General features: G+C 38.5%; 7 protein-coding genes, 1 long non-coding RNA gene and 1 pseudogene across 70 annotated transcripts in view; 6 read left to right on the top strand and 3 right to left on the bottom strand.

Moving 5' to 3' along the window:
- The window catches only part of EHBP1 (EH domain binding protein 1), a 580,191-nt gene extending 550,170 nt beyond the window's left edge, over positions 1–30,021 (top strand). For all 31 annotated transcript variants that reach the window (XM_086326384.1, XM_086326385.1, XM_086326386.1 and 28 more), the window contains 4 exons: positions 21,130–21,229; positions 22,343–22,416; positions 28,642–28,756; positions 28,932–30,021. In XM_086326384.1, the coding sequence (XP_086182510.1) occupies positions 21,130–21,229; positions 22,343–22,416; positions 28,642–28,756; positions 28,932–29,022 (380 nt within the window). In that variant the 3' untranslated portion in view covers positions 29,023–30,021. The remainder of the gene's footprint in view (positions 1–21,129; positions 21,230–22,342; positions 22,417–28,641; positions 28,757–28,931) is intronic.
- Positions 30,022–34,169: 4,148 nt separating this feature from the next.
- OTX1 (orthodenticle homeobox 1) lies at positions 34,170–41,213 on the top strand. Its single transcript, XM_086326415.1, has 5 exons — positions 34,170–34,347; positions 34,710–34,778; positions 36,354–36,561; positions 37,514–37,665; positions 38,921–41,213. Exons 3-5 carry the CDS (start codon positions 36,465–36,467, stop codon positions 39,737–39,739), a joined length of 1,068 nt encoding a protein of 355 aa, XP_086182541.1. The 5' UTR covers positions 34,170–34,347; positions 34,710–34,778; positions 36,354–36,464; the 3' UTR covers positions 39,740–41,213.
- Positions 41,214–127,301: 86,088 nt separating this feature from the next.
- WDPCP (WD repeat containing planar cell polarity effector) lies at positions 127,302–643,688 on the bottom strand. 20 transcript variants are annotated; one of them, XM_086326360.1, is made up of 17 exons: positions 513,226–513,437; positions 461,278–461,388; positions 415,097–415,181; positions 401,991–402,038; positions 401,104–401,148; positions 399,465–399,535; positions 399,125–399,184; positions 369,616–369,730; positions 367,223–367,356; positions 363,521–363,712; positions 343,220–343,829; positions 319,695–319,883; positions 316,482–316,605; positions 270,840–270,903; positions 236,460–236,534; positions 233,112–233,214; positions 229,582–231,992 (listed from the first exon to the last, which is right to left on the bottom strand). In XM_086326360.1, the coding sequence occupies exons 2-17, from the start codon at positions 461,335–461,337 to the stop codon at positions 231,901–231,903; spliced, it is 2,067 nt and encodes a 688-aa protein (XP_086182486.1). In that variant the 5' UTR covers positions 461,338–461,388; positions 513,226–513,437; the 3' UTR covers positions 229,582–231,900. The 20 variants fall into 20 exon arrangements, 17 of the variants coding, with proteins under 17 accessions (XP_086182494.1, XP_086182497.1, XP_086182491.1 ...); XM_086326371.1 differs by lacking the exons at positions 229,582–231,992; positions 236,460–236,534; positions 461,278–461,388; positions 513,226–513,437 and adding exons at positions 213,933–214,049; positions 611,236–611,365; positions 642,921–643,669; XM_086326365.1 differs by lacking the exons at positions 229,582–231,992; positions 236,460–236,534 and adding an exon at positions 213,933–214,049.
- On the top strand, positions 152,281–161,057 carry LOC147363045 (uncharacterized). 2 transcript variants are annotated; one of them, XR_015136728.1, is made up of 3 exons: positions 152,281–152,961; positions 157,578–157,751; positions 159,566–161,057. It is a non-coding gene; the product is annotated as an uncharacterized LOC147363045 (long non-coding RNA). The 2 variants fall into 2 exon arrangements; XR_015136729.1 differs by having other exon boundaries at positions 157,550–157,751.
- LOC147363044 (small ribosomal subunit protein uS3m pseudogene) lies at positions 273,312–273,823 on the top strand (annotated as a pseudogene).
- MDH1 (malate dehydrogenase 1) lies at positions 513,992–538,998 on the top strand. Its single transcript, XM_086326380.1, has 9 exons — positions 513,992–514,075; positions 518,881–518,979; positions 519,907–520,003; positions 522,816–522,991; positions 525,242–525,364; positions 535,645–535,821; positions 536,277–536,390; positions 536,950–537,039; positions 538,660–538,998. Exons 1-9 carry the CDS (start codon positions 514,073–514,075, stop codon positions 538,783–538,785), a joined length of 1,005 nt encoding a protein of 334 aa, XP_086182506.1. The 5' UTR covers positions 513,992–514,072; the 3' UTR covers positions 538,786–538,998.
- Positions 643,689–793,503: 149,815 nt separating the features above from the next.
- UGP2 (UDP-glucose pyrophosphorylase 2) lies at positions 793,504–850,744 on the top strand. Of its 6 annotated transcripts, none has more exons than XM_086326357.1 (10): positions 793,504–793,579; positions 813,785–813,912; positions 814,757–814,864; positions 841,338–841,523; positions 842,897–843,030; positions 843,745–844,042; positions 845,150–845,347; positions 845,865–846,107; positions 849,091–849,195; positions 850,286–850,744. In XM_086326357.1, the coding sequence occupies exons 2-10, from the start codon at positions 813,799–813,801 to the stop codon at positions 850,391–850,393; spliced, it is 1,494 nt and encodes a 497-aa protein (XP_086182483.1). In that variant the 5' UTR covers positions 793,504–793,579; positions 813,785–813,798; the 3' UTR covers positions 850,394–850,744. The 6 variants fall into 6 exon arrangements, with proteins under 6 accessions (XP_086182483.1, XP_086182484.1, XP_086182482.1 ...); XM_086326358.1 differs by lacking the exon at positions 793,504–793,579 and adding an exon at positions 793,981–794,206; XM_086326356.1 differs by lacking the exon at positions 793,504–793,579 and adding an exon at positions 794,245–794,358.
- Positions 850,745–851,355: 611 nt separating this feature from the next.
- On the bottom strand, positions 851,356–953,998 carry VPS54 (VPS54 subunit of GARP complex). Of its 6 annotated transcripts, XR_015136723.1 has the most exons (24): positions 953,858–953,998; positions 928,033–928,188; positions 924,450–924,691; positions 921,770–921,848; positions 919,174–919,208; positions 916,982–917,113; positions 913,402–913,787; positions 901,211–901,337; positions 900,171–900,278; positions 898,137–898,192; positions 896,113–896,209; positions 886,392–886,732; positions 880,362–880,491; positions 879,602–879,783; positions 878,293–878,405; positions 875,213–875,276; positions 872,577–872,682; positions 872,220–872,320; positions 871,608–871,695; positions 870,919–871,040; positions 870,728–870,808; positions 861,520–861,627; positions 859,402–859,496; positions 851,356–852,747 (listed from the first exon to the last, which is right to left on the bottom strand). XR_015136723.1 is itself a non-coding variant. In XM_086326349.1 (23 exons), exons 2-23 carry the CDS (start codon positions 928,166–928,168, stop codon positions 852,642–852,644), a joined length of 2,934 nt encoding a protein of 977 aa, XP_086182475.1. In that variant the 5' UTR covers positions 928,169–928,188; positions 953,858–953,998; the 3' UTR covers positions 851,356–852,641. The 6 variants fall into 6 exon arrangements, 4 of the variants coding, with proteins under 4 accessions (XP_086182475.1, XP_086182476.1, XP_086182477.1 ...); XM_086326349.1 differs by lacking the exon at positions 872,220–872,320; XM_086326350.1 differs by lacking the exon at positions 872,220–872,320 and having other exon boundaries at positions 924,450–924,655.
- Positions 953,999–1,022,605: 68,607 nt separating this feature from the next.
- Positions 1,022,606–1,078,548, bottom strand: PELI1 (pellino E3 ubiquitin protein ligase 1). 3 transcript variants are annotated; one of them, XM_086326346.1, is made up of 7 exons: positions 1,078,224–1,078,548; positions 1,037,734–1,037,873; positions 1,034,840–1,034,969; positions 1,028,624–1,028,725; positions 1,025,903–1,026,100; positions 1,025,627–1,025,815; positions 1,022,606–1,025,048 (listed from the first exon to the last, which is right to left on the bottom strand). In XM_086326346.1, the coding sequence occupies exons 2-7, from the start codon at positions 1,037,802–1,037,804 to the stop codon at positions 1,024,482–1,024,484; spliced, it is 1,257 nt and encodes a 418-aa protein (XP_086182472.1). In that variant the 5' UTR covers positions 1,037,805–1,037,873; positions 1,078,224–1,078,548; the 3' UTR covers positions 1,022,606–1,024,481. The 3 variants fall into 3 exon arrangements, with proteins under 3 accessions (XP_086182472.1, XP_086182473.1, XP_086182474.1); XM_086326347.1 differs by lacking the exon at positions 1,078,224–1,078,548 and adding an exon at positions 1,052,591–1,052,745; XM_086326348.1 differs by lacking the exon at positions 1,028,624–1,028,725.
- Positions 1,078,549–1,098,589: the final 20,041 nt, after the last annotated feature.

The raw sequence follows: 1,098,589 nt of genomic DNA, 5'->3' as shown, positions 1-1,098,589 counted from the left end.
AGAGGTGGTGTTAAGGCTAACCATAGTGTTGAACTAAACAGAGGGATTACTCCTGGGTTTTGCATCAGTTGTTTTCTGCAGGGTGGCCTCACTTGTCAAAAAAAAAAAAGTTTAACGGGCAAACATTCACATAGGCACACTGAGAAAAGAAGTATGCTTAATTCCATCAAAGGTTTAAAAAAATCAATCATTAATTTATTCTAACTACAATTGTTAGTCATTTGTGAAAAGCATCTGGCCTTTAAATCTTAGGAACCCAAACACAAGTACAATGTGAACACTTGTGAAGAAGCTTCAAATTTGTCATAATGTAAAAAAAGCTATGCTAGCGTGTGCGTATCTGAATCTAACTATACAGCTGCATTTGTTTATTCATAATGCCCTAACTCCACTTCATTTTTTTGAAAATGTTATAAATGCAAACGTAATATGCTTTAAAAGTCAGAAAATCATTCACTGGCAGCTTTAAAGAGCTCAGCTTTTTTACGTTTTTTTCATGGTTGTTTAAAAGGTGGTATTTCAGCAATCTTGGTATTACAGGTCAGAAATGGTTTCTAATGAAGTCTAAATTCAAGATAGAATATATATTTTCAAAATAGTTTCAGGAGAAACATACCCTGTTTTCCATATGGCTAAGTAATTGTTAAGGTATTTGTTTTAAAGCAGGACTTAGATACTCCTGACTGCTCTCTAATTTGATATAGCTAGTCCAAATGATTTTATTCAAGAAAGTTTGGTAGAAGAATTCAGTGAAGTAGATAAATATTAATTTTTGCAGCTATATTCATATTGCAAAGTATAGAACTAATTCAGTCATTTTTACTGTAGTAACATTCATTTTTGAACAGTTTTAAAGCTACCAGTAGAACAGCTTAATGTTGGGATTCATTTAAATATTAAACTAGAAGTTACTCAAGTTTCATGTTATAATAATATATATGTAAATAGGTTCACACTATAATCACAAAATTATATGTAATTTTTTTCTGTTTTTGTTTATTTTAAGAATGACTTTTAAATTGTAGAATGCCTAAAAAAAACCTAAAGGAGTGAAAATTAGAGCTTAAATGAGAAATGAAGAAAAAGTTGTATCATTTTAACTACATGCTCTGTAATATAAGATGAATAGTTAATATATAAAATCTACCCCCCACAACAACATATCACATAGTCTAGCAGTTTCTTACTGTAAATGGAATATAATGAAATGCTCCTGTCAGAGGCTTCATATAGAAATGATCCATACTCTTAATATGTACTACTTTTATCAGATTACTCATATACTGTATTGCATACAGCATTGCTCTTTAGCTTCCCCTGGGTTTTTAGTAATTAGAAATAAAGAAAAACTATGAATACTTCTCATAAATAAGGTTTGATTCTAAGCAAAATGACAATAATAAACAAGCACATTTTTTACCATAGAAAAAAATTGGTTACTAATCTTCAGTTTAGACATTTAGCTCACTTAATGCCATAAATATATTATTGTTACAAGATGACTGTTTCTAAAATGTATATTGAAAATAAATCTAAAAATTTCTATGCCATAAGTAGACTTCATGTGTAAACTTTGTTTGGTCCTCATTTCAGAGACATTGATGTCCAAAGTACTGTTAGGATACTAGAGATGAGAGGAAAATCACTTAAAACCGCTTGTGAAATATAATGTTTGAAATGGTTCTTTGAGAATGTGCAGATTATGCTTACATAGGGAATCCTTCCAGCTCTCTGGGAAAATGAGCTGTTGACATTCTTTTGGGTCATCATCCAAGATAGGAGGGCAACACAAGGATTTAGCAGATAAATTCATCCCCAAAGACCTTTATCCATTTCATTGCAACTTGGAAACATTCATGTTGAATAGTAGCATTAATGTAGCCCATTTAGCTCTTCAAAGTGAGCCTTATGTTTAAAAAAAAAAAAAAAGGAAAAGAAAAAGAAGACGATGAAGAAAATAAAATGACTAGGGTAATAACTTATTTAAGTCTTCTAAGAGGTAGTCTTTATTTATATAAATTCTAAAACACAAACTACTTGTTTTCCTTTATTTTCAAAAATATAACTAAGATCTATTATAGTAAGCGGTAAGCTTTTGAATTTTAACTCACTTTTATCAATCCTGTATGTTGCTTGTTAACTGTTTATGACAAAGAGCAGAAAAGAAATTAATGTTTTAATGTTGTGGTCTGAAATGAATGACATTTTTGAAAGACTGAAAATTATGTCATTCAGATTCTTTTTCTGACTGTTTATGGACTTTATGATTCAGGCAAAAGAGAAAGACAAAGCTGTGCTAAATGTATTGAGGGGTGCACTAAGATTTACACACATGTCCTTTCTAATAAATGGTGAAAAAAAACTTTTTGACTCAAACTGGAATGATACTATATAGGGTTCAATGTGCAGGAAAGGTTCCCACAATGCATTGTACAAACCTAGGGCTAACAAATACCCTGCTGCTTTGAAACCCCCCCAAAAGACAAAAGCACAATGAAATAGAAAGCTTACCACCGGTAGCTTTCAAAACGACAAACTAGGCAAACTATACATCTCCACCACTCCAATTTTGTCAGAATGCTAATGAGCTTGCTCTGATCTTTACTCGGCTTCCCGTGTTTTCTACATCTTCAAGGACCACATGGCGCTAGCAAAATAAAGACAACTAAATGAGAATTTCGAATGCTTTTTGTGTTAGGACCTGGTGCTTTTCAGTGGACGCGCTCGTTGAATATTCTTAACTTAAAAGAGTACAACAGGGGGTTGGGTATGAACTTTTTAACAGGAGGAAATTTGTACAAAAGTAAATTAGTGAGATGTGGAAAATATGAGAAAAATTTCTGATTAATTTCCACTCCATAATATCAATGACACCTTCAGCCCCACTCATACTCTTCTAACAAGAGATGCTGATAAAAGATGAATGATTCTGTGTTGTTCACAGTGAATGTTTAGTGGTTTTTTAATAGCAGCATTCTACATAAAAGGCACCAGGAAGTACTCCGCATTAGCAGTTGAGATCACTAGTTAATAGGATGATGTCTTTTAGCTTTTGTCACAAGATTATTAGAAAGGATGGGTTTCTGTTCTCATCGTTGCATAGTTTGGAGTGCCTGTTGAGTACAAGTGCTAAAATACAGGTTTCTCAGTATTGTTTCACATGTAAAGCAAAAAGCCTTTCAATGCAACACCTTTTTCCTTTTTTACCAGGTGATTTTGTTATTGATCTCTAATCTGCCCCTTTAGCTGTATTAAATGCTTGAAGTGTTCTGCTTTTCACTCTAGCCTTGTTGCTAGCTATTTATGTCTATAAATTCATTAACATTAAAACAGGGTCTATGTAGACCATTTGATTCTGTGATTTAGAAAGTGGCAGATGATGTAGTTTTCATGGCCTAGAGTACAGAAAACAACATAAAGTTAAGATTGCCTCAGTGAATACTGTAAAAAATGTCTTCTTTGATTAAAAAAACCTATTTTATAATAAATTATGTATTTGTAAGGAACATACTTTTTACTAGCTCTATCTCTTTTCTCTAGCAGTCACTGTACATTTACTAGGAGATTGGGAATAGTCAACTCCATCCCTTACCATACCCATATCTAGAAAGGGAAATGAAAACCGAAACTGGGTATATTTTTATATGTAAAGATATCTGAATTTAGAGTTAAACTGATTCTGCACAACTCATTAATAATCAGGAGAGGAAGGAGGGAGGTATAATATAGTAACACTTTTCAGGTTTTGTGTGGAGAAATGTTTTGGCAATGTTTCTCAATGTTTAACACATGTATTTCTGATATTTCTATACACTATTCTTTAAATTTTTCTCTTATCCTGAAAAATTATAGTTTTGTATACTGAATTTTGTTCATATGGCTTAAGACATTATAATTTTTTCACACAGCAAAATGAAAGAAGGGAACCCTATGGTAATAGAAATAACCTGGACAGTCATAGTTGATAAAGTTGGCAAGAAATAGAAACTATCTTCTAATTACAATGGAAATTTTAGACGTTTTTTTAATATCTATTTATATGTCCTCTATCATCTAGTATGATATTTCTGTGCTTCTTACAAGTATGGATGGGAGATAGTATTCATGTAATAAAATGTCTCCATTATGTAGAAATAGTTTTTTAATAGTGTAATATATCTATTTTCGTATAAGTTATAATGAGAAAAGAGGCCATGTCATTAAAAATAGACATTAAATTAAGTGAGGTATCTATTTTGGCATTTTACTTGCAAAACTTTAAAAAAATTAAGAACTGTAGATTTCTCATTGAAGAAATTTTTTACTATATTACATACCATGGTGAAATAGAAAATGAAGTTTTTATTTTATTAGAGTGTTTCCATTTGATTTCTATAGACATAAACATGAAATAGACAAGATTATATGATTTCTCTGCAAAGGAACTTTCATAAGTAAAAACAAATTAAGTGAATTTGGTGCTATAAAGTAAATAAAATGATCTCTAAAGTTCCAAGATAGTATAGACTTATTGTTCCTTGATAAAATATACATGAAAATTCCTAGGGCATTAAATTTGTGTTGTAATCAAGAAGCCAGTAAAAAAAATTAACATTTTATGTCTTAAAATTTTCTACAAAGTGACTGTTTAACACAATTTCTGAAGGCAATGAGCCACATCCTTTGATAAGACTCTTAAGAGTTGATAGAATCCATTCCTTTTTGGAAGTAAAATGTTAACATACTTTTGGTAAATGTGGTGTCTGTTTTGTGTGTCTGTGTGTTTTTAGCTGTGTCAAGATTTTAGTTACTCCAAGAATGCGAAATAATATAAAATCACTTTCTAATTGCAAGAAATAATAGTTTCTTGCGATTATTTTCTAATCCAACATTCAGAAAAATTAAAGGCATTAAAAACCGTGTCAAACAATTGATTCTGTCAATCCTTGATTAGCAGAGTCATAGCCAGGTGGAAGAACAGTGAACCAGGGCCCAGTTCCCCAAAGTCTCCATGTGAACCTTCTCTCCAGTGCTCCTGTCCATTAGGTACCAAAGCCCATCTGTCCTCCATTACTGTATCATAACTACAGGAGAGGCTTTTCTTCTATTCTTAGTCCTCAGCATACCTTCACCTGAAAACATTAGGCTCAACCCCACCAGTGGTGAGTTGGGACCCTGACAGGGAGAAGGATAGCCAGAATCCCATTCTACTGTGCTGCATTCATTCCTGCTCACTAACCCAGCTTCATAACTATGAACTTCAGTTCCCACTTTAATAGAATGAGGCTTTAATACAGCTTGAAAAATAAAAATTGGAGGAAAGAACCTAATTTTAATTCCCATAAAGGGTGAAATTTATAATCCTTTATGTCTTGTGATTTTCATTCATTCATTCAACAAATTTTTTTTTTTTGAGCCTTATTATACCTCAGGCACTATACATTGAGTATAAAAGCGTAACCCTGGTTAGTGAAGTGAATATAATTAGTTCAAATTTTCTCACACCGAGCCAAAGTTGATATGGTGTGGCAGCCCAAGAGGATTGTGAGAATTAAATTAGATACCTTATATCAATCATTTTTACAGTGCCTGGTACATATACAGAGTTCAATAAATGTCAGCTATTATTATTTATATGATTCCTTTAATGCCTAAGTTTGTCAAAGTCTCCTTTGAAATAAAAAATACCAAAAGATGAAAAGCACAAATATTTTAAGAATATTACCATCAAACACTAAATGAAATATTTATAATTTTTGCACATTTATGCATTTTATTTATTATTATGTATTACATGTACTGGAATATTCCTTTGATTATTGAAAAAGATGGATCATGAATAAAATACAGTGTAAAGAAAATAGTAAAGTTTGCTTTCAAATGAAAGTTTACGTTTTAAGGTGCTTACCTTGCTTTTGCCCTTTACTTTTCTATATCTTCCATTTTAAAAATTGGTAATATTCCTAAACACTTTTCTTTCTACAGTTTTTTTCCTTATGTAGTTACAAGAAAAATTAAAACAGTTGTACTTTCAGAATTCTTTTACAATTTGTTCAACTAATCCAAACATCTTTAATATCTGGTTCTATCTGCTTTCATTATTTGTATTATTTAAAGAAGGAAACTATATAAATTATATTTAGAAGTAGTAGCACGCACCTGTGGTTGAATCATTCTAGTGCATGCAATAGATACTGCATCCTAGGATTTCTAGAAAGGAATCTCAATTCAGAATGTTAAGAACCCCCTAAGGTTCTCATTTCTAACATTTGTTTCTTTTCTCCTTGGCACACACTATATATCCCAGCTTTTTACTATATATATATACAGTCTGAAGGTGACTTTTTTATCTGCTGACTCATGTTTGTTCATTTATCGAGAGGAACAAATGTATATAATATCTGCTAGTGATATTTAGAAAGTATTTTCCACTACTAGAAATTTTGAATTGGAAATATAAAATATAATTTTTGAACCTAAAGAAGTATCACATCACCATAATTTTCAATTTGGAACATGTCTATTGCCTAAAGTGAGGTACATCCTTATTCTAGACTGCAATAAAATTTTTTAACACTTAAAAAGTAGAAATTCCAGGAAAATGTGTTTTTCTCAGCAACTATCTATGAAACAAAATTTAGGCATTTGAACTGATTTGGCAGCAGCATGTTTTTTTTCTGAATGTGAAATTAAATTTGTGTAATGTCATGCCAATGCTAAAATAACATCTTATACATGGAATATCATCATTTCTTTAAAAAAAAAAAAGGATCAGTGCCTTATTTTTGAAAGGACTAAGACAGTGGTTCTCAAACTTTTATCTGCATTTAGAAAAACACCTGAGGAGTTTGTGTAAACTACAGAGCCCAGGCCCTGCCTAACCAATTCTGATTCAGGGGATCAATCTGTGGTGAGCCCATATTCCAGGAATTCTAATACAGGTGATCTGCAGAGCACATTTTAAGAAACAAGGGGCTAAGATGTGCTAAGCTCACAGTGTTACAAGTGCTAAAGGAAGTAACGCAACAACATAGGGATTTCAGAGCCACAGACATGAAAACCAGCAAGATGCCAGCTAGAATCTGGGTGGTGTTGGACAAGTTACTTATCCTCTCTGAGTCCATATTTCTTCTGTTATTTTTTTCTTTTAAAGACCAATGAAACCTATTTTAGAAGGTTATTGGAGTCTAAAATATATTACTACAGATGTAGATAAAATTTACATATGAGTCCTTATTTTTTTTAGCACAGAGCCTGTCAGAGGGTTAGCACTCAGTATGAAAGTAGCTGCTGCCATCACTCATGGTTTTGTTATTTATTATTGTTTCTACCTTTACTTTAAAATTTTCTGTTGCTTTTAAGTAATATGCTTGTCCCTCATTCTATTATAACTCTTTTCTTCCTCAAAACACACACTTATGCATGCATGTGCATGTTCTTTCTCCCAAGAAATGCCTGAAGAACTGGTTTGGCAGTTTGGCATAAGAATGGAAAGTTGTTGGGTTTTTTCTTGTTGTTGTTGTTGTTGTTTTTAATCTTTGTCTTATATATAAAAATTAACTGATGAAGTTTCTGTGAACATTCTCACAACTAAATAAATAGGAGAGAGCCTTAGGAATTTTGCTATTCCCCCAACCCATATAAATTTCACTGAATTGATATACTAGTTATATAGTTTTGTGAAGTACACACAGAAATAAACAACTTAGGTGTTATATTTGAGAAATTTGTTTTAGGACATCCATGTAAGAACCAACTTTGTAAATGCGTGTTCAGCTTTCCTGTTTCATCTTGATGCTATCCTAAGAAGTTTAACCAAAATTTCATAATTTGATTCAACAAAGAATGACATCAGAAATGGTTAAGCATATGTGAATTGCCTCCCCACTCCAGAGTCAAAATCAAGGTAGTTTATTGAAGGATATAAGCTCGGCTCCAACACCATTCTTCTCACCTTTCCAGATGGAAACATTTTTCTCAAAAAATACAGATGTTCATGTCCAGAGACAACTAGATATATACTGTTTCTTATTAAGTCTCCTCATCTTTGAGACAGAAATATCTAATTGAATAGCAGTGAACATAACTTTTATTGTTGTGCAGACTTCCCAGAGTTCTGCTTTCAAATCATTGTTCATTCCATAGTAGAGACATTTCCAGTTCTTCTAGCGGATTGTAAATTATTATTATTATTTTTTTTTAGCTTTTAGTTATGCTTTTAACATTCTTCATAGGCCTCTAGGTACATCACATAAGAAAACTAAACATATAGTCATTGCATCTGTTCCCTGTTCCCACATGTCACTTCTAAGCTGGAATGTAAAAGGCATTCATCCACTCAGAGGAAGTATTTCCTCAGGAAAAGCTTATAATAGAAATTAAGGAAAAACCATTGAGCTGATACATGTTTTAAAAATTAAATTAGATATTTTGAAATGCTTCATATTACTGATTAATTTGTAATGCTTATTGCTGAATAGTTTTTGTTTTTTTTTTTTTCTGTAAAGGTTTTCTGTTTTTGTTTTAATGCAGGGGGATTTGGATGAATGTTGTAGGAAGAGGAAGATTAACCAAAATTGTAGTTCTTTTTATAGCTTCATAACCTGAAAGGATAAAGTTTGGTACACATATGTATATATAAACAGTTATTTTTCTGACAGAGGATAATAGATATTACTATCAAAATAAGAGTATATGAATTAGTTTTCCCCTTTGTTTTTATGCTGATGACATTCAGTGGGAGATGATAATGTGAATTCACAGCACACAGAGTTATGAAGATCCAACTTGTGAGTGTCCTCTGCATTTACTGACTGGTTATATACTTTACCCACCCAAAGTCACCCAACCCCACTCCCCCAGTGCTTATTCACTCTGAATTAATAGCACCACTTGGTGGCCAAAGCTAGGAACTGAGTAAAGTGCCAACATTTCTTCCCCACCAGCATATTACCCTCCATTAGACACTTCTGAGCTGGCCTTGGTCATCACTGTATTTGTTATGCTCTCAAAGACTCTAGTTCTTCAAGGAAAGTTAAAAATGTAAGTCAAGGACATTACTTATGCTGATACTTTTTAATTAAAAAGTAAGTTTTTTCTAAATTTCATTGATTTAAAAAAATAGAAATAGTTTTTTATATAGGAGGTAAGAATAACCTACCACATAAATAATCAAAATAGTCATAAAAATTTTAATTTCTCATGAGGATAAAATGAAAGAGAGCCCAAAATTTAAAACTTTTAATACTATTTGTTTTTAAAATACTGCTTATTTTGAATCTAAGTAAAAGTTTAAAGGAAATTATATTGAACATTGCAAAATTGTCAATGTAGACTAAGTAGCAGTTTTGCTAAATTTTGAAATATATAATATTAACAGGCACATCATAAGAGCTAAATAGATTTGGAATTGACCATGATTTTGGGTGGGAATGTAGATTGTGTTTTCGATGTGATTGGTCTGACCTTTTTTAAATGTACTATAGCTTCTCTGGTAGCTCAGCTGGTAAAGAACCCACCTGCAATGCAGGAGACCCCTGTTCAATTCCTAGGTTGAGAAAATCCCCTGGGGAAGGGATAGGCTACCCACTTCAGTATTCTTGGGCTTCCCTGATGGCTCAGACAGTAAAGAATCCACGTGCAGTGCAGGACATGTGGGTTCAATCCCTGGGTTGGAAGGATCCCATGGTGGAGGTCATGGCAACCCACTTCAGTATTCTTGCCTGGAAATCCCCATGGACAGAGGAGCCTCGAGGGCTACAGTCCACGGGGTCGCAAAGAGTCGGACACAACTGAGCAACTAAGCACACAGCACAGCTTTGAAGCAAAGAGAGAGGATATACAACACAACAGAAGGACATACAAGTGGCTGCTAGAGCTTGGCTCATATGATTTATGCCAGAATCTGAGAGGGAGTATTGGGGAACATGATGTTCTTCAGTCTGATGGGTATCTAGGGAATTCCCTGGCAGACCAGTGGTTAGGACTCTGTGCTCTCACTGCTGAGGGCCCAGGTTCAATCCCTGGTTGGAGAGCTAAAATCCCACAAGCCACATGGCACAGCCCAAAAATAAATGAAGGATATTTTTAAATGTGTATCATGATAAAGGGTAAGTTGAACATGTCCTTAAAATTAAGTTGAGAAATCTGAAAATAATTTTATCTTTGGTAAGTCTAGAGATTCTGAGTCACATGTTAGATTTTTATTTTTTCTAAATTTCTGACTGAAGGAACTGCTATTAGCAAGAGAACTTTGGGGATAGACTTTACAGAGCATGTGTAACCTTGGAAAGGGGACTGTTTCCTGGAGAATTTGCATTTGAGTAGCTCTTTTAAGAAAAGAAAAATGAATAATGGATAGTTGCTAGGCTTCCATACTTAAGGGGAATGAAAAAATATGGACTGATGATAGGATGCAGTTTGGTTGATTGGTCCAGTAAAATAGATTACTAAAGACATTAGACATGTCATGTTCAATGGAACATCTTAAGACTTGCACCAATTTCCCCAGTATGTTTTCATCTGTGAGTAGGCCTATCTGATTACACAGGCAGTCAGGAAAACTGTGAGACTCTGCCAGGAACAATCACCATGCCTTACTCCAGCCAATAATCATAGGTATGTCAGATAGAGAAGATCCTGAAGCCTGAAGAATGTGAATCCCTACTGGTGGGTGGGTGTGTGTGTGGGTGGGTGTGTGTGGAGATAGAGAGTATAGCAACCACCATTATACTACTATATATAGCATTTATTGTAGGCCAGGCACTATTGTAAGTACTTTATATTTATTAACTCACTTAATTTTAACAAAATCCTATGAAGTAGGTTTATTATCTCCGCTTTACAAATGAAGAAACTAGGCATAGGGATCTTAAGTAATTTACCTAAATTTCCACAGCTCTTAAAGAGCAGAGGTGGAACTTGAATACATCCTGATAATCTAGTGGTAGGCAGAGTATTCTTGTCTGTCCATTTTCACTGAAGGATGTCTCAAAGGCTCAGATGAAATCAGAGTAGTTTGTAGTTGCCCAAGAAGGTACATGGGTCTATCCCTGGGAGCCCCTGTTTCTTGAAGACATCATATCCGTTCAGTTCAGTTCAGTCGCTCAGCCGTGTCCGACTCTTTGTGACCCCATGAATCCCAGCACACCAGGCCTCCCTGTCCATCACCAACTCCTGGAGTTTACTCAAACTCATGTCCATTGAGTCGGTGATGCCATCCAGCCATCTCATCCTCTGTCATCCCCTTCTCCTCCTACCCCCAATCCCTCCCAGCATCAGAGTCTTTTCCAGTAAGTCAACTCTTCGCATGAGGTGGCCAAAGTACTGGAGTCTCAGCTTTAGCATCAGTCCTTTCAATGAACACCCAGGACTGATCTCCTTTAGAATGGACTGGTTGGATCTCCTTGCAGTCCAAGGGACTCTCAAGAATCTTCTCCAACACCACAGTTCAAAAGCATCAATTCTCCGGCACTCAGCTTTCTTCACAGTCCAACTCTCGCATCCATACATGACCGCTGGAAAAACTATAGCCTTGACTTAGACAGACCTTTGTTGGCAAAGTAATGTTTCTGTTTTTTAATATGCTATCTAGGTTGGTCATAACTTTCCTTCCAAGGAGTAAGTGTCTTTTAATTTCATGGCTGCAGTCACCATCTGCAGTGATTTTGGAGCCCAAAAAAATGAAGTCTGACACTGCTTCCACTGTTTCCCCATCTACTTCCCATGAAGTGATGGGACCAGATGCCATGATCTTAGTTTTCTGAATGTTGAGCTTTAAGCCAACTTTTTCACTCTCCTCTTTCACTTTCATCGAGAGTCTCTTTAGCTCCTCTTCACTTTCTGCCATAAGGGTGGTGTCATCTGCATGTCTGAGGTTATTGATATCTCTCCCGGCAATCTTGATTCCAGCTTGTGCTTCTTCCAGCCCAGTGTTTCTCATATACTAACCTATAATTCAGGGATCCTCATATACCAACCTATAATTCAGGGATCATATGGACATATCTGCATAGGAAGAAAAGCTGAATCCCCTTGACACTCCTCGATGACTGCTCTGAGGTCACAGGAAGAATAAACAAAATAGCCTTTACTAATGGGTGAACTTGTTTGTTTGTCAGAGGTTTAATTAAAGGTTTGCTTTTTGTTTGGGGGTTTTGTTTTGTTTTTTTTTCTGCTTTGCATATCAGAGTCATTCTGAAAACTTGTCAGGGTTGGCCTGAATTCTAAATAAAAGGCCTATTCTGATTAGACTGTTTACCTACAAGTGTCAAGTAGAGTGGCTGAGAACAGTGGTTCACAAAACAGACTGCCTGGATTTGAGGCCTAAGTTCTTCCACTAACTAGCTCTATTACTTTAGGTAAGTTATATTAATATAACCTTATTAAATATTTGATGCTATTATCATAATCATCATTATTATTATTATCCCCAGCCTATGAGAAGGTTATTGGTTGTCAGTCATCTGGTGAGGGAGATACAGGACATAGAGCATCCTTGAGACAATTTTCTTTCCAAGGCTTCAGGAAGCAGCGCTGTGGACACAAGTCTATCATAAGTGTCTCTGTCTTTGTGAAGAGAATGGCTCCACTGGGAAGGCTGAAGGGCATTTGATGAGGTAGTATAATGCTGAAACTCAAACTAGTCACCTGGTCTAGTGTTGAAAAACACCATTTGTTACATTTGATTTGAAGTGTCATGTAATTGTCGAACCCTTGTGCAGGTTAAAAGACTGCTGGGGATGGCTCTGCAGTATCCTGTTTTCATTAGGCATCTCTGTTTAAAGAATAAATGTGGACGTAGGCTAGGAGGGGATAGGCCTAATTCCCTTTAGCTCTCCCTCACTGAATCAAGGTTCTTAAGAAGGTCCATAAGGAAGGATATACCCCAGTGTTGCTTGGTTACCTGAACCCAAGCATGATCAAACAAGGTGTAGAGAAGAAGTTACTGTGCATGTATCGCATTAGAGGTTGAACTCATCATCCCTTACTGGAAACTGGAGGCTCTGATGACACCCTGCTATGATTTTTTTAAGGACATTTCAGGACTAAGCAACATGGGGTTACCTAAAAGAGTAGCTGATTGGCTGCATAATACATCTTGAGAAAAACTGTTAGAAGCTATTTGGAGCATATCTACCTGATTTGTTCTTCTATATTTTAAACATTGAATATATTTTCCACACTTTAAACAGAATCAGATCTCATTCTTACCTGGCATTTAGTAAATCATCTTTTTTATTGATATTGCCAATTTTGTAAGCTGATTTAACAATGCTGTGTTTTTAAGATCAAAATATCTTCCTATAAAAATGATGAAAACTTACTGTCTCTGAAGCTTTTTTGCTCTATAAACATTTGGTTTTTCTTGTTAGGGGATTTCTTTTATTAAATTTTTATTAATTTGTACTTCAAATTGTCATTTTGTCCTTTATTTTAATAACTAGTAAACTTTTAGGTATATCCTATTAAGCTATAATTTTCAATCTTAAAACTTAACCTCTTTCACTTTTGATTATTAAGTAGTATTTCATAATCTACTTTGTTCTTGAATCTCTAAAATCCATTACAAATAACTAGACTGTCATTACCTGGAGCATAGCCACATTACTCTATCACCATAGCTATGACGATCTTGTATGCAGCTGTAACACTGCAGACCCAAAAGGGCATTCACTTTTGTTTTTCCAGCTGCAGAGATGAGTTTGTACTGATTCACTCACGTTTTTCACCTATCTCACTTATGACCAATGACATACTAATTATACTAACTACGGACTTTCTTATGACTTATGAATGTTTAAAATATAATTTGTGTCCACGGAGATGTTTAAAAATTCATCCTCACTCCGGCTGTCCCTGATTATGTGTCTGTCTCCATACTAGACTATCTACTCTTTTGAAGGCAGGGACCATACCTTGGTCATCTTTCTATGTCCAGTTGTCAGCTCAGTGCTGCCTTGCCATTATCATCCTCTTCCTCATCGTCATCACAGCTAGCATTTTTAGTCTTGGGCACTGTGCTAAGGACTTCACATGGATTTTCTCATTTAATTCCTCCATCACCCATGAGGTAAGTAATGTGATTATACTTATAGAGAGGGAGACTGAGGTTTGGAGAGATTAATTAGTCTAAGATCAAGGGACTCCAAGTCATTTTTTTTTAAAACTGAACTGGAAGAAAAGCCACTTGGAATACAAACTCAATGTTTATCTTCTTTGCATCTTATTCAGAATGACAGACCTAACCAGCCAGAGAAACTATAGATGGTATACATTTATAAAGTATACTTAGCCCTACCAGAATTTATATTCTTATCCATGGGAGTTTCTCAGGATTAATGTAAGCATTCATAAAGGTAGTCTACAATTTATAAGAAGTCTTTATTAATAAAGTTCATCTTTATTAATGAGTCAAGTGCTTTTCCATAAAGTTCTTAAATCATGGATTGAGTTCCCATACCACTCCATAAAAAACTATATGTCCAAATAACCTTAAAAAAGATGAACCTCCCAGTGAGAAGGTCTCCCCCAGAGATTTTGACTTACTTGAATATATAAAACTTTAATAATATCTCTTACAACATTTATCTATATATGCATATCTTTATTTTTTATAATTTATTTATTTGTGGCTGTGCTGGGTCTTTGTTGCTGCGTGAGCTCTTCTCTATTGCGGCAAGCAGAGGCTACTCTCTAGTTGTGGTGCAGGGGTTTCTTATTGTGGTGGTTCCTCTTTTTGTGGAACATGGGCTCTACGGTGCACACACTTCAGTAATTGGGACACATGGGCTCAGTTGTGGTTCCCAGTCTCTACAGCGTAGGCTCAATAGTTGTGGCACATTGGGCTTAGCTGCTCCGCAGTATGTGGGATCTTCCCGGATCAGGGATGGAACTTGCGTCTCCTGCATTGGCAGGCAGATTCTTTACCGCTGAGCTACCAAGGAAGACCCTACATATATATTTAAAATCATATCTTAGAATGCATCTAGAAATAATGTTGGGACTTCCCTGGTGGTCCAGTGGTTAAGAATCTGCACTTCCAATGCAGGGGGTGCAGGTTTGATCCCTGATTGAGGAACTGGGATCCCAGTTGCCAAGCAGTGCAGCCAAATGATAAAAATTTAAAAAACAATTTTTTAATGAAAAAATTGAAGTATTGTTTCTTTCACTTCCACTTTTCCAGAAATAATTTTATTCAACTCTTCATGCTCATCTTTAACATTAATATCTCTGTCACTTCTAGGACCACTCTTTAAGTCATTTCCATGAATGACTGCACGAAGGCTCTAGGAGAGGGAGGAAGTAAAGAGACTGCCAGGTGCAGGCCAAACAAAGGTGGGGCTTCAAGAGAGGGGAGATATAGCAGGGGAAGCTATCTTCCTGTAAGTGTGGCTCACAGTTTAAGTTTTCCTCTTATTGGAGGATGCCCAGTTGATCTCCAAGTAGACAGTAGTCTATTTGGTTGAATGATGTGTATAAAAGTGACTCACTGTTTTTTTTCCGATTTTACAGAATATGTTAAATGCACATTGAAAAATAAATACAGTCTCCGAGCTCTGTTTTGAGTGTTTTGAAAGTGAAAGTGTTAGTCACTCAGTCATTTGTGTCCAATTCTTTGCAACCTCGTGGACTTTAGCCTGCCAGGCTCCTCTGTCCATGGAATTCTCCAGACAGTACTGGAGTGGGTTGCCATTTCCTCCTCCAGGGGATCTTCCCAACCCAGGGATCGAACCACATTGCAGATTTCCTCACGTTGCAGGCAGAGTCTTTACCATCTAGGCCACCAGGGGAGTGTTTTGAATTTAGCCTAGTGCATATTTGTTGATAGTCAAGATGGTCATGCTTTATCTGAAATGTGGGTCATGCTAAGACTTTTAAAGGCTCTTAGCACTGAAGTTATGGAAGCAACTCCATCCCACATGTAATTTTTTTAAAAATACTAAACTGTAAATAAATACAATTTTATCAATTATGACTTTTTCCATGATGATTATTTTCATGCTTTTAATTTATCTTTTTTACTATCTTAAGTGTGTGCTTAATTTACCTTTTGAGAAATTGAGCACTGATTTTTGGCATAGCAAGGCTATTCAGACTCTACCAAGAACTTGGCACAAGAAGATTGTTATTAATTTCTGGACTTTAGAAGTAGCTTTTTCTTTTGTATAAGTCTATGATGGAAGAGATTCAGTGAACTTGTCTATACCTCCTTCTGCATAGGTAGGTGCATAGACGTCTGTCAAATTTATCTGTAGAGAGAGATTGCCCTGAATCTCTCCTCACACTTCATTTTATCAAATGAGCAAATGAAAGATGTGTTTGAGAGAATGAATTAGTTTTTATTTTACTTCAACAAAAGACAGGATTTTCACCAAAGTTTATATTATTAATACTATAACAAATATATCAAGCTCAGCAAATTGTTTTAAGACAATTACTGCTGAAGACATCAATAAAGATTATGGTTCTTCATTTATGTTGATTGCTGTTTGAGGATATTCTTACTGTAGAAACACTTATCAACTGTTTGCTTACGTAATAAAATTTGTTTTCATAATAAAGCTCTGTTTCCTAAGTTTAAAATATTTTCTAAACTAGGGCACTGGAGTCCTATAGTAATATTGGCTTTGGAGTTCATGTGTCCATGTCCCTATATAACTGCAGTAAATTAATCTTTCTCATTCATTAAGTAAATCTACCCCAGACTTTATCTTTTTTGTTATTAAAATGTTTCTCTGGTACCAGTTAGTTGGACACATTCATGTGTATCTCTATTGTAATATATTAAATCTTTCAGAGGTCATCATACTCAGGTAATCATAACAGGGATAATTAGTAACGGCAACTTTTTTGTTTTTAATGTTTGATTTGGCTTTGCTACATTGTGTCCTTTAAGGGCCACATGTGATCACTAGTCAGCCATCTCCACTATGGAGCTATGGCAAGATTTCAGCATTCTTTAATGTTTTCATGGTAGAAAACCGTGGATTTGTATGTATGTTCAACAGCACCTTCATCTTTATGTTTTCATTTTCTCCTGTTGAATTAATCTTCTGTTCAGTTAAAATTGTGTCGTTCCTTATTTTGCATTTATATAAGAATTCATTGTCCGAAAATATATCTAAATAGATAATAAGCTTATGGTGAAAGATTAATTAGGAAAGATTAACTAGTAGACAGTTTTATAAATATAATTCATAATTTTAAGGCTTTACTATCATTTTCCTTTTGTTCATTTTAAAATTTACATTGAAAATGCTGCTTTTGAAAAAGCAAATGAGAACTATATACACATTCCTGGGTGAAGGAATGAATTTTTAAGTGGAATTAATCATTTTGGGAGGGAGGAGATGGAATATAAAGGTAGATGTTAACTAACATTTTATTAAGTATTTGTACTACATGTAGTGCTGTATTATTCTGCTTTGTATTAAGTAGGTTTTGTTAACTATGTGATAGGAAGAATTATTTGAAGTCATATTTACGTGTGACTTTTCCTACTATTATTATGCTTCATTATTTAGTAATTTTTATAAATCATACTCTGGCTATCATAATTAAAAAGAGAAAACTGACAATAAGAGATTGTGATGTCAGAAAGATGTTACATTCCAGGAGGCAGAATATAAACCAGAATTCTTTAAGGAAATAAAGGAGAAAAAAATTACCAGAGACAGTATTAATTAGTCAATACTTTAAAAGGTTAAGGTGATATTTTATTGATAGTATATTTATAATACATATGAGGCACTCTGCTTTAAAATATAGTATAACAACCCAGCCATGCTTTCACATTTTAGTAACTGTGTACTGAACTATAGAATTTTGTCATTTTTTAAGTTTCAAAATGGTCTTCAGTAGTATAGATCTTGAATTTTTCAGTTCATGAAACTGAAAAAAATACTTAAATTTCAGCTTTGGCTCTAAGGTGATAAAAATGTAGTTGTGATTACAAATTAAAGATAATTTTGAAAGCAAGATAATTAACTTGGTGAGTTTAAACAAGATAAAATGATTTATGGCCATTTTATAAAATAATGACAATCTTCATTTTAAGCTACAATGTAAAGTGCTTTATTCTGAGATTATGTATTGTGGCAGAAGCTAAAACTGCCTTTTTTCTAACAGTGCCAGAATACAACCTCTTTTTCTTTTTGCACTAACAAGACTGCTTTACCACCACAGCCCACTCTAAGTAATTAAATCAATCCTTTGTACTTACCGTATTCTCCTCTAGTGACGGTACTAGATCTGATTATATGCTTCATGCATATTCAAAGTACCGCACTGACAGCTCTTTAATGAGCTCTTACTTAATCAGTATGAACAATGTTCATCTTGTTCTTTTTTTTCCTCATGCATTAGAGCTAGGAACAGTTGGGAAAAATGAAACATCCAGCATTCATTTGAAAAATATATTGTACTTTGAAAAGTGTCTAAGCTGAGGAAGTTGCATTCTGCCCTTTAAAAGTCTGATGGACAAATTGGATTACTAGTATTGGATTAAATAACAAATGGTTGGAGGAGAAATGAGAAAAGCTCACTGTGATCACAGGCTTTAATATTTTTTGTTACTTATAAAGCTAAAGGGGTCTTTAACCAGTTATTAAAGTCAGGATTAATTTGTAATGGTTCAACTTACTGGCTTTTAAAAGCTTTTTAAATTTAAAAAATTTCAAATCCCTAAAAACAATAGTATGATGATGTATTAGAAGAAAATTTAATTTTTTTATTACTAGGCTAAGTATAGATTTCCATCATTGTGTACTATCTCAGATAAGGAGTTAGTGATGATTTAATCTCAAATATGTTTTTCAGTTAATTTATATAATCTAGGTAGCACTGAATAATATATCTTTAAATATGTGTTATTGTTTGGCTTATTCCCTTTTGAAACATGACACTCTGCTCACTTCCTAATAATTAGGGAAGGTGCATCTTTTATTCTTATCTAGAAATCATAGGCATGAGTTAAACTGAAAATAACACAGTAGTACCACATCAATATTGTTGTTCTCAAGGAAGCAGTCTTCCATTGAAGAAAATGATGCTAATTTAAGAGAAGGCTAGATGCTTCTAGTATTATTGCCTGAAAGCCTGAATTACAGGTTTAGGTTAAATTAAAAACAAAGTTTTAATATGTGTATATTTTTAGAAACCACTGAGGTTATGAACACAAAAATTAAGTCTTTAATCAGAAAACAAAATATCATAAAAACAGCACCTATTAATATTGCACACATGTGTCATTTCACTGATCAAAAAGGCCTTCACCAGGGTACAATTGGCCTTTTTCCAAATTGCAAGCTTTTTCTCAGCTTTTTCTTTTTACTCTTTCTTCTTTTGTTGCTACCCAGGGATTTGTGCCTATCGCAGCCTATATCACATGACCAGTGTCAAGACATCACATGGTCCAAAGTGAATACAAAACCAGTTACCCTAAAAGAGAGATTAAAAATGCTGTAAAACAATAAAGACTTTTGTTCATACTCTAAAAGAATCTATCCCCGGTCTGCTTCATATCATAAAGTTTAATGGACTTTAATTTAATGAAAGTACCTATCTCTAACTCTTTTATAGACATCTGTTTTATAGGGATGCTCTGAAATACATGTTTAATCTTGCACACAGATCAGCTCTTTATATTCTATTTTCATTCTAAAACTTTCTTCAAATTTCTATTAATGTGGAAATAGTTAATTATGTCACATCCATAATGTATGCAAGTATTACAAAAATGAAGTAGATCTTTGAACAACATGACAACAACAAATCAAGGGCCCTTATGTTAAAGAAAAAAAACCTGTATGTGTCCAGACATGGTATATACCTATGTGTTAGACATAGCTACCTATGTGGTCTGGAAGAAGATATGCTAAACTGTAATAGTACTTCCGGAGAAGGGAGGTAGATAGGCAAATTAGAGAGGGTGAGGTTGGTGAAAGAGGACTTAACTTTTACCTCAATTATGTCTCTGTATTGCTTGAATGTTTTTTAATGGACTGTGTAGTATGTTTGAAAGTTAAAAGAAAATATCTAAAGAAGAAAATAAAACTTAGGAAATTGACTAGGATATTTAGTCTTAGCCTGGGATATTTAATTTTTTTGTTAGATATTTAAGTTAACCCTATGAATCTATCTAGAAGTTGGACTGAAGTATTAAACAATGGCCTAGGAAAACAATAAACCAATCATGGATGAAATTCAGAAGAAAACAAAGTCAAAGAATTATAAATTTGACTGGATACAATTTGAAGGCAGTTTAAAGGAAGAAGGTGGGGTATTAATATTTTTCTCAAGTATGATTGTGGCCTACTTCTATATGAATAATACCAAATATACGCTATATATTATAATCTTTTTGAGGGGAGAAGTAGTATAGATGATGGAATGACTATTAGGGAAAATGAATTTTAAATGTGTAATCAGTAAATTTATAACCTGACATTTAACATCATCTCTCTGCTTAAATGTTTTCTCATTTACTGAAGATTATTATGTTCTTTTTTCACAGATAGATGTAAGTATTTTTGTAGCCTGGTCATTTACAATATATTTAAAATAATTTGCAAGTGTTCACCGTATTAGGGATGATGAGTTCTGGAAATGTATATGCATGTATATATCTTTAGTTTACTTTGGGGGAGGAAAATAAGAAAAAAAGCAAGTCATTACAGGTAGAAGCTCTCACAAAATCTCTTGACTTCTCTGATCTTTCTGCTAGTCTTGTAATTCTCATAATGATTTTTTAATGTGGTTTTTAATTAATTAATATATTTTTATCATAACCATATGTCTGTTAGCTTCATGAGTTCCTCATTGAAATATAATAACAAGTCAACCTCTGGGGAGGATTTAAAAGTTGGAACACTTTTTTTTTTTAATGTACATTAGTATAATCTGTATATATGTTCAGGGGACTGAAATATACATGCTGAATAATACCTCCTTTAGAGATTGGTTTATGAATTTTTAAATATTGATTCCTTTCTTCAGACCTTAATCTTATATATAAACTTATAAACAGTTTAATTTGCACTATTGGGTTAGCTAAAATATGTTTCATGTTAAAAAAAAAAAACAAGACTTATGCTGAACTATTATTTGGCTTGTAAAATAGAAAAAACAGTAATTCTTCTTAAATTATAGGAAGGAACACAGAAGAAGAAGAAGCTATGATGCAGGAGTGGTTTATGTTAGTTAATAAGAAAAATGCCTTAATAAGAAGAATGAACCAGCTCTCTCTCCTGTAAGTACTTATCACTGCTTGTTTTTCCTACAACATTGAGGAGTCTTAGACTTTCTATCATTGTCTTTCTTGGGATTTCATATTTATTAGGCTTAATTTTTTTCTTTCTTTAGAAATTATATTTTATATAAAAATAAAATATAAAATACTGTATAACCAGTTTTTATTTGAAGAGTAAGAATTTTAAAAGAGTATTAGATACTGAAAAAATGTATGTATTATACTGAAAACCAAGTAATGTAAATAATTTTGGGGTTTAAGAAATCACTTGTGTACAAAAAAGGATGTTTGGTTTATATTAAGGAGAAAAAGAAATAAAACTCAAGTTTATTTAACATCAGATTTTCAGTTAAAAATTAAATAATTCTTAATAAGGACAAAAGTACCTTTGTACTCTGCAGATAATGTTACCCTAAATTTTGGGATAAAAGATTTAATAATTTACACAGAAGTGACCTTTTATGACTCCAAGAATTACAGTAAAATGGAGACTAAACCAAATGTAAGCATTCTCAAGTCTTTAGCATTTAGTTCACATAGGACTTAATGCTTGTCCCTTTTTCTCACTAGCAGTATTCTTATATTGTGCCACCTAGTGTGGGAAGAAATACGTTTACGTTTTTTTAGTGAAAACCTCTATTTTTGTCATTTCTACAGTGCCTTAATAAAAGAATTATGAAGTGCAGAATTAATTTATCCTGATTTTTTTTACTGTCTCTATATTAAATTTGCACTGCTAGTACTTTCATGTTTCTCGTACTCTTTTCACATGGAGTTCTAGACAAAAAGGTGTTTATTGACAGTTATGAAAAATATTTTATGAAATAGCTTTATACCTGGCACTTAAGACAAAAAGCATTGAAGAATGAGATTACTTATCCACAGATTAAAATATACTTTTGTACAACTCAAAATTGAAGGAGAAAAATAATACCACTAGTAAGTATTCAACCTGAGGAAGGTTTTAGGTTTGTGTATCATTTGTTTTGAGTAGCTTAAAGTTAAAGAGAAAAGTCAGTTATGAGTCCTAAAATCAATGTAACCTAAAGGTTTTTTTTAAGTGTTTAATGATTTAGTAATTAGCATATTGATGAACTTTTGCAACTTGCCTAGGGAAAAAGAACACGATTTAGAACGAAGGTATGAGCTGCTGAATCGGGAATTGCGGGCAATGCTAGCCATTGAAGGTAAGAGACGCCATGGCCCAGTGAGGTGTGTAAAGTGTCAGTTGTCAAAGAGATTTAAAGAGTGTAATATACTTCGGTCTCACTAGGTGTGGTCTGACTAGGAACTACAGGAGTTCCAAATAAATGTCTTAGATTCAGAAACCATTAGTCATGTAAAACCTTAGGACCCTAATTCAGATCATCATTTTGTTTACTATTAAACATAAAATTGTAAGCTTAAAAGTCCATTAAATAGGAAATATAAGTAGTTAAATGATTTCATTTTATGTGTAAGTTCAAGTTGCTTCCACTGCAGAGGTTTGAGAAAGATTTATCATTTTGATTTTTCACATTCAGATTCTAAATTTTACCTTAATATTTAACTGATGTCCATATAAATATGTCACTGTCCAGTCTGCTATAGTTCTTAAGATTCCAACTCTTATTAATAGGCAAGCAAAGATTCAGGCATATGAGATAAATTCAACACTTTCACACATTATATAAACTTTTAAATGAATAACATATATAGTAATCCTAAGGATGGTTCATAATATCAATAAACATCAGCTGGCTTAACTATGGCATTTATTATATATGGTTATTTTTTTTAATTCTTTGGTATTTTAGAATTCTGTTCTCCTTATACCTCTTAGTTGAAAATGTCTTATAGTTCAAAGATGTCTGCTTAAGAGCTAATCCTTTGGGCTCTGTAAAATGGACCTTTTGTCTAATCAATGCAAATTGATTTTCCTATTCTATATTGACCTCTTAACCCACTGACTGTCCATGGTAATTTCTTTCTTCACCTGATAAGGTACCTGATCTATAAGAAGTCAATTATAATTAGTTCGGAAACTAGAAATTTAAGTTTGTAAGAGAAAGTCAAATGAAACCATATTTTTTAAAAATAGTTTAATTAATATTGTTATTAAATAAAACACATACTGTTTATCTAAATACTATCTTCTACATTTATAGAAGCTTTATTTTTATTTTTATATTCCTAATATCATTTGATAAATAAGACATCTGTATATCCTAATTTAGAAATTAGATTTACTTTATGCAAAAGGCTTCAGATAACTAATTTTCTTCAAGTGGCTGTCAAATTACACCACTAATGACTATAAAATTTGTCAAAATTATTTAAGAAGTTCCGTGAAACTTGCCATTGAAATAAAATGCACAAATATACTAAATGGTATTTTTCCTCTTGATATAATTTTTGTTGTGGTGGTATAGTCTTTAAAAGAGATTGGAAAGCTTAACAGTCATTTGAAAAGTAGGTATAGCAAATTCTATTTATATGTTATTTATATGTATAATATAAAATATATGTGTATATAGTATGTATAATGTATGTATAACTCTTATAGTTTATTCTTTATAGATTCATTATGCTCAATACAGAATATTACAATTTTTTAAAATTTACTCTCTCATGTATAGTAAGTTAAGTCATCCCTAAGATGCAGCTTGATACAATACAGTTGACTTTTAAGGCAGATCCTGCTTCTATCCCAAAACCACTATTATTACCATATAGTACCATCTTTAAGGAGGGCCATGATACATATAAAACATCCCAGTTTCATTGGCAACCTATCCCTATGTAGTAGACCTTCAGTCTTAATTAAATAATCTAAAATTTTTCTGCCTGATCCTCTTGTACACATGGAAGAACAGTAGAAAGTATTTTTGAAGAAGAGGGAAAAAAAGAATGTTTTTCTTTCAGACACCTTTAATGCAATTGTTACTTTTTTGAGGATTTGTTCTATTTTTTAATTAATGCTATTGTCCCATATCTGATTGTGCCTTAAATCTCTCAGCCAGTTTCTGTTGTTGGTTGACAGGAAAAAGAGGCTTGAGGAAAGAAACAGCCTGTTGATTACAAATAAAGACACTTTCTCAGAGAAAGGCCTGCCCCACTAGCCTGAGCAATATGTGGCTTGGGCTGTCCTAGAGAAATACTGGTTATCATGATTATCAGTTCTTTGAAGACAGTGTCCTCTGAGCCAGCCCTTAGAATGGACACACATGCAGTTCAGTAGTCTTTTGGAGCATTAAATCACTGCAGAAAAACACATGAACAGGCTACACTGATTGGTTTTGTTTTGCTTTCCTTTGTTTTAAAGTTCCTTTCTCTTTTCTTTCCCATCTCTTCTTCTTAGTAGCCATGAGATATTTTTCATAATAAATAAACTAAAATATTTCCAAATAAATCTGCTAGTGAAACCATTCACCAGGAGAAAGCACAGAATATTAATAGCCATAGCACAATGAAAGAAATATTAACAGCTTGGTTTGAGAGCAAAATAATAATAATAACATTCAATATATCCATTCTTCTGAGAATCTGTAATCACTTTGGCCTTTTTTTACCTTTTTCTTTTCCCCTGAGGTGTTTTCATTGCAGGAGTTTCACTCTACTGAGCTAAGTTGCAGGATCCTTTAAGCTAACAAACATCTTTCAGATACTTTCCTATAGTTTTTTTGTTCCAGATTATTTAATGCCCCCTCAGGAAAGATAAATTCATTTCTGCACACATTGGGGTGGGCTTTTGGAAAGTGGTGTGTTCATTTTCTGCACAAGAAATGGATCTTCTCTAGGATTTTGTACATCTTGATTTATTCTTGGCTTAGAGTTTGAAGTGGGTGCTCTTCTAAAGGGATTTATGCATAGGTTCACTATTTTTGTAGTTATGGCTTATATGATAAGCTTTTTATATTTAAAATCAATATGTAATCCTGTGGAGGAGCTTATCCCCTAAAACCCCATTTGTAAATCTATTTTAGCTTTGTTACACAGCACAGCCACAGTCTTCCATAGATTGATTAGGTACAGCGGTAGAATCCTATCAAATGGCCTGCTCTGATGATGATGCAAACTCTTTCAGGATTGCTAGTTGACTGGAACTAAAGATAAGACTTGACTGCAATCCCCCAATGTGCTCTTTACAAAACTAGTGTTAATTTTCATCAAAGTGCCAGGCTTATTTATAGTGGCAAGGTTGAAGGTTTACTACAAGAACTTTAGGTCCTTTCTATTAAAGTGTTTATAGGTATTTCTTTGCCTTTTTTCCAAGGTAATTATCAACTTCAGCAAATAAACTGAATCAGGGAATGAATAATTGGCCCTATATATAAAAAAAGAGTTTTTTGAATTAACGAAACAGCTCAGTGCAGATAGACATAAACAGAATCTCTTTATTTCAACACTTTGGCTCAAATGCAGCATCAAAACTTAATCCTATTTGTTGTGAGAGGATATGGCTTTTGTAGCAAAAGTACACTGGAATCTTTAAATTAATCAGAACCCACATTGTAGTCTGTCCAAGCCAAAGTCAGTGCATCTGGCTAGCTGTTATAGGTGAGTAATCCTTTCTTAAAATGTATAACAGGTAACACATAAACTTACATTCAGGCTTTAAAAACATGACATTATGTCTAGGTGAAGCTATTTAAAGGGGGATTTAAATTTTTTTAAATTTAGGCCTTGAATATACAAATGTGAATCTTGATCAGTTTGAAAGGTGTTATTAAATTTTTTTAATTCATCAAAATTTAACTTCCCAAATTACCATTGTGTATAAATTTACTCCTGTGAGAAAGCAAACCCAAAGTAAAAGTAGTTTTGCTGGTGTAAAATCTACTCACTGCACATAGCTTTTTTCCCCCACAATTTGACTAATTATTTGTAGATAGATATTAATGTGGTAATGACAGATTTAATATGGAAAACCCAAAAATTTATGCTGAAATATTTAAAATTTAATGTCAGTTAAATTTGTAAGATGATGAAAATTACCTAAATATTCAAAACTTAAAAAAATGTTTTTGTTACAGTTTTGGGAAATGTCATTATTGAGCTAGGAGAAGATTAAGATTTTTTAAACTATTCAATACTTAAGGGACTAAAAATACAAAATTTTCTCTCTTATCCATATTGTTAAAACCTTATTTTTAAAAAAAATTAATTTTTGATATTTCTAATTATTAATTAAAAACTTAAAAGTGGCTGGCCAAGTATAGAGAAGGAATAAGTTAATTAAGATTATGTGTCATTAAAATTATTTTCTTAGTTTAAAAAATTTTATAATTATCAACTTAATTATATGTCTTGAGTTTATGGTGGAGAAATTTTATTTCCCAGTATTAAAGCTCATCAAAATGTTTTGGAAGTAAAGAATTATAAATTAAACTTAGAATGATTTCTTGAGGTCAGAAATGGAAAAATTAATATTTATCAAAGTTGGTAATCTTAATAATTATAAAATTTAGTTACAAATCTTTTTCAAATTTAGCAGGTTTTTCTCAGAATTAATACTTCTAGAACTATAGTTACCTGAAATCAGACCAGATGACCTTTAAGATCTTTCCAACCTGGAGAGTCTATTAATTTATCTCCTGTAGTAGAATGAAACTGATTAAGAACAAGAACCAGATTAGAAAATTGTCCAGCATTCCTGACCTCAGTTGCATTTAAATCTAAGGAATAAAATTGTGATAGATATGGCTTTTCTTCAGTTTTGGTGTTTTGTTATTATTTTTTAAATTCTTGCATTCAGAAAAAAGCTTTCCGTAGAAATAGTTTCTTTATTTCTCTCTATGCAATTGAACACTTCTTTTTAAAATAAGAATGTAATGTGACCAATTATTTAATGTACCTATTTGTGTGATGTTTTGTATCAAATGAGGATAATTAATATATAGCATGTTTAATATATGTGTGTGTATGTATTTGAGATTATAGTGATAGAAATAGTGATAAAATAGAATATTCTAGTTTTTTGCTGCTATTCTAACCTTTATTGCACGATGATGCATCTAATTTTTAATTTGTAAATACGAGATAGAATTCCCTCTAGCTCCATTTGCTTTCATAAAGCTGCTGAGCAGTTTGCTGTCTTGAATAAATTTTGCTTTGGAGGGGGTCGGGGGGATTTGAACCAGCACATTCTTGTGCGGTTTGTGAAGATTCACATGGTAACCAGCGGTGTGCATTGTTAGGTTTATCTGAATAAGCACCAGCCATGTGAGTTTTAACATGATTGCCCAGGGCAATGGAGAGAGAAGAGAGAAACCAGAAAGGATTGCACTTCTCTGTTTTTTGGAAAGTGCATTTGCTGGGGGAGGGAGCTACAGGAGTCAGTGGCCAGGGTATTTTTTTTTCCCCCCTCCCCAAGCTGGTGTCCTGTTTCCCTTTAGGTCCTCATTTGTTCGGCTATCTGCCTCATCATCTACTTCTTCTTTTCATTGTTTACCTTCCTAATGAGGGAGGCGGGGTAGACTGGAGGTTGATTGACAGCTACAAGCCCTTGCAGTCTGGCCAGAGAGCAGTTGGCTTTGGTTTCAAAAGTGCTTTAAATGTTCGATTTGGTCCTGTTTTTATTAAACGAAACTGCTGCTCATCTTAAGGAAATTATCAGACCAGCAAAGATTAGGAAATATATTATTGGGGCCTAAAATCTTCAAAAAACTGCCCCTATACATGGAAAGAGCACGGCCCATCGGATTTTCCAACCTTAACATGGGGTTTCAAAAAGAAGTATGTAATTTTTCCTTTGCAAAAGTGCTTTGATTTGAAGCCACGCAGCAAACCTCTCCAAAAGAAAACTGGCTGTGATGCGATCGAGAGCTGCAGTGTAATATTGCAGAGCAAATTTATTTTTTACTTCAAAGAAAAATGCTAATTAGCCGATTCACTACTTTTAAAGTTATTGTGAAGCATATGGCGCCCAGTGTGAGATACATCCAACTGCTAAAATAGAGCGGAGAGGAAATTAGCGAAGAATGGGCTGTATGGAGTGAGCTTCGGGGTGGGGGAGGAGGATAGGTTCTCAGGCAGATTCTCTAGCCTTTTCAGGAGGATTTTATCGCCCATCTCTGCTTCCCGCCTCCTCATTTACCCACATCCCCCACCACCAACCCTCCGGCTGACCTCTTCTGGGCCTCCAGCTCTCCCTCCCCCACTTTGGCTGAAATCAGGTGCGCACCTCCGGCTGGCCACCGGCGCACACCTGGTCTCGTGAAGGCTTCAACCCGGCCATAGCCGTCTCTTATCTACGGAAAATACTTAGAAAGTAGGGTTTTAGGGGTGAAATCCTCACCACGACGGCCAAACTCCCCGTGAAACACTACTAGCTAGTGGCTCTGTGATATGTTTTGCAGAGAAATAAAAGGAAACTGGAAAAGGCGGGAAGGGGAGGGTAAGGTGGGTAAGGAGCCTCTTGTCCTCTGCAGACTGGCAGAAGACCGAGGCCCAGAAGCGACGCGAGCAACTCCTCCTGGATGAACTGGTGGCCCTAGTGGACAAGCGCGACGCGCTCGTCAGGGACTTGGACGCGCAGGAGAAGCAGTAAGTGGGTGGTGGGGTCGGGGATTTCTATCCAGAGGTCTCCAGTGGACCCGGGCAGCCTCTCCCTGGCCCCGCAGTACCCAGTTCCCTCTGGGGCTTGGAATTCGGAGCGAGAGGGGAGTGCCGCTCTGCCCTCCACGAAGAAAAATAATTTGGTTTCCTGTTTGATTTCCAGGGCCGAAGAAGAAGATGAACATTTGGAGCGAACTCTGGAGCAAAACAAAGGCAAGATGGCCAAGAAAGAAGAGAAATGTGTCCTTCAGTAGAAACCGGACCAGAATCCTGACCAACATTTTATTAGCCTTGGGTTCCCCAGACCATAAAAAAAAAATCATTCTCGTTGATTTAAAACTTTTAACATTTTGTTTGACCGGATTGTACTTCTTTACCACCACCACCCCTTTTCCTCCCTCCTTTCCAGATTTTGTACAGAACTCCAAAATAGCTTTGTTTAAGGGTTTTTTGGTGTGAATTAATCATTTCCTTGAAATCATGTGAAGTAGATTTGCACAGACATCTTGTGAGTGATTGGTATTGGGAGTGTTCAAGAAACTGTTCAAAGAAAGAAAACTCTTCCCTCATTATTTTCCCTCATTTTTTGATGGAGGAACATTTTAAAACATTTTTGTTGTTGTTGTTGTTGATGTTGTTGTTAATAGCATAATGAGGGGTGGGAGGGGGCTTAAGAGGGAGGGATAAAGAAAATGTCATGAATGATTTTTTTCCAGTCCTGCCATATGTAACACTGAGTCTGTTACCTAAATTTTATAGTTAGATCATATTCAATTTACTTATTAAACTGTGTTCTGTTTACCAGTGGGATTTTCTGCAGTTGTTTTACATTTCACTGTAAAGATAATAAGAGTACTTCTCCTCTGCTTTCTTCAGAGGGTGGCCTTTTAACGTAGCCTGAGACAAGTCCTGTGATTTGAAGGTGAGCAGTAAGAATGGGACTAATTGACATGCATCAGTTTACAAAGACAGTCTTATCATCTGAGAATGCACCATCTTTTTCTCTGGATAATTATTTATTACATCTAGCTTGGTTCCCACATTTTGTTGGGTCTCAAAATTGGCTCAAGAATGCTGTTATTATTTATTCTGTATTGATAAAATCTGTCTTGCCATTATTGAGTAAATCCAATTAATATTTTCTTCTCTAGCATAGCACTGTCATTTTTTGTGAAAATGGTTATCTGTTTATTTATTACAATACTGAGTCATATATAAATTTTCAATAAAAGCAGAAACTTTCTTACCTTAAACACTGCTGCTGCTTCTTTGTAATGAAAACTTGACATTGGTTTGAGAGAAGTTTTTGTATTCATAAGACTTTTCATGTGGAAAAAAAAAATGGTCCTCTTGAATGCAGGGCAGAATACTGGGTTGTATTTGGATCTGAATAAGTTTACACCACCCCCAAAGGGGCCCTGCTGACACACCAATGTGAATTGAAAAGCAGTTGGTCACATTTTCTTAAGCTGTGTAAACTAGCATGTTTTAAAGGGTCATCTCTGTTAAGGATTTGAGGAAATTTGTGAATCCACAGCACTGAAAAAAAAAAAAAGCTAATATGTTGTAATTTGCAGTTGTTATAATTTTGTACTCATATGAGGAATAACTATGACTTCTGATAACCCTCCAGACTGTAGGTGCTGAAATGAAAGGAAGAGGGGTTATTGTTGGAGGGAAGGAGGAGGGTGTGTGCAGGTTTGTGTGTATGAGATGAGGGAAAGGGAACTTTCAACAAGAAGTTCTAAGCTACAGAAAAAAACCTGGCGATTTTATGGTAGTTTCCATTACTCTACCAGGGTGACTGAAACAAAGCTCGTTCAACAAGTCTGGAGACAGAGAAAACAGTCCACTAGCATTTATACGGTAGCCTCGATCATAACGCGTACATATACATACAAATATTTATACCAGTACACACAAATTCCTTTCAAAAAGTATGCCGCCGCCAGTCTCAAAATGATAAAAACCACCCTAAGGTAGAATTTCATGACAAGAATTTAAGGAAGTTACTGCAAAGTTACCAGAACTAAAAGAAATCGGGTATTTGCCCTCTTCATTTGAGCAGAACAGAGAAAGCTACGCTCCCTGAGGGAAGAAGCTCTCAGAGCCCGGCTCTAACCCTAGGGAAACCGGCAGACGGAAACCTCAGCCCGGAGGAGCCTGGGACTTGGGCGACCGGCGTCACCCACTCCATTTACACAGGATTCGAATTCCGGGAACCTTCCCTCCCCGCGGAGCCTCGCCGAGAGGGGGCTCCCCTAAACCGCTCCCGACCTGCCAAGGGACAAACCTTCGCTAGCCCCAGACTTGCTGCCCCTCTCCCTGCCCCTCCTGCCTCAGCCCCGAGCTTCGCGGGGTTTCCATTCGGGCTGCTTTGTGGTGCCCGCACGCCCCGCAGCGGCCCCCGGGGAGCGGCACGGTCGGGCCCGTGGCGAAGGCGCCGCGTCCGGATTTCGTCGCGTGGTGCCCAAAGTCTTGCTTCCCGGGCGCAGGCGCGAGCCCAGCACGCCCAGAGGCCGTGGACCCGAAAGCCTGCGCGGCTGCAAAAGCTGTGGGCCCGGGGATCGCCGAGGTGGAGGAGGAGGAGTGTTGGCAGCGGGCTGGCTTGGGCACAGCCCCGCGGGCCGGTGCAGAACTTCCGCCCCTGGCCGGGATCCCACGGCCCCGGAGCCAAACCCCTCCCCCGTCCCAAGTGTCCTCCGGAGTCTGGCCCAGCCTCGAGGTCACCTGGATGCTAAAGCCAGGGCCCAGCTCCCACGCCCCCTCCTCGGCCCGGGGGCCTTGAGCTGAATCCACCGGCTCTCCCCAGACAAGGGCCCCCTCTTCCCCTCCCCGAGCTGCGGCCGTTGCTGGAACGGTCGAGGCTTCAGGCCCAGCGTCTCCCACCTGGATATTTGCCTAGCGACGTGCTGCCTGAGTCCTTTCCGCCGCATACAAGAAACTTTCATCTCAATCTCCCCCTTTTCACTCTTCTCCCTCTCCCCTCTCCTCTCTCTCTTTTTCTTCTCTTAATCCCGGGGTTTTACGGGTTGAGCATTAAGAAAATTCGCCTGCAATTTGGGATTAGATAAATACTCTCATTAGGGGGTGGGGGGGGGGGGGAATTGTGCTACTTGATACCTCCCAACTTCCCCGAGATCGCGGCCGCATCTGGAACCGAGAGAGCCTGGCTCCCGCGTGGAGGGCCCTGGGGACCGCCAGAGCACATTCCAGCGCGCACAGCAGCCCCACCTTGCCGGACCTCGGCCCAGCGCCGCCGCTGCAGGAGAAAAGGGGCCGGGAGGAGGCGGGAGGACGAGGGTTTGGGAGACCCGGCACGCACCGAAGCCTGAGAGGACTAACTCAGGCACACAGCGCGCAGGCCCCGGCCGGGATAGCGCTGGGATAGAGGCGCGGAGCCGCAGAAGCTCAGGGGAGTGTGCCCAGCGCGCCGGCCAACTCTCCCCGGCAAACTAGTGCGCTCCAGTCAGCGCTTTTCCCCAGAACCGAAGGCGGGGGCTATATTTCGTTTCTTGCTTTAAATCTGCGCATCTCGGGGGCTCGGAGCCCAGGGCCTTGAGAACTATTCCCCCGCGGGGGCCTGCGCGAGCCTAAGGTGTGTCCCCACTCGAGTCAGCGCTGCGCTCTGCGCAGTTTCTTTTCCTGTTAAGGCTTTATCTTGTTCTTGTTTTTCCTTTTCCCTCGTTCTTTTATTGTTTTTGCTCTCTCTTTCTCTTGCTTTTGTGAATGGGTCGCGGTGTCTTTGTTCTGGAGAGAAGCGCCCGTGTCGCTGACTTTTGTGAACCAGAGAAGGATCTTGTAAAACCTTTTCTCCTTCATACTCCCCCCCCGCCCCACACCCCTCCTCTTTTGCCCCTTTGATTAGATGTTCCCTCATCGTCAAAAAAAAAAAAAAAAAAATGTAATTTCGTTAGTCTGGCGGCCACTTTCTTTGAACATTAGCTCGCTTTCAGCTCCAACTTCAATTAGAAGGAGTTGATTTTGAGAGATCAACAAAAGAACCGACCAAAGCCTTATTAAAGGTCCTAAGAAGATCTCCCGGGTTCTTTGAGAAGCAGTTAAGGAAACACTGTGCCCTCCATCATATTCTGTTACCGTATTTTATTCGGACTCCAAAGGAAAGTGTCGCTTGGGGGAGGGGAAGCACTTTGATGAGCGGCGGCCGCGGCCCCTTTTCACTCAGCGGGCTCCCCCGTCCTTCTCCGCCACCTCCTCGCCCCGCGCCTGGTGCGCTCTCGGTGCCCTACCCCGCGGCCCCGCAGCGCCGGCGCTCCCCACCGCGAAGCGCCCGGCGGCTCCTAGACTCGCCCTCACACTTACTCCGGTTCAAACTTTTCACTCCGCCTGTTGAGGTGGAGGGGAGGGGGCGGGGGGAGATTAAGAAGAAGCGATAGGAATTCCTCGAAAGGGGTTAAGTAAAGTCGGCCTAATATTCAGGAGGAGGTGCCATTTAAAAGAATTGCCTTACTCAGTGTTGGGGCGCAAACACTTTTTTTGCGCTTTGAAAAGTCCACCCAGGTAGACGTGTTTTGAGAAGTTTGTTCGACTGGGAAATGGGCTTCGCCAGTACGAACTATCCGGGGAGATCGCTCAAGGAGGCTCCGGCGGCATGAAGAAAGGAAATTGAGGGCAGGGTCTGTGGCCACGTTTTCCACCAGATTGTCCCTAGTAAAAGGAGCCAGTGTGAAAGACAAAGTTTTCTATCCAAACCTTTCGATTCAGAAGTACAGTGTATGTGTAAAGGGGTGGGGACGCTGGGAGCCGACATTTCAAAAGAAGCTTTCAGGATTTGCAAACACCTATCGTGGGGACTGGGAACTCCAGGAGACGTCGAAGAGCAGGTAAGTGGCCGTGCCTCCCCTGCGGGTGCCGCTCAAGGGCACTGGAGTCCTGAGGCGCCGAGGCGGGATCTGCGCACTCAGGACTGCTCCCGCGCTCAGCAAAGTAGCCCAGACAGCACGAGTCGCCCGCCGCGTGGGTCTGCGGGTGGTGGCCCGGTGCATGAAGACTCCGGGGCCCGCGGCGTCGGGAGAGGGGCCGGAGGCCCGTTCCCCTCCAGCCCGCAGCTCCCGGCTCCTCGCGCCCTTCGGGTGGCGTGCCAGAGAGCGAGGGAACCGGTTCTCCAGCACCTCGCCTCCTCTCTGCCACTCCCTCCAGGGCGCCAAAAGGGCGAGAGAAGGGCGGGGAGCCCCGCGGCGGCCTCAGGGCCAGCGTTTCCCTCCGCGGCCCGGGCTCCCGCGCGGCGCTCGCCTTGCCGGTCTTGCTCTGCGCTGCGTTTGCCAGTCTAGCCCCGGAGTTAGCGCGCGACCGGGGCGGGGCGGGCGGGCGGGCGGTGAGGGCGGGGTGCAGGGGGCGGGGGAGGGCGGGGGAGCGCGGAGGTAACCCCCGGCTCGTGCTGCCATTGCCCGGCTCCCTGTCACTCAGCCCGCGCGGGGCCGGGGATTGGCAGCCTAGCCCCGTTACGCACTCACCTCGCGTTCACATACCCGGGGAGGGCAGTAGAAAGGTGATCAATCTTCATCAGGCTACATTTCCAATCACCTAAACACCCCGGCGAGACAAGCCACTCCGACAAGGTAACTCGCTTGATTTATTTAGTTTGCAAAGTGCCTCTGCAGGACTTCCCCAGCCCCCACCGCCTCCACGCTGCACGGAGTGCCACGGCAACCTCGAGCCACCTCCCAGCTCTGCCCCTCTCACCCCCACCTTCTCCTTGCGGCCCCCTCGGTGCGGTCCCGGGCGAGGCACTGTGTCGGGAGCGTGTGGGGCTTTGCAAACAAAGTGTCTGTGCAATAAAGTGAAACCTGGAGAGACACGCACAAAGCCACTAGAAAGAAAGAGAAAGGGAGGAGGGAAGTTGGAGAAAGAAAGAAATCCGGCGAGTCCCTGACCCACCGCCCGGCCCCGCGGGTAATTCCTGTGCCGCTCTGTTTTGCAGGTTGGCCGCCCAGAGGGTCTGTGTGAGGGCGTGAGGTAGATGGTGAGCGGCCCCGGCAGCTGAGGGCAGGTAAGGAGAAAGCCGCTGGTCGCCCGGGACTCTGGGAACGCTTCGGTGGCTCTTGCCTCCCCCTCCTCAAACTGGTCCCCGCTTCCCCGGTCCCTGGCATTGGAGGGGGGAGGGGCTGGGAAGCCACCTGGCTCCCCTCTTGCTGAGCCGAGGACCCCGGAGCTCCGCTGCGGCCCCGCACCCCTCCCCCGCCTCCTCCGAAGTAACCCAGCTGAAGTGCTAAGTTTGAAGAAAGTCTTTGAAAACTCACATTGCAGTCTAGCAGAGTCGCCACAGCTGAGTCCCATTCTCCCTTGGGCCCGGCTCTTTCCCTTTTGTCGCCTTCCCTGCAAACCGAGTTCTCCCGGCCCAGGCCGTGGGTCCCTGGGGAGAGGAGCGGGAGAACTTCTCTAGCTCTTAACTTCTTTCTTTCCCTGAACTCTTCTAGCCCGGGTCCCAGGTCTGCTTTAAGTTCCTGTGAAGCGGGCTAAAGGCGACAGGTCCTCTGGGGTCTCCGTCCCACTCTTCCAGCGCTACTTCCTGATTCCTGATTGCAGCACCTCGGTTTTGGGGGAAACTTGGGGAAGCCAGGTGTCGACCTTCCTGCCCAGGGCAGCGCGAGCTACGCCGCAGAGGCCTAGTTCTCTAGTCTGGATCGGGTCCTGGGGCGCAGGTTCAGCTAGTAGGATAAGCGGGAAGCGCACCAGACCTACTGCACTGAGGCTTCCCAAATCCGCCAGACCCTTGGGGCGCTGGTCAGGTCACCTTTCGACCCCGGCCAGGACCCCATTGTCCGCAGCCAGGACCGGCTTGTTCTGGGGAAGCATGGCCTGAGGCTGTGGCGAGGTGCGGGTGATCTCGGGCGGCCTGTTTGAACTGCCACCTGTACGGTGGCGCCTTATGGTCGGCTCGGCCGGACCTGGGCTCGAATCGGTGGTCGAAGTGTGGGTGGGATTCCGGGTAAGCAATCTCTCAGCGGCCAGGCACCGAGAGGTAAACCTGAAGAGCGGCTGTGGTCTATAGGGCCTGGACCCAACCCCGGAGACTCTGGAAGGAGGTACTCTACTCAGTGGGCAATGCGTCCCGGAGGGGCCCAGGTGCCGCGAGCCCTCCGCAGTGCCTTACCTTGGCTCTCTAGAGTCTACCTGTCCGTTCCACTTTTAAAAACATTTGAAACAAAATGAAACAACCCCTCATGCTCTGGGTCTCCTGCCGCCTTGAGGTCGAGGGGATGTTTGCTTGTGTGGTGTGATGCCTTCTCCCACCCGAACAGATTTTTGCCTAGTCTTGGGACCTAGCACACTCTGCGGTTTGGGCTCTGACCTCCCAAGTTTGCCCCTGATTTTAACCTCTCCTCACTCCTAGCGTCGCCCTACGAGTGTCTGGCCCATTCCAAGCCCGAAAAGAGGTGATAATGATCCAGAAATTTTACTTTTCAAAGAAGCTGTGGTCTTTGGGCTAAGGCCTTATAGAGCCGAGTTTTGCACATATCCATAGCCTGCGTCACCTCCCCAATCCTGTACTCCTTCCTCCGGCAAGTCCAGGAAGCCGGGATGTCTTGGAATGACGGTTTCGGTGTGTCTTATGTTTCCATAGGCCGGGCCCCTAGACGCTACAGAGATTGAAGGACTGCGCAGTGGGAGCCCCGCACTGCGCCTGGCCCCCAGCCCCCTGGATCCGTCGGGGCGCCTCCACCCAGCTGTTAGCATGATGTCTTACCTCAAACAACCCCCATATGGTATGAATGGGCTCGGTCTAGCCGGGCCAGCCATGGACCTCCTACACCCCTCCGTGGGCTATCCGGGTGAGCATCGACCCCCACACCCTCCTCCCTTAGAAATCTGGGGAATCCCCAGCCTCTGGGTTTGAGCACAAATTTTGTCCGAGATTAGGCCCAGGGAACCGGTTGCCTAGTCTCTTACATTGCAGGGCGCGCTGACTCGAAGGGCAGATCGTGGTCGGGAAGTGGGGCCGGGGTGGCTAAGACGTGAGCCGTGAGCCCTCCAGCCCGGCCACACTGGCAGCTTCTCTCCAGTTGTCATCCCACAGCCAGCACAGGGCGCATTTACCCACGGATTCGTTTTCCATGGGTGGGGTGTGTGTGTGAGAGAGAGATCGAAAGAATCTATGCCTTTCCCCCTCAACACTGAACGAGGAGTATGGACACTCGCTTGGCCCTGACAGGAAAGGCCGAGCTTGCCTTATGCAAAGCGACTGGCTGAGGTAAGGCAGAGGGATTCTCCCTCCATAATTAAATTGTGCTCTAGATGGGTGGCCTGCACCAACTTCTGCACTGTTGATGTGGACGACTTGAGCCAAATCCTGGCCTTCTTGTCTAGGTTCCTTTTCTTCACCTCCATTTATTACCTCGGAAAGTGTTTTCCAGGACATGTTTCGGCACACCCCTTCCCCACCCTCCAGTCAGGGAGAGTGTTGGCAGGGCGGGGGGGCAGCGAAGGAAGAAAGATTGTATAACTTCTCTTCCTTTCTTATCCTCTGAGAGGCAGGGAAGGGGGCAGCCCTGGAGTGTCGGAGACAATCAGGAGTGTCGGTGTGCGGTTCAGGCACACCTGCAGTTTCTCCCACCTGTGGCCTGTCAAGCTCGCCTCCCTGGGGAGTTCTTTTTTTTTTTTGCTCGGAGCCCGGCTTTCTTTTGCAACGACCTGGTCCAGGGCCTGCCAGAGTCCTGTCCATATACTCTAGCGCGAGTCCGCTTGGCCACCACTGACCCCACACTCCCCCGCGTTTCCCTTCAGCCACCCCGCGGAAGCAGCGACGCGAGCGCACCACCTTCACGCGCTCTCAACTGGACGTGCTCGAGGCGCTCTTTGCCAAGACTCGCTACCCAGACATCTTTATGCGCGAGGAGGTGGCGCTCAAGATCAACCTGCCAGAGTCCAGAGTTCAGGTGCGCGCGCGGGGGGTTTCCAGGGTCCGGGGAGGGGTGCTGGGGCTGGCTAGAGAGGGCCTGGTTGGGAAGTGGTCTGGTGTGGGGGCGGGCTTACAGGCTGGGCAGCCCCTCTCAGACTCCCCCTAGCGCTGGGCCCGGGCCTGGCAGAGAGGCCAAAATTAAAGGAACTAGCTTAGAGCCCTGAATTGGGCCGTTGGCCCCGGGGCGCCTCTCCGAAGTCTCTTTTAGGATTGCAGGAGGCCAAGCCCGACACTTGTCCCCTGCCTCTTCGGCCACCCCAGGGCTTGGCAGTTTCCTACCGGGTCTTGAATTCTGCCTCCGCCCTGGCCTTGCTTCCCGGGAATCCTGGAAATGAAAGAGTGGGGCTTGGCCAAAGCCTGGTCCCCTGTCTGGAACTGTGCCCCACGGGTGGCGGCAGTGTGATTAGACCTTTTTCTTTGCTCTGAGAGGATGCTGAACGCAAAATCTGGCTACCAGCTTTGCTGTTTCTGGGTTTGTGTGTGTGTGTGTATGTGTGTGTGATGAAAGGGCCCGGAAAATACTGATCGGATCATAACTCAGAACTCTTCTCAAAGGCCTTTTATCTTGCCTTTTTCCTCCCAGAGGCTCGAGAGAACAGGAATGCCATGTCTTGTACCCGGGCCTTCCAAGAGGAGTGAGAACTTTATGACTGTCTTATTTGGTTCCCCACTTGGAGCCAAGAAGTTCAACGAAATTCTGTTCAGGCTTCCTTCCGTAGTCCCCCTCTAATTCAGCTTCCTGCTCCCACCCAAATTCTCTGCCGGCCCAGCACCAGGGCTCCGTGGGGCAGAGTGGCTCCGGCTTAGACCTGGTGACTGTCCCCCATTCCGCGGCGTGCTCTGTGCCTCGCCGCAGTTTCCCGAGCTCTATTCACATAAGACAGGGCCTCCATGCACTCACAGGTCTGTTGGGAAGCGGCCAACAGCAGCAGTTTAGAGATGGCTGAACTTTTGGCTGGACAGACACAAATGTTCCGCCCTCCGACAGAGTTGAGCTGGGGGTGGGGGTGGGGAGGTGCACATCCCTACTTTTCCAGAGGAGGGTCTTTGAGCAGAAGGATGGGGGAGGGTGGAGCAGCGAATGCAGGATCTGGCCGGGCCGGAGATGGGGAAGGGTGGAGGCGTCGATCGGAGAGGGATGCGGTTCCTAGGCCAGAGTCGGTCCAAGAGGCAGGGGAGTGGCAAGTTCTACTCGGCCCCTCACACGCTCTTCCCTACTCGGCCTGCCGCAGGTCTGGTTCAAGAACCGCCGCGCCAAATGCCGCCAGCAGCAGCAGAGCGGGAGTGGGACCAAGAGCCGCCCAGCAAAGAAAAAGTCGTCCCCGGTGCGGGAGAGCTCGGGCTCCGAAAGCAGCGGCCAGTTCACGCCGCCTGCTGTGTCCAGTTCCGCCTCGTCCTCCAGCTCCGCATCCAGCGCCTCAGCCAACCCCGCGGCGGCCGCGGCTGCAGGCCTGGGCGGGAACCCGGCGGTGGCGGTCCCGTCGTCGTTGAGTACGCCTGCTGCTTCGTCCATCTGGAGTCCGGCCTCCATCTCGCCCGGCTCAGCGCCGGCTTCAGTGTCGATGCCCGAGCCTTTGGCTGCACCCAGCAACGCATCGTGTATGCAGCGCTCGGTAGCCGCAGGAGCCGCCTCGGCCGCAGCCTCCTATCCCATGTCCTACGGCCAGGGCGGCAGCTATGGCCAGGGCTACCCCGCGCCCTCCTCTTCCTACTTTGGCGGCGTGGACTGCAGCTCGTATTTAGCGCCTATGCACTCGCACCACCACCCGCACCAGCTCAGCCCTATGGCACCCTCCTCCATGGCGAGCCACCATCACCACCATCCCCACGCACACCACCCGCTGAGCCAGTCCTCAGGCCACCACCACCACCACCATCACCACCACCACCAGGGCTACGGCGGCTCGGGGCTCGCCTTCAACTCTGCCGACTGCTTGGATTATAAGGAGCCTGGCGCTGCCGCCGCATCCTCTGCTTGGAAACTCAACTTCAACTCGCCTGACTGTCTGGACTATAAGGACCAAGCCTCATGGAGGTTTCAGGTCTTGTGAGCCCAGGAGTGGGAGGAAGAGGAGAAGAAATGCAACTACCTGCGCCCTCCGTGATCCCCGTCCAGTTGTTGCTGCTGCTGCATCACCCGCCTTTGCCTCGGCTTCCCCAGACCCGAAATTTCATGCCCCCAAAAGATGCCCATTGCTGCACTGCCGCCCTCATCTTTGTGCCACTTGCTTGGGGGATGTGCAAACCCTACCCACCCCTTGGATGGGGGGACCGGTGCTTCGGCTTGGCCAACAAGTTCTATCCGGGAGAGCTGTGTGCTCCCCTCCTCAGCCCCCACCGAACTCCCAAGTCGCCCACTTCTAGTCTTTCTGGGCAGTTACTATGTATGCACTTGCAGCCTTCGGAGGCTCTTCGCTCTGTCTTGCTGTTTGAGCCCTACACTTTAATTTATTCTTTCTGGACACTGGAGTCACTAACTGGCATGTGTCTGCCTGTTGGGAGTGTACCCACACTCTACTCCAAATCAAAACAACCACTAAGCGTTTCTCGCCTGCAGACTGCCACCCCTTCAGCTGCCCTCAGCCCAGCTCCCCGCCTGCAGGCCAGAGCCTGCTGGCGTTTCCTCCTCTCCTGCGTGACGCGCTCGTGGGAGACCCAGGGGAGGAACGCGTCCTTAGCCTCTTGCGCACAGCCCCGCCCTGCGTAGAACTGGCCCAGGCTTCCGCCTCAGCGGGAATGCTGTATATAGTCAGGTCCGTTCCAGGGACCACTTAAACTTTTTAGTTGCTGTTGGTTGAACTGAGCATATCTTGTCTTAGAGCCCAAGAAATAGAACTTTAAGATATATACAGCATATATATATATATACACACACATATATATAAAACAAAAGCAAAAAATATTTTCCCTCTGTCCCCTTTCCTCTCTTTCTCAAACGATGGCGCTTTTTACTTTTTCAGTTGTTGCAAAATTTCCCTGCCGTCTCACACCTTCTCCCTCTGTGTATTTATTACAGAAAATCGTTTGGTTTTAGGAAGCTGCGCGCGGAGAATCGGGAGGGTCCTGGAGTCTGAAGGAAAGAGTCAAGTCAGGGCACAGGGGAGGGGTTTAGGCTGGGAGGGGGCACAGGACTGAGCCCTTCACCGGGTCTAAGCACATGGTCGCAGTTCTGGTTTAGAGACCAAAACCAAAAGAAAGCAAAAAGATAAAAATATAGTATTATGGGGGGTGGGGGTGGGGAATCCAGGCCCCAAACCCAGGTTCAATTCCTCCGTCGGCTTCTCTCTCTTTAAACAACCCTGTTTTGTCTAGTGAGTTTTTAGTGCACCTTCATTCTCCGAAATCTACGGAGAGCCCATGCCTGTATATCAATTTTGGCTTTGGCCGTTTCGTCCAGTAGGTGGGAAAGTAATTTGTAAATTTGATTTGTCCGATGTGAAGATCGCAAATTACTTGTTGAAATGTAAGGCAGCCCTTTTCTTCCCCCCTTTATCTACATTATTTCCCGAAAATAAATGCAAATTAATGAACGATTTGTCAGTGTTGCTCTTCTGCTTCCAGCCCAGGTCCTGGTCTTGGGTGGGTGGAGGGAACTAAAAAGAGGAAACCTCCGTGTTAATAACCCGCGTGTTAATAACCTATGTGAAGCTGCAGGCCAAAGAAACGCTCTCCTAGAGAGGGTCCCCCCTCCCACCCCCCGCGTCGGTCAGCCCGGCCTCTTTCCCCAGGCGTTTTGACCCCGTATCCCCTCTCGCCATCGCGGACAGAGACAGGTGTCAGGACTCAATTCCCGAAGCAATTCCTTTCTCTTTAGAGGCAGGAGCCTGGCACTGATTTCTTCACCCTAATTGCCGCCTGCACCAGAAAGAAGAGGGGGAGGGGAAGAGGGTCGGGAGGCGGGAAGGGATAGCTCTGTAATGCTCTCAGAGCTGAGCCAAAAAGGAAAAGAAAACAAAACGACAAAAAAACCGATCCGTGTCTTGCATGTTGGCAACAGACAACCTTCCTTTCTGCTGAGCTGTCCCGAGTGGCTTCATGGCGGCTGGGGGAATCCGAGTCATCCCTTCCACGTGCTAAGATGTCCCTTTAAACCCTCAGGCCCTGCCAGAAGTAGCCAAACTATCTTTGTTCGTATTAAAACGCAAAAACAAAAATCTAGAAGAGTCGATAGGGACGCGTTTCACTTTGTCAGGGGAAGCAGACTTCTGGATTGCAGCAGGGGGTCGGAAGGAGGGTTCCACCTTCCCTGAGGAAGACAGGGGTAGAGGTGGGGGTGGGTTGGAATGATGCTCCAGAAGACCCAGAGTCCCGATCCTTTTTGGTCTGAAACCTCCTGGGCGTAAGGCCCAGAAGCTGCTCAACTTGTCCACAGGAGGGAAGGAAATAAGGAAACAACGAAAAGTTTCCTGCGAAGTGACCGACACACCCTATTCTTTTTATTCCGTGTGAGAACTGAGAGCACAACTTGAGGCCGGGTTTGAAGAACGACCCCTCCTCCGGGGTTCCATGCCGAGCTGTCTCATGGCTGCGAGACCCGGCTGGAGTGAAGCTTTCTCGGCCGCGTCCTCCCTCCGGACTCCGTAGGTTCCGGCTCGGGCGCACCACGCCTTCCTAGTCTGTAAATAAGCCCAGCAGCCCCCTACTCCGCAAAAGTCTTCAGGTGGGCGCAGCCGCGGCCTCGCTGAGCGTCACCCTGCGGCGCCGCCGGCGGACGGAGATCCGGTGCGCAAGCCCGCTATGCGCTGTGGCCCCTGGGGTGCGCGGCCCGCACGTGCCGGGGAGTCTGGGCCGGTGGCCGGAGCAAAGAGGCTTTTCGCTCTCGCTGCATGGGCTTGGGCGCCCGGGGGCAGGGTCTCCTTGCTCGACCGACCTGCCTGGCCTGCCCCAGTGCCGCCCTGGCTCACGCAGCCGCCACTAGGGCCGCTCCAGGCCTATATTCTGGGCTGCCTGAGCCCGCAGCAACTTGAGGCGGGTTCTGTGCGTCCCAGCAGTCCTCCTGACTTCGCGGTGGAATGAAACCACGAGACGCGGCTCTGCACTCGCTTGGACAACTGTGTGACCTCCGGAACAAGGTACCCAACCCCCAGGGCCTCATTTTCGTCGCATTTATTATTTGGCCCCACTTTGTCGGGGACGGTTCAGAACCTCACACTTTGGGCCGAAGCTGCGGGCAGGCAGGTGAAACGCATCACAGTGGCCCCGGCCACTCGGCGGCGTCTAGAAGCTTCGGCGCCTGCGTACTTAGGTAGACTGGGGACCAGCGGCAGGGCTCGTGGAGACCCGGCAGGAGTTCCCGCCCGGGTGACGAGGCCTCGAGAAGAGGCACGTGCTTCTCCCAGGGCTTCCCAGCCTGTGCCGACGCCCGCGGCGCTGAGCGGAAACTAGGAGCGGGAAGGTGGTGGGGCACTTCAGGCCGCCGCAACGCGGAAGCTTGGGGGAGCAGGGAGGGTGCGTGGCCGCCGGAGGGTGTGTGGGTGGCTGGAAGGACTTGGGGAGCCCACGCGGCCCCGAGTCCAGGCGTCCGCGGAGGGAATGCTGCAGGTTCCTCCCGGCCGGCCACCTGTTACTGGCAGGTTCTGTGAGAACCGCCCTCGGCTCGCCCTTCTTCTGAGGGAAGAGGTGTGTATCGTTTGCGTTTTGGTGTTCGTGACACAATAGAAGCAACTAGAATTGAAGCAATGGAAGACGGTTAAGCAACTTCAGAACATTTAGTAACTTTAAGTGTTAAGACGTCAACAGTTTTGTTCCTTTGAGTGCTCAACGAAATCTTCGTGTTTTTTACTCATGGCTTATGTTCTCTGGTCAAATTTCGAAGGCAGAAAAGTCCGCCTTTCAGTGAACTTGTGTGAAGTGTTTTATGACTAACGGATAGGTCATATTTGTGATTTTTAAATAAGTTTAAAAAATTTTTGAAACCTCAGGAGCACCGCGTTAATTTCCTGAAGCTTTGAAAAAATTCAGTGAAGTAACATCGTCTGTTGTAGAGCTTTTTATTATTTTATAGCTACTCAGTAGCTACTGAGGGCATATGGAGACATTTCTCAACATTGTAAAAAAAAAATTTTTTTTTAAATTCTTAGAGCTATGGGGTATTAAACGTGAGAGGAAAAACAGGTAAAAAGGCGCCGAGTGTCAGCAAATTTATGTCTGGCACATTACAGAGACCAAAAAACCGAAAGGTTTCAATTTTTTTGTGTCAAAATCACTAGTTTTTACATACATTTTGATCAAAATAGTTCTTAGATAAATTTTTTTTTTTTCCAGTTGTGAGAATGGTAAGTTCATTACTTTGGCAGAATAAATGAATGTTATTGATGTCATTAGGCACTGACAGGCACCGAGGTTTTCTTTAGAGATACAGAAATAAAATGTATCTGATATATTAAATGTAGTTAATATATACATTATTGGTAAAGAAAATCTGTATCATTACTATTCAAGACCAAAAAAAAAAAAAAAATCACTTGGCTGCTGTTGCAGAATTAATTTAAGAACAGCATCAAGATAGATTTATAAAATTCCTTAATTGAAAACCTAACAAGTTCTCAACGAATTATTCTGTTTTCCGTACTATCTCTCCCTTCCCCCATGCATTTTAATGTCGAAAATGAGAATGAAAAAAGCTCATTAGCTCATTAATTTTTAAAATTTTATTTTTAATTGGAGTAGCTCATTAACTTTAAGGAATATTTATATTCAATAGTACCTAAAATAAAAACCACCAACTAAAAAGTGAATGCTCAATAATAACAATGCATTGCTTATTCTGACAAGGAGAAAACATCTCTATTTAAGAAAGAATCTGTTTAATTAAATGTGTGAGTGTCTAGAATACACTTATTTGAAAAAGGTGTTTTTTTTTTGGTTGGGGGTGGGGCTGTGTGTTGTAGATAGTTCCTGAAAAATCAATTTTACCTTAGTCATCCTATTGGTATTTATTGATACATGAAAAACGAATTGGATATTTTTGGTGGGAGAGGGAAACATGCGATTTTGACTTAGTAATTCTTTAATCATGCTTTTAATGAGTTGGATTTTTACCTTACTTTAGGTGCAGTCTTTCAAAAGTTTTTAAAAATCAAAAATATTTCCTGAAAAACTTGTTGTTTAGGTGAAATGGCAGTTATGAAAAATAGTAAAAGTTGAAACTGCTGTTAAATATATCCAGTTTTTTCTTAGAAAAAAAAATAAAGCGAACAAATGTATGGTGTGCTCACAAATGTATCACCTAATTATGAAACTTACACATTCATATTTCTGTAACCGTTACTTCAAAGATGGAGATAAGATTTAAAATATTTTTGGAGTTTTTCTAATCAAATAGTACAATTAAATGACAACTTTCAAAATTTAAACATTGAAAATCTATTATGTTTCTAAAAATTATACCCCTCTTACTGGCTTTGAATAATTTGGTGACTAATGAAATAAAAGACACAAAGTTCCATTCCACTCCAACTGTCATAAATACTTCGTTTTTCGAAGGTTAATCTTATTAAACATCTTATAAATACTGTTTCAGGAAATTTTAAAAGTACTTTTAAAGTAGATTGGGAAATTATGATTTAAAGGATGAATCACAATTTTTCCGGGATGGAAGTGGAGTGTAAATAAGTCATAAGTAATTTTGACACTTGGGGTAAAGTTAACTAAAATGTAGGAATAAATGGTCTTTGATTCAACAACTTGGTGTCTAAAGAGCTTATAAAATATTTTAGTACACAAATATTCTTATGTCTCTTCAAAACTTGAAATGCTTATAAAGATATACCATCATCTGTCATAGCTATTTAAATGCAGGAATCATACTTTCTTTTTAAAGTTTATTTTAAAAACTATTGTGAATTATACATACAAAAGAAAGTATAAAATGGGTTTATACAATTTAAAGAGGAAAATTTAAAAGGAACAAGAAGTTCTCAAATACTTTAAAAAGTAGATTTGAGATAAATTCTAATATCAGTGTTTAAATTTGATATAACATAGATTATGTCTGTTTATGTCCCAGGGATATTTCTAAATCCTTTAGTATAGTGACTATTAATATATAAGGACACTTTTTAAGGCAGAAAAACAGTTAAAATCATAGGATGTAAAAGTTCTATAGGCCTTCAAAAAATCCATAGTGTTTCTTTATTCATTGAAAAATTGTGTTTTATATCGCCTTATATTTTAGGACAAAGAGGCACCCAAAGAATATCTTCTTTTTGTTCAACAATGCGTATTTGACCTCATCCAAAGCTGTGGCTACAACTCTTGATTTCATTACTGGTGACCCTCAAATCCTTACCTGTACCTCAGACCTCTCTGTTGGACTTCATATACCTGTACATACACTGAAAAGAGGCCATAATATGATGTCTGGGTCTTGCTTCATAATAATAGAGGAAGAGAGGGAATGGTTGGAATATAAATTAAATAAGATTATTATGAGTTTTTAATTATTGAAGCTGAGTGAGAATACATATAATTTCATTACACTCTATTTTTGTCTGTTTAATTTTTTCCATAATGAGAGATGAGTGAAAGTATTCATTTGTGGAAAGTAGTTTTTGCAGTATATTGAGGAAATTGAGTTCCCCATCTTTGGAGTCCCTACAGTATTGTTCACATATATTATTTTCTTTATCTGCTTTCAAGTCTTATAAGGTTGGTTGGTGTGAAGCTTAGGGTGGTTTGATTATTTACTCAAGAACACATAGTTGGTAAGTGGCAGAACTTGGCAGAACTCAGTCTTCAGATTCCATGTTTGACTATAGGAGCTACCTAAAAATTTCAGTATGTTAACAATTAATTAAGAAAAAAACCACACACCATATTACTTACAAATCAGATTGCCAGACTGATGTCAACGAAACGTGCTTTATCTAAGTTCAAGTTGTAAAATTTGAGTTTTGGTAACAAATTTATTTTCTAGGATATTGTTACATTTATCTTTCTGGGCATCTCTTCAATATCATTTAATGAGTGTTCAGAAATATATTAACAGAGCATTAAATGAAAAGACTAGTCATACCAGGTCTATCTCACCTTTTAATTTCTTACTAATACTTAATTTCTAAGTAATTTAAAAATTCTTTTACTGTTTGTTTCATGTTTATGAGTAGTGTTTTTTATTCTTCGCTGAGCCTTTCTTGCTCCTCAGAAGGTTGCTTTGCTATGTTACAGGGGGTCTAATAAAGGGAAAGTTGTGTAAACCAGATATGGAATTGGGACTAGATTAATGACTCTGTAAATGAGGCTTCATTTGTTTGTAAACAGGTATTTGGAATCTTTTTTCTAACTATGCTAACGTCCGGTTTTTAAGTTTGTAGTTTAATTTTTTAAATCTCACTAAGCAAATCCTGTATTTTTAGGGTAAAATTTATTTTTTCAGAGCTAACTCCGCAAATTAAAAAATGCTTAACAAGTTGGGGAATATAGGTAGGATTACTTTACAGATATTGGTTTCCTTTTGTTGAAAAAACAAACAAACAAGTCTTATTTAAACAGTATCATTATTTCTTCAGGTTTTAAAAACCATTCATCTCATGCTTCTATTCCTGCTACTGACCTCTTCAGTTTTCCTCTTATTTGATGTAGAAAAGGAAAGCTTGTCTGTTTGTGCTTATTAATGTTTGGAGAAGAAAAAGCTAGCATCTCTTTTCTCCCTGTATTTCTTCGTGTGAGGCATGAACCATCATATACTCAGATCAGCACCTGATAATTCCTGCATGCCTTTTTATTTGTATATTTTGGAATTGAGAGTCTCCCCCTGCCCTGAGATTGTATTCCACTCAATAATAGCTAAATCTTTTATTCCAAAAGGGATTAGAAGTCAGTGGGAGTCCGAGAGAGAGAGAGAGGGGGGGGGGGCGGGGAGAGAGAGAGAGAGAGAGAGAAAGGTATAAGAGATAGGACTAAGTTTTCCTTTACTTGAAGTGCTTGCCGCTGCTGAAGATACATGGTAGGTCTGTTTGTTGAGTGAATGAAAGAATGAAATCCAGTCATCAGACTTGTAATAGATTTAAATGTTGTTTATCTAAGATACAGAGTTGCTTTTTATGTGGCATTCAGTTTAAGTGGATTCCATAGCATGTTTTCTTAATCTCCTTAATCATCTTTAGAATCAAGATCTTTTTGGTTACTTATCACTCTTACATCCTTTGTTAGATGTAAAACCATTTCAAATTCAGTTCATTAAATTTTAAGTTATGAAATATATTTTAAAGTCCACAAAATGTATATGTATCTTTTATCATCAGTTGTCAACTTATTATGAAATCACCACACTAAGTTCAAGGAGTAGAGCATTATTGTGTGCATGCTCAGTTGTGGCCGACTCTGTGACCAAGTGGACTGTAGCACGCCAGGCTCCTCTGTCCATGGGATTTCCCAGGCAAGAATACTGGAATGGGTTGCTATTTCCTTTTCCAAGGGATATTTCTGACCCAGTGATATAACGTGCATCTCCTGCATTGGCAGGTGAATTCTTTACCAGTGAGCCACCTGGGAAGCCCACAAAGCATTATTGGGACCACAGAAATCCCTGAGTATTCCTTGCCCATTACAATCACTTCAGTCTCTTCAGAGGTAACTGCTGTCTTATCATTTATAGTAATGGTTTTCTTGCATTTATTTCTCTTTTAAAAAATTGATCACCTGTACGTGCATTCCTAACCGGTGTGCATTTGTTTTGAATTTTATATGAATAGAATTACTTTCTTAACTTGCTTTTTTCACTTAACCTTATGTTTATAAGGTTCATCCATGTCATTGTGTGTTTCTATAGATTGTTCACTTTTATTGCTTTATGCTGTATAGTAGTCCATTGTATGAATATACTATAATTTATTTAAACTTTTTACTTTGTATTTGAGTATAGTTGATTAACAATGTTTCAGTTGTACAGAAAAGTGATTCAGTTATACATACAGATGACTTATTCTGTTGGTAGGTATTTGGGTTATTTCTAGTTTGGGAAAGTTACAAGGATGCTGCTCTGAACATTCTTTTATGTGATCCTGGTGCACATAAAGATGCAAATCTGTCAAGTACATCCTAGGAGGGAAATTTCCGAGCCATAAGGGATGCATATTTTCAACTTGACTTGATACTGGCACAGTTTTCCAAATTGGTTGTGTAAATTTTTATATTCCCAATAGTGTACGAAAATTGTGGTTACTCCATATCTTTGCCAAAGCTTAGTATTATTAGCATTTTAAAATTTTGTCAATTTGTTGGATGTGTAGTAATACACGTAATGGTTTTAATTTGTATTTTCTTGATTAGTGGTGAGATTGAGCCCCTGTTTTTATATTTGTTGTTTATTTGGATATTTTCCTTTGTGAAGTGCCTGTTCTTAAATTTCCTTCTTTTTCATTTAGATTGTCTATCTTTTCTCTTTGATTTGTAAGAGCTCTTTACATATTCTGCATTCTGGTCCTTTGTCACTTATATGTATTGCATATATTTTTCCCATTATGTGGATTGTCCTTTCTTTCTTAAGGTGTTTTTAAGTAGCTGAATGTATTCATCTTTTCCTTTATGATTGGTGCTTTTTGTGTGTCATGTTTAGGTAATCCTTTCTTACCTCATGATCATGAAAATATTCTTCCATATTTTTTTATAAATTATTTCTTTTAAAAGTTTTGTCATAGATATTTATCATCTTTTTTGTAGTATGCAGTATTTGGCAATAGTTCCTCTTCTTCCTTCTTGAAACTTCATCTGCTCACATGACTGCAAATGTCATTTTTATGTTGCTAATTCCAAAAATCTGTATTTTTGGTATTGACTATACTCATTAGCTGAGATCTTTATTTCCAACTGCCTTCTGGATCTTTCCACTTGAATGTCTTGCAAATATCTGCAAACGTATCAGTTCAGAGCTCATTTAAAAATCTTTATTGTTTTCTGTTAATCATCATACAAGCCAAAATACATGGTGGAATCTTTGATTCTTCTTTTCTTACCTTCTCTCATCCCAGTATCCATCATGTCCAAGTGATTCTGCTTCTGAAATGCATGTAAAATCTATTCATTCCCTTTTCTCCAGTTCCACAGTTACTGCTCAGAGTTCCACCTAGTCTGGTATAATACCTTTCTAATTGGTTTTCCTGCCTTCCTTCTATCCCCCTTTTCTAGTCAGTCATTCACACTGCTGCAGAGTTTCTTTCTAAGACACAAATCACATCTCTTTCCTGCATTTGTGGCTCTTCGTTGCCTTAATTATAACAAAAAGTTCGAATTCCTTCACATGATTTCTACCATTACTATGCAGGACTCTCATGTTTTAGCCACTCCAGGCTACTTATTGTTTCCCAAAGAAGCTATGTACTTTCATTGTGCTTTTTTTCATGTTGTTCCTTCCCTCTGCTTGGAATAGTCTTCCTTCCACCCATTCCCACTGGGAAAATCCTATTCCTTCCACCACCATTCCCAGAAAGAATTAATCCTTCCTGTCTCTGGGCTTCCCATAGCATTTTGTTTATACCATTATTGCAGTACTTATTGCTTTATACTTATTACCTTATATATCTGTCTCCTATGCTAGACTATGAAGTTTTTGAAAACAGAGTACATTTTATTATATTAGAATCTAGCGGTGCCTGGTACAAAATAGTACTCAATAAATACTTGAGTTAAAGAATTTTGCTAACCTTAAAAAAGAAAATAGGAGCCTATGTACTGAATAAGAGTTGTGAGCAGGGGGAAGTGTTCGTGAAAGAGTACAATGGACTGTTTTATTTGAGTGGGTTCCAGCTGAAAATATTAGAATGTGTTGCTCTGGCTCAGTACTAACTGATGGGGCAAAAATAATCTTGAACAAATAAAATTGAGTTTTCCTCATCTTTAAAAGGCTGACTTATGTTTCAAATGGACTTAGAATATGAAGTTAAATTTATTTTTAAGAAGTAAGAAATTCACATTACTGCTGAAGAAATTTATCTATTTCAGAGACCACATTAATGACATAGTTTATTACTACAAGTTTTTGTAATACCAAATACATCTGTCTTGAAAATGCTTGCTTTTTACTCTGTAAGGTGCTGGTAAATCAGGACAGTGACAGGTTAACAGTTCTTGCCTGTACTAGTTCTGTAGACTCCCATAAAAATTAGAACTTCTGATGACTGGAGAACAAATATTTACCTAAGGTTTGCAGAGCATAAGCATAACACAATTGAGTTGAGGCTAGGTAGTTTTTTACAGTTCATCTGGAGGAAGCAGAGTTAGTGTTCAATAACATTATATTTCTTTTCATGTTAACTAATTAGTCATATGAACATGATTATTTCAAATACAGAATGTTCTTAGTAGATAAGTTATAAGAGCGAATTGATTTTTCATTAAAATATTTTATATTATTTATATCTGGAATTTTTATTAGAGTAAATCCTTAAGGAAGCATTGAAAAGTTTGTCTATTTGCAGGTAAGTTATCTTTTGATGATGAATTTATGGATTTTAAAATAAATCAGCTCCTAATCAAAAAAGCAACTTCCAGATAAATATGGTCAGTTGAATACATGTGTTTATTGTCATGCTCTTGAAAACATATTAAAATGAAAATTATGGAGTAAAGAAATGCATGAATGCCCAAAGGACAAACAGAACTTGAGAGGAGATGTCAGGAGAATCTTGGAAGCTGGGATATAAGTAGGTGAGTGGTAGCTAACTTAGTAAAGAAAGCTGAAGCCTTAGTCTGTGCAGCTGCCTTCCATCTGCCACACCTGAATAGCCTAGATAGCAAATGATGGATACCAATGGTTTCCAGACAGGTGGCCAGCATGAACTTGGTAGGGAACTAAAGCTCTGTCTTGGATGATCTGTTTTCAGTACATGTGTCTAAATTCTGAATCTAGGAATAACAGAACATTTGTAGCTGAAGTATGCTGCTGCTGCTGCTAAGTTGCTTCAGTCGTGTCTGACTCTGTGGGACCCCATAGATAGCAGCCCACCAGGCTCCGCCGTCCCTGGGATTCTCCAGGCAAGAACACTGGAGTGGGTTGCCATTTCCTTCTCCAGTGCATGAAAGTGAAAAGTGAAAGTGAAGTTGCTCAGTCTCTGTAAGCATATATTATGAATGACTGCAGGAGTAGGATGATGGCATTTAAGAAGGACCTTCATTGGCTCTGTTAATTCAACAAGGATGCCATAATTCTAGATATTATACAACTATAATATCTAGAGCTACACAGTCCAGTATGGTACCCACTAGCCACATGTAGCCTTTGTACTATGGGAATACAACTGATGTGGATGGAGATAGAATGTAAGTATGGGCGTCCCAAGTGGTGCTACTGGTAAAGAACCCCCCTGCCAATGTAGGAGATGTAAGAGATGCCGATTTGATCCCAGGTCTGAAAGATCCCCTGGAGGAGGGCACAGCAACCCACTCCAGCATTCTTACCAGGAGCATCCCTGTGGACAGAGGAGCCTGGTGGGCTACAGCCCATAGGGTTGCATAGAGTGGGATATGACTGAAGCAACTTAGCACGCATGTATGCAAGTGCATGATGTAAGTATTAGATTCACCCTGAGTTTCAAGACTCAGTATTTTAAACTATCTCATTAATAATTTATATTTTGTAGTTCGTAGAAATGTGTAAAATATATTGTGTTAAATCTATCCATAAAACATTTCACCTGTTTTCTGTGTGAATGCTAAACAATTTTAAATTACGTTTGTGCTCCTATTATTTTTCATTCTTAGAGCTCTGAATAGAGGCACTGATTCAAGGGTGGCTAGTATTGTTTTCTGATCTGTTTACAGGGGACTTAGGCAATGCTGTGCAGCATCTTTCAGTAGCACCTGAAGTACTGCAGTGGATACCTTTGCCAAATAAAACAGAATAGTTTAAACCTATCAGTATATATGTTGGTACAATTTGTAATTTTCTTGTTAATACCATTTACCTCTTCAGTACAATTCAATCCCTATAAATTCTCTGTGCCTGATTACTAAGTATGGCAAGAGACAACATGCAGGTAAGCCAACTGAAAAATACCATAGTCTTGATTACCAATCGAGCCTTTGGTTCTCAAGATTTCTAGTTATATTTTCATGTTTTCCTAATCAACTCTTAACTTAGTCCTGATAGTGGCCATTTAAAATGTCTTTCATTCTTCTCAAACCTCCTATCCTTTTTCCTAGATGACCTTACTTCTTGCTTCACTGAGAAAATGCTGTAGAAGGCATCGAAGAGACTGAGTTTCATATATATCTATATATTTGCCATGCCTACAGCCTGAGTGCACTCATAGCACTGTCCAGTGCTAGGCACAGTGGTTCTTGCCTCCTGTCTCAAGATAATCTGTTTCTGTGTTGTGTATTGTATACCCTTCTGCTTCCTCAGAAGCCCCTGTTTTGGCTTCTTCAGTTTTTTCTCCTTCACTATTGGTTTCATCCCAATAGTACTTAAACATGCTTTAACCTCTGCCATCTTAAAAACAAAATCCTCTCTTGAACTCTTGTCCTCCCATACCTACCACTAGATGGTCTTCTCTTTACCTGTTGAGCTTCTTGAAAAAATTTTCTATTTGTTATTTCCACTTTTCCACCTTCTATTCATCACTACAATGGAGCTTCTGCTCCAGAGACTGCTTTTGCCAGAGTCACTAATAACTTATATGTTTGTGATCTGAGGGAACAGTTTTCGGTCTTAATCATAGTTAATCTTTCTGCAGCATTTGACAGTAGTAGTAATTTTCTCTTCTATGAAATACTTTTTCCTCTTGTTTTTTGTGATCCTCTATTCTTCTGGTTTTTATTCTTATGTCCCTTCTTCATAGTCTCCTTTAGGACTCCATCTTTCTGTATGGAGAGAATGTGCCTGAAGGTACATGAAAAAAAAGGAAGGCCTGGACATCCCAGCGTAAATGTGAACCCAGATTTCTAGAAGTTCCTATCAAGATGACAGACCTGTGAGAGAGCCATCTTATATACTCCATGCCCTGGAAACTTCCAGATAATTTTAGCCTCAGTGACATCACATGAAGCTGTAGAACTGCCTAACTGAGCCCAATCCATCCACAGAATAATGAGATAAAACAAAATGGTTGCTGTTTTAAACCCTAAACTTGTGGTTGTTTATCCCACAGTGGATAAAACCAAACCAGACCTTCTCTCTGTCCTGTTTACTACTCCAATCTCATCTCTGATAATTCACCTTTGGCACTCTAAGGTCCACTTTCAGTATGCTGCTTGAAGTTTTCTGAATGAACTCTGTTTCTAGACTTTTTGCGTCCACTGTTAGCAATATTTTCTTTTTCAACTTACACCCTCCCCCTATCAAATTTCTAATCAGCTTTCAAGTTTTTAGTCAGATATCCATAAAACCCTGGGTGAATAAGTTAATTGCCTTGCTATGTCCTCTCATAGTATCAAATACTCTTACTGGCAGTATGATGGTTGAGAATATGTCAAGCAGTGTAATATTTTGCAAGTTATTTAGTCTTTTTAAGCTTCAGTTTATTCATCAGTAAAATGAGGATTATAATAATAGTGGTTACCTAGTTTGTTGGGTTCATGTAAGAGTACTCAAAAATTTTAGTAATTATTAATGTTACTAATGCATATTATCAGTGCCTTTTCATCAAAATCACTACAGATGGTGACTGCAGCCATGAAATTAAAAGACGCTTACTCCTTGGAAGGAAAGTTATGACCAACCTAGATAGCATATTCAAAAGCAGAGACGTTACTTTGCCAACAAAGGTTCGTCTAGTCAAGGCTATGGTTTTTCCTCTGGTCATGTATGGATGTGAGAGTTGGATGGTGAAGAAGGCTGAGCGCTGAAGAATTGATGCTTTCGAACTGTGGTGTTGGAGAAGACTCTTGAGAGTCCCTTGGACTGCAAGGAGATCCAACCAGTCCATTCTGAAGGAGATCAGCCCTGGGATTTCTTTGGAAGGAATGATGCTAAAGCTGAAACTCCAGTAATTTGGCCACCTCATGTGAAGAGTTGACTCATTGGAAAAGACTCTGATGCTGGGAGGGATTGGGGGCAAGAGGAGAAGGGGACGACAGAGGATGAGATGGCTGGATGGCATCACTGACTCGATGGACGTGAGTGTGGGTGAACTCCGGGAGTTGGTGATGGACAGGGAGGCCTGGCATGCTGCGATTCATGGGGTCGCAAAGAGTCGGACATGACTGAGCGACTGATCTAATCTGATCTGAACCTAACCAAGTGCTTGGCACATAATATGTGCTATATAAAATGTCAGTGACTGACTGAATGGATGAATGAATTCACATTCAATTTCAAGCTTAATTTTTGTTCTTTTTTGTTGTGGCAAAATGTGTATAATATAAATTTTCCAGGTTAACTGTTTTTAACCATAGAATTTGTGGCATTAGTCACATTCACAATGCTATGCATCAGTCACCACCCAGATAGAAACTATGTATCATTAAACAAGGGCTTCCTGTTAACTCCTTCCTCCAGAGTCTGGTAACCTCTAGTATACTTTCTTTCTGTATGAATTTGCTTATTTAGGTATCTTATATAAGTAAAAATGTATGTCATTTTGTGACAGGCTTGTTTCACTTAGTATAATTCTTCAAGGTTCTTTCATATTGTAGCGTGTGCCAGAATTTTCTTCTTTTTTAAGGATGAATATTCCATTGAATGTAGCCCATGTAATGGGTATCAGGAGTATTTTGTTATTTTTGATACTGTTATGAATGAAATTGCTTTCTTAATTTCTTTTTCAGATTGTTCATTGCTAGTGTGTAGAGATACAGCTGATTTTTATCTGTTGATTTTGCATCTTAAAATTTTGTTGCATTTATTTCTTAGCTCTTAACAGTTTTGTGGCTTCTTTAGGATTTTCTACCTAGAAGATCATTTAAATTACAAATAGACGTAGTTTTATTTCTTCCTTTTAAATATGAAAGCCTTTTATTTTTCTTGCCTAATTGCTCTGGCTAGAGTTTCTAGCACTGTGTTGAACAGAAGTGGCAAAACGGGGCATCCTTGTCTTATTCTTGATTTTAAAGGAAACCAAGCATTTTTTTTTTGTAAAGGAAAATCTTCCACATATAGAGAGCGGTCTTTCACATTTGGGAGATAATACCCATTAACTTGATTTGAATGAGGAAATACAACTGATTTTTAAGAACAAGAGGAAAAATGTGTGGGATGGAAAGAGTTGGGACAAAGCTAGGCTGAAGTTGGGATGATAGTAGGTATGGGAGAACATTACAAGGCATGACAAGATGTTCAAACAGAGGTGGAATCAGGGACGTCCAAGAATCATCCCACCACTAAGAGGCAGGTCCCTAGCTGCCTTAGGGCTAGATCTGACCAAATGGACAGAACTCTAGGAGTTATTAGCAATTATAGTGGATGTTCATAAAATATAACAAATATTTTTATAAGTGAGGAATGAATGGGAAGTGAAAAATAGATGTAGTTTATAAAAGTTCCCTGTATGTTTGGCTTCATTGGTATAGAGTCCATGTAATTATTCTCTGTAAGAGTGAAAAAAGGGCGCTACTAATGATCTTCTCTGAAAAGCAGGTGTGAATCGATTGTCCCAAGTAGGCTGGAACATAAGATATCTTATTTGTAGAGATCTTCTTATTCATAGATTACAGCAGTACTTCGCACTTAATCTTAGGAATGCTTAGCCATGATGGCATATTGATTAATGTTTGTAAAGAAAAAAACACAACTGACTGCTAAAACAATCTAGAGGTGTGTTCATAAGGTTGAAAAAGTTAATGGAAATGGCTTCAGATTACAAATGAACATAGATAATAAAGGATAATTTACAAAGAATCTAGAGATTTTTGCTGCTGTTCCTGTATTATTACATATAACTAAATCTAGGCTCTAAGCTGGACTGCCCTTTAGGCAACATTTTTGTCTGTTACACTGAGTCAGAGTAATTCTTAGAATGATGTAACTTTCTGTGATGATTGATGATGGGTTTATAGCTCATTTATGCTTACTCTTATTTTCTGAAAGTTTATAATAGCATCTATGAGTCAGTTGCCTCACCTGTATATGACAGAACCTGTTTTCTGTAAGTAGTATGTCTTCCTTTTGAAAAAACCTCCTTTATGAAAGGATGTATATGTTACGTAGGGACAGGGCTATAATCTTTGATATCAACTTAAAACTTTAGGAATTTATATCATAAATTAGTAAACTGTCATGACTCTGTGTCTATAGCCTTTCTTAAATCTTAAAAATAATTAGTTTATAATTTTAGTTATAGTACATTAAATATTTTAAACTATATACTAGATGTAGTTTTCTTAGTTTATATTTTCACATATGTTCAGACAGTAACTGGCATTTAGTTCTTTAACTATTTTAACTATTGCTTTGTTTCCTTCCTACCCTGTAAGTTCCATGAAAGCATATAGACCTGTGCCGCACCTCTTTTTACTTCAGTCTTATCAAGTACTAGGCATATAGTAAAAATTTATTGATAAATTATTATATCTTAAACATAGCATATTTTCCAAAATTTACCTTAACCACACTGCATTTGTGGTTTTGTTTAATCATAGTTTTGCCTGGTCATAGGTTGTCTTAATTTAAATTCTCGTCTTTAGGGAACTAAAGCTAATAGATCAATGGTTCTCAATCTCATAAGAAACATCCTTCTTTTAAAAATTAATGCTTTGTAGCATCCACTGTATTATCCTGAAATAAAATTTATAGACAATACAACCTATTTACACATCTAATATTGAAAGTATAATGTTTAAAACCATATTAAGGAACAATAAAGAAAATGGATTTATAATATATTAGATTTCAATATATAAGTGCTCAGGCATTAGTACACTGGAAATCGTGGGAAAGTAATCAGATGCTTGTATCAAAATGACTGTGAATTAGATAGCTATCCATGAAAACTGATAGAAGTGTATTATATTGATGTTTAAAATACCACAAGTGGTGTTTCTTTTAGTATTGATTTCCTGCAATGGTAAACTGCTCTTGAAAAAATTCCAAACTTGGTATTCTTGAAACATTCAGCACATGTCAGTACCATGCAAGAATGTATTATATTTCGTTAGCCAAAATTTTGTCCAATTTGTTCTATAACAAGATATTTGAACCCACATCCCCTGCATTGCAAGGCAGATTCTCAACCACTGGACCACCCTGGCTCAAGTAATTATAAGTAAGTTTTTCCCTTATATAGCTATCAGGAGTTTGGAAGTTCTGGGAAAGTTCTTTGTTCTATAGAACTGTCGCATTCGGGAATGTGAAGTCAAGTGGGCCTTGGAAAGCATCACTACAAACAAGGCTAGTGGAGGTGATGGAATTCCAGTTGAGCTATTTCAAATCCTAAAAGATGATGTTGTGAAAGTGCTGCACTCAGTATGCCAGCACATTTGGAAAACTCAGCAGTGGCCACAGGACTGGAAAAGGTCAGTTTTCATATTAATCCCAAAGAAAGGCAATGCCAAAGAATGCTCAAACTATTGCACAATTGCACTCATCTCACACGTTAGCAAAATAATGCTCAAAATTCCCCAAGCCAGGCTTGAGCAGTACGTGAACCGTGAATTTCCAGATGTTCAAGCTGGTTTTAGAAAAGGCAGAGGAACGAGAGATCAAATTGCCAACATCCACTGGATCATCGAAAAAGCAAGAGAGTTCCAGAAAAACATCTTTCTGCTTTACTGACTATGTCAAAGCCTTTGACTGTGTGGATTACAAAAAACTGGAAAATTCTTAGAATTTTTCTCTTCTCTTCAGGATTCAGAAAAAGAATCCTGACCTGCCTCTTGAGAAACCTGTATGCAGGTCAGGAAGCAACAGTTAGAACTGGACATGGAACAACAGACTGGTTCCAAATAGGAAAAGGAGTACGTCAAGGCTGTATATTGTCACCCTGCTTATTTAACTTATATGCAGAGTACATCATGAGAAACGCTGGACTGGAAGAAACACAAGCTGGAATCAAGATTGCCGGGAGAAATATCAATAACCTCAGATATGCAGATGACACCACCCTTATGGCAGAAAGCAAAGAAGAACTAAAGAGCCTCTTAATGAAAGTGAAAGAGGAGAGTGAAAAAGTTGGCTTAAAGCTCAACATTCAGAAAACTAAGATCATGGCATCTGGTCTCATCACTTCATGGCAAATAGATGGGGAAATAGTGGAAATAGTGGCTAACTTTATTTTAGGGGGCTCCAAAATCACTGCAGATGGTGATTGCAGCCATGAAATTAAAAGACACTTACTTCTTGGAAGAAAAGTTATGACCAACCTAGAGAGCATATTAAAAAGCAGAGACATTACTTTGCCAACAAAGGTCCATTTAGTCAAGGCTATGGTTTTTCCAGTAATCATCTATGGATGTGAGAGTTGGACTATTAAGAAAGCTGAGCACTGAAGAACTGATGCTTTTGAACTGTGGTATTGGAGAAGACTCTTGAGAGTCCCTTGGACTGCAAGGAGATCCAGCTAGTCCATACTAAAGATCAGTCCTGAATATTCATCAGAAGGACTGATGCTGAAGCTGAAGCTCCAATACTTTGGCCACCTGATGGAAGAACTGATTCATTGGAATAAACCCTGATGCTGGGAAAGATTGAAGGTGGGAGGAGAAGGGGACGACAGAGGATGGGATGGTTGGATGGTATCACCAACTCAATGGACATAAGTTTGAGTAAGCTCCAGGAGTTGGTGTTGGACGGGGAGGCCTGGCGTGCTGCAGTCCATGGGGTCGCAAAGAGTTGCACACAACTGAGCGACTGAACTGAGCCGTCCTACTTCTGCCCACTTGCTTGTTGCAATACCTCACCCATACCAATAATTAAAATAACCAAAAATTGCCTCACCCCCAAATTTTCAAAAATACTTTAAAATATTTTAATTTCCTTCAGTTAAAAAATACCCTTTCCTTAGAGGATTCTGCCCATGAAGAATAATGTTGAAAATAATTTTGGTTTTCAAATAAAATCAGCCTCCTCTAATAGTGTTTTGTGATAGACTAGTTTTAGGCATGTTGATACCCGTGAGGGAAAAAATATTCTATGGTCAAGGCAAATAGTTTTCTTTTTCTCAGAGCTATATGAATTTTAATAGCCTTTAATGTGCTAATAGGTATTGTCAGTCTACCAGAGAAAGAGACAGTGTTCCCTTAACTGCTCTATTTTGGAGTTCTTTTGAAATTGCAGAAATAGATTACTTAAAAAGTAGCCCCTTTAGGCGTATTAAGTCCTGTGGGTTGCACTTTGAAGATGAATGTCTGCAAAATGCTCTATTTATAGTGGGATGTAGGCAATCCTTGTTCACTTGGAGAACTTTAAGAGTTGCATACATCTTCCCAGTGAGCCCTTCTGTTCTACCACAATATTATGGAACAATTCTATCTTGGATTGTGAAATTTAATAAGCCTAGGAAAAGTTATGAAAAATTCAGAAAAACTGTTAATGCACAGTTGAATTTGATATCAACCTAAAAGTGGCAGGAAGATGAAATGGCCAAAATTGGTCAAATAGGTGTTGACCTATTTAACCAAACTTGTCTCAGATCTGGCTACAAATTTCCTTTTGTTGGTAGTTTTTTAAAATTTATAAAGAGATTATGTGCAATTCGGAAAAGACAGGAAAAGACTATTTCAAACTGCCTTGCTGTCAAGGAATGTGTAGTAATGATTCCAAAGTACCAGAGAAAATAAGTGAATATGATAGAAGAAATAAAGACTCCAGTCTTTATCCCAATATCTGGAACACATCGACTTTGATAATTAATAGAAAAAACATGACTGGATCAGAAACACTGCACAGTTGAGTTCACTTTACCTCTCCATCTCAACAACCTCCACATCCTTAGCTAGAGCACATACATAGACTAATATGTTTAGCAGCACATCAGTAGTTCCAGAGAGTGGAGAAAGAATGAGTAATCAGCAAATACTTCAGATGATCCAAGTTAACTGGTTTCTTTTGTAATTGAACTGAACATGCTGAGAAACATGAATTAAAAAATATTTTTCCACATACTATTATTGACTGCAGCCATGAAATTAAAAGACGCTTACTCCTTGTAAGGAAAATTATGACCAACCTAGATAGCATATTCAAAAGCAGAGACATTACTTTGCCAACAAAGGTCCATCTAGTCAAGGCTATGGTTTTTCCTGTGGTCATGTATGGATGTGAGAGTTGGACTGTGAAGAAGGCTGAGCACCAAAGAATTTATGCTTTTGAACTGTGGTGTTGGAGAAGACTCTTGAGGGTCCCTTGGACTGCAAGGAGATCCAACCAGTCCATTCTGAAGGAGATCAGCCCTGGGATTTCTTTGGAAGGACTGATGCTAAAGCTGAAACTCCAGTACTTTGGCCACCTCATGCGAAGAGTTGACTCATTGGAAAAGACTCTGATGCTGGGAGGGATTGGGGGCAGGAGGAGAAGGGGACGACAGAGAATGAGATGGCTGGATGGCATCACTGCCTTGATGGACACGAGTCTGAGTGAACTCTGGGAGTTGGTGATGGACAGGGAGGCCTGACATGCTGCGATTCATGGGGTGGCAAAGAGTTGGACACGACTGAGCGACTGATGTGATCTGATCTGATTATTGATAAGACCTTACTTAGCTTGTTACAGGGAGATGCTAATCTTTGAGGGAAAAGGTGGCTGACTTTATGGTGGAGAACTTTCATACTAAAGGAAGGGGTTGGTTATCATGATCATAAACAAATTTTCAGGGAGAAAAGGAAACAGTATGGCAACTCCATGCCCTCCATTCAGAAGCAGCATTACCTGGTGAATTTGACAAAAGTAGTGTTATCATTTTCCACACTAAATTGTTTGGAATTTTTGTCGATTAAATATAGCTGCAGATAAGATAGTAGGTACTTCCAAAAGTGCTTTTACTTTTAAAGCGTCAGTATCTAAACTAGAAATCATATTTCCTAATGTTGTAAGTGTAGCAAAAGCTGCCTTTTCTAAGTACAGAAAACTCCTTGCTACTGTGAAACTGACCATCGGTGAGTAATGATCACAACACCAGTAAGATGATTTAAAAAACCCTTGAAGTTTACCAAAATCAAATGCTGGTAAACCAGTGCATGAGGGCTTCAGGCTGATAGTCTCAGGCTCCATCCTGATGGGTTCAGACAAGTCATGAATTGTCTCTCTTAGTATAGCAAAGTAGGCAACTCTATCGAATGTTAATGACACAGGACCCTGATTTGCTATTCTGGGACCTGCAAAGGGGAGCACAGGATTCGAGTTTTCCTAAAGGCAGTTGTCAGGGAGTGCCACCTGTGCAACCAGGAAAGAAAATGAAAGCACATTTCATTAAGTAACTCATTGCTTCTCTCACCAAAAAGAGTTGGGGCATCTTAGTTTTCTTAAGGCAACACAGGAGAGGAGTCCAAAGAGAAACAAGATGATCAACAAGAAGATGCTCAGGTGGTTGAAGGAATATTCTAAAACCTCAGTTCTGTTTTGTTAGAACTAGCAGTGGGGATGAAGACCTGGCATAATGTCCCATCAGGCCAGATGACCCAGAATCCTCTCTCCTAAACCACTGAAGTAATTTCCTTACTCCTCCCTGTGCAAAAGGGGACAATTAAGTGGTCAGTCAGAGTGGACTTCCCTAGTGGCTCAGTGGGTAAAGTGTCTGCCTACAATGTGGGAGACCCGGGTTCAATCCCTGGGTCAGGAAGATCCCCTGGAGAAGGAAATGGCAACCCACTCCAGTACACTTGCCTGGAAAATCCCATGGACTGAGAAGCCTGGTAGGCTACAGTCCATGGGGTCTCAAAGAGTCGGACATGACTGAGCGACCTTCCCTTCCCAGAGTGGACAAACTATTTATGATTACACAGAGAGGTACCTGGCAATTTATAATGAAACATTGCCTGAATTACAGAATATTGTCTAGATATTCACAGATGTCACTTTCTCTCCTCCTGCAAGTCTTTGCTCAAAATGTCATCTCATTGAAGCCCACCCTGATCACCCTTCTTAAAATTGCCATATCCCCTACCTTAATACTCTTATCTTGCTCTATTTTTTCGTTAGCACTTATCATCCAATCTACTATATAATTTACTTGTAACATATATTATCTCCCCTTTCCCTCCCAATTAGAATGTATCCATAGATATTTTAATATGTTTTATTAATTGATGCAACCTCAGAACAAGGTCTGGTATAGAATAAGTACTTAGTAAATATTTCTTGAGTGAATAATTAAATGAATGGACTCCTCTTCATTTCTTCAGAGGTTTTCTGACACCTGCAGCAAGTGGTTTTGAAGAATCTTAGTGTGTTGTCGTCAGACAGTGGCCCTAAGTAAGTAGTGGATAGATCCTGGTTTATCTGAGTGACAGTAAAATCAGTCCATTTTTGACTGAGTGACTTCACTGTGGTAATTCCTGAATTCATATATATGTAATTCAAGATTTGATTTTTTTGGTTTAGCTTCTTCTTAGATTTTTGTAGTAAACTTTTTCTTTCCTTTTGGAAAACTTTGGATATAAACTAAAATGGAGAAATATAGTGAACCCTTATGCACCCTCTTAAAAAGTAAAAGTTTTTTTTTAGGTTAGTGGGATTATGGTTAATACTTAGTTTTCTCTCCTTAACAAGAGTGTCTTTACAATTACTATTAAGAGAGAAACGTGTTTTGTAATTGAGGGTTTCCTACTTGTCTGAGGCATATAAGATGACCAAGTAAGTCAGTGATGCATGAGAAGGGTAAATTTTGTTGTACAAATGGCTGAATAAGAACTGGATAAAACACTTTGTTCACAGCAAATGAGTATGATTTTTATCTGAAAGCTTATTTTTTGAAGCACAAATTCTCTCTTTGCCATGGGGTTACTTCATACAATCTCAAAAAGCATGACTAAAGTCAGAATGTTTCATTTGCTGTAAATTATTACAGTCCCTAAAATCTGTGGAATTTTTTTAGACTGGGAGCAGAAGGGAAAGCAAACGATTTGTGTAACTATCAAAATTTGTGCATTATTAAGGCAAATTATTTTAAAGTTAATTAGAATTTCCTATTAATATTTCTCATACATGAAATTTTAATGTTAGTCTATTAAATGTAATTATAATAATTTTTATATCTTGCCAGTTATGAAGGCATAATAAAAACATTAGCCATTTGCTGTTACTAAATTATAGTCCATGTTAAGGAACACATTCTGCCTAGAAACATTTGAAAGTTTTTAAGTGCTGACTAGGAAATTTTAAAATGTTATATATTATTTTAAAAAGATTTTCTTGACAGACAAATCAGCATCTCTGCCAGTTTTTGCATCATTATTTTTGGCAGGATAATAAGCTGTAATGCCAGGATTCAGATATATGGTAGTTGGAACTATAGATGATCCAAAAATTCATTCCCAAACTGTGATATATCTCACACCCATAGGAAGTTGGGTGTGGATTACAAATAATTAGGTATATACATGATTTTAAAACTACCCAAATAAAGATAAGTGGTTTCTAGTAAGTTGATGAGAACTTTTGAACTATTATGACTTTGATTATGTATTTTGATTTAATAGATTTTCAGAGCCTTATCATTCCTAGGCTTTGGCAGTACATAGTGGTAAATACACAATGATGCTCAGTATTTCTTCTGAGGAAAGGCAGAACTTTAAACAGTTTCTGATGTGTCTTTTGCTTGAGGGAGCAGTGGAAATTACTGAAGGAGGGGTTAACGGATGGAGTATAATGTATGGGGAGCTTTTGCTTTAGGATTCTGAGTGAAGAGGTGAGGAAGGTGAAATCTTGTGTATTGCCTGCTAAATGTATTCCCTGGAGCATGGATTGTGTAGCTAAAGGATACAGTTTTCTCTTACAGTGTGTACATGAAGCTATCAGAGACTGGTAAGTAGAGATGAGCTCTAGAACTCAGAAGAGATTTCTATTCCCTAATGACTGTAGGAAGTGAAGTTGCTCAGTCGTATCCGACTCTTTGCGACCCCATGGACTGTAGCCTACCAGGTTCCACCATCCATGGGATTTTCCAGGCAAGAGTACTGGAGTGGGTTGCCATTTCCTTCTCCAGGAGATCTTCCCGACCCAGGGATTGAACCCGGATCTCTCACATTGTAGGCAGACGCTTTACTGTCTGAGCCACCAGGGAAGTCGACTGTAGGAAAGTAGAAAGCAAAAATCTAAATAGACATCCCTTCAAATATTTGTTAAACATTTATTTTATTGAAAGTAGAAAGATACTCATGTTCTCATAAAAGAAAGCTACATCGTTTATTATGGTCATAAGAAAAGATTTACCACATGCAAAGAACATAGCTTAATATTTTTTTAAAAAGTCTATTGTATTCCTGTCACAACTAGATAGCCTTATTCACACCCATTAAAGATTGAGTGACCCATAAAGCCCTACTTGATCTGACTTCTCCCTAACTTTCTACTATGATCTCCTATAATTTATTTCCTTGCTCATTATTTATTCCAGTCACAGAGAAGTATTTTTTCCTGTTCTTCAAAGACCAAGCTTGTTTCTACTTTGGAAGTTGCTGTTATTCCCTCTGCTTAGAATAGTCTGTTTCCTCCATACCCTATTTTTGCATGGTTGGATTTTTTTTTTTTATTCTTTAGGTCTTTTGTACCTCAGTGTGGCCTTCTCTTACTTTCAGTCTGTGTTAGCAGCCTCTCTAGCCAAGTCTTCTCTATCATATCATCCTTTTAAAAAATGGCATTTATTATTATATGTTATGTTTTTAAAAATATTGTTTACTATGATATATTATCTTTGTTTATTTGTTTATTATCTGCTTCTGCTAAAATTTAAATCCCCAAGAGCAGGGACGTTGTTTGTCTTGTTTCCCAGAACAGTACCTGGCACATAATTGGTGCTCAATAATATTCTTGAATAAACAATTAAAGTGGAAAAGTCTTCTCCAAAATATATTTTAAAGTTATTTTTCTGGTTTTCATGTTGACAGAACTCTTCTCATTTTTCTATATTTTGGTTCTTTATTCAGTTTTCTTATGCTGTTTTCTGAACAAGACAGCTTCCTGTGAGGCATATTAAAGGTTTCAAATTTGGTTAAAAAATAAATTAGTTGTTCCTGGCAAATAGCACTATTCAGTGCATGGTTTAATTTCAGTTTTTATGTAGGTTCTGTCAGTTTCAAGTGCCTGTTAGCCATCTGGATCAAGGGTTGGTAGTGTAATCTTCAGTAGCACTGTACAATCTAATAAATAGATACAATTTGCAAAAATATTTGGTGGAGGTAGATCGGTGCTGGAAAGAAGTATTTAATTTTTTTTTATCTCAAATGCTGTACAGGTTGGTAGGTTAGACACCAGTGCATATTTGCCTGGTTATAAGAAATTGTTCTGAATGGTCCCTTATTATCAGTTTCTTCCAGTGATCTGTATAGTGCTTCTTGTAGACTGGCACTCAGGCAACTGTTTGGTCAGTTCATTTCAGTTGCTCAGTCGTGTCCAACTCTTTGTGATCCCATGAACTGCAGCACACCAGGCCTCCCTGTCCATCACCAACTCTGAGAGTTTACCCAAACTCATATCCATTGAGTTGGTGATTACATCTAACCATCTCATCCTCTGTTGTCCCCTTCTCCTCCTGCCTTCAATTTTTCCCAACATCAGGGTTTTTTCAAATGAGTCAGCTCTTCGCATGAGGTGGCCAAAGTACTGGAGTTTCAGCTTCAACATCAGTCCTTCCAATGAACACCCAGGCCTGATCTCCTCTAGGATGGACTGGTTGGATCTCCTTGAAGTCCAAGGGACTCTCAAGAGTCTTCTCCAACACCACAGTTCAAAAGCATTAATTTCTTTGGCACTCAGCTTTCTTCACAGTCCAACTCTCACATCCATACATGACCACTGGAAAAACCATAGCCTTGACTAGACAGAGTTCCAAAGAATACCAAGAAGAGATAAGAAAGCCTTCCTCAGTGACCAATGCAAAGAAATAGAGGAAAACAACAGAATGGGAAAGACTAGAAACCTCTTCAAGAAAATTAGAGATACCAAGGGAACATTTCATGCAAAGATGGGCTCGATAAAGGACAGAAATGGTATGGACCTAACAGAAGCAGAAGATATTAAGAAGAGGTGGCAAGAATACACAGAAGAACTGTACAAAAAAGATCTTCACGACCCAGATAATCACGATGGTATGATCACTGACCTAGAGCCAGACATCCTGGAATGTGAAGTCAAGTGGGCCTTAGAAAGCATCACTACAAACAAAGCTAATGGAGGTGATGGAATCCAGTTGAGCTATTTCAAATCCTGAAAGATGATGCTGTGAAAGTGCTGCACTCAGTATGCCTGCAAATGTGGAAAACTCAGCAGTGGCCACAGGACTGGAAAAGGTCAGTTTTCATTCCAGTCCCAAAGAAAGGCAATGCCAAAGAATGCTCAAACTACCGCACAGTTGCACTCACCTCACATGCTTTAGGTATAAGGTTAGGTTATTTGAGATTTTGCCTTGACTAGACGGACCTTTGTTGACAAAGTAATGTCTCTGCTTTTTAACATGCTGTGTAGGTTGGTCATAACTTTCCTTCCAAGGAGTAACTGTCTTTTAATTTCATGGCTGCAATCACCATCTGCAGTGATTTTGGAGCCCCCAAAAATAAAGTCAGCCACTATTTGGTCAGTCAGTCCTTTAATCAAGCCCCAGGATATGGGTAGTTTTGAGTACAGGTCAGTATGAATGTGATACCAAGAATTTGAGGAATTCTTGGCTGATGTTCCTTATCGATGAATTAGGTCACTTGCTCAGAATAAAGGGAGATAACAAGGTGGGAGGTTTCAAGAAAGCAGTGAGGAATGGGAAAGAATTAACCAGGGAAGTTAAGGTTTATTAGGTAGAGTTAAGGGCAAAATTGATATTGGTGTTGCTGAAATGTACTTACCTATCTGTTCATTTGTGTGAATAATTGGAATGGCAAATTGTTGAGTAATGTAATAGTTCTTATTTTTATGAGTTCTACAGTATATATTTGACAGTTGAAATAAAATTATCAGATGGAATTTTCAGCATATGTTGATGTACTATATGAGATAACTAAAGCATAAAAGTGGGCTTCCCTGGTGGCTTAGATAGTAAAGAATCTGCCTACAATGCAGGAGACCTGGGTTTGATCCCTAGGTTGGGAAGATCCTCTGGAGAAGGGAATGGCTACTCACTCCAGTGTTCTTGCCTGGAGAATCCCATAGAGGTGCCTGGTGGGCTACAGCCCATGGGATCACAAAGAGTTGGACACAACTGAGTGATTTTCACTTTCTTTTCAAAGCGTAAAGGGGGATATTATAGGGATCTATATGGTGGTAATGTTTCTCCTTTCCACTTGAATTGTCAAAATAGAGATTCTCAGAAGACTGAAAAGGTAAGCCAGTTTATTTTAATCTCTCAACAAACCACCAAAAAAAACAAAACAAAACAAAAAAACCCATAGAATTAAAAGACAACCCTCAGAATAGGAGAAAATAATTCCAAACAAAACAACTGACAAGGATTAATCTCTGGAATATATAAGCAGCTCATACAGCTCAGTATCAGGAAAACAAACAGCCCAATCAAAAAATGAGCAGAAGACTTAAACAGACATTTCTCCAAAGAAGACATACAGATAACCAGTAAATACATGAAAAGATGCTTAATATCACTAATTATTAGAGAAATGCAAATGAAAACTACAGTGAGGCATCATCTCATACCATTCAGAATGGCCATCATCAAAAAAATCTACAAATGGTAAATGCTGGAGAGGGTGTGAAGAAAAGGGAACCCTCTTACAGTGTTGGTAGGTATGTAAACTGATATACGCACTATGGAGAACAGTATGAAGATTCCTTAAAAAACTAGGACTAAAACTACCATATGACCCAGCAATCCCACTGCTGGGAATATACCCTAAGGAAACCATAATTGAAAAAGATACATGTACCCCAGTGTTCATTGCAGCACTATTTACAACAGCTGAGCCTGGAGAATCCCAGGGATGGTGGAGCCTGGTGGGCTGCCGTCTATGGGGTCACACAGAGTTGGACACGACTGAAGTGACTTAGCAGCAGCAGCAGGACATGGAAGCAACCTAGATATCCATTGACAGATGAATAGATAAAGAAGTTGTGGTACCTATATACAGTGGACTATTCGGCCATAAAAAGGAATGCATATGAGTCAGTCTAATGAGGTGGATGAACCTAGAGCTTATCATATGAATGAAGTAAGTCAGAAAGAGAAAAAACAAGTATATTAATGCATGTAGATGGAGTCTAGAAAGATGATACTGATGGTACTGATTTAGGCCTCTCCCTTTTTTTATTGATGAGTCTGGCTATGTTGTTCAGTTGGTAAGTCATGTCTTATTCTTTGCAACCCAATGGACTACAGCACGCAAGGCTTCTGTGTCCTCTGCTGCTGCTAAGTCACGTCAGTCATGTCCAACTCTGTGCGACCCGATAGACAGCAGCCCACCAGGCTCCCCTGTCCCTGGGATTCTCAAGGCAAGAATACTGGAGTGGGTTGCCATTTCCCTCTCCAATGCACGAAGGTGAAAAGTGAAAGTGAAGTAGCTCAGTCCTGTCTGACTCTGAGCGACCCCACGGACTGCAGCCTATCGGGCTCCTCCGTCCACGGGATTTTCCAGGCAAGAGTGTCCTCTACCATCTCCCGAAGTTTGCTCAGGTTCATATCCATTGAGATGGTGATGCCATCTCATCCTCTGCCCTCTTCTTTTGCCTTCAATCTTTCCCATCAGGTGGCCAAAGTATTGGAGCTTCAGCTTTAGCATCAGTGCTTCCAATAATCAACCCTGACTTTTTATTGGAAGGACTGATGAGGTAAAGGTTAATCAATTTTATCTTTCCAGAGAACCAGTTTTCAGTTTCATTGATATTTTCTGTTGTTTCCTTAATCTCTGTTTCATTTGTTTATGCTCTGATCTTTATGATTTCTTTCTTTTTACTAACTTTGGGTTTTGTTCTTCTTTCTCTAGTTGCATTAGGTGTTTAGTTCAGTTCAGTTCAGTCACTCAGTCGTGTTCGACTCTTTGCGACCCCATGAATCACAGCACGCCAGGCCTCCCTGTCCATCGTCATCTCCCGGAGTTGACTCAAACTCACATCCATCGAGTCAGTGATGTCATCCAGCCATCTCATCCTCTGTCGTCCCCTTTTCCTCCTGCCCCCAATCCCTCCTAGCATCAGAGTCTTTTCCAATGAGTCAACTCTTCGCATGAGGTGGCCAAAGTACTGGAGTTTCAGCTTTAGCATCATTCCTTCCAAGGAACACCCAGGGCTGATCTCCTTTAGAATGGACTGGTTGGATCTCCTTGAAGTCCAAGGGACTCTCAAGAGTCTTCTCCAACACCACACTTCAAAAGCATCAATTCTTTGGCACTCAGCTTTCTTCACAGTCCAACTCTCACATCCATACATGACCACTGGAAAAACCATAGCCTTGACTAGATGGAGTTCCAAAGAATACCAAGAAGAGATAAGAAAGCCTTCCTCAGTGATCAATGCAAAGAAATAGAGGAAAACAACAGAATGGGAAAGACTAGAAACCTCTTCAAGAAAATTAGAGATACCAAGGGAACATTTCATGCAAAGATGGGCTCGATAAAGGACAGAAATGGTATGGACCTAACAGAAGCAGAAGATATTAAGAAGAGGTGGCAAGAATACACAGAAGAACTGTACAAAAAAGATCTTCACAACCCAGATAATCACGATGGTATGATCACTGACCTAGAGCCAGACATCCTGGAATGTGAAGTCAAGTGGGCCTTAGAAAGCATCACTACAAACAAAGCTAATGGAGGTGATGGAATTCCAGTTGAGCTATTTCAAATCCTGAAAGATGATGCTGTGAAAGTGTTACACTCAATATGCCTGCAATTGTGGGAAACTCAGCAGTGGCTACAGGACTGGAAAAGGTCAGTTTTCATTCCAGTCCCAAAGAAAGACAATGCCAAAGAATGCTCAAACTACCGCACAATTGCACTCACCTCACACGCTTTAGGTGTAAGGTTAGGTTATTTGAGATTTTTCTTTTTTCCTGAGATAAGATTGTATTGCTATAAACTTCCTTCTTAGAACTGGTTTTGCTGCATCCCATAGATTTTGGATTATTTTGCTTTCATTTTGTCTTTAGGTATTTTTTGATTTCCTCTTTGATTTCTTATGTGATCCATTGGTTATTTTTTTTTAATTTATTTTAATTGGAGGCTAATTACTTTACAATATTGTGATGGTTTTTGCCATACATTCACATGAATCAGCCATGGGTGTACATGTGTTCCCCATCCTGACCCTCCCTCCTTGTCCCATCCCTCAAGGTCATCCCTGTGCACCAGCCCTGAGCACCCTGTTTCATGCATCGAACCTGGACTGGTGATCTGTTTCACATATGATATTATACATGTTTCAGTGCTATTCTTTCAAATCATCCCACGCTCGCCTTCTCCCACAGAGTCCAAAAGTCTGTTCTTTACATCTGTGTCTGTTTTGCTGTCTTGCATATAGGGTCATCGTTATCATCTTTCTAAATTTCATATATATGCATTAATATACTGTATTGGTGTTTTTCTTTCTGACTTAACTTTGCTCTGTATAATATGATCCAGTTTCATCCACCTCATTAGAACTGATTCAAATGCATTCTCTGTAATAGCCGAGTAATATTCCATGTGTTTATGTACCACTGCTTTCTTATCCATTTGTCTGCCGATGGACAGAAAATAATAGCAAATGAAGCAAATGACAAAGAACTAATCTCAAAAATATACAAGCAACTCCTGCAGCTCAATTCCAGAAAAATAAGCAACCTAATCCATTGGTTATTTAGTAGCATATTGTTTAGCCTCCATGTGTTTCTGTTTTTATAGTTTTCTTTTCATAGCATTGTGATCTGAAAAGATGTCTGATATGATTTCAGCTTTCTTAAATCTACCAATGCTCACCTTGTGGCCCAGCATGTCGATCCTGGAGACTATTCTGTGTGCACTTGAGAAGAATGTGTTTTCTGCTGCTTTTGGTTGGAATGTTCTTTAAATATGAGTCTGGTCTAGTGTGTCTAATGCTTTTTAAATAACAATTTGGTTGAAGTCCTTTTGGTCTAATGTGTCATTTAAGACCTGTGTTTCCTTATAGATTTTCTATCTGGATGATCTGTCCATTGATAGAAGTGGAGTGGTAAAGTTCCCCACAATTTTTGTGTTACCATTGATTTCTCCTTTTATGGCTGTTTGCATTTGTCTAATACATTGAGATGCTCTTGTGTTTGGTATGTATATACTTACAATTATATTTTCTTCTTGGATTGATCCTTTGATCATTATATAGTATTCTTCTTTGTCTCTTATAACAGTCTTTCTTTGAAAGTCTGTTTTGCCAGATATGAATGTTACTACTTCAGCTTTCTTTTGATTTCATTTGCATGGGCTATCTTCTGCAGCCTCTCATTTTCAGTCTGTATGTGTCCCTGGGTCTGAGGTGGGTATCTTGTAGACAGCATATATATATATACGTGTGTGTATATGCATGTATATATATATATATGTGTGTGTGTATACGTGTGTATATGTGTATATATATATGTGTGTGTATATATATATATGTGTATGTATATATATATATTTATGTATATATATAAAATATGCGTGGTGCTGCAGCGGTGAGTGGCCCAGAGGATATACCCCATGTCCAAGGTAAGAGAAATCCCAGTAAGACAGTAGGTGATGAGAGAGGGCATCAGAGGGCAGAGAGACTAAAACCACAATCACAGAAAACTAGCCAATATGATCACATGGAGCACAGCCTTCTCTAACTCAGTGAAACTAAGCCATGCCATGTAGGGCCACCCAAGACAGACGGGTCATGATGGAGAGTTCTGACAAAATGTGGCCCACTGGAGAAGGGAATGGCAAACCAATTCACTATTCTTGCCTTGAGCACCCCATGAGCAGTATGAAAAGGCAAAAAGATAGGACACTGAAAGATGAACTACCCAGGTCAGTAGGTGCCCAATATGCTACTGGAGATCAGTGGAGAAATAACTCCAGAAGGAATGAAGGGATGGCGCCAAAGCAAAAACAGTACCCAGTTGTGTATGTGACTGGTGATAGAAGCAAGGTCTGATGCTGTAAAGAGCAATACTGCATAGGAACCTGGAATGTTAGGTCCATGAATCAAGGCAAATTGAAAGTGGTCAAACAGGAGACAGCAAGAGTGAACATCGACATTCTAGGAATCAGTGAACTAAAATGGGCTTGAATGGGTGAATTTAATTCAGATGACCATTATATCTACTACTGTGGGCAGGAATCCCTTAGAAGAAATGGAGTAGCCATCATGGTCAACAAAAGGTCCAAATGCAGTACTTGGATGCAATCTCAAAAACGACAGAATGATCTCTGTTTGTTTCCAAGGCAAATCATTTAATATCATGGTAATCCAAGTCTGTGCCCCGACCAGTAACACTGAAGAAACTCAACTTGAACAGTTCTGTGAAGACCTACAAGACCTTTCAGAACTAACAGCCAAAAAATGATATTTTTTTCATTCTAGGGGACTGAAATGCAAAAGTAGGAAGTCAAGAAACACCTGGAATAACACAGAAAATTTGGCCTTGGAGTACAGAATGAACCAGGGCAAAGGCTAATAGAGTTTTGGCAAGAAAATGCACTGGTCATAGCAAACACCCTGTTACAACAAAAGAGAAGACTCTACACATGGACATCACCAGATGGCCAACACTGAAATCAGATTGATTATATACTTTGCAGCCAAAGATGGAAAAGCTCTATACAGTCAGCAAAAATAAGACCTGGGGCTGACTGTGACTCAGATCATGAATTCCTTATTGCCAAATTCAAGCTTAAATTGAAGAAAATGGGGGAAATCACTAGACCATTCAGGTATGACCTAAATCAAATCCCTTATGATTATACAGTGGAAGTGAGAAATAGATTTAAGGGCCTAGATCTGATAGATAGAGTGCCTGGTGAACTATGGATGAAGATTCGTGACCTTGTATAGGAGGGTCATTGTATAGGAGACAGAGATCAAGACCATCCTCAAGAAAAAGAAATGAAAAAAGCAAAATGGCTGTGTGAGGAGGCCTTGAAATAGCCATGAAAAGAGGAGAAGTGAAAAGCAAAGGAGAAAAGGAAAGATATACCCATTTGAATGCAGAGTTCCAAAGAATAGCAAGGAGAGATAATAAAGCCTTCTTCAGTGATCAGTGCAAAGAAATAGAGGAAAACAATAAAATGGGAAAGATTAGAGATCTCTTCAAGAAAATAGAGATACCAAGGGAACATTTCATGGAAAGATGGGCTCAATAAAGGATAGAAATGGTATGTACCTAACAGAAGCAGAAGATATTAAGAAGAAGTGACAAGAATACACAGAAGTAACTGTACAAAAAATATCTTTATGACCCAGATAATCACGATGGTGTGACCACTCACCTAAAGATGACATCCTGGAATGTGAAGTCAAGTGGGCCTTAGGAAAAATCACTATGAACTATGAACAAAGCTAGTGGAGATGATGGAATCCAGTTGAGCTATTTCAAATCCTAAAAGAAGATGCTGTGAAAGTGGTGTACTCAATATGCCAGCAAATTTGGAAAACTCAGCCATGGCCACAGGACTGGAAAAGGTCAGTTTGCATTCCAGTCCCAAAGAAAGGCAATGCGAAAGAATGCTCAAACTACTGCACAATGCACTCATCTCACACACTAGTAAAGTAATGCTCAAAATTCTCCAAGCCAGGCTTCAGCAATATGTGAACTGTGAACTTCCAGATGTTCAAGCTGGTTTTAGAAAAGGCAGAGGAACCAGAGATCAAATTTCCCAACATCCGCTGGATCATCGAAAAAGCAAATGAGTTCCCGAATAAAATCTATTTCTGCTTTATTGACTATGCCAAAGCCTTTGGCTGTGTGGATCACACTAAACTGTGGAAAATTCTGAAAGAGATGGGAATACCAGACCACCTGACCTGCCTCCTGAGACGTCTGTATGCAGGTCAGGAAGCAACAGTTAGAACTGGACATGGAACAACAGACTGATTCCAAATAGGAAAAGGGGTACATCATGGCTGTATATTGTCATCCTGCTTATTTAACTTATATGCAGAGTACATCATGAGAAACGTTGGGCTGGATGAAGCACAAGCTGGAATCAAGATTGCCGGGAGAAATATCAATAACCTCAGATATGCAGATGGCACCACCCTTATGGTAGAAAGTGAAGAGGAACTGAAGAGCCTCTTGATGAAAGTGAAAGAGGAGAGTGAAAAAGTTGGCTTAAAGCTCAATATTCAGAAAACTAAGATCATGGCCTCTGGTCTCATCACTTCATGGCAAATAGGTGGGGAAACATTGGAAACAGTGTCAGACACTATTTTTTTGGGCTCCAAAATCACTGCAGATGGTGACTGCAGCCATGAAATAAAAAGACACTTACTCCTTGGAAGGAAAGTTATGACCAACCTACACAGCATGTTAAAAAGCAGAAGCATTACTTTGCCAACAAAGGTCTGTCTAGTCAAGGCCATTGTTTTTCCAGTAGTCATGTATGGATGTGAGAGTTGGACTATAAAGAAAGCTGAGTGCTAAAGAATTGATGCTTTTAAACTGTGGTGTTGGAGAAGACTCTTGAGAGTCCCTTGGACTGCAAGGAGATCCAACCAGTTCATCCTAAAGGAGATCAGTCCTGGGTATTCATTGGAAGGGCTCAGGTTGAAGCTGAAACTCCAATACTTTGGCTACCTCATGGGAAGAGCTAACTCATTTGAAAAGATCCTGATGCTGGGAAGGATTGAGGGCCGAAGGAGAAGGGGACGACAGAGGATGAGATGGTTGGATGGCATCACCGACTCAACGGACGTGAGTTTGGGTAAACTCTGTGAGTTGGTGATGGACAGGAAGTTCTGGCATGCTGCAGTCCGTGGGGTCGCAGAGTTGGCCAGACTGAGAGACTGAACTGAACTGGTGTGTGTGTGTGTGTGTGTGTGTGTGTGTGTGTGTGTGTGTAGTTTTTGTATCCATCCAGCTAGTCTATATTTTTTCATTGGTGCATTTAAGCTATTTGCATTTTAGGTAATTACCGATATATATATTCCTATTGCTATTTTTTTTTAACTCTTTTGGGTTTGTTTTTGTAGGTCTTTTGTCTTCTCTTCCTCCTTTGTTCTCTTGTGGTTTGCCAGTCATCTTTTGTGTTGTATTTGGATTGCTTTTGTGTGTGTGTGTGTGTGCGTGTGCGTGCGTTATCTATTGTAGTTTTTTGGGTTTGCTATTCCCTTAAATTTTGGTACAACAACATGTTATATATGTACAAGGTTTTTTGTGGTGTTTTTGTTTTTGTTTTTTTTAAGTTGCTGATCTCTTTCCCACCTAAGGAGTTCCTTTAGCATTTGTTGCGAAGCTGGTCTGGTGGTATTGAATTCTCTTAGCTCTCTGAATGAGAGTCTTGCTAAGTAGAGTATTCTTGGTTATAGGTTCTTCTTCCCTTTCATCACTTTAGGTATATCGTGGCACTCCCTTCCGGCTTGGAGAGTTTCTGCTGGGAAATCAGATGATAACCTTATGGGAGTACCCTTATAGGTTGTTTGTCAGTTTTCCTTGTCCTTTTAATATTTTTTTCTTTGTCTTTAATTTTTGTAATTTTGATTGCTATGTATCTTGGTATGTTCCTCATTGGGTTTATCCTGCCTGGGACTCTGTGCTTCCTGGACTTGATTGACTGTTTCATTTCCCATGTTAGGGAAGTTTTCAGCTATTTCCTCTCTTTAAAGACCTTCTTGGGTCCTTATTGTCTCTCTTCTTCTCCTATAATATGATGTTTGTGCATTTAATGTTGTTTCAGTGGTCTCTTAGACTGTCTTCATTTCATTTAATTCTTTTTTCTTTGTTCTGCAGCAGTGATTTCCACCATTCTGTATTCCAGGTCACTTATCCATTCTTCTGCCTCAGTTATTCTGGTATTGGTTTCTTCTAGTGTATTTTTCATTTCAGTTATTGTATTACTCGTCTATGTTCTTTGATTCCTCTATGTCTTTGTTAAACATTTCTTGCGTCTTCTCAATCTTTGCCTCCATTATTTTTCTGAGATCCTGATCATCTTCACTATCATCATTCTGAGTTCTTTTTCTGGAAGGTTGTCTATATCCACATGATTTACTTGTTATAGGGGGATTTTATTTTGGGCCTTCATCCAGGACATAATTCTCTACCTTTTCATTTTGTTTAACTTTCTGTAATTGTGGTTTTCATTCTGGATGTTGTGGGATTGTAGTTATTGCTTCTGCTGTCTGCATTCTGGTGGATGAGGCTATCTAAGAAGCTTGTAGAAGCCTGATGGAAGGGAGTGGTGGTGGGTAGTGTGAGCTTTGATCCGCTGAGCAGGGACATCCTCGTAAAACTTCAGTATTCTTTTCTGATAATGGGTGGGGCTGTGATCCTTCCCTGTTAGTTTTTGGCCTGAGTTGACCCAGCCCTGGAGCCTACAGGTTCTATGGTGGAGCTAATGGTAGTCTCCAGGAGGGCTCAAACCAATGGGTACTTCCTAGAACTGCTGCTTCTAGTGCCCTTATCCCTGCAGTGAGGCATAGAAGCCCCACGCCTCTGCAGGAGACCCTCCAACACCAGCAGTAGTTTTGTTTCAGTCTCCTGTGGGGTCACTGCTCCTTTCCCCTGGGTCCTTGTGGGTAGAAGATTTTGTGTGTGCTCTTCAAGAGTGGAATATGTTTCCCCCAGTCCTGTGAAAGTCCTACAGTCAAATGTGACTGGCCTTCAAAGTCAGATTCCTTTAGGATTGCTGGTCCTCTTGCCGGACCCCAAGGCTGGGAAGCCTGATGTGGGGCTAAGGACTTTCACAACAGTGGGAGAACTTCTGTGGTATAATTGTTCTCAAGTTTGTGGTTTGCCAACCTGGCAGGTATTGGGGGCAGGGATTGGGGGCAGGAGGAGAAGGGGATGACAGAGGATGAGATGGCTGGATGGCATCACTGCCTTGATGGACGTGAGTCTGAGATATGATTTTATCATGATTGCACCCCTCCTACTGTCTCACTGAAACTTCTCCTTTGACTTTGGATATGGAATATCTTTTTTGGTGGGTTACAGCATCTTCCTATTATTGGCTGTTCAGCAGTTAGTTGTGATTTTGGTGCTCTCACAGGAGGAGGTGAGTGCATGTCCTTCTACTCCACCTTCTTGAATTAACTTTCTGTATCTATATTGTACCTTCAGTTCAGTTCAGTCCAGTCGCTCAGTCGTGTCTGACTCTTTGTGACCCCATGAACGCAGCACACCAGGCCTCCCTGTCCATCACCAACTCCCGGAGTTCATTCAGACTCACGTCCATCAAGGCAGTGATGCCATCCAGCCATCTCATCCTCTGTCATCCCCTTCTCCTCCTGCCCCCAATCCCTCCCAGCATCAGAGTCTTTTCCAATGAGTCAACTCTTCGCATGAGGTGGCCAAAGTACTGGAGTTTCAGCTTTAGCATCAGTCCTTCCAAAGAAATCCCAGGGCTGATCTCCTTCAGAATGGACTGGTTGGATCTCCTTGCAGTCCAAGGGACCCTCAAGAGTCTTCTCCAACACCACAGTTCAAAAGCATAAATTCTTTGGTGCTCAGCCTTCTTCACAGTCCAACTCTCACATCCATACATGACCACAGGAAAAGCCATAGCCTTGACTAGATGGACCTTTGTTGGCAAAGTAATGTCTCTGCTTTTGAATATGCTATCTAGGTTGGTCATAACTTTCCTTACAAGGAGTAAGTGTCTTTTAATTTCATGGCTGCAGTCACCATCTGCAGTGATTTTGGAGCCCAAAAAAATGAAGTCTGACACTGTTTCCACTGTTTCCCCATCTGTTTCCCATGAAGTGATGGGACCAGATGCCATGATCTTCATTTTCTGAATGTTGAGTCTTAAGCCAACTTTTTCACTCTCCTCTTTCACCTTCAGCAAGAGGCTGTTTAGTTCCTCTTCACTTTCTTTCATAAGGGTGGTGTCATCTGCATATCTGAGGTTATTGATATTTCTCCCGGCAATCTTGATTCCAGCTTGTGCTTCTTCCAGCCCAGCGTTTCTCATGATGTACTCTGCTTACCATTTAAATTTTTACATTTTAGCATAAACTGTGGTCTATTCACAGAGGACTTGAGAACAGTACTGAACTTTTCTACCAGTCTCTTATCTTGTTGTAGAAGACAGTGTCAAATGAACAGGAAGATACTGTAGATCAGAAATTTGTGTTTTGTATTTCTAGTTAATGATCATTAACTAGAAAATCTGGAGAAATTATTGCAATCTTGACAAAGCCATATTTTTCTCAATGTAATGTTTTCTTTAAAAAGTCAATTTTTGATTATTGTGGTAAAGATAGGAATAGTATAATAAAATTTGCTGGTAATTTTACATCTCTTTTTATTATGAACCAGTAATATGGTTCAGGTACTGCATATTAATAAAATTTTTCCAGAACATATTGAAAATCTAATTTGGGTTTCGCCTCCTTGCTTTATCATACTTTCTGGTAGTGGTACAGATGAGGAGGAATTAGAAAAAGTCTGAAGTATAAAAGCTTCAATCTAATTAGCTTTTAATGGGCTTCCCTCATTGCTCAGTTGGTAAAGAATCTGCCTGCAATGCAGGAGAGCCAGGTTCGATTCCTGGCTCTGGAAGATCCTCTAGAGATGGAAATGGCAACCCACCCAGTATTCTCTCCTGGAGAATCCCATGGAGAGAGGAGCCTGGCGGGCTACAGTCTGTGGGATGGCAAGAGTCAGATACAACTTAGCGACTAAAGTGAAGTATCCAACATGGTGTCCAACTTTTTGCGACACCATGGAGTGTAGCCCACCAGGCTCCTCCATCCATGGGATTTTCCAGGCAAGTGTTCTGAAGTGGGTTGCCATTTTCTTCTCCAGAGGATCTTCCCAACCCAGGGATTGAACCCGGGTGTCCCACATTACAGGCAGACGCTTTATCATCTGAGCCACCAGGGAAGGTGGTTTAGTTTAGTGACTAAACCACCATCAATTAACTTTTAACTCTAAGATTTAAGTACGTAACACATCTCATGTACAATATTTGAAAAATATGTTGATTAGTAATAGACATTTACAGTTGTGAAATATGTGCCATCTCCTAATGAATGGGGATCAACAGCTGTTAGGGGTCTCATATTTTTACCGTAGTTGCAAGCCAACAAGTTATCAAACTGCAGTTTCATGCTGGTAGAAAACATGAGACTCCTGGATCAGAGACTTTTAAAAGAGAGAATATTACTTACAGCAGTAGTTGCTAGAGCATCAACATTTTTGTGTAGAGTGGGCATTTATTTCCTGAGTCCCATTCGTGCAAAGTGATGTTAAGAGGGGAATGTGACCGCTTGGATTCTCACCGGGCTTTGTAAAGGATAGTAACTCTGAGCTTAGAAACTCAAACCTTTTACAACAGAGTAAACATATTGACCAGAGGAGATAGTATCTTGTTCCAAGAGGAGTCAGTGCCTGTGCCTCATTGCTGGTAATTCAAGAGACCTATGGAAAATTGTCTTCCACCAGTGGGTTTGTGCTGAACATTTTGCCTAATACTTTTATTAATCATGCAAATTGTTAATATAAACAGTATCATAAGAGGAAATATTTAAAACACCTGGGAGAGCCATGTTTAAATATTCTACTTCAAAGCACCTAATGTACAATTTAAGAAGCTTCAGAAATTTTATATTATTAAAAATAAAGTATTTTACTTAGGATGACTTGCTGTTTTGCTGCATGTTTTTGAAATTAATGAAACTTTGAAAATACTTTGATTTTAAATGTTTTAACTAATTCGTATCTCTCCTCTTTTTATCCATATAGTGAGATCTTAATCTGTATCATGCCATGAAAAAGTTTACATGTGAAAAATTTGGGTATTTTTAAAATAAAAAAACATTTATTATTTACACCAAACTGAAGTGAACCATTCTGTGAAAGCCACCATCTCCAATTTCCTGAAAGTAAACAAACAAAAAAAAAATTAAAATCATATTTAATCAGAGTAAAAGGTAATGGATAGCTATATAAATTATAATTAATATTTATATCTTTAATGTAAATCACATTTATATTAATTAATATAGATATATTAATACAAACTATATAATGTATTCTTTAGCACTTAGTTTAAATATTTGCAAACAGTGAAACAAAATAAAGTTTAAAATGAATCATGTAACTGTATATTGATCTTACTTTTAAAATTTTGATACAGGGTTCATAAAAATCAGTAAAGAGAAGTAATATATGAAGCATAAAATGATAACGAAAGAAAGACAAATCATTAACTGAAATTTGGAAGCAACTGAAGGCTCCTAAAATGTTGCAGACTGTGGGTTTTCATTTGTGATTTCATCTATTTGATTTTACAATACTGTCTGTTCTAAAGGGTGTTCCATGTAGCATATGTTTGTTAATTTTGATGTTTATATGAGTATTTAATAGTCACTCTTGGGGTGATGATTCATAGAAAAGATCATGCATCTATAAGGCTTTATAAAATTGTATGAGGCTACACAGAGATACTAACAAGAATCTCATCCATTTCCTATTTCTTATTCTTACTTTCTTTCACATCTCCCCACTAAACCAATAAAGTACCCAAAAAAAAAAAAAAAAAGGATTTTATGATAGGATTCTGAAATTGGAGGATGTTTGAATGTAAGACTAAATGTGAGTAATTTTATTTGAAAAAACAATATGGAGGAGACGTTTTTGAAAGTTTGGGAATAACCTCAGTTCAGTCGCTCATTCGTGTCCAACTCTTTGTGACCCCACAGACTGCAGCATGCCAGGCCTCTCTGTCCATCACCAACTCCCAGAGTTTACCCAAACTCACGTCCGTTGAGTCAGTGATGCCATCCAACCATCTCATCCTCTGTCGTCCCCTTCTCCTTCAGCCCTCAATCCTTCCCAGCATCAGGGTCTTTTCAAATGAGTTAGCTCTTCCCATGAGGTAGCCAAAGTATTGGAGTTTCAGCTTCAACCTGAGCCCTTCCAATGAATACCCAGGACTGATCTCCGTTAGGATGAACTGGTTGGATCTCCTTGCAGTCCAAGGGACTCTCAAGAGTCTTCTCCAACACCACAGTTCAAAAGCATCAATTCTTCAGCGCTCAGCTTTCTTTATAGTCCAACTCTCACATCCATACATGACTATTGAAAAAATCATAGCCTTGACTAGACAGACCTTTGTTGACAAAGTAATGCTTCTGCTTTTTAACATGCTGTGTAGGTTGGTCATAACATTCCTTCCAAGGAGTAAGTGTCTTTTTATTTCATGGCTGCAGTCACCATCTGCAGTGATTTTGGAGCCCCAAAAAAATAGTGTCTGACACTGTTTCCACTGTTTCCCCACCTATTTGCCATGAAGTGATGAGACCAGATGCCATGATCTTAGTTTTCTGAATATTGAGCTTTAAGCCAACTTTTTCACTCTCCTCTTTCACTTTCATCAAGAGGCTCTTTAGTTCCTCTTCACTTTTGCCATAAGGGTGGTGTCATCTGCATATCTGAGGTTATTGATATTTCTCCTGGCAATCTTGATTCCAGCTTGTGCTTCATCCAGCCCAATGTTTCTCATGATGTACTCTGCATATAAGTTAAATAAGTAGGATGACAATATTCAGCCTTGACGTACTCCTTTTCCTATTTGGAACCAGTCTGTTGTTCCATGTCCAGTTCTAACTGTTGCTTCCTGACCTGCATACAGATGTCTCAGGAGGCAGGTCAGGTGGTCTGGTATTCCCATCTCTTTCAGAATTTTCCACAGTTTATTGTGATCCACACAGTCAAAGGCTTTGGCACAGTCAATAAAGCAGAAATAGATGTTTTTCGGGCACACTCTTGCTTTTTCGATGATCCAGTGGATGTTGGCAATTTGATCTCTGGTTCCTCTGCCTTTTCTAAAACCAGCTTGAACATCTGGAGGTTCATGGTTCACATATTGCTGAAGCCTGGCTTGGAGAATTTTGAGCATCACTTTGCTAGTGTGTAAGATGAATGCGATTGTGCGGTAGTTTTGAGCATTCTTTGGCATTGCCTTTCTTTGCGATTGGAATTCAAACGGACCTTTTCCAGTCCCGTGGCCACTGCTGAGTTTTCCAAATTTGCTAGCATATTGAGTGGAGCACTTTCACATCATCATCTTTCAGGATTTGAAATAGCTCAACTGGAATTCCATCACCTCCACTAGCTTTGTCCGTAGTGATGCTTCCTAAGGACCACCTGACTTCACATTCCAGGATGTTTGGCTTTAGGTGAGTGATCGTGAATATCTATCTGGGTCGTGAAGATCTTTTTTGTACAGGGAATAAGCTAATCAGAGTAGAAATGATAAAGGGGTCATTATTGGAGACATTTGTCTTATTAAAAATTATTTAAAATTTGATTCCTTAAGCTATATCTTAAAAGTTCTTTTTACTAAGAGAAACCTTTCGGAAGGTCATTGCCTCATAGTATTTTAAGTAGTCGTACCTCAAAGAAAACCGGTGTAGTGCTGGGAATAAGGGAAACTTGTATCTGTGCATGTGCCTGTGGATCCTGATTTACACATGAACACACACAGATACAACCACACACACACACATACATATACATGTACCAACCTGGAAGAACAAGTAATAAGAAGAATGAGTAATTTAATATTGCCTAGGGCTTGTGTGTGTGCTGGCAAGTTTTGGGGTTTTAGGTAGCTTTAAATTAAAAAAATAATTATAAACACATTTTTTTAAAAAACATTAAACTCCATTTCCTGTTTTATAAGTTATCATTCAAAGTCTATTTTCTATACCATTAGAATGGTCAAGAAACCTGGATTTAGCTCTTAGTGTTGTTCACTAACTGGCTGAGATCCTAGGTAAATTATTTTATTTTCCTAATATATGGTTATAATTGTTGCTGGAAGGCAAGATTTTGCATACTCAAGAAGAATTATCTGGTTCAGCCATATTCTTGATTTTCTATGGTGCCTTTTATCTAAGCCTTAAAGCCTGTCTTATGTTAGTTAGATTACCTCTGACTGTTTTGCAACCCCGTAGACTATAGCCTGCCAGTCCATAGGATTTGTCTGTGGGATTTCCAAGGCAGGAATACTGGCATTGGTTGCCATTTCTTTCTCCAGGGTATCTTCATGATCCAGGGATTGAACCCATGCCTCCTGTATTGCAGGCAGATTCTTTACCAACTGAGCCACCAGGAAAGCCTTTAAAAAGTAAAAATCATAGAATTAATTTCTCAGTGATCTCCCAGAATTTAATTTTTTTTTCCTTTGAATGAGTTCCTTTAAAATCCATCCTATTTTTAAAATACTGACTTCTGGACGTTTCCAAGGTTTCCATGACTGTGTGTTATCATGTTAAATAACCTTGTCTTGTACTCTGTTTACATTAGAAGACTATTTCAATGAGTAATACAGTAATGTATTTTGTATCCTCATTATATAATCATTATTAAAGATAAAGTATATCCATTAAATAAAATTTGGAACACAGAAATGTACCAAAAATTACCCACATTTTTACCAGTCATATGAAACTATGGTTTAATATGTATTTGCTTCCCATCACTTTTTCCACATGTTTTATTTATATTTTTTAAACACAACTGAAAGCATATTGTTTGTGCAGTTCTATGTATGTTTGGTTTGCGGGCTTTGTGGCCTCACTTTGAACGCTTCTCAGTGCTCCCAGAAAGTCTGTATTTTCAGTGGCTAAATTTTATTCCATTAATAACTATAGTTAACCATTCCTTTTGTTTAAATTTGTATTGTTCCCAATTTCTTCTTTTTTATAAATAACCCTATGACTGACATTCTTAGGCATGAAATTTTTTCTCTTTAGGATTATTCGCTTGGTATAGAGCTGTAGAAAGGCTTCCCTAGTGGCTCAGCGGTCAAGAATGTACATGTAGTACAGGAGATGCGAGTTCAATTCCTGAGTTGGAAAGATTCCCCCAGAGAAGGAAATGTCAACCTAGTCCAGTATTCTTGCCTGGAAATCCCTTGGATAGAGAAGCCTGTTGGGCTACAGTTTATGAGGGTTGCAAAAGAGTCAGACATGACTTAGCGACTAAGCAACAACAACAATAGAGCTGTAGAAATAGAATTTTTGTACTGAAATTTATCAAATTTAGGCTTCTGGATAAGCACTTTAGAACTGGTAGTTTTGCTTTGTTTCTTTCCTAGTTTGAAGGGAAGTGATTTTGTTTGGTAACAGGAAGTCGTGGTTTCAGTGGACACTGATCTTCATTTATTTTGTGCTGAAATCGTGTTTAGCCTCGACTGAATGCTACATGTTAATTCTTGTAATAATTTATTTCAGCAACAGGGTTTTCCCCAGTCTCCCATTTGATTTCTTCATATTCTGAGCCACACCCTGTTGCTGTTACCTAATGTTGAGTTATACCCAATCACTTTCTTTAAAATGTACACAGACTTTTGTAAGCAAATTCTGTAGGCAACTTAAGGTTTGCTTTGCTACAAACTACATTTTGACATGTTGCTGATTTAACTAATACAAATAAATATCTTTTTTAAAAATATGCTAAGTGATCATCTCATTATTTTATGTTCAGTTTCCCATGTGTTACTAATGGTCTTTCATGAAATTTCTGATTTGGCTCAACAGTAATTAAATCCCAGAAGCATACTATTTTAGAGACAGAAGATACTTTGAAGTTTTCTAATCTGAAATTCTTTCATTTTACAGTGGAGAAAACTGAGATTCACATGGGATAAGTGTTTTGGCCAGAGTCATTCATTTAGTGGCAGAGTTGGGATTAGAATTAAGTCCTTATTTCTCTGTGAAATGCTGTACCCACTTCTTATGTACTAACAACATGTATTCCACAGGCTGCTTTATGACTGATTTTTATGGTTGCCTATTCCCGTCATTTAAGGGATGCCATAGTTCACCTTTGCACAGCAGGAGACACTTTCCTGATAAAGTTGTCAAGCTATTCAAGTTTCACTGTTGAATATTAACTTTATTTTTTGCATATTTGGTATCATATAGCAATTTATTCTTAATCAGTATTCCAGAATTTTGGTGCTTGATGTCCTTTCTAGAAAATGAAATCTCGCTGACTACAGTCTAGCACTTGCCAAATGCTGGCTTGAGGCTTCTGGTACTTAGACAGGTTTGTAGATAAGCAAACTAACTTTCTAACCACCTCTGTGTTAAGTAAACCATCAGAAAGGAATGTGCTTAGGACATGTCATCTCACATTTCCATAGAATTGCCTTCACTGAATAGTAATTCATTATAATTCCTTCAGCATTTATAGAAGATATAATAAAACATCATGTGAATAGGATTTTTGTCTTTTTCAAAACCCTACTTGAAAACATGCTTAGTTTGTTTTTCAGTTTTCTAACACAATTCTTGAGTATGAAATCCAGGGCTATAAAAATGTTTTATCCAGTTTGTGTAATTTAGAAAATTAAGTTGATAAAAACAATAATAATGAGCAGTGTTTAGGAGTTAATAAAATCCTTTCACATTACCCAATTTAACATAATCCTGTGATATTATTAAGTACAACTATTTCCATTTTACAAATTTGGAAATAGGTGATAAAGAAATGTGTGACCAGACAAAATTGGCTAAGGTGGCAGAAGGGAAAGACTCTGAGCTCACTTCCTCTTATGCGCACACCAAGATTACAACTATTTACAGAAAAGCTATTGATGAAAAAGACTAGAACCTACTAGATCTTCTACAACTACAGATATAAAGAAAGCACCACCATGGAATGGACAGGAGAAATGGAGTCACAGTATACAGTGAGATTCTCTATTCCTGAGTGGATAACCCATGAACAGGAGAAAATTATTAATGCAGACATTTTTCTCAAAGGAGCAACAGGTCTGATCCCCATATTGGACTCCTCTGCCCAAGAATTTTGTACCAAGAAGACAAGTCCCACAATGTTTGGCTTTGAAGGCCAGCAGGGCTTACTTTCAGGAGACCAAAACACAGATAGACACTACTTTTAAAAGGTGCACATAAAATCTCACATGCTTTAGTACTCAAGGCAGAAGCAGTAATTTAAAAGGAACCTGGATCAGACCAACCTGGTGATCTTAAGAGAGTCTTCCACAGAGACCAGAAACAACTGGAGCTTATCCTGGGGACACAGAAACTGGTGGCAGCCATTTTGGGGATCTTATTCTACCACATGTGATTTCCCTGGTGGCTCAGCAGTGAAGATCTGCCTGCAAAGAGGAGATGAGGGTTTGATCCCTAGGTCTGGAAGGTCCCCTGGAAATGGCAACTCACTCCATTCTTGCCTGGGAAGTCCCATGGACAGAGGAGCCTGGAGCACTACAGTCCATGGGGCACAAGAATCAGACACAACTTAGCAACTAAACAACAGCAGCATTCTACCACATGGACACTGGTGCTGGCAAGCGCCATTTTGGAATCTTCCCTCTAGCTTATTAGTGCCAGGACCCAACCTGACCTCCGCCCAACAGCCTGAAGGACCAGTGATAATAGTGATGCTTCAGGCCAAGCAACTAAACTATAGGGACACAGCGCCACCCACCAGCAGACAGACCAACTTACGACCTCGGGGGCCCACAACTGCTCCTGGACATGGCTCTGTCCACCAGAAGGCCCAGGACTCAGCCCCATACAGCACTGTGTAGGCACTAGATCCAGGGCCCTGTAGCCAGAGATCTTGGGAACCAGCCTTATTTGCTATGTCGCTTCAGTTGTGTCCGACTCTGTGCGACTCCAGAGACAGCAGCCTACCAGGCTCCCCCTTCCCTGGGATTCTCCAGGCAAGAACACTGGATCCCAAGAGATCTTGGGAACCAGCCTTATCTACCAGCATGCAAACACTAGCCCCAGAACAGTGACAGCCATGCAGCCTGTGGAACCAGTCTTCCCTCCAGCAGGGCAGCACCAGCCCCAGGCTCCACCCACTGCCAGGCCAACACAAGTTTTCAGACACCCTGGACACTGCAGCCAGCTGTTAGGAATAGGCCCCAGCCACCAGCAGCCTGACATCAACTCAGACTGCTGGGCTCTGCAGCCACTCTAGGATTTGGCTCAGCAAACTAGTGGGTGGGCCCACTAGCCAGGACATGGCTTCATCCACTACTGGGTGGGCACCGGACCCAGGATTTTCTGGACCCAGACTCCATCCTCCAGTGAGCTAGTACTAGTCCTGGGGCTTCCTAGGGTTTCATAACTAGCTGCTTTGTGATAGAACTGTGCCAACCAGTTGTTGGCAGGCTCCACACAAAGTAGGGTTTAGCAATCAACTGGACCAGGGATCAACCAACTGTACCAGACCACGCACATTAGTCAGCCCACTACAATGGGATGGAGCATACGAGAGAGAGGAGGGGGGGAGGGAGGAGGGGGGGAGGGAGGGAGTGTGTATAGTATATATATCTCTGGTGAAAAGAGGAAAGTGCATTCTAAGATACATAGGACATCTACAAAAGGCCACTTCTTCAAGGAAAGGAAATGTAACCTATCAGAAACAGAAATAAAACAACAAATTAGGCAAAATGAGGCAACAGAGGAACATGTTTGAAAGGAAAAATAAGATAAAACCCCAAGAGGAACTAGGTGGAGATAGGCAATCTTTCGAAGAAAGATTTCAGTGTAATGATAAAAAAATTATCATATTTGTTATGATAAATAACTTGAGAGAAAAATGGACACACAGAGTCAGAAGTCAGAATTGGAAAATATGAAGAACAACCAAAAATGACAAATACAATAAATGATATGAAAAATGCACTAGAAGGAATCAACAGTAGACTAAATTATACAGAGGAACAAATCAGCAAGCTGAAAGACAGAATAGTGGAAACCAATGACACTGGACAGAAAAAGAGAAGAATGAAAAGAAATGAGGACAGTTTAAGAGACCTCTGAGCAACATCAAGCATACTAGTATTTGAATTATCGGAGTCCCAGAAGCAGAGAACTTATTCAAAGACTGGAAAACCTATAGCTTTGACTATATGGACCTTTGTCAGCAAAGTGATATCTCTGCCTTTTAATATGCTTGTCTAGGTTTGTCATAGCTTTCCCTCCACGGAGCAACTGTCTTAATTTCATAGCAGCAGTCATCTGAAGTGATTTTGGAGCCCAAGAAAATAGTCAATCACTGCATCCATATTCTCCCCTTGTGTTTGCCATGGAGTGATAGGACCAGATGCCACAATCTTAGTTTTTTGAATGTTGAATTTCAAGCCAGCTTTTTCACTCTCCTTTTTGACTGTCATCAAGAGGCCCTTCAGTTCCTCTTTACTTTCTGCCATTAGAGTGGTGTCATCTGCATATCTGAGGTTGTTGATATTTCCCCCAACAATCTTGATTCCAACTTGTGATTCATCCAACCTGGCATTTCTCATGATGTACTCTGCATTCAGTTTATTAATAAATAAACAGGGTGATGATATATAGTCTTGTCCTACTCCTTTCTTAATTTGGAACCTGTCATTTGTTTCACATATGGTTCTGACTTGCTTCTTGACCTGCATATACATTTCTCAGGAGACAGGTAAGGTGGTCTGGTCCTCTCATCTCTTTAAGGATTTTTTGGCATTGCCCTTTTTTGGGATTGGAATGAAAACTGATCTTTTCCAGTCCTGTGGCCACTGTTGAGTTTTCCAAATTTGCTGACATACTGAATGTAGCACTTCAACAGCATCATCTTTTAGGATTTTAAATAGCTCAGCTGGAATTCTGTCACCTCCATTAGCTTTGTAGTAATGCTTCCTAAAGGTCCACTTGACTTCCCATTCCAGAATATTTGCCTCTAGTTGACTGACCACACCACTGTGATTATTAAGGCTTTTTTGTATAGTTCTGTATATTCTTGCCAATTTTTCTTAATCTCTTCTGCTTCTGTTAGGTCCTTACCATTTCTTTGCTTTTTCATGTCCATCCTTGCATGAAATGTTCCCTTGATATCTCCAGGTTTCTTGAGGAGATCTCTGCTCTTTTCCATTCTATTGTTTTCCTCTGCTTCTTTTTTTAAATTTTTTTAAAATTCTATTTTATATTATTTTTTATTCTTTGCATTGTTCTTTTAAGAAGGGCTTTTTATCTCTTGACCTCATGGACTATAGCTTTCCAGGCTCCTCTGAGAATTCTCCAGGCAAGTATACTGGAGTGGGTAGCATTCCCTTCTCCAGGGGATCTTCCAAACCCAGGGGTCAAACCCAGGTCCCCTGCACTGCAGTCAGATTCTTTACCATTTGAGCCACCAGGGAAGCCCTTTTTAATATCTCCTTGCTATTCTCTGGAACTCTGCATTCAGTTGGGTATATCTTTCCCTCTCTCCCTTGCCTTTCATTTCTCTCAGCTATTTATAAAGCCTCCTCAACCACTTTGCCTTCTTGCATTTCTTTTTCTTTGGGATGGTTTTGGTCACTGTCTCCTGTACAGTGTTATGAACTTATGTCCATAGTCTTCAGGCACTCTGTCTGCTAGGTCTAATCCCTTGAATACACCTCCACTGTATAATCATAAGGAATTTCATTTAGGTCATACCTGAATGGCTTAGCGTTTTTCCTTTCTTCAAATTAAGCCTGAATTTTGCATTTAGGAGCTCATGATCTGAGCCACAGACAGCTCCACATCTTGTTTTCGCTGACTGTATAGAACTTTTCTATCTTTTGTTGCAAAGAATATTGTTGTTGCTCAGTCCCTAACTTGTGTCTGACTCTTTGTGACCCCATTCACTGCAGCACACCAGGTTTCCCTGTTCTTCACTATCTCCCAGAGTTGGCTCAAACTCATATATATTGAGGTGGTGATGCCATCCAACCATCTCATCCTCTGTTATCCCCTTTTCCTCCTGCCCTCAGTATTTCCCAGCATTTAGGGTCTTTTCCAATGAGTTGGCTCTTTGAAATCAAGTGGCCAAAGGATTAGCACTTCAACTTCAGTCCTTCCAGAGAACATACTCAACTTGATTTCAGTGTTGACCATCTGATGATGTTCATGTGTAGAATTCTCTCTTTTGTTGAAAGAGTGTTTGCCATGACCAGTGTGTTCTTTTGACAAAACTGTTAGCCTTTGCCCTGCTTCATTTTGTACTCCAAAGTCAAACTTGCCTGTTATTCTGAATACCTCTTGATTTCCTACTTTTGCATTCCAATCCTCTTTGATGAAAAGGACATCTTTTTTTGGTGTTAATTCTAGAAGGTTTTATAGCTCTTCACAGAACCAGTCAGCTTCATGATCTTCAGTATCAGTGGCTGGGGTACAGATTTGGATTACTATGGTGTTGAATGGTTTGCCTTGGAAACAAACTGAGATCTTTCTACCATTGTTGAGGTTGCATTTGAGACTGTTTTGTTGACTATGAGGGCTACTCCGTTTCTTTTAAGGGATTCTTGCCCACAGTAGCAGATACAATGGTCATCTAAAATTTGCCCATTCCCATCCATTTTAGTTCACTGATTCCTAAGATATAGATGTTCAGTCTTGCCATCTCTTGCTTGACTACATCCAATTTACTTTGATTCATGAACTTAACATTCCAGGTTCCTATGCAATATTGTTCTTTACAGCATCGGACTTGACTTCTACCCCACACACATCTGCAGTTGAGCGTTGTTTCTTCTTTTGCCTTGTCATTTCCTTCTTTCTGGAGCTATTAGTAATTTCTCTCTGCTCTTCCCTAGTGGCATATTGGACACCTTCAGACCTGGGAGGGGCTCATCTTCTGGTGTTATATCTTTTGCCTTTTCATACTGTTGATGGGTTTCTCCAGGCAAGAATATTGGAGTGGGTTGTCACTTTTTCTTCCAGTGGACTATGTTTTATCAGAACTCTTCACAGTGACCTGTCCATCTTGGGTGCCCCTACATGGCATGGTTCATAGATTAATTGAGTTACACCAGCCCCATTTTCCATGACCAGGCTGTAATCCTTGAACAAAACAGAATTAAATACCTGCTGTTAATAAGATAGTGAACAAAAAATGGACACGAATACTGAATTTAAGAAACAGTCTATGGAAGAGACAGTTAAACCAAAAGGGATAATAAAAAGTGATCTTTATGGTATATAGAAGAAGCAAAGGATGCTGTAGAACTACATAGAAGGAACAACTATCTAGTCTGTCAGTGGCTTGCAGGAGCAGGATGTATCGGTCTGAAGCTTGGGATGAAGCTTGTGCTGAGGATACCAATTAACATCTTTCTGCTGCTCATTCCTGAGAACTGATCAAAATGTCAAGAGATAATACATAGAATTTAAAGATGAAAAGGCTAGAGGCAAGTAAAAAGATTCACACAAGGAGATAAGATGAAATAAGGTAGAAAAACTAGTGGAGTGTGGTATGATGGAAGTTAAATATTTCAAGGTCAAGAGCAGAGTCAAGAGTGTTAAATAGTATAGAGATCTGTGATGAGTTAAATACTAAGTTTTTCTATTGGGTTTAGCAGTTTAAAGGTCATTGGTGATTAAGTAGAAGCAGTTTCAGTGAAGCGGTGTTTAGTTAAAACAATGTTAATCTTTAGGAGCTAAGATTTTTTAATTTTATTTTAATTGAAGGATAATTGCTTTACAAAATTTTGTTGTTTTCTGACAAGTATCTGCATGAATTAGCCATAGGTATACATATGTCCCCTCCCTCTTGAACCTCCCTCCCATCTCCCTCTCCATCCCACCCCTCTAGATTGTTACAGAGCCCCTATTTGAGTTCCCCGAGTCATTGGCTATCTATTTTACATATGGTATTGTAAGTTTCCATGTTACTCTCTCCCTATGTCTTACTGTCTCCTTCCTCCCTTCCACTCTGTGTTCATAAGTCTGTTCTCTATGTCTGTTTCTCCATTGATGCCCTGCAAATAAGTTCATCAATACCATCTTTCTAGATGGCATATATATGTGTGTTACTATAAGATATTGGTATTTCTCTTTCTGACTTACTTCACTCTGTATAGTAGGCTCTAGGTTCATCCATCTCATTAGAACTGATACAAATGTAGTCCTTTTTATAGCTGAGTAATATTCCATTTTATATATGTACCACAGCTTCTCTATCCATTCATCTTTTGATGGACATCTAGGTTGCTTCCATGTTCTAGCTATTGTAAACAGTGCTGCAGGGAGCATTTGGGTACATGTGTCTGTTTCAGTTTTGGTTTCCTCAGGGTATATGTATATACCTAGTAGTGGGATTGTTGGGTCATATGGTGGTTTTATTCCTAGTTTTTCAAGGAATCACCATACTGTCTTCCACAGTGGCTGTATCAATTTACATTCCTGCCAATAGTGCAAGAGGGTTCCCTTTTCTCCACACCCTCTCCAGGATTCATTGTTAGTATAACTTTTGGTGATGGCCATTCTGACTGGTGTGAGGTGGTACCTCGTTGCAGGTTTTTTAATTTGTCATTTTTTTTTGTCTTAAAAAATTTTATTTATTTTTAATTGAAGGATAAATGGTTTACAGTATTGCATTGATTTCAAGCAAACATCAACATGAAACAGCCATTGGTCTACCCATGTTCCCTCCTACTTGAAAGCTTTAGGAGCTAAGATTTTTAATATAAGAAAAAAAGAGCTACAAGGAAAAAAACAGAAATAAATGAATAAAACCATCTTCACCTTATTTTAAAATTGGAAATATTAATTAAAACTCATGTTTATGTCCTTTTAAAATACGTATTTATGGTCACTGAAAATTCTAAAAAGCTGTAAATCTAGAGAAATTGTAGAAATGGAGAAATGGTAGATTTCAAGTTTAAGGCAGGAAATATATGAGTCAGGTACATGTTGCACCATAAAAGTAAGACAGCTGCCAAAGCCTAATTGGGTAATATCAAAAGGAGAAAGGAGATGACATGAGGGAAACAATTGGAGAAGTCACACTGATAATGACTACAGGAGATTGGAATATATCAAGCATCTAAAATTCATAGGTTCTTAAAGGTTTTTCACACACACATACACACACACAGTCTCTTTCTCTCATTGGATGTGTGCAGGTTGCTAGGGCATCAATTCATGACTCTACACAAGGGGATGGCAGGCTATAGCTATGTCCCCAGTGCACCTCTTTTTGTTTTAAGGCCTGTGAGGCAAGAATAGTTTTTACATTTTAAATAACTGGTAAAAAAATCAAAAGAATATTTCATAATATGAATATTACTTGAAATTCAGATTTTCAGTGTTCATAAAGTTTTATTGGCACATAGACATCTTTATTCATTTAAGTATTGTCTGTGGTGGCTTAGTTTATGTAATTACAGAGTTGAATTGTTGTGACAGAGACCACATGGTCTGCAAAGCCTAAAATATTTACTGTCTGGCCTGCTACATGGAAAAAGCTTGTTGATCTCTGCTCTGAACGTTAGTAAATAAAAGGAAAGAATCAAGCATTTATGCTGGCTTTTGTAAACTTCCTTTCATGGAAACGAAACAGTTGATGAAGGACTTTTTTTTTTTAACAGAAAAATTGCAAGTAATAAATACAGATGAAATGACAGACTTAGAAAATCCCTATTTTTGAAACATCCCATGAAAAAACTTTTAGGCGGTGTTCACCAGTGTATTTTAAAACCAAGTAAAAGTTTGATGGGGGATTTTTAAGTGGAGGAATTAGATACCATTTGAATCTACTGGTCAATCATAGTATCACTAAATGTTGAGGCAATCAAATACTCATGTACCTCATGATGTAAAAAGTTGGTTAGAAAGCTGCACTTCAATCAAGAAGATGAATCAAAAATACAGGAAATAATAGGGGAAAGAAGAACAATTTAAATGGATAATCTATCAACAAAACCCAAAATATGAGGCATTATGTAGAATAAATAACCTGGTTTTGCTAAGGAGTGAACTATGTAAATGGATTAGATATAATTGTAAAAGGCAAAACTTTAATAACAGAATATTTATAACATTAGGAGGAGGGATAGACATCTTAAATAAGACATTAAAAAATCTACCATAAAGTAAATGTTGGTATATTCTTATCTTTAATGTGTTTGATTTTCTTTTTAACAACCATAAAGACAGGGACAAGGCAAGAAACAAAAAGGGAGAAGTTACTTAACAAAGGATTAGTTGCAGAATATATAAAGAACTCCTCCAAATCAGTGAGAATAGGGCAAAAAACCCAATAAAAATGAGTGAAAGATAGGAATAGGCATTTCTAGAAAGAAGGAACATAAATGACCAGAAACATATGAATGCATGTTTAACCTTATTATTAATTATATAAATGCAAATTAGAATTTCAACAAGAAACTATATCATAGATACTAGGAATGGCAAAAATTTTGAAATATGAATATTCAGTCTTAAGTGTTAGGTTGTAGAGCAGTGTATTCTTTTATACTTCACTAATGGAAATAAAAATTGGTAAAACTATTTTGGGAAAAATTTGGAATTATTTATTTTTTGAAAGTACTTAAAATTTATTTGTCTATTTATTTTTAATTGGAGTCTACTTAAAATATTGTAGTGGGTTTTGCTATACATTGACATGAATCAGCCATGGGTGTACATGTGTTCCCCATCCTGAACCCCCCTCCCACCTCCCTCCTCATCCCATCCCTCAGGGTCATCCTGGTGCACCAGCCCTGAGCACCTTGTCTCAGGCATCGAACCTGGACTGGCGATCTGTCTCACATATGATAATATACATGTTTCAGTGCTATTCTCTCAAATCATCCCACCCTTGCCCTCTCCCACAGAGTCCAAAAGACTGTTCTATACATCAGTGTCTCTTTTGCTGTCTCGCATATAGGGTCATTGTTACCATCTTTCTAAATTCCATACATATGCGTTAGTATACCGTGTTGGTGTTCTTCATTCTGACTTACTTCGTTCTGTATAATAGGCTCCAGTTTCATCCACCTCATTAGAACTGATTCAAATGTATTCTTTTTAATGGCTAAGTAATATTTCATTGTGTATATGTACCACAGCTTTCTTACCCATTCGTCTGCTGATGGACATCTAGGTTGCTTCCATGCCGTAGCTATTATAAACAGTGCTGCGATGAACACCGGGGTACACGTGTCTCTTTCAATTCTGGTTTCCTTGGTGTGTATGCCCAGTAGTGGGATTGCTAGGTCATATGGCAGTTCTATTTCCAGTTTTTTAAGGCATCTGCACACTGTTCTCCATAGTGGCTGTACTAGTTTGCATTCCCACCAACAGTGTAAGAGGGTTCCCTTTTCTCCACACCCTCTCCAGCATTTATTGCTTGTAGACATTTGGATACCAGCCATTCTGACCGGTGTGAGATGGTACCTCGTCGTAGTTTTGATTTGCATTTCTCTGATAATGAGTGATGTTAAGCATCTTTTCATGTGTTTGTTAGCCATCTGTATGTCTTCTTTGAAGAAATTTCTGTTTAGTTCTTTGGCCCATTTTTTGATTGGGTCATTTATTTTTCTGGAATTGAGCTGCAGGAGTTGCTTGTATATATTTGAGATTAGTTGTTTGTCAGTTGCTTCATTTGCTATTATTTTCTCCCATTCTGAAGGCTATCTTTTCACCTTGCCTATAGTTTCCTTCGTTGTGCAAAAGCTTTTAAGTTTAATTAAGTCTCATTTGTTTAATTTTGCTTTTATTTCCATTACTGGGGGAGGTGGGTCATAGAGGATCCTTCTGTGATTTATGTCAGTGCTTTGCCTATGTTTTCCTCTAGAAGTTTTATAGTTTCTGGTCTTACATTTAGATCTTCAATCCATTTTCAGTTTATTTTTGTGTATGGTGTTAGAAAGTGTTCTAGTTTCATTCTTTTACAAGTGGATGACCAGTTTTCCCAGCACCACTTGTTAAATAGATTGTCTTTTCTCCACTGTATATTCTTGCCTCCTTTGTCAAAGATAAGGTGTCCATAGGTGTGTGGGTTTATCTCTGGGCTTTCTATTTTGTTCCATTGATCTGTGTTTCTGTCTTTGTGCCAGTACCATACCGTCTTGATGACTGTGGCTTTGTAGTAGAGCCTGAAGTCAGGCAGGTTGATTCCTCCAGTTCCATTCTTCTTTCCCAAGATTGCTTTGGCTATTTGAATTTTTTTTGTATTTCTATACAAATTGTGAAATTATTTGTTCTAGCTCTGTGAAAAATACCATTGGTAGCTTGATAGGGATTGCATTGAATCTGTAGATTGCTTTGGGTAGTATACTCATTTTCACTATATTGATTCTTCCAATCCATGAACATGGTGTATTTTTCCATCTATTAATATCCTCTCTGATTTCTTTCATCAGTGTTTTATAGTTTTCTATATATAGGTCTTTTGTTCCTTTTAGTTCAGTTCAGTCGCTCAGTCGTGTCCAACTTTTTGCAACCCCATGAATCGCAGCACACCAGGCCTCCCTGTCCATCACCAACTCCCAGAGTTCACTCAGACTCACGTCCATCGAGTCAGTGATGCCATCCAGGCATCTCATCCTCTGTCGTCCCCTTCTCCTCCTGCCCCCAATCCCTCCCAGCATCAAGTATTTTATTCTTTTTGTTGCAGTGGTGAATGGGATTGTTTCCTTAATTTCTCTTTCTGTTTTCTCATTGTTAGTGTATAGGAATGCAAGGGATTTTTGTGTGTTAATTTTATATACTGCAACTTTACTATATTCATTGATTAGCTCTAGTAATTTTCTGGTGGTCTTTAAGGTTTTCTATGTAGAGGATCATGTCATCTGCAAACAGTGAGAGTTTTACTTCTTCTTTTCCAATCTGGATTCCTTTTATTTCTTTTTCTTCTCTGATTGCTGTGGCCAAAACTTGCAAAACTGTGTTGAATAGTAGTGGTGAGAGTGGGCACCCTTGTCTTGTTCCTGACTTTAGGGGAAATGCTTTCAGTTTTTCACCATTGAGAATAATGTTTGCTGTGGGTTCAACCAGTCCATCCTAAAGGAGATCAGTCCTGGGTGTTCGTTGGAAGGACTGATGTTGAAGCTGAAACTCCAGTACTTTGGCCATCTGATGTGAAGAGCTGACTCATTGGAAAAGACCCTGATGCTAGGAAAGATTGAGGACAGGAGGAGAAGGGGATGACAGAGGATGAGATGGTTGGATGCTTTCACCAACTCGATGGACATGGATTTGGGTGGACTCTGGGAGTTGGTGATGGACAGGGAGGCCTGGTGTGCTGCGGTTCATGGGGTCACAAAGAGTCGGACACGACTGAACGACTGAACTGAACTGTCATATATAGCTTTTATTATGTTGAGTTATGTTCCTTCTATTCCTGATTTCTGGATGGTTTTCATCATAAATGGATGTTAAATTTTGTCAAAGGCTTTCTCTGCATCTGTTGAGATAATCATATGGTTTTTATCTTTCAATTTGTTAATGTGGTGTATTACATTGATTGATTTGCGGATATTAAAGAATCCTTGCATCCCTGGGATAAAGCCCACTTGGTCATGATGTGTATGATATTTTTAATATGTTGTTGGATTTTGTTTGCTAGGATTTTGTTAAGGATTTTTGCATCTATGTTCATCAGTGATATTGGCCTGTAGTTTTCTTTTTTTGTGGCATCTTTGTCAGGTTTTGGTATTAGGGTGATGGTGGCCTCATAGAATGAGTTTGGAAGTTTACCTTCCTCTGCAGTTTTCTGGAAGAGTTTGAGTAGGATAGGTGTTAGCTCTTCTCTGAATTTTTGGTAGAATTCAGCTGTGATGCCATCTGGTCCTGGGCTTTTGTTTGCTGGAAGACTTCTGATTACAATTTTGATTTCTGTGCTTGTGATGGGTCTGTTAAGATTTTCTATTTCTTCCTGGTTCAGTTTTGGAAAGTTATACTTTTCTAAGAATTTGTCCATTTCTTCCAAGTTTTCCATTTTATTGGCATATAGTTGCTGATAGTAGTCTCTTATGATCCTTTGTATTTCTGTTGTCTGTTGTGATTTCTCCATTTTCATTTCTAATTTTGTTGATTTGATTCTTCTCCCTTTGTTTCTTGATGAGTCTGGCTAATGGTTTGTCAATTTTATTTATCTTCTCAAAGAATCAGCTTTTAACTTTGTTGATTTTTGCTATGGTCTCTTTTGTTTCTTTTGCATTTATTTCTGCCCTAATTTTTAAGATTTCTTTTCTTCTACTGACCCTGGGGTTCTTCATTTCTTCCTTTTCTACTTGCTTTAGGTGTAGAATTAGGTTATTTATTTGACTTTTTTCTTGTTTCTTGAGATAAGCCTGTATTGCTATGAACCTTCCCTTTAGCACTGCTTTTACAGTTTCCCATAGGTTTTGGGTTGTTGTGTTTTCATTTTCATTCATTTCTATGCATATTTTGATTTCTTTTTTGATTTCTGCTGTGATTTGTTGGTTAGTCAGAAGCATGTTGTTAGCCTCCATGTATTGGAATTTTTAATAGTTTTTTTTCCTGTACTTGACATCTAATCTTACTGCCTTGTGATCAGAAAAGATGCTTGGAATGATTTCAGTTTTTTTTGAATTTACCAGGGGTAGATTTTATGGCCCAGGATGTGATCTATCCTGGAGAAGATTCTGTGTGCACTTGAGAAAAAGGTGGAATTCACTGTTTTGGGGTGAAATGTCCTATACATATGAAGTAGGTCTAACTGGTCCATTGTATCATTTAAAGTTTGTGTTTCCTTGCTAATTTTGTTTAGTTGATCTATCCATAGGTGTGAGTAGGGTATTAAAGTCTCCCCCTGCTTCTGCTGCTAAGTCACTTCAGTTGTGTCCGACTCTGTGCGACCCCATAGATGGCAGCCCACCAGGCTCTCTCGCCTCTGGGATTCTCCAGGCAAGAACACTGGAGTAGGTTGCCCTTTCCTTCTCCAATGCATGAAAGTGAAAAGTGAAAGTGAAGTCGCTCAGTCGTGTTTGACCCTCAGCGACCCCATGGACTGCAGCCTTCCCGGTTCCTCCATCCATGGGATTTTCCAGGCAAGAGTACTGGAGTGGGGTGCCATTGCCTTCTCCAAGTCTCCCGCTATTATTGTGTTATTTTTAATTTCCCCTTTCATACTTGTTAGCATTTGTCTTACATATTGCAGTGCTCCTATGTTGGGTGCATATATATTTATAATTGTTATATCTTCTTCTTGGAGTGATCCTTTGATCATTATGTAGTGTCCTTCTTTGTCTCTTTTCACAGCCTTTATTTCAAAGTCTATTTTATCTGATATGAGTATTGCCACTCCTGCTTTCTTTTGGTCTCCATTTGCGTGAAATATCTTTTCCAGTCCTTCACTTTCAGTCGGTATGTGTCCCTTGTTTTGAAGTGAGTCTCTTGTAGACAGCATATATAGGGGTCTTGTTTTGGATCCATTCAGCCAGTCTTTGTCTTTTGGTTGAGGCATTCAACCCATTTACATTTAAGGTAATTATTGATAAGTATGGTCCTGTTGCCATTTACTTTGTTGTTTTGGGTTCAAGTTTATACACCTTTTCTGTGTTTCCTGTCTAGAGAAGATCCTTTAGCGTTTGTTGGAGAGCTGGTTTGGTGGTGCTGAATTCTCTCAGCTTTTGCTTGTCTGTAAAACTTTTGATTTCTCCTATATATTTGAATGAGATCCTTGCTGGGTACAGTAATCTGGGTTGTAGGTTTTTCTCTTTCATCACTTTTAAGTATGTCCTGCCATTCCCTTTTGGCCTGAAGAGTTTCTGTTGAAAGATCAGCTGTTACCCTTATGGGAATCCCCTTGTGTGTTACTTGTTTTTACATTGTTGCTTTTAATATTTGTTCTTTGTGTTTGATCTTTGTTAATTTGATTAATATGTGTCTTGGGGTGTTTCCCCTTGGGTTTATCCTGTTTGGGACTCTTTTGGTTTCTTTGACCTGGGTGACTATTTCCTTCCCCCTTTTAGGGAAGTTTTCAACTATTATCTCCTCAAGTATTTTCTCATGGTCTTTCTTTTTGTCTTCTTCTTTTGGGATTCCTATAATTCGAATGTTAGGGTGTTTAACATTGTCCCAGAGGTCTCTGAGGTTGTCCTCATTTCTTTTAATTCTTTTCTCCTCTCTGCTTCATTCATTGCCACCATTCTATCTTCTACTTCACTTATCCTATCTTCTGCCTCAATTATTCTACTGTTGGTTCTCTCCAGAGTGTTTTTAATCTCGTTTGTTGCATTATTCATTATTGATTGACTCCTTTTTATTTCTTCTAGGTCCTTGTTAAACATTTCTTGCATCTTCTCAATCCTTGTCTCCAGGCTATTTATCTGTAACTCCATTTTGTTTTCAAGATTTTGGATCACTTTTTACTATCATTATTCTGAATTCTTTTTCAGGTAGACTCCCTATCTCCTCCTCTTTGGTTTGGTTTGGTGGGCATTTATCATGTTCCTTTACCTGTTGAATATTTCTCTGCCTTTTCATCTTGTTTAGATTGCTGTGTTTGGAGTGGCCTTTCTGTATTCTGGCACTTTGTGGTTCCTCTTTATTGTGGAGGTTCCTCCCTGTGGGTGGGGTTGGACAGTGGCTTGTCAAGGTTTCCTGGTTAGGGAAGCTTGCGTTGGTGTTCTGGTAGGTGGAGCTGGATTTCTTCTCTCTGGAGTGCAATAAAGTGTCCAGTAATGAGTTTTGGGATATCTGTGAGATTGTTGTAACTTTGGGAAGCCTATATATTAAAGCTCAGGGCTATGTTCCTGAGTTGTTGGAGAATTTACGTGGTATGTTTTGCTCTGGAGCTTGTTGGCCATTGGGTGGAGCTTTGTTTCAGTGTAGGTATGGAGGCTTTGGGATGAACTCTTATCGATTAACGTTCCCTGGAGTCAGGAGTTCTCTGGTGTTCTCAGGTTTTGAACTTAAGCCTCCTGCCTCTGGTTTTCAGCCTTATTCTTACAGTAGCCTCAAGACTTCTCCATCCATACAGCAAGCACTGATGATAAAACATCTAGGTTAATGGAGAAAAGATTCTCCACAATGAGAGACACCCAGAAAGGTTCACTGAGTTACATGGAGAAGAGAAGAGGGAGGAGGGAGATAGAAGTGAGTGGGAGGAGAAGAGGCGGGGTCAGAAGGAGAGAGACAGATATAGCCAGTAATCAGTTCCCTTAATGTTCTCCACCCAAAGAGATTCACAGAGTTGGCTAGAGAAGAGAAGTGGGGGAGGAGATAGAGGTGACCTAGGGGAGAAAAATGAGAGGCAAAAGAGGGAGAGGGCAATCAAGCCAGTAATCACACTCCTAAGTAAAAATGGGTACTGAAGATTGGTTTCTTAAAGGTACAAAATTGATAACAAGTACCAAAAAGCAAAGATTAAAAATCTAGAGTAGAGTTTAGACTCTCAAAAATACAGTATTAAAAACAAAACAAAACAAAACCACAATGATTATAAAAAATATATATGAAGTTTGCTTTAAAAATATGGTCTTTTTTTTTACAAGGTAATTGTAGGTTATAAAAATGAAAATTAAAGGAGTAATGAGCTATTTCAAATCCTGAAAGATGATGCTGTGAAAGTGCTGTACTCAATATGCCAGCAAATTTGGAAAACTCAGCAGTGGCCACAGGACTGGAAAGTCAGTTTTCATTCCAATCCCAAAGAAAGGCAATGCCAAAGAATGCTCAAACTACCACACAATTGCACTCATTTCAGACGCTAGTAATGCTCAAAATTCTCCAAGCCAGGCTTTAGCAGTACATGTACCGTGAACTTCCAGATGTTCAAGCTGGTTTTAGAAAAGGCAGAGGAACCACAGATCAGATTGCCAACATCCACTGGATCATGGAAAAAGCAAGAGAGTTCAGGAAAAACATCTATTTCTGCTTTATTGACTATGCCAAAGCCTTTGACTGTGTGGATCACAATAAACTGTGGAAAATTCCTCAAGAGATGGGAATACCAGACCACCTCATCTGCCTCTTGAGAAATCTGTATGCAGGTCAGGAAGCAACAGTTAGAACTGGACATGGAACAACAGACTGTTTCCAAATAGGAAAAGGGGTATATCACGGCTGTATACTGTCACCCTGCTTATTTAACTTATATGCAGAGTACATCATGAGAAATGCTGGGCTGGAAGAAACACAAGCTGGAATCAAGATTGCTGGGAGAAATATCAATAACCTCAGATATGCAGATGACACCACCCTTATGGCAGAAAGCAAAGAAGAACTAAAGAGCCTCTTAATGAAAGTGAAAGAGGAGAGTGAAAAAGTTGGCTTAAAGCTCAACATTCAGAAAACTAAGATCATGGCATCTGGTCCCATCACTTCATGGGAAATAGATGGGGAAATAGTGGAAACGGTGTCAGACTTTATTTTTTTGGGCTCCATAATCACTGCAGATGGTGATTGCAGCCATGAAATTAAAAGACACTTACTCCTTGGAAGGAAAGTTATGACCAACCTAGATAGCATATTCAAAAGCAGAGATATTACTTTGCCAACAAAGGTCCATCTAGTCAAGGCTATGGTTTTTCCTGTGGTCATGTATGTATGTGAGAGTTGGACTGTGAAGAAAGCTGAGCACAGAAGAATTGATGCTTTTGAACTGTGGTGTTGGAGAAGACTCTTGAGAGTCCCTTGGACTACAAGGAGATCCATCCACCCAGTCCATCCTAAAGGAGATCAGTCCTGGGTGTTCATAAGGACTGATGCTGAAGCTGAAACTCCAGTACTTTGGCCACCTCATGCGAAGAGTTGACTCATTGGAAAAGACTCTGATGCTGGGAGGGATTGGGGGCAGGAGGAGAAGGGGACGACAGAGGATGAGATGGCTGGATGGCATCACTGACTCAATGGACATGAGTCTGAGTGAACTCCAGTTGGTGATGGACAGGGAGGCCTAGTGTGCTGTGATTCATGGGGTCGCAAAGAGTCGGACATGACTGAGCGACTGAACTGAACTGAGAGGACTTAAAAATAAAAAAAAAAAAAGATTTTTTAATGATAATAGTAAAAACATATCTAGGAATTTCTTTGGACCTTTGGCGGGCAGTGTGGTGTCAGTTCCGTTTCAGACAGTTCCTTGTTCAAGCTTACACTTCTCAAGGTCTATAGGCCCATTCCAATGTAGTCGGTGCTAACTACAGGGTTTTAATCTGTTGTACCTGTCACTTCCAAAGTGGTTCCCTTTGTTTATTTTGACTTCTGTTTGCAAGTCTCTTCGGTGTCTAATTTCTGCTCTGACATAAGGGGCCGAAGGTGGTCACTTATTTAGGCTCATTTGTTCAGTCGTGCTATGGGGAGGGAGGAACACTGCAAACAAATATCACTGGTGTGTGTGGGGAGTGCTCGAAGTGTCTCAGCCACACTGGGTTTGCCCCTGCTCGCAGAGTATGTGCTTTCCCAATATACACTGCTCAGGCTCCAGGTTGCTCTTCAGGGGAGCTATCTAGAGTGGGCCCTGGGTTGCATGCACTTCCCAGGTCTAAGTTGGCCAGGTTCGGGTTCTCAGGTACTTGACAAAGGTGCAGACTCGGTTGGGCCTGCATTTTTTGCCCTTCCTTCCCAGGTCTGAGTAACTAAGGCGACCAGGTGCTTGGCCAGCGCACTCTCCTTAGGTGTGGTTCGTCTTATCACCTCCCCGGTCCCAGCTGCTGGGTTTCCTGCAGCGGGAATGCCGTCTCAGGTGTGCTGTGTGTCTGTTCTGGGGAACTGATCTCTTGGCTGACCCTCCTGGCGTTTGTCATCCATCCAGGATCCCAGGAAGACTTGGTTGGCAACTGGGAGCCTGCTCACAGTTTGGTGAAGGATGCCATCTCTGGGGCTGAGTTTGCCCCTTTACAGCTCTGGCTGCAGCTCCCCCTCCTCTCTGGTTCCAGCGGGGGATGATGGGCCTGTCCGCTGCCGGCTCTCCTCTGGTATTCACCCAGTCCTTTGTTCTGTGAGTAGCCCAGCAGTGCCTTGCTGCTGCTGCTAAGTCACTTCAGTCGTGTCCAACTCTGTGGGACCCCATAGACGGCAGCCCACCAGGGTCCCCCGTTCCTGGGATTCTCCAGGCAAGAATACTGGAGTGGGTTGCCATTTCCTTCTCCAGTGCATGAAAGTGAAAAGTGAAAATGAAGTTGCTCAGTCATGTCCGACTCTTAGTGACCCCAGGGACTGTAGCCCACCAGGCTCCTCCATCCATGGGATTTTCCAGGTGAGAGTACTGGAGTGGGATGCCATTGCCTTCTCCAAGCAGTGCCTTAGGTTAGGGCTTTTCACCGGAAAGTTCTCTCTCTTTCTCTCTCTCTCTCTCTCTCTCTCTGGGTATCCCACAGTTTGGGTTGCTATCTCAGGTTAGCTCCCTCAGATTGCCCTCAGGGCATTCAGTCCTGATCCTTACCCTAAGCAATGCAGCCCGTACCTCCCTGTTCAGCCCTTCCTTGCTGGTGGATGCAAGAGTCTGGGCTGCTTCTCTGCTGGGAGTTACCATTAGGCACATAATCTGTGGGATTTATTTATTTATTTATTTATTTTTCCTCCCAGTTGTGTTGCCTTCTGAGATTCCAAAACTCCCCACAGACACGCTGGTGAGAGGGTTTCCTGGTGTTTGGAAACTTCTCCTCTTTTATGACTCCCTCCCTGGGATGGATCTCTGTCCCTAACTCTTTTGTCTCTCTTTTTATCTTCTGTATTTTGTCCTACCTCCTTTCCAAGCCAACAGGCTGCCTTTCTGGGTGCCTGGTGTCCTCTGCCAGCGTTCAAAAGTTGTTGTGGAATTTGCTCAGCGTTCAAATGTTCTTTTGATGAATTTGTGGGGGAGAAAGTCGTTTCCCCATCCTATTCCTCTGCCATCTTAGGACTGCTCCTGGAATTATTTCTTAAAATTTTAGATGTGCATTGCCTGTGACCAGAAATTCTATTCTTTGGTATATACCCTAGAGGTATGTAGAAAAATGTTCATAGCAGCACTATTTGTAATAGAAAAAGCTTGAAACTAACTAGATGTCCATCAGTAGTAGAATAGATGAGTAAATTATGATATTCACTCAGTGAAATACAATAGGCAGTGGAAATGAATAAAGTTACACATCAGCATGGATATTTTTCCAAAACATAGGATTTGAGTGAAAAAAGCATGTAACATGAGGAATGAACTATGTATTTGTTTATATGAAGTTTAAGAACAGGTAAGACTATGTTTTTTAGGGATGTAGCCACATACAGGAAAATCATAAAGACAAGCAAGAGGATGATTAACATAAAATTTAGGACTGTGAGACTAGGTAAAGGGATAGGAATGTATTTGGGGAGGAGCATCCAGGAAGCTTAAAAAGTTTGGGTAATATTAATGATTAACTCTGGATAGTGAAATTTTAGGTGATTTTCATTTTCTTAACTTGCTGACTTCCCATATTTCTGTATTGTGGTTTTTGCAGAGGCAGTGTTCTGTAGGGGTTTCTCTAGAGCAGTGGTTCTCAACTGGAGGTGATTTTGCCATTCTCCTCCATCAAGGAGGCACTTGGTTATATCTGGAGATGTTATTTGAATGTCATGACTGAGGTGGGGGAGCTAGCAGCATCTACTAAGTAAGGCTAGGGATGTTGCTAATGTTTAATCCTATAGTGCACTGGATAGCACCCTTAAAGCAATGAATTATTGGGCCCAACATATCAATAGCTCTAAGTTTGAGAAACCCTGGTCTAGAGCCAGACTTAAGAATTGAATTTCAAGCTGTACACCTCACAAGTTGTGTGACTGTGAAAGTTACTTAATCGCTCTGTCTGTTTTCTTGTCTGTAAAATAGGGCTAGTAATAGAATCTACCTTATAGGGTTGAGAGGATTAACTGCATTAGAACATTTAAAGTACTGAGACCAGTGCCAATCATGTACTAGACACTTGATAAACATTAGCATTAATTATTTGATTTAAAAATTTTATTTCTTATTGAATATATTCAATATTTTCTTATTGAATATATTCAATATTTTCTTATTGAATATATTCAATATTTTCTTATTGAATATATATAAGAATATATATTTCTTATTGAATATATTAAATATATTCTTATTGAATATATATATTGAATATATTCAAATATAAAGTTGATAGTTGATAAATTATACAAAGAGAAACATACAAAATTATACAGAGACACACATCCTCCTTTAAAATGCAGCATATAAAAATTTTGAATGAAGGCCTTTGCAAGCAATAATGACAGGATACTAGCATCTGTGTTTTATCTGTACTTAATAATAATTCATAAATAAGAAACCACAGGGCTGACCATAAAATGTGTATGAGTTACCTGAACATAAACTATACTAATATCTGATGAATTCAAAGATGTGTGGCCTAACGATTTGGTTATGATAATCATCCTATACTTTAGTAAACAATCTGATGTTTCTATTATTCTATATAGCAGCCTTTCCAGAAAGATTCTTGGAAAGTCAGTTTCTTGGTTGGATCTCAGGATCTTATCTCATACAGACTTGTATATCAAGTGAATGTGTTTTAAAATTTTGATAGGTTGTAGCTTTTTGCTTTAAGAGTTAGTGTTCTAAAAAATATATTACTTAAAAATATATAAAATTTATGATTAAATTTCTTGAACTTTAGCAAACTAAGTTCAGATTATGATGCATGCACATTCAACAGTAATATGGACATTTCCCTCCAAGCAATTCTTATATTTTCAATATAGATATGTTCATAAAGTAGATTGAAATAATGATGTTACTAATGACTTATCATTAGTATAGTTCCATAAAATTAACAAAATCCTAACACATACATTGTCACAACAGAGCTTCACAAAAATCTTTTGGGGTATTTGGAATTATCTGTATTTTACAGATGAAGTAGTTGAGACTTAACAGAGATTTATTTTTTCAAAGTTATAATTGTAATAATTGTGAACGATCATTCAAACTCAAATCTTATAATGAATCAGTTACTATGATAATCCACTTTGTGCTTTTAATAAAACTATGAAGCTTTCTCTGACTTATACATAACCTTTTTGGAATTGATATAGCAGGGCACTGATTTTTCCTCTCAAAATGACCTTAGTTGTGATATCGGCAACAGAAGATGGAGAGGGACCCCACATGCATTACCTCTAAAAATTACCCATAAATGTGATAAAAATGAATTTGATAGTTTCATAATTATTATAAACCCTTTATTTTTAAAAGTTTAACTTTGGATAATTAAAAATACACACCAAACTAGAGAGAATGGTATATATAAACTACTATATTAAGCATCTGGAGAAGGCAATGGTACCCCACTCCAGTACTCTTGCTGGAAAATCCCATGGACAGAGGAGCCTGGTAGGCTGCAGTCCATGGGGTCACGTAGAGTCGGACACGACTGAACGACTTCCCTTTCACTTTTCACTTTCACGCATTGGAGAAGGAAATGGCAACCCACTCCAGTGTTCTTGCCTGGAGAATCCCAGGGACGGGGGAGCCTGGTGGGCTTCCGTCTACGGGATTGCACAGAGTCGGACACGACTGAAGCGACTTAGCAGCAGTAGCAGCAGCAGCATATTAAGCATCACCCACCTTCATCAATCATCAGCTCATGACTTTAAGTCATGTATATCCCTATTATTTTCTCCACACTGGATTCAGTCAGTTCAGTTCAGTTCAGTTGCTCAGTTATGTCCGACGCATTGCGACCCCATGAACTGCAGTACGCTAGGCCTCCCTGTCCACCACCAACTCCTGGGGTCCACCCAAACCCATGTCCATTGAGTCGGTGATGCCATCCAACCATCTCATCCTCTGTCGTCCCCTTCTCCTCCTGCCCTCAATCTTTCCCAGCATCAGGGTCTTTTCCAATGAGTCAGCTCTTCGCACCAGGTGGCCAAAGTATTGGAGTTTCAGCTTCAACATCAGTCCTTCCAATGAACACCCACACTGATCTCCTTTAGGATGAACTGGTTGGATCTCCTTGCAGTCCAAGGGACTCTCAAGAGTCTTCTCCAACACCACAGTTCAAATGCATCAATTCTTCAGCGCTCAGCTTTCTTTATAGTCCAACTCTCACATCCATACATGACCACTGGAAAACCATAGCCTTGACTAGACGGACCTTTGTTGACAAAGTAATGTCTCTGCTTTTTAATATGCTGTCTAGATTGGTCATAACTTCCCTTCCAAGGAGTAAGCGTCTTTTAATTTCATGGCTGCAATCACCATCTGCAGTGATTATGGAGCCCCCCAAAATAAAGTCAGCCACTGTTTCCACTGTTTCCCCATCTATTTGCCATGAAGTGATGGGACCAGATGCCATGATCTTAGTTTTCTGAATGTTGAGCTTTAAGCCAACTTTTTCACTCTCCTCTTTCATTTTCATCTAGAGGCTCTTTAGTTCTTCTTTGCTTTCTGCCATAAGGGTGGTGTCATCTGCATATCTGAGGTTATTGATATTTCTCCCGGCAGTCTTGATTCCAGCTTGTGCTTTCTCCAGCCCAGAGTTTCTCATGATGTACTTTGCATATAAGTTACCACACTGGATTATTTTGAGGCAAATTTCAGACATATCATTTCTTTTGTACATAGTTCATTATGCAAATTTTGTTTTTCAAAAATTTTAATTTTGAAATACTGAAAATTTGAATCATTTTATACAAAGATTTTTCCAACTAATGTATTTCATGTATCTATTCATGGATTAAAATAATCACATATAGTATACTTTTCTTTTGGAATTTAGATATCTAAGAAACAGTAAGAGAAAGTTTTTTTTGCCTGTTCTATGCAATCTTCTCTTATTTCTCTTTTTAAAATAAAAGATCACAACATTATTTTAAAATCTAATAAAGACTTCAATAAAAATTAGAGAACCTTTTAATATCCTCATTAAAAAGAGAAATACTTAAAATAATAATAACTTAAAACAGTTAAATAGCCATGACATAAAACTAGAGAAAGCAGTAAACAAACTTCAGAAGAGTATGAATTTCCTTCATTATTATGGCTGAATAATATTCCATTGTGTGTGTGTATATCATATTTTTTATCCAATCATCATTAATGGATGCTTAGATTGGTTTCATATGTTGGCTACTGTAAATAATGTTGCAGCAAACATGGAAGGTACAAATATCTTTTAGAGTTAGTGCTTTTGTTTTCTTCTGATAAATACCCAGAAATGGATTTGCTGGATCATCTGGTAATTCTAGTTTTAATTTTTTGAGGAAACTCCATACTGTTTTCCATAGTGGTTGTACCAATTTATATTCACACCAACAAGACATGAGGGTTTCTTTTTCTCCACATTTATGACCAACACTTGTTATTTCCTGTCTTTTTGATGATAGACATTCTGATAGGTGTGAGGTGATAACTCATTGTTTTAATTTGCATTTCCCAAATTCAGACTGAAATTGAAGAAAGTAGGGAAAACCACTAGACAATTCAGGTATGACCTAAATCAAATCCCCTATGATTATACAGTGGAAGTGAGAAATAGATTTAAGGGCCTAGATCCGATAGAGTGCCTGATGAACTATGGAATGAGGGTCGTGACATTGTACAGGAGACAGGGATCAAGACCATCCCCATGGAAAAGAAATGCAAAAAAGCAAAATGGCTGGGGAGGCCTTACAAATAGCTGTGAAAAGAAGAGAAGTGAAAAGCGAAGGAGAAGAGGAAAGATAGAAGCATCTGAATGCAGAGTTCCAAAGAATAGCAAGAAGAGATAAGAAAGTCTTCCTCAGTGATCAATGAAAAGAAATAGAGGAAAACAACAGAATGGGAAAGACTAGAAACCTCTTCAAGAAAATCAGAGATACCAAGGGAACATTTCATGCAAAGATGGGCTCGATAAAGGACAGAAATGGTATGGACCTAACAGAAGCAGAAGATATTAAAAAGAGGTGGCAAGAATACACAGAAAAACTGTACAAAAAAGATCTTCACGACCCAGATAATCACAATGGTGTGATCACTGACCTAGAGCCAGACATCCGGGAATGTGAAGTCAAATGGGCCTTAGAAAGCATCACTAGGAACAAAGCAAGTGGAGGTGATGGAATTCCAATTGAGCTATTTCAGATCCTGAAAGATGATGCTGTGTAAGTGCTGCACTCAATATGCCAGCAAATTTGGAAAACTCAGCCATGGCCATAGGACTGGAAAAGGTCCGTTTTCATTCTGATCCCAAAGAAAGACAATGCCAAAGAATGTTCAAAGTACCACACAATTGCACTCATCTCACATGCTAGTAAAGTAATGCTCAAAATTCTCCAAGCCAGGCTTCAGCAATATGTGAACTGTGAACTTCCTGATGTTCAAGCTGGTTTTAGAAAAGGCAGAGGAACCAGAGATCAAATACCAGACCACCTGACCTGCCTCTTGAGAAACCTGTATGCAGGTCAGGAAGCAACAGTTAGAACTGGACATGGAACAACAGACTGGTTCCAAATAGGAAAAAGAGAACATCAAGGCTGTATATTGTCACCCAGTTTATTTAACTTATATTCAGAGTTCAGTTCAGTTCAGTCGCTCAGTAGTGTCCGACTCTGCGACCCCATGAATCGCAGCACGCCAGGCTGCATATCTACATCATGAGAAACGCTGGACTGGATGAAACACAAGCTGGAATCAAGATTGCCGGGAGAAATATCAATAACCTCAGGTATGCAGATGACACCACCTTTATGGCAGAAAGTGAAGAGGAACTCAAAAGCCTCTTGATGAAAGTGAAAGTAGAGAGTGAAGAAGTTGGTTTAAAGCTCAATATTCAGAAAACGAAGATCATGGCATCCGGTCCCATCACTTCATGGGAAATAGATGGGGAAACAGTGGAAACAGTGGCTGACTTTATTTTTTTGGGCTCCATAATCACTGCAGATGGTGACTGCAGCCATGAAATTAAAAGACACTTACTCCTTGGAAGGAAAGTTATAACCAACCTAGATAGTGTATTGAAAAGCAGAGACATTACTTTGCCAACAAAGGTTCGTCTAGTCAAGGCTATGGTTTTTCCTGTGGTCATGTATGGATGTCAGAGTTGAACTGTGAAGAGGGCTGAGTGCCAAAGAATTGATGCTTTTGAACTGTGGTGTTGGAGAAGGCTCTTGAGAGTCCCTTGGACTGCATGGAGATCTAACCAGTCCATTCTGAAGGAGATCAGCCCTGGGATTTCTTTGGAAGGAATGATGCTAAAGCTGAAACTCCAGTACTTTGGCCACCTCATGTGAAGAGTTGACTCATTGGAAAAGACTCTGATGCTGGGAGGGATTGGGGGCAGGAGGAGAAGGGGACGACAGAGGATGAAGTGGTCTGGTATTCCTATCTTTTTCAGAATTTTCCAGTTTATTGTGATCCACACAGTCAAAGGCTTTGGCATAGTCAATAAAGCAGAAATAGATGTTTTTCCCGAAGTCTCTTGCTTTTTCCATGATCCAGCGGTTGTTTGCAATTTGATCTCTGGTTCCTCTGCCTTTTCTAAAACCAGCTTGAACATCTGGAAGTTCACGGTTCACGTATGGCTGAAGCCTGGCTTGAAGAATTTTAAGCATTACCTTACTAGCGTGTGAGATGAGTGCAATTGTGCGGTAGTTTGCGCATTCTTTGGCATTGCCTTTCTTTGGGATTGGAATGCAAACTGACATTTTCCAGTCCTGTGGCCACTGCTGAGTTTTCCAAATTTGCTGGCATATTGAGTGCAGCAGTTTCACAGCATCATCTTTCAGGATTTGAAATAGCTCAACTGGAATTCCATCACCTCCACTAGCTTTGTTCCTAGTGATGCTTTCTAAGGCCCACTTGACTTCACATTCCAGGATGTCTGGCTCTAGGTCAGTGATCATACCATCGTGATTATCTGGGTCGTGAAGATCGTTTTTGTACAGTTTTTCTGTGTATTCTTGCCACCTCTTCTTAATATCTTCTGCTTCTGTTAGGTCCATACCATTTCTGTCCTTTATCGAGCCCATCTTTGCATGAAATGTTCCCTTGGTATCTCTGATTTTCTTGAAGAGGTTTCTAGTCTTTCCCATTCTGTTGTTTTCCTCTATTTCTTTTCATTGATCGCTGAGGAAGGCTTTCTTATCTCTTCTTGCTATTCTTTGGAACTCTGCATTCAGATGCTTATATCTTTCCTTTTCTCCTTTGCTTTTTGCTTCTCTTCTTTTCACAACTATTTGTAAGGCCTCCCCAGACAGCCATTTTGCTTTTTTGCATTTCTTTTCCATGGGGATGGTCTTGATCCCTGTCTCCTGTACAATGTCACGACCCTCATTCCATAGTTCATCAGGCACTCTATCTGTCAGATCTAGGCCCTTAAATCTATTTCTCACTTCCACTGTATAATCATAGGGGATTTGATTTAGGTCATACCTGAATTGTCTAGTGGTTTTCCCACTTTCTTCAATTTCAGTCTGAATTTGATAATAAGGAGTTCATGATCTGAGCCACAGTCAGCTCCTGGTCTTGTTTTTGTTGACTGTATAGAGCTTCTCCATCTTTGGCTGCAAAGAATATAATCAATCTGATTTCGGTGTTGACCATCTGGTGATGTCCATGTGTAGAATCTTCTCTTGTGTTGTTGGAAGAGGGTGTTTGTTATGACCAGTGCATTTTCTTGGCAAAACTCTATTAGTCTTTGCCCTGCTTCATTTCGTATTCCAAGGCCATATTTGCCTGTTACTCCAGGTGTTTCTTGACTTCCTACTTTTGCATTCCAGTCCCCTATAATGAAAAGGACATCTTTTTTGGGTCTTAGTTCTAAAAGGTCTTGTAGGTCTTCATAGAACTGTTCAACTTCAGCTTCTTCAGTGTTACTGGTTTGGGCATAGACTTGAATTACTGTGATGTTGAATGGCTTGCCTTGGAAATGAACAGAGATCATTCTGTCGTTTTTGAGATTGCTTCCAAGTACTGAATTTCGGACTCTTTTGTTGACCATGATGGCTAATCCATTTCTTCTGAGGGATTCCTGCCTGCCATAGTAGATATAATGGTCATCTGAGTTAAATTCACCCATTCCAGTCCATTTTAGTTTGCTGATTCCTAGAATGTCGACATTCACTCTTGCCATCTCTTGTTTGGCCACTTCCAATTTGCCTTGATTCATGGACCTGACATTCCAGGTTCCTATGCAATATTGCTCTTTATAGCATCGGACCTTGCTTCTATCACCAGTCACATCCACAGCTGAGTATTGTTTTTGCTTTGGCTCCATCCCTTCATTCTTTCTGGAGTTATTTCTCCACTGATCTCCAGTAGCATATTGGGCACCTAATGACCTGGGGAGTTTCTCTTTCAGTATCCTATCATTTTGCCTTTTCATACTGTTCATGGGGTTCTCAAGGCAAGAATACTGAAGTGGTTTGCCATTCCATTCTCCAGTGGACCACATTCTGTCAGACCTCTCCACCATGACCCGCCCGTCTTGGGTGGCCCCACGGGCATGGCTTAGTTTCATTCAATTAGGCAAAGTTTGACTAGTTTTCTGGGATTATGGCTTCAGTGTGTCTGCCCTCTGATGCCCTCTTGCAACACCTACCATCTTACTTGGGTTTCTCTTACCTTGGGTTGGGGATATCTCTTCATGGCTGCTCCAGTAAAGTGAAGCTGCTGCTCCTTACCTTGGATGAGGGTTATCTCCTCACTGCCGCCCCTTCTGACCTTCAATGTGGGATAGCTCCTCTAGGCCCTCTTGTGCCTGCACAGCCACTGCTCCTTGGACATGGAGTTGGTCCTCCCGGCTGCCGCCCCTGGCCTCGGGTTTGGGGTAGCTCCTCCGGGCCGCCGCCCCTGGCCTCTGGCGTGGGGGCCTGGGGTAGGTCCTCCCGGCCGTTGCCCCTGACCTTGGATGTGGGGTAGCTCCTCCCAGTCGCCGCTCCTGAGCTCGGACTTGGGTAGCTCTCTCGGCCGTTCCTGTGCCGTCGCAGCCTGGCATTCTCAGCCGCTGCCCCTGACCTCGGACGTGGGATAACTCCATGCTCAGTAAATGTTTAATTCAGTTTTCTGCTGATGGGTGGGGCTGTGTTCCTTCCCAGTAGTTTGGCCTTAGGCCAAAGTATGGTAGGGGTAATGGCAGTAACAGGCAACCTCTTTCAAAAGGACTCCAAAGACCATTATAGTCAGTGGGCTAATGGCAACCTCCTCCAAGAGGGCTTATGCCAACATGCTGTGCCTCCCAGGACTGCTGCTGCCACTGCTGACCCACACTTTTGCAGGAGACCCTCAAATACTCAATGGAGGTCTGGCCCAGTCTTTTATGGAGGTCACTGCTGCTTTCCCCTGAGTCCTGGTGCACAGCAGATTTTGTTTGTGCCCTCCAAGAGTATCTTGTGGGTATGGGGTTTGATTTTAATATGATAGTGACTATCCTACTGTCTAGATGTGGCTTCTCCTCTGTCTTTGGATGTGGGGTATCTTTTTTTATTTGGTGGGTTCCAACATCTTCCTGTTGATGGTTTAGCAGCTAGTGTGATTTTGATGTTCTTGCAGGAGAAGATTAGAATATGTCCTTCTACTCTACCATTTTAAGCTAGCATTCAGGTACGACATAAATAAAATCCCTTATGATTATACACTGAAAGTGAAAGTGAAGTCACTCAGTCATGTCCAACTCTTTGCGACCCGGTGGACTGTAGCATACCAGGCTCCTCCACCCATCAGATTCTCTAATCAAGAGTGGGTTGCAATTTCCTTCTCCGGGGGATCTTCCTGACCCAGGGATCAAACCCAGGTCTCCCACATTGCAGGCAGACACTTTAACCTCTGAGCCACCAGGGAAGCTCCTGATTATACAGTGGAAGTCACAAATATACTCAAGAGAGTAGATCTGATACGAGTGCCTGAAGAACTATGGAGGGAGGTTCATAATACTGTACAGGAAGTGGTGACTAAAACTGTCTGAAAGAAAAAGAAATTCAAGAAGGCAAAATGGTTGTCTGGGGGGGCTTACAAATAGCAATGAAGAAGAGCAGAAGGCAAAGGAGAAAGGGAAAGGTATACCCAAGTGAATGCAGAGTTTAAAGAACAGCAAGGAGAGAAAGCCTTCTTAAGTGCACAATGCAAAGAATTAAAGGAAAGCAATAAAATGGGGAAAGACTAGAGATCTCTTCAAGAAAATTGGAGATACCAAGGGAACATTTCATGAAAACATGGAAAGGACAGAAATGGCAAGGACCTAAGAGAAGCCAAAGACATTAAGAAGAAGTGGCAGGAACATACAGAAGAACTATACAAAAAAGGTCTTAATGACCAGGATAACCATGATGATGTGGTCACTCACCTAGAGTCAGGCATCCTGGAGTGTGAAGTCAAGAGGGCCTTAGGAAGCATTGTACAAACAAAGCTAGTGAAGGTGATGGAATTCCAGCTGAGCAATTTAAAACCCTAAAAGATAATGCTGTTAAAGTGCTGCAGTCTAAATGCCAGAAAATTTGGAAAACTCAGCAGTAGCCACCAGACTCAAAAAGGTTAGTTTCATTCCAATCCCAAAGAAGAGCAATGCCAAAGAATGTTTAACCCACCAGATAATTGCACTCATTTCACCTGCTAGCATGATCATGCTTAAAATCCTTCAAGCTAGGCTTCAATAGTACATGAACCAAGAAATTCCAGATGTACAAGCTGGAAAAGGCAAGGAAACCAGAGATCAAATTGTCAACATCCGTTGGGTCACAGAAAAAGCAAGAAAATTCCAGAGAAAAGCATCTAACTTCTGCATTGATGACACTAAAGCCTTTGACTGTGTGGATCACAACAAACTGTGGAACATTCTTAAAGAGTTGGGAATACCCATCCACCTTACCTGCCTCCTGAAAAACCTATATTCAGGTCAAGAAGCACAAGTTAGAACCAGATGTGGAACAATGGACTGGTTCAAAATTAGGAAAGGACTATGTCAAGCCTGTATATTGTCACCTTGCTTATTTAACTCATATGCAGAGTACATCATGAGATATGCCAGACTGGATGAACCACAAGCGGAATCAAGATTGTTAGGAGAAATGTGAACAACTTCAGATATGCAGATGATAACACTCTAATGTCAGAAAGCAAAGAGGAGCTAAAGAGCCTCTTGATGAAGGTGAAAGAGGAAAGTGAAAAAGCTGGCTTAAAAGTCAACATTCAAAAAACAGATCATGGCATCCTGTCCCATCCCTTCATGGCAAACAGATGAAAAACAGTGGAAACAGTGTCAGACTTTATTTTCTTGGGCTCCAAAATCACTGCAGATGGTGACTGGGGCCATGAAATTAAAAGATGCTTGCTCCTTGGAAGAAAAGCTATGACAAACCTAGACAGTGTATTAAAAAGCAGAGACTTTGCCAACAACTTTGCCAACAAAGGTCTGTACGGTCAAAGCTATGGGTTTTCCACTAGTCATGTATGGATATAAGAGTTGGATCATAAAGATGTCTGAGTGCCAAAGAATTGTTGCTTTCAAACTGTAGTGTTGTAGAAGACTCTTGAGAGTGTCTTGGACTGCAAGGAAATCCAACCAGTCCATCCTAAAGGAGATCAGTCCTGAATATTCGTTGGAAGGACTGATGCTGAAGCTGAAACTCCAATACTTTGGCCCCCTGAAGCGATGAACTGACTCATTGGAAAAGACCTGCTGCCGTGAATGATTGAAGGCAGGAGGAGAAGGGGAAGACAGAGAATGAGATGGTTGGATGGCATCACTGACTCAATGGATCTGAGTTTTTGCAAACTCTGGGAAATAGTGAAGGACAGGGGGAGCCTGGCATGCTTCAGTGCATGGGGTCTCAAAGAGTTGGACATAGCAACTGAAGGACAAAAATAATCCACTTGTATTTAAAGTGATTATTGATAGGAAGGGAGTTCCTATTACCATTTTGTTAATTGCTTTTGTCTTTTTTTTTAAATATAGTTCTCTTGTTTTGTCCTCTGCTCACCTTTCTTTATTGTTTGATGATTTTTTTTTTTTTTGTAGCATGCTTTGGTCTGTTCTCTTTATCCTTGGGAAACTGTTATACTTTTTAAAAATCTGCTACTGGGCTCACATCAAACGTTTTATAACCCTTTACTCCTTCCCTCATAAACACAATTTACGAATTCATGCTAGATTTTACTTCTCTCTGTATTGTGTTTCCATGAACACATTTCAGTGGTTTAGTTATTTTTGCTATTTTTGACTCTATAGACTAGTGTTACAAGTGATTTATGTGCCATACTTACAGTACTGTGTTTTTCTTTATATTTCCTTTAGCAATGAGTTATATTTTCATGTTATTGTCTAGCATTTTGTTTGTTTGAATTTAAACTCCTTTTAGCACTTCTGGCAAGGCAGATCAAGTACTGATGATCTCCCTCAGCATTTCTGTGTCTGGGAAAGTCTTTCTTTCTCCTCCTTTCTTAAAGAGAAGAAATTTTGCCAGGTGTAAAGTATTCTTGTTTGAAAGTTTTTCCTTTAAAGTTTTGAATATATCATCCCACTTGCTTCTGACCTACAAAGTTTCTGCTAAGAAATCCACCAATAGTCTGTGTGCTTTTCCTTGCATATTTTAATGTGACAAGTCAGTTTTCTCTCACTGCTTTGAAAATTCTCTCTTTGCATTGGATTTTTGACAGTTGTAATCTGTCTCATAAAGATCCCTTTGGGTTCAACCTATTTGTGGACTTGGGGGCCTCACAAATCTGGATGTCCATTTCCCTCTCTAGATTTCTGATGTTTCAACCATTATTTCTTTAAATACGTTTTTGGCCTTTCTCTTTCTTTCTGTCTGTCCTCCTGAGACTCCCAAAATACTATTGGTTCCTTATTGGTATACCATAAATTCCATAGACTTTATTCATATTTTTATTATTTTTTGTTGTTCCTCTCAATAAATAAATAGCTTCAAATTATAGGTCCCAGTTTTCTTTTTCTTTCTAAAATGGTTTCTATTTCTTTATTAACATCTCATTTTGTTTATATATTATTTTTCTGATTGTCTTTAGTTGTCTATCTGATGTGTCCTCTTTTACCTCATTGAGCTGCTTTATGACAATTTAAAAAATATTCTTTGTCAAGCCATTCATCTATATACATTTCTTTAGGGTTGGTTCAGTTCAGTTCAGTTGCTCATTTGTGTCCGATTCTTTGTGACCCTATGGACTGCTGCACTCCAGGTTTCCCTGTCCTCCACCATCTCCAGGAGATTGCTCAAACTCATGTCCATTGAGTTGGTGATGCCTTAATGTCCTCTGTCATCCCCTCCTCCTGCCTTCTGTCTTTCCAAGCATCAGGGTCTTTTCCAATGAGTCAGCTCTTCTCATCAGGTGGCCAAAGTATTGGAGCTTCAGTTTCAGCATCAGTCCTTCCAATGATATTCAGGGTTGATTTCTTTTAGGTTTGTATCTCCTTGCTGTCCAAGGAGACTCTCAAGAGTCTTCTCCAACACCACAGTTTGAAAGCATCAATTCTTCAGTGCTCAGCCTTCTTTATGGTCCAGTTCTCACATCCATACATGACTCCTGGAAAAACCATAGCTTTGACTATCTAGACCTTTGATTATCTAGACCTTTGTTGGCAAAGTATTTGTCTCTGCTTTTTAATAAGCTGTCTAGGTTGGTCATAGCTTTTCTTCCAAGGAGCAAGCATCTTTTAATTTCCTGTCCCCCAGTCACCACCATGATTTTGGAGCCCAAGATAATAAAATCTGTCACTGTTTCCCCCATCTGTTTGCCTTGAAATGATGGGACTGGATGCCATGATATTAGTTTTTCGAATGTTCAATATTAAGCCAGCTTTTTCACTCTCCTCTTTCACCTTCCTTGAGAGGATCTTTAGTTCCTCTTCACTTTCAGCCATAAGAGTGGTGTTATCTGCACATCTGAGGTTACTGATATTTCTCCTGGCAGTCTTGATTCCAGCTTGTGCCTCATCCAGCCCAGCATTTCACATGATGTACTCTGCATATAACTTAAACAGGCAGGGTGACAGTATATAGCCTTGATGTACTCCTTTCCCAGTTTTGAACCAGTCCGTTTTTCTATGTCCGATTCTGACTGTTGCTCTTTGACCAGCATGTAGGTTTCTCGGGAGGCAGGTAAGGTGGTCTGGTTTTCCCATCTCTTTAAAGATTTTCCACAATTTGTGGTGATCCACACAACAGCTTTAGTGTAGTCAATGAAGCAGAAGTAGGTGTTTTTCTGGAATTTTCTTGCCTTTTCTATGACCCAGCAAATGTTGGCAATTTGATCTCTGGTTCCCCTGCTTTTTCTAAATCCAGCTTGTACATCTGGAATTTCTTGGTTCGTGTAATGTTGAAGCCTAGCTTGGAGAATTTTTAAGCATGACCTTGCTAGCATGTGAAATGAGTGCAAGTGTGTGGTCAGTTGAACATTCTTTGGCATTGCTTTGGGATTGGAATGAAACTGACCTTTTTGAATCTGGTGGCTACTGCTGAGTTTTCCAAATTTTCTGGCATATAGACTGCAGCACTTTAACAACCTGATCTTTTACGAGTTTAAATAACTCAGCTGAAATTCTATTACCTCCACTAGTTTTGTTTCTAATGATGCTTCCTAACTTAGCCCATTTAACTTCACACTCCCAAGATGTCTGGCTCTAGATGAGTGATCACACCATCATGGTTATTTGGATCATGAAAATCTTTTTTGTATAGTTCTTCTGTGTGTTCCTCCCACCTCCTCTTAATATCTTCTGTTTCTGTTAGGTCCGTACTGTTTCTTTCCTTTATTGTGCCTGCCTTTGCATGAAATGTTCCCGTGGTGTCTGTAATTTTTCTTGAAGAGAGCTCTAGTCTTTTCCATTCTATTGTTTTCCTTTATTTGTTTGCATCTATTCATGGATGGTTGCCCAATCAGTTTCTGTGGGGGAATGAGGGCTAGAGGAACCTCCTGTTCTGCCATCTTGCTAGTAGCCATCAATTTGTAAGTTCAGCTTTTTTTCCTGGCCTTTGAATACTATTACCTCTACACATTTTTTTGAATCAACGTGAAAGCAGAGAAAAAAAATCCCGAATATTTCTGAAGACAGAATCATGTATATCTCCAGCCATTAATGCCAAAAGAATCACTTCGAATTGTTTATTCAACTTCCCATCCTTTATATGAATCATTCCATTGAAATTTTGATTTCATGTTAAGAACAGCTGAAGAGTTGAAGTGACAGTGTTTTGGGTCAGAGTTGGAATCATTAGTACATCGGCTTTGTAACATGGAGTTGGTAGGCCTCGGTTTATGGGGGAAAAAAAGTAACTGCTGTATTCTTGGCACTATGCAATACTTAACACTTCTTTTTCTCTCTTCACCATCTCTCAGATGCTGAAGTTGCTGTCATGTATTCCTTCCTTGGTCTCTTTAGAAAAAAGAACTTCACAGAAAGCCTCTTAACTTGACATGCCTATCTTGCCTTCTGTATCTTCCTTTCTTCCAAATTTTTCATTTCACATTTTCTCTTAGTTCAGCAGAATCGGCCCATTCTCAGATGTAAAGGTATGAAAATGAGTAGCCCAAACTTAACGTTCATCTTTAGGGAACTGTGAAGGGGACATAGTGAGGACATGCAAATATTTTAGTCCCTTCACAGGAGGCCATCTATGTATTATCTGTGTTTTCTGTTTTCATAATTTTGTATGCATGGTCAAATTCTACTTATTTTTGAAGGATACCTGCTCAGCTGAACATCTTGGCTGAAGGTGAATTCTGTTAGTTCTTCATGAATTTTTGGGTGCTACTTTTAGGAAGTGTATTGCATGGCTGCCTTTCATTATAGTACATACTGTTTTTATCTTCTTATTACTGAATTGGGTAAGAATGATGCCGTTTTTCTCAGTGACCTTCAAACTCTGACTTTTCCAAGTGTAATCTTCAGGCCAGTACCATGAACATCACTTGAAAGCTTGTTAGAAACTAAGAATCATGAGCTATACCCCAGATCTATTGAATGAGAATCAGCATTTTAACGGAATCCCCAGATTTATTTGTGTGCTTATTAAAATTAAGCCTTTGTTATAATCAGATGGCTTGGTATTTTACATTATACCAGCCAAGAGCAGTCTTACAAGACATTAACTAAAAATACTCAGGATTTTCTTGTTTTTATGCATTTTCTGAAAGCTCTTGCCAGCTACGACACTGTTTTTCTGTTACACTTTGCACACTTTGTGTACCTTGGATATCATTATCTTCATTATGGGTCTTAGCCATCAAAGATCCAGCACAGATGTCTTTTTCAAGTTCATTCCTTCTGTCAAATACTTGTCTATTGTGTATAAGTTTTTTTAGTTGGACAAAGAATGAAAAAGGAAATCATAGGGTTAAATGTTGTACATTTTAAATATTTTCAAATTTAAGAGTTTTTAAAAAATGTAATGAAAAAAATTTCATTGGAAACTTTCAAGTATATAATCATTTAAATAACATAATATTAAAAATATTAAAAACTGTTTTTTTTTAAAATTTTATTTTATTTTTAAACTTTACATAATTGTATTAGTTTTGCCAAATATCAAAATGAATCCATCACAGGTATACATGTGCTCCCCATCCTGAACCCTCCTCCCTCCTCCCTCCCCATACCATCCCTCTGGGTCGTCCCAGTGCACTAGCCCCAAGCATCCAGTATTGTGCATTGAACCTGGACTGGCATCTCGTTTCATACATGATATTTTACATGTTTCAATGCCATTCTCCCAAATTTTCCCACCCTCTCCCTCTCCCACAGAGTCCATAAGACTGTTCCATACATCAGCGTCACTTTTGCTGTCTCGTACACAGGGTTATTGTTATCATCTTTCTAAATTCCGTATATATGTGTTAGTATACTGTATTGGTGTTTTTCCTTCTGGCTTACTTCACTCTGTATAATAGGCTCCAGTTTCATCCACCTCATTAGAACTGATTCAAATATATTCTTTTTAATGGCTGAGTAATACTCCATTGTGTGTATGTACCACTGCTTTCTTATCCATTCATCTGCTGATGGACATCTAGGTTGTTTCCATGTCCTGGCTATTATAAACAGTGCTGCGATGAACATTGGGGTACACGTGTCTCTTTCCCTTCTGGTTTCCTCAGTGTGTATGCCCAGCAGTGGGATTGCTGGATCGTAAGGCAGTTCTATTTCCAGTTTTTTAAGGAATCTCCACACTGTTTTCCATAGTGGCTGTACTAGTTTGCATTCCCACCAACAGTGTAAGAGGGTTCCGTTTCCTCCACACCCTCTCCAACATTTATTATTTGTAGACTTTTGGATCGCAGCCATTCTGACTGGTGTGAAATGGTACCTCACAGTGGTCTTGATTTGCATTTCTCTGATAATGAGTGATGTTGAGCATCTTTTCATGTGTTTGTTAGCCATCTGTATGTCTTCTTTGGAGAAATGTCTATTTAGTTCTTTGGCCCATTTTTTGATTGGGTCATTTATTTTTCTGGAGTTGAGCTGGAGGAGTTGCTTGTATATTTTTGAGATTAGTTGTTTGTCAGTTGCTTCATTTGCTATTATTTTCTCCCATTCTGAAGGCTGTCTTTTCACCTTGCTAATAGTTTCCTTTGATGTGCAGAAGCTTTTAAGGTTAATTAGGTCCCATTTGTTTATTTTTGCTTTTATTTCCGATATTCTGGGAGGTGGGTCATAGAGGATCCTGCTGTGATGTATGTCAGAGAGTGTTTTGCCTATGTTCTCCTCTAGGAGTTTTATAGTTTCTGGTCTTATGTTTAGATCTTTAATCCATTTTGAGTTTATTTTGGTGTGTGGTGTTAGAAAGTGTTCTAGTTCATTCTTTTACAAGTGGTTGACCAGTTTTCCCAGCACCACTTGTTAAAGAGATTGTCTTTTCTCCACTGTATATTCTTGCCTCCTTTGTCAAAGATAAGGTGTCCATATGTGCGTGGATTTATCTCTGGGCTTTCTATTTTGTTCCATTGATCTATATTTCTGTCTTTGTGCCAGTACCATACTGTCTTGATAACTGTGGCTTTGTAGTAGAGCCTGAAGTCAGGCAGGTTGATTCCTCCAGTTCCATTCTTCTTTCTCAAGATCGCTTTGGCTATTCCAGGTTTTTTGTATTTCCATACAAATTGTGAAATTATTTGTTCTAGCTCTGTGAAGAATACTGTTGGTAGCTTGAAAGGGATTGCATTGAATCTATAAATTGCTTTGGGTAGTATACTCATTTTCACTATATTGATTCTTCCAATCCTTGAACATGGTATATTTCTCCATCTGTTAGTGTCCTCTTTGATTTCTTTCACCAGTGTTTTATAGTTTTCTATATATAGGTCTTTAGTTTCTTTAGGTAGATATATTCCTAAGTATTTTATTCTTTCCGTTGCAATGGTGAATGGAATTGTTTCCTTAATTTCTCTTTCTGTTTTCTCATTATTAGTGTATAGGAATGCAAGGGATTTCTGTGTGTTGATTTTATATCCTGCAACTTTACTATAGTCATTGATTAGTTCTAGTAATTTTCTGGTGGAGTCTTGAGGGTTTTATATGTAGAGGATCATGTCATCTGCAAATAGTGAGAGTTTTACTTCTTCTTTTCCAATTTGGATTCCTTTTATTTCTTTTTCTGCTCTGATTGCTGTGGCCAAAACTTCCAAAACTATGTTGAATAGTAATGGTGAAAGTGGGCACCCTTGTCTTGTTCCTGACTTTAGAGGAAATGCTTTCAATTTTTCACCAGTGAGGATAATGTTTGCTGTGGGTTTATCATATATAGCTTTTATTATGTTGAGGTATGTTCCTTCTATTCCTGCTTTCTGGAGAATTTTTATCATAAATGGGTGTTGAATTTTGTCAAAGGCTTTCTCTGCATCTATTGAGATAATCATATGGTTTTTATTTTTCAATTTGTTAATGTGGTGTATTACATTGATTGATTTGCGGATATTGAAGAATCCTTGCATCCCTGGGATAAAGCCCACTTGGTCATGGTGTATGATCTTTTTAATGTGTTGCTGGGTTCTGGTTGCTAGAATTTTGTTAAGGATTTTTGCATCTATGTTCATCAGTGATATTGGCCTGTAGTTTTCTTTTTTTGTGGGATCTTTGTCAGGTTTTGGTATTAGGGTGATGGTGGCCTCATAGAATGAGTTTGGAAGTTTACCTTCCTCTTCGATTTTCTGGAAGAGTTTGAGCAGGATAGGTGTTAGCTCTTCTCTAAATTTTTGGTAGAATTCAGCTGTGAAGCCATCTGGACCTGGGCTTTTGTTTGCTGGAAGATTTTTGATTACAGTTTCAATTTCCGTGCTTGTGATGGGTCTGTTAAGATTTTCTATTTCTTCCTGGTCGAGTTTTGGAAAGTTGTACTTCTCTAAGAATTTGTCCATTTCTTCCACGTTGTCCATTTTATTGGCATATAATTGTTGATAGTAGTCTCTTATGATCCTTTGTATTTGTGTTGTCTGTTGTAATCTCTCCATTTTCATTTCTAATTTTATTGATTTTATTTTTCTCCCTTTGTTTCTTGATGAGTCTGGCTAATGGTTTGTCAATTTTATTTATCCTTTCAAAGAACCAGCTTTTGGTTTTGTTGATTTTTGCTATGGTCTCTTTTGTTTCTTTTGCATTTATTTCTGCTCTAATTTTTAAGATTTCTTTCCTTCTACTAACCCTGGGGTTCTTCATTTCTTCTGTTTCTAGTTGCTTTAGGTGTAGAGTTAGGTTATTTATTTGACTTTTTTCTTGTTTCTTGAGGTGTGCCTGTATTGCTATGAACTTTCCCCTAAGGACTGCTTTTACCGTGTCCCACAGGTTTTGGGTTGTTGTGTTTTCATTTTCATTCGTTTCTATGCAAATTTTGATTTCTTTTTTGATTTCTTCTGTGATTTGTTGGTTATTCAGCAGCGTGTTGTTCATCCTCCATATGTTGGCATTTTTAATAGTTTTTCTCCTGTAATTGAGATCTAATCTTACTGCATTGTGGTCAGAAAAGATGCTTGGAATGATTTCAATTTTTTTGAATTTACCAAGGCTAGATTTATGGCCCAGGATGTGATCTATCCTGGAGAAGGTTCCATGTGCGCTTGAGAAAAAGGTGAAATTCATTGTTTTGGGATGAAATGTCCTATAGATATCAATTAGGTCTAACTGGTCTATTGTATCATTTAAAGTTTGTGTTTCCTTGTTAATTTTCTGTTTAGTTGATCTATCCATAGGTGTGAGTGGGGTATTAAAGTCTCCCACTATTATTGTGTTATTGTTAATTTCTCCTTTCGTACTTGTTAGCATTTGTCTTACATATTGTGGTGCTCCCGTGCTGGGTGCATATATATTTATAATTGTTATATCTTCTTCTTGGATTGATCCTTTGATCATTATGTAGTGACCTTCTTTGTCTCTCTTCACAGCCTTTGTTTTAAAGTCTATTTTATCTGATATGAGTATTGCTACTCCTGCTTTCTTTTGGTCCCTATTTGCATGGAAAATCTTTTTCCAGCCCTTCACTTTCAGTCTGTATGTGTCCCCTGTTTTGAGGTGGGTCTCTTGTAGACAACATATGTAGGGGTCTTGTTTTTGTATCCATTCAGCCAGTCTTTGTCTTTTGGTTGGGGCATTCAACCCATTTACGTTTAAGGTAATTACTGATAAGTATGATCCCGTTGCCATTTACTTTATTGTTTTGGGTTCGAACTTATACACCGTTTTTGTGTTTCCTGTCTAGAGAATATCCTTTAGTATTTGTTGGAGAGCTGGTTTGATGGTGCAGAATTCTCTCAGCTTTTGCTTGTCTGAAAAGCTTTTGATTTCTCCTTCATACTTGAATGAAATCCTTGCTGGGTACAATAATCTGGGCTGTAGGTTATTTTCTTTCATCATTTTAAGTATGTCTTGCCATTCCCTCCTGGCTTGAAGAGTTTCTATTGAAAGATCAGCTGTTATCCTTATGGGAATTCCTTTGTGTATTATTTGTTGTTTTTCCCTTGCTGCTTTTAATATTTGTTCTTTGTGTTTGATCTTTGTTAATTTGATTAATATGTGTCTTGGGGTGTTTCGCCTTGGGTTTATCCTGTTTGGGACTCTCTGGGTTTCTTGGACTTGGGTGATTATTTCCTTCCCCATTTTAGGGAAGTTTTCAACTATTATCTCCTCAAGTATTTTCTCATGGTCTTTCTTTTTGTCTTCTTCTTCTGGGACCCCTATGATTCGAATGTTGTAGCGTTTAATATTGTCCTGGAGGTCTCTGAGATTGTCCTCATTTCTTTTAATTCGTTTTTCTTTTATCCTCTCTGATTCATTTATTTCTACCATTCTATCTTCTAATTCACTAATCCTATCTTCTGCCTCTGTTATTCTACTATTTGTTGCCTCCAGAGTGTTTTTAATTTCACTTATTGCATTATTCATTTTATATTGACTCTCTTTTATTTCTTCTAGGTCCTTGTTAAACCTTTCTTGCATCTTCTCAATCTTAGTCTCCAAGCTATTTATCTGTGATTCCATTTTGATTTCAAGATTTTGGATCAATTTCACTATCATTATTTGGAATTCTTTATCAGGTAGATTCCCTATCTCTTCCTCTTTTGTTTGGTTTGGTGGGCTTTTATCCTGTTCCTTTATCTGCTGGGTATTCCTCTGTCTCTTCATCTTGTTTAAATTGCTGAGTTTGGGGTGTCCTTTCTATATTCTGGCAGTTTGTGGAGTTCTCTTTATTGTGGCGTTTCCTCGCTGTGTGTGGGTTTGTACAGGTGGCTTGTCAAGGTTTCCTGGTTAGGGAAGCTTGTGTCGGTGTTCTGGTGGGTGTCCAGTAATGAGTTATGAGATGTCTATGGTTTTGGGGTGACTTTGGGCAGCTTGTATCTTGAAGCTCAGGGCTGTGCTCCTTTGTTGCTGGGGAATTTGCTTGGTATGTCTTGCCCTGGAACTTGTTGGCCCTTGTGTGGTGCTTGGTTTCAGTTTCGGTTTGGAGGCGTTTGATGAGCTCCTGTCAATTAATGTTCCTTGGAGTCCGGAGTTCCCTGGAGTCAGGGTTTGGACTTAAGCCTCCTGCTTCCAGTTATCGGTCTTATTTTTACAGTAGTTTCAAAACTTCTCCTTCTATACAGCACCATTGATAAAACATCTACGTTAAAGATGAAAAGTTTCTCTACTGTGAGGGTCACTCAGAGAGGTTCACAGCATTACATGGAGAAGAGAAGAGGGAGGAGGGAGTTAGAGGTGACCCAAATGAGATGAGGTGGAATCAATAGTGGAGAGAGTGGGGTAGCCAGTAGTCACTTCCTTATGTGCACTCCACAACTGGACCACTCAGAGATGTTCACGGAGTCACACAGAGAAGAGAAGAAGGAGGAAGGAGACAGAGGTGGCCAGAGGGATAAGAGGGGGGAATGGAAAGGAGGGAGACAGATCCAGCCAGTAATCAGTTCCCTAAGTGTTCTCCACCATCTGGAACACACATAAACTCACAGAGTTGGGTAGAGTAGAGAGGGGTTAGGGAGGAGACACAGGCGACCTGGTGGAGAAAAAGGAGAGTCCAAGGGGAGCGAGAGCAGTCAAGCCAGTAATCTCGCTCCGTAGTGAAAAATGGGTCCTGAACACTGGGTTCTTAAAGGTACAAAATTGGTAACAAATACATAAAAGCAAAAATTAAAAATCTAGAGTAGTGTTTGGAATTTCAAAAATACGATGTTAAAGAAAAGAAGAAGGAAAAGAAAGAGAAAAAACGAACAAAGAAAAACAAACAAGGTCGTGAAAATTATAAAGAAAATACAGGTACAAAATTGATAACTAATACCAAAAAGCAAAAATTAAAAAATCTAGAGTAGAGTTTGGAATTTCAAAAATACAATGTTAAAAAAAAGGAAGAAGAAACATAAAGAGAGAAAACAAACAAACAAAAGCAATGTCGCAAAAATTATAAAGAAAATACAGGTACAAATTTGATATCAAATACCAAAAAGCATAAATTAAAAATCTAGAGTAGAGTTTGGAATTTCAGATATAGAATGTTATATAAAAGAAGAAGAGAATGAAACAGAAAAAAAAAAAAAAAGTCACAGAAATTATAAAAAAAACTGTAGGTACAAAATTGATAACATATACCAAAAAGCTAAAATTAAAAAACTAGAGTAGAGTTTGGAATTTCAAAAATACAATGTTAAAGAAAAGAAGAAGAAGAGAAAAAAAAAAAAAAAGGTCAAAAAATTATAAAATATATATATATGAAGTTTGCTGAAGAAGAAAAAAATAAGGTCTTTTTTTTTTTTGCAAAGTAATAGGTTATAAAAGTGAAAATTAAAGGAACAATAGAGGACTTAAAAAAATTTTTTTTAATTAAAAAAAAAGAAAGAAAAAAAGAATGATCGTAAAAATAGTAAAAATATATCTAGGACTTTCTCTGGTTTTGTTGTATGGTGGGTTCAGTTCATTTTTGGCTAGTTCCTTGGTCCAACTTATATTTCTCAAGATCTATAGGCCCCTTCCTATGTAGTCCATAGTAACCACGGGGTTTTAATCTATTGCCTGTAGCTTCCAAGGCGTTTCCCTCTGTTATAACTTCTTCTGTTTGCTGGTCTCTTCAGTGTCTGGCTTCCGCCCTGACACAAAGGGGACAGTGGGGGAAACTTTTTTTTTTTTTTTAGGCTCACTTGTTCAGTCGCGCTGTGGGGAGGGAGGGAGGGATGCTGCAAACAAATAACACTGGCGTGCGCTCGCAGTACCTCAGCCACACTGGGTCTGCCCCCACTCACGGCGCGTGTAGCCTTCCTGCCCACACTGCTCGGGCTCTAGGTTGTTCCGCCAAGAACAATCCGAGGCCGGCCCTGGGCTGCATGTACCTCCCAGGTCCAAGCCACTCAGGTTCAGGCACTCGGGTAGTCCTCAGAGGCGCAGACTCTGTTGGGCCTGCATTTTGTGCTCTTCCCAGGTCCGAGCAGCTCAGGTGATGAGGTGTTTGGCGAACGCCAATGCTGCGACTTATCGCCTCCCCGCCACTCAGTTATCTGGGTGTAAAACCGGCGCACCTTCTCAGGTAGATGTTGACCGTCCAGACCTCCAAGCAGTTTTAGCTAGCAAAGAAGCCTGCTTACAGTTTTATAGATAATGTCTCTCTGGGGCTGCGATTGTCCCCTTCCGGCTCTGGCTGCCTGTTACCGGAGGGGGAAGGTCTGCAGCCGACTATCTCTGTTCAGTCCTTTGTTCTGTGCGCGGGCCTGGCGGTGTCTTAGGTTGGGGCTGTCTTTTCGCGTGGTAGATATCCCACAGTCTGGTTTGCTAGCCCAAATTATTTCGCTCAGATAGCGCTCAGGGTATTCAGGCCAGATTCTTACTCTGAGCGATGCAGCCCGCACCGCGCCTCCCTGCCCAGCCCCCGCTTGCTAATGGCGGATGCAGGCGTCTGCACTGCTTCTCTGCTGGGGGAGTTACCGTAGGGCTCGCAATCTGCGAGTTTTAATTGTTTATTTTTTCTCCCTGTTATGTTGCCCTCTGTGCTTCCAAAGCTCGGCACAGATTCGGCAGTGAGAAGGTTTCCTGGTGTTTGGAAACTTCTCTCTTTTTAAGACTCCCTTCCCGGGACGGAACTCCGTCCCTCCCTCTTTTGTCTCTTTTTTTTTGTCTTTTATATTTTTCCCTACCTCCTTTCGAAGAGTTGGGTTGCTTTTCTGGGTGCCTGATGTCCTCTGCTGGCATTCAGAAGTTGTTTTGTGGAATTTACTCGACGTTTAAATGCTCTTTTGATGAATTTGTGGGGGAGAAAGTGTTCTCCCCGTCCTACTCCTCTGCCATCTTGGCTCCTCCCCTAAAAACTGTTTTTAACTTTCTCACCATTAAACATTTTACAGCACATTTTGAAGAGCAATTAAATTCAACATTAACATATAAATGAAATATTTCACATTTAGAGTTTGCAAAAATAGCAATCATGGAAACAAAATGTGATGCTCTAAATTATTCCTGGCTCTTACAAAATTAGAATGAATGGTAAAAGTTTCCTGTTAAATAAATTATGTTTTTCTAATTTTGATAGTAATTTCTAATTTTACATGTAGAAAAACAAACAAATTTAACAGAACATTAAAAAACAGGAAAAGAACATTAACATAATCCAAATATCCAGCATTCTTATCTGGATAGTTAGCTGCTATACTTATTATTCATCTTTTTAAAAAAGTTGAGTCTATATTGTCTTATGAAGTTTTAGGTAACTCTCCTATATACATAATAAGTCTTTGGGTTTAAAATTTTTATTATATATTACTATACATTAAAATGAACTTTTATAGATATAGATTCTATGGATTTTAGCAGATGTATAGATTCATGTTATTACCACCACAGAATACAGAATGGTTTCATCATGACCAAAAAATTCCCTCAAGACTTTATAGTTACATCCTTCCTTAGCAGTACTCCTGGCAACTGCTTCTCACTATGACTGTAGTTTTGACTTGAGGAATGTCATATGATTGAAATCATACATATAAAGTTCTATGGCTGGCTTCTGTTGCTCAGCATATTGCTGTTGATCTTCATTCAAGATATTACATATATCAATAGTTTGTTACATTATATTGCTGAGAAATATTCCATTTTATAGATGTACCAGTTTGTTTTTTCACCTGTTTTTCACCTGTTTAAGGATATTTGTTTTCCCAGGTTTTGGCAATTGTAAGTAAAATGACTATCGACAATTCATCTACAGGTTTTTGTGTGACATAAGTTTTCATTTCTCTAGGGTACATACTCAAGAATAGTATTGCTGGCTCATGCTAAATGTATTTATGTAGTTCTTTTTGGGGGAGTAGGGAGCCACATGGCTTGTGGGATCTTCGTTACCTGGAACAGGGTTTAAACTTGGGCCCCCTGCAGTGAAAGTGCAGAGTCCTAACCACTGGACTGCCACAGAATTCCTTAAATATATTTTTGCTTTATAAGAAACTGTTAAACTGTTTCCCAGGATGGCTGTACCATTTTTGTATTTTCATCAGCAAGGCATGAGTTCTCGAGTTGCTCTGCATCTTAACCAGTGCTTACTATTGTCAGTATGTTTTTAATTACAGGTATTCTAATAGGTGTATAGGGGTATATAATCATAGTTTTAATTTTGTACTTTATTCATGGCTAGTCATATTGAATATTTTTTCATGTGCTATTTGCCATCTGTATATCTCCTTATTAAAGTATCTGTTCAAGTCAAACCTTTTACCCATTTTAATTGAGTTGCTTTCTTGTTGAGTTTTGGGTTTTTAAAAATATATATTTTGGATATACGTTCAGTGTCTGTCGTGTGACTTGAAAATATTTTCTCCAAGCAAGTAGCTTGTCTTCTCAGTGCTTTTAACAGTGTCCTTTGAAGAGCAAAAGTTGATGAAGTCCAGCTTATCAGTTGTTTAAAATTATGACTTGTGCTTTCAGCATCAGATCTGAGAATTCTTTGACTGTTTTCAGATCATGAAGATTTCCTCCTACATTTTCTTCTAGAATTTTTGTACTTTTACATTTTATATTTAGATATGATCCAATTTGAGTCAATTTTTGAATAAACTGTGAGGTTTAGTTTAGGGCTCATGGTTCTTACACATTGTTTCCAGTTGTTTAAATACCATTTATTGAAGAGTATCCCTTGTTCATTGAATTGTCTTTATACTTCTGTTGAAGATCAGTTGGGCATATTTGTATGAGTCTACTTCTGAGTTCTCTGTTTTGTTTCATTAATCTATGTCTATCCTTTTGATAACACCAAAAGGATTAGTTTAGCTTTAGAGCAGGAAGTGGCAAACAACAATCCATAGCCAAATCCAGCCCATACCTAGTTTTATAAATATAATTTTATTGAAACAGAGTCATTCATTTACATATTGTCAGTGGTTGTTTTCTCTTTACAGTTACAGCCTTTTGTAGCTGTGATAGGGACTGTATGACCTGCAAAACCCAAAATATTTACTAACTGGCCCTTCATAGAAAATATTTGCTGTCTGCTGCTTTAAAAGACTTATGATCATGTATGGTTCTTCCAACATTATTTCCCCCTTTAAAAATTACTTTTCCTGTTCTGATTTCTTTGTCTTTCTCTATGAAATTTGTAATCACCTTGCTGGTGTCTACAAAAACCCTTTTTGGGATTTTAATTAGACTTGTGTTAAATCTTTAGATCAGTCAGAAGACCACTGACATCTTCACTATATTGATTTTTCCAATCCATAAACCAGGTGAGTGTATCCATTTGTTTTGATCTTTTATGATTACTTTAAATAGTATTTTATAGTTCTTGGCATACAGATTCTGTTCAAGTTTTGTTAGATGTATTCCAGAGTAACTTCTAGATTAATTTATTTTGGAGCTACTGTAAACTTTAAAAAATTTGACTTCCAATTGTACATTACTTTTATATAGGAATACAATAGACTTTTATGTGTTGGCTGTATATTCTGTGATCTTGTTAAACTCACTTGTTAGCTGTAGTTTTTGATAGATAATCTTGGGATTTTCTACATAGATAACCACGCTTTCTGCAAATAGGGGTGGTTTTATGTCTTTCACAAGCTGTATGTTTCTTTCTTATCTTATTACATTGGCTAAGACTTTTAGCACAGTGATGTATATGAGTGGTGAGAGTGGACATCTTTGCTATTTTCCAAGCTGTGTAGTTTTGTTTTTGTAGCTTTTCTGTATAGATTGAGAAAATCTCTTGGTTTTTTTTTTCTTTTTTTCTGAATTTTAGAAAATTCTAAATGGATATTAAATCTCGTCAAATGCTGTTTTTGCACAGGTTGATCTGATCTATCAGATTTTGTTGTTTGACCTTTCAATATAGTAGATTTCACTGATTTTTCAAAATTGAATGAGCTTTTCATTTCCAAGGTACACCACGTGTTTGTGTTGTATTTTTTTAAAATACATTACTGAATTATATTTCTTAATCTTTTGTTGAGAATTTTTGCTTCTATATTTATGTGGGGTACTAATACAAAGTGGTTTTTTTGTTTGTTTTGGTACTCTGGGTAATAGTAGCTTTAGAAACTAAGTTGGAACAAGTTTTTTTTTTTTTTTCCTTCAGTTTTATTTATTTATTTTACTTTACAATATTGTATTGGTTTTGCCATACATTGACATGAATCTGCTATGGGTGTACATGTGTTCCCCATCCTGAACCCCCCTTCCACCTCCCTCCCCATCCCATCCCTCTGAGTCATCCCAGTGCACCAGCCCCAAGCACCCTGTACCATACATTGAACCTGGACTGGTGATTCATTTCACATATGATAATTTACATGTTTCAATGCCATTCTCCCATATCATCCTGCCCTCTCCCACAGAGTCACAGATGTATAGAACAGTCTTTTGGGACAAGTTTTTTAATTTTTATTTTCTGATAGAGTTTGTGCACAATTGATCATTTTTTTCCCCTCTCAAAATTTGATAGAGTTCACCAATGAGACTGTCTGGACCTCAATGTATCTTTTTTGGAGTTTTCTTTTTCTTAACTATAAAGTCAGTTTTTAAAATAGCCTTAGGAGTATTAAGATTATCTTCTTCATCTTCAGCAAGTTTGGTAACTTGTGGTTTTTAAATAATTAGTCTGTTCGAACTATGTTATCAAATTTATATGTGTAGAGTGGTTCACAACATTATTATCTATTTAATGTCTGAGGTCTGTTAAGATATCCTTTCTTTCCTGATAATGAGTACCTATGTCTTCTCTCTTTTGTTGTCAATCTCGACAGATTTTTTTTAAATTTATTTAATTGGAGGCAAATTACTTTACAATATTGTATTGGTTTTGCCATACATCAACATGAATCTGCCACGGGTGTACACATGTTCCCAATCCTGAACCCCCCTCCCACCACCCTCCCATACCATCCCTCTGGGTCATCCCAGTGCACCAGCCGCAAGCATCCTGTATCCTGCATCAAACCTGGACTGGTGATTCGTTTCTTATATGATATTTTACATGTTTCAATGCCATTCTCCCAAATCATCCCACCCTGTCCCTCTCCCACAGAGTCCAAAAGACTGTTCTATACATCTTTGTCTTTTTTGCTGTCTCGCATACAGGGTTATGGTTACCATCTTTCTAAATTCCATATATATGCGTTAGTATACTGTATTGGTGTTTTTCTTTCTGGCTTACTTCACTCTGTATAATAGGCTCCAGTTTCATCCACCTCATTAGAACTGATTCAAATGTATTCTTTTTAATGGCTGAGTAATACTCCATTGTGTATAAGTACCATAGCTTTCTTATCCATTCATCTGCTGATGGACATCTAGGTTGCTTCCATGTCCTGCCTATTATAAACAGTGTTGCGATGAACATTGGGGTACATGTGTCTCTTTCAATTCTGGTTTCCTTGGTGTGTATGCCCAGCAGTGGGATTGTTGGGTCATATGGCAGTTCTATTTCCAGTTTTTTAAGGCATCTCCACACTGTTCTCCATAGTGGCTGTACTAGTTTGCATTCCCACCAACAGTGTAAGAGGGTTCCCTTTTCTCCACACCCTCTCCAGCATTTATTGCTTGTAGACTTTTGGATTGTAGCCATTCTGACTGGCATGAAATGGTACCTCATTGTGGTTTTGATTTGCATTTCTCTGATAATGAGTGATGTTGAGCATCTTTTCATGTGTTTGTTAGCCATCTGTATGTCCTCTTTGGAGAAATGTCTATTTAGTTCTGTGGCCCATTTTTTGATTGGGTCATTTATTTTTCTGGAATTGAGCTGCAGGAGTTGCTTGTATATTTTTGAGATTAGTTGTTTGTCAGTTGCTTCATTTGCTATTATTTTCTCCCATTCTGAAGGCTGTCTTTTCACCTTGCTTATAGTTTCCTTTGTTGTGCAGAAGCTTTTAAGTTTAATTAGGTCCCATTTGTTTATTTTTGCTTTTATTTCCAATATTCTGGGAGGTGGGTCATAGAGGATCCTACTGTGATATATGTCGGAGAGTGTTTTGCCTGTGTTCTCCTCTAGGAGTTTTATAGTTTCTGGTCTTACGTTTAGATCTTTAATCCATTTTGAGTTTATTTTTGTTATGGTGTTAGAAAGTGTTCTAGTTTCATTGTTTTACAAGTGGTTGACCAGTTTTCCCAGCACCACTTGTTAAAGAGATTGTCTTTTCTCCACTGTATATTCTTGCTTCCTTTGTCAAAGATAAGGTGTCCATAGGTGCGTGGGTTTATCTCTGGGCTCTCTATTTTGTTCCACTGATCTGTATTTCTGTCTTTGTGCCAGTACCATACCGTCTTGATGACTGTGGCTTTGTAGTAGAGCCTGAAGTCAGGCAGGTTGATTCCTCCAGTTCCATTCTTCTTTCTCAAGATTGCTTTGGCTATTCGAGATTTTTTGTATTTCCATACAAATTGTGAAATTATTTGTTCTAGCTCTGTGAAAAATACCATTGGTAGCTTGATAGGGATTGCCTTGAATCTAAAGATTGCTTTGGGTAGTATACTCATTTTCACTATATTGATTCTTCCGGTCCATGAACACGGTATATTTTTCCATCTATTAGTGTCCTCTTTGATTTCTTTCTCCAGTGTTTTATAGTTTTCTATATATAGGTCTTTAGTTTCTTTAGGTAGATATATTCCTAAGTATTTTATTCTCTTCGTTGCAATGGTGAATGGAATTGTTTCCTTAATTTCTCTATTTTCTCATTATTAGTGTATAGGAATGCAAGGGATTTCTGTGTGTTGATTTTATATCCTGCAACTTTACTATATTCATTGATTAGCTCTAGTAATTTTCTTGTGGACTCTTTAGGGTTTTCTATGTAGAGGATCATGTTCTGCAAACAGTGAGAGTTTTACTTCTTCTTTTCCAATTTGGATTCCTTTTATTTCTTTTTCTTCTCTGATTGCTGGGGCCAAAACTTCCAGAACTATGTTGAATAGTAGTGGTGAAAGTGGGCACCCTTGTCTTGTTCCTGACTTTAGGGGAAATGCTTTCAATTTTTCACCATTGAGGATAATGTTTTCTGTGGGTTTGTCATATATAGCTTTTATTATGTTGAGGTATGTTCCTTCTATTCCTGCTTTCTGGAGAGTTTTTTGTCATAAATGGATGTTGAGTTTTGTCAAAGGCTTTCTCTGCATCTATTGAGATAATCATATGGCTTTTATTTTTCAATTTGTTAATGTGGTGTATTATATTGATTGATTTGCGGATATTGAAGAATCCTTGAATCCCTGAGATAAAGCCCACTTGGTCATGGTGTATGATTTTTTTAATGTGTTGTTGGATTCTGATTGCTAGAATTTTGTTAAGGATTTTTGCATCTATGTTCATCAGTGATATTGGCCTGTAGTTTTCTTTTTTTGTGGGATCTTTGTCAGGTTTTGGTATTAGGGTGATGGTGGCCTCATAGAATGAGTTTGGAAGTTTACCTTCCTCTGCAATTTTCTGAAAGAGTTTGAGTGGGATAGGTGTCAGCTCTTCTTTAAATTTTTGATAGAATTCAGCTGTGAAGCCGTCTGGACCTGGGCTTTTGTTTGCTAGAAGATTTCTGATTACAGTTTCAATTTCCGTGTTTGTGTTGGGTCTGTTAAGATTTTCTGTTTCTTCCTGGTCCAGTTTTGGAAAGTTGTACTTTTATAAGGATTTGTCCATTTCTTCCACGTTGTCCATTTTGTGGGCATGTAACTGCTGATAGTAGTCTCTTATGATCCTTTGTATTTCTGTGTTGTCTGTTGTGATCTCTCCATTTTCATTTCTAATTTTATTGATTTGATTTTTCTCCCTTTGTTTCTTGATGAGTCTGGCTAATGGTTTGTCAATTTTATTTATCCTTTCAAAGAACCAGCTTTTGGTTTTGTTGATTTTTGCTGTGGTCTCCTTTGTTTCTTTTGCATTTATTTCTGCCCTAATTTTTAAGATTTCTTCCCTTCTACTAACCCTGGGGTTCTTCATTTCTTCTGTTTCTAGTTGCTTTAGGTGTAGAGTTAGGTTATTTATTTGACTTTTTTCTTGTTTCTTGAGGTATTCCTGTATTGCTATGAACTTTCCCCGTAGCACTGCTTTTACAGTGTCCCCCAGGTTTTGGGTTGTTGTTTTTTCATTTTCATTCGTTTCTATGCATATTTTGATTTCTGTGATTTGTTGGTTATTCAGCAGCGTGTTGTTCATCCTCCATATGTTGGCATTTTTAATAGTTTTTCTCCTGTAATTGAGATCTAATCTTACTGCATTGTGGTCAGAAAAGATGCTTGGAATGATTTCAATTTTTTTGAATTTACCAAGGCTAGATTTATGGCCCAGGATGTGATCTATCCTGGAGAAGGTTCCGTGTGCACTTGAGAAAAAGGTGAAATTCATTGTTTTGGGGTGAAGTGTCCTGTAGATATCAATTAGGTCTAACTGGTCTATTGTATCATTTAAAGTTTGTGTTTCCTTGTTAATTTTCTGTCTCATTGATCTATCCATAGGTGTGAGTGGGATATTAAAGTCTCCCACTATTATTGTGTTATTGCTAATTTCCCCTTTCATACTTCTTAGCATTTGTCTTACATATTGCGGTGCTTCTATGTTGGGTGCATGTATATTTATAATTGTTATATCTTCTTCTTGCATTGATCCTTTGATCATTATGTAGTGTCATTTGTCTCTTTTCAAAGCCTTTGTTTTAAAGTCTATTTTATCTGATATGAGTATTGCTACTCCTGCTTTCTTTTGGTCTCTATTTGCATGGAATATCTCTTTCTAGCCCTTCACTTTCAGTCTGTATGTGTCCCCTGTTTTAAGGTGGGTCTCTTGTAGACAACATAGATAAGGGTTTTGTTTTTGTATCCATTTAGCCAGTCTTTGTCTTTTGGTTGAGGCATTCAACCCATTTACATTTAAGTTAATTATTGATAAGTATGATTCCATTGCCATTTACTTTATTGTTTTGGGTTCAAGTTTATACACCCTTTTTGTGTTTCCTGTCTAGAGAATATCCTTTTGCATTTGTTGGAGAGCTGGTTTGGTGGTGCTGAATTCTCTCAGCTTTTGCTTGTCTGTAAAGCTTTTGATTTCTCCTTCATATTTGAATGAGATCCTTGCTGGGTACAGTAATCTGGGCTGTAGGTTATTTTCTTTCATCACTTTATGTCTTGCCATTCCCTCCTGGCTTGAAGAGTTCTATTGAAAGATCAGCTGTTATCCTTGTGGGAATCCCCTTATGTGTTATTTGTTGTTTTTCCCTTACCGCTTTTAATATTTGTTCTTTGTGTTTGATCTTTGTTAATTTGATTAATATGTGTCTTGGGGTGTTTCACCTTGGGTTTATCCTTTTGGGGACTCTCTGGGTTTCTTGGACTTGGGTGATTATTTCCTTCCCCATTTTAGGGAAGTTTTCAACTATTATCTCCTCAAGTATTTTCTTATGGTCTTTCTTTTTGTCTTCTTCCTCTGGGACTCCTATGATTCGAATGTTGGAGTGTTTAATATTGTCCCAGAGGTCTCTGAGATTGTCCTCATTTCTTTTAATTCATTTTTCTTTTTTCCTCTCTGATTCATTTATTTCTACCATTCTATCTTCTACTTCACTAATCCTACTTCTGCCTCCGTTATTCTACTATTTGTTGCCTCCAGAGAATTTTTGATCTCATATATTGCATTATTCATTATATATTGACTCTTTTTTATTTCTTCTAGGCCCTTGTTAAACCTTTCTTGCATCTTCTCAATCCTTGTCTCCAGGCTATTTATCTGTGATTCCATTTTTATTTCAAGATTTTGGGTCATTTTCACTTTCATTATTCAGAATTCTTTATCAGGTAGATTCCCTATCTCTTCCTCTTTTGTTTGGTTTGGTGGGCATTCATCCTGTTCCTTTACCTGCTGGGTATTCCACTGTCTCATCATCTTGTTTATATTGTTGCATTTGGGGTGGCCTTTCTGTATTCTGGCAGTTTGTGGAGTTTTCTTTATTGTGGCGTTTCCTCGCTTTGGGTGGGGTTGTATTGGTGGCTTGTCAAGGTTTCTTGGTTAGGGAAGCTTGTGTCAGTGTTCTGGTGGGTGGAGCTGAATTTCTTCTCTCTGGAGTGCAGTGAAGCGTCCAGTAATGAGTTATGAGATGTCAGTGGTTTTGGAGTAACTTTGGGCAGCCTATATAGTGAAGCTCAGGACTATGTTTCTGTGTTGCTGGAGAATTTGTGTGGTATGTCTTGCTCTGGAACTTGTTGGCCCTTGGGTGGTGCTTGGTTTCAGTATAGGTATGGAGGCGTTTGATGAGCTCCTGTCGATTAATGTTCCCTGGAGTCAGGAGTTCTCTGGTGTTCTCAGGATTTGGACTTAAGCCTCCTGCTCCTGATTTTCAGTCTTACTTTTACAGTAGTCTCAAGACTTCTCCTTCTATACAGCACGGTTGATGAAACATCTAGGTTAAAGATGAAAAGTTTCTCCACAGTGAGGGACACCCAGAGAGGTTCACAGAGTTACATGGAGAAGAGAAGAGGGAGGAGGGAGTTAGAGGTGACCTGAATGAGATGAGGTGGAATCAAAAGAGGAGAGAGCAAGCTAGCCAGTAATCACTTCCTTAAGTGCGTTCCACAGTTTGGACCGTTCAGAGATGTTCACGGCGTTATACAGAGAGAAGAGGGAGGAAGGAGATAGAGGTGGCCAGGAGGATAAAAGCGGGGAATGAAAAGGAGAGAGACAGATCCAGCCAGTAATCAGTTCCCTAAGTGTTCTCCACTGTCTGGAACACACAGAGATTCACAGAGTTGGGTAGAGAAGAGAAGGGGGAGGGAGGAGACAGAGGCGACCTGGTGGAAAAAAAGGAGAGTCCTAAGGAGGATAGAGCAGTCAAGCTAGTAATCTCACTCCCAAGTAAAAATGGGTACTGAACATTGGGTTCTTAAAGGTACAAAATTGATAACAAATGCCAAAAAGCAAAGATTAAAAACCTAGAGTTGAGGTTGGATTTTCAAAAATACAATATTAAAGAAAAGAAGAAGAAAAAAAAAAGTCACTAAAATTATTAAAATATATATATATATGAAGTTTGCTTTAAAAAAATAGGGTCTTTTTTTTGAAAAGTAATAGTAGGTTATAAGAATGAAAATTAAAGGAGTAATAGAGGACTTAAAAATTAAAAAAAGTGAAGAAAAAACAAAAAAGAAAAAGAACGATCTTAAAAATAGTAAAAATATATCTAGGACTTTCTCTGGTGTTGCTGTGGGCAGTGTGGGGTTAGTTCTGTTTCGGATAGTTCCTTGGTCCGGCTTATATTTCTCAAGATCTATAGGCCCCTTCCTATGTAGTCTTTACTAACTATAGGGTTTTAATTTATTGCGCCTGTCACTTCCAAGGCGGTTCCCTTTATTTTAGCTTCTTCTGTTTGCTGATCTCTTCAGTGTCTTATTTGCCCTGACACAAAGCGGGTGGTGGTGGGCACTTTTTTTAGGCTCACTTGTTCAGTCGCGCTGTGGGGAGGGAGGGACGCTGCAAACAACACTGGCGTGTACTCGCAGTGTCTCAGCCACACTGGGCCTGCCCTCGCTCATGGTGCCTGTGCCCTCCTTGCCCGCACTGCTCAGGCTCTATGTTGCTGGCGCTGGGAACTATCTGAGGCCGGCCCTGGGCTGCATGCACCTTCCAGGTCTAAGCTGCTCAGGTTCAGGCACTCGGGTAGTCCTTAGGCGCAGACTCCATTGGGCCTGCATTTTGTGCCCTTCCCAGTTCCAGGCAGGTGTTTGGCGAGCGTGGTCGCTGCAACTTATCACCTCTTCTGTTCTTGCTGCTCGGTTTTCTGGGTGTACAACCGGGACACCTTCTCAGGCAGATGATGACTGTCCAAAACCCCAAGAAGTCTTAGTTAGCAAAGAAGCCTGCTTGCAGTTTGGTAGATAATGTCTCTCTGAAAAAAAAAAAAAAAAAGATAATGTCTCTCTGGGGCTGCAATTACCCCCTTCCGGCTCTGGCTGCCTGTCACCGGAGGGGGATGGTCTGCAGCTGGCTAATTCTGTTCAGTCCTTTGTTCTGTGCGCGGTCCTGGCGGTGTCTTAGGGCTTTTTGTGTGGTAGCTATCCCACAGTCTGGTTTGCTAGCCCAAGTTAGTTCGCTCTGATTACCCTCATGGCATTCAGGCCCAATCCTTACTCTAGGCAATGCAGCCCACGCCTCCCTGCCCAGCCCCTGCTTTGCTAGTGGGGGATACAGGCGTTTGCGCTGCTTCTCTGCTGGGGGAGTTACCATTGGGCTGGTAATCTGTGGGTTTTAATTATTTATTTTTCCTCCCTGTTATGTTGCTGTCTGTGCTTCCAAGGCTCACCACAGACTCAGCAGTGAGAGTGTTTCCTGGTGTTTGGAAACTTCTCTCTTTTTAAGACTCCCTTCCTGGGACAGAGCTCTGTCCCTACCTCTTTTGTCTCTCTTTTTGTTTTTTTTATATTTTTTCCTAACTCTTTTCGAAGACAGTGGGCCTGATGTCCTCTGCTGGCATTCAGAAGTTGTTTTGTGGAATTTACTCAGTGTTTAAATGTTCTTTTGATGAATTTGTGGGGGAGAAAGTGGTCTCCCCGTCTTATTCCTCTGCCATCTTAGGACCGCCTCTGACCAGAATTTTATAAATTTTATTGGTCTTTTCAAACAATAACTTTTGACCTCATTGATTTTCTTCATTTTTCTATTTTCAGTTTCAATGATATATGCTCTTATGTTTACTATTTCTTTTCTTCTGCTTGTTTTGAGTTTATTTTGATCTTTTCCCCTCTAGTTTCTTAAGGTGGTAGCTCAGACTGTTCATCAAGACATTCTTAAAATAAGCATTTAGTGGAATAAAATTTCCACTAAGCACTGTTTTAAGTTATATCCCACAAATTTTGATATGTTGTATTTTGATGTTTTTCAGTTTATATTATGTTCTGATTTCCTTGAGACTGCCTCAGTTCATTGGAGACAGATTAAACTGAAGAGAAAATGAAAATATTCATTTTGTTCCTTAGCTCCCATTATCTTTTTTATATTACTTTCATCTGCATTCTTAAATATAGCTAGAGATGCAGTGAAAACCTGTAAACATCTTTAGGTTGTTAGATTGCTGATACTCTTTCATGTTTATGTTTTAAAAGAGTTTAATATTGTCTGTTTTTGGAAATATGCTTAAAATTAGCCAGTTTTAGCCCTATATTGAGTCTTAGAAAAAGACTTTTTAGTTTCTAGTTTTATGGCAGCAGACACTTAGTAGGGATAATATGAACTTAACTAGTTCTATCTAATATACAATTAGCTACCTTAATAGCCGAACACATTAGAGATGTTCAGTATATTCTACATTTATTTCAGTTTAAGATGCAGAAATGGACTTCATAGACATATGCCATATGTTCTTCTCTTATGCCAAGATAACAGGAATTAAAAGACTGAGATGAATAAACAAGGTCAACTTAGACTGAGCCAAATTAGACAACAGAATAATTGTCAGATTTTCTGTTGGCAGGGACAGTTTGTTTTGAGCCAATCTTCATGAATTATAGGCTGTAAATTTGTCTTTTTCTGGAAAGTCTACCACCAGGGATTCTGTTGACAATTATCTTTGTTTTGTAAACACTGAAGATTTTCATCAATTATATTGTTTATAGGCATACATAAGGATTCTGAATAGATGGCCTTTTTTTTTTTTTTTTTTGGTTCCAAGTTAAAGAAAACTGCTTATATATGAATAAACACCAAAACAAAATATAATAACTTTTAACAGGATAGTATTTCATTTTGAGTTTCTTAGATATGAATTCAGATATAACAAAGCAAGAAACTAACCAACATTATAATAAATTTATGACAGTAAATATCACAGTAGATAAATTTGCTATAAATACAAAGTTTATTTGCTCTACAATAAAGAATTTTAGACATCAGAGGGGATTATTTAGTACAAATGAAAAATTGAAGCAACTAGAGAAGTTGACTACTTGAAGTAAAATAACTAGGACAATACCAAATATAAAGTATCTTTAGTTTAGTCCTAGGATCATTTATTTTGCTTATCATTGCTTTTCTCACACTGTGTGGAGTTTTTTCCTTCTAAATTGTTTTTTCTTTGAGTTGTGTAACTTTAAAAATTGCTGATCAAAAATATGAAAAACGAGCTATTTGAATAATGGTTGTCTTGGCCACATCAAAAATATGAAAACCAACTTGTTGAATAAGGTGTGAAGTCTCAGTCAATTCACATAATGGTGGTATTTTTTAGAAACTCATTTATACCAAAGTGTTGTAACTAGTTTACCTTTGAAAGTGTTTGATTCTTTTGTATATCTAAAATGTCTACTTTATACACTTAATACCAGCTACGTATTCTTATATCCTATAGATTTTCTTGAATTATAAACATAATCCTTTTATTTATTCAGTATATATCTATTGAGCATCTGTTGCATGTCAGGCACTTTTTTTTGAGTTATAAAGAATCAGCTAAAAAGTATCTTTATTTCCTTGTAAAACTCTAATAAATAATGGGAAATTGAGAAATGTATTACACTGAATCCTAACTCTAGGCTGGATTGGAGTAAGTTTGGCTTCTGTAGATAATCTCCATCTCTTCTTCATTCTCTTGCTGCTACCAGGCCCTTTTCAAAGTCCTGGAGGATGAAGCAGTGCGTAATAAACGAAGAAAAGGCAAACATCTCTACCCTCAGTTTACATGCCAGGAAGTTTGTTTGTAAACTCAAATGCAGTACAGTCTATTAAAACCAGTTGTCAGTTGGTTTCTATGTTACATTTAGTTCAAATTAATTTGGTTTATTAATTTTGCCATAGGTTACCCAAAAATTAAAATTTTGTTCAGTGATTTGTAAGTATGTGAAGAATGAGAATAGTATATGGGAAAGATTTACAATTAAGAAAACACATATGGTTCATTCATGGATTGTCAAGAGTCAAAGTGTTAGTTGCTCAGTTGTGTTCGACTCTTTGCAATCCTGTGGACTGTGGCCTGCCAGGCCCCCTTGTCCTTGGGATTCTCCAAGATAAGAATACTGGAGTGGGTTGCCATTTCCTTCTCCAGGGGGTCTTTTTGACCCAGGGATTGAACCCAGGTCTCCTACATTGCAGGTGGATTCTTTACCACCTGAGCCACCAGGGAAGCCCATTCATGGATTGAACATTTGTTAAATGCTCACTCTGTGACTGGTAATGGGTGAAGTGCTGTGGAGACAACAGTGAGCAAAAACAGTTTTAACCACTGGTGAGTAGGTCCAGGCTGTGGGACATGCTTCCTTGCTGTTCTTTCTGCCTCTCTCTCTTTTAGAGATTGAGACATTACCAAGCTCCTATAGGATTTTCTTTTTCTTGTCTCTGGTTAAACTTGCTTTGTCTATTGAGAGAGAAGTGACAACAAAAATTTTAATTATCTTTGGGAAGCTAAGCTTCCCAAACTAATGTTCAAATTAAGTCCTCAGCCATAGTATTCAGATGGTGAAGTGTGAAAACAGACCTCACATCAAAACTTCCCCTGATTTCAAGGCAGCTTTCCCTATCAATTCAGCACAATCAAAACGATCTATTAAAAATATAGACCACATCCTAACACTTTGTATCAGTTTTTTCTTCTACCGTAACAAATTACCACAAATTTAGTGGCTTAAATAGGGTACATTCCTTTCTGGAGGTTCTGGAGGAGAATGTTTCTTTGCTTTTTGAATTCTTGCTTTCCTTGGCATTATAGTCTTCTTTGTACACTTTTCTTTTTTTTTTTTCTTCATACACTTTTCAAAGCTTGTAGTGGCAGGTTGAGTCTTCTTACTGTGAATCACTCTGATAGTGTCTCTTCTGCCTCCTCCTTCCACATTTAAGGACCCTCTTCCACATTTAAGGATTACATTAGGCCCATCTGGATAATCCAGGATAATCTCCCTATTTTAAATATAGTCAGATAATTAGCAACCTTAATTCCATCTACTACCTCAGTTCCCCTTTGCCATGTAATAAAACATATTCTCAAAATCTAAGGATCAGGATGTGAATGTCTTTCAGAGACCATTATTCTATCATTCACTCAGATGTCCTGTAGTGGCTTCTCACTGCAATCAGAACAAAGATCATACAGCATAGCATGGCCTACAGAGGCCCTAACTAATTTATCACGCCTTTACAGTTTGACTCTTTACATATTGACTGCCTTTACATATTGACTCTTTGTCACTCAAACCTCCCAAATTAGTTCCCACCCAAAGGCTTTGCATGTACAATTTCCTATCCCAGGAATGCTCTGTCAGTTCACCATATCTTTGTATAGATGACTCCTTGTCATCAAGATCTTAACTCAGATATTACCTTCTCAGTGCATACGATGTTTCTCTGATCACCAAGTCTTTGTATTTTTTCCTAATATTGAGTTGGAAAAAGTTTGTTTGGGTTTTTCCATAAGATGTTAGGAAGAACCAAAATGAACTTTTTGGTCAGCCCAATACTTATCATTAATTGAATGATTTTTACTTATGTATTTTTGCTTCTTATGTATATCATTTTTCTTCCTTCTTCCATGCACCTGAGTGAGAACTCTTTAAAAAGAGAGCAGTGGTCCTACTGTGTGCCAACTATGCATCCTGAATTTTTTTCAGTGTTTTCATAGATATTTCTGTGGGCTCATTTTTTATGTGAACTTTAGTGTCAATTTGTCTAACTTCATAAGAGTATGTTGAGATTTTTACTGGGATTACATTAAACTTGTAAGTTAATTTAGAAAGAACAGACATCTTTATAATATTGAGTCATCCCATCCAAGAAGAGGGGTTATTTTTTCATTTGTTCAAGGCTACTTGTATATCTTTCAGAGTGTTTTTGTTTCCCTCATATAGATTTTACATATTTGTTGACCAATTTATTACTAAATTTTTAATCTTTGTTGAATTCATAAATGGGATTTTAATCAGCCATTCTCTAGCTGGTTATTGTTTGTGTATATGAAAGCTATTGATTCCTGCATGTTAATTTTATATTCCTTACTGAATTTTGTTTTTGAGGCAAGGAATACGTCTTTATTTGGGAAGCCAGCAGCCCGAAAAGTTGGCAGACTAATGTCTTAAAATAACCATCTTCTCCTTACTGAATTTTAAAAATATTTTATTATTGATTCCTTAGGGCATTTCAGTTATATTTTCATTTCATTGCCAACAGAGAGAGTTTTATTTCCTTACTAATTCTTATGTATCTAGTTTGAAAACTGGCAAACATTTTCAGCAAAGGGCCAGACAGTATGTATTGGACTGGCCAAAGGGTTTGTTCAGGTTTTCCATAACATCCTATGGAAAAACCAAATGAACTTGTTGGCCACGTCAGTACTTTAGGTGTTGAGCTGTATAGTTTCAACTACAAAGTCATGGACAGTAAATAAATTAATAGGTGTGGCTGTGTCCTAGTAAAATTTTATTTACAAAAATAGGCAGCAGGTTTGGATTTGGCCTGTAGGCTATAGTTTGCCAAGTATTGCTCTAGCTGACTTACCTAATGATACTGGCTTAATATCTCTGGTACAGTTTTGAATCATACAGAGGTATTGGGCATTTTGGCCTTGTTTCTGATTTTAGTGGAAATGACCTTAGTTTTTACCACTTAAATAAGACACTGGCATTAGGACTAAGTATATATATATATTAGTATTATGTGTATAATGTATACTAATGTATATGTATTATCTTGTTAAGACTATATCCCTCAATTGCTATTTTCTTGAGTGTTTTTTAGAAATGGGGGGTGAAGTCTGTCAAAGAATTTTTTATAGCATCTAAAAGAGATAAATCTTATGATTTTTATTGACCTTAGATCTTAGATCTATTAATATGATGTATGATATTAATGGATTTGGTATCAATGAATCTTGTATTCTCAGGATAGATGCAGGTGTTGAACTTTGTTTGCTAATATTTCGTTTAATAGGAATTTAATTTTTAATTTTGACATTGATATTTATGAATGATATTGCTTTATAGTTTTCTTTTTCTGTAGTTCAGAAAGTTTCCTTTATTTTTAACAAATTGGGAAAATTTGTAGAACACTGAGAATATCTTGGTAGAATTATCCTATCAAACAATCTGTGCTTGTTGCTCTGTGTGTGTGTGTACGCGCATGTGCACACTCAGTCACAAAGTTGTGTCTGACTCTTTGCAATATCATGGTCTGCAGCCTGCCAGGCTCCTCTGTGGGATTTCCCAGGCAAGAATACTGGAGTGGGTTGCCATTGAACCCATGGAGTAGGATTGCTAGATCCTATAGTAGCTCTATTTTCAGCTTTTTAAGGCACCTCCATACTGTTTTCCATAGTGGCTATACCAGTTTGCATTCCGACCAACAGTGCAGGAGGGTTCTTTTTTCTCCACACCTTCTCCAGAATTTACTGTTTGTAGATTTTTTGTTGATGGCCATTCTGACTGTGAGGTGATAACCTCATTGTAGTTTTGATTTGCATTTCTGTAATAATGAGTGATGCTGAGCATGTTTTCATGTGCTTTTTAACCATCTGCATGTCTTCTTTGGAGACATGTGTATTTAGATTTTCCACCCATTTTTCTATTGGGTTGTTCTGTTCTTTTGATATTGAGCTGCATAAGCTGTTTGTATATCCTGGAGATTAATCCCTTATAAGTTTCTTGCTTTGCAGATATTTTCTCTCATCCTGAAGGTTTTCTTTTCATCTTACTTATAATTTCCTTTTCTGTGAAGAAGCTTACAATAGGCCTCATTTGTTTATTTTTGTTTTTATTTCCATTAATCTGGGAGGTGGATCAAAAAATATTTTGCTGCAATTTATGTCCAATTCTGCCTATGTTTTCCTCTAAGAATTTTGTAGTGTTTGGCATTCCATTTAGGTCTTTAATCCAGTTTGAGTTTATTTTTGTGTATGGTATTAGGGTATGTTCTAATTTCATTGATTTACATGTCACTATCCAACTCTTCCAGCACCACTTGCTAAAGAGACTGTCTTTCCCCATTATAGTCCTGCCTTCTTTGTTGTAGACTAATTGGCTATAGTTGTGTGGGTTTATCTCTGGGCTTTATACCCTGTTCCATTGATCTATATTTCTGTTTTTGTGGCAGTGGCATACTTTCTGGATGAATGTAGCTTTGTAGTATAGCCTGAGGGAGACTGATTTCTCCAGCTCCGTTTTTCTTTCTCGAGATTGCTTTGGTTATTTGCGGCCTTTTGTGTTTCCATACAAATTTTAATTTTTTTTTGTTCTAGTTCTGTGAAAAATGCCATTGGTAATTTCACAGGGATTGAATTGAATCTTTAGATTGCTTTGCATAGTATGTCATTTTTTCAATATTAATTCTTCCTACCCAAGAGCATGTTATCTCTCTCCATGTTTGTGTCATCCTTTATTTCTTTCATCATTATCTTATAGTTTTCTGAGTATAGATCTTTTGCCTCCTTAGGTAGGTTTATTCCTAGGTATTTTTTCTTTTTGTTGCAATGGTAAATAGGATTATTGCCTTAATTTCTCTTTCTGATCTTTTGATGTTAGTGTATAATAATGCAAAATATTCCTGTATATTAATTTTGTATCTTTCAATTTTACCAGATTCATTGATGAGCTCTAGTAGTTTTCTGATCGCATCTTTAGGATTTTCTATGTATGTATAATGTCATCTGCAAACAGTGACAGTTTTACTTCTTCTTTTCCAATTTGCATTCCTTTCATTTCTTTTTCTTCTCTGATTGCCATGTTTAGGTCTTCCAAAACTGTGTTGAATAATAGTGATGAGAGTGGACATCCTTGTTTTGTTCCGTATCTGAGAGGAAATGCTTTCAGTTTTTAACTATGGAAAATGATGTTTGCATGGATTTGTGTATATTGTCTATTATGTTGAGGTAGGTTCCCTCTATGCCCACTTTTTGGAGAGTTTTTATCATATGTAAGTTACGTGATTTCTTTACCAGCTGGCCTTGAAGATTATTAAAAAATTAATCTTCAAAATATAAGATTTTTGTTGGGAAGTATCTTAGAGCTGATTGTTGTAAGATAATTTTTGTCAGGAATCTGGTAGAATCTTCTAATATGTAGATCCAAGTGTTTTTTTTTTTTTTAATTCTGAAATATTTTCCTGGCTTATAGTTTTAAATATTAATTCTGTTCCACTGTCTTAGTTTTCTTTTTCAAGGAATCAAAATATGTAAGTGCTGTTGCTATTTTGCTTTATCTCCCACTGCATTACTTTCTCCTTGACTTCTAAAAAATTTCTTTACTTCCTTTTTATTCTCTTGTTTTCTGCCATTTTTAGTGCATTTTATTTAACTTAAGTTTATTCATTGGAGTGCCTTGAGTTTATTTTTCATTTCTCAAATAATATCTTTTCCTTCCTTTTCTTTCTTGAGTTCAACTGAACTTACACTGTACTGTCCTGCTGTCTCCTCTCTTTCTTCCTCTCCTTCTTAGTTTATGTCTTTTTAATCCAGCGGGTTTCCATGTACTTAGTTGCTTGATTGAGTGTATTTAATTCTGCTTGCAATGTTGCTGTATGATTTTCTTCTATTTCATGGTTGTTTTGAGGGAGAGAATTTTCCTCAATTAATGCGTATTGATTTTCATTTTCTGTTCCTTTAAAGTAACTCTGTGTGGAATTGTTTTATTTTCTTCCTGTTTTTGTTGTGTTGGGTATATTTTGTGAAATTCTGGTTCAGTAGTGCCCTCAGTATAGCCAAATCTAGGGAAGGTGTAAGGATAGATGTAGTAACTGGTAAAAATTTAATGGCAAATCCAGATTTAATTTGCTTAAAGGCAAAACCCTTACATTTATACGGTGAACTGATTTTTGACAAAATTGCAAAGGCAATTCAGAGGGTGAAAGGAGTCTTTTCCACAAATGGTGCTAGGGAAATTCGATTTCTGTGTAGGAAGCCATGAAGTTAGATTCTTACATCACATAATATGTGAAAATTAACTCAAAATGGACTTAACATGTAAGAACTAAAACTGTAGAACTTCTGGAACCAAACATAAGGGAAAATTTGGGGGTCCTTAGGTTATAAAAAGATTTCTCATCTATAACATGAAAGACACAATTGATAAAAGGAAAAAATAGCTAATTGGGCTTCACTAAAATTTGAAACTTTTGTACTTCAAAAGCCATTCTTAAGAAAATGAAAGGGCAAGCCACAGACTGGGAGAACATATTTGCAAATCACTTATCTGATCAAGGACTTACATTCAGACTATATAAAGAAACTTTATAATTCAGTAATAAGGAGACAACTCAGTGAAAAATGCATATATGTTTTTTATAAGTATTTCACCAGAGAAGCTGTACTAATGGCTAATAACTACATGAAAATGTTCAAAATCATTGGTCATTAGGGTAAGTTCAGTTCAGTTCAGCCACTCAGTCATGTCCGACTCTTTGCGACCCCATGAACTGCAGCACACCAGGCTTCCCTGTCCATCACCAACTCTCAGAGCTTACTCAAACTCATGTCCATTGAGTTGGTGATCTAATCCTCTGTCGTCCCCTTCCCCTCCTGACTTCAGTATTTCCCAGCATCAAGGTCTTATCCATTGAGTCAGTTCTTCACATCAGTTGGCCAAAGTATTGGAGTTTCAGCTTCAGCATCAGTCCTTGCAATGAATATTCAGGACTGATCCTTTAGGTTGGACTGGTTGGATCTCCTTGGAGTCAAAGGGACTCTCAAGAGTTTTCTCCAACACCACAGTTCAAAAGCATCTATTGTTTGGTGCTCAGCTTTCTTTATAGTCCAGCTCTCACTCTACATGACTACTGGAAAAATGAGAGAGCTGATCCTTAGGTAGGTTGATAAGGAGTCCAGGGCCCTCAAGGAGGAAGGGGTCCAGGGCCCTTGAGAAGGAGAAAGGGGTCCTGGGCTCTCCAGGAGGAGAAAAGGACAGTTTTTTCCCTACACTCCTTCCTCTTAGTCACATAAAAGGTTTTTTCTTTAAGCTCAGAGGTAATGGCTCAAGGGTATGTTTTTCCTTAAGCTCTGTATTATGTAACAACAGTCTATCTTGCTTGAAGATATGTTTCTCCTTAACAGGAACCTTCTGACTAATCCTGTTATCTTAAAACAAATGTTGTGGGAGTGGGTCTGGTAAGACCTTTCTGTTAGTTCTAATCTTGTTAACTTAAAATGTATGTTGTAGGAGTGGGTCTGGTAAAAGTATATTAAGGCCTTGATAAGACTAGTGAGTGGGGGCATCCTCCATCCCCCTTCTGATGTCTATGTCAGAAGTTTTCTCTGTCCCTTTTTATACTCTAATAAAACTCTGCTACACAAAAAGCTCTTGAGTGATGAAGCCTGGTCCCTTGTCCCAAAGCTAAATCTTCTTCAGATATCACGAATCTGACATGGTTTACCTTAAGCTATTAGTAATGCAATTAAAATCATAACCAGATACAACTCTGCTGCTGCTGCTGCTAAGTCACTTCAGTCGTGTCCGACTCTGTGTGACCCCATAGATGGCAGCCCACCAGGCTCCCCCGTCCCTGGGATTCTCCAGGCAAGAACACTGGAGTGGGTTGCCATTTCCTTCTCCAGTGCATGAAAGTGAATAGTGAAAATGAAGTTGCTCAGTCGAATCCAACTGTTAGCAACCCCATGGACTGCAGCCTACCAGGCTCCTCTGTCCATGGGATTCTCCAGGCGAGAGTACTAGAGTGGGGTGCCATCGCCTTCTCCAAGATACAACTCTATGCCCAATAAAATGGTTCTAATCAAGAAAGTTGACAGTACCAATCTTAAGTGAAAATCTGGAGAAACTGAAACGCTAATACATTTCTGTTTGGTATTTAAAATGTTATAGCCACTTTGGAAAAACAATCTGGCAGTTTCTTGAAGCTAAGATTAAATATAAACTTAATAACAGTGGAAGTGAAAGTAAAGTCGCTCAGTTGTGTCTGACTCTTTGCAACCCCGTAGCCTACCAGGCTCCTCTGTCCATGGGATTTTCCAAGCAATAGTACTGGAGTGGATTGCCATTTCCTTCTGTTAGGTAGGTAGAATAGGGAAAAGGAGTCCAAAATGGCGGTGGCTAGAAGACAAGGAAGGCCAAAGGAAGGTCTGAGGACCAGAGTGAAGACTTCAGGCAGAACAAACAGCACTCCTGGCTAAGCCCAGTTTGCATAGGGCAGGCCCAGGTGGAGGAAAAACATATAAAAGGAGGAGCCAAAGCGCTTTCTCATGGACTGTCTCTCCCGCATGCGTGCGCTCTTTTCTTTCTCTCTCTCTCTTCTGCTATCTTCTAAATAAAATAGAGCTGTAACACTGATTTGCCTAAGAGCTGTAGCACGGTTTGTCCAAGATCCGAGAGCTGTGACACGCCGAGGGCTTTAATGTCTGTTGCTCCAAATCTTTGTTGTGACGAGACAAAGAACCGAGGAACATACACTCGCGTGACATCTATGGTGCCGTGACTTGGATATAACCTGGTTGAACCTCTGCGTGGAAGAGGCCAAGCACAACAGGAGCCCAACTCAGCGAAGCTCCCGTGCTAGAAGCGGAAGGCGAAGAAACCCAGTGCAGGGGAAGGCCCATTGTGCTGGAAACCGGGACAACTAAAAACGAACTCAGAAGAAAGCTCACGCAGCCCAGTCTCAGATTCCAGAAGACCTCCGGTTAAGGTAAGAGGTCCTCGCTCCTATGGCTGGAGGGACCTTTATAATCTCTCCTTTCTTGTTTCCTCGAACCTCCCGAGACAGGCAGGTGGCAGGGGGCACAATTGAGGGACTCTGGAGAGGCTACTCCTCAGCCTGTCCCAAAGGTGCTATCTGCTGAGCCCCAGTAGCTGTTACCCAAGCTGGTGGGGGTTCTTCTGTCCTTTCTCTTCTCTGTGCCAAAGATCAGACCAATGAAACTGTGAGCACCGGTCAGATATTTAGCAAATTTTTTGGCGGGCTATGAAGGGGATTCCTTGGCACATTTTTCCCACTGCTTTTTCCTCCTGTCCTTCAGCTCTCTCCTGGGACTCAAGCCCAGCCAAAACTAATGAAACTCAGGCTCTGATGTCTCATTGCAAAAATTCATTGAGAGACAAAGGTAAGAGGTAGATTTGTTAGGATCCAGAGAGAAGCCACCCTTCAGGGTGTGAACCATTGCTGAGGGCAAGGGCTTTGGCCATGGTATTAGGCCTGGCTAGGTTTTGTGAGGGGATGGAATTCATATACTAATGAGTGAGAGGATCATCCCAGCCATTGGGGAACTACCCACTCCTCCCTCTTTTGACTTGGACAGCCTTGGAGCTGTCCTGCCACCTCTGGGTGTGTCTGTTGGCTTATAGATTGGGGATTAAGGTTTACTTGAATTTGACTTGTCATCTTGGACCCAATTGATTTTAATTGGTTTACATTATACCCTTGTGCTATGTCATTCTTTCAAAGGTTGTGCTCTGCCCCCTTCCTCCTGTTTCATGCTCTTTTCCTGAGCCCCATCCAGACCCACAAGGCTGCCTCTACAATCTTCTGGAGAGACAACCAGAAAATAGTTGGCCCTGGGAGGGAAATACTCTATAATATCCAACCCCCTAATCCTACCCAATACTGGTCACACCGGAGATCTTGGGGATGCCCAAACTCCAGTCCAGGGGGTCCCAGGAGGTCATCACGCCTTCACCTACCTAGGGATCGGTCTTCAAAAGGTTGTCACGCCTCAACCTGTTCAGGGATCCTCTAGTCCCGGGGTCCCAGGAGGTCGTCACGCCTTGACTTGCCCAGGGACCCAATCCTCGGGAGACCGTCACGCCTCTACCTGCCTGGGGATTCGATCTCTAGGAGGCTGTCACGCCTCAGCCTGCCTGGGTATCTGCACCCTGACCCGGGGACGCCTGGCTCTCAGATTGCAACAATTCTGGGTAGGATAAGCTTCAGAAAGACTCACCCTTAAGGAAATCGAAAGAGATCTTTTTCTTTTCTCCCTGTCATGACTGTCTTTCAGATGGGAAATAACCAATCCACTTCCCAGCAGACGCCCTTGAGATGTATCCTTGATAACTGGAAGCTGTTCGACCCTCTAGCTCTAAGGAGAAGTCGTTTGAAATTCTTTCGTGCCACTGCGTGGCCACAGTATCCACTGGGGGACAAGGAACACTGGCCTGAGGATGGAACTTTAAATTACAATACCATCCTGCAATTAGAATTATTCTGCAAAAGACAAGGGAAATGGACAGAGATCCCCTATGTCCAAATTTTCTTCCGACTAAGAGATATGAAGGAACTCTGTCTTACGTATGGGATTGTAGTACACCCTAAAAGTGAGCCCACTAGGCAAATGGTGTTAGGCACAGGCAACCAAGAAAAGGAACCCCCTCGTGAAGGCTCACCTCCCACAGCTCCCGAGTTGCCTGGTGCTCCTTCCTCGTACCCAAACGTGCCCACGTATCTGGGAGCACCTCCTCCACAAAGGCCAGCTCGAGTATGTCCCTTAGTTGAAACTGGAGGAGAATTCGGACCAACCCGGGTCCATAAGCCCTTCTCCCTCTTAGAACTAAGGCAGATCAAACAAGACCTGGGAAGCTATACAGATGACCCAGGCAAATATATAGATACATTCCAACATATTACCTTGGCCTTTGACTTGACATGGAAAGACATCATGGTCATATTTAGTCAAACTTTATCTGATCCTGAACATACCAGGGTCTTAAAGGAAGCCCGGAGGTATGCAACAGGGCTTCACATGTCAAGTGATAAATACCCAGTAGGGGAAACTGCAGTCCCCTCCTCCGATCCTAATTGGAATTATAATGACCCTGAGCACATCTGGGAAAGAGATCATTTTCTAATCTGTGTGAAGGCAGGACTGAAAGCAGCCCCAAAAAAGTAATTAGCTATGCCTGGGTCTCAGCAATAACTCAGGAGCCCAATGAGAACCCCATTGCCTTTCTGGAGAGGCGAAAAGAGGCACTCCAAAAGTTTACCAACCTGGACTTAGACTCTTACGAGGGACAGGTGATTTTAAAGGACAAATTCCTGTCCCAATGTGCATCAGATATCAGAATTAAGTTACAGCAGCTACAACAGCAGGACCCTGCTGCCTCTTTAGATGAGATGGTCCAGACAGCCACCAATACCTTTTATAACAGAACAGGAGAAGGAGGCCAAGGCCCAGGAGAAGGAGAGAAAGAAAGAGACAAGGCATGCCCAGATGCTGGCCGCCCTCCAGAGAAGCCCTATGGCAAACCCCGAGTCCTTGAAAGACAAGGCACGAGAAAGATGCCTGATCTGTAGACAGGCGGGGCATTGGGCCAAAGAGTGTCCAAACCATGACAAGTCTCCTAGAACGGCTTGCCACAAATGCGGCTTGCCACAAATGCCATCAACTGGGACATTGGGCGGCACTCTGCCCTTGGGACCCAAAAGCCTCAAGGTCAAATGCCAAGCCTACCCTCACGATGGTTCAAGAGGACTGAAGCAGCCCACTCCAGCCAGCCCACCTGTCACAGATAACCATCACGGGGCTGGAGCCAAGGGTGCAACTGGATGTGGCAGGTAGGTCCGAGAATTTCTTGGTTGACACGGGGCTACCTACTCTGTCTTGATCTCCTACTCCGGAGCCTTCTCTTCCCAAACCTGTACCATTTTGGGTGCTACAGGAAAAGCAACTACTAAAAGATTCACCCAAGCACTTCTTTGTTGCTGGGATGGACAAATATTTTCCCACCAGTTTCTGGTGGTCCCTGAGTGTCCTACCCCCTTATTGGGAAGAGGTATACTCACTAAACTGGGGACCACCCTTGTGATGGGAAGTTTTTCAGCCCCTAGAGCTCTACAGCTCCTGGTTACTACTGAAGAACCCATTACACCTTCAATAGAGAGGGACCAAAAACTATGGGAAGACAAGATTAACCCCCAGGTGTGGGACCAGGGGATTCCTGGACGAGCCCACCAAGCTGAACCGGTCATCATTGTCCTCCGAGATCCCACTCGGTTTCCTAACCAGAAATAATATCCTCTCAAAAGAGAGGCTCTGGAGGGACTACAGCCTTTAATAAATAAATTCCTTGCTTGTGGGCTATTGGTCCCCACCAGTTCGCCATGTAACACCTCAATCCTCTCAGTAAAGAAAAAAGATGGAACCTGGCGAATGGTTCAAGATCTCCAGATTATAAATGAAGCTGTAGTCCCCCTCCATCCCACAGTACCCAATCCCTATGTAATCTTGGGAGAAATCCCACCCAGTGCCAAGTGGTTTACAGTCTTGGATCTCAAAGATGCATTTTTTTGCAAACCACTGGCTAAAGAATCCCAATACCTTTTTGCCTTTGAGTGGGAGGCCCCAGGAGAAAAACACCAACAGATGACTTGGACAGTATTACTTCAGGGGTTCAGAGATAGCCCCCACCTGTTTGGACAGGCCCTTAGCCAGGATCTCCTAGATCTGGACCTGGGACCTAATGGGAAAATATTACATATGTAGATGACATACTAATCTGCTCTCCAGATGAGAAAAGTGCCCAAGAACATGCAATTCAGGTTCTAAACTTCTTGGCAGAAAGGGGATATAAAGTCTCCCATGCTAAGGCACAGATGGTCGAGACAAAGGTCACTTACCTGGGAGTTCAGATTACACATGGGTCCAGGAGGCTGTCCTCTGATTGGGTACAAGGAATCCTCCAGTTGCCCTACCCCACGACTCGAAAACAATTGCGAGCTTTCCTGGGGCTAACTGGTTATTGTAGAATCTGGATACCCAACTATGATCTAATTGCCCAGCCCTTATATGAAAGCTTAAAGGGACGAGATGATTCAATCCCACTGATGTGGGGAACTCCTCAAAAGGAGGCAGAGGCTACACTAAAACAGGCCTTAACTCAGGCACCTGCCTTAAGGTTGCTAGACCCAGAAAAGCATTCCAACTTTATGTCCATGAAAGAGAGGGAATAGCCTTGGGAGTGTTAACTCAAAGGTTGGGATCTGAGCCCCAGCCTGTAGCTTACTTATCCAAGAGGCTCGATCCAACTTCCCGAGGTTGGCCCCCCTGCCTTCGAAATCTTGCAGCTATTGCAATCATGATAGAAGATGCTTTAAAACTCTCCTTTGGGGGAAAACTATTTTTACCAGCCACCAAGTAAAACAACTCCTAAATGGGAGAGGCCATTTATGGATGTCTGATCAAAGAATCCTCAGATATCAAGTAATGCTGATGGAAAATCCAGGCCTCACTATATCCCCTTGTGAGGTTGTTAACCCAGCCACCCTCCTACCTACCCCCGAGGGTGCTCTCCCGTTTCACTCTTATCTAGAAACCTTGGACCACTGGACAAAACCCCGAGAGAGATTGTCAGAAGATCCTCTGACCAAACCTGAGGAAATCTGGTACACTGATGGAAGCAGCTTTGTCTTGGATGGAAAAAGAAGAGCCGGGTATGCAGTAGTCTCCAATTTTGAGACCATAGAGGCTAAGCCTCTGCCACCAGGTACTTCAGCCCAATTAGCTGAGCTGATAGCCCTGACTCGAGCTTTAGAGCTGGGAAAAGGAAAAAGAATAGCCATTTACACTGACTCCAAGTATGCCTTTCTGGTGCTACATGCACATGCGGCTGTTTGGAAAGAAAGGGGCCACTTAACCACCTGAGGGTCCCCAGTCAAATATGGTGATCAGATTCTTCAACTCTTGGAGGCAGTCCATCTGCCTACTGAGGTTTCAGTCTCCCACTGTAAAGGACACCAAAAAGGGAACACGGAAGTGGCACAAGGGAACCAAGCAGCTAATCAGGTAGCTAGGAGAGCAGCATTACAGAACCATGACCTAAGAGGGATTGCCACCTTAGTTCCACAGACTAACTTGCCAGAAACTCCTTCATACACTGAAGGTGAGATTCTTAAAGCTAAGAGCGAGGGCTTTCAAGAAGATCATATGGGATGGTTCCAAAAGGAGGGACTCCTTTTTCTGCCTGGAAACCTCCAATGGAAGTTGGTTAACTCCTTACATGCCACTACTCATTTAGAAGAAAAGGCCCTCCAAAGATTACTAGAAAGGTCCTTCAGAGGAACAGGCCTCCAAACAACTATAAGACAGGTGGTCTCCTCTTGTCCCACTTGCCAATTAAACAACCCTCAAGGAGCTCGAAGACCCCAGCTGGCCCAGCCCATCCAACGACGTGGGGCTTACCCAGGAGAGGACTGGCAGATGGACTTCACCCAGATGTCAGTTTCTTAAGGGTATAAATACCTATTAGTTATGATAGATACATTCACAGGATGGATTGAAGGCTTTCCCACCCAGACCGAGAAGGCTGAGGAGGTGGGAAAAAAACTGCTCCATGAAATCATTCCAAGATTTGGTCTGCCCAGGTCATTACAAAGTGACAATGGGACATCATTTACTTCTAAGGTCATCCAAGGAGTCTCGAAAGCATTGGGTATTACTTATTATCTCCATTGTGCCTGGAGGCCTCAATCTTCAGGAAAAGTAGAAAGAGCCAATCAATTCTTAAAATCAGTGATAAAAAAGATAACCCAGGAGACCTCCGTGGGATGGAAGGAGGCTTTACCAATAGCTCTCCTCCGCACCTGCATTGTCCCTAAGGAACAGGTTGGTCTTAGTCCTTATGAGATGCTATATGGGAGACCTTTTGTTTATGTCAATGACCTCTTCCTAGATCCAGAGGTTCAGACCCTGCAGTTTTATACCATGGCCATTTGGCAATTCCAACAGGATATACTCTTGTGGGGTATGAACCAGGACCCAAAAGATTCTAAAGAGTCACCACTATATGCTCTAGGAACTCAAGTCCTAATTAAAGTCTGGAAAGATGGGTCCCCAAAGGCTCAACTGCAGCCCACATGGAATGGCCCCTACCCTGTAATACTTTCTACCCCCACAGCAGTCAAGGTACCAGGACATGACTCCTGGATTCACTACTCACAAGTCAAGCTGTGGAAGAAAACAGAAGACACTCAATACACCTGTGAGCCCCTGGGAGATCTCAGATACCTACTCAGGGCTACCAATGAGTGTCATTCTAATGAACACCCCCAAAATCTGGTTTCTGGGGATAAGATTTCTTAGGATAACTTTAAAGAGCCAACACAGCTTGACAGAGACTGTACTCCAAAATAGACAGGAGATAGATCTTCTGATCCCTGAACAAGGAGGGACTTGAGCCATCCTGGCAATGTGAATTTAAAATTGACCAATGTCCCTACTAGTCCTCGTTATGCTATATTGATGATGCCTTTGATTATTCCATGTACTGTCAATTGTCTAACCTGTTTTGTCTCTGCCCAGGTCAACCAGCTACAACATGCAGTGCCAGTTCAACAAAGATATAAAACTACAGCTGACCACGGAAAATAACACACACCCTTGGACACCGCTATAAGGACTCTGAGGATTGAGACTAGCAAGAGGGGGAGGCCCAATACCCCTCGCCACCCCAGTTCAGCAGGACGTAGCCAGAAAGACCTTGACACCCCTATTCCCAAAGAACTGGGCCTCCCATCTCTTGAGGGGGGAATGTTAGGTAGGTAGAATAGGGAAAAGGAGTCCAAAATGGTGGTGGCTAGAAGACAAGGAAGGTCAAAGGAAGGGCCGAGGACCAGAGTGAAGACTTCAGGCAGAACAAACAGCACTCCTGGCTAAGCCCGGTTTGCATAGGGCAGGCCCAGGTGGAGGAAAAACATAAAAGGAGGAGCCAAAGCGCTTTCTCACGGCTCTTTCTCCCGCGTGTGTGCGCTCTTTTCTTTCTCTCTCTCTCTCTCTCCTGCTATCTTCTAAATAAAATAGAGCTGGAACACTGATTAGCCTAAGAGCTGTAGCACGGTTTGTCCAAGACCCGAGAGCTGTGACATGCCGAGGCCTTTAATGTCTTTTGCTCCAAATCTTTGTTGTGATGAGACAAAGAACCGAGGAACATACACTCGCGTGACACTTCTCCAGGGGATTTTCGCAACCCAGGGCTCAAACCCAGGTCTCCCACATTGTAGACAGATGCTTTACTGTCTGAGCCACCAGGGAAGTTGGAAAAACAATCTGGCAGTTTCTTGAAGCTAAGATTAAATATAAACTTAATAACATTATGATCCACCAATTCCACTCCACTAGATATAACCAAAGAAAATGAGAACAAATGTCCATGATGTATATGTGAATGTTTATTAGAAACATTATTCATGATAGTAGCGGCAAACTGAAAATACTTCAGATATTCATCAGTTGATGAGTAGACAAACAAAATGTTGTATATTTATAAAATGGAATACTGTTCAGCACCTTTAATGGAATAACTTACATGCTAAAACATGTATGAGCCTCAGAAACAACACTAAGTGAGAGAAGCCTGGCACAAGAGAGAACATGTTGTATGACTGCATTTATCAGGCACTCTGTCTATCAGATCTAGGATTAGATCTGATAGAGTGCCTGAAGAACTATGGACAGAGGTTCCTGACATTGTATAGGAGACAGGCTTCAAGACCATCCTCAAGAAAAAGAAATGCAGAAAAGCAAAATGGCTGTCCCAAGAGGCCTTACAAGTAGCTGTGAAAAGAGAAGCTAAAGGCAAAGAAGAAAAGGAAAGATATACCATTTGAATGCAGAGTTCCAAAGAATAGCAAGGAGAGATAAGAAAGCCTTCCTCAGTGATCAATGCAACGAAATAGAGGAAAACAATAGAATGGGAAAGACCAGAGATCTCTTCAAGGTAATTAGAGATACCAAGGGAACATTTCATGAAAAGATGTGCACAGTAAAAGACAAAAATGGTATGGACCTAACAGAAGCAAAAGATATTAAGAAGAGGTGACAAGAATACACAAAAGTACTATACAAAAAGATCTTCATGATCCAGATAATCACGATGGTGTGATCACTCACCTAGAGCCAGACATCCTGGAAAGTGAAGTCAAGTGGGCCTTAGGAAGCATCACTACGAACAAAGCTAGTGGAGGTGATGGAATTGCAGTTGAGCTATTTCAAATCCTAAAAGATGATGCTGTGAAAGTGCCGCACTGAATATGCCAGCACATTTGGAAAACTTAGTAGTGGCCATAGGACTGGAAAAGGTCAGTTTTCATTCCAATCCCAAAGAAAGGCAATGCCAAAGGATGCCCAATGCAGTCATCTCACACACTAGCAAAGTAATGCTCAAAATTCTCCAAGTCAGGCTTCAATAGTATGTGAACCGTGAACTTCCACATGTTCAAGCTGGATTTAGAAAAGGCAGAGGAACCAGAGATCAAATTGCCAACATCCATTGGATCATCAAAAAAGCAAAAGTGTTCTGGAAAAACATCTATTTCTGCTTTACTGACTATGCCAAAGGCTTTGACTGTGTGGATCACAATAAACTGTGGAAAATTCCTCAAGAGATGGGAATACCAGACCACTTGACCTGCCTCTTGAGAAATCTGTTTGCAGGTCAGGAAGCAATAGTTAGAACTGGACATGGAATAACAGACTGGTTCCAAATACGGAAGGAGTACGTCAAGGCTGTATATTGTCACCCTGCTTATTTAACTTGTATGCAGAATACATCATGAGAAACACTGGGCTGGAGGAAGCACAAGCTGGAATCAAGATTGCTGGGAGAAATATCAATAACCTCAGATACGCAGATGACACCACCTTTATGGCAGAAAGCAAAGAAGAACTAAAGAGCCTCTTGATAAAAGTGAAAGAGGAGAGTGAAAAAGTTGGCTTAAAACTCAACATTAAAAAGACTAAGATCATGGCATCTGGTCCTATCAGTTCATGGCAAATAGATGGGGAAACAGTGGAAACAGTGACAGACTTCATTTTTTGGGGCTCCAAAATCACTACAGATGGTGACTCCAGCCATGAAATTAGAAGACAGTTGCTCCTTGGAAGGAAAGTTATGACAAACCTAGAAACAGCATATTAAAAAGCAGAGACATTACTTTGCCAACAGAGGTCCATCTAGTCAAAGCTATGGTTTTTCCAGTAGTCATGTATGAATGTGAAAGTTGGACTACAAAGAAAGCTAAGCACCAAAGAATTGATGCTTTTGAAGTGTGGTGTTGGAGAAGACTTTTGAGAGTCCCTTGGACTGCAAGGAGATCCAACCAGTTCATCCTAAAGGAAATCAGTCCTAAATATTCCTTGGAAGGACTGATGCTGAAGCTGAAGCTACAATACTTTGGCCACCTAATGTGAAGAACTGATTCATTGGAAAAGACCCTGATGCTGGGAAAGATTGAAGGTGGGGGGAGAAGGGGATGACAGAGGATGAGATGGTTGGATGCCATCACCGACTCAATGGACATGAGTGTGAGTAAACTCCGGGAGTTGGTGGTGAACAGGGAAGTCTGGTGTGCTGCAGTTCATGAGGTCGCCAAGAGTCGGACATGATGAGCGACTGAACTGAACTGAGAGCCAGAAAGCAGACCAGTGATTGATTCAGGGTAGAGATGGGAGTGGAAATTGTTTGTAAATTGGCACAAGGAACCTATTTGTGGTGATGGAGATATTCTAAAACTATACTGTGGTAGTTGCACAACTTTATAAGCTTACCATGTATGGATGTGAGAGTTGGACTGTGAAGAAGGCTGAGTGCCGAAGAATTGATGCTTTTGAACTGTGGTGTTGGAGAAGACTCTTGAGAGTCCCTTGGACTGCAAGGAGATCCAACCAGTCCATTCTGAAGGAGATCAGCCCTGGGATTTCTTTGGAAGGAGTGATGCTAAAGCTGAAACTCCAGTACTTTGGCCACCTCATGCGAAGAGTTGACTCACTGGAAAAGACTCTGATGCTGGGAGGGATTGGGGGCAGGAGGAGAAGGGGACGACAGAGGATGAGATGGCTGGATGGCATCACTGACTCGATAGACATGAGTCTCAAGTCCGGGAGTTGGTGATGGACAGGGAGGCCTGGTGTGCTGCAATTCATGGGGTCGCAAAGAGTCGGACACGACTGAGCGACTGATCTGATCTGATAAGCTTACCAAACATCACTTAATTGTATACTTAATATGGGTGAATTTTATGGTACATATAAATTATGCCTTGGTAAAATAGTTTCCTAAAAAGTAAGTAAAGACGTGGGACTTCCAGGTGGCTGAAGATAATAAAGGCTGTCTTCGTTTTTCCCGCCCAGTACTTCCTTTATATGATACAGAGCGTAGGAAAGGGAGGGAGGATTGAACCTCATGAGAGAAGTGGAACTACATTAAAAGTATATGTTGGACTAGCTTGAAGACAGAGAATGTCCAAATTTTAAAATAACTGTAAATGGGAAAAAATCCCAGTGCTTCATTTCTCCAACTCCTGGTGGCTTTGTAGATCAGTTATATAGTTGTAGTTTGAGGCATTTTTCTCAAGGGTATTAAAATTATATAGGTACTTTTGATAAATATGAAATATATATCATATTTCATGTATCACATAGCTTATATTCACGTATATAAAATATATATGTGAAATATGTGGCCTTGTCATAATTATTGTATATAATTGGAATCCTCAAGAGCAGGTGTACAAACTAAAGACAAAGAGCCAAATCCTGTCCACTACCTGTTTTTGTGGGCTTCTCTGGTGACTCAACTGGTAAAGAATCCACCTGTGATGCAGGAGACCTGAGTTTGAACCCTAGGTTGGGAAGACTCCCTTAAGAAGGGAATGGCTACCCACTCTAGTATTCTGGCATGGAGAATTCCATGGGCTTTACAGTCCATGGGGTTGCAAAGAGTTGAACATGACTGAGTGTCTTTCACTTGCCTATTTTTGTAAATAAAGTTTTATTGTAACACAGCCACTCTCATTCATTTGTATATTGTCTGTGGCTGCATTCATACTACAGCGCCAGAGTTCAGTAGTTGCAAGAGTCTACATAGCCCACAAAGCCTATACTGTCTGGCCTTTTACACCAAAAGGTTTTTAACCTTAATTCAAAGCATTATCATTATTATAATTAATATTATGATTATCATTATAAATAATACTATTACTTTGTCCAATGCTTTTTATTTCACTTGTATTCTTTCTTATTTTCTCAATAATCCAATGCAGCAAGCTGGATAGATATTAAATGATCATTTATCGTATTTCAAAAACAAATAGCAAGCTTGCATAAGTATGAATATATAGAATCTTAATGCAAAGTAAATATTCTAAGAATATTTTAATATTATAATGATACTAAAACTTAGCAAAAGAATACAAATAGAGTTTAATATAGTAATTTCATTTGTCCTGGAGTAACATTCATTCTAACAATGTACTTTTCATGTTCATTTCTGCCTTATCATGCATGCTCTTCCATGAAAAAACTGCTGCAAAATCCTGGCCATGAGAAAATGCATATTTTTTCCTTTGACACTTTGTAATTTCCTTGCTTAACTGTTAGTTTGCTTTTAAACAGAGAATATTTCGATTGTTTAATACTAAATACTTTTCCTATTTTATAGAGAAATTTTCTCAGTTCAGCATAGCTTACCTGTCAGCAGAGAATATGTCTGTGGATTGAACAATAAGGAGGGAGTTTATCTGTAAATGTGTCTTCTCCATGAGGTGCTAAAGATAGGCCAATAAAAGCTTCATTTAACATATCCCATTTGTCCAAAGGCCCCAGGAGTTTTGTTAAAAAAGAATTAAGATATGAGTCAAATACAAATGTAATTTCTGAATTTGTTCATAAGCACAGATATAGGAAATTTTTCACATATCCCAATGAAACACACAATGGGAATCTTGTAGTCATGGTTCCCAACATCTTGTGTTTTTCTGAGACTTAGCTCAGTCAGGGTAGTTTGATAACTGAATTTTTTTGAATTCAGATTTTAAAAATTCACTTATAACTTGTCATAGTGTTTCAGAATAACATTTTAGTAATCAAATATTTTTTGGTTGTTTACCAGTTAACTAGAATATATTATTATATTGAAAACTTCTACAGAATTTTTTATTTTACTCTCTCAAATGTAGCACACAATTTGAAAACAGAAAGGAAAATCTATTTTCCAACATTTACACCTAATAAGAATTTTAAAATGTCTGTAGAGAGTTTGCTGTTCCCACGTCATAGAAATGAATAGAAAACACTTTAATATTGGCAAATTTGATACAACATTGCTTGAAAAAAATCATGTGAAATATAATGAAGTGTGAAAAATGTATCTTGAAACACATAAACCTTGTTATAAATTAACAGCTCTTAGAACTATAGTGTATCTGTATATATTCTTCTTTGTTGAAAAAACTTTTAATTGTAAAAATAGTAAACACACAATTTTTACCATGTTGAGCATTTTTTAAGTGTACAGTTCAGTAGTATTAAGTATATTCACATTGTTGTGCAACAGATATCCAGATCTTGCAAAACTTTTACTGAACATCTACTAAATACTCCCTATTTTCCCCTTCCTCCAGCACCATTTTACCTTGTTCCCTATAAATCTAAGTGCTTAAAATGCATCATGTAAGTAGTATCATGCAGTATTTGTTATGTAACTGGCGTATTTCAATTAGCATAATGTCCTCATGGATCATCCATACTGTAGCATGTGACAGGATTTTCTTCCTTTTTAAGGGTAGCATTCCACTGTATGTATATACCATATTTTGTTTATCCATGAATATGTGGGTTATATTTCCACTTCCTGGTTATTGTGAATAATGCTGCTATGAACATAGTGGGTCTGCAGATGTATTTTTGATACCCTGAATACAATTTCCTTGGATATGTACATATATAAGTGGGTTTTCTGGATCATGTGTAAGTTCTATATTTAATTTTTTTAGGAACTACCAAATAGTTTTCGTTGTGGTTGCACCATTTTACAATCCCACCAACAATGCACAAGGGTCACAAGGGTTTCAGTTTCTCTACATCCTTACCAACACTTGTTATCTTCTGGTTATTTTTAAAATTTGATAATATATATATATTTTATTGAAGTATAGTTGACTTGCAGTGTTTCCTTGCACATGTTTTCATCTGCTCAGCCAGTTTACTCTTTTGGTTGGTTCATTTAATACATTTACATTTAAGGTAATTATCATATAAGGTAATGATCTTTTGATTATTAATTTGATAATTATCAAAAGATCATATTACCATTTTCTTAATTGTTTTGGGTTTATTTTCTGTAGGTCTTTTGCTTGTCTTGTGTTTCCTGCCTAGAGAAGTTCCTTTAGTATTTGTTGGAAAGCTGATTTGGTGTTGCTGAATTCTATTAACTTTTGCCTGTCTGTAAACCTTTTGATTTCTCCATCAAATCTGAACAAGAGTCTTGCTGGATAGAGTATTCTTGGTTATATAGGTTCTTCCCTTTCATCACTTTAAGTATATCGTGCTATTCCCTTCAGGCTTATAGCGTTTATGTTGAGAAATCAGTTGATAACCTGATAGGAGTTCCCTTGTATGTTATTTGTCATTTTTCCCTTGTTGCTTTTAGTATTTTTCAGCTCAGTTCAGTCGCTCAGTTGTGTTCAACTCTTTGTGACCCAGTGAACTGCAGCACTCTAGGCTTCCCTGTCCATTCCAACTCCTGGAGCTTACTCAAACTCATATCTGTCAAATCGGTGATGCCATCCAACCATCTCATCCTCCGTCATCCCCTTTTCCACCTGCCTTTAATCTTTCCCAGCATCAGGGTCTTTTCAAATGAGTCAGTTCTTTGCATCAGGTAGCCAAAGTATTGGAGTTTCAGCTTCAACAGTCCTTCCAATGAATATTCAGGACTGATTTTCTTTAAGATTGAATGGTTTGATCTCCTTGCAGTCCAAGGGATTCTCAAGAGTCTTCTCCAACACTGCAGTTGAAAAGCATCAATTCTTTGGTATTCAGCTTTCTTTATGGTCCTATTTTCACATCCATACATTCCTACTGGAAAAACCATAACTTTGACTAGATGTTGGCAAAGTAATATCCCTGCTTTTTAATATACTGTCTAGGTTTGTCAGGGGGCTTCCCTGGTGGCTCAGTGGGTAAAGTCAGCCTGCAGTGCAAGAGAACCGTGTTCCATCCCTGGCTTGGGAAGATCCCCTGGAGAAGGAAATGGCAACCTGCTCCAGTATTCTTGCCTGGAGAATTCCATGGACAGAGGAGCCTGGTGGGCTACAGTCCATGGGGTCACAAAGAGTCAGACGTGACTGAGTGACTAACACTAGGTTTGTTATAGCTTTTCTTCCAAGGAGCAAGCATCTTTTAATTTCATGGCTGCAACAACCATCTGCAGTGATTTTGGAGCCCAAGAAAATAAAAGTTTCTGTTTCCATTGTTTTCCCATCTATTTGCCATGAAGTTGTGGAACCGGTAGCCATGATCTTATTCTTTTAAATGTTCAGTTTTAAGCCAGCTTTTTCACTCTCCTCTTTCACATTCATCAAGAGGATTTTTAGTTCCTCCTCGCTTTCTGCCATAAGGGTGGTGTCATCTGCATATCTGAGGTTATTGATATTTCTCTTGGCAATCATGATTCCAGCTTGTGAGTTGTCCAGGACAGTATCTCACATGATGTACTCTGCATATAAGTTAAATAAGCAGGGTGACAACATACAGCCTTGATGTATTCCTTCCCAACTTGGAACCTGTCTGTTGTTCCATGTCTGGTTCTATCTGTTGCTTCTTGACCTGCAGACAGATTTCTCAGGGAGCAGGTCAGGTGGTCTGGCATTCCCATCTCTTTAAGAATCTTCCACATTTTGTTGTGATCCACACAGTCAAAGGCTTTGGCATAGTCAATAAAGCAGAAGTAGATGTTTTTCTGGAATTTTCTTGCTTTTTCTATGATGCAACAGATTTTGGCAGTTTGATCTCTGGTTCCTCCACCTTGTCTAAATCCAGCTTGAACACATGGAGGTTCTCGGTTCATTTACTGTTGAAGCCTGGCTTGGAGAATTTTGAGCATTACTTTGCTAGCTTGTGAGATGACTGCAATTGTATGGTAGTTAGAACATTTTTTGGCATTGCCTTTCTTTGGGATTGGAATGACCTTTTCCAGTTCTGTGGCCACTGCTGAGTTTTCCAAGTGTGCTGACATATTGAGTGCAGCACTTTCACAGCATCATCTTTGACGATTTGAATACCTGGAATCCCATCACCTCCACTAGCTTTATTTGTAGTGATCCTTCCTAGGCCCACTTGACTTTGCATTCCAGGATATCTGGCTCTAGGTGAGTGAGCACAGCATCATGGTTATTTGGGTTATTATGATATTTTTTGTATACTTCTGTGTATTCTTGCCACCTCTTCTTAATATCTTTTGCTTCTGGTATGTCCATACCATTTCTGTCCTTTATTGTGCCCATCTTTCATGAAATGTTCCCTTGGTATCTCTAATTACCTTGAAGAGGTCTCTAGTCTTTCCCATTCTATTGTTTTCCTCTGTTTCTTTGCATGGATCACTTAGGAAGGCTTTCTTATCTTTCCTTCCTATTCTTTGGAACTCTGCATTCAGATGGATATAAATTTCCTTTTCTCCTTTGCCTTTCACTTTTCTTCTTTTCTCAGCTATTTGTAAGGCCTCCTCAGACAACCATTTTGCATTTCTTTTTCTTTGGGATGGTTTTGTTAATGGCCTCCTATACAGTGTTACAAACCTCAGTCCCTAGTTCTTCAGGCACTCTGTCTATCAGATTGAATCCCTTAAATCTCTTTGTCACTTCCACTGTATAATGGGAAGTGATTTGATTTAGTATTTTATCCTCATCTTTAATTGTTGTCAGTTTGATTGCTATGTGTCTTGGTGCAGTCCTCTTTGGGGTTATCCTGCCTGGGACTCTCTGTGTCTCCTGGATTTGGTTGAATATTTCCTTTCCCATGTTAGGAAAGTTTTCACCTATTATCTCTTCAAATATTTTCTCAGGTCCTTTTCTTTCTTCTCCTTCTGGGACCACTATAATGCAAATGCTGGTGTGTTTAATATTGTCCCAGAGGTCTCTTATGCTGTCTTCAGTTTTTTTCTATTTTCTGTTCTGCTTCAGTGATTTCCGCCATTCTGTCCTCTAGGTTATTTATCCGTCCTTTTCCTCAGTTAACTGCTATTGATTCCTTCCAGTGTATTATTCGGACCTTTTGTTGACCATGATGGCTACTCCATTTCTTCTAAGGGATTCCTGCCCACAGTAGTAGATATAATGGTCATCTGAGTTAAATTCACCCATTCAAGTCCATTTTAGTTCTCTGATTCCTAGAATGTAGACGTTCACTCTTGCCATCTCCTGTTTGACCACTTCCAATTTGCCTTGATTCATGCATCTGATATTCCAGGTTCCTATGCAATATTGCTCTTTACAGCATTGGACCTTGCTTCTATCACCAGTCACATCCACAACTGGGTATTGTTTTTGCTTTGGCGCCATCCCTTCATTCTTTCTGGAGTTATTTCTCCACTGATCTCCAGTAGCATATTGGGCACCTACTGACCTGGGGAGTTCCTCTTTCAGTATCCTATCATTTTGCCTTTTCATACTGTTCATGGGGTTCTCAAGAATGATCTCTGTTCGTTTCCAAGGCAAACCATTCAATATCACAGTAATCCAAGTCTGTGCCCCAACCAGTAATGCTGAAGAAGCTGAAGTTGAACGGTTCTATGAAGACCTACAAGACCTTTTAGAACTAACACCAAAAAACGATGTCCTTTTCATTATAGGGGACTGGAATGCGAAAGTAGGAAGTTAAGAAACACCTGGAGTAACAGGCAAATTTGGCCTTGGAATATGGAATGAAGCAGGGCAAAGACTAATAGAGTTTTGCCAAGAAAATTCACTGGTCATAGCAAACACCATCTTCCAACAACACAAGAGAAGACTCTACACATGGACATCACCAGATGGTCAACACCGAAATCAGATTGATTATATTCTTTGCAGCCAAAGATGGAGAAGCACTATACAGTCAACCAAAACAAGACCAGAAGCTGACTGTGGCTCAGATCATGAACTCCTCCTGGCCAAATTCAGACTTAAATTGAAGAAAGTGGAGAAAACCACTAGACCATTCAGCTATGACCTAAATCATATCCCTTATGATTATACAGTGGAAGTAAGAAATAGATTTAATGGACTAGATCGATAGAGTGCCTGATGAACTATGGACTGAGAGTCGTGACATTGTCCAGGAGACAGGGATCAAGACCATCCCCATGGAAAAGAAATGCAAAGAAGCAAAATGGCTGCCTGGGGAGGCCTTACAAATAGCTGTGAAGAGAAGCGAAAAGCAAGAGAGAAAACGGAAGATATAAGCATGTGAGAGCAGAATTCCAAAGAATAGCAAGAAGAGATAAGAAAGCCTTCCTCAGCGATCAATGGAAAGAAATAGAGGAAAACAACAGAATGGGAAAGACTAGAGATCTCTTCAAGAAAATTAGAGATACCAAGGGAACATTTCATGCAAAGATGGGCTCGATAAAGGACAGAAATGGTATGGACCTAACAGAAGCAGAAGATATTAAGAAGAGGTGGCAGGAATACACAGAAGAACTGTGCAAAAAACATCTTCATGACCAAGATAATCACGATGGTGTGATCACTGACCTAGAGCCAGACATCCGGGAATGTGAAGTCAAGTGGGTCTTAGAAAGCATCACTACGAACAAAGCTAGTGGAGGTGATGGAATTTCAGTTGAGCTATTTCAAATTCAGGAAGATGATGCTGTGAAAGTGCTGCACTCAATATGCCAGCAAATTTGGAAAATTCTGCAGTGGCCACAGGACTGGAAAAGGTCAGTTTTCATTCCAATCCCAAAGAAAGGCAAAGCCACAGAATGCTCAAACTACCACACAATTTCAGTCATCTCACATGCTAATAAAGTAATGCTCAAAATTCTCCAAGCCAGGCTTTAGCAATACGTGAACCGTGAACTTCCAGATGTTCAAGCTGGATTTAGAAAAGGCAGAGGAACCAGAGATAAAATCACCAACATCTGCTGGATCATGGAAAAAGCAAGAGAGTTCCCGAAAAACGTCTATTTCTGCTTTATTGACTATGCCAAAGCCTTTGACTGTGTGGATCACAATAAACTGTGGAAAATTCTGAAAGAGATTGGAATACTGGACCACCTGACCTGCCTCTTGAGAAACCTATATGCAGGTCAGGAAGCAACAGTTAGAACTGGACATGGAACAACAGACTGGTTCTAAATAGGAAAAGGAGTATGTTGAGGCTGTATATTGTCACTCTGCTTATTTAACCTATATGCAGAGTACATCATGAGAAATGCTGGGCTGGAAGAAGCACAAGCTGGAATCAAGATTGCTGGGAGAAATATCAAGAACCTCAGATATGCAGATGACACCACCCTTATGGCAGAAAGTGAAGAGGAACTCAAAAGCCTCTTGATGAAAGTGAAAGAGGGGAGTGAAAAAGTTGGCTTAAAGCTCCACATTTAGAAAACAAAGATCATGGCATCTGATCCCATCACTTCATGGCAAATAGATGGGGAAACAGTGGAAACAGTGGCTGACTTTATTTTGGGGGGGCTCCATAATCACTGCAGATGGTGACTGCAGCCATGAAATTAAAAGACACTTACTCCTTGGGAGGAAAGTTATGACCAACCTAGATAGCATAGTGAAAAGCAGAGACATTACTTTGCCAACAAAGGTCCGTCTAGTCAAAGCTATGGTTTTTCCAGTGGTCATGTATGGATGTGAGAGTTGGACTGTGAAGAAAGCTGAGCACCGAAGAATTGATGATTTTGAACTGTGGTGCTGGAGAAGACTCTTGAGAGTCCCTTGGACTGCAAGGAGATCCAACCAGTCCATTCTAAAGGAGATCAGTCCTGGGTGTTCTTTGGAAAGAATGATGCTAAAGCTGAAACTCCAATACTTTGGCCACCTCATGCAAAAAGTTGACTCATTGGAAAAGACTCTGATGCTGGGAGGGATTGGGGGCAGGAGGAGAAGGGGACGACAGGATGAGATGGCTGGATGCCTTCACCGACTCGATGGATATGAGTCTGGGTGAACTCCGGGAGTTGGTGATGGACAGGGAGGCCTGGCGTGCTGCGATTCACGGGGTTGCAAAGAGTTGGACACGACTGAGTGACTGAACTGAACTGAATTGAATAGTTACATAATCACAACAGAAAAAGATGTTTATAAGTGTTCTTAATTAATAGAGAAAAAAATCATAATTGCAAGCCATAATAGAAACATTATTAACCTAACAATATAAAATAATTACATACAGTCTGGGAGATAAAGTAGAGTGATGTAGTAAGTGGAAGTGCACACATGCATGTGTTTTCATGCACCTAGCCTGTCTATGTCTTTTGGTTGGTGCATTTAATTCACTTACTTTTAAAATAGTTACCGATAGGTATGATCTTATTCAGTTCAGTTCAGTCGCTCAGTGGTGTCTGACTCTTTGCGACCCCATGAACAGCAGCATGCCAGGCCTCCCTGTCCAACAACTCCCAGAGTCCACCCAAACCCATGTCCATTGAGTCGATAATGCCATCGAACCATCTCATCCTCCGTCGTCCCCTTCTCCTGTCCTGAATCTTTCCCAGTGTCAGGGTCATTTCAAATGAGTCAGCTCTTCACATCAAGTGGCCAAAGTATTGGAGTTTCAGCTTCAACATCAGTCCTTCCAGTGAACACCCAGGACTGACCTCCTTTAGGATGAACTGGTTGGATCTCCTTGCAGTCCAAGGGACTCTCAAGAGTCTTCTCCAACACCACAGTTCAGAAGCATCAATTCTTCGGTGCTTAGCTTTCTTTATAGTCCAACTCACATCCATTCATGACCACTGGAAAAACCATAGCCTTGACTAGATGGATCTTTGTTCGCAAAGTAATGTCTCTGCTTTTTAATATGCCGTCTAGGTTTGTCATAACTTTCCTTCCAAGGAGTAAGCGTCTTGTAATTTCATGGCTGCAGTCACCATCTGCAGTGATTTTGGAGCCCAGAAAAATAAAGTCTGACACTGTTTCCACTGTTTTCCCATCTGTTTCCCATGAAGTGATGGGACCAGATGCCATGATCTTTGTTTTCTGAATGTGGAGCTTAAGCCAACTTTTTCATTCTCATTCACTTTCATCAAGAAGCTCTTTAGTTCCTCTTCACTTTCTGCCATAAGGGTGGTGTCATCTGCATATCTGAGGTTCTTGATATTTCTCCCAGCAATCTTGATTCCAGCTTGTGCTTCTTCCAGCCCAGCATTTCTCATGATGTACTCTGCATATAAGTTACATAAGCAGGCTGACAATACACAGCCTTGACATACTCCTTTTCCTATTTGGAACCAGTCTGTTGTTCCATGTCCAGTTCTAACTGTTGCTTCCTGACCTGCATATAGGTTTCTTAAGAGGCAGGTTAGGTGGTCTGGTATTCCCATCTCTTTCAGAATTTTCCAGTTTATTGTGATCTACACAGTCAAAGGCTTTGGCATAGTCAATAAAGCAGAAATAGATATTTTTCTGGAACTCTCTTGCTTTTTTGACAATCCAGTGGATGTTGGCAATTTGATCTCTGGTTCCTCTGCCTTTTCTAAAACCAGCTTGAAAATCTGGAAGTTCATAGTTCACGTGATCCTGTTACCATTTTCTTAATTGTTTTGGGTTTATTTTTTGTAGGTCCTTTCCTTCTCTTGTGTTTCTTGTGTAGAGAAATTCCTTTAACATTTGTTGGAAAACTGGTTTGGTGGTGCTGAATTCTCTTATCTTTTGGTTGTCTGTAAAGATTTGATTTCTCTGTCAAATCTGAACAAGAGTCTTGCTGGATAGAGTATGCTTGGTTGTAGGGTCTTCCCTTTTGTTATTTTAAATACAATGTGCCATTCTTTCTGGCTGGCAGAGTTTCTGTCAAGAAATCAGCTGATAACCTTATGGGAGTTTCCTTGTATTTTATTTGTTGTTTTCCCCTTGTTGCTTTTAATATTTTATCTTGGCCTTTAATTTTTGTCAGTTTGATTTCTATGTGTCCTGGTGTATTTCTCCATGGGTTTATCCTTCCTGAGACTCTGCTACCTGAACTTGGTTGAGTATTTCCTTTTCCATGTTAGGAAAGTTTTCAGCTATTACATCTTCAAATATTTTCTTGGGTCCTTTCTCTCTCTCTCTCTCCCCTCCTGTGACCCCTATAATATGAATGTTGGTGTGTTGTCCTAGAGGACTCTTAGGCTGTCTTCATTTTTTTCTTTTTTTCCTATATTTTGTTTTGCAGCAGTGATTTATAACATTCTGTCTTCCAGGTCACTTATCTGTTCTGCCTGTTTCTCTGCTTTATTCTTTCTAATGTATTTCATCTTTGTTCATTTGTTCTTTAGTTCTTCTAGGTCTTTGGGAAACATTTCTTGTAACTTCTCCATTGTTTTTCTGAGATCCTGGATTATCATCAGTATCATTATTCTGACTTCTTTTTCTGGAAGATTGCCTATCACTTTGTTTATTAATAGTTGTTTTTCTAGGGTTTTATCTTGTCCTATCATCTGGGATATAATCCTCTGCACTTTCATTTTGATTAACTTTCCATGATATAACTTTTGTTCTGGTAGCTGAGGGATTGTAGTGCTTATTATTCCTTCTGTTTAACCTTTGGTGGATCAGGCAAAGAGGCTTCTTTAAACTTCCTGATGGAGGGACTGGCAGTGGGAAAAACTGTCTTACTCTGGTGGGCAGGGCCATGCTCAGTGAACCTGTAATCCAATTGTCTACTGATGGGGGAAGTTATGCTCCTTTCTTGTTAGTTGTTTGGTCTGCAACCCAGCTCTGGGGTCTACAGGCTCTATGATAGAGTTAATGGCAACCTCCAAGGGGGCTTACACCAAGGGCACCTCCCAGGATTGCTACTGCCAGTGCCCCTATCCCCTCAGCAAGCTATTGCCAACCAACGCCTCCACAGGAGACCATCCAGCACTGGCAGGTGGTCTGGTTAAGTTTCCTGTGGGGGTCACTGCTCCTTTCCCCTGGGTCCTGGTGTGCACAAGATTTTGTTTGTGCCCTTTAAGAGTCGAGTCTCTGTTTGCCCTAGTCCTGTGAAAGTCCTACAATCAAATCCCATTAACCTTCAAAATCAGATTCCCTGGGGATTCCTAGTCCCTTTGCCAAATCCCCAGCCTGGGAAGCCTGAAATGGGGCTCAGAACTTTCACAATAGTGGGATATTTCCTTTGTGTTATTGTTCTCCAGTTTGCGGGTTGTCCACCAGGCAGGTATGGGATTTTGTTTTATTGTCATTGTGCCCTGTCTGCCATCTTGTTGCAGCTTCTTTTTTGTCTTTGGATGTGGGGTATATTTTTTTGGAGTGTTTCATCATCTTCCTGTTGATGGCTGTACAGCAACTGGTTGTGATTTCAGTGCTCTCACACAAGATGAACACACATCTTCTACTCCAACATCTTGAACCAGTTTCTCAATAGCTCAATATTTTAAATATGTTGTATTGAATATTTATCGAGATATGTTCATGAGATTGAGTAGGCTTGCAGAGTTTGTGAACTAAGCTTTAAAAGAATGTACTTTAGAGCTTCCCAGGAGGTTCAGTGGTAAATAATCTGCCTGCCAATGCAGGAGACACGGGTTTGATTCCTGGCCCAGGAAGATCCTACTAATGCCCATTTGCCACAAATACCGAGCCTCTCATTGTGGTTTTGATTTGTATTTCCCAGATGATATGCTGAACACCTTTTCATGTACCTGTTCAGTTCAGTCGCTCAGTCGTGTCCTACTCTTTGTTACCCCATGAATCGCAGCACGCCAGGCCTCCCTGTCCATCACCAACTCCCAGAGTTTAACCAAACTCATGTCCATCGAGTCAGTGATGCCATCCAGCCATCTCATCCTCTGTTGTCCCCTTCTCCTCCTGCCCCCAATCCCTCCCAGCATCAGAATCTTTTTCAATGAGTCAACTCTTCCCATGAGGTGGCCAAAGTATTGGAGTTTCAGCTTCAGCATCAGTCTTGGAAACAGAGATCATTCTGTCGTTTTTCAGATTGCATTCAAGTACTGCATTTTGGACTCTTTTGTTGACCATGATGGCTACTCCATTTCTTCTAAGGGATTCCGACCCACAGTAGTAGATATAGTGGTCATCTGAGTTAAATTCACCCATTCTAGTCTATTTTAGTTCACTGATTCCTAGAATATCGACGTTCACTCTTGCCATCTCTTGTTTGACCACTTGCAATTTGCCTTGATTCATGGACCTAACATTCCAGGTTCCTATGCAGTATTGCTCTTTACAGCATTGAACCTTGCTTCTATCACCAGTCACATCCACAACTGGGTATTGTTTTTGCTTTGGCGCCATCCCTTCATTCTTTCTGGAGTTATTTCTCCACTGATCTCCAGTAGCATATTGGGCACCTACTGACCTGGGGAGTTCCTCTTTCAGTATCCTATCGTTTTGCCTTTTCATACTGTTCATGGGGTTCTCAAGGCAAGAATACTGAAGTGGCTTGCCATTCCCTTCTCCAGTCGACCACATTCTGTCAGACCTCTCCACCATGACCTGTCCATCTTGGGTGGCCCCACACAGCATGGCTTAGTTTCATTGAGTTAGACAAGGCTGTGGTCCATGTGATCAGATTGGCTAGTTTTCTGTGATGATGGTTTCAGTGTGTCTGCCCTCTCATGCCCTTTTGCAACACCTACCCTCTTCTTGGATTTTTCTTACCTTGGACATGGGGTATCTCTTCACGGCTGCTCCAGCAAAGCGCAGCCGCTGCTCCTTACCTTGGACGAGGTCGCCCCTCCTGACCTTGAACGTGGAGTAGCTCCTCTCAGCCCTCCTGTGCCCACGCAGCCGCTGCTCCTTGGACGTAGGATAGCTCCTCTTGGCCGCTCCCGTGCCGTCGCAGCCTGGTGCTCTCGGTCACCGCCCCTGACCTTGGGCATGGGGTAGCTCCTCTTGGCTGCCGTCCATCGTAGCTGCCACGCTTCTGTGCATTCCGTCACATGTACCTGTTCAGTTCAGTACAGTTGCTCAGTCGTGTCCAACTCTACGACCCCATGAATTGCAGCACACCAGGCCTCCCTGTCCATCACCAACTCCTGGAATTCACTCAAACTCATGTCCATCAAGTCCGTGATGCCATCCAGCCATCTCATCCTCTGTCGTCCCCTTCTCCTCCTGCCCCCAGACCCTCCCAGCATCAGAGTCTTTTCCAATGAGTCAACTCTTCACATGAGGTGGCCATAGTATTGGAGTTTCAGCTTCAGCATCACTCCTTCCAATGAACACCCAGGACTGATCTCTTTAGGATGGACTGGTTGGATCTCCTTGCAGTACAAAGAACTCTCAAGAGTCTTCTCCAACACCACAGTTCAAAAGCATCAATTCTTCAGGGCTCAGCTTTCTTCACAGTCCAACTCTCACATCCACACATGACCACAGGAAAAACCATAGCCTTGACTCGACGGACCTTTATTGGCAAAGTAATGTCTCTGCTTTTCAATATGCTATCTAGGTTGGTCATAACTTTCCTTCCAATGAGTAAGCATTAGCCATCCATTACTCTTCTATGGGAAAATGTCTGTTTAGCTTCTCTGGCCATTTTTAAATCAAATCATGTGTCTTTTTGCTATTAAGTCATTGAAGTGCTCTTAAGTTACTGAGTTCTTTATATATTTTGGATACTAAGCTGTAATCAGATTTATGATTTGTAAACGTTTTCAAACTTTTTGTTGATGATTTCCTTCACTAATTTCTAATTTTTATATGTTTTCACCTTTAAATTCGCTAGTTTTCAAAAGGTATTGGGTTCTCTCTTAGGGCCATAGTAAGTCCCTTCATGTTCCTAATTAGATGACAAGGCATTTGGCTACCTTGAGAGATTGTTAGTTACTTTCATCATTTACCAGAACTTCATTGTATTTCTTTTCTTTGACATTCAGAACAGTAGGCAGAAATCATACTGCATTAGCAGTCAATATGGGCCTTTGTGAATACATGAAAATTTTAATACATTTTGTAGCTGCTGGTCATTTGTTCGCATCCACTTATATTTGGTGGTTCATGGGAATATATTGTTACTAGGTTTTGGTGTAGATAGATTTTGGGGTTTACTATCCTATTTGCTGTTTACATTTTACAAGGAATTGCAAGGAGATTGTAATACCACACTGATGCCATCTTTTCAGAATCCTCTGGCAGCACTGATTTTTCATGAAAACTGAGAAAAACTCAAATATCTAGCAATAGAATACTAATTAAACAAATTATAGTATATCCATACAAATTAATAATATAGCTGTTTAATAAAAAGGGGTCAATCTAAATACACATGAAACTTTCCTAAATATTATTAAAAAATTTTTAAAGGAAATTTGTAAAATAAAGTAATACGTGACCATATTTTGTTAAAATATGTTAGGGGAAAAACTAGAAAAATATGTAAAATGTTAAGGTTTCTTTTATGGTAGGTGGGATTATACACAGCTTTTATTTTTCATAATTAAACATTTCATCAGTGTTTGAATTTTATGTAATGGACATGTATAATTAACATTTGTCATCAGAATGCTTAATACCTCACAATACTTAATACTTATCTAAAACAGGTAATTTAGGAAGTGGTCCAACTTACGTTCTTTTCCTGAAAGTTCATTAGCCTAGGAAATCTTAGAATAAATGGAACTAGATTTTATACTGAAAAATGATGTTTTCTGTTTGGGACTGCTACAACAATAATGTGGTCTAAAGTCACTGGATTAGGTTCATCTAGAAGAAATATTTTAAATGGCAATGTTACCATTTACTCATTCTGAAAACTGATTGATAGGATTTTAAAAGATATATGAAATACTTTGAATAAGATTTCAAAAAAAAATTTTAAAAACCTCTGTGACATCCTTTTGTTTTGAAGCACTGAAATAATATACAAAGCAAGAACCCAAAAAATCCATTAGAACAAGGTTTGCTAAACTATGACCAGGCCCAGTCTAGTCTGCTGCATTTTTTTCTGCAACCTGTGAATCTAAGAATGATTTTTCCATTTTCAGTGGTTGGAAGAAAGTCAATAGAAGAATACTTTGTTCAGTTCAGTTCAGTTCAGGCGCTCAGTCGTGTCCGACTCTTTTGACACCATGAACCACAGCATGCCAGGCCTCCCAGTCCATCACCAACTCCTGGAGTCTACCCAAACCCATGTCCATCGAGTCGGTGATGCCATCCAACCATCTCATCCTCTGTCATCCCCTTCTCCTCCTGCCCTCTATCTTCCCCAGCATCAGGGTCTTTTCAAATGAGTCAGCTCTTTGCATCAGGTGGCCAAAGTATTGGAGTTTCACCTTTAGCATCAGTCCCTCCAATGAACACCCAGGACTGACCTCCTTTAGGATGGACTGGTTGGATCTCCTTGCAGTCCAAGGGACTCTCAAGAGTCTTCTCCAACACCACACTTCAAAAGCATCAATTCTTCGGCACTCAGCTTTCTTCACAGTCCAACTCTCAAATCTATACATGACCATTGGAAAAACCATAGCCTTAGCCTAGACGGACTTTTATTGGCAAAGTAATCTCTCTATCTAGATTGGTCATAACTTTCCTTCCAAGGAGTAAGCGTCTTGTAATTTCATGGCTGCAGTCACCATCTGCAGTAATATTGGAGCCCAGAAAAATAAAGTCTGACACTGTTTCCACTGTTTCCACATCTATTTCCCATGAAGAGATGGGACCAGATGCCATGATCTTCGTTTTCTGAATGTTGAGTTTTAAGCCAACTTTTTCATTCTCCTCTTTCACTTTCATCAAGAGGCTTTTTAGTTCCTCTTCACTTTCTGTCATAAGGGTGGTGTCATTTGCATATCTGAAGTTATTGATCTTTCTCCCGGCAGTCTTGATTCCAGCTTGTGCTTCTTCCAGCCCAGTGTTTCTCACGATGTACTCTGCATATAAATTAAAGAAGCAGGCTGACAATATACAGCCTGACGTACTCCTTTCACTATTTGGAACCAGTCTGTTGTTCCATGTCCAGTTCTAACTGTTGCTTCCTGACCTGCATACAGGTTTCTCAAGAGGCAGGTCAGGTGGTCTGGTATTCCCATCTGTTTCAGAATTTTCCACAGTTTATTGTGATCCACACAGTCAAAGGCTTTGGCATAGTCAATAAAGCAGAAATAGATGTTTTTCTGAAACTCTGTTGCTTTTTTGATGATCCAGTGGAAGTTGGCAATTTGATCTCTGGTTCCTCTACCTTTTCAAAAACCAGCTTGAACATCTGGAAGTTCACGGTTCATGTATTGCTGAAGTCTGGCTTGGAGAATTCTGAACATTAGTAGCATGTGAGATGAGTGCAATTGTGTAGTAGTTTGAGCATTCTTTGGCATTGCCTTTCTTTGGGATTGGAATGAAAACTTACATGATAATTACAGGAAATTTATATTCAAGTGTCCATAAATAAAGTTTAATGGAACACACCCTTGATCTTTCATTTACACATTCTGTATGGCTGCTTTTGCACAATGTCAGATTAAGAGTTGAACTGTTGTGACAGAAACTGTATGGTCCACAGATTCTAAAATATTTACCATCTGGACCTTTACAGATAATAATTTGCTAACCTTTGCCTTAGAATACTTCATTAACTTAGAAAAGTGCGGTCCATTAGAATTATAGGTTTTAAATCTCTCCAATTATATTTTGGTTTAAATAAAGTAATGAACAAAACAATTTGTTTGATCCTCAGTTAGTAGTTTTTTGTTTCATTCATGACTTAACATAAATTCTTGAGAGCAAAACGTAAAATAAAATATTTGAAATAGCTTTCTTTATCCTGAACTAAAATCCTATCTTACATCTGTCATGCTAGAGTAAAAGGGATGACTAACATATCATTTTGTGTTGGGCCACATAATTAATGGACCAGTGCACACATTGATGAGTTTAGATGAAAAGTGACTGAAATTTGAACTGTTAGCTTTCCCTTTCTTGTTACTTCAAAACTAGTTTGGGCTTTAAACATCAGCTTAACAGGTGCTTATCTTTTCTTCTTGTCAGATAAATAGGCTTCCTAAGACATAGTTCTGTGGTTTGAAAAAGAAAAGCCCAAGATTCGTACAAATGAATCACAGATAAAGACTAGACTATCTCATGCCCCTAAAGATTGCATCCACCCATTGACACAGCCTTTGTATCCGTTCAGATACAGAAATTAGAACTGTCACCACTGAATACTAAGTTACTGGGTAATCCCACAGAAAAGTTTTTACCTTAAATTTGAGCACTGACTAGAATTCAATTTGGTAATTCATGGTATGATCCCCAAGTCGGAAAGATTCCCTAGAGAAGGGAATGGCAACCCACTCCAATATCTTGCCTGGAAAATTCCATGAACAGAGAAGGCTGGTGGGCTACAGTCCTTGGGGTTGCAAAGAATTGAGTGACTAACAACACAACAAATTCATGGTACAAGTATTAAAACCTTTAATACTTAACCTAAAAGATATTTGAATTATTACCTTATGTAAGTTTAGACCACAAAAGTTATTTTGTTTGAAGTAAGATTTTGGTCAGCTTAGCAGGAGCAGATCATGAGGGATTTTCATTGACTTTATTGTGCTTTTATGTACAGTTTCTACTTTTTGATGAGTTCATATTTTATGAAGATTAATCATTAAAATTCAGGAAAGAATATTTAGAATATTATTGAAACTGTAATACTTGTTTTCCTTATTTCAGTCCAAAACTATGTAGTTGTTAGAAAAATATGTGTATATGTATTTGTTTCTGCATTTAATATTTTAATGTAACATTAGTCATTTCTCATAAGCTATACCATGCTTTAAAAGAGATTTCCCCATAGTTCTTTACAAAGATAGTAAAGGTCTCCAGTGAAACTTATCATATTAATAGCAGTTTAAATTCTATATATATTAACAGTACATTTTAAAATACTGGTTAAAAACTGCCAACAATTAATAACTTCATCCTCAATCTGAAACAGTTGCTGCTATAATGAAGTTTGTTTTATCTAATTGTTACGTTTAAATATTCAATTTACAAATGTACATAGTGCCATAAATATTCTTTGCCTTGCTCTTTATTGTTTGGACTTTTTATTTAGTTTTTTCCCAGATGGATGATTTTATGAGCCAAAACATAGGAGCACTTTCTGAATTTACCTTTAGGCATTAAGACAAAAGAAGTAGGGGCATTATAACCTGACTTGTTTAAAACATCACCATGCTACTTTGAATGACAGTTTACAAGTAGGGTGTGGCTAATAAAGTCACTGAAGCAGACATAAGCATAGGTTTTCCTTTATACACAGTTCTGGCCTGTCAATCATACCTCCTAAATGCTTTGTTGCACAGGCATGCCAATAACTAAAACCACATTTTATCATTTTGTACCCAAAGGCTTTAAAAGGCCGTGCAACCACATCAGTGTTTGAAAACCCAAGATTAAAGTGTAAGTCCTCAAGGAGAAACTTCCGTTCATCTAGAAGAGTAAAATTTCCTTGCAATTAAAATAATGTATTATAAGAATTATAAATACTACATTTTAACAAAATTGTTAAAACTTGGTATTAAAGTGCTTGTTCTGACTTGCTTCCAAATTTTCTATAAAGCAACTTTTACACATCTAGAAAATATTAATATGAGTGACTTAAATCCATTATGTGTATTGTCTTCAGTGGTATAATGAATATTTATGCATGTTAAGGCATGGTAAAAACAAAACAACAAAACGAGAAAAACCCAGATATGGCATCCTTAGTAATTTTTTTTAATGTATTATCTATGTATATTCTATCTTTTGTGTAGTAATCTGGTACATAGTTTGAACTCAAGGAAATAGATTTTGGTGGCAGAAGCAGGGTTTATGCCAATAAAAGTTCTCTGTATGTCTCAGTACTTTTTAGTTTTAGGAAATTGGTTCTTATTATAGCAGATTGGAACTTCTAGATGTTCAAGCTGGTTTTAGAAAAGCAGAGGAACCAGAGATCAAATTGCCAACATCAGCTGGATCATCGAAATCACTTCATGGGAAACAGATGGGGAAACAGTGGAAACAGTGTCAGACTTTATTTTTGGGGGCTCCAAAATCACAGCAGATGGTGATTGCAGCCACGAAATTACAAGATGCTTACTCCTTGGAAGGAAAGTTATGACCAACCTAGATAGCATATTCAAAAGCAGAGACATTACTTTGCCAACAAAGGTCTGTCTAGTCAAGGCTATGGTTTTTCCAGTGGTCATGTATGGATGTGAGAGTTGGACTGTGAAGAAAGCTGAGCCCCGAAGAATTGATGCTTTTGAACTGTGGTGTTGGAGAAGACTCTTGAGAGGTCTTTGGACTGCAAGGAGATCCAACCAGTCCATCCTAAAGGAGATCAGTCTTGGGTGTTCATTGGAAGGATTGATGCTGAAGCTGAAACTCCAATACTTTGGCCACCTCATGGGAAGAGTTGGCTCATTGGAAAAGACCCTGATGCTGGGAGGGATTGGGGACAGGAGGAGAAGGGGATGACAGAGGATGAGATGGCTGGATGGCATCACTGATACGATGGATATGAGTCTGAGTGAACTCCAGGAGTTGGTGATGGACAGGGAGGCCTGGCGTGCTGCGATTCCTGGGGTCACAAAGAGTTGGACACGACTGAGAGGCTGAACTGAACTGAACTGATAGCAGACTGGAAAGCTGGACATGAGGTTTTTGGGAGCTTGTTAACCTCTTGTATTTCTTCTATGATTAGGGCATGGGATGAGAAAGTAACGATAGTTGTAAGGTGCAGCAAAAGAGTGGGTGAATCTGACTGAACATGCATAACAGTAAACTAAATGTGAGGTAGTTGACTGTAAGTATGACTCTGAAAGGCTCTAGGAAATTTTTAGCTAAAATGAATAGATGAATGTGTCCTGGAGGAAAATGTTTTTTCCAGCTTTGATGATGTCTCCTGATGACTGTTGTTTTTTGTTTGCCATTTTAGAAAGTTTTCACTGCCTTACTAGGTTTCTAAGTCTGAAGTTCTCCCTAATTAGTGATTGATGAGAGTTTATAAACTTATCTAGTACTGCAGAGGAAAAGCAGGTATAGAAGTCAAAATTACTATGTAGTAATATTCATCAAGTAGATATAGTAAATTATTATTTACTGGTTAGTGCTGGACCTGTGTTTGAATTTTCTTTTAGATACTGAGCCAGGTATTTTTGCAGATGACTTCTCCATTCCCTGGCCTGTAACTCTTACCTTTAGGGGCCTGTCTCTAAAAGATTCTTGATTAGGTTAGGCATTGCTATGTGTAGGCATCCAATTGTTTATTCCTATTGTCTCAGTTTACTAAAACAGTGGAAAATTTATTATTAGAACTCAGGCAAAGCTTTATACACTTTTTTTTTAAGGTTAATTAAGCAGGGCAATGAGGTTATAAAAATGCAAGATGAAATAATGTATGAGTTCCAGAAGAGTTTAAATATTTTTGATGAGGGGGTTTGTCATCCTACTCTATGGTGGATCCTTTCCTGTAGTTGCATGGAATATTGCTTAGGAGAATCATCTCCAGGCTCTTAAAGATGCATTGTTTGGTGTTAGTCAGGTGGGGTTACTCTTACAAGCAATTCAGCTTTACCTGGACAGAAACTTATGTAAAGCTGAAAATTAAGACTCAAAATCAAAATCATCCATATATATGATTACTCCTGATGCATTATAAAGCATCAACCTTTGGAGTCTGGCTGAAGCATTGCATGGGTTTAAAGGTCCACCACTAAGTTTCAGCTAAAGAGTATTTGGAAGACTTTTTCACTTACAGTTCTACCAGATAAGTCCAGATTCTTTACAACTCGCACCATCAGAGCTGTAAGGTGTTGGCACAGTAGGAATTCCCCCACCCCCAACCCCTTTAAAAAAACAAGACAGTGGCTAAAATTGAAGATTTTATGTACCATGGCTGGAAATTGGGAATACAGGAACAAGAACTTCCGGCTTGGATAATAATTACATTGTTTGCCATGCTAAATAACAAGTCTTTTACTTGCAGTTATAACTGCAAATATGATATGTAACTCTTTTTGTCTCCTGGTCTGAGGAGGCCAAGAGGAGGCAGCACATTTGGTCAGAATTCTACGAGTGGATAGAGCAGATGGTGCACATAGCTAGGTGGTTTTTAGACTATGCTTAAGGCCCTGCCTAGAGGTGAAGCTTGTAGCATTGAGTCCTCAGTACAACACTGATATATAATTCTGCATTTATAGCGATTACATTTACAGTGATTTTATATACATCTATAAGCTAGTTAACTAAAAAGCCTCTTGATAAAACTGAAAGAGGAGAGTGAAAGAGTTGCCTTAAAGCTCAACATTCAGAAAACCAGGATCATGGCATCTGGTCCCATCACTTCATGGGAAATAGATGGGGAAACAGTGGAAAGTGTCAGACTTTATTTTGGGGGGCTCCAAAATCACAGCAGATAGTGATTGCAGCCATGAAATTAAAAGACGCTTACTCCTTGGAAGGAAAGTTATGACCAACCTAGATGGCATATTCAAAAGCAGAGACATTACTTTGCCAACAAAGGTCCATCTAGTCAAGGCTATGGTTTTTCCAGTGGTCATGTATGGGTGTGAGAGTTGGACTGTGAAGAAAGCTGAGCACTGAAGAACTGATGCTTTTGAAGTGTGGTGTTGGAGAAGACTGTTAAAAGTCCCTTGGACTGCAAGGAGATCCAACCAGTCCATTCTAAAGGAGATCAGTCCTGGGTGTTCTTTCGAAGGAATGATGCTAAAGCTAAAACTCCAATACTTTGGCTACCTGATGCAATGAGTTGACTCGTTGGAAAAGACTGATGCTGGAAGGGATTGGGGACAGGAGGAGAAGGGGATGACAGAGGATGAGATGGGTGGATGGCATCACTGACTTGATGGACATGAGTTTGGGTGAACTCCGGGAGTTGGTGATGGACAGGGAGGCCTGGCGTGCTGCAATTCATGGGGTCTCAAAGAGTCGGACACAACTGAGCGACAGAACTGAACTGACTGGTAAGCTAGTTCATACTTAATTATGCCTTTCAGTATAGAAGTGTCACAAGGACTTGAAAATAGTAAGACTACATTTACTTCTAATCTACATTAAAGTTATAACTGTGTTATATTATGTGTGATAGGTACATATTCTCTATGACTGATTACAGCAAAGGAAAACTGATGATATATATTTGTTTTAGAAGAGGAAAAGGTATAAAAATGTTAAGAACAGGTGATCTACCTATAAAGCATAAAAAATGGGGAAGTAGCACAAGAAACCAATTATCTACAAAATGGATAAATTCTTTCATTCTTTTAGTCCCTGATAGACAAAATGAGAATTAATTATATAAGTACTGAATAAATATTGTTGTGTTCAGTTTCTAAGTCGTGTCCAACTCTTTGCAACCTTATGGACTGTAAATCTTCTCACTACTTTATTGTTGCTGTTCAGTCCTTAACTCGTGTGCCACTCTTTGCGACCCCGTGGACTGCAGCATGCCAGGCTTCCCTGTTCTTCACTATCTTGTGGAGTTTGCTCAGACTCATGTCCATACAGTTGGTGGTGCCATCCAACCATCTCATCCTCTGTCACATCCTTTTCCTCCTGCCTGCAATCCTTGGCAGCATCAGGGTCTTTTCCAGTGAGTAGGCTTTGCATATCAGGTGGCCAAAGTATTGCAGCTTCAGCATCAGTTCTTCCAATGAATATTCAGGGTTGATTTCCTAGAGGATTGACTTGTTTGACTTCCTTGCTGCTGTCCACAGGACTCTCAAGAGTCTTCTCTAGCACCACAATTTGAAAGCATCCATTCTTTGGCACTCAGCCTTCCTTATGTTCCAACTCTCACATCATACATGACTGTTGGAAAACTAATGTCTCTGCATTTTAATATGCTGTCTAGGTTTATCATAGCTTTCCTTCCAAGGAGCAAGCATCTTTTTTTTTTTTAATATAAATTTATTTATTTTAATTGGAGGTTAATTACTTTACAGTATTGTATTGGTTTTGCCATACATCAACATGAATCTGCCACAGGTATACATGTGTTCCCCATCCTGAACCCCTCTCCTACCTCCCTCCCCGTACCATCCCTCTGGGTCATCTCAGTGCACCAGCCCCAAGCATCCAGTATCATGCATCGAACCTGGACTGGTAATTCGTTTCATATATGATATTATACATGTTTCAATTCCAGTCTCCCAAATCATCCCAACCTCGCCTTCTCCCACAGAGTCCAAAAGACTGTTCTATATATCTGTGTATCTTTTGCTCTCTCGCATACAGGGTTATCATTACCATCTTTCTAAATTCCATATATATGCGTTAGTATACTGTATTGGCAGAGAAGGCGGTGGCACCCCACTCCAGTACTCTTGCCTGGAAAACCCCATGGACGGAGGAGCCTGGTGGGCTGCACTCCATGGGGTCGCGAAGAGTCAGACACAACTGAGCGACTTCACTTTCACTTTTCACTTTCATGCCTTGGAGAAGGAAATGGCAACCCACTCCAGTGTTCTTGCCTGGAGAATCCCAGGGACGGGGAAGCATTGTGGGCTGCCGTCTATGGGGTTGCACAGAGTTGGACACGACTGAAGTGACTTAGCAGCAGCAGCAGCATACTGTATTGGTGTTTTTCTTTCTGGCTTATTTCACTCTGTATAATAGGCTCCAGTTTCATCCACCTCATTGGAACTGATTCAAATGTATTCTTTTTAATGCCTGAGTAATACTCCATTGTGTATATGTACCACTGCTTTCTTATCCATTCATCTGCTGATGGACATCTAGGTTGCTTCCATGTCCTGCCTATTATAAACAGTGCTGCAATGAACATTGGGGTACACATGTCTCTTTCAATTCTGTTTTCCTCAGTGTGTATGTCCAGCAGTGGGATTGCTGGGTCATAAGGCAGTTCTATTTCCAGTTTTTTAAGGAATCTCCACACGGTTCTCCATAGTGGCTGTACTAGTTTGCATTCCCACCAACAGTGTAAGAGGGTTCCCTTTTCTCCACACCCTCTCCAGCATTTGTTGCTTGTAGACTTTTGGATCGCAGCCATTCTGACTGGCATGAAATGGTACCTCATTGTGGTTTTGATTTGCATTTCTCTGTTAATGAGTGATGTTGAGCATCTTTTCATGTGTTTGGTAACCATCTGTATGTCTTCTTTGGAGAAATGTCTATTTAGTTCTTTGGCCCATTTTTTGATTGTGTCGTTTATTTTTCTGGAGTTGAGCTGCAGGAGTTGCTTGTATATTTTTGAGATTAGTTGTGTGTCAGTTGCTTCATTTGCTATTATTTTCTCCCATTCTGAAGGCTGTCTTTTCACCTTGCTTTTAGTTTCCTTTGTTGTGCAGAAGCTTTTAAGTTTAATTAGGTCCCATTTGTTTATTTTTGCTTTTATTTCCAATATTCTGGGAGGTGGGTCATAGAGGATCCTGCTGTGATGTATGTCAGAGAGTGTTTTGCCTATGTTCTCCTCTAGGAGTTTTATAGTTTCTGGTCTTACATTTAGATCTTCAATCCATTTTCAGTTTATTTTTGTTATGGTATTAGAAAGTGTTCTAGTTTCATTGTTTTACAAGTGGTTGACCAGTTTTCCCAGCACTACTTGTTAAAGAGATTGTCTTTTCTCCATTGTATATTCTTGCCTCCTTTGTCAAAGATAAAGGTGTGTGGATTTATCTCTGGGCTTTCTATTTTGTGTCATTGATCTGTATTTCTGTCTTTGTGCCAGTACCATACTGTCTTGATGACTGTGGCTTTGTAGTAGAGCCTGAAGTCAGGCAGGTTGATTCCTCCAGTTCCATTCTTCTTTCTCAAGATTGCTTTGGCTATTCGAGGTTTTTTGTATTTCCATACAAATTGTGAAATTATTTGTTCTAGCTCTGTGAAGAATACCGTTGGTAGCTTGATAGGGATTGCATTGAATCTATAGATTGCTTTGGGTAGTATACTCATTTTCACTATATTGATTCTTCCGATCCACGAACACGGTATATTTCTCCATCTATTAGTGTCCTCTTTGATTTCTTTCTCCAGTGTTTTATAGTTTTCTATATATAGGTCTTTAGTTTCTTTAGGTAGATATATTCCTAAGTATTTTATTCTCTTCATTGCAATGGTGAATGGAATTGTTTCCTTAATTTCTCTATTTTCTCATTATTAGTGTATAGGAATGCAAGGGATTTCTGTGTGTTGATTTTATATCCTGCAACTTTACTATATTCATTGATTAGCTCTGGTACTTACTGGTGGAGTCCTTAGCATTTTCTATGTAGAGGCTCATATCATCTGCAAACAGTGAGAGTTTTACTTCTTCTTTTCCAATTTGGATTCCTTGTATTTCTTTTTCTTCTCTGATTGCTGTGGCCAAAACTTCCAAAACTATGTTGAATAGTAGTGGTGAGAGTGGGCATCCTTGTCTTGTTCCTGACTTTAGGGGAAATGCTTTCAATTTTTCACCATTGAGGATAATGTTTTCTGTGGGTTTGTCATATATAGCTTTTATTATGTTGAGGTATGTTCTTTCTATTCCTGCTTTCTGGAGAGTTTTTAATCATAAATGGATGTTGAATTTTGTCAAAGGCTTTCTCTACATCTATTGAGATAATCATATGGCTTTTATTTTTCAATTTGTTAATGTGGTGTATTACATTGATTGATTTGCAGATATTGAAGAATCCTTGCATCCCTGGGATAAAGCCCACTTAGTCATGGTGTATGATCTTTTTAATGTGTTGTTGGATTCTGATTGCTAGAATTTTGTTAAGGATTTTTGCGTCTATGTTCATCAGTGATACTGGCCTGTAGTTTTCTTTTTTTGTGGCATCTTTGTCAGGTTTTGGTATTAGGGTGATGGTGGCCTCGTAGAATGCGTTTGGAAGTTCACCTTTCTCTGCAATTTTCTGGAAGAGTTTGAGCAGGATAGGTGTTAGCTCTTCTCTAAATTTTTGGTAGAATTCAGCTGTGAAGCTGTCTGGACCTGGGCTTTTGTTTGCTGGAAGATTTCTCATTACAGTTTCAAATTCCATGCTTGTGATGGGTCTGTTAAGATTTTCTATTTCTTCCTGGTCCAGTTTTGGAAAGTTGTACTTTTATAAGGATTTGTCCATTTCTTCCACATTGTCCATTTTATGGGCATGTAACTGCTGATAGTAGTCTCTTATGATCCTTTGTATTTCTGTGTTGTCTGTTGTGATCTCTCCATTTTCATTTCTAATTTTATTGATTTGATTTTTCTCCCTTTGTTTCTTGATGAGTCTGGCTAATGGTTTCTCAAGTTTATTTATCCTTTCAAAGAACCAGCTTTGGCTTTGTTGATTTTTGCTATGGTCTCTTTTGTTTATTTTGCATTTATTTCTGCCCTGATTTTTAAGATTTCTTTCCTTCTACTAACCCTGGGGTTCTTCATTTCTTCCGTTTCTAGTTGCTTTAGGTGTAGAGTTAGGTTATTTATTTGACTTTTTTCTTGTTTCTTGAGGTATTCCTGTATTGCTATGAACTTTCCCCGTAGCACTGCTTTTACAGTGTCCCACAGGTTTTTGGTTGTTGTTTTTTCATTTTCATTCGTTTCTATGCATATTTTGATTTCTTCTGTGATTTGTTGGTTATTCAGCTGTGTGTTGTTCAGCCTCCATATTTTGGCATTTTTAATAGTTTTTCTCCTGCAATTGAGATCTAATCTTACTGCATTGTGGTCAGAAAAGATGCTTGGAATGATTTCAATTTTTTTGAATTACCAAGGCGAGATTTATGGCCCAGGATGTGATCTATCCTGGAGAAGGTTCCGTGTGCACTTGAGAAAAAGGTGAAATTCATTGTTTTGGGGTGAAATGTCCTATAGATATCAATTAGGTCTAACTGGTCTATTGTATCGTTTAAAGTTTGTGTTTCCTTGTTCATTTTCTGTTTCGTTGATCTATCCATAGGTGTGAGTGGGATTTAAAGTCTCCCACTATTATTGTGTTATTGCTAATTTCCCCTTTCATACTTAGCATTTGTCTTACATATTGTCGTGCTCCTATGTTGGGTGCATATATATTTATAATTGTTATATCTTCTTCTTGCATTGATCCTTTCATCATTATATAGTGTCCTTCTTTGTCTCTTTTCACAGCCTTTGTCTCTTTTCACAGCCTTTGTTTTAAAGTCTGTTTTATCTGTTATGAGTATTGCTACTCCTGCTTTCTTTTGGTCTCTATTTGCATGGAATATCTTTTTCTAGCCCTTCACTTTCAGTCTGTATATGTCCCCTGTTTTGACGTGGGTCTCTTGTAGACAACATATATAGGGGTCTTGTTTTTGTATCCATTCAGCCAATCTTCGTGTTTTGGTTAGGGCATTCAACCCATTTACATTTAAGGTAACTATTGATAAGTATGATCCCATTGCCATTTACTTTATTGTTTTGGGTTCGAGTTTATACACCCTTTTTGTATTTCCTGTCTAGAGAAGATCCTTTAGCATTTGTTGGAGAGCTGGTTTGGTGGTGCTAAATTCTCTCAGCTTTTGCTTGTCTGTAAAGCTTTTGATTTCTCCTTCATATTTGAATGAGGTCCTTGCTGGGTAGAGTAATCTGGGCTGTAGGTTATTCTCTTTCATCACTTTAAGTACGTCTTGCTGTTCCCTCCTGGCTTGAAGAGTTTCTATTGAAAGATCAGCTGTTATCCTTATGGGAATCCCCTTTGTGTTATTTGTTGTTTTTCCCTTGCTGCTTTTAATATTTGTTCTTTGTGTTTGATCTTTGTTAATTTGATTAATATGTGTCTTGGGGTGTTTCGCCTTGGGTTTATCCTGTTTGGGACTCTCTGGGTTTCTTGGACTTGGGTGATTATTTCCTTCCCAATTTTAGGGAAGTTTTCAACTATTATCTCCTCAAGTATTTTCTCATGGTCTTTCTTTCTGTCTTCTTCTTCTGGGACTCCTATGATTCGAATGTTGGGGCATTTAATATTGTACCAGAGGTCTCTGAGATTGTCCTCATTTCTTTTGTTTTTCTTTTTTCCTCTCTGATTCATTTATTTCTACCATTCTATCTTCTAATTCACTAATCCTATCTTCTGCCTCTGTTATTCTACTATTTGTTGCCTCCAGAGTGTTTTTGATCTCATTTATTGCATTTTTCATTATATATTGACTCTTTTTTATTTCTTCTAGGTCCTTTTTAAACCTTTCTTGCATTTTCTCAATCCTTTTCTCCAGGCTATTTATCTGTGATTCCATTTTGATTTCAAAATTCTGGATCATTTTCACTATCATCATTCTTTATCAGGTAGATTCCCTATCTCTTCCTGTTTGGTTTGGTTTGGTGGGCATTTGTCCTGCTTCTTTACCTGCTGGGTATTCCTCTGTCTCTTCATCTTGTTTACATTGCTGAGTTTGGGGTATCCTTTCTGTATTCTGGCAGTTTGTGGAGTTCTCTTTATTGTGGAGTTTCCTGGCTGTGGGTGGGGTTGTACAGGTGGTTTGTCAAGGTTTCTTGGTTAGGGAAGCTTGTGTCAGTGTTCTGGTGGGTGGAGCTGTATTTCTTCTCTCTGGAGTACAATGAAGTGTTCAGTAATCAGTTACGAGAAGTCAATTGTTTTGGAGTAACTTTGGGCAGCCTGTATATTGGAGCTCAGGGTTGTGTTCCTGTGTTGCTGGAGAATTTTCATGGTATATCTTGCTCTGGATCTTGTTTACCCTTGGGTGGTGCTTGGTTTCAGTGTAGGTATGGAGGTGTTTGATGAGCTCCTGTCGATTAATGTTCCCTGGAGTCAGGAGTTCTCTGGTGTTTTCAGGATTTGGACTTAAGCCTCCTGTTTCTGGTTTTCAGTCTTATTTTTACAGTAGTCTCAAGACTTCTCCTTCTATACAGCATGGTTGATAAAACATCTAGGTTAAAGATGAAAAGTTTCTCCACAGTGAGGGACACCCAGAGAGGTTCACAGAGTTACATGGAGAAGAGAAGAGGGAGGAGGGAGTTAGAGGTGACCCGAATGAGATGAGGTGGAATCAAAAGAGGAGAGAGCAAGCTAGCCAGTAATCACTTCCTTATGTGCACTCCACCACTGGACCACTCAGAGATGTTCATGGTGTTGTACAGAGAAGAGAAGTGGGAGGAAGGAGACAGAGGTGGCTAGGAGGATAAAAGCGGGGAATCAAAAGGAGAGGGACAGATCCAGCCAGTAAGCAGTTCCCTAAGTGTTTTCCACCGTCTAGAACACAGAGAAATTCACAGAGTTGGGTAGGGAGGAGACACAGGTGACTTGGTGGAGAAAAAGGAGAGTCCAAAGAGGGAGAGAGCAGTCAAGCCAGTAATCATGCTCCCAAGTAAAAATGGGTACTGAAGATTGGATTCTTAAAGGTACAAAATTGTTAACAAATACCAAAAAGCAAAGATTAAAAATCTAGAGTAGAGTTTGGAATTTCAAAAATACAATATTAAAGAAAAAAAGAAAAAAAAATTCACAAAAATTATAAAATATATATATATATATATGAAGTTTGCTTTTAAAAAATAGGGTTTTTTTTTTTTTTTTGCAAAGTAATGGTAGGTTATAAAAGTGAACATTAAAGGAGTAATAGAGGACTTAAAAAAAAAAGAATGATCATAAAAATAGTAAAAATATATCTAGGACTTTCTCTGGTGTTGTGGGTATTGTGGGGTCAGTTCATTTTCAGATAGTTCCTTGGTCTGGCTTATATTTCTCAAGATCTATAGGCCGCTTCCTATGTAGTCGGTACTAACGACAGGGTTTAGTACCGACTAAGTAGGTTTTAATAGATTAAAACCTTTTGCACCTGTCACTTCCAAGGCATTTCCCTCTGTTTTAGCTTCTTCTGTTTGCTGGTCTCTTCAGTGTCTGATTTCCACCCTGACACAAAGGGGGCAGTGGTGGACCCTTTTTTTAGGCTCACTTGTTCAGTCGTGCTGTGGGGAGGGAGGGACGCTGCAAACAAATAACACTGGCGTGTGCTCGCAGTGCCTCAGCCACACTGGGCCTGCCCCCGCTCACTGCATGTGTAGCCTCCCTGCCCTCACTGCTCAGGCTCTAGGTTGCTCCACCATGAATCATTCAAGGCCAGCCCTGGGCTGCATGCACCTCCCAGGTCTAAGCTGCCTATGTTTAGGCACTTTGGTAGTCCTCAGAGGCGCAGACTCTGTTGGGCCTGCGTTTTGTGCTGTTCCCAGGTCCGAGCAGCTCGGGTGATGAGGTGTTTGGCGAGCAAGGTTGCTGCGACTTATCGCCTCCCTATCCCTGCTGCTTGGTTTTCTGGGTGTACAACCAGCACACCTTCTCAGGTGGATGTTGACCGTCCAGAACCCCAAGAAGTCTTAGTAAGCAAAGAAGCCTGCTTACAGTTTTGTAGATAATGTCTCTGCAAGGCTGCGATTGCCCGCTTCTGGCTCTGGCTGCCTGTCACCGGAGGGGGATGGTCTGCAGCCGGCTCTGTTCAGTCCTTTGTTCTGTGGTGGGGCCTGGCAGTGTCTTAGGTTAGGGCTGGCTTTTCACGTGGTAGTTATCCCACAGTCTGGTTTGCTAGCCCAAGTTAGTTCCCTCAGATTGTGCTCGGGGCATTCAGGCCAGATCCTTACTCTAAGCAATGCAGCCCACGCCTCCCTGCCCAGCCCCCGCTTGCTAGTGGCGGGTGCAGGCGTCTGTGCTGCTTCTCTGCTGGGGGAAGATACCGTTGGGCTCATAATCTGTGGGTTTTAATTATTTATTTATTTTTCCTCCCTGTTATGTTGCCCTGTGTGCTTCCAAGGCTCTCCACAGACTTGGCAGTGAGAGTGTTTCCTGGTGTTTGGAAACTTCTCTTTTTTTAAGACTCCCTTCCCAGGATGGAGCTCCGTCCCTACCTCTTCTGTCTCTTTTTTTGTCTTCTGTACTTTTTCCTACCTCCTTTCGAAGACAATGGGCTGCTTTTCTGGGTGCCTGATGTCCTCTGCCGGCATTCAGAAGTTGTTTTGTGGAATTTACTCAGAGTTTAAATGTTCTTTTGATGAATTTGTGGGAGAGAAAGTGGTCTCCCCGTCCTATTCCTCCGCCATCTTAGGACTGCCCCCCAGCAAGCATATTTTAATTTCATGGCTACACTCACCATCTGCAATGATTTTGGACCCCAAGAAAATAAAGTCAGTCACTATTTCCACTTTTTTCCCATCTGTTTACCATGAAGTGATAGGACTGGATATATGAACTTAGTTTCTTGACTGTTGAGTTTTAGGCCAGCTTTTTCATTCTCCTCTTTAACCTTCATCAAGAGGCTATTTAATTTGTCTTCACTTTCTGTCATTAGGGTGGTGTCATCTGCATATCTGAGGTGATTGATTTTTCTCCCGGCATTCTTGATTCCAGCTTAAGTTTCATCCAACTCTTCATTCACATGATGTACTCTGCATATAAATTAAATGAGAAGGGTGGCAATATACAGCCTTGACGTACTCCTTTCACAATTTTGAACCAGTCTGTTGTTCCATGTCCAGTTCTAACTGTTGCTTCTTGACTGGCATACAGGTTTCTTAGGAGGCAGGTAAGGTGATGTGGTATTCTCATCTCTTGAAGAATTTTCCACAGTGTGTTGTGACTGATGTACACAAAGGCTTTAACATAGTCAGTGAAGCAGATGTTTTTCTGAAATTCTCTACCTTTTTCTATGATCCATCGGATATTAGCAGTTTGATTTCTGGTTTCTCTGCCTTTTCTAAACCCAGCTTGTACATCTGAAAGTTCTTGGTTCAGATAGCGTTGAAACCTAGGTTGAAGAATTTTGAGCATTACCTTGCTAGCATGACATGAGCGCTGTTGTGTGATATTTGAGCATTCTTTGGCAATGATCTTCTTTAGGATTGAAATGAAAACTGACCTTTCAAGTCCTGTGGCCACTGCTGCATTTTCTAAATTTGCTGGCAAGTTGAGTATAGCATCATCTTTTAGGGTTTTAATTAACTCAGTTAGCTTGCTTTGTTCATAGTAATGCTTCTTAAGGCCCATCCTTCATACTCCAGGATGTCTGGCTCTAGGTGAGTGATCACACCATCATGGTTACCCAGGTCATTAAGACCTTTTTTGTACAATTCTCCTGAGGATTCCTGACACCTGTTCTTAATATCTTTTGTTTTTGTTAGGCCCATACTGTTTCTGTCCTTTATTGTGCCCATCTTTCATGAAATGTTCCCTTGGTATCTAATTTTCTTGAAGAGATCTCTAGTCTTTCCCATTCTATTGTTTTCTTCTATTTCTATGCATTGTTCACTTAAGGCTTTCTTATCTCTCCTTACTATTCTTTGGAACTCTGCATTCAGATGGGTATATCTTTCCTTTTCTCCTTTGCATTTCACTTCTCTTCTCTCAGCTATTTGTAAGGCCTCCTCAGAAAACCATCTTAGCTTGTTGCATTTCTTTTTCTTGGGATGGTTTTGGTCGTTGCCTCCTGTACAGTGTTATGAACCTCTGTCCATAGTTCTTCAGGCACTCTATCAGATCTAATCCTTTGAATCTATTTGTCACTTCTTCTGTATAATCGTAAGGAATTTGATTCAGGTCATACCTGAATGGTCTAATGGTTATCCCTACTTTCTTCAATTCAAGTCTGAATTTTGTAGTAGGAGTCCATGATCTGAGCCACAGTAAACTCCTGGTCTTATTTTTGCTGACTGTATAGAGCCTGCATTTTTGGCTACAAAGAATACAATCAATCTGATTTCAGTACTGACCATCTATCTGGTCAGTACTGAATTGTACTGACCAGAGTACTGGTCAGTACTCTATTTGTAGAGTCATTTCTTTGTTGGAAGTACTAATTGTACTGACCAGAGTACTGGTCAGTACTCTATTTTGTAGAGTCATTTCTTTGTTGGAAGAGGGTGTTTGCTATGACCAGTGCATTCTCTTGGCAGAATTCTGTTAGCCTCTACACTGCTTCATTTTGTTCCAAGACCAAACTTGCCTGTTACTCCAGGTATCTGTTGATTTCCTACTTTTGCATTCCAGTCCCCTAAGATGAAAAGGACAACTTTTTTTTTTTTTTTGGTGTTCTAGAAGGTCTTTTAGATCTTCACAGTACCATTCAACTTCATTTTCTTTGGCATTAGTGGTAGTGGCATAGACTTGGATTACTGTGATATTGAATGGTTTGCCTTGGAAATGAACAGAGATCATTCTGTCATTTTTGAGATTGTACCCACTTACTGCATTTTGGACTCTTGTTGACTATGAGGGCTACTTTATTTCTTCTAAGGGATTCTTGCCCACTGTAGTATATATACTTTTGCAAAATGATCATTTGCAAAAGGCATAGAGTGAGAAATGAGCATTAACATGATATATAATATAACCACATTTATTAAGAATATATTCCAATATCAAAGAGAAAATTTGAACAGTGCAAAAACCACAATTATGTTTGCACCAACCTAATATGTAGCTATCAAGGCTTCCTAACACTGCTTGTTGAGGAGAATGTCTTTTCTCCATTGTATATTCTTGCCTCTTTTGTTGTAGATTAATTGACCATATGTGGGTTTATTTTGGGGTTCTCTATTCTATTCCACTGAGCCAGATGTCTCTGTTTGTCCCAGTGCCATGCTGTTTTGATTACTGTAGCTTTGTAGTATAGTCTAAAGTCTAGATGGACTATGCTTCTACCTTTTTTCCTCCTCAGGATGCTTTTTCAATTTGAGGTCTTTTGTGCTTTCCTATAAATTTCAGGATTCTTTATTAAATAATAAATATTATTTTTTACTTTGATTTATAGGGCAGTAGTTGAGATGCAGACACAGAGAACAGACTTGTGGACATTAGTGTCTTGATAGGGATTGGTTAAATCTATAGATTTCTTGGGTAGTATGGACTTTTTAACAATATTAATTCTTGAAATCCAAGAATGTGTATTTGGATATCATGTCCTGTGATATAAATGAAGTTCAACTGCTCTGTTGTGTCATTTAGGATCTCTGTTGCCTTATTGATTTTTCTGCCTGAATGATTGGTCCATTGATATCAGTGGAGTATTAAAGTTCCCCACTATTATTGTGTTACTGTCAACTTCTCCCTTTATGACTGTTAGAAGAACCTCAAAATACTATGTTGGGTACATATATATTTACAATTGTCATATCTTCTTGGATTGATCCCTTGATCATTATGTAGTGTCCTTTTTGTGAAGCCATCTGGTCCTGGACTTTTGTTTGTTGGGATTTTTTGAAAATTTATTTTTAATTGGAGAATAATTGCTTCACAATTCTATGTTGGTTTCTGCTGCACATCAACATGAATTAGCCACAGGTATACATATGTCCGGAGAAGGCAGTGGCAACCCACTCCAGTACTCTTGCCTGGAAAATCCCATGGATGGAGGAGCCTGGTAGGCTGCAGTCCATGGGGTCGCTAAGGATCGGACACGACTTAGCGTCTTCACTTTCACTTTTCACTTTCATGCATTGGAGAAGGAAATGGCAACCCACTCCAGTGTTCCTGCCTGGAGAATCCCAGGGACGGGGGAGCCTGGTGGGCTGCCGTCTATGGGGTCACACAGAGTCGGACACGACTGAAGTGACTTAGCAGCAGCATACATATGTCCATGGGTTCACAAAGAGTCAGACATGACTGAGCAACTTTCACATACAACCTTCCTCCCTGCCACCACCCCCCCCCACCACTCCCACTCCTCTAGGTTGTTTCATAGCACTGAGTTGAGCTCCCTGCATCATACAGCAAATTCCTACTAGCTATCTATTTTACATATAGTAATATATATGTTTCAGTGCTATTCTCTGAGCTCATCTCATCCTCTCCTTCCTTCACTGTGTCCCCAAGTTTGTTCTTTGTGTCTGCGTCTCTATTGCTGCCATACAAATAGGTTCATCAGTACCATTTTTCTAGATTCCATATATATTTGTTAATATACAATATCTGTTTTTCTCTTTCTGACTTTGTTGTTGTACAGTTGCCAAGTATTTTGCAACTCTTTGCAACCGCGTGGACTGCAACATGACAGGCCTCCCTGTCTCCCGCCATCTCTTGGTGTTTGCCCAAGTTCATGTCCATTGAATCGGTGATACCATCTCATCCTCTGTTGCGCTCTTCTCCTTCTGCCTTCAATCTTTCGCAGCATCAGGGTCTTTTCCAGTGAGTCAGCTCTTCACATCAGGTGGCCAGAGTGTTGGAGCTTTGGCTTAGGCATCAGTCCTTCCAGTGAATATTCAGGGTTGATTTCCTTTACGATTGACTGGTTTGATCTCATTACTGTCCAAGGGACTCTCAAGAGTCTTCAGCACAACCATTCAAAAGCACCAGTTCTTTGGTGCTCTGCCTACTTTATGGTCCAGCTCTCACATCTGTATATGATTATGTAAAAGACCATAGTTTTGACTATATGGACCTTTGTCAGCAAAGTGATGTCTTTGCTTTTTAATACACTGAGTTTGTCACAGCTTTCCTTCCAAGATGCAGTCATCTTCTAATTTCATGGCTGCAGTCACCATCTGCAATGATTTTAGAGCCCAAGAAGAGGAAATCTGTCACTGCTTCCCCCTTTTCCCCTTTTATTTACCATGAAGTGATGGGGCTGGATGCCATGATCTTAAGCTTTCTGAATGTTGAATTTTAGGCCAGCTTTTTCATTCTCCTCTTTCACCTTCATCAAGAGGCTCTCTTTAGTTTGTCTTCATTTTCTCCCATTAGAGTGGTATCATCTGCATATTTGAGGTTGTTGCTATTTCTCCCTGAAATCTTGATTCCAGAGTGTAATTCATCCAGCCTGGCATTCCACATGATGTGCTCTGCATATAAGTTAAATAAACAGGATGACAATATACAGCCTTACATTACTCCTTTCTCAATTTTGAACCAGTCAGTTGTTCCATATAATTTTCTGTTGCTTCTTGACCCGCATACAGGTTTCTCAGCAGACAGGTAAGATGATCTGGTATTCCAGATTCCCATCTCTTTGTTTTCCACAATTTGTTATGATTCACACAGTCTAAGGCTTTTGTGTAGTCAGTAGAACAGAAGTAAATGCGTTTTTTGGAATTCCTTTGCTTTCTCTATGATCAAGTGAATGTTGGCAGTTTGATCTCTGGTTCCTTTGCCTTTTCTAAACACAGCTTGTCTATCTGGATGTTCTCAATTCAAGTACTGTTGAAGCCTAGCTTGAAGGATTTTGAGCATAACCTTACTAGCATGGGAAGTGAGTGCAATTGTCCAGTAGTTTTAAACTATCCTTCTTGGGAACTGGGATGAAGATTGACCTTTTCCAGTTCTGTGGCCATTGCTGCATTTCTGTATTTGCTGATATATTGAGTGCAGCACTTTAATGGCATCATCTTTTGGGATTTGAAATAGCTCTATTGGAATTCCATCAGCTCCACTAGGAGGTACTTTTTTTGGCAGCAGTGCTTCCTATGGCCCACTTGATTTCACAGTCCAGGATATCTGGGTCTAGGTGAGTGACCACATCGTGATGGTTATCTGGGTCATGAAAATCTTTTTTGTACAGCTCTTCTGTGTATTCTTGCCATCCCTTCTTGATCTCTTCTGCTTCTATTAGGTCTTTACCATTTCTGTCCTTTATTGTGCCCATCTTTGCATGAAATTTTCCTTTGATATCCCCAGTTTTCTTCAAGACATCTCTAGTCTTTCCCCTTCTGCTGTTTTCCTCTATTTCTTTGCATTGTTCATTGAAGAAGGCCTTGTTCCTTTTTCTAGTCTCTGGTACTCTGCATTCAGTTGGGTGTACCTTTCCTTTTCTCTGACTTATTTCACTCTATAATTGGATCTAGGTTCATCCACCTCACTAGAACTGACTCAAAATCATTCCCTTTTATGGCTGAGTAATATTCCATTGTATATATCTACCACAACTTCTCTATCCATTCATGTGTCATGGATAACTAGGTTGCTTCCCTGTCCTGGCTATTGTAGACAGTGGTGCAATGAACATTGGTTTACATGTGTCTTTTAGAATGGTCTTCTCAGGGTATATGCTTAGTAGGGGGATTGCTGGTTTATATGGTAGTTTTGGGATTCCCTGGTAGCTCAGCTGGTAAAGAATCTGCCTGAGTACAGGAGATCTTGCTTCTGTTCCTGGTTTGGGAAGATCTGCTGGAGAAGGGATAGGCTACCCACTCCAGTGTTCTTGGGCTTCCCTTGTGGCTCAGCTGGTAAAGAATCCGCCTGCAAAGCAGTTCAGTTCAGTTCAGTCGCTTAGTCATGTCTGACTCTTTGCAACCCCATGGACCACAGCACGCCAGGCCTCCCTGTCCATCACCAACTTGCGGAATTTACTCAAACTCATATCCATTGAGTTGGTGATGCCATTCAACCATCTCATCCTCTGTCATCCCCTTCTCCTCCTGCCTTCAATCTTTCCCAGCATCAGGGTCTTTTCAAATGAGTCAGCTCTTCACATCAGGTGGCCAAAGTATTGGAGTTTCAGCTTCAACATCAGTCCTTTCAATGAACACTCAGGACTGATCTCCTCTAGGATGGACTGGCTGCATCTCCTTGCAGTTCAAGGGACTCTCAAGAGTCTTCTCCAACACCACACTTCAAAAGCATCGATTCTTTGGTGCTCAGCTTTCTTTATAGTCCAACTCTCACATCCATACACGACTACTGGAAAAACCATAGCCTTGACGAGATGGACCTTTGTTGACAAAGTAATGTCTGCTTTTTAATATGCTGTGTAGGTTGGTAATAACTTTCCTTCCAAGAAGTAAGCGTCTTGTAATTTCATGGCTGCAATCACCATCTGCAGTGATTTTGGAGTCCCCCAAAATAAAGTCAGCCACTCTTTCCCCATCTGTTTGCCATGAAGTGATAGAACTGGATGCCATGATCTTCGTTTTCTGAATGTTGAGCTTTAAGCCAACTTTTTCACTCTCCTCTTTCACCTTTATCAAGAGGATCTTTAGTTCTTCTTCACTTTCTGCCATAAGGGCAGTGTCATCTGAGAGACCTGGGTTCAATCCCTGGGTTGGGAAGATTCCCTGGAGAAGGGAAAGGCTACCCATGGAGAATTCCATGGAGTATATATAGTTCATAGGGTTGCAAAGACTTGGACATGACTGAGTGACTTTCACTTTATTTCATGGTAGTTTTATTCATTTTTTTTTTTTTCTTTTTTAAGAAATCTCCATAGTAACTATATCAATTTACATTCCCACCAACAGTGCATATGTTGAAAAGCTGGTCTGGTGGTGTTCAGCTCTTAGTTTTTTCTTACCTGAGAAGCTTTTGATTTCTCCCATCAAATCTGAATGAGAGCCTTGCTGAGTAGAGTATTTTTCGTTGTTGGTTCTTCCCTTTTATCACTTTAAATATGTTGTGCCACTTCCTTTTGGCCTGTAGAGTTTCTGCTGAAAAATCAGTGAATAACTCATGGGAGTTCCCTTGTATGTTATTTGTCAGTTTTCTCTTGTTGCTTTAATATTTTATTTTTGTCTGTTTGATTACTATGTGTCTTATCATGTTCCTCCTTGGGATTATCCTGCCTGGGACTGTCTGTGTTTCCTGGACTTGGGTGGCTCTTTCTTTTCCTATGTTAGGGAAGTTTTCAGCAATTATCTCTTCAAATATTTTCTCGGGCCTGCGCGCTCTCTCTTGTCCTTCTGGGACCCTATAATAAACATTTAATGTTGCCCCATAGGTCTCTTAGACTGTCTTAATTCAATTCTTTATTCTGTGGCAGTGATTTCCACTATTCTGTCTTCATGTCACTTATCTGTTCTCTGCCTAATTTATTCTATTGATTCCTTCCAGTGTATTTTTAATTTGTTATTTTATTGTTCATCTCTGCTTGTTTGGTTTTTAGTTCTTCTAGGTCTATGTTAAACATTTTAATGCATCTTCTCGATCCTTGTCCCCATTGTTTTTCCAGGATCCTGGATCATCTTCACAATCATTATTCTGAATTCTTTTTCCAGAAGGTTGCCTATTTTTACTTCACTTAGTTGTTTTTCCAGGGTTTTATTTTGTTCCTTCGTCTGGGACATATATGCTTGCCATTTAATTTTATCTAATTTTCTGTGGTTGTGGTTTCTGTTCTACAGGCTGCAGGACTGTAGCTTTTCTTGCTTCTCCTGTCTGCCCTGTGGTGAATCAGGCTATCTAAGAGGCTTGTGTAAGCTTCCTGATAGGAAGGACTGGTGGTGGGTGGAGGTGGGTCTTGTGCCTCTCTGATGGGCAGGGCTGTGCTCAGCAAAACTTTTACATTGCTTCTGTGCTGATGGGTGGGGGGTATGTTCTTACCCTGTTGGTTGTCTGGCCTGCGAACCTACAGGCTGTTTGGTGGGGCAAATGACAGCCTCCAGGAGGACTCAAGCATCCCAGCATTGCTAGTGCCTGTATCCTTGTCTCCATGGTGCCCCAGCTGCCCCCCACCTCCACAAGAGACCCTTCAATACTAGCACGTTGGTCTGGTCCAGTGTCTTAAGAGGTCAGTGCTTTTTTCCTCTGGGCCCTGGTGCACATGAGATTTTTTGTGTGCCCTCCAAGGGTAGAGTCTTTTTCCATCAGTCCTCCAGTCGAAGCCCCACTATCCTTCAAAGCTAGATTCTCTAGGGACTCTTCTACCTGCTCCCAGACCCCAAGGCTAGGAAGCCTGACATGGGGCTAAGAACTTTCACTCCTGTGGGATAACTTCTGTGGTATTCCTGTTTTCCAGTTTGTGGGTTGCTCACCAGGTGTGTATGGGATTTGAGTGTATTGCATTGTGCCCCTCCTACCGTCTCACTATGGCCTTCTCTTTGTCTTTGGACATAGGTGTAGGTTCCAGAATTTTTTTTTGTTGATAGTTGTTCAGCAGTTGATTGTGATTTTGGTGATTTTCTTTTAAAGAAGAGGTTGAGCTCACATCCTTCTTCACTATCTTGTGGTAATCCAACTTATGCCATTTTAATTATGTCTTGGTGTGGGTATGTTTGAGTTTCTCCATGCTTTCTGTATCTGGATATGTTTTCCTTCTTTAGGTTTGGGAAGTTTTTAGACACAATTTCTTCAAATACACTTTCAATCCCCTTTTGTCTGTCTTCTCTTTCTGGAGCCCCTATTATGGGGAACTTGGCATGTTTTATATTATCTCATAGATGTTGTATGTTGTTTTCAATTTTTTCTTTTGTCTGTCTTCTAATTAGTAGATTTCCATTATTCTATCTTCCATATCAATTAATTATTCTGTTTCATTTAGTTGGCTGTTCGTTGCTTCTCTACAGACTTTTATCTTGGGCAACTGTCTGTTTTTGATTGGTTAGTCTTTGTAGTTTCTAGTTCCTTGTCATAGTGAACTGTGTTTCTATCAATAAGCTTCTTTAGTTCTTTGAGTATGTTTATTATCACATTTTTGAACTTAGGGTCTAGACTGGTGAGCTCTGTTTCATTCTTCTTCAAGGGGATTACTCTTGTTCTTTCAATTGGGAGTAGTTCCTTTGCCTTTTTATTTAACTTTCTCTGTTTCCATGAGCTTAGGAGAAACAGTTATCTCTTGTGATCTTTAAGAGCGTTTTTATGAGGGAGCATCTCTGTGTAGACTGTGTGTGTCCAGTGTTTTTGGTGCAAGGGCTGTTTTTGGTATGGATGCCAGCCACATCTTTCTTCAGGTATGCTGGCAGTTATCCCCTTCATAGGGGTTACAGTTATGCAGGGTGTGAAGTGAGGCTTCATCTCTGCTCTGTGGCTACTGCTGTTCTGACAGGGGTGGAGTCTGCTCTCCATTAGTTAATAGGAGTCCTGAGGGTTTGGTTTGATCAGGCTCTGTTGCCCTTAAGTGTGTGCTGTGCTCCAAAGGAGGTTAATGCTGAAGCAAGGGAGGCCTGTGTGGTCACAGAGGACCTAAGTACCACCTGTGTTGGCATCTGGGGTTCCATTCAGATGTTACCCAAGGTCATGTCCCTTTCTCTGTTGTTTTGTCTCAGATGGTAAAGAATCTGCCTGCAGTGCAGGAGACCTGGGTTTGATCCCTGGGTTGGAAAGTTCCCCTGGAAAATGGAATAGCTTTTAACTCTAGTATTCTTGCCTGGGAAATCCCATGGACAGAGGAGCCTGGCGGGCTACAGCCATGGGGTTGTACAGAGTTGGACGTGACTGAGCAACTTTCATATAGCACAAGGCTATAGTTTGGAGTTGGGGCTAGGATTTGAAGCTCTGTGGCGGCAGGAATTAAGGTGGCTGTGCTATTCATTGCCTGAGATCTTGGCTGCCTCTGTGTCCTAGGGATTTTCGCAGCAGGAAAGGGGGTTTTCTTTTCTCTACAGGATTCCTGGACTGGGATGCCTAGATTATGACTTGATCTGCTCACTCCCTAGGGTGTGGGTCTGCCCATGCAGACCTCTTCCTTAGATCCCTCCCATGGGCACAGGTCCCAACCCAGTGGGATTTTATCCCCATCATACCTGGTTATGTGAAAATCTTTCATACAGCTTTGGTTATATAGGAGTTGTGCAAGTTTCTAGTTAGTATTCCATGAATATCATTCCACATGTAGATGTATTTTTGATGTTTTATGGTGGGGTGGAGGGGGTAAGTCAGTTCCACGTACTCTTCCACCATCGTGATTCCACTGTTCCATATAAAATTTTCAATAATCTTATCTGTATCTGGCATTAAACTTCCTAGGATTCTGACAGAAATTGACTTAAATCTATATAACAATTTGGAGAGAACTGGTGCCTTTTCTTTGGTGAATCTTCCGATTCATGAATGTGGTATGTTTCTAGATTGATTTAAATCTTTGGTTTTTTCATAAGTGTTTTATATTTTTCAGCAGAAAAGTCTTGCATTTTTTGGTCACATATACACCTAAATATTTGATTGTCTTGAGCAACTGTATGTGTATTGTATTTTAAATCTTGGTATCTATGTGTTTATTATTAGTTCTATGGAAATACAGCTGAGTTTCAAAATCTCTTATCCTGCAACCTTTCTGAAATCATTTATTAGCTCTAAATGGTTTTATTGTTTTTAGATTCCTGCAATTTTCTATATAGACCATCATGTCAACAGCAGATAGAGATAGTTTTAATTCTTCTTTTCAGTTTGTATGCTTTTTTTTTTTTCCCCCCACTTTTTGCCTTATTGCACTGGCTAAAACTTCAAGAACTTTGCTGAATGACAGTGATGTGTGTGAATATCTTTGCTATGTTCCCAACTTAGGGGAAAAAATTGTCTTTCATTATTAGTTACAATGTTTACTGTAGGCCTAACATAGATGCTCCATATCAAGTTGGAGAAGTCCCACTCTTTTTCTGTTTTTCTAAGTTTTTTCCATCATGATTGAATGTTGAATTTGCTCAGATGCTTTCTTTACATTGACTGATATGATCATGTGATTTGTCTTCTTTAGTCTGTTCATGGAGTAGGTTACATTCAAATACCAAACCAGTCATTTATGCCTGGTATATTCCGCTTCATAATATGAATTAATTTTATATGTTACTGAATTGCATTGTTTAATATTTTATTAAAATTTTTTCATTTATCTCCATGAATAATATTGAGTTGCTCTTTTCTTTTTTGTACTGTGTTTCCATGGCTTTGGTATCAGGGTCATTCTGGCTTTATAAACTGAGTTGGAAAGTGTTCCCTTCTCTACTTTTTTCTTAAAGAGATGGTGTTGAATTGGTGTTTATTCTTTTGATAGACTTCTCCAACAAAGTCATCTAGGCCTAAAGAAACTTCTGAAGTTTTCAAATTATAAATTCATAAGACCATTTAGATTGTCCATTTCATACTGGGAGTTTTGGTAGACGTGGAGAATTATTTATAGTATTCCTTTATTATCCTTTTGATGTTTGCAGAGTAACAACAGTTCTTTTTTCTTCCCAATGGTAGTAGAACAGAAAGTCTTCTTCTCTCTCCCCTTATTTTTTGATCAGCCTTGCTAGAAGTTTATTTTATTTTATTGATCTCATCAAAGAACCAGCCCTATCTTTCTCTGTTATTTTCCCCTTTTCAGTTGTATTGACTTATGCTCTTCTTATTATATCCTTCCTTCAGCTTTATTTTGCTTCTCTTTTTCTAGTTTCTTGAGGTGAGAACTTAAGAGTACTGATTTGAGACTTTTAATGTAATAGAAGCACTTAATGCTAGAAATGTGCCTTTTGGCATTTCTTTAACATGTCTCACAAATTTCAATGTCATATTTCATTTTTACTCAGTTCAGTATATTTTAAAATTTCCTTTGAGACTTCCTTTTTTGATTTATGGATTGTTTAGAAGGGTACTTTTTAGTTTCCAACTGTTTGAAGGTTTCTTGTTATATTTAGATTATTTTCCTACACTATCAATATCTACTTTGACTTCATAAGATCCAGAGAACTCAGTTGTTTTAAATTTGTTGACATTTGTTTTTTGACTCAGTATATGGTCTCTCTTGGTATTTATTTCACAAGCAATGAAAAAGTATATATATATATTCTGATGTTGTTAGGTATTTGATGGTGCTATTGAATTCTTCTCTGTCTTTGCTGAATTTGTCTAGTTGTTCTACCAGTTGTTGAGAGAGGGGTGTTGATGTCTTTGAGAAACATGGGCTTGTCTAATTCTTCTTTCAATTCTGTCCTTATTTAGCTTCACTTATTTGGTAGCTCTCTTGTTCAGCACATACATCTTTAGGCTTTGTATGTCTTCTTGCTGTGTTTCTCTTTTATGATTATGTAATGTTCTGTGTCCATGGTAATTTTCTTTTCTTTGAAGTCTACTTTATCTGACATTAATAGAGCTAGTCCTGATTTCTTCTGATTGTTTTGACAGTATGCTTTTTTCTATCCTTTTACACACAGCCTACCTGTATCACTGTATCTCAAATGAGTTTCTGGTAAATAGCATATATACTGGGCCATTTTTTTCTTAACATTCTGCAAATCTTTTTTTTGAAAGTTGATTTTCAGTGTTGTATTCATTTCTGCTGTACAGCAAAGTATATCAATTTTACATATATCTACTCTTTCCTACTGGAGAAGGGAATGGCAGCCCACTCCAGTATTCTTGCCTGGAAAATTCCATGGACAGAGGAGCTGGCAGGCTAGTCTGTGGAGCCATAGACTCAGACACGACTGAGTGACTAACGTCATGCTACTCTTTTCTAGATTGTTTTCCCATACAGATCGCTACAGAATATTGAGAAGAGTTCCCTATGCTAAACAGTAGGTCCTTATTAGTTAACTATCTTGTATATAGTAGTGTATCAATTCCAGTCTCTTATTTATTGGTGGTGGTGGTGGTTTAGTGGTGGTGGTGGTGCTGGTGGTTTAGTCGCTAAGTCATGTCTGACTCTTGCGACCCCGTGGATTGTAGCCCACCATGCTCCTCTGTCCATGGGATTTTCCAGGCAAGAATACTGGAGTGGGTTGCCATTTCCTTCCCTAGGGGATCTTCCTGACTCAGGAATCGAACCTGGGTCTCCTGCATTGCAGGCAGATTCTTTACCAACTGAGCTATGAGGGAAGCCCCTCCTATTTATTAATCTCCCACAAATTTGTTTTAAAATTGATGTATTTAGACCACTGGCATTTAATTATTGCTATGGAAAGGCTTACATATGTAATTTCATTTTTTGTTTTTTTCTTTTAAAATGATACATAATTGATATATGACACTGTACTAGTTTAGGTGTACACATAATGACTTTTATTATGATACATCATAAATATATACGTGTAAATTATATAATAAGATTAGTTAACATCCATCACTATACACAGTTACAGTTCTTTTTCCTGTGATGAGAACTTTTGTATTTACTCTTGTAGCAACTTTTGAATATGCAATACAGTACTGTTAAGTGTAGTCACCATGATGTATATTACTTCACCAGGACATTATCTTAGAACCAGAACTTTGTACCTTTTCAGCAACTTCATTCATTTCATCCAGCCTCTGCCTCTAGTAACTACAGATCTGCTCTCTGTATCCATGGGTTTTTCTTAGACTCCACATATAGTAAGATCATACAGTCTTTGTATTTCTCTGACTTACTTCACTTAGCATAATGCTCTCAAAATCCTTCCATGTTATCACAAACGGCAAGATTTCCATTTTCATTTAATGGCTTAACAACATTACGTTGTGCGTGCATGTGCATACCTGTATACCTGCCATGTTTTGGCTATTGCAAATACTGCTTCTCAGTGCATGTGAACGTGCAGGTATCATTTTGAGTGTCTTTGTTTCCTTCAAATAAACGACCTAAAAGTAGAATTACTTGATCATATGGTAGTTCCAGTTTTAATTTTTTGAGGAATTTCATACTGTTTTCCATAGTGGCTATACCGGTTTACACTCACAGCAAAGGTTAAAGGTCCCTTTCCCCATATCCTCACAAACACACGTTATTTCTTTTTAAGAACAATCATTTCACAGGTGTGAAGTGCTATCTCATTGTTTTTTTGATTTGCATTTCCTTAATTATGAGCATCTTTTCATGTACCTTTTGTCAGTCTGTATGTTTTCTTTGGAAAACTGTCTATTCAGATCCTCTGCCCATTTTAACTGGATTGTTCAATTTTTTTTTTTTTTTTCTGTTTAGTTGTGTGAGTTCTTTATGTAGATTTTGGATATTCACCCCTTATCAGAAATATGATTTGCAAATATTTTCTCTCACTCTGTAGGTTGCATTTTTATTTTGTTGATGGTCCCAGTTAGTTTGCGTTAGTCCCACTTACTAGTTTTTACTTTTGATGTAAAATCCAAAATATCATTGTCAAGACTGATGTCAAGGAGCTTTCCTATGTTTTTCTTCTAGGAGTTTCATGACTTCACATCTTATATTCAAGTCTTTGATCCATCTTGAATTAATTTTTTGTATGCTGTATATAAGAGAGTGGTTCAGTAATTTTTTGCACATGGCTGTATAGTTGTGCAGTCCTAATGCCATTTATTAAAGAGTCTGTTCTGTCCTCATTGAGTATTCTTGGCTCCTTTGTTGTAAATTAGTTGACTATATTTACATGGATTTATTTCTGGACCCTCCATTCTGTTTTATGGGTCTCTGTGTCTATTTTAATGCCTGTACCACACTGTGTTTTGATTACTACAGTAATGAGGAAGCTTGATGTTACAGCTTTGTTGTTCTTCCCCAAGACTGTTTTAGCTATTTTGGGTCTTTTGTATTTCCATACAAATTAAGATTGTTGGTTTGATTTCTGTGAAAAATGCCATTGGAATTTTGATGGGGATTGCATTGAATCTGTAGGTTGCTTTTGGTAGTATGCAAATTTGAACAATATTCTTCCAATCCATGAACACGATTTATCTTTCCACTTACTGTGTCTTCTTCAATTTCTTTTCAATTTTTAGTTTTCAGTGTTCAGGTCATTGACTTTATTGGCTAAATTTATTCCTATTCTTTCTTGTGCATTTGAAAATAGGATTGTTCTCTTAATTTTTCATTCTGTGATAATTCAATATTAGTGTATAGAAATGCAACAGATTTTTGAAAATTGATTTTGTATCCTGAGAGTGTACTAAATTTGTTTAATAGTTCTTTGTGGGGAGTCTTTAGGGTTTTCTGTATATATTATCTGAAAATAGTGACAGCTTTTCGTCTTCCTTTTTGACTTAAATGTCTTTTATTTTTCTTCCTTAATTGCTCTTGTTAAAACAGCTAATACTCTATTGATTCAAAGTCTTGTTACTCATCTAAGAGGAAAAGTGTTAAACTTCCCGCTAAGTGTTGAGTATGATATAAGTTATGGGTTTGTCATATTTAGAATCAATAGCAGAAAAAAAAAAAAAATGAGGTGGAAGTGAATAAGTGAGCTGGAAACTCCAGAAAGTGGTCATAGAGGGAACCTACCTCAAAATAATAGAGTCCATATGTGACAAACCCACAGTAACATCATTCTCAATATTGAAAAACTAAAAGCATTTCCTCTAAGATCAGGAACAAGAGAAGGATGTCCATGCTTGCCCCTTTGATTCAACGTAGTTTTGAAAGTCCTAGTCATGGCAATCAGAGAAAAAAAAGAATCCAAATGGGAAGATAAGAAGTAAAATTGTCACTGTTTGTAGCTGAAATGATACTGTATATAGAAAACCCTAAAGATGTTACCAGAAAACTACTAGAGTTTATCACTGAACTTGGTAAAGTTGCAGGTTACAAAATTAACACACAAAAATCTATTGCATTTCTATATACTAGCAATGAAAGATTCAGAAGAGAAATTAAGGAAATAATCCCATTTGCCAACACATCAAAAAAGAATAAAATCCCTAGGAATAAAACTACCTAGGGAGACAAAAAAATTGTACTGTGAAAAACTAGAAGACACCGAAGAAAGAAATCAAAGATGATACTAACAGATGGAGAGATAAACCATGTTCTTAGAAGAATCAATACTTCTAATACTACCCAAGGCAATCTAAAGATTCAGTGCAATTGCTATCAAATTACCAATGGCATTTTTCACAGAACTAGAACAAAAAATCTTGAAATTCATATGGATACAGAAAAGACCCAAATAGCCAAAAAAAATCCTGAGAAAGAAAAACAGAGCTAGAGGAATCAGGCTTCCTGGCACCAGACAAAGCTATGGTCATCGAAAGAGTGTGGTACTGGCACAAAATTATATAATAGATCAATGGAACATGAGAGAAAGCCCAGAAATAAACCTATGAACCTGTGGTCAACTAGTGTACAACAGAGAAGACTATACAATGGAGGAAAGGTAGTCTCTACAACAAACAGTGCTGGGAAAACTGGGCAGCTAAATGTAAAAGGGTGAAATGAGAATTTTGTGTATGCATCACACACAAAAAAACTCAAAATGGATCAAAGACCTAAATGTAGGGCCAGAAACTATACAACTCTTAAAGGAAAACAACAGAACACTGTTTGACATAAACTGCTGCAGTATCTTTTTGAATCCACCTCCTAGACCAATGAAAATAAAACAAAGATAAATGGTTATTATTTTTGTAATTATCAAAAACTAAGATGTAATTAAACTTAAGAGCTTTGCACAGCAAAGGAAACCATCAATAAAATGCAAAGACAACTCAGAGCATGGGAGAAAACATTTGTAAATGAAGTGACCAAGAAGGATTAATCTCCAAAATATACAAATAGCTCATGCAGCTAGCTGTATGTCAAAAAAAGGGGGGGGGGGGATAAACAATCAAAAAATGGGCAAAAGATCTAAATAGACATTTTTCCAAAGAAATGGCCAAAAAGTAGATGAAAAGATGCTCAACGTCACTAATTATTAGAGAAGTGCAAATCTGAATTGCAATGAGGTATCATCACCTCATACTGGTTAGAATGGCCATCATGAAAAAGTCTAGAAACAAATGCTGAAGAGGGTGTGCAGAAAACTGAACCCACCTACACTGTTTGTTAGTGGGAATGTAAATTGGTACAAACACTATGGTGGTTCCCTAAAAAACTAAATAGAACTACTCTATGATCCAAGAATCCCATTCCTAGGCATACATATATCCAGAGAAAACTATAATTTGAGAAGATGCATGCACCCCAGTGTTCACTGAATCACTGTTTACAACAGCCAAGACATGGAAGTACTCTAAATGTCCATAGGTAGAGGAATGGCTAAGGAAAAATTAGTAAAAATATCAATGTAATACTATGCTATGCTAAGTCACTTCAGTCGTGTCCGACTCTGTGTGACCCCATAGATGGTAGCCCACCAGGCTCCCTCGTCCCTGGGATTCTCCAGGCAAGAACACTGGGGTGGGTTGCCATTTCCTTCTCCAATGCAGGAAAGTGAAAACTGAAAGTGAAGTCGCTCAGTCGTGTCCAACTCTTAGCAACCCCATGGACTGCAGCCTACCAGGCTCCTCTGTCCATGGGATTTTCCAGGCAAGAGTACTGGAGTGGGGTGCCATTGCCTTCTCCGCAATGTAATACTACTCAGCCATAAAAAAGAATGAAATAATGTCATTTGCAGGAACATAGGTGGACCTAGAAATTATTATACAAAGTGAAGTCAAGTCAGAGACAAATATCATATTATCACTCATATGTAGAATTTAATTTTAAAAAAAGATGTAAGTGAGTTGATTTTCAAAAAAAAAGAAAGAAAACCAGACTCATACAGATTTCAAAAACAAACTTATGGCTACCAAAGGAAAAAGTTGTGGGGAGGGATAAACTAGGATCTTGGGAAACATATAACCAGGATCTACTGTATAGCATGTGGAACTGTACTTAATATTCTATAGTAACCTATATGGGAAAAGAATCTGAAAAAATGGAATATATGTATAACTGAATCACTTTGCTGTATACCTGAAATTAACACAATATTGTAAGTACACTAATATCCAATAAAATTCAAGATTTAAAGATAAGACAATACTAAGTAGGGTGGAAGAGTTTGCTTCACACCAGAATTCCATCTGATAAGAAATAAAAATCTGGATAAAATTTTTTATCTTTTTCACTTGCCACAAATTGTATCATACACAATACATATGATTATATGTCTTTGTATATGTATGTATACATACACACACACACACACACGTAGGTATAGAGGAAGGTCAGAGGTAGGCTGAATTTTACTAAAATTACAACCCAGCATCAATTTAGCACAGTTACTGATTGGATTTAAGTTTTCATCCCTCATTCTTGCCCAGCACAGGAAAAGGAAAATCTTCTCTGGAGGAATATAACACCATTGATACATGTATAATTTTTTGAATTCAGTAATTAGAATTCAGTAAAAATAACTGGCAATACTAAGAGATAATATCATACAAATGAAAAACGAGAATAGGTAGAGGATAAAAACCAGTTTACAGATCGTCCAGCTATAGACCATTAGTACACAAGGACCACTATAATTTGGTTATTAGTTTTGTTTTATTGTTGTTGGTTTGTAGTATCTCTTAAGTAACCTCAGGAGCCACTCTTATTTCTTTCTCAATGGTGCTTCTGTTCCACATATCTGCTCCAGTCTCCTTTTTAAAAAGAAATCAGTGCATATAAGACAAAGACACAAAATTTATTTATGAAAGCATACAGAAAATGAAACTCAAAATATACTACTTATAATAGCATAAATATCCTCAATATTTAGAAATTAAGAATTTCTGCATTGAAAATTATGAAATATTCATAAAAAGTAAAGGAATAAATGGAAAGATATATGGAAGATTCAATGTTCTACAGATGTCATTTCCTTTTAAATCGATTTTACAGATTGAATGCAGACCCAATTAAAGCCCTAACAGTGCTTTCTGTGTTGATAGTTGTTTGTAAAATGGAAATGAAAGTGCAAAGGGCCAAGAATAGGCAATTCTGAACAAAACGAACCAAAAAGACTCACATAACTAGAAACCCAGACCTTTTATAACTCTATAGTACTTGAAACAATGATGATAGATACAGTGGAATTACCTGATTTAAAACAAACGTGACACTGCAGAGCAATAGAGAGAGGATAATCTTTTAAGTAATTGGTGCTGGTTCTTGTGGATATCCATGTGGTTAAAACACACATTTTTAAAACCCTTCCCCCCCATGTATACAAAAATAAATTTTATATGGATTATAGATCGAAGTATAAAAGGTAAGACAAAGTTCTTAAAACATACTATATCTCTTCAATAACTTGGAGTATTACAAACTTTTTAAAACAGGACACAAAATTTAATCAACATAATGAGAAAAAATGAGAAACTGCAGTACATTACTATTAAAAACTTCTCCTCATCAAAATATAATATTAGAAAAGCAAAAAAAGGGAACTTAAGTAGTAGAAAATATTTGCAGTTAAATATCAGGATTATATAAAGAACTGAAAAAACAAGAGAAAAAGAACTTTACAAAACATAATCAGACTGCCAAAAACATATAATTAGATGCTCAGTTTCAGAAGTCATCAAAGAAATACAAACTACATCTATAATAGCAGTACACACCCTTCAGATTGAGTTAAGATGATGGCAAGGGCTAACAACTGTTGGCAAAGATGAGACTAAATTGTAGTTCTCATGTACTGATGACAAAAATATAAATTGCTTCAACTACTATGAAGAAATCTGTGGAGGTATCTATTGAAGTTGAATGTATATAGAAATGGATGGGTATATTCATCCATTTCTGGTTGAAGACTATAAGAGCCCCAAACTGGAAACAACTGAAATACCCATCATTGACAAAATGAATAAATACATTGTGTTATATATTGCTATATACAATGGAATAATATACATAATATGGGTGCATTTCATAAAAGTAATGTTAAGTGAAATAAGTCAGACCCCAACCCTGCCCCAAAAGACCCTACTAGTCATCAACATACATTACTAAAGTACATACATTTATGAGTGAACCTATTAATATTTCTAGAGAAGGACAGACGACTTTCATACAAGATCAGTTAAAACTGACTTGTAGTATTAGAAGTCAGAAATGTTTATCCTTTGGAGGTTTGAGAAGGTGGGGCAAGGGAGATTTGTTAGGGTGTTGTGAAGTTCAGTTTCATTATCTGGCTGTAATATGGGTGTGTTTACTGAGTTGAACACTTACAGTATATATATTTCTCCAAGTGTATGTCATACTTTACCATTCACTAATGTACACAGTTGTTTTCCTATGACAGAAAAAAAAATTCAGCCCTTTAAAAGCAAGCCTTGTGATCTAACCATGTTCTTTGTTGAAATCCCATGCTTTGGGACAGGAATTCGTAATGAAAGCTAAATAATTGCAAAGGCTTCAGACAAAAAGGAAAAGTAGGTGATGGAAACGTTATCATTGAATTTTTGGCCAACAAATATATAAACTCTAAACAAACAAGATATGTCTGCCGGTAGGCACTCCTAATTTTAAAGGAAACAAGAGATTCCTCCCCAACCTGAATTGGCAGGGCACATTACCCTAGTTCACTTTCCTCTGAGTAAAAGACTTTCCTCAACATTTAAGCAGTTGAACTCAATTCTTTTTGATAGATAACAGGGTTAAAAAAAAAAAAAAAAGACTATACTACACTCTTTAAGTACTATTTATTTAGGCCCTTTTAAAAGGTACTGTTTTTCTGACTTCTTGCAGTTCCTGACTGAGTCATCTCTGTGATATGTCATACGCTGTCACATCTAGTTACCTTACACTGAATAAAGAGAAGAAAGGTTATAAACAGCATGCATACCACCTGACATAAAACATTTGCCAGCTATTTCTTCTGCTTAAATGAATACATTCCAAATATCCAGACTATTAGCTTGAAAAACTATAAATTTTATAAAAAATGAAACAGCCATCTTTACTTACAGTACCTATATTTATGAGTACACCTAATTCTAGATAAGGAATGAGTTTTACTAGAAACAACATGCTTCTCTTTCACATTTTGTCTTCACTTTTGACCGTGCAATATGTATGTATATGCACAAACTTGTTTTACTTCCTTCTTAGAGGCAATCTTACCAGGAACACAGTAACTACCTAATTGTGGAATTTAGCCAGAAAATAAAAAAGAACCAATTGAATTTTAACTGGAAATTTGCCCCAGAAGTATTTATCGTGCTCAGGTTAACAAACCATTTGTCATGAAAAAGTGTTAAGAAGATCTAAATACTTGTGTTTCTGATTATTAAGGCAATGTGAAATGAGAAGTCCATAAGAAAAAAGTTTTTTGACTTAAGAAATCACTCCTCACCCACACTTCATGGCCTCTGTTAATGTAAATTATTTAGCTATACTGTAAGAAATTTTACTGTAATAATGCTTAGTCTTATATCTCATATTTTGTTATTATAAATACAACTTTAAATCAAAACACTTAACAAACAAGTCAATTTCCTTTAACTTTGGAGAAATTGCTGATGCTTACCACTGAAGAGGTGAAGCAACTGTTTAGAGCTCAAAGTCTAAGGTAGAGAAATTCAGTTCCATAGTAGTACTATAATCTGCCAGCTCATTGCTCAAAGTTATTATAGAGATTGTATGACACACTGATCAAAGCTACTTTACTGCATAATGCTATGAAAATGGTACAAGTACTCACTTTTGGCATTGTTAGGATAATTCAGTAAACAAAGATGACAAAGTAAACCTATCTTTTTTTTTAATGACAGCCCCCCACCCCACAAAAGACAAAACAACTCAAAAAATAAGTAACATTAGGCAATAAGAAATATATGGGAGATTACAGTGAACTAGCAATTCAGAAGCAGAATGACAGAGTGGTTCAGAGTATAAGATTCGGAGTCAAACAGGAATGGTTTTAAATTCTGCTTCTGTCACTTTGAGTCTCTGTCCTTACTTACAAATGGGAAAACTAATACTTAACTCTTAACGGTTGTTTGGTTGTTATGAATATGAAACATGATGGTAATTGCCAAGCATAGCACTATGTTGGGCAAGTAATGTGTGCTAGTCTATAGTAATTTTTGTTTTTGATGAAGATTAGTTCTTTTATTCTCCTGCTTTGATAATAGTTCATTTCTGGACTCAGCACAGTAGAGAAGAACACATGCTTTCAGAAAGGACTTATATGTAACAATCTTTGTGCATCATACTTTCTTCATCTGTGAAACAGATATAAGATTACTGTGAGATAATGCAGTGTTCAACATACTCACCAGCTAAAAGTATGCACTTGATAAACAGTGGCTAAAATTATAAGACCTGAATTCTGGCTCTAGCTGTTGCATGGATCACTATGTAATATGTATGCAAGGCACTCAGCCTCTCTGAATTTCATTCAAAATTTCATTCAAAATTGAATTCATTGAATTCAATTGAATTTCATTCAAATTTCATTCAAAAAATTAACAAAACATCTGTCTTGTGTATCTTTTAGGGTTGCTAAGATAAAATGATGCAGATAAGTGTTTAGAAAATGGGAAGGCGCATGAAAATGGATGGTGGTGTTATGGTTCTGATGGCAGTTTAGAGGTTAAGTACCATAAAAATGGGATTTTAAAATCTTTTTCATATAATCAAGAAAGCTGTACTTGTTTCACAGACAGTACACAAGTGATGAATGTTACAAAAGGACTTTTTCTGTGTTGAGATTAGTTTATTGTAGTCTGGATCAGAAAAGTTACTTAAGGTGAACATTTTTTCTTGTTCATCTCTTAGGAGTGAGATATTAAGACTTGAATTTATATACACTGTAGTATAGAATATATGACAAATTGCTGAACATTTTTGTTGTACAGAAAGGCCTTCTTTAACCTCAGGAATTCACTAACAGGAACAATACATTATTATAAGATTAATTATAGTTAATCTTGTAAAGTCCTTTAAAGAAATTCTATAAATGCTTAGCATTTTTAGCTACTAACATCTAACAAGGTTAAGCTCTTCTTCAAAATGAGCTACTGCTTGCTTGATGAGTTGGTTTTAAAATAACCTGACATGCCACAAATGGCAGCTGCTCTATCATGTGAGTGATTTAATGATTATAGCAACCATTAGAATGTCTGTGATTAAATAGTTGATTATTAATTGCTTATTCCTCTAAGATTACTGTTGTCTCAGAAAACTAAAGCACTGAAGAGTTAAATAAATCATTTGATTCCACACATCACACTGGCACAGTGTTAAGGCTCAAGGGTCTTCAAGACTTTTGAGGTGCTGATGCTTTATAGTTGCACTGTCCAGTATGGGAACTACTACTATGGGTGGCTACTGAACTCTTGAAACATAGCTAGTATGACCGAGGAACTAATTTTTAAATTTCATCTATTTAAAAATTTTAAATTTAAAAACTGATCGTCAGTAATTGTGAAAACTTTTTAAGAATGTATGGACCAACTTGGGTACCTGAAATTACTTCTTCAACTGAAAACTATGAACTCTAAATACAGATAAAGTATTTCTGATGAAAATTTAACGTGTAATTTGAGATGTACTTTTAACATGTAGAAAAGTTAAGGTTAATAAGTATGTGGCTGAGCTTCCCTCGTGGCTCAGAGGTTAAAGCATCTGTCTGCAATGCAGGAGACTTGGGTTGGATCCCTGGGTTGGGAAGATCCCCTGGAGAAGGAAATGGCAACCCACTCCAGTACTCTTGCCTGGAGAATCCCATGGACTGAGGAGCCTGGTGGGCTACAGTCCACAGGGTCGCAAAGAGTTGCACACGACTGAGCGACTGCACTTCACTTCACTTCACTATTGAACAATAGTGCTATATAGGTTCAAAGACAAGCAATAAATTACCCAGCATATGGACCTTACTCTCTCTCATATCCATCTGGAGAAGGATTCATGAAAGTTAAAAATTCATTTCTGGGAGCTGTACAATTAGGAACAGTTACAGGTCTTATCTTTGATATGTGGACACTTGGCTGACAGGAACCATAACCTGGGATTACCTCAGTCATGTGCTATTAAATGACAAACAACCAGCTCTTCAAAAACCAAACCTAACAAAAGCCCCCAAACCAACCATTTTCCTGATTTCTGTGGTGTAAAATATTTCTACCATAGCCAGTTTTGAGTTACCAACATGATATCCTTGAACTTGGAACTGGGAGGAGATAGCCTTAATTAGCACTTGCAAGGCCATTGGAGTTAGTCATAGTGAGTGAGTGAAAGTCGCTCAGTCATGTCTGACTCTTGGCAACCCCATGGACTATACAGTCCATGTAATTCTCCAGGCCAGAATACTGGAGTGGGTAGCTTTTCCCTTTTCCCAATCTAGGGATCAAACCCAGGTCTCCTGCATTGCAGGTGGATTCTTTACCAGCTGAGTCACAAGGGAAGTGTTAGTCATAGTGCATCACTGGAATACTTTACAAGTTCCTGACACATATATTTCTTGAGAGGTGTGTATGTCTATGGTGGAGGCTGGAGTAGATCAGCTTTAAATGGAATGCTACCTCACAGCAAATTGTAGGATGATTAGACCTGGGCATGAGGGGCATTTTATTTTCTTTATGTCACTAGAAAAACCCTGATTCTTCTCTTACTCCCCTTGAGAACATAGATTTATGGTTATATGAAGCCATGTTGTAAGCTATAAAGATAATTTTTTTTAGATTCATTGTCTTATTTAATCCTTTTTTTTTTTTTTACTTTACAATATTAGCTAAAGATACCACCTCATTTTGATAAGGAAGATGTATGATTTTAACTCAAACTTATACACCAACAATATAAAAAATATTTTTTGTGTGCAAAGAGACATCTTGGGGACATAGTAAAAGTAAAAGGAAGAATTGATATAAATTCTGAATGGAGAACTTAATACATGTAAAATATCTGTAAGAAGTCCAAAGTCAGATCTAAAGTTAAATAATTTTGTGACTTTTGTTGGCAAATATATGTGAAATCATTCTATTTATTTAGAAATTATTCTTTCTATATTAGCTCCTTTGCTTGGACTCCTTTGCTCCTGATATTACATCTTATGCTCGAGTAAATTTCAAAATAAAGTAAGTCTTTTAAAGTCAGTATTTAAGAGGCTTTAATTCAAAAGCATTCTTGAATAAAGCAGTTCACCCTCTAAGAGAATATTCAAATTTATTTGTACCACTGGGTGTGCTGTGCTTAGTCACTCAGTCACGTCTGACTCTTTGCAACCCCATGGAGTGTAGCCTGCCAGGCTCCTCTATCCATGGGGATTCTCCAGGCAAGAATACTGGAGTGGATTGCCATGCCCTCCTCCAGGGGATCTTCCCAGTCCAGGAGTCGAACCCAAGTCTCATGCATTGCAGGAGGATTCTTAACCATCTATGCAAAAATGATTTTTTTCCCCATAGTTGTATATAGCATTTTAATTTGGGTTTTGTTTAATTATATGTACTCATATGCATAGAATTTTAGTGCTGAAAAGACTCTTCTAGTTATCTTATTTTACAGATGAGCAAACTGAGATCCCCAAAAGTGACTTGTCAGAAGGTTAGTCTTGACTAGTTTAGCCAAACTAGGGCTAGTCTTTCTTGATGACCACCTTAGTATTCTTAAAGTTTGTAGCATAAAAACTGCCTGAATCCATCTGTCTACAATTGGGGACTATTGATACAAGGTATTTTTGCTGTACTCCATACTAGCCAGGTTAGCACATATTCTTTTTACTCTTAACTTCATGGTTTAATTAGTTACTTTTACTATAACATATCAATCCTTAGGCAAAATTCTTCATTATTTACTTGCAAAAATTTATTTGGGAACAATTCTATTCTGGATCAGCACGGTTAACTAGTCTAATTAATAAATAAGTCAGAGAAGGTTTGAGACGTTGAAAAAGAGAAAAAGTTGGGTTAAAGCCCAAATTGTTTAATGTTTGCATCTAAGATTATTGTTATCTTTTTCTAGGTTACTGTTCATTTATGAGTAGGAGAATTCTGAAAAAAAGACATCTTGTTTCACAGTATTGTGATTTAGTATATTAGAATTCAAAAATATGTTAAATATTTAAATCATAAAAAGGTATAACCTGAAAGTCCACATCTAACAAAAAAAATCTTTATGTAAGGTAATTAAAAATTGGTATTAATATGTCACATTCTATGATTGACAACATTATGTCACCACAGAAAGTAAAGGTTGGATAATCATGCTTAGGAATTTTACTGAAAACTTTTATGTCTAAGTTACACATGTAATACAGTCCTGTATAGATCTCTGCAGCTAAGCAAAGAAGATAGTCTTTGATGTGCTTATAATTGTGATGGGTTTAGGGCTGCATTTTTAGGCAAAGATGCCTAGAGGTAGGAAGGTATAGGTCAAAACTGATATTGTGACACAATAAATAGACAATAGGTAAAGTGGAGCCAAAAGTGGATTGGCCTGAATGTATCACGTTAATCAAACAAGTAATATAGCCTCGCAACTACAACGTAGGTAAACAGTTAACCACATTTAAAATTGTTTGTAGAAAGAAAAACTTTTGTAGCTTAATTTTAGAATAATTTTATATTAATAATGAGATTTTAAGTATAAAAGAATCTTTCATGTTTTATCATCTATAATTCTATACACTTTTACAATGGTACTATGATTTTATAGTAAAATCAGTAAGGCATTTAGGAATAAGAAAACATTAAAAACGAGGCTTTTTAATGTTTTTTAATGACATGGGAATGTAGACACAACATACCACTTGGTAACAAAAAGGAAGATAAATGAGTTTTGTTAAACATATGCATAAGAAAAAAAAATTAAGTTGACTAACATTATCAGTTGTCTCTGGGTGATAATGAGTAATTTTTATCAGCCATCCCATGTGGCATGCTGAACCTTAGTTCCCCAACCAGGGACCAAACCTGTGCCCTCTGCAGGAGAGCATTACCCACTGTTAATACTTAACCACTGTTAATTAACAGTGGTTAATACTGTTAACCACTGTTAATTAACAGTGGTTAATACTGTTAACCACTGTTAATACACTGGACTGCCAGGGAAGTTCTTGATATTCTCTAAAGTTCAAAATTATGCACAAATAACCTTTCATATCAGAATTTAAAAATATATTTTAAAAGGAAATGGCAAAGCTTCAGCTTTGGAAATTATAAAGCTTCAGCCTTTTATAGTATGGTATCTGAAAGATCATATATGATGAGTGTATTTGGAAATATAATACATTTGGAAGAATTTCTTAATATATAGACAGCCATATTATGTGTATCTGGGAATAATTTTTGAAATAGGTTTTTCAGTTCAGTTCATTTAAATCACTTTATTTCTGTGCATATGAGGATCATATAAAAGAAGTTCTCCCATTTTGCTTTTCTTCTTCTAAATAGTATTCTTCAAAACTCAGTGTAACAGATGAACAGGTAGCTTTCCCTCAAGTGGCAACTGCTTTTAGCTGTGTTTCTTTTTGCTGCGTAAATGGTCATCTCAAATAACATAGTTTCCAGATTTTCTTACAGTTGGGTGTACTTTTGTGACTAGGATTTCTCCAATGGGATATGTGTAGAAGTGGTGGTGTGTAACAACTCCTGGGGTTGTACCCTAAACAAGAAAAGAATGTGCCTACCTTCTGTTTTCTCCTTCTTGTAAGCAGGACTGAAAATCTTAAAGCACACAGGCAAAATATCCTAGATATAACAAAGCAACATAATAGATCTCTTCAAGAAAATTAGAGATACCAAGGGAACATTTCATGCAAAGATGAGCTTGAAAAGGACAGAAATGGTATGGACCTAACAGAAACAGAAGATATTAAGAAGAGGTGGCAGGAATACACAGAAGAACTGTACAAAAAAGACCTTCACGACCAAGATAATCACGATGGTGTGATCACTCACCTAGAGCCAGACATCCTGGAATGTGACGTCAAGTTGGCCTTAGGAAGCATCACTACAAACAAAGCTAGTGGAGGTGATGGAATTCCAGTTGAGCTATGTCAAATCCTGAATGATGATGCTGTGAAAGTGCTGCACTCAATATGCCAGCACATTTGGAAAACTCAGCAGTGGCCACAGGACTGGAAAAGGTCCATTTTCATTCCAATCCTAAAGAAAGGCAATGCCACAGAATGCTCAAACTACCACACAATTGCGCTCATCTCACATGCTACTAAAGTAATGCTCAAAATTCTCCAAGCCAGGCTTCAGCAATATGTGAACTGTGAACTTCCAGATGTTCAAGCTGGTTTTAGAAAAGGCAGAGGAACCAGAGATCAAATTGCCAACATCCACTGGATCATCGAAAAAGCAAGAGAGTTCCAGAAAAACATCTATTTCTGCTTTATTGACTATGCCAAAGCCTTTGACTGTGTGGATCACAATAAACTGTGGAAAATTCTTCAAGAGATGGGAATACCAGACCACCTGACCTGCCTCTTGAGAAACCTGTATGCAGGTCAGGAAGCAACAGTTAGAACTGGACATGGAACAACAGACTGGTTCCAAATAGGAAAAGTAGTACGTCAAGGCAGTATATTGTCACCCTGCTTATTTAACCTATATGCAGAGAACATCATGAGAAATGCTGGGCTGGAAGAAGCACAAGCTGGATCAAGATTGCCAGGAGAAATATCAATAACCTCAGATATGCAGATGATGACACCACGCTTATGGCAGAAAGTGAAGAGGAACTACAAAGCCTCTTGATGAAAGTGAAAGAGGAGAGTGAAAAAGTTGGCTTAAAGCTCAACATTCAGAAAACCAAGATCATGGCATCCAGTCCCATCACTTCACGGGAACTAGATGGAGAAACAGTGTCAGACTTTATCTTTTTGGGCTCCAAAATCACTGCAGATGGTGACTGCAGCCATGAAATTAAAAAATGCTTACTCCTTGGAAGTAAGTTATGAGCAACCTAGATAGCATATTCAAAAGCAGAGACATTTCTTTGCCAACAAAGGTCCGTCTAGTTAAGGCTATGGTTTTTCCAGTGGTGATGTATGGATGTGAGAGTTGGACTGTGAAGAAAGCTGAGCACCGAAGAATTGATGCTTTTGAACTGTGTGATGGAGAAGACTCTTGAGAGTCCCTTGGACCGCAAGGAGATCCAACCAGTCCATTCTCAAGGAGATCAGCCCTGGGTGTTCTTTGGAAGGAATGATGCTAAAGCTGAAACTCCAGTACTCTGGCCACCTCATGCGAAGAGTTGACTCATTGGAAAAGACTCTGATGCTGGGAGGGATTGGGAGCAGGAGGAAAAGGGGATGGCAGAGGATGAGATGGCTGGATGGCATCACGGACTTGATGGACGTGAGTTTGAGTGAACTCTGGGAGATGGTGATGGACAGGGAGGCCTGGCGTGCTGCGATTCATGGGGTCGCAAAGAGTCGGACACGACTGAGCAACTGAACTGAACTGAAGGCACTAACAATGAAGCTCATGTTACCCTGACTGCTTTGATTCAATATTTTATTGGAGGTCCTAGCTACAGAAATTAGGCAAGAAAAATAAGTAAAAGGCATTCAATTCAGAAAAGAAGTAAAACAGTCTTATTTTTCAGATGACATATGTAGAAAACTAAAAAAGTGAAAGTGAAATGGCTCAGTGGTATCTGACTCTTAGCGACCCCATGGACTGTAGCCTACCACACTCCTCCGTCCATGGGATTTTCCAGGCAAGAGTACTGGAGTGGGTTGCCATTTCCTTCTCCAGAGGATCTTCCCAACCCAGGGATTGAACCCAGGTCTCCTGCATTGTAGGCAGATGCTTTACCATCTAAGCCACCAAGGAAGTCCAAAACTAAAGATATAGAAAAATAAAGATGCCACCAAAAAAATGTTGGAACCAATAAAAGAATGCAGTAAAGTTAGAGAATACAAAATCAGTACACAAAAACCAGCTGAGTTTCTATATACTAGTAATAGATAATGATACAGGAATTAAGAAAGCAATCTCATTTATAATTGCATAAAAGCAGAATAAATTTAACCATAGAAATTAAAGATCGATGCACTGAAAACAATGTCTTTGAAAGAAATTGAAAATGACAGAAATGGAAAATAGACCATATTCATGAATTAGAAGAATTAAACTGTTAAAATGACGATACCACTCAACACTATCTATAGATTCAATGCAGCCCCAATAAAAAATTGCAGTAGCATTTTTTCACTGAAATAGGAAAAACAATCCTTAAATTTGTGTGGAACCACAAAAATCCTTGAACAGACAAATCCAGATAAAGAACAAAGCTGGAGAAAACACAGTTCCTGATTCTAAACTATACTATAAAGCTGTAATAATCAAAACAGTACAGTTCTGGGATAAAAACAGACACACAGAGCAATGGAACAGAACAGATAGTCAGAAATAAATGCACACATATGTATCAACTAATATTTGACAAGGGAATTAACACTCAGTGGGGACAGAGTAGTCTCTTCAATAAATGGTAGTGGGAAAACTGGATAAATACATGCAGAAAAGTGAAATTGCACCCATATCTTACACCATTCACAAGAACTGACTCAAAATGAATTAAAAACTAAAGAACTGAAACCATAAAGTTCTTAGAAGGAAACACAGGGAAAAGCTCCATGACTTTGGTCTTGGCAATTTTTTTTTAAGCATCAGCAAAAGCAAGTGACAATGATAAAAATAAGTGGGACTATATCTAAATTTAAAAGCTTCTATGTGGCAAAAGAAACAGTTTTAAACAATGAAAATATTGGCAGAAGACCTGAACAGACGTTTTTCTGAAACAAACATCCAGATGGCCAACACGTTCATGAAAAGGTGCTCAATACCACTTTTAACCAGGGAATATGGAAATCAAACCCACAGTGAGTTATCATTTCTTACCTTTTAGAATGGCTGTCATCAAAAAGAATAGAGATAATGTGTTGATGATGACATGAGAAAAAGGAACCTTTGTGCAGTGTTGGGTAGAATGTACACTGGTACAGCCAATACTGTTTTTTTGTTTTTTGAGAAAAACAGTATGGAACTTAACAAATTAACAATAGAACTAACATACAATCCAGAAATCTCACATCTGGATATACAAAGGCAATTACAGAAATATTGAAAAGATATCTGTACCCCCATGCTTATTGCAGTGTTATTCACATAAACCAAGACATGGAAACAACTTAATGTCCCTCAATTACATTTACCTGGTAAAGAGGTTGTGTGTTTGTTTAAATTACACACAATGGAATATTATTCAACCACGAGAAAAAGGAAATCCTGCCATTTGTGCCCACTTGGATGCATCATGAAAGCATTATAAGTGAGACAAAGCAAGTCCATATCACTTACATGTAGATCTTAAGCTCATCTTTTAGAAACAAAATTACTGATGGTTACTAGGGAGTGAGGGGTAGCGGAACTGGGGAGATATTGGACAAAGGGTGCACATTTCCGGTTATAAGATGAATAAGTTCTGGGGATCTAATGTACAACATTGTGATTATAGTTAATAGTGCTATACTGGTTTATTAAAAATCACTAAGAGTAGAGTTTAAATATTCCTCACAACAAAAACAAAATGGTAATTATGTGATGTGATAGAGGTGATAGCCAACACAATTATAATAATCACATTGCCATATATAAGTATCAAAAATGCATCGTGCATCTTAATTTACACATTATATGTCAAATGTATCATTAAAATTGAAAATCATTAAATTAAAAAGAAACAGTATCACAGAAAATAAGGTCATAGGAATATATATTAATAAAAGATGTGCAGGACAATTATGAGAAATTGATGAACATCACTGAAGAGGGTTCAAGGCCTGATAAAAGGAGAGAGGTGCCACATTCATGACAGGAATATTCATTATAAGGATGACAATATTAGCTTAATGCAGTTTCACCTGAAATACCTGTGAAGTTTTCATGAAACTTGACAAGCTAATTCTCAGTGAAGTTCATATGGTAAGGAATAGTGCATGAAGAGCTAAGGAAATTTTGAAGAAAAAGTAGAGGATGTCCTATTAGGTAACAGTTTTGTGAAGAAAAACAGTCTGGACTGGTACAGGGATATACAAAATCTCTATGTTTCAGAGACTTTCCTCCTGGAAAACAATCTGATCACTGACTTGTTTTTTTTTCATTTTCTCCTTTTCCTGTTTTAATTTTGTATTATAACTCTTCATGCATTCACATATTCATTCATTCAACAAATACTTACTGAGTTACTTATTGTGTGAAGGTCTACACCCATCCCTTTCTTAACATGCCCCCAAATAATGGCTCCTTGCCTCCCTGGTGAGTCCCAGCTTTTCTGAGTTTACCCTCTGTTGCCACACTCCAGCCTATATCTGCAACAGCCAATCTAATCCCAGGTCTGACAGCTGAAGCCTGAGCTTCAGCACCAAGCCTTCACCCATGCAGATGGCCTAGCATCTGCCCCTAATGTCCCAGAAGTGCACAGACCCTTTTTGTCACTACAAGACCTGCAAGAAGTCACCAACCACTGTCCCGAGAATGCGCAGGCCACTGCTGCCCCTATGAGACCTGCAGTAAGATGACAGTTGCTGCCCCCATTGTCCTAGGCTCACTCCTCATGAACACACCAAAATCACAACCAAATGGTAAACAACCATTGACAAAAGAGATTGGGACCTACTAAAAAAGATATTTTACATCCAAAGACAAAGATGCCACAACTAGAAAGTAGGAGCACTTCAGTCAAATCCCATATCCACCAGGTAGACGATCCATAAACTGGAAAATAATTATATTCCAGAGGTTCACCCACAGGAGTGAGAGTTGTGAACCCCATATCAGGCGCCCCAGCCTCAGGATTTGGCATTGTGAGGATCCCCTAGAGCATGTGGCTTTGAAGACCAGTGGGGCTTGAGTGCAGGAACTCCACAGGACTGGGGGAAACAGAGTTCACTCTTGAAAGGCGCACACAAGGTTTCATGTGCCCTGGGAACCAGCACAAACCAGTGACTCCATAGGAGCCAGGGTTAAACTGACCTGCAGGTTTTAGCGAGTATCCTGGGGAAGCAGGGATCAGCTGTGGCTCACTCTGGGGGCAAGAACACTGGTGGCAGAGGCCCCAGGGAATACTGATTGGCATAAGGTCACCATTTTGGCACCAAAACCTGGCTACAGCCAACAGCTGCAAGCTCCAGTGTTGGGATGCCTTGGGCCAAACAACCAACAGAGTGGGACAGAGCCCCACCCATCAGCAGATGGATTGCCTAAAGTTGTACTGAGCTCACAGCCAGCCACCTGAGCTCACAGCTCACACCACTTGACATGACCACCAGAGGGAGAAGATCCAGCTCCACCCACCAGTGGGCAGGCACTAGTCCTTCCTAATAGGAAGCCTGCACAAGCTCCTGGACCAACCTCAACCCCCTGGCAGCAGACATCAGAAGCAAAAGGAATTATGACCCTGTGGAAAGGAAATCACAAACACAGAAAGTTAGACAAAATTAGATGGTAGAGATGTATGGTCCAACAAAGGACAAGATAAAAACCTAGAACAACTAATAGGCAATCTACCTGAAAAAGAACTGAGTAATGAAAGTAAACATGATGTCAGATTTGGAAAAAGAATGGAAGAACAAAACAAGAAGATACAAGATAGGTTTAATGAAGAGCTGGAAGACTTAGAAATGAACAATATATAGTACTGAAATGAAAAATTAAGAGGGACTCAACAGCAGAATAAATGAGGCAGAAGAATGAATAAGTGAGCTGGAAGATAGAGTGGTGGAAATCACTGCTGCAGAATAGAGTAAAGAAAAAGGAATGAAAAGAAATGAGGGGACAGTCTCAGAGACTTATAAGTGAAGAAGTGAAGTCGTTCCGTCATGTCTAACTCTTTGCGACCCCATGGACTGTAGCCTACTGGACTCCTCTGTCCATGGGATTTTCCAGGCAAGAATACTGGAGTGGGTTGCCATTTCCTTCTCCAGGGGAACTTCCCGACCCAGGGATCGAACCCGGGTCTCCCGCATTGTAGGCAGACGCTTTACCATCTGAGCCACAGGATAATATTAAATGCACCAACATTTGCATTATAAGGGTTCCAGAATGAGAAGAGAGAGAGGACCTGAGGAAATATTTGACAGTTATAGCCAAAAACTTCCCTAACATGGGAAAGGAAACACTCACTCCAGTCCAGGAAGTGCAGAGAGTCTCAGGCTGGATAACGCAAGGAGGATATTAATTAAACAAAAGCCAAGACATATTAATTAAACAAGGAAAAGACAATCAGAATATATTAAATGCAATGAAATAAAAGCAACAAATAATGTACACGATAATATCCTTGAAGATATCAGATAATTTTTCAGCAGAAACTTCAGGCCAGAAGAAAGAGGCACAATAGAGTGATAAAAGGGGAAAATCTACCCCTTTTAAGAATACCCTACACCAAGCAAGGTTCTGGTTCAGATCTGATGGAGAAATGAAAGGCTTTATAGACAAGGAAAAGCTAAGAGAATTCAGCACCACCACCAAACCAGCTTTACAATAAATGCTAAAGGAATTTCTCTAGGTGGAAAAGAAAAGGTCATACTTAGAAACAAGAAAAAATTATGAATGGAAAAGCTCAGAGGTAAAAGCAAATATACAGTAAAAATAAGAAAGCATCCACAGACACATATGACAAAGCCTGCAATCATGAGGACAGTACAAATGCAGAACATTGGAAATGCATTTGAAATTGAAATGAAGCTTAAAGCAATCTTTATACATATATATAGACTGCTATATTAAAACCTCATGGGAACCACACTCCAAAATTCTACAACAGATACAGACACAATAAAGAAAAAGCAGTCCAAACACAACACTAAAGATAGTCATCAAATCCCAAGAGGAGAGAACAAATCCAAACAAAAAATGGCAATAAGAACATACATATGACAATTACCTTAAATGTAAATGGATTAAATGCTCCAACCAAAAGACACAGACTGGCTAAATGGATACAAAAAAAAAAAAAAAAACAACCTCATATACATGTGTCTACAAGAGACCTACTTCAGATCTAGGGACACATACAGGTAGAAAGTGGGGATTAAAAAAAATCATGATTTTTTTTTTTAATACTCATATCAGACAAAATAGGCTTTAAAATAAAGACTGTTATGAGGGATAAGGAAAAACTACATAATGATCAAGAGATCAATTCGAGAAGAAAATATAAAAATTGTAAATATATATGTACCCAACATCAGGCTTCCCTGATGACTCAGCCAGTTAAGAATCTGCCTGCAATTCAGGAGATACAGAAGACGTGGGTTCAGTCCCTGGATTGGGAAGATTTGCCAGAGGTGGAAATGGCAACCTACTCCAGTATTGTTGCCTGGGAAATCCCACGGACAGAGGAACCTGGTGGGTTACAGTCCATCGAGTCACAAAGAGTTGGACTGAGCTCTGTCATGTCTGACTCTTTGAGACCATATGGACCGACTGTATTCTTCCAGGCTCCTCTGTCTATGGGATTCTCCAGGCAACAATACCAAAAGGTGCCATTTCGTCCTCCAGGGGATCTTCCTGATCCAGGGATTGAACCTGCACCTCCAGCATCAGCAGGTGCATTATCACTGAGCCACCAGGGAAGCTCCTGGAACACCTCAGCACATAAGGCAAATGCTAACAGCTATAAAAGGGGAAATGAACAGTAACACAATAGTGGGGGATGTTAACACCCACTTATATCAATGGAAAGCTCTTCTAGGCAGAAAATAAGTAAACACAGGCCTTAAATGACAGACCAGATGGACATAATTGATATACCTATGGGACACAGCAAAAGCACCTCTAAGAGGGAAGTTTAGAGCAATAAAATCCCACATCAAGGAAGAAGAAAAATCCGAAATAAAGGACCTAATCTTATACCTAAAACAACTAGAGAAAGAACAAACAAAACCCAGAGTTACTAGAAGAAAAGAAACCATAAAGATCGAAACAGATGTAAATGCAATAGAGAACAGAACAATAGAAAAGATCAATGAAACTAAAAGCTGGTTCTCGGAAAGGATAAACAAAATTGACAAACCTCTAGCAAGACTCAAGAAAAAAAAAAAGGAGATGTTTCAAATCAATAAAATTAGAAAGGAAAAAGAAGGTACAACTGACATTCCAGAAATGCAAAGGATCTTAAGAGACTAAGCAATTATATACCAACAAAATGGACAGCCTAGAAGAAATGGACACATGCTTAGAATGGCTAGCCTTCCAATACTGAACCAGGAAGAAATAGAAAATATGAACAGACCAATTACAAGTACTGAAATTGAAAATGTGATTTAAAAAAAACCTGCTAACAAAAAGTCCAGGACCAGATTAATTTAATCAAACATTCAGAGAAGAGTTAACACCTATCCTTTAGAAAATCATCCAAAAAATTGCAGATAGAACACTCCCAAACTCATTCTAGGCCACCATTACACTGATAACAAAACCAGACAGATACCACACAAAAAAGAAAATTTCAGACAAGTATCACTGATGAATGCAAAAGTCATCAACAAAATACTAGCAAACCAAATCCAATAAAAGGATCATACACCATGATCAAGTGGGGTTTATCCCAGGGATACAAGGATTCTTCAATATCTGCAAATCAATCAGTGATACACCACATTAAGAAATGAAGAATAAAAACCTTATGATCATCTCAATAGCTGAATAAAAAAGGCTTTTGACAAAATCCAACACCCATCTATGATAAAAACTCTATGGAAAGTGGGCATAGAGGGAACCTGCCTCAACAATAAAGGCCATATATGACAAACTCACAGCTAAAATTCTCAACACTGAAAAGCATTTCATCTAAGATCAAGATCAAGAGAAAAATGTTCATTCTCATTACTTTTATTCAGCATACTTTTGTACATCCTAACCATGCAATCAGAAAAAAAAGAAAAGTAATTCAAATTGGTAAAGAAGACTTCCATTCTTTGCAGATGACATGATACCATACATTGAAAATCCTAAATGTGTTACCAGAGAACTACTAGAGGATATAAGTGGGTAAGTTTTAGGATACAAAGTTGATAAACAGAAATTTCATGCCTTTGGGATTAACATTACACACTACTATATATAAAATATATAAATAACAAGGACCTACTGTATAGCTCAGGGAACTCAATATTTTATAATTATATGGGAATATATCTGAAAGAGAATGGATATATGTATACGTATAACTGAATCACTTTTGCTGTACACATGAACTAACATAACATTGCTAATCAACTATACTCCAATATAAAATAAAAATTTAATTAAAAAAAAACAAAATTTTGTTCAACAACTAGACATTTAAATAATATTTAAACATTATAAATATTCAATAATATATAACTTAATATACTTAAATATAATGTGGCAACTCTGGAAATAACTTTCTCTAAGGTTTGTTGTTGCTATTTGTTGTTTGTTTGGTAACTTTTTTAAACTGAATCTGCAGTCTATACCCTTTACTGTGAGCAGCCAGTAAAATTTCTTTTCAGTTACCTTAAGAGTCACTTACAGATGAACACAATTTCAACTTAAACATCCATATTGTACTATTTACCTAAGCTTAATTCTTTTTTTTTAAAGACACTGTATTTACAGAAAAAGTAATTCAAATTAACCAACCATGCCCTACAAATGTAAATAGAAGTGATACCAAATAAGCATTGATGAAAACAAAAAGCACTTTAAAAAAACAGCATTAAATCTTACCATCTCCGGAGGTTATTGATTCTGCATCAATATCGCTAGCTCTCCTTCTTGCCACTTCAGCTAGTGCTAGTTCTCCCTTATCTAGTGCAAGGTAATGGATGTCCTTTGGAAATACAGCAAAATAAAACATTAATCCAAAATGAATCTTAGTCAAGTTACAAATGAGATTTTGAAAAAAAGAACTTACTGTTCAGATTACAAAACAGACATGGCTGATGAACATTCTTTTTTATATTTTAATTTTCTCAGTTTTCTAGTACAAGCAAATTTTCTTGAATTGCAAATCCTGGCTATAACTAGTGGCAGTTATTTAAATAAATTATTTTGAGTCTTTAGGGAAAAAGACAAGCTGTTAAATGTTCAGCATACTCAGTTTTATCAGGGAATAAAAATCTTAGTTGCGGTTTTCTATAATGAAATTTTACTATCTCAGATAGCTTCTTCAAAATTCAATTGTTCATTATGATAAGCAGTTTACAAGGAATATTACACAAATTGTCTCTGATATTTATGCACTTGTTACATATTACTTTGTTAATATTATTAATACTATTATCTTGAACTCATTCAGTCAACAGATAATCAGTGCCTATTAAGTGCCAGGCACTGTTGTGGAAAGAGAGGTCAATTACAATACCATTTCTCAACAAGCTTTGAGTCCAGTAGGGAGAAAGACCACTGTAAACAACAGCTAATAACTTAGTGTGATAGGTTTTATGGCAGGGTTAAGAATGGTATGGAACCAAAGAGCAGGAACTGATCCTTGATCTATGTTTTGAAGGATAAATAAGAGTTATACCTGAAGGGAAAATGGAGGTAAGCCAACAGACAATGAATGGTATCTGACATGTGTATGTAGAGAAGATTGAAAAACCACAGTTCTGTCAGGCAATAACAGGTCTTTCAATACGGAAGGAATGTTTGATGTGTGAGAGAATGCAGTGGAAAATAATTCTAAACAAGTAGACAGAGCTACTAAAAAAGACTTAGAAATCTTTGGTACACAAAATGATTGTTGGAATGAGAATTTTATTGCAATAAAATGGTAAAAAGAACACGAACAAGTTTCAATGATGAAATATAAATGGCCTATAATCATGAGCTATCAGGGCTTTCCTGATAGCTCAGTTGGTAAAGAATCCACCTGCAATGCAGGAGACCCTAGGAATTCCCTTCAATTCCTGGGTAGGGAAGATTTGCTGAAGAAGGGATAGGCTGCCCACTCCAGTATTCTTGGGCTTCCCTTGTGGTTCAGCTGGTAAAGAATCCAACTGCAATGCAGGAGACCTGGGCTCAATCCCTGGGTTGGGAAGATCCCATAGAGAAGGGAAAGGCTACCCACTCCAGTATTCTGGCCTGGAGAATTCCATAGACTATAGTCCATGGGGTCGCAAAGAGTTGGACATAACTGAGCGACTTTCACTTTCATAATCATGAAAAGATATTTTACTTTCCCAATATTCAAAGTTGAAAAATGTAATTTCAAACTGCACAGTTTTTTTAAAGTTGTTACTTATTGGTTGCAAAGTTTGGCGGGGAGACACGCGTTTATATTTACTGGGAATATAGACTTTATATAGCAGGGGTTGGTAAGCTATGGCTTACTAGCCAAATATAGCCTGCCTTTTATACAGTCCTTGAGTTATCAATGCTATTTACCTAGCATAATGCCTTCCAGGTCCATTAATGTTGCTGCAGATGGCAAAAATCTCATTGAGGGCTGAGAAGTATTCTGTTTTGTATGTGTGTGTGTGGTGTAGTCTTCTTTATCCATTCATCAGTTGATGGATACTTAGGTTACTTTTGTATCTTGGCAATTGTAAATAGTGTTGCTATTAACACTGGGGTGAATGTATCTTTTCAAATCAGCGCTTTTGTTTCTCTCAGATATATACTCAGGCATGGAATTTCTGGGTCATAAAGCTATGACAAATTTAGACAGCATATTAAAAGGCAGAGACATCACTTTGCCGACAAGGTCCATCTAGTCAAAGCTATGACTTTGCCAATAGTCGTGTATGATGTGAGAGCTGGACTGTAAAGAAGGCTGAGCAATGAAGAAATGATGCTTTTGAACTGTGGTGTTGGAGAAGACTCTTGAGAGTCCCTTGGACAGCAAGATTAAACCAGTCAATCCTAAAGGAAATCAACCCTGAATATTCACTGGAAGGACTAATGCTGAAGCAGAAGCTTCAATACTTTGGCCACCTGATGTGAAGAGCTGACTCACTGGAAAAGACCCTGACACTGGGAAACATTGAAGGCAGGAGGAGAGGGGATGACAGGATGAGATGGTTGGATGACATCACTGACTTGATGGACATGAGTTTGAGCAAACTCTGGGAAACGATGAAAGACAGGGAACCTTGGCATGCTGCAGTCCATGGGGTCACAAAGAGTTGGACACAACTTAGTGACTGAATAGCAACAATGGTAGTTCTATTTTAGTTATTATGAGAAAACTCTATGTTGTTTTCCCCAATTTACATCCCCACCAACAGTATATGAAGATTCCCTTTTTTCTACATCCTTGCCAGCATTTGTCATTTGTGTTTTTTGATGATGGCCCTTCCGACAGCTGTGAGATGATATCTCATTGTAGTTCTGATTTGCATTTGCTTGATAATTGTACCTCTTTTCATGGGTGTCTGCATTTTCTTAAATTTTGGAAAACTGTTCAGTTTCTCTGCCCATTGTATAATCAGGTGGTTTCTTTTTTGATGGTCAGTTGTGTAGACTTTTTATATATTTTGGATATTAACTCCTTATTGGTCATATTATTTGCAAATAATTTTTCCCATTCAGTAGTTTTGTTTTGTTGTTATACTAAGTGAAATAAGTCAGACAGATAAAGACAAATACTAGATGATATTATTATATGTGGAATATAAAAAATACAATTAGCAAATATAACAAAAAAGTAGACTCACAAATACAGAGAGCAAACTAGTTACCAACGGAGAGAAAAGAAGGTCATGATAGGCATAAGGGATTGAGACGTGTGAACTATTAGGTATAAATGAGGCTACAAGAATATATTATATAACACAGGGAATATAACAAATATTTTATAATAAATATAAATAGAGTTAACCTGTAAAAATTGTGAATCACTATATTATATATAGTATATATAGATTATATATATATACTATATACTGTATATATGATATTGTACAGCAACTATACTTCAATTTTAAAAAAGAACAGTGTTTACATTTTTCAGTGGCTGGAAGAACTGTGTTCAACCACTCAAGTCTGTATGGCTCTGGAATTAGCTCATCTTGCAGACTTGAAAATGTTTCAATTTAAAACTACAAGCCAAATAGTACTTATTGTGAAACTTACATTGTGATAAAGCTTTTCAGTGAAAACTAACATTGTTTTGACTTGCAAGTAATACCAGGCTGTGTTACACACCTCCTGTAAAAATTAAAATTTAAAACTGTCAAAAGATAAAGTGACATACTTATAACAAAGTCCCAGCAATATATTTCAGTCCATGGCATTTTTCAACCTTGATACAAGTTCCAAGGAACTGTTCATAATTCAAACTCTAATGGTGCAATTAAGGGAAGTAATTAATTTACAATGTACTAACATATTAAAAGGCAGTCTCAGTTCAGTTCAGTTGCTCAGTCGTGTCCAGCTCTTTTGTGACCCCATGAATCGCAGCATGCCAGGCCTCCCTGTCCATCACCAATTCCCGGAGTTCACTCAAACTCATGTCCATCGAGTCAGTGATGCCATCCAGCCATCTCATCCTCTGTCGTCCCTTTCTCCTCCTCCCCCCAATCCCTCCCAGCATCAGGGTCTTTTCCAATGAGTCAACTCTTCACATGAGGTGGCCAAAGTATTGGAGTTTCAGCTTTAGCATCAGTCCTTCCAATGAACACCCAGGACTGATCTCCCTTAGAATGGACTGGTTGGATCTCCTTGCAGTCCAAGGGAGTCTCAAGAGTCTTCTCCAACACCACAGTTCAGAAGCATCAGTTTTCCGGCACTCAGCTTTCTTCACAGTCCAACTCTCACATCCATACATGACTACTGGAAAAACCATAGCCTTGACTAGACGGACCTTTGTTGGCAAAGTAATGTCTCTACTTTTTAATATTCTATCTAGCCCAAGGTCAGGGGCAGCGGCCAAGAGGAGCTACCCCACACCCGAGGTCAGGGGCGGTGGCGGGAAGGAGCTACCCCATGCCCGAGGTCAGGGGTGATGGCCTGGAGGAGCTACCACACACCCGAGGTGAGGGGCAGTGGCCGAGAGGGCCAACCCCATGTCCAAGGAGTGGCAGCTGCACGGGTGCAGGAGGGCCGAGAGGAGCTACTCCATGTTCAGGGTCAGGAGGGGCAGCCATGAGGAGATACCCCTTGTCCAAAGTAAGGAGCAGCAGTTGTGCTTTGCTGGAGCAGCTGTGAAGAGATACCCCACGTCCAAGGTAAGAGAAACCCAAGTAAGATGGTAGGTGTTGCAAGAGGGCATCAGAGGGCAGACACACTGAAACCATACTCACAGAAAACTAGCCAATCTGATCACACGGACCACAGCCTTGTCTAACTCAGTGAAACTAAGCCATGCCGTGTGGGACCATCCAAGATGGATGGGTCATGGTGGAGAGATCTGACAGAATGTGGTCCACTGGAGAATGGAATGGCAAACCACTTCAGTATTCTTGCCTTGAGAACCCCATGAACAGTATGAAAAGGCAAAATGATAGGATACTGAAAGAGGAACTCCCCAGGTCAGTAGGTGCCCAATATGCTGCTGGAGATCAGGGGACAAATAACTCCAGAAAGAATGAAGGGATGGCGCCAAAGCAAAAACAATACCCAGCTGTGGATGTGACTGGTGATAGAAGCAAGGTCCGATGCTATAAAGAGCAATACTGCATAGAAACCTGGAATGTCAGGCCCATGAATCAAGGCAAATTGGAAGTGGTCAAACAGGAGATGGCAAGAGCGAACGTCGATATTCTAGGAACTAGTGAACTAAAATGGACTGTAATTGGTGAATTTAACTCAGATGACCATTATATCTACTACTGTGTGCAGGAATCCCTTAGAAGAAATGGAGTAGCCATTGGTCAACAAAAGGGTCCAAAATGCAGTACTTGGATGCAATCTCAAAAACGACAGAATGATCTCTGTTTGTTTCCAAGGCAAACCATTCAGTATCATGGTAATCCAAGCCTATGCCCCAACAAGTAACTCTGAAGAAGCAGAAGTTGAACGGTTCTATGAAGACCTACAAGACCTTTTAGAACTAACATCCAAAAAAGATGTCCTTTTCATTATAGGGGACTGGAATGCAAAAGTAGGAAGTCAAGAAACACCTGGAGTAACAGGAAAATTTGGCCTTGGAGTATGGAATGAAGCAGGGCAAAGGCTAATAGAGTTTTGCCAAGAGAACACACCAGTCACAGCAAACACCCTCTTCCAACAACACAAGAGAAGACTCTACACATGGACATCACCCGATGGTCAACACCGAAATCAGATTGATTATATTCTTTGTAGTTAAAGATGGAGAAGCTGTATATAATCAGCAAAAACAAGATAGGGAACTGACTGTGGTTCAGATCATGAACTCCTTATTGCCAAATTTAGACTTAAAAGGCAGTCTAGTCTTTAGCTAATAGAGTTTCTAAAAATGCCTTCTTATCAGTGAATATGTGCAATTAACCATACACTCATGTCATATATATAAATATTTGGCAGTAGTTGTCTATGAGGAAAGAAATTTGCAAAATGAAAATTCACCATAGATCAGTATCCACAGATGAATATTTACAATGGATTTTGTTGATAAGAAATAGCACCTTTCAACTCTTATTCCCCCAAAAGAACTCCCTTATTTATATCTGTAGAACTTCATTATGAAAACTGTACTCAAGTATTAGATTTTTAACTTTATAGAAAATATTTATGGAAATTTGCTATCATACTCAATTATTACATTTAAAATTTTGTTTTATCAATAAAGATCTATGGAAATTTGTTTTCTCAAGTACCTATATAATAACCTCGATTTTGCTTCATGACCCATAAGCCTATACTATTTGCTGTTTGGTTCTTTATAGAAAAAGTTTGATGATTCCATATTTAATTAATATATCAGAATTTATAATTAGCACATATATACTTTTGGAAACTCTTCCTAAGGAAATGATGTGATCAATCTTATGTCCAAGACTGGTGATGTAGAAAAGGAAGAGTCAAAAGAAAAGGGAGCAATCAAGCCAAAAATCAAATTATCCTCCAATTAAAAAAGAAATTAAAACAGTTTGGTGATGACAGCAATACTTACTTAGTCTTACAAAGGAATTCTACGTTTATTTACCGAAAATATTACATCTACCTTTTATGCATATAATATATAACATTATACTGTTTTTGAGGGGCAAACTCCCCAGTCAGTAGGTGCCCAATATGCTACTGGAGAAGAGCAGAGAAATAGCTCCAGAAGGTATGAGGAGGCTGATTTAGCCAAAGCAGAAACAACACCCAGCTGTGCGTGTGTCTGGTGGTGAAAGTAAAGTCCAATGCTGTAAAGAAAAGTATTGCATAGGAACCTGGAACGTTAGGTCCATGAATCAAGGTAAATTTAAAGTGGTCAACAGGAGATGGCAAGAGTGAACATCAACATCTTAGCAATAGTGAACTAAAATGGACTGGAGTGGGCAAATTTAATTCAGATGACATGGGCAAGAATCTCATAGAAGAAATGGAGTAGCTTTCATAGTCATCAAAAGAGTCCAAAATGTAGTACTTGGGTACAATCTTAAAAATGACAGAATGATCTCTGTTTGTTTCCAAGGCAAACCATTCAACATCACAGTAATCCAAGTCTATGCCCCAACCACTAATGCCAAAGAAGATGAAGTTGAATGATTTTATGAAGACCAACAAGGCTTTCTAGAACTAACACCAAAAAAGATGTCCTTTCTTCATCATGAAAGTGAAAGTGAAGTCACTCAGTCGTGTCCGACTCTTTGCGACCCACCCCATGGACTGTAGCCTACCAGGCTCCTCTGTCCATGGGATTTTCCAGGCAGTAGTACTGGAGTGGATTGCTATTTCCTTCTCCAGAGGATGTTCCCGACCCAGGGATCGAACCCGGGTCTCCCACATTGTAGACAGACGCTTTACCATCTGAGCCACTTTCTTCATCATAGGGGACTGGAATGCAAAAGTAGGAACTCAAGAGATACCTGGAGTAACAGGCAAGTTTGGCCTAGGAGTACAAAATGAAGCAGGGCAAAGGCTAACAGTTTTGCCAAGAGAAGGCATTGGTCATAGCAGACACCTTCTTCCAACATGAGAGACGACCATACACATGGATATCACCAGATGGTCAATACCAAAATCAGACTTATTATATTCTTTGTAGTCAAAGATGGAGACGCTCTATACAGTCAGCAAAAACAAGACTGGGAGCTGTCTGTGGCTCAGATCATGAACTCCTTATTGCCAAATCAGACTTAAATTGAAGGACATAGAGAAAACCACTAGGCCATTCAGTTACGACCTAAATCAAATCCCTTATGATTATACATTGGAAGCAACAAATAGATTCAAAGGATTAAATCTGATAGAGTGCTTAAAGAACTATGGATGGAGGTTCATGACATTGTATAGGAGGCAGTGATCAAAATCATCCCCAAGAAAAAGAAATGTAAAAATGCAAAATGGCTGTCTGAGGAGGCCTTACAAATAGCCAAGAAAAAAAGAAAAGCAAAAGGCAAAGGAGAAGAGAAAGATAAACCCATTTGAATACAGAGTTCCAAAGAATAGGAAGGAGAGAGAAGAAAACCTTCCTAAGTGATCAATGCAAAGAAAAGAGGAAAACAATAGAATGGGAAAGACTGGAGATCTTTTCAAGAAAATTATGATACCAAAGGAACATACCATGCAAAGATGGGCACAATAAAGGACAGAAATGGTACGGACCTAACAGAAGCAGAAGATACTAGGGAGAGATGGCAAGAATACACAGAAGAAGTGTACACAAAAGGTCCTAATGACTCAGATAACCACAGTGGTGTGATCACTCACCTAGAGCTAGACATCTTGGAGTGCAAAGCCAAGGGGGCCTTAGGAAGCATCACTACGAACAAAGCTAGTGGAGAGGATGGAATTCCAGTTGAGCTGTTTCAAATCCTAAAGGATGATGCTGTGAAAGTGCTGCACTCACTATGCCAGCAAATTTGGAAAGCTCAGCAGTGGCCATGGGACCAGAAAAGATCAGTTTTCATTCCAGTCCCCAAGAAGGGCAATGCTCAAGAATGTTCAAATTACCACACAATTGCACTCATTTCACATGCTAGCAAAGTAATGCTCAAAATTCTCCAAGTCAGGCTTCAGCAATACATGAACTGAGAACTTCCAGATATTCAGGTTGGATTTAGAAAAGGCAGAGGAACCAGAGATCAAATTGCCAACATCTGTTGGATCTTAGAAAAAGCAAGAGAATTTCAGAAAAACATCTACTTCTGCTTCATTGACTACACTAAAGCCTTTGACCATGTGGATCACAACAAACTGGAAAATTCTTCAAGAGTGGGAATATCAGACCACTTGACCTGCCTCTTGAGAAACCTGTATACAGGTCAAGAAGAAACAGTTAGAACCAGACATGGAACAATGGACTGGTTCCAAATTGGGAAAGGAGTACATCAAGGCTGTATATTGTCACCCTGCTTATTTAACTTCTACGCAGAGTACATCATGCAAAATGCCAGGCTGGATGAGGCACAAACTGGAATCAAGATTGCTGGGTGAAGTATCAATAACCTTAGATATGCAGATGACACCACCCTAATAGCAGAAAGCAATGAGGAACTAAAGAGTGCCTTGATGATGGTGAAAGAGGAGAGTAAAAAACCTGGCTTAAAAGTCAACATTCAAAAAAGTAAGATCATGGCATCTGGTTCCAATACCTCATGGCAAATAGATGGGTAAACAATGGAAACAGTGACAGACTTTATTTTCTTAGGCTCCAAAATCACTGTGGACAGTGAATACAGCCATGAAATTAAGACACGTGCTCCTTGGAAGAACAGTTATGGGAAACCAAGACAGCATATTAAAAAGCAGAGACATCACTTTGCCGACAAATGTCCATATAGTCAAAGCTATGGTTTTTCCAGGAGACACGTTCAAATGTGAGTGTTGGACCATAAAGACAGCTGAGCACTGAAGAACTGACTTTTGAATTCTGTGGTGCTGAAGATGACTCGAGAGTCCCTTGGACAGCAAGGAGATCAAACCAGTCAACCCTAAATGAAGTCAACCTTGAATATTCATTAGAAGGACTGATGCTGAAGCTGAAGCACCAATACTTTGGCCCCCTGATGCGAGGAGCCGAGTCATTGGAAAACACCCTGATGCTGGGAAAGATTGAGGGCAGGAGGGGAAGAGGGCAACAGAGGATGAGATAGTTGGATGGTATCATTGACTCGATCAACCTGAGTTTGTGTAAACTCCAGGAGATAGTGAAGGATAGAGCAGCCTGGTATGCTGCAGTCCATGGGGTCACAAACAGTTGGACATGAGTGAGTGGATAGCAAAAAAAAAAAAAATATTCCACATATAATTATGGAATATTTACTCTGTGCCAGATGTATACATGAATTTACTACAAAAGTTAATGAAGCTTAAGCTTCTCATCTTATTTTTACATGTCTTTCCAGTACTAATTTTGTACCTGAAATATTAAATTCTTTTTGAAATTGAAGTATAGTTGATTTACAATATTATAATAGTTTCAGGTGTACAGCATAGTGATTCAGCATTTTTGTAGATTATATTCCATTTAAAGTTATAAACAAAATAATGGCTATATTTCCCTGTGATGTATAACATATCCTTGTTGTTACCTTTATTATAGATAGTAGTTTGTAGCTCTTAATCCTGTACTTCTATCTTGCCCCTCCCTGCCTTCTCTCTCCCCACTGGTAACCATTAGTCTCTTTTCTATGAGTCTTTTCTTGTTTTGTTATATATATTTATTTTTTAGATTCCACTTCTAAGTGATAACATATAGTATTTGTCTATGACTTACTTTATTAAATATAATATTCTCTAGGTCCATTGAATTATTTTTCTTAAGAAGTATAAGCTTCAAACCCTATAAAGCATGGATCTACCCCCTGATGCCCATTCATCACGTTTTCACACACTTCACCACGCTTAGTTGTTTAGAATCATGTGTCTGGGAGCCACATGGCACAAGAAGACATTGTAAGATACACAGTCCTTTTTTGTGTTGTTCGTCTCTTTTTGGATACTTATAAGGTTTAAATGGCATGTAATGAGTCTAAATAGACAATATAAATGAAAATATATTTGAAAAGTGTCATATTGATTAATCCCAACCTTTACTGCCACCCAATCAGGATTACCTAGTGAATGGCTTTATTTAAACTGTTACTAATTGGAAGTTCAAAAAAAAAAATTCAGAAGAATGAATCACTTAGTTTCTGTCATTCTCAATGAAAATTTTTAGTTTATCATTTGCCAAACTGACTTATATTAGTAACATCCTTTAGCACTATTAAGTGAAAATGGCTTCCACTGAACAAAAGATGACAAACACTGATAGTCTTTGGCCATGATCCAGGTTTAAAAATTTACACATATCCTGTCTGTATCATCTAAGATCTATTCAATAAAATAAAAGACTTTCTATTCCTGGGAGCTCTATTACCTTTCACAGATGATATTTAATGTACTACCAAAATGAATATGCAGATTTAAAAGAATAAGTATTTAAAGTTAGGGAGTTCCCTGACAATCCAGTGGTCAGGATTTGGTGCTTTCACTATTGATGGCCCAGGTTCAATACCTGTTAGGGGAACTAAGATCCTACAAGTTGTGCAGCATGACCAAAAAAAAGTTACTTAAAGCTTAAAAGTGAACAGTGCATCTATTGAGATAATCATATGGTTTTTATTTTTCAATTTGTTAATGTGGTGTATTACATTGATTGATTTGCGGATATTGAAGAATCCTTGCATCCCTGGGATAAAGCCCACTTGGTCATGGTGTATGATCTTTTTAATGTGTTGTTAGATTCTGATTGCTAGAATTTTGTTAAGGATTTTTGCATCTATGTTCATCAGTGATATTGGCCTGTAGTTTTCTTTTTTTGTGGGATCTTTGTCAGGTTTTGGTATTAGGGTGATGGTGGCCTGGTAGAATGAGTTTGGAAGTTTACCTTCCTCTGCAATTTTGTGGAAGAGTTTGAGCAGGATAGGTGTTAGCTCTTCTCTAAATTTTTGGTAGAATTCAGCTGTGAAGCTGTCTGGACCTGGGCTTTTGTTTGCTGGAAGATTTTTGATTACAGTTTCAATTTCTGTGCTTGTGATGGGTCTGTTAAGATTTTCTATTTCTTCCTGATTATCTCAATAGATGCAGAGAAAGCCTTTGACAAAATTCAATACCCATTTATGATAAAAACTCTCCAGAAAGCAGGAATAGAAGGAACATACCTCAACATAATAAAAGCTATATATGACAAACCCACAGCAAACATTATCCTCACTGGTGAAAAATTGAAAGCATTTCCTCTAAAGTCAGGAACAAGACAAGGGTGCCCACTTTCACCATTACTATTCAACATAGTTTTGGAAGTTTTGGCCCCAGCAATCAGAGCAGAAAAAGAAACAAAAGGAATCCAAATTGGAAAAGAAGAAGTAAAACTCTCACTATTTGCAAAGACATGATCCTCTACATAGAAAACCCTAAAGACTCCACCAGAAAATTACTAGAACTAATCAATGACTATAGTAAAGTTGCAGGATATAAAATCAACACACAGAAATCCCTTGCATTCCTATACACTAATAATGAGAAAACAGAAAGAGAAATTAAGGAAACAATTCCATTTACCATTGCAACGGAAAGAATAAAATACTAAAGACCTATATATAGAAAACTATAAAACACTGGTGAAAGAAATCAAAGAGGACACTAATAGATGGAGAAATATACCATGTTCATGGATTGGAAGAATCAATATAATGAAAATGAGTATACTACCCAAAGCAATTTATAGATTCAATGCAATCCCTATCAAGCTACCAACAGTATTCTTCACAGAGCTAGAACAAATAATCTCACAATTTGTATGGAAATACAAAAAACCTTGAATAGCCAAAGCGATCCTGAGAAAGAAGAATGGAACTGGAGGAATCAACCCACCTGACTTCAGGCTCTACTACAAAGCCACAGTTATCAAGACAGTATGGTACTGGCACAAAGACAGAAATATTGATCAATGGAACAAAATAGAAAGCCCAGAGATAAATCCATGCACATATGGACACCTTATCTTTGACAAAGGAGGCAAGAATATACAATGGATTAAAGACAATCTCTTTAACAAGTGGTGCTGGGAAATCTGGTCAACCACTTGTAAAAGAATGAAACTAGAACACTTTCTAACACCATACACAAAAATAAACTCAAAATAGATTAAAGATCTAAATGTAAGACCAGAAACTATAAAACTCTTAGAGGAGAATATAGGCAAAACACTCTCTGACATACATCACAGCAGGATCCTCTATGACCCACCTCCCAGAATATTGGAAATAAAAGCAAAAATAAACAAATGGGACCTAATTAACCTTAAAAGCTTCTGCACATCAAAGGAAACTATTAGCAAGGTGAAAAGACAGCCTTCAGAATGGGAGAAAATAATAGCAAATGAAGCAACTGACAAACAACTAATCTCAAAAATATACAAGCAACTCCTACAGCTCAACTCCAGAAAAATAAATGACCCAATCAAAAAATGGGCCAAAGAACTAAATAGACATTTCTCCAAAGAAGACATACAGATGGCTAACAAACACATGAAAAGATGCTCAACATCACTCATTATCAGAGAAATGCAAATCAAAACCACTATGAGGTACCATTTCACACCAGTCAGAATGGCTGTGATCCAAAAGTCTACAAATAATAAATGCTGGAGAGGGTGTGGAGAAAAGGGAACCCTCTTACACTGTTGGTGGGAATGCAAACTAGTACAGCCACTATGGAGAACAGTGTGGAGATTCCTTAAAAAACTGGAAATAGAACTGCCTTACGATCCAGCAATCCCACTGCTGGGCATACACACTGAGGAAACCAGAAGGGAAAGAGACACGTGTACCCCAATGTTCATCGCAGCACTGTTTATAATAGCCAGGACATGGAAGCAACCTAGATGTCCATCAGCAGATGAATGGATAAGAAAGCTGTGGTACATATACACAATGGAGTATTACTCAGCCATTAAAAAGAATACATTTGAATCAGTTCTAATGAGGTGGATGAAACTGGAGCCTATTATACAGAGTGAAGTAAGCCAGAAGGAAAAACACCAATACAGTATACTAACGCATATATATGGAATTTAGAAAGATGGTAACCATAACCCTGTGTACGAGACAGCAAAAGAGACACTGATGTATAGAACAGTCTTATGGACTCTGTGGGAGAGGGAGAGGGTGGGAAGATTTGGGAGAATGGCATTGAAACATGTAAAATATCATGTATGAAACAAGATGCCAGTCCAGGTTCAATGCATGATACTGGATGCTTGGGGCTGGTGCACTGGGACGACCCAGAGGGATGGTATGGGGAGGGAGGAGGGAAGAGGGTTCAGGATGGGGAACACATGTATACCTGTGGTGGATTCATTTTGATATTTGGCAAAACTAATACAATTATGTAAATTTTAAAAATAAAATAAAATAAAAATAAAAGTGAACAGTGCAAAACAGAGAAGAAAACAATAGAATGAGAAAGACTAGAGACCTCTTCAAGAAATTAGAGATACCAAGGGAACATTTCATGCAAAGATGGGCACAATATAGGACAGAAACAATAAGGACATAATGGAAGCAGAAGACATTAAGAAAAGGTGGCAAGAATATACAGAAAACTATACAAAAAAGGTCATAATGACCCGGGCAACCTCAATGGTGTGGTCATTCACCTACAGCCGGACATCAGAGTGTGAAGTCAAGTGGGCCTTACGAAGGATTACCATGAACAAAGCTAGTGGAGGTGATGGAATTCCAGCTGAGCTATTTCTAATCCTAAAAGATGATGCTGTTAAAGTGCTGCACTCGAAATGCCAGCAAATTTTTAAAACTCAGCAGTGGCCACACGACTGGAAAAGGCCAGTTTTAATTCTAATCCCCCAAAAGGGCAATGCCAAAGAATGTTCAAATTGCCCCACAATTAAACTCATTTCACATGCTAGCAAGGTAATGCTCAAAATCCTTAAAGCTAGGCTTCGACAGTACATGGACCAAGAACATCCAGATGTACAAGCTGGATTTAGAAAAGGCAGAGGAACCTGAGATCAAATTGCCAACATCCATTGGATTACAGAAAAAGTAAGGGAATTCAAGAAAAACATCTGCTTCTGCTTCATTGACTACTAAAACCTTTGACTGTGTGGATAACAACAAACTGGAAAATTCTTCAAGAGATGGGAATACCAGATCACCTTACCTGCCTCCTGAGAAATCTGTATGCAGGTCAAGAAGCAACAGTTAGAACCAGACATGGAACAATGACTGGTTCCAAATTGGGAAAGGAATATGTCAAGGCTGTATATTGTCACCCTGCTTATTTAACTTCTACTCAGAGTACATCATGCAAAATGCCAGGCTGAATGAGGCACAAACTGGAATCAAGATTGCCGGGAGAAATATCAATAACCTTAGATATGCAAATGACACCAACCTAATGGCAGAAAGTGAAGAGGAACTAAAGAGTGTCTTGATGAAGGTGAAAGAGGAGAGTGAAAACCTGGCTTAAAAGTCAACATTCAAATAAGTAAGATCATGACATCTGGTTCCATCACTTCATGGCAAATAGAGAGGTAAACAATGGAAACAGTGAGAGACTTCATTTTGTTGGGCTCCAAAATCACTGCAGATGGTGACTGCAGCCATGAAATTTAAGACGCTTTTTCCTTGACAGAAAAGCTACAATAAACCAAGACAGCATATTAAAAAGCAGAGACATCACTTAGCCAACAGAAAAGCTACAATAAACCAAGACAGCATACTAAAAAGCAGAGACATCACTTAGCCAACACACGTCCTTACAGTCAAAGCTATGGTTTTTCCTGTAGTCATGTAGGGATGTGAGAGTTGGACCATAAAGAAGAATGTGCACCAAAGAACTGATGCTTTCGAATTCTGTGGTGCTGGAGATAACTCAAGAGTTCCTTGGACAGCAGGGAAATCAAACCAGTCAATTCTATATGAAATCAACCTTGACTCTTCATTGGAAGAACTGATGCCGAAGTTGCAGTTCCAATACTTTGGCCACTTGATGCAAATAGCCGACTCATTGGAAAAGATCCTGACACTAGTAAACATGGAGGGCTTGAGAAGGGAATGATAAGAGGACAGGATAGTTGGATAGCATGATGGACTCAATGGACATGAGTTAGAGCAAACTCCAGGAAATAGTGAAGGATGAGGAATTCTGGCATGCCGCAGTCTATGGCATCGCAAAGTGTCGGACATGACAGTAACTGAACCACAACATATGGCAGTTCATTATTTTATTCACCACTTTTTACCCATGATAAAAATAAATTTAAAACAAAATTAATAGTTTTCCTATTTAAAAGCAAATTTCCTTTGCCATAGTTACGTCCTTTTCAATCCTAACTTTTTTTGTGTGTTTATCTTCTTCTGCACCTTGATGACATTTTTTCTAAACTATTATTTTACAGGTTTCTTCTAGAATGACTTTGATTTTGTTGAGGAATTCTGTTTTTAAAATTTTGATTTAATTTCTTTATTTTCATTTCTCTATATTGTTTGGATTTGTCTTTGTCTTCTTGAGATGAAAGCATAGGTCATTTATTTTCAATCTTTTTTAAAAATAATGCATTTAAGGCTGTGAAGTTTCTGTGGCTGCAAGCCACAGATACTGATATATAATATTTTCATTGTCATTAAGTTGTAAGTTTATAATTTCCATTTGATATCACCTTTAGCCCGAGTAATAAGTATGCTATTAAATTAGCTCAGGTTTTCTATTTATGTTATTCAAGTTGTTAATAGCCTTACTGTTTTTTTCCTACACCTCATGTGCCTCATGCATTGCAGGCAGATTTTTTACCACTGAGCCACTGGGGAAGGTTCAAGTAGCTATAGCATTATTCATTTAACTACTGAGCTCCAAACTTTTTTAAAAGAAAAACCTTCAAGGAAAAATTGAAAAACCCACAAAGTGCAAGATGTTAGCACACCCTTCTCTTAAAAACATACTGTAACATCGTGTACTTTGTGGATTTTTCAACATTCATAAGACACATCTGTTATCTCACTGCATAAGCTACTTGAATGTCCTCATGACATGGCAGCTAGCTTCCCCCAGAGCAAGCGATCAGAAAGAAAGGGGCAAAAAGGAAGCCCCAATACATTCATTACCTAGTTTCAGAAGTCACACATCATACTTGAAGTGAGTTACCAGGTCTAGCTCATTCAAGGGATGAGAGGTTAAGGTACCACCTTTTGAAAAGAGGAGTATCAAAGAATTTCAGCACACATTTTAAAACTACCTCATGTTTTTTTTCCTTTTAATCCTTTGTCTTCAGATCTTTTGTCTGACACTTGGAAGCATTTATTTATATTTTTTCCCATTTGAACCATGATATTTTGGGTTTGGAGTGTTTTTTTATATGCAACACATACTTGAATATTTAAAAATCCAATTTTATGGTCTCTGATTTTCAATAGGTGAATTTAATTCATTAACATTATAATTACTGATGCTTAGACATTCTTGACAGCTTATTTTTTACTTTTTATTTGCCATACCTTTAATTATTTCCTTCTGATTATTTCCTCTCTGCTCTGTAATAATTTATCAATTTTTATTTCTTTGGTGTTTTTTTTCTTATTTACTGATTCTAAAGTTACACCATTTGTGTTGGTTGGTTAGGGTTACTACCAGAAGAAAACAACATAGCCGGGGCACATTAAACAAGAGAAATATTATTTTCTCATAGCTGTGGAGGCTGGAAGTTTTAAGACGAAGGTGTTGACAGGTTTGGTTTCTCCTGATGCCTCTGTCATTGTCTTGCAGGTGACCATCTTCTTGCTGGATTTACCTCTGTGCACATACATCCCTGTTGGTCTTTCTTCCTCTTCTTATAAATACACCAGCCATTTTGGATTAGGGCTCCACCTCCATGGCCTCATTTAACCTTAATTATATCTTTAAAGGCTTCACTTCCAAATATATTACATTGGGAGTTACAGCTTTAGCATATCGGTTTGGAAGGAGAGGAGGATGTAACTCACTTCATAAAATCACCCATTCCTATTTTTCTGGTGAATATTCTTAAATTCTTTACATACTCGTATCAGCTTATTTTTCTAACAACACATGGGGTTTATCAGTATTTACTTATTTTGACCTCTCCATTCACCTGCTTTGCTACAACTTAATTATTCACCCTTCCTTTCCCAGGAACATTTTCTTGATTCCTAGTCCCCCTTCTTACAACATGGAGAACTTTGGCGCTTTTGTCAACTTTAGCAGTCATCTTATCTGGACGTTAGATTTCTGCTTTCTTTCTTCAATCTGATTTTGTGTGTTTTCCCATTTTCAGTGGATTCTTCACAACTTCTGGTCCCTTTATGTATTCTTGACTTTAATTCCAGTTATAAGTCTTAAACACACAGACACACACACTTACATTTCATCATTAATAAAGGTATGGCAGAGGAGGGAGAAGCTGATGAACAAACTCAATCCACTATCTTAAAACAGAAGAGGTACATTTCATATAGAAGTTAATTCTACAGAGTAGAGACTTCTGACTGGGAAAATTTGAACTTGGAAATTCAAGACAGGTTTGAGTCAATAGAAGTCAAAAAAAATTATATTCATAATATTGTTTACAAGTATTTTAATTAATTTACATTGATTCAGTTATAATGCTAAATTGTAATTCTTGCTTCAGAAGTGTACAGGTATAAGACTCTTCTAAATAAAAACAGTGCCAAAGAAGCTATTTTATGTCAATTTGATCACCAAGTAAGTGCCTTAGGAGTGGCAGATGTAAGGCATACTACAGAAATCATGCCAACGGAAGACAAACTACCCAGTATCATTATGCCAAGGGAAGGCACAGGTGGCTGGAGAGCAGCAGCTACAGGTCTTTTTATAATGTTATCAAATGGCACACACTTGACTCCAGCTGTTCCTGTGCCAATGGCCAAGGTAATTAGGGATGCCAACATGAGAGAGTTCAGAAGGCACATTCATCCTCATGCCATCCAACATTGGACCAGAGAAACAATCTTGGGTGGCACATTAACTGGCTTTTGTGCCACAGAAATAATTAGGTTGGAGAGGTCACTTCAACTTTGAAAAGCAGGATAAGGTCCCAAAGGCACAGAATTAAAAGTATTTCTATGACCAATAGAAAGATTTCAAAACCACACAACTTCTACCTAGAGAAAGCAGGGACAACGAAGAGTCTAGAGCTTCAACAACAGTGAAATTTTAAAATATTTTTAGAGTTACAGAAAAGTTTGCAGTACAAAGACCTTTTTTTCTTGAATCATTGGAGAGTAAGCTGCCAACATACTCTTGAATATGCTTGTGTTTATCTCCTACAAATTTGGATATTGTCAATCAAATCATTAGAATCATGAAATGAACACTGGTAACATGACTCTCATTTAATCACTGAAGTTTCACCATTTATTGCAGTAATGTTCTTCACATCATACAGATCCATTTCTTGATAGATTTAGCTGCTGTGTCTCTTTAGTATAAAATAGTTCTTCAGTCTTTCCACTGATATGAACTTAGATTTTTTGAAGAATATAGGCTAGATATTAGAATGTCCCTCAATTTGAGTTCAATTGGTGTTTCCACATGATTAGATCCAGATTATGCACATTTTTAAGGGCTGTTGTTTCCTTATTAAAATATATAAGGTAGCAAATTATTTTTACTTGTTCAGTTTTGATCATTTGATTAACATGGTGATCTACCAGCCTTGTCCACTGTAAAGTAACTCTTTTTCCTTTTGTAAACTGCCTTGTGGGGAAATATTTTAAGACTATGTAAATAATACCCTGCCACATTCATTAATGATTGTTGCCTTATTCAAGTACTGTTATGATATTTGCCAAACTGTGATTTTCCTCATTTTATCATTCCTTTTAGATGTATTAAACAACTTTATTTATTTACTTATGTAATTACTTATATCGATGTGAATGCAGGGTGCCTCATTTTATTATATAACATTTTATTATATAATGGATTATAGGCATACTCTGGAGATATTGTGGGTTCAGTTTCAGACCATTGCAATAAAGCAAGTCACAAGAATTTTTTTGGTTTCCTATCGCATGTAACAGAGAAGACAATGGCACCCCACTCCAGTACTCTTGCCTGGAAAATCCCATGGATGGAGGAGCCTGGTAGGCTGTAGTCCATGGGGTCGCTAAGAGTTGGACATGACTGAGCGACTCCACTTTCACTTTCCACTTTCATGCATTGGAGAAGGAAATGGCAACCCACTCCAGTGTTCTTGCCTGGAGAATCCCAGGGACGGGGGAGCCTGGTGGGCTTCTGTCTATGGGGTCGCACAGAGTCGGACACGACTGAAGCGACTTAGCAGCAGCAGCAGCATTACATGTAAAATTTATGTTAACACTACACTGTAGACTATTAAGTATGCAATAGCATTATGTCTTAGAAAACAATGTACATACCTTAATTTTAAAAGGCCGCAGAGTGCCTGAAGAACTATGGACAGAGGTTCATAATACTGTACAGGAGGCAGCAAACACAACCATCCTAAAGAGAAGGCAAAGTTGTTGTCTGAGGAGGCTTTACAAATAGCTGAAGAAAGAAGAGAAGTGAAAAGCAAGGGAGAGAGGGAAAGCTACACCAAACTAAATGCAGAGTTCCAGAGAACAGAAAGTAGAGATAAGAAGACTTTCTTCAATGAACAATGCAAAGCAATAGAGGAAAACAACAGAAGGGGAAAGATGAGAGATCTCTTTAAGATAATTGGAAATATCAAAGGAACATCTCATGCAAAGGTGGGCACAATAAAGGACAGAAACAGTAAAGACCTAATAGAAACAGGAGAGATCAGAAAGATGCCACAAGAATACACAGAACTGTACAAAAAAGATTTTCATGACCCGGATAACCACAATGGTGTCGTCATTCACTCAGGGCTAAACATTCTAGAGTGTGACGTCAGGTGGGCCTTAGCAACAGTATTGCCAATAAAACTAGCAGAGGTGATGGAATTCCAACAGAGCTATTTAAAAGCCTAAAAGTTGATGCTATTAAAGTGCTGCACTCAATATGTCAGCAAAATTGAAAAAGCAGTGGCCACAGGACTGGAAAAAGTCCCTCTTCATCCGAATTCCCAAGAAGGGTAGTACTAAAGAATGTTCAAACTACTGGACGATTGCACTCATCTCCCATGCTAGTAAAGTTATGCTCAAAATCCTTCAATCTAGGCTTCAGCATTACACGAACTGAGAAGTTCTAGATGTTCAAGCTGGGTTTAGAAAAGGCAGAGGAACCAGAGATCAAATCGCCAACATTCACTGGATAACAGAGAAAGCAAGGGAATTCCAGAAAAACATCTACTTCTGCTTCATTGACTATGCTAAAGCCTTTGACTGTGTGGATCATAACAAACTGGAAAACTTTTTACCTGTCTCCTGAGTATGCGGGTCAAGAAGCAACAGTTAGAACCTTATATGGAACAACTGACAGGTTCAAAATTGATCAAGGAGTACAAGTCTGTTTACTGTCACCCTGTTTATTTAGTTTATATGCAGAATACATCATTCACAATGCCAGGCTGGATGAGTTACAAGGTGGAATCAAGATTGCTGGGAGAAATATAAACAACCTCAGATATGCAGATGATAGATACCACTTTAATGGCAGAAAGTGAAGAGAAACTAAAAGCCTCTTGATGAGGGTGAAAGAGAAAAGGGAAACAGACAGCGTAAAACTTAATATGAAGAAAACTAAGATCACATGGTATTTGGTGCCATCACTTCATGGCAGATAGAAGGGGAAAATGTGGAAGCAGTGACAGATCCTCTTCTTGGGCTCTAAAATCACTGTGGATGGTGACCTGCAGCAATGAAATTGGACGAAGATTGCTTCTGGGCAGGAAAGCTATAACCAACCTAGACAGTGTATTAAAAAGCAAAGACACCACTTTGCTGACAAAGGCCCATATTGTCAAAGCTATGGTCTTTCCAGTAGTCACGTATGGATGTGAGATTTGGACCATAAAGAAGGCAGAGTGCTGAAAGAATTAATGTTTTCTAACTGGTGTTGGGGAAGACTCTTGAGAGTCTCTTGGACTGCAAGGAGATCAAACTAGTCAATCCTAAAGGAAATCAACCCTGAATACTCATTGGAAGGACTGATGCTGAAGCTGAAGCTCCAATATTTTGGCCACCTGATGCAAGGAGTTGACTCACTGGAAAAGACCTTGATGCTGGGAAAAATTGAAGGCAAAAGAACAAGGCAACAGAGGATGAGATGGTTGGATGGCATCACCAATTCTATGGACATGAACTTTGCAAACTCCAAGAAGTGGTAAGGGACAGGGAAGCCTGGCATGCTGAAGCCCGTGGGGTTGCAAAGAGTCAGACACGACGTGGCAACTAAATAACAAAACTGTTTAACAAGTGCTATCGTCTGAGTCTTCAGTGAATTGTGGTAGTAACATAAAAGACCACTGTTCACATATCACCCTAACCATGAAAAAGTTTGAAACATTGCAAGAATTACCAAAATTTGACAAAAAGCCATGTAATAAGCAAATACTATTGGAAAAATAGTGTGATGGACTTCCTTGAGGTAGGGATACAACAGACTTTTGATTTGTAAAATATGCAGTATCTATAAAGGACAGTGAAGTGGAGGTGCAATGAAATAAGGTGTACCTGTATAATCATCCCATACCATTTTCATATATTCATTAAATATTAAAAATATTTCCTAGTTTCTCTTATGATTTCTTTTTTTTTGCAAGTTTTTTCTTCTCTTTTTTTAAATTTTTTAAATTTTTTTTTATTTTTAAACTTTACATAATTGTATTAGTTTTGCCAAATATCAAAATGAATCCATTCTTCTTTGAATGACACTTTCACTGTAGCACTGTTTCATATGCTGTTAGTTGGGAAATCTGTATATGTATGTATATTACTGACATAATTCATTTGGTGTCATATTTCAGTCTTCTAAAGTGTATTGTGGTTTATTTTATGGACCAGCAGACAGTCTATGTTTAGTTATTATCCCATAGACATTTGAAAAGAACGTGCATTCTAAAGTTGTTGGAGATAAGTTCAAAATCTGTCAGTTTAAGTTGGTTAGAAGGTTCAACATATCTTTTCTGATTTTTTTTTTTTAGTACTCGTTCTTTGAATACTGCATTTGTCTGTTTCTCTTTGTTGTTGTCAGCTTTTGCTTCATATATTTGAAGTTGTTATTTTGTACATAAACATTTAGAAATATGTCTTTCTATTCAACTTTATCACAAGTGTCCTTTTTTATCTCTGGTAATACTTCGTCATGAAATCTAATTTGTCTGATACCTTACTGTTTGCAGGGTATTATCTTTATAATTTCAATCTATTTTGTCATAATAACTTAAGTGTTTCATCTTAGAGACAGAATATAATTAGGTCTTGCTTTTTATCCAGTTCCACAATCTTGGTCTTAAAAAAAATTCAGTCTCTACTTTTTAATTGGAGTGTGAATTTAATTGAATTTAATATAATTATAAATATTTGGGTTTAAGTATCATGGGTCTTATCACCATCTTGCTTGTTTGTTATTTGTTATCCTGTACTGCCCTCTGTGGGGTTCAGTACTTTTAAAGTGTTTTTACATTTCTGTATTGACTTTTTATTTTTCGTTTTTGGCTGTGCCGGGTCTTCGCTGCTGTGTGGGCTTTCCTCCAGTTGCAGCAGGCGGGGCTGCTCTCTAGTTGTAGTGCATGGCTTCTCACTTCAGTAGATTCTCTTCTAGAGCATGGGCTCTAGGCACAGGGGCTTCAGTAGTTGCAGAGCATAGGCTCGATAGTTGTGGAGACAGCTTAGATGCTCCGTGACATGTGGGATCTTCCTGGATCAGGGGTTGAACCCACATCTCCTGCACTGGCAGGTGGACTCTTCACAATGAGCCACCAGGGAAGCCTTCTCTATTGACTTTTTAAAGTTGCATATCTACTTAAAATTTTAAGAAAATCATCTAGGCACTATAACATGCAGTCTTATCACAGTTTATTTAGAATAATATTATACCACTACAGGTAAAATGCACAAACGTTACAGCAGTGTCATTTTTATTTACCCCAACTCCTTGTGATGTAATTTCATACCTATATATGTTATAAATACAATAGTGTATTGTTGGTACCTTTGCTCTAAACAGTTATAGTTTAAAGACATTCTTCCACTAGGAAAAATAGTTTTATTAGAAGTATTATTAATAATACTTTTATTGATTTGTTAAGAAAATACTTTCATTGTTAATATTTACCATCTCCAGAGCTCTTCATTCTTTTATGTAGACCCACATTTGTTAGCATATTTGTTCTACCTAAAGAATTTCCTTGTGGTGCAGGAATTTTTCTTGTGGTTCAGATCTGCTGGTGTTGAGTTGTCTCAGCTTTTATTTATCCAAAAGTCTCTTTATTTCATTCTCATTTTAGAATAAATTTCACTGGATATAAAATTGTGTTGAAAGTTTTGATTTTTTTCAGTACTTAATGCTCCATTATCTTCTGTCATCATTGATTCTGATGAGAAGTCAGCCATAATTCCTATTAGCTGTTAATACTTCTACATAAATTTTTTATGGGTATTTTAAAGATTTTTCTCTTCATCATTGGTTTCAGTATTTTGGATACTGTGCCAAGATATTGTGGGCCTGGGTAAAGCTGCCTTCTGTTTGGAGCTCACTGAGCTTCTTATGTCTGTAGACTAACTTCTTTCACCAATTACATATGTTTTATAGAGTACTTGATTTTGTCTTACCTGTTACTGAGGCTTTGTTCATTTTTGCAGTGTTTTCTTTCTTTCCTTCAAATTGGATGATCTCTACTGAACTATCCTATTCACTAATCCTTTATTATATGGGGCCAATACTTTTTAAAGTAGATTTTTTCATTTTAGATTTCATATTTTTCATTTCTAGAATTCCTCCCCTCCCACTTTCTTAGTTTGTGTCTCTGCTAAGAATCCCTATATATTCACTAATTATGTTCTTTTAAAATCCTTGAACATGTTTATAATAGCTGCTCCAAAGTGCTTGTCTGCCCATCTCAATCTCTTGGTATCCTAGGGTCTGTTACTATTAGCTTTTTTCTCTTCATAATACATCACATTTCCCTACTTCTTCACAAACGTAGTAATATGTTTATGCTGGACATTGTGGATGTCACATTGTAGGGAGTCTGGATTATAACTGTCTTTCTTTAAAGGCTATTGAATCTTTTGTACTAACAAGCATTAAATTAGTAGTGGATTACTTTGATCCTGCCAAGTTGGTTTTATGATTTTTAAAGGCAATTTTGTAAATTGTCATAGGATGTGGCCCTTATTCTTAAAGGATGACATTTCTGGGGTTTCATATAAATGCTCAGAGGTTGCTTCACTTTGGCTGAACCAGAATTAAAGCATTTCTCAGCATTGTGCAGCCTCTCCATTCAGCTCTCTGTCACAGCAGAGGCTCTTTGATAAGCTTTGTCTATTGGGTCCCCACTCGTCACACAGATTCTCCCTTTCTGGTATCTTGCACCACAAATTCTAGAGCTCTCATCATCCCTGAATTCTGAACTCTTATCTCTTGGTCTTCAGCTAAGTGCCATCACTGGTCTCTGCTCTGGAAATAGCATCCAGGGCTCATCTGTGTATTCTCCACTTATTGAGGGTCACGGTCCTGCTGTCCTTACGGTACACTGCCTAAATACAGTTCTCTTATGTATTTTGTCCAGTTTTACAGTAAGAGGGCAAGTCTGAGAACCAGTTTGTCCATTGCCTGGAAGGGGAAAATTCCTCTTTCCCTATTTTATATCAGTTGAACCACTATTAATTATATGATTATTTTTCTTTGTTTGAATTTAGTAAGAAACAAACAACATTGAACTATAGGGACCAGTGAGAAACTGACACTTTTCTATAGGACAAGAGATTGAGTATTCCAATAAATGGGGTTCTGTAAATCATTCAGGCTAGATCAGATTGTCATTCTACAAAAAGTAGTCTTACTGAAATCTTTGTATATTTTCATAAAGGATAAAAAGAAAAGACTAGCTTTCTTAGACTTAGTTATGGGTAGTTATCAAGTCATAAATTACTAAGCTTTGGGGAACTTTCTAATCTTTATATGAGCAGTTTGGTATAATTGGAAATGGCATGGATTTTATAATCAAACATATCTGAGTTTGAATCATGATTTTCAGTTTTCCTTATCAATTTATCAACTATGAAATAGGTATAATAATTCTACTGGTTAGGATTATTATGCAAATTGAATAATAACATACATAGCCTCTGGTGTAATGCAGCCATTTTGCAGCTGATTAAGAAAAATTAATTCCTTTAATGTTTTAAGCTGTAATGATTTTGTTACTGGTAATCATAAAGCACTGCTATAAATTTAAGCAGGCATAAAAACAAATATCTTCTACTGTTATAAAAAATAAAGACTTGCATTATTCATCCTACAAGATTAAAACAATTCTTTAAATGGAAGAGCTGAAATTTTATTTTATTTACTTTCTTTGAAATGAGTTAAAATTGGAAAAAAATTAGGTTTTACTCTTTGAATGCTTTTACTTGGAGTGATATACCCTAGAATACAACATTTTATGGTTTTATTTGATCCATTTTGGACACAAAATTGATGACATGTCATGCTTAAAAGTAGAGTTTGTGACATTTAAGGCTCTTAGTGATTAACAGTTCAAACATAATAGCACATTGCAGGGAGTTATACAGAATTAGAAAGCAGCTAGTGCCAAGTTTAACACTTATAACTCACCTTCAAAAAATATACTGAAAACTTCTGATTCCAGTTATCCATTTAAGAATATATAAGAGGATACTCTTGATAACAACTAGAACAGCTCGATAAATAATTTTTTAAATTGTTTGTTTTTTTGAAGACACTGGAGACCTACCAAGGCAGTATTTGAATGACCAAGATCCTAGACAGAAGCAAAGCCCAGAGAGGTCAGTCTGACATTTGGTGCTGCTTTTGCTTTCAAAGCATTTGCAAATTTGTAATTGGTGGCTCAGAGGCTGAGAAATTTAGCAGAAACCAGTGTTTGAAAAGTTGACAAACCACACAGAGCTTTAGGCAAGAGCCAGACTCCTCTGTCCTAAACTTTCTCCCGGAGTTTGCTCAGTTTCATGCCCATTGAGTCAGTGATGCTATCTAACCACCTCATCCTCTGCTGCCCTCTTCTCCTTTTATCTTCAATCTTTCCCTGCATCAGTGTCTTATCCAATGAGTTGGCTTTTGCATCACGTGGCCAAAGTATTGGAGCTTTACCTTTGGCATCAGTCCTTTCAATGAATATTCAGGGTTGATTTCCTTTAGGACTGACTGGTTTGATCTCTGTGTAGTCCAAGGGATTCTGAAGAGTCTTCTCCAACACCACAATTCAAAAGCATCAATTCTTCAGCGCTCAGCCTGTATGGTCCAACTCTCACATCTGTACATGACTACTAGAAAAACCACAGCTTTGACTATATGGACCTTTGTCAGCAAAGCGATATCTTCATTTTTTAATACGTTGTCTAGGTTTGTCATAGCTTTCCTATCAAGGAGCAAGCATCTTTAATTTCATGACTGCAGTAACTGTCCACAGTGATTTTGGAAAGGAGTATAACAAGAATATATATTGTCATTCTGTTTATTTAACATATCCAGAATACATTATGCAAAACACTGGCCTGGATGACACACACATACAAGCTGGAATCAAGATTGCCAAGTGAAATAAAAATAACCTCAGATATGCAAATGATGACACCCTAATGGTAGAAAGTGAAGAGGAACTAAAGAGCCTCTTGATGAAGGTCAAAGAGGAGAGTGAAAAAGATGGCTTGAAACTCAACATTCAAAAAACTAAGATTATGGCATCTGGTCCCATCACTCCATGGCAAACAGAAGCAGAAAAAGTGGAAGCAGTGACAGATTTTATTTCCTTGGGCTCCAAAATCACTGTGGACACTGACTGGGCTAAGGTTACAAAGTTAGTAGCATCTGCTGAGGAGGCAGAGCTTTAGGCTGGGACTCCCGAAGGACTACAGTCTTTATATAAGTATAAAGTGGAAATACACTCTCAGACTGAAACTCAGCTTCAAATAAACTCAATTACAGAATAGATTAAAATGTAGTTTAACTTTTAACCTAACTATTATAGTTGCCAGAAGCAAAGTAAATCCTTTCTGGAGGAAAATAACATCATACATAGTCTCAAATTATCACTAAACTTTTAAAATCTTATGTCCAAAATTCAATTTAAAAAAAGGTAAGAGTAAATAACTGCCAAACAACAGCAACAACCAAAAGGCTTACCAAAAAGTCATTAGTTTGGAGAAAAAGAGGAAAAATACACTAATAAAAGAGAAAAATGGAATAAATATAGTTAATACAAAGAAGGGCAAGAATGGTTAGATGAAAGAACATATAATAAGTCGGAGAAACAGAAAAGAAATAGTGTACTGTTATTTATGTCATATGTCAAACTAAATAATCCAGTTATAGACAGACTGCCTTTTCTTTTTCTTGGTTGTTTCCTTTGCTGGGCAGAAACTTTTTGGTTTGACATAGTCCTGCTTATATATTTTAGCTTTCACTGCCTTTGCTTTTGGTGTCTTACTCAAAAAAAATCACTGCCAAGACCATTGTCAAAGGGCTTTTTCTCAATGTTCTCTTCTAGGAGTTCTATGACTTCAGGTATTACATGTAACTCTGTAACCCATTTTGAGTTCTTTTTTGAGAGTGGACCCAGTTCCATTCTTTTGCATGAGGCTATCCAGTTTTCCCATCACCATTTACTGAAGAGACTATCCTCTCCCCATTGTGTGTTTCTGGTGCCCCTGTCAAAGGTTAGGAAACAGTATATGCATAGGTTTACTGCTAGGCTCTCTATTCTGTTCCATTGGTCTCTATGCCTGCTTTTATATGAGTATCATTAAAATATGGAATACAATGTCACCATTAAAGTAATGATATAGATCTATATTTATTTTACGAAAAACTGTCACTGTAACATTGTTGAATGAAAAACATTCTAGCTATAAATAAAAAGTTTAATATAGAGACTTACACAGAGAAATACTTTAAAGGATGTTCATTTCTGCAGAAGAAAATTCCAAGTGATTTTTTTAGTTTTTGTTCTTTATATTTTATGGTATTATTTTTTATTATTATTTAGTCCTATAATCAAAACATTTTATTTTCGTCTAAGGGCTTCCTGAATCAACAATTTTGCTTACAAAGTATATTATCCTATATAGTCATGAAATTTGGGTCCTGTTTCAGGTTATTATTTCTTGCAACTGGCATGTAAAAGCCATCTCTTACTAGTAACAACACATGGTATCTCTTTAGTACTTCCCAGTTTACAGAGTACTTTCAATACAGTATCTGCACAGAGACTCAAAAACAATCTCAAAATGGATTAAAAACCTAAATATGACACCAGATACTATAAAACTCTTAGAGGAAAACATAGGCAAAATACTCTTGTGTAAATTGTGGCAATAATTTTTGGATCCATCTCATAAAGTGAAGAAAACAAAAGCAAAAATAAAGAAGTGGGACCTAATTAAACTTAAAAACCTTTGCACAGCAAAGAAACCATTCACAAAATAAAAAGGCAACCTAGTAAACAGAGAAAATATTTGCAAATGATATGACTGGTAAGGGGTTAATATTCATATATCCCCTTGATCTAGCCTTGTTGTGGTGATGGGGCTTGCGTAACTCAGTGAATCTATGAGCCATGCTGTGCAGGGCCATCCAAGACAAATAGGTCATAATGATGTTCTGATAAAATGTGTCCACTGCACCTTATCTTTGACAAAGGAGGCAAGAATATACAATGGAGAAAAGTCAATCTCTTTAACAAATGGTGCTGGGAAAACTGGTCAACCACTTGTAAAAGAATGAAACTAGAACACTTTCTAACACCATACACAAAAATAAACTCAAAATAGATTAAAGATCTAAACGTAAGACCAGAAAATATAAAACTCCTAGAGGAGAATATAGGCAAAACACTCTGACATACATCACAGCAGGATCCTCTATGACACACCTCCCAGAATATTGGAAATAAAAGCAAAAATAAACAAATGGGACCTAATTAAACTTAAAAGCTTCTGCACAACAAAGGAAACTATAAACAAGGTGAAAAGACAGCCTTCACAATGGGAGAAAATAATAGCAAATGAAGCAACTGAAAAAGAACTAATCTCAAAAATATACAAGCAACTCCTCCAGCTCAATTCCAGAAAAATAAATGACCCAATCAAAAAATGGGCCAAGACCTAAATAGACATTTCTCCAAAGAAGACATACAGATGGCTAACAAACACATGAAAAGATGCTCAACATCACTCATTATCAGAGAAATGCAAATCAAAACCACAATGACGTACCATTTCACGCCAGTCAGAATGGCTACTATCCAAAAGTCTACAAGCAATAAATGCTGGAGAGGGTGTGGAGAAAAAGGAACTCTCTTACACTGTTGATGGGAATGCAAACTAGTACAGCCACTATGGAGAAGAGTGTGGAGATTCCTTTAAAAAGTGGAAATAGAACTGCCTTATGATACAGCAATCTCACTACTGGGCATACACACCGAGGAAACCAGAATTGAAAGGGACACGTGTACCCCAGTGTTCATCGCAGCACTGTTTATAATAGCCAGGACATGGAAGCAACCTAGATGTCCATCAGCAGATGAATGGATAAGAAAGCTATGGTACTTATACACAATGGAGTATTACTCAGCCATTAAAAAGAATACATTTGAATCAGTTCTAATGAGGTGGATGAAACTGGAGCCTATTATACAGAGTAAAGTAAGCCAGAAAGAAAAACACCAATACAGTATACTAACGCATATATATGGAATTTAGAAAGATGGTAACGACAACCCTGTATACGAGACAGCAAAAGAGACACTGATGTATAGAACAGTCTTTTGGACTCTGTGGGAGAGGGAGAGGGTGGGATGATTTGGGAAAATGGCATTGTAACATGTATAATATCATATATGAAACGAGTCGCCAGTCCAGGTTCGATGCATGATACTGGATGCTTGGGGCTGGTGCACTGGGACGACCCAGAGGGATGGTATGGGGAGGGAGGAGGGAGGAGGGTTCAGGATGGGGAAAACATGTATACCTGTGGCGGATTCATTTTGATATATGGCAAAACCAATACAATATGGTAAAGTTAAAAAAAAAATGTGTCCACTGGAGGAGGAAATGGCAATCCATTCCAGTATTCTTGCCATGAGAACCCCATTAACAGTATGAAAGGCAAAAAGATATGACTCCTGAATATGAGTACCCCTAGTTGGAAGTGTCCAGTATGGTACTGGGGAAGAGCAGAGGACAAATACTAATATAGCTCCAGAAAGAAGAAGGAGCTGGGCCAAACCAGAAATGATGCTCAGTTGTGAATATGTCTGGTGGTGAAAGTAAAGTCTGATGCTATACAAAACAATATTGCATAGGAACCTGGAATGTTAGGTCCATGAATCAAGGTAAATTGGACGTGGCCAAGCAGGAGATGGCAAGAGTGAATATTGACATTTTAGGAATCAGTTAATTAAAATGGACAGGAGTGGGCAAATTTAATTCATGTAAACATTATATCTACTACTGTGGGCAAGAATACATTGGAAGAAATGGAGTAGCCCTCATAGTTAACAAGAGTCTGAAATGCAGTACTTGGATGAAATCTCAAAAAGGAGAGAATGATCTCTGTTCATTGCCAAGGCAGACCTTATTCAATATCACAGTAATCCAAGTCTCTGCCCCAGCCACTGATGCCAAAGAAGTCGAAGCTGAAAGTTCTATGAAGATCTATAAGAACTTCTAGTACTAACATAAAAAAAAAAAAAAAAAAAGATGGCCTTTACATCATACGGGATTGGAATGCAAAATTAGGAAGTCAAGAGATATCCAGAGTAATAGGCCAATTTGGCCTTGGAATACAAAATGAAGTAGGGCAAAGGCTTACAGAGTTCTGTCAAGGGAACATGCTGGTCATAGCAAACATCCTTTCCCAGTAACCCAAGAGATGACTTTACACATGGACATCACTAGATGGTCAAAACCAAAATCAGATTGATTATGTTCTTTGCAGCCAAAGATGGAGAAGCTCTATACAGTCAGCAAAAACAATACCTGGAGCTGACCATGGCTCAGATCATGAGTTTCTTATTGTAAAATTCAGGCTTAAACTGAAGAAAGTAGGGAAAACAAATAGGCTACTCAGTTATGACCTAAATCAAATCTCTTATGATTATACAGTGAAAGTAACAGATTCAACAGATAAGATGTGGTAGACAGAGTGCTTGAAGAACTATGGACAAGGTTCATAACATTGTACAGGAGACAGTGACCAAAAACATCCCAAAGGAAAAAAAAATGCAAGAAGGCAAAGTGGTTGTCTGAGGAGGTTTTTTAATAAATGCTGAAGCTTTTATTATAAATAAAGGTTTTTTTTTTTAATATAAATAAAAATTGAAGAATGAAGAGAAGCAAAAGGCAAGTGAGAAAGGGAAATAAATACCCAACTAAATGCAGGGTTTCAGAGAATGGTGAGGAGAGATAAAAAGGCCTTCGTACATGAACAATGCAAAGGAATAGAGGAAAACAATAGAATGGAAAAGACTAGAGACCTCTTCAAGAAGACTAGAGATATCAACAGAACATTTCATGCAAGGCTGGGCATGATAAAGGATAGAAATGGTAAGGATCTAACAGGAGCAGGAGACATTAAGAAGAGGTAGGAAGAATACACAGAAGAACTATACAAAAAAAGTCTTAATGACCCAGATAACCACAGTGGTGTGGTCACTCACCTAAAGCCAGACATTCTGGAGTGTGAAGTCAAGTGGGCCTTAAAAAGCATTACTGCAAACAAAGGTAGTGGAAGTGACAGAATTCCAGCTGAGCTATTTCAAATCCTAAAGATGATGCTGTTAAAGTGTTGTACTCAATACGTGATGAAATTTGGAAAACTTAGCAGTGACCACAGGACTGGAAAAGATTAGTTTTAATTCTAATCCCACAGAAGGGCAATGCCAAAGAATGTTCAAATACTATACAAGTACACTCATTTCACATACTAGCAAGGTTAGCTCAAAATCCTTCAAGCTTTCATTCAGCAGCACATGTACCGAGAACTTCCAGATGTAGAAGTTGGGTGTCAAAGAGCCAGAAGAACCAGAGATCAAATTGGCAACATTTGCTGGATCATGGAGAAAGCAAGGGAATTCCGGAGCCTCACTGACTAGATTAAAGCCTTTGACTATGTGGATCATAGCAAATTGTAGAAAATTTTTAAAGGGATGAATTTAGACTACCTAAGACTACCAGACCACCTTACATGTCTCCTGAGAAACTTGTATACCGGTCAGGAAGCAACAGTAAGAACCAGACATGGAACAATTGAGTGGTTCCAAATTGGGAATGGAGTACCTCAAAGCTGTATATTGTCACCCTATTTATATAACTTATATGCAGAGTACATCATGTGAAATGCCAAGGTGGATGAATCACAAGTTGGAATCTAGATTGGTGGAAGAAATATCAACAGCCTTAGATCTGCAGATGATAGCACTCTAATGGCAGAAAGGAAGGAGGAACTAAAGAGCTTCTTCATGAAGGTGAAAGAGGAGAGTGAAAAAGCTGGCTTAAAAATCAGTAGTAAAAATCTAAGATCATAGCATCTGGTCCCATCACTTCATGGCAAACAGAAGGGGAAAAAGTGGAAGCAGTGACAGATTTTATGTTCTTAGGCGCCAAAATCCCTATGGATGGTGACTGCAGTCATGAAACCGAAAGACATTTCCTCCTTGGAAGGAAAACTATAACAAGCCTAAACAGCATATTAAAAAGCAGAGACAGCACTTTGTCAACAAAGGTCTGTATAGTCAAAGCTATGTTTTTTCCAGTATTGAGTATGGATGTGAGAGTTGGACCTTTATGAAGGCTGAACACCAAAGAATTGATGTTTTCGAATTGTAGTGCTACAGAAGACTCTTGAGGGACTGCAAGGAGATCAAACCAGTCAACCTTAAAGTAAATCAACTCTGAACACTCATTGGAAAGACTGATGCTGAAGCTGAAGCTCCAATACTTTGGCCACCTGGCGGGAAAAGTGGACTGACTAGAAAAGATCCCAATGCTGGGAAAGACTGAAGGCCTATGAAGCAGGGGGTGGCAGAGGATGAGATGGTTAGGTAGCATCATTGACTCAGTGGACATGAAATTGAGCAAACTCTGGGAGATAGTGGAGGACACAGGAGCCTGTTGTGCTGCAGTCCATGGGGTCACAAAGAGTCAAACGCAACTTTGTGACTGAATGACAACATTCATAATATATATAAAGCTCCTATGACTCAACATCAAAAAACCCCCAAAATCTCGACTACAAAATAAGCAGAAGAATTGAATAGACAATTGCTTCAAAAAGGATATGCAGATGGCCAACAGGCACATGAAAGGATTCTCAGCATCACTAATCATCAGGGCAATGCAAATCAAAACCACAATGAGGTATCTCCTCACACCAGTCAGAAATGGCTATCATCAAGAAGAACACAACAGCTGTTGGTGAGGATGTGGAGAAACAGGAACCATCATACACTGTTGGTGAGAATGTAAATTGGTGCAGTCACTGTGGAAAACAGTATGGGGTTTCCTCAAAAAACTAAAAGTAGTACTACTAGCAATTCCACTCCTAGATATATATCCAAAAAACAAAACCCACTAATTTGTAAAAATACATGCACTTCAATGTTTATAGCAGCATTATTTACAATTACCAAGGTATTAGATAAATGAATATATATATATGCATACCACTCAACCATAAATAAGAATGAAATTTTGCCATTTGAAGCACTATAGGTGGACTTGGAGGGCATCATGCTGAGTAAAATAAGTCAGAGGAAGACAAATACTGTATGATATCTAAAAACTACAGCAAACTAGTGAATATAACAAAAGGAGCAGACTTAAGGAACAAACTAGTGGTTACCACTTTGAAAAGGGAAGCAGGAGGGGCAGAAAGAAACAAATGGTTATTATGGGATTGTACGAAATCATCTGTGTGAAACTTAAAAATTGTAAATTGTTATAGAATTTAAAACCTCTTTTATTCAATTAAAAAAATCCAACATATGCTGCTACTGCTAAGTCACTTCAGTCGTGTCCGACTCTGTGCGACCCCATACATGGCAGCCCACCAGGCTCCCCCGTCCCTGGGATTCTCCAGGCTAGAGTGGGTTGCCATTTCCTTCTCCAGTGCATGAAAGTGGAAAGTGAAAGTGAAGTCGCTCAGTTGTGTCCGACTCTTAGCAACCCCATGGACTGCAGCCTACCAGGCTCCTCCGTCCATGGGATTTTCCAGGCAAGAGTACTGGAGTGGGGTGCCATTGCCTTCTCCAACGTCTGGATAGGTACTATATTATCATCATTTACACATAAAACTCAAAAGTTACGGACTTTGAAGACAACTTATGACCCAAATTCCATGTATCTACCATTACACCTTCCCATTACACCCTTCCTTAACATGATCTGGATATAACAGAATAGAGTATACTTCCCAGAACTGAAAGAAAGCTGATGTAGCTGAGAGGTGAGAGTAGAGGGGCTGTAGATGCCACTTCAAGGAGTTAGAATTTACCCCAAAGGCGATAGAAGATGCTAAAAGGTTTTAAATATGGAAGAATGAAATTATAAATTATGATTGTTTTGACCAGGGGTCTGCAAACATATTTTGTAAAGCACCAGAGAGTAAATATTTTAGGCTCTACAAGCCAGATAGTTTCCTGCAGCCACTCAACTCTGCCATCGTAAGGCAGTCATACACATTACATAAGTAAGTTTGGCTATGTTTCAATACCACATTTATGGATATGAAAATCTGAATTTGAATATCATGTATTTTTAATATCATGTATTTTAAAGTATATTGACACTTTTTATTTTATTTTTTTTAATGATTTAAAACTGTAAAAAGCCATTTGGGAGCTAAATTTGCTTGGTAGGCCATAGTTTGCTGACCCCTAATTTAGAAGATGATCACTTAGGCTATGTGTAAAAGTAGACAAAGAGGTACTTTCTGACTCATTTCATCAGGTCTAGTACCCACATACTTACTTTTTAATATTCAAGGTCTGCTCTATCATGCTATATATGTCTTTTATCTCTCTACCACCAACAGATATGCTAATGCAAAAAGAATATTCTCAGGTTAAGCATTACATTTTATTTGCGACCCCTTTGTGTTCAATGTAGTCATATTTTTCTTCTTTAAGGATGAGATATCTTAGGGGTAGAAGGTAATTTATAGGTAAGAATAGTACTGTTTGTTTTATAAATTTTTAAATGCAAAGAGGTAATAATTCTTAGTATGTAGGCTAGATCATAATTTAAATAGTAATAATTGATTAGAAAACATGATAAATTCTTTAGAAAATTTTAAAGTGGAGCATCAAATGTATATAGTAGATTCATAAGCTTAAATGGAACTTTAAGGCCTTAATCCTCTCTTAAGGCTTTTAATGCTTCTTAAAGACAGACCTTGGGCTATAAATAAAAAGTTACATATGAAGAATAAGGATATAGCATTTTGATTGTTCACTTTTACAAATAAAAAGGAAAGCAAAAGTATCTCTCTCATTTCCTTATTTTAGATTTTTATCTTTTACTAATAAAAATCCTCATGGGTTAAGGTTAGCCTATTAGTAGAAAGTCTGCTTGGCTTTAAACTAACATGGAGACTTTATATTGTTACTGCCTAGAAAGTGAAAGTGAAAGTGAAGTTGCTTAGTGGTGTCCGACTTTTTGTGATCTCATGGACTATAGCCCACCAGGCTCCTCCATCCATGGGATTCTCCAGGCAAGAGTACTGGAGTGGGTTGCCATTTCCTTCTCCAGAACTGAGACTAAATGCTGAAACAGATATGATTTGAAAAGAAGTTTGTAAGATGGCTATGATGAGTATCGGTGCGTGCTCTGTTGTGTCTGACTCTTTGCAACCCTGTGGACTTGTAGCCCACCAGGCTTTGATGATTATGTATTAGTTAATAGTTAATGTAGCATAAATTACAGAACAGTATAATAATACATTGGGAAATAAAGTTTATCAGACACTAAACATATAAATATTCATCTCTTTAGTTATTATTTTGGCTAGAAAGAAGGCTGGGACTACAGACATAAAAAAAATAAGGAAATAGGAAGAAAATCTACCTTTATTGCTGAGTAGTGGCAGAGGTGAGGAGGAAATAAAGTGACAACGTCACTTGGGTCAGAAAAATCTAAGAAGTGTTGTAATTAAATTTCTGACACTGTGATGTATGAATGCATAGACTTTGGTGAAAATAATAAAATGTCCCCTTAATATACTAATATGCCTGATCAACGTGACCTAACAAAATACAGACAACCAGCAAATAGCAAAAGGTTCACACATTTGAAGTAATTAGATGTTTTCCCATGATCAATGAACGCACAAAGCACAGTTTAATTGAGTGATGCAAAATTAGAATTTAAACAGCAAACTCATTTCAAAGACAAGATAAACTAATATATGAACCCATATTAACATCTAAAGCATCAAAGCTTAAAGTACAAAATGTCTTCACTGTACAGAAGATTCAGATAAAAGAGCCTTCTCAAAGTTTTTATTGTTTTCCAGATTTTTTGACAGCAGTGGAATTTCTATGGAGCAGAATGTGCTGAAAATCAGGAACCCCACCTTTGTTTATCTGATCTCATTGTGGCAAAAAATCTTATAAAATAAGAACCTAATACAGAGCACAAAGATGTGTAAGAAACTAGTCTATTTTACTGTTCCATAATTAATAAGTTGAGGATTAAAGCACATTTGAACTTATTATATTCTGTTGGATCTACTTTGCACTGTGGTCACTTTAAAAATATAAGTGAGAACATTCAAACTGTTACTTCTCACTAAAACCTAAGGGACAAACTGAGCACATTCAAGATCTCAGGGACATGTCTTGTCCTGTGTCTTGGTTTCTGAAGCTGTACTTCTATAGGGAATGGATTAGAAAAAATTTAAGCTTGTTAGATACAAAGGTGTCATCCTCTCACATCAAAGTACAGGAGGAGAGACATTCAAGAATTATAAATTCTTAGAAAACATGAAAATCCTTTGGGTCTGGCAAGGAAAATGTCAGCAAGTCAAAAGAGGCTAGATGGCTATTGACCAGTTTCATGAAGGCAAAGCTGCAAGCCAAGATGGAATAAATGCTTTCCCACCATGTGTTGAAGGCACAAATGACACTAATCCTTTTTAATGGTCACAAAAGCTGACAACTTACTCAGCGTTAGAACTGAAAGCACAAAATCATCCCAAGGAATGACTCACCATAAACAGGTCACGAGCACCAATGTCAACAGCTAACAGAAATGCCTTTTCAAATCTTTGGTACCTGTAAGGAAGTAATGTTATATGTTGTGAACAAAACTATAGAAGAGGAGACAGCAGTTTGTTTAATGTACTTATATGCTATTGTTTTTGTTCTGATAAAAATATTCTCAAACAGTAGGGACTTCACCTGCTGGGATCTTCCCTATGTGAACTCTTATTTTATTTAGGAGGTGCTGATGCACACAGCCTGTGCAGGGGTTCAGTGTAACTGTCAAGCACAAACATAATCAGATTCAGTTCACTTCAGTTCAGTTGCTCAGTTGTGTCTGACTCTGCGACCCCATGAATTGCAGCATGCCAGGCCTCCCTGTCCATCACCATCTCCCGGAGTTCACTCAAACTCACGTCCATCGAGTCGGTGATGCCATCCAGCCATCTCATCCTCTATTGTCCCCTCTTCCTCCTGCCCCCAATCTGTCCCAGCATCAGAATCTTTTCCAGCGAGTCAACTCTTTGCATGAAGTGGCCAAAGTACTGGAGTTTCAGCTTTAGCATCATTCCTTCCAAAGAAATCCCAGGGCTGATCTCCTTCAGAATGGACTGGTTGGATCTCCTTGCAGTCCAAGGGACTCTCAAGAGTGTTCTCCAACCCCACAGTTCAAAAGCATCAATTCTTCGGCGTGCAGCCTTCTTCACAGTCCAATTCTCACATCCCTACATGACCACTGGAAAAACCATAGCCTTGACTAGACAGACCTTTGTTGACAAAGCAATGTCTCTGCTTTTCAGTGTGCTGTCTAGATTGGCCATAACTTTGTCACCATCTGCAGTGATTTTGGAGCCCCCAAAAATAAAGTCTGACACTGGTTCCACTCTTTCCCCATCTATTTCCCATGAAGTGATGGGACCAGATGCCATGATCTTCGTTTTCTGAATGTTGAGCTTTAAGCCAACTTTTCCACTCTCCTCTTTTTAGTTCCTCTTCACTTTCTGCCATAAGGGTGGTGTCATCTGCATATCTGAGGTTATTGATATTTCTCCTGGCAATCTTGATTCCAGCTTGTGCTTCTTCCAGCCCAGCCTTTCTCATGATGTACTCTGCATAGAAGTTAAATAAGCAGGGTGACAATATACAGCCTTGATGTACTCCTTTTCCTATTTGGAACTAGTCTGTTGTTCCATGTCCAGTTCTAACTGTTGCTTCCTGACCTGCATACAGGTTTCTCAAGAGGCAGGTCATGTGGTCTGATATTGCCATCTCTTGAAAGTGTCACAATAACCAGATCAGGTGCTGCTAAATGTAGAGAAATGATAGCTTAGGAAATACGTTTCCTCATTATATTTTCCTTTGTTGTATTTTGTTGTGTAAGTGGAAAGTAGGAGGATATGGACAATACAGCAGGATAAGAACAATTAATAAATCATGTATTTATATTAAAAGTTGAGAAGTCAAATGTTGAAGTTTTACAAAACTCTCAGATTAGTGATCTGGGGTAAAAACATCCCCTGCTGTTGTAAATGAAAATAATAAGTGGTTTCTAAGTATTTTAAAAAGGTATTGTTTTTCTACTATTTCATCACAATCATACTATCTTTCCCTGACGTATAACTAAGAATTTTCTTTGTGAGGACAAACTTTAGTTTACATCAATTACCTCTACAGAAAATTTAAAGTCCTGAGAGAAAAGCATGTCATGAACATATAATTTGCACAGGATTTTGGAATAAAAGGTCATCTATGCTGAAACTTACACAGATGTAACAATCAGTTTTTCTGACTCAAGAAACAAGCAGATATATAACCAAGTTCTGTTCTATATTGTGAAATATGATGGTATAAAATATACTAAGTTTTCACATAAAACATAGCAGAAATGTGGAATATTATTACTAAGAGTATATAAAGTTTATTAGTGAAATAGCTAATATAATTAAAATTCAAACAAGGCTTATTATTATTCCATATGAGCTGGTAGGCCAGAAACTGAAACACTTTGTAATTTCCATACTGTGTTTGGTAGCTGTTCTCCCATCTACTCTCTGGTTCTTCTTACTGGTATCTCCAGTATTTGCTGAATCCTTTTCAACTGTGGACGATCAGAAGAAAATTGTGTTCATTTTTGTTCCAGGAAAATGGCTGACTCTATATATTCAGTGGACATGGGTTGTAATAAGGAAGAGGACAGATCAGCAAGTTGTACTGTTAATACTATTCATAGATTTACTGCCATTTTGCATTTGTTCCCATCCACTATATTGAAACTTTTCTAGCAATAGTAATTATTCATCCTCTAAGATAAGTGTGCTCTTTTGGCCACATCTGATCCTATTAACTTCCCCTACTTGAAACCCTCTTTCTTTGCATTTGGAGATCCATTCTTGCATTTGGAGAGTCATCTTTTGTTTTCTCAATTCTTAGATTTCACCTTCTTAGTCTCCTTTTTAAGTTAAGTTTTCACCCACCCCGCCCTCACGTCCAAGATGGTGGCGCTCTACTGCGGTGGCGGGCTCAGGCCTCTGATGCTGTCCTGGAGCCGGGATCTGCCGTGCATCTGGCACGCCCTGCATACCTCCGTGGTTTGCTTCAAGAACCGGGTGGCCCGAGTCCGAGTGGACAAGGGGAACAAACCAGTGACCTACGAGGAAGCGCATGCGCCTCACTACATCGCCCACCGCAAGGGCTGGCTGTCACTGCATACAGGTAACCTGGATGGGGAGGACCACGCTGCCGAGCGAACAGTGGAAGATGTTTTCCTTCGCAGATTTATGCTGGGCACCTTCCCAGGCTGCCTGGCTGACCAGCTTATTCTGAAGCGCCGGGCTAACCAGGTGGAGATCTGTGCCCTGGTCCTGAGGCAGCTACCTGCGCACAAGTTCTACTTCCTTGTGGGCTACAGTGAGACCCTGCTGTCCCACTTTTACAAGTGTCCTGTTTGCACCTCCAAACTGTTCCCTCAAAGGTTGTGTATAAGTATATGTAGGACATACATCAAGCTTTTTACATCAAGTTGTAGCCTGCGAAGGACAGAAACTTGTGAAAATGGACTGAAGTAGAAATAGGGGAAATACATCCCCTCAGATTTCTGAGACTTTGTCTTCAGAGTTGCTACTGAATAAATAGACTCTCCATGTTGTCTTGCTTCTTCGTCTGTCTAGAGAACTAGAATAGGGTCTTTGAGGATGCTTCAGGGTTCCCAAGAAGGCTGCCAGTTACCTGAGGTTTAGGTAATAGCTATGGTTCAGTGCATATCCTGTGCCAGTCACTGTGTCAGGAACTTTACCTGAAGTTCTTTGTTTTCTCTTAAAATGGAAAGATTCATTTTTGGAGATTATAAAGCAGTTATTTTTTTAAAAACCTTTTTCAATTTAAGTCTGAATTTTGTAATAAGGAGTTCACAATCTGAGCCACAGTCAACTCTTGGTTGTGTTTTTGCTGACTGTATAGAGCCTCTCCATCAGCTGCAAAGAATATAATCAACCTGATTTTGGGGGGGGGGGAGTTTTCTCTGCCTGTTCCATGAAGGAACAAGCAGTAACCTACTCAGATAGGGTTACTACCTCAGTAACCCTAACTGCTCCTATGGCATTGATACATCAAAGACACACATCTCTAGTATCCATTTATTTCTGGAGCTCTAAACTCTTTCGTTCCAGGTATCTCAAATTTAACATGTCTAGTATGTCCATTGACATACCAATTTGGCAACCATATATGTGATTCATTGGAATTGGTAAATATGAAATTAAGGTGAGCAGCTTAGGAGGTACAGTTCCTTCTAGGTAAGAGGTAGTGATTCACATTATGATAAAATGAAAGAACTGGCATTGGCATCTGGTAGTATAATCAACCAAAAATACCAAAGGGTGCTCCCAACTAGATCGCTTATAAAATACATTTAAAGTACAACATAAGACTCTTAAAAAAAAAGGGAAATTTCCAAGGATAACACATTGTCAATAAAAAAATAACCAACTAACCAAAGTTCCTTGACTGAAACTAGGATCCATAAGCAGAGATCAAAAATGGGGGAAAAGGGCAGAACTACTCTGGCCATGACCCTCAGAAAACTGACCCTTGACCAAGTCTTAAGGTAAAGGTGCTTAACTTGAGACTTCTGATTAAGCCAGGGGCTAAAATGATCCCAAGGTTTAAGTGCCCTTAACATCGGCAAAGTAAAAAGAAAATTCATGTCTGGATTAAAGCACTTTTGATACAAGTCACCAGAATTGCCATAAATTAAAACAAGTATGAGCTCACACTGAAACATTACTAAATACAAAAGAAACAAGCTACTGTGATGGGAAATTAGAAAATAAACAACAGATTTACTTCTCCCTGGATTTCAGATGATTGAATTATTAAAGTTAGAATGTAAAACAGTTCAGCATATTTAAAGAAATAATGATGGGGCCATGAAAATAAGCTTACAACAGGATATATTAATAATAAAAGTGTTACCCAGTAGATTTTTTAAGAAATAAAAATAGAACTTTTTTTTTTTTTAATAGAACTTTTGGAAATGAAAAATTGAAGTTAAATAATTTGGTATAAAGAGAGAATTAGTGAAATAAAAGAGGCATAAGTAAGGAATTACACAAAATGTTAAAGAGACAAGAAAAAAAAATATAAAGGGAAGTTAGCAATACAAAGAACATGGAAGTTAGCAAAACAGAGAACATGGAAAAGTCTAACACGTCTAATCAGGTAATAAGGTAAATGCGGACAATTTTCCAGAGCTGATAAATGAAATGAATCAATAAACACAAGAGGGACAATATATATCAATCAGGATACAGTGAAAAGAATCTATAATTATGCAAATATACAATGAAGATGCAGAACTCTAAAAATAAAAAGGTCTTAAAAAGCAAGAGAAAAGACAGGTCACTTATAAAGAAGATAACCTACAAACAGACTGAGACCAGACCTCTCAATGACAGCAATGGGTGTAGAAGACAGTAGGGATGCATCTTCAAATGGTAGTGAGAAAATGAGCATTTCTCTTGTATAATATAACAATGGAATTCTCAATAGGTAAAGCAAAATAAAGACACTTTAAGATATGTACAAACTGAAAGCATTCAACATATCTTCAATAAAGGGACTTGTAGGGGACATAACTCAGGAAAAAAGGAAAATGATCCCAGAAGGAAGGTTTGAAAAGCAAGAAGGAATAGCTTAAAAAAAAAAAAAAAAAAGATGTGGTTAATATACAGGCAGATAAATACACACAGACATACATGCACATACACAAATGTTTTGCTATTTTTAAGATCAGAAAACAATAATTAGATATGTCATATTAATCAGAAAAAAGTTAAAGTGCCAAGGTCCTTGCTTTTTGAATTGTCGAAGGTAATTGTTTGATTTTGGTAACTGTCACAACAAAATTACAAATAGCAATCATTAAAAGTTTGTATAAATGCTTAACCAGTAATATAGGTAGAGTGGAGTGAAGGGTGAGCAAATTGAAAAAGAAGAAAATTCAAGAAGTATTAAAGAAAAGAACACTGGACCTACACCAGTACACTGGTGAAAACAATGCGTGAGAGACACCGTGGCCAACTGCCAGTATACCCAGTTAAAGTGTGGCCGTGAGAAGTGCCAATCAAGCATGTAATCTCAGAGCTCATGCAACAGGGGAAAGGTAACACAGCAGAGCATAGTCAGGGGTGAACATCTCCAGAAATAGAATGCTGAGTGGCTTCTCTCCCAGTGGGAGTTTTCTAATCCCACCTATCTCACACCACAGATCAGAAAAGAGCTAAGAAACAGATCTGGGGACCCCTGCTCCAACAACTAAGGAGCAGACCCCACCCCTGACAGGGCAGTGAGTCTGTCTGATACATCCATTTATACATCAGTTTGGCAAACATATATATGATTAACTGAAATTGAGAAGTATAAAATTAAAGTGGACAGCGTAGGCAGTACACTTCTTTCTAGGTAAGAGGTAATGATTCACATTCTGAGAAAATGAAAGAATTGGCTTTGGCATCTAGTAGCATGACCAACCAAAAATATCAAAAAGTGCTCCCAACTAGACTGCTTATAAATATACATTAAAATACAATACAGAGCTCTTTAAAAAAAAAGTTTCCGAGAATACCACACTCTCAATTACAAAATAACTAACTAACCAAAGTTCCTTGATTGACACTAGAGTAATGCTCCCTGAGCAGACAGCAAAAGAGGGAAAAAAGGCAGAACTAGTCTAAACCATCACCCACAGAAGACTGAGCCTTGAACAAGTCACAAGTTAAAGGTGTTTAGCCTGAGACTTCTGATTAAGCCAGGGGCTAAAATGATTGCAGGTTTTAAGTGCCCTTAACATTGACAGAAACAATAAAAAGAAAATTCGTCTTTGGATTAAAACACTTTTGATAGAAGCCATCAGGATTGCCATAAATTAAAACAAGTACAAGTTCACAATGAAACATCACCAAATACAAAAGAAAACAAGCTACTATAATGGAAAATTAGAAGATAAACAGCAGATTAACTTCTTCCCAGATTTCAGATAATTGAATTATTAAAGTTAGAATATAAAATAGGGGGGCAGTCCTATGATGTCAGAGGAATAGGACAGGGAGACCACTTTCTCCCCCACAAATTCATCAAAAGAACATTTGAACGCTCAGAAAATCCCACAAAACAATTTCTGAACGCTGACAGAGGACATCAGACACATAGAAAAGCAGCCCATTGTCTTCGAAAGGAGGTAGGAAAAAATATAAAAGATAAAACAAGAGACAAAAGAGGTAGGTACGGAGCTCCGTCCTGGGAAGGGAGTCTTAAAAAAGACAGGTTTCCAAACACCAGGAAACACTCTCACTGCCGAGTCTGCGGCGAGCCTTGGAACCACAGAGGGCAACATAACAGGGAGGAAAAATAAATAATTAAAACCCACAGATTACGTGCCTAACAGTAACTCCTCCAGCGGAGAAGCAGCACAGACGCCTGCACCTGCCACTAGCAAGCAGGAGCTGGTCAGGGAGGTGCGGCTGCATTGCTTAGAGTAAGGACTGGGCCTGAATGCCCCGAGGGCAATCTGAGGGAACTAACTTGGGGTAGCAAACCAAACTGTGGGATAGCTGCCACGTGAAAAGCCCTAACCTAAGACACCGCCAGGCCTGCTGACATAACAAAGGACTGACTAGAGCTATGTGAAAAGCCCTAACCAAAGACAACTTCAGGCCCACTCACAGAACACAGGACTGAGCAGAGCTAGCCAGCTGCAGGCCAGCCCATCCCCCACCCTCCGGTGACAGGCAGGCGAGGGCAGACAGAGCCAGAAGGGGGCAATCACGGCCCCAGAGAGGCTTCGTTGCTAACCAAGACTTCTTGGGATTCTGGACGGTCAACATCCGCCTGAGAAGGTGCGCCAGTTGTACACCCAGAAAACCTAGCAGGAGGGACGGGGGAGGCAATAAGTCGCAGCGACCATGCTCGCCAAACACCTGGTCACCTGAGCTGCTCAGACCTGGGAAGGGCACAAAACGCAGGCCCAACCGAGTCTGCGCGTCTGAGGACTACCTGAATGCCTGAACCTGAGCGGCGTAGACCCGGGAAGTGCATACAAACCAGGGCTGGCCTCAGACAGTTCCCGGCATAGCAACCTAGAGCCTAAGCAGTGTAGACAGGGAAAGCACACACGCCATGAGTGGGGGCAAAAACCCAGTGTGGCCGAGACACTGCGAGCACATGCCAGTGTTATTTGTTTGCAGCGTCCCTCCCTCCCCACAGCACGACTGAACAAGTGAGCCTAAAAAAGTGTCCACCACCACCCCTTTGTGCCAGGGTGGAAATTAGACACCAAAGAGACCAGCAAACAGAAGAAGCTAGAACAGAGGGACCCTCCTAGGAAGTGACAGGTACAATAGATTAAAAACCCTATAGATAGTACCGACTACATAGGAAGGGGCCACTAGCCCCTTAAGAAATATAAGCTGGATCAAGGAACTATCCAAAAATGAACTGACCCCACACTGCCCACACCACCACCAGAGAAAGTAAAAATAGTAAAAAATATATCTAGGACTATCATTCTTTAATTTTTTTTTTAATTTTTAAAAAATTTAGGTCCTCTATTACTCCTTTAATTTTCATTTTTATAACTATTACTTTGTAAAAAAAAAAAAAAAAGAGACCCTTTTTAAAAGCAAACTTCATTTGTATATATATTATAATTTTTGTGACTTTTTTTTTCTCTTTTTCAAAATCCAATCTCTACTCTAGATTTTTAATCTTTGCTTTTTGGTATCTGTTATCAATTTTGTACCTTTAATAACCCAATCTTCAGTACCCATTTTTACTTGGGAGTGAGATTACTGGCTTGATTGCTCTCTCCCCCTTTGGACTCTCCTTTTTCTCCACCAGGTTGCCTCTGTCTCCTCCCTCCCCCTTCTCTACCCAACTCTGTGAATCTCTTTGTGTGTTCCGGATGGTGGAGAACACTTAGGGAACTGATTACTGGCTGGATCTGTCTCTCTCCTTTTGACTCCCCTCTTTATCCTCCTGGTCACTTCTGTCTCCTTCCTCCCTCTTCTCTTCTCTGTATACCTCCGTGAACATCTCTGGGCGATCCAGACTGTGGAGTGCACATAAGGAAGTAATTACTGGCTAGCTTGCTCTCGCCTCTTTTGATTCCCCCTCTTCTCCTCCTGGTAACCTCTATCTCCCTCCTCCCTCTTCTCTTCTCTATGTAACTCTGTGAACTTCTCTGGGTGTCCCTCACTGTGGAGAAACTTTTCATCTTTAACCTAGATGTTTTATCAATGGTGCTTATAGATGGAGAAGTCTTGAGGCTACTGTAAAAATAAGACTGAAAGCCAGAAGCAGGAGGCCTAAGTCCAAATCCTGAGAACACCAGAGAACTCCTGACTCCAGGGAACATTAATTGACAGGAGCTCATCAAAAGCCTCCATACCTACACTGAAACCAAGCACCACCCAAGAACCAACAAGTTCCAGAGCAAGACATACCACACAAATTCTCCAGCAACACAGGAACATAGCCCTGAGCTTCAATATACAGGCTGCCCAAAGTCACTCCAAACCCAATGACATCTCATAACTCATTACTGGACACTTCACTGCACTCCAGAGAGAACTCCAGCCCCACCCATCAGAATACCGACACAAGCTTCCCTAGCCAGGAAACCTTGATAAGCCACCCTTAAAACCCCACCCACAGCCAGGAAACTCCACAATAAAGAGAACTCCACAAACTTCAAGAATACAGAAAGGCCACCCCAAACACAGCAATATAAACAAGATGAAGAGACAGAGGAATACCCATCAGGTAAAGGAACAGGATAAATGCCCACCAAACCAAACAAAAGAGGAAGAGATAGGGAATCTACCTGACAAAGAATTCCAAATAATGATAGTGAAAATGATCCAAAATCTTGAAAACAAAATGGAATCACGGATAAACAGCCTGGAGACAAGGATTGAGAAGATTCAAGAAAGGTTTAACAAGGACCTAGAAGAAATAAAAAAGAGTCAATATATAATGAACAATTCAATAAATTATATCAAAAACACTCTGGAGGGAACAAACAGTAGAAATATGGAGGCAGAAGATAGGATTAGTGAGGTAGAAGATAGAATGGTAGAAATAAATGAATCAGAGGAAAAAAAAACGAATTAAAAGAAATGAGGACAATATCAGAGACCTCTGGTACAATGTTAAACACCCCAATGTTCGAATCATAGGAGTCCCAGAAGAAGAAGACAAAAAGAAAGACCATGAGAAAATACTTGAGGAGATAACAGTTGAAAACTTTCCTAAAATGGGGAAGGAAATTATCACTCAAGTCCAAGAAACCCAGAGAGTCCCAACAGGATAAACCCAAAGTGAAACACCCCAAGACACATATTAATCAAATTAACAAAGATCAAACACAAAGAATAAATATTAAAAGCAGCAAGGGAAAAACAACAAATAACACACAAGGGGATTCCCATAAGGGTAACAGCTGATCTTTCAATAGAAACTCTTCAGGCCAGGAGGGAATGGCAGGACATACTTAAAGTGATGAAAGAAAATAACCTACAGCCCAGATTACTGTACCCAGCAAGGATCTCATTTAAATATGAAGGAGAAATCAAAAGCTTTACAACAAGCAAAGCTAAGTGAATTCAACACCACCAAACCAGCTCTCCAACAAATGCTAAAGGGTCTTCTCTAGACAGGAAACACAAAAAGGATGTATAAACTCGAACCCAAAACAATAAACTAAATGGCAACGGAATCATACTTATAAATAATTACCTTAAACGTAAATGGGTTGAATGCCCCAACCAAAAGACAAAGACTGGCTGAATGGATACAAAAACAAGACCCCTATATACATTGTCTACAAGAGACCCACATCAAAACAGGGGACACATACAGACTGAAAGTGAAGGGCTAGAAAAAGATATTCCATGCAAATAGAGACCAAAAGAAAGCAGGAGTAGCAATACTCATATCAGATAAAATAGACTTTAAAACAAAGGCTGTGAAAAGAGACAAAGGACACTACATAATGATCAAAGGATCAATCCAAGAAGAAGATACAACAATTATATATGCACCCAACATAGGACCACTGCAATATATAAGACAAATGCTAAGAAGTATGAAAGGGGAAATTAGCAATAACACAATAATAGTGGGAGACTTTAATACCCCACTCACACCTACGGATAGATCAACTAAACAGAAAATGAACAAGGAATCACAAACTTTAAATGATACAATAGACCCATCCCACTCCAGTACTTTTGCCTAGAAAATCCCATGGACAGAGGAGCCAGGTAGGCTGCAGACCATGGGGTCCCTAGAGTCGGACGCGACTGAGCGACTTCACTTTCACTTTTCACTTTCATGCATGAGAGAAGGAAATGGCAACCCACTCCAGTGTTCTTGCCTGGAGAATCCCAGGGACGGGGAAGCCTGATGGGCTGCTGTCTATGGGGTCACATAGAGTCAGACACAACTGAAGCGACTTAGCAGCAGCAGCAGTAGCAGGGTTAGAAGGAAAGAAATCTTTAAAATTAGGGCAGAAATAAATGCAAAAGGAATAAAAAAGACCATAGCAAAAATCAAAAAAGCCAAAAGCTGGTTCTTTGAGAGGATAAATAAAATTGAGAAACCATTAGCCAGACTCATCAAGAGACAATAGGAGAAAAATCAAATCAATAAAATTAGAAATGAAAATGGAGAGATCACAACAGACAACACAGAAATACAAAGGATCATAAGAGACTACTATCAGCAATTATATGCCAATAAAATGGACAACATGGAAGAAATGGACAAATCCTTAGAAAAGTACAACTTTCCAAAACTGGACCAGGAAGAAATAGAAAATCTTACAGACCCATCACAAGCATGGAAATTGAAACTGTAATCAGAAATCTTTCAGCAAACAAAAGCCCAGGTCAAGACGGCTTCACAGCTGAATTCCATCAAAAATTTAGAAAAGAGCTGACACCTATCCTACTCAAACTCTTCCAGAAAATTGCAGAGGAAGGTAAACTTCCAAACTCATTCTACCAGGCCACCATCACCCTAATACCAAAACCTGGCAAAGATGCCACAAAAAAAGAAACCTACAGGCCAATATCACTGATGAACATAGATGCAAAAATCCTTAACAAAATTCTAGCAATCAGAATCCAACAACACATTAAAAAGATCACACACCATGACCAAGTGGGCTTTATTCTAGGGATGCAAGGATTCTTCAATATCCACAAATCAATCAATATAATACACCACATTAACAAATTGAAAAATAAAAGCCATATGATTATCTCAATAGATGCAGAGAAAGCCTCTGACAAAATTAAACATCCATTTATGATAAAAACTCTCCAGAAAGCAGGAATAGAAGGAACATACGAACATACCTCAACATAATAAAAGCTATATATGACAAACCCACAGCAAACATTATCCTCAATGGTGAAAAATTGAAAGCATTTCCCCTAAAGTCAGGAACAAGACAAGGGTGCCCACTCTCACCAGTACTATTCAACATAGTTTTGGAAGTTTGGGCCACAGCAATCAGAGCAGAAAAAGAAATAAAAGGAATCCAAATTGGAAAAGAAGAAGTAAAACTCTCACTGAAGATGACATGATCCTCTACATAGAAAACCCTAGTAACTCCACAAGAAAATTACTAGAGCTAATCAATGAATATAGTAAAGTTGCAGGATATAAAATCAACACACAGAAATCCCTTGCATTCCTATACACTAATAATGAGAAAATAGAGAAATTAAGGAAACAATTCCATTCACCATTGCAATGGAAAGAATAAAATACTTAGGAATAAATCTACCTAAAGAAACAAAAGACCTATATATAGAAAACTATAAAACACTGGTGAAAGAAGTCAAAGAGGACACTAACAGATGGAGAAATATACTGTGTTCATGGATCGGAAGAATCAATATAGTGAAAATTAGTATACTACCCAAAGCAATCTATAGATTCACTGCAATCCCTATCAAGCTACCAACGGTATTTTTCACAGAGCTAGAACAAATAATTTCACAATTTGTATGGAAATACAAAAAACCTCGAATAGCCAAAGCAATCTTGAGAAAGAAGAATGGAACTGGAGGAATCAACCTGCCTGACTTCAGGCTCTACTACAAAGCCACAGTCATCAAGACAGTATGGTACTGGCACAAAGACAGAAATATAGATCAATGGAACAAAATAGAAAGCCCAGAGATAAATCCACACACCTATTGACACCTGATCTTTGACAAAGGAGGCAAGAATATACAATGGAGAAAAGTCAATCTCTTTAACAAGTGGTGCTGGGAAAACTTGTCAACCACTTGTAAAAGAATGAAACTACAACACTAACACCATACACTAAAATAAACTCAAAATAGATTAAAGATCTAAACGTAAGACCAGAAACTATAAAACTCCTAGAGGAGAACATAGGCACTCTCCGACATACATCACAGTAGGATCCTCTATGACCCACCTCCCAGAATATTGGAAATGAAAGCAAAAATAAACAAATGGGACCTAATTAAAATTAAAAGCTTCTGCACAACAAAGGAAACTATAAGCAAGGTGAAAAGACAGCCTTCACAATGGGAGAAAATAATAGCAAATGAAGCAACTGACACACAACTAATCTCAAAAATATACAAGCAACTCCTGCAGCTCAACTCCAGAAAAATAAACGACCCAATCAAAAAATGGGCCAAAGACCTAAACAGACATTTCTCCAAAGAAGACATACAGATGGCTAACAAACACATGAAAAGATGCTCAACATCACTCATTATCAGAGAAATGCAAATCAAAACCACAATGAGGTACCATTGCACGCCAGTCAGAATGGCTACTATCCAAAAGTCTACAAGCAATAAATGCTGGAGAGGGTGTGGAGAAAAGGGAACCCTCTTACACTGTTGGTGGGAATGCAAACTAGTACAGTCACTATGGAGAACAGTGTGGAGATTCCTTAAAAAACTGGAAATAGAACTTCCATACGACCCAGCAATCCTACTGCTGGGCATACACACCAAGGAAACCAGAAATGAAAAAGACGCATGTTCCCCAATGTTCATCGCAGCACTGTTTATAATAGCCAGGACATGGAAGCAATCTAGATGTCCATCAGCAGATGAATGGATAAGAATGCTGTGGTACATATACACAATGGAGTATTACTCAGCCATTAAAAAGAATACATCTGAATCAGTTCTAATGAGGTGGATGAAACTGGAGCCTATTATACAGAGTGAAGTAAGCCAGAAAGAAAAACAATACAGTATACTAACGCATATATATGGAATTTAGAAAGATGGTAACAATAACCCTGTATGCGAGACAGCAAAAGAGACACAGATGTATAGCACAGTCTTATGGACTCTGTGGGAGAGGGCGAGGGTGGGATGATTTGGGAGAATGGCATTGAAGCATGTATAATATCATGTATGAAATGAATCACCAGTCCAGGTTTGATGCACAATACAGGATGCTCAGGGCTGGTGCACTTGGATGACCCAGAGGGATGGTATGGGGAGGGAGGTGGGAGGGAGTGCAGGATGGGGAACACGTGTACTCCCATGGTGGATTCATGTTGATGTATGGCAAAACCAATACAATACTGTAAAGTAATTAGCCTCCAATTAAAATAAATAAGTTTATATTTAAAAAAAAATATATAAAATAAATCAGCATAAGATATTTAAAAAATGATAGAACAATGAAAAGAAGCATACAACAGGATATATTAATAATAAAAAATTATCAGGTAGACATTTGAAGAAATAAATAGAACTTCTGGAAATGAAAAACTGAAGTTAAATATTTCAGCACAAAGAGAGAACTAATGAAGTAAAAGAGGCATAGATAAGGAATTACATCAAATGATATACAGAGAGACGAGAGAGAAAAATATAAAGTAAGTTTAGCAATGCAGAGAACATGGAAAAATCTAGCATGTCTAATCAGGTAATTAAAGGCAGAGAATATTCCAGAGCTGATAAATGATATGAATCAATAAACACAAGAGGGACAATATATACCAAGCTGGATACATTGAAAAGAATGTATAATTATGCACATCTATAGCAGAGATGCAGAACTCCAAAAATAAAAAGATCTTCAAAAGCCAGAGAGAAGAGAGATCACTACAAACGCGATAACCTACAAACAGACTGACACCAGACTCCCAATGGAGACAATGGACATATAAGACAGTAGGGCCAGGTAATAAAGAGAGAGAGGCCTTAACAACATAGTTACACGGCTGGATTTATTCAATACACAGAACTCGTTACTCATTAATTAGTAAATACACACATCTTTCTCAAAATACATGGAATCCTTACAAAATTAGTAAGTAAAAAAACATGTCTCAGTACATTGTAAGGAATACTATATATAAAGAATTATTAGCGATGCGGTTTTTGATAAAAAGATAAGTGATAAATTTCATATACATTTAAGAATTAAAGTCATTAATCAAAGAAAAATTATAAATTTAAGAATACTTAGAAATAAAAAGTTGAGCAAACGAGACAATTCAAGAGAAATTTGTAGCCTTAAGTGCTTATATTAGGTAAAGAAGAAAGGGTAACGATTGATGAGATAAATATACCATTTAATAATTTAGATAAAAACAGAATAAAGGCAATAGAAAGGGGGAAAATGCAAGCAGTGTCAGATTTTATATTGCTGGGTTCCCAAATCACTACAGACAGTGACTGCAGCCATGTCCTCCCTGGAAGAAAAGCTATGACAAATCTAGACAGTGTATTTAAAAGCAGAGAAATTAAAAAACAAAGCACAGACATCACTTTGCTGACAAAGCTCTGTAGAGTCAAAGCTATGGTTTTTCCATTATTCATGTATAGATGTGAGAGTTGGACCATAAAGAAGGTAGAGCACGGAAGAATTGATGCTTACCAATTGTGGTGCTAGAGAAGATTCTTGTAGTGCTGCTGCTGCTGCTAAGTTACTTCAGCCATGTCTGACTCTGTGTGACCCCATAGACGGCAGCCCACCAGGCTCCACAGTCCCTGGGATTCTCCAGGCAAGAACACTGGAGTGGGTTGCCATTTCCTTCTCCAGTGCATGAAAGTGAAAAGTGAAAGTGAGGTCGCTCAGTCGTGTCTGACTCAGCGACCCCATGGACTGCACCTACCAGGCTCCTCCATCCATGGGATTTTCCAGGCAAGAGTACTGGAGTGGGGTGCCGTTGCCTTCTCCGAATTATATACTAGTTTATAAGAAATCTACTGTATAGACACAGTGTGACAGTAAATGGATGGAAAACAATGCTAGAATGATTTAAATTACTAGGTAAAATAGACGTCAAAACAAAAACAAGGAAGCATAACAGGAAGACATAACAGTCATAAATGGGCTTTATGGTTGTCCAGTGGTTAAGAGTAAGCCTTGCAATGCAGGGTACTGGTTTGAACCAGAATGAACACTGGTTCAATCATTGGCCCAGGAAAATCTCACATGCTGCAGAGCCACTAAGCCTTGGCCCCACAACAACTATGCCTGTGCACCACAATTACTGAAGTCTGTGTACTCTGGAAGAGCCCAGGCTCTGAAACAAGAGAAGCCACCAACAATGAGAAACGCCATATACTGCAAGTATAGAGTAGCCCCCACTCACCGCAACTAGAGAAAGCCCTCATGTAGCAATGAAGAACCAGCAGAGCCAAATATAACTGAAAAAAAAAAAAAGCTATAATATAAAAAATGATAATTGTCTCTAGGGTAAATTGCAGTTGCTTCCCACCTCTCTGGAGATTCCAAGATCAGCAGGTAGGTCTGACCCAGGCTCCTAGCAGATTATTGTTTCTGTCATGAATCCTGGAGCATGTGAGATTTGTGTGTGCCATTTAAGAGTGATGTCACTCTTTTGCTTGAAATATATTTTTCCATCCTTTCACTCCCAACCTATTTGTGTCTTTGAGTCTAAAGTGAGACTTCTAGACGACATATAGTTGGGTTGTTGTTTTTTCCTACTCTTTAAAAAAATCTCTGTAATTGGTGGGATTAATGTATTTTCATTTAGAGTAATTACTGATAAGGAAGTTCAGTTCTGTCATTTTATTGTATTCTACATCTATCTTTTTGTTCCATAATTCCTGCAATACTGCCTTCTTTTCCATATGATTGATTTTGTCTAGTGTACCATTTTGATCCTTCTCTTTCCTCTTTTGTATTTATTTTAGTTATTTCATTAGTGGTTACTCTAAGGATTATAATATCTTAATTTTATAACAATATAAATGATACCAACTTAACTTTATAGCATACAATACTTTGCTTCTAAATATAGCTCTATCCTCTCCTTTTTTTTATTGTTGGAAAATATCTTTAAATATTGTGTGCCCATTAATGGATTTACAATTTTTGTTGTATGCATTGTTTTTAAAATCAAATGGGGGAAAAAGAAGAGTTACAAACCAAAAATATAATAATACTGGATTTTTTATTTACCTCCATAGTTATCTTTCCTTGTATTATTTTTTCCAACAGCTTTTAATTACTGTCCTTTCATTTCAGCCTGATAAGACTCTCTTCAGTATTTCTATAAGGAAGGTCAACTAGCAGTGAACTTCCTCAGTTTTTATCTGGGAATATCTTACTTTTCCTTCATTTTTAAAGGATTGTTTTGCCAGGTGTAGACTTCTTGGTTGACTCTTTTCTTTAGATCTTTAAATGTTATCCTGCTACCTTCTGTCTTCCATGGTTTCTAATGAAAAGTCAGCTGTTAATCTTATTGAAGAGCTCTTCTACAATAGCAATTGCTTTTTGCTTTCTGCTTTTAAGGTTCTCTGTCTTTATTTTTTGAAATTTTGATTTTGTGTGTTTTGATGTGAATCTCTTTGAGTTGATTCTACTTGAATTTCATCGTGTTTTTTGGATATGTAGATTTCTGCCTTTAGTCAAAATTTTCTTTCCTTCTAAGACTCCCATAATGGATACTCTTGATAGCAACCCACCTGCCCCTCAGATTCTGTTCACTTTTTTCATTCTTTTTCCTCTCTGCTCCTCTGATTTGATAATTTAATTGTCATATTCTCTGATTCTGTCTTTTGCCTGCCCAAATCTGCTGTTGAGCCTATCTAGTGGATTTTTCATTTTAGCTATTATACCTTTTAAGCTCCAACTTTTCTATTTGGTTTCTTTTAATTATTTCAATCTCTGTTGATATTCTCTATCTGGCAGACATTATTCTTCTGATCTCCTTGACATCACTGTCTATCATTTCTGTTAGTTCTCTAAGCTTATGTAAGACAGCTAACTTTTTTAAATTTAATTTTTAAACTTTACAGTATTGTGTTAGTTTTGCCAAATATCGAAATGAATCCACCACAGGTATGCCACAAGTATACATGTGTTCCCCATCCTGAACCCTCCTCCCTCCTCCCTCCCCATACCATCCCTCTGGGTCGCCCCATACCAGCCCCAAGCATCCAGTATTGTGCATCGAACCTGGACTGGCGACTCGTTTCATACATGATATTATACATGCTTCAATGCCATTCTCCCAAATCTTCCCACCCTCTCCCTCTCCCACAGAGTCCATAAGACTGTTCTATACATCAGTGTCTCTTTTGCTGTCTCGTACACAGGGTTATTGTTTCCATCTTTCTAAATTCCATATATATGCGTTAGTATACTATATTGGTGTTTTTCTTTCTGGCTTACTTCACTCTGTATAGTAGGCTCCAGTTTCATCCATCTCATTAGAACTGATTCAAATGTATTCTTTTTAATGGCTGAGTAATACTCCATTGTGTATATGTACCACAGCATTCTTATCCATTCATCTGCTGATGGACATCTAGGTTGCTTCCATGTCCTGGCTATTATAAACAGTGCTGCAATGAACATTGGGGTACACGTTAAGACAGCTAACTTAAACTCTTATTCTAGTAAGCCCAATGTTTGTGCTTCCCCATGCTATTTTCCCCTGGTGCATGGGCCACACTTTCCTGCTTTTTTTATATGCCTTTTATTTTTTGTTGGAAATAATATGTTTTGAATATAATACAGTGATAACTTTGGAAATACAATTATTCCAGGTTTTACTGTTGCTGCTTTTGAGGGAAGTCATCCACTTGTCTAGTGATATTCTCAAAGCCTATATTTATTGTCATATGTGATCACTGAAATCTGTTTCATTACCTCAGCAATCAGCCAAATATTTTTAACATTCTGACAGAATGATGTGACAGATTCTTTTAAAAAATTCTGAAGCAACAAAGAAGCAATCCTCTCAGTCTTTGTAGATTGGAACTGAGCTAAGGCACACTTTCACTACTTAGCCAGCGTACCTATGTACAGTCCAACCTCAGAAGTCCATTCGTGCTTGGGCAGAGCCCAAAACTGCTCCAGAGTTTTAACTCTGGGGTTCTCTCAGGTTTTTTATGAGCAAGCATCCAGATCTGGGCATACGTGTTGAACCCCTGATTTCCTGGCATATGAGGTAGTCCTTTAAGGACTTTATTCCCCTTATATTTAAAATGGAAAACTAAAAAGGACCCACCGTATAGCACAGGGGACTCTGCTCAGTGTTGTACGGCAGCATGGATGAAGAGAGTCTGCGGCAGACTGGATATGTGTATGTGTATGGCTGCGTCCCTCTGCTATGCACCTGAAACTGTCACAACGCTGTAGATTGGCTATACTCCAGTATAAAATAAAAGGTTACATTACCAAAGAGAACTTAATTCCTCCCCACATCTTACTCTTAGCTTTCTCTTTCTCAGGTCTTTCTGTCTATCCACTGCTTTCCCCACTCTTCATCCTTTGCCTAAGAGACAGCTATGCATATTATGTCTTGAAATGCCTTTGACGTACACAAATGCTTTCACCAAACATGTTGTTCCAGCCTGAAGGAGGTGAAATAAAACCAAGTGTCTACAGTGGCCCCTCTGGAAGTGACAAGACCAAATTCATGACCAGTTTTTGAGATAAAAGTCCATTGTTGACCTCTGGCAGCTAGCTGACACCAGAAATGGTGACCACTGTCCCCATGGCCACTGTCATACTGGGGAATGGGGGATGGCAGACAGGTAAACAAAAATGCAGCAATGTTTCCTTACCGAGTTAGTGGTCTCTGTCCTTATTAAGCATGTCCCTGATTACTGCAAGTTTAAAAAAATTGATTCTAGAGTTTTTTAAAAGTTAATTTTGTCAGTTTTTGCTTGCTTAGTGTTTGCTTCATTGGAAGGACTGATTCTTGGAGCTCTACTCTGATGTTTTCATGGTGTCTCTCCCACTTCTATTTATAGGACCCAATGTGGCATTCATGAGAATATCATTCTGAGATCTCCTACTGAAGGGAATGTAACTGACAGCCCCAGCTGTTCGATTTTGAAATCTGTTGTTGTGTTTTTGTGTTAATGCTACACTTTCCACAAGCTGGTCTGTGGCAATAAATGAGGGCACTCAGGGATACTAAGGCAGTTCTATTTCTGACTGACAACAGACTGTTTGAGTGGGCAGTATTAGCTTGAGGACTCCTGATAGATGAACCAAACCTTTCTTTGAATTGTTCTGTGGTGTGCTGGAATGGTGGTGGAGACTGTGGATGGGCAGTGGTTAGTAAGTAGACAGTAACACAGGTTGACTACTACTAAGTTTATTAATGTCCTAAGGAAGAATAATCAGAGACTGAGTGCTCTTCATAGTTAATGGCTAAGTGTGACAGCCAGAAAACCACTCTGGTAGCTTATTTGTTGTTGTTATTGTTCAGTCACTAAGTTGTGTCCAACTCTTTCTGACCCCACAAATGGCAGCATGCCAGGCTTCTCTGTACTTCACTATCTCCTGGAGTTTGTTCAAATTCATATCCATTGAGTCGGTGATGCTATGTAACCATTTCATCCTCTGCTACACTGTTCTCCTTTTGCCTTCAATCTTTTGCAGCATCAGAATCTATTCCAATGATTGACTCTTTGCATCAGGTGGGCAAAGTATTAGAGCTTCAGCTTCAGTATCAGTCCTTTCAATGAATATTCAGGGTTAATTTCCTTTAGGATTGATTGATTTGATCTCCTTGCTGTCCAAAGGATTCTCAAGAGTCTTCTCCAGCACCACAATTGGAAATCATAAATTCGTTGGTGGTCAGCCTTCTTTATGGTCCAACTCTCACATCCATACATGACTACTGGAAAAACCACTGCTTTGACTATACAGACCTTTGTCAGCAAAGGAATGTCTCTGCTTTTTAATATGCTGTCTAGGTTTGTCATAGCTTTTCCTCCAAGGAGTAAGCGTCAAGAGGGTCTTTAGTTCCCCTTCACTTTCTGCCATTAGAGAGGTTTCATCTGCATATCTGAGGTGGTTATTTTTCCCAGCAATCTTGATTCCAGCTTGTGATTCATCCAGCCCAGCATTTCACATGATGTAGTCTGCATATAAATTAAATGAACAGGGTAAAATACACAGCTTTCCGAAACTCCCTTCCCAATTCTGAACCAGTCCATTGTTCCATGTAAGGTTCTAACCGTTGCTTTTTGACTACATACAGGTTTCTCAGGAGACAGGTAAGGTGGTCTAGTATTCCCATCTCTTCAAGAATTTTCCACAATTTGTTGTGTTCCACACAAAGGCTTTAGTGTAGTCAACGGAGCTGAAGTAGATGTTTTTTCTGAAATTCCCTTGCTTTCTCCATGCTCCAACGAATGTTGGCAATTTGAACTCTGGTTCCTCTGCCTTTTCTAAACCTAGGTTGTACATCTGGAAGTTCTTGGTTCCTATACTGCTGAAGCCTAGCTTGAAGGATATTGAGCATAACCTTACTAGCATGTGAAGTAAGTGCAACTATACAATAGTTTGAACATTCTTTGGCATTTCCCTTCCTTGGGACTGGAATGAAACCTGATCTTTTCCTGTTTTGTGGCCACTGCTGACTTTTCCAAATTTGCTGACATACTGCATGCAGCATTTTGACAGCATCATCTTTTAGGATTTGAAATAGCTTAGGTGAAATTCCATCACCTCCAGTAGCTTTGTTTGCAATAATGCTTCCTAAGGCACACTTGACTTTACACTCCAAGATGTCTGGCTGTAGTCTGGCTCTAGGTGAGTGACCACACCACTATGGTTATTTGGGTCAATAAGATTTTTTCTCTCTATAGTTCTTCTGTGTATTTTGTGCCATCCCTTCTTAATCACTTCTGCTGCTGGTAGGTCCTTGCCATTTCTGTCCTTTATCATGCCCCTTATTGCATGAAATGTTCCCTTTATATCTACAGTTTTCTTAAGGAGATATCTAGTCCTTCCCATTCTGTTGTGTTCCTCTGCTTACTTGCATTGCTCATTTAAGATAGCCTTCTTATTTCTCCTTGCTAGTCTGTGTAACTCTACATTCAGATGGGTATATCTTTCCCTTTCTCTCTTGCTTTTTCTTCTCTTCTTTCCTCAACTATTCAAAAAGCCTAGTCAGACAACCACTTTGCCTTCTTGCATTTCTTTTCCTTTGGGATGGTTTTGATCACCACCTCCTATACAATGTTATGAACCCCCATCCATCGTTCTTCAGAAACTTTGTCCACCAGAAAATCCCTTGAATCTATTCATCACCTCCACTGTATAAAGTGATTTGATTTAGATCATTCCTGAATGCTCCAGTGATTTCCCATACTTTCTTCAACTTAAGTCTGAATTTTGTAATAAGGAGTTAATGATCTGAGCCAGAGTCAGCAGGTCTTGTTTTTGCTGACTGTATAGAGCTCCTCCATCTTGGCTGCAAAGAATATAATCTCTCTGATTTCAGTATTGACCATTTGGTGATGTCTAAGTGTAGAGTCGTCTTGTGATGTTGGAAAAGGATGTTTGCTATAACCGGTGTGTTCTATTGACAGAACTCTGTTAGCCTTTGCCTTGCTTCATTTTGTACTCTAAGTCCTGTTTCTCCAGGTATCTCTCGACTTCCGACTTTTGCATTCCAATCCCCTATGATGAAAAGGACATCTTTTGTTGTTGTTCTAGAAGGTCTTCTAGGTCTTCATAGAAACAATCAACTTTGGCTTCTTCAGCATCAGTGGTTGGTGCATAGACTTGAAATACTGTGATGTTGAATGGTTTGCCTTGCAAATGAACCAAGATCACTCTATCGCTTTGAATGTTGCATCCAAGTACTGTATTTTGACTCTTATTTATTTATTTATTTTTTACAATGAGGACTACTCCATTTCTTCTAAGCGGATCTTGCCCACAGTAGATATTAACACTCATCTGAATTAAGGTCTCCCATTTCTGTCCATTTTAGTTCAGATCAGATCAGATCAGATCAGTTGCTCAGTCCTGTCCGACTCTTTGTGACCCCATGAATTGCAGCACACCAGGCCTCCCTGTCCATCACCAACTCCCGGAGTTCACGCAGACTCATGTCCATCGAGTCAGTGATGCCATCCAGCCATCTCATCCTCTGTCGTCCCCTTCTCCTCCTGCCCCCAGTCCCTCCCAGCATCAGAGTCTTTTCCAATGAGTCAACTCTTTGCATGAAGTGGCCAAAGTACTGGAGTTTCAGCATTGGCATCATTCCTTCCAAAGAAATCCCAGGGCTGATCTCCTTCAGAATGGAGTGGTTGGATCTCCCTGCAGTCCAAGGGACTCTCAAGAGTCTTCTCCAACACCACACTTCAAAAGCATCAATTCTTTGGCACTCAGCCTTCTTCACAGTCCAACTCTCACATGCATACATGACCACAGGAAAAACCATAGCCTTGACTAGACAAACCTGTGTTGGCAAAGTAATGTCTCTGCTTTTGAATATGCTATCTAGGTTGGTCATAACTTTCCTTCCAAGGAGTAAGCATCTTTTAATTTCATGGCTGCAGTCACCATCTGTAGTGATTTTGGAGCCCAGAAAAATAAAGTATGACACTGTTTCCACTGTTTCTCCATCTATTTCCCATGAAGTGGTGGGACCGGATGCCATGATCTTCGTTTTCTGAATGTTGAGCTTAAAGCCAACTTTTTCACTCTCCACTTTCACTTTCATCAAGAGGCTTTTTAGTTCCTCTTCACTTTCTGCCATAAGGGTGGTGTCATCTGCATATCTGAGGTTATTGATATTTCTCCCGGCAATCTTGATTCCAGCTTGTGTTTCTTCCAGTCCAGAGTTTCTCATGATGTACTCTGCATAGAAGTTAAATAAACAGGGTGACAACATACAGCCTTGACGAACTCCTTTTCCTATTTGGAACCAGTCTGTTGTTCCATGTCCAGTTCTAACTGTTGCTTCCTGACCTGCATACAAATTTCTCAAGAGGCAGATCAGGTGTTCTGGTATTTCCATCTCTTTCAGAATTTTCCACAGTTTATTGTGATGCACACATCAAAGGCTTTGGCATAGTCAATAAAGCAGAAATAGATGTTTTTCTGGAACTCTCTTGCTTTTTCCGTGATCCAGCAGATGTTGGCAATTTGATCTCTGGTTCCTCTTCCTTTTCTAAAACCAGCTTGAACATCAGGAAGTTCATGGTTCACATATTGCTGAAGCCTGGCTTGGAGAATTTTGAGCATTACTTTACTAGTGTGTGAGATGAGTGCAATTGTGCGGTAGTTTGAACATTCTTTGACATTGCCTTTCTTTGGGATTGGAATGCAAACTGACCTTTTCCAGTCCTGTGGCCACTGCTGAGTTTTCCAAATTTGCTGGCATATTGAGTGCTGCACTTTCACAGCATCATCTTTTAGGATTTGGAATAGCTCAACTGGAATTTCATCACCTCCACTAGCTTTGTTCGTAGTGATGATTTCTAAGGCCCACTTGACTTCACATTCCAGGATGTCTGGCTGTAGGTCAGTGATCAAACCATCATGATTATCTGGGTTGTGAAGATCTTTTTTGTACAGTTCTGTGTATTCTTGCCACCTCTTCTTAATATCTTCTGCTTCTGTTGTTGTTCAGTCCTGCCACCTCCTGTTTGACCACATCCTATTTATCCTGATTCTTGGAACTAACATTATAGCATTGAACTTTACTTCCACCACCAGACACATCCACAGCTGACCATTATTTCTACTTTGGCCCAGCTGCTTCATTCTTTTTGGACCTAGAGGTAATTGCCCTCTGCTCTTCCCCAGTAGCATACTGGACATCTACTGATCTTGGGGGCTCATCTTTGCTGTTATATTGTTTTGCCCCTTCATTCTGTTCATGGGGTTCTTGTGGCAAGAAAACTGCAGTAGGTTGCCATTTCCTCCCCTAGTGTACCACATTTTGTCAGAACTCTTCATTATGACCCATTTGTCTTAGGTCACCCTGCACAACATGGCTCATAGCTTCACTGAGTTATGCAGACCTCTTCACCACAACAAGACTGTGATCCATGAAGGGGTATCAACATAATAAAGGACATATATGACAAGCCACAGCTAACATCATTCTCAATGGTGAAAAGCTGAAAATATTTCCTCTAATACCAGGAGGAAGGCAAGATGTCCACTTTTACTTCTTTTCCAATTTGGACTCACTTTTATTAAATATAGTTTTGGAAGTCTTAACCATGCAATTGAAGAAGAAAGAAAAGGAATCCAAATTGGAAAAGAAGTAAAAGTATCAATGTCTGCAGATGACATACTGCACGTAAAAGATCCTAAAGACACTACCAGAAAAGTAATACTAGAGCTTATCAATGAATTCAGTAAAGTTTCAGGAAAGAAGTTTAATACACAGAAACCTGTTACATTTCTATACATTAACAATGAAAGCTCCAAAAGAGAAATTTAAGACAATCCCATTTGCCAGCACTCCAAAAAAGAATAAAATACCAAGGAATAAACCTACCTAAGGAGACAAAAGAACTGTACTCCAAAACTGTAAGATGCGGATTAAAAAAACTGCTGATGACACAAACAGATGATGAGATATACTGTGTTCTTGGATTGGAAGAAGCAATATTGTCAAAATGACTATACTGTCTAAGGCAATCTACAGATTCAATGAAATCCCTATCAAATTACCAATGGAATTTTTCACAGGACTAGAATAAAAAAAATTTTAAATATGTGTGAAACACAAAAGACTTCAAAGAGCCAAAGCAATCCTGAGAAAAAAAAGAGAGCTGGAGGAAACAAGCTCCCCGACATCAGACTATACCACAAAGTTACAGTACTCAAAACAGTATAGTATGGGCACAAAAACAGAAATGTAGATCAACGGAATAGGATAGACAGTCCAGAAATAAATTCACAGACCTGTGGTCAATTAATATACAACAAAGGAAGCAAGATTTATACAATGAGAAAAGACAGTCTCTTCAATAAGTGGTGCTGGGAAAACTGGACAGCTACATATAAAGAATGAAACTAGAACATTCTCTAACACCATGCACAAAAATAATGTAAAAATGGATTAAAGACCTAAAGGAAAGACCATACACAATAAAACTGTTAGCGGAAAACATAGGCAAAACACTCTTTGATATAAACCTCAGCAATATCTTTTTGGATCCACCTCTTAGAGTAATGAAAATAAAAACAAAAATAAACAAATGGGGGTACTTCCTTCTTGGTCCAGTGGTTAGGATTTCACCTGCCAATGCAGGGGATGCAGGTTCAATTCCAGGTAAGGGAGCCAAGTTCCCACACACCTCATGGCGGAAAAGAAAAAAACCATAAACAGCAAAAAAAAAAAAAATGTTAACAAAAGCATTTGCACAGCAAAGGGAACCATAAACAAAACAAAAAGACAACACACAGAATGGGAGAAAATATTTGCAACATACAGATAGTTCATGCACCTAAATATCAAAAAAGCAAACAACCTAATCAAAAAATGATTAAAAAGGGCTTCTCTGGTGGCTCAGTGGTAAAGAATCTGCCTGTCTCAATGCAGGAGACATGGGTTCGATCACTGATCTGGGAAGATCTCACATGCCAAGGAGTAACTAAGCCCATGTGCCACAACTACTGAGCCTGTGCTCTAGAGCCTGGGAGCTACAACTACTGAAGCCCATACATCCTAGATCTTGTGCTCTCCATCAAGAAAAGCCACAAAAGTGAGAAGCCTATCACTGCAGCCAGAAAGTAGCCCTTAGAAGCAGCACAGCCAACAATAAATAAAATTATATATTAAAAGTAGTTTTTACATGGGCAAAAGATCTTAATAGATATTTCTCCAAAGAAGACATACAGATGGGCAAAAAGCACATGAAAAGATGCTCAACGCCACTACTTATTACATAAATGAAATTAAAAATTGCAACGAAGTATCACTTCTCATCAGTCAGAATGGTCAGCATCAGAAAGTCTAGAAATGGTAAATGCTGCAGAGGATGTCAAGAAACGGGAACCCTCCTACACTGTGGATAGGAATGCAAATTGGTACAACCAACATGGATAATAAGTATGGAGCACTGTATGGACGTTCCTTTAAAAAAGTAAATATAGAATTACAAGTGATCCAGCAGTTCCACTCCTGGGCATACATCCAGAGAAAACCATAATTTAAAAAGGTTAATGCCCAAGCATCCAAAGGCCAATGTTCACTGCAACATGGTTTACAATAGCCAAGAAGTGAAAGTGAAAGTCACCCAGTCATGTCAGACTCTTTGCTACCATATGGACTATACAGTCCATGGAATTCTCCAGGATAGAATACCAGAGCGCGTAGCTTTTCCCAAATATTATATGATATCACTTATATGTGGAGTTTAAAAAAAATTATACAAATGAACTTACCTAGTAAACAGAAACAGACTCACAGAATTAGAAAATAAACTTCTCCAAAGGAGAAATGTGTGTGGGGGAAGGGCTAAAGTAGCACTTTAGGATTAACATGTATATATACTACTACTCATCTCACACACTAGCAAAGTAATACTCAAAATTCTCCAACCCAGGCTTCAACAGTACATGAACTGTGAACTTCCAGATGTTCAATCTGGGTTTAGAAAAGGCAGAGGAACCAGAGAAAAAATTGCCAACGTCTGTTGGATCATCGAAAAACCAAGAGAATACCAGAAAAACATCTACTTCTGCTTTACTGATTATGCCAAAGCCTTTGACTGTGTTGATCACAACAAACGAAAATTCTTAGAGATGGGAATACCAGACCATCTTACCTGCCTCCTGAGAAATCTGTATGCAGGTCAAGAACCAGACATGGGACAATAGACTGGTTGCAAATTGAGAAAGGAGTACGTCAAGGCTGTATAATGTCACCCTGCTCATTTAACTTATATGCAGAGTACATCGTGCGAAATGCCAGGCTGAATGAAGCACAAGCTGGAATCAAGATTACTGGGAGAAATATCAATGAACTCAGATAAACAGATGACACTACCCTTATGGGAGAAAGTGAAGAAGAACAAAAGACCCTCTTAATGAAAGTGAAAGAGAAGAGTGAAAAAGTTTGCTTAAAACTCATCATTCAGAAAACAAAGATCATGGCATCTGGCCCATCGCCTCACAGCAAATAGATGGGGAAACAATGGAAACAGTGACAGACTTTTTTTTGAGCTCCAAAATCACTGCAGATGGTGACTGCAGCCATGAAATTAAAAGACGCTTGCTCCTTGGAAGAAAAGCTATGACCAACCTAGACAGCATATTAAAAAGCAGAGATGTTACTTTGCTGACAAAGGTCTGTCTAGTCAAAGCAGTGGTTTTTCCAGTAGTCATGTATGGATGTGAGAGTTGGACTATAAAGAAAGCTGAGCATGGAAGAATTGATGCTTTTGAACTGTGGTGTTGGAGAAAACTCTTGAGAGTCCTTTTGACTGCAAGGAGATCCAACCAGTCCATCCTAAAGGCAATGAGTCCTGAAAATTCATTAGAAGGACTAATGCTGAAGCTGAAACTCCAATACTTTGGCCACCTGATGTGAAGAGCTGACTCCTTGGAAAAGACCCTGATGCTGGGAAAGACTGAAGGCGGGAGGAGAAGGGGACAACAGAGGATGAGATGGTTGATGACGTCACCGACTCAATAGACATGAGTTAGAGCAAACTCTGGAAGTTGGTGGTGGACAGAGAGGCATGGTGTACTTCAGGCCATGGGGTACAGACATGACTGTGAGACTGAACTGATACTACTACATATAAAATAATTAACTGGGATCTACTCTATAGCGCAGGGAATTTTGCTCAATATTCTGCATGGGTAAAGAATGTGAAAAAGAATGGATATATAAATCAATCTCTTTGTGCTACACCTGAAACTAACACAACATTGTAAATCAATATACAATAAAAATTAAATTTTAAAGTCTACAAATAATAAATGATGGAGAGGGTTTGAACAAGGAACCCTCCAACACTGTTGGTGGTAATCTAAACTGGTGCAGCCACTATTAGAACAGTGGGCGGATTCCTCAAAAAACTAAAACAGAGCTACCATATGATCCTGTGATCCTATAATCCCACTCCTGGGCATATGCTCAGACAAAACTCTGACTAAAAAATACACGCACCCCAGTGTTCATGGTGGGACTTTTTATAATAGCCAAGACATGAAACCTAAATGTCCATCGACATAGTAATGGTTAAAGTAGATGTGGTATATATACACAATGGAATATTATTCAGTTAGTGAAGAGTGAGTTAATGCCATTTGCAGCAACATGGATGAACCTTGAGATTATCATACTAGGTGAAGTCAGACAAAGAAATACAAATAACATGTGCTATCACTTAAATGTGGAATCTAAAATAGATTCAAATGAAATTTACACAACAGAAACCGACTCACATAGAAAACAAACTTATGGTTACCAGAGGGGAAAGGAGGTAGGAGAGGAATTAATTAGGAGTTTGGGATTAGTAGATACAAACTTCTATATATGAAACAAATAAATAGCAAGGTCCTATTGTATAGCACAGGGAATTATATTCAATATATTGTAATGAACTATAATGGAAAAGAACATGATAAAGAATATACATATATGTATATATATTGTTGTTTAGTCACTAAGTTGTGTCCGACTCTTTGCTACCCCATGGACTGTAGCCCACCAGGCTCCTCTGTCCATGGGATTTCCCAGGCAAGAATACTGGAGTAGGTTGCCACTCCTTCTCCAGGGATCTTTCCAATTCAGGGATCAAACCTACATCTCCGCATTGGCAGGCAGATTCTTTACCACTGAGCCACTATGGAGGCCCCATGTACATACGTATGTTATCTATCCTGAATCATTTTGTTTTACACCAGAAAATAATACAACATTGTAAATAAACTATATGCCAATTAAAAAAAAAAAAAAACAATTCCAGGGTCACTTCATTAAAGTTGTAGGCTCTCCCAGATCACATTCAGAAAACAGACTAGATCCCAGCCATTCTTTTCCAAAAGGCCAAAATTGGGAATTCATGGGGTAAGGAATTCACTCTTGTTAACACTGTATACTTCCCTTTTGCACATTCTCCATCTCTAACAGCTGTAACTGAACCACCCCTCCCCAGTTTCTGGTAGGTGTTGGTTTAAGGTTTACACAGTGAGCAGATGAGTGCTACTCTGCATCTTCTTTAGGGGTCTAAGCCTCCTATAAAGTATGTTGAAATAGGTACAGCTCTGCTCCATGTGGGCCCTAAATTAGACTCCTGCTTTTTTTAAGGATCGATGCTTTTGAACTGTGGTGTTGGAGAAGACTCTTGAGAGTCCCTTGTACTGCAAGGAGGTCCAACCAGTCCATCCGAAAGGAGATCAGTCCTGGGTGTTCACTGGAAGGAATGATGCTGAAGCTGAAACTCTAATACTTTGGCCACCTGATGTGAAGAGCTGACTCATTTGAAAAGACTGATGCTGGGAAAGATTGAGGGCAGGAAAGAAAGGGACGACAGAGGATGAGATGGTGGATGGCACCACCAAATCTATGGACATGAATTTGGGTAAACTCGAGGAGTTGGTGATGGACAGGGAGGCCTGGCGTGCTGCAGTCCATGGGGTTGCAAGGAGTTGGACATGACTGAACAACTGAACTGATGTAAGGCTTTGGAAGTCTGGCAATTCCCAGGCACTATTGAGGCAGATGCTTTTGAACTGTGGTGTTGGAGAAGACTCTTGAGAGTTCCTTGGACTGCAGGGAGATCCAACCAGTCCATTCTGAAGGAGATCAGCCCTGGGATTTCTTTGGAAGGAATGATGCTAAAGCTGAAACTCCAGTACTTTGGCCACCTCATGCGAAGAGTTGACTCACTGGAAAAGACTTTGATGCTGGGAGGGATTGGGGGCAGGAGGAGAAGGGGACGACAGAGGATAAGATGGCTAGATGGCATCACTGACTCGATGGCCGTGAGTCTGGGTGAACTCCGGGAGTTGGTGGTGGACAGGGAAGCCTGGCGTGCTGTGATTCATGGGGTTGCAAAGAGTCAGACACAACTGAGCAACTGAACTGAACTGACTGAGGCAGAATAAAGCAATTTAAAGTTTCTGTTACACTCCTTTTACCTTCAAAAATTCAAATAGCTGTTTTGTATGCTTTAGACATTTCTTTCCTTCCCTGTTTTCTAGCCCAAAATTTGGTTATACAATAAAATACTGTTTTGAAATAATAAAATATGCTGAATATCTTATCTATTTAGGTTAGAGACATGTTGGAGCAATGTTAAGTATTTAACACTTTCCTGTACTTCCTATTTCTTATCTTAAAGATGAAAACAATATAATCTCTTCCAACCTATTTTATGTTGAAATTTTGTGATATTTTATATTGAAATTATGTGATAAGTTAACATGGCAATAAATGTGCTTTGGATTAATATGCCATTTTTTCAATGTTAGTGAATAATTTTTAAAAATATCAAAACTTGACAGCAGACTACATAGAAACTGAGAACATGTTTAATTTGTCATGAGATGAATAAATCTGGGAATCATATAAAGTTGTACTCAAAAATACAGGTGCCAAAAGTTTGAACACCATGCAATGTTCTGGTTTAATCTGATTTACTAGCAAAGAGGAGAGGAGACTGGAAGCAGTGTCTCCTACAGCAGAAAGCACAAAACCTCTCCTAAGTTCTGAATTTTTAAAAATGTTTCTTATGTTTTGTGTCCTAAGCAAATTTCTGTTAAAAACCTAATTCCCAACATGAAAGTATCAGGACCATTAGGTGGGCCCTTTGGATGATGTAGAGCCCTCTTGAGTGGAATTCATGTCCTCATAACAGAGGCCTAGAGAGAGCCTTCACCTCTTCAAACCTGTGAGGACACAGAGGTGGGTGCTGGCTGTGAACCAGGATGAGGGTCCTCACCAGAACATGGCCATGCTAGTGCCTCGACCTGAGACCTCCAGACGATAGAAAATAAACTCCTGTTGTTTATGAGCCACTCAGTCCATGATATTTGTTATAATACCATTTAAAAGTATCAGCACTAACACTGAAAATGGCCTATTAATCTGAAGCAACAAACTGTGGAAAATTCTGAAAGACATGGGAATACCAGATCACCTGACCTGCCTCTTGAGACATCTGTATGCAGGTCAGGAAGCAACAGTTAGAACTGGACATGGAACAACAGACTGGTTCCAAATTGGGAAAGTAGAACGTCAAGGCTGTATATTGTCATCCTGCTTATTTAACTTATATACAGAGTACATCATGAGAAACACTGGGCTGGATGAAGAACAAGCTGGAATCAAGATTGCTGGGAGAAATACCAATAACCCCAGATATGCAGATGATACCACCCTTATGGCAGAAAGTGAAGAAGAACTAAAAAGCCTATTGATGAAAGTGAAAAAGGAGAGTGAAAAAGCTGGCTAAAACTCAACATTCAGAAAATGAAGATCACAGCTTCAGGCAAATAGATAGGGAAACAGTGGAAACAGTGAGAGACTTTATTTTGGGGGGCTCCAAAATCACTGCAGATGGTGACTGCAGCCATGAAATTAAAAGACGCTTGCTCCTTGGAAGAAAAGTTATAACCAATGTAGACAGCATTTTAAAAAGCAGAGACGTTACTTTGCCAACAAAGGTCCATCTAGTCAAAGCAATGGTTTTTCCAGTAGTCATGTAAGGATGTGAGACTTGGACTATAAAGAAAGCTGAGCACTGAAGAATTGATGCTTTTGAACTGTGGTGCTGGAGAAGACTCTTGAGAGTCCCTTAGACTGCAAGGAGACCCAACCAGTCCATCCTAAAGGAAACCAGTCCTGAATACTCATTAGAAAGACTGATGCTGAAGCTGAAACTCCAGTACTTTGGCCACCTGATTTGAAGAACTGATTCATTTGAAAAGACCCTGATTCTGGGAAAGATTGAAGGCGGGAGGAGAAGGGGACGACAGAGGATAAGATGGTTGGATGGCATCACCGACTTGATGGACATGAGTTTGAGCAAACTCCAGGAGTTGGTGATGGACAGGGAAGCCTGGTGTGCTGCAGTCCATGGGGTCGCAAAGAGTCAGACATGACTGAGTGACTGAGCTGAACTGAACTGAGACTTTGAGGTAAGATGGACTCAAGTTACAATCCTGGTCTGCCACATATATATAAATATTGAACAAGTTAGTCAATCTTCCTGAATATCCTCATCTATAAAACAAGGATAATACATGCTTACATATTATGATGTGAAGATTAAATGTGATCATGTATAAAGTCCTTTAACCAGCACAGATTAAATAGTAATCTTTCACAAAATACAAATAGCTTTTATATATATACACATGTCTATATATGAAAATGTATGCTTATAACCACTAGTAGAAAAAAAAAGATCAATATTAAAGCAGGTTAGGGAGAGAGCGTATATTGGAAACCTCCAGATTTTCCTCTCAGATCAGATCAGATCAGATCAGTCGCTCAGTCGTGTCCGACTCTTTGCAACCCCATGAATCACAGCACACCAGGCCTCCCTGTCCATCACCAACGCCCAGAGTTCACCCAGACTCACGTCCATCGAGTCAGTGATGCCATCCAGCCATCTCATCCTCTGTCGTCCCCTTCTCCTCCTGCCCCCAGTCCCTCCCAGCATCAGTCTTTTCCAATGAGTCAACTCTTCGCATGAGGTGGCCAAAGTACTGGAGTTTCAGCTTTAGCATCATTCCTTCCAAAGAACACCCAGGGCTGATCTCCTTCAGAATGGACTGGTTGGATCTCCTTGCAGTCCAAGGGACTCTCAAGAGTCTTCTCCAACACCACACTTCAAAAGCATCAATTCTTCGGCGCTCAGCCTTCTTCACAGTCCAACTCTCACATGCATACATGACCACAGGAAAAACCGTAGCCTTGACTAGACGAACCTTTGTTGGCAAAGTAATGTCTCTGCTTTTGAATATGCTATCTAGGTTGGTCATAACTTTCCTTCCAAGGAGTAAACGTCTTTTAACTTCATGGCTGCAGTCACCATCTGTAGTGATTTTGGAGCCCAGAAAAATAAAGTATGACACTGTTTCCACTGTTTCCCCATCTATTTCCCATGAAGTGATGGGACCGGATGCCATGATCTTAGTTTTCTGAATGTTGAGCTTAAAGCCAACTTTTTCACTCTCCACTTTCACTTTCATCAAGAGGCTTTTTAGTTCCTCTTCACTTTCTGCCATAAGGGTGGTGTCATCTGCATATAGTTTGCCTCAAATTTCATCACTCTAAACAATAAAGTTTATTACCTAAAAGTTTTAAATAAGAATACAACAAAAATTAAAGCAGCAAGGTGCCAAATTTCACCTATTTGTCATCACTTTAAGATATTATCTCAACTGTGGTTATGATGACTAATTTGACAAAATGGTGACAGGAATATTTGACAAAAATATATCAAGAATCTTATAAGTGTGAATAACTTCTGACTAGGAAATTTCACTTATAGGAATTCACTCTCAGGAAATAATCAGATAAATGCACAAATATATGTGTGTGTGTACACGTCTGTGTGTGTGCATGAATACACTCATGAAGTTACATGAATATCGTGTCTATTAACAGCATTGCTCAAAGTAACAAAAATTTGGAAGTAGTCCATGTCCATGAATAAGAGGATGGGTGGTGCTACATCTTTATAATGCATGATGTGAATCTATTTTTACTGACATGAAAAGAAGAAAGCAATGATACTATACTGTGAAGGAAATCATCTATTACTTCTACAATCAGGAAGTTACTTTTATTTAGGCCAAAATGTAGCATAATGTTCTAAACTGCAATGACAGTATGCAGTCCTGTGGATCAGGAAGAGCTGAATTCATGGGAGAGCTTTAGGTTTAAACAACATTTGTTTATAAAATCTATGAAATAAAAGATAAATACATATTCTCTCAGAGCAATAACCACATGTGATCAGTGTTCAAGAAAGATTTCACCAAAGTAATGTCTTTTTTTTCAGTCATATCAACACTTCTGAGGCACATATGTTACCTTTTTGAGGGAAGCTAATATTTGTTGCTGCTGCTGCTGCTAAGTCACTTCAGTCGTGTCCGACTCTGTGCGACCCCAGAGATGGCAGTCCACCAGGCTCCCCTATCCCTGGGATTCTCCAGGCAAGAACTCTGGAGTGGGGTGCCATTGCCTTACATCCCTAAAATTTAGATAGATGCTCCTTAGTTCTCCAGGTACTGACAAAAGTCAAGCACCTCTTTATATAAAATTTTATGATAGTTAATAAGAATCAGAACCTATATAGCAAGCTGAATATTTTATTATTTGACCATGGTTATCAGAGGAAAGCAAAATGGAAGTGAGGAGAATTTAAAGAGTTGGAACCAAATGGTACTTATCCTGTCTACTCTAGAATATGACAAACAGGTGCCAATACTTACTATAAGTAGAAATAAGGTTACAACATCTGTTCATAGTTTTTTGAGTTCTAATAAGTTTAAAATGTAATAAAAGAGTAAAGAATTATTGTTATATTTATACTTTACCAAACACACAAGAAGCATTTCACATAAAAATAAACATATTCTGAAACTTATTTATTGCTGCTGCTGCTAAGTTGCTTCAGTCGTGTCTGACTCTGTGTGACCCCATAGACGGCAGCCCACCAGGCTCCACAGTCCCTGGGATTCTCCAGGCAAGAACACTGGAGTGGGTTGCCATTTCCTTCTCCAATGCATGAAAGTGAAAAGTGAAAGTGAAGTCGCTCAGTCGTGTCAGACTCTTCGCGACCTCATGGACTGCAGCCTACCAGGCGCCTCCGTCCATGGGATTTTCCAGGCAAGAGCACTGGATTGGGTTGCCATTGCCTTCTCCACTTATTTATTGAGGTTCATTTATTATACTCTATCATGGTCTTTCCTTGAGCTATGAGATCTGCAGATATATACAATCTGCCTAATAAATTATTGATTGTATCTTCTTTGCATGTCTCTTTTTCAGACCTCAACAGGTTAGAATTTCTCCTAGGCTTTATAAAGTACTCAGTAGCCAAGAATCATCTCTCTCAATAGCCACAATTTGCAGATCATGTATGTCCTTCACTGTCAGAGAAGACATCTCTGATTTTTGCATTGTTGATAAAGGGTGTCTTCACACCACAGCTTTAAAATAGCTATAACTGTGTTACATGGTCTATGTTACATGTCCATAGTCATCCTGAGTACATACCAGTTGTGGCTAGGTGCTACACTCAAATGTGCCCAGAGGCCATGTACTTAATACAGTTAATGTGAATACATCCTAGTGTTTTTTAACCACTTTCATCTGCTAAACTAAAGAGAGTTAAGACTTCATGACAAGAAGCAGAAGGAGGCCATCAGTTGGGGCAAGTCTGGAGTTTAAGGTCAACAACTGTCTTGGTCAGAAGTGTCAAACCTGCAGACATAGTTTCCTCACTTATAAATGTGGCCTTTTGCCCAGGCCCAGGAAATCATTCATTGAAGAAGAGTAACAGAGAAGACCATGGAGAGTTAATATCCAAGAGAAAATAAGAATAAATAGTTCTGAAAAAACAACTCAACTAGAATTTAGGCATAAAATGAATTTTGTACATCACAAATGAAAACAGTAATGACTGGGGTGAAAAAAAGTCTTAAGATTCATCTATTCAATATAATGCCTAATAAGCAAACTATCACTATTCTTAACCTCTATAAAGAATCTAGTATATTTCTTTCACACTGGACAACGGAGAGTTCTCAGGCCATTACAGTAATTCAAGTGGAAAAGAATGGTTATTATCGTAGCTTTTTAAATAATCATGATTTTCCTTATAATAATGTGAGTTTTACCCATTTTTATTTTTAGACATAATATCTGAGAGAGAATGTGAGCAATGTAAGTAAAATTCAGAAAACTAAGATCATGGCATCCGGTCCCATCACTTCATGGGAAATAGATGGGGAAACAGTGGAAACAGTATCAGACTTTATTTTGGGGGGCTCCAAAATCACTACAGATGGTGACTGCAGTCATGAAATTAAAAGATGCTTACTCCTTGGAAGGAAAGTTATGACCAACCTAGACAGCATATTCAAAAGCAGAGACATTACTTTGCCAACAAAGGTCTGTCTAGTCAAGGCTATGGTTTTTCCAGTAGTCATGTTTGGATGTGAGAGTTGGACTGTGAAGAAGGCTGAGCACTGAAGAATTGATGCTTTTGAACTATGGTGTTGGAGAAGACTCTTGAGAGTCCCTTGGACTGCAAGGAGATCCAACCAGTCCATTCTAAAGGAGATCGGTCCTGGGTGTTCTTTGGAAGGAATGATGCTAAAGCTGAAACTCCAGTACTTTGGCCACCTCATGCGAAGAGTTGACTCATTGGAAAAGACTCTGATGCTGGGAGGGATTGGGGGCAGGAGGAGAAGGGAATGACAGAGGATGAGATGGCTGGATGGCATCACTGACTCGATGGACATGAGTTTGTGTGAACTCTGGGAGTTGGTGATGGACAGGGAGGCCTGGCGTGCTGCGATTCATGGGGTCGCAAAGAGTCGTACACGACTGAGCGACTGAACTGAACTGAACTGAAGGACTTATTTCACTGGTATATTTATATATATATATATAGGGAAGCGATGCTATAAAGGAAAGCCATACTGCCAAATGTAACACAGTTTGGATGCTTTGGGCCATTCCCTGAGTAACTATGAACTGAACTGAACTGATTACAGTTACAGACCTTTGTTTAGGAAAAGGATCAAAGAGCAAAAGGGGATTAGTTCTAAAAGAGGAACCTTGAGGAAGAAGAACCAAGTCTGTTGAAACAGACTTCATGAATCTGTTCATGAAATGGCCTTCAAGTTATTTGTACTTATCCTGAACCAATTTTGTTTGGTTTACTATTTTACTGGTTAGCATCACAATGTTTTTTCAAACTGTCAATATGGTAGAACTTTCCTCACTGCTTGGCAAGAATCTCAAGTTCCCCTATACCCACAGTTTTCATTTCCAAACAGCCCTAACTGGGCCCACATGAAAATAAGCTCCTTCATCTGTAAAAAAGCAAACTTATCTAGGGGTTTTCAGTTAAAGGCCTTAAGGTTTTGTCCTTGTTCCCTTCTGCTATTTTTCCATTTTGTTCTTTGATCCTTTTCCTAAAAAGGTCTGCTCACATGTAAGAGTCACTTTCTAGAGTCAATCTTCAAATATAATTACCATATCGAATAAGTCTCTTACAAGATCATCATAGTGAATCCAGGGTTTTTTTTTTTAATTTTACATGCAACAATGTAAATAAATATGCATTTAAAAAAACAACTAAAAGAAACACAATGAAGAAAAAGTGTAAGTATAATGTAGACCCTCATTTGTTAAAAACACTTTGGGACTGGCTTACTAGTGGGAAAAGTGTTAATTACTAATTTAATTTCATTAATTCATTAATTTCATTAATCCATTAATGGTTATTCAGATATTCTATTTTTCAGTCAGCTTTATTTTTATTTTTTTAAAGAAATTTCATCTAATTTTCAAGTTTTTCTGTAATGAAGTTATTCATAGTATTCTCTAATTTTTAAAAATTTCTGACATGTGTAACATTAGATCCCTTTTATATCCCTTAGTATTGTTCACTATTTTCTATTTTACCAATCATGTCAAAGAACAAATGCTTAGCTTTATTTACTCACTTCTGTAATGTTGATACATTAATTTCTGAACATATTGCTTTCCTTCTACTTTTTTTAGGCTTATTTTACCAGTATTTTCTTAAATTACATGGTGCTTTTTAAAAAACAAGTATAACTGATCTACTGTTGTGATTTGATATCTCTGTACATTATAAAATGATCACTGCAATAAGTCTAGTTTTTAGTTTTTTAAACTGTTTGTGTTTATGAAAAAAGTATAGTCTCCAGTTGTATACAGTACTGTATCAGTTCAGTCCCTCAGTCGTGTCCAACTCTTTGCGACCCCATGAACCACAGCACGCCAGGCCTCCCTGTCCATCACCAACTCCCGGAGTTCACCCAAACTCATGTGCGTCGAGTCTGTGATGCCATCCAACCATCTCATCCTCTGTCATTCCCTTCTCCTCCAGCCCCCAACCCCTCCCAGCATCAGGTTCTTTTCCAATGAGTCAACTCTCTGCATGAGGTGGCCAAGTACTGGAGTTTCAGCTTCAGCATCACTCCTTCCAATGAACACCCAGGACTGATCTCCTTGCAGTCCAAGGGACTCTCAAGAGTCTTCTCCAACACCATCTTCTCCAACACCACACTTCAAAAGCATCAATTCTTTGGCGATCAGCTTTCTTCACAGTCCAATTCTCATATTGATACATGACCACTGGAAAACCCATAGCCTTGACTAGACAGACCTTTGTTGGCAAAGTAATGTCTCTGCTTTTTTAATATGCTATCAAGGTTGGTCATAACTTTCCTTCCAAGGAGTAAGCATCTTTTAATTTCATGGCTGCAATCACCATCTGTGGTGATTTTGGAGCCCAAAAAAATAAAGTCTGACACTGTTTCCACTGTTTCCCCATCTGTTTGCCATGAAGTGATGACCCGATGCCATGATCTTAGCTTTCTGAATGTTGAGTTTTAAGCCAACTTTTTCACTCTCCTCTTTCACTTTCATCAAGAGGCTTTTTAGTTCCTCTTCACTTTCTGCCATAAGGGTGGTGTCATCTGTGTATCTGAGGTTATTGATATTTCTCCCAGCAATCTTGATTCCAGCCTGTGCTTCTTCCAGCCCAGCCTTTCTCATGATGTACTCTGCATATACGCTAAATAAGCAAGGTGACAATATACAGCCTTGATGTCCTCCTTTTCCTATTTGGAACCAGTCTGTTGTTCCATGTCCACTTCTAACTGTTGATTCCTGACCTGCACATACCAAGGGAACATTTCATGCAAAGATGGGCTCGATAAAGGACAGTAATAGTACGGACCTAACAGAAGTAGAAGATATTAAGAAGAGTTGGCAAGAATACACAGAAGAACTGTACAAAAAAGATCTTCATGACCAAGATAATCACGATGGTGTGATCACTCACCTAGAGCTGGACATCCTGGAATGTGAAGTCAAGTGGGCCTTAGAAAGCATCACTATGAACAAAGCTAGTGGAGGTGATGGAATTCCAGTTGAGCTATTTCAAATCCTGAATGATGATGCTGTGAAAGTGCTGCACTCAACATGCCAACAAATGTGGAAAACTCAGCAGTGGCATCGGGACTGGAAAAGGTCAGTTTTCATTCCAATCCCAAAGAAAGGCAATGCCAAAGAATGCTCAAACTACTGCACAATTACAGTCATCTCACACGCTAGTAAAGTAATGCTCAAAATTCTCCAAGCCAGGCTTCAGCAATATGTGAACCGTGAACTTCCAGATGTTCAAGCTGGTTTTAAAAAAGACAGAGGAACCAGAGATCAAATTGCCAACATCCGCTGGATCATGGAAAAAGCAAGAGAGTTCCAGAAAAACATCTATTTCTGCTTTATTGACTATGCCAAAGCCTTTGACTGTGTGGATCACAATAAACTGTGGAAAATTCTGAAAGACATGGGAACACCAGACCACCTGACCTGCCTCTTGAGAAACCTATATGCAGGTCAGGAAGCAACAGTACTGTATACATGTCCATTACATCAGTATTCTCTATTTCCTTAATGATACTTTGTTCACTTAATCTATCAATTACCACACCAAAGGAATTAAAATTTTAACTGTGAAAAGTTGATTTGTCAATTTTTATTTTATGTGTAATTGTACACATTTAGAACTGTTATATCAATTGATTTTTCTATTGATATCGATCTCTAGTAATCTATACTACTGATTTTGCTTTAGAGACTATTTATATAACATTACTAGCTCTCTTTTGACCTAGTATAATTTTTTACCCATTCTCTAGCTTTTAAACTTCCTATGTTTTAAGTGTCTCTTGTAAAAACTTAGAAAAAACTGTTTCAACAATCTCTGCAAATGAAAATTTTAATCTACTTACACTGACAGTGATTATTGATTTTTAAAATTCATTTCTACTATTATTGTGTTTCTGGTTTTCATCTTTTTTTATGGTTTTCCTCGCTTCATGATGAACCCTCCTCCAATTCTTGCCTTCTTTGGGATTCAATTATTTTTTCCCTTATCCAATATTTTCTTTCTATTTGTATGAAAATTATACAGTCTATTCTGTTCTTTCAGTGAGCACCCCAAATTTTACCATGTATCTTTTACTTATAAAATCTGGTATTAATAAGTATCTCTACCTTCACTTTGAAAGTCAGGAACCTTAGAATGCTTTAACTTTTTCACTTCTCTTCTGATTTATATGTTATCATATCCAGGATTTTATCTTAATTTTAATCACTTGAATTAGACATCAGTGTTTATGTTTTACATGATCACTTTTTGTTTAGGCTCCCACAGGTTTAACCATTCCTTCCTGCATCTCATGCCTTCCTTATTTTTAGATCTCTCAAGGAAGATGCTGCCCTTCAAGGGTCCTAAATTGATGTGGGAATCCCTGATCCAATTTCCCATTCTGCTTGAGCCCTAGGCTTTGTCTCCAATCCTCTGAGTACACCGCCTTTATAAACCAAGCACCTCACTGCCAGGTGCCAGCAAATGCCCTCAAAACAAACTGTGACTTTGCCTACTCTTATGGAATCAAACATCCTTGTCATTTCAACCTATGAGTTGTTTCCCTAAGTTTCCTGCCAGCTCAACCATGCTTCAAACAAATATTTTAAATATATTATCTATTAAATAGGTGGTCTGACTAGTAAGTTTTTCTCTGTAGATCATTCTTATTCTCTAAATATTCTTAGGTAACTGTTTTAGTATTTATGCTCTTTGAATTGACTTCATAGAAAAATTGTTTTATTTACTGAGTGTGCTTTATTAGTAAAAAGTAAATTTTATAAAGCCATTTAAAAATCAAACTGGTTAACAGTTTCTTTTTGCCTAACATACATACTTTTCATAAGCCAAGAGTCATTTCTAAGAGATTACTTTCCCCCAAATTCTAAGTATAAATATTGACTCCAAGATAATACACATCATCTTCCAGTATTATACAAATTTTCAAACATCCAGGAAAGTTGACATAATATATAGTAAAATAAGCTTCATATGTGGCACATTCATTTGAAATGCTTTCCCTTTTATTTCATCATTATCTAGGAATTTTCTTATAGTTCCTATTTGTTTATAGTGAAAAGCTCTTACTTGCTAATACTTCCTTATTCAGCAGTTCTGGAAGAGTATTCAATTTTATGGAAGCAGAGAAATGAACAATCACCTTTCGAACTTAATTTAGGCAAACTTACATCTTCCTTCTATGATACTGTGATTTATAGTAATATGAAATATATATTAGATCTTTGTCCTGTTTGTGACAAAGGAGCTTCCTGAAACTTCCTAAGTGATACAGAGCCAAAAAAGATGAAAAGAAAGTCTTTTGTTACTCATAACAATCCCCTTTCAACAATACCTAAGTTTAGATTGATGAGTTGACTTTCTAAAAGCCTCTACAGATAGGGGCTGAAGTGAAGGAAATCAACCACATGATTAGCAGAACTTTAGCCTCACTCCTGAACTTCTGGGGGAAAGGGAAGAAAGGGGAGCTAGAGGTTGAATTAATCATCAGTAGCCAATTATTTCACCAATCATGCCTATGTAATGCAGCCTCCATAAATACTCAAAAGGAGGAGATTCAGAGAGCTTCCGGACTGAAAGTGTGGAGGAGCAGGGAAGGTGGTACACTTGGAGGGCATGGAGGCTTCGAGTCCTTTCCCACATTATTTGCCCTATGCATCTCTCTCTCTGGCTTTTATTTGTATCCTTTAAAATATTGCCAATAGTAAGCAAGCTCTATTTTCCTGGTTCTATGAGCTACTCTAATATACTATTGAACATGTGGAGGGGATGATAGGAACGTACGATTTGTAGACAAGTCAGACAGAAATTGCAGGTAACTTGGGAATCTATTACTTGTGCATGGCATATGAAGTAGGGATAATCTTACAAGACTGAGCTCTTAATAATGTGGGATCTGAGTTAACTCTGGTTAGTATCAGAATTGAACTGAACTGTAGAGCTGGTGTCAGAGAATTGGTAGGTGTGGAGGAAAAACCCCACATATTTGGTGTCAGAGTATTTGGAGTGTGAGAGTAAAGGATAACACACTGAATTTTTTTAAGTCACATTCTATAGGTCAGTTCTTCCAGCTTAATGGTTTTGTGAATTGAGCTGTACAATCTCTTTTAAAATTTTATTGTAACAATCACCTTATTTAGCTACCATATCAAGATTGTACTTCTACTGATTTCTGTCTTTAATGTTAGGAGCAATTATTTACACTGATAAGGAGCATTTCTTTAATGAACACTGACCACTTTGAACACATAAAAAAAGTTGTCAGTAAAGGACATGAGAAGTAAGTTTCAAAATTTAGATTCATTTGGATTTGAAGGAAGGCTGTCAAAATACGTTTCATATTTGCTCAAGACAAAAAAGGTCAAGAAACAAAAAGCTGTCTCTGGACTTCTACTACTATCAAGATAAAAACAAAACTGTAAACCAAAACATTTGTTTTAAAAGCCCACACAGTATATGTGTATATCAGCACAAACTCATACTATGACCTCACTATATACTTTTTGATATTAAAATCAATGTAGTATTTTATTCTTTTTTTAATCTGGACTTAAGCAATCTGAGTCCTCAGCTTAACCAGCGAGTGATCTTAGATATATCCCTACTCTGCATGGTGCTCCTTTTCTTCATCTTTACTTTATGATGATCTTCACTGTTAGTACTTATTCCATTATCTAATAACTTTTTTTAAGAGTATTAAAATACTGGCTAGCAAAGTCCAGAAAAAAGTGAAAAAGTGATGCGATTCTAGTGCTTCACAAATACAAAATCGTACTTGGCCTTTTCCTCTTCACTTACGCAGGAGAGCTTCTTGTTGGCAGAGTAAACAAAAGGATGGTTCTAACCTAAGCTATCTCATTCAGTTTCTTCTAATGTTTCTTTTTTCTAATGCCATGTATAGCCTACTGTCAAAAGAACTACCAAACATTCCTTATAATTGAAACAATGGAAAGCATACAAAAAAGGAAACATGAAAAACCTAGTATATTCCTAAGAGACAATGTTCAATTTCAGATGTAATCACACAGATAAGCTACAGTCTAATAATAATGATAGTAATAGTCACCTCATCAAAATACATCCAAATAATAATTAGAATACTATGTCTGAGAAAAATCAATGAGAAAATTGCACATTAGTAGAACGTGTGAATATTAGTAGGATATGAGTATTCTAAAGCCAGCAGCATTATAAAATGTGATACTTATGCACAACCAAATCACTACATAAAATCAGACAGGCCGGAGACAGTGAGGCCACCAAGAATCTGCCACCAGAATGTCAGCTTCATTAATGTTAATCTTTTTATGCTCTTCAGGCAAGAGGTGAATTAATTAATTTTCCCTAGAAACAAGGAAAGTAGAATAATAGAGCAAAGAATAAAGCCCTAAGTCCAAATAAATGTGATGGCAGTTTCACTATCTTTGTCATGAAGAGGTATATGTTTAGAGATATAACACTGCTTCATTTAGGGTGAAGGATCTCTTGGAATATACCGAAGTCATTCAGATAAAAAGGCAACATTCAATTGTAGGTCATAACATACACAATATATTAACATTTCTAGCTTCTAAAAAGACTGTTTTCCAAAGGTTTCACTGTTCAGTAGAGATCAAAGTGCCACTTTATAAATAGTTTACTCATTTGTCAATTGATAAACTCAGAAATTTCCTGAGTTAAAAAGAACTGTAACAGTTAGAGTACACTAGAAGTAAAATTGAAACCCAGTTCGACTGGATGTAGCAACTGAAAAGTCTATTACTTTCTATTATAAAATATATCATATAATAAAGTATACAAAATGTATACTTTCAGCTAAAAGATAAATACTTTTTAATGGACCTTAATATATACTGCATTCACTTTAAGAAAAGGAATATTACTAATACCTTGGAGGCTCCCATGGGCTTATTCTCTCATATTTCTCTTAACCCACTCCACAATATCCTAATTTTTATTCTAAACACTTCCCTGTTTTTACTACTAGCATTGATATATTTAGGTGTATCTCTAAAGTAACTGGCTAGTTATTTATCTCCATCCATCCATTCATCTTCCACCCATTTTTTTCATTTTATATATAGAGAATATGCTCTGTATTCTTCTCCTTCAACTTCTACAGCATCTGTCTCAGAGTAATTTCTTGACACTACCTAATTTTTCATATAATCCTTAAGACTAAAGGAATTAAAGGAATTTAAAGGGGAGAAAATGAGACACAGTGAAGCTAGCAACTTGCTACATTATATAGGAAAACAATGGACAAATCTCTCTATAGTAATTCTGAAAGTAAAGCAAACCAGCAGACTGTCTTATAACTTTATAGCACATTTATTTTAGCTGCAATTAAACATTTCTCTGTTCTTAAGAGTACAATTAATATTTTTAAAATAACTTTACAAAGCTGGTAATTTTTGCTTTCATATTAAAGGGACAATTTTATTCAAGTGTACTGATGATGTAAAAGACCTCAATGATACTCCAGTATAGTCCTGAATAGGAAAACAAGAACAAATTAAAGAAAGCATATCAAGAGCTGATTTGTTTTTCTCTTAAGGGACAGACTATTAGAAAAGAGATAGACATATTATGGAATATTCTAATTAAAGAAGATGGTTCCTTAAATAGGTAATTAGTCTGACACTAATTAATCTGAAGTCTGACACTAATTAATCTGAAGTTATCATTTACCTGAGCAAGTGGTGGAAGAATCTCCTTGCGTATTTGCTGATTTGGTCTCTGTATTCTAATACAGTCGTATCCAGGAGTGGTCTTGTTGGAGCATAGAAGGTTCCAAGGCTTGCCTCAAGCTGTGCTGTGGAATTCAAACATAGCAGCACTAAAACAAGTGAAACTCCTTCAATTACAACAGAATACTCATGTTTGCAGTCAGTCAGGTTTTGCAAACTTGGATGAAATGTGAGCCTGTTGCAGGAAAAGATGAAATTAAAATATGACAGCTGGTACAAAAACAAACCTGTGTATAAACTTTCACTTGAAGCAAAGCTGACAATGACTCTGAGCAACAAAAAGCTGTCACAACTGAAGAAATCCATAATGAATCAACCTCTCACCACAAATGGGTAATTAAAACAGTGACTCATCAGAGTAACACAATTCGAAACTAGTATTTCCAGTAAAATCAACTCACAGTGTGCACAACATTTACTCTCTTTAGCTGAAAGGAGGAAACTAGTCTTACTACATTAGGCTTTGGAGTCAGTATTAGAAATATCTTTAAAAATAATGCAAATAAAAATAGACTTATTGGAGTAATAATATTTCTTTATTACAACTTAAAGATCAAAAATCCCCCTCCCTTTCCTAAATACTGTCCAAAACAACACAACATTCTTGGTTTTGTCCAAGGGTGAAAGTTAACATCCCTGGGAGGGATCCCATGCTAATCTACTCTGGTCAACTGACTTCCTGATAGGAAAGGACTGGAGAGCAGGTTTGATAAGCCAAAGGGCTAGCGATTAGGAGAAAAGGGCACTTTTTGTCTAATTTACACTTTGGCCAAGACATGCCAGTGGGGTTGTGTTACCCCCAAGAAATCACTGGGAAATATATAATTCCCATAATGGTGAGCGTTGTATGAGAATACAGCTCACAGTAGGATTCCACTGATTTTTTTTGCACTACTAGCACTAGGTTGAATAAACATCCTTATTTAGCAGAACTCTTTTAGGTATATTTGGGTTTGAAAGTATTAAATACCTCATCAGAGCAATTGCTATGGACTTTGCTAAGCTGCTGGTAATTTCTTTTTTTAATCTCAGATCTAGACAATAAAGTAAGATGAACTTTGGGGGTATTTTCTTTGAAAGCAGCAGTCAATTTAGATTAAAATTGAATACAGCAATGCCATTGTGAAAACAAGCCAGATTCTCTTGCCATTGCTTGTTTTCTTGACAGCATGTTTCGTACATCTGAAATGTTTGAGCCTACATGGAATACTTGTAGCTCCCAGCACAGTTACAGACTCATTAGATAGCCCAGCTTGATGTTTAAGGCAGAAATGAAGATCTTGAAGATAACCACAGCTCCAGCTACAAATAAAAGAGCTCACTGGGCTCCATTAATAAAAGGAAACAAATTACCATGTCAAATTTGTTAGATTCAGATAGAATAAATCTCAACAGAGAAGAATTGTGAATGTTTTAGAAAAGTGTTCTGCAATTACTTGGGGGAAAATGCATACATCTACTTAAAATGTACATATTCTGATAACCTAGCATCATGAAAGCATTTTATTTTAATAGCCTAGTGTATCATACAAATTTTTTATTTCCGTATCCACCCAATATGGTTCCTTGATAATATCCTTTATTAAGGCAGGAACCTGATAATACCCATTTGTGAATTCCCTAATAATCTTACTTACTACACAGGAATCTTACAACACAAATTCACTAAGGTGCTAACAATTTCATGGTGTTCTGAGTAAGAGTCAATATATTGTTGTCTTCATATTTCCTCAACTGTAAATTTATGATCTCTTACATGGGTTATGCTTACCACAACAGGCTTTCTTTAGGCACCCTGCTATCTACCTAATCTTGAGAGTATACCAATACTAACAAATAATTACTTGAGATAACTCTGCAGGTGAAAATATTACAGTAACCTTAGAGCCCCCAAATTCTGAAGTTATACTCTTCTTTTTAACTAACATCCACTGAGTACCTACTGTGGGTCAAGCATATGCTAGGCATTTTCTCATTGCAGACGCACTGGAATCTCCATAGATGTGTTGGACTACCTCCAAAAAGCACATTCAATTAACATTAAATAAATATTGTGGGCCTCCTATGAGTTGAGGCCAAGTCTCACGATGCAGACTTCTTGAAAGAACATGTTCTTACTGATTATTCTTCTCTAAAATTACTAAAAAGAAGGTTAGGTACAGAATACTATCTATCATGTTTACTTTGAAATGTAATAAAATGGAATAAGAAAATCTATAAATATGGAAAGAAGGCAGTGAGGGAAAAAGCTCTCCAATAAAGGCTTTTTGACATATTTCCTGTTTTCTTTACGTTGTAAATCACCTCTAGAAACATCTTCACTGGCCATGGTTTCCCACTATTAATGTCAATGCTAATCACAAACATTTGAAATATACAAATTCAAGAATGTTTAGATGCATTTTACATTAAGTAAATAAATTACTCATAATAAAAATAATATATACTGCAAAATAGAAAAACTGATTTCATTATTCCACATGGCACTTTTTTTTCCCCCTTTTTTCGGGGGGGTGGGTTACAGTGCCTCATCTCTCTCTGAAAATAAACATCTGAGATCCTATGGACAAAATCACTTATTTACAGAAGGTTAGGAAATCCAGGCAGCCACAAGGTAGAGGGGGATTAGAAGTCAAAGTTAAAACGAAAACAAGAAGAACAACCTAAGCTGTAATTCTCTCTCTGTCACACACACACACACACACACACACACACACAATCAGTGGTAAAGTCTATTGTCTGGACAATGAACTTGGGATGTGAGAAATACTACTGTTTAAAGTGAAGGAGAAATAAGGATTTTTGTTTAGGACCCTTTGTCTTCCAAACCCTAGAAAGTACATGAAATTCCTCATCAAAGTTTAAAATCTGAGCATATTCTACACATGAACTTAGTCTGAAATGTGCAATGACTTCATTGTGAGTTCCAACACAGGTATATACAGAAAAGTTACTATGTTGACAAATACTATACAGTAAGTTACCATATAGGAGTAATTATTTGATACCTGATTTTGTCAGTTTAATAGGGCATGAATATTTTTGTCTTTTTAGTTCCAGTAATACAACTCCAAAGCATCCTCAAAAAATAACCAACTCAATAAAACATATTTCATGTATATACAAAACTCACGAAATATATTTTAAATCTGACCTTCTCTCTCTGGCGTGAGCTTTTGTCTAAGAAGATGGTTTACAATGGCACACATGCTGATAAAGCACTCATGGCCCAGAGTGTCCCAGTTCATACCACTCAGGATGTTTACTGCCTCATAGATCTCGTCACAGTGAATATACTGGGAGATGATGTCTACCTGACCCAGGTGTCCTTGTGTGAAGATGCCTGTCACAAAAAATACATAAAATCAAGTGAGTCATTTAAAAATAAAAATAACATTTAACTTTTCTAGAAAGGAAAAAAAAAAAGTGATCTTTTCTTGCATAAAGAGCTTGAAACGTGGGGTTTGGGGGAGGCCAATAGTCATATATGGCACTGTGGTCCAATCTTCAAGTATCACCTACCAACTCCATCTTGTTTATGCTTACCATTCACCACATAGTAAAACTTTTTACTCTACATAATCAACTGTTTAGACTAAAAATGAATAAATGTGAGAACTTTTAGGTAAATCACAATAGCTAACTGAATTTCCCATATGTCATTTAGGCCTCTATTGTATTTATGTGTGTGTGTGTGTTTAGCTGTGGGGGGTCTTCACTGAGAAATGCAGTCTTTTCGTTGCAGTGCACAGGCTTCTCTAGTGATGGGGCACATGCTCCAGAGCATGTGGATTCAGCAGCTGTGGCACAAGCACATTGCTTCTTTAGTAGCGGCATATGGGTTCAGTTGCCTCACGGGATCTTAGTTCCCTGATCAAGAATCAAACCCACGTCTCCTGCATTGGAGGGCAAATTCTTAACTACTGGACCACCAGGGAAGTCCCTGTGGTATATACGTAAAGACAGAATTTTGATGTAACACAATTCTTATTGACCAGATTAAGTTGCATCTGATCTTCAGCCATATGTACTTGGCGGGAAAAAGTACAAATATTTATGACATAGAATAACACATACCAATTTATTTTAAATTGGCATTTAAAGATTATCATCTTTGATTACTAATGAATATTCAGTTCAGTTCAGTCACTCAGTTGTATCTGACTCTTTGCAATCCCATGGACTGCAGCATGACAGGCTTCCCTGTCCATCACCAATTCCTGGAGTTTGCTCAAACTCATGTCCATTGAGTCTATGATGCCATCCAACCATCGCATCCTCTGTTGTCCCCTTATCCTCCTGCCTTCAATCTTCCCTAGCATCAGGGTCTTTTCCAAGGAGTCAGTTCTTCGCATCAGGTGGCCAAGGTATTGGAGTTTCAACTTCAGCATCAGTCCTTCCAATGAATATTCTGGACTGATCTCCTTTAGGATGGACTGGTTGGATCTCCTTGCAGTCCAAGGGACTCTCAAGACTCTTCTCCAACACCACATTTCAAAAGCATCAATTCTTCAGCATGTAGCTCTCTTTATAGTCCAATTCTCACATCCATACATGACTTAGGAAAAACCATAGCTTTGACTAGACAGACCTTTGCTGGCAGAGCAATGTCTCTGTTTTTTAATCTAGGTTGGTCATAGCTTTCCTTCCAAGGAGCAAGCATCTTTTAATTTCGTGGCTCCAGTCACCATCTGTAGTGATTTTGGAGCCCCCCAAAATAAAGTCTCTCACTGTTTCCATTGTTTCCTCATCTATTTGCCATGAAGTGATGGGACGTGAAGCCATGAGCTTCGTTTTCTGAATGCTGAGTTTTAAGCCAACTTTTTCACTCTCCTCTTTCACTTTCATCAGAAGGCTCCTTAGTTCTTCACATTCTGCCATAAGGGTGGTGTTGTCTGTGTATCTGAGGTTATTGATATTTCTCCCAGGAATCAATTGCAGCTTGTGCTTCAACCAGTCTGGCATTTCTCATGATGTACTCTGCATATAAGTTAAATAAGCAGGGTGACAATATACAGTCTTGACATTATCCTTTCCCTATTTGAAACCAGTCTGTTGTTCCATGTCTACTACTAACTGTTGCTTCTTGACTTGCATACAGATTTCTCAGGAGGCAGGTCAGCTGGTCTGGTATTCCCATCTCTTTCAAAATTTTCCATAGTTTGTTGTGATCCACAACAGTCAAAGGCTTTGGCATAGTCAATATAGCAGAAGTAGATGTTTTCCCGGAACTCTCTTGCTTTTTAGATGATCCAATGGATGTTTGCAATTTGATCCCTGATTCCTCTGCCTTTTCTATAACCAGCTTGAACATCTGGAAGTTGACAGTTCACATACTGTTGAAGCCTGGCTTGGAGAATTTTGAGCATTACTTTGCTAGTGTGTGAGATGAGTGCAAATTGTGCAGTAGTTTGAATATTCTTTAGCATTGCTTTTTTTGGGGATTAGAATGAAAACTGACCTTTTCCAGTCCCGATGCCACTGCTGAGTTTTCTAAATTTATTGGTATATTGAGTGCAGCACTTTAACAGCATCACCTTTTAGGATTTGAAATAGCTCAGCTGGAATTCCATCCCCTCCACTAGCTTTGTTAGTAGTGATGCTTCCTAAGGCCCACTTTACTTCACATTCTAGGATTCTGGCTCTAGGTGAGTGATTACACCATCATGGTTATCTGGGTCATGAAAATCCCTTTTGCATAGTTCTTCTGCACATTCTGGCCACCTCTTCTTTTTAATCTTCTGTTTCTGTTAGGTCCCTACCATTTCTGTCCTTTATTGAGCCCATCTTTGCATGAAACGGTCCCTCAGTATATCTAATCTTTTTGAAATGATCTCTAGTCTTTCCCATTCTATTGTTTTCCTCTATTTCTTTGCACTGATCACTGAGGAAGGCTTTCTAATCTCTCCTTGCTATTCTTTGGAACTCTGCACTCAAATGGGTATATCCTTTTCTCCTTTCCTTTAGCTTCTCTTCTTTTCATAGCTATTAGTAAGGCCCCCTCAGACAACCATTTTGCCTTTTTGCATTTCTTTTTCTTGGGATGGTCTTGATCACTGCCTCCTGTACAATGTCACAAACCTCCGTCCATATTTCTTCAGGCACTCTATCAGACCTAATCCCTCGAATCTGTTTGTCACTTCCACTGTATAATCATAAGGGATTTGATTTGGGTCACACCTGAGGGGTCCAGTAATTTTCCCTACTTTCTTCAATTTCAGTCTGAATTTGGCAATAAGGAGTTCATGATCTGAGCCACAGTCAGCTCCCAGTCTTATTTTTGCTGATGGTATAGAGCTTCGCCATCTTTGGCTGCAAAGAATATAATCAATCTGATTAAAGTACTGACCATCTGGTGATGTCCACGTGTAGTCTTCTCTTATATTGTAAGAGGGTGTTTGCTATGACCAGTACCTTCCCTTGGCAAAACTCTATTAGCCTTTGCCCTACTTCATTTTGTACTCTGAGGCCAAAATTGCGTGTTACTCCAGGTATCTCTTGACTTCCTACTTTTGCATTCTAGTCCCCTATAATGAAAAGGACATATTTTTGGGGTGTTAGTTCTAGAAGGTCTTGTAGGTCTTCACAGATCCATTCGACTTCAGCTTCTTCAGCATTACTGGTTGGGGCATAAACTTGGATTACTGTGATACTGAATGGTTTGCCTTGGAAATGAACAGAGACCATTCTGTCATTTTTGAGATTATTATAAAGAAATGATTATTAGTAAAGAAATAATTAGAATTAATCTTGTTATTGATCCTCTTGCATAACTAAAGAAAATGCACTTCTAAGCTAATAGAAATAAGAACATCAAACAAAGCGGGGGTCGGGAGGGAGGCATTCTGTTCGAATTTTATCTTATCTTTTAAATATGGAAGACCTCTTGTGAAACAAATTCTGTGTAATTAAATGACAATAAGCACTAGCACCTTTTAAGTTTTTTTTTTTTAAGCTTTAAAAAAATATTTGTTTGTAAAATCTTTTTCCTTCTGCAAACGTTTACTGATTTGAGTGAATCTACAAAAACTTCTCAGTACAAATAATCATAAAGTTAAATGAAAAAATGTATGTGAAGTTATTTGGAATCTGTAAAGTATATAATATACTACTATAACTCTTTATTACTGTCATCATCATCATCACTTACCTGAAATAGTTATAGGTTTCAGAATTTATAAAAATGTATTAGCTCATGAGAAAGATCCTGAAAGTATTGATTTTAACTTCAAATCATATAAAAGTGAGACCTTGTACTATACCAGCAGGACTCAACTTGATAAGGAATCTGGGGAATTACCCTGATTATTCTGGAGGGAGGAAATGGCAACCCACTCCAGTATTCTTGCCTGGAGGATCTCATGGACATAGTAGCCTGGAGGGCTACAATCCACAGGGTCACAAAGAGTAAGGCACAACTGAAGCGACTTACACCAGCACCCCCACTGTACTAAGCAATAAAACTTTACTATTCTTCTTGTGTTGGTAGAATCAACAAATGCTACTGTCCAAAAGCCTTCATGCTGCTGCTGCTGCTAAGTCACGTCAGTCATGTCTGACTCTGTGCAACCCCATAGACAGCAGCCCACCAGGCTCCCATCCCTGGGATTCTCCAGGCAAGAATACTGGAGTGGGTTGCCATTTTCTTCTGCAGTGCATGAAAGTGAAAAGTGAAAGTGAAGTCACTCAGTGGTGTCTGACTCTTCGTGACCCCATGGACTGTAGCCCACCAGGCTCCTCCGTCCATGGGATTTCCTAGGCAAGAGTACTGGAGTGGGTTACCACTGCCTTCTCCGAAAGTCCTCATGATCCTACAGTAAAGTGCTGGAAGTCTTCATAAATCAGGGTGGTTCCTTTGCAGTGGATATTAATGTTTAAGAATTTTGAAGACAACCAAAAATATGCTGAAATCTATTGAGTTTGTCTATATCCTAATACTTCTAACATGAGCAATAACTGACATATTGAGAGGAAAAGCTAACATATAGTCATAAATGTTTATGATCAATTTATTAAATCAAATTGTTTAAAAGGTGATAAAGAGAAAAACTTAAAAAGCAGCCAATGAACACAAAAGCTGGTTCTTTGGAACAATGTATAAAATTGAACAACTTCTGCCTAAATTGAGGAAAAGAGAAGATACACTTCTCAGTATCAAGAATAATCACTACAGGTCCCACAGACATTAAAAATAGTAAGTGAATAATATGAATAACTTTATAGATATAAATATAATTTAAATGAAATGTATTCCTTGAAAGACACAAATTATCAAATCTCATTTAAAAAGAAATAAGAATAGATAACCTGAATGATCCTATATTATTTAAATTTGGATGTGAAGTTTAAAAACCTTTAAACATACACACACAAAAAACCAGATGACTTCATTGGTGAACTGTCTCAAACAGTAAGAGAAGAAATAATATCACCTTTACATAACTCAAAATATAAGACGAGGGAATGATTCCTACTGCATTTAATGATATCAGCATTACATTGAGACCAAAACTGACAAACATCACAGGAGAAGAAAAAGAAAACTAAAGGTCAGTACCTCCCATAAACAAATACAAAAATCCTTAACAGAATATTAACAAATTAAGCAACATATTAAAAACACAATATATCATGAACAAGAGATTTATCCCACAAATACAAGGTCACTGAAACATCTGAAAACTAATCAGTTCACTATATGACCAGAAAAATCACACAATCATTTTAATACAGAAAAAGCACTTGAAAAAAACTGAACATCCACTCAAGAAAACATAACCCAGTAGACTAGGAATAGAAGGTGACTTCCTCAACCTCCTACCACCGTGTGTGTGTTAGTTGCTCAGTTGTGCCCAACTCTTTGCAACCCTATTGACTGTAGCAGCCAGCTTCTCTGTCCGTGGGATTTCCCAGGCAAGAATGCTAAAGTGGGCTTCCAGTTGAAGATGATGGAGAAGAAGGACATGAGTTCATCTCCTTCTGCAAGAGCACCAAAATTAAAACTATCTTCTGAACAACCATTGACAGGAGAATGCTGGATAAAAGATACCAAAAAAGATATCCAATGCCCAATGACAAAGAAGCTGGAGGAAGATGGTAGGAGGGGCACAATCATGATAAAATCAAATCCCATACCCACCAGGTGAGTGACCCACAAACCGCAGAACAATAATACCAAAGAAGTTTTCCCACTGTTGTGAAGGTTCTGAACCCAACATCAGGCATCCCAGCCTGGGGATCTGACAAAAGGGACTGGAAATCCCCAGGGAATCTGACCTTGAAGGCCAGTGGAATTTGATTATTGGACTTCCACAGGACTGGGGGAAAGAGACTCCAGTCTTGGAGGGCACAAACGAAATCTTGCATGCACCAAGACCCAGAGGAAAGGAGCAGTGACCCCACAGGAGACTGAATCAAAATTTCCTTGTTAGTGTTGGAGGTTCTTCTGTGGAGGCCTGGGTTGGCAGGGGCTCACCACAGGGATGGGGCACTGGCAGCAGCAAGTTGAGAAGGTCCCCCATGGTATAAGCCCTCTTGGAGGTTAACCCTACCATACAGCCTGTAGACCCTAGGACTGGGTCATCTCTGGCCAAACGACTATCAGGGAGGGAGCACAACCCCACCCATCAGCAGATAATTGAATTAGCTTTATTGAGCAAGGCCCTGTCCACCAGAGCAAGACCTCATTTTTCCCACCACCAGTCCCTCCTATCAGGAAGCTGACACAAGCCTCTTAGCCTCCTCCATCAGAGGGCAGACAGAAGAAGCAAGAAGAACCACAGTCCCATGGTGGCTAGAAGAAAAAATATATTACAGAAAGTTTATCAGGATGAAAAAGCAGAAAGCTATGTTCCAGATAAAGAGACAAGGTAAAATATCAGAAAAAAACTAAATGGAGATAGGCAACCTACCAGAAACAAAATTCAAAATAATGTTAGTGAAGATGATCCAGAATACTGAGAAAACAAGAGAAGATCCCCAAAATGTTTACCAAAACCTACAAAAATTAAAGAACAGACAGATGAATAACACACAAGAAGAAATCAACAACAGAATAACTGAGGCAGAAGAAGGGATAAATGACCTGAAGAACAGAGTGGTGGAAATCACTGCCATAGAACAGAATATAGAAAAAAAGAATAAAAAGAAATGAAGACAGTCTAAAAGACCTCAGGGACAACATTAAACACATCAACATTCACATTATAGGGGTCCCAGAAGGAGGAGAGAGAGAGAGAAGGAACCTGAGAAAATATTTGAAGAGATAATAGTTGAAAACTTCCCTAACATGGGAAAGGAAATAGTCAACCAAGTCCAGGAAGCACAGAGAGTCCCAGGCAGGAAAAACCCAAGGAGGAACTCACCAAGACACACAGTAATTAAAACTGACAAAGATTAAAGACAAAGATAAAACATTAAAAGCAATAAGGGAAGAATGACAAATAACATACAACGTAACTCCCATCAGGCTAACAGCTGATTTCTCAACAGAAATTCTACAAGCCAGAAGGGAATGCATGATATACATAAAGTGATGAAAGGGAAGAAGCTACAACCAAGAATACTCTACTCAGTAAGACTCTCATTCAGATTTGATGGAGAAATCAAAAGCTTTACAGACAAGCAAAAGTTAAGAGAATTCAGCACCACCAAACCAGCTTTACAACAAATGCTAAAGGAACTTCTGTAGGCAGGAAACACAAGACAAGGGAAAGACCTACAGAAAATAAATCCAAAACAATTAAGAAAATGGTAATAAAATCATACATACTGATAATTACCTTAAATGTACATGGATTAAATGCACCAATCAAAAAACATAGGCTACCTGGGTGTATGGAAGCATGTGCATGTAAGCACTTCCACTTATCACATCACTCTGCTTGATGCCCCCAAACTGTATGTAATGATTTTATATTGTTTAGGTTAATCATGTTCCCATTAGGGCTTGCAGCTATAACTATCTTTTATTTTTTGTCTGGCTATTGACTGTGAAAACTGATAAACATGTTTTACTATTGTGATTACATAACTATTACTTACTTACTACCATAGTATCATGATTGGTCCACAGAAAAATGAAAGAACTCTATTATCACCAAAACTACAGTTTAATAGAAAAACCTGTAGTCACTTTTTAAAATCCAGATGCATATCAGAATTACCTTGGAGTTTTTTGAAAAATACAAATGCCTAGGTATTGCTTTTTTTTCCTCCAGAGCTCCAGATACTTTTCTAATGATCAGCCATATTCAAAAACAACTGAACTATATGAAGATCTTTTACTTTTATCTAGTTTGTTTCACTTTTTCTATTTCATATTCAGTGCTCTGATTTAATTTACTTTAGGTTTTTCAATTACTCCATCTCTTTTTAAAAATATGTATAATATATATATTTTAGAAAACTTACAAATTTTTGCCTAACTAAAAAATTTATGACATTTTGATTACACTTGTTTGACTTAGTATGAATAGAATGCTAGATTTCTAAGTAAAAAAAAAATAGATATGCAACAAGCAACTAAAGTGTACTGTATGCCACAGGGAACTACAGCCAGTATCTTATAATAACCTATAATGGAAAATAGTTTCAAAACTTACATATGTGTATGTGTTTAACCGAATCACCTTACTCTGCACCTGAAACACGGCAGGTCAACTATACTTCAATAAAATATATATATTTAAAAAAAAAGAATACTGGAATGAGAAAGAATCCCTTCTCCAGGGGATCTTCCCAACTCATGGATCGAACCTAGGTCTCCTACATTCCAGGCAGATTCTTTACCATTTAAGCCAGCAGGGAAGCCCAATAACATCATACATACACTATATTAAATGCTGACCACCTAAGACTGGAAACAAAGCAAAGATATCTTCTGTTTTCATTTCTACTTAATATTGTACCATCCTAGATAGTAAAACAGAGAAGAAAACAAAAGGCCTGCAGGTAGGATAAGAATATATGAAACTTGTTTTTAATTGTAGTTGTCAATAATCATCTATGTAGAAAATCCTAAGTAATCTATAATAAAAAGTCACTCCAACTAATGAGTTTAATAGGATTGCAGGATACATGTTCTATATTTTCAAATTTTATTTTTATAAAATCCCAATGAACAATTAAAACTTGTAATTAAAAATACTATTTACAATAGCATCCAAAAACATGAACAAACTATTTACAAGATCTTGTACATTTTAAAATATAAAACACTGCTGGGAGAAATTAAAGGCCTGGATAAATGGAGAGATATATTGTGTTCATAAATTGGGAGATTCAATATTGTTAGGTCTTCCCTGTAGCTCAAACAGTAAAGAATCTGCCTGCAATGCAGGAGACCTGGGTTCAATCCCTGGGTCGGGAAGATCCTCTGGAGAAGGGAATGGCAATCCATTCCAGTATTCTTGCCTGGAGAATCCCGTGGACAGAGGAGCCTGGTGGGCTACAGTCCATGGGAGGGCAAAGAGTCGGACATGACTGAGCAACACTACAATATTGTTAAATTGTCATTCTATCCAAAACTGATCTATAGATTCAACATAATCTCAATCAAAATTCCATTAGGTGTTTTTATAGAAACTGACAAGTTAGTTTGAAAACATATAGAAACTCAAAACATGTAGAGTAACCAAAACAATTTTGAAAAGAACAAAGTTGGAGGACTAATGGTACCTGGCTTCAAGACTTACTGTTAAACCACCATAATGAAGACAGTGTGGTACTCAAGTATGGACATATAGATCAATGGACAAGAACAGAGTCTTTTTATAGATACACACACACATATGGTCAAAGGAGTTCAATGGTGAAAGTATAGTCTTTCCAACAGCTGCTTCTGGAACAACTGAATATTCATATTAAAAATTAATTTCAACTCATATCTCACACCATATACAAAGAATTAACTTGAGTTAGTCAATAAACCTAATTGTAGGAGCTAAAATAATAAAATTTCTAGAAGAAAAAAGGGTCAAAGACTATTTTGATAAGACAAACAATAAAAGTCATAAATTAAAACAAATCTAATAGTTGGCTTTCATCAAAACTAAAAACTTCTGCACCTAAAATCTAGTTAAAAAAAAAATGAAAAGGTAAATTATAGGATGAAAGAAAATATTCACAATACTAGTATCCAAGAAAGAACCTGTGTTCAGAATATATAAAAACTTATGATTCAATAAAAAACAATCCAGTTCAACTGGGGCAGAAGATTTGAAGATATATATATGGCAATAAGCACATAAAAGATGAACAACTCCAAGGTTCATCAGGGAAATGCCAACTAACACCAACTACACCTACTACAATGGCTAAAATTAAAAATAGCAATAATGCCAAGTTTAGTGAAGATGTGGAATAACTGGAACTCCAAACTATTTTCCTCTTAAATTAAACTTAGCATAGTACTCAGTTCCAAGGTTCTTCCCAAAAGAAATCAGAATACACCTCCATACAAAGACTAGTACATGAAAGAACAGATCATTTTCAAACTGGCTAAAATTGGAAACAACTAAACTGCCTGTCAACATGTGAAGATAGATTGTGATATCTCTATATAATAGAATACTACTCAATAATGTAAATGAAAATTTACAGATATACACACCAATATGGAAAATTCACTAAGATTAATACTGAGTGAAAGTAGCCAGATACAAACAAGTACCAATTTATTAGTCTACTTCTATGAAATTCTAGAAAAAGCTGATCTAACTTCTAATAACAGACAACAGATCAATGTGCTTTAGCTTTGAGGGAGGCAGGGACTGACTGCAAAGGGGTTTGAGAGAATTTTGAGGGTGATGGAAATGTTTTACATCTTGATTATGGTGGTAATCACATTGTTGTTCAGTCTCTAAGTGGTGTTCAGCTCTTTGCAACCCCATGGACTGAAGCATTTCAGGCTTCCCTGTACTTCACTATCTCCTGGAGTTTGCTGAAACTCATGTTCATTGAGTCGGTGATGCCATCTAACCATCTCATCCTCTGTTGCCCTCTTCTGCTCTCAGTCTTTTCCAGTGAGTCATATCTTTGCATCAGGTGGCCAAAGTATTGAGGCTTCAGCTTCAGCATCAGTCCTTCTACTGAATATTCAGGGTTGATTACCTTTAGGACTGACTGGTTTTATCTCCTTATTGTCCAAGGGACTCTAGAGTCTTCTGCAGCACCACAGTTTGAAAGCATCAGTTCTTCAGTGTTCAGCCTTCTTTATGGTCCAACTCTCACATCTGTACATGACTACTGGAAAAACCAGAGCTTTGGATATATGGACCTATATGACTATATGGACCTATATAACTATAGGTCCATAAAGACTATATGACTATGAGTTTTAAGACAGCTTTTTAACTCTCCTCTTTCAACATCATCAAGAGGCTCTTTAGTTCCTCTTCAGTTTGTGCCACTAGAGCGGTGTGTGCATGCTAAGTCGCTTCAGACCTGTCCAACTTTGTGTGACCCAATGGCCTGCAGCCTGCCAGGTTCCTCTGTCCATGGGATTCTCCAGGCAAGAATATTTGACTGGGTTTCCATACCTGCCCCCAGGGATCATCCCAATCCAGGGACTGAACTCACATCTCTTATGCCTCCTTCATTGGTAGGCAGGTTCTTTATAACCAGCTCCATCTGGGAAGCTCCATTAGAGTGGTATCATCTGCATATATGACATTGCTTATATTTCTCCCAGCAATCTTGATTCCAGCTTCTGATTCATCCAACCTGACATTTTGCATGATGTACTCTGCATAGAAGTTAAATAAGAAGGGTGACAATATTCAGCCTTGAGATACTCCTTTCCCAATTTTTAAACAGTCCATTGTTCCATATCTGTTTCTAACTGCTGCTTCTTGACCTGCAAACAGGTTTCTCAGGAGGCAGGTAAGGTGGTCTGGGATTCTCATCTCTTTAAAAATTTTCTACAGTTTGTTGTGATCAACACTCAAAGACTTCAGTGTAGTCAATGAAGCAGAAGTAGATATTTTTCTGGAATTCCCTTGCTTTTTCTACGACATAGTAGACGTTAACAATTTGAGCTCTGGTTCCTTTGTCTTTCCTAAAACCAGCTATACATCTGAAAGTTTTCAGTTTACGAACTGCTGAAGCCTAGCTTGAAGGATTTTGAGCATAATCTTGGTAGCATGTGAAATTAGTGAACTGTACGGTAGTTTGAGCATTCTTTGGCATTGCCTTTCTTTGGGATTGGAATGAAAACTGGCCTTTTCCAGTCCTGTGGCCACAGCTAACTTTTCTAAATTTGCTAGCATACTGACTGCAGCAATTTAACAGCATCGTCTTTTAGGATTTGAAGTAACTCAGCTCGAATTCCATCACTTCCACTAGCTTTCTTTGTAGTAATGCTTCCTAAGGCCCACTTAACTTCACATTCCAGGACGTCTGGCTCTAGGTGAGTGACCACAACGTTGTGGTTATCTGGGTCATTAAGATCTTTTTTGTATAGTTCTTCTGTATATTCTTGGCACCTCTTCTTAATATCTTCTTCTCTTAGGTCCTTGCCGTTTTCTTTCACTCTGCCCATGTTTGCATGGAATATTCCCTCAGTATCTCCAATTTTCTTGAAGAGATCTCTAGTCTTTGCTATTCTATTGTTTTCCTCTATGTCTTTGCTTTATTCACTTAAGAAGGCTTTCTTATCTCTCATTGCTATTCTTTGGAACTTTGCATTCAAATGGGTATATCTTTCCCTTTTCTCCTTTGCCTTTCACTTCTCCTGTTTTATCAGCTATTTGTAAGTCCTCCTCAGACAATCACTTTGCCTTCTTGCATTTCTTTTTTATTAGGATGGTTTTGGTCACTGCCACCATACAATGTTACAAACCTCCATCTGCAGTTCCTGAGGCACTCTATCAGATCTAATCCCTTGAAATGTATTCGCCACCTCTGCTGTATAACCCTAAGGGATTTGTCTTAGGTCATACCTGAATAGTCTTGTGATTTTCCCTGCTTTCCTCAATTTAAGCCTGAATTTTGTGGTAAGGAACTGATGATCTGAGCCACAGTCAGCTCGAGGTCGTGTTTTGCCTACTCTATAGAGCTTCTCCATCTTCGACTGCAAAGAATATATCAGTGTGATTTCTGTTTTGACCATCTGATGATGTTCATGTGTAAAGTTTCTCGGGTTGCTGAAGAGGGTGTTTGCTATGACCACTTCATTCTCTTGGCAAACTCTGTTAGTCTTTGTGCTGCTTCATTTTGTACTCCAAGGCCAAACTTGCTTGTTCCTCCAGGTCTCTCTTGAGTTCCTACTTTTGCACTCCAATCCCCCACGCCGAAAAGGACATCTTTCTTTCTTTTTTTTTTTTTTTTTTGGGTATTCATTCTAGAAGCTCTTGTAGGTCTTCATAGAAATCGTTCAGCTTCAGCTTCTTCGGCATTACTGGTTGGGGCACAGACTTGGATTGCTGTGATACTGTATGGTTTGCCTTGGAAATGAACCAAGATCATTCTGTCATTTTTGAGGCTGCACCCAAGTATTGCATTTCAGACTCTTTTGTTGACTGTGAGGGTTACTTCATTTCTTCTAAGGGATTCTTGCCTATAACAGTAGACATAATGGTTATCTGAATTATATTCACCCATTCCTGTTCCATTTCAGTTTCCCAAGATGTTGATGTTCGCTCTTGCCATCTCCTGCTTGACCATGTCCAATTTACCTTGATTCACAGACTACTGGTTTTTCCAGTAGTCGTGTATGGATGTGAGAGTTGGACTATAAAGAAAGCTGCATGCCAAAGAATTGATGCTTTTGAACTGTGGTGTTGGAGAAGACTCTTGAGAGTCCCTTGGACTACAAGATCAAACCAGTCCATGCTAAAGGAAATCAGTCCTGAATATTCACTGGAAGGACTGATGCTGAAGCTGAAACTCCAATACTTTGGCCACCTGATGTGAAGAACTGACTTCTTAGAAAAGACCCTGATGCTGGGAAAGATTGAAGGCGGGAGGAGAAGGGGACAACTGAAGATGAGATGGTTGGATGGCATCACCGACTCGATGGACATGGGTTTGAGTAAGCTCCACGAGTTGGTGATGGACAGGGAAGCCTGGCGTGCTGCAGTCCATGGGGTCTTAAAGAGTCAGATACGACTGAGTGACTGAAGTGAACTGAATAATCATTAGTAACTGAAGATGATAATCTTTAAATGCCAATTTAAAATAAATTGGTATGTAGTCTATGTCATGAATATTTGTACTTTTTTCCCCTAGTACATGGGGCTGAAGACCAGACTTCTCAGGTGGCAGGTCAGGTGGTTTGGTATTCCCATCTCTTAAACACTCTCCGACATACATCACAGCAGGATCCTCTATGACCCACCTCCCAGAATATTGGAAATAAAAGCAAAAATAAACAAATGGGACCTAATTAACCTTAAAAGCTTCTGTACATCAAAGGAAACTATTAGCAAGGTGAAAAGACAGCCTTCAGAATGGGAGAAAATAATAGCAAATGAAGCAACTGACAAACAACTAATCTCAAAAATATACAAGCAACTCCTACAGCTCAACTCCAGAAAAATAAATGACCCAATCAAAAAATGGGCCAAAGAACTAAATAGACATTTCTCCAAAGAAGACATACAGATGGCTAACAAACACATGAAAAGATGCTCAACATCACTCATTATCAGAGAAATGCAAATCAAAACCACTATGAGGTACCATTTCACACCAGTAAGAATGGCTGCGATCCAAAAGTCTACAAATAATAAATGCTGGAGAGGGTGTGGAAAAAAGGGAACCCTCTTACACTGTTGGTGGGAATGCAAACTAGTACAGCCACTATGGAGAACAGTGTGGAGATTCCTTAAAAAACTGGAAATAGAACTGCCTTATGATCCAGCAATCCCACTGCTGGGCATACACACTGAGGAAACCAGAAGGGAAAGAGACACGTGTACCCCAATGTTCATCGCAGCACTGTTTATAATAGCCAGGACATGGAAGCAACCTAGATGTCCATCAGCAGATGAATGGATAAGAAAGCTGTGGTACATATACACAATGGAGTATTACTCAGCCATTAAAAAGAATACATTTGAATCAGTTCTAATGAGGTGGATGAAACTGGAGCCTATTATACAGAGTGAAGTAAGCCAGAAGGAAAAACATAAATACAGTATACTAACGCATATATATGGAATTTAGAAAGATGGTAACAATAACCCGGTGTATGAGACAGCAAAAGAGACACTGATGTATAGAACAGTCTTACGGACTCTGTGGGAGAGGGAGAGGGTGGGAAGATTTGGGAGAATGGCATTGAAACATGTAAAATATCATGTAAGAAACGAGTTGCCAGTCCAGGTTCGATGCACGATACTGGATGCTTGGGGCTAGTGCACTGGGACGACCCAGAGGGATGGTATGGGGAGGGAGGAGGGAGGAGGGTTCAGGATGGGGAACACATGTATACCTGTGGCGGATTCATTTTGATATTTGACAAAACTAATACAATTATGTAAAGTTTAAAAATAAAATAAAATTAGAAAAAAAAAATAAACAGATGCTAGATGGAAAAAAAAAAAAAAATTTCCACAGTTTGTTGTGATCCATATAGTCAAAGGCTTTGGTGTAGTCAATAAAGCAGAAGTAGATGTTTTTCTGGAACCCTTGCTTTTTCAGTGATCCAACGGATGTTGGCAATTTGATCTCTGGTTCCTCTGCCTTTTCTAAATCCAGGTTGAACATCTGGAAGTTCTCAGTTCATGTACTGTTGAAGCCTAGCTTGGAGAATTTTGAGTATTACTTTGCTAGCATGTGAGATGAGTGCAATTGTGTGGTAGTTTGAATATTCTTTGGCATTGCCAGAATCTCTTCTCAATGGAAGAGACTGACTGTGGGGAAAACTTGGTCTTGCACTGGTGGGCAGGGAAATGCTCAGGAAATTTTTAATCCAATTTTCTACTGATGGGTGGGGCTGTGTCCTCACCGCAGCCCCCCACAACCCCATTAGTTGTTTGGCCTGAGGTGACCCTATCCTGAGACTACAGACTCTATGTTAGGGCTAAATGTGACCTCCAAACAGACTTTTGCCAACACGCCCCTCCCAGGACCGCACAGCAGGCCACCGCTGACACACACCTCTGCAGGGGACCCTACATCACTCACAGGCAGGCCTGGCTCAGCCTCTTGTGGGGTCATTTCTCCTTGCTCCTTGTTCCTTTGGCACACAAATGCTTTGTGCCCTCCAACAGTCTCTGGTAATCATGAGGATATACATATTTCCCCAAATTCATTGATCTATACATTTTAAATAGGTATAATTTATTTGTAAATCACACTTGAAAAACATGATTTAAAAATCTGTCATCACTTTTGTATGAAGAAAGCAGAATGCTGTCTGGAACAGCAATCCATCTCAAATGACACGAGATCCAGTTTTAAGATGACTAGGCATCTAATAAAGTACCTGACATTTTCTTCCAGCAATCAGTTGCCACCAGTTACCACTTTGGTAAAGTAAACTTTAAATAACTTATTAAAAATAACTCTTTTAAAGAACACATACTTCTTGTAAAAGTTCTGAGAGAAAAATCATACTACTTGCTGTTTAGATGAAGTGACAGACACATACGTAATATTGCCCATGATTTTCAAAATCCTATGAGAGGGAAGAAGTTAGCTTTAATTATTTAATATCACCACTCGGACATTTAACCTTTTCCTAACTTTGCAGGTGTTATAAGCACATTGTAGGAGCACTCTAAGTAGATGGAATGATCAACACACTATGGAAAGAGGAGTGTGAGAGTACATGCTGTGATTGGGAAGCTCCTAAGGCAGCAGAGCTGAGAGATGAAGCCTAGGAGACAGACAGGGCTTATTAACTACTGAAGGATTTCAAGCTGCAGAAAAGAGAAAACTGAAAGTGTCAGTCACTCAGTCATGTCCAGCTCTTTGTGACCCCATGGACTGTAGCCTACCAGGTTTCTGTGCCCATGGAATTCTCCAAGGAGAATACTGGAGTGGATAGCCGATCCCTTCTTCAGGGCATCTTCCTGACCCAGGGATCAAATCAGGGTCTCCTGCATTGCAGGCAGAATCTTTACCACCAGGGAAGCCAAATCTATGAACAGATGTGCACTCTGGTGGCACTTAAGGGGATTAATTGAGCGGTAGGTGGGGAAGATTGGAAGGCAGAGCATTACAGACAGAGGGCCACTGCTTGATCATGGTACAATAGGGAAGGTCTAGATTTAAGGTAATCACAGCAAGGCTGAATAGAATGAGATGTTTTAGGCAGTGATGTCTTTTTCATCATAGGGGACTGGAAGGCAAAAGCAGGAAGTCAAGAGACACCTGGAGTAACAGGCAAGTTTGGCCTTGGAATACAAAATGAAGCAGGGAAAAGGCTTCATTTTGCCAAGGTTTGCCTAAAGAACACACTGGTCATAGCAAATACCCTCTTCTAACAACACTATACATGGACATCACCAGATGATCAATATCAAACTCAGATTGATTACATTCTTTGTAGCCAAAGATGGAGAAACTCTATATAGTCAGCAAAAACAAGACTGGGAGCTGACTGTGGCTCAGATCATGAACTCCTTATTGCCAAATTCAGACTGAAATTGAAGAAAGTAGGGAAAATCTCTAGGCCATTCAGGTGTGACCTAAACCAAATCCCTTATGATTATACAGAGGAAGTGGCAAATAGATTCAAGGGATTTGAGCTGGTAGACAGAGTGCCTGAAGAACTAAGGCAGAGGGGTCCATAATACTGCACAGGAGGTGGTGATCAAAACCATAAGCAAGAAAAAGAAACACAAAAAAAGCAACATGGTTGTCTGAGGAAGCCTTACAAGTAGTGGGGAAAGGAGTGAAAGGCAAAAGGGAAAAGGAAAGATATACCCATCTGAATGCAGAGTTCCAAAGAATAGCAAGGAGAGATAAGAAAGCCTACAGAAGTGAACACTGCAAAGAAATATAGGGAAAAAAATAGAATGGGAAAGACTAGAGACCTCTTTGAGAAAATCAGAGATACCAAGGGAACATTCCATGCAAAGATGGGCACAATAAAGGACAGAAATGGTATGGACCTAGCAGAAGCAGAAGATATTAAGAAGAGGTGACAACAATATACAGAAGACTGTACAAATAAGGTCTTAATGACCCAGGTAACCATGATGGTGTGATCACTCACCTAGAGCCAGACATCCTGGAATGTGAAGTCAAGTAGGCCTTAGGAAGCATCACTACAAAAGAAAGCTAGTGGAGGTGATGGAATTCCAGTTGAGCTATTTCAAATTGTAAAAGATGATGCTGTTAAAATGCTGTACTCAATATGCTAGCAAATTTGGAAAAGTCAGCAGTGGCCACAGGACTGGAAAAGGTCATTTTTCATTCTAATCCCAAAGAACGGCAATGTAAAATAATGTTCAAACTACTGCACAACTGCACTCATTTCACATGCAATTAATGAAGGTGATGCTCAAAATCCTTCAAGGTGGATTTCAACAGTATGTGAACTGAGAACTTTCAGATGTACAAGCTGGATTTGGCACCAGAGATCAAATTGTCAACATCTACTAGATCAGAAAAAAAAAGCAAGAGAATTCAAGAAAAACATCTACTTTTGCTTTATTGACTATACTAAAGTCTTTGACTGTGTGGATCACAACAAACTGTGGAAGATCCTTAAAGAAATAAGAATACCAGGCCACCTTACCTGACTCCTGAGAAATCTATATGCAGGTCAAGAAGCAGCACTTAGAACCAGACATGGAACAACAAACTGGCTCAAAATTGGGAAAGGAGTACGTCAAGGCTGTATACTGTCACCTTGCTTATTTAACTTATATACAGAGTACATCATGAGAAATGCTGGGCTGGATTAAGCTCAAGCAGGAATCAAGATTGCCAGGAGAAATATCAATAACCTCAGATAATCAGATGATACCACCCTTATGGCAGAAAGCTAAGATGAACTAAGGAGCCTCTTGATGGAAGTGTAAAAGGAGAGTGAAAAAGCTGGCTTAAAACTCAACATTCAAAAAACTAAGATCATGGCATCCAATTCAATCACTTCATGGCAAATAGATGGGGAAACCACTGAAAGAATGACTCCATTTTGGGCTCCAAAATCACTGTGGATAGTGGCTACAGCTATGAAATTAAAAGACACCTGCTCTTTGGAAGAAAATCTATGACAAAGCTAGATGTTGTGTTAAAAAGCAGAGACATCACTTCGTGGTCAAAGGTCCATATAGTCAAAGCTATGGTTTTCCCAGTAGTCACATATGGATGTGAGAGCTGGATAAAGAAGGTTGAGCACCAAAGAATTGATGCTTTTGAACTGTGGTGCTGGAAAGACTCTTGAGAGTCCCTTGGACAACCAGGAGATCAAATAAGTCAATCCTAAAAGAAATCAACCAAGAATATGCACTAGAAGGACTGATGCTGAAGCTCCAATGCTCTGGCCACATGATATGAAGATCCAACTCATTGGAAAAGACCCTGACGCTGGGAAAGATTGAGGGCAGGAGGATAAGGAGGCAATAGAGGATGAGATGGTTAGATGACATCATTGACTCAATGGACATGAGTTTGAGCAAACTCCAGGAGATAGTAAAGGACAGGGAAGCCTGGTATGCTGCAGTTCATGGGGTCAAAAGAGTCAGACACAACTGAGTGACTGAACAAAACCTCAGAAATCAGAACTGATGGCATTTCATTGCTGACTGGATATGGCGTTAGGAATGAGGGAGGATTCTAGGATGATTTCTAACTTGTAATTCTGTCCATCTAAATAACTATAATATCCCTTAAACTGGAATATATAGGAGGAGAAGCAGGGAGAAAGATGACAACTTCAAGTCTGCACATAATAAATCTGAGGCAATTGTGCAGACTCAGTGGGGAGGTTTCCTATAGGCCAGGTTAATGTGGGGGTGGAGAGCAGTGGCCTGGGCTGAAGTCAGAGACAGGATACCAAAATAAAAAATAAACTCTTTGTCTGATGGCATGAGACAGGGTTCTCAGGGCTGGTGCACTGGGATGACCCTGAGGGATGGGATGGGGAGGGAGGTAGGAGGGGGTTCAGGATGGGGAACACATGTACACCCATGGCTGATTCATGTCAATGTATGGCAAAAACCACTACAATATTGTAAAGTAATTAGCCTTCAATTAAAATAAAAAAATAAAAAATAATTAAAAAAATAAACTCTCATTTTGCATAAAATGGGAGGGGAGCTAAAGATGGAACCTTGGAGAGCCTGAATATTTTCATGAAGAGACAGAAGAAGAGCATAAAAAAGTGCCAAAAAGTTGCATCGAGAGTCACAGAAGGCAAGAACAATGAGACTTTGATGGTAATGTGGTCAGGAGCCATCAAATGTTGAAAAGTCATCAAGTAACTAAAGAGAAATATGTGTATCAAGTAGGAAGTCACTGGTGACCTTTCCAAGAGCAGCTCCAGAACACTGAAGAGAAGAGCCAGAAGGTGGTGCTATGAGGGGGAATGGGGGCGAAGAAGCAGAGAAATTCAGTGTTCATTATTCTATTAAGAGCTTGACTGTGAAAGGATGGTGAATATTTGATTAATAGCAGAGGGGAAACAATTTTAAGGAATAGATGTATGTATGTTGCTTTGTTTCATGGTGGCTTGGGCCCGAGCCTGCTGATGTAGCAAGATTCATGGGGAGAGTGGGGAAGGTGACAGAGTAAAAGTGTCAAGGGGAATGCTGAGGGATCCAGCGTGGAACTAGTCTTAGGTAAGAGAAAGGCTCCTATCCCACTGAATTGAAACCAAAAAGATTTATGTACATGGAGGTAAGTGGTTGGGTAGGTGGTGAGGAGCAGATAAAGTTAATGAAAAACCTATTAAAAGGGGAAATTCTCTGTTGAAAGGGCAAGAAGCTGATCACATGAGTTTAAAGAGAGCAGTGAAAGTTGGAAAAGGTGATGATGAGTATCGAAAAGCTTTTATATCTAAGAAATACAACTAGGAACTCCTCTTTTTAAAATTAATCCCAGTTTACATATATGGAAATATGAATAATGATTGTTAGGTAAAGAAATTCTGATTACACACTGCCTCTACCTTGAAGGATGACACGTCGTGCTCCCTCCTGAGGAAGACATGTTATTTTTTCACATTCTTATAGAAACAGTGGTGATGGCCTTTTAACCTCCGGTGGCATTTGTGTGATAATTATAAGCATTTAGAATGGAAGCTCTAGTCTTCAACATTACACTAACTGACCTATTCTAAGAGTCAGACTCCAAAAATCTTGGCATGCCGGCAGCAGCCACTGACACGTTTACATATGACAGCATTCTATTTTAAACTATGATCTATCTCAGCTTCTTAAATTGTACGCTACACCTTTCATGTCAAAATTTCCAAAGGCTTGCATAACAAGCATATGAAAAACATCTCATAAATGCTCCCTAGTGGGGAAACTGCACATGAAACTACCTGTTTATATATGCAGTAACTTGAATTATACATGAAAATTCCACATGGATGCCCAGAATCAGCACTGTGTTAATTCAAGAAGTATATTAAAATTTCTGGATGTATTTAGTAGCAGATCCTAAGAAAAATCTGTTCTTTAAACAGGGTTTTCTTTAAAAAAAAAAAAGAAAAAGAAAAAGATCTGTTAGCTGGAATATACTGTTTCAAGGAATCTACTCTTCCTAGGAAAAATAATATATAATAAACACTAATCTTATAATACATTTTCAAAAATCCTGGGAAACTCCATGTTTTGTTCTTTTAAAGACCCTGGAAGACTGTAAAATTTCCCTATTCTATAAATCTTGTAAGTCATATTGAAAATAAAATTTAAATGATAAATGTCAGTTGCAGAAGTTATCACCTTTTCATTTGAATGCTTGACTTCTATTGGATAATTCTCTTCCAAGAGACTTACTTGGGAAAAAGAGGTGACAGCCAACTCATTGCCTAATTGATTTAGGAACAGTGCCCAGGGAGATAGTCCAATTAAGTTTACAAGCTGGCAATTAGCAGGAAGCCCTCTAAATCCCTACACTGAGAGCCTGTTTACTTTAGTAAGAAGGCAAATGTGCTAGAGATAGGAAGAGAAAGCTGTGCTTTTTGCAAAGCTGTTGTGAGTAGGCCCACAAGGGAGGGCTGAAGAAAAGCTAGGTGTATGTTAGTAGACTGCCTTCTTGTTTCACAGGTAACTGGGATATACAGAGAGGGAGAGAGTTTCAACAGATATGCAAAACATCTAACATCCACTTTAATAAGTGTTGTGCGTGGAGACATACCACTATTAAACGTGTAGTTGGGCAAAGTAGAACTGGATTATCTCATAATAAATGAGATTCCAAACATATTTTTCTTGGGTAATACTAATGTTATGAATGGATTTAGATTCTTTTTTTTTTTTCATGTGAAAAGAACATAGCTCTCACTTAGATCCCTAATAGCTTTCAAGTTAAGTCATTTTCATTAGACTTATTTCATTCATTCTATTTCAGAGGCAAGTAGATCCATTAAAAACAACAAGTAAACTGACAGTTATTTAACAAACACTACAAAGTTTTTAAAAACTTAACTTTGTGCCACAGAGCCAAATCCTGTAAGGGGTTTTGAAATGTATCTACTTTTCTATGTTTTCAGGTTGCAATCGGTTCAGTTCAGTTCAGTCACTCAGTCGTGTCCAACTCTTTGCAACCCCATGAATCGCAGCACGCCAGGCCTCCCTGTCCATCACCAACTCCCAGAGTTCACTCAGACTCACGTCCATTGAGTTGGTGATGCCATCCAGCCATCTCATCCTCTGTCATCCCCGTCTCCTCCTGCCCCCAATCCTTCCCAGCATCAGGGTCTTTTCCAATGAGTCAACTCTTCGCATGAGGTGGCCAAAGTACTGGAGTTTCAGCTTTAGCATCAGTCCTTCCAATGAATACCCAGGACTGATCTCCTTTAGGATGGACAATAATGTGCACTAATTGAAATATGCTTTTTTAAACCTAAGAAAGTTCCTCTCAAGAATGTTAAATTATCAAAACTGCCTAAAAAGTGTCATATATTTTAGGACATACCTGGTAATGCAAACCTATAGAAGGCAAATAAAATTCTGCTTTAAAGCTTCCTGGTTGAAATAGTATACATTAATACATGATTTTCCTAATATTGAAATAATTTTTTGAATATTTTTATCTAGAAGAAAAACATAAAATTACACAAATATCTTTAGCAAATTCTAACCAAGCATTTTCCTTCCTCTTCTTTGAAAACACTTGTTTTACACATTTTCAATCTGGAAAGAAATGAACACTTATCTAAAATAACTTAACAGAAAAAGTATTATATCCCTACACACAGAATTTTACAAGGGACATAGTAAGTACTTTTAAAATATTCTCATATGTACTATTTCTTAAGGAATTTTTTTAGTAGACAGTTTATTTTGGAAAGCATCATATATGGACAGCTCAGGCTTTTTATTCATGTGATGGAAAATTAATGCAATTTCAAAATTTTTCAATATATAATGGACCTTGACATTTTAGAAAATCATCCACAAAACTTTCTTAAGAAAACTACATGAAATGTAAGCATATTGATGGGATGAGGAACAAAAAAAAAAATCTACATTCCAGGAATAGTTTTACTGTCTTAATTGTACTGTCATCATAAAAAAATTTATTTACTCACCAACTTCCTTGACTTACCAAGTTTAAACAGAAGTACACCCAATGGTCCTCTGTCAAACCTGAGGAAGAGGAGATTACAGATGTCCCCACTTTCAGGCTTCTTAGAAACAAACTGAGGCGCTATCCACTGCATTTGAACAAGACTGCTGGAAACATCAAAGAATTTTTTGAATTGTAGAGTCTCCCTAGGTGAGTTGTCTTCAGCCAAAAGCTGGATGTTAATAGGAGAAAGAGCCATATCAAATATTTGCAGCTCCCCTTGGTTATTGCCGACTAGCAGAATGGCCCCACTGGGGTGGCAGCTTATTAAGGAAGGCAGAAGTTCAGCCCGAGCTAAGAGAGTCACTCTACGGTGAGTTTCATAAAGAATTACTGAAGAATCTTCACAGCCCAGGATCAGTTTGTCTTCAGCAGCATTCCTGCAACAACTAATGGCCTTTGACTTAAGTGGTATTCTGGTGACTGATACACACTGGATTTTGTTCCGAACACATTCATAGACGCAGCTGTCAGCCATGGGCTCTTTGTCTACACTGATGGAGCACTCCACTGTCAGCACTCGATTAGGATGTTTGGTGTCAAAGCGAACATCCAGTGGATCCCATTCTGTGCGTATAGAACTCAGAACCTGTAAGAAATATAACAAGTATGTTCAGATAGACTGGTTTTTCTTTAGCTGTCACACATAGCACTGCATATTAACCTAGAATCCTACTGAATATAGTCAACTACCACCTTAAATATCAGCAACATATTAGCAGGTATGTCTATATTTCATATAGAACATATATAAACGTGTGTGTGTATGTGCATGCGCTCAGTCATGTCTGACTATAGCCTGCCAGGCCCCTCTATCCACGGGATTTCCCAGGCAAGAGTATCGGAATGGGTTGCCATTTCTTTCTCCAGAGGATCTTCTTGACCCAGGGATGGATCTCCTGTCTCCTGAGTCTCCTGCATAGGCAGGTGGACTGTTTACCACTGAGCTACCTGGGAAGCCCATATATAAATATATATAGCACATACTCAGCACAGCTGCAGAAATTAAATTATAAAAATTTAACTTAAGCATTTTGTTTTAGAAAGTCTGTAAGTAACATAAAGACAAATATTTCCTACAATATACAGAAACTAACAGAGTGGGCTTTTAGTAAAATAATATGGCTAGCAGATTACCTAAAGACATCAGAAGCATGATTTTTAAAGGATGAATAAAGGATTTTAACAATTCAGTTCATCTCCTTCCAACCCACTACCCCTGCTGATTCTAAAATTACTGGTAAATTATTTACCAGAAATATATTCCTAATTAGTAGAGTAAGAAATCAAAAACCAAAATGGTCCATTTTCAAGAACATCTAGCTTTGAGTGACAGCTTGCTGATGTAGTAGTCAATAGCTGATAGCCATAACGAATACAAAACTAGAAAGTCTGGGCAAACAAAGGGACGGTGAGATGCCTAGGATTTTTGTGCGGGTTCATCCTACTGGTGAATTCAAAACCTACAAACTGGAATAGGTACACAGAAAAGGAGGAAATAAGACGTGGAAGGGTGGTGGGAGGAGATCATAAAGAGGGAGGGAACAAACCTAGGTGACATCCAGGAAGATTGTTTACCCCTTGGTACTCAGCCGAAGAGGAACAGGGGGGAGGGACTTGCATTCTAGGGATAAGATGCTCCCTGTAATGACTCTGGGTGTGCCTGCCCATCAGACACCAGATATTGCAAGACCATCATTAAAGCCTCACTTCCATTCTTTGGGTTTGGGCTGGTGAGCATGTTTCTCACAAGCAGGGCAGGGTAAGCAAAGAAAAAAGCTTTAGAACTCTGTTAACATTCCTGTAGAAACATTTGTTGTTGGTGTTGTTTAGTTGCTAAGTCATGTCAGACTCTTTGGCAACCCCATGGGCTGTAGCCCACCAGGCTCCTCTGTCCATGGGATTTCCTAGGAGTGGGCTGTCATTTCCTTCTCCAGGGGATCTTCCTGACACAGGGATTGAACTTGTGTCTCCTGCACTGGCAGGCGGATTCTTCCACCACTGATTTTATTGTCAGAAAATATATGAAGGGTTGTTAAGTAGGTCAGTGATCAACAGAAAAAAATAAGAAGGTAATGTACTACTAGTTTTAAAATTAAAAAAAGACCTGGTGAGTAATATGACTTATACTACTAGTGAGGCAAAATTTGAAAAGCATTTCTAGTGTGGAAAGGAAAGGCAACAAGAATAAAGGAATAAAGCAGGCCATTCACCTTATTCATATGTAAATGTGGGAGGCCAAAAATCTGGAGAATGGTAACTGAGATCATTTCTAACACTGCTGAAAACCTCAAAATTAGATTTAGAAACATTACAAAGCACATGTCTACAAGAGACAGAATTTCACAGAACTCTGCATGTGTGTTTGTGCACTCGCAGAAGTTCAAAATCTGACGAAATCCAACCGTTAAGGTCAGTATCTGAGTTAATAGTATTATACCAAGGTCATGTTCCAGGATGTGACAATGTACTGCAGTAATGTGCATTACTGGGGCAAACAAGGGAAACTAGACAAACTAGGGGGAAAAGTACAGGAAGGGAATATGCTTTTAGCCATTTTGGCAATTATTTTAGCGGTTTCTTGAGAGTCGAATTATTTCATTTTTTTTTTTAAGAGCACATAGCTTTGTTACATAGTGCTGACTTGGGGATGGAACGGGGGTTAATGTGAATTTTTAAAAAATCCATCCTAAACATTATTAACAAACTAATCTTCCTAAACTAAATGTTCTTGCTGTCATTCCCTTGTTCGAACTTTTTAACTGTTACCCAATTTTGCTTCCCTGGTGGCTCAGATGGTAAAGAATCTGCCTGCAATGTGGGAGACCCGGGTTTGATCCCTACGTTGGGAAGATCCCCTGGAGAGGAGAATGGCAACCCACCCCAGTACTCTTGCCTGGAGAATCCCATGGACAGAGGAGCCTGGCAGGCTACAGTCCATGGGGTCGCAAAGAGTGGAACATGACTGAACAACTAGCACAAATACAACTAATGAATTAAAGTTTTATTCCCCTGCCTGGTATGTAAAACCATATAGGATCCATATCCAACTCTTTCCCTCCCTCACACTCACTTTCCTACTCTCACTTTTCTTTTTTGTCTAATAAATGCTTGAGTATGAGCTATATACTCAAGCACATACATACAGGCAGAGGTCCTGGCACTGGTGGGGATACAGCAGTGAGGTCCTCATCCTCAGAGAACATACACTCTAATGGCTGAAGATAAGGTTAACAAATCACAAGCAAACATACGGAGTATGTTAGTGATTCTATATGTGTACCTCCTAAGTACTCGGAAGAATGGGAAGGGGAGGCAACAGAAGTCAGGACAGGCCTCTCTCATAAAGTTGACCTGAAAGAAGTGAAGAAGTGAAGCCATGCAGTCACCTGGAGAAGAGGGCTCCAGGCAGAGGAAGCAAACATGCCAAGGCAGCACTCTCGGCCTGAAGAAGAAACGATGGCAGAGCAACATGGCCACAGAAAATGGAGCAAGGAAGAACAGTGGGAATTGGAGGCGGCAGAAGATTGTGAAGTAGCTTGTAGGCCCTTACAGGGACTTTGGCTTTCCCCCTAAACAAGATGAGAAGCCAAAAGCAAAGGAGGAACGTGATCTGCCTGGCAAACCCCAGCATTATCTCCCGCAGTGTCCTCTCAGTACTGTATTCTGAGGTCAAACTAAAGCTGCATTTTCTCAGCTCTGAAATCTGTTAAACAGGGAGGCCATTCAGCTGATGAATCCCTAATGCCATCCTGGCTTATGAAAGCAAACCAAAACCTAAACCTGTAAATGCCTCAATGTTACAAAATCAAAATACCAAGGATAACCAATTACAATAGCCAATTAAGCTTTAAACTATAGCCAATCAAATAATTTCCTTTCTCTGCTTCTGTACTTTCTTTCTCAATTTTTCCCCTGTCTCAGTAGAGTCTTCCTAACCACTTTCAGTTTGGCACTTGCTCAAACTCTGAAGAATTTCAGTATGCCTCAGTTTGTCTTTCAATAACTTCTCTTATATCCTTTACCTGAAATCCACACTCTTCACCCACAAAGGCTCAGTCTGTCTTATACGTCCCAAGGTGTAAGTCCATTATAACTCCCTTCTTCTCCTCCACTCCTAATCCCAGATACTTCTAAAAAGCTAGCCAAGGTCAGACGGAATATCAAATTCTGATTTAAAAAAAAGCAATACTTTATATTTATCTGTTGAACTATAGTTGATTAACAATATTATATACTGATGCAATATTTTTATAGATTGTACCCCACTGAAAGTTATTGTAAAACAATAGCCGTATTTCCGTCTCTTAATGTGCTACCTCTATGTTGCCCCCACTCCATCTCTCTCTCTCTCCATTAGTAACCACTAGTTTGTTCCCTATATCTGTAAGTCTGCTTCGGTTTTGTAATATTAATTTGTTTTATTTACTAGATTTCACATGTAAGTCTTAATATAGAGTATTTGTCTTTTTCTGACTTATTCCACTCTCTCAATCTTGAAGCAATCACTTGTTCCATACAGGGTTTTAACTGTTGCTTCTTGACCCGCATACAGGTTTAAGATTGAGAAAGGAGTGTGACAGTGCTGTCTGCTGTCACCCTGTCTGTTTAACCTACATGCAGAGCACATCATGAGAAACGCTGGGCTGGATGAGTTATAAGCTGGGCTCAAGATAGGCAGAAGAAACATCAACAACCTCAGATATGTGAATGCTACCACTCTAATGGGAGAAAATGAAGAGGAACTAAAGAGCCTCTTGATGAGGATGAAGGAGGAGAGTGAAAAAGCCGGCTTAAGACTAAATATTAAAAAACTAACATCATGGCATCTAGCCCCATTACTGCATGGCAGATAGAAGGGGAAAAGGTGCAAGTACTGACATATTTTGTCTTCTTGACTCCAAAATCACTATGGACAGTAACTGCAGCCATGAAATCACAGACGACTACCTGTTGGCAGGAAAGCAATGACAAACCTAGACAGAGACATCACTCTGCCAACAAAGGTCCATATAGTCAAGGCCATGGTCTTCCCCATTTCATTATAAGGGACTGGAATGCAAAAGTAGGAAGTCAAGAAACACCTGGAATAACAGGTAAATTTGGCCTTGGAATATAAAATGAAGCAGTAAAAGTCTAACAGAGTTTTGCCAAGAGAACACATTGGTCATAACAAACACCCTATTCCAACAACACAAGAGAATACTCTACAGATGGACATTACCAGATGGCCAACACTGAAATCAGATTGATTATATTCTTTGCAGCGAAAGATGGAGAAATTCTATACAGTCAGCAAAAACAAGACTGGGAGCTGACTGTGGCTCAGATCATGAACTCCTTATTGCCAAATTCAGACTGAAATTGAAGAAAGTAGGGAAAACCACTAGACCATTCAGGTATGACTTTAATGAAATACCTTGTTATAGAGTGGAAATGAGAAACAGATTTAAGGGACTAGATCTGATAGACTGCCTGATGAACTATGGAGGGAGGTTCATGACACTGTACAGGAGACAGGGATCAAGACCATCCCCAAAAAAAGAAATGCAAAAAAAGCAAAATGGCTGTCTGAGGACCCCTTACAAAGAGCTGTGAAAAGAAGAGAAGCCAAAAGCAAAGGAGAAAAGGAACGATATACTCATTTGAATGCAGAGTTCCAAAGAATAGCAAGGAGAGATAAGAAAGCCCTCCTTAGTGATCAGTGCAAAGAAATAGAGGAAAACAATAGAATGGGAAAGACTAGATCTCTTCAAGAAAATAAGAGATGTCAAGGGAACATGTCATGTAAAGATGGGCACAATAAAGAACAGAAATAGTATAAAACGAATAGAAGCCGAAGATATTAAGATATTAGGAGGTGGCAAGAATACACAGAAGAAATGTACAAAAAAGATCTTCATGAACCAGATAATCACGATGGTGTGATTACTCACCAAGAGCCAGACATACTGGAATGTGAAGTCAAGTGGGCCTCCGGAAGCATCACTACATACAAAGCTAGTGGAGGTGATGGAATTCCAGTTAAGCTATTTCAGATTGTGAAAGACGATGCTGTGAAAGTGCTGCACTCAATATGCCAGCAAATTTGGAAAACTCAGCAGTGGCCACAGGACTGGAAAAAGTCATTGTTCATTCCAATCCCAAAGAAAGGCAATGCCAAAGAATGCTCAAACTACTGCCCAATTGCATTCATCTCACATGCTAGTAAAGTAATGCTCAAAATTCTCCAAGCCAGGCTTCAGCAATATATGAACCGCAAACTTCCAGATGTTCAAGCTGGTTTTAGAAAAGGCAGAGGAACCAGAGATCAAATTGCCAACATCCGCTGGATCATCGAAAAAGCAAGAGGGTTCCAGTAAAACATCTATTTCTGCTTTATTGACTATGCCAAAGCCTTTGACTGTGTGGATCACAATAAACTGTGGAAAATTCTGAAAGACATGGGAATACCAGACCACCTGACCTGCCTCTTGAGAAACCTATATGCAGGTCAGGAAGCAACAGTTAGAACTGGACATGGAACAACAGACTGGTTCCAAATAGGAAAAGGAGGATGTCAAGGCTGTATATTGTCACCCTGATTATTTAACTTTTGTGCAGAGTACATCATGAGAAATGCTGGACTGGAAGAAGCACAAGCTGGAATCAAGATTGCTGGGAGAAATATCAATAACCTCAGATATGCAGATGACACCACCCTTATGGCAGAAAGTGAAGAGGAACTCAAAAGCCTCTTGATGAAAGTGAAATTTGGCTTAAAGCTCAACATTCAGAAAATGAAGATCATGGCGTCTGGTCCCGTCACTTCATGGGAAATAGATGGGGAAACAGTGGAAACAGTGTCAGACTTTATTTTGGGGGGCTCCAAAATCACTGCAGATGGTGACTGCAGCCATGAAATTAAAAGACGCTTACTCCTTGGAAGAAAATTTATGACCAACCTAGATAGCATATTCAAAAGCAGAGACATTACTTTGCCAACAAAGGTCTGTCTAGTCAAGGCTATGGTTTTTCTTGTGTTCATGTGTGGATGTGAGAGTTGGACTGTGAAGAAAGCTGAGCGCCTAAGACTTGATGCTTTTGAACTGTGGTGTTGGAGAAGACTCTTGAGAGTCCCTTCGACTGCAAGGAGATCCAACCAGTCCATTCTGAAGGACATCAGCCCTGGGATTTCTTTGGAAGGAATGATGCTAAAGCTGAAACTCCAGTACTTTGGCCACCTCAGGCGAAGAGTTGACTCATTGGAAAAGACTCTGATGCTGGGAGGGATTGGGGGCAGGAGGAGAAGGGGACAACAGAGGATGAGATGGCTGGATGGCATCACTGACTCAATGGATGTGAGTCTGAGTGAACTCCGGGAGTTGGTGATGGACAGAGAGGCCTGGCGTGCTGGGATTCATGGGGTCACAAAGAGTTGGACACAACTGCGCGACTGACTGAACTGAACTGAACTGAATAATTAGTGATGCGAGCATATTTTCATGTGCCTATTGGCCATCTGTATGTCTCCTTTGGAGAAACATTTACTTCTGCCCATTTTCTGATTGGGTTGGATTTTTTTTTTTTTTATATTAAACTGCATGGATGAGCTATCTACATATGTTGGAAATCAATCCCTTGGTAGCACAGTATGCAAATATCTTCTCCCAGTCCACTGGTGAAAGGTCTCCTTTGCTGTGAAAAAACTTTTAAGTTTAATTAGGTGCCATTTTCATGCTTTTATTTCCAGTACTCGAGGAGACAGATCCCCCTCAAAAATATTACTGCAATTACATCAGAGTGTTCTGCCTATGTTTTCCTCTAAGAGTTTTACAGTTTCTATTCTTACATCTAGGTCTTTTATCCATTTTTATTTTATTCTTGTATATGGTGTTAAAGAATGTTCTAATTTTATTCTTTTAGATATAGCTGTCCAGTTTTCCCAGCACCACATATTGAAGAAACTGTCTTTTCTCCATTGTGTAGTCTTGCCTCCTTTGTCACATGTTTTCTGACCATAAAAACATGGGTTTATTTCTGGACTTTCCATCTGGTTCCACTGAACCATATACCTGTTTTTGTGCCAGTACTATACCGTTTTGATTACTGTAGCTTTGTAGTATAGTCTGATGTCAGGGCGCCTGATTCCTTCAGCTCCACATTTTTTCCTCAAGACTGATTTGGCTATTCGTGATCTTTTGTGTTTCCATACAAATTGTAAAAAAGTTTTATTCTAATTCTGTGAAAAATCTGGATAGGAATTGCATTTAATCTGTAGATTGCCTTCTATAGTAGAGTTATTTTGACAATATTGATTCTTCCAACCCAAGAACATAGTATATCTCTTCATCTGTTTGTGTCATCTTTGATTTCTTTCATAAGTATCTTATAGTTTTCTGAGTACATGTCTTTGCCCCCTTATGTATTTTATTCTTTTTGATTCATTGGTGGGCTTTCCTGGTAGCTCAGCTGGTAAAGAATCTGCCTGTAGTACAGGAGACCCCAGTTCAATTCCTGAGTCAGGAAGATCTGCTGAAAAAGGGATAGGCTATCCACTCCAGTATTCTTGGACTTGGAGCCCTTGGTCGCTCAGAAGGAAAAGAATCCACTTGCAATGTGAGAGACCTGGGTTCAATCCCTGGGTTGGGCAGATCTCCTGGAGAAGGTAATGGCTACCCACTGCAGTATTCTGCCCTGGAAAATTCCATGGACAGAGGAGGCTGACAGGCTACAGTCCATGGGGTTGCCAAGAGTCGGACACAACTAAGCAACTTTCACTTAATGGTAAACGGTATTGTTTCCTTAATTTCTCTCTGTGAACTTCTGTTGTCAGTGTATAGGAATGCAAGAGATTTCTGTATTAATTTTGTATCCAGCAACTTTACTAGATTCATTGAGGAGTCTGGTAGCATAGTTTTCTGGTAGCGTCTTTAGGATTCTCTTATATAGTATCAGGTCAACAGCAAACAGAGACACTTTTACATTTCTTTTCCAATGTGGATTCCTTTTCTTTCTTTTTCTTCTCTGATTGCCATAGGTAGGACTTCCAAAACTATGTGGAATAAAAGTGGCAAGAGTGGACATCCTTGTCTTTTTCCTGTTCCTAAAAGGAATGCTTTCAGATTTTCACTACTGAGTATGATGTTAGCTGTGTTTGTCATATATGACCTTTATTATAAGATATGTTCCCTTAATTGGAGAAGGAAATGGTAACCCACTGAACTATTCTTCCTGGGAAAATCCTATGGACAGAGGAGCGAGGTGGGCTACCATCCATGGAGTCACAGAGTCAGACACAACTGAGCATGCACACATGTTCCTTTAGTACCTACTTTCTTAAGAGTGTTTTTTTTGAATCATAAACGGATATTGAATTTTCTCAAAATCTTTTACTTTATCTACTGAGATAATCATATAGTTCTTATTCTTCAATTTGTTAATGCAATGTATCACATTGATTGGTATATACTGAAAAATCCTTGTATCCCTGGGATAAATCTCACTTGATCAAGGTGTATGGTTCTTATAATGTATTATTGGAGTCAGTTTGCTAGTATTTTGCCGATAATTTTTGTATCTATGTTCATTGGTGATGCTATGCTATGCTAAGTCACTTCAGTCATGTCCGACTCTGTGCGACCCCAGAGATGGCAGCCTATCAGGCTCCCCCGTCCCTGGGATTCTCCAGGCAAGAACACTGGAGTGGGCTGTCATCTCCTTCTCCAATGCATGAAAGTAAAAAGTGAAAGTGAAGTCGCTCAGTCGTGTCCGACTCTTAGCGACCCCATGGATTGTAGCCTACCAGGCTCCTCCATCCATGGGATTTTCCAAGCAAGAGTACTGGAGTGGGGTGCCATTGCCTTCTCCGTGATACAGGTCTGTAATTTTTTTCATATCTTTGGTTTTGGTATCTGGGTGATGGTGGCCATATAGAATGAGTTCAGAAATGTTCCATCCTCTGCAGTATTTTAGAATAGTTTCAGGATAGGTGTTAACTCTTTAAATGTTTGGTAGAGTTCACCTATGAAGCCATCTGTTCCTGGACTTTTATTTGTTGAGAGTTTTTAAACTACTGATTCAGTATCAGTATTGGTAATTGATGTTTTCATATTTTCTATTTCTGGTTCAGTCTTCCGAGACTGTACTCTTATAAGAATCTGTCCAGTTCTTCTAGGCTGTACCAGTTTATTGGCATGTAGTTCTTGCAGTAGTTTCTTATGATCCTTTGTGCTTCTCTCATAACTTCTTTTTCATTTCTGATTTTGATTTGGGCCCTCTCCCTTTTTTTCTTGATGAGTCTGGCTAAAAGTTTATCAGGTTTGCATATCTTCAAAGAACTAGCTTTTAGTATTGTTGATCTTTTCTATTGCTTTTAGTCTCTATTTCATTGATTTCTGTCCTGATCTTTGTAATTTCATTCCTTATACTAACTTAGGGTTTGTTTGTTTTTCTTTTTCTAGTTGTTTTAGGCGTAGGGTTAGGTCATTTACTTTAGATCTTTCTGGTTTCCTGAGGTAAGCTTGTGATCCCTATAAACTTCCTTCTAAGAACTGCTTTTGGTGCATTCCATACATTTTGGATAATCTTGCTTTCTTTTTCATTTGTCTCTCAAAAAATATCTCATTTACTTTTTTTATTTCCTCTTTCATTTCTTCAGTGATTCAGAAACCCGACCTTATTGAATAAGTCAAGAATTCCATGTTTGCAGCAGGAAATGCACAAGATAACCATGGACTATATTTTTATACCAGAGGGAAGCTACCCAAGATTACTAAGGTAATGATAAGAAGAGAAGCCAACTTGAAGAGAATCCCATTGCTCTAGTTAAAGAATCTGTACTTCCAAAAAAGATAACAATTACAATTTATGAAACCCATTGAGTCAAATATGTCTAAATCCATGAGTTAATAATGTTATTTAAAAACAAAAACTAATTGATTACCTTCAGCGAGTGACAGAGAACCAATCCAATCTTGAAAACTAGTAAATAAAAGAAACAGACACTTATCCTGATTACACTATATGAATCCAGCTACTGGGAAAACACGTAGGAGATGAGTAGAAGTGTCTCATTATAAAAGTATCCCAACTAATTAAAAAATGTCATTAGATATCACCATTTTGCAACCTCCATGAATTAATGGACCTAAGCACTGAGCAGCAATAGTTACTAAAAATAAAAAAAGAGAGTCAACTAAAAGAGAGAAACAGAACCTAGCATCATATGCCTCCCGATTAAAAAACATTCCTTCACACATAGTCTTGCCAAAACTGACCACTAACTTGCAGAATTTTCAAAAGACAAAGAAGCATGCTGAACCACATCATGATGATGGGAACAACAAAATCCAGACTGTGGGACATTACAGTTTCAACAGATAACTTTCAATGAAAAAAATAAAAAAAGAGAGTGGAACAGGAACCTGTAGACTAAAAGAGATTTCAAAGACACATTAACATGTTTTAGGACTCCCCTGGTGGTCCAGTGGTTAAGAATTCACCTGTCAATGCCGAGGACATGGGCCTGGTAAGATTCCACATGCTGCAAGGCAAGTAAGCCTATGCACCACAACTACTGAGCCAGTCGGTGCTCTAGAGCCTGCATGCGACAACTATCTGAAGCCCACAGGCTCTAGAGCCTACGCTCTGCAACTAGAAAAGACATGTCAAAGAGAAGTCTGCCTCACTGCAATTAGCGAGTACTTCCTGCTCCCCACAACTAGAGAACAAAGACCCAGTGTGGCCAAAAATAAATAAATAAAAGACACATTAGCATGTTTAAATAGATAATATTAAATTGAAGCTTTGTGAGATACATACATAGGTGATGTATGAGAAAAAGTGTAAAAGTCACAACAGAGGATACTCTGGGGGACTAGGAAAGGGTTGAGATTAAAACAGAGTTAAGTACATGGCACTATTTCTGGTGCCTAGGAAAATCTATTTCTTGACCTGAGTGTGGTTACAGCAGTGTTTCTTTCACTTCAGTTCAGTTCAGTTTTCCAAATTTGCTGGCATATTGAGTGCAGCACTTTCACAGCATCGTCTTTCACGATTTGAAATAGCTCAACTGGAATTCCATCACCTCCACTAGCTTTGTTTGTAGTGATGCTTCCAAAGGCCCACTTGACTTCACATTCCAGGATGTCCGGCTCTAGGTGAGTGATCACACCATCGTGATTATCTGGGTCATGAAAACTCAGCAGTGGCCACAGGACTGGAAAAGGTCAGTTTTCATTCCAATCCCAAAGAAAGGCAATGCCAAAGAATGCTCAAACTACCGCCTTGGAAATACGGAATGAAGCAGGGCAAAGACTAATAGAGTTTTGCCAAGAAAATGCACTGGTCGTAGTAAACACCCTCTTCCAACAACGCAAGAGAAGACTCTACACGTGGACATCACCAGATGGTCAACACCAAAATCAGACTGATTATATTCTTTGCAGCCAAAGATGGAGAAGCTCTATACAGTCAGCAAAAACAAGACCAGGAGCTGACTGTGGCTCAGACCATGAACTCCTTATTGCCAAATTCAGACTTAAATTGAAGAAAGTAGGGAAAACCACTAGACCATTCAGGTATGACCTAAATCAAATCCCTTATGATTATACAGTGGAAGTGAGAAATAGATTTAAGGGCCTAGATCTGATAGATAGAGTGCCTGATGAACTATGGAATGAGGTTCGTGACACTGTACAGGAGACAGGGATCAAGACCACCCCCATAGAAAAGAAATGCAAAAAAGCAAAATGGCTGTCTGGGGAGGCCTTACAAATAGCTGTGAAGAGAAGAGAAGCAAAAAACAAAGGAGAAAAGGAAAGATATAAACATCTGAATGCAGAGTTCCAAAGAATAGCAAGAAGAGATAAGAAAGCCTTCTTCAGCGATCAATGCAAAGAAATAGAGGAAAACAACAGAATGGGAAAGACTAGGGATCTCTTCAAGAAAATCAGAGATACCAAAGGAACATTTCATGCGAAGATGAGTTCGATAAAGGACAGAAATGGTATGGACCTAACAGAAGCAGAAGATATTAAGAAGAGATGGCAAGAATACACAGAAGAACTGTACAAAAAAGATCTTCATGACTCAGATAATCACGATGGTGTGATCACTGACCTAGAGCCAGACATCCTGGAATGTGAAGTCAAGTGGGCCTTAGAAAGCATCACTACAAACAAAGCTAGTGGAGGTGATGGAATTCCAGTTGAGCTACTCCAAATCCTGAAAGATGATGCTGTGAAAGTGCTGCACTCAATATGCCAGCAAATTTGGAAAACTCAGCAGTGGCCACAGGACTGGAAAAGGTCAGTTTTCATTCCAATCCCAAAGAAAGGCAATGCCAAAGAATGCTCAAACTACCACACAATTGCACTCATCTCACATGCTAGTAAAGTAATGCTCAAAATTCTCCAAGCCAGGCTTCAGCAATATGTGAACCGTGAACTTGCTGATGTTCAAGCTGGTTTTAGAAAAGGCAGAGGAACCAGAGATCAAATTGCCAACATCTGCTGGATCATAGAAAAAGCAAGAGGGTTCCAGTAAAACATCTATTTCTGCTTTATTGACTATGCCAAAGCCTTTGACTGTGTGCATCACACAATAAACTGGAAAATTCTGAAAGAGACGGGAATACCAGACCACCTGATCTGCCTCTTGAGAAATTTGGATGCAGGTCAGGAAGCAACAGTTAGAATTGGACATGGAACAACAGACTGGTTTCAAATAGGAAAAGGAGTTCGTCAAGGCTGTATATTGTCACCCTGTTTATTTAATTTATATGCAGAGTACATCATGAGAAATGCTGGACTGGAAGAAGCACAAGCTGGAATCAAGATTGCCGGGAGAAATATCAATAACCTCCGATATACAAGTGACACCACCCTTATGGCAGAAAGTGAAGAGGAACTCAAAAGCCTCTTGATGAAAGTGAAAGTGGAGAGTGAAAAAGTTGGCTTAAAGCTCAACATTCAGAAAATGAAGATCATGGCATCCAGCCCCACCACTTCATGGGAAATAGATGGGGAAACAGTGGAAACAGTGTCAGACTTCATTTTTCTGGGCTCCAAAATCACTCCAGATGGTGACTGCAGCCATGAAATTAAAAGACACTTACTCCTTGGAAGGAAAGTTATGACCAACCTAGGTAGTATATTCAAAAGCAGAGACATTACTTTGCCAACAAAGGTTCGTCTAGTCAAGGCTATGGATTTTTCTGTGGTCGTGTATGGATGTGAGAGTTGGACTGTGAAGAAGGCTGAGCACCAAAGAATTTATGCTTTTGAACTGTGGTGTTGGAGAAGACTCTTGAGAGTCCCTTGGACTGTAAGAAGATCCAACCAGTCCATTCTGAAGGAGATCAGCCCTGGGATTTCTTTGGAAGGAATGATGCTAAAGCTGAAACTCCAGTACTTTGGCCACCTCAGGCGAAGAGTTGACTCATTGGAAAAGACTGTGATGCTGGGAGGGATTGGGGGCAGGAGGAGAAGGGGAGGACAGAGGATGAGATGGCTGGATGGCATCACTGACTCGTTGGACGTGAGTCTGAGTGAACTCCGGGAGTTGGTGATGGACAGGGAGGCCTGGCGTGCTGCGATTCATGGGGTCGCAAAGAGTCGGACATGACTGAGCGACTGATCTGAATATGTTTTTTATTAATTTTGTTAAAGAGATTCAAGTGGCCTTTTCTGAATAAGGTATCTTGAAATTATTGCCATACTCAGAAAGCTTTCGTTGAAGGCAATGGCACCCCACTCCAGTACTCTTGCCTAGAAAATGCCACGGACAGAGGAGCCTGGTAGGCTGCAGTCCATGGGGTCGCTAAGAGTGGGACACGACTGAGTGACTTCACTTTCACGCTTTGGAGAAGGAAATGTCAACCCACTCCAGTGTTCTTGCCTGGAGAATCTCAGGGACGGGGGAGCCTAGTGGGCTGCCGTCTGTGGGGTCGCAGAGTCGGACACGACTGAAGTGACTTAGCAGCAGAAAACTTTATCGAATGCTTATAGCTGAAAAGTTACAATATCTACTCAAATAAGGTAAGAGAAAAGTAAGTTGGGTTGTCGTCACATTTTTGACAAAGCTAATGAATTAAATATTTCTAGGATGATAGTAATTACTTTTTTCAAAAGTAAATATAAAGAGTGTGCTCAGCCACTCAATCATGTCCAACTCTTTGCAACCCCATGGCCTGTTGGGTTCCTCTGTCCATAGAACTTTCCAGGCAAGAATACTAGGATGGGTTGCCATTTCCTACTCCAGGGGATCTTAAGCATGTGTGTGTTAGTCACTCAGTCATGTCCAACTCTTAGAGTAGCCTGCCAGGCTTCTCTGTCCATAGAATTCTCCAAGCAAGAATACTGGAGTGGATTCCCATTCCCTTCTCCAGGGGATCTTCCCAACCCAGGGATCAAACCCTGGTCTCCTGCATTGCAGGCAGTTTGTTTATGTTTGAGCTACAGGGAAGTCCTGTATTAAATAAAAAGGACTACCTTGTGTATGATAGTAAACACAAAAACCACAGAAAGCTATTTTTAAATGAATTTTATAGATAAAAATGTTTTTCTTCATCCTATTTATTGTATATTTTTCAAAACAATTTTTTTTCCTAGACAACAAAAATCTCTCTTGTTCTGTTTCTAATTAAGATATGTACTGTTGTTTAGAGCTCTGTGGTATGCAATTAGACCTGCAGTTTTCTAATATCCATAAAATAAATTTAAAAATGTTCCTCCTTTGAAAGACAGATAATTTAGTCACAGAGAGCTTATTTCTATGTTTCCTTTGTTTTTTTTTTCCAGCTGCTTGGTAAGCCAATTTTCTACTTAGAGTCTACTATTAGAACACTCATTTGGTTCAGTATGTGGGCTTTATCCTTTCCATGGTCTGTTATGCAAAAGAGATGGCTTTAAACAATTTTTTTAGTTTGTTGTAAAGCAGTGGTTCTAACTTGGATGCACATGAGGATTACCTAGGAAACCTGTAAAAGAGTACTGATGTCACCTCCCCTCTGGAGACTCTGATGTAACTGGTCTCGGTGGGTCCCTTTGTAAAAGCTCTGTAGGTGACTGTAATGTGTTGCCAAGGCTAGGAACCACTACTCTAGGATCTTGCCACAGTCCAAATAAAAGCTTATTGTCTTTTCTGATTGAACTTGGATGAGAAATGATTGTTTAAAATTCTGTCATTTAATACATACAAAGATTAAATTGCTTCTTTATAAAGTTGCTACTTTTGTAGTCTGACTTTTAGGGTTTAAGAGTATATTGTATCTCTTATTCTGAAGATTAGCGTTAAGAAGTCTATTGATTGCTAGTGAAAAATATTTAAAGATATATGCCTGAATATTACCTTTATAGACTAGTAGTTTTAGTTCATGTTTTCCTAAAAAATATGCTACAATTCATGGTTAAAGACTGTCTTCATACACACAGAAAGAAACAATTATTTCCCCAGACAATTATTCCAAAAGACATTCATTTTTTTGCATATAGAAGTTCACATGAGGTTCTGAAAAAAAAAAAATCTTTATTAATTTTTCCAACAATTTAATTTTGATAGATTGAAAGGACCAAATCTAAGACAGAAGCTACTTGACAAAAAAAATTATTATATATCTTAATATATTAAGATAAATATATGCAGTCAGTGGTGATAAGTAAAAATCAGGTACAAATATCATATAAAACTTAATGAAAATCTATTCAAATACTTAAACAAGATGGATAATTTTCCAAAAACACAAAATAAGGAAAATGACTCAAGGAAAAAACAGAATTCCTGAAAAACAACCGTTGAAAAATGGAATCAGTGATAAAAAATAAATCTATCTTCCTTGAAAGACAGCACACCCAGACGCTTTTATGTGTTTTACCAAACATTCAAGTATTATATGATTTCTTTTGGTACTGTTTCACAGAGGAGAAAAGAGAAAAGCTTGTCAAATCACTCCACAAGGCTAGTACAATTTTGATATGAAACTTAGGATAGTAACTAAAAAAAAGTAAAATTGTGTACCAACCTTGCTGCCGCTGCTGTGGCCGCTAAATCGCTTCAGTCGCGTCCGACTCTGTGTGACCCCAAAGATGGCAGCCCACCAGGCTCCCCGGTCCCTGGGATTCTCCAGGCAAGAACTACTGGAGTGGATTGCCATTTCCTTCTCCAATGCATGAAAGTGAAAAGTGAAAGTGAAGTCACTCAGTCCTGTCCGACTCCTAGCGACCCCATGGACTGCAGCCTACCAGGCTCCTCCGTCCATGCGATTTTCCAGGCAAGAGTACTGGAGTGGGGTGCCATTGCCTTCTCTGTATCAACCTTGAGCAAGTTGTAAATCTTCTTTGAAAGTTCCCCCCTTATTCTCTCTCTAGGTAAAAACAATCATTTCCCACTGTCTCCTGTACTGCTAACATATGCTCTATCCACAGTACTTTAACACTTTAGTGTACACATGTGTTTTCATATTTGTCTCTCACTGGTAGACACTAAGATCCTTGCAGGCAGGGAAAGCTTTGTATTCATATTCTCTGGCATGAAATACAGTGCTACTCCATGGTCAGGGCTTCCCAAGTCACTCAGTGGTAAATAATTCACCTGACAGTGCAGGAGACATGGGTTTGATCCCTGCAATAGGAAGATCCCCTGGAGGAAGAAATGGCAACCCACTCCAGTATTCCTACCTGGGAGATCCCATGGACAGAGGAGCCTGGTGAGCTATAGTCCATGGGGCTGCAAAAGAGTAGTACAGGACTTAGGGACTAAACAACAGCTACTCCATGCTCATGCTTAACAGCTGATGAATGATGTGAAGAGAGAGAGAGTGAAAGTGTTAGTTGCTCCATCGTGTCCATTTCTTTGCTACTCCATGGACTGTAGCCCACCAGGCTTCTCTACCCATGGAATTCTCCAGGCAAGAATTCTGGAGTGTGTTGCCATTCCCTTCTCCAGGGGATCTGCCTGACTCAATGATTGAACCCAGGTCTCCTGCGTGGCAGACTGGTTCTTTACTGTCTGAGCCACTAGGGAAGCCCCAATTCTGGAGTGGGTTGCCATGTCCTCCCTCCAGGGGACCTTCCCAACCCAAGGATCAAACCCAGGTCTCCTGTATTGCAGGAGGATTCTTTACTTTCTGAGCCATCAAGGAAGCCCAAGAATATTGGAGTGAGTAGCCTATCCCTTCTTCAGGGGAACTTCCCGACCCAGGGATTGAACCAGGGTCTCCTGTATTGCAGGGGGATTCTCTACCAGCTGAGCTACCCAGGAAGCCCAGGAAGGGCATTTCAGGTAGAAATACCTGTAATCTGTACAGGTGTGCACTGCTTGCATGCTCAGTTGCATCTGACTCTTTGCAACCCCATGGACTATAGCCTGCCAGACTCTTTTGTCCATGGAATTTTCCAGGCAAGAATACTGGAATGGGTTGCCATTTCCTACTTCAAATTTGTACAGGCAGAAGGTGAGAAAGAAGCAGTGAGTACATCATTTGGCTAGAATATTGATTTGTATAAAGAAATAACACTGGAACAGTAGGTCACAACCAGTCGGGGCAGGGGAGTGCTTTTCAGTGCGGAAGCTAAGTTTAGCTGAAAATCTAATGAAGGCATTTGAACAGGCAATGGCAAAATCAGACCTGTGCTTCAGAATTCAGATGAGCACTTTTTTTTTGAGCTGCCTGGGACCCATATGGTTTAAATCTATCATTTTAAAAATTAGAAAACTACAGTCAGGGTAGGTGATCTACCCAAGACCAAAGACTGTATCATTAGTTAAAAGCAGGCTGAACCTTACAGGAGTAAACTTCATTCAAGTCACATAGTATATGGCCCAACCAATAGGCAAACTGAAGTTTATCGAACCACAAAGTCCATAAACTAGACACGGGGAGATTAAGTATGTGGACCATATGTATATACCCTTTTCAAACAGTCCTAATTTCAGGTAATAAGTTCATTTCAATAAAGGTAATTTGTGTACTGTAAAACTAAAGGTTGATTTATGCTATTTTTTTTTTTTTACTTTTATTGTAAGACAGAACATTTAAAAGAATTCTAGTTGGCTTTATTACATGAAGTCATTTTGATTAGGTCTTTTATTCAGTTAGCTTCTAGATCCAAGATCAATATGATGGTAGGCACAAACAGGAAGTGAATAGGAATAAAGCACTTCTTTATCCTTACAAAATCCATACGTGGAGCATTAAAAGTGTCTTAGTTACTACAACAAAATTGGAAAAGTTCCAGAAAAAGGTAAATTAATTAAAAAGGGCTCTTCAGCCTTAAGAGATAGCCTGTAAGTTTATAAAGTCAGAAGAGGTAAGTGGGGGATAGGGAAAACTTGTACTTGTTCATTATCTCACAATACTAATTCTGAAAAATACTTCTTAAAGTCTAAAAGATAATGGATTTAGAGAAAATACAGGAACATACAATTTTACCTAGACAAAACATACCATTTTACCCACTGAAAAACCACGTTGAGGAGGTTGTTTTTTCAATTTAAAGTTACATTAAGAAAACAGAATTTCAGACTCAAAGTACTGATACAAGATGAAAATATCCACAGGTTCATGATAATGAATGATGACGGAACATTTTCAGAAATAGACAGGGTGAGATCTCATATACACTTCCTAGATTAATACTTTTGGTGTTTGTGTCCCAGGCAGGACACTAGATTGAGAAGGCTGCTCCTCTAAGGCCCTCCTTACAAATCCTTGCCCCAAGCCATGGTTTGGCACCACAGAGTCTTATAGAAAACAGGCATCTGACTATTGTTTGCTGACTGACTAACTGATGTTTAAAGAAGGTGGTTAATAACACAGCTTTGAAAGGCATGAAATCATGAGCAAACAGTAATGACAGCACTAATAATGACAAGAATCACAATAGTAATTGAGATTAATAATTAATACATATAATAATAGTATTACATCATTATTGCTCTAAATGCATCTATTAACTTGGATATTTTCATTCACTCTGTTTTTCAAATAATGAAACCACAGCACATGGAGGTTAGTAATCTGCTCAAGGACAGAGAGGTAGGTAGTGGCAGAGCTAGGATTTGAACCCAGAAGCTTGTGCTATTAATCACTATGGTATTCGGGCGAGTCCTGAAACTGTCAGTGGATCCTCCAGATGTGATACTTTCAAGGATCCCATTTCATATGTAATTACTTTTGTTGAATATTTGGAAAACAAATTATAGATTTTAAAAAGCATTCACACTTATTTCAGAATAGAAAACTAATAACCCTATTTTAGTTTCTCTTCAACAAAATGTATATATTTACTTTAGATTTACCTCCAGCTTTCCTTGAGCATAACTCAGGAGCAGCAGATTGGCTCTATCCTTCTCAGAAGAAATGGGGGTCCAAGGCCAAGCATCATCACTGACCAGTGGCCACCAGCAAACAACTCTATCTTGAACACAATTGATAGCTAGATGACGCTGTGTTGTCCTATTTACTGGGCCTGGGATTTCATAATAGGAAATCTAATGGTTTAAAAAAAAAAAAAAAGACAAGGATCATTTTTAAAAGGCAAAATCCTCAAAGTATTACAAAAATTAAAGCATCTGTAAATGTAGATAAATGCAAGTAAATATGCATGTTAAACATGTGCTTAAGGAGGTGTCAGAATTTACCAAATTCTTTTGACACATACATAAAAAAGACATATGTTCAAAATTCTCCCCATTTTTAGCAGAGGAAAGGAAAAGGAAAAATGTGAGTTGGGGAGGAATTGGCCATAGCAATCCCAATCAATACCAAAATGTACAGTCATGGTTGCTTGACAGCATCAACCCACACATAGGCTTTAAGACCAGCTATATTAACTGACAGGTTCAGTATTGCTGACCAACAGTGTCGGACTACTGTTTAAGACATAACATGTTAACAGTGACTGACAACAACAAAAGGAAAAACAACTTGAGGCAAATATCGCTTTAAAGACATATATACAAAAATTCTGCATAAAGGGATAAGCCACAGCATCATGCGTAAAAGTTTATGCAGCTTCTGAGAATTATGCTTTTCTTTCTTAGGACGGATTTGTAGAATTTATTATTCAAACTATGTTATTTTGGAACATGGTTATTTGAAAACATAAGCACGGCACCATCTGGGTGACACATGCCAAGGAAATATAGATTGCACCGTATTTCTGCTTAAGGAATTAATGGAAGGTTGATAGCTTGGAAGCAAAAAAAAAAAAAAAAAAACTATCTTGCCATTGCTGGTCAGCAATAATCGAACCACTTTCTGGGGATTAAGCGCATGGCTAAGCCTACTGGACCAGACACTAGCAAAGGGCAGGGGGTCTTCTTATCAGAGAAATGCTTCTGGAGCCAGTCTCACTACATGACAGATTGCTTTCATATTCCTGTCTGCAAGGCAACAAAGGATGGCAGTAATGCGATAATGCCAGAGTGCAATGGGTGTTAAGAACCCGTTGCATTTATGTATTGTATTTAGTAAATAATCAGGCTCATCCAAATTGTGATCTCACCACTCAACCAAGGCCATTAAAATCAAGGTTAATGCTTTAATAATCCTCTGCTATTTTTTTTTAATATGGTCAAAAGGAACCCTTTTCTATTTGCATGGCCATAATATTATTGACCTCTTCATCCTCTGAATGCACATCAAAAGGAACTGAAATCAAAGTAATTACCAGTGTTGTTCTCTCATGGTAAACATTTAACTCCTTGCACTGTCCCTTCACTGTTAAATGAATTGGATTTTTAAAATGTAGACAGGAAAACTTGCTAAAGGTGAATAATTTCATGATATTTCCATTTTTCTCTGCCAAAACTGTTTCAGTCTAAAAGAACTAAATTATGATATAGCTGTAAAGAAGAGCAGGATTGTAATACTCTACACTATTTCCTTGTTTTAAAATCCAAATGGGCAATGACAGACAACACAAATTACTATACGCTCTAAAGTGCAAATTCTTACATTTAAGTTCTCAATATCACTATTTTAACCAGCTATCTTCTTATTTGAAGGAAATATCACAATGAAATTGCTAAGTCCTTAAAAATACACAAACATTATTTTGACACCCTACCTGGCACTTACACATGTTACTTAAGAACTTCTATATAAGAAAACAGAGTTAAAACAAGAGGCTGCCACTTTCAATCCTCACATAATGTAAATCATGTATGTTATCTGAAATTTAATGTTTGTTTCGAGTATTAATGGTTTACTATTCTATCACAATGGTCAAGAGGGCAAGTGAAATGAACAAGTTTCTTAAAATGTCCTTCCAATAGATAAATGGCAGTTTTTATCAAATATTAAATACCTATATTTAAAATATTGAACTAGAAAATGAAATCCATGGTTTCCAGAGGAAAGCAGGCTACTTCTTCTCTAATGTAAAGAAATGACATGGAGTGCTCATGTTTTTAATTTCTCATATCTAATGACAGAATGAACAAATACTTAACTCCCTACTCAAGGTGTAGGGCCCATATACTCAGTCTATTTTTCACATCTTTTCATTAGAAAAGATGACATCCTAACAGTTTCTCTCTGCTCTCATTAATGGGGAGCTACTATCCTTAAGCTGAGAAGACTGCCAAACTACCCACCACACTTAAGATGAAGAAAGTAGGCATACAAAATTTTATATAAATACATTAAAAACAGTTACTTTAATAGTTAATGCATTAAAATTAATGCATACTGGTGCATTTTAAAGACCAGTATTAGTAAATTAACAACATTTCAAGGAAAGCTAGCCATTCTGGAAAATAGTATTCCATTAGGAATGTTAAACCATTTTTTACTAGACAAAATATATGAGTACTACAGATTTTCAGTTTAAAAGAATCAATATTATACAAAGTGTTATAGAAGCTATACAAGGCTTGCAAACAAAACCAAATTATAGTTTATTACCATGATGAAAAAGTTAATATTTTATCCCATGTTAAAAATCTTTTTTATAAGAGTAGATTTTTCTGATAAATAAAATTAAATCCCCCCACACCACTACTAACTCAGTCACAATAAGAAATAACCCAAAAGAACCCAAAAGGGCAAAAGGTTAGGTCAAATACTATTAGACTTTTCAAACACACACGCACACACACAGTTTCAGGCCACAAAGCTAGCTTTTAAGAATCTTTGCCCTTGTTATAGATACTCCTGGTACAGTCTAAGTGTGCATCTTTTTTAAGGAAGCTGTATATCAGTCTTGTTCCCAGTGAACAGTGAACTGTCTCAAATCCACGTCACAGAGGCTGGATCAATCTTGCAAACACAAGTCACTGCTGAAAAGAGGCCTTGAACTGAAACAGCCTGGAAAATGTATGAGATACTCATTCTAGCAGAGAGTATGCCTTCCAAGCAGTTAAAATGTAATGTGGCAAAACTTAAATTAAACACATCATTTAAAATAAAAATCCTGCCTTAACAGATGTAAAGTCCCTGATACAAGGAAACAAATTACCTGGAGTTACTGAAGGGAAAGAGACTAACACATGAAGGAGATTTCTTTTTGCATTTTTCTCCACAGTTATAGCTGATGTTGGGAGAAGGGGGATCTTCCCACTCCTTGTTTATTACACTTTTCTATTAACCTTTGAAAGCGTTGTCTTCTTTCTTGTGAAATGGAAGCGAGAGCAGCTACCCTTGCCTAGAATAGTGATACGGGGTCTTAGGGAAAAATGAGAATGGCATACATACTACTGCCAGCAAGAAAACCATTTTCAAATGTGTAACTTGCCTCTATTATCTTTCTGATGTCCGTAAGTACGATGTAAACTGCTCCAAGCATGCCATTGTTAGACCCCCATGATGAGAGTAAAAAAAGAAAACTTTGGATGGCCACTGTTTCTAGTTGATCAAGCTTAATCCTATACTATGAATAACTCTGGTTTTTTTGAAATCCATAATCATTTAAGAAAAAAGAGCATAACATCAACTCAAGCAATACTCTAGCATACCTTAATAATTAACAATATGACCATATACATTCAAATCTCTACCTTATAATCCAAGGCTGAGAGCTTTTCCAGTCTTTTGTTTATATCAGGAGAGCTCATCTTCTTGGAAAACTGAATAAAACATAGTTTGTTTTGTGCCAAAAATGATAAGATGATGAAGCCGTCTGTGAGAAGAGCTTAAAAAAAAAAAAGATTTGACAATACTATCAAGTACTAAGTTAGAATAAAATAACAAATTAATAGTTTCTTCTACTGAAATGTTACAAAAAGCTATTTTCAGAAGATAAATGAATATTAATTGAAATAACTGAAGTCTCCTAAATATCATTGTGGACACTTCCCAATGATAATAAAGATATTAGAAAGAAACAACAATAATCAATCTAATCATGCATGGATTTGATATTTTTCCTTTCCATGAGACCATTTCAATATACACTGATATTTGGGGACAACCTACAAATGAGATGTATTTGGAATAAAGGTAGGAAAAGCATAAAACACTGTTTCATATCTGAACGTAAAGATAAAAACACTTATTTGTACTTAGCCTTTAATCCTGTATTTATATGATACAAACCATCTGAGAATAAATTGGATTTATTAGAGGATACAGATCAGTGTTCTCCACCAATTTTTTAAAAAAATTTTCATCAATGAACTTTCTGAAAGTATACTAGCTGAATGAACTAAAACATATTATACCCAATATATTATATAAAGTAATATGTGATAATGAAGATTAGCAAAAACATTTCTACAGCTATATTTCTAAAGTACACAGTTAATTAATTTGCATTAATTTGGGTTACATAAAGAGCCATTAATGTTATAAAAATTACTGACAAAAACATGTAGTAGGAATTTGAGAAATGTTTTACATTGTTCCCAGCAAAAAGAAGTTATTGAATGTTTTATATATTTTTTTTTACTTCCATATCCCTGGCTGTGCAAGCAGTAACCACAGTAGATCGACACAATTACAGGAGAATCTGGAGAACTGCCAAGAAATCACATTGTTATCATTTACTCATGAGAATGTATGTATTATTTGTGGTTTAAAGAAACAAGTGAAAAAAGATATCTCAGCAACATGAACACTTTTGGAGGTCTCCTTTTAATTCTAATGGAGGACCACCAAAATGACAAAATCATCACAGCCACTATTTTATTTGCAGAATCAATGAAGGGGTCAATTATTAGACATGTAAAAATGGAACCTCTTCCACAGGAACACTTCCTTAGCATCATGATCCTACAAGGAAGAAGAATGGCATACTCATAACCCTATCCCCAGCTTATCATTATCAGGAATACTACTAATGATAGCCACACTGCAGAGTGCTTTTCTCTAAGAAATTGTGTCTGCATTATTCAGAGATACTAGTGAGCACACACAGCAGAAGGGTTTCTATAATCTTACCTCTGTCCTTTCCACTAGACCACACTTTCCTTTGATTATTCAATTTAAGATATGGAAAATTTTCAATCTCTAATGATAATGCAATCTGTTTCTTTTAATTTATTTAATTGGAGGCTAACTACTTTACAATATTGTATTGGTTTTGCCATACATGCAATTTGTTTCTTAGACCTTTTTTTTCACCTTGAATTAAAGTGCAGTCTTAAAACTTTAGGAGTCAGCACACTATAGTGCAAAGAAAATGGGTTCAAATTTCAGCTCAGTCATTTTGGGGCTGTTCCTCAGTATCTCATTGGTGGGCATGTTCATCAGTATCTCAGCTTCAATTTCCTTATCTATAAAACAGAAATAACTATATCTTACAAGGAACAGTTGTTTTAATTAAATTATATAGGTAGGCTGGTACAGCGAAGAGCCTTTTAAGGATTAATAAATGTCAGTATGCTACCTTTTCAATAATTGGCTTAAAGTCTTTATGTGCTTTGTAGCAATTATATACTAACTGTGATATCACTTTACAGGATTCAGATTTATCTGGTATTTTTGGCATTGATTTTTTATTTTTAGAAATACTGCTCAAACTCTCTCAGAAGTTAGTATTCATAGACTTTGGTAACAAAGAATGTCCTAAGAGCCAAAGAACAGATTTTGTTTTTGTTTTTGTACTAGGTGGCTGTGCTGACAAATTGGGGTTATTTATTCAAAATTCATGTGAAAGTGAAAAATATTTGAAATGTCAACACACCAAACAAAACACCCACCTCTTTCGAAAATATGTTCACTTTTTTAAGGAAACAGTAAAAAATACTCAAGAATACTAACAATTGACAAAAACTTTGACATTAAATATTAGTTAAAACTTGTATTGGTCCCAGGGGTTGTAACTATGCTATTACAAGCAATTACTTGTGTTTTCAAGTCCCTAGTGGTAATAATTAGTCTACCTGTTGACACACTATTTCTCCTGCCCACTGTTAATGCAGGCAATTGATTTGCACATGGGGGTAATTACCATCACTGATGGTGTCTGAGATGAGCTTCCCCACCAGGCTTCTGTCAATCACCACCTTCTCCAGCTGCGGCCCAGAAAGGCTTAGGGACACCAGCACACCTGAACCAAAGAGGAGCTAAAAACAGGTAAAGAGAGAGAGGGGGAGGCAGATATACCAAGAATCAGAATCTTTTAAAAATTTCTCCCCAAATGTACAACTTATACAGATATGTACATGTATATCTATACCGTGGAATTATAAAGAGTTCTTTGAAAAACAATCACTGACATTATGAGTAAAAAAATACAGGTGGTTAAATGGTGGAACACAGTAAGTGCACTGATCAGTGCTATATGAAGAAACTGAATTTAGTCCATGTTTATTAGAAGTGTAATCTTTTAATTACTTGGAAAATAACCATGTTTATGAAAAAACTTCCTTGTGCTGCATTCAGAGATGTGATGTGTCTTACTGAAATGTTTTCAAAGATTACTATTTATATTAGTAATTAAAAGAAGATTTCTTAACATTTGAATAGGGATTGCTACATAGTAAACAGCAATCATCATTACAATGTTAACACCAAGTATTATGATGTATCTGGAATTTAAACTCCTTGAAATAAAGATCATGTCTAAAATATTAAAATACATGTAAATCCAAGGCAATTAAAGCACAATGTTAAACGTTAAAATTCATAAATAAGTACCACACACCAGAAATAACTTCTCAAGGAGAGATAAACACAGTAAAGTACACAGGCTTTATTAATATTACTGTTCACCCAACCACCCAACAAAAGATGTCTGGATATCACCATTATGGTTTTATACTGCTCCTTTTCATTTGTGGAAGTATAATTCATTCATCTCCAAATGTTTAAAACTTCTGAAAGGACTATGCATATGTGTATGCTTGTTATCTATGAGATTATGAAATATCAACATTGGAAGAAATTGTTTCACCTTCAAGGCAACAGACTCAAAGCAGATGAATCATGTAATAGCATATGGTATAAGAAAAAAAAAAACAATTGTCAGTAAACTAATCACAAACATGCTAGCCAAATCCAAAGACAACTATGATTTTAAACAAAACAGGGGAATTCCCCACCTACCTAGGCATCATGTCCCAGCTAGAGAGCATGATTCTGTGACAAGACATACTGGGACATGTGTGAACAATGAGCAGCATGAGGGACCAGGTGATTATTATATTTAAAAAAGACAACTATTCCCTACTGTCTAACAGATTCCAGGCATATGAACCAGAAAAGAAACTGAAGGGCCCCATGTGATTAAGTTCAGTTCAGTTCAGTCGCTCAGTCGTGTCCAACTCTTTGTGACCCCATGAATCACAGCACGCCAGGCCTCCCTGTCCATCACCAACTCCCAGAGTTCACTCAAACTCATCATGTGATTAAAGGAACTGTCAGTTTCACGTTAATTTACCCCAAAGGGGCCAGAAGGCAGGGGAAAGGAGAACTTAACTGTATTGGTATGGGAGACTAATAAGAGAAGGTGAAGGCACGTTTGTTCCAAGAATTTCAAACTACTTCATAAATTAATTAATCTCTACTGAATTATGAATTACATCCAGCCACGCCATATACTTGATGACTAACACTGATATTTTCCTTTTAGGGATTACCCCCATAACAATATAACATGTGGTCTTTACCCCTACATTCTCCCTTCTCAAGCAGGCAATTTTAGGGTCATCTTTCATATCTAGTTCTCCCCCTTATAATAGTTTTTCCTCCTCTCATTTATTCAGTCTCTTCCTCATTTATTCAGAAAAGTGAAGCTGCTCAGTCATGTCCGACTCTTTGAGACTCCATGGACTGTAGCCTACCAGGCTCCTCCATCCATGGGGTTTTCCAGGCAAGAATACTGGAGTGGGTTGCCATTTATTCAGAGCACCTCTAAAATTTGTCCTTTTCTATTTATTTTTATCTACTACAATTTTACACCCATACTCTTAAGCAACTCTTTTCTTCATTATCTACTATTAGTTCCTAATGGATACTAGCTAGGCCACTTTTATCTTTATATCTTAAAGATATATCTCTTTATATCTTTAAGCTATATCTTAAAGATATATCTCTTTATATCTTTCTATCTTATCTAGTGCCTAGAACAATGTCAGACACATAGGAGGTGCTAACTAAATGCTTAGAGAAAGAATTATAATTAATTCATGATAAGATTAAATAATTTCCAGTTATTAATAATAACTTATTCCTTAAGTTATTAAGGAAATCTGGTCTCATTTTCCACTCCCACATGACATGGAAGTTCCTTCTTTAGCATCTCTGCAGGCATCCTTCAAGGATCCAGCCATGCTTGAATACTGCCAGTAACTAGAAGCTGCTTTAAACAGATAACTAATGAAGAAGTAAAAAGGTCTCCTTTAGGAGACAACATTTGAGTACAGATCCAAATGAAGTGAAAGAACAAGTCATATGATTACTTGAAGATAGGGAATTTGAGGCTTAGAATGGTAAATGCAAAAACTCGTGAGGTCAGAATGTGCCTGGGAAAACTGACAAAAGGTAGGCCAGTGTGCCTTGAAGGGTGAGGAGTGAGTGAGAGGGATGTCAGAGGATGGAGTCAGCAAGGTAGTCAGGGGACCTTGTTGAGGAAAAGCCATAGGGTTTTAAGCAGCAGTGAATTATAATTTATATTTTAAGGAAGGATCAGGGCAAAAGTAGAAGCAGGGAGACCATTAGGAGGCTACTGCAGTGGCCTGGGTGAGAGATGATGATGGCTTGAACTCAATGGCAATGCTAAAGGAAATAGTACATGGATATATTTGAGACGTATTTTAAAGGGGAGCAAGTGGGGCTTGCTGAAGAATTGGATGTAGAAGACAAGAGAAAAACTCAAAGGTTTTTGGGCTGAGCAACTTGGTTTACTGAGATGGGGAACACTTGAGGAGAGGTAAATTTAGATTGGGAGAATCAAAAGTTTGGTGTGGACATGTTAAGTTTAAGGTGTCTATGGACATATAAGTAGAGATATCAAATAGTCTGAAGTCTAGGGTGAAGTGGGGGCTGGAGATTATATTTGGGAGTCATCAACAATGTATGGTAGTGTTTAAAGTCTTGGAACAGAATAGTGAAAGTCGCTCAGTCGTGTCCAACTCTTTGCAACCCCATGGACTATACAGTCCATAGAATTCTCCAGGCCAGAATACTGGAGTGGGTAGCCTTTCCCTTCTCCAGGGGATCTTCCCAACCCAGGGATCAAACCGAGGTGTCCCACATTGCAGCTGGATTCTTTACCAGCTGAGCCTCAAGAGAAGCCCAAGAATACTGGACCGGGTAGCCTACCCCTTCTCCAGTGGATCTTCCCAACCCAGGAATCGAACCGGGGTCTCCTGCATTGCAGGCGGATCCTTTACCAGCTGAGCTAAAAAGAGTGAAGAGGTCATAAGGGTGGAGACCTAATCTAATTAACCTGGTGTCCTTACACAGAAGACAACACACCAGCGGGCTCTCTTTCCATGTGCACACATAAGGAAAAGGCCAAATGGCAACGAAGAAGACAGTTGTTTATGAATCAGGAAGAGAGGTCTCACCAGAGCCCAGCCCTCACAGCAACCTGGTCTTGGACTTCATACTTCTAGAACTGTGAGAAAATAAATTTGTTGTTTAAGAAAAAAAAAAAAAAAAAGGAGAAAGAGGCCTAACAACTGAGCTCTGGGACATTTCAATCTTTAGATGTGTTATAAGATCAGGTTAGCCCTCTTATTGACACCTAGTTGGGGTACTTATTAGGATTAAGGTATGTCTATCATTTCTGATTTCCAAATGTCATGTGTTCTAGAAGTAGCCCTAACACCAGATTTTGGAATAAGAGGGTATAAGCAAATTAATAAGTTAATTAATACATTTTTATAAAAACAATCTATAGGGAAGCATAAGTTTCCAAGTACTGGTGCCGAAGATATTTCTGGATATGGTAATGGCGATAACCAGAATTAGGGGGAAAAAATAGTATGAGTCTCAGGAAAAGAATATGCTAGCCCAGACAGGAAAGTATCTCTCCCTGTTTCCCCAAAAAGTTAGTTCTTAAGCCCTCCAAAATGGAAAAAGCCTATTTTAAGATTTGGCAGGACAAGAAGGAAAAAGGGCACCAAGATATCCAATTTCAAGGAATCAGAGAATCCAGCAGTCCAAAAAATTAAAAAAGAGCAGACAAAGAAGCAAAGGGAGATACCTCTGGAGCAGATCTGAGCTTGAGAAGAGATCCACAGAATGAATAAATAAGAGCGCCTATGGGATTTCCCAAAACTCTGCCAATTTTTTTTTTATATATTTTATTTTTTAACTTTACAATATTGTATTGGTTTTGCCATATATCAACATGAATCCGCCACAGGTATACACATGTTCCCCATCCTGAACCCTCCTCCCTCCTCCCTCCCCATACCATCCCTCTGGGTTGTCCCAGTGCGCCAGCCCCAAGCATCCAGTATTGTGCATCAAACCTGGACTGGCAACTCTGCCAATTTTAATGTAATTCCCTGTGTAGAAGATGACTAAGGCAAAATAGGAACTGAAACTTTCATTTCCCCTGATACCCTTCCAGACAGAAGTACCTTCCTTGCTAGTTATGCTCTGACCATTATTTCTTTCTATTGTCTACATAACTTTTTCCTTCTCATGTTTTTAAAATAAGCTCATACCAGAGAGGTCTGTCTTTTTTTAAGAAACTAGGAAATGATCCCCATGATCTTCAGATGATTCCTCAAATTGGTTTCTCTTAACCTTATTTTGAATACTTAATTAGAAGTGAAATGGCACTGGGAGAAGAAAGAAATTTTTACCAGCTGACATCATTAAGCAAAACAAAAACATAAGCAGAAACAAGAATCCAAGTTTCATTCACTCAGTGGATCAAAAATATGTGAGTGCCTCCTATATATGCCAAGTATATAGACAGGGATATGATGATGAATGATCTAGGCAAGTATTGGTAAAATGTGTGTAGAATATAGCAGAAGATTTCATCTCAGAGAAGTGGAGGTTTTGGTTAAGATAGATGACTGCTTCCTAGAAGAGGTAGTTTAGTAGCCATAAAGAGAAGTACATCATACATCATGTATTGACCAATGCATCATAGTCTCTGAAGAAGAACCGGTGCAGTAAGTAACTGTGAATGAGCTCTTTTATAATAGTGATCACAAACAATTCAACTGAATTCAGTATTCTCACTGGCTATGGAAACTCTTCCCAAATCCATGTGATGATTGTCATATCTGAGAGAAGTGAAAAGTAAAGAAAGGCATACAGAATCAGTACTAAAAATCAACCCTGGGTTATAGGTTTAATCCACCCTTTGAGAGTGAAGTCACGGACAGGTAGCCAAGACTGATCCCATGAAATCATCAGGTGACATGTGGGAGACAACAGGTGCTAAACACTACAATCCCGAGAGGTAACAAATTAGTATGACCATTGGAGTAAATTCTAGGGTTGAAGCAAATACTTATTAAAGTATTATAAACCACTCCTCAGGAGGCCCAGTGAGTTTGTATCAGGATGGTACCTGACGCCTCCCTCAACCTTGACCCCCTATCCAATCCATGGGATAACTTCTGGAGAAATTCAGAACTATAGACAGGCAAACCATTTTACATTAAGGAAATCTATAATGAAGGGTAGAGTCACTGATCATTTTAACAGATAACCTGCTGGAAGAGAGATAACATGTTTTCTGTAATTTATTCCTTCATTCAGCAAACATTTATTGCATAGAGAGAAATCATGCCTGACTAATCCATTAAAGTAGAGAGACATAAGTGAATGCAGTTAAGACAAGGATAAGAAAAAAATTTTAATTGACTCACTATAGGGAACTGACTAAAGCACAAGAAACAAAAGGACAAGAAACATGTATTCTTCTGGATAGAGAGGTGCTAACAATGGGGCTTCCCAAAGATTTGTGTGATGTTATGCAATATAGGGAACAGATACATTCCTGGAAATTTGCCTGCTAAATCTATTGCAAATTACAAAATCTCATTTTTGTCACTTATTCTCATAAAATGAGCGATGCTACACTTTAATCCCTAACATAATTTTAAATCCAACTCTTATATATATACATATACACACATACATAAAATAATTACATACAATAAAAGTGAGAAAATATTTATAATATTTTATGAAATTCACAAAAGAACATGGTTCAAAGGTAAATCTTGTATTTGCCCATAGTTTTAAAGATCTCAAGGATAAAAGCAGTGGTAAGAAGTGAGTAGGATAGCACATTACTTTTGTACAAAATTTTACAGTTTACAGAGGACTTTAATACACACTCTCTAATTCATATAAAATGTCAGTACAACTCTGGTACATTGTAAATATGTAAATTAAAAAACAGTAATAACAACATTAATCCTCATACTAATTCACAATCAGGAGGGTAAAGCAACTAACCAAAGTGAAAGTGTTAATCACTCAGTCATGTCCAGTTCTTTGCAGCCCATGGACTATAGCCCACCAGGCTCCTCTATCCATGGAATTCTCCAAGCAAGAATACTGGAGTTGGTATCCATTTCCTCCTCCAGGGGATCTTCCCTACCATAGATCAAACCTGGGTCTCCTGCACTGCAAGCAGATTCTTTACCATCTGAGCCACCTAATCAAAGGTCTCATCATTTGTGGAGAAATAGAGATCAAGACATAGGACAAATCCTGTGTTCTTTCCCCCACTGCTTAGGAACTAATATCCTTTTACTTTCAGTCAGGTGATTTCCATGTAGTACCTATCTGGTTTTCTTCTCTTTAGCTCCTTCTTCAGTCTAAACCCGCTTTCCTCTAAACCAGTCGTTCTCGAGTGGAGGTGATTTTGATCCCAAGGGGACATTTGATCCCGAGGGGACATTTTGATCTGGAGACACTGTGGTTATCACACCTCTATGTGTTAGCCACATCCATGGACGCTCACCTGAACAAAGTGCTTGTAAATGAATTTCTATGGAGGCAAAGGTGTTTTCCTTGTCTTCCAACAAACAGATGATTTGGGAGATCCTCAAAGTCTAATCAACACTTTTCTCACAGAAAGAAAAGGTAATGAATGAGGACCAGGTCAGAGATCTTAAATGAAATAGTGGGCAGTGGATAGTTCAGATCAGAGCCTGGAGGAAACCTTACCAAATATCTGTAACCCCATTCAGGGCTATGACTCTGATGACTAATGCCAGCTGTCAGGAAAGAAAAAGCCCAAGGGCAAGTCAGAGCTCTAGCCATAGCCTGATAGAAATATCCTGTAAGAACACCTCGGCTCACCAATCAGCCTTATCTATAATTTAATCTCTTGAGTAATTCATCCATCAGGTGGGAATGCCCCAAGCAAATGAGCAAAGTCTATGATGCCAGATATATTTCATATTGTAAGTAAATAAATTACCATGCCAGTTGATACATCAGTCCCTTTTTAGTTTGGTTATTGTGAATGTTGTTACTACAAGAAAATAAATGGAGATAACATAAAAGATAGACAGGTTTAATTAATCAGAAATTTTTTGCCCTAGCCTGTGATATAGTGAAGTAGGGTGAAATTTTTTAAAAGTTGCAGACCTACATGAATAGCACCATTCCATTTTATTAGAAAAAAATAGGTGTGGTATATGCATACACATGCATAAAGAAATTGTGTAAACACAAGAAAACGCAAGAAAGAATTTGACCAAAATGTCTCAGTAAGTCCCCCGAAGAGGTGAAATTGGGAGTTGAAGGCATAAACTTTAACTTCTAGACAAAAAAGTTGTTTTTAAATTTGAATTGTGAGTAATTTTTTAACTTTTTAATATGTTGTTATTTTTCTAAAAAACGTTTCAAAAACAAAGAAGCAGATCTTCAAGTATTCTGGTCACAAATAGTTTAGAGTTTTATGTTTTTATGTCATAAAATGTGTTTCTGAGAAGCCTGGTAGGCTGCAGTCCATGGGGTCGCTAAGAGTCGGACACGACTGAGCGACTTCACTTTTACTTTTCACTTTCATGCACTGGAGAAGGAAATGGCAACCCACTCCAGTGTTCTTGCCTGGAGAATCCCAGGGATGGGGGAGCCTGGTGGGCTGCCGTCTATGGGGTTGCACAGAGTCGGACACGACTGAAGCGACTTAGCAGCAGCAGCAGCAGCAGCAACAGCTAAAAGGATCAAGTAGGAAACTGAACTAAGACCCTCTCCTCTGCATTTTCATTTATTAAAAAATAAATGAAATAGGTGTGGTATATTTTTTTTTATATAGTCTTATTAGATTGCTCACCCATGTCTAATTTCTTTATTCACTAAAAAGATTATAAGTAACAATTGGAAAGTATGGTATATTCAAACTATGGATTACTCTGCACCTACTAAAAATAAGAAGGGGAGATGTAGATCATTAATAGGTATGTTATATGTTGTTCTGTGAAGTTACAGAAAAATATTTACAGAAAATAATATATATAATAAATAAAATATATTTATGTACTACTTATATATATGAGCGTTTGTAAATGATGGAGGAAGGACATAAACAACTGTTGACTGTGCTTACCATGGTGAGGGTAGTCCTCTGAATCTTTAGCTGCTTGTATTGCATGCCATTTAACAATGTTAAGGAATCATCTTATTATTTTAAAATTAAACCCTTAAAAGTGGGAATAAAGATCACCACTAAATTCTTGTAAAATTCCTTTGGTTTGAGAATACTATTTTTAATTTTCACCTTTACCCAGCAGATTTCAAATTCACAGGTAAATTGTGCCAATACTCCTTCAATTTCTCTCAGATCTACCATTTTTAATATAACTCCTTGTCCACCCTCTTTTTGCCAGGACAACACTCAACAGATGCCCTTGACACCTTCCACTTCTCCTTCCCCACAGTATATACTAATACAGTATAAATGTAAAAGAGTATTTCCCAAAGCTTCCTCCACAAAATAGTGATCTTTGAAGATATTCCAAAGTAAGCTTGGAAACATTATATATATGACAGTCTCTTCTTGGGACTGATAATAGTACTTAGTAAGTAAATTTAAACACACACATACACACACACACACACACTTAATGTACAATAGGATATTATGGTAGCTTTAAGGATAGCAAGATTTTTTTAGGATTAGTATTGTTAAATTGTTACTACAATGGAACTTGCATTCAAATTGATGAGGCAGATAGTAATTAGATGGTCACACAGTAAGTGTAAAAGTGCAGTGAGTATCAGGGAGTCCGTGGTATAACAGCACATAATAGGGAATAGAGCTCATCAGGGAAGGCTTCCTGAGAACGTAGTAACTCAGTGTCAGAGACCTAAGGATAAGAATGTGTTACCTCCATGAAAGGAGGAGCAAAGGGCATTCAAGGCAGAGCTAAGAACAGTTTGTGCAAGGGCCTCAAAGCAATAGAAAGCCTACAGAGCATAAGCAACGGACAGAAGCCTGGTACGGCTGTGGCACTGAAATTAGAAAAGAATTTGGTAATAGATGCAATTAAAAAGATAGGTAGGTTGGGACCAGTTCAGTTTAGCCTTTAAGAACAGTGTCATGCTATAATTTTTTAAACTGAATTTACTGATTTAATTTTTGGAAGAGGTAACACATCCTTGTAGTTCCAAAAGAAAATGACAACAAATTATACAGAGGTATACAATTTCCCACCTTTGTATCCCTCCTACCTCTTCTCCCCTACCCTGCCCTAGTTCACCAGTTTCCAGTTTCTATCTATTCTCCAGAGTTACAGAAGGGTTTGAAGCTGGGAAGTAACAGATTTGCTTTTAAAAAATCATTTTGGCTACAGGGTGGAGGACAGACTGGTGGGAGCAGGTAGAACAGTGAAGATGAAGACATGCCGAAGTAGTCAAGAGGGAGAGGGAGAGAGGTGGGTAGAGTTATGAGGGAAAGGATAGAGACCCTCTTGTGGAGGAGAGTGACTTAGGAGATAAAACCCACTAGAATCAGAGATTAGTTGAATATGTGGCAAGGGGAGGAAGGAGAGATGGGTAAAGAAGAAGTTAATTTCAAGGACAAACAGGTGGCTTCCAGGTTTCTATAAATAAATGGAAGACAGGCTGTTTACTGAGATTGAAGTGGTAGAAGAGGAACAGGAAGAGGGCTCTGAATTTCATTTTAGAGATACTGTGTTGGAAACATCTTTGAGGCACCAAAGGAGAGATATCAAGTAGGTAACTGGATTAATGACTGTGGAGCACAGGGGCAAGGCCTGAGCTCTAGAGAGAAGAGGCACTGAAGCTATAAATATAAGTTGGATATGCCAGGAGTTCAGAGTAAAGAGGAGAGGACATTCAAGGGCAGGAGAAAGAAGCACAGGCCTGAAAAGAACACAGAGAAGAATGCTGGAGAGGTAGGAAGAATATTAGAAAAGCGCATGGAGAATTAATACAAAAAAGTATTTCAGGAAAACTGGTGTGGCAGGTAGTATTGAATCCCCTTGTGTATTTAAGATTATGCCTTAAAAAAAAAAAGTCACTAAATTGGATTTAGTGATAACAGAGGGTTTTTTGTAACCTCAGTGTAAAAGGTTTTCAGTGTAATCAGGAGAAAAGTATGGCTGAAGTTGGTTAAATGCTGAGTGAGCAATAGAGAAATGGAGACTTTAAACAGAAATTCTTTTGAGAAACTTGATTCTGAAGAAAAGGGATAAGACATGGTGGTATCTGAGATGAATGTTTTGTTTTGTTTTGTTTTGCTTTAATAGAAAAGAGTTTAAGTTGATCAGGAATCTCAACAGATTCCATATGGTCAAATCAATTTTGAAAAAGAAGAACAAAGTTCTCATACTTCCTGATTTCAAGACACAGCACAAAGACACAATAATCAAAACAGTGTGGCATTGTCAAAAGACAGAGCTACAGACCACGGAACAGAGTACAGGCCTAGAAACACACTCTCCCGAGTATGGTCAAAGGGTCTTCAACAAGAGTGCTGAGACCACGCAATGAGGAAAGAACAGTCTCTTCAACAAATGGTGCTGGGAAAACCGGATATCCACATTCACAAGAGTGCAAATGGACCCTTATCTTACAGCATACACAAAAATTAACTCAAAGTGGATTAAAGACCTAGACTCACACCCAAAACGATAAAACTTCTTGAAGAAACCATAAGGGAAAAGCTTCATGACATTGGATTTGAAAATGATTTCTTAGATATGACTCTAAAAGCAAAAACAGACAAAAGTTTAAAACTTTTGTTCATCAGAGTACACAAGTAAGAGTGAAAAGGCAACCTACAGAGTGGGAGAGCATATTTGCAAATCATATAACTGACAAGGAGTTAATATCCAAAATATACTTTTAAAACTCTTAAAACTCAACAAAAAATTAACTCAATTAACAAATGGGCTAAGGACTTGACTAGACATTCCTCCAAAGATGATACACAAATGGCCAATAAGCATATGAAAAGATGTTCAACATCACTAGTCTTTAGAAAAATGCATATTAAAATGCATTTTCTATGATGAATATCATAGAAATGAGATATCATCTCATACCTACAGAATAGCAACTATCAGAAAAAATAAATAAATAAAGTGTTGGTGAAGCTATGGAGAAACTAGGACCCTTGTGCACTGCTGAAGGCACTGTAATATGGTGACCTGTGGAAAACAGTATAGAGGTTCCTCAAAAAATTCAAAATAGAACGACCATCTAATCAGCAATCCCATTCGTGGGTATATAGCTAAAATAAAGCACTGTCTCCAAGAAGTATCTGTACATCCATGCTCACCACAGTATCACAATACTCAAGAGAAGGAAGCAACACACACGTTCATCAATGGATGAACAGATAAGCAAAATGTGGGACATCCATCCAGTGGAATACTACTGAGATTTAAAAAGGAACACAATCCTGTCACATGCTACAACATGGACGAACTGTGAGGACACTATGCTGAGTAAAGCAGGCTAGTCACAGAAGGGCAGATACTGCATGGCTCCATTTACATGAGGTAGCTAAAGAAGTCAAGCTCACAGAAGCAGAGAGTACAATGGTGGCTGCCAGCGGCTGGGGACAGAGGTAGGGGAGCTGCTGTTTAAGTGTATAGAGTTTCAGTTTTGCAAAATGAAAAAGTTCTGAAGATATTTCACAACAATGTGAATATACTAAATGCCACCAAACTGTACAGTTAAAAATGTGTTAAAATGTAATTTTTGGATTTTTTTGTTACAATAAAAATTGTTTAATTTAAAAATTTAAAGTTTATTGGAAAGGTCCATTTGACAGAAAGGATAAATTTAATTATATCTAAAAAAGCAGGTATCTGTGCCAAAAACTCTTTCTAAGCATTATATATATATTAACTTAATTCTTATAATAAACATATGAGTTAGATATTTTTATCTCCATTTTATAGTTACATGAACTCTGGCACAGACAGGTGAAGTAACTTCCCCAAAGTAGCTGATAAAGCCAAGACATGATACCGAGAAAAGTGGAACAGCTTGTGCTTTCCGCCAGCATGCTGTACCTAAGAGAAGGAATAAAATCATGTGGGATTTTGAGAAGGCCAGAGGGGATGGGATCAAAATCTATGCCAGAGGATTCTAAACTTTTCCAAATCATGGCATCCTTTCTGTCTCTGAAATTTTTTTTTAATTTTGGCTTTTTTAAAATTTGTTTTTTATTGAAGGATAATTGCTATACAAAATTTTGTTGCTTTCTGTCAAACCTCAACATGAACCAGCCATAGGTATACATATATCCCCTCCCTTTTGAACCTCCCTCCCAATCCCACCCCTCTAGGTTGATACAGAGCCCCTGTTTGAGTCTCCTGAGCCATACAGCAAATTCCTGTTGGCTATCTATTTTACATGTGGCAGTGTAACTTTCCATGTTACTCTTTCCATACATCTCACCCTCTCCTCCCCTCTCCCCATGTCCATAAGTCTATTCTCTAAGTCTGTTTCTCCACTGCTGCCCTGTAAATAAATTCTTCAGTACCATTTTTCTATACTCCATATATGTGTTAGAATACGGTATTTATCTGACTTACTTCACTCTGTATAATAGGTACTAGGTTCATCCACCTCATCAGAACTGACTCAAATGTGTTCCTTTTTATGGTTGAGTAATATTCCAGTGTGTATATACCACAACTTCTTTATCCATTCATCTGTCGATGGACAAGTCTAGGTTGCTTTCATGTTCTTCTAGCTATTGTAAATAGTGCTGTAATGAACAATGAGATACATGTGTCTTTTCCAATTTTTGTTTTCTCAGGGTATTTGCCTAGGAGTAGGACTACTGGGTCATACTGGTGGTTTCATTTCTAGTTTTTTAAGGAATCTCCATACCATCTTTCATAGTGGCTGTATCAATTTACATTCCCACCAGCAGTGCAAGAGTGTTCCCTTTTCTCCACACCCTCTCCAGCATATATTGTTTGTAGACTTTTTGATGAGGGCCATTCTGACCAGTGTGAGGTGATATCTCATTGCGGTTTTGATTTGCATTTCTCTAATAATGAGTGATGTTGAGCATCTTTTCATGTGCTTGTTAGCCATCTGTATGTCTTTGGAGAAATGTCTATTTAGGTCTTTTCCACACTTTTTGATTTGGTTGTTTTTCTGGCATTGAGTTGCATGAGCTGCTTGTATATTTTGGAAATTTATCCTTTGTCAGTTGTTTCATTTGCTATTATTTTCTCCCAATCTGAGGATTGTCTTTTCACCTTGCTTATAGTTTCCTTTACTGTGCGAAAGCTTTTAAGTTTAATCAGGTCCCACTTGTTTGCTTCTGTTTTTATTTCCGTTAATCTAGGGGGTAGGTCATAGGGATCTTGCTTTATGTCATTGAGTGTTCTGCCTATGTTTTCCTCTAAGAGTTTTATGGTTTCTGGTCTTAAATTGAGGTCTTTAATCCACTTTAAGTTTATCTTTGTGTATGGTGTTAAGGTTTTCTAATTTCATTCTTTTACATGTAGCTGTCCAGTTTTCCCAGCACCATTCATTGAAGAGGCTTCAGAAATTTTTATGGTGCCCTTGGTCCAAAAGAAATACCAGAATTTAAACAACTAAATAAGAATTTATGTCCCAACAACTTGGTAGTCATTTGAAAACGTAACACACAAAGAATCAAAGAAAAATACCTTTACTTAATCCCTAGGAGGTGTGCACTATTAGAATTTGGGCACCACATAAATTCTCAAACTCTGGAATCAGATTGGATACACTTAATCTTGTGTTCCATGCTAATTGTTGTGTGGTACTTGCTTTTTATCACAGTTTAGTTCAGTCACTCAGTTGTGTCCGACTCTTTGCAACCCCATGAATGGCAGCATAACAGGGCTCCCTGTCTATCACCAACTCCCAGAGTTTACCCAAACTCATATCCATTGAGTCGGTAATGCCATCCGGCCATCTCATCCTCTGTCATCCCCTTCTCCTCCTGCCTCCAATCTCTCCCAACATCAGGGCCTTTTCAAATGAGTTAGCTCTTCACATCAGGTGGCCAAAATATTAGAGATTCGGCTTCAACATCAGTCCATTCAATGAACACCCAGGACTGATTTCCTTCATGATGGACTGGCTGAATCTCCTTGTAGTCCAAGGGACTCTCAAGAGTCTTCTCCAAAACCACAGTTCAAAAGCATCAATTCTTCTGCGCTCAGCTTTCTTTATAGTTCAACTCTCACATCCATACATGACTACTGGAAAAACCATAGCCTTGACTAGACAGACCTTTGTTGACAAAGTAATGCCTCTGCTTCTTAATATGCTATCTAGGTTGGGAATAACTTCCTTCCAAGGAGTAAGTGTCTTTTAATTACATGGCTGCAATCACCATCTGCAGTGATTTTGGAGCCCCCCAGAATAAAGTCAGCCACTGTTTCCCCATCTATTTGCCATGAAGTGATGGCACTGGAGGCCATGATTTTAGTTTTCTGAATGTTGAGCTTTAAACTAACTTTTCAACTCTCCTCTTTCGCTTTCATCAAGAGGCTCTTTAATTCTTCTGCACTTTCTGCCATAAGGGTGGTATCATCTGCATATCTGAGGTTATTGATATTTCTCCCTGCAATCTTGATTCCAGCTTGAGCTTCCTCCAGCCCAGCGTTTCTCATGATGTACTCTGCATATAAATTAAATAAGCAGGGTGACAATATACAGCTTTGACGTACTCCTTTTCCTATTTAGAACCAGTCTGTTTTTCCATGTCCAGTTCTAACTTGCTTCCTGACTTGCATACAGGTTTCTCAAGAGGCAGGTCAGGTGTTCTGGTATTCCCATCTCTTTCAGAATTTTTCAGTTTGTTGTGATCCACACAAAGGCTCTGGCATAGCCAATAAAGCAGAAATAGATGTTTTTCTGAAACTCTCTTGCTTTTTCGATGATCCATTGGATGATGGTAATTTGATCTCTGGTTCCTCTGCCTTTTCTAAAACCAGCTTGAACATCTGGAAGTTCACGGTTCACATATTGCTGAACCCTGACTTGGAGAATGTTGAGCATTACTTTACTAGCGTGTGAGATGAGTGCAATTGTGTGGTAGTTTGAGCATTCTTTGGCATTGCCTTTCTTTGGGATTGGAATGAAAACTGACCTTTTCCAGTCCTGTGGCCACTGCTGAGTTTTCCAAATTTGATGGCATATTGAGTGGAGCACTTTCACAGCATCACCTTTTAGGATCTGAAATAGCTCAACTGGAATTCCATCACCTCCACTAGCTTTGTTCATAGTGACACTTCCTAAAGTCCACTTGACCTCACATTCCAGGATGTCTGGCTCTAGGTGAGTGTTCACACCATCATGATTATCTGGGTCATGAAGATCTTTTTTGTATAGTTCTTCTGTGTATTTCTGCCACCTCTTCCTAATATCTTCTGTTTCTGTTAGGTCCCTACCATTTCTATCCTTTATTGAGCCAATCTTTGCATGAAATATTCCCTTGGTATCTCTAATTTTCTTGAAAAGACCTCTAGTCTTTCCCATTCTACTGTTTTCCTCTATTTCTTTGCATTGATCACTGAGGAAGGCTTTTTTATCTCTCCTTGCTATTCTTTGGAACTCTGCATTCAAATGGTTATATCTTTCCCTTTCTCCTTTGTTTTGGCTTCTCCTCTTTTCACAGCTATTCATAAGGCCTCCTCAAGACAGCCACTTTGCTTTTTTGCATTTCTTTTTCTTGGGGATGGTCTTGATCCCTGTCTCCTGTACAATAACTTGAACCTCTTTCCATAGTTCATCAGGCACTCTGTCTATCAGAGCTAGTCCCTTAAATCTATTTCTCACTTCCACTGTATAATCATAAGGGATTTGATTTAGGTCATACCTGAATGATCTAGTGGTTTTCCCCACTTTCTTCAATTTAAGTCTGAATTTGGCAACAAGGAGTTCATGATCTGAGCCACAGTCAGCTCCTCATCTTGTTTTTGCTGACTGTATAGAGCTTCTCCAGCTTTGGCTGCAAAGAATATAATCAATCTGATTTCAGTATTGACCATCTGGTGATGTCCATGTGTAGAGTCTTCTCTTGTGCTGTTGGAAGAGGGTGTTTGCTATGACCGGTGCATTCTCTTGGCAAAACTCTATTAATCTTTGCCTGCTTCATTCTGTATTCCAAGGCCAAATCTGCCTGTTACTTCAGGTGTTTTTTCACTTGCTACTTTGCATTCCAGTCCCCTATAATGAAAAGGACATCTTTTTTGGGTGTTAGTTCTAAAAGGTCTTGTAGGTCTTCATAGAACCGTTCAACTTCAGCTTCTTTAGTGTTACTGGTCGGGGCATAGACTTGGATTACCATGATATTGAATGGTTTGCTTTGGAAACAAACAGAGATCATTCTGTCATTTTTGAGACTGCATCCAAGTACTGCATTTTGCACTCTTTTGTTGACTATGATGGCTACTCTATTTCTTCTTTGGATTCCTGCCCACAGTAGTAGATATAATGGTTATCTGAGTTAAATTCACAGCAAGCTCTAAAAAGCCAGCTTCATACATATATGACACCCTCAAAAGGAATGTATTGTGTTCTAACGTTTAAAATCTGCTCTACCTGGAGCTACTTATGTGTGCAGTATCCAATAGAAGTCTTGTGTTTTTCTTGAAATTTTAAAATATCCTGCAGGATTCCTGTGAATTCACTATAATCCCCAGGGTGCCTCAGTGTACATACTGAGAACTGTGGGTCTAGGTAGAATGCTTGGCTTCAGACAGGACCAGGGATTGTTCTCCTATTATGGCAGAAGGAGGGATACAGATACTGAGAGATTACATGTGTTTGGCACACAGTGGTAACTGGGATCTCACAATTTAACCTAGGATTCTACTTAGACCAAGGAGAATACCAAATGATAGGTACTCCATTGTGAACAGTTGCTGTGGTCTTATATACAACACTATTTTATGAGAAGTATAGTTACAGCTGCTTTTAATTTCATAGTCACTTAAGTATATTGTATAAATACTATCTAGTAGTTTAATTTTTTTAACTTTATTTTGAAAAACAACAGGTATAAATCACAATTTGGCAAAAGCACTTGATGTGTTTTCTCTATCAGTTATTTTGGCATATATATAACATAATATTCTCAAATATCATGAATGTAAAGTTGATGGGCTCTCACACCCAATGTTAAATACTTACTTTATATGTATATTTCTAATTCGTACATTCCAAATTGTGCATCTAATACAAAGTTCTAAATCTGAAGTCATATTTTAAGTTTCTGTATAAAAACTCAGTACACGTACTCAAATATAATGCATTAAAAGTCTTCTCATTAGCTCCCTATTGATATAAAATGTCACTCTCCTTACACAAGAGAGGCATTAGATTATTCAGAATTATTATTCAGATTTTGAACTCATTTAGATTTACACATATTTAATATTAACTATAAATGGACGTAAATGCAAGTGTTAGCTGCTTAGTCGTGTCCAACTGTGACCCCATGGACGGTAGCCTGCCAGGTTCCTATGTCCGTGGGATTCTCCAGGCAAAAGTACTTCCCCTTCTCCAGGGGATCTTCTAGATCCAGGGATAGAACCCAGATCTCTTGCACTGCAGGCAGATTCTTTACCATCTGAGCCACCAGGGAAGCCCATAACTGGATATATGAAGGAAATTCATAGTCCTGAACTGGCTTTTCCTTTGTGGCAAAATAACTTGGCGCTTCCAAAAACATTAATATACTCAAATGCCAAAGGCGGAGGCAGGGAATTATGACTTTCTTTAAAAGAAATGTTTTTAAATGAAAACAATTAATAAAAGAGAAGAAAAAGACCATTTATGAAAAGAATAGGAAGGAAATATTGATTGATAATACAAAGATAAATTGTTAAGAAGATCAAAATTTTCTTTCTGTCATAATCAGGTTACAAAACTGAGCTCATATATTACTATTTAAGAGTAAATAGTTAATGTAAATGTAAATTATCATAGGTCATTAAACTTTGGATTCAGTCAGTCAAGATACACTGTAAATTTTCCATTTATTGTGGAAAGGAATAATTTTTCTTTTGCCTAAGAAAGTAATTATTAGGGCATGATATTAAGATTACTCAGGTACAGTATTGTGTTTATACAAAAATATAGGTATACACTCTTGATGGCCATGGTTGTGCATCACTCAGAGCTCCTTAAGGATGAACGAAGGCTGGGAGCACAGCTGACTGACAAAGTCCAAATATTTCCCAGGTGGCTACTAGCCAATGACCGAGCATGTTGTGGTACTAGTCCAACAGGGGACTCCTCTAATGAGCAGGTTTGGTTAAGGAACTCTCCTGTGGCTGAAGCTTTCTGAGCAACATGCTGCAGTCTGAACCTCTTTATAATCCAGTCCCTTCTTCTCCTTCCTTAGGGTTCAGACCAGCATCACCATCAAAAGGATCTCCCGCCTGATTCCTTCCCATCTCCCCATCAATCACTTGCAGTTCTAGTACTATCCTGACATCTGCTTCACAGAAGCACACTGGGCATGTTTAAAAACTATTTCAATTGAAAAAATAACACACATAAATTGTTAAAATGTCAAAGAATACTTGGAATTAAAGCAGCTGTTAACTGTCTTTATTCCATCACAGCCTCTCAACCCATGCTCAAAAATAACCAACCAACTGTTGGTCATTTCTCCTGATTCTAGCATTGTACTTCCAAATATGTATGTCACTTAGAGTTGCATTCAGAAACCTCAAAAAAAAAAAAAAAGTAACAGAAATCTTCTAAAAAGTCATTACTTAACCAAACAGAAGTTTTCTTTTCCTCACGGAACAAGAAAGATGGCGTTAGGCTATCCATGGGTAAAAAGACAGCTCCATGACATCTACAGGTACCAGGCACCTACTTTTCATCCCCTCTCCCTTTATTAAGTGGCTCTTGGTCAACATTACTCCAGCGATTAATTTTTCCTTTTCAGAACCAATTTTCCTACTCCTATTAGCTTACCAACAGAAAGAGAAGTTCTTTCTTACATCTAAAAGAGTAACAAAAACCTCTTTTAACCCCAACTCTCTCACAAGTACTATCCTATTTCTCCAATTTCCTTTATAAAATTATCTTTTCTAATGTTATAAACCCCTAATTTCTATCCTCCCATTTTCCTTAAATACATTCCAGTCAGGCTTCCACCCATACCATCTACTGAACCTGCTCTTATCTAGGTCACCAATGACCTCCCTGCTCCTTCTAATGGTCATCTCAGCCAACCTGTTACTGGTATGTTACATACCTCAAAAGCTTTCTTCCAGAAATCTCATTTCCAGGACACAACATTCCCTTCAGGTGCTCCACCTCTTTGGCTACTCTTTATTAGTCTCCTTTCTCCATCTCTCCTTTTCTCTCTCTCTCTCTCTCCAATCCCCAAAGCCGGAGGACCCCAGAACTCAGCAGTTCTGCCTCCTCTAGTTCTGTCTACATTCATTCCCTGGCATTCTTCACTGAATTCCTGGCTTTAATACCAACTGCACTGCTGTCTCCCAGATTTCTATCGCCAGCCCAAGCTTTTCTCTAAACTACAGATTCGTTTACCCAATTGTCTTCTCTACTTGAATATCTAATAGGCATTTCAAACACTGATGTCCAAAACTGAACTCTTGATATTCCCCTCAATAATGCCTCTTCTCAATCTTCACCAACTCAGTGAATGTCCCTTCTTCTAATTGCTCAGGAATTTTTATTCTCCACATTTGACCATCAGCAGAATCTGGCCACTTCTCACCACTTAACTGCTCCATCCAGTCAAAACCACGGTTATGTCTCACCTGGACTATGGCAACAGCCTTATAATTGATGGCCCTGATTTGTCCTCTGCTTCCTTCAATTTGTTCCCATCAAAAGTGCCAGTTACCCAGTTAAAAAGTATATCAGATCGAGTCCCTTCTGTGCTCAAAACCCCTCAAGACTTTCTTATCAAACTTAAGAGTAAAAGCCACATTCTTTCAAAGGCCTGGAAAGCCCTATGTAACTACAGTCTCATTTCCTCTCCAATCTCAATTCCTACTACTCTTCTCCTTGCTCATCCCACTCCAGTCACATTGACTCTTTGCTGTTCTTCAAAACATGCCACATATATTCCCATCTCAGCGCCTCTGGAATCCTCTTCTCCAAATACCTTCTGTGGCTTGCTCCTTTGTTTTAATCACATGGTATCTTTCTTGGTCACCAGATATCAGGCCCATCCTGCCCTACCATCTCCCACACATACTTCCTATTTTTCTTGCTATCTTTTTCTCTAACAGTTTTTATTACTTTCTTATATACTTAAAATTCTCCAAGCCAGGCTTCAGCAATACATGAACCGTGAAATTCCAGGTGTTCAAGCTGATTTTAGAAAAGGCAGAGGAACCAGAGATCAAATTGCCAACATCCACTGGATCATCGAAAAAGCAAGAGAGTTCCAGAAAAACATCTATTTCTGCTTTATTGACTATGCCAAAGACTTTGACTATGTGGATCACAATAAACTGTGGAAAATTCTGAAAGAGATGGGAATACCAGACCACCTGACCTGCCTCTTGAGAAACCTGTATGCAGGTCAGGAAGCAATAGTTAGAACTGGACATGAAACAACAGACTGGTTCCAAATAGGAAAAGGAGGACGTCAAGGCTGCATATTGTCACCCTGCTTATTTAACTTCTATGCAGAGTACATCATGAGAAACACTGGGCTGGATGAAGCTCAAGCTGGAATCAAGATTGCAGGGAGAAATATCAATAACCTCAGATATGCAGATGACACCACCCTTATGGCAGAAAGTGAAGAAGAACTAAAGAGCCTCTTGGTGAAAGTGAAAGAGGAGAGTGAAAAAGGTAGCTTAAAGCTCAACATTCAGAAAACTAAGATCATGGCATCCCGTCCCATCATTTCATGGCAAATAGATGGGGAAACAGTGGAAACTGTCAGACTTTATTTTTCTGGGCTCCAAAATCACTGCAGATGGTGACTGCAGCCATGAAATTAAAAGACACTTACTCCTGGGAAGGAAAGTTATGACCAACCTAGACAGCATATTAAAAAACAGAGACAATTACTTTGTCAACAAAGGTCCGTCTAGTCAAGGCTATGGTTTTTCCAGTGGTGATGTATGGATGTGAGAGTTGGACTGTGAAGAAAGCTGAGCGCCGAAGAATTGATGCTTTTGAACTGTGGTATTGGAGAAGACTCTTGAGAGTCCCCTGGACTGTGAGGAGATCCAACCAGTCCATCCTAAAGGAGATCAGTCCTGGGTGTTCATTGGAAGGACTGATGTTGAAGCTGAAACTCTAATACTTTGGCCACCTGATGCAAAGAGCTGACTCATTTGAAAAGACCCCGATGCTTGGAAAGATTGAGGGCAGGAGGAGAATGGGACGACAGAGGATGAGATGGCTGGATGGCATCACTGACTCAATGGACGTGAATCTGAGTGAACTCCAGGAGTTGGTGATGGACAGGGAGGCCTGGCATGCTGCGGTTCATGGGGTCACAAAGAGTCAGACACGACTGAGTGACTGAATTATATACTCAAGATGTTACTTGTCTATCTTTTCTTGATTGTCTGCCCTATTACAACTTAAGCTATAGGGGAATAGGAATAATGGTCATTTTCATATGTTTCATTATTCACTGGTATCGCCAGCAATGAGAATTCTATCTGGCATACATTAGGCACTAAATATATATATGCCTTGAATCAAAGAATGGTCAAAAGCAGGCCCCTTCAGGCATATTTCAGATCCAGACTCGAAGAGCACAAGTTGAAAAGGCACATCCCTGTTGAGTCTAGGATAATACATACGTATAGTAAGTACATGTATTTTATATGTAAAAATACACTTAAAGAATGCAATATTTGTACAATATTTTGCTTTTCTGTAAGCTGTTAGTGGGTCAGTGGGTGGACTTTTTATTGTTAACATCTTAAAGACTAACTTCTGAGTATGTTCCATAGCACACGTGAGAACTTCTCACACCGAAAATGAGCAGCAGAGGAATTTCAAATGTCTCAGCCTGTTGAAGACATATTTTTGGATGGGGCAGTGGTCTGTGGAAAATGATACCTCTAATTTGAATGTCCTACTCTGCCCTCATAGGAGGCAGTGAATGGCAGGCTTCTGTGGAGCCTGGAAGTCCCAGGCAACAGAAAAAGTCGGTAAAACGTGCAATCTTTCTTTAAAATTCTGATATTTTGCTCATTATAAGTCTTTAGGGGGAGCATTAATTCTGATTTTAAAACACTGCACAGAAGTGTTACTTTTAAAAAAGAAAGCTTTCTTGTAAATCCTACCAGCGACCTCTACTTTCTGTGGCCAAAAGTGCCTTTCTAGGGCCACCTCTCGTTTGAGAAGCAACAGGGAAGCCAAGTACTTTAAGTTGGTCATTTTGCCACTCTGAACAATAGGGTCGGTTCATAAGACAAATGGATACTGGACAAGCAGCTAGCAATGTCTTTCACATATGTTATTTCTTGCATTAATCATTACTTACTGATTTTTATCAGTAATATTTATTATCCTATATATTTATCTCTTATTAAATGTTACTATTATTAATTCTCCTAGATCACATCAGATATCAGATCTATCAGTTCCTTTTCTTCCCTCCCTCCAACATCGCTATGAGAACCTTCTGTATCCTGCCCTAATTTGGACCAGCTGCTCTCTAGGCCTAAGGCACCGTCATCCCAAGATTTCTCTTCACTTCTCTCCTGTGTAAGTTTCTCTATTTCCTGGATCCTAAGAATCTTGTTTCTTGGTTCATTCTGTTGCTTTAGAGAAGCATATCTTCCAATAACTTCCTGAGAAAAAAATGCATGGCAGGTAGGCAAGATTTTTTGAGCACTAACTAGCCTGAAAATGTCCTTGCTCGAATGCCAATTTGGAATTCTAGAAATAGAATTCTAGGCTAAAGATCACTTCACTTCAGAGTTTTGATTCCACAGTCTTCTGACTCTTTGTGTTGCTACTGAGAAGTCATGTCTGATTCCCATTCTTTTGTATGTACTTTGTTTTACTCTTTTTACTGTGAAAACTTTTTGGATCTTCTCTTTAATTTTGGTTTTCTAAAATTCACAAAATATACCTTGATATTAATCTTTTTCAACCACTGGGTCCTTTCAAACTGGAAACAAACATCCTCCAGTTCTGGGAAATTTTCTTCTATCACTTTTTTTGTTTGTTTCTTCCCTTCTATTTTCTATCATGAGTAGGATATTGGACCTTCTGACCTGCTACTCTAATTTTTCTATTTTATATTGCCTACTGTTCACTCAGAGAAGGCAATGGCACCCCACTCCAGTACTCTTGCCTGGAAAATCCCATGGATGGAGGAGCCTGGTAGGCTGCAGTCCATGGGGTCGCTAAGAGTCAGGCAAGACTGAGCAATTTCACTTTCACTTTTCACTTTCATGCATTGGAGAAGGAAATGGCAACCCACTCCAGTGTTCTTGCCTGGAAAATCCCAGGGATGGCGGAGCCTGGTGGGCTGCCGTCTATGGGGTCGCACAGAGTCAGACACGACTGAAGCAACTTAGAGAAAGAGAGAGAGAGACTGTTCACTACTATGTTCTTTTGCCACTCTGTTCTGCATTATAGGGATATTTTACTAATAATTTTATCTTTCAGTTCTTCTATTAGTTTTTCTATCTATGCTGTTATATTTTTCATTTGCAACAGCTCCTTTCCTTTTCCTTGAGTATTCATCTTTCAAATAGCAACCAATTCTTGTTTCAAAAATTCAAGAACTTCTCTTATTTCTCTGTGGGAATTAACTTTAATTCCCTGAATTTAGTTCTGTCTATAGAACCATAATGGAACAACCAACTGATTCAAAATTGGGAAAGAAGTAAAAAAAGGCTGTACACTGTCACCCTGTTTATTTAACTTATATTTGGAGTACATCATGCGAAAGGCCGGGCTGGATGAATCACAAACTGGAATCAAGATTGCCAGGAGAAACATCAACAACCTCAGATATACAGATGATTCCACTCAAATGACAGAAAGTAAAGAGGAACTAAAAGCCTCTTAATGAGGGTGAAAGAGGAGAGAGAAAAAGTTGGCTTAAAACTCAACATTCAGAAAACTAAGATCATGGCATCTGGTCCCATTACTTCATGGCAAATAGATGGGGAAACAATGGAAACAGTGACAGACTTTTATTTTGGGGGGCTCCAAAATGACTGCAGATTGTGACTGCAGCCATGAAATTAAAAGACACTAGCTCCTTTGAAGCAAGGTTATGACCAACCTAGACAGCATATTAAAAAGCAGAGACAGTACTATGCCCACAAAGGTCCGTCCAGTCAAAGTTATGGTTTTTCCAGTAGTCATGTATGGATGTGAGAGTTGGACTATAAAGAAAGCTGAGTGCCGAAGAATTGATGCTTTTGAATTGTGGTGTTGGAGGAGACTCTTGAGAATCCCTTGGACTGCAAGGAGATCCAACCAGTCTATCCTAAAGGAAATCAGTCCTCAATATTCAATGGAAAGGACTGATGTTGAAGCTGAAACTCCAATACTTTGGCCACCTGATGCAAAGAACTGACTCCTTGGAAAACACCCTGATGCTGGGAAAGATTGAAGGCAGGAGGAGAAGGGGATGACAGAAGATGAGATGGTTGGATGGCATCACCGACTCAATGGACATGAGTTTGAGAAAGCTCCGGGAGTTGGTGATGGACAGGGAAGCCTGGCATGCTGGCTTGCATGCCATGGGGTCGCAAAGAGTTGGACATGACTGAGCAACTGAACTGAACTGGGAGTAATAATCTACTTTGTTAGAGAAGGATCCTCTAAGTTACAGTGAGATATAGGCCTCAGTGTTGGAGGAGGGAAGGAGCTGGGGAAGATCTCACCATTCCAGATACAGACTCTTAACTTAATCTCTGTTATTTTCAGCCTGAGCATCTTACTTCTACTCTGTGCTTAGCATCTTCAAGTCCAAAAACCCTCTAGTTTGTTGTTTTCAGAAAATAATTATCCCGTTTCATTTGCCCTTTGTACAAACCACCTCTGGTTTTCATGTTTTAGCCTACATCCCAACTGTCAGGTTAATCTCTGTGCTTTTTCTAAATTCTTACTTTTTAAAAAAAGTATTTATTTTTCATTGAAGGATAATTGCTTTACAGTATTGTGTTGATTTCTACCAAACATCAACATGTAAATTCTTACTATCTTTTTAACTTAGTATCACACAACTCAACACTCACTAACATCCTAGTGATTTTATGTATCTCTTTTCCTTGACTAGATTATGCTGAGAACTCAGCTCACACTTTATACACATTTTTACTGCCTCCCACAATGGTGGCACTAAAGTGCCTGTCAGTAAATACTGTGTGATGGGTTTTTTAATAAATAAAATGCTATTACTAATAATTGTAACTTAAACCCATGCTTTGTCAATTATTGTATTATGACAAAACCAAAATTGGTTTTCATACAAGTTGTTGAAATGAAAGATCAGGTAATGATACTATACATTCTACAACTAAGGAAGTCATGATTAAATGAGCTCCATAAGGCCACAGTTCATCTGTGATAGGCTTGGAAAATAATTTCTACTTTTACATAGCCTGTCAAGTAATTCACTATAAGAATTTAAAAAGAAAACTATCTTTTCTTGGAATTTTAAAATTGTATCTGGAAATGTCAAATAAATACAGAAAGAAATCAGGGTAAAGATGACTATATCATACTTTTATAGTTAAATGTATATATATGATTTAAACAATTTAATCTAAAATCAATATACATGAAGCTAAATCTATCTTAATGATTATATTGCTTTTAACTACTTATGTAGTAATCTGAAAACATGAATGTGACTTAAAGAACAATTTAAGGAATTAAAAATTTCACCTCAGCAGTGTACAATAGTATTTTAATGCTGAAACTATTATTCCCTAAGAATAGTTTGGAAAATGGATTAAGAAATTCAAAGCAGGAAATTATTAAGCATTTGCTCAAAATAATTTTAGGAGACCATAAAAACAATGAGAAATATATGTGATAGCTAGTAAAACTACAACTCTAAATTATGTCTCACTTTTTATTCATTTCAAACTAGGATTAGGTACAGTCTGAAAAACCCACTTCAAAAGACAATTTCATAAAGAACGTATGTATAAGTCTAGATTTATAAACTGTTCTGAATTTACAAGTAGAAGGAATTAGTTTTTAAATGGTACAATTTATGTGTCACTGAATCAACAACATGAACTTAGCTTTGATAATAATGATAACCTATTAAAAAAAAAAAAAAAACATTCATCAGAGGGGAAAATCCAGGCTCAGATTGCATCTTCTGAAATTCTTTATGTTGTTGTAGATGCCTTGCTAAATCCTGAACAATTGAACCTTTTGAAGAAATAAGGATCCCTTGAAAAGAAGATAACCATGAGAAACCCTATACAGCCTAAAGTTGTCCCTTTCCTGGGGAAAAGGGGCAGGTGGGGCTAGAAGCTTTACATTGTTAAGGAGTGGCCACAGGCAGATTTAAGGAGTGGCCGCAATCAGAAACTGAAGGGTGTCCAGCTATGTTTAGCACCACGACACTGAGGAACTTTTCCCCACTTCTTTTAGAGAATATTATGTTGTGCTCAACTGCTGCCATTTTAGGGTTAAATACACGGAGAAATTATTCATAAAAATTAAAGCTCATGTTATCTTTAGAGTCACCACACTGGATAATGCACAAAAAAGGGGACCCCCTCGAGAGTCTGTAGAGATGGTTTGCTTATTTTCCAACTAACAAAAGGTTAAGGGGATCCTTCTGAAAATTTAGCTTGAGCATCAAATTTTTAATTTACTGTCCTACTAGAGATGTTTAAGAATAAGACAAACATATTTTCAGAAGACCTAGCTAATAGTCTTGTCTAGAAACTGAGGAAGTGGGTGGATAATGTTAGGAGGTCCTTCAAAGGCCCTAGAAGGAGAGGGTGGTATGATTTGAAACATATACATTACCATATGTAAAACAGATAACCAGTGTGAGTTTAATGGATGAGGCAGGGCACCCAAAGCTGGTGCTCTGTGACAATCTGAAGGGATAGGATGCGGAGGTGGGTGGGAGGGCGTTTAGGATGGAGGGGACACATATATACCTATGGCTGATTCTACTGATGTATGACAAAAACCATCACGATATTGTAAAGTAATTATACTCCAATTAAAATAAATAAATTAATTAAAAAAAATAGGCCCTAACGATGTGGAGACTAACCTGGACTTCTGGGCAGAGTAAAGGTCAAGTTATCTTGTTGAAATATATCACACCAAAGATGTGCTGATATTAAAAGATTTAAAGAATATTGTATCAATCGTAGAAAGAAATTACAAAATATGACAGAACATAAAGATAAGTTCCATTGGAAGTGTTAAAAGCAGACTCATTGGTACAGCGGCCTAAGAAATCAGTATTATCAGGTTGCTGTAAATTACGATAGTAATTTTATATATATTCTATCATGCAAATTCATTTTCTGAGTTGAATTAATTCAACGGTGAGGGATATCCCTCTTCATATTCTCCCATACAAATGTACACAAAAACCTGCTTATTAAATTAAAATACATTACCGTCTATTTAAAATGTATTGCCTACTAGGATGCTCCACTGCATATTTTAAGATGCCTGACAAGTTCCAACTTACCTGTGCAATGGTAAGGGTGGAGGCCATGAGACACACCTCTTGCTATGGGTGGTAGGCTTGCCCTCCAGTCAAAGAATTTTGAACCAGCTTTTAAAGTGAGTAACGACATTGAGAAGTACAATTTGAGTTGTACTAAGTTTACAACTTTCTGGTACATATTTTGTATTCAAGTTTTAAAGTTTGATTAAAACTTTTATGAAAACAAATTATGAATTTTTAAATAATTTCATCCTTTTCAACCATATCCTAAGTTTATTTTAAGAAGTATTATGGTTCTAAAATATTAATTCAGCTTTGTAAACAGTCTCTGGAAAGTAGTAATTGTGATGGTTGAGGAGGTAACTAAAGTCACTTTTGTGAGTAAAAGGAGACTAGTTTAAACAAAAAATGAGGAAACATTAGAGTCCACTAAAATAAGAGTCTATACTCACTTAAATAGTAGATTAAGGTAAGTTTGTAATTACTACAAATTCAATGTTGTAGATTTATGGATAGAGCCACAGGTCTAAACTTCAAACAAGAGTAGTCAGACCTAAAATATATAAATCACATTGTAAACAAGTAAGAATTTGAGTTGATACAGGATATTGAATTGCATAAAATAGCTATAATTATGAGTAGTACTGATGTAACTTCAACTACATGTATGCGTAGAATATGACTAATGACTTTTTATCATAAGCAAGTAACATTTTTCCAGCAGATAGTATTTTTTAAGCCTATTGACACAGCTGAGACATTTGTCCATTCTTTTGTGATCAATGGACAAGTGATTATTAGGTCCTGAATCTAGACCCATTCCACATGTACCTCACCTTGTCCAGGCTCTAATAGTGCTATCCCAAAGAACATTACATGGTGGAAATGCTCTGTAGTTATACCATCTACATGATAATACGTGGTGACTGAGCACTTCAAATGTGGGTAGTGCAACTGAGGAACTGAATTTTTAATTTTAACTAGTTTAAATTTACATTTAAATAGCCACAGGTGACTACTGGCTATCATATTAAACAGTGCAGCTTAGAGGATTCGAAAAGTAACAGCAAATGTCTTACGTTAGGTCTAATGCTAGTCTGCTTGTCAATTTCCATAAGCATGCTGTGCACAAATGCTTACAAGAGTGGTCAAAAAACTTTTTGTCCCACGGTGTCACCTTCATTCAAAAATATGACTAAATCTGTGACAAAAAATACCATCTGAAAAGATGGTTATTCGTGCTTATAGTGTCAGTACAACTATACTCATTAATGAGGCAGCCTGAGTCAATCAAATGTTAGTTCTAGAATGACTAGAATTCAAACTATGAAATACCTGCTCCTGAAAAGTTTATGTCCATTACCTATCATAACACAAGAATACCAATTACTGCATAGCTTTCAGCTCCACTGGTTAAACACTGCGAAAGCATGTCAAGCCTTTTTACCTGACAGACATATTTGTTCTTCCATTTGCTCTGCACACACTGACTGTTTTGCATCAGCTCCTGAAGAAAACAGAAAAAGGGAGACTGCAGTTGGCTATACACATTGTCGTTATCAGTTAAAGTGCTTCTGATTCGCAAGCAAAAAAAAAATATATATATATATATATATCTCTATCTCTCAGCATGCCACACAAAGATGCAACTGTTTTGGAACTCCTCACTGGACAAAAGCAACACTATCATCACCAGGAGAGTTGATCCTTTATGAAAATTAAAGCTGTTGAAAGATGTTTTAAAACAGATTTGTTCGTTGCCATTTTTGAAACTTTTGGAAAGATACCTCCAATTCCTTGAGTGAGTCTCGAAGTTTTTCTGGGCGTCTGTTTTTGAGCGTCCATGGAAAATCTCGTGCTGGAAAACAAAACATGTACTACAGTTGGCTGAACACGATTTAAAAAGGAAACTCTGCTGAGCAGTGTGCCTTAGGAAGATTAAAATAAAACACCTCCTTAATTGAAAGGAAGTAGCCTTCATTTCCATCATCAAATGACAGTCTTTTGAAAGGCTCTGTCATAGAAACAGGATTTTTACCACAAAAAAATCTCCATGATCATAATTTTATGACGACAACTAACAATGCTCAGAGAATCTCTGGGAAGGTTTCTGAAGCTTGTGAGCCTAGTACTTAACAGTTAATGACCCACTCTTTACCACAGAAGCAAATTTATTTTCATTTAAATAATTTAAAACTCAATACAAAAGAAATTCTAAACTCTTCAAATAATCTATCAGATCTGAAAACTCCTACGAGTAAATGAATATAGTGAGGAAAGAAATAAAATATTAAAAATAATACACAGAAAATGAATTTAAAATTAAGCATCACACATTAAGGATAAAATTGAGGGAAATCTAAATTTTAATAAGTTAGACACTAACTTATTTTATATAGACTCTTTTCTATATAAAATAACTCTTTCTAAAAGCTACACCACAATTCAATAATGATAAGCCTTTGCTTTGTTTTAAAAGTTAATGTTATTTAGTAGAATCTCAATGATAGCCTAAAACAAACTAAAACGTTCTATTTAAAAGAATTAAAAAATAATAAATTCATTAGTGATATGACACCTATTTCATCACAAAAATGAATTCATCTCTGAATTTTCCTAAACAATTTTAAATGTGTGCACATGTGCTTTATGTGCATATATATGTAGTATAAAATATATACAGACATCAAAATTTTTATAGGAGAATGCTGTTTCATTTAAGCAAATTAATGACTTCTATAAACATAATTTACAATGTGCAGAGCATATGTAAAAAGTTCCAAATCTCTGCCACAGGTACTAATACAGTATTTTTAAAAACTAAATGTTAGCTTGACCATTTAAAGTGAGAACAAGTACAATATTTAGGCCCGCTTATATTCTAAATAAAACAGTCATATTTCAGCCATATTATACTGTAGCCATATTACATATATAACATGTTTATATATTTGAAATTAGTAAAGACTAGAGAGAATAAAATGTCAATACTGATAATTACAAATCTTATTTTCTTACAATGGTTAAAACAAAATAATAATTTAGGTATAATATGGATCATAAAATGTTAACAGAACCATGGTACACTTAGTTTAAGTATATTAAATGAGATAAATGCAGTTCATTAATAAATACATAAGCATATATCTTATGCATAAGCATATATCATAAGCTTATGCTGTTTACATAAGCACATATCTCACCAAAAGTTGAGAGAGATTTCAATGGTCTAAATCAGAAATGTCTAATAGTATAATTCTTACTCATATGTTTATGCACCTAAACAATAGAAATTTATAAGAAATATGGAAGGGATAACATTTCCTATTTGTACAGACAGCTTAAAATATGTTTTAAGACACAATCTTCAGGGATATTAAAATTCCAGTTTTATAATAATTCCAAAAAAATATAAAGTAAACTTACATTCTGCCAGCCTCTGCTTTTCTTCTAAGTTACCATGATCTGTTGCTGATTTTGCAGCAGATGAGAGGTTAGAAAAAAAGATTAAAAAGTGGAAATTATTTTTATTATACTTAATTTTATATGTGCATATGCACATTACTGAGATTAATAAATTACGCAAAACTTTTTAAAAGGCAGTTGGAAAATGCCATAATTTGGATGTTTTCATTTCATGGAAGATTTCCTAAATTTGAAGTGAAAAGGCTTACACAACACAACGGGTGGGCCAATATCCTGAGGTTGCAATCTCATCAGATAGGGAAGGGAACTGCAACTGAGCCCAGAACAGAAGCTACTTCAGTCTGTCATCAGAACCATGAAGTCAGCCTATTAACTACCAAGCTAAGCACAGGGGATGCCCACAGAGACCGAACAGGAAGGAACTCTAGCTGGGAAGACCTCTTGGCCCATCAAGAAACTTCTGGGATTAACAGGATTAATCAGATAAAGAAAATTGATCATTCACTCAGAAATGCCTATTCCAGATATCAGGTGAGGACCCGGGAGCCCAGCATCAGTAGGATCCATGCATTAACAATGCCCTCTACTGGGACAGTGATAAAAAAATGAGAACATACTGTCCAGTTATCCGTTTAATCAGAAGTAAAATGAAAATTTTCATGTTCTGCTACTTTATTCAATACTAGTTTTGAATTTATTCTGCTACTAGTTCAATACTGCTTTATTTATATAAAACATATTAACTTTAGCATTTTTCTAAAGAATTGGAGTAAACATTCTTGAAATTCTAGAATTTAAAGTGCATAAAAACAGAGTTTTTAAGTCAGTATTTTATAATTTAGAATAGTAAGTTTATAAAAATTAGTTTAATAGAACAGATACTTTACCTGATGGCTCTTTCTTGTCATAATACTGGTAGATCCCAATGTCTCTATCTATAGAAAGGAAGAAATAACATTAGATTATAGTAAAAAGTTATGGAGAATGAGAAGCCAACCCATACTATAAGGCAGGGTTGGAGGTGGATAAGGAGGAGGACAGAAACAACCTGTATGTTACTGGAAATAAAATACTTTGAAATTGTCCAGACATGGGTTCGTCTCTTCTAGGGATATGAACGAAATGCAAGTTTATCAGTCCACTTAGAAGAGAAATATACAACACTAGAATGGCATGAGGAAAGGAAGGGTAAAGAAGTGATATCAAGGATGACCAACTTTTTTCTCTCAAGCTTCCTCTGATATTTTTCACAGGGCACTACCAAAAGGAACTACCACTAAACAATACCAAATGAAAGTGGCTAGAAGAATTCTGAGCTGTGTTGTTTTTTTTTTTTTCTCTGACTTAACTTGAATCCAGAAGAGTATTTGGGGGAATCTGCAGAAAAGGAAGGGTTAAAGGAAGGTATGGATAAATTATCTGAAGCTTGTTTAGACTCAAAAACCCTTCAGAACCCATTCAAGTTCGGATGCTCTGCTGGGGTTACAAAAGCAAAGATAGGTTTCCTAGATGCTGAGAGAGATTTAACCATGGAATCTGTCCTTGTAGTTGATTTACAGGAGAATAAAATAACTGTCCATTTTCTTCCTATCTGTGAACTCTGAAATACTTCTTTCTTTGAGGTAACATTTGCTTCCTTCCGTGCAAAATAATTCAAGTTACTAACAAAAGGATACAGCTATTTCTAAAGTGGAAGCAGTACAGGCTGCCCCCTAGTGACTGACTGCTCTGAACTTTCTCAAACTGAAGGATAAAACTTCCCCCCAAAAGCTATAATTAACTTCTCCAATATAGTTTTTTCAAAATAGTCAATCGTGTATACTTATTGAAGTTCCATTTTTTTCATTATGTCACTAATTGAGACATATAATTTAAAGAGTTCAGTTTATTTCTGTTTGTTATATTGACAGTATCTAATAAGAAGTGCCAGGGAAAGGTCATGAGTCAGGCTCCTAAGATACTAATATTTTATTTCTTGACCTAGGTGAGGATTTTATGGGTATGTTCACTTTTTGATAGTTCAAAACATATCTTTGTAATCTTTACACTTTTCAATATACATATAATACTTTAATAAAGTGAGTGAAAATCACTCAGTTGTGTTCAACTCTTTGTGACCCCATGGACTATACAGTACATGGAATTCTCCAGGCCAGAATACTGGAGTGGGTAGCCTTTTCATTCTTCAAGGGATCTTCTCAACCCAGGGATTAAACCCAGGTCTCCCCTACTCCAGGAGTATTCTTTTACCAGCTGAGCCACCAGGGAAGCCCAAGAATGTTGGAGTAGGTAGCGTATCCCTTCTCCAGGGGATCTTCCCAAACCAGAAATAATAAAAAGATTCTTAAAAAAGAAATCTAAGAACCATATGCATTACTGTACACAGGCAATATCCTCCAATATTCCATCATTTCATGCATCCATATATTACAACTCTAGAATAGAACTATGAAAATAACAAGTGGCCGTGAATTCTGTGCACGAGTCTGAACTACTGCATTTAGACCAGAGTATGGCTCTTAAAATTGGAGAGGGAAATAGCAACCCACTCCAGTATTCTTGCCTGGAGAACCCCAAGGATGGAGGAGCTTGGTGGGCTGCCATCTGTGGGGTTGTACAGAGTTAGACACGACTGATGAGACTTAGCATGGCTCTTAAAAGCAGGACAAGATGCGGATACGGACAGTGAGTCTGACATGGTATGTCAGAGCCCTCGCAGGGTGAGAGGGACATTCATAGGAGCAATGGCCTTGTGTTGGCTGTCAGAGGCTGAATAAAGCATGGGGGACATCCACATACACGGGGAGCCCAACAAAGGGTATCAGAACCTACAGAGATATCCATGCAGGGAAGAGAGTTGCCAAAGAGATAGAAGACTGTCTGCATACAGGGTGATTTTAAAAAAATAAAGATACGGAAGCCCCAGCTCTCCCACTGTGTGAGAAGTACAAATATAAAAAAGAGAGAACATTAGAATGAACCCTGTGGTGATAGATTAGAATTTAAGGTACTGGTGTGAACTCACGGTTTTCAATATACAGAGGTACAGTTATGAATGTGGATGCAAGTAAGTGTGTATGCATACATACATACATACCCTAAGCTCTGGCCTCTGACAGTGCCTGGAAGCAACGATACTCCAAGAGCAATGAGTGTACCTGAAGCATACCTTGGCTTCTAGAAACCATTCTCCTCTAAAAGGAACCAAGCTCCTTAGAGAACTGGCTAATTCTAGCACTGAGGAAGGGAAGGTATCAATATAATAACAGTCTGATAGATCAGATCTGTTGTGCCAGAAAGAATAGAAATGCCCAAGTATTGATAGGGATGTGGCACAATGATAAGTCAGCTTGCAAGGTGTCCCACTGACCACTCAGGGACAACTTAAACATCAGAATAAATAATGGTACTAAAGGATTAAAATCATTGAATAAAATGGTACCTGAGCCCATAGGGACAAATTAAGTTAAAAATATATTTAGGGACTTCCCTGGCAGTCCAGTGGTTAACACTCTGTGCTTCCAGTACAAGGGGAACAGTTTCAACCCCTGCTCAGGGAACTAAGAGCCCACACGGCAAAAAAAATAAAAGATCATCACAGATCACTCATGTTTTTAAAAAATACATACACCTATTAAAAATATATTTAAAGTTTAATGAAGAATAAGATATCCACATATTTTCAAGGTAACACCTTGCAAAATATTAATTCTAAAGGAGAAAGTAACTTTGCAGTGGAGCAGCCTAGCAGACACCACCTTAACCAAGTGATCATGAACACCATCAGTAAAGACATGGATTGAAATTGTGCACTGCATGTTAGGATGCATTGAGAATACAGCATTATTCTTCTGTATACTTCCCACCAAACAAGCATAATCTGAACCTACTTATGAGGAAACTTCAAATGTATCTAAATTTAGGGATATACTACAAAGTAAGTGGTATAAAATCTTCCTAAGTGTTGAAGTCACAGAAGTTAAAAAATAAATTTTTATTGTCTCGTACACAGGGTTATTGTTACCATCTTTCTAAATTCCATATATACGCGTTATTATACTGTATTGGTGTTTTTCCTTCTGGCTTACTTCACTCTGTATAATAGGCTCCAGTTTCATCCACCTCATTAGAAGTGATTCAAATGTTTTCTTTTTAATGGCTGAGTAATACTCCATTGTGTATATGTACCATAGCTTTCTTATCCATTCATCTGCTGATGGACATCTAGGTGTATAGAACAGTCTTATGGACTCTATGGGAGAGGGAGAGGGTGGGAAGACTTGGGAGAATGGCATTGAAACATGTAAAATATCATGTATGAAACGAGATGCCAGTCCAGGTTCGATGCACGATACTGGATGCTTGGGACTAGTGCACTGGGACGACCCAGAGGGATGGTATGGGGAGGGAGGAGGGAGGAGGGAGGAGGGTTCAGGATGGGGAACACATGTATACCTGTGGGGGATTCATTTTGATATTTGGCAAAACTAATACAATTATGTAAAGTTTAAAAATAAAATAAAATTTTAAAAAAAAAGGAAAAAAATAATAATAAAAAAATAATAAATAAATAAATTTTTAAAAATTAAAAAGCTGAAGGATTTCTTCCAGAATTAGAGACTAAAGAGACATGATAACTAAATGTAACATAATTCTGAACAACAACCATTTGCTATAAAAAGGATAGTTGGGGCTTCCCTGGTGACTCAATGGTGAAGAATCTGCCTACCAATGCAGGAGACATGGGTTTTATTCCTGATCCAGGAACCAACATGTCATTGAGCGACTAAGCCCATGTGCCACAACTACTGAGCCTGTGTTCTAGAGCCTGGAGCCACAACTGCTAAGCCCACGTGCCACAACTACTGAAGCCCATGTGCCCTAGAGTCTGTGCTCTGCAACGAAAGAAGCCACAACAATGAGAAGCTGCACAGTGCAGCTATACAACAGCCCTCTCTTGTCACAACTAGAGAAAGGCCGCAAGGCAATGAAGATCCTGCACAGCCAAAAAATAAATTAATTTTTTAAAAAAGGACAATGGTGAAACTCTTTGCGTGTTAGATGGTAGTACTATTATTACCATTAATTTCTTGATTCTGATGGTTATATATGTGACACTGGACTACACCTTTTCTTTAGGAAACACACACGAAAGTATTTGGGAGTGGTGAGGCATCAGGTTAGTAACTTACTCTCAAATGGTTCAAGAAAAAAAATTCTCTATACTAGCAACTTTCCAATAAAACTTTGTGATTATTTCAGATTATTTAGAATAACATTTATCAAAAAGGTAATGAATAACAAATGTTGGTGAGGGATGTGGAGAACAGGGGACACTTCAGCACTGCTGGTGGAAATGTAAATCGGTGCATTCACTATGGAAAACAGTATGCAGGATTCTCAAAAATTTTAAAGTAGAACTATCATGTGATCCTGCAACTTCCCCTCTGGGTATTTATCCAAGGAACATAAAAACACTAATTCAAAAAGATATAGGTACCATTATATCATGACCATTGCAGCATTATCTACAATAGTCAAGATCTAGGTACCCATCAATGAATGAATGGATAAAGAAGATGCGGTATATATTCAGAATGGAATTAAGCCATCAAAAGAATGAAATCCTACCATTTGTGACAACTTGAATGGACCTTGAGGGCATTATGCTAAGTTAAACAAGTCAGAGAGAGACAAATGCCGTAGAACTCCACTTACATGCAGAATCTTAAAAAAATAAAATAAATAAACCACAAGCTCACAGACACAGGGAACAGATTGGTTGCCAAAGTCAGGAGGGTGAAGGGGAGGGTAGATGAAATGGATGAAGGGGATCAAAGGCACAAACTTCAGTTATAAAATAAACAAGTCATGGGGATATCATGTACAGCATGGTGACTCCAGTTAATAACGATGTATTGCATATTTGAAAATTGCCAAGAGATAAATATTAAAAGTCTTTATCACAGGAAAAACTATGTATGGTGGTGGATATTAACCAGACTTACCAAATCATTATGCTGTATGCTGGAAACTAACTTAATGTTATAACTCAATTATACCTCAATTCAAAAACTACTTTAAATGTTAAACATAATGAGAATATGTAAGAGGGTCACGAACTTAGTCTCAAAGGCAGTGAAGGCTTCTCTAGGTGACTTAGTAAAGCTGAGCCCTAAAGAGGTAGGATTGCACATGGGTTCAGAAAGAATGTTCCCGGGAAGGAGAACAGAGAAGCCCTGCTGAAGACCCAGGTGGGGCAGATCTTACTGCCTCCTGGGACCTGTGTGCACCACTGTCTCTGGTCATAGCGTTCATTTCCTTTTTTTCTATCATTCTTATGCCGATGTCAATATAATTTGGCTTCTTGATTACAGAAGTAATGTGTTCACTGTATAAAATCTAGAAAAGAAAAAGTTTAATTTCCTGTATTTCCTGAAATACTGTGTTTTTCATAACACTGTGTTTTTCTCTTGAGTTTTTTCTGAATGCATTTGTTGCTGTTGTTCAGTGGCTCAGTGTCCGACTCTTTCCAACCCCATGAACTGCAGCATGCCAGGCTTCCCTGTCCTTCTCTTATCTCCTGGAGTTTTCTGAATGTGTGTATTTATTACTAAATAAAAGTTATGCCAAAGAATTGATGCTTTCAAATTGTTGTGCTGGAGGACTCTTGAGAGTCCCTTGGACAGCAATGAGATCAAACCAGTCAATCCTAAAGGAAATCAGTCCTGAATATTCATTTGAAAGACCGATGCTGAAGCTGAAGCTCCAATACTTTGGCCACCTGATGTGAAGAGCCAACTCAATGGAAAATACCCTGGGAAATGGGAAAGACTGAGTGCAGCAGAAGGGGGTGACAGAAGATGAGTGGTTGGATGGCATCACCGACTCAATGGACATGAATTTGAGCAAACTCCTGGAGACAGTGAAGGACAGAGAAGCCTGGCATGCTGAAGTCCATTGGGTTGCAAAGAGTTGAACAGCACTTAGCAACTGAATAACAATAACAATTCCTGAAGACACAGCAATATTAAAATTAAGCCAATTGATAACCCTACAGAGGTCTCTAAGTGTCCAAGTGAAAGGAAGAATTGCACTTTAAATCATTTTAAATCAAAAATTAGAAATGATTAAGCTTACTGAGGAATGTGAGAGACCCATAAGCTTACTGACTGCAATGTGGGAGACCCAGGTTCAATCCCTGGGTTGGGAGGATCCCCTGGAGAAGAGCATGGCAAACTACTCCAGTTTTCTGGCCTGGAGAATTCCATGGACATAGGAGTCTGGTGTGCTACAGTCCATGGGGTCAGTTGGACATGACTAACATATACACTGAAGAATGCATGTTCAAAGTCAAGAGAGGCTGAGAGCTAGGCCTCCTGAGTCAAACAGATCAGTTGTGACTGTTCAGGAAAGGTTCTTAAAGGAAAAAGTGTTTCTCCACTGAACATACAAATGATAAGAAACAACTTTATTGGTGATAATGGAGAAAGAGTTGGCGACCTGGACAGATCAGCCACAACATTCCATAAGCCAAAGCCTAATGCAAAACAAGGTCCTAACTCTTCAATTTTATGAAGACTAAAAGAGGTAAAGAAGCTGCAGAAGAAATGTCTAAAGCTAACAGAGGTTGGTTTACAATGTTTAAGGAAAGAAACCATATTCTGAACATAAAAATACAAGGGGAAGTAACAAGTGTAGATGTAGAACCTGCATCAAGTGATCTAGAAGATCTAGCTAAAACAATTAATGAAGTGCTTGTGCTCAGATGCTCAGTTGGGTCCAACTCATTTACAGCCCCATGGACTGTAGCCTGCCAGGCTCCTTCATCCATGGAATTTCCCAGGCAAGAATACTGGGGTCAACTGCTATTTCCTCCTCCAAGGGATCTTCCTAGTGCAGGGATCGAAGCTGCATCTCCTGCATTTCCTGCATTGGCAGGGGGATTCTTTATCACTGAGCCACCTGGTAAGTCCCAATTAATGAAGGTGGCTACAATAAACAACAAATTTTCAATGTAGATAAAAGACCTTCTATTGAAAGCAGATGCCATCTAGAAATTACATAGTTAGAGAGGAAAAGTCAATGACTGTTTTCAAAGTTTTGAAGGACAGGTTGACTCTCTTGTTAGGGGCTAATGCAGCTGGTGACTTCAAGTAGAAGCCAGTGCACAACCAATCCTAGGGCCCTTAAGATTCTGCTAAATCTACTCTGCCTGTGCTCTATAAATGGGACCGCAAAGCCTGGATGACAGCACTTCTGTTGACAACATGGCTTACTGAATAATTTAAGCCTATCATTGCGACCTACAGCTCAGAAACCAAGATTGCTTTCAAAATATTACTGTGCATTGACAATTCATCTGGTCACTCAAGAACACTGACAGAAGATGTACAATTAATGTTGTTTTTATGATTGCTAGAACAACACTCATTCTGTAGTCCAAGGATCAAGGAGTAATTTTGACATTCAAGTCTTATGGTTTACAAAAAACAATTCTTAAGGCTATAGCTGCTAGATCTGGGCAAATCCAACTGAAAACCTTCTGGAATTCCCTGGTGGCCCAACAGTTAGACTCATCACTTTCACTGCTGGGGCCTGGTTTCAATCTCTGGTCCAGGAAATAAGATCCTGTAAGCCATGTGGCATGGCAAAAAAAAAAAAAAAGGAAAGAAAGAAAGAAACCTTTCTGGAATGGATTCATCATTCTAGTTGTTCAGTTGTAAAGCTATGTCCAACTTTGCAACTCCATTTGGGGTGCCATTAAGAATATTCATATTTCATGGGAAGAGGTAAAAATATCAACATTAACACGGGTTTGGAAAAAGTTGATTCCAACCCTCATGGACAACATTGAAGAGGTCAAGACTTCAGTGGAGGTAGTAACAAGGTGAAAATAGCAAGAGAACTAGAATTAGAACTGGAGTCTGAAGATGAGACTGAATTTCACTGCAATCTCATGAGAATACTTTAACACTTAAGGAGATGCTTCTTATGTATGATTAAAGAAAGTGGTTTCTTGAGATGAAATAAGCCTAGTATGGATGCTATGAAGATTACTGAAATGACAACAAGGGATTTAGAATATTATGTAAACTTAGTTTATAAAACAGCAGCAGGATTCGAGAGGACTGACTGCAGTTTTGAAAGTTTTACTTCAGTTAAAAATGCTAACAAACAACATTGCATGCTACAGAGAAGTCATTTGTGAAAAGTCCATCGATGTGGTGAACTTCACTGTCATCTTATTTTAAGAAATTACCATAGGCTCTCTAACTTTCAGCAACCAAAACTTATCAACATTGAGGCAGGGACCTTCACCAGCTAAAAGATTAAGACTTGCTTAAAGTTCCTATGATGTTCAGCATTTTTAGCAATAAAATACTTTTTAATTAAGGTATATACAGTGTTTTTAAAGACATAATGTTACTGCACATTAAATAGATGCTTATTGTTGTTATTGTTGTTCTGCTGCTAAGTCATATCCAACTCTTTGCAACCCCATAGACTGCAGCACGCCAGACTTCCTTGGCCTTCACTATCTCTAAGAGTTTGCTCCAACTCGTGTCCATTGAGTTGATGATGCTATCTAACCACCCTGTCCTCTGCCACCCTCTTTTCCTTTTATCTTCAACTTTTCCCAGCATCAGGGTCTTTTTCAATGAGTCAGTTCTTCACATCAGGTGGCCAAAGTACTAGAGCTAGCTTCAGCATCAATCCTTCCAATGAGTATTCAGGGTTGATTTCTTATAGGATTGACTGCTTTGATCTCTGCACTGTCTAAGGGACTCTCAAGAGTCTTCTCCAACACCACAGTTCAAAAGCAACAAGTCTTCAGCACTCAGCCTTCTTTCTGATCCAACTCTCACATCCATACATGACTACTGGAAAACCATAGCTTTGACCACACGGATCTTTGTCAGCAAAGGGATGTCTCTGCTTTTTAATATGCTATCTAGGTTTGTCATAACTTTTCTTCCAAAGAGCAATAACCTTTTAATTTCATGGCTGTGGTCACCATTTCCAGTGATTCTGGAGCCCAAGAAAACAAAATCTGTCACTGTTTCCATTGTTTCCCCATCTACTTGCCATGAAGTGACAGGACATGATGCCACGATCTTAGTTTTTTGAATGTTGAGTTTTGTTTGTTTGTTTTTAATTCTTTTTTTAACTTTACAATATTGTATTGGTTTTGCATGAATCTGCCACAGGTATACACGTGTTCCCCATCCTGAACCCTCCTTCCTCCTCCCTCCCTGTACCATCCCTCTGAGTTTTAAGGCAGCTTTTTTACTCTCCTCTTTCATCTTCATCAAGAGGATCTTTAAGCTTTCTGCCATTAGGTTGGTGTCATCTACATATCTGAGGTTATTGATATTTCTCCCGGCAATCTTGATTTCAGCTTGAGCTTCATTCAGCCTGGCATTTGCATGATGTGTTCTACACAGAAGTTAAATAAGCAAGGTGACAACATACAGCCTTGACATAGCTCTGAAGTTTTTGCTGTATTTTTCTGATTGGAACTTACCCTCTGTCTCATTTTGCCTAAGTCTCTGTGTTTACGTCTATGTATTAAGTAAATCAGTTATCTCTCCCAGTCTTGAAGGAATGGCCTTCATAAGAAATGTCCTGTGACGTCTCTGGCAGTCCAGTGGCTGACTCCACACCTCCACTGCAGTTCAGTTCAGTTCAGTCGCTCAGTCGTGTCCGACTCTTTGCGACCCCATCAATCACAGCACGCCAGGCCTCCCTGTCCATCACCAACTCCCGGAGTTCACTCAGACTCACGTCCATCGAGTCAGTGATGCCATCCAGCCATCTCATCCTCTGTCATCTCCTTCTCCTCCTGCCCCCAATCCCTCCCAGCATCAGAGTCTTTTACAACGAGTCAACTCTTCGCATCCGGTGGCCAAAGTACTGGAGTTTCAGCTTCAGCATCATTCCTTCCAAAGAAATCCCAGGGCTGATCTCCTTCAGAATGGACTGGTTGGATCTCCTTGCAGTCCAAGAGGGCAAGAGTTAACCACTGGTTGGGGAACTCTATCCTGCATGCTGTAGTCCTGCATGCAGACATTTTTTCTTGTCTTCAGCCAGTATCTCAGTTCCCAGGGAGTGTCCCAGTTGGTTCCTGAGTCTCTGGCAGATGCTTTAAGATGAGTAACTGGGTCCCCTTTACCTACAGTCCATATGTTTCTCAATCTTGTGTTTTGTGTTAGTTTTCAGATCAACTGAGTTTTCATGCACACCCTTCAGGAGTGGGTTTTCTGTTCCCTGCAGTTTTATAATTTTCCTGGATATATTTCCCATTGGTTTTCAAAGTCAGGTATTTAGGGGCTTGTCTCTCCTGCGTAGGATCTAGGGGTTGGGATGGCTGACGTGGAACCTGAATCCCTCACAACTGAGAGGGAAGATCGTACCTTTGATATCTCTTCCAGTTGTGGATTGCGGTGGCTGGGCTGTGGTTTTTCCCCTTGGCAATACTGTTTGTCTCTCCTACCCATCTCAGTGCTGTCCTTTTACCTTTTGTTGTGGAGGCTCTATTCATCCATGTTCCATATGTACTTAATTAAATTTTGTTGTGCCTATGGGAAGAGGTGAGTTCAGGCTCTTCCTATGCTAGTATCTTGAACCCTCTCCCAAGAACACTACCTTTAAACTTGCTGTGTGCCCTTTACTATTTCACTTCCACTCCCTTCCTTGTCAGAGCTATACTGTGTTTATAATCTAGTGTTCTTTATAGTTCTTCCACATATACTTGTCTCCTGAAACAATACATTATTTAATTTAGCCACTGTTTTTAAACTTTAAGTGCAAACATACTGTATGTATGCTGCAGCTTACTTTTTAAACTTTTTCCCTATAACATATTCCTGACATTCATCTACGTTGTTGCATACAGTTTCAATTCATTCACTTTCTCTGTTGCATAAATATATTTATCCATTCTCCTGCGGATTGAAATTTGGATGGTTTCTAGTTAAGGATGAATACTATTAAGAATTTTTTTGTACATGTTTCCTGGTGCACTCAAGTTATCAAGGCTTTCACTATGGTATATATCTAGGAGTTGAATTACTGGTCAGTAGGCAAAATACTTCGCCTACTGTATGAAACTCCAGTACTTTAGCCACCTGATGTGAAGTGCCAACTCATTAGGAGAGACCCTGATGCTGAGAAAGATTGAAGGCAGGAGGAGAAGGGGACGACAGAGGACGAGACGGTTGGATGGCATCACTGTCTCAATGGACGTGAGTTTGAGCAAGCTCTGAGAGATGGTGAAGGACAGGGAAGCCTGGTAAGCTGCAGTCTGTGGGGTCGCAGCGTCAGACATGACTGAGCAACTGAACAACAACAGCAAGGCAAAATACATCTTCAACTAAAGTAGGTAATGCCAAATTATTTCCTAAAATGGTTGGACCAACTCAATTTTCATCAGCAGTGAAATAAGTTTCTTCCCGTTTTTTTTTTTTCCCCCAATTTCTTTTACCCATTTGAATTTAAAAAAATTTTCTGCTACATATTTTTACTTTCCAAAAGATTAATATAATTTTCAACTGTTCCCTGAAACATCTATATTTCATTTCTTGCTGTTCGTATTTCAAAGTGAGTCACTAGAAAGCTGATTAAAAGCTCAATATACACGAATAGGGCTTGCTAACAGTGGGTTTCACTGACCACTCAGGGACCTGGGTGTTTCACTGGAAGACCACGTTAAATATCAATGTAAATAGGCCTTCCCTCTGGGGCCAAGCAGTCTCTCCAGAGAGGACTCCCTCAGCTTCTTCCTTCTATGACATTCTGATATTAAAATTAATTTGATTATAAAGGAATTAAGAACATTCCTGTGTAGGCTTTCACTTCAGTTTTCCCTGTTTTCAGTTCAGCACCTCTCCCCTATCTTTTTCCACTGCAGCTAGTTTTGAACTTCCCAAAATCAAGTATTTCCAGTGTCTCACTACCTCTTACATAGATTTTCAAGTCTCTTTCTGATCACCTCATGCCACAGTCTCATCCTTTTGCATTATCTGACTCCTCAAATTTCTGTACCTCTCAAGACTTTTGAAACCCAAGTTTGCTGTCAGTGGAATTTTCTGTAGACATCTAATATTCAGATTTTTGAGCTTTGGTAACTTCTCTATGCCTTCCAAAAACAACTCAACAGCAATTGTCTCCTTTCCTAGTCGCTTAGTCCTTGTGAGTTTACACCTATATTAAAGTAATTCATTTACTCTCATTTTAGAAGAATCTTGGGAGGAAGCAAGTGTGTGTTAAGTCCACTTTAACTGTAATTCTTTCCTTACATATTTTAAGCACATTAAATGTAATGAAACTATAATGACATCATCTGTAGTTGTATATTTGTTATAAATAAACAATGCTTTGCAAGGTAAACCGTTTTCTTAGAAATGATGCTGAAGACATTTAAATACATATGTCCTCCTAATACAAGAGTTGCTTTAGATTTTCAAAAGGAAAAGATTTTTTAAAACGTGTTTCCTAATGATATACACTTCATCCTCAAATACTAATAAACATTGTTAAAACAGATTTATATTACTCCCTTCCCAAAAAAATGTGAACTGTAAAAAACAAGGATACAATTGTACATATGAGCTATATGTTTGAAATACTCCTTTTATATCATATAGAAATGCATTTACCATTTGCAAGCCTGTAAATATTTATGAATATAAACATATTATTATCAACAATTTCAGGGGAAAAAGCTGGAAAATCTTAGATATATCTTAAGAGGAAATAGATATTAGATGGATAAAATTAATGTTTTAAACAGAAAATGTAACTCAAGTTGAAAAAATAAGTTAATCAGAGTCAACGAAAAGAACTTCCTCTCCACCAGCCGATTCTTCATTAAGCATAAAGAAAATCATGCAGTTTCACTGGAGAATCTAGGCTCTAACCTTTGCTATTAGGTATTTATATTGTTGTAACTTATATTTGAAAAATATTGAAATTAATCCAGTTTATTTACCGCCAATGTGTAAGGTATTCTTCAAAGACCACAGGTGCAGTTCAGTCAAGCAGAATGACATCTGATGGCAGAAGGAATCTCTATCCTGTTTAAAAAATAATTAAGAAGAGGTGTCAATTAATTATCTTCTATTGCCAATAAAATAAAGATTGCTTAGAAATAATAAAAAGAATAATTTTTCGCTACTGATATTTGAGATACGGTTCATTTGAATAAACACAATTTAATATATCCTTAGTTAACCACCCAGAAATAAATGAAAAAAAAAGTCACTTTTCCTAGATTTAGTACGTCATCACATTGAGAAACATAGTAAGAAGAATATATATATATTTAGGTTTCCAATAATATATGATTTTTAAAACTGAGTATATTTAGAGTTATTTAGTATTTAAAGATTTTTCAGGAAAAGAAATATCTGCTAGGTAGTTATTAAGTACAAAAACATTTTGTGGTGCATTTTTAATATAAAAAGCAAATATTTGTGATCTTTCACATGCAAACAGACTAATTAAAATGGAATTCCCAAGATGAATGGTATATAGTTACTATTATAGGAAACATATTTACTTAGAAGTAAATTGTGTGAAACCACATTAGCATTCAAATTAATTTGTTCATCTGCATGTCATGATAGATCCAGATATTCTATACTACATTCATTTTTTTAAAAAGATAGCAAAATTTTACATCTTATATTTCCTCCCAGTTCTAACAGCAGGGCATAGTGATGGATATCATTTATACTTTTAAAAAAATTAATTAGAACTTCATTAATTTGGACTAATTGGAGGAAGGCCAATCTGAAAAAAGAAAAACGAAAAGTAACATTTTATAAATATTTAAAAGGAATTTAAGTAACTTTCAAATGTTTGCTTGGAAATACATGTATTATAGTACATGTAAATTTTCCTGTATATTAGAAATACATAAACTATTGACATTTTCTTTATACAGATCATAAAAAGAACTGTTATTTCCAACAAACTTCTGAATATTTTATGACATCTAATATATGAAAATAATAGCTTGAAAAATATTTTATGACATTTATTATATGGAGAAAAAAGCTCTCAGCTTCTTTAACATTCATTTCAGTTCAGTTCAGTCGCTCAGTAGTGTCCGACTCTTTGCGACCCCACGAATCGCAGCACACCAGGCCTCCCTGTCCATCACCAACTCCCATTAGGAGTGACTAAAAATATTTCCCATACTATTTATGAATGATAATCCAAAATAATTTTAGACATAATACAGGCTTTGTTAGTCCTTACTTCACCTTTACTTTTGACCTCAATGCACTTACAATCATCAAGATTCAGATGCATGTTCAACTAATGAGACACAGTTACTAATTACTGAAACGGCAGAGTAATCAATTTCACAGTATAACAGAAGGGCTCAAGCCTGCTTGCAACAGCAGGGCACTGAGAAAGCTACTGAGAAATTATAAAATGTTCACAGGACCTCAGAGAAGCAAAGGATTTCACCAGTTAAATGATGATGATAGCAGCATATAATATTATGGACCTACCTTTGACAAGCATTCTTCTAAAATTTTACACATATTAACTCAAATATGTAACTCTTTGAAGTAGTATCACTATTACTCCTATAATGAGGAAACTAAGACATAGAAAAGACATATAGCCAGCAGGTAGTAGAGGTGGGCTTTGAATCTAAACAGACAGGTTTTCAGACCCGTGCCGGCAACCACAGGACACTTACTGTACTGGGGTATACAGAATTGATGCTTTTGAACCGTGGTGTTGGAGAAGACTCTTGAGAGTCCCTTGGACTGCAAGGAGATCCAACCAGTCCATCCTAAAGGAGGTCAGTCCTGGGTGTTCATTGGAAGGACTGATGCTGAAGCTGAAACTCCAATACTTTGGCCACCACATGCGAAGAGTTGACTCACTGGAAAAGACTCTGATGCTGGGAGAGATTGGGGGCAGGAAGAGAAGGGGACGACAGAGGATGAGATGGCCAGATGGCATCACTGACTCGATGGATGTGAGTTTGAGTGAACTCCAGGAGTTGGTGATGGACAGGGAGGCCTGGCGTGCTGTGGTTCATGGGGTCGCAAAGAGTCGGACACGACTGAGCGACTGAACTGAACTGAACTGAGGGAGTGTATACACAGTAGTTTGAGTAAAACAACGGTGTTAGATCAAGATGCATGGTAGAAAATCATAGAAAAATGAAGTTGAAAAGAGTAGCAAAAAACAGGCTATAATAAATAGTAAATTTTGGATTGATCTGAATTCACTTTCTTCCTTGTACTTAAGTGCCTTAAAAGTTTAGAGATGAAACAAAAGACCCTTCAACCTCCAGATATGGTATTCTAACCAGAAGATGGCTGTGACGTATATAGATATGGGGTAAGAGAGCTAGTGGGCTCATTACCATGAAAGATTCTCTAGCAGGCAATAGAGAAAAAGGGATATTAAAACTAACCTGTATTCTTCAATTCAACTATTATCTTTCTGAGTTGTCACCTGGGAGTGACTAGTGAGCCTGCCATTATTCAAAATATTTCCAAAGCTGTGTTCTTTGAAATTGCTTTCAGTCAGTTTCATGAGACTTATTCAGAATTATTACTTTATAGTTGTACTTTTTTAAAACTAAAATACTTACTGTATTAGAATATGTAAACCGCACCTTTGTCATTCAGATAGGTGAGGCCTGGAATATTGGTTTGAAGAATCAATTAATGGGACTTCCTGGCAGTCCAACAGTTAAGAATCTGAGTTCCCAATATAAGGGACATGGGTTCAATCTCTGGTCAAGGAACTAAAAGATTCTGCATGCCTCATGGCACTGCCTAAGAATCAATTAATAAATTAAATAAATTTCATATTTATTAAACTTAATATGTGGACTCTAGACTCTTAACTACCTGGCTTCTTTTTCTAACCTCTCACACTCACGTACAAATGTGCTCAGTGCTCAGTCAAGTCCGACTCTTTGCGATCCTATGGACCGTAGCATGCCAGGCTCCTCTGTCCATGGAATTTTCCAGACAAGAATACTGGAGTGGGTTGCCATTTCCTACTCCAGGGACTCTTCCTGACCCAGGGATCAAACTCAAGTCTCCTGCGTCTCCTGAATTGCAGGTGGATTCTTTTACCGCTGAGACACTAGGGAAATTCTCTAACTTCTCAGTTTACTCACTAATTTGCATAAATTACTTAACTTCTCTAAGTTTCCCCAAACACAAAATGGGTATAATAAAGTACCTATCACAGAACTATTTTGAGGGTAACTTTATTTAGTTATCTTAATATTGCTGCGTAGTATTTGCTGCTGTTACTCAAATGTCTAGCACCATGTAAATTTATATGGAAAAAACAAAGAAGTATTAAACATGATCTTAAAGGTCCATATAGTTAAAGCTATGGTTTTTTCAGTACTCAGGTAGAGATGTGAGAGTTGGACCATGAAGAAAGCTGAGTACCGAAGAACTGATGTTTTTAAACTGATGTTGGAGAAGACTCTTGAGAGTCCCTTGGACTGCAAGGAGATCAGACCAGTTAATCGTAAAGGAAATCAGTCCTGAATATTCACTGGAAGGACTGATGCTAAAGCTGAAGCTCCAACACTTTGGCCCTGATGCTGGGAAAGATTGACAGCAGGAGGAGAAGGGGACGACAAAGGATGAGATGGCTGGATGGCATCACCAACTCGAGTTTGAGCAAGTTCCAGGAGTTGGTGAAGGACAGGGAAGCCTGGCATGCTGCAGTCCATGGGGTTGCAAAGAGTCGGAAAGGATTGAGCGACTGAACTGAACTACCTTACATAGGAAGAAATGAATGAACAACTTAGTACAAGAGGGATTTTGTAATGGAAAAGTACCTATATGTGGACAAGCTTCTACACCAGAGGAAGTATTGAATTAGGCCATGCAAATGGATTAATATTTCACTAGGAAGAGGGAAGAAAAGATATGATGAAACAGGCACATACTTTTTTTTGACACTGAGCACTAAATTCATAACTTGTAGAGTATACTAGAAAATAAAAACACTCTTCAATTTAGTGTTTATTTAGATACTAATAATGAGAATTTATGAATTCTAACAAAGGCTGAAGTTTAGCTGTTAGTAGCTACGTAATAAGGTTTCATCATGCAAATTAGAGATAAAATTTTAGCCAAAAACAGAAGGCCACACTTTTACTTACATAGCAAAAGAAGACTACACTTGTAAGTCTACTTTTCAGTTTAAGTCAATCAGTAACAAAGATTTGGTCAAAACATTCCCCTGAGACTTCCCTTGCGGTCCAGTGGTTAAGAGTCTGCATGCCAAAGGAGAGGACATGGTTCAATCCCCAGGTCTGAGAGGATCCCACTTGCCACGGAGTGGCTGGACCCACCCGCATCACAACTCCTGACCCCTGCACCTAGTTGTGATCGGCAAAAAAGAAGCCACCGTAGAGAGGAGACTACACACCCCAACAAAGACTAGGTAGCTGCAACTGGAGAAGCCTGAGTGGCAACAAAGACCCAGACAAGCCAGAAATAAATAAGAAACATTCCGCAGATGACAGAAATGAAGAGTCAATCACAGCTTCTTTTTAATCCATACTGGCTATTATTTATAAGAGGTAGAGAAGCTTTTAACTTGAAAACCCATAGTTCCAACTGTGTGCTGCTGCTAAGTCGCTTCAGTCATGTCCGACTCTGTGCGATCCCATAGATAGCAGCCCACCAGGCTCCGCCGTCCCTGGGATTCTCCAGGCAAGAACACTGGAATGGGTTGCCATTTCCTTCTCCAATGCATCAAAGTGAAAAGTGAAAGCGCAGTTGTGTCCGACTCTTTGTGACCCCATGGACTGCAGCCCACCAGGCTCCTCCGTCCATGGGACTTTTCCAGGCAAGAGTACCAGAGTGGGTGGTCCACTGCGTATCTTTACTAAATTTGAAAATCCTAAACTACTCGGAAATTATGGAGGAGAATAAGCAAAACAATGTCTATAGACAGCATAAAATGTCAAGTACAAAGCTCTGACTCTTTGCATTTGGACGTAAGGGGAAATTCCGAGACTAGCACAGTGTAAAGTCTATGATCTGGACTTGAACACAGGATTCATTTGTAGTTTCATTGGAGGTGGGAGGACTGAGAAAAATGTACAAGTTGTTTCTAAAAATGCTCCGATGTATAAACAATATTGCTCCAGTTTCCCACAAAAAAAGAATAGGACAAAGCGGGGAGAGACATTCTACTTAGAACCGCTTTATGGCCCCTGGAATATTTGGTTTAAGGGTCGTGAAGTGGCCACAGGGGTTGGTGCCCAGTAGAACATAAGCAGGTCTGGCAGCCCTTTGGCATTACTGTACTCAGAGTGGTGATATCCAGACAAAGCAGGATCCACACCCAGCAAAAGTAGACACAGTGGCAGCAATAATGTGTTGATGGAGCAGGTGTGGCAGGTGAGGTGAGAAGAAAATGGCTAAGGTGGCTAGTGTTCACTAGTAAATGACTGGACTTATTTATAAATACATGTGACAACTCTTGCAGGTTCCCCAAAATATGTGTAATTAGGGTGGAGGCTTTGCAGGGTCATACATTAGAGGGGAGGCAAAAGATAGTCAAATGCAGCTTATTCATCCTTATTTTCCTCTGAACTTCAAATATCTGCTAATAAGCCCATATAAAATTAAAAAGAATACAGTAAATTTTTTAATATTTGTAAAAATCCATAATTACTAGATAGACATGGTGGGAGGGGACCAAATCAACAACCTGTCTAGTCCTCAACATGTCTTGCCGTCTTCAAACTGTGCAGGTTTTTTCAAAGACTCAGACCTTTAAAGGTCTAGCATCTTACTCAAGAATGCCACCAGTTAAAAAGAATGCTGTAATTTCCATGTTTGAAAAATCTGCCTGAAGGAAGCAGTCAAGACTGAGCTCGTATCATTCAAATGGTGTATTAGTGCATAAACAGTTGTTTTTGAAGGAGGAAAGAAAAGAATTTCCCAAGAACTCTGGTTTCTGCATTCTGAGAGGGGATGTGGCCAAGGCTTTAAAAGGCAGTGAAACAGAAAGTGCCTAACAAAGTGGAGAAATATTGCCCTACTCAGTGCCCCTGTGCATTTCTCTAGGGATAAAACCCAATACTCAGGACTTAGAAACCTAAAGTAGTTATACAGGGAAAAATGAATAAAACAATGAATGTCTAAAAATACAGCAAATTTTCTTAATGTTGACTGGGAAAAAGAATTATCCAAGTGAAAAGAATAGCAGAAGGAAAAAGCTAAACAAGAAAAAATGTCTAATAATTTAATTTTCATTTATTTTTAAATATCATTTTGTTTAATTTTATAAGGCAGTTGATGACAGTCTCAGATGTCTCAGAAGGCCATTCTGAATTCAAACGTCCAGTCTTCATGACAGAATAAGAAGCGTGATTTCAACTGAACTTGATCTAAATCTCAACTGTTCTCTTGTAAGGGGGAGAATCTATGACAGCCAAATGTTGAGGATAAAAAAACGAGAGGATCTTAGAGAACCTTTCTCACTTTCTAGTTACATCTTCAAAAGGTTTAAAGCCTTCTTTCCAAAACAGATCACAGTATAATAAATACTTATTTGTCTTAAGATTGGGAGTGCATGCTAAGTTACCTGAGTAGTGTCCAACTCTTTGCGACTCTATGGACTGCCTCTAAGTGAATCTTCCCTGGTTTCTTAGGTCAGCTATTTGACTACTTTAGAAAGGAAAGGAAGCCTGAAGGTAAATAAAACCCTAATGTAAAACACGATGGAAAAGAAAAATAAACTAAGAGAAGACACAGCTGCAATTTAACAAAGACAGATGATACCATGGGCTAACAAGACATTTAAAATGAAATGTATGTTAGCAAAATACCTTAAAGAGCCTAAGGAAATCTTTCTTGGGCATAAAGTTAGAACATGTTATTTACTATCAATAGACTTTCTGAGGATTATCTAGTCACCAAAATGTACAAAATTAAAGACAACTAAATAGCACAAGTTTAAAATAAACCACTAGTTGACTTAGGTATTATAGTCATCATTAAGTAATTTCAAAATTATCTAAAATATAGTGTATTCCCCCATAATCTCTTGCCTATTGCCATCTACACAGAATTATATTAATTATCTATTAACCATACACATAAACATATCTAATAATGTCACATTAGCAAAAATAAAGATATTTGAAATATTCAACACTGAACCAAACAATTATACAATAATAAAGTTTATGTTAAAGAGCAGAGGAGTCTCAAAGAGACTCAAACTTAGATTGAATTTATTCTAACAAAAGACTGGCGTATTGGGAACACTGGGTCATCTGTACCTCAGAGAGTCCTATGATATCTAGTTATTAATTAAATATCACAAAAGCTTTGAGCACCTTAGGTGTCTGACATTTTACTATGAGTCACAGATACAAGGATTTATAAAGCAGGGTTTCTACTATCAAATAGCTAAAATCTAGCATAGCAAATAAAATAATCACAGAAACAGTAATATGAAGTTTGTAATTAATGCAAATTTAACAACATAAACAAAGAGCTATGGGCATTCAGTAGATGTTCTAGTTGGATAATAAAGAAACTTTCTTATAAAGTAGGAAGACATTTGAAGATCATTAGACTTTGATAAAGACAGAGAAAAAAATGAAACAATATACAAAAACATAAATTAGATAAAAGATGCAAGGCATATTTAAGGAGTAGTCAGCAACTAGTTTGATGCACAAATAGAAGAGATAAATGAGTTCCATACTAAGTAAGTTTTTAAATGCCAAACTTAGGAATTAGGACTTTATATTTTGGTAAGTTTCTACTGCAGAATAATGAATAGTTTCTCATCTGGTAAGGTAATTTAGAAAGGAGAATCAACAGATCAGAACTGTTGTAAGATTAACTTTGTGAATGGGAATATTGGAGGGATTTTTTTATACAACTGATCTATATAAAAATAAACAGACAACACCAATATTTAGCAATAAGGGCTTGTTGGGATGCTGGCAGTTGGAATGTAAATAAAGCAACAGATTCAAGTGATCGTTTGAAGAAGGTATCAAAGGTGTAGGGGAACTGATGAATCGTGGAAGTAAGGAAAAAGGAGGAATCTAGAGTGACTACCATGATACGGGGATCTGCTTACTGCACAGACATGACCCTTGCCTTGAACATGACTCTACTGAGCAGACACGCCTCCATCATCATGTGCTGGTAAAAGAGTACCAGTGCATTCTGTTCACAATGACTGAATCAACTAGTTCAACCAACAACCTCCATTTTCCTAGCTACTGACCTGGCCATAGGCCTAAGCCACTGAATGAGAGCCCAGAAGAAAAACAAAGTCGAGGATAGGTATTTTGGTAATTCTCCAACACAGAGACAATGGGAAACACAGATTAAGGCGATATAGAGCCAGAAGGGCATGGAGGAGAAAATGGTGTGTATGTGTTGAAGTGGTTGTATAGTGATCAAACCTGTTGCTTCTGAATTTTAATACAGAGATGACCTCATTATGGTTTCATGAGAAGTAGTTTTATCAAGGACACAAAGATTAAGTCTTCTAAAGAAGGTGTGGTTCTACTGCTCTAAATGCTGGGCTCTGAGCCCAAAATGCCTCAATTCTAATCCGGCTATAACAAACTTATCCCAAATCATTCAACCTCTCTGCCTCAATTTCTCCACCTACAAAAACAGAGATAATGATACTGACCTACATTTCTAAGAACACTGTAAAGATTAATTAATTCTGTACAATGCTTTGAAGATGAAAAGCACTGAACATTATTAGTGGGTATTGCATAACTAATTGCTTGTAACACTGAAAAGTTCATCCTAAAATTTTACTCAAACAGTAGTTATCAAATAAATGCCCTAGCTCCCTTAGTAACATTTATCTCCAAATGTTACTAAATTATTATTTTAAATGTATCTCGTTTTTTTTTCCATTATATCATGTTATCTCATAGTATATAAAGATGTAGATCACTCCAGACATCTAGAACACCTTTTCAACCTAAACAATCAGGACATTTATCTGAAAACTAGCATCTACTGAGAATAGTCAATAAATGCTAAAAGGTAATAAATACTTCAAGTTACAAAATTTTAATTTAATAAATAACACTAAGCAATTAAATGGCAGAAGCAACATGCAAAAGCACAAAGCAGTATGTTGAAAATACTGTCTATCATGTCCTTATTTTTATAAGTTATAGAACCTAAAAGCATACAAAAACTATCTTTGTACGAAAAATGAAGATTGAAACTTTTAAATCCATTAGACACTCTGTGCGGTCTTTTGTGTCTTCATGGGTTTTAAAATTATAATAATAATGCACGCTTATTGTTTTAAAAAATGGAAATACAAAAGTATTTGACGTTAAAATGAATTCCCTTCCCAGAGGCCCTCCCCACTCTGAAGGGAGCCATTACACAACATGGCCTTCCAGACTGTGAAGTACTTAACAGCACGTTCATATACATACTGACTTGTTTTGTATTTTAGTAAATCAGTATTTTACTCAACATACAATTTGCTTTTTTTTCACTGAACACGACAGCATGGATATCCTCTGTTAGCGTATAAAGATTTATCTCTTTTTTTTAAAAGGTGCCAGATATTCCACTGTATACTGATCATAATTTACTTAATGAACATGACTGCTCATTTCAGGACTATTTTCATCTTACAAATAAAAATACTATTAAAGTAAATATGCACACCTTACATTTTAATAGGTACTGACAAACTGGCCTCCAAAATGACGGTACCAATTTACATGTCCACCAGTAACATGACTGTCCTTTCCCCCATGTCCTTCCTCAATATGCTATGAGACATTAACAAAGTTTTTAATTTTTGCCAATCTGGAAGGTGAAAAATGAAAAGGTGAAAAAACCTGCAGTTTTAAGTTTCATTTTTCCTTTCATTAAAGAGTTCAAACAGCATGTCATGTATTTTTTAACATTGTTTCTTCTATAAACTACCATTTTCCCAACTTTGCCCATCTTTCTACTGAGTTCTCCATCTCATTCTTTGTGCATTAATATTAATCCTTTGTTACATACATTAGACATGTTTCTTTTTAAAATTTATCTTTATACATTAAAATAAGAGAACACAGAATTCACATTTTTTAAAAATCAGGCATGACATCACAGAAAACTCTTTGAACTCAATTTAGCTATTGCTGTGCAGAGTGCCAAGGCCAGGAAAGTTCTTCATAGCTGCTAACAACTGGTCAGGTGATGCTATTTCTAAATGAAGCCAAAAGCAATAGGTTCCTGTTTTAAGAGAAGTTGTGCACCATACTCTCTTAAAGCGGTTAGAAGAAATTCTATACCTAGAAAGAATAATAGGAGTCTCTTCATCTTCCCAAAATAAATCATGGCAAAAATCTTTATAAATCTCATGTTATACTTAAATTTGGAAAATATTTCTCCAGAGCACTGTTCAAACCGTTTAATTCACTTAGGTAAATAGATCACATCAATTTAACATTTTCTTTATTGTAAGCAGTTTTGACATTTGGACAGTTCACCAATGGCTTCTTCATTGTGGCCTGCTTCCTCCTCTTCTACTACTCTTTACATGCAACAAATTAAATTTCACTAATATTTAAAGATCAGTATTGACCTTTGCATAGCCATTTTCTAGGTTCCTGTTAATACAAACATCTTGTTTGCTGATGCTCTTTTCAAATATTTTATTGCACACAATTTTCCATTATTCCAAAGAGACTTGTGTCTAGTTGAAGTGCATTTTTTCCATGATCCTGCAAATAATCACAATGGCTTATATCAGGCGTTTTAGGGGGAAAAAAGTATGCTTGCTTAAGCAAGTAATAACAGCAACCATAAAATAATCTTTGCTCACCACCATCTCCAACACATGTACCCACCCTTCTGATCTTTAAAAATATGGACTTAATTCTTTTTAGGATGTATCTCAACCACAACAATAGAGAGACAGGGAATATAGAAATGCTGGCAATGTGACCATGATAAGTAATTCTAGATTGTAATTCCATAAATATAGTTTTATGCTACACTTGAATAGATAGAAAAAAAATGCAACTTTGAAGAGAAAATAAACTGAATTTCAAGAATTCCTAAAGAGATGAGTTAAAGACAAAAGAACACTGAAATGCTCTTATCTAAACCAATGCTAACTGTCGAAATAATTTGTCAGTTTAGAGTTACTATTTTAAAAAGCATTTAAATCAAAGATTATTGCAAAGTGAGCAAGAATGAAAAAAGAGATCTTTTCTCTTCAAATAGGAAAGACAGTGAAAAAATCCTGAAGTTGCCCGCAGCTATACCACCTCAACCTTGTCAGATTTCACTTGTCAACACTTTGATGACAGATTGCCACCTCCTCCTCTAAAAAACAAATCCTACTAACTGATGAAAGAGATGGCTTCTTATGAAAAGTGGAATATTATCCATGCAATTTGATAGTTGTACACTTTAAAATCTTTTTTCCCCAAAGAGACTTGAAAAACATTTTTCTGTGACTTTTATCAAAACTTAGAAGCTAGAGAACCAATGTGAGGAAGTAAAGGGTGATTTAAAATACCTACTAAATTGGTAGTTCATATTCACTATTTAATTCTCACAATAACTCCCTGAAATTATATACTAAAGTGTGTGTGTTTGTTACTTAAGTATTTCTCTGAGCAGGGAATAGCAGTTTTTCCAAGGACTCCATTTATGCACTCCCGTCCCCCATCAACTCTGATGGACTCTAAATTTACAGCTATGGAAACTGATGCATAGAGTGGTAAAATTATTTACACAAGTTCAGTCAGCTTGCTAGGGAACAGGACGAGAATTCCCATTCATGATATCTGCATGGTGCTCATTCAACTTTACTTTCTCTGTCTAACACTGTGCTACAGCCTTTTAGTTAAGCTTCTGCTTAAGAATCTGAGACAGGTGTCACTTTAGGCTTGTATCCATGGCAAAAGGTATACATAGATGGAACCTATTTTCTGGCCAAATATACTTTATTTTGCTAAAGAAAGCCCTTGAGGGAAACTATTCGAATGACTAAGTATTATTTTTCATTGGTGTATCAGTAGTTTGTAAATAAACTGATGTATCTAAAACATGATTATAATCAGTATTTCTTAGGCACTAACAAGTATTCATACTATTTGCTTAGCAAGCTTCGTAGAAAACATAAAAATAAGCTCCAACATGACATATTAATGCCTTGAAAACTGTTAAATAAATTAACTTCTTTTTAAGTTACTGTATCAGAGAAGCTTTATTTCTATGTTGACTTCCCTCATTTGGTAGTGGCTCTCACTAAGTTCTTGGGTCCTTACTCTATGACAAGTTTTTAAAAAAATATAAAGAAGCCCTAAATGCTCACAGTTTTTAAGAATTTTGTGGTGAATCTTTTTATATTGTGATCAGATCCTCCTTCACACTCTTTCTTCCCTGATTGGTTATTTTCACCTTTATAAACGGTTAATCACAACATTATTACTAAGTATACTTTTAGTATTTTTGTTTAACTGGTTGAATGAAGAACCAAAGCAGTTCACTCAGGAAAGAACAGTCTTTTCCTACTGAAATGAAGGCCTATGAATAACTACCAAGGTCCCCAGAGAAGGGATCAATTTCTCCTTAGGATTTAAAATTAATAATCCTTTAATACAGTAGGAAATTATCACCTGATATTTAAAAATCAGTAGAGTAAAAATAAAACAAAGAAGATTCAAAATTATGATCATGTTTTGCCGTAAAACCCAAATACTGCATTAATGAATAATTTGCTGTTTTTAAAGGGCATATTTTATATAAAAAGTTACTGAGAAGTAAATGGGATAATTATTTGAAAATATGTGGAAAACAATAATTATTCAATTATTCAATGTCAGTTGCCTTTTGCTAAATAGTCAGTATCCATAAATTCTATTTTCAATAATATCTAAGGAAAATTATTTTAGAATTTAGCATTCTGTTTCAGCTTCTAATTATTTTCAGTTTGGTTCAACCCACATTTGTGAAACATCTACTAAGTGGCAACCAAGGGGCCAGGCACTGTGCTAGGCATTCAGAATAAAATAAAATCAAAAACAAGTCCTCGCACTTGAGGAGGGAACAGCTTAGTAAGGGATGGGATGATGGGAAGATAAAAAACAGTGAATACAATTATTGATACATCAGAGTATGGCAAATAAAATGGAACCATGTCAAAGGAAGAGAGTACAGAAAAAAAAGAAAATTGTTAATTATAGCATCTAATGTATTCTCAATCACAAAAAAAGAACCTGAGACCTCTTCAGAGAAAATGAATAACTAGCATATAACCCAATGGAAACAGTGACAGACTTTATTTTCTTGGACTACAAAATCACTGCAGATGGTGACTGCAGCCATGAATTAAAAGACACTTGCTCCTTGGAAGAAAATCTATGACCAACCTAGACAGCATATTAAAAAGCAGAGACATTACTTTGCCAACAAAGGTCCATCTAGTCAGAGCTATAGTTTTTCCAGTAGTCATGTATGGATGTGAGAGTTGGACTATAAAGAAAACTGAGCACTGAAGAATTGGTGCTTTTGAACTATGGTGTTGGAGAAGACTCTTGAGAGTCCCTTGGACTGCAATGAGATCCAACCAGTCTATCCTAAAGGAAATCAGTCCTGAATATTCACTGGAAGGACTGATGTTAAAGCTGAAACTCCAATACTTTGGCCACCTGAGGTGAAGAGCTGACTCACTGGAAAAAACTCTGATGCCGGGAAAGATTGAAGGCAGGAAGAGAAGGGGACAACAGAGGATGAGATGGTTGGATGGCATCACCTACTCAATGGACACGAGTTTGGGTAATCTCCGGGAGCTGGTGATGGACAGGGAGGCCTGGCACGCTGCAGTCCATGGGGTCACAAAGAGTCGCACACGACTGAGCGACTGAACTGAACCCAGTCACATGAATATACTGTATTTTCTTAATTCCAGCATCACCATAATTCACATTTGATGGTTACTGAAATGGTATGTATCTTGTAATCATTGTGTATATTTAATATAGTGCAGCTTTGGTAGTTCTCTATTATAACATTCTTGCTGGGAGGAGAGATCAAAATGGCAGAACAGGAGGACACGGAACTCACCTCCCATCACAAACACATTAAAAAAAAAACACATCTGTGTGTGAAGTAATACTCACTGGAAACCAGAGATAGGAAGAAAGACTTCTGTACAACCAAGGCTATAAGAAAGAGTCGCACAGAATCAGGAAGGAGGGGAAAAAGAAAGATCAGGTTGGGACCTGTGACCCTGGGAGGAAACACAGAAGAGGGTGGAATACAATGGCAGAGATCCTCCTGAGGAGTGAACGGTTTGAGTCACATATTGAGCACTCCAGCTATGGATGTGACAACCAGGAAGATGAATTCTTTTGGCTGGAAGTTGGAGGGCTGGTGGGACTAACTAGGATCTGCTAGTAAAGAGTGTGAACACACTTGCTTACTCCCAAAACAATGTGGGGAAAAAAAAACAGATTAAAACCACATGAGATTCTGGCCAGCTTCCCATAACCACTCCACTGTGCACCGCCCTGCCTAAGTCCAATGCCCACTCCATCCTGTGTGCTTGGCTACACAGCTCCACATTGCGGAATGAGGGCTGCCACAACAAAGAAGAGTGATCAGTTGTGCAGGATGGTACCAGCTCAGACTCTGCAACATTTGAACTGGGTAAGAGCAGCAGAGCAGCCGCTAACCGGCTTTCAGAGACATCAGAAGTAGCCCCAGACTCCAGCTGCAGCCAAAGCTGTCATAACACATGACCAGACCTACACTGAGCACTCATAACTATTTTGCTTGCTCTGAGATGCAGCTCCACACTAGGGAGAGGGTACTGGTGCTGGAAGCAGGGAGAGCACACTCCCCACTCTCAGGGCTCCTACTCCAGCAACTTGGGACCTGACCCTGTCCCCAGTAGGGTGGTGTTGGCCAGTAAACAGAGAAGAAGCCTCAGGTCACACCTAGCTCAGGCTCTAACACTTTCATCCCTAGTACCATCTCCTTCAAGGTGCTATCAGTCAGTACACCCTGGGGAAAGATAAAACTTGTGCACACATCAAACCTAGCTCTCTCACCATAGCCACTGGGCATACACAGATTATTTAGGGATGCTCCCACATAATGACATGCCTTCAAGACCTCAATTAAGTAACTGCTTCACCTAAATTCAGAGAGATAAAGAAAATTAAGCAAAATAAGAAGACAGAGGAACTAGTTTAACTGAAAGAACAAGAGAAAGCACATGAAAAAAAAATAATGAAAAAGAAATAAACCATCTAACAGATAAAGAATCCAAATCATTAGTTTTAAGAATGCTACCTGAATTAGGGAAAAGAACAGATGAACACAGTGAGAATTTTAATGAGGGAATAGAAACTATTTTTTTTTTTTTGTGCTTTTATTTTTTTATTTATTTATTTATTTTTTTGGTCAACCCTAAGAAATATGCCACATATTTTTGTTTAATTGTACTGGGGAAAATGTTCAGGTAAGACAAAGTGCCTAAGTGAACATATCTCTATCAATTTATTTTTAATTAAGTGAATTAATCTTCACTCTTTTAATAAGAAAATGTTGCCAAATATTCAAATGATTATCAAAATATCTACAGCATTTTAATAAATAGACCTGTTCAAATTAGTCACTGTGATTTTACTTGTCACACAAAATCTTTGTCTTCATGTGTTTTAAAATAAATTTTCCTGAAAAACCCAAAATATTATTGATAGAATTTTAAAAAGCTAGGCATATACACTAAAGTTTGCATTGCTTTTCCCAAACACACACACAAATAATTTTTTATTTTTATTTACTACCTTTTTTTTTTTTCGACAGCTTTAATTTTTCAGCACTTTATTTTTTTTTATTTGATAAATTTAATGCCTTTTATTGCCATACCTCATTTTACTGTGCTTTGCTTTAGTGAACTTTATAGACACATGTTTTTTTTTTTTTTTCCTTGTTAATTTTCTGTTTAGTTGATCTATCCATAAGTGTGAGTGGGGTATTAAAGTCTCCCACTATTATTGTGTTATTGTTAATTTCTCCTTTCATACTTGTTAGGATTTGTCTTACATACTGCGGTGCTCCCATGTTGGGTGGATATATATTTATAATTGTTATATCTTCTTCTTGGATTGATCCTTTGATCATTATGTAGTGACCTTCTTTGTCTCTTTTCACAGCCTTTGTTTTAAAGTCTAATTTATCTGATACGAGTATTGTGACTCCTGCTTTCTTTTGGTCCCAATTTGCATGGAAAATCTTTTTCCAGCCCTTCACTTTCAGTCTGTATGTGTCCCCTGTTTTGAGGTGGGTCTCTTGTAGACAACATATGTAGGGGTCTTGTTTTTGTATCCATTCAGCCAGTCTTTGTCTTTTGGTTGGGGCATTCAACCCATTTACGTTTAAGGTAATTACTAATAAGTATGATCCCGTTGCCATTTACTTTATTGTTTTGGGTTCGAGTTTATACACCATTTTTGTGTTTCCTGTCTAGAGAATATCCTTTAGTATTTGTTGGAGAGCTGGTTTGGTGGTGCAGAATTCTCTCAGCTTTTGCTTGTCTGAAAAGCTTTTGATTTCTCCTTCATACTTGAATGAGATCCTTGCTGGGTACAATAATCTGGGCTGTAGGTTATTTTCTTTCATCATTTTAAGTATGTCTTGCCATTCCCTCCTGGCTTGAAGAGTTTCTATTGAAAGATCAGCTGTTATCCTTATGGGAATTCCCTTGTGTGTTATTTGTTGTTTTTCCCTTGCTGCTTTTAATATTTGTTCTTTGTGTTTGATCTTTGTTAATTTGATTAATATGTGTCTTGGGGTGTTTCTCCTTGGGTTTATCCTGTTTGGGACTCTCTGGGTTTCTTGGACTTGGGTGATTATTTCCTTCCCCATTTTAGGGAAGTTTTCAACTATTATCTCCTCAAGTATTTTCTCATGGTCTTTCTTTTTGTCTTCTTCTTCTGGAACCCCTATGATTCGAATGTTGTAGCGTTTAATATTGTTCTGGAGGTCTCTGAGATTGTCCTCATTTCTTTTAATTCGTTTTTCTTTTATCCTCTCTGATTCATTTATTTCTACCATTCTATCTTCTAATTCACTAATCCTATCTTCTGCCTCTGTTATTCTACTATTTGTTGCCTCCAGAGTGTTTTTAATTTCATTTATTGCATTATTCATTATATATTGACTCTTTTTTATTTCTTCTAGGTCCTTGTTAAACCTTTCTTGCATCTTCTCAATCCTTGTCTCCAGGCTATTTATCTGTGATTCCATTTTAATTTCAAGATTTTGGATCAATTTCACTATCATTATTTGGAATTCTTTATCAGGTAGATTCCCTATCTCTTCCTCTTTTGTTTGGTTTCGTGGGCATTTATCCTGTTCCTTTATCTGCTGGGTATTCCTCTGTCTCTTCATCTTGTTTAAATTGCTGAGTTTGGGAGTCCTTTCTGTATTCTGGCAGTTTGTGGAGTTCTCTTTATTGTGGCGTTTCCTCGCTGTGTGTAGGTATGTAGAGGTGGCTTGTCAAGGTTTCCTGGTTAGGGAAGCTTGTGTCGGTGTTCTGGTGGGTGGAGCTGTATTTCTTCTCTTTGTTCAGTCGCGCTATGGGGAGGGAGGGAGGGATGCTGCAAACAAATGACACTGGCGTGCGCTCGCAGTGCCTCAGCCACACTGGGTCTGCCCCTGCTCACGGCGCGTGTAGCCTCCCTGCCCACACTGCTCAGGCTCTAGGTTGTTCCGCCGGGAACAATCCGAGGCTGGCCCTGGGTTGCATGCACCTCCCAGGTCCAAGCCGCTCAGGTTCAGGCACTCAGGTAGTCCTCAGAGGCACAGACTCAGTTGGGGCCGCGTTTTGTGCTCTTCCCAGGTCCGAGCAGCTCAGGTGATGAGGTGTTTGGCGAGCGCCAATGCTGCGACTTATCGCCTCCCCGCCACTTGGTTATCTGGGTGTAAAACCGGCGCACCTTCTCAGGCAGATGTTGACCGTCCAGACCCCCAATAAGTTTTAGTTAGCAAAGAAGCCAGTTTTATAGATAATGTCTCTCTGGGGCTGCGATTGCCCCCTTCCGGCTCTGGCTGCCTGTCACCGGAGGGGGAAGGTCTGCAGCCGGCTATCTCTGTTTAGTCCTTTGTTCCGTGCGCGGCCTGGCGGTGTCTTAGGTTAGGGCTGGCTTTTCGCATGGTAGATATCCCACAGTCTGGTTTGCTAGCCCAAATTATTTTGCTCAGATAGTGCTCAGGGTATTCAGGCCAGATTCTTACTCTCAGCGATGCAGCCCGCGCCGCGCCTCCCTGCCCAGCCCCCGCTTGCTAATGGCGGATGCAGGCGTCTGCGCTGCTTCTCCGCTGGAGGAGTTACCGTAGGGCTTGCAATCTGCGAGTTTTAATTGTTTATTTATTTTTTCTCCCTGTTATGTTGTCCTCTGTGCTTCCAAAGCTCGGCACGGATTCGGCAGTGAGAAGGTTTCCTGGTGTTTGGAAACCTCTCTCTTTTTAAGACTCCCTTCCCGGGACGGAACTCCGTCCCTCCCTCTTTTGTCTCTTTTATTGTCTTTAATATTTTTTCCTACCTCCTTTCGAGGAGTTGGGTTGCTTTTCTGGGTGCCTGATGTCCTCTGCCGGCATTCAGAAGTTGTTTTGTGGAATTTATTCGACGTTTAAATGTTCTTTTGATGAATTTGTGGGGGAGAAAGTGTTTTCCCCATCCTACTCCTCCGCCATCTTGGCGCCTTCCCCCTATTTTTTAAAATAGAACTGAAAACACAGTAGCTAAAATGAAAACCACACTAGACAGACTAAACAACACACCCAAATGATACAGAAGAATGGATAAGTGATCTGGAAGGCAGAATAATGAAAATCACCCAACTGGAACAGCAAAAAGAAAAATAAAAAACAGAACAGTTTAAGAGACTTCTGAAAATCATCAATCACAAGGGAAGAAACAAAAAGAAGAAAAGAATAGAGAAGAATTACAAAAATCAAAAAAGTATAAAATGGTAATAAGTATACAGCTATTTATAATCACTTTAAATGTCAATGGACTTAAAAGATAGTGTAGCTGACTGGATTAAAAAACAAGGCCAGGGACTACCTTGGTTATCCCACGGTTAAGATTCCAGGCTCTCAATGCAGAGGGCACAGGTTCAATCCCTAGTCAGGGAACTAAGATCCACATATAGCATGGTACAACCAAAACAAAACAAAAAACAAGGCCCATTTGTATGCCTCTTACAAGAAACTCACATCAGAGCTAAAGACACACACAGACTGAGAGTGAAAGGTTTTAAAAAAATATTTCATATAAATGTAAATGACCAGGAACCAGGGACACAATACTTGTATCAGACAAAATAGGCACCTGATACAGGAGCCACCAAATATATAATGAACAGTCATTCAAGACAGAAAACCAATAAGGAAACAGTGCCTTTAAATGGCACAACAGACCAGCTGGACTTAATGGATAGCTACAGGACGTTCCATACTCAAATAGTAGAATACACATGCTTTTCAAGTACATATGGAATGTTCTCCACAGTAGATCATATGCTAGGCCACAAGACAAGTCTCAGCAAATTCAAGAGGATAGAAATTATATCAAGTATTTTTTCTGACTACAACTGTGTGATACTAGAAATCAATTACAGGAAGAAAAATGGGGAAAATGTGCAGCTATGGTCAATTAATTTATAGCAAAGGATGAAATAATTCAAAAAAATTTTCCATAACTGAAGTATATGAATTTGCCAGGTTGAAAAAAAATCACCAAGTACAATGAATTTATAAAAGACACAAACTCTAGGCACATCATTACAAAAATCACAAAACACAGAGGATAAATAAAAATCCTAAAAGTTTCCAGAGAAGGAAAAAAAAGCAAAAACTGGTCACTTAAACAGGATGAAAGGAATCCAAATTTTCAATAGCAACATTGGAAGTTAGAAGACAAGGGAGTAACATTTTCAATTTTTGAAGGAAACTAATTTTCTAACTATAATTCTATATGTATCCAACTGTCACTTCACTGTGAGGTTAGAATAAACACATAAAAGAGGCAACATCATAAAATTTAACTACCATGCATTGTTCTTCAGGCAGTTACTAGAAGATGTGTCCCACCAAATGATGGAATACACCAAGAGAGATGATGAGATCCAGCAAATAAAGGATCTAACATAAGAACAAGGGGGAAAAAAAAGTTCTAGAATAAAAATAAAGAGAAATCCTACAAGGATAACTGTATCTCATGCAGACTGAAGCAGGAGAGCAGAGAACTCTAGGAAGGATATTGCCAACAAAAACTAATATTGAAAGTAATAGATTACCTGGTCATTTAAACTTACTGGAAGAAGATTTACACTTCTGCTAAAGGTGGTAATAAAGAAACAATAGGTCAATAAAAAACCAAATAAAAGGCAAGGCAACTATTGACTATACAGACAACAAAATTATAAAAGAAGAAAAATATAGTAAGCTACATGGCTAACTTTGATTATTTACATAGTTAGAATATATAAACACATAATATTAACAAAAAATTATGGTATACTACGTTAGAAAGGAGAGAGGAAGTGTGCATGGGAGGGGATAAGTGTTGTAAAAGTGTGTGTTAGTCACTCAGTTAAATCTGACTCTTTGTGACCCCATGGACTGTAGCCCACCAGGCTCCTCTGTCCATGAGATTCTCCAGGCAAGAATATTCGAATGGGTTGCCACGTTCACCTCCAAGAGATCCTCCCGACCCAGGGATCGAACCCTAGTCTCTTACTTATCCAGCATTGGCAGGCGGGTTCTTTACCGCTAGCGCCACCTGGGAAGCCCACAAATATTAATACCAGAAGAAATAACTAAAGAATTAAATGTGGTTGCCTCTGGAGAGTGCTGGGACAATGAATGTCATTGTTAGTTATGAGTCTATAGAACTCAATTTTTTATACTGTGTATGTATTATTTTGATTTAAAGAAAAAGTTTCCTACCTCCATCAAGTTTATCCAGAATAAATTTGTATATGGAAACAGCACTGAAAATGAGTAAGTGCCTCATTCCCCCAACAGCACACCTACTCTTGTGCTAATGGCTTTTAATGTAAACATCCTTTGTGTGTACATGCTAAGTTGCTTCAGTTGTGTCTGACTCTTTGCGACCCTTTAGACTGTAGCCTGCCAGTCTCCTCTGTCCACGGGATTCTAAGAATACAGGAGTGGATGGCCATGACCCCCTCCTGGGGATTTTCCTGACCCATGGATAGAACTTGCTATTCTCCTTCAAAATGATGGAAAGTCACACAGTTACATCATTGATAGAGCTAACTGTACTGCTTCGACAGGCACTTTCTATAAAAGAATATTTTCTATTAAAAATACAACTAAGATTCTTCTGGGATAAGTTACCACTTTGACTTTGTGACATTCCATTATGTCACCAAGCATTTTAAAATACATGCAAAATGGCTAGGCTGCCCACAGCTACCAATTACTATTTAGGAGATGCATATTCTGTGGAGTATCAGCCTAACTTAAAGCTTTAGGCAGAGCTTAAACATCCAAACAGAGATATGTAGTTCAGGAGTGAGACCTAAAATGAAAAGATGGGGTTAGAAGCCAATGACGAAGTTAAACCCACAAATGTGGATGGAGAGAGGGGGTGGTAGCTAGAGGAGTCTCAATATGGAGGGAGTTTTCTTTTTTTAAAAAAAAGATAAAAGAGACATAAACTATTAATTATTTTTATCAGTCACATTTGCAACCTCTCTTCCCATGTCCTCCTTTCTAGAAGAAATAGGGCCAGGGCTGCAAAGAGCACAGCATCAATTGGTTTTGGTGCCAACTCAGGCTGCAGCTGTCTGTCTGTAAACAAACAGTTCAAGATTTGTCACAGACGGTGCCCGTCAACGAGAAGATACCTAAGCATTCAAAGCAGGGTTTGCTATTTTTTCAGGAGTTAAAAAATACTATGTGTCAGTTATCTTCTAATAAAGGAAATGTGGATGACATACTTCAACTGCAAATAATGTCTTTATTTATAAAGCAGCACAGATAATACAAATAAATGGTGGATTTGACATGAACACTGGTAACTATGCATCCTCTTTTCATGAACATTCCAATTTACACTCTTGTTAGTTATCTAATTTATGAAAGTGATGTTTGGACATGATTTAGTTATTTCAAATATAAGTTTTATGGTGTGACTTTGTTACAAATTATTCAATATGTGGCTCACTCGAAAGTACTTTCCATTAAAGACACTCAATAAAAGGTTTAACCCTGTTACAGTGCAATGGTCCATTTCTGAAAACTACATCTGTGCTGTGTGTTGTTAGCCACCCACATCTAAATCACTGATTATGCCAATAAGGATATATGTGTAATCTGCCTTTAGAAATTACAATTACTTGTTCCTCACCAAGTCTGGAAAATCTCCAAGGTTTTAGTATTATTCATTTTATGTTTGATCGAGAAAAGAAAAGAAAGTTCTCATCTAATTAGAGACACCTACCATATACTAAATGCTTTATATTCATTTTCTCATTTAGACTTTACAACAACCATATGAAGAAGTATTACTCTATTTTACAAAGTACAACAGTGACGGAGATATACTTTTAACACAAATGTGTCTAATTTCAAAACCCATCATTTTGTCACTATGTGCTACTTTCATTGTGGGACATTTAAAACAATTTTTTTTGTTTTAAGTTCTGACTGCTCTACCCAGTGTTCCAGCTGCTCTAGCCCTCCAAGAGCTCAAGTCTTCCCTCATAGACACCCATCATCCCAGGCCAGAGGAGAGGGTGTGACTGGCCACCATGTTGCAAAGACACTCAAACAACCTGTGAAAACAAAGATATGGGAGGAACAGCCAGCCTTTCACAAACACCCAGCAATCCCTTGCTGGGTGTGTACAATCCACCTGAGACTTAGATCCACCAGCTCCAGGCCAGCCTTCAGATGACTGCAACCTCGTGAAAGATCCTGAGCCATGACAGCTCAGCTCTGCCACTCTAGAGTATCTGATGTGCAGAAACTATAAGGACACCAAATGTTTATTTTTTAATGTCTGCTAGTCCTTTATTAAACATATGAGTAATAAACTTGAATGAGGGCAACTTTTCCAATCTTCTTATCACCAACTCTTCTCCTTTCTCAACAACATGAAATACACTCTGGCTACACAGAAATGCTCAGTTTTACTGAAAGAGACAGGGAAACAGGGGTGAGCATCCAGAGTGTGGGAAGGAAAGAAGCAGGAAGAGAGAAAGAAAAGGACAAAAAGGAAAACAAAAAACTCATTCTTTAAGTTTTCCTAACAGTCACCACTGTCATGTATTCTTTTCCCTTTTTGGCTCCATCTCAAACATATCCCAACCTTTCTACTTCTTTCCATCTTGGTTATCACTATTCTAGTTTAAACTACCATCTAATCTTGGCTGGGGCATTCCAATAGCTTTCTTGACTGGTCTCTCTTTTGAACTTCTGAGCCTCTATAATACATATCTAATAGAAATATTAGAATATTTTAATATTATGCACAAGATATTAATATAATATTTAATAAAAATATTTTAAAATATATAAATTAGATCATTTTATTTATTTGTCTGAAAGTGCAACTGTTAGTCACTTAGTCATGTCCGACTCTTCAGGCAAGAATATGGAGGTGGATTGCCATTCCCTTTTCCGAGGAATCTTTCTGACTCAGGGATTGAACACAGGTCTCCCACTTTGTAGGCAGATTCTTTACCATCTGAGCCATAAGCTTCTCACTGCATGTTTTAAAGTCTTTATACTAAGTTACATACCCTGTGTGAGTTGCCTCTACTTTTTCTACATAAGCTCTCTTCACTCCCCTCAGAAAAACAAGTTAGGGTAAAACTGTAAAGAGCCTTGAATAAAACTGTAAAGAGTCTTGAATAAGACACAATAGGCCTGAACTTTATCCCATATATCAGTTGTTTTTCAAACATTTTTTTTTTCTGGCAAAACACTTTTTCCTTCAAGAAAATATTGCATATAACTCCAAAATAAAACTTGTAAAAGTAGAGATGTTCTGGTTGAAGGTCCAGGAATCCATTCCCACCACTAACACCAACAGTCCTCAAGACCAAATGGTTACATGTCGGCGGGAGGGAGAAGGGGGAACATCCTGTAGTTCTCAGTTTCTACCTGTATTGCATTGCCTGGATTGACTTTCCATGCCTCAACTTCTTTTTTACGTTCTGTTCTTTAACTAAGAATATTCTTTGATTTTACCTTTAGATTACTATTTCATTCTACAGTTAATTTGCTACATTGTTTTATTCCTCAAAAATATAAATACATACTGTAATTTTAGCAATCACATTTTTAATTTCAAAGACCTCTTTCTCTCATTGCTCCTTTTAGATAGTAGTCTGCTCTTGTTCCTTTATCTTCTGGAATCTCTCAAAAGTTACAGATTAAAACATTTTATACGCTTTTTTGTTCCTTGAATTGTTTCACCAATCAATTGTCTGTTCATCTCTTTTCCTGCTGTGGATTTCATTAAGTGTCTGAGGATCCTTGGCTCCCTCTTTATATTTGTAGATGAAGACCTAAGTTAATGAGTACACGTAGCTGACCCAGGTTTTCTCTACAGTCACAGAGCTCTGCTTCCCCTATCTGGTATCTTTCTTATACAAGAGGGCTGACTGTCGGTTTGACAGTGGCCTTGGGCACATTAAGATACGCAGGCTAACCCACAGAAGAAAGCTGAAGAGGCCCCAACTGGCAGAATCAGAGAAGAGTTTTAACTGTGATGACAGAGTACTCTAATGTATTTCCCTTCTGGGCAAGACTGCCCTGCTTTTATTTTTCCTCCTGTCTCTATCTGTAATATAGGTAAGTTCTCCCAAGTCATTTCATTTTCTACTCTTTTCTCATGCCCCCACAGCCACACTGGAAGCCTTTCTGAGATAGGCTGTTTACCTTACATACAGCTTTTGAATTGCAACAACTGGTAAATGACACTGCTGCCCGCCCCCCAACACACACACACGGGAGAGGGAGGAATAGGAGGCAGACAGAGCATACGTGTGTGTATGATCAAGACACAGACTTTTAAATAATTACCACTACCACCAAGAACTTGAAAATTTTGAAGTTCTTCTTTCATGCACAGTTATTTTCTTTTTCTGTGCCATTCTGGATACTCATTTTTCAGTCTTCTGCTTTCTATCTCTGAGGACTTCCTCACAATTTTAATGATACCATTTTTATTCAATAGATATTATTCTTTCCCTATTTTAAAGAATTTGGGAAAGAAAAGGAAGTAGTGGCATCTATAGAAAAGTGATGATTTAGAAAGCGAAAAGGCCCTAGAATATCTAGAAATTAAGAAGAAAGATGTAGTGGAGTAACAAAGGTTAAAGATATCAATTTTGCCATGATCTACCTCTTCAAATTCATCATTTACCACTTTCCTCAACTTAATATACTCCAAGAAATATGAACTTTCTGTTACTCAAAAAATGTCAAGCTTATTCCTACTTCAAGCTTTTGTATTTGCTGTTCTTTTAATGTGGAAATCTGATGTTTTTCATGATTCAGATCTCTGTGCAAATGTCATTTCTTCCTAAATATCTTCTTCAATGACCACCTGTAAAACAGCCCCCTCCCAGTTTCTGTCACATCATTCTGCTTTGGTTTTAACTGTATTGAGCTTATTGTATTCTAATATTATCTTATTTTTTTGCTTATTTGTCTGAGTTCCTCAGCAAGCATAAATGCTACATCAAGTTGTTCTGTAGGATTCCCCGCTGTACCATGAATATTCAATAAATATTTGATGAATGAAGATTTGGGAAAGAAGACATAGCCAATGATACAATATCTCAAGGAAGGCAAGAGAAACAGCATCAACAGCAAAGTCAGGATGCTAGACATGAAAAGAAATAACTTATTTTTGAGGTACATGGGAATGAAAGAAAGATACTTAAGATATATTTTGAGATGTTAGGAGACAATTTTCCATAGGTGTCTCATGTTTCCTTGAGAGGCACAGAATGCCTTTTGTTCTAGACTGTCTTTTCAAAGATAGCAAATAATCCTGGAAAATGTGATAATGTCTCTCATGGGGCAAAGAGCAGGCATAAGAGATTGGCTTCCTTAGGCTCAGGACTCCTTTCCTCTGATGTAACCCAGTGCACACACAGGTGTCACCTGACTTGCTTCATCTCACCTAAGGGAAATGGGGCTCAGGCAAAGTGAGAGTGGAAGTCGCTCAGTCTTGTCTGACTCTCTGCAACCCCATGGACTTTACGGTCCTTGGAATTCTCCAGTCCAGAATAGTGGAGTGGGTAGCCTTTCCTTTCTCCAGGGGATCTTCCCAACTCAGGGACTAAACCCAGGTCTCCTTCATTGCAGGCAGATTCTTATACTACAAGGGAAGCCCAAGAATACTGGAGTGGGTAGCCTATCCCTTCTCCAGGGGATCTTCCCGACCCAGGAATCGAATTAAGGTCTCAAGTATTGTAGGCGGATTCTTTACCAACTGAGCTATGAGGGAAGCCCTGGGGCTCAGGGAACCAGCCCAAAGATGCTGATACATCAACTACTCTTACTACTATGAGTAAACTGTACTTCATCTCTGACCCAGGAGTTGTATATTTTCTATCAGCATTCTATGAAGTTAGCAGGCTAACATTTTAATTTGCAAGTAAGGTAAAATTTCAACCTCTTCATAGTTCTTGATGTGAAGCAGGAAGGGAAAAAGTGAGACATTAAAGCTTACTGTCTTATTTTTTTCTAATGAAAACTGAAAGGATGTCGTCTGCTGAGTGAGGCAGGGAAAACTGTGGGAGATTTAACAAAAGTGGTTTTGGATATAGTCACTCTGAGGAAAAGGGAATTAGAAAAAAGCAAATTAGAAATTAACACCTCCTTTTTATCCTATCCCTTTCATCAGCTGGGAAACACTGTTGATTTTTTTTTTTTTTGTCTCATTTATATTAATTTTATGCCCTTTCCCACACTATGGTTTGATTTGGTTCAGGCCCTCCACTTCTTTCCTGGGTTATTTCAATAACCTGTACAAACAATGTCTCTTTGCCCTAACACAGTCTACTGATAGATTTGTTGTTCAGTTGCTAAGTCATGCCCAACTCTTTAAGACCCCGTGGATTGCAACATGCCACGTTTCCCTGTCTTTCACTGTCAGAGTTTGCTCAAACTCATGTTCATTGAGTCAGTGATGCCATCCAACCATCTCATTCTCTGTCGCCCCCTTCCCTTCATTTGCTCAATCTTCCCCAGCATCAGGGTATTTTCCAATGAGTGAGCTCTTTGCTTCAGGTGACCAAAGTATTGAAGATTCAGCATCAGTCCTTCCAATAAATATCCAGGGTTGATTTCCCTTAGGATTGACTGATTTGATTTCCTTGCTGTCCAAGGGATTCTCAAGAGTCTTCTCTAGCACCCTGGTTTGAAAGCATTAATTCTTCGGTGCTCAGCCTACTTTATGTCCAACTCTCACATCCAGACATGACTACTGGACAAATCATAGCTTTCAATATATAGACCTTTGCTGGCAAAGCGATGTCTCTGCTTTTAACATGCTGTCTAGGTTTGTCAAAACTTTCCCTCCAAGCAGCAAGTGTCTTTTAATTTCACAGCTGCAACCACTGTCTGCAGACCAACCATCTCTTAAACACTGGGTCGCTCAGTGTCCTTCCAGGATCCTGCTCTCTTCTCTTTATATCCTCCCTTCAAAACACCATATCAACTCTAATTATTACGTACATGCTGATGACTCTTAGTTACTAGTTCCCATTTCTCCTCTGAGCATCTGGTTATATAATATTCAACTTTTTTACCGGCCATCCCCATGCAATATTTCACATTAACTTTAAGTTCACCATTTCTCTAACTGAATTCATTTTCTTCCCTTTCAGACTTCTTCTATGGTTCCAATCACATTGAATGGAAGCACTATCCACCTAGTTACCTAAGTCAGAAATTTAGGTGTCACTTTTATTGCCATTCCTTCCAGAAGCCTTCACATGCTATCAATCACCAACCCTACTGTTCTTACTAAATATTTCATAAATTCATCTACTCTCTACAGCTCTATTGCTACCAAAAACGTTTATGACTCCAGTGCACCTCAAACAATCACTCAGAAAATCCTCACATTATGTCCTTGCTTCTAATCTCACTCCTTCCAATACATTCTCCATAGTGCTGCCAGTGCAATCCTTCCAAACAGTAATAATAACCATGTTACTGCTCTGAAATGCCTTAACAACTTCCCATTGCATCAAGGATGAAATTTCAACAATACAAAGACCATGCATGAAGTGATCCTTTCTCAAAGGTTAAGCTTTGTCTCTGAACACTGAAGTCTTAGACTCCCATAAGTCTTACCAAGTTCTTCGACTCCTCCTTGCCTTGCCACACACAGTGATCTCATACGAAACACACTTAAACTATCCCCACTTCTCTCTCTCTTGCAATACTTCATCTGGTTAACCTTTACAGACGCTCGGCCTCAGACTAGCCAAAACTTTCTCCAGGAAGCTTCCCCCAACACCAGGCTCCACTAAGAGTTGGTTCATTGGTTAAACCTAATGCCATCACATATACTTTCAGAGTGCTTTGTACTTTCCCCAGTCATGGCATTCATCAACCTATATATTTAAATTTTAATTACTTATTTACTTATCTGTTTCCACCACCAGAATGTAAACAATTTGAGCAATGATAGGTAACTTAAAGCTCAACATTCAGAAAACTAAGATCATGGTGTCTGGTCCCATCACTTCATGGCAAATAGATGGGGAAACAGTGGAAACAGTGTCAGACTTTATTTTTCTGGGCTCCAAAATCATTGCAGATGGTGAATGCAGCCATGAAATTAAAAGACGCTTACTCCTTGGAAGGAAAGTTGTGACTAACCTAGACAGCATATTCAAAAGTAGAGACATTACTTTGCCAACAAAGGTCCGTCTAGTCAAGGCTATGGTTTTTCCAGTGGTCCTGTATGGATGTGAGAGTTGGACTGTGAAGAAGGCTGAGCACTGAAGAATTGATGCTTTTGAAGTGTGGTGTTAGAGAAGACTCTTGAGAGTCCCTTGGACTGCAAGGAGATCCAACCAGTCCATTCTGAAGGACATCAGCCCTGGGATTTCTTTGGAAGGAATGATGGCTGAAGCTGAAACTCCAGTACTTTGGCCACCTCATGCGAAGAGTTGACTCATTGGAAAAGACTCGGATGCTGGGAGGGATTGGGGGCAGGAGGAGAAGGGGACGACAGAGGATGAGATGGCTGGATGGCATCACTGACTCGATGGACATGGGTTTGGGTGAACTCTGGGAGTTGGTGATGGACAGGGAGGCCTGGCGTGCTGCAATTCATGGGGTCGCAAAGAGTCAGACACGACTGAGCGACTGAACTGAACTGAACTGAGGTAACTTACTTACTCATATAGAACATATCAGATGTTTTATAAATATGTGCTGTCAAATGAATGACTGAAGGAATGCCTTATCTTTGCTAAAAAAGAACACTCCCAGGGCTTCCCTGGTGGTCCAGTGGTCAAGAATCCCCCCTGCAATGCACAGGACACCAGTTTGATCCCTGGTCCAGGAAGATCCCATATGCTGCAGAGCAACTAAACTAGTATGCCACAACTATTGAGCTTGTGCTCTAGAGGCCAGAAGCCACAACTACTGAGCCCACAGGCCACAACTACTGAAGCCCACGTGCCACCACAAAAGAAGTCACCACAATGAGAAGCCCACATATCGCAACTAGAGAATAGCTCTAGGTCACTGCAACTAGAGAAAAGCCTGGGCAGCAACAAACACTCAGCCTTGTCAAAAATAAATAAAATTTTAAAAATAGGCAAATGAAAAGAAGTCTCCCAATGCCAAAATCTGGGCTTAATAAATTTGTAATCACCACATACTAGGCTCAGAAAAACAAGAATTTTTGAAAAAATTTCAGATACGTTAAAATAAGGCTTAAATTTCAAAGACCATCATCTGAATTATAAACATACACCTCAAAATACTAGAAAAGAACCTCAAGAGGCATGCAGTCTAGGACTCTGCCTTTAAACAAGTAAAATATTATCAATCCCTCAGTTACATATGACCAAGTATTGTAAATTAGTGTTAACAGTATTAAACTAAAGTAAAACTATAAAATTAGATCTACAGAATTCCAACTAAAATATTAAAATAAAAATTGACTCATTGCATACAAAATGACTGATTAATACGATCGTGTTGAAAAACAAGAGAAATGTGACGATTATAGAATTAACGATATTATAGAATTTCTATAAAATCTATAGAATTTCTACAGATTATAGAAAAAACGATTATAGAATCGTTTTTTGTTGTTTAGTCGCTAGGTTGTGTCCGACTCTTCTGTGACTCCATGGACTGTAGCACACCAGGCTCCTCTGTTCATGGAATTTTACAGGCAAGAATACTGGAGTGGATTGCCATTTTCCTTCTCTAGGGAATCTTCCTGACCCAGGCATTGAACCTGTGTCTCCTGCATTGGCTACTGCTGCCAAGTCGCTTCAGTCTTGTCTGACTCTGTGCGACCCCATGGACTGCAGCCCACGAGGCTCCTCCGTCCGTGGGATTTTCCAGGCAAGAATACTGGAGTAGGTTGCCATTTTCCTTCTCTAGGGAATCTTCTCGACCCAGGGATTGAACCTGTGTCTCCTGCACTGGCAGGCAAATTTTTTACCACTGAGCCACAAGGGGATTAGGATGCTGTAATCCACATGAGTCTAGAACTTTTTATCATTTTAAAACATTTTAAACTATCACTTCAAAAGAAAAAATTTTCTTTTGACAAATTGTTTTGAGTATTCAAATGGAAAGAAACTTATACAGGCAAGGTTGTCCAGCTATGAAGATGATTTCTATATCCCAACAATTTTAGCATATATTACTAATATAAGTCTGTTTTAAATGTACTATATCATTCTGTATATTTTCTTTATAGCTTAACATGAATAAGTATTTCTGGTGTCAACACCTCCTTTAAAAACATTCATTCACGTGCCATTCAAGGAAAATATTTTTAAAGTATATATTATTTTGACTTGTATTTCCAAACTGACAAGAACTCAACAATTATAAGGGTTTATGTTTTTTAATGTAATAAAGCTAAAAGAAAAGATGGAATTAGCCTGATAGAATTTCACCGTCTAATGGTTCTCAGAGTCAGAATTCTGTCACTTCTATTGAAGAAACATTTAAGAAAAATAAATTATTTACAGAAATTTGTCACTTTTGTTCTGAAAATCACATGAGGTGTGATACAACCACTATCTTTGATTAGTGCAGATATTTTCAAAGCAATATAGTGTTAGTCATTTGAATTCATAGGCTGCTGTCTTTCTCAGACTTTTCTCAATTTTTTTCCTTTGCAGTTCTTGAACCCAATCCTCCTAGAGCTTTTAATAAACTGTTAAAGAATATTGCTTCAACATCTGTTGTGAAAGTATTTCAAAGAAACCTAAAATGTGAAACTTTTCCCAGATATATGCAATTATAATTTTTTAAAAAAATCAACGTGTATTTTTTTCTAAGACAGTAAACTCACAATTTATATCTATCTAGAAAACTGTATTACCTCACTGCAATCTAGCTAATTTTTTGACACAGAAAGGAGCTCTTTACATTTGCAGTAAAAATTGTACAGACATTATACGGTGAAAGTAGATAGAATTCTTTCACATTGCCAAAGCTTTTGTAATACAGAATAATCTGAGTGTGCTAAGGTCTGTTCCATAAACAATGGTTTAAAAAAAATCCTAGTAAAACTGATTACTCCAAGTATTGTCATATTAACTTTTTATTAATATATTTCTTTCTAGTAGTATCTACAGGCAATTGCAGAATTTGAAATAATAATTCTATTAAGTATTGTAGTTAACTTATAAATGGACAAATAGGTAAATAAAAAATAAATAATTTCTTGAGTGACTCAGGAAATGTTCTGTATTCTTAATTTCTTAAACAATTTAACAATATCATCATATTTATTGGTATTCTAAATAGAAGCAAGATATTCTATTAAAAGTTTATGTTCTAGGAGCTTTGTAGTAAGTATTACTCTGAAAAGCAAATACATTTTTAAAACAAGCTAGACTTTGAAAAACTATACAAAAATTGTGGTTTTGTATGATTTAAAGGCAGCTTGAAGATGGTCTACACAATTCTATTTAAAAAAATTAGTTTTCTATATTAAGAAGTAGTGTTTAATTTACCAGTTATTTTTCATACAGGAGACATAAATATTTTGGTCTCTGTTAAAACTCTTCCAAAACAGCAAAATGTTTTTCTTTTACAATTAGGTTATTTAAACTCTTATAAAGTCAGTATTAACAGCTAGTGTAAACAAACTAATCTGATGAATTAAAAGAAAGGAAGGAATTCAGAAAACTCATTATATAAAATGTTCACTTTCAGAGCAGACCATTATGTACACCATTCAAGTAAAGAGAGTAGAGACGGCAGCTTGTTGATACAGAAACCCCCTCTCACAGTTGGTTAAAGAATGAACTTGGTGCTTGCAAGAGACACTGCTAGCCCTTCACACATAAAGAACTGCTAACAGTGAACCAGAAAACATGTAAGAGTATGTTCCATATTATATATTCTAATAATCGTATCTCTATACATGATTGCTTACGGTAAATATGAAGTGCCGAAAAGCCGGATGCTAGAACTACATATTTTTCTAGTTAAAACATGATTAAATTCTGTATTTCAGTTTTTAATTGATCCCATTTTGATTTAATAAGCTTTTAACTCAAATGGACATCAGTAACACTTTGATTTTTAAAAACCGTATGCCAACATGCTCAGTCAGAATTTATAATTCAATACAATGTGTAATAAAGAAAGTGACAATCATACATTTTTTTACTTCGTTATTCTTAATTATACTAATATAATATTAAAAACTCATTTCTTTCATATGAAAGATTGCTTTCATAAATTTTGCTTTTTACCACAATATTTTCTCTTGTTTTTTCAAAATCATTTAACATTATAAAAAGAGGAATAAATATTAAAATACATAGCAAATGTTTCATTTTTGCCTCAGTGGGTGTTAAAGCAGCAATTGCTGGGTTTCTGACCTTTTCTTCCCCCTCATTCGCTTATTGACAAATGTATTATTCACTGTTTAAATATAAGAGGAGAAAAGTTGAGTAAAAGCCATACTACTTAATAACTTCAAACTAATGAAACCACAGACTAACTTGATTTTGTTTTCATCATCACTTTCAAATCTCTTTCAGCCAAATTTTCACGAGCCGAAAACTGAGTATCAGTTACAGAGATCCCACTACCCTAATGCGTATTCCGTATATAACTCCCCACACATCAAATATAAAGCTTGCACAGTTTATCTTTCAAATACCTAAATAAATAAGTACATATATAATACAAAATCCAAATTACTTATAAAGCCTTAACGAATTTATATGTGTATGCACATACACACATATTTATACTTCAATAATATATATACATATCCCCCCCACACACACACACCCCACATGTATATATCTCCATAGTTTACCAGGCTTCTACATAGCTGAGTTGAGTTACAGTCATTAAAAGGATTATCCAAAATAACGGGCTGAATAACAATACCTTGGATAGGGTCTGAATGAGCTATATATTTAACAGAGCGTGTCAAATGTGAGGATTCCCATTCTGAAGATTATATGTGTATGACCTAAATGAAACTGTTTGAAGCCTGAATACTGCATTCAATAATACAGACCTGGGAAGGAAGTATTTTTTTTCCTTCCTGAAGTGAATTTGATGCTTCTGACTGACAGATTGAGAAGAAAAAGTATAGCTCCAAAGTAAATTAAGTATTCACAGAACAAACAGTGCAGCTGCAGGAGCAATTCAAATTTCCTATCACCAATGTTTCAATCCTCTTTTAAAAGAACCATTTCTGAGGTCAAAGGTTACTCCCATTTTCATAGCTATTCAGCCCCCTGGCTAATGTAGTTAACTAACATGGGTGCCATTAAATAGTGACAACTGCGATAATGGATATATCTGCAAGAGCAGCAAGTCATTCTATAAATGCTGCCAACTACTATAAAAATAGTGATTTTTCAATTCCACAAATTGTTTCCATGATATTTTATCTAACATTGGTTTACATTACTCAAAAACTAAATCTATATTAAATAAAATATTAATCATATTACATTCCAAAAGTTAAAAAGGAGACCAAAAATAAATTTTAAATAACAATATAGATCATCCAATAAGCCACAGTCCAACTACTTGTACTTACAAAGTAATCCCAAACTATCTCTGATGTGTGTGTGTCTGTGAGTCTGTATACATATATCCTCCTGTTTCACAAAAAGAAAATGACTCTGCCTTATGAACCTACTCTGCCAATTACTGATAATAGCCTACCTGGTATTATACATGATAAAGAAGCTTGAAGATATTCTGAAATAAATAATGAATAAATAATACAATACATAATTTGGTCAAAATTTGAAATATCAAAGATTCAAAACAAAAATACTAAAAGTGATAGAAAGAGAAGTATTATTATATATGTTAAAGGGAAAGAATTCCGTAAGATATAAATTTAAATTTCTAAAAACGTAATTTTTGTATAGTTGCAAATGGAAAATAAGTTTATAAAAAATTTAAAATTCTACGTTGTTTCATTACATTACTGAGACATACAATCATTTTTATATAGCTCTGACAGAGGATATATGAGTCACAGAAAAGTGTAAAAATGCACATATAGTTTGTGTAATTCTATCAGTTATGAGCCTATTGAAGTACTTAACAATGACCCTGATTTTTCTGTGATTATTCGTGAATGTTTTAAAATGGTAAAATGGTAAGATGGCTTCACTTTGTACTTCCAAAATATTGACTTTTAAATATGAATGTAACTGAAACATTATTCACTAAATTGCTGGAAGACATAAATTACTTTTTTTAATGGAAAAAAAAAAAAAAAACCCTTATCTCAAATTGGAAAAGAAGTGAAAAGGAAAAATAACTTTCAGAATTAAGACTTAAGGCTTTAAATAATTATCTGTATAGAACTATTTTCTTCTCTTTAATATACAAGTAAATCAACAATAATTACTTTTCATTTTAGAAACTAAATCTTCAATTTAATAATTTAATGACCCGAACTTACACAGGAATTTGCAAGGGCTTTTTTTTAAAGTGGATAAAAGAAGACAAAACATGCCAAGAGGAAAGCTATTTTCTAGTTCTGATTGATCAACAATCACTTGATATGATGAAATATATTATTACAGATAATTGTTCAAGTCCTATGACATCTTAGAATGACTTGAAATAATAAAGGGTTGGCCTGTCTTAACTGCAGTCACAAAGCAATTCAATATTTAAATATTTATAGAAAACCAAATTAGATTAGTTTTCTTTTCTGTTTTTTGTGTTGTTTTTTCCCTTCTTCTGCAGTTAGTTGAGCTTTAAAAGGCAATATAAAGAGTATACAAATACTTTGGGACCTTTGTTGTTTACATTTTAAGATAGGCCACCATTTTAATCCCAGAACATGTTCATTTTAAAATTTTGAGAATTCTCATTTCCAAAGAGTCAGAATATTCCTCTAGTCAGAATATTAATTTCATCCTCCTAGCTCCCTAAAAAGCAAAAAAAAAAAAAAAAAAACAACTTCCAAATAATCCATCATATGGTCCTTACACAATGGCGCCACCTAGTGTTGACTAGGCAATAATCACACAAATTTAGTATCGTTTTCAGTATTTAAAGCAAAACCACTGCCATCACCAAAATGATAGCACCACACTACATCAACATACAAACTTTATCTGTTTAGCTTACAAAAATTTAATAGTTTAATGTATTAACATTTCAGATTTTAATTGTGATCTACTTATGCTCAATGTCCACTGAGTTTAGCTCTCAACTGTGAAAATACGTATTTCAAAAGTGCTCAAACTGACACGTCTTACTTGAAGAAAAAAATTATTTTAAAATCTAGAATACGTTTCAATGTCAAAATTAACAGAGAAAAATAAGAATGGTGATGGCTTCTTCATGGGCAAAGGCAACAACGTACTTTCTCTTCTGTCTACTCCTTTGGCTTCCTGAGGGCAACAGAAGGCTAGTTTTCTGTTCTCTACCCAGAATCACAGTTTAAATACTATATAGCTATATATAAGGAAAACATACTACTATAGTTTCTGCAGTAAATTATTGGATTTTTTAAAATTGATGCTCTTGCTATAGTGTTGAGCAATAACTTCTTTAAATTGCATCCATAAGTGATAAAATACCATAATTATATGAAATTTACAATAGTAACCTGACATTTATTTAATGTCATAATGATTAAAAGTCATAATTACTGTTCTTACATAATAATCAAGCATAAGTGCTAAATTCCTGTTCAGAGGAATTACCATAATCCACATGGCCTTCAGGTAGTTAAAATCAAACATTTTTAAGGAAAGGCTGGAAGAAGACAAAAGGAAATTCAGGTGGAAGAGAAAGGTACTCTAATGCCCTATCAAAGTCATTAGATCTCTATCCTATTAATATACTTGGGAGAGATAATTCTACTCCTTTCCTAGTAACGATTTGCCATGGTCATAGATTACTCAATGCCCTGAGTGGTAAGTGTATCAGTTCTCCAACTTGTGAACCTCCACTGTCAAAAGCCAGGACAGAACCAATACACTTTGGCTAAGAGTGGTTAGTGTGAATGTGCATGGAGTGTGTATGGGGGCAGGGGTTGAAAGAGGGAAGGGGAGAGGTGAAGGGAAGGAAGGAGGGAAAAAGAAAATGGAGGGCCTGAACCCAAACTAAAAACTATTCCAGGTTCCCCACTTTAACAGCAGAGGTATGCAATCAAATCTTTGGAAGAGTGTCATTTCCCTTTGTTTTCCAGCACTAGGTCTCTATCAGCCACGCATTTTCTTACCTCAAGTCCACCCTATGATAATCTTCTCTTTCTTTTGTCTTTGGACATTTCATTTTTTACTTTCCCCCTAAAGATATGATTATATAATTTATCTAAATCTGAACATAGCAACAATCTCAAGTAGAGCTCAGATCTACCTAGAAATATTTAAGTGTTCACAGAACACTCTGTATTCCCTAGAGGCTGAAAGTACGTAAGGATATTACACTTTTATGGCAAAAAATGAAACAATGGTCTACAAAGGTTTGCTTTAGAGTTCCTTCTAACATATTCATAAGATAATTATTACCTGTCATGAAAACTGGCTTCTATGGTAATAAAAGAGGCTCAGATGATTTTGAATCTATGAAATGTGGCTATGGTGTAGAGATTTTTTCAAACTTAAATAAAACTCACTAAAAAATTTCCCTGTGCTATACTGGTCTAGAATTTCCATGATCCTAGAAGCCAACTCTGATAATAAAGTCTCCTAAGATTCTGAGACCCATGGCTCTCAGGACCCTAAATCTAATTTAGAATCCCAAAGCACAGTAACTATTAAAATGTTCTGGAACATGATATCCAGGGAAGCAGAGGAAAAAAGAGGATGTCTGTGGCCTATAATTAGCTTAGCAAAAAGAAGATATATAGGTGACATTTGCTCCTATTCCTCCTGCAGAATCAAATAAAACTAGAGAATGCTAAAAAAAAAAAAAAAAGGTTTTTATATATAAGTTATGTGGTGACAGATAACCCAGAGCCTTGAACATGAACTAAGATCAAAAGAGTAATATTAGCTTTTAAATTCATGATGAAAACGTAAGTCTAGGCCTGTCAAAGATACGGAATCCAACAGGCAAGCAATCCCACTGTAAACCTTGGACCCTTAAGCTCTATATTCTCAACATAAGGTGCTATATTTCCACCCAACTTCTCTTACACCTAGAGGTCTCTCAAGAAAGCTGCCTTGGTACTAAAGGCAAAGGTGAGGGACAGCAGGGAAAGGATCCTGTTCCTGAGAAACCATAGCTCAAAGTCAGCCATCACATTGAACTGCAATCCAAATTTTCTTGACCTGGGTATCCAAAACACCTTAAGTTTTGAACTTAGCCCAAAGAGGTTCTGGACAGGTAGTGCACATCAACAGCAAAAACACAATTTTACTTGGGGGAATCAATACACACATCCATTCCAGACCCCAAAGACTCCCCCAGTGTAATTTTTCAAATAAAAAGTGACATAATGAAATATGGCATCATAATTACCAGTAACGAGAACCAGTAAAAATAGTAGAAACCAGAAACAAACTCAAAGAATTAACATATTAGAATTAGCAGGTACAAATGGGCTTCCCTGATAGCACAGCTGGTAAAGAATCCACCTGCAATGCAGGAGACTCCGGTTCAAATCCTGGGCACGGAAGGTCTGCTGGAGAAGGGATAGGCTACCCACTCCAGTATTCTTCGGCTTCGCTTGTTGCTCAGCTGGTAAAGAATCCACCTATAATGCGGGAAACCTGGGTTTGATCCCTGGGTTGGGAAGATCTCCTGGAGAAGGGAAAGGCTACCCACTCCAGTATTTTGGCCTGGAGAATTCCATGGACTATAGTCCATGGGGTCACAAAGAGTCAGACACGACTGAGCAACTCTCACTTCACTTCACAAATTATAAAGTAACTATTTTCATTATATTTAAGGAAATTAAAAAATCAAGGTTGAAAATACTGTAGCAAACAGTAAACTATTAAAAAAAAGACTTAGATTTTAGACAGAAATAAATAAAATTCCTAGAAAGAAAACATAATAATTAAAATTAAAACTCAATGGAAAAAATTTACAGATTAAAGAACTGGAAGACATGAAAGCATTAGTCTGAAAGTTAGTTTAAAATATTTAAGCATAGTTTAAGAAACTTGGAGTGCAAAGTGAGAAGTGCCATGGTATGTCTGATGTTGCTTAATAAGAAGAAATGAGGGCAGAGGCAAAATTTGAATAAATACTAAGAAATGTCCCACACTCACATAAAATAATAACCTACAGACACAAGAAACTCAACAAATGCAAAGCAGGATTTTAAAAGAAAGAAATATTCATGTCTAGACACATCACAGTGAAACTGTACAAGGGCAAAGAGAAAGCCAACATTTCAAAAGTGGTTAGACAGATAGGTTTCAAATAAGCAACACTTAGACATCTCACTTCAACACACACAAGAGAAACTATGTGCTCTGAAAAGACTTCAGACAAAAAAGAAAAGTAAGAAACACAAGTATGAAACTGTGCATTAAATGCATAATAGCAATTTCTTTTGAGGTTTTAATAAAAACAGAATTGAAATACAATGACATATAAGCTGAGAGGCAGGCAAAAGTATTAAAAATAGTTGAAAAATTTTAAAGTCCAAAGATGGGCTCAATATAGGACAGAAATGGTATGGACCTAAGAGAAGGTATTAGGAAGAGGTGGCAAGAATACACAGAAGAACTATACAAAAAAGATCTTCACAACCCAGATAATCATGGTAGACTGATCATTCACCTAGAGCCAGACATCCTGGAATGTGAAGTCAAGTGGGCCTTAGGAAGCATTGCTACGAACAAAGCTACTGGAAGGGATGAAATTCCAGTTCAGCTATTTCAAATCCTAAAAGATGATGCTGTGAAAGTACTGCACTCAATATGCCAGAAAATTTGGAAAAGTCAGCAGGGGCCACAGGACTGGAAAAGGTCAGTTTTCATTTCAATCCCAAAGAAAAGCAATGCCAAAGAATGTTCAAACTACCACACAATTGCACTCATCTCACATGCTAGTAACATAATGCTCAAAATTCTCCAAGTCAGGCTTCAGCAATACGTGAACCATGAACTTCCAGATGTTCACGCTGGTTTTAGAAAAGGCAGAGGAACCAGAGATCAAATTGCCAACATCCGCTGGATCATCAAAAAAGCGAGAGAGTTTCAGAAAAATATCTATTTCTACTTTATTGATTATGCCAAAGCCTTTGACTGTGTGGATCACAATAAACTGTGGAAAATTCTTCAAGAGATGGGAATACCAGACCACTTGGCCTGCCTCCTGAGAAATCTGTATGCAGGTCAGGAAGCAACAGTTAGAACTGGACATGGAACAATAGACTTGTTCCAAATAGGAAAAGAAGGACGTCAAGGCTGTATATTGTCACCCTGCTTATTTAACTTATTTGCAGAGTACATCATGAGAAACGGTGGGCTGGAGGAAGCACAAGCTGGAATCAAGATTGCCAGGAGAAATATCAATAACCTCAGATATGCAGATGACACCACCCTTATGGCGAAAGCTAACAAGAACTAAAGAGCCTCTTGAAAGTGAAAGAGGAGAGTGAAAAAGTTGGCTTAAAGCTCAACATTCAGAAAACTAAGATCATGGCATCTGGTCCCATCACTTCATGGCAAATAGATGGTGGCTGACTTTTTTGGAGGGGGCTCAAAAATCACTGCATATGGTGATTGCAGCCATGAAATTAAAAGACGCTTACTCCTTGGAAGGCAAGTTATGACCAACCTAGACAGCATATTCAAAAGCAGAGACATTACTTTGCCAACAAAGGTCTGTCTAGTCAAGGCTATGGTTTTCCAGTAGTCACGTATGGATTTGAGAGTTGGACTATAAAGAAAGCTGAGCACCAAAAAATTGATGCTTTTGAACTGTGGTGTTGGAGAAGACTCCTGAGAGTCCCTTGGACTGCAAGGAGATCCAACCAGTCCTTCCTAAAGGAAATCAATCCTGAATATTCATTGGAAGGACTGATGTTAAAGCTGAAACTCCAATACTTTGGCTACCTGATGCGAAGGGCTGACTCATTTGAAAAGACCCTGATGCTAGGAAAGATTGAAGGGCAGGAAGAGAAGGGGACGTCAGAGGATGAGATGGTTGGACGGCATCACTGACTCAATGGACACGAGTTTGAGTAAACTCCAGGACTGCAGCCTGGCGTGCTGCAGTCCATGGGGTTGCAAAGAGTTGGACATGACTGAGCAACTGAACTGAACTGAAGGTCCTTATATTGTCTGAAAGGAAATAGAGGTATTGATTAGCCTCAGATTTTAAAAGTTGGTCTCTCCTCCCCTCAGTCCTACTCCCCTCAAGTGACCCATATTAAGTTACCTCATCTTCTACAATGCTATTTTATAGGTGAAGCAACAAAGGCTCGGGGGAGGCTGCTGGGCTGACCCAGAGTTGCTAGACAGATCAGATCCATTAGCACAACTTTCACTATTCTGACTGCAGCAATCCTTATATAGTAAACAGTAAGCTCAACTTGTGACAACTTGTGATATCCTGGGGCCGCCAAATCTTTCCCAGTTTACTTCAAGCCAACAGTTCCCTGGAAGGTCCAAAAGAAAAGAAATGAGTATACAACTTCCAAAGTAGTAGAAAGAGAAAATGGAGTAATAAAAAAATATATTAATCCAACATAAGAAATCATTTCACACCTATTACAATGGTGAAAATCCAAAAACATTGACAATACCAAATGTTAGTAAGAATGTGAAGCAATATGAACTCTCATTCACCACCTGTAGGAATATAGCCACTCTGAAAGACAGTTTGGCAATTTCTTACAAAATAAAATATACTCTTACAATATAATCCAGCAATCACACTCCTTGGTATCTATTTACTGAAAAGAAATCAAAACCCTTGTCCACACAAAAATCTGCAAACAGATGTTTACAGTAGCTTATTCATAACTGCCAAAACTTGGGAGCTAGCAAGATGTCCTACAGGAGATGGATAAACTGTGGTATATCCAGACAATGGAATATCATTCACCACTAAAAAGAAATGAGCTATCAAGCCATGAAAAGATACAGAAGCCCCTTAGATGCACATTAATAAATGAAAGAAGCCAATCTTAGAAAGGTTATACACTGTATAGTTCCAACTGTATGACATTTTGGAAAAGACAAAACTATGAAGATAGTCAAAAAAAGGATCAGTGATTGCCAAGGATTGGGTGGGGGGAGTAATGATTAGGGAAAGCAGAGGATTTTTAGAGCAGTGGAATTTTCTCATACTATAATACTGAACAGGTATCATAATGCATTTGTCAAAACTCATAGAATGCACAATACTAAGTGTGAATCCTAACATAAACTAAGGACTTTGGGTAATGATGTGTTAAGGTACGTAAATCAATTGTAACCAACGTACCATTTTGGTAGAGAAGGCTGTGGGGAGGGGGTGGATTTGGGTGGGGTGACTAGTAGGTATATGAGAACTTTCTATACTTTCTGCTTAATTTTTCTGTGAATCTAGAACCCTAAAAAAATAAAGCACATTTTTAAAAAATTCAACTAATGCAAAAAGTAGGCAAGAAAAGAGAGGAAAAGAAACAAACTAAGAACCAATAAAAATCACAAAATAAGATGGTAACCATAAGGACGAAAATATAAACAATTACATCAAATGTAAATGGCTTATGTGCTCCAGTTAGAAGGCAGAGATTGTCAGACTGGAAAAAGAAAACTAAAAGCAAACATGTGACACTTAAGAGATATATATAAATATAAAGATACACAAAAATTCAAGATAAGAAGAAAAAGGATTCATCAAGAAAATGCTAACCAAAAGATGCCTCGTGCAATATTAATACTAAGCAAAAAAATAAGGTGAAAGGCATTCTAAGAATTGCTACAGTAAAGAGGGTCAATTCATAATCATAGGGGTTAAGTTCACCATGAAAAAATTAACTTACATTGAGTATACATCCAATAATACAACCTTAAAATATCAAAAATTTAACAGAACAGAAAAATAAATAAGTCTAATATTTCCTCATTGAAAATCAGAAAAAGAGGATATAGATATTAAAAAATTAATAAACTTGCCTCAATGAACATACAGAGAGCACTACACTCAAAAGCTTCTGCAGAATATACACTCTTTTCAAATTAAATTTGGAAATTAAAAAATCAAATGGGTCAAAATAAATCTTCAGAAATAATAAGGGGTTTAGATCATATAAAATATATTCTCTAATTAAGCTGGAAATTTAAAAAAATAGCATTAAAACAAATATCCATGTGTTAGAAATTAAGAAACACTTCTAAATAACAAGAAAAAGTTAACAGGAAAAAACATTAAGTATTTTGAACTAAATAATAATGAAAATGTCCCTTGTGAAAAGCATCTACCTAAAGAAGTTAAAAACAGAAAGGGCTGAAAGTAGTACTATTCGCAGCAGTCAAAATAAAGACACAACCTAAGTGTCCTTGGTGAACGGAAAAGGAAAATGTGGTACACATATACAATGGATTATTATTCAGACTTAAAAAAGGAAAGTCTGCCATTTGTAACACGGATAAACTTGGAAGACATCATGCTAAGTGAAATAAGTCAGACAAATGATCTCCCTTATATGTGGAATCTTAAAAAAACTCTTAAAACAGTAAGAATGGTGGTTACCACCAGAGACTAGAGGATGGGAGAAAGGAGAGAGACTGATCAAAGGATACAGATTTCCAGTTATAAGATGAATAAGTTCTAGGGACCTAATTTACAGCATGGTGACTGTGTGTGTGTGTGTGTGTGTGTGTGTTCAGTCACTCAGTTGTGTCCCACTCTTTGCAACCCCATGGACTGTAGCTTGCCAGGCTCCCCTCTCCATGAAATTTTACAGGCAAGAATACTGGAGAGGGTAGCTATTTCCAACTCCAGGAGATGTTCCCAACCCAAGGATCAAACTCGCATTTCTTGTGTCTCCTGCAGTGGCAGGTAGATTCTTTACCACTGCTGCTGCTGCTGCTAAGTCGCTTCAGTCGTGTCCGACTCTGTGCAACCCCACAGACGGCAGCCCACCAGGCTCCCCCATCCCTGGGATTCTCCAGGCAAGAACACTGGAGTGGGTTGCCATTTCCTTCTCCAATGCATGAAAGTGAAAAGTGAAAGGGAAGTCGCTCAGTCGTGTCTGACACTCAGCGACCCCATGGACTGCAGCCTTCCAGGCTTCTCTGTCCATGGGATTTTCCAGGCAAGAGTACTAGGGTGGGGTGCCATTGCCTTCTCCGGTACATCACCATTAACAACAATGTACTGCATACTTGAGATGTGCTAGGATAGTAGATCTCAAGTGTTTTCAGCAGCAGCACCCCCCCCCACCTCCTGCCACAAAAAAGGTAACTATGGGAAGTGATGGATACACCAGATAGTTTGACTGTGGCAATCATTTCACAAGATATACATTTATTGAAACACCATGGTACATACCTTAGATACAATTTTTGTCCAAAATAAATTAATAATAATAAAAAAAAACTAAGAGCTTAAAAGTAAATTCAAAGTAATTTGGAAGAAAAAACAAAAATGGCAGAAATTAATTAATTCAGAAACAAAAACGCCATAGAGAAAGTTAAAGTACTTTATATTTCAATAGAAACTAGAAAAAAAATCACTAGCATAAAAAAACATTTTAAAACTACATATTCTTACAAACAGTTAGCAATTAGAAAGACAGGCAGATATAAGAACAAATCCATAGTAAATGCTGCTTATCCCCAAGGTTCTGAATTGTTGTTCCAAATGCTAAGGAGGGGAAGTTTGAAATAGGCTGTTAATTATGCAGGGAAGATGCAGACTCTCAGTTCTTCTTTCTGGCATTATCTCCCACTGATCCCCACTCCCCCAAACCAGACCTTTCTGGAGCAACTTTTGAATCCCTGTTCTGTCCTAAACATCTTCAAATACATTTACAAATGCTTTCTCTCCCTTTTTGTCTTCTATAAAACTGGTTTCTCTTACATTCTCCAGTGATGGTCCTTTCTCTCTTTAGCTCATGCCTTCCTAACAGCACTGTTTGTCTCCCATCTTAAGAAGAAAAACAAAAAACTTTTCTCTACCCTCAGTTACCATCACTTTCCATTTTTAAAACCAACTCTTGAATGAGTTTTCTCCACATCCTCCATTGTGGTCTCACTCTCAACTCCTACACTCTGACTTCTATCTCCATCCTCTATGAAACCTGCTTTCTCTAGAGTCACAGTACCTCCCTGCTCCTAAAGTTAACGGACCTCTTGCAGGCCTTATCTTACTTAAGATCTCTCCTACTATCTGACACCATTAACCATATCCCTCTTTAGTCAAGATTCTCTTCCCCACACTCTCCAAATAGCTTACTTCCTAGCTCTCTGACCACTCTTCCTTAAGCACCATTTTTTTTTCTGCTTCTACCAGAATTCTGACCTGCGTTCTGTTTTCTTCTCACTTTATATAAACCCCTAGGTGATCTTACCTTCTACCATAGTTTCCCTTTCCATTTACAAAATTAAATCTCAAGCACATAACCACAGGATGGTTTTGCCATCTCTTCTCCAACTATTCAAATTCCTTAAATGAGAATTTCTGCATATCATGTTGTCAATCATGGACCAAAATTGAAGCCCTCATCATTACCAAGCAAACCTGTCCATCTTCTTGTGGTTCCAGTTTCAGTAAATGATATTTCCATTCACTTAACTGATCAAGGCAGAAACTTACATATTCTTTCATATTTTCTTGCTGCTCACATCTAATCAATTACTATCCACTAAATTCTACTTTTGGCTTTCCTTGTGGCTCAGCTGGTAAAGAACCTGCCTGCAATGCAGAACACCTGGGTTCGACCCCTGGGTTGGGAAAATCCCCTATAGAAGGGAAAGGCTACCCACTCTAGTATTCTGGCCCAGAGAATTCCATGGACCATAGATCATGCGGTCACAAAGAGTGAGACAGGACTGAGTGACTTTCACTTTTCTTCAAATTCTACTTTATAAATATCTTTCAAAATTATCTAAATCTCTCCTTTAAAATACCAACATCTATCCTAAGATTTCAAAAACCAACACTCTAAAATTCATTATTTCTTAAAAATAATATGAACTTTTTCTACTTTCAAAAGAAAAATTAGGTTAGCTTTCTTTTTTTTTTATCCATCTGTATACACTTAACTATGCTTAACTACATCCATATGTAAAAAAGGAAAAAAAAAACCCTCCCTCTACTTCCAACTAATTTCTTCTACTCCCAATTAAATAAATTCATCCATTCTTTCAATTCATTCATTCAATCAAGATTTCTTGAACACCTGAAGTATTCCAGCCACTGTGCTAGTAAATGAAAGACAGGCAGTTTGCCCCCAAAGAATTATACAGATTTCTACACTTACCATTAATTTAGGGGGAAAAAAAAAGTTTCGCATAGGAAAGGTCAATCCAAAAGATCCCATTCCTTCAAACGAAAGACTTTCAGATGTCAGATCAAGGGTGTCCTTAATGTACTGCAAGTATAAAAGAAAACATGTGATCTCACCATTAAAAATAGCCCTAAGTAATAAGGACAACAGCTAAGTAGAATGCACACTGCCACATGACTTTAACCCAAGTCCCTGTGGGATGCACAGGCTCAAGCCACAGAACAAAACTTCAGAACAACACATGAAATCAGACTCCTTGAAATACCCTTACTACCAGTATCAGCAGGACTGCCACCTATGAGCCCTCAAAACCTAGTCTGCCAGACATTTTGTATTTTCCTCTGAGGGGTCTTCATACTTCAGAAATACCTGGTTCTAAAAGTTAAGCTTTCGTATTTTAATTGTCTTCCATCTCAGAAGGGCCCTGTTCAAACAAAGACCCATCCTCATCTTAGCCAGCCAGCTCAAGCAATCAAGTGAGATACATGAATGCACCTTAGTGGCAGGCCTTATAACTACTCAGGGTGCAAGTGAGTCCATGCCTTCCAAAAGGAGTTATGACTACAATGATTCTCAACTGAGGAGGTAGAGAGGAATTCAGATTCACCCAAGAAGCTTTGTCAAAATAGGCCTTAAAGATTACAGTATGAAATATGCATTGATCATTGGACCCAGCAATCCTCTTCTAATAATGTCAAAAATACAAAAAAGACCTATGCCCAATACAATTCACTGCAGCACTATTTTAACAGCAAAATAACAGAAACAACTCAAATGTCCATCAATATGCAACTGGCTGAATAAACCATGGCACAACTACACAATGGAGTTTTATAAAGCTATTAAAAAGAATGGTAAGGAGTACGTCAAGGCTGTATATTGTCACCCTGCTTATTTAACTTATATGCAGAGTACATCATGAGAAATGCTGGACTGGAAGAAACACAAGCTGGAATCAAAATTGCTGGGCAAAATATCAATAACGTCAGATACGCAGATGATACCACCCTTATGGCAGAAAGTGAAGAGGAACTCAAAAGCCTCTTGATGAAAGTGAAAGTGGAGAGTGAAAAAGTTGGCTTAAAGTTCAACATTCAGAAAACGAAGATCATGGCATCTGGTCCCATCACTTCATGGCAAATAGATGGGGAAACAGTGGAAACAGTGTCAGACTTTATTTTTTGGGGCTCTAAAATCACTGCAGATGGTGACTGCAGCCATGAAATTAAAAGACGCTTACTCCTTGGAAGGAAAGTTATCACCAACCTAGATAGCATATTAAAAAGCAGAGACATTACTTTGTCAACAAAGGTCCGTGTAGTCAAGACTATGGTTTTTCCTGTGGTGATGTATGGATGTGAGAGTTGGACTGTGAAGAAGGCTGAGCGCCGAAGAATTGATGCTTTTGAACTGTGGTGTTGGAGAAGACTCTTGAGAGTCCCTTGGACTGCAAGGAGATCCAACCAGTCCATTCTAAAGGAGATCAGCCCTGGGATTTCTTTGGAAGGAATGATGCTGAAGCTGAAACTCCAGTACTTTGGCCACCTCATGCGAAGAGTTGACTCATTGGAAAAGACTCTGATGCTGAGAGGGATTGGGGGCAGGAGGAGAAGGGGACAACAGAGGATGAGATGGCTGGATGGCATCACTGACTCGATGGACGTGGGTCTGAGTGAACTCCGGGAGTTGGAGATGGACAGGGAGGCCTGGCGTGCTGCAATTCATGGGATCGCAAAGAGTTGGACATGACTGAGCTACTCAACTGAACTGAACTGAAGTATCTCTATAAACTTGTACAGACTTTGAGAATAGAGTGATTAGTGAAAAAAGCAGAGTATATAGCATCTTGTTATTTATCTAAGAAAGAGATACACACACATGAATGATTTTTTTAATGGAAGGATAAACCAAAAAATAATTTTTAAAAAATGGTGAGACAGGCTAAGCTAGAGTGGAAAGAAATGAGCTAGATTTCTCTAAATGTATCTCGCTTCATAGGTTTGATTTGGAAATCATGCAATGGTTTACAAAATTATAAAATTAAATTAAAATGAAGGGGAAAAGCTATCCCCTAAAACCAAAAAAGGAAGTTCAGTCACCCCAAGAACTACTTCAGATCAGATCAGATCAGTCACTCAGTCGTGTCCGACTCTTTGCAACCCCATGAATCGCAGCACGCCAGGCCTTCCTGTCCATCACCAACTCCCGGAATTCACTCAGACTAACATCCATCGAGTCAGTGATGCCATCCAGCCATCTCATCCTCTGTCGTCCCCTTCTCCTCCTGCCCCCAATCCCTCCTAGCATCACAGTCTTCTCCAATGAGTCAACTCTTCGCATGTGGTGGCCAAAGTACTGGAGTTTCAGCTTCAGCATCATTCCTTCCAAAGAAATCCCAGGGCTGATCTCCTTCAGAACGGACTGGTTGGATCTCCTTGCAGTCCAAGGGACTCTCAAGAGTCTTCTCCAGCACCACAGTTCAAAAGCATCAATTCTTCGGCGCTCAGCCTTCTTCACAGTCCAACTCTCACATCCATACATGACCACAGGAAAAACCATAGCCTTGACTAGATGAACCTTTGTTGGCAAAGTAATGTCTCTGCTTTTGAATATACTATCTAGGTTGGTGATAACTTTCCTTCCAAGGAGTAAGCGTCTTTTAATTTCATGGCTGCAGTCACCATCTGTAGTGATTTTTGAGCCCAAAAAAATAAAGTCTGACACTGTTTCCACTGTTTGACCATCTATTTCCCATGAAGTGGTGGGACCGGATGCCATGATCTTCGTTTTCTGAATGTTGAGCTTTAAGCCAACTTTTTCACTCTCCACTTTCACTTTCATCAAGAGGCTTTTGAGTTCCTCTTCACTTTCTGCCATAAGGGTGGTGTCATCTGCATATCTGAAGTTATTGATATTTCTCCCAGCAATCTTGATTCCAGCTTGTGTTTCTTCCAGTCCAGCGTTTCTCATGATGTACTCTGCATAGAAGTTAAATAAACAGGGTGGCAATATACAGCCTTGACGTCCTTCTTTTCCTATTTGGAACCAGTCTGTTGTTCCATGTCCAGTTCTAACTGTTGCTTCCTGACCTGCATACAGATTTCTCAAGAGGCAGGTCAGGTGGTCTGGTATTCTCATCTCTTTCAGAATTTTCCACAGTTTATTGTGATCCACACAGTAAAAGGCTTTGGTATAGTCAATAAAGCAGAAATAGATGTTTTTCTGGAACTCTCTTGCTTTTTCCATGATCCAGCAGATGTTGGCAATTTGATCTCTGGTTCCTCTGCCTTTTCTAAAACCAGCTTAAACATTAGGAAGTTCACAGTTCACATTTTGCTGAAGCCTGGCTTGGAGTATTTTGAGCATTACTTTACTAGCGTGTGAGATGAGTGCAATTGTGCAGTACTTTGAGCATTCTTTGGCATTGCCTTTGTTTGGGATTGGAACGAAAACTGACCTTTTCCAGTCCTGTGGCCACTGCTGAGTTTTCCAAATTTGCTGGCATATTGAGTGCAGCACTTTCACAGCATCATCTTTCAGGATTTGGAATAGCTCATCTGGAATTCCATCACCTCCACTAGCTTTGTTTGTAGTGATGCTTTCTAAGGCCCACCTGACTTCACATTCCAGGACGTCTGGCTCTAGGTCAGTGATCACACCATCGTGATTATCAGGGTCGTGAAGATCTTTTCTGTACAGTTCTTCTGTGTATTCTTGCCATCTCTTCTTTTTTTTTTTTAATTTTATTTTATTTTTAAACTTTACAATATTGTATTAGTTTTGTCAAATATCGAAATGAATCCGCCACAGGTATACATGTGTTCCCCGTCCTGAACCCTCCTCCCTCCTCCCTCCCCATACCATCCCTCTGGGTCGTCCCAGTGCACCAGCTCCAAGCATCCACTATCGTGCATCGAACCTGGACTGGCGACTCGTTTCATACATGATATTATACATGTTTCAATGCCATTCTCCCAAATCCTCCCACCCTCTCCCTCTCCCACAGAGTCCATAAGACTAATCTATACATCAGTGTCTCTTTTGCTGTCTTGTATAGGGTTATTGTTACCATCTTTCTAAAGTCCATATATATGCATTAGTATACTGTATTGGTGTTTTTCTTTCTGGCTTACTTCACTCTCTTCTTAATATCTTCTGCTTCTGTTAGGTCCATACCATGAAATGTTCCTTTGGTATCTCTGATTTTCTTGAAGAGATCCCTAGTCTTTCCCATTCTGTTGTTTTCCTCTATTTCTTTGCACTGATCGCTGAAGAAGGCTTTCTTATCTCTTCTTGCTATTCTTTGGAACTCAGCATTCAGATTCTTATATCTTTCCTTTTCTTATTTGCTTTTCACTTCTCTTCTTTTCACAGCTATTTGTAAGGCCTCCCCAGAGAGCCATTTTGCTTTTTTGCATTTCTTTTCCATGGGAATGGTCTTGATCCCTGTCTCCTGTACAATGTCACGAACCTCATTCCATAGTTCATTAGGCACTCTATCTATCAGATCTAGGCCCTTAAATCTATTTCTCACTTCCACTGTATAATCATAAGGGATTTGATTTAGGCCATACCTGAATGGTCTAGTGGTTTTCCCTACTTTCTTCAATTTAAGTCTGAATTTGGCAATAAGGAGTTCATGGTCTGAGCCACAGTCAGCTCCTGGTCTTGTTTTTGCTGACTGTATAGAGTTTCTCCATCTTCGGCTGCAAAGAATATAATCAATCTGATTTCGGTGTTGACCATCTGGTGATGTCCGTGTTGAGAGTCTTCTCTTGTGTTGTTGGAAGAGGGTGTTTGGTATGAGCAGTGCATTTTCTTGGCAAAACTCTATCAGGCGTAGAGGAGCTATCCCACGTTCAAGGTCAGGAAGGGCGGCGGTGAGGAGATAACCCTTGTCCAAGGTAAGGAGCAACGGCTGCGCTTTGTTGGAGCAGCCATGAAGAGATATCCCACGTCCAAGGTAAGAGAAACCCAAGTAAGACAGTAGGTGTTGCAAGAGGGCATCAGAGGGCAGACACACTGAAACCATACTCACAGAAAACTAGTCAATCTAATCACACTAGGAGCACAGCCTTGTCTAACTCAATGAAACTAAGCCATGCCCGTGGGGCAACCCAAGACGGGCAGGTCATGGTGGAGAGATTTGACAGAATGTGGTCCACTGGAGAAGGGAATGGCAAACCACTTCAGTATTCTTGCCTTGAGAACCCCATGAACAGTATGAAAAGGCAAAATGATAGGATACTGAAAGAGAAACTCCCCAGGTCAATAGGTGCCCAGTATGCTACTGGAGATCAGTGGAGAAATAACTCCAGAAAGAATGAAGGGATGGAGCCAAAGCAAAAAAGAATATCCAGCTGTGGATATGACTGGTGATAGAAGCAAGGTCCGATGCTGTAAAGAGCAATATTGCATAGGAACCTGGAATGTCAGGTCCATGAATCAAGGCAAATTAGAAGTGGTCAAACAGGAGATGGCAAGAGTGAATGTTGACGTTCTAGGAATCAGCAACTGAAATGGACTGGAATGAGTGAATTTAACTCAGATGACCATTATATCTACTACTGTGGGCAGGAATCCCTCAGAAGAAATGGAATGGCCATCATGGTCAACAAGAGAGTCTGAAATGCAGTACTTGGATACAATCTCATAAACGACAGAATGAGCTCTGTTCGTTTCCAAGGCAAACCATTCAATATCACAGTAATCCAAGTCTATGCCCCAACCAGTAACGCTGAAGAAGCTGAAGTTGAACGGTTCTATGAAGACCTACAAGACCTTTTAGAACTAGCACCCAAAAAAGATGTCCTTTTCATTACAGGGGACTGGAATGCAAAAGTAGGAAGTCAAGAAACACCTGGAGTAACAGGCAAATTTGGCCTTGGAATACGGAATGAAGGAGGGCAAAAAACTACTTCAAATGACTTTAAATACAACAGTTTACTATTCATCCCTAATGGAATACCCAAAGGGAGAGAAATGGGTGGAATGCCAAGAAATTAGTTTTTGATCATCATTATCACTACTAGTGATATTATTATACTAAAACCTTATCTGTTTAAGTGCAAGATTAAATAATTTATGTTGATATCACCTAGAACCAAAATTTTTAATAAAATCAAAGGAAAAACCCTGTGTAACTGAATCTGAATCACAATAATTAGTACGAACTTATGTATTTTCTCTGCAAAAGAAATACATATTTACTATCCGTATCCACTAAGAAGGCCCAGATCAATAATGGGCACTTCTGTTGCGCAAATTGTGCCTTCTATATACATTTCCCACAAAAATAATGGAGTTCCTTGGAGAAGAGGCAGGTTTCAGACCTAGAATAGGAAATTTATAAGATGAGCTTCATATACCTTGTCATACTGAAAATACAAAGAATCTTTCAAAGATGAGTGGGATTGTATCAAAAGGATCCAGGAGGCAATCTGAAGAGACTAACATTTTGGAAAACAGTTGGATTATCTTCTAAAACTCAACATCCACATCCAATATGGCCCAGAATTTCTACTTACAGGTATGTGCTATGCTGTGCTTAGTCACTCAGTCAGGTCCAACTCTTTGCGACGCCATGTACTGTAGCTTGCTAGGCTCATTAGTCCATGGGGATTCTCCGAGCAAGTATACTAGAGTGGGTTGCCATGCCCTCCTCCAGGGGATCTTCCCAACCTAGAGACTGAACCCAGGTCTCCCACATTACAGGTGCATTCTTTACCATCTGAGCCACGAGGGAAGCCCAAGAATACTGGAGTGGGTAGCCTATTCCTTCTCCAGGGGATCTTTCTGACCCAGAAATCAAACAGTGATCTCCTGCACTGTGGGCAGATTCTTTACCAGCTGAGCAACCAGGTATACATTACTCCAAACATGTACAAGAGAAGAAATGTGTTAAGAATGTGTACTTGCTTGTACTCACTTGATTGCTTCAGAATACCAAAAACCTGAAAACAAAAACCCAAAGGCCTGTCAGCAGGAGAGCAGAGGACAAATCATGCAATACTCAAAAGAGAATACTATACAGCAGCTGAAACCAACAAAGCACAGTGGCACGCAGCAGTATGAATGAACCTTACCAGTATAACATGAAGATGTGGGCAGCTGCCAAAGTTACTGGGGTTTTTTTGCCCAACATTGAATTTAGAGATGTTCATTACAAAAATAATCAATAGTAGAAAGAGGAAAAAAGATGATTCTCATGCTAAAAGTTTTAGATGTTGTAAAAATCTGGTCAAAAACATTAACTATTATAATGAAAATGAATATTTTTCACACCAATCTTAGGTAACATTAAAGAAATTAAGGCCCAAAGTATTTTAAAAGCAAAATGCTGCTTTAATGTTTTCATTCCCTAAAACCAAATACACACATGCGAATTATCTGTTCAAATATATGGCACCCATTTGAAGTAACAAATATTTTTTACAATCTTCTAGATTTCTAGAAGATTTCTAGAAGAAGATTTCTTCTAGATTTATCTTTTTAAACTAATGTCCAGTATATTTTCTTTCTTTCTTAATTCTTGTCATCCTGCTGCTGCTACTAAGTCGCTTCAGTCGTGTCCAACTCTGTGCGACCCCATAGACGGCAGCCCACCAGGCTCCCCCGTCCCTGGGATTCCCCAGACAAGAACACTGGAGTGGGTTTCCATGTCCTTCTCCAATGCATGAAAGTGAAAAGTGCAAGTGAAGTCGCTCAGTCATCTCTGACTCTTCGCGACCCCGTGGACTGCAGCCCACCAGGCTCCCCCATCCATGGGATTTTCCAGGCGAGAGTACTGGAGTGGGGTGCCATTGCCTTCTCCGTGTCATTCTAGTATACGTCTAAGAATGAGCACTTTATTTTCTTTAAAATATTTTATATTTTGTACTCTATTAAAAAGACAAGTACTGTATTATATTATCTAAATAAAATTATAAAAATTTCTTCCAGTGATACCATATTTAATATGTGACTATTTGCGCATTCTCAAAGTGAAGAAGGCAGTGGCGGCAGGCAGAGGCCGAGAGGAGACACCCCACATCCAAGGTCAGTAGAGGCGGTCGTGAGGAGATACCCCACGTCCAAGGTAAGGAGCAGCAGCTGCACTTTGCTGAAGCAGCTGTGAAGAGATACTCCACGTCCAAAGTAAGAGAAACCCCAATAAGACGGTAGGTGCTGAGAGAGGGCATCAGAGGGCAGACAGACTGAAACCACAATCACAGAAAACTAACCAATCTAATCACAAGGACCACAGCCTTGTCTAACTCAATGAAATGAGCCATGCTGTGTAGGGTCACCAAGACAGACGGTCATGGTGGAGAGTTGGGACAAAATGTGGTCCACTGGAGAAGGGAACGGCAAACCAATTCACTATTCTTGCCTTGAGCACCCCATGAGCAGTATGAAAAGGCAAAAAGATAGAACACTGAAAGATGAACTCCCTAGGTCGGTAGGCGCCTCATAGGCTACTGGGGATCAGTGGAGAAATAACTCCAGAAAGAATGAATAGATGGAGCCAAAGGAAAAACAACACCCAGTTGTTGGATGTGACTGGTGATAGAAGCAAGGTCTGATGCTGTAAAGATCAATATTGCATAGGAACCTGGAATGTCAGGTCCATGAATCAAGGCAAATTGGAAATGGTCAAACAGGAGATGGCAAGAGTGAATGTCAACATTCTAGAAATCAGTGAACTAAAACGGACTAGAATGGGTGAATTTACCTCAGATGACCATTATATCTACTACTGCGGGCAGAAATCCCTCAAAAGAAATGGAGTAGCCATCATAGTCAACAAGAGTCCAAAATGCAGTACTTGGATGTAATCTCAAAAAAAACAGAATGATCTCTGTTCGTTTCCAAGGCAAACCGTTCAATATCACAGTAATCCAAGTCTATGCCCTGACCAGTAATGCTGAAGAAGCTGAAGCTGAATGGTTCTATGAAGACCTACAAGACGTTTTAGAACTAACACCCAAAAAAGATGTCCTGTTCATTATAGGGGACTGGAATGCAAAAGTAGGAAGTCGAGAAATACCTAGAGTAACAGGCAAATTTGGCCTTGGAGTACAGAATGAAGCAGGACAAAGGCTAATAGTGTTTTGTCAAGAGAACGCACTGGAGTTTTGCCAAGAGAACACACTGGTCATAGCAAACACCCTCTTCCAACAACACAAGAGAAGACTCTACACATGGACATCACCAGATGGCCAACATGGAAATCAGATTGATTAAATTCTTTGCAGCCAAAGATGGAGACACTCTATACAGTCAGGAAAAATAAGACCGGGAGCTGACTGTGGTTCAGATCATGAACTCCTTATTGCCAAATTCATATGTAAACTGAAGAAAGCAGGGAACACCACTAGACCATTCAGGTATGACCTAAATCAAATTCCTTACTATTATAAAGTGGAAGTGAGAAATAGATTGAAGGGATTAGATCTGACAGAGTGTCTGATGAACTATGAACAAAGGTTTGTGACACTCTACAGGAGACAGGGAGTAAGACCATCCCCAAGAAAAAGAAATGCAAATAAGCAAAATGGCTGTCTGAGGAGGCCTTACAAATAGCTGTGAAAAGACAAGAAGTGAAAAGCAAAGGAGAAAAGGAAAGATATACCCATTTGAGTGCAGAGTTCCAAAGGATAGCAAGGAGAAATAAGAAAGCCTTCCCCAGTGACCAGTGCAAAGAAATAGAGGAAAACAGTAGAACGGGAAAGACTAGAGATTTCTTCAAGAAAATTAGAGATACCAAGGGAACATTTCATGCAAAGATGGGCTCAATAAAGGACAGAAATGGTATGGACCTAACAGAATAGAAGATATTAAGAAGAGGTAGCAAGAATACACAGAAGAACTATACAAAAAAGATCTTCACGACCCAGATAATCATGATGGTGTGATCATTCACACTCACCTAGAGACAGACATCCTGGAATGTGAAGTCAAGTGGGCCTTAGGAAGCATCACTACAAACAAAGCTAGTGGAGGTGATGGAATTCCAGTTGAGCTATTTAGAATCCTAAAAGATGATGCTGGGAAAGTGCTGCACTCAATATGCCAGCAAATGTGGAAAAGTCAGCAGTGGCCACAGGACTGGAAAAGGTCAATGTTCATTCCAATCCCAAAGAAAGGCAATGCCAAAGAATGCTCAAACTACCGCACAATTGCACTCATCTCACATGCTAGTAAGTAATGCTCAAAATTCTCCAAGCCAGGCTTCAGCAATATGTGAACCGTGAACTTCCTGATGTTCAAGCTGGTTTTAGAAAAGGCAGAGGAACCAGAGATCAAATTGCCAACATCCGCTGGATCATGGAAAAAGAAAGAGAGTTCCAGGAAAACACCTATTTCTGCTTTATTGACTATACCAAAGCCTTTTACTGTGTGGATCACAATAAACTGTGGAAAATTCTGAAAGAGATGAGAATACCAGACCACCTGACCTGCCTCTTGAGAAATTTGTATGCAGGTCAGGAAGCAACGGTTAGAACTGGATACGGAACAATAGACTTGTCCCAAATAGGAAAAGAAGGACGTCAAGGCTGTATATTGTCACCCTGCTTATTCAACTTATATGCAGAGTACATCATGAGAAATGCTAGGTTGGAGGAAGCACAAGCTGGAATCAAGATTGTCAGGAGAAATATCAATAACTTCAGATATGCAGATGACACCACCCTTATGGCAGAAAGCAAAGAAGAACTAAAGAGCCTCTCGATGAAAGTGAAAGAGAAGAGTGAAAAAGTTGGCTTAAAGCTCAACATTCAGAAAACGAAGATCATGGCATCTGGTCCCACCACTTCATGGCAAACTGATGGGGAAACAGTGGAAACAGTGGCTGACTTTATTTTTGGGGGCTCCAAAATCACTGCAGATGGTGATTGCAGCCATGAAATTAAAAGACACTTACTCCTTGGAAGGAACGTCATGACCAATTAGACACCACGTTAAAAAGCAGAGACATTACTTTGCCAACAAAGGTCTGTCTAGGCAAGGCTATGGTTTTTCCAGTAGTCATGTATGGACGTGAGAGTTGGGCTATAAAGAAAACTGAGCACTGAAGAATTGATGCTTTTGAACTGTGGTGTTGGAGAAGACTCTTGAGAGTCCCTTGGACTGCAAGGAGATCCAACCAGTCCATCCTAAAGGAAATCAGTCCTGAATATTCACTGGAAGGACTGATATTCAAGCTGAAACTCCAATACTTCGGCCACCTGGTGCTAAGAGCTGACTCATTTGAAAAGACCCTGATGCTCGGAAAGATTGAGGGCAGGAGGAGAAGGGGACGTCAGAGGATCAGATGGTTGGATGGCATCACTGACTCAATGGACATGAGTTTGAGTAAACTCTAGGAGTTGGTGATGGACAGGGAGGCCTGGCATGCTGCAGTCCATGGGGTTGCAAAGAGTCGAACACGACTGAGCAACTGAACTAACTAATGTACATTAAAAGCAATTCAATAACAACAAAAAACAGCTAGATGATCTTTAGAAGATTATGAGGTATAAATATAGTATGTCTTCTTTGGGTGTTCACCAAATTAGTTGAGAAGACAGAAAGTATAGACACAAACAGTACAACAAAAATACAGAGGATTTAATAGGAAATATATGATTAAATGTCAAAGAAAAGGTTTCAATAAATGAGCTATAAAATTTAACATGAGAATTCACCGTAGAACAATAATGATTAGAAATAACTTCAAGGAAAAAATGGAACTAACAAAATATTTTTCAGATGAGTAATGAACATTCAGAAAACAGAGGTCAGAAAAATCACATATAATTAGGGCCAAAGATTTTTCTTTAGAATAAAATAAATAAGAGTGTGTTCTCGAGATGATTTCTACAAGATGATAAAGAGGGAAGTTAGAAAGGTTATCACTAAACTATAGAAGACTGTGAATACCAAACTAAGGGGTATGAAATGAAATTTAACCTGCTTGGATCTAATAGCACTGAAATGAAAGCATTCAACAGTCCTTCACTGATACTTGGGGAAAGAATTAATATTTTAAACGCTTCTGGTTCCCCTAAAACACCAAAGAGGGAAAGGATGGATATAAAAATAAGCTTGATTTAACTTCACCAGCTTTTCCAAACTAATAACAAAATCACAAATGAATAATGTGAACTCTTCAACTGTTAAATTCTATTTATGAAATATGAGACTACTTTTTCTTTTGTTCTCTTCAAAGACTAAGCATTTATTTCAAGGTTGCGGGATGTATTTCCCCCATCTTGGTACATGTCAGAGCCAGTTATTTCTGCAGCTTTGAAGTCACTTCAAGGTCTATCATTTTGTTAGGTCAGGGGATGAATGCCTGGGGTGTTTTGTCCTCGTGTATGCTATTTTTCCTTAATGCATTCCTGTTTAGAAATGATTTATGCACTGTATAGTTTATTTTAAGATTTAAGAAAAAAATCAGAAGTCCCATGTCAACCTTCATATATTTAAGGCATAATTTTCCAGTCACCTATTTTGTATAAACACTCAAATTCATTTTTGTATCAATCTGATCATTTTAAATTTTTTTTTTTTTTGGGGCCACAACACAAAGCATGTGGGATCTTAGTTCCCCAACCAAGGATGGATAAAACTCACCCCCACTGAAGTCAAAGTGTACAGTGTTGTAACCACTGGACCCCCAGTGAAGTCCCAATGTGATCATTTAAAAAAAAAAAAAAACATTTTTCTGAGTAAATAGAGCATCCAATGTGAACTTGGTAATTGGTAGTCAATTTAGAAGAGAACTTTTTCTTTCAAAAAAAAACTGTACTGTGAAACAACTTTAATAGAAAAGCTGCATGAAGAGTACAAAGACTTTTATACACCTTCAATCCAGCTTCCCCAATGGTTAACACTTTACCTCATAAAATTTACATTCTTTCAGACACACACATTTTCTCTGAACATTTGAAATTATTAGGTTGGTACCAAAGTAACTACAGTTTTGGACCATGAATTTTAAATCATTATAACTAGGCTCAAACACACCTTTATTGATCAAAATAGGAACTATTACAATCAATACATCTTTGCCAATGAGAAATACACTGGTTTATTCCTGTGGTATAAATAATCCATGCTTTGGGATTTGATGAACTCTTAGAAAGCATTTTTCTGCCTCCTGCTGGTTGTGAAAGTGTTTTCCCTGCAAAAAGTTGTCAAGATGCTTGAAGAAATAGTATTTGGTTGGCAAGAGGTCAGGTGAATATGGCAGACGGGGCCAAACTCCGAGCCCAATTCCCTCAACTTTTGAAGCGTTGGTTGTAGGACGTGCAGTCGGGTATTGTCATGGAGAAGAACTGGGCCCCTTCTGTTGACCACTGCTGGCTGCAGGCACTGCAGTTTTCAGTGCATCTCATCATTTTGCTGAGCACACTTCATAGATGTAATGGTTTTGCTGGGATTTAGAAAGCTGTAGTGGATCAGATGACCAGCAGACCACCCAACGGTGACTGTGACCCTTTTCTGGTGCAAGTTTGGCTTTGGGAAGTGCTTTGGAGCTTCTTCTCAGTTCAACCACTGCTACTAGGCTGTCACTATTTCTAGGCCCTCTCAGAGATCAAAGCCAGGAAAATACTTGTAGGTATACACTCACATACATACATATATCTTTACATATAGCCCACACCTGGTTCAGTGATTAAAAGAACAGCATTTGTAATTGTAGTCTTAAGATCATCCAGAGAAAAAGGTTTTATTGCATTATAACAGTTCTGACATGACCTCACAAAAAACCCTACTGGAGACAGAACAGGTAATGGAAGAGGGCAAGGAAGATGACCTCCCCTCTCTTGGCCCATTAGTCTGAGAAAGGCTCATACAAGTAACTTTGCTATATAGCAGAAAGCAACACAACACTACAAATAAATTCCAGCAAAATTAAAATAAATAAATGGCATGCACACAAGCGTAATAATGGGTACTATTTGTCTTTTTGAAAAATGGTATAATAGAATAATCACTGCAATGTGGAAATTAAAACATTCTAAAGCACTGCTAAGTAAGATTTATCTTATAGAGTCTTCAAAAAGAAAGGATCAGAAGACACAAAAGGCCACATATTGCAGAATCTCATATACATGAAATGTATAAACTAGACAAAACCATGGAGACAAAAAGACTACTTGCCAAGGGCTGGAAGGAGGGAGAAATGAGAAGCGGCTACTAATGTACATAGGATTTCTTTTGGGGGTGATAAATGATAAAAATGTTCTAAATTAGATAGTGGTGATGGTTGCAAACTATAAGTGTATTAAAACCCACTGAATTACATACTTTAAAAGGGTAAATTTTATGGTATGTGGATTATTATCTCTATAAAAAAGGGAGGCTCAAAAATTCAAGACTTCCTAATGGTACACCAAATGCTAACTTTTATGGATTCTTGTGTTGCCAAACTTCCTGAGGCTTTTCTGTACACTGAACTCAGTAACTAACATGTGATAAATAATACTGTCACTTAAATGAAAAGGTGCTCCATCAGAAAAGGTCAACCTTTCTAGAATATAATTGGAATTTTCAATTTTTCACTTCATTAGCTGACAGAAGTTCAGTAATCTTCTTGTAGCATTTGAACAGGTAGGCATGCTTTGGAGTTTCACTGTCAGAATTCTATCTCCTGTGGTTTGGGGAATATTTTATTCAGCAAATCTGCAGTGCATATTTTGAGGACTCTATGTCAACACTGTCTCAATTTTATCCACAATCTCTGGATTGCCGGCATCTCCCAGATCTGGGCTTGTTGTAAACTAAGCCCAGTGTCCCTAACTTTTTCACCCAGTTGTAAATCAATGTCTGTGGGAAGCCTCCTTCTTATAATAGGAAGTGATTTTTTTTACTGTCATCATGAACTTGATCTCATCTAACAAAAAACACAGTTAACTTTTTCTTCAGTGCTTGCCATCTTCAATCAAAAGGACTAAAAAAAAAATTATTCAAAATTCACAAAGATATGCAATTATAAAATAAATTTGAATAATTAAATTTTCAAAATGATTTATTCCAAAGTCTATACATTTATACTTTTGAAGTCATTAAAGCTTAAAACTGCACTTTTAAGACTTTGCTGCTACTGCTAAGTCGCTTCAGTCGTGTCCGACTCTGTGAGACCCCATAGACGGCAGCCCACCAGGCTCCCCCGTCCCTGGGATTCTCCAGGCAAGAACACTGGAGTGGGTTGCCATTTCCTTCTCCAATGCATGAAAGTGAAAAGTGAAAGTGAAGTCGCTCAGTTGTGTCCGACTCCTAGCGACCCCATGGATTGCAGCCCATCAGGCCCCTCTGTCCATGGGATTTTCCAGGCAAGAGTACTGGAGTGGGGTGCCATCGCCTTCTCCGACTTTAGGTATACTCTTTTCTTACATAAAATGCCAAATTTATTCACAGTCATATAGAAACATTTAGTGATTTAGAATATTCAGAAGACCATAACCAACAAAATAACTTGCACCCCCTAAAGACAGAGATGATTTTCTTCCTCCCCGCCAAAAAAACAGTTGTTTGGGAGAATATCAAGCACAAACAAGAAAGGACCAAATTAAGGATGACCTAACTGATCAATATTCCAATCCCAAAGAAAGGCAATGCCAAAGAATGCTCAAAATACCGCCCAATTGCACTCATCTCACACACTAGTAAAGTAGTGCTCAAAATTCTCAAAGCCAGCCTTCAGCAATACGTGAACCGTGAACTTCCTGATGTTCAAGCTGGTTTTAGAAAAGGCAGAGGAACCAGAGATCAAATTGCCAACATCCGCTGGATCATGGAAAAAGCAAGAGAGTTCCAGAAAAACATCTATTTCTGCTTTGTTGACTATACCAAAGCCTCTGACTGTGTGGATCACAATAAACTGTGGAAAATTCTGAAAGAGATGAGAATACCAGACCACCTGACCTGCCTCTTGAGAAATCTGTATGCAGGTCAGGAAGCAACAGTTAGAACTGGACATGGAACAATAGACTGGTTCCAAATAGGAAAAGGAGGACGTCAAGGCTGTGTATTGTCACCCTGCTTATTTAACTTATATGCAGAGTACATCATGAGAAACACTGGGCTGGAGGAAGCACAAGCTGGAATCAAGATTGCCAGGAAAAATATCAATAACCTCAGATATGCAGAAGACACCACTCTTATGGCAGAAAGTGAAGAGGAACTAAAGAGCCTCTTGATGAGAGTGAAAGAGGAGAGTGAAAAAGTTGGCTTAAAGCTCAACATTCAGAAAACGAAGATCATGGCATCCGGTCCCACCACTTCATGGCAAACTGATGGGGAAACAGGGGAAACAGTGGAAACAGTGGCTGACTATTTTTTGGTGCTCCAAAATCACTACAGATGATGACTGCAGCCATGAAATTAAAAGACGTTTACTCCTTGGAAGGAAAGTTATGACCAACCTAGACAGCACATTAAAAAGCAGAGACGTTACTTTGCCAATAAAGGTCTGCCTAGTCAAGGCTATGGTTTTTCCAGTAGTCATGTATGGACGTGAGAGTTGGGCTATAAAGAAAGCTGAGTGCTGAAGAATTGATGCTTTTGAACTGTGGTGTTGGAGAAGACTCTTGAGAGTCCCTTGGACTGCAAAGAGATCCAATCAGTCCATCCTAAAGGAAATCAGTCCTGGGTGTTCATTGGAAGGAATGATGTTGAAGATGAAACTCCAATATTTTGGCCACCTGATGCAAAGAGCTGACACATTTGAAAAGACCCTGATATTGGGAAAGATTGAAGGTAGGAGCAGAAGGGGACAACAGAGGATGAGATGGTTGGATGGCATCACCGACTCAAAGGACATGAGTTTGGGTGGACTCCAGGAGTTGGTGATGGACAGGGAGGCCTGGCGTGCTGCATTTCATGGGGTAGCAAAGAGTAGGACACAACTGAGAGACTGAACTGAACTGAACTAACGGATCAATGAAAGGCATACTGTGATGCTAAAAACTGAGTGAATAATTAAATAACTAAAAAAAAAGAAAAAATTTGGACAAATGCCTAAAGATCAGAAAATTTCCATTGAGACACAGAATACTGAAGTGGCAGGACATTAATTAGGCTTAATTAAGGTTTCATTTTCTGAGGAAGTATAATACAAAAGTAAGGAGCACAAGCCCTAAAGTCAGGCATCCTGGGTTCAAATCTTGGTTCTGCTGCTTACTAGCTATGAAACCTTAGATAAATTATTTAACATCACCATGCCTTGGTTTCCTCATGATAAAAAAGAACAATAGTAACTACCCAATTAAGTTGCTGCAATGAACAAATGAATGTAACACAATGTTTGACCCATAGCACTCACTATTATTTATGAGAATCCTGCATTATTTCAGTACCTTTTACAGGCTACTGGTATTTTCAACTCTACCATTTAAAAATGATCTGCTGTCTGAATATCTAATCAGTTACATACATTTGTAACTCTTTGAAATTTACATTTGGCTATATGGCAGGATACTGAAAACTGCTGACCTCATTCATATTTTAGCAGTACCTCAGCGGTTGTTCTGAGGATAAATATATACATTGTTACTTTCAGTCTACTGAGAGTTAATATTGTACCACTTCATATTAAACGCAAGAATCTTTCAATTGCCTTCTTTCAACATTATGCTTCAATCATTGTATGTATTACATTTACACATGATATAAATATCACAATGGAATGTTGTAATTTTCACCTACACAGTCTTATGTATTTTAAAGAAATTGGGGAAAATAAATATACTTATCATCATTTTCCATTTCTGGTCCTCTTCATTCCTCCAAAGATCCAAGTTTCCATTTGGCATCATTTCCCTTCAGCCTGTGGAACTCTCCTAGAGTTTCTTGTAGTTCAAGTCTGCTGGCAATAAAATCTCATTTTCATTTATTTCATGTTATTCTCTCTTTCCAAGTGTTGACTCCTCAATTTCTTCCCGCTATGGTCATTCTCCAGTGCCTTCAGAGAGCCACAGCGGTTTTGTATTTTGTCCAGAATTTATCATTTTTTTCTGCAGGAAGATTATGAGCTACTTCACTATTACCAGAAGCAGCTCATGTTTTAAGATGCCAGAAAAGTTTTAAACATTGAAAGGATATTCTTGGACATGTGACCATAGGTAAAAGATGGATTACCCAACTTCAAAATGATAATATTCATGGCTATCACTATTATTCCATAAACTGATTCATATGGTCTATTAGGTTATAATTCAGCAACCTAAATTATTTCAGCAGTTATTTTTCCCACATAAAATATGTACACTTCACTTTGATCTTTGTACACTTGATAATGATTGTATACCTAGAGACATAACCCTGTATTTGGTTGTTTCTTTTACTAGTTAGATTTTTGTTTTGGTTCTTATTTGTTTGCTTTATAAACAACAGAAAACAACTCCAGTTAATTTCAGCAGAAAAGAAAATCAGCAGTGCAAGAAAATCAGGTGGTTCACAGAGTCAATGGAAGCCTAGAAAATCAGACTCCAGAGAAACCAAAGGAGACAAGGTATGAAAATGCTATAGAACTCAGGTCCCATAACCCTTCCCCACTCTCCACCCCATACTGCCAAACTCTCAATTATTCCCAAGTCATCTAATCTAATTTAACATCTTGTTTGTGTTGTTTTTAGTCGCTAAGTCATGTCTGATTCTTTGCAACCCTATGAACTGTGGCCCGCCAGTAGGCTCCTTTGTCCATGTACCAGGCAAGAATGCTGGCATGGGTTGCCATTCCCTTGTTCAGGGGATCTTCCCAACCTAGGGATCAAACCTTTGTTCCTGCATTGCAGGAGGATTCTTTAATGCTGAGCCATCAGGAAAGCCCTAATTTAACATCTCCCACTCCCTTAGAAGTTGGTGTCTGGTTCACAGTCTAACTGCCAGGGGTGGAAAGGTAGAGCCTACTTCACCACACACTTGGTATTCCCCCAGAATGAGAAAGGATATGCAACTGCAAGTAAGTTCTGATATATTATTATTAATTATAAAATAGAAAGTATAAATGATTGGTAAGGGGTAAAACATCAGAGCAAAATCATACACTATGAGGATTTTGTAAAAGTAATATGCCGTGCTTGGTTCTTTCATGGTTCAGTACCTCTAATTATTTTGGAGTTAAAGTTATACCCAAGTTAAAATCAAAAACACAAAGCTCTCATTTATAAAACAAATAAGGCAAGGAGGAATTAATTTCATTAGAAGAGGATTCTTGATTTTTCAAAAGTATTCACTGCTGGCTTCCTTCAAATAACTGGTTCCTCCAATACAATTAAAATAAGATTAGATTTATAAAACCCTCTTTTCTTCTACTATCTGAACCAGGACACAGGTTTTCACCATTCAGCTTTTGTATTTACACCCAGATCATCATTTTATTGCTTTATAGATTAATGCATTTTGGGGTGCCTGCCCTCACAGAATTTACATAACTAAAATAAGTGGACGGAAAGGAAACAATTGCTCTCTTGTGACTACTAAAATCAATATGAACAGTAGAGTAAAGCTGTGAAAGACTGAAACTTAATCGGTGCCTTAACTGGGGAGGCCATTTCCCCTGTATTTCACAGACTAGGCTTTTTGCGGGAGGCCTGCCCTGCACAGCTTGCAGGATTGTAGTTCCCTAATCAGGAACAGAACCTGGGGTCACTGCAGTGAAAGCTCTGGGTCCTAACCACTGGACCACCAGGGAATTCCCCTTGGATAGGCCTTTTTTATAACTCTGTAGAGGGAGAAAGTTAACTTGTAGAAAACTGATATATATAATAAAAGAAATTATTTCTTGCCACAGAAATGCAAACTGGCCGTGATCATTACCTATTGGACACTAATCAGCTTTGCCTATTCCGCATGTACTTGTAAATTCATTTCAGCATTACTCATTTGACTATAAATATGTCTACTCTGAACTGGCAACAATATTATAACTAATGAGTTAAATAAGGGCTCCCCGGGTGGCTCAGTCGGGAAGATCCCCTGGAGAAGGAAATGGCAATCCACTCCAGTACTCTTGCCTGGTAAACCCCATGGACAGAGGAGCCTGGCGGGCCACAGTTCATGGGGTTTCATAAGAGTCAGACACGACTTAGCAACTAAACAGCAACAAGAGTTAAAAAAAAATCTTGTGTGACACAAGTTCATTTATATGTGTATAAAAGTCATGATCATACACTCCCATATTTTAACTCTTTACCTAGTTGTTTATTACAATGAAGAGCACAATTCATAGTCTGGCAACAAGAGTTTATTTTTTAACATGCATATGATTAGGTAATTCTATTTTTGCAACTAAACATAGCTTAAATATCCACTAGTTAATAGCTTTCTCATAATAAACTTACAATAATAAAATCATTGTTTCACCAGAAAAGGCCATGTTCTTTTAAAGCCTTCACTGTAAGGTAGCCCTACAACTCAGTTTCAAACATTCTTAATTTGAAATAATGATAATTAAAATGCTTTTTAAAAATTCCCCTGGCAATGAGTTCTATTTAGTATGAAACTTAATTCATAGATGCATGTTTCACTTTTACATTTAATCCTACCTAGAGAGTAATTTCCAAAGTGATATTTCCTGAAGCCAAAACCCAGACTTCATGTCTCTAGAATAATCTTGCCTTGTAGTAGTTTCAAATCAGTAAGTCTATATGCCCTTCCCAAAGTAGTTCTGACTGGCCTGGGCTTGTTGTAAATAGTTGGTTCAGTTAGACAGCTTTTTAAATGTCAACGCACTTAATTCACATAATGTACAAGGAAAGTATTGTATTTTAAAATAAAGATGCATTTCCTCTTGTGAAATAAAGCTAATCATTTGAGGAGAGTCTGCTTAAGGGAGATGGGATAGTTTTACATTCTCTAGAAAAGAACTGAGAGGCTATCTCATCTCACCATTCCCTCCCTTTATTCCATTTTCAAGCATGACCAAGAGATCAAATGTTTTATGTATGACAGAAAAAGAAACATATCATTAAAGGATGCAAACCTGCTAAATCTAATAGTCATATAAGCCTGTGAGATTCCCCAAAACTGTTCTTTTTAAAATCTCTGAAGAATCAAATAATTTTATGTTAAATACAAATTTGTCAAGCTCCCTAGCATATTCCCTCTACAATTTTAAATAAATATACTTGATATGAAAAATAGCATTTTATCCAAATATCAAATATTATACTGAGTATTTGAACAGCAAACACAAACAGTCCTAATCCCAGTCACAGACTATGTTGTGAAATGTTAATGTATTTAAATTTTTTAATTATACATGGAATTAACTGAAATACTGCACTTTAAACAATTAGTTATTAATATTTCAGTCACATTAAATAACAAGTACACAGGAACAAGTGATACTCAATGTAGAAAATTTTCAAAAGCAAATTGTACATTGTGGGCAGTCTGGTTTTAGCTTCTGAAAAATGCTAACTGCAAACAATCCAGTCTACACAGATATTCACAGAAGTGCTAAATAACTCTTTTTAAGGAACACACTAAATGATGATGCCATAAGAACTGAAAAATATAAGGAAATACACTGGTAATTTATACCTCTTAATCAGGCCAAATTAGTAAGGCAGACTTAACTAACAGTCAAGGTTTCACAATATTTTTCAAGAATAACACAAGGTATTAAATTACTGAATATCTTTGTCCCAGTTTTATATTAATTTTTAGCATGACCACGATTTAAAATAAAACAAATATCACAATATTAATATTCTAAAAAGAGCTCAGAAAATGAATTACTTAGCTTACACTGCCTACAGACAGACCAGAGCTCTAATCTAGCAGGATGACAAAATCAGGATGCAGATACATACTGCCAATGATGTCCACAGCAGCCACTTAGGGAAACTGCCTGCTCTACCAAACCTAGTCCAAGAAGAGCTAGTCACAGGATATGCCATGAAAAGAATAACATGTGTTTTGAATAATTCCTCTTCAACTGCCTCCCCCGCCCCCCGCCCCCACCACCACATATTGGACTGGGAATGGGCACTGACAGAGACTGGAGACTGCTAAGCATACTGTCTACACCGGGCAAGGGGAGGCAGAGGGACAGGTTTGGTAGAGGAAACACTGCTCAAACAAAATAGTTAAAATCTCCAAGGCCAATCTAATCCTCTGAGTCTCTATGTCTCTCTCTGAGGAACTATGGATACATCAGACAGTTTAGAGCAGGAAGAAAAGCTGAAAGATTTAAAAAGAAGTCAGCTTATTTTGTCTTTGCCCGAAATTCTGACACACAGCTCCTAAAAGCCGTATAAACAGGGGTGCTAGGAGAATCTTTTTGTTCTCAAAGCTAGTCTTTGACCCCAGTTTCCAGCACAAAGCTCCTAAAACTCTTAAATTTCCTAAGTGATAAGAGCACCTTTTATTTGCATATTTGATCTCTGACCCCAGTTCCTGAAAGAGGACTCTGAAATCCCTTGGAATTTCCTGGACGACAGAAGTGTCTTTTGCTCTGATGAGGCAACCCTGAGTAGGCTTCTGGATGGCTTTTGGATTGGGCTGGTCACCACAGAGACCAAACTATGATTAGAAGTTTGGAATTTCCGTTCCCACCCCCTACTCAATAAACAGAGGAAAGGAGCTGGAAATTAAGTTAACAACTGATCACACCTCCATAAAAAAAAAAAGACAAAGTCTCCATAAAAATCCAAGTATTATGGGATTTGGAGAGCTTCCAGACTGTGCTAGTGAACATATCTAGGTACTAGAAGGATCATGCTCCCCAACTCCACAGAGACAAGTTCCTGTACTCAGGACCCTCTCAGACCTTGCCCTATGTATCTCTTCATCTGGCTATCTGTGTCCTTTATTGCATCCTTTATTATATAATAAAACTGGTACACATAAGTAGCTGTTTCCCTGAGTTCCATGAGCTGTTCTAAAAAAAAAACCAATTAATCCAAGGGAGAGGAGGTCCAGGAATATACAATTTGTAGTCAAGATGGACAGAAGTTACAGATAATCAGGGGACCAAGCACTTGCAATTCCTTTGCTAAAAAGAAAAAAAAAAAAAAGGAGCTGGGATTTCCCTGGCACTCCAGTAGTTAATACTCTGTGCTTCCACTGCAGCGGACATGGTTTGCTCCCTGGTCAGGAAACTAAGATCCTGCATGATGCAGCCAATAAATACATAAATAGTAGAAACAAAAAACTAGACTGGCAGGCAATAAATAAATGAATAAATAAAAAGTACAAAGTAAAAACCGGATTGGTAGGCATATGAAGCGGTGTTAGGAGAGAGAAGGTATGGTACAGGATGAGGGGAAATGTATCAGTTCAGTTCAGTCGTTCAGTGCTGTCTGACGCTTTGTGACCCAATGGAATGCATCACACCAGGCCTCCCTGTCCATCAGTTGGTAATGCCATCCAACCATCTGAATCCTCTGATGTCCCCTTCTCCTCCTGCCTTCAATCTTTTCCAGCATCAGGGTCTTCTCAAATGAGTCAGTTCCTCGCATCAGGTGGCCAAAGTATTGGAGTATCAGCTTCAGCATCAGTCCCTCCAATGAATGCCCAGGACTGATTCCCTTTAGGATGGACTGGTTGGATCTCTTTGCAGTCCAAGGGACTCTCAAGACTCTTCTCCAACACCACAGTTCAAAAGCATCAATTCTTTGGTGCTCAACCTTCTTTATAGTCCAACTCTCACATCCATAACATGACTACTGGAAAAACCACAGCCTTGACTAGATGGACCTTTGTTGGCAAAGTAATGTCTCTGCTTTTTAATATGCTGTCTAGGTTGGTCATAACTTTCCTTCCAAGGAGTAAACGTCTTTTAATTTCATGGCTGCAATCACCATCTGCAGTGATTTTGGAGCCCCCCAAAATAAAGTCAGCCACTGTTTCCACTATTTCCCCATCTATTTGCCATGAAGTGGTGGGACCAGATGCCATGATCTTCGTTTTCTGAATGTTGAGCTTTAAGCCAACGTTTTCACTCTCCTCTTTCACTTTCATCAAGAGGCTCTTTAGTTCTTCTTCACTTTCTGCCATAAGGGTGGTGTCATCTGCATATCTGAGGTTATTGATATTTCTCCCGGCAATCTTGATTCCAGCTTGTTCTTCCTCCAGCCCAGCGTTTCTCATGATATACTCTGCATAGAAGTTAAATAAGCAGGGTGACAATATACAGCCTTGACGTCCTCCTTTTCCTATTTGGAACCAGTCTATTGTTCCATGTCCAGTTCTAACTGTTGTTTCCTGACCTGCATACAGGTTTCTCAAGAGGCAGGTCAGGTGGTCTGGTATTCCCATCTCTTTCAGAATTTTCCAGTTTATTATGAAACTCTAAATAATAGGATCTTTACATATTTAAATTTTGAAATTAGGATCATATTTTATGTGTTATGATTTACTTTTTTTCACTCAACATTATATTTTTATATCCAGTTATGTTTACATGTGTTGTTATGGCCCATTCATTTTCAATATTCATTTTCAACATTTTCTTATTGACAGACAAATGGATGCTTAGGATTAGAAGCAGTACTTATGAACATTCTTATACACCTCCTGATTTAATTGGATTTCTATAAGGGGGTAATTGTTGCACTATGTTTCTAGACTTTATGGTCATGCTGTGTTACTACCCCATTGTATCAATTAAAAGAAACCAAGACACTTATGTAGGGTCATAGAGCTAGGCAGTAGAGTTAAAACCAATAAACTTTACTCCTCTTACTTAAAGGAAAAAAACTCCAGGTTACGTAACTCATACTCCTGGGAACAATTATCAAAGGGAATCCTGAGAGTAAATGGAACAAAATAGGGAGCCCAGAGATAAACCCACACACCTACAGTCAATTAATTTTTGACAAAAGAGGCAAGAATATACAATGAAGGAAAAAAGTCTGTTCAACAAGCATTGCTGGGAAAGCTGATCAACTGCATGTAAATCAATGAATTTAGAACACTCTCACATCATACACAGAAATGAACTCAAAATGGCTTCAAAACTTAAATATAAGACACTACACCACAAAACTTCTAGAAGAGAAGAGAGGCAAAACATTCTCTGACATACAATGTAGCAATCATTTCTTAGGTCATTCTCCCAAGGTAACAGGAAAAAAAAGCAAAATAAACAAGTGGGATATAATCAAAAGTCTTAGAAGAAAAGAAAACCATAAACAAAATAAAAAGACAATCTACAGAATGGGAAGAATACTTGCAAATTATACTACCAACAAGGGCTTAATTTCCAAAATATTCAAATAGCTCAAACAGCTCAATAACAACAACAATCAAAAACTAGGCAGAGCATATAAACAGACATTTCTCCAAAGAAGACCTACAGATGGCCAAAAAGCATATGAAAAGATGTTCACCATGGCTAACTAATAGAGAAATCCAAAATCAAAACTATAATGAGGTATCACTTCATACCAGTCAAAACAGCTATCATCAAAAAGTCTACAAATGATAAATGCTGGAGAGGGTATGGGAGAAGAGGAACCATCCTACACTGTTGGCAGGAATGTAAACTGGTGCAGCCACTATGGAGAACAATATGGAGATTCCTTAAAAAACTAGAGTTACCATATGATCCTGCAATCCCACTCCTGGTCATATATCCAGAGAAAATTCTAATTCAAAAAGATACATTCACCCCAATGTTCACAGAACAACTATTTACAATAGGCAAGACATGAAATCAACTTAAACGTCAATCATCAGATGAATGAATAAAGAAGATGTGATATATATATACATACAATGGAATATTAGCCATAAAAGATAGAGAAACAATGTCACTGGCAGCAATATGACTGGACCTAGAGATGATCATATGCAGTGAAACAAGTCACAGAAAGAAAAAATACGATATCATTTAAAAGTGGAATCTAAAAATTATATAAATGAACTTATTTACAAAACAGAATCACAGATGTAGAAAACAAACTTATGGTTACCAAAAGGGAAGGGAGGGAAGAAGAGATAAATTAGGAGTTTGGGATTAGCAGATGCAAACCACTATATATAAAATAGATAAACAACAAGGTCCTAATGTATAGAGCAAGGAACTATATTCAATATCTTATAGTAACTATAGTGGAAAAGAATCTGAAAAAGAATCATTTTGCTGTATACCAGAAGCTAAAAACATTGTAAACTGTCTATACTTCAATAAAAAATAGATAGAATTCTGATAGCTAATATTGTACCTTGTTTTACATGAAATTGAAAGAGGAGGTGCCAGTAGCTGACTCCAGTCCATTCTACTTCTTGACTACTCTTGGCAACTTGATTACATGACATTCACATGACCACAACTTTCATCTTGTTAAAATATTCTGTGCTTCATAATTCCTGAAAATTCCAACCAAATACTTTATAGTTAAATATGTTTGGATGTATGTAAATTATGTATGTATAAAATAATAAAATAGTGGGACTTCCCTGGCAGTCCAGTGGCTAAGTCTCCATGCTCCCAATGCAGACAAGAAGGGTTCAATCCCTGCTCAGGAAACTAAGATACTGCATGCCATGCAGCATGGCCAAATAAAATAAATTAATAATAATAGTAATAAATAATAGTAAAAGTACTATCATTGTGATCACATTTTTAAGTAAAATTACAAGTACCTTAATTTCTTTCATGACTAAATTTGACTTTGGAAATTCTATGTTTAAGACTCACTGAAGTGAATGTAATAATCATCTTCAAATTACTCTGTATTCATTTTAGAAGTTATTTGAGAATAGTTTCAAAAACTTGTTTTGCATGTCATTCAAACCAACCAAACATAACATTATTACTGCATTTAAAAAAGAGTACAAACCCAAACTTTTCTTTTTATTAGCTAAGGTCAACTGATCACTCCTTAGCCCTGGACAATCCTCCAATTTAAATATATTTATGTGAAGAGGACTCTGGGAAAATGGCAGAGTAGAAGACACCAGAAATCTATCTCCCTACGTGGATAACAATTACATTAGCAAAATCTGTCTAATACAAGGAACTCTGGAGTCAGCTAAAGGCTTCCAACTTCCAGGGAAAACTTTAAATATACAATATCAGTTAATTTTAGTCACTAGCAGCTACCCATCCCCTAGCCACATAACAGGCAACTGTGTACATGTTCATGGAGCCACTTACACACGGCTTATGGAGTCTAGGTGGAGTAAAAGAACTCGTCCTCCAAATATCGGGCATCTGTGATCTGATCACTGATTACTCCTTCTGATCAGAGCTGCAGACAAAGAGGTGGGCAGCCATTGTTGCTGCACCTTCTCTCACTGATGCAAGCCCCTCCCCCTCTGGCTAAAGTGACTTCCCAAAGATATAAAGAGGTAGGTCCCCAGGCTTCCCAGGTGGCACTAGTGGTAAGGAATCCACCTGCCAATGTAGGCGACATAAGAAACGTGGGTTCGATCACTGGGTTGGGAAGATCCCCTAAAGGAGGGTGTGGCAACCCACTCCAGCATTCTTGCCTGGGAAATCCCATGGACAGAGGAGCCTGGTGGGCTATAGTCCATGCAGTCACACAAAGTCAGACACAAATGAAGCAACTTAGTATACACACACACCCCAGACATCCCTGGTGGTACAGTGGATGAGAGTCCGCCTGCCAGTGCAGGGTACATGGGTTCAGTCCCTGCTCCAGGAAGATTCCACATGCCACAGAGCAACTAAGCCCATGTACCACAACCACCAAAGCCCATGCACCTAGAGCCTGTGGTCCACAGCAAGAGAAACCACCACCATGAGAAGTCCTGGCACCTCAAGAAAAAGTAGCCCCTGCTCATGCAATGAAAGTCCACAAGCAGCAACAAAGACCCAGGCAACCATAAAGAAGTAAATACATTTTAAAAAATAAAGAGGCAGTGCCCTTTTTCACCCCTCTTACATTTTTTTTTCCTGTTTCCTCTTTTAGGAACCAGATATTAAAGACTAGGATATTCACAAACCACTGATATACAAGAAAAGTTAGAAAGTGACCACACATGTCAAGAGAAAGGCGTAAAAAAAAATCTGAACAGACATTAAGTTTACACCTCAATCTGATTTTCAACATAGACAGCTCACAACAATCAAATACAAAACAGCAAGTCCTGGGAAAGGCAGACAATCTCATTTCCAGAGTTACACTGTTAGAGTCAAATGCCCAGTGCTCAAGGAAAAACCACAAGGCACACAAAGAAAGTGGGAAAGTTTGGCCCATTTAAAGCAAGAAAAAGATAAATCAAGAGAAACCACCCCTGAAAGATGTAATGGTAGATATATTAGATGACTTTAAAACAACAGTCTTAAATATGCTCAAAGAATCAAAGAAAAATGTAGACAAAGTCAAGAAGACAATGTGTGAACAAAATGAAAGTATCAATAAATAAACAATCGAAAATAATGATGCTGAAAAGTATAGTTACTACAAGGAGAATTCAGCAGATGGAGTCAAAGGCAGACTTTAGCAAGAAGGCAGAAGAAAGAATCACTGAACTTGAAAATCAGACCATGGAAATTATTAAAGCTCACAAAAAGAAAGAAAAAAGATTAAAAAAAGTAAACACAGTCTAAGGGACCTATGGAACACCATCAAGTAGACTAATAAATGCATCATGGAAGGCCTAGAGGAGAAGACAGGGAGAAAAAGGCAGAGAATATTTGAAGAAATAATGACTGAAAACTTCCCAAATTTAAAGAAAAACATGAAATTAACATCCATGAAATTCAACGAATGCCAACTGAGATCTATTCATAAGACCCAGACTGAGACATATTATAATGAAACTTTAAAAAAGAGAGACTCTTAAAAGGAGCAAGTGAGTCATCATATTAAAGGGATCCTCAGTAAGATTATATGCAGACTTCTCAGAAATTTTGGAGGCCAGAAGACAGTGAGCAGTTACATTCAACATGATAAAGAAAAAACTGTTATCCAAGAATCCTATTTCTAATCAAATGGTCCTTCAAAAGTGAAAGGGAAATTCAGACATTTCCAGATAAACAAAAGTAGAAGGTATTCATGACCATTAGACCTGTCCTACAAGAAATGTTCAAGGGAGTCCTGCTAGGTGAAATGAAAAGACATTAGACAGCAACTTAAAGCCATATGGAGAAACAAAGATGTTAACACAGGTAAACACATGAGTAATTATAAAAACTACTATTAATGTAAAAATGGCCTGTAACTGTACTTTGTTTTCTACATGACTTAAAACACTAATATATTGAAAGAAAAAGCAAAAACATTTATTAGTGTAAAAGCTAGTTTTACCATAACTTGTAATTCCAAATCTTGTTTTCTACATAATTTAGGACACTAATGCATCTAAAAGAATTGTAAGTTTATGTTTTGGGGCACACAATATATGTAGTTCTGTGCCATCAACAACAAAAAGCTGTAAAGGAGCAGAATTTCTGTATGTTATTGAAGTTGAAAGTGAAAGTGAAGTCCCACTCTTTTGTGACCCCGTGGACCGTAGCCCACCAGGCTCCTCCATCCATGGGATTCTCCAGGCAAGAATACTGGAGTGGGTTACCATTTCCTTCTCCAGGGTATCTTCCCGACCCAGGGATCAAACCCAGCTCTCCTGCATTGCAGGCAGACATTTTAACCTCTGAGCCACCAGGGAAGCCACCCTGCTGGTATAAATTCAAACTAGTGTTATAACTTTAAGATGTTAAATATAATCCTCATGATAATCACAAAGAAATTAACAATAAAATGTACACAAAAAGAAATGAAAAAGGAATAAACTTTTTTATAAAAACCTGATTAAACACAAAAGACTAATGTAAGAAGCAGAGATAAAAAAAAGAGCTATAGAACGCACAGAAAACATAGTTCAATGACAAAAGCTTCTCCTTATCAGTAATTATTTTCAATGTAAATTTAAGAAAGCAGTGGCAGTTATACTAATGTCAGACAAAACATCCTTTAAAACAAAAAAGGTTACGAGAGTCAAAGATAATATATGTTAATAAAAGCTTCAATACAAGAAGATACAATTATTAACATTTATACACTTTATGACAGACCATTAAAATATATGAAGCAAGATTTGACAGAACTAAGAGAGAAACAGACACTTCTAAAATAGGGTTGAAGACTTCAATATCCCACTCACAATAATGGATAGAACAACGAGAAAGAACATAACTAAGAAATTGAAAACTAAATGCAACAAACCATCCAGATCTAAAGGACATATACAAAACACTCAACCCAACAACAATGGCATATACATTCTTCAAGTATACACCGAACATTTTCTAAGACCCACTATATATTGTGCTACAAATTACATCTCAAAAGGCTTTAAAAGATGTAGATCATACAAAGTACATTTTCTGGCCACAACAAAATAAAGTTAGAAATCAGTTAACAAGAGTCAAACTGGAAAATTCAAAAAATTGTAGAAATAATACACTTTAAACAAACAATATTTCAAAGGAAAAAATCACAACCAAAGTTAGAAAATACTTAAAGGCAAATGAAAATGAAGATACAACACACCAAAACATATGGGTTGCAGCAAAAGCAGTGCTGGGGGGAATTTATAGCTATAAATGTTTACATTAAAACACAAGATACATTTCAAATCAACAATTTAATTTTACAACTGAAGGAACCAGAAAAAGAACAAAACCCCTCTAAACCCAAAGCTAGCAAAGGGAAGAAATAATAAAGATTAGAACAGAGGTAAATGAATAAAGAATAGGAAAATAATTAGAAAAAGTCAATAAAAACCAAAGTCGGGTTTTTTTTAAAGTCAACAAAATCGACAAAAAAGAGGAAAGACCAAATTACTAAAATCAGAAATGAAGCTGAGGACATAACTACCAATTCTTCAGAAATAAAACATACTATAAGAAACTACCGGGAATAATTGCACACCAAAAAATTGGTCGCTTAAATGAAACAAATGCCTAGAAACATACAAACCTACCAAGACTCACTCATGAAGAAACAGAAAATCTGAACAGACCTATAACTAGTAAGTAGTTATCAATAATAAAATCTCCCAACAAAGAAAAGTCCTGGACCTGACAGATTCAAAGGTTAATTCACCAAACATTTGAAGAACTAATACTAATCCTTCTCAAAATTGAAGAAAATACTAATCCTTCCCCAAAATTGAAGAAAAGGAAACACTTAACAAATTCAATGAGGCTAGCATAACCCTGATAATAAAGCCATGCAGAGATACTACAAGAAAACTACAGACCAGTATCTGTCATGAATATTGATGCGAAAACCCTTACGAAACACTAGCAAACAGAATTCAACAGAATATTAAAAGGTTAACACCAGGACAAAGTAGGATTTATTACTGGAATGCAAGGATTGTTTGACTGATGTAATGCACATTTACGTAATATAGAAAAAAGTACATAATTGTCTCAATTGATGCAGAAAAAGCATTTGACAAATTTTAAAACCCTTGAATTATAAAAACACTCAACAAAGTAGAAATAGAAGGAAACTACTTCAAATAAAAAAGTCGTATATGGAAAACCCACAGCAAATATACACAATAGTGCAAGACTAAAAGCTTTCCCTCTAAAATCAGAAACAAGGTAAGCATGCCCACTTTTACCATTTCTATTCAACATAGTACTGGAAGTTCTAGCCAGAACAATTAGGTATGAAAATGAAATAAAAAGCATCCAAATTGGAAAGGAAGAAATAAAGTAATCTGTTTGCAAATATGATCTCATACGGAGAAAACTCTAAATACTCCAGAATAGAAAACTGTCTGAATAAATGAATTCAGCAAAGTAACAGGATACAAAGTCAACAGGCAAAAATTAGTTGTGTTTCAACACATCAACAATGAAGAATCTGAAAAGGAAATTACAAAATCAATGCCATTTACAATGGCATCAAAAAGAATACTTAGGAATTAAGAAAGCAAAAGACATGTTCAATGAAACAACAATGCTGAAAGAAATGAAAAGAAGACAAATAAATGGAAACACATCTCACAGTCATGGATTGGAAGATTTAATATAGGCAATGTCAATACTACCCAAAACAACCTCTAGGTACTACAGATTCAACACAACCCCTATTAAGGTAGGAGGTACATGGACTCCCCTCCCCTGAGGGTAAAGCAACTGGAGATTCATTCTCTATTGACTGAAACTCCAAGACAAGAAAAGTAGGGCAATTAAGGGAAGAGGCTAGACCCTGCACAGAACACTTATTTCTCGTTCCTGAAGTCAGGAGACCTCCTAACCACACAAGTGCAGAAAACGTTCCTTGGAGGCCAAAGGGGAGTTATGTCAAGGGATGTTCTACTCAGATGCCTTTTCAGTAAAATCCATCTCGGCTAAGAGATGCATGTGCATACATGGGAGGATCCTGAGATATACCAAATATGGACTGTGAACCAGGTAAATCAAAATGTTTGGTCAAAGGAAGCTGGGAAGAAATACCCCAGAACAGTAATTCTAACTGCCTCGAGGGCATGACCCAGTGACTCACTCTCTCTCTCCCCCTCTCTCTCCCCCTCTCTCTCCCCCTCCCTCTCCCCCTCCCTCCCTCCCTCTCTCCCTCTCCCTCCCTCTCCCCCTCTCCCTCTCTCTCTCTCCTCCTTGCAGTCTTTTGGGTCCGCAGGCACTCATGCCTTGAGGATGTATTTTCCTTTATTTTTTAAATAAAACAGAGTTGTAACACGGAGCTGTAACACTGTCCGAGAGCTGTGATGCGCCAAGGGCTTTAACATCTGTCGCTTCAAATTTTTGCTGTGATGAGACAGAACCAATGAAATTACACACTCCCCTGACAGTTCTTAATCTCAAAACTTATTACCAAGCTAGAATAATTCAAACAGTGCAGCACTGGCATAAAAACAGCTATATAAACCAACAGAATAGAATAGAAAGCCCAGAAATAAACTGTCACATATAATGTCAAATTTTTGACAAATGTGCCAAGACCATTCAGTGGGGAAAAGGACAAGTCCTTTTAACAAATGGTTCTGGCGAAACATGGTATTTATGGGCAAAAGAATGAAGTTGGACCCTTACTTAAAACCATATATAAAAATTAACTCAGAATGGATTAAGGACTTAAACCTAAGAGACCTAAAACAATAAAAGTCTTAGAAAAAATACAGGGACAAAAGCTTCACCACATTGGACCTGGCAACAATTTCTTTGATATGATAGCAATGGCACAGAAAACAGAGAACTTGAAGTTAATGAAAAATTTTAAATTTGGGGCATCAAAGGACACTATCCTTAGTAAAATAACGCATTACTTAAAAAAAATCATCCATTAATACATGATCCATTCAGTGTGCAAGACAGGCCTATGGATTTTAATGTAACAGAATAGGAAATATTCAATGATATTTTTTCCGGTTACACTTTGCAAATAACCTTTGAGAAACTACCACTTGTATAGTTTTAACTTAGTATCAAAGATGAATATTACCTGAAACAGTTATTTAAAATACTACACCTTAAAAAAAAAAAAAGAAAGAAAACAGGCTAACTGTCCAGAGATCTACAGAGTAAAAAGGCAACCCACACAATTAGAGAAAATATTCACAAACCATATGCCTGATAAGGTATTAAGATAGAGAATATATAGAGAAGTTCTAAAACTCAACATCAGAAAAACCAAACAATCAGATTTTTAAAAATGGGCAAAGGATTTTAGTAGACATTTCTCTAAAGAAGATATAGGAGTGGCCAATAGGCACATGAAAAGATATTCAAACCACTAATCATTAAGAAAATGCTAATCAAAACTACAAGGAGATACCACTCCATAGCTATTAGAATGGGTACTACAAAAAACAGAAAAAAAAAGTGTTGGCAAGGATACTGAAAATCAGAACCTGTGCAATGTTGATGGGAATGTAAAACGGTGCAGCTGCTAATGGAAATATGGCAGTTCCTCAAAAAATTAAAAGTAGAGTTACCATATAATCCAGGAATTCTACTACTGGATATATACCTTACAGAGCTGAAAGCAGGGTCTCTAAGAGATATTTCTACACCCATGTTTGGTGCAGGGCGGTGTGCACACACTCAATCGTGTCCAACTCTTTGCAGCCTAATGGGCTCCTCTGTCCATGGAATTTTCCAGGCAAGAATACTGGAGCAGGTTGCCATTTCCTTCTCTGGGGATTGAACCTATGTCTCCTGCATTGCAGGCTGATTCTTTACCTCTGAGTCACCACTACACCCATGCTATGTAAAGCTCATATTGCTACTTGAGTAGATACCTAAGCCAACAGTCTCCAAGTATTACTTTGCTAGTTTCAATTAAAGGGAATCAGATTACAAACCTGTTACACAAAAAAGCCTTAAAGCTTAACTGTATTTCATTAAGGAAAACATTAAAATGAATTATTTTTATCTAGATGCATACAACTTTTATATACACTATAGATAAAATTAACAGGAGATTAAGTAACTTCATAGAGTAAAAGTATAAAATCTTCTAAGTTCCAAAATACCTGCAGTATAAAGAGCCAACATTCAAGTTTAGGGATCTAAAACTTAACACTCCTTTAATAGCTCTGCTGGAAGTTGTTAGAATGGTATTTCAAGTATTTTCTCTAATTTGAATTAAACATTACCTAAAAAATGCTAAGCTGGGGAAAAAAATGCTAAGAACATCTCCAAATCCAGCCTAACAGTTCAATGCTCTATTGTTTGCTGCTTCAACAAAATGAATGCTTACAACGAATTCAGAAACCACCTGGAGATGCAAACTCACAATGAAACTGCAATGGCAAATTATGCTACTTGACATTAGTTATTACTAGAGATGGCTCTCCAAGAAGGCAGAGAAGACAGACAACCTTATTATTAGTATAACTGGAAATGTGCTGATACTTCCACCTATTTCTCTCTTCCAACATATATTACCTGTGAAATGTTCATCATTGACGCATTCCTTCATCCGATTAACAATGAGAAAAGGAAAGTGAAAGTGTTACTTGCTCAGTCCTGTCCTACTCTTTGCGACCCCATGAAGTGTAGCCCTCCAGGCTCCTCTGTCCATGGGATTCTCCAGGCAAGAATAATGGAGTGGGTTGCCATTGCCTTCTCCAGAGGATCTTCTCGACCCAGGGATCAAATTCAGGTCTCCCACATTGCAGGCAGATTCTTTACCATCTGAGCCACCAGGGAAACCTGATTAACAAGGGGAACCAACTCTAAAGACAGTAAGGCCTGTGACCCACCAGACAGGGGACTACGACTGTGTATCTGGGCTGGCGGAGGGGCACACATGTTTGTAGCCTTACTGGAGTATGGCGATGTCCTATCCTGCTAAAAGACTGTGACGAGAATTCTGCTTACAAAAGTTCTTCCTTGTAAATTCACTGTAAATCAAGGACAGAAATTATGAGATTTTAAGAACAACAACAGGGGAAAATATTTTTCTCTTAGCAGCTAGTAGAAGAATTCATTTAGTGGAATTACAGAAATTTTAAATAAGGGTTCAAGGTGAAAGTTAATACTCTGAGAAACTATATTTGGGGAATAATGCATACCTACTCTATATGAGAAAAGGAGATCTCATTTGCTCCTCAGAAAGAGAGGGGGAGCCAGAGGCAGCTGCTGTATGCTGTCCCACAGGAGCCATTCAGGCACTTGTAAGCCCAATGTTTAGTAAAGAATTTAATGTAAGCCACACTCTTCCAGCAAATTACATAATGAAATATTTATTCCAATTATGGTCAAGACTGATCTCAGAAAATGTTACTTTCTACTTTCTACTGACAAATGTAAAATCATCTAACTGTCAGACCAACTCACTTGCAGCAAGTCACTTTCTTCCTTTATTAAATACATACACACAAAAGTTTGTGAAGTGTAAGAAGTTCACTGAAGGAATACCATTCCTTTTATCATACTCCTAACTTTATAAATAACATCATTTTAAGCCCACTTTGCGCCACTTTAATATAAATTAAGCAATGAGAAATAGCATTATCATGATTCATGTGATTTTAAACATTTACACTTTATTATCACTGCACCTTTCTAACCTTAACTTTTAGTAATCTCTCTTTCAAATACATTCTATATTTCTCAGTTTTTTTTTACAATATTCCTCAAAATTTAATGTCACTGCAATAATTTAAAATGAAACCATACTTTTTCTGAAAACCAAGTCAGTCTTATTTGACTGACTGGTTTCACAATTAGACTATACAGCAGCATTTTATCCAAAACAGAAAATTCAATCAGCAAATAAGCCACCTCAAGATGATGACAAATATATATATAAAAGAGGTGACAATATAAAACCATTTGATTTAAAATACTGTTTTGGAAAGGGGATACTGAAATAATATTGTAATTTTTCCTAACACTTGCATAGCATATTGACTTGAAGTAACCCTAAATAAAAGGCAAAAATCTTAGTAAAGCTTTGAAAGACTACTACTACTACTACTAAGTCACTTCAGTCGTGTCCGATTCTGTGCGACCCCATAGATGGCAGCCCACCAGGCTCCCCCATCCCTGGGATTCTCCAGGCAAGAACACTGGAGTGGGTTGCCATTTCCTTCTCCAATGCAGGAAAGTGAAAAGTGAAAGTGATGGGTAGTAAATTCTTTTATAAGTCAGGTGGTTTTCAATTGTTTGCTTTTAGCTGAACTGAAGAACAGCCTGAATGAGTTAACTGGTTAACAGATCACTGAAAGTAACTTCTCATGATAAGCTACCATGTTATTTTGTGCTGCAAATGACATGGAAAAAGTCCAAAGAACCCCCATCTTCTTATTTATCTGAAGATGGTTTCTAAGCACTTACATCGGTAATTCTGGAAAATACAAATAAATCTGAAACTAAATCTAGTTTCATTCTACCTAATACTCCTCCACAGGTACAAAAACTAATGAGAGCAGAAAAGGTCCCATCCATTAAGAGATACATTTCCATTAAAAGTTTACTTTTAATATTTAATAATTATCTAAATTTGTAACATTTGCTTTGATAAATTGACTTACAGCCATCAGTGGCAGATTAAAAAAACTTAGTTTCAATTTACAGTCACAGTTTTGCTGAAGAAGTATGATGACAATGATCATGAATAGACATTTTAGCATTAAAATATAATAAAGTAAGATACAATTATGTCAGAAGAATGTACTGGAAGTTTGAGATTAAGGATGTATAGAAACCTCAACTTTTGACTGTCAAAGAGAGATTTACCTATTTTTAAAATGGATGATTCTAGAAGAATATTTAGATTCCACTATATACTTTTTGAAGAACAATATTAACAATTTAGTTTAAAAATCATTTATAATATATTGTAAAGGAAATTATAACCTTTACAGCTATATAAACATGGTATATTTTAGATGTTAATTTTTAAATGTGTGAGGGAATATGGAGGTGTTTTGTTTTCTGTTTTTAATATAAGATCTTAGTTTTCTTAGTTTTCTTAGCAAGAAGCCCTCAGACAAGTCACAACCTCTGAACTGAGTTTCTTAACTTGTAAAATGATGATGGTAATCACTCACTCTACCTTAGGGTTAAATTTTATATATGTAATAGTACATATATATATTCACTATGTGTATATGTATACACATATATATATATGCTTTCTGTTAAATGCAAAACAATATGATTAAATTTATGACGGCCTAGAAAAATAACACCCACATTAATTTTGAGTCCTTCTTATAGGAAATAGTTGAAGGAAGACATCACATGACAAATCTCAGCTGTAAGTCATGAAAACTTGATTCATTTCCAGGTTCTATATATTAAATTGAACATATAAGTAAGTAAATTCCTTATGCGTCACAATTCTTTAAACTTGGCAAAGTATGGGAGAGTTATTATAAAACTAGGCTTGGGAACTAAGGCACTAAAATGTCCAGCTAAAAAGGAACAAAGGCCTTAGATGTAGAAGCAGTGTTGTAGAGAGCCATCCTTACTCAGTGAATCCCATCTTTTGGGGACAGTTTGCAACTTCCTATCTTAACAATGAGCACTTTGCAACATAAATTCTAAGGTCTGTCTTAGAAAAGTACAACCTTCCAAAAATGAACCAAGAAGAAATAGAAGGCATGAACAGACCAATCACAAGCACCAAAATTGAAACTATAATAAAAAATCTTCCAACAAACAAAAGCCCAGAGCCAGATGGCCTCACAGGCAAATTCTACCAAAAGTTTAGACAAGAGCTAACATCTATACTGCTCAAACTCTTTCAGAAAATTGCAAAGGAAAACTCCCAAACTCATTCTATGAAGCCACCATCACCCTGATACCAAAACCAGACAAAGATACCACAAAAAGAGAAAATTACAGGCCAATATCACCAATGAACACAGATGCAAAAATCTTCAACAAAATTCTAGCAAACAGAAGCCAACAGCACAATAAAAGGATCATATACCATGATCAAATGGTTTTGTCCCAGGGATGCAAAGATTCTTCAATATATGCAAATCAATGTGATACACCATATATCAACTCAAAGATTAAAAACCACATGATCATCTCAACAGATGCAGAAAAAGGTTTTGACAAAATTCAACACCCATTTATGATAAAAACTCTCTAGAAAGTAGGCATAGAAGGAACAACATATAAAAGTTCAATATAATAAAGGTCACATACAACAAACCCACAGAAACATTATTCTCAATGGTGAAAAACTGAAAGCATTTCCTCTAAGAACAGGGACAAGACAAGGGAGTTCACTCTTGCCACTGTTATTCAACATAGTTTTGGTGGTCCTAGCCACAGCAACCAGAGAAGAAAAAGAAACACAAGGAATTCAGATCAGAAAAGAAGAAGCAAAACTCTATCTGCAGATGACATGATACTATACACAGAAAACCCTAAAGATTCCACCAGAAAATTACTAGAGCTAATTTTACTACAATCAATGAATACAGTAAAGTTGCAGGATATAAAGTAACACAGGATATCCCTTGTATTCCTATATGCTAACAATGAAAAATCAGAAAGAGAAGTCAAGGAAGGAATCCCATTCACCACTGCAACAAAAATAATAAAATACCCAGGGATAAACCTACCTAAAAAGACAAAAGAGCTGATATAGAAAACTGTAAGAAACTGATGACAGAAATCAAGGATGACACAAACAGACAGAGAGACACACCATGTTCTTGGATTGGAAGAATCAATACCATAAAAATGACTATACTACCTAAAGGAACCTAGAAAGTCAATGCAATCCCTGTCAAACTACCAATGGTATTTTTTACAGAACTAGAACAAAAAATTTCACAATTTGTATGAAAACACAAAAGATTCCTGAGAAGAAATAAGTTGGAGTAGTCAACCTTCCTAACTTCAGACTATACTACAAAGCCACAGTCATTACAACTCTGTCGTATTAGAACAAAAACAGAAATACAGACCAATGGAACAAGATAGAAAACACGGAGATAAACCCATGCATGTATGGGCACCTTCTCTTTGACAAAGGAGCCAAGGATATACAATACAGAAAAGACAGCCTCTTCATAAGTGGTACTGGGAAAACTGGACTGTTAAATGTAAAAGAATGAAACTAGAACACTTTCTAACACCATACACAAAAATAAATTCAAAATGGATTAGATTTAAGTGTAAGGCCAGAAACTACACAGGCAGTACACTCTTTGACATACATCACAGCAAGATCCTCTTTGACCCACCTCTTAGAATAAAGAAAATAAAAACAAAAGTAAACAAATGGGACTTAATTAAACTTAAAATTTAATTAAAATTAAACTTTCCTTTTGCACAGCAAAGGACAGAAACAAGACTAAAGAACAACCCTCAGAATGGGAGAAAATAACTGCAAACAAAACAACTGACAAAGGATTAATTTACAAAATATACAAGCAGCTCATGCAACTCAATACCAGAAAAACAAATAACACAATAAAAAAACAGGCAGAAGACCTAAACAGACATATCTCCAAAGAAAACATACAGATGGCCAACAAATAAAAAGATGCTCAACACTGCTCATTATCAGAGAAATGCAAATCAAAACTACAATGAAGTTATAACCAGTCAGAATTGTCATCATTAAAAAATCTACAAACAAATAAATTCTGGAGAGAATGCAGAGAAAAAGAAACCCTCTTGCACTGTTGGTGGGAATGTAAATTGATACAGCCACTATGGAGAGTAGTATGGTGATTGTTTAAAAAACTAGGAATACAACTGCCATATGACCCAACAATCCACAATGTGCCTATAGTGGTGACTAGGCACATACCCTGAGAAAACTGTTAAGAGACACATGTACCCTAATGTTTGTTGCAGCACTTTTTACAGTATCTAGAACATGGAAGCAACCTAGATGTCCATGAACAGATGAAGAGATACAGAAACTGTGGTACATATATGCAATGGAATATTACTCGGGCATAAAAAAGGCACACATTCGAGTCAGTCCTAATGAGGTGAATGAACCTGGAGCCCATTATCCAAAGTGAAGTAAATCAGAAAGGGAAACACAAAACTGTGTATAACGTGTATGAAATCTAGAAAGATGGTACTGATTAACTTATCTGCAGGGCAGCAATGGAGACAGACATACAGAACAGGCTTGTGGACACAATGAGGGAAGGAGAGCATGGGACAAACAGAGAGATAGCATGGAAACACATACATTACCACATGTAAAACAAATAGCAAATGAGGATTTGCTATGTGAAACAGGGAGCTCAAACCAGTGTTCTCTGACAACCTAAAGAGGCGGACTGGGGAGAGAGAAGGGAGGGGGTTCAGGAGGGAGAGGACATATGTATACCTGTGGCTGATCTGTGTTGAGCCCAACACAATATTGCAGAGCAATTATCCTCCAATATTGTATTTTGTTCTATTCTTCTCAATATTGTACAATTATAATCTTTGATAATTTTTTTTAAAAAGGGGAAAAAGTAACTAAATGAAGCAATGTCAAATAAAACGCAAAAGAAATTATACCCAAAATATTAGAAATTATCATTTTAACTAATATATAAATATAAATATATATTTGCAAATTATGTTGTACTAGCCTGGTCACTGTTGGGAAGTAAGTCATAACAGACCTGAATATTGAGATACTTGTCAGAAAACTTGGATCAACTATTTAAGCCATACCTTTGTAGCCTATTGTATCATTTGTTATATTATCAGAAATAAACAAAAAATGGCAGCCTTAAACTGTAGGATCCAAATGAAGACCAGGTGTGATGAAGTCTGTATTATTCCTTTTACTGGGAAAAATTATGTAATTATAATGCTAGTAAATGCCCATAATTATGATTTGAGACAATGTACTGAATTATCAAAAATATTATAAAGATTAAACATTATCATTATTAAAAATTCTAAGGTCTACAGAAAGGTTATTAAACAAGTAAGCATAATATATGCCCATTCTGTGGGACTCGATTTATTTCTCATTTGTTGTATGGAGTATGGAGCCAACCATACTCTCCAAGCAAACCAAGCATGCTAGATAATAAATACATTATACTGGAACAAAAGATCATTTTAAGTATACATTTTATCATCTAAACTAGCCTTAATTCTACCTATAGCTTAAGTCTGATAATTTAGCTGAATGATTTGCTAAACAAATTAACAATAAGCTATTTATCAAAACATGATAATAAATTTTTACTAAATTATCAAAATACATCTGGGAAATTTCTGATATTCTCAGTATTTCACAACTTCTTCCAAATATTTTCCAATATTATTTGCATTTACAAAATTTCTGTTTAGCAGGAAAAGTTTGGAGGGTTTAGGTTCTTTAAGCCAAGATTAGTCTTCCAACTCCACAATGGCAATTTTAAAGGCATTTTTTTTGTTCCTATTGTGAGAAAGGTATCATGTTGTGTTCCATGAGGCATTTACAGATGTATAAGACACAGTCTCTGAACTCGAGGAAATATCAGTCTAATAACCGATACAGAAAAGCTGAAAGGAAGCTACAGGGACTTCCCTGGTGGTTCAATGGTTAAGAATTCACCTCACAATGCAGGAGACACAGGTTCAATCCTTGGATGGGGACTAAGGTCTCACATTCCTCAGAGTAACTAAGCCCACAGGCTACAACTAGAGTCCATGCAACACAACAAAAGATCCCGTATGATGCAATGAGGATTCCATGTCTTGCAACTAAGACCAGATGCAGCCAAAAAAATTATAACTAATATACAGTAAACACCACCAAAATTCTACAATTAAAATTTTACTATATGATATTTTCTCACATTACTATATTTGCTTTGAAAGTGAAAGTCGCTCAGTCATGCTGACTCTCTGCAATCCCATGGTCTATAGCCTGCCAGGCTCCTCTGTCCATAGAATTCTCCAGGCAAGAATACTGGAGTGGATAGCCATGCCCTTCTCCAGGGGATCTTCCCAACCTAGGAATCGAACCTGTGTCTCTTGAGTCTCCTGTACTGGCAGGTGGATTCTTTGCCACTATGCCACCTAGCAGCAGAGAAATACTTCCCTTCTGGATTCTGGTTCTCTATTATTATTAATTAGAGTGAAGGCCCAAAAGCACTGATGAGGAGACAGGTTCCAGCTGTGGCCTCAGGTTCTGTAGCCATGGTTCAGTTCAGTTTAGTTCAGGCGCTCAATCGTGTCCAACTCTTTGAGACCCCATGAATCGCAGCACGCCAGGTCTCCCTGTCCATCACCAACTGCCAGAGTTCAATCAAACTGACATCCATCAAGTAGGTGATGCCATCCAGCCATCTCATCCTCTGTCGTCCCCTTCTCCTCCTGCCCCCAATCCTTCCCAGCATCAGAGTCTTTTCCAATGAGTCAACTCTTCGCATGAGGTGGCCATAGTACTGGAGTTTCAGCTTTAGCTTCATTCCTTCCAAAGAAATCCCAGGGCTGATGTCCTTCAGAATGGACTGGTTGGATCTCCTTGCAGTCCAAGGGACTCTCAAGAGTCTTCTCCAACACCACAGTTCAAAAGCATCAATTCTTCGGCGCTCAGCTTTCCTCACAGTCCAACTCACACATCCATACATCACTACTGGAAAAACCATAGCCTTAATGAGACGGACCTTTGTTGGCAAAGTAATGTCTCTGCTTTTTTAATATGCTATCTAGGTTCGTCATAACTTTTCTTCCAAGGAGTAAGCGTCTTTTAATTTCATGGCTGCAGTCACCATCTGCCGTGACTTTGGAGCCCAAAAAAATAAAGTCTGACACTGTTTCCACATTTCCCCATCTATTTCCCATGAAGTGATGGGACCAGATGTCATGATCTTCGTTTTCTGAATGTTGAGCTTTAAGCCAATTTTTTCACTCTCCTCTTTCACTTTCATTGAGAGGCTCTTTAGTTCTTCACTTTCTGCCATAAGGGTGGTGTCATCTGCATATCTGAGGTTATTGATATTTCTCCCGGCAGTCTTGATTCCAGCTTGTGCTTCTTCCAGCCCAGCATTTCTCATGATGTACTCTGCATATACGTTAAATAAGCAGGGTGACAATATACAGCCTTGACGTCCTCCTTTTCCTATTTGGAACTAGTCTGTTGTTCCATATCCAGTTCTAACTGTTGCTTCCTGACCTGCATATAGGTTTCCCAAGAGGCAGGTCAGGTGGTCTGGTATTCCCATCTCTCTCAGAATGTTCCACAGTTATTGTGATCCACACAGTCAAAGGCTTTGGCATAGTCAGTAAAGCCTAAATACATGTTTTTCTGGAACTCTCTTGCTTTTTCGATGATCCAGCGGATGTTGGCAACTTGATCTCTGGTTCCTCTGCCTTTTCTAAAACCATCTTAAACATCTGGAAGTCCACAGTTCATGTATTGCTGAAGCCTGGCTTGGAGAATTTTGAGCATTACTTTACTAGTGTGTGAAATGAGTGCAATTGTGTGGTAGTTTGAACATTCTTTGGCATTGCCTTTCTTTGGGATTGGAATGAAAACTGACCTTTTCCAGTCCTGTGGCCACTGCTGAGTTTTCCAAATTTGCTGGCATATTGAGTGCAGCACTTTCACAGCATCATCTTTCAGGATTTGAAATAGCTCCACTGTAATTCCGTCACCTCCACTAGCTTTGTTCATAGTGATGCTTTCTAAGGTCGACTTGACTTCACATTCCAGTTGTCTGGCTCTAGGTGACTGATCACACCATCATGATTATGTTGGTCATGAAGATCTTTTTTGTATAGTTCTTCTGTGTATTCTTGCTATGGCAGGTATGCCCTTTTTGAAGAGGATTCCATCCAAGCTCTGGGAAGAAGGACTCTCTCTCAGTCTTTCTTCCTTGTCCAAGTAGTAAGAGCTGTTCTTTTGCAACTGCTACTTCTGGGACCTTTAAAGTATGAGCTCTTTAACCTCTTTTAATAGTTAACCACCTCTCCTTGTTCTGGTTAACAATTCATCATATTAAATTTTCAAATAACCAGTATAGGTCTCTCTCCTGACTGAACTCAGAATACTGTCAAGGATATTCACTGTACAGCTTTTCTGCATGTTTGAAAATGTTGGGGGAGAGAGGAAACAGGGAGACATATTTTCAAAGATGGGCAAAATGTTAATAATTATTAAAGCTGCATGATGGACTGAAAAATTACAGTCTTTTCATTTTGCTTATGTTTGCAAATTTTTGTAATAGATTTTAAGTGGTGGGGGTGGTGGGAAAGCTTCATATACACCAAAGCATTTGGAGAGAGCCTGGCAGAATGGATTTTAACAGGCAGAAATAGAGTCTGAGAGTCCAGGTGAGAAAAAGCACACTAAAGGTGGAGGCAGAATACTGTAGGACTTGTTCGTTGCTTGTTTGAGCAACAGCAAGTAAACTGGCTAAAGTAAAGGTGTATAATGCAAATGAATATCTTTGCTGAGATCTTTTTTCCTCCTCTTTAACCTTCACTTCAATGTTAGTTCTTCATATTCAATTGCTTCCCCCCCCACACTTATACTTATTCTCCAAAATCTAGCTCTCACCCACTCTTCAACACCCCTTATTAATCATAAATTGATCCATTTAGAGTCTCTTCATACATCTTAATTTTTTTTAACAATGAGCATAATTATTAAATATCTATTTTGGACATATTTATGAGAAAATGTAATTATGCTTGTGCTCATATAGCAGGATTTTTTACATGTAAAGTCATTAGCAGTGATATAAGACATGTTTTCATAATCTCTAGTTAGTAGGGGATAAGAGAAAATATTGATTTATTATTTTTATTATTATTGAATAACTTATGACTTTTATGATTGTAAAATACATCTGTACCCACAAGAGTGAGTATATGTGTGTCAACACATTATCTCCAGGAAGGAGTTGGTAATATTCTTTGTTAAGCTGAGTAGCTGACTGACTGAAGCTGAGTACTGAATTGGACAAACAGTAAAATTAATACTCCACCAATACATTTAAAGCACACTTATGCTATTCCCCAGTGACATCTCTCTCTCTCCTTCATGAGGAATGACAAAAATCACAAAATTTGACTTCAAAAAGCATTTTTGTTTAATCCAAACTGAAAATATTATAAAGTATAAAACCAGCTATACATGTAAAAAGAACTCATAATAGAGATAACATAATAGAGAGCACATATACTATGTAAATAAATATCATGATTCATAAAAAGCACATATGAACATGCACCTGTTGCACACATTAAAACGTACAAACACCCCAAGTGAGTTCCTTTCTCCCTTAACCTTCATTATCGGCAGGGTGTGAACCAAGTGGCACGTGCTCTTCTATCTACTTAGAATGCGACGGGACATAGGTGTTTTGCTGTACCTCACTGTGCACACTGTTTGCTGAACCCACAGTAGGCAAGGCATGAGCTAAGAGGCTGGAAGAAGAAGCGAGGAGCTGTAGTTCTGCAGACATGCTTATTCTCTCCTGGCTGACACAGCAGTTGCAGCAGCAGTCATAACCTAAACTTTTCTCCTGGCTGACACAGAAGCAGACTTAACATAACCATAATGGAGTCCACAAGAGCTTTCCAGATGGAGCTTATGCATGCTTACAGAACAAAAGAAGCCCATGGCCAAGCGAGTACCTTGTAAGGCGCGTGCACAGTGCTCTAAGTGATCTCAGCTGTTACATAACCATTATTTACAAAATGTGGAGAGAGAGAGAGAGCCTGAATACCACCATTGGCTAATTTGCTCTTTCCCTATAATAGGTGTTCCAGAACAGTAGAGAGCAGAAGACAGATATCATCTGTGTCACTCAGGCAATGACTATGCTTTCCTATCCCCTCCTGATGATGCCACCTTGCACGTGCTAGGTTTCACTCATGACCTAGGACAATGCATTGTTTGTAAACTTTGCACACAACTGTTAATTATGAATTTTTCCAGAAAAATCAGCAATGATTAAAACAAGAACTAGGTTTCTCTCTTGCCTCACACAGGACTCCTACTGTGTAGTTAGAATCACTGACAGTGATGTCCTCCATAGGGTATACACATGGGCAGAAGAAATGCCTCCACAAAGATATGCTACAGCTGCTCCTGCTCTAGAAGATGCCTTGCTAATCCACTAAGTTTTGGAAGCCATGCCATAGAACTTTGGGTGATAACAAAAACGTATACTATTCTGTCACCTGTGGCTACTGAGCACTTGAAATATACCTGGTGGACTGAGAAATAGTTTTTAAATTAATTTTACATTCACATATAGTTGACAAACGATATTATGTTAGTTTCAGGTGTACTACATAGTGACCTGATATTTGCATACCTTGTGGAATGATCATGATGAGCCTAGTAAACATCTGTCTCCATACAAAGGTATTACAGTATTACTGACAATATTCTTAATGTTCTGTATTACATCCCATGGTTTACCTATTATATAACTAGAGATCTGCACATTTTAATCCCCTACACCTATTTTATCCACCTGTTTATCCCCTCCCTTTTGGAAACTACCTGTTTGTTCTCTCGCTGTTTTGTTTTGCTGTTTAGATTCCATATATAAGTGACAGCATGGGGTATTTGTCCTTCTCTGACTTATGGACTGAGTATAATACTCTCTAGATCAATTCATATTGACAGAATTGTCAAGATTTATCTTTTTTATGGCTAAGTATTATTCATATATCACATTTTCTTTTCCCATTAGTCTGCACTGGATAGTTAGGTTGCTTTCATACCTTGGCTACTGTAAATTATGCTGCAATGAACATTGGAGGGCATGTGTCTTTTTGAATTGGTTTTTCTGTTTTCTTTAGGTGAACACCCAGAAGTGAAACTGCTGGATCATATGGCAGCTCTACTTTTATTTTTTAAAGAATCTCAAAGCTGTTTTCCATAGGGACTGCATCTATTTACAATCCCACCAAGACAGCTTAGCAATATTTTTTGGTTGAGTCCCCTCATGCAAGGGAAACAAAAGAAAAATAAACAAATGAGACTACATCAACTGAAAAGCTTTTGCACAGCAAAGGAAACCATCAAAAATACAAAACAGCAGCCTACCAAAAGTGAGAAGATATTTGCAAATATATTTCCAATAAGGAGTTAATATCCAAAATATATAAAAACTCATACAACTTAAAAAATGCAAACAACTCAATTAAAAAATGGACAGAGGACTTGAATTGAAATTTTTCCAAAGAAGATGAACAGATGGCCAAAAGACACATGAAAAGATGCTTAATTATCAAGGAAACACAAATCGAAACCACAATGGGATACAAATTCACATCTGTCCCAATGGTTATTATCAACAAAACAACAAATAACAAGTGTTGGTGAGGATACAGAGAAAAGGGAATGCTTGGGCACTAATTTTATTTAATTTTTAATTAATTTGAATGTAATAGCCAAATAACAACAAAATTCCAGGCTTAGTTTGTTAAAAATAGAGCCTTAACACACGTATGTTTCAGTCAGTTCAGTCGCTCAGTCATGTCCGACTCTTTGTGACCCCATGGACTGCAGCACGCCCAGTTTCCCTGTCCATCACCATCTGCTGGAGCTTGCTCAAATTCATGTCCATCAAGTCAGTGATGCCATCCAACCACCTCATCCTCTGTCATCCCCTTCTCCTCCTGCCTTCAATCTTGTCCAGCATCAGGGTCTTTTCCAATGGTTCAGCTCTTCGCATCAGGTGGCCAAAGTACTGGAGTTGCAGCTTCAACATCAGTCCTTCCAATGAATATTCAGGACTGATCTCCTTTAGGATGAACTGGTTGGATCTCCTTGCAATCCGAGGGACTCTCAAGAGTCTTCTCCAACACCACAGTTCAAAAGCATCAATTCTTCAGCGCTCAGCTTTCTTTATAGTCCAATTCTCACATCCATACATGACTACTGGAAAAACCATAGCTTTCACTAGACGTACCTTTGTTGGCAAAGTAATGTCTGTTTTTTAATATAATGTCTAGGTTGGTCATAGCTTTTCTTCAAAGGAGCAAGCATCTTTTAGTTTCATGACTGGAATCACCTTCTGCAGTGATTTTGGAGCCCCCCAAAATAAAGTCTTGCACTGTTTCCATTGTTTCCCCATCTATTTGCCATGAGTGATGGGACCAGATGCCATGTTCTTAGCTTTCTGAATGTTGAGGTTTAAGCCAACTTTTTCACTCTCCTCTTTCACTTTCATCAACAGGCTCTTTAGTTCTTCTTTGCTTTCTGCCATAAGGGTGGTGTCATCTGCATATCTGAGGTTATTGATATCTCTCCTGGCAATCTTGACTCTGGCTTGTGCTTCATCCAGCCTGGCACTTCACATGATGTAGTCTGCATATAAGTTAAATAAGCAGGGTGACAATATACAGCCTTGACGTCCTCCTTTTCCTATTTGGAACCAGTCTGTTGTTCCATGTCCAGTTCTAACTGTCGCTTCCTGACCTGCATACAGGTTTCTCAAGAGGCAGGTCAGGTATTTCCATCTCTTTCAGAATTTTCCAGTTTGTTATGACCCACACAGTCAAAGGCTTTGGCATAGTCAATAAAGCAGAAATTGATGTTGTTCTGGAACTTTCTTGCTTTTTCGATGATCCAACAGATTTTTGCTATTTGATCTCTGGTTCCTCTGCCCTTTCTAAATCCAGCTTGAACAACTGGAGGTTAATGGTTCAAGAACTGATGAAGCCTGGCTTGGAGAATTTTGAGCATCACTTTGCTAGCATGTGAAATGAGTGCAACTGTGCAGTAGTTTGAACATTCCTTGACATTGCCTTTCTTTGGAATTGGAATGAAGACTGACCTTTTCCAGTCCTGTGGTCACTGCTGATTTTTCCAAATGTGCTGGCATATTGAGTGCAGTACTTTCACAGCATCATCTTTTAGGATTTGAAATAGCTCAAATGGAATTCCATCACCTCCACTAGCTTTGTTTGTAGTGATGCTTCCTAAGGCCCACTTGACTTCGCATTCCAGGATGTCTGGCTCTAGCTGAGTGATCACACCATCATGGTTATCTAGGTCATAAAGGTCTTTTTATATAGTTCTTCTGTGTATTCTTGCCACCTCTTCTTAATATCTTCTGCTTCTGTTAGGTCCATACCGTTTCTGTCCTTTATTATGTTCATCTTTGCATGAATTGTTCCTTTGGTATCTCTAATCTTCTGAAGAGATCTCTAGTCTTTCCCATTCTATTATTTTCCTCTATTTCTTTGCATTGTTCACTGAGGAAGGCTTTCTTATCTCTCCTTGCTATACTTTGGAACTCTGCATTCAAATGGATATATCTTTCCTTTTCTCCTTTGCCTTTAGCTTCTCTTCTTTTCTCAGCTATTTGTAAGGCCTCCTCAGACAATCATTTTGCCTTTTTGCATCTCTTTTTCTTGGGGATGGTCCTAATCACTGCCTCCTGTATAATGTCACGAGCCTTCATCCACATTTCTTCAGGCACTCTATCAGATCTATTCCCTTAAATCCATTTCTCACTTCCACTGTATAATCACAAGGGATTAGATTTAGGTCATACCTGAATGGTCTAGTGGTTTTCCCTATGTTCTTCAATTTAAGTCTGAATTTGGCAATAAAGTAAGGTCATGATCTGAGCCACAGTCAGCTCCCGGTCTTATTTTTGCTGACTGTATAGAGCATCTCCATCTTTGGCTGCAAAGAATATAATCAATCTGACTTCAGTATATATCATCTGGTGATGTCCATGTGTAGAGTCTTCTCTTCTGTTGTTGGAAGAGGGTGTTTGTTATGACCAGTGGGTTTTCTTGGCAAAAATTCTGTTAGCATTTGCCCTGCTTCACATTTTGTACTCCAAGGTCAAATTTGCCTGTTACTCCAGGTGTTCCTTGACTTCTTACTTTTGCATTCCAGTCCCTTATAATGAAGAGGACATCCTTTTTGGGTATTAGTTCTAGAAGGTCTTGTAGGTCTTCATGTTTGCAAGATGTTAAATGTCAAAACACTACCTGCAACGCTGCAAATGTGGTTCTACCTCCTCTACCCTCGCTGCCTGGAACATCTGTTTGTTCTCATTCAGACAGCACCTCTTTTGTGAAACTGTGGCAACCCAGAGTGACTAACATGCTACCTAACTACTACTAACCAGGTCACACCATGGTGTCATTACTGGTTTACACATCTGTGTTCCCTGCTAAACTGGGAGCTCTAAAAAGGCAGCAACTGTGTATTACTAATATCTGGAGAATCTCAGGGACGGGGGAGCCTGGTGGGCTGCCGTCAATGGGGTCGCACAGAGTCGGACACGTCTGACGTGACTTAGCAGCAGCAGCAGGTCCTAACAGAATGCCACACCTAAAATTCTTGCTCTATGCTCTCCTGGCCAGTTTATTACAACAGTCTTCATTTAACCAATCCATACTCTCCACTACTCTACTATTTGAAAACTCATAATCCCATCCATAATCAACATCTTAGAATTGGAGAAATTATAGGTCATATTATTATTATCTGTACCAAAGGATGTAGTGTTTTACTTCTACATACAATTGCTCAGTACATACAATTGTAGAATAGTGAAAACGATGCATATTAGAAACTCAGGTTCTCTAAAGACAAATAACAAGGCAGCAGACACTGGGGTCTGGAATTCAGGACTAGACACAAACTTGAGAATGTATGACACAGAGGCGGCATTTTCAAACTAGCAATTCATGAATTAGATCACTAAGGAATTAAGTGCAGACAGAATACAGGTATTCCAAGGTTAAGAGACAGAGGCGGAAAAAGAATTCGCAAAGAACACTGAGAAGGAGCAACCAATGACAGAGAAAACCAGGAAATAGTTGTCTGAAAACCAGGTGAATAGTTACTTACGAAAGAGAGTCATTAAGCTATGATAAACACTATTGATAGCTCAAATTAGAAAGTAAGATTCTATTTCTTTTCCATAATAGCAAACCCTGCAAAACTGAGGAAAGAAAAACTGAAACATACCACTTGCATTCAATTACCAATGAACAGAGTAAAATTGAAAGATACCTCTTAGCATTTAATTAGCAATGCAATCAGAGGTTAAACCAATGTTATCTAATATTGATATTTATTTCACACACATGCTATTCTAGAGCATTACATCTTAATACCACATGCAACAAGCTTTCAGAGAGCACAATTTTATTGGGCAGCATTAATTTCAAACGAAAACCTCGTTAAGTTGTTTTACCAGCTGAGACCCCCAATTAACAATCAGAGGTTGTTGACTGCAACAACCTGCAAACAATTATGCACTTTCGCATAATTTAAAGCTCAAGATGGTTTAAAGAGCATCGAGTTTCCAAAATAGAACGGACAAAAGTAACAACATTCCCGGAGGACTTAAGAGAAAAAGACTGTGCACACCAGGAAGGGACGGGCTCATTTCCCAAAAAGCAGAAGCTCAATATTTTTCACGTATCTTGAAAAAAGCTGTATCTTACAGCAGGGGCATGGCACGAACTTCAGGGCCCTCCACAATACCTTCTCCCTAACAGTGCGCGGAGACAGGTACTGGCGAGCAGAAGAGCTGTACCTGGGTCCATAAAGGCAACGCGAGACGGCGTACAACCGCAAACCAGACCCTAGGGTCTAGCCTCGGGCTGGGACTCACCTGTCTCCTGAGTGTGGAAGATGCGCAGCCCCCAGCCGCCTCTGACAAGGCGTCCCCGCAAACCCCTCACCACGCCACGGTACACTACGAGAGCTAGGGTCCTCTGGTTAGAGAAGAAGGACCCTGGAGGACGCGACGCGTTCGCTACGTCCTTTCGGTCTCAGAGATGCCGCACCACGCATCCCTTATGAACTCTTCAGCGGCTCCAGCATGAGCGCGCTCTCCCGCCTCGTCGCTTAGCAACCTGCGAAGCCGTCCAGTCTTCCCAACTAGTCACATTCCTCCCGCCCCAGCGGATTGTGAAGAGTTTTTAAAAAGATTTTATTTCCGGGTCAATGCCGCTTTACGCAGCGGAAGATCTCTTTACCTCCCACATATACCCTTGCGGGGAGGATAAAGTCTCCGTAGCGGTGGGGAGGGTGTTGTAGCTAAGGGGTCCGTCTCTCCTCCCTCGAGTTACACGCGCCTCCCCTCCCGCCAATTGCTGGGCGCCATCCGGCAGGTCCTTTTCTCTGGAGCCCCAATCGTCCGCTTGTCGCAATCCTCCAATCACAACGGCCCGCCCTCGGGGACTACTTTGCAATCGGGGAAGGGCGCAGGGAGCAGAGCGTGAGAAGAAACTCTGAGCTCGGGAAGTGTAGTTCTAACACTTGAAGGAATTGCATTGGAGATTGCACCGGAATCAGGGCAGCTTAAACTACAGTTCCCAGAGGGCCCCGCGGTCGGGAGCCGAGTTTTTTCTTTTCTAACACCGCTCGCCTTTTCCGAGTCGGTTCCACGATAGAGGTGACCCGACTGTCTGAGGCTGATTCGGCAAGTGCAGAAAGTGTCCGCGCCCTTCCCAATCATGGTGAGTGTGGGCCCCTGCATGCTGCTCATCTACGGCCTTCGTGCCCCTCTGTGGCGTGTCTTGCTCTTGAAGGACTGTTGGCGGAAGGCTGTCCAAGGAATTGTCCTTCGCGCCCTTTGGAAAGTCTCGATTCATCTTCTGGAGACTGTCGCAGTGACCTAGTTAGTTGTTGGCAAAGAGTTTATTTCCAGCTGAGGTTCTCAGAAGGACTTTAGATAAATCACTGTCCTTGGAGAGGCGAGATCTCAGCCTTTCTGCATGTTGGGGGTACAAAATACGGAGCTGGGGGTACAAAATACGAACCTGGGGGATTTCTCCCAAGCACTCTCTGGGGGATTGATAAGGCCGATAAGGTTTGAAATGTGGAGTGTTGGACCTTAACCTCTTTTCTCCTCTTAAGCCCACAGTGTTTTTAAGGGCTTTTGTCACAAAGCTTTTGAAAGCAGAAGGCCCTCGATGCAAAGGTAGTGCTTACCAGATGCTCGGGATTACAGCCTGCCTTTTCGGGAGAAGTGTTTCCGCCATGTCTAATTTCACGAAATGTGATTTAAAACCTGTTCATTGATCTCCTTCTGTGCCAGTACATGCTACAGTGCCGGTGTTTTTTACTAATCTGTATGTTAAGAATTCTAGAACCAGCACTTTTAAATGTTACACAATGTAACCATCTTGTCATGAAGATCTGGACACCAAGATCTCCATATCTTGTCTCTGTTGAAAGGAAGAGGGTGGGAGTGAGGGAACGCTGACGTATGAATAATCAGCATGGTTGAAGGTGACATTTGATTACCAACCTGAGAGAAATTGCTTCAGTACTCGTGTTTATAGTTGAGAATGGTTTTTCTCCATTATTTCAAAATACTAAAATGAATGGGGAAATATTTGAAGGAATTGGAACATTTCCAGAACCTGAAAAGACATGTTTTAAGGGCAAGGGGATAACTCCTTCCACCTTTGAAAAGGAGCCAGTGGCAACAGCGTCCAATTTTCAGTGATAAACCTAGGTTCCCTATTTATTTTGCCAGATAACATAATTAGTCATTTGAACGATGGATTCAGTGGTTTCTGACCTAATAACCTTAGCAAGAAAGCAGAGGTACTTATTATCAGAGAACCTCAGACTTCATAATTTTAAAACTGGATGGAACCTTTTATAAAACATCTTGACCATCTTAAAATTGAGTTTACTGAAACCCAAAGCAAATGTGATTTTCTCAAGGTCACACAGGTTTGCCTCCAAGGATCTCACACTCTTTCCATTTTACCATATTTTGTCATTTACACAGGTAAGTCATTCTAAAATTTTATTTTTAGTTGCTGAAGTTCTGGATGAAGATGCAAGTTCATATATCAGCACTTATATTACTTGACAGTTTTACAATGAGAATATTATATTTCTAGAATTGGAAGGGAATTTGGAAATTATTTCCTCTAATCTTCAAAAATATGGTTAGGTCAAATGATCTTCCCAAGGTCAAACAAAGATCCTGGGCCCCCATTCTTTCTTTGTTTTTCTGCATGGTAGATCAAGGCAGCCCTGACCCCTGGAAGGTCACTGGAACACCAAATAATGTCCATGAGGAAGAATCCTCCCGTCAGTTTGCTGAAACTTGATAGCAAATTCTCAGATTACTCAATCGCCTTGCCTTCTCAGGAGGGTGTGTAAACAATCACTGCGTTAGTAAAGACCCATCTTGTGTAAGCTGATAAAAATCAGGTTTTTGTGTTTCTGTTTTTTTTTAAAGGAGGGGATCCTTTCCTTGTATCCATTGGGAATGACAGCAAGAATAAACTGTGAAAGAATCTGAATACTGTTTATGTGTCTTATATTACAGAAATATGTATAAATAAGAAAGTAAAAATGGAATATATGGATCTCTCCGTAGAATGACAGAAGGAACACTTAAATTCAAACTTTACAAATGAAAGACTTGAACACATGCGCAGGACAGAGCCCTCATCTGCAGGAAGGTCATTAATACCCTGCTAAGAGCAAAGACATTCCTTCTTTGAATGTTGGCAGACTGCCCAGATATCTAAGCAAAGAATAGTAACCTCTCTTCACACTGTAACATTGTGAAAAGTCAGTGGGCATCTCCCACCCTCCTGCTTTTCAACTGCAATGATGCAAAGAGCAGGCAGAACCAAATACTGCGCATGCTTTTCTGTTTCATCATCAGAGACTCAGACACTAGGCTTCACACTACTTGTAATGAGATGGAATTACCTACCTGTGAAAATAATTTGCTCAGTGATACACAGGAAGGAAACTGCTGAGATAGGATTAATGGCTATTTATTAGTTGCCTGTGATACTTGGAAACCTTTTTTTTTTTTTTTAGTAGCTAAAATTAATGCCTAAAATTGACTGCATTATTCTAACCATCTACCTGCTTTCTGGGAGATTAAGTTTTATACGTCATAGTAGTAGTCACTTTACCCTCATTTCTTATCCTAGGTTGCTTTCATTGAAGTAGCATGTGTTCATATTTCTCTTAACCCTTGCTTTCCTTCATTCAACATATCCTTTTTGAATGCTATATGGGAGTGCAAATTTGAGTCAAAGGCAGACTATTCTCACAGGAGTTCCACAGTGTAGTAGAAAATAGACATAAACTACAAGAGTCCTTAGAGGGAAAATCTCTGGTGACAGAGACCTATTATTAGAGTGCTTCCCACATACTAGTCTTATTACTTTGTGTGTTAACTGTCTCAATCCTTAGTGCCTTTTTAGGTAGCTATTAACTCTATCTTAACCTTAGAGAAACAATACAGTAACTTGCCTAAGGACACACAGCTGAGTTGAGGAATCGAGATTTGAACCAGAAAGTCTGGCTCTAGCAGCCATCTCTTCATCACTCTACTGCATCTCTAGCCTCCTCTTTTAAAAAATTGCCTAATCTTCTTGTTTCTTACATATGGTTCACTAATGGATTCTCTGGCATGTATTATGTACGAGGTACGTAATAAAACCCTGATTAGAACTACTGAGCTAAATAATTTTGCTAACCATACCTGGAACTATTGTCACTATTTTCAATCTTCTCAGCGCAAATATATAAAATAATTCTTTAAAGCATATTGGGTTTGCTTCCAAACAGTTCTTTTACATTCCAAAGCTTTTGGTAGTAATTTTACAAGATCCACCTACTCCTTCAGCAAATGTTTGATGAGCTCTAACTACATGCCAGGCATTGTTCTAGGCAGCTGGGATACAACAGTAAATAAAATAGACAAAGCCCCTATCCTTAAAGAGCTTGCATTCTAAAGAGGGAGACGCAATCATTTCTACTATCATGTACTATACTTCAAGGAAAGAGAGGGAAATGACAGAATTTAAAACGTGTAAAGGCCATGTGATAGAAAATAAATATATAGAATAACACATAGTGTTCTTTATAAACCTAAAGCCTATTGGGAACAAATATGTATTGTTTTAAACTGGATTATTTGAGGAGTTATCATATTTTGTTTATTTAGATATGAAAGCATGGGGGAAGTTGGTGAAAAGTATAGGGAAGAGACCCAGAAGGTCAGGAAGAAACACCATAGTTTTTTCCCTTTTTCTCCATTCACTCTGGGTATCTCTGAGGAGGAAACACATACATAGTCTGCAGTGTTCAGATTCATTTCTCTACCTGACACTGTCCTGAGAGGTTTTTTTTCCCCCGTCTGACTTCTGTAGATACCAAACTGCTAAGAGCTGACCCCTCTTGAAGAGGGAATTCTTAATATAAAGAAACCTAATGCTTCTATCTCCAGTCAGTTCAGCCACTTCTCTCATGTGGGTAACAAATGAGGTGACACATTTACCACTTACAGAGAGGAAGTACATTTACCCAGCATTGTCCGAGAAAAGAACAATTCCCTTGACTGAATTTTTCCATCTAAATGTACCCATTTAAGTTTCCAGGGATTTTTGTTCAACTCTTTTTAATAGAAATATTTCTCTCCTTTAATTCTCTGAGGTTAATTTAACTTATTTCTAATAACTCAGGGTCATCACTTTGAACTAGATATATATACTTTTCAGCCATATGTTCAGATTTTATCCAAGGTCTATGACTTCCTTCTATTATATGTTCTTTGTACTTTTTCCTCTCCCTCCCCTTTAATATTAATTTTCCCTTGGTATCAGGTTGTCAGCTGTGACTACCCATTGCTACTGTTGTTTGTTACTTAATGCTAAAATTTATTACAATCCAGATTATAATCCAGATAAAATGTGTTTTAATCCTTTTTTTTTCTTTTTTTCTTCTTAAATAAAAAATATAGACTCATTTTTCTTCCCCCAAGGACTTGAATCATGATTAATAAACTTTCTGGTTCTTTGTAAATGGAAAGTTTTAACCTCTGTTCCTCTTCCTGGTGTGAAGGGTTCTTGTGAACAGAAGGGTGTGGAGGATTTGCATAAGAGGATTTGTAAGGTTCTAGTAGCCGCTGGGGTTCATATCATCATATATTGCACATCAAAATTGTTAGGACTATTTTTAGTGGTAAAATATCCTAAAAGAGATGGATAAGATTTTGTAAGTAAATCGAAGATAGCAGGGAGAGTTAACTAACACCACATATATGTGCTAAAGGACACATGTCCCAGAAGTCACTCGGTTGCTTTGTGCATGCTGTGTTTACTGGGACAAGTCTGGAACGAATATCTTATACTAAGCCAGATGCGAATGGTCTTTAAAATTTTACATTAGCTTTTAAAGTATGTGGTTGTCTTACTGTAGAGAAAATATTGAAGTTCTTTAGGGTAGAGTAGCCTTTTTTTAATAAGATGTTAATGGGTCTCTTTCATTACAGTCTGAACCAATCCGAGTCCTTGTGACTGGAGCAGCTGGTCAAATTGCATATTCGCTGCTATACAGTATTGGAAATGGATCTGTCTTCGGTAAAGACCAGGTAGGGGCAAGTGTCAATAAATCCTAAGTAAAAGTAAGAACATTTTCAATAAACCTTCTATTTACTTGCAAATAAATTTTTAAAGGAATGAATAATTCCAATAAATGTCCAAGACACACAGCTATAAATGGAACCTGGCAGGTTCCATGTACCCCTCTTGGCACTGAAAACGCTTTGCAAATTATAACTATTCCATGTACTGTTAAGTTGACTTGGTGCTGCCAACAAATGTCATAATGACAGTAACTTATGGAGACTCCTATGGGAGAGAAAGTTGCTGAATAAGCACTTTCTTGTTCATAAATGGTCTTTAGACCCAGAAGAGTTAAAGAGGCAAATCAGTTTCCAAGTTTGAAGCAGGTACCCTCTATTCCCTGGTAGCTCAGTCAGTAAAGAATCTGCCTTCAGTGGAGGAGACCTGGGTTCCATCCCTGGGTCGGGAAGATCCCCTGGAGAAAGAAACTACTTCCCTCTACTCTAGCAGGTCTGATTAATGTACACTAAAATCCTTTTCTATGATAATCATCTATCCATTGTCCTTACCCATGGATATCAAGTTCTTCCTTCATGCAAGATACTGTGCTTAGCTTTCTATGAACTAAAATTGGATACACAGCCATCAACAACAAAAGCATGGTGTGGCATGTCACTTCAATTTGGTATTTCTTCCATGTACTCCTTTAAAATTCAGTAAAGGTGATTCCTCATAATGTGTCTGTTAGCAAACTATTGCTGGTTTTATAGTATTCCTTTTTCGTAGAGTAGCCTGCTGTTAAGACACCTGACTTCCTAAAATAATTATGATTAATTAATGGGAATTACACACACATACACACCAGTTAGCAAAAACTCTGCGAAAGGACTTTTTCCGTGACTAAATGACATAACCAACACTGACAGATGCTGTCCTTGCTGTTTATCTGGCAGCCTATCATTCTCGTGCTGTTGGATATCACTCCAATGATGGGTGTCCTGGATGGTGTCCTGATGGAGCTGCAAGACTGTGCCCTTCCCCTCCTGAAAGGTGAGCTGGGGAGTGGAGGAGAAAGGGATTTTATAGTATTTTATATCTTTAAAACAGTGGATTTTAGAGCTTTATTAACTGGCCTTTCAATTAGAAATTATTTCATTAAAAGTTTTTTTATTTTTGCACTACTACAACTTGGTAAGATGTATATATACCAAGAATGAATAAATAAATAATTAACAAATGTCAAGACAGAAGTCTTAAATTTGATTGAAAGATTCATTAAAATATTAGGTCAAGCTGTAAACTAATTTGAATGTTTTTCTTCAGCTCTACCTTCATTATTATCTTTTTTGGGAAAGGGAGGGTAAGAATAATACTCTCAAAGAACTTGCACAAACCAAAAATATATAGACTCCCAAGAGAAACCATGCTCAGAATTCATGTGTCTGTTCAATAAACAATCACTGGAAGGGCTGCTCTGCCACCTGAGTCATTTGATTGCAAAGTTATGTAAGAGAATGCATTACCCTGTCCAAGCTGTTCTTTTTCCTCACCCACTGTTTCCAAATCAGCTTCCTATGTTGCTTTTTTCTTTTTATTCCCTTCTCTGCTGAGTTCCCTCTGCTGCCTCTTGTGTACCCAGGTTACAGTCAGCTTGACCTTGGTCAGCTATGAATATAAAGGTTCAGTAGATAAGGCTGCATGACTGGGAAGAAGATGGATTATTTTTTTTTCTCCAACTGGTGCTCTTATGTATATTTATTTCGGGACTTACAGCAGCCTGATTGCAGAGAAGGCAATGGCACCCCACTCCAGTACTCTTGCCTGGAAAATCCCATGGACAGAGGAGCCTGGGAGGCTGCAGTTCATGGGGTCGCTAGAGTCGGACACAGCTGAGCGACTTCACTTTCACTTTTCACTTTCATGCATTGGAGAAGGAAATGGCAACCCACTCCAGTGTTCTTGCCTGGAGAATCCCAGGGGCGGCAGAGCCTAGTGGGCTGCCGTCTGTGGGGTTGCACAGAGTCGGACATGACTGAAGAGACTTAGCAACAGCAGCAGCAGCAGCCTGATTGACACAAGTTTCTGATCTAAACATTTATCAGTGACAGCACTATATTCTGATTGTCCTATTATTTTGGGGCTGCTATAACAAAAATACCGTAGAGTTTATAGGTTTATAAACAACAAATTATTTCTAATGGTTCTGGAGGTTGGGAAGTCAGTAATCAGAAAGCCAATAGCTTGGATGTCTGGTGAGAGCCCAATTCCTGCTTTATAGACAGACATCTCACTGTGTCGTCACATGGCAAAAGGGGTGAGGGAGCTCTCTGAGCCTCCTTTATAAGGCACTAATCTTATTCGTGAGGGCTTCTCCGCCCATGACCTAATCTTTTCCCAAAGGCCCTACCTCCTAATACCATCACACTGGGAATTAGGTTTCAACATATAATTTTATGGGAATACATCCAGTCTATAGCGTTGGTCATGGCCTTTTTAATACAGTCAGCAAAAGAGATCCATGATATACAGCTGATGCTTTAACAACTCAGGGCTTAGGGGTGCCAATCTTCCCAGCAGTGGAAAATCAAGTACAATTTATAGTTGGCCCTCTGTTTACAATTCCTCTGTATCTGCGGGTCCACCCAATCTCAGACTGTACCGTACTGTAGTATTTACTATGGGAAAAAAAAATCCACATATAAGCTGGACATGCACAGTTCAAACCTATGTTGTTCAAGGGTCAACTGTATGTTCTTTAATCAAAAAATATTAAGTGGCATTTATTTTGTTGGACTGCAGCATAGTGGTTGAACTCTGAACCAGTCTGGACTTGAATGACAGTCCCACTCCTCTTTGACATGTAGCTAATTAATCTCTTTAAATTTCATTGTCTTCATCTATAAAATGTTTGGGTTTCCCTGGTGGCTTAAATATCCCTGCAATGTGGGAGACCTGGGTTCAATACTTGGGTTGGGAAGATCCCCTGGAGGAGAGCATGGGAACCCCTTCAGTATTCTTGCCTGGAGAATGCCCATGAACAGAGGAGCCTGGCGGGCTACAGTCCATGGGCCACAAAGAGTTGGACACAACTGAGCAACTAAGCACAACACGGCACATAAAATGTTAAAATTAATTGTGACAAAATAAATCTCTCAATGTTACTCCTTACAGAAAAAAAGTCCTCAAGAAGCATGATTTTAATTTGGTTGATAGCTTAAAACTTAAAGTAATTGTAACTTAAAGGTTAGGTGAGTTAGCTTCTCTTTTGTGTTATCAGTGGTAATTAATGTGAATAATTAATGTTGCTTTGAAAAGTATATTATACCTTGCTGCTGCTGAGTCACTTCAGTCGTGTCTGACCCTGTGCGACCCCATAGGTGGCAGCCCACCAGGATGCCCCGTCCCTAGGGTTCTCTAGGCAAGAACACCGGAGTGGGTTGCCATTTCCTTCTCCAATGCATGAAAGTGAAAAGTGAAAGTGAAGTCGTGTCCGACCCTCAGCGACCCCCATGGACTGCAGCCCTCCAGGCTCCTCCGTCCATGGGACTTCCCAGGCAAGAGTACTGGAGTGGGGTGCCATTGCCTTCTCCAATATTATACCTTGCATCATAATAAAAGATGAAAGCTACAGAGTTTTGAAATTAAGATAAGCGAAATAAATGTATTGACATTTATGCTTATGTTATGGTTGTTGAATTAATATATTGCCTTTCTTTTCTTAGGCCCTTTAAACTTTGATCACTGTGATTTGTAAAAGTAAACATTTGCTGCAAAATGGAAGAGTTACTGGGTAGATTCAGTATGAAAAAACCTCAGACTTCCGTGTTTAAGTAGCTCTGCATATTTATTGCCATGTTCACAGATGTCATCGCAACAGATAAAGAAGAGATTGCCTTCAAAGACCTGGATGTGGCCATTCTTGTGGGCTCCATGCCAAGAAGGGATGGCATGGAGAGGAAAGATTTACTCAAAGCAAATGTGAAAATCTTCAAATGCCAGGGTGCAGCCTTGGACAAATATGCCAAGAAGTCAGTTAAGGTGACCAACAGAATATTTTACACGGTTTTTCACTATCAGCATTTGAAACTTCTACTTTCAGCATTTAAGTAAAAATGAGATAATTTGCTTTCTTTTTTTCCCCAGTTCTGTGCAATGGTCAATAAATACAGGTATAGGGTTTTGCTCGATTAGTCCTCCCTTTCTGGACTTTGTTCATATAGTGTAGAAATCTATATTCTGAGGGGCTCAAAAATATTTTGCCTGTGACTATGACATGGAGATTTAATATTAGTTTCTAAACCTGTAGAAAAGGCACAGAACCTTCTGGTGCTCTTTTAGCTGTACAGGACTTTTTATTCAGACATTTGGATTTGTGTGTGGTTGTGAAGGAAGATGGCTGTAAGCTGTGTTTGTTTTCAGTGACAGGAAGTGGTGGCTTCTGAGTGCTCAGATTTTCTCAATCCAGAGGAATTTTGATATACTTGTCTCGAGGAGTTGAGTCAGTTATGACTTCTGGGTGTTCAACCTATTTGGTTTTAAATTTATCTTACTGTTACAGAAAGCCTCCTTTTACCAATTAAGTATCGGTTACCTAGAACTTAAGGGACTGAAAGTTACCCAGTCGTGTCAGACTCTGTGACCCCATGGGCTATACAGTTCATGGAATTCTCCAGCCAGAATGCTAGAGTGGGTAGCTGTTCCCTTCTCCAGAGGATCTTCCCAACCCAGGGATTGAACCCAGGTCTCCCGTATTGCAGGCAGATTCTTTACCAGCTGAACCACCAGCGACACCTGAAGGTCTTCCCTGTAGCTCAAACAGTAAAGAATCTGCCTGCAACACGGGAGTCCCGGGTTCGATCTCTGGGTCAGGGAGATCTTATGGAGAAGAGAATGGCAATCCACTCCAGTATTCTTGCCTGGAGAATCCCATGGATAGAGGAGCCTGGTGGGCTACTGTCTATGGGATCCCAAACAGTTGGACACGACTAAATGACTAACACTACTACCTACCTACCTACCTAGAACTTAATTAACTGTCACAGCAAAAAGTTTTGCTGGTTAGAGGATTTACTGATTTCAATACACTTCTTTCTCCCAATCCTGAATTCAAAGAAAGCTAAAAGAAAATTTTACAAGATTTTCTAATGTTGCCATTTATAATGTTATAATACTTCATAGACACCTGAATTTCTGCTCTGTGCCGACTTTATTTCAAGTAGTTAACTTTTATTTTCTGTAATCATTAACAGAAAATAATAGAAATAAATGGAGAAGTCCCCAGGTCTCTTAGTAAAAAAGTTACAAGGCTGCTTGGAGTTATTGTGCTACTTGCAGATTAATTGCATCTCAGCCAAAAGTGTCTTTCTAGGGGGAAATAAACACCTACACTGGAGTAGCTAGGGATATTGGAGTATCATATCTGTAGCTTGCTCACAAACAGATGCAAAAAAGACTAAGGGCTGTGTGTGTGTGTGTGTGTGTGTGTATGTATGCATGCGCGCACGCACGCACAGAAGTGAAAGAGATGGGGCAAATTGGAGAATCTAGGTAGAGGGCATGTGGGAGTTAGTCTTTGTAAGATGCTTATAGCTTTCTGTAAGTTTGATATAATTTTACAGTAAGTTTTTAAAATCATTTTATTAAAGCTTTTTAAGACTTGTAAAAAAAATTCATGTATTCGTTTTGCTATGCTATATTGTAATTCACTGTATCCCCCTTTCAAAAAGAAAAAAAGCCTGAAGTGCTTTCTCCTAAAGATAGATTCAACGAGTATAAAGGGGTGGGACCTGGTATTTTGGCAACTATCCCAGTTAATTCTTAGGATTAGGCAAGAATGAGAAACACTTTTCACTCATAAGGGCAAATCACTGCCCTAAAGTAAACTCCTTAAAGAAGAATTTCTTTCTTGGGCTACTTTTATGAGATGGGAAATTTTTATGATTGACTCGAACCCTAAGTTAGAGCTTTTGGTTACTAGTTTTTTATGGCAAGAAAATAAACGCTATCTCTATTTTAACGGAAAACACAATGACTTGTATATTATAATGGTGGTTTTAGTAAATGTTTTCAGGAGTCACATCGAATTCTAACAAGAGGAAAAAAACATGTATTAGAAAGAAGGATAGAAACCTCCTAGAATCTAGAAACTGGGGTAATAACTATACATATTTAGCTCACACAGACTTGATTAAAAGGCCGCATGTTACATCAGTCATATCCTATTGATAAGCTGGTTTACTTAAATCAGTGTACGGTCTGAAGCTCTGCTGTGCCTCCTGTACATCCTAGGTTATTGTGGTGGGAAATCCAGCCAATACCAACTGCCTGACTGCCTCCAAGTCGGCACCATCCATCCCCAAGGAGAACTTCAGTTGCTTGACTCGTTTGGATCACAACCGAGCTAAAGCTCAGGTAAGAAAGATGCATTTTCAAATCTTAATAAATGTTCAACTTTAAACCTTTTTTCTCACTTTTAAAGTAACTGAATCTTAGTTTGTACTTTTTTTCTTGTTTTGTTTTAGTAGGTAGCTATTCCAATTTATTAGGACATCTTTAAATCTAATCTCTTCGGGCAGCTGAACTTTGTACTTAATTTTCACCATTATATTCCATTTCCTTACTTTAATCACATGTCACTGCTAATGTCCTCTTAGTACAGTGGTTAAAAATTAGTCATTAGTGTAGATAATTCACATAATGGTACACAATTATTTTTGTCAGGTACATAGGAAATTATAAAAACAAAGGTTTGAGTTTTGTGTGTTTCATGTGGTTCTGCTTTTTTCACTCAGATAAGCAATCAAATTGATTTAAATTTTATATTTAATTTCATTTTCATTTTTATAGCCTTCTCATATTCTACTTCCAATTTACCTTGATTCATGGACCTAACATTCCATGTTCCTATGCAATAGTGTTCTTTATAGCATCAGACTTTACCAGATGCATCCACAACTGGGCATTATTTCCACTGTGGCTCAGCCTCTTCATTCCTTCTGGAGCTATTTCTCCACTCTTCTCCAGTAGCATATTGGACACCTAACGCCTGGGTGGCAGGGGGTACAGCTGGAGGCAGGAGTTCATCTTTCAGTATCATATTTTTTTCTTTTTGCTTTTCATACTGTTCATAGGGTTCTCAAGGCAAGAATGCTGAGTGGTTTGCCACTGCCTTCTCCAGTGAATCATATTTTGTCAGAAGTCTCTACCATGACCTGTCCATCTTGAGTGGCCCTACATGCCCTGGCTCATAGTTTCATTGAGTTAGGCAAGGTTGTGGTCCATGTAATCTGCTTGGTTAGTTTTCTGTGATTGTGGTTTTCATTCTATCTGCCCTCTGATGGTCCATGAATCAAGGTAAATTGGAAGTGGTCAAACAAGATGGCAGGAGTGAACATCGACATTTTAGTTATCAGTGAACTATAACTAATAGTGGGCAAGAATCCCTTAGAAGAAATGGAGTAGCCCTCATAGTCAAGAGTCCAAAATGCAGTACTTGGGCGCAATCTCAAAAACAACAGGATGATCTTGGTTCGTTTCCAAGGGAAACCATTCAGTATCACAGTAATCCAAGTCTATGCCCCAGTCACTAATGCTAAAGAAGCTGAAGTTGAATGGTACTGTGAAGACCTACAAGACCTTCTAGAACTAAAACCAAAACAAGATGTCCTTTTCATCGTAGGGAACTGGAATGCAAAAGTAAGAAGTCTAGAAGATACCAAGAGTAACAGGCAAATTTGGCCTTGGAGTATAAAATGTGAAGCAGGGCAAAGGCTGACAGAGTTTTCCAGGAGAATGTGCTGGTCATAGCAAGCACCCTCTTTCAACAGCATAAGAGACAACTACACATAGACATCACCAGATAGTCAATACCACAATAAGATTGATTATATTCTTTGTAGCCAAAGATGGAAAAGCTCTATACAGTCAGCAAAAGCAAGACGGGGAGCTAACTATGGCTCAGATCATGAACTCCTTATTGCCAAATTCAGACTTAAACTGAAGAACGTAGGGAAAACCACTAGGCCATTCAGGTATGACCTAAATCAAATCCCTTACGATTATACAGTGGAAGAGACTAATAGATTCATGGAATTAGATCTGATGAACAGAATGCCTGAAAAACTATGGATGGAGGTTCCTAACATTGTGCAGGAGGCGGTGATCAAGACCATCCCCAAGAAAAAGAAATGCAAAAAGGAAAAATGGCTGTCTGAGGAAGCCTTACAAATAGCTGAGAATAAAAGAGAAGCTTAAGGCAGAGGAGAAAAAGAAAGATATACCCATCTGAATGCAGAATTCCAGAGAATATCAAGGAGAGATAAGAAAGCCTATTTTAAGTCAGCAAGGCAAAGAAATAGAGGGAAAACAACAGAATGGGAAAGATTAGAGATCTCTTCAAGAAAATTAGAGATACCAAGGGAATATTTCATGCAAAGATGGGCATAATAAAGGACAGAAATGGTATGGACCTAACAGAAGCAGAAGATATTAAGAAGAGGTGGCAAGAATACACAGAAGAACTGTACAAAAACGATCTTAATGACCCAGATAACCATGATGGTATGATCACTCCCCTAGTGCCAGACATCCTGGAGTGTGAAGTCAAGTAGGCCTTAGGAAGCATCACTATGGGCAGAGCTAGTGGAGGTGATGGAATTTCAGCTGAGCTATTTCAAATCCTAAAAAATGATGCTGTGAAAGTGCTGCACTCAATATGCCAGCAAATTTGGAAATCTCAGCAGTGGCCACAGGACTGGAAAAGGTCAGTTTTCATTCCAACCCCAAAGAAAGGTAATGCCAAGAATGTTCAAACTACCGCACAGTTGCATTCATTTCACATGCTAGCAGAGTAATGCTCAAAATCCTTCAAACTAGGCTTCAACAGTATGTGAACCAAGAACTTCCAGATGTACTTGCTGGATTTTGAAAAGACAGAGGAACCAGAGGTCAAATTGCCAGCATCTGTTGTATCATAGAGAAAGCTAGAGTATTCCAGAAGAACATCTACTTCTGCTTCATTGACTACGCTAAAGCCTTTGACTGTGTGGATCACCACAAACTGTGGAAAATTCTGAAAGAGATGGGAATACCAGACCACCTTACCTTCCTCCTGCAAAACCTATATGCAGGTCAAGAAGCAACAGTTACAACCTGACATGGAACCATGGACTGTTCCAAATTGGGCACGTCAAGGCTGTATATTGTCACCCTGCTTATTTATATGCAGAGTAAAAATGCATCATGTGAAATGCTGGGCTGCATGAAGCACAAGCTGGAATCAAGATTTCAGGGAAAGATATCAATAACCTCAGATATTCAGATTACACCACCCTTACGGCAGAAAGGAAGAGGAATTAAAGAGCCTCTTGATGAGGGTGAAAGGAGAGTGGAAAAGCTGACTTAAAACATTCAAAAAACTAAGATCTTGGCATCTGGCCCTATCACTTCATGGCAAACAGATGCAGAAAAAGTGGAAATAGTGGCAGATTTTATTTTCTTGGGCTCCAAAATCAATGTGGACAGTGACTACAGCCAGGAAATTAAAAGACACTTGCTCCTGGGAGGAAAAGCTGTGACAAACCTTGACAGTGTGTTAAAAAGTAGAGACAACACTTTGCCCACAAAGGTCTGTATAGTAAAGGCTATGGTTTTTCCAGTAGTCTTGTATGGATCCGAGAGTTAGAACATAAAGAAAGCTGAGCACTGGAGAATTAATGCTTCTAAATTGTGGTGCTGGAGAAGACCTGAGAGTTCCTTGGACTGCAAGGAGATCAAACCAGTCAATCCTAAAGGAAATCAACCCTGAATATTCACCGGAAAGACTGATGCTGAAGCTGCAGCTCCAATACTTTGGCCACCTAATGTGAATAGCCAACTCATTGGAAAAGACCCTGATGCTGGGAAAGATTGAGGACAGGAGAAGGGGGCGATAGAGTATGAGATGGATAGCATCACTTACTCAATGGACAAGAGTTTGAGCAAACTCTGAGAGATAGTGAAGGACGGGAAAGTCTGATGTGCTACAGGCCATGGGGGGTCACAAAGAGTAGGACAGGATTTAGCCACTAAACAACAACAATATGCTTATTCATGAGTGAGTATAATCTTCCATGTAAAGCTGGGGTTCTAGATCCACTTGCATAGTACAGCACGCTCAAACATACATGACTTGCATGTTGAAAAATGGCAGTCCTTGGGGTAGAGGTTTTAGCATTAAAATGAGGCAAAGTTCACTCTAGGTTGACAAAATCCAGGTACCTATTGAGTGAAATCACAAGGGTCAGCAAAGTCTCATTCCTTAGGCTCCAGTTAATCTGGTGACTGAGTGCTTAAGGGGTTTTGGATGCTACAAAACAGCTCAAGAATGTGCTTTTGGTTGATCTTTACCTTTGAAACAGGACAGAACAAGGAGTCTTTACAACTGATTTGTTACGTTTGCTATGGTTACTTCTCTTGCCTAATAACAGTTTTTTGTTCTTGCATTCTTTGTTCTTTTTGAAATCATTAATTACTGAGATCTATTCTTTGTTTCCACATGAAGACCTAGGAGGCCTTAGTTCACCTTTCTCCCAGTCTCCTTAGAACAGAAGCTTTCTGAAATTCAGTCTAGTTCTTAACTCAAGCTTGTCTAGTGCATGTTACAATTTCTCTTAAGGATTCTGCTTCTGCAAAATATGACAAACTCTGGTTTAACCGCATACCTTCCTTATTACTGTCTGGCTAACAAACCACTGCTTTAAACTGAGAGCTGATAGTCTTTCAGCTCTGGGTTTTAGTTTCTACACTAAACTGAATATTTTACATTTAATTTGTCATTTATTTCTTATAGTAACCATATGAGATATGTTACTATCTCCTGTTAAACAGATAAGAATTCTGAAGCCTAAAAAGGTCAGGGGACCTGCTCAAAGTCACACAGCTAGTCAGTAAAAGGGTCTGCCTAACTCCACACCCTCATGTGTTCTTACATAATGGTATGGTGCATGCATGCTAAGTCACTTGAGTCCTGTCTGACTCTTTGGGACCCTGTGGACTGTAGCCCATCAAGCTCCTCTGACCATGGGATTCTCTAGGCAAGAATACTGGAGTGGATTGCCATCCCCTTCTCCAGGGGATCTTCCTGATCCAGGAATCAAACCCGTGTCTCTTAACATCTCCTGTATTGGCAGGGAGGTTCTTTACCAGTAGCTTCACCTGGGAATGCGATCAAGTGACTTAAGTCCATTCACTAGCTCTGTGACCCTGAGAAAGTGTATTCAAGCTGTAAAATGGGATAATAATTGTTATCTATCTCAGATGGTAGTTAACATGCACTAAATGAGATAAGATCTATGTTAAGACCTTATCTTGATGCCTGTCACATAGTAAAAACTCAGTAAAGGTTGGCTACTGTAATTATTACTGATGATGATGATGAAGAGATATATAACTAAATTTTGAGAAGTCACACTTCAGAAATATCTCAATTTAGAAAGTATTTGGATAACAAGCTAAAATTACAAATATTTCCTGAGAGGCTTTGGGCTGTGGGCTGGGTCTTCTGTCTTATTATTTAGCCAGCATTCAGTGGCTGGGAAGAACTGGGAGTTGGTTTGAATGACTGGAGGCTGGAGATTGGGGTACTGTAGAGCAGTTATGGGACTTCCCAGCGGGTGCTAGTGGTAAAGAACCCACCTGCCAATGCAGGACATGAAAGAGACAAGGTTTCGATCCCTGGGTCAGGAATATCTCTGGAGGAGGGCATGGCAAGTCACTCCAGTATTCTTGCCTGGAGAATCCCACGGGCAGAAGAGCCTGATGGGCCACAGTCCAGTGGATCACAAAAAGTCAGACATGACTGAAGCAACTTCACATGCACACCCAGAGCAGTTATGAAAGAAAAGGTGGTACCACAGGTGTTGCATCTGTGGACTTTGGATTACCAGATGGTGATTCACTGCGTTGCAACAGGGAGAAGACAGTAGAATGATGACAACACCAACAAATTTCCACCTGTGCTGTTTGACCTGAGGCCTTAGTGGAGGCAGGCGTTGGAAAACTGCTTTCAGATGCACAGCAGAAGGATGCTTTGTCCCAGTGCCTGCAACAGTTTTCCTTGCGGGGTGAAAGTCTGAGTGAGGAAAGAGGGAAGAAAGCCACAAACTTTGGCCCATGTTTCAGCATGCTGGTCTGGCACAGTGACAGCTGTTAGGAAGTTTTTGAAGGAGCTGTTTCTTGCTCCTGCAGAGGCTGTTAATCCAGTGAGAAAAGTAACAGACCCAAAGATTAATTTTTCTTAACATGAATGAATACTGCTGCTGCTGCTCAGTTGCTTCGGTCGTGTCCAACTCTGTGCGACCCCATAGACAGCAGCCCACCAGGCTCCCCCAGCCCTGGGATTCTCCAGGCAAGAACACTAGAGTGGGTTGCCATTTCCTTCCCCAGTGCATGAAAGGAAAAGTGAAAGTAAAGTCACGCAGTCGTGTCCCACTCTTAGCAACCCCATGGACTGCAGCCCATCAGGCTCCTCCGTCCCTGGGATTTCCAGGCAAGAGTACTGGAGTGGGTTGCCATTGCCTTCTCCCTGCATGAATCATGCTGCTGCTGCTGCTGCTAAGTCGCTTCAGTCATGTCCGACTCTGTGCGACCCCATAGACAGCAGCCTACCAGGCTTCCCCGTCCCTGGGATTTTCCAGGCAAGAACACTGGAGTGGGTTGCCATTTCCTTCTCTAATGCGTGAAAGTGAAGTCGCTCAGTCGTTTCCAACTCTTAGCGACCCCATGGACTGCAGCCTACCAGGCTCCTCCGTCCATAGGATTTTCCAGGCAAGAATTCTAGTCTTACTTACATAATTTGTTTTAGAAATCAGAGTGCCTCGCTGCCTAGTGACTGTTTATCACCTGCAAAATTCCCCTGTGTATTTGCAAACCAGAGCTACGTATGTTGTCTGCTGGCTGGCAAGGTAATTTGTCAATGAAACCAGTTAGGTAGTATCACAGAACTAAATACTAGTTAAAGAAATTTAACTAGAGCTGGAGAATGAATCAAAAGCTGTTCAACAGGTCTGTGTGACAGGCATGAAAATGTCTGAAGGAGCAAGGAGCTGCTTATCCTCAGAAATCACATGCTGGGTGCAAAGTACTGGCCTTTGCTATCCAGAGAGAAGCCGATTAGCTCAAGAGATCTGAATAACAAGAGGAAATGGGCAAACAGGACACAGGAAGTCAGGAGAGCCTCCTGTAGGAAGGAGAGGCCTGCAGGCAATTTGTCCTCACTGTACTTTGGAGTTGACATTCAGCAGAGTTAGGATTTCTAAATTCTTGATAATATACATCTTGGCTTACTTGTCCCAGTATAATTTTCCTTTTTCTCAATGATGCCAGCTAAATATAAGTAAGAATAGTTCTTTGCAAGTCCCTTCAGGCCATGGCACACACAGAAAATGGTACTCATTGCATAGCACATCACTCTGCCCCAACCACTAAGCAGATCAGTAGCCTGGTACCCCAGAAACCAACCACCCAACTAACTTGTGAAGACTGATATGGTAGTTAATAGTCCTAATTTTTGCAGAACTCTAAATAAAGTAGGGATTAGATCAGAAGTGATTTTAAATGTCAAAAACAAAATTTTAAGTTATTTTTAAAATCTATTTTAGGACTCAAAAAATAAGTCTCAACTTATAAGGGTCAGTGAAAGTAAGCACAACTTGCTTCTTCCTTAACTGAATAAATTAGCATGAAGATGAGTCAAGGCATTGCAAACATTTTAGGTAATGGCTTTTTTCATTTTTACCATTTTGGTTGGTTGGCTGTCATTTTTTACTTTTTATTTTGGAATAATTAGACTTAGAAGAAGTTGCAGAAATAGTACAGAGAACCCCATGTACCCACCACCCTCCTCCCCCAGTGATGACATTTAACATAACATAGAGCATTATCAAAACTAGGAAACCGACTAAACTACACACAACACTGTTAAATAGGTTTACTCAGATTTCTACAGTTTTTATGTCTTTATGAATGGTCCTATGTCATCCAATTATATATTAGATTACTATAACCACAAACTGTACCATCACCCACAAAGAACTCCTATTCCTGTTGCCTTTTTATTGTTACACAGTCCCTCTCATTTCCTAAACTCTGACAACCATTTATCTGTTCTCCAACTCCATGCTTTTGTCATTTTAAGAATGTTTTAAAAATAGAATCCTGCAGTAAGTAACCTTTTTTGATTCAGTTTAATGCTTTTAATAGCCATTCAAGTTGTTATGTGTATCCGTAGTTCATTCCTTTTTATTGTTACTCCATTTATTTATTTAATTATATGAATGTACTACAGTTTGTGTTAGAAGACAGAAGGAATGAAAAGTGCCCACCAAACTGAGAAGGCATCTTGAGACCAAAAAACAAGGCAGGCAGCTCCATATAACCAATGAATCAGTTTATTATAGGGTAACTTACTCACAGGGTGGGATTGGGATCAGGGATACAATGACCCAGAAACATTTGCAGCTGCACACCATACCACAGAGGAGCCACAGGGACAATTTAGTAGTTACCCTTGGGTATGAGTATAGGTGCTTTGAAACAGGACATTTCTGAATTAAGATTTATGAACAGATAACTGGTATCGTGGATGCCAGGAATGTCAAGGGAGGTTTTCATCATTAGAGACCAGCAGAGCAGAGAGGCTGGCTACCTGATCCTAATGTTTATTAAACCGTATAATATAAACTACAAAGCCCTAGATGTGATTCACTTCTCAGGTCAGTTTTAAAGGATAGGAGAAACTATAAGGGCCCAAGATGGTGTCAGTTATGCTAACAGCCATGCTTTGTTTAACCATTCTTGAAGGACTTTTGAGTTGTTTCGAGTTTGGGGCTAAAATATCAGGCTGTATTCTCTTTGCTATATGGTGAACACACAACCAGAGCTTTGATGCGGTGCTGCTATTATCTGTGTATGCAAAAGCTGTGGATTCTGGCACAACTATTTTTTTCCCCTCTCGTTCTTATTGCAACGTAAAGGAAAGAAAAATCACAATGTAACCCTAACACATCAGCTTTTAAATTCTTTTCTAAAACCTTTCTCTTTTAAAATCCTTATAAATTCTGCTATCTAATTAGAAAGAAATTACAGGAAAGCAAGTATTAGAAATCCCTAGAAGCTCAGCTTCCTGAGGACTTCCCTGGTGGTGTAGAGGGTAAAGTGTCTGCCTGCACTGTGGCAGACCCTTGTTTGATCCTTGGGTCGGGAAGATCCCCTGGAGAAGGAAATGACAACCCACTCCAGTACTCTTGCCTGGAAAATCCCATGGACGGATGAGCCTGGTAGGCTACAGTCTATAGGGTCGCAAAGAGTCTGACACGACTGAGTGACTTCACTCACTTTCAAGGATTATATAACAATGCTGCTTGAGGACAGTAGCTCAGCTGGTAAAGAATCGCCTTGCAATGCAGGAGACCCTGGTTTGATTCCTGGGGGCAGGAAGTCTGCTGGAGAAAAGATAGGCTACCCACTCCAGTATTCTTGGGCTTCCCAGGTGGCTCAGCTGATAAAGAATCCACCTGCAATGTGGGACACCTGGGTTCAATCCCTGGGTTGGAAAGATCCCGTGGAGAAGGGAACAGCTACCCACTCCAGTATTCTGGCCTGGAGAATTCCATGGACTGTATAGTCTATGGGGTCGCAAAGAGTTGGACATGACTGAGCGCTTTCACTTTCTAAGTAAAATATAGGAATAAAGCCAGCCAATTAATTGTTTGGCTTCCTAGTACATATAAGTTTTATTTGTATGTAGTGTGTTAAGTATGCAAAAACATTATGTCTAAAAAATATATACATACAATATATACATATCTTAATTCAAAAAAGGCCTTGTTGCTAAAAAAAAAAAGCTAACCATCATCTGAGCCTTCAGCAGGTCATAATATTTTTGCTGGTTGAGGGGTCTTGCCTTCATGTTGATGGCTGCTGATTGATCAGCGTGGTGGTTGCTAACGGTTCGGGTGACTGTGGCAGTTTCTTAAAATAAGATAACAATGAAATCTTCCTTTTGCAAAAAATTTCTGTATAGCATACAATGCTGTGTGATAGCATTTTACCCTGAGTAGAACTGATTTCAAAACTGTAAGTAAATCTCTCAAACCTTGCCACTGCTTTATCAACCAAGTTTATGTGTAATATTCTAAATGCATTCTTGTCATTTCAACAACCTTCACAGCATCTTTACTACTAAGAGTGAATTCCTAGTAGTAAAGAGGAAAAGCCTTAAACATTATAGGGTACAGTATTGAAGTAGAATGCTTAAAAGTAAGGATCATCTTCCAGTTTATGGATGACTTATTTGTGTAGTAGCTTAATCAAATATAAAACACGAAAGTTTAATATTGCTTGAATACATAAATATGACCTTTGTTTTGTTGTTAATACTTGGAGATGTCACCTAAGCGTTTCTGACCAATCAGGTATTTAGATACTTTCTCTACTATTAAGTTCTTTTGGGAAACTTACCAAACAGTAAAATCTTTGGGGGGAGGGGGTTTTTGTTTGTTTTGTTGTTGTTTTTTTACAAATCAATATAAGTCTTGTGTTCTCTTAAAGTTTCAGAGGTTTTTATCTTAAGTACATTTGTCAAATAGATCACAATTTGAAATTTAAAACAAAAAAATTTGTCTAAGTAACGTATTTGTTTTTTGTTGAACTAGATTGCTCTTAAACTTGGAGTGACTTCTGATGATGTAAAGAATGTCATCATCTGGGGAAACCATTCCTCAACTCAGTATCCAGATGTCAACCATGCCAAAGTGAAACTGCAAGGAAAGGAAGTTGGTGTTTATGAAGCTCTGAAAGATGACAGCTGGCTCAAGGGAGAATTCATCACGGTGAGAAAAATCCAGGAGATCTCTTCACAGCCAAGCATCAAGAACTCTTGAGAGAGACACACATTACTGACCTGAGTCTCCCCCCAGTGGGTGGCAGGAGGAAACCCAAAGACAGCAGGCCTTTGATGAGTGTGTATATTCTTTGGGAGTCATACTGAAGCAGTCATAATCCCATCTGATCTATTGTGTGGCTGTCAAGATTGATAAAGTGGGAAAAAATTAAATACCTTCCAGTCATCCAGCTATCTTATAGAGATCCATTTCTTCATATAAAGTGTGGTCAGCTTTCTGTGTGGGTCTTTAGTTGTCCCTTTTCAGAAAGACTGGTGCTTTAAGTGAAAGAGATTAATAAGGCCACCACGGGGTAGTTGTGTGATTTTGGAGGGGACACAGTAAGCTGTAGTTTCAGCCTTTCACCCCAGGAATAACCCTGCTATCTCTGCCTGCCCACCCAGACTGTGCAGCAGCGCGGTGCTGCCGTCATCAAGGCACGAAAACTGTCCAGTGCAATGTCGGCTGCAAAGGCCATCTGTGACCATGTCAGAGACATCTGGTTTGGAACCCCAGAGGTGAGGACTCAGTGACTTCCACAGGCCACTCTTTTATTTTTTCCTCTGCTGCTATAATGTAAAAAATCAAACAAACAAAAAGACATGTGGCCTTGCAGTCAGGCCAGTTAGGTTCATATCCCAGCTCAGCTACTGACTAGGTGAGGAACCTTGGGAAAGTTGCTTAGCCTCTCTGAGCAGTTTTGTCATCTCTTACATGGCATTTAACTCACAGGGTTATAAGGTCAATGAGATGAAATGTGGAAAGCACCTAACATAGTAAGAGGTGGCTTTATTTTTCTTCTTAAAACCTATATTGGGCCACCAGCTTCCATGTTTATAAAATGAGGGTTATGTTTCTCTGGCTTACTTCACACATAGATTGGAAGAGTGGACTGAGATAGCAACCATGGAAGTTGCCCTTTTGTCTAAGTACCTGATGATGATTCTTTATACAGTAATGAACTTATGCACAGAGTATCAATAAGAACCTATCACCTGGTATAATTTTCCTTTGGTTATGAAAAGGAATTCTTTATCACCATGTGAATATAAAACACTGACTGTTACTTCTTTTCAGGGAGAGTTTGTGTCCATGGGCATTATCTCGGATGGGAACTCCTATGGTATTCCTGATGATCTGCTTTACTCGTTCCCCGTTACAATCAAGGTAAGGTATTGTGGGTTATTTTTTTTAACCCTCTGTCCCCTAATGGAAAACCAGTTGTGTGTTTTTATTAACAGTGGTATATTTTAGTCTAGAAAGTTGTTCCTTTACTAAATTAGACATTTTTCTCAGCTTTAAAATCATGTGAAGCACAACTTCAGGTCACTAAAAGATTGAAATTAATCTGGAAAGCAAGTTTCAACTCTCCCAACTAGACACTTTTTTTTTTTTTCCAGGTGTGGATTTTTATTTTCACAAAGAGACAACAATGCCTTCCCACATACAAGTATTTACAAAACCCAACTGATTCACCAATCTAGAACCTGGGTTTTTGTTTTTTGTTTTTCCACTTCTCAACATAGTTGGGAATATGGAAACATTAATACCAACACAATTCCCAGAGATGGAATTTATCCATCAAACAGTGCAGATTACCTAAAAGTGCACTTACCTGCACAACTCAGTCTAAGAACCTCAGTGATACAAATCTCATGGCCAAGGTTTTATTAATCTATTTGGTTTCATACCATGCAAACCTGAACAAGTGTGCTGCTACACTAAACTGAAAATTGGTTTTCATTTTACAATTAAAAAGGTTCTCAACGCTTTAGCAACTATACAGAATATGAAGGTTTATTTCAAAAAAGAGTACATTTCTTAAAACCAGGATACACAGATGCACTTAATGTAACAGTACCTTCTGCAAAAATAGGTTACATAATACTCAGAAATGCAAGGAACAATCTTATTTTCTAAAAATTAAACAGCAGACTTCTTAAGCTTAAACAGCCTTCAAAATGGAGGCTGAAAATTCTTGTTGATAAGAAGTAACTCTAGAGCCTGACACCACAGAACTAATGCTGCAAATTAAACCACTACCACACACCTGCAAACTACTCTTTATATTCACACAGCGTTAAACAAAATGGTTTTGATTCCTATCCTTTCCAATGTGTCTTGGTGCTGCAAGAAAAAAAGTTGAATGATACACAAAACTATTAAAAGTTACAACGGAACTATTTAAACATCTTCTCCAAAATTGAGAAAAGCAATCATGTTAAATTTTAAAAAAAGAGAAAAAGGAAAAGTCTGACAACTCTCAAGCAAGTCAGAGGTCCTCTTCATAAGTAGTCAAGTAAAGTTTATAGGAGATTTCAATAAATTATCTTGAAACCATGGCAGCAAGTAATTTTCAGAATCGTCGTGGAGGTACACCCTTAAATGGCTTAAATCCGGAGCCACTTCCTCTTGGCATGGAATTGCCACTTTTTGTTACTATGGCTCTCATATTGGGTATCTATAAATATTCTCTTACTTCTAAATGAAACAATGGTTCTCAGTATTGTCGCTCTGTATTACAACTATATTGAAGTCAATAGTTTTTTATATTTGCTAATTAAAACCTCATTTAAAGATGTTTTTTCTAGATTTAGTCAGTTTCAAAATCAGATGTTGAGTTTTTATCAGAATTATCTGTTAATTAATATCTGGATTTTGATTTGCTTCTTTAGATTCACATTTTAAAACATACTCCTCTAAATTAAGTTCAAACTAAGTTGTTGCTTGCTGGAACAACTTCTGGTTTAATCATAAATCTCTTAATTTGCATTTATTTTCAAACAGGATAAGACCTGGAAAGTTGTTGAAGGTCTCCCTATTAATGACTTCTCACGTGAGAAGATGGATCTTACTGCAAAGGAACTGGCAGAAGAGAAAGAAACTGCATTTGAATTTCTTGCCTCTGCCTGACTAGACAATCATTTCGATGTTACTAAATGCCCCAAAGCTGAAGAATCTAAATGTCGTCTTTGACTCTAGTACAAAATAATAATAATGCCATACTTAAATTACTTGTGAAAAACAACACACTTTAAAGATTGTGTGCTTCTTGGTACAAGTTTGTGACAGTTTATCATCATGCTGTTAGTGTCGCATTCTAAAATAAATATATATTCAAGTGAAGATGACTTGGACTCTAATTCTAGACATTTTGTTTCTATTCAGAAAACAAATGTGCATGTTTCCCAGCTTGCCTAATAGAGTTATGATTTTTTTTTTTTTTTTAAAAAGGGTGTAAAGATAGAAAATGTTACAAAGTAAAGCACAATTCTCTCATATTTAAATAGAATAGGAAAATCCCACTTCATAACCAATCTGTTTTGGAATATAATTTTAAGTCAGTCTTTTCTTTTTGGCCACACCATGTATGGGATCTCATTTCCCCTCCCAGGGAATGAACCAGTACCCCCTGCAGTGCAAGCACAGAGCCTCAACCACTAGACCACCAGGGAAGTCCCCAGAATATAATTTTAAACATTACCTACATTAGGCAGTTAAACATATTTTTTTAAATCTTAATTTATGCTTTGTGGATAATTTGGTTTTAACATTAGCTGTTAAATAGACTGCAGGTAACATTAGCTGTTAAATAGAATGCAGGTAATATTCTGTTAAGTTTAATGCCATTGGTAAGGGTGGAACAATCATTTTCATGACAGAAAAGAAAGATCATAAGCTGTCCCTTGAGGTATTCTATAGCAGACAAGGATTCATTTACACTTCATAACTGGTAAATGGCACAGAACTTTATACTAGCAAAACTATGCTAAATCTAAGCTTATTACTAGAAACATACTCCTTTTCGAAAAAACTAGCCTTTTCTTTTTCCAAAATTCTTGAGGACAGGAAACAACTATCATTTCATCTTTGTTGTTAACTCTGTACATAAAAGATACTCAATATCATACATCTCTCAGGGCTTACTACAGTGCTCTTCATGGGTGCCCAAATACATGACTGGGTTTGTTATTTATCTCATTTCATATGTAGAAAAGAAAGCAAGTAAGTAAAAAAGCTTTTAGAATTGCTATTAATTAGATGTATAAAAATTTTCATAGAAAATTTTTAAAATTTTAGAAAAGCACAAATGTGTATCAGTTATTAAATTATTTGCATTTCCAAACACACCCTTCTGTTCTCTTCTTGTGACACTGGAACTAGGACTCTGCAAACATTTCTTTACCAGCTACTCCTTGTTAAAATCTCACCATAAAGGGTACCAGAGGAAGAATAGAGGCTGAGGAGGAAGGGAAAAAAGTGTGCTCCGGCTCCTCCACAAATGAGTCAAACGTACCTTTAATCCAGCAATCCCACTGCTGGGCATACACACTGAGGAAACCAGAAGGGAAAGAGACACGTGTACCCCAATGTTCATCGCAGCACTGTTTATAATAGCCAGGACATGGAAGCAACCTAGATGTCCATCAGCAGATGAATGGATAAGAAAGCAGTGGTACATATACACAATAGAGTATTACTCAGCCATTAAAAAGAATACATTTGAATCAGTTCTAATGAGGTGGATGAAACTGGAGCCTATTATACAGAGTGAAGTAAGCCAGAAAGAAAAACATCAATACAGTATACTAACGCATATATATGGAATTTAGAAAGATGGTAACAATAACCCTGTGTATGAGACAGCAAAAGAGACACTGATGTATAGAACAGTCTTATGGACTCTGTTGGAGAGGGAGAGGGTGGGAAGATTTGGGAGAATGGCATTGAAATATGTATAATATCATGTATGAAATGAGTTGCCAGTCCAGGTTCGATGCACGATACTGGATGCTTGGGGCTGGTGCACTGGGACGACCCAGAGGGATGGTATGGGGAGGGAGGAGGGAGGAGGGTTCAGGATGGGGAACACATGTATACCTGTGGCGGACTCATTTCGATATTTGGCAAAACTAATACAATATTGTAAAGTTTAAAAATAAAATTTAAATTAAAAAAAAAAAAAGACTGAGGGCTTCCCTGGTGGTTTAGTAGTGAAGAATCCGCCTGCCAATGCAGGGGCCATGGGTTCCGTCCCGGGTCTGGGAAGATCCCGTTTGCCATGGGGCAACTGAGCCCCTACACCACGACTACTGAGCCTGTGTGCTAGAGCCAAGGAGGTGCATCTACTGAGGCTGGTGTGCCCTAAAGCCCATGCTCGGCAACCAGAGAAACCAGCACACTGGGTAGCCCCTGCTCACCACAACCAAAGAGAACCCAGGTGCAGCAACGAAGACCCAGAGCAGCCAAAGACAATTAAAAAATAAATCTTTTTTAAAAAGGCAATGAAGTGGAAGCACAAAGTACTTCAGGTAGAAATAAAAAAATGCTATATGAAGTAAGCATGTGACTATAAAAGTTATACAAGCCAGGAGACACAACTGAAAGATAAAGTACAAAGTTAAATTTATTCAATAGTGTTCACCTCTATTTTATCATTCATTTTTATACACTGGCCTATTACTTGATAATGTAAATTAACCTCACCCAACTTCTTACAATCAGGGATGACATAAACATAAATGAAATAATAGTACATTTGAGAGAGAGCTGGGAGATTGAGAGATCCTTCTATAGAAATAAGTAGTTTCTCAACAACTATGCTACTGAAGCATAGCTTTGTGTTTCATTGATTCACCTTGTGAAATATTATCCTTTATGATTTCACTTCTGTCACCTTAACTAAGAAAACAAAGCATTTTATTGCCTCCTCTCTTCCTGGACAGGGTCCAGGCCCAGGAAATTGTGCCCTTAAGAAGCGTGATAATTTGTGAAAAGCCCATGCCTTTCATAAGCATTTTACTAGAATTTGAGGAAATTCACATGGGTGAGTATAGGGCAAAAGACAGTACATTTTAAACCAATGAAGTTGGATTCAAAAACTGCAGAAAAGTTACAATCTGAATAAATAAATAAAGGCCTTCAGTTCAGTTCAGTCACTCAGTCATGTCCGACTCTTTGCCACCCCATGAATTGCCGCACACCAGGCCTCCCTGTCCATCACCATCCCCCAGAGTTCACTCAAACTCACATCCATCGAGTCAGTGATGCCATTCAGCCATCTCATCCTCTGTCTTCCCCTTTTCCTCCTGCCCCCAATCCCTCCCAGCATCAGAGTCTTTTCCAATGAGTCAACTCTTTGCATGAGGTGGCCAAAGTACTGGAGTTTCAGCTTCAGCATTATTCCTTCCAAAGAACACCCAGTGCTGATCTCCTTTAGAATGGACTGGTGGGATCTCCTTGCAGTCCAAGGGACTCTCAAGAGTCTTCTCCAACACCACACTTCAAAAGCATCAATTCTTCGGCGCTCAGCTTTCTTCACAGTCCAACTCTCACATCCATACATGACCACTGGAAAAACCATATCCTTGACTAGATGGACCTTTGTTGGCAAAGTAATGTCTCTGCTTTTCAATATGCTATCTAGGTTGGTCATAACTTTTCTTCCAAGAAGCAAGCGTCTTTTAATTTCATGGCTGCAATCACCATCTGCAGTGATTCTGGAGCCCAAAAAGATAATGTTTGACACTTTATCCACTGTTTCCCCTGTTTCCCCATCTATTTGCCATGAAGTGATGGGACCAGATGCCATGATCTTCGTTTTCTGAATGTTGAGCTTTAAGCCAACTTTTTCACTCTCCTCTTTCACTTTCATCAAGAGACTTTTTAGTTCCTCTTCACTTTCTGCCATAAGGGTGGTGTCATCTGCATATCTGAGGTTATTGATATTTCTCCCGGCAATCTTGATTTTAGCTTGTGCTTCTTCCAGCCCAGCCTTTCTCCTGATGTACTCTGCATAGAAGTTAAATAAACAGGGTGACAATATACAGCCTTGACGTACTCCTTTTCCTATTTGGAACCAGTCTGTTGTTCCATGTCCAATTGTAACTGTTGCTTCCTGACCTGCATACAGGTTTCTCAAGAGGCCGGTCAGGTGGCCTTTAAAGATCCTTATCCTCATAATGTTTCCCAAACAACAGAGAAAGATGGCCACCAAAAGCTTTTTTAAAACATTAAAAAGGATTGTTTTTAATTGTAAGAAACCATAAAGAAGGAGGGGGTGGGGAAACCTCTATGATCCTCCTGCCAATTAAATCATATTTTAAATAAAAATAGTACATACATGTTAGAAAGTCAGTGAAATGGCGTTAAATGAAAACCAAAAAGCCCCTTCCTTCTCCCAAGGATAAACTCTTAAAAAAAGGGAGCTTCTTTTTATCTTTACAGGAAAAAAATACAAACACACATTTATTTTGAAAGTTAAAAAAATAAGTGAAAGGCTAAACAATGAAAAGGAATTTACCCTACTCATCTAACTCCCACACACTTAAACCCCATTTTTGTCTCCTTGTTGAGAATACAGAAATAACTGATGCATAAACCAAGTATGTATGTGAATATGTGGGGGTGTGTTTATAATCTTCCCCTTATATACATAAATCATAACATACTAAATACACTGTCCCACACTTTGCTTTTTTCTCTCAGTTACATCTCTTCAGTTCAGTTCAGTTCAGTCGCTCAGTCATGTCCGACTCTTTGCGACCCCATGAATCGTAGCACGCCAGGCTTCCCTGTCCATCACCAACTCCCAGAGTTCACTCAGACTCACATCCATCGAGTCAGTGATGCCATCCAGCCATCTCATCCTCTGTCGTCCCCTTCTCCTCCTGCCCCCTCCCAGCATCAGAGTCTTTTCCAATGAGTCAACTCTTCGCATGAAGTGGCCAAAGTACTGGAGTTTCAGCTTCAGCATCATTCCTTCCAAAGAAATCCCAGGGCTAATATCCTTCAGAATGGACTGGTTGGATCTCTTTGCAGTCCAAGGGGCTCTCAAGAGTCTTCTACAACACCACAGTTCAAAAGCATCAATTCTTCAGCACTCAGCTTTCTTCACAGTCCAACTCTCACATCCATACATGACCACAGGAAAAACCATAGCCTTGACTAGACAGACCTTTGTTGGCAAAGTAATGTCTCTGCTTTTCAATATGCTATCTAGGTTGGACATAACTTTCCTTCCAAGGAGTAAGCGTCTTTTAATTTCATGGCTGCAGTCACCATCTGCAGTGATTTTGGAGCCCAAAAAAATAAAGTCTGACACTGTTTACACTGTTTCCCCATCTATTTGCCATGAAGTGATGGGACTGGATGCCATGATCTTCGTTTTCTGAATGTTGAGCTTTAAGCCAACTTTTTCACTCTCCTCTTTCACTTTCATCAAGAGGCTTTTTCGTTCCTCTTCACTTTCTGCCATAAGGGTGGTGTCATCTGCATATCTGAGGTTATTGATATTTCTCCCGGCAATCTTGATTCCAGCTTGTGCTTCTTCCAGCCCAGCCTTTCTCCTGATGTACTCTGCATAGAAGTTAAATAAGCAGGGTGACAAAATACAGCCTTTTCCTATTTGGAACCAGTCTGTTGTTCCATGTTCAGTTCTAACTGTTGCTTCCTGACCTGCATACAGATTTCTCAAGAGGCAGGTCAGGTGGACTGGTATTCCTATCTCTTTCAGAATTTCCCACAGTTTACTGTGATCCACTTAGAGCTATGTTGATATCTACAGAGCCACTTCATTTATTTGATCAGCTGTGTAGTACTCCACTGAATGGATATACCAAAATTTACACACTTAAGTCACTAGTCAATGCACTGTCAGAGTTTTTTCCAATCTTTTACTGTACTATTAAGAAGCTATACTATTTTTGTAAGTAGGTTATTTCACCCATGTCCAAGTGCATATGTGGAGTAAATTCTTAAAGCAAAATGGATTTTTTGTAACACTGTTGAATCTGATTTGCTTTAAAAGCAGAAGCCCTCTGGGTCCTTTAAACCAGTCGTATTTCTCAAGGAATGTCAACCAGGGACAAAGTTTATTAGAAGGTACCTTTCTGAAAACAAAAGACAACAGACAAAAGACAAACAGTTTCTAAGTTATCCTTTTGAAATTGGAATAAGAACCCATGATCTTTATGATCTTCTCAGCTTTAAACAACCTTAACAAAACAAGAAACATATCCATAAGTGGGTTTCTGAATATCAGTTGGTTCCAACATTAATAGAGCCTGAAAGGGTTAGTAACTCAGCAGGAGTATGTAAGCTTTGTGATATTTTCCCATTAGTGTTCCCTAATCCATGACTGGTACTGTGTGGGCTATACTGACACTGTTAGCCATCCTACGGTTTCATAATGCTTATGACACCTACCACACAGGATTGTGGTAAAATAATATTCACATAGGTACTTGACATATAGGTAAAAACATATTCACATAGGTTCAATAGAAGAAAGATAAATGTTACTTTTCTTCACTACTTACACTGTGCTTAGTGAAAGATGAAAATCATTTCATCCATTGCTAAGGTAACAACTAATCTAGTAGAAAATTATACAGGCTAAAATTTTTTTAATATGAAAAAGAAAATCTAATGTGTAAATTTAAGTCCTTTCTATATCTTTTATAGCTTATAATAAGAAATATCAAAGAAAAATAAAGATAATTTTAAGATTCCAATGGCTTTAGTATTGCTAATAATGTCAAAATGTGGACACTTTTGCTTATCCTGAAGGGAAACAGGCCATATCACTCTACTGCCTTCCTCTAATATTACAATTCAAATATGGTAGAATTACTTGAATGCAGCAGTTCATGTGTAGAAAAAAAAATTAACATAATGGAAAAGTATATACAAATAAGGATATTAGTGATAATGTGAAAAAGAACCAAACAAAATTACAATCCATAGAAGGATTTTACAGCAGGCAGAAATCTTTAAGATTATTTAGTAAAACCCCTTTGCATTTATTTTTTTAAAAAAGATCTAATGACAAAGATCTTCAAAGTTTAAGTATCTTGGGTTTGTTTATAAAAACAAACATGCCCCCCAACAAAGAGCAGATTAAATGAAAAAACACATTTAGAAATGGATGCAAACCAGGAGTTTTGGCCTTGTTTCTGCTCTCCTGGTAGGTCCTCTAGGGCAGAACTGAGCTCCAGTAATTAGCACTTCACCAGGGGAGGAATTTTTAAGACCTCTCAACTAAGCCATTCACAACACAGAGTAAATTCTTGCTCTTTACTCAGGAGGAAAAAAAAATCTACACTGACCACGCTTTTGCAATCCCAAGAGGTAATAATTAACCATGGTTTAATGTGTTTGTTGGAGTAATAATGTAGACCAATTGCTCTTCAACTCAGCTATCAAACTGAAAATTTTTCAGGATTATTTTGAATTTAGAGATGGGTTGAAAGTAAGATTAAAATGATTACATTGTACTTTCAAATGAAACTATGACCTCATTCCTTCATGTATGTATATATTTACATATAAAATTTTATTTTATTCTTTCAGTAGGAAAATGAAAACAATTATCTTAGAAACCAAACCAATTTTAGATAAAACATGAAAATAAAAGAAAGATATTTTGTTAACATTCTTCCTCTGTACTGTTTGTTTTCTCATAAGTTTTTCTCATTTAGTAAAAAAAAAAAATTCATCTCATGCATTTTGCATTTCAACTACTAAATCCTTAAGGATTAAGAGAGATTTAAATGAAAGAGGAGCTTATGTAAATACAACCACCTTTGAGCTGGAAATGGGAACAATTTTCTCTTCTGCTCAGATACCAACGTCCTGTTGAGAAGATTCTCCAAAAATGCTTAAGCGAGTGCTGTGAATGAAAGCTCAGCCAGCATGGAGTGGAGAACTGGGAAGACGCGGAGGATGCTTTATTTTCTGGGGAGGGGGCGGGGGACTGCACTTTTGAATTTAATAACTTAAGGGGAGGTACAATCTGTAACTTAGGTACAAATGGATTTCCTTGTATTCTTACAACACATTCAATACAGTTAAGTATAATCAGTAATTTACGATTAAGAATATAATTGCCCAGGTGTCAGGCCGTTTTTTCCTGAATCTATTTACTACAATTGTCTAATGATAAGTGATTATCTCCTATGTTCATCTCTTAGATGCTGAGTACTGGGCATGCTGGAACAATTTCTCTTTTAATACCCCTGGGCTCTAGTTGACACAATTCTGCATGCCTAGGGTTCGCTTTTCTAAGCATAGGCACCACAACCCTTTTTAAGATGTGTTACCCTTGATAGAAGAGGGATAATCATTTGGTTTTAAATTGGTTGTAAATTGTATGTTGTGAGGAGGGTCTAGTTCAACACTGACCCATGTTAAGATGTAAAATTAAACACAACCACTATCAGGTTTCCCAGGAGGATCTTCTTTGTTCTTTGATCCTTCTATTGCATTTCTTGACCACTGCCTCCTTCCCCAACCCATGTTAGCCTGCTGACCATCTGGGGAACAAGAAAAAAGAATGAAGGTCAGCGAAGAGTTTTAAGCTGGTATCAGAATGTTGGGTCATGGGTAACTTGGATCATCCACAAAAATTATCAAAACAACTTCTTTTTAAAAGACTAACAGAAGGAATTTCCAGGCTTGATATGATCATCCTCCTTCAACTCCATCTACCCACACTTCCCCTATTCTTCAAGACGGCTTAACTGTCACTATCTCTATAAAGATCCAATCTAAAGTGATTCTTTATCTTCAACTCCCATAGAGTTATTCAGTCCCATAGAGTTATTCAGTATAACTAACTCACATAACTTGGCAACATCATATCCAGTTGAACTCAAACTGCTGTTATTACTTACTATTCCATGGGTCTATGTCCTATTTCACTAGACTGTAAACACCTGAAGGGCAAGATCTACATCTTTTATTTTCTCTAACAGCCTAATGCTTTAAATAATTGTTGATTTTAAACTAAGCAGGAGGACTTCCCTGGTGGTCCAGTGGCTAAGAATCTGCCTGCCAATGGAGGCGACGTGGGTTCAAGCCTTGGTCTGGGAAGATCTCACATGCCGAGGAGCAACTAAATCTGTGCCCCACAACTACTGAACCCCACAAGCCTAGAGCCAGTGCTCCACAACATGAGAAGCCCCTGTTTGCTATTAACTAGAGAAAGCCCATGTGCAGCAATAAAGACCCAGTACAGCCAAAAATAAATTTTGTATAAAAGGAAATGTTAAAAAAATAAATTTTAAAAATTAAAGAAAATGGAAACAAGCACAAGGCAACTGGTTCACATGAAAAGTCGAGGACTTGGGTAAATGACACATTTTGTGAGTATTCCAAAAAAGGGATAATTTTCCTGCTTTGATCTTGATTAGCCCTTTTTGTTTTCTAAAACCTCAGTCTCAAATACTGAATTTTTTGTTTCCCAAGAACAGGATTCCTAATAGACTATCATTAACTCAAACACAAAGCTCATTTATTCTTAACTTTCCTCAGGATTTTCATGATCTAAAGTCACAAGAGTCATGATATTCAAGGAGCATTATGCTGACAATATTTACATTCTAGTTAATGACCTTTGTACTTTAAAAATACTGAAAATCATAACTTGAATGTTATATGGTCTGCATACCAGCTTCTTACACTATAAAATACAATCACCTTTATATTTTATACCAACAAAAGGCACTGTTTTTTCCTTCTCACTTGAAAAAAAATTATACCATTTTCCCACTCTTTAACTCTCAAAACAAAATGAGTATCATACAGTTAATTATACCTACTCAGTAAAAGATGGCAGCAATAAATGTAGATCAGAATATATACCCCCAAATACACCACTCTGGCATAAGTGATAAGTAGCTTCAGTTCAGTTCAGTTCAGTTCAGTCGCTCAGTCGTGTCTGACTCTTTGCAACCACATGAACCACAGCACACCAGGCCTCCCTGTCCATCACCCACTCCTGGAGTCCACCCAAACCCATGTCCATTGAGTAGGTGATGCCATCCAATCATCTCATCCTCTGTCGTCCTCTTCTCCTCCTGCCCTCAATCTTTCCCAGCATCAGGGTTTTTTCAAATGAGTCAGCTCTTCGCATCAGGTGGACAAAGGATTGGAGTTTCAGCTTCAACATCAGTCCTTCCAATGAACACCCAGGACTGATCTCCTTTAGGATAGACTGGTTGGATCTCCTTGCAGTCCAAGGGACTCTCAAGAGTCTTCTCCAACACCACAGTTCAAAAGCATTAATTCTTCAGTGCTCAGCTTTCTTTTTTTTTTTTTTTTTTCAGCTTTCTTTATAGTCCAAATCTCACATCCATACATGACGATTGGAAAAACCATAGCCTTGACTAGACAGACCTTTGTTGACAAAGTAATGTCTCTGCTTTTGAATATGCTATCTAGGTTGGTCATAACTTTCCTTCCAAGGAGTAAGTGTCTTCTAATTTCATGGCTGCAATCACCATCTGCAGTGATTTTGGAGCCCAGAAAAATAAAGTCAGCCACTGTTTGCACTCTTTCCCCATCTATTTGCCATGAAGTAATGGGACCGGATACCATGATCTTAGTTTTCTGAATGTTGAGCTTTAAGCCAACTTTTTCACCCTCATCTTTCACTTTCACCAAGAGGCTCTTTAGTTCTTCACTTTCTGCCATAAGGGTGGTGTCATCTACATATCTGAGGTTATTGATATTTATCTCCGCGGTCTTGATTCCAGCTTGTGCTTCCTCCAGCCCAGCGTTTCTCATGTTTCAATTATGTCCAACTCTTTGCAGCCCTGTGGACTATAGCCTGCCAGGCAACTCTGTCCATGGGATTCTCCAGGCAAGAATACTGGAGTTGATTGCCATGTCTTCTTACAGGTGATATTCCCGACCCAGGGATAGAACCTGTGCCTCTTACATCTCCTGCATCGGCAGGAGGGTTCTTTACCTCTAGCATCACCTGGAAAGCCTACTGGTGTAAGAGCTAAAGACAACTGAAAAAAGCAGAGAGAGGATGAGCTCTCTGATGTTCCCAAGGTACCTGAAAACAGATAATAAATTCCCCTTGTGACAGTGTCACCTTCCCCCATCTCCACTTCCTAGAACAGGAGGAGAATAACCACTTTATCACCAAAGACAAGATGACACCAAGAAAAAATTCTACACAAACAAACTAGCCCTTATTGACCATTAGTTCCCTACATATGTGCCTTCCTACACTTTACTGCCCCTAGAGCCCCAAAGTTCCCTGTCACTTCTCATTAAATTTGTTCTCCTTTGTCCAAAAGGTATAAAAGTTTCCAAGCCTAACTGTGTCTTTAAGGGTTTTCTTTATTATCTATGTTGAAGCCCCCAGGAGCAGGTAAAACTTGGAACTTCAAATAAATCTGTATGCATTTTCTCCTGTTATCCTGCTTGTTGTCAGTTTATTTCACAGAACCAGCCAGAGAACCTAAGAGAGTAGAGGAAAAATGTCCTCCCCCATATAAACATATTCTGATAGTGAACGTGAGGCAGGAGATAGATGGGCTACAGGTTAGACATATAGCCAGGTTAGACATATATAGCCAGCCTCCTGTTTACACTTTTAGATAGAAATAACAACAGGAACAGGATAAAGAGCTGCACTTTGACTCTGATGGACACTTTAATATAGTAGTCACGGCAGGGGCAGACAGGAGCTGAGTCCTGCCCCGATAAAAGATAAAGAGAACACATATTTCTCATTCCCGAGGTCAAGGAGACCTTCTCAACTACACATGCACAGAAAGGCTCCTTGAGAATCAAAAAAGAGGAGGCACTGCCCCAGAATCTGTGATGCCAAACCTCCCACAGACCTTTGCAGTGGAATCTGTCTGGCAAAAAGTCGTTCACACATGTTGGGGAGGGTCCTAGGGCAGGTCAAGTGGAAAAAGAAACAAGATTATTGGCCAAAGGTAAACAAAGCCCTGGAAGAACTACCTTATATAAATAAATGATTTAACTACCTCTTTATGGTGTTCCTCCTTATTAGAGAGGATGAAAGTTAAAGTGTGAAAGTGTTAGTCTCTCCATCGCGTTCATGGAATTCTCCAGGCAAGAAAACTAGAGTGGGTTGTAATTTCCTACTCCAGGGGGTCTTCCTGACCCAGGGATCTAACCTGGGTCTCCCATGTTGCAGGAAGATTCTTTACCATCTGAGTTACTTGGGAAGCCCCTTTAGAGAGGATGCCCACACCATTTTCTCTCTGGGTGTGTATCTCTGTTTTGCTTCTGTCTTAAATAAGCAAACTGTTTCTCTGTGTACTCTCCCATTTGATGTGCTGTGTCTCTAATAATAAGTTTTGCATCTGTTTTTACAGTTTTTGTCTCCTTGAAACACTCTTGCTTTCAAACAGGACAAGAGCCAGAGGAACTTTACTTCTAGCCTCCAGCTCTTTCTGGTTTAGTGGTTGGGATTTTCTGGTTTTCATCCAGCTATGCAAGTTTAATTCTTGGGCAAAGAACTAAGAGATCCAGCTTCAAGTCACCACTTACTGCTATCTCTTCCAGACAAGATACAGCTTCTGACCATTCTATTTTTGAATTTAGGAACAGAAATAAAAGCCCTCATCTTTAAAAATTTGTTTAAAAGGCATAAATGTCTAAAAAATAAAGTCTACTAAAGAAAAAAAAAGGCATACATGTCAAATGAGGAAAAACTAAGACAAGAGATGTTAAAATAAGGAGAGATTTGATTCTAAAATTTAAAAAAAAAAATTTTGCTACTTCTTTTCTGTTAAGGAATTCACAGCTACAAGTTTAAACTTCATCTGGTTTAGAGGAATTCAGTTTTTCCATACAGAGCATCAGCTTTCAACTTAACACCTTGGTATGTAGCCTAAGGAAGTTCAAAGCCATCTGCAATCGCTGCCTGCCTTTTAAGTAGAAAATCACAGGAGTCTAGGAGGAGCGCACATCCTATGACAGTTAGTTTAGCAATCAATTGGGTTAAGTTGGAGAATACTAAAGGCCTTCAGTTCAAGTTGCTCAGTCATGTCTGACTCTTTGAGACCCCATGGACTGCAGTATGCCAAGCCTCTCTGTCCATCACCAACTCCCAGAGTTTACTCAAACTCATGTCCACTGAGTCGGTGATGCCATCCAACCATCTCATCCTCTGTCACCTCTTTCTCCTCCCACCTTCAATCTTTCCCAGCATCAGGGTCTTTTCCAGTGGGTCAGTTCTTTGCATCAGGTGGTCAAAGTATTGGCGTTTCAGCTTCAACATCAGTCCTTTCAATGAATATTCAGGACTGATTTCCTTTAGGATCGACTGATTTGATCTCCTTGCAGTCCAAGGGACTCTCAAGAGTCTTCTCCAACACCACAGTTCAAAAGCATCAGTTCTTCGGCAGGTCTTTCCTAAAGAGCCCAGACCCAGGACCAGAACACAGAACACTGCATCTCAGGGCTGGAATGGGCCTCACTGTTGCTTGGTCCAGTGGCCCTAAAATTGAACTCATCTACAAGCTTCAGAAAAACCCCTCAGGACTTCAGCTTCCAGAAAAGTGGAATAGACATTATTTTCTCTATTCTTCCCTGTAAGTATAACTTAAAACCCTGTCATTATATATAAAATAAATATTAAAAGGCTCTGAAAACTTGAGAGAAGGCAGATAGGATTGAGTATGTTCTCTGACCATGAGAGAATCAAATTAGAAATAAAAAATGGAAAGGTAACATAAAATCTCCAAACACTTGGAAGCAACAAATGAAAATACAACATATCAAAAATCGTCAGACACAGCTGAGGCAATGCTGAGGGGATATTTAATAGCACCAAGTGCATACATTAGAAAAGAGGAAGAATCTCAAATCAATTATTTAAACTCTTAGCTCAAAAGCCTGGAAAAAGAAGAAAGAGGGAAAAAAACAGAGGAAGAAAATATTAAAAATAACATAAATTAATGAAATTGAAAATAGAAAAACAATAGAGAAAAATCAATGAAACAAAGAGCTGTTCTATGAAAATATCAATAAAACTGACAAACCTCTAGCATGAATAACAGAAAAAACAGAGGGAAGACACAAATTACTAATATTAGTAATAAAACAAGGACATCACTATAGACTCTACAGACACTAAAATAATAATAAATAAATACTAAAAACAACTCCACATTCAGAATTTTGACCACTTAGGTGAAATTGATTCCTTAAAAAATACAAAGTACCACAACTCATACAACATGGAATAGATCATTTGAATCACCCTATAACTATTAAAGAAATTGAATTCACAATTTCAAAGCTTCTAAAATTGAAATCTCCAATCCCAGAGTTTTTCCAGATAATTTTTTTAAATGTTTGAGAGAATTAACGCTAATTCTACACAATTTTGTCCAGAAAATAGAAGAGGAGGAAACACTTCTCAGTTAATTTTATGAATTTAGTACTACTCTGATAGCCAAACTAGACAAAGACAGAAAAAGAGAAAGGAGACTACAGGCCAACATCTCTCATGATTACAGATGAAAAAATAGTTTATAAAATCTTAACAAATAGAATTCATCAACATTTGAAAAGAGCTATACACTATGACCAAGTGGAGTTTATCCCAATATTTGAAAATCATTCAATGTACTCTATCATAGTAACAGGCTAAAGAAGAAAAACCATGTAATCATATTAGTTGATACGGGAAAAGTTTTTTACAAAATTCAACACATTCATGATTTAAAACTCTTAGGAAAATAGAAACATTAAAGGCAAATACAAAAAAGCAAAAAACAAAAAACTTTAGCTCAATGGTAAAAGAATGAACACTTTTTGTTATGAACTGAATTGTGTCCCTCAAATGCATATGTTGAAGACCTAAACCCTCATGCCTCAGAATTTGACTCTATTTAGACATAGCACCTTTAAAACATAATTAAATTAAAATGAGGGTCTTGGGGTGTCAGATCGGTGTCCTCATAGGCAAAGGGAGATTAGGACACCCAGAGACACCATGGGTGTGCATACAATGAGGGATGACAGTGTAAAGAGACTGTGAGAGGCCAGACCAGCCATGTGCAACTCAAAGAGAGAGTACTCAAAAAACCCCACACCTACTGACACTTTGATATCAGTTTCTAGTTTCAGGAACTGTGAGAAAATTAATTTCTTTTATTTTAGCCACTATTCTGTGTTATTTTTGTTATGGCAGCCCTAGTAAACTAGCATACTTTTCCTTCCAATATCAGGAAAAAGCAAGGATATCTGTTCTCTCCACTCTTAACATAGTGCTGGAAGCTCTAACTAGTGCAATAAGGCAAGAAAAGGAAATAAAACGCATACAGATTTCAAAGGAAGAAATAAAACCTCCCTACTTATCAATGATATGAATGTCCATGTAGAAAATCCCAAGGAATCTACAAAAAGTATCCTAGAATTAATAAGTGAATTAAGTAAGATCATAATATACAAGGTTAACATATAAAAATTAGTTCTATTTTATATACTAGCAATGAATATACTGAAAACATCAAAATTTTAAATGGTTGGTTTCAGGTATACAGAAAAGTGATTCAGTTATATATAAAGTGATATATATGTATATATATAAATACATATATATATACACACATATATATTTATACATACATATATATTTTATATACATATATATGTATACATATGTGTATATATGTGTATATATGTATATAAAAATATATATAAATACATATATATTTTTATACATACATATATATTTTATATACATATATATACACATATATATACATATATATTTTTTATACATACATATATTTTTTTATATACACATATATATATAAAGTGAAAGTGGAGAGTGAAAAAGTTGGCTTAAAGCTCAACATTCAGAAAACGAAGATCATGGCATCTGGTACCACCACTTCATGGGAAATAGATGGGGAAACAGTAGAAACAGTGTCAGAATTTATTTTTCTGGGCTCCAAAATCACTACAGATGGTGACTGCAGCCATGAAATTAAAAGACGCTTACTCCTTGGAAGGAAAGTTATGACCAACCTAGATAGCATATTCAAAGGCAGAAACATTACTTTGCCAACAAAGGTTTGTCTAGTCAAGGCTATGGTTTTTCCTGTGGTCATGTATGGATGTGAGAGTTGGACTGTGAAGAAGGCTGAGCACAGAAGAATTGATGCTTTTGAAGTGTGGTGTTGGAGAAGACTCTTGAGAGTCCCTTGGACTGCAAGGAGATCCAACCAGTGCATTCTGAAGGAGATCAGCCCTGGGATTTCTTTGGAAGGAATGATGCTAAAGCTGAAACTCCAGTACTTTGGCCACCTCATGTGAAGAGCTGACTCATTGGAAAAGACTCTGATGCTGGGAGGGATTGGGGGCAGGAGGAGAAGGGGACGACAGAGGATGAGATGGCTGGATGGCATCACTGACTCGATGGACGTGAGTCTGAGTGAACTCCGGGAGTTGGTGATGGACAGGGAGGCCTGGCGTGCTGCGAATCATGGGGTCGCAAAGAGTCGGACACGATTGAGCGACTGTTCTGCTCTGATCTTATAAGACACACAATGTACTTACAATTACACAATGTACTCCTTTCCTACCCTAGGATTAGATATAGACCCCTCCAAGGGAAAGTAAGAAAAGAGAGTAACAGTACACTCTTGCTGTAGATTGGTTCCCAATCTGACCCAGACTGAGGGGATAGGGAGGAAACAGAAACAGAATCCGCCACAAATAGGCAAGTAAAGAGTACAGAAATGAAGGCTAAAGGATGAACTTCAGAGATTTTAAGATTTTGTATATGGCATTTAAAAGATTTGACTGGAGTCCAGAGTGACTTGGGTTTCTAAAGTTAGGTGTTTTGTGACTAAAATATTTGGAGGGAGGTTATAGATTAGTTGGATTTTGTAATGATAGGCTTTTACCTTGTAGTTGCTTTAACTCTTATGTTATTATGAAACAATTAGAACTGGAACGTTTTAATTTGACAATTGTTGATTTTATACATTTATTGATTTTTTTCATGTTTTAAATAGAAATTTTTTTTTCCTAGTTTGCAGAGTTAAGCATTTGTCCCCTATATCAATACACTCCCCACACCTAGCCCAAGCTGGGCTGAGGGACATTTGAGCATCTGATAATTCCATTAAACTGAGACTCTATAGTTAAGGGAGACTTAAGATAATTAAATCAGCATTACAATTGGTTATGGGCAAGTTTGCTTCAAAGTCATATTCTTTTTATTGAAGTAGAGTTGGTTTACAATATTGATTTAGTTTCAGGTATATAGCAAAATGATTCTGTTTTATATATACATATATTTTTTGATATTTAAGTATTTCAGATTATTTTCATTATAGGTTATTATATGATATTGAATATATTAATCGTTCCCTGTACTATACTGTAAATCCTGTGGCTTATCTATTTCAAGGTCATTTTTAGAACACAGAGAGGTCCAGATAGAATTCTAAGTGAGAAGTATAGGCTGAAGCTCCAGGTTTGGAAACCATCAGTATATAAGTGGTCATTGAAACCAAGGTTGCATCTATCAAGGTGCTGGGTTACAAACAACAGAAACCAACCCTGGTTATTTAAGGAAATAATTTATTAGATAAAGTAGGTAGCTTATGGAGTCTCCAGGAAAACAACAGAACCAAGTTTAGAGATTTTATGATAAGAAAGAATTCCCAATTCACATTGCAGGTGCTGAGTCCTGACTCTGCAGTTGGTACCACCAATCCTGTGAACATATGGCATTGGGTGCTACCATCAACTTCTGCAGCAGCTGCTTCTGGACACTGAAAGTGCTGCTTCCACCTTTGCCAGAAGGGCTCCATGAGAGGCTCCTCTTTCCTTTACTGGTTTCCCAACTCAGTCTGGCATGGGTACAATTAAACGCCTGGGTTCTAGCTGCAAGGGAGCCTGGAAATGTGCCTATTGTTATGGCCTCCTTAGTAGTAGGCCACCAGGTGGTTGGTGGTATAGTGGTTAGCATAACTGCCTTCCAAGCAATTGACCCAGGTTCTATTCCAGGCAAATGGAATAGAATGAGCTTTCCTAGTGGCTCAGACAGAAAAGAATCCACCTGCAATGCAGGAGACCCACGTTTGATCCTTGGGTCAGGAAGATCACCTGGAGAAGTGAATGGCTACCCACGCCAGTTTTCTTGCCTGGAGAATTCCATGGACAGAGGAGCATGGTGGCTACAGTCCATGGAGTCACAAAGAGTCAGACATGACTAAACAATTAACACTTTTTCACTTTTAGTAGGAAGCAAGGCCTTTTAAGGAGGAAAGAGGGCTAAATGTGCAAGGTGGTCAAGTGCTGCTGCTGCTGCTGCTGCTAAGTTGCTTCAGTCGTGTCCGACTCTGTGCAACCCCATAGATGGCAGCCCACCAGGCTCCCCCGTCCCTGGGAGTCTCCAGGCAAGAACACTGGAGTGGATTGCCATTTCCTTCTCCAGGGGAATCTTTTCCACCCAGGGATCAAAGCCACATCTCTTACATCTCCTGCATTGGCAGGCGGGTTCTTTACCACTAGCACCACCTGGGAAGCCCTTAATGTGGCCAAAAGGAATGACAAATGTCCACTATAAGAACAGAAGCTGAGATGGTGAAAGAGCAGATGTGGAAGTAAAGAGAGAATATAATAATTAACAGTAAATATTTATTGAGTGCTTACATGTTCAGTACTTAATATATATGAAATGATTTACTCCTTAGAACAACTCTCTCAATTAGAAACTTTTTTTTTTTTAATAAACAGCACACGTTTGAGAATTGGATAGTCATTCTTAGTTGCCTCACGTAGAAACTATCGGTTTGCAGGTAGAGAAACTGACTCAACAGAGAGATTAAACTCATTATCCAAGGTGACCCAGCAAGTAGCGCTAACTCCAGAATACATGATACTGCCTCTCCATGGAGAGGATGAAGATGGAATTCTAGGAAACACAGATATTTAGGCAACAGAGGAAGTGAAATGGATTGAGAAGCAATAAATGGTCACAGAGCCAGAGAAAACTCAAGAGAAGTACTCTATATCAGAAGTCCTAGAATAAGAAATGGTAGTTGTGCAAGTTTCCTAGGGCTGCTGCAACAAAGGAGCTTAAATAACAGTAATTTATTGTCTCACACTTTTGGAGGTTGGATGCCTGAGATGAAGGTACCAGCAGAGTTAGTTCCTTCTAAGGGCTAAGAGGGAAGGATCTGTTTCATGCTTCTCTTCTAGCTTCTAGGGCTTTGCTGGCAATCTTTAGCATCCTTTGACCTGTAGGTGCATCACCTGAGCTCTGCCTTCATATGGCATTCTCTTGAGTCTTCCCTCTTTATATGTATGTCTCCAAATTCCCCCTTTTTAGAATGACACCAATCATATTGGATTAGGGGTCTATAATACTCTCATGTGACATCATCTTAGCTAATTTACATCTATAATGGCCCTACTTCCAAATAAGATTACATGCTGAGATACTAGGGGTTAAAACTTTGACATATGAATTTGGGGATGGATGGGGATTCAACTCAACTCATAACAGTAGTCAACTATATGACTGCTGCAGAAAGGTCAAGAACAGTGACGGCTGCATATAAACTACCGGATTTGGCAACTAGGAGCTTACAGAGATTTGGCAAGAATTGTATTATTATTTCAGTAATATGATACTTGTAGACATATATTTTAAGAAGTTGACATAGGAAAGGTGCTTAAGAGAGGACACTGAGGGAAGTAAAAGTGAAATTCGCTCAGTCACGTCAGACTCTTTGCGACCCCATGGACTAGTCCACGGAATTCTCAAGGCCAGAATACTGGAGTGGGTAGCCTTTTCCTTCTCCAGGGGATCTTCCCAATCCAGGGATCAAACCCTGGTCTCCCACATTGCAGGCAGATTCTTTACCAGCTGAGCCACAAAGATGCATATACAATTCTCTATATGTTTGATGTGACAGGAAATGTATGGCCATCTCTATAGAGGGAAGCAGACCCCTGTGAAGTCTTAACCAAGTACTCAATGGTATAAATAGAAATGTTATGGTTTGGTGGTGTTACTTCCTATGTGTCAAGCCAAATCTTTAGGAATTGTGATTTGAAGTCAACAACTGGTTTGGGGCAGACATCTATACCACATGTGGTGGTGTTGCCATAGTGATTGTCACTCTAAGAAATTTGGGTAGGGTATTTACTGTGTTCAAAATGAAGACAAAATTTTATATACTAAGGACCTTTCCATATATCCTTCCTGAATGTTAATGTTTTTCAAATGAGTAATAGAACACTTCAGGTACTTTTGTTCCTTGAAAATGAAATACCTTTCTTCCTCTGTCTGAAGACACTCTTCTAAAATGCAAGAACTCAAATAACTGCAAATTCAAATACAGTTTTTGAGCTGTACCACAGGAAGGAATAGGATTCAAAAGGCCAGTTTCAGCACCTGCTGTTTTCATTTCTCTTTGCTAGGACCAGTTGCAGTGTTTCAGAAACAGAAGCTCTGAAAGCGAAGATGTATGATTGAGAACATGGAATTGGAACCCTACATATGTTTAAAACTCCAGTTTGAAAGAAATACTTTATTCCTTTTCAAACTTCCCTATAGTTGCAATGAATTCATTTCTTACATGATCCCACAGGATTGAATTTTATTATCTCAACTTCAGGATGGAAACAGTTTAGTCCTGTGTGCTAATGACTGATTCTCCCCAGAGTGTGGCCACTTGGCTGCCAGGGCTTTTTGAGGTTCCTGCCATATCCAAGTTGCTCATTGTTGTGTATTTTTCACTTCCTTCTGTTTCTACTCCACTGCTTTCATCCATCAACACCATGAGAGCCCTTGTGGAGTGTGTTGGAATCTCACCATGAATCCTACTCCACACAAACAGCCTGCTGTCTCGTCTCCACGTTCCACAGGTGTTCTCTGCCGGAGAATCAAGGAAATAAAACTTGGAAACTTGTCAAATTTCTGCTGATAGAGCCTAACAAATCTACCACAGAAAGGAGGCATAGATAGTCACAGTGCAGATGCTTTGTGTAAAAAGATTTTAGGAAGTTTATTTCATTTGATGAGACACTTGATTCAAAAAGAAACCATCTCTTGGAAATGTCCAAACATGTTTACTAATCGAGTCAGTGATGCCATCAAGCCATCTCATTCTCTGTCGTCCCCTTCTCCTCCTGCCCCCGATCCCTCCCAGCATCAGAGTCTTTTCCAATGAGTCAACTCTTTGCATGAAGTGGCCAAAGTACTGGAGTTTCAGCTTTAGCCTCATTCCTTCCAAAGAAATCCCAGGGCTGATCTCCTTCAGAATGGATTGGTTGGATCTCCTTGCAGTCCAAGGGACTCTCAAGAGTTTTCTCCAACCCCACAGTTCAAAAGCATCAATTCTTCAGTGAACTCCGGGAGTTGGTGATGGACAAGGAGGCCTGGCGTGCTGCAATTCGTGGGGTCGAAAAGAATCGGACACAACTGAGCGACTGATCTGATCTGATCTGATCTTGATTGTGGGGCTTCCCTAGTAGCTCAGATGGTAAAGAATCCACCTGCAATGCAGGAGACCTGGGTTTGATCCCTCGGTCAGGAAGATCCCCTGGAGAAGGAAATGGCAACCCACTCCAGTACTCTTGCCTGGAGAATTCAGATGAGGCAACAAATAGGTGGCCATTACTAGTCAAGAACAGAACACAAAATGAGATGTTGGGCATCCTGGTCCCTTTGCAGGGAGGCACTGGCTGTCACTGACCAGCCCTCCTTTGTACTCTGGGGTGGCCTCTCACTCTCTTCTGCACTTCCTCTTCCACCTATACCAGGCCTCAAAATTTCAGGTTCAGTGTTCCCATGAAAACTAAGAAGTCTAAAAAGGCTTAACACAAAAATAATGTTTCCACCAAAAGAAGCCAGTCCTTTTACAACAACCGGCAGAAAAGTTTTAGTTCACACGGTTGTTTTTTTTTTTCTGGATTTGGCTCTAGCACAACTAAAGAATCATTCATAGCACCACCCCAAGATAGCTGCTGTCTAACCTAGAAGAAAATCTAGACCTGTACTTTTAGAAAAATAAGATAAAAACTTGATTAAAAACTGTGAAATTACACTTTTTATTTATAGTGTAAATATACATTTATAAACAGGACTTGAGATTAAGGTTTCTACATTTCCCTTCCTGGCTGACAATGCCACAGATAGGGTAGGGAGGGGATAGTAGATTGCTTTATCACACACTCTACCCTCCTCCAATCCCACCCCAACCTTTCCAGGCAAGCTGAGGAATTTGACTCTGTCATTCCTTCCTCCTTTCCTTCCTTCTCTCTTCCATACACTCCTGTCTCTTTCTTAGCTATCTTTACTTGTTTTGTGGGAGATTCTAATAGACAGGTTGTTTGTTTAGTCGCTGAGTCATGTCCAACTCTTGTGATCCCATGGATTGTAGTCTGCCTGGCTTCTCAGTCCATGGGATTCTCCAGGCAAGAATACTGGAGTGGGTTGCCATTCCCTTCTCCAGGGGATCTTCTTGACTCAGGAATCAAACCCAGGTCTCCTGCAGGTAGATTATTTACCAACTGAGCTATGAGGCAAGCTCTAACAGTCAGGAATTAGATCTAAATCTGATCTTGGTCTATCACCCATAAATTATTTCTGGTGTAATTTTGAAGACACTAATTGCTTCTTACAATAATCCTCCTTTCCCAAAGTTTAGGAAACTGCTGCCAGTATCCTTTCAGCTAGATCCTGCTGCTGCTGCTGCTAAGTCGCTTCAGTAGTGTCTGACTCTGTGCAACCCCATAGACGGCAGCCCACCAGGCTCCCCTGTCCCTGGGATTCTCCAGGCAAGAACACTGGAGTGGGTTGCCATTTCCTCCTCCAATGCATGAAAGTGAAAAGTGAAAGTGAAGTTGCTCAGTCGTGCCCTACTCTTAGCGAACCCATGGTTTGCAGCTTACCAGGCTCCTCTGTCCATGGGATTTTCCAGGCAAGAGTACTGGAGTGGGGTGCCATTGCCTTCTCCGCAGCTAGATCCTAATCATCTTAAAAGCTCAAAACTTAGCAGCTATAAGGTAATCTGCTACAAGGTCAGCAATAGATTTGGTTTTCTTTGGTACCAAGTAGATAAATGTCCCAAAAGCCATACCCAGGCAAACTCTTGGGAGGAAAGCTTCAAAATGGCTTCTCTCAACTCTACTCCTTCCCTTTGGAACTCCAAAAGATCAAACCATGAAGTCTGGTAGGATACAAACAGCAGTTAAAGCCCACACAGTGCAGAGTAGTAAAAAAAAAAAAAAAAAGGTCTCAACATGGCATGGATATGTGCTTAAACTCAATCTAAGCAATCTGATTCTTCTACAAGGTTTAACTTTTAATTTAAAGAATACATGCTCTTGTTATATACATTTAAAAAGTTCTTCTCTACCTACATTTACTCAAAAGCCCAGTGGTGTCCTTAAGCACTTTGGCTTTGTCAGGACTCCTACAGTACCCAACTCTAGTCAATGTACCGTGGTCTGTGAGTAGCTCTCCTAGGAATTGTCCAGCCTCTGCATGACAGAACATTGAGCCCCTGGTTGGAGTTCTGGTATACTACCAGCTGTGTGAACTCAGGGAAGCTGTTTCTTCTCTAAGTCTCATATTCCTCATCTATAGAAAGGAGATGCTATTGGTACCTCACTCTTAGGATTGCTGTCAGGAATAAATGAAGTCAATTAATTAAGGACATGGTAATAACTGTTTCCCTGGTAGCTCAGACGGTAAATAATGCAGGAGACCCAGGTATGATCCCTGGGTGGGGAAGATCCCCTGGAGAAGGTGATGGCAACCCACTCCAGTATTCTTGTCTGGAAAATTCCAGGGACAGAGGAGCCTGGTGGGCCACAGTCCATGGGCTTGAAAAGAGGTGGACACAACTGAGCAACTAACACACAATAATTGTTAGGTATATTGTTTAAAATAACAAATGGGTACTGAATACCCTAAGGTCCCCATTCCTCTTGTATTTAGTCACAGAGAACACATCTGTAAGAGCAGTAAATGAGCATAGGGCAGGAGTACATTGCTATACCCACAGCAACACAGTTATTCAAGGCTCTTATCTAATGTAATATGAATCTTGACTCCTAGAAAGCTCCTTCAGGGTGCCAGGCTTTTCTGTTACCAGTCTACCCCCTTAGATCTGCAGCAGACCTGACATCACTATGTACCCATTGTTGTCTGACTTGCCTTGGCTCTGGCCACCTAGCTCTTTTCCTTCAGCTCTTCCACTCTCCATGACTGTCCACCATGGAGATTTAAATAGAGTTATTACCCAGGGAAGGTGGGATCCTGGAATCTAACATTGGGAGCTGCAAGTTCTATGATCGAGTACACTGGGAAAGGTAGCTTCTGGTTTTTTTTTCCCCTCCTGTCCTTGAAATCCAGGTCTAGCTTCATGGCAAGAAGCTACAGAGGTACCTTTTCAGTGAGATTCTACTGAAAACTGCAATGCAGCAGGAAAATTACAGGAACATGCGTGTCCAAAAACAAATATAAGGGAAGGGTGGAAAGAAGGTTGTATAAAAAAGAGAATAAGAGCAAATGAGGTGGAGGAAAGAAGTGATGAGAGTCTCCAGTTGCTGGAGACTATGATGACATCTGCCCTTTGTCAACCTATGTCAAGATCTAGGATGGTTTCTGGGTTTATTAACCACACTCATCTTTGTACTGAGTTAGCATTGTAAATAACAAGGGTCAGTGACCCCTTATTATCTAAAGTAATGGGGATAAATTTAAGACACAAGCGTGCAATAAGAGAGAGAGAGAGGTAGAAAAAGGAAAAAGAAGACTGGAGAAAAGGAGGCAGGAAAAGGAAAGCTGAAAAAAGTTACTGCTCTTGAGGAACCAGTTACCAGGCATAGTTGCCACTGCTACACATATTTTGCAGAGAAGGGAGTGAAAGAGATGAAGCCTGTTGCACCGCCAGGACCCTTAATTCTATCCCCACTCAGGCCCAACTTTGAGATTTTGAGAGACTAAAGTAGTGCTCAGAGTGCCCAGGGAGGCGGTTAGGATCCTTTTTGTTTGTTGACGTGGTCCTCTCCTGTCCCTGTGACTGAGACTGTGCCTACCAGACCTCCAACTACTGGGAGTGTGAGCAGATGAAGGGCCTAGCTCCTCTGCTCTGAAATCCGTCATATTTGTTCCAAGGCCAGGTTCTCCACAGACTGCTCCTGTCAATGACAGAGTACAGTGGGGATGCTAGGGCAGGCCACTTCTGGGAGACACAGGAATCTTCTGGTGATTTTTTTTTTTTTTTTTTTTTTGGCTCTCCAATAGCCTTGCTGAGCCTTTCTTAGTTCATGGCAGTCTAAGATCTTCCATCCATCCTTCTCCCTTCTCTCTCTTCTTCCCTTGGTATCAGATTACTTGCTTCCTGAACTGATGGCTCTCCCAGCCTTGTTGGCCTCCCTGCTTATTTTCTTTCACAGGTGGTCCCTTCTAATAAAACCCTTGCATATTTAATCTCAATTTGGTGCCTGCTTCCCAGGCTCACATAATTGCTAAGCACTAACAGAAATAGGAAGTCCTAGCTCTTACTACTCATCATGCACAATGCAAGGTCCTAAATCACTGCTTGTTCATTTCTACTTAGATGGTCTTCACTGTGCTCCAGGTGTGAGGTAAAAGCCTCGGTGGTTGACAGGTCATTCCCATGCTTAAATGCAGCAGTTCTGGCTTTGTTTATGAGCATTCCCTTGGTCCATTTCTGTGGGAAAGTGGGATATTCCACTTTCCAGGTAAAAGGCTTGGTTTTACTCCTCTAATTCCATTATAAAGGAGTCAACAGCAGCATCAACTTATTTGATCTCAACATTATAGGTGTCTAACTTTCAAGGTATGGAGTACTTATTCTCCATTTCTTTCCAGAAGCCATGACCTTCAATTGCCCCATCCAAGGGAAGAATCCTATTTGGAATGACACACGGGAGCCTTCTTTGTCCACCCACACCTGCAGATTCTGTATTGTATCATTACATCTATGAAAAGTCACAATTATTCCACAGCTTTTCAACCCATAGAGATAAAACTGAGTTCCGTCTAAGGCTATGTCCTTAGTTTTTTCTTAGAAGCTTTACTTAATGAGCTTATAATTTCTATGTACAGTAGAGCACAGGCACATAATGAACACATATTTTGGGGATGTTGGCATATGAATATTTGGCAAAAGAAACATGCAAACCATAATATTTTCTCTTGTTTGAAAAAGCCTACCAAACATGTAGCCTTCCAAACAAGAAGGCTTGTTTTTATTTCCTTGAGCATCTAAGATTTTGTAGTTTTTTTTTATTGTGGTAAAATACACATAACATAAAATTTACCATTTAGAACTGTAAACTTCAGTAACATTTGATACATTCACAATGTGTGCAACCATCACCAATATCTAGTTCCAGAACATTTTTATCACCCCAAAAGACAGCCCGATACCCATTAAGCAATCACTTTTTTTTTACCTCCTCGTCACTCCAGTTCAGTTTATTTCAGTCACTCAGTCATGTCTGACTCTTTGTGACCCCATGGACTGCAGCATGCCAGGCTTCCCTGTCCATCACCATCTCTCAGAGTTCACTCAAACTCATGTCCATTGAGTCCGTAATGCCATCCAACCATCTCGTCCCCTTCTCCTCATACCTTCAATCTTGCCCCACATCAGGGTCTTTTCCAATGAGTCAGCTCTTCGAATTAGGTGGCCAAAGTATTGGAGTTTCAGCTTCAACATCAGTCCTTCCAATGAATATTTAGGACCAATTTCCTTTAGGATGGACTGGTTGGATATCCTTGCTGTCCAAGGGACTCTCAAGGGTCTTCTCCAACACCACACTTCAAAAGCATCAATTCTTTGGCACCTAGCTTTCTTTATAGTCCAACTCTCACATCCATACATGACTACTGGAAAAACCATAGCCTTGAATAGCAGGCCATCGTTGGCAAAATAATATCTCTGCTTTTTAATATGCCGCCTCAGTTCAGTTCAGTCGCTTAGTTGTGTCCAACTCTTTGCAACCCCATGAATTGCAGCACGCCAGGCCTCCCTGCCCATCACCAACTCCCGGAGTTCACCCAGACTCATGTCCATCAAGTCAGTAATGCCATCCAGCCATATCATCCTGTGTCATCCCCTTCTCCTCCTGCCCCCAATCCCTCCCAGCATCAGAGTCTTTTCCAATGACTCAACCCTTTGCATGAGGTGGCCAGAGTACTGGAGTTTCAGCCTCAGCATCATTCCTTCCAAAGAAATCCCAGGGCTGATCTCCTTCAGAATGCACTGGTTGGATCTCTTTGCAGTCCAAGGGACTCTCAAGAGTCTTCTCCAACACCACACTTCAAAAGCATCAATTCTTCAGCGCTCAGCCTTCTTCTCTCTCACATCCATACAGGACCACTGGAAAAACCATAGCCTTGACTAGACGAACCTTTGTTGGCAAAGTAATGTCCTTGCTTTTGAATAAGCTATCTAGGTTGCTCATAACTTTCCTTCCAAGGAGTAAGCGTCTTTTAATTTCATGGCTGCAGTCACCATCTGCAGTGATTTTGGAGCCCCAAAAAATAAAGTCTGACACTGTTTCCACTGTTTGCCCATCTATTTCCCATGAAGTGATGGGACCAGATGCCATGATCTTCGTTTTCTGAATGTTGAGCTTTAAGCCAACTTTTTCACTCTCCACTTTCACTTTCATCAAGAGACTTTTTAGTTCCTTTTCACTTTTTGCCATAAGGGTGGTGTCATCTGCATATCTGAGGTTATTGATATTTCTCCTGGCAATCTTGATTCCAGCTTGTGCTTCTTCCAGCCCAGTGTTTCTCATGATGTACTCTGCATAGAAGTTAAATAAGCAAGGTGACAATATACAGCCTTGACGTCCTCCTTTTCCTATTTGGAACCAGTCTGTTGTTCCATGTCCAGTTCTAATTGTTGCTTCCTGACCTGCATACAAATTTCTCAAGAGGCAGGTCAGGTGGTCTGGTATTCCCATCTCTTTCAGAATTTTCCATAGTTTATTGTGACCACACAGTCAAAGGTTTTGGCATAGTCAATAAAGCAGAAATAGATGTTTTTCTGGAACTCTCTTGCTTTTTTGATGATCCAGTGGATGTTGGCAATTTGATCAGGTTGGTCATAACTTTCCTTCCAAGGAGTAAGCATCTTTTAATTTCATGGCTGCAGTCACCATTTGCAGTGATTTTGAGCTCCCCAAAAGGAAGTCTCACTGTTTCCACGGTTTCCCCATCTATTTCCCATGAAGTGATGGGACTGGATGCCATGTTCCTAGTTTTCTGAATGTTGAGCTTTAAGCCAACTTTTTCACTCTCCTCTTTCACTTTCATCAAGAAGCTCTTTAGTTTTTCTTCACTTTCTACCATTAGGGTGGTGTCATCTGCATATCTGAGGTTATTGATATTTCTCCCTGCAATCTTGATTCCAGCTTGTGTAACCCCAAAGCAGCCACTAATTTGCTTTTTGTTTTTATAGATTTTACTTATTATGGATATTTCATATAAATGAAATCATATAATATGCAGCCTTTTGTGTTTCCTTCAGATAACAAATTATTTTCAAGATTCTTTCAGATTATCACATGTCCAAGTATTTCATTCCTTTTTACGGCTGAATAATATTCCATTGTATGGTCAGTTAATCTTTATTGCTTATAGATTCTGTATCTGCAAATTTTCCTACTTGCTGAGATTTATCTGTAAGCCTCCAATCAATACATGTAGTGTTTTTGTGACCATTCACAGACATGCACATGCACAGAGTGTTGAAAATTTTTAGTCACTTGATGTGCATGTTACCAGTGAAGGTATAAAAAAAGCAATATTTTGCTTTTTTTGTTTCAGCACTCACACTGTTAAGCGTCCCTTTCACACCCTATTTATTTCCAGTCAGGTTTTATGCAGTTGGGGGACTTTTGTTGGTGATTTCACTGTTTAATAGGCCCTCCAAGTATAGTATTAGAATGCTGTCTAGTGTTACAGCATCTAGTGCAAGAAGACTATGATATGCCTTATGGAGAAAACATACGTGTGTTAGACAAGCTTCATTCAGGAATGAATAACAGTGCTGTTGGTCACAGGTTCAGTGTTAATGAGCAACATGTAGTAATGTGTCTTTAAACAGGAACACACATAAAACAAGGCTATCTATTGAACAGTTGAGGAAAATGTGGCCAGAGGCTTGTAGGAACCTAGCCCTCTATTTCCTGTAGACTAATAGTTCAGCATTTGCTAATTCAGTGTTTGTGACTTCTTTATATAAAACTGTCTCTCTTTATTGTGAATAAAGAGGTCCGACTGTATGAATCACATTTTGTTTATCTTTTCATCAGTTGATGGGCATTTGGGTTGTTTCCATTTTGGGCTGTTATGAGTAATATTGCTGTGGACATTTGTGTACAAACTTTTGCTTCAACACCTGCTTTTTAATTCTTGGGAGCATATAACCAGATGTCCTCAGTTTTCTTTTTCTTTAATTTTTATTGGAGAATAGTTGATTTATAATGTTGTGTTAGCTTTAATCAATATGACCCCACAAGAAATCACTGCTACAAGAAATGAGGAAGGAGGTTTGGGGAGTAAAAGGTGGAGAAAGAAAAGAGACAGAAGGCAAAATATGTGAGTTGGGCTCAGGGTGAAAACAGAACTGGGCTTTGTGTTGCAGAGCAAAGAAGATGATCGAAAGGAGGCCAAGGACAAAGAAAAACAAAACTTGAAGAGATCAGGAATAGAACCAAATCAAGATCAAAATTAGGCAGGTCCTTAAGCTAAGGGTCCACCCAAATGGACCAGGGAGAAGGCAGTGCATGAGACAGAGGAGAGCAGATCAGAGCAAGAGGAAGATAGGAAGAACTAGAAAGAGTCCTAGAGCTGTTAGACACACGTCCTGGTGCTCTTTTTTTTCCTTTTTTCTAATTGAGGTATTGTTGACATGAAACACTATATTAGTCTCAGGTATATAGTATAATGATTCAATATTTGTTTGTATTTTGAAGTGATGACTTCAATAAGTCTGGTTAACATACATCACTACACATAGTTACAATGTTTTTTAACATTTTTTTCTTGTGATAAGAACTTTTAAAATCTCTTATTGGTGCCCTTGATTGGTGCTTGCAACTGCCGTTAGAGGCCATTTAGCACAGCTGTGTCACATCTGAAGCCAGGTCTAACTTGGGTGTATCAGGCCAGTTGTATCATACTAGATGAGTTGTTCCGTCTTTCTGTTTCAATTTTCTCATCTTAAAACACCACCAATAATGGCGTTTACCTCATAAGGTAATTGTAAGTAATAAGATATTGAATGTGAATTAATTAGCATAGCACCAGGCACATAAGTGCTTGATAAATGTAGATTGTTGGCCCTCTGTATCTGTGGATTCTGCATCCATGCATTCAACCAACCCTGGATCAAAAATACTTGAATAAAAATTCTAGAAATTTCCAAGAAGCAATTTTTAATTTGCTGTGTGCTGTCAACTATTTATATAGTATTTACATAGCATTTACATTGTATTAGATATTTTAAGTAATCTAGAGATTTAAAGTTCATGGAAGACTGTGCACAGTTACATGTAAATACTACACCATCTTATAAGGGGCTTGAGCATTTGTGGATTTTTATATCTGTGGATGATCTGGAACTAATCTGTCACAGATACGGGCATGTGACTGTGTATTGACTCTATGTATGTAGACATGTGTGTTCAGGGAGGACCGTTAGAATGGAGAGGAGACGTTAAGGCAGCACACCCATAGGACAATTATGCCATACTCAGTTTTTAAGCAGAGGCCAAGATGGGATTAGATATGCAAGAGATTTATTGGGGAAATGCCTGTGAAGGATAAAGTGGGAGAGAGCAGAAGCAGGTAGGAAATGTCATCACATCACAATGTAAGTCTGGCACATATGTAAGGAGAGAGGGAAGGAAGGAGACTGGGTAGAAAGATCCTCAAACATAGCACAGTTCTGAGCAAATTTTGGCCAGGTTGATAGGGAGACTCTGAACTAAAGTTGTCCATTAGGGGAATCTCCCCTTGGGTAATGGCCTCACTTGAGTATCTGCACTGTGCCCAGTCATTGAATGGGAGCCGCTGGAGGCTGCTGGTCAGCAATACTCTTCACAAAAGGTTCTCTTAACAGAACATCTGAAGGGTATATCTCTATGTCCCTTACCTCCCAACAATAAACTATCAAAACCCATTTACTCACTGACTGAATTTGCTATAAGGATAAGAGAGTGCTTTCCACGATGTATTTGTACCTCCTATAGAAGCCCCTTGGACTACAAGGAGATCCAACCTGTCCATCCTAAAGGAAATTGGTCCTGAATATTCATTGGAAGGACTGATGCTGAAGCTGAAACTTCAATACTTTGGCCACCTGATGCGAAGAACTGACTTATCTGAAGAGACCCTGATGCTGGGAAAGATTGAAGGCAGGAGGAGAAGGGAATGATAGAGGATGAGATGGTTGGATGGCATCACCAACTCAATGGACATGAGTTTCAGTAGACTCTGGGAGTTGGTGATGGACAGGGAAGCCTTGTGTGCTGCAGTCCATGGGGTTGCCAAGAGTCGAATATGACTAAGAGACTGAACTGAATAGAAGCCCCACAATAGCCTGGTACTTGGTTTCCCCATCTGAGGTAAACTTACCAAACTTCCTTCTAATTGCCCTCATGAATTGGTTTGTTCCATTTTCCAATTTCAGCTGCAGTAGGTTTCACCTTTCTACATAGTTCCTGTTGGACATAAGGCTGGATCTGCTTAATGGGTTTCAAGATTTGACTTTTCCCCTGAATACTGTTCTTGCTTCTCTATTTGTTTCATGTCCCCAAAGCTTCAGACCAGCTCCACCCTATTCTTAATCCCAGCACCAGTTTCCAGAAATCAAACCCGCATCAGAGTCATGCGTTCCTTTGGTTTGAATCCAGCAACTGAGAAAAAAACATTTTCTCCTCATAGATAAAAAAAGATAATGTGATTGATTTCTTTTTTTCTTTTCTATTCAACAGCATTTTAACAGGTTAATAACTCCATGTTTTCTTTTTTCCCCCAAGATAACTATATAGATTTATAAATAGTAATTGAAACTTCCCAGGAGCTTTTGGGAAATTTGACAAAGTTAATCAGAGTTTATCAGATGGAATTAAAAAGTTGGAAGAATTAAGTCATCTCTGAAGAAAAAAAAAAAGCTTCAAAGGGGCAAATTCTTAGTGATAAAAATGTATTGTAAAGAATATTACAGAGGTTTTAACATTCACAGGACAAGGTGCTATAACTGAATTCAGTTTAGTTCTTGGACTCAACCAGATTTCCTTGACTGTAGAAAATGCTCAATTCTGACTGTTGGTTTAACGTAGTTTAGTTTAAAATGTAGTAAATGTTCAATCAACTCCAAGATCTAAGGTTACCCAACTTCTTGCCAGGTTATGGATGAGTTCTAATTTACCCTGAGTTTATCAGAACATCTTGGCCTGGGCAGGAGTACCTTGTTCTTATGCTGGACTTTATCAACATGAGAGTATAACATGTTGTTACCTGCCCTGATTTTAAGGGTCCTTTTGAACCCCATCCCAAGCTTCTTTTTCAGTCCTTTGGCTTTCTCATCACTTTTTCATCATCATTGGGAGCTCAGAAACTTTCAGCGTCTTCCAGAACCACCCTGGAGTATGAGATTCTGCCAACAGACTCTTAGGCCTATCTGCCCACATACCTCCCTCAAGCTGGCTCATCTACCTCCCAGGTGGCGAGTTTCTCAAAATCCTGGCCAAACTCACTAACTCGGGGCTACTCAAGTTCTAGAGTCTCTTTGGTTGGGATTTCCTCAAAGCTTTCTGGCTGTTTCTATTACACTTTTTCCATCTGGGCTTTGACTGTAGGTAGGTGGCATGTATAGCAGTGAAGCAAGTTAGGGGAATGGTTCTACAGTAGAGTCTGTATTTTATTCAGTTCAGTTCAGTCACTCAGTTGTGTCCAACTCTTTGAGACTCCATGAATCGCAGCACGCCAGGCCTCCCTGTCCATCACCATGTCCCGGAGTTCACTCAAACTCACATCCATCGAGTTGGTGATGCCATCCAGCCATCTCATCCTCTGTCATTCCCTTCTCCTCCTGTCCCCAATCCCTCCCAGCATCAGAGTCTTTTTCAATGAGTCAACTCTTCACATGAGGTGGCCAAAGTACTGGAGTTTCAGCTTTAGCATCATTCCTTCCAAAGAACACCCAGGGCTGATCTCCTTTAGAATGGACTGGTTGGATCTCCTTGCAGTCCAAGGGACTCTCAAGAGTCTTCTCCAACACCACACTTCAAAAGCATCAATTCTTCAGTGCTCAGCTTTCTTCACAGTCCAACTCTCACATCCATACATGACCACAGGAAAAACCATAGCCTTGACTAGACAAACCTTTATTGGCAAAGTAATGTCTCTGCTTTTCAATATGCTATCTAGGTTGGTCATAACTTTTCTTCCAAGGAGTAAGCGTCTTTTAATTTCAAAGCCACAGTCACCATCTGCAGTGATTTTGGAGCCCAAAAACATGAAGTCTAACACTGTTTCCACTGTTTCCCCATCTATTTCCCATGAAGTGATGGGACCAGATGCCATGATCTTCGTTTTCTGAATGTTGAGCTTTAAGCCAACTTTTTCACTATCCTCTTTCACTTTGATCCAAAACCTCTTCTCCCTTACTGCTGTTCAAATTTCTTGCTTCCTTTTTCCCCGTGGGGAGAGGACACAGAAAAATGGCTATTATATACTGTCATGCACTCTTCTCTACTCTGTTTTTTACAATAAACTATTCTTAACCCTCAGAGTTGGCACTTTCTATTTAAATCTAGTGTACAATTACAAGAAAATTTTTTCTCTTTTAACAAAAACTTAGTCTTACAAATCAAAAGGTTTCAGCCTATTGTTTCTGAACAATAATATTTAAGAATTCCTCCAAAATTCAATTGACATTTTTTGTCTTAGTAGCTAGACATTTTCCCCTTGAAGTTCAGATATGTAAACTGACATCACTTGTTTAAGTGTGGTGAAAAAAATGAATGTAAAATATAATTTAATATCAAAATATTGCCCAATGTAACATAAATTTATGGTTCAATTGTAGAAAACATGAAAATCTTATGATAAGATACTCTATGACAAATTTTTCCCTCATAGCTTATATTATAATAATCCCCACTAGTCTACATATTTCCTCTAGGCTCAATGTTTTGCTGCTGCTGCTAAGTCGCTTCAGTCATGTCCGACTCTGTGCGACCCCAGAGACAGCAGCCCACCAGGTTTCTCCGTCCCTGGGATTCTCCAGGCAAGAACACTAGAGTGGGTTGCCATTTCCTTCTCCAATACATGAACGTGAAAAGTGAAAGTGAAGTCGCTCAGTCGTGTCTGACTCCTAGGGACTCCATGGACTGCAGCCTACCTGGCTCCTCTGTCCATGGGATTTTCCAGGCAAGAGTGAGGTGCCATTGCCTTCTCTGAAACATTTGTTTAGGGCTCCAGAAAACTGTTGAAACAGTTAATAGGGCCAAGATCCCCAAAAGAAAGAAGTCTAGAGCGGGAACTCAGCATTTGATGCTTTTTTCCATAAAGAGAGTTGCTGATTATGAAACTGAGGGCATGAGAGGCTCAGCAAATCTCTTGGGCTGGAAAAAACCTATCAAGGAGGAGTCTTGATAGACTCTGCTGTCTAGGTTGGTCATAACTTTTCTTCCAAGGAGCAAGCATCTTTTAATTTCATGGCTGCAGTCACCATCTGCAGTGATTTTGGAGCCCCCCAAAATAAAGTCTGACGTTGTTTCCACTGTTTCCCCATCTATTTCCCATGAAGTGGTGGGACTGGATGCCATGATCTTCGTTTTCTGAATGCTGAGTTTTAAGCCAACTTTTTCACTCTCCTCTTTCACCTTCATCAAGAGGCTTTTTAGTTCTTCTTCACTTTCTGCCATAAGGGTGGTGTCATCTGTATATCTGAGGTTATTGATATTTCTCCTGGCAATCTTGATTCCAGCTTGTGCTTCTTTCAGCCCAGCATTTCTCATGATGTACTCTGCATATAAGTTAAACAAGCAGGGTGACAATATACAGCCTTGACGTACTCCTTTTCCAATTTGGAACCAGTCTGTTGTTCCATGTCCAGTTCTAACTTGCTTCCTGACCTGCATATAGATTTCTCAAGAGGCAGGTCAGGTGGTCTGGTATTCCCATCTCTTTCAGAATCTTCCATAGTTTATTGTGATCTACACAGTCAAAGGCTTTGGCATATGGAAGCCTACAGATGTGAAAAAATTACACTGAACTCCTCCCCCTCCACACACACACAAGTGCCTGTATAACTGTTGAATGTGCTGTATGAATTGTGCCAATGTCCATTTCCTGGTTTTCATATTGCAGTTCTGTGTGATGTTGACATTTGGTGGGAGAGATGTACATGCATGCAGGCTAAGTTGCTTCAGTCGTGTCTGACTCTTTGTGACTCCATGGACTGTAGCCCACCAGACTCCTCTGTCTATGGGATTTTCCAGGCGAGAATACTGGAGTGGGTTGCCATTTGCTTCTCCAGGGAGAGATGTGGGAAAGGAGTAAATGGGAATTCCACATAATTTCACATTTCTTTGTAACAACATATGAATCTATAAGTATTTAAAATAAAATTTTAAAAAGACTACAAAAAAATAATGCCTCACTCCAAAAAAATTGAACCAGATGTTTGGTGTGGAGTCTAGTCACCTACGTATTTTTAAATCTTTCACTGTGATTCTAATGCACATCTAGGGTTGAGAACTACTGCCTTACTGGTACTGTTAGGACACTTTGAATAATTTCAATACTTGGTTAAGGTTATCTGCCACTAGTCTAGTTTCTTCCAGAGCAAGAATAAATCCTCCCTGGAAGAAAATAACACATTCAGGGTCAAAAATTATCTCTATAATTTTTCAAACTGAATGCCCATCAAGAGGACAAAATTTGATCTAAACAGATAATAGAAACATCCACAGAAGATCAGGATACTGAAATTATCAGCCAATGATTTAAAAATAACTGTACTTAATGTGCATTGATGGATAAATGGACCAAGAAAATGTGAGACACATACACACAATGGAATATTATTCAGCCTTAAAAAAAGAGAAGGAAACTTGCCATTTGTGACAACATGGGTGAATCTGTGGTGAGCATTATGATAAGTGAAATAAACCAGACAGAGAGACAAGTACTGCATGGTATTACTAACATGTAGAATCTAAAAAAAAAAAAAAAATCAAACTCATAGAAATAAAAAGTAGAATAATGGCTGCCATGGACTGCAGAAGAGGGGAATATGAGAGAAAGTTGATAAAAGAGTACAAACTTTCAGTTATAAGATTAATAAAGTCTGAGGCTCTAATATGTAGCATGATGATTACAGATAATGATATTGTATAATAGAAATTTGCTAAGCATTCTCACCAAAAAATGGTAAATATGTGACGCAATAGATGTGTTATTTAACTAGATTATGGGAATCCTTTAATAATGCAAATGTATACAAAATAATGATTAACTATGATTAACTATTAATCATTGACTAATTATTAGATAGAGTGCCTGATGAACTATGGAATGAGGTTCGTGACATTGTACAGGACACAGGGATCAAGACCATCCACATGGAAAAGAAATGCAAAAAAGCAAAATGGCTGTCTGGGGAGGCCTTACAAATAGCTGTGAAAAGAAGTGAAGCGAAAAGCAAAGGAGAAAAGGAAAGATATAAGCATCTGAATGCAGAATTCCAAAGAATAGCAAGAAGAGATAAGAAAGCCTTCCTCAGCAATCAATGCAAAGAAATAGAGGAAAACCACAGAATGGGAAAGACTAGAGATCTCTTCAAGAAAAGTAGAGATACCAAGGGAACATTTCATGCAAAGATGGGCTCGATAAAGGACAAAAATGGTATGGACCTAACAGAAGCAGAAGATATTAAGAAGAGGTGGCAAGAATATACAGAAGAACTGTACAAAAATATCTTCACGACCCAGATAATCATGATGGTGTGATCACTGACCTAGAGCCAGACATCCTGGAATGTGAAGTCAAGTGGGCCTTTGGAAGCATCACTACATACAAAGCTAGTGGAGGTGATGGAATTCCAGGTGAGCTAATTCAAATCCTGAAAGATGATGCTGTGAAAGTGCTGCACTCAATATGCCAGCAAATTTGGAAAACTCAGCAGTGGCCACAGGACTGGAAAAGGTCAGTTTTCATTCCAATCCCAAAGAAAGGCAATGCCAAAGAATGCTCAAACTACCGCACAATTGCACTCATCTCACACGCTAGTAAAGTAATGCTCAAAATTCTCCAAGCCAGGCTTCAACAATACATGAACCGTGAACTTCCTGATGTTCAAGCTGGTTTTAGAAAAGGCAGAGAAACCAGAGATCAAATTGCCAACATCCGCTGGATCATGGAAAAAGCAAGAGAGTTCCAGAAAAACATCTATTCCTGCTTTATTGACTAGGCCAAAGCCTTTAAGTGTGTGCATCACAATAAACTGTGGAAAATTCTGAAAGAGATGGGAATACCAGACCACCTGACCTCCCTCTTGAGAAATTTGTATGCAGGTCAGGAAGCAACAGTTAGAACTGGACATGGAACAACAGACTGGTTCCAAATAGGAAAAGGAGGACGTCAAGGCTGTATATTGTCACCCTGCTTATTTAACTTCTATGCAGAGTACATCATGAGAAACACTGGACTGGAAGATACACAAGCTGGAATCAAGATTGCTGGGAGAAATATCAATAACCTCAGATATGCAGATGACACCACCCTTATGGCAGAAAGTGAAGAGGAACTAAAAAGCCTCTTGATGAAGGTGAAAGAGGAGAGTGAAAAAGTTGGCTTAAAGCTCAACATTCAGAAAATGAAGATCATGGCATCTGGTCCCATCACTTCATGGGAAATAGATAGGGAAACAGTGGAAACAGTGTCAGACTTTATTTTTTGGGCTCCAAAATCACTGCAGATGGTGACTGCAGCCATGAAATTAAAAGACACTTACTCCTTGGAAGGAAAGTTATGACCAACCTAGATAGCATATTCAAAAGTGGAGACATTACTTTGCCAACAAAGGTTCGTCTAGTCAAGGCTATGGTTTTTCCTGTGGTCATGTATGGATGTGAGAGTTGGATGGTGAAGAAGGCTGAGCGCCGAAGAATTGATGCTTTTGAACTGTGGTGTTGGAGAAGACTCTTGGGAGTCCCTTGGACTGCAAAGAGATCCAACCAGTCCGTTCTGAAGGAGATTAGCCCTGGGATTTCTTTGGAAGGAATGATGCTATAGCTGAAACTCCAGTACTTTAGCCACCTCATGTGAAGAGTTGACTCATTGGAAAAGACTCTGATGCTGGAAGGGATTTGGGGCAGGAGGAGAAGGACGACAGAAGATGAGATGGCTGGATGGCATTACTGACTCGATGGACATGAGTTTGAGTGAATTCCGGGAGTTGGTGATGGACAGGGAGGCCTGGCGTGCTGTGATTCATGGGGTCACAAAGAGTCCAACATGACTGAGCGACTGAACGGAACTGAATTATTAATTAAATATATTACAGTTTTTTTTGTCTATTATGCCTCAACAAGGCTGAAAAACAAATAAAACCATTCTTATAAATAGCTCCACAAACAGAAAAACACAAAGAAAACAATTCTTAAGCAGTAAAAATACAAAGCAAACCACACCTATGCACATCATAGCAAAAGTATTAAAATCAAAGACAAAAATGTCTTAAAATTAAGCAGCCAGAGCATAAAAGGCATAAAGGAACAGCAATATGATCAAACAGTGTGATTTTTAACAGAAAAATGAAAGTCAGAGTAAAGGCAGGAATATCTTCAAAATACTAAAAGAAAATTAGTACCAACCTAGAATTATATACCCAGTGAAAATTTCAAAAATGAAATATAAAAAGGTCATTATCAGACTAACATAAATTGAGAGAATCTGTCATTAAAGGAAATAAGAAAGGGTACTCTTCAACAGAAGGAAAATAATCTCAGTTAGATATATAGGTCTGCATGGATTGAAAAACAATAGGGTAACATGTGGGTAAATCTGCATGTATATTGATAGTATATATTTTGTTGACTACACACCTTGGTAGATGCTTCAAAAGATTTATTTACATAGCATTTAATACTTTAAAAAGTACTTTTAAATAAGGTATATAATTTCATTTTTATAACCATTCTGTGGCAGAAAGTGAAAAGGAACTAAAGAGCCTCTTGATGAGGATGAAAGAGAAGAGTGGAAAAACTAGCTTAAAACTCAACATTCAAAAACCTAAGATCATAGCATCTGGTCCCATCACTTTATGGTTAATAGATGGAGAAAAAGTAGAAACAGTGGTAGGTATTATTTTCTTGGGCTTCAAGATCACTGCAGATAGTGGCTGCAGCCATAAAATTAGGAGATGCTTCCTCAGAAGAGAAGCTATACAGATCCTTGTCAGCAAAATGATGTCTAGGTTTGTCATAGATTTTCTTCCAAGGAGCAAGCGTCTTTTAATTTCATGGCTGCAGTCACAATCTGCAGTGATTTGGAGCAAAGACATCACTTTGCCAACAAGGTCTGAATATTTAAAGCTATGGTTTTTCCAGGAGTCGTGTATGAATATGAGAGTTGCACAATAAAGAAGGCTGACTGCTAAAGAATTGATGCTTTTGAACTGTGGTGTTGGAGAAGACTCTTGAGAGTCCCTTAGACTGCAAGGAGATCAAACCAGTCAATCCTAAAGGAAATCAGTCCTGAATATTCACTGGAAGAGCTGATGCTGAAGCTGAAGCTCCAATACTTTGGCCACCTGATGTGAAGAACAGACTCACTGAAAATGACCCTGATGTTGGCAAAGATTGAGAGCAGGAGGAGAGATGGTTGGATGGCATCAGTCACTCAATGGATAGGAATTTGAGCAAGCTTCGGGAGATAGTGAAGCTTAGGGAAGCCTGACATGCTGTAGTCCATGGGGTTGCAAACAGTCAGATATGACTTTGCAACTGAACAATAACGACAGGAAAGTCTGTATATCATTTAGGAATGTTTGCCTGCAAGTATTTGAAAAGTGAATAATAGCTTAAACAAACAGGGAAAGTTTATTTTTCTTATATAATAAGAAATATAAGGCAGGCAATCCATGGCATTTGCAGCTGCTCAGTGTAATCAAGGACTCAGTCATTTTCTCATTCTGCTCCATTATTCTTAATTTGCTAGCTTTCAGCCTTATGGTCAACAGATGGTTCTCCCTCCAGGCAGCATATTTCCATTTTTGGGAGGAAGAAAGGAAAGATCAAAAGGATTCATCACCCACTTTGTTCTTGCCTGGTGAATCCCATGGACAGAGGAGCTTCATGGACTACAGTCCACAGGGTCACAAAGAGTCGGACACAACTTAGGATGCACTCATGCACACAGGGGGAAAGCAGTGTTTTCCCAAGTCCACTTAGCAAACTTCTGCTTACACCTTATTGGCCAGCACTGTTTCACAAGGGCACCTCCAGTTGCAGAAGAGACTGGGAATTGACAGAATCTTTATCTTTTCAGTCTCTATTGCAGAGGAAGGCAAAGGAAAGGAGGCTGGGAAATAATGGGAAGTCAACCCACAGTACTTGCATGGTGGATAAGGTCAACTGGCTGTCTAAATATTCATTCCACTTTCCTTTTAGTGTACCTTTCTGTATTGCAGAGGCTGGAAAGCTGAAAACAACTTTTCCCAACTAGGTTCTATATGATTTAGCTTTTGCTAATTAGATGCTCTTAAGATTTGGGAGGTGGAAGTGAATGAGGTGAAAGCCATTCTGCTGTTTCTTTGACCCTTTCTGCTAGCAGGCATAAAGCACTGGCTTCTCCTGCAACAGCATTTTAGTCGCAAGTCACTAGCTTCATGGGTAAGAATGGGCCTGTTTTAGAGGATACTCATCTCAGAGATTCAGCATAGATCTGAAACGAGCAGTGTGGTGGTGATGGCAGCAGCTACCTGATTCCAGGTATGTGCTCCAGAAGCCAACAGTCCCAATGATAGTCTCCTGCTGGTAGCAGAAGTCACATTTCCATCAATGGTTAGTTATTCAAAACTGTTCTGACAGTTATTTTTGAAATTGTCACCTAGAACTTAACTCTACATCTCTACCTAAAATCCTTTAAGTTTCTAATTACATGTAATAAACATCTTTGTTTAAAACAGTGTCTGTTTTCCATAGTTGATCTTGACTCATATAATTGGTGCTGGTGGTAAAGAACCTCCTTTCAAATGAAGGAGACAGACAAGAGACTTGGGTTTGGTCCCTGAGTCAGGAAGATCCCCTAGAGTAGAAAATGACAACCCACCCCAGTATTCTTGCCTGGAAAATTCCATGGACAGAAGAACCTGGCGGGTTATAATCCATGGGATTGCAAAGAGTCGGATGTGACTGAATGATTGAACAAATACCTTTTTAGGTTCCCAATACCTATACTTAAGTGTGCAAGTTGCTCAGTCGTGTCTGACTCTTTGCGACCCCATGGACTATAGCCTGCTAGGCTCCTCTGTCTGTGGGATTCTCCAGACAAGAATACTGGAATGGGTAGCTGTTCCCTTCTCCAGGAGATCTTCCCAACCTAGGGATCAAACCCAGGTCTCCCACATTGCAGATGGATTATTTACCATCTGAGCCATCAGGGAAACCCACCTATACTTATCTTTTCATCAAATATATACTTAATTTGAAGGGATCATTCCATCCCCAAGATATCATTCAGTTGCTGCATTCAGTTTGAGTCATTCTTATCCCCCTCTGCCAGTTTCATAGTGGTTCCCCACTGCCTTCCACATCCCCAGTCTAAAATGTGAGGAGAGAAAGCAGGATGACTACAGTATGAACAGAAAACCTGGAGCCATCAGTGGTCCATGACACACATGGAATCCTGCTGGAGAGAAATGGGGAGGGCTCTGATAGGGAAGGCAGCTCCATGGCTGAACCATCTGACTCTTAGTCCCACCTCTGCCCTTTGGAGAATCTCCCATTTATCCTTCAAGGTCACATTTTATTTGGTCATTGGAGAATATCCCACTCCTGTACAGATTTTACAGCCCACTTCTTACTGACATGGATTCAGGGTTCCAAGGATTGCTTTGGGGTCTAAATTTTCCGTAACTGGTTATTGGCCAGCCAGGCCTTGCATTTCTTTGAAGCTTCCATCAACCACTTTAGGAGGTTTCTTTTCAATCCCATGTGTAAATCACCATAGTTAAAGGCTTGCTTTGATACAATTTTGAGTCCAAAGATTTTTTTTTTTTTAACCTGCAGGCTTATTTGCTGTATTCATCCCTTCAACTCTTAACTTCATGATCATTGTTTTTTAGACTGGCTCCTCCTAGGTCAAGTTCATCTCTCTTGTTAACACTTTGTAGAAAGTGGCAATCATTCTGAATAGGGTATGTGTTGGGGGCAGTATTAGGAGGAGCATAATTGAATAGATCAAATTGTTGTTGTTTCTACACTCTCCATGGTATTCTGAGCAACTGGTTTACTCTCCTCTATATAGTTTTCTTCAACTGAAATGATGGTGTAAGAGATCCCAGTTTCTGTCTTTCCACAAAGATCAACAATCAGACAGAAATTTATGAAGAAATTCAGCTCTGGGGAGAGATATCAGTCCACTTAAGGAACTTCAGCAACACAAAAACAGGGCAATCCGTGCACAATAAAGGAAAGAAAATAGGTTCATTTTGCCTGCAGCATCCCACCCCCTAGGCTGGCACTGCTCAATGTCAGGAGAAAATTCCCTGACTGGAAAGAGTTCCCATTGCTGGGAGAGCAGAGTGAGCAGTCTGGTCCCTAGGCTTTTGGTGCACCACATGAAGGACCCTCTTTGGTTTTACTTCACCCAGAGAACTACAAATCTGAGATCTATAGAGGTGGCTACAAACAAGGAGAAAAGCAGGGGCTCCCCGTGTCAGCCACCAGTAGGAGTAATCAGTTTCCAGTGACCTGCTTGGCTGAGGACCTCAGCAGTTTTCACCTATGAAGAGCCCAACAGCAACCACAGCTCCCACAGAATCCCTCCAGATTTCACCATTTTTTGCCCCACAGGTATTCATGTGCACAGACACCAGCCAGCTGAGTCTTTCCCATCTTCCTCTCATCTCCCCACCTTTGCTTAGGAGCTTAGGGCCTGGACTGGTAGCTGGTCCAGGCCTCTGCAGCTACATGAATGCAAGACACCACTCTCACAGGTGTGCCCTATCAATGTGTACACACGCAGGGCTAGTCCTTCAGCTGTCCCCCTGCATGCTGCCAGCCTGTCATCTGTCATCAGCCCGCACTGATGTGTGTGTTCCACACAAGATCCACAGCCACATGTGCACACTGACCCTGTTGCCTGTCACTGGCCTGCACCATGGGACTCATCAGAAGCTAGGCCCTCCAGCTGTGTACCTGAAAACCCCAGCCTGACTTCCAGCACTAGCCTCCACTGCCCCTGTGGTAAGACCTAGCAGTGTGTGTACTAACAGGTGGGGCCTAATAGCTGCGAGTGCACCACAGCTGGATGGTCCTTTCTTCTTGCTGTGGCCCCCACCATTCTGTATGTGTCTGCAGTAGGCCCCTGTCACTGTATAAGGATCTACAGCTGGTTGCTGCAGCCAAGTGTGTGCACACCACCAGCACCAGCCACTACTCTTGCATCTCCTGTTACCTAACGGTTGGACCTGGAGGTGTTAGTGAGGACCCCAACAGCATTTGCAGCCACTAGAGATTCTCCATGGTGCTAGCCAAGAACCATATAGCTGTTGATGCTGTGTACCCCAGCAGCCTGAGTCAAAGAGCCATGATGCCTCTTTGGATCTGGAGTCACCACAAATTCCCACACTTGTTGCCCTGTGCCACTAGACTCAAAATCATAGTGTACTCTAGTGTGTCCCCATTCACAAGTGAAGGTCTTTCCTAACCGAAGTCAGTCCACAAAGCATGGAAAATGTGACTGCTTCTTCAAATAGCCACATACCTACACAAGACTATAGGAATCACAAAGAATCAAGAAATCATAGCACTACCAAAGGAACACAGTAAACATTCAGTAACTGATCCCAAAGAAACAGAGATACATGAATTACCTGGCAAAGAATTCAAAATAATTGTTCTAAAAATGCTCAGAAAGCTACAAAAGGACACAGACATACAACTTACAGACATTAGGAAAACAATAAAACAAGAAGTTGCACAAAGAAGAAAAAAAGAAGCAAACAAATTTTGGAGCTGAAGAATACAATGACTAAACTGAACTGAAGAATTTGTTGAGAGCCTCAATAGCAGATTTGATCAAGCAGAAGAAAGAATCATTGACTTTGAAGACACTGAACTTAAATAATGTGTTAGATTAGCCAGTCTTCACAGAAACATATAGAACATCCATCCAAAAGCAACATAATATATATTCTTCTCAAGTGCAAGGCCACAAAACAAGTCTTCGTAAATTTAAGAAGACTGAAATCATCTCAAGCATCTTTTTTGACCACATGGGTATGAAACTAGAAATCAATTACAAGAAGAAAACTGGAAAATTCACAAATATGTGGGAATTAAACAACATGATACTGAAAAACCAATAGGTCAAAAAATACTTATCAAAATAGAAATCCAAAATATCTTGGGACGAATGGAAATGGAAATACAAGATACAAAACTTAAGGGATGCAGAAAAAGCAGTTCCAAGAGGGAAAATCAGAGTAATAAACCCCTATATTCAGAAGCAAGGAAGATCTAAAATAAACAATCTAACTTCACACTTCAAGGAACTAGGGAAAAAAGAGCAAACAAAATTCAAAGTTAGCAGAAGGAAGGGGGTAACAAAGATCAGAGTATAAATAAAATGGAGAGTAGAAAAACAATAGAAAAGATCAACAAAATTAAGAGTTGGGTTTTGTTTTTTAAGATGATCAAAATTGACAACGTTTTAGTTAGCTTACCAAGAGAAAAGAGACAGAACTCAAATAAATATAATTAGAAATGAAACGAGACAATACAACTGTTACTACAGAAATACAAAGGATCATAAGAGAATAATGTGAACAATTACATACCCAAAATAGTACAACTTAGATGAAATGAATAAATTCCTAGAAACATACAATTTAACAAGGTTGAATTAAGAGTAGGAAGCCTGAACAGGCCAATATAAATAAGGGGATCAAAGGAGTAATAAAAAAAATCATAATATTGAAAACCCCAATTCAGAAAAGTCCAGTACCAGATGGCTTCACAGATGAAATCTGCCAAACATTTGAAGAATTTAGTATCAATTCTCAAACTCTTCCAAAAAAAACTCAAAGAGAGAACACTCACAAATTCACTTTATGAGGCTAGCCTTACCCTGATACCAAAGCAAGATAAGGATACTATAAGAAAAGAAAGAGAAGCCAATTATTCCTGATGAATTTAGATACAAAAATATTTAACAAAATACTAGGAAACCAAATTCAATTGCACACTAAAAGGATTGTACAGCATGATTAAATGGGATTTATTCTTGGGATGCAAGAATGATTCAACATATGCAAACCAATAAATCTGATAAACCACATTAAATGAATGAAACACAAAAACCAAATGATCATCTCAATAGATGCAGAGAAAGCATTTAACAAAATTCAATATTCTTTCATAATAGAAAATCTTAAAATGGGTTTAGAAGGAACATACTCCAACATAATGAAGGCCACATGTGACAAATCCATAGCTAATATCATTGTCAGTGGTGAAAGACTGAAAGCCTTCCCCTAAGATCAAGATCAACACAAAGGTGAGCACTCTCACCACTTCTTGTCAATATACTATTGGAAGTCCTAGCCAGAGCAGTTAGGCAAGAAAAAGAAATAAAAGGCATCTATACTAGAAAAGAAGCAGCAAAATTATGTCTGTTTTCTGATAATATGAAAATCCTAAAGACTGCACCCAAAAAACTGTTAGAATCAATAAATGAATTCAGTAAAGTTTCAGGACACAAAAAACAACATACAAAAATCAGTTTATTCCTATATAGGAACAATAAACTATACAAAAAGAAACAATGAAAACAACCCCATTCCTGATAACACCAAGAACAATAAAATACTTAGAAATAACTTTAACCAAGGATCTATACACTGAAAATTATAAGATGCTGATGAAAGAAATTGAGACACAAATAAATGGGAAGATATACTGTGTTCATGGACTGAAAGTTAATATTCTTAAATTGTCCATACTACCCAAAGCCATCTATAAATGTAATTCCTATCAAAATTTCAATGACATTTTTCATAGAGCTAGAGAAAACAATCCTAAAATTCATATGGAACCACAAAAAACCCTGAACAGCCATAGCAGTCATGAGAAAGAATAAAGCTTGAGGCATCACATATCCTGATTTCAAATTATATTGCAAAGCTATAGAAATAAAGTCAGTATGGTACTGGCATAAAAACAGACACATAGATCAATGGAACACAATTGAGAGCCTAGAAATAAACTCGTGTATACATGGTAAACTAACATTTGACAAAGGATCCAAGAATGCTTAATGGGAATAAGACTGTCTCTTCAATAGATAACGTTGGGGAAACTATATGCTGCTGCTGCTGCTGCTAAGTCGCTTCAGTCGTGTCCAACACTGTGTGACCCCATAGATGGCAGCCCATCAGGCTCCCCTGTCCCTGGGATTCTCCAGGCAAGAACACTGGAGTGGGTTGCCATTTCCTTCTCCAATGCATGAAAGTGAAAAGTGAAAGTGAAGTCACTCAGTTGTGCCGACTCTTAGCGACCCCATGGACTGCAGCCCACCAGGCTCCTCCATCCATGGGATTTTCCAGGCAAGAGTACTGGAGTGGGGTGCCATTGCCTTCTCTGGAGAAACTATATATCCACATGCAAAAGAATGAAAGTGTATCCTTATCTTATACCACTCACAAAAATTAACTCAAAATGGATTGAAGACTTAATTGTAAAACCTTAAACCATAAAATTACTAGAAGAAAATATATGGGAAAGCTCCTTGACATGGGTCTTGGCAATGATTTTTTGGATATAACATCACAAGCATAAGCAATGAGAACAAGAATCAATATGTGGGACTGTGCGTGAACATGCTAAGTCACTTCAGCTGTGTCTGACTCTTTGTGACCCTATGGACTTAAGCCCACCAGGCTCCTCTGTCCATGAGATTCTCCAGGCAAGAATACTGGAGTGGACTGTCATGCCCTCCTCCACAGAATCTTCCCAACTCTGGAATCAATTCATCTCCTACAGCTCCTGAATTGGCAAGCAGGTTCTTTACCACTAGGGCCACCTGGGATTACATCAAAGTAAAACGCTTCTTCGAGGCAAACAGAAACAATCAACACAATGAAAAGGTAACTTACAGAATGGGAAAAAATATTTGCAAGCCATATATATGATAAGGAGCTAATATCCAAAACACATATGGAACTCATAAACTCAATAGCAAAAAAACAAATAACCAAATTAAAAAGCTGCTCAGTTGTGTCTGATTCTTTGCGACCCCATGGGCTATAGTGCGCCAGGCTTCCCTGTTCATCACCATCTCCTGGAGTTTACTCAAACTCATGTCCATTGAGTTGGTGGTGCCATCCAACCATCTCATCATCTGTGGTTCCCTTTTCCTCCCACCTTTAATTTTTCCCAGCATCAGGGTCTTTTCCATTGAGTCAGTTCTTCGCATCAGGTGGCCAAAGGATTGGAGTTTCAGCTTCAACATCAGTTCTTCCAATGAATATTCAGGACTGATTTCCTTTAGAATGGACTGGTTGGATCTCCTTGCAGTCCAAAGGACTCTCAAGAGTCTTCTCCAACATCACAGTTCAAAAACATCAATTCTTTGGCACTCAGCTTTCTTTACAGTCCAACTCACATCCATATATGACTACTGGAAAAGCCATAGCTTTGACTAGATGGACTTTGTTGGCAAAGTAATGTCTCTGCATTTTAATATGCTATCTAGGTTGGTCATAACTTTTCTTCCAAGAAACAAGTGTCTTTTAATTTCATGACTGCAGTCACCATCTGCAGTGATTTTGGAGCCCCCCAAAATAAAAGTCTGTCACTGTTTCCACTGTTGCCCCATCTATTTTTTTTTTCCTTTTTTTTTTCCCCATCTATTGACTGAGCAAAACAATTGGTTTTATATACATTATCTTATTTATAATGCTTGCTAAAACTTATGAGGCAAGTACAATTAATATTCTTATATCATTAATATATTTGTTCCATTTACAAAATGTAATTTTGTAAATGGAAAAAATCTTGAGACTCAGATAACATTTCATGGGTTCACTCCACTGACTGTTAATTTACAAACTTATGACAAATGTGTAGTGATTTTTTTAAAGGAATCACATATATCTCAAATCATTGGTTTACTTCATATTTTTAAATTAAGTTTAGAAAATTCTGCACCACCTGTTTTCAACTTAATACAGCTCATAAGAGTGTTTATAAGAAATACACTTGTTTCTGAATATTATTTACTTACTTAGTGACTTTTACACATTGTTTTCAGTATTTGCTTAAGGGGTTAAAAGTTTTTTTAAAAAAATATGTAAACACAGTTCAGTGATGTATGAGATCCTGAACTGTAGAGGAAATGCTTGTGAAATAGTAGAGGTGCAATAAGATAGAGATTCAAACCTTCAGAGAACACGAAGAACAATAACAAAAAATTTCAACTATGAGGCAAGAAGACCAACATGATGTAAAACTTATCACAGACAAGCTCCAAGTGAGAATAACTGATAAGCAATAATCAGTCAGGAAAAGCTCTGACTTAGGGAATAATGGATTCTAAATGTGAGACCACAACATTAAGAACAGGAGTTAAACACATGATAGACACCACTCCAGGACTCTTGCCTGGAAAATCCCATGGGCAGAGGAGCCTGGTGGGCTGCAGTCCATGGGGTCGCAAAGAGTCAGACATGACTGAGCGACTTCACTTTCACTTTTCACTTTCATGCATTGGAGAAGGAAATGGCAACCCACTCCAGTGTTCTTGCCTGGAGAATCCCAGGGACGGTGGAGCCTGGTGGGCTGCTGTCTCTGGGGTCGCAAAGAGTCGGACACGACTGAAGCAACTTAGCAGCAGCAGACACTCACTAGAGGCCATCATGAGGGAAAGGCTTTACCTAACCCTGATATCAGAACACCCACAAGAGCTGCTGATGCAGGAAGTAACAAAAAACTACAGAGAGCCTGCTAGCGAGTCCACGTAACAGTGACTTTCAAATCAAAGGCATCTCTTTTGTTTCTTGGATTCTTTCAACGCTTTATCAGAATTTTATTGTGCTTGCAAGCAAACAGATGAAATTTTAAAATTAAGTAAGGCCCGACCCAGTATTTTCCCATTATTCTCTATTACCTCTTGACTGTCATACAAAATGAAGACTCCAGAAATTGCCAGGTTCTATTCAAACTTCCCTACCAAGAGGTCAACTTGATCTATTATTAGCATACAATATTACATAGAAACAAGAATAAAGGTCGTAAAACATCATTTTAAGGCAAATAGCAAGATGTTTAAAGACCTGGGAGAGACGTGAGCAGTATCTTATTACTTGTATATACCCTTCACCTTTGCCTTCAGATGGTGGGTGGAAACTGCAATGAGCGTTTAAAGAGGTCAAGAGTAGGGCATGAGGAAGAGTCAGGCAGACTGGGTGGAACCATTAACAAACAGTGGTCAAGAGTTTGACCATCTGTCCCTTTGAACAGCCTGTTCTACTCTGTTCAAAGTACTTACAATCAGTTATTTTAATTAACCTGAAAAACAGTTTCCTGTGGAGTAGGATGGAGAGGAAATTATTATAAAAGTACATTTAAAACTGTTAAATTCAGCTGTAAAGGTTAATTATCATTATTTTACAAATGAGGAAACTGAGACAACTATTTTAACTCCTGGCTCTGTGCTCTTTTCACATCATCCCAATAAATCCCTACCAGAAACAACCTTAGCCTTCTACACTTTGATAATACATATCAAAAAATGCCAAGCAGATTATCCTAAAGGTAATACTCAAGGATATATGTAAAGTTTATCTAGGATACCATTGAACAGCTGTTGAAGGCAAAAGATCAGAGCTAAAAATATATATACTATATAATAAAGTATATTATATTAATATATAATAAGTGTATATAAATAGTATATATAGCAAACACCCTATTCCAACAACACAAGAGAAGATTCTACACATGGACATCACCAGATGGTCGACACTGAAATCAGATTGATTATATTCTTTGCAGCCAAAGATGGAGAAGCTCTATACAGTCAGCAAAAACAAGACCAGAAGCTGACTGTGGCTTGGATCATGAACTCCTTATTGCCAAATTCAGACTGAAATTGAAGAAAGTGGAGAAAACCACTAGACCATTCAGCTATGACCTAAATCAACCCTTATGACTATACAGTGGAAGTGAGAAATAGATTTAAGGGACTAGATCTTATAGAGTGCCTGATGAACTATGGCTGGAGGTTCATGATTTTGTACAGGAGATAGGAATCAAGACCATCCCCAAGAAAAAAGAAATGCAAAAAAGCAAAATGGTTGTCTGAGGAGGCCTTACAAATAGCTGTGAAAAGAAGGGAAGTGAAAAGCAAAGGAGAAAAGGAAAGATATACCCATTTGAATGCAGAGTTCCAAAGAATAGCAAGGAGAGATAAGAAAGCCTTCCTCAGCAATCAATGCAAAGAAATAGAGGAAAACAACAGAATAGGAAAAACTAGAGGTCTCTTCAAGAAAAGTAGAGATACCAAGGGAACATTTCATGCAAAGATGGGCTCAATAAAGGACAGAAATGGTATGGACCTAACAGAAGCAGAAGATATTAAGAAGAGGTGGCAAGAACACACAGAAGAACTACACAAAAAAGATCTTTAGGACCCAGATAATCATAATGGTGTGATCACTCACCTAGAGCCAGACATCCTGGAATGTGAACTCAAGTGGGCCTTAGGAAGCATCGCTACGAACAAAGCTAGTGGAGGTGATGGAATTTCAGTTGAGCTAATTCAAATCCTGAAAGATGATGCTATGAAAGTGCTGCACTCAATATGCCAGCAAATTTGGAAAACTCAGCAGTGGCCACAGGACTGGAAAAGGTCAGTTTGCATTACAATCCCAAAGAAAGGCAATGCCAAAGAATGTCAAACTACCGCACAATTGCACTCATCTCACACGCTAGTAAAGTAATGCTCAAAATTGTCCAAGCCAGGCTTCAGCAATACATGAACCATGAAATTCCAGATGTTCAAGCTGGTTTTAGAAAAGGCAGAGGAACCAGAGATCAAATTGTCAACATCCGCTGGATCATGGAAAAAAGCAAGAGAGTTCCAGGAAAACATCTATTTCTGCTTCATTGACTATGTAAAAGCCTTTGACCATGTGGATCACAATAAACTGTGGAAAATTCTGAAAGAGATGGGAATACCAGACCACCTGATCTGCCTCTTGAGAAACCTGTATGCAGGTCAGGAAGCAACAGTTAGAACTGGACATGGAACAACAGACTGGTTCCAAATAGGAAAAGGAGTCCGTCAAGGCTGTATATTGTCACTCTGCTTATTTAACTTCTATGCAGAGTACATCATGAGAAATGCTGGGCTGGAGGAAGCACAAGCTGGAATCAAGATTGCTGGGACAAATATCAATAATCTCAGATATGTAGATGACACCACCCTTATGGCAGAAAGTGAAGAGGAACTACAAAGCCTCTTGATGAAAGTGAAAGAGGAGAATGAAAAAGTTGGCTTAAAGCTCAACATTCAGAAAACGAAGATCATGCCATCCTGTCCCAACACTTCATGGCAAATAGATGGGCAAACAGTGGAAACAGTGTCAGACTTTATTTTTGGGGGCTCCAAAATCACTACAGATGGTGACTGCAGCCATGAAATTAAAAGACGCTTACTCCTTGGAAGGAAAGTTATGACCAACCTAGACAGCATATTCAAAAGCAGAGACATTACTTTGCCAACAAAGGTCCGTCTAGTCAAGACTATGGTTTTTCCAGTGGTCATGTATGGATGTGAGAGTTGGACTATAAAGAAAGCTGAGCGCTGAAGAATTGATACTTTTGAACTGTAGTGTTGGAGAAGACTCTTGAAACTTCCTTGGACTGCAAGGAGATCCAACCAGTCCTTCCTAAAGGAGATCAGTCTGGGTGTTCATTGGAAGGACTGATGTTGAAGCTGAAACTCCAATACTTTGACCACCTGATGCAAAGAGCTGACTCATTTGAAAAGACCCTGATGCTGGGAAAGATTGAGGTCAGGAGGACAAGTGGACGACAGAGGGTGAGATGGTTGGATGGCATCACTGACTTGATGGACATGGGTTTGGGTGGACTCTGGGAGTTGGTGATGGACAGGGAGGCCTGGTGTGCTGCGGTTTATGGGGTCGCAAAGAGTCAGACACGACTGAGTGACTGAACTGAACTGAACTGATATAAATAATAAGTATAATAACAGAGCTAAATATATTTTATTACATACAATACAATGTATTGTATTATACATATAATTTGTATTTATATAATTATAATTTATATTTATAATATACATATAATGTATAATACATATAATATACAGATAACATGTATTTATATACATTCATATACATATAATACATAAATATTAATATAATTCATATTTGAAATATATAATGTAAATAATATTTATATAAATATCATATAATAAATATGTGGATATATAAATATTTATATGAAGATAGAAATTAAATTACATAGGGAAATGTCATAAAATATAATACATGAACACATTACAAGAGGATTCTCTGATAGCTCAGTTGGTAAAGAATCCACCTGCAAATCAGGAGACCCCAGTTCAATTTCTTGGTTGGGAAGATACACTGGAGAAGGGATAGGCTACCCAGTCCAGCATTCTTGGGCTTCCCTTGTGGCTCAGCTGGTAAAGAATCTGCCTGCAATGTGGGAGTCCTGGCTTCAATCCCTGGGTTGGGAAAATCACCCTGGATAAGGGAAAGGCTACCCACTCCAGTATTCTGGCCTGGAGATTTCCATGGACTGTATAGTCCATGGGGTCACAAAGAGTTGGGCACAACTGAGCGACTTTCACTCTCCCACATTACAAAAGAAGTATAGAAACATAATACTGTAAATCAAATTGGGGGTTAAAATCAATGCACATGCATGCTCTTAAAATACACTTATTAACTTAGTTCTGTTATAAGCAACTAAAGTAATGTCAACAATAGCATTTTTGCTCACAACCTAACCTCCTGTGGGCAACCTTAGTACCATGACTTCCATCTCTAATACTATTGATCTATATGGTTTTTTAAAAACTACATACTATATAGTATAATGTGTGTGGGTGTATACCCTGGTGGCTCAGATGGTAAACAATCTGCCTGCAATGTGGGAGACCGGGGTTTGATCCCTGGATTGGGAAGATATCCTGAGGAAGGGAACGGCTACCCACTGCAGTATTCCACCTTAGAGAATTCCATGGAAGAGTTGGACATGACAGAGCGACTAACAGTTTCAGTTTCCTATGTTTTACTCTATTCAATTAGCAGGGAGAAGTTTACAAAAACTTGCTGAACGAATGAAACAATTCCCCCCCATATACACTCTATTTGTTTTCTAAATGTGATTGTCTCCATTATCTTAGAGGCATATTTCTCTCATTTTTTTATATCTGGAAGGATATTTTCTGTAGGTTTTGCTAGAGTCACAAATTCATTCATTCGAAAAATTTTATATACCTATAACACCACTGACCAGCAGATGGCTCCACAGAGCAATAAAACTCACTTGATTTAAGGTTGATACATGTGTAAATCATTAGTGAGGGAAATCTGTATGTTTTAATCATAACAAATTTGACAGCAGACATTTAATTTGCTAAATTAACATAGGAAAGTTAAGTGTTTTGAGAAACTTTTAGAAACAAATATTTTTCAAGAAGTTCCTCATGAAATTGCTAGTGTCATTTTCTACTTCAAAATTAACCCATACTTTTTTACAAAAGTAGCTCAACACAGATATAAACAGAAAATCATCTGGAATTAATTGCTGCTTTTAATTACTATCTTCTAAATAACATAAAACAAAGGAATATGCAGCAATGTTATTTATTCAGATCTAAAAATAATGTGATGTCTAGAAAAATAAGTGTACCAAAATCTCTTCTAAAGAAACCTTACATGAATTTTTATTTGAAAAATACAAAACAATATTGAATATAAACTTCACCCTGAAAAGTCTCTTCAGGAATAAATATACACATCATGACACTTTCCAGGTGATGCTAGTGGTAAAGAATCCATCTGCCAATGCAGGAGATGTAAGAGACGCAGGTTCCATCTCTGGATCAGGAAGATCCCCTGGAGGAGAGCATGGCAATCCACTCCAGTATTCTTGCCTGGAGAATCCCAAGGACAAAGGAGCCTGGTGGGCTATGGTCCATAGCATCACAAAGAATCAGATACAACTTAGCATGCATGCATGACATCTTAAAGACAATACTCAGTTCCCTTAACATTCTATGTACTATATTATTTTGCACTCATCATTCTAGGGATAATAAAAATAGTCGTTATTTTTTCTAGATTTTAAAATATAGTAGTCCATTCTGTTTTGTTCATTCAAATAACTAATACTTACGGAATATTTGTGTGCTAAGCATGCTTTGTAAGTCACTTTACATGTATGATTTCATTAATTCTCAAAGCAATTCTATGAAGTAGGTGCCATTATTATCCCATTTTATAAATAAGGAAACTGAAGTAGAGATTAAATAATTACTTTCAATTCAGACAGGTAATGTGTCAAATGCAAACTACGGTGGTTTAGCTCCAAGTCCACTGATCCTCCATGCATTAATTCATCAGAAAGTATTTTCAGAGGGGCCATGGAGTATGCACTGCTCTCGTTGATGTCATACAAAAATCTATGCACAATCCCCATATCTTGGGGAGTGTTATAAACTAGTTAATAATGATAATAACATGTGCATTAGTATGAAACTTTATCATTTACAACATGTTCAAACATCCATGAATGTTAAATAACTCTTTAAGAAAACATTGCAGATGTTGATGCAGGCTAGTATGTAATAAAATGCCACAACAGTGATACAGAGATCTAGCAATATAGGGAGGCAAAGAGAGGATGGCTGTGGACTAGAGTAGGCAGACATAATTTAATGAAGGTGGTAGGTCTGAGCCAGTCCTGGACAGTTGGGGGAGGATTTGGGTGGGCAGGAAGGAGGTGGTATTCTGGCAGCCCCAGGGGCGCAGAACCAAAAAAGAGACCAGATCAGAAATAACCTAGGGCAAGTGGGGGTTGTGGGAGATAAAGGTGGAAAAGTAGGTTGGGGATAGACTTTAGAGACCTCTGTCAAAGGAATGTCAGGGACTATAAGAGCAAGTAGTTGGTAAGTAATTGGTAACAATCCAGCAGGTTCCTGGGAGGTTATTTAGCTGCTAAAGGTCACTATTGCATTTGCAATGGAACTCTCAGAATTGAAAATACTATTCCAAAAAAAAGAAAATACTATTTCAGTGTTAAAGATTCTGCAATTGTCTACATCATTTACTGATTAAAAAACCTTTTAGTAATATTTATAAAGTGTTCTGAAAAAACCAGAGCTACTTGATTTATGTATATATGCTAATACTGTTTCATAAAAATTAAAACTTTTTGCCTTATTTATGATGCTTTTATACTAATTTGTCTTTGCATACTTTTAAATTCTCCTCTGCACACACTGAGTCTCTATCATTATACCCCCATCCCCTCTCTCCTTCTTGCTCTCTCTTTCTCTCAGCAAAGGAAATTGGTCACAGTAAAACTTATTAATACAGGAATAATGGATATATATATCCATATGTATATACGATATATATATCCATATATATATACATTATATATATATATACCCATGTATATATATACATGGATATACATATATCATGTACATATATACATGATTTTAAAAGATTTAAAAGGAGTAATGGATATATATATTCATTTATATATATATATACATGATATATATCTATATATCCATATATATATATATATATACATACACACATGATTTTTAAAGGTTTGAGGTTCCACAACAAGTCAGTTCAATCAATTGTGTGAAAAATAATGTGGAAAAGTGTTGCCCAGAATCATTTAGAAATGATTTGGTCAATGATTATTGAAGTGATTCAATCAGAAATATACATCAGTAATAACATTATAGAAAATCTACTAACTTTTTAAAAGATCAGGCAGCTACAGAACCTACAGAGCAAAGGTTCCAAATATCAGTTGTTGAGCTACATTATGATCTTTCTTTGATGTGGGTGTAACTTCCTTTTCCCCACGTTTCATATTCTCCTCAAGCATTTCAGGAGATGTACTTATTGCTTAAATAAAAGGATATCAAAATCATTTTTGACTTGAGAATTTTAATCTAAATTAAGTGGGTAGTTGTCTCGGCATTACAAAAATCACAACTTGGATGCCTTCCGGGAAGCAGGAAATAATTCCACTTTATTATGCCCATCTCTATGAACTGAAAATATGGCAAAGCACAAAACCTTTGGCATTTGATTCCATTTGCTGACAGAGCCTAGTTGTCTCTGATAACTAGGACTTGTTATAATTAATAATTTGGGCCTGAATTTCTTTACCTTTAGGAGTGGAAATTATAGAAAAGGAAGGTAGAATTCTGAGAACTTGGTTCAAATCTGTGTAAGAAGCATAGCTGAAATGTCCCAGGTACATATTAGTTATTGTTGGACAGAGAAAAAGGAAGGGTGACCTTTCAGAGATCAATAACAAATAGATTTTTCAAGGTTAGCCTATGAAACCTAGTAGGAAAAGGCAGGAAAAACACTGATTATACTGAGAAGGATTCAACTTCCATCTGAGCAAAGGTTACAAAGTTATGAGGAAGGGTGAAAGAGAGAGAGGGGCAAAAAAAAAAAAAAAAAAAAGAGGAAGAAAAAATAACACAGACAAATCAGGATTCAATTTTCAGAAACACCAACCAACAGAATTGCAGATTCAAATAATGAAAGTGTAAACAATTTGGGCACTACTTTATTTCTTTTGCTTATCTTCTTTTCCCTCTTTTCTTTGATATGAATGTGGTAATGAGAAACCCAAAACAACAGGAGAGAGGTATGAATGAAGGAAGACTGGAGAAAGTGGAATACTGCAGCACTTATTCTCTCATTTCTATCTCCTATATTTAAATTTCAGATAAACAATAATACTTTTATAGTGTAAATATGTCCCAAATATTGCATGGGACACTCATACACTAAAAAATCATTTGCTGTTTATTTGAACTGAGTATCCTGTACTTTTATTTGCTAAATCTGGTAGCCCTAGGAAAGACCCACTAGTCTTAGTAGAGGTGGATCGCCCTTCGTTTATCCCCTTCTTAAAAAATTATATTAATTGAAGCAAAACACATGTACAAAAGAACACTCATCATGAGTGTACAGGTCACTGAACATTCACAAATGAAGACACCCACGTAGCCAGGACCTAGGTCAAAATCCAGACTGTTAGCCCCCTAGAAGCCTCTCCTGTGCTCCTTTCCCTCCAGTAAGAATAATTACTACCCTGACTTCTAACAGTAAATCTTCTAGATTTGCCCATTTCACCACTCCTTCTATTTAAGGTTGGTGGCCTCACAGTCTAAAGGTTTCCACCTACTTGGCGGAAACATAGACCCATGGCATGATGTTAAATGTCCCGTTGATTGAATACAGTTGAGGTTAGGGAAGAGTGCTCCTGCTTCCATGTATTAAGTGAATTCTCTAGGAAGTGTATTTATCCATTACCTTACAGGACAGAAGGTGGGCAGAACCTTCCAGGGAACCTAGGAGGTAATACTTTCCAGAGGAACCAGTAGATAACAAAGGCAGAAATTTAGAAGTGAATCTTCTAGGATATATTATAGTAGGTTATGTACTTTGAACTAGGAGTGATTTTGTTGGTGGTACACTTATGGGCTTCCCTTGTAGCTCAGTTGGTAAAGAATCTGCCTGCAGTGCAGGAAACTGGGTTCAATCCCTGGGTTGGGAAGATCCCCCGGAGAAGGAAATGGCAACCCACTCCAGTATCCTTGCCTGGGGGTCGCAGAGAGTCAGGCACGACTGAGCAACTAACATACTTAACAGAGAGATAGCAAGAACTAACCATTCAACAGACTGTCCCATGTAGAGTTTGAAGGTGATCTTACCCCCCAACAAATAACGCCCATTAGTAGTGTTTATCTTCACTGGCACAGCTTTTTTACATCAAGTTGTTCCATGAGGCCACCTGATACCTCTGAGTCTATAACTCCTTCAACTTATAGAGAGGATACCGGTCTCATGCTATCAGAATGCATCGGAATCATTCCTATGACTAAGGACAGAGGATTAGAACAGAGAAGAAAGTCCCTTCCCATTCTCTCCAGTAGTGCTGGGAAAGATAACTGCAGGAAGGGAGCCTTAAGACAGAATGGGATCATCTCTGACAGGACCTTTACATGAACCAGCCTGGAAAAGATGGAGGCTCCAGCAACACACTGAGTTTACTAAATATTCCCAAGTATTCCTTGCAGCTGAGCCCATAGAGCTGAGTCATTTTATGATAGCTCCTGCATGAAGAACTAGAAGTATATGACATGGCTGGCCAAGGATCCTTCTCCAATTGGATCCGAGAATGGGATTACTGGTGATTCAGTATAGGAAGGACCTTCAGATATTAGACTGCTGCTGCTGCTGCTAAGTCACTTCAGTTGTGTCCAACTCTGCGCGACCCCACAGACAGCAGCCCACCAGGCTCCCCTGTCCCTGGGATTCTCCAGGCAAGAACACTGGAGTGGGTTGCCATTTCCTTCTCCAATGCGTGAAAGTGGAAAGTGAAAGTAGGAAGTCACTTTGTCGTGTCCAACTCTTAGCGACCCCTTGGACTGCAGCCCACCAGGCTCCTCTGTCCATGGGATTTTCCAGGCAAGAGTACTGGAGTGGGGTGCCACTGCCTTCTCCACAGAAATAAGACTGGGTGGTGCCAAAAAGTCTCAATAGTTTCTGAGCAGTAGCATTCCAGGCAAAAGGGAGGCAATGACATTCTCTCTGCCTCTCCAACCAAGTTCAAAACCAAGAAGGTAAAACATGGTACTTCCACTTCCTATCACTGTATTCCTTCCTTACCTGGTATACAGACTGCCTGTTACAAATACAATGAAAGAAGGAAGTCTGATATGGTATCACTTACATATATAATTTAAAATACAACATAAATGAACATAGCTAGGAAACAAAAACAGATTCACAGATATAGAGAACAGACTTCTGTTTGCCAAGGTGGAGGAAGAGGAGGCAAGGACTATGAGCTTGGGATTAGCAGACGCAGACAATTATATATAGGAGGGGTAACCAACAAAGACCTACTGTATAACACCGGGAACTATATTCAATACCCTGTAGCAAACCATAATGGAAAAGAGTAAGAAAAAGAATATGTATGAATAACTGAGTGACTGCTGTATAGCAAAAATTAAACACAACATTGTAAATCAACTATTTTGTTATTTAGTCACTAAGTTTTATCCGACTCTTTGTGACCCCATGGACTGCAGCATGATAGGCTTGCTTGTCCTCCATTATCTCCTGCAGTTTGCTCAAACTCACGTCCATCGAGTCAGCGATGCCATCCAACCATCTCATCCTCTGTCTCCCCCTTCTCCCCCTGCCTTCAATCTTTCCCAGTGTCAGGGTCTTTTCCAATTAGTCACCTCTCTGCATCAGGCAGCCAAAGTGTTGGAGCTTCAGCATCAGTCCTTCCAATGAGTATTCAGGGTTGATTTCCTTTATATATCGATAATTTTTTTTTTGAAAGGAAGTCTATTTGCACTGTTAGTCATAATATCAAGAAAGTAGAACACTATTTAACAATGGGACCTTGATTAAATGCATTATGCTATATTCCACACAATGAAATCTTTTCCAGTCTTTAAAATGACATTGTAGAAGAAAACACTACTACAGTCATAGCAGCCAAAGCTAGTCCTATTGATACAAAGCCTGTACTGCTATTTGCCAGGTACTATTCTAACTACTTGGCAAATGTTGACTCACTTAAATATTCACAACTGTGTGAATTAGGAACACAGTTGAAAATTATTCCCATTTTTCAGATGAGGAAACTGCAGTACCTTTATCAATTAAAAGACACGCCTAAAGGTCACACAGCAAATAAGTAACAAAGTTGGTATTCAAATCCAGACAGGCTAGCTGCAGAGTCCACACTGCTAACTGTATGATGACAAAGGAAACTGTTAATCATTTATCAGTAAGGGAGAAAAGCCAGGCTAAAATTTAAAAAAAAAAAAAAAAAAAAAGGTTGGAAAGTGTGATTCCAATTCTATATCAAACATTTAATCATATGACTATATTATTACAGAAAAAATTACTGCAATGATACATGCCATAGTGTTAACAATGAAAGATCAGAATTTAAATGCTTCTTAATTCCCTCTTTATAGTATTGGGAATTGTCTACAGTTTCATCAACTCAACATTTGTGACCTTTATGCAAGGCCTCCTAATATGAAAGCAAGGAAAGCTTAGTCATACCCTACAGAAAATGTTCAATGATGTGCCCAGATCACATCATGCCAACCATCTTACCTCAGAGAAAAATGAGCTTCAAACTTATTAATGCTTAAATCCAATGCATGGGAGGTGAGCTCTGCAGAGCAGCAAGCAGATGTTAGAAAGCTGAAGCTGGCAGGGACCTCAAACTTCTTGAATCTATGCCCTCATTTGGTAGAAATTGAGGCTTGAGACATTACTCATAGGAAGATGTTTAACTGGGAGGCCCTTATAGAAAAATGGCATTATCCTCAAGAAATAGAACTCAGTGGGAAATTTCACAAGTTATTTAAAATTTAGTCACAAAAAGTCATGGCAATAGCAAGAGGGCATTTGAGAAGATTTTTTATCTTTCTGTGGCCATGAAAGTTTGCTGTGAGTAAGCTCTATGAGTGTATTGTAGCAAAGATTCACGCATATAATTTGGGAGAGTTCGAAATTAGCTATAACTGAGAAGAATCTACCACAGATGATGACATGGGCATGTAGCCTTCTTTTCCCAGGCTACACCCTCCGACAGGGCTGGGTTACAGACATTCTCCCCGAAGGTGCCAGTGGAGGTAACCCAGCGTTCTTAGACTTCTACTTTAGTCTAGATTCCCTGAGGAAAGGGTAAATTGAAAAACCAAGTCTCCCAACCAGCCCCACCCTTCCAAGACATCATGGTGACTCATGGGAGGATGGTAGAGAGAGCTGACAATCTCTAAGCAACATGGTTTTTCAAAGCTTGACCTTTTCAACAGCCACTCCCAGTAACAGGGCCAATTAGTGAGTCCTGCTGACAGAGCAGCCTGTCCTAACAGCTCCCCTCCCAGCTGCATGCCTTCCAGTATCTCTTGCTGATTCCAGGTCTTGAGTCTCCCTGGCTGTGTGGATCACAACAAACTGTGGAAAATTCTTCAGGAGATGGCAATACTAGACCACCTTACCTGCCTCCTGAGAAATCTGTATGCAGATCAAGAAGCAATAGTTAGAACTGGACATGGAACAAGAGACTGGTTCCAAATCAGGAAAGGAGTATGTTAAGGCTATATATTGTCACCCTGCTTATTTAACTTATATGTAGAGTACATCATGGGAAATGCCGGCCTGGATGAAGCACTAGCTGGAATCAAGATTGCGGGAGAAATATCGATAACCTCAGATATGCAGATGGAGAAGGCTATGGCACCCCATTCCAGTACTCTTGCCTGGAAAATCCCATGGACAGAGGAGCCTGGTAGGCTGCAGTCCATGGGGTTGCTAAGAGTTGGACACGACTAAGCAACTTCACTTTCACTTTTCACTTTCATGCATTGGAGAAGGAAATGGCAACACACTCCAGTGTTCTTGCATGGAGAATCCCAGGGATGGGGGAGCCTGGTGGGCTGCTGTCTATGGGGTCGTACAGAGTCGGACACAACTGAAGCGACCTAGCAGCAGCAGCAGTAGATATGCAGATGACACCACCCTTATGGCAGAAAGCGAAGAACTAAAGAGCCTCTTGATGAAAGTGAAAGAGGTGAGTGAAAAAGTTGGCTTAAAACATAACATTCAGAAAGCTAAGATCATGGCATATGGTCCCATCACGTCAAGGCAAATAGATAGGGAAACAATGGAAACAGTAACAGACTTTATTTTTTGGGGCTCCAAAATCACTGCAGATAGTAACTGCAGTCATGAAATTAAAAAAATGCTTGCTCCTTGGAAGAAAAGCTATGACCAAACTAGACAGCATATTAAAAAGCAGACGTTATTTTGCTGAGAAAGGTCTGTCTAGTCAAAGCTATGGCTTTTCCAGTAGTCATGCATGCATGTGAGAGTTGGACTATAAAGAAAGCTGAGTGCTGAAGAATTGATGCTTTTGAACTGTGGTGTTGGAGAAGACTCTTGAGAGTCACTTGGACTGCAAAGAGATCCAACCAGTCCATCCTAAAGGAAATCAGTCCTGAATATTCATTGGAAGGACTGATGCTGAAGCTGAAACTCTAGTACTTTGGTCACCTGATGTGAAGAACTGACTTCTTAGAAAAGACCCTCATGCTGGGAAAGATTGAAGTCAGGAGGAGAAGAGGACGACAGAGGATGAGATGGTTGGATGGCATCTCCGACTTGATGGACATGAGTCTGAGAAAGCTCTGGGAGTTGGTGAAGGACAGGGAAGCCTGGCATGCTTCAGTCAACAGGGGTTGCAAAGAGTTAGACACAACTGAGTGACTGAACTGAACTGGCTCAATGATGATGTATCACCTCTAGAGGGCAGCTCAAAGCAGGGCTTTAACTGAGTTCTGGAATGATGGCACTGCAGATTTTAAAGAAACTGTTCAAATGTCCTGGAGTACATTAATGAAACAAGCCTATGCTCTTTCATGGAATGTCACAATTTTCACTGCCTTCTCAAGTCATTTACAGAACTCTTGGACTCCTGTGTACAGACCAAAAATATATACAAGTATTGAAACTAAATGGAACTATTTGATAAGAGTTGCTAGTCTTACAAAGAAAGAACTGAGAGGTTTCAAAGGGAAGGTTTTTATCAGCTGAGATAGTGAACAAGGCATTCATCCAGGAGATGGCCTTTGAGCTGGGCCTTACAGATGGACCTAAATAAGGAAAGATATAGCAGAACAGGAATACCTAGACAGTGAGAAATGTTTGAACAACATTTTGGAGCTATGAAAGAGTCATAGCACAGCAAAACAAGAAGTTGTTTTTTATAAGATATAAGTGTCCTATATCCAAGCCATGAACTGAGAAGAGAACAATATTTTATCAAATCTAAGATGGCACAAGTGTATCAATTGCAAGATGCACTCTGATTTCAGAGATGTTTTCATCGTTTAAAAGATGTATTTTACATTTCTCCAAAGAAGAAATACAGATGGCCAACCAAAACATGAAAAGATGTTCAGCATCAATAATTATTAGAGAAATGCAAATCAAAACTACAATGAGGTATCATTTCACACCAGTCAGAAGGGCAGAAATCAAAAAGTCTACTAACAATAAATGCTGGAGAGGGTGTACAGAAAAGAGAACCCCTGCAATGTGGGGAAGAATGTAAATTGGTACAACCACAATGGAGAACAGTGTGGAAGTTCTTTAAAAAACTAAAAACAGAACTATCATATAACCCAGCAATTCCACTCCTAGGCATACATACAGAGAAAACCAGAATTTGAAAGGACACATGCACCCCAATGTTCACTTCAGCTCTATTTACAATAGCCAGGACATGGAGGCAACGTAAATGCCCATCAACAGAAGAATGGATAAGGAAAGGTGGTAGATATATACAATGGAATATTGCTCAGCCATAAAAAGGAATGAAACTGCATCATTTGCAGAGACGTGGATGTGCCTAAAGATTGTCATACAGAGTGAAGTAAGCCAGAAAGAGAACAACAAATATTGTATATTAACACATATATGTGGAATCTGGAAAAATGCTAAGATTATCTTATTTGGAAAGCAGAAATAGACACATGAACATAGAGAACAAACATGGGTACCAAGGGGGGATGAGGGGGTGGGATGAATTGGGAGATGGATTGATATACACCATTATTATGTATAAAATAGGTAACTAATGAGAAACCACTGTATAGCACAGGGAACTCTATTCCTTGCTCTGTGGTGATGGAAGGGAAGGAAATCCAAAAAGAGGTGATATATGTGTATATATGGCTGATTTACTTTCCTACACAGCAGAAATTGACACAGCAGTGTAAAGCAACTATATTCCAATAAAATAAATAGATGGACAAACTGTGGTATATTCATGGGGTCACATATTATTCATCAGTAAAAGAAATGCATGCTCAAGAGCACAGGATATGGCAGAACTTTAAAGCATACTGCTAAGTGAAAGAAGCCAGTCTGAGAAACTATAAGTTTATGATTCCAACTCTTTGACATTCTAGAAAAGGCAAGACTTTGGAGACAGGAAAAAGATTAGTAGTTGCTAGGAAGTTCAGGTGGCTAGGGTGAGGGGGAAATGGATGACTAGGTGGAACACATGGGATTTTTTAAGGCAGTGAAATGATTCTGTATGATACTGTAATTATGGATTCATGTAATTATCCAGATGCAACCTATGGACCTCTGTTACAATTAATGTATCAATATTGGTTAATCAATTGAAGTAAATATAGTATATTATAACATAATGTTTATAAGAGGAGAAACAGTGGGGAAGGCAATGAAAGGTTGTAAAGGAACTCTTTGTACTTTCTACTCAATCATTCTATAAACCTAAAACTGCTTAAAAATATAGACAAATTAAAAAAAAAAATCATATCACTAACAAAAAAAAGATGTCTTAGAATAGATGAAACACAGTAAGGGTCATATTATCAGTTCAGTTTAGTTCAGTCGCTCAGTCATGTCCGACTCTTTGTGACCCCATGAATTGCAGCACACCAGGCCTCCCTGTCCATCACCAACTTCCGGAGTTCACCCAGACTCATGTCCATCGAGTCAGTGATGCCATCCAGCCATCTCATCCTCTCTTGTCCCCTTCTCCTCTTGCCCCCAATCCCTCCCAGCATCAGAGTCTTTTCCAATGAGTCAACTCTTCACAGGAGGTGGCCAAAGTACTGGAGTTTCAGCTTTAGCATCATTCCTTCCAAAGAACACCCAGTGCTGATCTCCTTCAGAATGGACTGGTTGGATCTCCTTGTAGTCCAAGGGACTCTCAAGAGTCTTCTCCAACACCACACTTCAAAAGCATCAATTCTTCGGCACTCAGCTTTCTTCACAGTCCAACTCTCACATCCATGCATGACCACTGGAAAAACCAAAGCCTTGACTAGACGGACCTTTGTTGGCAAAGTAATGTCTCTGCTTTTGAATATGCTATCTAGGTTGGTCATAACTTTCCTTCCAAGGAGTAAGCATCTTTTAATTTCATGGCTGCAATCACCATCTGCAGTGATTTTGGAGCCCCAAAAAATAAAGTCTGACACTGTTTCCACTGTTTGCCCATCTATTTCCCATGAAGTGATGGGACTGGATGCCATGATCTTCGTTTTCTGAATGTTGAGCTTTAAGCCAACTTTTTCACTCTCCTCTTTCACCTTCATCAAGAGGCTTTTTAGTTCCTCTTCACTTTCTGCCATAAGGGTGGTGTCATCTGCATATCTGAGGTTATTGATATTTCTCCTGGCAATCTTGATTCCAGCTTGTGCTTCTTCCAGCCCAGCCTTTCTCATGATGTACTCTGCATATAAGTTAAATCAGCAGGGTGACAATATACAGCCTTGACGGACTCCTTTTCCTATTTGGAACCAGTCTGTTGTTCCATGTCCAGTTCTAACTGTTGCTTCCTGACCTGCATACAGATTTCTCAAGAGGCAGGTCAGGTGGTCTGGTTTTCCCATCTCTTTCAGAATTTTCCACAGTTTATTGTGATCCACACAGTCAAAGTATAGAATGTCTTAAAAATCAGATAGGAAGGGTAAATGGTAAGGAAGGGGGAACCTAGAAGGCTTTGGAGCAGGGTTGTGATATTATGCTTTATGAAGATTGCTCTAGTTTCTGCAAGGAGGCCAAGGTGAGCTACGTTGTGCTAAAGCCACTGCATTAGTTCAGGGCCAAAGGAGGTAGAGGGGTGGCAATAGGAACAGAAAGGTCAGACATAAGAGATATTTTCAAGGAAAACCCAAGTGAGTCAACCACATAAACATGCCAAATGAGAGAGGAGTCAAAGATGAATTCCAGATGGCTAATGAGGAAGAATGTGCTATGCCTGTCATATTTTACGTTTCCAACGTATGTTTTCTTCTTGCATGATTTTTCCTTTCCTGATTTTGTCTAGATAGTAATTTTGTAATTCCTTTTCTTCTCTATTTACTGTTTAAAAAGTTTTTTATTCCTATTTTTATAGTGATAATGGTGGCTCTTACATAGTTAAGCCTACATTTTTATGCAGACACAAAAAATTAATAGCTAATTCTCAAATGAAATGGAATATTTAATTGATTTTTCTTTCCTCGTCCATCCACATCCTCATCACTACCCCTTTCAGGCTTTGCTGATATTATTACATTTAGAATTTTATTTGGGTCCTAGATTTAGGCACATTTCATATCTAGTCACAAGTGTTAATTAATTATGCTATAAAAGGCAAAGGAGAAAAGGAAAGATATATCCATCTGAATGCAGAGTTCCAAAGAATAGCAAGGAGAGATAAGAAAGCCTTCCTAAGAGATGGGTGAAAAGAAATAGAGGAAAACAATAGAATGGGAAAGACTAGAGATCTCTTCAAGAAAATTAGAGATACCGAAGGAACATTTCATGCAAAGATGGGCTCAATAAAGGACAGAAATGGTAGGGACCTAACAGAAGCAGAAGATATTAAGAGGTGGCAAAAATACACAGAACTATACAAAAAAGATCTTAATGACCCAGATAACCAAGATGGTGTGATCACTCACACTCACCTAGAGCCAGACATCCTGGAATGTGAAGTCAAGTGGGCCTTAGGAAGCATTCTACAAACAAAGCTAGTGGAGGTGATGGAATTCCAGTTGAGCTATTTCAAATCCCAAAAAGATGATGCTGTGGAAGTGCTGCACTCAATATGTCAGCAAATTTGGAAAATGCAGCAATGGCCACAGGACTGGAAAAGGTCAGTTTTCATTCCAATCCCAAAGAAAGGCAATGTCAAAGAATGTCTAAACTACTGCACAATTGTTCTCATCTCACACTAGCAAAGTAATGCTCAAAATTCTTCAATCTAGGCTTCAACAGTATGTAAGCTGTGAACTTTCAAATGTTCAAGCTGGATTTAGAAAAGGCAGAGGAACCAGAGATCAAATTGCCAACATCCACTGGATCATAGAAAAAGCAAGAGAATTCCAGAAAAACATCTACTTCTGCTTCATTGACTATGCTAAAACCTTTGACCGTGTGGATCACAATGAACTGTGGAAAATTCTTCAAGAGATGGGAACCAGACCATCTTACCTACCTTCTGAGAAACCTGTATGCAGGTCAAGAAGTAACAGTTAGAACTGGACATCGAACCACAGACTGGTTCCAAATTGGGAAAGGAGTACATCAATGGTGTTTACTGTCACCCTACTTATTTAACTTATATGCAGAGTACATGATGAGAAATGCCAGGCTGAATGAAGCACTAGCTGGAATCAAGATAGCTGGGAGAAATATCAATAATCTCAGATATATAGCAGAAAGTGAAGAACTAAAGAGCCTCTTGATGAAAGTGAACAAGGAGAGTGAAAAATCTGGCTTAAAACTCAGCATTCAAAAAATTAATATCATGGCATCCAGTCACATCACTTCATGGCAAACAGATGAGGAAACAATGGAAACAGTGAGAGACTTTATTTTCTTGGGCTCCAAAATCACTGCAGATGGTGACTGCAGCCATAAAATTAAAAGACGTTTGCTCCTTGGAAGAAAAGCTATGACCAATTAGACAGCATATTAAAAAGCAGAGATATTACTTTGCCAACAAAGGTCCGTCTAGTCAAAGCTTTGATTTTTCCAGTAGTCATGCATCTAGTCATGCATGACCATAAAGAAAGCTGAGCGCTGGAGAATTGATGCTTTTGAACTGTGGGTTTGGAGAAGACTTTTGAGAGTCTCTTGGATAGCAAGGAGATCAAACCAGTCAATCCTAAAGGAAATCAATCCTGAATATTAATTGGAAGGACTGATGCTGAAGTTCCAATACTTTGGCCATCTGATGCGAAGAGCTGTCTCGTTAAAAAAGACCTGATGTTGGAAAGACTGAAGGCAAGAAGAGAAAAGGACAACAGAGGAAGAGATGGTTGGATGGTATCACCGACTCAACGGACATGAGTTTGAGCAAGCTCCAGGAAATGGTGAAGGACAGGGAATCCTGGCATGCTGCAGTTCATGGGGTCGCAAAGAGTCAGACATTACTGAGTGACTCAACAACAAATGCAAAATACTCCCCACAAACAGGATCACTTTTAAGCCATCAAAAATATAGTAAAACTTATGGAGACTTCTACTACAAGGCCTGCTATGAATTTCAGTTTATGGTCCACGTTGTGCTAATTCCTAATAATTCCTAACTACCTCTTAATTGTTGCAATTTTTAATACTGCTGTAATTTCTGTTTTCCTAATTTTTTTTAAGCTTTACTGCTCTTAAAACTCTGATTTAGCATATGTCTTATTCTTACCCCAGGATGCATATTTCTAGAATAAAGTATACAGTTTTAATTGCTGCACCTTAAGGAAACCATGAGAGAGATTCAGAAGGAGCACAGAAATACAATAAAATGCTTGGGGAGCAAGGGCTGCTGCTGTGTAGGGACCAACAATAATCATTAGGGATATTACATTTGGTAAAGAAATGACTTTTGGGCATATGGTTTAGGGTTTTGAAATCAAGAGGCAAAGAAGAGGTGAGTTTACTGGTAGAATACTTATACTAATATTAGAACATTTTATGAAACTTCTACGAAATAGAAAAATTAAAGCTGTTAAAGAAGTAGTTTTCCTAGACACCTTGTTTTGCCTCTTCATGTCTAATCGTTATCCTTCTCTGCCCTGCTTTGGCCCTGGGAGGCTGACTAATATGCACAGTATCAACAAACTCCCTTTCCCTCTGGCCAGGGTTGGGTTTGGCCAGTGAGGTGGTGATGAGAAGCCCGGGGGCAGGAGACTGGGAGATGGAGGGGAATGAGGTTGGGATATTTGTTCCTCAGCTCCTTCTCTACCATGGTGTGCAGGGTTGGCTGAGTCTATCTACTGCAAGCTGCCACTCTTGTCAGAGAGCTCTCTTCATAGTCTTTCTGGGTTCTGGGAAATATATCCTCCCTTGCCCACTTAAGACTTGTGGGCAGTAACAGCTCCCCATTGTGCTCCCCACATACTGCTTTATCCCTTGCTGATGTCTATAAACCTTGCCCATATCTTGTAAACAGTGCATTTACTAACTTCCTTCAATTGCCTGCATGGAGTATGCAATCCATGTCCAGACATATTGCATCTAGAGATCCTGGCACCCAAGAAATAGTAATAGTAGAAAGCACAAATGTAAAAATGTGACCATGGTTAAAAGAGATGACCCTGACTTTGGCCACTGTGTATCATTTTGAGATTGTATTATTGGAACCAGGGGATACCGGTTGGGCTTGGTGGTTGAGTGAATATAGGCCTTTGCTTTTAGAGAATAAATATTTCCACCATCAATAATCTTGAGACATGGTTAATCCCCATGTAGGGAAAAAAATGATACTACATACTGTGGAAGGAGGTGCTTCCATGTGTCTCTGGATCAAGGATCCATTTGTCCCTAGACCTTGAAATATGAAGAGCAGGTTTGTGCAGGTGGTCAGCTATTTTCAGGGCAGTAGCATAATTAAGCTTCTGGTTTTGTCCGGAATGGCAATATAGACAACAGCAGCTCAGAGAAGAAAATAATCAGTACTTGAGGTCTTGGGGTAAGGCACCCCTAGCCTGGAAAAGCCTTGTCTCTACTTCTTAGCCACACTGAAAAGTGGGGAGTATTATCAGGATGCTCTCTTTGGGCCAAAGGGAAGAGTTTCTTTTTCCCAAAGATAAAGTGGGGGCAACAGTGGGCATTGGTGGGGAGAACTAAGTCCATGACAGAAGAACATTCCTGAAGGTCAAAGCAGCAAGGAGAAGGCCAGAGGGGACACAGAGACAGCTCTATTTCAGAAAGCTTTATATACCAACAAAGGTAGTACAAACAAGGTTTCAGATATTATTGAGGGCACTTTGAGAGAAGTGAATTTCCAGCACACAGGCCGGTAGGAGAGAATGCTGTCATAATTTTAGTATAAAATTAAAGGATACTTTCCACTGTAAGTCATAGACTGCAAAGTTAGGAATACATTGGTTACAGAAATAGCTTCCAAAGGGTCAGGTAAACCCTATCTCTAGTGGACTGATAGCAGTTTACTTATGGAAAGTGAAATATATTCCTGAGGACTGATACTGCAGAAATCAAGGTTCCCTTCCACAAAACTCCCTTTGAACTTCTGCTTCAGTCAGAATGCAAGATTAGATGGGTATGGCAATATTCATGGATTTTGTTTTCATTGAGGTTCTGCAATTCATTTTTCCCTGTACTAGAGACAGGAATAGTTCTTGAAGCTGTCACAGGGCTGATGTGATGCCTGATTCCTATTTTGGTTTAAAGGAACTTAGAATCTCATTAGCGGCCAAACCAACTCTCGTTAGTCATATGAACCTTGCACGTTTACTGAGAACTTGTCCTCTGCTCTGCCAAGAAGCAAGGGCACTATGTGCCAGCTAAAAGAACATCACCTGACAAACTCTAACATAACATGAAGCCTGGACTCAGTTTATATAAGCAGTATACCCAGGTATCATCTAAAAATATTGTTATGAGTTATTACTTTGGATCAGATACATTTCTCCAGATTTTTAAATGTATGAAGAGTAGCTTCATATATTAAGAGTTCTGTAAAAGCTCAAGAAGAGAAATTACTGAGAATAAATATCAACTCTCATAGGAAAAATAATTTCTCTTGTCCTTGGAAAACGTTAATCGAACTTGAGGGGTCCAGCCAGCTTAGCATCTCAAGATGATAACCTGGGATAAAGAGAAATTGAGACATAAGGTTTTAACATAAACTCTCCTATGAAACAGATCCTCCTGAATATGGTTAGAGTCTGAAATGTCAGGCTTTCTCCTGTCCACTACCACCAATTATGTATGACTGGGTTCAAATATTCTACCTCAGGGACATTTTGTTTCTCCACAGGCATAAACATTCCTCTCTTCCCAGGAACTTATGAGCTCTCTTCAAGGAGTTTTTTGCCATGTGAGGGAGGGAGACCCCATGTAGTCTGATGTACCTAATCTGTTCCCGTGACATCTGACCAAAGAGTGCATCTGCACGGCTGCCTTGCCTCCCTGTACTCTTTCGACCTTTCTGTTTACACTTGAAGTTATCTCCAAGAGCATGTGACTCAAGCAGCAAAGGATCAGGGATCAAGGCTGAAATATTATAGACACAGTGGATTAGCAGCCAAGGAGCAGTTCCTCTGACTCAGGCTATGCAGTGTTCTGAGGTTTCATTTTCTGGCAACCATGTCACTCAGACTGTAATGGCTTTGTAATTCTGAGGAGTAATTCTGAATTACAACATGGCAAGATCCCTGATGGATGAGTTCATTTTCTGGGTGTACTATTTGGGCACATTATGTCAACTATATTCACTTGAATAAAACCTGCAAAGAAGAGGAGGGTTTTTGTTTCTAATTTAGTTCATGTTAACTCTCTTAAGGTTGTGATTCCATTGCTCATCCTGACTAGCATGTGGTTACAGGAATGGCAAAGTGTTTCCTGTATCAAGAGGTCAGACATCCTAACAGTGCCCTTTTATTGGCACTGCAGGATAGGTGTTGGCTGTCTACCATTCAGTATCTACTATATCTTTAATATCAATATCACAAAAGGAAATGTCTATGGGGACAGTCAGAAAACTGAACACAGGCATGGGCTTTCAAGAGTCCAGTCTATTTCTACAACAGGCAAGTTAGATTAGTCTTCATACCACTTTGCCCACAGCAGAGCAACAGCTTTTAGGAAAACAGGCAGATGTCTTCTTATGTGAAAACTAACTGGTAATTAATTAATGGTAATTAATTTTAGTCAAACATTCAAAGTATGGGTCCTTATGCTGAAAGGGCACAAACCTGACTTCTGGCAACTTTAAATTGTTTTTCAGATTTTTTTTTCTCAGAATAGACCTCATCAGAATTGGCTTCTTCCCTTAAAGCAATTCTCTTAATTGACTTTGTGGTTAATTATAGTACAAATGCGGCCAAAGGGCAATAGATCTGCACTGATGGAAGTATTTCAAAGAATTCACGTAGCAGAAACTTACCTGGATTGTTGCTTTAGTTCTGTCTGTCCAGGAGCAGAGGTCAGTTGGCTAAAACACCTTTGCTGTCAATAACTTATGCCCTTTGATTCTTCAGAAAATTCTCCTTAGAGGCTCACAGGGATGTGCTCTCCTGCTAAGATAATGTTCATTGTATTAATGCCATGGGTTTTCCCTTCAGAAGTAAATGGAAAAGAGTTTATCAATTTCTTAAAAGGTTAAACAGAATTTATTTTATGACCCAGTAGTTCCATCCCAGGTATATAACCAAAAGAATTGAAACAGGTACTCAAACAAATACTTGTATATGAATTTCATAGCAGCATTATTCACAATAACCAACAGGGGGAAACAACCCATCAATAGATGAATGGATAAACAAATTATGGTGTACACATATAACAGATGGAGGAGGGCATGGCAACCCACGCATTCCTCATGGACAGAGGAGTCTGATGGGCTACAGTCCATGGGATTGCAAAGAGCTGGACATAACTAAAGCAACTTAGTATGTACACAGGCACATACAACAGAATATTATTCAGTCATAAGAAAAGGAATGAGGTGCTGATAATGGTACAATGTGGACGAACCTTGAAAACACTGTGTCTAGTGAAAGAAGTCAGATACAAAAGCAACATTCTATAGGCTATGGTTTTTCCAGTGGTCATGTATGGATGTGAGAGTTGGACTGTGAAGAAGGCTGAGCACTGAAGAATTGATGCTTTTGAACTGTGGTGTTGGAGAAGACTCTTGAGAGTCCCTTGGACTGCAAGGAGATCCAACCAGTCCATTCTAAAGGATATCAGTCCTGGGTGTTCTTTGGAAGGAATGATGCTAAAACTGAAACTCCAGTACTTTGGCCACCTCATGCGAAGATCTGACTCATTGGAAAAGACTCTGATGCTGGGAGGGATTGGGGGCAGGAGGAGAAGGGGACGACAGAGAATGAGATGGCTGGATGGCATCACTGACTCGATGGACGTGAGTCTGAGTGAACTCCGGGGGTTGGTGATGAACAGGGAGGCCTGGTGTGCTGCAATTCATGAGGTCGCAAAAAGTCGGACACGACAGAGCGACTGAACTGAACTGATAGGATTTACAGAATAGGTAAATCTATAAGACAAAAAAACAGATTGATGGTCACCAAAATCTGGAGGGAGGGAGGTATGGGATTGCCTTTTTTTTTTGACTTGTGCCGGGTCTTCATTGCTCTCCACAGACTTTCTCTAGTTGCAGCAAGCAGGGGCCACTCTTTGTGGCAGGGCGTGGGCTTCCCATTGCAGTGGCTTCTCTTTGGCGTTAGTGGTTAAGAACCTGCCTGCCAGTGCAGGAGACATAAGAGGCATGGGTTCAATACGTGGGTTGGAAAAATTCTCTGGAGTAGGAAATGGCAACCCACTCCAGTTTTATTGCCTGGAGAATCCCATGAACAGAGGAATCTGGCAGGTTATGGTCCATAGGGTTGCAAAGAGTCAGACATGACTGAAGTGACTTAGCATGCACATACTCTTGTGGAGCACAGGCTCTAGGAGCGTGGGCTTCAGTGGTTGTGACTCATGGGCTGAGCTGCTCAACATCATCATACGATCTTCCCAGACTAATGTGTTCCCTGCATTGAAAGGCAGATTCCTATCCACTGTGCCACTAAGGAAGTCCAGTACGGGATTTCTTAAAGGGGCAATGAAAATATTGTAGAACTTGGCATAAATGCTAGTTATACAATATTGTGAATGTACTAAATGCCACTAGATTCTTCACTATAAAATGGCTAATTTTATATTATGTGAATTTCACCTTAATAAAAGTTATCTGCATTATGTGCTATACAACTCAGAATATCCTTTGATCCAAGGCAACAGGACTGTAAATCATAGATAGTGAAACAAGGGTTTGGACCAGTTACTGACAATGAGAATCTACTTCAGCCACTTGTAATGTGCCAGATTCATAAAGAGGAGCCTGACAGTTCACGAAGGAGAGAAATGATACCTAGTCCTCATATTTGTTGGCAGCTACTTCAAAATAGAAGATGCATTCATCTTTCTGACAGCAACGGCACTTGAGATTCCATTTTTTTCATGCTTTACAAAAATGTGTTTTCAATTGAAAACTGATACTCTGCTTTTTATGAAAAAAATCTTGCAATTGGTGATGTGCAGAAGAAAAATGACCTATTTCTACTTGTACATTCCACTGCATTTAAATTCTTAGTGCAAAGATAAAGCCAAGAATTCTCTGCTTCTCAGGGTCAGAGGTGTCAGAATCGCCATTCACCATAAAATCAGAGGGGCAGCAATGGTAATTAAGTCTTTGGGAAACAGACCAGTGAGGACTCGGGGCAGGGGGGTGGGGGAAGAAGACAATGATATAGGGATTTAGTATTTAAGGGACAGAATCACATGGAATGGTGATTATCTGTCCTCTCTTTCAAAGGAAAGAGGAAATAAGTCTAAATATACAGATAGGCTTCTATTCAGCATTAATGTGTTCTCGCTGCAAGGATTAAAAGAGCCTGAAATAAGGCACCAAGGAGGGCTACCACATTTCTTTAGGAGGTATTTAAACTCTGGGAAACTGATGGACGTGATGAGTTCTGAAGTGACAGTTCACTTCTCTGACTCTAGGAAAGCTGCACAGATCAGAATGTTTTTTCTCTTTAGAGAAGGCATCTACCTGTCTGATGACTTAACAGACCTCTCTACCTGTATGTAACATAATTCCTTCATGATTACTTTCTTGTCCTAATCTTAGTAGGGATAAGGAACAAAAACATTATTCAAACTATAATCTTTCAAACAGTTGAAGCAGATTGCAATAAGCTCATCCCCAACTCAGATAAGTTTTGCATTCTCTGGGTAAAAGAATACTAGTTCTTAACTTGATCATCTGTGGGATTCTTATCATTATTGTAAACCTTTTTATTGTAGTCCAAAATCACCTAACTTTAGAAAAGAAGCGTTAAGTGCTATCTGAATAAATAGGCAAACAAACCCAGAATGTATTTGAGTTGTTCACTTATTTGGTTCCTAGGATAGTGGTTACTGTTCTATGGACCACAAGAATGCCTTTGTTAGGGAGAAGATGGAGCATGTGGTAAAGGGCCAAGGGGAGGCCAGGGAACAAGGCGGAGGAGCCATTAACACACTGCCCCATGAGTACTTTATGAGAAAATAATAACTGGCCCTGCAGGTAACAATTCCTCAAATTAAATATTAAGAACTCAACTGGCCATGCCTTATTCTTTTCCTACTTTTACGTTTTACAAGGCCAAAGGCAAAGAAACAACAGACCCAGAGCCAATGAGCAGTAGAACTGAAATTAGAATTCAGGAGAACTTTACTGCCAATCTAGTGTTCAGTCCACAAAACTAGGTAGGCTGCCCAAATATGTAAGCCCAGTTAACATAATAAATATATTGTGATGATGTTCACATTAGCACTCTGCAAAAAATATCCTGTAATCTCATTCTGGTAGTAATTTGATATTTAGATCAAATTGACATCTCCACACTTCTTTAAGCGTGAAATATGTTATAAAAACTTATTGTTGCTTCATAAAACAATAATGCAAGCAAGGCCATAAACTTAAACATTTGAATAACAAGTAATTCTCACAACACTCGCATTTATTACTTTTATGGGTCTGTATGGCACAGAGGTTATGGTGGTGATTTACCAAGTCTGAAGTCTCTGAATACCTCTTTGGTGCGGGAAAATGTCAGCCTGTAGATCAGTCAAAATCACATGATACACTCGGTTGTAAGATTCTAGTGTTAGAGCCTCAGGTCAAAGGCTAGGCTTGCTCCTATACTTTTCACTTTTCACCTTCCAGGAGAATTACAGTGCATCATACTTTGGAGCTGCTACCAAAATTCTCAGCTAGATCTGAGTCATTTAGAAAACAAATGGCTGGAAAACAGGAAACAAAACATGATGAAATTTATTTTCAAGTGGAAAATTGTAATTGGCTCATTTTGAAGGGAGAAAGAAAGAACATACTCATCAAGAAAATAGAAGATAAATTATGAAAAATGAAATAGAGAATTTGGACAAGACATAAGATGGGTTTACCTCAAAGCATATCTGAAATACAATTTTTAAAAATAGAATATTATAAACACTCAGAACCAGTCCTTCTGAGTGAAAAGGAACTTCTAGACAAAAGGCAGCCATGGACTACAGAGGCTCTGGCACACACTTGTTTTCTGTCACCATGGAGGAATATAGCTCCATGTTGATACTGGGGTTATAAAAGTTTATAAGCATAGTTCTGGGTAGGCAGAAGTTTCCAGTTTCACACAAGCCATTTGGAGGACCCTTGGGAGGTCACTGGGTCATATCCTTATGCAACAAGGACTTCACCTACTGAAACACTAAGGGTGAGTCCTAACAGTACCAAGACTGGGCCTTGAGGGAACAAGCCATGCCAAGCACAGAGGGTGGCAATCTGGATGGGCTTCACAGTCATTAGAAGTCATTCAAACAAGAGGATACCAAGAGTGATCCTAGAAGTCAAGCCAAGATGAGGAACCAGATGTCAGAGCCAAAAGCAGAGCTTAGGTCCAGTAGCAATATTCAATTACTGGGGGCTGAGACAGTGACCTTTTTAGGCTGTTCATGGGGTTCTCAAGGCAAGAATACTGAAGTGGTTTGTCACTCCCTCCTCCAGTGGATCATGTTTTTTCAGAACTCTTCACCATAACCCATCCATTTTGGGTGGCCTTAAAGGCATGGCTCATCGGAGAAGGCAATGGCAACCCACTCCAGTACTCTTGCCTGGAAAATCCCATGGACAGAGGAGCCTGGGGGGGGGGCAGCAGTCCATGGGGTCGCTAGGAGTTGGACACGACTGAGCGACTTCACTTTTCGTTTTCATGCATTGGAGAAGGAGGTGGCAACCCACTCCAGTGTTCTTGCCTGGAAAATTCCAGGGATCGGGGAGCCTGGTGGGCTGCTGTCCATGGGGTTGAACAGAGTCAGATACGATTGAACCGACTTAGCAACAGCAGCAACAAAGGCATGGCTCATAGTTTCATTGAGTTAGACAAGGCTGTGGTTCATGTGATCAATTTGTTTAGTTTTCTGAGATTGTGGTTTTTATTCTGTCTGCTCTCTGATGGATAAGGGTAAGAATCTTATGAAAGCTTCCCAATGGGAGAGACTGACTGAGGGGGAAACTGGGTCTTGTTCTGATGGCACGCAATAAAGGACAGAAATGGTATGGACTTAACAGAAGCAGAAGATATTAAGAGGTGGCAAGAATACACAGAAGAACTATACAAAAAAGATCTTCAGGACCCAGATAATCATGATGGTGTGATCACTCACCTTGAGCCAGACATCCTGGAATGTGAAGTCAAGTGGGCCTTAGGAAGCATCACTACGAACAAAGCTAGTGGAGGTGATGGAATTCCAGTTGAGCTATTTCAAATCCTGAAAGATGATGCTGTGAATGTGTTGTACTCAATATGCCAGCACATTTGGAAAACTCACCAGTGACCACAGGACTGGAAAAAGTCAGTTTTCATTCCAATCCAAAGAAAGGCAATGCCGAAGAATGCACAAACTACCGCACAATTAGACTCATCTCACATACTAGCAAAATAATGTTCAAAATTCTCCAAGCCAGGCTTTGATAGTACGTGAACCACGAACTTCCAGATGTCCAAGAAGGATTTAGAAAAGGCAGAGGAACCAGAGATCAAATTGCCAACATCTGTTGTATCATCAAAAAAGCAAGAGTGTTCCAGAAAAACATCTACTTCTGCTTTATTGACTATGCCACAGACTTTGACTGTGTGGACTACAATAAACTGTGGACATTTTTTTCAAGAAATGGCAATATCAGACTACCTGACCTGCCTCCTGAGAAATCTGTATGCAGGTCAAGAAGCAACAGTTTAGAACTGGACATGGAACAACAGACTGGTTCCAAGTTGGAAAAGGAATAGGTCAAGGCTGTTTATTGTCACCCTGTTTATTTAACTTATATGCAGAGTACATCATAAGAAATGCTGGGCTGGAAGAAGCACAAGCTGGAATCAAACTGCTGGGAGAAATATCAATAACCTCAGATACACAGATGACACCACCCTTATGGCAGAAAGTGAAGAACTAAAGAGCCTCTTGATGAAAGTGAAAGTGGAGAGTGAAAAAGTTGGCTTAAAGCTCAACATTCAGAAAACTAAGATCATGGTGTCTAGTCCCATCACTTCATGGCAAATAGATGGGGAAGTAGTGGAAACAGTGGCTGACTTTATTTTGGGGGGCTCCAAAATCACTGCAGATGGTGACTACAGCCATTAAATTAAAAGATGCTTGCTCCTTGGAAGAAAAGCTATGAACAACCTAGACAGCATATTAAAAAGCAGAGATGTTACTTTGCCAACAAAGGTCCATCTAGTCAAAGCTATGGTTTTTCCAGTAGTCATGTATGGATATGAGAATTAGTATATAAAGAAAGCTGAGTGCTGAAGAATTGATGGTTTTGAACTGTGGTGTTGGAGAAGACTCTTGAGAGTCCCTTGGACTGCAAGGAGGTCCAACCAGTCCATCCTAAAGGAGATCGGTCCTGGGTGATCATTGGAAGGATTGATGTTGAAGCTGAAAGGCCAATACTTTGGCCACCTGATGCGAAGAGCTGACTCATTTGAAAAGACCTTGATGCTGGGAAAGATTGAGGGCAGGAGGAGAAGGGGACAACAGAGGATGAGATGGTTGGATGGCATCGATGGACATGGGTTTGGGTGGACTCCAGGAGTTGCTGATGGACATGGAGGCCTGGTGTGCTTCGGTTCATGGGGTAGCAATGAGTCGGACACGACTGAGCAACTGAACTGAACTGACTTCTAGTACCACCTTCTACCTCTGCAAGTGCACAACGCACACACACACAACAGCCTAAAACAAGGGCTCCTAGGGTGGCAAATTGGGCATTACTATCTGAGGACTGAGTATGAATATGCCGGCGCTCAATCTGTTTCTGGGTTTTTCTGCAGAAGTGGCAGAAATAGTATATACAGGGGGAAATAAATCTATGATTACTTAATAAATTGGATTTGTTTAAAGCATTGAATTTTTCAAAACATGGGGTACAAAAGTAAAAAAGAATTTTCAGAATTTGGTTGATGAAAAAGTAATTGCTGTTTTGGACTACAAATTTTACATCATTATAATTAGGCTCAAACATTTTTATTAATCAAAAAATGAGCCAATATTATCAACACATTTTTGCCAAACAGAAACAAGTTTGTTTATCCCTCAGCATAAAAATTCATGCTCTGGAATTCAACAAACTCTTAGCACTTTCTCCCTCCTACTGGTTGTGGAAGAGTTTTCCCTGCAAGATGCTTGAAGAAGTGGTAGTCAGTTAGTGAGAGAGGTCAGGTAGAATATGGCGGATGAAGTGAAACTTTGTAGCCCAATTCATTCAACTTTTAAAAAATTATTTATTTACTTATTTGGCTGTGTGGGATCTTAGTTGCAGCATGTGGATTTAGTTGCCCCACAACATGTGGGATCTTAGTTCCCTGACCAGGGATTGAACCTGCATTCTTTGCATTGCAAGGTAGATTCATAACCAATGGACCACTGGAGAAGGCCCTCCTTCAACTTTTGAAGCACTGGTTGTGTGACCTGTAGTAGGACATTGTCATGGAGAAGAACTGGGCCCTTTCTGTTGACCAATGCTGGGTGGAAGTGTCGCAGTTTTCAGTGTATCTCATCAGTTTGCTGAGCATACATCTCAGATGTAATGATTTCGCTGGGATTTAGAAAGTTGCAGTGGATCAGAAAGGAAGCAGACCACCAAACAGTGACCATGACCTTTAAGTTTGGCTTTGGTAAGTGCTTTGATGCTTCTTCTTGGTCCAACCACTGAGCTGGTCATTGCTGGTTGTTGGATACAGTCCACTTTTTGTCACACATCACAACCAATTGCAAAATGGATTGCTGTTGTTGCACAGAATAAGAGAAGACAACACTTCAAAACAACAATGTTTTTGATTTGTGGTTAGCTCAGGAGGCACTCACTTTTCCAGTTTGCTTCAAATGCCAAACAACCGTAGAATATCAACATTGGTCAACAATGTGTTCTTCGGCAGCTCCTGTGTAGTTTTAAGAGGATCAGCTTTGATGATTGCTCTCAGTCATCGTCAGCTTTCGATGGCTGGGCACTATGCTCCTTATCTTCAAGGCTCTCATCTCCTTTGCAGCAATTCTTGAACCACTACTGCACTATATGCTTGTTAGCAGTTCTTGAACCAAATGCACTGTTGATGCTGCAAGTTGTCTCCACTGCTTTGTAACCCACATTGAACTTGAATTTTAAAAAATCACTCAAACTTGCTTTTTGTCTAACATATTCTTTATAGTCCAAAATAAATATAAACAGTAAGTAGTAAGTCATTAGCAAAAAAAAAAAAAACAAGAAATGTGCATTAAAATGATGTATAACATAACCACATTAATTTAAGAATGTATTCCAATATCAAATTGCAAAGTTCAACAATGCAAAACCACAATTGCTTTTGCGCCAACCTAAACAGTAAAAAAATTTACAGCCATAGTTCTAACTTGTTTACCATTTTCTTTTTTACTATCTCTGGGGTGATGACAGGATCTCCTAAGACTGGGTTTAAATTGTCCCAAGACACCATCCTTATGGCAGAAGGTGAAGAGGAACTAAAAAGCCTCTTGATGAAGGTGAAAGAGGAGAGTGAAAAAGTTGGCTTAAAACTCAACATTCAGAAAATGAAGATCATGGCACCTGGTCCCATCACTTCATGGGAAATAGATGGGGAAACATTAGAAACAGTGTCAGGCTTTATTTTTCTGGGCTCCAAAATCACTGCAGATGTTGACTGCAACCATGAAATTAAAAGACACTTACTCCTTGGAAGAAAAGTTATGACCAACCTAGACAGCATATTCAAAAGCAGAGACATTATTTTGCCAACAAAGGTCCATCTAGTCAAGGCTACGGTTTTTCCTGTGGTCATGTATGGATGTGAGAGTTGGACTGTGAAGAAGGCTGAGCACCGAAGAATTGATGCTTTTGAAGTGTGGTGTTGGAGAAGACTCTTGAGAGTCCCTTGGACTGCAAGGAGATCCAACCAGTCCATTCTGAAGGAGATCAGCCCTGGGATTTCTTTGGAAGGAATGATGCTGAGGCTGAAACTCCAATACTTTGGCCACCTCATGAGAAGAGTTGACTCACTGGAAAAGACTCTGATGCTGGGATGGATTGGGGGCAGGAGGAGAAGGGGATGACACAGGATGAGATGGCTGGATGGCATCACTGACTCGATGGACTTGAGTCTCAGTGAACTCCGAGAGTTGGTGGTGGACAGGGAGGCCTGGTGTGCTGCGATTCATGGGGTCGCAAAGAGTTGGACACGACTGAGTGACTGAACTGAACTGAACTGAAGACAGGGTCACTCCATGCTATCTTTTTCTATACTATTCTGTTTCTTCATTGTTGCATATATTATTTAAATGAACTCAAGAGAACAAAAAATGTTTAGTAATTTGGAACTGTAATAAAAATTTATGCCTTACTCTTGTATATCAAACACACAATCTTCAACTGATAAATACAGAATGTGAGCTCCAATTTAAAAAAAAAATCACTGCTTAGTTACTCAAAAGCTAGATATAAAGTCCCTGCAGGGTGGGAACTTTGCTTTGTCCTTTTGCTTTGCTTCACTTTGGATCTTAAGCACCAAGAACAGTGTCTGGCACATAGGAGGCACTCAAGCTTAAAGCCCCATTTGAGGAAAGTAAAAATATCTAAGTGAAAGTGTTAGTTGTTCAGTTGTGTCTGATTCTTTGTAACTCCACAGACTATAGCCCACCAGGCTCCCCTGTCCATGGAATTCTCCAGGCAAGAATACTGGAGTGGGTTGTCATTTCCTTCTCCAGGGGATCGTCCTGACCCAGAGATCAAACCCACATCTCCTGCATTGCAGGTGGATTCTTTACCATCTGAGCCACCAGGAAAGCCCCAAAATATTTAGTGTTTACCCAAATATACTTTATGTAATAATCATAGATTAAAAGTATTAGTATTATTAGAATGAAGTATATATGTTTCAATAATAGAAATATAATTGCAATTCTCAGTTATCAACTGGATTCTCTTTTGGCCTGTTCCATTCTGCTATTCAACAAAGCCACAAAGCTATTCAACAAAGCCACAAACTCTCATCAGTCTGAGACTGTTGGTAACAAGTGCATAGAGTCTCTGATTGCATTCAAGAGTAAAAAAAAAAAAAAAAAGTTATCTGGGTCATTTGTCATTTTAGATTATTTCCACTTCTCCTTTGTGTTAACACCGATAACTCTCTCTGCTGAAAGTATTTGGGTTAGAGATGAAGTTAGGAACATGGTCTGGTATTTTCATAAGATTAAAATATATATATTTTTTATATATATTTTCATATATATCCACATAAAACCTTACCCAGGAAAATAAGTCACTTTCTCTTTTTTTCTTAAAAGCAACTGACAGTAATATAAGTAAAACAGTTGTTCTTCACACTTTCTGATGGGGATTCCTTTATATGCTCAATTCCAGTTTTAGCTAAATGATTTTGTGACTGACCCTATGACTAGTTCTCCATCATGGTGATGGGGCATGCCCCCATTCTCTAAAGAGCTGTTGGTCTGACCACCAGAAAGCAGAATAGGAACAAACCTTGTTCTAGAGTAATTTAGCAATAGACCTGCTGTTGGAGTTCCTCTCACAAAAGGATGGGGGGCTGAAGACTAACAGTAAGAAGATAGGTGTTTACTGAATTCTCCATGTGTCTGATATTATACCAAAAGTGATGTGGTCATTAAGAGCATGAAATCTAGGGTAAAACCGCTTAGGTTCCAATCCTGGTTCTATGTCTTAATAGCTGTGCATTCTCAGGTGAGTTAGTTAACCTCTTTGTGCCACTTATAAAGGAGAAGGAAATGGCAACCCATCCAGTATTCTTGCCTGGAGAATCCCAGGGACAGAGGAGCCTGGTGGGCTGCTGTCTATGAGGTCTCACAGAGTCAGACATGACTGAAGCAACTTAGCAGAAGTAGCAGTGCCACTTATAAAAATACTGTTATTATTAGAAAGGAAACACAAGTCTTAAATGATACATTAGATGAGATGGATCTCTTTGATATCTTCAGGACATTCTATCCAAATGAAAACAAATACACCTTCTTCTCAATCGCACATGGAACATTCTCCAGGATAAACCACATCTTGGGTCACACATCAAACCTCGGTAAATTTAAGAAAATTGAAATTGTATCAAGCATCTTCTCCGACCACAATGCTATAAGCCTAGATATCAATTACAAGGAAAAAACTGTAAGAAACACAAACACATGGAGATTAAACATGTTTCTAAATAACCAACAGATTACTGAAGAAATGAAAAGGTAAATAAAAAAATTTCTAGAAACAAATGGCAATGAAAACATGACAACTCAAAACCTCTGTGATGCAGCAAAAGCAAAAGAGAGAAGTTTATAGCAATACAATCCTACTTCAAGAAGCAAGAAAAATATTGAATAGACAACCTAACTTTACACCTAAAGCAACTGGAAAAGGAAGAAGAAAAAACCCCAAAATTAGAAAAAGGAAAGACATAAAGATCCGAGCAGAAATAAATGAAAAAGAAATGAAAGAAACAATAGGAAAGATTAATAAAACTAAAAGCTGGTCCTTTGAGAAGACAAACAAAATTGGCAAACTCTTAGCCAGACTCATAAAGAAAAAAAGAGAGAAGAATCAAATCAACAAAATTAGAAATGAAAAAGGAGAGATTAAACAGACAATGCAGAAATACAAAGAATTACAAGAGACTATTATGAACAACTATATGGCAATAAAACAGATAGCCTGGAAGAAATGGACAGATTCGTAGAAAAGTTCAATCTTCCAAGACTGAACCAGGAAGAAACAGAAATTATTAACAACCCAATTACAAGTGCTGAAATTGAAGCTGTTATCAAAAATCTCCCAAAAAACAAAACCCCAGGATCAGATGGCTTCACAGAAGAATTCAATAAAACATTTAGAGAAGAGCTAATGCCTATCCTTCTAAAACCCTTTCAAAAAATTGCAGAGGAAGGAACACTTCCAAATTCATCCTATGAGGACATCATCACCCTGATACCAAAACCAGACAAAGACAACACAAAAAAAGAAAACTATAGGCCAATATCACTGATGAACATCAATGCAAAAATCCTCAACAAAGTTTTAGCAAACAGAATTCAGCAACACATCAAAAAGCTCTTACACGATGATCAAATTGGGTTTATTCCAGGGATGCAAGGATTTCAATATATGGAAATCAATCAATGTGATACACCATATTAACAAATTGAAAGACAAAAACCATATGATCATCTCAATAGATGCAGAAAAAGCCTTTGACAAAATTCAGCACCTATTTATGACTCAGTTCAGTTCAGTTCAGTCACTCAGTTGTGTCTGACTCTGCGACCCCATGAATTGCAGCACGCCAGGCCTCCCTGTCCATCACCAACTTCTGGAGTTCACGCAAACTCAACTCTTCAAAAAATGGGCTTGGAAGGAACCTACCTCAACATAGTAAAGGCCATATATGATAAGTCTACAGCAAACATTATTCTCAACGGTGAAAAACTGAAAACATTCCCCCTAAGATCAGGAACAAGACAAGGGTGTCCACTTTCACAACTATTATTCAACATAGTTCTGGAAGTCCTAGCTATAGCAATCAGAGAAGAAAAGGAAATAAAAAGAATCCATATTGGAAAAGAAGTAAAGCTCTCATTATTTGCAGATGCCATGATACTGTACAAAGAAAACCCTAAAGATAGTATCAGAAAATTACTAGAGCTAATCGGTGAATTTAGGAAAGTTTCAGGATACAAAATCAATACACAGAAATCACTTGCATTTCTATAAACAATGAAAAATCAGAAAGAGCAATTAAAGAATCAATCCCATTCACCATTGCAACAAAAATAATTAAATATCAAGGAATAAACTTACCTAAGGAGACAAAAGAACTGTACACAGAAAATTAAAAGACACTAATGAAAGAAATCAAAGATGACATAAACAGATGGAGAGATATTCCATGTTCCTGGGTAGGATGAATCAATATTGTGAAAATGATTATACTACCAAATGCAATCTACAAATTTAATGCAATCCCTATCAAATTACCAATGGCATTTTTTTACAGAACTAGAAAAAAAAATTCACAATTCATATAGAGACACAAAAGACCGCAAAAAGCCAAAGCAGTCTTGAGAAACAAGAATGGAGCTGGAGGAATCAAGCTTCCTGACTTCAGGTTATAGAACAAAGCTACACTCATCAAGGCAGTATAGTACTGGCACAAAAACAGAAATATAGACCAATGGAACAAGATAGAAAGCCCAGAAATAAACCCATGCACCTATGGGTACCTTAATTTTGACAAAGGCAAGAATATACAATGGGGCAAAGACAGCCTCTTCTATAAATGGTGCTGGGGAAACTGGACAGCTACGTGTAAAATAATGAAATTAGAACATTTCCTAACACCATACACAAAGATAAACTCAAAATGGATTAAAGACCTAAATGTAAGACCAAAAACTATAAAACTCTTGGAGGAAAACTTAGGCAGAACACTCGATGATATAAATCAAAGCAAGACTCTCTATGACCCACCTTCTAGAATAATGGAAATAAAAACAAAAGTAAACAAGTGGGACCCGATTAAACTTAAAAGCTTTTTCACAGCAAAGGAAACTATAAGCAAGGTGAAAAGACAGCCCTCAGAATGGGGGAAAATAATAGCAAACAAAACAACTGACAAAGGATTAATTTCCAAAATATATTAGCAGCTCATTTAACTCAATGCCAGAAAAACAAACAACCCAATCAAAAAGTGGGGAAAAGATCTAAACAGACATTTCTGCAAAGAAGACATACAGATGGTTAACAAACACATGAAAAGATGTTCAACATCTCTCATTATTAGAGAAATGCAAATCCAAACCACAATGAGATATTACCTTACACTGGTCAGAATGACCCTCATCAAAAAGTCTACAAACAATAAATGCTGGAGAAGGTGTGGAGAAAAGGGAACACTCTTGCACTGTTGGTGGGAACGTAAATTGATACAGCCACTATGGGAGATGGTGTGGAGATTCCTTAAAAAACTAGGAATAAAACCACCATATGACACAGCAATCCTACTCTTAGGCATATACCCTGAGGAAACCAAAATTGAAAGAGACACATGTATCACATTGTTCATTGCAGCACTATTTACAATAGCTAGAACATGGAAGCAACCTAGATGTCCAGCGACAGATGAATAAAGAAGTTGTGGGGAGGAGCCAAGATGGCGGAGGAGTAGGACGGGGAGAACACTTTCTCCCCCACAAATTCATCAAAAGAGCATTTAAACGTCGAGTAAATTCCACAAAACAACTTCTGAATGCCGGCAGAGGACATCAGGCACCCAGAAAAGCAACCCAACTCTTCGAAAGGAGGTAGGAAAAAATATTAAAGACAAAAAAAAAAAAAAGAGACAAAAGAGGGAGGGACAGAGCTCCGTCCCGGGAAGGGAATCTTAAAAAGAGAGAAGTTTCCAAACACCAGGAAACCTTCTCACTGCCGAATCTGTGCCGAGCTTTGGAAGCACAGAGGGCAACATAACAGGGAGAGAAAAATAAATAAACAATTAAAACTCGCAGATTGCGAGCCCTACGGTAACTCCCCCAGCGGAGAAGCAGCGCAGACGCCTGCATCCGCCATTAGCAAGCGGGGGCTGGGCAGGGAGGCACGGCGCGGGCTGCATCGCTGAGAGTAAGAATCTGACCTGAATACCCTGAGCGCTATCTGAGCAAAATAATTTGGGCTAGCAAACCAGACTGTGGGATATCTACCACGCGAAAAGCCAGCCCTAACCTAAGACCGCCAGGCCCGCGCACGGAACAAAGGACTGAACAGAGATAGCCGGCTGCAGACCTTCCCCCTCCGGTGACAGGCAGCCAGAGCCGGAAGGGGGCAATCGCAGCCCCAGAGAGACATTATCTATAAAACTGTAAGCGGTCTTCTTTGCTAACTAAAACTTCTTGGGGGTCTGGACGGTCAACATCTGCCTGAGAAGGTGCGCCGGTGTTACAACCAGAAAACCGAGTGGCAGGGAGGCGGTAAGTCGCAGCATTGGCGCTCGCCAAACACCTCATCACCTGAGCTGCTCGGACCTGGGAAGAGCACAAAACGCAGGCCCAACTGAGTCTGCGCCTCTGAGGACTACCCGAGTGCCTGAACCTGAGCGGCTTGGACCTGGGAGGTGCATGCAGCCCAGGGCCAGCCTCGGATTGTTCCCGGCGGAACAACCTAGAGCCCGAGAAGTGTGGACAGGGAGGCTACACGCGCCGTGAGCGGGGGCAGACCCAGGGTGGCTGAGGCACTGCGAGCCCACGCCAGTGTTATTTGTTTGCAGCATTCCTCCCTCCCTCCCCACAGCACGACTGAACAAGTAAGCCTAAAAAAAAAAAAAAAAAAAGTGTCCTCCACCGTCCCCTTTGTGTCAGGGCGGAAACCAGATACTGAAGAGACTAGCAAACAGAAGAAGATATAACAGAGGGAAATGCCTTGGAAGCTACAGGCAATAGACCAAAACCCTGTGGTTACTACGGACTACATAGGAAGGGGCCTATAGATCTTGAGAAATATAAGTCTGACCAAGGAACTAGCCAAAAATGAACTGAACACACAACACCACCAAGAAAGTCCTAGATATATTTTTATTATTTTTACGATCATTCTTTCTTTTTTAATTAAAAAAAAAAATTTTTTTTAAGTCCTCTATTGTTCCTTTAATTTTCACTTTTATAACCTATTACTTTGCAAAAAAAAAAAAAAGACCCTATTTTTTTCTTCTTCAGCAAACTTCATATATATATATTTTATAATTTTTTGACCTTGTTTTTTTTTTTTTTTTTCTTTCTTTTCTTTAACATTGTATTTTTGAAATTCTAAACTCTACTCTAGATTTTTAATTTTTGCTTTTTGGTATTTGTTATCAATTTTGTACCTATAGTTTATTTTTATATAATTTCTGTGACTTCTTTTTTTCTTCTTCTTTGTTTCTTTCTCTTCTTCTTCTATATAACATTGTATATCTGAATAATATCAATTTTGTACCTGTATTTTCTTTATAATTTTTGTGACATTGTTTTCGTTTGTCTGTTTTCTCTCTTTATTTTTCTTCTTCTTTTTTTTTTTTTTTAACATTGTATTTTTGAAATTCCAAACTCTACTCTAGATTTTTAATTTTTGCTTTTTGGTATTAGTTATCAATTTTGTACCTGTACTTTCTTTACAATTTTCACGACCTTGTTTGTTTTTGTTTGTTTGTTTTTTCTCTCTTTCTTTTCCTTCTTCTTTTCTTTAACATCGTATTTTTGAAATTCCAAACTCTACTCTAGATTTTTAATTCTTGCTTTTATGTATTTGTTACCAATTTTGTACCTTTAAGAACCCAATCTTCAGGACTCATTTTTCACTAGGGAGCAAGAATACTGGCTTGACTGCTCTCTCTCCCTTTAGACTCTCCTTTTTCTCCACCAGGTCGCCTGTGTCTCCTCCCTAACCCCTCTACTCTACCCAACTCTGTGAATTTCTGTGTGTTCCAGACGGTGGAGAACACTTAGGGAACTGATTACTGGCTGGATCTGTCTCCCTCCTTTTCATTCCCCCCTTTTATCCTTCTGGCCACCTCTGTCACCTTCCTCCTTCTTCTCTTCTCTGTATGACTCCGTGAACATCTCTGAGTGGTCTAGTTGTGGAGTGCACATAAGGAAGTGACTACTGGCTACCCTACTCTCTCCATTATTGATTCACCTCATCTCATTTGGGTCACCTCTAACTCCCTCCTCCCTCTTCTCTTCTCCATGTAACCCTGTGAACCTCTCTGAGTGACCCTCATCGTAGAGAAACTTTTCATCTTTAATGTAGACGTTTTATCAATGGTGCTGTATAGAAGGAGAAGTTTTGAAACTACTGTAAAAATAAGACCGATAACAGGAAGCAGGAGACTTAAGTCCAAACCCTGACTCCAGGGAACTCCTGACTCCAAGGAACATTAATTGACAGGAGCTCATCAAATGCCTCCATACCGACACTGAAACCAAGCACCACACAAGGGCCAATAAGTTCCAGGGCAAGACATACCAAGCAAATTCTCCAGCAACAAAGGAACACAGCCCTGAGCTTCAAGATACAGGCTGCCCAAAGTCACCCCAAAACTATAGACATCTCATAACTCACTACTGGACATTTCATTGCACTCCAGAGAGAAGAAATACAGCTCCATCCACCAGAACACCGACACAAGCTTCCCTAACCAGGAAACCTTGACAAGCCACCTGTACAAACCCACACACAGTGAGGAAACGCCACAATAAAGAGAACTCCACAAACTGCCAGAATACATAAAGGACACCCCAAACTCAGCAATTTAAACAAGATGAAGAGACAGAGGAATACCCAGCAGATAAAGGAACAGGATAAATGCTCACCAAACCAAACAAAAGAGGAAGAGATAGGGAATCTACCTGATAAAGAATTCCGAATAATGATAGTGAAATTGATCCAAAATCTTGAAACTAAAATGGAATCACAGATAAATAGCCTGGAGACAAGGATTGAGAAGATGCTAGAAAGGTTTAACAAGGACCTAGAAGAAATAAAAAAGAGTCAATATATAATAAATAATGCAATAAATGAAATTAAAAACACTCTGGAGGCAACAAATAGTAGAATAACAGAGGCAGAAGATAGGATTAGTGAATTAGAAGATAGAATGGTAGAAATAAATGAATCAGAGAGGATAAAAGAAAAACGAATTAAAAGAAATGAGGACAATCTCAGAGACCTCCAGGACAATATTAAACACTACAACATTCGAATCATAGGGGTTCCAGAAGAAGGAGACAAAAAGAAAGACCATGAGAAAATACTTGAGGAGATAATAGTTGAAAACTTCCCTAAAATGGGGAAGGAAATAATCACCCAAGTCCAAGAATCCCAGAGAGTCCCAAACAGGATAAACCCAAGGAGAAACACCCCAAGACACATATTAATCAAATTAACAAAGATCAAACACAAAGAACAAATATTAAAAGCAGCAAGGGAAAAACAACAAATAACACACAAGGGAATTCCCATAAGGCTAACAGCTGATCTTTCAATAGAAACTCTTCAAGCCAGGAGGGAATGGCAAGACATACTTAAAATGATGAAAGAAAATAACCTACAGCCCAGATTATTGTACCCAGCAAGGATCTCATTCAAGTATGAAGGAGAAATCAAAAGCTTTTCAGACAAGCAAAAGCTGAGAGAATTCTGCACCACCAAACCAGCTCTCCAACAAATACTAAAGGATATTCTCCAGACAAGAAACACAAAAACGGTGTATAAACTCGAACCCAAAACAATAAAGTAAATGGCAACGGGATCATACTTATCAGTAATTACCTTAAACGTAAATGGGTTGAATGCCCCAACCAAAAGATAAAGACTGGCTGAATGGATACAAAAACAAGACCCCTACATATGTTGTCTACAGGAGACCCACCTCAAAACAGGGGGCACATACAGACTGAAAGTGAAGGGCTGGGAAAAGATTTTCCATGCAAATAGGGACCAAAAGAAAGCAGGAGTAGCAATACTCATATCAGATAAAATAGACTTTAAAACAAAGGCTGTGAAAAGAGACAAAGAAGGTCACTACATAATGATCAAAGGATCAATCCAAGAAGAAGATATAACAATTATAAATATATATGCACCCAACACGGGAGCACCACAGTACGTAAGACAAATGCTAACAAGTATGAAAGGAGAAATTAACAATAACACAATAATAGTGGGAGACTTTAATACCCCACTCACACCTATGGATAGATCAACTAAACAAAAAATCAACAAGGAAACACAAACTTTAAACGATACAATAGACCAGTTAGACCTAATTGATATATATAGGACATTTTATCCCAAAACAACGAATTTCACCTTTTTCTCAAGCGCACATGGAACCTTCTCCAGGATAGATCACATCCTGGGCCATAAAGCTAGCCTTGGTAAATTCAAAAAAATAGAAATCATCCCAAGCATTTTTTCTGACCACAATGCAGTAAGATTAGATCTCAATTACAGGAGAAAAACTATTAAAAATTCCAACATATGGAGGCTGAACAACACGCTGCTGAATAACCAACAAATCACAGAAGAAATCAAAAAAGAAATCAAAATTTGCATAGAAACGAATGAAAATGAAAACACAACAACCCAAAACCTGTGGGACACGGTAAAAGCAGTCCTAAGGGGAAAGTTCATAGCAATACAGGCACACCTCAAGAAACAAGAAAAAAGTCAAATAAATAACCTAACTCTACACCTAAAGCAACTAGAAAAGGAAGAAATGAAGAACCCCAGGGTTAGTAGAAGGAAAGAAATCTTAAAAATTAGAGCAGAAATAAATGCAAAAGAAACAAAAGAGACCATAGCAAAAATCAACAAAACCAAAAGCTGGTTCTTTGAAAGGATAAATAAAATTGACAAACCATTAGCCAGACTCATCAAGAAACAAAGGGAGAAAAATCAAATCAACAAAATTAGAAACGAAAATGGAGAGATCACAACAGACAACACAGAAATACAAAGGATCATAAGAGACTACTATCAGCAATTATATGCCAATAAAATGGACAACGTGGAAGAAATGGACAAATTCTTAGAAAAGTACAACTTTCCAAAACTAGACCAGGAAGAAATAGAAAATCTTAACAGACCCATCACAAGCATGGAAATTGAAACTGTAATCAAAAATCTTCCAGCAAACAAAAGCCCCGGTCCAGACGGCTTCACAGCTGAATTCTACCAAAAATTTAGAGAAGAGCTGACACCTATCCTGCTCAAACTCTTCCAAAAAATTGCAGAGGAAGGTAAACTTCCAAACTCATTCTATGAGGCCACCATCACCCTAATACCAAAACCTGACAAAGATGCCACAAAAAAAGAAAACTACAGGCCAATATCACTGATGAACATAGATGCAAAAATCCTTAACAAAATTCTAGCAATCAGAATCCAACAACACATTAAAAAGATCATACACCATGATCAAGTGGGCTTTATCCCAGGGATGCAAGGATTCTTCAATATCCGCAAATCAATCAATGTAATACACCACATTAACAAATTGAAAAATAAAAACCATATGATTATCTCAATAGATGCAGAGAAAGCCTTTGACAAAATTCAACATCCATTTATGATAAAAACTCTCCAGAAAGCAGGAATAGAAGGAACATACCTCAACATAATAAAAGCTATATATGACAAACCCACAGCAAACATTATCCTCAATGGTGAAAAATTGAAAGCATTTCCTCTAAAGTCAGGAACAAGACAAGGGTGCCCACTTTCACCATTACTATTCAACATAGTTTTGGAAGTTTTGGCCACAGCAATCAGAGCAGAAAAAGAAATAAAAGGAATCCAAATTGGAAAAGAAGAAGTAAAACTCTCACTATTTGCAGATGACATGATCCTCTACATAGAAAACCCTAAAGATTCCACCAGAAAATTACTAGAAAATCAATGACTATAGTAAAGTTGCAGGATATAAAATCAACACACAGAAATCCCTTGCATTCCTATACACTAATAATGAGAAAACAGAGAGAGAAATTAAGGAAACAATTCCATTCACCATTGCAACGGAAAGAATAAAATACTTAGGAATATATCTACCTAAAGAAACTAAAGACCTATATATAGAAAACTATAAAACACTGGAGAAAGAAATCAAAGAGGACACTAATAGATGGAGAAATATACCATGTTCATGGATTGGAAGAATCAATATAGTGAAAATGAGTATACTACCCAAAGCAATTTATAGATTCAACGCAATCCCTATCAAGCTACCAACAGTATTCTTCACAGAGCTGGAACAAATAATTTCACAATTTGTATGGAAAAACAAAAAACCTCGAATAGCCAAAGCGATCTTGAGAAAGAAGAATGGAACTGGAGGAATCAACCTACCTGACTTCAGGCTCTACTACAAAGCTACAGTTATCAAGACAGTATGGTACTGGCACAAAGACAGATATATAGATCAATGGAATAAAATAGAAAGCCCAGAGATAAATCCACGCACATATGGACACCTTATCTTTGACAAAGGAGGCAAGAATATACAATGGATTAAAGACAATCTCTTTAACAAGTGGTGCTGGGAAATCTGGTCAACCACGTGTAAAAGAATGAAACTAGACCACTTTCTAACACCATACACAAAAATAAACTCAAAATGGATTAAAGATCTAAACGTAAGACCAGAAACTATAAAACTCCTAGAGGAGAACATAGGCAAAACACTCTCTGACATACATCACAGCAGGATCCTCTATGACCCACCTCCCAGAATATTGGAAATAAAAGCAAAAATAAACAAATGGGACCTAATTAACCTTAAAAGCTTCTGCACATCAAAGGAAACTATTAGCAAGGTGAAAAGACAGCCTTCAGAATGGGAGAAAATAATAGCAAATGAAGCAACTGACAAACAACTAATCTCAAAAATATACAAGCAACTCCTACAGCTCAACTCCAGAAAAATAAATGACCCAATCAAAAAATGGGCCAAAGAACTAAATAGACATTTCTCCAAAGAAGACATACAGATGGCTAACAAACACATGAAAAGATGCTCAACATCACTCATTATCAGAGAAATGCAAATCAAAACCACTATGAGGTACCATTTCACACCAGTCAGAATGGCTGCGATCCAAAAGTCTACAAATAATAAGTGCTGGAGAGGGTGTGGAGAAAAGGGAACCCTCTTACACTGTTGGTGGGAATGCAAACTAGTACAGCCACTATGGAGAACAGTGTGGAGATTCCTTAAAAAACTGGAAATAGAACTGCCTTATGATCCAGCAATCCCACTGCTGGGCATACACACTGAGGAAACCAGAAGGGAAAGAGACACATGTACCCCAATGTTCATCGCAGCACTGTTTATAATAGCCAGGACATGGAAGCAACCTAGATGTCCATCAGCAGATGAATGGATAAGAAAGCTGTGGTACATATACACAATGGAGTATTACTCAGCCATTAAAAAGAATACATTTGAATCAGTTCTAATGAGGTGGATGAAACTGGAGCCTATTATACAGAGTGAAGTAAGCCAGAAGGAAAAACAGAAATACAGTATACTAACGCATATATATGGAATTTAGAAAGATGGTAACAATAACCTGGTGTACGAGACAGCAAAAGAGACACTGATGTATAGAACAGTCTTATGGACTCTGTGGGAGAGGGAGAGGGTGGGAAGATTTGGGAGAGTGACATTGAAACATGTAGAATATCATGTAAGAAACGAGTTGCCAGTCCAGGTTCGATGCGCGATACTGGATGCTTGGGGCTGGTGCACTGGGACAACCCAGAGGGATGGTATGGGGAGGGAGGAGGGAGGAGGGTTCAGGATGGGGAACACATGTATGCCTGTGGTGGATTCATTTTGATATTTGGCAAAACTAATACAATTATGTAAAGTTTAAAAATAAAATAAAATTAAAAAAAAAAAAGAAGTTGTGGTATATACACACAATGGAATATTACTCAGCCATACAAAGGAACGCATTTGAGTCAGTTCTAATGAGAGGGATGAACATAGAACCTATTATACAGAGTGAAGTGAGACAAAAAGAAAGATAAATACTGTATTCTAACATGTATATATGGAATCTAGAAAAATTGTACTGAAGAATTTGCTTGCAGGGCAACAATGGAGAAACAGACATAGAGAACAGACTTAATGGACATGGAGAGAGGGGAGGAGAGGGTGAAATGCATGGAAAGAGTAACACAAAAAATTACATTACCATATGTAAAATAGATAGCCAACGGGAATTTGCTGTATGGCTCAGGAAACTCAAACAGGGGCTCTGTATCAACCTAGAAGGATGGGATGGGGAGGGAGATGGAAGGGAAGTTCAAAAGGGAGGGGATATATGTATACGTATGGCTGATTCATGTTCAGGTTTGACAGAAAACAGCACAATTCTGTAAAGCAATTATCCTTCAATAAAAAATAATTTAAAAAAAGAAGAAGAAAGTAATGCTTACCTTGACAGAACTAGCATAAAAATACTGTTATTATTAGAATGAGAAGCAGAAAACAAATATATGACATGAATAGAAAGAGACTAGGCTGAGGAGAAAGGCATAGGATTGTAAGGGTCTGACAGGGTTTTTTCATTGACAGTTTTTAAGGTCATTTTAGTGCATTTTCCCTGTGCACAAGATGAATAACTATGGAGTTGAAGGATAAAGTTTTCTTTATACATTGCAGTTAAAAGTAATGCAAACATCACACGACATTTTCAGTGAAAGTTACATTTCTGATTTCAAATGAAAACACATATTAGGATCTATTTATGGGAGAAGCTGAGAAAGAAGTCTCAGGTGAAAAAGCACTTACCTGGCATTACTATACGGAGCCTTCATGCTTCATGCTGCACTAAGATTAAGATCATTTACAGTCAATTTGCAAATGTTGACACAGTGGTACACCAGTAAGTTTTCTGCAGAATTAAATGTATACTTAGAGATACCGGGGTAAGCATTTCTACTATATTTTAGTAGAAATTGTGACAATTAGTAGAAAAAGTCAACAATTGAGTGACTAACACTTTCACTTTCATAGTTCATTTACATTATTGTGATAGTTTCAGGTATACAGGAAAGTAATTCAGTTTTATGTAACATATATTTTTTCAGATTATTTCAATTATAGGTCACTGTAAGATAATATAATTCTCTGATAGCTCAGTTGGTAAAGAATCCACCTGCAATGCAGGAGACCCCAGTTTGTTTCCTGGATGGGGCAGATGCCCTGGAGAAGGGATAGGCTACCCACTCCAGTATTCTTATGGCTTCCCTTGTGGCTCAGCTGGTAAAGAATCCACCTGCAATGCAGGAGGCCTGGGTTTGATCCCTGGGTTGGGAAGGTCTCCTGGAGAAGGGAAAGGCTACCCACTCCAGTATTTTGGCCTGGAGAATTCCACGGACTGTATAGTCCATGGGGTCGTAAAGAGTCAGACATGACTGAGTGGCTTTCACTTTCATTATATTTTAACTGAAACTGTCTAGTCAATATTTTCACTGAGAAGTTTATCACGTATGCTATTAAGTTCAGTTCAGCCACTCAGTCTTGTCCAACTCTTTGCGACCCCATGGACCACAGCACGCCAGGCCTCTCTGTCCATCACCAATTCCCAGATATTACTCAAACTCCATTGAGTTGGTGATGTCCTCAAACCATCTCATCCTCTGTTGTCCCCTTCTCCTCCTGTTTTCAATCTTTCCCAGCATGAGGGTCTTTTCAAATGTGTCAGCTCTTTGCATCAGGTGGCCAAAGTAGTGGAGTTTCAGCCTCAGCATCAGTCCTTCCAATGAACACCAAGGACTGATCTCCTTTAGGATGGACTGGTTGGATCTCCTTGCAGTCCAAGGGACTCTCAAGAATCTTCTCCAACACCACAGTTCAAAAGCATCAATTCTCCGGTGTTCAGCTTTCTTTATAGTCCAACTCTCACATCCAAACATGACTACTAGAAAAACCATAGCCTTGACTAGATGGACCTTTGTTGGCAAAGTAATGTCTCTGCTTTTTAATATGCTGTCTAGGTTGGTCATAACTTTCCTTCCAAGGAGTAAGCATCTTTTAATTTCATGACTGCAGTCACCATCTGTAGTGATTTTTGAGTCCAAAAAAATAAAGTCAGCCACGTTTCCACTGTTTCCCCATCTATTTGCCATGAAGTGATGGGACCAGATGCCATGATCTTACTTTTCTGAATGTTGAGCTTTAGGCCAAGTTTTTCACTCCTCTTTCACTTTCATCAAGAGGCTCTTTAGTTCTTCTTCACTTTATTCCATAAGGTTGGTGTTATCTGTATATCTGAGGTTATTGATATTTCTCCTGGCAATCTTGATTCCAGGTTGTGCTTCATCCAACCCAGCATTTCTCATGATGTACTCTGCATACAAGTTAAATCAGCAGGGTGACAATATACAGCCTTGACATACTCCTTTTCCTATTTGAAACCAGTCTGTTCAATGTCCAGTTCTAACTGTTGCTTCCTGACCTGCATACAAGTTTCTCAAGAGGCAGGTCAGGTGGTCTGGTATTCCCATTTCTTTCAGAATTTTCCATAGTTTATTGTGATCCACATGGTCAAAGGCTTTGTTTGGCATAGTCAATAAAGCAGAAATAGATGTTTTTCTGGACCTCTCTTACTTTTTCCATGATCCTGTGGATGTTGGCAATTTGATCTCTGATTCCTCTGTCTTTTCTAAAACCTGCTTGAACATCTGGAAGTTCACGGTTCACATATTGCTGAAACCTGGGGTTGGCGAATTTTGAGCATTACTTTACTAGTGTTGAGATGAGTGCAATTCTGTGGTAGTTGAGCATTCTTTGGCATTGCCTTTCATTGGGATTGGAATGAAAACTGACCTTTTCCAGTCCTGTGGCCACTGCTGAGTTTTCCAAATTTGCTGGCATATTGAGTGCAGCACTTTCACAGCAACATCTTTTAGGATTTGAAATAGCTCAACTGGAATTCCATCACCTCCACTAGCTATGTTCATAGTGATGCTTCCTAAGACCCACTTGACTTCACATTTCAGGATGTCTGTAAGACTACAAAATTATAAGATATATCAAACTCTAGAAAAATACCCAATTACCTAGCCTTTACACAGTTACATGTATTTATTAAATGATCTAACTAAATAATTTTAATATTCCATTAAAGTATTTTAGGGATTCAAAAATGAATTAGGCATGGCTTCTTCCCTTGAGGAATTTACAGGCTAGATGGGGCAAGAGTTAAAGTTCAGAGTATTATTCATCTTAAGAAAATGCCACCAGATGGAAACATAAATTGGTGTAGCCACTATGGAAAACAATATGGATGAACCTCAAAAAATAAAGAGTTAACACATATGATCCAGAGAAAAGTAATTCAAAAAGATACATGCAATCCTAAGTTCATAGCAACACTACTAATAATAGTCAAGACATGGAATCAACCTAAATGTCCACCAACAGATGAATGGAAAAAAAGATGTGGTTATATATACATATAATGGGACACTATTCAGCCATAAAAAAAGAATGAAATAATGCCATTAGTAGCAATATGGCTGAAACTAGAGATTATCATACTAAGTGAAGTAAGTTAAAAAGAGAACGAGATATCATTTATATGCGTTACTTACAAGTAATCTAAAATATGACACAAATGAACCTATCTACAAACAGAAACAGACACAGAGAACAGACTTGTGGCTGCCAAGGTGGGTGTGAGAGAAGAACAGATTTGAGAGTTTGGGAGTAGCAGATGAAAAGTATTACACACAGAATGGACAAACAACAAGGTCCTACCATATATCACAGGGAGCTATATTCAGGATACACCATAACAGAAAAGAATATGAAAAAGAATGTATATATACCTATATATTCAGTTATATATATATGTATACATGTATATATACATGTTTGTAGATAGGTTCATTTGTGTTATATTTTAGATTACACTTGTAGGTAACACATATAAATGATACGTCTTTCTCTTTTTAACTTACTTCACTGAGTATGATAATCTCTAGTTCCAGCCGTATTGCTACAAATGGCATATATATATGTACATATATAACTGAATCACTTTGCTGTAAAGAAGAAATTAACACGATTTTGTAAATCAGCAACTGTGTAAATCAACTATACTTGAATAAAACAAATTTTTAAAAAAGAAATAAAATACCACCAGAGAAATTGAGATAAATTATGAGTTCAGGGAAAACTGATTACTTACAGCTGGTTGAAGTCTAGATTCAATGGGTCTCCTTCCCCACACCTGAACCTACAATCTCTTGATTAGAAAAATTCACTCAGATCATTGCCCATTGCCCCCAAACTAAAAGGGAAAGTCACTCACTTTATTATAGAGTCAACAACAGGTAGAATGCAGATTAGGCCAGGAAAGGGACTGGGGGTAGGGTCTTCACTGCCATTCCTTGTATCAGAAGGACTTCCAAAAACTTTTCCAAAGAGCCTGTTATATTTTTGATAGAAACAAACACAACTGGTTTTGCTCTAATTGCATTAGGACTATATGCTAAACACCTGAAAAGAGAAAATGATCAGTCTGAATTAACTGTTTATAACTGAAGTCATCTTGTTTTTTAGTTATCTGAATAATTAAGTCATATAAACAATGTGACAGCTCCTACTCATAATAGTCCCAGCAGGTGATAAGGGTCTAGCAATTAATTCAGTGTATTAGAGACAGGTAAAAGTGTTTTTTAAAGGTGCATATTTAGATATCCTCTTGAGCTCCCAAGAAGCGGGACTGGTTATAACATATAATACTTAATAAAAAGTTCCTTCATATGTGTGGATGTATGAACCAGCCTAGGTGTTATTTAACACATGTACAATCATCTTCTTGTGCCCCTTTTCCCTCCAAATAAACTAAAAGCAACAAAATAGTCATCTCCAGCCACTCCAACAGTTGTGGCATTCACTTTTCTTTTTGTATCTGGGGGAAATATCACATATTTTGATACCTGAATATTATTCTGTCTTGCTTTTTTAAAATGGTTTTACTTATGTATATTTCTTAAGTGGAATATTTATTATTCCACTTAGGAAATTACAAGTTTCTTAAAGAGAAAGACATTTTCATGGGTGTTGTCTGCTATTTATGGCAAGGAGCACAGTAGACGTTCAGTATAAACTTTGGCATTCAACTTCCAACCCAGATAGCATCATAAATTTACACCCTGAGGCACATTTGAATGATACATAATACTATATAAAAGGAGAACACTTTGAACATACAGTTACCATCAAAATATGGTAAACATTTCTATATTTCAGAAGTGGTCACTCCATGTCCAAAGGGGCGGAGCAGCTCAAGACTGAATGCAAGAACAGGGCAACAAAGAGGCTTTCCCACCTGTGAAGCTGCCATCCTGGTTGCTGACTGGGATTACAGATCATAAGAAACTGCTTATCTAAGAAGGAAAGAGGAAACAATAGTTTCGCAGGAAGGACCTGCCCAGTTACCAGCGTGTTCAGAGACTAGATTTATGGTACTTTCACATCACTGCAGCACTAAGACACCGAGCTGCCACCACAGAACTGATAAAGCATTGGCAAATGCACTTGAACCATTGACTATAAGAAGACATCTGTTTTTATGCCTAAAGAGGTGGAGTTAAAATTCTCTATAATGATAAGGAAAACAGGGAAAGGTCTTTAATGGGGAGTTAAAATGTGTTAAGGTCTATTTTTTGTTAGGGAAGAGGATGGAGATATTAAACAATTTCATACTTTAGGGAAAATAATAGTTAAGCATAATATAACTTAAAGCTCCCCTAGTAGCTCAGATAGTAAAGCATCCACCTGCAATGCAGGAGACCAGGGTTTGATCCCTGGGTCAGGAAGATCCTCTGGAGAAGGAAATGGCAACCCACTCCAGTATCCTTGCCTGGAAAATCCCATGGACAGAGGAGCCTGGAGCGCTACAGTCCATGGGGTCACAAACAGTTAGACACAACTGAGAGACTAATACACACACAACTTAAAGAGTAAGAATACAATCGATGTCAAAGTAGAAGAGGGAGTGAACAGAAAATTCAAAGTATATGGCAAAAATAAGTTCAGTTATATCAGTAAACAAATGTGAAGGGATAAAATTCACCTATGATTTTATCAGATTGGCTTAAAAATTAAACTTAAACTATAAGCTTTCTTAAAGATATACACTTCAAACAAACACAGAAAGGTTGAAAAGAAAAAGATGGAAAGAAAAAATATTATCACAGATAAATACAAAACTAAAAGCAGACTGGTTTATCGGTTACCATCAGACAAAATAATACTTACACCTATAAAAAGGAACCATCTACCAAAGACTTATGTGGGGTTTCCCTGGTGACTCTGTGGTAAAGAATCCACCTGACAGAGCAGGAGACATGAGTTCAATCTCTGATCTGGGAAGATCCCACATGCTGTGGAGCAACTAAGCCCATGCTCCAAAACTACTGAGCCCTCGTGCAGCAGCTAATGAGCTCCTCACACCCTAGAGCCTGTGCTCTGCAATAAAAGAAGCCACTGCAATGAGAAGCCTGCACACCACAACTAGAGAGTAGCCCCCCCCACTGCCACCAACTGGAGAAAGCTCATTCAGCAGTGAAGACCCAGTACAGCCAAAAGTAAATAAATACAATTATAAAAGCTTAAATGACAAGCTATTTGACAAGACAGCCTTGAAATAATAAAGCAAAAACTGAATTATAAAAAGAATGGAAAATCCAGTCAGTCTTGACAGGAAGCAGATTATCATGTTCAGGAGAGTTTAACTGAAAAGAACTGAATGAAACGACTATTTATATAGGTGCATACAGGACTGAAAGGATAAAAGATGATGGTGAGGCACCAAACGACTGACAAGAGGGGAAAGCCATTACTCCTCCAGGTCTGAAAGAACAAAGGGAGGGAACAGAATTATTGGAGCCCAAACAGAGACAGGGAGGGGTGGCATTTCCCAGGTGGCTCAGTGGTAAAGAGCCCACCTGCCAATGCAGGAGACACAGGAGACGTGGGTTCAATCCCTGTGTCGGGAAGATCTCCTGGAGGAGGAAATGGAAACCTTCTCCAGTATTCTTGCCTGGAAAATTCCATGGACAGAGGAGCCTGGTAGGCTATAGTCCACGGGGTCACAAAGAGTCAGACATGGCTGAGTGACTGAGCATGGACACAAGCAGAAGCAGCTGTGGAGGAGAGGCTGACCAGAATGGCTTCTTGCCCTGGGGGATGGCAGACGCTGGTGGGGCAAGGAGGTGGGCCATATCTACTGACCTTTATTAATTTCAAGGCTATCTTGTCAAATAGCTTGTCACTGAACAAACCTAACTGGAAACCAAAGGGCAAAAGAGTAAAGCAGAGAGCTAAGAATAGATTTTTCAAAGGAATTTATCATTTAATACTAGTGGGTCTTTCTTTATGAGCATCTATAAATCACAGGGCAAATGGAGAATAATCACAATAATCATAGCGAGAAATTTTAACATCACTTTATCGGAAACTGATAGACCAAGTAACTATGAATTAGTCAGATGTAGAAGACATCACAATACAGTTAACAAGCTTGACTCAACAGATGTGTGTGTGTTTAGACAGAGAGAACCTGCTTCTAACAGAGAGAGCATACATTCTTTCTAAGTGTATTTGCAATGAAATATTTATAAAAGTTTACCATATTAGGTCACAGAGGATTGAATGCTAAAGAATTGATATTACATAGAACATAATACAGTTCAATTAGAAATCAGCCTTGAAAGATAGATTTCTATGTGCTAATATGAAATGGCCCTCAAGAAATATTTCTAAATGAAAAGAATAAGATATGAAGCATCATCTATTTTATACTAATATTTGCATAAAGTAATCTGTATCTACTTACATATGCATAGAATACATCTGGGTACCCAAGAAATTATTAATAGTGGTTGCCTGTGGGGGTGGACAGTAATTTATCTTTTTTTTGTTTGTTTTCTGAATCTTATTCTATTTGTACCATTACTTAAAAATAAAAAAAGCTAGTCAAAAAATGCTGAATGGAATTGAGATAAGCTATCCACATTTTTTTGGTCCATTTTCAAGGAAGTTTCCCAAGCTGGCTTTGTAACCTGTAGGATTTTAACCAAAATGACTGGCTACCATGGCTTATCCTAGGTTATACCAAATTTCCACTTACCTTCCCTTATTTTTTTTTCCTACATAGAAAGAATACCATAATTCCAGTGTATCTCTTCCCATCGACCCTAAGATGAGGTGATTTTTGAAAAAATAAAAGCTGAGCTCTTGAACATAACATTTCTGAGACCTCTGAATGTACATACTGTACTGTTCTTTGAGAATTCCTGCTAGAGATGGTAGTAAACAATATGGAGGAGATAAAATAATCAAGACAAGAAGTAAATATTAACACAACCCATTGAGATGAATGCCAAGAATAGGATATCTAATTTACCTTATACATTTTTAAGCTTCATTCCACCAGTCAGAAATAGTTAACACTTCTCTGAGCATGCTGCCATTCCTGACAGAGACTCATTAACCCAGAGCTTGAAATGTCAATAGCAAAATAATTTCTCACCTGGTATTTCAAGTGACAATGGGGACATTTGAACAGAAAGCCCCGAAGCAAACAGTTCTTTAACAGTCTTCAATACATAAGGGAGAATCTACATTGATGATCCTTGCTGTTTTATAAGTCAAATACAGGGTTCAGATACAAGAGTCGAGGAGAATTGGCATGACTGCATAAATAGAGCTGGCACTCAATTCCACAACTTATATTCACTTGCCAGTTTATAAACTGACAATGAATGCTCTCTATCTGCTCACTTCAGAGGGGTGTCATGAGAGGAGCATCCTGGCTGGGATTAGAGGCAGTCCACTCGCAGGTATCTGAGGGCCTGGGCAGAACTCCTCAGCGAGCTAACCAGTTTTCCTCTCTTACCTGGTGCCCACGACTTGGGAGCTCAGCTGGGCTTCTGCTCAGGTCTCGATGTGTACTTCATCACGTCAGGGCCTTAGGCTAAGCAACCCCTTCTTGATGGCACTCTAAGGTTTGGAGTCAGGACCCAGGATGGAAGCCCCAAGTCCTGCTATTTTCTATTTGCTTTGGTTGATCACACCCTCCACCCCTTACCACCCAGCTCTCTGCCTTCTGGCTTCCTGTTGCATTAGTTTGGCCAATGGGAGCCCTGATTGGAGACACATGGGAGAAAGAGAGTTGAATGAGTTGGTTTCAGCTGTGTCCTCACACTGAGGATCATTATTCCTTTCAAGACAGCTTCCACACCCACAGCTATCTCCTTGCAGGGTGCAGGGTCTGGGAGCTACTCTCTCTGGATACTTTGATTCTAGGGGTGGTACAGCTCAGCTACTACTAGCCCCAGTTTCCTGCACTATTTGTCATGGTCCGCCACTTTGCACCCTCATTTGGTAATCCCTTGTAAAACAAACAACCCCTTCCTGAATTATCTTCCTTCAACTTTGCCACCTGTTTCTGGTTAAGACCCAGAGTGATATGCCTGCCTGCACCACTGATGAGCTGAATGGCTTTGGACAGACCACGTAACTCCTCTTGGCCTTAGTCTCCTCATTCACAAGCTATGAAGGTATCCTACCCTGAGAGGAGTTCATAGGAAAATACCAGACACTTTGTAAATGTGCTTCTACCCATATCTCTAAAGAGCTACTAACAGTAGCCCCACATAGCAACTAACTGGCTGGATCTCCCTGGAACTAAGGTGATTTCACCTGCCTAACAATGAGTATTGCCCGAGGCTGCTGCTGCTATATCTTGGGATTTCCAGATCTTTATATCTCACTATTTGATATCTCCACTGGGATGTCTCACAGCTATCTTAAAAATCCACTATGGCCCAAACAGAACTCATGCCCTTCCCTCCTAAACTCCCCATGTTCGCTAGTCCAGTAACACACCATCTACCCAGTTTTTAAAGTCAGAAATTTGGGGAGTAATTCTTGACAACTCCCTTTCCCCATAACCAGCCAAGAAACAGCTCTTGTCAATTCTGCTTTCTGTATTATCTCCAGAATTTGTCTATTATGCCCCAAGCTGGATGCCACAACTATCATCCAGGCCACTGTTATCTCCCAGCTGGATCATTGTAATAGCCTTCTCCAGTGCTTGCTATGTCCCCTTTGGTACCTTCTAGTCCAAAATCCACAGAGCAGCCAGAGTTTCTTTTTAAAATGTAAGTCCTTTCAGATGGTCTACAAACACATGAAAAGATGCTCAACATCACTAATTATTGTTGTTGTTCAGTTGCTAAGTAGTGTCTGACTCTTTATGACCCCAGGCTCTTCTGTCCATGGGATTCTGCAGGCAAGAATACTGGAGTGGGTTGCCATTTCCTACTCCAGGGAATATTCCCAACCCAGGGATCGAACCCACATCTCTTCTGTCTCCTGCATTGGCAGGTGGGTTCTTTACCACTAATGCCACCGGGGAAGCCCCAAGTATAAGGCATAATGGGGCAGAATTTAAGAGTGGTCAAACCTTTTAATGGCAACATGAGGAAACTTAAATGCAAATACAGGCAACAAATTGTAAAACTCTTCTAGTGAACAATTTTTAAAAGTTCTAAAACTAACCATTAACACTAGTCTCTCTTATTTAAAGAACTCAATGAGAGGTTTGTCTAAGCCCACCTCAGTCAGACACATGTGGGCATGTGAACAGTTCTTGAAAAGTCTGTACAGAAGGGCAATTCATTTTTGTTTCTAGGACTGGCTGGGAGCCTAGAAGAACTGCTTTCATACCCATTCACCTCTGGAATTTTTTTTTTATAACCTTGCAATATCTTTTTACTTGAAAAGTAAATTGCTTCTACCTTGAAAGCAAGTGATTTAAAGGAGATGAAGTTAAAAGATCCCCTCAGTACTGCAAATTCTAGAAAATGACAATCCAGACATGGTATTATTTAGCAATCCATGATAATGTAATCCTACCTCCAGAATAATATCTGAGAATAAAATGAATGTGTCTTGTAACATCTAACCATGCACAGACATATGAGTAACAAAATAAGGGGACAGAAAGAAAGAAAAGGAAGTTAGATGATGGTTTTATCCAAGCAGCAGATTTATAGTTTTGGGGACAAGGAACATCTGCTCCTAACCTACCTTAATGTAGGAAACAACAACAAAAATAGTCTTCCAGAAAACAGACCCACATCTGAAGCTATATAGCTCCTATTCACAGAAACTGTGCTTGGCCAAACACCAAGACCTGGACTACGGAAAAACAAGTGAGAAACCTGCCTGCCAAACATTTAAAGAGGTGCTCACTCTCAGGATGGATCAAGGCCAGGGTTAGGTCGGAGAACAAGGGCCTCCTTAAAAGCTGAGCCCTGGCACCTCACTCACCTACCCCTCGTCTGGGTTCTGCCAAATGCTACACAGCAACATGCATGTGATACTTTTTCAAAGTAATGCTGCATACTTTATTTTATTTAAGCCTTATAACAACTTTAGAAAGTAGGTCTATAATTACCCTCATTTTAAAGATGAGAAAACTGAGGCTCAAGGTTAAGTGATTTACCCAATTATGTGGCACTGGCATTATCCCACTCAGTAACACCCTCATATGTCACTAAGGACAACTTATCTCTGATTTCCAAGAGGATACCTTCCAGCAGGTACCAAAGAAATTTTTAACGTATGGTCTCATGAACACAAACTGAAAATAACTTGGAAGTTACAATAAACTTACTCTCCATCTAACTATCCATCCAATCTCTATAACCGCACCAAAAATTAAACATTTCTACCAAAAACAATCCTTAATCCACATTTTGTCAGAGAAGGCAATGGCAACCCACTCCAGTACTCTTGCCTGGAAAATCCCATGGACAGAGGAGTCTGGTAGGCTGCAGTCCATGGGGTGGTGAAGAGTCGGACACGACTGAGTGACTTCACTTTCACTCTTCACTTTCATGCATTGGAGAAGGAAACGGCAACCCACTCCAGTGTTCTTGCCTGGAGAATCCCAGGGACGGGGGATCCTGGTGGGCTGCCATCTCTGGAGTCACACAGAGTCGGACACGACTGAAGCGACTTAGCAGCAGCAGCATACTACCCCCCAGAGAGTCGACCCCATACTATCCAAATTCACGTATTCCCCCTCAATATCAGGGTCAAAGTAAAAATCAGTTATAATGCCATGTGTGCATGCATGCTTAGTTGCTCTGTCGTGACCAACTCTTTGCCACTTTATGGACTGTAGCCTGCCAGGCTCTTCTGTCCATGGTATTCTCCAGGCAAGAATCCTGGAGTGGGTTGCCATTCCCTTCTCCAGGGGATCTTCCCAACCCAGGAATCGAACCCAGGTCTCTTGCATTGCAAGCAGATTCTTCACAGTCTGAGCCACCAGGGAAGCCCTATAATATCATATTTTACTAAATAAGTATTTCTTTGAAAAAATATATTCTAAATAAAACACTGACACATGACTCTATTTTCTAATCCAATATTGTCACAAAAGGAAATAAAGGATCCTGGTTATATATTAGTGATTTTATTAAAATTATCTTAATTATTATATTTTTATTAAAATATTAACCTAAAATTCTTTTTTAACCTAAAAACCATTTCATAATATATCACACAAAATGATAAAATATTTTAAAAATGCCTGGAGAGTGGAGTTGTTCTGTATAAAGCAGTTCTTGAGTTCATAAAGGTGGGACTGGTGGGAGGTTTGACTGAGAGCTTGCATTTTCCAGATGAATAAACAGACTCAGCCAGGAGAAGTGTCCTGTCAAGGTCACTCAGTTAGTTGCAGGGCCAGAACCCACATCTCCTGATCCCCAGTCCAGAACTCTTTCCCTGAACCTTGCTGTCTCCTGATAACGTATCAGTCAATTTCCCCTTCATGCTAAAAACAAACCAGAAATACTGCGCTACTCAAATTCCTATTTTTTTTAATACGTGGAATAATTTTCATCTACAGTTAAAGGCTTTCCCTCCTCCCCCTCCAGATTAAAGGGACACAGCAGTTATAACCAAATTTTGGCACAATATTTAAGTTCCCTAAACTTCCTATCAAAAAATAAAGATTACAAAGAGGAATTATAAGTTTTATCACATAGAGGTTGCTTTTCCTTTTCTTCCTGTGTCTGATACTTACTCCTGTGGTTTTTGGTTTTTTTTTTCTTATAAGTCTGAAACTCATCAAATATAGTTCATGCTCAGTTTTCCACCTGGGTGCTTCCTTGACTGGCATTTGTTTATACATACTGGGGATGGGAGAAAGAACCAATGTTCTGGGCAGAGAGAAGATAAAAGCAATTGTCACTCAGTGTTTGTAATAAAGAAGATGGAGTAGTTTCTGATAGTAGGAGAGAACTAGAAAAAGAATAAGTGTGCACACAGAGACCTATACACACGCACGTGTGTGCTCCAAATGGACATTTATATGTATTATCAGATTCAACCTTCTCAAGGAGGAGGTTATAGGATATCCTCCTAGCAGGAGGGTATTATTTTTGCCTCAAGTTTTCACATTAGGAAACAGACTAGCCCAAATGACAGACCTAAGATCCCACAGATAGTATGTGAATCTGACCTCAGGCTGTCTGACTCTAAAAACTCATAGGAAGGAAAAGTTTTCTCTCTTCAATTTCCAAAGACTTACTTTCTATCTCTCCCCAACAATAATTAAAAGGGGAAGAAATGGTCAGATGTGTATCAAGAACAAGAAATCCCATAATGATTGAAGTCTTCTATGAGTTGTATCTTCTTAAAAAGTCTCCTAGAGACAGATGACAACATTCTTTAGGGAACTGATTCAAAAGCAAAAAAAGATACTGAGAAAAAGAAAAAAAATGGGCATGAATAAAAGAGTGTCATTATATGAGCAAAAGTGACTTATTAGTAGGAATGATAGCTAGAGAATAAACTGTGACCAAATGCTGATGACCTCACTGCTGAGTCCTACAAAGCCTTTAGACAGTTGCCTGGACCAACCTTTCACTGTTATTTTCAGTGGTATGTGAGAGAAAGGTGAAAGAGCCAAGTCTGTGGAAGAAAAGAATTAGCAATAACTTTTGTTTCTTTCGACTTAATTTTTTTAAAATATTTTGAAGTCTTTATTGAATTTGTCACAATATTGCTTCTGTTCCATGTTTTGTTTTTATGGCTGCGAGGCATGTGGGATCCTAGCTCCTTGACCAGAGATCAAACCCACACCTAAACACCATTGTAAGGTGAACTCTTATCCACTGAACCCCCAGGGAAGTCCCTAGCAGCATTTTAAAAGACAAGAATGAGACTTGATAAACTGGTGGTTCTTTGTGTTCCTAACTCAAGTAATGAAGTTTTTTGTTTGTTTTTTTTTTAACTGAGGTGAAATTCACGTAACAGAAATTAATCATTAACTTTTTGAAAAGTGTACAATTCAGTTGCACTTAGCACATTCACTGGGGTGAGAAACCATAACCTCTAACTAGATCCAAGACATTTTCAAAAGGCAACTCTGTACCCACAATAATACAGATAGAAAACCTGGCAAAAGAGAAGGGAGAAAAGCAAAAATTCCAGTGGTATGGCACAAAGAACGAACTTAAAAGAAACTATGTATTTTTTAAAATCTTATTTAAGGAATATTTTGCTGAAACATTATCAAGTATAATGTACTGTTCTAAGTGCTGGATAATTTTATAACAAATTTTCCAGGCAAAGCAAACTTTATTGTGGCCCTGGGGTCAGGGCTCTTTTCTCCAGGTGCTGCTGAAACTAGACAGTTGGGGGTGAGGGGCTCTTGAATTGCACCTCTCACAACACTTCCACCATCTTCAGACACAAATGGAGGGGGACTGGTGTAAGGGGCACCCTGAGTTTGCAGCGTACTCTGAGAAAGGCTGACTCGCAGATCCTTAGTCACTGCAGCCAAGCCACTTCTGGCTCCTCGTTTCTTGGATTCCAGCTTCTTAGGTCTAAATGTAGGTTTGGCTTTTCTCACAGGGCTCTCGTCTTTAAAACTGGGTCTCACTGTTTCTCTTCTTTCTCCACCTTTTTTCCTTAGCAATTCGTCTGCTCATGCAGCACTAGTCTCTTGACTTGTTTGACAGGGGTCTACTCCTCTAGGGATACCTCTGAAGGTGAAAGTCACCCAGTTGTGTCCAACTCTTTGCCACCCCATGGACTATACAGGGAATTCTCCAGGCCAGAATACTGTAGTGGGTAGCCTTTCCCTTCTCCAGGGGATCTTCCCAACCCAAGTCTCCCTCATTGCAGATGGATTCTTTTACCAGCTGAGCCACAAGGGAAGCCCAAGAATACTGGAGTGGGTAGCCTATCCCTTCTCCAGTGGACCTACCCAACCCAGGAATCAACCCAGGGTCCAGGGATACCTCTATATCATCATTATTCTCCTCCTCCCTCCCTCCTTCTCCTCCCCTTCCAGCTCCTCCTCTTCCCAGGTCTTCAGTGTGAAGGACAGGTCTGAAGCGTCATAACATTCTTAGCATGAAGAACACAGGTCCAAAGCCAACCTGAAACTGAAAAGTGACTGAGGAGAAAGCTCCAATCCCATCAAAGTGACCTGGGTAGGATGGAGGTGATGTGATAGGTTCTGTCTTCTTGTTCTCCTGGTTTGCTGGAGACAGGATCTCCACAAGGTCATCTTTTCTTGGGCTTTTTCTCCAAGCAAATCATACTAAGCAACAGCTTATAGTCCTGCTTCCCCTCTTTCTGGGGCTCAAAGGTCCAAGTCTGCTTCTGCTGGCTTAGCTCAGAGCCCCAGGGCATGGCTGTTACTGCCTTTTCAGCTGTGCTGCAGCCTTAGGATGACGAAGGTAGCAAAAATACCTTCTAGTGTTTGTCTTCAAAAGAGTTTGCAGTCCAATGAAGAATTCAGGTGTGTAATCAAATGGAACCAGGTAAGGAAGAGGACCAAGAGAGAGAAGGGCTAAGATATCAAAAGGAGGTTGTAGGAAGACTTTGCTATATTTAGATAAAAGTCCTGGGCATGAATCAATGATGATCTCCTAGGACTACGAAGAACAGGAAAGTGCCAGGTAAACTGCTAAAATAGGATGAGGATGTTACATAGGCACATGAACACAATCTCCACTCTCCAGGAAAAAATGAGGAAAGAAAGGAGGCTTCATGTGATCACAGGTCTTTCTGATGTTATGGTGTGTAGATCCTCTCACAAGGAAGTGCCAGCTAAATCCAAGAGACTTCAGGGAAAGATATGAAAAGCAGGTGTTATTATGCAGTTCTAGCCATAATGGCATCACTTGGCAAAAAAAAAAAAAAAAAGAATGTGAGCAATATAAACAGGTATTGAACAACAACAACAGAAATCAATGGGACATAAAGAAGAATATGATAGCACTAAAGATGTAGCTCAGATGGTAAATAATCTGCCTCCAGTGCATGTCTGACTCTTTGAGACCCTTATGGACTGTAGCCCACCAGGCTCCTCTGTCCATGGGATTCTCCAGGCAAGAATACTGGAATGGGTTGCCATGCCCTCCTCCAAGAGATCTTCCTGACTCAGGGATCGAACCCATATCTCATATGTCTCCTGCATTGGCAGGTGGGTTATTTACCACTAGAGCCATCTGGGAAGCCCCATATATAAATATATAACCACTTTATATATGTATTTATATATATATATCTTGAGCCCCCTGGCCAGTCATCTAACTGTATGTTCTCATCTAGGTGCATACTTTCAATTGAATGGTTATTCTTTGCCCCCCATTCCCTCCCCAAAAGGAAAACAAGGCCTCAACTTTTCTCAATGCCTCACATGTAGCAATGCCTCAAGTGAATTCTTCACCTCACCAGACTAAAATTTGTCTGCAGAGTTAATGTTGATCTTTTTCATAGAGTTGCATCAGCTTTAATAAACATTTGGACATCATAGTACATAAACTCAAGTGAACCTAAACCACTTTTGAAAGCTGACTACAGCACAATGCTTGAAAGAAGGGAACTAGATATTAATAAGATGCTAAATCTGTGGTTTAAGTTGTCATAACTTTTTTATTTTTCTTTTTTTTTCTGACTTTCCTCATTGAAACCAGAAATAGGCTGGGAAATTATAGGATAGATAGGTGGATAGACAGATAGCTAATAGATAAATGGAGAAATTTCCCATGGTATCTGTAATATATTTTATTCATCAAACAAACATTTGTGGGGGAACTATTATGTACCAGGTACTTTGAGTGATACAAATATGGGGCAGACTTTGTTTCTGACTTCATAAGCCAATTATCTATGAGGAAAATAGATATGAACATAAATATCTGTAATATAAAGTAGAAAGTGATAACTGATATGAGAGAGATATAGATAAGTTGCCACAGGAGTTCAGAGAAAAAAAGAGGCTACCTACATTTAGAAGAGATCAAGTAAAGCTGGTAGCAGAATCCTGGCCTTAAACTTTAAGAACATGTAGAATGTGAACGAGTAAAAACAGGAAGCAAGAATCAATGGGACAAAGGCAGAGAGCCAGAACATTTCTGGGCATGTAAGGAAAGAGCAGGGAGCGTGGACGGCTGTGGTAAAAGGAGTAACAGGCCACAGGATGGGAAGCTGCACTGGGTTAGAGAATATAAGACTTTGTGTGCCATGAGAAGTTTGAATTTAAGTAAACAGAAAACTTGATAGCTTTTAATAGTTTTCAAGCAGAAAAGTAACATGAGAAGAGCTGTACTTGGGATTAAGCTGATAATGCAAGTATAAAATCATGTGTAAAAAGGGTTAAAGGGAAGAAGCCAAGTGAGAATCAGAAGGAGAGGCATGGAGGAAATAAAGATTATAAAAACAGAATCAAATAAATGTTTCATATTCTGTGTTAATTTGTATTCCAGGAAACTAAGTTCTATTGAGTTAATATAGAAACAAGCCTTTGATTGATTGGTAACAATACTAGTCACTTGTATCCAAAGGTACGTAGAAAGTTCCCCCAGATCTCTCTCTAAAAAAAATAAATATGAAATATCAATAGCCTCTGAGTGTCCCTTCAAGGTGAATTTTCTTCCTTCAAATACTGAATCTGTTATTAGGACTCTTCAGGGAGAGCTCTAATAATCCCCAGAGGTTAAGGAATGCAGTACATTAGACACAGAACTCTTGAATCACAGAACTCTGGGACAATTTGCTCCACCTCCAACTTTACTAAAGGTGAAACAGAGCCCCAAAGAGGGAACTGACTTGTCCAGGGAAACATGGCTGGTAGAACTCCAGTCTCCTGAACCCTGTCCCACTCCCTAACTCATATTCCACTGTGGATACTCTGGGTTGGCTAGAACTGAGGTACCAAAATAAAATAACTCTCTTAATTTGCCTGGGCTTAGAACATGGATTTCAAACAAATGGCAAGCAAGGAAGAAAAAAAAACACACACACACACAAAACATTGCTGTACCAGAAAACTGGAAATCTCCAAGGTAGATATTTTTACATAAATAAACAGCAAGGTATTACTATCTGGTTGGAATACTGACATACCACACACCTCGTTCATTAGGTATCGTAAAACACTGAGTTAAGTGTATTATAGCAACTACTTGACTCTCTGGAAAATACTGGTTACGTAGGCGAATTCCTTATGTCTTACAGAGACTTGTGGTCTCCAAACTTCAAACATTTTCCATGGAATATAACAAATATGTTTTTAATAGAATTTATTTTGGGATTTCAGGAAATAACGGAAAATCTGCAGCCTATAGGCATTGCACACATGAAGAAAAGGGGCATCAATCTCTCAAAATTCTGGCAAGAAGGGAGTGGCTGTTTCCAAAGTTTTTTTCCTTTCCAATAAGATGCTTGTTAGTGCCAAAAAAAACAGCTCATCAGCAATGTTGTTTCATTTTATAGGGATGTTTTGAGAGAGAGAAAAAAATTAGTAATGTGTCCTGTGATTTTTCAAACCTTATGTCCCAAAGCCTATAATAATCTTGCTGCTTTTTATTTTAAAAAAGAAAACCAAATGTTTGAGATTTGATCTTTAAGTCTACTATGTTCACTGCAAGCACATATTTTAACCTTATTACAAGAAGCAACACGTAGTTTCTTTAAATGTTGCCCAGTCAAAAAAGAAAATTGGAGAAGGCAATGGCACCCCACTCCAGTACTCTTGCCTGGAAAATCCCATGGATGGAGGAGCCTGGTAGGCTGCAGTCCATGGGGTCGCGAAGAGTCGGACACAACTGAGCGACTTCACTTTCACTTTTCACTTTTATGCACTGGAGAAGGAAATGGCAACCCACTCCAGTGTTCTTGCCTGGAGAATCCCAGGGACAGGGGAGCCTGGTGGGCTGCCGTCTATGGGGTCGCACAGAGTTGGACACGACTGAAGTGACTTAGCAGCAGCAGCAGCAGCAAAAAAGAAAATAAAAAAACCATAGATTCCATTAAGGACTGGGTGTTCTTCTATGTGTAACATAAGTTACACATAGTAAGAGCCATAGCTATAAAATAGCATTTCCTTACCTCTGCTAGAGGGTTCAACCTCTATTACCCCTAAATCAGGGTACCCAGGGATGTCTCATGTGTGCTCATGTGTGCTAGTTCCCTAGGCTGCCAAAAGGTGTTCCCAGTTCTCCTTGCCCGATAAAAGCAACTGCTGCCAACCTTCCAAGCTTTGTCACCACTGCCCACCGAAGGCACTGCCACTGTGTGCAAGGAGGTCTGAAAGCCTGAAGTCCAGCCTCAAGGCATTGGAAGTACTGATGATTCTGGCACCAGTATTCATACGACTGATAGGTGCACTCTCTGTGTCCTAAGATTAGCCAAATAAAACTAACAGACAAACAAACAAAAACTCAGCTCCATTAGTTCTTACTAGATTTTATAAAACTGCCATGTTGGGGCCACAGGGCTCAGGGACAGGCTGTTCAATAGCTATTTGTTGAAAAAATGAGTGAGTCCACCAGGCTGGGCTGCAAACAATCTGTTGTCCTCAACTCCATCTGCTGCCCTTGATGCAACCTCTGTAACTTGATTCTCTCTTTTATTGGCTTCATTCTTTTTGGGAGGCGATTCTATAAATAGACAGAGGGCCCACCTCCACCAGACCCCAGGAATGCCCAGATATGCCTGAATCCTGGGGGGAGAAAACTTACTTTTAAGCATTCTTCTTTTAATATAAATTTATTTATTTTAATTGGAGGCTAATTACTTTACAATATTGTATTGGTTTTGCCATACATCAACATGAATCCGCCACAGGTGTACACGTGTTCCCCATCCTGAAACCCCCTCCCACCTCCCTCCCCATACCATCCCTCTGGGTCATCCCAGTGCACCAGCCCTGAGCATCCTGTATCATGCATTCAAGCATTCTTTCTTTGTCTTAGAAAAGGGAATTACAGAAGTGACATATAAAATTTATGTCTTATATGATTCTCATCAGATGTTATGAATTGGTAGCCTGCAGCCAAATCTGGCCAGATGATTTTTTTAAGCCTACATGATTTTTTAAGTATTTGAACTAGAATACTCTAAATCAATTGTTCTCATATATACGCATGTATCAGAATTAATCTTGTTAAGAGTGCTGGGCTCCACCCCCAGTTTCTGATTCAGTATATCTGGGTTAGGGTCTGATAATTTGAATTTCTACTTAGTCTCTGATGCATTTCTGGTCTGGGGACATACTCTGAGAACCACTTTTTGGGGGTTCTCTGGTTTTCCCAGACTCCATCACTAGAGCCCACTGTATTTTGTCTGGCCTACTTCACTTATTCAAGTTACCCATTTGGCTTTTGAGTTTGAAAGCTTGAAATCGTGTACAAGGCCCTGTATCCTTGTCTGTTGAAGTAAAATGCTAACTCAAGAGCTAATGATTGGGAAATGAAAGATGTAGAAACAAAGAATTGCTGTTGGGCTGGGAACTGGTAACAATTTAGACTATATATTTCTGCCACCTAGCAGAATCACCGAACTCCCAGTTCCCTGAAAGACATAGATAAAGGTTTGACACACATTCCTAGATTGTTTTTATAGGAAGCAGCCCCCTCTAGATGAAAACTGCTGACCACAAGAATATAGCCCTAGACTGGCTGAAACCAGAAATTGATGATGCTTGAAACTTCACCTTGATGCCAACCAATCTAAGAATTGTCCACGAGCTGATCACATACTATAAAAATCCTGACTACGTCCTCCAGGGTGGGTCACATGGTTTTGAGGGCATTAGCCCACTGTGGCCCCCTTTGCCTGGCAAAGCAATAAAAAAAAAAAAAAACTATTGTTTTTTTTACTTCACCAAAAACTCTGTCTCCATGTTTCTACTCGGCACTGGTGAACACAGGCCCAGTTTTGGCAACAAGCTGAGTCTCAATATTTCAGGTGAAAATTCATGGAGATGACTGTATTACTCAATTTGTTTCACTTATAACATTTGGCTTATAATACTACAATATTATAACATTACAACAAAATGTTCAGTAAATGGTGTTTCTATTACACAGGTCCTTATTTTTCATTATGGCTACTACTGACACTTGATTATTCTTGCGATTACCATCACCTTTTCATCCATGTACGTAAATATGCTTGATATTAGCTAAATACAGAAATGGAAAATGAAAAAGGCCAGATTGCTTATGACAAATGAGAAAGCAATTCAATTTTTGTCTATTTATGTTCAATACTATCACTTTAAAAAATAAATGGTAACGTTTCAAGCATATGTACATTTAAATTTCTAACCTGTACTTTGGTCAAAGACCAAATACTTCCTAAATGAAAAATACTGATGATATTCATAGCTATAGACTTACAAATTTAAACCTATCATAAAAAATGAATATTTTTACATTTTTGTTGTTTAACTTTTTACTGAAATACAACAAATAAACAGAATAGCACATACACTTTAAGTGTAACAGTCATTCAATTTTCACAAATTAAACAGACATGTCTAACCAGTACCCAGAGCAAGAAACAGAACATCATCAACCCCCAGAAATCTCCCTCATGCTCCTCTCACAATTTTAACCCCAAGGATAACCACTATCCAGACTTTTAACATCACAGATTTGTTTTGCCTATTCTCTCAATTTATGCAAATAGACTCACATTATATACTACATTGTGTGTGGCTTCTTTTGATCAACATTATGTTTATGAGATTCACTCACATTGGTGTATCGAGTTTGTTCATTCTCTCCAATACAGTATTCCATTGTGTGACCATACTACTGCTTATTCATTCTACTGTTGCTGAGCACTTGGATCATTTACATTTTGAGGCCATTAGAAAAAGTGCTGCTATACACAAGCTTATATGTCATTTGCTATACATACATAGGCATTTCTGTTAAGTGTATACCTAGCCAGGCTTTAGCAATACATGAACCGTGAACTTCCAGATGTTCAAGCTTGTTTTAGAAAAGGCAGAGGAACCAGAGATCAAATTGCCAACATCCGCTGGATCATCGAAAAAGCAAAAGAGTTCCAGAAAAACATCTATTTCTGCTTTATTGACTGTGCCAAAGCCTTTGACTGTGTGGATCACAAGAAACTGTGGAAAATTCTGAAAGAGATGGGAATACCAGACCACCTGACCTGCCTCTTGAGAAACCTATATGCAGGTCAGGAAGCAACAGTTAGAACTGGACGTGGAACAACAGACTGGTTCCAAATAGGAAAAGGAGTACGTCAAGGCTGTATATTGTCACCCTGCTGATTTAACTTATACGCAGTGTACATCAGGAGAAACGCTGGGCTGGAAGAAGCACAAGCTGGAATCAAGACTGCCTGGAGAAGTATCAATAAGCTCAGATATGCAGATGACACCACCCTTATGGCAGAAAGTGAAGAGGAACGAAAGAGCCTCTTGATGAAAGTGAAAGAGGAGAGTGAAAAAGTTGGCTTAAAGCTCAACATTCAGAAAACGAAGATCATGGCATCTGGTCCCATCACTTCATGGCAAATAGATGGGGAAACAGTGGAAACAGTGGCTGACTTTATTTTGGGGGGCTCCAAAATCACTGCAGATGGTTATTGCAGCCATGAAATTAAAAGACGCTTACTCCTTGGAAGGAAAGTTATCACCAACCTAGATAGCATATTGAAAAGCAGAGACATTACTTTGCCAACAAACGTCCGGCTAGTCAAGGCTATGGTTTTTCCAGTGGTCATGTATGGATGTGAGAGTTGGACTGTGAAGAAAGCTGAGCACTGAAGAATTGATGCTTTTGAAGTGTGGTGTTGGAGAAGACTCTTGAGAGTCCCTTGGACTGCAAGGAGATCCAACCAGTCCATTCTGAAGGAGATCAGCCCTGGGATTTCTTTGGAAGGAATGATGCTAATGCTGAAACTCCAGTACTTTGGCCCCCTCATGTAAAGAGTTGAGTCATTGGAAAAGACTCTGATGCTGGGAGGGATTGGGGGCAGGAGGAGAAGGGGACGACAGAGGATGAGATGGCTGGATGGCATCACTGACTCAATGGACGTGAGTCTGAGTGAACTCCAGGAGTTGGTGATGGACAGGGAGGCCTGGCGTGCTGCGATTCATGGGGTCGCAAAGAGTCGGACACGACTGAGCAACTGAACTGAACTGAACTGAACTGAGGAGTAGAATGGCTGGGTCATAGGGTATGTGTATGGTCAGCTTTAGGAGATATTTCTGGTTTTCCAAAATGGTTGTACAAATTCATACTCCCTCTAGAAGTGTACCAGAGTTCCAATTTCTCTACATTCTCACCAGCCCCTTGGATTTCACTGACACTTTAAAAAAAGGTTTGCTTGGATTTAAGACACTGGTATCTCCATTTGATTTTCACACATATTAAGTCTACTGTACAATTTCTATCACTTTCAAGAAATTGAGACATGAATCTGTCTTTAATAAATGAATGGGTTTCACAACCAATTTGTAAATAGATACCCTAAATTAGTGAATTTGCTACCTAAGTAAATTTTTTTCCTGCCAAGCTGTAATCTAAAGGTATAACCAATAGTACTTTGCATTTGTTCACTGGGTGCTGTTGTTCGTAGTAACTCTTCCTGCGAGTGATGCTCTTTTAGAATCACAATTTTAGTAATGCAGTAAGAAGGCAATGGCACCCCACTCCAGTACTCTTGCCTGGAAAACCCCATGGATGGAGGAGCCTGGTAGGCTGCAGTCCATGGGGTCACTAAGAGTTGGACACGACTTCACTTTCACTTTCACTTTTCACTTTCATGCATTGGAGAAGGAAATGGCAACCCACTCCAGTGTTCTTGCCTGGAGAATCCCAGGTATGGGGGAGCCTGGTGGGCTGCTGTCTATGGGGTCGCACAGAGTCGGACACGACTGAAGTGACTTAGCAGCAGCAGCAAGAAGTTCAAGACCTCACTCTATAACCTCAGTGATTTCTGGATAATGTCTGCCCACAGGGAAGAATGTTGGTAGTTTCTGGCCAAAGGTTGACTCTAATGATCTGTAACAAAGTTTCTAATATCATTCAGCTCCTCTCATTATGCTGTAAGTCTCCTTCAAAAACCCTGAGATAAAGCACAAATAAAAGACATTTTTTGTCTCACTATCAAGGACCAGTCTCAGGTTCCTGGGACCTTTTTTTTTTTCCAAGGCTGGTTTTCTCCCCAGAATCTCTGGTAGCCAAGTGTTATAATACACTAAATGTTTTATTAATTGTTCAACTGAGCAGGAATTAGCCTTAGCAAAATCAAGATATTATGTATTTCCCATGCTTAGTGTTAATTTCTTTCCTTTGTTCGTTTATTTCTTTCCTTTGACCCAGTGATTTCTGACTTTGATACTTTGCATCTTAAATTTTGTTGGTTCACCTGGTAATTATAATATTTACACCTTTCTTCTCTTAATACTGTACAGCTTAACAATGTAACTTCTCATTCCATATTTGTCACTTTTAACCAGCAGCTGGATAAGCAGAAAATCACTAATTTGGATGATTTTATTTTTTAAAAGTATAAAAGCTTCAAATTAAAAAAAAAAGATATATACTCATTTTTAAAAAATTCAAGCAATTTAGAAAAGTATAACAAGTAAAGCAAAAGTTTGCTTCCTCTTATCACTCAGAAATTAACCATTGCTAACCTTCAGTGAATATTATGCTAGACGTCTCTCTATGCCTATCTACAGATAGAAGGTTAGACAAACAGAAAGATAAAAAGATGTTATTACAGTTGGATCACACAACAGTTAGTGGTTATTAAAAAATCACCATTTAAATTTTAACAAAAGAAATGCAAACTGAATGATATGAAATATGAACCTGATATAAATTTTTCATCACATTTCAGGCATAATTTAGAGATTGGGCTAGTCTGACTCCTGATAGCTAACTTGGCTAAGCCTAGAGGAATTTCTTGATTGCATATCCAGCAATACTAGTCGCCTCAATCTCTGATAGTTCATCCTATCATAATGTGTGTTTTTGTCAGTAACTTGTTACTTTGTGTAAAAAGATAAAATGGAAAGAAAGGAAGGAAGAAAAGAAGGAAGGAAGGTCAGTTTCTATTTCAACGTCTGTATTTCAGTTTGTCATTTTAGTGGTCCCCTTAATTAAAGGGCCATGTAAATTGTAGACGATGCTTGCTGAGCATTATAGGGTGAACTAGTTTTTTGTTGTTGTTGTTAAATAGGTCTGACCTTCCTACTTCATTCTGGAATAGGTCCAAAGGACCATTATGGTGTGGTCGCATCAGAGATTATGGTAACCTGCCTGATCTATATCCTCTTAACTGTGGAAGGAGTTTGCATTAAAAGTCTAGTCTTGTTCAATCTGTTTTATGCAGCCTGTTATTGCTATGAGGCTTCTTTTTTTATCTGCAAAATTCTAGTGAGATTATCTTTAGATCATGAGCACAAAACTCCAGAGCAGTGGTAACTAACAAAAAAGACCCATACAAAATGACATAAAAATGTTGATGGATTGTGTATTGTATGCTCTGCACAATGACACAACCATGAACTTGCAGAATATCTGTGTAATATACCAAGCAGCACCAGGGAAACTCTATACTCACTCCTTAAATTAACCACATAGAGCATAGTGTTATCAATTGCATCTCATAAACTAGACTGTAAAGAATCTCAGAAGGCTATAATTGAACATGAACTGTATATTCATTAAGGAAGACCAGCATGACCCAGACAAATGCGAAGAAAAGGACTAACACATCTTGAGCTTCTATTTTTATGCCAGATAAGCTGTTTATAGGTTGTCCTTTGCATTCTCAAACAACCCTGTGGAATCGGTATTGTTTGTATTTTCATGTTACAGACAAGTAAACAGGGCTTTGAAGGAGCTGATGTAATGAACCAGAATCTGAATCTAGATCTGTCCAACATTAGGACTTTCATCCTGAGCTGTTCTCTCTTCCTGCAAACTGTTATCTCAAAAAAAAAAAAAAAATATTCAGACTATACATCAAATGAAGCTTGGTGCAAGGATGATATGGGCAGGCAGTGTATGACTCCACTACTTGATCATTCCTCAGAGCATCAGACCTACTACTCCAGTAAGGTCATCTATGTTCTCTTAGAGTCACACCTAACATTAAATGGATTTGGGTACTGCCTGTGCCTGCCGCCTGATGCTGCCAAGGGAAATGGAAGAACAGCTGCTGGAAAGACTTACTAATTCCTTTGAATAGTTTGTGACATTATCTAAACTTTAGATTCTAAAGGGCTTTGTAGATACTGCAATTTAAGAGAAAAATATATCAAGATATATCTGGAAACAAGAGAATGAGAGGGTTTTTGAAAAATTTTTGTTAGCAGTATGTAGACTTCTCAGATAATGTATATGAAATTTAACCCCAAGTTACGACTACTTGTGTGACAGTTTTGGCATTAAGAGATGGAATTCTATTTGAAAGGTCATGTGCACATTTGAGCAACATGATATCAAGTGATCTTATTAGGGAGATTACATCGTAGACCTTGTGATATTAAAAGCATTTTTTAAAAGTCATGAGCTGCTTAAAGGTAAAAACTGATTGTCTATGTGGTATATTTGTCTTAACAAATTTAATACCATGGAAAACTAAGTTTAAAAATGGATTCACTGTTTCATCACTCTTTGTGACTTAAAAATCTCTCTAAAAATACTTGGGTAGAAAAGTCATACCTCCTAAGGAACAGAGGGTATTCTCAATTAAAGTGTAATAGGCCACTTGACAGCAGGGACAACTTCTAATGTTGTCCTTCAGAACTTTAGAACTTCATAATGTTCTAAAGAAAAAAAAAAATCAGTGATTTCTCTAACCTAAAGTCATATGTTCCACATGTATGAATGGTATGGGTATGGAGGAAAGAGGGTGTTAATTCTCATTTTATTTTAATAACTGGAGAAACTGAGAGAAGTGTTGGAAGTTATCATAGTGTTCATGGATTCATACACTTTTATCTGTATTCATTCTTTCTAAGCAGAACACCTATACTTTGGTTCGGATCAAGGAGACCATTCCTTCCTCCTTGTTTCTAATCTGCTCTAATTTGAAAGCTGCAGTAGCCATGCAACTCTCTCCTCTGGCTCCCTCGTCTTGTTTTATGCCTGTGGTTGGGAACGGCACTTCACTTGTTTTTTGGTTTTAATTTACTAAAATTACTTATTGAGATAAGACTTATAACACCTTTATATCAAAACTTTTATATGTAAATTTTTGATATAAAACAACACTTTTATATATAAAAGAATTACCTTTATATCAAAGTAACTGAGTACCAGTCTATGAATGATTGATTATGTTCTTCCACTGATAACACTTTTCAGACATCTCTCATGTTGAAATGAAACAAATGATCCAGACTAAGGCACACAGGATTCAGATTCACTTCAGAAATTTGTTTCTCATACAGTGAAGAAAATTATTAAGCTGCAATTGCTTAAAAAAAAAAAAGTAAAAGAGCCAAAGGAAAAGAAAACATTTAATACCCTAAAGAGAAATGAACTCACCATCACATTTTTCTAAGTATAGTTCTTCCAGTTTTTTCCCTTTGAGAACTCTTCTGTATGATTCTCCCCTTTTGGCTTCACAGCCTGCACAACCCAGAGAAAAACCTCTGATTATAGAAACTTTCCATGTGGTGAAATTTTAGGTTCCCCTTTCCCCTACCCACCCCACCTTCTGCACAAACAGTTTCACCATCTGTCTATAACACAGCCCGAAATTCCACCCAGTAAATATATTCCTTCAGATTACATATGTACCCATTTATTTTAAAAATCATAATCACTTCAACATTCCCATCAACCAAATACAGCTATTTATATTGTTTTAACTATCTCTGATATTTCCAGTGCTTCTGCAGATATTTTTAATCATACAGACAGTGGGTGAATGCATGTTTAGTTCTGCTTGCTCATTTGATGTTGTTTAGAATATCCATATGCCAATACCAGGCATATATTTATCACATTAATCTTAACTGTCAGTGCATTCTTCTTTGACAATTTACAATGTATAAGGAATTTGAATTGTTTTAAGTTTTGTTTTCATAAACATTTCTGCCTTAAATGTTATTGTACACATTGGCTTGATTCTGACTTTTTGAGATTATTTTCTTAAATAATCTTAAATTTTTGGAAGTAGAAATTCTGGGTCAAAGAATGGCAATATTTTAGTATCTCATTTCATTTTTCTAACATGGTTAAACCTACTCCACTGAAAGATTGTATTGATTTGTAATGCTATCAGCAACATTTGAGTACCAGTCTCTGTATACTGTTCAGTTCAGTCTTTCAGTGGTGTCTGACTCTTTACGACCCCATGACCCACAGCACACCAGACGTCCCTGTCCAACACCAACTCCCGGAGCCTACCCAAACTCATATCCATTGAGTCGGCGATGCCATCCAACCATCTCATCCTCTGTCGTCCCCTTCTCCTCCTGCCCTCAATCTTTCCCAGCATCAGGGTCTTTTTCAGTTAAAAAATATACACATAGTATTTATATGTGCATAGCTAGAACTCATAATTGTTAATTTTATTTTTTTATTAAACAAGGTCATGATTTTTCAGTTATTGTTTCAGTATAGTTCTTTCATCTGGAAAGTCTAGAGTCTGGATGTTGATCTCACAGTTCTGCATTAAGATCATACAGCAAGAAAGTGACTGAATTAAGATTTGAATTTAGATTTGTCTGACCTCAAATCACTCCTCCATAAGGAGAGGGGACTGGGCTGGAAGGTTGTGGGGGAGCTAGCCACAAATACAGGAATGTTCTTTGTATATTTTATAAATCAAAAAATTTTAATACTATATTAGTTTCATTGCTAAACATAGTATTCATACTGAATAGTATATATGTAATTATAAACTGAACTCTTGCTAGGAAATAGAACATTGTTAATATTTTAGAAGCTCTGTGTGGGTTCTGTACTCTCTTCTAGAAGTAACCTACATAACCTACTCTCCCACTTCTGTGATTTTTTTTTCCTTTGCTTTTCTTTATAATTTTACCCTTTATGTATGCCTCCCTAAATTATACATTGGTTGGGTTTTATCTGTTTCCAGACATCATGTAAATGAAATTATACTGTCTGTATTCTTCCTGACTCAATATCATGTTTATAAGATTAATTTATATTGATACATATAGCTATAATTTATTGAGTTTTATTTCTGTATAGTTGCAATAGTTTTATATGCTGTATAACAAACTGCCACAAATTTAATGACTTAAGACATCATTTATTATCTCAGTTTCCACAGGGTCAAGAGTCCAGGTGTGACTTAACTTGGTCCTTTCCTTGGAGTCTTACAGGTAGTAATCAAAGTGTCAGCCAGGCTATATTTTCATCCGAATGCTTAACTGGGGAAGGATCAACTTTCAATCTCACTCATATTGTTGACAGAAAGCATTTTCTTGCACCAATCATGGAGTGATATTCCCTCACCTTGCCATACAGCATAATCTAGTCAAGAGAGGAACATCCCATGATCTTTGTCATGTTTTCTCAGAAGCAAGTCATATATTCTGCCTGCATTCAAGTAGAGATTATGTACAGTATAATAGCAGGGGTAGAGATTATGGGGGCCAACTTAGAATTCTGCTAACCACAACAGTAATGTAGTATTTATTGTATGTGTAAACCATAATTTATTCATCTAATCTACCACTGATGGACATTTAGATTGTTTCTAGTTTGGGGGCTGTGATGGTTAATTTTTTGTGTTAACTTGGCTGGGTCACTGTGCCCAGATTTTTAGATGTTTTTGTGTGGGTGTTTTTGGATGATATTTAAATTCAAATTGTTGAACTTTGAGCAATGCAGATTGCCCTCCATAATGTGAGTAGATCTCATTCAATCAGCTGAAAGCCTGAATGGAACAAAAGACTAAGCTTCCTTGAGCAAGAGGGAAACCTGCCAGCAGACTGCACTTTATCTGCAACATTGACTCTTTCTGGTTCACCAGCAGACTGTCTTTGGACTCAAACTGTAGCTATTTCCTGAGTTTTCAGTATGCTGGCTCCCCCATCAAATTTTGGACTTGCCAAACCTCCCGAATGGCATGAGCCAATTCCTTAAAATACGTGTGTGTGTGTGTGTGTGTGTGTGTGTGTACACAGATATACACACATATAGATCTTATTAGTTCTGTTGCTCTGAAGGACCTTGACTAATACAAGGGCTATAATTAACAATTATTCCATGAATGTTCTCTGTATATCTCCTGATGAACATGAGGAAGAGTTACTGGGTATATACTAGGAGTGGAATTCTTAGGCTGTAATGTGTGCTTCTATTCACCTTTATAAGGTAATGTCAAGCTATTTTTCAAAGTTTTATGCTCATTTATACTCTTACCAGCACAGCTGAGTTCCTAGTAATGCAATTGCTCAAATTTTTGTCAATATGATTGTGTGAGTGTGTGTTAGTTGTTCAGCCAGCCCGACTCTTTGCAACCCCGTGAACGTCAGCCCACCATGCTCCTCTATCCATGGGATTTTCCAGGCAAGAGTACTGGAGTGGGTAGCCATTTCCTTCTCCAGGAGATCTTCTGGATCCAGGGATTGAACCCAGGTCTCCTGCACTGCAGGCAGATTCTTTACCCACTGAGCTACCAGGGAAGCCCTTATGGTTCAGCTGATAAATAATCTGCCTGCAATGCGGGAGACCTAGGTTTGATCCCTGGGTTGGTATGAAATGCTATCTAATTACAGTTGCATTTTCTTCATAAGTGATTAGGTTGAACATGTTTTCATGTGTTTATGGGCCATTTAAGTTTCTTATTTTGTAAAATATTTGGTCAAGTCTCTTGCTTTTTATCCACTAAGTATTTTGCCATTTTCTTATTGATCTGTAGCAGCTCTTATATATTTTAGGTATTAGATCTCAGCAATATGCTATAAATATCTTATAGTTCTTTCCTTGTCTATGATGTCTTTTGATGATCAGACATCCTTAATTTTAATGTAGTTTACATATCACCTTTTTTCTCTGTGTTTAGCATTTTATGCTTTAAGAAATCCTTCTATACTCTGCTGTCTGGAAAATGTTTTCCTATATTATCTTTCAAAGGATTTAATTTTGCCTCTGACTCATTGTTCTTTATTTCTCTCAGGAATTTATTTTGAAGAGATAGATATTATTAAAGGGACACTGGAAGGATGTACTGCCTCAGGACACTACGTGGTTAAGACACACAAAGAGGTATCAGAATGGATGAAAGATATGCTTAAAGCTCCAAAAGATAGAAAGGCACTAAAATAAATGTCTATTATCTCACAATTTTGCCTAGGTTTAGTTATACAACTGTAATTAGAATAATCTACGACATAATTGAGTAGTGAAAGTGTTAGTTCTTCAGTCGTGTCTGATTCTTTGCAACCCCATGGACTGTAGCCCACCAGGTTCCTCTGTCCGTGGAATTCTCCAGGCAAGAATACTGGAGTGGGTAGCCACTCCCTTCTCCAGGGACTCTTCCTGACCCAGGGATCAAACCTGGGTCTCCCTATTGCAGGCAGATTCTCTACCATCTTAGCTACCAGGGAAGACTGTAATTAGAATAACCTATGACATAATCCCTAAGAAACAAAAAACTCTAACTCAAAAGGAAAGTTCATTTGAACTCAAAAACATTTAAACAATTCCATTTATTTTACTCACAACCTTGGCAAAATAAATTGAAAAGCATAATTTAAAAAAATATGCAGAGAGTTTTACTTCTTTTACTTCTTTTACTTCTTTTTTCCCTTTGCTTTGCTACCTAGATAGGACCTCCACTACAATTTGAATAGAAGTTGGGAAGGTGGGAACTTCTTGTTCCCAATTTTAGGAGGAAAGCATTCAACGTGTGACTAACAGAAGAACAAACCTGACTAACTTTTGTGCTCTGTTGCCTGGGCTTAGTCATACTGGCTCTGCACCTTTGTGTTACCTTTAGACTGAAACATACATGATAGTCCATTCTTTAGGTCATTCATATACAGACTAAAATGTTGCGTAACAGAGAATAACATGTCTTCTTGGAGGTTGAGAGGAATACTGTGCCCAGATTTACAATGACAGCTGCAAGAAAAAAGGTTTATCACATCTTCTCTAGGGTCTGACCAGCACCAAGAAGTTCTAAACAGCCAGGCATTCCTCTTCCCCTTTTCGTATGAAAAACAGCCTTAATTCTAACTTGGATAAGATGATTCTCTATAACATTAGTCTATCATCTTCTCAGTCTGCTGGCTTTCCAAATAAAGTTAATGTTTCTTGCTGCAATACTTCATCTGTCAATGTACTGGCCTGTCATGCAGAGAGCAGTACGAGCTTGGACTTGGTTAGCATGATCATTAAGTGTGGTATCAGCTTAGGTTTTATGAGCTTGAGAAAGTTCCTTCTTATTCCTGGTTTGCTAAGGGATAAGTGTGTAATGCATTTTGACAAATACTTTTTATTCATGTACGGAAATGATCTCTTTTTTTGCCTTCTTTATTCTGTTACTGTGGTTATAATGATTGACTTTTGAGTCTTAAACCAACCTTGCATTCTTGGGGTAGATCCTTCTCGAATTGTCATGGTATATTATTCCTGTTACATACTGTTAGAATCAATTAACCATTTTTTCAAGGATTTTGACTCTGTGTTCATGAAAGTATTGGTAGATAAATTTATTTTCTTGTCTTGTCAGGTTGTAAAATCAGGTATGGTGACAAGCAGGCAGGAAGATACTCCTCCCTTCTCTATTTTACATAAGAACTTTTGTAAGATGAATGTTATTTCTTCAGTGACTACTTGATATTATAATAGAATTCACCAGTGAACCATCTGAATTTAGAGTTCTCTGTTATGGCAAGTTTTTGACAATATATTTAAGTTACTTAATAGATAAAGGACTATTAGTATTTTCTGCTTAATCTGTCTTGACTTCAGTAAATTGCATTTTTCAAGAACCTTACCCACTTTAAGTCATCAGATTTTCTGGTACAGAGTTTTATAATATTATCTTATTATCTTTTAATGTCTGTAGCATTTACAGTGATAACTTCTCTTTTATTTCTGATATTAGTCATTTATGTTGCATCTTTTTCTTGATCAGTTTTAGAATTTATGAATTTTGCTGATATCTGAAGATTATCAGCTTTTGGCTTTCTTAGTTTTTCTCTCTCATTTTTATGTTTTTAAGTCTTTTCCAAGGTTTTGAACTTGTCTTGTGACCTAAGACAAACAGAATGCCAAGATTATTTCTCCAGCGAATATCTAGTTCAGGGTCTGCAACAATAGTAAGCTATGTGCAAGTTCTGCATGACAAGAGGAGAACTCCTTTATAGAGGGGAAAAGAAGCTGGGAGGGTTATAGTAAACAAAGGGCTTTCATTGGCTGAGTCTTTGCCAGGAAATAAGAAGAGTCCTTCTTCATGTTGGACTCTACTGTTATCCTAGGGCATGAGAACTCACCATTCTGATTTGCTGACTCTGTTTAAGGTTTCCATTTACTAACTTTTTAACAGATTGAGAATACATTTTCTTCACTTATAAAGGCAATATATCAGTAATGTAAATAACTGAGATCTCACCTCTCCTGTTCAGTTTCATGTAAATAGGTAGTCTTAGATCAAATTCCCCAGAAGTAGAATCTAAGATAGGGATTTGGGTGCATGCGGATTATTGAGGGAACATTCTTTGGAAAAAATTGGAAAGGAGGGAAAGGAGTATAACAGGGAAGCAAAAGAACTCCCAAGCAAGAATCTGGTATTATATAAGGTATCAGATGAGATCAGCCACTCAGTCGTGTCCGACTCTTTGCAACCCCATGAATCGCAGCATGCCAGGCCTCCCTGTCCATCACCAACTCCCGGAGTTCACTGAGACTCATGTCCATCGAGTCAGTGATGCCATCCAACCATCTCATCTCTGTCATCCCCTTCACCTCTTGCCCCCAATCCCTCCCAGCATCAGAGTCTTTTCCAATGACTCAACCCTTCGCATGAGGTGGCCAAAGTACTGGAGTTTCAGCTTTAGCATCATTCCTTCCAAAGAAATCCCAGGGCTGATCTCCTTCAAAATGGACTGGTTGGATCTCCTTGCAGTCCAAGGGACTCTCAACAATCTTCTCCAACACCACAGTTCAAAAGCATCAATTCTTTGGCACTCAGTTTTCTTCACAGTCCAACTCTCACATCCATGCATGACCACAGGAAAAACCATAGCCTTGACTAGACGGACCTTTGTTGGCAAAGTAATGTCTCTGCTTTTCAATATGCTATCTAGGTTGGTCATAACTTTCCTTCCAAGGAGTAAGTGTCTTTTAATTTCATGGCTGCAGTCACCATCTGCAGTGATTTTGGAGCCCAGAAAAATAAAGTCTGACACTGTTTCCACTGTTTCCCCATCTATTTCCCATGAAGTGATGGGGCTGGATGCCATGATCTTCGTTTTCTGAATGTTGAGCTTTAAGCCAACTTTTTCACTCTCCACTTTCATCAAGAGGCTTTTGAGTTCCTCTTCACTTTCTGCCATAAGGGTGGTGTTATCTACATATCTGAGGTTATTGATATTTCTCCTGGCAATCTTGATTCCAGCTTGTGCTTCCTCCAGCCCAGTGTTTCTCATGATGTACTCTGCATAGAAGTTAAATAAACAGGGTGACAATATACAGCCTTGACGTACTCCTTTTCCTATTTGGAACCAGTCTGTTGTTCCATGTCCAGTTCTAACTGTTGCTTCCTGACCTGCATACACATTTCTCAAGAGGCAGATCAGGTGGTCTGGTATTCCCATCTCTTTCAGAATTTTCCACAGTTTATTGTGATCCACACAGTCAAAGGCTTTGGCATAGTCAATAAAGCAGAAATAGATGCTTTTCTGTAACTCTCTTGCTTTTTCCATGATCCAGCAGATGTTGGCAATTTGATCTCTGGTTCCTCTGCCTTTTCTAAAACCAGCTTGAACATCAGGAAGTTCACGGTTCACATATTGCTGAAGCCTGGCCTGGAGAATTTTTAGCATTACTTTACTAGCGTGTGAGATGAGTGCAATTGTGCGGTAGTCTGAGCATTCTTTGGCATTGCCTTTCTTTGGGATTGGAATGAAAACTGACCTTTTCCAGTCCTGTGGCCACTGTTGAGTTTTCCAAATTGGCTGGCATATTGAGTGCAGCACTTTCACAGCATCATCTTTCAGGATTTAGAATAGCTCAACTGGAATTCTATCACCTCCACTAGCTTTGTTTGTAGTGATGCTTTCTAAGGCCCACTTGACTTCATATTCCAGGATGTCTGGCTCTAGGTCAGTGATCACACCATCGTGATTATCTGGGTCGTGAAGATCTTTTTTGTACAGTTCTTCTGTGTATTCTTGCCATCTCTTCTTAATATCTTCTGCTTCTGTTAGGTCCATACCATTTCTGTCTTTTATCGAGCCCATCTTTGCATGAAATGTTCCTTTGGTATCTCTGATTTTCTTGAAGAGACCTCTAGTCTTTCCCATTCTGTTGTTTCCCTCTATTTCTTTGCACTGATCGCTGAAGAAGGCTTTCTTATCTCTTCTTGTTATTCTTTGGAACTCTGCATTCAGATGTTCATATCTTTCCTTTTCTCTTTTGCTTTTTGCTTCTCTTTTCAGAGCTATTGTAAGGCCTCCCCAGACAGCCATTTTGCTTTTTTGCATTTCTTTTCCACGGGGATGGTCTTGATCCCTGTCTCCTGTACAGTGTCACGAACCTCATTCCATAGTTCATCAGGCACTCTATCTATCAGATCCAGGCCCTTAAATCTATCTCTCACTTCCACTGTATAATCATAAGGGATTTGATTTAGGTCATAACTGAATGGTCTAGTGGTTTTCCCTACTTTCTTCAATTTCAGTCTGAATTTGGCAATAAGGAGTTCATGGTCTGAGCCACAGTCAGCTCCTGGTCTTGTTTTTGCTGACTGTATAGAGCTTCTCCATCTTTGGCTGCAAAGAATATAATCAATCTGATTTCGGTGTTGACCATCTGGTGATGTCCATGTGTAGAGTCTTCTCTTGTGTTGTTGGAAGAGGGTGTTTGTTATGACCAGTGCATTTTCTTGGCAAAACTCTATTAGTCTTTGCCCTGCTTCATTGCATATTCCAAGGCCAAATTTGCCTGTTACACCACGTGTTTCTTGACTTCCTACTTTTGCATTCCAGTCCCCTATAATGAAAAGGACATCTTTTTTGGGTGTTAGTTCTAAAAGGTCTTGTAGGTCTTCATAGAACCATTCAACTTCAGCTTCTTCAGCGTTCCCTCGTCCAAGGTAAGGAGCAATGGCTGCGCTTTGCTGGAGCAGCCGTGAAGAGATACCCCAAACCCAAGGTAAGAGAAACCCAAGTAAGACGGTAGGTGTTGCACGAGGGCATCAGAGGGCAAACACACTGAAACCATACTCACAGAAAACTGGTCAGTCTAATCACTGTAGGACCACAGCCTTGTCTAATTCAATGAAACTAAGCCATGCCCGTGGGGCAACCCAAGACGGGCGGGTCATGGTGGAGAGATTTGACAGAATGTGGTCCACTGGAGAAGGGAATGGCAAACCACTTCAGTATTCTTGCCTTGAGAACCCCATGAATAGAATGAAAAAGCAAAATGATAGGATACTGAAAGAGAAACTCCCCAGGTCAGTAGGTGCCCAATATGCTACTGGAGATCAGTGGAGAAATAACTCCAGAAAGAATGAAGGGATGGAGCCAAAGAAAAAAGAATACCCAGCTGTGGATGTGACCGGTGATAGAAGCAAGGTCCGATGCTGTAAAAAGCAATATTGCATAGGAACCTGGAATGCCAGGTCCATGAATCAAGGCAAATTGGAAGTGGTCAAACAAGAGATGGCAAGAGTGAACGTCAAGATTCTAGGAATCAGCAAACTGAAATGGACTGGAATAGGTGAATTTAACTCAGATAACCATTATATCTACTATTGCAGGCAGGAATCCCTCAGAAGAAATGGAGTAGCCATCATGGTCAACAAGAGTCCGAAATGCAGTACTTAGATGCAATCTCAAAAACGACAGAATGATCTCTGTTCGTTTCCAAGGCAAACCATTCAATATCACAGTAATCCAAGTCTATGCCCCAACCAGTAATGTTGAAGATAAGGTATAGCCTTGACCAAATTTACATAGGGGAGAGCTCTGGATATGAACAGCACCACAGACCTGTCATCCTTTTTGGCAATAGGATTTTGACACATCATCTTATTTGACCACTGGTTGTGGGTCATATATGGAAAGGCCATAATTTCCTGAGTGAGTTGGTTCCCATTGGTTGATGGAAATTTTCTGGAGAAGAAGGCTAGCTGTAATCTCCTAACAGCCACCTCCCAAAGGAGCTGGGGTTAGGTGCTTCTAGCAAGTAAAGGAGATCTGCAACTGTACTAGTCAACATACAGTACTAGTCAAATAAAATAGAATTTTCAGGTGGAGAATATGCATTGAATATTTAATCACATACCTTTTAAACAATAAAATGTTTTTGATAGTGTTTAAAGAACTACTTGAAGAATTACTATTATTCCAATAGCAATCCTTACTCAGAGGAATAATATCCTCTTATATACATAAGGCTTAAAGTAAGAAAGAATAGAATACAAAGTTGATATATTAGTTAGGAAAGACTGAACCATTATAAAATTTAGATCACAAAATGTAATGTCTCTAAAGAAGTTTCTTTCTCTCTCAATAATCCAGGTTGAGGTAGGAAGCTGAGAAACTAGCAGAGAAGGCTCTTCCCTACAAGGGCACCCCAGAACTTGAGATGATTACCACTCTAAACCCTTCAACATGTGGCTTCTAAGATTGTCATGGGCATTGCCATCCAGTGGATTTGCTGTATCAGTTATAGACTGCTGCATAACAAACTCAGAAGCTTAAATCAAAACTGTAAGATTGACTATTGCATAGTTTTTGCAGGTCAGAAATTTGGGAGTGGCTTAGGTGAATGGTTCTGTCTCAAGATCTTTCATGATTTAATAGTCAGATATCTGTTGTAACTACAGTCAACTAGGGCTTTCATTGTGGCTCAGTTAATGCTGGTTGTGGGCAGGTGGCCTCAACTTCTTGCCACACAGGCCTCTCTCTAGGACTGTTTAAATATCCTCATGGTGTGGCAGCTGGCTTCCCTCAGAGAAAGTGATTGAAAAGGGCAAGAAGAAAATCACAACATCTTTTATGACCTAGACTTGGAAATCATATTCTATCTTTTTTGCAATACACAGGTCAGCTATGTTCAGCAGTGGGATTCCCTGGTAGCTCAGCTGGTAAAGAATCTGCCTGCAATGCAGGAGATCCCGGTTCAATTCCTGGTCAGGAAGATCTGCTGGAGAAGGGATAGGCTACCCACTCCAGTATCCTGGGACTTCCCTTGTGGCTCAGGTGGTAAAGAATCCACCTGCAATGCGGATACCTGGGTTCAATCCCTGGGTTGGGAAGATCCCCTGGAGAATGGAAAAGCTACCCACTCCAGTATTCTGGCATGGAGAATTTCATGGACTATAAAGTCCAAGGGGTCACAAAGAGTTAGACATGACTGAGCGACTTTCACTTATATTCAGTGGAGGAAAGGATTATACAGGAACATAAATACCAGGAATCAAGAATCATTGAGAGCTATATTGGAGATGGGCTACCATCTTGGAGAAGCATTGTGGAAGGTATTCACAGGTCAAGACTACTTATATTCTATTTGAGTAAATGTATCACACATTGAAAAGCAAGGACATGCAAAACAGCTGACCAGCCATGTGTCTTTTGTTATAGTGGGAGAAGGGGGAAGGGCAGTATTTAGATGCAAATCTGGCAGACTCTACTACAATTTGGAAAATGAATCAGGAAGAGAAAATATTCAAGAGATGAGTAACTAAAATAAAAACAACAACAGTTGATCTTAGTGAGCAAATTTCCAACTATGTGTATCCTTGCCAACATAATGTTTAAAAATTTCCTTCTGATTTCATGAAATTGTTCTTGCCAACAGCATCTCAGAGGCAAAAGCTTTGAAATTCCAATAGGTTATCTGAAAAGCCAACATCCTAGTCTTAGCTTTAACAAATGTTTTCAATTTTTTTAAGTAACTGACATTAAAAAAAGTGCAAAAAAGTACTAATGTCTATTAGTGAAACCCAAGACATAAACACAACAGAGAAAATGTAATTTGTTTGCATACTCACTATCTAGAAAACTAGAAACTTAAGAACAAAATAGCCCACCACTTCTTTGAGAATCTCCCTTGAGAAAAATGTTTCCTATGCACTGTTTTAGGTCACAGACCAAATAATTCTCATTGCATTTCCTCTGAGAACAGTAAAACTTCAGATAGAAGACATAAGCATTCAATTAAAAGATATTTTCACTTACTGAGGAAGAGACAACATTAGTTGTAACATGAACCTCAAGTGTGGGAAATTTTTCTTCCTAATTTGGCTGTCATATTCTGCATCAAGGAATTCTAATTCAAACGTTATTGATTTGTCCTAAACATTTAACAGCTCAAAACTAGTTTTTGCTCATATTTCTCTTGAGGATAGGAGAAATTCTTTTTAAAGTAAGTTTATTTGACTATACTTGGTTGGAACGACAGAAATTGCACTTGTAAAAATTCTATACTCTCTGAATTGTTTCATGCTGCCTTGTTACTGCAATAATTCAAGGAGAATATAGCCTTATTTCAAGGTCTGTTAGTCCTTTAAATGTGAAGAATTATGTAAATCAGATGGCAAAATTCTGGTCATGGATTATCATCACTCTGTGACAATTTGGTTTATGATAAAAAATGATGCAAATATAGTAATACATTATATGTGTTCAATGGAACTTAAAAGTTCTAACTTTGAGACTAGGAGCAGTCATGGTGGGAGCAGAATACATACAGGAAAATAAAACTGAGAACCTTGACTCACTCAGTCATTTGCTAGGAAATGTTAGGCAAGTCATTTAGTCTCTTTGAGCTCTGGTTTCCTCATTTAAAACAGGAATACTAACAATGTCCTCACTAAGGTATCTGTGGATTAAAGGAAGGAAAACAATGTGAAGGCACTTAGCAAACATTTACACAGTACATAAAGGTTTTGTCTGCAATAAAATTTCAGGAAAGAAAACTCAAGAGATGCCAAGTGACAAGCCTAAGACCATATATTCAAGGACATTTTCTAGTATAATTACCACTACATTATGTTTACCCCAAAGCCTCTTGTAAGGGGTCTATATACCAGTTAGTTGCAACATGATGGGTATAGGACATAACTGGTTTTATATATAAAACCAGAGTTTCTGTTTTTTGTCAGCAGGTCAAGGGTGGGGCCTGATCATTTGCATTTCAAACAGTTTCTAGGGTATTGATTTTGCTGGTTGATTTGCTGAGAGGCACCCAGAAAATCTTTTCAAGTGGTCAAAATGGCTCAGGGAAAAGAGATGAAGTGTGATTCTCTCAACAAAGTCTAGTAAGCTCAAAGTACACATGTTTACAATTGAGAGAGAGAGAGAGATGGCAATAAGGAAGCATAGAAAGCATGGTAGAGCCATGTCTCAAAAAGAATTATACCATGGTCATCGGCAAGTAGAGCAGACAAGAGTCAAACAAGTTAAAAACTCTACTAAATTTTTAGGAGAGCTGTGTTTGAGCCACCTACCTAGACCAAAAGAGACTGTAATTTTTTTGAGATTTAAAACAACCCTTGGGCTTCTCATTGTCCACCATCAGAAACTGGGGTGAGAAAATTGCTTAGTCCTGAAAGAGGCATATTCCTCAACGTCTGTTTCAAATTCAGCCAAAGAGGAAAATGAAAAAGAAAGACTCTTCCAAAAGGCGTAGCCAGGGGCCACAAAGAACAGTGAGCAAAAGAAGTGTCTCAAAATCAAGGTGTAATGAGATAACATTCGTTAAGGAAGGTGGCCCTCAAAAATTCTCCCCAGCAGCATTTCAGAATTCCTGCAGAACCCTATTTGCTGTGTATTTGCCATTTTTCCCAAGGAGAGTATTTATTATAATTATCTTGTTTTCCTATGCTACCATTATAAATATATACATTACATTTCACAGGTACAGGTAGAAGTAGCATCATGATTTGAAACTACCACATCTTACTCAAAGGTCTCAGATTATGTACTTCATGCCATAATTGTAGGGGATTTTGAAGTTTTCTTCCTTAGGGAGTGGGTGAGTATATTTTGCATGTCATAAATAGAGTAAATATTTGGTGACCAAAAGGGGATTAGCCATTAGGGTTGTTCTAAACATTCTGGTTCGTCTTCCAGAGATAGGATAGGATTGTACTTCCGTGTCCTTTGGCATTAGATACAGATAGGTAATTTACATTGGCCAATGAATTGTGGGTAAAAATGATATTTCTCACTTCCAGGCAAGTCCTTTGAGAGCCAGTGCATTATTCATGTTTCTCTTCTCTCCTATTGTAGTGATCACAGAAACACATGTTGAGATTTGGTCCCTGAGTCACCATGATGCACAGACCCTCTTGCTGACGGGATTCTGCAGGTAGAGTGAGGAAGATATAAATACTTGTTGTGATCAAGCTTCAGAGGTAACGGGTTGCTGGTTACTATAACAAAAGGCAGCACAAAACTCTTTAACTCATTGAGACCACTTCCTGCACAAAGGAACTTCACAGGTAAGATCAATTTCAACCAACCTGAGATTAAGGTTTTTTCCCCTTAACTAACCTAATAAATTGTTATTTCCAAATAGCAGGTGAAATTGTTTGCCAAAAAATCCTGTCATTGATAGAACCAACAAACTAATCTCCAACATCTATGTTCAACCATTTCATTACAGACTTTGGCTACAGCCTGTGCCATATAGCATGAAATGAAAGGCAATTATCTGGTGAATTTTGTCAGGTTAGATGACAAATATGGATAATCAGACTTTAAACAACATTTTCCCACAATGCAGCAAAATTTTGTTCTCCCTTGAGTTACCCCAAGATAGAAACTGCAATTTTTACTATATTTTACCTTTCTAGGAAAAGTAGATAGGAACAAACAACTGGTGTTGAGGAGGGAATGAATCTCCAACAGAATTTTATAAAGATAAAGGATGTTCTCATTTCAGTAATTTTATATATATGGGTATATATATTGTTACATTTCCATATAATTTTTAATATTATTATTTTTAAAGTGATTATTACATTTATTTGTATTTTCAATTTGTGTACAACCATGTAGCTTCTCAGATAGGGATTAAACTAATTAAGGAGAGACTGCAACAATTAAAGGAAGAGTTTTTTTTTCTTTGTAGAATGAAATCATAAACAGAACTCATCAGCCCAGCATCATTTAATTGACAAGAGTTTTCATAAAGAAAAGAGTCTAGGAATAGTAGTTCAGCACAAGAGGCCACAAATGACCCCTGTGTTTCAGAAAAGCAGAGTGGAAGAAAAATACTGCAGTCATGAGGGCCTTAACAAAAGTTTACTCTTTGCCCTGTCAAAAACATATGACTACTTAGCTTGTGATTTGTGGGTTTCAGGGTAAGCAAAAGAGTTTTGTAACTCTGAAGAAACTTTTAGATTCTTAAAGCGAACCCATGAGTAGGCAGAGGGTATGCTGGAGAAGGAAATGGCAACCCACTCCTGTATTGTTGCCTGGAGAAACGCATGGACAGAGGCTCCTGGTGGATTACAGTCCATGGGGTTGCAAAGAGTCGGATACGACTGAGCTACTAACACAACAACAACAACAACAATAATGCTATGCATACAGGGTGGAGTGACCATAAAGCTAATGAAGCATCCATTTCAGGACTCCTCCCTTGCACAGGCCTCCTCCAAGGTCCTAGGAAAGGATGCAGCAATTTTGTATTCATAATTTTTTAAAGCAGTGCCCCCTATATCACATAAGCTTCAGCCCCTGAACTTACATCCGTTTCTATACGGAAGTAGCAAGCTGACTGGAAAGCACTGTCACATCTTCAGGTGTTGTGGGTCAGGTGCAGGACACTCACAAATTAATCCTTCCCCGAGGAAATGAGGTGTGAGAGTGGTACCAGCTACAAAACAGCAGGGCCTGGGACAAAATGAAAATGTAGGGCCAGGAAAAATATTTTGTTAGAGGGACTAAAATATACATCTTTCTCCTTTCTTCCACTTTCTCTCTCTCAACATGTCACAGAGTTTTAAAGTTGGTATTTAATGTAGTACTGTCTCAGGCATGGGGATCCTTGTGCAGTGAATATAGAATCTTTCACACAGTGGAGAGGTGACCCCTGTTACCCACTAACTGCTGCCATCAGCCACCACACCAATGCACTGCTTCCCAGTCAGGGGTGAGGAAGTCTCCTCTTCCCACCAGCCTACTGCCCCAACCCACAGTGGACAAGAGACCCCTGGATACAGTACATTCCTGCACCAGGGGTGGGCTAGAGACTCATTCTGCCAAGTCCCTGAACAACATGCTGTAATGACATTTCCCCAGGATGGGATTGTCACTTCCATGTCCACCTGACCCCAACCTCTCTATGTCTACACCCAGGTCCCCACAGGGGTCAAGGGAAGCAGCCACTACTGGGAGGAGGCGGTGAGGGGGAGGCTGGATATGTCTCTGGGAATCAGAGAACAGGGCAGTGGGCAATGGAAAATCCATCCAGGGAAGTGGTGGGAGGTGGGGCTGTGCATAGGCTATGGGAAACATGTTTCACAGCCCTATTAGAGACTGCATTTACAAAACACAAATCTGAAGGTGAAAGTACTAAAGAACTTCAAGACAATGAGCACAGACCATTTAAACTCTGAGCACAGAGTCCCTAGGAGGCTGCACCAAGCAGGTGGTCCTGCTTGAGGGCTTCGTGTGCCAGCCAGATTTTCACTCACTCACCCATTTTGATCATTGTGTGTGTGTTAGTTGCTCAGTTATGTCTGACTCTTTGAGACTCCATGGACTGTAGGCCACCAGGCTTCTCTGTCCATGGAATTCTCCAGGCAAGAATACTGGAGTGGAGAAGTATTCCCTTCTCCAGAGAATCTTTCCAACCCAGGGATCAAACCCTGGTCTCCTGCATCTCAGGCAAATTCTTTACTGTTTGAGCTACAGGGAAGTCCTATTTTGATCATTAAATTCTACTATTTAAAGACTTTAATCTCACTGTCAATTGAAATCTCATTTCCCTGTCTCCCAAGGCAGAACTGAGCTGGGACCCTGATTATTAGGGGGCCTGGTTCTGAGACGTCTCTTCCTTCGCTCTTCCAAAGTTGAACTTTGCAGTGTTGGGCAGGATAGGCAAGTGACTGGGATAAAGATATCTTCCTCTTTTGACAGGTTGTTGCTTCTCTCTGGTTAACCTTGTTGTTCTGAAGATGCCTTCTGTGTGACAGTCCAATTCTGCCCTCCTTGTAGGGTGCGTGTGTGAATTCTTCCAAGGTAAGGCCTGTCCACTGCAGGAATCTCTTAAGTAGGAGGTGTCACCCCAACTTTATGGTTCCATAGCTTTCTACCTGGCCCCTCAATGCTTTATCTCACAGCCTCTTAATACTATGCTTGTTACTGGCCTTTCCTGCTCCTCCTCTGCCCGCTTGGTTTGGGGTGGGAGGGGAAGACTCCCTCTCCTCCCCCAAGGGAGGATGACTCACGAGCCTGAAATTCTCCCTCCTTCTAGTCTTCCTAATACATAGTCCAAGTATGGGATGAGTGGGTGAGGTAATGATCCAGGAGAAATCAGTTGGTTTGGTCTGCTTTAGGAATCTTGGAAAAGGCATGTTGTTGCCATTGTTGATCATTGTCTTACAATGTATGGTATAAACTCATTTTGTTTTGGGCTAGGTCCTAGCTGCTAATTCCTGGACAGTAATAATCTTTTCAAAAACACACACATTGGTTCTAGAAGTCAAATGTAATATGTCAAAACTTACCCAATTATTCATGTTAAATATGCTCAATGTTTGTATGTCAATTATACCTCAATAAAGCTGTTATAAAAAACAAAAAAAGACACACACATCAAATAAATAAAAGTGAAAGTCTTAGCCTGGTTCTTCAGGACCATCACAAGATCACCACCACTTTCTGGCCAAGGTTCAGGGCAGGCTTGAGGTTAAAGTTGCTTTGTTTTGCTGTTGTTGTTTAGCTGCTAAGTCACGTCTGATTCTTTTGCCACCCCATGCCTGTGAGTGGGAGCGTTATGAATTAGGGCAATCAGCCCAGAGCTAAACCACCAAGTCCAAGTGCCTTGGCAGAGAAGACAGGCTGGTATGGACGTCAGAATCTTCAGAGAACAGAGAAGATTTGGTGACTGAAGAGGGTAAGGGGGATGGGGAGGAAGATGGATGCTTTTTTTCTGTAGGGAATTTTGCATGGTCCTCAGCCCACTTATGTGAACAGGATAAATGGATTAAAAGTAGATAGTCTGAATATTTAACATGAAAATGATACCTGCACATTGAGAATGGTGAGAAAGAAAGCATTAATTACCCTTTACAAATTATAGCAAATAAATTAGTCATTTCTGGTTTGAGTCATGCTGTACTATAGAAGAACCACATAAAACAGTGAAAATAGTGTATAATTGTGTGAAGCCTCATTCATTTATCAAAAAACATTTGATGAGTTTCTTTGATGTGCTAGACCTATTATATATTCTGAGGATAAGGCAGTGACCATGACAGTGACTCTTGATGCCCTGAAGCTCACCTTTGTCTTCTGACATAGCTTTCCATATTTGAAACATGATAATCTACATAATTAACGTGATTACTTGACCATAAATTTTGGGTAGGTGTATATTTTATTCATGTCTATATTCCTAGCACCTAATACCTTGACTGACACATAGAAAGTTCTCCAAAATTATTTATTGACTAAGCAAATTCATTCACAGTGAGAACAGTATAGCTGTTGAAATTCATCAAAAACACACATATTGTTAATTTGGTGTGACTAAAACTTCATGGAACCAAAATCTATCTCATATATTCTTAAATGTGACACCAAAAAAGTATTTTGATTAATGAAATTACGTAGAAAAACATTCTTATAAAGGATATATTCAGAGATCAGTCAGGAGTTACTTTTGTTTGCTTCCATTAAGGCTATTCCTCTATGCCAACAATTTGCTGCTATAAGTTGTTTTTTAAAATGAAATATTTTTAGTAGATTGAATCCAGCTGGCTTCAAATGCTATAGGGGACAATGTGATGGTGGTGAACAAAGGGGCATAGATGGCCACATCTACAGGGAATTCTATGACCTCTGTGATGACTGACCGAAATTCTTTCCTTGTGTGAGAAAATCTATGTTCCTGAGAATTATTGTTATTTTTTATAGAGGTAAAAAAATTATTTTTATTTATATAAAATTCATGTAACTTAAACCTCTACCAAGTTCCAAAACATTTTCATCATGCCAAAAGGAAACCCCATACATATTAAGCAATCACTCTGAGAATTTTTTAATTTTTGGCTCCTATCATCTCCATAATAGACGAATAACATGAAAATTATTTTCCTCCCAAAAGTATAAAAATAGTTATAAATAATAGAGTTTTCAGGGCTAGCCAGGGGCCAATGTGTGATTCCAAGAGTGATGACTTCCTGACCTCTGGGTGATCCTAGAATACCAAATGTCAACTGGGTTTTGAAGAATATTTAAGATTTTCAGACTTAAGTAATTTTGAATTATCAGTAACCAGGCAATCAGCAGATTTGGCAAGTAGTTAAAAAGAAAGTGTGGATTCAAAGATTATAAATGGGTTGGGAGGTGAAGAAAGCTGCAAACACTACCCTAACAGCCTCCAGAAATGGCCTCTTTACAACGCTGACTGTACTGATGGAGAATAGTACTAGTGAAGGGACGCAGGTGTTTGGGGGAAGGACCAAGAGGCCTCTTGGAGAGAAAATTTGACCTAATAGAAGAGCCTGGAGGAAAAGTCTGGGCCAGAAACAAAGGCTGAGTCACCACAAGGGCATGGTTTCTCTGATTCCAGGACTATATTTGTCATTCAGATTCCTCTTCTAACCCAGATTTCTCTTGGGGCTTATGTTTGGGTGGGGTAGGGTGAGGGACATGATGAGTAAAAAAATGGAAAATTAAAAGAGCTGCTTAGCTAAAAAGGAGGAGTCTTGAACTAGACTAAGGTTTCAAGCAAATATGCATGGGAAGAGCTAAATGTTGGGCATTTATTAGACAAAGAGGATACAATGATATTACAAAGAAGACAGGCAAATCCCTGTCCAAAAGAAGTTTATAGTCTGGAGGTAGATATTTAAAATAGGACTACATAAATCCCAATTATTGAACAGGAAAGACAGTGCGGTTGGAAAGGAAATGGAAGGCTTTCCTGAGGAAACAACGTTTCAGCTGAAACCTGAAGATCAAGGAGTTGGGAAGGGTGTGTAAGCGTTTTCTGAGGTGGGAGGAGAGTGAGTTTGAGGCCAGTGGGGCCAGCTACAGGAGCTGGAGGGAAAAGCAGCAGGATACAGTTTATGAAGAATTCTGCTAGCAATCACACTGGGCCCCAGACAGAGCAGAGAATCCTTCCCTATTGTAAGACTGTGGGGTGTGACCTGAACTAGGCCTTTAAAGGGTTTGGTAAAAGGATTTGTCAGGTGTCCTGTATCTCCTCCAAAAATGCACTAGGTCATTAATTTGGCCATATCACATATCTCAGGCTTCTATGTATTAATAACATTATTCCAAACAGGGGGATTCAGTCTCTCCAAGAAAGTCCAAGATTATTCCAGAATCTGGATCAAGTCTCATACAAGGAGTCAAAACTAAGGCATATGGTTCTGGCAGGGCCAGTGTCCTTCCAGGTTAACACTTCTGGCTCAAATTGGGGGCACATGTGTTCATATATCTGCCTGAGAAACCCCCCACAATATTAACTCCTCTCTGGCAGGAAGGGTGTGGCCACATTTGTGCTTTTTCAACCATCACTCCTTCAGCAGTAATGAGCAGCCTGATACAGTAATTTCGAGATGTAGACACACCACCATCATTATCATGATCACTAGTGGAGAGTGTGTGTACTTGGTCATGTCCAACTCTTTGCAACCCAATGGACTGTAGTCTGCCAGTCTCTTCTGTCCACAGGATTTTCCAGGCAAGAATATTGGAGTGGGTTGTCATTTCCTTCTCCAGGGGATCTTCCCAACCCAGGGATCAAACCTGTGTCTCCTGCATTAACAAGTGGATTCTTTACCACTGTGCCACCTTGGAATCATAATGAGCAGCCTGGAGAGTCATAAATCTCTCAGTTACATCAGGGCCATTATGAGTGGGAATGAAACCCTCACCCATCCTTTGCTCTAGAGAGAGAGTCAGGAGTTGTCCAGGCACCTGGCACAGTGCATACTGCATGGCAGGGAGTCAGTCAATACCTATATACTGAATGAGTGGAGGCTCCCCCATAGAAGTTCTGCCAAAGCAGTTCCTGGCTAGCCCAGAAGATTAGTATTCTCTGCTCTTGGAGACGTGAGAAACCAGTAGTTACTGCAGTGGTTCTCATCCTTGCCTGCATATCATGGAAATAATTTAAATTCCATAGACAATTTTATTTTGGACATTTTTTAAAAGAATATTTATAAAGATATTAGGCTGGGGACTTCCCTGGAGGTCTAGCATTTAAAACTCTGCATTCTCAATGCAGTGGGCTTGGGTTTGAACCCTGGTCAGGTAACTAGATCCCACATGCTCCAACTAAGAGTTCCTGCGTGCTGCAACCAAGACCTGGTGTAGCCAAATACATAAATAAATAATAAACAAACAAAATTTTTTAAAAAAGAAATTAGGGTGGCAGTAAATATGCCCAACTATTAACTTTCTGATAGTGAGACTATATACACAGTCGTTTCTTACTATGCTGCACTTCTGTATACCATCGTAGGAATGTTAAAGAAAAACAAGAGCTTTAGTGAAGTACCATTGGGATACAAGAAACTGCATATGTTTAAAGTGTCAACATTAGGTTTTAAAATATGAAGACACCTGTGAAACCATCACCATAGTCAAGATAATGAGGATATGAATTACCTCTTGAGAAATCTGTGTGTAGGTCAGGAAGCAATAGTTAGAACTGGACATGGAAAAACAGACTGGTTCCAAATAGAGAAAGGAGTACGCCAAGTCTGTATATTGTCACCCTGCTTATTTAACTTGTATGCAGAGTACATCATGAAATGCTGGACTGGATGAAGCACAAGCTGGAATCAAGATTGCTGGGAGATAACCTCAATAACCTCAGATATGCAGATGACATCACACAGAAAGTGAAGAACTAAAGAGCCTCTTGATGAAAGTGAAAGAGGAGAGTGAAAACGTTGGCTGAAAACACAACATTTAGAAAACTAAGATCATGGCATCTGGTCCCATCACTTCATGGTAAATAGAGGGGGAAACAGTGGAAACAGTGACAGACTTTATTTTGGGGGGCTCCAAAATCACTGCAGATGGTGACTGCAGACATACAAGTAAAAGACGCTTGCTCTTTGGAAGAAAATTATGACCAACCTAGAGAGCATATTAAAAAGCAGAGACATTACTTTGCCAACAAAGGTCCGTCTCATCAAAGCTATGGTTTTTCCAGTAGTCATGTATGGATGTGAGAGTTGGACTATAAAGAAACCTGGAGCACCAAAGAATTGATGCTTTGAACTGTGGTGTTGGAGAAGACTCTTCAGAGTCCCTTGGACTGCAAGGAGATCCAACCAGTCCATCCTTAAGGAAATCAGTCCTGAATATTCATTGGAAGGACTGATGCTGAAGCTGAAACTCCAATACTTAGGCCACCTGATGCGAAGAAATGACTCATTTGAAAAGACCCTGATGCTGGGAAAGATGGAAGGCAGGAGGAGAAGGGGACGACAGAGGATGAGATGGTTGGATGGCATCACCGACTCAATGGACATGAGTTTCAGTCAACTCCGGGAGTTGGCGATGGACAGGGAGACCTGGCGCGCCGCAGTCCACGGGGTTGCAAAGAGTCGGACATGACTGAGAGACTGAACTGAAACACTTCCCCCCGAAAGTTTCCTTGTGTGCCTTTGTGATACCATCCTTTGTCCCACCTCCACCCCATCCCCAGACAACAAGTAATGTTTGCTATCACTATAGATTACTATAGGCTCTCCAGAATTCTATATAAATGGGATGATAAAGGATGTATTTTTCTGCCTGGATTTTTTCACTCAACATAATTATTTTAAAATTCATTCTTGTTGTTTCTCTCATTAGTTCATTCTTTTTATTGCTGAGTATTATTGTGTTGTACATACATGTAACACATTTATCCATTCACCTGTTGATGAACACTTGGGTTGTTTCTAATTTTTAGTTACTACAGATAAAGCTGCTATAAATATTTATGTTCAAGCCTTTGTGTGGATGTATATTTTCATTTACCTCAGGTTAATATCCAGGAGTTGAGTGTACATATGTAGGTAGGTATATGGCTTAACTTTTTAAGAAGTTGCCAAACTGTTTTCCAAAATGGCTGCAACATTTTGCATTCTCACTAGCACTGTTATGAGAGTCCTAGTTTTTCTATATCCTCTCCAGCTTTTGTTATGGTTGTGGTGGTTTAGTTGCTAAGTCGTGTCAGACTCTTGCAACGTCATGGACTGTAACCTGCCAGGCTCCCATGTCCATGGGATTCTCCAGGCAAGAATGCTGGAGTGGGTTGCCATTTCCTTCTCCAAGTGTTTTGTATTTCAAACAGTCTAGTGGACATATAGGCATATCACTGTGGTTTTAATTTGCATTTCCCTAAAGATAAATGATTTTGAGAATATTTCATGTGTTTATTTTCCATCTGAATATCTTCCTTGGTGAAATGTCTGTTCATATCTTTTGTCCATATTTTTATGTGTGCATTCATATTGAATTTCAAGAGTTCTTTATGTAGTCTTTATACAAGCCCTTTATCTGATATGTGATTTGTAAATATTTTCTCCCAGTCTGTGGCTTGTCTTTTCATTCTCTTCACAGTGTCATTTGAAGAACAGTTTTTAGTTTGATGAAGTCCAATTTATCAAAAATTTAAAATGAATAATCCTTTTGGTTGTGACATCTAAGGAATCTTTGCCTAACTCAAAGTTATTATGATTTTTTTAAAATCTTACTTATAAAAGTTTCATAGTTTTATGTTTTATAGTTTGGACTATGATCCATTTTGAGTTAAGGTTTTATGTGGTAAGAGATATGAAGTTCATTTTTTTGCATATAAATATTCCATTGTTCCAGCACAATTAAAAAAAAAAAACCAAACTATAATTCCTTCACTGAATTCCCTTATATCTTTGTTGAAAATCAATGGACCATATACGTGTAGACCTATTTCTGAAGTCTCTGTTCTATTCCATTGAATTACTTGACTATTCTGACACCAATATCTTTAAGTCTTAAAGTTATATTGCGTAAAGTCTCCAACTTTGTTCTCTTTTTTTTTCAAAATAGTTTTGGCTATTCTAGACTCTGTTTCCTTACAAATTTTGAAATCAGTTTGTCAATTTCTAAAATAAATGTCTGCTAAAATTTTGATGGAGGTTGCATTTGAATCCATAGATCAAATTAGACAGAAATGACATCTTTAAAATACTAAGTCTTCAATCACTTGGGTGTTTAAAAAAATACTGATATTTGGCTACTCCAGATCAACTGAATCAAAAATCTCTGGGGATGGGAATGTTCAGTTCAGTTCAGTCACTCAGTTGTGTCCGACTCTTTGTGACCCCATGAATTGCAGCACACCAGGCCTCCCTGTCCATCACCAACTCCCGGATTTCACTCAGACTCATGTCCATCGAGTCGGTGATGCCATCCAGCCACCTCATCCTCTGTCATCCCCTTCTCCTCCTGCCCCCAATCCCTCCCAGCATCAGAGTCTTTTCCATTGAGTCAACTCTTCGCATGAGGTGGCCAAAGTATTGGAGTTTCAGCTTTAGCATCAGTCCTTCTAATGAACACTCAGGACTGATCTCCTTTAGAATGGACTGGTTGGATCTCCTTGCAGTCCAAGGGACTCTCAAGAGTCTTCTCCAACACCACACTTCAAAAGCATCAATTCTTTGGCACTCAGTTTTCTTCACAGTCCAACTCTCACATCCATACATGACCACTGGAAAAACCATAGCCTTGACTGGATGGACCTTTGTTGGCAAAGTAATGTCTCTGCTTTTGAATATGCTATCTAGGTTGGTCATAACTTTCCTTCCAAGGAGTAAGCGTCTTTTAATTTCATGGCTGCAGTCACCATCTGCAGTGATTTTGGAGCCCCCAAAAATAAAGTCTGACACTGCTTCCACTGTTTCCCCATCTATTTGCCAGGAAGTGATGGGACCAGATGCCATGATCTTCGTTTTCTGAATGTTGAGCTTTAAGCCAACTTTTTCACTCTCCTCTTTCACTGTCATCAAGAGGCTCTTTGGTTCTTTTTCACTTTCTGCCATAAGGGTGGTGTCATCTGCATATCTAAGGTTATTGATATTTCTCCCGGCAATCTTGATTCCAGCTTGTACTTCTTCCAGTCCAGCATTTCTCATGATGTACTCTGCATATAAGTTAAATAAGCAGAGTGACAATATACAGCCTTGACATACTCCTTTTTCTATTTGGAACCAGTCTGTTGTTCCATGTCCAGTTCTAACTGTTGCTTCCTGATCTGGATATAGGTTTCTCAAGAGGCAGGCCAGGTGGTCTGGTATTCCCATCTCTTTCAGAATTTTCCACAGTTTATTGTGATCCACACAGTCAAAGGCTTTGGCATAGTCAATAAAGCAGAAATAGATGTTTTTCTGGAACTCTCTTGCTTTTTCGATCATCCAGTGGATGTTGGCAATTTGATCTCTGGTTCCTCTGCCTTTTCTAAAACCAGCTTGAACATCTGGAAGTTCACAGTTCACATATTGCTGAAGCCAGGCTTGGAGAATTTTGAGCATTACTTTACTAGCGTGTGAGATGAGTGCAATTGTGCAGTAGTTTGAGCATTCTTTGGCATTGCCTTTCTTTGGGATTGGAATAAAAACTGACCTTTTCCAGTCCTGTGGCCACTAGTGAGTTTTCCAAATTTGCTGGCATATTGAGGGCAGCACTTTCACAGCATCATCTTTCAGGATTTGAAATAGCTCAACTGGAATTCCATCACCTCCACTAGCTTTGTTTGTAGTGATGCTTTCTAAGGCCCACTTGACTTCACTTTCCAGGATGTCTGGCTCTAAGTCAGTGATCACACCATCATGATTATCTTGGTCATGAAGATCTTTTTTGTACAGTTCTTCTGTGTATTCTTGCCACCTCTTCTTAATATCTTCTGCTTCTGTTAGGTCCATACCATTTCTGTCTTTTATAGAGCCCATATTTGCATGAAATGTTCCCTTGGTATCTCTAATTTTCTTGAAGAGCTCTCTAGTCTTTCCCATTCTGTTGTTTTCCTCTATTTCTTTGCATTGATTGCTGAGGAAGGCTTTCTTATCTCTCCTTGCTATTCTTTGGAACTCTGCTTTCAGGTGCTTATATCTTTCCTTTTCTCCTTTGCTTTTCACTTCTCTTCAATGGGATATGGGTATCATTTTCTGAGAAATTCCTCAGTTGATTTTAATGTGCAGCTAGGATGGTAAACACTATGCCATGGCCTCTCTCTTTATGGGGTTCTGCCAGTTCAATCCTCTGAAAGGGGAATAAGCCATGTTGAATAACACAAGGAATTATTGAAGGAACTAGTGATGCTGAGCTTCAAAGAAAAACTTTCAAGGATACATGGACTTGAAGGGCTATCATATAGCTGAGGCACTGATTGTTTCTAATCCAAGAGACAGAAACTTTAGGGAATCAAGTATCATTGAAGCCCAATGAAGTGCTTTCTAATAGTCAGTGATATCCTCAGAAACAATGGACTTTCTGGGAGAGGCAACTGTGGCAGTCCTATAGGCTGGATAACCCCTTAGTGGGACTCATTGATTCAACATTTGCCATGCCCCTACTACTTACTAACAGAAAAGTTGCAGAGGTTTTTTTCAGCATCAGAAGAATTTTTGGAAGAATGGTTTAGTTAACCACTGTGAATTTCTGATTCTATGAAATATTTATTTTCATGAATAATAATTTTCATGAATTTTTCATGAAATGGCTATTAGTATAGTTTTTCCCATAATTCATCTCTCTAAATTTTGGGGGAAAAGAAATGTTACTTATGGGTAACTAGTTCTGTGTAAGGGATTAGAATACACAGGGGCACATAGAATTATGTGGGAGAAACAGTAGAAATGCTAATAATGGGGAAATCTTAGGCTTCCCTTGTGGTCCAGGGGTTAAGAATCTGCCTGCCAATACAGGGGACATGGATTCAATCCCTGGTCTGGGAGGGTCCCACAAGTCATGGGCCAACTAAGCCCCTGCACCACAACTTCTAAGCCTGCATGCTGCAACTACTGAAGCCCACATGTATAGAGCCCATGCTCCACAAAAAGAGAAGCCCCACAAGGAGAAGCCCACACACCAAAAGGAAGAACAGCCCCTGGTTGCCACAGCTAGAGAAAGTACGGAAGCAGCAATGAAGACCCAGAGCCACCACAAATAAATAAATCATAATAAAAATAATGGAGCAATCTTATTGGGAAAAGAAAGCTCAGAATCATGCAACTTCTGAAGGCTGTATCTACTGTGTTGATTTCAAGAGAAGGGCAATGATATTGTGCTAAAGTTTATATGGAGATATAGCAGCTAAAATGTCTGACAGATTTAAAAATATAATTAGTTTTTTTAAGTGCACGTGAAATCATGGCCATAATTCATTATATATTGGACCACAGAGTCAAAAAAATGAAATGATTGAAATCATATATGCATGTTCTCTAATTACAGTGGAATTGAGCTAGGAAATCAATAATAAAATAATCAGAAAATTGCTAAGTACTTGGAAATTAAGTAATACACTTCTAAATAACCTATGGATCTAAGAAGAGACCACATTTAAAATTTGAAGCTATTTTGAACTAAAAAAATATTTTTTTCATACTATGAAAGTACAACATATTAAAAATAAGGTACAACTTAAGCTGTGCTCAGAGGCATATTTGTAGCCTTAAATGTATATACTAGAAAAGAAGAAAGGCTGAAAATCATTGTAAGAGTTAGGGAAATAATACCAACTTAAACCTAAAGGAAGTGTTAGAGTGAGTCAAGTGAAATTATCTGTATTCAACAATTTTTTACTTTTATAAACAGTAATTTCATTTTGTTCAACCTAAAAGAAGGAAGGAAATAATAAAAATGAAACTTAATTTATACTGAAACAGCAAACAAAGTTATAATGGTGAAAATAAAAACTAAAGTTGGTTCTTTATGAAGATTAATATTTGATGTTACTGAGTTCAAAGGTCCTCAGTTCATAAAGTTCAAAATTATTTTCCTCCTTCTCCCACCTCTCCTCATTATCATATATTATTTTCCTTTTCCATTCTCATTCTCTTACAATTATACAGTAAAGTTTTTCAATGGTTACATAACACATAGTATTGCAACAGATTGCAAACATCATACTTAATTTGAAATACTGAAAGCTTTTCCCTCAGATTGAGGATGTGACAAGGATGCTCACTGTCACCACGATGATTCATTATTTTTCTGAAGTCAGAGCAGTAAGTCAAGAGAAAAATATATACTAGGCATAAGTATTAGAATAAAGGGAAAATGAGAAGACTATCACATTATTCAAAGATAATATGATGCATATATATAAAATTCAAAAGAATCTTCAGAGAAACCATTAGTATTACATTTCTTTACATAATTTCACTGCTGCATATGTATCCAGTAAAATGTACACATGTGTGCACCAAAAGACATTTACAGTATTTATAGCAGCATTATCTGCAATATTCATTAACTGGAAAAAATTCAAATGCCCATCAAGAGCAAAATGAAAAAATAAGTTGAGATATATTCATAAAATGGAATACTATATGGCAATAAAAAGAAACAAACCAAAGACAGATGCAATAACATGGAGAATCTCACAAGCATTATGCTAAATGAAAGAAGACAGGAGCAAGAAGTATATGTTGTACAATAACATTTACATGACTCTCAGAAAAGGCAAAACTAATTTATTGCATTAGAAGAGGAATTCCATTTAGAAAGCAGGGAAAGGAACTAGGAAGGGTACAAGGTGGAGATTTCTTAGGTGTTGGTGGTGCTTTATTTCTTGATTTAAGTGGAGATGACATGAATACATTCTCTGCATAAAAATTCATCAAGAATTTTGTGCAGTTAAGAATTTTTTACTTTTCCATATGTATAAATTGCAATTAAAAAATTCATAAAGGTATTTATACATGATATTGAAGAAGAGAGATCTTTTCACACGTACAGGCAAATGAATGACTGTTGAATAAGAAGGCTTAGAGAAATTTCAGGACTGACACAAAAATATTTTTGAGATAAGTCAAACTGTGCCAAAAGAATGACCATAATATAATTATGCAATTTGGCTCAACATTATTTTGGGAGAGAAAAAAATGTAAAAATCAAATCATTTTGTTTTGGTGTTGGAAATTTTTATTAAAATGTGAGCATTGTTGAAGGATAAATTGGGAGATTGGGGTTGGCATATACACACTGTTATACATAAATAACTAATAAGGACCTACTGTATAGCACAGGAAACTCTACTCAATACTCTGTAATGGCCTTAAAACAGAGACTCACAGGTGTGGAGAACAAACTTACGATTGCCACGGGGAGAGATGCAGGGAAGGGATAGTTGGGGAGTTTGGGATGGACATGCGCACAATGCTCTGTTGAAAATGGATAGTGGGCAAAGACCTACTTAGAGCTTATGGAGCTCTGCTTAATGTTATGTGCGCCTGGATGGGAGGGATGTTCGGAGAAGAATGGATGTATGTGTATGTATGGCTGGGTCTCTTTCTTTTCTGTTCACCTGAAACTGTCACAACATTATTTGTTAATTGGCTATACCAAGAGTCGGACACGACTGAGCAACTGAACTGAACTGAACTGAACTGATACCATAGTGAAAGTTGCGCAGCCGTGTCCCACTCTTTGCAACCCCATGGGCTGGTCCATGGAATTCTCCAGGCCAGAAAACTGGAGTGGGTAGCCTTTCCCTTCTCCAGGGGATCTTCCCAACCCAGGAATTGAACCCAGGTCTCCTGCCCTATAGGCGGATTCTTTATCAGCTGAGCCACAAGGGAAGCCCTAAAAAGGGGACACTGTGGCTGCATGGGCCAGGAAATGAACCCCGGCCTCCCATGTGGCAGGCAAAGATTCTACCACTGAATCACCCACTCCAATATAAAAAGCTTAGAAAAATACTCTGTAATGGTCTATATGGGAAAAGAATCTATAAAAAGTGGACATATGTATATTTATAACTGATTCACTTTGCTGTACAGCAGAAACTAACACAACAATGTAAATCAAGTGTACTACAATAAGGTTTTTTATGTTCATACTCTTTTTTTAATTTTAAATTTATTTATTTTAATTGAAGGATAATTGCTTTACAGAATTGTGTTGATTTCTGCCAAACATCAACATGAATCAACCATAGGTATACATAAGTCCCCTCCATCTTAAACCTCCCTCCCACCTCTCTCCCCATCTCACCCCTCTAGGTTGTTACATAGCCCCAGTTTGAGTTCCCTGAGTCATATAGCAAATTCCCATTGGCTATCTGTTTAACATATGGCAATGTAAGTTTCCATGTTACTTTCTTCATACATATCACCCTCTCCTTCCTCCCCACTCCCCATATCCATAAGTCTGTTCTCTATGTCTGTGTCTCTATAGATGCCCCGCAAATAATTTCATGAGTACCATCTTTCTAGATTCCATATATATGTGCTAGTATATGACATTTTTCTCTTTCTGACTTACTTCACTTTGTATAATAGACTCTAGGTTCATCCATCTTGTTAGAACTCGCTCAAATATGTTCTTTTTTATGGCTGAGTAATATTCCATTGTATATATGTACCACTGTTTCTTTATCCATTCATCTGTAAATGGACATTTAGGTTGCTTCCATGTTCTAGATATTGTAAATAGTGCTGCAATGAGCATTGGGGTACATGTGTCTTTTTCAATTCTGGGTCATACAGTGGTTTTATTCCTGATTTTTTAAGGAATCTCCATCATGTCTTCATAATGGCTGTAAATAAATTTACATTCCCACCAACAGTGCAAGAAGATTCCCTTTTCTCCACACCCTCTCCAGGATTTATTGTTTGTAGATTTTTTTAAAACGTGAACATTGTTTGGAAAATAATGGTATGGGGTGGGGATGGCAAGGAAGCTCAAGAGGTATGGGATATATGTATACACACAGCTGATTCACTTTGTTGTGCAGCAGAAACTAACACAGCATTAAAGCAATTATACTCCAATAAAAAAAGAGAAAATAATGGTACAGAGAATTATATATGAAATAACTCTCTGTGTAGTCTAGCAACAACATTATCATACTAGAAGTCTTGGAAAAATTGAACCTCAAATTTAAAAAGACTTCCTACTCTAATAAAAATATATCATGGCTAAACATAAAATAAAGCAGACATAATTTTAGATGAGATCAGTAAGCTCCATGAAATAGTAGATCAGAAATTACAGACGGCAAAAAAGTATTACAGAAATAACTTTCAAGGGCCACAAAAATCCAGTAACAAAAGTTTTTTATGACATAAAAGGTTCAAAATCAGGCTGAGAACCAATGGAAGAAGGTCATCAATGTAAAATGAAGGAACAGCCACAGAGAAAACCTTTTTTTCTTTCATCCTTATTGAAGAATATTTTAGATAATGTCTTATTTCTAAACTTCCTATTCTCAGTGTCCCAACCTCTTCTCTTTCCCCTCTATAACATCTCACCAGGTTATCTGATCTATTCCCAAAATTTGAACAACCACCTACCTGTGTGTTGATGTCTTCAAATCTTTATCTCCAGCCACCCCTCTCTTTTGAGCTCCAGATCTCAAAACAGTCTACTGCTATTTTCACTTGGATAATTCAAGCACACAACCTCCAAATGTCAAAAGCCAAACTCATGATCTTTTCTGCAAACCTGTTCTTCCTCCTTTGTTCTAAATCGCAGTTAGTCATACTATCTTCCTCCTAGCTGGCCAATATAAAATAATCTTAGAGTCATTTTTAACTCCTCTTCTCCCTCAACCTCATATCAGAGATATGAGGATGATATCAAGTCCATCAATTGCTTCTATCTCTGAAATCACTCTTGAATCCCTACCTTTCAATTTCCACTACAATCATCTCAGAGCAAGTCCCTTACTATCATTTACCTACACTATTCCAATAGTATCCTGGCTCCCTAGGTTCTCTGTCCATTTCAGTGTCCATTCTCCACAATGCTACCAACATCATCTTTCTAAAATATCAATACAGGTCACATCAATTCCATGCTTTAAAACCTCCAATGGAGGTTTCTTTTGTGGTCCAGTAGTTAAGAATTCACCTTGCAAAGCAGAGGACACCAATTCGATCCCTGGTCCAGGAAAATCCAACATGACACAGAGCAACAGAGTCCCTATGCCACAGCTACTGAGCCAGCACTCTAGAGCCCACGAGCCACAACTACTGAGTCCATGTGCTGCAACTGTTAAAGCTCACGTACCTAGAACCTGTGCTCCACAACAAGAGAAGCTACTGCAATGAGAAGCCCACACAGCAAATAAAGAGCAGCACCCGCTCGCTGCAACTAGAGAGAGCCGTATGAAGCAGCAAAGACCCACCACGGCCAGAACATAAAATTAATAAATCTTCAAAAAAAGAAAAAAAACAAACCTCCAGTGGGTTCTTGGCCCTGCTTATGAGATTCCTTCAATTCTGGCAGAAGTGAGATGGTTGTTAGATAACAGCTTTTGCAAAGGGACGCTAACCCCCAACTCAATTGTCTGTCTTAACATGTAGGTCTTTATTCACCAAGCAGCATAGAGAAACAGGGAGCATAATTTTGGGCTCATCTTCCCAGGCCTCAAGCAATATTTATCAATAACTTATTTGAGAGAAAGCACGAGTCATTTCCTAAAAGAAAAATCATTCATTGTTCCTTCTAATCCTGAGAGTCTAATATATACTCTTGCATCTTTTATTCATTACAATTTAAATAAACCATTTTTATTTCTATAACTCCACACCACTTGGCAAAAGCAAGTTTTTCATCTCAGATGTTTGAGCCAGAAAGCAAAAGGTTGGTCATTTTGCATCAATTTAGATCATTAGACGGCTGGTATATATTTTAATGGTTCCCTAAAATATTGGTTTTTACTGAATTGTACCTAATCATAATGCAATCAGCCCATACTGAACTATTATAACAAACCACCCTTTGAAATCCACCCAGAACACTGTTCTTCCCTTTTTATAAGTTTCCTCAGGAGACATTTATGTCTAATCTTAGCACTAGTATGTCTCTTAAGCAATTGGCTTGTTTGAATCTTATACACATTGAATTGCTGGAAAAGTTGGAAGCAATGTGTAGATCAATAAAGCATGAATTTTTAGTGCCATTAGTGGCTCCAGTTTATGTCCCACCTTTTAAAAATTTTTCTATCTACTTTCAAGTTATGTTATCTTGGATCCTTGTAAAATGATCATGAATTCCTTCTGGAACAAGATGAATTATAAGGAAATAGCTAAACAAGATTCCAAGCATTCAAATACATAGGACAGCTCACCATTTTTTTATGCAGTATGGTCACCAGGAGCTGCACATCAAAATCACTTTTGATGTTTTATATACACTCAGCTGTCCAAGCCTCTCTCTAGACTTACTGAGGATCTTGAGGAAAGAGACCCAGAAATTAGTTTTGAAATAAACATAAAACTACACAAATTGCTCCATAAATAATGATAATTGATCAATTGGACTCCATCAAAATTAAGAATTTTTTGAAAATACTGTTAAGAAAAAGAAAAGACAAGCCACAAAGAAGATAGTTGCAAATAATACATCAGATAAAGGACCTATATCCAGACTACATAAATAATTCTCAGAACTGAATAATATGAAGACAAACAATCCAGTACAAATACAAACAGAAGATCTAAATAACTATTTCATTAAAGAAGACATACAGATGGTAAATGAGCACATGAAATAATATTCACTATCTTTAGTTATTGTTGTTGTTCAGTTATGTTGCTCAGTTGTGTCCAACTCTTTGCAACCCCATGGACTGCAGCATGCCAGGCTTCCCTGTCTTTCACTATTTCCCAGAGTTTGCTCAAACTCATGTCCATTGAGTCAGTTAATCTTTACTTATTAGGGATATGCAAATTAAAACCACAATGCAAATTAAAACCATATCTATTAGAATGCCTAAAATTTAAAATCTGACAATACCAGGTATTGGTGAGGATGTGGAATAACTGGAACTCTCATTTGCTGCTGGTGGGAAAGTAAAACATTACAGCCATTTTGGAAAACAGTTTGGTGGTTTCTTAAAATGTTAAATTATACATGGTTATACATTTACCATGTTAAAGGCATACAGTCATACAAAGACTTGTAGTTGAATGTTAACAGAAGTTTTATTAGTAAAAGCCAAAACTGGAAACAACCCCAATGTCCATCAACAGGTAAATCAGACAAATTACAGTATATCCATAAAATGGAATACCACTCATCAATAAAAGAACTAAACTACTGATACACACTACAATATGAATGAATCTCAAAATAATTTTGTTTAGTAAAAGAAGCCAAACAAAGAATACATGCTGTATGATTCCATTTACATAAAATTCTAATAAACACAAACTATACTGATTCAAAAGCAGAGACATTACTTTGCCAACAAAGGTCTGTCTAGTCAAGGCTATGGTTTTTCCAGTGGTCATGTATGGATGTGAGAGTTGGACTGTGAAGAAAGCTGAGCACTGAAGAATTGATGCTTTTGAACTGTGGTGTTGGAGAAGACTCTTGAGAGTCCTTGGGACTGCAAGGAGATCCAACCAGTCCATTCTAAAGGAGATCAGTCCTGGGTGTTCATTGGAAGGACTGATGCTAAAGCTGAAGCTCCAATACTTTGGCCACCTCATGCGAAGAGTTGACTCATTGGAAAAGACTCTGATGCTGGGAGGGATTGGGGGCAGGAGAAGGGGACGACAGAGGATGAGATGGCTGGATGGCATCACCGACTCGATGGACATGAGTCTGAGTGAAATCCAGGAGTTGGTGATGGACAGGGAGGCCTGGCGTGCTGCAATTCATGGGGTCGCAAAGAGTCGGACACGACTGGGGGACTGAACTGAACTGAACTGAATCTATAGTGACAGAGGCAGATCAGAGGTTGCCTAGAGATGGAGGGAGGAAGAAGGGGTGCAGGGGAGGAATTACAAAGGGACGTAAGGAAACGTGGGATGATAGAGATGTTCGTAATTTTGACTGTGGTGATGATTTCATGGATGTAAACATACGTCAAAACCTATCAAATTACACACATTTAAGTGCAGTTTATTGTATGCAATTGCATCTCAATAAAACTATTTTAAAAAACTGTATACATGGTCCTGATGAAGAACTAAGACTGAGAGCCACTGGTCTTCAGGATAAAAAACTCCAAGTATGCCACTTAATACTTTCACAATCTTTTTATTCTACTTCTTTCAACTCTATCCAAACCATCCTGTGTTAACTTACAACTTTTGAGTATGCCTTCTCCTTTGTGTCTGTGAGCCTTTGGACATGGTGCTTCCTCAGCCTGTAGGTCATCTTCTCTTCTCCATTTGTTAAATTTCTACCTATCCTTCAAAAGTCAGCTAAAATGTCCCTAACTTCTGGGATATCCTCCAAACTCCCCCTACCTATCCTTAGTCCCTGTGTCCTAAGACACTCTTTGTTTAAGTACCACTATTTTCAAACTTACAGTGCAACAACTTCACATTTTCTGTACACATCATGCCCTGTAACCAGCCTGAGCAGCATTTCTCAACTTTTTAAAAATCCATGTTCTCTTTAATAAACATCAGAACTTTAGCCCTCAAAGTTATCCTTAATTCTGAGACTCTTTGCAACATCTGCATATACTTACTAGTCCCAAATTATTGTTCAAGCTTTAATTTCTGTTGTTCACATTATGAAATATTTTTGTCCAAATAAAAAATGATATTGTATAATTTAATATACTCTAAGTTATACCTATTTTCTCTCCCTCCCACTACCCTGGAGGTTCTGACATACATCCCTCTCAATCCCAGTCAACAAACATCACACTAAGGAAGAGGAATATGTCTTTTTCTTCTTTGAATCCCAATGTTGGACACACAGTAAGGTTTGGAATGAAGGTTTGGAAAATCTAATTGAACTTATCCTATAAGGGACAGAGAGAGACTGTTAGAATACATAATAGTAAAATTCGTAAGAAGGTTCAGATCTAAGTGACAAAATTGTTATTGTTGTTTAGCTGCTAAGTCATGTCCAACTCTTTCGCAATCCCATGGGCTGTAGCCCACCAGGCTCCTCTGCCCATGGGAATTCCCAGACAAGAATATTGGAGTGGGTTGCTGTTTCCTTCTCCAGGGAATCTTCCCAACCCAAGGACTGAACCCATGTCTCCTGCATTGTAGTATTCTTTACCACTGAGCCATAAGGGACGCCCCAAATGACAAAATCAGTTCTGTTCAATCACTCAGTCATGTCAGACTCTTTGTGACCCCGTGGACTGCAGCACACCAGCTTCCCTGTCCATCACCAACTCCTGGAGCTTGCTCAAACTCATGTCCATCAAGTCAGTGATGACACTCAACCACCTCATCCTATGTTGTCCCCTTCTTCCCCTGCCTTTAATCTTGCCCAGCATAAGGGTCTTTTTTAATGAGTCAGTTCTTCACATCAGGTGGCCAAAATATTGGAACTTCAGCTTCAGCATCAGTCCTTCCAATGAATATCCAGGACTGATTTCCTTAAGGATTGACTGGTTTGATCTCCTTGCAGTCCAAGGGACTCTCAAGAGTTTTCTCCAACATCACAGTTCAAAAGCATCAATCCTTTGGTGCTCAGCTTTCTTTATAGTCCAAATCTCACATCCATACGTGACTACTGGAAAAACCATAGCCTTGACTATACGGACCTTTGTCAGTAAATTAATGTCTCTGCTTTTTAATATGCTGTCTAGGTTGGTCATAACTTTTCTTCCAAGGAGCAAGCATCTTTTAATTTCATGGCTGCAGTCACGATCTGCAATGATTTTTGGAGCCCAAGAAAAGAAATTCTGTCATGGTTTCCATTGTTTCCCTATTTGCCATGAAGTGATGGGACCAGATGCCATGATCTTCATTTTTTGAATGTCCAGTTTTAAGCCAACTTTTTCAGTCTCTTCTTTCACTTTCATCAAGAGGCTCTTTAGTTCCTCTTCACTTTCTGCCATAAGGGTGTTGTCACCTACATATCTGAGGTTATTGATATTTCTCCCTGCAATCTTGATTCAAGCTTGTGCTTCATCCAGTCTGGCATTTCACATGATGTACTCTTCATTTAGGTTAAATAAGCAAGGTGACAATATACAGCCTTGATGTACTCCTTTCCCAATTTGGAATCATTGACTACAAGATGGCAGAGTAGAAGGACATGTGTTCATCTTCTCCTGTGAGAACTCCAAAATTGCAACTAACTGCTGAAAAACCATTGACAGGAGAATGTTGGATCCCACCAAAAAAAGATACTCCACGTCCAAGAGCAAAGGAGAAGCCCAAACAAGATGGTAGGAGGGGCAAAACTGCATTTAGAATTGAACCCCATAGCCACCAGAGATGCTTAGAGGGCTCAAAAAACACCTTGTGTGCACCAGGATGCAGGGAACCTATAAGAGACTAAGCCAGACCTGCCTTTGAGTGTTGAGTGTTTCCTGCAGAGGCACAGGTCAGCAGTGGCCTGCTGCAGGGATAGGGGCTCTGCCTGCAGCAGACCTGAGAGGAACAGCATGTGAGCCCCACTACAGAGCCACTGAGCAGACAACCCACAAACTGGAGAGCAATTATACCAAAGAATTTCTGGCACTGTTGCGAAAGTTCTAGGGCCCACAACAGATTTCCCAACCTGTGAATTTGGCAAAGACACTGAAAATCCCCAGGGAATTTATTTGACTTTCTGAAGGCCACTGGAATTTGATTATAGAAATTCCACAGGACTGGGGAAATGGACTCTTGGAGGGCACAAACAAAACCCTGTGCACACCAGGACTCAGGAAAAAGCAGCAGTGACTCCAAAAGACACTGACCCCGACTTGCATGTGAGTGTCCAGGAGTCTCCAGTGGAGGTGTGGGTTGACAGTGCTCTGCTGTGGGGTCAGGGGCACTAAATACAACAGTTCTGGCATAAGTCCTTTCGAAAGAGGTCACCATTACGTCTATTACCCCTACCATAGTATGCTATGCTAAGTCACTTCGGTCGTTTCCGACTCTGTGCTACCCCATAGACGGCAGCCCACCAGGCTCCCTCGTCCCTGGGATTCTCCAGGCAAGAACACTGGAGTGGGTTGCCATTTCCTTCTCCAATGCAGGAAAGTGAAAAGTGAAAGTGAAGTCGCTCAGTCATGTCCGACTCTCAAACCCCATGGATTGCAGCCTTACACAAAACTACAGGGAGGGAACACAGCCCCACCCATCAACAGAAAATTGGATTAAAGGTTTCCTGAGCATGGCCCCATCCATCAGAGTAAGACCCAGATTCTCCCACAGCCAGTCCCTCCCATCAGGAAGCTTCCACAAGCCTCTTATCCTTATCCATCAGTGGGCAGACAGAATGGCAACCACAATTACAGACAACTAACCAAACTGATCACTTGGATCACAGCCTTGTCTAACTCAAAGAAATTATGAGCTATGCCATGTAGGGCCACTCAAGATGGATGGATCATGGTGGAGAGTTCTGACAGAACATGGTCCACTGGAGAAGGGTATGGCAAATCACTTCAGTATTCTTGCCTTGTGAACCCCAAGAACAGTATGAAAAGGCAAAAAGATATGACACTGAAAGATGAATTCCCCAGGACAGTAGATGCCCAATATGCTACTAGAGAAGAATGGAGAAATAGTGCCAGAGAGAATGAAGAGGCTGAGCCAAAGCAAAAACAATGCCTAATTATGGATGTGACTGGTGATGGAAGTAAGTCCAAAGCTGTAAAGAACAATATTGTATATGAACCTGGAATAATATGTTCCATAAATCAAAGTAAATTGGAAGTGGTCAAACAGGAGATGGCAAGAATGAACACTGCATTTTAGGAATCAGTGAACTAAAATGGACTGGAATGGGTAAATTTAATTCAGATGACCATTATACCTACTACTGTGGGCAAGAATCCCTTAGAAGAAATGGAGTAGCCATCATAGTAAACAAAAGAGTCTGAAATGCAGTACTTGGGGGCAATCTCAAAAACGACAGAATGAGAAGCAGAAGTTGAATGGTTCTATGAAGACCTGCAAGACGGTCTAGAACTAACACCAAAAACAGATGTCCTTTTCATCATAGGGAACTGGAATGCAAAAGTAGGAAGTCAAGAGATACCTGGAGTAATAGGCAAGTTTGGCCTTGGAGTACAAAATGAAGCAGGACAAAGGCTAACAGAGTTTTGCCAGAGAAGGCACTGCTCATAGCAAACACCCTCTTCCAACAACACAAGAGAAGACTTTACACATGGACATCACCAGATGGTCAGTACCGAAATCAGACTGATTATATTCTTTGCAGCTGAATGGAGACGTTCTATACAGTCAGCAAAAACAAGACCAGGAGCTGACGGTGGCTCAGATCATGAACTCCTTATGCCAAATCAGACTTGAACTGAAGGAAGTAGGGAAAACTACTAGGCCCTTAAGGTATGACCTAAATCAAATCCCTTATGATTATACAGTGGAAGTGACAAATAGATTCAAGGGATTAGATTTGATAGAGTGACTGAAAAACTATGGACAGCAGTTCATGACACTGTACAGGAGGTGATGATCAAAACCATCCCCAAGAAAAAGAAATGCAAAAAGGCAGAATGGCTGTCTGAGGAGGCCTTACAAATAGCTGAGAAAAGAAGAGAAGCAAAAGGCAAAGGAGAAAAAGAAAGATACACCCATTTGAATGCAGAGTTCCAAAGAGTAGCAAGGAGAGATAAGAAAGCCTTCCTAAGTGAACAATGCTGAGAAAGAGAGGAAAACAATACAATGGGAAAGACTAGAGATCTCTTGAAGAAAATTAGAGATGCCAAGGGAATATTTCATGCCAAGATAAACACAATAAAAGACAGAAATGGTGTGGACCTAACAGAAGCAGAAGATATTAAGAAGAGGTGGCAAGAATACACAGAAGAACTGTACAAAAAAGATCTTCATGACCTAGAGTCAGACATCTTGGAGTGTGAAGTCAAATGGGCCTTAGGAAGCATCATAATGAACAAAGCTAGTGGAGGTGATGGAATTTGAGCTATTTCAAATCCTGAAAGATGATGCTGTGAAAGTGCTGCACTCAATATGCCAGCAAATTTGGAAAACTCAGCGGGGAAAAGGTCAGTGTTCATTCCAATCCCAAAGAAAGGCAATGCCAAAGAACCTTCAAACTATTGCACAGTTGCACTCATCTCACACGCTAGCAAAGTAATGCTCAAAATTCCACAAGCTAGACTTCAACTGTATGTGAACCAAGAACTTTCAGATGTTCAACCTGGATTTAGACAAGGCAGAGGAACCAGATTCCAGAAAAACTTCTGCTTTATTGACTATGCTAAACCCTTTGACTGTGTAGATCACAACAAACTGTGGAAAATTCTGAAAGAGGTGGGAATACCAGACCACCTTATGTGCCTCATGAGAAATCTGTATGCAGGTCAAGAAGCAATAATTAGAATGGACCATGGAACAACAGACTGGCTGCAAATTGGAAAAAGTGTACATCAAGTGACAAAATACATATAGAGAAATCACCAGGATCAAGCAGGTATCCTTCCAAGAATTTGGAAGACCATTAGAAACTATGAAAATACTAGACTGTTTTCCATAATGTCTAATGTGTGGTATCAATGAACACTACTTCATGGGAGGATGAACCGCTATGGCATCCAACCATAAAACAGGCTTCCCATACGGCACCAATGATAAAAGAACCCGCCTGCCAATGCAGGAGATGTAAGAGATGCAGGTTAGATTCCTGGGTCAGGAAGATCCCCTGGAAAAGGGCATGGCAACCCATTCCAGTATTCTTGTCTGGAGAATCCCATAAATGGAGGAGCCTGGCGGGCTACTGGTTGCAAAGAATCAGATACAACTAAAGCCCAGCTTAGCATGCATACATGCACCAACCATAAAACATACTTTTGAAAGCAAACAAAAACTTACATTTTGGAGGAGGCTCAGGTAATAATAGACTACCTCTATTGGAGGTAATTGGAATCTCACTTCCATTCCTGTAGTAAAAGTTAGGCTCTTAGAGTGCTTAGATAGTAAAGTTGTGAAGGAGCCAAAATAAAATTTCTGAGAAATAAGGCATCTGCTTGTCCTGGCATATTCTGATTTTGCAGGAGTCTCAGAGGCAACACACTGCAGCCGTGGTTGAGTGGGCCTGTTCAACCCTTGTCTGGCAGGGAGGGGCATCTACACCTCCTGCCTGAAGATAAACCATGATCTCTCAGCAAGCGTGTATTTCCTTGGGGCAGAGAATGGGGCTTGATGGCGATTAAGTACAGTGTGAGGAACAAATAGTAAATGTTTCCCATTCTTTAGTGCAAAAATGGGAGGGAGTTTTACAAATCTTTCAAATCACTTTCTCAGATGAACAAAAAACACTTGAAAAAACTTTATTCAGCTTCATCTAATCCACTATGTGAGCATGGAGCTTTATTTATTTATTTATTTATTTATTTTTTTGTAAAATTTTTTTTTTCTTAATTTTATTTTATTTTTAAACTTTACATAATTGTATTAGTTTTGCCAAATATCAAAATGAATCCGCCACAGGTATACATGTGTTCCCCATTCTGAACCCTCCTCCCTCCTCCCTCCCCATACCATCCCTCTGGGTCGTCCCAGTGCACTAGCCCCAAGCATCCAGTATCGTGCATCGAACCTGGACTGGCAACTCGTTTCTTACATGATATTTTACATGTTTCAATGCCATTCTCCCAAATCTTCCCACCCTCTCCCTCTCCCACAGAGTCCATAAGACTGTTCTATACATCAGTGTCTCTTTTGCTGTCTCGTACACCGGGTTATTGTTACCATCTTTCTAAATTCCATATATATGCGTTAGTATACTGTATTTATGTTTTTCCTTCTGGCTTACTTCACTCTGTATAATAGGCTTCAGTTTCATCCACCTCATTAGAACTGATTCAAATGTATTCTTTTTAATGGCTGAGTAATACTCCATTGTGTATATGTACCACAGCTTTCTTATCCATTCATCTGCTGATGGACATCTAGGTTGCTTCCATGTCCTGGCTATTATAAACAAATGGGACCTAATTAACCTTAAAAGCTTCTGCACATCAAAGGAAACTATCAGCAAGGTGAAAAGGCAGCCTTCAGAATGGGAGAAAATAATAGCAAATGAAACAACCGACAAACAACTAATCTCAAAAATATACAAGCAACTCCTACAGCTCAACTCCAGAAAAATAAACGACCCAATCAAAAAATGGGCCAAAGAACTAAATAGACATTTCTCCAAAGAAGACATACAGATGGCTAACAAACACATGAAAAGATGCTCAACATCACTCATTATCAGAGAAATGCAAATCAAAACCAGTATGAGGTACCATTTCACACCAGTCAGAATGGCTGCCATCCAAAAGTCTACAAATAATAAATGCTGGAGAGGGTGTGGAGAAAAGGGAACCCTCTTACACTGTTGGTGGGAATGCAAACTAGTACAGCCACTATGGAGAACAGTGTGGAGATTCCTTAAAAAACTGGAAATAGAATTGCCTTATGATCCAGCAATCCCACTGCTGGGCATACACACTGAGGAAACCAGAAGGGAAAGAGACACGTGTACCCCAATGTTCATCGCAGCACTGTTTATAAGAGCATGGAGCTTTAAAGCTTAGTATGGTTTCATGATAAATAAAATCTATACGTCTGAATCATTCTTTCATTTCTTTTTCAAAAATGATTCCAAGAACTAGTCTTTAGAATTAAGACATTGTCCTCATCTTTAACATACTTTCTTAATTATTAGCTTCCTTAGAGTTCTAGGTATACAAAGACAAAAAACACAGAGTTCCTGACTTCCTGTTGCTCACAATCTTTCCCACAACTACCTGTAATATTTCCACAGCTGTTCTTTAGGTGCCAAACAAGTTAGGGAACTTAGTCTTTTACTCTTATTTCCAACCCCATGCCCTGCACTCAGGTTTTCTGTGATGCACAGCTGTTTATCTGTCTTGTATAAGTTGAAAACGTGTATGTCAAAGAGTGACTGTCAGTCACTGATATTTCTAATCCTTGGTACAGTTCAATATATTTCTGTTTAATAAATGAATATTATGTCTCTCACATTACTCTTTGAGTAATTTAAATTACCATTTAAAAAAAGCTAATGAAAAGTGTTCTCTTGCAGCTCATGGGAGACTGTATCTGCCACAATATAATGTGGAAAGAACTGATAGGATATTCTGCTCTTTACCAGGATACACTGCTGAATGTTATTTTTCCTGTTACATATTTTTCCTTCTAAGCACTGAACTCTCAAGGACATTCTTGGCCTAATCAGAAATAGGGACTAAAGTGTAACAAATGGAGGGCAACTTCAGGAGGAAAATCACAGTATTTAATTCAGCCCATAAGATATAATTCAAGACAGCTGCTGCTTTGTGTAACAACAGTGGTCTTCTCAGGACAACACATCTTTCTTTGTTTCCTAGCACTGATGGCTAATATAAGCACAGCTTGGAGAACAACATTTATTACAGTAACTAACTTCAGGTAGGACAGAAGTGATAATGAAAATAAATAGGTAGTTAGACTCCAGTGTATTTAAGCTTTTTAGGTTCTAAAAAAAAGAACAACAAAAACAAAAACCCAACAACAACATGTGGGACATAAAACTAGATTAAGTAGTCATTTCGCATTTTTTCCTCCACAAAGAAAACCACTGCAGAAAAAGATGGGATTTCTACTCACAGTTGAAATTGAGCCAACAATGAAAAATTGAAGAATCATGTTTGTTACAGAATTAGTTTGAGAAGAGTTCATTGCACTTTAAGCTGTTCAGGTTAATTAGTGCTATTTATGGGTAAGACTCCACTGTTTCTTTCCTACATCATTTTCAAACTTAAAAATGCCAACTTGATATTTTCTGGGCATATGCATCATCAGACACTCCTGTCCATGTTGCATATGTCACACAGGCCAAAGATGTGCACCCAGAAACGTGGGAATGGGACAGATGTGGGGTGACCTGGGAAGACAAAGAGAAGGAAGGGGTAGAAAGGTACACTTAAGTGCCTACTACATGCCAGGTACTCTGCAAGATACTTTATGCATTATCCAAAAGCTGGCCAATCTCCTCTTCTCTCCCACCCAAGGTATTCCATTTAGTAGGAGTAGTGTGACTACTTGGAGAAGGCAATGGCAACCCACTCCAGTACTCTTGCCTGGAAAATCCCATGGACAGAGGAACCTGGTGGGCTGCAGACCATGGGGTCGCTAGGAGTTGGACGCGACTGAGCAACTTCACTTTCACTTTTCACTTTCATGCATTGGAGAAGGAAATGGCAACCCACTCCAGTGTTCTTGCCTGGAGAATCCCAGGGATGGGGGAGCCTGGTAGGCTGCCCTCTACGGGGTTGCACAGAGTTGGACACTACTGAAGCGACTTAGCAGCAGCAGCAGCAGCAGCAGCAGCAGTGTGACTACTAATGACATCATGCTACAGGAATCACCAGGCCAATTAATCCCAGGCATTCTCAAGTTGTGGAGAGAAGATACACTATGTCCACAGAAATGGTACATTTGACTTTCATACCCTGAAGAGGAATTTATGGCAGTCTTATTTCATAGAGATTGCTGCTTGCACTGGTAAGGGAAGCTCCAAGAAGGTTTTCTCCCCCTCCGCATTTGTTGAATCTCAAATATCTTCAGGTTAAAATAATCTTTATACCAAAGTACTCTTAAAATGGCATACTCTGATCCGGTTTAACAATGAACCCAAAGCAATCAATCCACAGACAATCTATGGCATGATGTATATGTATGTATGTGTGTGCACACATATGTGTATGTAGACATGTGTGTGTATGATGCACGTGTGTGTACACACATGCATGCAAAACAACGTCTGGGTAATGCAGAGGGAATTGAGTAGTTTGCCTACAAAGCTCTTTCTTGCCCTCTTCTGGGTGTTAATTCTTCCTCGAAGCTGTAGCTGAAGGGTCACTTTCCTACAAAGAAGTCTAGCCTTCTGTGACTATCCCAGCACCAACTGCTAGCACCATTTCTCGTCTGCAGCGTTGCTTTTGCTCATGCAGCTTGTTGTTTGTTGGATTAGTACCTAACTCCCTTCTACATTAACTCCATGAAAGCAGTGACCATGTCTTTTCCCTCATAGTTGTATATCCAGCATCTGGCACTGACCTTGAGACATAATATATGGGCAATAAATATTTGTTGAGTGAACAAACACAGGAGTTTTAACAAGGCAGAGTATGGAAGACACTGAAATGAGGCAGAGTTAAGGCAGACTGGGGTTGTCACCAAGGTGCTCTGAGCAGCCAGGGGTCAGCAGGAAGGTGCCAGGAAAGGATCTCTGAAGCAGGTAGTGCCATGTGTTCAGTCATGTCCAACTCTTTGCGACCCCATGGACTCCGCCAGGCTCCTCTGTCCATGGGACTTTTCAGCAAGAATACTGAAGTGGGTTGCCATTTTCTCCTCCAGGGAATCTTCCTGACCCAGAGGTCAAACCCATGTCGCCTGTGTCTCCTGCATTGCAGGGGATTCTTTGCCCACTGAACCACTGGGGAAGCCTGTGAAGCAGACAGAAAGGCACTCAAAGAAAGACAAGGAATCCCAAAGACAAACTTTGGCTCAACATGAAATAACATCTTAGGTCAGCTGGTATACAAAATGTCTTTTGAAAATGATAAAATGAATCTTCTTTAGATAGCAGAATTTGGGCATAAGAAAATGAATGTTCAAAAACATTCTGATTCTTTCTATAATACTAATTGAATAAATTCAGTTCAGTTCAGTTCAGTCACTCAGTCGTGTCCGACTCTTTGTGACCCCATGAATCGCAGCATGCCAGGCCTCCCTGTCCATCACCAACTCCCAGAGTTCACTCAAACTCACATCCATCGAGTCAGTGATGCCATCCAGCCATCTCATCCTCTGTCATCCTCTTCTCCTCCTGCCCCCAATCCCTCCCAGCATCAAATTAGTAAGGGACAAACATAATGAAAGCTGACTCTTAAAAGATGATTTTTTAAAGCTCTGAACTTTTGGAGAAAAAAGTCTATTAAAAAAAAATGCAGCTTCTAGAAGGAAGCCCAAACAAAGATCTTTCTACAATAAGGAAAGACAGTGAAGTAACAAGCAACTCAGAATTTAGACCCAGTTGCAGGGAGAAATATCAATAACCTCAGATATGCAGATGACACCACCCTTATGGCAGAAAGTGAAGAGGAACTAAAAAGCCTCTTGATGAAGGTGAAAGAGGAGAGTGAAAAAGTTGGCTTAAACCTCAACATTCAGAAAACGAAGATCATGGCATCTGGTCCCATCACTTCATGGCAAATAGATGGGGAAACAGTGGCAACAGTGTCAGACTTTATTTTTTTGGGCTCCAAAACCACTGCAGATGGTGACTGCAGCCATGAAATTAAAAGACACTTACTCCTTGGAAGGAAAGTTATGACCAACCTAGATAGCATATTGAAAAACAGAGACATTACTTTGCCAACAAAGGTCCGTCTAGTCAAGGCTATGGTTTTTCCAGTGGTCATTTATGGATGTGAGAGTTGGACTATGAAGAAAGCTGAGCGCCGAAGAATTGACGCTTTTGAAGTGTGGTGTTGGAGAAGACTCTTGAGAGTCCCTTGGACTGCAAGGAGATCCAACCAGTCCATTCTGAAGGAGATCAGCCCTGGGATTTCTTTGGAAGGAATGATGCTAAAGCTGAAGCTCCAGTACTTTGGCCACCTCCTGTGAAGAGTTGACTCATTGGAAAAGACTCTGATGCTGGGAGGGATTGGGGGCAGGAGGAGAAGGGGACGACAGAGGATGAGATGGCTGGATGGCATCACTGACTCGATGGACGTGGGTCTGAGTGAACTCTGGGAGTTGGTGATGGACAGGGAGGCCTGGCGTGCTGCGATTCATGGGGTCACAAAGAGTTGGACATGACTGAGTGACTGAACTGAACTGACCCAACATAAATGTTATTAGTAAACTGAAATATTTTAAGATTCTTGTATTCTTATAACCTGAAAAAAACCATGCATACAGTTGTATTGAAGTTCTTGAATTAAATTTCAGTACTGAAATTGTACAAAGAGCTGATATGTTTAAGAAATAGGGTTGAAAATAGGCAAAACTCTGTGTGAATCCTGACACGTTGGATGGGATTCTTAACCCCTGAAAGTCTCAGTTCCTTAATATAGACTTAGACCATGAACATAATTATGGTACCTCACAAAGTCATAAAGATGAAAGGAGACAACATATAAAAAGAGCTTGACTGTGCTTAGCATATGAGGGTTAAATATGTGCTAATCATTGTGAAGTAACTGAAACTATGCCTTTAAACATTTAAAAATAGTTCTTAAAAACTTATTTCTCCATCAGATTTGCTCTTCAATTTCACTGAGTTGGGTTTTTTCTCATCCATAAGAAGAATATTTAAATATATTCTTATTTTTCCTATCAAAGTTAGCAAAAATGTGTTCCATAGGCACATAGGAGAGAATTTCTCTTTTTTCCTTCTCAGGTTCCTTCTTGTACTGGAGGAATTATTTCCTCTCTCCTTTTCTTCTCCTCTGCTTTCTAAATACACCTAGGCTGACTGCTTGGCTAGAGTTCACACTCACTGACTCCCTGTCACTGGTGTGGAGAGCTGAACTCATTCATTATTGAAGAAGGGTAGAGAGTCATTTTTTAATCAGTACTTTGAAAGGATACTAACTTGGCATTTGTAAATTAACAATCTATAAATATTACATTATACATACTTACTCTTCTGTTTTGGTATTTCTAAAGTTCTTAATGCAATCATCCTGTAGATAATTTTTTTCCTAGAGTGCTATATTTTAGGAAAGGTTTATCATGTTCCTCTGTTTTCCTCAGTTTTTTTTTTTTTAAGCTTAAAGTTAGGCATCTTCCAGATGCAAGTATGCTTCAACTTAACTTAAGCTTAAGAACCACTAGTATCTTCAATTCCTTTCCTGTCCCCTAATCTGAACCTTACAAGGTTTAACTTAGGTCACAGGGAGCAACTTGAACTGTTTAACATTGGGTTTTTATATGATTATATAGCAAGCTAAAGACACTTTTAAAATACATCAAGACAGAATGATGATGATAACTATATATATATACATATATATATAGAGAGAGAGAGATTAGGAAAAACAGAATACATACTTGGTAGCACAGTTCCCTGTTTTGAAAGCAAGATTAATCATACTAACCTGGCTTAGCTAAATGTCTTTTAAAAGGTGTATGTTTTCACAGACAGATCCCTTATTCTAAATTTTTATGGTCCCATTTCATTTTTTTCTCTGTGTAAAAATCTAGTAAGGAGATAATGAATATGCAAATTAAAAAATTCAGTCCCCCTACAGACCATTTTTAAGTGAATGACTCTACACAGTTTTGAAGAAGGCACCTAAGTAAGTATTTTAATCTAGACTTTCAGGAGTCCTGGAGAAATTTTAATGGCTAGGATTTGCACATGATATTGCTGGTGCCAAATATATCTGTTGCCTCCTTGGATCCTGATCTGCATCCTTTCTTCTATAAAAATGGTGAACTTTAACCTGTCTGCCCCTCACTTTGTTTCCAATAAGGTGAGAAGCAAGTCTGTCACTGACCAGCCACTTCAATGACTACATCTAAGACACTGAACTGTTTCATCAAGTAACACAGACATGACATAAAGTATGATCAGAGATAACAGTATGAAAAAAATCCAAACTGTATGCACTGATGTTGTTACTCGTAATTTGAAAAAGCATGATTCATACTCTCAAGAGATATAAAACTGCACAAATGTGATCACCCCAAGCACAGGGAATTTTAGCTTTTGGTACTTGATATATTTCAAGTGCCTAGAACAGTTTCTGGCAAATAAATAGATGTTCAATAGATATGTCAAATGAATGATCAACACAATATAAATGAAGAAAGGGCATCACTCCTAGTAGGTTCTTGCGTTCCTTGATTCATAATTACTCTAGCTCTCTCCTATGAGTACAACTGCTGTGCTTTTTAAAAAATTACATGCACTAGTATATCCTGGAATCTTGAGGAAAATCAACACAGAACCAGTAAATTTAAATAAGAGAAAGAAAATACAGTACTCATAGTCTTACAGAATGAGATATTAGGAACTGAAAATAAAAATTTAGAACCAAGTGTCTGAGATGGGGCCCTAAGAGCAAGGGTGACTCAGGGAACAAAGAGGCAGGCATCCAAGACAAATGTTACCTACTTTGTAATATTCCTCATGGTCACTTGGATCCCCACACCACAAGCAAAGTGTGTTTAAACAAGTAGAAAAATAGAATGAGAAATTCTACCTATTCCTATTGGTAAAACAACTGGACAAGAACAGATGAAAAATGTGTTGATTGGAGAAGATTTGTTTTTATCTTAGACCAGGGTAATTTTTACTTTCTTTTAAAAAATCATCCTATTAATAAAGGGGACTTAAGTTGTGAAAATCAAATGTGTGACTTATTTTCATTGGCTGTTACAGAATAGACTTTTAAAAAAGATATATTTTTAACAAGTATACCTCAGAGCAGCATTACCTAAAAGTGGAGGTAAACTTGAGGACCAACCATAATCCAACTCTGTCAATTAAGATGATAGTAAATAAAAGCAATTACTAGACTATGGAACCAAAATACTAAGTCAATTTGATTAGTTCACTTGAGGGCCAGTATCATTAGCTCTTTCTCTCTTAACCTTAGATAGAACTTATGATCTCTGGCATGTCTGCAGATGCATGTTGCAACACTTTACAACCAGAATAATTACACAGCCCTTTCAGACACATGTACAAACAAGTAGTATTTGCCAAACCATGATGTTCCAGACAGGCAAATATTACAAAAAACAAAACAAAAATGAGCAATACATCATTGATGGGTATGACGCACAGGACATTAGCCAATGCACTTTCCAATAAGAAGTCTGATCAACACATGTCATAGGAAACAGGAGAATTTTCTCAGTAACTTTTCCAACTACATATTCTCACACTTGAGAAAAACATATGGTTCTGTACTTAACAGACTTAGCAGTAGTGGGAGGCCTATAAAAACTGCTTGCAGCCATGACTCAGAGTACATCTTCAGGGTTTCTTCCAGAACTCTCTTAAGGACTTCCTCTTTTTCTAATGCTAAAAACAGATATTGTCCTATTTTATTCACTTGTATCATTATTCATTATGATCAGCATGAAACTTATAAGAAGAACATTTCTATTTTTACCCAGAGAAATAAACCATCACAGTTCAGTTGTAGAACTATTTTTTTTTTTAAAGAAAAAGAAATAGTCTGCTTTCTTGTTGTTATTACTTTTTGTTATACTAATTCTGAAATGGTTTTCAAAAATAATTAGGTATACACAAATTTCACCTGCCTTGGCTACCCTCATATTTTCAAATCTCCTTTCTTTCTTTGCCTCTCCAACCATATTGCCTTCTCTCCTGACATTGCCAGACTTCAGTATCACATGCAATTGTCTGTACAGTGTACCTGTAATTCTGGCCACTCAGATCCTAAACATAGATCCTCAGGCAAGAACCACAATAGCAATCAGACAAATAAAGCAAAAACAAAAAACTAACAAAACAAAACCAAAGAGCACAGGGTGGAGATCAGGGCCAGAGGATGTAGTGGAAAGAGGTGCAAATCTGGGCATGATCTAGGAGCCTAGCAGTTGGTACTGGGACACAGGGTCCATATTGACATCCCTAATGGGATTTCATATCCCACTAGAGTTGATGCAAGAACAAATCACAGACTACAGACGCCTATATTCTTTCTGTATTATCTCATGCATCCCCCTAATCCCAGAAAAACAAATGGGACAGGACTGTTTTATAGTTTTTCTTACTGACTGCATTAAATTCTTTGTGAAGCTAATGAAGTTTAAGCTTTAGAACCCTTCACTTGTACAGACTTGGGAGGGCTCTAGCTACATGCTCACATACTGGTCAAATAACTTCTGCAAACTTTGCAAAACTGAGGTATTCTACTGCCTACACAACCAAAGTAAAAGTACCCTCACTAGAGCTTCTCATACTTTTTCTTATGGTAAAATAACTGCTGCAGTAACTGCATGTAGATTCAACTAAAGGAAATCTGAGTTGGAAATATATCTAGTTTGGGTTTAATTGGCATGTTCATGTGGTCTACAGTCACTTCTGAGTACGTATAAGTTTTTGCTAGCCATCTCAATGTAGGAATGCCTCCCAGGAATATCCCTAACTCATCCATGACATCAGTTGTATCATGGCCCTAAGGTAAAGGGGCCAGAAAGTGTATCATGCTGTGAACAGGTCCCAAAGTAGCCAGCACAGAAGTATACAATTAGTGGAAGAAAAACTAGATTTGAAATGTATGGAAACAGAAGCTAGTCTGGGGGAAATTCTTCTAGTCATTAGATGTGTATCATTATAAGTGGAAGATTTAATTCTAACCAATGTTAGACAAAATAGAAGTTCTCTTCTGTACAAATGAACTTAACAGTGTCACTTGTATAATTATAAATACACTATACACTTTTTTCCATTTTAGTGAGAATCAGGCAAAATAGAATTTATCATTATTCTGGTATTTATGGGGAACAAACCTGTAGCAGTATTACAAATTTCTGTGTAGTATTTAATGCATCTCAAAGTATTAGCATATAAATACACTAAGAAAAGATTTAAATTCTTTGCTGATCTGATATAAAATACTGAATCAATAAAGATATTATAAAACTCATAACACGGGAAGAAATATTTGCAAGTCGTATGGCCGATAGGCAGTTAATATCTAACATATACAAATAGCTCATAGAACTCAACATCACAAAAGCAAACAATCCAATTAAAAAATGAGCAGAAGAAATGAATAGACATTTTTCCAAACAGGAAATGCAGATAGCCAACAGGCACATGAAAAGATTTTCAACAATGGTAATCATCAGGGAAATTCAAATCAAAACTTCTCACCTATCAGTATGGCTAAGCATCAAAAAGAGCACAAATAACAAATGCTGGGGAGAATTTGGAGAAAAGGGGATCCTTATACACTATGGGTGGGAATGCAAATTGGTGCAACCACTGTGGAAAGCAGTATGGAGGTTTATTTAAAAACTAAAAATAAAACTACCATATGACTCAGCAAAAAACACTAATTCAAAAAGGTGTAAGACCTCACTGTTCATGGCAGCATTATTTACAATTGCTAAGATATGAAAGCAAACCTAAGTGTCTGTCCATCAACAGATGAATGGACAGAGATATAGGATACGTATATCATATATAGCACATATATATCCTATATATATATATGATTGAAATTTTGCCATTTGCAAGAATATGGATGAACTTGGAGGGATATTATACAAAGTAAAATAAGTCAGTCAGACAAATACTGTGTGGTGTCACATGTGGAATTTAAAAAACATAACAAGCTAGCAGCTATAATAAAAAAGAAACAGAGTCACAGACATAGAGAACGAACTAGGGGTTACCAGTGGTGAGAAGGAAGAGGGAGGGATACCATAGGGGTAGAGGCTTAAGAGGTGCAAACCATTAAGTATAAAATAAGCTACAAGGATATATTAAACACAGGGAATATAGCCAGTAATTTACAATAACTAAACTATAAATGGAGTATATAACCTTTAAAATTGTGAATAGTGAATAACTATATTGTACACCAGTAACTTATATAATATTGTACATCAGCTATACTTCAATTTTAAAAAACCTTGTAAGATACCACTACAATGAGGACATCATTGACAATTCAGAGTATTAAGATTAGTCACTGTATAAGAATTGAAATTCTTCAAATTTTATTGCTTACATATGAAGAAAATTTAATAGAGGCTTTCTCTAAATCTTAAAAATGTGGGTTTTTATTTTTGGCCAAACCAGGCACCAGGGATTGAACCTATGCCCTCTGCATTGGGAGTGTGGAATCTTAACTACTGGTCCATCAGGGAAATCCTTTTTAAAAAATTTCCAAATGTTAAAAACTTACTAATAATGAGTAGTGAGGCTGAAAGAAATTTTTGTAAACTTTTAATTTAAAAAATTATATTGATCAACCATGCTAGAGGTCTCTCCATTATTTCTACAGAAAAAATTGTATAGACATAATTATTCTATAGAATAATTAAGCTTTTATAATTAAGAATAAGCTTTTAAAAACTTAAATTCATCATGATTTCTTTATTTATTTTCATGGGCTTCTCTGGTGGCTCAGTGGTAAAGAATCTGACTGTAACGCAGGAGACTCAGGAGACGTATATTCAATCTCTGTGTCGGGAAGATCCCCTGGAGAAGGAAATGGCAACCCACTCCAGTATTCTTGCCAGGAAAATCCAATGGACAGAGGAGCCTGGTGGGCTACAGTCCATGGGGTTATAAAGAGTCAGACACGACTGAGCACAAGCATTCATTTTCATACCTGTTTTTGGTTTGTAATTTAATATTGTGTTTTAAAAGAAGAACTCCAAATTATACAAGTTTCAGGTCACACAAAACATGGATCTGCCTCTGCCAGTGCCTGACTCAGAACCTGGCATATTAGATGTTTGTCAGAAGAACACACAGGAAGGGCTACTGGCCCAAGAACGGTGACACTCAGCTTAGTGAAGGAGAAGTCAGTATATGCTGAAATTCTTTAGAGTATCCAGCCTCCAGGCTTGAGCACTTTGGGATATGATGGTACTACACCTGCCAGTAGAAAATCTGGACTCAGTTAGTGGGAAGCCAAGATGTCAGAGGCAGAGAAAATGAGGCTGGAACCTGCCATATTGTTTCACAGTCAAGAAAGAATTTTTTTCCTTGTGTGTTCATTTTTTTTTTTTTTTGAGCAACTTGAATCTTTACTTATTTATTTTTTAACACCCAAACCATTTTTATTGGGGTATAGCCAATTAACAATGTTGTGGCAGTTTCAGGTGAACAGTGAAGGGATTCAGACATACATATACATGTATCCATTCTCCCCCAAACCCCACTCTCATCGAGCCTGGCACATAACACTGAGCAGAGTTCCATGTACTATACAATAGATCTTTGTTCGTTATCCATTTTAAATATAGCAGTGTGTACAAGACCTTCCCAAAGTCCCTAACTATCCCTTCCCCCCAGCAACCATAAGTTTGTTTTCTAAGTCTGTGAGTCTCTTTCTGTTTTGTAAGTTAACTTCTATCATTTATTTAGAGATTCAACATATAAGGGATGTTATATGATATTTCTCCTCTGTCTGACTTACTTCACTCAGTATGACACTCTAATTCCATCCATGTTGCTGCAAATGGCGTTATTTCATTCTTTTTAGTGGCTGAGTAATATTCCATCACATATATGTAGTACATCTTATATATCCATTCCTCTGTCAATGGACACTTAGTTTGCTTCCATGTCTTGGCTATTACAAATAGTGCTACAATAAACATTGGATGCATGTGTCTTTTCAGGCCATGTTTTTCTCTGGATATATGCCCAGGAGTGTGTGTGTTCATTCTTAAAGGATGCTGAAATTAATTTTTAAAAATTCTTCCTCTCCCCAAAGAGTATGCAAATTAATTTTCAAGTGTTTGGGAATTTTTTCTTTTGAGTTATGTTTCTCATTTGAAGAAACTGGGTACTCTTCCTTCCCTTTAAACTGAATAATGTGGAACATATGTGAATAAGATTACATCAAGTCTCGAGATACTAATGTTCAGAAGCAATTGAAGTCTTTCACATAGAGTTCCAAATTAAAATACCTTACTTCAATAAAATGCATATTGTGTCCTGATATTGCTATACTACTCACATTCCTACTTGACAATATTCCCACTCTAAAGTAATTTTTAACCTCAAAATTTCTAGATTGCTTAATTTCCATCAAGTGCTAAAAGTCTAGGAAACTCTACTAACTAAAGGCAAAGTAAATTCTAGACACACAATTTGAGTTAACTGTTTCCTGGTGGAGCTGCCTCTGAGGTCTCAGCTCCTAGAATTAAACCCACCCATCAGTAAAGGCATGGGCTTCCCTGGTGGCTCAGCAGTAAAGAATCTGCCTATCAATGCAGGAGATGCGGTTTCAATCCCTGGGTCTGGAAGATTCCCTGGAGAAGGAAATGGCAGCCCACGCCAGTATTCTTGCCTAGGAAACCCAATGGACAGAGGAGCCTGGTGGGCTACAGTCCATGGGGTTGCAAAAGAGTCGACATGACTGAGGGACTAAACAACAACAACCAGTTGAAGTACACCCTGATGGGAGAGCTTTGGAGCAGACAGTCCTCTTTTAAGTTGCTGGGGTAAAGTATAGAGCACCATAATATCTACAGGCCCCAGAAATAGATAGATTCAAACAGTTGATATCATTTGGGTTCTGTCACTCAGAGTACGGTACCCTACAAGAGGGGAAACAGGGAACTCGGAAAAAGGTAGTGTGGAAGTCCTAGTAGGCAGAAAATCAATATCAGGGATGCCCATCAGCAAGTAAACTTAGCTACCTGGCTGGCATTCAGGAATAGAGTCCAGTCTCTGAGAAAGGTTGACAGTAGAGATGGATAATAAAAAACAGGACTCACGTTGTTGAAGATACTAAGTCAGATACCAGCCACAAGGACGCAAGGCAGAAATATAATTGAACAAACTGAAGCATAAGCAGGTCTTAGAAAATGAGAGGCTTGTATAAGAATTTGACCATTTAGTCAGAGCTGCTGCTGCTGCTGCTAAGTCGCTTTAGTTGTGTCCCACTCTGTGAGATCCCATAGACAGCAGCCCACCAGGCTCCCCCGTCCCTGGGATTCTCCAGGCAAGAACACTGGAGTGGGTTGCCATTTCCTTCTCCAATAGTCAGAGCTAGAATAGAACCAAATGTTGACACTGAATCCACCTAAAATACAGTTCCTTTGCTAAGTTTAGGATTAGCCTCTCTGTCAAAAACTTTATTCCCTTTCATGTCCTGCCCCATTCCCCTCTGGATTAAGTTCAGTTCAGTTCAGTCACTCAGTCCTGTCCGACTTTTTTGACCCCATGAATTGCAGCACGCCAGGCCTTGCTGTCCATTACCAACTCCTGGAGTTCACTCAAACTCATGTCCATCGAGTCGGTGAGACCTTCCAGTCATCTCATCCTGTCATCCCCTTCTCCTCCTGCCCACAATCCCTCCCAGCATCAGGGTCTGTTCCAATGAGTCAACTCTTCGCATGAGGTGGCCAAAGTAATGGAGTTTCAGCTTTCGCATCAGTCCTTCCAATGAACACCCAGGACTGATCTCCTTTAGAATGGACTGGCTGGATCTCCTTGCAGTCCAAGGGACTCTCAAGAGTCTTCTCCAACACCACAGTTCAAAAGCATCAATTCTTTGGCACTCAGCTTTCTTCATACTCCAACTCTCACATCCATACATGACCACAGGAAAAACCATAGCCTTGACAGACCTTTGTTGGCAAAGTAATGTCTCTGCTTTTGAATATGCTATCTAGGTTGCTCATAACTTTCCTTCCAAGGAGTAAGTGTCTTTTAATTTCATGGCTGCGGTCACCATCTGCAGTGATTGTGGAGCCCAAAAAAATAAAGTCTGACACTGTTTCCACTGTTTTCCCATCTATTTCCCATGAAGTGATGGGATCAGATGCCATGATCTTCGTTTTCTGAATGTTGAGCTTTAAGCCAACTTTTTCACTCTCCACTTTCACTGTCATCAAGAGGCTTTGTAGTTCCTCTTCACTTTCTGCCATAAGAGTGGTGTCATCTCCATATCTGAGGTTATTGATATTTCTCCCGGCAATCTTGATTCCAGCTTATGCTTCTTCCAGCCCAGCGTTTCTCATGATGTACTCTGCATATAAGTTAAATCAGGAGGGTGACAATATACAGCCTTGATGTACTCCTTTTTCTATTTGGAACCAGTCTGTTGTTCCATGTCCAGTTCTAACTGTTGCTTCCTGACCTGCATACAAATTTCTCAAGAGGCAGATCAGGTGGTCTGGTATTCCCATCTCTTTCAGAATTTTCCACAGTTTATTGTGATCCACACAGTCAAAGGCTTTGGCATAGTCAATAGAGCAGAAATAGATGTTTTTCTGGAACTCTCTTGCTTTTTCGATGATCCAGTGGATGTTGGCAATTTGATCTCTGGTTCCTCTGCCTTTTCTAAAACCAGTTTGAACATCTGGAAGTTCATGGTTCACGTATTGCTGAAGCCTGGCTTAGAGAATTTTAAACATTACTAGCCTGTGAGATGAGTGCAATTGTGCGGTAGTTTGAGCATTCTTTGGCATTGCCTTTCTTTGGGATTGGAATGAAAACTGACCTTTTCCAGTCCTGTGGCCACTGCTGAGTTTTCCAAATTGGCTGGCATATTGAGGGCAGCACTTTCACAGCATCATCTTTCAGGATTTGAAATAGCTCAACTGGAATTCCATCACCTCCACTAGCTTTGTTCGTAAGCCCACTTGACTTTGCATTCCAGGATGTCTGGCTCTAGGTGAGTGATCATACCATCATGATTATCTGTTGTGAAGACCCTTCTAAGGCCCACTTGACTTTGCATTCCAGGATGTCTGGCTCTAGGTCAGTGATCACACCATCATGATTATCTGTCGTGAAGACCTTTCTTGTACAGTTCTTCTGTGTATTCTTGCCACCTCTTCTTAATATCTTCTGCTTCTGTTAGGTTCATACCATTTCTGTCCTTCATCAAACCCATCTTTGCATGAAATGTTCCCTTGGTATCTCTAGTTTTCTTTAAGAGATCTCTAGTCTTTCCCATTCTTTTGTTTTCCTCTATTTCTTTGCATTGATTGCTGAGGAAGGTTTTCTTATCTCTCCTTGCTATTCTTTGGAACTCTGCATTCAGATGCTTATATCTTTCCTTTTCTCCTTTGCTTTTCGCTTCTCTTCTTTCTACAGCTATTTGTAAGGCCTCTTCAGACAGCCATTTTGCTTTTTTGTATTTCTTTTCCATGGGGATGGTCTTGATCCCTGTCTCCTGTACAATGTCACGAACTTCCGTCCATAGTTCATCAGGCACTCTATCTATCAGATCCAGGCCCTTAAATCTATTTCTCACTTTCACTGTATAATCATAAGGGATTTGATTTAGGTCATACCTGAATGGTCTAGTGGTTTTCCCTACTTTCTTCAATTTCAGTCCGAATTTGGCAATAAGGAGTTCATGATCTGACCCACAGTCAGCTCCTGGTCTTGTTTTAGCTGACTGTATAGAGCTTCTCCATCTTTGGCTGCAAAGAATATAATCAACCTGATTTCGGTGTTGACCATCTGGTGATGTCCATGTGTAGAGTCTTCTCTTGTGTTGTTGGAAGAGGGTGTTTGCTATGACCAGTGTGTTCTCTTGGCAAAACTCTATTAGCCTTTGCCCTGCTTCCTTCTGTATTCCAAGGCCAAATTTGCCTGTTACCCCAGGTGTTTCTTGACTTCCTACTTTTGCATTCCAGTCCCCTGTAATGAAAAGGATATCTTTCTTGGGCGTTAGTTCTAAAAGGTCTTGTAGGTCTCCATAGAACCGTTCAACTTCAGCTTCCTAGGCATTACTGGTTGGGGCATAGGCTTGGATTACTGTGATATTGAATGGTTTGCCTTGGAAACGAACAGAGATCATTCTGTCATTTTTGAGAGTGCATCCAAGTACTGCATTTTGGACCTTTTGTTGACCATGATGGCTACTCCTACTTAGAAAACAGGTAATCAAAACTAAGGAAAACCTTCTGGGGCCTTCTCAGATACAGAAGTCCCTCTGTGTCCCCCATTCCTTGTCTGCAGGAAAAAAGCTTCAGTTCCCAAGTTCCAAAGAGTGGACACATAAGTTAACAATTACAGAAGTGAAGGAATGAAGAAACAAAGGAAAAGCAGTCCATCAAGAAAAGGATTGATAGGGTTGCTGTGTGCCCACATTACTCCATGGGCAATGGGAGATGCTGTAGAAATTGTACTCGGAAACAAAAAGAAGAGATTTGTCAGTCAAGACTGACAGAAAAATTAATTTTATTAAGCTCAGACTCTTCTACAGATGGTGAATATCTGCAAATGAATGTTCACAAGCTCCTGTGATTGGAGGTATGCTCCAGGATTGGTTGCTGATTCTGGAAGGCTCACCTCCCTCCTCCTGTGCCCCTCACCCCATCTGTTTCTGTAGGCTTTGACTGCCATAGACAAGCCCTTCAGATCAGTGCTTTTGAAGGACTGAGGGCTATTGTTGCACAGATATCAAGCCCTGAGCCTTTGCAGTGGGAACACTGACTCCAAGACCCTAGACTACCAGAAAACTAACCCTAGGGAGTACCAAACAGTGAGAACTGACACAAAGGAAACCACTTGAATACAAGACCCAGCATCACCCAACTACCAGTAGTACCCTGTGCAGGACGCCTCATCTAAACAACTACAAAAAAATACAAAACCAAATCATCAGCAGACAGGGTTACCACCTCACTCAGCCTTGTCCATCAGAGGAAAAACAAACAAACAAACAAACAGAAACTCAGCACAAATCTCACCCTATACAAAGTTTACACAAACCACTGGACCAACGTTAGGAGGGCAGAAACCAAAAGGAAGAAAAATATTCAACAATGAACTCTGGGAAAAGGAGACCTCAAACACAATGAGTCCAAAAACAAAAATAATAATGAAAATGCAGATAAATACTACACAAATTAAGGAACAAAACAGAAACACAGAAGTCCAAATAAATGAAGAGGAAATAGGCAAACTCCCTGAAAAAGAATTCAGAATAATGATAGTAAAGATGATCAAGGCTTTGACCATCAAGATCATCAAGATGACAACAAAATGGAGAAAATGCAAGAATCAATTAACAAAGACCTAGAAGAATTAAAGAATAAACATACAGAGACAAACAACACAATTACTGAAATTAAAAATACTCTAGATGAAAGGAATCAATAGCAGAATATCTGAAGCAGAAGAGTGAACCAGTGAGCTGGAAGATAAAATGGTGGAAATAACTTCTGAAGAGCAGAATAAAGTAAAAAGAATAGAGAACTGAGGATAGTCTCAGAGACCTTTGGGACAATATCAAACACACCAACATTTGAATTACAGGGGTCCCAGAAGAAGAAGAGAAAAAGAAAGGATATGAGAAAATTTTTGAAGAGATTATAGTTGAAAATTTCCCCAACATGGAAAAGGAAATAGTCAATCAAGTCTAAGAGGCACAAAGAGTCCCATACACAATAAATCCCAGGAGAAACATGTCAAGACACATACTAATCAAGCTAACAAAGACTAAACACAAAGAAAGAATATTAAAACAAGCAAGGGCAAAGCAACAAGTAACATACAAGGGAAACCCCATATGCTTAACAGCTGATCTTTCAGAAGAAACTCTGCAGGCCAGAAGGGAATGGCAGGATATATTTAAAGTACTGAAAGGGGAAAATCTACAACCAAGATTACTGTACTCCACAAAGATTTCATTCAAAATTGATGGAGAAATAAAAAGCTTTTCAGACAAGCAAAAGTTAAGAGAATTCAGTACCACCTAACCAGCTTTACAACAAATATTAAATGGACTTATATAGTCAAGAAATACGAGAAGAAAAAAGATCTACAAAACCCCAAACAATTAAGAAAATGACAATAGGAACATATATATCAATAATTACTTTAAATGTAAGTGGATTAAATGCTCCAACCAAAAGACACAGACTGGTTGAATGGATACAAAAACAAGACCCATATATATGCTGTCTACAAGAAACCCACTTCAGACCTACAGACACATATAGACTTAAAGTGAGAGGATGGAAAATATATTTCATGCAAATAGGAAGCAAAAGAAAGCCGGAATAGCAATCCTCACATCAGACAAAATAGACCTTAAAATAAAGAAGATTACAAGAGATAAGGAAGGACACTACATAATGATCAGGGGATAAATCCAAGAAGACGTAACAATTGTAAATATCTATGCACCCAACATAGGAGCACCTCAGTACATAAGACAAACGCTAACACACATAAAAGGAGAAATTGACAGTAACACAATAATAGTAGGAGACTTTAATGCCCCACTCCCACCAATGAACAGATCAGTAAAACAGAAAATTAATAAGGAAACATAAGTCTTAAATGATACATTAGATGAAATGGATCTCATTGATATCTTCAGGACATTCCATCCAAATGAAGAAGAATACACCTTCTTCTCAAGTGCACGTGGAACATTCTCCAGGATAGACCACATCTTGGGTCACAAATCAAACCTCAGTAAATTTAAGAAAACTGAAATCATATCAAGCATCTTATCTGACCACAACAATATGAGACTAGATATCAATTACAAGAAAAAAACTGCAAGAAACACAAACACATGGAGATTAAATAACACATTTCTAAATAACCAACAGGTTACTGAAGAAATCAAAAAGGAAATTTAAAAAATTTCTAGAAACAAATGACAATGAAAACACAACAACTCAAAACCTATGGGATGCAGCAAAAGCAGTTCTAAGAGCAAAGTTTATAGCAATACAATCCTCAAGAAACAAGAAAAACATTGAATAGACAACCTAACTTTACACCCAAAACAACTGGAAAAAGATGAACAAAAAATCCCAAAATTAGTAGAAGGAAAGAAATCATAAAGATCCGAGCAGAAATAAATGAAAAAGATGATAGTAAAGATAGTAAAGATTAATAGTAAAAATTAATAAAACTAAAAGCTGGTTCTTTGATTAGAAAAACAAAATTGATAAATTTTTAGCCAGACTCATCAAGAACAAAAGAGAGAAGAATCAACTTAACAAAATTAGAAATGAAAAAGGAGGGGTTAAACAGACAATGCAGAAATACAAAGAATTCTAAGAGACTATTATGAACAACTAACTACCTGGCAATAAAATAGAAAACCTGGAAGAAATGGACAAGTTCTTAGATAAGTTCAATCTTCCAAGAATGAACCAGGAAGAAATAGAAATTATGAAACCCAAATACAAGCACTGAAATTGAAGCTGTGATCAAAAATCTCCCAAAAAACAAAAGCTCAGGATCAGATGGTGTCACAGGAGAATTCAATAAACCATTTAGAGAAGAGCTAATGCCTATCCTTCTAAACTCTTTCAAAAAATTGCAGAGGAAGAAAGACTTCCAAATTCATTCTACGAGGTCACCATCACCCCAATATCAAAACCAGACAAAGACAACACAAAAAAAGAAAATTACAGGCCAATATCACATATGAACATACATGCAAAAATCCTCAACAAAGTTTTAGCAAACAGAATTCAGCAACACATCAAAAAGCTCACATACCACGATCAACTTGCATTTATCCCAGGAACGCAAAGATTCTTCAATATACACAAATCAATCAATGTGGTACACCATATTAACAAATTGAAAGATAAAACCCATATGATCATCTCAATAGATGCAGAAAAAGCCTTTGACAAAATTCAGCACCCATTTATGATTAAAACTTCAAAAAATGGACATAGAAGGAACCCACCTCAACACAGCAAAGGTCATATATGATAAGCCTACAGCGAACATTATTCTCAATGGTGAGAAACTGACAGCATTGCCCCTAAGATCAGGAACAAGACAAGGGTGTCCAATATTGTTCAACATAGTTCTGGAAGTCCTAGCTATAGCAATCAGAGAAGAAGAAATAAAAGGAATCCACATTGGAAAAGAAGAAGTAAATCTCTCACTGTTTGCAGATGCCATTATACTGTACATAGAAAACCATATTTATGTACCCATAATGGTAGGGAAATAGATGGGGAAACAGTGAAAACAGTGTCAGACTTTATTTTGGGGGGCTCTAAAATCACTGCAGATGGTGACTGCAGCCATGAAATTAAAAGACGCTTACTCTTTGGAAGAAAAGTTATGACCAACCTAGATAGCATATTGAAAAACAGAGACATTACTTTGCCAACAAACGTCCGGCTAGTCAAGGCTATGGTTTTTTCAGTGGTCATGTATGGATGTGAGAGTTGGACTGTGAAGAAAGCTGAGCACTGAAGAATTGATGCTTTTAAAGTGTGGTGTTGGAGAAGACTCTTGAGAGTCCTTTGGACTGCAAGGAGATCCAACCAGTCCATTCTGAAGGAGATCAGCCCTGGGATTTCTTTGGAAGGAATGATGCTAACGCTGAAACTCCAGTACTTTGGCCACCTCCTGTGAAGAGTTGACTCATTGGAAAAGACTCTGATGCTGGGAGGGATGGGGGCAGGAGGAGAAGGGGATGAAAGAGGATGAGATGGCTGGATGGCATCACTGACTCGATGGATGTGAGTATGAGTGAACTCCGGGAGTTGGTGATGGACAGGGAGGCCTGGCGTGCTGCGATTCATGGGGTTGCAAAGAGTTGGACAAGACTGAGCGACTGAACTGAACTGAACTGAATGGTAGTATCAGAAAATGACTAGAGCTAATCAGTGAATTTAGCAAAGTTTCGAGATACAAAATCAATACACAGAAATCATTTGCATTTGTATAAACTAACAATGAAAAATCATAAAGAGCAATTAAGGAATCAATCCCATTCACTATTGCAACAAAAAGAATTAAATATCTAGGAATAAACTTACCTAAGGAGACAAAAGAACTGTACACAGAAAATTATAAGACACTGATGAAAGAAATCAAAGATGACATAAACAAATGGAGAGATATTCCAAGTTTCTGGGTAGGAAGAATTAATATTGTAAAAATGACTATACTACCAAATGCAATCTACAGATTCAATGCAATCCCTATCAAATTACCAGTGGCATTTTTCACAGAATTAGAACAAAAAATTTCACAATTCATATGGAAACACAAAAGACCATGAACAGCCAAAGCAGTCTCAAGAAAGAAAAAAGCAGCTGGAGGAATCAACCTTTCTGACTTCGGATTATACTACGAAGCTACAGTCATCAAGACAGTATGGCACTGGCACAAAAACAGAAATATAGACTAATGGAACAAGATAGAAAGCCCAGAAATAAGCCCATGCACCTATGGGTACCTTATTTTTGACAAAGGAGGCAAGGATATACAATGGGGCAAAGACAGACTCTTCAATAAATGGTGCTGGGAAAACTGGACAGCTACGTGTAAAAGAAATTAGAACACTTCCTAACACAATACACAAAGATAAACTCAAAATAGATTAAAGACCTAAATGTAAGACCAGAAACTATAAAACTCTTAGAGGAAAACATAGGCAGAACACTTGATGACATAAATCAAAGCAAGACCCTCTATGACCCACCTCCTAGGGTAATGGAAATAAAAATAGATGTAAACAAGTGGGACCTGATTAAACTTAAAAGCTTTTGCACAACAAAGGAAACTATAAGCAAGGTGAAAAGACAACCCTCAGAATGGGAGAAAATAATAACAAATGAAACAACTGACAAAGGATTAATTTCCAAAATATACTAGCAGCTCATTTAACTCAATGCCAGAAAAACAAACAACCCAATCAAAAAGTGGAGAAAAGACCTAAACAGACATTTCTCCAAAGCAGACATACAGATGGTTAACAAACACATGAAAAGATGCTCAACATCGCTCAATATTAGAGAAACGTAAATCAAAACCACAATGAGATATCACCTCACACTGGTCAGAATCAGTCAGTCCAGTTCAGTAATTCAGTCGTGTCTGACTCTTTGCGATCCCATGAACCACAGTAAGCCAGGCCTTCCTGGCCATCACCAACTCCCAGAGTTTACCCAAACTCATGTCCATTGAGTTGGTGATGCCATCCAACCATCTCATCCTCTGTTGTCCCCTTCTACTCCTGCCCTCAATCTTTCCCAGCATCAGGGTCTTTACCAATGAGTCAGTGCTTCACATCAGGTGGCCAAAGTATTGAAGTTTTACTTCAACATCAGTCCTTCCAATGAAAACCCAGGACTGATCTCCTTTAGGATGGACTAGTTGGCTCACCTTGCAGTCCAACGGACTCTCGAGAGTCTTCTCCAACACCATAGTTCAAAAGCAGCAATTCTTCAGCACTCAGCTTTCTTTATAGTCCAACTCTCACATCCATACATGACTACTGGAAAAACCACAGCCTTGACTAGACGGACCTTTGCTGACAAAATAATGTCTCTTCTTTTTAATATGCTGTCTAGGTTGGTCATAACTTTCCTTCCAAGGAGCAAGGGTCTTTTAATTTCATGGCTGCAATTACCATCTGCAGTGATTTTGGAGCCCAGAAAAATAAAGTAAGCCACTGTTTCCACTGTTTCCCCATCTATTTGCCATGAACTGTCATCAAAAAGTCTACAAACAATAAATGCTGGAGAAGGTGAGGAGAGAAGGGAACACTCTTGTGCTGTTGGTGGGAATGTAAATTGATACAGCCACTATGGAAGACAGTATGGAGATTCCTTAAAAAACTAGAAATAAAATCACCATATGGCCCAGAAATCCCACTCCTAGGCATATACCCTGAGGAATCGAAAATTGAAAAAGATACATATATCCCATTGTTCATTGCAGCACTATTTACAATAGCTAGAACATGGAAGCAATCTAGATGTCCATCAACAAATGAATGGATAAAGAAGTTGTGGTACATATACACAATCGAATGTTGCTCAGCCATAAAAACGAACGCAGTTGAGTTAGTTTTGATGAGGTGGATGAACTTAGAACCTATTAAACAGAGTGAAGTGAGTCAGAAAGAGAAAGATAAATATTGTATTCTAATGCACATATATGGAATCTAGAAAAATGGCACTGATGAATTTATATACAGGGCAGCAATGGAGAAACAGACATAGAAAATAGACTTATGGACATGGGGAGTGGGGAGGAGAGGGTGAGGTTTATGGAAAGAGTAACACAGGAATTTACATTACCATATGTAACACAGATGGCCAACGGGAATTTGTTGTATGGCTCAGGAAACTCAAACAGATGCTCTAGATCAACCTGGAAGGGTGGGATGGGGAGAGAGATGGGAGGGAGGTTCAAAAGGGAGGGGATATATGTATACCTATGGCTGATTCATGTTGAAGTTTGACAGAAAACAGCAAAATTCTGTAAAACAATTATCCCTCAATAAAAAATGAATTAAAAAGAAAAAAGAAAAGAAAAGCATTGATAGCTTAAACAATGTAACAGTTCCTCCTCAAGGGATAGACCTAACAATCTGACCTATATCCTTGAGTTGTTTTGCAGAAATTAAGACTCCCACCCAGGTGGAAGATGATGACTACATGCTAACCACAGCACAAAGACCCCAGACTGAATGTAATGAGAAAGTTGATGACTAAAATTCCCAAAATATCACCCTGTTAACTTATTAACTACTGATCAGAAGAAAGTTCATGAGCTGACCACACGCCCTTCAACACCCACCCTAATACTGCCTTTTAAGACTTCTTCCTTGAGAGTTCAGGTCTCTAGAATATGAGCTCCCTATTCTCCTTGCTTTGTGCCTTGCAAAAAATGCTGTACTTTCCTTCATAATATCCAGTGTTAATGACTGGCTTTGTTGGGCATAGGATGATGGAACCCCAGTTTGGTTTGGTAACAAGGTGGCTTGATGCCGAATCTCATAGCATTGGGCTAAAGCCTCTTAAACCTCTTCTGTTCAAGGTCTGGACAGGACCAAAGGATAAGCTAAGTTCACAGTTAGGACCAAGTAGAGAAGAAGAGTACTATAGATACTTGGCATCAGGTAAGATCTGACTGATGATAAAGTAAAGGAAGGGCCTACCTATGTACTAACTGCGGAAAATTTTTCAACAGATGGGAATACCAGAACACCTTACCTGCCTCCTGAGAAATCAGTATGCAGGTCAAGAAACAACAGTTAGAATCAGACATGGAACAATGGACTGGTTCCAAATTAGGAAAGGAGTATGTCAAGGCTGTATATCGTCACCCTGCTTATTTAACTTACATGCAGAATACATCATGCAAAATGCCATGCTGGGTGAAGCAGAGACTAGAATCAAGATTGCCAGGAGAAATATCAATAACCTCAGATATGCAGATGATACCACCCTTATGGCAGAAAGCAAAGAGGAACTAAAGAGCCTCTTGATGAAAGTGCAAGAGGAGAGTGAAAAAGCTGGCTTAAAACTCAACATTCAAAAACTAAGACCATGGCATCAAGTCCCATCTCTTTCTCTTTGGTTGCTAAGTTGTATTCAACTCTTGCGACCGCATGGACTGTAGTCTCCCAGATTCCTCTGTCCATGGGATTCGCCAGCCAAGAATACTGGAATGGGTTGCCATTTCCTTCTCCATCACTTCATGGCAAATAGATGGGGAAACAATGGAAACAGTGATAGACTTTATTTTCTTGGGCTCAAAATCACTGCAGATGGTGACTGCAGCCATGAAATTAAAAGATGCTTGCTCCTTGGAAGAAAAGTTATGACCAACCTAGACAGAATGTTAGAAAGCAGAGACATTATCTTGCCAACAAAGGTCCATAGTCAAAGCTATGGTTTTTCCAGAGTCATGTATGGATGTGAGAGTAGGACCATAAAGAAAGCTAGGCACCGAAGAACTGATGCTTTTGAACTGTGGTGCTGGAGAAGACTCTTGAGAGTCCCTTGGACTGCAAGGAGATCAAACTAGTCAATCCTAAAGGAAATCAGTCCTGAATATTCATTGGAAGGACTGATGCTGAAGCTGAAAATCCAGTATTTTGGCTGTCTGATACTAAGGACTGACTCATTGGAAAAGACTCTGATGCTGGGAAAGATTGAAGGCAGGAGGAGCAGGGGACTACAGAGGATGAGATGGTTGGATGGTATCACCTATTCAATGGACATGAGCTTGAGCAAGCTCCAGGAGTTGGTGATGGACAGGGAAACCTGGCAGATTGCAGTCCATGGGGCCACAAAGAGTTGGACACAACGGAGCAACTGAACTGAACTGAGCTATGTACTGGCCTTTTGAAATAGGCCTTGAAAAGAGAACATAATACCTAAAACTTAACAACAAAAGGAAAATCACTTGAACTGTTAGGCTACTTCTAAGAAAAAGAAGACCTCTTAGTAAGGGAAAGTATTCAGTGGGATTAAGAAATAATCAAGGTGGGAGAAAATAATAGCAAATGAAGCAACTGACAAACAACTAATATCAAAAATATACAAGCAACTCCTGCAGCTCAATTCCAGAAAAATAAACAACCCAATCAAAAAATGGGCCAAAGAACTAAATAGACATTTCTCCAAAGAAGACATACAGATGGCTAACAAACACATGAAAAGATGCTCAACATCACTCATTATCGGAGAAATGCAAATCAAAACCACAATGAGGTACCATTTCATGCCAGTCAGAATAGCTGCGATCCAAAAGTCTACAAGCAATAACTGCTGGAGAGGGTGTGAAGAAAAGGGAACACTCTTACACTGTTGGTGGGAACACAAACTAGTACAGCCACTATGGAGAACAGTGTGGAGATTCCTTAAAAAACTGGAAATAGAACTGCCTTATGACCCAGCAATCCCACTGCTGGGCATACACACTAAGGAAACCAGAAAGGAAAGAGACACGTGTACCCCAATGTTCATCGCAGCACTGTTTATAATAGCGAGGACATGGAAGCAACCTAGATGTCCATCAGCAGATGAATGGATAAGAAAGCTGTGGTACATATACACAATGAAGTATTACTCAGCCATTGAGAAGAATACAGTTGAATCAGTTCTGATGAGGTGGATGAAACTGGAACCTATTATACAGAGTGAAGTAAGCCAGAAAGAAAAACACCAATACAGTATACTAACGCATATATATGGAATTTAGAAAGATGGTAATGATAACTCTGTATGTGAGACAGCAAAAGATACACAGATGTATAGGACAGTCTTTTGGACTCTGTGGGAGAGGGAGAGGGTGGGATGATCTGAGAGAATTATACATGTTTTATTGAAACATGTATAATATCATATAAGAAACGAATCGCCAGTCCAGGTTCAATGCAGGATACAGGATGCTTGGGGCTGGTGCACTGGGACGACCCAGAGGGATGGTACGGGGAGGGATGTAGGAGGGGGGTTCAGGATGGGGAACACGTGTACACCCATGGCGGATTCATGTTGATGTATGGCAAAACCAATACAATATTGTAAAGTAATTAGCCTCCAATTAAAATAAATAAATTTAAATTTAAAAAAATTACACACACACACAAAAAGAAAGAATCAAGGGCTTCCCAGGTGGCACAATGGTAAAGAATCCTCCTGCAATGCAGGAGACACAAGAGATGTGGGTTCGATCCCTGGGTTGAGAAGATCCCCTGGAGTAGGAAATGGCAACCCACTCCAGTATTCTTTCTGAAAAATCACATGGTCAGAGTAGCCTGGCAGGCTACAGTCCAAAGGGTTGCAAAGAGTCAGACACGACTGAGTACATTCCAAAAAAATCCAATGATCATATTTTTAAAATATACTCTCTTTAGCTTTCCTTTACACATAATAATGTATGAAAGAGTCAATAAAGACTATAATTAAGGACTGTTTCTAGTTTAGGATGGGTCAGGGATTAGTGTTCTCTTCCTAAACACTAATTTATCAAGTGTTTCACAGAAATTCCCACCTAGGAAGTTGCTTGGCACATTTTTTCTCTTGACTCATTGTCTGACTCCTGTGATGATCCTGGAAATCTCTGGGGTCCACCATTTACCTCCTCTCCCCATATCATTGCTCAATTTCTGGGTCTAGAGTAGGAAATACACTAAAAGATTCAATATATTTTAAGTGGGATGTAAGAATTAGCCTTGTTGTCATAGACTTGCTATCCTGATTCCTGGGTGGCCATATGTTAGTTCCTAACCCTATCAACTTAGATACATTTCAACTTCTGGTCTTTAATTTCTGCCCCCTAGTATTCCAGTTTCTTGCTGGGATGGAGCTTTAGGCACTAAGACTCATTCCACTTGGCTGGACAGCTGACCTATCTCTGGATCTGGATTCCTGAGAGTATGAATCCTATTTCCTATACTTTCAGCTTCTGATTAAAATTGTTTTCGAAGATGATGATAACTCTAAGCCATGGAAATGATGCCTGTTTATCTTGGAACACTTCTTACTGTGTGAATATTCGCCTGGAATAACAGTGAGACTGGCACCTTCTCATCCTTAGGGATTAGGATCTCCATAATGTCTTACATAGAGAAAAAAAAGCAGAGATCTGGAACCTGACAGATTTGAGGTTCATCCCAGCTCTGTTACTTAATTTTAGATAAATTACTGAACTTCTCTAAGCCCATTTTCTCATCCATTAAAATGAGGAGTGAATCCTACTCATATGATAACTGTGAAAATTAAATGAAATTAAAAATGTAAAGCCTCTAATACAGTGCTTGCATGTAAAAGTTTTTTTAACAAATGATAGCTATTTTAATTACTAGCAAATGTAAGAAAAGGTAAATTCATTCAGCCCCAAAAATGCTTATTAAGTGCCTTTTAACTGCCAAATATTTTATTGAGCTCTGGAGAGAGGTAAAAAGGCAAAGATGACATGGTCCTCTGATAGGGAAAAAGAATAAGCCAATAGACATCTTCAACTAAATTTGTAGACAGTGCAATGGCAGACATCAGTCCAGAGTGACATGTATATTCCTCGGAGGAGTATCTGAACTGGAAGTTATAATCCTGGATGAGCATCCTAAAGAAGAAAGCTGATTAGTAAGAAAGGGGGATGAAAGGTGCTCCAGGCAGAAGCATGGAAGAATTTGGTGATTGGGAAATTCCAAATACTTTGTCAAGGTGGTTGGAAGATGGACTGGGAGTAGGGAAGTAAGTCAGCAAGGGAAATAGAAAGGTAAGTAGAGGTCTCTCCTGATGGCCCTATGGCCGAGCTAAGGAGTTTGAGATCCAACCAGAGGGCTGTAAGTGGCTGCTGATGTTTAAAGCAGAGGAGCAACGTGATCAGATTTATGTTTTAGCAAAATTACTCCAAAGCACTTCCATTGTGCTGGATTTGAATAGCATTGAAAACAAAGGCAGAACCACCACAGTAGAAGTCCATATGCTACTCTTGAAGTATGCTCCCCTCTTTTTAATTCTATAATCCTTTCAAAATAATTTCAAAGGTACTAAGATAACGAAATAAAAACCATTTTAAACATAAAGTGTATTTCATTGTGAGCTTCTTGACTTTTTTAAAAAAAAATTATACATCTTCAATGATTAAAATGAAATTCTAAAATCCTGAAGTACATGCTTCCATATACTATGGTCTTAATACTGTGCATGTAACCCTAGTAGTCACAGGTCTGACTGAAAGTGACTTAATAAATAAAAATTTTATTTAATGTGAAATGCTTAGTCATCCAGAGATTAGTGTAGAGCTATATCTACAATTAACTCTATGTTTTTGACAACTGGTAAATTTTAAAATGTTAAAATTCTCAGTTTTGTAAAATACTCAGTACTTTCTCACATATATGTCACACTATTATTTTTAGGATACTGACAAGAAATTTAATTTTTGAGAAATGACTATAAAAGAATTTAAAGAACTGAATTATAAGAAAGGTATCTCTTGTATCATACTCACATACAATGAACTATTAGGTTAAAATATCAGATATTGGTTATACTTATTTCTTATGTGGTCAAACAAGTCACCCAGATCATACAGGAAAGGCATTTTCCAGCCAACACCCAGCTCTAAGTTGATCTGTTTCATGCTTATATTTTGCCATTTATCTTTCACCCCTAATACTGGCTTCACTTGTGTAGCAGACTCTAAGGTAATCTCTTCAACAGCTATTCCACCTCTTGACACTGTACATCTGCCATTTGGTTTAAGGAACTGACCTACGCAAGTGAGGCAAGTCCTGATCAGTCTGCCTCAATCAATACAATCAGATCTTTCTTGCCTATTAGGTCTAGGACCTAATGCTTAAACCTGTCAGCACATGGAATTCCTTTAGAAACAGGAATAGGAACATAATTGTTCCTAGAACAATAAGACATGCCAAGAAAATTGTTTGGAGACTTCTGGGAAAAGTTCTTTCATTTATGAGTGACTCATTAGAAAATGGCTTAAAAAAAAAACCAAATAAGCATGTAGCTTCAATCATTACTACCACCCTATAACTATGAGGAAACCACTTTAGGATATAACTGATATTATTCTGGGTCCTTGATGACATTGTTGAACTGAGTTTTAACCAAACCTGAAGCCCAGTCTACCTCTGGACTTTCAGTTATCTAACCAATGAACTTCCATACTGTTTATGCCACCACTTTCAGTTGGGTTTCTGTTATTTGCAGCTGAAAGTATTATAAATGTAGCAATTTTCTACCACTTTTGCCTACCACCTTTGTTTCTAACATGATGAACCCATTGGCTATTTTTCTTAGTCTTAACCTCAGCACTCATCTATCTAGACATTTACAGTGAACATTTTTGTTGTCTATCCAATATCCAGACCTACCTTCTTCCACTGGGTGATATCATGCAAGGATAGGTTGTATGAACCTGGTGCAGCCACAAAAGAAGCTAGCCTGAGAACACAGTTGATATGCTTAAAATGACAAAATAGAAGAATGGAAAAAAAACAAGGCCTTGATAATTAATGTCATTTAACTGATGAAACACTATTTTCAGACTTCTATTATCTGAATAACAAATATTCTCATTGTTAAAGATAATTTGAGCTGGAGTATTCTATTGTTTGAATTTGAAAATGACTAAAGTATTGTAGCAATTTCTAGTACTAGAGAAAATGGTAGCAAGAATAAGAATGCTAGTATATGTTGACTACTTCTTATGGTTTTCACTAAAAATGCACAACAAACGGGAAGCTTAGACTGAAAGGAGAGAAGGAAGTGGGAGGCAGTAATAGGAGATAAACTTAATTGCCAAAGTTTCTCCTATGGCTCTCCTGCTAAATAACCTACATCAGACAAAGGCAGTTAGTTTTATGTCAAATACAGGTTTACAGAAGGGGCTTCTCTATCTACATTCATTGTTTTCAATTGTACTGGTGACATAGGTCATCAAAGTGTGAACCAGGGGGAATGGGTAAATCTCAGAGAGATGTCTATGGTTAGAAGACTGAAGTGCTCAGACCCAAGGACTGTGTCTAATTGGGTTTTCTGATCCTTTTTACTGATCTGTGGAATCAGCCAAAGAAATCAGGATCTACTAATTTCGCTAAGTCTCAGGGAAATTATAAGCCTGGCCAATTCACAGCAATGAACAATTCTACGACAGTTCAGTTCCTAAGGCACCCTTCCAGTCACTCAAACTCACACTAACAAAAAGTGCTAATCCAATACTTGTGTCAAATGTGTCTACAGAAGACAATGAAAAAGAAAGATGGTCTCAAAAGAATGGAACTAAGGGCAATAGAAGGCAATGCTGTTGTTTAGCGGCTAAGTAGTATCTGACTCTTTGTGGTGTCTGACTCTTTGCAAACCCGTGGACTATAGCCCATCAGCCTCCTCTGTCCATAGGATCTCTCAGGCTAAAATACTGGAGTGGGGTGCCCTTTAATGGAAGGCAACAGGTTATCCCCAAAACCAGAATCAGAGACTACCATCTGACTGGCCAAGGGACTCATCACTATTGGGTGGGCAGTCCTCTCTCTTCTTTCTAATAGGATACAATATGGGCTCTAGGCCAATATCCACTGAATGCCATTTCCATTCTCCCCTTTCCAAATAAGAGTTACATTTATATCTATTTTGTTCCTTCTCAATTATTTCATATTGAAAATGAAGTAGAAAATTTATCTTTAAGTCTGGGGTCCCTGGGTCACAAGGAGCCAAATCCAGACCTGATAGAGAACTCTTGGCCTTGGAGCTGGATGTGGTTACTGGCTGAGACTTTGGGTTGTCTCCCCTGGGGAGACAATGAATGTGTCTCACATAGGTATGGACATTTTTTTAGATTGTATGTGGGGAAAAGGATGTATGAAGTTTAACATAAAATAGTGTTGATTTTCTACTCCATATCCATTTTCCCTTCTTACTTATTGAACAGGTCCTACTTTTGTTCAGGTACCCACCCCTTTCTACATGTCCATATGCATCAGGAGAGACTGGTCTCATGCCCACTCCCATGAGGTAAATCCTGACTAGTCTAAGCTAGTCATGATTTTTCTGTTCTTCTTTCTGGTAACTGTTTTACACATGGGCATATTGAGCAATGACACAAGGAAAAGTTTGCTTTAAAACTTCTGGTAAAGATTTCCCTACTTTCTAAAAAATTATACAAGGAAGTCAGAGCTTCTCTCTGTGCACTTTATCATGTCTGGTCATGATACACAGGCCTGCTGCAGCCGTCTGGTAACCATTTGGAGAGCTTTGTGCAAAGTATAAAGCTGACATACTTGGTGATGAAAACAATGGAAAGAAACAGGATCCTTTAGACAATGATTCAGACAATGAATTAAATAGTCTTACGAACTCTCTAGCTCAGGATTTCTTGTCATGTATAATAGGAAATATCCTTATGGTTTAAATCCATTTAAACTGAGAACATCTTTTACTCACAGTTCAAAGCATCTTCACTGATCTATCTCTGTTTTCACCTGATTAATATTTTGTAATGCAAACTTTTCTAGAGGCACTTTATGGAAGGCAGAGAGACTGGACGCTGACCTAGATACTATTTTCCAGTGTACTTTTTGGAGCATGAACACACTTATTCAGTTATGCCACACAAATACTAATTCAGATCCTAGACTCTCAGTATCTCTTATGAATTGTGACCCCCTAAAATTGATGTGCTGAAGTTCTAACCCCTCGTTCCCTAGAATGTCTTATTTGGAGATAGGGTCTTCACAGAGCTAATCAAGGTAAAATGAAATCTTTAGGATGAGTCCTAATTCAACATGACCAGTGCACTTAAAAGAAGAGGTATTTGGACACAGACACAGAAAGAAGGAAAATAATGTGAAGACACATGAGAAGAGAGTCATCTACAAGCCAAGGAGAGGAATACACTCTTCCCTCACGGACTTCAGAAGGAACCAATTCTGCCAATACCTTCACCTCAGACTTCTAGCCCCAGAACTGAGACAATACATTTCTGCTGTTTAAGTCACTCAATCTGTAGTACTTTGGTATAGTAGTCCTAGCAAACTAATACAGTCTCTGTGCCATTTCTGCTAGGAACTAGGAAGTCTTTCTTTCTTAACAAATGCTAGTCACTTATTTACATATACAATTTAACTTGAAAAGCATTTATATTATATAATTAATAGGTTATATTATAACCTATTAACGACTTGCAGGAAGTCATAATTCTTTAACAATTGAATTTTTTAAAGAAAACAAATTGATAAGTAAATAGCATATTCAGCCTTAAATGAGTATGCTGTTTTTGATGCTTTCATGTAAAATTAAGGTTCTTCGTTTAAAAAAAATATTAAAAATACCATTTCAATGTTCAAATGTTTCCTTTCTTCCAGAAGAAACTTATGATTAGGAAAATTAAATAAAAATAAACCTCTTTATCTGAGAATGTAAATAGATGGCAATTATCATAATTAGAGAACTTCCCCAGTGGCTCAGCAGTAAAGAATCTGCTTGCCAATGCAGGAGACATAGGAACATTAGATGACAGAGAGGAACAAATTGGCAAGTTGGAAGACAGAACAGTGGAAATCACTTAAGCTGAATAGAAAAAGAAAACAATTTTTTTAAATGAACATAGTTTAAGATATCTATAGAACAAGTGTACTAACATTCACATTATAAAGGTCCCAGAAGGAGAAGAGAGACTGTGGCAGAGAACATATTTGAAAACATAATAGCTGGAAACTTTCCTAACCTGGAAAAAGAAAAAGACATTCAGGTCCAGGAATCAGAGAGTCCCAAGCAGCATCAACCCAAAGAGGAAAATGTCAAGGCAGACTGTAATTAAAAAGGTAAAAAATTAAAGACAAAAAATCTTAAAACCAACAAGGAAAAAACAAGTAATGTACAAGGGAATTCCCATAAGGCCATCAGCTGACTTTTTAGCAAAAATCCTTGCAGGCAGCCAGAAGAGAATGGCGTAATAAATTTGAAGCAATGAAAGAGAAAAACCTACAACCAAAACTTCTCAACCTAGCAAGGCTTTCACTCAGATTTGAAGGAGAGATCAAAAGTTATATAAGCAAGCAAAAGCTAAAGGAGTTCAGCAACACAAAATCAGCTTTACAAGAAATGTTAAAGGGACTTCTTTAAGAGAAAAAAAAAGGCCACAACTAGAATTATGAAAATTATAAAAGGAAAAATCTCATTGGTAAAGGTAATTATATAGTAAAGATAGTAAATCGACCACTTATAAAGCTAGTGTAGAAAGCTTAAAAGATAAAAGTAGTAAAATCATCTATATCCAAAATAAGCAGTCAAGGGTATGTAAAACAAAAAGATGTAAAAGATGTAAATGTGGGTGGGGGTGGTGAGTGAAAATGAAGCGTTGTTAAAATACATTTGAACTTAAGAGGTGAACAACCTAAAATAATCATATACGCTATTTATTTTATATATGTATATAAATTTATGATATTTAAACCTCACGGTAATTACAAACCAAAATCTGTAATAGATACACATACCAAAAAGAGAAAGGAATCAGAACATAACACTGAAGTTAGTCGTTAAATCAGGGGAGAAGAGAAGAAATGAACAGAAAAGAAGTACAAAAAGAATCCCCAAACAATTAACAAAATGGCAGTAAGTATCTACATATCAATAGTTACTTTAAATATAAATGAACTAAATGCTTCAATCAAAAGACATAGAAATGATACATGTATATATATGGCTGAGTCCTTTCATTGTTCACCTGAAACTACCACAATATTGATAACCTTAATACAAAACAAAATATTTAAAGTTTGGGAAAAACAAACAAACAAACAAAAAAGACACAGAGTGCCTAAATGGATACAAAAACAAGACCTATTTGTATGTTGCCTACAAAAGACTCTTCAGAGCTATAAACACACAGACTAAAAGTTGGGGGATGGAAAAAGGTATTCCATGCAAATGGACAAAAAAGTAAAGTTGGAGTAGTAATAATTATATTAGAAAAGTGTGTGTATTAGTTGCTCAGTCATATCCGACTCTTTGCAAGCCCATGGACAATAGCCCACCAGGCTCCTCTGTCCATGGGATTTTCCAGGCAAGAATACCGGAATGGGTTACCATTCCTTTCTCCAAGGGGTCTTCCTGACCCAGGGATAGAACCCAGGTCTTTTGTATTGCAGGCAGATTCTTTACCATCTGAGCTACAATGGAAGCTCATATTATACAAAACAGACGTTAAAACAAAGCCTGTAGTAACAGACAAAGAAAAACATTACATAATGATCACGAGATCAATCCAAGAAGAAGATATAACAATTGCAAATGTATATGCACCCAACATGCTGCTGCTGCTGCTGATGCTAAGTCGCTTCAGTCGTGTCCGACTCTGTGCGACCCCATAGACAGCAGCCCACCAGGCTCCCCTGTCCCTGGGATTCTCCAGGCAAGAACACTGGAGTGGGTTGCCATTTCCTTCTCCAATGAATGAAAGTGAAAAGTGAAAATGAAGTCACTCAGTCATGTCCAACTCTTAGCGACCCCATGGACTGCAGCCTACCAGGCTCCTCTGTCCATAGATTTTCCAGGCAAGAGTACTGGAGTGGAGTGCCATTGCCTTCTCTGATGCACCCAACATAGGGGCACCTAAATATATTAAGCAAATATTAACAGACACAAAGGAAGAAACTGACAGTAACAGAACAAGAATAGGGAATGTTAACACTCCATTTACATCAATAGATGTTAATCATCCAGAGAGAAAATAGTAAGGAAACACTGACCTTAAATGACACATTAGATCAGATGAGCTGATGTATATAGAGAAAGCATTCCACCCAAAAGCAGAATACACATTCTTTCAAGTGCACATGGAACATTCTCCAGGATAGATGACATACTAGGCCACAAAACAAATCTCAATAAATTTCAGGAAACTGAAATTATTCAAAGCAGCTTTTCCAACCACAAGACCCTCAGACTAGAAATCAACTATAAGAAAATAGCTGTGAATACAATATCCATTAAACTAAACAATATACAACTAAACAATCAATCATTCACTAAGAAATCAAAGAAAAAAAATTTTTTTAATTCCTGAAGACAAATGAAAACATAAACACAATATTCCAAAATCTATGTGACATAGCAAAATCAGTTCTCAAAGGGAAGTTTATAGAGATATAAGCTACTTCAGGAAACAAGGGAAAAAACTCAAATAAACAACCTAACCTTTCACCTACAGGAAAAAGGAGAACAAACAAAACCCAAAGTTAATAGAGATAAAAGCTACTTCAGAAAACAGGGGAAAAAACCTCAAATAAACAGCCTAACCTTTCACCTACAGGAAAGCAGAGAACAAACAAAACCCAAAGTTAATAAAAGAAAAGAAATCATAAAGATCAGAGCAAAAATAAATGAAATAAAGACTAAAAAAGCAAGACTGAAAAGATCAGTAAAACTAAGAGCTGTTTTTTGGAAAGATAAACAAAGTCAATAAACCTTTAACCACACTCATTAAGAAAAAAGAGAGAAAACTCATATCAATAAAGTAAGAAATGAAGGAGAAATTCCAACCAGTACTACAGAATTACAATCATAAGAGATTTAAAAATAATATGCCAATATAATGGACAACCCTAGTGCAATTTAGTAAATAATTTAAAAAACTCACAACAAACAAAAGTCTGGGACCAGATGGCTTCACAGGTGAATTCTGTTGAACATTTAGAAAAGAATTAACATCCAACCCTTTCAAAATATTCCAAAAAACTAAAGAGGAAGGAATGCTTCCCAACTCATTCTACAAGGCCAGTATCAGCCTGATGCCAAAATGAGACAAAGATAACACACAAAAATGGAAATTACAGGCCAATATCACTGCTGAATGAAGATGCAAAAATCCTCAACAAAATATAAACAAGCCTAATTCAATCATATAGTAAAAGGATCATGCATCATGATCAAGTGGGACTTATCCCAGATATGCAAAGATGATTCAATATCCACAAATGAATCAATATAATATACCACCTTAACAAACTGAAGAATACAAACCATATAAACAACTCAATAGATTCAGGAAAGGAAAAGATTTTGACAAAATTCAATATTGATTTACAATTTAAAAAATCTAAATGAGGGAACATACCTCAACCTAATAAAATCCATGTATGACAAGCCTACAGCTAACATCATACTCATTGGTGAAAAGCTGAAAAGTATTTCATCTAAGATCAGGAACAAGATAAGGATGTTCAGTCTCTCCACATTTATTCAACTTAATAGTAGAAGTCTAGCCATGGCAATCAGACAAGAAAATGAAATAAAAGGAATCCAAATTGGAAAGGAAGAAATAAAACTGTCACTGTTTGCAGATGACATGATAGTACATACAAAAAATCCTAAAGACGTCACCAAAAAACTACTAAAACACCTCAATGGATTTAGTAAAGTTGCAGAATACAAAATGAATATACAGAAATCTGTTGAATTTCTATACAGGAACAATGAACTATCACAAAGAGAAATGAAGAAAGCAATCCCATTATTTCACAACTGCATCAAAAATAATAAACTACCTCAGAATAAATCTATCTAAAGGAGGTAAAAGACCTACACTCAGAAAGCTATAAGATATTTATGAAAGAAACTGAAGATGACACAAACAGATAGAAAGATATATCACGCTCATGGATTGGAAGAATTAATATTGTTAAAATGACCATACGACCCAAAGCAACCTACAGATTTAATGCAATCCTTATCAAAAATGACAGTGGTAGTTTTCATAGAACTAAAATAATTCTAAAATTTATATGGAAATACTAAAGACTCCAAATAATCAAAACAATCTTGATAAAGCCAGAGGTATCATGCTCCCTGGTTTCAAATTATACTACAAAGTTACAGTAATCAAAGAAGTATGGCACTGGAGCAAAAACAGACACCTAGATCAATGGAACAGAATAGAGAGCCCAGGACTGAACCTACCCATGTACAATCAATTAATAATACAACAATGGAGGCAAAAATATATAATGGAAAAAAATACAGTCTATCAACAAATGGTGTTGGAAAAACTAGATAGCTACATGCAAAAGCATCAAACTGGACTACTCTCACACACCATACAAAAAAATATATTCAAAATGGATTGAAGACAAATATAAGACCTGAAATGATAAAAATTCTGGTAGACAACATAGGTAATAATCTCTTTGACATCAATCTTAGTAGTTTTTTGGATATATGTCCATAGAGAAGTGAATTAAAAGCAAAAATAAGCAAATAAGACTACTTTAAAAAGCTTCAGCGCAGCAAAGACTGCCCACAGAATAAGAGAAGATATTTCCAAATGATATATCCTTTAAGTGGTTAATATCCAAAAATACACAAAGAACTCATACAACTCAACATCAAAAAAAACAAACAGCATGATTAAAAAATGGGTAAAAAACCTAAATAGACATTTTTCTAAAGAAGACACACAGATGGCCAACAGGCATATGAAAAGATGCTCAACATCTCTAATCATCAGGGAAACGCACATCAAAACCACAGTGAGATATTACCTCACACTTGTCAGAATGGCTATTATCAAAATACAATAAATAACAAGCATTGATAAGGATGTGGAGAAAAAAACTCTCATGTACTGTCGGTGTGAATGGAAATTAGTACAGTCCCTATGGAAAACAGTATGGAAGTTTCTTAAAAAATTAAAAATAGAATCACCTTATGTATGACCCAGCAATTTTACTCCTGAGTATTTAGCCCAAGAAGACAAAAACATATATTTGAAAAGATATATCCACCCCTATGTCCACTGCTGGACATGGAACAACAGACTGGTTCCAAATAGGAAAAGGAGTATGTCAAGGCTGTATATTGTCACCCTGCTTATTTAACTTATATGCAGAGTACATCATGAGAAACGCTGGGCTGGAAGAAGCACAAGCTGGAATCAAGACTGCCAGGAGAAATATCAATAACCTCAGATATGTAGATGACACTACCCTTATGGCAGAAAGTGAAGAGGAACTAAAAAGCCTCTTGATGAAGGTGAAAGAGGAGAGTGAAAAAGTTGGCTTAAACCTCAACATTCAGAAAACCAAGATTATGGCATCTGGTCCCATCACTTCATGGGAAATAGATGGGGAAACAGTGGAAACAGTGTCAGACTTTATTTTTTTGGGCTCCAAAACCACTGCAGATGGTGACTGCAGCCATGAAATTAAAAGACGCTTACTCCTTGGAAGGAAAGTTATGACCAACCTAGATAGCATATTCAAAAGCAAAGACATTACTTTGCCAACAAAGGTCTGTCTAGTCAAGGCTATGGCCAGTGGTCATGTATGGATGTGAGAGTTGGACTGTGAAGAAGAATTGTGCTGAAGAATTGACGGTTTTGAAGTGTGGTGTTGGAGAAGACTCTTGAGTCCCTTGGACTGCAAGGAGATCCAACCAGTCCATTCTAAAGGAGATCAGCCCTGGGTGTTCTTTGGAAGGAATGATGCTAAAGCTGAAACTCCAGTACTTTGGCCACCTCATGCGAAGAGTTGACTCATTGGAAAAGACTCTGATGCTGGGAGGGATTGGGGGGAGGAGGAAAAGGGGACGACAGAGGATGAGATGGCTGGATGGCATCACCGACTTGATGGATGTGAGTTTGAGTGAACTCCAGGAGTTGGTGATGGACAGGGAGGCCTGGCGTGCTGTGATTCATGGGGTCGCAAAGAGTCGGACATGACTGAGCAACTGAACTGAACTGAACTGATGTCCACTGCAGCATTATTTACAGTAGCCATGATACGGAAGCAACCTAAATGCCTATCAATAGATGAAAGGATAAAGAAGATGTGGTATTTATATACAATGGAATATTATGCAGGCATTAAAAACAATGGAATCTTGCCATCTGCAACAACATAGATGAAGCTAGGTATTATGCTAAGTGAAATATCAGGCAGAGAAAGACAAATACTGTATGATTTCACTTATATATGGAAGCTAAAAAACAAAACCAGTGTATAAACATAAAACAGAAACAGAGTTATAGATTCAGAGAAAAGCAGTTGTCAGAGGAGAGTGAGTTGAAGGATAGGTGAGGGAGATTAAGAGGTACAAAATTCCAGTTGCAAAATAAATACGCAAATGCATGTAAAATATACAGTGTGGGGAACAGTCAATAATTATGTAATATCTTTGTGTACTGATGGCATCTAGACCTATCATGCTGATAATTTTGTAACATGTAGAAATAATGGATCAGTATGTCATATAACAGGAACTAAGATACTGTTGTTGTAGAAAACCCATCAACCAAAACCAAACCCATATAAAAAGAGATCAAATTCGTGGTTACCAGAGGCAGGGGTTAGGGCTTCCCAGGTGGCTCAAGTGGCAAAGAACCTGCCTGCCAATGCAGGAGATGTGGGTTTGATCTCTGGTTAGGGATGATCCCCAATGGAGGAAACGGCAACCCACTCCAGTATTCCTGTCAGGATAATCCCATGAACAGAGAAGCCTGGTGGACAACAGTCAATGGGGTTGCAAAGAGTTGGACATAACTGAGCATGCACAAACAAACAAGAGGCTGGGGGTAGAGAAAGAGGGAACTGGATAAAGGCAGTCAAAAGGCATAAAGTTTCAGTTATAAGACAAATAAGTATTAGGAATATAATGTACAATGTAATAAATATAATTAACACTGCTGTATGTTACATATGAAAGTTAAGAGAGTAAGTCCTAAGAGTTCTTATCACAGAAAAAATATTTTTCTATTTCTTTAATTTTGTAACAATATAAGATGTTGGACTTTCACTAAACTTACCAGTGTAATTGTTTTATGATGTATATAAGTCAAATGATTATGCCATACACTTTAAACTTAAACATTGCTATATGTCAATTAAATCTTAATAAAATTGGAAAAAAAATACCCTGTAATAAAATAGGTTAAAAAAAGAAGAAGAAAGAATTTAAAGGAAAGTAAACCATAGAATGTTGGTAGTATTAGATTCTTAGATTTGGAAGTGACCTCAAGCTGATAGTCAGCTGAGAGCAAGGAGAGGTGGTTCCTTCAGCTAACCATTCGATAGCTGCCTAATCCCACCAAGCAATTTACCAGCCCCACCACTGTCAATCAATGATCCCCACTGGATCATGCAAATGACCTTGCCTTAAAAACTCTCCACCCCAGCCCTCCAGGGCCATTTGCCTTCCTTGGTATGGCCCACTTCACTCTTGAGGAGTTCTCTCTGTTCTTTCTTTGTGTATGCTTAGTCACCTCCAACTTTTCGCCACCTATTCTTTCTTTTCTTATTGTTAGTAAACTTTCTTGCAATGGGTAAGACCTTACATTCTTCTTTGCATCCTTACCAAGAACCAAGGCCCAAAGGAGGAAGGGTCTCCAGATTTTCCTACTAACAAAAGCATTATCAACTTATAAATGAGGTAACAGGCTCATTGAGATTCAGTGACTTGCCTGAAGTTTCAGAGGTACTGGAAGTTGAAGGAATACACCAACGTAGCCTCAGGTGTAATCTTCATTGACACTAGTCCAGTCTTTTCTGAAGGGGTCTAATTCCAGGCTGACATAGATAAGATGTTTGCAATCTTTTTCTTTTCTGTGAGTGTCAGATAGTAAATATTTTAGGCCTTATGAACCACAACCAGTCTTTGTTTCATTTTTATTTTTTTATTGTAACCATTTACAAAAGTAAAAATCATTATTAGCTCAAGCTCCAGTTAAAAGCTGAAGGCTGAATTTGTTCCCTGGACCAGCAGTTTGCCAGTCTTTGTTATGGGTCAGAAAGTGTTGGTCAATATACTTTTTACTGACCCAGAGCAAAGTTTAAAAATAGGGTAATGTAGAGAGCCAAGTTCATTCAGTTTAAAGAACTGCCCTCTGCTCTGAGTTCATGTCCTTCCTCCATTTTGAGGGAGAGAAAAGCATTAAAATCTTCTCTTTCTTATTGATGATATAGGTATTGATATAGGAATATTGATGATATAGGTAGTTTTGTCTGTTTTTTATTATCTCAGTTAAAAAGAAAAAAACTAGTTACCTGTGTTCCCATAATTTAAAAGTATATATGTTTTTACCTCAAAGTCTAAAAGAGTCTTTGTGGGTATTTCCTGCTCTTAAATATAGTATTTTAGGTTGTTAGAGTGTTTCCAAATGCCATTTACAACTGAATGCAACACTTAACTTAGTCCTAAGAAACCCTAATTGAAGTCTGGCAATTATTTCAGAGACATTTGACAAGCTCTTATGTTCCCTTTATTTGGATGATAGACTGTTCTTTTGTCCAAAGACTTATGAGTTCAGGAACCAATATGACGTATGAGGTCAGTAAGAACCAATCTTGCTCTTACATAATGGAAATAGCCTTTCTCAAGACCAATCTCCACTGTTATGGTGTCACATATGAAGAGAGATAATATTTTGCCCATATTTTCAACCTCCTACAGCATCAAGCACAGTCATGAGAACTACATTTTTTTTCTGATTGAATAAATAAACAAAATGATCAGAAGTTCAGAAGGACATTGGCAGGATTAATGCTTTTAGCAGAAATGAATTTAGAGAAATTTGAGGAATAGTTCAGGCTGAAATATATGTGTATTCCAGCTAGAATAACAATTTGGCATCTTTTCAAAGCAATATCTAAAAAATATATGTTCAACACTTAACCAGAGGTAAGGCTAAGTGCTTAATAGCAAAAGACTGTATCATTTATTGATTGCTACATAACACATGACTCAGCAGGTTAAAACAATGTATATTATCTGGAAATAACGGTGGGTCAGGAATTGAGAAGAGGCTTAACTAGGTGTTTTCTAGCTCAGGGTTTCTCATGAGTTTGTAGTTAAGCTGTCAGTTGACACAGTTATTATATGAAGGTTTGACTAGGTTGGAGGATCTACTTCCAAAATGGATCACTCAAAAGAAGACTCAGTTCTTCATCATGTGGGCCTCTTCATAACATTATTTGAGTGTCCTCTTGGGATGGCAGCTAGCTTCCTCCAGAGCAAGTGATCCAAGAGAAGAGCAAGGAGAAAGTCACACCTTTTGTAACTGAGTCTTATAATTGTTTCTCACGCTATAGTCTATTCATAAGAGGCAAGTTGCAAAGTCCCAGTCAACACTCAACAGATGAAATAGGGAAGATGGTAAGAACCACCCGTTCAAAGGAGGAGCATCAAAGAATTTGTCGATATGTCTCAAAACCACAGAAAATAAGAAGGAACAAGTATACTGCCTCTCTTCCATTGTTCTGAATAACTTAGCTTTCATCTCAAACTTGCATATACTATCATCACCGTCAAAGATGGTTTAGTATTCTTAGCATGCCCTATGGGAAGGAGGCTCCACCCACCAGCCTCAAGTAGTTAACCCAAATATTTCTTTTAGCTCATAAACATCAAACACCATCTATAAAACTTTCTCCATATAATAATATTTTCAGTGATATTTTAGTCTCACAATGAAGTCTATAAATGTCCTAAGTTAATGTACCAAAGAACTGCCTTGCTGAACTTTAGCTCTGACTAAAGGCAAAATATTATGGAAAATACTGGACTGAGTCTCTAAAGGAACATTTCCTCAGTTCAGTCCAGTCACTCAGTCATGTCCAACTCTTGGCAACCCCATGGATTGCAGCATACCAGGCTTCCCTGTTCATCACCAACTCCCGGAGCCTGCTCAGCTCATGTCCATTGAGTCAGTGATACCATCCAACCATCTTATCCTCTGTCATCCCCTTTTCCTCCTGCCTTCAATCTTTCCCAGCATCAGGGTCTTTTCCAGTGAGTCAGTTCTTCCCATCAGGTGGCCAAAGTATTGGAGCTTCAGCCTCAGCATCAGTCCTTCAACTGAATATTCAGGATTGATTTCCTCTAAGATTGACTGGTTTGATTCTCCAACACCACAGTTTAAAAGCATCAATTCTTTGGCACTCAGCTTTCCTTATGGTCCAACTCTCATATCCATACATGACTACCGGAAAAACCATAGCTTTGACTAGACAGACCTTGGTTGGCAAAGTAATGTCTCTGCTTTTTAATACGCTGTCTAGGCTTGTCATAGCTTTTCTTCCAAGAAGCATCTTTTAATTTCATGGCTGCAGTCACTATCTGCGGTGATTTAGGAGCCCAAGAAAATAAAGTCTCTTACGGTTTCCATTGTTTCCCCATCTATTTGCCATGAAGTGATGGGACTGGATGCCAGCTACGATCTTAAGCTTTCTGAATGTTGCGTTTCAAGCCAGCTCTTTCACTCCTCTCAAGAGGCTCTTTAGTTCCTCTTTGTTTTCTGCCTATGTAAGAACATTTCCTACAGAGGATGACTTTTTTTAAAAAAGCTATACAGTATACACAACTTCTCACCTAAGAATTTTGCTGCATTATACCTAGTCCAGCAAATGTATACCAAAAAATTTTCTATAGGTGATACAGCTAATCATTAGGTGATACAGCTAATCACTTTGCTATACATTGGAAATTAACACAATATTGTAAATCAACTATACTTCAATAAAATTTAAATCTTATTGTTTATTATTAATTGTCATCAGAAGTTTATCACTAAGCTTCTATATGAAATTATGTCTCATGAGATTCCAACATTTTCACTCTCACATTCATTCCGTGGCAGAGACACCAACCCTGAAAGCAGACAAGACTGGGTGTGACCTATGAATTTCAAATATACAAGGAAAAAGAGTTTCTGATTTAATACTGAAAAGTAATAAACTTGGTATCAGATTTACTGCCTGAAATAAAGTCACAAATTTTTGCTAAAAATAGCATGACATATCTTTCTGACCAAATTGGTATAGTGTAAGCCAGAAAAGTAGCATCTTTTCACACTGTATTATTGACTAATGTAAAACTATCATAAATCAGAATTTGTTACATGCAGCTGAACCTGCTCAATTCAATTAAATATAATGTGGAGTCTTGAATAAGGTATGAAAACAAATAATTGACACTAGCATAAAATTTTATGAAATTTGTACTTTAGTTAATAATACTGCATCACTTGTTAATTTCCTGTTTGTTCTTTTTTTCTTTTTTTTTTTACAACATAGTGTTTCTTTATATTCTCAGAATTGGATTAGAAGTTTCAAGCCTCATTCAAATTTTTTTAAATCACTATGATAATAAATTTTCTAGACTTTTAGCAGTAATACTAGGTGCCAAAATACATGGAACTATATCAAAGTTTTGAGTGAATATAAATTAGAAACCTAGCATTCTACTCACCCTAAGGTCAAACAAATGGAATCAGATGTCATAAATGTTTTAAGCTAGGCAAAAATTCATAAATTTTCTAAAATATATATATTAAGAATTATATTATATATATATGTATACAAAAGCTTTTCTTTTACTCTTGATAAAGGCTTGAGAAAGAATAACAACAACAAAAAAGGAGACAGAGAAATTGGAAAACAAGCTAAATGAAAAGGGAGAACTGAATATGAAATAGAAAAAGTGAAACAAACTAGATAAAAGTAAACAATCATCATATAGTCCAGTTGTTTCTAAACATGACTGCTCATTAGACTAATACAAATATTTTCTAATTTTCCTTGTTATGGCCTCTCAGATACATCCACCATTTAAAAGTGGACATTTAATTCCAATACATGGGATTTTGTTTAAAGTATCTTTAATATCAATTTTTTATTTTGATACTAATTTCTCATCTACATGCTTCCTTCTCTGCAATCACTCTCTGTGTTTTTTCAGTCTAACTTTATTGAGGCTTTCAATGGATAAGGGGAAGATCTCTCTTGGTAAATGTCATATTGCACTTGAAAATATGTGGCTTATTTTCAAATATCTTTTGATATTGATTTCTAACATAACTCCACATTGATAAGAGAACAAACTCTGTATGACTTATATACCTTTAGGTTATGAAATTTTTGCACCTTTGTTTATATCCCTGGATATGTTCCAGGGTCTCCCTAGTTTACAGTCTATGGGAACTTGAATAGAACTTGTATACTACTGTTGTGTGAAAATTGTATAAATCTTAATTATGTTGAATTGGTTCGTAGTGCTTTTCAGGTCTACTATATCCTTCTACTTCCCCATATATTCATTCTATTAATTTCTGAGATTTTTATATTGAACCCCAACTAAAAATCTTAATTTATCTACTTAAAAAATAACTGTAATATATGGTAATATGTAGGACTATTTAGGAACTATATGTAACTTTGTCTGGTATTCTCTAAGTTTCCTGGAAATGTGTTATACTTCCACAATTAAAAAAAAGTTTTTAAAAATCAAACATTCAATGACTGACAGGAAAAAAATAAAATAAGACTAATGTAAACCAAGGGCTTCCCTCATAGCTCAGTTGGTAAAGAATCCGCCTGCAATGCAGGAGACCCTGATTCGATTCCTGGATCGGGAAGATCCCCTAGAGAAGGGATAGGCTACCCACTCCAGTATTCTTGGGCTTCCCTTGGGGCTCAGCTGGTAAAGAATCCACCTGGTAAAGAATCCCCCTGTAATGCGGGAGACCTGGGTTCTATCCCTGGGTTGGGAAGATTCCCTGGAGAAGGGAAAGGCTACCCACTCCAGTATTCTGGCCTGGAGAATTCCACGGACTGGATAGTCCATGGGGGTCGCAAAGAGTCAGACATGACCAAGCAACTGAACTGAACATAAACCAAAAGTTGAAAAATTTGGTTCTTTGCTTAAGTAACTTTGGGTGGTGAATTACATAACTTATCAGCATTTACCATCTGCTATAACCCCTTCCTTTTTATTTTCCTTTGTATTTAAAATTGTTTTTATGGGTACTTTTTAATATGTCTTATTATAGAAATTATTATTCAAACATTACACTTATGATTTTTCATTATTTTTACAAAACAAATAATATCTTAGTTCATTCAGGCTGCTACAATAAAATACCACAGGCTGAGCTTATAAACAACAGAAATTTATTTCTCACTTCTCATCTTGGAGGCTGAGAAGTCCAAGATCAGAGTGCTGGCAGATTCAGTGTTCTAATAAGATTTTGCTTCCTGATTCATAGATGGCCATGTTTTCCCTGTGTCCTCACAAGGCAGAAGTGGGGAGAAAGCTCTCTGGGTCTCTCTTACAAGGACTTTAATCCCATTTACAAGGTCTCTACCTTCATGACATAGCCACCTGTGTCAAAGGCCCCATCTCCAAATACCATCATATTGGGGATTAAGCTTCAGCATGTGAATTTTGCTGGGACACAGTCAGTTTACAGAAGACAGCAAGGGGGAAAAGTGTTATTTCCTAGAGCTGCACTCAGTCATGTCCAATTCTTTGTGACCTCATGGACTGTAGCTTGCCAGGCTCCCCTGTCTGTGGGAGTTTTCTAGGCAAGAACACTGGAGCAGCTTGCCATTTCTACTCCAAGGGATACAGGGATTGAACCCACATCTCCTCAGCAAGTGGATTCTTTACCACTGTGCCACCTGGGAAGCCCTATTTCCTAGTGCTAAGTCATTTCAGTCATGTCCAACTCTTTGCAACCCTGTGGACCATAGCCTGTCAAGTTTCTCTGTCCATGGGATTCTGCAGGCAAGAATACTGGAGTTGGTTGCCATGCCCTCCTCCCAGGGATCTTCCCAAACTAGGGGACCCTTGTCTCTGGTATCTCCTGCATTGACAGGCAGGTTCTTTACCACTTACTCCACCTGGGAAACCCCATTTTGTAGTAGCTCATCTATTTAATATGACTGAAGAGGTTATACAGTTCAGACTTGAGCTCTCCCTCAGTTTCACTCACCATATTCTAAATTCAGAATATGTAGATAAGACATTTTTCATACAGGCTTTGGGAATTTATTGAACACAAAACCACATAATTTCAGTATTTACTTTTAGATATGTACTTAGCATTACTGATGATTAAATACCATGTTTCCATATTTAATTTCACATTTTTCTTTCAATCTCCTAGTTTCACATCTCTTCTATCACCAGAAAACTACAGGTAGCAGAGTAAGAAAAACTGGCAATGAAATGAAATTTGTGGGAATTTTTCTTTTTTTAATTTATTTTTTAATTGGGAGAAAATTACTTTACAAAGTTGTGTAGGTTTCTGCCATACAACACACAGTTCAGTTCAGTCACTCAGTTGTGTCCAATTCTTTTTGACCCCATGTACTGCAGCATGCCAGGCTTACCTGTCCATCACGAACTCCCAGACCTTGCTCAAACTCATGTCCATCAAGTCAGTGATGCCATTCAACCATCTCATCCTCTGTCATCCCATTCTCCTCCTGTCTTCAATCTTTCCCAGCATCAGGGTCTTTTCCAATGAGTCAGGTCTTCACATCAGGTGGCCAGGTCTTCACATAAGATGGCCAAAGTATTGGAGTTTCAGCTTCAGCATCAGTTCTTCCAATGAATATTCAGGACTGATTTCCTTTAGGATGAACTGGTTGGATCTCCTTGCAGTCCAAGGGACTCTCAAGAGTCTTCTCCAACACCACAGTTCAAAAACATCAATTCTTCACTGCTCAGCTTTCTTTATAGTCCAACTCTCATATCCATACATGACTACTGGAAAAACTATAGTTTTGAATAGACAGACCTTTATCAGCAAAGTAATGTCTCTGCTTTTTAAATATGCTATCTAGGTTGGTCATAATTTTTCTTCCAAGGAGCAAGGGTCTTTTAATTTCATGGCTGCAGTCACCATCCGCAGTGATTTTGGAGCCCAAGAAAATAAAGTCTCTCACTGTTTCCATTGTTTCCCCATCTATTTCCCATGAAGTGATGGACCAGATGCCATGATCTTCATGTTCTGAATGTTGAGTTTTAAGCCAACTTTTTCACTCTCCTCTTTCACTTTCATCAAGAGGCTCTTTAGTTCTTTTTCACTTTCTGCCGTTAAGGGTGGTGTCACCTGCATATCTCAGGTTATTGACATTTCTCCCAGCAATCATGATTCCCCCTTGTGGTTCATCCGGTTGGCATTTCTTATGATGTACTCTGAATGTAAGTTAAATAAGCAGGGTGACAATATACAGCTTTGACATACCCCTTTCCCAATCTGGAACCAGTCCGTTGTTCCATATCCATGTAATGTCCTGTTCTAACTGTTGCTTGTTGACCTGCATACAGGTTTCACAGGAAAGAGGTCAGGTGGTCTGGTATTCCCATCTCTCTAAGAATTTTCCACAGTTTGTTGTGATCCACACAATCAAAGCTTCAGCATAGTCAATGAAACAGAAGTCATTCGTCACTTCCACTGCATAATTGTAAGGGATTTGATTTAGGTCATACCTTAACGGTCTAATGGTTTTCTCCACTTGCTTCAAAAAGTCTGATTTTTGCAATAAGGAGTTCATGATCAGAGCCACAGTCAGTTCCTGGTCTTGTTTTTGCTGACTGTATAGAGCTTCTCTATCTTCATCTGTAAATAATATAATCAGTCTGATTTCAGTACTGACCATCTGGTGATGTCCATATGTAAAGGCATCTCTTGTGCTGTCAGAAGAGAGTGTTTGCTATGAGCAGTGCGTTCTTTGGGCAAAACTCTGTTAGCCTTTGTCCTGCTTAATTTTGTACTCCAAAGCCAAACTTGCCTGTTACTCCAGGTATCTCTTGACTTCCTACTTTTACATTCCAGTCCCCTATGATGAAAAGGACATCTTTTTTTGGTGTTAGTTCTAGAAGGTCTTGCAGGTCTTCATAGAACCATTCAACTTCAGCTTTGTCAGCATTAGTGATTGGGGCATAGACTTGGATTACTGTGATATTGAATGGTTTGCCTTGAAAATGAACAGAGATCATTCTGCCATTTTTGAGATTGCCCCCAAGTACCGCATTTTGAACTCTTCTGTTGACTATGAGGGCTACTCCATTTCTTCTAAGGGATTCTTGTCCATAGTAGTACATATAATGGTCATCTGAATTAAATTCATCCATTCTGGTCCATTTTAGTTCACCGATTCCTAAAATGTCGATGTTCACTCTTGCCATCTCCTATATGACTAGTTCCAATTTACCTTGATTCATGGGCCTAACTTTCCAGGTTCCTATGCAGTATTGTTCTTTACAGCATCGGACTTCCACCACACATCGGACTTCCAGACACACCCACAACTGAGCATTGTTTCCACTTTGGCTCAGCCTCTTCATTCCTTCTGGAGCTATTTCTCCACACTTCTCCAGTAGCATATTGGGCGCCTACTAACCTGCGGAGCTCATCTATCCTGTCATATCATAATAATCTATAAAAGACTTTTACTAACCTCTGTTAAACATATTAGCAAAAAAAAAAACTAATAAAGTTTAAACCACCATAAGTGTTTTTCCTGTTCTCAATGCTTATCACGACAATTTACCTTACAGGTCAAATTATGAATAATTTAACAAACTTACTTTGAAGGAAGTAATAGTGGAAACCAAACTGCTCTATATTAAAGAACTTTAAACCTAAGAAAATGAGTTTTGCTTGCAATTCAATTATAAATGATAGGACTTTGAAAATAAAACCTCAGGCAATGATTTCTCCAGACTCACGAATTTCACAATTATCATATGGAAGCCATCGGTTAGAAAGCAACCAAATCAACTAGGACAGTAACAGATCCATATCATAAGTGCTCAATGTTCTTGTTGAATTATTACAAAGACTGACTTATAAAATCTGATGAAGTTAGGCTTTTAGCTCTGACATTAAGATCTTTAACTCATTCAGGGCTCATCATTTCAATAAAATACCTCAGGTCACAAGATATGAGTTTACATGTTATGATCTTTAATAGAAACATTATTTAGAACAGGAATTTACAGAAATGAAACTGGTAGGATACTGAAAAACCATTCAGTTGGCCAAATCATGAAAAATAAAATCTTATATCTAAAGTTTCAAAATTTAATTTCCTCATAAGAAATATTTTTTCTTTAAATGAAATTTTTTCATATATACTATACCTTATTTAGACTACAGTCAAGTCAGACTGAAAACCACTCTACAATATTTGTCTAATCAATCTACTAAAGAGAAAAAGTAATTTTTTAAAAAAGCAGTATAAAAATCAGAACAAAAAGTCCACAAGAAGCTGCAAACACAAGGTTATTTTAAACACTTCATTGAGCATCTTAATTAGAGGTTCTATACTGCCTTGATTTGACCTTTTCTATTCTCTTTTGGATAACCTCATCTACTCTTATAATTTCAAATATCATCTTATATGTTAATTACCTTCAAACATGTACTCCAGCTATCACTTCTTTCCTGCTGTGTTAATCTGTATTTCTCTTCCCACAGGGCAACATCTTTAAGAGGTTTACAGTTTCATTTAAAAAAAATACAGGCATGTAAAAAAATTATGGAAGTGTTATAAACATTAATAATATCAATGTGTATAAGGTACTGTGAGTATAAAAGAAAGACAGGAAAAGCTTCATAGAGAAAATAACAGAAGTAGACATTTAGGGGAAGAAGTAACAGAAGGGGAGGAAATAGACTATCATTGTAGTGAGTCAAGCTCCTGAGTCATGTATCAGCCTACAAGATAGTTCCTTAAAACATGGGCACTGGAGTACAAGTGGGAAATGGCCAGAAACCATAAAAGGACCAGACAAGGGAGGGTGTTACTTATTATACTTGGAAATTTAAGTGTATTTCATATTTCTTATGCTTATTGTGAAGAAACAGAGAACGATTAAAGGGCTTTTAAGCAAAGGATAAACAGGATCACATTTGGATATAACAGGAAAAATGAGAGATTTTTCTATTTTAATTCCTACTGCCTTCTAAATAGCAAGAGTGAAATCTGTTCTGCTGATCCCCTGAAGAGATTTGGCTGTACATATTTGGGAGTAGAAAGCTGGAAAAGCTGAACTGCTGTGCTTTCCAGGGGAAGAAGGAATTCCTTAGAACAACTGTGGGGAAGTGGGACAGAAGTGAGAGAAGCCAGCAAAATAGCCAAAGGCAGTGTCCCTATATTTTCCAAAAAGTACTCACTAACAAACACTTTCAGTCGTTGATTTTTCACTTGTTTAGGTAGAAACTAAGCTTCAAGGTCATTCCCAGGCATTCCCAGTGCCCCCTGAGCAGACCTCAAAGATAGAGAAGACTATGAGAGTACTGTGACAGACAGACTTAGGGTGGCTCCCCACGTTCTTTACCTCTTCGTGTTCATATTTCTGGAGATCAGGCCCCTGTGGGTGTGGGCAGGATCTGTAACTCGATTATAATAAATATACTATAGCAAAGGCTTTCACTCCCATGAATATACTGCTCTGTCTTGCTAGCAATGTCTCACTTTAAGAGACTCTCCGTGTTGGTTTGATGAAGTAAGCAGCCATGTTGGGCAAAGCGCACATGGCAAGTAACTGTGGGTGGCCTATCAGAGCTGAGGGCAGAATGAAGTGGGGCTCTAAGTTGTATAATCACAGACAAATACATTCTACCTGCAACCTGAGCAAGTTTGAAAGCAAGGTACTTTCCTAGTTGAGCCTTCAGTTGAGAACACAGCCAACTCTTTGTACTCTTATAAAACTCTAAGCAGAAGATCCAGCTAAACTGTGCCAGACTCCTGATAGTGAAACGACAAATGTATATTGTCTTAAGCCTCTAAAATTTGTGGTAATTTGTTATACAGCAATAGAAAACTAACACAAACAGTTAACAACTCCCCTTCTCCATCTCCCCTTTCACCAAATTGGCAGATATTTTCTAATCTTTGGCTTTAATATGATCTCAAAGTTATATAAACTTGGAAAAATCATGTCTAAAGTAGCTGAAAAGATGGATTAGAAGAGTGGAAAGTAGGGAGACAATGGCAATAGCCCAGGTAAGAAATGGTGAGGGGCTAAACCAAGTTAGAAAAAAAAGGAATAACAGCAGGTTTCAGGAGAAATATAACGAGACCATTTGGAACACACAGTAAGTTCAAGGTGTCCGTAGTACCGCCAAGCTTTGGTTCTAATTGTGAGAGACGTTAGTTTTGATCTGGCAAAATTCACATTGTCCTGGACATAAAAACAAAAACTGACAGTGCCTTTTCAGCCCTCACCATGTATTCTATACTTCACGGAGCTACTTTATGCTCCAGAAACAGAATATACATTCACGTTTCCATGTATTTGCTCATGCTATTCTCTTTGAATGAAATGCATTTCCCGATTGTGCGTATTTATGAAAATCCAATTCACTTCTTAAAATTCAATTAAAATGTTCATATGCTTTATTAGAATGTAGGCTTCCTCAAGGACAGAACTTTTTGTTTAGTTCACAGATATATTTCAAAACTCCAAAATAATATCTGCCACATAGTAGTCAGTCAGTAAATATCTCTTGAGTAAATGGATGAAGTCTTGGAATCAGTCATTCCTAATTCTCTCTCCAGTTACAGAGTAACTAGTGTATTCTGCATATTTAACAACTGCTTGTTGATAAGTAGTACAACCTCTATTATGTTTCTGAACAAATGAGGAAAATAAAATATAAATTTAATAGGAAAGATAATGGGTGTATATCTGAATTTTAGTTCTGCTGACTGCTGAACACTGTGGATAAATTGCTAGTTCACTACTGAACACATAGTATATGCAAGATGTGATTGGTGACTCAAAAGTCATTCCTAACCCTTCTCTCTTGCCTCCCTCTCATTAGAGAGGTGAAGTAGAAACTCATTTTCTGAGCCTCCTTTACAGCTATGGATAGCTGTGTGACACCATTATGGTCAATTAACTGCAAGGAGAAAACTATTGGATAGATGATTTGACAAAGATAAATTTTTTCTAGTAAAGAGCTTTGCATCCATCTTGTGACTATGAAGAGAAAGCAAAGGGAATCACAGAGCTACCAACCGAAGCTCCCTTACATTAAGCTGCTAAACCAGTGCCAGCAAGCATCTATTCTGGATTTTTTTGTTATGTTAGACAAACAAGCTCCTCTTGCTTAAGATCTTTCAGTTTGTTATTATGTAGCTGAAAATACTCCCAAACAAGTAGAGGAGGTTTAAAAGTTTGGATAATAATACAATCTGGTAAATAATGCTATGTAAGAAATGCCTTCAAAATGCCTGGTGAAATTATGGTTTTGAAAGTAGCACCTATGTATCTTTTAAAAATATGCATCATAAGTTACACTATCTCATATTTGACTGTGCTATCATAGTCTTCACTATCTCTTCTGTTAAACCTTATCCTGTGGACAACTGTGTCAAAATGAAGAAATTATGATTTCAACAGAGTCTGTTTCTCAAATCTGATTTCAGAGAAAGGTCTATTAAAATTAAAGAGACAGAACAAAGTAAAAATGGAAAATTAGGATTAGTGAAAATTTCAAGTTTATCCACCCAGAAATTTCAAAGTAACTATAGTCCAAAATAGTAGAGCTGTTATCTACATTTTTCAAAAAGTTAAGCAAACTTTTTGATTTATAGACATTGCCAAAGATTGAGGTAGTAGTGACAGCATATTACATAATTTTGTTCCTATTTTTAAAACTCCAAACCATTTTACAGGACCAGTTCTAAGTTGTCTAATAAGTATAATGAGAACTCTGTGCTTTCTCTGTCACACTTGTCAAGTTTAATCAGAGCTTGAGTAGTGTTTGAAATTGCTTTTATAAATGAATAGTGTAGCCAATCACTAGTTCCTAGTATCGATGAACAAGTGAAGCAAAGAGGCAACAAGAAACTACCAGTGTAACAAATAATAATCTGGAAGACTTTCCAATAGATTTAAAAAGGAATCATTCATTAAAACTATTTGTAAGAAATTTATATCAATTGAATTACTCTACTATGAAGAGAAATCAGCATCATCCTTATTTTTTATTCACAGGCATTATTTAGTCAGGAAACATTTATAAGTGTTGAGCTGGGCCTGGATTTGGAGGACACACAGATGAAGAAGACAGAGTTCCTCTTCTGCAAGATGCTTTTCTTGTAGAGCAGCAGCCAGCCACACACATGCAAAAAGCCTCTAAACCACTTCCCAGTATTTCTGCTAAGGCTGCAACTACCAGAATCTAAGGGTAGAATATCCCAGGTGAATGGTTTTGTTTATGGAGATGTATTTAAATCCCTTACAGTGGAATGGTCCATGTTAGTCAGGCCTATAATGAGATAAATGTATCAAATTTAGCCACAGGTGATGGCTATAAGCACTAATGCAAAGTATCAAAACAAAAGAACTGACATAATGGAGTCAAACTGTACATTTGTTTTTTACTTTAATCAAGTATTTCTATTACTTTAAGGAATTAAAGTTAATGTTTCCTGATTTGAAACTTGTTTGTTTCTTTATAGTATCTTGAGAAACAAAAGGAATATACTTATTAGAATACCGTACCTTGCCTCTTGGCAGTACTCAGTTTTCAATGATACGACATGTTTAGATCAGCTGTATGCAGGTTGATCATTCTTACAGAAATTGTAAGAATTACAATTAAAATGTCATTCTGGGTGATTATCGCTAAAAAGAAAATCACATCTTATAGTAAGATAATTAGAACTGGAATTCAAAAACTGTGAAGCTGAAAACATACCCACAAAAAGCCTTGAATAAGAATATTCATAGCAGAGTTATTAATAATAGAAGAAAGGAAGGAAGGAAGAAAAAATTCAAGTGTCTGTCACTAGATAACTGGATAAACAAAGTGTGAGATTGTGGTGGTTTGAACGGTGGCTCCCAAAAAGATCTGTTCACCTGGAACATCTGAATGTGACCTTATTTGACAAAAATGACTTTTGCAGATATAATTAAGGATCCTGAGATGAGATGATCCTCAGTGAGGATGGGCACTAAATCCAATGACACTGTCCATACAAGAAATAGAAGAGAAGTAAGACAGAGGAAAAGGTTATGTGAAGACAGGGGCAGAGACTGGAGTTAAGCTGCCATGAGCCGAAGAACACCTGGGCCACCAGAAGCTGGAAAAAGCAAGGAAGGATTATCCCCCAGAGTCTTTAGAGGGAGGGAGCATGGCCCTGACAACACCCTGTGGCCTCCAGAGCTGTGAGAGAATAAATTTCCGTCATTTTAAGTCCTGAAGTTTTAGCCCTAGGAAGTTGTACATGCTAAAGTCCGCCAAACTCCTCTGTCCTTGGGTATTCTCCAGGCAAGAATACTGGAGTGGGTTGCCATGTCCTCCTCAAGAAGGCCCTAATATTCTGTAATTCTGCTGCTGCTACTGCTGCTAAGTCGCTTCAGTCGTGTCCGACTCTGTGCAACCCCATAGATGGCAGCCCACCAGGCTCCCCTGTCCCTGGGATTCTCCAGGCAAGAACACTGGAGTGGGTTGCCATTTCCTTCTCCAATGTATGAAAGTGAAAAGTGAAAGTGAAGTCACTCAGTCGTGTCTGACTCCTAGTGACCCCATGGACTGCAGCCTACCAGGCTCTTCCATCCATGGGATTTTCCAGGCAAGAGTACTGGAGTGGGTTGCCATTGCCTTCTCCATCTGTAATTCTAATTATGCTCGAAGGTATGAATTAGCAATGTTTGTTACGAAGCTTGACATGTCTTTACCCATTTAGGTGAGATTTTTGAGCTAAATCTTATAATTCTTAGTGTATGAGTCCATTTTTCTTTAATTTTCCATTTTTCAGCAAATTAATTGTTCACTTTAAAGCTATGACAAGTCTAGATAGCATATTGAAAAGCAGAGACATCACTTTGCCAACAAAGGCCCATATAGTCAGGGCTACGGTTTTTCCAGTAGTCATGTACAGATATGAGAGCTGGACCATAAAGAAAGTTGGGCATTGAAAAACTGATACATTCAAATTGTGGTGCTGGAGAAGACTCTTGAGAACCCCTTGGACTGCAAGAAGATCAAACCAATCAATCCTAAAGGAAATTAATCCTGAATATTCATTGGAAGGACTGATGCCGAAGTGCCAACACTTGGGACTTTTCAACATCTTCACATGATGTGAAGAACTGATTCATTCAAAAAGACTCTGATGCTGGGAAAGATTGAAGGCAAAAGGAGAAGGGGGCAACAGAGGATGACATGGTTAGATAGCATCACTGACTCAATGGACATGAATTTGAGCAAACTCTGGGAGATAATGAAGGACAGGGAAGCCCAGGGTGCTGCAGTCCACTGGGTAGCAGAGTTGGACAAAACTTAGTGACTGAACAAAAACCATGAACAACAAAATAGTTCACTATTGCACTGTTCAAAAGTCTGTGGATACATGGACAAACTTGTGTGTGTGTGTGCATTAATATGCATTAATTTATATGGTCCCACCTGTCAAGTATGTTAGAAAGTGAAGGAGTTCAGAGCATGCCAGCACTATGCTTCTTTGGTATATTACCTATTTTGAGTTAAAAGCACTTGAAAAACAAGAAAAACACTGATCTTTCCTTGTTTTTCTTAAAAGCAGGAGATGAAATTCCTATATGAAAGATGTCTTTCCTATACCAGAAGGGATGTAACATTCTCATCAAGACCTATAAATTAAGACCAAGAAACTTCTATACAAACAGTCCTTGTTAAAATAATCCTTATCTGCCTTTAGCATCCCCTACATAGTCACTTTTCTATATATGCTCTCTTTGTTCACAAATATAAAAGCACATAGGTTTTGCCATTTCTTTGGGTCTTCATTCTTTATGAAGGCTCCATTTCATATAAAACTTGCATTAAATAAATTGGTATGCTTTTCTCCTATTGATCTGTTAAATGTCAATTTCTCAGCCATCCAAAAAGAATCCTAAGAGGGTAAAAGTTGGCCTCCCCTATAGAACAGCAGTTCCCAACCTTTTTGGCATCAGGGACCGATTTCATCGAAGATAATTTTTCCATGGATTAGGGATGGGGGGGGATGGTTTCAGGATAATTCAAACACATTACATTTATTGAGCACTTCATTTCTAATCTAATGCTGCTGCTGCTATTATGGGAGGTACCAGTCCATGGTCCAGAGGTTGGGGACGTCTACTATAGAACTTGACAGTTAGTTACAGAGAAATGAAAGAATTGGCAACATATGGAACCAAGGCTAGGCAAACTTAGCCAGCAGCTGAAGTAATCTCAAGGGGCTGTGGGCAGTGACTCAGGAGGGCCTAGCCAATGCTTGGACTCCTGCAGGCATAGCTATCAAAGGAGTCTAATCCTATGATCTAGGAACTCTCGAGTAAGAGCCTTTGAGCTTAGAAAGTCAAAACTATCACCGGATAGGGCTTTTCATTGTCCTCAGAAAAAAAACCAAAGATGTGTCACTGCCTACCTCCCACCCTTTCTTTTCCCTCTCTTACTACAACTTCGTTTAACAGGAGTACATGATCAGTGTTGACTTTCAGAAGAATATTCTGGCAGCAGCTGGGGAAAGCCTGGAAATGAGGAGGTTAGAGACCACTGGGATAACTTAATAAGGAATCATTTAATGAATGTCTGAAGTAGGAGAGTGACAGTGGGAATGAAGAAATGAGGGATTCCAGAATAAATAAAATGTTTATTATTCACCCTAATAAATGAAAACTAAATAGCAATGAAAATAAACTATGGCTACATTTGGCAACATGGATGAATATCCAAAATATGATGTTGAGCAAAAGAAGCAGGACACATAAGGATATAAACAGTATGATTCTTTTCATAAGAAGTTCAAGGCAGGAAAAAATCCAACTATATTGTTTGAGAATGCTTATAGACATGGTTTAATAAATAAAAAAGGATCACAAAGTCAAGATAGTGGTTACCGCCAGGGAGAAGACAGCCATAAAGGGGCTGCTGTATGTATGTTATATCACAATTTAAAACAAAGTTTTAAAAAGTATAAATCCTACAGAAACAGTTGAAGTATATATAATTAGAATTTATATACAGAAGGTAAGGAGGGGACCTGAGTTCAAATTGTGGTTCTGTTACTCACTAGTGGTATGACCTTGAACAGTTATTTAACCTAAGCCCTGATTCCTATTAAGGGAGCTAAGGATATCAGCCCTGGGATTTCTTTGGAAGGAATGATGCTAAAGCTGAAACTCCAGTATTTTGGCCACCTCATGCGAAGAGCTGACTCATTGGAAAAGACTCTGATGCTGGGAGATTTGCGGGCAGGAGGAGAAGGGGACGACAGAGGATGAGATGGCTGGATGGCATCACTGACTTGATGGATGTTGAGTCTGAGTGAACTCCGGGAGTTGGTGATGGACAGGGAGGCCTGCCGTGCTGTGATTCATGGGGTTGCAAGGAGTTGAACACGACTGAGCAACTGAACTGAACTGAACTGAACAGAACTGTTATTTACATTTAAGTTACTTTCTGTCTTAGATGAGCTACCCTCTCTGGTTGGTCAGCTGGATAAATCTCCCTCAATTTATTGTTTACTTAAATATATTGCAAGTTCCTGCACCCTACTAATGGAGAGCACCTCCATTAGTAGGGTGCATTAGTTCCTCAGCACCTTTTTAGGTCAGCTGGTTGAGGTTTCCAGCAGGTATCCAGCAGGGATATTAAGCTGTCTGCTCTTACAGTTCTACGGTTCTTAAACTTGAAGACATGCAACACAATTTCTTGGAGGTCTTATTAAAACACAGCTTCTTGGGCCACATTCCCACAGTTTCTGATTTATAAGCAGTGAGGCCCAAGAATTTACATTTCTAACAAGTCTAAGAAGTTCCCAGATGATGTCATTGCTATAAGTCCAGGGACAACCTTTTGAGAACCTCTACTCTAATATTCTATACTTTATTCTCAGGCTCTCCAAATACGAGGGAGAGAAACATTTTTCTCAGACACTTGGAAGGAAAATTATTCCATTCACTTGTGCAGCCCTGTTTTTCCCAAAGAGAGTTGGCTTTCCCCAGTTACTGACCCCGTTTGTCCAGTATCTACCCTCTCCTACGAATGTCCTCAGAAACATACATTACAAGCAAAGGTTTGCTGCTCTTGGCTGCTAAGTTGCTACAGTAAGGAATTAGAGGATGGAAAGAAGGTGAGGGGGCAGGGTCAGGAAAATGTGTTCAAGTCACCTTCTTCCCAGAAACTCCTGTGAGAAATAAAGGAGACAAAAAAGCATAGCACCTGGGACATTAAGAGCACTCAAACAAATGTCAGTCACCACTGAAAATCCTATGGTGGAACCTGAAGGACTTCAGTCCATGGGGTCACAAGAGTTGGACACGACTTAGCGACTAAACCACAATCACCACCATTATTGCTATGACTTTAACTTTTTTCAGGAGGATGTTTGCAAAGAAAGTATCAAATATCAATTTCAATATTATTTCTTTATATGCTTTATACACTTTAAAATTACCCTGAGACATTTACATAGGTTCTATGAATTATACAGACCTCCTTAAAGTAGAAAAGAAACACTACATAATTTAAAAAATAATAATATATATATTTAACTGAAATCCATTAAAAATCATAATACAAACATTCGTAAAATTTTAGCAACCATTTTTTAGTTTGTTTTTTAAGGTCAAATTATGAACCTATAATTTTAGAAAACCACATAGTGGATATTCTTAAAGGCAAAATGAAATTATTAAATCATTACACATGATTCAGTTAAACTCAATTCAACATTTATTTGTTGTGTGACTGGTAGATGCAGGGGACAGAGAGGTGAAAAAATGATGAGGTCTTTGTCCTTAAGGAGTTCATGTTTTTTTTTTTTTTTACTTGTGTTTGATTATGTGTTTCCACATCTCTTTCCCCCACTTGATAATAATTGTCTAGTTCCTAGAGGAAGGGGTGACTGACTGCCAGGCAGTCTGAACTTAGAGTTGTCACTATGGAAGTGAACTTTGAGTCAGCATTTGAAGAATACTAAGAATTGGGGTGGGGTGGGAAGAGAAGCGCAGGACATTTTAAACAGGATAACAGGTGTACAAGCTCGGATATGAGAAATAATTTATTGAGACTGACAAGTACCTCCGTATAGCTGCAGCTTCTGTGCTCATTTTAAACAGGGGTGCAACTGAAGATAAAAATGTAGGGGGGCCAGATGGTGAAAGGTTCTTCTTCTGTTCTAAGGAGTTTTGACTCTACCTGCAGGTGACTGGGAGCTTTGCAAGCAGTAGAGTTAGATGAGGGTTTGTGTTCTGGCAACAACTGCACAATCAACAGGACAGAGAGTGAACCATAGTGAACTACCTGGACAAAAGTCAAGTTAGGATTAGATCACAACATTTCTCAGGAGACAGAATGCTGTCCACCGTTGTTTCCAAATGTTTGATTTGCCTGTAGCCTTAAACTGTTTTCAGCAGTTAGATAAAATGGAACAATTGCTGGAAATGAACTGAAACTGAAGGCCCTATCCATTGCCCTCAAGTTCAAAATAACGAGTTTCAGAAAACACACACACACACACACACACACACATTAGGTATGAAGTTCAGGGGTAAAGCTAGGTGTATTTCTTTGGTGGTCAGTAAAATCATTTTTAGCAGCCTTATAATTAAAATTAGAGTTTGAACCATCTTCATGTAAAGGCAGAGAAGGTATGATTGCTGGGATGTGCAGTAAAATAATTAGATAATTTATTCAAAAAAGTAAAAATAAGATTTGAGGTTTGTGAATCAGTTTGATCTTTAAAAGGAAAAATATGGGAAATAACAATAATAGTTACATATAAAAGATGTCAATTTACATAGCACACAAAAGTAGGCAGAATAATTTTATACAATAAACAGTCATAGGAGATGCCAACAAACTACTGGATAATATGCCACTTAGTAAAGGAAAATAACCTACACAAAGGTTAAAAATTGACATAAACCACCAACATAAAAATTATGAAAGCTAAACCAAATTGGGAAAATATTTATAAGTATAACTACAATGACACCCTACTCCAGTACTCTTGCCTGGAAAATCCCACAGGTGGAGGAGCCTGGAAGGCTGAAGTCCATGGGGTCACTAAGAGTTGGACACGACTGAGCGACTTCACTTTCACTTTTCACTTTCACGCATTGGAGAAGGAAATGGCAACCCACTCCAGTGTTCTTGCCTGGAGAATCCCAGGGATGGGGGAGCCTGGTGGGCTGCCGTCCATGGGATCGCACAGAGTCGGACGCGACTGAAGCGACTTAGCAGCAGCAGCAGCACACGCTAGTAAAATAATGCTCAAAATTCTCCAAGCCAGGTTTCAGCAATACGTGAACCATGAACTTCCAGACGTTCAAGCTGGTTTTAGAAAAGGCAGAGGAATCAGAGATCAAATTACCAAAATCTGATGGATCATCGAAAAAGCAAGAGAGTTCCAGAAAAACATCTATTTCTGCTTTATTGACTATGCCAAAGACTTTGACTGTGTGGATCACAATAAACTGCGGAAAATTCTGAAAGAGATGGGAATACAAGACCACCTGACCTGCCTCTTGAAAAACCTGTAGGCAGGTCAGGAAGCAACAGTTAGAACTGGACATGGAACAACAGACTGGTTACAAAGAGGAAAAGGAGTACGTCAAGGCTGTATATTGTCACCCTGCTTATTTAACTTATATGCAGAGTACATCATGAGAAACGCTGGGCTGGATGAAGCACAAGCTGGAATCAAGATTGCTGGGAGAAATATCAATAACCTCAGATATGCAGATGACACCACCCTTATGGCAGAAAGCGAAAAGAAACTAAAAAGCCTCTTGATGAAGGTGAAAGAGGAGAGTGAAAAAGTTGGCTTAAACCTCAACATTCAGAAAACCAAGATTATGGCATCTGGTCCCATCACTTCATGGCAAATAGATCAGGAAACAGTGGAAACGGTGTCAGACTTTATTTTTTGGGGCTCCAAAATCACTGCAGATGGTGATTGCAGCCATGAAATTAAAAGACACTTACTCCTTGGAAGAAAAGTTATGACCAACCTAGATAGCATATTCAAAAGCAGAGACATTACTTTGCCAACAAAGGTCTGTCTAGTCAAGGCTATGGTTTTTCCAGTGGTCATGTATGGGTGTGAGAGTTGGACTGTGAAGAAAGCTGAGTGCCGAAGAATTTATGCTTTTGAACTGTGGTGTTGGAGAACACTCTTGAGAGTCCCTTGGACTGCAAGGAGATCCAACCAATCCATTCTGAAGGAGATCAGCCCTGGGATTTCTTTGGAAGGAATGATGCTAAAGCTGAAACTCCAGTACTTTCACCACCTCATGCGAAGAGTTGACTCATTGGAAAAGACTCTGATGCTGGGAGGGATTGAGGGGAGGAGGAAAAGGGGACGACAGAGGATGAGATGGCTGGATGGCATTACCGACTTGATGGATGTGAGTTTGAGTTAACTCCAGGAGATGGTGATGGACAGGGAGGCCTGGCGTGCTGCAATTCATGGGGTCGCAAAGAGTCGGACACGACTGAGAGACTGAACTGAACTGTATCAGGAGTCCTGTTCAAGCTCCATAGGATTATACAGGGTTTAGTGTTAGAACCCATGGGACATGGAATCATGGAACCAAAGAAATTCTAGGGATCTGCTGCTCCCTCTCGTCACTCTCTCATAGCATACCACATTCTCTCTGCAAGTCTGTACCACTTTCCCCTCTCTGCTAACTGGCTGCTTCGGCTAATCCATAGATTGTGACTTTACACAAGCTCAGATCAGGCTAGCAGGGAAATCTGTTCATTATCACTCAGGAATCCAGGCTGATGGAGATTCCTCATGCGTGTGCTTCTTTGATCACTGTGGCAGAGGAAAGGAGACATGAAGAACTGTGCAGGGACACTTAAAACATCTGTCCAGAAGTGCTGCCAGAAGTATTATTGCTGCTCACATTTCACATTTCATGGCAACAACCAGCTCCAAAGTGGGCCAAGAAGAGCAACCTTCCCAATACCCAGGAAGAAAACTGAAATATCTGTGAACAGTCCTTGTGTTTCCTCATCAATGTGTTGTGTGCTCACTTATATTTCTCATGCTGCTGCTGCTACTTCTGCTAAGTCGCTTCAGTTGTGTCCGACTCTGTGCGACCCCACAGATGCAGCCCACCAGGTTCCCCCGTCCCTGGGATTCTCCAGGCAAGAACACTGGAGTGGGTTGCCACTGCCTTCTCCGAAATTTCTTATAAATGAAGATTAAATTGAAAATTATGGTTTTGCATTTCTGTTAATCTTTTTTTAAATTAAGACATATCAGCACATTTACTGACATAAAATTGTACAAATGAGCACAAATCCATAACATACATGCATCATGCTCAGTTAAAAAACAGTTAAATGTTCAGACACATCATTTGGCAAAATCTCTGTTGAGGCAAAATAGCTAATTACACAACAAAAACAACAGACTAATAAGTAAGCAAGTGTTATGTCATAATACTATATCCTATTATAAGTATTTTATGCAACGCTTGTAACTTTTAGTTGTCTTCTCTAACTTTTATATATAAGATAATTAGTTCCAATAGTAGACATGCTTAATGGTTTAACTTTGAAATAAAATTTTGGAAAATCTACTACTCCTTTCTCAGGCTTCTGAGTAAGTTTAATTCAAAAGTATCCTAAAATTACTATTTGCAAATGTCCATCTTACTCCTGCATAGTTAAACTAAATAGAGAAATAAACTAAATCCTGATGATGATAAAAGATGAGAACTGTTATCCATAACTCTTGATTTTAAAATTTTAGTTTGTTCAACAAACACACTAAAGGTAGCGTCCTTCCTCTTCTCCTTAACAAGCAAACATTATACAGTTACATTAAAAAACCTATAGTAACAAATACATTTGTCTAATTTACATATTGAAATTCTCTGTAAGATTTCATTTGGAAAAAAGTTCCAACGCTAAAATTAATTTTGAGAACTACTATTGTAGACCATTTTCTTTGTCATGAATCCACTTGGTATTTATTTGGCTTTAAGGTCTCTTTTCTTTTGAAAAATCCTCTAAAAACACAAACACAGTCTCTTGTGTCTTATGACTTTCAGACTTTCTTCTCCTTCTCCTTTGTAAGTCATCCTAGCAAGACTAGTTAACAAAATACCTGAATTTTAAAAGGCATTTTAACTACATATTTGTAAAAATTGTTTCCATAGAGAATGAGGCAAGAGTTTATTTTCTACAATCCCATGCACCTTTATTACATGGCAAACAAAATTAAGCTCGCCTTCTAACCTTATATCATAGCTCCTTCTCAACCCTTCAGCTTTGGTTTTATTGACTAAAACACGGTGGAAAAGTCTTTTGTTCTTTCTTAGAATTTTCAAAAAATGTAAATATTACTCTGACCCAAATGTTTCAAACTAATTACTGCTCTTGTAGTCTCAACTGCATTTTGGTTATACATTAGCTTTATTAGTCACATTCATCTTCAGTAAGCAACATTTTAAAAATTCAGTGTAAGATCATGGTTTCGATGATAAGCTTTTTGAGAAAGTGAGTTGAGTTTTTACCATTTCTACTCAGATCATTTTGGTTGCATAAGACAGATAATTCAACTTAAAATGACAAATAAATTTTTTAAAATGTATTGGCTTACATAATTGAAAAATCTATGTAATTATTTTTTTAGATACAATTATTTTTTAACGTAAATTTTTTTACATAATTTTTTTTTTACATAATAGGAGAAGGAGACAGGAGAAGGTGGGTCTCAGTTGTTGTTATTGGTCAGTCACTCAATTGTGTCCAACTGTTTGTGACCCCATGAACTGCAGCATGCCAAGCTTCCCTGTCCTTCACTATCTGCTGGAGTTTGCTCAAACTCATGTTCATTGTCAGTGATGCCATTCAACCATCTCAACCACTGTTGCCCCCTTCTCCTCCTGCCCTCAATCTTTCCCAGCATCAGGGTCTTTTCCAATGAGTCAGTTATTTGCATCAGGCAGCCAAAGTATTGGAGTTTCAGCATCAGTCTTTCCAGTGAATATTCAGGGTTGATTTCCTTTAGGATTGACTGGTTTGATCTCCTCATTGTCCAAGGGACTCTCAAGAGTTTTCTGCAGGACCACAATTCAAAAGCATCAATTCTTCAATGCTCAAGCTTCTTTATGGTCCAACTCTCATACCCAAACATGACTGTTGGAAAAACCATAGCTCTGACTATACGGACCTTTGCCAGCAAAGTGATATTTCTGCTTTTAAATATGATGTCTGGGTTTGTCATAGATTTTCTTCCAAGCAGTAAGTGTATTTTAATTTCAAGGCTGCAGTCACTCTCTACAATGATTTTGGAGCCCAAGAAAATAAAATCTGTCATTGTTTCCTTTGTTTCCCCATCTATTTGCCATGAAGTGATGGGTCTGGATGCCATGATCTTAATTTTTTAATGTTGAGTTTAAAGCCAGCTTTCACTCTCCTCTTTCACCTTCATCAAGATGCTCTCTAGTTCCTCTTCACTTTCTGCCATTACAGTGTTATTATCTGCATATCTGAGGTTATTGATATTTCTCCCAGCAATCTTGATTCCAGCTTGTGCCTCATCCAGCCTGGCATTTCGCATGATGTACTCTGTATATAAGTTAAATAAGCAGGGTAACAATATACAGCCTTGATGTACTCCTTTCCCAATTTGAAACCAGTCCATTGTTTCATATCAAATTCTAACTGTTGCTTCTTGTCCTGCACACAGGTTTTTCATGAGGCAGGGAAGGTAGTCTGGTATTCCTATCCCTTTAAGAATTTTCCATTTTCTTGTGATCCACACAATCAAAGGCATTAGCATAGTCAATGAACCAGAAGTGGATGTTTTTCTGGAACTTTCTTGCTTTTTCTATGATACAATGTTGGCATGTCGGCAATTTGATCTCTGGTTCCTCTGCCTTTTGAAAGGTCCAGCTTGTATATCTGGAAGTTCTCAGTTCACATACTGTGAAGCCTAGCTTGAAGGATTTTGAGCATTATCTTGCTAGCATGCAAAACAAGTGCAATTGTGTGGTAGTTTGAACATTCTTTGGCATTCCCCTTCTTTTGGATTGGGATGAAAACTGACCTTTTCCAGTCCTGTGGCCACTGCTCAGTTTTCCAAATTTGCTGGCATGTTGAGTACAGCACTTTAACAACATCATCTTTTAGGATTTGAAATAACTTGGTTGGAATTTCATCACTGCACTAGCTTTGTTCTTGGTTATGCTTTCTAAGGCCCACTTGACTTCACATTCTAGGCTGTTTGGCTCTAAGTGAGTGGCTACAACATCGTTGTTATCTGGGTCATTAAGTTAAAAGGTTCAAACTCTAGTAATCAAAACTCAGTTTCTTTTCATCCTTCACTCTCCCTTCCCCTGTGTTGGCTTCCCTCTCGGGTTCCACGTGGCAGTCCCCAGAAATTTCAGGCACATAATCACTCATATTCAAATTTAGTAGAAGAAGCATAGCCTCTTCCCTGTCGTTCCTTAACAAGTCTCGGGATCCACTTTGACTGCACCATTTTAATCATGTGTCCTTGACCAAAGGATGCTAGGAATTGTACCAGGGACCAAAGGATGCTAGGACCTGTATCAGGAATTCTTTGGGCTACAAGTAACAGAAAAATCTAACAGTAGTTTAAACAACGTAGACATTTATGATCTCATTTAACTAGAAAATTGAAGGTAAGTAGTTCAAAACCTAATTGGAGAAGGAAATGGCAACCCACTCCAGTATTCTTGCCTGGAGGATCCCAGGGATGGAGGAGCCTGGTGGGCTGCCGTCTATGGGGTTGCACAGAGTCGGACACAACTGAAGCGACTAAGCAGCAGTTCAAAACCTATCGGTCTTTATTGACATTCATCCTTCTTCAGTCATCTACACTATCCACCTGGCATAAATCAAGTTACCATATATGTATGGATAAATCTCTTGACTCTATAATAGTTCCACTGGTCAATTTCTTATTGCTGGGTCATTGCCAATATGTTTTACTTAATATAAATTTATAAGAAATCTTGATATGTAATACAGAAAATCTTCCCTAGTTATTCTTGAGGAATATCTTGGCTATTTTTGGGTCTTTGACTTTCCATATAAATTCTCTCAAACTTGTCAAGTTAAAGAAATTCATCTAAGATTTCAATCAAAATTTGGATAGATAAATTTTGAAAAACTTGTCTTCTTCACAATACTATCTTTCTAGCCAATGATATGTTTATATTTCTCAATATATTTATGTTTTCATTAAAGTTTTATAATTTTCTCTATAAAGCCTTGCCTAATATGCAAAGGATGTTATATTTTTTCTTGCTATTATAAAAATTATCTCTTAAAATATTATTTTTCTAATTGCATATAAAATGCATTTAAATTTTGTATATAAACCTTGTATCAGACATTTTACAAATTCTTTGATTAAGTCTAATGATTTGTCAGCAGACTATTGGATTCTTTTATGTAGACAATCATATCATCTGCAAATAATGACCGTTTTATTAATTTCCTTCCAATCCTTTGACTTTTTTTCCTCCTGCCTTACTGTAGAACTTCTTCTTTTACTTACTTAAGTATTTCTACGTCTTCATATTAGACATAGTTTCTATAAATTCAATTCAGGTACATTTTTATTTTTTTTATATTCAGTCTGATAATGCCTAATTTTAAATTGGTGAATTGAGTCCATTTACTGATATTTTTGGATTTCTTACTTTATTTCATGCTTTTCTCTTTAAAAGTTAAATAAGCTCTTTTAACTTTAAAAAAACCTGTTTTTTTTCTCTTGCTACTATCTGTTGCATTAAATAAACTGTGTTTACCTTACTCTGTATTATATTTTGGAGTAGTACATTCTACATATATCCTTTAGTTATATCTTTAATATAAACATTTATAGATACTAAAATTAATCAATATATCTACCTTGATTATGAATAAAACAAAGACCTAGGATAGTTCTCCTATTAATATGTTCACTCTATCCCACTGTACATGTTACTACCATTAGTATTTTAGATTTATCTTATTTTTATATTCCCTGATGAGTCATTATTATCATTGTTTTTATATAAATAAAAATATAAAAATTTGAGTTTGATATTGGTAGATTTGAAATAATGGTACTAGCCTGCTGTGAATAAGTAAACAACATAAGGACCAATATACAGAGGGCATCTTTAACCTATTTATTTAACAACTGACAGCAAAGAGATCCAACCAGTCAATCCTAAAGGAAATTAGTCTTGAATATTCATTGGAAGGATTGATGCTAAAGCTGAAATTCCAATACTTTGGCCAACTGATGCGAAGTGCTGACTCATTTGAAAAGACCCTGATGCTGAAAATGATTTAAGGTGGGAGAAGAAAGGGACGACAGAGGATGAGATGGTTGGATGGCATCACTGACTCAATGGACATGAGTTTGAGTAAACTCCGAGAACTGGTAATGGACAGGGAGACCTGGCGTGCCGTAGTCCATGGGGTTGCAAAGAGTCAGACACAACTGAGCGACTGAACTGAATCTATCTTTTCTCTTTGGATGTTTTTAAAATCTCCTTTTTATCTAGGTGTAGAATTTTTTTTCTTTCTTCCTGCCACTATATCTCTTAAATTTCCCAAGACTATTCCCAAGTCAAAGTTTTTGTGTGTCCTAGAACTGCAGCTTGGAAAGAATTTCCTCTAGGTATATTTTTGGCTTGCTGCTGCAACTGGTTCAAGTCTCTGCTCAATTCCTCATAGAGGCCTTCCCTGATCCCAGTGTCAAACTTTCTTCTCTTACCCTTTATTTTTCTTCACAGAACCTTTTACTACTTTACATTTTTAAAAATATTTATTTGTTCATCATCTGCCTCCCTCTCCCAAGAACATATACTCACAAGGGCACAGACTCAGATTCATTCACTGCTATATCCCTAGTATCTAGAATAGTACCTGGAACAGTAGGCACTTCATAAGTATTTGTTGACTTTATGAGTTAATAGTCTTTTGTCTGTGCTTTATTCTTTCAAGGTAGCTGAATTCTTTTCTGTGTATGTGAAGAAGTGAAGTGAAGAGAAGTCACTCAGTTGTGTCCGACTCTTTGTGACGCCATGGACTGTAGCCCACCAGGCTCCTCGGTCCATGGGATTTTCCAAGCATGAATACTGGAGTGGGTTGCCATTTCCTTTTCCAGGGGATCTTCCCGACCCAGGAATCAAACCCAGGTCTCCCACATTGGACGCATTGGACGCTTTACTGTCCAAGCTACCAGGGAAGCCCCAGAGACAATAAAACTTCAGATAAAATGTACTGGTGGAGTAAGCCACTTTGAGGAAGTTCTTTATAAATGCAGAACCTCATATTTTCCCTACTGAGGGACCACATCATAAGACCCAGATTTTAATCTTGCTTGTACTGCTTACTAGTTGTGAGCTACTGGGCTCATCATTTTACCTCTTTACTCCTTTATGCTCTTGCATGTAAAACTAAAGGTGTTCGGTTAGATGATCATTACTTCTTTTTAGCAGTAAAACTGCATGATTCCACAGGGGCAGAACATCAGCAGCTTAAGATCACAAGACGGGTGAAATCAGGCCTTTAACTCAGGTCTCTTAAACTTCTTCAATGATGACATTACATGTCATCAAAGATACTCTACAGCCAACTGCCCACATACCTGAAAAACTACAATACCTGAAAACTCTTCACAGGGCCAACCTATACACTTGAAAGAGTCAGACTTTTATTCCAAATGTACCTGGTGCTAGATAGATAATCCACAAAACCAAACCTTTAGCATGGTTTTAATATCCATATCACATAACTTTGGGTTAAAAACACCTCAGGAAAAAAATTCCAACTCAGTGGAGAATCATTCGTCAAAATGCCTTTCCTCAAAATCAACTCTGCAAAAAAACCAACCCACAGGAAGAGTTTTTTTAAAAAGAAAGGAAAGGGACTTCCCTGGTTGTCCAGAGGTTAAGAATTTACCTTCCAATGCAGGTGACACAGGTTCGATCTCTGGGAGGGGAACTAAGATCCCACAGGCTGCAGGGCAACTAAGCTTGAGCACCACAACTAGAGAGAAGCCCGCACACTGCAAATCCTAAGCCCATGCGCTCTGGAGCCTGCAAGCCACAAACAGGGAAGCCTGAAGCTGCTGCAATGAAGACCCAGCACAACCAAATATTAAAGAACAAAAAAATAAAAAAGAAAGAAAAAAGAATGTACAAGTGAATAGCAGGACAAGAACTATAAGAGGAAGTATATGGAAAGGAGGAGGTAACTTAGCCTCTAGATCTAGCATTTTCTTAATGGTTTCAGCCTGTTTTTTGGGGGGGGAGGGAGGTGGTTTCTAGGACAAGAAGAAAAATGACTACCCAACCTCTTTGCCTCTCAGACTTATACCTTCAAAGTGGCAGCTGAAAGACCTGACATGGGCAGAATGGAGGCTTGGAGGCTTTTCCAACAGAGGCATTCAACAGTGAATAGGAGGAGTGAAGAGACTAAGGCTTTGGTTCTACCAGAGTGCCAGACAGCTCTTATGATCATGAATAGGTGGCCATATGATTTATCATCCAAACCAGGACATTTTTAGGAATGAAAGAGCACTAAAAATTGTATTAAGGCTATGTGGAAACTGCATCCCAAGTAAATCAGACATATGGTCATCTTAGGTATTAAGGGCCCCAGCAAAGGCAGGGGTGCTTCCCCGGTGGCTCAGCAGTAAAGAATTCACCTGCAATGCAGGAGATGCGAGTTCAATCCCTGGGTTGGGAAGATCCCCTGGAGGAGGAAATGGCAACCCACTCCTGTATTCTCACCTGGAAAATCCCATGAACAGAGGAGGAGCCTTGCGGGCTACAGTCCATGAAGTTGCAAAACAGGCAGGCATGACTTAGCAACTAAAGAACAACAAAGCAAAGGCAGGGGATCTACAGAGTTAGCTGATCGACCATATAACAAAATCTTACCTCACCTTATCAACCACAGGAGCCCCAGCAGAGGCAACAGGGAAGATAGAAATCAGCCTTTCAGCTAATATCTCTGCTCCTTGGGTACAATATAAACTTGTCAGTTACCTGTGGTGCCATTTTCTTATTGATTCCTACGTGTCCCGGCCCTCTGGAATAAACTCCTTTAAGATTGGTCCTAACAGGAAAACAGTATTCAAAGCACACAGACCTGATCTCCAATGCATATCAACTCTGTATCCCAAGAGGTATATGACAGAATCTTGGGTATCTAACACTGAAAAGTGCAAGGAGTGAGCAAGGTGATAAAGGAAGTGTGAACATGAAGGCATGGGAAGAGCAGGTATCTATATGTATGGGCCAAATATGGCTGTCCCAGAATGATATCCTTATTCCCCAGGGGATCAATACAAAATGACCACCATTTCTCAGTTCTAAATTCCTAGGAGAGAAAGTCTGACTAGTACAGATTGGGTCAGGAGTCTCCTTGGTCAAAGTAGGTATGGCGAGGTGTGTGCTCTGCTTAGTTCCTCAGTCGTGTCCAACACTTTGCAGGCTATCAGGGAAGCCCTCATAGCTCAAATGGTAAAGGACCCACCTGCAACACAGGAGACCTGGGTTTGATCCCTGGGGAAGATCTCTTGGAAAAGGGACTGGCTACTGACTCCAGTATTTTTGCCTGAAGAATTCCATGGATAGGGGAGGATGGTGGGCTGCATTCCCTGGGGTTGCAAACTGTCAGACATGACTGACTGAGTGACCAACACTTTTATGGCTAGATGGTAGGTCACAAATTGCACATGGCTACAGAGATCTCACCCCAGTGGAGTAAAAGCTTTTAGAAAACGGAGGATCTGGGCAAACAGGTGCTCTAAAATTGTATCATATTTGATGCAAACTGAGGAAAGTTGAAAGTCACCATAGAAATGCAAGCAATTATATTGTTCACTGATAGATGAAACATTATAGACAATAAGGTAAAATTATTTGTTGATTCAAGGTCATTCTTAGTATTGGGTTATATCCTGAAAGTGATATTTGAACTTTTATTTCTTTTATCCACTTAATCCACTCCTAAAGTCTTAAATTCTTGGCCCTGCCCCAGGCTTCCCTCTCTTGAGCCTTAAGTAATCTTTAAAACTTGCTGTTAACTTTTCCTTTCTTGCTAAGTGATGGTAAGATTGCCTGACATTTTGTTTCTTAAGAAAATTGCCTAATATCTGCTTTTGTTAGGAAATATACCACATTATCTTATGGAAGCTTATGAATTTTTTAATGTAATAAAAAACAGATATATATTTTTAATTATTATAAAATTAATACATGCATGAGTTAAAAATTCAAATACATGGAGTAGAAAAATAAAAGATAAAAATGTTGCCCAATTACTGTCCACAACTTAGTTTACTTCCTGGATTACATTTTTGACGAGGACCCAAGTAGGAAATACATTTTACACCCACATACACACACACACACACACACACACACAGATGATAAAAGTTTCAAGAATTTTACTTGTTCATACTTTTTCTTTTTTGCCCTTCTAATGTAGATTGTAGCCCACTAACTTGATTCACTTCCACAGTTTGAAAACCACTAAAGATAGCTACGTGAAACTGTTTTTTAGTACTTCTGATAGATACCTCTATCCTTGAAAATAATACACACATACTACCACTTGATTCAATTCCTGACTTTTTAAAAATTGACTCCACACTTCGAAAAAGAACAATAAGAACTTAGCTTAATTACATCAGCCTCCATTTTTCTTTCCCTGGTCTTGTCTTTGCAATTTTTATTATAGTACATTAAGTTCTATTTCTTACTTAATTGCTTTAAATATATTTAAACCTCTATTTCTTTTTATTACTTTATTTAATTGTAGGCTAATTACTTTACAATATTGTAGTGGTTTTTGCCATACACTGACATGAATCAGCCATGGGTGTACATGTGTTCCCCATCCTGAACCCCTCTCCGAACTCCCTCCCCATCCCATCCCTCAGGGTCATCCCAGTGCACCAGCCCTGAGCACCCTGTCTCATGCATCGAACCTGGACTGGTAATCTGTTTCACATATAATATACGTTTCAATGCTATTCTCTCAGATCATCTCACCCTCACCTTCTCCCACAGAGTCCAATAGACTGTACTATACATCGGTGTCTCTTTTGCTGTCTCACATATAAGATTATCGTTACCATCTTTCTAAATTCCATATATATGCGTTAGTATACTATATTGGTGTTTTTCTTTCTGACTTACTTCACTCTGTATAACAGGCTCCAGTTTCATCCATCTCATTAGAACTGATTCAAATGTATTCTTTTTAATGGCTGAGTAATATTCCATCGTGTATATGTACCACAGCTTTCACATCCATTCATCTGCTGATGGACATCTAGGTTGTTTCCATGTCCTGGCTATTGTAAACAATGCTGCAATGAACACTGGGGTGTTCATCACGTGTCTCTTTCAATTCTGGTTTCCTAGGTGTGTATGCCCAACAGTGGGATTGCTGGGTCATATGGCAGTTCTATTTCCAGTTTTTTATGGAATCTCCACACTGTTCTCCATGGTGGCTGTACTAGTTTGCATTCCCACCAACAGTGTGAGAGGGTTCCCTTTTCTCCACACCCTTTCCAGCATTTATTGTTTGTAGATTTTTGGATAGCAGCCATTCTGACCCGCGTGAGATGGTACCTCACTGTGGTTTTGATTTGCATTTCTCTGATAATGAGTGATGTTGAGCATCTTTTCATGTGTTTGTTAGCCATCTGAATGTCTTCTTTGGAGAAATGTTTGTTTAGTTCTTCGGCTTATTTTTTGATTGGGTCTTTAAACTTCTATTTTCTGATCTACCATTAGAAAGTGTTCATCCACACATTTAAAAATGTCTCTTAATTCCTCCATTATGTAAGATGAGTGCATTTGCATCCTTTCACTTCCCTCCACTTCCCAACTTCCATTAGCTGTATCACTACTTTTACAGTCAATAATTATAACATTTACTGTGTTAGGATAATTGTCTTTTGTATTTTGTCCTTCAACTTATTTTTTAAAGTTATTTTTTTCAATATTCAGTTCAGTTCAGTTCAGTCGCTCAGTCATGTCCGACTCTTTGCGACCCCATGAATCGCAGCACACCAGGCCTCCCTGTCCATCACCAACTCCCGGAGTTCACCCAGACTCACGTCCATCGAGTCAGTGATGCCATCCAGCCATCTCATCCTCTGTTGTTCCCTTTCCCTCCTGCCCCCAATCCCTCCCAGCATCAGAGTCTTTTCCAATGAGTCAACTCTTCACAGGAGGTGGCCAAAGTACTGGAGTTTCAGCTGTAGCATCATTCCTTCCAAAGAAATCCCAGGGCTGATCTCCTTCAGAATGGACTGGTTGGATCTCCTTGCAGTCCAAGGGACTCTCAAGAGTCTTCTCCAACACCACAGTTCAAAAGCATCAATTCTTTGGCGCTCAGCCTTCTTCACAGTCCAACTCTCACATCCATACATGACCACAGGAAAAACCATAGCCTTGACTAGACGGACCTTTGTTGGCAAAGTAATGTCTCTGCTTTTGAATATGCTATCTAGGTTGGACATAACTTTCCTTCCAAGGAGTAAGTGCCTTTTAATTTCATGGCTGCAGTCACCATCTGCGGTGATTTTGGAGCCCCCAAAAATAAAGTCTGACACTGTTTCCACTGTTTCCCCATCTATTTCCCATGTAGTGATAGGACCGGATGCCATGATCTTCGTTTTCTGAATGTTGAGCTTTAAGCCAACTTTGTCACTCTCCACTTTCACTTTCATCAAGAGGCTTTTTAGTTTCTTTTCGCTTTCTGCCATAAGGGTGGTGTCATCTGCATATCTGAGGTTATTGATATTTCTCCAGGCAACCTTGATTCCAGCTTGTGTTTCTTCCAGTCCAGCATTTCTCATGATGTACTCTGCATATAAGTTAAATAAGCAGGGTGACAATATACAGCCTTGATGTACTCCTTTTCCTATTTGGAACCAGTCTGTTGTTCCATGTCCAGTTCTAACTGTTGCTTCCTGACCTGCATATAGATTTCCCAAAAGGCAGATCAGGTGGTCTGGTATTCCCATCTCTTTCAGAATTTTCCACAGTTTATTGTGATCCACACAGTCAAAGGCTTTGGCATAGTCAATAAAGCAGAAATACATGTTTTTCTGGAACTCTCTTGCTTTTACCATGATCCAGTGGATGTTGGCAATTTGATCTCTGGTTCCTCTGCCTTTTCTAAAACCAGCTTGAACATCTGGAAGTTCACGGTTCACATATTGCTAAAGCCTGGCTTAGAGAATTTTGAGCATTACTTTACTAGCGTGTGGGATGAGTGCAATTGTGCAGTAGTTTGAGCATTCTTTGGCATTGCCTTTCTTTGGGATTGGAATGAAAACTGACCTTTTTCAGTCCTGTGGCCACTGCTGAGTTTTCCAAATTTTCTGGCATATTGAGTGCAGCACTTTCACAGCGTCATCTTTCAGGATTTGAAAGAGTTCAACTGGAATTCCATCACCTCCAGTAGCTTTTTTTCAATATTACAATTTTGTAAATCTCATTTACTGCTGAATCAATTGTATAAACAGATGTGTAAAAAGACAAATGTAAACCATATTATTAAATTTATACTTATTGAAGGAGAATGTTCTAGGTGTCAATGTCAAACAGATTCTCTTTTCCATTTATTACTCATAATACTGTCACATCTTAGTTTCATATTTGGACCATGAGTTACACAATTTTTTGCCTTTACTAAAGATTTTAATTGTCTTTTTTTTTTTTTTTTTGGTTGATGACAGGAAAAACATGTTACTCTCATTAAAATAATTAAGGTTTTTTAAACATGCTATTGTATAAAATGAATCTACTTTTTTCTTAAAGATGTTCTTCTGAGTTCCTTCTTACTTTTCATTCTTATTACTACTGATCACCTTGGAAGTCTAAATATTTGCACTGAAACATCTTTTTATTGCATTCATAGAGCAGATCCTATTACCAGCTTCCCATGTTTCTTTTTTTTTTTTTCTGAAAAAGATGTATGAGAGATCAAAAAATAGTTTAAAATTCCCTCATCTGCCCTCATCCTTCAATGCTTTTTCTGTCTATAGGATTCTAGGTTCAGAATTAATTTTCTCTCAGAACTTCAAAGTTCCACTGCCTTCTTATAATTAGCATTGCTAAGATAAATGGCAAACTTCAATCTCCCTATTTCAATCTCCCTATCACTCCTATAAAAGTAACAATCTCAATTTGGCTCTCTTTTCTGTACTAATTAAACTTTCATAATTGGCCTTTTCTGATACTCTCTTTGCTGGACTCTATATTGCACACTAGACTGGTTTTCTTAAATAACTGGCTCCTCTTGCTCTTGCTTGTTAGTTGCTCAGTCTTTGTCTAACGCTCTGTGACCCCATGGACTGTCCACAAGGCTCCTTTGTGTCTATGGGACTCTCCAGGCATGAATATTGGAGTGAACTGCCATGTCCTTCTCCAGGGGATCTTCCTGATCCAGGGACTGAACCCGAGCCTCTTGGGTCTCCTGCATTGGCAGGCAGGTTCTTTACCACTAACACCACCTTTTTCTAATGTGATTCTAAATGCTGTAGTTCCTGTACCCTCTTTTCTATTCTATATGTCTTCTCCCCTATATTAGTCCTCGAGCTTTAAAAACTATCTGCTGACAATTCCTAACTTTATATAGGCAGGCTAGACTTCTTTTTGACCTCCAGATTCACAACTTTAAACATCTACTTAGCATCTCCTTATGTCTCCTAGGCATTTCAAACTGAATATGACCAAACAGAATTTTCTCTCTTTGAATCTGAATTCCCCCTCAGCCTTGACCATCTCAATACCTGGTGCTATGATGAACTGCCACTTTTGACTCTTCCCTTTTAATTCATTCCCCATGACTCCTCCCTCCTCATCCAATTCTACCTTCATCCAGTTCATTGTTAACTCCTGTTATTTCTACCTTCAAAATATAGCTCTATTGTCTTTAAAAAATGTAAACCAGATCATGTCAGTCCCTTGCTTAAAATGAAGGAGAGGATAAAATCCAAAACCTATTCAGCTGCCCTGAATGTCTGATTCCTTTCTACTTCTCCACATGCATCTCTCACCTTGTGCCACTCTTCTCTTATTTCCTCACCCCAGCCTCCTGCCATCTCCTAGAACACAGAGTGCTCTTTCTATCTCAGAGCCTCTGTAATTTGATATTCTATCTGGAGTACTTTTTCCTTTAGGTCTTTACATGACTGACTTGACTCCTTTTTATCCTTCAGGTTTTGGCTTAAATGTTCAGAGCCTCCACTTTAACCCACACATGGATTCTTTGTAATTAGGAAAAGGTACCTTTCTGGAGAGCACCATATGGACTATATTTGAGCCCCTACAGGCAGCAGCTTAAATGCCCTCAGAGAGGCTTTTCTTGACCACCTTATCATATTAATGCTCCTTCTTATTCTGGATCACAGCACTCTATTTCCTTCACAGCTTTTCATTCAACCTACAGTATTTAACTATTATTTTATTTACTTGTTTATAGTCTGTCACCTTCGCTTAAGTCAGGAACTTCTCTATCAAGTTTGCTACCATAAACTCATGGCCTACTAGTGTCTGATTCATGTAGGTGTTCAATGAATATTTGTTGGATGAATAAATGAATGAAACCATGCTTGGAAATTTCATAAGAAGGTGAAAAATAAAATGGTTTAAGTTGTCCGGTTATGTTTTTCATGAACACACTTCATCTGAAAACTGTTTTCCTCCATATTTTATTTAATTATTTCCACACCTTGAGTTTTTCTGTTACCTGAAAACTTTTTTTGACACATCACAGGATTTGAGTAGGATTTACATTGCCCCAGAGCTGGTGACATGTCAAGCTGAGCACAGAGGTGTTGAGTATCTTTCATTTTAAAGAGAAAGCTTCAATAATTGGAGCTTTGTTGCTTCCAATTCCAGTCCTTCCCCACCTATCCCCAGTCTCTATGACTAGAAGATTGAGGAAGGATAATGAAAACAGAAATTGTCAGCATTGTTGTAGGCCAGAGTACAGCACCTTTTCCATGGGGAGCAGGGAAGCGGGTTTCCTACTTCCCAAACCAGGGGAGGTATAAAGACTGAAAAATCACTTCTCACAAGAAGGGAAGATCAACATCAACCTCAACTTGTTGGATATTTTTTAGGTTACTATCTCTCTTAAAATTTTTAATTGGAAGATAACTGCTTTTCAATGTTGTATTAGTTTCTGCCATACAACAGCACAAATCAGCCATAAGTGTGTGTGTGTGTGTGTATATATATATATATATATATATATATATATATATCCCTTCCTTCTAGAGCCTCCTTCTCACTGCCTCCCCACCATCTTACCCCTCTAGGTCATCACAGAGCACTGGGCACTCTGTGTTATACAGCAGCTTGCTACCAGCTATTCATTTTAAAAAAGGTAGTGTACATATGTCAATGCTACTCTCTCAATTTGTCTCACCTTCTTCTTCCCCCACTGTGTCCATTCTCTATGTCTGTGTCTCTATTCCTGCCCTGAAAATAGGTTCATCAGTATTAGGTAGCCTTCCTGTTGATCTGCCCTGCACTACTTTAAGTAGAGAAAGGAGAAAAGAAAGAGATGACAGAGTGGAAACTAGGAAGCAAAGGAGAAGTGTATTATCAGACTATTTGGTGTGGCAAGGAAGTAGGATTTTCTCATTAGCCAACAGACTCCTTGGAAGGAAGCAGGATTTAAGTCATCCTGCTAATGTTCCACCTAAGAGAGCAGTCTTTGGGTAAGGGGATCCTTAAACCAGAGTCTGTGGGTGTGTTACAAATTATAAGAGCTGAGGTAGGGTAAAGAAGTCGAGTTTGCACCAGATCTCCCAGGTCAGGGAACTGCATAGCTGGAAGACATTGCAAGCACCCTCCTCCTGTTCTCACAAATCTTATAAATGCTGCATTAGAAAGCTGGCATTTACATCTTTGCCATATAGAAGTAAAGCAGTAACAACTAACAAAGAACTGTAATTGCAAACCAGGGAACTAAAAAGATATTTATCATCCACATTTTTCCTCCAGTCTCTCAGCTCCTGAGGAACTACGACCAGAAGGAGAGAGGAAGAGGAATGAAAATACAGACCATGCTTCTCCCTCTACTGCAAGTTCCTGGAGCCAGAGGTAAAGACTGAGCAAAAGTAATGGGGGGAACAGGGTGGGAGGGGTGGGTAAACGAAATTTAATTGGGATATAAAATTGGACTTTTCTCCCCACTGAAGATAAAAGGAATATTTTTCCATGGCAGCATATATACAACCACCACACCTTTTAATCACTGATAGTATCCTCTTATATTGATTTTAAACATACCTATTATAATTTAACTACTCTTCTACCTCAAGTGGGCTGTCATTTTCCAGTAAGCCAGGACGGGCTTCTTCACATAGTGATCTCAGGGCAGCATTTCAACAGAGGAGATGAACTACTGAAAAGTTTCTTAAGGCTAAGGCTTGAATGTCACACAACATCACTTTGGCCTCATTCTATTGATCAAAGAAAGTCACCAGACCACCCAGACTCAAGGTAAGGAGGAAAGATTCTACCTCTTAATGACAGGAGTGGCAAAGTGATGTTGCAAAGGAGCAGGGTACAGAGGTAGGAAGAATTATGACCATCTTTGCAAATATTCTATTACAACAAACTTGTTTTGAAATGCCTCCTTTAGTATTCTACAAGTAAAATTATAAGTCAACTATTTGCCATCCCAAATATGTTTCCTAAAGAAATTATGGGAAAACTCTTATGTAGACCTGTATAGCACTCCATTGCTTTTAAAATTCATTCATAAATATCTCGTTTGATAACTTATTCAACAAGTTTCTTTTGAGTGCCTATATGTGCCAAAGACTGTGATATGCTCTGGGGATACAAGATAGATATGGTCCTTGTTCTCAAGGAGCTTACAGTCTGTGGAGGGAAAAACAAATATTTAATAAGTAATTACAGTCAAGAACTGATTCACTGGAAAAGACCCTGATGCTGGGAAAGATTGAAGGCAGGAGGAGAACAGGATGACAGAGGATGAGATGGTTGGATGGCATCACCGATTTGATGGACATAAGTTTGAGCAGTTGAGATGGACAGGGTAGCCTGGAGTGCTGCAGTCCATGGGGTCGTAAAGAGTTGGACACGAATGAGTGAGTGAACTGAACAGTCAAGTAATAACACATATGACATTAATTTATGTCAAACGATACAGGAAACCATCAGTTGAAATCATCCTGCCAACACTGACCAAGATGATCTTTATGATATCTGTAGGAGGCAAGACAGGATATTAGTTGTTACTTTAATCTTTCAGTGAGGAAATTAAGGCTAATAAAGTTAACCAAGTAATTTATCCAGGGTTTTCAAGTTTTAAGTGGCAGACGAAAAATAAAAAACAGGCTATTTTCTAAAGTCTGCTTTTTCCAATACACTCTTCTGCCTCCCTAGATCAATACTGTTATAGACCCTGAAACAGAAAAAAATACCAATAAATTAAAACAAACTAACCCTTAGATAATAGTACATATTTTGTAGGGATACTTCCAAAGGGACTTCAGTGTTTACAGTTTTAGAGACTGATCATGTACAGTTGATCCTTGAACAGGAGTTTGAATTGGAAAGGTCCACTTATATACAGATTTTTCTCAACATAGTACCTTAATTTTCATTTTATAGATCTTTAAGTATGGGAGAGAGTTTGTGTTCAATTAGAGATCACAATAGGTGGAATCCTAAGAACTAGAGTTTCAGTCTTGATTCTAACTAAATTGTTGTAGCTTCCTACCCTTGGGTGAATCATTTATCAGTTGCTTTGTTTTTGAGACAGAAACAGCAGTAGTTGGATTTTCCACTGTATGGGTAGAGTCAACGCCTCTTCCCCTGCCACCACCACATTATTCAAGGGTCAACTCTAATGTATAACATACCTAATCTAGTACACCTAATATACAATAATGAAGTTCACTTACTTCCTAAATCTCTCTGAACCCTAGAATCTGGACTGTTATCATTTGGGTTCACTCTACTGAGAAAAAGCCATTTAAGAAATAATGCCTAAAGGACTTCTTTAACATGGCTATCTACAGATAACAAGAAAGATTAGATGAGAATGATGAAACTGAATTTCCACTACAGAATGAATTATATTCATTGCAGTTTACTAAGCAATGAACTTAACCAAGAATATGTGTGCCTTGGCCTCAAATTCTTTTTGGAATAAGAAATTATATAAATTATAAACAAATATATGGAAATATGCATGTATACCAACATACATACACATACACATGAAAATTTCAAATAATTATTATTGTTTTATTCCTTTTCACTAGGAAACTGGTAAAAGCCCTCAAGCTAACATGACTTGAGGAAAGTTATGGTCTAGTTAGATCCTTTTTTCTTTCATTATCCTGTTACTCCGTTTGTGCCTTTATCTGATCTCTATCCCATGCTGATTTGTGTTAAAAAAGCTTACGTATCAAACTGAATGTCTGTGATGCTCCAAATTCAGACAGTAGTTCTTCAATAAATTTCTATTTTTGAATAATCTTAGTTTTTAATTTGTCCATGCAAAGCCAAAACTTCAGTAGGTTTGTCAACCTCTAATGTTTTCTCTGTAACATTCTTTTTGAAAGTCACTGATAACTGAGAATAGCCTCTCTCTCCTAGCACTGCTCTCTGCTCCAAATTCTTATTTTCTTGGCATATTACACAGCAGTCATGGGAGGAGTAATACAAACCAGAATTTTCTAATTTTATGTTTTGAATGGCTTATAGCTGTGAAGCATGATATTAAGTCTTTCAGGCCTGGGACAGGCAGTTGCTACCCCCTGGATTGGCTACCTCCAGCTGCTCACAGGCTTTATCAGAAGATGGCCCAAAGAAATCAGAGGTGGAATGGGTGATTAAAAAAAAAGGAAAAAAAGAAGAAGAAGAAGAAAAAAAAAGAAATGTCTAGTAGTTCCACTAGGCCTCTTATCCAAGGTGAATAGCAGTACGCTCAGCAGTTGGCTGCTGAAGTAGACGTCCAGATGGTAGAATACATCCTTGGCTGTACTCAGCACATTGTCACCAGCATGGAGCTCCAAGATGGTGCAACTCTGATGGCTCTGAAACTCTGACTTCACAGACATCAGATTCTTCTGATTGTTTGCAGCTGATGTGCCCTCTTAATGTCATCCAAAGTAGTTTCAGCTTGATTGATCCAACAACGCATGTGTGTTTTACAAATTAAAGCCTCAACATTATTTTAAAATACTTGCTAGAAAAAACTTCAGTTGGATTCAAAAATCCATTTGCCTTATCATAACACTGTGTTCGTAGACAAAAAAGCTGTCAGATTCTTTGAATAGAATATCAATCATTATACATTTTTGAACGGTTGCAAAAAAAGGTTTAATTTTTTTTTTTACCATGTATTTGTGCAATGTTCCTCATGAATGGTGACTGCATCAGTTTCCTATGGCTGCTGAAACAAATTACCACAGTCCAGGTGGTTTATAACAACATGTATTTATTCCCTTACAGTTCTGGAAGTTGAAATGGATTTCTCTGGGCTGAAATCAAGATGTAAGAGGGGCCACGCAACTTTTGGAGGCTCTAAGGGACAAACATTTCTTTGCCTTTTCCAGCTTGTGGTGGCCATCTTCATTCTTTAGCTCATGGCTTTGAATCACATCATCTTTTCTCCCTCTCCTTGCATCATCACATGGTTTTTTCTTCTCTGTCTTTGAATCTCCCTCCGTATACATTTATTAAGGACACTTGTGATTACATTTAGGACCTACCCAAATAAACCAGGATAATCTCTCCATGTGAAAATTCTTAAATTAGTTCCATTTTTGAAGCCCCTGTTACCATACAGGATAATACTCATAGGTCCCGGGGATTAAGAACTGGATATCATTGGGAGGCATTTTCCAGCCTAGTACAGTGACTCTCAAGAATTTGAAGAGATTAACAGTTGAAAGTCTTTATCAGAACCTATGTAGAGCTTTCAGGCATAAAACTTGATTTTAAAATAATATGTTCAGGCACAGAAGTTCAAATTTCTCATTCAAAAATTTGAAGATTTCATCTCAGTTCAGTTGCTCAGCTGTGTCCGATTCTTTGCAACCCCATGGACTGCAGCATGCCAGGCTTTCCTGTCCTTCACTATCTCAGGGTTTTTTTTACAAATTTAACAGTTAATATTTTTCATATTACTTTACATTTATTTTTATTTTCATTATTTTATATATATTTTAAAAGCAGTTAATTTTTCAGGAAGTCCAGTATACATATCTACAAATTCCCTTCAGGTTACCATAGGATACCATATTCTCTCTGTCTTACAATGAGGAAAGGTTGGGAAATATAGTTTAGGAGACTAAAACAATGGAGGAAAGAATGTCCAAGGGATACGTGAGCAAAGTCCATATCTATTATAACAAGAAGTCAAAATGTACAATAACAAAAATCCAGAAACCAAAGAAATAGCAAAATAAGCACTTAAAAATAACAATCAGGTATAACTGAGGTAACCGTCAGAAGAATAATGGTCGCCTTGGGTAACAGGACTGGAATAAAGAAAGGCAGAGCAGGAGAGAACTGCTATTCCTTATAGGCATTTTGGTACTCATTAGTTTTTTGTTTTTGTTTTTTTTAAAGATGTGCATCATTATTGAAAAGTTTTTAAAAAGTTCAATCAAAAATGATATCAGAACTTAACATCAGTATACCACATTTTTTCCTATGGTCTTTAATATGACAGTCCTACTCCTTTTCATTCTAAGAAGGGGAAAAAACAGTTTTTGTTTGCTAATCATATTACCCATTTTAATGGCACAGTTACCCAGTTATTTAAGCTTCATCCAAAGAACAGTCCTGAGGATCTTTTCTTTAATATTTAGTTAGGGTGGTGAGTGTGAATGCTTAAAATAAATTCCCTGAGCCTAAGTTAGGGAACAGAAATTCTTTATCCTTTCCTTCCCAGTGGTGGCACTGGCAGGAAATTTAATAAGCTAGACCAGAGGCAGAGATGTTTGGAAAGCCATCAAAAGATGTTTGATGGAATGCACAGTGGGGAATCTTTAATATGTTTAAAAGAGGAAGAAAAACAGGATTAAACTGAATACTTTCCTATTTACCAGTTCTTTTTGAGGATTTCAAAGTCAATAAGCAATTTTATCACCTACGTATAAATCACCTTAGTAAAGGAGTATAAGGTTTATTTTATAAGTTTAGTAAGAGATGTATTATTCCTTAGTGAGTTTTTTTCATATTTCTGAATTATGACTATATAAACAATCTATGTTTATTAGAAACTCTGAGTGAGTACAGACTATTCTTTACAGTTATTCCTGGGCCTGTTCATTCTGCCTCTATAATCAAGGGGTTATACGCAGTTTGGCATAGAAGTGAGATTTAACAATTTATGGGCATCACCATTTGTCACCAACATTCTCCTCTGGACAACATGTAGAATAAGAGTAACAGGAGACAACATAGAAAAAACCTGACTTCTATGCAACTTTCAAAGGAGAACCGGGAAGGAAATTATCCATAAGCATGAACAAGATAATGCATGTTGTGGTTAAATTGCATTTTTGCAAGCCTGGTAACTTGTAAGACTAGTCAGAAGATTGGTTTATCAACTCTTGAGATAATGTGAAAAACTCTGTTTTTAAAAACATCTTATTTGAAATAATTGCTATGATATAAAGCAATATTGTTGTGATATAAAGTTATATAACCTTCAAATGTAATTTTAAAAATCATACTATGAATAAATGGAAGGATATGTTATAATTGAAATTCACAACTTGTTTCAGAAAACTTCCTGACTCATTAACAACAGGGTGTTGGCAACAGGAAAGAATGAAGTCTTTCTCTTCTTCAAGTATTTGGAAACATCATTCATTTCTTAAACTACACATTCATTGGTAGTCTGTTTCACAGATATTACTTTATATCATTTTCCAGTTAACCCTGTTTGGTCACCTTTTGACTCAAGTAAAATGCCCTACTGTTATGTCTAGTCAATAACTGGCAACTTCTGACTAATTCATAGTAGTCCCCTTTTTCTTCTTTCAGTGGGTGGCCTAGGATTTAGATGAGTATAGATGGGTGCCAATGTTGAGAGTGGGCAACAGTTTAGTGTGTAATTATTGCTTGGTCTCTTGGCTAAACTTTGGGCATGACATAGAAATTTTTATGTCTTTGACATGTTCTCCAAAACTGCACTGCTTTATTTTCTTGTGTGTGTGGAACGGGGTCAGGATAGACAAGAAAAGAATTAAAAGACCACACACATTGCTGATCTGTACACTAATTTCATACTTTAGCAATTTCTAAACCACCCCATATTAGATAATGATCATGGTGGATAGTTAGGAAAGCTTACTGTCAAGTCATCAGGATGGTGCATTTTCTGCTATTACTCTTTTACATTGGCCCAAGTTCACATTCTAGGTGGAAATAACTGAAACTTAAAAATTCTTTACCTCTAAATTTAAGTTAAAAATGTAATCTTATTTACAGCTCTCAAAGGGTAGAGACTAGGATACAACACTGCAAGTTGAAAAGATTTACTGGCACTAGACTGGTCACAAAGAATAAATTTATTGAGTCCTTGCTATGCACCAGATACTATGTCAAGCATTAAATCTAAATAGGCACCAAAAAAGGGATGCTTAGAAATAAGGCAACAGCCATTGTTTCCTTGTGTTGATAGAATGTTCCTGTCTAAAGAAAAAGATACAACAGGTTGTTATATATCCCAGGACATAGAACTGGGTAAATTAAACTGAATTTTCTTAAGTTTCTACTCAGAAGTAGAAGAAAGAATGAGAAAATTATAAGCAGAATTTATATCATCCTTGGATGGTAGTATATAGTACCAGTGAAAAATCGGCTTCCAGCATTCTTTTAGTTTACAGTTAATCTCATTTCAACTCATCCCTGTATGTACACACACTCCTTCCCAGGTCACCATTTACTTCTTCCTTTAGATTCTGCCCCCGCTCCCCACACAAACACCTAAATTTCTGTAAAAGTTTCATCTGTAAATCTATCCATTTACATCACAAATATCTAATTTTACAGATTATCAGTGTCATGGACCCCAAACGAAAATTCCACAGTAGTGTATTATGAAAAAACAGACCACACATACACACACAAAATGACTTTTCAGTCATTAAAATATGTAAATATATTTCAGAAATAGACAATAGCCTTCTAAGAAGACTTGAAACTTCTCCATGGCCATGATATTTCCCCCTTAATCCCATCTGGTCTGCCAAGTGAGATTGTTTCTAGAGGTTCTGAGGGAGTAAGAGGCTCTTTTACAAAATGTTTGGGGGTTCAGAATTTAAACTTAAAGCACTGAAAACAGAAATTCCATTTTACAAGGCACCATGGAATTCCAGTTGAGCTATTTCAAATCCTAAAAGATGATGCTGTGAAAGTGCTGCACTCAATATGCCAGTAAATTTGGAATTCAGCAGTGGCCACAGGACTGGAAAACGTCAGTTTTCATTCCAATCCCAAAGAAAGGCAATGCCAAAGAATACTCAAACTACTCCACAATTGCACTCAACTCACATGCTAGCAAAGTAATGCTCAAAATTCTCCAAGTCAGGCTTCAACAGTACGTGAACCGTGAACTTTCAGATGTTCAAGCTGGTTTTAGAAAAGGCAGAGGAACCAGAGATCAGATTCCCAACATCCTTTGGATCACTGAAAAAGCAAGAGTTTCAGAAAAACATCTACTTCTGCCTCATTGACTATGCCAAAGCCTTTGACTGTGTCGATCACAACAAACTGGAAAATTCTGAGAGAGATGGGAATACCAGACCACCTAACCTGCCTCTTGAGAAATCTGTATGCAGGTCAGAAAGCAACATGGAACAACAGACTCGTTTCAAATCAGCAAAGGAGTACATCAGGGCTGTATACTGTTATCCTGCTTATTTAACTCATATGCAGAGTACATCATGAGAAACGCTGAGCTGGATGAAGCACAAGCTGGAATCAAGACAGCCGGAAGAAATATCAATAACCTCAGATATGCAGATGACACCACGCATATGGCAGATAAAGTGAAGAACTAAAGAGCCTCTTGATGAAAGTGAAAGAGGAGAGTGAAAAAGTTGGCTTAGCTCAACACTCAGAAAACTAGTATCATGGCATCTGGTCCCATCACTTAATGGCATGGCAAGTAGATGGGGAAACAGTGGAAACAATGGCTGACTTTATTTTGGGGAGCTCCAAAATCACTGCAGATGGTGACTGCAGCCATGAAATTAAAAGATGCTTGCTCCTTGGAAGAAAAGTTATGACCAGCCTAGATAGCATATTCAAAAGCAGAGACATTACTTTGCCAACAAAGGTCTGTCTAGTCAAGGCTATGGTTTTTCCAGTAGTCATGTATGGATGTGAGAGTTGGACTATAAAGAAAGCTGAGTGCCGAAGAATTGATGCTTTTGAACTGTGGTGTTAGAGAAGACTCTCAAGGGTCCCTTGGACTGCAAGGAGATCCAACCAGTTCATCCTAAAGGAAATCAGTCCTGAGTGTTCATTGGAAGGACTGATGCTGAAGCTGAAACTCCAATACTTTGGTCACCTGATGCGAAGAACTGACTCATTTGAGAAGACCCTGGTAAACACTGAAGGTGGGAGGAGAAGGGGATGACAGAGGATGAGAGGGTTGGATGGCATCACTGACTCAATGGACATGAGTTTGAGTAAACTCTGGGAGTTGGTAATGGACAGGCAAGGCTGTGTGCTGCAGTCCAGGGGGTCGACAAGAGTCAGACACGACTGAGCGACTGAAGTGAACTGAACTGATTTGAAATAATATTTGGGAATACAGCTTCTAGAGTTTTACTTCTCTAAGAGCCAGCCTCTGAATTGATACGACTTAACCACTGAAGATTGAGTGACTTCACTTTCACTATTCACTTTCATGCACTGGAGAAGGAAATGGCAACCCATTTAAGTCTTCTTGCCTGGAGAATCCCTGGGACAGAGGAGCCTAGTAGGCTGCCCTCTATGGGGTCGCACAGAGTCGGACAGGACTGAAGCGACTTTGCAGCAGCAGCAGCAACCACTGAAGACAGGCAGTTTCTTTTTAGAGATTTTTTGAGGCAGCAAGTGTACAACATCCTTTGATACTATATCTTAATATATAATCACTCATAAACCAAGATGTCATCCTTAGATTTTACCAAAAACTCTTGCTGCAATTAAAACTCACTTCCTCTCCCTTAATCTTTTGGTAGGTAGAAAATAACTGATCATCCTTCTTACAATAAAACCTCCATAATTAAAGACTCTTCACCACTCTTCAACTTTATCACCTTTCAGCTAAGCAACGCTATGTGGCTCAAATTATTTGGTAGTATTTTATTTTGGTGTTGACGCTGATGGATAAATACTGCTTAACTAGTGCCGGAAAAATTCCTCTACAGTACATAAAGGCTTTTATTAAAGAGTAGACATTTGGATTCTATACACTTCTTTGGTTTTATTTGGGGAAATTACTTTTATAGCTGAGAGGTTTTTGGGTGTGATATTTTTGAATTTCACAGAAAAAAGATTTTATCAAGCGTTATCGTTCTCCAGTATGACAAATGAATCATTGGCCTTTTCTATGTTACTTCAGTAACATTCCCATAGGAATATGCAGCACTAAAAAGAATAGTTTGTTTACAGAATGAGTCATTTAAAAACTCTCGCTTACCTTGGTTGATTAGTGTTTTCCAATGCCTCAAGCTCTTCTAGAATGACTTGATTTATAGAAGGCACCTTAAGATAGCGCTGACAATTCACTTGTCCCAATGCAGGCGGGTTGAGTCATGACTTGCAAAGTCTGAGATACACCCACTGGCCGGCGCACTGGGTCATACAGGCAGGTGGGGTTGGCAATACCAGGTGTGATTTAGCGGCGTTGGGCGGGCCCTCTTGCAGTCCCCGAGTCACTGCCAACGTTCTAGCTTTTAAAATCCTCTTTCCTTGAGGACTTCAAGAGTCTACTAAAAGGTAAGTGTCTCATGATGGGTAACCAAAGTCACTTCCCCTTTTATTGAACAAGTGAACCGACTAGCACAACGACAACCTCTGTAGGAATTGGAACTGGGGTGGTAGTTATGGTGTGAGAGCCTTCACATGGCATTTTCTTCGATGCCCTACATTTCTCCTCCTGTTAGTAAGTACCACACATCCAACTGCTTATTCCTTAACCCTCCCGACATTTTCACCCTCCCGACACCAGCTGTGTGAGAAGAGTTTGTGTTTACTGAGAAGGGCCTGGGGTCTCTCAGGGTAGTTGCTTTTGGGGGCGGGGGGCAGAGGGCGATCTGGCCCTATCCTCCGGGTACATAACTATCTTCAATCTCTGGTAAGCGGAAACATTTTTAAGCAGTACGAAAATAACCAATCGTGCTTCAGGTTCTCTCTCTTGCTAAAGTATCTGTGGAAGGCTGGGAGTTGTACTGGTGAAACACTCCTTTCTCAGCCGCAGAACGCGCGGCCCCCATCGCAGCTTCGGCTCCGGGAGTTGCCTCAGGCCGCAGACGCCCCACCCGCTGACACTTCCGTGCGTCTCATTGGCCAGGCCCTGAACCCGCCTCGGCTCCTGACTGGAGGCTGCTCCTGTCTGTCTGCGCGGTGGGTGCATTTCCGCATTGAAGGGGCCGCTCCAAATGGAGGGGGAGGGGAGGTGTTTAGGAGAAAGTGGGGGCTTTGGATGTCGGGATCCCGCAGCTAGGTGGACCGAGGAGGTCAGCAGCTGGGCTGTGACAACTGGCGAGGGGCTCGAGGTGTGCATTTGTGAGGGGAGAGAGGGAGAGAGAAGGGTGCCTCAGAGGTGACATTCTCTCAGCCTGCAAGTCTTCTTCCAGGGGCGCTACAAACGCCCCCAGTTTCCCAGCTGCTAAAGGAAGAGGAGGAAGGTGGGTCTCGGTGGCGGTTTGGGGAGGGGCCGGGGCGGGCTTCCCACCACTCTAAGGGCGAATGTGTTGCCCTTTCTGAGGCTTGTAGAGCCAGTGTACTCAACCTGCACTTTGGCCCCGGAGGCCGAATTTGGGGTTCGGCCAAGAGAAACTAGAATGTGTGAGGGTTGGGGCTGACTCCGGTCCCTCGGATTCGGGGCGGCACAGGGGTTCTCCCCTCGCGGGTGGCCCCCTAGTGTCCGCTGCGGGGGAGGGGCTCTGTAGCTTTCGGCCGCTCCCGGGAAAAAGCCGCGGCCGCTTGCAGCTGGGAGGCTGGCGTCTGGAGGCCCCGGCCCGCCTCCGGACGGCACGCCGAATTCTTAGCGCCTCCGAGTTCCGGGATGTTTCTGAGCGGGTAGAAAGGACTGCATCGTCCCCCTTGGCAGGCCTCCCCCTCCTCCCGAACCCTGCTGGGGCGGGAACCGCTGTTGGCCTGAGTTTCCCCGGGGAACCGTCCTGAGGCCGGAAGGCAGCAAGGGGAGGGGATGTAGGGGTGCGGCCCGCCTGTGCCCGCGGCCGTCCAGCCCCCGAGGGCGTGGGGACCCGGGGGGGCGGTGAAGCCGCTCTAGATCCGCCTCTTTCATTGATGAAATTTAAGTTCGTGTGATTTTACCTTTTCCGGGAGCCTCCAGCTGGCCCTCATTTGTGTCAGGGGTGCAGTGTAGGCTGGAGTTCCAAGCAGACTCAGTCGCACCAAGTTTCTGTCTTTTGAAAGTGGGGAAGGGGGTTAAGTTTTTTTTTGTTTTGTTTTGTTTTTGTTTTTTTTTTGGAGGCAGTTTTAGGTTTTTGAGTAAATACTCTCCTAAGTGGCCAAACATAGGAAGAGAAGAAAGAATTCGTCGTTTGTTAAAGCAGGAGTGGAAGAAAGACCTCTATAGCGTTGACTCCTCTAGACATTTAAATATATTTATATTTGTAAGCCAGAGTATTTTAATAAATCCCTAAAATGTCGAGATTTGTACAAGGTAAGACACGCTTCTTCTTATCTCCGGGGTTGCTCTAGCAGTACCGAACTTGGGGACCGGCAGTGGAGAGGTTGGTGGGTGGTTTGGAAGTGGAAATGTTCATTTGAGATACTGTTTGCGAAACCCTTTTCGTTAAATTGACATTTGAGCTGTCTTGAGCTGCTGGGTTGGCGTTTCAGATAACGTATCATTTATACCCTGCATTTAGTTCTGCCTCCCTGAAATCAGGTTAGTAGCACCCTGGCTTCCCGGGATAGTGGCTGTAAATGATGATAAAACAGGATTTTGGCTGCCGATTGATCCCTGTTGTCTTTTCATGGTCGAAGTCGAGGTAACTCTGGGTGCGGACGGGAAGGGGGACTGAGAGGGTTGAGGAAAGGCAGGTGGGTTTAGCCAGGACGGTTGGGGAAGCTTTAGTGTTCTCAGCTTCTCCGTTTGTGTGTACGTGGTCTGAGTCTCAGATTCATTTATTGCGAAACAGGGAGTAGCTCGTAGAAGCTGGAGGTCATTTCAGCAGAAGAAATGACTTTGCTGCATTGCTGTTTGTTTTTTTTTTCCCCCCCTTGAAATCTGTAAAGATTATTAGGGTTTCTTTGAAATTAGCAAATTGCTCTCTAATTCTACATGTGTGTTTGGAAAAGGTTTAAAGAATGCATCTCAACTAAATTAAGCAGTAATGTTATGTGTGTGTATGTGTGTGTGTGTGTACACTTTGAAACTGATGCTACCTTAAACCTCTGTCATCAGTGTGTAGCATGGGACTTGCCTTCTCTTTATGTAAGGAAACCCTTTTTTTGAGGACCCAAGAGTGTGAAAGCTTCAGCCATCTTGCTGAAAACACAGCTAGTAAAGTTCACAACCACTTAATGTGGCTCTCAATAAATGCAGATGTACTTTAAAAAAATTGTATCAGTAATGGCCATCATTTGGCCCTGGGCATAAAAATGTCATAGTAGGTTTTACATCACTACTTTATTAACTCTTGAGTTTTGTATAATAAAATAAGAGACTTTGACTGCCTGCATTATTTTGAAAACAGATGGGATTCTTATCTGCCTTTAGCACAAAGCTCAGAAATGTCACTTGTCATTAAACTTCTAAATTCATATTATGCTTTATATGTGATGAAGGAAGCCTCTTATGTTCAGACTGAATAAATGTCTTAGTCAAGAATAGAAGGTAGAGGTAACTGTCAGAAGTTTGCTTGTTTTTGTAATGATGACATTTAATTACCAGAAAGCCAGTATTGGAATAATATGCTAGAGATAAGTGGACAAGTCACTTCTTTTTAAAGATTGAGAATATTATTAAACTCCAGATGTTCTTGTTGTTACGGTTTAGAGCAGCTTACAGAAGGGGTGTTGTGGATTGACTGGTGTCAAGTCTTTTGCTGTTAATGGCTAACTAATTGCTTTCAGGAGGTATTAAGTGGTAGTACCTGGGTATATTGTTATTCCTTTCTCTTGTCATCCACTATTTCTTTTTTAATAAACTTTTTTATCTTGGGATACCTTTAGATTTGTAAAAAAGTCTCACATACATCACAACTAAGAAATTATCACCAGTAACGTTACTATTAACTGAACCACAGACAGACTTTCCATGATTCAATCCAACACTGCATTTACTTGCCATCCAATTTTGCTCTAAATGGTAGTTTTCATTTTTAAATTTGACAATTTTGCACAAAAAGATGACACACCTCTCCCCTCTGAAAAAAAGTTTAACATGATTTTGCTCCTGTTTATCATTGTTTAAATTTGAACATCAACTGTAAATTCTCTGTGTATTAACTCTGTTGCTATGATAAGTGATAAATTTATTGGCACATAAATCCATTGTCTCTGCATATCAGTTTTTTAAGTAAAAGGGTTGGGATTTTTGTTTCTGAATTTTTTGGTAGTAGATGAAATTGATCTTTGCTGTTGTACTTCTTAATATTTCTGTGCATTGATACTTAGCTTGTACCACTTCATAAGGAAAGGAATGGACAAATATTAGGCCTCTAAGGGAGGCCTGGCGAGCAGCAATTCATGGGGTTGCAGAGTCGGACACGACTGAGCGACTGAACTGAACTGAAGCTGTTTTCATATGTTGTCTCATTTAAGCTTCACAAGAACCCTGAGAGGTAGTATATTTATAGGTGATGAAATTTAAGTATCTTATCCAAAGTTCACAGCTAGTAAGCACTGAAATTCGTATATAAATGTGTCTAAACGCTTGTCCTTTTGTTGCCTCCTAAGCTAAAAACTTATCAGGAACAATGGCTCCTTTCTCCAACTAGACTGTTAGTTCCCTGTGGGCCAAGATAATATTATATCCCTGGGGGAAATACAGTGTCTTGAAGTGGTAAATGCTCTGAAAGAACCTGTCACAGATGATGGATGAGAAACACAGCACTTTTTTAGTAGTTTAGCCCACATTTGGTTGTAGTTTATTAATAACACCTCTAATATAATTGCTGAGAAAGATAAAAGGGATGGACCTAGGTTTGAATCCTGTTACTGATAGGTAATCATAGACACCTAATTTTTCTGAATCTTCATTTTTATTAATACTTATATAAACATTGGGTATTAACACTTATGCCATAGGGTTTTTGAGAAGCTGAAATGAGACAAATTATGTGAGTGCAGTTTGACGGGGCAGTAAATTTTCCTTTCCTTTCTTAAAACGGTGATGGCTTTTTGGATAGCATTGCCACCATAAATATAACCGCATGTCACCCAACAGAAGCAGAACAAGTCACCTATGACAGTTCTTTATTTTCCTATTCCAGTTTTGGTGTTCAGGCCTCCAGCAACTTGGTGATACATATATTTTTAAAGTATGGAGTTGGAGGGGAAAGCTTGAACGATGATGTGAATACATAATTGGTGAGAGTTTTTGTTTCAGTCCAGTCAACAACAAAATTTTGAGCTCTTCTAATATGCTAAATTGGGATTTCTCTTGTATCCCTTATAATGGGCACAGATCTGGGTATTATACCTGTGTGTTGTGTGCACTTATGTTTAAATGTCCTGAAATCTGGTTGCTACACTTGGCTTGAATCTCTTGTCTCAAAACTAGGCTCTGTGCATTATAAGAATGCTAAGTATCTCCATTCTTAAGCACTTTGACTGTAAGTTATTAGGTAGAAATGTTTAACTAATAAAAATATTTAACGTCAGTAGGTAGGAGAATTCTCAGTATATGTAATACTCAGCCAGAAGAAGATTTAACTTATTTTGGGCATCTCTCAAGTCTGTGTTCCTCAGGCACTTAAGATTCCTTCTCATAGGAGGATTGTTTATTGGATCTCTGGCTTAATTCCCTAGTTGGTGTATTCTGCCCTCATGTCACCTTCTGTCTGCCTATAAAATTGCATCTCCATTTGCTAGTTTTCTCCATCCCAGGGGTTGTTGCAGGGTCCTCAATTATTCTAAATAAATGTGACTACTATTTGATTGAGTACTAAATAAATGTTATCTACTACTTGCCATAGTTGGAGGTGATACCTCCTCCTGTGACCTGCTGGTTCATCAGCAGCTAGGACTTTTGCCAGGTGTGTCAATGGGTGCATTTGGAATTTGGCTTCCCAAAGGATCTGAGAGCTACGGGGCAATCTGCATACATGATTTGAAACTTATAAATGGTGCTGGGCCTATTGTCATCTAGCCAACTAAGGCTGTGTTATGTACTTATGCTGTAATTTAGAGGAACTTTGAAACATCTCTTTCTTTCGTTTTTTTTTCTTTTAATTAAAAAAATTTTTTTTTTGGCTGCGACACATGCAGGTTATAGTTCCCCAAGAAGGGATCAAACCCATGCTCCTGGAGTGGAAGCGCAGAGCCTTAACCTCTTGGCCACCAGGAAAGTCCCTAGAGGAACTTAAAAAAAAAAAAAAATTTAATCTATCTGAATTATATAAAAATGGCCCTTAATATTCTTAAATTGAAGTCCTTCCTTCTATTTCAGGGAAAGCCATTTGAGTGCCTCTGTGTCACTTAAAAAATATTTGAGGCCTGTCAACTTTTCCATTTGTTGGAATTCTCTTTTCATGTCTTTAGTTTGGTGATTCTTGTTTGGTCAATGGCACCTAGCCAGGGAAGATTAGTTGAACTAATTATAACAGGAGGGGTCTCAGATGAACATCAGGGTGAGAAGCATTCTGGGGCTTGGTTGTAGAGGTCAGGCCTAAGCCTGGTTCTTCTCAAATCCTAAGACCAAATTTAGCCTGTAGCTGACTATTTAGATGACTAGGATGTTTTCAGCCCAGGGAGGTTGTGGCATGGATTTGAGGCAAGACTAGAGGTGGCAAAGCAATGATTAAGGCACATTTCTCATTTTTTAAAGATGTAGCTTAGCATTCATTATGTTGCTTGAGAAGAAGAAGGATTTAGTTAAATTCATAGTCACAGTTATACATGAAAAATTAAAAGAAATTCAGAGTTGTACTGATGAACACTCTTTGTTTTCTAATGTGGATCTTGGTCAGATCATCTTTGTTCCAGTAAAATGGGTGATTTTGATAACTAGGTCTTTCTTCCAGTAAAATGGACGATTTTCATTTGTGAGAGTCTACCAGGTGGCTCAGTGGTAAAGAATCCACCTGCCAATTCAGGAGACACAAGTTTGATTCATGGGTCAGGAAGATCCCCTGGAGGGGGATATGGCGACCCACTCTAGTATTCCTGCCTCGAAGATCCCACGGACCGAGGAGCCTGCAGGGCTACAGTCCATAGGGTGGCAAGAGTAAGACACGACTGAGCTGAGCACTCATAAAGAAAATAAATTGAACATTAGAGAAATAAGAAATATTAACTGGTATACTTCTTGGAAGTGTCAGTTTAATATTCTGAAGATAAATTGAAAAATAACTTTAAAAGGAAATGACAATGTTAATTTTGTAATATTGAGGCTTCCCTGGTAGCTCAGTTGGTAAAGAATCTGCCTGCAATGTAGGATACCCTGGTTTGATTTCCTAGGGCTGGAAGATCCCCTGGAGAAGGGATAGGCTTCCCACTCCAGTATTCTTGGGCTTCCCTGGTGGCCCAGTTACAAACTATTAATTTTGTAATATTATGTCACATTTTTCTTGTAATATACTAATAGTTCACATTCACAGTTCATACTCACTTCCCATTCTCTCTGTATTTATTTTTCTTCATAGAAAATTCCAGTAACTTGTGAATTGTAGTAACTTTGCTTAAAAGATACTTATTTGAGGAACATTAGTTGGGCTTGTAATAAAAATATTCTGAGTCAAAGAATAATATACTGTAATTTTCCAGCTTCCACCAAGTTGAATTTGGTACTTTTTGTGGAAGTGCAGGTATTAGGAGTTCCCATTGGATCTCTCCATTTCTGAAAAGTTAGTATAAACAAGTATTTGAAAGTTTAACTCTGGATTATCTGTAAATATGAATAATTAAGAGTTTACTGTATTAACCTTGTGTAACATGATTCATCCTCATATCCAGAATTTATGCTAGTGGAGAAAATCCCAGTGATATTAGAATAAAACTGTCAGTGAGATCCTCTGAAAATTTGGGATTTAATGAATGTGCAAGTGTGATTCACTTTCCACCCTTTGATTGCTTGGGATCTCTGTGGAAGCTTGGCTTTCTAGACTGTGTCCTTTTGTCACAGCCTACAGTTTCATTTCCAAGCTTTCATGTTTTAACTTGGTGTAATGGTATTTGGAATTTTGGACGTCTTGGTCTTGGGTAATTTGATGGCTTATCCCAGGCACAGTGACTATTAATTGAAACCATATGTCTTAGATCTCTAAAATTCTACCACCAGCCATGCATCTTTCTATTAATAGCTTACTAAATTCTTTGCAAGTTGGGTTGCTAAACTGTTGAAAGAAAATTAAACTTTATGTGTTTCTTGGTTGGGTTTATGTGTGAAAAGGGGGATAATGCTCCATTTGAAATCTGTTTCCCAGTTCTCTCGACTGGTGATGCAGGCATTTCCTTTAGTTTGTTGCACAGTAATTGTCTAGGACTCAAATTCTGCCTCTGCCAACAGTCCCATTGTTTTTCTCAGTCACTGCCAAATGAAATTGACTGTGCCCCCAAAACCATTTTGACAATTAAGGATTGTTTTTGAGAGCCATGGAGAAATTGACTGTTGTCATCTTAGTTACTTATATAAACAACAAAATGTTCTGTTTTCCAAACCTTGCTAGATGTTTGTTAGTTTTTCTGTATAAATCAAGAGAGTTCCATGTTTCTCTGTGATTTTTTTAACTTGTATCTTAAAAAAAACAAAACCACTATTCGTTATATTCATGTACAAATTCATTATGTTCAGTCTACTGTTTAATTGTTAGTCTTCAAATTGTAAAAAATGCTATTCTAGGGGACACTCTGTTTAACAATGGTTCTACTTGCTCTTTGGCCACAAAGGTAATTGAAGTTTGTGTTTCTCTCTGGTTGTTGCCCTGGCAAAGGCTGATGTGATTTTCATTTATGTTATAACCCTACCTAGAATTTTAAAACTCCCAAAGAGTGCAGGAAAACAGAGTGACACAGTTCTGCACTGTGGGTTCACTTGCGGGTTCATTTATGTCAATGGTAAAATGCTTAGTCCTGGTAATAAAATATTTATAGAGTACATAAAAGCTTTCTTCGATTTTTCATTGCCCAGAAAATAAACAATATAGAAGGAAAAGTGAAGAGCACAAGAGAATGTTTATTATGATGTGTAGTTTTTAATTTTTCATCTTGTGCAGTAACCTCACTTAATAGAGATATTTGAATTTTTGCCAGTTTTCCTTCAGATTTGGTGGCATACAACCTGGAGGTGGCAAGCCACGTAAACAAACGCACTGTAACAGAGAAAGGGGAGAACTTCCTCCAGGAAGGAGAAGCAGGGCACTGGGCAGCAGGATTGGGATTCCTGCTTGTCACTGCCACTGTGTCCTTTGGTAAATCAGCATCTCTAGGGCCCTATTTCATTTTCAAGGGAATTAGACTCATCAAGTTATTTCAAATCCTAAAAGATGACGCTGTGAAAGTGCTGCACTCAATATGTCAGCAAATTTGGAAAACTCAGCAGTGGCCACAGGATTGGAAAAGGTCAGTTTTCATTCCAGTCCCAAAAAAGGCAATGCCAAAGAATGCTCAAACTACCGCACAATTGCACTCATCTCACACGCTAGTAAAGTAATGCTCAAAATTCTCCAAGCCAGGCTTCAGCAATACATGAACCGTGAACTTCCAGATGTTCAAGCTGGTTTTAGAAAAGGCATAGGAACCAGAGATCAAATTGCCAACATCTTTGGATCATGGAAAAAGCGAGAGAGTTCCAGAAAAACATCTATTTCTGCTTTATTGACTATGCCAAAGCCTTTGTGTGGATCACAATAAACTGTGGGAAATTCTGAAAGAGATGGGACTACCAGACCACCTGACCTGCCTCTTGAGAAGTCTGTATGCAGGTCAGGAAGCAACAGTTAGAACTGGACATGGAACAACAGACTGGTTCCAAATAGGAAAAGGAGTACATCAAGGCTATATATTGTCACCTTGCTTATTTAACTTATATGCAGAGTACATCGTGAGAAATGCTGGGGTGGAAGAAACACAAGCTGGAATCAAGACTGTCGGGAGAAATATCAATAACCTCAGATATGCAGATGACATCACCCTTATGGCAAAAAGTGAAGAGGAACTAAAAAGCCTCTTGATGAAAGTGAAAGTGGAGAGTGAAAAAGTTGGCTTAAAGCTCAACATTCAGAAAACGAAGATCATGGCATCTGGTCCCATCAATTCATGGGAAATAGATGGGGAAACAGTGGAAACAGTGTCAGACTTTATTTTGGGGGGCTACACAATCACTGCAGATGGTGACTGCAGCCATGAAATTAAAAGACGCTTACTCCTTGGAAGGAAAGTTATGACCAACTTAGATGGCATATTCAAAAGCAGAGACATTACTTTGCCAACAAAGGTCCGTCTTGTCAAGGCTATGGTTTTTCCAGTGATCATGTATGGATGTGAAAGTTGGACTGTGAAGAAATCTGAGTGCCGAAGAATTGATGCTTTTGATCTGTGGTGTTGGAGAAGACTCTTGAGAGTCCCTTGGACTGCAAGGAAATCGGCCCTGGGATTTCTTTGGAAGGAATGATGCTAAAGCTGAAACTCCAGTACTTTGGCCACCTCATGCGAAGAGTTGACTCATTGGAAAAGACTCTGATGCTGGGAGGGATTGGGGGCAGGAGGGAAAGGGGACAACAGAGGATGAGATGGCTGGATGGCATCATCGACTCGATGGACATGAGTTTGAGTGAACTCCGGGAGTTGGTGATGGACAGGGAGGCCTGGCGTGCTGCGATTCATGGGGTCGCAAAGAGTTGGACATGACTGAGCGACTGAACTGAACATAAATCAAATTATAGGCAAGCCTATTAAATCATTTTTTAGTCCTTTATTGTGGTTTTATACTGTATCCCTTTACTGTCCTCTCAACAAATGGGTATGACAGGCCCCTTACCATCCATAAAACTTGATGCCAAGTGATGTTATTTAACTAGTTGGCACATCTCTCCTGAATGTTCGGTTTTCCAGAAATGATATTTTCTGGGTTTTTCTTTTGATTTTTAATTGCTGTGTGTTTTTCTTTCTTTCTTTTTTTTTTAGTTTTAAGAGCTACCATCTTGTATGAGAGCAAGGTTAAGCGTAATTATTAATGAGAAATCTGGTTTATGTATAAATTCTAACAGTTAAAAAAATTTTAAGCAAGCAATGCATGATTAACAAAAATCTTGATAATCAAGTATCTCTGCATATCTGGTGCTAGAACAGTTCTCAAAAGCCTGGTTGGTACCTTTTAATTTTTGTTAAAACTCATTTATAGCATTCATATGGCTTTTACCTGTGCAAGTGTTAGGATATACATGGCTGAGTCATTTAAAAGTCTTTGCAAATGTAAATAATCATAGTTTATAATATAAAATAATCAATACTAATCGATTAAAATATAAAATACAATACTTTTAATACTAAAAGATCACATAAAATTGTATAAAACCAACTAATTGATTTTTCTTTATGATTGAACGCCATGGACTTTATTTTTCTGTATTTTACTGAATTAAGCTAAATTAAAATATACACATTACCCACTTTTGTTTAACCTCTAAAGTTTGTGAAAACATTACAGTAACATTTATACACAATAATAAAGAATTGAAAAAAATTTAGCGATCATTTTGTCTAGGCCTATAAGTTTGAAATTTCTTTGACGACATCCCTGAAACTGCCTGATAAATCAGCCTCTACTTGAGAAACCTTAGGGACTTCAAGTACTCAAGACACTGTCCCTACTTTTCTTAGCCCTTCTTCTCCATGGCCTGAAATCATGGCTCTTGAACACTGTCTCTTTGACCTTACCAGGTACTACCTCCACTGGACTGGACCCTAACATCTTTATACCCAGACATAGTTGTATCATAGTAGACTCTTACTCATTGATTTAATAAACATTACTTGAGAATCTGCTATGTTTCTAGCTCTGTTTTAAGAATACATTGGGATTACATAGATGAACAAAATACATATGATATATCTTTGGATATTACTGGGTAAGATATACATTGAATAAATCTAGAAAATATGATATCATAAAGGGGAGGTTCAAGGATCTACCACGTGAAAACATGATGGGCGACTGTGCTTAGTTTAGAAAGATTTCTAGGAAGAGGTTACATTTAAACTAAACACTTACAAATGATATATTATTGGCTATTCAAACCACTACAGTGCTACAGACAGGCATCTCAGCAAAGAATTAGTTTTGGGGGTTTTTGATATGTGTCTGATACAGTACAGATTAAAACCTCCACATAGCAGAGTTAGGGTAGAAAGGGGGACCTCTTTGTGTGTTCAGAAGCTACTTACTACCTAGAACTCTAGGAGTGCCACCCCCGACAATAGCAGACATTATTCACGTCACACAGAGTTTAAGCTTTGGGGGGCTGAGAGATCAGAGAGGTTTCCCAGTTGTTGGGATGATTCTTATGATTTTGAAATTCACAACTGGGCCTTTAATTTCTATTTTTTCCTCCTCATTTCTGCTCACCCTTCTCTAAAAGCATTGAATGACACTTGAGATATGTGTTTTGGAACAGTCTTACAATAGTTAGGATGGTTTTAATTTTATACAGCAGAAAAATACCGACTCAGTTAGCTTAAAAAAAAAAAAATGAGAGACTTGAAGTGGGATGTTCCAGAGTTGTTTAATTCAGTATAAAAACAGCATCAGTCTTTTCTTTCTTCTGTCCTTTTAAGTATGTTTGCCTCATTCTTGGGTCAGCTTTCTTCAGAGTCACTAAATATCAGAAGAAACCCAAGGTGAGGGATAGACACATATTCATTTTTCTCAGGTTTCACTTCTTTCAGTGAGTAATGCCTTTATCCAAAGTTCTTTGGCAAACCATATCTTTGAGGCTCACTGGCCAGAATCATTTTATGTTTCACATTTAAACCAATCCTTGGGAAGGCTTTCAACCAGTCTGGGCCTAGTGCCATCTTTGAAGGCCTTGAAACAGAATAGATGACCAGAATAGCATTGGGGTAGGAAGACCATTGACATGCATGGCTGCTACAAACATGTTCAGATAATTGGAGTATAATCTATATCAGAGCTACTCAAGGCAATAGTAGCAACATTCAGTTATTAGAAATGCAAATTCTCCTCACACTAGACCCAGAATCAGAATCTCTGGGCACTTGCCCAGAAATCTATGTTTTAACAAGCCCTCCAGGAGATCTGTATGCATATTAAGGTTTTAGAAGTCCTATTGAAACAGGAACTTGGAACCTTTAGGCTCTCTTCTTGAGCACTTTCATTAGCTTTAGCTACTCAAAAAAAGTACTTCAGCTTGGCTTTTTAAGATGTGCCTGGCTCAGGAATTTGTATTTCTTTTCCATCAAGTGAAAATCCCACCAAATGGAGAAGAGAAGTGATATAATTAGAGTTGCATTTTTAGGGAAACAAACCCATTCTACCTGGTATCACCAGATTAGAGTGACAGACAGATGGGTTGACTAGTTAGAAAACTATTGTCATCATGACCAGGAGAGTGAAATTAAGGTTGCAGCTATAGGAATTAAAAGCAATGAATGGAATGGTAGTGATTCAGTTAAGTTTGGTATTGGATGTGGATGTAATGTGAAGAAGGATGAACCAACTGTGGCTGAGGTTTCTAGGTTGCCTACCAGTGATTAGCAGAATGTCAATGCCATGGAGGCTGGGGCAGGGAGATGAATTTAGTTTAGATGATGAGTTTGGTTTCCATGTTGAGTTTGAGGTACCCAACTGGGTGTCCAGGTGCAAAAGGTCTAGAAGGTGGTAGGGAATGTTAACCTGGAGCTCAGGAAAAAAGATCAGGATGAGAGGCATGTATTTAGGAGTTATCAGTAAGGAGAACAATAAGGGAACGAATAAGGGGGAAATAGTCTGGGAACAGAATCTTTAGAAACCCAGAGAGTAGGAGAAGAAAGGAGGAGCCAGTTATGGAAATTGAGGCATGGTTATAATAAAAGGAGATGATGTAGGATAATACTGGGTAGCTGAATCCATAGAAGAAGAGTTTTTTTAGGAGGAATATTCACAAACAGCTGAGTTTAAAGGACTGCAATAAGAGCCCAGGAGAGGCTGGTTAGCTTTAATAGGTCATAAATCTAGTCAGCATATATCCTCAGCTTTGTGCGTGCGTGCTAAGTTGCTTCAGTCATGTCTGACTCTGTATGACCCCATGGACTGTAGCCCGCCAGGGTCCTCTATCCATGGGATTTTCCAGGCAAGAATACTGGAGTGGGTTGCCATGCCCTCCTCCAGGGGATCTTCCCAACCCAGAGATCAAACCCGTGTCTCTTGCGTCTAAACTGTATTGGCAGGTGGGTTCTTTAATACTAGCGCCACGTAGGAAGCCCCATCCTCAGCTTTATTCATGCTTATTTCTGGTTGCCATTGCATTCTTAGAGTTTTATGCTTATTTGGATCGCAGGTCATTTCCTGGTTTAAGTGAGCTCACCGGTTCTATACCGGTTCTATGACTTTGGGTACCTCTCCTTATGCATTTCCAAGGAAGGTTAGGACTAATTAGATCTGAGGGATAGGAGGTGGCCTAGGAGGGAGGGTTCCTCACCTTCCTTGCCCTTGGTGTTCTCTGTGCCCTGCTCCCTGTGAAGCTAGCTTTCTGCTTTGAAATGTGAAGTTGTTTTGTCTGTGTCTGTATCAGAATGTCAGGGGAAGGGTATTATGTATACTTCTTAGTTGCTGAAATGGATAAAATAACAGAATTAAGAAACAAAACAATAATTTGTTTGATTGAATATCTCATACTTCTCAGTTCTGTTGCTTTCCTCCTCCCCTTTTCCTCCCTTTCCCGCTTTTTTGGCGCCACTTGGATAGGGAAAAGTCCATGATGTTGAAATCTTAGTACTCATGAACAGGGAAAAGTTAGGAAGTTGAGGCAGGGGAAAGGTGTCTAAAAAGCTACTGCCTGTTTTATCCTCAGTTGGCTAAATTGTCATTAAGTCAACTAAGACAATACTTGTAAACCCAGCTTGATGTGAGCTTCCTGTAATAAAACATTCTGATAGAAATGCTTTTGAAGGAGAATGTTACTTAGGGATTTTGTGCCAAAGATTAGAGAGAGCCAGACTAGTTGGCAGAAATGAGCAGGATATTTCTACCTCACTGTGGTGGAATTGGGCTCAGAATAAACTGACTTTGTTTCCAGCATTAGCCTGCTCTATGACCTTGGGTAGGTCATTTAACTTTTCAACCTCAGTTTCCTCGTTTGTAAAATGTTGAGAGTAGATTAAATGCTCTCTCTCATCTCTAAAAATGTCTTGATTTTATGAGTGAGGTAATGAAGTGTTTTGTCCCTAAAATGCTCTCTATCTAAAGTAGAGGGGAATCAATTCTCTATTGTTAGGAAGTGAGGGGGGACAAAACATCTTAGGAGGTTCTAGTTTGTATTCGGAGAAGGCAGTGGCACCCCACTCTAGTACTCCTGCCTGGAAAATCCCATGGACGGAGGAGCCTGGTAGGCTGCAGCCCATGGGGTCGCTAAGAGTTGGACACTACTGAGCGACTTCACTTTCACTTTTCACTTTCTTGCATTGGAGAAGGAAATGGCAACCCACTCCAGTGTTCTTGCCTGGAGAATCCCAGGGACAGGGGAGCCTGGTGGGCTGCCGTCTATGGGGTCACACAGAGTCGGACACAACTGAAGCGACTTAGCAGCAGCAGCAGCAGTTTATATTGGTCAGTGGGTTCTTTAATTGACCTTCCATTAGAAACACAGCTGCCATTGCCAGAAGTGTAACTTGAGAATGTTAGGTCCAAGAAAGCTTCTAAGTTCTATACTTCTTTTCCTATCAAAAACTCCAAGTCTTTCTTAAAGAATTCAGGAATAGATAAAAGAGGTCACTGCAAAGGGAAATGGTTTCTAGTGCTGTGCTTCTTAGTCTGTGCCAGGTGCTTAAGAATAGACATTCTTCTTGATTAAACACACTTCCTTATTCTTGAAAATTCTTTATTCATTGAAAGCCCTTTCTTAAATGACTTAAAATCAGAAGTTTGTAGTAGCACCTCACACAGGAGAAAGGGAAGGAAACAGCAGTGGAAAGAGGTAGAAGAGGTAATGGGCTTGATTTTTCTATTGTAAAAGCTGTTCAGATTTGTAGAGGGGGAGAAGGAATGCAGATGGTTCTCTATTTGCTTTGGTGCCATATCAAATGAACAGGAGGAATAAAGTTTGGAATATTTGTCACAACTCAAGTGTGAATCTTGTGTTTCTGTTCCTGAAGGTTGGACCTACTGCAGCTGGCAAAGATCACATGTAGTTTTTTTTTTTTTTTTAAGTATTTATTTAGTATTAAATGTGAGGCTTTCAGTTCTTCTTTGCTAGGCTTGGAAGGGAGGATAGTAACATGGGTTCTGTGTGTTTTTAGCCTTAAATCACATACATTGATAGGCTATTGTTCTGCAGGATGAGTCTCTAAAGTTTGGTGTGGTGGTTTTTTTTTTTTCTGTTTTCTAGGCTTTTCTCATGTCTCAAACAGCTCAGACTTTGTAGACTTGTAGTAAAAATAAATAAAATTTAATTTTATCTCACTTTTGGCATTTGCCCGAAATATAAGTTAAATATTTCCATCATTATTTGGAGGAATGTGACTATGCAGGCTGGCCTTTAGGACCTAACTTCAACAAAGCAGAGTCTTGTAGATGTTTTTGAGTCTAACAAAAAACTTTTAAAATTGTTTTATAGTAACTTCTTGATCTGTTTTAATCAGTCTGTGACATAGAATCAAATGATATATGCATTCTTTAGTGGTTTTATATTTAGTATGTTTTTCTTCCAAGTGACTTTTTATTTAATATGGGAGTTAGTGGGGTACTTAACCTGTGACAAACTTTAAACTACAGCTAAGTTAGCCAGAGGATAACATGTGTGGTTGATGTCACATTAACTCTAGTTTAAAATGCTCTGTAGGGGTTTTTAGTTACCTGTCACAGTGATAGTGCTGAACCCCGAAGTGCATTGGGCTTCAATCTCTTGAATACTGTGGACCCATTAGAAGACTGTTTTTTTGATTGTTACAAATTGTAGTGCCTGAAAACATTCTTAAGATGATTGTCTTAGGGAAAAGAAAGGTTCTCCAAAGACAGAACAGGAAAAATTCTTTTAATAGAAAATAATTATGGTAGAAATGTCTGGTTCTTTAGAAATGCTGCACTTTTTGTATTTTCCATCATTGGTTCAGTTTGAACGAACGTGTGTAGTTCAGAGGTCTTTGTGTATGCATTTTAAAATTGGTAAATTACTTCATCTTTCAAGCTTTAATTCATTTTTAATTTTAATTTTACTTTGTACAACATGTACATGGTTACCTGTTCTCTGCATTTGTAAATATAGACAGTATCAATTTGTTAATTCTGTAAGTAATTTTTATAATTATGTGACTCTATCACATAATTTGTTAATTCTGTAAGTAATTTTTATAATTATGTGACTCTATTTTGCACTTAAACTCTTTATGTGCAAAAAAAGTTGTACCAGTATGCTCATTCATTATTATCATTTTTTATAGATTATAATCAAATGGCAAATTACTAGTTGAAACATATCTTTGTTTATGAAACATAACCATGTGTGTTTCTTATGATGTTTCTTAGCTCACATGTAAGTTGTTTATGAACCACAGTTTGAGTCATTTTGATAGTTTTACTGGAGTCCATAAACTTAGCCTTTAGAAAGAGCACAGTTAGAATATACTATTTTAGGATTAGATTGTGTGCTTTCACCAAATTTTTTTTTTTTTTTTAACATGGTGGAAATTGTGTATAAACTTTTTTTCGAAAAGCTATGATAAATATCTCACTTGTTAACATTTTTCAGTATTTGGGAGAGGCTGTCTGCATTAAATCACCTCAGGTGTTAAATATTTACTAATTGTTAACAGTAATTTAATTTCTGCTCTCAAAACTATCTTTAAAATATTGATTATCTTGCCTTTAATTTTGTCTATGTGTTTCCTTCTGCCCAGATAACAAATTAAGGAATTTATGGCATGTGGGAGTTTTTTTTTAGCTATTGTTGATACCAACATTTATAGAACTGACTAGCTATCAATGAAATGTAGCTTCAAAACACATTTTTAAGATTGAGTTAGGTATTGAAGATGGGGGGACGTGAACAATAATCTCTTCCTTATTTTATAAGAAGTAGACAATTTCTGTTTAGATAATGAAGTACGTAAAACAGCCTGTGTTAGTATCTTTGTCCCAAGGTACTTGAGTCTGGGTTGTTTCCTTTTTCTGTATTTTTCTATTTTTGTTTGTTTTCACCTAACAGACATTTCGGTCATCTTTAGTTAGATCCATCTGTTACAGAGGTGTCTAGCTATGTCAAAAGTCCTGATAATCTTGTTCGACACAGATGAGCATAGAAGTTTAATTAGGAGCTAGAAACAGGGAGGCGGCCCTGTGCCCTTCTTTTAAAATGAAAATTTTTATGCCAGGCAAGTGGAGGCACTTTGGAATTGCCAGTATCTCTCAAGAGTTCTTCTTTAGGTAAGAATATAAACTGAAGTGACCCCCCTTCTAAAATGGAAAAAAAATCCTTAAATTTTTCATCTGGCCTGGAGGAAGAAGTCTTTTGTTTCAGTTGCCAAACCCTTCAGCTCTCTTATGAGGCAGCAGATCCATAAGGACATATTCCACAAAATATGCCCTTATTAATGTTACCAGTGGAACATTTCATGCAAAGATGGGCTCAGTAAAGGACAAAAATGGTATGGACCTAACAGAAGCAGAAGATATTAAGAAGAGGTGGAAAGAATACACAGAAGAACTGTACAAAAAAGATCTTCACGACCCAGATAATCACGATGGTGTGATCACTCACCTAGAGCCAGACATCCTGGAATGCAAAGTCAAGTGGGCCTTAGGAAGCATCACTATGAACAAAGCTAGTGGAGGTGATGGAATTCCAGTGGAGCTATTTCAAATCCTGGAAGTTGATCCTGTGAAAGTGCTGCATTCAATATGCCAGCCAATTTGGAAAACTCAGCAGTGGCCACAGGACTGGAAAAGGTCATTGTTCATTCCAATCCCTAAGAAAGGTAATGCCAAAAAATGCTCAAACTAGTACACAATTGCACTCATCTGACATGCTAGTAAAGTAATGCTTAAAATTCTCCAAGCCAGGCTTGGAGAATTCAAGCAGTACATGAACCATAAACTTCCAGATGTTCAAGCTGGATTTAGAAAAGACAGAGGAACCAGAGATCAAATTGCCAACGTCTGCTGGATCATTGAAAAAGCAAGAGAGTTCCAGAAAAACTTCTATTTCTGGTTTATTGACTATGCCAAAGCCTTTGACTGTGTGGATCACAATAAACTGTGGAAAATTCTGAATACCAGACCACCTGACCTGCCTCTTGAGAAACCTGTATGCAGGTCAGGAAGCAACAGTTAGAATTGGACATGGAACAACAGACTGGTTCCAAATTGGGAAAGGAGTACGTCAAGGCTGTATATTATCACCGTGCTTATTTAACTTCTATGTAGAGTACATCATGAGAAACGCTGGGCTGGATGAAGCACAAGCTGGAATCAACACTTCGGGAGAAATATCAACAACTTCAGATATGCAGATAACACCACCCTTAAGGCAGAAAGTGAAGAAGAACTAAAGAACCTCTTGATGAGAGTGAAAAAGTTGGCTTTAAGCTCAACATTCAGAAAACTAAGATCATGTCATCCGGTCCCATCACTTCATGGCAAATAGATGAGGAAACAGTGGAAGCAGTGTCAGACTTTATTTTTTTGGGCTCCAAAAGCACTGCAGATGGTGACTGCAGCCTTGAAATTAAAAGACATTTACTTCTTGGAAGGAAAGTTAATGACCAACCTAGACAGCATATTAAAAAACTGAGACATTACTTTGCCAACAAAGGTCTGTCTAGTCAAGGCTATGGTTTTTCCAGTAGTCATGTATGGATGTGAGAGTTGGACTGTGAAGAAGGCTGAGCACCGAAGAATTGATGCTTTTGAACTGTGGAATTGGAGAAGACTCTTGAGAGTCCCCTGGACTGCAAGGAGATCCAACCAGTCCATCCTAAAGGAGATCAGTCCTGAGTGTTCATTGGAAGGACTGATGTTGAAGCCGAAACTCCAATACTTTGGCCACCTGATGTGAAGAGCTGAATCATTTGAGAAGACCCTGATGCTGGGAAAGATTGAAGGTGGAAGAAGAAGGGGATGACAGAGGATGAAATGGTTGTAGGGCATCACCGACTCAATGGACTTGAGTTTGAGTAAACTCCGGGAGTTGGTGATGGACCAGAGGCCTGGTGTGCTGAAGTCCATGGGGTCAGGAAGAGTCGGACAAGACTGAGTAACTGAACTGAACTGAATGTTATTTTGAATGTTCTCATTTGTCTGCAGCTTTGATGGCTAGGACAGAAACATTAATAGAGATGGAACAATTTAATATATGCTCAAATGAAGATTAATCCTTTTACTTCCACCTGCTTCATCTTTTAATATTTTAGATACATTCAAAAACCATATAGATATACCAGACAGTCAAATCTGAGCCAGTATGATTATCAAGTCATAAGTAGTTGGCAATGTTAAAATCCTCCTGGAGGGTGATGGGACCAGAGAATTGAGCCCTTTTCATTTAACTGGCACACCAGAAATAAATTGGTTGTGGTTTACCAGCTGTTTGAATGGCTGTCAGTTCTCAGTTTGTGGTTTTTACATTTTTGTTTTAGATCTCAGCAAGGCAATGTCTCAGGATGGTGCTTCTCAGTTCCAAGAAGTCATTCGACAAGAACTAGAATTATCTGTGAAGAAGGAACTAGAAAAGATACTCACCACAGCACCATCACATGAATTTGAAGTAAGGACCCTACACTATGTTTTTGCTTTCATCCATCTACATGCTGAGTTGTTATTGCTACCACTGATCGTCTAGCCTGAAATAATTACAAAATGTAATGATATATTTTAAAAATTAAGATTGCTTACTAATTAAGGATTTTCAGTATTTGCTCAGTATAAAACCATTGCCTGTTTTAAATATTTTAAATTCTGGTAAGTTTCTAAAGTTAAAAGAATCAGAACAAAGTTACAATTTATTTTTCTGTGTTTTGATATCATTGGGTGGAAAAAATGGATGTAAGTATTCAGTTAAAATTGTGAGAAGTTAATTTATCAACCTTTTATCCTGGATGCCTTTTCCAAAGAGCCTGTTCTAACAGAACTGGGCTACTCTGACAGCTATGATAGAGGTTTCCCAGAAAAGGCAAGTGTTTACTTTCTTGTAAATCAACAGATTATCCTTTTCATTTTCAAATTTAAATTTGTACTTAGCCTTTTGAGGTTAGCTGTTTTTTGTTCTTTCTTATTCTTTTGGTGAAGATTAATTTGCATTTAAAGGAAGTAGAGAACTATATTGGTGAGTAAATGTAGAGAAGCAGTTGGAATTCAAGTAGACCGAATGGTATTCAGATTACATGATACTGGTGGGAGATGGGGAGATTGCTTGTATTCCTTTAAGTATGGTTCCTATTAGCTTTCTTCCTCTTTAGTTTTAAAATGGAGTGTAAAAAAGTCTCTGCTGTACTCCATGCTTTAAAGCTGTAAGAATTTCTCTGAAAGGTATTTTAAATGTACAATGTATGTCTGTTTTTATTAAATACTAAGCATTCTGTTAGCTATAACAATGACTTCTGTTCTCATAGCACACTAAAAAAGACCTTGATGGATTTCGGAAGCTATTTCACAGATTTTTGCAAGAAAAGGGACCTTCTGTGGATTGGGGAAAAATCCAGAGACCTCCGGAAGATTCGGTAAGTTTTAGATAAAATGTAGGAAAATGTAAGGTAATTTAGAACACTGGTGTCACTTTTGGGGGTGGGGTACTATAGGGTGCCTGTGGGAACCATCACTTCAGACTTTGAAACTACAGAGATAGCCTTCTGCCACTTTCCTTTGTTAGACTCATCCATCCTGTCCTGCAGAGAACTTACGAAAGTCTAATCTCCCTATAACACTGCCTCATAACTTAACATGATTTAGTATGAGGCAGTTCTTTTGTTCAGACACATGATAAAAGCTTCATTACGTTCTCTTCCTTCTTTCTCCAAACCATCTAATGTCTCATTGTCCTTAGGGTCACGTACAGACATGAAGTCAGCTACTCAGAGCTCTTCCCGTGCTTTCAACCCATATTTCTAACTGTATGTCCCTTACCTGCTTTTCCTGAACCAGCCCAACATTCCCTTCACACACATAGGATTTCCCTAGTCTTTTGTGTATGTTGTTTCCTTGCAACACTATGGGCTCTTCGCCTGTTAGTCCTACTCATTCTTTGAGGCCCAGTCTAAATGCCTCCACTTCTGTCATCAGCCCCCTTGAAGAAAGCTGCTCTGAAGAGATGCAGTACAATAGTCTCAGAGGTTCTAATCTAGCTCTACTGCTTTTGAGCTTTATATAAAATGAGAATAATACCAAGTGCTTTCTATACTTTATAGGTTTGTTATGAGACTCTATTTGGAAACATATGGAAATATGTTAAACTATGAAACATTTTGCTGAGTTTGTGGTTATTTCTATCATACTGTGGTACTTAGCTGGCCTAATCAGTAGTAATGGTTTGTATGCGTGTGTTGTCTTCCTACTGGTCTTTGAGGCCAAGAGACCATGTATCCTGAGGTGAATGATTGATCTAAACAAAGAGATTATTTGAGGGACAGATTAGGTTAACACATTGACTTTTCTTTCCTTTCCAGCAATTTTGATCACTGCTGCTTATGGCAATTTTCACTAAAGGTAGAAAAGACTTAATGGAGTGGAATAATTGTATGTAGATAGTTTATTTGTTATGTAATAAGAGATAATCTAATATTGGTTTAAAAACAGGTTTGTTTTGAGCAGGAGTTTGGTAAACTACTGTCTGAAGGCTATAGCACTGCTTGTGTTGGTAAAGTTTTATTGGAATATAACTGTATGTGTTCATTTGTATAATGTGTCCCAGCTGGCACAGTGGTAAAGAATCTGCCTGCCAATGCAAGAGATTCAAGTTTGATTCCTGAGTCGAGAAAACCCCCAGGAGAAGGAAATGGCAACCCACTTCAGTATTCTTGCCTAGAAAATTCCATGGGCAGAGGAGCCTGAAGGGCTATAGTTCATGGGGTTGCAAAAGAGTCAGACACAACTAAGCATGTACACATTCTCTGGTATGCCATATCTGGTGGGTTAAGCTAATGGAGTCCTTCATAGTTTTTCAAATGAGAAAATCTTAAATATAGTTTACTGGTAAAGAGTACCTCTTTAATGTCTTTCAGTTATTAAACTTTTAAAAATTATGAATTACATGCCCATGGTAAAAAAAAGCAAAGCAAAAAAAAAAAAAAAAATCCCACCTAAGAGTTCAGCTTGAGGAGTCTCTCATTTTTGATGTTAAAGTTAAAATTTCTCTTGTCTGTAGTGCTTGTCAATTACAGCATGCTTTTTTTTTAGGGTCTTATATTTTAGTCTTTGATTTCCTTTGCTCTAGTAATGCATTGTGATTTATTTTTTTGTTTTTAAGTGGTAGAATTAGTCATATTTTCTCTTGAAAAAATTCGAGCAATCTTCTGGATAGGTTATATAATTTTAAAAAGGATCTAGTTATAAATTCAGTGAGTCGCCAGTCCAGGTTTGCTGCACGATACTGTATGCTTGGGGCTGGTGCACTGGGACAACCCAGAGGGATGGTACGGGGAGGGAGGAGGGAGGAGGGTTCAGGATAGGGAACACGTGTATACCTCTGGCGGATTCATCTTGATATATGGCAAAACCAACACAATATTGTAAAGTTAAAAAATAAAATTAAATTAAAAAAAAAAAAGAATGTTTGGGAGCAGGCCTAAAATTACAATAAAAAATTTAGACATTATGTATTTTTCCACTTTAAATACTTAATATTTTGCTTGGAATTTATTCTTCGTTGATATAGCCTCACTTTTCTGATTAATGACATACCTGGGGATAAAGGTGTGGTTTTATTCTAAATTCTTGATGACTTGGAATTTTTTTTTCTCCTTAGACAAACTTAACCTTTTGATGATAGAGCCTACCTTGAAGGAAGAACCCAAAATTTGTTACTTTCACTATATTTTATGATTCAAGATTCTCCTTTGCCAATAGAGAAATCTGCGTTTGTGTATTTTGAGAGATTATGATATGTAGTAGGATTTCTTGGAGTGGGGATTGGACAGTGGGGAAGGAAGCAAGTAGAGGAGTCAGAACCACGTAGGGCCTTTTCCAGTTCAGCACCACCATTCCAAACATCATGCCAGCAACAGATCCTTTCAGGAGGCTATGCCCCTGCAGTGAACCATGGTTACTGATAGAAATACTAAGTTGATATAGAAAAAAAAAAAAGAATAGAAAATAGAATTCTGGGTATAATATGATTTTATGAAGTCTTTTTGTTTATAAAAATGTAAATCTCCATTAAAAATGTCTGTTTATAAAGCCTAGGTTTTTTAAAAGAAATGCTTACAATCCCATATGCCTGTAATGTTTACAGTTTTGAAATGCAGAGGGAAAAAACAAGTTTGCTCTTTTAACTATGTCATGAGTTTCTTGAGGGCACAAGTATGTCTTATATATACTCTGTATGTTAACTGCCAGCTTTTGCAAATAGTTCTGAGAATAGAAATTGTAGGTTAATATTCATTCGCTTTGCTTCCCCTATACTCCTCCAGCTCCATCCCTTTTCCCCTTCCCTTTCCCCCAAGCTTTTTTCTCTCTGCGCATAGAGTTTATATACAGATCAATTTTCCTTTCAAAATAACATTATATAGTATACACAGGTTTTTATTTTTTAAATGCAGGTAATACTTTACCCTCTTAACTAAAAAGAAATTATTGTGGGAGAATAGCCATTTAGAATGACATTTCTCATGTCATGCTTGCAACAAAGGTGTGCACAAAAACATTGTTACAACAGAGGATCTATATTTTTGAGTAGAGTTGGCCACCTTGTTTTGTAAATAAAGTTTTATCAGAACACAACCACACTTACTCTTTACAGATTGTCTGTGGCTATTACAATGCTGTAATACTTCAATGGCAGAATTAAATACTTGTGATCAAGACCATACAGTTTACAAAACCCAAAGTATTTCCTTTCTGACTCTTTATGGAAAAAGTTTGTTGACCCCATTTTAGTGTATTTATTTTTAGAAGATCTTCAGTAGTTTTCCTTAGCTCTTTGGTCCCAGAAAACTGACCTCAAATGCCTTTCTCCCATCCAAGTACTAACCAGGCCCAACCCTGCTTGTCTTCCAAGATCAGACGAGATCCAGCACATTTGGGAATAGACTCAAATGCCTTTCTCAATTTAGATGATAACGTTGTAGATAAGACTGCTTTTTTCCTAAATAGTAGATTGGAGAGTATACTTATAGAGAGACATTGACATTTTATGTTGTCAAGTTTTACTTACTCACTCTTGCTTACTTTGTTGAATACTTCATTTTAGCTCTGTCTAAAATGAATATATATTTATATATATATATATAATTTACATATATACATAGAGAGAGAAGTATAATTGACATACATTTTAGTAGTTTCAGATATACAACATAGTAATTTAATTTAACATTTATATGCATTGCTAAATGATTACCAGTATAAGTCTAGTTAACATCTGTCACCATACAGAGTTAATACAATGTTTTTGACTGTATTCTCCATGTTTTTCTTTGCATCCCCATGACTTATTTATTTTATAACTGAAAGCTTGTACTTCTGGATCCCTGTCACCCATTTCGCTCCTTCCTCCCCTCTGGAAACCACTAATCTGTTCTCTGACATACATGTTTTTTGAAAAGACTATTGAGTCCATATTTTATTGACTTAGGCTGAGAGGAAGAATGCATTTTATGGAGTTATGCCATGGATAATGCTCTGCTCCCATTTTGTGGGTGTTAATTAAATGAATGTAGTAATCAAGATTATCTTGATATTTAGCTGCTTAAGGAAAGGAAAGTTTTTTAAAAAGCGTATTAAGGTTAATGTTTAGCAAGGAGGGACCATCACCATGTACAGTGCTTTCTAGAGAATCTGTAAGAGTATCTTGTTCTTGGCCAAGCTTAATGTTTAAGCTTACATGTTAAGAATGGAGAGGGATGGGAAATAGAAAAAAGAGACGGGAAGACACAGAGCCTACTCAAGGAGGTTTTGGGCCTGACAGGTTCTTTAGAATCATAGCTTAAAACCTGTTATCACTTAATACTCTGTAAAGGCTTTTTCATTTAGATAGGAACACAGAATCACTGTGTTGATTTACGATTGTCATTGTTCTTGTTTTAAAGCCCTCAAAAGGGTGAGAGTGTATTTGTGTATGGGGAGGAATTATATAGGGTCAACTCTTTTTGTTTGTTTTATCAAGTCAGAGAATTGGTGTGGAAAATATATATATCTTGTGGTATTTAGCTTCAAAAGATTTTTTTGTTTGTTTTGCTCTACAAATTAACTGAGAGCTTTTCTTAGTCTTATCACTACAAAATCATTAAAATGTGAACATGTGTGTTTAAATAATAAGACATTCTGAGTAAGTTACAGTGTCCGTGTTGAGTAAAAATAAAGATTTTCTTATTTGGTTTTTGGGAGGTTAATCACAATATATTCTGCAGCTAACATTTGCACATCTATTTTGAAAGACTTATTGGAGGCAATTTGGCTAAGGATCTGCCATGATGTGACATAGGATGATTTGCTTTGAACATGGTAAAGATTTCCTACTTGTCGGCAGTAGCTAATGGCAAAGCCATTAGTGACTTGTTTTGTGTGTGTGTGAAAATAATATGAGATCCTGGATGTACCCATATTCCACAAAAAGATCATAGGTAGTGACATTTAAGGAAATGATCCTGGGGACACAGGTGGCAAGAACCTCATCCTTATCTTGCTGTAAAATTTTAAAATGGTAATATATAGAATTACTAATATAAACTAATACATTGATACTAATTTAGCAAATAATACTAAAACCCTTGATTCCCTACCTTTTGATTCCAAAATGAATTCAGTAGTCTTTTAATTCTCCCAGAACTATCTTCCTTCACATGCCTTTTTAAACAGGAAATTGATTTCAGAAAGGGGTTGTGGCTAAGGAGGCTGACCACAGGCCTATGAATCTTCCTTCTCTTCTGGTTATTTATTTATTATTTCACTTTCAGTTCAGTTCAGTTGCTCAGTCATGTCCAACTCTTTGCGACCCCATGGACTGCAACATGGCAGGCTTCCCTGTCCATCACCAACTCCCTGAGCTTGCTCAAATCTATGTCCATCAAGTTGGTGATGCCATCCAACCATCTCATCCTCTGTTGTCCCCTTCTCCTCCTGCCTTCAATCTTTCCCAGAATCAGGGTCTTTTCCAATGAGTCTGTTCTTTGCATCAGGTGGCCAAAGTATTGGAATTCAGTTTCAGCATCAGTTCTTCCAATGAATATTCAGGACTGATTTCCTTTAAGATTGACTGGTTTGATCTCCTTGCAGTCCAAGGGACTCTCAAGAGTCTTCTCCAATACCACACTTCTAAAGCATCAGTTCTTCCGTGCTCAGCTTTCTTTATGGTCAAACTGTCATATCCATACATGACTACTGGAAAAACCATAGCCTTGATTAGATGGACCTTTGTTGACAAAGTAATGTCTCTGCTTTTTAATATGCTGTCTAGGTTGATCATAACTTTCCTTCCAAGGAGCAAGCGTAATTTAATTTCATGGCTGCAGTCACTATCTGCAGTGATTTTGGAGCCCAAATAAATAGTCTGTCACTGTTTCCATTATTTCTCCATCTATTTGCCATGAAGTGATGATGGGACTGGATGCCATGAACTTCATTTTTTGAATGCTGAGTTATTTCACTTTAGAAATAGTTAAATAGCAAATATGTGGCCACTTTAACATCCATCCCATGGAGAGACTCTAGGTAATAGTAGTAGACCAGGGTCTCTAACCACTCTCTAGAGTTGGGAATGGTTACATTCCACAGAATCAAGTTCCTTGGGAAAATCATAGCATGAATATAGGTAGTAGCACCATTTCTTTGAACGTTACTCTTCCCTACTTCCCAATGCCCCAGAGAATCTTTTTTGGACCTTGGCTTAGGTATTACAAGGCCTAATACAGATCATTTTATTATTATACTCTCCAAGTATAGCTTTTATGTAAACATTTTGTGTCTTATAATCAGATGAGAAAAATAACATCTGTGAGGTTCTCATATCCCACATCTTCATCTGTGTACAATGTGAGGGAATTTTTATTACTTTTATTTAATATAGGACAACCCTCAACCTGCAAGATTGGTACTGGGAGAATTTTTATAAAATATAAGATGGGTGGCCCATACATACCCTTAAACCTTTCTGCTCTGTAATTCCTTGGGGATATTTTACTGATTCCTTTTACTTATTGTAAATCAGATGTGGACAACTGATTCTGCTTACCCCATTGTAGAGCCACAAGGAGACTGGAATAAGTTTACACCTGGCATTGACCCCAGGAAGTCTCTGCAGGGATTGTAGGCCCTAGATAGATTTCTTGAATGTATAGGTAAAACTGTATTTAAATGTTCATTTTTTTCAAAGTGGATAGAAGTACTGTTTTAAGATATTATTCAAGAAACATTTTTTGGGTGCTTCCTCTCTGACAGGAACTTAGCTGGATGCTGGGACTACAAAAAAATAAAGCCTTGGTCCTTCTTCAGCATTTTGGCCTTGAGTTTGTAAGAGGAAATGGATCCAGAAACAGCTACCTATGAAACAGCATGAGAAGCAGTCCATAGGGTGCTGTGGAAGCTTCTAACTGGCATGGGAACTCAGGAAAGACTTCCTGGCATTAAAGTAGGCTCTTGGGGTAACTGTGAGGCAAGATTTCTCTGAGGATGGGAAGATAATCAAAGAGAAAAAAGCTTTGAGCATAATAAGAGTCTAGAAATAAATAAGCTTATACCATGTAGTTTGTGTTCTAGTTGTGGAGCATATGGTAGATGTGTCTGTTTCTCCATGTCTAGAGCAGGAAGAAAGACCCTGAGAAAGCCATATGCTGAGTCTCTTTGCCTGACATTGCAGCTCCTGTCGCTGGCTGAGAACCTCAGCTGCTGGGTCACATGGGAGAAATGTCACAAACTAAAGTTTCCATGTAAGAGAGACACTAATGGTGGAAGATGGGAACAGAGTTTCAAAACCATGCTTCATTATATACCTCAAAGAGTTTGGTTAGATTTTTCAACATGGTAAAACATCCCAAATAGTTAAAAGATGCTGTTCTAAAAGCGAAAATAAACAAACTGGACCTAATTAAACTGAGAGCTTTTGCACAATAAAGGAAACCCATCACCCAACAAAAAGTTTCCATGTAAGAAACTTTCAAAATGGGAGAAAATAGTTGCAAACGATGTGACTGGCAAGGGATTAATTTGTAAAATATACAAATAGCTCATATGGCTCAATGTTAAACAACCCAATCAAAAAATGGGCAGAAGATCTAAATAGACATTTCTCCAAAGACATACAGATAACAGGCACATGAATCAGAGAATTGCAAATCAAAACTACATTGAGGTATCACCTCACACTGGTCAGAATGGCCATCATCGAAAAGTCTGCAAATAATAATTGCTGGAGAGGCTGTGGAGAAAGGAAACCCTTCTACACTGTTGGTGGGAATGTAAACTGGTACAGCCACTATGGAGAACAGTATGAAGGTTTCTTAAAAAACTAAAAATAGAATTACCATGTTTTTGTTGTTGCTTAGTGACTGAGTTGTGTCCAACTCTTTTGCAGCCCCATGGACTGTAGCCCGTCAGGTTCCTCTGTCCATGGGAGTTTTTGGGCAAGTATATTGGAGTGGGTTGCCATTTCCTTCTTCAGGGGATCTTCCCAATCCAGGGATTGAACCTATGCCCCCTGCTTGACACGTGGATTCTTTACCACCGAGCCACCACAGTTACCATATGATCAAGCAATCCCATTCCTAGGCACATATCCTTAGAAAACTGTAACTTGAAAAGGTAACTTGGCATCCCAGCGTTCATAGCAGCACTATGCATAATAGCCAAGACGTGTAAACAAGCTAAGTGTCTGTTGGCAGAGAAATGAATAGAGATATGGTATACACACACACACGCACACACACAGCGGAATATTACTCAGCCATAGAAAAGAATGAAGTAATACCATTTGCAGTAACATAAATAGACCTAGAGATTATACTCAGTGAAGTAAGACATAGAGAGGCAAATATTATATGATATCACATATATGTGGGATCTAAAAAAATACAAATGAACTTATTTACAAAACAGAAATACACAGACATAGAAAACAAACTTAGGGTTACCAAGGGGGAAAGAATGGGAGGGATGGATAAATTAGGAGTTTGAGATTAGCAGATACTCACTAGTATATGTACAATAGATAAATAAAGTCCTACTATATATCACAGAGAACTGTATTCAGTATCTTGTAATAACCTCTAATGGAATTAGAAAATACATATGACATATATATAATATATATATATATAAATTTATATATGCTTGGAACACTTTGCTGTACACTTGAAACTGACAGAACATTGTAAATCGTATTTCAATTAAAAATAAATTCAAGTAAACAAAAGATCAATAACCTCAGATATGCAGATGACACCACCCTTATGGCAGAAAGTGAAGAGGAACTAAAAAGCCTCTTGATGAAAGTGAAAGAGGAGAGTGAAAATGTTGGCTTAAAGTTCAACATTCAGAAAACGAAGATCATGGCATCTGGTCCCATCAATTCATGGGAAATAGATGGGGAAACAGTGGAAATAGTGTCAGACTTTATTTTTGGGGGCTCCAAAATCACTGCAGATGGTGACTGCAGCCTTGAAATTAAGACACTTTACTCCTTGGAAGGAAAGTTATGAGCAACCTAGATAGCATATTGAAAAGCAGAGACATTACTTTGCCAACAAAGGTCTGTCTAGTCAAGGCTATGGTTTTTCCAGTGGTCATGTATGGATGTGCGAGTTGGACTGTGAAGAAAGCTGAGTGCTGAAGAATTGATGCTTTTGAACTGTGGTGTTGGAGAAGACTCTTGAGAGTCCCTTGGACTGCAATGAGATCCAATCAGTCCATTCTAAAGGAGATCAGTCCTGGGTGTTCATTGGAAGGACTGATGCGAAAGCTGAAACTCCAATACTTAGGCCACCTCATGCGAAGAATTGACTCATTGGAAAAGACTCTGATGCTGGGAGGGATTGGGGGCAGGAGGAGAAGGGGATGACAGAGGATGAGATGGCTGGGTGGCATCACCGACTCAATGGACGTGAGTTTGAGTTAACTCCAGGAGATGGTGATGGACAGGGAGGCCTGGCATGCTGCAATTCATGGGATCGCAAAGAGTCAGACACGACTGAGTGACTGAACTGAACTAAAACAAAAGATGCTTATTCTTGTTTTTGTTTTTTACATTGTGATAAACTTTTAAAGGTTAATCAGCATTTTAGTTGTTAATAACTTTTTTTAGTGTCAGGTTGATTGGGGTATAATTTACATATAGTAAAATTTATTCTTTTTAGTGTAATTTTTCTGAGTTTACAAATGCATACAGTCGTGTAACTACCATCATAATCAAGATATAGATCTTTTCCATTATCCCCAGCAACTTCCTTGCTCAGCTTTAAAATATGCTTCCTCTTAAACCCTTGTAGCGCTTGATTTCCACTTTGCATCTTCCCTTAAACACATATACTAAGCAAATATGTCTTCCTAAAGTCTTGCCTTTTTCTTCATTTAACTTTATTTAAGAAGAGGGTCCTCCTAGCCTCCACCCTCAGTTTTATATCAGGCCTTTGTCCTCCTCCTACACCTGCTCTTTAATCTTCCATAAAACTTTCTTTTAATAGTCTCTGGCCTTTCCTTCCTGCCCTACCTTCACTTCTCCAGGGCTGCTCCAACAATGTGAATTATATAATTAAACTAACAATGCTCACTGCTTTAAACACTTTAATCACACTGCTATTTAGTACCCTAGAGTTTAAAGCTGTGTGTGTGTGTCAGTGGCTCAGTCGTGTCTGACTCTTAGTGACTCCACAGACTGTAGCCTGCCAGGCTCCTCTGTCCATGGAATTCTTCAGTCAAGAATACTGGAGTGGATTGCCGTTCCCTTCTCCGGAGGATCTTCCCGACCCAGGGATCGAACCCTGGTCTCCTGCAGCGCAGGCAGATTCTTTACCATTTGAGCTACAGGGAAGTCCTAGAGCATAAACAGGATTTGATGTTAGAGGCTTCAGTTTTATTTTTTAGGAAATTTAGGATTGTCTCAGTTATTTGGAAGCATCTTTTGTCCACAATTATACTAACACGAGAGTTGACTTATATGGGAAAGGTGATTTTAGTAAAGAGCTAGTCCTCATCACATACACAGATTCTTCTGTTAGAATTCCTTTCCATCTCTCTGATCATCGCCTTTGTCCTTTCTAATCCATACTGAAGTGGAATGTTCTTTCAAACCTACCAGCTTAGCTGATAAGGACATGGGCCAGATGTTTCACAAGGTTGACTAATTTTATGATTTCAGCTTGCTTCTATAAAAGGATGATAAACATATATCTGTTTGTAATGCTTGAATTTTTTTACTGTCCGTCATGTATTACTTCTGCCTTTAGCAGTTGAAAAAATACCTTAAAGTCTTTGAACTTCCTAGAGTGTCTATTAAAAAGTCTAGATTATAGTAAGGTTTAGGGAGTGGTTGGCACCTTTTCTTCACAGTTAACTTCCTCCTTTGTAGGATCATTGCCATCTGTAACCACTCTGTTTAATGTTTTGGTCATTTAGATTTTCTGTCAGTTCTTTTACTGTCATCTCGTCTCTAGTTTATGAGGTTTAAAGTATACAGTTGTAATAAGAGTATTGCGATTTTAAATCTCTTTGGCATTTTGGAAGTTACTTCAGTTTTTAATGGGAGGGCAGTAAGTATGGGACTTTGAGAGGCAAAAGTATCAAGTTAAAAAACAAAATGCTATATAGGTAGGTAAACACATGAGAATTATAAGTTAACAATTTATAGTATGTGTTTAAATAAACTTTTAATTTTAGAGTAGTTTGATTTCTAGAAAAATTGCAAAGATTCACTGTGTTTTTAACTGGAAACATTACCTAGTTATCCAAGCTAAGTTTTGTTACCCATATCCCATTTTTAAACTTCCTGCTGAGTCAGGAGAAAGCACAAAATAATTGCTGAAAATGCTGATGGAATATTTCTTCCGTGCTCAGGAAAAAAAAAATAGCTGAGAAAAAACATGGAAATGCCTGAGGGGTACCTATGACTGGACTAAATATGGGAAAAGATGGAGATAAGCCTTTAGCAAAGATTTCTTCTTATAGATAGGCTTGTGGAAGAAAAGTGTCTTCACTGAATACTGTCCTAAAGCCCTTGGGAAATTGGAAAGTTTTCTATTATTTCAAAAGAGTATGAAACAAACACCATTCTAGAAGTTTTCATTTTTTAATGAAGCAGAGCTTTAAGCATTTTTCATTAAAAACCTTATAAAAACCTATGTCTGCACAGCTGTATATTCTATAGTTAATGCTTAGTGTCATGTTAGGGTACATGTTATGTCAGATGTAGTGAATCTTTTGTGTTCATGATCTCATTTAATATTCACAACAGACCTGGAAGATAGATGCCATTACTATGCTCATTTTAAAAAGAAGAAACTGACATTCAGAGTTAGTGACTTGTCTGAACGAAAGAAATCCCTGATATGAACCAGGTGACAGACTCTAAAGACCTGGTTCTTTGGTATCCCTTAGTAACAATAATGGAGCTCTTCAAGGAGTACAGTCCTATCTTCATCTCTAGTGCACATGTGGAATGTGGTGTACTTTGTGCTTATCAACAACAGTAATAACAGCAATAACAGCAGACATTTGTTTTACAGTAATATGCCAAGCATTGTCCTCATGTGCATTTTCATATAAGATCTTCAAATGATTGTAGGAGCTCACTGTTATCTCTATTTCACAATAGAAAATCACAAGACTGAGTGGTTTACTTAGCTATTAAATAAGGGACGGAAACAGAAGTAAGGGGCAGAAACAGAATTTAGGCCCAGATCTGCCTGAGCTCAAGCTCTTAACCACCCTGGTATGTTATAGAGCAGTCACCAGTTGTCATCCATGTTTTGAAAGGAACTTGAAAGCCTTTAAGCGTGGCTTTTCTATCATTACTCCATCTTTCCTTGAGCAGAACTGTTAAGTAGGCTCTATCTCTTCCCTTAGAGCTTCAAATTCCTCACTTTGAAATTCTAACAGCAACACGTTTAACAAGTATTTATTAAATGGCTACATGGCTACTGAGTGGTAAGCGTTTTTCTAGGTATCAGGATACAAGTGAACAAGATAGACAAGGGCCCAACACTCACTGGAGCTTCATTCTGGTGGGAGAGAAAAAACTTAGAAATGTGTAAGTAAATAAGATTATTCTAAAGGCTCATTTCCCATTGTTGCTGTCCTGACCCATGCTAAGGTCAATGGTCATGTCTATCTCCTTGGCTGAAGTATTTTGTTTAACCTGTAATCACTGTGGGAGGCTATGAAGGGTCTCTTTTACTTAATTAATTTTATTCTATGAATTTATCAGATATCCACTATTTTAATTATTGGGAATGCAAAAATAAAGACAGTCACTTCTCTTAAATAGCTTACAACTTCGTGCAGTGCTTCCCAACCTTTACCATGTAATGACAGACACAGGAAACGAACGTGGTTAATGTGAGAGTCTGCTTAGCTAGGAGGAGGGCTCTGGCTGCCTCAGGCTCTACGCAGCTGCCCGGAGGCTTAAAGATATCAACAACACAGGCATGCATTTTTTGAATTTTTGCTTTAGTGGGGAATTCTCAATTTACACAAAGATGTGGTTATAGTACAAAAGCTATGAGAGTAGTTTCAGAGACAGTTGACTAACTAGATTCTGTCCTAGAGAGATTAGCTGGTGTTCACCACTTTCTGTGAATGCTTAGGTATATTCTTTATAAGTTCTGTCTTACTAAGTGGAATGATTTGTTCACCAAAACTTAATTGTGTTCCCAAACTTGTTAATACTAGTTATATTTTTGTGATGATATAATTAATTTTATGTACACCAATGAAATGGGCTTTAAAAATTCATTTCCATGAAAATTGAGTTGAATGCCTTGAGAAAATTGGATAAAGATGAGTAGCCTAAAAAAAAAAAGGTAATTAGGTGTATATGATAAGTATGAAAGATTGAGAAAATCAGTCTAAAATGATTCTTCTGCATGCAGATTATTTCACAGTTGACTAAATTCTTAGTCCACTTTGAAGAAATGAAACTGGAAATCACAGATAGTCTATTATTGGTGTGGTTACACAAGTTGACAGCTCTGGTCAGCAGATCTATATCATACCAAAGGAAAATATCTCTGTGAATGATTGTATTATTATTTGTAAAAAGCTAAAGTAATTTAAGTATCTAAAACTTTTTCATCATTCCATGTTTGAACTTGTTTTTTAAATTAACTGTCTACCTGTCCTAGAGTGTTTTGGATAGATGTATTTCTGGTACAAATGTAGCAGGAAAAGAGTACTCAAGGAGTTGGAAATCGAAAAAGCAAGAGAGTTCCAGAAAAACATCTATTTCTGCTTTATTGACTATGCCAAAGCCTTTGACTGTGTGGATCACAATAAACTGTGGAAAATTCTGAAAGAGATGGGAATACCAGACCACCTGACCTGCCTCTTGAGAAACCTATATGCAGGTCAGGAAGCAGCAGTTAGAACTGGACATGGAACAACAGACTGGTTCCAAATAGGAAAAGGAGTACATCAAGGCTGTATATTGTCACCCTGCTTATTTAACTTCTATGCAGAGTACATCATGAGAAATGCTGGGCTGGAAGAAGCACAAGCTGGAATCAAGATTGCCAGGAGAAATATCAATAAGCTCAGATATGCAGATGACACCACCCCATGGCAGAAAGTGAAGAGGAGCTAAAGAGCCTCTTGATGAATGTGAAAGATGAGAGTGAAAAAGTTGGCTTAAAGCTCAACATTCAGAAAACTAAGATCATGACATCTGGTCCCATCAATTCATGGGAAGTAGATGGGGAAATAGTGGAAGCAGTGGCAGACCTTATTTTTTAGGCTCCAAAATCACTGCAGATGGTGACTGCAGCCATGAAATTAAAAGACACTTACTCCTTGGAAGGAAAGTTATGACCAACCTAGACAGCATATTCAAAAGCAGAGACATTACTTTGCCGACAAAGGTCCGTCTAGTCAAGGCTATGGTTTTTCCTGTGGTCATGTATGGATGTGAGAGTTGGACTGTGAAGAAAGCTGAGTGCCGGAGAATTGATGCTTTTGAAGTGTGGTGTTGGAGAAGACTCTTGAGAGTCCCTTGGACTGCAAGGAGATCCAACCAGTCCATTCTAAAGGAGATCAGTCCTGGGTGTTCATTGGAAGGACTGATGCTGAAGCTGAAACTCCAATACTTTGGCCACCTCATGCAAAGAGTTGACTCATTGGAAAAGACTCTGATGCTGGGGAAGATTGGGGCAGGAGGAAAAGAGGGTGACAGAGGATGAAATGGCTGGATGGCATCACTCACTTGATGGACATGAATTTGAGTGAACTCCAGGAGTTGGTGATGGACAGGGAGGCCTGGCGTGCTGTGATTCATGGGGTTGCCAAGAGTCGGACACAACTGAGGGACTGAACTGAACTGGAGCAAGTCAGAGATGAAGAGGTAACATTAGAACCGAGACTATGTACAAGGTAAGTAGGGACCATGTCTGCAATTCATTGTCAGTTCAGAGGGGATCCATTAGGCTGAGCTAAGAAGATGCTGTAAAATACAGGAGGTGAGAGGTTCTTAGCCTTTTTCAGCAGGCTAGTTGGAATGTATTTTTAGGAGGTGATGAGTGGCTCACTCACTATGAATTGTATCGGAAATTCTGATTTCTTATAGTTCTTGGTCACCACTAAAGAAGTGACTGCTTCTTATTTTTCCTGTTTTGTTTTTGTTTTTTCAACACCCTTTATAAGGGCTAGTGACTTCCTTGCAGTTTAGTTTCTATACATGAATGATATGTATTGAGCAATTTTTTGTACTTTAAAAATCTCTGCATGCATGCTCAGTTGCTCAGTCATGTCCTACTCTTTGCAACTCCATGGACTGTAGCCAACCAGGTTCATCAGTCCATGGGATTCTCCAGGAAAGAATACTGGAGTGGGTTGCCATTTCCTCTTCCGGGGGATCTTTCTGAACCAGGGATAGAATCCACGTCTACTGTGACTCCTAGATTGGCAGGCAGGGTCTTCTACCAGTAAGTCACTTGGGTAGCCTCTGAAAGTCTGTAATCTCATGCTATTGAGCTGTAATATTCTTAGTCATATACTTAGTCAATGGGTGAAACTCCAATACTTTGGCCACCTCATGCGAAGAGTTGACTCACTAGAAAAGACCCTGAGGCTGGGAGAGATTGGGGGCAGGAGGAGAAGGGGACGACAGAGGATGAGATGGCTGGATGGCATCACCGACTTGATGGACATGAGTTTGAGTGAACTCCAGGAGTTGGTGATGGACAGGGAGGCCTGGCATGCTGTGATTCATGGGGTCGCAAAGAGTCGGACATGACTGAGCAACTGAACTAAACTGAACTGATGTGAGAAATTACCTCATGCTCAGTGTCAATCATTAATATATTCCACCATTACAAAACCACCTCAAGATGCATACTGAGTTCATTCTGCCTTCAGTGTACTTTTTTATTTTTTCCAGTTTTACCGTAAGGGCAGTGAGGTCAAGAATACAGACAAGAGTTTTAAATCCCAGCTTCAATACGTAGCCACATAACGTTCAGCAGGTTATTTAACTACTCTAAGTCTCAGTCTCCTCACTCATAAAAAGTAGACATAATAAAAGCAAGATTTTAATGACTTTTATTGAGACTGCATGTAAAGCATTTGCATTTACTCAATAAATGTTTGCTGGAAAAGATTGAAGGCAGGAGGAGAAGGGAACAACAGAGGATGAGATGGTTGGATGGCATCACCAACTCGATGGACATGAGTTTGAGCAAGCTCTGGGAGTTGGTGATGGACAGGGAAGCCTGGCATACTGCAGTAGAGTCACAAAGAGTCAGACACGACTGAGCAACTGACCTGAATTGAATAAATGTTTACATTCAACAAGTATTTACTAAATACCTCTTAGATGTCAGGTGCTATCCTGGACACAGTGAAAACAATAGAATTGTATTAAGGTTACAGATGGTATTTCTTTTTAAAATTCTATAACTTTCATATTTAAATATTCTTTGTCTTTGGTTTTTGAATATATTTTTATCAGTATATTTATCAGTATTTTAAATTTGATATATATTTTATTTATGATCATGTATACTTTAATTCTTTCTATATTTCTTAGTTTTTGCAAAATATTCCAAGTAAGTAAACCATAATTTCCATCCCTGTAATTCTCTTGTGTCAAATGGATTGGTAGTTTACAATTTTTGTTATAATACAGTTCATCTGTCTCTAATGATTTTTCCTGATTGCAGAGATAAAATTTAGGAAATTCCTAAACTTTCTGGATTACAGGAGGTCTGTGCTCCTGTGGCTAAAAAACTAATGCTCTCCATTATGAAAATGATTAACTGTACTGTTTTATGAGTTACATTGAAGATCCACATAGTGAAAGCCCTGGGGTGTATGTAGAATTGTCTTTGACTGGCAACTCCATCCATATTTATGGATTTTTTTATCTACTAAACTCAAGATAGATGAGAAGAATTGGCCTTGTTTCAGAGGACTATGGTAGCTATTAAAAGAATTGGGCTCTCATTCTTATACTGTGTGGATGTTTAGGTATTTCAAGGATTTGTGTGTTCATTGTGGGGTGTAAGGTTTAGTGAGCAGGGGAGGCTTTGTTAAGTGTTCTTGGCATTGTATTATCAAAGCTTAGGTGAAAATAGGAAGGATAGCTGATGACCATTATAGGATTCTTTGGTCACTTGTCATTGGACATGGCAAAACTTTGGAAATCAAATGTTTTTTCTTAATTTTTTAATGGTCAGAAATAAGATAATGACTCTTAACTCACCACTTGAAGGAAATGTATTAGTAGAAACAGTTGTCAGAAGTGTGAGAGCTGGGAGTTTGTACAAGTGTGTCAGTGCACGTGTTCCTTCCGGAGAGTCTCCTATAGTTGGACATGTAGGTTACTCTTAGTTTTTTCTGTTATAAGTACCCTGTAGTGAATATACTTATATATAAATTGTTGCATCTCAGAATTATTTCTAATAATAAATATTCAGAAATGGTTTTGTGTTCAGAGGCTATAAACTTATTTTAAGTTTCTGGTTAGGCATTTCAAATTGCTTTCCAGTTTGTACTCCAGTTCACATTGATTTTGAGCTGTTATTTTGAATGCCAACTGTGTATTAGTAGAGAACCGTACTAATAAAGCCCTGCCTTCATCTAGTTTCTAGTATCTAGAAACCTCTAGTCGAGGTGTAAACAGTAAAAGATATGAAATGTAATTTCAAGTAGTGATAAGTGACATGAAAAAAGAAAGGTAAGGGTACAGGAAGTGAGGGAGTAGAGGTGATATTTTAGCTAGAATAGGCAGCGAGAAGAAAGGCCTCTCTGAACCAGCATTTAGTAGAGACCTACAGTCTATTTTATTGTCAGTCTTGCGACATTTATTAAAGCATTAAGTAGTAGTATTTTTAAAACTGTTTGCCAGTTGAGATGAAAAATGTTTTAAATTTTTTATTTAATATTTAGGTTGATTTTTTCCTTTGGCTTTTTTGTATTAGTTGTTATTGGATTTGAGTTGCTATGATCCTTACCTTTATATAACAAAAAGGCACAGTATTCAACTTTGGCTCCCCCCGAGAGGGCAATAGAGACTTAAGATGAAAATAAGTGATTTTTATGAATCTGGCTCCTGGTTCTTTCTGAGATTTTTGCTAACATCAACTTTAGTAACTGAGATAGCAGATTGTAGTGAAGGATAATGTATGTATGTGAATTGTGGGATTGGTGCTGATGAGTATTACTGTTTAGAAAACAGGGTTGTTGCCAAGACTTCTGATTTATTCTTTGAAAGGACCTGTTTACTTGCTCTGTTACAGGTTTTTGCTTTTGGATATGTGTAGACTCAGTGTATGAATAGGACAGCTGGTTTTCTTCTATTACTGCAAAAATTACCCTCATGTTTTCCTCTCTGTAGGTCTACTTTAGAATAATTAAAATTAATTTAAAAAACTCAAAAGATGTAGGAATTAATATCTGGCAAAATTAAAATACATACTTGATTTGATAGTTTGTCCTGTGTTTCTATAGTTTATAAGTGGAAGAAGACAAAAGAACTTTCTTAGGAAATGTACTTTTCCAGGCCTAGCTTATAATTTTAGTATGTGATCATTCTGTTTGTTTCTTTATCATAGAGGGATCTTTTTTAATTATGACACTAAACTATGGCTTGTAAAAATTATTTTTTATGCAGAACATAGTTTTAGATTTAGGTTTTCTTTATGAAAATTGTATGTGATATATTCTAATTCGGTACTTTTTAAAAATTAAAATAATGGTTGTTTGTAATCAGCTTTCTAATTAATGATGACACCACCGTTGTTTGACACTTAGTATTTAGTAGAATAAGAAATAAGTTCCAGAGAATAGATTTCATTTAGTAACAGCTCTCTTTGCTCCATTCATTTATTCACTTATCTACTCAACAAATGAGTGCTGCTAATGACCATGACACATAATTAAAGGTGACGGATATGGTAAAGGGAAGATCATATGGCTGGTACTGCCTTCCTGGAGTTTACAGTCATGTAACAGATACGGAGCACCAGACAGACAAATGGGGAGACAGTGTAATAGTTACTGATAGCAGCTGGTAGTACCTGAAGCAGGAAATGAGGGCTTTGTCAGATTCACTCCTGGTCGTATGAGGGTAACAAAAAGTGATTTTGTCCTGTGGTTCTCTGACGCCTTGACAGAGTGTGTATGTATAGCTGCACATGTACGTGCACACAGAAGACTGACTTCTTAAAAAATTCTTCTAATTGTGGTAAAACACTCATAACAAAGTCTACCATCTTGACCATTTTTAAGTGTGCACTTCAGGAGGGTTAAATATATTTCCCTTTTTGTGCAGCCTCCAGAACTTTTTCAGCTTGCAAAACCAAAACTCTGTACCCATTAAACACCACTTCCCCTTCCCCCTTCCCCCGAGCCTGTGGCAACCACCATTCTGCTTTCTGTCTCTATGAATTTGACCCTCATGTGAGTGGATAAACATCTTTTTAATCTTAGGTTTTCTTTCTGTTGTTTTGAAAGTTGCCAGAGTTCCGCTACCAACTACAAATCCTTGGTTTTGCTTTCCTGGATGAATATGAGGAGATGAAAAAACCCCGGGGGATTGTTCTGTGGCCCTGCTATTGCTAGTGGCGCCACAGGCCAACATTGCCTGTGGCAGCTTCAGGTCTCTGGCCATCCTGAGAAGTCCTTAGCACGGAGCCTTAGGAGGAGCAAGGTTTGAACAGGCAGCTGCTGCTGCTAAGTCGCTTCAGTTGTGTCCGACTCTGTGCGACCCCATAGACGGCAGCCCAGCAGGCTCCCCCGTCCCTGGAATTCTTCAGGCAAGAACACTGGAGCGGGTTGCCATTTCCTTCTCCAATGCATGAAAGTGAAAAGTGAAAGTGAAGTCGCTCAGTCATGTCGGACTCTTAGCGACCCCATGGACTGCAGCCCACCAGGCTCCTCCTCCCATGGGATTTTCCAGGCAAGAGTACTGGAGTGGGCTGCCATTGTCTTCTCCTAGAACAGGCAGAGATGTTATCAAAACTTGGGTTTTTATCACCACGGAAGACTGTCTTAAACCAGGGTTTGGCAGACATTTTCTGTAAAGGACCAGATGGTAAATATTTTAGGCTCTGCATCCCTGTCACAACTGTTCACCTCAGCCACCGTACCATGAAATTGGCCATGGATGCTGTGTAAACTTACAGGAGCAGCTGCCTTCCAGTAACTCTCTGTGAAAACAGGCCGTAGGTCCAGCTGTCCCACAGGCTATAGTTTGTTGGCCCTTGTCTTGAAACTATCCTCAGGCTACACATAACTGGAGAGTGATGAGGTAGAACCCGTACCTAGGAGATTGCTAAGCTGGTTGGTGACTTGGAGCAGAAAGAGAGATTCAATACCATATTTATGAAATTTGTGCCATTGATTATAAGGTGTACCTTTTATGTACCGATGAGAAAGGGAAAAGTGCAAACAATTGATAAGATTGCACTGGCTGTATGATTCATCCTGGTTTTAGAAATGTTAAAACGTGAGGTGGGGGGGGAGAATGTGTCTGAGTCGGTGATGTAGTGCTAGCACAGCCAGCACTTGGATTCTTCTGTAGGCCATACACTTTGCTTCGCACTTCACATGCATAGTCTTGCCCCTCTGCCATCCTCAGCACATCTCCTTACGGTCCCCGGTGGCTGCCTGAATGAACTCTAGTCACCGTGTCTTCCACACAGCAGGAAGGAGGAGGAAGGGCATGTTGTCCCCTGCCCTTTCACAGAGACTTCCTGGGAATCTTTCAGCTCACTTCCAGTTAATCTCAGTGAACAGGACTTTGGCACAAATAGCTCCAAGCAAAGCTGGACATGTGGTCTTTTATTTGGGGTGGTGGTGTGCCCAGCTGAAAATCAGGGTTCTAAAATGGGAGGGGGAAAATGACATTGGGGTAGGCAGCTAATAATCTCTGCTGTGCTGTGTCATTGCTTTGTTTTGTGAATGATGTAATCAGGAGAGAAACATCTTCAAATTCTCTTTTCCAAAAGATCACCACCTGCAAGGTGGAGGTTAAGGTGACCTCCATCTTAAGGTGACCTCCACCTCCACCTCCCTAAGGTGGACGGAGTTAAGGTGACTGGAAGCCACTGCATTGATGAGGGGTAGGTGGGATGGCAGCCATGGCGACAGAGTTTCCTGAGGCTGACGGGCCTCAGTCATTGGTCAGGTGTGAGCAGGCTCTTGGCTTGGCAGTTGAGTATGTCCTGGTGCCACAGAGACAGGAACGGATTTCCAGAAAGAGGAAGTCTATTTAGAAGGAATTTGAAAAGGAACAGGCAGAAAGAGAGGGAAAATAGAATGTGGCCTTTCAGAAGTCAAGAAGAGAGCATTTCAAGGTTTAGGGAGTGGTCAGTTGTCTCAGATGCAGCTGAGAGCTCAAGTTTAAGAGACACATTGTTATTATTGACCAGATTTAGCAAGGAGGAGGATGTTAATGACCTTGATAAGAGCAGTTCACTGAACTATGGAGAAAACAAGATTGTAGCAGCTGATTGAGTGAAAAAGAGGTGAGGTGAGGAAATAGAGGTAAGTGCAGCAGCTTTTTAAGCTTTGCCTTTAAGAAGATGGAGAAAAAAGGACAGAAAGGGGTGAGTGTATGCTTTGCTATTTTCTTTGTTTTTTAGATGTAAAGTATTTGAGTATGTTCATGTCTATGGAAAGGAATAGATAGGGAAAGGTTGACTCTGAGGCTGGGAGATTGATGAAGTGGGACTCTTAGGTGGGCACTAGCAGAGAGATTACTTTGGGGCAGGGGACAGCTATTCTGTGACCAGAAGGAAGGGGAAGCAACAGAGGTGGTGATGCGGGAAGGTCCTGAGGATCTGTTCTGGAGGCAGAAGGTCCAGGGCACTGTAGTAGGGGATGGTTTTATTCACCCTGTGATAGGAGCTGAGCTTATCTTGGTGGCTGACAAGGTGTTGGCAAGTTTGCTGGTGGATCATGTGATAATGTATGTGATTTGCCAGCTTTTCCTGAACAAGAAAACAAACCTCTGGTCTAGGTAATTGGTTGGAGCGCTCACATGACCCAGATTTTGGTTGTTACCTTTAGAAATGTGAAATGAAGAGACAGAGTGAGAAAGCACCCAGCACAGGCCTCGGCACACAGAGGCTGCGTGGTGAGGGTTTGCCGAACACGTGGATGTTCTTGGAACACTGCCTGCACATATGGAATGTCATTTCAAACTTGTTTTACTGTTTACACAGCTCATTTTCTTTTCGGAAAATTTGCTTTTGTTGGAAAAAAACAACTTTCTCAATAATCATACCCTTCTGACCCATAACAGGGCAGGTACTGTTAGCTTGTTTTGGGTATTTGGCACTGTCTCCAGGAATAGCAGGAATATGCTACCAAGAACTGGGTTATACTATTGCTAATGGGAACAGTGTGTCTCCATGACTGTGTAATGAATTCAGCTTTTCTTCTAACTGGAAACTAAGTTGTGAACAGACTTGGCAAGGTACAGGTCATAGTAGACAGTTTTTAAAAAATCTTTTAAAAAATATTTCAGTTTCTGCAAAAAACTAGATTACATCCTAGAGGGAAGAATGCTGTTTAAATTATGATTTTTCATAATTTCACAGCTACTTTCTTTGTTCATTCCGCAGAGGAGGTTGAGTATTTGACACATTGTTTTCTCCTAGTGAGAGGAGAACGTGAGTGGTTGTGTCTCCCCTGCACATTTTGCAGGGAGCCTCCTGAGGTTTGCCCCGCGTTACCAGTAGAGGTTGCCCTGCTGTATATTTACAGTGCCACAGAGGGCTTCGTAGAACACTGAATTCTATTCATGTCTTGGAGAAAGAGAAACACGATGATCAGGCTTGAAAGCAGAGGTAGCACTGCACGTGCTAAGTCATTTCAGTCCTGTCTGACTGTGACCCTTTGCACTGTAGCCCACCAGGCTCCTCTGCTCATGGGATTCTCCAGGCAAGAATACTGCAGTGGGTTGCCATGCCCTCCTCCAGAGGATCTTCCCCACCCAAGGATTGAACCCGTGTCTCTTACTTCTGCATTGGCAGGCGGGTTATTTACTGCTAACACCATCTGGGGACTACTGGTGACTGACTAAAGTAACTCAGTCAGAGTAACATCTAGGCTGTATCCAGCAGTGCATGGTACTCCCTGTCATCTCCCAACCCTGTTCATCTTTGCCTGAGTGGATGTCTTTGTGCATTCTCCTGGGGGAGCTCAGGGACGGAAAGTGGAGAACAGATGTAATAATGTCCCTATGACTAGGTGTGTCCAGCATAACTTCAGCTGTTGCCAAGAAATCTTCCAACACAGGTCCTCTTGGCTCTGGAAATAAACCAAGCTCTGTGGGATTGCTTGGTGAGGTCCCTGGTGGCGGGTGTGGACAGCATCACCAACAGAGGGAACTTGTATTGGTATATGGGGTGATATATGTGATGAAAGCTGAGCTTGCCACCTCATTTAAACTGCAGTAAGCTGTAGACCAAAACTGTCTTGGCTTCCTTCCATGCATGCCTGCTGCCTTTCTGTGTGTTTAGTCTGTCTGTGTGTGGAGTCGGGTGGATTTAAGCTGAAATGTAAGTGAAAGTGGAGGTCTCTAATAGCAGTGCTGCCTCAATGACTGGACATCTTCCCGCTGCCTGTACGTCGTTACTTCACATCTTGTGACTTCTTCCCTTCCTCTCCATAGTCCTTTTCTTGTTAACAGTCACATCTTCAGCAGGGCCTGTGTTTAATTAGCTGCTATATTATAGCAAGACAAGTAGGTATTACTGAAAGCACCACCTAAATAACCATGGTTCCTTGACATTTGTAGGGGTTGGATGACTCCCTGCCCACTTAACTTGGGGTACAAGGTTCTAAATAAGGCACTTCACAGAGAATTCTGGGCTCCCACCTAAATGATAAACAAGTTTCTACTTGGGAGTTGCCTGCACCTGGGCCCAAAAGTCTACATTAGCTCAGTTTGGGAATCTAATACTGTTCTTGGGTCAGCTTATTTTATTTCACCCCAAATATTTGAACGCTAATTTAGAAGTACATTTTAAATTTAAACTGAAGTTCTCAAGATACCAATCTTGGGAAGATCTGAATCAAGACCAAAAGTGTATTTAATATACCTTTTGACTGAAGGCAGATGGCCTAGTGTTAAAGTCAATGTGAGGCTGGGACCTTTGATCACCATTATATAGAGAATAAAGGAGGATATATGATCACCATTATATATAGAATAAATTTGGGGGATACAAGAAAAAATTTGTTTAGCCTCCATAGACTCAGTCATAAGGAACTGTCTTAAAGCGTTCTAGTAAAATGCATGTTTTGAAGTTTGATTAATGTGAAGAAAACATTTTTTTCTCTAAATACTTTATATTCTTTATCATATGTGGATCAAAGATGTTCTGTCATGAATATATGTGATATTGGGGTTTTTTCCTCTCCTGGTGAAACTTTAAGGCTCCAAGGTTGACATTTGGTTTTTAATTCATCTACACAGATATGAGTGTCATTGAAGTTAAAAAAGGTTATATTGAACAAAAAAAGGATTTTGGCAGAGTTTTATTAAAACAAACTGAAACATAATTCTGATTGTTTGGTTGATATTTTTTAACAGGCCATCTAGAACTGCACATGCTGCTAGCCATGTATGTTGATTTACATTACTATTAAATAAAATTTCAATTCCTCAGCTACATTTAGCACTGTCTGGAGGGTGACAAAAATGGTGAAAAATGCTATCCTGTTGCTCTTTTGACTGCATACCTAAATATGAAGAAATTTCTTTTTACATTGTTTACATTTTTATAAAGTTTCTGCCTTGAAATGACAGGCTGCCCATTCCTAAGAGATAATGGAAAATTCATAACTCAGGTGTTGAGTAGTGTCTGAAACCCTAAGCCCTGCCATTCTGTACTGTTATCAACTGTATTTGAAAGAGCAACGTTTTCTCAGACTTATACTCTTAGAACCGTGGTTACACTTGTAGTATTATTTTTCATTCTTTTAATCTTTTAATTCAAAGCTGAGTGTATTCTGTTTCTTAAATTCAAATGAAGAGAATCCATTTTCTGATTCACTAAACTAAGACTTCAGAACATGTATTCTACTCAATTTCAATACCTGCAAATGGAGTAAAAAAGTTACGTAAGCCTCGATTTGCCATAGACTCTGTCAGCCTGTATTCCAGTTCTTTGTATCAGTCTCCCCTTCTCTCAGATCTGCTGCATACACACATATCAGCTTTATTAAATGAAAGCATTTGTCTGGAAAAATCTGCATTAATTTGGAATCTCCTGAAACATAAATAAGTCACTTTAAAAAAAGAATGCTAATTAAACCTTGAGGACATTGTGCTAAGTGAAACAAGTCAGTCACAAAAGACAAGTCCATCGTGATTCCATGTCTGAGCCATCTGGAGTAGCTGGACTCATGGAGATAGAAAGTAGAAGGTTTATTTCTCATTGTTTCTAATTGTTTCTCATTATTTTCTAATGAGTGTAGGTCCAGTTTTGCAGGATGAAAGAGTTCTGGTTTTATTTCTTCAGTCCCCTTAAGTATTATCTATCCTCCACCATGGTGTAACTAAAGAGTACATTTGATGACCTATTTCATAAAAGAAAAGTAACAACAAATGTTCTGTAAATGGACAGAAAATATACTGTGATCTTTTTAAAAGCTCCATTCTTGTTGTAAGATGTTTAGACTTGTTTGTGCCTCTCCTTCTAACAGAAGAATTTGAGCTTCCACTGTCATTGTTCCTTTCCTGTGAGGAAGAAATGGAAGATTAAGCCTCTGTGCTCATTTCAAACTTGTTTTACTGTTTATACAGCTCATTTTCTTTCAGGCAAAGTTGCTTTTGTTGAGGAAAAAAAAAAAAAAAAAACCTTTCAGTTTGCAAAAAATCACACCCTTGTGACCCGTAACAGGGCAGGCATTGTTAGCTTGCTCTGAGTGTTTGGCACTGTCTCCAGGAATTGCACGGAGTATGTTACCCAGAACTGTGTGATCATATACGTACTTCTCCAGAACCTAAGCAGACTCATAGTGCACCAGAAACATGTACAGATGTGAATGAGTTTGTGCATCCTGTTTGCTATGTTGATGCACATTGAGAATTCAGTAGGTAGTCCAATTTTGAAGGTAGTCCAAGAGAAGGATGTTCTCACCAGCCAGCCAAAATATTTGTAGACTGTAACTTTTTCCCCTCTTGTGCTCCATTGTACTGTAAATGAACCACTGAACTACTTCTGTGTGCAAGGGAAGTTGCTGATAAGAATTTTGAACCAGAAGGGCCCTGGACATTAAAGAAAATATAGCTGAAACTCTACAGAAAAAGCAAACCTCTTCAAGGAAGCATGGAAATAACCTTGGTGTTGGTTTGGTTTAACCTCTTAACAACTTTAAAAATTTTTTCAGATTCAGCCCTATGAGAAGATAAAGGCCAGGGGCTTACCTGATAATGTATCTTCTGTGCTGAACAAGCTGGTGGTGGTGAAACTCAATGGTGGTTTGGGAACCAGCATGGGCTGCAAAGGCCCAAAGAGTCTGATTGGCGTGAGGAACGAGAATACCTTTCTGGATCTGACCGTTCAGCAAATCGAAGTAAGTAGGAACGTTGAGCCTTTCTTATGAACTACCAAAATGATTTTCAGTTTTCAGGTTACTGTAAATGTTACCTTAGAAAATAACAGATGCGGATTTGAGCTAGTCAAGGAGCATGCTATCTTTAGTCTTTTATTAACGTGTAAAAAAAGGTTTGGTGTTCCTAAAAGCAAATCCTTAAGGTGATGTGAAAACTTTTGATCTTTAAATGGCATTTGTGGTGCTGGAATCTCTGAGTCTCTTCAGATTCTCATTTGATCTCCCTGCCTCTCTCCCCTCCTTCTCTAGGGGCAGCCTTCATCAGAGCTGGGATGATCTGACTTTATTAGCCCCCTTTTGGAGGCTGGGGAGAATTTCATGTATCTGGCTGTGGATGCTAATAAGAACTGTCACTGACTTCTCTTTTACATAGATCATAAAGTCCTTAATCATAGACCATAAGCTCTTAAAGGGCAGTGGCCCCTGTCTTTTTCATCTCTATATCCCTAGTTTATCATATGGTGCCAGCAACCATTATAATAGCAGCAGCAGCAGCTAAGGAGAAGGCAGTGGCAACCCACTCCAGTGTTCTTGCCTGGAGAATCCCAGGGACGCAGGAGCCTGGTGGGCTGCTGTCTATGGGGCCGCAGAGTCAGACACGACTGAAGCGACTTAGCAGCAGCAGCAGCAGCTAACATTTATCCAGCACTTACTAAGTATCATTCTGAGCTCTTTACATGAATTGACTCATTTGTTCCTCTTAACAACTCTGTAAGATAAACACTGTTATCATCACCATTTTACAGATGAGGAAACCAAGACACAGAGAGGTTGATTTATGCCCAGGCCTCCCTAGCTAGTTAGTAAGTGCAGAATCAAACAGGGAACACAGGGCAGTCTGACTTCTAAGACTGTATTTTCTTCTCACTTTGTGTTGCCTCTTAGCTCTTCCTAGAGATAGAAAAGATATCAGTTAGGGTATTATTCACAGTCCTTAACATGAGGTACTTTCATCCCCACAGTACTTTGGACACAGAGTACTTAGTCTGTATTTGCCCATCCAATGAGGCCGTAGGGCACTGTGGCTTGGCACATGGCCCCAGCCTTGGACTGTGGGGGTTGGGAGGGGTGTGCTGGCTCTGGCACTGACCTGCCACTTCTCTGGGCCTAAGTTTAGCCATCCATAAAATGCAGGCAGAGTTTCTGTCTCATAGGATTGTGATTTAATGAGCAAGTACATGGTAAAGATGCTAGTTATAGTTTATTTCAAATCTATATATTTTGCTATTATAGATGATGTGAACATTTTGTGATCAACCATTGAGAGTTAATTTTACACTTTGAAACAAAAGAATAGTAAGTCTGAGTGACCTGATTGTCGTTTTCCTCCCTAGCACTTGAACAAAACCTACGATACTGATGTTCCTCTTGTTCTAATGAACTCTTTTAACACGGATGAAGATACCAAAAAAATACTACAGAAGTATAATCACTGTCGTGTGAAAATCTACACGTTTAATCAAAGCAGGTACAAGGAGTAAAAAAATTAACTCTGGGGGATGTTACTTCTGGGAAAGAAGGACTTCTTTGTTTTAACACAGCAGCCTCAAGATGTGCATGTGCTAAACTGTGTACAGGTGTTTAATGCTTTGAAGGCTAAACGTTAGTTAATGGTATGTGGCACTTATAATCACTTTGTGGGTGTGTAACTTGAACTTCTTGAAAGAGAATCTGCCTGAGATTTTGGTTCTCAAAAGGGGTAAGAAGCAGACATCCCTGAGTACCAACCTGCTGTTGATTTTCTGGGAAAGGAAGAGAACCACCCCTGAATATATCTGTTGGTAAGAATGGACAGCATTTCCCAAATGGAGAACATTTCCTTTTTTTTTTCAAGGAAAAGAGTGACCCCACCACCAAATAAGTTTGAGAAAATTTACTTAATATGTCTTTCCTTTTGAGGAGTCATAAAACATATGAATATCTTAAAAATATGGGGTGTCTTCCCATCTGAATAACCATGAAATAGGTTTTTTTTTTGCAGCAAATATCACTATATAGGAAGCTGGTTTTTTGGTCAACACAAATAATGAGAGATTTTCTTAAATAGATTCACTTGTGATTAAATTACTATGATGGATTGAAAAGGAGGGAAATTTTATTTAACTTTACATGCATTGTTTTACTCAAAGATCTGGAATACTCTACAGAGTTTATACTGAAAAAGAAATTTTGTTTTCTTAAGGTACCCAAGGATTAATAAAGAATCGTTACTGCCTGTAGCAAAGAATGTATCATACTCAGGGGAAAATACAGAAGCGTGGTATCCTCCGGGTCATGGAGATATTTATGCCAGTTTCTACAACTCTGGTTTGCTCGACACCTTTATAGGAGAAGGCAAAGAGTATATTTTTGTGTCCAACATAGATAATCTGGGTGCCACAGTGGATCTTTATATTCTTAATCATCTCATGAACCCACCCAATGGAAAACCTTGTGAATTTGTCATGGAAGTCACAAATAAAACCCGTGCGGATGTAAAGGTAAATACTGAGAGAAAGCAGTTTGGGGATTTACATCTTCACATTTCATAGTTGTAATTCTTTGTTGAAAAGTTTCTAAGCTTAGAAACTTGATAACATCACTGTAAGCTAGAGTGGGATAGTGTTCTAGAGTACCGTAAGTTCTATCTGATACAACAGTGTGTGATATACATCCAGATTTAATAGTAGTAAAATCACTTTTCTTTTTCAAACAATCTACATGGGCAATTTTAACTAAAAAACAATTCCACACATATTTATAGGATTATCTGAAACATATGTGCAAACACTGTGTTTGTTCCAACCATTAATATTCTTCTAGCTGGATGCTTAAGTGTTTTTAATTGTTCTTTTAATTAAAATTTACTTCTATTTCTACAGTATGTATTTCTCTCTGTGTATATTTTATCACTGTAATACTTTTGTTACAAACCAAAAAGAGCAGTTTTATACAAAGCAAAAGTTAGTTTTTTTCATTTTGCATGTTTAGTGATGATATTTGGCCTTGATCGAATAGTACACAAGGTTTTCCACTTAGCCTCAGGGAGTAAGAAAAGTGGGCAGTGTGTGATACCATGGCTGGTCCTTGGGCTGGGTTCTATTTCTCTTGCAAATGTCCCCCTCACACATGAGTGAACATTCCCCTTTTCCTGCACCTCACAGCCTCTAGGCTGAGGCCACTCTGAAGTCTCTTCTCTTCCACTTGTGCCTCTGTCTTGACTTTACTCCCCTTATCCCAGAGGTAGTCAGAGCTGGGTCTGAGGTGGCAGGATTGGTCATTTGGTGATGGGCGGTGGTTTGAGAATAAGAGGAATGTCTGTTTCTGGAGCAAATGTTTGGAAAGTGAGGAGAACGCTGAGGTACCCCCAGGACTTTTATTATGGACAAGAGGGAGTATAAGACAACTGACACCCTGAATTATTTTCTTTGGTTCTACTTTCATACACGTGTTACGTTGTATCCCAGATCGAATCACTGCCATTGCCTTTTGTTTCTGGGGGGTTTTGTCATCAGTGACTTTTCTGTATCATTCATAGACTGTAAACAGTGTGGCATGGTTATAATTGGGAGCAATGTGGAAGCACTCACTCTTCTCTGCCTCTCTAGGGTGGGACACTCACTCAGTATGAAGGCAAACTGAGACTGGTGGAAATTGCTCAAGTGCCAAAAGCGCATGTTGATGAGTTCAAATCTGTATCAAAATTCAAAATATTTAACACAAACAACCTATGGATCTCTCTTGCTGCAGTTAAAAGACTGCAGGAGCAGAATGCTATTGACATGGAAATCATTGTAAATCCAAAGGTAAGCCAAAGGGCCCCCTGGTTCCAGTCACAGCACACCACACACAGACTCACTGTCCACTGCCTCTGGCCCATCTAGTCCATGGGCCACTCCTTTTGGCCTAGTTAGTTTCTTCCGTTCCTGGCCCTCTCTTTCAGAGTCGACACCCATCCCTTAGTTTGCCAAGCAGTCCACGGTGTCCTTACTCAACCCTGAGCTGTGGTAGCGGCCAGAGCACTGGGCCCAAAGTAGAGGATCTGCCTCAGTCTTGATGCTCTGGTACTTAGAGGCCTCTTGGCCACAGGCATCTGCATGGGTTTTCTGAACCTTCAGCTCTTTATTGTAAAATGGAAATGTTACTGAACAAGAGAGTTATGATGCTGAAAAAGATCACATATGTATAAGCATCTATCAGTGCTTCAGAGAGATCCACTCTCAAAATTGGATCTTCAGTGGATCTCTGAAACCACTCCCCAAATAGCCCATATGGAACCAAGTTACTAAAACCTGTTTCTTTCTCCTGTTCCCTTTCTTACAGACTTTGGATGGAGGCCTGAATGTTATTCAGTTAGAAACTGCAGTAGGGGCTGCCATTAAAAGTTTTGAGAACTCTCTAGGTATTAATGTTCCTAGAAGCCGTTTTCTGCCTGTCAAAACCACATCAGATCTCTTGCTTGTGATGTCAAACCTCTACAGCCTTAATGCAGGATCTTTGACAATGAGTGAAAAGCGGGAATTTCCTACAGTGCCCTTGGTTAAATTAGGCAGTTCTTTCACAAAGGTATGTAATTATAAGTATGATATACATGTGAATTTGTATTTCTTAATGTGTAATTAGAAAGATAGGATACACACGTGAATTGGGAGTCTAATTACAGTCTTTGCTGCTAATCTATTATATTCCTCCAACTCTGATGTCTTTTAAAGAAAATCAACCATAGAAGATGAAGATGTAACTCACTTTTTAACTGCTTGCTATATAGAGCAGTAAAGAATGTTTCCATTTTAAGATATTAAATCTTATGTCTTGTCTAAGACCATTACTGCTTTCATCAGTGAGAGGATGTTAATTCTGGTTTAACAAAATTTATTGAGCCGCTGCCATGTGCAAGGCAGTGTTCTAGGTATTTAGCAGTAAATAAAACAGACTAAAATCTTAGCCTTCCTGGATATTCTAGTGGGGTAAGAAGCAAGTAAGTCAGAGGTATAATATTCCAAGAGGTGGTAAATGCTAAATAAAGGAGTAGGGAACGTGTGGGGGTGGTGGTGACGTTTTACACTCGGTGGCCTGAGAGGTTTATCTGCAGGTATCTGGGGCAAAAAGCATTCTAGGCAAGAGGAATAGCAAGTATAGCAAAACCTGACCCTGATGTGGTAAGTGGAATCCAAAAAAATCTAATCACATAAAATGCTATGAGGCTAATGAAGTGACAGGGTTAGACTTTGTGTAGCCTATGCCATCCAAGTCTATTCGAGTCCTGCTTGTGGCTTAGTGTCACCTGGTTCAGATATGTGCCCTGTGCTTACACATTCCTGGGCTGTGGTTCTGGGTCCTGTGGCCGGGTTGGAATTTCCAGGACAGCATCATGCATTTTAGAAGTGTCCCTGTCTTTGGTGCCTCCCTCATCTGCCTGCTCGGGCTGGGAAAATCATGGTGCTACATGGACCTGCCGTCTTCCCAGATCCTGAGATGGAATTACTAACCATTTTCCACCTAACCTCATCTTCCCTTCCTTCCCTCCTACTCTTTCTAGCCTCTTCCATACCCTGCAAGAGATAAGAACTTTAGGCTGTCTCAGTTTGAGAACAGGAGTTGAGAGGGCAATGGCTAGTTGCTCTGAGGAAGAACATGTTTTCGAGTTCCTAGAGCACAGTGAGCAAGTGAGCAACGGGGGTGCTCACTTGGGTCACCAAGTGTAAGACTAACAGGCCAAATTGTGTAGAACCTTGTAATTGAGTATTGGGAGTGTGGCTTTTTTCTTCTCGGGGGTGAGAAGCCATTGGAGAATGCAACAGAGCAGTGAAGTGACCAATCTGGTGAGCAGGGGTAGAATCAGGGAGACCAGGGAATAGGCTGTCGCTGGAATTCTGGCTTGGAGCAGGGTGGCTGCAGGGGAAATAGTGAAAAACGTTAACATTATGAAATATTTTGTAAGTTGTACCTACAGGATTTACTAGGTAGGAGAGTGAAAGAGAAGAGTACGGATGGCTCTAAGGTTTTTGGCCTGTGTGACTGGAAACGTGGAGTTGTCTTTTACTGAGGGTGTGGAAGGCTTGGATAGAGCAGGTTTAGGGGGAGCATAATGGACAGTTAAATTTTAGAGATAGTGTACTTGGACCTTCAAATGGAGAAACTGAATATATGAGTCTGGAGGTCAGAAGAAAAATCTAGAAACAAGGTAAATTTGAGAGTTGTCAGTTTATAACTGGGTATTTAAAACCATAAGGATCACTGAGGCAGTTAATGGCAGGGTAGGGAGTCAAGAACTGAGCCCTGAGGAATGCCAAGGCTAGAAGATGTGGATATGGTGGAGGAAGCAGTAAAGGTGACTGCAGAGATACAGATGAAGAACTGGGTAGAAAACCATGACTGTGTGTGGCCTGAAAGCCAAATGAAGAAAATGTTTCACGAGAGAGGAACGGATCATTTGTAGTCAAGTGCTCTGGCCAACTCAAGCAAGATGAGTGAGAACTCACAATTTGCTGTAACAGTATAGAGGTTCTGGAGCCTGACTGGCATGGATTTAAGAGAGAATAGAAGAGAAATTGAAGATACTGAATGAGAAAATTTATTCAAGAGTTTTGCCTTAAAGAAAAACGTAAAAATGAATCTATAGGTAGAAAGGGATATAAGGTTTTAGTTCTGTTTTTAAGTTGGGAGAATTTATAGCATGTTCTATAATGGCAGCCCACTCTAGTACTCTTGCCTGGAAAATCCCATGGATGGAGAAGCCTGTAGGCTACAGCCCGTGGGGTTGCAAAGAGTCGGACACGGCTGAACGACTTCATTTTCACACATTGACGGGAATTGATAGAATCAAGAGGGAAGGAACACTGAAGAGGGAGAAAGGAGCATTGCTTCACAGTATCTTTGGGCAGTAACCATAAGAAGGGTTAGTCTTAAGTTGGAATAGAAATAGTCTGACCCCAGAACTAGAAGAGACAGGTAACTCCAGAGCAAATGGGTGGTAGTGGTAAAGGCCAGTGTAAATTTTCCTGTTGCTTCTGTTTCTCAGCAAAATAGGAAACAAGGCCATACAGGACAATTTCTAGTGCCAGTAAATCTAAGGAAGTAAGAGGCAAAGATATTGATCTTGATACTTTGTGTTGTTGTTCTTCCAGAACTGTATTCCATTTCTTCTTAATCTTACCCATGTCATAAAGCCCAGCTCCAGTCTAGCTTGCTTCAAACCATGATGATCTCTTTTCCAACTAACTCCAGGTTATGTGAACCACTTACCTGGCTCTTAGCATGGTGGTTATTTTTTACTTACTACTATTTTAATGTCTCATCTACTCAGCTGTAGTGTAAACACTTGATTGTGGGGACAAAGTTTACCTCCTGGTCTCTCCTACACAGGATATATAAACTCTCACTCCTCACATGGTGAGTCCTTAATAAACAGGGTTCTTCCCATAAAAGGCCTGAGCTTGGCCGTAAACAGAATGTTTTACAGTTCAAGTAAACTACCTTGTTACTTTAATCCCTGTTTTTCTGTTAACCCATTTTTGAAACAATTTTTATGTTTCCATTTTTCTTTCAGGTTCAGGATTATCTAAGAAGATTTGAAAGTATACCAGATATGCTTGAACTGGATCACCTCACAGTTTCAGGAGATGTGACATTTGGCAAGAATGTTTCATTAAAGGTGTGTTATGATGAAAATTATAGTTCTTATAGTTTTATAAGACAGGTTTCATCCTCTTGTCCTAAATTTACCTTTATTTTAAGGAATACTTCTTACTCTGTACCAGATTGCTTATAAGATATGCATTTTCAAAATGAAATAGCTTACTACAATATTTAGTATTAATACTGTCATCCATAGACATACAACACAGTTAAAATATAATCATAATTGTTATGTATAGGAATTTTGTGGAACATAGCATTCAGATGGAAAGCAAACACTATTAAATAATTGAATTGGTACTATTTTATTGAAATATGACAGTCTTTAAAATCGAATCACTGATAAATTAGCATTCACTAAAGATGACTATTTGAAAGTAGAAAAAATAACAACTCCATTTATACTGATTATAATCTATTCCTGTTAAAGTAAAATGTCATCAGTATGAAGATGTTCGTTCACATAACTACAGTGCTTGGGTACTTTGAGTATCATTCCAGCCTAGAATAAGAAATAGGAAGGACTATGGGTATGAATATTCAAGTTCAGAACCAAAGATACAACAGTTTTTTCCTAATCAAGTATTCTTTTAAAATTCCATACCTAGATTTCATGTGTTCTTATTAAAGTGACTTAAAGATCTTGAAAAAACAAAAAGATATATATATTTATATATAATTATTGCTGATACTGCCTTATCTAAACAGTTTTACTTAAGAAATGAAATATGAATTATTAAACTGTTCTTTAAAAAAAAACAAACCTGTATGTGGTAAAAACCAAGCACCGTGTAGTTTCTGAAGGTAGTAATGCTGGTGGCCTTGCAAGTAGTTCTTTGAAAGGGCCAGTCATGCTGTGGCACTGGTCCACTTCCCACTCCTAGATTCCTTGCCTCCTTATCAGAGATGGTACCAGAACTACTGCCAGGGTTGTGACAGGACACATTACAGTTTTCCTTAACAGGTCATTTGTTTTTCGTATTTCATACCGTTTATAAATACGCTTACTCCATTGTAAGTGAAGTTCTACATAAACTTGATAACTGTATGAAAATCAACTGCATTTCAGCTTGCCGTTCCAATTACTCGTTTTTTCTGTCACTTAGGGAACGGTTATCATCATCGCAAATCACGGTGACCGAATTGACATCCCACCTGGAGCAGTATTAGAGAACAAGATTGTATCTGGGAACCTGCGTATCTTGGACCACTGAAATGAAAAATACTGTACACACTTTATACTCATTATGGGCTAAACAGTTTCTTACAATGAAAAGTTCCTCTAAGATTATAAAATAGGCAGGTACTGTTCTCTGTTACTGTACCCGGCAGTGTTAATTTTTAAAGTAGAGTTTTCTGCAGTATGCTTTTAGTCTTAAGAAAAGCACAGATGGAAGCAATACTTTTCTTTTTGGAAGAAGATCCTGAAAGTTAATTCATCTGAAAGTGCAATATTGTTTAATCTTAAAACTGGGGCAGCTCTGCTGGAAAATCTTTTAACAGAGGCCTCAGTGATGGTCATTTTGAACTGCTTGTGATTTCAAAAATAAAGCTGTGAAGCAATACATGTGTACACTCATACTTTTCAATGCTAACTTTATGAAATGCTGAAGAAAAATTTTGGTTTACTCTTTTCGAACAGTTGAAAGATTTACTCTATCAATTGCAAGATTTGCTCCTGGAATATTTAAGTACTCAATGGCCTAACAAATCCAGTTTTTACATTTCTGAGAATTAACCACATCATTATTTCCATAGGAATTAAACTTGAAGGTATATCTTTCATCTAGTTCTGAAACTGGGATGCCTGCCATGCTTTCCACAGACTCTCCATTTACTGAAACAAAGTGGTATTTCTTTCCCAGCTGAAGGGGGTGGGGTGGGCAGAGGTAGTACATTTCTTTCACATCCTTGTTCTCTAGTATAGCAGGGTGAGGGTATAACTTTATAAAAAGTTCCCTTTCCTTGAAGCTTCATTTCTTGAAGCTGCTTTGTTGTCACTGAAAATGTTCTTGAATAACCTTCCAAATCCAGCTCTGCTGGTAGTTTGAATTTTAGCTTTTCTCTAAGAATCAATTACATTTTTCAGTTCTTCCATGCTTGTTTTTGAGTAAGCTGCTTATTTTCTTTAAAATTTACTGTATACTATTAAAAAAAGTTGTCTTTTAAAGTCTGATAATTTTTTACAGCTTTATTTTAGACAGACAGTTTAAGAACCAATGACATACCTCTGTAATAAGGATAAAGGAAAGAAAACAGGCTTTCCTTTTAGGAAACCAAAGAGCACAAAGTAAGACTATTTCATTGTACATAATCACCACAAGGTTAGGCACTCTGACAGGGTTAGGCAAGATTCCTGGTGTGAAGTGAGCACAGGCACTTTCATTTAATTCTAATTTTGAAGGTAGGTATTATAAAAGTCTTTAATTTAAATAATTTACTCATCACCTTATATTTCTGGCCCCAACACAGCAGCCTATATTTTAAAAGTTCTATCTATCCCTGGTCTTTGTTCATATACACACGGAAAGTAACTTACAAACAAGAACCCAAGGCAGGGGGCATACTTCAACGTTATCTAAATGTTAAAACGAGAACTCAAAATTAGGCAGAATAGATGAAAATGTATTCTTGCCCCTAAAAATAAAAAGGAAATAAACACCCCAACCCTTCATAGATACTTTTATAAAAATACAGCTGTTAAACTGCAGGCTTTCATATACCACCTCTGATAAGTATTTAAATTAATAGTTGCATAAATAAACACCAAAATCTTACTCTTTAATTATTACTTGTGATCAGCCTTTCAAGTATTTAGACTATTCTGGAAGGCTTTATGCAGTTGACATACAGCGGTGATAAAAAGATTAAATTTGCAACACACAAAGCCTGAAACATTGGTCACTAAAACAAAAACTGAATTCCTAAATCCAAGCAATCAAAAGATGTTTATTTTTTATAGAAAGATCTGTAAAAAAATAATTTTTCAAACAGCTTTACTTTCATAGAGAAAACTTTCTACAGAGGTTGAGTAAGATTTTAATATTTTAAATTGTACCATCATTAAATAAAGTGGGACACCATATGAATTTCATTGCACTGGAAGAAATGCAAAGCATCTTTTAATATAAAGTATACAGAGCATTCTAGTCAACTACAGCTGTGTTACAGCTATGTGTTCTTTTGGATTTGGTCCAAAGAAACCTGAGTCTGTTTCCAGAGAGAATGAAAAATGTTATAGACACCTGATCAGTTACTCCTCACTGAAGGAAGCACACAAATGGCATTCCTTGTAGATCCCATTGAATCCCAGTTTCCCAACACTGACACACTCCTTTTCCCCTTCCCCAATCCCGGTTCACTGTGGGCTCCAGATTCAGTTCTTGAGTCACAGGCGTCCATATTTCCATCATAAACACACATCCCCTGGTCAGATGAACTACCCAGTTTTCCAGTATGTCATCACCTTTTCTGTTCCCAGATCTCGGCCATATTTAGGTCCAAATCTTGAAGGCCTTTTAAGGCTTGAAGATTTCCAGTGTAAAAAGCTACATCTGCTGTGACCAACCTAAACATTGGAGAGAAAATTATTTTTAATCTCATGCTTTCATTTCAAATAAAGTAGCTGTGCTCAGAAAGTAAAAGACCTATCCTAGCTTCTAGACTGACTGTGATTTAAAATTTGGATGCCCTAGGGACCAAATGTCAGTATATTTCTCTTAGCAGGATTCCTACTATCATACAGTTAGATCATTTAATGCTGTCTCTCTCAACAGTTTTGTTGAAACAGCTCTGTCTCTCCAAAAGATTGGAGTCAGTTTCACAAATAAATTTATCTTAAAACAGTATGAAACAGAAAAATAATGGTGTAAACTGTTTTTTTGGATCAGTTGTCACTAGAGTATACGTGTATGTCACTAGTGAACTCAAGAAAAAGACAAGGTTTCCTGAGTGCCATCTTAAAAAGTTAAATGAAGGCTGGTACTCACATGTAAGTACTACTGGATACAAAACTTGATACTGACAATATAACAACACTTGACAAAAAGCCAAGAATTACACTTTTGAGTATTTAGCTGTCACATTAATGCTTATCCTTGAAAAAACACTCCTGGAAAGAAGGCTCAGATACATATAGCTCCACATACAAGAAATAGGGACCAGTCTGATGAGACGTGTATGTTGACAGATGTGGCCCACAAAGAAAACAGATCTTGATTTAGTATTTTATAAAGAAAGGAAATACAGCTTTGATATTTTAAAGAGCGTGTAAGGTCTGGATTGCTGGACTACAAGGGGGCAAGGATACTTTTATGTACTAGAATCTATAGATACCTTTGTACTTATGTACTTAATGTTTCAGCTTTTGTCACATGGCAGAATTTAGTTACAACCATATTTTTATTTGAAACTTCTGGTTCAGAGTGCTTTAAAATTCATAAAAAGAGTAAATTATGTTTTCTGTGATAATAGGATCAGTAAATACACTGAAAGTAACAGCAGAGGCTCAGAAAAGAACAAAGTCTTTTTAAGGCAAGTTTCCCACATTAAAAATTAAACAAAATTAACATAAATCTCCATTTAAAAAGATCAAGTTATGTTTAACAAACACAACTATTTATAGTGTATAGAAGAAAATACACAGAAAGTACATGCTGTACATCAAAGTTGAGAATTTTTGTTTGCTAAAAGGACCAAAAAGAAAAGCAAATATGTGCAATATATGTAACCAATGAAGGATTAATTTGAAGGCATATGCAAAAATCTAAAATCAGCAAGAAAAAAATAATACCCAGATAAAAAATGGGCAAAGTATGAAAAGTCACAGATTAAAACACCTGAATGACAAATATGTGAAGACAAACATTAGGAAATGCAAATCAAAACAATACCATTGTATCCATTAGACTGCCGCTGCTAAGCTCCTAAGTCGCTTCAGTCGTGTCTGACCCTGTGTGACCCCATAGACGGCAGCCCGCCAGGCTCCCCTGTCCCTAGGATTCTCCAGGAAAGAACACTGGAGTGGGTTGCCATTTCCTTCTCCAATGCATGAAAGTGAAAACTGAAAGTGAAGTCACTCAGTCGTGTCGGACTCCATGGACTGCAGCCCACCCACCAGGCTCCTCCATCCATGGGATTTTCCAGGCAAGAGTACTGGAGTGGGGTGCCACTGCCTTCTCCATCCATAAGACTGGCAACAATTAAAAAATGTAACAGCAAATGCTGGCAAGATATGGAATACAAGGGAATGTAAACTTGGTACAGCCACTTCAGAGAGCATTCTGGCAAATCCTAGTGGAGTGAAAATACACATCTGATTCACTTCTAGATATGAACCCTAAAGAAAAGATCACATCATTAGACATGTATAAAGGAAGATCTTCACTGTAGCATGATTGTAATGGAAAAAAATAATACCCTAAAATCAATCACTAGGTGAAATGGATACATTAATATGGTTGATTCATGTGGAAGAATACAATAAAGCAATAAAAAATGGATGATTTTTATATATCAGCATAAATAAATAATAGAAAAAGCAAGCAGCATATGTACAAAATATCATGCAAATAAAATTAATAAAGCAGCTCCACATTTTTTCTGAGATAAAGAGGTAAATGAGAAGAACTTAAAGGATATAGACCAGATTTACTAGAAACACTGCCGAAGGGCTGGGAAAAAGAGAAAAGGACTGGAGATAGGGGTCAAGGGGTACTCAAGCCTTGTTTGGAATGCCAGTTTTTAAAAAATGCTGAACTTTGTTTTCAAGTGAAAATTAAAAATGTTAATACTGATCAATTCTAAATAACAGAAGTATAAATATTCTCCATATGTCTCTGTATTTTAAAAATGTCTTAAAATAGAGAAAAAGAAAATCACATTAAAAAGAAAATTTGCAGGGAAGGGGAGAAGGAAGGGAACATTGCTTAATGGGGCTTCCGAGGTGGTGCTATTGGTAAAAAACCCACCTACCAATGCAGGTGACATAAAAGATGCAGGTTCGCTCTCTGGGTAGGAAAGATCCCCTGGAGGAGGGCACCAGGCTCCAGTCCATAAGATCGCAGAGTCGGACACAAGCATGCACACTTATAACGGGCCTGGATTTCCTCTTCGGGTAGTAAAAAGTTTCAGTTCAGTTCAGTTGCTCAGTCGTGTCCGACTCTTTTCGACCCCATGGAGTGCAGCACGCCAGGCCTCCCTGTCCATCACCAACTCCAGAGATAACTCAAACTCATGTCCACTGAGTCAGTGATGCCATCCAACCATCTCATCCTCTCTTGTCCCCTTCTTCTCTCAACTTCAATCTTTCCCAGCACCAGGGTTTTTTCAAGTAAGTCAGCTCTTCACATCAGATGGCCAAAGTATTGGAGTTTCAGCTTCAGCATCAGTCCTTCCAATGAACACCCAGGACTGATCTCCTTTAGGATGGACTGGTTGGATCTCCTTGCAGTCCAAGGGATTCTCAAGAGTCTTCTCCAACACCACAGTTCAAAAGCATCAATTCTTTGGCACTCAGCTTTCTTCACAGTCCAACTCTCACATCCATACATGACTACTGGAAAAACCATAGCCTTGACTAGACGGACCTTTGTTGGCAAAGTAATGTCTCTGCTTTTGAATATGCTATCTAGGTTGGTCATAACTTTTCTTCCAAGGAGTATGCATCTTTTTATTTTATGGCTGCAGTCACCATCTGCAGTGATTTTGGAGCCTAAGAAAATAAGGTCTGCCACTGTTTCCACTGTTTCTGCATCTACTTGCCATGAAGTAATGGGACCGGATGCAATGATTTTTGTTTCCTGAATGTTGAGCTTTAAGCCAACTTTTTCACTCTCCCCTTTCACTTTCATCAAGAGGCTCCTCAGTTCTTCACTTTCTGCCATAAGGGTGGTGTCATCTGCATATCTGAGGTTACTGGTATTTCTCCCGGCAATCTAGATTTCAGCTTGTGCTTCAACCAGCCCAGAGTTTCTCATGATGTACTCTGCATAGAAGTTAATAAGCAGGATGACAATATACTGCCTTGACGTACTCCTTTTCCTCTTTGGAACCAGTCTGTTGTTCTATGTCCAGTTCTAACTGTTGTTTCCTGACCTGCATACAGATATCTCAAGAGGCAAGTCAGGTGGTCTGGTAGTCCCATTTCTTTCAGAATTTTCCACAGTTTGTTGTGATCCACACAGGCAAAGGCTTTGGCATAGTCAATAAAGCAGAAATAGATGTTACCTGGAACTCTTGCTTTTTCAATAATCCAGCAGATGTTGGCAATTTGATCTCTGGTTCCTTTGCCTTTTCTAAAACCACCTTGAACATCTGGAAGTTCACGGTTCACATATTGTTGAAGCCTGGCCTGGAGAATTTTTAGCATTACTTTGCTAGTCTGTGAGATGAGTACAATTGTGTGGTATTTTGAGCATTCTTTGATATTGCCTTTCTTAGGGACTGGAATGAAAATGGATCTTTTCCAGTCCTGTGGCCACTGCTGAGTTTTCCAAATGTTCTGACATATTGAGTGCAGCACTTTCACAGCATCATCTTTCAGGATTTGAAATAGCTCCACTGGAATTCCATCACCTCCACCAGCTTTGTTCGTAGTGATGCTTCCTAAGGCCCACTTGACTTCACATTTGAAGATGTCTGGTTCTAGGTGAGTGATCACATCATCGTGATTATCTGGGTCATGAAGATCTTTTTTGTACAGTTCTTCTGTGTATTCTTGCCACCTCTTAAAATCTTCTGCTTCTGTTAGGTCCATACAATTTCTGTCCTTTATTGAGCCCATCTTTGCATGAAATGTTACCTTGCTATCTCTAATGTTCTTGAAGAGATCCCTAGTATTTCCCATTCTATTCTTTTCCTCTATTTCTTTGCACTGACAAGGCTTTCTTATCTCTCCTTGCTATTCTCTGCATTCAAATGTGTATATATTTCCTTTTCTCCTTTGCTTTTCACTTCTCTTCTTTTCACAGCTATTTGTAAGGCCTCCTCAGATAGCCATTTTGCTTTTTTGCATTTCTTTTCCATGGGGATGGTCTTGATCCCTGTCTCCTGTACAATGTCACGAACCTCCGTCCATAGTTCATCAGGCACTCTGTCTATCAGATCTAGTCCCTTAAATCTATTTCTCACTTCCACTGTATAATCATAAGGGATTTGATTTAGGTCATACCTGAATGGTCTAGTGGTTTTCCCTACTTTCTTCAATTTAAGTCTGAATTTGGCAATAAGGAGTTCATGATCTGAGCCACAGTCAGCTCCTGGTCTTATTTTTGCTGACTGTATAGAGCTTCTCCATCTTTGGCTGCAAAGAATATAATCAATCTGATTTCGGTGTTGACTGTCTGGTGACGTCCATGTGTAGAGTCTTCTCTTGTGTTGTTGAAAGAGGGTCTTTGCTATGACTAGTGCATTCTCTTGGCAGAACTCTATTAGCCTTTGCCCTGCTTCATTCTGTAAAATGTTTGGAACTAAACAAAGCTGGTGGTTGCACAGAGGTGGTGGTTGTGAAGGCACTAAGGGCCACTGAATTGTTAACTGTGCAATGTTTAATTTTATGTTATGTCCCAATTTCAGCTTGAAAAAAGTAAAATTTTAGAGCCATTTCAGAAAAAAAAATTCCTGTCTTTGGCTACAGTCTAGAGGTAAGTCTTCAGGAAATTCTATCCTTCAAGGGATCAAAGACATATTTGACTTACTAAGTATTACTGTCTTTAAAAGTATGAGACAATGAAGATCTTGAAGGTGCCAATCCCCAAATAGTTATGTTAACAAAGAAAATAACAGGTGATGAATTAATTTGGATGCTTCAGATCTACTGGTCTGAAAACAACCAACTAGCAAGATTCAGTTATGGGAATAAAAGTAGGAATGTATGAGAGGAATGGGACTTTAAAATAGTATTAGGTTTCTTCAAATAGTGTCTGAGAGATATTTGGTATTCATTATACTGTCATTAAACTTTTCTGTGGCTTTGAAATTTTTGAAAAAAAAAATTATTTAAAAAAAGAAGAACCAGGTAATAATCAAAAGAAAATCAGATTTTTGCATAAAACTCTTAAATTCAGCCTGGCGGACAAATTCAGCAGTTTGAAGCTTACAAATAGTTTTCTGCAAAATCAATTTACTGTATTCTCCAACATCACAGGTTTTAACTGCGTGGGTTCATTTTTCAAAAATAGTAAATATTAGAGCATTATATGATCTGCAGTTGGTTGAATCTGTGAATGTGGAATTGTGGATACAGAGAAACCCTGTATATCGAGGGCCAAGTCCTTAAGTTATTCTCGAATTTTTCAACTGCTAGAGGGCAGCACAGCTAATGCCCTTCCCTACCTTGTTCAAGGTCAAACATACTTTTTTTTTTTAAAGGGCAAAGCCAACTTCTGATTCCAAAATATGGTTTTTACATTTGTCCCTGTAAGTTTGAAATTTAAGCCTGAAATGTCTTTAATGGGGAAAAAAAATATTCCATTCCTAAAAATCCATGAACAGGTAACAGAGTACAGAAATCATACTAAGGTGTAACTTATATGATCAGTGTCTTGCATTTTATATAATCTTTAAATTCATATCCTAACCTACATTGCTCTTAACAAAAATTCTGTTACAGAACTTTTTATCATTCCCAATATAAGAAATATTAAGGCTCAGCAAGATTAAGTGACTTGCTCAGTAATAGAGCTAGTAAGTGGCCAAACTTAACCCAAGTTTTCTGATTCTAAATCTTATGTTTTATATGTCATATTATTTCACCAATAATACATAAAATTTGTTCAATGGCTTACAAGAAAATATATGCACATTATTTTTTGTAACTCTGTGGAGGAATTAGAGATTTTATCACTCTCATTTTATATATAAGGCAGAGTTTAAGTGACTTTCTCATGGTCATACAGGTACAAAGTAGGACTCTGAGTCCTGTCTGGACAGCTGAAGACTACGGGTGACCGACCTAAGGAGGTACTACTAACGCACACTGCCTCAAAGGAGACATGTAAGGTCAGTTAACTAACTGAGCATTTATAAAACACTTTAACATAAACAGACAGATAGATATAGAGATACAGCACCCCCACAGAGGGAAAAAAAAAGGCAAAAGATTGCTGATTTTACAACTGTGGGGCCCTGGCAAGATTACAGTGGTAAAGGACAGCGTAATGAATAAAAACTAATCCAACAACTCTATATGGTAGTATGTGGTAAAAATATGTTGAAAACATACCCATTTTGAGGTCCTCCATCATTTATCACATTTAAGTGAGATAACTGCTTTTTCAAGTGGAGTTTGTAACTTGCATTAATTCTTAAAAATAACATCTGGAAAAGAAACAAATCTAAGTTTCTTAAAGCTCTACTGCCACAGAAGACATAAGTAATTAATATTATTTGGAGAAAATTTTTTTGCTTTGGCATATACTTTTAAAATGCTCCTCTGAAAGTATGGAATTGCTATTTCAGTACAGTTTTTCTCCTTAGTTGGGTAAAAGCTCTTTTTGCCCTTCACAGCAGTACTCCTTTTAGTGATATGATTTACTACTGCCTTTCTGCCCCTTAAAAGTCTTCTGGAATATGTAAATGGGATGAACCATACAGGTAAAAAGAATAGAGAAAAGATGGAGAATTCTGCATTAACTAGGAACCTGATAGAGAAAAAAGTCACAATGGTAAAAGGAAGGCTATTGTTACCCTTCTAAATTACTTGGAAGTATTTTATCGCTCCATATGCAGATTTTTAATGCAATGGCCCAGTACTTCTTTGGGAAATGCCTGACCTGAAATTACATAAAATTAATCTATGGAAACAATTTTGTGAAATACATTTTCCATGACAAAAATATATAAAGTCATCTATGGAAAAGTTTTATGGAATCACTGGTACTCAAATGACAATAATGACATAAAACCTATACTTTGTGCCCAGGTTTGAAAAGAGTTCACTTTAAATGAAGATGCAGATAAAAATACATGAAATACCTGTGTATTCACCTCACTGACCTGGCTAAGTCTTGCTCCAGAATTAGAACTCAGAGGGAAAATTCAGAAGGTCAGAATGTCAGAGGTGGGGGATCTTGCATGTGGAATGAAAATGATGGTTTGGCTAGGAAGACTGAGAAAGGAAAAAAGACCCTAGTGGGTGCTCTGTATCTCAAAGCTCCTCCTAAGTCCTCAGTGAGCCCCAAAGATGGTGGATGATATTTATTCATAAAGTTAGTATGATTAATAAAAACATAGGAAAACATGAGAAGATGGTAATAGCTAGTATAAGATGGAAGTTCAAGGTGGTGTGGAAAGGAGACCAGCAGAAGCAAAAGCAGGGAAGAGACACTACAAAACCTACACTTTGCTCCCAAATACCAATGCCATGCACTCAACCAATTAGAGACAAACTGAAATAAGAAATTTGTCTGAAGAGCAAAAATTTCAGTGAAAGCTAAGATCATTAGTCATATAACAACTAGGCTTGTACTAATTATAACACTGTGTTTGTTAAGTCGCTTCAGTCGTGTCCGACTCTTTGCAAGCCTATGAACTGTAGCCCGCCAGGCTCCTCTGTCCATGGGACTCTCCAGGCAAGAACACTGTTGCCATGCCCTCCTCCAGGGGATCTTCCCGACCCTAAATACAACTAAGCTTGATTGATCACCTGGTATAAAGGGAACAAACTAAGGTGGATAAAGAAGACTGAAAAAAAGAAGTACTGGAACCTTTAAAGTACTCCTAGGAAATGAAATTGAGGGAAGTCAGGGGTAGGAATGTAGTGGAAAAGTGAAGAGAATACGGATGATAGTGTAGGGAAAACAGAGGCAGAGGGTGGATACTTCATAGGCAAGAGATGCTAAAGTCTACCCATTTTGCTATTTTTCCTTATTTGTGCCTACTACACATCATTTATGCTGACCTAACAAACATTAAGGTATACTGATTTGAATTATTAAGTCAAACAGTAATTTCTTCCCTATCCAATTTGGATTATAATCAATGTGTAACTTATTCTACTATTCACTGATTAAATGCTAGCCCTGATTTTCAAACTAATAATGTAATAAATAATGTTGGTAGAATCTGGGACTTCTGATGACCCAATGGACAAATAAAAATGTGCTTTTTAGAATGGCTGAGCACAGAGCAAAGCTACCACTGCACTAGCCTGTCAGGGCAAGGACGGCTTTGAAATCAGAATTTCTATCCATGTTCCACAAGTCAATATAACAACTGGAAAAAAATAATAATGATCATATTGGAACATGAACTAGCTTACATATGTCAACAGTACATAAAAACACTTCAATTCTGCATGCATATTATGATATATATAATAGTTTTAGGAATTACTACTCACTTGCGTTTGTTCTTCAGGAAGGAGATCAAATATAGCTTCATGCATTTTTGCCATTTGCTTACAAATATTCCTGAAACAGGCAGAAGGAACGGGAGCTTTCACTTCATACTGGCAGGGAAAAATAATGAGAATTATATTCATGTCCTCTGTAATGTGTACTATCCCCACTGTTCACTAAAACATATTATTTTCTGCCCTTACACATCTAACTCTGATATAGTTGAAGCTTACACTTCAACTATATTCTGTGCTACTCATGCAAATCTCAAAAATTTTTCATCAAAAATTCTAATCTACTTTGAGACAGCCAGCATAATTTAGTGGCTAAGAACACAGATCTTATGCTTCCCTTCATAAGAGGGGCGTGTGATGTGTTGCTCAGTCACGGTCTGACTCTTTGTGACCCCATGGACTGTAGCCCACCAGGCTCCTTTGTCCATGGAATATTCCAGGCCAGAATACTGGAGTGGGTTACCATTCTTTACTCCAGAGGATCTTGACTCAGAGATGGAACTGCATCTCTTGTGTCTCCTGCACTGGTAGGCAGATTCTTTACCATGGTGCAACCTGGGAAGCCCTAGATGGACTGCTGCTGCTGCTAAGTAGCTTCAGTCGTGTCCGACTCCGTGCGACTCCATAGACGGCAGCTCATCAGGCTCCACCGTCCCTGGGATTCTCCAGGCAAGAACACTGGAGTGGGTTGCCATTTCCTTCTCCAAAGCATGAAAGTGAAAAGTGAAAGTGAAGTCGCTCAGTCGTGTCTGACTCTTTGCGACCCCATGGACTGCAGCCTACCAGGCTCCTCCGTTCATGGGGTTTTCCAGGCAAGAGTACTGGAGTGGGGTGCCATTGCCTTCTCCAAAAGACGGACTGCTTGGGTCCAAATTCCAACTCTTAAAATTCTTAGCTATGTGAGATTGGGTGAGTTACTTCTCTGTATTAGGTGAGATTATTTCTCTATATCTCAAAGGGCTTATTCTGAGGATTTTAAAAGATGGTTCATAAGAACTCAAAACTGTGTGTGATATAAAGGAAGTACTCAAAAATGTTAGCTACTATTCTGGCTCAATATAGAATAATGAATCATTAAAGTAGGCCCTTCAAATTAACAGTTTGTTTTTTAAACATGATTTTTAGAATGTGTTCAAAGTGGTCATATCTGAAATCAATAAAACTGGTAGAACTAAAATGTTCTTTTTCTTTTGTAGGTGGGCCAATACTGTAATATTTACCCTAATTTTCAAGTATCTATACTAAAAATTTTTTAATTAGGTAAATTCATTTATTATTCTTACATCTGGAACAGTACACTGGTATGATTTAGATAATCACCTTTTGGCCCATATTATAGAGTTCACAGCTTAAATTATACATCATTTTCATTTATAAGTCAAATTTGGGCCAAATAACTATATTTTAGATGTATTAATCTCATATAATTTATTAAAATGATGAGTTCCAATATACTGCGGTAGTAGAACCATGTAGAAGTCATCATGTGACTGGACCAAGCAACACTGTGACAACTCAACAATTTCTCTCTTCAGCCTACAGTATATCAAATATCCCCTTTTCTTTTTTTTTTTCCCTTTTCTTTTTTTACTAACAGTTCTAAGATATAATTTGTATACCATAAAATTCACCCCTTTAAAGTACACAATTAACTGGTTTTTAGTAAACTCATAGCTATACAACCATCACCACTAATTTACAAACACTTCCATCAACCCAAAAAGAAACCCCATCTCCATTAGCAGGCACTCCCCATTCCCCGCTCTCCTCAGTTCCTGGCAACACTAGTCACTAATGGAATCACACAGCACATCGCTTTTGTGACTGGCTTCCTTCACTTGGCATGCTTTCAAAGGTTCATCCATGTTGCATCCAGGACGTCATCCTTTTCACGGCTATACAATATTCCACTGCATGAATAAACCATGGTTAATCCAGTCATCAATTAATAGACATTTGGGTCATTTCTACTTTTTGGCTATTATGAATAATAATGCCATGAACATTCATGTACAGATTTCTGTGTAGGCAGATGTTATCAATTCTCTTGAAGTAGAATTACTGGGTCATATGATAACTCCATGTTCAACCTTTTGAGGAAATGCAAAATGTTTTCCAAAGCGGCTGTACCACTTTACAATTTCACCTAGAAATGTATGAGGGTTCCATTTTCTCCATATTCTCTCCAATACTTGTTACTGTCCTTATTTTACCCATCCTAGTGGGTATGAAATAATCTCACAATGGCAAAATCCCCTTATCTTAATTACCCCCATGTCCTGGGTTGAATAATATTCCCCCAAGATTCATGTCCACTTGGAGCCTCCTAAGGTCATACTGGATTGGAGTGGGCCCTAAATCCACTGACTGGTATTTTTATAAAAGAAAGGAGAGGGAAATTTAGACACAGAAACACACAGAGGGAAGATGGTCATGTGAAGACAGAGGCAGGGACTGAAGTGATGCATCTCCAAGTCAAGGAATGCCAACAACTGACAGAAGCACCTGAAGCTAGAAAGAGGCAAGGGAGTTTTCTCTGTTAGAGCCTTTAGAGGGAGCATGGTCTGGGGACACTTTGATTTGAGATTTCTATCCTCCAAAAACTGTAAGACAATGCACTTCTGTGTTCTAAGCCCCTTACTCTGAGGGAATGTTATGGCAGACCTAGTAAACTAGTATACCCCTCAAAACTTTCCTTCATCACTGCTTTCCCTCAAAATAGTATTCTTTCTGTATGACTTTTACCATACATGGCTTCAATCATTTAAACTTGATACTGTACTTCTTTATTCTCAACCTTTAAAATGTGGTTCTTGCCACCATTCAAACTATCTTCCCTCTTCTGAAATTTCTCTCTTGGAAAAAAATTACTAAAGAGGTCCTAATTTCCAAAGTTAATAACTTTTTTAGTTCCCCTTCCTTGTTTCTCTGCAGTATTTCACACAACCTCACACTGAAAACGTTGTCCTGGTGCAATACAACGCTTTCCCAGTTCCTTTCCTCCTAACCTTCCCCCTCTTCTATCTCCTGTCTCCTAAGTGCAAAGCAACTTTAATATTAATCCTCTCTTATCTTCCTCACTTTTCTCAATGTTGTTCAATCCCATGACTTCTAATATATCTCTAGTTATGAACCACTTCATTACATGCTCCCCTTTATTACATTCATTACATGCTCCAATCCACATTTGAGCTTACCATGAGCTTTCCCAAACCTGCTCTCTTACCTGTTTCAATTACTATTACCAGTATTACCATCCTCCTGGTCACACAGACTTGAAATCTCCAACTTAAAAGTTTTTAACTCCTTCTTTTCTTTGTTTCCTTGTATTGAATCAGTGACTAAGTCTCACCAATTATACTTTCAAATTATTTTACACATTAGTTAGTACTCTAGGTCAGAATTTCTAAACCTCTACACTACTGACATTTTGAGCTAGATAATTTTTTGTTGTGGGGGCTCTCCTGTGTATTGTAGGATATTCAGCAGCATCCTTAGTCTCTACTCACTAATTACCAGTAACCATCCCACACGAAACTGTGACAACCAAAAAACTGCCACAGACAAAGTACAGATGACAAACTAACACATGAAAAGATACTCAACGTATTAGTCATTATAGAAATTAAAACTACAATGAGATATCACTCAATGCAGACCCACCAGAAGACTAACGTTAAAAAACAGAGACAACAGAAAGAGCTGGTGAAGATAAAAGAGTATCCAGAAGTCTTATACATCACGAAATTGTATAGTCACTTTGGAAAATCATATGGCAGTTTTTTTTAATAAAGTTACCATAAAGTTTTACATTTCTATGCCACCATCAATATATTCAAAGTATTTACACAAAAGAAAACACATGCCCACACAAAGATGTGTCCATGAATGTACATTATTCATAACAGCCAGAAACCGGAGAAAGTCCAAACATCTATCAATTGATGAATGGATAAACAAATAGTAGTACTTCAATCAATACCACTTTATAATAAAAATGAACAAGATATTAACACATGTTGTAACATCCATGAATTTCAAAAGCATTATGCTAAATGAAAGGAACCTGGGACAAGATGTTAATTCTGTATAATTCCATTTATAAGACATACTGGAAAACACAAAACTAAATAGAAGAAAATTAGATCAGTGGTTGTCATAGTTTTGGGGTATTGGGAAAGGATTAACTTCAAAAATACCCTAGAGGATGTTTAGCAGTGATGGAATTGTTCTATACCTTGATTGTGGTCATTCTACTACCCCATTCAGGTTAAAATTCATCAAACTATATACTTAGGGTGAATTTTACTCAATGTAAATTATACCTCCATCAACCTGACTTAAACTGCTTAGCTTTCCACTGGAGTCAAAGCCCTCTTCTATCTTTCCAACATATCTCCCACTCTACTCTTGGGCTTACCCACCCTAATACATTAGCTCTATGGAATTACTTACTTTTGTTATTATTAAAAACAACAGCAAAAGCATTAGCAATCAATGTTTACTGGAACTGTCTCTAGTCAGATACAAAGATATGATAAAAGAAAAGTGCTCCACATATATTATCTCATAAATCCTCACTACATCTTTATGAGATTTTTATTATTATCCCCATTTAGAGATAGAATCTGAGGCTTAAATAAATTAAGAATGTGCCAAAGGTTCTTCAATGGCTCATGTGTGACAAACATGGAATTTGAACTTAGGTCTATCTAACTCCAAAGTGAAAGTGAAGTCGCTCAGTTGTGTCTGACTCTTTGCGACCCGTGGACTGTAGCCCACCAAGCTCCTCTGTCCGTGGGATTCTCCAGGCAAGAATACTGGAGTGGATTGCCATTTCCTTCTCCAGGAGATCTTCCCAACCCAGGGATCGAACCCAGGTCTCCCACATTGCAGGCAGACGCTTTAACTTCTGTGCCACCAAGGAAGCCCAAACCTGACACTAAACTTCCTTCTTATGATTCCAATCAATATGTCTACTCACACTGTAAACTCAGTGTATCTCTTTGCCTCAACTTAATCTGCTCTAATTGTTGCAGTTTAGTTGCTAAGTCATGTCTGACTTTTTTGCAACTGTATGTAGCCTGCCAGGCTCCTCTGTCCATGGGATTTCCCAGGCAAGAACACTGCAATGGGTTGCCGTCTCCTTCTCCAGGGGATCTTCCCAACCCAGGGACTGAACCTGTGTCTCCTGCATCAGCAAGTGGATTCTTTACCATCAAGCCACCAGGGAAGCCCACTCTAATTGTGAAAAGCAAAATTTATATGCATCCTCATCCATAAAGCTTTCCCAGACCTACTTCCCCAGCTGACAACCATGTATTTCAAAACATTAAAAGCTTCAACAGCACTGAATCATTTCTTTACTTTACTATGATACTTTATATAATCTACCTCCTGTAATAGTTACTGATATAATTATCGTACTAGATATTTTACTATTTGAGGACAAGATAAAAGGTTTCTTCACTTTTGTGTATCTCTGTTAACCTAACACAATTTAACTCAACATGAATTAAAGGTGGCTGGGACATTAGTTTAGCCAGTAGTATCATTAGATGTTAATGCTTTATTCTGCTCAAGGAAACGTGCCCTTACTTATTAGCTTCTTAGAATCAGCCTATATTTTATTACTATGCTATTCCTCTTTCCCCAAATTAAAATTCCAGGTAAGAAAATGAAAAGCTAAAAATTGAGAGACTAACCCAAATCAAACACTCTGCTATTTTGGTATGAATTAAAAACTGGGTCAAACTCCTGGGCAACCCATGGAAGCAAGTAGAGCAGGGAGTGGTGTACAGACTTGATAATACAGGGCTTCCCTTGTGGCTCAGCTGGTAAAGAATCTGCCTGCACTGTGGAAGACCTGGGCTTGATCCCTAGGTTGGGAAGATCCCCTGCAGAAGAGAAAGGCTACTCACTCCTGTAGCTACTCACTCCTAGAGAATTTCATGGATTGTATAGTCCATGGGGTCACAAAGAGCTGGACATGACTGAGAGACTTGAGGAAGGCATGGCAACCCACTCCAGCATTTTTGCCTGGAGAATCCCTGGGGACAGAGGAGCCTGGCAGACTTGAGTCATGGGGTCACAAACAGTTGGGCATGACAGCACTATACAGGGAAAATGTATGTTGGGGTAACAAGAAAAAGTCATCAGTGGGGATGGTAGTAAAGAAAACACAAAGCTGCAAATGTCTAGGCATATTCTTGACATTAAAAAAGACATAAAAATTGGGGAGGGAGGTGTTTGAAATTTATAAAAGACTTAAGAGGCATAATGCTGCTGCTGCTAAGTCACTTCAGTTGTGTCCAACTCTGTGCAACCCCATAGACAGCAGCCCACCAGGCTCCCCCGTCCCTGGGGTTCTCCAGGCAAGAACACTGGAGTGGGCTGCCATTTCCTTCTCCAATGCATGAAAGTGAAAAGTGAAAGTGAAGTTGCTCAGTCCTGTCCGACTTTTAGCAACCCCATGGACTGCAGCCTACCAGGCTCCTCCGTCCACGGGATTTTCCAGGCAAGAGTACTGGAGTGGGGTGCCATTGCCTTCTCCGAAGAGGCATAATAATAAACAAATGCAATATGTAGATCATGTAAAAGCCTTTGTTCAAACAAATTATTATAAAATGACATCTTAGGACAATTGATAAGTTTCAAATAGGAATAAGTATTAGATGATAATAAGGAATTATTGTTAATTTTGCTGGTTTGATATAGTCATGTGATTATATAAAAAAGTATCCCTCCCTAAGTTTTTAGAAATATATATTCTTAAGTACTTAGGGATGAAATGTTACAGGGCCTCAAATTAACCACAAAATATTTCAACAAAAAAAGAAAAATGTTAATGATGGTTAAATACACGTGATAAATATATGGAACTCCATTACATTATTTTCTTTATTTTTCTTTACCAAAAATAATGCAATAAACTGTTACAGGAAAAAGTCTAGCCATAGTCCCAGTTCTTGTTCAAAAACTCTGGATGACCTGATAGAATAAAGAAAAGGTTTGAAGAGTACCAGCATTTTTGGGGATTTGCTTCATTCTATTCCCCAGTTCATTATTAGTCTCACTATTTAACATTTACCTCACTCTACATTATCACCCTGGTGGCTCAGATGGTAAGAATCTTCCTGCAATGCAGGAGATCTGGGTTCTATCCCTAGGTCAGGAAGATCCCCTGAAGTAGGACATGGCAACCCACTCCAGTATTCTTGCCTGTAGAATTCCATGGACAGAAGAGCCTGGCAGGCTGCAGTTCATGGGGTCACAAAGAGTTGGACTGAATGACTAACACTTTTACTTTCACTTTAGTCTACATTGTTAGGTGTTAAGTCCTTTGCTGTATTAGATGGTAAACTTCTTAGGGTAGTTACATGCATTATTCATTGACTTTTGGCACAGAGAAGAATGTCATATATCAAAAAGGAAACTGGTGGAATGGAACTGCTTTTGAATTTAGTTTGCATTTCACAACCATGAAGAAGACAGAGAATTTCTAAACAATAATTTTTCTCTACACAAAACTAGTAATTTAGAGGGCATAATATAGGTATGTCTGCACACAACTGTAAATTCCTTAAGTTTCTTAAAGGAGAAGCATAAAGCATATATGTTATCTACTAACTATGCCAGAGTTACTCAAAGTGCAGTCTGGAGATTCCTGGGAGTCAGAAGCTCTTTCAGGGAATATATGAGACAAGAACCATGTTCATAGTAATAGTAAGATTAATATAATTCACTTTCAAACTCTCATGATTGAATATTGGAAATTTTTAGGTGATATGTGATGTAATTCTGAAGTCTAGTTCAGTGTGTTTATGTATTCTTTTTAAAAAAATTTTTTATTTTAAATTGGAGGATAATTTCTCCACAATGTTGTGCTGATTTCTGCCATATAACAACATGAATCAGCCATCTACATACATATATCCCTTTCCTCCTGAGCTTCCCCCCGAAACCCCTATCCCACCCTTCCCAGGTTGTCACAGAGCACCAAGCTGAGCTCCCTGAGCTATATCACAACTTCCTACCAACTATCTATTTCACAGATGGTAATGTATATATTTCAATGTTACTCTCAATTCATCCCACCCTCTCCTTTCCCCACTGTGTCAAATCCGTTCTCGACATCTGTGTCTCTATTATTGCCCTGCAAATAGGTTCATCAGTACCATTTTTCTAGATGAGTTTTAAATCTTTTTAGTTTTAATTTCTAATATGGTACTCACTGATAGCTATATCTGCATAAACAAAAGCTATTTAGGGGTCCTCAATTATTTTTAAGAATGTAAAGGGGGTCCTATGACCAAAATGTTTGAGAACTAAACATTAAACAAACACAATCTTATTTTCCAATCACTCCTTTCTCACTGTCAACTTCAAAGATTTGTGTGTTAATGGGCACCACTTTATCTTGTCTTTTTATAATTTTTATGTGTCTGCTGCTCTTGCCATCTCAGAATTTGAAGGATCCAAGTAGAAGGAAAAGCATATCAAAGAGCCTTGCTTTATGAGTTTACTCGAAAAATGCTCTGGGGCAAAAGTATAAACTAAACAAAGCTTCAAACTCTCAAGTTATGAGATTTTTGCTTTTTCTCTAAAACATGTACAGAATAATTTAGGGAAAGTAAAGAGTGAGAGATAGGTCAAAAGTGACTAGGCCTGATTAAGTGACATTTTTCTGAAGATACTTTCCCCGTGTAATTAAGAATTCTTTAGAAAACAGAGCTACTTTTAATGACCTATTTAGAATGGGAAGCAAATAAGAAACAAATACGGAAACTGAATATCTATGATGGAAATAACCCAGCACTTCAGGCTCTGCTTTTTAGCCTAAAAAATAAAGTAACACACTTTATCACAAATAATTCAATTTTTTCCCTATTTTGATCTTTATTTTCTTAATTCTATCTCTGGAAGGCTTTCAAACTAAAATATTTTTTGAGGAAAATACATAATTTTCAATACAGCTAATATAAAATTACTTCTATAAAGGGTCTCTCTCATCATGAGGGGAATCATCTTCCCTCATCCCTATCCTCAAATCCCTTAGGAAATGAAGATAAACTATTTGGGTGATCTCAACATTCGAGTTTTTCCCTATATCCTGAAGAATTTTGACTTGTTAGAACTAACTGTGAAAAGTCACAACGCCTTTAAGCAAAGCTTAATAATTTCCATAAATCATTACCTTAGATAACAGCTTGTCAAATAAGCTATCCATTATCGCTACAAGCTTAGCTGATATTTCAGCTATGTGGTCATGGTAGTCCTATAATGAGAAATAACATTGTACATTAAAGACCTGGGATACATCTAAAATACTTAACAATTAAGGAGTTAAATTTATGAAACTCCAGGAGAAAATACATGAAAAGATACCTTAGTGATATGATCAAAATGCCTAAGCATACTGTATTGCTTAGGTTGCAGTCGAGCTTCAAAATGAGCCCGGATCACAGGAATGTAGTGCACAATTAACTGCAAACAGCGTGAAGAAAGAGCTGAAGATCCAGGAGATGGACATATCATGGAGGAAAAAAAGGTATTAGCTGACTTCAATTACCTATCAAATTATGTAAAAAATCAATTTTCTACAGACGACCCAAGTTTATTACATAAATGGAGAACACAGTGACAGAAAGCAACATATTTCATTTTGTTTAAGACAATCATTTGGTACTGAATGATGTAATGAATTATGCTAATTTTCCCAATGGACTCAAGCTGTGGGTAGAATGGCATGAGGAAGCTAAGGGGACAACTGATTCTCGTGACATTGATACCTTTCACCCCATACACACTTATGTACTTAATACATATTATATTTTAACATTTTTTTTAACAGTAGTGTAACTTGTAGTAACTTACATTTATTAGACTAAAAATTCCTTGTAACATTTCTCCAGAAGTTATTTTTCAATTATGGCAATACATAAAAAAAGTAAAGTAGAACTGCTACTTTTAGAGCCTTTGGTTAGAGGCACAAAAACACCACGTATAATAAAAACCTAACTATAGTGACATCACTGAAATGCCTCAGCATGTGAATTAAATGCAAGAATCCATACCCAAATTTTTTGTAGTTATTGTTTTTAGTCCAACAACTTGCAGTGCACCAGCTCCAAGAACTAACTGGCAACTTCTTGAATTGAAGTACTAACAAAGGAAGGAAGAGAAAAAAACCAACAATTTATTAAAAACTATACTTTATATGCTGGCAATGTGTTAATTCTAATAATACATTCCTCTTTCCTCTTATGCAAGGACCAAATGAATTTTTCTAGTAGGAGCAATTAGGATTTGTTTATGTAATGACAGAAAAAAAAAAGGGGGTGTTTCCCAATAATAGTATTTACAGTCTGGTATGAAAAAAGTTGAGAAATTCTAAAAAATCAGTTGTTCAAAAATTAATCTTGAATTTGCAATCATAAAACTCGTTGTTTTACTCTTTGTAATTGGATAGTCCTATTTTCAAAAGGGTAACAAAATCTTTCTGGACTAAAATATGACAACTTTGGGATAGAATTAATTGATAGATTAGGTATTTGAAAAAATAAAGCCTTTTCTCTATCTAGGAGTTTAAAATATCTGTTAATATGAAATGGCTGAATAAAACTATCACCACAGTTTCACTTCACATCAATGGTTCTGAAAGAATGATTTAAAGAAAAATCTCTAACCTTAGTGAGATGAATTTTGTAAAGTTCAGTGAATTCCTTCCATGCACATTTGAAACCAGTCCAGGTTTTTTGACCTAAGTGGCCTCAGTCATGTTCAGCACCTAACGAACAAATCATCTCCTGTCTCCAAGGTCATTAACAACTCTATAGATGTAATGAGGAATCACTAAATGTTGAGTGAGAAGGAAGCAGGTGGCCTTCAAATAATATGTTGTGAATCAACCACAGCCAAATGTCACAAAATTAATGTCTTAAAGATACCATGACCTTGAAATGTCTTAAGAGTTGGAAGATTACTCACACCCTAATGTATTACTTCTTCCAACTATTTTTCCATAAAAGTGAAATCATACATACCTTCAATAAGTCTGATAGACGAGTGAGCATGTCAGTAGTAACAGATGGGATATTATCCACACACTGGCAATATTCAAGGATAATTCTTATCAACAGCAATACAGTTCTACCCCCCCCAAAAAAAGAGAGAGAGAGATGAACCAGTAGGCACTCAAAACAAGAAAAATCGAACTGATTTCACATACAAAAATCAATACTGATCTTGGCAACTGTTCAATGATGTATTTTACCTATAAGTAGAGCAAGTAGGGACTAGAGTAAGGTAACAGAAAACCTCTAGGGTGTAAAATTAAGAAGGCACTCAGTTTCAAGGCTGTGCAACTGCAGGGCATGCACTTTCATGACACTGAGAAAGGGTACTTCCTTAAATTTTGTGCTTATGAGCACATCACTCTCTCTGTGACACTTGCAATAAGTAAGTCTTTTCAGTAAGGCAGGTATCTCATTCCTTGGCCAATTTAAAAATCCTTGGCCAACACTGAAAAAAGTTTAAGCAGTGTTTCTGATTATGTAGCAGGTTATCATAGATGTTGAATTAAGAAGGGCCTAGTCCAGATTTTCTTAGTGAGATAAAAGAGAAATTGTGGCTTCTGAGAACAATGTATCTCCTAAGAAGCTTACTGGTAAGTCACAAAAGATTTTCCAAAGATGAGAAAGTTATCAGCTCATTAGCAAGATATGTCACAAGCTGAAAAGAGACACTACTGGGAGGTTAAATAAGGTTGAAATTAAGGGGGAAACACCCATTCATTACAGGACATCTAAATTCAATGAGATTCTGAGAAATGAGTGATCCATGTAAAATAATGTTTTATAAAAGTCTGAAGGAGAGACAGCAGTGCTTCAAGGAGGAGACTATCTAGCCTTTATAACAGCTTAATTGTTAGACCATACATTACTCTCCATGCATAATCCTAGAGTCTGCTTTACTGGGCAGGAGTCCATTGCTATCGTTTGTAATCTTCTTGCTGAATATACAGTACTTCCCCTTTAGCCAGAGAGTTCAGCTTTTTGACAGTAGTCTCTTAGCTTAAAGAGCAAGAAAGACAGATAGCTAGAGGGGACCATTTCCATTAAGTAAGGGAAGAGTAACAAGACACAGTCCTTCCTCAGTATCCACAGGGGACTGGTTCCAGGATACCCCGTGAATATCAAAACCCCATGCATGCTCAAGTCCTTTATATAAAATGGCATAGTAAAGTCTTCCCTCTATATCCATGGGTTCTACATGCTGGTTAGTGGGATACAGAACCTGCGGATACAGAGGACCAATTGCAATGGGTAATTAAGGAAATAAATGACAATTAGATCAAAGGACTAAAATTACAGTGAGGTTGAAAAAAGTTTTATCCTACTAGAAATGGAAAAGAATTCCAGAAAAGAAAGGAATGGAAGCTTTAGCTTACAATGGTTGTACTTTGGAGTTTTGGAGAATATACAAGTTGAGAAAAAGCATAAATTCTACTCACACTAATTGAGTGCTTATTAGGTGCCAAGAAAAATTAAAATGGTAAATGATCCCCATCTTTGAGGAATTCAGATAATAACCAGGGAGATACATACACAAATAAATAACTCTACTACACTGCAGAAAGAGCCATGATAGAGGCACACAGAGTTACAAGGCAAGGATCATTCATTCTTCCTGGAGGGGATGGCTATTTCAGAAAAGACTCATTTAGTGACAAGAAACAAAGAAGAAAAGTGACAAAGAATTATGATATAGATAATGGGAGCTAGATTTTGCTTCTAATTCTGGCTCCATGTGGGTAATTTTATATTAAATACTTAAACTTCTAAGCTCCAATTCTCTTAACCATAGAAAGGGAACAATAATACCTGAAATGTCTATTTTATAGTGTGGTTGGAGAGATCAAATAAGATCACATATATGAAAATACCTAAACTATTGTTATGAAAGTATATGAAGATATTATCTTAAGTATCTATTAATAAAAGGCATATAGTCCTAGACAAACAACACTGGAATTTATATTTTTCTTAGTTAACTTGAATTTGAAATACTGTTATTGGTAAAAGAATAAAAGACCTAATGACAAATGATGGTAATGGAAATAACTACCAACAACTATCAACTTCTTGTTAGGTGAACTAGAACTGTGCAAGATGTTTTACAGGAATTACCTGTTTCACAATAATTCTAAGTACAGTACTATTTCCCACATTTTGTTTTACAAAGAAGGAAACTAAGGCACACAGAGTAACTTGCCCAAAGTCACAAAGTAACAGAGTTGTTGGGATTCAAACCTAAGCAGTTTGACTCCAGAGCTCACAACTTCAATAAGCTGCACATTGCACACCAAGAAAAGTTGCAGGTAAAAAAGACAGGAAGAGCCTGAGACATTTACAGCAGAGAGCCACTGTAGCACCCCTGGATGTACCTCAAAGTTCTTGTGGTATGAGAAAAATCAACCAACCCCTTTTTTGTTTAGCCAGTGTAGTCTCTAATGGATACAGAATACTACAAAATAAAAAGGAATCCATAAAATTTATTTAAAATTCTTTGTAAGATTTACAATTGTTAATCTAAAATTTCTAGTTTACATCAAGCGGTAACTAGAAGACCTATATTTTAAATACTTGACTCAACTAATAAAGAAAAATGTGTCACTCACCCAACAACAGCATACTGTTGCCCCTCAACAGTAAGAACTTCAGCTGGTTTTCTTTCTTCTGTAGCTAGAAAGTTAAAGCAAATGAAGAGACATGGGTATAAGATGAAACAAAATACTGTATAAAAAATTTAAACTAGGAAAAAAACTGAAAAAGTTCCTATTTAAGGCCTGGAAAGACCTCATTTTTGCAAATAAACCTACTTCTTGGAAAACAATTTAGCACAAAGTAAGTAAAGTATATTGGATTTGGAATCGGAGAAATTTGAATTTGAGTTCCAGTATTACCAATTACTGGATAAATGACTTCGGACCAATTACTTCTTTTGAGTCTCAGTATCTGTATCCATTAAACATAGACAACGATATCTATCTTTAAGTGTAGTTGTCAGTGAAAGAGATAATGCTTACAAACTGGCTATCCTCTAGGTCTGGTACATGGCAGATGACTGATAAGAAGTAAAAGAAGAGTGTTATTAATCTGGAAAGACATAACTAGCATTTCAACTGGTTTTCTTTATTATAATCTTTAGAATACTAGTTAATACGTAAATTCAGTGGAGAGATTATATATTTAGTTTTTATGATCTTTATCCAAAAGTTACTTTATTTTCAGTAATGGTATTTTTTATCATTAAAAAACAGAATTCAGTATGTTGAGGTGAAAAGAACAGTGGACTGGATTACTGTCTTGAATCAGCCTATTAAACAGAGTACCATGGGCAAGTCAGTCATAATGATTCCCTAAGTTTCAAGTCCCTATGTTCTAAGACATTAAATATCTACATCCTCATTTCTTTCAAGTAAAGAAATTCAGTGTGATATAATTTCTAATCACAGTTCACTCTATATGTCAGATTAAAGTTTCTTGAGGACAGGGGTTGTGTCTTAACCAACACTCAATACTGCAGAGAAGTGACTTAGCACAGTAGTTAAAAAGGGGCCCTAACATCAGTCTGCCTGCAGTTGGATCCCAGTTCTACCACTTTCTAGCCATGTAACCTTAGGTATGTTGCTTGACCTATTTGTGCCTCAGTTTCCATATCTGTTAAATGGGAATACTACAGCTCATGGACCTGTAAATGAGATAACAATGTAAAGTGCTTAGAACAAACTGTCTAGCAGCGGGTAAGCACTAAATTAATATTTACTGCTATCTGTTAAATTTCATCTCCCCAATGCCTTGATAAGTATTTAGTAACTCAATAAATGGATGATAGGTGAATGAATATAACCCAGGATCCTTCACTTTGCATGAACTAGTAAAATATTAATGAATTTCTAATAGCATATACTTTCTTCCTGGTCAGAGAAAAACAAAAGACAGAGCAGGGTTTGTAAGAGAAACTTTCTACTGTCTGTATCCTACAAAGAGGAAGTGAAAATAAATAGTTCACTCTGTGGGAAAAACACATGATAAATTGGTCACTTTTAGAGTTATGATTTTAATTCAAAATTGGAATGTGTTCAGGATAGTGAACTCCAATCAAACACAGCTTGAAAAAACAGATGGGTAATAAGTCCTATAATTTTAAGTTTGTGATTTAGAATGATCAGTGTCTTATTTTTCTTTCAGTCTTTGCCACTTAAACACTTTTGCTTTGCTAATATCATACAATCAATTTAAAAATTGTGACCACCACCCAACACTGTTATCTACTAAAAATGGTCACTAAACAACAGAAATTTACTTGATTTCTTCAATTTCTCTCTCGACTGGATTGGAATTACTCTAATTTTCACCTGTTCCTCACCCCGTCTCGTTACAGTGGGCAGAGGGAGCCCCTCTCTTGAACTGTGGATTCAATTCCAGGGGTCCTACCCCTACAATCACTCTATGTCACTCTTATTTTAAATCAACTTTCTTCCTCTTTTATTAAGCATAAAAATATAATTCAGTTTCTCTTAAAATTCTTCTCTCAATTCCCTAAGTGCATTTAAAGGTAATAGTCTCTCTAATAGCTCTTGTGTCTCTAGCTGCCACTTCATCATTTACTTTCCCCTCAGGGCCAAACTTGAAAGGCCTGTTTGAAAAGGTAGCCTTACACTTGTCTACCCTTCCTTACCTTCTGAATTACTCAGCAGTGAACTACAATCTGGCTCTATCAGGCCACTGAATTAAAAAGACTGCAAATGATCTCCTGTGTGTCAAACAAGTGGTTACTATCAGTCTTTCTCTTGCAATACAGTTGCATTTTATGGTACAGTATACAATTTTTAAATATTTCTATGTAAAAATATTAAATTTTCATTAAATGCATAAAAACTGAAAGTGCAACTGCCTCCTCCATTAAAAACATTCAAGAATTTCATAACTACAATGCATCCTGGTATTACACTTTAACTCACATACAAAAATATTTCTAGCCATTGTGTATCTTTCACAAGAAACCTGATTGATATTTAATACCAATGACAATTTTATTCTTGAAACTCTAATTTTTTAACTTCTGTCTTCTAGATTGTCCTGCCTCCCTGCCCTTCCTCTGTAGTCTCCTGCATAATTTTCTTTTTCTATGGTTCTTTACATTTTGTTTTTCTCTATCATATCAAGACTACCTTACTTATGATTGCTAATAAATATATTTTTCATTAGACTTAGCCCTTTTAAAGTAAAATTATACCTTTATCTGTCTCAATATCTGACACATAGTAGACACTTACCAGTGTCTAAACAATTCTCTAAACAATATAGAACAGTGGTTAAGAACACAGCTATAAAATTACATAAAGTTGGTTTCAAATCACAGATCTTCATTTATACCAAATTCCTTAACCCCTGGCAGTCTCATGCCTCTTCAATATTAAACAAGGTAACAACATTATCTTTATCATAGGTTGTTGGGAGAGTAAATGCATGTAAAGCACTTGGTCCAATGTTTGGAATATGGTTAATATTCAATAAATATTTAAAATTATTATAAATTGCCACATACTTTTCAAATCAACTACTTACTAACTAAGCTGGGATATGAGTTCTAAGGTTTCCAAGAGGCACTATCAATTAAAAAAATATTAAGCACTCTTACAAAATGAACAAACAATATAAAATTGAAACAGAATGTGTGAAAGAGTACACATACCCCCTGATTTTTTTTCAGGTAAAGCAATCTTTCCATGTGATATAGAATCAACAAGATCCTGAAATTCTGCAGGAACATCAGCTTGCTTCCAGCGTTCATTGTCTAAGAGAAGGCTATTCAAAAGTAAAAATAAAGATAAACTTTAATAATATTTCAACCCTATCTCCTAGGGTGAAAAGAAAAGGAAAAGTCAAGTGAGTACTTAAGACTTACATATTTAAAACTACGTCTATCTTAGTTAAATTCAAGTAAAGCCCATGCAGTACAAGGCATTTGACTTTCTAAACAGTAACGGTCATTAGCTGTTGCTAGTACGTGAGACTTTTAAAAATGCTGAACATTGAACTGATTGAAAGAGACACGTGTACCCCAATGTTCATCGCAGCTCTGTTTATAATAGCCAGGACATGGAAGCAACCTAGATGTCCATCAGCAGATGAATGGATAAGAAAGCTGTGGTACATATACACAATGGAGTATTACTCAGCCATTAAAAAGAATACATTTGGATCAGTTCTAATGAGATGGATGAAACTGGAGCCTATTATACTGAGTGAAGTAAGCCAGAAAAAACACCAAATACAGTATACTAATGCATATATATGGAATTTAGAAAGATGGTAACGACAACCCTGTATGCGAGACAGCAAAAGAGACACAGATGTATAGAACAGTCTTTTGGACTCTGTGGGAGAGGGGCGGGGGGATGATTTGGGAGAATGGCATGGAAACGTGTATAATATCATATAAGAAACGAATCGCCAGTCCAGGCTCAATGCAGGATACAGGAAGCTTGGGGCTGGTGCACTGGGATGACCCAGAGGGATGGTATGGGGAGAGAGGTGGGAGTGGGGTTCAGGATGGGGAACATGTGTACACCCGTGGTGGATTCATGTTGATGTATGGCAAAACCAATACAATATTGTAAAATAAAATAAAAAAAAAAGTGCTGAACAGCTTAATAAACTGAGGTCATTCATAAATAGTACAAATAATTTCAGGAAATATTTTCCTTTTTATATCTCTTAGCCTAGTCAAGAAGAATGGTAAAACATAATTAACTTCACTTTGAGTGGGAAAGCAAAAGTCAGTCTATCAGGATAAGTACTTTCATGGAAATAAACATCCTAACTCCATTTTCAAAAGCCAAGAAATGGTGATTTTAATTACACAATGTCTATAATTAAAAAGAAAAACAACTGTCAGGGCTTTTAATTGGCCAATCAATGAAGTTTCCTCTTTTAAATATAACTGTGTTTTATAAAGAAAAGGAGGAAAAAAATGAACAGAATGGACATGGTAATAATACCTGAGTTTGGTTTTTCTCTCTTCATGAAACCTATTTACAAATTTATTTGCTTGGCTCTGAAGTGCTCCAAGTAATGACATGCTTTTTCTTCCACATATCTGTTCAGTTTCTAAAATGAATGTTTCCATTAATCTGGAAAGTGATATGAATTCCGTAGAATTTAGCTTCTCAAGAAAACCATCCTAAATTTTAAAGATAACATAATATTCATGAGTTAGTATAATACAAAATATGGAATAGCTATAAAACTAACTTAAACAACATTAATTATTTTATAATGCTTATACTAATTCCTAAAAATTATTTTAAGATAATTTATAATGAAATTTCCCAATACATTAGTCCCAGAAATCAAGCATTGAAAGTTTAAGATGTCTAAATTTTATTCTGATCCCTTTAAGATAAAGTAACTCAAATAAATTCAGGTCATACTACACAATTTTCATAATACTGGAGAACAACTAATTTTCTTAATAAATTATTTGGTTAGTAATACACATATATATGTATAAAAACTGCATATTAATTTCAAATATTTATTAAGTCTTTTAATCATTTATTTGAAATTCAAGCTCAAGGTTTACTATTTCTTTTATTTGGATTATTTTGCATTTCAGCACCTCCCTAACAGATCACACCAGTACCTTATTAAGTGTTAAAAATATGCATTATGCAGAATATAGGGATACAAGCAAGGATATATTCTAGATTTTCAAAGTAATTTTACTATGTAAAAAATATCTAAACTTTAACAAATAACCTTTGCTCTTGACATGAGAAATTTGACGGCTCGATCATGGCATATATCTGAGGCACTATATAATAACTCCTGGATATTATTTGCCAGCTTTCCTAGCTCTAAGTCACTTAATTTCACATCTTCATTGACCCTAAAAATGACAAAAAAGATTAAGTCAAGAAAAGTTATGAACACACTGATCTCCACAGATGACATACCAATAAAAAACAAAAAGCTATAAAATTTACATTTAAGGGAAAAATCTGTTTTGATGTATCATACAGTTTTAATTTTGTGGCAGGGCATCATATAAGCAAGTTCAGATAGTACAAATAAATTTTTCCCTAATCTTGAATAATCTCTCTCTGCTATAGTATTTTTAATACTTAATTCAGACTCTGACTGGAAATTCTGAAAAAACTATAGCAAAAAACAAACAAAACAAAATATTAGTTTCAAGGTCATAGCTATGGCAGGTTGTGCACAGGTTGCCCAGGATGACATAGTGGAAGGAAGAGGAAAGAAATGGAAGGAAGGAACAAACGGGCCCGCTTTTTGCTTATAATTATGAATGACTATTAACAGTTAGATCAACTGAACTAATATTTCTTAAGCATTTATTGTATTTAAGCACTAGACACTGGAGGGAATATGTTTTCTTAAGGAACTTACAATTAAATAGGAGTATTTATAATATGTAATGCATTTACTCCAATTTTGAGGAAGAAATGTAAAGACTTTTTGTCTTTTTATGCATTGCCCCCCACCCAAGAGAGTATATAAAGACCACTGATTTTGTGCCAAAAATTCAGCTTAGTGTTAAAGTGAAGTGCCTTAGCATAATTTTTCTACATGGTGGCTTAGTAGTAAAGAATCTGTCTGTCAATGCAGGAGACGTGGGTTTGTTCCCTGGATTGGGAAGATCCCCTGGAGAAGGAAATGTCAACCCACTCCAGTATTCTCACCTGGGAAATACCATGGACAGAGAAACCTGACAGGCTACTGTCCATGGGGTTGTAAAAGAGCCAGACACTACTTGGTGAACAAAGAACAACAACTTTCAAAGACATTTCAAAGAGGATGTAATGTCTATTAATTTGAGGCAAACCACTGGGTTAAGGTATTGAAGAAAGTTATTACCTGCTATCCTTTAAAGTTATGTCATTAAGTTTATTTACTAGTGTTTAAAATAATAGAGGGATTAATATTTTTAAAACACTTTCAGATACAGTATCTTAACTTGGTTCTCACACTCTGAGGCAGACAGATAAACTCCTACTTAACAGATGAGGATACTGAATCTTGAAAGTTTAGGTGATCTACCCAAGGTCACAAGGTTAAAAGCATGAGACTAGAACCCAGAATTAGTCTAATTCTATTTCTAACCTGCTAAGCTTCCTCTATTCCAACATTTACTTCTATAAACAGCCAAAGTGCTATTTCAGTACCACTTCCCATAAAGCTGGGAAGTTTGAGCTTCATAAATTATTTGATTATTTGTAATTTTGCTTTTAAAAAAGACTTTTAAATTTTTAAGTCTAATTGGATCTCTTTACTGTTGACAGGAAAAACAAAAAGCTGCTCACAGACACGAACCAGTGTCTGGTTACATATACAAAACAGTTGAAAGCAGGATCTCAAAGAGGTATTTGCACACTCATGTTCACAGTAGCACTATTTAGAAGAGCAAGCGATGGAAGCAATCCAAGAGTCCACTGACAGATAAATGGGTAAAATGTGGTATATACCTACAATGGAATAGCATTCAGTTTCAAAAAAAGAAGGAAATTCTGACATGTTACAATATAGATGAAACTTAAAGACATCTCTGTGCTTAGTCGCTCAGTCCTGTCTGACTCTTGGGAACCAATGGACTATAGCCCACCAGGCTCCTCTGTCCCTGGATTCTCCAGGCAAGAATACTAGAGTGGACTGCCATTTCCTCCTCCAGGGGATAGTTCCTACCCAGGGATTGAACCCGAGTCTCCTGCATTATCAGGTGGGATCTTTACCACTAGCGCCACCTGGGACACCCCTAAAGACATTATGCTAAACAAAATAAGACCGTCTCAAAAGGACAAACAGTGTATGATTCCACTTATATGAAGTACTTAGAGTCACTGAACTCATAGAGATACAAAGTAAAAGGGTAGTTGCCAGGGGACTGGTAGGGGAGGATATGGGGAGTTACTGTTTAATGTGCACAGGGTTTCAGATTTGCAAGAAGAAAAAGATCTCGAGAGTGGTTGTACAACTATGTGAATATATTTACCACTGCTGAACTGTGCACTTAGAAATGGCTAGGATGATAAACTGCATGTGTTTTTTTAACCACAATTTAAAACTAAAAAGTTTTTAAAATCTACAATAGTTTCTAATCCCATCCATTATTTTTTCTTTCCCATTTCCTGCCTGGGAAATTATTTCCTCTTTTGTGCCCATATTTACATTGCAATAAACTTACAAAGTTGTAGGTTATTTTGATAATGTAAGAAAACAAGGAAAATCTATCACTAAAAAAGATACAAAAATCAGACATCATTTCTGCATGTCCTGTATCTGTGACACAATTACATACTGAGAAAACACTTGACACAGGGAAGAACTAGTTAGGGTTAAATGTATAAATATATTCAATCAATCCATTGCCCCTTTGGCAATGGAAAATGGGTAGCTTCCAGACATTTATATACCTATGAAACATAGAAGGAACAATTTATATATGCTCTGTAATCATGCTATGGGAGCACGTCATTGTGGAAAGCCAGAGAAGCTCTAAAGTGCATAGTGAGCCACAATGGAGGTGGGAGGGGTGGGTTAAAATCTGAGACTGCATTTTATTTAAAGGAATCCCAAATAGTATGGGCACATTTTCCAGCTATCTTTTAATATCTCTTCTCTCTTCTGCCACAGTAACAGTTTTAGCTATCAAATAGCCAACAAGCTATACACTATTTCTCAAGCCTCTCTTACAGCAATATATAGACATGTGAAAATATTCTAGCCACTAGAATGTGGGATTGCAAATTCTGAATTGTGCTCTTAAATAGAAAGGAAAAATATGAAAAGTTTATGTGACAGTAACAAGAGAGCTAACAAAGCTAAAATATATACAAATTTGTAACATCTAAGGCATCTTGGGAGAACAATAAAAGGTAGGAGAAATTATCAGATATAAAGGCTAATTAAAAAGATATAACTAATATAATCTTACTTAATGGTACTGGTGCTAAGACAGACAACTGAACAAAACAGAGTCTAGAAACAGACTCATTTATATATGAATATTTAATTTAAGGCAAGAGTGGTACTATATAGCAATGGGTAAGACAGTCTTTTCAATAAATGGTGTGAGGTCAAAAAGATATCTACATGGGAAAAAAGAAAATAACCTCACACAACACACAAAAATCAATTTCAGATACGTTGTGGATCTAAATGTGCAAGGGACATCAACAAATCTTCCAGAAAAAAGCAAGAGACTATCATCAAAGTCTTAGGGTAGTGAAAGATTTTCTTCAATAGGACACACAAAAAAACATAAACCATTAAAGGAAAGAATGAATCATAAGATTATATTAAAGTTAAGAACTCTTGTTCACAAAAGACCCCAATAAGTGAAAAGCCAGCCCACAGAGTGGGAGAAGGCATTTGCATCATGGACCAACTGACAAAGGGCTGTGTTGAGGCTACATAAAGAACTCCCATAATCAGTAAGAAATAAAAGGCAAACCAAGAGAGAAGTGGGCAAAGGATTTATAAGTACTCCACAAGAGGATATTCAAATAGCCAGTAAATATATGAAAAGTGTCCTCTTACCAATCATCAGGGAAATAGAAATTTAAACTATTACACCTGTGACCTACCAAAATGTTTTACTAACATGTGAAAAGACTGACAACACCAAGATGAATGAAGATGTGGAGAGACAGGAATGCTTCTACACAGCTGATAGGACTGTAAAGGCATACAATCACTTTGGGAAATTATTTGGCTTTAGTTAAATTGACTATTCACATACTTATTTTTAGGTATATATTCAACAGAAATACTTATAACATGTACACCAAAGACATCTACAAGAATAGTCACAACAAACTGAAAATAATCCAAACTTCATCAACAGCAGAATGATACACACACTGTTGTGCAGTCAGAAAGTGGAACATCTATATACAAATACTTAGAAAAAGCAACTTAGAAAAATATCACAAATATAATGGGAAATGAAAGAAATTAGAGACTAAAGACCATAATTCAATGGTTCCATTTATATAAAAATTTAAAACCTGGAAAAATCAATAGTTTTAATGGTTTCCTTTGGGAAAAAGTGAAAGCACAGTGGCAATACGGTGCTTCAAAAGACCTGGTACATATACACAATGGAGTATTACTCAGCCATTAAAAAGAATACATTTGAATCAGTTCTAATGAGGTGGATGAAACTGGAGCCTATTATACAGAGTGAAGTAAGCCAGAAGGAAAAACATAAATACAGTATACTAACGCATATATATGGAATTTAGAAAGATGGTAACAATAACCCGGTGTACGAGACAGCAAAAGAGACACTGATGTATAGAACAGTCTTATGGACTCTGTGGGAGAGGGAGAGGGTGGGAAGATTTGGGAGAATGGCATTGAAACATGTAAAATATCATGTAAGAAACGAGTTGCCAGTCCAGGTTCGATGCACGATACTGGATGCTTGGGGCTAGTGCACTGGGACGACCCAGAGGGATGGTATGGGGAGGGAGGAGGGAGGAGGGTTCAGGATGGGGAACACATGTATACCTGTGGTGGATTCATTTTGATATTTGGCAAAACTAATACAATTATGTAAAGTTTAAAAATAAAATAAAATTAGGAAAAAAAAAAAAAGACCTGGTAATGTTCTGTCTCTTCACTTGAGTGGTAATTCTATTAATATATTGCTTAAACTATGTATGTTTTAACATCTCTTTTAACAGCAGTTTTAGACTGAACCCTAATCAATATATGTGAAAATATAAGCCTAAACAGAGAAAAAAATATTTTTATTTATAGGTAGTTCAGGGTTTGCTTGATTGATAGTGGGGAGGGGAGGTGTTATAGTTGACTCTACACTATAACTGCAACCTAATAAGATCCTAGGCCATAATCTGACTTTTATCAAAATGAACAAAAATACTGAGTTGCTATTACTCTTAATAATTACAAAATATAAATGATGTTCTAGGACCAGAAAGATTTTATTGGCTTTATTTTGCTTTTGTTCTTTCTATTCAAAACACTTAATGGAGTGTATGGATTAGATGGTAATAATTGATCAGTGTTCTCTTGATTTTCACTAGTATACTGCAGTTATTAGAAAGTGTTATTGTATTTAGGAAATATATGCTAAAGTATTTGGGACATCAAGTCTGAAATCTACTGTCAAATGACTGAGCAAAAATTTTAACATGAGAGACAAAGAAAGGAGAGACAGAAAGAAAGCGAGAAAGGGAGAAAGAGGGCAATGTGATATAGACTTAACTGGGGAAGCAAGGTGAAGGGTAGAGGTTTTTTTTAATAATTCTGGCAACTTTTCTGTAAATCTGAAATTATTTCAAAATAAGTTTTAAAAAGTAATATTTAAAAAGACAGTGTGACCCACTTGGAAACTCATGCCTTTGAACAACTGAAAATTGTAAACCAAATACATCTTTACTATATACAAAAGTGATACAGTAAAAGAAAGAAACATAACCAAGGAAATACTGACCTGAGTTCCAGGACAGGTTCTGCCACTAATGACTTTAAATAAGCCATCTAAACTCTCCAAATTAAAGGTATTTAATTAAATGGTTTCTTCTCAGACTTAAAATTCTATAATTCTCAATTATTTCCAAAACTCACCTCCTTACCATCCATAAATTTTCAAAAATATATGTTTCATAAAATTTATTTTTGTTAAATTCCAAAAGCCCGAACTATATATGGTTTTTCAATAAACTGAATAATCAGTCTTATTTAAACCATTAATAAGATGACTCAAGGTCTTGTTAATCTGGCAACAGTCACCATACTCACATAATATCCACAGCTCCTGGAGTAACAGATGATGATATCTGCTCTTTGCTGGATGAAGAATCAGTAGTACATTCTGGTTCGGATACAGAATCACTGCTGCAGGGCTCACTATTTGGAGATGCATTTCTCTGAGAGGTAGTATCTATGGCTATAGGTGTTAATTCACTCTCACTGAATGCATCACTTATAAACATGCCTTCATGGATTAAATAAGCCACTTCTGTGTCTAGTGAATTATCTTTTGCAGCATTTTTCTGTTGTGAAATCTCTTCCAATTCTCTAGTCCTTTGGTTTTTGTCAAGAACTGAGAGAACAACACTATGAATGATATTTAAGGTTGCCTAGAAGAAAACAGGATACATTTTTAATTGATATAAAATATTTTGTACCAAGGTTTCAAAAGTGAAGTGATTGTGCATGTTTGAGCATTTTACAAATGAGTCAAGGTCATGTATATATCAGAATTTCTATCTCCAGTTACACAATAAAGGTGACTGGTAAAAAAAGAACTACTGAAGAGATGGGTTCCCTTTAAAGTTTAGACATAGGGCTATACTTACAAATTAATTTTGTAAATGGTGATCTCCCTAAAATACAGTGCATATTTCTCTCACTTCTTAAATAGGTTACATTGAACATAACTTGCCTATCAGAGGATCATATTCATTGATGTGTTTACTTAAAAAGAAAACACAATCTGTATTCCTTACCATATCTACTTTTATATCCATTTCTCCTCATCTCACATCTTTTCTCACACATTCAGTGTTCTTGAGACATTTTGGTTCTCTTCCTATTCTTTAAAATTTCACTGTTTCCATCTCAGTACCTTTATTGTTTCCTCTGCTGGGAATGCTCTTCACCTTGATGTTTACATACACGTTTTCTTTTCATCACTAAGGTTCTTGCACAAATGTCACTTCCTCAAAGAAGCCTCCTCTAACTCCTATCAGCAATCCTATCCCATTAATCAATTTTTAAAAAATATCAGTTATCGCTTTTAATTTTTCAGTTCTAGGTCTCTTTCCACTACAGTGTTAGCTCCATGAGATACTGTATCTTACTGCCTAGAACAATAAGTACCATGCACGGAGGAGGTATTTAATAAATACTGAAAAGCAGAAGAATCAAGTGTAAATTTACGTAAATCAATGTCTTCATGGACTACTAAGAAATAAGGAGCTATATTCCTACTTTAACATTCAAAGTTGAACTCTAATAACTTGCTGTTCCTTTCTCAAAATTATTTATTTTTCAGGATCTACATGGTTCTAGGGAAGCAGACTCCAAATTTAAGTCTCCAAAGATAGGATAAGGGTCTAAGGTGGGCCAATCAGCAAACGAAACACCTGAGCTTAAAGCTAAAGAAGATACACAGAAGACAGACTGAGAAAAACACAGGAGAACAAAACTAAGGCTTGATAATATCATCAACTTCTCTATTAAACACCTAAAGGTTGACCTACCTATGGATTTTTTTTAGTTATATGAACTAATAAATCCCCTTGTTTAAAACACTCTGTTTTCAGTTCAGTTCAGTTCAGTCAGATAGTCGTGTCCAACTCTTGGCAATCCCATGAACCGCAGCACACCAGGCCTCCCTGTCCATCACCAACTCCTGGAGTCTACCCAAACCCATGTCCATCGAGTAGGTGATGCCATCCAACCGTCTCATCCTCTGTTGTCCCCTTCTCCTCCTGCCCTCAATCTTTCCCAGCATCAGGGTCTTTTCAAATGAGTCAGCTCTTCGCAACAGGTGACCAAAGTATTGGAGTTTCAGCTTCAACATCAGTCCTTCCAGTGAACACCCAGGACTGATCTCCTTTAGGGTGAATTGGTTGGATCTCCTTGCAGTCCAAGGGACCCTCAAGAGTCTTCTCCAACATCACAGCTCAAAAACATAAATTCTTCTGCGCTCAGCTTTCTTTATAGTCCAACTCTCACATCCATACCTGACCAGTGGAAAAACCATAGCCTTGACTAGACAGACTTTTGTTGGCAAAAACCTCTGCTTTTTAATATGCTATCTAGGTTAGTCATAACTTCCTGCCAAGGAGTAAGCGTCTTTTAATTTCATGGCTGCAATCACCATCTGCAGTGATTTTGGAGCCCCCAAAAATAAAGTCAGCCACTCTTTCCACTGTTTCCCCATCTATTTGCCTGAAGTGATGGGACCAGATGCCATGATCTTAGTTTTCTGAATGTTGAGCTTTAAGCCAACTTTTTCACTCTTCTCTTTCACTTTCTTCAAGAGGCTCTTAGTTCTTCTTCACTTTCTGCCATAAGGGTAGTGTCATCTGCATATCTGAGGTTATTGATATTTCTCCCGGCAATCTTCATTTCAGCTTGTGCTTCTTCCAGCCCAGCATTTCTCATGATGTACTCTGCACAGAAGTTAAATAAGCAAGGTGACAATATACAACCTTGATGTACTCCTTTTCCTATTTGGAATCAGTCTGTTGTTCCATGTCCAGTTCTAACTGTTGCTTCCTGACCTGCATACAGGTTTCTCAAGAGGCAGGTCAGGTGGTCTGGTATTCCCATCTATTTCAGAATTTTCCAGTTTATTGTGATCCACACAGTCAAAGGCTTTGGCATAGTCAATAAGCAGAAACAGATGTTTTTCTGGAACTCTCTTTCTTTTTCCATGATCCAAAGGATGTTGGCAATTTGATCTCTGGTTCCTTTGACTTTTCTAAAACCAGCTTGAACATCTGGAAGTTCACGGTTCGCGTATTGCTGAAGCCTGGCTTGGAGTATTTTAAGCATTACTTCACTAGCGTGTGAGATGAGTGCAACTGTGCAGTAGTTTGAGCATTGCCTTTCTTTAGGACTGGATTGAAAACTGACCTTTTCCAGTCCTGTGGCCAGCGCTGAGTTTTCCAAATTTGCTGGCATATTGAGTGCAGCACTTTCACAGCATCGTCTTTCAGGATCTGAAATAGCTCAACTGGAATTCCATCACCTCCACTAGCTTTGTTCGTAGTGATGCTTTCTAAGGCCCACTTGACTTCACATTCCAGGATGTCTGGCTCTAGGTCAGTGATCATATCATCGTGATTATCTGGGTCATGAAGATCTTTTTTGTACAGTTCTTCTGTGTATTCTTGCCACCTCTTCTTAATATCTTCTGCTTCTGTTAAGTCCCTACCATTTCTGTCCTTTATTATGCCCATATTTGCATGAAATGCTCTGTTGGTATCTCTATTTTTCTTGAAGAGATCTCTAGTCTTTCCCATTCTATTGTTTTCCTCTATTTCTTTGCACTGATCACTGAGGAAGGCTTTCTTATCTCTATTTGCTATTCTCTAGCAAATGCATTCAAATGGATGTATCTTTCCTTTTCTCCTTTGCTTTTCACTTCCTTTCTTTTCACAGCTATATGTAAGGCCTCCCCAGCCAGCCATTTTGCTTTTTCGCATTTCTTTTTCTTGGGGATGGTCTTGATTCCTGTCTTTGTACAATGTCACGAACCTCCGTCCACAGTTCATCAGGCATTTTGTCTATCAGATCTAGTCCCTTAAATCTATTTCTCACTTCCACTGTATAGTCATACTGCTACTGCTAAGTCACTTCAGTCGTGTCAAACTCTGTGTGACCCCACAGACAGCAGCCCACCAGGCTCCCGCATCCCTGGGATTCTCAAGGCAAGAACACTGGAGTGGGTTGCCATTTCCTTCTCCAATGCATGAAAGTGAAAAGTGAAAGTGAAGTCGCTCAGTTGTGTCCAACCCTCAGCGACTCCATGGACTGCAGCCTACCAGGCTCCTCCATCCATGGGATTTTCCAGGCAAGAGTACTGGAGTGCGGTGACATTGCCTTCTCCGGTATAGTCATAAGGGATTTGATTTAGGTCATACCCAAATGGTCTAGTGGTTTTCTCCACTTTCTTCAATTTCAGTCTGAATTTGGCAATAAGGAGTTCATTATCCAAGCCACAGTCAGCTCCCAGTCTTGTTTTGGCTGACTGTATAGAGCTTCTCCATCTTTGGCTGCAAAGAACATAATCAGTCTGATTTCAGTGTCGACCATCTGGCGATGTCCATGTGTAGTCTTCTCTTGTGTTGTTGGAAGAGGGTGTTTGCTATGACCAGTGTGTTCTCTTGGCAGAACTCTATTAGCCTTTGCCCTGCTTCATTCTGTACTCCAAGGCCAAATTTGCCTGTTACTCCAGGTGTTTCTTGACTTCCTACTTTTGTATTCCAGTCCCCTATAATGAAAAGGACATCGTTTTTGGGCGTTAGTTCTAAAAGGTCTTGTAGGCCTTCACAGAACTGTTCAACTTCAGCTTCTTCAGCGTTACTGGTCAGGGCATAGACTTGGATTACTGTGATACTGAATGGTTTGCCTTGGAAACAAACAAGAGATCATTCTGTCGTTTTTGAGATTGCATCCAAGTACTTCATTTCGGACTCTGTTGTTGACCATGATGGCTACTCCATTTCTTCTGAGGGTATCCTGCCTGCAGTAGTAGATATAATGGTCATCTGAGTTAAATTAACCCGTTCCAGTCCATCTTAGTTCACTGATTCCTAGAATGTCGATGTTCACTCTTGTCAACTCCTGTTTGACAACTTCCAATTTGCCTTGATTCATGGACCTAACATTCCTGGTTCCTATGCAATATTGCTCTTTACAGCATCGAACCCTGCTTCTATCACCAGTCCCATTCACAACTGTGTGTTGTTTTTGCTTTGACTCCATCCCTTCATTCTTTCTGGAGTTATTTCTCCACTGATCTCCAGTAGCATATTGGGCACCTACCGACCTGGGGAGTTCATCTTTCAGTGTCCTATTTTTTGCCTTTTCATACTGTTCCTGTGTATTTGGGACTAAATGTACTCTAAGTGAATATTCCATACAGTATTAGACAGAGATTCTGAGCCTTCAAGTCTATGGAGACTGTATATCTTCCCTGCTCATCAGTAATTTCTCTCTCTCTTTTTTTTTTTTTTAGTAATTTCTCTATTGTCACAAACCTGCTCCCTGCTATACTATTCCATTGCGGCTTTTAATCCTTACTGCTGTCTTAATCTTTAATATGCTACCTCTCCCATCTTCATTTCTGCCTATCTTCTTCCTTATCTCTTCTCTCTTGGTGATTTTCTTTCTCAAAGAATTTTCTCATTAAAAAAAAATTAAACATAGTCTTTCTCTCCCTTAGCAACTAATCTGCACCTCACCCATAGGCCAGCTATGCAAAACTGAGTCCACCTTCCAGGTTCAGGTTCAGTCCTGCATAGCCACCCAATATGCTCCCAAACCTCCTTGCCACAGGATTAGAAATAAGAAGAAAATCCAGACCCAAACCAATCAGTGCATAGCATTTTTTTACCACAGTGATTTGATATGTGACCTAAATTAACCCAATGGATTAAAACTAAGGACTTTCATTTGATGACTAAAGAAGAAAAAAATCTTTTCTAGGAGGTATAGTATACAAATGTGGAAGACTTGAAACTGATATATATAGACATTTTGCTATAATTAGGTTAGTTACTTTAAAAGTGAAGTCAAAAAAGAGAAGGTAGAAATGAAATAAAACAGTGAAACTAATCAAGAAAACAATGACCACACCAAAACTGAAGTCTATTGTTTTTGCACTGTTTTAAGTTCCTCAAGCCAATACACTTCTTTTATTGTTTAAATTAGTTTGATTTGGACATTTTGCCACATTTAACTGACAACATCTTAGCTAGTACAATAAATTTTCTATATACAGTGTATTAGCTGTTCTCTTAGGGGTTCTTCTTCACTGTTTTCACCATATCTACAAGTTTTAAAGGTTTGTGATTATTTTTTTTCTAAGTCCAGAATCATTCTTGTTTAAGAATGCCAGAAGATTTCACAATACATAATAGATTCAACAGTAGGGTAAAGCAAGTATACTCCAATAAAAAATTCCAAAATAATAATAATAAAAATAAAGTGCTCAGAACAGTAACCTGGCACAAAGTAACTACCTAATAAATGCATTTAAAAAATAAATGTAGGCACATGATTTACTTTCTGAACTTTCCTATTGCAGCAATTTATAGTTAAGTTCATGTTTAAATACCAGAACAACCAAAATAAATTTTTCCAGTCTTGAGAATAGTGAATGAAATAATCTGGTAACCATATTAATTAAGACTCTAAAATGATAGTCCAGAACTGTCTATGTAACAAATTGAAAATCTAAGAGTTAAAAATCTCTTGAAAAGACTGTCAAGCTGCATTTAAGGATTATTTTCTTTTTCAGCTATACAAATTATACTAAACTATGGGGTATAAACAATAAACAAAAATTCTAATAAAAATTTAAAATACAATTAATGCCCCCAAATAAACATACACACTTGTGGTCAATTAATCTATAATAAAGAATACAAGAATATACAATGGAGAAAAGACAGCCTCTTCAACAAGTAGTACTGGGAAAACAAGCTACATGTGAAAGAATGAAATCAGAACACTCTAACACCATCTACAAAAATAAACTCAAAATTGATTAAAGAACTAAATGTAAGATCAGAGACTATAAAACTCCTAGAGGAAAACACAGGCAGAATGCTCTTGGATATAAATTGCAGCAATATTTTTGTGGAGCTGACTCTTAGAGTTATGGAAATAAAAATAATAATAAACAAATGGGACCTAATTATACTTAAAAGCTTTTGCACAGCAAAGGAAACCACAAACAAAATGAAAAGACTAGGAGAAAATATTTGAAAATATGTGACCTACAGGGAATTAATTTCCAAAATATACAAACAGTTTATATAGGTCAAAAAAAAAAAAAAACACCAAATCAAAAAATGGGCAGATCTCGACAGTTCTCCAAAGAAGACACACAGACAGCCAAAAGGCACATGAAAAGATGCTTGATACTGCTAATTATTAGAGAACTACTATCCATAACCACAATGAGGTATCACCTCACACTGATCAGAATGTCCATCTTCAAAAAGTATACAAATAATAAATGCTGGAGAGGATATGGAGAAAAAGGTTCCTTCTGACACCACTGGTGAGAATGTAAATTGGTGCAGCCACTATGGAAAACAGAATGGAAATTCCTTAAAAAACTAAAAATAGAGTTATCATATGATACAGTGATCCCACTCCTGGGCATATATCTGGAGAAAACTCTAATTAGAAGAGATGTATGCAACCCAATATTCATAGCAGTACTATTTACAATAGCCAAGACATGGAAATGTCCACTGACAGATTATGGGTAAAAAGATGTGGTAAATACACACAGTGGAATATTATTCAGCCATAAAAAGAATGAAAAATGCCATCAATCCATGCAGCAACATGGACAGATCTAGAAATTATCATACTAAGTGAAGTAAGTTATATACACAAAGACAATACCATATACCACACGATGTCACTTATAGGTAGAATCCAAAGAAAAAAGAGATAGAAATGAACTCATTTACAAAGAAGAAATAGACTCACAGACATAGAAAACAAACTTATGGTTACCAAAGGGGAAAGAGCAGGGCAGGGTATAGATAAATTAGGAGTTTGGGATTAGCAGATACAAACTATATAAAACAGGTAAACAATGGTCCTACTGTACAGCACAGGGAACTATATTCAACATCCTGTAATAAGCTATAATGGAAAAGACTATAAAATGAATACATGTAACTGAATAACTGAATCACTTTTCTGTATACCAGAAACCAATACAACACTGTAAGTCAACTATACTTCAGTTACAAAAATGTAATGACTCCCTGTAGAAAACTTAGGGAAAAGAGAAAAGAATGAATAACAAGTTTAAATTACACATAATTCTACCATCTAAAGATAACCACAAAAAGACAAGCTGTCTCTGGTCTATGCAGATGAAGAGGTAAAAAAAATAAAAAAACATTTTTAACACAGCTAAGAACATACTACATAAATAGGTCTCTGTCTTGTTTCTTCACTTAATGTTATAATGTATGCATTTTCTTCAATCATTAAAAATCCTTGCCTGCATGACATTCTGTACTAGTGAGTATACTGCTACCGCTACTGCTAAGTTGCTTCAGTCGTGTCCGACTCTGTGCGACCCCATAGATGACAGCCCGCCAGGCTTCCCCGTCCCCTGGGATTCTCCAAGCAAGAACACTGGAGTGGGTTGCCAACTAGGCATAACTAATTTTACCATTTCTATGTTAGACATCAGAGTTCTTTCCAATTTGTAGTTATTTAAAAATCTTCATTAAAAATGAAGTTTCTAATATTATGTTTCAGTGAAATCATGCCCTAGAATGAATCATAAACTTTTCCAAAGAAAAACTACTGTATTTAAAAATCAAACATCATCTTCAAAGATGTTTTACAATAATATTAGTTTAAGTGGCCTAAATGTGAAAATGAGAAGCTACAATTAGGACAAATCACTGTTTTCATACAGCACATACATCAAATAGTAATTTGGCTTAGTTTAACTGATATTGAATCTAAAAGTAAGACGGCTATTTTAAAAATTACTGGCAAAAAGTTGGCCAACTCCAACTATACAATGTAGGAGTTCTATATATCCAGAAGTGTGTGATGAAGTCATGGTGGGAATATAAGAAAAAGTGAAAACATGGCCTTATACTGTACAATTCACAGATACAGGTTTGATATCTATCACTATCAATAGATAAGATCAACATTTTGGTAGGAGTCTAAATTAAATGCAATGGTTCTATATATCCAGAAGTGTGTGATGAAGTCATGGTGGGAATATAAGAAAAAGTGAAAACATGGCCTTATACTGTACAATTCACAGATACAGGTTTGATATCTATCACTATCAACAGATAAGATCAACATTTTGGTAGGAGTCTAAATTAAATGCAATGAATCACATTTTATAAAAACTTTTCCCGTTTCAACCAGAAAGCTTATATATGTGATGTAGAGCATCATCCCAATTTTAATAAGAAAATCATATTATAGATAAATACCTAAGTCCCCCAGATCATTTTTAATATGAAACTCAGGAGGTGCCAGGGATCTTGACTAGAACATAAAAGCAATATTGACACCTGATAATTCAAAGAATATCACATTTCACTAACAGCCTCTTATACTCAGTAATTCCTAAGGACTGTCTTATTAAAACAGTTATGACATGTTGGTAATCCCAACAAACACATATTAGAGTCTATGACATCTTTTCTTCTGAAAAATGCTGTGTGACATGTATTCTTTTCCTTATAACGATTGGATTAAAATTAACTGGCTTGACCACAAAGTAATTAAATGTAATGCATGATACATGATTGGATCCCAGGTTTAAAAATGAAGTAAAAACCTACAATAAAGAACATTAGTAGAGTAACGTAAATATGAACCGTATGTTAAAAATATTATGGTATCAACATAATATTAATATTAAATTCCTAGAAAAATTAAGTGTTATGGGATAGATTTTTGAGTGTTTCACAATATTTTAACTATAGATAATCTAGATAGATTCAAGCATCACAAAATCACAAAAGGAAATATTACTGTATAATATTTAATGCCAAGTAAGCATATTTCTTTTTAAAATGAAATAAATCATCCAGAATTATAAAAAAAAGTTACCAAAATACTCTGAAGCACTTCAAATCTTATTTAAAACAAAGCTCCTTTAGAAAAATTGCAAAAATAAAAAATTTGTTTTATTCAAATTTTTGTGTCTAGAAAGCCGACAATTTTAGGGATATTCTGGACAAACTGATAAATCACATAAGCTTACCTTAACTCTCTGTAGGAAAATTGTAAACTTGGAGAAAATATCCGTTAGTAAATCAAACCACTGAGGAAAATTCAACATTCTCATCTGATCTGCAAGCCTAGAAAAAAAATTCAAACAAAAATAACGACTGTCTTGGGGCCATTATCTACATGATGTTATCTACAAGCTGGAGGAAACTACACTGAATACTATCTAGTAACAAAATAATAAAATGCAATTTAATCTAGAATTATACAATAGAGACGAAGAAGTCAATTACTAAACAACTCCTTGTTTAAACATCTCTAAGACATCTTTATCATGTATTAATTCCATGCGAACATGCTTTGTGATCATTTGACGTAAAGGGATAGAGAAATAAACTAATTTAGGTTAAATGTGGAAAAGATATATGCTGGAATAAAAATGAGAAACAAAACAGCTCCCCTAAAAAGCTTAATAACCTATTTTTCTAAACACAAACTAAAAGTACTTTTCTATATATGAAGGGTAACATGGCATAGTGGCTAAGAGTATGGGCTCTTGAGCCACGGTGCCTTGGTTCAAGATCCAGCCCTGCCACTTAACTAGTTGTGTGACTCTGGCCAAGTGACTTAGTGAGTGAAAGTCTCTCAGTCGTGTCCAACTCTTTTCCAACCCCATGAACGATAGCCTGCCAGGCTCCTCTGTCCATGGGGATTCTCCAAGCAAGAATACTGGAGTGGGTTGCCATTTCCTTCTCCAGGGGATCTTCCCAACCCAGGGATTGAACTCACGTCTCCTGCATTACAGGCAGATTCTTTACCACTGAGCCACCAGGGAAGCCAATATGGAAAAAGTGATAGAAGCTACCATATATGGTAGATGTGAGTATTAACTGAGTCAATAAGTACTCAGGACAATGTACAATGAATAAAAAAATGCTATGTATTAGCCAATATTTATATTTAGAATGTTTTATATATATATATACACACACTAAATATTATATTAGTATAATACATAAAAGTATAGCCAGTATTTTTATAGCTGACATCAATCAATTCTTAAAATAAAAAACAGAATTCCATAAAGATATTTCAGAACACTATAATGACTTATTACTCTAAATTTTTAATTAATGATGCTACACTTAGGACTTTATTCTCAAAAGGTACTCCTATATTTTTGAGATATAGGATGTTCTCTAAGTTAAGAAAATTCCATACGGAAGAAAAAAATTAAAAACTGACTGTCCATGTATGTAGGACCTTTAGCAATGATCCAATAACTTAATTTTTCCAACTACTAGTGATCCTTGCTTTATTAGGACTGCTTCAACTAATTCTGAACCTGAGCTTTCACTAGGTTAAGTGTGCAAATTAGAACTCCACAATTCTCATTCTATGAACTTGGCCCAGAGAAGTTTTACAGTTGTCCATATTACTATTCATATCTTAGACCAGTTAATAAAACTTATATATGTATATGAACAAGAAATTCATAGTCATAAAATACTTATCACTATTTTTCTCAAGTAGAAGAACAGAAATTTCAAGGGAAAACAAAAAATTACAGACATGGGCAATTCTAAGTCATGCATTCAAACTTCTCAAAGTTAACTGTGTTTTAATTATATGGCTAAACAAATTTAGCACTGCTACTCTTCTTCAATTTCCATCCTCCATCTCTATGTACATCTCCACCCTCTCTCAGCCCTGGGAGGCTGACCTGTGGGCTTGGCCATTAAGGAGCCCTTGCAAAAGACTGAAAGGAGGAAAGGTGCTGATAGTTCCGTCTCTGCCCGGAGTGGTTACCACAGAATGACTGGCCCCCTCCACTGAACATCAATTCAATTACTACAAAATTATTCTAACTACTTACATTGTTTCCTCCTTCTGAATTCTATTAACGCTCTCTTTGTCCCTTAAAGGCACTGCACTATCACTCGTGATTTTCCTATACTCTGCCCATACTTTAGCAAATAATTCCTTAACTAAATCCTCCTTATTCTAATGTGTTATCTTTTCCCTGACTGGTAACCCCAACTTAATATTTATACTTACTTCAAAACAACATCTGTGTCTATATCTTCTATTTGTGAAACTTTATTAATCACACACTGCAAAATTTAAGGAAAAAAATTGGATTAACATCTTTAGTACTACATGTTCATTGTTTATTAAAAAGGGCTTCAATGACTATGATAATCATTTTACCAAACCTCTCTTTTGTCTCTTACAAATTGCAGCAGTACCCTTACCCTATTAAATAATTATTCCAGATAATGCTTAAACTGTACTAATCAAAATTTCCTACTGTTAAAACTGTTCAAAGTTACACACATAAACAAACACACAATACATGCACACAAAAAATCCCCATAGAACTATAATTCTTGGGAACATGGTTTAAGCCTCATACTAAAATTCTAAAAGAAATTCACTTTGGAGGTCACACTTCCTCATAATGCATGCAAAAGTTTAAAGTTTTAAAAAAATAAATGCTCAGACTTAGAAGTCCAGCAATTAAAGCACAGCAGTTTTTAAAAACTGTTTAAAATATACATACAGAAAACTGAACAAATTATATTTATAGCTCAATATTTATTTTACAAGTAGAGTACACCTATTTAAACAGAACTCAGATTATGAAATTGAACATTACCAGTCACCCCCTCTCTTATTCCCCTCCTGGTCACTACTTCCTCCCCAAAGACATTACTATCCTAATTCCCAACATTATAGACTAATTTTGCCCATGTTTGAATTTTTAGGTCAGTGGAATCATACAGTGTGTACTCTTCTGTGTCTGGCTTCCTTGGCTCCACAGTATATATGTGAACATCCATGTTGTTTGTTCCATGTAATTATTCATTCTCATTGCTGTTATAGAATTCAGTGATGCAAATATGCTATAATTTTATTTACCTTTCCTACTGATGAAAAATTTGGGTTTTTCCAGTTTTGTTTTGTTTTTTTATTACAAATATGCTGCCATGAAATGCTTGTGCTGTTTTGGTGGTCTATGTACAAATTTCTGATGGGTAAATTACCTAGAAATAGAATTGCTAGTCATAAGATATGTGTATATTTAGTTCTTGCTTGTTTTATTTAAACATTAAAAACTAAAAAATGTACATTTAACCTAACGATGATGATCAGTTAAGCCTAACAAATACATTCAAAATTGTTATTTTTCAAATACAGAAAAACTAAAGTTCAGTGAATTAGATTTATTTGGAAAGTCAAAACAAATATCAAAGAATACTAAAAAAAACAATAGATTTTAGTTTACATGATAATTTCTTAGAGCTCAGGATAAGAAGAAATGCTGGTGTAAGTATGCTGCTGCTACTGCTAAGTCACTTCAGTCGTGTCCGACTCTGTGCCACCCCATAGATGGCAGCCCACCAGGCTCCCCTGTCCCTGGGATTCTCCAGGCAAGAACACTGGAGTGGGTTGCCATTTCCTTCTCCAGGTGTAAGTATACACTACTGGTAAAATCTTTTTTTAGTAAAAAAAAATAAAAACAATTCAACTCCATGCATCAAACAATTTAAGAATACTTTTCACTCTCTGACCAACAATTCTACTTCAGGAATCAGTTATTAAGACAACAGTCTTAAATATGAAAAAACTAAACAAACAAAACTTTATACCAAAGTTGTTTGTCACAGTGATCTTTATACTACCAAACAGAAAATGACCTAAATATTTAACACAGAGGAAAGGTTAAACAGGTTTAAGTAACAGGATGTTGATGGAATTTTATATAACCTTTAAAAGTGATCTTTCTGAAGGCTTATGAGGAAATGTTTATGTTATGATTCAAACTGAAATATTTGTACAATTCAAAATTATATATATAGTACGACAGCACCAATGAAAAACACCAGTAACTACTTACACTTTTAAATAGTCAAATGATAATCTTTTTGACTAGCTGGGCTATATTTTTCTTTGTTCTGGTTTTCTATATTTAAATTTTTTTAATAAATGAGAAAATATTATGATACTGCATATATTACAAGATCATGTAAAAATAAACTTCACAAAAGGTTCTAGACCAAAATTTATAAAATAAAAAAGTACAATTACCTGTTTAATGATATTCTTTGCTGTAATAATCATTTCTTCACTATATATTTCTAAAAAATTAAGTTTTCTTTGTTTTAAAAGTCCAAATACAAGAGAGATTAGTCTTTCCTAGTAAAACAAAAGGGTATACAATGTCACAATTTAAGTACAAAATAATCTCACTTAGAAGTAGAAATAATCAATTGTTTAACCCTGAAATTTCTATATTGCATATGGTATTTTCTAGAAGCCTTAAAAACCCTTTTCCAAAGCAATCTTGTCATCAGATTTTTGCAGTCATTATTCTAAAACAGTCAAATCCCATCCTACTACAGTGGATCAAATGAAGCTGGTTTGGGGGCAGAACAATATATTTTAGTCTAGTTTCAATAAGAAGCTAGAAAGTATTCTTCTCAAACCCTGATGACTAATAAATACTCTATAAGCCCTGTGCTTTTAAATTAGTGGTCTACAACACTGGAATGATGACCTGGATTATTTGTGGAGAATTAACTGCTAACACAAAAATCTCTTTAACTGATTAGGCTGCTATCAGGGCTTTTTGGATTCTTTACTATTAATAGTTCTTGGCAATAATCAGCATTAAGAAGTTACCAAATAAATTACCAAATATGATGCATTTGTGCATGCACATGCATAAAATATGTTCATAACAGGTGCTCAGTGAATGTGAATGACAGGTAAAATACCATACAATAACGATCACTTTTTATATAAGACACACTCCACTACATGCATACACAAGGATATAAGTTAATCATCCTATATCTACATTTGGAACTTGGGTTATAAGCTATATAAAGACTTTAATTTCCATTTTTAATTAAGCTATAAAATTATTTATTCTCTAATTTCAAAGGTTAATAAACAAGTATAGTGCTTTCTAAAGTCACATAGTCAAAGATTTCATAGGTCTCACACAGACTGATACTGAAGATAATTTTGCCCACTATAACCTAAGAAGAATGTTCTATACTAAGGCGTTAGGAAATAACACTAAGCAATGAGATCAATTTCATTCTAGAGTTCAAAGGACATACCTCTTCTAAAATGTGACAGTCATCTTCCAATGGTCTATTTAAGTCACTGTGAGAATAAGTAGAAAATTCTGCAATCATCATTTTATCTATCAGTTTTTCTAATTCACAAAGCTGTGATCCCAAATGCCTACAAAGGAAGAGGGACATGTTACCTATATTTACTAAAAACCCATATTTACTCCAAAATCAAGGGATCAACTAGGCAGCAAAAGTTTTCTAGCTGATAGTACTTGTGCAACAAGGTGACATTTTAATAAAATGAAGTCTTTTAACTTAACAAAAATAACTGTGACAGTTTCACATTGTCTCCCAAATTCTATTTTTCCTTTTATATCTTTAACCTCCAAACAGTTAAATATGCTATAGGAAACCTGGTTCTATAAAACTTCATGACTGTTTTTTTAGTCCTTTTTGCACAGACGAAGTAATCATATATTCTAAAATCCTTTCCTCATTAACCACTTACTGAATATAAATGTCAGTAGCTCCTCAGTCATTTATTTATGCAATAAATATAAGCACATACTGTGTAGCAGGCCCTGTTCTGGGTATACATAAATATCTGAAGAACTATAGGGACAGACTGATTCAATTAATCTCTGTCACAATCAGTTTGAGTTACTGTGCAACATCCCTCAGGCCATTAAACTGAAAGTCATCAGAATATAAGAATGAAAAAATAAAAATACTGAGCTACAATCTATCCCTGGAACTTTTTCTCATAAAATATAATGTTCCTTTTTAACCTATCTCTTTAATATTTGCAGATGCTAGTTAGGGTTAAAGTGAGAGGGACTCTAACTTGAGCCAAATTGTGGGGGTGATAAGGGGAAGTATTACTAAAAAAATGTGGAACCTTTTCCCTGGAAAAAACACGTATGGTCCAAATGACAAGAAGGGTTCCATGTAGTTAATCCCTGCTCTTAAGGGAACTAAGGATGAATATCTTAATATCCAAAGGGATTTTTGCCATACAATCGAATAGTTTCATGAAAACAATGGGTTGAAGAAAACCAGGTAATCTAATTGGTACAAAGCATTTCAAAACTTAAGTGAAATTTCTCTTAAATTTAAACATTTATAATTAAATAAAAAACATTTTAAAATCTTATGCTACATTTACTTGAAAAACAAACTCAATGTCAGCAACTGTCCTGACTATGACCAGATAGATACAGCACATTTAAAAAAATTAGTCTAAAGCATGTGGCCTTTTAGACAGATCCATTGCTTTTCGTTTATGAACAACATATGGTAGTAGTATAGTGATAATTTGAAAAAGTATGAGTGAAATAATATAAATCTGCATTTTGTAATATGAAAATTATATTTCTTACAGCTAATTAGAAGTCTAATAAGGTTCTCATAAATGGTGACATGTCATAATGAACTAATTTAGACCATATCCACTATTATAAACTACAATACTACCATAAAAGGAATTTGACAGTGTCCTGCAAAATTATAGAGGCAATTAGCCTTTGACCTAGGAATCTCACTTTCAGAATCTGTCTCAAAAGTATATAGGTAAAAATACAAAAGAATGCACATTCATTGCAGCACTGTTGATAATGGCAAAGGAATGGCAACAACCTAAATGCTGACGAACAGAAGGCTAGTTGTATCATGCTGTTGCTGCTGCTGCTAAGTCACTTATAGACAGTGGCATAACAGACCCTATGTATCTGCAAAATATAATCTGCAAGGCCCTATTAACCTGCAATTAATATCAATTCATGGGATCGCAAAGAGTCGGACACGACTGAGCAACTGAACTGAACTGAATATACTATATACTGCTACAGAGCAGTTTCTCAACCTTTTTGTCATTACTGCCTCCCCAAAACATCCTTTTAGACATTTTTATTCCTCATCATCCCCCATGAAATTTTAATATCACAGATATACTGTATATCCGTTTAGGTACCGTGGCCTTTGGAGCACAACAAACCATTGTAAAATTCAAGACCTTTTTTTTACCCTTCAAGAACCAATTTCCCCTCCCTGAGGTGATATTCTCCATTGAGAATGTGTACTATAGCATGATCTACAGGGTATATGTAAGGTAAAAACAGTAAGGTGGAGAAAACTATGTACAGTATGCAATTGCTTATCTAAGACGAAGGACAGATAGATGGATAAATATAGACTAAAACTTTTTAAAATGATGACTAACAGGAGTAGATAGAGAGGAAGGAGACCAAGACAGAAGTAAAATTTCTCCAAATTACCTTCTCTTTCATAGATTTGACTTTGGAACCATGTAACCACTTAACATAGTTGTAAAACAATGTTACACCTAAAAACAGCAACCCTTAAATATCAAAAGCAAATCAAATAAATGAGCTTAACTATGTATTAAACTAGAGGCAAATCTACAAAAGAGGAAATTATTTCAAGTGACTTTAAAATAGGAATTTATCCATTCATCCCATAAGGGATATACCTTAAGAAAAACAAAAAGAAATCCTATGTGTTTGTAGTAGTACTATTGTTAGTTCTGAGAGCACTCTGTGTATGTGTGTGCTAAGTCACTTCAGTCGTGTCCAACTCTGCAACCCTACGGACCGTAGCCCTCCAGGCTCCTCTGTTCATAGGATTCTCCAGGCAAGAATACTGGACTTGGTTGCCATGCCCTCCTCCAAGGGATCTTCCCAATTCAGGGATCAAACCTGCGTCTCTTACATCTCCTACAGTGCCAGGCAGGTTCTTTACCACTAGCATCACCTGGGAAGCCCAATTCTATGTATGCTGCTGCTGCTGCTAAGTTGCTTCAGTCGTGTCCTACTCTGTACGACCCCATAGACGGCAGCCCACCAGGCTCCCCCATCCCTGGGATTCTCCAGGCAAGAACACTGGAGTGGGTTGCCATTTCCTTCTCCAGTGCATGAAAGTGAAAAGTGAAAGTGAAGTCGCTCAGTCGTGTTTGACTCCTAGCGACCCCATGGACTGTAGCCCACCAAGCCCCTCCGTCCATGGGATTTTCCAGGCAAGAGTACTGGAGTGGGTTGCCACTGCCTTCTCCGATTCTATGTATATTGCTGGATAAAAGAAATGAGTAATTATGTTGGTGTCATTAGGAAGCACAGTTTTTAGCCTGCTGGAAAGGTAAATATATATGCAAACTTGAAGAAACAAAAACTCTACAGTCCTAAATTTATCAGTACACAGTGGAACCATCCTGGAACATTCCTAGAACAAACTCATATTTTTTCTTTAAAAAGGAAACTTTATTTTCTAGCTCTACCCACTAAAAAGGCTTGGCGATCATGACCAATCAGCCTTTGATCAGAGGTGTAGCAAGGAACACCTTGCTACAAGGAACACCTAGACTATAATTTCTAAGTACCATTTCCTACTAAAAAAAACTAGGACTCCTTAGAGAAATGGCAGTTTGCAAATCTGGAACATAAAAGTGTAACATGAATATCCCGTCATAACATGAAGTAAGAAAACCATCAACAACTACTCAAAGAATCAAAAGGATTTGAGGAGGTTCCTATATAAGAACAAAATGAATACCAGTGAAAATTTTTTAAAGGAAAAAACTTGGGGCTTCCTTGGTGTCTCAATGATAAAGAACCCTCTTGCCAGTGCAGGAGACATGGGTTTAATCCCTGATCCAGGAGGATCCCACATGCCACAGAGGAACTAAGCCCATAAGCAACAAACATGAGCCTGCTCTAGAGCCCGGAAGCAACAGCTACAGAAGCCCATGAGTCCTAGATCCTGTGCTTCAAAAGAGAAGCCATAGCAATGAGCAGCTCACATACCACAACGAAAAGTAGTCCCCACTCACAACTAGAGAAAACTCACTCAGTAACAAAGACTCAGCACAGCCAATAAACAAAGTTTAAAAAAAAGACAAAAAAACATTGATACTTCAAACATTTATAAAACCATGTGCTTATAAAACATTTGGAAGATGCTAGGCTGGATCATGGAAAAAGCAAGAGGTCCAGAAAAACATCTATTTCTGCTTTATTGACTATGCCAAAGCCTTTGACTGTGTGGATCACAATAAACTGTGGAAAATTCTGAAAGAGATGGGAATACCAGACCACCTGACCTGCCTCTTGAGAAATCCGTATGCAGGTCAGGAAGCAACAGTTAAAACTGAACATGGAACAACAGACTAGTTCCAAATAGGAAAAGGAGTACATCAAGGCTGTATATTGTCACCCTGCTTATTTAACTTATATGCAGAGTACATCATGAGAAACGCTGGGCTAGAAGCACAAGCCGGAATCAAGATTGTCAGGAGAAATATCAATAACCTCAGATATGCAGATGACACCACCCTTATGGCAGAAAGTGAAGAGGAACTAAAGAGCCTCTTGATGAAAGTGAAAGTGGAGAGTGAAAAAGTTGGCTTAAAGCTCAACATTCAGAAAACTAAGATCATGGCATCCGGTCCCATCACTACATGGGAAATAGATGGGGAAACAGTGGAAACAGTGTCAGACTTGATTTTGGGGGGCTCCAAAATCACTGTAGATGGTGACTGCAGCCATGAAATTAAAAGACACTTACTCCTTGGAAGGAAAGTTATGACCAACCTAGATAGTATATTGAAAAGCAGAGACATTACTTTGCCAACAAAGGTCCGTCTAGTCAAGGCTATGGTTTTTCCTGTGGTCATGTATGGATGTGAGAGTTGGACTGTGAAGAAGGATGAGCACCGAAGAATTGATGCTTTTGAACTGTGGTGTTGGAGAAGACTCTTGAGAGTCCTTTCGGGTGCAAGGAGATCCAACCAGTCCATTCTAAAGAAGATCAGCCCTGGGTGTTCTTTGGAAGGAATGATGCTAAAGCTGTAACTCCAGCACTTTGGCCACCTGATGCGAAGAGTTGACTCATTGGAAAAGACTCTGATGCTGGGAGGGATTGGGGGCAGGAGGAGAAGGGGATGACAGAGGATGAGATGGCTGGATGGCATCACCGACTCTATGGACATGGGTCTGAGTGAACTCTGGGAGTTGGTGATGGACAGGGAGGCCTGGCGTGCTGCAATTCATGGGGTCGCAAAGAGTCAGACACGACTGAGCAACTGAACTGAACTGAACTGAGATTTTCAATTCATTATTTCAAAAACTGCCAGATAAAGGAAAAGAACCTAGAATTTATCTTGCCTATCCTTGTAAGAATTGTCCTTCAGAATTAACAAATAACTGTTATGGAGAAATATGGCTTTACAGAAATATTCCATTAATAAATGAATAAGGAAGTTTAGAATTAGAATATCATGATTTGCAACCCACAATGAGATGATAAATCTAGGCAATGATCATCAAATGGCTGCTAATATCATAAAAAGAGACAACCAGATATATGATTTCTAAGAAAAACTTAAACTTGATCAAGCCTTTAAATCTAACTATAAGCTTATAGAAAGTATAGGCAAAAGGAAACCTGCTAATAAACATGTGGATGAAGTTGGCAAAATCCAGACTGTGAGAAGCACTACAAAGATAATTTCTTCAATAAATATTTTGAAAGGGGAAAAATGAGAAGAATGGAGAACAATATCAAAAGACACTTGAAATATATCAATCAATTGTAATATATAGTTATATTTTGGACCTATTTCAACAAATACACTATGAAAAGAATTTTGAGAAGTAGGAAAATTTGAACACTGACTAACTATTTGAAACTATAAATGATATTAGAATTATGTTTTTAAAGATCCTATCTTTCAAAGATATATAATGGAATACTTATGGATGAAATGAAATGATATTTTGGATTTGTTTCAAAATAATCCAAGAATCGGGGAGGAATACGGAGAAAACAAAGTTGGCCATGAGCTGATAATTCGCAGGTGATATGCAGTTTACCCAGCTTCATACAACTCTTCATATAATTTCCTCTATTTTTGTGTATGTTTCAGTTTTCAACAAGCTTTTTAAAAAGTAGTAATAGGGTAGGATATAAATCCACACAGAACTTTAACAATGCTTGGTTATCAATTTTTATAAAGATCATAAATTCCTTTTGAATGTAGACTAGAGGTTACCACTCAAGTATGTGTTACCTTCAGGTATAAGCAGTCCTCAGCAAATCCCAACAAATAATTATGGTAGGAAGTCCAGAGGACTGCATCTAGTGATATTCAGCATAATAATTTAAATGTGAAGTTCTATTCAACCTCAGATACTACTATATTTTAGTTATTTACTAAGTACTTTCATTTCTATGCCTCTTAATTTTAAAGTCTGATAAATAAAGAACAGATATGAATTTCAATACTAGTATCAAATAATATTTATTATGTACTCACAGGTATAAGATAACATATGTTAATAGATTTAAGTGAATCCTTAAACAAAACTTTTAGAATTATAAGGTTTTATAAGATTCACCTTTTCGTCCTTGCTCTGTGTTTACAATATTTTTGACTACTTTATCAATAGATGCAATTGTACTGAACATTATTAACCTTACCTAAAATATTTAAAGACAGATCCGTTAACAGTTCATTTTAAAAGTATGAGAAGAAGTGGGCAGCAGAGGATGAGATGGTTAGATAGCATCACCAACTTAATGGACATGAATTTGAGCAAACTCCAGGACACAGTGGAAGACAGAGGAGCCTGGCATGATGCAGTCCATGAGATCACAGAGTTGGACACGACTGAACAACAAAAGCAACATCATCATCCTAATAATCACACGCAGTAATTAAGAGTGGTGGAAGAAATATACTGAAATGACAAATAACTAAAAATACCTTTCTAAAAACATACACAGGTCCATATATCCAGCTAAATAAATCAGAGCAATTCTAATACTTGCTACTTTAATATGCCTCAATTTGTACATGAATTCAACTCTTCTACTAAGCTGTGGGTTCACAACAATGACTTCTGTGCTGCTTTTATCAGAAAAACTTACATATCAATAAACCCAGCAGTAATACTATTTTCATCAAATAGCAGGAAATTTGTTGTTTTGACTTCATCTCAGAGCATACAATGTGGATGTTTTTATGTTACAATGTTTTGAAAATCTAAATTATGTAAGACCATATCAGGAGCAAACAAGATATTAAATACCTTTTAATACTTCCAACAATAAAAATCCCTTAAGTGGAATCCTAAGGTGGCCTCTCTGATCAATAGAATCTTGTTACAGTAAACTGGAACCTGTAATTAACTCTGAATGTTTCCCACCTTTTCTTTCAAAAAGAAAAAGGCGGTGGCAAACAACTAGAAAAACTAGTTGCATTAATTTTTATCCTAAAATCTATTACTATGGTAGGTTTCTCGCTTAGCAAATCTGTAAATTGCCCACAGTTTAACACCTCTTGCACTAGAAAATTAGCACTGATGTTCAGAGTGATCTATTTGAGATCCTATAAAACCTCAATGAAATATATTAAAAAGTATACATAATTCTTGGGCCCAATGAGATCTTGACTGAATTTTGACTCTACTGTTTTATAATGTGCTCTATGACTTGGAGCAAGTTATTTGTATAACTTGCAACAAGTTATCTAAGATTTTCAATGCTTTATCGTTCTTATCTATTAAAATGAGGCAAGACTATCTCAGAGGGGTTTTCTGGAGTGGGGAGTGGCATCAAATAATATCAATACGTACAATATTCTTAGCATAGTATCTTGTACAGAATACCAAAGTATTCAAAAAATGTTCTTGGATTTTATAGTGGTGGTGGTAGTAAGTAGTAACAAAAAAAACTAACAATGGTGAAAACTGAGAAGAGGTTCTACATAAACCTTTACAATAAGACAGAGCAAATAACATTATACCCCTGAATTTCAACATAACTAAATCTTTTCTACACGAAACCTGCAATATGTCAAGGATCAAATATATTTTCGTATATATTTTATGTGAAGAATAAATGCTCTTTATAAAAGAGCAGGTCTTAAAAAATATTAGAAAGATACATGAGCAAAAGGTAGACAACTAGAATATTTGAAAGTCTTTAAAAAATTATATGCCCTTTTTTATGAAGAATATTTTGTCCTCTGAGTTAAGATACAAACCAAAAAAGTGAGCCTGAAAATAAAGGTAAACTCTTCCTTGCATTCCAGCTCAAGATGATTACAAGATTATAAAATTTTCACTTTGCCTTCCAATAAATCATAATCTACTAGGAATAAATATTCAACCCTGTTCTTAAATATTTTCCAGATAGCTTTGGATAACTATACTTTTAATCAATATTATTGGGCATAAACTTATGAGTCAAGAAAATGAAATAAACTGCATGACCTTTGGAGTAAAAATTAGAATAGTTTCAGAATGTGCGTTCAGCAGGCAAGCATTTAATCTTTGTTTCTATTTCTCTGTTCAGAGGATGAAGCATTCTACTTTGTAGAATCAGTTGCTAATATTCATCAACATTTTAATTATATAGTAGTGACAAGTGAAAAACAGCTTCTGTTATTACAGAAGTCCATCTTGCTAAAATACTGACAAAATTATTAATTTTAAAAACATATTCCATGCACACATTTAAAAGAGAAATATTTAAAATTTCAGAGGTAAAGGGGAAACTCCAGAAGTTGGTGATGGACAGGGAGGCCTGGCGTGCTGCGATTCATGGGGTCGCAAAAAGTCAGACACGACCGAGCGACTGAACTGAACTGAACTGAAAAATCATTTTGTCACCCTGGGTTCCCATGCTGAGAAATTCAAAGTAGACTCCAAAGGACTACAAACCACCCAAAACTGATTGCAAAATATTACGTACAGGTATACTTTTATGGAAAGAAGGTCTGACCACAGCTTAAAATACATTTTCAAAGAGATCTATAATCCAAACTTCTGTAAACATAAATGTCTGGAGGTTTTTCCCCTAAGGTTAAACTCCATAGTAATCTGTACACTCATCATCATACTGTACTGCACCATATCATAACTACCTAGTAATTTCTGTATCCCTACTGACAAATAAATTGCAGAAACAGAATAGGAAGCATCTCTGCTTTGTTCATGGCTATAGTCCCAGCATTCTGCCAGGTGTCTCTCATGTAACAGATGATCAATTACCATTTCTAAAATAAATGAATCAATCATTCACTTGCATAATTAAATTTGGGCCAATTTTTTTTAAAGTGCTTTCTAAATAAATATTCCAATTACACACTCTTAGTAAGAACTTATAATTCAATTAAAATAATTTTATATTTAAGATAAAGTGAAAGTCGCTCAGTTGTGTCTGACTCTTTCTGACCCCATGGACTGTAGCCTGCCAGGCTCCTCTGTCCATGGAAATCCCCAGGTCAGAATACTGGAGTGGGTAGCTGTTCACTTCTCCAGAGGATCTTCCCAACCCAGGAATCGAACCCAGGTCTCCCACATTGCAGACAGATTCTTTACCGTCTGAGACATCAGGGAAGCCCAAGAATACTGGAGTAGGTAGCCTATACCTCCCAGGAATCGCACCATGGTCTCCTGCATTGCAGGCTGATTCTTTACCAGCTGAGCCACCAAGGAAGCCCATATTGAAGATTTCATTCAGTTAAGCAGGCCTGCAAAGTCCTTGTAGAAGGCCTATCTGCTGGGAAACCCACCTAAATCTTACACCATTGAGTGACTACAGAGAAGTTTTATGGAAGATGTGCTCTATATAATGTAATATATTCTGAAGGTTTTCAGAATATATCAAGAAATTTTGATGACTTATAACTGGTCTGATCTGCAAATTAAATATCTGACATGATCAAACATAAAATAACTAAAATCCTAATTTTAAAGGTATTTTCAAAATAAAGCCTCAAAAGAAATTGGGTATCTTCCACCATCATGTGAAATTTTTTGCAATGTGACAGACTGCAAATTAGACATGAATTTGAATAATTATCTAATTTAAAATTTTTTCAATAGCTTTTAAAATGAAGTGGTATTCCTTTCTCCACTTTCTCTACTTTGACACAAAGCTATTTCAACATTTTCAAAATGTTATTGGTTTCAAAGTTGTGACTGGCCTTTTATCAATTTCATCTACTAGAGAATTTAATTTTACTTCTTTATGCAAATATCTCTTTCAGAATTTTCCACAGGTTATTGTGATCCACACAGTCAAAGGTTTTGGCACAGTCAATAAATCAGAAATAAATGTTTTTCTGGAACTCTCTTGCTTTTTCAATGATCCAGCGAATCTTGGCAATTTGGTCTCTGGTTCCTCTGCCTTTTCTAAAACCAGCTTGAACATCTGGAGGTTCATGGTTCGCGTATCGTTGAACCCTGACTTGGAGAATTTTGAGCATTACTTTACTAGTATGTGAGATGAGAGCAACTGTGCGGTAGTTTCAGCATTCTTTGGCATTGCCTTTCTTTGGGATTGGAATGAAAACTGCCCTTTTCCAGTCCTGTGGCCAGCGCTGAGTTTTCCAAATTTGCTGGCATATTGAGTGCAGCACTTTCACAGCATCGTCTTTCAGGATCTGAAATAGCTCAACTGGAATTCCATCATCTCCACTAGCTTTGTTCATAGTGATGCTTCCTAAGGCCCACTTGACTTCACATTCCAGGATGTCTGGCTCTAGGTGAGTGATCACACCATCGTGATTATCTGGGTCGTGAAGATCTCTTTTGTACAGTTCTTCTGTGTATTCTTGTCACCTCTTCTTAATATCTTCTGCTTCTGTTAGGTCCATACCATTTCTGTCCTTTATCGAGCCCATCTTTGCATGAAATATTCCCTTGCTATCTCTAATTTTCTTGAAGAGATTCCTAGTCTTTCCCATTCTATTGTTTTCCTCTATTTCTTTGCACTGATAGCTGAGGAAGGCTTTCTTATCTCTCCTTGCTATTCTTTGGAACTCTGCATTCATACGGGTATATCTTTCCTTTTCTCCTTTGCTTTTTGCTTGTCTTCTTTTCACAGCTATTTGCAAGGCCTCCTCAAACAGCCATTTTGCTTTTTTGCATTTCTTTTTATTGGGGATGGTCTTGATTCCTATCTCCTGTACAATGTCACAAACCTCCATCCATTGTTCATCAGACCACCTGACCTGCCTCTTGAGAAATCTGGATGTAGGTCAGGAAGCAACAGTTAGAACTTGACATGGAACAACAGACTGGTTCCAAATAGGAAAAGGAGTACGTCAAGGCTGTATATTGTCACCCTGCTTATTTAACTTATATGCAGAGTACATCATGAGAAACGCTGGGCTGGATGAAGCACAAGCTGGAATCAAGACTGCCGAGAGAAATATCAATAACCTCAGATATGCAGATGACACTACACTTATGGCAGAAAGTGAAGAGGAACTCAAAAGCCTCTTGATGAAAGTGAAAGTGGAGAGTGAAAAAGTTGGCTTAAAGCTCAACATTCAGAAAACTAAGATCATGACATCCGGTCCCTTCACTTCATGGCAAATAGATAGGGAAACAGTGGAAATAGTGGCCGACTTATTTTTTGGGGCTCCAAAATCACTGCAGATGGTGACTGCAGCCATGGAATTAAAAGATGTTTACTCCTTGGAAGAAAAGTTATGACCAACCTAGACAGCATATTAAAAAGCAGAGACATTACTTTGCCAACAATGGTCCATCTAGTCCAGGCTATGGTTTTCCAGTAGTCATGTATGGATGTGAGAGTTGGACTATAAAGAAACCTGAGTGCCGAAGAATTGATGCTTTTGAACTGTGGTATTGGAGAAGACTCTTGAGAGTCCCTTGGACTGCAAGGAGATCCAACCAGTCCATCCTTAAGGAAATCAGTCCTGGGTGTTCATTGGAAGGACTGATGTTGAAGATGAAACTCCAATATTTTGGCCACCTGATGTGAAGAGCTGCCTCATTTGAAAAGACCCTGATGTTGGGAAAGATTGAAGGCGGGAGGAGAAGGGGACAACAGAGGATGAGATGGTTGGATGGCATCACCAACTCAATGGACATGAGTTTGGGTAAACTCTGGGAGTTGGTGATGAACAGGGAGGCCTGGCGTGCTGCGGTTCATGGGGTCGCAAAGAGTTGGACACGACTGAGTAACTAAACGGAACTGATCCAAATATCTGTGTAAATATTGGTCCTTATGATTTTAGGGTAAGACTAAAATTTTAGAATGATAATTTTAAACAGGTCAATCTAGAAGAAAAAAATACCCATGTAATTCTAAATACACTCATACTTTTTCAGTTTTCATTACACACTAAAATTTATCCTTTGAAAATTTAACACTATTTCTAATGGCTTACTTAATGGACATACCGGAAGCTATGAATGCCCTGAAGTTCTTGCTGTAGAACCTCTTGTGTTGTTGCTATTAAGTCCAATGCTCCAACAAATTCAGAAGTAGATAACAACACCTGTACTGTAGGCTGAGTCTGGTGTACAGTGGCCATTAACTTCAGTTTATTGTATACTTTAACACAATTATTTCTGGTAAGTGCCAGTCTTAAAATGTGTAGTGATCCTTCACACATTACTTTATCAATCTGTGCAATTTTATCTCGAAGCATTTTTACAGCCTGGGAAGTTTTCTTGAGGTAGTCCTGCAATTCGTGTTGAGAGGTCATTGCATGAAAAAATGCTTCTGAACGTAAAGAGATCTGGTGAGCAATGTTTACTTCCACAATATCCAGATAATGGCTCAGCTTAAGAGGAAAGAAAAAAAAATCAGAGTTATAAGTATATTTTAACTATCCAAATGTTTTCTGAAAATGATACAATATTTCTACATGTATTTTAAATCCCATTGTGTGAACCATTAGATTATATGATGCTTGCTATTAGGCACACAAAATAGAAAGGTGATGAAAGGTAGAGCCCAAAGATTAATAAATGTAAGACAAAATCACAGTAGGTGATTTACCTTCTTCCTCTGCTCCTGCCACTACTGCCCTCCAAACACCAACTACTTTCTAGAAAGTAAAAGTACCCCACCGTCACCTCAGAGTATAAGCTAGTTTCAGAAGTTCTAAGATCTGAGAGAGAGAGAATATTGATTTTCTTAACCTCTACACATCATCATTATCACCAATATCAAGTCATTTATCTGACTGAAAGATAATTATAGGTTATTATTTATTGACTTCTTCCTTCTATGTATCAGGAACTGGTATTTTATATATATATATATATATATAATTTACTAATTTCAACAGTCTTAGAATACAGGTTTTATTATTATTTTCTTTTACAGATGAAGATACTAAGGCTTAGAAACTTTAAATTACTTGAATAAAGTCATATAATTAGTAAGCAGAAAAACTGAAATTTGAGTTCAGGTTTGTCTAACTCAAAAACTGAAGTTCTTTCTACTGCACCATGCTGCCTCAAAACACTACAGAATTCATGAAAGACAGATTGGTGATCAAGTCACTAATTGTAGAATGTACCAGAATTCATTTGGATCTTTTTCTCCCCCAGGGCTGTTTATTTTACATTTCAGCAATTATTCTTTTATCAATTCATAAAATCCACGTTATTTCCAATGTGCTTTCCTCTTAAATGACTGATAGAAGCCTGAAACAATTAATTCATATATAGTTTATCAGTAACACTATCAAAATTAATTCCTAGAGTAACATATATTAAAAATGCTTTCTAATTTCAAATATGGAGTCCTAAAATTTGAGTTGTCTTTTCTTCCTTCAAAACTGCATATGTCTTTTTTTGGCTATATTATCTTTCTATTTGTCTCTCACTTTTTTACTTTTAGAGTCTTCAACCCATAGCTCAAACTTCAAGAATTATCTCTGAACATCTCAGAATTCACAGTGTTAAAGGGTTAATGGGCTTTCTACATTTAGGACTCATAAAATTAAGAGATTATTTGGTCACCAAGCTTGTTTCCTTAAAACTATGCAGGATGATGCATATCTTCAATAAGGCTCCTTCAATAATATATTAATAAATAGATTACAAACAAGACATTCTTTTATAGTTTAAATCTCTTGCATTTCTACTCTTTCGCTGTTGTTCTTTTTATCCTCAATGACTGCTCATTTATTTACCTAAAAAGCAATAAGGAGATGAAAGTACTTAGTTACATCACAAGCTAAAGTAACTCAATTTTCAGAAAATGGAGAACGAGTAACTCCTTTAAGACAGTGCTACTCGAAATGCAGTCCATATGCTGCTGCCAGTTTGTGAACTGTTCAAGAGGTCCAAGACGAAAAGAGGAACTTTGCTAGAATTTTTCATGGAAAGACTTTCTTAATGAAGGAAACAGTACAATGATTTACATTCTAAACCGAACTCGTTAATCTCATCGCAGAACACAACTTTGGATAGCAGCACTACGATAAGATATAAATTTCTCTAATCCTTGCTAGCATCCCCTCTTTAAAACTAGCAAGATAAAACAACTGTCATCAATCATAGAGTAAGTTTGAATCCTGTCTTCGAATCCTGTTTTCCATTCCTTTTCTAAGAATAGAGCAGAATGAGAAGGAAACAAAATGTAAAAGTAACAAAGCTGATTTTGCAACTTACCAAAAAAAAAAAAAAAATCCATTAGTCACTCTTAACATTTAGCATAAGAAAAGTATTTCATTTGAGTTTCAAAGATTTTTGTAATTTATCAATATTCCATTGATATATTCTTTTCAAAGACATAATATTTTCATAATTCATTTCCTATTAAAAATTCTATAAAGGGAACAATTTTTTAAAGTATTCATAAAAGCATTTGTATAGATTGATGAAATTTTTATTGGCTTCTGTTGTTTTTCTCTTTTAAGGTATACAACGGGATATACTTGGAATGTAAAAAAGCAGTCTGGGACTGAGTCTATGTCCATAAATCTATCCTTTTCCTAAGATTTATGAATTTATTTTTACTCAAGGAAAACCTTCATAGATGAAAATGTTGCCAAAAAAAAAAAAGGGAACTCGTTTTCAACTATGGGGAAGGCATACTCATAATTCTTTCCTCACATTTCTTCTCCTTTCCTAAGTCGCCCTTTCTTCAGTTGAAGAGGACTAGACCCAACTTATTGAATAACCCACATGAGACAAGCTTTCAGACTGCCAAGAGCTGTCATTAGACTACAACGGAATGCTTCATCTCAGTTTAGGAACCACAGTCAGTTTCAGAAATGTTCTAAACTTGAGTGCTAGGAAAGAACAGAGATCAAAGGTCTTTACTTCCTATTCCAGTTTTACAAGAGTCTTGATATGTGAGTTCTGTTTAAAGTTTTACATTTTAAATGACTTTCAGGTGTTGACTTCTGAAATATAGAACATTATATATAAGATTTTGAAAAACTGCAGACATGCAAAAGGCTAGGCTTTGCAAAGCTTTGCAAAGCTAAATGAACACTGTAATTTTTAACTATGATATTTTTGCTTCAAAAGAATCATCATTACTATGTGTAAAGGAGGAAAAACAGTTTCTTAGGAAAAGTTCATTTTCTGTGATTTAAATCATAAAGAATATAAAATTAGCCAATATATTGTTTGGAATAAATGTAAAACAATTAATTGCATTATCTACTACATCCTTTCATCTGAATTTCTGTCAACTGCTGATTTGGATAAGAAGCACTCAGACAATAAGCTTTTCCTTTTCAACAGAACAACTGGTATTGTATTGAAACAAAATACTGTTACTTTATCAGTTAAGATTTAAAGGGTTCAAATTATCAGTAACAATAAGGATGAAATTAAAGGAATTAGTGCTTACTAAATAACTAATTATGAACACACACAAATATTGGGTTGGCCAAAATGTTCATTCAGGTTTTTCTGTATGATATCACAAAAAATCTGAATGAATTTTTTGGCTAACCCAATTGTATCATTTGATTAAAATAGTTTTCTACATGGAAAAAATAAAAATTACCTTTTCTTGTAGCAACTTTGAGGAAGCTGCATCACGATTTCCTTTTCCACCAGCAGTATTAAAATGAGACCATGGTAAAACTGAATTAAAAGTTAAGGAATCGTCCAAGGCAAAATCTGGTTTCATAAAAATCTAATAAAAAAATGCATTTCCCTCAATTAGATAAACATTTTCTTTACATCTAATATCCCCTTCATTAAAATAATTAACTTGAATCTCAGACATATACAGAAAAAGGAAGTGATAACAAGCTGCTGCTGCTAAGTTGCTTCAGTCGTGTCTGACTCTGTGCGATCCCATAGACGGCAGCCCACCAGGCCCCGCCGTCCCTGGGATTTTCCAGGCAAGAACACTGGAGTGGGTTGCCATTTCCTCCTCCAATGCATGAAAGTGAAAAGTGAAAGTGAAGCTGCTCAGTCATATCCAACTGTTAGTGACCCCATGGACTGCAGCCTACCAGGCTCCTCCATCCATGGGATTTTCCAGGCAAGAGTACTGGAGTGAGTTGCCATAACAAGCTATGTATATAAAAATCTATCTCTGGATTACAGCAAATGGCTACTTACCGATATCCTTCCCTAATCCATGCTTTATACTACCGTCAGACATACCATTAAAATGCAACTGTAACTATTATAATCAAGTTCTCTTTTTAAATTTCTCAGTGAATTCCCATGACTGACAGACCAAACTCTCTTAGAAAGGTATAAAGAGCTTTATTTACCTCATACTTTACAAAATTTATTTATTTAACCCCATCTCTAAACACAAGGGGCTTACCTTACAGTTCAGCTGGTAAAGAATCCACCTGCAATGCAGGAGACCTGGGTTTCATCCCTGTGTTGGGAAGATCCCCTGGAGAAGGGAAAGGCTACCCACTCCAGTATTCTGGTCTAGAGAATTCCATGGACTGTATAGTCCATGGGGTCACAAAGAGTCGGACATGACTGAGCAACTGAACTGAACTAACTGATGATTGGGAAATCTAACTAGGGACATGAGTATATTTTCTAATCCCTCTAGTATAACTAAAAGGATTGATTAATTCAATACATGTTTATGATGATTTATTCTTATGCTAGGCACTAAGGTGGAAACAAAGCTAAATTATTACAGAGATCCTAATCTCAAGGATCTTTCACCACAAAGATGTGATAAAACATATACATAAATATTTTATAAGGAAAAGAGTGACAAATGTCTTAAAAGGGACAGTAGGGATCTAGATAAAATGCTATGAGAGTTTGGCAAAGGGTCCAATGATCTTCATTTGGGGGGAAATGTATTCATACAAGTTGCCATTTAAGCAAGAAACTATACAAGATAAGATATGAAGAGGTAAAAGTCTTTCAGGCTAAAGGAACAGTGCAAATAAAGCATGAAGCCAGCAAAAAGTCTGAAGTAAAAAATGTGTAAAAAAGAAAAAATAAAGAATGTCTAAGATTAGTAGGCAAAAGTTAAGAGTATGACTATGATGGAAATGAATAATTAAGGGCCTTAAATTACAGAGTTTGAATTTTGTTTTGTAGAAATCAAAGAACTTTAAACATGACTGCCCTTTCCTGTTTCTTTCATCTTTCTGTCTCTTCTCACCCTAAAAAGCAATATAGACCTCTGAGAATCTGACGAATGCAATGGACTCTTTCCCCAGAAAACAAAAACACATTCATCTATTACATGCCTCTACACAAATTTTCATACAAAGAAAATATCTCTAATAATTTGGTGGGGTAATAAGATCAGTGGGGGCTTCCCAGGTGGCTCAGTGGTAAAGAATTGGCCTGCCAATGAAGGAGATGCAGGAGATGCTGGTTCAGTCTCTGGGTTGGAAGATCCCCTGGAAGAGGAAATGGCAACCTGCTCCAGTATTCTTGCCTGAAAAATTCCACAGACAGAGGAACATGGCAGGCTACAGTCCATGGGGTTGCAAAGAGTCAGATTTGACTGAGCAACTGAGGATGCAATAAGATCAAATTTTTTTTTTAATGACGAGATTTAAATATACTTGTAGTTTTTGGTGATAAAGAAGAGACTGATAATGCAAAACAGAGCAAATAAAAGTGATGCAATAAAGTCCCAGAAAAATCAAAGTGGTCAAAGCATCAGAAAACAGCCCAGTGAAAGTTTCTTTCAAGACAAAATTAAAGATCAAATATTAAAAAGCTGTATTCTCATTTTTCAGGCTTTGTTACCTTAGGTACTTGCTCCAGATCTGTCCTGGATTTATCTATTTTTAAAAAGAAAAGGAAAAATATGATTTTTTAAAACTTGTTTTCACTTTATTTCCATAAAATATATTTTGACAGATTCAACACTATACTAGGTCACAACTAAATAACCACTTAAGTTTCTTTCTTCAATAAATAAACACCTCCTTATGTCTAGCAGTAGGCAAAGTGCTGAATAAGACATGTTTCAAATAATTTTTATCAATTGTATAGTAGCAATAAAACAACTAAATACGTTTCAAATCTTTTTAAAATGGACACAGAAAGCTTGGTACTATCTTACAGAAATACTATTTTTATTGTTCAAAATATCTACCATCCCATGCAGAATTTCTTTGATCAAAGTTTTTTTTAATACCATATTAGTTTTCTTCTTAGACATCTTAATTTGTATCATCTACAAGCTTCTTGAAAATGAACCTCCTTCATCTTCGTCTTCTAATCAGATCTCAAGACAAGGCACCATCCTTTCCAAACTCAGCTTTCTGTACTTAGACTCCATCCTCTCCTGCCTCTTCTCTGAGTTCACTTCATCAACTACCCTGCCTCTCCATACTTGCAACCTTTTAGAAGGCCTTTCCTCTTACCATACAAACATGCTCAGTTCTCTTCCATCAAAAAAAAAAAAAAATGATGATGATGAAGAAAGATAAAACCCAGGGCCTAGTGTAGACTAAGGCAAAGGAGAATCTCAGGTGCAAATTTCAGGAAGCACTCACCCTCAGGATTATGCAAATATCTCTCTTGCCTCATCTAATCCTGGCCTTGCAAAAACATCCTTCTACCGCAACTACTAATAGAAACAAACTAGAAGGATTCTGTTCCCTCTAGTCAAAACTTTACATCTCAGATCTTCAAGTCACATTCATACTGGCAGTCTCCCCTTCTTACTTTTATACTTGCTCCTTTAGCACACACTATTGACATTTCTGTAAGTACTGCTGCTGCTGCTGCTGCTGCTGCTGCGTTGCTTCAGTCGTGTCCGACTCTCTGTGACCCCATAGACGGCAGGCCACCAGGCTCCCCCGTCCCTGGGATTCTCCAGGCAAGAACACTGGAGTGGGTTGCCATTTCCTTCTCCAATGCATGAAAGTGAAAAGTGAAACCACTACTTCAGTCTAAATGTTCTCCCTAAGATCTCCCAAATTGCCAAATCCATAGAGACTTCTCATTGTGCCAACTTGCTCTATCCCTGAAGTATTCTGACACTGTGGACTAATCATTCACATTTCTTTGAAATTCTAGCTACTTTTTATTTCTAAGGTGGAACTCTCTCTTGGTTGACTCTCCTACTCTCGGACTACTACTTTTTAGTCTCCAAGTACCTCATCTTCTACTGCCATTTAAATGTGACAGCTTTCTGTTCTATCATTCTTTTCTCCTTACTACTCACATCTTCCTAGGTGATCCCACCTAGGCCCTTGGATTCAGCTACCATGCTACTGGCCAGCATGTGGTCTATGATAACATCTATTATACTTGGTATCTCCAGCCTAGATCTCTTTCCTGAGCTTTGGGTTAAATAACAGACTTCTCCTTCTCTGCAAAACTTCAATTAAACCACCCTCCATCTCCTCCAGAATTCCTGCTCTTCCAATATCACCTCTCTCACCAAACTGTACCTCTCACCTGGCCAGCTGTCCAAGTAAAAAATCTGGGAATCATCTTTAACCATCTTGCTCCATTACTAACGAACGATTGACAACCAAAACTTGTGTATCCATTTCTGAGGCATATCTTAAAGATCTAATTTTTTCTCCATCTTCATTATAACTGCTATTAGGGACACATGATTCCTCAGTTGTATTATGGCAATAGCCTTCAACTTTCTTCTTGCCTCCAGTTTTATCATCTATAAATTTACTATCCACAACTGTTTTTACAGTGAAATGAATAATCATAACTCTAAGCATGTCTGATTTAAAATATTTTGGAGCTCTACACTACTTTTAGAAAAGAAAAATTCCTTAGCATGATACACAAGGCTCTTCATGATCTGACTCCTACCTACTTCTTCAGCTCATTTCTGGTTCACAGTAGAGCCAGCATACTAAGTTCTTGCAGGTCTAGAATATGCTAAGACTTTGCATAAACTGTTTCCTTTCCTGGAATGCCTTTTTCCACATAAATATTTCTTGATAGTTTAAAACACAGACAATCCTCATTAACTAGGAGTTTTCATAAACCTAAGTTAGGAACTCTTTACAATATTACCATGCTGAACTTATTGTTCAATATACAGTGCTGCAATTGGTTTGTTTAACCTTGTTCAGGAAACCATCAGCTTCATGAGAATAGGGACTATTTCTTATTCCTGTATTTTTAGGCAACAAGCAAAGTACAAAGTACCTGAATATTAAAAAAGTATTTGTTGAACTGAAGGATAACACTACCATCAGATCCATGATTTTTCTTTTTAACAGTTTTACAAAAGATTATGATTGTAGGCTATAGAAATTTCGCTAGAAATAAAAATTAGATATTACAGTTAACAAGGTCCCCAAATTAAGATTCTGTTCATTAATATTTATGCTATGCTACAAACAGCAAATATTCTTACCATGAGTATGTAAGAGAGTTCTGTCAAAGGTATCTTTAGGAGGACAAATATTCTTGCATCTCTCATGAATCTTTTCTCTCTATTTAGAAGACAAATAAATATTATCAATGCTATGTGGCAATATGAGTATTCAGAGCATTAAAATATTTAACAACAGAATATCAGGATACACCAAATAAGTTCTAAAATTTTCTAATATGATATCACTAGCCTCTTGAACTTAAATACAAGTAACAAGTATGCTTAATAAACCAAATATCACTTAGATGCATGAATGTCTATATACTTATCCATTTTATACAGTTACAGCAAAATCTCCATAAATTTGGAATGAAGTGGAAAAGTCAATTAAAAAAACCCTTATTTTTATAACAGAAATCAATGGGGGTACTTCCCTGGTGGACTAATGGTTAAGAATCTGCCTTCTAACACAGGGGGATATGGGTTCAATCCCTGTGGAGGAACTAAAATCCCATGTGCCTTGGAGCACCTAAGCCTGTGAGCTGCAACTACTGAAACCCTCACACTGGCACCCACCCACAACTAAAGAGAAGCTCAAGCCTGCATGCCTCCCTGAAGCATCCATGTACTGCAAAGGAAGATCCCGAATGCTGCAACGAAGACCCAACACAGCCAAATTTTTTTTAAGCAACTTTTTCAAAATAAGGAAGAAAAATTTTAAACCTATACACCCAAAATAGAAAGACAGATTATTAGTTAATACATCCTCTGAATCCAAAAAAAAAAGTCAGAAAGAAACTCCACTCTGATTTCAGATTAGATGACCACTAACACTGTTATCTTTCAAATACCATACCTAGGACATATGGGAAAGTGCAATGTGGTAAGGAAAAATAATGCTGGGTTAGTAATATTCAGAATTCTGATGGCAGTATTCTAGAACTATCTTCCAAAGTGGCTGTACCATTTTACATTCCTACGTACAATGAATAAGAGTTCCTATTAGTCACATCTTTGCCAGCTTTTGGTCTTGACAGCTTTTTGGATTTTCATCATTCTAAAAGACATGTAATGGCACCTCATTTTAATTTGCAGTTCCTGACTGACAGATGGTACTGGACAACTTTTCATATGCTTACTGCTGTTGCTGTTGCTAAGTCGCTTCAGTCGTGTCCGACTCTGTGTGACCCCAGAGACGGCAGCCCACCAGGCTCCCCCATCCCTGGGATTCTCCAGGTAAGAACACTGGAGTGGGTTGCCATTTCCTTCTCCAATGCATGAAAGTGAAAAGTGAAAGTGAAGTCGCTCAGTCCTGTCCGACTCTCAGCGACCCCATGGACTGCAGCCCACCAGGCTCCATCCATAGGATTTTCCAGGCGAGAGTACTGGAGTGGGGTGCCATTGCCTTCTCCATCATATGCTTACTGCTGCTAAGTTGCTTCAGTCATGTCCGACTCTGTGTAACCCCATAGACGGCAGCCCACCAAGCTCTGCTGTCCCTGGGATTCTCCAGGCAAGAACACTGGAGTGGGTTGCCATTTCCTTCTCCAATGCAGGAAAGTGAAAAGTGAAAGTCAAGTCACTCAGTCGTGTCCGACACTTAGCGACCCCACGGACTGCAGCCTACCAGGCTCCTCCATCCATAGGATTTTCCAGGCAAGAGTACTGGAGTGGGGTGCCATTGCCTTCTCAGTCATATGCTTACTAGCCATCTGCATCTCTTCTTTGGTGAAATGCCTGTTCAGATCCCTTGTCTATTTCTTTTGTGGTGAAATATACATAACAAAAAATTTACCATTTAAAACCACTAGTGGAGGTGGCCAAGATGGGGAAGTAGAATCTGAACTCACCTCCTCCCACAGACACACCACAATTACAATTATTTACAGAGTAACTATTAATGAGAACCTGAAGAATAGCAGAAAAGATTTTTCACAATATAAAGACACAGAAAAGAAACCACAACAACACAGGTAGGAGAGGTGAAAGTATGACCCATACCTGTAGGTCAGGGACCCAAAAATGGGAGAAATATCACAATCACACAGGTCCTCCCCAAGGAGCAAGGGGTCTGAACCCCACCTCAGGTTCCCCAGTCCAGGGTCCTGCACAGGGAAGATGAGCCTCCAGAACGTGTGACTTTAAAAACTAGAGGATCTTATGTTCAGGACAGCTGGAGAGCTATAGGAAACAGAGACTCTGCTCTGAAAGGCTGTTTACAAAATCTCATATGCTCTGAGACCTAGCCATAGACAGCTATCTGAAAGGAGCTTGCTCGAAAGTCAATCGATAAACTTGAAAGAGGCAGGAGGCAACTGGGATGCCTCTAGGGAATGGAGATAATGGGAGCAGACATTTTGGGAGCATGCTGTACTGCAATGACACCAGTGCTGGTAAGCACCGTTTTGGAACCCTCCCTCTAGTCTATTAGTACTGGGAACCCAGCCCTGAGCCCACCCCAGGCTGAGCAGACAGCCACATGGGGACTCAGCCCCATCCCTCCAGTAGGCCCACAGCCACTGGCTGAGTCACAACCCCACAGGAGCCATGTGAAGAAGACATACAAATGGTCAACAGACACATGAAAAGATGTTCACCATCAGTAATCATCAGGGAAAAGCAAATTAAAACCACAATGAGATACTACCTCACAACTGGCAGAATAAATCAAACAAGAAACGTTTCACTTTTGACCTATTACTTAAAGATTAGATATTACCTGAGAGATTTCCTGTTGATACACTGTAAAATGTTCCTTGCTGATCTGTGGGAGGTAGAATGAAGGTATGACTTCAGTGTCCACAAAGTCCAATCCCCATGTTTTTGTGAAGAAGTCAGATTCTCTTTTTGCTAATCTAGGATCATTTAATGCTGCTGGGAGATTTACTTTGGAATGATATATAGTCCATCTATGTTGATCTGTAACTAGAGATGGGGCAACACATAAACTACTTGAATCACCTGCAAAAAGTAAACAAGAGAACTTTATAAAGTAAGTTTTATGTTTGAAAGTACATTCTAGAAAAAAAGATGTTTAGATTATACAAAGCAATTAAACTTTCCCTCCCATAACAATTGTCTTAACCTTCAGCTTTCAATATCAACTGCCAAAGGGGAGGAAAAATATGTACAAGATAAAGGATATACAAAATTTGAGGGTTATAATTGAACAGTGGGGTGAAGAAAGTCTTTCATTAATCTCTTTCCTTAATGTACAATTAAGGAAATTTATCTTTTCTCAAAAACTTTTTTTTCAACATCAAAACTCTTCTACCTTCTACTGTATATCTTCTGTTCTTTATTACTCCAGATTTTTTCATGGGTAGGCATATTTTTCTATTGTTTTATGGCAGACCAGGTTCCAATATCCTTTTTTGCAGCTTATAATTAGATAACTGAAATGCTGCTGTAACATTAACCATAGAGGAAAGAAAAACATGCAGTTGGTTCTCATTACTCGGTTTGTTCTATAAAGTCACTAGAACATATAATAAGCAAACAATGAACCTTTGCTCCCATGGGAAATACACAGTTCAGTTCAGGCACTCAGTCGTGTCTGACTCTTTGTGACCCCATGGACTGCAGCACACCAGGCCTCCCTGTCCATCACCAACTCCCATTCTACTCAAACTCATGTCCATTGAGTCAGTGATGCCATCCAACCATCTCATCTTCTGTTGTCCCCTTCTCCTCTCGCCTTCAATCTTTCCCAGCATTAGGGTCTATTCAAATGAGTCAGCTCTTCGCATCAGGTGGCCAAAGTATTGGAGTTTCAGCTTCAACACCAGTCCTTCCAATGAATATTCAGGACTGGTCTCCTTTAGGATGGACTGGTTGGATCTCCTTGCAGTCCAAGGGACTCACAAGAGTCTTCTCCAGCACCACAGTTCAAAAGCATCAATTCTTCGGCGCTCAGCTTTCTTCACAGTCCAACTCTCACATCCATACATGACCACTGGAAAAACCATAGCCTTGACTAGATAGACCTTTGTTGGCAAAGTAATGTCTCTGCTTTTTATATGCTGCCTGGGTTGGTCATAACTTTTCTTCCAAGGAGTAAGCGTCTTTTAATTTCATGGCTGCAGTCACCATCTGCAATGATTTTGGAGCCCCCCAAAATAAACTCAGCCACTGTTTCCACTGTTTCCCCATCTATTTGCCATAAACCATGAACTTCCAGATGTTCAAGCTGGTTTTAGAAAAGGCATAGGAACCAGAGATCAAATAGCCAACATCCGCTGGATCATCGAAAAAGCAAGAGAGTTCCAGAAAAACATCTATTTCTGCTTTATTGACGATGCCAAAGACTTTGACTGTATGGATCACAATAAACTGTGGAAAATTCTGAAAGAGGTGGGAATACCAGACCACCTGATCTGCCTCTTGAGAAATTTGTATGCAGGTCAGGAAGCAACAGTTAGAACTGAACATGGAACAACAGACTAGTTCCAAATAGGAAAAGGAGTACGTCAAGGCTATATACTGTCACCCTGCTTATTTAACTTCTATGCAGAGTACATCATGAGAAACACTGGGCTGGATGAAGCACAAGCTGGAATCAAGATTGTAGGGAGAAATATCAATAACCTCAGATATGCAGATGACACCACCCTTATGGCAGAAAGTGAAGAGGAACTAAAGAGCCTCTTGATGAAAGTGAAAGAGGAGAGTGAAAAAGTTGGCTTAAAGCTCAACATTCAGAAAATGAAGATCATGATATCTGGTCCCATCACTTCATGGCAAATAGATGAGGAAACAGTGGAAACATTGTCAGACTTTATTTTTTGGGGCTCCAAAATCACTGCAGATGGTGATTGCAGCCATGAAATTAAAAGACGCTTACTCCTTGGAAGGAAAGTTATGACCAACCTAGACAGCATATTAAAAAGCAGAGATATTACTTTGCCAACAAAAGTCCATCTAGTCAAGGCTATGGTTTTTCCAGTGGTCATGTATGGACGTGAGAGGTGGACTGCGAAGAAAGCTGAGCACCGAAGAATTGATGCTTTTGAACTGTGGTGCTGGAGAAGACTCTTGGGAGTCCCTTGGACTGCAAGGAGATCCAACCAGTCCATCCTAAAGGATACCAGTCCTGGGTGTTCATTGGAAGGACTGATACTGAGGCTGAAACTCCAATACTTTGGCCACCTCATGCGAAGAGTTGACTCATTGGAAAAGACTCTGATGCTGGGAGGGATTGGGGGCAGGAGGAGAAGGGGATGACAGAGGATGAGATGGCTGGATGGCATCACCGACTCTATGGACATGGGTCTGAGTGAACTCCGGGAGTTGGTGATGGACAGGGAGGCCTGGCGTGCTGCAATTCATGGGGTCGCAAAGAGTCAGACACGACTGAGCAACTGAACTGAACTGACTGAACTGAACTGATGGGATCAGATGCCATGATCTTTGTTTTCTAAATGTTGAGCTTTAAGCCAACTTTTTCACTCTCCTCTTTCACTTTTATCAAGAGGCTCTTTAGTTCTTCTTCACTTCTCTATATGGGTTATGCATAATACTGGGTTATGCTCCTACAAATCTCTGGAACTTTCATCATCCAATCAACATATAATCTTATTTTGTGTGTGTTTCTGTTTAAAGACACTTTATTTAATAAATATTGTTCAGTCTTTAGCACTGTACTCACGGCTAATACCACTATAACCCATACCTGAATAAAGCTTACATAACATATTTCCCTGATGTAGCCCTCTAGTGCTTAGAAACACTAGAAAGCACTTCAGTGCTATGTTTGGAAACCATTTTGAACAGCAAAATCATCAGCAAAAATACAAAAAAGTGTGGCACTAAACAGACCACAAAAGGGACGTGTGTCTACAGCTTAAAAGCTGAAAGAAGGCAGAGTGCTGCTTTGTTCAATTTCAGGTGGGAACATGTACATCAGGCAATTCAAAATTTTCACTCCTTTGTGCATGTCTGCAAATGACCACGAAAGTGACACAAATAGTGATTTGAGGGTACAATTAAGGTTTAGGAATTAGATAAATTTGCAAATGTAGACTCTGCAAATAATGAGGATTGACTGTACTATGTTTAACTGAAGAGCTTTCAATCTGTACCCTCATCTTCAATTTTGTTTTTCAATTTCTCTAAGTGACTTCTTTTATGGAAACGTATAAAAAGAACTATATTCCAATTTCCCAATCAATTTATTTCCAAATTATATGTCATCCTAGTTTTCACATTTACTCTTTTAAGTAGATGGAATCTAACTATTCTAATCTAACTATCTAACTATCACAAATTCTCAATAAAATTCCTTAAAAAAAAAAAAGCATTACCTGTGGGTTCCTTGGGACACACATCTGGCAGTGACTGCACAGGTCGAATGTGTTTTGTCGGGTCTACCTCTTTTTTAAAGAAAACATCACTGCTGCTTCCTTGAGGCACTGGTGAAGAACTGTGGCTTGAAGCCATTGCATAAAATCACCACTCAACTGAAAATGAGCAAAAAACAGTAATCAAGACACAATACAAATCATAATTCACCTAAAAGTATTATGCACATCATAAATTTTCTTTCAAAAACATACTATTTAAAATCCATCAAGGTGTAAGCACATAATTTGAATACTATTAATTGTGGGAGTCATTCATTATATTTAGTTTGCTAAGAAAGTTATTGGTCCTTGTTTAAAAAGTATTCTCCTCAAAGTGCAATATCCTTAGCCTTTTATCTGAAGTCAAACTAGATACCAAAACTGTAACCAATATATATTAAAATTGAAAACAGTCCATTCATTCAACAAGTATATAATTCAGCATTACAGCAAAATGGGTAAATGCATGGAATTTTGAAATCTGACTGAGCTCATATCCCAGCTTCATTTACCAGCAATATAACCTTGAGGAAATTTATTTAACCTTTGTATGCTTTACTTCATCTGCAAAAATGGAGATGAAAAGCATTCATCTCATAAACATTTTGTAAGAATTAAAGGAACACATGTATGTAAAGCACTTAAAACAATGCCTACCTCAAAGTTAGTGTTCACAAATGTCAGTTATCATTATGATTACAATTACTATGTGACAGGCACTATATTAAATGTTTATAAAAGTATCATTCTTCAAGCTACTCCCAATTATATTAGGTAATCAAAATAATCAAATCCCTAAACAAAACACAAGTTAATCTATGTCTACACTTTTTAACAAGTACAGAAAGAATTTGTGGGCAAGACAACATAATAAAGGCTACAATGTCAGGTAAGACTTTACAAATGAAGTAATATATAACCTGGATAATGAAGAATATGTATTACTTTATTATCAGACAGTAGAAACTCTTACATTGCTGATCATATCAACCAAACACTAGGCATTCAATAAATATTTTTAATGAAGGAATAAATAAATGAACATAAACAGAAGCCTTTATTTGAAAAGGCACTTAAGAGATCACCTTGTCTAAGTTCCCCAGTGCTAGAGATAAGTATAGCAAGGCCCAGAAGGACTAGGTAGTTTACAAAGATACATGTGGTTTAACAAGTTTTTTGCAAAGTCAATTTAGGAAATGTGGTGAATAGAAAAATAAGAGTAAGCTATAAGAAGCAGCGATATAAGGGTAAGACTGATGACAAAAAAGTTATCCACTCTAACTCCTCTGTAGTTTGATAGTAAGTTTAAAATGACATATCCCAGACTTCCCAGGATACCTGTTTCAGTCCTGCTAACACAAAGGAAACACATTCAATTATACTATTCACTGAGACTAGTAGAAATAAGCTGCTAAGAAAAGAACAGAGATAAATAATTTCCTCAAAATTCCTGAGCAGAAAGCAAAAACAGCATGAACAAAAGTTGAGAGACATGAAATAATCATAAGACTGTACGGAAACTGACTTGGCTGTTTGCTGACAAAAATGCTACCAAAAGTACTGACAAGTAAACCATATTTACACATACACACAAAGACAGTATGGCCAGACTACAGGAGCCATTAGAAGTTTAGGGGGAAAAGAATATGATGATGAAAATATCTGGGAAAATTAATCAGGGTCTTGATTTGAAAGGCACCACTGGCCCATTGCATTTATACCCTTTTACGAGGAGATCTAACCAGTCCATCCTAAAGGATATCAGTCCTGGGTGTTCACTGGAAGGACTGATGCTGAAGCTGAAACTCCAATACTTTGGCTACCTGATGCGAAGAGCTGACTCATTGGAAAAGACCCTAATGCTGGGAAAGATTGAAGGCAGGAGGAAAAGGGGAAGACAAAGGATGAGATGGTTGGATGGCATCACCAAGGCAATGGACATGAGTTTGAGTAGGTTCCGGGAATTGGTGATGGACAGGGAAGCCTGGTGTGCTGCAGTCCATGGGGTCACAAAGAGTCAGACACAACTGAGTGACTGAACTGAACTGAACATTAAGTATACAGTTACTTCTGTATAAAAGCATTTGTATGTTTAAAGAAACAGAAATATCCAAAAGATAGGAAACAGTGATAACACAGAATCCTGTACATTAAGTGTTTGGTAAAGACAATTGTAAATGTAACATTAAGTCTGTTTAACATTTTTGTTACTTTCAACAAATAAAATGGCTAAAATAAACATGTTCTGACACTTAAAGATGTAGGCTACAAATATATGGAAAGTGTATTTATGTCAAACACCCATTGCTTGATGTCAGATAAATTAAACATTGATTCCTCTGTTGTTTTTACAGTGAAAATAAAGTCTAATTGCCATCTTAGGAATCTAGAAATACTTGGGAAGATGAGGACTTTTAAAAAAAAATTTCTAGACTCCTGTAAGTTACTTCTCACTCCTGGGTGCAGAAATAAAGATATTTTATTTACTCCTTAAAGTTTTTGAATTGGTTAACATATACAAGTTTCTGGGGTTTTTCCCCCTACATCCTTCCTAATTCCTATGAAAAGAGGGACAATCTCTAGCTATAAGGAGATTATGTAAAATTAGAGTACTACCTACATGAGTGAGCCCCAATTTCTAACCATCTCTCAAATCCTCTCACCACCCTGTTTTTATTAAGACACAGTAAGAACCAAACTTTGTATTAATAACCACATAACAAGTATGATACAGACATTTAATAAGTGTAATCATTGGTAATAAAACACACTGGATTTATTCAAAAAGCATGGATATATAAACAAATACAGTAAACCTACATGGCCTCTAAACCACACAATTTCAGGAGAATAATCTTTCAAACGGAGAAGGCAGTGGCACCCCACTCCAGTACTCATGCATGGAAAGTCCCATGGACAGAGGAGCCTGGTGGGCTGCCGTCTATGGGGTCGCACAGAGTCGGACACGACTGAAGCAGCAGCAATCTTTCAAAGAAATAATCTTTCACTGAAAGGTTAAAGAACAGAAATGATGAGACATCATAAAAAGAAAGTTTTAATGGAGAAGGCAATTGCACCCCACTCCAGTACTCCTGCCTGGAAAATCCCATGGATGGAGGAGTCTGGTAGTAGGTGACTTAGCAGCAGCAGTGTAAGCAAAGAATAGTCTATTCAGAAAAAAAAAAAAACAACAACAACAAAAACCACAGAATACAGGAAAAAGGAAAGCTCTCAGCACTAATCACAGGCAACTCCTGACTTCTATTAATAACACTTGCACTTGTAACTGCCACCTAGATGCAAACTGGACACTTAACCAGTGGTCACCAACAATGAGAATCTATAAATAGATCTACCCTTCTTCACAATGTAATCTTCTCATAACTACATCAATACTATATACAAATATCTTCTATTGAAGCCTTCTTTGATTTCTTACACTTAGTCACTGTTTATGCATTTCTATTTTGCACCAATCATACTGAAATTTTGGTTTTCATATAGATCTTTCCTATTAGACTGTGAACTTCTTGACGTTTCCATTTCCCTGTGTATTCTACACACCTAATACAGTTCCTGTCACATAGGCAGTATACAATATTCTACAGAAGAATGAAATGGATGTTATGCAGGACAGATCAGAAGAGAGAAACATTAGACAATTACCAATCATCCTTGAGTGAACAGATAAAAGCATAGGTCTGGGCTGATAAAGGAATAAACAGACTCATTCATTTCAAAAGCAAGAAACTGGAAGGATGAATAAGTCAGAAACATTTGATTTTCTTTCCTATAGTTCAAAACATCTTTTTATGCTAAAAGTTTAGTTAAGATGTTCTATTAAAAAGGGCTAGACACAGTGTCACTCCAGAAGCAATGAGCACACCAACTGCTCAGACCCTGGTTTCTAAATACCATTCCCTATAAAGAAACAATGATTCTTTAAAGAAATAGTTGACTCCAAACCTGGAGCATAGAAAGAACAAGTCGATCATGCGAACTCTTGTGTCAGAAAGCAAGGAGATCCCCTAAGACTAGTGGGATTTATCAAAAGGACCAAGGACCAAGTTAAAGGGGCTCCCACTGGTCACATTTATGACAAGTTGAGCACTCTAAACAAACAACCCTAAGTGAGTGTAACATACTGAAAAAACAAAAAATGAATCTATCATGATACCTGGAGGAAAAGGAATAAGGAAGAGGGGTGGAGTGGGGTAGGTAAAGGAAATCTCTTCTTTACAGAGGAATGCCGGTAAGTGTGAAGAAATGACTGAAACAGAAAATCAACATTTTGTAAACCCCAATGTAAAAATCATCAATGTATGCTAAAGCTATTAGGTGAAAGGCTGCTCAAAAACAGAAAATTCACCTAATACCTAAGAATTAATATCACCTTACAGATTATCTTGCAATGCAAAGGGGAAAATGTATCTCTAAAATGGAAAAATCTGGCTGTCACCACCTTAATTAACCAAGTCATCAAACTTGGCATCATTCATAACAGTAAGACAACTTGATATTATGTGATTCATGAAATGACAATATGAGATAAATATCATTACCTATGAAGCACTTTCACCAAAAATGTTTAACCCAATCTAATCAACCCTCTAGACTGAGGGTCAAGCCTCTTTGTTCTGTGGATTCCTTCAGCATTCTGGTGAAGTCTACAGAACCCTAGCAGAATAATATTTACAATGCATAAAATATATAAGGTTACAAAATTACACTTTTTTTTTTTCACTCTTTTTTTTTTTTATGGAATTTATTTTTTTGTTTTTTTTTATTCTTCCAATTTTATTTTATTTTTAAACTTTACATAATTGTATTAGTTTTGCCAAATATCAAAATGAATCCGCCACAGGTATACATGTGTTCCCCATCAAATATAGCTATCAAATTATCTTTTAAAATTATAATACAGTAATAATTTGGGGTTTTTTTCTGTTTTTTTTTTTTTTTTTTTTTTTTACTGGGTCTTTGGATGTGGGATATCTTTTTTAAATAGGATCCAGCATCTTCTTGTTGGTTTTTCAATAGCTAGTTGCGATTTTGGTGCTCTCACAGGAGGAAATGAGTGTATGTCCTTCTATTCCACCCTCCTGAACTGCCTCTATTTTTGCTTTTTGATTATGCAAATCTATCTAATTCCTTTAGGACTGACTGGGGAAATCAATTGTGACTATTCACTGGAAGAACTATTGCTGAAGATGAAGCTCCAATACTTTGTCACTTGATCTGAAGAGCTGACTCAATGGAAAAGACCCTGAGGCTGGGAAAGATTAAGGGCAGGAGAAGAGGGCAGCAGAAGATGAAATGGTTAAATAGCATTGTCAATTTAACAGATATGAATTTGAGCAAATTCCAGAAGATAGTGGAAGACAGAGGAGCCTGATGTGCTACAGTCTACGGAGTCAGACATGACCTAGTGACTGAACTATAACAACATCTAATTCTTAAGTAATAAATGAGCATAAATATTTGGGGATATTTGCAACAATTTAATATGATCTGAAAACACGTGAAATTTCACTTGGTAACAAAGTTATAGGTAGCATTAATATCCGTGGGAGGGGTTTCTTACATTCACAATTAAAGGAAATGCTAAATTCAGTTAAAGCAGGGTTTCTCAACCATGGCACCATTAACACTGACATTTTGATCGACATCATTCTTTGATGTTGGGGGTTCTCCCCCTGCACACTGTAGGATCTTTAGATGCATCCCTGGCCTCTATCCATTTGATTCCAATAGCAGCCTTCCACTCAGTTGTGACAACTAAAATGTCTTCAGACACAGCCAAACATTCTTATGTGGGGAAAGAGAGGTCAGAGGACAAATCACCCCAGCTGAGAACCACTGAATTAAAATAAAGATGTAATTTCTTCCCCATCCAAAATTCAGACTCCCTGAATTCTATTCACAGACCCTAAAGAATATGTGAACTGCAGGTTAAGTATTTTTTGCTCTAGACCTACCTTCCAGTCTAAGAAAATAGATGGAAATAGGATATTGGGATTTAAAACAAACATGGGGAAACAAACTGAGAATATGAGATAAACTACGAGAAAATTGGCCTGGACACTTAATCAATGTCATTTTTGAAAGGTGGGTAAGTATTCTATATTAAAATAAATAAAGACAACTATAGGCAATTGTGAGCCTTGACTGGATGCTGGCTAAAAAAAATTTTGCTCTAATACACTATTGGAACAACTGGAGAATTTTGAATGTGAACTGGATATTGTATGAGATTTTGGAATTAATTTTCTTAGGTGGATTAATGATGTTGAGATTACGGGAAAATTGTCCTATATTCAGGACATGAACACTACAGTATTCAGGAGTGAAATATGTCACCTACAACTTATTTTCAAATGATTGAGTAAAAAATACACACAGATAAAATGGCAAAATGTTAAAAATGGTTTATCTAAGTCAAATACATATGATTATAACGTTCTATTCTTTCACTTTTCTGTATGTTTTTTAGTTTTCACAATAAAAAGTTGGGGGAAAAAAACTTCATATTTTTCAAACATTAAATAAATAATGTGAAATATAAGTATCAGAGAGAAGGAAAAACATTAAATTTGTAATTGCTAATCTGCCCTAAAGATGGCATTATTGTACAACTTCAAATATGGAAGAAAAATCAATAAATTTCAATCAGGTTTTAATGTTGTAGAAGAGTAATACCATATATAGAACCTGGAATTCCTTAAAAGCTGAATGAGAAGGAAGCTGAGACAGAGAAACATTTACTAGATGCATTACCCAGGTACTATGTAAAAATCTCCTTTGCTTCTATATTAAAGTAATAGCTGCTTATAGAGAACATTGATATTACAAAATCACTCACAGCCAACTCTGAACTATCTATGGAACTGCCTATTACAGGTAAAGTAATAGCCAGACTTTTTTTTCCCCTCTACCATTTCAATGTATACAAAACATTTCACCAGAGTGGTTAACACAGATATACTAACTAATCATTTTACTTCCCTTCTATTTCTCAAGTGATTACTCTACTTTATAATATACCCTACTTTATAAAATCTAAACGTGCTTGCCCTCTATTGACCTTCTATCATACTGTGGTCCTCTAATTGGTCTCTCTGCTTCCAGTTTAAACCATTCTGCACATTGCTTCAGGATTAACCTTCTAGAATGTTTTCATTCTGTCATACTTCAGATCAAAAACCTTTAAAATTATTTATTATTTTCCAAACAAATGCCAAGCTCTACAAGTTGGTACTCAAGGAATTCTACAATCTGATGCTTACCTTCCTTTCTACCCTTATTTCCTATTACCCATGGATAATCTCTGTTCTAGATAGGGTGGTCTCAGTGTCGCTTTAATCCATCAGGCTATCAAGGCTTCCTTGTCTTTGTTAAGGCTGTGCCTTCCCGGACTATTCATACCATCTTTCTACCTATTCATTGTCTCTTCTCCCTTCAAAGTTCATTTCAAATTTCATTTCTAGATTATATATATTAAGAAAAATATACACACATTCTAAAATATGAACAAAAATAATCTCAACATTATTTTTAAAAGTGAAAAAGTTGAAACAACCAAACTCCTAAATAAGAAGAAACTGGTTATTTAATCAGCTACAGTACAACCAATGGATTACACTATCATTAAAAATAGGGTTGTAAACTTTACATCCATTGGGATGGTTACTATCCAAGAAAAACAAAACCAACCAATCAAACAACAACAAAAAGTGTTGGCAAGGATGTGGAGGTACTAGAAGCCTTATGTACTGTTGGTAGGAAGAAAAATGGTGCAGCCATTTCAGAAAACAGCAAGGCATTTCCTTCAACAGAAAAATAGAACTACCATATGATACAGCAATTCCAATTCTATGTATAGCCCCAGAAGAACAGAAAGCAGCATCTTGAGGAGTTATTTGTATACTCATGCAACAGCAACATTATTCATAATAGCCAAGAGGTGGAAGTAACCCAAGTGTTCACTGACAGATGAATGGATAAGCAAATGTGGTATATATACATAATAGAGTATTATTCAGTTCAGTTGCTCAGTTGTGTCTGACTCTTTGTGACCCCATGGACTGCAGCACGCCAGGCCTCCCTGTCCATCACCAACACCCGGATTTCAAACTCTTGTTCATCAAGTCAGTTCATCAAGTATTATTATACTATAATTATATTATGCTCTTTATATTATAATTATATAAGCATATATACTTAATATATAAGTATATAAACACTAGTATATACTATATACAGTATATTATATATACTATTATACTTTATTATAATTGTATTATATTATACTATATTATTACTATTCAGCCTTAAAAAAGAAAGAAATTCTGACGTTTGCTATAGCATGGATGAACCTTGACAATACTATGCGAAGTGAAATAAGCCAATCACAAAAAGATAAACGCTGTATGATTCCACTTACACAAAGTATATAAACAGTGAAATTCACTGAGACAGAAAGAATGTGGTTGTCAAGGGCCAGGGGTGGGAAACTAAGGAGTTGTTTAATATGTTATAATGTTTCAGTTATGCAAGATGAAAAAGTTCTGGAGATTGGCTCCACAACAACGTGAAATATACTTAACACTACTGAACTGCACACCTAAAAATTATTAAGATGGTAAATGTTATGTTACATATATTTTTACAATTTAAAAAAATGTCTAATAGAATTGCAAAATACTGAATGACATAAAAATGTTTGACATATACTGTTAAGTGGAAATAGGTCTTAAAGTAGTATGTCAGTATGATCCCAATTTTCTAATTTAAAATAAGCATATGTATTTCCAAAAAAAATGCACAGACATATACCACAATTTTAATAATGGTTACCTCCAAAGACAAAGTTACAAGACATTTTTATTCATTTGTGCTTTTTTGGAATTTTCCAAATGTTTTCCTATGAAAACTTATTACTCCATATATATATTAGTCAGGGTCTCCAGAGAAACAGACTCAGTAGCATATTTACAAGATAGTTAGTTATTTAAGGAATTGGCTCACCAACCTGATATGGAGGCCAAGAGAAGTCCCACCATCTGATTTCTGCAAACTAGAGAACCATGAAAGCCAAAGGTATAATCCAGTCTGAGGTCGAAGGCCTGAAATCCAGAAGGCCACTGGCATTAAGACCCGAGTCCAAAGGCTGTGAACCAAGAGCTCAGACGTGTGAGGGCCAGAGAAGATAAATGCCCCAGCTCAAGAGGAGAGAACAAATCACCCTCCTTTTCCTTTCTGTTTTATTCAGGCCTTCAAAGGATTAAATGATGATGATGATGCCCGCCCACACTGGCAAAGGCAGGTATCTTTACTCAGTCCACTGAATCAAGTGCTAATTTCTTCCAAAACACCCTCAAAGACACACTTAGAAATAATGTTTTACCATCAATATGGGTATCCTTTAGCTCAGTCAAATTGACAGATAAAATTAACTATGACGCTTCATTAATCAGGAACAATGCTATTATTAAGCAGCAAAAGTTCAGGTTCAGCCTTATACCTACCTCCACTATAAATCTTTTCTAATGGCTATTAACCCTCAGAGGGCTTCCCTGGTGATTCAGTGGTAAAGAATCTGTCTGCCAGTGCAAGAGAAGCAAGTTCAATCCCTTGGTCAGGAAGATACCTTGGAGAAGGAAATGGCAACTCACTCCAGTATTCTTGCCTGGAAAACCTCATGGACAGAGAAACCAGGTGGGCTATACAGTCCATGAGGTCACAAAAAGAGTTGGACATGATTAGTAACTAAACAACAATAACCCTGAGAAAACTAGCCTTCCTTTGATCTAGGATACTTATGATCTATATCAGCAATTTACAAACTTTTTTGATCCTACAGCCCATCAGTTTAAAAAACTTTTTAAAAATCATCATTTATAAATTATATAGGGTACAACATGCATTATATTAATGCATGCAATATAAAATTATGCTAAATGAAAATTTTTTAAAGAAGGAAAACATTTAAAATAATTAATTGCTGGCAAAAAGGTACCTTTTTACTCTATTTTTAATAGATAGTACTGTGATTTCTATTGGTCACGTATTATGTGAGAGTTGGATAGAATGTGATGGATGTGATGTGATGTGATGGATGTGAAGAAAGCTGAGCACCAAAGAATTGATGCTTTTTAACTGTGGTGTTGGAGAAGACTCTTGAGAGTCCCTTGGACTGCAAGGAGATCCAACCAGTCCATCCTAAAGGAGATCAGTCCTGGGTGTTCATTGGAAGGACTGATGCTGAAGCTGAAACTCCAATATTTTGGCCACCTCATGTGAAGAGTTGACTCATTGGAAAAGACTCTGATGCTGAGAGGACTTGGGGGCAGGAGGAGAAGGGGATGACAGAAGATGAGATGGCTGGATGGCATTACCGACTCGATGCACATGAGTTTGAGTGAACTCTGGGAGTTGGTGACAGACAGGGAGGCCTGGCAGGCTGCGATTCATGGGGTTGCAAAGAGTCGAACACGACTGAATGACTGAACTGAACTGAACTGAATGTGATTTCATTATGATTCATTATTATTAAAAATCTTGATTTAAACTTCATGAAATGGTAATTCAAAGGTTTGGCTCTGAGTTCAATTTATTTTTATACCTGATTTTAATGCTTGTTATTGGGGTAGGGGGAAGTATCTCACATATGAATGTAGAACCAAATGGAAGAAATCACTGATCACACTGCCTAAACTCTCTATTTTGAGATTTTTAAAACAAGGAAGAAAACTCCACTCTGGGCTTTTAAAGAGATCATCATTTAACAAAATAGCACAGTGATGGAATATTTCCAAACATCCATTTTTTAAAACAGATTTACAATAGCTTGAGTGTTTCTAAAAAATCAACTACTCTATTTTTTCACTATACTTTACATATAAAATTTTATATATAAAACTTTTTTATTTAAAAACAAACAAAAATACCCTGTGGGGACAGATTTAATATGTCTGTCTGTCTGTGTGTATTTCATTCTGTCTGGTTACATATTATTGTCAAGTCACATGCCATTTCTGAAAAAAAAAAAAAAATTAGCAAGTTTGGAATGCTTTTTCTTCTTGGTTAATAAAAACATACATAACATATTCTTGAGTTTAACACATTCTTGACAGCTCTTTTGTACTTTTAATATATGGCTATGGAAAAGCTTGTATTAAGAGTAGAAAAATCCAACTCTGTGCTTTGTTATTTACTGTGGTTCCATTATTAGTATTTATCCAAGATGTAACTAGAGGAGTTATTGAACATTTTGTAAGAGTTGGTTTATTTAAAACTAGATAACATAATTTGTAAACCTAATTAACTACTCATAAAAGGCTATTACATCAGAAGGATAAACTAAGTGAAGGATACTACTGTTAATCCCTTGAGCTTACTCACTTATCTATATAATGTGACTATCTGATAAATAAACATGTGGACTGATTGAAGATGTTGGTATCAAACTTCATAACAAATATTAGTAAAAGTCCACTTCTTTCTTCTTTAGATAAAAAATAAATATTCCTTAAGCTGCATGCAATTCGACAATGGAGTTTAGACTTAATCCACAAGACTGTGGTGAGCCATTATAGACTTAAGACACTGGTGTTGAATTGATGATACATCATTCCAAAAGAGTATTAGTAAGGAGGGCCAAGTACAGTATCTAAGGGGATTCCAACAACATTTCTGAAGAAAGAAAGATATAAAGAAAAGCTTGTGATAAAGAAGAGAAGGAATATCAAAGAAGGTAGAAGGAAAAAGGGAAGAAAAATCAGCTCAGAATTCACAAATAAAATATTAATACTAAGGGAAAAAACCTCCTTTACATTTGGCAATTAGGAAGTAACCACATCACATTGGGAAGCAATGTCAAGTCCAATAGCGGGGGTGGAAGCAGAATGCAGAGGTTGGAGTGAAATAGGTGAGGAAATTAACACACAAAGGTTATTGTTTCAAGAGACTCAATTATAAGATTACAAAACAGAATACATAGTACAATCTCATTTTGATACAAAACCGTATATATAATGTATGAAAAGGTATATGACAAAATGTTAATGATGGTAAATAGCAGGTTTTTCCTGATCATCGTATTTAAGTACTTCCTCCTCTTACCTTATCCCCCATCCAACACACACACCCTGGTTACTCTCTACTACTAGCCTTATGGTTTGTCATCTTTATAGTACTTTCTCAAATTATAACTGATTATTTACCTGCTTATTTCCTGTCTTTCTCACTACATCATAAAATTATACTTGTTTCATTCATCTTTCTATACCACACCTATCATAGATGAATGTTCAATGAATGAATGAACAAATGAATATCATGGAAAAAGATGTAAGCACAAACAAGCCACTAATAATGTTTCTTATAAGTTCATGTTCAAAACAATCTAAAAATCTAAGTCAAAAATATGTTACCTTGTTTGTATAACATTACCTGACATCCTAAAATTTGATTCTAGATTTTTATCTTTCCTGTAACACAGTATAATATATTGGTTAAGAAAACTGACCATAAAGTGAGTTAGACCTCTGTCATTTATTAGTAGTGTGACCTTTGACAACTTTCTTACGCTGCTCTCAGTTTCCTCATTTGTAAAATGTGACAGCAACAGTGTCTTCCTCATAGCAATGTTTTAACATTTAAATGAAATATAATTTATATAATCTTTGTAAATCTTGGCACGTAGTAGACATTCAACAAATAATTGCACTACTACTATTTATCATCATAAACATCTTAAGCCTTAACATTTGGACTGTGCCATGCTAAGTCGCTTCAGTCGTGTCCAACTCTGTGTGATGCCATAGACAGCAGCCCACCAGGCTCCCCCGTCCCTAGGATTCTCCAGGCAAGAACACTGGAGTGGGTTGCCAGTTCCTTCTCCAATGCATGAAAGTGAAAAGTGGAACTGAAGTCGCTCAGTCATGTCCGACTCTTCGAGACCCCATGGACTGCAGCCTTCCAGGCTCCTCCGTCCATGGGTTTTACCAGGCAAGAGTACTGGAGTGGGGTGCCATCGCCTTCTCCGTTGCCATACAAAGTTTTAAAATTAAAGTTTAGGATTCCAAACCTCCTCCATTGCTTCAGTGCCTCTAGTTTGAGGTGGAGGAAGCAAACCAATATGGGCAGATAGAATTTACTATCAGAAAAGTGGTCAAAGCAATGGTGGTCCTCAAAGCCATGCCAGTCAAAGGAAAGAAAAAAAAGAGTAGTGGAAAATAAAGATGAAACTTTAGCAATTTTTGATAAAATAAAAGCAAAACTGTTTGTGAGAAAGAAGAGGGATGATGAGGCACAGAAGCTAGAAAAACTATTTTTGGAAGACATTTAATAATGGTCAAAATTCAATCCATTGAAGTGGAGTGGATGAGATAGTTGGACTAGACTTTAAAAGATCATCTGTCTCAACTGTTTATCAATATATGAATCCTTTCTACTCGGGTTCTCTCTGCCTCCATTTGAAAACCGTCAGTAATGGAGAAGTGACTGCTTCAAAAGCAGATTACTACTACAAAGCAACTATAATTGTTTTAGGAAAAAAATATCTCTTGTAGTAAACAGAATCCCGCTTCCCTGAATTTTGCATCACCGTTCCTAGTTCAATCACATTACAGGAATAATAAATAATTCTAGTCACAGGAAAGTAACATTACAAAGGAAGAAAGTGCCGAAAAAGAGGGCTAATGAGAGCTCAGAGCAAGGAGCGGGGCAAATACACGTAAGAGGTGAGGGAGAAAGTGTCAGAAAAATCATCCTACAGAAGCCAAGGGAGAAGGGTCCAGAAGGAAAGTATGAACAGTAGTGTGAACATGCTGCAGAGAGAGGTCAAGGAGGTTTTTAACTTCAGAAAGGACGATGGATTAGAACAGTTTTAGGACAAAGTTTGGGGCAGAAACCATACCACAAGAGGTTAAGTAAATGATGAAGTAACAAAGGCAACAATATCAACATGTTTTTGATGATGAAAGAAAAGCAATTAAGAGTTGAGCAAGAATTTTTTAGGCCATGGGAGACGAGCACATCTACAGGCAAACAGCAAGAAATCAACTGGAGGTGAGATTAAAAGAAATAAGAAAAAGTGGTGGAAAAAGGAGACGAGAGAGAAGGAAGAATTAGATTCTTAGGGGGATGGGATGGAATGGATGGAGAAGAGGAAGCAGAAAAGATACTGAATAGTTATACTCAGAGACTATGAGGTACCTTGGGCTACGCCCTACTTTGAGAAAAACAGGACTTTGTCAGGCAACAGTAAAAAAATGAGCAAGCTGATCCAGAAGAGTTGCCTTCCACACTACTCTTCTGCCTAATGCCCTTACTGATGATGTGCAGGGAGATCAGCTGGGACTTGGATGAACCTGGACTGCCTCACTCCCACCACTAGTTCTGAAAATTATCTGAAGTCCTAAGGTCAAAAGGGCAATGAAAATATGTTATCCATGAAATAAGGAAGGATGGCAGGGGAGAGGGAAGCAACAGAAAAACAATAATAATAACAATAATAATTACTAAACACTATATGGTCCATAATTGCTTAGTTTCATTTATATGATTTTGCCAGTCCTGCTAACAACCTTGCAAGAAAAACACTTCTGAATGAATCCATAAATGAATGAATCAGTGATCCCTATTCTGTGATAGAGAAACAGGTTCAAGAGTAACTTGGCTTCACACCATTTAGCTAGTTAGTTGTGAAGATGTGATTTGCACTCAGATCTTCTGATTCTAAATTCTATATCTCTGTCCCCAAAGCACCAATTATTAAGTCCATCTTATATTAAAAATAAATGGCAACAATAATTAATATCTTTGATAATTTTTAAGGACTATTTTTAGGGCAGTTTTCGCTTCAAATAATTTTATAAAACTGAAATGGGTAGAAAATTATTACTTAAGGAAAAAGACACTATACATTTTCATTAGTATAATTTACCATTTTTCTAAGCAAAAGGGTAATTTCTGAGCTGCAATGAGGGATAAATATGTTACAATGGGTCACCAACATGAGAAGACAAGTACTTATTTATATGACAGCATTAATTGGTTAGTATTTTTTGAAAGCTCAAATCTTTATGTTTAATAGTTAGCTTCATTATTGAGATCACTGTAAGCAATAATATACATGATATATAATATTTTATAACTTAGCTACTTTAAAAATTATGATTAAACTAGACTCTGTCAGATGATAAATCTTACACAGTGGAGAAGTATATTATTTTCATTTTAGCTGAAGGAAAGAAGCTTAACTATACCATTAACCAGAAATTAGCTCTTAAAATTCCAAAAGTGTTGTTCCAAGTGTTTCTTAGAATATCACATATTTGAGATATTTTAAATTTACTATGATTAAAAAATAATCTCTAATAATTTTTATCAAATCTATCTTTGGTTGGACATTAGAGTGTTTTTTTTTCCCTGCACATATCAGTATTTCTAAATTGAGGGAAATCAAGTTGAAACTAAAGAAACACAGAAAATAAGAACAGAGTTGTGCTAATCTAATTTGCTTTTTCCTTACACTCCCATTTGACATTTATGAGACCCTGTGCCGTGCAGGAAATTCTAAATATATGTTTCCTTAAGTTCCTTATTTACTTTTGATTTAGTGACAAAAAGGAACAATAAAAGAGAATCTTGTCTGGAAGGATAAGATATAAATATTTACAATATTAAATTTACATATTCTTAAATGGCTATAAAATAAAGTAATATTTAATGTGTGACATTCTTATTAGGAATAAAATCACAAATATCCTCAAAATACAATATAAATACATTTTAAAAATCTAGATGTTATTAAAAATAAAAACAATGTCTTTTTCCCCCAGCATCTATCATACAATATGCTAAAAAAAAAAATACTATAGCAGCCACTGAAATTAAGGTTCATAAGCCTGGAACTGAATGATATAACTGTACTGTGAAAAATCTGTCTCTAATATATAAAAAGTTGAATGTAAACAAAATATAACTTGGATGCTTTATTTTACTCCTTTAGGGCATTGATATTACTGTATTACTAGTGAAGTTTTGTCAGAGTGAATCAGATAAGAACATAGTATTCTATTCTTGGTGTCTTGGCCAAAGAGTAACAAATCCTAAAATCACTCATTCAAAGTTACTGGAGAATACAAATGTCTAAAATATGTAAATCAGTAGACACTTATTAACATGTCTACAAAAATAGTAAAATTAAAATAAACTCTATATAATCTACCCTACCTTGAAAGTAGTTGCTAAAAGGAAATTACTATTAATGTATTCTCAAGACGGAGAAGGCAATGGCACCCCACTCCAGTATTCTTGCCTGGAAAATCCCATGGATGGAGGAGCCTGGTGGGCTGCAGCCCATGGGGTCGCTAAGAGTCGGACACGACTGAGCGGCTTCACTTTCACTTTTTCACTTTCATGCATTGGAGAAGGAAATGGCAACCCACTCATTTGTTCTTGCCTGGAGAATCCCAGGAGCAGGAGAGCCTGGTGGGCTGATATCTATGGGGTCGCACAGAGTCGGACACGACTGAAGCGACTTAGCAGCAGCAGCGGCAGCAGTATTCTCAAGAAGGACAAAAATGACACTAGGATTTATCCACTGTTTAGGTTACCCTGCCTTGCTTTTTTCTAGAGTAAAAATAATCTAGTGTTAAGTCTATCTTTATTAGTAAACTATATATTTTATCTAGGTCCTTGAAGGGAAGGGTCTTCAAGTAATCTAAACAAGTATGTACTCTATAAAAAATAATAAAGATTATGCTGTTAAAAAATTTTTTAGAGAGAAAAATAAAGCAAAATAGCTAGAAACTCATCTGCAGTGAGTCAGTAAGTGATTCAAGAATGAAAATATTTAAATGTTAGTTTGAGGTATAAAGTAAGTAACTGTAACTATGGAGTTCATTAGTACTATAACCCCAAACCAACAATGAAATAGCATTTTAATGAATTACTGCTTGGTATTACCTCTATACCTTTCTCCACTGTTTGGGTCTCTTAGCCCAGTTCTGCCTTACAAGCTTCTCTGCTTAGCTTGGATCTCATGGTCAATAACTTCAACAGTCTCCCTTGCATGTTTAATTTTCTCCTTGCTCATCCATCTTCAATACAATCTGTCTTTGCTTTTGTTCCTGGCTGCAGAACACAGCCAGAGAAAATTTATGTAAAACATGCAGATTATACATTTATGAGTTCCAATCTCAAATGAGGTTCTGCTCAGCAGTCCTTTCACTTATTTATCCTCAAGCACTTTGCTTTCCCAGTCCCCACAGTGTTTATAACAAACTTCATTACTTTAATGTTCCCTAGCTTACCTCCAATCTCATGCTCAAAAAGTAACTATCTACCACATATCAATAAAATTAAGTCCTCAGATATGACTTCTTCCATTCATACCCTGCTGCTAAGTAGCTTCAGTTGTGTCCAACTCTGTGCGACCCCACAGACGGCAGCCCACCAGGCTCCCCCATCCCTGGGATTCTCCAGGCAAGAACACTGGAGTGGGTTGCCATTTCCTTCTCCAATGCATGAAAGTGAAAAGTGAAAGTGATGTTGCTCAGTTGTGTCGGACTCTTAGCGACCCCATGGACTTCAGCCTAGCAGGCTCCTCTGCCCATGGGATTTTCCAGGCTAGAGTACTGGAGTGGAGTGCCATTGCCTTCTCTATTCATACCCTAACATACCTAATTCTCACCTATACACAACTCCTAAACTTTCTGAGTACAGTAAAAGATGTCTACTCTTTTCCAGAGCCAATCCCCAAACTGCTGTTCTTGATCTCATCTTTCTCCACTCCAAGACCTTGATCTATGAATTATTTCCTGACTCTCCTATTGTCAATTTCATCAATTCATCAAAAAAAAAAAAAAAGTCAAGTACTAAAGTTCTTTCCTTCAGCTCTATCTATTCAAGCTAATTCGTCTTCTCTCTCTTCCCTGGCAAACTTCTATTCTCTTTCTTGTCTACCTCCTTAGCAATCCATCTTTCATCTTCACTACTTACTTGGCTCTGGAAAAGGTGAGAAATGACTTGATTTCTAAATTCAGTTGCTTATATTCAGCATTCCTGCTCTCACTGCTCTCAAAAGTCAGCGAAGATAATAAATGTAGACAGAATGAAAGAATTAGAAATATCACTATTTGTAATGTTCCAATGCAATGGCTGATCCAAGCAAAGGTCATTAACGGGGATGCTAAAACCATAAGTTTAAAAGATTGTTAGGAACATGATATTTACATGGCCACAAAGTATCACAAAGTCAATCATGTATTAAACAGTAGAGATCTGTCAGTTCTTACCAAATGATCAAGCTGGAGTCACCAACAGAGGACAGCCTGGTATTAGGTGTCTCCTAATGTGATAAAGTGATAGGTATATATATATCACCTGTTTTGTATTCTCATCAGAAATATTCTATCAGAATCGAATCATTAAAAAAAAAGACTAATTCAGAATATGGAGGACAAACACCTCCACTCTTCAAACGCTAAACCCAAGAAGAAAGGGAGACAATGAGACTAGTCCAGACTGAGAAAGACTGAAGAGACACAGAAGCCAAATGCAACGTATGACTCTTGACCGAATCTTGCACTAAAGGGAGAAAAAAATCTATAAAGAATTTTGGAACGAATAGGAGAATTTAAGTATGGACCATATGTTGAATAATGTTATTGAGCAATTGTTGATATTACTAGGTATCATGGTGGTATTGTGGTTATATAAGAGAATGTCCCTGTAACTGGGAAATACATGCTTAAGTATTAAGAATGAAGCATTGTAATATCCATATCCTGTTACCAGGTTTGGCAAAAGGTGTGTGTGTTCATTCTACTATTCTTTTGACTTTTTTGTGAGTTTAAAACTTTTCAGTAATAATAATATGAATCAATGGACCAATGAAGGCTTACTAAGAACTGAAGATAAGCAGAAACGAGTCAGATAGATGAAGGGGGAAAAGAGTGTGATAAGGAGAACCCTTCAGGAATACGGAATAGTAAGTACAAGAGTTTGGAGGGAAGAGAGAGCCTACTGTCAGAAATCACAAGTAATTCAATCTGTTTATTTAAGGGGAACAGGGAGTTGTGGAGAGCCACTAGACTCGAGAGATAAATTGGGAAAAGAACTTAAATGAATTTATAAATTTGCTAAAGCAATAAGGAATATGGATTTCATCATGAGGATAAAAGAAAATCACAGAAATAAATTAACTGAGGAACGATATAATCAAATTTTCCCTTAAGAAAGATCACTGATTGTAACACTAAAAATGGACTGGAGAGGACTAAGACTAGAAGAGATGAAATAGGAAAGTTGTAATAATGTAGGTGAGAGATGACAACAGCCTCAACTCAGATAACAGTACAGAAGATGGAGAAAACTAGACAGATTTCATATTTTCTCTAACTGCTTGTCAGTAGTCCATACCCAAATTTGTAACTGCTTACTGGGCGTATCTTTACCTGCAACTCTCAGAGACACCTAAAATTCAAGACATCCAAAACTTAAATTCACTATCTTCATCCACCCTTCTCTACCTTCCTTCTCTATCTAGCTTACCAAGCTAATGACAAATAGGGCCAATTTAACTCTTTGACCTCTCTACAATCTTCAATTTCCACACCAATTCTACTCTTAATCAGAAATCCAGCCCTTGCTCTCCATTCCAACTGACACTGCTATAGCTTAGGATTTTATTTAGCCAAACTGAAAAAGAAAACAAAACAAACCAGGTCACAAACTTTCTTGATAACTATTATGATTTCAAAATTATTCACTCCATAGGAGAAAAAACATTATAAAACATGACATATTACCACAATATTCATACACAAACACCCAATCTCTGAACTTAGTTTTAATCAAAAAGCTAACTAATTGAATATAAATTATTCAAATCAGTAGCATTTATGACATGAAAATTTGCCCCCACTCTCTACAATCTGATTGTTTTTTGTTTTTGGCCATACCAGCTGTGGCTTGCAGGATCTCAGTTCCCCAATAACTGAACCTGGGTCACAGCAATGAAAGCCTGGAATTCTAACCACTAGACCACCAGGGAACCCCCTACAATTTTTTAAGTTCACCATGAAGTGAAAGTGAGAGGGAAGTCGCTCAGTCATGTCCGACTCTTTGCGACCCCATGGACTACAGCCTGCCAGGCTCCTCCATCCATGGGATTTTCCAGGCAAGAATACTGAAGTGGGTTCCCATTAAAGTTCACCATACTTTTTAAAAAATCCTACCAATACCACAACATGACTTATTTTGAATACTATCTCCAACCATTCTACCCTCATGCTGTCCAAAAAAATCTCACTGGACAGCTGGAACTCTGTTTTATCTGCAGTTTTACTTTTGTATGATTGTGAAGGAAAACTGACCAGTTTAACAAAATTCTAAGATTACATTTCTCCCCATTCATTTCAAGTATTTCAGTTAATCCAACTCTAAATGCACAACAATGAACTACCAAACATACAGAAAAATCAAAACATTTCTTTATTGTATAAAAAAAGATGCTGAAAAATAATAAAGAAACAAATCTAGAAATAAATGAGATTTTACAAATAGTGGATAGGTTTAAAACCCCTATGTCTTCAATTGAATCCTCACATGTGAAGAGCAATTACCAGTGGTAGAAAAATTCTTCTAGAAAAAAGGAAGGCATGAATAATAAATGAAGGCAGAAGGGATTATTCCTAATAAGGGAAATGATCCAGGATAACTATAGTTTACCCTTGGTAAGGTCAAAACTCTTTGTATAAGGCACTTCTGAAGTTTTTAATTCTTAAATTATACATTTTTTATGGCTTTTCAAACAGCATATTTTGAAAACAAGGTAATCTTTCCTTGATAACTCAATTTCACCATTTTAATAACCTGTTTTATATTATGTTGTAATGGTGATGCCCTCAGGTGCTACTGAAGGAAGTCAGTCTGCCCCTAGGTCAAAGAGCTTCAAATTATGGTGATAATACTAGCTCCAATATTTTGGCCACCTGATGTGAAGAACTGACTCTTTGGAAAAGACCCTGATGCTGGGAGATTGAAAGCAGGAAGAGAAGGGGATGACAGAGGATGAGATGGTTGAATGGCATCACCAAATCAATGGACCTGAGTCTGAGCAAACTCAGGGAGCTGGTGATTGATGGGGAAGCCTGGCGAGCTGCAGTCCATGGGCCTGCCAAGAGTCAGACATGACTGAGTGACTGAACTGAACTGACTAGTTCTTTCACTAGTTTGTTATCAATATATTTTTAGAACTCTCTTCTCCCTAGAGAGGTTTTCAGCAGTTACTTCTCTGCCTTGCTTTCTGTATTCTTGCTTCAGCACCATCTATATCCCTTTCTAATTTGAATCCTCTGAAACAAGTAACTCTTTTTTTTTTATTAATTGAAGCATAATTAACATGCAACATTATACTAGTTTCAGGTACAGTAACTAACTCATATAGTATTTTATAGCTGACATAGCATCTTAACATATTACCTCATTTAATTCTCACAATAACTTTAAAATACCAAAATTACTGCTATTCCTACCTTATAGATGAGAAAACTGAGGCTCAGAAAGATTGGGTAATTTATCTAATAAAGTCATAAGGCTGGTAAATAACAAAAGTGATTCCAACTTTTCAATCTCCTTTCATCACCAAATTAAACTTGCTACAAAGAAATTAAATAAGAGTCAAAAGTGAGGCCTAGGACTTCCCTGGTGGTATTGTGGTAAAGTGGGCTTCCCCAGTGGCTCAGATGTTAAAGAACCTGCCTACAATGCAGGAGATCCAGGTTCGAGCCCTAAGTCAGGAAGAACCCTGGAGAAGGGAACAGCTATCCACTCTAGTATTCTCGCCAGAAGAATCCCATGGACACAGAAGCCTAGCAGGCTACAGTCCATGGGGTGGCAAAGAGTCGGACAGGACTGAATGACTAACACTTTCACTTTTTACTCTCACTGTGGTAAAGAAACTGCCTGTCAATGCAGGAGCCACCAGTTCGATCCCTGGTCCGGGAGGATCTCACATGCCTTTGGGGCAACTAAGCCCATGCTCCACAACTACTGAGCCCATATTCTGCAACTACTGAAGCCTGTTCACATAGAGCCTAAGCTCCACAATAAGAGAAGCCACTGCAGTGAAAAGCCTGCGAACTACAATGAAGAGTAGAACTGCTCACTGCAACTAGAGAAAGCCTGCATGCAGCAATCAAGACTAGCACAACCAAAAAGAAATAATTTTTTCAAAAAGCGGGGCCAATAAGAAAAAAAGATGAGATTCATGAGTAAGCTTTGAATTTTTCTATATCATAATATACATTATTAATTAATTAAAACACAGCTTCCTTGGCAGTTGAAGCTACCAGAAAAAAAAATAATCTAGGTAAAGAAAACACTATTTATCTATTTTAAATTCAAAAACCTATGTACCAGTAATGAACAATTCAAAACATAATAGCTCAAATCTGCAATAAAATAAGGCTGCCATTTTCAGAAAGAAAATCAATTCTTTTACTTCAGATTTGAAGACAACTAAGCAGACTAAAAAAGTATCTGCATTATGTCACAGATTCTTCCCTCACTGCCTCCTCTTACAAAGAGAGAGAATTGCCAGAGGACCTAAAGTTTAACCTTACCCACCAAACAGAGCCCAATGAGAATATTTTCCCATCTGGTGGAAGTCAGGAACATTAGCTCAGGCCCTTACCAGAATCATGCAAACCACAGGATTAGAACATTACTGATATTTAGGGTCAGATAATTCTTTGTTGTGTGTGTCAGGAGGCTGGGGGGAGGCAGGGTGGAATGGGATATGTCTTGCACATTATAAGATATTTAGCAACATCCCTGGCTAGAGGCCAACAGTATCCAACCCTCAGCTGTGAAATGAAAAATGTCTTTGGACATTTCCAAATATCCCTCGGAGGGCAAAACTGCCCCTCTTTGAGAACCACTGATTTAAAAGTTAGGGTCCTAGGTCTTGAAAAAAAGAGGCCTCCAACCAGCCCTGTATAATTTTTTTTTAATTGTGTTTCTAAAATGTGGATTTTTTAAAAATTAAGATGGTAACAGTACAAAAAGATACCTAAATAATATATATGCTATCTTCCTTTAGCTTAAAGCATTTTATAGGATTTTGTAATATGAATCACATGTATCGTCCCCTTCCTCCCTCCATCCCAAAGATGGGGAAATGTCCAGTTCTCTCACTACTCTGCTAGTAAAATGTCAAATACATACATCCATATGTACGTACATACTTATACATAATATCTTAACAGTTCTAACTCGCAAATCCCCATTTCTTGCTTTACATGGTAACACTGTGGTTCTTAAATCATGTGCCCTAGAGATTCAAGCTTCCACTCCAGATTTCCTCATCTGGTTCCTGCCATCTATTTGTGAAGGAAGTAGAAGTAAGCAGATGACCTTTAAGATCTTTTCAACTCTAATATCCAATGGCAAAAACACTCCTTCAACTTTTACTTACTGACTCCCAGCTGACTAAACCACCTCCTCAGATCACTGAAGTCATTCATGCTAACTTTTCTTTCTCCAGTAGTAATCTATGATGAATACAACCAAACAGGATGTCAACTGTTTAAAATATCACTTTTTAATACCAGTGATCAGTTGATTATTGCCTGACTCAAACTATTTTAAACGTGGAAATTAATTTTAAAAGAAAAATTTTTCAGGGAGTAATACTGTATATATGAGTGAACCATAACAGGCAAATATTGAGATGGAAAGTAGATTAGTGGTTGCCTATGTCCGGGGGTAGGGTGGAGTGGGGAGAATGGGGAGTAACTGCTAATGGGCAGAGGTTTCTTTTTGGGGTGATGAAAATGTTCTAAAATTAGATTATGGTAATGGTTGCACAACTATGTAAATTACCTAAAAATGGACGAATTTAACACTTTAAATAAGTGTACCCTACTCAATAAATATTGTAAAAAGCTTAAAGCAGAAAAAGAATTTTAATCAATTCTTATTGATAGGAAAGGAATGTGATTAAGAACAAATTCTGCAAAGTTTCCCATTTCAAGAGTTGTGTAAGATTTGATTTTAATTCTGACATAAAAACTTAATACCTATCCAGAAATTAACTTTTCCAGAAAATAAATACAAATTTAATCATCTTTTCCTAATAAACTCTGGATAACTTAAATGCAATGAAAAACATTTCAGAAAGCCAAATGTTAGGGTAACAATACCTCTCTGCGGCTGCTGCTAAGTCGTTTCAGTCGTGTCCAACTCTGTGCGACCCCATAGACAGCAGCCCACCAGGCTCCCCTGTCCCTGGGATTCTCCAGGCAAGAACACTGGAGTGGGTTGCCATTTCCTTCTCCAATGCATGAAAGTGAAAAGTCAAAACCTCTCTAAAACCAAAATATATTAATATCATCATCAACAACAGAACAAAGACAGTCTTTACAGTTTTGTTGTAGTTCACTCTTTGTAAAGAAAACCATAGAGATATTTTTAATTTCTTTTAAAAGTGATCCTCAGGTTGTAATGTCTGTCCTGATAACGCAATAATTCTAAAATTAAGACAGTATCATTTTAAAATAGCCAAATCACAATAAAATCGCAAACATCTAATCCCTTAGACCATAACTATCAAGCACCCAAAATTTGCACACATTGATTTTTATCAAAACCTATCATAAGCAATGATGACAACTATGAACAATCAAGTAATACCTATTTCCAGGAAATCAGAATCTGACTGCAATCAAACAAATCCCATCATTTCATCTTAGAAGTCATTAAGGCTCTCAAGCTACTTTTCCAAATAGAACATCAGATATAAAAGTCAACCAGAATGTCCGTCAAAATCTGCAATTTAAGTTACCACAATAACATTTCTCAGTACACTATCATGACATCACTTGCCTTTTTAAAGCATTTACTATTAAGACTGCCCTGGGGTTTGACAAATCAGACACAGAACCAATTAAAAATAAAACACAAAAACATTCCAACTGAATTCTTCGAAAGTAAAGAGAGCCTAAATAAAGATCAAAATAAATCTAGTTAATGGGGAACTCTTAAAAACAAACTGCAACCCGGGTCAGCCAAAATTCTAAAAATACCATCCCAAACTCAGCACATGGACAGACCAAGTGTTAATCATAATGGGCAGGCAAAAGTTCCCCTGTCAACAACAGGAGAGCAGGTTAAGGCCTGCCTTTGTATCAATGCAGAGACGGGAAGATGTATAACTGAAGAAAATTAACTACTGAAGAAAATGATTGCGAGCTAAACTGCCAAACTGCAAAACACCGAGTTATTTTCTGGGCTGGCCATCTCCAGGAAGAAAAAATGACTTTTTAAATTTAAATTATTCCAGTAGGATCAAAAAGCAGGTTAAGGGCCCGGCTAGAAAAAGAAAGGGAAAGTTTGGGGGCAGCGTCTAAGGAGGGTGGTGGAAGTTCCACAGCCGAAATACCAAGAGGGGCGAGAGGGGCGAGAGGGGCGAGAGGGGCGAGAGGGGCGAGAGCGGCGAGAGCGGCGAGAGCGGCGTCGCAGCCGCGGGCTAGGGGCGAAGAGTACAGCTGCCGGCCCGGATCCCGGCGGGAGAGTGAGAAGGAAGAGGAGGAGGTGGTGGCCGGGAGGAATGGAAGCTTCGGCGCTGGTCAGTTGTGACCGAAACTCCGCCGGCTTGGGCCTGGGAGGAGACAGAGGGGGTGGGGTCTCTGTCCTCCCTCCACGGCAAGTCGGGGCGAGAGTGGGCCGCGAAGCGCTGGGGGCCGCGTGGGGCCGGCCCGACACCTACCTGCGGGTCCCGGGCAGCCGCCCTAGAGCGAGGCCTAGTGCATCGCCGCCGCCTCCAAGCCTCCACGTCGCGCCGAGGCTGCTGCTCCGCGGCCGCCGCCGCCCGGAGCCCGGCTGGGCCCGAGCCCGGCTTCCCGCTCCCGCCCCGCGCCGGCTGGCCCGTCGGCCGGGGGAGCACAGGGCCGCCCTCTCGAGCCCAGCTCCGCTCAGGGGTGAGAGGCGGCAGCGGCGGCTCCCTCACGTCTCTCCCGGGTGTCCTGTCAGCCAGCAGTTTCCCCCGAGTCCGCAGCGCCGCCTCCGCCGCTGCTGCCACCGCCTCTCCCACATCCCCGGCCTCCAGAGGAGCCGCCGCCGCCGCCGCCGCCGCCGCGCCGCGACCACTACCCCTAGCGACTCTGCTCCCTGCTCTACTGCTTCTCCTCACCCCGCCCGCCCGCCTCGGTCTGGCTAGGTCCGGGGAGACAGTGCCAGAGGCCGCCGCGAGGCCGCCGCAGCCCCCAGCCCACAATCCACCGCGCGGCTCCACCGGGGCGGGAGGCCGCGGCCGGGGCCGGGGGGAGCGCTTGCCGTCTCGGGAGAGGGCCGGACCTGGAGCGGGCGCCGCCGGCGTTACCCCGGAGCGGGGAATACCCCGCGCGGCCGCTCAGCGCCTCCTCTAATCTTTAATAACTTCCCAGGCAGAGACAGAAACGCACGCTGAACTCGACTTTTCCCTACGACCCCTCCCCCACCCCCAGGTGCTCTCGGCTGCAGCCAGGTGCCGCTTGCCGCCTTCCCGGGTCTGTACGCGACCCCTCAGGGTGGCCCTCGACCAACCGACACCAAACATCCCTCAATCACTCAGCACCTATTAAAGCAGATACTTCCACAACATTCCACCTCTCCTTTCACCCCTTTAAAGTGAAGGCTGTTCAGAGTTTCCCGGTTAAGTGTCCTTTGAAAGGTTTAAGGTCACCCCCTCCCCAACAATCCACTGGACTCTGGAAACAGTGCACTCCCTATGGAGGCCTTCTCCCACCAAATCCCAAGTTTTGCCCAAGTTCCAGGCCTTCCTCTCGCACCTGTCACACTTCTCTAGCCATGGAATCAGTTCTTCCTGCTTTGATTGAAATACTTGAAGAGTGTGTATGTGTGCATGTGTATTATTTAATACCTCCTCACTATGATTCTCAACAGTAATCCAATTTAGCCTGGTTTCGGAGGGCTGGTGATCTTAATCCAGTTAATAGAATCCACAAGAAAGAGAATGTGTTAGGATACTTTTTAAAAGAGAGAAAAGGGCCTTTTGAATGCTTATTTTATCAGCTAGTGTGTTTCATGTGTTTTATCAAATCAAAAGTGAAAATGTAACTCTTACCGTTGGAGATTGAAAAAAAAAGTTTCCAGTTTCACTTCTAAGAAGTCATTTTGAAAACTGCAAACATAACTATTTTACCCACTAAAGAGCTAAAGTTGGGGGAAGGGAAGGACAATAGAGAAGAAACAAAAATAGTTGAGAGGAAATTCTTTATATTGTTCTAAATTCAATTTTCTACAATTTTGTAATAAGGAGAATGAGAACAATAATCTCCAACATGAACTAAATTTAACTATAAAAATAATAAACTCTCCTAAATCCTGGGTAAAACCAGATTACACACGTTACATACATTACACAAGAAAGACTCACCAAATTTCACCAAAGGCCAGAGAGAAAAATAATTCACTTTAAATCTAGAATCAGTTCATAGATTATACTATGAAATGGATGCAACAAGTTCTTATATTTTGAAACCACATCAGGAAACCAACAGTAGTTCAAAAGCTGCCTTATACCCAGTGGTTTGGCGTTTTAAAAAATATTTGCACTTATACCCGACCTTGCTCAGAAAAAGATTCCAAGTTGCTGTAGTTGGCACTTGGGTTAGAGAATAGCTATGAAGTATCTCTCAGACACTAGCACAAGACAGACAGGTTTGCTTTCCTTATCATCCATTTGTAGATAACAAACCATAGGAAGAAAATACATGTTGAGTATTGCACTGAGTTCTTTCAGGGATCCAGCATGATTTTGTTTTTACTAATTCACAGAACAGTTCATAATCATGAATCTAAACCTAAAACTAAATGCTGATAATCAGGTTTGCCAAAAACATAACAAAAGACTCTTAACCGGATAAGGAATTTAATTTAGAAGTAGGTATATTTCCGATTAATATGTTCACCTGTTATCCCTTAAATGATTGCAGTATTAAAAAGAAAAGCCAAATTGAAAACAAATGTGTAGAGATATGTAATTAGTATTAATTTCCAGAAAGCACAGATCACAGAAAATTAAGAATAACTGATAGAAATCATTATTGCCCTCAAATGAAGCAAATATCAAGGCAATATTTAGCTAACCTATTACTAACAGTGTATCTGGCATTATCTTTATTAAACCTGTTGAGAATTATGAATGGTGATAGTCACCGGGGTCAGATATTCTCATTAGATGGAGAATGGGCAAATTTTCTAATGCTGCAACACCTATGAAAGGCCTATGTCATGTTTGCTATATGCTCAGCACGTATTTGTGTATGGGGCAGTTGTGAGACTAACATGTTTCTCAATTAGTGAATACCATTTTTAATGACTTGTTTGACAGAAACTATACTTTCATATGCCAATATAAATACAGAAGGGAAAGGGAACATAGTTGTAGGAACAATCAGAAAAAGAATTTTGCAGTTTAGTTAGATACGAGCACTAGCCCCTCTTTTCTCTACAATGTATGTGCACAGTCACGTCCGACTCTGGGACCCCATGGACTGTAGCCCACCAGGTTCCTTCATTGGGGTAGATTCTTTACCACTGAGCCACCTGGGAAGCTCTTTTTCTAAATAGCAAACCTTAAACCTATCAAATGGAAACCCATTCAAGTTCTCTAACTTACTCTATAGCTCATACTCATGTACATGCTGTCACTCAGTCGTGTCCAGCTATTTGCAACACCATGGACTGTAACAGCCCACCAGGATCCTCTGGCCATAGACTTCTCCAGGCACGAATTTTGGAGTAGGTTGCCATTTCCTAGTCCAGGGGATCTCCCAACCCAAGGATCAAACCTGCGTCTCTTGGTCCCTTGTGTCTCCTGCATTAGCAGGTGGATTCTTTACTACTGTGCCAACTAGGAAGCCCCTCAGTTCAGTTCAGTCGCTCAGTCGTGTCCGACTCTTTGCAACCCCATCAATCACAGCACGCCAGGCCTCCCTTTCCATCACCAACTCCGAGAGTTCACTCAGACTCACGTCCATCGAGTCAGTGATGCCATCCAGCCATCTCATCCTCTGTCATCCCCTTCTCCTCCTGCCCCCAATCCCTCCCAGCATCAGAGTCTTCCAATGAGTCAACTCTTCGCATGAGGTGGCCAAAGTACTGGAGTTTCAGCTTTAGCATCATTCCTTCCAAAGAAATCCCAGGGCTGATCTCCTTCAGGATGGACTGGTTGGATCTCCTTGCAGTCCAAGGGACTTTCAAGAGTCTTCTCCAACACCACACTTCAAAAGCATCAATTCTTCGGCGCTCAGCCTTCTTCACAGTCCAACTCTCACATCCATACATGACCACAGGAAAAACCATAGCCTTGACTAGACGGACCTTTGTTGGCAAAGTAATGTCCCTGCTTTTCAATATGCTATCTAGGTTGGACATAACTTTCCTTCCAAGGAGTAAGCATCTTTTAATTTCATGGCTGCAGTCAACATCTGCAGTGATTTTGAAGCCCAAAAAAATAAAGTCTGACACTGTTTCCACTGTTTCCCCATCTATTTCCCATGAAGTGATGGGACCGGATGCCATGATCTTAGTTTTCTGAATGTTGAGCTTTAAGCCAACTTTTTCACTCTCCTCTTTCACTTTCATCAAGAGGCTTTTGAGTTCCTCTTCACTTTCTGCCATAAGGGTGGTGTCATCTGCATATATGAGGTTATTGATATTTCTCCTGGCAATCTTGATTCCAGCTTGTGTTTCTTCCAGTCCAGCATTTCTCATGATGTACTCTGCATAGAAGTTAAATAAGCAGGGTGACAATATACAGCCTTGACGTACTCCTTTTCCTATTTGGAACCAGTCTGTTGTTCCATGTCCAGTTCTAACTGTTGCTTCCTGACCTGCATACAGATTTCTCAAGAGGCAGATCAGGTAGTCTGGTATTCCCATCTCTTTCAGAATTTTCCACAGTTTATTGTGATCCACACAGTCAAAGTCTTTGGCATAGTCAATAAAGCAGAAATAGATGTTTTTCTGGAATTCTCTTGCTTTTTCCATGATCCAGCGAATGTTGGCAATTTGATCTCTGGTTCCTCTGCCTTTTCTAAAACCAGCTTGAACATCAGGAAGTTCATGGTTCACATATTGCTGAAGCCTGGCTTGGAGAATTTTGAGCATTACTTTACTAGCATGTGAGATGAGTGCAATTGTGCGGTAGTTTGAGCATTCTTTGGCATTGCCTTTCTTTGTGATCGGAATGATGCTGTGAAAGTGCTGCACTCAATATGCCAGCAAATTTGGAAAACAGCAGTGGCCACAGGAATGGAAAAGGTCAGTTTTTATTCCAATCCCAAAGAAAGGAAGCCCCTAAATATGTATAATTACATTGTGTGTTTTTCTATTAATATAAATTACCATTGGTACAAAGTCAACATGCATTCAAGCACTAAAAGTAGTAGTGCTGGTAGTAATTTCATCAGGGTTTGATTTTTTGTTCCAATGCCCTGAATTATTTGATCCATCATGTTTCAGCTATTCTAAGATGTAACAGTGTTTTTAAATCACAATTTATAGCATGATAAAACTTGAAACTATGTTTTAATATCTTCATATCTAATGTGGGACTATTGGAAAACTTTCCAGTTTACTTTGAGTATGGTGTAAGATATTAAAACTAAATGTGTGGATAAGCAACAGAAATGTTATGATATCTCATGTGATAATAATACACTCAATAATTGTTTGACTCATATAATTTTTCAATATATCATCATTGCTTGTATCTTCTAAATCAGCTGCTTGATTACTTTGGAAACAATTATTTAACTCTGTTAAACTGCCCTGTTACATTTATCTTTCATGCTGATATTCCAAATTTTCATTTGATTACCATGAAAATCAGTTCAGTTCAGTCGCTCAGTCATGTCCGACTCTTTGCAACCCCATGAACCGCAGCATGCCATGCCTCCCTGTCCATCACCAACTCCTGGAGTTCACTCAGACTCACTTCCATCGAGTCAGTGATGCCATCCAGCCATCTCATCCTGTGTCGTCCCCTTCTCCTCCTGCCCCCAATCCCTCCCAGCATCAGAGTCTTTTCCAATGAGTCAACTCTTCTCATGAGGTGGCCAAAGTACTGGAGTTTCAGCTTTAGCATCATTCCTTCCAAAGAAATCCCAGGGCTGATCTCCTTCAGAATGGACTGGTTGGATCTCCTTGCAGTCCAAGGGACTTTCAAGAGTGTTCTCCAACACCACAGTTCAAAAGCATCAATTCTTAGTTTCTGTGAATCAGGAGTCTGGGCACAGCCTAGCTTGGTCTGGTGCTCAGGGTCTCATAAGGCTGCAATCAAAATATCAGTCAGGCTGTGTTCTCATTTGGAGCTTTGACTGGGGAAGAATCTGCTTCCAAGGTGATGCATGTTATTGGCAGAATTCCTTTTCTTACGATTGTATGAGAACCATAGTTTCTTGCTAGCTGAGGACTGCCCTCAGCTCCTAGAGGCCTCCTGCAATTCCTTGCCATATAGGTTTTCTCACTATGGCTGATTACTTCATCCAAACAGCAAGGAGGGTCTCTAAACTCTCTAAAGAGAGTCACCTAGCATCATATTCTATCTTCACCATGATGATATTCTATCTTCACCATGCAAGTCACAAGTTTTGTTTACATTCAAAAAGAGGGGATTACACAAAGTTGTGACTATCAGGAAGTGGGAATCATGTGGCTACCCTGGAATCTGTCTACCACCTGCAGTGATTAATTTGACAGGCTTTGTAATTTAAGTCTGGGTTTTCAGCTCTGCTTTGACACTTTATGTGATTTTGATCTCAATTTCTAATCCTTTATTTCTTCATCTGCCAATTAGGAGTAATATTTTCTTGGCAGTTTATTTTTCTCCTGAGTAAAGTGAGGATAATAATAAAGTTGTAAGGATTAAATGAACATTTTAACACAGTAACTAATAACATGAAAGACTCAAAACACACTTGCTAGTTTTCTTCCTCTTCCCTCCTTTTTTAAATTTTGATCTTGGTCTACTAGAAGTTCCCATTGTTATTTCTACTTTCAGTTGCTACTTTGTTAGCCTATGTTCAGAGTATGTGTATGTGTGTGTGTATACCTGTGTCTGTTACTGTTGTTCAGTCACAAACTCGTGTCCAACTCTTTGCGACTCCATGGACTGCAGCACGCCAGGCTCCCCTGTCCTTCACTATCTCCCTGAGTTTGCTCCAATTCATGTCCAGTGAATCAGTGATGCTATCTAACCATCTCATCCTCTGCCACCCTCTTCTCCTTTTGCCTTCAGTCTTTCCCAGCATCAAGGTCTTTTCCAACAAGTTGGCTCTTTGCATCAGGTGGCCAAAGTATTGGAGTTTAAGCTTCAGCATCAGTGCTGCCAATGAATATTCAGGACTGATTTCCTTTAGGATTGACTGGTTTGATCTCCTTGCAGTCCAAGGGACTCTCAAAGAGTTTTCTCCAGCACCATAATTCGAAAGCATCAGTTCTTTAGTGCTCAACCTTCTTTATGATCCAACTCTCACATCCATACATGACTACTGGAAAAACCATGCTTTGACTATACAGACCTTTGTCAGCAAAGCGATGTTTCTGCTTTTTAATAACACTGTCTAGGTTTGTCATAGCTTTCCTTCCAAGGAGCAAGCATCTTTTAATTTCATGGCTATAGTCACCATCCACAGTGATTTTGGAGCCTTAGAAAATAAAATCAGTACCTGTGCTTAGGGGCATACAAAACTAACTCTAGTATCAATACCTTTAAAAATAGGACTATATTGCAAAATGTTATCTCCTAACTTCAACTAAGCAAAATTAAAAATGGATAAATCCATGATATTAGAAAGATAATTATTAAACATGGAGGCTTTGAGAGTTTAGAGAACTTTGTTGGGATTGGCTTCCCCCTCCCTCTGAATCATATTAAATATGCATATGGTACAGAAGGACATGTTTACATAGTAGTCTTCATGCACTTGGAGTTTGCATCCTAGCTCTGCCACTTTCTGGCTGAGTTACTTCAGGCATGTTAATCTCTCTAAAGCTCAGTTCCTCATTGGAATAATGATAGTACCCACTCACCAGAACTCCTAAAGTATATTTAAAATGTATTTAAATAGCATCACATAGTGCCTAGCCCATAGTCAGTACGTAAAGATGTTAGATATCCTACCCATTATTATAATCTTTACTATCTCATCATTATTAGGAAAGCTGTGTTAATGAAAACCACAGAACAGGAATCAGCAAGACTTGACTATGAATGAAGTGGGTGAAGTAAGGCATGAGAAGTCAAAAGATCTCAGAATTTCTTGTAAACCAAAGGGCTGCAAGGAAGATAGGTGGTCAGAAGTATGAAAATTTGCAAGTCAGAAGTTGGACGAGTAGGAACTAGGGGCCAAGGCAAGACTGAATTCTCAACCAACCTGTGAGGAATGTAATATAAGACATCAGTAAGAGAAGGGCATGTGAAACAGACAATTCCTACCTCAGCCATGAAGTCTTTTATATATTACACTTCCTCCTGGAGCAGGTGTCAACCATAGAGCGTATCTATTTGCATTTGGAACAGGAAACACATGAGTCCTTTAACATCAGAAAATAGTTAATAAATTGTTGAAGAGCAATATAGCAATGAAAGTGAAAGCCACTCACTTGTGTCTGACTCTTTGTGACCCAGTGGACTGTAACCCACCCACCAGGCTCCTCTGTCCATGGAATTTTCCAGGCAAGAATACTGGAGTGGATTGCCATTTCCTTCTCCAGGGGATCTTCCTGACCCAGGGATTGAACCCAGGTTTCCTGCATTGCAGGCTGATTCTTAGCAATAAATAGTAGAATATAGCAGTGAAAAATATGGCCATATCCTGACAAACGTAAAATTATTTTCAAATTGGACCATTTCCCTAGAGAAGTAGTTATATATATAGTATCTAACCCATCCCATTATAATATTTTTTTCTTATGTTGCTCTATTCAGTACTGATTCTTTTCTCTATGGAGGCTTTGTGTAACAAACTAGTTATGTTTCCAGGACAGGATTTCCTGTTGTTGCTGCTATTGTACTTTTCAAATATCCTACAGAATCTGGAACAAAGAACTACAAAGTAGACTTTCAATAAATGTTTGTTGAATTAAAAAATAAATATGAATTATTCCTCCTTAGTAAATGGCATTTAGTTTAATGAAAAATAATAATTCATGAAAGTAATGGATGACCTTGAAATCATACTTGATTCTTTCATATTCCACATCTACCATGTCAAAAAATCCTATTAGTTCTATCTTCAAAATATATCTTGACTGAACACTTCTCACCATTCACGTTGCATCCACCCTGGTCCAAGACATCTTGCCTATGGGCCACAAACTACAGCTGTTGTACTATATACTGCTCATTACAGGAAGCACTATTCACAGACATAACAGGTGAACGATGCTTCTTGGAGTTATGTAGTGCAATGATCCTACTTGCCTGGATTACTGCAAAAGTCTCCTAGTCTTTGTCCCCCACCAGCTTACTGTCAACATAATAATCAGTTTGACCTTCAGTTCAGTTCAGTTCAGTTGCTCAGTCGTGTCTGACTCTTTGCGGCCCCATGGACTGCAGCATACCAGGCTTCCCTGTCCATCACCAACTCCTGGAACTTACTCAAACTCATGTACATTGAGTCAGTGATGCTATACCAACCATCTCATCCTCTGTCGTCCCCTTCTTCTCCCGCCTTCAATCTTTCCCAGCATCAGGGTCTTTTCCAATGAGTCGGTTCTTCACATCAGATGGCCAAACTATTGGAGTTTCAGCTTCAGCATCAGTCCTTAAGATGAATATTCAGGACTGATTTTCCTTAGGATGAACTGGTTGGGTCTTCTTGCAGTCCAAGGGACTCTCAAGAGTCTTCTCCAACACCATAGTTTCAAAACCATCAATTCTTCAGCACTCAGCTTTTTTTATAGTCCAACTCTCACATCCATACATGACTACTAGAAAAACCATAGCTTTGACTAGACAGACCTTTATTGGCAAAATAATGTCTCTGCTTTTTAATATGCTGTCTAGGTTGGTCATAACTTTTCTTCCAAGTTTGACCTTGCTAAAACTTAAATCAGGTCATGTCATGTCATATCATTCCTCTGCTTAGAACATGCCAGTGGCTCTATCTCATTCACAGTAAAAGATAAAGTCCTGACAAGGTCCTAGTTGATCTCATACCACTCTTAATTCTCTAACTTTATCTCCTCCTGCTCCCCCCATTTCTCACTCTGCTCTGGTCATATTGGGCTCCTCACTGTTCCTGGGATGCCAGGCATGACCCTGCCTCAAGAGCATTTACACTTACTCTTCCCTCTGCCTGGAAATCTTTTCCCCCAGGTATCCAAATGGTTAATTCGCTCACCTCCTTTGGGTCTTTATTCAGATCTTACCTTCGCAGTGAGACAGTCTGTGACACCCATATTTCTTATTGCAACACCATGCCCTATGTGTTTTTCCACTTCTTCTCCTTAGTCTTTATTATCATATAACCCACCCATATATTTTACTTATTTATTATCTTCCCCCATGACAACAGAGAGTTTTATCTGTTTTGTTTATCACTTTACCCCTCCCCATACTTGGAACAATGCCTGGTGCTAGTTGAGAGTTCAATAAATACTTGTTGAAATAATGAACAGAAGATAAAGGCAGACTAGTGCTTATAAACCACTTTTTTCCATATATTAAGCAGAATTTGTAACCAATTAGTCCATTGTTTTTTCAAGGCTTGCCACTGATATGTTTGGAGAAGGAAACGGCAACCCACTCCAGTATTCTTGCCTGGAGAATCCTGTGGACAGAGGAGCCTGGTGGGCTGCTGTCCATAGGGTCGCGCAGAGTCGGACGCAACTCAAGGGACTTAGCATGCATGCATGCATTGGAGAAGGAAATGGTGACCCACTCCAGTATTCTTGCCTGGAGAATCTCAGGGAGGGAGGAGCCTGGTGGGCTGCCATCTACCAGGTCGCACAGAGTCGGACACGACCGAAGCAACTTAGCAGAAGCAGCAGCAGCAACTGATATGTTATAGGGCTCAGGATATTTGTAAGTAACTATTAAATTATTAGATGACAGTCTTGCCTTATTTTACAATTGGAGTATTTTAAGTAATAATTATATGGAATAATTTTTTAAATATGTAATTCTATAATGAAAAGAAAGAATGGCTAAACATTTATTAGAAAAAATTTTTTCACTTACAAGTTCCCTAGGTTAAGGAGAAATTTCTTTAAGACTTTTCCAGGAGAAATTATGGGTGATTTAGAAACCATACATTTTTCAGAGAAACAGAAGCCATGGTTGGCCTCTCAATGGCCGACCACCTTCTACGTCAACTGGGTACATGACTCAATACCAGCCATCACTCAGAAAAAACCCCCTCAGCAGCAGGAATACAAATTCTTATACCACAATGTAATATTTTTAAACAGAGGGAAAAAAAATCAAACAGGAAATATTTTGGAAGCAAAATAAACAGAGACCAAAAAACCCCACTTGGTATCATAGAAACAGGACAATCTCACTACATAATCCAAAGTAAAAGATTACTATAACAATAGATTGCAATTATATAATAGATTTTCCTTGGATACCAAAATACATTTAGTTCTCATGCAATTGTCTGGTCATTTTGGTTCCCATCTACCAGGAAGTAAAATATCTCTGTTTTCTTGCCTTATTCTCTTTATTTGTGTGAATTCCTGAGTGTTAACAAGTTCTCAGTCAGAATTTTATTTTAATCTATAAGTCTTATTTCCAAACATCTCATTTTAGATTTAAAACAGTATTTTCCCCTTCCATACCTTTATTTATTAACTTTTAGGGAGCTATATAAAATGAAAAAAACTAAAAACTAAAAAAAAAATAATTGAAATCGATGACTTTGGAAAAGAAGAGGTTTTTCTCTTGCAGATGAGGAAATGGAGGTCCAAAGGGCTGAGACAAAACATGTTAGTGGTGGGAGCTGGTTTCCAATCAGAAACCAGGTTTAAGAACTTCCACTTTCTGTCCCATGCCCTTTGTCCCATATTATATTGTCACATTGGAATGCTACAGCAACAAACTACTGAAAAGCAAATAATTGTGTTAAGTGGAATTACTTATTATTTGAATCCAAAAAATAGCAGATTCCCCTTCTCCTCCAAAGAAAAGCTGAGGCTTTCTTCAAAGTATGGAATTTGAAGGTTCTCATTACTTGTAAAAAAAAGAAAACATCTTGTAGGGAAGATTTTACTTGGTAAATAGATATCTAATAACTTAGGAAATAATCAATGAGGTGAATTTAATATTTTAGGTATTCTTTCAGTTCAGTCAGTCAGTTCAGTTGCTCAGTCATGTCCAACTTTTTATGACCCCATGAATTGCAGCACGCCAGGCCTCCCTGTCCATCACCAACTCCTGGAGTTCACTCAGACTCACATCCATCAAGTCGGTGATGCCATCCAGCCATCTCATCCTCTGTCATCCCCTTCTCTTCCTGCCCCCAATCCCTCCCAGCATCAGAGTCTTTCAAAATGAGTCAAGTCTTCGCATGAGGTGGCTAAAGTACTGGAGTTTCAGCTTTAGCATCATTCCTTCCAAAGAACACCCAGGACTGATCTCCTTTAGAATGGACTGGTTGGATCTCCTTGCAGTCCATGGGATTCTCAAGAGTCTTCTCCAACACCACAGTTCAATAGCATCAATTATTTGGTGCTCAGCTTTCTTCACAGTCCAACTCTCACATCCATACATGGCTACTGGAAAAACCATAGCCTTGACTAGACGAACTTTTGTTGGCAAAGTAATGTCTCTGCTTTTGAATATGCTATCTAGGTTGGTCATAACTTTCCTTCCAAGGAGTAAGCGTCTTTTAATTTCATGGCTGCAGTCACCATCTGCAGTGATTTTAGAGCCCCCAAAAATCAAGTCTGACACTGTTTCCACTCTTTCCCCATCTATTTCCCATGAAGTGATGGGACCAGATGCCATGATCTTCATTTTCTGAATGTTGAGCTTTAAGCCAACTTTTTCACTCTCCTCTTTCACTTTCATCAAGAGGCTCTTTAGTTCATCTTCACTTTCTGTCATAAGGGTGGTGTCATCTGCATATCTGAGGTTACTGATATTTCTCCTGGCAATCTTGATTCCAGCTTGTGCTTCATCCAGCCCAGTGTTTCTCATGATGTACTCTGCATATAAGTTGAATAAGCAGGGTGACAATATACAGCCTTGATGTACTCCTTTTCCTATTTGGAACCAGTCTGTTGTTCCATGTCCAGTTCTAACTGTTGCTTCCTGACCTGCATATAGGTTTCTTAAGAGGCAGGTCAGGTGGTCTGGTATTTCCATCTCTTTCAGAATTTTCCACAGTTTATTGTGATCCACACAGTCAAAGTCTTTGGCATAGTCAATAAAGCAGAAATAGATGTTTTTCTGGAACTCTCTTGCTTTTTTGATGATCCAGCGGTTGTTGGCAATTTGATCTCTGGTTCCTCTGCCTTTTCTAAAACCAGCTTGAACATCAGGAAGTTCACAGTTCATGTATTGCTGAAGCCTGGCTTGGAGAATTTTGAGCATTACCTTACTAGCGTGTGAGATGAGTGCAATTGTGTGGTAGTTTGAGCATTGTTTGGCATTACCTTTCTTTGGGATTGGAATGAAAACTGGTATTCTTTACCAGTTCACAAATCCAAGAAACTGTTCCTATATTTTGTCTAAGAATGAAGCATTTTACAAAATACGTAGCTCATTTTTGTGTATTCCTTCTTTATAAAGAAGAAGCCTATTTCCACTCTTCTAAGATTATCCCTTTTCATACTGTTCATGGGATTCTCAAAGCAAGAATACTGAAGTGGTTTGCCATTCCTTTCTCCAGTGGACCACGTTTTGTCAGAACTCTCCATGATGACCCATCTGTCTTGGGTGGCCCTACATGGCATGGCTCATAGTTTCATTGAGCTAGACAAGACTGTGGTCCATGTGATCAGTTTGGTTAGTTTTCTCTGATTGTGGTTTTCATTCTGTCTGCCCTCTGATAAGGATAAGAGGCTTATGGAAACTTCCTGACAGGAGAGACTGACTGAGGGGGAAACTGGGTCTTGTTCTGATGGGCAGGGCCATGTTCAGTAAATCTTTAATCCAATTTTCTGTTGATGGGCAGGGCTGTGTTCCCTCCATGTTGCTTGACCTAAGACAAAACTATGGTGGAGGTAATGAAGATAATGGCAACCTCCTTCAAAAGGTCCCATGCACTCACTGCTGCACTCAGTGCCTCCAACCCTGCATCAGGCCATCACCAACCCACGCCTCCACTGGAGACTCCTGGACACTCATGGGCATGTCTGGGTCAGTTTCTTGTGGGGTCACTGCTCCTTTCTCCTGGGTCCTGGTGCACACAAGGTTTTATTTGTGCCCTCCCAGAGTCTACTTCCCCACTCCTGTGTAAGTTCTGGTGATTCTATGGTGGGATTAATAGCGACCTCCTCCAAGAGGGCTTATGCCAAACCCAGGTGTGCTGCACCTAGAGCCCCTGCAACAGGCCACTGCTGACCTGTACCTCCACAGGAGACACTCAGGCACAGATCTGGCTAAGTCTCTGTGGGTTGGGCATGCATTTTGTGCCCTTCTCAGGTCTGAGCAGCTCAGGCAACCAGGTGCTTGGTGAGCGCACTGTTCCAGGTGGGCCATGTGTCTTAATCACCTCCCCAGTCCCAGCTGCTTGGTTTCCTGGTTGTGCCGCAAGAGCACTGTCTCAGATGTACTGTATGTCTCCTCTGGAGAGCTGATCTCAAGCTGAGACCCTCCTGGTGGATATCAACCATCCAGGATCTCAGGAAAATGTGATTAGCAGCTGGGAGCCTGCTCACAGTTTGGTGGAAGATGCCCTTTCTGGAGCTGAAATTGTAGCTTGCCTTCCGGCTCTGGCTGTCAAAAGCCTGCTTCTCTGCCTCTGGAGCAGGGAGGGTCTGGTACACAGCAGGCTAGCTCTCTTTTGATATTTGCTCAATCCTTTGTTCTGTGAGCAGGCCAGGCTGCACCTTAGGTTGTTAGGTTAGCGCCTTTCATGGAAAGTTCTCTTTTCTGGCAGTTGCAATTAGGTTGTCTATTCTGTGGAAATTTTGTTTGTCTTTTCTCCCAGTTATGTTGCCTTCTGAGATTCCAAAACTCCGCACAAACCCACGTGTGAGAGGGCTTCCTATTGTATGGAAACTTCTCCTCCTTCATGACTCCCTCAGCAGTGGCCACAGGACTGGAAAAGGTCAGTTTTCATTCCAATCCCAAAGAAAGGCAATGCCAAAGAATGCTCAAACTACTGCACAATTGCACTCATCTCACACGCTAGCAAATATTTAAAATTCTCCAAGCCAGGCTTCAACAGTACATGAACCATGAACTTTCAGATGTTCAAGCTGGGGTTAGAAAAGGCAGAGGAACCAGAGACCAAATTGCCAATATCTGCTGGATCATCAAAAAAGCAAGAGAGTTCCAGAAAAAACATCTACTTTTGCTTTACTGCCTATGCCAAAGCCTTTGAATGTGTGGATCACAATAAACTGTGGAAAATTCTGAAAGAGGTGGGCATACCAGACCACCTGACCTGCCTCTTGCGAAACTTGTATGCAGGTCAGGAAGCAACAGTTAGAACTGGACATGAAATTAAAAGATGCTTACTCTTTGGAAGGAAAGTTATGACCAACCTAGACAGCATATTAAAAAGCAGAGATATCACTTTACCAACAAAGGTCTGTCTAGTCAAAGCTATGGTTTTTCTAGTAGTCATGTATGGATGTGAGAGTGGAACTATAAATAAAGCTGAGCACTGAAGAACTGATGTTTTTGAATTGTGATATTGGAGAAGACTCTTGCGAGTCCCTTGGACTGCAAGGAGATCCAACCAGTCCAGCCTAAAGGAAATCAGTCCTGAATATTCATTGGAAGGACTGATGCTGAAGCTGAAACTCCAATACGTTGGCCATCTGATGTGAAGAACCAACTCATTAGAGAAGACCCTGATGCTGGGAAAGATTGAAGTCAGGAGGAGAAGGGGATGACGAGGATGAGAATATTGAATGGCATCACTGACTCGATGGACATGAGTTTGAGTAGGCTCTGGGAGTTGGTGATGTACAGGGAAGCTTGGTGTGGTGCAGTCCACGGGGTCGCAAAGAGTCAGAAATGACAGAGTAACTGAACTGAAGTTTATCCCAACTTTATTTTACAGCTGGAGAAGGCAATGGCACCCCACTCCAGTACTCTTGCCTGGAAAATCCCATGGGCGGAGGAGCCTGGCAGGCTGCAGTCCATGGGGTCGCCAAGAGTCAGACACAACTGAGCGACTTACTTTCACTTTTTACTTTCATGCATTGGAGAAGGAAATGGCAACCCACTCCAGTGTTCTTGCCTGGAGAATCCCAGGGATGGGGGAGCCTGGTGAGCTGCCATCTATGGGGTTGCACAGAGTCGGACACAACTGAAACAGCTTAGCAGCAGCAGCATACATAGCAAAAGAAATGGTAAAGGGAGCATACAGGTCCCATTTACCAAATAAGTATTTTTGGGTCTATTATAAATTGAAAGTCAGACTAGTGATAGTTTTTTCCCCCATAGATCCCTACAACAAGCATATATCAAATCAGTGAGCAAACAAAAAGCTTGTCTAATGGCTCTGTCTTTATGATTCAACTGGCTTGCTGATGCATGCCAGTGAGCAGTGCTTCTATTACAGGTGGTCAGCACATCTCTCTAGTTAATGGCACCCAGAGGGAAATTCTTTACTGCATGCCTGAGCTGCCTGCCTTTTACCCCAGTATGCTAGAGGCTACCTCAGTACTTTTCCTCAGAATGAGGTTAATTTTTGTCAAAATCATGATCCCTCTTAGTGGTAATATTCTGATTCTAAATCTCTTATTAGAATGAAGAGATAGGGAAAGTTTTCGTATACCAACATTCCCTAACCCCCTTTTAGGTTAACCCCTAATCCTACTTTTCCAATAGACAAAACATCCATTCAGACTCAGTGTATATTTATCAAACATATTTCTGGGTCCTAGATGCTAATGGTAAACAAGACTGATTCAGTTCATGCTCTCAAAGCACTCACAATCTGGGGTGGGTTGGATAGGGAATACAGAATAGAGACATTCAACAAAGCATTACAGAACTATCCAACAACAGTTGGGATACATTGTCATGGAAAAGAAAAGAAGCCTTGAGAGCTTGTAAAGGTGAGTGTAATTTAATGTAGGTGAAGCATTTAAACTGAAAAATAAATAGGAATTTGCCAAGGAAAGGGAATAGTGGTGGTGAAACAATAGTGGTGGAAGACTCACAGGCAGTGGAAATAGCCAACAGAAAGAAACTCCAAGACATGAAGCAGTTAGGTAAGCAGAAGGAACAGCGAAAAGGCCAAAGTAGGCCTAGGTCAGACCATTCAAGGAGTTATAGGTCATGGTAGAATTTGAACTTGATTATAAGTTTTTACAGGACTCTGTGGAAAAGGATGACACAAACGTGTTTTTAAAAGATCAGTTTGACCACTCTGTGGAGAATGAATTAGTGGACATAACCAAGAAAACATGTGGAACTGGCAACTAGAAAGCTATCTGTTAGGGAATGAATGTTTGTGTCCCCCACACCCAAAAGCATATGTTGAAGGCTTCATCCTCCATTGTGATGGTATTTGGAGGTGGGAATTTGGGGGGGGTGTAATTAAGTTTGAACGAGGTTGTGAGAGTGAAATCCCCATGATGGGAAGAGTGCCCTTATTAGAAGAGGAAGAGTGGGCGATACCACTATCTCTCCATCACGTGAGGATATAGTGAGAAGGTGGCTGTCTGTAGGCCAGGAAGAAGGCTCTCACCAGGAACTCAGTCTACCAGCACCTTGATCTGGGACTTCCCAGATCTCATAACTTCTAGAAATAAATGTCTATTGTTTAAGTAATCCAGTATGTGTTTTGTTATTGCAGCTGGAGTCTGAGTGGTCCAGGTGCTGGGCTAAGGTGGTGGTGATAAAGACAAAGAGCAGTAAACAGACTGAGAAGTGTCCTTAGAGACAGAATTGATAGTACTTGGTGACTGGTTGGACAAAAGGGCTAAGAAATAAGTAGATGTTAAGGATGATTCCTGGGCTTCCCAGGTGGCTCAGTGGTAAAGAATCCACCTGCCAATGCAGGAGAAGCAAGTTCGGTCTCCAAGTCGAGAAGATCCCCTGGAGAAGGAAATGGCAACCTACTCCAGTATCCTTGCCTGGGAATTCTATGGACAGAGGAGCCTGGTGGGCTGCAGTCCATGGGGTTGTAAAAGAGTTGGACATTACTTAGCGACCAAAACAACAAAAAGGATGATGTCTAAGTTGATGATTCCTAGGTTCTTGACAAGAGCAACTGGGAGGATGGTAGGACTATTTAATGAGGTAGGAAACACTGGAGAAGAGAAAGAATTACCACCATAAGTTTAGTAATAGATACGTCTAACTTGGAATGTCAATGTACTAGCTATATCAAAATATTAAGAAAGCAGTTAAATATATGAGTATAGATCTAAGAGAAACCTGAATGAAGATATAAATTCAGAAGTTATCAACATGTAGCTAATAATTGAAAGGATAGATGTGTATGAGATTCTTGAGGGAGTAGAGAGATAAGAAGAGGAGGGAAGGGGAGAGAAGGAAAAAGAAGGGGAGAGGGCCTGTAAGTCCATACAAGCATTCATCAGCATATTTCAAATCAATGAACAAACAAAACATTTATATAAATGGCTTTGTCATTTACTAAATGAGTAAATGCTTTCTAGAAAGTTTTAAGAAAAGGCAGAGGAACCAGAGATCAAATTGCCAACATCCGCTGGATCATAGAAAAAGCAAGAGAGGTCCAGAAAAACATCTATTTCTGCTTTATTGACGATGCCAAAGACTTTGACTGTGTGGATCACAATAAACTGTGGGAAATTCTGAAAGAGATGGGAATACCAGACCACCTGATCTGCCTCTTGAGAAATTTGTATGCAGGTTAGGAAGCAACAGTTAGAACTGGACATGGAACAACAGACTGGTTCCAAACAGGAAAAGGAGTACGTCAAGGCTGTATATTGTCACCCTGCTTATTCAACTTCTATGCAGAGTACATCATGAGAAATGCTGGGCTGGAAGAAGCACAAGCTGGAATCAAGATTGTAGGGAGAAATATCAGTAACCTCAGATATGCAGATGACACCACCCTTATGACAGAAAGTGAAGATGAACTAAAGAGCCTCTTGATGAAAGTGAAAGAGGAGAGTGAAAAAGTTGGCTTAAAGCTCAACATTCAGAAAACAAAGATCATGGCATTCGGTCCCATCACTTCATGGTAAATAGATGGGGAAACAGTGGAAACAGTGGCTGACTTTATTTTGGGGGGCTCCAAAATCACTGCAGATGGTGACTACAGCCATGAAATTAAAAGACACTTTCTCCTTGGAAAGAAAGTTACGACCAACCTAGACAGCATATTAAAAAGCAGAGACATTACTTTGCCAACAAAGGTCCGTCTAGTCAAGACTATGGTTTTTCCAGAGTCATGTATAGATGTGAAAGTTGGACTATAAAGAAAGCTGAGCACCGAAGAATTGATGCTTTTGAACTGTGGTATTGGAGAAGACTCTTGAGAGTCCCTTGGACTGCAAGGAGATCCAACCAGTCCATCCTAAAGGAAATCAGTCCTGAATATTCACTGGAAGGACTGATATTCAAGCTGAAACTCCAATATTTTGGCCACCTGATGCGAAGAGCTGACTCATTTGAAAAGACCCTGATGCTGGGAAAGATTGAGGGCAGGAGTAGTAGGGGATGACAGAGGATGAGATGGTTGGTTGGCATCACCAACTCAATGGACATGGGTTTGAGTGAACTCCAGGAGTTGGTGAGGACAGGGAGGCCTGGTGTGCTAGAGTTCATGCGGTCACCAAGAGTCGGATACGACTGAGCTACTGAACTGAACTGAACTGAAAAGCTTACTTGTGAACAAAAAATAAGGTAGAGAGAGGGACTGATGGAGTGAAGTGAGGGAGGATTTTCTTAATATGGTAGATATTTGAACATGTTTGATTTCCTGAAGATTCTCTTCAAAAAGAAAAAAAAAAAAGTAACTCCATTGGACATTACAATTAATTTTCTCCCAAATATTTTTCATTCATATTCTGTGGGTCAGGAATGTATTCTGATAGAATTTGACACACACACATACACAGACACAAATATATATATATATATATAGCTTAAACTAAGAAAAAGGGGGATGGGATATGGAGAGGATAATTTATCACTTTATGTCATTTAAAAGTCCATGGTTAGGAATGACTATTACATGGTGATATTTAGAGGTTCAAATGATCAAGCAGGAACCAATTTTCCCCATTTCTCACCTTTCAGGTCAGATCACATCAGTCGCTCAGTCGTGTCTGACTCTTTGCAACCCCATGAATTGCAGCACACCAGGCCTCCCTGTCCATCACCAACTCCTGGAGTTCACTCAGACTCACATCCATAGAGCTGGTGATGCCATCCAGCCATCTCATCCTCTGTTGTCCCTTTCTCCTCCTGCCCCCAATCCCTCCCAGCATGAGTCTTTTCCAATGAGTCAACTCTTTGCATAAGGTGGCCAAAGTACTGGAGTTTCAGCTTTAGCATCATTCCTTCCAAAGAAATCCCAGGGCTGATCTCCTTCAGAATGGACTGGTTGGATCTCCTTGCAGTCCAAGGGACTCTCAAGAGTCTTCTCCAACACCACAGTTCAAAAGCATCAATTCTTCGGCGCTCAGCCTTTTTCACAGTCCAACTCTCACATCCATACATGACCACAGGAAAAACCATAGCCTTGACTAGATGGACCTTTGTTGGCAAAGTAATGTCTCTGCTTTTTAATATGCTATCTAGATTGGTCATAACTTTCCTTCCAAGGAGTAAGCGTCTTTTAATTTCATGGCTGCAGTCACCATCTGCAGTGATTTTGGAGCCCAGAAGAATAAAGTCTGACACTGTTTCCACTCTTTCCCCATCTATTTCCCATGAAGTGGTGGGACCAGATGCCATGATCTTCATTTTCTGAATGTTGAGCTTTAAGCCAACTTTTTCACTCTCCTCTTTCACTTTCATCAAGAGGCTTTTGAGTTCCTCTTCACTTTCTGCCATAAGGGTGGTATCATCTGCATATCTGAGGTTATTGATATTTCTCCCAGCAATCTTGATTCCAGTTTGTGTTTCTTATAGTCCAGCGTTTCTCATGATGTACTCTGCATATAAGTTAAATAAACAGGGTGACAATATACAGCCTTGACGTACTCCTTTTCCTATTTGGAACCAGTCTGTTGTTGCATGTTCAGTTCTAACTGTTGCTTCCTGACCTGCATACAAATTTATCAAGAGGCAGATCAAGTGGTCTGGTATTCCCATCTCTTTCAGAATTTCCCACAGTTTATTGTGATCCACACAGTCAAAGTCTTTGGCATAGTCAATAAAGCAGAAATAGATGTTTTTCTGGAACTCTCTTGCTTTTTCTATGATCCAGCAGATGTTGGCAATTTGATCTCTGGTTCCTCTGCCTTTTCTAAAACCAGCTTGAACATCAGGAAGTTCACGGTTCACATATTGCTGAAGCCTGGCTTGGAGAATTTTGAGCATTACTTTACTAGCGTGTGAGATGAGTGCAATTGTGCAGTAGTTTGAGCATTCTTTGGCATTGCCTTTCTTTGGGATTGGAATGAAAACTGACCTTTTCCAGTCCTGTGGCCACTGCCAAGTTTTCCAAATTTGCTGGCATATTGAGTGCAGCACTTTCACAGCATCATCTTTCAGGATTTGGAATAGCTCAACTGGAATTCCATCACCTCCACTAGCTTTGTTCGTAGTAATGCTTTCTAAGACCCACTTGACTTCACATTCCAGGATGTCTGGCTCTAGGTCAGTGATCACACCATAGTGATTATCTGGGTTGTGAAGATCTTTTTTGTACAGTTCTTCTGTGTATTCTTGCCATCTCTTCTTAGTATCTTCTGCTTCTGTTAGGTCCATACCTTCATTCATTTATTCATTTGAAAATATTCATTGAAAACTACTATGTCTATTTAAAGCACTAGCAATACAATGATACAAAAAACAAGCCCAATTTCACTACTTCTTTTCAGCATTGTATTGGAAGTTCTACCAGGGCAACAGGTTAAGAAAAAGAAATTTTAACAGCATAAGAATTTAGGATGTTGAAAGCACTGTTATATTTAGATAATATAACTCTATATTTAGGAAACCTCAATGAATCTACTTGAATTAATTAGCCAGTAAGCCAGCATGAAAGAGGAACCCCAGTTCTACAACTGCAAGGAACTGAATTGCAGCAATTATCAGTGAACTTAGAAGAGGACTCTCAGCTTGAGGTGAGATCATAAGCATGGCTGACACCTTGATTCAGCCTGGTGAGACTTTGAGCTGGATGACCTAGCTAACTCATATTCATGATTGACTCATGAAAACAGTGAGATAATAACTTTGTTTTTTAAGATGCTAGGTTTGTGATAACTTGTTATGCAACAATGGAAAACCAATATAGAAGGTTAAAATACAAAATTCAATTGTTTTTCTATATACTAGCAAAAAACAGAAAAAATGTTTAAATTGTTACCTTTGACAATTGCACAGACGTATCAAATACCTAGGAATAAATCTAATTAAAGAATATAAAACATCTACACAGAAAATTATAGAACTTTTTGAGAGAAATTGCTGCTGTTGCTGCTGAGTCACTTCAGTCGTGTCCGACTCTGTGCGACCCCATAGACTGCAGCCCACCAGGCTCCCCGGTCCCTGGGATTCTCCAGGCAAGAACACCATAGTGGGTTGCCATTTCCTTCTCCAATGCATGAAAGTGAAAAGTGAAAGTGAAGTCGCTCAGTCCTGTCCGACCCTCAGCGACCCCATGGACTGCAGCTTTCCAGGCTCCTCCATCCATGAGATTTTCCAGGCAAGAGTACTGGAGTGGGGTGCCATTGCCTTCTCCTCAGAGAAATTGAAGATAACCTAAATAAATGGAAACATGTGCACTGTTCATGGGTTAGAATTTCTATGTTGTAAATATGTCAATCTCTTCAAATTAATTTATGGATTTAATGTGATCCCAATGAAAATCTCAACAGACTGAAAATAATAAATATTGTCTAGGATGTGTAGCAACAGGTACATAACAGGATATATCAGTATGATCACTTTTTGTTTTGATAGAAGAAATTTTTTATGGCACTATCACATTGGAAAATAATTTTACAACATCTTCTAAAATTGAACATATGTACATTCATGTATACTCTATGACCTAGCAATTCTACTTTTATTAATATATCCAATAAAATACATATATATGTTCATCAAGGGCATTTATAATAATTCTGAGTGATAGAGGCCAGACACATAAGAATGAATACTATACTTCAATTTACACAAAATTGGAAAACTCAAAACTATGGTGTTAACAGTCAAGAGGAGAGATTGGGAGAAGTATGAGGTAAATAATATTCTATTTCTTGATCTGGGTGTTAGCTAAAGGTGTATTCACTTTGTAATAATTGTTTACTCAAAGTAGTTTTGTGTGTGTTTTTTTTTTTTCTGTATATGAGTTATGTATCAATAAAAAGATGTTAAAACCATGCCAAGCTTCCTACCCTCATGGATTTTATATTCTACTGTGAGGCTCCCTGCTCTCCTCTGTGTTGTCTGGCTTCAGCCTTAGTCTTTCAAGCTGTGGGAAGAAATAGGAAGACAGCTTCCAGAAGCTCCTCCTCTACAACTTCCCATATTCAAACCAGAAGCCAAGGCATTTTTCTTTCTGAGTTTTAGAGACTCAGCCAAAGGTCCAGGTTGTCTCTCTCTGGCTCTGACTGGGTGATAATTCCCATCACTGAGGTCAGTGTTAGGTTCTTAACTGGCCAGGCCTGAACCACAGTGAACTTCAGCAGAACATACAAGGTAAGAATGAGGAAAGATGTGGTTCTCCAGAAAAAGAAAAATGAAACAAAACAAAAAACAAAACTGGGGCCCCATTTCAGAAGAGGAAGTAAATGTAGGCTGAAAACCCAGGAAAGCTACATAGCAGGTCTCCTGCAAATGAAAACCCAGATTTGCTACTTCTTATTAGGAAGTAGCAACTGGAGAATCCCAGGGATGGAGGAGCCTGGTGGGCTGCCGTCTATGGAGTCGCACAGAGTCAGACACGACTGAAGCAACTTAGCAGATTAGGTCAACTTACCTTTTATCTCTTGAATTTATCACACATTTCAAAGATCTGTGTTGCTTACTTCTTCCACTATTAACAAGATTGCAAATAGACTCTTTACTTCCCTTTCATTCACTGAACAGGGTACTCCCTGTTTCCCTGGCTTTAAACAAGCTACAATCAACCAAACAAGAATTAATAGCAAAAATCCATTTGGAGTTTCCAATGTCTGTGTCTGCTAGAAATTACAATGGTTAACAAAAAAATATTCAGACCTTGGAAAATAAGTTTTATTTCTACAAACCTTTCAGATGCCTTAGGGACTGCCTCCTCTGATAAGCTTTATTTACCATCTCCTGGGCTTCCCTGATGGCTCAGAGGTTAAAGCATCTGTCTCTAATGCTGGAGACCTGGGTTCAATCCCTGGGTCAGGAAGATCCCCTGGAGAAGGAAATGGCAACCCACTCCAGTATTCTTGCCTGGAGAATCCCATGGACGGAGGAGCCTGGTGGGCTACAATCCACGGGGTCGCAGAGTCAGACACGACTGAGCAACTTAACATTCTCTGATCTGAGTTACTCAGTTCCTGTGACTCTGCTTACACTGTATCAGAATTTTCTGTTTTATCTGTCTCACCCTTTGCCTCATGCATTTCTTTAGGATAGGCTTTGGCCTATATGGCTTCCTTGGTGGCTCAGACCGTGAAGAGTCTGCCTACAATGCAGGAGACCTAAGTTTGATCCCTGGGTCAGGAAGATCTCCTGGAGAAGGGAATGGCAACTCACTCCAGTATTCCTGCCTGGAGAATCCCATGGACAGAGGAGACTGGCAGGCTACAATTCATGGGGTTGCAAAGAGTCGGACATAACTAAGTGACTAACACTTACGACTTGGCCTATATCTCTGTTTCATCAGTTCAAAGTTCACTGTCTGGGACGTACACGACGGAGGGTCAATAAGTATTTTCTGAATGAATGCTTCATATCCAAATTGAATGTAATTCTGGTAACAGCCTGTAAGATAGAGATTATTAACTTGAGGTTTGGAGAGGTAAGGTAGGTGACTTGCTCAAGATCACACACAGTTAAGTGGAGTCAAGATTTGAGCTTGGATCTATCTGATGCCAAAGTCTGGGCTCTTGGCCACTGCCTTGGTCAAAAATATTTATTTATTTGGAATAAGTTTCAGACGCTAATTTTCAAAAGTTGTTCATAATTGGATCCTACCTGCTTTACTAAGCCTTTCTGTCATTCACCTTCTTTTCTCACAGCCTCCCAACAAACTTGGGTTTCCTTGCCTCTGTCTTTGCTAGGCTCTGCCAATTCTGCCTGCTAATCTTGTCCCTTCTTCGAGGATCAGCTCAGATGTCATCTCTTTGATGAAATCTTCCCTTATCATTTAGCCAGAAGTGACATCCTCCTCTTCTCAATTGCCATATCCTTTATTTCCTGAAACACGGACATGACATTTACGACACACTAGCTCCTGTTCAAGCTATTAGCAGACCTCTTAGGCTCCATATTAGACTATTGCTCCCTGGCGTGTCCCTCGCTGGCCCTTAGCACAGTGAGTTGCACATATTAGATGAATTAATGGTAGCAATGGTGACTTTTTGGTCTTGCTGTCTAGGGCTTGTTGTTGTTTAGTCAATAGGTCCTGTCTAATTCTTTTATGATGCCATGGGCCATAGCTTGCCTTGCTCCTCTGTTCATGGAATTTTCCAGACAAGAATACTGGAGTAGATTGCAATTTTCTTCTCCAGAGGATCTTCCTCACCCAGGGACTGAACTTGCATCTCCTGCTTGACAAGCAGATTATTTACAACTGAGCCACCTGGGAAGCCCATCTAGGGCTTGCTGCTGCTAGGTCGCTTCAGTCACATCCGACTCTGTGCGACCCCATAGACGGCAGCCCACCAGGCTCCCCCATCCCTGGGATTCTCCAGGCAACAACACTGGAGTGGGTTAGGGCTTCAGTTCAGTTCAGTTTAGTTCAGTCGCTCAGTCGTGTCTGACTCTTTGCGACCCCATGAATCGCAGCACGCCAGGCCTCCCTGTCCATCACTATCTCCTAGAGTTCACTCAGACTCACATCCATCGAATCACTATGCCATCACTATGCCATCCAGCCATCTCATCCTCTGTCGTCCCCTTCTCCTCCTGCCCCCATCTTTTCCAATGAGTCAACTCTTCACATGAGGTGGCCAGAGTACTGGAGTTTCAGCTTTAGCATCATTCCTTCCAAAGAAATCCCAGGGCTGATCTCCTTCAGAATGCACTGGTTGGATCTCCTTGCAGTCCAAGGGACTCTCAACAGTCTTCTCCAACACCACAGTTCAAAAGCATCAATTCTTCGGCGCTCAGCCTTCTTCATAGTCCAACTCTCACATCCATACATGACCACAGGAAAAACCATAGCCTTGACTAGACAGACCATTGTTGGCAAAGTAATGTCTCTGCTTTGGAATATGCTATCTAGGTTGGTCATAACTTTCCTTCCAAGGAGTAAGCATCTGTTAATTTCATGGCTGCAGTCACCATCTGCAGTGATTTTAGAGCCCCCAAAAATCAAGTCTGACACTGTTTCCACTGTTTCTCCATCTATTTCCCATGAAGTGATGGGACTGGATGCCATGATCTTAGTTTTCTGAATGTTGAGCTTTAAGCCAACTTTTTCACTCTCTACTTTCACTTTCATCAAGAGGCTTTTGAGTTCCTCTTCACTTTCTGCCATAAGGGTGGTGTCATCTGCGTATCTGAGGTTACTGATATTTCTCCTGGCAATCTTGATTACAGCTTGTGCTTCTTCCGGACTGTGCAAATCATCATTAAATTGCCTCATATCCTATATTCTCCTCTTATCACATAATCTGCATGGTTTCTTGGGACTCAAAAGGATCTTTTAAAAAGTTTTTCACTGATGTATAATTGATTTACAAGATTGCTTTAGTTTCAGGTGTACAGCACAGCAATTCAATTTGGTGTGTTTTTTTTTTTTTTTTTTTTTTGGACACTATATTCCCACTGCTGTGGCTTCCCTGGTGGCTCAGCAGTTAAAGCATCTGTCTGGACTGTGGGAGACCTGGGTTCGATCCCTGGGTCAGGAAGATCCCGTGGAGAAGGAAATGGCAACGCACTCCAGTACTCTTGCCTGGAGAATCCCATGGACAGAGGAGCCTGGTAGGCTACAGTCCATGGGGTCACAAAGAGTCAGACACGACTGAACGACTTCACTTTCACTTATATTCCACTATAGGTTAATATAAGATATTGGGTATAATTCCCTGGGCTATACAGTAAATCCTTATTGCTTATCTATTTTTTTAAATTTTATTGCACTATAGTTGATGTAAAACATTGTGTTAGTTTCTGCTGTACAACAAAGTGAATCATTTATACACATATCAAACAGATCCTTTGCATTCAGAATCACCAACTCTTAAGCTGGCAAATTGATGTATAGGAGGGGTTTTGATAGCTGTTAACAATGTGGTGGCTGTGCGGGCACAGGAGGGCCTACAGGAGCTATCCATGTTGAAGGTCAGGAAGGGCGGCGGTAAGGAGATACCCCTCATCCAAGGTAAGGAGCAGTGGCTGCGCTTTGCTGGAGCAGCTGTGAAGAGATACCCCACGCCCAAGGTAAGAGAAACCCAAGTAAGACGGTAGGTGTTGCAAGAGGGCATCAGAGGGCAAACACACTGAAACCATACTCACAGAAAACTAGTCAGTCTAATCACACTAGGACCACAGCCTTGTCTAACTCAATGAAACTAAGCCATGCCCGTGGAGCAACCCAAGACGGGCGGGTCTTGGTGGAGAGATCTGACAGAATGTGGTCCACTGGAGAAGGGAATGGCAAACCACTTCAGTATTCTTGCCTTGAGAACCCCATGAACAGTATGAAAAGGCAAAATGACAGGATACTGAAAGATGAACTCCCCAGGTCAGTAGGTGCCCAATATGCTACTGGAGATCAGTGAAGAAATAACTCCAGAAAGAATGAAGGGATGGAGCCAAAGCAAAAAGAATACCCAGCTGTGGATGTGACTGGTGATAGAAGCAAGGTCCGATGCTGTAAAGAGCAATATTGCGTAGGAACCTGGAATGTCAGGTCCATGAATCAAGGCAAATTGGAAGTGGTCAAACAAGAGATGGCAAGAGTGAATGTCGACATTCTCGGAATCAGCGAACTCAAATGGACTGGAATGGGTGAATTTAACTCAGATGACCATTATATCTATTACTGTAGACAAGAATCCCTCAGAAGAAATGGAGTAGCCATCATGGTCAACAAAAGAGTTCGTGATGCAGTACTTGGATGCAATCTCAAAAATGACAAAATGATCTCTGTTCGTTTCCAAGGCAAACCATTCAATATCACAGTAATCCAAGTCTATGCCCCAATCAGTAACACTGAAGAAGCTGAAGTTAAATGGTTCTATGAAGACCTACAAGACCTTTTAGAACTAACGCCCCCAAAAGATGTCCTTTTCATTATAGCGGACTGGAATGCAAAAGTAGGAAGTCAAGAAACACCTGGAGTAACAGGCAAATTTGGCCTTGGAATACGGAATGAAGCAGGGCAAAGACTAATAGAGTTTTGCCAAGAAAATGCACTGGTCATAACAAACACCCTCTTCCAACAACACAAGAGAAGACTCTACACATGGACATCACCAGATGGTCAACACCGAAATCAGATTGATTCTGTTCTTTGCAGCCAAAGATGGAGAAGCTCTAACAAATACAAGACCAGGAGCTGACTGTGGCTCAGATCATGAACTCCTTATTACCAAAAACAGATTTAAATTGAAGAAAGTAGGGAAAACCACTAGACCATTCAGGTATGACCTAAATCAAATCCCTTCTGATTATACAGTGGAAGTGAGAAATAGATTTAAGGACCTAGATCTGATAGATAGAGCGCCTGATGAACTATGGAATGAGGTTCGTGACATTGTCCAGAAGACAGGGATCAAGACCATTCCCATGGAAAAGAAATACAAAAAAGCAAAATGGCTGTCTGGGGAGGCCTTACAAATAGCTGTGAAAATAAGAGAAGTGAAAAGCAAAGGAGAAAAGGAAAGATATAAGCATCTGAATGCAGAGTTCCAAAGAATAGCAAGAAGAGATAAGAAAGCCTTCCTCAGCTATCAGTGCAAAGAAATAGAGGAAAACAACAGAACGGGAAAGACCAGAGATCTCTTCGAGAAAATTAGAGATACCAAGGGAACATTTCATGCAAAGATGGGCTCGATAAAGGACAGAAATGGTATGGACCTAACAGAAGCAAAAGATATTAAGAAGAGGTGGCAAGAATACATAGAAAAACTGTACAAAAAAGATCTTCATGACCCAGATAATCATGATGGTGTGATCACTGACCTAGAGCTAGACATCCTGGAATGTGAAGTCAAGTGGGCCTTAGAGAGCATCACTACGAACAAAGCTAGTGGAGGTGATGGAATTCCAGTTGAGCTATTCCAAATCCTGAAAGATGATGCTGTGAAAGTGCTGCACTCAATATGCCAGCAAATTTGGAAAACTTGGCAGTGGCCACAGGACTGGAATAGGTCAGTTTTCATTCCAATCCCAAACAAAGGCAATGCCAAAGAATGCTCAAACTACTGCACAATTGCACTCATCTCACACGCTAGTAAAGTAATGCTCAAAATTCTCCAAGCCAGGCTTCAGCAATATGTTGAACCGTGAACTTCCTGATGTTCAAGCTGGTTTTAGAAAAGGCAGAGGAACCAGAGATCAAATTGCCAACATCTGCTGGATCATGGAAAAAGGAAGAGAGTTCCAGAAAAACATCTATTTCTGCTTTATTGACTATGCCAAAGACTTTGACTGTGTGGATCACAATAAACTGTGGAAAATTCTGAAAGAGATGGGAATACCAGACCACCTGACCTGCCTCTTGAGAAATGTGTATGCAGGTCAGGAAGCAACAGTTAGAACTGAACATGGAACAACAGACTGGTTCCAAACAGGAAAAGGAGTACGTCAAGGCTGTATATTGTCACCCTGCTTATTTAACTTCTATGCAGAGTACATCATGAGAAATGCTGGGCTGGAAGAAGCACAAGCTGGAATCAAGTTTGCCAGGAGAAATATCAATAACCTCAGATACGCAGATGACACCACCCTTATGGCAGAAAGTGAAGAGGAACTCAAAAGCCTCTTGATGAAAGTAAAAGTGGAGAGTGAAAAAGTTGGCTTAAAGCTCAACATTCAGAAAATGAAGATCATGGCATCCGGTCCCATCACTTCATGGGAAATAGATGGGGAAACAGTGGAAATAGTGTCAGACTTGATTTTTGGGGGCTCTAAAATCACTGCAGATGGTGACTGCAGCCATGAAATTAAAAGACACTTACTCTTTGGAAGGAAAGTTATGACCAACCTAGATAGCATATTCCAAAGCAGAGACATTACTTTGCCAACAATGATCCGTCTAGTCAAGGCTATGGTTTTTCCTGTGGTCGTGTATGGATGTGAGAGTTGGACTGTGAAGAAAGCTGAGCGCCAAAGAATTGATGCTGTTGAACTGTGGTGTTGGAGAAGACTCTTGAGAGTCCCTTGGGCTGCAAGGAGATCCAACCAGTCCATTCTGAAGGAGATCAGCCCTGGGATTTCTTTGGAAGGAATGATGCTAAAGCTGAAACTCCAGTACTTTGGCCACCTCATGTGAAGAGTTGACTCATTGGAAAAGACTCTGATGCTGGGAGGGATTGGGGGCAGGAAGAGAAGGGGACAACAGAGGACAAGATGGCTGGATGGCATCACTGACTCGATGGACGTGAGTCTGAGTGAACTCTGGGAGTTGGTGATGGACAGGGAGGCCTGGCATGCTGCGATTCATGGGGTTGCAAAGAGTTTGACATGACCGAGTGACTGAACTGAACTGAACTGAACTGAACAATGTGATGTCTCACATTGTATAGTGACATAGCTTTGTGAATAACGTATTTTTTTAGGTTAGAAGGCCCAGTAACTTTAAGAGTAAAAAAATAATAGTTCTGGGTATTTTAGAGCTGAGGTAATTTGGTCTGTTAACAATAAAACCTGAAGTTAACCAGAATTCAACTAGAATTAATTGGCACCTCCTATTACACACACACACACACACACACACACACACACACACAGTAGAGGGAGGGGGAGAGAGAGAGAGAGGATTTGCCCTTGGGAGAAAGAAACGAATGACGACAACACAGTATTATCATGTACACTCGACCACTAGCAGCACCTGCCTCCTTTCAATAACACCACCATTTCCAGAAATGAAGCCACTCAAAATTTTGAATCATTCAACTAGATAGAGAGAAAGATTTACCAGAAAATTCATTTAACCAGCATGTGTCATTTCCCACAAATTGTGCAGGCAGACGCTTTATCGTCTGAGCTACCAGGGAAGCCCTAGTATTATATCTTGAGTTTCCCTGGTAGCTCAGACAGTAAAGAATCTACTTACAATGAAGGACACCCAGGTTTGATCCAAGTAGGGAAGATCCCCTGGAGAAGGGAATGACAACTCAGTCCAGTATTCTTGCCTAGAGAATCCCATGGACAGACCATGGGGTGGCAAAGAGGCGGACACGACTGAGCAACTAACACACACAGTGTTGTGTCTCCTAAGACTACAGTGGGCTGTCTAGGAGTTGTGGGCAAGTAGAATTCGTTAAGAACAACAACTTTGCAAACTTATTTAAACTAACTAGAAATATAAGCCTTTTTTTTTTTTTTAAAAAAAGACCAGAATCCTCAAGTTACAGCTGGAACAGAAGATTCTGGTGTGTCTTCTTTTCTGCTAAATTGCAGGCTTCTGCAATGAACAGGTTTCAAGTTTCACTGCAGCAACTGACTCAAAGTGATTATTTAGCCTGCAAGAGAGAAAAAAGAGTATAAAGGAACATGATTGAGGTACTGAAAATTGCAATTAAAGAGGCTCATGAAACTTGATCTGTTCCTCCTTTTAATCTGGTTGAATAATACATGAACAGGAACATTTAAAATAAAGTTTAATATTAATGGAAATACTAGAGAAGCAACTATGATTTCATGAGATATTTTTAAAGGGGTAGTATTTATAATGGCAAAGAAGGGCATGGAGAGAAAGGCTGAAATAAATATATTTTTAACTGAGTAATCATATATATTAGCATTTAATGACAAACAACAACATCAAATTTCAGGTGATTAGAACCCAAGAACTAGGTGGGCTTATGCTGAAGATTCTTCTGTATCTATAATAGCTATTGCAAGGTTGGAGACAAATCAGCATGGTGAGTGAAGTGGCCAATATATCAGATCTGTTCAGAGGATAATGGTGGTGGTGGGAGCTAGTGTGTTCATAGCTACTTCCTCATTATTTGAAAAAGAATTTCTTTTAGTTTCCTTTTGTTTTATTTTTCTTCATTTCTTGGATTACTCTCCCTGGGCCTCTGCCTACCTGCCCCAAATCTGCAAATACACATTCTATCTCTTCTTTGAATAAACTTTTAAAAATGAAGTTTATTCCAGAAAGTGATTTTTGAGCTCACTACTATGAAAAAGCAAGATTCTTCTCCTTATCTCTCCTCTATACCACTTATGAGGCATTAGTCATTTTCTGCCTTTTAATATGGACACATATTATGAGGCTTGTTTCCTATACTAGACATTAAGCATGAAATTCATCTCTCTATTCTCTATCACTTCTTTAATACATATATTATATATATATATTACACACACACACATATATACACACATTATATATATAAAGACACCAACAAATATTTGTGAATAATTATAAATTTGTGTTTAACAAATGGAATAGGAGAGATGGAGTTGCATCGATGTAACTTTGTCTTATCCAAATTCTCTTTGACACATGTCTCATCTTCTCAAAGGCTAAATATGTAGTTCTTAGGACTTCATAGGCTAAGCATTATCAGTGTTAAGACAACATGATATCATGCTGAACTGTTTGATAAGGCTGGTAAGTCAATAAACGCACTGTTAACAATTTTGATTAATGTATGGGATTTTTTAATGTTGATTATTAGTGTTCCTATAGTTAAGATGCAATGATGATTTTACAAGTTATTGCCTGTAAGAATAATGATGACATACATTGTATTTGTTTTGAGTACTATTTTAGTAGTTATTTTTTTGCAGGTTTTTCTTTAAATCCTTCACAAGTTTATGGTGGGTTTGGGCTAATTGAGTGGTTGTGGTATTGTAATAAATTTTGGTGTATCATTTTCTGCTTTTAAAAAAAGGCAACATATGATAGATATGTTTCAGAATCTCTATGTGAATTAATTTTATCAATTTAATTATATTTTAATGCCAGAGGGGTCTTGCTATTTAAAGGAACCACTAGAGGATCCTTTTGAAGTACTCAGCACCCAGTCAATTGTAAAGGAAATCAGTCCTGAATATTCATTGGAAGGACTGAGGCTGAAACTGAAACTCCAATACGTTGGCCACCTGATGCGAAGAACTGACTCACTGGAAAAGACCCTGATGCTAGGAAAGACTGAAGGCAGGAGAAGGGGACGACGAGGATGAGATGGTTGAATGGCATCACCGACTCGATGGACATGAATTTGAGCAAGCTCCGGGAGTTGGTGATGGACAGGGAAGCCTGGCATGCTCTAGTCTATGGGGTTGCAAAGAGTTGGACTGAGCGACTGAACTGAACTGAATGTATTTTCTTATAATCTTAACACATGGAGAAGGTTGTTGTTTTTTGTTTTGTTTTTTTACTGTTTATATACAATAAAAGTCACTGGCTTTGGTGAATAGCATTATATGTTTTGACAAACATAAAGAGTCACATAATCAAGACACAGAACACTGCCATCATTCAAAAAATTCCCTAAGGCTTTCCTTTGTCAGTCCATCCCCTCACCACAAACCCTTGACAACCACTGACCTGTTCTCTATCCCTATATAAATGGAATCAGATAATATATAGCCTCTTAAGTCTGGCATCTTTCACTCAGCATAATGCATCTGAAATTCATCCATATTGCTGGCATTTCAATAACTTGTATCTTTTAATTGCTGAGCACTAGATCATTGAAAAAGGAAGAGAGTTCCAGAAAAACATCTATTTCTGCTTTATTGACTATGCCAAAGCCTTTGACTGTGTGGATCATAAGAAACTGTGGAAAATTCTGAAAGAGATGGGAATACCAGACCACCTGACCTGCCTCTTGGGAAACCTGTATGCAGGTCAGGAAGCAGCAGTTAGAACTGGACATGGAACAACAGACTGGTTCCAAATTAGAAAAGAAATACGTCAAGGCTGTGTATTGTCACGCTGCTTATTTAACCTATATGCAGAGTACATCATGAGAAACACTGGGCTGGAAGAAGCACAAGCTGGAATCAAGATTGCCGGGAGAAATATCAATAACCTCAGATATACAGATGACACCACCCTTACGGCAGAAAGTGAAAATGAACTAAAGGGCCTCTTGATGAAGGTGAAAGAGGAGAGTGAAAAAGTTGGCTTAAAGCTCAATATTCAGAAAACTAAGATCATGTCATCTGGTCTCATCAGGCAAATAGACGGGGAAACAGTGGAAACAGTGGCTGACTTTATTTTGGGGGGCTCCAAAATCACTGCAGATGGTGATTGCAGCCATGAAATTAAAAGATGCTTACTCCTTGAAAGGAAAGTTATGACCAACCTAGACAGCATATTAAAAAGCAGAGACATTACTTTGCCAACAAAGGTCCATCTAGTCAAGGCTATGGTTTTTCCAGAGTCATGTATGGATGTGAGAGTTGGACTATAAAGAGAGCTGAGTGCCGAAGAATTGATGCTTTTGAACTATGGTGTTGGAGAAGCTCTTGAGAGTTCCTTGGACTGCAAGGAGATCCAACCAGTCCATTCTAAAGGAGATCAGTCCTGGGTGTTCATTGGAAGGACTGATGTTGAAGCTGAAACTCCAATACTTTGGCCACCTTGATGCGAAGAGCTAACTCATTTGAAAAGATCCTGATGCTGGGAAAGATTGAGGACAGGAGGAGAAGGGGACGACAGAGGATGAGATGGTTGGATGGCATCACCAACTCAATGGACATAGGTTTTGGTGGACTCCAGCAGTTGGTGATGGACAGAGAGGCCTGGCGTGCTGTGGTTCATGGGTCAAAAAGAGTCGGACACAACTGAGCAACTGAACTGAACTGAACTGATTCCATGGCATAGAGGTATAACACTTGAAGGATATTGGGTTATTTCCAGATTTTTCCTATTATGAATACATCTGTTATAAATATTCACATACAATTTATTTTTGTGAATGTATAGTTTCATTTCTCTTGGGTATATACCTAGGAGTGGGATTATTGGTCATAAGTGGTCATTTCATAGCTTCATGAAAACTGCCAACTTGTTTCCAAAATTTTTTCAGAATTTTTCATCCCTATTAACTATGTATCAGAATTGCTCTGTATCCTAGCACTTGGTATAAGTTTTGTTTTTAGAAGACATTCTAATGAGTGTATAGTGGTAGCTCATTGTGGTTTTAATTTGTTATTTCCCTAATGACCAAAGATTTTGTGCATCTTTTCATGTGTTAACCCTTATTTGCTATCTATCTTCTTTGGTGAAATATATGTTGAAATCTTTTTTCCCGTTAAAAAATTGAGCAGTTTGTTTCATATATCTTATCTTTATTTTAATAATTTTTTAAAATCACATAATTAATTAATTAGAAAAAGAAGAAAATTAAAATCAACCATGAATCCATAATAGGAGATAACTATTTTTAAATATTGGTATATGTACTTTCCATCTATTTTTGTTAATGTGGGTTTATCTTGAATCTCCAGCCTTAAATATGTAAACAGGGTCAGCAAGTAGTAAGTCAAATGTTACTCAGATCCATTTCTACACCTTGCTTACAAAATGTTTAAGAGAATGGAGGATTCTTCCATTCTAAAATGGAAAAACTAAATAGCCTCAGAAAAAGATATTTTCACACACTGGCATTAGGTAATTGGCCAATAAAAAAGGCTAGTGTACCAGCTGATCATCCTAAGAGAAGCCTGTCATTTGACCTGCTCCCTTCATCTCAGCTGCTGCTGCTGCTGCTGCTAAGTCGCTTCAGTCGTGTCTGACTCTGTGCGACCCCATACATTTCAGCCCACTAGGCTCCTCTGTCCCTGGGATTCTCCAGGCAAGAACACTGGAGTGGGTTGCCATTTCCTTCTCCAATGCATGAAAGTGAAAAGTGAAAGTGACGTCACTCAGTCGAGTCCGACTCTTTGCGACCCCATGGACTGCAGCCTACCAGGCTCTCCGTCCATGGGATTTTCTAGGCAAGAGTACTGGAGTGGGGTGCCATGGCCTTCTCCGCTTCACCTCAGCAAGTGCTTTCAAATAACTTCTTTAGTTGATTTTGTAACTTAACAGAACAGAGATCTTAACAGAGTCACCAGACAATTAAGAAAAGCCTTGGGGGACTTCCCTAGCAGTGCACTTAGCTTCCAATGCAGGGGACATGGGTTCGATCCCTGGTTGGGGAAACCAGATCCCACGTGCTGCAGAATGCAACCAAAAAATTAAAAAGTAAAGCCTTGAAATATTGCTCAGCCATAAAAAAAAAATGAAATAATGTCATTTGCAACAACACAGATGGACAAGAGATTATCAGAAGAAGTAAATCAGACAAAGACAAATACCATATACCACTTATATGTGGAATCTAAAAAATGAGACAAATAAACTTATTTACAAAACAGAAACAGACTCAGAAAACAAATTTAGGATTGCCAAAGGGGAAAGATAGGGAAGGGGTAAATTAGGAGGTTGGGATTAACATATACACAATACTATATATAAAATAAATAATTCACAATGACCTACTATATAGCACAGGGAAGTCTACCCAATACCCTGTAATAACATATATGGAAAAGAATCTGAAAAGGAATAGATAATATGTATGTGGTGGTGGTTGAGTCAAGAAGTCCTCTTGGACTCTTGCAACCCCATGGACTTACTATAGCCTCCCAGGCTCCTCTGTCTGTGGGATTTCCCAGGTAAGAATACTGGAACGGGTTGCTATTTCCTTCTCCAAGCTATCCTCCCAACCCAGAAATCAAACATGTGTCTCCTGCATTGCAGGCAAATTCTTTACCACTGAGCAACTAGAGAATTAAATCACTTTGCTGCATACCTGAAGCTAACACAACACTGTAAATCAGCTGTGCTCCAATATAAATAAATATTTTTTAAAAAGCTCACAACATCAGAGACAACTGAAAAAGGAACTTGGAGAAAACAAACTTGACATAGGATGCAGGAAAAAAAAATTTTTTTTAATAATTTGAAAATTAAAAATCTGATCACTGAAATAAAAAGTCCCAAAGAAGTTCAGGAGAATATTGAAGACAAAGAAGATACAGAGATAGAAAGGAGGAGAAAAATGGAAAAGACTTAAAAAATCAAACAGAAATTCCATTGTTTAGCATTCCAGTTCTAGGAGCACAGAACAAAAATGACGGAGAAAAAATTATAAATGAAATCCTAGAAAATTTATTTAATGTGAAGAACATGAATCTCCAGGTTGAAATTTCCAACCCAAAGTTTGAAAAAAGGCCTGTAACAAGGAGATGATGATGAAATATTAGTGCACTGAAAATAAAAATCTTAAGAGCTTCCAAAGAGGGTAAAGACGATTGTATCAACAGTATCACTCAATTTTGGAAAGACAATGGAATATTATCTTCAACATTCTGAAGTGAAATTTTTTTAGCTAAGATTTTACATCCAAGCAATATAGTGTGAGGGTAGAATAAAGACATTTTCAGAGATTCAAAATTTCAAAAATTTATGTCCTATATACCCTTTCCAAAGAGATTACTATTTCAGAGCTATAAGACAGTCAACTGAGAAAGATGACAAGGGGCCCAGGAAATGAAAGTGCTAGCCCAGAGGATGGTGAGAGAAGTCCTAGAATGACAACCATACCTCAAGCCTAGGGTTCATTCAGTCTTGATTAGAGCAAGAGGAGAGGGGATTTTTTTTCTTTTTTGAGAAAAAAAAAAAAATGGAACTGTTAGATTGATGATTTTGTGTGTGGAGACTTGAAAAAATATTTTAAAAAATATTGCTGGCCATTTGGGACTCGAAAATCTTTATATATATAATCATAATTATGTAAATTCTTATTACTGAATTAATCAAAATATTTTTGCCTGTGACATTTTCGCCAAGAAGTCTTGCCATGTGACATTTAAAGTGAAAGTCACTCAGTTGGATACAACTCTTTGTGACCCCATGGACTACACAGTCCATAGAATTTTCCAGGCCAGAATACTGGAGTAGGTAGCTGGTCCCTTCCCCAGGGGATCTTCCCAAGCCAGGGATAGAATCCAGGTTTCCCACAATGCAGACGGATTCTTTACCAGCTGAGCCACCAGGGAAGCCCTGTGACATTTAAAGATTATCATAAAGATATAGTGGGAGGAGGTAGGGAAGGGAAGTGGAGGTTGAATAAAAGAGGTAAATTCTCAACCACCATAACAGGATGTCAAAAGACAATATCTTAAATTGATAAATCAAGAAATAGCTGAGTGAGCAAATTACTAAAGTACAAAGAGATAAGTAATAGATAAAATAGTTAGACATTGAGAGTGGCAGCCTCTTAAGAGCAGTATGGATAAGAGATGGAGCAGAGATCCATATGTACCACCAGGTAAGTCTTAAAAGAATTCATTTATTTTTAGAACCATATGATCTTCCAATCTTTCTTCTTTCAGACCTTGACCAGTTGGCCAACCCTTTGTCACTGCTCAGGACTCTATGTCTACTCTAACCCCCAGCCACTTCTCTTTCCACACAAAGTGAATGATGAGTACAATGAAATAACTATTTACTAAAGCACCTCATTAGTGGTTCTCCATGCTGAGGCTATATATCTCAGGACAATTAAATAAAAATTTCTGGGAGTGGAACCCAGACATCAGTGTTTCTTTTAGGGTTTCCAGGTGGTTCCATTGTTCATCTGAGGTTAAGAAAGCTCGGTTTAGCTTTCTTCTAAAACTTGAAAGATAGTGGCTCTCAAACTTTGTTGTGCATTAGAATAAACTTGTAAGTACAGATTCTTAAGCTCCAAACCCACAGATTCTGATTCAGAGAACTGAATTAAGACCCAAATCTTTGGATGTTTTAAGTCCTCAAGAGGGAAGTAGATACAAGTCAACCAAACAGGTAACTCAGACAGTCTCTGATATAAGTAAGTGAGGTTTCTTGCTTTCAAGTAGCTTAAATCTCATAGAGAAGCAAGTCATTTTCATTGGTGGCAGGAAGAATTTTAGCAAAGAGTGTTGAAATCATCTCTAAGAGGATATTAGAAATCAAATAATTGATTATCTGCTAGTATGACTTAATCTGTATTTGAAAAATAAATGGGTCTGAATTACTGTGATAGTCTAAATAAGCTTATATATCAAGCTCTACAAAATATATTTGACTTTTTAAAAAGCCAGTGTATACTATTGAGAATGCTTTCAAAAGAAGCTCCCAATTTAAAATTACAACAGCATTTTACTGTCTTTAGATTCATGTTCTTAAATATTCACGCTGGCTCTCCTTTCCGCTTCAGCCCATAGACAACTGGCCACAGCAATTTTCACTGTCAAGGGCACTGCTTCCCCAACTTAATGTGCAAAGAATCATCTGGAGCCCTTGTTAAACAGCAGGTTCAGATTCAGTAGGTCTGGGCCTCTGCATTTCCTACATCCCCGGTGATGCGGAGGTAGCTGTCTAGGAACCGCAGTCTGAGTGGCCGAGGTCTTTGGCCTCTTGTCCCTCTGCTGTAGCCCATACTTCACCTTAAAACAAATTCTGTTTCACTTTGGTTCTTTGGGTTAAAGTCAGTAAACTCAAACTGCCTAAGATGTTAAAGTCTGGGACGTTAACTGATCCTATTACATGGTCTGCTCTGTGAGTTAGAATGATGACTCAAAGAAAGAATTAAACTATATTAAACACAGACTTTAAAAACAATTAAAAATGTGACCCATATTGATTCACTCTCCACATCTTTTGGCTTTAGCAGTATTATTGTCATGCCGTGACCTCTTGTTAATTAACAAGATTACAAAAGATGGATTGATGAAAATGATGTGCTAAACAACTTATCTGATGACACTGCAAATAAGTAAAAATTCTTTTGGAAATCTACTTAATCTATACCAAGAGACACTATCTGTTTACACCAGAATTGTTTTAATATTTGATCTCATATTCTCATTCCCAATAATTTATTACAAATAATCTACTTACAGAACAAATATTTACCAAGCTCTTACTACATGCCCCTCACTGTAATGGATGGTGAACCAACTTAGAAGAAGGAAAAAAGCACTTTCCACAAAGATATTTATTTCAGTATTAACTAAGATGAAAAGCTTGGAAACTAAATCTTCAACAACTGGGGAATAATTTTGTAAATTTTGCTGTAACAATTCAAAGTAATAGTTCAAGACATTAAAAATGCCGTGTAGGTTACAAAACTGTGTAAAGGAATTTTTAAAAGGATTAAAAAAACTGTAGGAGCAGAAAAACGAAATAAAAACTGGGAAGGTGTATTGTTACAAATCTTACCATTAAAAAAATATTGCCATAAAAATTGTATTCAAAGAACTATACACTCTCACACACACACTCATAGCAGCATCAGATACTACAAAGATTCATTTCTTTGACTATTAATACAACTTTTAAAAAGGCTTCTCCTACATCAATAAAAACATTTCTCTCCTTTCCTGCCTCCATAGCCTGCTTCTTCCTGACTGTAAATGCAGGCAGGAGGTGTTGGTTGGGGTGGTCATCTAGCACTTTCCTGATTTACAGGAAGGAAAGGAACAGTTTCCTGAAGAGGTTGGCAAATGTTACACAGATATTTTACATCTGTATCAGTGTTATCAGTGGCATGAATTCTACAAAGCTAAACCCAGACATCAAGATATTCTTCTTTCAGCTATTTTTGCTTAAAAGTTACTGGGTTTTGATTCTATTTTTGTCATACTGCAAACTTTTTGGATATTGCATTTTAGATGTAAATATAATCTTGTTTATATTTGAGTTTACTCAATGTTGGACTCCCTAAGTAATTCTTTAAGTTTGTTAAATTCTCAGGTACAAAGGCATAATTTAGGGACGGGAAAGGGAGGAGTGAGCACTTTTTGCCAGGAAGAAAATGACAAGTAAAACCAACTCCTAAAATGTTTTGAGTGCGTGTGTGTGTGTGTGTGTGTGTGTGTGTGTGTGTGTCTGTATAGGTAGACTACAACAGCTAGTTGGTGATTGATGGCATCCCAGTGGGAGTGGAGAGTGATAGGAAGGGGGAGGGAGTTGTGGGGATTTTTTTTTTTTTTTTGGAAAACAGAGTGCAAGGCTCAGGGATACTATTCAGCAAATTATTAATTTTTATTCTTCTCTCATCCTTTCACCTACCAAAGACTTGCCAGGCCTGTGAAGAATAGATAAACATACATGAGGCTAGAAGGACTGAGGAAGTGATAAGCCTCTTAACAGCAGAGATTTTATGAAGTTACTATGAGCTAATTTGAAAAAGTGTTGCTGAATAGTGAAAAAAAGATGCTCTTATATTCAGAATTAGAATATAAGATGCCAGTTAGAATATATGATGCCAGTTCCTTCTGGGCTCCATTCAAGCAGAGAAGTTTGCTTCTTTGCCCCATGTCAAGAAACGAAGAGGAATGCCTCCTGATTTACCCTCCTATTTACCCTGACACACAGAGGTGAAGGCAGGTGGGGTTGTGCATGCATTATTTTGTATGTGCAAATGGTTGTTCAGTGACCTTGCAAAAGCCCAGTGCTAATGTATTACAGCAGGTGGCAGCCTTTCCCCACAAGAGAAGGAAAAGCTAGTCTAACCTAATGCAAAATTGCTTTTGATTTTATAGCTTTTCTTTGATATAAGTGTAAGGTGATTTATCTAGAGCCTGAATTTAAGATTGGCTTTATAAGAGAGAGATGAGGATCAGGACTCTGGAACTCGGAAAAGGGGATGTTGGCTCACTTTCGGAACCTAGCCTCTTAGTCACAGGCTCTGAATTACTGAGTAGCTGCCCTTGGGGAACTTGGTCAAGTTCAGACTCAGCAACAAGAGGTGTGGATGAAAGCATCAGCTTGAGGTTCAGAAGAGGGCTCTGGGTTAGAGGCCACAGGGAGGCAAAGAACTGACCGAAAGACAAAATCAGAGCAGATCAAGTTCTCTACTGTATGCTGTGAGGAAGGGCATTTGATAACAGAAGAATCCCTTTTTCATTCCAGATCTGTAAAGAAACACTTAAAACTAAACTGCCAAATGTCTTTTTTTGGAAAAGATTATTAAGTTCTTTAAGTTTGCGAAGTGTTCACTGGAAAGCCAGACTTGGCCAAGAAGCTTGATACTGGATATATATCCAGTTTGTTTCTATGTTCCTAAGGAGATGATTGTATTATCATTTATTAAGAAGGAACTATGTCAACAATATTTCAATTGAATAAAAGGTTTTATGTAAAATGATGTTCAAAACAGTGTGAATGAGGAAACGTTTGCTAAAGTCTTCACAGGTGGATTTGCTTTTTGCCTCAGTCCCTGGGTTGGGGAGATGCCCTGCAGAAGGAAATGGCAACCCACTCCAGTATTCTTCCCTGGAAAATACTACGGGCAGAGGAGCCTGGAGAACTATAGTCTATGGGGTTGAAAAAGAGTCAGACACAGCTTAGCAACTAAGCAACAACAACTAAAGGCAATTACTGTGATGAGATGGGGGTAGGAGCACTCAGATATCAAGGAGCTAGCTGTGACTATTTAAATTAATTAAAATTAAAACAAAAAGTTCAATTCCTCTGTTGCACTAACCATACCTCTAAGTTCAATAGCCATCTTTGGCTATTGGCCACCATGTTGAACAGCACGGATTATTGACTATTTCCATGATCACAGAAAGCACTGAACTGGAGGAAAAAACGGAGGAATGCTGCCAAGTGAAAAGGTGGGTGGTTAAGAACAAATCCTCCTTGTAATACTAAGTATTGTAATAATAATTCCTAAATGTGGTAGGAGCTTCAAATAGAATATTTCATACAATCCTGAAGGCAATCCAAGACTGTAACAACGCTGCAGCCGATGCTTTGGAAACCTTACTTCAGGCTAGGCACTAAGGGCTCTGTTGTAGTAACTCATTGGTCTTTGTGAAAACCCAGTGAGGTCTGTGCTATTATTGTCCCTGTTTAACAGATGAGGAACATGTGACAGAGACTGGTTTCTGACTGATCTGTGGTTACCTGGCTTGTGAGGAACAGCTGGGATTCAAACACATGTTTTTTGGGGTTGTCATAATTAGAGAGATGACATGGAAAATGCCTAGCGTACTCTGTATGTGAGTAAAATCTGCTTTTAAACCACTTTCCCCGAAGACCGGGTGAGCTCTTGGATTCTCTGTCATTTGTCTTTCTGGCTGAAGAAGGCTTTATGCCAATTCTGATAGAGTAACAATGATGCCCTGTTTTCAGGATATGAGCCATTTCCTTCCCCCCACAGTAGAATCGGCTGTCTGCACAAAGGAAGTTGATTTCTCAGAAGCTTACCTTTGTAGAAATCATGTCTCATTGGGTGAAAATTTTCAAGTAAAATATTCTTGTTTAAGACAAAAATATTCTTATCTAGGACTAGAAGTATGTACGGGAAAATGCAGTCTTCTCTAGGTGGTACAATTATGAAAAATATTTTCTCTTTTTGCCCTTTCTCCTTTTTGTTCAAAATGTTTGCTCTATTTTGTAACTTTTTACATAAATATGTAGTAACATTCAAAACCAAATCCAGATTCTACATCATAAAATGTTTGATTAATATTATTTTAAGCTTTTGATAATATGGCAAATACTTTAATACTGGCCAGTAAACTTTAAATTGAGTGCTAAATAACACTTTAATAGCAGAGGAAATGCAGAATTTAATTATAAGGTTAAAAAGAGCCATAAACAGTGTTCAGGTACTCACTGCTTCTCTGCTGTGAGGAGTCGGTCGTTTTATGTCAGTGGCTCCGTGGACGCCTGCTTTATGTCATCTCGTTCAAGGTGAAGCAGGAACTGGTCCATGAAACAGTCTGTGAATTATGCTGTTACTTTTATCATTAGCACCATATGGACTTTGAAAACTAATAAACGGTACAAGGAAAGAGAAGAGGAATCGTTTCAAACTATAGTGTAGATGTTTGTCCTTCCCAGTGAGACTCATTATGTAGGAGAGCTGTTCAGTGGAGGTAGAGGGGGTGGAAAAAAGAGGTTGAGAACTTGTCAGTAATTGCTACAGTTTTTCCCTACAAAATCCAGACTATGTGATAGTTTTACTTTAACAGCATGACTTTACTTTTTACAAGTTATGTTTTTTTAAGTGTAGTATATACATTTTAAAGTTAATTTTCTTGAATTAAACTTGGTATGCTGCTAAAGAATATCTTGATGTAGTTTTAGTTAAACCCTGTAGTGTGAGTCTGCTGTGAAATAATAGCCAAATGAAATGGTAGCCAAAAATGTTTTCAAATATCTAAGTACTCTGATGAAAAACAGCTTATAGGATCATTCACTTTAACATCCCAATAAGAGAATTTTTAAGAACCAAAGAAAAACATTCAGAGGGTCAAATGATAATATTGCAGCAGAGACTCAAGAATTCACTCATTCCCTCACTTCCTCACCTCTGAGTCTTCCATTTAAAAGGGCTCCTGTTCACTTGAGAGTGTAATTTAAGTTAGGGCGCTACAGCTTTAAAGCTAAGGAAAAACAAAAGATATGTGAATTCCCAGCAATCATCTGTCTAAGCAGGCAGTTGGAGATGAGAAAGAATGAACTGAAAAAGGGCAACAGATTCATTCCACAGGTGGCCTACGCAGCTGCAAGGACTCGGTGAGCCAAGCCCCTTTCAGAAACACAGAGAAATATTCAGCCTTGTCCGCTCTCATTCCCTGCAAGAGGGTAGACCTGGCAGCTCTAAAAAGGAAGAGTCCTGGAATCAGACCAGGCTCTTTTGTGTTTTCTGTTTGATTGAAGCCACTTTGGAAACAAACAGAATCCTGAGATCAATTCACTTAAAATATGATGTATACACACATATGTGTACAGTGTATTTTATACTGCCCGATGATACCAAACAATTTACTTTTGCCAACTAAACTGTCTTTGCAGATGTCTTGGGGCTACCTGTTTCCTCTATTCTAATTTTTATAACTAGATATAATTTCAAACAATTTTTCTTTTTTGCCTACGGAAATAACAAGGTTAGGATCACTGATCTGACGCCACAGACAATATGCTCATTCTTGTTTCCACGCTGTACTTCCAGTTTCATAGAGAAGGCTGCATTTAGGCTCTGGTTTAAGTTCAGTTTACAGATGTGTCTTCCAATCTATTTTATTCCTGTCCTCTGGCTTTCCATTGCTGTATGCTTTGCTCAAGTGCGGTTAAATGGATGAGCTACTCACGTAGCACTTCACATGGATTATCTCAAAAGGCAGGCATCACATCTCATTTGTGAAATGAAAAAATTTCAAGAAAAATAGGGTTTACATCTTTCTTTTTTTTTCTTTTGGACTTTAAGTGCAAAAACTTGAGTAATCACCCTCCTCAGTTCATGATGGTACATGATCATCCATGCAAGGCCTTTTCCTGTTTAATTTCAGCATATTCTTGTTTTATTATTTTCTCCTTTCATCTACAGCATTGACACTCTGATTTGTGTTTGGATATGAATGGACCCCTAAAGTTTTTAATATTGTTTTATGAATGTATGTGTTTTAAATCTGTGTTGTTCAACAGCTCGTATTTCTGTTGACCGATTTTTCACACAGGGCTATTTTTAAGTTCTTTCCATGTTCCTTTACACACACCCAGCTAATTTCTTTGAAATGTTACATAAGGTTCCATATCGTGTCAGATACTTTTAATATATCTGTTCCCTTAGTGATGGGACATCTGGACTGCCGCTAACTACCCTGTACCACAAATAACCCTGTGATAAACGTCTTTACACACATCTCTTTATGAACTCGCGTGGAGAGGAAATTCTGAGTCACAGGCTGTACGTGCAAGCGCACACACACACACAATTAAATACTGTTAAAAGTGCTCTCTAGAATACCTGTATCTATTCACAGGCCTACCAGCAGCAATGAGGGTCCTTGTATTCTCACATCTTTGCCAAGACTGCCAAAGCATTGTTCGACTTTCTAATTTTTACAAATCTGTGTGTAAGGTGGTATCTTAAAAAGTCTTAATGTGCATTTCTCTGTTTACTAGTGATGTGGAACTTCTTAACTGTTTGGGTTTCTACTTGGAAGCAATGGCTATTTTCACTCTTTGTCAAAGTTTTTATGTTTTAACTTAAAAAAATTTTTATTGAAGTATAGCTGATTTACAATGTTGTGTTAATTTCTGCTACACAGCAAAGTGACTCAGTTATTCATATACATATATTCTTTTTCATATTCTTTTCCACTATGGCTTATCACAGGATATTAAATATAGGTCCCTGTGCTATACAATAAAACCTTGCTGTTTATCTATCCATAATAGTTAGCAATCTGCTAATCCCAAACTCCCAACCTTACCCTCCCCCTACCTGGCAACCAGAAGTCTGTTCTCTGTGTCTGAGAGTCTGTTTCTGTTTCATAGATACGCTCATTTGTCAATGTTTTGACAAAGATTCTTTGCTTCACCAAACTTTAGCCAGGCTCCTAATCCTTCTAGGCTCATCTCTTCTCTGAACTTCGTTATGAGATCCAGCTTTAGCAAGAACCAACGCTGCTAAGTCAGTTTAACCAGAACCCCCCATCCTTGATATCTGATCACCTTGGATATCTCATCAGGTTCCTCATCCTCCACCATCCCCCAGGTGATGTCTGACCACCCTGGTCTGTCTTCTAGCCAGAATGCTCCTGGCCCCTGATTTTTCCTCTTAGTAATTTTCCATTCGCTGACTCCTCCATCCCTGCTCACTTACCCATGCTCTATTTGGAATTGAGCCCAATCTCCCCTACTGTATAATTCCATTGCAGTAGTCCTTAAATGACACAGTCATTTGAACACGGGAAGCTTAATATAAAGGATATTAACTAAAAGTAGAATTAACTACTAAGGAGTAAAGAGAACTCTAACGAATTCAGGAACAGTCAACACAGGAAGCAATACTAAGTCAGTGTTGCTAAACTTCTTTTTTCATTATTGTTTCCAATGAAGACTTCAGACATTTTACCCCTTATTGTTCCCTTCCATGAATTTTTTTTAGGGTTTTATGAGACTTCATTCCCAGAGAGCAGACATCAATCACTGGGGGAAAAAAATAGCCTTCGATGCTAAACCATCTTTGTCTGGGTCTCCCTTAAACCTACTGCATTAGGCTCTCTTGGTGAGAATATGAGGGATCTACATTTTTAGTGCACCCCAAAGTAATTCCCTAACCTGGAATGTTAGGTCCATGGTTCAAGGTAAATTGAACATGGTCAAGTAGGAGCTGACAAGATTGAATATAGACATCTTAGGAATCAGTGAACTAAACTGGATGGTAAGGAGTAAATTTAGTTCAGATGACCATTATATATATCACTGTGGGCAAGAATCCTTTAGAAGAAATGGAGTAGCGCTCATGGTCAACAAGAGTCTGAAATGCAGTAGTCGGTACAATCTCAAATATGACAGAATAATCTCAGTTCACGTCCAAGGCAAACCATTCAATATCACAATAATCCAAGTCTATGCCCCAACCATGTATCGGTTCATCAGGGACTGATTATTCTTCGGTGAACAGATGAAATTAAGTTTCTGAATCACACATCTAAGATCTAAACCTCAGAGCAGAGGTACATATCACTGAACCAAGAAGCCTAGCTTGGCTAGGGAGACTTTCTCACTCATCTTATACTGAGCTATCTAAAGGTAATGTATGCAGTCAAGGGACAGAGCAAAGATAGCTAGTCAATGTCTTTGGCCTTGTTTGAAATTTGTCCCCTTGCTAATTGCTTATGTAAGCCTATAGCTTACATAATAGATGTCTCCATTCATAGTTCTAGTTTGGTTTTGGGTATGAAATGGCTTGCTGATAGGCTTCCTTTGTGGCTCAGCTGGTAAAGAATCTGCTGCAATGAGGGAGACCTGGGTTCAATCCCTGGGTTGGGAAAATCCTCTGGAGAAGGGAAAGGAACTCCAGTATTCTGGCCTGGAGAATTCCATGGGCTGTATAGTCCATGGGATCACAAAGAGTCAGACATGACTGAGCAACTTTCACTTCACTGGCTTGCTGAAAGGTGGCATGTGAATTTAGTTTCATTATATGTAACGTGAGAAAGTTGGTAAAGATTATGTAAGTGGTATGTTGAATAAGTGCAATTCTCTGACCTAATAAAAAGGCAAGTTTATATACTTATTTTTGCCCCGACTCTTCCTTTACATATATGTAAAGTCAGGTGGTAAGGGGAAAAAGGAGTCTTTCTCTGCTCTAGGCTGAAAATTCTGGCAGGCCCTTAAATTTTCTGGCACTCTGGCATCATAGACTATCAATTTAAGTTATAAACACAGTCTTGATGCAGAAATTCAATATTTATCAAAATTCCAAAGCTGACTCTAGGAACACATCCTTTCCTTTCCTCCATCTTAAGACATCTTCACTCTGAAAGCCTGCAGCGGGAAGAGGAAGGGATGTTGGATAGCTCTTTCTCAATGTTTCTTGTCAAGTGAATGGAAATATCACTACACTGTTCTGAGATCCACTTGCCACCATTTTTCACCTTCTTCTCTGCCCGAGGAGACTGACCCTGTATGAATGTATTCTCTTTGGCTTCCAGCTGGGTCTGGCCAATGGTGAGCCCTTGCAGAAGTTCAGAGAAGGTCAGGGTATTCATCCTTAGGCATTTGCCCAGTGAGGCTGCTTTTAGTTGGCTTGGTCAAGGTCATTGCTCCTCTTACTGTGGTCTGCTCCAAGTAACACTCCATTTCTGTATTCTAATAATCTCTGCCTTAAGGCCCAAGGATGTCAATCACTCTGCTTCTTCTAACCCCTAGTTCCTAGACTGTCCCTTGGGTTTTCATTATATCCCATCACCCGCTTACAAATAGTCACTTTGAAAAGAAAATCTTCTCAACTTATCCTAATTTAACTGTACCATCTGTTTCCTGTTGGGACCCTAACTGGAAAAAATTCATCAAAATTCATATTGCATAGCAACATTTGAAGTTTAAAACATCCATTTTCTTAGATTAAGTAACTCATATTACAATATTCACTCTTAAAACCATTTGCCCCACAGTATTATTAGCCAAAGTACTTCAACAAGTACTGTACTGTACTGGGCCTAGTATAGGTTCAGAAAAGCCAGAGTTGGGGCTACTAGTCTCTCTCCATATATCTTTCCTCCTTGTTCAGGGCTCTTTTGCTGATAATTTCTCCCACTGAAAGGAAAATGGACCTTATTAATTTCAATATCTTCATGAATTAGTCTAATATATTTCCAGGAATATATGCATTTTAAAAGAGAACTCCAGGATAAAAAATGAAGCTCTAATGATAGAAATTTCAGACTCTGTGACACCAGGAATGGAGAAGTATGTTTGACCTCATCTATTATGAGCAAGATGAAGCCTAATTTTCTTGCATCTTTGTTCTAAAACATGTCACTCAGGGCTGAGCTTTAAAGTCCCTGCTTCACTGTTCGTGTAACTGTTCAGGACTTTCCAGGGTATGAGTTATTCAAAACAAATTTTAGCCTATATCAAGGTAAGCTTAGTTTTTAGTTTTGAAAGTATAAGAAAAAAAAAAAAAGAAAGTACAAGAAATACCTAAAGGTTGTGGGTAATTGTTTTATAGTGTGCCTGAAAAACCACTAATGTTGCCTCTCTTTTTACATCTTGCCTCTGATCAGCCCTGCCTCTTCAGCTACACTTAAAATGAAAGGAATCAGGTAAACAACTTTTAGCAATCAGGGAACCTTAAAATAGCAGTGATCTGTAGCAGGTTAAGCATACAGCAACACACACGCAATCATTCAAATTTTGTATGAGACTAACAATTTATACTTTGATCTGACTTGATTATTTGAAAAAGCTGCTTTTCAGCAGCATATATATAGACACTAGTTCTGTCTTGCAGCCAAGTTTCTCACCAGAAAGCTACGTTAACCTTATGATTCCCTTACATAGAAACTAGAAGCAGTAAACTTCTTCTAAATGGTAAACTAATAAAAAGCTATCCATGAGTGCTTGTTGAGTTTAAAAATATTGTCTTTCTCCTTTTCCCCACTGGATGAACTTAGTTGGTTTCAGTCCACATATATTTACTGTTTATTATGTGTCAGGCATTATTTAATGCAAAAATACAGAGCTGAAGAAGGCAAACCAAGTCCCTGTCCAAGGAGGTTGCATTCCAAGTGAGGGCAGATAGGTAATAAACATTTAAACAAATAAATAATACTGTTTCAGGAACTGAGGGCTATTGAAGAAGATTAAATAGGGTAATATAGCCAATGGCAACCCACTCCAGTACTCTTGCCTGGAAAATCCCATGGACAGAGGGGCCTGGTGGGCTGCAGTCCATGGAGTTGCTAGGAGTCGGACACGACTGAGCGACTTCACTTTATTTTTTCACTTTCATGAAATGGAGAAGGAAATGGCAACCCACTCCAGTGTTCTTGCTTGGAGAATCCCAGGGACGGGGAAGCCTGGTGGGCTGCCGTCTATGGGGTTGCACAGAGTCAGACACAACTGAAGCGACTTAGCAGCAGCAGCAGCCAATGGTACCTGGGGTGGAATGCAGCTGCTTGGTGACATCTAAATTGAGATCTGAAGGCTGAGGAGGAGGCAACAGTGTTACTGTCTAGGGAAGAGCTCTGCAAGCAAAGAAACCGTAAGTGCAAAGGACCTGGGGTCAAAATGAACCTGGTGTATTTGAGGCCAGAAAGGTGGGCTGGAGCAGAGTAAGAGGGAAGGCCTGGGAGAGAGGAGATGAGGCTGAAGAGGAAGGCAGAGTCAGGTCAAAGAGTGATAGGAAGCTACTGGAGGATTTAAAGCAGGGAAGCTGGGAAGTGATAATTTATATTTAATTAGGGATCTAACTTATATTTTAAAAAGAAAAGTCTGGCTTTCTAGAGAATAGATTGTAGGAGGTCAAACACATAAGTGGGGAGACCAGGGAAGAGATAATGGGAGAAGTCCAATGACATGCTGGCAGCTGGGCGGAGGGTTTCAGTAGCAAGGCCGCTACTGGTCCATACATTGCTTTTGTGACAATTAGAAAAAGTCTCCCATTTCCTTTGGTGGTTCTGGATAGCAGATGAATTCTATACGGAGTGCAAAGGAAAGAGAAGAGTCCAGAATGACTCAGGCTCGCACTGCCTAACTGGGTGGAAAACGGTAGAATCAGGAGTTCGGTTTTATGTTCACTTGAGGACCATGAAGTTTTTGTATGAAATGGGTGTACCCTAATAGCAACTGAAAACTTAGTAACTTTTACCACCCTGACACTGGCTTTCCCCTCAGCCCTGGGAACCTTATGCTGATGTCATGGAGATAACATTTGTGAGATATTCTCCCAGCGTGTTTGCTTTCCCAGTAAACCCTGGCTCTATGGCTCCTCCACCCAGTGAGTCAAGGACATGCTTTGAGTCACAAGGAGGAAGGAACCCAGCCAAGAATGGGTAAGTCATCATTTAGCTTTGAGTTTCAAAATAGGATTGAAAAAAAAAAAATCATAGCAAGACAATAGATTGAAATTAAGTGCTTCTGATTTGTAAAAGCCAGACTTTGCTGAAAGAAAAAAATATATATATATTTGTATACACAGATGAGGAAGAGCTTGGAGAACTGCCCCTGAGCAGGTCACAGACGGTGCCAGGAAGAAACACAGGATGTGACGTCAGAGCCATTTTCCCATGACTGGAAGAGAAAAGTTTAAGCAGCTTGCAGGAAGCTATGAGAGTCAGAGGTTATGAGCACAGGGTTGTCCCAGATGAGGGGTGACCGGAGCCCTAAGGCAGGAGAGCTGTGCACCATGCTTTCCCTTTGGAACTGGGCCAACTACAGAGAAGAAGAAATGCGAGGGTTGGGTAATGAGAGGCCTTGAGAAGTGCTCCCAGTTCCTGGGCCTGTGTGAGGTCACAGCAGATCCCGTGGGAGGACGGTGAAGGCTGACAGGATGAAAGGGCTGTAATGGGCCTGGCCTCGGGCCAAGAAGGTAAAGGTATGTGACCTTTACCACCGATGATCATGGTGGAGACTGTGGCTGCCAGGAGCCGGAATGAACGCAGCCCAAAGGCCAGAGAGAACAATTTCCTCACCATGGTCTCTTTCCTTGTATCTCCCCTGTAGCATGCCTTCCACCTGGGCAACCATTTGGGAAAGGGAATGGGGAGAGGAGAATCCTGGGATGAGGGAGAAACCCTGAAAGGTGCAGTGATTTCTCAAGAGAGACTGTTTTAAGCCTAAAAGTGTGCATGCTGACTCACTTCATTCATGTCTGACTCTCTGTGACCCTACGGACTGTAGCCCACCAGACTCCTCTGTCCTTGGGATTCTCCCAGCAAGAATATTGGAGTGGGTAGCCATGCCCTCCTCCAGGGCATCTTCCCGGCTCAGGGATCAAACCCACATCTCTTATGTCTCCTGCCTTGGCAAGTGGGTTCCTTACCACTAGTGCTACCTGAGAAGCCCAAATCTAAAAGAGGCTTCTGTAACAGAAGATCAAGTGTTTTCCACTTGCATCAGCAATGGGGGCTTTCTAGCAAGAAGTCATTATAGACAATAGTTACCACATGTATTTTTGTAAATCTGATTTATTAAATGTGTCCATTACAAGGCTGCTACCTTAGGAAGGTATCTTTACTGAATGAAGATAATTTAGCTTATGTACCTCAGCTTATAATGGGGGTGGGTTGGGGAGCAGAGAGGGCAGGGATTGATTTTGTCAATATTGGTTGGCTCCAGAGATGGTAGCTGGGGGACAGAGAAGAGAGAAAGATCTATTTTTCACTGTACACCTTTTGTAACTTTTGCATTTGTACCATGTGTAAGCATTAAGTATTCAAAAAATAAAGTAAAATGGGAAAAAATAAAAGTTTTTGAAATGAAAAAAAAAATGTAGATACACAGAATCTAACATTCAGGGCTTGACAATTAACATTCAATACTTTTTATCTCACCAGGAATCTTCGGGCCACTCCTCCTCGGTGCACCCTGGGGTTGTTACTTTCATTTGTGCTTATGTTGGTTTCCTAAGTTATCTTGCCTCGCCATCTAGCCCATGACCCATCTGTGCTTTCGTACCCTAAACATAGTACTGCACATCCTGTAGGCAGACCATCCATTGTCTGGGGGAAAACAATCCTACCGACCAGTCAGTCTTGCCTGCCGTCCTGGATTGAGGTGTGGAATGGATTCATGAGGGCTGGATCTGGTTATTTCAGATTGGCATCAAGTAGGAATGGGGACTCAGTGGAAAGGATTTGAGTACTGGAGTCAGACTCACTAGGACTTACCTCTGCCAGCTACTGGCTCGTGTCCTTGGATCGGTCTTGAGTTTCTTCTCAACATTAGAGTTAATACAAACCTCATTGGGTTATCCTAGTACAATGCTAAAGTTGTTCTGATTACCCTCGACCCCCAGTCCAAGAAAAGACGGATTAATTTTTATAAAATCTTATGTCCAGACAAACTCAGGATATCCATTCTCCTGTTTTCCTTGGTTTCTTCCCAAGTCTGTTATCTACCTCATCTTTTACTCTCATTCACAACTTTCCTAGACTTTTACTCCCTTGGCCCAATCTTCCTTTGCTTCTCTTTTCTATTAATGTATTTTCACTTGCAAGTAGCAGGTAACTCAAGTCTAACCAATTTGAACATTAAGGGTATTCTTCTGACCCAAGGGACTGAACATCAGCAGTGGCAAAGGCCTTGAGTTGGTTCCATTTCAGAATTACTAAGGCCTCTGTTTCTTTCTTTCTCTACTGTACCACCCTCAACATCAGCTTCATTCTAGGACTGATTCCCCTAGCGGTTATAGGCTGGATGTTAGCAGCAATTGGGCCCACAAGTGTCATTATGTCCAGAGGAACTGAGAGGAAGTGAGTCTATAAGCATCAAACAAAAATCTTAACATTCTGTGAATTGGAATAGAATGAACCAACCACGGTGACTAGGAGACTGCCATGTGCTAATTCACTAAGGTCTAAATTAGGTTGTTAGGTGTCCAATGATTTATGATGTCTATCTTCTTCATGAATTGTATGTTTTAGCATTAGAAATATTTATCTTTGTTTCATCTAAAAATAAATTAATTAAAAAAATAGGGAGGTAGACATAGATTTGAGATAGAAGACGACAATAGTGGGTTTAAGCACGATACTAGCTGCTGATTTTGAAGATGGATGAAGAGGCCATGAGCCAAGGAACACAGGAGAGCAGCTCTAGAAGCTGGAAAAGGCCAGGAAAGATGCATAATTTGCAAACAATAACTGCATCCCTATTAAATGTACAGTTCGATGGGGTTATGACAAACATGTATGTCCCTGTAGCCACCACCCCAATCAAGATACATCACCTCAAAAGGGTCTCCTGTGGGGATGTAGGAGAAATGGATTGGGAGTTTGAGATTAGCAGATGCAAACTATTATACATAGAATGGGTAAACAAAAAGCTCTGACTGTAGAGCACAGGGAACTGTATTCAGTATCCTATGATAAACCATGATGGAAAAGAATATGAAAAAGAATGTTAATATATGTAGAACTGAAGCACTTTGCGGTACCGCAGAAACTAACACAAAGTTGTAAATCAACTAAACTTCAAAAAAATAAAATTTTTTTTAAAACAAAGGTTAAAAAACCTGTCCACTCTTGAGCCAATCACAGTAGCGAAGCAGATGGGATTACCGTGATTAATTTAGACCAGTTGTTCTCAACTGTGAGTGGTAACACCTCCTTAAGATTATTGAGGCATGTGGTTATGACTAGGTCACTGGCATTTAGTGGGTGGGAGTTAGGAGCTTTGACTGTCTTGCAAAGTACAGGACAGCTCTGTACAATGAAGAACTGGCCTGTCCCAAATGCCAATAGTGTCCCTGTCAAGAAATACTGGCTTCAGAACCAGGGCACATCCCCCTGAACCTGGGAGTTTATCTTCCTTTAAAGAACAGAAGCCACACTAGGGTGAATAGATACCCGAACAAAAATGACCAGATCACTCAGTTCCTCCCTTATCTTGACTGGCTCCCTTCTGTCTACTTAAATTCCTCTTGACAATCATTTACTTCCTAGCTCCATTCTGTTGTGCCTACCCAGATAAACCCAGCAAGTCTTAGTATCTCCCAAGGTCTAGGCTCAAATTTTTAATTTAAAATGTAACAGGTCACATGGTCATCCATGATAGACACTAAAATTTTCAGCCTCCTTGCCGCTAGATGTGACATGTGACCAAGCTGTGGTCAGTGGATTTAGGTAGAAGTGGCATATGCCCTTCTGGTCCTTCGTCTTGCTGGCTGCAATGCGAACAAAATGCATGGAGATGGAGGAACCACATTAGACCATGACAGGGAAGCTAAATGCTGAGGATGGCAAAGTAAGGAGATAGAAGGAATTTTGACTCTTGACACATTGGTCTACCTGGATTTTTACGTAAGAGGGTAATCAACTTCTTTCATGCTTGTGTGCATACCAAGTCACTTCACTCACGTCCACGTCTTTGCAACGCTATGGACTGTAGCCCGCCAGGCTCCTCTCCTATGGGGGTTCTCCAAGCAAGAATACTGTAGTGGGTGGGTTGCTATGCTCTTCTCCAGGGGATTTTCCCCATCCTTGGATTGAACCTGCATCTCTTATATCTCCTGCATTGGCAGATGGGTTCTTTACCACTAGAGTCACCTGGGAAGCCCCCTTTTATGCTTAAGAAACTGTTATTTGGGTTTTCTGTCACTTGGAACCAACATAACTACATAACAATATCAGATCCATCTAACTTTCTCCCCACAGCAATTTTGGGGGTTCGAATGCTAATGGTCAAGTCACACGACTAAGCAGATTGTTGCCAATATCTAGTATATTCTATACCCTTACCTGGTCCTCAGTGCTGCCCAGCAGTCTCTCTATTCTCTCCAGTAGCCACTTCAAATCTCCTTCATGCTCCTCCAATTTCCATTCTTCCTTCTCCCACTTCCCTCTCTCATTTCAGAAGGAAGATGTAAGAAATCATTAGATAGAACTTCTCCTGTCAATTGCCTACCTCCAACATTATTTATCATTGGAAGGACTGATGCTGAAGTTCCAATACTTTGGCCACCTGATGTGAAGAACTGACTCATTGGAACAGACCCTGATGCTGGGAAAGATTGAGGGCAGGAGGAGAAGGGGACGACAGAGGACGAGATGGTTGGATGGCATCACCGACTCAATGGACATCAGTTTGGGCAAGCTCTGGGAGTTGGTGATGGACAGGGAAGCCTGGCATGCTGCAGGCTATGGGGTCGCAAAGAGTCGGGACACGACTGAGCAACTGAACTGAAGTGAACATTGTTTATATCCACACCATTTTTTTCTTCCCTTTCCTTCAGTTACAATGAAATTAGCTTGTCTCAGGCTAATTCTTTCCATTTGCTATGGATCCAGTTTCCTACATCCTACACTCTATCCATTACCTTCCATCCTCCACTGGCTCCTTCCTTTCAGCCTTCAAACATCCTTAAGTAGCTCTAATATGCAAACACAAAAATCTTTCCTTCACCCTGTGTCTCTGTCGTTTTCTCCCCTCTCCTCCTTTCCCATTTGCACTTCTCCCATTTCCTATTTCCTCCCTTCCCCACCCCTCGCTTCTCCTTTTCCATCTCCGCCCCTCCATAACCAAGCTATTTGATGTTTCCAGGTCTCTACTTCTTCACCCTCAAGATTTCCTCAAACTTCTAGAGAATGGCTTCTGTTCCTCTCACTCCATGAAAATGCAGTTGTCAAAGTCACAAACACCTTCCTTGTAGCTAAATCCAATGAATAGTTCTCAGCCCTTGACTTACTTGCTCCTCAGTAATGGCTTTCCTGGTGGCTCAGTGGTTAAGAATTCACCTGCCAATGCAGGAGATATGGGTTCAATTCCTGGGTCGGGAAGGTCCTCTGGAGGAAGGCATGACACCCGACTTCGGTATTCTTGCCTGGAAAATCCCATGGACAGGGGAGCCTGGCAGGCTACAGTCCATGGGGTCACAAAGAGTCAGACACAACTTAGTAACTGAACAACATGACACTGTAAACCAGCCCTTTTTAACCACATTCTCTTCTCTTGACTTCCACATCACTGGTCTCTTCTGGTTTTCTATCTTTTCCCTCTGACATCTTTTTGCTACGGGTTTCTCTTCTCCCACTCTACCTCTTAATCTCACTGTTCCACCTGAATAGTTCACAGCTTCTTGGGAAGTCTCAGTCACTTATAAGACCTAAGGCTGATGATTTCCAAATTCATATCTTCAAGGTGGATTTTACTTTGGGTTTCACACTCATACATTCAAGTACCAACAGAACAGCATCATGGATAGTTAACAGTGATCTCAAATCACATTCATCTTCCTGCTCTTCCCTATAAACCTGCTCTCTTATCCCATACAGGGAATGAACTGCTATCTATCTAGTTGCCTGAGCCAGAGTCATGGCTCCTGTGTAATCTGGTGATTGATGAAGTCCTACCAAGTTTAAGTTTGGTGGAGGGTGGGGTTGGGAGGGGAAGGTCATGGTCTGCAGTTCATGAGTTCTTAGTTCCCAGAGCAGGGATTGAAGCCAGACCCTGGCAGTGGAAGTGCAATGGACCACTGAACCACCATGGAATTCCTCCAGTTTACTTTTAAGTGCATTAAATATTTAGAATCCATCCATCTCTCTCCATTCCCACCGCTACTTCTTCTGCAGTTCCCTATCACCTCTCACTTGGGCTGTCCTGCAACTTTTTGACTCTCTGCATCCAGGCTTGCATACCTGTTCTCCATAGTAGTCAGAGGGAGTGATGTTTCAAAAGCGCAGATCTGATCTTGTCATTCCTTGTCTCCCTACGGTTATCAGAATAAGGCTCAAGAACACCTTGGCTTTCCTTACAAAAGCCCTGTCTGATGTGTCTCCTGCCTTATCTTTTCCTCCTCCCTTGCTTTTTTTTTTTAAACTCTCCACTTTGTCTAGTTGCTAAGTCGTGTGCAACTCTTTGCCACCCCATCTGCTGCAGCTCACCAAGCTCCTCTGCCCATGGAATTTCCCAGGCAAGAATACTGGAGTGGGTTGCCATTTCCTTCTCCAGGGGATCTTCCCGACCCTGGGATCAAACCCGTCTCCCTCACATTGACAGGTTGGTTCTTTAATCACTGAGTCACCTGGGAAGGCCACTCACCATTCAGCCACTTGAATTTCAGTTCCTCAAATATGCACTGCTCTCTATTGGTGCTCAGCCTCTGCACAAGCGGTCCCTTGCTGGGATTCCTCTTCCCATTGCCCCCACCTTCTACCCCTCCCTATCCTTGGCTGCCTCCCTCTTCCTTCAGGTCAGTCTTCTCTGACCTCCCAGGTTCGGTTAGGTGCCCCTCCTATGTGCTCTTAAAAGAGCATTATTTCTGTCATAGTACTTACACAGTGTAATTGCTACCTTGAAAAGTTAAAGTCAAAGTTGCTCAGTTGTGTCCCACTCTTTGTGATCCTGTACAGTGACCTCTGTACAGTCCATGGAATTTCCCAGGCCAGAATACTAGAGTGGGTAGCCTTTCCTTTCTCCAGGGGATCTTCCCAACACAGGGATTGAACCCAGGTCTCCCGCACTGCAGATGGATTCTTTACCAGCTGAGCCACAAAGGAAGCCCAAAGATACTGGAGTGGGTAGCCTATCACTTCTCCAGGGAATCTTCCCAACCCAGGAATTGACCTGGTGTCTCACTGCAGGTGGATTCTTTACCAGCTGAGCCACTAGTGAATCCCCACTTCCTTGCTCCCTTCTACTAGATTTTTATCTTTATGAGGGTAGGGACCATGTCAATTTGATTCATCTTTATATCTTCAGTGCCTCTCACATACTAGATGCTCAATATATTTCTGTTGACTAAAGGAACCCAAAGTAGGGATTTGGTATTCAAGACACGCTTTTCTTCCTAGTGGATAAACATGTCTGACTAGTCAGGCAATTAGAAGGCATTCGGTGGAACAACAGCTCTCATGGTGAGTGAAATGAAAGAATCCCTCTCTCCAGAAATCTTAATGTTTTTGTTTTTTTTTTAAATCACTGAGTTTAACAGAGCACTGTAAATTCTGATGTTCATGCAGAGAAAAAGACCAAATTAAAATCAGCTCTTGTTTTCCAATGTAAGCTGTCAACAGTCTTCTTCTCTGAGGTTTCCCCAGGACTCCCACAGAACAAGGAGAGAGAGAAAGGTACATCACAAGCAGCAGCAAAGACCCTCATTACTCTCCTACTCCACTCAAGAGTGAAGTTCCTCTCTCCTGTCTTATGATCCCAAGGTTGCTGAAAAACTAAAAATGACCCTTCATCCTTCATGAAGGATCCAGTTTTGCTCAAATATTCAATGAACATTTCACTGAAGGCTGATTCTATGCAAGACATCCTTACTCTTCCCATCTTCAAGTTTTATGAAGGATCAAAACTTTGTCTCCTGCAAGTATTTTATTTTCTTGCACAGACTTCCATTCAAGAGGGTAGCCTTTACTCTGTTGCCAAAGGCCCTCTAGCTTTAAGGAAATAGCATGAAAGCAGATAAACAGCTTGTCTCAGGCATACAGGTCCAAACCACATCACTCTTTGAAGACATCGAAAAGATTTTGCTCTGAGCTATTTTTCTAATCATACAGATCATGATGCATTATACTACTTACTCTTTCTTATCCATTCATTCCAGTATATATTAGGCCCTGGTACCTGTTTGCTGGTCACAGAATGGGTTTTTCTCCATGAAAAAATAATTGGTCCAGAAAGGACCAACTCCACAATCTCTGATTTCATTTAGAGAACTAGTCTTCTGGAATTTCACAAAAGCAAGGCATTACCTTGTTGGTACCCATATAAGCTTAGTTTGCTCAGATTCAACACCAGAAAGCACAAAGCAAATGCTGGCATTTCAGAAACGCTGTGCTGGCTGGAAAGGAACCATGCAAACAGAAGCAAATGAAAGAGGGCCTTAAAGTCTGTGTATTCTTGCCAATCAGGAAGATGAAGTTGTCACTGTCTAAGATTCCATATTGTTTACTTTTATAAAGTTCTCCAAGTAAAGATCTTTCCACATAAAAGACAAACAACAAAAAGTCATAAAACAGATTTTCTGGACATGTCCTCACTCAATGAGATAGGTTCTTGCTGTTGTGGACACCTTCTCTAGTAAATGCTGGGTACTGTGGTTACAAGTGTACTTAGAAATCAGACCAAGGGTATTTGGGAACCCAGAAGGCTAACTGGTAGCTCAAAATGTCAGCCATAACGAGCAAATGAAAATGACAAGAGTTATATTAATGTAACATTCTCAGGCTGAAAATTTAAACTTCAGTTCAGTTCAGTTGCTAGTTGCTGTGACCCCATGAACAGCAGCACGCCAGGCCTCCCTGTCCATTACCAACTCCTGGAGTCCACCCAAACCCACATGTTATATCAATTCTTTCAGTCATGTTTCTCCCATTTGGTAGTCTATTTCCTTGGTAAGCAGGTGTAATTCATAATGAAGGAATGCGTCAGAAAGTTAAGATAGATTTTGTTTGAATTCCCATTACAACCAAACATGTTTGCAGATCAAAAAGATGTTTAAACTAGTGACACAGGTCAACATATAATTAAATTCCAACGGACAGGCCCATAGAGACAGTACTTTGGAAATGGTTGTTAGGGAATCTGACGTGTTGGGTCATTCCTCTGAACTGTTCTCCAAACTATACTGTCCCCCAAACTTTCAGAGGTGTTTCAGCTATGAATAATTTGGAGTATCATTTCCATTAGCCATGGAATGATTAAAAAGGTCCTTAGACTGAAGATAGCTTAATAATTCATTTAAGGTTCTTTGCCTTTGTTATATATCAAAGAAGCTACTGAGCTCCCTAATTGAAGAGACCATAATTTATTAGTCTGAGACCATCTGCTCTTACAAGTCTATTTCCCCACATAGGACTAGCACCAAAGTCCTAAGGAACTAAGGTAGAATGCGTATTAACTCATGCCAAGGGTTGGATTTTCCTATTCCCATAGGATACCAGGTAATAAGATTCATGGCAGACAGAGTCAAGGAGTTAAACATAAATGTTACAAAATTACAGGAAATGCTGGTTTTAGTATAACTAGATCCTCTCCAAAGGGGAACTGTGTATCTTGATATTTTCTCAATCCCCTCACTCTTAGGCTCTATTTTATTTACAATGAATAACTGCTCATTGTTACCGACTCTGATAAAGGAACATCTAAGGACTAGTTTCTGAGGCCAGACTGGATTAAGGCTTGGACTCATGCCTTGTCTGAAGAATTCCTGTTTTTGTGAAATTCCACCCAGACAACATTTTCAATGGCTCTTTTGTACCTAAAGAGGAATTAAAACACTTTGGTAAATAAATATGGCCACATTTGAAGTCAGTAGCAATGACGAAACCATAAAAGCACCTTCAAACAAACTCTTAATTGTTAACTTTCAAACTTAAAAAAAATCCTGTAACATGGAGGAAAGCAGTAAACGGCCTTTTAGTGCTTCTCTGCAAAGGCCACATCCCAAGAGTAGTATCTTTGACTTTCATTTCATCACACCATAAGTATCACTTCACAGTTTCATTACTTTATCTCTACAACTAAATACCAACATTGCATAGTACACCTGACTCAGGGCTTCTTGCCACAGTTCAGTTCTTTGAATAAAATCAATCAAAAATATAATTAACACCTGCATTCATTCAGTGTGAATAATATAGAAATTACACTAACAAACTTGTTAGAATTAACACACTCAAGTGAACATTGTTTCTTTAGAAAAGTCATCATGAAAACCTATACTTATACCAAAATTGGGAGCACGTGTTTGGAATGTGAGCCCCCAGTATTCTTGCCTGGAGAATCCCCATGGACAGAGGAGCCTGGCTGGCTACAGTCCATAGGGTCACAAAGAATCGGACAAGACTGAAGCAACTTAGCATGCACACACAGTGGGGAGGAGAGAGGGAGAGAGAGAGAAATTGATTGCGAGGTAGGGGGAATACAAGCAACTGCCTGTCTTTGGATGTTGATTCTTGCCTATAATTTCCATACCTGGACATTGGATAATTACTATGGTTCCCTGGTGGGGGCCACAAGTTCTCTAACTTCCCATTCCAAATCCTAATATGAATTCAACTTTGGAAGGAATTGCTTTGGGAAACTAACATGTTACCAAGATCTACAGCAGACAATTCCTCCCATGACCCAGAGCCCATCCCTGCCTTAGGAGTTCCTACCAGCTAAATAGGTCTCTGATGGCCTTTCTGTGGAAATGTCTTCTCATACATCTAGCCCACTTTAACTCCTTTTTCTCCACCTGAAGATCTGCCCTCATGAAACAAGATTCAGACAACTTTATGAACACTTGGGATTTGGGGTTCAGGTTGATATTGTTATTCAGTTACACTGTAGACTAAGAAAAATTCTGAACTGACAATAAAGTGACATCACAATCACTACTTCAAATAACTTATTTTCCAAAGGTCAGCTGACCAAGGAGCCCACTGCAAATGAAGGATATCTGAATGTGTTGCATTCCTGCAGAGATGCAGTATTCAAAACAACTATGCTAACCTCAGAACACACAGAAAAGTGAAGTAAGTGCCTTATCACTGAGTGAGCACTCTTGTTGGTCGAATGATTCATGTAGAGACCAAAGGGCTGGAAGTGAAACTACTGAACAATTGCTTTGATTTTCTTTTCTTTTCTGTCATTTCCAAACTAGGTAGCCTTTTTTTTTTTCCCAATTTACTTATTTATTTTAATTGGAGGCTAATTACTTTACAATATTGTAATGGTTTTTGCCATACATTGACATCAATCAGCCATCAGCCCTGGGTTTTCTTTGAAGGAATGATGCTAAAGCTGAAACTCCAGTACTTTGGCCACCTCATGCGAAGAGTTGACTCATTGGAAAAGACTCTGATGCTGGGAGGGATTGGGGGCAGGAGGAGAAGGGGACGACAGAGGATGAGATGGCTGGATGGCATCACTGACTCAATGGACGTGAGTCTGAGTGAACTCTGGGAGTTGGTGATGGACAGGAAGGCCTGGCGTGCTGCGATTCATGGGGCTGCAAAGAGTCGGACACGACTGAGCGACTGAACTGAACTGAACTGAGGACATGGAAGCAACCTAGATGTCCATCGGTAGACGAATAGATAAGAAAGCTGTGGTACATATACACAATGGAATATTACTCAGCTATTAAAAAGAATGCATTTGAATCAGTTCTAATGAAGTGGATGAAACTGGAGCCTATTATACAGAGTGAAGTAAGTCAGAAAGAAAAACAACAATTCAGTATATTAACACATATATATGGAATTTAGAAAGAGGGTAACAATGACCCTATATGCAAGATAGCAAAAGAGCCACAGATATAAAGAACTAGGTAGCCTTTTAATGAAAAGAATTTAGAAACTGACTACCCTCTACTTTTGGGAACCACTGTTTACATGGTGAGAGTTGACATTTTAACTCTGCTGACACTTTAAATTCAAAAATAAAAACAATTTAAGTGCAATGTACTTATCTCTACGTCAACAAACAAAACATGGGGATTTAACTGAATCTTAGTGAATCGAGTTCATGATAATCAAGAGTATTAGGGGACACAGGGCATCGAAGTTCTAGTACCAGATTTTATCAACCAGTAGCTACTAACAGGGCCATGATTTCTCACATGTAACTTAATTGCCAAGATTCCTTCTAGTTTATATTCTATATTTTTATTAATAGTTATACAGCAATATGATATAGCACAACTTTAGGACATTCAAAGGTTGGCAGGTCTTAATTTTCCCAATCTTAGCTGTTTTATGTGCCTTCACTAACCAATAAAAGGCACAAAATCTTGAATTTATGGATGGCATACTTTGGGGCTATAATTGGTACTTCTCTTTCTCCAGGATAATTCTTTTTGTTCTCTTTTGACACCATCCATGGGTTTTCTCCTTGCTGCCTTGTCAACATTCTAGCAACTGTCACTTTTTCCAGTATCTCCACCTTTTCCATTTTTGTCTTTTCAGCCAAAGAACACACATTTTCTGATTAAATAAACAGCTTCTGTAACATTTATTCTTTTAACTGTTTCTGTAAATGCTCCTACTCAGACTGTTTGGACAGTTTAACAGTTTAGAGTTCTACCAGTTTTCTGTAATTATGTACGAAATAGTTTTTGACCATCTACATATGCCAGGCATCGTGACAGTTCTTTATCAACCGGGGAAAGAATTCTTTCAATGCGTTCCATCATTAAAGTGGAGAAGCAGCAGATATGACACCAAAACCACAGGCAACAAAAACAGAAGTACACAAGTGGGACACACCGAACTAAGAAGCTGCTACACATCAAAGGAAACAACAGAATGCAAAAGCAACCTATGGTAGAAGAGAAAATATTTGCAAACCATGTAGATAAGAAACTCTTATAACTCAGTAGTAAAATCAACAACCTGATCAAAAAATGGGCTAAGCACTTTAATAGGTATTTCTCTAAAGACGACATACAGATGGCCAGCAAGTATAGGAAAAAATGTTCACTCTAATTATCAGGGAAATGCAAATCAAAACCACAATGATATATCATTTCACACCTGTCAGGCTGCTATTATACAAAACGAAAGATGACAAAGTATTAACAAGGAGGTGAAGAAGCTAGAATCCTTGCCCACTCGAGGTGGGAATGTACAATGGTGCAACCATTATGGAAAGCAAAACTATTGTGCGATCCAGTAATCCCAATTCTGAGTATTTATCAAAAGGAACTGAAATCAGAATCCTGAAGAGATATTGGCACTTCCTTGTTCACTACAGCACTATTCACAAGTAACTGGAATACCTGTATATCCAAGATAAATGGATACACACACACACATGCATACACACTGGAATACTATTCAGCCTTAAAGGAAGAAGGAAATCCTGCAATGTGCTACAACATGGATGAACCTTCAGGACATTATGCTAAATGAAGTATGCAAGTCACAGAAAGACAAATACTGATGAATCTACTTATATGAAGGAATGGCACTACTTCCTGAATGTGAATTTCTCTGGTTGCAGAACCAGAAATGATGACAAGTTTTTGCAGCAGTGGATATATCGTTACCTTCCAGGCAGCTGCATGGATCATAATACCCCTATTGAATAATCTACTGAACATCTTTGTACTAATTTGTGACTCACCTTTAGCAAGTTTACAGGCCTTCATTAAAACTATTCATGTACTCATTACACTGCTGGTTCTCTTATTCTGTTACTAATATCAAATTCTTTTGCTTTTGTTCTAAAAATTTTTATTATTGACGTTTAATATCCTTAATTTTTATAAGCCATCTTAAATCATTTTTGAAAAATTGCTTAAAGTTGATTAAAAGGGGGAAGCAGTCAGCAAAATGTGGTGGCTGTGTACATAAGTACTGAGCAAGACTTCTAAGTTCCAAATTTTGACTCCTCTAGTTATGAGACATGTGACTCTTGGGCAAATTACAAGACACTGTTATATCTGGTTTCTACTGTAAAAATGGAGATACACAGATGTGGAAAATGAACTTATGGTTACAGGGGTAAGGGGGGAGAGAGATAAATTGGGAGACTGGGACTGACATATATACAGTATTATGTATAAAACAGCTAACTAATAAGTCCCCACTGTATAGAACAGGGAGCTCTACTCAATACTCTGTAATGACTTATATGGGGAAAGAGTGGATATGTATGAGTGATCTGTATGGATATGTATGAGTGGATTCATCTTGTTGTACAGCAGAAATACAACATTGTAAATCAAATATACTCCAATAAAAAAAAAAAGACAATAGTTCCTATCTCCTAAGGTTGTTTTGAGTTTTAAACAACATCAATAAGATACTTAGAATGACGCATTTAGAACAGTGCTAGGCACACAGCAAATGCTCTTATGGTAGCTGTGAGGAGGTTTCATGCTGTAGCTTAACATACATAGCTGGGCTAACAATCTAACATCACTCTAAATAAACCAGTGTTTCTAACATAGCATCTAACAGGATGTTTGGACATAATATTTTACAATGATTACTAAAAAAACTCTTTTTATCTTCTTTACTGCACTTTCTGACAATATTATCAAATACAGACATATTTCCTTAAGGGAAGCTGGATATTAAAATCTGGACTTATAAAATAGGTTCAAGACTACTTTGTTTTCTGTTAACATTTAAATATTCAAATTAAAAAACAAACACCACTGTGCTCTACCGGTGCCCGGAAGGATTTGAAGCAGCAAAACATTAAGCTTCAATAAAACTGAGAACCTTTTAAAAAAAATGGCTAGAGCTAAGGACAAAGGTATACATGAATAAGGGAGAAAAACTGTATTAGAACATGCTGGCTAAAGGAAGCTACTGTGGTTGAAAATAGAACTGCGTTTCCTCAGAGGGCAGCCAAAGCAAAGACAGAGGTATACCCCTACTCTGTTTTAATGAAAGGAAGCTGGCCCTTAAACAGGAGGAATACTTTTTTGTTTCTAAGCTAGCATGGGATACATGGGGATCACTGATCATGATAATTAGGAACTCTTGACAGTAGTTCAAAAGACAAAAGCAGAGATGGTTTCAGTAAATATCTTGTTTAAGGGAAGCCTCCATTGAATGTCCCAGACTGAGTTCCACAACCAGTACACCCTCCCACACAAACTGTTCTCTACTTCACTAACCGACAATTTAATCCTTCTAGTAGTTACTCAGGCTAATTAAACCAAGTTGTCCTCGACTCCTATTCGTTCTTTCATACCCCTTATCTGACCTGCCAGCAAATATTGTCAGCTCTGTCTTCAAAATATACCCAGATTCTGGTTACTTTTCAAACCAGCTCCATTGCATCCACTTTGACCTAAGTCACCATCATTTCCCCCCAGGATTACCGCAACAGTAATCCTAACTGGTTTCCCTGCTCCACTTCAGTCTTCTTGAATCCTATTAAAATCTAAGTGTGAGCATGTTATTCCCCTGCTCAAAATCCTCCCATGGGCCCCCATCTCATTCAGAATAAAAGCCAAAAGTCTCAGGAGGCACTCCGAGATCTAGTTCATCCCCAGGCCCCACTCCACCATTGCTTTACCTCCTGGATCTAACCTGTTCCTCTTCTCCCCATTCCTACCCACATGGTCACACTGGCCTCTTGTCTGTTACAGAATAACTTCAAGCAGGCTCTTGCGTCAGGACCCTTGGAATCGGTGTTCCTTCTGCCTAAACGCTCTTCTCCTAAGTAGCCACTTCAGATCTTAACTCAAATATTAACTTTCCAGTGGAGTTCTTGCCCTCCTACTTAATACTGTAAACACTCCACACACTCACACAAATCACACATGACATCCGTATCTCCCTTTTCTGCATTATTTGTCCCTTCAGCACTGCAATCTATCATACTGTAATTTTACATTATCTTGTTCTTTTCCATCTTTCTCACTAAAACACAAACCGCACAAAGGCAGGGTTTTGGTTTTTGTCTTTCCCTGCTATATCACCCAGTGTTTAGAACAGGGCCTGGTGCACAGTGGATATTCAAATATCTGTTCTAAGAATGTGGGAGTAAAATTCTGAGGGCATGACCGTAGAGTATGCTTGTACAGGAGTAATTCTGAAAGAGGGAGTGGGAGATAGAATAATACAGTTGGGTTATGTAGTGTTTTAGGGATCCGATTTGCTACAGGGTTAATGCTTAGAACATAAAAACCAAAGAATGAATCACAGATCCTTCAGTTAACTTAAGATGATCATTTGGGATGAGGGGCCAACATGCTACATTTATTTTATAAAGTTTAAAGATAAATTACATTTATAAAGTTTAATTATGGATGGACTTCCATGGATGCCCTCAGTCTGTGTCAGAAGGTCATGCATCACGCATGGTTTCTGGGCACTCTTCTGAAGGAAGAGTGGACTGGGAGTACTCATGTTAGATGTGATTCTATGTTTACATGAGTATTTATTTCTATCCTGCCTCACAAGTACTAGAAGATTTTTATATGATGAAAGTAAGCAATCACAGCTTGAAGAAGATAACCTGGTAGAGAACTCCTCTTTCTAGATATTTACCCTATCTTGCTTCATGACCCCAACATTTTAGATAAAGGGGAAATTTAATTCCCTGTATGGATTAAGGAGGGCTTCCCTGGTGGCCCAAAAGGTAAAGAATCTACCTGCCTGTAATGTAGGAGACTCAGATTCAATTCCTGGGTTGGGATGATCCCTTGGAGAAGGGAATGGCAACCCACTCCAGTAATCTTGCCCAGAAACCCCATGAACAGAGGGCGCCTGGTGGGCTATGGGCCACAGCATCGCAAAAAGTCAGACACAGTCAAGATTTAATCTTAATCAAACACAGATTTAGACAGTAAGATCACTCTGATAAAAGAACTGAGCCATTCAGACTATCTTTCTTGAGAATGCATTTAGGACACCTAAACACAACTTTTTTCTTTTTGGTCAGAATACTGACATTCCCTTAATACAACTGAGTAAGTAAAAGTATTCCATTAGTCATTGGCAAAATGTCTAATAATTAAACTGCTTGAATAATTAAGATGCTTGAACAGAAAAACATATGACTAATGACTTAAATTATCTAAGTTTTCATAACTTTAATTTGATAGAAAATGAACCAGATTTTTCCCAATTGATAGGAGGAAGTTCAGACACCTCAGGAAGAACATGAACCTTTTATGATTACTGAGGCACTGCTTAAACAGTCTAGTTATGCAACTTACTAAGAGCTATCTCTCTAGCAGGGTTTAACTTAGAAAAAGGCTGCAATTACTCAACCACTAAAGAAGCTCCTCTATTATCAGGGAAGAGATACTTTCCTAAGAGAACCAGAGAATAAAGACTTACATTACATGCAAACTCCTCACCTATTTCAAGTGAATATTTTTGGAGTGTGCATTGGTTTTGTCCATAAGTTTTCACTTCTGGTTTCCCATTCTAAGTTATGGAAAAATGAACTCACAGAAACAAATTCAAGTATCTATTTTGAAAAGTATTTACTTAGTTTGAATAAATTAATTGCAAATAAAAATTAGCTACAATATATAGCCTGAATAGAAATGACTAGAACAAATACAACACAGGACTTGATTTCCTTGCATTAGTCACAAAGCATGTGACAATCTAGAAAACTTCAAAATCAATTGTATTTCTTTGAAAAAGGAGTAACAGCAGTTACTGGTACATCACAACTAGTCAACTTATAATACAAGTTTCCTGACATGCATTTCCTGAGTGAACCCAAATGATCATTTTTTTAAAACAAGGAAATTTTGACAAGTTGAAGTAAAGTAAAATAGTTCATGGCTTCTAAGCAACAGGTTTTGTTTTTTAAAAACCAAAAGAAAATTCAGAACAGTATCATAACAGGATAAATTAAAGCTATGCTACCACATACAAAATCTTGCTATAGTCAATTAAATATAATACAACTTTTTGAACTAAAGGAAAGCAAATCAAAAGATTAAAAAAATGATTCTGTCTAACCTAAAAGTGTACTGATTTTTACAAGTGTCACAAAGGGTTTGATGTAGTGCAGCTGTCTATACTTTCCTTGTGGGTATTAAAAAAAAAAAAACAACGGGTGGGTGGGGGAAAGGGGGAGAAAATGTTTTCTTCATTCTGAAAGCAAAGAACTTCCTGGAATTAGAGAATAAACTGACCATGCAAGTATGTCCCTCCATTTGGCTGTCACTGTGCTCACCTGCCAACCAAATACTTCCTTGAGTCACACTGTGGCAAATGTCCTTTTAGGATTCAAACCCACAGTTAAGGCTGGTCTGTTAAAATTTAAAAAAAAAAAAAACAGAAGAGCACTGCTGTCATTCAACCCTTCAAATCTTTCTACGTTTCTTAACACCTGAATAAGTCCAAATACAGGATAGTTAATTCAGCATTCTTTTTCTAAAGGCAAATCAAGTCACTCTCCTTTCTTGTTAATTTATGCTTTTTCTCATGGGAATGATTTTTTTCTAGAAACAGTGAACAGATGAACCACAGTTTATATCTAAAAAATAAACTTGCCAAATGTTGCTGATACTAAAAACAGATTAGTTATTGTGGGAGAAAAATAGATTATCTAGATTAAATTGCATTTTCAAAGGAGCATATAAAATGTTTCTTAGCATTAAGTTTTTGTTATAGTACTATACTCGGAAGAAACATTAAGGAAAAAATTCTTTCCCAATTATCTTTAATGTGGTTAAAAACAAACACCTCTTACGTAATGGTAATTAATATGAATTTGTTTTTACAAAGTATTCTAATTTACCAAATTTCATATTTAGATGGGGTGGGGAGAGAGTCTCTCCTGTCCTTCTTCCTAACTCTGCAAATCCTTGAGCTACGCTTGCTAAACTACCATTCCCACCAGGAGAGTGAGACCATCGTTACCACGCTATTCTATCAGGAATATTCTAAGATATTTTCTATAATAAAGATAAATAGAAAAAAGTTAATATACATGTTGCTGTATTTTACAATTTTGCAACAAACTGTAAACTAACATAGTTTGAACCAACAGTACCCTCAGTTATACAAAACAATTTTTCAACACTGAGGATGGGTGATTCAAAAACACTAAAAGGAAGGCATCAAATTAGACTATGTCTTTTTCTCCTCAAAATATATTTTCAAAACTCAGAAATCAGAAGTCTGGTACTTTCGAAAATTCCTTTGCTTGAGTTTCCCAGATTTTTGCTCAGAAATTGCTACTATTTATTACAAATGTTTAAAAAAATTCTTCATCTTAATGCAAACGACCAGAGCAGAAAAACTGTGACATGGACAACAGGTTGGAAAGCCCAGATCACTTAGCTTATAAATGTTTAATGTAGTCCTGGAGGACAACTGTCTGTTAGTCTAGAGGTCCTTGGAAAATAAGTCTGATGTAGCCTTGTTCACCAGCCAACTGATGTGCACAGAAGGGACAGGCGGCATGAAAAGTGTGAGTACCGTGAGGAAGCGGGATCTGGGACCAATAGGCAGTTGTCTTTTCTGAACACACATGCCCACATGGGCTGAACGCATGGGTTGGAGGGCCGGCGTCCACATAAAATCCAGCTTCACATCCAAGCCACAGAGGGACATAGGGACCAACAGACCTACACATGGGACACTCCCGATCCTTTCCGTCACGTTCTTCCTTGTTCCCCCAGTTATGATAGCCATGCACGTGGCCGCAGTGTAGGTACACCCACGGTTGTTTTTCATCAACGACATCTTTTCTCTTCATGCTGGGAAATGCTAGTGTGTTGAACCCGACAGGGCACTGAGGTCGCGCTGCATTGATTTCCTGTCTTAAAGCTTCTAAATGCTTCACGGTAGGAGTGTGGGAAAGGCCTTCTGCAGTACGCCACAGCAATGTTGCGCCACAGAGATCAATTAATGAGCCATCTTGTAACTGATTGGTTTCAATTTCCACCTAGAGGAAACAAGAATCAAAAAACACACATTCACCAGGGAGTTTTGGATTTTTACTTCAGAGTTTTGGTTTTACAAGCTCCTTATTCAAGAATCAAGATTTCCTCTGGTTGTTTATTGAAGAAACTTGAATGGCAGTCATGAAAAATACAGGTTTCAAAATCAAGGATAAAATATTGAACAGCAACATATCTTTTCAGAGTTGTAGTAAAGACAATTTATGATTAAACCATCTGACTAATCAGTTAGCTTAATATTTCCAATTTGGTAAATATCTTGGTCAAAGATTTACAGATACAAGTAGAAAATACACAGAGTGTTGTTTAAATTGGGAAAGCTTACGTTTTAAAATATATTAACAAAATATAAAAAAAGAATACATTTTTAGAGTGTCCTCATTGAAAAACTAGGATACTACCCTCCTCGTATAGTGTTTGGAAGTCAGAGCTTGACAGCCACACTTTGTACTTTGTATCAGCAAAAGATTTAATAGTTTTGGGGAATATGTAATGCATTCAGCCCAACTCACCCTATGAAGTCTACTGTAATTAAGTAAGAAGTTTACGTCTTAGTACTCACCATTTTCCCTCTCTGCTGAGCTGATCTGGTTTCACGCAGGCTGAACACATTTCCACACACTGATATTTCTCTCCATATTCCAGGTTTGGAGTCTTCTGTGAACCCATTGCGTGGATGCATAACAAGAACGCCATTAGTGGTCAGGCCATCCATCTGTCCATCTGATGTCTTCCATTTGGCAGCCTTCTCCTAGCAGGAAAAATAGCTTCTGTTTATTTGTAAACTGGGAAACTGAAGTGGTTGTGAAAGGCAACATTTAGGAAAAAAGCTTTTTACCCCAAGAAAGATGTTTTTTGATGAGTCAAATCCTGCAGCATAAATCCGTGCTGTAAAGGGGGGATTCCGTTCACATATGATTCTACAGGCAAATCTTGATATGGTGCTCTGCACTGACTGTGTATCAGAATTACTTTGACTTCCAGGAACTGTGTCAGTTACTACAAAATCAATGGGACTTTCAGTCGACCGGCCAATCTAAGAGAAAAAGAAATATCTATAAAACTACTGAAAGGAACACAGCGGAAAATTCCCTCAAAGGCACAAACAATAAGGTGAAATCATCAAGCCTCTGAAATTTCTAAAGCCCAAACTTATTATACTTAACTCTGGGGGTATCTATACCCTTGAAAACCAATCTCTCAGATTTCCTCTGATGTAGTAATCACTTAGAGCATAGAATTAAGTAGGAACTTGCTACCCAGAATATAGGAAACCCTCAGAGAATGAAGAGTTTAGGATGGCTGAAATTTCTAAGTGGGTGCAGATTTTAATTTTAACCCCTTGGGACAGACATATGTCTACCACATATTACTCTAGTTTCCTTAACAGAACATAATGAACATAAAAATAAATATTCTATGATGACTCCAGGACATTACACTATGAATACTGTTTATATTAAGCTGAAGTGCAGTGACGTCTTTGGGTGCTATAAAGGTGTAGAAGAACACTGATCCCTATGTTAAAACCTTACAAAGCCGTGCTTTGAGGTCTTATGTCTACTTCACAGATTTTCTCCTGTCTTTTCTGTCAGGCTGTCAACTCTCATTTCTTGCTGATGGGTATACTTGTTTCTGCAGCATACTCCTCCTTGAACCAGCTACTCTGAATTCTGCTTTGGGTTGAGAAATCAGATAACTGAACTTCAAAGAACAGTATTTCAAAAGGTTCTTGGTGATGGCCTAAGGGATTCTCTAGGGAGTTAGAGAAAAGGAATTTCAGTACATGGACTCTGTGGCATTTATTTTATATGCCTAAATGTCTTTTCTGTTTTCTTCCTGGTTCTTGGCCATAGTTTAAAGACAAGTTTCCTTGAACAGAGTTCTGCTGGATGAGGTGTCAGTGAAGTAAAAACATCTTCAAATGTACTAGCTAGTAAATTAATTAATTTCATTTTGAAAGATGAAAGTTGAAAAAATGAAACTGGTGGAAAAGACGTCAAAAGTGACAATTATCACAGGGTATTCAACATTTAGAAATCAGTTCGTTAATGTATTTGTTATAAAGTAGTATCATAGGACTTCCCTGGTGGTTCAGTGGTTAAGAAGCCGCCTACCAATGCAGGGGACAGGTCTGACCCTTGGTCTGGGAGGATCCCATGTGTCATGGGACAACTAAGTCCAAGCACTGTAACTACTGAAGCCCACGAGCCTAGAGCCTGTGCTCTGTCACAAGAGAGGCCACCACAATGCGAAGCCTGCTCACTAACAGAGCTGCCCACTCACTGCCACTAGAGAAAGCCTGCTCGCAGCAATGAAGACCAGCACAGCCAAAAATAAACAACACTGAATAAGGAGCATCATCAAAAATAAAGTTGTTCTTGAGAAAAACTACTGACCCTTTATAAAGATGACGACTCTTAAGTTGTTCTTCGCCTAGTTGAGCTTTAAGAATTCCTTTTATCAACACACTTTCAGATAAAACTCTAGTGTTTTTATCCTGCCACTAAGTACAAAGACTTATTTAGTCTGGATAGTTTTAGGGGGAAATTTATTGATTAAAAAAATGTAATATTTGGATATTCCTTTCTTTATTTCTAAGAATACAATATCTAAAAAATATGGTCTTAAACCTTTGAAACTAAAAATATTTCCACTATTCTAAAAAATTCAGCATTCCATTAAGAGGGTTGAGTGTAAAGTGACTTTAAAGAAATATTTTGTTACTGACTACAGCAAAGACATCTCCAGGCCTTTTTATCTTCATTTTATCTCATAAAGTTAAGAAAAACTGTAAAGTCATTGGGACAATAATTATAAAAACAACATTATTAGGCACTTTATATCCTATTTAAGTTTGTTTCAAAAAAGCCCAAGGCTTTACAAAAACCCAATAGTAAGAGAAACGATGTCATGAATATCAAGAATCTTGCTTATGTCTTTAAGGTTTGGCTTTTCTGTCACTGATTTATAAAACCATCAGTACTGGATTGGTACAAAGAATGAGAGAAATAAAAACTTACTATACCATTAGCTTTGAGCAAATATGTGCTGAGAAGAAAGTTTGACTTCACATATATGATATGAATAATTAGAAACTGTACTTTTAGTTGCCTAGAGAGGGAAAGTGAGAATAGCAAAAAAGATCATAAATGTGTATAAAATATCCCTTGGTTTCTTTTTTGGATAATAATTATTCTTACAGCTACCAATACTAGCAGCTAAGTGTTTACCAGGTACCTGGCACAGTTCTGAGTACTTCAGAGGGACTAACACATTCAAGCTTCCCAATAGTCATCTGAAGGAAGTTCTATTATCTCACTTTATAGGAGGAAACTGATGCAGAGAGTGGCTAAGTAATGTTTACCAGAAATTCTGATATCAGAGCCCATCTCTTACCCATGCTATGTGGACTTCTAGACGTGGGGTTTAGAAATCAACATATATTTTAATGAAATGCATTAAGTGTGATAACCTTTAAGCTGACCACAGCGAAAGTCAATTACAACAGGTTTTTAACTTTTGTTTTTTAAGAAAAAAAGTTGAGATGTTATAATACCTGAAACATATCAGTGTTGCTGTCATGAGTATATTCAACCACTACTGTCTGTGCTCGAGACAAGGTGTATGATATGCTATGCTGGTCCTTATTGCTTATTGCCTAAGAAAAAAAAAGATTAATAGCAAAAATTAGCAGGTACATCAATCTAAATAGATAACCATAATAGATAACCTTTTAAAAAAAAAAAAATAGGGAGCTATGCTCATTATACTATAACAATGTAATTGGAAAAAGAATCTGAGAAAGAAGAGATGCATATAAATGTATAACTGAATCACCCTGTTGTGCACCCAACACTAACACATTGTATTGGAGTATATGTACTCCAGCATATAACAAAAGTTAAAAAAAAAATACCACTATACTGCTTCAAGGGTAAGTCAAGTATTTTATAATTACAAAAGAAAACATCTCTTATGTCACTGCTGGTATTCATTTCACCTATACACAGACATATAAAAATATATATGTTAATACATAATCAAGGATATCATTGCTGCTATTTTGAATAAAATGTTTGATCAATTGCAAATAAGAAAAATAGAGGTTTTTATTCTTTCTTTAAAAAATGGTAATCTGTTTATTACATGTGTGACATATTTTCCCCCTGAAATTTAGAGATTAATAACTTGCATAACCTTTGCTGTGACAGTGGTTTCTTAGAGTGAGTGGAGTGCAGAAGAATTCAGGCAGACCTCATTTTATTATGCTTCACAGATACTGAATTTTTTATAAATTGAAGATTTGTGGCAACCCTCCATTGTCAGATGATGGTTAGCATTTAGCATTAAAAGTACTTTAAAATTAAGGGCTTTCCTGGTGGCTCAATGGTGGGAAATTCCATGGAGAGGGGAGCATAGTAGGCTACAGCTGATGAGGTCGCAAGAGTTGGACACAACTGAGTAACTTTCATGATGCTATTACTGCACACTTAGTGTGCTCAGTCACTCAGTCGTATCCAACTCTTTGTGACCGATGGACTGTAGCCCGCCTGCTCCTCTATCCATGGGATTCTCCAGGCAAGAATACTGGAGTGGGTTGCCATTCCCTTCTTCTGGGGATCTTCCCGACCCAAGGATCGAACCCGGGTCTCCTATAATGCAGGTGGATTCTTTACCATATGAGCCACCAGGGAAGCCTGTACACTTAGGAGACCACAGCATAGTGCAAACATAACTTTTATATATATATTAGGAAACGAAACCAGTTGTGATTTGCTTTATTGTAGTGGTCTGAAACTGATCCCAAAATATATCTGAGGTCTATCTGTGCACTGAAGCAATTACAGAGTAAAAACATAAGTTCACTGTATTAAAAAAATTGTAAAATCTGAGTCTCCATTATAAGTATTTCAAGTTATAAGATACTTAAAGGAGAAAATACAAAATCTTGCAAGACAAGAGGAATCTTATTTAATAACTCAAAGAGGTTTAAAGTTAACAAATAAGCAGAGTTAACTGGTTTTCCTAGCCACTCTGTCACTCTATAGATGACAAGTACTTGCCATATGCTAGGCTAGATACAGAAAAATTCATAGAATGATTACACATACCAAAGGAAATGGATATAATGCTTATGACTGTATTATTGACATATGCCAAACTAAAAACATTGCTAAAAAGAACTTCTTAGTTTTGTTTTCAGGCGTTTTCTATGCATGAGTTGATGATAATATCAGAGGGGGAAAAACCTGCACAGAGGAAGTGGAAACAGCCTGTGTAAAAGAAACACAGAAAGACACAGAAGAATGATTATATGCAGCAAAGAGGCTAAATGAAAAAAAAACTTTCATAATTAGAACTTTGGTATTATGAAATTTTACTTGGTTTCAATTGGTAGCTAACCTGTAATATATAAAGTCTTCATAGATTTAAGATAATTAAGACTGTGAAATTTTCAAATATACAAAAAGAATATACAAACACCTGGGTACTAAGTACCCAACTTTTATCGTTCTTACTAATACCATTTCTGCTTCTGATATTTTAAAAGAAATTAAACTGCAGATATAATGAAGGCTGCTTATATGTCCTTCCCTACTCCTATCTCTGTAGAGGAACTGAACCTCAAGAGTACAGTTTAGGTCACTCCCATGCACTTTAACAGGCTTTACAACACACTGATGCATTCATAAACATGACAAAATGGCTTTAAAGATTTAAAAACCTATAATTACTTTATCTCAACAATAAGCAGCTGACTTTTCAATGAAATAATTTTTTAGTACTTTGGCCATTAATTCTTAACGGCTAAAGGGATTTAAAAACACAGGTTTTGTGTACTTTGAGATCATAAGCTGTTTTTTTTTTAACTATGAGATCTACTCTGATTGAGAATACAGAGCTGTGTCAAGTTAAATTCTCACTGGATTGGAAGTCAGGGTTTAAGCACTCATCCCAGATGCCTGCTAGACTAAACAGTTAGTTTTCTTCCTGACCTCATTACACACTCCTCCAAAATTGAAAAAGCAGAAAGTCAATCTTTGATCCCTAAGATTCTTGCTGCCTAGTAAAGATGAAAAGGAGCCAGCAATGAAACACGAGGAGTATGACAGTAAAAATACGAAGAGAAGTACACAACAGGAAATTACAGAAGTAAGACTTAGAAAGATTTGCCCTAGGATAGTAGTTCTTAACCAGAGGTAGTGTCAGCTGTATAAGGGGCGTTTGGTGGCTGTGTTTGTTGGCCATCACAATGATTTGAGGGCTGAAATGGCATTCAGTGGGAAGGGACCAAGAATATTAGGTTGGTGCAAAAGTAATGGCTATTTGCATTGTTGAACTCTGCCTTTAATATTGGAATAAATTCCTAAATAAATGTGGCTATGTTATTATACATCATTTTAATGTGCATTTCTCACTTTATTTTTTTTGCTAATGACTTATTACTTGTTGTTTATATTTATTTTAGACTATAGAAATGATGCTAGATAAAAACCAAATTTGAGCAATTTTTTATTCGAGTTCAAAACTGATCATAAGGTAGCGGAGACAACTTGTAACATCAACAATGCATCTGGCCCAGGAACTGCTAATGAACATACAGTGCAGTGGTGGTTCAAGAAGTTTTGCAAAGGAGACAAGCGCCTTGAAGATGAGGAGTGCAGTGGTTGGCTATCGGAAGTTGACAGTGACCAACTGAGAGCATCACTGAAGCTGATCCTCTTACAACTACACAAGAAATTGCCAAAGAATTCAACATCGACCATTCTATGGTCATTTGGCATTTGAAGCAAATTAGAAAGGTAAAAAATCTTGATAAGTGGGTGCCTAATGAGCTGACTGCAAATCAAAAAAATCATTTTGAAGTGACATCCTCTCTTATTCTACACAACAAACCATTTTTCAACCAGATTGTGACATGTGACGAAAAGTGGATTTTATACAACAACCGGCAATGATCAACTCAGTGGCTAGACTGAGAAGAAGCCCCAGAGCACTTCTCAAAGCCAAACTTGTGCCAAAAAAATGTCATGGTCACTGTTTGGTGGCCTGCTGCCCATCTGATCCACTATAGCTTCCAGAATTCTGGTGAAACGCTTACATCTGAGAAGTATGTTCAGCAAATCAATGAGATGCACCAAAAACTGCAACACCTGTAGCCGGCAATGGTCAACAGCAAGGGCCCAATTCCTCTCCATGACAATGCCTGACCACACACTGCACAAACAATGCTTCAAAAGTTAAATGAATTGGGCTACGAAGTTCTGTCTCATCCACCATATTCATCTGATCTCTTGCCAACCAACTACCACTTCTTTAAGCATCTTGACAACTTTTGGCAGGGAAAACACTTTCACAACCAGGAGGCGGCAGAAAATGCTTTCCAAGAGTTCATGGAATCCTGAAGCACAGATTTTTATGCTACAGGAATAAACAAAATTATTTCTCATTGGCAAAAACGTGTTGACTGTAATAGTTCCTATTTTGATTAATATAAAGATGTATTTGAGTGTACTTATAATGATTCAAAATTCACGGTCCGAAACTGTAATTACTTTTGCACCACGTAGAGAGTGAAAAAGTTGGCTTAAAGCTCAACATTCAGAAAAGGAAGATCATGGCATACGGTCCCATCACTTCATGGCAAATAGATGGGGAAACAGTGGAAACAGTGTCAGACTTTATTTTTTTGGACTCCAAAATCACTGCAGAAGGTGACTGCAGCCATGAAATTAAAAGACGCTTACTCCTTGGAAGGAAAGTTATGACCAACCTAGATAGCATATTCAAAAGCAGAGACATTACTTTGCCAACAAAGGTCCGTCTAGTCAAGGCTATGGTTTTTCCAGTGGTCATGTATAGATGTGAGAGTTGGACTGTGAAGAAGGCTAAACGCTGAAGAATTGATGCTTTTGAACTGTGGTGTTGGAGAAAACTCTTGAGAGTCCTTTGGTCTGCAAGGAGATCCAACCAGTCCATTCTGAAGGAGATCAGCCCTGGGATTTCTTTGGAAGGAATGATGCTAAAACTGAAACTCCAGTACTTTGGCCACCTCATGCGAAGAGTTGACTCATTGGAAAACATTCTGATGCTGGGAGGGATTGGGGGCAGGAGGAGAAGGGGACAACAGAGGATGAGATGGCTGGATGGCATCACTGACTCGATGGACTTGAGTCTGAGTGAATTCCGGGAGTTGGTGATGGACAGGGAGGCCTGGCATGCTGCGATTCATGGGGCTGCAAAGAGTCAGACGCGACTGAACTGAACTGAATATTAAATATCCTGCAACAGGTGGGACAGTCCTACATAAAGAAGAATTGGCACACCCAAAATGCCAAGAGCACTTCAGTGGGGAAATACTGGAAAGAAGTTCCTCAGATCAATAAACCTTTCACTCTACCACCTGCTTATTATTTATCAGCACATCCCTTCTTTGCAAAAAAACAGAAAGAAACACGTAAAGAAAACTGTCACTTTTCTACATTCCCTGGCTCTTAAATAGTAAGAGAAGACTCCTTGAGGACTCTTGCTTAGACACCGCACTGGATATAAAACAAAGCCAAAAGTCCAGGGACTGCAAATATGACTTGAAACAAGGCACTGTATGCCAATTTCTCTCTCATTTATTTTTAACCTACAAAAATATACCTCAGATGGTGTAATATTAATGTACATTCTGGGGTTGCTTAAAGATATAGGTACTTCCAGATGTAAAGAACTCTTTGTAATGTTTATTCATTCACCACAGTATCAAATTTAATCTGTGTTATAAAACTGGAAGTAGAAGAATACACAGGAAATTTAAGATCTGAAATGTCCCCTTATTGTCTATCACTCTAGGAAAAGCCCAAGTGCCCAGAAATGGTGGCCTAGCTTCTGGAAATTTTGGTTGGGAATAAAAACGGGGTTCAGTTCAGTTCAGTCGCTCAGTCGTGTCTGACTCTTTGCGACCCCATGAATCGCAGCACGCCAGGCCTCCCTGTCCATCACCAACTCCCGGAGTTCACCTAGACTCACGTCCATCGAGTCAGTGATGCCATCCAGCCATCTCATCCTCTGTCGTCCCCTTCTCCTCCTGCCCCCAATCCCTCCCAGCATTAGAGTCTTTTCCAATGAGTCAACTTTTCACATGAGGTGAAGCATGAAATAGGCCAGGAGACTGAGAAGTTGTGTTACAGACACAATTGGGTATTTGCTTTCACAGCTTTGATTTGATTTAATAATTAATGAAGGTCTACTGTATTTAAGGCACTATGCTACAATGCTGTGGGGGTCATAAAATAAAAAATAAAAACAAGAGCATCCATAAAATCTTTGATAAAGACCACTCAGTTAAAAAAATGATCTCATCCAAACATGTTTCTAGGCCCTGAATACATATATTCTGTACCACGCTCCTTGCCCAGCTCAGGGAGGTCCCTCGAGTAATAGCGGGAACGCACTACATCTCAGGGCAGTTCCACAATTCCAAATTCTAGATGAAGCCCTGTCCCCCCTCCACCCCAACTTTTTTTTTAATGACAAAAAAGGAATTATTTCCTTCTAATGGATTATTTCCTTCTCATGGATCCCAGTGTGTCATTAAAAAAAAAAGTCCTATGCCCTTTTAGATGGCATTTCTTTAGATATCCTATCTCCCAAGTGTCTTTTCCCATCCAAACAAAAGGAAACTTCTGGTATACAATGTGAAGGGTCTGCTAAAGAACATGAACAGCATATATAAGTCTTTCAATTTCTCCAAGTTAATTTACTTAGTGTTTGTTTGTGTTACCTTTGCAGCCTGAGGAGTACAAGCAACATGCACGGTGCTGGGCTTCACCCCATTTGCCTTAGGTCTTTTAAACAAAGCAAATCTACTTTTCCTCCTTCCTCTATCGCCGTTTGGAAGAGACCCATTATACCTGATGGGGGAGAAAAAAATTTAGATGATCTCATGAAAGAACCACACAATTCTAAAACAAATGCTTTACTTTGTCTTAGAGGATCAACCACTGATTAATTATCTATTAGTAGATTATAAGTGTCTGGAATTAACTTTTAGCGACTGCTGATCCCCAGACCAGCTGCCTGAGTGTGAAACAAAAAAGATTTTTTTCTGTCTACATCTGAAGTCACAGAGAAGTACCTTTTGGATTACACACAGATTTAAATTACTTGTATTTTTCTTCCCTCTTTTATTTAAGATAATCAAGAGCTGATTAATGGCATATCTGACTTCTTATGACTCATTCTATTTTTTTTAAAGGTGAATGTTTGCATGTGGTAATACAACCTTTAAAAGTACATATTTAAACAAATATGACGTTTAAAATAGAATCTCCTTTAATTATGAACCAAACACTTTATAAGTAACTGAACTTTTTAAATTAGGAATTTTTAGACTTGTTAGTCTCAGCTACTGGCTTGTACACATTCACATTAGTCAGTAAAACCTGTCCGACTGAGCATAAGTAAGTGGCCGTTAAACACGTTTGTTGCTCAGATCTTATGATCATTTCTCCATGATAACATAAACACGCTCTAAAGGTAAGCAAGTGAGCGAGGAGTGAACCAATAGGAAAAAGGTTCAAAACAAACATCTGGGTGTTAACTATGTACTAGGCACTAGTGGGTTCTAGTTCACAAATCACTTTATTTTATCCATTCTCTCATAAAAACTGCAAGACCGGTATCACTTGCCACTGTTACAGGCTAGGAATTAAGTTATTCTTCAGAGGAACTGAGTCCCTCCATTATTTTCTGAAGGTCACACCAGTGACACTGGCAAAGCTAGAACTGGAATCTAGGTGCTTGCTGTGCTTTTTTTCATTCTTTACTGCTTTGCTGAGGCATGAACAGTAGCTTAATAATACTCTCTCCTCAAGTACTGTCCCCCTTATTGCGCGACAAACACCTTTGGTGTGATGGTTTCTTGTTTATAGCTGGTTAATCTGGGGGGAAACCGAGGCAAGGAATGGGTACAGTTTTGAGGGTGGAGGAGACTGTGCTTATAAAATGGCCTACACTAGGGGCTGACAAGGAAGGGAAGGGAGTTTACTCAAAGGTTGTCAGATATAGAAATTACACTGAACAACCTTTATAAAATGTAAAACACACTGATTCTTCTGGCAAAAGCCCCTGCTAACCTTGCTAAAGGTTCATGGTAGTGCCCCTCAGCTAATACATACTGGATTTTGCTGCTTGGGACTGTGCTGCCCCCAGTCTCACACACTGAGGGCTCCTCACTGCCCCTTACTACTGTCTACCAGAGCTCGCCTCCTTCCTCTTTTGGACATATGCTCTCTATTCCTACACTGTGTTCCTGTAGCTCAGAGCTCTTTTCCAAATAGCACCAGCACAAAACTGACCACCTTATCCAGCCTGACTTCTCCTTCTAAAATGTTGAGAAGCAGCATTGTTTGCATTTTAATACATCAAGTGCCAGGTACAGAGACAACCATTTTATAAGGTTAACTGAGAAACCGCTGGGCTAAAAGAGCCAGTTTAAACCATATACTAAATTTCAAATTCTAAGTCTTCAGATGACTCAAATTTCCTACTGAAGAATTTAACTTTGAATAGCTTTTGGTGGTTAAAAATCTGTTATTAATACATCAAAATCTATGTGATTTTAAATTGTAATATTGTAGTTCCTATATTAAGTTTACAATCTTTTAAATTGTTTTTGAGAAAACAACATTTTCTTTAATCTCAAGGGACCTTAGTTGATCTTGTCTGTCATTTTACAGAAGAGGAAACTAAGGCCCAAAATGGTTAAGTGACTTGCCTAAGGCCACACAGCTAGCAGTGCTGGAAAAAGTACTGGGATTCAGGATTCCTGGCTTCCAGTTAAGCTCAGTAACACCATATTATTTCCCCAGTTTTTCTTACTTTCGTATCTGAAACAATGGCCACAGTTTCAGTTAAAGAAGAATTTGCACCAACCTGATTCTAAAATATGTTGTAAATGTCTAGAATTGTTTTTTAGGCAGGACAGAAGCAGTAGGGAGAAAGTAAGTTTTACAATGTCTAGTTTCTGAGATCTCTAAGAAACAGACTAACATTGTGTCTCCATTTTGACACTGTGGCAAGTTTAGACTGGATAAACTGCAATAATGGAATCATTTATTCCTCAATCATAAGACTGTATGAGTTGAATGGATGAGATTACTTTTGAAGCAAACAAGTAGCAATGTCCTGGGCTTCAGAATCATCACATTGTCATGTCTATACAACTCTTTTAAGTACAGGACCAAAAGCACAAAGCAGCATCTGTCTCAGAGGGCAAAGGAACAAATTAACACTAACCTACATGAAATGACCTAAGCAGAGGGGAGATTTTGGGTACAGTCAGCTGAGGCAAATTTTCTAAAAGACGACATAGGGAAGACAAATGGACTGGCTATGTGACTTTAGACAAGTACATTTTTCACTTCATCTTTAAGAAGGTTTGTCCTTTCTAGGGGTGAGGGTGAGGCAGAGTTTATGGAGCATTTGAGTACTTACAAAGGATGGCATAAAAATGAGAATTAAAAGAATTTCTTAATTTGGTAATATAACTCTGTAGCTTTAAATACTCTTTGGAAATAGGCAGGATATAAATTCTAAAAAAAAGTGCATTTAACCAAGATTTTCAAGTTACCATATATCATTCAATTTTATGCTCATCAGATGGAGAAGTCTTACCCTAAGACAATGAGTTCACCATATTTTACTGGTGCTTTGGATGGATGATTTTCTTGATCAGGAGAAAACATGAGCTTGGCTGTCTTTCTCAAATCTTTGTTCACTGATCAGGAGCCTTGGGACACCTTTTGCATTATTTCCTAGAGGGGAAAAGTTTTCATTAATAATTTGAACAATGAATTTCAGTTTAAGTAAAGATGTTCTTTTCTAAAAGTCCTTGTGAGCACAATATTATGAAAATTATCACATAATATATATAGTGTGTGACATTTCCCCCAATAATGGTTGTATAGTTGATATAACTGTTTAAACACATTAAAATGTAAATTTAGGAATGTTAACTTTACATTAAAAATGTAAATTCCAGTTCCAGGACGATGAGGAAGACATTATTTTCCCTATGATTTCTGCTAATTATAACCCAAAACCCTAAACACTATATATAAAGCAGAAGAAGACTCTGAAAAGTAGAGAGAAGGCAGAACAGCTAGGGGCCTTGGGGCCCATGGAACGACTTCGTGGCAAGTTCTTTGGGTTTTCTTTTTGCCTAATATCAATATATCCCAGATCTGAAGCTCAAGAATCTAGCAACCTGGAAATGCCAACTGGCAGAGAGAAAAACAAACACCTGACAAAATGCTGCTCTCTCTGGTCAAAAGAACAAGAAAACGCAGCCTTAGCAAGACAGAAAACTTGTGACAATAACTGCTCCACTGCAGCCAGCACCACAGAAAACACTGTGACCCCACCATCGCACTCACCAGCAGGAGCTGAGCGGTGAGCCCGGACATCCACCTCAGGAGGCCATGAGGCGGCCTGACCTCCCTCTGGGCTACCCGTGCCAGAGGCAGTGTCAGAACAGGCCAAGTGGAGAGCCGGCACAACCACCCTGTTGGCTGGCAACATGCCCCCTCCTCTGCCCAAGTGGTGTCAGTGGACAGCGCAGGGAGCCTAGGGTTCCATTCCAATTCAGCAGGATCTTCTTCCCTCAGGGGTCAATGGAGGCCAAGCAGGGAACCTGGACTTCCATGTCCACCTAGTAGCAGTAAGAAGGCTCCCCGTACTCCCCTGACAGAGCAATGTGAGGAAAAGTCAGTGAAAATAGAAGGTCTGGATGATATTCAGAGTGTCCAAACGTACAACGAAAATGTCCAGCTTTCAAAAGAAAGCCACTTACTATATAAAGTACAAGACAGAATTAAAACAATGCAAAAAGATAATCAACAGGTGCCAGAAGTTTAGATGACAGAGACGTGAGAATTATCTAACAAAGATTTTAAATCAGTCATGATAAAAAATTTCAGTAATCAACTACAAACAAATTTGCGGCAAAGAGACAAACAAAAAATAGTCTCCACAAAGAAAGAGAAGATATGTAAAGTTCACTGGATGGGCTCAACCCAGAATGGAAGGTATGTAGGAAAGGAATGAGCTGGAAGACAGAAAGTACCCAGTCTGAACAAGACAGGAAATTAGACTGGAAAAATACAGGAAGGAGCCTCATGGACCTGTGGGGCTACAAAACGGCCCATTTAATAACATTAGGATCACTGGAGTTCAGAATGAAAGGAGAAAGAACCGAGCTGAAAAAGCACTCAAACAATGACTGAAATGCAACAAATGTGAAAAGGGGAACAAAACCACAGATTCAGGAAGCTGAACAAACTCCACATAGGATAAAACCAAAGAAATCTATGCCAAGACACATGGTAATTAAACTTCTGACTTAAAGGCAAAGAAATTTTCTTGAAAGTAGCCAGAGAAGAACTAAACCTTACCTACAGGGGGAAAACAATGAATTTCTCACCAGAAACTACAAGACAGAAGCAAGTGGCCTATTTTTTTCAGGTGCTGAAAGAAAGTAACTATCAACCAGATTCCAGCAAGAATGGAAAGAAAAATTAAGACATTCTCAGATGAGGAAAAATTAAGAGAATTTGTCACCAGCAGAGATACTCTAATAGAATGGCTAGCAGGAATTCACTAAACAGAAAATAAATTTTTTAAAAAATAGTAACTTGGAACACCAGAAAAGAACAAAGAACATGAAAAGACTTCTTTTCACACAAACCTGTACATAAATGTTTATAGCAGCTTTATGCATAGTAGCCAAAAACTTGAATTAATCCAGATGTTCTTTACTGAGTGGATGATTAACCTGTGGTACATCCATACTACGGAATAGTTCTCACCAATAAAAAGGAATAAACTACTGGTACATGAAACATCATGGACAAATCTTTAGAGAATTATGCTGAATATAAAAATCTAAGCTCAGAAGGTTACATATATGATTTCTTTTATATAACACCCTTGAAATGACAAAATTACAGAAACAGAAATCAGATAAGTGGCTGCCAAAGGTTAAACTGGGGGTGGGAGCAGGGGGGAAGTGAATGCAACTACAAAAAAGCAACAGGAAGGCACCACAGTGGTGATGGAAATGGGCTATAGCCTTATCAGTGTCAGTATTCTATAAAACCAGAATACTGTGATATTGTGCTACAGTTTTACAACTACAGTTGCAAATAACAAGATCATCTGATCTACACTATGTCGTATATCAATATATGAATGTCTATCCCTTTTACTTCTCCCCTAAAGAAGCATTCCACTTTAAAAAGCTTAGATTTAACCAGGGGTTTTAAATGAACTCTTCTTAGACAATTAACGTACTGCCATCTAAACATGAAAACACTGCTGTGGCACACTTCTGACCAAGAACAGTAAGAATTAAAACTTCAATAACATGAATTAATTAAATTTAAAATTTAAATTAAGTTTTAATAACACTGTCCTGATTCAGATTCCTTTGTAGAGTTACTTTCTATTTTTAGGAAGTGGGGGGTTTTCATTTATAGCAGCAAAACATTTCCTTAAAAAGAACTTATTTAAAGAAGTCAATTTCAACAGTATTAAATAGGATTAGTAAGCACATAGATATGGCAAAAATCTGAAAATGATACATAAATGCCCATATTTGGCTGACACTAGTTTTTAGCATGGCTAACAAGTATTAACCTATGTTATAGTTCTAGTTCTCTTTGAATAAACCAATCTGTTTCCTCATCTCTAAAAATGAAGGGACTAAAGTAAAACGAAGAGAACGTTGGAGGTGAAAATATATGAGAAACCATCTGGTCCTAACATAAAAATTTACAAGTAATGTGCATACAGAACTATAGATTTAGTCCTATTGCCCCTATAGCAAAACAAGAACTAATTTTAGCTTTGACAAGGAATAAGAGTAGGGCTGGCATATACTCACCATTCTATATTTTCTAGAGCCTCTGGCCAAATTAGCCAAGAAAAACAATATGTTCCCAATTATTCTTACTTTGGTTAGATTCCTGAGAGGGTCTAATTTGAGATATTTATCAGATATCAAAATTTCAATCACAGGAACACACTGAAACTTGGTTTCTATTTTTGTATCTAATAATCAAAATCTCTAATAAGATACTTTAGTAGTAATGGTTATTTACGATCTTAAACAAGGCCCAGCAGCTAGATAGTAACTCTTGCATTCACTCTCTGTAGATAATCTGTGTTTTAAAAATCTGAATAATACACAGAATTCTTCGAAATCAATTCCTGAAGTCATAGTCCTGAGAACACGACACGCGTATGTACGGAAGTGTATTCTAACACCTCAATCACAGACAGCACCTGGTGGTGTTCAGTTACGTTAGCTGGTCTGACCCCATATATTCAGTCCCATCCCAAAGTGACCCAGCAAAAAGAATAAGAAATAGCACCATTAAGTCTATATGAGACTGGAAAAAATGATAGAGAAAATCTTGCTAAGACAACAAGGCTGTTTCCTATAATATCTATTACTTCGAAGTCTGCTTGATCTGTGAAAATTAAGCATGCTGTTCTCATCAGCGGAGACCTTCCCAAGTTGAACAAATTTTAAAAGAAATACATTCTGGAACGCTATTTGTGTGTGTGGGGGGAGGGCAGGAAAAGATGAATAATTCGCCATAAAATACGTTTCTTAAGAGTCTCATTAATTTGACTGATACAACATTCTAATCATTTGTTCTTTAAAGGCCAGTGAAATACAATTGTTTTCTTATCAAGTGTTTGCAAAGGAAAAGACTTTCTAATATGTAATCGTCAGTTTTACCTTAAGAAGGAAAACTGGGGAACCAATCTCGGTCCAAATTGCTCCTTTAACATAACATTTTTCTTTTTCACACTGCACACAGCCTTTTTGCTTTCTACCTACTAAACACAAGTACGAAATTCCTGTCCTGAAAAATAAAAAGAAGCAAACACTAAGGGAGGGACAAAACAGACCTTAGGAATGTGTTTACATAATCTTTTGAACACTCCTATTTTGGTGGGCAAGAGAGTAGGCATAAGGGATGCTGGGTGGAGGTGGGGGGGGGGAGGAAAATGTTTTAAAACATGAAAATGTTATAATTTTTTTATGGTGAAAAATATAATGTGGATTGCATATGTTATCTCTGATGAAACAGAATTCCATCTACACCAGCGTTCCCCTGTGGTTGATTTCAAAAGGATGATTCAAACAAAAGGAACTCTTTTCTTATGCTTGTGGTGGAGCCATTTTGTGAAAACAAATTAGCTGATGATTGGAGGGTGGTAAACTTGCAGCAGTTTCTTGCTAAGAGTGAAAAGTTAATCATCATCTTCCTTCTTTCACCATCAGCAGGATTAATAAGCAGCATTTTTCCATAAACGGAGAAAGGAGATAGGCAAAATAATGGTGTCAGCTGTAGGAGGATGAGGTTACTACTTTTCTTTCTGTTGGTGTCTTTTGGCTTCTCAGTAGAGCACTCAAAGAAGTGAAGGCCATGCTCCCCTTCTCAAGATACAGGGCACTTCTGGACAAACTCCCAGCCTTGCTTTTTAGGGTGGCCAAATGACATGCTGATAGTCTATCAGCTACAGTGATAACATATTTTCATCCTGATGGGAAAGCAACTAACATCTTTCCCACAGATAGTGACTGTTCCCCTAAATTCGGGTTTCTCAACCCTGGCACTACTGACATTTTGACATGGGGAGTGGAGGGGGGAGATGGCCTGCACATTGTCAGAGGTTCAGCAGCACCCCTGAGAATGTCTCACCTTCCCACACTCCATCCCCCAACTTCCTTCCCACCCTTCGCCCTCAGAACCACTGAGAACAAACTGGAGATAACAATTTTTTTTAGGAGGAATTTCCCCTATTTTTGTCATAGTACTTAGTACACAGTAAGGTATTTAATAAACATTTGCTTACTACCATAATCATACTGATGTCTTAAAATTTTTTTATTTTATTCGGCCACACCTCACAGCACGCAGGATCTTAGTGCCCTGACCAGGGATCAAACCCATGTCTCCTGCATTGGGAGTATGAGTCTTAACACTGGTCTTAAGCCTTGTGTTAGGGAGAGCAATGGCTTTGAAGCTGCCGTTTCAGTATTTCATTAGACTTGATAAGAGTGGCTGGAATGAGAATGGGAGAACTATCATCTTATCTCGATGGTGATTAATTATTAATATTTCTGTGCATTAAAATATTTTAATATTTAGCAACCTCTCTCAACCTTCCTTCTTTCTTGAAGGAAAGAAACTGGAGTTGGGGTGGCCAAAGAAGTAGCTATAAGGCCAGTGCTTGGTAGCCTGACATTTTGTTGTTGCTTAGTCGCTCAGTTGTGTCTGACTCTGCAACCCCATGGACTGCAGCCTGCCAGGCTCCTCTGTCCATGGGATTTCCCAGGTAAGAATACTGGAGTGGGTTGCCATTTCCTTCTCCAGGGGATCTTCTCAACCCAAGAATCAAACCCATACCTCCTGCATTGGCAGATGGATTCTTTACCACTAAACCACCAGGGAAGCCCAGCCTGAGGTTTAGAGAAAGGCTAATCTGTGGAGGCCAGGTAAGGAAATATCTTCTTGACCTAGGGGACCCAAACTCAGAGAAACTAAAAGCAGGCTTTGAAAAGCATAGGGGAATGCTTTTAAATCAAAAGGCATATCAATATCAATTGGAATCAAACTTAGATTAAGGTCTATCTTGCACTTGCACAGAAAGTTAATCAGCAAAGTGCTTTCTCACAGGATTAGGTTATTTGACCCTCACAACAGCCCTGTGAATTAGAGATGTCTTATTAACTCCATTTTCCAGACAGGGAACAGAAGTTGTCAGTCAGAAAGGCCAGTGACTGGTTCAAGGCCAAACAGGTAATATGTGACAGAGCTAGAACTGAAACCTATATATGAAACAAACACACATTAACTAATCTAATTTCTATCACAACTGTATCAAGTATAGTAATTTATCTCCACTTGATAAATGAGAAGACTGATGCTCCTAGAAGTTAAGCAGTAGTTCAGGTTTTTTGATACCACTGATCACACCCCAAACAAGGCTGGGTAGGGTTGATTCCTAAATATTAATAAGAGTAAGAGGCCATCAGGGGGCCATTTAGGAAAAGAGACTGTAAAGTAAAATAAACTCTAGATAAGTTACACTCCAGCAGAGACTAATAGCAATTATGCAATTATGACTAGGGCTTTTGGACATTATTTGAAATTCTGTCACTTCCTCAAAGCTCACTGTATTTGTCAACCCTGTTGCCTGGTAGTGACCAACAATAAAAACATCAGTAAATAAAGTGGACTTTGCTTTTTTAAAAAAATGAGGAGGGGAGAAAGAAATCAAAGGGGAAAAGCATGGTATTACACTAAGACAAATTCCTGGCACCATGAGGAAGAAAAACACATATATAAGAAGAGAGACCAGGCAGCATAGGGGCAGGTTTCATGCACTCCCAGAAAAGTGACAGCCAAGAGAAAACTGCAGGGCAGTATTCCTGACGGGGGTGGGGGTTTAAATACAACCTGTCCACCCCGCCCCAAAATGATCACTTAACTCCCCACGCCTAGAAAATGTATTGTAAAAGACACAACTAAGGGCTCTTTTTTTTTTTTTAATTGTGTCTGCCCATGCTCGGCCTGTATTCAACTCTTTCAGCTTACCAAAGTGCCTAAAATGATAATACGCTTCTCAGGAAAGCAAGACCAGAAATTCCCCTAGATTTCACCACTAAAGTCTTGAAGAAAATTTTGCAGAACGCAGCAAATTCAGTGGGATTAGATAGCAATTCAGAACAAAAAACAACTGATACAACTATACTCATTGTAAACGCTATAGTTTCTTCAAGTCAGCAGGCAACCCATGCCTCTGCTACCCTTTTTTCTTAGTGTCCAACACTTTCCGGGTTCTGTGCCAAGCACTGTTCTAAATACTTTACATAAAACAACTGATTTAATCCCAGAACAACCTTGTGAGGTTCAACAGATAAGAAAGCCAAGGTTACAATTCAAACTCAAACCAGTACTCTGGATCAGCTGAAACAACTGAGTTTAAAATGAAAAGTAAGTGGGGGGTGGGGAGGAGACAAGGGCACTGGGAAACTAAACAAGCAAGAAAACCCTCCAACTCTTCCCACTATAATGTATCTAATGGTGAGAGTTTATATAAATGCTACTGCTCTAATACAGGACAAACTTCTATAATATTGACCAACCATCTGAAGTTTCTAGTAATTCAATCATTTTAAAGCTGAGTTCAAAAGTCCCTTGGATAAAATTTAAACTTGAAAAGAAAATGAATGAATGGATTTTTCTCAATCACTTTAAATCTATACCATCCTATGAAATGAAAAAATGGAATATGGAGTCCATGTTCCACAAAAAGTATTGTGTAATGATTGTTTTGGACAGTTAGATTGCTCCCAGAAATAGAATAACCTCGGTTTTCTCTAGTCCTTGTTTTTATTAAAACACTGACCAAATTACATGCATTTTAAAAAGGCCAATAACAGTCTCAAGTATCTCCTCCAAGATACTTATTGATTATGAAGTGGAAAACAGTAACTTACAGTGGGTGAAACCTGGCAGACACCAGCTTAACTAACTGATCAAGGTCAACATCTGCAATAAAATGTTTCGATATCGTGTATTCCCTGATTATGATGTATGAAAGCCACATCACTTTTGTGCTATGTTGCCAGAAAATGTGTGACCTCGATCTAATCAGGAGAACATATCAGACCAACCCAAACTGACAGTCTACAAAATAACTCTCAGCACTCAAAGTGCTAAGATCATGAAAGACAAGGAAAGGCTGAGAAACTCCCAGGTTGGAGATGAAGGAGATGAAGCAACTACACAGGATCAGGAATTGGATCCTGGAACAGAAAAAGGACAGTGGAAAACTGAAATTTGAATATGGCCTATAGTTTAGTGAATAGTGATATATTATTAATGTCAGTTTCCTGGTCTTGATAAATATACTCTGGTTATACAGATTGCTAACATTGTAAAAGACCCTGATGCTGGGAGGGATTGGGGGCAGGAGGAGAAGGGGGCGACAGAGGATGAGATGGCTGGATGGCATCACCGACTTGATGGATGTGAGTTTAAATGAACTCCAGGAGTTGGCGATGGACAGGGAGGCCTGACGTGCTGTGATTTATGGGGTCACAGAGAGTCAGACACAACTGAGCAACTGAACTGAACATTAGAGGAAATAAAGGGTATATGTAAACTAACTGAATTATTTTTCCGATTTTTCTCGAAGGCACGATTTCAAAATAAAAAGTAAAAAAAGAGAAGACAATAAAAATGGAAAACAAAATTTAATAAAAATTTTAAAACAAAAACTTTAATATAGAAATGAATTCAAGATTTAAAGTTTGCTTCCTTCCAGCCTTCTCACAACCTAAACGTGTTAAGAGTGTCACTTACGCTGGGCCTGTCAAGTCACAGCGTCCGGTCTCCTGTCCTGTCTCTGATGTGAAGCTGCCCCATTCACAGCCTCTTTAGTGAGGAAAGTTGTTACTACCAAGTGTGGCCATTCATTGGACTGAGTGATAATAACTGCACGTTAGTAATGTATCCACACACTGATCTAAATTTGGCAGAATCATGCTTCATGGGTTTTTTTTTTTTCAAAGTTATGACATAAGAGCAACTTTACTACTGAATGCTCTAGGAGGTTTCATTAGAAAACACTCTGTATATGGAATTATATCATAGCTTTTGATTTAACGCTATACTATACAATGACCTTAAACAGGATTTTAGTTTGAGTTCTGAAGAGTTTATAAAAGGGAATAGAAAGAAGGATGGGAGAAAGAAGAGTTAGGAAGCAGCAGCCCTGGGTGATTTTTGACACATTTCATTTAGAATAAAATCCTGAAAAGCCAGAAAGTCAAATACTTTCCTAAATTATTAATTAATTATTTCATTGTGGATACTATTCTCTTCCAACAAGAGGAGGCACTTGCAAAGGACTAAGCTATGACAGGGTTCTCTAAGGCCAGCCCTAAGAACTCTGGCCCTTGATAGTCATGAGGGCTGGACCCAGGGTCTTTCATGAATTCTCAAAACTACAAACCAGTCCTATAACACACAATTCCCCAAAATGGGGACAACATTTTCCTCACCGCATAGGATTTGTCACCGGATCTAAATGAGAACAAAGCCGCACTGGGATTTGTTCTGTTGGGCCATCTCCTTGATTCACTCAAGTCACAGAATTTTGAGTCTCTTAAAATTATTCACACTGTGAGAGTTAAACCAGCAATTTTCAAGGTCTTAATGTAATGTTAAAAAAAAAAAAATCAAGTATTTGTAAAATGTATTCAGTTAGGCTAGATAATACTTGGTAATCTAAATAATATATCTAATAATATAAAGTTGGTCTTGATAATACTTAATTTAAGGTAATGCTGCCTTATCACTTAATATTTGTTTTCTGAGATGCATCTTTATTTTTCAGTGTCTAAACATGTTTATGGTCTGCTCTTTGTTGATAACTCCGATACCATATATAAAGTTCTAGTTTTCTACTGCTCATAACACATAACAGGCCCTGAAATTAAAAATCTCAAAGATCATAAACATTTGTTTAGATACTGAGAAATAAAGATGCATCTCTGAGAAAACAAATATTAAGTGATAAGGCAGCATTACCATAAATTATTATCAAGGCCAACTTTATATTATTAGTTTTAAGGTTGAATGCTATATAAATGTTTTGCTTCTCAGTAGTGGAAAAAACTACATCTAAATCAAATTAGATTTAGTGTATGTACTTCCTGCTTTTGATGCTTTCGAATTACGGTGCCGGAGAAGACTTCTGAGAATCCTTTGGACAACAAGCAGACCAAACCAGTCAATCCTAAAGGAAAATCAACCCTGAATATTCATTGGAGGACTGATGCTGAAGCTGAAGCTCCAGTGCTTTGGCCACCTGTTGTATAGAGCTGACACACTGGAAAATACTCTGATACTGGGAAAGACTGAGGGCAGAAGAAGGGCCTGACAGGGGAGAAAATGGTTGGATGGCATCACTAACAATGGACATAATGGACACAATGGACACATAATGGACACAATGGACATAAGAGTTTGAGCAAACTCTGGGAGATAGTCAAGGACAGGGAAGCCTGGAGTGTTGCAGTCCATGGGGTCGCAAAGAGCAGGACAAAACCTAGTGAATGAACAACAACAATTTCCTGCTCTTACAGGGAGTTGACTTTAACTCTTTTATAGTTTCACAATTTCATTATAAGCTCTATTAAAAAGGAATGGGAAAATAAAATGTGGTTGAAAATTCAAATAACAACTAAATCTCCAATATTTCTTCTAACAGTAAAGTCAGCTACCCACAGAGAGAAGTCATTATTAAAAGATGATGACTATTATAATCTCACTAATGAACAAAAATTTCATCTTATGATTTCTCTGTGGTTCATGAAAAGTTCTCAAAAGTAACAGCATCTGATCTTTCTTTGACCAAACCATGTTTTCCCCATAAATTTTTATAGCAGTAATTTAGAGACACTGTGTGTGGGAGGCTAAGAACATCTATTTTTTAGCACAATGAATATTTTAAATAACCCAGTATGGTGTTTCTAATTCTTTTCATTAGAAAAATAATACATACATGTAGCCGGGATATTTCTACAAATTTCCTCTTTCCACTCTGATTACCCAAGTAGGTAACTTATTAAGATCAATTTTTCTTCCTAATCTGCAACTTTTTTCTTGTCTTCTGCTGTACACATACCCAAGAGAGTGTATACTCCCCTCTCACAGATTAGAAAATCTGATAAAAAATGCACACACACTACTAGGCAGCATGTTGGTATTCTAGCAAACATTCAGTTTTTAACAAAATTAAAAAAAGAAAATCTTAGTTATACCTTTTCTTTAAAAGAAAATAAAATGCTTCAGAAAAGAACACTGCTGGGAACTTAAAACTGTTCATTTTTTAGCAGGAGCCTCACCCCCTCTTAATCAGTCAGCAGATCTAGAATTATTAAATCTCTTCCTACCACATTATAGAACAATAACAAAGCATTCAGGTAGAAACATTATCTAAAATTCTTATAAAGCAAAACTCTCAATATTTTAAAAAATCCTATAAATTTCCCCTGCTGCTGCTGCTAAGTCACTTCAGTCGTGTCCGACTCTGTGCAACCCCATGGACTGCAGCCCACCAGGCTCCTTCATCCATGGGATTCTCCAGGCAAGAGTACTGGAGTGGGTTGCCATTGCCTTCTCCGAAATTTCCCCTACCTTGTAAAAATGTTTAAATAGTAAATTGTAGTTATCTCAAAGGCCTAATCTCTTTGAGAGGACCTCGGGAGACTTGCGGTGAAAAAGCTAAATTCTGGATAAGCATTAAACAGCTAACCAAAGTACAATGACAGCACCATCATTCTGGCTACCGAACCCTTCATAGAGCAATGTAATTCTCAAATTTAATTGTTCAAAAGAAAATAATGAACAACACTGAATTCCAAAGTATGTTAAAAACTAAATACTGTAGCTTCAAAGAAAAACACTAAATACTGTAGCCTGGATTGGAAAAACACTGCAAATGAAGAATTTTTAGTTTTCTGCTGACCAATAGTCAACAGGTAGTCAATCTCTGTAGTTATTTCTCTAAGAGTAATGAGAGGTTAAAATTAATAGCATAAACCTCCCTAAAAACACAAAATTCTTGGAGCCTGAGATTTATTCAACCTTTTTCCCAAGAGGGAAGAAAATATAATTTATACATATTTCTAAAATCAAATGTGAAAAAATTAAGTATAAACCATCTGATGATTCCAATCATTCATTTTGCAACTCTACCTTTAATCTGAGGCACTGACAATGTGACACTTAAAATTACGCCGTAGAACATCTAAGTCTTTCTTCCTTTGCTATCACCACAAGCTAGATAAACAACCTTCTCACCAGATGATAAAATCCAGATAGTACTAAAGCATCCTCCAGTTACCCTTGGAATCACAGACATAAAAGCAGTCTGTTCAGTGTTCTTTCGCTTAAGCACCTCATAATGTGTGTGGGTGGCCCTGTGTTAGGGAAAACAGGTAAACATTATGTAATTCTAGATTCTATTGGCTGAGTTGAGAATTCACTTCTCCCCTCTCCTCCCTAAGGAAGTCTGTATCCCCAAAGAGAAGAAACGGAAGTGGAGGAAAGCACTCAACAATTTTTAACACAGACTGAATTTCAAGTTATGGAACACGGTACTTCAAAAGGGAGCGTTCTATTTTTTAAAAGGCTGACTGAATTGACTACCTAAAGGCTCTCTAAAAACGTTGGAAATACAAAATTCTCAACTATCTTTTCATAATAAAGTAATAGCCTATTTTAACAGATTTAGTATAATACTTAATCTGTTAAGAAATACTCTACTTAAAAAAACAGAAGAATCAATACCATTCATATGCAAAGAAAGATGGCTGTTTTAGAACTATCCAACAAAGCAGATTTTTTTGGTTTTGTTACAAAAAACTACATTATCCCAGGCATAAGAACAGGTGAGCATTCAATCACATTTCCAATTGATCATGCATATTTCCAGATTTATACTTTAAAAATAGATTCACTGGGTGCTCATGAACATGGAGATATGATACCAGTACTCAGAGCGAGTTGGGGCTGGCACCTTACTTACTGACTTGAGCAGCTTTTAGATCCTACTTGTAAGCTTTATTTGAAGAGTTACTGCCTGCTTGTCCAAATTTCCCTGCATCTTTTCTTAAGAAATGTGTTCTCTTATGTTGAAGGGTTATACATGGATCCTGTTATTCCTCTACACAGCCAAAAATAAACCTGCTCTGTGCTTAATTACATTTCAGGTTTGTTTTTTTTTAAGCATGCTAAATTAAGTTACAAGAGCAAATTCTGGTCCATACCTGTTCAATAAGCTGCACATGCAAACTATCTATACTCTCACCCATTAAATTGTTGTTCAGCTTGAGTCTAGGGAGCAAATGCTCTTATAGAAAAATATTTGGTAGCCCTAATATCTACCAAATAATAGATACCCTAGTATCTACCAAATAGTAGTAAATTAGTATATCTAATATCTACCTAATATCTACCATCTACCTAATATCTACCAAATAATATGTTGTCACAAAATGAACTCTCTTCTAGCTTATAGCTACAAGTCTACTTCTGTTGCTACCCAGCATTCCATAACTGTGTCATATCCCCTGCAGCTATTCTTGAGCAAATCTGCATAATGTTTCTTTTGCTCATTATGCTGGCAGCAGGCCCACTTAGGTTACTGTGAACGTAAATCTGCTCAGGTAGTCTGCTTTTGTCTAATGTAGATACGTGCTCAGTCCAGGAAACCTATCTGTCAAAGTAATCTGGGCATACTCTAACATTTTGCTGTTTGGTGACCCTGCCACGTCATGTGATTCCAGGCTGATGAAAGTGCGCAAGAAGCCGGACATGACCGGTCCAATACTCATACTAAACAGAATGTAGTTGTGACTGACTATGCCTTAAACTTGATGCCACAACAAAACTTGAGGATCTGCCATTCTTCAGACCAGTATACTGACTCTCTTATTAACTTGGGGAATGTATTTCTTGCTCACCTCCTAAGGCAATCAAATACATCAATAGCTCATACACTGTCATCATGACTTATCTTATAATGATTAAAAACAGACCATCAGGAGTATAAAAATTCCTTACGTATTTCAAGCTCTGTGTTTATACCAAATAATCTGAAGGGATATATTTTTCTTAAAGAGCTCCAAGAAAACACTGAAGACAAAACCTCCTATTTATTGAGAATGATGAGCAATTTTAAAATGGGACAAAGACCCATATTCATAAGGGAAAAGGGCTAGAATTAAATTTTTAAGCTTTTCTTTCCCAATCTGAATTGACTAGTTACTTGGGTTTGCTTTTTTTTCTTTTTAAGAACTGTTTTTGCTTTTCACATGTGGTTTATTTTTTATTTACAATGATGTCTGATTCAGTAATATCTCGTTGTTTGTTGTTTAGTTGCTAAGTCGTGTCTGACTCCTGCAACCCCATGGACTGTAGGCCTGCCAGGCTCCTGTGCCCATGGGATTTTCCAGGCAAGAATACTGGAGTGGGTTGCCATTTCCTTCTGCAGGGGATCTTCCTGACCCAGGGACTGAATTCGCATCTCCTCATTGCAGGCAGGTTCTTTCATTACTGAACCACTGGGGAAGCCCAGTCAAATACAAAAACAAAACATTAAGTAGTTTTGCTAACTGGTAGGAATCAAAGTTACCAAACTCTGGCAAATGGACCTTAACCTCAATAACCTTTCCCCACCCTTCTTCCGAATCTGCCTTGGCTTGCAGGTGTCAAACTTCCTTGTCTTCACCTATAATATCTGAACTTCTGGGACTTATCTCAGTTGGGCTGGGTTGGTTTTTTGTTTTTTGTTTTTTTTGAGACCAATGATAAACTTTCAGTACCCTGAAAACTTAAAAATCAATCCAAAAGAAAAATAAACAAAGTGCACTTACCTCACAACATCTATGCCTTTTCAGATGTTTCTTTTCTTATGTCTTATTTTTCTTATCTGTTGTAGTTTAGGTTTTTATTTCACCTTTGAACACGACTTCCCTCTGAGAGCCTGTTGATCCTCTAATGGTCTCTGAAGACTTCTGAGGATGCAGTCAAGGACTCTTTCCTCCTAGGTCCTTTACCTCTAGCCACACCCACAGCAAGTGCGTAAACTATTTCATCCTTTAGTTCCACCTCACTGGTGACACATATGTCCTGTTCCTCTAACCCATAAGACAAATTCACATAGATGGCCTTGGCTAGTCCACAGTAAGCTTTTACCGAATATCTACATGTGCCCAGGTTTTTACTTGCCGAATGCACCTAACTCTAATCCTTTTGAAGAAAAGGTATTTGAGGTCTAAGATTTTTCAACAAGGCATAATTCTTCATTGTTAGGGACAAGAAGAAGAAGACAATAACAAAAATATCACTGGTATTACTGTATCATATAACCACACTGTAAAGCTGGAAAGAACCTTAAAGAATATCCTATCAGCTTATTCAATTTTCAATTCCCTCATTTTACAGATGAGAAAAATCTGTATCTAGAGAGGGTAAAGTATTTGATTAAGTCACAGTACTGGGAAATAGATGGGAAAACAGTGGAAACAGTGTCAGACTTTATTTTGGGGGGCTCCCAAATCACTACAGATGGTGACTGCAAGCCATGAGATTAAAAGACGCTTACTCCTTGGAAGGAAAGTTATGACCAACCTAGATAGCATATTCAAAAGCAGAGACATTACTTTGCCAACAAAGGTCCGTCTAGTCAAGGCTATGGTTTTTCCAGTAGTCATGTATGGATGTGAGAGTTGGACTGTGAAGAAAGCTGAGCACCGAAGAATTGATGCTTCTGAACTGTGGTGTTGGAGAAGACCCTTGAGAGTTCCTTGGACTGCAAGGAGATCCAACCAGTCCATTCTAAAGGAGATTAGTCCTGGGTGTTCTTTGGAAGGAATGACACTAAAGCTGAAACTCCAGTACTTTGGCCACCTCACGCGAAGAGTTGACTCATTGGAAAAGACTCTGATGCTGGGAGGGATTGGGGGCAGGAGGAGAAGGTGACGACAGAGGATGAGATGGCTGGATGGCATGACTGACTCGATGGACATGAGTTTGAGTGAACTCCTGGACTTGGTGATGGACAGGGAGGCCTGGCGTGCTGCGATTCATGGGGTCGCAAAGAGTCAGACATGACTGAGGGACTGAACTGAACTGAACTAAGTAGTGGAGCCAGTTAATAGATCTTTTCACTTCTACTAGGTTGTTTCATTAGTTTTGGAGGCAATACCACAATACTAAAGAAAAGAGCAGTCAGCTAGCTGACAAGTGACTCATACCCTGTACCATAGTATTATCTATCATGTGAGATGGCAAAATATTGACCTTTAGCTCTATTCTTGTCTGTGTACTGTTACTTTATACCATAAAGAAAAGCTGAAAATTAGACAAATAAAAGTTTGATGATATGTGTACCATGGAGATTTCTTAAAAAACATATAAATGATCAATAATTACACACACAAAAATGCTCAATATCAACAGCCATTCAGTCAGTTCAGTCGCTCAGTCGTGTCCGACTCTTTGCAACCCCATGAATCGCAGCACGCCAGGCCTCCCTGTCCATCACCAACTCCTGGAGTTCACTCAGACTCACGTCCATCGAGTCAGTGATGCCATCCAGCCATCTCATCCTCTGTCATCCCCTTCTCCTCCTGTCCCCAATCCCTCCCAGCATCAGAGTCTTTTCCAATGAGTCAACTCTTCACATGAGTGGCCAAAGTACTGGAGTTTCAGCTTCAGCATCATTCCTTCCAAAGAAATCCCAGGGCTGATCTCCTTCAGAATGGACTGGCTGGATCTCCTTGCAGTCCAAGGAACTCTCAAGAGTCTTCTCCAACACCACAGCCATTAGGGAAAGGTAAATCAAAATCTGAATGAGACATTTCACACCCACTAGGATGGCTGTAATCAAAAAGAAATATTGTCAAGGATGTGGAAAATTCAAAATTCCCAACCACTGCTGGTATGAAAGTAAAATAGGGCAGTCACTTTGGAAAACAGTTTGTCAGCTCCTTAAAAGATTAAACACAAAGTTACCATTTGACCCAGGAATTCCACTCCTTGTATATATTCAAAAGAAATGAAAACACATATTCAAACAAAGATCTGTGCACAAATGTTCACAGTAGTATGGTCCGTAACAGCCAAAAAGTGCAAATAAGCCAGATGTCCATCAACTGACAAATGGATAAATAAAATGTGGCACATCCATACAATTGATTGTTATTTGGCAATAAAAAGGAATAAAATACTGATACATGCCACAACACAGGTTACCTCTGAAAACCCTATGCTAAGTGAAAGAAGCCAACCAGAAAGGATTACATATTATATAATCCCATTTATTTGAAATGTCCAGAGTAGGCAAATCCAGAGATAGAATTATGATTAGTGGTTGCCTAGGGCTGGGACGGGGACGGGGAGAGCGGGGGTTGGGAATGGGAACTTGAGGGGGCAATGGTTAAATGCCATGGGGTTTCTTTTTGAGGTGAAAAAAGTGTTCTAAAATTGTAATAACGGTTATTCAACTCTGTGACTACACTAAAAAACCACTGAAGTATACACTTTACATTTCAAATGCATGGTATATAAATTATATCTCAATTAAACTATTATATTATTAAAGAAACAAAGCATTTCCACATTCAAAAAAAAAATGCCATAGACTCTAGATCACTGGATGCTGGCATGTATGTGGAATTCAAGTACTAATCTTGAACTTACTACTTCTTGAACCAAAGACACTGAGGGAAACAATCATTTGAACATTCTACAAGATATATAGGTTTTCACAAACAGAGCTAAAGACTTTCCCAAACCAATTGCTTTTTGTACAAAAATCACAAAATTCATAGTCAGGCTTGGAATTTTTAATTTTATATCATTTCAATCTACCTTTTATTGTAGACATTTTTGTTTGGTTTTGCTGACATCTTATATCACCTTCAATAAATATGAGTGAAGGGTGTTCCCCTAAGACCAACTCATCAATTCTGATACAAACTGAGTGTCCAAGAATTCAATTCAATTCTGACACTATCCACCTGGAGGAGTTAGTGCAAATTCCACAAGTTAAAGGACTCAGTCCCATAAAAGAGCCCCGTTTCAGCACTTACAATGCCAGCTGCAAATCTCAGGCAACCATTTAATTCTGCCATAAATCAGGGGTTCCCATGACTACCTCTTCATGTTCCCTAACTCACTAGTACGGCTCACGCAACTCAGGAGAAAATTTAACTTACATTTATCAGTTTATTATAAAGGGAAGTGTTATTTAAATATTTTGAGTATTAAATAGTTTATAATCTCATTTGACTAAATAGCTGAAAACAGAAAACTAAGATCTAGGTTACCAGATGATGGTATCTCTCCACAGCAGGATTATAAAGAGCCACCCTTCTCCCAATCCTCTAGATTCCACTAAATACCTATTAATGATTTCCTCTACTAACAATAGCAATTGTGGGCTTCCCTGCACTTTAATTAGCTTAGATGTTTGAGTAATTTTTAAACTGAGGCCTATGGTCTCCTTACTTTTAATTTTATATATCTGGAATCACACCTAGAGTCCAATAATACAATTACAATCCCAACAAATAGTATTGAGCATTTACTATCATGCCAGAAGCAATAAGAATATTCAAACTAATGCAAAAGGTATGATTCCCTATACCACTACTCATTTACTCACAGTTTGGAGGGGAAAAGGTGTAAATCAATCAGTTCAACCCCAAACAGATACCATATTAAAGCAAACACTTCAAGGAAAAGTATTACCATGTTGGTGGAAGAGCACCCAGGGAAAGGTTCATAGAAGGAGAGGTACTTGAGTTGGGCCCTGAGAGACAGACTAGATTTTGCTAAGTGGGGAAAAATCATTTCTGGTGGAAGAAACAACGTGCATCAAGATTAAAAACAAAAACAAAAACAAAAAACACCTTTCCTGAGTACTGTGTGCTTAGGAAAGGTTAGGTTCCGAGGAACTGAAAGGTCAAGAAGAGCCTGATACAGCAGGCCTTAAGAGTCTGGGTAAAGAGATTGAACTTTTCTCTGGAGTTAGTCAAAAGTCTTTAAGGAAGGCTTTCAGAAAGGGAAGAAAACAACTTTATGTATTACCTACTATATAGCAGATAAGAACTTTACATGTGTTAAACCCAATCTTTATAACTGTCTATGACAGATGAGGAAATTAGGCTAAATTATGTGCTCATGGTCATTCAGAAACTAAGCGGCAAAAGTTGAGATCTGAATTTAAACATACATCCTACCATTCTATCTGGCAAAATTCAATCAATCAAGCCAGGGCCAAAAGATGTCTGGCCACAATGTCCATGATCAAATTTGATATTATGTCAAATTAATTTTTTAGTCTGCTTATTACTACATTATGGTAAATGGGTTTTTGCCAAATTTGAATAGACTGATGGGATAGCTTGATCTAAAAATATAGGCTGGAGTAGACACATAAAGGGCTTACCAGGTGGTGCTAGTGGCAAAGAACCTGCCTGCCACTGTTCGAGATGTAAGAGACAGAGATGCGGGTCTGATCCCCAGATCAGAAAGATCTCCTGGAGAAAGGAATGCCTACCCACTCCAGTATTCATGCCTAAAGAATCCCATGGACAGAGGAGCCTGGTGGGGCACAGCCCATAGGATCACAGAGAGTCAGACACGACTGAAGCTACTTAGCATGAGACACATCATTTTGGGGATTCCTGAGAAGTCATCTTGAAGAAAGAGTTATCTTTCTAACAGATTAAACTAATTAAGAGATCTGAAGACAAAGAGGGAAATACATGCCAACGCATTATGACGAAATGGATGACACAAGCCATAGAAAGCCCACAAAGACACAAGCCACACTGCGGCTCCTTATTCTAGTTACTGAGTCTCTTCACAGTGTTTTGATAATTTTTTACTCTTTATTTATGAAAATCTATATTGATGAATACAGAAGGCTGGTGGGCTCCCTGAGCATTTGTGTATGTTACTATTCAATTTCTCCCAGGTGAATGGTCTTCCCTAAGGAAGGGAAAAGACCCTGGGATCACCATACAGGAATGGGTTTGTACCTGTCCTTTTCCTCAGGTCCATGGGTCAAGAACAAACCAGCAATGTGCAAATGTGAGATCATTTGCATACATGTTTCTTGAAGACATATATGTAAATAAGAATCTGTATATAAAGCTGACAGTTATTGGGGTTATAAAGAATCAGACACAACTAAAGTGACTTAGCCAGCATATAAAGCTGAAGGATGCTTATTAAGCTATTTAAAACTAGCCAGGCCAAAACTGATCAAAAAGAATGTCTGATGTTGGATAGGGTTTTCATATTTTTAGGTTACTGAGAACCAGGACAACCTGACTATGGTTGAGTTTATCTATGAGGATGAGGAGCTGGGTGGGGTAAGATTGGAAGGAAGCTAAAGAAATCACTTGTCAGTTACGATCTTTAATATTTGTGCAATAAAATATAAAACCTCAGTTTAAAAAATTCAGTTTCTGCATAAAGAAAAAGTATGACAATTATTACTGATTCCTCTTTATATCTTGACAACAAAGAAAATCTCTTCACACTGTATTTTTTCAATCATGGATAGATTACCAAGACCAGAAAAAAACATTCTCTTAAAGCATATTGCAAAAGCCCAGGCTGTGACATAACCCTTGCTTATATTTATTAAACAGTAACAACAAAACATGGGAAGACAAAAACACAAAACTCATCCAAGCACAAGCCATTAAGAGCTGGTTTGAAAAGTTTTCAAAGCCCATGATTCTGTATAAACTTGTTGGGAGACTATGTTTTAGTAGATTATGGCCATCACAGCAATGTTTCCTAAACAATGCTAAGTAAGTCAGGTTATTAACACTGCTGAATTGGAAGCAGATGCCTTCTGGAACTTTGTTGTGTTAAAAGTATATTCATAGCTCAGCACCAGGCTGAGCTCCCTGCGCTATACAGCAGCTTCCCCCCAGCTGTCTGTTTTACATGTGGTAATGTAAGGCAATGGCACCCCACTCCAGTACTCTTGCCTGGAGAATCTCATGGACGGAGGAGCCTGGAAGGCTGCAATCCATGGGGTCGCTGAGGGTTGGACACGACTGAGCAACTTCACTTTCACTTTCATGCATTGGAGAAGGAAATGGCAACCCACTCCAGTGTTCTTGCCTGGAGAATCCCAGGGATGGGGGAGCCTGGTGGGCTGCCATCTGTGGGGTCACACAGAGTCGGACACGACTGAAGTGACTCAGTAGTAGTAATGTATGTATTTCAATGCCACTCTCTCAATTTTTCCCACCCTCCCCTTCCCAGCTCAGCCTGGTGCTCAGTGACAACCCAGAGCGGGGAATGGGGTGGGATGTGGGAGGGAGGTTCAAGAGGAAAGGGACATGTGTACACCTATGCTGATTCATGTTGATGTTGGGCAGAAACCAACACAACATTGTAAAGCAATTATCCTCTAATTAAAAATAAGTTTAAAAAACTTAAAACAACATTGAACTCTTTCTTAAAAAAAAAAAAGATTTATTTATTTTTAACTGCGCTGAGTCTTCGTTGCTATGGGCTTTCTCTAGTTGCAGAGACTGGGCTACTCCTTGCTGTGGTGCCCAGGCTTCTCATAGTGAGGGCTTCTCTTGCTGCTGAGCACAGGCTTCCGTAGTTGTGGCGCATGGACTTAGCTGCTCTGTGGCACCAGGTGGGATCTTCCCAGATCAGGGATCAAACCTGTGGCCCCTGCAGTGGCAGGAGGACTCTTAACCACTGTACTACCAGGGAAGTCTCCCAACTATCTTTCTTGAACTTTATTTCCCCTCAGATTTTGACTGCAACAATTGCAGTTTTGCTAACCATAGTTCTTTTCCTTGTTGTCAAAGGCATTTTGTACCTGAAACTGGAACTAACCCGGAAAATCAAGGTTGTTGCCTCAGCTAACCATTTGAAAGTCAGAATTTAGCTTCCTTTTTAACTACATTTGTTAGGAATGACCACTAGACAAGAATAAATCTATTTCTCAAACCAGTTCTCCACCTTAGTTTACTGACTTTTTTCCAACCAGTCATCTCAGATAAAACCAGATTCTTTCCAACCATATCATTTAGAATCCATATTCTATATACATCAGATACCTGAAAAGAAGGAATGCTATTAAATTGAGTTCCCTTTTAAGTAATTTCAGTTCAAGCTAAGACTGTATAGATGAAAAATATCAGTTTTCTTTACATTCAAAAACTGAAAACCTATTTGTATCAAAACTGAGATACAAAGGTGTGTGCCTTATGGTAGGTGGTGGTGGGGAGAGTATTGTTTTAAAGCCCAGCAAAATAATACTGTCTTATATGGATATTTCTAAAACTGCAATTAGTTCAGTTTATGAAGTGCCAACTATGGGTCAGGTACTGTAAGAGAAATTATAGATACAAAGACAATTGAGAAATATTTTAAAGAAGTCCTTAAAATTAGGGAAAACTCCTTTTCCCCCTAGAATTCTTCTGAGATTTCCTACTTTTAACCAATTAATGGTCTTACAAGCAAATAAACCTATACATGATACACTTCTGTGCATTTCAGGCTAGGTGATCAGATTCCAAATGTACTTTTTAAAAGTACTGTATACATTTTAATTGCCACCAACACTTCTTTATCTTTCTTCTCCCAATACAGAGTATCTTTTTATCGGACCTCAAAAATTTCCTAAAATTTTACCTTTTAGTCTTTATCTAAAATTTCCTAAAACTTAACCTTTCAACCTTTTAACCTAAAATTTATAGGCTGAGTTGAATATGCTATCTATAATGAGTTTTTAAAAAATTCTTAATTTGCTTCTGCTGTTATCTTTGCTTGCCCTCATTATGCTTCCTGCCCTTATTGGAGTTTTATTGTAGAGTATATATATTTAAATTTCTACACATATCTTTGAATTTCATACAGTTCACTATTCTTAAGGAGAAGCTTCACTACTGATATTTTCACATATTAACATTGGTCAAAACATTGAGTTTTATGTACATTAACATGATTATTTGTTGTAATAGAAGTACTGCTCTTTCTCTTAGAAAGCCGTGACACAGACATGAAATTTACTCTTTGGATCTATACATTTGGAGGGCTTTAAGGGTTTCTGGTTTTGTTTTTACCTTAGACCATGCAGCGTTTGGTCTATCACTGTGTTTACTGAGCCAAGTAGCTACAAAGACAAATAGCAAAGCTTCCTATTCATTCCACTAAATCAATTAGGTTATTCACACATTTATTGAACACTCGCCAAAAAGCTCTTTTTTTAGTATCAATAAAAAGTAACCTTATAATAAAGGTTTATTTTGTTTTGGGGGAAGAAAAGGCCAGGGTTCTCAAATTCACTGTTACTTTGCAACTCTTGATTCACTTGCCTTCAATATTGTGTAGGTGGAGGAAGGAAACCAAGACATTCAGAACAAAATGTGAAGTCAAGGGAAATTTTTAGACAGCAAATAAATTGTGAAAATGACTTAAACTTACTGTCAGAACAATCTTTTGCAGAGAAACATAAATGCAGGCACTTTAATATATACCCCTGACATTCAGTGAAAAAAATACTAGGCTCAGAAGACCATAAATTCTGATCTTATTTGTTTAAACTACTCTGGGCTCTTTCTCATATAATTCAATAAACTTCAATTAAAATCATATTCGAACTGGCTTTGTCTAATAGCTCATGAAATATATTATTCCCTTTTTTGTTATTATGAAAATGTTTTTCAGTAAATATTTAGACTATTTACAAATTTTCTAAGACCACTCATTTAATGTCACACTGTACTGTGGAAAATCTACCTTAAATGTACCATCCTATATTTGTGAAATGCACTATTATCTATATAAAAACCAAGTAAATAGATACACTGCTGATTCTATAAGATATAGAATACAGTCTACAACTGCTAATATTGGTGATCCATATAGTCACAGGGATTTCTTTAATAATGACTCTAATGTTAGATTAATTTGTAGCTCAGAGGATAAAGCATCTGCCTGCAATGCAGGAGACCCGTGTTTGATCCCTGGGTTGGGAAGAACCCCTGGAGAAGGAAATGGCAACCCACTCCAGTATTCTTGCCTGGAGAATCCCATGGACAGAGGAGCCTGGCGGGCTACAGTCCACGGGGTCAGAAAGAGTCGGACACGACTAAGTGATTTCACTTCAAAGCAATGTAAGTACTATTAAGTTTTTTTTTTTAATTGAAGGATAATTGCTTTATAGAATTTTGTTGTTTTCTGTCATGTACTATTAAGTTTTGATTCAAATCATTGATTACCTACAGAGAAACAATGTAATTTTTGTGAGAAATGATTCTCAAATTTTTATTTACACTAGGAAGAGCTATTGTGGTGGCTGAAACAGAAAGGTCCCCAACTGATGTGTCCCAATAAGCTCCATTACTTCAATTTTTAAGTTTTAAATCCTGTGTCTTCTGAATTCACTGTACTTCAAATTCACTGTACTTCAAAGTGCCATGGCTGTCCCTCTCTCTGTCACATATACCACATATTTTTGACAAAAATGAAACTGAATATATGACAAATGCTCAGTAAACAGTAACTGTTTTAATGTTTTCACTATTTAGTTGAAAAGAAATTCTGTTAATGGTTCAAGACCCATTTTGATATTCCTTTTCCAATCACGGAATTTTTCCTTATCCCCTGAACTCTTATTCTTATAAAACCTTTTTATTATAGGTATGTATGAGCTTATGCTATCTCCTATTAAAGCTGTAAACTCCCAAGATGAAAACTGTTTTGCTCATTCTGCAGCACTTAATAATAAAGCACAAGATGATGTTAAATATACGTTTACATTAGATTCTTTGGAGTCTTCATTTTATTTTGGTGGATAAAGCATAAATATTTCCATGATGTCAAGAAATTTAAAAGAAAAAACTAACATTTCCTAGAGACTATAGAATATTAAAGCTCTATGGGGATGGATATATTCATTCATATACATATTAATGTAACATAAGAGCTAGAAGCAGTATCTAAATGATTGTATTAGAGACTGAAATGTAAATAACATTTACCACTTCATATTTTTGATGTTAAAAAGCAAGAGTAATCCTACAATATCATTTTTTCAGTAAGAATCTAGTTTTCATTTTCAGACTAAAATCAGTCATAGAAATCAGTATGTGATGCCTTTACTAGTGTCCCTTATAACCCCTTACTCCTCCCTCCTCTCTCTAAGGCCCTCAGTGTCCAGGAGAATCTTTGATTTTATAGTTCTTTATGAACTTCTTGGTCCAAGAGCCCAGTCTGCTTAACGCATTCTTCTTCTTCTTCTGAAGTTGCTCAGTCGTGTCCAACTCTTTGCGACCCCGAGGACTGTAGCCCACCAGGCTTCTCCGTCCATGGGATTCTCCAGGCAAGAATACTGGAGTGGGTTGCCATTTCCTTCTCCAGGGGATCTTCCCGACCCAGGGATCCAACCCAGGTCTCCTGCATTGGAGGCAGACGCTTTAACCTCTGAGCCACCAGGAAGTGTTAACCTAGAAAAAGATGTTAATCCATAAAGACAATGCCTTATCTCACAAGAACTAGCTATCAACAAATTGGATTACTACAGCTAATAGGAAAATTAGTAGTATGGTATTTGTTAAAACAGCACCAAATTTTAAATTTTGATACATTCTCAAAGCTCTTCGAGGTGAAAATTCTAGCAATTCCCATTTACATACTGCTTTAAAATAGTAATTTAGAAGTGAAATCACACAAATTTCAAATTAGCACTAAATATTATATTAAAAAATAATCAAACTGATCTTTGCTAGTTGAGTGCTAACTCTTAAAATGGGAAAGATACTACAAAGTACATCTATTTTCCACTGCCCAACAATCAATCAATCACCCTTCAGGTGGTATAATGATATCTTCATTCCCCTTTTGTAAATACATATAGTTTATGTGTGTCTGATGTAGTTGACTAACCCTCAAACTCAAAAGCTGGGTACATGGCTCTGTCCCAGACAATCAACTTCACATTCCCTTGGCCACAAGGGCAGTGGACGAGTATGAATCCATGAGATACAGTAAGACTTTTGCTGGGACTTCTAGGGAAAAAAGATAGTTAATTTTTTCAGATTAAGGATTTAGGGGCTGAATGGACTAAAGTTATCTTTTGCTCATGCATGGCTGGAGAATAAAGTTAACACTGAGGAAGCAATACTAAGAAACATACAGAAACTGAGTCTTGATGACTTTGAGCCATGGGTGGAGCTATTCTTGATGCTACATCTATCCTGGACCAGTTTACACAAACCCTTATAAATTATCCCCCCAGCCGGCCCCAACTTAAGCCAGTTTCAACGGAGTTTTCTGTCACAATAGAGTCTTAGCTGATATTATAACCATTTTAAGTATTTCCCCAAAGTAAATACACTAGGTCATAGAATTCAGTTCCCAAAACAAGTAAAAACAGACTCTTCCCCATAGATGATTCTGGTTTTTCAAAGTCCACTCCTTTTCAAGAACCTCCTACCCTACCTCCCTATTAAGTTCAAAGGCTATGAAAGACTCTGTATCTTCTGCCTTTATACTGTCTAAACACAAAGTTAAAAAAAAAAAATACTGCAAAGGAATAAAAATAAAAAATCAACAGTGGGAAAAAAGAAATAAGTAATGGTGAGGATGGGGGGACAAATCCACTATAGAAACTGTAAATAATAACCAGATAACTAAATCTAAAATATAATATAAAGATATCATTCTGCTAAAATCAAAGTTCTTATTCAAAAAGCAGCAGATAAAATTCAAAGGAAAATTCTTTGGGAAATTGAAATATCTTAGACATCTGAAAACAAACAAATCACTACATAATTTCAAGAGGTTAATCAAAATCATAGAAATTATTAATTTTAAGCATACTATGTGGATACAACATGTTACTGAGCCTCCAAATCATTCTGAAAATTTCAGCCAGAGAGAATTTAACAGAATAAGTAAAAGACAATTAAAGTCACTTAAGAGTAATACAGAATTAGGACTTCCACTTTCTAGGGATTTTGGTGACTTAACTGCTAACAAGAAAAGGGAAAAAACAAAAATACACATGAAATAAAATGGAATTAAGATGTATATCCTTGTGTTTCTCATATCTCGGTGGTGGTTTAGTCACTAAGTTATGTCCGACTCTTGCCTACATAGACTGTAGCCCACAGGCTTCTCAGTCCGTGGGATTCTCTAGGCAAGAATACTGGAGTGGATTGCCATTTCCTTCTCCAAGAGATGTTCCTGACCCAGGGATCGAACTCGGATCTCCTGCATTGCAGGCAGATTCTTTACCGATTGAGCTACCAGGGAAGCTCTCTCATATCTTACTGAAGTGAAATTTTACCTGCATATTTTAGATCTTCTATATTTCAAACACCAGGTGTGAGTGTTGAAGTGAATTATAATTCTCTTATGATCACAATGAGACCATTAATTTAGAGTCTGTGTGCAAAAGGATGAGATAAATTCTTATTGGTTGAGATGAAGTGAAACAGAGTGGTTAAGAGAGTTCTGGAGTCAGACTGTCTATGCTGATGCCTGACACTGTCATTTAATAGGTGTGAGACTTGAACCAATTTCACTGAGGCTCAGTTTATTCTCCTGTAAACTTAAGATAACTAATAAGTAATAATCTTAACATGTATGCAGTGCTTATCATAAGTACCAGGCATATTTTTCAAAGACTTTTACATATTAATTCTTTAATTACTTCTTAAGAGATGTTAATGTTCTTAAGAGACAAATAATAATATCATCTCTGTTTCACAGAGAAGGAAACTGAGACCCAGATCAGTAAATTACTTATAAACATTACAGTGTATTAACTTTTAATCTAACATTACCTATATTACTTCAATGAGTTGTTATGAGAAAGAAACAAAGTGCCTAGTACAAAGCAGCAGCTCAATAAAGGTTTACTGTTACAGTTCTGATTGTCAACTTCTATTTACTTTAATATTTATTTTGTCAATTATTTTAAAATAATTATTTTAGTATACAAACTATTTCCTGCTAAAGAGAACTTGGGGGGAAATTGGCTGGAAATTAACTTTTTTGAAGGGTAATAACTCATTCTTCAAAAACCTCTACAGTCTAGTATTCTTCAGGTTCCCATTAGTTTGAACATGAGAATCTGAGTTACATTTGAGACATCAATGGAAAACAACTGTATATATAAGTCTGGAGCTTGGGATGGAAATAAAGACCTGGAAATCTTCAACATACAAAAGCAATTACCTAGGAAGAGTACAGAATAAGAGAAGAAAACCTAATCTAAGACTAAGCCTTGTGGAATTCAAAATTTAGGATTCTACAAGATCAGCAGCAGCTTCTGAAAGACATTAAAAAAGCAACAGCATTAAGTACTAGTGTAAGGTATATGGTGTCCCGGAAGTGAAGAAGAATGTTTCAAAAAACAGGAAGTATCAACAATATCAAATGCTGCTGAGAAGTCAGGTTAGATAAACAGTGGAGAAGTGTCACTGGATTTAGCAATCCAGAGATAGTAAGTGATCTCCACAGCTTTTTTCTCCTCTACAAAACCAAATCAGGATGCCAATAAGAATAAACACAGCTTCTGAGTTCTGAGCACCTACTGAACACTTAACACTGTGCTGAGGGCTTTACATATAATTTCTACTCCTTTCAACAACCCTATCTGGAAGGTATTCAAAGGTTTGAGAGGTAAACCGAGTCAACTACATAAGGCTGCTAATCAGTGAGGCAGGAATTTGAATCCAATTTTCTTCAAACCAAAGCCTCTTTCTGTTCTATTATATTACCATACTAACTTGAATGACTGACCACCTATGAAGTTGGTTCTGGAAAAAGAAAAACAGCAAAACTAAAGAAGCTATTAGCCTGAGAAAACAGGGAATGAGTCTAGGAAAACAAGAGGGTTCAAAAAAAACAAGTTTAATGGATGATGTGAAACAGGTGGAAAGAAAGAAGTAAAAATTTAAAGATCCAGCACAAAGAGCCTCATACCATCACAGCACTTTCATAAACCAAACTCGGGTCCTTGGCATACAGTAGTAGCACATCTGGGAGACTGTTAAAAATGCAAAATCTCAAGGTCCATCCAGACTTACTAAATCAGGATATGCACTTAATTATGACCCCCAGATAATTCACACACTGTATTAATGCCCAAGAAGCCCTGGTCTGTTATCATTACATAGATGAAGATATTAACCAGGTTAAAAAGTTTGCAGAGCTAGAACTCAGGCCTCTTCTCTCTCAATTTAGGATACGTTCCGCTTTGTTATGTGCCCTCCAAACAGACACAACATTTCTATGAACTTCACTAACCTGAGGTTTTTGCCACAGAAACACTTAGGAGTTAGAATGAGTCGATCAAGTTATCATTGACCATTGTGACTTGTTCCACTTCATTTGGAAATTTAAGTGTACCCATGAATTTTCTCCAATCATTTTTTCTTAATAGTGTAACATACCTTAGTCCATTCGGGTTGCTATAACAGAATACCATAGACTGGATGGCTTATCAATAACAGAGATTTATTTCTCACAGTTCTGGAGACAAAGAAGTACAAGACTAAAGCACTGGCAGATCTGATGTCAGGTGAGGGCCCACCTGACATTTCCTCATTCACAAATCTTTTTGCCATGTCCTCACATGATAGAAGGAGAAGGCGATGGCACCCCACTCCAGTACTCTTGCCTGGAAAATCCCATGGATGGAGGAGCCTTGTAGGCTGCAGTCCATGGGGTCACTAAGAGTCAGACACAACTGAGCGACTTCACTTTCACTTTTCACTTTCATGCACTGGAGAAGGAAATGGGGACCCACTCCAGTGTTCTTGCCTGGAGAATCCCAGGGACGGTGGGCTACCGGTCTATGGGGTCGCACAGAGTCGGACACGACTGAAGCGACTTAGCAGCAGCAGCAGCAGCACGTGATAGAAGGAGCGAGAAATCCCTCCAGGGTCATTTACAATGTACTGATCTCACTCAGGAGGGCTCTGCCCTCATGACATAAATACATCCCAAGGGCCCTACCTCCAAACACTGTCATATTGTGGATGAGGTCTCTACACATGCATTTTGGGCAGGTATAAACATCAGTCTACAGTCCTGTGTGAAATATACACATGCTATCCCTGACTACAAAGAATAAGAATGCTTAAATGTACCTAGTGAGTTTCAACCCTGACGCTCATGTGAAAACAGACAGTAAAGACTGGGAGAGGGAGATGGTCTATGGGAAGTCATGGAATCATGGAGTTAGAAGGGACCTTATAAGGCTGAGATGACAGATTTCATCTAGAATGCCAACCATATAGGTGCTGACAGTGCTGTACCAAAAAGGAGTCTAGGGCCATTTGGGGGTTAGCTATTAGCTTTATCTGCCATGGGTTGGTTCCAAAGAGGGCTCTCATAGAGTTCCTGACCTTCCTTGTAAAGAAAAGGAAGCTAAGACATTAAGTGAAATACGTGAGGTACATCCCAAATAAATGGACCAGAACTCTACGTCTCTTGACTCCTGAATTAAGAGACGTTCTTATCCTGAACCATACTGCTTCTCCTTTTGGATACATTTATTAAAAATAGTAAATCATTTTCATGTAGTAGATAATAAAAATCAAACCAATTAAAATTTAACTGGGAATAAACAAGTCCTTGAAATTTACAAGTCCTATGATAAAGACTTAGAAGAAAGTGCATTCAAAGATTTAAATGAAGCCCACAACCTCTAAGTTGTATCACTGTGATCCATGAATGATCTCTGACTCAGATTGTTTTCTGACAATTTTACTTCATGGTGAGTGTTTCCATGTGACAATTCTTCTTTAGAATTTAGCCATGATGACTCAGGGCACCTAGGTGCTATGAAGGCGCTTTCAATTTAAGAGGTAGGAGGAGAATGAGGGGGCATACTGAATTGTTAACAGCCTACTCAGCTTGGAAAAGTAGCAAATCTTTTTGGAAGCCATTTAAAAGACAGCCTCAGGAGGCAAATTCTGGTGAAAGCCTTAAAAAGATTGGTCTTTAAGAGCTCAACTATCTGCAGATAAACCAGTGTGCCATTTCTAAAAGTGATACAATCAAGAAGCTTCAGAAAATGGGATTTACTTTCTGTTGAGGAAGTGTCCATGATGAAATTTAAAAAGATCTGGGACCACTGACATCACAGATCTGCTCTCTGCTGATCAGTTTAAGAGTCTACCTCAAAATTCACAGCCTTTCAGTGACCTGACAGGACTAATTCAGAGACTGAATCTTCCTACTTTAAACAAAAATTACAGTAAAGCAGTAAGTAAATTTGAAAAGCTTTCAGATACATGAAGTCTGTCTATAGGACGGTGGTTTCTAATTAGCAGCTCGTACTTTATAAAAGACACACAATTCACACATTTTCTCATGAATGATAAACTTAACTAGTTTTGTAATTTGGGTGTTTTAGTCCTTTGGTACATTTAAAGTATGGTAGTGAGAGACAATCTGAAGAAAAATCCATTATGTTAACTGTAGTCTAAAATTAAAGAAAATCAGCTTTCAGTGTTTCCAGTACATGCAGTTCATTAAATCTGGTGTAAACCCACAGGAACACTAAGTACTGTGGATAGTATCTGCCAAGAACCAGGAGTACAACTCTAAGGTTCAGAAGAACCACACACCTCCAATTGTTTTCGCTTATCGTTAAAAAGTAAAATTAAACTGAACTGTGCCTTCTGAAGGTTAAGGCAACTGATAGATACCTTGAACACTACAACTAGCAGAAAAATCAGGGCCAGTCACCTTATAATTCACTCTATGGACGGAAGAAGTTATAAAGGACTTCATCACATTACTGATCTTTTTCTCCTTTCCTCTCCACTGTCAGAAAACAGCTCAACGGAAGTCCAGACAGTTTTCCCCCAAGGCTATTTATGATTATTACAGCGAAGTTCTTGATTGTTTGACATTTTCAGAAAAGACAACAACATACACCAAAAGCTGAAAACAGCTTTTGAAAATCCACTAGGCTAGCTGAGGTATAGATTGTGGATGGATGCAGGATTAACTTATGAGGCTGAGTTTATTACTATTTCCTACATTACTCAGTTCAAAAAGTATTCCATCCTATTAGGTCAGTTATCTCTGAGTGCCAGCTGACACAATACACTCTCTCTCCACTAGAACACACACCATAAAAACGGCAAAAAAAGATAAAAAGCAGCTAACTAGGTAAGACACACAGGAAAAGTACTACACTTGCCATCTACATGTCACTTCTTTTAGGCCCTGAATTCATTCCGAATCCACTTTCTAAGTATAAAAATGGCAGAAAATAACGTGGAAGAGCAATGGGCTCTACTAAAGCTAGCGAAGGAAGATAAACAGAGCCAGCCAGTGGCAGAGAGGAAGATGAGCGTGAAACAGAGATGAAGTCAGAGGTGGAATATGAGTATTTGCAACGCACAAGGTGAATAGAATAACCTGGAACCTGATGCTGCAACCATCAACAGAGCTTAAGTAATAGACTGAATTTTCATATAATTCTATAAACTATTGTTAATCACCATCATCATTATTCACTCCAAATGAAATATAGGCTTTATCATGGTCATAATGCTCAAGTCAATGTGAAATATAACACGGCCCTTTTGCAAAGCAACTTTTTTCCTTAAAGAGAAGCTGTATTCTTATTACTACTCTCTACTGCATTTATAAGTTTGAATCTTAGCTCATTAGGTCACAGACACTTAAGTAGATCCAAGTTACTAGGGCTTTCTGGTCATGGTTACTATTTTGTGAGAGATGATTTTTTTCTTTCCTTCTTTCTCCTGCTCTCTCCCTTTTCCCTCTTTCTCTTTCTCCTCCTTCATAAGTTATTTATTCCACAAAAAGTGGAAATGAGAAAACAGCTTCATAATCCTACCACCAAATCAAAAGACTGCCTGTTATTTCAAGTATAGTCACCTCTTAGAATTTCAAAGTCCTTTCCAAAAAACTACCACCACTTTTATTTCACAGGTGAATCAGACAGTTTGTTAAAGACTTCCACAGTTAGTGGAAAGCCCAAAAATTAAACATGGCCTATGTTCCATGCTCAAAGGACAGTGTTTAAAACACATTAAATAATCCAGCCAAGCAGCTTAATCCTAATAGTATGTGCAGTATATGAAGAAAGGATCTGGCTATCTACCTATCTATCCACCGAAAGGACAAAAACTCTTGAGTGAATTAAAGAACTAGATACCTAACAATTTTCTGAAAAATAGGAATCTTGGTTAAAGTATTTCTTATACAGTTATGTATTTATGTGCTTAGTGGTCACTGTTAGTAATCTACTATATAATAAAATTTCATAATTTCTACTTAATTCCATTAATTTCTATGTTTGTTGCTATTGTTCAGTTGCTAAGTCATGTCTGACTCTTTGCGAACCCATGGACTGTAGCACACCGGGTTTCCCTGTCCCTATCTCCTGGAGTTTGCTCAAACTTATATCCATTGAGTTTGGTGATGCTATCTAGCCATCTTATCCTCTGCCACCCTGTTCTCCATTTGCCTTCACTCTTTCCCAGCATGGGGGTCTCTTCCAATGAGTCGGCTCTTCCCATCAGGTGGTCAAAGTATTGGAGCCTCAGCTTCAGCTTCATTCCTTCAGGGTTGATTTCCTTTGGGATTGACTAGTTTGATCTCTTTGCAGAGATCTACGTATCATATTTTTGGTTAAAGAAAATATTGTGCCTTCTTATTATGCATAATTGACTGGAAAAAGGATGTTTTCTTTATTCAGTGTTACTAAAAAGCATTCAAATGTTAAGTTTCTCAGGTTGAAAAACATTCCTATTAAAAAAATGAACTAGTATAAAAATTTTCAAAACTAATAATCTTTACATCTACATTGTCCTATAAGTAGATAACTAAAAAAACTCCTATTGATGGAGTTTTTTTTTCGGGGAAGGGGAGCTTTCAAACACTTGGAGGATGGGGGGGGGGCTGATTTTTCTGTAATTCTAATACAGATTTAAAAAGAGCTCTTCGTGGGAAATCAGCATGTTCTTAAAACAACTACTAATCTGAGATTTGAAACATGAACCTAAGAAGACCTGAAAGCCAGATTCCTAACACTAAACGCATGCTAGTCTTTCAATTCCAAATGTATGCCATAGCAACAAGAAAGTTATATAGTTTCATTATGATGATAAATGCCATCTCTTCCATTTTGGATCAATGACACAAAACTTATCAGCAATGACTGTTTCAAATACTTAAGTATTAAGAAATATGCATGGTCTTGTGTGTATATGTGTTTTCATGTATGAGACAGAACTTAAATATCCAAATGAGTATAGTCTCTCCCATGTTAGTCATTCTCACAGGTTATATCCTTATTCTAAATGATGCTACAACTGTCTAGGACATTATTAAAACTCCTCTTCAGTCTATGAGTAAATCTGATTTTCAGAAACAATCATGGCCTTCTCAGAGTAGATCTGATATTCACAAATAGCCTGAAGTTATTTCCTATTTTCTTTCTGTTAAAATCCTTTCTGAGTCATATCTGATAAATAAAATGAGATACCATGTAGCTAATACCCCCTTTTTCCTTAAAAACAAGGAGTAAATAGAAAGTAATGAGCTATTTTCATGTGTAGCTCTTAAACTGGTTAGAAGGCAATTTTTTTAAAGTTCCAAAAATATTTGAGTAATGCTAGTATTGTTGATGGAGAAGGAAATGGCAACCCACTCCAGTACTCCAGTACTCTTGCCTAGAGTGTCCTGTGGACGGAGGAGCATGGTGGGCTGCCATCTATGGGGTTGCACAGAGTCAGACACGACTGAAGCAACTTAGCATGCATGCATACTTTGGAGAAGGAAATGGCAACCCACTCCAATATTCTTGCCTGGAGAATCTCAGGGACGGAGGAGCCTGGTGGGCTGCCATCTACAGGGTCGCACAGAGTTGGACATGACTGAAGCGACTTAGCAGCAGCAGTATTGTTCAAATAAGTGCAGAGCTTCCAGGGTGGCTAAAGACATATTTTAGGTAAGTGTATAAAATAAATATCCTTACTCTAAAGGAAGGATGAACAACCAAGTCCTATACTAGTTGGTCTCCTCTACCCTCCATTTACATTTCTGACTGCTGCTGCTGCTGCTAAGTTGCTTCAGTCGTGCCTGACTCTTTGCCACCCTAAAGACTATAGCCCACCAGACACTTCTGTCCATGGGATTCTCTAGCCAAGAATATTGAAATGGGTTGCCATGCCCTCCTCCAGGGCATCTCCCTGACCCAAGCACTGAAACCATGTCTCTTAAGTCTCCTGCATTGGCAGGTGGGTTCTTTACCACTAGTGCCACCTGAGAAGCCCCGTATTTCTGACTATCCCCTGCTATTCTCTCTCACTCTAACCCAGACACACTGATTTTCTTGTCATTTCTTGCGTTCCAATCAAACTTCAACCTCAGGGTCACTATAATTGCTCTTCCCTCCACCTGGAATGTCCTGCCCCAAAGTTAGCTCCGAGGCTTTTTGCTCTCAACTCCTTCAGGTTTTTACTCAGATAATTACTACCTCCACACTCCCATCCCATATATCCCCTCTTCTCCCTTTCTGCTGTGTGTGTGTGTGTGTGTGTGTGTGTGTGTGTGTGTAAAACTGTTAATTACAGAAATTTTCAAACATACACAGAAGTAGAAAGTAAGAAATCTCATGTATCCATTATCCAGTTTCAACAACTTTCAATACGTGGCCAATACTGTTTCATCTATGCTCCTCTCCCCTTCCAATTATTTTAAAGTAAAAACTTTGGATATCATATTTTAATTCATAAGTATATATCTCCAAAAGGTAAGGCTCTTGTTTTAAAACTACATTACATGTTCAATACATTATACCCTAAAAACAATTCCTTTTTATTAAATATCCCAATGTCCAAATTTCCCAAATTTTTTATCAATGTCTTTTACAGTTAGTTTGCTCAAAGCAGGATCTAAGGACCATACAATGCATTTGATGGATATGACCCTTGAGTTGCTTTTAAAGTTATATTACCCCTCCCTCTCTGATTTCTTGCTATTTATTTCTTAAAAGAATCCAGGTCATTTGTCATTAAAACACAAAATATTTTACTTATTTTATTCTGTGTCCCTACTAAAATGTAAACACCGTAAGGCAGAGATTTTAGTTTGTGTGCTATTAGCATTTAGACCAATGCCTGACACATAAAAGGCATTCAAAAAACACTAAATGAATGTTTGGCATTCATGCCAAAAGTGCACAGCAGAAATTGCTAATCACAGCACTCTGCCCTGCTGAGCCTGAACCAGGACTCCATGTTTTCTACATGGCACTCTAGGCAGTACCACCAGGCAATCAGATTTGGTACCCAAGTTGAAATCTACTAGCTATATCCGCCACCTTTAAAGTAAGTAAATTTCTTATTTCCAAAATAGATTCAATGAACCCTGTATTTTGAAATTTAGCTGAAGCTTAGCATAATAAATTACTGACTGTATTTCTTGTCAAGTATGTTTCAATATTTCTTAGCTCATTTTAGACAATTTAGAGGGAAAAGCAAATTGTAGCCAAAAAATTAATAGGAAAAACTGCAGAACATGGTGGGAAACTAAGCGGGGGGTACTACATACTTTTAGAAGTAGCAACATCCCGAGAGGTACATTATAAAATAAAAGATCAGCAATAAACACCTCAAAAAGGAAGGAAGGAAGTAAATTACATGTGTATTCAATTAAAAACTTTTTTTTTAACTACATGGATGGTCATGATTAACTGGGGGATGACAAATGTCAGGATTTTCTCATAGGCACCAGCAACATATTCTATTTTCTGTAAATGGTATTTTGAAGTGTAAAAAAGTATTACGGGGGTGATATAAGGAGTAATTGTAGAACTCTATTTCTCTGAAATGGAGTTTATCGTAGCAAAATATCTAAAACATGTACAACATTCTGAAAAAAATAACCAGGTCTTCCTAGACTCATTTGCAATTCAGTTCTTTTAAAGTACCTGATAAAGCTCTTTCCCTTTGAGTTTATTTCTGAAGAAAGCTATGCTAATTGAAGGGCTTCAATCAGATGTTCATGTTTCAATTAGTTACCTCTATTCAAAATGAAATAAATTCTTTGACTCAAGAAATCTTGTGCTTTCTCTTTATCTTGCAAATTCATTCAGCAAAAACAAAAACTATGTAAGACTTACTACGTGCAATTATTTTCAACCTCTGGAAGGAACAATTATTAGAATTGCTCTTTTGAGAGAATATATATATATATATATATATATATATATATATATAAAAGCTAGTGGTACAACCTGAAATTATATCTAGTTCTTTCAGTGTCCAGTATTTCTTGCACTGAGGTTCCTACACATTAGTCTGGGGGAAACTGTTCTCTAACAGAGGTCGAACTCTAACAAAGAAAAACAATAAACCCCCCTTACCATGTGTGTAAAAAAAAAAACAAAACCTCCCAACAACTCAAATCCCTTGAAGGAATGATTTCTATTTACATTTCCTATGTGATATATTTAGAGAGAATCTGGAAAACAAGGCTAGTGATCTATAAACAGAAAGTGCTAAGTGGAATTCACTGTTTACTGACTTCAGCTAGAATTTTGTCCCTTACATACTGTTGCCGGGAATCTGTATTATTGTACTCTTTAAAAATATCTTCATCGGGTTTCCTTCATTCTACCGATTTTCTTTCTTCTTTCTACTGGCTTTTAAATTTTTTTATTCTCCTCAATTAAAAGACACAAATGCAACTTCATGGAACAGCATGATTTTTCCAAAGAAACTTCTAGCACCACCTCTCAGTGCCATCATGTGCTTGTCATTATGTTTTCATATATACAATTACAACAGATGTAACAAAATAATCCATATAAGTTTTCCTGATTCAATAAATATGAGAAAAGGTCTCTACTGATGTGCCATGATTAAGGCATATTATGTGAGAATGTTAGTTTTCAAACTCGTCCAGATTAAAATCTCTTTTTAGCTACAGAAGCTTCTGTCTGTAAACAGTTCTTCACAGAGCATGACTACTACAGTCCTTATCATCTGACCTACTGGACAACCACAATAAGGCATATTCTGAATTCACAGAACTCTTCATATAGAAGTGACATTTTGACAACCTGAAAGGAAGCTGAAACAAAGACGGATGGAAGCACATTTACGCCTCCCCTTGAAACTTGGCTCAGCAGCAGTTAGCATACTAGACTCAGTTCCCTGCCCTGTACTTTTTCAGTCATTTCCTTTAAGGGGTTCCAAAGAAACTAGGAAAACCTGCAATGCCAGGCTTTTGACAGTCAACACTAACTTCTGCCTTTGGACTCCAGTGACTGAGCAGACATTGTGTTAGTAGCTTTCTTAAAGTACAAATAAATGCCTTTGGTAAATCTGGGTTGTAAATGCTGCAGAAAAAGTTCAACTTAACCAACTGTAAGGTCACTTCAATGAAAATATTAAGGAGAGCACAGATTTCTCCCTGCCCCCAAATCTTCCACAAAGAGACAATTCCCAGGATCTCTTTTTCTTTTTTAAAGTCAATAAATACCACTATTATACGACAGCACTTTGGTATTATTAATAAAAATCTAGGTGACAGTTTTCTCTTTCAAAGTCTTAAATTTATTAGATTTAGTATTATAACCACTACACTACATGCATCTTTCCATACACTTAACTGTTCTATTTTCCAACTGTTTGTTTTAAAGTCAAGATCTCTTTCAAGATACTACAGGAAGAGAACAGGTTAGAAGACTGGGGGAAAATATCAAAATAAGAACATCTTTCCCTTTTCTGATGGAATCACCAGAATCTAAAATCTAGGGGCAACTATAAAACACAAAATTAAATTGAAAAGAGTTACAGATAAGAAAAAGTCTTGTTACTACAGTTCTGATCATTATTCACCTCAGAAATGATGCTTGATTTAAATTTGCAGTACCTTCTAGTTTGGGTCAACTACCAAAATAAACTTGTCCTCAGAATTATCTTCCTCCACAAGAGGTTGTTGGTGCAAGTGAAAAACATAAGGAATTTGTATGCTGTATTTGTACAAGAAGGACAATGTTTTGAAAGCTATAAATCTGATCACTCTGAGAAAACATTTTCTCTTTGTTAGTTACAAAGAAAACGCCATAAATTGAAACAATAACTGGAGAAACTGAACCTTCTCCACAATTCAACAATTTAAATTCACACTACTATGCAAAGTAAATAACAACAAAAACACTAACTTTTCTGCTCAATTATGAAGGTAACACATACACAATGTAGAAAAAGACAAAGCCAGTTCTTAAACAAAAGATCAGCTGCTATGAAAACAAAATAACATTCTGCAGACTAAGAGAAGTACATCGTCTTTGAACCAAAACAAATAGATGACCTTTTCGTATATTTAAACCTTCAGTTCTTAGCACAACCAGCACCTTATGGATAAAGCGCTCACTCAATTATCTGATGACTAAACGATGGGAAGGCTGTTGGTGCTATTAAAACCAAGACACATTTCCTTGTGTGCAGTGATTAAAATCTGTGAAGCCTACGTTAAAAAGTCTCTGTCCTCCCACCCCCATCCCTGCTCGTCTGCCTTGTAAGAAACCTACATGTACAAAAAATAAAAGTAGATGGGTGAGGTGAGTTTATGATCACAGTATTTTCCCCACTCCGGGCATTTTTCAATTGACTTTTGAGGTTTTAAAATGCAAATACTATGTAAGAAGAGTTATTGTTTGAACTACCTAACAAGTACCTCGACCTCTTTTAGACTTTAGTTAGCCTGTAAGTAAAAGGAACATCTTTAACTTTTCCACGGGGCACTGGAGAACGAGTTCTTACTCATAAATGCTTTCAGGTCTTCAGACACCAGGTGCGCTGGAGGAGCAAGCGTATCCTTCAATTAGAGAGCTCTTCTGAACCTCAGTTTACCCACTTACAGAAACGGGCTTATTAACTTGTTTCGTCGGGGCCCCGGAGGTGTAATTAATTAATGTTTTTAAGTGCTCTGAGATCCAAAGATGAAAGGAAACGCAAGGGACACGCAGAGATGATGACAATAATCATAATAAAAAGAATGACTAACTTGGAAGTCCGTGTTATGTAAGGAAAGGAAAAAGAAGTTATCAGTTTCGCACAAACAAAAGAAAAGCCCATCACCCCTTTTGTTTCCCTTTGGTTTCGGTCTCGCTCCCAGCCCCCGCGGAGCTCCCCTCCGGCAGCTGGCGACCCTGCGCCGGGCGCGGGGCTCGGACTTGGCCACCCTCGCGCCCGCTCCCAGGCAGAGGGGGAGGGCGCGCCGGGCAGGCTCCTGACAAAGGCGCTTCCTCCTGCGAGGGCGCGGGATGCCGGCGCCGCAAACTCCGCTCCCGGCCGCCTCCGGCGCGGGGGCGCGCAGGCGGGCGGGGAGAGCCCGCCGACCGGCCGCCCGGGTAAGCCGCTGAGGAAGTTGCGCGCCTGCCTGGCCCGCACCCCTCGGCGGCCCCGCCACGACCCCTCCTGCGGCCACACTCACCGGACAATTGCTGGTGGCCGGAATCCCAGCACGGCCCCGAGACCCGGAGCGAGGAGGGAGAAGTGTGCGTGCGCGGGCAGCGCGAGCAGACAGCCCGGCGTTCCGCCGCCGCCTTGCTCGCCAGCCGGCCGAGCCCAGCGAGGGGAAGTTGGCCGCGGAGCCGAACGCTGGAGAAGCCGCGGGCGGAGGAATAGCCACGGATCCGCCTTGTGATGCGCTCCGGGAGGGCTCGAGGCAAATCCGAACGCGCGGCGAGGCTGGTGCTGCTGCTGGAGGCGGCGGCGGCGGCGGCGCCCCCCGACGGTTCCACCGCCTCTGGGTCTCTGACCCACGCTCGGAGGGAGGGGAGGGGACTACCGGGAGGGCGGGACTGGAGGGAGGGGACAGGGCAGGGCCACAGCGGGAGGCGGTGCGCCGACGCCGAGCGGTCTCTTGGGAGTTGTAGTTCTCCTCAAGAAAAAAGATGTACATTGTTGTTGAGGACGCGTCTGCGTTCGCTCTGCACTGCGCATGCTCGGAAGGGAGGCTCGGCCCTACTGTTACTATGGTCACCGACACACTAAGGAAGGGAACGTGTTAAGCGAGGCTGCTGACTGAACAAGGGCCTCCTTGTATTATGGTACTGTTAGGGATCCCACTTTTGGCTAGTCCTTCTACTTCGCTCCACCCCCAGCTTCTAGCCTCATCACGCCAAGTGCCCAGTGAAATCTGACTTCCTCACCATATCTCCTTGGTCTTCCCTGCTGCTTAATTTTATCCCATAAATTCAGGATCACAAATACCCATTTACCTCCCCTCCCGCAAATGTATCCTCTCTGCCTTAAATTTAAGGTTCTTTGTTTGTTTGTTTTTTAACCTAAGACTTGTAGAAAGGTGTTAGTCATTCAGTCATGTCGGAGTCCTTGTGACCCCAAGGACTGTAGCCCCTTCAGGCTCCTTGGGATTCTCCAGGCAAGAATACTGGATTGGGTAGCCTGTCCCTTCTCCAGGGGATCTTCCTGACCCAGAGGTGGAATCCAGGGCTTCTGCATTGCAGATTCTTTACCATCTGAGCCACCAGTTGCTTCCGATATCTTAATTAATTAGGTTATAAAAGGGTTAGGAACATCACCACTGTCAGATTCCCATCATTTCTTTACGCAGTCACATCCAACTTTAAGGCCAGCAAAGGTAAAGCTCAAGGTTAAGATCACTGTATCTTACTTCATCCATGTTAAAAAATTTCTTAAATTTTAAGGCCTACAATTTTCAAGAAATACAAATTTTATGAAGTAGAAGTTCAAAAGACAAGTGGATAGTTGAAAATTGTTTGCTGTATGTACATTGACCAACTTTCATTTGGCAATAAGAGAAGACTGAACCAAGGTCTGAGTATGCTTTTGGGCTGGTCAGCTAAGTCTACGCCCATGTGGGACAGCCAGGTGTGAAGAGATGGTGGAGGAGGTCGGTGCAAGGCAGGACATGTTACTGGATTCCAGAGAACTAAAGGCAACCTGTCCCAAGATCTTTTGTTTTCCTTCTCTGCCTACCTAGAACCCCATACTCTGGAAGAAAAGGACTAATGTTTAGAAATCAGAAACACAGGAAAAGCTGCGGTTTTCAGGTAGAGAGTTTCAAGGTCAAGGATCCTTGTGTTTGCAGACCCCATAATTAATATTCAAAAAACAGTTATTGAGTATAGTATGTCTCAGGTACTTCTTCAGTTCCCAGAAATAGAGATGCAGGAGTGTAAAAGAAATATTTATTGTTTTCAAAGTGCTTACTGTGCAGAGGAAGAGCCAGGTAAATAAACAAACTGCAATAAATACCTTAGTAGAAAAGTTTACCAGATGATTTGGTACACACCTACCCCAGACTCAGATAAGGTCAGGAAATGCTTCAAAGAACATTTAAACTTGAGGATGACTCGGAGTCAGTGTGTCTGTGTTCTTTGGTGGAGGAAGGAAAAGGGAGAAGTAAGTGAGAGCATTGTGGGCAGGGTTAGGGCTAGGGTTAGGGCAGCAAGAGTAAAATGCTAGAAGTGTGAGATCAAAGAATATTTTGGTCCAGTAAAGAATTCATCATTGCTGGTGGTAGATGGGGTTAAAGAGAATGGCTAGAGAAGAGAGGAAAAGGTAAAGGAGACAGATTGTGACGAATCTCGTATAATATGCAAAGAATGCAGGCTTTTCTAGAAGCGATGGAAAGTTGTGCCAGGATTGGAAGCAAATTTTAGTAAGATGTACATTTTATAAATGCATTTTATTCATTTAAAAAAAGATGAGAGCCTGAACTGGCACTGGCAGTGGCAGGAGACAGAACTGAGGGAAATCAGACACTATTTAAGTAAAAGAATTACTAGAACCTAGTGAGTAAATTACCTGTGATAGGGAGTGAAGGATGAAGAAAAGTTATCAGTTATGATGCTTTGGATTGCAAGCAGCAAAAATCCCAACTCTAACTAGCTTAACCAATAAACCAACATTCACTTGTCTAAATATGAAGTCCAGTGAAAAGATGGGCTACAGGGCTGAATGATTCAACAGGTCAGTGATGTCATTAAGGACATGCTTCTTTCTTGTTTCATTGCTCTTCCTTAGTAACAGCACCCCACTCCAGTACTCTTGCCTGGAAAGTCCCATGGACGGAGGAGCCTGGCGGGCTGCAGTCCATGGGGTCGCTAAGAGTCGGACACAACTGAGCGACTTCATTTTCACTTTTCACTTTCATACATTGGAGAAGGAAATGGCATCCCACTCCAGTAATCCCAGGGATGGGGGAGCCTGGTGGGCTGCCATCTATGGAGTCGCACAGAGTCGGACATGACTGAAGTGACGCAGCAGCAGCAGGGTTGGCTTTATAGTTGCCAACAATTCTTGTGGCTTTGAGTTTCACCATCTAGGTCCAAAAAGAGAAGATTAGGAAGTCATTTTTGTAAACTCTTTCTAAAACTCTTTTAGAAAGGAGAGAAAACTCCTTTCTTAGAAGTCTCACCAATTGATTCATGGTGACCAGGGGATGCATAAGTCTAGTTATCTTAGGATAGAGAAATATATCCTGCCTCTAGATCCAAAGCTGTGATGAGAAAGTGTGGATATCCCAGTGAAAATTGAGGTGATAACCTAGAAAAAGAAGAATGGAGGCTGAGAAGGGGAGAACCACAACACCTACTACATGGAAGGAAAAGGATAATAACTCCCAGATGTTTGGCTTGTATGACTATGAGCAAGTGATGCCATTCATTGAGTTAGGGAATATAAGACACTGAGCAGCTTTTGAGGGGGAATTTGATGAGTTTCATTTGGGGTATACTGAGTTTGAGATGGCTCTGAATCTAGGTGGAGAAGTGGAGTGGGCAGTTATATACATGATTCTACTGCCCTGAAGAGATATCTGGACAGTAGAAGATCAAATTGGAGTATACCATCATATAGATGGTAACTGAAATTTTAGGAGTGGATGAGATCCATTTCCAGGGAGAGAGGCCAGGCAGAGAATGCACAGCAGAAAAGAAGTCACTAATAGCATCCAGGAGTCTCAGAGCCAATAATAGCATAAAGGCAGCTTCATGCTCTTCTTGCCTACTTTTTAAGTGCTGGGAACATCTGCACTTAAGATGCCTGGGAACTAGCGAGAACACTAAGACATACAAAGTAGGAAAACGTAATCTATAAGCAGGAAAAAAGTCAGTCAATAAACAAATCTAGAAATTACAGAGATGGCAGAATTAGCAGTCAAAATATTAAAACAATTATTGCAAATATGTTTTATATGCTGATACAGAGAAATTAAAGGTATAAAAATGGAATTTCTAGAGAAACAACAATTAAGAAAAGTAAAACAGAGAATCTCAATGATCTGTGGGATAATATCAAGTATTCTAATATACATGTATATAGATGAGAGGAGGATGAGAAGGGTGATAGAAAAATTATTTGAAGTAATATAGCTGATATTATTTTTGTATTTGATGAAAATTATGAGACAAGAAGCTCAGTGAGCCCTCAGCAGGATAGACACACACATTCCCACGTACTCACAAAAACCACTGCAAAAGACACCATTAAATTGTTGAAAACCTGTGATAAGAAAATATTAAAAGCAGCCAGTGGGGGATAAAAGATTATGTATAGAAAAAAAAAATTTCAGTAAACTTCTAATTAAAAACTATGCAAGTCAGAAGACAATGAAAGGGTGTTTTTAAAGTGCTGAAAGAAAAAAGTCTGTCACATAGAATCCTATATTTAGAGAAGATATCTTTCATAAATGAAGCCTAAAGAAAACAAATGCTGAGAGAATGTTGCCAGCAGAACTGCATTATAAAAAATGTTAAAGCAAATGCTTTGGCATAGAAAAATAGTACTATATAGAAACTTGGATTTATACTGAAGAATGAAAAGTGTCATAAATGGAAACTATATGCGTTAGTATAAAAGATTTTTCCCTTCACTTAAATAAATTTTAAAAGATAATAGACTAAAGCAAAATTTATATAACATAACATAACATATATGGAAGTAAAATGCTTGACCACAATAACTATTTGAATTCAAAGGGTGGAAGCAGGAAATGGAATTACATTGTTAGAATTTACATCATATGTAAAGTGTTATACTATTATTGAAGGTGTGTGCTTAGCGCTTCAGTCGTGTCCAACTCTCTGTGACCCTATGGACCATGGCCTGCCAGGCTCCTCTGTCCATGGGATTCTCCAGGCAAGAATACTGGAGTGGGTTGCCATTTCCTTCTCCAAATCTGATGTGAGACAAGCCAAAACAACCACCACAATTTATTTGAATTTATTTATAAATTAAAACTGCATATTCTAAACCTTAGAACAGCCATTAAAAAAAAAAAACCAGGTATAGCTAATAAGCCAATAGTAAGCAGGTAATAAATAATAACAGTATAGCTAATAAAAACAAAAATATAAATGAAATCTGTGTCCCTAAGGACCATGGAAAAGACATGCAGCTCTGGACTTTCCACCTCTTGACTTCTTTTAAGTGAGAGAAATAAACTTCTGTTTTCTTTAAAGGCATAGTTTTTTGTAGTCTGCGCTATGTACAGCTGAAGCTAATCAGAACAGCCACAAGCCTAAAGTAATTTCATCAAGTAAAGTGTGTTTCCCAGAATCAGGCAGACCCACATATTGCTCAGAATTTGGCCGCATGGCCAATAACTTCAACATATGTTTTGGGGTCATGTATTTGTCACTAGAATTCCAAGGACAGTTCATCTCTTGTATGAGTATCACTTATTACTATCAATTCAATCAGTTTATTCTTGAAGGAAAAGATACATGTAAATTGCTTAGCGTAGTCCTTGGAATACAGTAAATGCTCAGTAAATATCTGTTACTTTGAAACAGAGCCGCAATAACAAGGTAGATGTACCACCTCTTAGACCCATGTGGGGTCTGTGCTCCAATGCCAGATGTAGAAAATCGAGGTGGCATTCATTTATATGTCAAAATCTCTGAATCTCTTTTTGAAATTTACCCACCACAGTTCTATTGTGTTCTTCAAAATCTGAAGTCCTTTGAGTAGAGGACAGTTGAGTCACGGAAGATGTGTTCACCTCCAATTGCCACCTACTTGGTCCAATTATCTAGTCTAATACCTACATTTCCTTGACCAAAGCAGCTATCCTTTGGTTGAAAATCTACAGTTCCAAATTTGTTATATTCATGTATCTAGTCATTTTAGTGAATCCTAAGAAACTAATAGGGCTTCCCTGGTAGCTCAGCTGGTAAAGAATCCACCTGCAATGCAGGAGACCTGGTTCAATTCTTGGGATTGGGAGGATCCCCTGGAGAAGGAATAGGCTACCCACTCCAGTATTCTTGCCAGAAGAATCCCATAGACAGAGGAGCCTGGTGGGCAATAGTCCATGGGGTCACAAAGAGCTGGACACGACTGAGCCACTAAGCATATACAAGGGACTAATAAGTTATATTACTGGGATCCCTTGAATTCTAAAAAGTTTTTCATCTTGGGAAATTGCTTAGTAAATTTCAATATTTCCTCTACCTTATGACTATATGAAAGTCAGCTAAAACTATGTTTCTACTCTCCCCCAGGCAAATATAAAAATGGTATTTAGGATTTGAACATAAGGAAAAATCACATTATTGGCACCTGTCTCTAAAACATCGTGCAATAAACCTAATTTACTAGTAAATGATGCAGAGGAAATTAGACACACTCAGCTTTTCTTATGACTTGAAATATTACAAGCTTGTATTTCTCCTTACATTGGAAATTTTTCATTTCCTGCAAATGAATATATCTTTTTATGTTTAATCCAAATTTCTCATATTTTATACTGATAAATGATTACATACTGTTAGTTCACGTACACTAAAAGTTATTTTTTGTTTCTAAAAATTTAGGCAGACTTCCCTTTAGGATCAGGAAAACCCTAGACTGCATATTTAACTCTTGCTGAGGTTCTTGGATTTGAGAGTAATAACATATGTGTGTGTGTGCATGTATGTGTGTTCATTTCAATATTCATGTAATAAATAAATTCTCTCTCAAAACTCCTACCTTCTAACATTTCTCCCCCAAATAAAATTATTCTCTTCTAATGTCCTCAAAAATCTCCAAATAGCTCATAGTCAACATGGAACATGTTCCTATTTTAAACCCATGAATGACACACAATTTGAAGGCCTGGGCTTTCACTCAAAAGATTTGTAGGCCCCAAATGTTGGTTCTGACATTTTAGATATATGTGGAAAATGTCAAAGACAAGCTAGTTAAGATTTTAATGTTTTAAAGGAGTATGTTTGTACATCAAAGAATGCAGTCTATATATTAGTATTAGTCCAACCAACATGTATGCCAGCAGTTACTTTGGGACTGTAAAAATTACTGAATAATGAAAGGAGTGGAAAACTCATGAAGGGAAGATTTAGATTGTGTTTCCATCCCTATTAATTTATTTAATCATGGAATAATTACTTGTATTGATATCTTCATACCTCAAATTTCATGCATTTATTCTTTCACCACGTATTTATTGAGCATCTACTATGGTGCCAGGCTATGGACACAAAGATTAATTAGCATTTTATCAACCCTCAAAAAGCTTATAATCAAGTGTATAGATAAGTGCAATGAGATTTTATAGGCACTTTTTTAGAAGGATGTTTAGGAAATAGTGAGACTATCTATAGGGAATAATTTCTCTGAGAATGCAGTCAGAAAACACTTCAAAGAAGAGGTGGTAGTTGGGTTGAGTCCTGATAAATGAGTAGGTGCTTATCAGATAAGCAAGGACATTTCAGTATAACTGATACTCTAGAAAAGATGGGGAAAAATGAAATAGCAGGTCTCTGACTTTGAGTCCCCCTTTCCCTGGCACAACGGTTTTGTTTTGTTTTGTTTTTTCTGGCAGCAGGAATTCCTCTTTATTTCTCTCAAGCTCAGCTATGTATTTCATATTTTGCTTCTGTTATACTTATGTAGAATGTCTATGTATTTGTATCAGAAAAGGTGGCTCCAGTTAGCTGTCTGCCATGATGTAGAAACTCATTTTTCATTCTTTTAGAAAACTACTTTAAACACTTAGCCATATCCCAAACTTTTAAGAACACATCTGTCTTTCTAAAATACCATTTCATTAGTGTTCAGAGTGTCTTCCCTGGTGGTTCAGAGGGTGAAGCGTCTGCCTGCAATGTGGGAGACCTGGGTTCAATCCCTTGGTGGGGAAGATCCCCTGGAGAAGGAAATAGCAACCCACTCCAGTACTCTGGAAAATCCCATGGACAGAGAAGCCTGGTAGGCTACAGTCCATGGAGTCGCAAAGAGTGAGACATGACTGAGCGACTTCACTTCACTTCTTCAGTGTTCAAAGTGGTTCAGCGGTTAAGATTCCATGCTCCCAACATAGGGGGCCTGGGGTTTGATCCCTGTTCAGGAAACTAGATCCCACATGCTGCAACTAAGAGCAACACAACCAAATAAATAAAACCTTTTTTTTTTTTTAAAGAAACATGTTGACTTTTAAATATTACAGTCTTGAGTAGTAGAATAGAAAGTCTTAGGAGGCCAGGGGAGGGTGGGGAGAAGGTTCTGGGTAAACATATTTAAATTTGCAAAGTTATAAAACTGTAAACTCATGATACTTGCTTTAACACTCCCTATTTCATCCTCCCAACTAGGTAGATGCCCCATAACCCAATCTTCCCTGTTTACTTCATCTAGTTCTCTGAGCTACTTTAATAAATAAAATAGGAAGTTACTCCCTAAACTCCTCAGTTTTTTGTTTTCTGTTTGTCTGTCTTTATCTCTTTGTAGGCCTAAATACAGGAATGGTGAACTTTGCCAATAGAAATTTCCTACTTGAGTTCTGCCTCTCTGAGAACTGATTTCTTGTAACTACCTCTCTTGAACTGGTACCCCCTTAATATTTCCTCAAGTAGTTCCTCCATGCAGTTTCACATCCTGCTTTAATCATCTGTGTCTCCTCCTGCTTATCCTGCCTCCATAGTTACCTCTCAGAGATCAGTTTCTTCACAACCCCACTTCACTGTGTCACTGTGCAAAACTGCCAGCTTCCCAACCTGAGTCACCAGATGCCCCCTTCTAGTGTTACCAGCCCAGGCTCCTGTCCCCAGCCTACCCCATCTCTTCTCAGGTAGAATCAGCATCACACGTTAGTAGAGATCCAGTTCCACCCATTTGACTAGACTTAGCCAGCCTGGAGTTTTTCAATTTGTGAGAGTACTTATAAAAAATATATTATTTGAAAATCTTTTTATTACAGAAAATTTCAAGTATACAGAATGGCAGAGAATAGTCTGATGAACCCCATGTATCTATCCAACATCCAGGTTCAACAATTTTCAACTCCTGGTCAAACCCGTTTTATCTCTACCTCTACCATACTAGTTTATTTCAAAACAACCCCCAGATGCCATATAATTGCATTTGTATCCCTCTTACAAAGTATCTTTACTTTAAGAACATAACTATAATGCAATTATTGCCTAAAAATACCATCCCTCGGATACTTCCCTAACCTCCTCAAACACCCAGACAGTTTTTATGAATTGAGATAAAAAAAAAGAATATATGTGCTATTGGTTGCTATATCTCTTAAGTCTCTCTTCATAGAAAAAAAACAAAAACTTGTATTTTGAAAATTTCCAAACATATGCAAAATAAGCAGAAAAATATAAGTACTCAACACCCAGCTTCAATAATGATCAACAGTCTGTCATTCTTGTACCACCTATACCTCCATCCACTCTCCAATTTCCATTCAATCGTTTGAGGTAAAATGTCTATATATTTAAATATACAAATCCTAGTGGTACAATTTTGACAAATGGATATATGAATATACCCAACACCTCTGTCATTACACTACACGCTTGTGCTCAGCCGTGCCTGATTCTTTGCGACCCCGTGGACTGTAGCCATGGCTCCTCTGTTCATGCGATTTCCCAGGCAAAATTACTGGAGTGGGTTGCCATTTCCTACTCTGGGGGATCTTCCTGACACAGAGATCAAATCCTCATCTCCTGCATGTCCTGCATTGGCAGGCAGATTCTTTACCACTAGTGCCACCTGGGAAGCATTTATCATCACACAGAACATTTCTGTCTCCCTAAATGGTTCTCTTTTGCTTCTTACTTCTTCACTAGCAACAACTTCGATTTAAAAAAAAAAAAAATCTTAGATTAAAGAGTCAGGCCCTAGTGAGGACAAGATTCAAGCCCTAGTGAGGACCAGATTCAGGACATAGTGAGGACCATAGTCAGGTTGTCTTGAGGACAAGAATCAGGGCCCAGTGAGGACCAGTCAGGCCCTAATGAGGATGACAGGTCCCAGTGAGGCAAAGAGTCCGGCCGTAGTGAGGAACAGAGTCAGGTTTCAGAGAAGACCAGAGTCAGTCCATAGAGAGGACCAGAGTCAGGGCACAGTGAGGCACAATGTCAGTTTCCAGTGAGGACAAGAGTCAGGCCCCAGTGAGGCACGGAGTCAGCCATAGTATGGCAAAGGGTCAGGCCATAGAGGACAGAGTCAGGCCTTGATCTAGGAGAGTCAGGCTGTGGTGAGGATGAGTCAGGCCAAAGTGAGGACTAGAGTCATGCCCTTGTGAAGACCAAGGTCAAGACATAGTGAGGACCGTAGTCAGGCCATAGTGGTGACTAGAGTCAGAGCCCAGTAAGGACCAGAGTTTGGCCCCAGTGAGGCAAAGAGTCAGGCTGTTGTGAGGCAGAGAGTCAGGCAGACTCTTTGTTGTGAGGCAAAGAGTCAAGAGTTAGGTCCCAGGGAGACAAAGAGTCAGGCCGTTGTGAGGCAAAGAGAGGACCAGATTCGGTCTATAGTGAAGACCAGAGTCAGGCTAGAGTGACTTATAATATTCTTGGAATATTATCCTATTTTATGTTCAGCATCTTCTCAGTATAATGTCTATGAAATTCATCCTTATTATCGGATTAGTTTGTTATAATTGCTCTTATCGTCACACATGTTTATCTTTTCTCTTGTTGGACATATGGTTAATGCAAGGTTTTAGCTATGGAGAATAAAGCTGCTAAGAACATTCTTACATAAAACTACCAATGGTTAAGTCTTAAGTTGCACATCTCTTATAAAGCTGCTGTGAACAGTGAACTAGCAAATACTGAATGATTACTCCAAGAAGAAACACAAGGTAAGTTTCTGAGAGTGTCTGGTCCCAAAATTTTAGTCAACTGATCAGTACATAACCATGTTTTATGTGCACTTCTTCTTAAAGACACCTTATTTAATATGTACTGTTGATCCATTAACATTGAACTCACAGTCAACAGCACTATAACTCAAGCCAAATGAAGCTTCAGTTCAGTTCAGTCACTCAGTCATGTCTGACTCTTTCCAACCCCATGGAAAGCAGCACTCCAGGCTTCCCTGTCCATCAGCAACTCCCGGCATTTGCTCAAACTCATGTCCATCAACTTGGTGATGCCATCCAACTATCTTATCCTCTGTCTTCCTCTTCTCTTCCTGCCTTCAATCTTTCCCAGTATCAGGGTCTTTTCAAATGAGTCAGTTATTCGCATCAGGTGGCCAAAGTGTTGGAGTTTCAGCTTCAGCATCAGTCCTTCCAATGAATATTCAGGACTGATTTCCTTTAGGATGGACTGGGCTGGATTTCCTTGCAGTCCAAGGGACTCTCAAGAGTCTTCTGCAACACCACAGTTCAAAACCATCAATTCTTCGGCGCTCAGGTTTCTTTATAGTCCAACTCTCACATCCATACAAGACTACTGGAAAAACCATAGCTTTGACTAGACGGACCTTTGTCGGCATTAATGAAGCTTACCTAACACATATTTTCTCCAAAGAAAACATCACAGTTTTCTTGTACTTAGGAACATTAGACAGCACCTAAGTACTACATTCGTGGGCCATTTTAAACAAAATCACCAACAAAAAGCACAAAAATGTGAAAAATTCGGCACTAAATGGACCACAAAAAGGACACTGGTTGACAGTGTGAGAGTTGAAAGAAGAAGGCAGAGCATTGCCTCACTCCGTCGTAGCTAGGAATGTGAGCACTGAGTGACTCAAATTTTGCCTGCTTTTCATATGGTCACAAATAATCTGCAAAGTCACTATGAGTATTGATCTGAGGGTTCAAGTAAATGTTAGCGAGTAGATAAATTCACAAATATGTACTCCACAAATAATAAGGATCGACTGGATGTGTAAAACAGGGTTCTCATCTCTTCCCAATGCCTAGAATTGGGGCAAAAAAAAGAAAAAGAAGTGGTGCTGGAAAAATATTATGTATTTTTAAAGAAAGCAACTTGGCTAATAAGATTATCATTACTATAGACATCTACATTTTAGTTTCTGACTGGACAGATTTCATAATATTTAGGGAAATTGTGAACAGTAATTCTTACCTCTTAGAAGATTAGAATTCAAGAAAGTGCTGTCACTCAGAAGTAGTTTTACTGATTGAAAAGAAAGGTAAAAGGATTTCAGTAAAAAAAAAAATCTTGTCTGTACACATAAAATAGTAGGATTGATATAAAATAATATAATAAGCCCTTGTAACTGCAGGTTCGTTTGAACTTTTATTTACTCCTTTTCTAATTTTCATTGTCCTAATTTTCATTGTTAGAACAGTTATGAGATGATTTTACTACCCACAGCAATTTGTTGCTATTCACTCCTCAACCATAGCTATCTACCTTCATCTTTTACTGTCCAATTCCAAATCCCAACAGATAGTAATACACTGGAGGTTTAGACTGGGCTAGGGGTTGCAGACAACTAGATGATACATAATAAGAAAATCAGAACAGATCAAGTTACTCTGAGGACAAATCCTCATATAAAGCCATGAGAGTCACAAGTGGTCTGACTAGTGACCCTCTGTAATGTTAAATTTGGAGTCAGACCTGAGATTTGGGAATGGTCTTCAATGAATCATTGTTGCGTCTCACCTTCCCCCTTGGAAAAATACCTGCTATGTTGGAATCACTGAGCATTTGCCAAATGCTTTCTGGGATGCTCTAATCCTTCTAGGAATACCCCCTCCTTCAAGCTCTTATCTGCTCCGTAGGAAAGTTTTTGAATTTCCAGACTCCAGCCGGTTGCCCCTAGATCCTGGCCAACCAACCTAACAAGTGTGTGGTTCAAGTGGTCCCTTCAATTACATGGATAACCAAATATGTCCAGGGAACAGAAGAGAATCGTCACGTTAGTAATAACATGTGCCTGATTAGAGCTTGTGTGTAACTCTTCACACAGAGGGAAGAAACTACCATTAGAATTCTACTGATGTTACGATCAATGTCAAATAGTGTCTTGATTGATAAGCATAAAAAGGAACACAGGAAAAACCTTGTTTTATAGGTACAAAGTAGTGAGATTGAGTAATAGAAATAATCAATAGTAGTGAGATTGAAAATAAGAAATAATTCCTTTCATAGCTTGAAATCAGTTAAAACTTTTGTTTATTCAAGTTCTAGAGTTAATTGAACCATCTGTGTATACCACATAAGTGATTTCTTTTGCTCTTCTAAACAATTGGTTGCTCTTCACTCCTCAGCAATAGGCATCTACCCTCATTTTTTATCACTACTTCCAAATTACAACGAATTATTCAACTGGAATATTAGACAAAATAGAGTTGAAGACAAATAGATGATACTTAAACACAAAGAAATGGAATACATAATGTAAATATTTGACTGTTCTATTCGATATTTAAACTAGTTTGGTGTTAAGATTTAGAAATACAACTGCTGTGAATTTTTACTAATGACATGCTGAATTGTCGCCTTGGCTATTGACACGATTGGTCACACACGAATAAAAGGCAAACATTTATACGTGAGAACACATACAAACAGGTTAACTTATATGAAACGTCAAATCTATCACTGTAAATAAAACAGAGAAAATGGATTAAAATAACAGTAAGAAAAAAAAGATAGGTTATCTCAAAGACTTAAAAGACAAAAATTCCAATTATCTTGAGATCATTTATTCAGCAATCAAAATAGGACCCACTCACCCAGAGGTAAGTGTAAAATTTCTAAGTGGCTTTAAAAAGAAAGGAGGGGGAAAGGTTTAAAAACTATACTAAAGCTCATAATCTTTATTAGTAGAAATTTTCTTATACTTGCTGCTGCTAAGTCGCTTCAGTCATGTCCGACTCTGTGTGACCCCATAGATGGCAGCCAACCAGGCTCCCCCATCCCTGGGATTCTCCAGGCAAGAACACTGGAGTGGGTTGCCATTTCCTTCTCCAGTGCATGAAAGTGAAAAGTGAAAGTGAAGTTGCTCAGTCGTGTCTGACTCTTAGCGACCCCATGGACTGCAGCCTACCAGGCTCCTCCATCCATGGGATTTTCCAGGCAAGAGTGCTGGAGTGGGGTGCCATAACGATTATTTCATTTCTGGGGGCACAGAACGTTAGAAACAATAAATTTTTGCCCCAGTCTTTAAAGACCTTAACATGTATTGTGTATTTACCATGGGTGAGGAATAGTTACAGAAATAGCTAATTTCTATTAGCTATTAAAATTTCTAAGTGGCTTTAAAAAGAAAGGATCCTAGGTGGTATGTATTATTAGAATCTGCCTGCAATGCAGGAGACCGGGCTTCGATTCCTGGGTCGGGAAGCCCCTGGAGAAGGAACTGGCAACCCACTCCAGTATTCTTTCCTAGAGAATCCCCATGGACAGAGGAGGCTGGCAGGCTACAGTCCACGGGGTCGCAAGAGTTAGCGACATGACTTAGCGACTAAACCACCACCACCACCATGTATTATGAGTCCCCTCTTTTCACAGACAAGGAAACAGTTGGAGAGAAGTTGATAAACTTGCCCAGAATCACACAATAGAAACAGATAGGGTCAGAATTCAAAGACAAGTGTTGTTTCACCAGAGACCACACTGTCACAGTTCTCGGGGCAGGCATAGAGTGATGAACAGGTCTGAGGAAGTTCCTGCTGTCACAATCTACAGGGACAAGCCAGTGTAAGAGAAGAAAGCTGGGAGGAGCAAGAAACTGACACACAGCAGGACAAGGAAGGAGGCTGAGGACTGGGGACCACCAGACCCTTTACAGTTACGATTTAACTCTCTCTATGCAACCATTCTGCAAGTTAGAATAAGTACTTTGCAGATGAAGAAATTGAAACTGTAAATAGCTAAACAAATTTCCCCCAATTGTATAATTCGTTAATAGTGGACGTGGGATTGGAATCCACGTCTGCATGACATGAAAGCTTAATTCCTTGCTCCTACACATCACTTGCTGTTGTGTTGCTGTTCAGTTGTTCAGTCATGTCCAACTCTTTGCAAGCATTGCCAGGCTTGTCACTACTCTAACAAAGCACTGCAAGCCCAGGAGCACAGACACCATTCAGTCTAGTCCACTTGGTACAAAAGGAGACAGTCCTGTACATACTACACCAGGCTGTGAGGGACTTGTGCGAGGCATAAAATGGTTAAACGTCAAAGTGGGACAATAATGAATGTGTAAAATTGATACCTGAACAATCAAGAACCAGTTACATTATGCTGATTACTCTGTTTAAGAAAATGTATAGCATATTTTTAAAAATCTAAAAATAGACATGGTGAAAATAAAACAAATTTGTGGATTTAAAAAGATGAACTTTGAGTGTCTGGAAAATTTTTGGAATACTTCTTTTCTAATGAAACCAGATAAATAAAGTTTTCTATGTTGGGAAACAGTACAAATAGACAGATGAAATAAAGGTTAACACAATTTTGTGTCACAGGGTCCAACAAAAATAGTCCCAACACTTTCATACCAAGTTGGATTATGTGTTAACACTGAATGATTCAGCATCTAAAAAGTGTTTCTACAAGTTAAATGAGAGGTTATAATTAAAGGAATTAAAGCTTTTAGAAAAGTAAAATAATTGGATTTCCCCTCAACCATACTTTCATGAGAAAAAAAGGACATTGGGTATTCTTCAAAGACTTCTGAATTTAAAATTCAGGTATTCAGTGCCAAGTAAATAGGGGATTTACATTAGAGAACAATATTCATGGCATGTATTAATGCAATCTTTAACTCTGTTTCCTACACTGTCCCATGTATGGTGCTGTATTGATGATTGTCTTGTAATGATAATGTACGTTCTGAGCTATAAAAAGGCAAAAAAGTTAAAAACTATAATCAGTGTAATTTGGGAGTAATACATTTGCTTCTGTCTTTTAAAAATTAGCCAACTGTTGCTTAACTAATACATTTCAGATAACACAAATATTAGAAGATTTTATTCTCAGGCCTATTCAAGGGAGCATTTGAAAAAAAATTATAGAAAGTAGTTCTAGAAATATAAAAAATTATAATTTTTCCATGGCATATTAGTTGTATTGACCTGAATGCTCTTTTAAAGTCCTATGTCCTGCTTAGGTGTTTGATGTATTTTTTTATGAAAAAAATTTAATAATTTAAAAATAGCTACGAAGAATTTTTCAATTGGCTAATGATCATAGACAACACTCAAACAAACAAAAATACTACTTGTTACTGAGTAGCTTTAACATTTAACTGTGTTGCAAGAAAACAATGTGTGGGAGATAATTACTTAATTTCGACCTATATATTTGTGTGCTCAAAAGTGCACTTCAAAAACATAATCACAAATAAGGGTTATGTTTTGTTCAAGCCCTCTTGCTAATTGTGGGGGATTTTCCAAAAAGATCAAAGAAATGGATTTAGTTTAAAGTACAAGAGAAAGAAAAACATTTTCTTCCTGAGCTTTCACATGGTGGAAGGAAGATGTGTAGCTACAATTACTTTCTGTAAAATTTCCAAGACAGCTCCAGTGTTAACATTCCCTTTTGAAACTATGCTAAGCCATTCACTTTGATTTTTGTTTCAAAATATTTGGACACCATAGAGGGTAATGGTCTAATATTTTTAGGAAAATCTTACTTTTACTTTGATTCCTAATAATATTTATGAATAGCAAAGAGTTTGTAAATATAGGTCCCACACTCATTTAGATACTTAGAACATTTAATTAATAAAAAAATTAATGATTTTGAGTAGGTCTTTCTTTTGATGGACTTCTGAAATTTTACGAAATATGATTTGAGTTTATAACAACAAAGAGAGATCTACTTATGAACTTTCTCATGTCAAAAATGCTCTGAAAGGTCTTTCTTCCAGCCTTGGTATAAATATATATAGTGCATATATACTAATTAATCTGTATGTTAGAAAGAGTCCATTGTCTATTATTAGGACAGCATTTCAACATGTAAGATGATATATTTCTCAAACATTTACTATAATTATATCTTCCAGGGAATCATTTAAATGTTGAATGGACAGCAAGGAGATCCAACCAGTCCATCCTAAAGGAGATCAGTCCTGAGTGTTCATTGGAAGGACTGATATTGAAGCTGAAACTCCAATACTTAGGCCACCTGGTACGAAGAACTGACTCACTTGAAAAGACCCTGTTGCTGGGAAAGATTGAAGGCAGGAGGAGAAGGGGACAAAAGAGGATGAGATGGTTGGATAGCATCACTGATTCAATGGACATGAGTTTGAGTAAACTCCGGGAGCTGGTGACGGACAGGGAGGCCTGGCAAGCTGCAGTCCATGGGATCGCAAAAGAGTCGGACATGACTGAGTGACTGAACTGAACTGAACTGATGATAGACTTTGTCAAAGCAACAATTGAGCAACTGGCCTAGAATGATACTTCACACACTTAGAAGAGGCTCAGAGAGTAGTTCAAAAAAAAAAAATCAGCCACTGTTTTCACTGTTTCCCCAACTATTTGCCATGAAGTGATGGGACCAGATGCCATGATCTTAGTTTTCTGAATGTTGAGCTTTAAGCCAACTTTTTCACTCTCCTCTTTTACTTTCATCAAGAGGCTCTTTAGTTCTTCTTCACTTTCTGCCAAAGTAGAGACTCAGAGAGTAGAGACTCATTAAAAGAACGTGATGTCCTATTTTCTTCCCCTTTAAAGGAAAGGGAGCATTTTAGCAGAAATATAAAGGCAGAGCATACCTATTTCTTGTTTATTAAAGATAAGGTTGAAAGGGAAGCTTACCTCCAACTGCTTGACATCTTCTCAGAAAAGACTCATCTTTTACTTTCCTTTCCTTTTTCTCCTTACAATTTTTAGTTGGTTCACATGTTCCAGACCTCAGGGGACAATGTCATCTTTCATTTTTAATGTGGCATGTCCTCAATTTCCTAATGACCATGCACACATAATGGGTGTAATATTGGTGGCTCCTAAGACACACCTGTTTTTGTGTCATACTTATTACATATATCTTGTGTAACAATTATGACATACTTTTCACATCTCAAAGATTCAAAAAATTTTTTGAGATAATCCATATAGATGTCTCTTAAAAATTATACATATATGTATGCATATATATACACAGAAATTTGTATATTAGTGTCATTATTATGATTCATAGTATGACCCCAAAGGTATTTTTTAATGACAAAATCATACACATGTAGTAAAGAAGGAAGCTCTTAAACCATCTACATAATCACATAGAATGGATCTAAAAGCTGCCACAGAAACCTCAGGACTCAACTCAAGACTGGGGACTGGAAATGAGAGAGCATTTCTGTTTATATTTGATTTCCTGGCTCCATGTCTTTATATAACTAAGAAATGATATGAATTCACATAATCATGGCCAAAAGCCAGATCTTCTACAAGCACTGGTGAACGTATGTTTATGTTCATGAATAGATATATTAAAGATTTCTATCTTTTTAATTCATAAACTTTTGTGTCTAAACAGAAAAAACTACAGCACAATGTTTGACTAAAAATATGTGGATTAAATGTGGTGCTTCTAAGCAGAAGCCCTGTCTTTTTCACTCTGGAGAAAATTTGTTCTTTTCCTTGACTAATTTTTCCCGTTTGATTCAAGGGACACTGTGACTTTGACAATATTTTCCTTGTAGGCATTTTAAATAATATTATAAAATAATATATGCTGCTGCTACTGCTAAGTCGCTTCAGTCGTGTCCGACTCTGTGCGACCCCAGAGATGGCAGCCCACCAGGCTTCCCTGTCCCTGGGATTCTCCACGCAAGAACACTGGAGTGGGTTGGCATTTCCTTCTCCAATGCATGAGAGTGAAAAGTGAAAGTAAAGTCCCTCAGTCATGTCTGAAATTAATTAAATAGGGAAATATTTAAGAATAAAACTTTTAGACTATGCTCTTGAAATTTAGATAATACTCTTCCTTGAAATTTTAATGAGCTTCAAAATTTGTAAATGTTTTGCCCTTTCTTAAATATCATCCAACATGTAATTGAAAAATAAAAACTTACATATTATAATATTATTGTGTCAATTCATCATATATAATGCACTACTCTACGTGATTGACCAATTTAATCTGAAAGTGACATGAGGCCACTATTATCTGCTTATGACAGTTACAACAAGATGGATGCAACTAGAGATTATCATACTAAGTGAAGTAGGTCCGAAAGAGAAAGACAAATGTCATATGATATTGCATTTGTGGAATCTAAAACATGACACAAATGAATCTATCTATGAAACAGAAACAGAATCAGAGACATAGAGAATAGACTGGCGGCTGCCAAGCGGGAAGGAGATGGGAGAGGGTTGGATTGGGAGTTGAGGATTAGTAGATGAAAACTGTATATATAGAGTGGGATAAACAATACAGTCCTACTGTATAGCACAGGGAACTACATTCAATCAGTTCAGTTCAGCCGCTCAGTCATGTCCAACTCTTTGCGACCCCATGGACTGCAGCACACCAAGCCTCCCTGTCCATCACCAGCTCCCGGAGTTTACTCAAACTCTTGTCTGTTGAGTCAGTGATGCAATCCAACCATCTCATCCTCTGTCATCCCCTTCTCCTCCTGCCTTCCATCTTTCCCAGCATCAGGGTCTTTTCAAATGAGTCAGTTCTTCACATCAGGTGGCCAAAGTATTGGAGTTTCAGCTCCAGCATCAGTCCTTCCAATGAATATTCAGGACTGATTTCCTTTAGGATGGACTGGTTGGATCTCCTTGCAGTCCAAGGGACTCCCAAGAGTCTTCTCCAATACCACAGTTCAAAAGCATCAATTCTTTGGCACTTAGCTTTCTTTATAGTCCAACTCTCACATCCATACACGACTACTGGAAAAACCATAGCTTTGACTAGACAGACCTTTGTTGGCAAAGTAATGTCTCTGCTTTTTAATATGCTATCTATTTGGTCATAACTTTTCTTCCAAGGAGCAAGCATCTTTTAACTGCATGGCTGCAGTCACCATCTGCAGTGATTTTGGAGCTCCATAAAATAAAGAAAATAAAGTCTCTCACTGTTTCCACTGTTTCCCCATCTATTTCCCATGAAGTGATGGGACCAGATGCCATGATCTTCGTTTTCTGAATGTTGAGTTTTAAGCCAACTTTTTCACTCTCCTCTTTGACTTTTGTCAAGAGGCTCTTTAGTTCTTCTTCACTTTCTGCCATAAGGGTGGTGTCATCTGCATAACTGAGGTTATTGATATTTCTCCCAGCAATCTTGATTCCAGCTTGTGCTTCATCCAGCCCAATATCCTGTGATAAACCACAAAGGAAAAGAATATGAAAAAAAAGTATATATATGTATATGTATGTATAACTGAGTAACTTTCAGTTCAGTCACTCTGTCGTGTCCAACTCTTTGTGACCCAATGGACTGCAGCATGCCAGGCCTCCCTGTCCATTTGCCTCCTGCTAACTCCCGGAGTTTACTCAAACTCATGTCCATTGAGTCGGTGATGCCATCCAGCCATCTTATCCTCTGTCGTCCCCTTCTCCTCCTGCCTTCAATCTTTCCCAACATCAGGGTCTTTTCAAATGAGTCAGTTCTTCAC

The sequence above is a fragment of the Bos grunniens genome, chromosome 11 (genome assembly GCF_055505025.1).
Source record: "Bos grunniens cultivar Pamir isolate PY7600 chromosome 11, Bosgru_T2T1.0, whole genome shotgun sequence".
NCBI lineage: Eukaryota > Metazoa > Chordata > Mammalia > Artiodactyla > Bovidae > Bos > Bos grunniens.
Note: the sequence above shows the minus strand (reverse complement) of the source record. Positions and strands in the feature narration are given on the sequence as shown.

Excerpts from the sequence above, each read along its gene's own strand:
- VPS54 (XM_086326349.1), bottom strand. The coding sequence starts at position 928,168 with ATGGCTTCAAGCCACAGTTCTTCACCAGTGCCTCAAGGAAGCAGCAGT. Across the intron at positions 901,338-913,401 it reads CAGGGCATTCATAGCTTCCG|GCATTTGGGATCACAGCTTT; the intron begins GTATGTCCATTA and ends CTTCCTTTGTAG. Across the intron at positions 900,279-901,210 it reads ACTGTCACATTTTAGAAGAG|GAAAGACTAATCTCTCTTGT; the intron begins GTATGTCCTTTG and ends TTGTTTTACTAG.
- PELI1 (XM_086326346.1), bottom strand. The coding sequence starts at position 1,037,804 with ATGTTTTCTCCTGATCAAGAAAATCATCCATCCAAAGCACCAGTAAAA. Across the intron at positions 1,026,101-1,028,623 it reads GCAACACTGATATGTTTCAG|ATTGGCCGGTCGACTGAAAG; the intron begins GTATTATAACAT and ends TTTTTCTCTTAG. Across the intron at positions 1,025,816-1,025,902 it reads CAAAAAACATCTTTCTTGGG|GAGAAGGCTGCCAAATGGAA; the intron begins GTAAAAAGCTTT and ends TTTTCCTGCTAG.
- MDH1 (XM_086326380.1), top strand. Across the intron at positions 518,980-519,906 it reads CTGTCTTCGGTAAAGACCAG|CCTATCATTCTCGTGCTGTT; the intron begins GTAGGGGCAAGT and ends TTTATCTGGCAG. Across the intron at positions 537,040-538,659 it reads CGTTCCCCGTTACAATCAAG|GATAAGACCTGGAAAGTTGT; the intron begins GTAAGGTATTGT and ends ATTTTCAAACAG.
- OTX1 (XM_086326415.1), top strand. The coding sequence starts at position 36,465 with ATGATGTCTTACCTCAAACAACCCCCATATGGTATGAATGGGCTCGGT. Across the intron at positions 36,562-37,513 it reads CCCCTCCGTGGGCTATCCGG|CCACCCCGCGGAAGCAGCGA; the intron begins GTGAGCATCGAC and ends GTTTCCCTTCAG. Across the intron at positions 37,666-38,920 it reads TGCCAGAGTCCAGAGTTCAG|GTCTGGTTCAAGAACCGCCG; the intron begins GTGCGCGCGCGG and ends GGCCTGCCGCAG.
- WDPCP (XM_086326360.1), bottom strand. The coding sequence starts at position 461,337 with ATGGGATCTTTTGGATTGACCTTTCCTATGCGAAACTTTTTTTTTCCC. Across the intron at positions 319,884-343,219 it reads TGTACTTCTGTTTAAACTTG|GCATCTTCACACAAGGACAC; the intron begins GTAAGTCAAGGA and ends TTTTTGTGACAG. Across the intron at positions 233,215-236,459 it reads CTGAAAAGCTTTATCACAAT|GACATCCATTACCTTGCACT; the intron begins GTAAGTTTCACA and ends GTATTTCCAAAG.
- UGP2 (XM_086326354.1), top strand. Across the intron at positions 841,524-842,896 it reads TGACCGTTCAGCAAATCGAA|CACTTGAACAAAACCTACGA; the intron begins GTAAGTAGGAAC and ends TTTCCTCCCTAG. Across the intron at positions 845,348-845,864 it reads AAATCATTGTAAATCCAAAG|ACTTTGGATGGAGGCCTGAA; the intron begins GTAAGCCAAAGG and ends CCTTTCTTACAG.